Source organism: Phyllobates terribilis, unplaced genomic scaffold (genome assembly GCF_046119375.1).
Source record: "Phyllobates terribilis strain yellow unplaced genomic scaffold, ASM4611937v1 Scaffold_25__1_contigs__length_18738178, whole genome shotgun sequence".
Lineage (NCBI taxonomy): Eukaryota > Metazoa > Chordata > Amphibia > Anura > Dendrobatidae > Phyllobates > Phyllobates terribilis.
Genome location: NW_027362785.1, coordinates 4,122,749 through 5,276,181, shown reverse-complemented (window position 1 = coordinate 5,276,181; position 1,153,433 = coordinate 4,122,749). Strand labels below are relative to the sequence as shown.

General features: G+C 42.0%; 5 protein-coding genes across 5 annotated transcripts; 3 read left to right on the top strand and 2 right to left on the bottom strand.

The window, feature by feature from the left end:
- The first annotated feature begins 1,274 nt into the window (after positions 1-1,274).
- Positions 1,275-15,244, top strand: DHRS7C (dehydrogenase/reductase 7C). Its single transcript, XM_073660269.1, has 7 exons — positions 1,275-1,380; positions 2,059-2,217; positions 11,642-11,754; positions 11,839-12,049; positions 14,041-14,133; positions 14,227-14,382; positions 14,463-15,244. The coding sequence occupies exons 2-7, from the start codon at positions 2,064-2,066 to the stop codon at positions 14,669-14,671; spliced, it is 936 nt and encodes a 311-aa protein (XP_073516370.1). The 5' UTR covers positions 1,275-1,380; positions 2,059-2,063; the 3' UTR covers positions 14,672-15,244.
- A 2,192-nt stretch (positions 15,245-17,436) lies between these two features.
- CRTAP (cartilage associated protein) lies at positions 17,437-19,866 on the bottom strand. The gene has a single exon (XM_073660267.1). The coding sequence runs from the start codon at positions 19,512-19,514 to the stop codon at positions 18,291-18,293; it is 1,224 nt and encodes a 407-aa protein (XP_073516368.1). The 5' UTR covers positions 19,515-19,866; the 3' UTR covers positions 17,437-18,290.
- A 22,871-nt stretch (positions 19,867-42,737) lies between these two features.
- On the bottom strand, positions 42,738-92,636 carry LOC141176417 (germ cell-specific gene 1-like protein). The gene is made up of 5 exons (XM_073660401.1): positions 92,313-92,636; positions 49,356-49,403; positions 46,788-46,940; positions 45,359-45,470; positions 42,738-43,087 (listed from the first exon to the last, which is right to left on the bottom strand). Exons 1-5 carry the CDS (start codon positions 92,596-92,598, stop codon positions 42,796-42,798), a joined length of 891 nt encoding a protein of 296 aa, XP_073516502.1. The 5' UTR covers positions 92,599-92,636; the 3' UTR covers positions 42,738-42,795.
- Positions 92,637-276,341: 183,705 nt separating this feature from the next.
- GLP2R (glucagon like peptide 2 receptor) lies at positions 276,342-782,818 on the top strand. Its single transcript, XM_073660266.1, has 13 exons — positions 276,342-276,732; positions 323,932-324,028; positions 386,976-387,080; positions 462,314-462,435; positions 465,919-466,025; positions 485,354-485,510; positions 485,606-485,765; positions 485,842-485,902; positions 487,242-487,311; positions 487,563-487,651; positions 495,617-495,755; positions 517,110-517,151; positions 779,593-782,818. Exons 1-13 carry the CDS (start codon positions 276,628-276,630, stop codon positions 779,923-779,925), a joined length of 1,587 nt encoding a protein of 528 aa, XP_073516367.1. The 5' UTR covers positions 276,342-276,627; the 3' UTR covers positions 779,926-782,818.
- Positions 782,819-812,015: 29,197 nt separating this feature from the next.
- RCVRN (recoverin) lies at positions 812,016-824,275 on the top strand. The gene is made up of 3 exons (XM_073660400.1): positions 812,016-812,460; positions 819,695-819,806; positions 823,641-824,275. Exons 1-3 carry the CDS (start codon positions 812,080-812,082, stop codon positions 823,754-823,756), a joined length of 609 nt encoding a protein of 202 aa, XP_073516501.1. The 5' UTR covers positions 812,016-812,079; the 3' UTR covers positions 823,757-824,275.
- Positions 824,276-1,153,433: the final 329,158 nt, after the last annotated feature.

The following is a 1,153,433-nucleotide window of genomic DNA, read 5'->3' as shown; positions in this document are numbered from 1 at the left end:
CCATATCTCTGTATATCAGCCCCCATATCTCTGTATATCAGCCCCCCATATCTCTGTATATCAGCCCCCATATCTCTATATGTCAGCCCTCCATATCTCTATATATCAGCCCCCCATATCTCTGTATATCAGCCCCCCATATCACTGTATATCAGCCCCCCATATCTCTGTATATCAGTCCCATCTATCTCTATATATTAGCCCCCCATATCTATGTATATCAGCCCCCCATATCTCTGTATATTAGCCCCCCATATCTCTGAATATCAGCCCCCATATCTCTGTATATCAGCCCCCATATCTATGTATATCAGTCCCACCTATCTCTATATATTAGCCCCCATATCTATGTATATCAGCCCCCCATATCTCTGTATATCAGCCCCCCATATCTCTGTATATCAGCCCCCATATCTCTATATGTCAGCCCTCCATATCTCTGTATATCAGCCCCCCATATCTCTGTATATCAGCCCCCATATCTCTGTATATCAGCCCCACATATCTCTGTATATCAGTCCCACCTATCTCTATATATTAGCCCCCATATCTATGTATATCAGCCCCCCATATCTCTGTATATTAGCCCCCCATATCTCTGAATATCAGCCCCCCATATCTCTGTACATCAGCCCCCATATCTCTATATATCAGCCCCCATATCTCTGTATATCAGCCCCCCATATCTCTGTATATCAGCCCCCCATATCACTGTATATCTATCTGCCCCCCATATCTCTGTATATCAGCCCCCATATATCTGTATATCATCCCCCCATATCTCTGTATATCAGACCCCCATATTTCTGTATATCAGACCCCCATATCTCTGTATATCAGCCCCCAATATCAATATATCAGCCCCCCATATCTCTGTATATCAGCCCCCCATATCACTGTATATCTATCAGCCCCCCATATCTCTGTATATCAGCCCCCATATCTCTATATATCAGCCCCCCATATCTCTGTATATCAGCCCCCCATATCACTGTATATCTATCTGCCCCCCATATCTCTGTATATCAGCCCCCTCCCCTGTGTATTAGTAGGTTTTTCTGTACGTACTGTTCACATTGATGCTTTGATCCCTGTATTATTATCTACATACAGTATCTATATAATGTGTTGCAGCCAATGTCCCCTTAATCCCGTCCGGTCCGAACTTAGAGACCTAGGCCCTGCAAAAGTCATGTGAAACTGGATGCCGCCATGCAGCCCCCTCTCTGGATTACACCGAGGGGCTTAAATTATCTTGTGTAACTTCTTCACAGCTGACTCCTATTTATATCCAGCGCTGGTCGCCGGCCGGTGACATCCAGCCAGGGGACTCTCAAGGACTTTACTGCAGAAAATCATCGCTTATCTGAGGGCATTATTGTAAGTAACACCTCGTGCGGTGTGTATTGTGTGCATTTTGTGCGCTTTATGTTATCTCATCAGTGGGTGTCATAGAGAGATCAGGGAGTGGGGTCACATCATGTCCTGTGTGGCGTAACGACGAATCCTGCATCGGAGGTCCCCTCACCTTCTGAATGATGCAAATACAAAGTTATATTTGCTGTGATACTCAAATAGTATCGCCAAACAGAGCTAAATAATAGTACCGCACAGTGCCCACATACATAGTGTAGCATACAATACTGCACAAAAGTTTAGGCAGGTGTCAAGTGGTTAAATAGTAAGTGCCGTGTTGGGCAACCCCAAACCAATCTGCTGCTGTTTGTACTGCTGTTATAGGGCGATCACGGGGGTCAATGAGATCACAGAGAAAATACAATGATGTCATCAGTTAGGGTGGATCTATTTATTTGTACAAGGGCCAAGCAGTGTGATGTCATCGCCATGTACTGTGTTTGTACTGGGTCCTGTGACTGTGTATGTCCTGTGCTTGCACTGGGTTCTGTGACTGTGCAGTATTTCTGCTGTTCTTACATTTATGGCTATAATTTTTGTATTATCTGTTATCGATGATTATCAGCATGAAAATCTGATGAAAAAAGAAAATTGCATGTTTTTAGGGGAAGCTTTTGACTTATTTTTTTTTTTTGCTTTCAGGAACAATGGGATTCCTAACTTTTCTTATTTTGCCGCTGCTCCTACTGGGGATAAGCGGCATCATTTACATCTATCGGGAGGTGGTGCGTCTGATGTCCAGATCAGCGGTAAAAAATAAAGTGGTGGTGATCACGGACGCGGTTTCCGGACTGGGTAAAGGTGAGGAGCGGTGTGTGGTTGTCACAACAATACCGCGACAGAGGGGGGTCAGGAGATCACGGCGTCTGGCTACACATGCACCTGCACTGGATGGATCTGCTTTGCCTTCCAGTTAGCTGTGCAGGTTTCCCTTGTTCTGGTGTTGCAAGGGTTAAACGGTTCTATTTGTCTCCTAGAGCTCTCTGTTCTGAGTTATCTCAGCTGTTCTGATTTCTCCACTCCCCTCTTTTGTAAATGCTCACCTCTTAGCTTGAGTAGTTTCCAGTCATAGCTTGCTATAACCTGGTTTGGAGCTGGAGGTGTGAGCTGTCTTTAGAAAGGTGGTCTTGGAGTCGTCTCTGGAGATATCTATTTGGAAGTTTGAGTGTCTTCTTTTACTTTTATCTGCTTTTTGGTTTGTCTCACCTTGTCCTTCCCCTTTCTCTAGTTTGGGAGCACGTTGAGTGATTGCTGTATCTTTTATCCCTTTGTGTCTTCATGGTAGAGCAGGACTAGTGTTCCTACTGCCGTACGCACTAGTCAAGGTAAAACAGGGATAGGAACGTGATCGCCACACAACGTGAAAGAACCCGTCTAGGGATGTCAGGGAGCTTAGGGTTGCGCAAGGCAAGTGTCAGGGGTGCCCCCCTTTAATCTTTCCCTAGTGGCAGAGTTCCCCTTCCCTTCTGGGAGAAGCATGACATTATCACTGGACCCACTTTATTTGAGTCTACGATGGACCCAGTGGCTGCTCTAGCAGAACAGTTGCAAAATCTATGGAGGTGGCCGACCTGCGTTCTGGGACATTGCAGGACCCACCTCTGACCCCGGATTTAGTGGCCACTGCTCCCGGGCAACTCCCATCTAAGCCTAACCAGGCTTTGTCGTATAGGTTCTCTGAAGTGCTCTGGGATTCATTTATGATTATCCTGACCATGTCTCCCTGGCTGAATCCAAAGTACGTAAGCTTCAGCAGGGAGATCGGCCATCTGAGGAGCTCCTCTCTGAGTTCCACTGATGGTCCACCGACACCAGGTGGAATGATCCCATGCTCTGGAGTCAATTTTGTCAAGGTCTTTTTTGAGAGAGTAAAAGATGCTTGTATGAGACCCCTGTTTCTCTGGAGGCCGCTATGTCTCTAGCTATCCGTATGGACCGCAGTCTCCGAGAGAGACAAAAGGAGACATCACTGTGCCTAAAGAACCTAAGCCTGAGTCCACTGAGGAACCTATACAGTTGGGGGGGGACAACTCGTTGCTCCGATTCATCAGCGGTTTGGCTCAAAGGGGGAATTTAGTTTTTTTTTGTGGTCGTAAGGGTCATTTTGTAGGTATCTGTCCCTCAATACGTAACCGCAACACTAAGAAGCTCAGGTTGCGTGGAGGTTAGCAACCTGGGTGTACATATTTCCTCCATTGGTAGGTCACAATTTTTTTTGCCCCCTGAGATTCCTGGGGCAGGTTGTATAATATTTCTGTTCCTGAGATACAGGCCATGAAAGATTATATTACTGAGAACCTGGCTAGCATACAAATCTGACCCTCCTCATTCCCCGCGGGAGCAAGGTGTTTCTTTAAGAATAAAAAAGATGGAGGGGATACGCCCTGCTTGGATTTCCGGTTATTAAACCCCGGATCACTGTTCGGGATCCGTATGCTCTCCTTCTCATCACGGATCTCTTTAATCAGATCGTTGGGGCAAAATGTTTTTCATAAATGGTCCTTAGTGGGGCATATAATGTCCTCTGCATAAATGAGGAGTATGAGTGGAAGACTGCTTTCAATACCTCAGAGGGGCACTACGAAAACCTTGTTATGCCATTTGGGTTGACTAATACTCCTGCCGTTTTCCAGCGATGACACTTTCCATCATCTGGCGGGTAGATTTGTGGTTGTCTATCTGGATGACATCTTGATTTGTTTGCCTGATCTTGAGTCACACCAGGTACATGTCAGGTATGTATTACAGGTAATTAGGGATAATAAACTCTATATCAAGTCGGAAAAATGTATGTTTGCTGTTCAGTAGATTACATTTCTGGTATATCTATTATCTCCCACTGGTTTTAGTATGGATTCTGCGAAAGTCCAGGTGGTACTGGATTGGGATCTTCCTGAAAATTTGAAGGCTTTACAACATTTTCTGGGTTTCACAAGCTAGACTGTTGGGACCCTCAACCAAAGCTTCATTGGTCCTTTTGGGGACGACATCCTGTTTCTGGTCAGTAAGAGGGGCAGCGAAGGAGGATCACCAATCGCCACGGCCCGGGGAGGTGTGTATAAGGGGCTGGTGGGCAGCAGGCTCCAGCTTGTCTCAAATGCCGACGGTGGGCAGAAGCCTTGAAGCAAAGCAGTGCCCGCCGCCGGCGCTACAAATTAATCCCCCCCCGCTTGCGACGCCGGGCCCAACGCTGCACCAGCCGCCGCCGCCCGCTCCTCCGCACGATTTACTTGACCGGGAGGCATGGCCTGAAGAGGCGTATGTGCCTCCTGCAGCTGCGATGCGGCGGCGCACAGGGACCGCAGTGGGGCCGACCGCAAATGGGGAACAGGCGGAGGGAGAACCGGACACGCTGGTCCCGCAGTGACCAAGGGACACCAGGGGAGTGATGGCACGCAAATCTCCTGAGGTACTGGAAGGTGGATGGGCCCAGGGAGTGAGGGGACCACGGGGCCTGCACCTTGGACAAGAAAATGTGTGGGGACCATAAGGGGTAGAGGGCCTGGGACAAGGCCATCTGCTGGCGCTGGGGACAGGGGGATGAGCGCTGAGCCCGGAAATGAGGGCCTGTAACCAGCGCTCGCCCCCCTTTGCAAACCCAGCCCTCAAGGCCTCCATTATCTGACCTGATCCATCCATAGTAGCAGCAGCACGTTGAAATCCGGGACCACCAGGGAAAAGAAGGACCGTGGGACGTCTCAGTGGGACGGCTTGTGGCAGCCATCCCTTCTGCTTCATTGGTCCCTTCGGGGACAGCATCCTGTTTCTGGTCAGTAAGGGGGGCAGCGAAGGAGGATCACCAATCGCCATGGCCTGGCTAGGGTCCACCACAGTCAGAGACTCTGTCCTTATTTAGTGTAGAGTCTACCATTACTGAAAGTTCATCAAGGACTTTTCGGTAGTGGCCAAACCTCTCATGGATATGACCAGGAAAGGGATGGACTTTTCAAGATGGTCTAACCATTTGCTTTTTTGAAGAAATATTTTGCTTCTGTTCCGATCCTCATACAGCCTGACGTTACTCAACCGTTCATTGTGGAGGTAAATGCATCGGAGGTAGGGGCTATATTGTCACAGAGTTTGTCACCAAGAAAATGATGTCCGTGTGCCTTCTTCTCTTAAAAATTGTCACACGCCGAAAGGAATTATGATATCGGCAATCGAGAACTCTTGGTTGGCCGGACCTGTGTGTTGGTGATTTGGTGAGGTTGTCTACTAAGAATATGAAGCTGAAAGTTCCTTCTAGGAAACTGGGACCTAGGTTCATCGGCCCCTATAAGATTGTGGCTGTCGTTAATCCTGTAGCGTTTCGTCTTTGCCACGTACTTTTACAATCCTTGATGTGTTTCACCGATCACTTCTCAAAAAATACATTGCTTTCTCAGAACTGGCTCTACCGCCACATTCCCTGGTCATTGTTAATAGCAATCTGGAGTTCTAGATAGTGGAGGTTATCGATTCTCGCTTTGTACACCGGTCACTTTAGTATTTGGTACATTGGAAAGGTTATGGTCCAGATGAGAGGATGTGGGTACCAGCATCTGACGTTCATGCAATCAGGTTGGTTCGTTCTTTTCATGCCTCACATCCAGATAAACCTGGTCCTGAGTCCCCTCTTTTGAGGGGGGAATACTGTCATGGGGATACCACAACAGAGAGGGGTCAGAAGATCACGGCGTCTGACTACACATGCACCTTCACTAATTGGATTTGCTTTGCCCTCCAGTTATCTCTGCAGATTTCCCTTGCTCCCCAGCTGTTCTGATTTCTCCACTCCCCTTTGGTATAAAAACTCACCTCTTAGCTTGAGTAGTTGCCAGTGATAGCTTGCTATAACCTGGTTTGGTGCTGGAGGTTTGAACTTTGTGAAAAGAGATCGTCTTGGAGTCGTCTCTGGAGATATCTATTTGGAAGTTTGTTTTACCTTTTCTCCTGTTTGTTGTGCCTCACCTTTTCCTTCCAGTTTCTGTAGTTTGGGAGTGTGTTGAGCGATTGGTGTTTTTTTTTATCCCTGTTTGTTTCCTTTTGTGTCTTTACGTTATGGCAGGACTAGCGTTCCTGCTGCCCTATGCACTAGTCGGGGTCGTTCTCGGGGTAAGACAAGGATAGGAATGTGATCTCCGCAAAGGGTGAAAGAAGTTGTAACATACCTGGCGGCGTCCTTGCATAGTGGTCCATCTCCCACTGTGCAGGAGCGCGCACTTGATCTCCTGTCCAGAATGTCTCTCTGGCTTCCCTCCATGCTGTCTTGTTTGTGTCTGTGTCTGTTTCTGCTGCTTAAGGGCGGCGCCCGATCACTTCCTGCCTTTTGTACCTGCTGTGGGTCACACCCCTTGTGCGTCCTCAGCCTATCGCTGTCTGTCTCTTGGTATATAGCTCAGCAGCTCCCTTCTATCCCTGCCTGAGCATATGTGTTTCTTTCAGTGTGTGCTTGCACTCTGAAGGTGCCAGGTCCCGTCTTTGTTTCCCTGTCCGCCTTTCCTGGAGGCTTGTTTCCAGGCCTGTCTGAACTAAGTCCTGTATGTTTCCTGCCTTGCGGTGTCAGCTCCCGTGTCTGAACTGTGTCCTGTATGTCTCCTGCTTTTCGGTATTAGTTCCCGTGTCTGAACTAAGTCCTGTATGTCTCCTGCCTGGCGGTGTCAGCTCCCGTGTCTGAACTGTGTCCTGTATGTCTCCTGCTTTACGGTATTAGTTCCCGTGTCTGAACTAAGTCCTGTATGTCTCCTGCCTTGCGGTGTCAGCTCCCGTGTCTGAACTGTGTCCTGTATCTTGTCTGTCCTGTCTGAACACGCTCCTTGCCTGTTCGTCCCGCCTCTCTGGGGGCAGTATTCCCAGACCCGCTCCTGTATCCCGCTGCAGTGTCGGTCTCCTCCGTACACTCAGTTCCAGTCTGAACTCTCTCCTATCCTTTACCTGTTTTGTCTATGTCCATTCCCTTCCTTTTCCTGCAGAGTCTGTACTCGTACCTAACTCCTGCTTGTTGTCTCTGTACTCCCGTTTGTGAGTTTTTGGCCCACTCGCTACTTCACTGCAAGTACCCTGTGGGTGTCTGGCTCTGTCTTTCCCTTCCTGTCTGTTCCGTGTGAACAGAGTCCTGTCCTGCCCTGCTTCTGCCCGCTGCTCCTGCAGTCCTGTCCTGCCCTGCTTCTGCCCGCTGCTCCGGCAGTCCTGTCCTGCCCTGCCTGTACCCTATCCTGCCTGTATTGTTCCTGAGTCCCAGTGTGTACTGGGCCCTATCCTGCCTGTATTGTTCCTGAGTCCCAGTGTGTACTGGGCCCTATCCTGCCTGTATTGTTCCTGAGTCCCGGTGTGTACTGGGCTCTATCCCGCCTGTGTTCCTACCTGCTAGTGCCTCCCCGTCTGCACTCTAGCTGTGCTTGCCTTTACCCGCCTGCCTGCATACCCGCCTGCCTGCATACCCGCCTGCCTGCATACCAGTCTGTTCCTGTATTTCCCTGTGTGGGTCAACAGCCGTGTCCGGGGTCTGTCCTGGAGTAGCACCTGGTCCCTCTGCTCGGTTCCTCCTTGGTGCACTGGCGTCGTATGCCGTCGTGCCACCTTGGTCGGATCGGGTAGATACTTAGTTACGCCCCTCCAGGCATACACTCTCCGGCACGGTCCAGTGGAATCACTACCAATCACATGCACACGCCGCTCTAGCCCGGGCGTGTGCATAACAGCATGCTCAGGCCATGGTTCCCGTTGAGCCCCACGGCCTTCGCTCTCTGAGAAGTTTCCAGCGAAGACTTGCATTAAAATAAATAAATAAATTTTTTTTTCCCTTAGCTGAGTTCCAGGCGAATTACGCACCGTCCAGATGGATCTATCAGCTCTCGTTCCTGCGGATCCGCCACGTTACTATGGGGATCCAAGACAGTGTCGTGCATTTGTGGAGCAATGCATGCTACACTTTAAGGCCTACCCTCTTTATTTTCCTTCCGATTGGGCTAAAGTGGCCTTTATTATGTCTTACCTGGCGGGGGATGCCTTGGAATGGATCAACCCCCTATATGAGACACAGGATCCGATCCTCCGGGACCTAATGGCCTTCCTGGTGGCCTTTCTAATGGTCTTCGATGATCCTAACCCGGAGGCTCCTGCTGAAGCTTCACTTCCCAATATCCCGGAGCAGCCCCAATGGGTAATGTGTGTGGGTAGCGTAATAGTTCTCCAGCCCAATGAGACTACTGCCCACCCAGAATCCTCACAGGGTGACTACGCTTTCCGGAATACTTCTTCCAACCTCAAGAGGCAGTCCAGACGTGCTAGACTTAGAGGCAAGCAGTCACGCCTGGGTCTGTCCTCCCTGAGACCTCCTGAACCCTTCGGGGTGCTACCTGGTAACGAAAGGACAGAGACTCTCCTATACTCTGTACCTGATACCTCGCTCGCTTCGTCCAGTGAGTCCAACCTGGTGTACTCCGAAGCAGAGGTTACTCCCGAGTCTCTACACCCCTCCGACCAGGCGGAGGACCTCCAGTTGTGTTTAGAACCCTTCGGGGTGCCACCTGGTGGTGAATGGACAGAGACTTTCCTATACTCGGTACCCGATACCTCGCCTGCTTCCTCCAGTGAGTCCGACCTAGTGTTCTCCGAAGCAGAAGTTACTCCCGAGTCTCTACACCCCTCCGACCAGGCGGAGGACCTCCAGTTGTGTTTAGAACCCTTCGGGGTGCCACCTGGTGGTGAATGGACAGAGACTTTCCTATACTCGGTACCCGATACCTCGCCTGCTTCCTCCAGTGAGTCCGACCTAGTGTTCTCCGAAGCAGAAGTTACTCCCGAGTCTCTACACCCCTCCGACCAGGCGGAGGACCTCCAGTTGTGTTTAGAACCCTTCGGGGTGCCACCTGGTGGTGAATGGACAGAGACTTTCCTATACTCGGTACCCGATACCTCGCCTGCTTCCTCCAGTGAGTCCGACCTAGTGTTCTCCGAAGCAGAAGTTACTCCCGAGTCTCTACACCCCTCCGACCAGGCGGAGGACCTCCAGTTGTGTTTAGAACCCTTCGGGGTGCCACCTGGTGGTGAATGGACAGAGACTTTCCTATTTCCTGTACCTGATACCTCGCCTGCTTCCTCCAGTGAGTCCGACCTAGTGTTCTCCGAAGCAGAAGTTACTCCCGAGTCTCTACACCCCTCCGACCAGGCGGAGGACCTCCAGTTGTGTTTAGAACCCTTCGGGGTGCCACCTGGTGGTGAATGGACAGAGACTTTCCTATTTCCTGTACCTGATACCTCGCCTGCTTCCTCCAGTGAGTCCGACCTTGTGTACTCTGAAGCAGATGTTTTCTCTGAGCCTCAGTACTCTTCTGACCCGGCGGAGGACCTCCAGTTGTTTCCTGAATCCTCCGGGGTACCACCAGATAACAAAGAGACAGTGACTTTTCCTCATTATGTACCTGATAACCCGTCTATTTCTTCCTGTGAGCTTGACAAGATGTACCTCGAAGCAGAGATTACCCTCAAGTCTCTGTCCCCCTCCAACCCAGTGAACGACTGGTCCTCGAATTCCCTGCGGAAGATTCTGGCAGGCCTGAAGAAGAGGGGGCGTAAGGGGGGAGGTACTGTAACATACCTGGCGGCGTCCTTGCATAGTGGTCCATCTCCCACTGTGCAGGAGCGCGCACTTGATCTCCTGTCCAGAATGTCTCTCTGGCTTCCCTCCATGCTGTCTTGTTTGTGTCTGTGTCTGTTTCTGCTGCTTAAGGGCGGCGCCCGATCACTTCCTGCCTTTTGTACCTGCTGTGGGTCACACCCCTTGTGCGTCCTCAGCCTATCGCTGTCTGTCTCTTGGTATATAGCTCAGCAGCTCCCTTCTATCCCTGCCTGAGCATATGTGTTTCTTTCAGTGTGTGCTTGCACTCTGAAGGTGCCAGGTCCCGTCTTTGTTTCCCTGTCCGCCTTTCCTGGAGGCTTGTTTCCAGGCCTGTCTGAACTAAGTCCTGTATGTTTCCTGCCTTGCGGTGTCAGCTCCCGTGTCTGAACTGTGTCCTGTATGTCTCCTGCTTTTCGGTATTAGTTCCCGTGTCTGAACTAAGTCCTGTATGTCTCCTGCCTGGCGGTGTCAGCTCCCGTGTCTGAACTGTGTCCTGTATGTCTCCTGCTTTACGGTATTAGTTCCCGTGTCTGAACTAAGTCCTGTATGTCTCCTGCCTTGCGGTGTCAGCTCCCGTGTCTGAACTGTGTCCTGTATCTTGTCTGTCCTGTCTGAACACGCTCCTTGCCTGTTCGTCCCGCCTCTCTGGGGGCAGTATTCCCAGACCCGCTCCTGTATCCCGCTGCAGTGTCGGTCTCCTCCGTACACTCAGTTCCAGTCTGAACTCTCTCCTATCCTTTACCTGTTTTGTCTATGTCCATTCCCTTCCTTTTCCTGCAGAGTCTGTACTCGTACCTAACTCCTGCTTGTTGTCTCTGTACTCCCGTTTGTGAGTTTTTGGCCCACTCGCTACTTCACTGCAAGTACCCTGTGGGTGTCTGGCTCTGTCTTTCCCTTCCTGTCTGTTCCGTGTGAACAGAGTCCTGTCCTGCCCTGCTTCTGCCCGCTGCTCCTGCAGTCCTGTCCTGCCCTGCTTCTGCCCGCTGCTCCGGCAGTCCTGTCCTGCCCTGCCTGTACCCTATCCTGCCTGTATTGTTCCTGAGTCCCAGTGTGTACTGGGCCCTATCCTGCCTGTATTGTTCCTGAGTCCCAGTGTGTACTGGGCCCTATCCTGCCTGTATTGTTCCTGAGTCCCGGTGTGTACTGGGCTCTATCCCGCCTGTGTTCCTACCTGCTAGTGCCTCCCCGTCTGCACTCTAGCTGTGCTTGCCTTTACCCGCCTGCCTGCATACCCGCCTGCCTGCATACCCGCCTGCCTGCATACCAGTCTGTTCCTGTATTTCCCTGTGTGGGTCAACAGCCGTGTCCGGGGTCTGTCCTGGAGTAGCACCTGGTCCCTCTGCTCGGTTCCTCCTTGGTGCACTGGCGTCGTATGCCGTCGTGCCACCTTGGTCGGATCGGGTAGATACTTAGTTACGCCCCTCCAGGCATACACTCTCCGGCACGGTCCAGTGGAATCACTACCAATCACATGCACACGCCGCTCTAGCCCGGGCGTGTGCATAACAGAAGTCATCTAGGGACGTCATGGGGGCTTAGGGTTATCCTCCTTTAATATTTCCGTGACCGTAGTGTGGGGGATGGGATGTTACCCACATGGTAAACTTTTATCTTCATATTTTCTAGAATGTTCCCGAGTTTTCCACGCCGCCGGCGCTCGCCTGGTTCTCTGCGGTAAAACCTGGGAGAAGCTGGAAGCTCTGCACGACGCCCTAATAAGCGTCGCCGACCCCAGTGTGGTACGTGGTATCTAATCCATCATGCAGCGATACGATACGCGGACGCCATCACACGTTGACCGTATTCATTTCCCCTCTCTACAGACTTTTACCCCCAAACTTGTCCTTCTGGACATTAGTGACATCAACGACATCGAAGCCATGGGCAAAGAGATCCAGGACTGCTACGGCTGCGTGGACGTGCTGATCAACAACGCCAGCATGAAGATCAAGGGGCCGGCGCACAGCGTCACCCTGGAGCTGGACAAGAAGATCATGGACGCTAATTATTTCGGCCCCATCACTCTAATCAAAAGTAAGTGACCCCCTAACCTGTCGGCAGCTTGAGGTTGTGCCCCTCTTTGCGTTTTCCTCCTCTCTTTCCAAGAGCCGGTCGATAGAGCAGTATGGAGTCTTGTTCTTTGCGGCACGAGCTGCGATTTTTATTGGTACTACATTGGGGTCCGTATGACTTTCTGAATTTTTTGATTTGATTTTTTGGGGAGGCGACGTGACCAAAAAGCAGCAATTCTACCATTTCAATTTTTTATTTTTTTTTTGAAACAAGAGTTTCCATCATCATCGGAATCCGAACATCGAGTTCCATCATCATCGGAATCCGAATATCGAGTTCCATCATCATCGGAATCCGAATATCCAGTTCCATCATCATCAGAATCCGAATATCGAGTTCCATCATCATCGGAATCCCATCATCATCGGAATCTGAATATCGAGTTCCATCATCATCGGAATCCGAATATCGAGTTCCATCACCATCGGAATCCGAATATCGAGTTCCATCATCATCGGAATCCGAACATCGAGTTCCATCATCATCGGAATCTGAATATCCAGTTCCATCATCATCAGAATCCGAATATCGAGTTCCATCATCATCGGAATCCCATCATCATCGGAATCTGAATATCGAGTTCCATCATCATCGGAATCCGAATATCGAGTTCCATCACCATCGGAATCCGAATATCGAGTTCCATCATCATTGGAATCCGAATATCAAGTTCCATCATCATCGGAATCCGAATATCGAGTTCCTTCATCATCGGAATCCGAATATCGAGTTCCATGATCATCGGAATCCGAATATCGAGTTCCATCACCATCGGAATCCGAATATCGAGTTCCATCATCATCGGAATCCAAACATCGAGTACCATCATCATCGGAATCCGAACATCGAGTTCCATCACCATCGGAATCCGAATATCGAGTTCCATCACCATCGGAATCCGAATATCGAGTTCCATCATCATCGGAATCCGAATATCGAGTTCCATCACCATCGGAATCCGAATATCGAGTTCCATCACCATCGGAATCCGAATATCGAGTTCCATCACCATCGGAATCCGAATATCGAGTTCCATCATCATCGGAATCCGAATATCGAGTTCCATCATCATCGGAATCCCATCATCATCGGAATCTGAATATCGAGTACCATCATCATCGGAATCCGAACATCGAGTTCCATCACCATCGGAATCCGAATATCGAGTTCCATCACCATCGGAATCCGAATATCGAGTTCCATCATCATCGGAATCCGAATATCGAGTTCCATCACCATCGGAATCCGAATATCGAGTTCCATCACCATCGGAATCCGAATATCGAGTTCCATCACCATCGGAATCCGAATATCGAGTTCCATCATCATCGGAATCCGAATATCGAGTTCCATCATCATCGGAATCCCATCATCATCGGAATCTGAATATCGAGTTCCATCATCATCGAAATCCGAATATCGAGTTCCATCATCATCGGAATCCGAATATCGAGTTCCATCACCATCGGAATCCGAATATCGAGTTCCATCATCATCGGAATCCGAATATCGAGTTCCATCATCATCATCATCCTTCAGGAGCGCATAGTGCTGGGAAAAACATTCACAAAGTGGTGTCGCCCAATTTTTTTTTTGCTCGACTTTCACCAGATAGGATACATTTTCAACCTCTTTCGTGCCATTGTCTAAATGGTGACTGCTGGTTAGACCATTTAGCAGGTGCCTGCTGTATAAAACTGCTCCGTTACATGCTCCAAGTGGGTCCTCCAAGCACAGTGACTTGCTTGACTGAGACTGTGCACTCAATGCCAGTCAGCAGCTGCTAAAGCAAACACAATTTTGTTGTGCATAAAAAGAGAAAGCTGCAATTCCGATATGATATTATCCCCTATAAATCAAACATGAAGTGGTCGGCACAGGCTCGCAGAATATATAAGTAAGCTAATTTTTTGAAAATTTTTCTTCCCTCTAATGGTCACTTTACCCCGCAGCTATTCTTCCTCATATGATTTCTCGAAGGACGGGACAGATTGTTCTAGTCAACAACATACAAGGAAAGCTGGGCGTCCCCTTTCGTGCGGCCTGTGAGTATTTCCATCAGGGGTTCAACCCCCCCACGGAGGTCCCGGAACGATTCGCTGATGGTATTGCGCCAAAACGTTCCAATCTGTGTTTAGACGCGGCCTCGAAACACGCGATCCAGGGATTCTTCGACTGCCTGAGAGCTGAAGTGGAGGAGTTCGATGTTTTCGTCAGCACCGTCAGCCCCACGTTCATCCGGTCGTACCACGTCCAGCCTGAACCCGGGAACTTCGAAGCCTCCATCTGGAAATGTAAGGCCGCCCTGGCGCTACCACCACCATACCCGGGTGTCGGCAATGATGGCGTCATTATTAACCCTATCATGTCACAGTCTTTTTCAGGAAGCTCTCTTACGGCGTGCACCCAGTGGAGGTGGCCGAGGAAGTCCTGCGCACGGTCAGCCGGAGAAAACAGGAAGTTTTCATGGCGAATCCCGTCCCCAAGGTGGCGCTCTACATCAGGACCTTCCTCCCAGAACTATTCTTTGCCGTGGTGGCCACAGGGGTGAAGGAAAAACATTTTGTGGAAGAGGAAAAATAAACCAAACCAATGATTCACAAAAAGAGACATTTCCGTGAGGTCCTCTCATTCGTTTCATATCATACCTTAGCGTTCTGATACAGAGCCCCAAATCCTCTGCAGAAACAGATTACAATTCGGACTACTTGCGGGTGCCACCAGAGGGAGCTGAAGAGCTTACCGCAGACTGAGATTACATTGAACTCCATAATAAATCTGTCTGCAGAGAGCTCCCTCTAGTGGCCACTGTGGGAGATTTGCTGCTGTGTGTCAGAACGTCAGGAGGGCCTCGATTTTCTGTATTTTACTGGTGTCCACATGCACATTAGGGGGGGTTTATGGTGTGGGAAAAACATTGGGGGAGATTTGTGCCCAAAAAAACGCACACGTGTGTATTTATAAAGAAGGGAAGGCTTGGAAAAAAGGGGGCACTGAATGGCGCCAAAATATTTGGTGCAGAATTAGGAGGCGAGAGGTAACGGGGAAAGTGAGAGGTTCGTAAGTGTTGTGGGGGATAAAGTCTCCCTTTAAGAATGGTAGTTGTTGGAGGTTATGTGCAGGGGGCAGTGCGGGACCCCAATAGTCTGGATATGTCGGGTGACTTGTAAGTGATTGCAATCCCTACCCCATGTTCCTCCAAGCCTCCCCCCATCATAATGTCTCCTGCTACTTTGTTACTCAAGTGGGAGGAGCTAAATTAAAGGGGCAGAACCCAATTTACCGCTGGGTCATAGACTTTCTATTACTTGCAGGAGAGCCTCTGCCAGCTTCTGCTACTTTGTTTTACCGATCAGTGGGGTCTTATCGTGGGGGACCACCACATTCTGGAATCCTACTGACGGCCTCTGTGGCTGTGCTTCATAGGAGACCAGAAATGATATATTACACTGCAATACAACAGCCCTACAGCAGGTGGCAGACTAATAAAAAAAAAGTGTAAAAAAAATAAAATAAAATTACAATATTAAAAAAAAAGCCCCCAAAATATAAAGCTTTAAATCCCACCCTCTCTCAAAATATATATAGCAAAATGTGAAAAAAACTAATTAACATATTTGGTATTAGCACATAAATAATTGCACAAACTTATTTTACGGTGAAAAAAAAATAGTCGGCTTTGTTCCATTGACACTTTAAAAAAAATTTGCAACAATTATATATATATATGCTTTATATATATATAAATAAAATATAAAAATATAAATAAATATATATGTGTATAAATAATAATAATATAATGCTTTATATATATATAACTAAAAAATAAATATATATGTGTATAAATAATAATAATATAATGCTTTATATATATATAACTAAAATATAAAAATATAAATAAATATATAATTGTATAAATAATAATAATATAATGCTTTATATATATAAATAAAATATAAAAATATAAATAAATATATATGTGTATAAATAATAATAATATAATGCTTTATATATATATAACTAAAAAATAAATATATATGTGTGTAAATAATAATAATAATATAATGCTTTATATATAAATAAAAAATAAAAATATAAATAAATATATATGTGTATAAATAATAATAATATAATGCTTTATATATATATAAATAAAATATAAAAATATAAATAAATATATATGTGTTTAAATAATAATAATATAATGCTTTATATATATATATATATATAAATAAAATATAAAAATATAAATAAATATATGTGTATAAATAATAATATAATGCTTTATATATAAATAAAATCTAAAAATATAAATAAATATATATGTGTATAAATAATAATAATATGTTTTATATATATATATATATATAAATAAAATCTAAAAATATAAATAAATATATGTGTATAAATAATAATATAATGCTTTATATATAAATAAAATCTAAAACTATAAATAAATATATATGTGTATAAATAATAATAATATAATGCTTTATATATATATAAATAAAATCTAAAAATATAAATAAATATATATGTGTATAAATAATAATAATATAATGCTTTATATATAAATAAAATCTAAAAATATAAATAAATATATGTGTATAAATAATAATAATATAATGCTTTATATATATATAAATAAAATCTAAAAATATAAATAAATATATTTGTGCATAAATAATAATAATATAATGCTTTATATATATATATATATAAATAAAATCTAAAAATATAAATAAATATATATGTGTTTAAATAATAATAATATAATGCTTTATATATATATAAATAAAATCTAAAAATATAAATAAATATATATGTGTATAAATAATAGTAATATAATGCTTTATATATATATAACTAAAATATAAAAATATAAATAAATATATATGTGTATAAATAATAATAATATAATGCTTTATATATATATATATATAACTAAAATATAAAAATATAAATAAATATATATGTGTTTAAATAATAATAATATAATGCTTTATATATATATATATATATATAAATAAAATAAAAAAATATAAATAAACATAAATATATATGTGTGCTTTCTTTTTGTATATATATATATATATATATATATATATATATCAAATATAAATATATATGTGTATAAATAATAAAATATGTGTATAAATAATAATATAATATGATATATATATATCGCACCAAACCATTGACTCTACCCACAAATTATATCAATAAAAAGATTAGCTCGACAAGCAAAAAACAAGACCTCTCGCAGCCACATTGATGGTAAAATATAAAATGAAATGACACAAACACATTTTCTGAATTTTTTTTTTAACCAGTAAAATATATAAAAAAAAAATACAAGCTGGGCATTTGTCTAATGGCACTGACCTGGAGAGTCCTATTATCAGGTAATTTTTACTGCACAACAAATGCAGCAAAAACAAGAAAACAACGGAGGATTTTTTTTCTCTATATTAAATGGTCAAATAAATTATGTATTCTAAAATGTTAAAAAAACAAACAACCCCCTTCCCAAGCCTTTATACAACTATGTTGATGAAAAAGTAAAAAAAATAAAAATAAAAGATATGCCAAAAGGATAAAAGTAAGATAACAGTACAAATATTACCCACCAGAGGGCAGTCACAGCTTTACAAAGAATCCAAGACTTACATTAATTGTCTCTTCAGAGTCTGAGGAAGCTGCGTGACAACCTGAAGGTGAACTGTAATAGCAGCCATAATGGTTGTCACCCAGCTTTCCCTGGCCCCTGAATAGCAAATTACACAATTTGAATATTTTCGGGAATTGCCTATCAACCATGACGCAGTATTAAGGATTTACTATTTATGCATTTCTACTACTGTGACACATGGGCCGGGGGATCGCCATTCTTGAAATAGGTGTGGGTCCTGAAATTGGGCCCCGCATCGATCAGGCATTTATGGCAGAGTAATAAGGGCCCGATCATCAATACAGGGTGGCATGACCGCCGCTCTGTGCTGTGGTTTTTGGGTCTTTAACCACCGACCACCGACCTTCTCATGGACAATCAAAAGTCATCTGGACTTATGAGTTTTTGGAATTTTATTCCCATATTACACCATAAAAGCACCACATGAAACCTTTCACACCCGTAGGATGTTATATAAAATGTCCCGAAAACTGATCAAAATATTCATCTCAATAAAAAACAAAATTATCCTCAAAAATGTTCCTCCAAAAGTTCATCCAGATATTCCACCACGTCGCCCTCGTCATCGTCTACGATGTTCTGCAGGGCAAACTCGTACAGCTCCTTCTGCTTGGTGGTGATGTTGTAGTAGAGCGTGGCCTCCGGCCTTGGTTTAAAGTTACTTTCCGACAGGTCCCACTTCTCCATGTGGTATTGGTAGTAGACCAAGTTTTGCTTCATCACTTGGTCATCGGGGTCAAAGAGGAGGTAGCTGGCCACGCATGGAGCTGCGTTCCGGACGTCATTGAGCTTGTAGTAAGCAAATTGCAAGTAGTGATACATAGTGGCCACAAACTTGTCCACCACGTAGCCCCCGATGACCGGGGTAAGTTTGCTTTCACAGCTGATCTTGCATTTGAGGACCTCGATGTAGTGGTCGGCCACCGACTGATAAAAGTCTTTGAATTCCTTGACCTCTCGGGAGCCTTCGCAGGCTGCGATACATTCTTGGTACGTCTTGAAGAAGTCCGGTAGGGCCATTTCCATATCGGAGATGGAGGTCCTCCAGTTTTCTCCATTGTAGGCCCTCACGGCTCTAATAAACAAGCTCTCGTAGGTCTTGGTTTCCAGATCTTGGATATGGGACTCTGACTCAGGCATACTCTTGTAGTACGCCATATTCCTCTTCATCATCTCGTCATCGGGGTGCGCCAGAAGAAATGTGTGGGCAGCTGCGATGGCTTTGGGCAAATTATTGTTCTTGAAGTAGGCGTACTGTAAAAACTTATAGGGTTCCCGAGTGCTGAACTCTTCCATGGTCTCCCGGCTAGGCTGCGATTGTCGAAAAGCAGGGAGACCTTGCTTACATCGTTTGAGGCATTGGGCCCTCATGAGAACATCTCCGAACACCTTCAATTCAGGGAAGCCGTCGAAACGGCCCAGGTGTTTGGTCTCTTTCTTGGCGATCTCATTTTTTGCTGGTGGACCATCATCTATTTGAGCCGAGCTGCAGTTGAGGTTGCAGAAAGCCTCGCTGTCCCTCAAAAGTCTGAACAGTCTGAGACTTATCTCCAGGTAGTTGACCGTCTCGGGCCAGTTCTCATTGTTGTACTGGTCTAGTCCATACTTGTAGGCACTTTCTAGGGGCATCAGCTCGTCCCGGGGGTAACTCCTGAAGCTGTAACGCTCATACTGAGCATTTACCGAGACCACGAAGACAAGGAACAGCGAGAAACCAAGACGCCCATCCATCATGATGAAGCCAAGTCAAACCTCAAGACCCGAGAGAGTGGAGAAAGTTATGGGTCAACTTTTTAGCTGCCCAGAACTGGAGAAACGTTCTAGGTTCTTCAAGATCCCTCAATCATAGCAATGATCAGTAACGATACGGAACTCACAATTGATCCCCGAGGGTCCGGTCGGTCCCACAAGGTTCCTAAGTCATTGCCGGTCCTCCAGAAGTCCTCGACACTTGGATGCATGGGGTCTTCTGGTGCACTTTGCAGGTGGTCTCCAGACGGGAGCTGATCCCCCTTCCTCTGAGCACAGCACCACGTAGCACAGGGAGGAGGAGGAGGAGGAGGAGGAGGAGGAGGGAATGGAGGAACTTCTGAAAGTTTCTCCTGTTGCAGCAGGCGGAGGTCTGGGGAAGGAATGTGAAGCATCGCAGGCACGCTGCCATTGGCCGGAAAATAAAAGCCCCCCTTCTTTTTTTTTTTTAAACTTTATTTAGCTTTCTTTGCTACTTGCAGAGAGAACTGACTTCACATGTGGACAGTACAGGGGCTGCTGCCATAGAGACCCCCACCCTCCCCCGCCTGCCCCTGCTGTGAGGCCGGAAACCCCGTACTCAGTGACACCTACTGTACAGTTACCCCTGTGCATGCTGGGAGATGTAGTCACTGCGGCTGCCACATGGACTGACAGAAGGGGATATGGCAATCCTGTATCTAATCCTCTCCTGTGTGATACTGTCTGCTGAGCCGTGTATCTAATCCTGTCCTGTGTGATACTGTCTGCTGAGCCGTGTATCTAATCCTATCCTGTGTGATACTGTCTGCTGAGCCGTGTATCTAATCCTCTCCTGTGTGATACTGTCTGCTGAGCCGTGTATCTAATCCTCTCCTGTGTGATACTGTCTGCTGAGCCGTGTATCTAATCCTATCCTGTGTGATACTGTCTGCTGAGCCGTGTATCTAATCCTCTCCTGTGTGATACTGTCTGCTGAGCCGTGTATCTAATCCTCTCCTGTGTGATACTGTCTGCTGAGTCGTGTATCTAATCCTCTCCTGTGTGATACTGTCTGCTGAGCTGTGTATCTAATCCTCTCCTGTGTGATACTGTCTGCTGAGCCGTGTATCTAATCCTATCCTGTGTGATACTGTCTGCTGAGCCGTGTATCTAATCCTCTCCTGTGTGATACTGTCTGCTGAGTCGTGTATCTAATCCTATCCTGTGTGATACTGTCTGCTGAGCCGTGTATCTAATCCTATCCTATGTGATACTGTCTGCTGAGCTGTGTATCTAATCCTCTCCTGTGTGATACTGTCTGCTGAGCCGTGTATCTAATCCTATCCTGTGTGATACTGACTGCTGAGCCGTGTATCTAATCCTATCCTGTGTGATACTGTCTGCTGAGCCGTGTATCTAATCCCATCCTGTGTGATACTGTCTGCTGAGCAGTGTATCTAATCCTCTCCTGTGTGATACTGTCTGCTGAGCCGTGTATCTAATCCCATCCTGTGTGATACTGTCTGCTGAGCCGTGTATCTAATCCTATCCTATGTGATACTGTCTGCTGAGCTGTGTATCTAATCCTATCCTGTGTGATACTGTCTGCTGAGCCGTGTATCTAATCCTCTCCTGTGTGATACTGTCTGCTGAGCAGTGTATCTAATCCTCTCCTGTGTGATACTGTCTGCTGAGCCGTGTATCTAATCCTATCCTGTGTGATACTGACTGCTGAGCCGTGTATCTAATCCTATCCTGTGTGATACTGTCTGCTGAGCCGTGTATCTAATCCCATCCTGTGTGATACTGTCTGCTGAGCCGTGTATCTAATCCTATCCTATGTGATACTGTCTGCTGAGCCGTGTATCTAATCCTCTCCTGTGTGATACTGTCTGCTGAGCCGTGTATCTAATCCTATCCTGTGTGATACTGTCTGCTGAGCCGTGTATCTAATCCTCTCCTGTGTGATACTTTCTGCTGAGCCGTGTATCTAATCCTCTCCTGTGTGATACTGTCTGCTGAGCCGTGTATCTAATCCTATCCTGTGTGATACTGTCTGCTGAGCCGTGTATCTAATCCTATCCTGTGTGATACTGTCTGCTGAGCCGTGTATCTAATCCTATCCTGTGTGATACTGTCTGCTGAGCCGTGTATCTAATCCTATCCTGTGTGATACTGTCTGCTGAGCCGTGTATCTAATCCTATCCTGTGTGATACTGTCTGCTGAGCCGTGTATCTAATCCTCTCCTGTGTGATACGGACTGCTGAGCCGTGTATCTAATCCTATCCTGTGTGATACTGTCTGCTGAGCCGTGTATCTAATCCTCTCCTGTGTGATACTGTCTGCTGAGCCGTGTATCTAATCCTCTCCTGTGTGATACTGTCTGCTGAGCCGTGTATCTAATCCTCTCCTGTGTGATACTGACTGCTGAGCCGTGTATCTAATCCTATCCTGTGTGATACTGACTGCTGAGCCGTGTATCTAATCCCATCCTGTGTGATACTGTCTGCTGAGCCGTGTATCTAATCCTCTCCTGTGTGATACTGTCTGCTGAGCCGTGTATCTAATCCTATCCTGTGTGATACTGTCTGCTGAGCCGTGTATCTAATCCTATTGTGTGTGATACTCTCTGCTGAGCCGTGTATCTAATCCTATCCTGTGTGATACTGTCTGCTGAGCCGTGTATCTAATCCTATTGTGTGTGATACTCTCTGCTGAGCCGTGTATCTAATCCCATCCTGTGTGATACTGACTGCTGAGCCGTGTATCTAATCCTCTCCTGTGTGATACTGTCTGCTGAGCCGTGTATCTAATCCTATCCTGTGTGATACTGTCTGCTGAGCCGTGTATCTAATCCTATTGTGTGTGATACTCTCTGCTGAGCCGTGTATCTAATCCTATCCTGTGTGATACTGTCTGCTGAGCCGTGTATCTAATCCTCTCTTGTGTGATACTGTCTGCTGAGCCGTGTATCTAATCCTATTGTGTGTGATACTCTCTGCTGAGCCGTGTATCTAATCCTCTCCTGTGTGATACTGTCTGCTGAGCTGTGTATCTAATCCTCTCCTGTGTGATACTGTCTGCTGAGCCGTGTATCTAATCCTCTCCTGTGTGATACTGTCTGCTGAGCCGTGTATCTAATCCTCTCCTGTGTGATACTATCTGCTGAGCCGTGTATCTAATCCTCTCCTGTGTGATACTGTCTGCTGAGCCGTGTATCTAATCCTCTCCTGTGTGATACTGTCTGCTGAGCCGTGTATCTAATCCTCTCCTGTGTGATACTGTCTGCTGAGCCGTGTATCTAATCCTCTCCTGTGTGATACTGTCTGCTGAGCCGTGTATCTAAACCTATCCTGTGTGATACTGTCTGCTGAGTCGTGTATCTAATCCTCTCCTGTGTGATACTGTCTGCTGAGCCGTGTATCTAATCCTATCCTGTGTGATACTGTCTGCTGAGCCGTGTATCTAATCCTCTCCTGTGTGATACTGACTGCTGAGCCGTGTATCTAATCCTATCCTGTGTGATACTGTCTGCTGAGCCGTGTATCTAATCCTCTCCTGTGTGATACTATCTGCTGAGCCGTGTATCTAATCCTCTCCTGTGTGATACTGTCTGCTGAGCCGTGTATCTAATCCTCTCCTGTGTGATACTGACTGCTGAGCCGTGTATCTAATCCTATCCTGTGTGATACCGTCTGCTGAGCCGTGTATCTAATCCTCTCCTGTGTGATACTGACTGCTGAGCCGTGTATCTAATCCTCTCCTGTGTGATACTGACTGCTGAGCCATGTATCTAATCCTATCCTGTGTGATACTGTCTGCTGAGCCGTGTATCTAATCCTCTCCTGTGTGATACTATCTGCTGAGCCGTGTATCTAATCCTCTCCTGTGTGATACTATCTGCTGAGCCGTGTATCTAATCCTCTCCTGTGTGATACTGTCTGCTGAGCCGTGTATCTAATCCTCTCCTGTGTGATACTGTCTGCTGAGCCGTGTATCTAATCCTCTCCTGTGTGATACTGTCTGCTGAGCCGTGTATCTAATCCTCTCCTGTGTGATACTGTCTGCTGAGCCGTGTATCTAATCCTCTCCTGTGTGATACTTTCTGCTGAGCCGTGTATCTAATCCTCTCCTGTGTGATACTGTCTGCTGAGCCGTGTATCTAATCCTTTCCTGTGTGATACTTTCTGCTGAGCAGTGTATCTAATCCTATACTGTGTGATACTCACTACTGAACCGTGTATCTAATCCTATCCTGTGTGATACTGTCTGCTGAGCCGTGTATCTAATCCTATCCTGTGTGATACTGTCTGCTGAGCTGTGTATCTAATCCTCTCCTGTGTGATACTGACTGCTGAGCCGTGTATCTAATCCTCTCCTGTGTGATACTGATTGCTGAGCTGTGTATCTAATCCTATCATGTGTGATACTGTCTGCTCAGCTGTGTATCTAATGCTCTCCTGTGTGATACTGTCTGCTGAGCAGTGTATCTAATCCTATACTGTGTGATACTCACTGCTGAACCGTGTATCTAATCCTATCCTGTGTGATACTGTCTGCTGAGCTGTGTATCTAATCCTCTCCTGTGTGATACTGACTGCTGAGCCGCGTATCTAATCCTATCCTGTGTGATACTGACTGCTGAGCTGTGTATCTAATCCTCTCCTGTGTGATACTGTCTGCTGAGCTGTGTATCTAATCCTCTCCTGTGTGATACTGACTGCTGAGCCGCGTATCTAATCCTATCCTGTGTGATACTGACTGCTGAGCTGTGTATCTAATCCTCTCCTGTGTGATACTGACTGCTGAGTCGTGTATCTAATCCTCTCCTGTGTGATACTGTCTGCTGAGCCGTGTATCTAATCCTATCCTGTGTGATACTGACTGCTGAGCTGTGTATCTAATCCTCTCCTGTGTGATACTGACTGCTGAGTCGTGTATCTAATCCTCTCCTGTGTGATACTGACTGCTGAGCCGTGTATCTAATCCTATCCTGTGTGATACTCACTGCTGAACCGTGTATCTAATCATATCCTGTGTGATACTGTCTGATGAGCCGTGTATCTAATCCTCTCCTGTGTGATACTGTCTGCTGAGCCGTGTATCTAATCCTATCCTGTGTGATACTGTCTGCTGAGCCGTGTATCTAATCCTATCCTGTGTGATACTGTCTGCTGAGCCGTGTATCTAATCCTCTCCTGTGTGATACTGACTGCTGAGCCGTGTATCTAATCCTCTCCTGTGTGATACTGTCTGCTGAGCCGTGTATCTAATCCTCTCCTGTGTGATACTGACTGCTGAGCCGTGTATCTAATCCTCTCCTGTGTGATACTGACTGCTGAGCCGTGTATCTAATCCTATCCTGTGTGATACTGACTGCTGAGCAGTGTATCTAATCCTCTCCTGTGTGATACTGATTGCTGAGCTGTGTATCTAATCCTATCATGTGTGATACTGTCTGCTGAGCCGTGTTTCTAATCCTATCCTGTGTGATACTCACTGCTGAACCGTGTATCTAATCCTCTCCTGTGTGATACTGTCTGCTGAGCCGTGTATCTAATCCTCTCCTGTGTGATACTGACTGCTCAGCTGTGTATCTAATCCTATCCTGTGTGATACTGTCTGCTGAGCCGTGTATCTAATCCTCTCCTGTGTGATACTGTCTGCTCAGCTGTGTATCTAATCCTATCCTGTGTGATACTCACTGCTGAACCGTGTATCTAATCCTCTCCTGTGTGATACTGTCTGCTGAGCCGTGTATCTAATCCTATCCTGTGTGATACTGCTGAGCCGTGTATCTAATCCTCTCCTGTGTGATACTGTCTGCTGAGCCGTGTATCTAATCCTATCCTGTGTGATACTGTCTGCTGAGCCGTGTATCTAATCCTATCCTGTGTGATACTGTCTGCTGAGCCGTGTATCTAATCCCCTCCTGTGTGATACTGTCTGCTGAGCCGTGTATCTAATCCTATCCTGTGTGATACTGTCTGCTGAGCTGTGTATCTAATCCTCTCCTGTGTGATACTGTCTGCTGAGCCGTGTATCTAATCCTCTCCTGTGTGATACTGTCTGCTGAGCTGTGTATCTAATCCTTTCCTGTGTGATACTGTCTGCTTAGCCAAGTATCTAATCCTATCCTGTGTGATACTGTCTGCTGAGCCGTGTATCTAATCCTCTCCTGTGTGATACTGTCTGCTGAGCTGTGTATCTAATCCTCTCCTGTGTGATACTGTCTGCTGAGCTGTGTATCTAATCCTATCCTGTGTGATACTGTCTGCTGAGCCGTGTATCTAATCCTCTCCTGTGTGATACTGTGTGCTGAGCTGTGTATCTAATCCTATCCTGTGTGATACTGTCTGCTGAGCCGTGTATCTAATCCTCTCCTGTGTGATACTGTCTGCTGAACCGTGTATCTAATCCTATCCTGTGTGATACTGTCTCCTGAGCCGTGTATCTAATCCTATCCTGTGTGATACTGTCTGCTGAGCCGTGTATCTAATCCTCTCCTGTGTGATACTGTCTGCTGAACCGTGTATCTAATCCTGTCCTGTGTGATACTGTCTCCTGAGCCGTGTATCTAATCCTATCCTGTGTGATACTGACTGCTGAGCCGTGTATCTAATCCTCTCCTGTGTGATACTGACTGCTGAGCCGTGTATCTAATCCTATCCTGTGTGATACTGTCTGCTGAGCCGTGTATCTAATCCTATCCTGTGTGATACTGTCTGCTGAGCCGTGTATCTAATCCTCTCCTGTGTGATACTGTCTGCTGAGCCGTGTATCTAATCCTATCCTGTGTGATACAGTCTGCTGAGCCGTGTATCTAATCCTCTCCTGTGTGATACTGTCTCCTGAGCCGTGTATCTAATCCTCTCCTGTGTGATACTGTCTGCTGAGCCGTGTATCTAATCCTATCCTGTGTGATACTGTCTGCTGAGCCGTGTATCTAATCCTCTCCTGTGTGATACTGTCTGCTGAGCCGTGTATCTAATCCTATCCTGTGTGATACTGTCTGCTGAGCCGTGTATCTAATCCTCTCCTGTGTGATACTGACTGCTGAGCCGTGTATCTAATCCTATCCTGTGTGATACTGTCTGCTGAGCCGTGTATCTAATCCTCTCCTGTGTGATACTGTCTGCTGAGCCGTGTATCTAATCCTCTCCTGTGTGATACTGACTGCTGAGCCGTGTATCTAATCCTATCCTGTGTGATACTGTCTGCTGAGCCGTGTATCTAATCCTATCCTGTGTGATACTGTCTGCTGAGCCGTGTATCTAATCCTCTCCTGTGTGATACTGACTGCTGAGCCGTGTATCTAATCCTCTCCTGTGTGATACTGACTGCTGAGCCGTGTATCTAATCCTCTCCTGTGTGATACTGACTGCTGAGCCGTGTATCTAATCCTCTCCTGTGTGATACTGACTGCTGAGCCGTGTATCTAATCCTCTCCTGTGTGATACTGACTGCTGAGCCGTGTATCTAATCCTATCCTGTTTGATACTGACTGCTGAGCTGTGTATCTAATCCCATCCTGTGTGATACTGTCTGCTGAGCCGTGTATCTAATCCTCTCCTGTGTGATACTGACTGCTGAGCCGTGTATCTAATCCCATCCTGTGTGATACTGTCTGCTGAGCCGTGTATCTAATCCTCTCCTGTGTGATACTGACTGCTGAGCCGTGTATCTAATCCCATCCTGTGTGATACTGTCTGCTGAGCCGTGTATCTAATCCTATCCTGTGTGATACTGTCTGCTGAGCCGTGTATCTAATCCCATCCTGTGTGATACTGTCTGCTGAGCCGTGTATCTAATCCTCTCCTGTGTGATACTGACTGCTGAGCCGTGTATCTAATCCCATCCTGTGTGATACTGTCTGCTGAGCCGTGTATCTAATCCTCTCCTGTGTGATACTGACTGCTGAGCCGTGTATCTAATCCCATCCTGTGTGATACTGACTGCTGAGCTGTGTATCTAATCCTCTCCTGTGTGATACTGTCTGCTGAGCCGTGTATCTAATCCCATCCTGTGTGATACTGTCTGCTGAGCCGTGTATCTAATCCTCTCCTGTGTGATACTGTCTGCTGAGCCGTGTATCTAATCCTATCTTTTGTGATACTGACTGCTGAGCCGTCTATCTAATCCTCTCCTGTGTGATACTGACTGCTGAGCCGTGTATCTAATCCTATCCTGTTTGATACTGACTGCTGAGCTGTGTATCTAATCCTCTCCTGTGTGATACTGACTGCTGAGCCGTGTATCTAATCCTCTCCTGTGTGATACTGTCTGCTCAGCTGTGTATCTAATCCTATCCTGTGTGATACTATCTGCTGAGCCGTGTATCTAATCCTATCCTGTGTGATACTGTCTGCTGAGCCGTGTATCTAATCCTCTCCTGTGTGATACTGTCTGCTGAGCCGTGTATCTAATCCTCTCCTGTGTGATACTGACTGCTGAGCCGTGTATCTAATGCTCTCCTGTGTGATACTGTCTGCTGAGCCGTGTATCTAATGCTCTCCTGTGTGATACTGTCTGCTGAGCCGTGTATCTAATCCTCTCCTGTGTGATACTGTCTGCTGAGCCGTGTATCTAATCCTCTCCTGTGTGATACTGACTGCTGAGCTGTGTATCTAATCCTATCCTGTGTGATACTGTCTGCTGAGCCGTGTATCTAATCCTCTCCTGTGTGATACTGTCTAATGAGCCGTGTATCTAATCCTATCCTGTGTGATACTGACTGCTGAGCCGTGTATCTAATCCTATCCTGTGTGATACTGACTGCTGAGCCGTGTATCTAATCCTCTCCTGTGTGATACTGTCTGCTGAGCCATGTATCTAATCCTATCCTGTGTGATACTGTCTGCTGAGCCGTGTATCTAATCCTATCCTGTGTGATACTGACTGCTGAGCTGTGTATCTAATCCTATCCTGTGTGATACTGTCTGCTGAGCCGTGTATCTAATCCTCTCCTGTGTGATACTGTCTGCTGACCCGTGTATCTAATCCTATCCTGTGTGATACTGTCTGCTGAGCCGTGTATCTAATCCTCTCCTGTGTGATACTGACTGCTGAGCCGTGTATCTAATCCTATCCTGTGTGATACTGTCTGCTGAGCTGTGTATCTAATCCTCTCCTGTGTGATACTGTCTGCTGAGCCGTGTATCTAATCCTCTCCTGTGTGATACTGACTGCTGAGCCTTGTATCTAATCCTCTCCTGTGTGATACTGTCTGCTGAGCCGTGTATCTAATCCTATCCTGTGTGATACTGACTGCTGAGCCATGTATCTAATCCTCTCCTGTGTGATACTGTCTGCTGAGCTGTGTATCTAATCCTATCCTGTGTGATACTGTCTGCTGAGCCGTGTATCTAATCCTCCCCTGTGTGATACTGACTGCTGAGCTGTGTATCTAATCCTCTCCTGTGTGATACTGTCTGCTGAGCCGTGTATCTAATCCTCTCCTGTGTGATACTGTCTGCTGAGCCGTGTATCTAATCCTATCCTGTGTGATACTGACTGCTGAGCCTTGTATCTAATCCTCTCCTGTGTGATACTGTCTGCTGAGCCGTGTATCTAATCCTATCCTGTGTGATACTGTCTGCTGAGCCGTGTATCTAATCCTCTCCTGTGTGATACTGTCTGCTGAGCTGTGTATCTAATCCTATCCTGTGTGATACTGTCTGCTGAGCCGTGTATCTAATCCTCCCCTGTGTGATACTGACTGCTGAGCTGTGTATCTAATCCTCTCCTGTGTGATACTGTCTGCTGAGCCGTGTATCTAATCCTCTCCTGTGTGATACTGTCTGCTGAACCATGTATCTAATCCTCTGCTGTGTGATACTGTCTGCTGAGCCGTGTATCTAATCCTCCCCTGTGTGATACTGTCTGCTGAGCCATTGTATCTAATCCTCTGCTGTGTGATACTGTCTGCTGAGCCGTGTATCTAATCCTCTCCTGTGTGATACTGTCTGCTGAGCCATTGTATCTAATCCTATCCTGTGTGATACTGTCTGCTGAGCCATTGTATCTAATCCTCTGTGTGATACTGTCTGCTGAGCCATTGTATCTAATCCTCTGCTGTGTGATACTGTCTGCTGAGCCGTGTATCTAATCCTCTCCTGTGTGATACTGTCTGCTGAGCCGTGTATCTAATCCTCTCCTGTGTGATACTGTCTGCTGAGCCATTGTATCTAATCCTCTGTGTGATACTGTCTGCTGAGCCATTGTATCTAATCCTCTCCTGTGTGATACTGTCTGCTGAGCCGTGTATCTAATCCTATCCTGTGTGATACTGTCTGCTGAGCCGTGTATCTAATCCTCTCCTGTGTGATACTGTCTGCTGAGCCGTGTATCTAATCCTCTCCTGTGTGATACTGTCTGCTGAGCCGTGTATCTAATCCTCTCCTGTGTGATACTGTCTGCTGAGCCGTGTATCTAATCCTCTCCTGTGTGATACTAACTGCTGAGCCGTGTATCTAATCCTCTCCTGTGTGATACTGTCTGCTGAGCCGTGTATCTAATCCTCTCCTGTGTGATACTGTCTGCTGAGCCGTGTATCTAATCCTATCCTGTGTGATACTGTCTGCTGAGCTGTGTATCTAATCCTCTCCTGTGTGATACTGTCTGCTGAGCCGTGTATCTAATCCTCTCCTGTGTGATACTGTCTGCTGAGCCGTGTATCTAATCCTCTCCTGTGTGATACTGTCTGCTGAGCTGTGTATCTAATCCTATCCTGTGTGATACTGTCTGCTGAGCCGTGTATCTAATCCTCTACTGTGTGATACTGTCTACTGAGCCGTGTATCTAATCCTATCCTGTGTGATACTGTCTGCTGAGCAATGTATCTAATCCTATCCTGTGTGATACTGACTGCTGAGCAATGTATCTAATCCTATCCTGTGTGATACTGTCTGCTGAGCCGTGTATCTAATCCTCTCCTGTGTGATACTGTCTGCTGAGCCGTGTATCTAATCCTCTCCTGTGTGATACTGTCTGCTGAGCCGTGTATCTAATCCTCTCCTGTGTGATACTGTCTGCTGAGCTGTGTATCTAATCCTATCCTGTGTGATACTGTCTGCTGAGCCGTGTATCTAATCCTCTACTGTGTGATACTGTCTACTGAGCCGTGTATCTAATCCTATCCTGTGTGATACTGTCTGCTGAGCCGTGTATCTAATCCTATCCTGTGTGATACTGACTGCTGAGCAATGTATCTAATCCTATCCTGTGTGATACTGTCTGCTGAGCCGTGTATCTAATCCTATCCTGTGTGATACTGACTGCTGAGCTGTGTATCTAATCCTATCCTGTGTGATACTGTCTGCTGAGCCGTGTATCTAATCCTCCCCTGTGTGATACTGTCTGCTGAGCCAGTGTATCTAATCCTATCCTGTGTGATACTGACTGCTGAGCTGTGTATCTAATCCTATCCTGTGTGATACTGTCTGCTGAGCCGTGTATCTAATCCTCTCCTGTGTGATACTGTCTGCTGAGCCGTGTATCTAATCCTCTCCTGTGTGATACTGTCTGCTGAGCCGTGTATCTAATCCTCTCCTGTGTGATACTGTCTGCTGAGCCGTGTATCTAATCCTCTCCTGTGTGATACTGTCTGCTGAGCCATGTATCTAATCCTCCCCTGTGTGATACTGTCTGCTGAGCCGTGTATCTAATCCTCTCCTGTGTGATACTGTCTGCTGAGCCGTGTATCTAATCCTCTCCTGTGTGATACTGTCTGCTGAGCCGTGTATCTAATCCTCTCCTGTGTGATACTGTCTGCTGAGCTGTGTATCTAATCCTATCCTGTGTGATACTGTCTGCTGAGCTGTGTATCTAATACTATCCTGTGTGATACTGACTGCTGAGCCGTGTATCTAATCCTATCCTGTGTGATACTGTCTGCTGAGCAGTGTATCTAATCCTATCCTGTGTGATACTGTCTGCTGAGCCGTGTATCTAATCCTATCCTGTATGATACTGTCTGCTGAGCTGTGTATCTAATCCTCTCCTGTGTGATACTGACTGCTGAGCTGTGTATCTAATCCTCTCCTGTGTGATACTGACTGCTGAGCTGTGTATCTAATCCTCTCCTGTGTGATACTGACTGCTGAGCTGTGTATCTAATCCTATCCTGTGTGATACTGTCTGCTGAGCCGTGTATCTAATCCTCTCCTGTGTGATACTGTCTGCTGAGCGGTGTATCTAATCCTCTCCTGTGTGATACTGTCTGCTGAGCCGTGTATCTAATCCTCTCCTGTGTGATACTCTCTGCTGAGCCGTGTATCTAATCCTCTCCTGTGTGATACTGACTGCTGAGCCGTGTATCTAATCCTCTCCTGTGTGATACTGACTGCTGAGCCGTGTATCTAATCCTATCCTGTGTGATACTGACTGCTGAGCTGTGTATCTAATCCTCTCCTGTGTAATAATGACTGCTGAGCTGTGTATCTAATCCTCTCCTGTGTGATACTGTCTGCTGAGCCGTGTATCTAATCCTATCCTGTGTAATAATGACTGCTGAGCTGTGTATCTAATCCTCTCCTGTGTGATACTGTCTGCTGAGCCGTGTATCTAATCCTCTCCTGTGTGATACTGTCTGCTGAGCTGTGTATCTAATCCTCTCCTGTGTGATACTGACTGCTGAGCCGTGTATCTAATCCTATCCTGTGTGATACTGTCTGCTGAGCTGTGTATCTAATCCTCTCCTGTGTGATACTGTCTGCTGAGCCGTGTATCTAATCCTATCCTGTGTAATAATGACTGCTGAGCTGTGTATCTAATCCTCTCCTGTGTGATATTGTCTGCTGAGCCGTGTATCTAATCCTATCCTGTGTGATACTGTATGCTGAGCCGTGTATCTAATCCTATCCTGTGTGATACTGTCTGCTGAGCCGTGTATCTAATCCTCTCCTGTGTGATACTGTCTGCTGAGCCGTGTATCTAATCCTCTCCTGTGTGATACTGTCTGCTGAGCCGTGTATCTAATCCTCTCCTGTGTGATACTGTCTGCTGAGCCGTGTATCTAATCCTATCCTGTGTGATACTGTCTGCTGAGCCGTGTATCTAATCCTCTCCTGCGTGATACTGTCTGCTGAGCTGTGTATCTAATCCTCTCCTGCGTGATACTGTCTGCTGAGCCCTGTATCTAAACATAGTTTCAATTTTAAAGGGACAGTCTCCACAATGAGGGGTGAGGCTTATGGTATCTACCCCATAGTGGGCGTTTTGGGGTGTCCTGGGCAGTGTAGGATGGGGCTTAGCTGTTGAGCATTAGTGAGTATGGCCCCCATGTCTGGTGGAGGCACATACACGTCCGGGTGGTAGAAACTTTTCCCGCGTCCCAGAGGACATCAGTTCTGCCCAAAGAGGAACATCCCGGACCTTCAATGGCTCCTTCCACCCTGGACTTACAAGACTCCTCATCGCCCATGCTTCCACTCCTCCTGACAACTGCTCCATCCTCTGAAGAGAACCGTTGAGTCTGATTGGAGCAGAAGGAAAAGATGGATCTGGATCAAGATCAGTCCGTTGATCACGCCGATGGAACCAGTTGATGCGTCACCCACCAGTAAGGTTCATTTTGGTCCATGAATGGAAATCGGCCAAACCAACGGGACATTTCTACTTTCTGGCTTGTGTGGGATGGTGGTACCTTAGACAATAGCCGTGGTACCGGAGAGAACGCTTTTACCACTACCTCTAGATCTGAGGAGCTATGATGGCTTGTGTGGGATGGTGGTACCTTAGACAATAGCCGTGGTACCGGAGAGAACGCTTTTACCACTATCTCTAGATCTGAGGAGCCATGATGGCTTGTGTGGGATGGTGGTACCTTAGGCCATAGCCGTGGTACTGGAGAGAACGCTTTTACCACTACCTCTAGATCTGAGGAGCCATGATGGCTTGTGTGGGATGGTGGTACCTTAGACCATAGCCGTGGTACCGGACAGAACGCTTTTACCACTACCTCTAGATCTGAGGAGCTATGATGGCTTGTGTGGGTTGGTGGTACCTTAGGCCATAGCCGTGGTACCGGAGAGAACGCTTTTACCACTACCTCTAGATCTGAGGAGCTATGATGGCTTGTGTGGGATGGTGGTACCTTAGGCCATAGACGTGGTACCGGAGAGAACGCTTTTACCACTACCTCTAGATCTGAGGAGCCATGATGGCTTGTCTGGGATGGTGGTACCTTAGGTTATATCCATGGTACTGGAGAGAACCCTTTTACCACTACCTCTAGATCTGGGGAGCTATGATGGCTTGTGTGGGATGGTGGTACCTTAGGCCATAGCCGTGGTACTGGAGAGAACGCTTTTACCACTACCTCTACATCTGAGGAGCTATGATGGTTTGTCTGGGATGGTGGTACCTTAGGCCATAGACGTGGTACCGGAGAGAACTCTTTGACCACTACCTCTAGATCTGAGGAGCTATGATGGCTTGTCTGGGATGGTGGTACCTTAGGCCATAGACGTGGTACTGGAGAGAACGCTTTTACCACTACCTCTAGGTCTGAGGAGCTATGATGGCTTGTCTGGGATGGTGGTACCTTAGGCCATAGCCGTGGTACCGGAGAGAACGCTTTTACCACTACCTCTAGATCTGAGGAGCCATGATGGCTTGTCTGGGATGGTGGTACCTTAGGCCATACCCGTGGTACTGGAGAGAACGCTTTTACCACTACCTCTAGATCTAAGGAGCTATGATGGTTTGTCTGGGATGGTGGTACCTTAGGCCATAGACGTGGTACTGGAGAGAACGCTTTTACCACTACCTCTAGGTCTGAGGAGCTATGATGGCTTGTCTGGGATGGTGGTACCTTAGGCCATAGACGTGGTACTGGAGAGAACGCTTTAACCACTACCTCTACATCTGAGGAGCCATGATGGTTTGTCTGGGATGGTGGTACCTTAGGCCATAGACGTGGTACTGGAGAGAACGCTTTTACCACTACTTCTAGATCTGAGGAGCTATGATGGTTTGTCTGGGATGGTGGTACCTTAGGCCATAGACGTGGTACTGGAGAGAACGCTTTTACCACTACCTCTAGGTCTGAGGAGCTATGATGGCTTGTCTGGGATGGTGGTACCTTAGGCCATAGACGTAGTACTGGAGAGAACGCTTTTACCACTACCTCTAGATCTGAGGAGCTATGATGGTTTGTCTGGGATGGTGGTACCTTAGGCCATAGCCGTGGTACTGGAGAGAACGCTTTTACCACTACCTCTAGATCTGAGGAGCTATGATGGTTTGTCTGGGATGGTGGTACCTTAGACCATAGCTGTGGTACCGGAGAGAACGCTTTTACCACTACCTCTGGATCTGAGGAGCTATGATGGCTTGTGTGGGATGGTGGTACCTTAGGCCATAGCCGTGGTACCGGAGAGAACGCTTTTACCACTACCTCTAGATCTGAGGAGCTATGATGGCTTGTCTGGGATGGTGGTACCTTAGACCATAGCCATGGTACCGGAGAGAACGCTTTAACCACTACCTCTAGATCTGAGGAGCTATGATGGCTTGTCTGGGATGGTGGTACCTTAGGCCATAGCCGTGGTACTGGAGAGAACGCTTTTACCACTACCTCTAGATCTGAGGAGCTATGATGGCTTGTCTGGGATGGTGGTACCTTAGGCCATAGACGTGGTACCGGAGAGAACGCTTTTACCACTACCTCTAGTTCTGAGGAGCTATGATGGCTTGTCTGGGATGGTGGTACCTTAGACCATAGCCGTGGTACCGGAGAGAACGCTTTTACCACTACCTCTAGATCTGAGGAGCCATGATGACTTCTGTGGGATGGTGGTACCTTAGGCCATAGCCGTGGTACCGGAGAGAACGCTTTTACCACTACCTCTAGATCTGAGGAGCCATGATGGCTTGTGTGGGATGGTGGTACCTTAGGCCATAGACGTGGTACTGGAGAGAACGCTTTTACCACTACTTCTAGATCTGAGGAGCTATGATGGTTTGTCTGGGATGGTGGTACCTTAGGCCATAGCCGTGGTACTGGAGAGAACGCTTTTACCACTACCTCTGGATCTGAGGAGCCATGATGGCTTGTGTGGGATGGTGGTACCTTAGGCCATAGCCGTGGTACCGGAGAGAACGCTTTTACCACTACCTCTACATCTGAGGAGCCATGATGACTTGTGTGGGATGGTGGTACCTTAGACCATAGCCGTGGTACCGGAGAGAACGCTTTTACCACTACCTCTAGATCTGAGGAGCTATGATGGCTTGTGTGGGATGGTGGTACCTTAGGCCATAGCCGTGGTACCGGAGAGAACGCTTTTACCACTACCTCTGGATCTGAGGAGCCATGATGGCTTGTGTGGGATGGTGGTACCTTAGGCCATAGCCGTGGTACCGGAGAGAACTCTTTTACCACTACCTCTAGATCTGAGGAGCCATGATGACTTGTGTGGGATGGTGGTACCTTAGACAATAGCCGTGGTACTGGAGAGAACGCTTTTACCACTACCTCTAGATCTGAGGAGCCATGATGGCTTGTGTGGGATGGTGGTACCTTAGACCATAGCCGTGGTACCAGACAGAACCCTTTTACCACTACCTCTACATCTGAGGAGCTATGATGGTTTGTTTGGGATGGTGGTACCTTAGACCATAGACGTGGTACTGGAGAGAACGCTTTTACCACTACCTCTAGATCTGAGGAGCCATGATGGCTTGTGTGGGATGGTGGTACCTTAGGCCATAGACGTGGTACCGGAGAGAACGCTTTTACCACTACCTCTAGATCCGAGGAGCCATGATGGCTTGTGTGGGATGGTGGTACCTTAGACCATAGCCGTGGTACCAGACAGAACCCTTTTACCACTACCTCTACATCTGAGGAGCTATGATGGTTTGTGTGGGATTGTGGTACCTTAGACCATAGACGTGGTACTGGAGAGAACGCTTTTACCACTACCTCTAGATCTGAGGAGCCATGATGGCTTGTGTGGGATGGTGGTACCTTAGGCCATAGCCGTGGTACCGGAGAGAATGTTTTTACCACTACCTCTTGGTCTGAGGAGCCATGCTGGTTTGTGTGGGACGGTGGTACCTTAGGCCATAGCCGTGGTACCGGAGAGATTGTTTCTACCACTACCTCTGGATCTGAGGAGCTATGATGGCTTGTGTGGGATGGTGGTACCTTAGGCCATAGATGTGGTACTGGAGAGAACGCTTTTACCACTACCTCTAGATCTGAGGAGCCATGATGGCTTGTGTGGGATGGTGGTACCTTAGGCCATAGCCGTGGTACCGGAGAGAACGCTTTTACCACTACCTCTACATCTGAGGAGCTATGATGGCTTGTGTGCGATGGTGGTACCTTAGGCCATAGCCGTGGTACCGGAGAGAACGCTTTTACCACTACCTCTAGATCTGAGGAGCCATGATAGCTTGTGTGGGATGGTGGTACCTTAGACAATAGACGTGGTACCGGAGAGAACGCTTTTACCACTACCTCTAGATCTGAGGAGCTATGATGGCTTGTGTGGGATGGTGGTAACTTAGGCCATAGCCGTGGTACCGGAGAGAACGCTTTTACCACTACCTCTACATCTGAGGAGCTATGATGGCTTGTGTGGGATGGTGGTAACTTAGGCCATAGCCGTGGTACCGGAGAGAACGCTTTTACCACTACCTCTACATCTGAGGAGCTATGATGGCTTGTGTGGGATGGTGGTACCTTATGCAATAGCTGTGGTACCAGAGAGAACGCTTTTACCACTACCTCTACATCTGAGGAGCTATGATGGCTTGTGTGGGATGGTGGTACCTTAGACCATAGCCGTGGTACCGGAGAGAACGCTTTTACCACTATCTCTAGATCTGAGGAGCCATGATGGCTTGTGTGGGATGGTGGTACCTTATGCAATAGCTGTGGTACCAGAGAGAACGCTTTTACCACTACCTCTACATCTGAGGAGCTATGATGGCTTGTGTGGGATGGTGGTACCTTAGACCATAGCCGTGGTACTGGAGAGAACGCTTTTACCACTACCTCTAGATCTGAGGAGCCATGATGACTTGTGTGGTATGGTGGTACCTTAAACCATAGCCGTGGTACCGGGGAGAACGCTTTTACCACTACCTCTAGATCTGAGGAGCCATGATGGCTTGTGTGGGATGGTGGTACCTTAGACCATAGCCGTGGTACTGGAGAGAACGCTTTTACCGCTACCTCTACATCTGAGGAGCTATGATGGCTTGTGTGGGATGGTGGTACCTTATACCATAGCCGTGGTACTGGAGAGAACGCTTTTACCACTACCTCTAGATCTGAGGAGCTATGATGGTTTGTCTGGGATGGTGGTACCTTAGGCCATAGACGTGGTACCGGAGAGAACTCTTTGACCACTACCTCTAGATCTGAGGAGCTATGATGGCTTGTCTGGGATGGTGGTACCTTAGGCCATAGCCGTGGTACCATACAGAATGCTTTTACCACTACATCTACATCTGAGGAGCCATGATGGCTTGTGTGGGATGGTGGTACCTTAGGCCATAGCCGTGGTACCGGAGAGAACGCTTTTACCACTACCTCTACACCTGAGGAGCCATGATGGCTTGTGTGGGTTGTTGGTACCTTAGGCCATAGACGTGGTACCGGAGAGAACGCTTTTACCAAAACCTCTAGGTCTGAGGAGCTATGATGGCTTGTGTGGGATGGTGGTACCTTAGGTTATATCCATGGTACTGGAGAGAACGCTTTTACCACTACCTCTACATCTGAGGAGCTATGATGGCTTGTGTGGGATGGTGGTACCTTAGGCCATAGCCGTGGTACCGGAGAGAACGCATTTACCACTACCTCTACATCTGAGGAGCCATGATGGCTTGTGTGGGATGGTAGTACCTTAGGCCATAGTCGTGGTACTGGAGAGAACTCTTTTACAACTACCTCTAGATCTGAGGAGCCATGATGGCTTGTGTGGGATGGTGGTACCTTAGACCATAGCCGTGGTACTGGAGAGAACGCTTTTACCACTACCTCTACATCTGAGGAGCTATGATGGCTTGTGTGGGATGGTGGTACCTTAGGCCATAGCCGTGGTACCGGAGAGAACGCTTTTACCACTACCTCTACACCTGAGGAGCCATGATGGCTTGTGTGGGTTGTTGGTACCTTAGGCCATAGACGTGGTACCGGAGAGAACGCTTTTACCAAAACCTCTAGGTCTGAGGAGCTATGATGGCTTGTGTGGGATGGTGGTACCTTAGGTTATATCCATGGTACTGGAGAGAACGCTTTTACCACTACCTCTACATCTGAGGAGCTATGATGGCTTGTGTGGGATAGTGGTACCTTAGGCCATAGCCGTGGTACTAGAGAGAACGCTTTTACCACTACCTCTAGATCTGAGGAGCCATGGTGGCTTGTGTGGGATTGTCGTACCTTAGGCCATAGCCGTGGTACCGGAGAGAACGCTTTTACCACTACCTCTACATCTGAGGAGCTATGATGGCTTGTGTGGGATGGTGGTACCTTAGGCCATAGACGTGGTACCGGAGAGAACGCTTTTACCACTACCTCTAGATCTGAGGAGCCATGATGGCTTGTGTGGGTTGGTGGTACCTTAAGCCATAGCCATGGTACTAGAGAGAACACTTTTACCACTACCTCTAGATCTGAGGAGCTATGATGGCTTGTGTGGGTTGGTGGTACCTTAGACTATAGCTGTGGTACCGGAGAGAACACTTTTACCACTACCTCTAGATCTGAGGAGCCATGATGGCTTGTGTGGGTTGGTGGTACCTTAGACTATAGCCGTGGTACTGGAGAGAACGCTTTTACCACTACCTCTAGATCTGAGGAGCCATGGTGGCTTGTGTGGGATTGTCGTACCTTAGGCCATAGCCGTGGTACCGGAGAGAACGCTTTTACCACTACCTCTACATCTGAGGAGCTATGATGGCTTGTGTGGGATGGTGGTACCTTAGGCCATAGACGTGGTACCGGAGAGAACGCTTTTACCACTACCTCTAGATCTGAGGAGCCATGATGGCTTGTGTGGGTTGGTGGTACCTTAGGCCATAGCCATGGTACTAGAGAGAACACTTTTACCACTACCTCTAGATCTGAGGAGCCATGATGGCTTGTGTGGGTTGGTGGTACCTTAGACTATAGCCGTGGTACTGGAGAGAACGCTTTTACCACTACCTCTAGATCTGAGGAGCCATGATGGCTTGTGTGGGTTGGTGGTACCTTAGGCCATAGCCATGGTACTAGAGAGAACGCTTTTACCACTACCTCTAGATCTGAGGAGCCATGATGGCTTGTGTGGGTTGGTGGTACCTTAGACTATAGCCGTGGTACTGGAGAGAACGCTTTTACCACTACCTCTACATCTGAGGAGCTATGATGGCTTGTGTGGGATGGTGGTACCTTAGACCATAGACGTGGTACCAGAGAGAACGCTTTTACCACTACCTCTACATCTGAGGAGCCATGATGGCTTGTGTGGGATGGTGGTTCCTTATGCAATAGCTGTGGTACCAGAGAGAACGCTTTTACCACTACCTCTAGATCTGAGGAGCTATGATGGCTTGTCTGGGATGGTGGTACCTTAGACCATAGCCGTGGTACCGGAGAGAACTCTTTTACCACTACCTCTAGATCTGAGGAGCCATGATGACTTGTGTGGGATGGTGGTACCTTAGACCATAGCCGTGGTACTGGAGAGAATGCTTTTACCACTACCTCTAGATCTGAGGAGCTATGATGGTTTGTGTGGGATGGTGGTACCTTAGGCCATAGCCGTGGTAACGGAGAGAACGCTTTTACCACTACCTCTAGATCTGAGGAGCTATGATGGCTTGTGTGGGATGGTGGTACCTTAGGCCATAGCCGTGGTACTGGAGAGAATGCTTTTACCACTACCTCTAGATCTGAGGAGCTATGATGGTTTGTGTGGGATGGTGGTACCTTAGGCCATAGCTGTGGTTCTGAGAGAACGCTTTTCCCACTACCTCTAGATCTGAGGAGCTATGATGGCTTGTGTGGGATGGTGGTACCTTAGACCATAGCCGTGGTACTGGAGAGAATGCTTTTACCACTACCTCTAGATCTGAGGAGCTATGATGGTTTGTGTGAGATGGTGGTACCTTAGGCCATAGCTGTGGTTCTGGATAGAACGCTTTTACCACTACCTCTAGATCCGAGGAGCCATGGTGGCTTGTGTGGGATTGTCGTACCTTAGGCCATAGCCGTGGTACCGGAGAGAACGCTTTTACCACTACCTCTACATCTGAGGAGCTATGATGGCTTGTGTGGGATAGTGGTACCTTAGGCCATAGCCATGGTACTAGAGAGAACGCTTTTACCACTACCTCTAGATCTGAGGAGCCATGGTGGCTTGTGTGGGATTGTCGTACCTTAGGCCATAGCCGTGGTACCGGAGAGAACGCTTTTACCACTACCTCTACATCTGAGGAGCTATGATGGCTTGTGTGGGATGGTGGTACCTTAGACCATAGCCGTGGTACTGGAGAGAATGCTTTTACCACTACCTCTAGATCTGAGGAGCTATGATGGTTTGTGTGGGATGGTGGTACCTTAGGCCATAGCTGTGGTTCTGGAGAGAACGCTTTTCCCACTACCTCTAGATCTGAGGAGCTATGATGGCTTGTGTGGGATGGTGGTACCTTAGACCATAGACGTGGTACTGGAGAGAACGCTTTTACCACTACCTCTAGATCTGAGGTGCTATGATGGCTTGTCTGGGATGGTGGTACCTTAGACCATAGCCGTGGTACCGGAGAGAATGCTTTTACCACTACCTCTAGATCTGAGGAGCCATGATGGCTTGTGTGGAATGGTGGTACCTTAGGCCATAGCCGTGGTACTGGAGAGAACGCTTTTACCACTACCTCTAGATCTGAGGAGCCATGATGGCTTGTGTGGGATGGTGGTACCTTAGACCATAGCCGTGGTACTGGAGAGAACGCTTTTCCCACTACGTCTAGATCTGAGGAGCCATGATGGCTTGTGTGGGATGGTGGTACCTTAGGCCATAGCTGTGGTACCAGAGAGAACGCTTTTACCACTACCTCTAGATCTGAGGAGCCATGATGGCTTGTCTGGGATGGTGGTACCTTAGACCATAGCCGTGGTACTGGAGAGAACGCTTTTACCACTAACCTCTAGATCTGAGGAGCCATGATGGCTTGTGTGGAATGGTGGTACCTTAGGCCATAGATGTGGTACTGGAGAGAACGCTTTTACCATTACCTTCAGGTCTGAGGAGCCATGATGGCTTGTGTGGGATGGTGGTACCTTAGACCATAGCCGTGGTACTGGAGAGAACGCTTTTACCACTAACCTCTAGATCTGAGGAGCCATGATGGCTTGTCTGGGATGGTGGTACCTTAGACCATAGCCGTGGTACTGGAGAGAACGCTTTTACCATTACCTTCAGGTCTGAGGAGCCATGATGGCTTGTGTGGGATGGTGGTACCTTAGGCCATAGCCATGGTACTGGAGAGAACGCTTTTACCACTAACCTCTAGATCTGAGGAGCCATGATGGCTTGTGTGGAATGGTGGTACCTTAGGCCATAGCCGTGGTACTGGAGAGAACGCTTTTACCACTACCTCTAGGTCTGAGGAGCCATGATGGCTTGTATGGGATGGTGGTACCTTAGGCCATAGTCGTGGTACTGGAGAGAATGCTTTTACCACTACCTCTACATCTGAGGAGCCATGATGGCTTGTGTGGGATGGTGGTACCTTAGACCATAGCCGTGGTACCGGAGAGAACGCTTTTACCACTACCTCTAGGTCTGAGGAGCCATGATGGCTTGTGTGGGATGGTGGTACCTTAGACCATAGCCGTGGTACCGGAGAGAACGCTTTTACCACTACCTCTACATCTGAGGAGCTATGATGGCTTGTGTGGGATGGTGGTACCTTAGGCCATAGCCATGGTACTGGAGAGAACGCTTTTACCACTACCTCTAGGTCTGAGGAGCCATGATGGCTTGTATGGGATGGTGGTACCTTAGGCCATAGTCGTGGTACTGGAGAGAATGCTTTTACCACTACCTCTAGATCTGAGGAGCCATGATGGCTCGTCTGGGATGGTGGTACCCAACCTCTCACGAAGGTTCCTTGGAAGTAGAAATTTCCCACTATATTATTGGATTCTGTTTCTCCATAAAATGTATTATAATCTTGGGGTCTTCCTAGTCACGGATTATCAGGAAGGTCTAGGGGGTTGTCCACAAACATACAAGGAGGCCCACCCAAAGATTTTATTATAAAACAGTACATAATCTCCACAACCTGTAGGGGGCACTAGCAGTACTCGTCACACTGTGTGTAAGGGAAGTGGTTTAGATTGCCGTAGTTTGAGGGGTCCTGTGCCGGCACCGATGACTCCATGAAGCCCCCCCTGTGGCCCTGCAGGGTGTGGATATAGATGTCCCACACCGGCGCCGAGCCCCCCTGCTCCGGGGTCTTCTGCGTGTTCTGTAGACTTCTCTCCAGGTTCCGTCTCCTCTGCTTGAACTCTAATATGGTCTTTGTGTATCGGTTGATGGTTGTTACTGAAGCCGCCATGCAACATGTGAACGAGCCCCAAGCCAAACTGCGGAGAGAGGACAGGCATTAATACAACTATATTTCTACAGCTGCTATAACATAGGCATCGTGGATACAATGGAGCATGCTGGTATAACCTGGACATCTCCTGTATATAATTATATATTTACAGCTGGTATAACCTGGGCATCTCCTGTATATAATTATATATGTACAGCTGGTATAACCTGGGCATCTCCTGTATATAATTATATATGTACAGCCGGTATAACCTGGGTATCTCCTGTATATAATGATATATGTACAGCTGGTATAACCTGGGTATCTCCTGTATATAATTATATATGTACAGCTGATATAACCTGGGCATCTCCTGTATATAATTATATATGTACAGCTGGTATAACCTGGGCATCTCCTGTATATAATTATATATGTACAGCCGGTATAACCTGGGCATCTCCTGTATATAATGATATATGTACAGCTGGTATAACCTGGGTATCTCCTGTATATAATTATATATGTACAGCTGATATAACCTGGGCATCTCCTGTATATAATTATATATGTACAGCTGGTATAACCTGGGCATCTCCTGTATATAATTATATATGTACAGCCGGTATAACCTGGACATCTCCTGTATATAATTATATATGTACAGCTGGTATAACCTGGGTATCTCCTGTATATAATTATATATGTACAGCTGGTATAACCTGGACATCTCCTGTATATAATTATATATGTACAGCTGATATAACCTGGGCATCTCCTGTATATAATTATATATGTACAGCTGGTATAACCTGGGCATCTCCTGTATATAATTATATATGTACAGCCGGTATAACCTGGGCATCTCCTGTATATAATTATATATGTACAGCCGGTATAACCTGGACATCTCCTGTATATAATTATATATGTACAGCCGGTATAACCTGGACATCTCCTGTATATAATTATATATATACAGCCGGTATAACCTGGACATCTCCTGTATATAATTATATATGTACAGCTGGTATAACCTGGGCATCTCCTGTATGTAATTATATATGTACAGCCGGTATAACCTGGACATCTCCTGTATATAATTATATATGTACAGCTGGTGTAACCTGGACATCTCCTGTATATAATTATATATGTACAGCTGGTATAACCTGGGTATCCTCTGTATATAATTATATATGTACAGCTGGTGTAACCTGGACATCTCCTGTATATAATTATATATGTACAGCTGGTATAACCTGGGCATCTCCTGTATATAATTATATATGTACAGCTGGTATAACCTGGGCATCCTCTGTATATAATTATATATGTACAGCTGGTATAACCTGGGCATCTCCTGTATATAATTATATATGTACAGCCGGTATAACCTGGACATCTCCTGTATATAATTATATATATACAGCCGGTATAACCTGGACATCTCCTGTATATAATTATATATGTACAGCTGGTATAACCTGGGCATCCTCTGTATATAATTATATATGTACAGCTGGTATAACCTGGACATCTCCTGTATATAATTATATATATACAGCCGGTATAACCTGGGCATCTCCTGTGTATAATTATATATGTACAGCTGGTATAACCTGGACATCTCCTGTATATAATTATATATGTACAGCCGGTATAACCTGGGTATCTCCTGTATATAATTATATATTTACAGCTGGTATAACCTGGACATCTCCTGTATATAATTATATATATACAGCCGGTATAACCTGGACATCTCCTGTATATAATTATATATATACAGCCGGTATAACCTGGGCATCTCCTGTGTATAATTATATATGTACAGCTGGTATAACCTGGACATCTCCTGTATATAATTATATATGTACAGCCGGTATAACCTGGGTATCTCCTGTATATAATTATATATTTACAGCTGATATAACCTGGACATCTCCTGTATATAATTATATATATACAGCCGGTATAACCTGGACATCTCCTGTATATAATTATATATATACAGCCGGTATAACCTGGGCATCTCCTGTGTATAATTATATATGTACAGCTGGTATAACCTGGACATCTCCTGTATATAATTATATATGTACAGCCGGTATAACCTGGGTATCTCCTGTATATAATTATATATGTACAGCTGGTATAACCTGGACATCTCCTGTATATAATTATATATGTACAGCCGGTATAACCTGGGTATCTCCTGTATATAATTATATATTTACAGCTGGTATAACCAGAGAGTCAGAAGAAGACCTTTACTTCCGATGGTTGACTTTTGGATAAACAATACTTGACTTACCAGTAGGACCAGCCGTAGTCCCAGTTCTGAGGTCTCCAATCCTCCGGACCAAGGTTGACCGTCATCTGGAACACTGTTGTGTACATCATGTGTGCGACCATCCCAAGCAACCCTGTAAAATACATCGTTATTGTTATTAATGTCTCATCTGTTTCCAAAAAATAATCATACTCGCTTTGCTCTGAAGAGGGGCAAACACCCCGAAACATATTGGCTGATTTTCGAAAAATAGAAGAGAAGAAGAAGACTTTGATGGTCCCAAATCCCAAGATTGAGTGGAGAGGACAGCAGTACACCACCCTCATTGACATCGTCCTCAATCTGCGAATGGCAACAAAAACCCACAGCTCTGGTTAATAGAGGGTTGGTATTATCATTTTGTTCAATGAGAGGGTCTATCGAGAGTTTATCCAGAAGTCGTTTTTTTCCGATAGATGAAGCTGCCATTAAGGAGGACCACCATGGCGAGAGTTGGATTGTGTGGTGGAGCCACCTCAAAAACCTGTGCACAATCCACCACGTATCACATCCGGCATCCTAAAACCTGATCGGTGTAAATTCTACAATGTAGATCAATTGGTCGTTGTCAGCCATTGTTCTTCACGTGGACTCGTAGACTACGACTCTTGTATTCCACCCTACAAAAAAAAAAAGCCAAACCTCATGGAAAGATCTCAAGCTCAGGAGATATCAAAATCAGACGGTTCCTCTATAAATCAGATTCCACCAATTTTGGAAATGTTTTGCTCCTGATCTCATACATTTACTCCTGACCAAGTTCCCGACCAATATTGACCATCGGAATTGACCTTCGGAAATACGCGAACAGAAGACAATCGGCAAAGTTCAGAAAAAGGATGAGGTCATGGTGAGAGGATGGTCCTAAATGTTGGGTTGAGTGGAGCAGAAGACTTCCCTCACAAGTGGTCCATAGTCTATGGTCATCCGCAATCACTAGACTTTTGTTTCGAAAGATGAAGCAGCCAACAAGAAGGTCCACCATGGAGAGAGTTGGATCGTCTGGTGGAGCCAACCCCATGAAATTTGTGCACGTATCACATCTGGCACCCCATGATTCGCGCCGTGTGAATTCTATCAGGTAGGTCACAAGTCAGATGTTATTTAGTTTGTAGGATACGGCTCTTGTATTTTCCCCAAAAAAAAGAAAGCCAACCTTCGCGGAAGGAGCTCAGATGGTTCCTCTACATTTCAGACTCCTCAAATTTCATGCTGACATTTTTAGAAACCTTTTGGAGTCCACTCGAAAATCCACTCAAAGCTTTGGGGGAAAGAACATATTGATCTGGATATTGTCTACGTAGGAGGCCAAGGTGAAGACCATCTCCTCACTACATCTCTCCTCTCATCCAGGAGACGAGAAGAAACCTCTGGAGAACTTTGTAATGTGAAGAACCCAAGAGCGACTCACCTGATAAGACGGTAAATATGGCGGCAAAGGCATTGAGCTTGAGGCCGTCAATCACGGAGGTATAGTAACAAACTTCCACCGACATGAGGCTGACCCCTGTGAGGAGTAACGTGATGTACAAGACCTCGGCAACGATGGAGAGCCACAAGACACCTGCGCCAAGACACATAAGCACCATTATACCACCGACAACAAGGTCACGTCTGAGAGGTTGTCACAGCCCCCGTCCCTGGTATGGACATCGCGTGGGTCTAGATGCAGCTTTGGCTGTGACTAGAGCGCAAGTCCAATGATCATGGTTACATGTAGCAAGAACTGATCCCAGGAGCCATGCTTTGTTATTTTTTGTTCCTTCCCGCAGATTATCGCATCTTTCGGCCATTTCTCAATATAAATGGTAATTCTGATGTCACACCGGATCGGATTCTTTGCCTGCGCGGCGTTTTCTTTTTTTAACTTTCTCGGCTATTATTTTTATTGCAGTTATGGGAATTTCTGGTCAATACCGATCAGCGGAAGAGATCTAATTACTGATACACGGCAAGCAGAGAAAGCAGAGCTGCCCAGTCCTGAAGCACCAGGGAGAGGGGCAGCGTGCCTCGGCGCAGGGCCGGGAGAGGGGCAGCGTGCCTCGGCGCAGGGCCGGGAGAGGGGCAGCGTGCCTCGGCGCAGGGCCGGGAGAGGGGCAGCGTGCCTCGGCGCAGGGCCGGGAGAGGGGCAGCGTGCCTCGGCGCAGGGCCGGGAGAGGGGCAGCGCGCCTCGGCGCAGGGCCGGGAGAGGGGCAGCGCGCCTCGGCGCAGGGCCGGGAGAGGGGCAGCGCGCCTCGGCGCAGGGCCGGGAGAGGGGCAGCGCGCCTCGGCGCAGGGCCGGGAGAGGGGCAGCGCGCCTCGGCGCAGGGCCGGGAGAGGGGCAGCGCGCCTCGGCGCAGGGCCGGGAGAGGGGCAGCGCGCCTCGGCGCAGGGCCGGGAGAGGGGCAGCGCGCCTCGGCGCAGGGCCGGGAGAGGGGCAGCGCGCCTCGGCGCAGGGCCGGGAGAGGGGCAGCGCGCCTCGGCGCAGGGCCGGGAGAGGGGCAGCGCGCCTCGGCGCAGGGCCGGGAGAGGGGCAGCGCGCCTCGGCGCAGGGCCGGGAGAGGGGCAGCGCGCCTCGGCGCAGGGCCGGGAGAGGGGCAGCGCGCCTCGGCGCAGGGCCGGGAGAGGGGCAGCGCGCCTCGGCGCAGGGCCGGGAGAGGGGCAGCGCGCCTCGGCGCAGGGCCGGGAGAGGGGCAGCGCGCCTCGGCGCAGGGCCGGGAGAGGGGCAGCGCGCCTCGGCGCAGGGCCGGGAGAGGGGCAGCGCGCCTCGGGGCAGGGCCGGGAGAGGGGCAGCGCGCCTCGGGGCAGGGCCGGGAGAGGGGCAGCGCGCCTCGGGGCAGGGCCGGGAGAGGGGCAGCGCGCCTCGGGGCAGGGCCGGGAGAGGGGCAGCGCGCCTCGGGGCAGGGCCGGGAGAGGGGCAGCGCGCCTCGGGGCAGGGCCGGGAGAGGGGCAGCGCGCCTCGGGGCAGGGCCGGGAGAGGGGCAGCGCGCCTCGGGGCAGGGCCGTGAGAGGGGCAGCGCGCCTCGGGGCAGGGCCGGGAGAGGGGCAGCGCGCCTCGGGGCAGGGCCGGGAGAGGGGCAGCGCGCCTCGGGGCAGGGCCGGGAGAGGGGCAGCGCGCCTCGGGGCAGGGCCGGGAGAGGGGCAGCGTGCCTCGGGGCAGGGCCGGGAGAGGGGCAGCGTGCCTCGGGGCAGGGCCGGGAGAGGGGCAGCGTGCCTCGGGGCAGGGCCGGGAGAGGGGCAGCGTGCCTCGGGGCAGGGCCGGGAGAGGGGCAGCGTGCCTCGGGGCAGGGCCGGGAGAGGGGCAGCGTGCCTCGGGGCAGGGCCGGGAGAGGGGCAGCGTGCCTCGGGGCAGGGCCGGGAGAGGGGCAGCGTGCCTCGGGGCAGGGCCGGGAGAGGGGCAGCGTGCCTCGGGGCAGGGCCGGGAGAGGGGCAGCGTGCCTCGGGGCAGGGCCGGGAGAGGGGCGCGTGCCTCGGGGCAGGGCCGGGAGAGGGGCGCGTGCCTCGGGGCAGGGCCGGGAGAGGGGAGCTAAACAGGTAACAGGTTCGGGGCCTCCAATTTCGGGAGACTCCCATTAATTTAGTAGCGTGCACAGCAAACTGAGGAATTACCACTAGGTGGCAGCATGTGACATACAAAGAAATGAAGAAGAGGACTGTATTACATAGACCTCTATATTATACCAGGCACCTATATTATACCAGGCACCTATATTATACCAGGCACCTATATTATACCAGGCATCTATATTATACCAGGCACCTATATTATACCAGGCACCTATATTATACCAGGCATCTATTTCACACACCTACGTTGAATCAGACTCTTATATTGTACCAGACACCCATGTAACACCAGACACCTATATCACACTCCCAGGTTATATCAGACCCCCATGTTATACCAGGTGGCAGACCTGCTCCTTGTTTGTTTCCAAAACTTAATTTCAAATATTTAAAAAAATAAAAATTATTTTCCAAAAATGTACGCAGCTCTCACCTCTGTCTGCAGGGGGCGTGAGGGCGATGAAACTGCGACATTTCTCACCTGGAAAATAAAAGATGGATATTAGATAGATAAGAGATCGATACATAGTAGATAAGGAATAATGCAGCTCTGAAGAAGAGGAGGAAAGACGTGAACCCATGCGACCTCCTGGGGGAATTCTGATGTATTCGAGGTTTGTGTCCTACATGTCACCGATGGACGGAGAACGTGGCGCGACCTTGACACGACCGGCTGCTGAGCATTAGCATAAATGTGGTTTGCAAATAAGTCTCCCTCTCCCGATACATCACGGAGAACATTAGTGACACTTCCATCCCAGAAGAGATCTGTGCTATTACATCGGACCCTCGACGTTACTCGTGATTGAACATGGGGTCCGCAGTCTCCTTCCCTGACGCTGGGACATTCATTGATCGAGGTCTGAATCACTGATGAAACTTTCTGAACAATGTCATCCAAAAAAAGATCACAAATATGGATACAGTAGGACGAGAACAACCACAAACCACCACACCAAAACCCACAGACAGAACAATGACCATCACCACAAATAGGTCAACCACTACCACAAAGAGGACAACCACCAACAAAAACAAGACAACCTGCAACACAAACACAAGGTTTGTGTTACCATCAAAAATATAAGAAGAGGGCAACCACCACCACAAACAGAACAACTGTCACCACCACCAACAGGAGGACAACAACCACCACCAACAGGAGGACAACAACCACCACCAACAGGAGGACAACAACCACCACCACAAACAGAACAACCACCACCACAAACAGAAGGACAACCACCACCACAAACAGAAGGACAACCACCACCACCAACAGGAGGACAACAACCACCACCAACAGGAGGACAACCACCACCACCAACAGGAGGACAACCACCACCACCAACAGGAGGACAACCACCACCACCAACAGGAGGACAACCACCACCACCAACAGGAGGACAACCACCACCACCAACAGGAGGACAACCACCACCACCAACAGGAGGACAACAACCACCACCAACAGGAGGACAACAACCACCACCAACAGGAGGACAACAACCACCACCAACAGGAGGACAACAACCACCACCACAAACAGAACAACCACCACCACAAACAGGAGGACAACCACCACCACAAACAGGGCAACAACCACCACCAACAGGAGGACAACCACCACCACCAACAGGAGGACAACCACCACCACCAACAGGAGGACAACCACCACCACCAACAGGAGGACAACCACCACCACCAACAGGAGGACAACCACCACCACCAACAGGAGGACAACCACCACCACCAACAGGAGGACAACAACCACCACCAACAGGAGGACAACAACCACCACCAACAGGAGGACAACAACCACCACCAACAGGAGGACAACAACCACCACCACAAACAGAACAACCACCACCACAAACAGGAGGACAACCACCACCACAAACAGGGCAACAACCACCACCAACAGGAGGACAACAACCACCACCAACAGGAGGACAACAACCACCACCAACAGGAGGACAACAAACACCACCAACAGGAGGGCAACAACCACCACAAACAGGGCAACTGTCACCACAAACAGGGCAACTGTCACCACAAACAGGGCAACTGTCACCACAAACAGGGCAACTGTCACCACAAACAGGGCAACTGTCACCACAAACAGGGCAACTGTCACCACCACCAACAGGAGGACAACAACCACCACCAACAGGAGGACAACAACCACCACCAACAGGAGGACAACAACCACCACCACAAACAGAACAACCACCACCACAAACAGAAGGACAACCACCACCACAAACAGGGCAACAACCACCACCAACAGGACAACAACCACCACCAACAGGAGGACAACAACCACCACCAACAGGAGGACAACCACCACCACCAACAGGAGGACAACCACCACCACCAACAGGAGGACAACCACCACCACCAACAGGAGGACAACCACCACCACCAACAGGAGGACAACAACCACCACCAACAGGAGGACAACAACCACCACCAACAGGAGGACAACAACCACCACCAACAGGAGGACAACAACCACCACCAACAGGAGGACAACAACCACCACCAACAGGAGGACAACCACCACCACAAACAGAACAACCACCACCACAAACAGGAGGACAACCACCACCACAAACAGGGCAACAACCACCACCAACAGGAGGACAACAACCACCACCAACAGGAGGACAACAACCACCACCAACAGGAGGGCAACTGTCACCACAAACAGGGCAACTGTCACCACAAACAGGGCAACTGTCACCACAAACAGGGCAACTGTCACCACAAACAGGGCAACTGTCACCACAAACAGGGCAACTGTCACCACAAACAGGAGGACAACAACCACCACCAACAGGAGGACAACAACCACCACCACAAACAGGAGGACAATTGTCGCCATAAACAAGAGGACAAACTAGGACAACCACCAGAAATACAAAGACAACCACAAGTAGGACACTTCCCCTACAAACAAGAGGAAATCCACCACCACCACAAAGAAGAGTATAACCACAAACACCAGGACATCTGCTCATACCTCAAATATAAGCACAACTACCACTGAAACAAAAGGTAGGCCAATGTCCACTAAAAAAGGACAAGTACAATCACAAAAAAGGAAACCACCACTACTACTAAAAAGGTGCAAGCTTTCTTAAAAACAAGAGGTCAACCACAATCACAAACAAGAAGAGAACCACTACCAGAGACGGGAGTACAAGCAGCACTACAACAAACATGATAACCACTACAAATAAAAGGATGACCACTACTACCACAAAAAGTAGCACAACATTCAAAACAAGTAGCCTCTATGACCACAACAAAAAAGAGGACAACTACCACCATAAACAGTAGGAAAATCAACACAAATAAAAGGACAACCACCACCACAATCAAGAGCACAACCACCACAAAATCAAAAGGACAATAAAGGCAAACAAATGAAAAACCAGCACAAGAAACATAAAAAATTGTCAACTACCATGATATACAAGAGGAGAACAATCATCATAAAGAAGAGAACAACTACCAGCACAAACAACAGGTAAAGTGTACACCAAAAAAAAGTAAAACTACCACCACAAGCAGGAAAACAGTAGCACAGTAAAAAGGAGAGAAACAACCGCCATGAATGAGTTACCGTCCACAACCACAAACTGAAAAACAACTTTAAACCCAACCAGGAGGACAACAACCACTTCAACCAGGAAGAGAATCACCACTACAACCAGGAGGACAGCAACAACTAAAACCAGGCACCAACCACGACCACAACCAGGAGGACAACCACCACTACAACCAAGAGGTCAACCACCACCACCACAAACAGGAAGACATTCGTCACCATAAACAAGAAGTCAGACACAAGGACAACCACCAGAATTACAAAGACAACCAAAGTAGGAAACTTCCTCTACAAACAAGAGGACATCCACCACCACCGGAGACAAGAGTACAACCACAGACACCAGGACATCAACCACCACTACAACCAGGAGGACAACCACCACCACAACCAGAAGGACAACAACTACTACAACCAGAAGGACAACAACCACTACAACCACCACCAAAATCAGGAAGACAACAACCACTAAAACCAAGCGAGAATGACCACCACAACCAGGAGGACGACCACAACTATAACCAGGCAACAAATACCACCACCACAGCCAGGAGGTCAACCATCACTACACCCAGGAGGACAACTACTATGAGGACAGCCACTACTACAACTAGATGACAACCACCACCACAACCAGGAGGACTACAACCAGCAACCAGGACGACAACTATTACTACAACCAGGTGGACAACCACCACTACAACCAGGCGACAAGCACCTCTAAAACCAGGCAACAACCACCACCACAACCAGGAGGATGACAACAACTACAACCATGAGGACAGCCAACACTACAACCACCACCACAACCAGGAGGACAACAACCACAACACCAAGGTGACAACCACCACTACAACCAGGTGACGACCACCTCCAGAACCTGGAGGACAACAACCACTATTACAACGTTGAGAACAACTAGTACCACAAACAGGATGACAAACTTTAACACAAATAAGTGTATATCCATCGTAAGCAAGTAGACCACTGACACCACATATGGGAAGACCACCAACGACTTATTCTGCTCCTCTATTCCTAGTGGCTTTCAGGTTGCCTCACCGTTGTCCTAACCTACAGAGTCTTATCCCGAAAACAGGAGAAAACCTTGGGACAGATTTACTAATCGTTTCTAATTTACAGAGAGTGGAAAAGTGGCCTGGACTAATCCCGGGGGGCTCACGTGGGATGATAAATGTTTAGACTAAGCCACATTGAACTGTCCACCCTAAAAGTCTTGTTTCTCAGGAAGCAGAGAAGTTCCATCTGTGTGGTAGGACCACCACCCTCCTCTGAAGGTTGCCCACCGTATAGTCTATCGGATTTTGCTGGAGGGAGAATTGAGGCAGAGGACGACGTGGAGAACTGAAGCTCCACCTCAGCCCCAGTAATAATGACTCCATGTATAATGCATGCCGCGACGAGGCGGGAAGGGTCTCCGAGGGGCATGGGGATCAGGAAGACAATTATTCCGGCATTGGGAAAAGGAATAAGTCAGAAGATGGGACGCTATAACATTATCGCCTGCGAGCTCAATAACCTGGATCATTAGTGGACGGTCCCAGGACGAGCCGTGGATGGAGAGAAGAGCCCGTAGCACTGATAAATGCGAAGCCTTTACCAGCAGCTGCCTGACATCAGCACAATCAAACCTTCCATAGTGACCACCCAGGGATCACAGGAGAGGGACAAAAGAGAAGGAGCAAGGTCCACTGCAGCGCAGAGGATTTCAGGATAGTCCTGAGACAGAGAAAGCCGTGCACAGCAGGATGGCGGCGTCTGCCATGGAGGCAGCGTGCCGGCTGGATGTACGTAGAGATCTTGGACGTCTCTCATCTGCACATGGAGGATGATTTGGCTCCAGACTCGGCTGAATCATCCAGACTCTGCCACCCGGTGTTGTCGTGAGACGTCCCGGCTCTATTAAGCCTAATGATCTGTTTTAATGTCCCTTTCTTAAAGGGCCAATGCTCTTCCTGACTTAAAGGGATCCTGTCCACATAGGGCACCAGCGGCTGCTCAGCCCAATATCCCAAGGAGCCGGACCATGCAGATTTCACCACTAGGGCTGTGTTCACACGATGCGATCCTGATGCGTTTTTACAGTAAAGTTCTGAAAGCAACGGTACAATCGCCGCAGATTGTGGCAAAAGCGGATCACGACCGGCCAAGAAGTCCTGGACTCAGCGACTGGGATCCGATGAGCAGCGGCCTCAGAAATGGAGATCCCGAAACCCACCAAGCCTCCAAATCCCGGAAGAGGATCCCGACGAGTCCGCGCCGTCCCCCACCACTAATGCCGCCATCCGGTCCCCGCTCCACAGAGGGAAGGATCTGTGTAGAGGACAAAGGCCTAATCACCGCCGCTCCGGTGACCCCAGCACGCCGGCGACCCCCCAGCACCGCCGGAAACCCCCCACACAGATAATAACCCCCGCACCGCTGATGACCCCCAGCACTACCGGTAACCCCCCGCACCACCGGTGACCCCCCACACAGATAATGACCCCCGCACCGCTAATAACCCCCTGCTCTACCGATGACCCCCAGCACGCCGGCGACCCCCGCACCGCTAATAACCCCCTGCACCGCCGATGACCCCCAGAACCACCGGTAATCCCCCGCACCGCCGGTGACCCCCGCACAGATAATAACCCCCAGCACCGCCGGAAACCCCCGCATGCCGGTGACCCCAGTACAGATAATAACCCCCTGCACGGCCGATGAGACCCGCACCGCTAATAACCCCCTGCACAGCCGATGACCCCCAGCACCGCCGGTAACCCCCCGCACCTCCGGTGACCCCTGCACAGATAATGACCCCCACACCGCTTAAAACCCCCTGCCATGCCGATGACCCCCGCACAGATAATGACCCCCGCACAGATAATGACCCCCAGCACCGCCGGAAACCCCCCACACAGCTAATAACCCCCTGCACGGCCAATGACCCCCAGCACCGCCCAGCACGCCGACGACCCCCGCACAGATAATGACCCCCGCACAGCTAATAACCCCCAGCACGCCAGCGACCCCCGCACAGATAATGACCCCTGCACAGATAATAACCCCCAGCACGCCGGCGACCCCCGCACAGATAACCCCCTGCACCGCCGATGACCCCCAGCACCACCGGTAACCCCCAGCACCGCCGGAAACCCCAGCATGCCGGTGACCCCTGCACAGATAATAACCCCCTGCACGGCCGATGAGACCCGCACCGCTAATAACCCCCTGCACAGCCGATGACCCCCAGCATGCCGGCGACCCCTGCACCGCTAATAACCCCCAGCACCGCCGGAAACCCCCCACACAGATAATAACCCCCACACCGCTAATATCCCCCTGCACGGCCAATGACCCCCAGCACCGCCAGTAACCCCCAGCACGCCGGAGACCCCCGCACAGATAATGACCCACGCACAGATAATGACCCCCTGCCCTACCGATGACCCCCAGCACCGCCGGCGACCCCCGCACCGCTAATAACCCCCACCACCACCGGAAATCCCCGCATGCCGGTGACCCCCGCACCGCTAATATCCCCCTGCACGGCCAATGACCCCCAGCACCGCCAGTAACCCCCAGCACGCCGGAGACCCCCGCACAGATAATGACCCCCTTCCCTACCGATGACCCCCAGCACCGCCGGCGACCCCCGCAACGCTAATAACCCCCACCACCGCCGGAAACCCCCGCATGCCGGTGAGCCGCGCACCGCTAATATCCCCCTGCACGGCCAATGACCCCCAGCACCGCCAGTAACCCCCAGCACGCCGGAGACCCCCGCATAGATAATGACCCACGCACAGCTAATAACCCCCTGCCTTACCGATGACCCCCAGCACCGCCGGCGACCCCCAGCACCGCCGGCGACCCCCGCAACGCTAATAACCCCCACCACCGCCGGAGACCACCGCATAGATAATGACCCCCGCACAGCTAATAACCCCCTGCCTTACCGATGACCCCCAGCACCGCCGGCGACCCCTGCACCGCTAATAACCCCCTGCATGGCCAATGACCCCCAGCACCGCCAGTAACCCCCAGCACGCCGGCGACCCCCGCACAGATAATGACCCCCGCACAGCTAATAACCCCCAGCGACCCCCGCACAGATAATGACCCCTGCACAGATAATAACCCCCAGCACGCCGGCGACCCCCGCACAGATAACCCCCTGCACCGCCGATGACCCCCAGCACCACCGGTAACCCCCAGCACCGCCGGAAACCCCAGCATGCCGGTGACCCCTGCACAGATAATAACCCCCTGCACGGCCGATGAGACCCGCACCGCTAATAACCCCCTGCACAGCCGATGACCCCCAGCATGCCGGCGACCCCTGCACCGCTAATAACCCCCAGCACCGCCGGAAACCCCCCACACAGATAATAACCCCCACACCGCTAATATCCCCCTGCACGGCCAATGACCCCCAGCACCGCCAGTAACCCCCAGCACGCCGGAGACCCCCGCACAGATAATGACCCACGCACAGATAATGACCCCCTGCCCTACCGATGACCCCCAGCACCGCCGGCGACCCCCGCACCGCTAATAACCCCCACCACCGCCGGAAATCCCCGCATGCCGGTGACCCCCGCACCGCTAATATCCCCCTGCACGGCCAATGACCCCCAGCACCGCCAGTAACCCCCAGCACGCCGGAGACCCCCGCACAGATAATGACCCCCTTCCCTACCGATGACCCCCAGCACCGCCGGCGACCCCCGCAACGCTAATAACCCCCACCACCGCCGGAAACCCCCGCATGCCGGTGAGCCGCGCACCGCTAATATCCCCCTGCACGGCCAATGACCCCCAGCACCGCCAGTAACCCCCAGCACGCCGGAGACCCCCGCATAGATAATGACCCACGCACAGCTAATAACCCCCTGCCTTACCGATGACCCCCAGCACCGCCGGCGACCCCCGCAACGCTAATAACCCCCACCACCGCCGGAGACCACCGCATAGATAATGACCCCCGCACAGCTAATAACCCCCTGCCTTACCGATGACCCCCAGCACCGCCGGCGACCCCTGCACCGCTAATAACCCCCTGCATGGCCAATGACCCCCAGCACCGCCAGTAACCCCCAGCACGCAGGCGACCCCCGCATAGATAATGACCCACGCACAGCTAATAACCCCCTGCCTTACCGATGACCCCCAGCACCGCCGGCGACCCCTGCATGCCAGTGACCCCCCCACAGATAATAACCCCCTGCCCTGCTGATGACCCCCAGCACGCCGATGACCCCTGCACAAATATTAACCCCCTGCACCGCCGATGAACCCCGCACTGCTAATAACCCCCTGCACCGCCAATGACCCCCAGCACGCCGGCGACACCAGCACTGCTAATAACCCCCAGTAAACCCCTGCACAGATAATAACCCCCTGCACCGCCGATGACCCCCAGCACCGCCAGTAACCCCCCGCACCGCTAATAACCCCCTGCCCTACCGATGACCCCCAGCACGCTGGTGACCCCCGCACATATAATAACCCCCAGCACCGCCGGTAACCCCCCCCACAGATAATAACCCCCTGCACCGCCGATGACCCCCGCACCGCTAATAACGCCTGCCCTACCGATGACCCCCAGCACGCTGGTGACCCCCGCACAGATAATAACCCCCAGCACCGCCGGTAACCCCCCCCCACAGATAATAACCCCCTGCACCGCCGATGACCCCCGCACCGCTAATAACTCCCTGCCCTGCTGATGTCCCCCAGCACCGCCGTTGACCTGCCAGGACCAGAGTAAATCGGAGGGCAATTACCTGCTCCAGGGAGTAAGGGGTTAAAGCTGCTTTGGCTGTTATGGAGACGAGAGGCGGATTGTAAATGTATAGACTGATGGAGTCCTAACCAAAGCCCAGGTTATACCGGCTGTACATATATAATTATACACAGGAGATGCCCAGGTTATACCGGCTGTACATATATAATTATACACAGGAGATGCCCAGGTTATACCAGCTGTACATATATAATTATATACAGGAGATGCCCAGGTTATACCAGCTGTACATATATAATTATATACAGGAGATGCCCAGGTTATACCAGCTGTACATATATAATTATATACAGGAGATGCCCAGGTTATACCAGCTGTACATATATAATTATATACAGGAGATGCCAGGTTACACCAGCTGTACATATATAATTATGTACAGGAGATGCCCGGGTTATACCGGCTGTACATATATAATTATATACAGGAGATGCCCAGGTTATACCGGCTGTACATATATAATTATACACAGGAGATGCCCAGGTTATACCAGCTGTACATATATAATTATATACAGGAGATGCCCAGGTTATACCAGCTGTACATATATAATTATATACAGGAGATGCCCAGGTTATACCAGCTGTACATATATAATTATATACAGGAGATGCCCAGGTTATACCAGCTGTACATATATAATTATATACAGGAGATGCCCAGGTTATACCGGCTGTACATATATAATTATATACAGGAGATGTCCAGGTTATACCGGCTGTACATATATAATTATATACAGGAGATGCCCAGGTTATACCAGCTGTACATATATCATTATATACAGGAGATACCCAGGTTATTCCAGCTGTACATATATAATTATATACAGGAGAGGCCCAGGTTATACCGGCTGTACATATATAATTATACACAGGAGATGCCCAGGTTATACCGGCTGTACATATATAATTATATACAGGAGATGTCCAGGTTATACCGGCTGTACATATATAATTATATACAGGAGATGCCCAGGTTATACCAGCTGTACATATATAATTATATACAGGAGATGCCCGGGTTATACCGGCTGTACATATATAATTATATACAGGAGATGCCCAGGTTATACCAGCTGTACATATATAATTATATACAGGAGATGCCCGGGTTATACCGGCTGTACATATATAATTATATACAGGAGATGCCCAGGTTATACCGGCTGTACATATATAATTATACACAGGAGATGCCCAGGTTATACCGGCTGTACATATATAATTATATACAGGAGATGTCCAGGTTATACCGGCTGTACATATATAATTATATACAGGAGATGCCCAGGTTATACCAGCTGTACATATATAATTATATACAGGAGATGCCCAGGTTATACCGGCTGTACATATATAATTATATACAGGAGATGCCCAGGTTATACCGGCTGTACATATATAATTATATACAGGAGATGCCCAGGTTATACCAGCTGTACATATATAATTATATACAGGAGATGCCCAGGTTATACCGGCTGTACATATATAATTATATACAGGAGATGCCCAGGTTATACCAGCTGTACATATATCATTATATACAGGAGATGCCCAGGTTATACCAGCTGTACATATATCATTATATACAGGAGATGCCCAGGTTATACCAGCTGTACATATATCATTATATACAGGAGATGCCCAGGTTATACCAGCTGTACATATATAATTATATACAGGAGATGCCCAGGTTATACCGGCTGTACATATATAATTATATACAGGAGATGTCCAGGTTATACCGGCTGTACATATATAATTATACACAGGAGATGCCCAGGTTATACCGGCTGTACATATATAATTATATACAGGAGATGCCCAGGTTATACCAGCTGTACATATATAATTATATACAGGAGATCTCCAGGTTATACCGGCTGTACATATATAATTATATACAGGAGATGTCCAGGTTATACCAGCTGTACATATATAATTATATACAGGAGATGCCCAGGTTATACCAGCTGTACATATATAATTATATACAGGAGATACCCGGGTTATACCAGCTGTACATATATAATTATATACAGGAGATGCCCAGGTTATACCAGCTGTACATATATCATTATATACAGGAGATACCCGGGTTATACCAGCTGTACATATATAATTATATACAGGAGATGCCCAGGTTATACCGGCTGTACATATATAATTATACACAGGAGATGCCCAGGTTATACCAGCTGTACATATATAATTATATACAGGAGATGCCCAGGTTATACCGGCTGTACATATATAATTATATACAGGAGATGTCCAGGTTATACCAGCTGTACATATATAATTATATACAGGAGATGCCCAGGTTATACCAGCTGTACATATATAATTATATACAGGAGATGCCCAGGTTATACCAGCTGTACATATATAATTATATACAGGAGATGCCCAGGTTATACCAGCTGTACATATATAATTATATACAGGAGATGCCCAGGTTATACCGGCTGTACATATATAATTATATACAGGAGATGTCCAGGTTATACCGGCTGTACATATATAATTATATACAGGAGATGCCCAGGTTATACCAGCTGTACATATATAATTATATACAGGAGATGTCCAGGTTATACCAGCTGTACATATATCATTATATACAGGAGATACCCAGGTTATTCCAGCTGTACATATATAATTATACACAGGAGATGCCCAGGTTATACCGGCTGTACATATATAATTATACACAGGAGATGCCCAGGTTATACCGGCTGTACATATATAATTATATACAGGAGATGTCCAGGTTATACCGGCTGTACATATATAATTATATACAGGAGATGCCCAGGTTATACCAGCTGTACATATATAATTATATACAGGAGATGCCCGGGTTATACCGGCTGTACATATATAATTATATACAGGAGATGCCCAGGTTATACCAGCTGTACATATATAATTATATACAGGAGATGCCCGGGTTATACCGGCTGTACATATATAATTATATACAGGAGATGCCCAGGTTATACCGGCTGTACATATATAATTATACACAGGAGATGCCCAGGTTATACCGGCTGTACATATATAATTATATACAGGAGATGTCCAGGTTATACCGGCTGTACATATATAATTATATACAGGAGATGCCCAGGTTATACCAGCTGTACATATATAATTATATACAGGAGATGCCCAGGTTATACCGGCTGTACATATATAATTATATACAGGAGATGCCCAGGTTATACCGGCTGTACATATATAATTATATACAGGAGATGCCCAGGTTATACCAGCTGTACATATATAATTATATACAGGAGATGCCCAGGTTATACCGGCTGTACATATATAATTATATACAGGAGATGCCCAGGTTATACCAGCTGTACATATATAATTATATACAGGAGATGCCCAGGTTATACCAGCTGTACATATATCATTATATACAGGAGATGCCCAGGTTATACCAGCTGTACATATATCATTATATACAGGAGATGCCCAGGTTATACCAGCTGTACATATATAATTATATACAGGAGATGCCCAGGTTATACCGGCTGTACATATATAATTATATACAGGAGATGTCCAGGTTATACCGGCTGTACATATATAATTATACACAGGAGATGCCCAGGTTATACCGGCTGTACATATATAATTATATACAGGAGATGTCCAGGTTATACCGGCTGTACATATATAATTATATACAGGAGATGTCCAGGTTATACCAGCTGTACATATATAATTATATACAGGAGATGCCCAGGTTATACCAGCTGTACATATATAATTATATACAGGAGATACCTGGGTTATACCAGCTGTACATATATAATTATATACAGGAGATGCCCAGGTTATACCAGCTGTACATATATCATTATATACAGGAGATACCCGGGTTATACCAGCTGTACATATATAATTATATACAGGAGATGCCCAGGTTATACCGGCTGTACATATATAATTATATACAGGAGATGCCCAGGTTATACCGGCTGTACATATATAATTATATACAGGAGATGTCCAGGTTATACCAGCTGTACATACATAATTATATACAGGAGATGCCCAGGTTATACCAGCTGTACATATATAATTATATACAGGAGATGCCCAGGTTATACCAGCTGTACATACATAATTATATACAGGAGATGCCCAGGTTATACCAGCTGTACATACATAATTATATACAGTAGATGCCCAGGTTATACCAGCTGTACATATATAATTATATACAGGAGATATCCAGGTTATACCGGCTGTACATATATAATTATATACAGGAGATGCCCAGGTTATACCACCTGTACATATATAATTATATACAGGAGATGCCCAGGTTATACCGGCTGTACATATATAATTATATACAGGAGATGCCCAGGTTATACCAGCTGTACATATATAATTATATACAGGAGATGCCCAGGTTATACCAGCTGTACATATATAATTATATACAGGAGATGCCCAGGTTATACCAGCTGTACATATATAATTATATACAGGAGATGCCCAGGTTATACCAGCTGTACATATATAATTATATACAGGAGATGCCAGGTTACACCAGCTGTACATATATAATTATGTACAGGAGATGCCCGGGTTATACCGGCTGTACATATATAATTATATACAGGAGATGCCCAGGTTATACCGGCTGTACATATATAATTATACACAGGAGATGCCCAGGTTATACCAGCTGTACATATATAATTATATACAGGAGATGCCCAGGTTATACCAGCTGTACATATATAATTATATACAGGAGATGCCCAGGTTATACCAGCTGTACATATATAATTATATACAGGAGATGCCCAGGTTATACCAGCTGTACATATATAATTATATACAGGAGATGCCCAGGTTATACCGGCTGTACATATATAATTATATACAGGAGATGTCCAGGTTATACCGGCTGTACATATATAATTATATACAGGAGATGCCCAGGTTATACCAGCTGTACATATATCATTATATACAGGAGATACCCAGGTTATTCCAGCTGTACATATATAATTATATACAGGAGAGGCCCAGGTTATACCGGCTGTACATATATAATTATACACAGGAGATGCCCAGGTTATACCGGCTGTACATATATAATTATATACAGGAGATGTCCAGGTTATACCGGCTGTACATATATAATTATATACAGGAGATGCCCAGGTTATACCAGCTGTACATATATAATTATATACAGGAGATGCCCGGGTTATACCGGCTGTACATATATAATTATATACAGGAGATGCCCAGGTTATACCAGCTGTACATATATAATTATATACAGGAGATGCCCGGGTTATACCGGCTGTACATATATAATTATATACAGGAGATGCCCAGGTTATACCGGCTGTACATATATAATTATACACAGGAGATGCCCAGGTTATACCGGCTGTACATATATAATTATATACAGGAGATGTCCAGGTTATACCGGCTGTACATATATAATTATATACAGGAGATGCCCAGGTTATACCAGCTGTACATATATAATTATATACAGGAGATGCCCAGGTTATACCGGCTGTACATATATAATTATATACAGGAGATGCCCAGGTTATACCGGCTGTACATATATAATTATATACAGGAGATGCCCAGGTTATACCAGCTGTACATATATAATTATATACAGGAGATGCCCAGGTTATACCGGCTGTACATATATAATTATATACAGGAGATGCCCAGGTTATACCAGCTGTACATATATCATTATATACAGGAGATGCCCAGGTTATACCAGCTGTACATATATCATTATATACAGGAGATGCCCAGGTTATACCAGCTGTACATATATCATTATATACAGGAGATGCCCAGGTTATACCAGCTGTACATATATAATTATATACAGGAGATGCCCAGGTTATACCGGCTGTACATATATAATTATATACAGGAGATGTCCAGGTTATACCGGCTGTACATATATAATTATACACAGGAGATGCCCAGGTTATACCGGCTGTACATATATAATTATATACAGGAGATGCCCAGGTTATACCAGCTGTACATATATAATTATATACAGGAGATCTCCAGGTTATACCGGCTGTACATATATAATTATATACAGGAGATGTCCAGGTTATACCAGCTGTACATATATAATTATATACAGGAGATGCCCAGGTTATACCAGCTGTACATATATAATTATATACAGGAGATACCCGGGTTATACCAGCTGTACATATATAATTATATACAGGAGATGCCCAGGTTATACCAGCTGTACATATATCATTATATACAGGAGATACCCGGGTTATACCAGCTGTACATATATAATTATATACAGGAGATGCCCAGGTTATACCGGCTGTACATATATAATTATACACAGGAGATGCCCAGGTTATACCAGCTGTACATATATAATTATATACAGGAGATGCCCAGGTTATACCGGCTGTACATATATAATTATATACAGGAGATGTCCAGGTTATACCAGCTGTACATATATAATTATATACAGGAGATGCCCAGGTTATACCAGCTGTACATATATAATTATATACAGGAGATGCCCAGGTTATACCAGCTGTACATATATAATTATATACAGGAGATGCCCAGGTTATACCAGCTGTACATATATAATTATATACAGGAGATGCCCAGGTTATACCGGCTGTACATATATAATTATATACAGGAGATGTCCAGGTTATACCGGCTGTACATATATAATTATATACAGGAGATGCCCAGGTTATACCAGCTGTACATATATAATTATATACAGGAGATGTCCAGGTTATACCAGCTGTACATATATCATTATATACAGGAGATACCCAGGTTATTCCAGCTGTACATATATAATTATACACAGGAGATGCCCAGGTTATACCGGCTGTACATATATAATTATACACAGGAGATGCCCAGGTTATACCGGCTGTACATATATAATTATATACAGGAGATGTCCAGGTTATACCGGCTGTACATATATAATTATATACAGGAGATGCCCAGGTTATACCAGCTGTACATATATAATTATATACAGGAGATGCCCGGGTTATACCGGCTGTACATATATAATTATATACAGGAGATGCCCAGGTTATACCAGCTGTACATATATAATTATATACAGGAGATGCCCGGGTTATACCGGCTGTACATATATAATTATATACAGGAGATGCCCAGGTTATACCGGCTGTACATATATAATTATACACAGGAGATGCCCAGGTTATACCGGCTGTACATATATAATTATATACAGGAGATGTCCAGGTTATACCGGCTGTACATATATAATTATATACAGGAGATGCCCAGGTTATACCAGCTGTACATATATAATTATATACAGGAGATGCCCAGGTTATACCGGCTGTACATATATAATTATATACAGGAGATGCCCAGGTTATACCGGCTGTACATATATAATTATATACAGGAGATGCCCAGGTTATACCAGCTGTACATATATAATTATATACAGGAGATGCCCAGGTTATACCGGCTGTACATATATAATTATATACAGGAGATGCCCAGGTTATACCAGCTGTACATATATAATTATATACAGGAGATGCCCAGGTTATACCAGCTGTACATATATCATTATATACAGGAGATGCCCAGGTTATACCAGCTGTACATATATCATTATATACAGGAGATGCCCAGGTTATACCAGCTGTACATATATAATTATATACAGGAGATGCCCAGGTTATACCGGCTGTACATATATAATTATATACAGGAGATGTCCAGGTTATACCGGCTGTACATATATAATTATACACAGGAGATGCCCAGGTTATACCGGCTGTACATATATAATTATATACAGGAGATGTCCAGGTTATACCGGCTGTACATATATAATTATATACAGGAGATGTCCAGGTTATACCAGCTGTACATATATAATTATATACAGGAGATGCCCAGGTTATACCAGCTGTACATATATAATTATATACAGGAGATACCTGGGTTATACCAGCTGTACATATATAATTATATACAGGAGATGCCCAGGTTATACCAGCTGTACATATATCATTATATACAGGAGATACCCGGGTTATACCAGCTGTACATATATAATTATATACAGGAGATGCCCAGGTTATACCGGCTGTACATATATAATTATATACAGGAGATGCCCAGGTTATACCGGCTGTACATATATAATTATATACAGGAGATGTCCAGGTTATACCAGCTGTACATACATAATTATATACAGGAGATGCCCAGGTTATACCAGCTGTACATATATAATTATATACAGGAGATGCCCAGGTTATACCAGCTGTACATACATAATTATATACAGGAGATGCCCAGGTTATACCAGCTGTACATACATAATTATATACAGTAGATGCCCAGGTTATACCAGCTGTACATATATAATTATATACAGGAGATATCCAGGTTATACCGGCTGTACATATATAATTATATACAGGAGATGCCCAGGTTATACCACCTGTACATATATAATTATATACAGGAGATGCCCAGGTTATACCGGCTGTACATATATAATTATATACAGGAGATGCCCAGGTTATACCAGCTGTACATATATAATTATATACAGGAGATGCCCAGGTTATACCAGCTGTACATATATAATTATATACAGGAGATGCCCAGGTTATACCAGCTGTACATATATAATTATATACAGGAGATGCCCAGGTTATACCGGCTGTACACATATAATTATATACAGGAGAGGCCCAGGTTATAGCAGCTGTACATATATAATTATATACCGGAGATGCCCAGGTTATACCAGCTGTACATATATAATTATATACTAATTATATACAGGAGATGCCCAGGTTATACCGGCTGTACATATATAATTATATACAGGAGATATCCAGGTTATACCGGCTGTACATATATAATTATATACAGGAGATGCCCAGGTTATACCGGCTGTACATATATAATTATATACAGGAGATGCCCAGGTTATACCGGCTGTACACATATAATTATATACAGGAGATGCCCAGGTTATACCAGCTGTACACATATAATTATATACAGGAGATACCCAGGTTATACCAGCTGTACATATATAATTATATACAGGAGATGCCCAGGTTATACCAGCTGTACATATATAATTATATACAGGAGATGCCCAGGTTATACCAGCTGTACATATATAATTATATACAGGAGATGTCCAGGTTATACCGGCTGTACATATATAATTATATACAGGAGATGCCCAGGTTATACCAGCTGTACATATATAATTATATACAGGAGATACCCAGGTTATACCAGCTGTACATATATAATTATATATAGGAGATGCCAGGTTATACCAGCTGTACATATATAATTATATACAGGAGATGCCCAGGTTATACCAGCTGTACATATATAATTATATATAGGAGATGCCCAGGTTATACCAGCTGTACATATATAATTATATACAGGAGATGCCCAGGTTATACCAGCTGTACATATATAATTATATACAGGAGATGTCCAGGTTATACCAGCTGTACATATATAATTATATACAGGAGATACCCAGGTTTTACCAGCTGTACATATATAATTATATATAGGAGATGCCAGGTTATACCAGCTGTACATATATAATTATATACAGGAGATACCCAGGTTTTACCAGCTGTACATATATAATTATATATAGGAGATGCCAGGTTATACCAGCTGTACATATATAATTATATACAGGAGATGCCCAGGTTATACCAGCTGTACATATATAATTATATACAGGAGATACCCAGGTTTTACCAGCTGTACATATATAATTATATACAGGAGATATCCAGGTTATACCAGCTGTACATATATAATTATATACAGGAGATACCCAGGTTTTACCAGCTGTACATATATAATTATATACAGGAGATGCCCAGGTTATACCAGCTGTACATATATAATTATATACAGGAGATACCCAGGTTTTACCAGCTGTACATATATAATTATATACAGGAGATACCCAGGTTTTACCAGCTGTACATATATAATTATATACAGGAGATATCCAGGTTTTACCAGCTGTACATATATAATTATATATAGGAGATGCCAGGTTATACCAGCTGTACATATATAATTATATACAGGAGATGCCCAGGTTATACCAGCTGTACATATATAATTATATACAGGAGATACCCAGGTTTTACCAGCTGTACATATATAATTATATACAGGAGATACCCAGGTTATACCAGCTGTACATATATAATTATATACAGGAGATGCCCAGGTCATATCAGCTGTACATATATAATTATATACAGGAGATGTCCAGGTTATACCAGCTGTACATATATAATTATATACAGGAGATGTCCAGGTTATACCAGCTGTACATATATAATTATATATAGGAGATGCCAGGTTATACCAGCTGTACATATATAATTATATACAGGAGATGTCCAGGTTATACCAGCTGTACATATATAATTATATATAGGAGATGCCAGGTTATACCAGCTGTACATATATAATTATATACAGGAGATGCCCAGGTTATACCAGCTGTACAAATATAATTATATATAGGAGATGCCAGGTTATACCAGCTGTACATATATAATTATATACAGGAGATGTCCAGGTTATACCAGCTGTACATATATAATTATATATAGGAGATGCCAGGTTATACCAGCTGTACATATATAATTATATACAGGAGATGTCCAGGTTATACCAGCTGTACATATATAATTATATACAGGAGATACCCAGGTTATACCAGCTGTACATATATAATTATATATAGGAGATGCCAGGTTATACCAGCTGTACATATATAATTATATACAGGAGATGCCCAGGTTATACCAGCTGTACATATATAATTATATATAGGAGATGCCCAGGTTATACCAGCTGTACATATATAATTATATACAGGAGATGCCCAGGTTATACCAGCTGTACATATATAATTATATACAGGAGATGTCCAGGTTATACCAGCTGTACATATATAATTATATACAGGAGATACCCAGGTTTTACCAGCTGTACATATATAATTATATATAGGAGATGCCAGGTTATACCAGCTGTACATATATAATTATATACAGGAGATGCCCAGGTTTTACCAGCTGTACATATATAATTATATACAGGAGATGCCCAGGTTATACCAGCTGTACATATATAATTATATACAGGAGATGCCCAGGTTATACCAGCTGTACATATATAATTATATACAGGAGATGTCCAGGTTATACCAGCTGTACATATATAATTATATACAGGAGATGCCCAGGTTATAGAAGCTGTACATATATAATTATACACAGGAGATGCCCAGGTTATACCAGCTGTACATATATAATTATATACAGGAGATGCCCAGGTTATACCAGCTGTACATATATAATTATATACAGGAGATGTCCAGGTTATACCAGCTGTACATATATAATTATATACAGGAGATGCCCAGGTTATACCGGCTGTACATATATAATTATATACAGGAGATGTCCAGGTTATACCAGCTGTACATATATAATTATATACAGGAGATGCCCAGGTTATACCAGCTGTACATATATAATTATATACAGGAGATGCCCAGGTTATATCGGAAGTTTGTGGTATATATAACTATACTGTCTTGGAGAACCACACAACACCACCATGTACTTTTGGTAATTCAGAGCTGAGATAACTATAAATATTATGGATCCAATAATCTGCTAATAAAGAGGAGACAAGAAAGACAACTAATTGAAGGAGCACAGGAGTGCTAGAAAACAATACTGCCCCCTATGTACAAGAATATAACTACTATAATACTGCCCCCTATGTACAAGAATATAACTACTATAATACTGCCCCCTATGTACAAGAATATAACTACTATAATACTGCTCCTATGTACAAGAATATAACTACTATAATACTGCTCCTATATACAAGAATATAACTACTATAATACTGCTCCTATGTACAAGAATATAACTACTATAATACTGCCCCTATGTACAAGAATATAACTACTATAATACTGCCCCCTATGTACAAGAATATAACTACTATAATACTGCTCCTATGTACAAGAATATAACTACTATAATACTGCTCCTATATACAAGAATATAACTACTATAATACTGCCCCTATGTACAAGAATATAACTACTATAATACTGCTCCTATGTACAAGAATATAACTACTATAATACTGCCCCCTATGTACAAGAATATAACTACTATAATACTGCCCTCTATGTACAAGAATATAACTACTATAATACTGCCCCTATATACAAGAATATAACTACTATAATACTGCCCCCTATGTACAAGAATATAACTACTATAATACTGCCCCCTATGTACAAGAATATAACTACTATAATACTGCCCCCTATGTACAAGAATATAACTACTATAATACTGCCCCTATGTACAAGAATATAACTAATATAATACTGCCCCCTATATACAAGAATATAACTACTATAATACTGACCCTATGTACAAGAATATAACTACTATAATACTGCCCCCTATGTACAAGAATATAACTACTATAATACTGCCCCCTATGTACAAGAATATAACTACTATAATACTGCCCCCTATGTACAAGAATATAACTACTATAATACTGCCCCCTATGTACAAGAATATAACTACTATAATACTGCCCCCTATGTACAAGAATATAACTACTATAATACTGCCCCCTATGTACAAGAATATAACTACTATAATACTGCCCCCTATGTACAAGAATATAACTACTATAATACTGCCCCCTATGTACAAGAATATAACTACTATAATACTGCCCCCTATGTACAAGAATATAACTACTATAATACTGCCCCCTATGTACAAGAATATAACTACTATAATACTGCCCCCTATGTACAAGAATATAACTACTATAATACTGCCCCTATGTACAAGAATACAACTACTATAATACTGCTCCTATGTACAAGAATATAACTACTATAATACTGCCCCCTATGTATAAGAATATAACTACTATAATACTGCCCCCTATGTACAAGAATATAACTACTATAATACTGCCCCCTATGTACAAGAATATAACTACTATAATACTGCTCCTATGTACAAGAATATAACTACTATAATACTGCTCCTATGTACAAGAATATAACTACTATAATACTGCTCCTATGTACAAGAATATAACTACTATAATACTGCCCCCTATGTACAAGAATATAACTACTATAATACTGCCCTCTATGTACAAGAATATAACTACTATAATACTGCCCTCTATGTACAAGAATATAACTACTATAATACTGCTCCTATATACAAGAATATAACTACTATAATACTGCCCCCTATGTACAAGAATATAACTACTATAATACTGCCCCCTATATACAAGAATATAACTACTATAATACTGCCCCTATGTACAGGAATATAACTACTATAATACTGCCCCTATGTACAGGAATATAACTACTATAATACTGCTCCTATGTACAAGAATATAACTACTATAATACTGCCCCCTATGTATAAGAATATAACTACTATAATACTGCTCCCTATGTACAAGAATATAACTACTATAATACTGCCCCCTATGTACAAGAATATAACTACTATAATACTGCCCCCTATGTACAAGAATATAACTACTATAATACTGCCCCCTATGTACAAGAATATAACTACTATAATACTGCCCCCTATGTACAAGAATATAACTACTATAATACTGCCCCCTATGTACAAGAATATAACTACTATAATACTGCCCCCTATGTACAAGAATATAACTACTATAATACTGCCCCTATGTACAAGAATACAACTACTATAATACTGCTCCTATGTACAAGAATATAACTACTATAATACTGCCCCCTATGTATAAGAATATAACTACTATAATACTGCCCCCTATGTACAAGAATATAACTACTATAATACTGCCCCCTATGTACAAGAATATAACTACTATAATACTGCTCCTATGTACAAGAATATAACTACTATAATACTGCTCCTATGTACAAGAATATAACTACTATAATACTGCTCCTATGTACAAGAATATAACTACTATAATACTGCCCTCTATGTACAAGAATATAACTACTATAATACTGCTCCTATATACAAGAATATAACTACTATAATACTGCCCCCTATGTACAAGAATATAACTACTATAATACTGCCCCCTATATACAAGAATATAACTACTATAATACTGCCCCTATGTACAGGAATATAACTACTATAATACTGCTCCTATGTACAAGAATATAACTACTATAATACTGCTCCCTATGTACAAGAATATATCTACTATAATACTGCCCCCTATGTACAAGACTATAACTACTATAACACTGCCCCCTATGTACAAGACTATAACTACTATAACACTGCTCCTATGTACAAGACTATAACTACTATAACACTGCCCCCTATGTACAAGACTATAACTACTATAACACTGCCCCCTATGTACAAGACTATAACTACTATAATACTGCCCCCTATGTACAAGAATATAACTACTATAATACTGCCCCCTATGTACAAGAATATAACTACTATAATACTGCCCCTATGTACAGGAATATAACTACTATAATACTGCCCCCTATGTACAAGAATATAACTACTATAATACTGCCCCCTATGTACAAGAATATAACTACTATAATACTGCCCCCTATGTACAAGAATATAACTACTATAATACTGCCCCCTATGTACAAGAATATAACTACTATAATACTGCCCCCTATGTACAAGAATATAACTACTATAATACTGCCCCCTATGTACAAGAATATAACTACTATAATACTGCCCCCTATGTACAAGAATATAACTACTATAATACTGCCCCCTATGTACAAGAATATAACTACTATAATACTGCCCCCTATGTACAAGAATATAACTACTATAATACTGCTCCTATGTACAAGAATATAACTACTATAATACTGCCCCTATGTACAAGAATATAACTACTATAATACTGCTCCTATATACAAGAATATATCTACTATAATACTGTTCCCTATGTACAAGAATATAACTACTATAATACTGCTCCTATGTACAAGAATATAACTACTATAATACTGCCCCTATGTACAAGAATATAACTACTATAATACTGCTCCTATGTACAAGAATATAACTACTATAATACTGCCCCCTATGTACAAGAATATAACTACTATAATACTGCCCCCTATGTACAAGAATATAACAACTATAATACTGCCCCCTATGTACAAGAATATAACAACTATAATACTGCCCCCTATGTACAAGAATATAACAACTATAATACTGCTCCTATGTACAAGAATATAACTACTATAATACTGCTCCTATGTACAAGAATATAACTACTATAATACTGCTCTTATGTACAAGAATATAACTACTATAATACTGCTCTTATGTACAAGAATATAACTACTATAATACTGCCCCCTATGTACAAGAATATAACTACTATAATACTGCTCCTATGTACAAGAATATAACTACTATAATACTGCTCCTATGTACAAGAATATAACTACTATAATACTGCTCCTATGTACAAGAATATAACTACTATAATACTGCTCCTATGTACAAGAATATAACTACTATAATACTGCTCCTATGTACAAGAATATAACTACTATAATACTGCTCCTATGTACAAGAATATAACTACTATAATACTGCTCCTATGTACAAGAATATAACTACTATAATACTGTCCCCTATGTACAAGAATATAACTACTATAATACTGCTCCTATGTACAAGAATATAACTACTATAATACTGCTCCTATGTACAAGAATATAACTACTATAATACTGCTCCTATATACAAGAATATAACTACTATAATACTACTCCTATGTACAAGAATATAACTACTATAATACTGCTCCTATGTACAAGAATATAACTACTATAATACTGCTCCTATGTACAAGAATATAACTACTATAATACTGCTCCTATGTACAAGAATATAACCACTATAATACTGCCCCTATGTACAAGAATATAACTACTATAATACTGCCCCTATGTACAAGAATATAACTACTATAATACTGCTCCCTATGTACAAGAATATATCTACTATAATACTGCTCCCTATGTACAAGAATATAACTACTATAATACTGCCCCAATGTACAAGAATATAACTACTATAATACTGCCCCTATATACAAGAATATATCTACTATAATACTGCTCCCTATGTACAAGAATATAACTACTATAATACTGCCCCTATATACAAGAATATAACTACTATAATACTGCTCCTATGTACAAGAATATAACTACTATAATACTGCCCCCTATGTACAAGAATATAACTACTATAATACTGCCCCCTATGTACAAGAATATAACTACTATAATACTGCCCCAATGTACAAGAATATAACTACTATAATACTGCCCCCTATGTACAAGAATATAACTACTATAATACTGCCCCCTATGTACAAGAATATAACTACTATAATACTGCCCCCTATGTACAAGAATATAACTACTATAATACTGCTCCTATGTACAAGAATATAACTACTATAATACTGCCCCCTATGTACAGGAATATAACTACTATAATACTGCCCCCTATGTACAGGAATATAACTACTATAATACTGCCCCTATGTACAGGAATATAACTACTATAATACTGCTCCTATGTACAAGAATATAACTACTATAATACTGCTCCTATATACAAGAATATAACTACTATAATACTGCTCCTATGTACAAGAATATAACTACTATAATACTGCTCCTATGTACAAGAATATAACTACTATAATACTGCCCCCTATGTACAAGAATATAACTACTATAATACTGCCCCCTATGTACAAGAATATAACTACTATAATACTGCCCTCTATGTACAAGAATATAACTACTATAATACTGCTCCTATATACAAGACTATAACTACTATAATACTGCCCCCTATGTACAAGACTATAACTACTATAATACTGCCCCCTATGTACAAGACTATAACTACTATAATACTGCCCCCTATGTACAAGAATATAACTACTATAATACTGCCCCCTATGTACAAGAATATAACTACTATAATACTGCCCCTATGTACAAGAATATAACTACTATAATACTGCCCCCTATGTACAAGAATATAACTACTATAATACTGCCCCCTATGTACAAGAATATAACTACTATAATACTGCTCCTATGTACAAGAATATAACTACTATAATACTGCCCCCTATATACAAGAATATAACTACTATAATACTGACCCTATGTACAAGAATATAACTACTATAATACTGCCCCCTATGTACAAGAATATAACTACTATAATACTGCCCCCTATGTACAAGAATATAACTACTATAATACTGCCCCCTATGTACAAGAATATAACTACTATAATACTGCCCCCTATGTACAAGAATATAACTACTATAATACTGCCCCCTATGAACAAGAATATAACTACTATAATACTGCCCCCTATGTACAAGAATATAACTACTATAATACTGCCCCTATGTACAAGAATACAACTACTATAATACTGCTCCTATGTACAAGAATATAACTACTATAATACTGCCCCCTATGTATAAGAATATAACTATTATAATACTGCCCCCTATGTACAAGAATATAACTACTATAATACTGCCCCCTATGTACAAGAATATAACTACTATAATACTGCCCCCTATGTACAAGAATATAACTACTATAATACTGCCCCCTATGTACAAGAATATAACTACTATAATACTGCTCCTATGTACAAGAATATAACTACTATAATACTGCTCCTATATACAAGAATATAACTACTATAATACTGCTCCTATGTACAAGAATATAACTACTATAATACTGCCCCTATGTACAAGAATATAACTACTATAATACTGCCCCCTATGTACAAGAATATAACTACTATAATACTGCTCCTATGTACAAGAATATAACTACTATAATACTGCTCCTATATACAAGAATATAACTACTATAATACTGCCCCTATGTACAAGAATATAACTACTATAATACTGCTCCTATGTACAAGAATATAACTACTATAATACTGCCCCCTATGTACAAGAATATAACTACTATAATACTGCCCTCTATGTACAAGAATATAACTACTATAATACTGCCCCTATATACAAGAATATAACTACTATAATACTGCCCCCTATGTACAAGAATATAACTACTATAATACTGCCCCCTATGTACAAGAATATAACTACTATAATACTGCCCCCTATGTACAAGAATATAACTACTATAATACTGCCCCTATGTACAAGAATATAACTACTATAATACTGCCCCCTATGTACAAGAATATAACTACTATAATACTGCCCCCTATGTACAAGAATATAACTACTATAATACTGCTCCTATGTACAAGAATATAACTACTATAATACTGCCCCTATGTACAAGAATACAACTACTATAATACTGCTCCTATGTACAAGAATATAACTACTATAATACTGCCCCCTATGTATAAGAATATAACTACTATAATACTGCCCCCTATGTACAAGAATATAACTACTATAATACTGCCCCCTATGTACAAGAATATAACTACTATAATACTGCTCCTATGTACAAGAATATAACTACTATAATACTGCTCCTATGTACAAGAATATAACTACTATAATACTGCTCCTATGTACAAGAATATAACTACTATAATACTGCCCCCTATGTACAAGAATATAACTACTATAATACTGCCCTCTATGTACAAGAATATAACTACTATAATACTGCTCCTATATACAAGAATATAACTACTATAATACTGCCCCCTATGTACAAGAATATAACTACTATAATACTGCCCCCTATGTACAAGAATATAACTACTATAATACTGCCCCCTATATACAAGAATATAACTACTATAATACTGCCCCTATGTACAGGAATATAACTACTATAATACTGCCCCTATGTACAAGAATATAACTACTATAATACTGCCCCCTATGTATAAGAATATAACTACTATAATACTGCTCCCTATGTACAAGAATATAACTACTATAATACTGCCCCCTATGTACAAGAATATAACTACTATAATACTGCCCCCTATGTACAAGAATATAACTACTATAATACTGCCCCCTATGTACAAGAATATAACTACTATAATACTGCCCCCTATGTACAAGAATATAACTACTATAATACTGCCCCCTATGTACAAGAATATAACTACTATAATACTGCCCCCTATGTACAAGAATATAACTACTATAATACTGCCCCTATGTACAAGAATACAACTACTATAATACTGCTCCTATGTACAAGAATATAACTACTATAATACTGCCCCCTATGTATAAGAATATAACTACTATAATACTGCCCCCTATGTACAAGAATATAACTACTATAATACTGCCCCCTATGTACAAGAATATAACTACTATAATACTGCTCCTATGTACAAGAATATAACTACTATAATACTGCTCCTATGTACAAGAATATAACTACTATAATACTGCTCCTATGTACAAGAATATAACTACTATAATACTGCCCTCTATGTACAAGAATATAACTACTATAATACTGCTCCTATATACAAGAATATAACTACTATAATACTGCCCCCTATGTACAAGAATATAACTACTATAATACTGCCCCCTATATACAAGAATATAACTACTATAATACTGCCCCTATGTACAGGAATATAACTACTATAATACTGCTCCTATGTACAAGAATATAACTACTATAATACTGCTCCCTATGTACAAGAATATATCTACTATAATACTGCCCCCTATGTACAAGACTATAACTACTATAACACTGCCCCCTATGTACAAGACTATAACTACTATAACACTGCTCCTATGTACAAGACTATAACTACTATAACACTGCCCCCTATGTACAAGACTATAACTACTATAACACTGCCCCCTATGTACAAGACTATAACTACTATAATACTGCCCCCTATGTACAAGAATATAACTACTATAATACTGCCCCCTATGTACAAGAATATAACTACTATAATACTGCCCCTATGTACAGGAATATAACTACTATAATACTGCCCCCTATGTACAAGAATATAACTACTATAATACTGCCCCCTATGTACAAGAATATAACTACTATAATACTGCCCCCTATGTACAAGAATATAACTACTATAATACTGCCCCCTATGTACAAGAATATAACTACTATAATACTGCCCCCTATGTACAAGAATATAACTACTATAATACTGCCCCCTATGTACAAGAATATAACTACTATAATACTGCCCCCTATGTACAAGAATATAACTACTATAATACTGCCCCCTATGTACAAGAATATAACTACTATAATACTGCCCCCTATGTACAAGAATATAACTACTATAATACTGCTCCTATGTACAAGAATATAACTACTATAATACTGCCCCTATGTACAAGAATATAACTACTATAATACTGCTCCTATATACAAGAATATATCTACTATAATACTGTTCCCTATGTACAAGAATATAACTACTATAATACTGCTCCTATGTACAAGAATATAACTACTATAATACTGCCCCTATGTACAAGAATATAACTACTATAATACTGCTCCTATGTACAAGAATATAACTACTATAATACTGCCCCCTATGTACAAGAATATAACTACTATAATACTGCCCCCTATGTACAAGAATATAACAACTATAATACTGCCCCCTATGTACAAGAATATAACAACTATAATACTGCCCCCTATGTACAAGAATATAACAACTATAATACTGCTCCTATGTACAAGAATATAACTACTATAATACTGCTCCTATGTACAAGAATATAACTACTATAATACTGCTCTTATGTACAAGAATATAACTACTATAATACTGCTCTTATGTACAAGAATATAACTACTATAATACTGCCCCCTATGTACAAGAATATAACTACTATAATACTGCTCCTATGTACAAGAATATAACTACTATAATACTGCTCCTATGTACAAGAATATAACTACTATAATACTGCTCCTATGTACAAGAATATAACTACTATAATACTGCTCCTATGTACAAGAATATAACTACTATAATACTGCTCCTATGTACAAGAATATAACTACTATAATACTGCTCCTATGTACAAGAATATAACTACTATAATACTGCTCCTATGTACAAGAATATAACTACTAATACTGCCCCTATGTACAAGAATATAACTACTATAATACTGCTCCTATGTACAAGAATATAACTACTATAATACTGCTCCTATGTACAAGAATATAACTACTAATACTGCCCCTATGTACAAGAATATAACTACTATAATACTGCTCCTATGTACAAGAATATAACTACTATAATACTGCTCCTATGTACAAGAATATAACTACTATAATACTGCTCCTATGTACAAGAATATAACTACTATAATACTGCTCCTATGTACAAGAATATAACTACTATAATACTGCTCCTATGTACAAGAATATAACTACTATAATACTGCTCCTATGTACAAGAATATAACTACTATAATACTGCTCCTATGTACAAGAATATAACTACTATAATACTGCTCCTATGTACAAGAATATAACTACTAATACTGCCCCTATGTACAAGAATATAACTACTATAATACTGCTCCTATGTACAAGAATATAACTACTATAATACTGCTCCTATATACAAGAATATAACTACTATAATACTACTCCTATGTACAAGAATATAACTACTATAATACTGCTCCTATGTACAAGAATATAACTACTATAATACTGCTCCTATGTACAAGAATATAACTACTATAATACTGCTCCTATGTACAAGAATATAACCACTATAATACTGCCCCTATGTACAAGAATATAACTACTATAATACTGCCCCTATGTACAAGAATATAACTACTATAATACTGCTCCCTATGTACAAGAATATATCTACTATAATACTGCTCCCTATGTACAAGAATATAACTACTATAATACTGCCCCAATGTACAAGAATATAACTACTATAATACTGCCCCTATATACAAGAATATATCTACTATAATACTGCTCCCTATGTACAAGAATATAACTACTATAATACTGCCCCTATATACAAGAATATAACTACTATAATACTGCTCCTATGTACAAGAATATAACTACTATAATACTGCCCCCTATGTACAAGAATATAACTACTATAATACTGCCCCCTATGTACAAGAATATAACTACTATAATACTGCCCCAATGTACAAGAATATAACTACTATAATACTGCTCCTATGTACAAGAATATAACTACTATAATACTGCTCCTATGTACAAGAATATAACTACTATAATACTGCCCCCTATGTACAAGAATATAACTACTATAATACTGCCCCCTATGTACAAGAATATAACTACTATAATACTGCTCCTATGTACAAGAATATAACTACTATAATACTGCCCCCTATGTACAGGAATATAACTACTATAATACTGCCCCCTATGTACAGGAATATAACTACTATAATACTGCCCCTATGTACAGGAATATAACTACTATAATACTGCTCCTATGTACAAGAATATAACTACTATAATACTGCTCCTATATACAAGAATATAACTACTATAATACTGCTCCTATGTACAAGAATATAACTACTATAATACTGCTCCTATGTACAAGAATATAACTACTATAATACTGCCCCCTATGTACAAGAATATAACTACTATAATACTGCCCTCTATGTACAAGAATATAACTACTATAATACTGCTCCTATATACAAGACTATAACTACTATAATACTGCCCCCTATGTACAAGACTATAACTACTATAATACTGCCCCCTATGTACAAGACTATAACTACTATAATACTGCCCCCTATGTACAAGAATATAACTACTATAATACTGCCCCCTATGTACAAGAATATAACTACTATAATACTGCCCCTATGTACAAGAATATAACTACTATAATACTGCCCACTATGTACAAGAATATAACTACTATAATACTGCCCCCTATGTACAAGAATATAACTACTATAATACTGCTCCTATGTACAAGAATATAACTACTATAATACTGCCCCCTATATACAAGAATATAACTACTATAATACTGACCCTATGTACAAGAATATAACTACTATAATACTGCCCCCTATGTACAAGAATATAACTACTATAATACTGCCCCCTATGTACAAGAATATAACTACTATAATACTGCCCCCTATGTACAAGAATATAACTACTATAATACTGCCCCCTATGTACAAGAATATAACTACTATAATACTGCCCCCTATGAACAAGAATATAACTACTATAATACTGCCCCCTATGTACAAGAATATAACTACTATAATACTGCCCCTATGTACAAGAATACAACTACTATAATACTGCTCCTATGTACAAGAATATAACTACTATAATACTGCCCCCTATGTATAAGAATATAACTATTATAATACTGCCCCCTATGTACAAGAATATAACTACTATAATACTGCCCCCTATGTACAAGAATATAACTACTATAATACTGCTCCTATGTACAAGAATATAACTACTATAATACTGCTCCTATGTACAAGAATATAACTACTATAATACTGCTCCTATGTACAAGAATATAACTACTATAATACTGCCCCCTATGTACAAGAATATAACTACTATAATACTGCTCCTATGTACAAGAATATAACTACTATAATACTGCTCCTATATACAAGAATATAACTACTATAATACTGCCCCCTATGTACAAGAATATAACTACTATAATACTGCCCCCTATATACAAGAATATAACTACTATAATACTGCCCCTATGTACAGGAATATAACTACTATAATACTGCTCCTATGTACAGGAACATAACTACTATAATACTGCCCCTATATACAAGAATATAACTACTATAATACTGCCCTCTATGTACAAGAATATAACTACTATAATACTGCTCCTATATACAAGAATATAACTACTATAATACTGCCCCCTATGTACAAGAATATAACTACTATAATACTGCCCCCTATATACAAGAATATAACTACTATAATACTGCCCCCTATATACAAGAATATAACTACTATAATACTGCCCCTATGTACAGGAATATAACTACTATAATACTGCTCCTATGTACAGGAATATAACTACTATAATACTGCCCCCTATGTATAAGAATATAACTACTATAATACTGCTCCCTATGTACAAGAATATATCTACTATAATACTGCCCCCTATGTACAAGAATATAACTACTATAATACTGCCCCCTATGTACAAGAATATAACTACTATAATACTGCCCCCTATGTACAAGAATATAACTACTATAATACTGCCCCTATGTACAGGAATATAACTACTATAATACTGCTCCTATGTACAAGAATATAACTACTATAATACTGCCCCCTATGTACAAGAATATAACTACTATAATACTGCCCACTATGTACAGGAATATAACTACTATAATACTGCTCCTATGTACAAGAATATAACTACTATAATACTGCCCCTATGTACAAGAATATAACTACTATAATACTGCTCCTATGTACAAGAATATAACTACTATAATACTGCCCCCTATGTACAAGAATATAACTACTATAATACTGCTCCTATGTACAAGAATATAACTACTATAATACTGCCCCCTATGTACAAGAATATAACTACTATAATACTGCCCCCTATGTACAAGAATATAACTACTATAATACTGCCCCCTATGTACAAGAATATAACTACTATAATACTGCCCCTATGTACAGGAATATAACTACTATAATACTGCTCCTATGTACAAGAATATAACTACTATAATACTGCCCCCTATGTACAAGAATATAACTACTATAATACTGCCCACTATGTACAGGAATATAACTACTATAATACTGCTCCTATGTACAAGAATATAACTACTATAATACTGCCCCTATGTACAAGAATATAACTACTATAATACTGCCCCCTATGTACAAGAATATAACTACTATAATACTGCTCCCTATGTACAAGAATATAACTACTATAATACTGCCCCCTATGTACAAGAATATAACTACTATAATACTGCCCCTATGTACAGGAATATAACTACTATAATACTGCTCCTATGTACAAGAATATAACTACTATAATACTGCCCCTATGTACAAGAATATAACTACTATAATACTGCCCCCTATGTACAAGAATATAACTACTATAATACTGCTCCCTATGTACAAGAATATAACTACTATAATACTGCTCCCTATGTACAAGAATATAACTACTATAATACTGCCCTTATATACAAGAATATAACTACTATAATACTGCTCCTATGTGCAAGAATATAACTACTATAATACTGCTCCTATGTACAAGAATATAACTACTATAATACTGCTCCTATGTACAAGAATATAACTACTATAATACTGCCCCCTATGCACTTGTGATTTCCTCGTCAGCGGTTGTAGAGCTGCAGTGTCGTCCGGCAGTGGTGTAGCAGACCTGTGTCCCCCGGCAGCGGTGTAGCAGACCTGTGTCCCCCGGCAGCGGTGTAGCAGACCTGTGTCCCCCGGCAGCGGTGTAGCAGAGCTGGGTCCCCCGGCAGCGGTGTAGCAGAGCTGGGTCCCCCGGCAGCGGTGTAGCAGAGCTGGGTCCCCCGGCAGCGGTGTAGCAGAGCTCAGCGTGTGAGGTGTAGCAGAGCTCAGCGTGTGAGATGTAGCAGAGCTCAGCGTGTGAGATGTAGCAGAGCTGAGTGTGTGAGATGTAGCAGTGCTGAGCGTGTGAGATGTAGCAGTGCTGAGCGTGTGAGATGTAGCAGTGCTGAGTGTGTGAGATGTAGCTGAGCGTGTGAGGTGTAGCAGAGCTGTGTCGCCCGGCAGTGGTGTAGCAGAGCTGAGTGTGTCCGGTGTCAGTGGTGTAGCAGAGCCGTGTCCCCCGGCAGTGATGTAGCAGAGCCGGGTCCCCCGGCAGTGATGTAGCAGAGCTGAGTGTGTCCGGTGTCAGTGGTGTAGCAGAGCTGTGTCCCCCGGCAGCGATGTAGCAGAGCTGGGTCCCCCGGCAGCGGTGTAGCAGAGCTGGGTCCACTGGCAGTGATGTAGCAGAGCTGGGTCCCCCGGCAGTGATGTAGCAGAGCTGGGTCCCCCGGCAGTGATGTAGCAGAGCTGAGTGTGTCCGGTGTCAGTGATGTAGCAGGGCTGTGTCCCCCGGCGGTGGTGTAGCAGAGCTGGGTCCCCCGGCAGTGGTGTAGCAGAGCTGAGTGTGTCCGGTGTCAGTGATGTAGCAGAGCTGTGTCCCCCGGCAGTGGTGTAGCAGACCTGGGTCCCCCGGCAGCGGTGTAGCAGAGCTGGGTCCCCCGGCAGCGGTGTAGCAGAGCTGGGTCCCCCGGCAGCGGTGTAGCAGAGCTGGGTCCCCCGGCAGCGGTGTAGCAGAGCTGGGTCCCCCGGCAGCGGTGTAGCAGAGCTGGGTCCCCCGGCAGCGGTGTAGCAGAGCTGGGTCCCCCGGCAGCGGTGTAGCAGAGCTGGGTCCCCCGGCAGCGGTGTAGCAGAGCTGGGTCCCCCGGCAGCGGTGTAGCAGAGCTGGGTCCCCCGGCAGCGGTGTAGCAGAGCTGGGTCCCCCGGCAGCGGTGTAGCAGAGCTGAGTGTCCGGTGTCAGTGATGTAGCAGAGCTGAGTGTCCGGTGTCAGTGATGTAGCAGAGCTGAGTGTCCGGTGTCAGTGATGTAGCAGAGCTGAGTGTGTCCGGTGTCAGTGGTGTAGCAGAGCTGTGTCCCCCGGCAGCGATGTAGCAGAGCTGGGTCCCCCGGCAGCGGTGTAGCAGAGCTGGGTCCACTGGCAGTGATGTAGCAGAGCTGGGTCCCCCGGCAGTGATGTAGCAGAGCTGGGTCCCCCGGCAGTGATGTAGCAGAGCTGAGTGTGTCCGGTGTCAGTGATGTAGCAGGGCTGTGTCCCCCGGCGGTGGTGTAGCAGAGCTGGGTCCCCCGGCAGTGGTGTAGCAGAGCTGAGTGTGTCCGGTGTCAGTGATGTAGCAGAGCTGTGTCCCCCGGCAGTGGTGTAGCAGACCTGGGTCCCCCGGCAGCGGTGTAGCAGAGCTGGGTCCCCCGGCAGCGGTGTAGCAGAGCTGGGTCCCCCGGCAGCGGTGTAGCAGAGCTGGGTCCCCCGGCAGCGGTGTAGCAGAGCTGGGTCCCCCGGCAGCGGTGTAGCAGAGCTGGGTCCCCCGGCAGCGGTGTAGCAGAGCTGGGTCCCCCGGCAGCGGTGTAGCAGAGCTGGGTCCCCCGGCAGCGGTGTAGCAGAGCTGGGTCCCCCGGCAGCGGTGTAGCAGAGCTGGGTCCCCCGGCAGCGGTGTAGCAGAGCTGGGTCCCCCGGCAGCGGTGTAGCAGAGCTGGGTCCCCCGGCAGCGGTGTAGCAGAGCTGAGTGTCCGGTGTCAGTGATGTAGCAGAGCTGAGTGTCCGGTGTCAGTGATGTAGCAGAGCTGAGTGTCCGGTGTCAGTGATATAGCACAGCTGTGTCCCCCGGCAGCGGTGTAGCAGAGCTGTGTCCCGCGGCAGTGGTGTAGCAGAGTTGGGTCCCCCGGCAGTGATGTAGCAGAGCTGGGTCCCCCGGCAGCGATGTAGCAGAGCTGAGTGTCCGGTGTCAGTGATGTAGCAGAGCTGAGTGTCCGGTGTCAGTGATGTAGCAGAGCTGTGTCCCCCGGCAGCGGTGTAGCAGAGCTGTGTCCCCCGGCAGTGGTGTAGCAGAGTTGGGTCCCCCGGCAGTGATGTAGCAGAGCTGGGTCCCCCGGCAGTGGTGTAGCAGAGCTGGGTCCCCCGGCAGTGATGTAGCAGAGCTGTGTCCGGTGTCAGCGGTGTAGCAGGGCTGAGTGTGTCCGGTGTCAGCGGTGTAGCAGGGCTGAGTGGGTCCGGTGTCAGCGGTGTAGCAGGGCTGAGTGGGTCCGGTGTCAGCGGTGTAGCAGGGCTGAGTGTGTCCGGTGTCAGCGGTGTAGCAGGGCTGAGTGTGTCCGGTGTCAGCGGTGTAGCAGGGCTGAGTGGGTCCGGTGTCAGCGGTGTAGCAGGGCTGAGTGGGTCCGGTGTCAGCGGTGTAGCAGGGCTGAGTGTGTCCGGTGTCAGCGGTGTAGCAGAGCTGAGTGTGTCCGGTGTCAGCGGTGTAGCAGAGCTGAGTGGGTCCGGTGTCAGCGGTGTAGCAGAGCTGAGTGGGTCCGGTGTCAGCGGTGTAGCAGGGCTGAGTGGGTCCGGTGTCAGCGGTGTAGCAGAGCTGAGTGTGTCCGGTGTCAGCGGTGTAGCAGGGCTGAGTGTGTCCGGTGTCAGCGGTGTAGCAGGGCTGAGTGGGTCCGGTGTCAGCGGTGTAGCAGGGCTGAGTGGGTCCGGTGTCAGCGGTGTAGCAGGGCTGAGTGGGTCCGGTGTCAGCGGTGTAGCAGGGCTGAGTGGGTCCGGTGTCAGCGGTGTAGCAGGGCTGAGTGGGTCCGGTGTCAGCGGTGTAGCAGGGCTGAGTGGGTCCGGTGTCAGCGGTGTAGCAGAGCTGAGTGTGTCCGGTGTCAGCGGTGTAGCAGGGCTGGGTCCACTGGCAGTGATGTAGCAGAGCTGGGTCCCCCGGCAGTGATGTAGCAGAGCTGGGTCCCCCGGCAGTGATGTAGCAGAGCTGAGTGTGTCCGGTGTCAGTGATGTAGCAGGGCTGTGTCCCCCGGCGGTGGTGTAGCAGAGCTGGGTCCCCCGGCAGTGGTGTAGCAGAGCTGAGTGTGTCCGGTGTCAGTGATGTAGCAGAGCTGTGTCCCCCGGCAGTGGTGTAGCAGACCTGGGTCCCCCGGCAGCGGTGTAGCAGAGCTGGGTCCCCCGGCAGCGGTGTAGCAGAGCTGGGTCCCCCGGCAGCGGTGTAGCAGAGCTGGGTCCCCCGGCAGCGGTGTAGCAGAGCTGGGTCCCCCGGCAGCGGTGTAGCAGAGCTGGGTCCCCCGGCAGCGGTGTAGCAGAGCTGGGTCCCCCGGCAGCGGTGTAGCAGAGCTGGGTCCCCCGGCAGCGGTGTAGCAGAGCTGGGTCCCCCGGCAGCGGTGTAGCAGAGCTGGGTCCCCCGGCAGCGGTGTAGCAGAGCTGAGTGTCCGGTGTCAGTGATGTAGCAGAGCTGAGTGTCCGGTGTCAGTGATGTAGCAGAGCTGAGTGTCCGGTGTCAGTGATGTAGCAGAGCTGAGTGTGTCCGGTGTCAGTGGTGTAGCAGAGCTGTGTCCCCCGGCAGCGATGTAGCAGAGCTGGGTCCCCCGGCAGCGGTGTAGCAGAGCTGGGTCCACTGGCAGTGATGTAGCAGAGCTGGGTCCCCCGGCAGTGATGTAGCAGAGCTGGGTCCCCCGGCAGTGATGTAGCAGAGCTGAGTGTGTCCGGTGTCAGTGATGTAGCAGGGCTGTGTCCCCCGGCGGTGGTGTAGCAGAGCTGGGTCCCCCGGCAGTGGTGTAGCAGAGCTGAGTGTGTCCGGTGTCAGTGATGTAGCAGAGCTGTGTCCCCCGGCAGTGGTGTAGCAGACCTGGGTCCCCCGGCAGCGGTGTAGCAGAGCTGGGTCCCCCGGCAGCGGTGTAGCAGAGCTGGGTCCCCCGGCAGCGGTGTAGCAGAGCTGGGTCCCCCGGCAGCGGTGTAGCAGAGCTGGGTCCCCCGGCAGCGGTGTAGCAGAGCTGGGTCCCCCGGCAGCGGTGTAGCAGAGCTGGGTCCCCCGGCAGCGGTGTAGCAGAGCTGGGTCCCCCGGCAGCGGTGTAGCAGAGCTGGGTCCCCCGGCAGCGGTGTAGCAGAGCTGGGTCCCCCGGCAGCGGTGTAGCAGAGCTGAGTGTCCGGTGTCAGTGATGTAGCAGAGCTGAGTGTCCGGTGTCAGTGATGTAGCAGAGCTGAGTGTCCGGTGTCAGTGATATAGCACAGCTGTGTCCCCCGGCAGCGGTGTAGCAGAGCTGTGTCCCGCGGCAGTGGTGTAGCAGAGTTGGGTCCCCCGGCAGTGATGTAGCAGAGCTGGGTCCCCCGGCAGCGATGTAGCAGAGCTGAGTGTCCGGTGTCAGTGATGTAGCAGAGCTGAGTGTCCGGTGTCAGTGATGTAGCAGAGCTGTGTCCCCCGGCAGCGGTGTAGCAGAGCTGTGTCCCCCGGCAGTGGTGTAGCAGAGTTGGGTCCCCCGGCAGTGATGTAGCAGAGCTGGGTCCCCCGGCAGTGGTGTAGCAGAGCTGGGTCCCCCGGCAGTGATGTAGCAGAGCTGTGTCCGGTGTCAGCGGTGTAGCAGGGCTGAGTGTGTCCGGTGTCAGCGGTGTAGCAGGGCTGAGTGGGTCCGGTGTCAGCGGTGTAGCAGGGCTGAGTGGGTCCGGTGTCAGCGGTGTAGCAGGGCTGAGTGTGTCCGGTGTCAGCGGTGTAGCAGGGCTGAGTGTGTCCGGTGTCAGCGGTGTAGCAGGGCTGAGTGGGTCCGGTGTCAGCGGTGTAGCAGGGCTGAGTGGGTCCGGTGTCAGCGGTGTAGCAGGGCTGAGTGTGTCCGGTGTCAGCGGTGTAGCAGAGCTGAGTGTGTCCGGTGTCAGCGGTGTAGCAGAGCTGAGTGGGTCCGGTGTCAGCGGTGTAGCAGAGCTGAGTGTGTCCGGTGTCAGCGGTGTAGCAGGGCTGAGTGGGTCCGGTGTCAGCGGTGTAGCAGAGCTGAGTGGGTCCGGTGTCAGCGGTGTAGCAGGGCTGAGTGGGTCCGGTGTCAGCGGTGTAGCAGGGCTGAGTGGGTCCGGTGTCAGCGGTGTAGCAGGGCTGAGTGGGTCCGGTGTCAGCGGTGTAGCAGGGCTGAGTGGGTCCGGTGTCAGCGGTGTAGCAGGGCTGAGTGGGTCCGGTGTCAGCGGTGTAGCAGGGCTGAGTGGGTCCGGTGTCAGCGGTGTAGCAGAGCTGAGTGTGTCCGGTGTCAGCGGTGTAGCAGGGCTGGGTCCACTGGCAGTGATGTAGCAGAGCTGGGTCCCCCGGCAGTGATGTAGCAGAGCTGGGTCCCCCGGCAGTGATGTAGCAGAGCTGAGTGTGTCCGGTGTCAGTGATGTAGCAGGGCTGTGTCCCCCGGCGGTGGTGTAGCAGAGCTGGGTCCCCCGGCAGTGGTGTAGCAGAGCTGAGTGTGTCCGGTGTCAGTGATGTAGCAGAGCTGTGTCCCCCGGCAGTGGTGTAGCAGACCTGGGTCCCCCGGCAGCGGTGTAGCAGAGCTGGGTCCCCCGGCAGCGGTGTAGCAGAGCTGGGTCCCCCGGCAGCGGTGTAGCAGAGCTGGGTCCCCCGGCAGCGGTGTAGCAGAGCTGGGTCCCCCGGCAGCGGTGTAGCAGAGCTGGGTCCCCCGGCAGCGGTGTAGCAGAGCTGGGTCCCCCGGCAGCGGTGTAGCAGAGCTGGGTCCCCCGGCAGCGGTGTAGCAGAGCTGGGTCCCCCGGCAGCGGTGTAGCAGAGCTGGGTCCCCCGGCAGCGGTGTAGCAGAGCTGGGTCCCCCGGCAGCGGTGTAGCAGAGCTGAGTGTCCGGTGTCAGTGATGTAGCAGAGCTGAGTGTCCGGTGTCAGTGATGTAGCAGAGCTGAGTGTCCGGTGTCAGTGATGTAGCAGAGCTGAGTGTGTCCGGTGTCAGTGGTGTAGCAGAGCTGTGTCCCCCGGCAGCGATGTAGCAGAGCTGGGTCCCCCGGCAGCGGTGTAGCAGAGCTGGGTCCACTGGCAGTGATGTAGCAGAGCTGGGTCCCCCGGCAGTGATGTAGCAGAGCTGGGTCCCCCGGCAGTGATGTAGCAGAGCTGAGTGTGTCCGGTGTCAGTGATGTAGCAGGGCTGTGTCCCCCGGCGGTGGTGTAGCAGAGCTGGGTCCCCCGGCAGTGGTGTAGCAGAGCTGAGTGTGTCCGGTGTCAGTGATGTAGCAGAGCTGTGTCCCCCGGCAGTGGTGTAGCAGACCTGGGTCCCCCGGCAGCGGTGTAGCAGAGCTGGGTCCCCCGGCAGCGGTGTAGCAGAGCTGGGTCCCCCGGCAGCGGTGTAGCAGAGCTGGGTCCCCCGGCAGCGGTGTAGCAGAGCTGGGTCCCCCGGCAGCGGTGTAGCAGAGCTGGGTCCCCCGGCAGCGGTGTAGCAGAGCTGGGTCCCCCGGCAGCGGTGTAGCAGAGCTGGGTCCCCCGGCAGCGGTGTAGCAGAGCTGGGTCCCCCGGCAGCGGTGTAGCAGAGCTGGGTCCCCCGGCAGCGGTGTAGCAGAGCTGGGTCCCCCGGCAGCGGTGTAGCAGAGCTGAGTGTCCGGTGTCAGCGATGTAGCAGAGCTGAGTGTCCGGTGTCAGTGATGTAGCAGAGCTGAGTGTCCGGTGTCAGTGATGTAGCAGAGCTGAGTGTCCGGTGTCAGTGATATAGCACAGCTGTGTCCCCCGGCAGCGGTGTAGCAGAGCTGTGTCCCGCGGCAGTGGTGTAGCAGAGTTGGGTCCCCCGGCAGTGATGTAGCAGAGCTGGGTCCCCCGGCAGCGATGTAGCAGAGCTGAGTGTCCGGTGTCAGTGATGTAGCAGAGCTGAGTGTCCGGTGTCAGTGATGTAGCAGAGCTGTGTCCCCCGGCAGCGGTGTAGCAGAGCTGTGTCCCCCGGCAGTGGTGTAGCAGAGTTGGGTCCCCCGGCAGTGATGTAGCAGAGCTGGGTCCCCCGGCAGTGGTGTAGCAGAGCTGGGTCCCCCGGCAGTGATGTAGCAGAGCTGTGTCCGGTGTCAGCGGTGTAGCAGGGCTGAGTGTGTCCGGTGTCAGCGGTGTAGCAGGGCTGAGTGGGTCCGGTGTCAGCGGTGTAGCAGGGCTGAGTGGGTCCGGTGTCAGCGGTGTAGCAGGGCTGAGTGGGTCCGGTGTCAGCGGTGTAGCAGGGCTGAGTGGGTCCGGTGTCAGCGGTGTAGCAGGGCTGAGTGGGTCCGGTGTCAGCGGTGTAGCAGGGCTGAGTGGGTCCGGTGTCAGCGGTGTAGCAGGGCTGAGTGGGTCCGGTGTCAGCGGTGTAGCAGAGCTGAGTGTGTCCGGTGTCAGCGGTGTAGCAGAGCTGAGTGTGTCCGGTGTCAGCGGTGTAGCAGAGCTGAGTGTGTCCGGTGTCAGCGGTGTAGCAGAGCTGAGTGTGTCCGGTGTCAGCGGTGTAGCAGGGCTGAGTGTGTCCGGTGTCAGCGGTGTAGCAGGGCTGAGTGTGTCCGGTGTCAGCGGTGTAGCAGAGCTGAGTGTGTCCGGTGTCAGCGGTGTAGCAGGGCTGAGTGTGTCCGGTGTCAGCGGTGTAGCAGGGCTGAGTGGGTCCGGTGTCAGCGGTGTAGCAGGGCTGAGTGGGTCCGGTGTCAGCGGTGTAGCAGGGCTGAGTGGGTCCGGTGTCAGCGGTGTAGCAGGGCTGAGTGGGTCCGGTGTCAGCGGTGTAGCAGGGCTGAGTGGGTCCGGTGTCAGCGGTGTAGCAGGGCTGAGTGGGTCCGGTGTCAGCGGTGTAGCAGAGCTGAGTGTGTCCGGTGTCAGCGGTGTAGCAGAGCTGAGTGTGTCCGGTGTCAGCGGTGTAGCAGGGCTGAGTGTGTCCGGTGTCAGCGGTGTAGCAGGGCTGAGTGGGTCCGGTGTCAGCGGTGTAGCAGGGCTGAGTGGGTCCGGTGTCAGCGGTGTAGCAGGGCTGAGTGTGTCCGGTGTCAGCGGTGTAGCAGGGCTGAGTGGGTCCGGTGTCAGCGGTGTAGCAGAGCTGAGTGGGTCCGGTGTCAGCGGTGTAGCAGGGCTGAGTGGGTCCGGTGTCAGCGGTGTAGCAGAGCCCGGTCCTCACCGTCCCCGCTGACCGTCTCCTCGCAGCTGTACCAGATGCCGGCGTGGAAGCGGCGCTGGATGAACTTGTCGTCGCCGGTCTCCCAGCTGTAGTGCACGGCGGAGCTGCTGTTGGAGTCGGAGTTGTTGTAGCGGATGCAGTTGTCCCGGGCGGCTCCGGTACAGAAGGGCTTCGGCACCTTGCGGACCCCCTGACACCAGTGACTGCTGCAGAAGGCGGTGACCGAGAAGAGCAGCGACAGCGCGGTGAGGGTGAGGGCGATGCCGGCTCTGCGCCGCCGCTCCATGCCCGACACTGCCGGCAGACTGAGGAGGAGGAGGGCGGGGACACGGGGCCTGGACCCGCCCCCGGGGGACGGAGGAGGGGGGGGGGGGTGACGGCAACCAGTGACCGGAGGAGGAGGGGGGTGATAGCCACCAGAGACCGGAGGAGGGGGGTGACAGCAACCAGTGACCGGAGGAGGGGGGTGACAGTTACCAGTGACCGGAGGAGGGGGGTGACAGCGACCAGTGACCGGAGGAGGAGGGGGGTGACAGCAACCAGTGACCGGAGGAGGGGGGTGATAGCCACCAGAGACCGGAGGAGGGGGGTGACAGCAGCCAGTGACCGGAGGAGGAGGGGGGTGACAGGAACCAGTGACCGGAGGAGGGGGGTGACGGCAACCAGTGACCGGAGGAGGGGGGTGATAGCCACCAGAGACCGGAAGAGGGGGGTGACAGCAACCAGTGACCGGAGGAGGGGGGTGACAGTTACCAGTGACCGGAGGAGGAGGGGGGTGACAGCAGCCAGTGACCGGAGGAGGGGGGTGACAGCGACCAGTGACCGGAGGAGGAGGGGGGTGACAGCAACCAGTGACCGGAGGAGGGGGGTGATAGCCACCAGAGACCGGAGGAGGGGGGTGACAGCAGCCAGTGACCGGAGGAGGAGGGGGGTGACAGGAACCAGTGACCGGAGGAGGGGGGTGACAGCAACCAGTGACCGGAGGAGGGGGGTGACAGCCACCAGGGACCGGAGGAGGGGGGTGACAGCAGCCAGTGACCGGAGGAGGAGGGTGGTGACAGCAACCAGTGACCGGAGGAGGGGGGTGACAGCAACCAGTGACCGGAGGAGGGGGGTGACAGTTACCAGTGACCGGAGGAGGCGGGGGGTGACAGCAACCAGTGACCGGAGGAGGAGGGTGACAGCAACCAGTGACCGGAGGAGGAGGGTGACAGCAACCAGTGACCGGAGGAGGGGGGTGACAGCAACCAGTGACCGGAGGAGGGGGGTGACAGTTACCAGTGACCGGAGGAGGCAGAGGGGTGACAGCTACCAGTGACCGGAGGAGGCGGGGGGTGACAGCAACCAGTGACCGGAGGAGGAGGGTGACAGCACCAGTGACCGGAGGAGGAGGGTGAAAGTTACCAGTGACCGGAGGAGGGGGGTGACAGTTACCAGTGACCGGAGGAGGGGGGTGACAGTTACCAGTGACCGGAGGAGGCGAGGGGTGACAGTTACCAGTGACCGGAGGAGGAGGGGGGTGACAGTTACCAGTGACCGGAGGAGGAGGGGGGTGACAGTTACCAGTGACCGGAGGAGGAGGGGGGTGACAGCAACCAGTGACCGGAGGAGGGGGGTGATAGCAGCCAGTGACCGGAGGAGGCAGAGGGGTGACAGGAACCAGTGACCGGAGGAGGGGGGTGACAGGAACCAGTGACCGGAGGAGGAGGGGGGTGACAGCAACCAGTGACCGGAGGAGGCAGAGGGGTGACAGGAACCAGTGACCGGAGGAGGGGGGTGACAGCAACCAGTGACCGGAGGAGGGGGGTGACAGCAACCAGTGACCGGAGGAGGCAGAGGGGTGACAGCAACCAGTGACCGGAGGAGGGGGGTGACAGGAACCAGTGACCGGAGGAGGAGGGGGGTGACAGCAGCCAGTGACCGGAGGAGGAGGGGGGTGACAGCAACCAGTGACCGGAGGAGGGGGGTGACAGTTACCAGTGACCAGAGGAGGGGGGTGACAGCAACCAGTGACCGGAGGAGGGGGGTGACAGCAACCAGTGACCGGAGGAGGGGGGTGACAGGAACCAGTGACCGGAGGAGGAGGGGGGTGACAGCAGCCAGTGACCGGAGGAGGAGGGGGGTGGCAGGAACCAGTGACCGGAGGAGGAGGGTGACAGTTACCAGTGACCAGAGGAGGGGGGTGACAGCAACCAGTGACCGGAGGAGGAGGGTGACAGTTACCAGTGACCGGAGGAGGGGGGTGACAGCAACCAGTGACCGGAGGAGGGGGGTGACAGTTACCAGTGACCAGAGGAGGGGGGTGACAGCAACCAGTGACCGGAGGAGGAGGGTGACAGTTACCAGTGACCGGAGGAGGGGGGTGACAGCAACCAGTGACCGGAGGAGGGGGGTGACAGCAACCAGTGACCAGAGGAGGGGGGTGACAGCAACCAGTGACCGGAGGAGGGGGGTGACAGCAACCAGTGACCGGAGGAGGAGGGGGGTGACAGCAACCAGTGACCGGAGGAGGAGGGGGGTGACAGGAACCAGTGACCGGAGAAGGGGGGTGACAGCAGCCAGTGACCGGAGGAGGGGGGTGACGGCAACCAGTGACCGGAGGAGGAGGGGGGTGACAGGAACCAGTGACCGGAGGAGGAGGGGGGTGACAGGAACCAGTGACCGGAGGAGGAGGGGGGTGACAGGAACCAGTGACCGGAGGAGGGGGGTGACAGCAACCAGTGACCGGAGGAGGAGGGGGGTGACAGGAACCAGTGACCGGAGGAGGGGGGTGACAGCCACCAGAGACCGGAGGAGGGGGGTGACAGCAGCCAGTGACCGGAGGAGGAGGGGGGTGACAGGAACCAGTGACCGGAGGAGGGGGTGACAGCAACCAGTGACCGGAGGAGGGGGGGGGGGTGACAGGAACCAGTGACCAGAGGAGGAGGGGGGTGACAGGAACCAGTGACCGGAGGAGGAGGGGGGTGACAGGAACCAGTGACCAGAGGAGGAGGGGGGTGACAGGAACCAGTGACCGGAGGAGGAGGGGGGTGACAGGAACCAGTGACCGGAGGAGGAGGGGGGTGACAGCAACCAGTGACCGGAGGAGGAGGGGGGTGACAGGAACCAGTGACCAGAGGAGGAGGGGGGTGACAGGAACCAATGACCGGAGGAGGAGGGGGGTGACAGGAACCAGTGACCGGAGGAGGAGGGGGGTGACAGGAACCAGTGACCGGAGGAGGAGGGGGGTGACAGGAACCAGTGACCGGAGGAGGAGGGGGGTGACAGGAACCAGTGACCGGAGGAGGAGGGGGGTGACAGGAACCAGTGACCGGAGGAGGGGGGTGACGGCAACCAGTGACCGGAGGAGGGGGGTGATGGCAACCAGTGACCGGAGGAGGGGGGTGACAGCCACCAGAGACCGGAGGAGGGGGGTGAAAGCAGCCAGTGATCGGAGGAGGAGGGGGGTGACAGGAACCAGTGACCAGAGGAGGAGGGGGGTGACAGGAACCAGTGACCGGAGGAGGAGGGGGGTGACAGGAACCAGTGACCGGAGGAGGGGGTGACAGCAACCAGTGACCGGAGGAGGAGGGGGGTGACAGGAACCAGTGACCAGAGGAGGAGGGGGGTGACAGGAACCAGTGACCGGAGGAGGAGGGGGGTGACAGGAACCAGTGACCGGAGGAGGAGGGGGGTGACAGGAACCAGTGACCGGAGGAGGGGGGTGACAGGAACCAGTGACCGGAGGAGGGGGGTGACAGGGACCAGTGACCGGAGGAGGAGGGGGGTGACAGGAACCAGTGACCGGAGGAGGAGGGGGGTGACAGGAACCAGTGACCGGAGGAGGGGGGTGACGGCAACCAGTGACCGGAGGAGGGGGGTGACAGGAACCAGTGACCGGAGGAGGGGGGTGACAGCCACCAGAGACCGGAGGAGGGGGGTGAGAGCAGCCAGTGACCGGAGGAGGAGGGGGGTGACAGGAACCAGTGACCGGAGGAGGAGGGGGGTGACAGGAACCAGTGACCGGAGGAGGGGGGTGACAGCAACCAGTGACCGGAGGAGGAGGGGGGTGACAGGAACCAGTGACCAGAGGAGGAGGGGGGTGACAGGAACCAGTGACCGGAGGAGGAGGGGGGTGACAGGAACCAGTGACCGGAGGAGGGGGGTGACGGCAACCAGTGACCGGAGGAGGGGGGTGACAGGAACCAGTGACCGGAGGAGGAGGGGGGTGACAGGAACCAGTGACCGGAGGAGGAGGGGGGTGACAGGAACCAGTGACCGGAGGAGGGGGGTGACGGCAACCAGTGACCGGAGGAGGGGGGTGACGGCAACCAGTGACCGGAGGAGGGGGGTGACAGCCACCAGAGACCGGAGGAGGGGGGTGAAAGCAGCCAGTGACCGGAGGAGGAGGGGGGTGACAGGAACCAGTGACCGGAGGAGGAGGGGGGTGACAGGAACCAGTGACCGGAGGAGGGGGTGACAGCAACCAGTGACCGGAGGAGGAGGGGGGTGACAGGAACCAGTGACCAGAGGAGGAGGGGGGTGACAGGAACCAGTGACCGGAGGAGGAGGGGGGTGACAGGAACCAGTGACCGGAGGAGGAGGGGGGTGACAGGAACCAGTGACCGGAGGAGGAGGGGGGTGACAGGAACCAGTGACCGGAGGAGGAGGGGGGTGACAGGAACCAGTGACCGGAGGAGGAGGGGGGTGACAGGAACCAGTGACCGGAGGAGGGGGGTGACGGCAACCAGTGACCGGAGGAGGGGGGTGACAGCCACCAGAGACCGGAGGAGGAGGGGGGTGACAGGAACCAGTGACCAGAGGAGGAGGGGGGTGACAGGAACCAGTGACCAGAGGAGGAGGGGGGTGACAGGAACCAGTGACCGGAGGAGGAGGGGGGTGACAGGAACCAGTGACCGGAGGAGGGGGGTGACGGCAACCAGTGACCGGAGGAGGGGGGTGACAGCCACCAGAGACCGGAGGAGGAGGGGGGTGACAGGAACCAGTGACCAGAGGAGGAGGGGGGTGACAGGAACCAGTGACCAGAGGAGGAGGGGGGTGACAGGAACCAGTGACCGGAGGAGGGGGGTGACAGCTACCAGTGTCCGGAGGAGGGGGGTTACAGCAACCAGTGACCGGAGAAGGGGGGTGACAGCCCCCAGTGACCAGAGGAGGGGGATAACAGCAACCAGTGACCGGAGGAGGCGGGGGGGTGACAGCAACCAGTGACCGGAGAAGGGGGGTGACAGCAACCAGTGACCGGAGGAGGGCGGGGACACGGGGCCTGGACCCGCCCCCGGAGGCCGGAGGAGGGGGGTGACAGCAACCAGTGACCGGAGGAGGGGGGTGAGAGCAACCAGTGACCGGAGGAGGGGGGTGATAGCAACCAGTGACCGGAGGAGGAGGGGGGTGACAGGAACCAGTGACCGGAGGAGGGGGGTGACAGCGACCAGTGACCGGAGGAGGGGGGTGACAGCTACCAGTGACCGGAGGAGGGGGGTGACAGCAATCAGTGACCGGAGGAGGGGGGTGACAGCTACCAGTGACCGGAGGAGGGGGGTGACAGCAACCAGTCACCGGAGGAGGGGGATGACAGCCCCCAGTGACCGGAGGAGGGGGGTGACAGCGACCAGTGACCGGAGGAGGGGGGTGACAGCTACCGGTGACCGGAGGAGGAGGGGGGTGACAGCAACCAGTGACCGGAGGAGGAGGGGGGTGACAGCAACCAGTGACCGGAGGAGGGGGGTGACAGCAACCAGTGACCGGAGGAGGGGGGTGACAGCTACCAGTGACCGGAGGAGGGGGGGTGACAGCTACCAGTGACCGGAGGAGGGGAGTGACAGCCCCCAGTGACCAGAGGAGGGGGATAACAGCAACCAGTGACCGGAGGAGGCAGAGGGGTGACAGCAACCAGTGACCGGAGAAGGTGGGTGACAGCAACCAGTGACCAGAGGAGGCAGAGGGGTGACAGCAACCAGTGACCGGAGAAGGGGGGTGACAGCAACCAGTGACCGGAGGAGGGGGGTGATAGCTACCAGTGACCTGAGGAGGCAGAGGGGTGACAGCAACCAGTGACCGGTAGAGGAGGGGGGTGACAGCAACCAGTGACCAGAGGAGGAGGGGGGTGACAGCAACCAGTGACCGGAGGAGGAGGGGGGTGACAGCAACCAGTGACCGGAGAAGGGGGGTGACAGCAACCAGTGACCGGAGGAGGCAGAGGGGTGACAGCAACCAGTGACCGGAGGAGGGGGGTGACAGCAACCAGTGACCGGAGGAGGGGGGTGACAGCAACCAGTGACCGGAGGAGGGGGGTGACAGCAACCGGTGACCGGAGGAGGGGGGTGATAGCGACCAGTGACCAGAGGAGGGGGGTGACAGCAACCAGTGAACGGAGGAGGGGGGTGACAGCAACCAGTGAACGGAGGAGGGGGGTGACAGCAACCAGTGAACGGAGGAGGGGGGTGACAGCAACCGGTGACCGGAGGAGGGGGGTGATAGCGACCAGTGACCAGAGGCGGGGGGTGACAGCAACCAGTGAACGGAGGAGGGGGGTGACAGCAACCAGTGACCGGAGGAGGGGGGTGACAGCAACCGGTGACCGGAGGAGGGGGGTGATAGCGACCAGTGACCAGAGGAGGGGGGTGACAGCAACCAGTGAACGGAGGAGGGGGGTGACAGCAACCAGTGACCAGAGGAGGGGGGTGACAGGAACCAGTGAACGGAGGAGGGGGGTGACAGCAACCAGTGAACGGAGGAGGGGGGTGACAGCAACCAGTGAACGGAGGAGGGGGGTGACAGCAACCAGTGAACGGAGGAGGCGGGGGGGTTGACAGCAACCAGTGACCGGAGGAGGGGGGTGATAGCAACCAGTGAACGGAGGAGGGGGGTGACAGCAACCAGTGACCGGAGGAGGGGGGTGACAGCAACCAGTGACCGGAGGAGGGGGGTGATAGCGACCAGTGACCAGAGGAGGGGGGTGACAGCAACCAGTGAACGGAGGAGGGGGGTGACAGCAACCAGTGACCAGAGGAGGGGGGTGACAGCAACCAGTGAACGGAGGAGGGGGGTGACAGCAACCAGTGAACGGAGGAGGGGGGTGACAGCAACCAGTGAACGGAGGAGGGGGGTGACAGCAACCGGTGACCGGAGGAGGCGGGGGGTGACAGCAACCAGTGACCGGAGGAGGGGGGTGATAGCAACCAGTGAACGGAGGAGGGGGGTGACAGCAACCAGTGACCGGAGGAGGGGGGTGACAGCAACCAGTGACCGGAGGAGGGGGGTGATAGCAACCAGTGAACGGAGGAGGGGGGTGACAGCAACCAGTGAACGGAGGAGGGGGGTGACAGCAACCAGTGACCGGAGGAGGGGGGTGACAGGAACCAGTGACCGGAGGAGGCGGGGGGGTGACAGCAACCGGTGACCGGAGGAGGGGGGTGACAGCAACCAGTGACCGGAGGAGGCGGGGGGGTGACAGCAACCAGTGACCGGAGGAGGGGGGTGACAGCAACCAGTGACCGGAGGAGGGGGGTGACAGCAACCAGTGACCGGAGGAGGGGGGTGACAGCCACCGGTGACCGGAGGAGGGGGGTGACAGCAACCAGTGACTGGAGGAGGAGGGGGGTGACAGCAACCAGTGACCAGAGGAGGGGGGTGACAGCAACCAGTGACCGGAGGAGGGGGGTGACAGCCACCAGTGACCAGAGGAGGGGGGTGACAGCAACCAGTGACCGGAGGAGGGGGGTGACAGCCACCAGTGACCGGAGGAGGGGGGTGACAGCAACCAGTGACCGGAGGAGGAGGGGGGTGACAGCAACCAGTGACCGGAGGAGGAGGGGGGTGACAGCAACCAGTGACCGGAGGAGGGGGGTGACAGCAACCAGTGACCGGAGGAGGGGGGTGACAGTTACCAGTGACCGGAGGAGGCAGAGGGGTGACAGGAACCAGTGAACGGAGGAGGGGGGTGACAGCAACCAGTGACCGGAGGAGGGGGGTGACAGTTACCAGTGACCGGAGGAGGCGGGGGGTGACAGCAACCAGTGACCGGAGGAGGGGGGTGACAGTTACCAGTGACCGGAGGAGGGGGGTGACAGTTACCAGTGACCGGAGGAGGCGGGGGGTGACAGCAACCAGTGACCGGAGGAGGGGGGTGACAGGAACCAGTGACCGGAGGAGGGGGGTGACAGCAACCAGTGACCGGAGGAGGAGGGGGGTGACAGGAACCAGTGACCGGAGGAGGGGGGTGACAGCGACCAGTGACCAGAGGAGAGGGGTGACAGCTACCAGTGACCGGAGGAGGGGGGTGACAGCAACCAGTGACCGGAGGAGGGGGGTGACAGCTACCAGTGACCGGAGGAGGGGGGTGACAGCAACCAGTGACCGGAGGAGGAGGGGGGTGACAGGAACCAGTGACCGGAGGAGGGGGGTGACGGCAACCAGTGACCGGAGGAGGGGGGTGACAGCTACCAGTGTCCGGAGGAGGGGGGTGACAGCAACCAGTGACCGGAGGAGGGGGGTGACAGCCCCCAGTGACCAGAGGAGGTGGATAACAGCAACCAGTGACCGGAGGAGGGGGGGGGGTGACAGCAACCAGTGGCCGGAGAAGGGGGGTGACAGCAACCAGTGACCGGAGGAGGGCGGGGACACGGGACCTGGACCCGCCCCCGGAGGCCGGAGGAGGGGGGTGACAGCAACCAGTGACCGGAGGAGGGGGGTGACAGCAACCAGTGACCGGAGGAGGGGGGTGATAGCAACCAGTGACCGGAGGAGGAGGGGGGTGACAGGAACCAGTGACCGGAGGAGGGGGGTGACAGCGACCAGTGACCGGAGGAGGGGGGTGACAGCTACCAGTGACCGGAGGAGGGGGGTGACAGCAACCAGTGACCGGAGGAGGGGGGTGACAGCTACCAGTGACCAGAGGAGGGGGGTGACAGCAACCAGTGAACGGAGGAGGGGGGTGACAGCAACCAGTGACCAGAGGAGGGGGGTGACAGCAACCAGTGACAGGAGGAGGGGGGTGACAGCAACCAGTGAACGGAGGAGGGGGGGGGGGTGACAGCAACCAGTGAACGGAGGAGGCGGGGGGGGTGACAGCAACCAGTGACCAGAGGAGGGGGGTGACAGCAACCAGTGAACGGAGGAGGCGGGGGGGGTGACAGCAACCAGTGACCAGAGGAGGGGGGTGACAGCTACCAGTGACCAGAGGAGGGGGGTGACAGCAACCAGTGACAGGAGGAGGCAGGGGGGTGACAGCTACCAGTGACCGGAGGAGGGGGGGGGGGGTGACAGTCCCCCCAGCAGGTGTCCTGTATAATAGTCAGCTCCACAGACCCCCCACACCTGGTAAAGTCCAGATTATGTGCCCCCTCCCCCGTAACCTTATTCTGGGGGCCGCAGTAATTCTCCGAGTACAGGAGACAAACGCTGCAATATGTTTAATGAAACCTAATTGCAAAAATGATTTTTAGCCCCAATTACTTGAACCATTGTTCCCCAGAGATGGACAACCCCTTTAATCCAGAGGTGAAAAGGTCAGTGTGGAGGTTTAGAAATCACTGAGTGGTGTAATCCTGCTCTCTACCACTGGAGGGAGCAGTGGAATTCAGTTTCTTTCTTGTCCCTTTAAATAAAACCTTACATTTAATTTTGTATTAAAAGTGTAAATTCCACCTTTCCATTCCTGGCCGCTGCCCGGAGGAGTTATCCTTCCCCCATGTGATGGATTTACCTGAATCTGGTTCAGACAGGTGCAGATTTACTGATAATTGATAAATAAGTGCCCCCCACCAGTAAAAGCAAAGTGGATCTAAAAGTGGAGTTCCCCTTCAAGCCACCTGACAGCTCTGTGCCAGGACAGTGAACATATCACTCTACAGGGGTCTTCATAGCAGAATGAGGCCCCTCCTGAATGAAATGCCGCCATATACCCTGCCAGGAAATGGCGGTCGCTGGAAACGTTTAATCCTGTAGTGGCGTCAGGGTAAGGACGTAGAAGCTTCCGCCTGGGACGACTCCACATAGGAGCAGCGGAGGTCACTATAAGGGGATCAGACCCCAAATAGTGACCAGACGCCATGTGCCGAGCACCGGAGACATTATTGGAAATCAATGACGTTTGTGGGAAGAAAGAGTCGGCGGGCGAGTGATGGGTCAGGAGTGACGCTGAGAAGATGGAGAGAAAGTGTCAGGATTCACGAGGAAGGAGCAAAACTGCGTCCCCTCCCCCACCGGCCATTACCAAACCGCAATCACCGGCTGGTGAGAGAGGACAGCTTAGAATGATGGCTGCAACCCGGGACAGGCGCTCAGTGACCAAAGGCCAAACATGAGAGCAGCTTCCACCCACTCTATAATGTCAGAGCTGTCAATCACAGACGAGAGGGGCGGAGTCAGAGGAGGTGGGAAGGTGCAATAATATGTCTGACCTCGACAAGTGTGCACCGAGCGCCTGGTGTGAACACTCATTATGTGCCGAGACCAAAGAGACAAGAATGGAGGAGATCAGCGGTGGCAGAGTGAAGAAAGGAGGAGAACATCGATGGCAGAGTGAAGAATAGAGGAGATCAGCGGTGGCAGAGTGAAGAATAGAGGAGATCAGCGGTGGCAGAGTGAAGAATGGAGGAGATCAGCGGTGGCAGAGTAAAGAATGGAGGAGATCAGCGACGGCAGAGTGAAGAATAGAGGAGATCAGCGGTGGCAGAGTAAAGAATGGAGGAGATCAGCGGTGGCAGAGTGAAGAATGGAGGAGATCAGCGGTGGCAGAGAAAAGAATGGAGGAGATCAGCGATGGCAGAGTGAAGAATAGAGGAGATCAGCGGTGGCAGAGTAAAGAATGGAGGAGATCAGCGATGGCAGAGTAAAGAATGGAGGAGATCAGCGATGGCAAAGTGAAGAATGGAGGAGATCAGCGATGGCAGAGTGAAGAATGGAGGAGATCAGCGGTGTCAGATTGAAGAATGGAGGAGATCAGCGATGGCAGAGCAAAGAATGGAGGAGATCAGCGATGGCAGAGTGAAGAATGGACGAAATCAGCGATGGCAGAGTGAAGAATGGACGAAATCAGCGATGGCACAGTGAAGAATGGACGAAATCAGCGGTGGAAGAGTGAAGAATGGAGGAGATCAGCGGTGGAAGAGTGAAGAATGGAGGAGATCAGCGGTGGCAGAGTGAAGAATGGAGGAGATCAGCGGTGGAAGAGTGAAGAATGGAGGAGATCAGCGGTGGCAGAGTGAAGAATGGACGAGATCAGCGGTGGCAGAGTGAAGAATGGAGATCAGCGATGGCAGAGTGAAGAATGGACGAAATCAGCGATGGCAGAGTGAAGAATGGAAGAGATCAGCGATGGCAGAGTGAAGAATAGAGGAGATCAGCGGTGGCAGAGTGAAGAATAGAGGAGATCAGCGGTGGCAGAGTGAAGAATGGAGGAGATCAGCGGTGGCAGAGTAAAGAATGGAGGAGATCAGCGATGGCAGAGTGAAGAATAGAGGAGATCAGCGGTGGCAGAGTAAAGAATGGAGGAGATCAGCGATGGCAGAGTAAAGAATGGAGGAGATCAGCGATGGCAGAGTGAAGAATGGAGGAGATCAGCGATGGCAGAGTGAAGAATGGAGGAGATCAGCGATGGCAGAGTAAAGAATGGAGGGGATCAGCGGTGTCAGATTGAAGAATGGAGGAGATCAGCGATGGCAGAGCAAAGAATGGAGGAGATCAGCGATGGCAGAGTGAAGAATGGACGAAATCAGCGATGGCAGAGTGAAGAATGGACGAAATCAGCGGTGGAAGAGTGAAGAATGGAGGAGATCAGCGGTGGAAGAGTGAAGAATGGAGGAGATCAGCGGTGGCAGAGTGAAGAATGGAGGAGATCAGCGGTGGAAGAGTGAAGAATGGAGGAGATCAGCGGTGGCAGAGTGAAGAATGGACGAGATCAGCGGTGGCAGAGTGAAGAATGGAGGACATCAGCGATGGCAGAGTGAAGAATGGACGAAATCAGCGATGGCAGAGTGAAGAATGGAGGAGATCAGCGGTGTCAGATTGAAGAATGGAGGAGATCAGCGATGGCAGAAAGAAGAGTGGAGAAGATCAGCGGTGGCAGAGTGAAGAATGGACGAGATTAGCGGTGGCAGAGTAAAGAATAGAGGAGATCAGCGATGGCAGAGTAAAGAATAGAGGAGATCAGCGGTGGCAGAGTGAAGAATAGAGGAGATCAGCGATGGCAGAGTAAAGAATAGAGGAGATCAGCGGTGGCAGAGTGAAGAATAGAGGAGATCAGCGATGGCAGAGTAAAGAATAGAGGAGATCAGCGGTGGCAGAGTGAAGAATAGAGGAGATCAGCGGTGGCAGAGTAAAGAATGGAGGAGATCAGCGGTTGCAGAGTGAAGATTGGAGGAGATCAGCGGTGGCAGAGGGAAGAATAAAGGAGATCAGCGGTGGCAGAGTGAAAAATAGAGATCAGCGATGGCAGAGTGAAGAATGGAGGAGATCAGCGATGGCACAGTGAAGAATGGACGAAATCAGCGGTGGAAGAGTGAAGAATGGAGGAGATCAGCGGTGGCAGAGTGAAGAATGGAGATCAGCGGTGGCAGAGTGAAGAATGGAGGAGATCAGCGGTGGCAGAGTGAAGAATGGAGATCAGCGGTGGCAGAGTGAAGAATGGAGGAGATCAGCGATGGCACAGTGAAGAATGGACGAAATCAGCGGTGGAAGAGTGAAGAATGGAGGAGATCAGCGGTGGCAGAGTGAAGAATGGAGGAGATCAGCGGTAGAAGAGTGAAGAATAGAGGAGATCAGCGATGGCAGAAAGAAGAATGGAGGAGATCAGCGGTGGCAGAGTGAAGAATGGACGAGATTAGCGGTGGCAGAGTGAAGAATAGAGGAGATCAGCGGTGGCAGAGTGAAGAATAGAGGAGATCAGCGATGGCAGAGTAAAGAATAGAGGAGATCAGCGGTGGCAGAGTGAAGAATAGAGGAGATCAGCGATGGCAGAGTAAAGAATAGAGGAGATCAGCGATGGCAGAGTGAAGAATGGACGAAATCAGCGATGGCAGAGTGAAGAATGGAAGAGATCAGCGATGGCAGAGTGAAGAATAGAGGAGATCAGCGGTGGCAGAGTGAAGAATAGAGGAGATCAGCGATGGCAGAGTGAAGAATAGAGGAGATCAGCGGTGGCAGAGTGAAGAATAGAGGAGATCAGCGATGGCAGAGTGAAGAATAGAGGAGATCAGCGGTGGCAGAGTGAAGAATAGAGGAGATCAGCGATGGCAGAGTGAAGAATAGAGGAGATCAGTGGTGGCTGAGTGAAAAATGGAGGAGATCAGCGGGGGCAGAGTGAAGAATGGACGAAATCAGCGGTGGAAGAGTGAAGAATGGAGGAGATCAGCGGTGGAAGAGTGAAGAATGGAGGAGATCAGCGGTGGCAGAGTGAAGAATGGAGGAGATCAGCGATGGCAGAGTGAAGAATGGAGGAGATCAGCGATGGCAGAGTGAAGAATGGAGGAGATCAGCGGTGTCAGAAAGAAGAATGGAGGAGATCAGCGATGGCAGAGTAAAGAATGGAGGAGATCAGCGATGGCAGAGTGAAGAATGGACGAAATCAGCGATGGCAGAGCAAAGAATGGAGGAGATCAGCGATGGCAGAGTGAAGAATGGAGGAGATCAGCGATGGCAGAGTGAAGAATGGAGGAGATCAGCGGTGGAAGAGTGAAGAATGGAGGAGATCAGCGGTGGCAGAGTGAAGAATGGAGGAGATCAGCGGTGGAAGAGTGAAGAATGGAGGAGATCAGCGGTGGCAGAGTGAAGAATGGACGAGATCAGCGGTGGCAGAGTGAAGAATGGAGGAGATCAGTAATGGCAGAGTGAAGAATGGACGAAATCAGCGATGGCAGAGTGAAGAATGGAGGAGATCAGCGGTGTCAGATTGAAGAATGGACGAGATTAGCGGTGGCAGAGTAAAGAATAGAGGAGATCAGCGGTGGCAGAGTGAAGAATAGAGGAGATCAGCGATGGCAGAGTAAAGAATAGAGGAGATCAGCGGTGGCAGAGTGAAGAATAGAGGAGATCAGCGATGGCAGAGTAAAGAATAGAGGAGATCAGCGGTGGCAGAGTGAAGAATAGAGGAGATCAGCGGTGGCAGAGTAAAGAATGGAGGAGATCAGCGGTTGCAGAGTGAAGATTGGAGGAGATCAGCGGTGGCAGAGGGAAGAATAAAGGAGATCAGCGGTGGCAGAGTGAAAAATAGAGATCAGCAGTGGCAGAGTGAAGAATGGAGATCAGCGGTGGCAGAGTGAAGAATGGAGGAGATTAGCGATGGCACAGTGAAGAATGGACGAAATCAGCGGTGGAAGAGTGAAGAATGGAGGAGATCAGCGGTGGCAGAGTGAAGAATGGAGGAGATCAGCGGTGGAAGAGTGAAGAATGGAGGAGATCAGCGGTGGAAGAGTAAAGAATGGAGAAGATCAGCGATGGCAGAAAGAAGAATGGAGGAGATCAGCGATGGCAGAGTGAAGAATAGAGGAGATCAGCGGTGGCAGAGTGAAGAATAGAGGAGATCAGTGGTGGCAGAGTGAAGAATAGAGGAGATCAGCGGTGGCAGAGTGAAGAATAGAGGAGATCAGCGGTGGCAGAGTGAAGAATGGACGAGATTAGCGGTGGCAGAGTGAAGAATAGAGGAGATCAGCGGTGGCAGAGTGAAGAATAGAGGAGATCAGTGGTGGCAGAGTGAAGAATAGAGGAGATCAGCGGTGGCAGAGTGAAGAATAGAGGAGATCAGCGGTGGCAGAGTAAAGAATGGAGGATATCAGCGGTGGCAGAGTGAAGATTGGAGGAGATCAGCGGTGGCAGAGGGAAGAATAAAGGAGATCAGCGGTGGCAGAGTGAAAAATAGAGGAGATCAGCAGTGGCAGAGTGAAGAATAGAGATCAGCGGTGGCAGAGTAAAGAATGGAGGAGATCAGCGATGGCAGAGTGAAGAATAGAGGAGATCAGCAGTGGCAGAGTAAAGAATGGAGGAGATCAGCGATGGCAGAGTAAAGAATGGAGGAGATCAGCGATGGCAGAGTGAAGAATGGAGGACATCAGCGATGGCAGAGTGAAGAATGGACGAAATCAGCGATGGCACAGTGAAGAATGGACGAAATCAGCGGTGGAAGAGTGAAGAATGGAGGAGATCAGCGGTGGAAGAGTGAAGAATGGAGGAGATCAGCGGTGACAGAGTGAAGAATGGAGGAGATCAGCGGTGGAATTGTGAAGAATGGACGAGATCAGCGATGGCAGAGTGAAGAATGGACGAAATCAGCGATGGCAGAGTGAAGAATGGAGGAGATCAGCGATGGCAGAGTGAAGAATGGAGGAGATCAGCGATGGCAGAAAGAAGAGTGGAGGAGATCAGCGGTGGCAGAGTAAAGAATAGAGGAGATCAGCGGTGGCAGAGTGAAGAATAGAGGAGATCAGCGATGGCAGAGTAATGAATAGAGGAGATCAGCGGTGGCAGAGTGAAGAATAGAGGAGATCAGCGATGGCAGAGTAAAGAATGGAGGGGATCAGCGGTGTCAGATTGAAGAATGGAGGAGATCAGCGATGGCAGAAAGAAGAATGGAGGAGATCAGCGGTGGCAGAGTGAAGATTGGAGGAGATCAGCGGTGGCAGAGGGAAGAATAAAGGAGATCAGCGGTGGCAGAGTGAAAAATAGAGATCAGCAGTGGCAGAGTGAAGAATGGAGGAGATCAGCGATGGCACAGTGAAGAATGGACGAAATCAGCGGTGGAAGAGTGAAGAATGGAGGAGATCAGCGGTGGCAGAGTGAAGAATGGAGGAGATCAGCGGTGGAAGAGTGAAGAATGGAGGAGATCAGCGGTGGAAGAGTAAAGAATGGAGGAGATCAGCGATGGCAGAAAGAAGAATGGAGGAGATCAGCGGTGGCAGAGTGAAGAATGGAGGAGATCAGCGGTGGCAGAGTGAAGAATAGAGGAGATCAGCGGTGGCAGAGTGAAGAATAGAGGAGATCAGCGATGGCAGAGTAAAGAATAGAGGAGATCAGCGGTGGCAGAGTGAAGAATAGAGGAGATCAGCGATGGCAGAGTAAAGAATAGAGGAGATCAGCGGTGGCAGAGTGAAGAATAGAGGAGATCAGCGGTGGCAGAGTAAAGAATGGAGGATATCAGCGGTGGCAGAGTGAAGATTGGAGGAGATCAGCGGTGGCAGAGGGAAGAATAAAGGAGATCAGCGGTGGCAGAGTGAAAAATAGAGGAGATCAGCAGTGGCAGAGTGAAGAATGGAGATCAGCGGTGGCAGAGTGAAGAATGGAGGAGATCAGCGATGGCAGAGTAAAGAATAGAGGAGATCAGCGGTGGCAGAGTGAAGAATAGAGGAGATCAGCGGTGGCAGAGTAAAGAATGGAGGAGATCAGCGGTGGCAGAGTGAAGAATAGAGGAGATCAGCGATGGCTGAGTGAAGAATGGAGGAGATCAGCGATGGCAGAGTAAAGAATGGAGGAGATCAGCGGTGGCAGAGTGAAGAATAAAGGAGATCAGCGGTGGCAGAGTGAAGAATGGAGGAGATCAGCGTTTGGAGAGTGAAGAATGGAGGAGATCAGCGGTGGCAAAGTGAAGAATGGAGGAGATCAGCGATTGGAGAGTGAAGAATAGAGGAGATCAGCGGTGGCAGAGTGAAGAATAGAGGAGATCAGCGGTGGCAGAGTAAAGAATGGAGGAGATCAGCGGTGGCAGAATGAAGAATGGAGGAGATCAGCGGGGGCAGAGTGAAGAATAAAGGAGATCTGCGATGGCAGAGTGAAGAATGGAAGAGATCAGCAGTGGTAGAGTGAAGAATGGAGATCAGCGGTGGCAGAGTGAAGAATGGAGGAGATCAGCAGTGGCAGAGTGAAGAATGGAGATCAGCGGTGGCAGAGTGAAGAATAAAGGATATCAGCAGTGGCAGAGTGAAGAATGGAGATCAGCGGTGGCAGAGTGAAGAATGGAGGAGATCAGCAGTGGTAGAGTGAATAATGGAGGAGATCAGCAGTGGTAGAGTGAAGAATGGAGATCAGCGGTGGCAGAGTGAAGAATGGAGATCAGCGGGGGCAGAGTGAAGAATAAAGGAGATCAGCAGTGGCAGAGTGAAGAATGGAGATCAGCGGTGGCAGAGTGAAGAATGGAGGAGATCAGCAGTGGTAGAGTGAATAATGGAGGAGATCAGCAGTGGTAGAGTGAAGAATGGAGATCAGCGGTGGCAGAGTGAAGAATGGAGGAGATCAGCAGTGGCAGAGTGAAGAATGGAGATCAGCGGTGGCAGAGTGAAGAATGGAGGAGATCAGCGATGGCAGAGTAAAGAAAGGAGGAGATCAGCGGTGGCAGAGTGAAGAATAGAGGAGATCAGCGGTGGCAGAAAGAAGAATGGAGGAGATCAGCGTTGTCAGATTGAAGAATGGAGGAGATCAGCGGTGGCAGAGTGAAGAATGGAGGAGATCAGCGGTGGCAGAGTAAAGAAAGGAGGAGATCAGCGGTGGCAGAGTGAAGAATGGAGGAGATCAGCGGTGGCAGAGTGAAGAATAAAGGAGATCAGCGATGGCAGAAAGAAGAATGGAGGAGATCAGCGTTGTCAGATTGAAGAATGGAGGAGATCACCGGTGGCAGAGTGAAGAATAAAGGAGATCAGCGATGGCAGAAAGAAGAGTGGAGGAGATCAGCGGTGGCAGAGTGAAGAATGGACGAGATTAGCGGTGGCAGAGTAAAGAATAGAGGAGATCAGCGGTGGCAGAGTGAAGAATAGAGGAGATCAGCGATGGCAGAGTGAAGAATAGAGGAGATCAGCGGTGGCAGAGTGAAGAATAGAGGAGATCAGCGGTGGCAGAGTGAAGAATAGAGGAGATCAGCGGTGGCAGAGTAAAGAATGGAGGAGATCAGCGGTGGCAGAGTGAAGAATAGAGGAGATCAGCGGTGGCAGAGTGAAGAATAGAGGAGATCAGCGGTGGCAGAGTAAAGAATGGAGGAGATCAGCGGTGGCAGAGTGAAGAATAGAGGAGATCAGCGGTGGCAGAGTGAAGAATAGAGGAGATCAGCGGTGGCAGAGTGAAGAATAGAGGAGATCAGCGGTGGCAGAGTAAAGAATGGAGGAGATCAGCGGTGGCAGAGTGAAGATTGGAGGAGATCAGCGGTGGCAGAGGGAAGAATAAAGGAGATCAGCGGTGGCAGAGTGAAAAATAGAGATCAGCAGTGGCAGAGTGAAGAATGGAGGAGATCAGCGATGGCACAGTGAAGAATGGACGAAATCAGCGGTGGAAGAGTGAAGAATGGAGGAGATCAGCGGTGGCAGAGTGAAGAATGGAGGAGATCAGCGGTGGAAGAGTGAAGAATGGAGGAGATCAGCGGTGGCAGAGTGAAGAATAAAGGAGATCAGCGATGGCAGAAAGAAGAATGGAGGAGATCAGCGGTGGCAGAGTGAAGAATGGAGGAGATCGGCGATGGCAGAGTGAAGAATAAAGGAGATCAGCGGTGGCAGAGTGAAGAATGGAGGAGATCAGCGGTGGCAGAGTGAAAAATGGAGGAGATCAGCGATGGCAGAGTGAAGAATAAAGGAGATCAGCGATGGCAGAAAGAAGAATGGAGGAGATCAGCGGTGGCAGAGTGAAGAATAAAGGAGATCAGCGATGGCAGAAAGAAGAATGGAGGAGATCAGCGGTGGCAGAGTGAAGAATGGAGGAGATCAGCGGTGGCAGAGTGAAGAATGGAGGAGATCGGCGATGGCAGAGTGAAGAATGGAAGAGATCAGCGATGGCAGAGTGAAGAATGGAGGAGATCAGCGGTGGCAGAGTGAAGAATGGAGGAGATCAGCAGTGGCAGAGTGAAGAATGGAGATCAGCGGTGGCAGAGTGAAGAATGGAGGAGATCAGCGGTGGCAGAGTGAACAATGGAGGAGATCAGCGATGGCAGAAAGAAGAATGGAGGAGATCAGCGGTGGCAGAAAGAAGAATGGAGGAGATCAGCGTTGTCAGATTGAAGAATGGAGGAGATCAGCGATGGCAGAAAGAAGAATAGAGGAGATCAGCGATGGCAGAGTGAAGAATAGAGGAGATCAGCGGTGGCAGAGTGAAGAATGGAGGAGATCAGTGGTGGCACAGTGAAGAATGGGGGAGATCAGCGGTGGCAGAGTGAAGAATGGAGGAGATCAGCGGTGGCAGAGTGAAGAATGGAGGAGATCAGCGATGGCAGAATGAAGAATGGAAGAGATCAGCGATGGCAGAAAGAAGAATGGAGGAGATCAGCGATGGCAGAGTGAAGAATGGAGGAGATCAGCGGTGGCAGAGTGAAGAATGGAGGAGATCAGCGGTGGCAGAGTGAAGAATGGAGATCAGCGGTGGCAGAGTGAAGAATGGAGGAGATCAGCGATGGCAGAGTGAAGAATGGAGGAGATCAGCAGTGGTAGAGTGAAGAATGGAGATCAGCGGTGGCAGAGTGAAGAATGGAGGAGATCAGCGGTGGCAGAGTGAACAATGGAGGAGATCAGCGATGGCAGAAAGAAGAATGGAGGAGATCAGCGTTGTCAGATTGAAGAATGGAGGAGATCAGCGATGGCAGAAAGAAGAATAGAGGAGATCAGCGGTGGCAGAGTGAAGAATGGAGGAGATCAGCGGTGGCACAGTGAAGAATGGAGAAGATCAGCGGTGGCAGAGTGAAGAATGGAGGAGATCAGCAGAGTCAGAGTGAAGAATAGAGGAGATCAGCGGTGGCAGAGTGAAGAATGGAGGAGATCAGTGGTGGCAGAGTGAAGAATGGAGGAGATCAGTGGTGGCAGAGTGAAGAATGGAGGAGATCAGCGGTGGCAGAGTGAAGAATGGAGGAGATCAGCGATGGCAGAGTGAAGAATGGAGGAGATCAGCGATGGCAGAGTGAAGAATGGAGGAGATCAGTGGTGGCAGAGTGAAGAATGGAGGAGATCAGCGGTGGCAGAGTGAAGAATGGAGGAGATCAGCGATGGCAGAGTGAAGAATGGAAGAGATCAGCGATGGCAGAGTGAAGAATGGAGGAGATCAGCGATGGCAGAGTGAAGAATGGAGGAGATCAGTGGTGGCAGAGTGAAGAATGGAGGAGATCAGCGGTGGCAGAGTGAAGAATGGAGGAGATCAGTGGTGGCAGAGTGAAGAATGGAGGAGATCAGCGATGGCAGAGTGAAGAATGGAGATCAGCGGTGGCAGAGTGAAGAATGGAGGAGATCAGCAGTGGCAGAGTGAAGAATGGAGGAGATCAGCGGTGGCAGAGTGAAGAATGGAGGAGATCAGCGGTGGCAGAGTGAAGAATGGAGGAGATCAGCAATGGCAGAGTGAAGAATAATGGAGATCAGCGGTGACAGAGTGAAGAATGGAGGAGATCAGCGATGGCAGAGTGAAGAATGGAGGAGATCAGCGGTGTCAGAGTGAAGAATGGAGGAGATCAGCGATGGCAGAGTAAAGAATGGAGGAGATCAGCGATGGCAGAGTAAAGAATGGAGGAGATCAGCGGTGGCAGAGTGAAGAATGGAGGAGATCAGCGATGGCAGAGTAAAGAATGGAGGAGATCAGCGATGGCAGAGTAAAGAATGGAGGAGATCAGCGATGGCAGAGTGAAGAATGGACTAAATCAGCGATGGCAGAGTGAAGAATGGACGAAATCAGCGATGGCACAGTGAAGAATGGACGAAATCAGCGATGGCAGAGTGAAGAATGGACTAAATCAGCGATGGCAGAGTGAAGAATGGACGAAATCAGCGATGGCAGAGTGAAGAATGGACGAAATCAGCGATGGCAGAGTGAAGAATGGACGAAATCAGCGATGGCACAGTGAAGAATGGACGAAATCAGCGGTGGAAGAGTGAAGAATGGAGGAGATCAGCGGTGGCAGAGTGAAGAATGGAGGAGATCAGCGATGGCGGAAAGAAGAATGGAGGAGATCAGCGGTGGCAGAGTGAAGAATGGACGAGATTAGCGGTGGCAGAGTGAAGAATAGAGGAGATCAGCGGTGGCAGAGTGAAGAATAGAGGAGATCAGCGATGGCAGAGTAAAGAATAGAGGAGATCAGCGGTGGCAGAGTGAAGAATAGAGGAGATCAGCGATGGCAGAGTAAAGAATAGAGGAGATCAGCGGTGGCAGAGTGAAGAATGGAGGAGATCAGCGGTGGCAGAGTGAAGAATGGAGGAGATCAGCGGTGGCAGAGTGAAGAATAAAGGAGATCAGCGGTGGCAGAGTGAAAAATAGAGATCAGCAGTGGCAGAGTGAAGAATGGAGATCAGCGGTGGCAGAGTGAAGAATGGAGGAGATCAGCGATGGCAGAGTGAAGAATGGAGGAGATCAGCGGTGGCAGAGTGAAGAATGGAGGAGATCAGCGGTGGCAGAGTGAAGAATGGAGGAGATCAGCGATGGCCAAGTGAAGAATAATGGAGATCAGCGGTGACAGAGTGAAGAATGGAGGAGATCAGCGATGGCAGAGTGAATAATAATGGAGATCAGCGATGGCAGAGTAAACAATGGAGGAGATCAGCGGTGGCAGAGTAAAGAATGGAGGAGATCAGCGGTGTCAGAGTGAAGAATGGAGGAGATCAGCGATGGCAGAGTAAAGAATGGAGGAGATCAGCGATGGCAGAGTAAAGAATGGAGGAGATCAGCGGTGGCAGAGTGAAGAATGGAGGAGATCAGCGATGGCAGAGTAAAGAATGGAGGAGATCAGCGATGGCAGAGTGAAGAATGGACGAAATCAGCGATGGCAGAGTGAAGAATGGACGAAATCAGCGGTGGAAGAGTGAAGAATGGAGGAGATCAGCGGTGGCAGAGTGAAGAATGGAGGAGATCAGCGGTGGAAGAGTGAAGAATGGAGGAGATCAGCGGTGGAAGAGTGAAGAATGGAGGAGATCAGCGATGGCAGAGTGAAGAATGGAGGAGATCAGCGATGGCAGAAAGAAGAATGGAGGAGATGAGCGATGGCAGAAAGAAGAATGGAGGAGATCAGCGATGGCAGAAAGAAGAATGGAGGAGATCAGCGGTGGCAGAGTGAAGAATAGAGGAGATCAGCGGTGGCAGAGTAAAGAATAGAGGAGATCAGCGGTGGCAGAGTGAAGAATAGAGGAGATCAGCGATGGCAGAGTGAAGAATAGAGGAGATCAGCGGTGGCAGAGTGAAGAATGGAGGAGATCAGCGGTGGCAGAGTGAAGAATGGAGGAGATCAGCGGTGGCAGAGTGAAGAATAGAGGAGATCAGCGGTGGCAGAGTGAAGAATAGAGGAGATAAGCGATGGCAGAGTAAAGAATAGAGGAGATCAGCGGTGGCAGAGTGAAGAATAGAGGAGATCAGCGATGGCAGAGTAAAGAATAGAGGAGATCAGCGGTGGCAGAGTGAAGAATGGAGGAGATCAGCGGTGGCAGAGTGAAGAATAGAGGAGATCAGCGGTGGCAGAGTAAAGAATGGAGGAGATCAGCGGTGGCAGAGTGAAGATTGGAGGACATCAGCAGTCGCAGAGGGAAGAATAAAGGAGATCAGCGGTGGCAGAGTGAAAAATAGAGGAGATCAGCAGTGGCAGAGTGAAGAATGGAGATCAGCGGTGGCAGAGTGAAGAATGGAGGAGATCAGCGATGGCAGAGTGAAGAATGGAGGAGATCAGTGGTGGCAGAGTGAAGAATGGAGGAGATCAGCGGTGGCAGAGTGAAGAATGGAGGAGATCAGTGATGGCAGAGTGAAGAATGGAGGAGATCAGCGATGGCAGAGTGAAGAATGGAGGAGATCAGCTGTGGCAGAGTGAAGAATAAAGGAGATCAGCGGTGGCAGAGTGAAGAATGGAGATTAGCGGTGTCAGAGTGAGGAATAGAGGAGATCAGCGGTGGCAGAGTGAAGAATGGAGGAGATCAGCGGTGGCAGAGTGAAGAATGGAGGAGATCAGCGGTGGCAGAGTGAAGAATGGAGGAGATCAGCGATGGCAGAGTGAAGAATGGAGGAGATCAGCGATGGCAGAGTGAAGAATGGAGGAGATCAGTGGTGGCAGAGTGAAGAATGGAGGAGATCAGCGGTGACAGAGTGAAGAATGGAGGAGATCAGCGGTGGCAGAGTGAAGAATAAAGGAGATCTTTGGTGGCAGAGTGAAGAATGGAGGAGATCAGCGATGGCAGAGTGAAGAATGGAGGAGATCAGTGGTGGCAGAGTGAAGAATGGAGGAGATCAGTGGTGGCAGAGTGAAGAATGGAGGAGATCAGTGGTGGCAGAGTGAAGAATGGAGGAGATCAGCAGTGGCAGAGTGAAGAATGGAGGAGATCAGCGATGGCAGAGTGAAGAATGGAGGAGATCAGCGATGGCAAAGTGAAGAATGGAGGACATCAGCGGTGGCAGAGTGAAGAATGGAGGAGATCAGCGATGGCAGAGTGAAGAATGGAGGAAATCAGCGGTGGCGGAGTGAAGAATGGAGGAGATCAGCGGTGGCAGAGTGAAGAATGGAGGAGATCAGCCGTGGCAGAGTGAAGAATAGAGGAGATCAGCGGTGGCAGAGTGAAGAATGGAGGAGATCAGCTATGGTAGAGTAAAGAAAAGAGGAGATCAGCGGTGGCAGAGTGAAAAATGGGGGAGATCAGCGGTGGCAGAGTGAAGAATGGAGGAGATCAGCGATGGCAGAGTGAAGAATGGAGGAGATCAGCAGAGTCAGAGTGAAGAATGGGGGAGATCAGCGATGGCAGAGTGAAGAATGGAGGAGATCAGCGGTGGCAGAGTGAAGAATGGAGGAGATCAGCGATGGCCGAGTGAAGAATGGAGGAGATCAGCGATGGCAGAGTGAAGAATGGAGGAGATCAGCGATGGCCGAGTGAAGAATGGAGATCAGCGATGGCAGAGTGAAGAATGGAGATCAGCGGTGGCAGAGTGAAGAATAAAGGAGATCAGCGGTGGCAGAGTGAAGAATGGAGGAGATCAGCGCTGGCAGAGTGAAGAATGGAGGAGATCAGCGGTGGCAGAGTGAAGAATGGAGGAGATCAGCGATGGCAGAGTGAAGAATGGAGATCAGCGGTGGCAGAGTGAAGAATAAAGGAGATCAGCGGTGGCAGAAAGAAGAATGGAGGAGATCAGCAGTGGCAGAGTGAAGAATGGAGGAGATCAGCGGTGGTAGAGTGAAAAATAAAGGAGGTCAGCGGTGGCAGAAAGAAGAATGGAGGAGATCAGCGGTGGCAGAAAGAAGAATGGAGGAGATCAGCGGTGGGAGAAAGAAGAATGGAGGAGATCAGCGATGGCAGAGTGAAGAATGGAGGAGATCAGCGGTGGCAGAGTAAAGAATAGAGGAGATCAGCGGTGGCAGAGTGAAGAATGGAGGAGATCAGCTGTGGCAGAGTGAAGAATGGAAGAGATCAGCGGTGGCAGAAAGAAGAATGGAGGAGATCAGAGATGGCAGAGTGAAGAATGGAGGAGATCAGCGGTGGCAGAGTAAAGAATAGAGGAGATCAGCGGTGGCAGAGTGAAGAATGGAGGAGATCAGCTGTGGCAGAGTGAAGAATGGAGGAGATCAGCGGTGGCAGAGTAAAGAATGGAGGAGATCAGCGGTGGCAAAGTGAAGAATAGAGGAGATCAGCGATGGCTGAGTGAAGAATGGAGGAGATCAGCGATGGCAGAGTGAAGAATAAAGGAGATCAGCGGTGGCAGAGTGAAGAATAGAGGAGATCAGCGGTGGCAGAGTGAAGAATGGAGGAGATCAGTGGTGGTAGAGTGAAGAATAAAGGAGATCAGCGGTGGCAGAAAGAAGAATGGAGGAGATCAGCGGTGGCAGAAAGAAGAATGGAGGAGATCAGCGGTGGCAGAAAGAAGAATGGAGGAGATCAGCGGTGGCAGAAAGAAGAATGGAGGAGATCAGCGATGGCAGAATGAAGAATGGAGGAGATCAGCGGTGGCAGAAAGAAAAATGGAGGAGATCAGCGATGGCAGAGTGAAGAATGGAGGAGATCAGCGATGGCAGAGTGAAGAATGGAGATCAGCGGTGGCAGAAAGAAGAAAGAAGGAGATCAGCAGTGGCAGAGTGAAGAATGGAGGAGATCAGCGGTGGTAGAGTGAAGAATAAAGGAGATCAACGGTGGCAGAAAGAAGAATGGAGGAGATCAGCGGTGGCAGAAAGAAGAATGGAGGAGATCAGCGGTGGCAGAAAGAAGAATGGAGGAGATCAGCGATGGCAGAGTGAAGAATAAAGGAGATCAGCGGTGGCAGAAAGAAGAATAAAGGAGATCAGCGGTGGCAAAGTGAAGAATAGAGGAGATCAGCGATGGCAGAGTGAAGAATGGAGGAGATCAGCGGTGGCAGAAAGAAGAATAAAGGAGATCAGCGGTGGCAAAGTGAAGAATAGAGGAGATCAGCGATGGCAGAGTGAAGAATGGAGGAGATCAGCGGTGGCAGAGTGAAGAATGGAGGAGATCAGCGGTGGTAGAGTGAAGAATAAAGGAGATCAGCGGTGGCAGAAAGAAGAATGGAGGAGATCAGCGGTGGCAGAAAGAAGAATGGAGGAGATCAGCGGTGGCAGAAAGAAGAATGGAGGAGATCAGCGATGGCAGAGTGAAGAATGGAGGAGATCAGCGATGGCAGAGTGAAGAACAGATGAGATCAGCGATGGCAGAGTGAAGAATAAAGGAGATCAGCGGTGGCAGAAAGAAGAATGGAGGAGATCAGCGGTGGCAAAGTGAAGAATAGAGGAGATCAGCGATGGCTGAGTGAAGAATGGAGGAGATCAGCAATGGCAGAGTGAAGAATGGAGATCAGCGGTGGCAGAGTGAAGAATGGAGGAGATCAGCAGTGGCAGAGTGAAGAATGGAGATCAGCGGTAGCAGAGTGAAGAATGGAGGAGATCAGCGATGGCAGAGTGAAGAATGGAGGAGATCAGCGATGGCAGAAAGAAGAATGGTGGAGATCAGCGTTGTCAGATTGAAGAATGGAGGAGATCAGCGATGGCAGAGTAAAGAAAGGAGGAGATCAGCGGTGGCAGAGAGAAGAATGGAGGAGATCAGCAGTGGCAGAGTGAAGAATGGAGGAGATCAGCGGTGGCAGAGTGAAGAATGGGGGAGATCAGCGGTGGCAGAGTGTAGAATGGAGGAGATCAGTTGTGGCAGACTGAAGAATAAAGGAGATCAGCGATGGCAGAAAGAAGAATGGAGGAGATCAGCGTTGTCAGATTGAAGAATGGAGGAGATCAGCGATGGCAAAGTAAAGAATGGAGGAGATCAGCAGTGGCAGAGTGAAGAATGGAGGAGATCAGCGGTGGCAGAGTGAAGAATGGAGGAGATCAGTGGTGGCAGAATGAAGAATGGAGGAGATCAGCGATGGCAGAGTGAAGATTGGAGGAGATCAGCGATGTCAGAGTGAAGAATGGAGGAGATCAGTGATGGCAGAGTGAAGAATGGAGGAGATCAGCGATGGCAGAAAGAAGAATGGAGGAGATCAGCGGTGGCAGAGTGAAGAATGGAGGAGATCAGCGGTGGCAGAGTGAAGAATGGAGGAGATCAGCGATGGCAGAGTGAAGAATGGAGGAGATCAGCGATGGCAGAGTGAAGAATGGAGGAGATCAGCGGTGGCAGAGTGAAGAATGGAGATCAGCGGTGGCAGAGTGAAGAATGGAGGAGATCAGCGATGGCAGAGTGAAGAATAAAGGAGATCAGCGATGGCAGAGTGAAGAATAGAGGAGATCAGCGGTGGCAGAGTGAAGAATGGAGGAGATCAGCGATGGCAGAGTGAAGAATGGAGGAGATCAGTGGTGGCAGAGTGAAGAATGGAGGAGATCAGCGATGGCAGAGTGAAGAATGGAGGAGATCAGCAGTGGCAGAGTGAAGAATTGAGATCAGCGGTGGCAGAGTGAAGAATGGAGGAGATCAGCGGTGGCAGAGTGAACAATGGAGGAGATCAGCGATTGCAGAAAGAAGAATGGAGGAGATCAGCGTTGTCAGATTGAAGAATGGAGGAGATCAGCGATGGCAGAAAGAAGAGTGGAGGAGATCAGCGGTGGCAGAGTGAACAATGGAGGAGATCAGCGATTGCAGAAAGAAGAATGGAGGAGATCAGCGATGGCAGAGTGAAGAATAGATGAGATCAGCGATGGCAGAGTGAAGAACAGATGAGATCGGCCGTGGAAGAGTGAAGAATGGAGGAGATCAGCGGTGGTAGAGTAAAGAAAAGAGGAGATCAGCGGTGGCAGAGTGAAGAATGGAAGAGATCAGCGGTGGCACAGTGAAGAATGGAGGAGATCAGCGGTGGCAGAGTGAAGAATGGAGGAGATCAGCAGAGTCAGAGTGAAGAATAGAGGAGATCAGCGGTGGCAGAGTGAAGAATGGGGGAGATCAGCGGTGGCAGAGTGAAGAATGGAGGAGACCAGCGGTGGCAGAGTGAAGAATGGAGGAGACCAGCGGTGGCAGAGTGAAGAATAAAGGAGATCAACGATGGCAGAGTGAAGAATGGAGGAGATCAGCGATGGCAGAGTGAAGAATGGAGGAGATCAGTGGTGGCAGAGTGAAGAATGGAGGAGATCAGCGGTGGCAGAGTGAAGAATGGAGGAGATCAGCGATGGCAGAGTGAAGAATGGAGGAGATCAGCGATGGCAGAGTGAAGAATGGAGGAGATCAGCGATGGCAGAGTGAAGAATGGAGGAGATCAGTGGTGGCAGAGTGAAGAATGGAGGAGATCAGCGGTGGCAGAGTGAAGAATGGAGGAGATCAGTGGTGGCAGAGTGAAGAATGGAGGAGATCAGCGGTGGCAGAGTGAAGAATGGAGGAGATCAGCGATGGCAGAGTGAAGAATGGAGGAGATCAGCGATGGCAGAGTGAAGAATGGAGGAGATCAGCGATGGCAGAGTGAAGAATGGAGGAGATCAGCGGTGGCAGAGTGAAGAATAAAGGAGATCAGCGGTGGCAGAGTGAAGAATGGAGATTAGCGGTGTCAGAGTGAAGAATAGAGGAGATCAGCGGTGGCAGAGTGAAGAATGGAGGAGATCAGCGGTGGCAGAGTGAAGAATGGAGGAGATCAGCGGTGGCAGAGTGAAGAATGGAGGAGATCAGCGATGGCAGAGTGAAGAATGGAGGAGATCAGCGATGGCAAAGTGAAGAATGGAGGAGATCAGTGGTGGCAGAGTGAAGAATGGAGGAGATCAGCGGTGGCAGAGTGAAGAATGGAGGAGATCAGCGGTGGCAGAGTGAAGAATGGAGGAGATCAGTTGTGGCAGAGTGAAGAATGGAGGAGATCAGCGATGGCAGAGTGAAGAATGGAGGAGATCAGTGGTGGCAGAGTGAAGAATGGAGGAGATCAGTGGTGGCAGAGTGAAGAATGGAGGAGATCAGCGGTGGCAGAGTGAAGAATGGAGGAGATCAGCGGTGGCAGAGTGAAGAATGGAGGAGATCAGCGATGGCAGAGTGAAGAATGGAGGAGATCAGCGATGGCAAAGTGAAGAATGGAGGAGATCAGCGGTGGCAGAGTGAAGAATGGAGGAGATCAGCGATGGCAGAGTGAAGAATGGAGGAGATCAGCGGTGGCGGAGTGAAGAATGGAGGAGATCAGCGGTGGCAGAGTGAAGAATGGAGGAGATCAGCCGTGGCAGAGTGAAGAATAGAGGAGATCAGCGGTGGCAGAGTGAAGAATGGAGGAGATCAGCTATGGTAGAGTAAAGAAAAGAGGAGATCAGCGGTGGCAGAGTGAAAAATGGGGGAGATCAGCGGTGGCAGAGTGAAGAATGGAGGAGATCAGCGATGGCAGAGTGAAGAATAGAGGAGATCAGCAGAGTCAGAGTTAAGAATAGAGGAGATCAGTGGTGGCAGAGTGAAGAATGGAGGAGATCAGCGATGGCAGAGTGAAGAATGGAGGAGATTAGCGGTGGCAGAGTGAAGAATAAAGGAGATCAGCGATGGCAGAGTGAAGAATGGAGGAGATCAGCGATGGCAGAGTGAAGAATAAAGGAGATCACCGATGGCCGAGTGAAGAATGGAGATCAGCGATGGTAGAGTGAAGAATGGAGATCAGCGGTGGCAGAGTGAAGAATAAAGGAGATCAGCGGTGGCAGAAAGAAGAATGGAGGAGATCAGCAGTGGCAGAGTGAAAAATGGAGGAGATCAGCGGTGGTAGAGTGAAAAATAAAGGAGATCAGCAGTGGCAGAAAGAAGAATGGAGGAGATCAGCGGTGGCAGAAAGAAGAATGGAGGAGATCAGCGGTGGCAGAAAGAAGAATGGAGGAGATCAGCGATGGCAGAGTGTAGAATGGAGGAGATCAGAGAGGGCAGAATGAAGAATGGAGGAGATCAGCGGTGGCAGAGTAAAGAATAGAGGAGATCAGCGGTGGCAAAGTGAAGAATAGAGGAGATCAGCGATGGCTGAGTGAAGAATGGAGGAGATCAGCGATGGCAGAGTGAAGAATGGAGGAGATCAGCGGTGGCAGAGTGAAGAATAGAGGAGATCAGCGATGGCAGAGTGAAGAATAAAGGAGATCACCGGTGGCAGAGTGAAGAATAAAGGAGATCAGCGGTGGCAGAGTGAAGAATAGAGGAGATCAGCGGTGGCAGAGTGAAGAATGGAGGAGATCAGCGGTGGCAGAGTGAAGAATGGAGGAGATCAGCGGTGGTAGAGTGAAGAATAAAGGAGATCAGCGGTGGCAGAAAGAAGAATGGAGGAGATCAGCGGTGGCAGAAAGAAGAATGGTTTAGATAAGCGGTGGCAGAAAGAAGAATGGAGGAGATCAGCGGTGGCAGAAAGAAGAATGGAGGAGATCAGCGATGGCAGAATGAAGAATGGAGGAGATCAGCGGTGGCAGAGTGAAGAATGGAGGAGATCAGCGATGGCAGAGTGAAGAATGGAGATCAGCGGTGGCAGAGTGAAGAATAAAGGAGATCAGCGGTGGCAGAAAGAAGAAAGGAGGAGATCAGCAGTGACAGAGTGAAGAATGGAGGAGATCAGCGGTGGTAAAGTGAAGAATAAAGGAGATCAGCGGTGGCAGAAAGAAGAATGGAGGAGATCAGCGGTGGCAGAAAGAAGAATGGAGGAGATCAGCGGTGGCAGAAAGAAGAATGGAGGAGATCAGCGATGGCAGAGTGAAGAATGGAGGAGATCAGCGGTGGCAGAGTGAAGAATGGAGGAGATCAGCGGTGGCAAAGTGAAGAATAGAGGAGATCAGCGGTGGCAGAAAGAAGAATGGAGGAGATCAGAGATGGCAGAGTGAAGAATGGAGGAGATCAGCGGTGGCAGAGTAAAGAATGGAGGAGATCAGCGGTGGCAAAGTGAAGAATAGAGGAGATCAGCGATGGCTGAGTGAAGAATGGAGGAGATCAGCGGTGGCAGAGTGAAGAATGGAGGAGATCAGCGGTGGCAAAGTGAAGAATAGAGGAGATCAGCTATGGCTGAGTGAAGAATGGAGGAGATCAGCGATGGCAGAGTGAAGAATAAAGGAGATCAGCGGTGGCAGAGTGAAGAATAGAGGAGATCAGTGGTGGCAGAGTGAAGAATGGAGGAGATCAGCGGTGGCAGAGTGACGAATGGAGGAGATCAGCGGTGGCAGAGTGAAGAATGGAGGAGATCAGGGGTGGCAGAGTGAAGAATGGAGGAGATCAGCGGTGGCAGAGTGAAGAATGGAGGAGATCAGCAGTGGCAGAGTGAAGAATGGAGGAGATTAGCGGTGGCAGAGTGAAGAATAAAGGAGATCAGCGATGGCAGAGTGAAGAATAAAGGAGATCAGCGATGGCCGAGTGAAGAATGGAGATCAGCGATGGCAGAGTGAAGAATGAGATCAGCGATGGCAGAGTGAAGAATGAGATCAGCAGTGGCAGAGTGAAGAATGGAGGAGATCAGCGGTGGTAGAGTGAAGAATAAAGGAGATCAGCGGTGGCAGAAAGAAGAATGGAGGAGATCAGCGGTGGCAGAAAGAAGAATGGAGGAGATCAGCGGTGGCAGAAAGAAGAATGGAGGAGATCAGCGATGGCAGAGTGAAGAATGGAGGAGATCAGCGGTGGCAGAAAGAAGAATGGAGGAGATCAGAGATGGCAGAGTGAAGAATGGAGGAGATCAGCGGTGGCAGAGTAAAGAATGGAGGAGATCAGCGGTGGCAGAGTGAAGAATGGAGGAGATCAGCGGTGGCAGAGTGAAGAATGGAGGAGATCAGCGATGTCAGAGTGAAGAATGGAGGAGATCAGCGGTGGCAGAGTGAAGAATGGAGGAGATCAGCGGTGGCAGAGTTAAGAATAGAGGAGATCAGCGGTGGCAGAGTGAAGAATGGAGGAGATCAGCGATGGCAGAGTGAAGAATGGAGGAGATTAGCGGTGGCAGAGTGAAGAATGGAGGAGATCAGCGGTGGCAGAGTGAAGAATAAAGGAGATCAGCGATGGCAGAGTGAAGAATAAAGGAGATCACCGATGGCCGAGTGAAGAATGGAGATCAGCGGTGGCAGAGTGAAGAATGGAGGAGATCACCGATGGTAGAGTGAAGAATGGAGATCAGCGGTGGCAGAGTGAAGAATAAAGGAGATCAGCGGTGGCAGAAAGAAGAATGGAGGAGATCAGCAGTGGCAGAGTGAAGAATGGAGGAGATCAGCGGTGGTAGAGTGAAAAATAAAGGAGATCAGCGGTGGTAGAGTGAAAAATAAAGGAGATCAGCGGTGGCAGAAAGAAGAATGGAGGAGATCAGCGGTGGCAGAAAGAAGAATGGAGGAGATCAGCGGTGGCAGAAAGAAGAATGGAGGAGATCAGCGATGGCAGAGTGTAGAATGGAGGAGATCAGCGGTGTCAGAAAGAAGAATGGAGGAGATCAGAGATGGCAGAATGAAGAATGGAGGAGATCAGCGGTGGCAGAGTAAAGAATAGAGGAGATCAGCGGTGGCAGAGTGAAGAATGGAGGAGATCAGCGGTGGCAGAGTAAAGAATGGAGGAGATCAGCGGTGGCAAAGTGAAGAATAAAGGAGATCACCGGTGGCAGAGTGAAGAATAAAGGAAATCAGCGGTGGCAGAGTGAAGAATAGAGGAGATCAGCGATGGCAGAGTGAAGAATAAAGGAGATCACCGGTGGCAGAGTGAAGAATAAAGGAGATCAGCGGTGGCAGAGTGAAGAATAGAGGAGATCAGCGGTGGCAGAGTGAAGAATGGAGGAGATCAGCGGTGGCAGAGTGAAGAATGGAGGAGATCAGCGGTGGTAGAGTGAAGAATAAAGGAGATCAGCGGTGGCAGAAAGAAGAATGGAGGAGATCAGCGGTGGCAGAAAGAAGAATGGAGGAGATCAGCGGTGGCAGAAAGAAGAATGGAGGAGATCAGCGGTGGCAGAAAGAAGAATGGAGGAGATCAGCGATGGCAGAATGAAGAATGGAGGAGATCAGCGGTGGCAGAAAGAAGAATGGAGGAGATCAGCGATGGCAGAGTGAAGAATGGAGGAGATCAGCGATGGCAGAAAGAATAAAGGAGGAGATCAGCAGTGGCAGAGTGAAGAATGGAGGAGATCAGCGGTGGCAGAGTGAAGAATGGAGATCAGCGATGGCAGAGTGAAGAATGGAGATCAGCGGTGGCAGAGTGAAGAATAAAGGAGATCAGCGGTGGCAGAAAGAAGAAAGGAGGAGATCAGCAGTGGCAGAGTGAAGAATGGAGGAGATCAGCGGTGGTAGAGTGAAGAATAAAGGAGATCAGCGGTGGCAGAAAGAAGAATGGAGGAGATCAGCGGTGGCAGAAAGAAGAATGGAGGAGATCAGCGGTGGCAGAAGGAAGAATGGAGGAGATCAGCGATGGCAGAGTGAAGAATGGAGGAGATCAGCGGTGGCAGAAAGAAGAATGGAGGAGATCAGAGATGGCAGAGTGAAGAATGGAGGAGATCAGCGGTGGCAGAGTAAAGAATGGAGGAGATCAGCGATGGCAAAGTGAAGAATAGAGGAGATCAGCGATGGCTGAGTGAAGAATGGAGGAGATCAACGATGGCAGAGTGAAGAATAAAGGAGATCAGCGGTGGCAGAGTGAAGAATAGAGGAGATCAGCGGTGGCAGAGTGAAGAATAGAGGAGATCAGCGGTGGCAGAGTGAAGAATGGAGGAGATCAGCGGTGGCAGAGTGAAGAATGGAGGAGATCAGCGGTGGTACAGTGAAGAATAAAGGAGATCAGCGGTGGCAGAAAGAAGAATGGAGGAGATCAGCTGTGGCAGAAAGAAGAATGGAGGAGATCAGCGGTGGGAGAAAGAAGAATGGAGGAGATCAGCGATGGCAGAGTGAAGAATGGAGGAGATCAGCGGTGGGAGAAAGAAGAATGGAGGAGATCAGCGGTGGCAAAGTGAAGAATAGAGGAGATCAGCGGTGGTAGAGTGAAGAATGGAGGAGATCAGTGGTGGCAGAGTGAAGAATGGAGGAGATCAGCGGTGGCAAAGTGAAGAATAGAGGAGATCAGCGATGGCTGAGTGAAGAATGGAGGAGATCAGCGATGGCAGAGTGAAGAATAAAGGAGATCAGCGGTGGCAGAGTGAAGAATAGAGGAGATCAGTGGTGGCAGAGTGAAGAATGGAGGAGATCAGCGATGGCAGAGTGAAGAATGGAGGAGATCAGCGATGGCAGAGTGAAGAATGGAGGAGATCAGCGGTGGCAGAGTGAAGAATGGAGGAGATCAGCGGTGGCAGAGTGAAGAATGGAGGAGATCAGCAGTGGCAGAGTGAAGAATGGAGGAGATCAGCGATGGCAGAGTGAAGAATAAAGGAGATCAGCGATGGCAGAGTGAAGAATGGAGGAGATCAGCGATGGCAGAGTGAAGAATAAAGGAGATCAGCGATGGCCGAGTGAAGAATGGAGATCAGCGATGGCAGAGTGAAGAATGGAGATCAGCGGTGGCAGAGTGAAGAATGGAGGAGATCAGCAGTGGCAGAGTGAAGAATGGAGGAGATCAGCGGTGGCAGAGTGAAGAATAAAGGAGATCAGCGATGGCAGAGTGAAGAATGGAGGAGATCAGCGATGGCAGAGTGAAGAATAAAGGAGATCAGCGATGGCCGAGTGAAGAATGGAGATCAGCGATGGCAGAGTGAAGAATGGAGATCAGCGGTGGCAGAGTGAAGAATAAAGGAGATCAGCGGTGGCAGAGTGAAGAATAGAGGAGATCAGCGATGTCAGATTGAAGAATGGAGGAGATCAGCGGTGGCAGAGTGAAGAATGGAGGAGATCAGCGATGGCAGAGTGAAGAATAAAGGAGATCAGCGGTGGCAGAGTGAAGAATAGAGGAGATCAGCGGTGGCAGAGTGAAGAATGGAGGAGATCAGCCATGGCAGAGTGAAGAATGGAGGAGATCAGCGATGGCAGAGTGAAGAATGGAGATCAGCGGTGGCAGAGTGAAGAATAAAGGAGATCAGCGGTGGCAGAAAGAAGAATGGAGGAGATCAGCAGTGGCAGAGTGAAGAATGGAGGAGATCAGCGGTGGTAGAGTGAAAAATAAAGGAGATCAGCGGTGGCAGAAAGAAGAATGGAGGAGATCAGCGGTGGCAGAAAGAAGAATGGAGGAGATCAGCGGTGGCAGAAAGAAGAATGGAGGAGATCAGAGATGGCAGAATGAAGAATGGAGGAGATCAGCGGTGGCAGAGTAAAGAATGGAGGAGATCAGCGGTGGCAGAGTGAAGAATAAAGGAGATCAGCGGTGGCAGAGTGAAGAATAGAGGAGATCAGCGATGGCAGAGTGAAGAATGGAGGAGATCAGCGGTGGCAGAGTGAAGAATAAAGGAGATCAGCGGTGGCAGAGTGAAGAATAAAGGAGATCAGCGGTTGCAGAGTGAAGAATAGAGGAGATCAGCGGTGGCAGAGTGAAGAATGGAGGAGATCAGCGGTGGCAGAGTGAAGAATGGAGGAGATCAGCGGTGGCAGAGTGAAGAATGGAGGAGATCAGCGGTGGCAGAGTGAAGAATAAAGGAGATCAGCGGTGGCAGAGTGAAGAATAAAGGAGATCACCGGTGGCAGAGTGAAGAATAAAGGAGATCAGCGGTTGCAGAGTGAAGAATAGAGGAGATCAGCGGTGGCAGAGTGAAGAATGGAGGAGATCAGCGGTGGCAGAGTGAAGAATGGAGGAGATCAGCGGTGGTAGAGTGAAGAATAAAGGAGATCAGCGGTGGCAGAAAGAAGAATGGAGGAGATCAGCGGTGGCAGAAAGAAGAATGGAGGAGATCAGCGGTGGCAGAAAGAAGAATGGAGGAGATCAGCGATGGCAGAGTGAAGAATGGAGGAGATCAGCGGTGGCAGAAAGAAGAATGGAGGAGATCAGAGATGGCAGAGTGAAGAATGGAGGAGATCAGCGGTGGCAGAGTAAAGAATGGAGGAGATCAGCGGTGGCAGAGTGAAGAATGGAGGAGATCAGCGGTGGCAGAGTGAAGAATGGAGGAGATCAGCGATGTCAGAGTGAAGAATGGAGGAGATCAGCGGTGGCAGAGTGAAGAATGGAGGAGATCAGCGATGTCAGAGTGAAGAATGGAGGAGATCAGCGGTGGCAGAAAGAAGAAAGGAGGAGATCAGCAGTGGCAGAGTGAAGAATGGAGGAGATCAGCGGTGGTAGAGTGAAGAATAAAGGAGATCAGCGGTGGCAGAAAGAAGAAAGGAGGAGATCAGCAGTGGCAGAGTGAAGAATGGAGGAGATCAGCGGTGGTAGAGTGAAGAATAAAGGAGATCAGCGGTGGCAGAAAGAAGAATGGAGGAGATCAGCGGTGGCAGAAAGAAGAATGGAGGAGATCAGCGGTGGCAGAAAGAAGAATGGAGGAGATCAGCGGTGGCAGAAAGAAGAATGGAGGAGATCAGAGATGGCAGAGTGAAGAATGGAGGAGATCAGCGGTGGCAGAGTAAAGAATGGAGGAGATCAGCGGTGGCAGAGTGAAGAATGGAGGAGATCAGCGGTGGCAGAGTGAAGAATGGAGGAGATCAGCGATGTCAGAGTGAAGAATGGAGGAGATCAGCGGTGGCAGAGTGAAGAATGGAGGAGATCAGCGATGTCAGAGTGAAGAATGGAGGAGATCAGCGGTGGCAAAGTGAAGAATAGAGGAGATCAGCGATGGCTGAGTGAAGAATGGAGGAGATCAACGATGGCAGAGTGAAGAATAAAGGAGATCACCGGTGGCAGAGTGAAGAATAAAGGAGATCAGCGGTGGCAGAGTGAAGAATAGAGGAGATCAGCGGTGGCAGAGTGAAGAATGAAGGAGATCAGCGGTGGCAGAGTGAAGAATGGAGGAGATCAGCGGTGGTAGAGTGAAGAATAATGGAGATCAGCGGTGGCAGAAAGAAGAATGGAGGAGATCAGCGGTGGCAGAAAGAAGAATGGAGGAGATCAGCGGTGGCAGAAAGAAGAATGGAAGAGATCAGCGATGGCAGAGTGAAGAATGGAGGAGATCAGTGATGGCAGAGTGAAGAACAGATGAGATCAGCGATGGCAGAAAGAAGAATGGAGGAGATCAGCGATGGCAGAGTAAAGAATGGAGGAGATCAGCGGTGGCAAAGTGAAGAATAGAGGAGATCAGCGATGGCTGAGTGAAGAATGGAGGAGATCAGCGATGGCAGAGTGAAGAATAAAGGAGATCAGCGGTGGCAGAGTGAAGAATAGAGGAGATCAGCGGTGGCAGAGTGAAGAATGGAGGAGATCAGCGGTGGCAGAGTGAAGAATGGAGGAGATCAGCGGTGGCAGAGTGAAGAATGGAGGAGATCAGCGGTGGCAGAGTGAAGAATGGAGGAGATCAGCGGTGGCAGAGTGAAGAATGGAGGAGATCAGCGGTGGCAGAGTGAAGAATGGAGGAGATCAGCGGTTGCAGAGTGAAGAATGGAGGAGATCAGCGGTGGCAGAGTGAAGAATGGAGGAGATCAGCGATGGCAGAGTGAAGAATGGAGGAGATCAGCGATGGCAGAGTGAAGAATGGAGATCAGCGGTGGCAGAGTGAAGAATAAAGGAGATCAGCGGTGGCAGAAAGAAGAATGGAGGAGATCAGCAGTGGCAGAGTGAAGAATGGAGGAGATCAGCGGTGGTAGAGTGAAGAATAAAGGAGATCAGCGGTGGCAGAAAGAAGAATGGAGGAGATCAGCGGTGGCAGAAAGAAGAATGGAGGAGATCAGCGGTGGCAGAAAGAAGAATGGAGGAGATCAGCGGTGGCAGAGTGAAGAATGCAGGAGATCAGCGATGGCAGAGTGAAGAATGGAGGAGATCAGTGGTGGCAGAGTGAAGAATGGAGGAGATCAGCGGTGGCAGAGTGAAGAATGGAGGAGATCAGTGGTGGCAGAGTGAAGAATGGAGGAGATCAGCGATGGCAGAGTGAAGAATGGAGGAGATCAGCGATGGCAGAGTGAAGAATGGAGGAGATCAGTGGTGGCAGAGTGAAGAATGGAGGAGATCAGTGGTGGCAGAGTGAAGAATGGAGGAGATCAGCGGTGGCAGAGTGAAGAATGGAGGAGATCAGCGGTGGCAGAGTGAAGAATGGAGGAGATCAGCGATGGCAGAGTGAAGAATGGAGGAGATCAGCGGTGGCAGAGTGAAGAATGGAGGAGATCAGCGGTGGCGGAGTGAAGAATGGAGGAGATCAGCGGTGGCAGAGTGAAGAATGGAGGAGATCAGCCGTGGTAGAGTGAAGAATAGAGGAGATCAGCGGTGGCAGAGTGAAGAATGGAGGAGATCAGCGGTGGCAGAGTGAAAAATGGGGGAGATCAGCGGTGGCAGAGTGAAGAATGGAGGAGATAAGCGGTGGCAGAAAGAAGAATGGAGGAGATCAGCGGTGTCAGAAAGAAGAATGGAGGAGATCAGCGATGGCAGAGTGAAGAATGGAGGAGATCAGCGGTGGCAGAAAGAAGAATGGAGGAGATCAGCGATGGCAGAGTGAAGAATGGAGGAGATCAGCGGTGGCAGAAAGAGGAATGGAGGAGATCAGCGATGGCAGAGTGAAGAATGGAGGAGATCAGCGATGGCAGAGTGAAGAATGGAGGAGATCAGCGGTGGCAGAATAAAGAATGGAGGAGATCAGCGGTGGCAAAGTGAAGAATAGAGGAGATCAGCGATGGCTGAGTGAAGAATGGAGGAGATCAGCGATGGCAGAGTGAAGAATAAAGGAGATCACCGGTGGCAGAGTGAAGAATAAAGGAGATCAGCGATGGCAGAGTGAAGAATGGAGGAGATCAGCGGTGGCAGAGTGAAGAATAGAGGAGATCAGCGGTGGCAGAGTGAAGAATAAAGGAGATCAGCGGTGGCAGAGTGAAGAATGGAGGAGATCAGCGTTTGGAGAGTGAAGAATGGAGGAGATCAGTGGTGGCAGAGTGAAGAATAGAGGAGATCAGCGATTGGAGAGTGAAGAATAGAGGAGATCAGCGGTGGCAGAGTGAAGAATAGAGGAGATCAGCGGTGGCAGAGTGAAGAATCGAGGAGATCAGGGATGGTAGAGTAAAGAATAGAGGAGATCAGCGGTGGCAGAGTGAAGAATAGAGATCAGCGGTGGCAGAGTAAAGAATGGAGGAGATCAGCGATGGCAGAGTGAAGAATGGAGGAGATCAGCGGTGGCAGAGTGAAGAATAAAGGAGATCTGCGATGGCAGAGTGAAGAATGGAAGAGATCAGCGATGGCAAAGTAAAGAATGGAGGAGATCAGCGGTGGCAGAGTGAAGAATGGAGGAGATCAGCGGTGGCAGAGTGAAGAATTGAGGAGATTAGCGATGGCAGAGTGAAGAATGGAGGAGATCAGCGGTGGCAGAGTGAAGAATAAAGGAGATCAGCGGTGGCAGAGTGAAGAATGGAGGAGATCAGTGGTGGCAGAGTGAAGAATGGAGGAGATCAGCGGTGGCAGAGTGAAGAATGGAGGAGATCAGCGGTGGCAGAGTGAAGAATGGAGGAGATCAGTGGTGGCAGAGTGAAGAATGGAGGAGATCAGCGATGGCAGAGTGAAGAATGGAGGAGATCAGCGATGGCAGAGTGAAAAATGGAGGAGATCAGTGGTGGCAGAGTGAAGAATGGAGGAGATCAGTGGTGGCAGAGTGAAGAATGGAGGAGATCAGCGGTGGCAGAGTGAAGAATGAAGGAGATCAGCGGTGGCAGAGTGAAGAATGGAGGAGATCAGCGATGGCAGAGTGAAGAATGGAGGAGATCAGCGATGGCAAAGTGAAGAATGGAGGAGATCAGCGGTGGCAGAGTGAAGAATGGAGGAGATCAGCGATGGCAAAGTGAAGAATGGAGGAGATCAGCGGTGGCGGAGTGAAGAATGGAGGAGATCAGCGGTGGCAGAGTGAAGAATGGAGGAGATCAGCCGTGGCAGAGTGAAGAATAGAGGAGATCAGCGGTGGCAGAGTGAAGAATGGAGGAGATCAGCGGTGGCAGAGTGAAGAATGGAGGAGATCAGCAGAGTCAGAGTGAAGAATAGAGGAGATCAGCGGTGGCAGAGTGAAGAATGGAGGAGATCAGCGATGGCAGAGTGAAGAATGGAGGAGATCAGCAGAGTCAGAGTGAAGAATGGGGGAGATCAGCGGTGGCAGAGTGAAGAATAAAGGAGATCAGCGATGGCAGAGTGAAGAATGGAGATCAGCGGTGGCAGAGTGAAGAATAAAGGAGATCAGCGATAGCAGAAAAAAGAATGGAGGAGATCAGCGATGTCAGATTGAAGAATAGAGGAGATCAGCGGTGGCAGAGTGAAGAATGGAGGAGATCAGCGATGGCAGAGTGAAGGATGGAGGAGATCAGCGATGGCAGAGTGAAGAATGGAGATCAGCGGTGGCAGAGTGAAGAATAAAGGAGATCAGCGGTGGCAGAAAGAAAAATGGAGGAGATCAGCAGTGGCAGAGTGAAGAATGGAGGAGATCAGCGGTGGTAGAGTGAAGAATAAAGGAGATCAGCGGTGGCAGAAAGAAGAATGGAGGAGATCAGCGGTGGTAGAGTGAAGAATAAAGGAGATCAGCGGTGGCAGAAAGAAGAATGGAGGAGATCAGCGGTGGCAGAAAGAAGAATAGAGGAGATCAGCGGTGGCAGAAAGAAGAATGGAGGAGATCAGCGATGGCAGAGTGAAGAATGGAGGAGATCAGCGGTGGCAGAAAGAAGAATGGAGGAGATCAGAGATGGCAGAGTGAAGAATGGAGGAGATCAGCGGTGGCAGAGTAAAGAATAGAGGAGATCAGGGGTGGCAGAGTGAAGAATGGAGGAGATCAGCTGTGGCAGAGTGAAGAATGGAGGAGATCAGCGGTGGCAGAGTAAAGAATGGAGGAGATCAGCGGTGGCAAAGTGAAGAATAGAGAAGATCAGCGATGGCTGAGTGAAGAATGGAGGAGATCAGCGATGGCAGAGTGAAGAATAAAGGAGATCACCGGTGGCAGAGTGAAGAATAAAGGAGATCAGCGGTGGCAGAGTGAAGAATAGAGGAGATCAGCGGTGGCAGAGTGAAGAATGGAGGAGATCAGCGATGGCAGAGTGAAGAATGGAGGAGATCAGCGGTGGTAGAGTGAAGAATAAAGGAGATCAGCGGTGTCAGAAAGAAGAGTGGAGGAGATCAGCGGTGGCAGAAAGAAGAATGGAGGAGATCAGCGGTGGCAGAAAGAAGAATGGAGGAGATCAGCGGTGGCAGAAAGAAGAATGGAGGAGATCAGCGGTGGCAGAAAGAAGAATGGAGGAGATCAGCGGTGGCAGAAAGAAGAATAGAGGAGATCAGCGGTGGCAGAAAGAAGAATGGAGGAGATCAGCGATGGCAGAGTGAAGAATGGAGGAGATCAGCGGTGGCAGAAAGAAGAATGGAGGAGATCAGAGATGGCAGAGTGAAGAATGGAGGAGATCAGCGGTGGCAGAGTAAAGAATAGAGGAGATCATGGGTGGCAGAGTGAAGAATGGAGGAGATCAGCTGTGGCAGAGTGAAGAATGGAGGAGATCAGCGGTGGCAGAGTAAAGAATGGAGGAGATCAGCGGTGGCAAAGTGAAGAATAGAGAAGATCAGCGATGGCTGAGTGAAGAATGGAGGAGATCAGCGATGGCAGAGTGAAGAATAAAGGAGATCAGCGGTGGCAGAGTGAAGAATAAAGGAGATCAGCGGTGGCAGAGTGAAGAATAGAGGAGATCAGCGGTGGCAGAGTGAAGAATGGAGGAGATCAGCGGTGGCAGAGTGAAGAATGGAGGAGATCAGCGGTGGTAGAGTGAAGAATAAAGGAGATCAGCGGTGTCAGAAAGAAGAATGGAGGAGATCAGCGGTGGCAGAAAGAAGAATGGAGGAGATCAGCGGTGGCAGAAAGAAGAATGGAGGAGATCAGCGGTGGCAGAAAGAAGAATGGAGGAGATCAGCGATGGCAGAATGAAGAATGGAGGAGATTAGCGGTGGCAGAAAGAAGAATGGAGGAGATCAGCGATGGCAGAGTGAAGAATGGAGGAGATCAGCGATGGCAGAGTGAAGAATGGAGATCAGCGGTGGCAGAGTGAAGAATAAAGGAGATCAGCGGTGGCAGAAAGAAGAAAGGAGGAGATCAGCAGTGGCAGAGTGAAGAATGGAGGATATCTTCGGTGGTAGAGTGAAGAATAAAGGAGATCAGCGGTGGCAGAAAGAAGAATGGAGGAGATCAGCGGTGGCAGAAAGAAGAATGGAGGAGATCAGCGGTGGCAGAAAGAAGAATGGAGGAGATCAGCGATGGCAGAGTGAAGAATGGAGGAGATCAGCGATGGCAGAGTGAAGAATGGAGGAGATCAGCGGTGGCAGAGTAAAGAATGGAGGAGATCAGCGGTGGCAAAGTGAAGAATAGAGGAGATCAGCGATGGCTGAGTGAAGAATGGAGGAGATCAGCGGTGGTAGAGTGAAGAATAAAGGAGATCAGCGATGGCAGAGTGAAGAATGGAGGAGATCAGCGGTGGCAGAGTGAAGAATAGAGGAGATCAGCGGTGGCAGAGTGAAGAATGGAGGAGATCAGCGGTGGCAGAGTGAAGAATAAAGGAGATCACCGGTGGCAGAGTGAAGAATAAAGGAGATCAGCGGTGGCAGAGTGAAGAATAGAGGAGATCAGCGGTGGCAGAGTGAAGAATGGAGGAGATCAGCGGTGGCAGAGTGAAGAATAGAGGAGATCAGCGGTGGCAGAGTGAAGAATGGAGGAGATCAGCGGTGGTAGAGTGAAGAATAAAGGAGATCAGCGGTGGCAGAAAGAAGAATGGAGGAGATCAGCGGTGGCAGAAAGAAGAATGGAGGAGATCAGCGGCGGCAGAAAGAAGAATGGAGGAGATCAGCGATGGCAGAGTGAAGAATGGAGGAGATCAGCGGTGGCAGAAAGAAGAATGGAGGAGATCAGCGATGGCAGAGTGAAGAATGGAGGAGATCAGCGGTGGCAAAGTGAAGAATAGAGGAGATCAGCGATGGCTGAGTGAAGAATGGAGGAGATCAGCGATGGCAGAGTGAAGAATAGAGGAGATCAGCGATGGCAGAGTGAAGAATAAAGGAGATCAGCGGTGGCAGAGTGAAGAATGGAGGAGATCAGCGGTGGCAGAGTGAAGAATGGAGGAGATCAGCGGTGGCAGAGTGAAGAATGGAGGAGATCAGCGGTGGCAGAGTGAAGAATGGAGGAGATCAGCGGTGGCAGAGTGAAGAATGGAGGAGATCAGCGGTGGCAGAGTGAAGAATGGAGGAGATCAGCGATGGCAGAGTGAAGAATGGAGGAGATCAGCGATGGCAGAGTGAAGAATGGAGATCAGCGGTGGCAGAGTGAAGAATAAAGGAGATCAGCGGTGGCAGAAAGAAGAATGGAGGAGATTAGCAGTGGCAGAGTGAAGAATGGAGGAGATCAGCGGTGGTAGAGTGAAGAATAAAGGAGATCAGCGGTGGCAGAAAGAAGAATGGAGGAGATCAGCGGTGGCATAAAGAAGAATGGAGGAGATCAGCGATGGCAGAGTGAAGAATGGAGGAGATCAGCGGTGGCAGAAAGAAGAATGGAGGAGATCAGCGATGGCAGAGTGAAGAATGGAGGAGATCAGCGGTGGCAGAGTAAAGAATGGAGGAGATCAGCGGTGGCAAAGTGAAGAATAGAGGAGATCAGCGATGGCTGAGTGAAGAATGGAGGAGATCAGCGATGGCAGAGTGAAGAATAAAGGAGATCACCGGTGGCAGAGTGAAGAATAAAGGAGATCAGCGGTGGCAGAGTGAAGAATAGAGGAGATCAGCGGTGACAGAGTGAAGAATAAAGGAGATCAGCGGTGGCAGAGTGAAGAATGGAGGAGATCAGCGATTGGAGAGTGAAGAATGGAGGAGATCAGCGGTGGCAGAGTGAAGAATAGAGGAGATCAGCGGTGGCAGAGTGAAGAATGGAAGAGATCAGCGATGGCAGAGTGAAGAATGGAGGAGATCAGCGGTGGCAGAGTGAAGAATGGAAGAGATCAGCGATGGCAGAGTGAAGAATGGAGGAGATCAGCGGTGGCAGAGTGAAGAATAGAGGAGATCAGCGGTGGCAGAGTGAAGAATGGAAGAGATCAGCGATGGCAGAGTGAAGAATGGAGGAGATCAGCGGTGGCAGAAAGAAGAATGGAGGAGATCAGCGTTGTCAGATTGAAGAATGGAGGAGATCAGCGGTGGCAGAAAGAAGAATGGAGGAGATCAGCGATGGCAGAGTGAAGAATGTAGGAGATCAGCGGTGGCAGAGTGAAGAATAAAGAAGATCAGCGATGGCAGAAAGAAGAATGGAGGAGATCAGCGTTGTCAGATTGAAGAATGGAGAAGATCAGCGATGGCAGAGTGAAGAATGGAGGAGATCAGCGGTGGCAGAGTGAAGAATGGAGGAGATCAGCGATGGCAGAGTGAAGAATGGAGGAGATCAGCGGTGGCAGAGTGAAGAATGGAGGAGATCAGCGATGGCAGAGTGAAGAATGGAGGAGATCAGCGATGGCAGAGTGAAGAATGGAGGAGATCAGCGGTGGCAGAGTGAAGAATGGAGGAGATCAGCGATGGCAGAGCAAAGAATGGAGGAGATCAGCGGTGGCAGAGTGAAGAATGGAGGAGATCAGCGATGGCAGAGTGAAGAATGGAGGAGATCAGCGGTGACAGAGTGAAGAATGTAGGAGATCAGCGGTGGCAGAGTGAAGAATAAAGGAGATCAGCGATGGCAGAAAGAAGATTGGAGGAGATCAGCGATGGCAGAGTGAAGAATAAAGGAGATCAGCAGTGTCAGAGTGAAGAATGGAGATCAGCAGTGGCAGAGTGAAGAATAGAGGAGATCAGTGGTGGCAGAGTGAAGAAGAGAGGAGATCAGCGGTGGTAGAGTGAAGAATGGAGGAGATCAGCTGGGGCACAGTGAAGAATGGAGGAGATCAGCGGTGGCAGAGTGAAGAATGGGGGAGATCAGCAGAGTCAGAGTGAAGAATAGAGGAGATCAGCGGTGGCAGAGTGAAGAATGGGGGAGATCAGTGGTGGCAGAGTGAAGAATGGAGGAGATCAGCGGTGGCAGAGTGAAGAATAAAGGAGATCAGCGATGGCAGAATGAAGAATGGAGGAGATCAGCGGTGGCAGAGTGAAGAATGGAGGAGAGCAGCGATGGCAGAGTGAAGAATGGAGGAGATCAGCGGTGGCAGAGTGAAGATTAGAGGAGATCAGCGGTGGCAGAGTGAAGAATGGGGGAGATCAGCAGAGTCAGAGTGAAGAATAGAGGAGATCAGCGGTGGCAGAGTGAAGAATGGGGGAGATCAGCGGTGGCAGAGTGAAGAATGGAGGAGATCAGCGGTGGCAGAGTGAAGAATAAAGGAGATCAGCGATGGCAGAGTGAAGAATGGAGGAGATCAGCGGTGGCAGAGTGAAGAATGGAGATCAGCGGTGGCATAGTGAAGAATAAAGGAGATCAGCGGCGGCAGAGTGAAGAATGGGGAAGATCAGCGGTGGCAGAGTGAAGAATAAAGGAGATCAGCGGCTGCAGAGTGAAGGGTGGAGAAGATCAGCGGTGGCAGAGTGAAGAGTGGAGGAGATCAGCGGTGGCAGAGTGAAGAATAAAGGAGATCAGCGATATCAGAGTGAAGAATGGAGGAGATCAGCGTTTGTAGAGTTTTGAAAAGAGGAGATCAGCGGTGGCAGAGTGAAGAATGGAAGAGATCAGCGGTGGCAGAGTGAAGAATGGAGGGGATCAGCGATGGCGGAGTGAAGAATGGAGGAGATCAGCGGTGGCAGAGTGAAGAATGGAAGAGATCAGTGGTGGCAGAGTGAAGAAGAGAGGAAATCAGCGGTGGCAGAGTGAAGAATGGAGGAGGTCAGCGGTGGCAGAGTGAAGAATGGAGGAGATCAGCGGTGGCAGAGTGAAGAATGGAGGAGATCAGCGGTGGCAGAGTGAAGAATAGAGGAGATCAGCGGTGGCAGAGTGAAGAATGGAGGAGATCAGCGATGGCAGAGTGAAGAGTAAAGGAGATCAGCGGTGGCAGAAAGAAGAATGGAGGAGATCAGCGTTGTCAGATTGAAGAATGGAGGAGATCAGCGGTGGCAGAAAGAAGAATGGAGGAGATCAGCGATGGCAGAGTGAAGAATGTAGGAGATCAGCGGTGGCAGAGTGAAGAATAAAGGAGATCAGCGATGGCAGAAAGAAGAATGGAGGAGATCAGCGTTGTCAGATTGAAGAATGGAGGAGATCAGTGATGGCAGAGTGAAGAATGGAGGAGATCAGCGGTGGCAGAGTGAAGAATGGAGGAGATCAGCGATGGCAGAGCAAAGAATGGAGGAGATCAGCGGTGGCAGAGTGAAGAATGGAGGAGATCAGCGATGGCAGAGTGAAGAATGGAGGAGATCAGCGGTGGCAGAGTGAAGAATGTAGGAGATCAGCGGTGGCAGAGTGAAGAATAAAGGAGATCAGCGATGGCAGAGTGAAGAATGGAGGAGATCAGCGATGGCAGAAAGAAGAATAAAGGAGATCAGCGATGGCGGAAAGAAGAATAGAGGAGATCAGCGGTGGCAGAGTGAAGAATAAAGGAGATCAGTGGTGGCAGAGTGAAGAATAGAGGAGATCAGAGGTGGCAGAAAGAAGAATGCAGGAGATCAGTGGTGGCAGAGTGAATAATGGAGATCAGCAGTGTCAGAGTGCAGAATGGAGGAGATCCGCGGTGGCAGAGTGAAGAATGGAGGAGATCAGCGGTGGCAGAGTGAAGAATGGAGATCAGCAGTGGCAGATTGAAGAATAGAGGAGATCAGTGGTGGCAGAGTGAATAATGGAGATCAGCAGTGTCAGAGTGCAGAATGGAGGAGATCCGCGGTGGCAGAGTGAAGAATGGAGGAGATCAGCGGTGGCAGAGTGAAGAAGAGAGGAGATCAGCGGTGGCAGAGTGAAGAATGGAGGAGATCAGCGGGGGCAGAGTGAAGAATGGAGGAGATCAGCGGTGGCAGAGTGAAGAATGGGGGAGATCAGCGGTGGCAGAGTAAAGAATAGAGGAGATCAGCAGAGTCAGAGTAAAGAATAGAGGAGATCAGCGATGGCAGAGTGAAGAATAAAGGAGATCAGCGATGGCAGAGTGAAGAATGGAGGAGATCAGTGGTGGCAGAGTGAAGAATGGAGGAGATCAGCGATGGCAGAGTGAAGAATAAAGGAGATCAGTGGTGGCAGAGTGAAGAATAAAGGAGATCAGCGGTGGCAGAGTGAAGAATAGAGGAGATCAGCGGTGGCAGAGTGAAGAATAGAGGAGATCAGCGGTGGCAGAGTGAAGAATGGAGGAGATCAGCAGTGGCAGAGTGAAGAATAAAGGAGATCAGCGGTGGCAGAGTGAAGAATAGAGGAGATCAGCGGTGGCAGAGTGAAGAATGGAGGAGATCAGCGGTGGCAGAGTGAAGAATAAAGGAGATCACCGGTGGCAGAGTGAAGAATAAAGGAGATCAGCGGTGGCAGAGTGAAGAATAGAGGAGATCAGCGGTGGCAGAGTGAAGAATGGAGGAGATCAGCGGTGGCAGAGTGAAGAATGGAGGAGATCAGCGGTGGTAGAGTGAAGAATAAAGGAGATCAGCGGTGGCAGAAAGAAGAATGGAGGAGATCAGCGGTGGCAGAAAGAAGAATGGAGGAGATCAGCGGTGGCAGAAAGAAGAATGGAGGAGATCAGCGATGGCAGAGTGAAGAATGGAGGAGATCAGCGGTGGCAGAAAGAAGAATGGAGGAGATCAGCGATGGCAGAGTGAAGAATGGAGGAGATCAGCGGTGGCAGAGTAAAGAATGGAGGAGATCAGCGGTGGCAAAGTGAAGAATAGAGGAGATCAGCGATGGCTGAGTGAAGAGTGGAGGAGATCAGCGATGGCAGAGTGAAGAATAAAGGAGATCAGCGGTGGCAGAGTGAAGAATAGAGGAGATCAGCGGTGGCAGAGTGAAGAATGGAGGAGATCAGCGGTGGCAGAGTGAAGAATGGAGGAGATCAGCGGTGGCAGAGTGAAGAATGGAGGAGATCAGCGGTGGCAGAGTGAAGAATGGAGGAGATCAGCGGTGGCAGAGTGAAGAATGGAGGAGATCAGCGGTGGCAGAGTGAAGAATGGAGGAGATCAGCGATGGCAGAGTGAAGAATGGAGGAGATCAGCGGTGGCAGAGTGAAGAATGGAGGAGATCAGCGATGGCAGAGTGAAGAATGGAGGAGATCAGCGATGGCAGAGTGAAGAATGGAGATCAGCGGTGGCAGAGTGAAGAATAAAGGAGATCAGCGGTGGCAGAAAGAAGAATGGAGGAGATCAGCAGTGGCAGAGTGAAGAATGGAGGAGATCAGCGGTGGTAGAGTGAAGAATAAAGGAGATCAGCGGTGGCAGAAAGAAGAATGGAGGAGATCAGCGGTGGCAGAAAGAAGAATGGAGGAGATCAGCGGTGGCATAAAGAAGAATGGAGGAGATCAGCGATGGCAGAAAGAAGAATGGAGGAGATCAGCGATGGCAGAGTGAAGAATGGAGGAGATCAGCGGTGGCAGAGTAAAGAATGGAGGAGATCAGCGGTGGCAAAGTGAAGAATAGAGGAGATCAGCGATGGCTGAGTGAAGAATGGAGGAGATCAGCGTTTGGAGAATGAAGAATGGAGGAGATCAGCGGTGTCAGAGTGAAGAATAGAGATCAGCGGTGGCAGAGTAAAGAATGGAGGAGATCAGCGATGGCAGAGTGAAGAATAGAGATCAGCGGTGGCAGAGTAAAGAATGGAGGAGATCAGCGATGGCAGAGTGAAGAATAGAGGAGATCAGCGATGGCAGAGTGAAGAATAGAGATCAGCGGTGGCAGAGTAAAGAATGGAGGAGATCAGCGATGGCAGAGTGAAGAATGGAGGAGATCAGCGGTGGCAGAGTGAAGAATGGAAGAGATCAGCGATGGCAAAGTAAAGAATGGAGGAGATCAGCGGTGGCAGAGTGAAGAATGGAGATCAGCGGTGGCAGAGTGAAGAATGGAGGAGATCAGCGGTGGCAGAAAGAAGAATGGAGGAGATCAGCGTTTTCAGATTGAAGAATGGAGGAGATCAGCGGTGGCAGAAAAAAGAATGGAGGAGATCAGCGGTGGCAGAGTGAAGAATGGAGGAGATCAGCGATGGCAGAGTGAAGAATGCAGGAGATCAGCGATGGCAGAGTGAAGAATGGAGGAGATCAGCGGTGGCAGAGTGAAGAATGGAGGAGATCAGCGATGGCAGAGTGAAGAATGGAGGAGATCAGCGATGGCAGAGTGAAGAATGGAGGAGATCAGCGGTGGCAGAGTGAAGAATGGAGGAGATCAGCGATGGCAGAGCAAAGAATGGAGGAGATCAGCGGTGGCAGAGTGAAGAATGGAGGAGATCAGCGATGGCAGAGTGAAGAATGGAGGAGATCAGCGGTGACAGAGTGAAGAATGTAGGAGATCAGCGGTGGCAGAGTGAAGAATAAAGGAGATCAGCGATGGCAGAAAGAAGATTGGAGGAGATCAGCGATGGCAGAGTGAAGAATAAAGGAGATCAGCAGTGTCAGAGTGAAGAATGGAGATCAGCAGTGGCAGAGTGAAGAATAGAGGAGATCAGTGGTGGCAGAGTGAAGAAGAGAGGAGATCAGCGGTGGTAGAGTGAAGAATGGAGGAGATCAGCTGGGGCACAGTGAAGAATGGAGGAGATCAGCGGTGGCAGAGTGAAGAATGGGGGAGATCAGCAGAGTCAGAGTGAAGAATAGAGGAGATCAGCGGTGGCAGAGTGAAGAATGGGGGAGATCAGTGGTGGCAGAGTGAAGAATGGAGGAGATCAGCGGTGGCAGAGTGAAGAATAAAGGAGATCAGCGATGGCAGAATGAAGAATGGAGGAGATCAGCGGTGGCAGAGTGAAGAATGGAGGAGAGCAGCGATGGCAGAGTGAAGAATGGAGGAGATCAGCGGTGGCAGAGTGAAGATTAGAGGAGATCAGCGGTGGCAGAGTGAAGAATGGGGGAGATCAGCAGAGTCAGAGTGAAGAATAGAGGAGATCAGCGGTGGCAGAGTGAAGAATGGGGGAGATCAGCGGTGGCAGAGTGAAGAATGGAGGAGATCAGCGGTGGCAGAGTGAAGAATAAAGGAGATCAGCGATGGCAGAGTGAAGAATGGAGGAGATCAGCGGTGGCAGAGTGAAGAATGGAGATCAGCGGTGGCATAGTGAAGAATAAAGGAGATCAGCGGCGGCAGAGTGAAGAATGGGGAAGATCAGCGGTGGCAGAGTGAAGAATAAAGGAGATCAGCGGCTGCAGAGTGAAGGGTGGAGAAGATCAGCGGTGGCAGAGTGAAGAGTGGAGGAGATCAGCGGTGGCAGAGTGAAGAATAAAGGAGATCAGCGATATCAGAGTGAAGAATGGAGGAGATCAGCGTTTGTAGAGTTTTGAAAAGAGGAGATCAGCGGTGGCAGAGTGAAGAATGGAAGAGATCAGCGGTGGCAGAGTGAAGAATGGAGGGGATCAGCGATGGCGGAGTGAAGAATGGAGGAGATCAGCGGTGGCAGAGTGAAGAATGGAAGAGATCAGTGGTGGCAGAGTGAAGAAGAGAGGAAATCAGCGGTGGCAGAGTGAAGAATGGAGGAGGTCAGCGGTGGCAGAGTGAAGAATGGAGGAGATCAGCGGTGGCAGAGTGAAGAATGGAGGAGATCAGCGGTGGCAGAGTGAAGAATAGAGGAGATCAGCGGTGGCAGAGTGAAGAATGGAGGAGATCAGCGATGGCAGAGTGAAGAGTAAAGGAGATCAGCGGTGGCAGAAAGAAGAATGGAGGAGATCAGCGTTGTCAGATTGAAGAATGGAGGAGATCAGCGGTGGCAGAAAGAAGAATGGAGGAGATCAGCGATGGCAGAGTGAAGAATGTAGGAGATCAGCGGTGGCAGAGTGAAGAATAAAGGAGATCAGCGATGGCAGAAAGAAGAATGGAGGAGATCAGCGTTGTCAGATTGAAGAATGGAGGAGATCAGTGATGGCAGAGTGAAGAATGGAGGAGATCAGCGGTGGCAGAGTGAAGAATGGAGGAGATCAGCGATGGCAGAGCAAAGAATGGAGGAGATCAGCGGTGGCAGAGTGAAGAATGGAGGAGATCAGCGATGGCAGAGTGAAGAATGGAGGAGATCAGCGGTGGCAGAGTGAAGAATGTAGGAGATCAGCGGTGGCAGAGTGAAGAATAAAGGAGATCAGCGATGGCAGAGTGAAGAATGGAGGAGATCAGCGATGGCAGAAAGAAGAATAAAGGAGATCAGCGATGGCAGAAAGAAGAATAGAGGAGATCAGCGGTGGCAGAGTGAAGAATAAAGGAGATCAGTGGTGGCAGAGTGAAGAATAGAGGAGATCAGAGGTGGCAGAAAGAAGAATGCAGGAGATCAGTGGTGGCAGAGTGAATAATGGAGATCAGCAGTGTCAGAGTGCAGAATGGAGGAGATCCGCGGTGGCAGAGTGAAGAATGGAGGAGATCAGCGGTGGCAGAGTGAAGAATGGAGATCAGCAGTGGCAGATTGAAGAATAGAGGAGATCAGTGGTGGCAGAGTGAATAATGGAGATCAGCAGTGTCAGAGTGCAGAATGGAGGAGATCCGCGGTGGCAGAGTGAAGAATGGAGGAGATCAGCGGTGGCAGAGTGAAGAAGAGAGGAGATCAGCGGTGGCAGAGTGAAGAATGGAGGAGATCAGCGGGGGCAGAGTGAAGAATGGAGGAGATCAGCGGTGGCAGAGTGAAGAATGGGGGAGATCAGCGGTGGCAGAGTAAAGAATAGAGGAGATCAGCAGAGTCAGAGTAAAGAATAGAGGAGATCAGCGATGGCAGAGTGAAGAATAAAGGAGATCAGCGATGGCAGAGTGAAGAATGGAGGAGATCAGTGGTGGCAGAGTGAAGAATGGAGGAGATCAGCGATGGCAGAGTGAAGAATAAAGGAGATCAGTGGTGGCAGAGTGAAGAATAAAGGAGATCAGCGGTGGCAGAGTGAAGAATAGAGGAGATCAGCGGTGGCAGAGTGAAGAATAGAGGAGATCAGCGGTGGCAGAGTGAAGAATGGAGGAGATCAGCAGTGGCAGAGTGAAGAATAAAGGAGATCAGCGGTGGCAGAGTGAAGAATAGAGGAGATCAGCGGTGGCAGAGTGAAGAATGGAGGAGATCAGCGGTGGCAGAGTGAAGAATAAAGGAGATCACCGGTGGCAGAGTGAAGAATAAAGGAGATCAGCGGTGGCAGAGTGAAGAATAGAGGAGATCAGCGGTGGCAGAGTGAAGAATGGAGGAGATCAGCGGTGGCAGAGTGAAGAATGGAGGAGATCAGCGGTGGTAGAGTGAAGAATAAAGGAGATCAGCGGTGGCAGAAAGAAGAATGGAGGAGATCAGCGGTGGCAGAAAGAAGAATGGAGGAGATCAGCGGTGGCAGAAAGAAGAATGGAGGAGATCAGCGATGGCAGAGTGAAGAATGGAGGAGATCAGCGGTGGCAGAAAGAAGAATGGAGGAGATCAGCGATGGCAGAGTGAAGAATGGAGGAGATCAGCGGTGGCAGAGTAAAGAATGGAGGAGATCAGCGGTGGCAAAGTGAAGAATAGAGGAGATCAGCGATGGCTGAGTGAAGAGTGGAGGAGATCAGCGATGGCAGAGTGAAGAATAAAGGAGATCAGCGGTGGCAGAGTGAAGAATAGAGGAGATCAGCGGTGGCAGAGTGAAGAATGGAGGAGATCAGCGGTGGCAGAGTGAAGAATGGAGGAGATCAGCGGTGGCAGAGTGAAGAATGGAGGAGATCAGCGGTGGCAGAGTGAAGAATGGAGGAGATCAGCGGTGGCAGAGTGAAGAATGGAGGAGATCAGCGGTGGCAGAGTGAAGAATGGAGGAGATCAGCGATGGCAGAGTGAAGAATGGAGGAGATCAGCGGTGGCAGAGTGAAGAATGGAGGAGATCAGCGATGGCAGAGTGAAGAATGGAGGAGATCAGCGATGGCAGAGTGAAGAATGGAGATCAGCGGTGGCAGAGTGAAGAATAAAGGAGATCAGCGGTGGCAGAAAGAAGAATGGAGGAGATCAGCAGTGGCAGAGTGAAGAATGGAGGAGATCAGCGGTGGTAGAGTGAAGAATAAAGGAGATCAGCGGTGGCAGAAAGAAGAATGGAGGAGATCAGCGGTGGCAGAAAGAAGAATGGAGGAGATCAGCGGTGGCATAAAGAAGAATGGAGGAGATCAGCGATGGCAGAAAGAAGAATGGAGGAGATCAGCGATGGCAGAGTGAAGAATGGAGGAGATCAGCGGTGGCAGAGTAAAGAATGGAGGAGATCAGCGGTGGCAAAGTGAAGAATAGAGGAGATCAGCGATGGCTGAGTGAAGAATGGAGGAGATCAGCGTTTGGAGAATGAAGAATGGAGGAGATCAGCGGTGTCAGAGTGAAGAATAGAGATCAGCGGTGGCAGAGTAAAGAATGGTGGAGATCAGCGATGGCAGAGTGAAGAATAGAGATCAGCGGTGGCAGAGTAAAGAATGGAGGAGATCAGCGATGGCAGAGTGAAGAATAGAGGAGATCAGCGATGGCAGAGTGAAGAATAGAGATCAGCGGTGGCAGAGTAAAGAATGGAGGAGATCAGCGATGGCAGAGTGAAGAATGGAGGAGATCAGCGGTGGCAGAGTGAAGAATGGAAGAGATCAGCGATGGCAAAGTAAAGAATGGAGGAGATCAGCGGTGGCAGAGTGAAGAATGGAGATCAGCGGTGGCAGAGTGAAGAATGGAGGAGATCAGCGGTGGCAGAAAGAAGAATGGAGGAGATCAGCGTTTTCAGATTGAAGAATGGAGGAGATCAGCGGTGGCAGAAAAAAGAATGGAGGAGATCAGCGGTGGCAGAGTGAAGAATGGAGGAGATCAGCGATGGCAGAGTGAAGAATGCAGGAGATCAGCGATGGCAGAGTGAAGAATGGAGGAGATCAGCGATGGCAGAGTGAAGAATGCAGGAGATCAGCGATGGCAGAGTGAAGAATGGAGGAGATCAGTGGTGGCAGAGTGAAGAATGGAGGAGATCAGCGGTGGCAGAGTGAAGAATGGAGGAGATCAGCGGTGGCAGAGTGAAGAATGTAGGAGATCAGCGGTGGCAGAGTGAAGAATAAAGGAGATCAGCGATGGCAGAAAGAAGAATGGAGGAGATCAGCGGTGGCAGAGTGAAGAATGGAGGAGATCAGCGATGGCAGAGTGAAGAATGGAGGAGATCAGCGGTGGCAGAGTGAAGAATGGAGGAGATCAGCGGTGGCAGAGTGAAGAATGGAGGAAATCAGCGATGGCAGAGCAAAGAATGGAGGAGATCAGCGGTGGCATAGTGAAGAATGGAGGAGATCAGCGATGGCAGAGTGAAGAATGGAGGAGATCAGCGGTGGCAGAGTGAAGAATGGAGGAGATCAGCGATGGCAGAGTGAAGAATGGAGGAGATCAGCGATGGCAGAGTGAAGAATGGAGGAGATCAGCGGTGGCAGAGTGAAGAATGGAGGAGATCAGCGATGGCAGAGCAAAGAATGGAGGAGATCAGCGGTGGCAGAGTGAAGAATGGAGGAGATCAGCGATGGCAGAGTGAAGAATGGAGGAGATCAGCGGTGACAGAGTGAAGAATGTAGGAGATCAGCGGTGGCAGAGTGAAGAATAAAGGAGATCAGCGATGGCAGAAAGAAGATTGGAGGAGATCAGCGATGGCAGAGTGAAGAATAAAGGAGATCAGTGGTGGCAGAGTGAAGAATAGAGGAGATCAGCGTTGGCAGAAAGAAGAATGCAGGAGATCAGCGGTGGCAGAGTGAAGAATGGAGATCAGCAGTGTCAGAGTGCAGAATGGAGGAGATCAGCGGTGGCAGATAGAAGAATGCAGGAGATCAGCGGTGGCAGAGTGAAGAATGGAGATCAGCAGTGGCAGAGTGAAGAATAGAGGAGATCAGTGGTGGCAGAGTGAATAATGGAGATCAGCAGTGTCAGAGTGCAGAATGGAGGAGATCCGCGGTGGCAGAGTGAAGAATGGAGGAGATCAGCGGTGGCAGAGTGAAGAAGAGAGGAGATCAGCGGTGGCAGAGTGAAGAATGGAGGAGATCAGCGGGGGCAGAGTGAAGAATGGAAGAGATCAGCGGTGGCAGAGTGAAGAATGGGGGAGATCAGCAGAGTCAGAGTGAAGAATAGAGGAGATCAGCGGTGGCAGAGTGAAGAATAAAGGAGATCAGCGATGGCAGAGTGAAGAATGGAGGAGATCAGCGGTGGCAGAGTGAAGAATAAAGGAGATCAGCGATGGCAGAGTGAAGAATGGAGGAGAGCAGCGATGGCAGAGTGAAGAATGGAGGAGATCAGCGGTGGCAGAGTGAAGAATGGGGGAGATCAGCAGAGTCAGAGTGAAGAATAGAGGAGATCAGCGGTGGCAGAGTGAAGAATGGGGGAGATCAGCGGTGGCAGAGTGAAGAATGGAGGAGATCAGCGGTGGCAGAGTGAAGAATGGGGGAGATCAGCAGAGTCAGAGTGAAGAATAGAGGAGATCAGCGGTGGCAGAGTGAAGAATGGGGGAGATCAGCGGTGGCAGAGTGAAGAATGGATGAGATCAGCGGTGGCAGAGTGAAGAATAAAGGAGATCAGCGATGGCAGAGTGAAGAATGGAGATCAGCGGTGGCAGAGTGAAGAATAAAGGAGATCAGCGGCGGCAGAGTGAAGAATGGGGAAGATCAGCGGTGGCAGAGTGAAGAATAAAGGAGATCAGCGGCTGCAGAGTGAAGAATGGGGAACATCAGCGGTGGCAGAGTGAAGAGTGGAGGAGATCAGCGGTGGCAGAGTGAAGAATAAAGGAGATCAGCGATATCAGAGTGAAGAATGGAGGAGATCAGCGGTGGCAGAGTGAAAGATGGAGAAGATCAGCGATGGCAGAGTGAAGAATGGAGGAGATCAGCGGTGGCAGAGTGAAGGATGGAGAAGATCAGCGGTGGCAGAGTGAAGAATAAAGGAGATCAGCGGCGGCAGAGTGAAGAATGGGGAAGATCAGCGGTGGCAGAGTGAAGAGTGGAGGAGATCAGCGGTGGCAGAGTGAAGAATAAAGGAGATCAGCGATATCAGAGTGAAGAATGGAGGAGATCAGCGATTGTAGAGTTTTGAAAAGAGGAGATCAGCGGTGGCAGAGTGAAGACTGGAGGAGACCAGCGGTGGAAGAGTGAAGAATGGAGGAGATCAGCGGTGGCAGAGTGAAGAATGGAAGAGATCAGCAGTGGCAGAGTGAAGAAGAGAGGAAATCAGCGGTGGCAGAGTGAAGAATGGAGGAGGTCAGCGGTGGCAGAGTGAAGAATGGAGGAGATCAGCGGTGGCAGAGTGAAGAATGGAGGAGATCAGCGGTGGCACAGTGAAGAATGGAGGAGATCAGCGGTGGCAGAGTGAAGAATGGAAGAGATCAGCGATGGCAGAGTGAAGAATGGAGGAGATCAGCGATGGCAGAGTGAAGAGTAAAGGAGATCAGCGGTGGCAGAAAGAAGAATGGAGGAGATCAACGTTGTCAGATTGAAGAATGGAGGAGATCAGCGATGGCAGAGTGAAGAATGGAGGAGATCAGCGATGGCAGAGTGAAGAGTAAAGGAGATCAGCGGTGGCATAAAGAAGAATGGAGGAGATCAGCGATGGCAGAAAGAAGAATGGAGGAGATCAGCGATGGCAGAGTGAAGAATGGAGGAGATCAGCGGTGGCAGAGTAAAGAATGGAGGAGATCAGCGGTGGCAAAGTGAAGAATAGAGGAGATCAGCGATGGCTGAGTGAAGAATAGAGGAGATCAGCGGTGGCAGAGTGAAGAATGGAGGAGATCAGCGTTTGGAGAATGAAGAATGGAGGAGATCAGCGGTGGCAGAGTGAAGAATAGAGGAGATCAGCGATTGGAGAGTGAAGAATAGAGGAGATCAGCGGTGGCAGAGTGAAGAATAGAGATCAGCGGTGGCAGAGTAAAGAATGGAGGAGATCAGCGGTGGCAGAGTGAAGAATGGAGGAGATCAGCGGTGGCAGAGTGAAGAATGGAAGAGATCAGCGATGGCAAAGTAAAGAATGGAGGAGATCAGCGGTGGCAGAGTGAAGAATGGAGATCAGCGGTGGCAGAGTGAAGAATGGAGGAGATCAGCGGTGGCAGAAAGAAGAATGGAGGAGATCAGCGTTTTCAGATTGAAGAATGGAGGAGATCAGCGGTGGCAGAAAAAAGAATGGAGGAGATCAGCGATGGCAGAGTGAAGAATGCAGGAGATCAGCGATGGCAGAGTGAAGAATGGAGGAGATCAGTGGTGGCAGAGTGAAGAATGGAGGAGATCAGCGGTGGCAGAGTGAAGAATGGAGGAGATCAGCGGTGGCAGAGTGAAGAATGTAGGAGATCAGCGGTGGCAGAGTGAAGAATAAAGGAGATCAGCGATGGCAGAAAGAAGAATGGAGGAGATCAGCGGTGGCAGAGTGAAGAATGGAGGAGATCAGCGATGGCAGAGTGAAGAATGGAGGAGATCAGCGGTGGCAGAGTGAAGAATGGAGGAGATCAGCGGTGGCAGAGTGAAGAATGGAGGAAATCAGCGATGGCAGAGCAAAGAATGGAGGAGATCAGCGGTGGCAGAGTGAAGAATGGAGGAGATCAGCGATGGCAGAGTGAAGAATGGAGGAGATCAGCGGTGACAGAGTGAAGAATGTAGGAGATCAGCGGTGGCAGAGTGAAGAATAAAGGAGATCAGCGATGGCAGAAAGAAGATTGGAGGAGATCAGCGTTGGCAGAAAGAAGAATGCAGGAGATCAGCGGTGGCAGAGTGAAGAATGGAGATCAGCAGTGTCAGAGTGCAGAATGGAGGAGATCAGCGGTGGCAGATAGAAGAATGCAGGAGATCAGCGGTGGCAGAGTGAAGAATGGAGATCAGCAGTGGCAGAGTGAAGAATAGAGGAGATCAGTGGTGGCAGAGTGAATAATGGAGATCAGCAGTGTCAGAGTGCAGAATGGAGGAGATCCGCGGTGGCAGAGTGAAGAATGGAGGAGATCAGCGGTGGCAGAGTGAAGAAGAGAGGAGATCAGCGGTGGCAGAGTGAAGAATGGAGGAGATCAGCGGGGGCAGAGTGAAGAATGGAAGAGATCAGCGGTGGCAGAGTGAAGAATGGGGGAGATCAGCACAGTCAGAGTGAAGAATAGAGGAGATCAGCGGTGGCAGAGTGAAGAATAAAGGAGATCAGCGATGGCAGAGTGAAGAATGGAGGAGATCAGCGGTGGCAGAGTGAAGAATAAAGGAGATCAGCGATGGCAGAGTGAAGAATGGAGGAGATCAGCGGTGGCAGAGTGAAGAATGGAGGAGAGCAGCGATGGCAGAGTGAAGAATGGAGGAGATCAGCGGTGGCAGAGTGAAGATTAGAGGAGATTAGCGGTGGCAGAGTGAAGAATGGGGGAGATCAGCGGTGGCAGAGTGAAGAATGGGGGAGATCAGCAGAGTCAGAGTGAAGAATAGAGGAGATCAGCGGTGGCAGAGTGAAGAATGGGGGAGATCAGCGGTGGCAGAGTGAAGAATGGAGGAGATCAGCGGTGGCAGAGTGAAGAATGGGGGAGATCAGCAGAGTCAGAGTGAAGAATAGAGGAGATCAGCGGTGGCAGAGTGAAGAATAAAGGAGATCAGCGATGGCAGAGTGAAGAATGGAGATCAGCGGTGGCAGAGTGAAGAATAAAGGAGATCAGCGGTGGCAGAGTGAAGAATGGGGGAGATCAGCGGTGGCAGAGTGAAGAATGGAGGAGATCAACGGTGGCAGAGTGAAGAATAAAGGAGATCAGCGATGGCAGAGTGAAGAATGGAGATCAGCGGTGGCAGAGTGAAGAATAAAGGAGATCAGCGGCGGCAGAGTGAAGAATGGGGAAGATCAGCGGTGGCAGAGTGAAGAATAAAGGAGATCAGCGGCTGCAGAGTGAAGAATGGGGAAGATCAGCGGTGGCAGAGTGAAGAGTGGAGGAGATCAGCGGTGGCAGAGTGAAGAATAAAGGAGATCAGCGATATCAGAGTGAAGAATGGAGGAGATCAGCGGTGGCAGAGTGAAGGATGGAGAAGATCAGCGATGGCAGAGTGAAGAATGGAGGAGATCAGCGGTGGCAGAGTGAAGGATGGAGAAGATCAGCGGTGGCAGAGTGAAGAATAAAGGAGATCAGCGGCGGCAGAGTGAAGAATGGGGAAGATCAGCGGTGGCAGAGTGAAGAGTGGAGGAGATCAGCGGTGGCAGAGTGAAGAATAAAGGAGATCAGCGGTGGCAGAGTGAAGAATGGAGGAGATCAGCGATTGTAGAGTTTTGAAAAGAGGAGATCAGCGGTGGCAGAGTGAAGAATGGAAGAGATCAGCGGTGGCAGAGTGAAGAATGGAAGAGATCAGCAGTGGCAGAGTGAAGAAGAGAGGAAATCAGCGGTGGCAGAGTGAAGAATGGAGGAGGTCAGCGGTGGCAGAGTGAAAAATGGAGGAGATCAGCGGTGGCAGAGTGAAGAATGGAGGAGATCAGCGGTGGCACAGTGAAGAATGGAGGAGATCAGCGGTGGCAGAGTGAAGAATGGAAGAGATCAGCGATGGCAGAGTGAAGAATGGAGGAGATCAGCGATGGCAGAAAGAAGAATGGAGGAGATCAACGTTGTCAGATTGAAGAATGGAGGAGATCAGCAGTGGCAGAAAGAAGAATGGAGGAGATCAGCGATGGCAGAGTGAAGAATGTAGGAGATCAGCGGTGGCAGAGTGAAGAATAAAGGAGATCAGCGATGGCAGAAAGAAGAATGGAGGAGATCAGCGTTGTCAGATTGAAGAATGGAGGAGATCAGTGATGGCAGAGTGAAGAATGGAGGAGATCAGCGGTGGCAGAGTGAAGAATGGAGGAGATCAGCGATGGCAGAGCAAAGAATGGAGGAGATCAGCGGTGGCAGAGTGAAGAATGGAGGAGATCAGCGATGGCAGAGTGAAGAATGGAGGAGATCAGCGGTGGCAGAGTGAAGAATGTAGGAGATCAGCGGTGGCAGAGTGAAGAATGGAGGAGATCAGCAGTGGCAGAGTGAAGAATAAAGGAGATCAGCGGTGGCAGAGTGAAGAATGGAGGAGATCAGCGGTGGCAGAGTGAGGAATAAAGGAGATCAGCGATGGCAGAGTGAAGAATGGAGGAGATCAGCGATGGCAGAGTGAAGAATGGAGGAGAACAGCGGTGGCAGAGTGAAGATTAGAGGAGATCAGCGGTGGCAGAGTGAAGAATGGGGGAAATCAGCAGAGTCAGAGTGAAGAATAGAGGAGATCAGCGGTGGCAGAGTGAAGAATGGAGGAGATCAGCGATGGCAGAGTGAAGAATGGAGATCAGCGGTGGCAGAGTGAAGAATAAAGGAGATCAGCGGCGGCAGAGTGAAGAATGGGGAAGATCAGCGGTGGCAGAGTGAAGAATAAAGGAGATCAGCGGCGGCAGAGTGAAGAATGGGGAAGATCAGCGGTGGCAGAGTGAAGAGTGGAGGAGATCAGCGGTGGCAGAGTGAAGAATAAAGGAGATCAGCGATATCAGAGTGAAGAATGGAGGAGATCAGCGATGGCAGAGTGAAGAATGGAGGAGATCAGCGATATCAGAGTGAAGAATGGAGGAGATCAGCGATGGCAGAGTGAAGAATAGAGGAGATCAGCGATGGCAGAGTGAAGAATGGAGGAGATCAGTGGTGGCAGAGTGAAGAGTGGAGAAGATCAGCGGTGGCAGAGTGAAGAATAAAGGAGATCAGCGATATCAGAGTGAAGAATGGAGGAGATCAGCGGTGGCAGAGTGAAGAATGGAGGAGATCAGCGATATCAGAGTGAAGAATGGAGGAGATCAGCGGTGGCAGAGTGAAGAATAAAGGAGATCAGCGATATCAGAGTGAAGAATGGAGGAGATCAGCAGTGTCAGAGTGAAGAATGGAGGAGATCAGCGGTGGCAGAGTGAAGAATGGAGGGGATCAGCAGTGGCAGAGTGAAGAATGGAGGAGATCAGCAGTGGCAGAGTGAAGAATGGAGGAGATCAGCGGTGGCATAGTGAAGAATGGAGGAGATCAGCAGTGGCAGAGTGAAGAATGGAGGAGATCAGCGGTGGCAGAGTGAAGAATGGAGGGGATCAGCGATATCAGAGTGAAGAATGGAGGAGATCAGCAGTGTCAGAGTGAAGAATGGAGGAGATCAGCGGTGGCAGAGTGAAGAATGGAGGGGATCAGCGATATCAGAGTGAAGAATGGAGGAGATCAGCAGTGTCAGAGTGAAGAATGGAGGAGATCAGCGGTGGCAGAGTGAAGAATAAAGGAGATCAGCGATATCAGAGTGAAGAATGGAGGAGATCAGCGGTGGCAGAAAGAAGAATGGAGGAGATCAGTGGTGGCAGAAAGAAGAATTGAGGAGATCAGTGGTGGCAGAGTGAAGAAGAGAGGATATCAGCAGTGGCAGAAAGAAGAATGGAGGAGATCAGCGGTGGCAGAGTGAAGAATGGAGGAGATCAGCGGGGGCAGAGTGAAGAATGGAGGAGATCAGCGGTGGCAGAGTGAAGAAGAGAGGATATCAGCAGTGGCAGAAAGAAGAATGGAGGAGATCAGCGGTGGCAGAGTGAAGAATGGAGGAGTTCAGCGGTGGCGGAGTGAAGATTGGAGGAGATCAGCGGTGCCAGAGTGAAGAATGGAGGAGATCAGCGGTGGCAGAAAGAAGAATGGAGGAGATCAGCGTTGGCAGATTGAAAAATGGAGGAGATCAGCTTTGGCAGAGTGAAGAAGAGAGGAGATCAGCGGTGGCAGAAAGAAGAATGCAGGAGATCAGCGGTGCCAGAGTGAAGAATGGAGGAGATCAGCGGTGGCAGAGTGAAGAGAAGAGGATATCAGTGGTAGCAGAGTGAAGACTGGAGGAGATCAGCGGTGGCAGAGTGAAGAATGGAGGAGATCAGCGATGGTAAAGAAAAGAGCTGATCAGCGGTGTCAGAGTGAAGAATGGAGGAGATCAGCAGTGGCAGAGTGAAGAATGGAGGAGATCAGCGGTGGCAGAGTGAAGAATGGAGGAGATCAGCAGTGGCATAGTGAAGAATGGAGGAGATCAGCGGTGGCAGAGTGAAGAATGGAGGAGATCAGCAGTGGCATAGTGAAGAATGGAGGAGATCAGCGGTGGCAGAGTGAAGAATGGAGGAGATCAGCAGTGGCAGAGTGAAGAATGGAGGAGATCAGCGGTGGCAGAGTGAAGAATGGAGGAGATCAGCGGGGGCAGAGTGAAGAATGGAGGAGATCAGCGGTGGCAGAGTGAAGAAGAGAGGATATCAGCAGTGGCAGAAAGAAGAATGGAGGAGATCAGCGGTGGCAGAGTGAAGAATGGAGGAGTTCAGCCGTAGCTGAGTGAAGATTGGAGGAGATCAGCGGTGCCAGAGTGAAGAATGGAGGAGATCAGCGGTGGCAGAAAGAAGAATGGAGGAGATCAGCGTTGGCAGATTGAAGAATGGAGGAGATCAGCTTTGGCAGAGTGAAGAAGAGAGGAGATCAGCGGTGGCAGAAAGAAGAATGCAGGAGATCAGCGGTGCCAGAGTGCAGAATGGAGGAGATCAGCGATGGCAAAGTGAAGAATGGAGGAGATCAGCGGTGGCAGAGTGAAGAATAAAGGAGATCAGCGGTGCCAGAGTGCAGAATGGAAGAGATCAGCGATGGCAGAGTGAAGAATGGAGGAGATCAGCGATGGCAGAGTGAAGAATGGGGGAGATCAGCGGTGGCAGAGTGAAGAATGGAGGAGATCAGCGATGGCAGAGTGAAGAATGGAGGAGATCAGCGGTGGCAGAGTGAAGAATGGAGGAGATCAGCGGTGGCAGAGTGAAGAATAGAGGAGATCAACGGTGGCAGAAAGAAGAATGCAGGAGATCAGCGGTGCCAGATTGAAGAATGGAGGAGGTCAGCGGTGGCAGAGTGAAGAAAAGAGGAGATCAACGGTGGCAGAAAGAAGAATGCAGGAGATCAGCGGTGGCAGAAAGAAGAATGCAGGAGATCAGCGGTGGCAGAGTGAAGAATGGAGGAGATCAGCGGTGGCAGTGAAGAAGAGAGGAGATCAGCAGTGGCAGAGTGAAGAATGGAGATCAGCGGTGTCAGAATGAAGAATAGAGGACATCAGTGGTGGCAGAGTGAAGAATAAAGGAGATCAGCGGTGCCAGAGTAAAGAATGGAGGAGATCAGCGGTGGCAGAAAGAAGAATGGAGGAGATCAGCGTTGGCAGATTGAAAAATGGAGGAGATCAGCGGTGGCAGAGTGAAGAATGGAGGAGATCAGCAGTGGCATAGTGAAGAATGGAGGAGATCAGCGGTGGCAGAGTGAAGAATGGAGGAGATCAGCAGTGGCAGAGTGAAGAATGGAGGAGATCAGCGGTGGCAGAGTTAAGAATGGAGGAGATCAGCGGGGGCAGAGTGAAGAATGGAGGAGATCAGCGGTGGCAGAGTGAAGAAGAGAGGATATCAGCAGTGGCAGAAAGAAGAATGGAGGAGATCAGCGGTGGCAGAGTGAAGAATGGAGGAGTTCAGCGGTGGCTGAGTGAAGATTGGAGGAGATCAGCGGTGCCAGAGTGAAGAATGGAGGAGATCAGCCGTGGCAGAAAGAAGAATGGAGATCAGCGATGGCAGAGTGAAGAATGGAGGAGATCAGCGGTGGCAGAGTGAAGAAGAGAGGAGATCAGTGGTGGCAGAAAGAAGAATGCAGGAGATCAGCGGTGGCAGAAAGAAGAATGCAGGAGATCAGCGGTGGCAGAGTGAAGAATGGAGGAGATCAGCGGTGGCAGAGTGAAGAATAAAGGAGATCAGCGATGTCAGAGTGAAGAATGGAGATCAGCGTTGGCAGAGTGAAGAATGGAGATCAGCGGTGGCAGTGAAGAATAAAGGAGATCAGCGGTGGCAGAGTGAAGAATAAAGGAGATCAGCGATGTCAGAGTGAAGAATGGAGATCAGCGGTGGCAGAGTGAAGAATGGAGATCAGCGGTGGCAGAGTGAAGAATAAAGGAGATCAGCGGTGGCAGAAAGAAGAATGCAGGAGATCAGCGGTGGCAGAGTGAAGAATGGAGGAGATCAGCGGTGGCAGTGAAGAAGAGAGGAGATCAGCAGTGGCAGAGTGAAGAATGTAGGAGATCAGCGGTGGCAGAGTGAAGAATAAAGGAGATCAGCGATGTCAGAGTGAAGAATGGAGATCAGCGGTGGCAGAGTGAAGAATGGAGATCAGCGGTGTCAGAGTGAAGAATAGAGGAGATCAGTGGTGGCAGAGTGAAGAATAAAGGAGATCAGCGGTGGCAGAGTGAAGAATAAAGGAGATCAGTGGTGGCAGAGTGAAGAATAAAGGAGATCAGCGGTGGCAGAGTGAAGAATAAAGGAGATCAGCGGTGGCAGAGTGAAGAATAAAGGAGATCAGCGGTGGCAGAGTGAAGAATGGAGATCAGCGGTGTCAGAGTGAAGAATAGAGGAGATCAGTGGTGGCAGAGTGAAGAATAGAGGAGATCAGCGATGTCAGAGTGAAGAATGGAGATCAGCGATGGCAGAGTGAAGAATGGAGGAGATCAGCGGTGGCAGAGTGAAGAAGAGAGGAGATCAGCGGTGGCAGAGTGAAGAATGGGGGAGATCAGCGGTGGCAGAGTGAAGAATGGAGGAGATCAGCGGTTGCAGAGTGAAGAATGGAGGAGATCAGCGGGGGCAGAGTGAAGAATGGAGGAGATCAGCAGTGTCAGAGTGAAGAATAGAGGAGATCAGCGGTGGCAGAGTGAAGAATGGGGGAGATCAGCGATGGCAGAGTGAAGAATGGAGGAGATCAGCGGTTGCAGAGTGAAGAATGGAGGAGATCAGCGGTGGCAGAGTGAAAAATGGAGGAGATCAGCGATGGCAGAGTGAAGAATCGAGGAGATCAGCGGTGGCAGAGTGAAGAATAAAGGAGATCAGCGGTGGCAGAGTGAAGAATAAGGGAGAACAGCGATATCAGATTGAAGAATGGAGGAGATCAGCGGTGGCAGAGTGAAGAATGGAGGAGATCAGCAGTGACAGAAAGAGGAATGGAGGAGATCAGCGGTGCCAGAGTGAAGAATGGAGGATATCAGCGGTGGCAGAAAGAAGAATGCAGGAGATCAGCGGTGGCAGAGTGAAGATTGGAGATCAGCGGTGGCAGAGTGAAGAATGGAGGAGATCAGCGGTGGCAGAGTGAAGAATAAAGGAGATCAGCGGTGGCAGAGTGAAGAATGGAGATCAGCGGTGGCAGAGTGAAGAATAGAGGAGATCAGTGGTGGCAGAGTGAAGAATAGAGGAGATCAGCAGTGGCAGAGTGAAGAATGGAGGAGATTAGCGGTGTCAGAGTGAAGAATGGAGGAGATCAGCGGTGGCAGAGTGAAGAATGGAGATTAGCCGTGTCAGAGTGAAGAATGGAGGAGATCAGCGGTGGCAGAGTGAAGAATGGAGGAGATCAGCAGTGGCAGAGTGAAGAATGGAGGAGATCAGCGGTGTCAGAGTGAAGAATTGAGGAGATCAGCAAGTGGCAGAGTGAAGAATAGAGGAGATTAGCGGTGTCAGAGTGAAGAATGGAGGAGATCAGCGGTGGCAGAGTGAAGAATGGAGGAGATCAGCGGTGGCAGAGTGAAGAATGGAGGAGATTAGCGGTGTCAGAGTGAAGAATGGAGGAGATCAGCGGTGGCAGAGTGAAGAATGGAGGAGATCAGCAGTGGCAGAGTGAAGAATTGAGGAGATCAGCAGTGTCAGAGTGAAGAATGGAGGAGATCAGCGGTGGCAGAGTGAAGAATGGAGGAGATTAGCGATGGCAGAGTGAAGAATGGAGGAGATCAGCGGTGGCAGAGTGAAGAATGGAGGAGATTAGCGATGGCAGAGTGAAGAATGGAGGAGATCAGCGGTGGCAGAGTGAAGAATGGAGGAGATCAGCGGTGGCAGAGTGAAGAATGGAGGAGATTAGCGGTGTCAGAGTCAAGAATGGAGATCATGTATTGGAGAGTGAAACAATTGGGGTATAATTAGGAATCAGAAGCTTTCTGGAGTGGTGGTCTTGTCTTGTGTTCCTCCACCTCTTTAGTCTTTGCGGAGTCTGAGTGAAGACCAGAATAGCTGCTGCTGGATCAGGACATCATCAGCTGTGCTCATCCTGAGGCTCCTGGATTAGGAATAGAATGCCAGAACTGCAGTGAAGACTGACACAGACAGAGGAATATGTGAGAATGGCTGTGACACCCTTTCTGGGCGACCATTGCGTTTCACTTCAGAGGACAAATCGGTAAATTTTTTATTTTTAGGGGTAATTGCTGTCGTGACCCCATAGAGGATGGAATCATCGAAGATCCTGACTGACCAGAAGGTTCTAGAGCAGCAGTGATACATTGTATCCCGGTCAGATCTATCCCCCCACTCTCCGTCCCCCTAGAACATTACTGTTATGTATATGGGACTTGGATGTGAATGATGAGCCTTGTAGTCCTACGCTGATGTGACCCCATGTGTCAAGGACCCTCCACATTCCAGGCGGCAGCCCCTCCATTTATCTAAGCACAGAACATTTCTAGGATGAGACCTTGATCTCCGGAGATTTCTTATCCCGATGGTGGATGAGTCCACGTCTTATCACATCATCTGCCCCGGAGACTTCACCGATCCAGAGGAGAAGACCGAAGCGGAAGGTTCTAGACTCCCTGCTTATTCCACAACATATACATATATACTGTATAGGAGCAGTATTATAGTAGTTATATTCTTGTATATAGGAGCAGTATTATAGTAGTTATATTCTTGTACATACGGGCAGTATTATAGTAGTTATATTCTTGTACATAGGAGCAGTATTATAGTAGTTATATTCTTGTACATAGGGGCAGTATTATAGTAGTTATATTCTTGTACATAGGAGCAGTATTATAGTAGTTATATTCTTGTACATAGGAGCAGTATTATAGTAGTTATATTCTTGTACATAGGGGGCAGTATTATAGTAGTTATATTCCTGTACATAGGAGCAGTATTATAGTAGTTATATTCTTGTACATAGGGGGCAGTATTATAGTAGTTATATTCTTGTACATAGGGGCAGTATTATAGTAGTTATATTCTTGTACATAGGAGCAGTATTATAGTAGTTATATTCTTGTACATAGGGGCAGTATTATAGTAGTTATATTCTTGTACATAGGAGCAGTATTATAGCAGTTATATTCCTGTACATAGGAGCAGTATTATAGTAGTTATATTCTTGTACATAGGGGGCAGTATTATAGCAGTTATATTCCTGTACATAGGAGCAGTATTATAGTAGTTATATTCTTGTACATAGGGGGCAGTATTATAGTAGTTATATTCTCGTACATAGGGGGCAGTATTATAGTAGTTATATTCTTGTACATAGGGGGCAGTATTATAGTAGTTATATTCCTGTACATAGGAGCAGTATTATAGTAGTTATATTCTTGTACATAGGGGGCAGTATTATAGCAGTTATATTCCTGTACATAGGAGCAGTATTATAGTAGTTATATTCTTGTACATAGGGGGCAGTATTATAGTAGTTATATTCTCGTACATAGGGGGCAGTATTATAGTAGTTATATTCTTGTATATAGGAGCAGTATTATAGTAGTTATATTCTCGTACATAGGGAGCAGTATTATAGTAGTTATATTCTTGTACATAGGATCAGTATTATAGTAGTTATATTCTTGTACATAGGATCAGTATTATAGTAGTTATATTCTTGTACATAGGGGGCAGTATTATAGTAGTTATATTCTTGTACATAGGAGCAGTATTATAGTAGTTATATTCTTGTACATAGGGGGCAGTATTATAGTAGTTATATTCTTGTACATAGGAGCAGTATTATAGTAGTTATATTCTTGTACATAGGGGGCAGTATTATAGTAGTTATATTCTTGTACATAGGAGCAGTATTATAGTAGTTATATTCTTGTACACAGGGGGCAGTATTATAGTAGTTATATTCTTGTACATAGGAGCAGTATTATAGTAGTTATATTCTTGTACATAGGAGCAGTATTATAGTAGTTATATTCTTGTACATAGGAGCAGTATTATAGTAGTTATATTCTTGTACATAGGAGCAGTATTATAGTAGTTATATTCTTGTACATAGGGGGCAGTATTATAGTAGTTATATTCTTATACATAGGGGCAGTATTATAGTAGTTATATTCTTGTACATAGGGGGCAGTATTATAGTAGTTATATTCTTGTACATAGGGGGCAGTATTATAGTAGTTATATTCTTGTACATAGGAGCAGTATTATAGTAGTTATATTCTTGTACATACGAGCAGTATTATAGTAGTTATATTCTTGTACATAGGAGCAGTATTATAGTAGTTATATTCTTGTACATAGGAGCAGTATTATGGTAGTTATATTCTTGTACATAGGGGGCAGTATTATAGTAGTTATATTCTTGTACATAGGAGCAGTATTATAGTAGTTATAATCTTGTACATAGGGGCAGTATTATAGTAGTTATATTCCTGTACATAGGGGGCAGTATTATAGTAGTTATATTCTTGTACATAGGGGGAAGTATTATAGTAGTTACATTCTTGTACATAGGAGCAGTGTTATAGTAGTTATATTCTTGTACATAGGAGCAGTATTATAGTAGTTATATTCTTGTACATAGGGGCAGTATTATAGTAGTTATATTCTTGTACATAGGGAGCAGTATTATAGTAGTTATATTCTTGTACATAGGAGCAGTGTTATAGTAGTTATATTCTTGTACATAGGAGCAGTATTATAGTAGTTATATTCTTGTACATAGGGGCAGTATTATAGTAGTTATATTCTTGTACATAGGAGCAGTATTATAGTAGTTATATTCTTGTACATAGGAGCAGTATTATAGTAGCTATATTCTTGTACATAGAGGGCAGTATTATAGTAGTTATATTCTTGTACATAGGGGGAAGTATTATAGTAGTTATATTCTTGTACATAGGAGCAGTATTATAGTAGTTATATTCTTGTACATAGGGGAAGTATTATAGTAGTTATATTCTTGTACATAGGAGCAGTATTATAGTAGTTATATTCTTGTACATAGGAGCATTATTATAGTAGTTATATTCTTGTACATAGGGGGCAGTATTATAGTAGTTATATTCATGTACATAGGAGGAGTATTATAGTAGTTATATCCTTGTACATAGGGAGCAGTATTATAGTAGTTATATTCTTGTACATAGGAGCAGTATTATAGTAGTTATATTCTTGTACATAGGGGGCAGTATTATAGTAGTTATATTCTTGTACATAGGAGCAGTATTATAGTAGTTATATTCTTGTACATAGGAGCAGTATTATAGTAGTTATATTCTTGTACATAGGGGGCAGTATTATAGTAGTTATATTCTTGTACATAGGAGCAGTATTATAGTAGTTATATTCTTGTACATAGGGGGCAGTATTATAGTAGTTATATTCTTGTACATAGGGGGCAGTATTATAGTAGTTATATTATTGTATATAGGGGCAGTATTATAGTAGTTATATTCTTGTACATAGGGGGCAGTATTATAGTAGTTATATTCTTGTACATAGGGGCAGTATTATAGTAGTTATATTCCTGTACATAGGAGCAGTATTATAGTAGTTATATTCTTGTACATAGGGGCAGTATTACAGTAGTTATATTCTTGTACATAGGGGGCAGTATTATAGTAGTTATATTCTTGTACATAGGAGCAGTATTATAGTAGTTATATTCTTGTACATAGGAGCAGTATTATAGTAGTTATATTCTTGTACATAGGAGCAATATTATAGTAGTTATATTCTTGTACATAGGAGCAGTATTATAGTAGTTATATTCTTGTACATAGGAGCAGTATTATAGTAGTTATATTCCTGTACATAGGAGCAGTATTATAGTAGTTATATTCTTGTACATAGGGGCAGTATTATAGTAGTTATATTCTTGTACATAGGGGGCAGTATTATAGTAGTTATATTCTTGTACATAGGGGGCAGTATTATAGTAGTTATATTCTTGTACATAGGAGCAGTATTATAGTAGTTATATTCTTGTACATAGGGGGCAGTATTATAGTAGTTATATTCTTGTACATAGGAGCAGTATTATAGTAGTTATATTCTTGTACATAGGGGCAGTATTATAGTAGTTATATTCTTGTACATAGGAGCAGTATTATAGTAGTTATATTCTTGTACATAGGGGCAGTATTACAGTAGTTATATTCTTGTACATAGGAGCAGTATTATAGTAGTTATATTCTTGTACATAGGAGCAGTATTATAGTAGTTATATTCTTGTACATAGGAGCAGTATTATAGTAGTTATATTCTTGTACATAGGGGCAGTTTTATAGTAGTTATATTCTTGTACATAGGAGCAGTATTATAGTAGTTATATTCTTGTACATAGGGGCAGTATTATAGTAGTTATATTCTTGTACATAGGAGCAGTATTATAGTAGTTATATTCTTGTACATAGGGGGCAGTATTATAGTAGTTATATTCTTGTACATAGGAGCAGTATTATAGTAGTTATATTCTTGTACATAGGAGCAGTATTATAGTAGTTATATTCTTGTACATAGGGGCAGTTTTATAGTAGTTATATTCTTGTACATAGGAGCAGTATTATAGTAGTTATATTCTTGTACATAGGGGCAGTATTACAGTAGTTATATTCTTGTACATAGGAGCAGTATTATAGTAGTTATATTCTTGTACATAGGAGCAGTATTATAGTAGTTATATTCTTGTACATAGGAGCAGTATTATAGTAGTTATATTCTTGTACATAGGAGCAGTATTATAGTAGTTATATTCTTGTACATAGGAGCAGTATTATAGTAGTTATATTCTTGTACATAGGGGGCAGTATTACAGTAGTTATATTCTTGTACATAGGAGCAGTATTATAGTAGTTATATTCTTGTACATAGGGGGCAGTATTATAGTAGTTATATTCCTGTACATAGGGGGCAGTATTATAGTAGTTATATTCTTGTACATAGGAGCAGTATTATAGTAGTTATATTCTTGTACATAGGAGCAGTATTATAGTAGTTATATTCTTGTATATAGGAGCAGTATTATAATAGTCATATTCTTGTATATAGGGGCAGTATTATAGTAGTTATATTCTTGTACATAGGAGCAGTATTATAGTAGTTATATTCTTGTACATAGGAGCAGTATTATAGTAGTTATATTCCTGTACATAGGGGGCAGTATTATAGTAGTTATATTCTTGTACATAGGAGCAGTATTATAGTAGCTATATTCTTGTACATAGGGGGCAGTATTATAGTAGTTATATTCTTGTATATAGGAGCAGTATTATAATAGTCATATTCTTGTATATAGGGGCTGTATTATAGTAGTTATATTCTTGTACATAGGAGCAGTATTATAGTAGTTATATTCTTGTACATAGGGGGCAGTATTATAGTAGTTATATTCCTGTACATAGGAGCAGTATTATAGTAGTTATATTCTTGTACATAGGGGGCAGTATTATAGTAGTTATATTCTTGTACATAGGGGCAGTATTATAGTAGTTATATTCCTGTACATAGGAGCAGTATTATAGTAGTTATATTCTTGTACATAGGGGCAGTATTATAGTAGTTATATTCTTGTACATAGGAGCAGTATTATAGTAGTTATATTCTTGTACATAGGAGCAGTATTATAGTAGTTATATTCTTGTACATAGGGGCAGTATTATAGTAGTTATATTCTTGTACATAGGGGCAGTATTATAGTAGTTATATTCCTGTACATAGGAGCAGTATTATAGTAGTTATATTCTTGTATATAGGAGCAGTATTATAGTAGTTATATTCTTGTACATAGGGGCAGTATTATAGTAGTTATATTCTTGTACATAGGAGCAGTATTATAGTAGTTATATTCTTGTACATAGGGGCAGTATTATAGTAGTTATATTCTTGTATATAGGAGCAGTATTATAGTAGTTATATTCTTGTACATAGGAGCAGTATTATAGTAGTTATATTCTTGTACATAGGGGGCAGTATTATAGTAGTTATATTCTTGTACATAGGAGCAGTATTATAGTAGTTATAATCTTGTACATAGGGGCAGTATTATAGTAGTTATATTCTTGTACATAGGAGCAGTATTATGGTAGTTATACTCTTGTACATAGGGGGCAGTATTATAGTAGTTATATTCTTGTACATAGGGGCAGTATTATAGTAGTTATATCCTTGTACATAGGGGCAGTATTATAGTAGTTATATTCTTGTACATAGGAGCAGTATTATAGTAGTTATAATCTTGTACATAGGGGCAGTATTATAGTAGTTATATTCTTGTACATAGGGGGAAGTATTATAGTAGTTACATTCTTGTACATAGGAGCAGTGTTATAGTAGTTATATTCTTGTACATAGGAGCAGTATTATAGTAGTTATATTCTTGTACATAGGGGCAGTATTATAGTAGTTATATTCCTGTACATAGGGGGCAGTATTATAGTAGTTATATTCTTGTACATAGGGGGAAGTATTATAGTAGTTACATTCTTGTACATAGGAGCAGTGTTATAGTAGTTATATTCTTGTACATAGGAGCAGTATTATAGTAGTTATATTCTTGTACATAGCAGCAGTATTATAGTAGTTATATTCTTGTACATAGGGAGCAGTATTATAGTAGTTATATTCTTGTACATAGGGGGAAGTATTATAGTAGTTATATTCTTGTACATAGGAGCAGTATTATAGTAGTTATATTCTTGTACATAGGAGCAGTATTATAGTAGTTATATTCTTGTACATAGGGGGCAGTATTATAGTAGTTATATTCTTGTACATAGGGGCAGTATTATAGTAGTTATATCCTTGTACATAGGGGCAGTATTATAGTAGTTATATTCTTGTACATAGGAGCAGTATTATAGTAGTTATATTCCTGTACATAGGGGGCAGTATTATAGTAGTTATATTCTTGTACATAGGGGGAAGTATTATAGTAGTTACATTCTTGTACATAGGAGCAGTGTTATAGTAGTTATATTCTTGTACATAGGAGCAGTATTATAGTAGTTATATTCTTGTACATAGGGGCAGTATTATAGTAGTTATATTCTTGTACATAGGGAGCAGTATTATAGTAGTTATATTCTTGTACATAGGGGGAAGTATTATAGTAGTTATATTCTTGTACATAGGAGCAGTATTATAGTAGTTATATTCTTGTACATAGGAGCAGTATTATAGTAGCTATATTCTTGTACATAGAGGGCAGTATTATAGTAGTTATATTCTTGTACATAGGGGGAAGTATTATAGTAGTTATATTCTTGTACATAGGAGCAGTATTATAGTAGTTATATTCTTGTACATAGGGGAAGTATTATAGTAGTTATATTCTTGTACATAGGAGCAGTATTATAGTAGTTATATTCTTGTACATAGGAGCATTATTATAGTAGTTATATTCTTGTACATAGGGGGCAGTATTATAGTAGTTATATTCATGTGCATAGGAGGAGTATTATAGTAGTTATATCCTTGTACATAGGGAGCAGTATTATAGCAGTTATATTCTTGTACATAGGAGCAGTATTATAGTAGTTATATTCTTGTACATAGGGGGCAGTATTATAGTAGTTATATTCTTGTACATAGGAGCAGTATTATAGTAGTTATATTCTTGTACATAGGGGGCAGTATTATAGTAGTTATATTCTTGTACATAGGAGCAGTATTATAGTAGTTATATTCTTGTACATAGGGGGCAGTATTATAGTAGTTATATTCTTGTACATAGGGGGCAGTATTATAGTAGTTATATTATTGTATATAGGGGCAGTATTATAGTAGTTATATTCTTGTACATAGGGGGCAGTATTATAGTAGTTATATTCTTGTACATAGGGGCAGTATTATAGTAGTTATATTCCTGTACATAGGAGCAGTATTATAGTAGTTATATTCTTGTACATAGGGGCAGTATTATAGTAGTTATATTCTTGTATATAGGGGCAGTATTACAGTAGTTATATTCTTGTACATAGGAGCAATATTATAGTAGTTATATTCTTGTACATAGGAGCAGTATTATAGTAGTTATATTCTTGTACATAGGAGCAGTATTATAGTAGTTATATTCCTGTACATAGGAGCAGTATTATAGTAGTTATATTCTTGTACATAGGGGCAGTATTATAGTAGTTATATTCTTGTACATAGGGGGCAGTATTATAGTAGTTATATTCTTGTACATAGGGGGCAGTATTATAGTAGTTATATTCTTGTACATAGGAGCAGTATTATAGTAGTTATATTCTTGTACATAGGGGGCAGTATTATAGTAGTTATATTCTTGTACATAGGAGCAGTATTATAGTAGTTATATTCTTGTACATAGGGGCAGTATTATAGTAGTTATATTCTTGTATATAGGAGCAGTATTATAATAGTCATATTCTTGTATATAGGGGCAGTATTATAGTAGTTATATTCTTGTACATAGGAGCAGTATTATAGTAGTTATATTCTTGTACATAGGAGCAGTATTATAGTAGTTATATTCTTGTACATAGGGGCAGTTTTATAGTAGTTATATTCTTGTACATAGGGGCAGTATTACAGTAGTTATATTCTTGTACATAGGAGCAGTATTATAGTAGTTATATTCTTGTACATAGGGGGCAGTATTATAGTAGTTATATTCCTGTACATAGGAGCAGTATTATAGTAGTTATATTCTTGTACATAGGGGCAGTATTACAGTAGTTATATTCTTGTACATAGGAGCAGTATTATAGTAGTTATATTCTTGTACATAGGGGGCAGTATTATAGTAGTTATATTCCTGTACATAGGAGCAGTATTATAGTAGTTATATTCTTGTACATAGGGGGCAGTATTATAGTAGTTATATTCTTGTACATAGGGGCAGTATTATAGTAGTTATATTCCTGTACATAGGAGCAGTATTATAGTAGTTATATTCTTGTACATAGGGGCAGTATTATAGTAGTTATATTCTTGTACATTGGAGCAGTATTATAGTAGTTATATTCTTGTACATAGGAGCAGTATTATAGTAGTTATATTCTTGTACATAGGGGCAGTATTATAGTAGTTATATTCTTGTACATAGGGGCAGTATTATAGTAGTTATATTCCTGTACATAGGAGCAGTATTATAGTAGTTATATTCTTGTATATAGGAGCAGTATTATAGTAGTTATATTCTTGTACATAGGGGCAGTATTATAGTAGTTATATTCTTGTACATAGGAGCAGTATTATAGTAGTTATATTCTTGTACATAGGGGCAGTATTATAGTAGTTATATTCTTGTACATAGGGGGCAGTATTATAGTAGTTATATTCTTGTACATAGGGGGCAGTATTATAGTAGTTATATTCTTGTACATAGGAGCAGTATTATAGTAGTTATATTCTTGTACATAGGAGCAGTATTATAGTAGTTATATTCTTGTACATAGGGGCAGTATTATAGTAGTTATATTCTTGTATATAGGAGCAGTATTATAGTAGTTATATTCTTGTACATAGGGGCAGTATTATAGTAGTTATATTCTTGTACATAGGGGGCAGTATTATAGTAGTTATATTCTTGTACATAGGGGCAGTATTATAGTAGTTATATTCTTGTACATAGGAGCAGTATTATAGTAGTTATATTCTTGTACATAGGGGCAGTATTATAGTAGTTATATTCTTGTACATAGGGGCAGTATTATAGTAGCTATATTCTTGTACATAGGGGCAGTATTATAGTAGTTATATTCCTGTACATAGGAGCAGTATTATAGTAGTTATATTCTTGTACATAGGAGCAGTATTATAGTAGTTATATTCTTGTACATGGGGGCAGTATTATAGTAGTTATATTCCTGTACATAGGGGCAGTATTATAGTAGTTATGTTCCTGTACATAGGAGCAGTATTATAGTAGCTATATTCTTGTACATAGAGGGCAGTATTATAGTAGTTATATTCTCGTACATAGGTAGCAGTATTATATTAGTTATATTCTTGTACATAGGAGCAGTATTATAGTAGTTATATTCTTGTACATAGGGGGCAGTATTATAGTAGCTATATTCTTGTACATAGAGGGCAGTATTATAGTAGTTATATTCTCGTACATAGGTAGCAGTATTATATTAGTTATATTCTTGTACATAGGAGCAGTATTATAGTAGTTATATTCCTGTACATAGGGGGCAGTATTATAGTAGTTATATTCTTGTACATAGGGGGCAGTATCATAGTAGTTATATTCTTGTACATAGGGGCAGTATTATAGTAGTTATATTCTTGTACATAGGGGCAGTATTATAGTAGTTATATTCCTGTACATAGGAGCAGTATTATAGTAGTTATATTCCTGTACATAGGAGCAGTATTATAGTAGTTATATTCTTGTACATAGGGAGCAGTATTATAGTAGTTATATTCTTGTACATAGGAGCAGTATTATAGTAGTTATATTTTTGTACATAGGGGGAGTATTATTGTAGTTATATTCTTGTACATAGGGCGCAGTATTATAGTAGTTAGATTCTTGTACATAGGAGCAGTATTATAGTAGTTATATTCTTGTACATAGGGGGCAGTATTATAGTAGTTATATTCTTGTACATAGGGAGCAGTATTATAGTAGTTATATTCTTGTACATGGGGGCAGTATTATAGTAGTTATATTCTTGTACATAGGAGCAGTATTATAGTAGTTATATTCTTGTACATAGGGGGCAGTATTATAGTAGTTATATTCCTGTACATAGGAGAAGTATTATAGTAGTTATATTCTTGTACATAGGGGCAGTATTATAGTAGTTATATTCCTGTACATAGGAGAAGTATTATAGTAGTTATATTCTTGTACATAGGGGCAGTATTATAGTAGTTATATTCTTGTACATAGGGGGCAGTATTATAGTAGTTATTTTCTTGTACATAGGAGCACTATTATAGTAGTTATATTCTTGTACATAGGGGGCAGTATTATAGTAGTTATATTCTTGTACATAGGAGCAGTATTATAGTAGTTATATTCTTGTACATAGGGGGCAGTATTATAGTAGTTATATTCTTGTACATAGTAGCAGTATTATAGTAGTTATATTCCTGTACATAGGAGCAGTATTATAGTAGTTATATTCTTGTACATAGGGGCAGTATTACAGTGGTTATATTCTTGTACATAGGAGCAATATTATAGTAGTTATATTCTTGTACATAGGGAGCAGTATTATAGTAGTTATATTCTTGTACATAGGGGCAGTATTATAGTAGTTATATTCTTGTACATAGGGGGCAGTATTATAGTAGTTATATTCTTGTACATAGGGGGCAGTATTATAGTAGTTATATTCTTGTACATAGGGGGCAGTATTATAGTAGTTATATTCTTGTACATAGGAGCAGTATTATAGTAGTTATATTCTTGTACATAGGGGGCAGTATTATAGTAGTTATATTCTTGTACATAGGAGCAGTATTATAGTAGTTATATTCTTGTACATAGGGGCAGTATTATAGTAGTTATATTCCTGTACATAGGAGCAGTATTATAGTAGTTATATTCTTGTACATAGGAGCAGTATTATAGTAGTTATATTCTTGTACATAGGGGGCAGTATTATAGTAGTTATATTCTTGTACATAGGAGCAGTATTATAGTAGTTATATTCTTGTACATAGGAGCAGTATTATAGTAGTTATATTCTTGTACATAGGAGCAGTATTATAGTAGTTATATTCTTGTACCTAGGAGCAGTATTATAGTAGTTATATTCTTGTACATAGGAGCAGTATTATAGTAGTTATATTCTTGTACATAGGGGGCAGTATTATAGTAGTTATATTCCTGTACATAGGAGCAGTATTATAGTAGTTATATTCTTGTACATAGGGGGCAGTATTATAGTAGTTATATTCTTGTACATAGGGGCAGTATTATAGTAGTTATATTCCTGTACATAGGAGCAGTATTATAGTAGTTATATTCTTGTACATAGTAGCAGTATTATAGTAGTTATATTCTTGTACATGGGGGCAGTATTATAGTAGTTATATTCCTGTACATAGGGGCAGTATTATAGTAGTTATATTCCTGTACATAGGAGCAGTATTATAGTAGTTGTATTCTTGTACATAGGGGGCAGTATTATAGTAGTTATATTCTTGTACATAGGAGCAGTATTATAGTAGTTATATTCTTGTACATAGGGGGCAGTATTATAGTAGTTATATTCTTGTACATAGGAGCAGTATTATAGTAGTTATATTCTTGTACATAGGGGCAGTATTATAGTAGTTATATTCCTGTACATAGGAGCAGTATTATAGTAGTTATATTCTTGTACATAGGAGCAGTATTATAGTAGTTATATTCTTGTACATAGGGGGCAGTATTATAGTAGTTATATTTTTGTACATAGGAGCAGTATTATAGTAGTTATATTCCTGTACAGAGGAGCAGTATTATAGTAGTTATATTCTTGTACATAGGAGCAGTATTATAGTAGTTATATTCTTGTACATAGGGGGCAGTATTATAGTAGTTATATTCTTGTATATAGGGGGCAGTATTATAGTAGTTATATTCTTGTATATAGGGGGCAGTATTATAGTAGTTATATTCTTGTACATAGGAGCAGTATTATAGTAGTTATATTCTTGTACATAGGGGGCAGTATTATAGTAGTTATATTCTTGTACATAGGAGCAGTATTATAGTAGTTATATTCCTGTACATAGGAGCAGTATTATAGTAGTTATATTCTTGTACATAGGAGCAGTATTATAGTAGTTATATTCTTGTACATAGGGGGCAGTATTATAGTAGTTATATTCCTGTACATAGGAGAAGTATTATAGTAGTTATATTCTTGTACATAGGGGCAGTATTATAGTAGTTATATTCTTGTACATAGGGGGCAGTATTATAGTAGTTATATTCTTGTACATAGGAGCACTATTATAGTAGTTATATTCTTGTACATAGGGGGCAGTATTATAGTAGTTATATTCTTGTACATAGGAGCAGTATTATAGTAGTTATATTCTTGTACATAGGGGCAGTATTATAGTAGTTATATTCCTGTACATAGGAGCAGTATTATAGTAGTTATATTCTTGTACATAGGGGCAGTATTACAGTAGTTATATTCTTGTACATAGGAGCAATATTATAGTAGTTATATTCTTGTACATAGGGGGCAGTATTATAGTAGTTATATTCCTGTACATAGGAGCAGTATTATAGTAGTTATATTCTTGTACATAGGGGCAGTATTATAGTAGTTATATTCTTGTACATAGGGGGCAGTATTATAGTAGTTATATTCTTGTACATAGGGGGCAGTATTATAGTAGTTATATTCTTGTACATAGGGGGCAGTATTATAGTAGTTATATTCTTGTACATAGGAGCAGTATTATAGTAGTTATATTCTTGTACATAGGGGGCAGTATTATAGTAGTTATATTCTTGTACATAGGAGCAGTATTATAGTAGTTATATTCTTGTACATAGGGGCAGTATTATAGTAGTTATATTCCTGTACATAGGAGCAGTATTATAGTAGTTATATTCTTGTACATAGGAGCAGTATTATAGTAGTTATATTCTTGTACATAGGGGGCAGTATTATAGTAGTTATATTCTTGTACATAGGAGCAGTATTATAGTAGTTATATTCTTGTACATAGGGGGCAGTATTATAGTAGTTATATTCTTGTACATAGGAGCAGTATTATAGTAGTTATATTCTTGTAGATAGGAGCAGTATTATAGTAGTTATATTCTTGTACCTAGGAGCAGTATTATAGTAGTTATATTCTTGTACCTAGGAGCAGTATTATAGTAGTTATATTCTTGTACATAGGAGCAGTATTATAGTAGTTATATTCTTGTACATAGGGGGCAGTATTATAGTAGTTATATTCCTGTACATAGGAGCAGTATTATAGTAGTTATATTCTTGTACATAGGGGGCAGTATTATAGTAGTTATATTCTTGTACATAGGGGCAGTATTATAGTAGTTATATTCCTGTACATAGGAGCAGTATTATAGTAGTTATATTCTTGTACATGGGGGCAGTATTATAGTAGTTATATTCCTGTACATAGGGGCAGTATTATAGTAGTTATATTCCTGTACATAGGGGCAGTATTATAGTAGTTATATTCCTGTACATAGGAGCAGTATTATAGTAGTTGTATTCTTGTACATAGGGGGCAGTATTATAGTAGTTATATTCTTGTACATAGGAGCAGTATTATAGTAGTTATATTCTTGTACATAGGGGGCAGTATTATAGTAGTTATATTCTTGTACATAGGGGCAGTATTATAGTAGTTATATTCCTGTACATAGGAGCAGTATTATAGTAGTTATATTCTTGTACATAGGGGCAGTATTACAATAGTTATATTCTTGTACATAGGAGCAGTATTATAGTAGTTATATTCTTGTGCATAGGGGGCAGTATTATAGTAGTTATATTCCTGTACATAGGAGCAGTATTATAGTAGTTATATTCTTGTACATAGGGGGCAGTATTATAGTAGTTATATTCTTGTACATAGGGGCAGTATTATAGTAGTTATATTCTTGTACATAGGGGCAGTATTATAGTAGTTATATTCTTGTACATAGGGGCAGTATTATAGTAGTTATATTCTTGTACATAGGGGGCAGTATTATAGTAGTTATATTCTTGTACATAGGGGCAGTATTATAGTAGTTATATTCTTGTACCTAGGAGCAGTATTATAGTAGTTATATTCTTGTACATAGGAGCAGTATTATAGTAGTTATATTCTTGTACATAGGGGGCAGTATTATAGTAGTTATATTCCTGTACATAGGAGCAGTATTATAGTAGTTATATTCTTGTACATAGGGGGCAGTATTATAGTAGTTATATTCTTGTACATAGGGGCAGTATTATAGTAGTTATATTCCTGTACATAGGAGCAGTATTATAGTAGTTATATTCTTGTACATAGTAGCAGTATTATAGTAGTTATATTCTTGTACATGGGGGCAGTATTATAGTAGTTATATTCCTGTACATAGGGGCAGTATTATAGTAGTTATATTCCTGTACATAGGAGCAGTATTATAGTAGTTATATTCTTGTACATAGGGGCAGTATTATAGTAGTTATATTCTTGTACATAGGAGCAGTATTATAGTAGTTATATTCTTGTACATAGGAGCAGTATTATAGTAGTTATATTCTTGTACATAGGGGCAGTATTATAGTAGTTATATTCCTGTACATAGGAGCAGTATTATAGTAGTTATATTCTTGTATATAGGAGCAGTATTATAGTAGTTATATTCTTGTACATAGGGGCAGTATTATAGTAGTTATATTCTTGTACATAGGAGCAGTATTATAGTAGTTATATTCTTGTACATAGGAGCAGTATTATAGTAGTTATATTCTTGTACATAGGGGCAGTATTATAGTAGTTATATTCTTGTATATAGGAGCAGTATTATAGTAGTTATATTCTTGTACATAGGGGCAGTATTATAGTAGTTATATTCTTGTATATAGGAGCAGTATTATAGTAGTTATATTCTTGTACATAGGGGCAGTATTATAGTAGTTATATTCTTGTACATAGAGGGCAGTATTATAATAGTTATATTCTTGTACATAGGGGCAGTATTATAGTAGTTATATTCTTGTACATAGGAGCAGTATTATAGTAGTTATATTCTTGTACATAGGAGCAGTATTATAGTAGTTATATTCTTGTACATAGGGGCAGTATTATAGTAGTTATATTCTTGTACATAGGAGCAGTATTATAGTAGTTATATTCTTGTACATAGGAGCAGTATTATAGTAGTTATATTCTTGTACATAGGGGCAGTATTATAGTAGTTATATTCTTGTACATAGGAGCAGTATTATAGTAGTTATATTCTTGTACATAGGGGCAGTATTATAGTAGTTATATTCTTGTACATAGGGGCAGTATTATAGTAGTTATATTCCTGTACATAGGAGCAGTATTATAGTAGTTATATTCTTGTACATAGGAGCAGTATTATAGTAGTTATATTCTTGTACATGGGGGCAGTATAATAGTAGTTATATTCCTGTACATAGGGGCAGTATTATAGTAGTTATATTCCTGTACATAGGAGCAGTATTATAGTAGCTATATTCTTGTACATAGAGGGCAGTATTATAGTAGTTATATTCTCGTACATAGGTAGCAGTATTATATTAGTTATATTCTTGTACATAGGAGCAGTATTATAGTAGTTATATTCTTGTACATAGGGGCAGTATTATAGTAGTTATATTCCTGTACATAGGAGCAGTATTATAGTAGTTATATTCTTGTACATAGGAGCAGTATTATAGTAGTTATATTCCTGTACATAGGGGGCAGTATTATAGTAGTTATATTCTCGTACATAGGTAGCAGTATTATATTAGTTATATTCTTGTACATAGGAGCAGTATTATAGTAGTTATATTCCTGTACATAGGGGGCAGTATTATAGTAGTTATATTCTTGTACATAGGGGGCAGTATCATAGTAGTTATATTCTTGTACATAGGGGCAGTATTATAGTAGTTATATTCTTGTACATAGGGGCAGTATTATAGTAGTTATATTCCTGTACATAGGAGCAGTATTATAGTAGTTATATTCCTGTACATAGGAGCAGTATTATAGTAGTTATATTCCTGTACATAGGAGCAGTATTATAGTAGTTATATTCTTGTACATAGGGGCAGTATTATAGTAGTTATATTCTTGTACATAGGGGCAGTATTATAGTAGTTATATTCTTGTACATAGGGGGCGGTATTATAGTAGCTATATTCTTGTACATAGAGGGCAGTATTATAGTAGTTATATTCTTGTACACAGGGGGCAGTATTATAGTAGTTATATTCTTGTACATAGGGAGCAGTATTATAGTAGTTATATTCTTGTACATAGAGGGCAGTATTATAGTAGTTATATTCCTGTACATAGGGGGCAGTATTATAGTAGTTATATTCTTGTACATAGGGAGCAGTATTATAGTAGTTATATTCCTGTACATAGGAGCAGTATTATAGTAGTTATATTCTTGTACATAGGGGGCAGTATTATAGTAGTTATATTCCTGTACATAGGAGCAGTATTATAGTAGTTATATTCTTGTACATAGGGGCAGTATTATAGTAGTTATATTCTTGTACATAGGGGCAGTATTATAGTAGTTATATTCTTGTACATAGGGGGCAGTATTATAGTAGTTATTTTCTTGTACATAGGAGCAGTATTATAGTAGTTATATTCTTGTACATAGGGGGCAGTATTATAGTAGTTATATTCTTGTACATAGGAGCAGTATTATAGTAGTTATATTCTTGTACATAGGGGCAGTATTATAGTAGTTATATTCTTGTACATAGGAGCAATATTATAGTAGTTATATTCTTGTACATAGGGGGCAGTATTATAGTAGTTATATTCCTGTACATAGGAGCAGTATTATAGTAGTTATATTCTTGTACATAGGGGCAGTATTATAGTAGTTATATTCTTGTACATAGGGGGCAGTATTATAGTAGTTATATTCTTGTACATAGGGGGCAGTATTATAGTAGTTATATTCTTGTACATAGGGGGCAGTATTATAGTAGTTATATTCTTGTACATAGGAGCAGTATTATACTAGTTATATTCTTGTACATAGGAGCAGTATTATAGTAGTTATATTCTTGTACATAGGGGCAGTCTTATAGTAGTTATATTCTTGTACATAGGAGCACTATTATAGTAGTTATATTCCTGTACATAGGAGCAGTATTATAGTAGTTATATTCTTGTACATAGGAGCAGTATTATAGTAGTTATATTCTTGTACATAGGGGCAGTATTATAGTAGTTATATTCTTGTACATAGGGGCAGTATTATAGTAGTTATATTCTTGTACATAGGGGCAGTATTATAGTAGTTATATTCTTGTACATAGGGGGCAGTATTATAGTAGTTATATTCTTGTACATAGGAGCAGTATTATAGTAGTTATATTCCTGTACATAGGAGCAGTATTATAGTAGTTATATTCTTGTACATAGGGGCAGTATTATAGTAGTTATATTCTTGTACATAGGAGCAGTATTATAGTAGTTATATTCTTGTACATAGGAGCAGTATTATAGTAGTTATATTCCTGTACATAGGAGCAGTATTATAGTAGTTATATTCTTGTACATAGGGGCAGTATTATAGTAGTTATATTCTTGTACATAGGGGGCAGTATTATAGTAGTTATATTCTTGTACATAGGGGGCAGTATTATAGTAGTTATATTTTTGTACATAGGGGGCAGTATTATAGTAGTTATATTCTTGTACATAGGAGCAGTATTATAGTAGTTATATTCTTGTACATAGGAGCAGTATTATAGTAGTTATATTCCTGTACATAGGAGCAGTATTATAGTAGTTATATTCTTGTACATAGGAGCAGTATTATAGTAGTTATATTCTTGTACATAGGAGCAGTATTATAGTAGTTATATTCCTGTACATAGGAGCAGTATTATAGTAGTTATATTCCTGTACATAGGGGCAGTATTATAGTAGTTATATTCCTGTACATAGGAGCAGTATTATAGTAGTTATATTCTTGTACATAGGGGCAGTATTACAGTAGTTATATTCTTGTACATAGGAGCAATATTATAGTAGTTATATTCTTGTACATATGGGGCAGTATTATAGTAGTTATATTCCTGTACATAGGAGCAGTATTATAGTAGTTATATTCTTGTACATAGGGGCAGTATTATAGTAGTTATATTCTTGTACATAGGGGGCAGTATTATAGTAGTTATATTCTTGTACATAGGGGGCAGTATTATAGTAGTTATATTCTTGTACATAGGGGGCAGTATTATAGTAGTTATATTCTTGTACATAGGAGCAGTATTATAGTAGTTATATTCTTGTACATAGGAGCAGTATTATAGTAGTTATATTCTTGTACATAGGGGCAGTATTATAGTAGTTATATTCTTGTACATAGGAGCAGTATTATAGTAGTTATATTCTTGTACATAGGGGCAGTATTATAGTAGTTATAGTCCTGTACATAGGAGCAGTATTATAGTAGTTATATTCTTGTACATAGGAGCAGTATTATAGTAGTTATATTCTTGTACATAGGGGGCAGTATTATAGTAGTTATATTCTTGTACATAGGAGCAGTATTATAGTAGTTATATTCTTGTACATAGGAGCAGTATTATAGTAGTTATATTCTTGTACATAGGAGCAGTATTATAGTAGTTATATTCTTGTACCTAGGAGCAGTATTATAGTAGTTATATTCTTGTACATAGGAGCAGTATTATAGTAGTTATATTCTTGTACATAGGGGGCAGTATTATAGTAGTTATATTCCTGTACATAGGAGCAGTATTATAGTAGTTATATTCTTGTACATAGGGGGCAGTATTATAGTAGTTATATTCTTGTACATAGGGGCACTATTATAGTAGTTATATTCCTGTACATAGGAGGAGTATTATAGTAGTTATATTCTTGTACATAGGAGCAGTATTATAGTAGTTATATTCTTTTACATGGGGGCAGTATTATAGTAGTTATATTCCTGTACATAGGGGCAGTATTATAGTAGTTATATTCCTGTACATAGGAGCAGTATTATAGTAGTTGTATTCTTGTACATAGGGGGCAGTATTATAGTAGTTATATTCTTGTACATAGGAGCAGTATTATAGTAGTTATATTCTTGTACATAGGAGCAGTATTATAGTAGTTATACTCTTGTACATAGGAGGCAGTATTATAGTAGTTATATTCTTGTACATAGGGGCAGTATTATAGTAGTTATATTCTTGTACATAGGGGGCAGTATTATAGTAGTTATATTCTTGTACATAGGAGCAGTATTATAGTAGTTATATTCCTGTACATAGGAGCAGTATTATAGTAGTTATATTCTTGTACATAGGGGCAGTATTACAGTAGTTATATTCCTGTACATAGGAGCAGTATTACAGTAGTTATATTCTTGTACATAGGAGCAGTATTATAGTAGTTATATTCTTGTGCATAGGGGGCAGTATTATAGTAGTTATATTCCTGTACATAGGAGCAGTATTATAGTAGTTATATTCTTGTACATAGGGGGCAGTATTATAGTAGTTATATTCTTGTACATAGGGGCAGTATTATAGTAGTTATATTCTTGTACATAGGGGGCAGTATTATAGTAGTTATATTCTTGTACATAGGGGGCAGTATTATAGTAGTTATATTCTTGTACATAGGGAGCAGTATTATAGTAGTTATATTCTTGTACATAGGAGCAGTATTATAGTAGTTATATTCTTGTGCATAGGGGCAGTATTATAGTAGTTATATTCTTGTACATAGGGGGCAGTATTCTAGTAGTTATATTCTTATACATAGGGGCAGTATTATAGTAGTTATATTCTTGTACATAGGGGCAGTATTATAGTAGTTATATTCTTGTACATATGGGGCAGTATTATAGTAGTTATTTTCTTGTACATAGGGAGCAGTATTATAGTAGTTATATTCTTGTACATAGGGGGCAGTATTATAGTAGTTATATTCTTGTACATAGGAGCAGTATTATAGTAGTTATATTCTTGTACATAGGGGGCAGTATTATAGTAGTTATATTCTTGTACATAGGGAGCAGTATTATAGTAGTTATATTACTATACATAGGAGCAGTATTAAAGTAGTTATATTCTTGTACATAGGAGCAGTATTATAGTAGTTATATTCCTGTACATAGGAGCAGTATTATAGTAGTTATATTCTTGTACATAGGAGCAGTATTATAGTAGTTATATTCCTGTACATAGGAGCAGTATTATAGTAGTTATATTCTTGTACATAGGGGCAGTATTATAGTAGTTATATTCTTGTACATAGGAGCAGTATTATAGTAGTTATATTCTTGTACATAGGGGCAGTATTATAGTAGTTATAGTCTTGTACATAGGGGCAGTATTATATTAGTTATATTCTTGTACATAGGAGCAGTATTATAGTAGTTATATTCTTGTACATAGGAGCAGTATTATAGTAGTTATATTCTTGTACATAGGAGCAGTATTATAGTAGTTATATTCTTGTACATATGGGGCAGTATTATAGTAGTTATATTCTTGTACATAGGGGCAGTATTATAGTAGTTATATTCTTGTACATAGGAGCAGTATTATAGTAGTTATATTCTTGTACATAGGGGCAGTATTATAGTAGTTATATTCTTGTACATAGGAGCAGTATTATAGTAGTTATATTCCTGTACATAGGAGCAGTATTATAGTAGTTATATTCTTGTACATAGGAGCAGTATTATAGTAGTTATATTCCTGTACATAGGAGCAGTATTATAGTAGTTATATTCTTGTACATAGGGGCAGTATTATAGTAGTTATATTCTTGTACATAGGAGCAGTATTATAGTAGTTATATTCTTGTACATAGGGGGCAGTATTATAGTAGTTATATTCTGGTACATAGGGGGCAGTATTACAGTAGTTATATTCTTGTACATAGGAGCAGTATTATAGTAGCTATATTCTTGTACATAGGAGCAGTATTATAGTAGTTATATTCTTGTACATAGGGGCAGTATTATAGTAGTTATATTCTTGTACATAGGAGCAGTATTATAGTAGTTATATTCTTGTACATAGGGGCAGTATTATAGTAGTTATATTCTTGTACATAGGAGCAGTATTATAGTAGTTATATTCTTGTACATAGGAGCAGTATTATAGTAGTTATATTCTTGTACATAGGGCAGTATTATAGTAGTTATATTCTTGTACATAGGGAGCAGTATTATAGTAGCTATATTCTTGTACATAGGGGGCAGTATTATAGTAGTTATATTCTTGTACATAGGGGCAGTATTATAGTAGTTATATTCCTGTACATAGGAGCAGTATTATAGTAGTTATCTTCTTGTACATAGGAGCAGTATTATAGTAGTTATATTCTTGTACATGGGGGCAGTATTATAGTAGTTATATTCCTGTACATAGGGGCAGTATTATAGTAGTTATATTCCTGTACATAGGAGCAGTATTATAGTAGCTATATTCTTGTACATAGAGGGCAGTATTATAGTTGTTATATTCTCGTACATAGGTAGCAGTATTATATTAGTTATATTCTTGTACATAGGAGCAGTATTATAGTAGTTATATTCTTGTACATAGGGGGCAGTATTATAGTAGCTATATTCTTGTACATAGAGGGCAGTATTATAGTAGTTATATTCTCGTACATAGGTAGCAGTATTATATTAGTTATATTCTTGTACATAGGAGCAGTATTATAGTAGTTATATTCCTGTACATAGGGGGCAGTATTATAGTAGTTATATTCTTGTACATAGGGGGCAGTATCATAGTAGTTATATTCTTGTACATAGGGGCAGTATTATAGTAGTTATATTCTTGTACATAGGGGCAGTATTATAGTAGTTATATTCCTGTACATAGGAGAAGTATTATAGTAGTTATATTCCTGTACATAGGAGCAGTATTATAGTAGTTATATTCCTGTACATAGGAGCAGTATTATAGTAGTTATATTCTTGTACATAGGGGCAGTATTATAGTAGTTATATTCTTGTACATAGGGGCAGTATTATAGTAGTTATATTCTTGTACATAGAGGGCAGTATTATAGTAGTTATATTCTTGTACATAGGAGCAGTATTATACTAGTTATATCCTTGTACATAGGGAGCAGTATTATAGTAGTTATATTCTTGTACATAGGAGCAGTATTATAGTAGTTATATTTTTGTACATAGGGGGAGTATTATTGTAGTTATATTCTTGTACATAGGGCGCAGTATTATAGTAGTTAGATTCTTGTACATAGGAGCAGTATTATAGTAGTTATATTCTTGTACATAGGGGGCAGTATTATAGTAGTTATATTCTTGTACATAGGAGCAGTATTATAGTAGTTATATTCTTGTACATAGGGGGCAGTATTATAGTAGTTATATTCCTGTACATAGGAGCAGTATTATAGTAGTTATATTCTTGTACATAGGGGCAGTATTATAGTAGTTATATTCTTGTACATAGGGGGCAGTATTATAGTAGTTATTTTCTTGTACATAGGAGCACTATTATAGTAGTTATATTCTTGTACATAGGGGGCAGTATTATAGTAGTTATATTCTTGTACATAGGGGTAGTATTATAGTAGTTATATTCTTGTACATAGGGGTAGTATTATAGTAGTTATATTCTTGTACATAGGAGCAGTATTATAGTAGTTATATTCTTGTATATAGGGGCAGTATTATAGTAGTTATATTCTTGTACATAGGAGCAGTATTATAGTAGTTATATTCTTGTGCATAGGGGCAGTATTATAGTAGTTATATTCTTGTACGTAGGGGGCAGTATTCTAGTAGTTATATTCTTATACATAGGGGCAGTATTATAGTAGTTATATTCTTGTACATAGGGGCAGTATTATAGTAGTTATATTCTTGTACATATGGGGCAGTATTATAGTAGTTATATTCTTGTACATAGGGAGCAGTATTATAGTAGTTATATTCTTGTACATAGGGGGCAGTATTATAGTAGTTATATTCTTGTACATAGGAGCAGTATTATAGTAGTTATATTCTTGTACATAGGGGGCAGTATTATAGTAGTTATATTCTTGTACATAGGGAGCAGTATTATAGTAGTTATATTACTATACATAGGAGCAGTATTAAAGTAGTTATATTCTTGTACATAGGAGCAGTATTATAGTAGTTATATTCCTGTACATAGGAGCAGTATTATAGTAGTTATATTCTTGTACATAGGGGCAGTATTATAGTAGTTATATTCTTGTACATAGGAGCAGTATTATAGTAGTTATATTCTTGTACATAGGGGGCAGTATTATAGTAGTTATATTCTTGTACATAGGAGCAGTATTATAGTAGTTATTTTCTTGTACATATGGGGCAGTATTATAGTAGTTATATTCTTGTACATAGGAGCAGTATTATAGTAGTTATATTCTTGTACATATGGGGCAGTATTATAGTAGTTATATTCTTGTACATAGGAGCAGTATTATAGTAGTTATATTCTTGTACATATGGGGCAGTATTATAGTAGTTATATTCTTGTACATAGGGGCAGTATTATAGTAGTTATATTCTTGTACATAGGAGCAGTATTATAGTAGTTATATTCTTGTACATAGGGGCAGTATTATAGTAGTTATATTCTTGTACATAGGAGCAGTATTATAGTAGTTATATTCCTGTACATAGGAGCAGTATTATAGTAGTTATATTCTTGTACATAGGAGCAGTATTATAGTAGTTATATTCTTGTACATATGGGGCAGTATTATAGTAGTTATATTCTTGTACATAGGGGGCAGTATTATAGTAGTTATATTCTTGTACATAGGGGGCAGTATTATACTAGTTATATTCTTGTACTTAGGAGCAGTATTATAGTAGTTATATTCCTGTACATAGGAGCAGTATTATAGTAGTGATATTCTTGTACATAGGGGGCACTATTATAGTAGTTATATTCCTGTACATAGGAGCAGTATTATAGTAATTATATTCTTGTACATAGGGGCAGTATTATAGTAGTTATATTCCTGTACATAGGAGCAGTATTATAGTAGTTATATTCCTGTACATAGGAGCAGTATTATAGTAGTTATATTCCTGTACATAGGAGCAGTATTATAGTAGTTATATTCTTGTACATAGGGGGCAGTATTATTGTAGTTATATTCTTGTACATAGGGGGCAGTCTTATACTAGTTATATTCTTGTACTTAGGAGCAGTATTATAGTAGTTATATTCCTGTACATAGGAGCAGTATTATAGTAGTGATATTCTTGTACATAGGGGGCACTATTATAGTAGTTATATTCCTGTACATAGGAGCAGTATTATAGTAATTATATTCTTGTACATAGGGGCAGTATTATAGTAGTTATATTCCTGTACATAGGAGCAGTATTATAGTAGTTATATTCCTGTACATAGGAGCAGTATTATAGTAGTTATATTCTTGTACATAGGAGCAGTATTATAATAGTTATATTCCTGTACATAGGAGCAGTATTATAGTAATTATATTCTTGTACATAGGGGCAGTATTATAGTAGTTATATTCCTGTACATAGGAGCAGTATTATAGTAGTTATATTCCTGTACATAGGAGCAGTATTATAGTAGTTATATTCTTGTACATAGGGGCATTTTTATTGTAGTTATATTCTTGTACATAGGGGGCAGTATGATAGTAGTTATATTCTTGTACATAGGGGGCAGTATTATAGTAGTTATATTCCTGTACATAGGAGCAGTATTATAGTAGTTATATTCTTGTACATAGGCGCAGTATTATAGTAGTTATATTCCTGTACATAGGAGCAGTATTATAGTAATTATATTCTTGTACATAGGGGCAGTATTATAGTAGTTATATTCCTGTACATAGGAGCAGTATTATAGTAGTTATATTCCTGTACATAGGGGGCAGTATTATAGTAGTTATATTCTTGTACATAGGAGCAGTATTATAGTAGTTATATTCTTGTACATAGGGGGCAGTATTATATAGTTATATTCTTGTACATAGGGGCATTTTTATTGTAGTTATATTCTTGTACATAGGGGGCAGTATTATAGTAGTTATATTCTTGTACATAGGAGCAGTATTATAGTAGTTATATTCTTGTACATAGGGGCAGTATTATAGTAGTTATATTCCTGTACATAGGAGCAGTATTATAGTAGTTATATTCCTGTACATAGGGGCATTTTTATTGTAGTTATATTCTTGTACATAGGGGGCAGTATTATAGTAGTTATATTCTTGTACATAGGAGCAGTATTATAGTAGTTATATTCTTGTACATAGGAGCAGTATTATAGTAGTTATATTCTTGTACATAGGGGCAGTATTATAGTAGTTATATTCCTGTACATAGGGGCAGTATTGTAGTAGTTATATTCTTGTACATAGGGGGCAGTATTATAGTAGTTATATTCCTGTACATAGGAGCAGTATTATAGTAGTTATATTCTTGTACATATTAGCAGTATTATAGTAGTTATATTCTTGTACATAGGGGCAGTATTATAGTAGTTATATTCTTGTACATAGGGAGCAGTATTATAGTAGTTATATTCTTGTATATAGGAGCAGTATTATAGTAGTTATATTCCTGTACATAGGAGCAGTATTATAGTAGTTATATTCTTGTACATAGGGGCATTTTTATTGTAGTTATATTCTTGTACATAGGAGCAGTATTATAGTAGTTATATTCTTGTACATAGGGGGCAGTATTATAGTAGTTATATTCTTGTACATATTAGCAGTATTATAGTAGTTATATTCTTGTACATAGGAGCAGTATTATAGTAGTTATATTCTTGTACATAGGAGCAGTATTATAGTAGTTATATTCTTGTACATAGGGGGCAGTATTATAGTAGTTATATTCTTGTACATAGGGGCATTTTTATTGTAGTTATATTCTTGTACATACGGGGCAGTATTATAGTAGTTATATTCTTGTACATAGGAGCAGTATTATAGTAGTTATATTCTTGTACATAGGGGCAGTATTATAGTAGTTATATTCCTGTACATAGGAGCAGTATTATAGTAGTTATATTCTTGTACATAGTGGCAGTATTACAGTAGTTATATTCTTGTACATAGGAGCAATATTATAGTAGTTATATTCTTGTACATAGGGGGCAGTATTATAGTAGTTATATTCCTGTACATAGGAGCAGTATTATAGTAGTTATATTCTTGTACATAGGGGCAGTATTATAGTAGTTATATTCTTGTACATAGGGGTAGTATTACAGTAGTTATATTCTTGTACATAGGAGCAGTATTATAGTAGTTATATTCCTGTACATAGGAGCAGTATTATAGTAGTTATATTCTTGTACATAGGGGTAGTATTACAGTAGTTATATTCTTGTACATAGGGGCAGTATTATAGTAGTTATATTCTTGTACATAGGGGTAGTATTACAGTAGTTATATTCTTGTACATAGGGGCAGTATTATAGTAGTTATATTCTTGTACATAGGGGTAGTATTACTGTAGTTATATTCTTGTACATAGGGGCAGTATTATAGTAGTTATATTCTTGTACATAGGAGCAATATTATAGTAGTTATATTCTTGTACATAGGGGCAGTATTATATTAGTTATATTCCTGTACATAGGAGCAGTATTATAGTAGTTATGTTCTTGTATATAGGAGCAGTATTATAGTAGTTATATTCTTGTACATAGGAGCAGTATTATAGTAGTTATATTCTTGTTCATAGGGGGCAGTATTATAGTAGTTATATTCTTGTACATAGGAGCAGTATTATAGTAGTTATATTCTTGTACATAGGGGGCAGTATTATAGTAGTTATATTCTTGTACATAGGGGGCAGTATTATAGTAGTTATATTCTTGTACATAGAGGGCAGTATTATAGTAGTTATATTCTTGTACATAGGGGGCAGTATTATATTAGTTATATTCCTGTACATAGGAGCAGTATTATAGTAGTTATATTCTTGTACATAGGAGCAGTATTATAGTAGTTATATTCTTGTACATAGGGGGCAGTATTATAGTAGTTATATTCTTGTACATAGGGGGCAGTATTATAGTAGTTATATTCTTGTACATAGGGGGCAGTATTATAGTAGTTATATTCTTGTACATAGGAGTAGTATTATAGTAGTTATATTCTTGTACATAGGAGCAGTATTATAGTAGTTATATTCTTGTACATAGGGGGCAGTATTATAGTAGTTATATTCTTGTACATAGGAGCAGTATTATAGTAGTTATATTCTTGTACATAGGGGCAGTATTATAGTAGTTATATTCCTGTACATAGGAGCAGTATTATAGTAGTTATATTCTTGTACATAGTGGCAGTATTATAGTAGTTATATTCTTGTACATAGGGGCAGTATTACAGTAGTTATATTCTTGTACATAGGAGCAGTATTATAGTAGTTATATTCTTGTACATAGGGGGCAGTATTATAGTAGTTATATTCCTGTACATAGGAGCAGTATTATAGTAGTTATATTCTTGTACATAGGGGGCAGTATTATAGTAGTTATATTCTTGTACATAGGGGGCAGTATTATAGTAGTTATTTTCTTGTACATAGGGGCAGTATTACAGTAGTTATATTCTTGTACATAGGAGCAGTATTATAGTAGTTATATTCTTGTGCATAGGGGGCAGTATTATAGTAGTTATATTCTTGTACATAGGGGCAGTATTATAGTAGTTATATTCTTGTACATAGGGGGCAGTATTATAGTAGTTATATTCTTGTACATAGGGGGCAGTATTATAGTAGTTATATTCTTGCATATAGGGGCAGTATTATAGTAGTTATATTCTTGTACATAGGAGCAGTATTATAGTAGTTATATTCTTGTACATAGGAGCAGTATTATAGTAGTTATATTCTTGTACATAGGGGCAGTATTATAGTAGTTATATTCCTGTACATAGGAGCAGTATTATAGTAGTTATATTCCTGTACATAGGAGCAGTATTATAGTAGTTGTATTCTTGTACATAGGGGGCAGTATTATAGTAGTTATATTCTTGTACATAGGAGCAGTATTATGGTAGTTATATTCTTGTACATAGGGGGCAGTATTATAGTAGTTATATTCTTGTACATAGGGGGCAGTATTATAGTAGTTATATTCTTGTACATAGGGGACAGTATTATAGTAGTTATATTCTTGTACATAGGAGCAGTATTATAGTAGTTATATTCTTGTACATAGGAGCAGTATTATAGTAGTTATATTCTTGTGCATAGGGGGCAGTATTATAGTAGTTATATTCTTGTACATAGGGGCAGTATTATAGTAGTTATATTCTTGTACATAGGGGGCAGTATTATAGTAGTTATATTCTTGTACATAGGGGCAGTATTACAGTAGTTATATTCTTGTACATAGGAGCAGTATTATAGTAGTTATATTCTTGTGCATAGGGGGCAGTATTATAGTAGTTATATTCTTGTACATAGGGGCAGTATTATAGTAGTTATATTCTTGTACATAGGGGGCAGTATTATAGTAGTTATATTCTTGTACATAGGGGGCAGTATTATAGTAGTTATATTCTTGTATATAGGGGCAGTATTATAGTAGTTATATTCTTGTACATAGGAGCAGTATTATAGTAGTTATATTCTTGTACATAGGAGCAGTATTATAGTAGTTATATTCTTGTACATAGGGGCAGTATTATAGTAGTTATATTCCTGTACATAGGAGCAGTATTATAGTAGTTATATTCCTGTACATAGGAGCAGTATTATAGTAGTTGTATTCTTGTACATAGGGGCAGTATTATAGTAGTTATATTCTTGTATATAGGAGCAGTATTATAGTAGTTATATTCTTGTACATAGGGGCAGTATTATAATAGTTATATTCTTGTACATAGGGGGCAGTATTATAGTAGTTATATTCTTGTACATAGGGGCAGTATTATAGTAGTTATATTCTTGTACATAGGAGCAGTATTATAGTAGTTATATTCTTGTACATAGGAGCAGTATTATAGTAGTTATATTCTTGTACATAGGAGCAGTATTATAGTAGTTATATTCTTGTACATAGGGGCAGTATTATAGTAGTTATATTCTTGTACATAGGAGCAGTATTATAGTAGTTATATTCTTGTACATAGGGGCAGTATTATAGTAGTTATATTCTTGTACATAGGGGCAGTATTATAGTAGTTATATTCCTGTACATAGGAGCAGTATTATAGTAGTTATATTCTTGTACATAGGAGCAGTATTATAGTAGTTATATTCTTGTACATGGGGGCAGTATTATAGTAGTTATATTCCTGTACATAGGGGCAGTATTATAGTAGTTATATTCCTGTACATAGGAGCAGTATTATAGTAGCTATATTCTTGTACATAGAAGGCAGTATTATAGTAGTTATATTCTCGTACATAGGAGCAGTATTATAGTAGTTATATTCTTGTACATAGGGGGCAGTATTATAGTAGCTATATTCTTGTACATAGAGGGCAGTATTATAGTAGTTATATTCTCGTACATAGGTAGCAGTATTATATTAGTTATATTCTTGTACATAGGAGCAGTATTATAGTAGTTATATTCCTGTACATAGGGGGCAGTATTATAGTAGTTATATTCTTGTACATAGGGGGCAGTATCATAGTAGTTATATTCTTGTACATAGGGGCAGTATTATAGTAGTTATATTCTTGTACATAGGGGCAGTATTATAGTAGTTATATTCCTGTACATAGGAGCAGTATTATAGTAGTTATATTCCTGTACATAGGAGCAGTATTATAGTAGTTATATTCCTGTACATAGGAGCAGTATTATAGTAGTTATATTCCTGTACATAGGAGCAGTATTATAGTAGTTATATTCTTGTACATAGGGGCAGTATTATAGTAGTTATATTCTTGTACATAGGGGCAGTATTATAGTAGTTATATTCTTGTACATAGGGGGCGGTATTATAGTAGCTATATTCTTGTACATAGAGGGCAGTATTATAGTAGTTATATTCTTGTACATAGGAGCAGTATTATACTAGTTATATCCTTGTACATAGGGAGCAGTATTATAGTAGTTATATTCTTGTACATAGGAGCAGTATTATAGTAGTTATATTTTTGTACATAGGTTGAGTATTATTGTAGTTATATTCTTGTACATAGGGCGCAGTATTATAGTAGTTAGATTCTTGTACATAGGAGCAGTATTATAGTAGTTATATTCTTGTACATAGGGGGCAGTATTATAGTAGTTATATTCTTGTACATAGGGAGCAGTATTATAGTAGTTATATTCCTGTACATAGGAGCAGTATTATAGTAGTTATATTCTTGTACATAGGAGCAGTATTATAGTAGTTATATTCTTGTACATAGGGGGCAGTATTATAGTAGTTATAGTCCTGTACATAGGAGCAGTATTATAGTAGTTATATTCTTGTACATAGGGGCAGTATTATAGTAGTTATATTCTTGTACATAGGGGGCAGTATTATAGTAGTTATTTTCTTGTACATAGGAGCACTATTATAGTAGTTATATTCTTGTACATAGGGGGCAGTATTATAGTAGTTATATTCTTGTACATAGGAGCAGTATTATAGTAGTTATATTCTTGTACATAGGGGGCAGTATTATAGTAGTTATATTCTTGTACATAGGAGCAGTATTATAGTAGTTATATTCTTGTACATAGGGGCAGTATTATAGTAGTTATATTCCTGTACATAGGAGCAGTATTATAGTAGTTATATTCTTGTACATAGGGGCAGTATTACAGTAGTTATATTCTTGTACATAGGAGCAATATTATAGTAGTTATATTCTTGTACATAGGGGGCAGTATTATAGTAGTTATATTCCTGTACATAGGAGCAGTATTATAGTAGTTATATTCTTGTACATAGGGGCAGTATTATAGTAGTTATATTCTTGTACATAGGGGGCAGTATTATAGTAGTTATATTCTTGTACATAGGGGGCAGTATTATAGTAGTTATATTCTTGTACATAGGGGGCAGTATTATAGTAGTTATATTCCTGTACATAGGAGCAGTATTATAGTAGTTATATTCTTGTACATAGGAGCAGTATTATAGTAGTTATATTCTTGTACATAGGGGGCAGTATTATAGTAGTTATATTCTTGTACATAGGAGCAGTATTATAGTAGTTATATTCTTGTACATAGGAGCAGTATTATAGTAGTTATATTCTTGTACATAGGAGCAGTATTATAGTAGTTATATTCTTGTACCTAGGAGCAGTATTATAGTAGTTATATTCTTGTACATAGGAGCAGTATTATAGTAGTTATATTCTTGTACATAGGGGGCAGTATTATAGTAGTTATATTCCTGTACATAGGAGCAGTATTATAGTAGTTATATTCTTGTACATAGGGGGCAGTATTATAGTAGTTATATTCTTGTACATAGGGGCAGTATTATAGTAGTTATATTCCTGTACATAGGAGCAGTATTATAGTAGTTATATTCCTGTACATAGGAGCAGTATTATAGTAGTTATATTCCTGTACATAGGAGCAGTATTATAGTAGTTATATTCCTGTACATAGGAGCAGTATTATAGTAGTTATATTCTTGTACATAGGGGCAGTATTATAGTAGTTATATTCTTGTACATAGGGGCAGTATTATAGTAGTTATATTCTTGTACATAGGGGGCGGTATTATAGTAGCTATATTCTTGTACATAGAGGGCAGTATTATAGTAGTTATATTCTTGTACATAGGAGCAGTATTATACTAGTTATATCCTTGTACATAGGGAGCAGTATTATAGTAGTTATATTCTTGTACATAGGAGCAGTATTATAGTAGTTATATTTTTGTACATAGGTTGAGTATTATTGTAGTTATATTCTTGTACATAGGGCGCAGTATTATAGTAGTTAGATTCTTGTACATAGGAGCAGTATTATAGTAGTTATATTCTTGTACATAGGGGGCAGTATTATAGTAGTTATATTCTTGTACATAGGGAGCAGTATTATAGTAGTTATATTCCTGTACATAGGAGCAGTATTATAGTAGTTATATTCTTGTACATAGGAGCAGTATTATAGTAGTTATATTCTTGTACATAGGGGGCAGTATTATAGTAGTTATAGTCCTGTACATAGGAGCAGTATTATAGTAGTTATATTCTTGTACATAGGGGCAGTATTATAGTAGTTATATTCTTGTACATAGGGGGCAGTATTATAGTAGTTATTTTCTTGTACATAGGAGCACTATTATAGTAGTTATATTCTTGTACATAGGGGGCAGTATTATAGTAGTTATATTCTTGTACATAGGAGCAGTATTATAGTAGTTATATTCTTGTACATAGGGGGCAGTATTATAGTAGTTATATTCTTGTACATAGGAGCAGTATTATAGTAGTTATATTCTTGTACATAGGGGCAGTATTATAGTAGTTATATTCCTGTACATAGGAGCAGTATTATAGTAGTTATATTCTTGTACATAGGGGCAGTATTACAGTAGTTATATTCTTGTACATAGGAGCAATATTATAGTAGTTATATTCTTGTACATAGGGGGCAGTATTATAGTAGTTATATTCCTGTACATAGGAGCAGTATTATAGTAGTTATATTCTTGTACATAGGGGCAGTATTATAGTAGTTATATTCTTGTACATAGGGGGCAGTATTATAGTAGTTATATTCTTGTACATAGGGGGCAGTATTATAGTAGTTATATTCTTGTACATAGGGGGCAGTATTATAGTAGTTATATTCCTGTACATAGGAGCAGTATTATAGTAGTTATATTCTTGTACATAGGAGCAGTATTATATTAGTTATATTCTTGTACATAGGGGGCAGTATTATAGTAGTTATATTCTTGTACATAGGAGCAGTATTATAGTAGTTATATTCTTGTACATAGGAGCAGTATTATAGTAGTTATATTCTTGTACATAGGAGCAGTATTATAGTAGTTATATTCTTGTACCTAGGAGCAGTATTATAGTAGTTATATTCTTGTACATAGGAGCAGTATTATAGTAGTTATATTCTTGTACATAGGGGGCAGTATTATAGTAGTTATATTCCTGTACATAGGAGCAGTATTATAGTAGTTATATTCTTGTACATAGGGGGCAGTATTATAGTAGTTATATTCTTGTACATAGGGGCACTATTATAGTAGTTATATTCCTGTACATAGGAGCAGTATTATAGTAGTTATATTCTTGTACATAGGAGCAGTATTATAGTAGTTATATTCTTTTACATGGGGGCAGTATTATAGTAGTTATATTCCTGTACATAGGGGCAGTATTATAGTAGTTATATTCCTGTACATAGGAGCAGTATTATAGTAGTTATATTCTTGTACATAGGGGCAGTATTACAGTAGTTATATTCTTGTACATAGGAGCAATATTATAGTAGTTATATTCTTGTACATAGGGGGCAGTATTATAGTAGTTATATTCCTGTACATAGGAGCAGTATTATAGTAGTTATATTCTTGTACATAGGGGCAGTATTATAGTAGTTATATTCCTGTACATAGGGGGCAGTATTATAGTAGTTATATTCTTGTACATAGGGGGCAGTATTATAGTAGTTATATTCTTTTACATAGGGGGCAGTATTATAGTAGTTATATTCTTGTACATAGGAGCAGTATTATAGTAGTTATATTCTTGTACATAGGAGCAGTATTATAGTAGTTATATTCTTGTACATAGGGGCAGTATTATAGTAGTTATATTCTTGTACATAGGAGCAGTATTATAGTAGTTATATTCTTGTACATAGGGGCAGTATTATAGTAGTTATATTCCTGTACATAGGAGCAGTATTATAGTAGTTATATTCTTGTACATAGGAGCAGTATTATAGTAGTTATATTCTTGTACATAGGGGGCAGTATTATAGTAGTTATATTCTTGTACATAGGAGCAGTATTATAGTAGTTATATTCTTGTACATAGGAGCAGTATTATAGTAGTTATATTCTTGTACATAGGAGCAGTATTATAGTAGTTATATTCTTGTACCTAGGAGCAGTATTATAGTAGTTATATTCTTGTACATAGGAGCAGTATTATAGTAGTTATATTCTTGTACATAGGGGGCAGTATTATAGTAGTTATATTCCTGTACATAGGAGCAGTATTATAGTAGTTATATTCTTGTACATAGGGGGCAGTATTATAGTAGTTATATTCTTGTACATAGGGGCACTATTATAGTAGTTATATTCCTGTACATAGGAGGAGTATTATAGTAGTTATATTCTTGTACATAGGAGCAGTATTATAGTAGTTATATTCTTTTACATGGGGGCAGTATTATAGTAGTTATATTCCTGTACATAGGGGCAGTATTATAGTAGTTATATTCCTGTACATAGGAGCAGTATTATAGTAGTTGTATTCTTGTACATAGGGGGCAGTATTATAGTAGTTATATTCTTGTACATAGGAGCAGTATTATAGTAGTTATATTCTTGTACATAGGAGCAGTATTATAGTAGTTATACTCTTGTACATAGGAGGCAGTATTATAGTAGTTATATTCTTGTACATAGGGGCAGTATTATAGTAGTTATATTCTTGTACATAGGGGGCAGTATTATAGTAGTTATATTCTTGTACATAGGAGCAGTATTATAGTAGTTATATTCCTGTACATAGGAGCAGTATTATAGTAGTTATATTCTTGTACATAGGGGCAGTATTACAGTAGTTATATTCCTGTACATAGGAGCAGTATTACAGTAGTTATATTCTTGTACATAGGAGCAGTATTATAGTAGTTATATTCTTGTGCATAGGGGGCAGTATTATAGTAGTTATATTCCTGTACATAGGAGCAGTATTATAGTAGTTATATTCTTGTACATAGGGGGCAGTATTATAGTAGTTATATTCTTGTACATAGGGGCAGTATTATAGTAGTTATATTCTTGTACATAGGGGGCAGTATTATAGTAGTTATATTCCTGTACATAGGGGCAGTATTATAGTAGTTATATTCTTGTACATAGGGGGCAGTATTATAGTAGTTATATTCTTGTACATAGGGGGCAGTATTATAGTAGTTATATTCTTGTACATAGGGAGCAGTATTATAGTAGTTATATTCTTGTACATAGGAGCAGTATTATAGTAGTTATATTCTTGTGCATAGGGGCAGTATTATAGTAGTTATATTCTTGTACATAGGGGGCAGTATTCTAGTAGTTATATTCTTATACATAGGGGCAGTATTATAGTAGTTATATTCTTGTACATAGGGGCAGTATTATAGTAGTTATATTCTTGTACATATGGGGCAGTATTATAGTAGTTATTTTCTTGTACATAGGGAGCAGTATTATAGTAGTTATATTCTTGTACATAGGGGGCAGTATTATAGTAGTTATATTCTTGTACATAGGAGCAGTATTATAGTAGTTATATTCTTGTACATAGGGGGCAGTATTATAGTAGTTATATTCTTGTACATAGGGAGCAGTATTATAGTAGTTATATTACTATACATAGGAGTAGTATTAAAGTAGTTATATTCTTGTACATAGGAGCAGTATTATAGTAGTTATATTCCTGTACATAGGAGCAGTATTAAAGTAGTTATATTCTTGTACATAGGAGCAGTATTATAGTAGTTATATTCCTGTACATAGGAGCAGTATTATAGTAGTTATATTCTTGTACATAGGGGCAGTATTATAGTAGTTATATTCTTGTACATAGGAGCAGTATTATAGTAGTTATATTCTTGTACATAGGGGCAGTATTATAGTAGTTATAGTCTTGTACATAGGGGCAGTATTATAGTAGTTATATTCTTGTACATAGGAGCAGTATTATAGTAGTTATATTCTTGTACATAGGAGCAGTATTATAGTAGTTATATTCTTGTACATAGGAGCAGTATTATAGTAGTTATATTCTTGTACATATGGGGCAGTATTATAGTAGTTATATTCTTGTACATAGGGGCAGTATTATAGTAGTTATATTCTTGTACATAGGAGCAGTATTATAGTAGTTATATTCTTGTACATAGGGGCAGTATTATAGTAGTTATATTCTTGTACATAGGAGCAGTATTATAGTAGTTATATTCCTGTACATAGGAGCAGTATTATAGTAGTTATATTCTTGTACATAGGAGCAGTATTATAGTAGTTATATTCCTGTACATAGGAGCAGTATTATAGTAGTTATATTCTTGTACATAGGGGCAGTATTATAGTAGTTATATTCTTGTACATAGGAGCAGTATTATAGTAGTTATATTCTTGTACATAGGGGGCAGTATTATAGTAGTTATATTCTGGTACATAGGGGGCAGTATTACAGTAGTTATATTCTTGTACATAGGAGCAGTATTATAGTAGTTATATTCTTGTACATAGGAGCAGTATTATAGTAGTTATATTCTTGTACATAGGGGCAGTATTATAGTAGTTATATTCTTGTACATAGGAGCAGTATTATAGTAGTTATATTCTTGTACATAGGGGCAGTATTATAGTAGTTATATTCTTGTACATAGGGGCAGTATTATAGTAGTTATATTCCTGTACATAGGAGCAGTATTATAGTAGTTATATTCTTGTACATAGGAGCAGTATTATAGTAGTTATATTCTTGTACATGGGGGCAGTATTATAGTAGTTATATTCCTGTACATAGGGGCAGTATTATAGTAGTTATATTCCTGTACATAGGAGCAGTATTATAGTAGCTATATTCTTGTACATAGAGGGCAGTATTATAGTTGTTATATTCTCGTACATAGGTAGCAGTATTATATTAGTTATATTCTTGTACATAGGAGCAGTATTATAGTAGTTATATTCTTGTACATAGGGGGCAGTATTATAGTAGCTATATTCTTGTACATAGAGGGCAGTATTATAGTAGTTATATTCTCGTACATAGGTAGCAGTATTATATTAGTTATATTCTTGTACATAGGAGCAGTATTATAGTAGTTATATTCCTGTACATAGGGGGCAGTATTATAGTAGTTATATTCTTGTACATAGGGGGCAGTATCATAGTAGTTATATTCTTGTACATAGGGGCAGTATTATAGTAGTTATATTCTTGTACATAGGGGCAGTATTATAGTAGTTATATTCCTGTACATAGGAGAAGTATTATAGTAGTTATATTCCTGTACATAGGAGCAGTATTATAGTAGTTATATTCCTGTACATAGGAGCAGTATTATAGTAGTTATATTCTTGTACATAGGGGCAGTATTATAGTAGTTATATTCTTGTACATAGGGGCAGTATTATAGTAGTTATATTCTTGTACATAGGGGGCGGTATTATAGTAGCTATATTCTTGTACATAGAGGGCAGTATTATAGTAGTTATATTCTTGTACATAGGAGCAGTATTATACTAGTTATATCCTTGTACATAGGGAGCAGTATTATAGTAGTTATATTCTTGTACATAGGAGCAGTATTATAGTAGTTATATTTTTGTACATAGGGGGAGTATTATTGTAGTTATATTCTTGTACATAGGGCGCAGTATTATAGTAGTTAGATTCTTGTACATAGGAGCAGTATTATAGTAGTTATATTCTTGTACATAGGGGGCAGTATTATAGTAGTTATATTCTTGTACATAGGAGCAGTATTATAGTAGTTATATTCTTGTACATAGGGGGCAGTATTATAGTAGTTATATTCCTGTACAAAGGAGCAGTATTATAGTAGTTATATTCTTGTACATAGGGGCAGTATTATAGTAGTTATATTCTTGTACATAGGGGGCAGTATTATAGTAGTTATTTTCTTGTACATAGGAGCACTATTATAGTAGTTATATTCTTGTACATAGGGGGCAGTATTATAGTAGTTATATTCTTGTACATAGGGGTAGTATTATAGTAGTTATATTCTTGTACATAGGGGTAGTATTATAGTAGTTATATTCTTGTACATAGGAGCAGTATTATAGTAGTTATATTCTTGTATATAGGGGCAGTATTATAGTAGTTATATTCTTGTACATAGGAGCAGTATTATAGTAGTTATATTCTTGTGCATAGGGGCAGTATTATAGTAGTTATATTCTTGTACATAGGGGGCAGTATTCTAGTAGTTATATTCTTATACATAGGGGCAGTATTATAGTAGTTATATTCTTGTACATAGGGGCAGTATTATAGTAGTTATATTCTTGTACATATGGGGCAGTATTATAGTAGTTATATTCTTGTACATAGGGAGCAGTATTATAGTAGTTATATTCTTGTACATAGGGGGCAGTATTATAGTAGTTATATTCTTGTACATAGGAGCAGTATTATAGTAGTTATATTCTTGTACATAGGGGGCAGTATTATAGTAGTTATATTCTTGTACATAGGGAGCAGTATTATAGTAGTTATATTACTATACATACTAGCAGTATTAAAGTAGTTATATTCTTGTACATAGGAGCAGTATTATAGTAGTTATATTCCTGTACATAGGAGCAGTATTATAGTAGTTATATTCTTGTACATAGGGGCAGTATTATAGTAGTTATATTCTTGTACATAGGAGCAGTATTATAGTAGTTATATTCTTGTACATAGGGGGCAGTATTATAGTAGTTATATTCTTGTACATAGGAGCAGTATTATAGTAGTTATTTTCTTGTACATATGGGGCAGTATTATAGTAGTTATATTCTTGTACATAGGAGCAGTATTATAGTAGTTATATTCTTGTACATATGGGGCAGTATTATAGTAGTTATATTCTTGTACATAGGAGCAGTATTATAGTAGTTATATTCTTGTACATATGGGGCAGTATTATAGTAGTTATATTCTTGTACATAGGGGCAGTATTATAGTAGTTATATTCTTGTACATAGGAGCAGTATTATAGTAGTTATATTCTTGTACATAGGGGCAGTATTATAGTAGTTATATTCTTGTACATAGGAGCAGTATTATAGTAGTTATATTCCTGTACATAGGAGCAGTATTATAGTAGTTATATTCTTGTACATAGGAGCAGTATTATAGTAGTTATATTCTTGTACATATGGGGCAGTATTATAGTAGTTATATTCTTGTACATAGGGGGCAGTATTATAGTAGTTATATTCTTGTACATAGGGGGCAGTATTATACTAGTTATATTCTTGTACTTAGGAGCAGTATTATAGTAGTTATATTCCTGTACATAGGAGCAGTATTATAGTAGTGATATTCTTGTACATAGGGGGCACTATTATAGTAGTTATATTCCTGTACATAGGAGCAGTATTATAGTAATTATATTCTTGTACATAGGGGCAGTATTATAGTAGTTATATTCCTGTACATAGGAGCAGTATTATAGTAGTTATATTCCTGTACATAGGAGCAGTATTATAGTAGTTATATTCCTGTACATAGGAGCAGTATTATAGTAGTTATATTCTTGTACATAGGGGGCAGTATTATTGTAGTTATATTCTTGTACATAGGGGGCAGTCTTATACTAGTTATATTCTTGTACTTAGGAGCAGTATTATAGTAGTTATATTCCTGTACATAGGAGCAGTATTATAGTAGTGATATTCTTGTACATAGGGGGCACTATTATAGTAGTTATATTCCTGTACATAGGAGCAGTATTATAGTAATTATATTCTTGTACATAGGGGCAGTATTATAGTAGTTATATTCCTGTACATAGGAGCAGTATTATAGTAGTTATATTCCTGTACATAGGAGCAGTATTATAGTAGTTATATTCTTGTACATAGGAGCAGTATTATAATAGTTATATTCCTGTACATAGGAGCAGTATTATAGTAATTATATTCTTGTACATAGGGGCAGTATTATAGTAGTTATATTCCTGTACATAGGAGCAGTATTATAGTAGTTATATTCCTGTACATAGGAGCAGTATTATAGTAGTTATATTCTTGTACATAGGGGCATTTTTATTGTAGTTATATTCTTGTACATAGGGGGCAGTATTATAGTAGTTATATTCTTGTACATAGGGGGCAGTATTATAGTAGTTATATTCCTGTACATAGGAGCAGTATTATAGTAATTATATTCTTGTACATAGGGGCAGTATTATAGTAGTTATATTCCTGTACATAGGAGCAGTATTATAGTAGTTATATTCCTGTACATAGGGGGCAGTATTATAGTAGTTATATTCTTGTACATAGGAGCAGTATTATAGTAGTTATATTCTTGTACATAGGGGGCAGTATTATAGTAGTTATATTCTTGTACATAGGGGCATTTTTATTGTAGTTATATTCTTGTACATAGGGGGCAGTATTATAGTAGTTATATTCTTGTACATAGGAGCAGTATTATAGTAGTTATATTCTTGTACATAGGGGCAGTATTATAGTAGTTATATTCCTGTACATAGGAGCAGTATTATAGTAGTTATATTCCTGTACATAGGGGCATTTTTATTGTAGTTATATTCTTGTACATAGGGGGCAGTATTATAGTAGTTATATTCTTGTACATAGGAGCAGTATTATAGTAGTTATATTCTTGTACATAGGAGCAGTATTATAGTAGTTATATTCTTGTACATAGGGGCAGTATTATAGTAGTTATATTCCTGTACATAGGGGCAGTATTGTAGTAGTTATATTCTTGTACATAGGGGGCAGTATTATAGTAGTTATATTCCTGTACATAGGAGCAGTATTATAGTAGTTATATTCTTGTACATATTAGCAGTATTATAGTAGTTATATTCTTGTACATAGGGGCAGTATTATAGTAGTTATATTCTTGTACATAGGGAGCAGTATTATAGTAGTTATATTCTTGTATATAGGAGCAGTATTATAGTAGTTATATTCCTGTACATAGGAGCAGTATTATAGTAGTTATATTCTTGTACATAGGGGCATTTTTATTGTAGTTATATTCTTGTACATAGGGGGCAGTATTATAGTAGTTATATTCTTGTACATATTAGCAGTATTATAGTAGTTATATTCTTGTACATAGGAGCAGTATTATAGTAGTTATATTCTTGTACATAGGAGCAGTATTATAGTAGTTATATTCTTGTACATAGGGGGCAGTATTATAGTAGTTATATTCTTGTACATAGGGGCATTTTTATTGTAGTTATATTCTTGTACATACGGGGCAGTATTATAGTAGTTATATTCTTGTACATAGGAGCAGTATTATAGTAGTTATATTCTTGTACATAGGGGCAGTATTATAGTAGTTATATTCCTGTACATAGGAGCAGTATTATAGTAGTTATATTCTTGTACATAGTGGCAGTATTACAGTAGTTATATTCTTGTACATAGGAGCAATATTATAGTAGTTATATTCTTGTACATAGGGGGCAGTATTATAGTAGTTATATTCCTGTACATAGGAGCAGTATTATAGTAGTTATATTCTTGTACATAGGGGCAGTATTATAGTAGTTATATTCTTGTACATAGGGGTAGTATTACAGTAGTTATATTCTTGTACATAGGAGCAGTATTATAGTAGTTATATTCCTGTACATAGGAGCAGTATTATAGTAGTTATATTCTTGTACATAGGGGTAGTATTACAGTAGTTATATTCTTGTACATAGGGGCAGTATTATAGTAGTTATATTCTTGTACATAGGGGTAGTATTACAGTAGTTATATTCTTGTACATAGGGGCAGTATTATAGTAGTTATATTCTTGTACATAGGGGTAGTATTACTGTAGTTATATTCTTGTACATAGGGGCAGTATTATAGTAGTTATATTCTTGTACATAGGAGCAATATTATAGTAGTTATATTCTTGTACATAGGGGCAGTATTATATTAGTTATATTCCTGTACATAGGAGCAGTATTATAGTAGTTATGTTCTTGTATATAGGAGCAGTATTATAGTAGTTATATTCTTGTACATAGGAGCAGTATTATAGTAGTTATATTCTTGTTCATAGGGGGCAGTATTATAGTAGTTATATTCTTGTACATAGGAGCAGTATTATAGTAGTTATATTCTTGTACATAGGGGGCAGTATTATAGTAGTTATATTCTTGTACATAGGGGGCAGTATTATAGTAGTTATATTCTTGTACATAGAGGGCAGTATTATAGTAGTTATATTCTTGTACATAGGGGGCAGTATTATATTAGTTATATTCCTGTACATAGGAGCAGTATTATAGTAGTTATATTCTTGTACATAGGAGCAGTATTATAGTAGTTATATTCTTGTACATAGGGGGCAGTATTATAGTAGTTATATTCTTGTGCATAGGGGGCAGTATTATAGTAGTTATATTCTTGTACATAGGGGGCAGTATTATAGTAGTTATATTCTTGTACATAGGAGCAGTATTATAGTAGTTATATTCTTGTACATAGGAGCAGTATTATAGTAGTTATATTCTTGTACATAGGGGGCAGTATTATAGTAGTTATATTCTTGTACATAGGAGCAGTATTATAGTAGTTATATTCTTGTACATAGGGGCAGTATTATAGTAGTTATATTCCTGTACATAGGAGCAGTATTATAGTAGTTATATTCTTGTACATAGTGGCAGTATTATAGTAGTTATATTCTTGTACATAGGGGCAGTATTACAGTAGTTATATTCTTGTACATAGGAGCAGTATTATAGTAGTTATATTCTTGTACATAGGGGGCAGTATTATAGTAGTTATATTCCTGTACATAGGAGCAGTATTATAGTAGTTATATTCTTGTACATAGGGGGCAGTATTATAGTAGTTATATTCTTGTACATAGGGGGCAGTATTATAGTAGTTATTTTCTTGTACATAGGGGCAGTATTACAGTAGTTATATTCTTGTACATAGGAGCAGTATTATAGTAGTTATATTCTTGTGCATAGGGGGCAGTATTATAGTAGTTATATTCTTGTACATAGGGGCAGTATTATAGTAGTTATATTCTTGTACATAGGGGGCAGTATTATAGTAGTTATATTCTTGTACATAGGGGGCAGTATTATAGTAGTTATATTCTTGTATATAGGGGCAGTATTATAGTAGTTATATTCTTGTACATAGGAGCAGTATTATAGTAGTTATATTCTTGTACATAGGAGCAGTATTATAGTAGTTATATTCTTGTACATATGGGCAGTATTATAGTAGTTATATTCCTGTACATAGGAGCAGTATTATAGTAGTTATATTCCTGTACATAGGAGCAGTATTATAGTAGTTGTATTCTTGTACATAGGGGGCAGTATTATAGTAGTTATATTCTTGTACATAGGAGCAGTATTATGGTAGTTATATTCTTGTACATAGGGGGCAGTATTATAGTAGTTATATTCTTGTACATAGGGGGCAGTATTATAGTAGTTATATTCTTGTACATAGGGGACAGTATTATAGTAGTTATATTCTTGTACATAGGAGCAGTATTATAGTAGTTATATTCTTGTACATAGGAGCAGTATTATAGTAGTTATATTCTTGTGCATAGGGGGCAGTATTATAGTAGTTATATTCTTGTACATAGGGGCAGTATTATAGTAGTTATATTCTTGTACATAGGGGGCAGTATTATAGTAGTTATATTCTTGTACATAGGGGCAGTATTACAGTAGTTATATTCTTGTACATAGGAGCAGTATTATAGTAGTTATATTCTTGTGCATAGGGGGCAGTATTATAGTAGTTATATTCTTGTACATAGGGGCAGTATTATAGTAGTTATATTCTTGTACATAGGGGGCAGTATTATAGTAGTTATATTCTTGTACATAGGGGGCAGTATTATAGTAGTTATATTCTTGTATATAGGGGCAGTATTATAGTAGTTATATTCTTGTACATAGGAGCAGTATTATAGTAGTTATATTCTTGTACATAGGAGCAGTATTATAGTAGTTATATTCTTGTACATAGGGGCAGTATTATAGTAGTTATATTCCTGTACATAGGAGCAGTATTATAGTAGTTATATTCCTGTACATAGGAGCAGTATTATAGTAGTTGTATTCTTGTACATAGGGGGCAGTATTATAGTAGTTATATTCTTGTACATAGGAGCAGTATTATGGTAGTTATATTCTTGTACATAGGGGGCAGTATTATAGTAGTTATATTCTTGTACATAGGGGCAGTATTATAGTAGTTATATTCTTGTACATAGGGGACAGTATTATAGTAGTTATATTCTTGTACATAGGAGCAGTATTATAGTAGTTATATTCTTGTACATAGGAGCCGTATTATAGTAGTTATATTCTTGTACAATGGAGCAGTATTATAGTAGTTATATTCTTGTACATAGGGGCAGTATTATAGTAGTTATATTCTTGTACATAGGAGCAGTATTATAGTAGTTATATTCTTGTACATAGGAGCAGTATTATAGTAGTTATATTCTTGTACATAGGAGCAGTATTATAGTAGTTATATTCTTGTACATATGGGGCAGTATTATAGTAGTTATATTCTTGTACATAGGGGCAGTATTATAGTAGTTATATTCTTGTACATAGGAGCAGTATTATAGTAGTTATATTCTTGTACATAGGGGCAGTATTATAGTAGTTATATTCTTGTACATAGGAGCAGTATTATAGTAGTTATATTCCTGTACATAGGAGCAGTATTATAGTAGTTATATTCTTGTACATAGGAGCAGTATTATAGTAGTTATATTCCTGTACATAGGAGCAGTATTATAGTAGTTATATTCTTGTACATAGGGGCAGTATTATAGTAGTTATATTCTTGTACATAGGAGCAGTATTATAGTAGTTATATTCTTGTACATAGGGGGCAGTATTATAGTAGTTATATTCTGGTACATAGGGGGCAGTATTACAGTAGTTATATTCTTGTACATAGGAGCAGTATTATAGTAGTTATATTCTTGTACATAGGAGCAGTATTATAGTAGTTATATTCTTGTACATAGGGGCAGTATTATAGTAGTTATATTCTTGTACATAGGAGCAGTATTATAGTAGTTATATTCTTGTACATAGGGGCAGTATTATAGTAGTTATATTCTTGTACATAGGGGCAGTATTATAGTAGTTATATTCCTGTACATAGGAGCAGTATTATAGTAGTTATATTCTTGTACATAGGAGCAGTATTATAGTAGTTATATTCTTGTACATGGGGGCAGTATTATAGTAGTTATATTCCTGTACATAGGGGCAGTATTATAGTAGTTATATTCCTGTACATAGGAGCAGTATTATAGTAGCTATATTCTTGTACATAGAGGGCAGTATTATAGTTGTTATATTCTCGTACATAGGTAGCAGTATTATATTAGTTATATTCTTGTACATAGGAGCAGTATTATAGTAGTTATATTCTTGTACATAGGGGGCAGTATTATAGTAGCTATATTCTTGTACATAGAGGGCAGTATTATAGTAGTTATATTCTCGTACATAGGTAGCAGTATTATATTAGTTATATTCTTGTACATAGGAGCAGTATTATAGTAGTTATATTCCTGTACATAGGGGGCAGTATTATAGTAGTTATATTCTTGTACATAGGGGGCAGTATCATAGTAGTTATATTCTTGTACATAGGGGCAGTATTATAGTAGTTATATTCTTGTACATAGGGGCAGTATTATAGTAGTTATATTCCTGTACATAGGAGAAGTATTATAGTAGTTATATTCCTGTACATAGGAGCAGTATTATAGTAGTTATATTCCTGTACATAGGAGCAGTATTATAGTAGTTATATTCTTGTACATAGGGGCAGTATTATAGTAGTTATATTCTTGTACATAGGGGCAGTATTATAGTAGTTATATTCTTGTACATAGGGGGCGGTATTATAGTAGCTATATTCTTGTACATAGAGGGCAGTATTATAGTAGTTATATTCTTGTACATAGGAGCAGTATTATACTAGTTATATCCTTGTACATAGGGAGCAGTATTATAGTAGTTATATTCTTGTACATAGGAGCAGTATTATAGTAGTTATATTTTTGTACATAGGGGGAGTATTATTGTAGTTATATTCTTGTACATAGGGCGCAGTATTATAGTAGTTAGATTCTTGTACATAGGAGCAGTATTATAGTAGTTATATTCTTGTACATAGGGGGCAGTATTATAGTAGTTATATTCTTGTACATAGGAGCAGTATTATAGTAGTTATATTCTTGTACATAGGGGGCAGTATTATAGTAGTTATATTCCTGTACAAAGGAGCAGTATTATAGTAGTTATATTCTTGTACATAGGGGCAGTATTATAGTAGTTATATTCTTGTACATAGGGGGCAGTATTATAGTAGTTATTTTCTTGTACATAGGAGCACTATTATAGTAGTTATATTCTTGTACATAGGGGGCAGTATTATAGTAGTTATATTCTTGTACATAGGGGTAGTATTATAGTAGTTATATTCTTGTACATAGGGGTAGTATTATAGTAGTTATATTCTTGTACATAGGAGCAGTATTATAGTAGTTATATTCTTGTATATAGGGGCAGTATTATAGTAGTTATATTCTTGTACATAGGAGCAGTATTATAGTAGTTATATTCTTGTGCATAGGGGCAGTATTATAGTAGTTATATTCTTGTACATAGGGGGCAGTATTCTAGTAGTTATATTCTTATACATAGGGGCAGTATTATAGTAGTTATATTCTTGTACATAGGGGCAGTATTATAGTAGTTATATTCTTGTACATATGGGGCAGTATTATAGTAGTTATATTCTTGTACATAGGGAGCAGTATTATAGTAGTTATATTCTTGTACATAGGGGGCAGTATTATAGTAGTTATATTCTTGTACATAGGAGCAGTATTATAGTAGTTATATTCTTGTACATAGGGGGCAGTATTATAGTAGTTATATTCTTGTACATAGGGAGCAGTATTATAGTAGTTATATTACTATACATACTAGCAGTATTAAAGTAGTTATATTCTTGTACATAGGAGCAGTATTATAGTAGTTATATTCCTGTACATAGGAGCAGTATTATAGTAGTTATATTCTTGTACATAGGGGCAGTATTATAGTAGTTATATTCTTGTACATAGGAGCAGTATTATAGTAGTTATATTCTTGTACATAGGGGGCAGTATTATAGTAGTTATATTCTTGTACATAGGAGCAGTATTATAGTAGTTATTTTCTTGTACATATGGGGCAGTATTATAGTAGTTATATTCTTGTACATAGGAGCAGTATTATAGTAGTTATATTCTTGTACATATGGGGCAGTATTATAGTAGTTATATTCTTGTACATAGGAGCAGTATTATAGTAGTTATATTCTTGTACATATGGGGCAGTATTATAGTAGTTATATTCTTGTACATAGGGGCAGTATTATAGTAGTTATATTCTTGTACATAGGAGCAGTATTATAGTAGTTATATTCTTGTACATAGGGGCAGTATTATAGTAGTTATATTCTTGTACATAGGAGCAGTATTATAGTAGTTATATTCCTGTACATAGGAGCAGTATTATAGTAGTTATATTCTTGTACATAGGAGCAGTATTATAGTAGTTATATTCTTGTACATATGGGGCAGTATTATAGTAGTTATATTCTTGTACATAGGGGGCAGTATTATAGTAGTTATATTCTTGTACATAGGGGGCAGTATTATACTAGTTATATTCTTGTACTTAGGAGCAGTATTATAGTAGTTATATTCCTGTACATAGGAGCAGTATTATAGTAGTGATATTCTTGTACATAGGGGGCACTATTATAGTAGTTATATTCCTGTACATAGGAGCAGTATTATAGTAATTATATTCTTGTACATAGGGGCAGTATTATAGTAGTTATATTCCTGTACATAGGAGCAGTATTATAGTAGTTATATTCCTGTACATAGGAGCAGTATTATAGTAGTTATATTCCTGTACATAGGAGCAGTATTATAGTAGTTATATTCTTGTACATAGGGGGCAGTATTATTGTAGTTATATTCTTGTACATAGGGGGCAGTCTTATACTAGTTATATTCTTGTACTTAGGAGCAGTATTATAGTAGTTATATTCCTGTACATAGGAGCAGTATTATAGTAGTGATATTCTTGTACATAGGGGGCACTATTATAGTAGTTATATTCCTGTACATAGGAGCAGTATTATAGTAATTATATTCTTGTACATAGGGGCAGTATTATAGTAGTTATATTCCTGTACATAGGAGCAGTATTATAGTAGTTATATTCCTGTACATAGGAGCAGTATTATAGTAGTTATATTCTTGTACATAGGAGCAGTATTATAATAGTTATATTCCTGTACATAGGAGCAGTATTATAGTAATTATATTCTTGTACATAGGGGCAGTATTATAGTAGTTATATTCCTGTACATAGGAGCAGTATTATAGTAGTTATATTCCTGTACATAGGAGCAGTATTATAGTAGTTATATTCTTGTACATAGGGGCATTTTTATTGTAGTTATATTCTTGTACATAGGGGGCAGTATTATAGTAGTTATATTCTTGTACATAGGGGGCAGTATTATAGTAGTTATATTCCTGTACATAGGAGCAGTATTATAGTAATTATATTCTTGTACATAGGGGCAGTATTATAGTAGTTATATTCCTGTACATAGGAGCAGTATTATAGTAGTTATATTCCTGTACATAGGGGGCAGTATTATAGTAGTTATATTCTTGTACATAGGAGCAGTATTATAGTAGTTATATTCTTGTACATAGGGGGCAGTATTATAGTAGTTATATTCTTGTACATAGGGGCATTTTTATTGTAGTTATATTCTTGTACATAGGGGGCAGTATTATAGTAGTTATATTCTTGTACATAGGAGCAGTATTATAGTAGTTATATTCTTGTACATAGGGGCAGTATTATAGTAGTTATATTCCTGTACATAGGAGCAGTATTATAGTAGTTATATTCCTGTACATAGGGGCATTTTTATTGTAGTTATATTCTTGTACATAGGGGGCAGTATTATAGTAGTTATATTCTTGTACATAGGAGCAGTATTATAGTAGTTATATTCTTGTACATAGGAGCAGTATTATAGTAGTTATATTCTTGTACATAGGGGCAGTATTATAGTAGTTATATTCCTGTACATAGGGGCAGTATTGTAGTAGTTATATTCTTGTACATAGGGGGCAGTATTATAGTAGTTATATTCCTGTACATAGGAGCAGTATTATAGTAGTTATATTCTTGTACATATTAGCAGTATTATAGTAGTTATATTCTTGTACATAGGGGCAGTATTATAGTAGTTATATTCTTGTACATAGGGAGCAGTATTATAGTAGTTATATTCTTGTATATAGGAGCAGTATTATAGTAGTTATATTCCTGTACATAGGAGCAGTATTATAGTAGTTATATTCTTGTACATAGGGGCATTTTTATTGTAGTTATATTCTTGTACATAGGGGGCAGTATTATAGTAGTTATATTCTTGTACATATTAGCAGTATTATAGTAGTTATATTCTTGTACATAGGAGCAGTATTATAGTAGTTATATTCTTGTACATAGGAGCAGTATTATAGTAGTTATATTCTTGTACATAGGGGGCAGTATTATAGTAGTTATATTCTTGTACATAGGGGCATTTTTATTGTAGTTATATTCTTGTACATACGGGGCAGTATTATAGTAGTTATATTCTTGTACATAGGAGCAGTATTATAGTAGTTATATTCTTGTACATAGGGGCAGTATTATAGTAGTTATATTCCTGTACATAGGAGCAGTATTATAGTAGTTATATTCTTGTACATAGTGGCAGTATTACAGTAGTTATATTCTTGTACATAGGAGCAATATTATAGTAGTTATATTCTTGTACATAGGGGGCAGTATTATAGTAGTTATATTCCTGTACATAGGAGCAGTATTATAGTAGTTATATTCTTGTACATAGGGGCAGTATTATAGTAGTTATATTCTTGTACATAGGGGTAGTATTACAGTAGTTATATTCTTGTACATAGGAGCAGTATTATAGTAGTTATATTCCTGTACATAGGAGCAGTATTATAGTAGTTATATTCTTGTACATAGGGGTAGTATTACAGTAGTTATATTCTTGTACATAGGGGCAGTATTATAGTAGTTATATTCTTGTACATAGGGGTAGTATTACAGTAGTTATATTCTTGTACATAGGGGCAGTATTATAGTAGTTATATTCTTGTACATAGGGGTAGTATTACTGTAGTTATATTCTTGTACATAGGGGCAGTATTATAGTAGTTATATTCTTGTACATAGGAGCAATATTATAGTAGTTATATTCTTGTACATAGGGGCAGTATTATATTAGTTATATTCCTGTACATAGGAGCAGTATTATAGTAGTTATGTTCTTGTATATAGGAGCAGTATTATAGTAGTTATATTCTTGTACATAGGAGCAGTATTATAGTAGTTATATTCTTGTTCATAGGGGGCAGTATTATAGTAGTTATATTCTTGTACATAGGAGCAGTATTATAGTAGTTATATTCTTGTACATAGGGGGCAGTATTATAGTAGTTATATTCTTGTACATAGGGGGCAGTATTATAGTAGTTATATTCTTGTACATAGAGGGCAGTATTATAGTAGTTATATTCTTGTACATAGGGGGCAGTATTATATTAGTTATATTCCTGTACATAGGAGCAGTATTATAGTAGTTATATTCTTGTACATAGGAGCAGTATTATAGTAGTTATATTCTTGTACATAGGGGGCAGTATTATAGTAGTTATATTCTTGTGCATAGGGGGCAGTATTATAGTAGTTATATTCTTGTACATAGGGGGCAGTATTATAGTAGTTATATTCTTGTACATAGGAGCAGTATTATAGTAGTTATATTCTTGTACATAGGAGCAGTATTATAGTAGTTATATTCTTGTACATAGGGGGCAGTATTATAGTAGTTATATTCTTGTACATAGGAGCAGTATTATAGTAGTTATATTCTTGTACATAGGGGCAGTATTATAGTAGTTATATTCCTGTACATAGGAGCAGTATTATAGTAGTTATATTCTTGTACATAGTGGCAGTATTATAGTAGTTATATTCTTGTACATAGGGGCAGTATTACAGTAGTTATATTCTTGTACATAGGAGCAGTATTATAGTAGTTATATTCTTGTACATAGGGGGCAGTATTATAGTAGTTATATTCCTGTACATAGGAGCAGTATTATAGTAGTTATATTCTTGTACATAGGGGGCAGTATTATAGTAGTTATATTCTTGTACATAGGGGGCAGTATTATAGTAGTTATTTTCTTGTACATAGGGGCAGTATTACAGTAGTTATATTCTTGTACATAGGAGCAGTATTATAGTAGTTATATTCTTGTGCATAGGGGGCAGTATTATAGTAGTTATATTCTTGTACATAGGGGCAGTATTATAGTAGTTATATTCTTGTACATAGGGGGCAGTATTATAGTAGTTATATTCTTGTACATAGGGGGCAGTATTATAGTAGTTATATTCTTGTATATAGGGGCAGTATTATAGTAGTTATATTCTTGTACATAGGAGCAGTATTATAGTAGTTATATTCTTGTACATAGGAGCAGTATTATAGTAGTTATATTCTTGTACATATGGGCAGTATTATAGTAGTTATATTCCTGTACATAGGAGCAGTATTATAGTAGTTATATTCCTGTACATAGGAGCAGTATTATAGTAGTTGTATTCTTGTACATAGGGGGCAGTATTATAGTAGTTATATTCTTGTACATAGGAGCAGTATTATGGTAGTTATATTCTTGTACATAGGGGGCAGTATTATAGTAGTTATATTCTTGTACATAGGGGGCAGTATTATAGTAGTTATATTCTTGTACATAGGGGACAGTATTATAGTAGTTATATTCTTGTACATAGGAGCAGTATTATAGTAGTTATATTCTTGTACATAGGAGCAGTATTATAGTAGTTATATTCTTGTGCATAGGGGGCAGTATTATAGTAGTTATATTCTTGTACATAGGGGCAGTATTATAGTAGTTATATTCTTGTACATAGGGGGCAGTATTATAGTAGTTATATTCTTGTACATAGGGGCAGTATTACAGTAGTTATATTCTTGTACATAGGAGCAGTATTATAGTAGTTATATTCTTGTGCATAGGGGGCAGTATTATAGTAGTTATATTCTTGTACATAGGGGCAGTATTATAGTAGTTATATTCTTGTACATAGGGGGCAGTATTATAGTAGTTATATTCTTGTACATAGGGGGCAGTATTATAGTAGTTATATTCTTGTATATAGGGGCAGTATTATAGTAGTTATATTCTTGTACATAGGAGCAGTATTATAGTAGTTATATTCTTGTACATAGGAGCAGTATTATAGTAGTTATATTCTTGTACATAGGGGGCAGTATTATAGTAGTTATATTCTTGTATATAGGGGCAGTATTATAGTAGTTATATTCTTGTACATAGGAGCAGTATTATAGTAGTTATATTCTTGTACATAGGGGGCAGTATTATAGTAGTTATATTCTTGTACATAGGGGACAGTATTATAGTAGTTATATTCTTGTACATAGGAGCAGTATTATAGTAGTTATATTCTTGTACATAGGAGCAGTATTATAGTAGTTATATTCTTGTGCATAGGGGGCAGTATTATAGTAGTTATATTCTTGTACATAGGGGCAGTATTATAGTAGTTATATTCTTGTACATAGGGGGCAGTATTATAGTAGTTATATTCTTGTACATAGGGGCAGTATTACAGTAGTTATATTCTTGTACATAGGAGCAGTATTATAGTAGTTATATTCTTGTGCATAGGGGGCAGTATTATAGTAGTTATATTCTTGTACATAGGGGCAGTATTATAGTAGTTATATTCTTGTACATAGGGGGCAGTATTATAGTAGTTATATTCTTGTACATAGGGGGCAGTATTATAGTAGTTATATTCTTGTATATAGGGGCAGTATTATAGTAGTTATATTCTTGTACATAGGAGCAGTATTATAGTAGTTATATTCTTGTACATAGGAGCAGTATTATAGTAGTTATATTCTTGTACATAGGGGCAGTATTATAGTAGTTATATTCCTGTACATAGGAGCAGTATTATAGTAGTTATATTCCTGTACATAGGAGCAGTATTATAGTAGTTGTATTCTTGTACATAGGGGGCAGTATTATAGTAGTTATATTCTTGTACATAGGAGCAGTATTATGGTAGTTATATTCTTGTACATAGGGGGCAGTATTATAGTAGTTATATTCTTGTACATAGGGGCAGTATTATAGTAGTTATATTCTTGTACATAGGGGACAGTATTATAGTAGTTATATTCTTGTACATAGGAGCAGTATTATAGTAGTTATATTCTTGTACATAGGAGCCGTATTATAGTAGTTATATTCTTGTACAATGGAGCAGTATTATAGTAGTTATATTCTTGTACATAGGAGCAGTATTATAGTAGTTATATTCTTGTACATAGGGGCAGTATTATAGTAGTTATTTTCTTGTACATAGGGGCAGTATTACAGTAGTTATATTCTTGTACATAGGAGCAGTATTATAGTAGTTATATTCTTGTGCATAGGGGGCAGTATTATAGTAGTTATATTCTTGTACATAGGGGCAGTATTATAGTAGTTATATTCTTGTACATAGGGGGCAGTATTATAGTAGTTATATTCTTGTACATAGGGGGCAGTATTATAGTAGTTATATTCTTGTATATAGGGGCAGTATTATAGTAGTTATATTCTTGTACATAGGAGCAGTATTATAGTAGTTATATTCTTGTACATAGGGGGCAGTATTATAGTAGTTATATTCTTGTGCATAGGGGCAGTATTATAGTAGTTATATTCTTGTACATAGGGGGCAGTATTCTAGTAGTTATATTCTTATACATAGGGGCAGTATTATAGTAGTTATATTCTTGTACATAGGGGTAGTATTATAGTAGTTATATTCTTGTACATAGGGGGCAGTATTATAGTAGTTATATTCTTGTACATAGGGGCAGTATTATAGTAGTTATATTCTTGTACATAGGGGGCAGTATTATAGTAGTTATATTCTTGTACATAGGGGGCAGTATTATAGTAGTTATATTCTTGTATATAGGGGCAGTATTATAGTAGTTATATTCTTGTACATAGGAGCAGTATTATAGTAGTTATATTCTTGTACATAGGGGGCAGTATTATAGTAGTTATATTCTTGTGCATAGGGGCAGTATTATAGTAGTTATATTCTTGTACATAGGGGGCAGTATTCTAGTAGTTATATTCTTATACATAGGGGCAGTATTATAGTAGTTATATTCTTGTACATAGGGGGCAGTATTATAGTAGTTATATTCTTGTACATAGGGGTAGTATTATAGTAGTTATATTCTTGTACATAGGGGGCAGTATTATAGTAGTTATATTCTTGTACATAGGGGCAGTAATATAGTAGTTATATTCTTGTACATAGGGGGCAGTATTATAGTAGATATATTCTTGTACATAGGGGGCAGTATTATAGTAGTTATATTCTTGTACATAGGGGGCAGTATTATAGTAGTTATATTCTTGTATATAGGGGCAGTATTATAGTAGTTATATTCTTGTACATAGGGGTCAGTATTATAGTTGTTATATTCTTGTGCATAGGGGCAGTATTATAGTAGTTATATTCTTGTACATAGGGGCAGTATTATAGTAGTTATATTCTTGTACATAGGGGGCAGTATTATAGTAGTTATATTCTTGTACATAGGGGTAGTATTATAGTAGTTATATTCTTGTACATAGGGGGCAGTATTATAGTAGTTATATTCTTGTACATAGGGGCAGTATTATAGTAGTTATATTCTTGTACATAGGGGCAGTATTATAGTAGTTATATTCTTGTACATAGGGGGCAGTATTATAGTAGTTATATTCTTGTACATAGGGGGCAGTATTATAGTAGTTATATTCTTGTATATAGGGGCAGTATTATAGTAGTTATATTCTTGTACATAGGGGTCAGTATTATAGTAGTTATATTCTTGTGCATAGGGGCAGTATTATAGTAGTTATATTCTTGTACATAGGGGGCAGTATTCTAGTAGTTATATTCTTATACATAGGGGCAGTATTATAGTAGTTATATTCTTGTACATAGGGGTAGTATTATAGTAGTTATATTCTTGTACATACGGGGCAGTATTATAGTAGTTATATTCTTGTACATAGGGGGCAGTATTATAGTAGTTATATTCTTGTACATAGGGGGCAGTATTATAGTAGTTATATTCTTGTACATAGGAGGCAGTATTATAGTAGTTATATTCTTGTACATAGGGGCAGTATTATAGTAGTTATATTCTTGTACATAGGAGCAGTATTATAGTAGTTATATTCTTGTACATAGGGGGCAGTATTATAGTAGTTATATTCTTGTGCATAGGGGCAGTATTATAGTAGTTATATTCTTGTACATAGGGGGCAGTATTCTAGTAGTTATATTCTTATACATAGGGGCAGTATTATAGTAGTTATATTCTTGTACATAGGGGTAGTATTATAGTAGTTATATTCTTGTACATACGGGGCAGTATTATAGTAGTTATATTCTTGTACATAGGGAGCAGTATTATAGTAGTTATATTCTTGTACATAGGGGGCAGTATTATAGTAGTTATATTCTTGTACATAGGAGCAGTATTATAGTAGTTATATTCTTGTACATAGGGGAGCAGTATTATAGTAGTTATATTCTTGTACATAGGGGGCAGTATTATAGTAGTTATATTCTTCTACATAGAGGGCAGTATTATAGTAGTTATATTCTCGTTCATAGGGAGCAGTATTATAGTAGTTATATTCTTGTACATAGGGGAGCAGTATTATAGTAGTTATATTCTTGTACATAGGGAGCAGTATTATAGTAGTTATATTCTTGTACATAGGGGGCAGTATTATAGTAGTTATATTCTTGTACATAGGAGCAGTATTATAGTAGTTATATTCTTGTACATAGGGGAGCAGTATTATAGTAGTTATATACTTGTACATAGAGGGCAGTATTATAGTAGTTATATTCTCGTTCATAGGGAGCAGTATTATAGTAGTTATATTCTTGTACATAGGGACAGTATTATAGTAGTTATATTCCTGTACATAGAAGCAGTATTATAGTAGTTATATTCCTGTACATAGGGGGCAGTATTATAGTAGATATATTCTTGTACATAGGGTGCAGTATTATAGTAGTTATATTCTTGTACATAGGAGCAGTATTATAGTAGTTATATTCTTGTACATAGGGGGCAGTATTATAGTAGTTATATTCTTGTACATAGGGGCAGTATTATAGTAGTTATATTCTTGTACATAGGGTGCAGTATTATAGTAGTTATATTCTTGTACATAGGAGCAGTATTATAGTAGTTATATTCTTGTACATAGGGGGCAGTATTATAGTAGTTATATTCTTGTACATAGGGGCAGTATTATAGTAGTTAAATTCTTGTACATAGGGGGCAGTATTATAGTAGTTATATTCTTGTACATAGGGGCAGTATTGTAGTAGTTATATTCTTGTACATAGGGAGCAGTATTATAGTACTTATATTCTTGTACATAGGGAGCAGTATTATAGTAGTTATATTCTTGTACATAGGGAGCAGTATTATAGTAGTTATATTCTTGTACATAGGAGCAGTATTATAGTAGTTATATTCTTGTACATAGGAGCAGTATTATAGTAGTTATATTCCTGTACATAGGAGCAGTATTATAGTAGTTATATTCTTGTACATAGGGAAAGTATTATAGTACTTATATTCTTGTACATAGGGAGCAGTATTATAGTAGTTATATTCTTGTACATAGGGAGCAGTATTATAGTAGTTATATTCTTGTACATAGGAGCAGTATTATAGTAGTTATATTCTTGTACATAGGAGCAGTATTATAGTAGTTATATTCCTGTACATAGGAGCAGTATTATAGTAGTTATATTCTTGTACATAGGGAAAGTATTATAGTAGTTATATTCTTGTACATAGGGGGCAGTATTATAGTAGTTATATTCTTGTACATAGGGAGCAGTATTATAGTAGTTATATTCCTGTACATAGGAGCAGTATTATAGTAGTTATATTCCTGTACATAGGAGTAGTATTATAGTAGTTATATTCCTGTCCTTAGGAGCAGTATTATAGTAGTTATATTCTTGTACATAGGGGGCAGTATTATAGTAGTTATATTCTTGTACATAGGAGCAGTATTATAGTAGTTATATTCTTGTACATAGGGCAGTATTATAGTAGTTATATTCTTGTACATAGGGGGCAGTATTATAGTAGTTATATTCTTGTACATAGGAGCAGTATTATAGTAGTTATATTCTTGTACATAGGGGCAGTATTATAGTAGTTATATTCCTGTACATAGGAGCAGTATTATAGTAGTTATATTCTTGTACATAGGGGCAGTATTACAGTAGTTATATTCTTGTACATAGGAGCAATATTATAGTAGTTATATTCTTGTACATAGGGGGCAGTATTATAGTAGTTATATTCCTGTACATAGGAGCAGTATTATAGTAGTTATATTCTTGTACATAGGGGCAGTATTATAGTAGTTATATTCTTGTACATAGGGGTAGTATTACAGTAGTTATATTCTTGTACATAGGAGCAATATTATAGTAGTTATATTCTTGTACATAGGGGGCAGTATTATAGTAGTTATATTCTTGTACATAGGGGGCAGTATTATAGTAGTTATATTCTTGTACATAGGGGGCAGTATTATAGTAGTTATATTCCTGTACATAGGAGCAGTATTATAGTAGTTATATTCTTGTACATAGGAGCAGTATTATAGTAGTTATATTCTTGTACATAGGGGGCAGTATTATAGTAGTTATATTCTTGTACATAGGGGGCAGTATTATAGTAGTTATATTCTTGTACATAGGGGGCAGTATTATAGTAGTTATATTCTTATACATAGGAGCAATATTATAGTAGTTATATTCTTGTACATAGGGGGCAGTATTATAGTAGTTATATTCTTGTACATAGGGGGCAGTATTATAGTAGTTATATTCTTATACATAGGAGCAATATTATAGTAGTTATATTCTTGTACATAGGGGCAGTATTATAGTAGTTATATTCCTGTACATAGGAGCAGTATTATAGTAGTTATATTCTTGTACATAGGGGCAGTATTACAGTAGTTATATTCTTGTACATAGGAGCAGTATTATAGTAGTTATATTCTTGTACATAGGGGGCAGTATTATAGTAGTTATATTCTTGTACATAGGGGCAGTATTATAGTAGTTATATTCCTGTACATAGGAGCAGTATTATAGTAGTTATATTCTTGTACATAGGAGCAGTATTATAGTAGTTATATTCTTGTACATAGGGGCAGTATTATAGTAGTTATATTCCTGTACATAGGAGCAGTATTATAGTAGTTATATTCTTGTACATAGGAGCAGTATTATAGTAGTTATATTCCTGTACATAGGAGCAGTATTATAGTAGTTATATTCTTGTACATAGGAGCAGTATTATAGTAGTTGTATTCTTGTACATAGGGGGCAGTATTATAGTAGTTATATTCTTGTACATAGGAGCAGTATTATAGTAGTTATATTCTTGTACATAGGGGGCAGTATTATAGTAGTTATATTCTTGTACATAGGAGCAGTATTATAGTAGTTATATTCTTGTACATAGGAGCCGTATTATAGTAGTTATATTCTTGTACAATGGAGCAGTATTATAGTAGTTATATTCTTGTACATAGGAGCAGTATTATAGTGGTTATATTCTTGTACATAGGGGCAGTATTATAGTAGTTATTTTCTTGTACATAGGGGCAGTATTACAGTAGTTATTCTTGTACATAGGAGCAGTATTATAGTAGTTATATTCTTGTACATAGGGGGCAGTATTATAGTAGTTATATTCTTGTACATAGGGGCAGTATTATAGTAGTTATATTCTTGTGCATAGGGGGCAGTTTTATAGTAGTTATATTCTTGTACATAGGAGCAGTATTATAGTAGTTATATTCTTGTGCATAGGGGGCAGTTTTATAGTAGTTATATTCCTGTACATAGGAGCAGTATTATAGTAGTTATATTCTTGTACATAGGGGGCAGTATTATAGTAGTTATATTCTTGTACATAGGGGCAGTATTATAGTAGTTATATTCTTGTACATAGGGGGCAGTATTATAGTAGTTATATTCTTGTACATAGGGGGCAGTATTATAGTAGTTATATTCTTGTATATAGGGGCAGTATTATAGTAGTTATATTCTTGTACATAGGAGCAGTATTATAGTAGTTATATTCTTGTACATAGGGGGCAGTATTATAGTAGTTATATTCTTGTGCATAGCGGCAGTATTATAGTAGTTATATTCTTGTACATAGGGGGCAGTATTCTAGTAGTTATATTCTTATACATAGGGGTAGTATTATAGTAGTTATATTCTTGTACATACGGGGCAGTATTATAGTAGTTATATTCTTGTACATACGGGGCAGTATTATAGTAGTTATATTCTTGTACATAGGGAGCAGTATTATAGTAGTTATATTCTTGTACATAGGGGGCAGTATTATAGTAGTTATATTCTTGTACATAGGAGCAGTATTATAGTAGTTATATTCTTGTACATAGGGGAGCAGTATTATAGTAGTTATATTCTTGTACATAGGGGGCAGTATTATAGTAGTTATATTCTTCTACATAGAGGGCAGTATTATAGTAGCTATATACTTGTACATAGAGGGCAGTATTATAGTAGTTATATTCTCGTTCATAGGGAGCAGTATTATAGTATTTATATTCTTGTACATAGGGACAGTATTATAGTAGTTATATTCCTGTACATAGGGGCAGTATTATAGTAGTTATATTCTTGTACATAGGGGCAGTATTATAGTAGTTATATTCTTGTGCATAGGGGGCAGTTTTATAGTAGTTATATTCTTGTACATAGGAGCAGTATTATAGTAGTTATATTCTTGTGCATAGGGGGCAGTTTTATAGTAGTTATATTCCTGTACATAGGAGCAGTATTATAGTAGTTATATTCTTGTACATAGGGGGCAGTATTATAGTAGTTATATTCTTGTACATAGGGGCAGTATTATAGTAGTTATATTCTTGTACATAGGGGGCAGTATTATAGTAGTTATATTCTTGTACATAGGGGGCAGTATTATAGTAGTTATATTCTTGTATATAGGGGCAGTATTATAGTAGTTATATTCTTGTACATAGGAGCAGTATTATAGTAGTTATATTCTTGTACATAGGGGGCAGTATTATAATAGTTATATTCTTGTGCATAGCGGCAGTATTATAGTAGTTATATTCTTGTACATAGGGGGCAGTATTCTAGTAGTTATATTCTTATACATAGGGGCAGTATTATAGTAGTTATATTCTTGTACATAGGGGTAGTATTATAGTAGTTATATTCTTGTACATACGGGGCAGTATTATAGTAGTTATATTCTTGTACATAGGGAGCAGTATTATAGTAGTTATATTCTTGTACATAGGGGGCAGTATTATAGTAGTTATATTCTTGTACATAGGAGCAGTATTATAGTAGTTATATTCTTGTACATAGGGGAGCAGTATTATAGTAGTTATATTCTTGTACATAGGGGGCAGTATTATAGTAGTTATATTCTTCTACATAGAGGGCAGTATTACAGTAGCTATATACTTGTACATAGAGGGCAGTATTATAGTAGTTATATTCTCGTTCATAGGGAGCAGTATTATAGTAGTTATATTCTTGTACATAGGGACAGTATTATAGTAGTTATATTCCTGTACATAGGAGCAGTATTATAGTAGTTATATTCCTGTACATAGGGGGCAGTATTATAGTAGTTATATTCTTGTACATAGGGTGCAGTATTATAGTAGTTATATTCTTGTACATAGGAGCAGTATTATAGTAGTTATATCCTTGTACATAGGGGGCAGTATTATAGTAGTTATATTCTTGTACATAGGGGCAGTATTATAGTAGTTATATTCTTGTACATAGGGTGCAGTATTATAGTAGTTATATTCTTGTACATAGGAGCAGTATTATAGTAGTTATATTCTTGTACATAGGGGGCAGTATTATAGTAGTTATATTCTTGTACATAGGGGCTGTATTATAGTAGTTAAATTCTTGTACATAGGGGGCAGTATTATAGTAGTTATATTCTTGTACATAGGGGCAGTATTGTAGTAGTTATATTCTTGTACATAGGGAGCAGTATTATAGTACTTATATTCTTGTACATAGGGAGCAGTATTATAGTAGTTATATTCTTGTACATAGGGAGCAGTATTATAGTAGTTATATTCTTGTACATAGGAGCAGTATTATAGTAGTTATATTCTTGTACATTGGAGCAGTATTATAATAGTTATATTCCTGTACATAGGAGCAGTATTATAGTAGTTATATTCTTGTACATAGGAGCAGTATTATAGTAGTTATATTCTTGTACATAGGGAGCAGTATTATAGTAGTTATATTCCTGTACATAGGAGCAGTATTATAGTAGTTATATTCCTGTACATAGGAGCAGTATTATAGTAGTTATATTCTTGTACATAGAGGGCAGTATTATAGTAGTTATATTCTTGTACATAGGAGCAGTATTATAGTAGTTATATTCCTGTACATAGGAGCAGTATTATAGTAGTTATATTCTTGTACATAGGAGCAGTATTATAGTAGTTATATTCTTGTACATAGGGGGCAGTATTATAGTAGTTATATTCTTGTACATAGGAGCAGTATTATAGTAGTTATATTCCTGTACATAGGAGCAGTATTATACTAGTTATATTCTTGTACATAGGAGCAGTATTATAGTAGTTATATTCTTGTACATAGGGGGCAGTATTATAGTAGTTATATTCTTGTACATAGGGGCAGTTTTATAGTAGTTATATTCTTGTACATAGGGGGCAGTATTATAGTAGTTATATTCTTGTACATAGGGGGCAGTATTATAGTAGTTATATTCTTGTACATAGGAGCAGTATTATAGTAGTTATATTCTTGTACATAGGGGAGCAGTATTATAGTAGTTATATTCTTGTACATAGGGGGCAGTATTATAGTAGTTATATTCTTGTACATAGAGGGCAGTATTATAGTAGCTATATTCTTGTACATAGAGGGCAGTATTATAGTAGTTATATTCTTGTACATAGGGAAAGTATTATAGTAGTTATATTCTTGTACATAGGAGCAGTATTATAGTAGTTATATTCTTGTACATAGGGAGCAGTATTATAGTAGTTATATTCCTGTACATAGGAGCAGTATTATAGTAGTTATATTCCTGTACATAGGAGCAGTATTATAGTAGTTATATTCCTGTCCTTAGGAGCAGTATTATAGTAGTTATATTCTTGTACATAGGGAAAGTATTATAGTAGTTATATTCTTGTACATAGGAGCAGTATTATAGTAGTTATATTCCTGTACATAGGAGCAGTATTATAGTAGTTATATTCTTGTACATAGGAGCAGTATTATAGTAGTTATATTCTTGTACATAGGGGGCAGTATTATAGTAGTTATATTCTTGTACATAGGAGCAGTATTATAGTAGTTATATTCTTGTACATAGGAGCAGTATTATAGTAGTTATATTCTTGTACATAGGAGCAGTATTATAGTAGTTATATTCTTGTACATAGGAGCAGTATTATAGTAGTTATATTCTTGTACATAGGAGCAGTATTATAGTAGTTATATTCTTGTACATAGGGGGCAGTATTATAGTAGTTATATTCTTGTAGATAGGAGAAGTATTATAGTAGTTATATTCCTGTACATAGGAGCAGTATTATAGTAGTTATATTCCTGTACATAGGAGCAGTATTATAGTAGTTATATTCTTGTACATAGGGGGCAGTATTATAGTAGTTATATTCTTGTACATAGGGGCAGTTTTATAGTAGTTATATTCTTGTACATAGGGGGCAGTATTATAGTAGTTATATTCTTGTACATAGGGGGCAGTATTATAGTAGTTATATTCTTGTACATAGGAGCAGTATTATAGTAGTTATATTCTTGTACATAGGGGCAGTATTATAGTAGTTATATTCTTGTACATAGGGGCAGTATTATAGTAGTTATATTCTTGTACATAGGGGGCAGTATTATAGTAGTTATATTCTTGTACATAGGGGTCAGTATTATAGTAGTTATATTCTTGTACATAGAGGGCAGTATTATAGTAGCTATATTCTTTTACATAGAGGGCAGTATTATAGTAGTTATATTCTCGTACATAGGGAGCAGTATTATAGTAGTTATATTCTTGTATATAGGGGCAGTATTATAGTAGTTATATTCTTCTATATAGGGGCAGTATTATAGTAGTTATATTCTTGTACATAGGGGCAGTATTATAGTAGTTATATTCTTGTACATAGGGGCAGTTTTATAGTAGTTATATTCTTGTACATAGGGGGCAGTATTATAGTAGTTATATTCTTGTACATAGGGGGCAGTATTATAGTAGTTATATTCTTGTACATAGGAGCAGTATTATAGTAGTTATATTCTTGTACATAGGGGAGCAGTATTATAGTAGTTATATTCTTGTACATAGGGGGCAGTATTATAGTAGTTATATTCTTGTACATAGAGGGCAGTATTATAGTAGCTATATTCTTGTACATAGAGGGCAGTATTATAGTAGTTATATTCTCGTACATAGGGAGCAGTATTATAGTAGTTATATTCTTGTATATAGGGGCAGTATTATAGTAGTTATATTCTTGTATATAGGGGCAGTATTATAGTAGTTATATTCTTGTACATAGGGGCAGTATTATAGTAGGTATATTCTTGTACATAGGGGCAGTATTATAGTAGTTATATTCCTGTACATAGGAGCAGTATTATAGTAGTTATATTCCTGTACATAGGAGCAGTATTATAGTAGTTATATTCTTGTACATAGGAGCAGTATTATAGTAGTTATATTTTTGTACATAGGGGGCAGTATTATAGTAGTTATATTCTTGTATATAGGGGGCAGTATTATAGTAGTTATATTCTTATACATAGGGAGCAGTATTATAGTAGTTATATTCTTGTACATAGGGAGCAGTATTATAGTAGTTATATTCTTGTACATAGGGGGCAGTATTATAGTAGTTATATTCTTGTACATAGGGGGCAGTATTATAGTAGTTATATTCTTGTACATAGAGGGCAGTATTATAGTAGCTATATTCTTGTACATAGAGGGCAGTATTATAGTAGCAATATTCTCATACATAGAGAGCAGTATTATAGTAGTTATATTCTTGTATATAGGGGCAGTATTATAGTAGTTATATTCTTGTATATAGGGGCAGTATTATAGTAGTTATATTCTTGTATATAGGGGCAGTATTATAGTAGTTATATTCTTGTATATAGGGGCAGTATTATAGTAGTTATATTCTTGTGTATAGAGGGCAGTATTATAGTAGTAATATTCTCGTACATAGGGAGCAGTATTATAGTAGTTATATTCTTGTATATAGGGGCAGTATTATAGTAGTTATATTCTTGTATATAGGGGCAGTATTATAGTAGTTATATTCTTGTACATAGGAGCAGTATTATAGTAGTTATATTCTTGTATATAGGGGTCAGTATTATAGTAGTTATTATCTTGTACATAGGGGTAGTATTATAGTAGTTATATTCTTGTACATAGGGGGCAGTATTATAGTAGTTATATTCTTGTATATAGGGGCAGTATTATAGTAGTTATATTCTTGTACATAGGGGGCAGTATTATAGTAGTTATATTCTTGTACATAGGAGCAGTATTATAGTAGTTATATTCTTGTATATAGGGGGCAGTATTATAGTAGTTATTATCTTGTACATAGGGGCAGTATTATAGTAGTTATATTCTTGTACATAGGGGCAGTACTATAGTAGTTACATTCCTGTACATAGGAGCAGTATTATAGTAGTTATATTCCTGTACATAGGAGCAGCATTATAGTAGTTATATTCCTGTACATAGGAGCAGTATTATAGTAGTTATATTCTTGTACATAGGGGGCAGTATTATAGTAGTTATATTCTTGTATATAGGAGCAGTATTATAGTAGTTATATTCTTGTATATAGGAGCAGTATTATAGTAGTTATATTCTTGTACATAGGAGCAGTATTATAGTAGTTATATTCTTGTACATAGGAGCAGTATTATAGTAGTTATATTCTTGTACATAGGGGGCAGTATTATAGTAGTTATATTCTTGTACATAGGAGCAGTATTATAGTAGTTTTATTCTTGTACGTAGGGGGCAGTATTATAGTAGTTATATTCCTGTACATAGGAGCAGTATTATAGTAGTTATATTCTTGTACATAGGATCAGTATTATAGTAGTTATATTCTTGTACATAGGGGCAGTATTATAGTAGTTATATTCTTGTACATAGGATCAGTATTATAGTAGTTATATTCTTGTACATAGGGGCAGTATTATAGTAGTTATATTCTTGTACATAGGGGGCAGTATTATAGTAGTTATATTCCTGTACATAGGAGCAGTATTATAGTAGTTATATTCTTGTACATAGGATCAGTATTATAGTAGTTATATTCTTGTACATAGGGGCAGTATTATAGTAGTTATATTCTTGTACATAGGGGGCAGTATTATAGTAGTTATATTCCTGTACATAGGAGCAGTATTATAGTAGTTATATTCTTGTACATAGTTGCAGTATTATAGTAGTTATATTCTTGTACATAGGAGCAGTATTATAGTAGTTATATTCTTGTACATAGGGGCAGTATTATAGTAGTTATATTCTTGTACATAGGGGCAGTATTATAGTAGTTATATTCTTGTACATAGGGGCAGTATTATAGTAGTTATATTCTTGTACATAGGGGCTGTATTATAGTAGTTATATTCTTGTACATAGGAGCAGTATTATAGTAGTTATATTCTTGTACATAGGGGCAGTATTATAGTAGTTATATTCTTGTACATAGGGGCAGTATTATAGTAGTTATATTCTTGTACATAGGGGCAGTATTATAGTAGTTATATTCTTGTACATAGGGGCAGTATTATAGTAGTTATATTCTTGTACATGGGGAGCAGTATTATAGTAGTTATATTCTTGTACATAGGAGCAGTATTATAGTAGTTATATTCTTGTACATAGGAGCAGTATTATAGTAATTATATTCTTGTACATAGGGGCAGTATTATAGTAGTTATATTCTTGTATATAGGGGGCAGTATTATAGTAGTTATATTCTTGTACATAGGAGCAGTATTATAGTAGATATATTCTTGTACATAGGGGGCAGTATTATAGTAGTTATATCCTTGTACATAGGAGCAGTATTATAGTAGTTATATTCTTGTACATAGGGAGCAGTATTATAGTAGTTATATTCTTGTACATAGGAGCAGTATTATAGTAGTTATATTCTTGTACATAGGGGGCAGTATTATAGTAGTTATATTCTTGTACATAGGGGCAGTATTATAGTAGTTATATTCTTGTACATAGGGTGCAGTATTATAGTAGTTATATTCTTGTACATAGGAGCAGTATTATAGTAGTTATATTCTTGTACATAGGAGCAGTATTATAGTAGTTATATTCTTGTACATAGGAGCAGTATTATAGTAGATATATTCTTGTACATAGGGGGCAGTATTATAGTAGTTATATTCTTGTACATAGGAGCAGTATTATAGTAGTTATATTCTTGTACATAGGGAGCAGTATTATAGTAGTTATATTCTTGTACATAGGAGCAGTATCATAGTAGTTATATTCTTGTATATAGGGGGCAGTATTATAGTAGTTATATTCTTGTACATAGGAGCAGTATTATAGTAGATATATTCTTGTACATAGGGGGCAGTATTATAGTAGTTATATTCTTGTACATAGGAGCAGTATTATAGTAGTTATATTCTTGTACATAGGGAGCAGTATTATAGTAGTTATATTCTTGTACATAGGAGCAGTATTATAGTAGTTATATTCTTGTACATAGGGGGCAGTATTATAGTAGTTATATTCTTGTACATAGGGGCAGTATTATAGTAGTTATATTCTTGTACATAGGGGCAGTATTATAGTAGTTATATTCTTGTACATAGGGGCAGTATTATAGTAGTTATATTCTTGTACATAGGAGCAGTATTATAATAGTTATATTCTTGTACATAGGGGCAGTATTATAATAGTTATATTCTTGTACATAGGAGCAGTATTATAATAGTTATATTCTTGTACATAGGGGCAGTATTATAGCAGTTATATTCCTGTACATAGGGAGCAGTATTATAGTAGTTATATTCTTGTACATAGGAGCAGTATTATAGTAGTTATATTCCTGTACATAATGGCAGTATTATAGTAGTTATATTCCTGTACATAGGGGCAGTTTTATAGTAGTTATATTCCTGTACATAGGGGGCAGTATTATAGTAGTTATATTCTTGTACATAGGAGCAGTATTATAGTAGCTATATTCCTGTACATAGGGGCAGTATTATAGTAGTTATATTCCTGTACATAGGGGGCAGTATTATAGTAGTTATATTCTTGTACATAGGGGGCAGTATTATAGTAGTTATATTCTTGTATATAGGAGCAGTATTATAGTAGTTATATTCTTGTACATAGGAGCAATATTATAGTAGTTATATTCTTGTACATAGGAGGCAGTATTATAGTAGTTATATTCTTGTACATAGGAGCAGTATTATAGTAGTTATATTCTTGTACATAGGGGCAGTATTATAGTAGTTATATTCTTGTACATAGGAGCAGTATTATAGTAGTTATATTCTCGTACATAGGGAGCAGTATTATAGTAGTTATATTCTTGTATATAGGGGCAGTATTATAGTAGTTATATTCTTGTACATAGGGGCAGTATTATAGTAGGTATATTCTTGTACATAGGGGCAGTATTATAGTAGTTATATTCCTGTACATAGGAGCAGTATTATAGTAGTTATATTCCTGTACATAGGAGCAGTATTATAGTAGTTATATTCTTGTACATAGGAGCAGTATTATAGTAGTTATATTCTTGTACATAGGGGGCAGTATTATAGTAGTTATATTCTTGTACATAGGGGGCAGTATTATAGTAGTTATATTCTTGTACATAGAGGGCAGTATTATAGTAGCAATATTCTCATACATAGAGAGCAGTATTATAGTAGTTATATTCTTGTATATAGGGGCAGTATTATAGTAGTTATATTCTTGTACATAGGATCAGTATTATAGTAGTTATATTCTTGTACATAGGGGGCAGTATTATAGTAGTTATATTCTTGTACATAGGATCAGTATTATAGTAGTTATATTCTTGTACATAGGGGCAGTATTATAGTAGTTATATTCTTGTACATAGGGGGCAGTATTATAGTAGTTATATTCTTGTATATAGGGGCAGTATTATAGTAGTTATATTCTTGTACATAGGAGCAGTATTATAGTAGTTATATTCTTTTATATAGGGGGCAGTATTATAGTAGTTATATTCTTGTATATAGGGGCAGTATTATAGTAGTTATTATCTTGTACATAGGGGTAGTATTATAGTAGTTATATTCTTGTACATAGGGGGCAGTATTATAGTAGATATATTCTTGTATATAGGGGCAGTATTATAGTAGTTATATTCTTGTATATAGGGGCAGTATTATAGTAGTTATATTCTTGTACATAGGAGCAGTATTATAGTAGTTATATTCTTGTACATAGGAGCAGTATTATAGTAGTTATATTCTTTTATATAGGGGGCAGTATTATAGTAGTTATATTCTTGTACATAGGGGCAGTACTATAGTAGTTATATTCCTGTACATAGGAGCAGTATTATAGTAGTTATATTCCTGTACATAGGAGCAGTATTATAGTAGTTATATTCCTGTACAAAGGAGCAGTATTATAGTAGTTATATTCCTGTACATAGGAGCAGTATTATAGTAGTTATATTCTTGTGCATAGGGGGCAGTATTATAGTAGTTATATTCTTGTATATAGGAGCAGTATTATAGTAGTTATATTCTTGTACATAGGGGGCAGTATTATAGTAGTTATATTCTTGTACATAGGGGGCAGTATTATAGTACTTATATTCTTGTACATAGGAGCAGTATTATAGTACTTATATTCTTGTACATAGGGGCAGTATTATAGTAGTTATATTCTTGTACATAGGAGCATTATTATAGTAGTTATATTCTTGTACGTAGGGGCAGTATTATAGTAGTTATATTCTTGTACATAGGGAGCAGTATTATAGTAGTTATATTCCTGTACATAGGAGCAGTATTATAGTAGTTATATTCTTGTACGTAGGGGCAGTATTATAGTAGTTATATTCTTGTACATAGGGGCAGTATTATAGTAGTTATATTCTTGTACATAGGGGGCAGTATTATAGTAGTTATATTCCTGTACATAGGAGCAGTATTATAGTAGTTATATTCTTGTACATAGGGGGCAGTATTATTGTAGTTATATTCCTGTACCTAGGGGGCAGTATTATAGTCGTTATATTCTTGTACATAGGCGCAGTGTTATAGTAGTTATATTCTTGTACATAGGATCAGTATTATAGTAGTTATATTCTTGTACATAGGGGCAGTATTATAGTAGTTATATTCTTGTACATAGGATCAGTATTATAGTAGTTATATTCTTGTACATAGGGGGCAGTATTATAGTAGTTATATTCTTGTACATAGGATCAGTATTATAGTAGTTATATTCTTGTACATAGGGGCAGTATTATAGTAGTTATATTCTTGTACATAGGGGGCAGTATTATAGTAGTTATATTCCTGTACATAGGATCAGTATTATAGTAGGTATATTCTTGTACATAGGGGCAGTATTATAGTAGTTATATTCTTGTACATAGGGGCAGTATTATAGTAGTTATATTCTTGTACATAGGATCAGTATTATAGTAGTTATATTCTTGTACATAGGGGGCAGTATTATAGTAGTTATATTCTTGTACATAGGAGCAGTATTATAGTAGTTATATTCTTGTACATAGGGGCAGTATTATAGTAGTTATATTCTTGTACATAGGGGCAGTATTATAGTAGTTATATTCTTGTACATAGGGGCAGTATTATAGTAGTTATATTCTTGTACATAGGGGCAGTATTATAGTAGTTATATTCTTGTACATAGGAGCAGTATTATAGTAGTTATATTCTTGTACATACGGGCAGTATTATAGTAGTTATATTCTTGTACATAGGGGCAGTATTATAGTAGTTATATTCTTGTACATAGGGGCAGTATTATAGTAGTTATATTCTTGTGCATAGGGGCAGTATTATAGTAGTTATATTCTTGTACATGGGGAGCAGTATTATAGTAGTTATATTCTTGTACATAGGAGCAGTATTATAGTAGTTATATTCTTGTACATAGGGGCAGTATTATAGTAGTTATATTCTTGTATATAGGGGGCAGTATTATAGTAGTTATATTCTTGTACATAGGGGCAGTATTATAGTAGTTATATTTTTGTACATAGGGGCAGTATTATAGTAGTTATATTCTTGTACATAGGGGCAGTATTATAGCAGTTATATTCTTGTACATAGGAGCAGTATTATAATAGTTATATTCTTGTACATAGGGGCAGTATTATAATAGTTATATTCTTGTACATAGGAGCAGTATTATAATAGTTATATTTTTGTACATAGGGGCTGTATTATAGTAGTTATATTCCTGTACATAGGGAGCAGTATTATAGTAGTTATATTCTTGTACATAGGAGCAGTATTATAGTAGTTATATTCCTGTACATAGGGGCAGTATTATAGTAGTTATATTCCTGTACATAGGGGCAGTTTTATAGTAGTTATATTCCTGTACATAGGGGGCAGTATTATAGTAGTTATATTCTTGTACATAGGAGCAGTATTATAGTAGTTATATTCCTGTACATAGGGGCAGTATTATAGTAGTTATATTCTTGTACATAGGGAGCAGTATTATAGTAGTTATATTCCTGTACATAGGGGCAGTATTATAGTAGTTATATTCTTGTACATAGGGGGCAGTATTATAGTAGTTATATTCCTGTACATAGGGGGCAGTATTATAGTAGTTATATTCTTGTACATAGGGGCAGTATTATAGTAGTTATATTCTTGTACATAGGGGCAGTATTATAGCAGTTATATTCTTGTACATAGGAGCAGTATTATAATAGTTATATTCTTGTACATAGGGGCAGTATTATAGTAGTTATATTCTTGTACATAGGCGCAGTATTATAATAGTTATATTCTTGTACATAGGGGCTGTATTATAGTAGTTATATTCCTGTACATAGGGAGCAGTATTATAGTAGTTATATTCTTGTACATAGGAGCAGTATTATAGTAGTTATATTCCTGTACATAGGGGCAGTATTATAGTAGTTATATTCCTGTACATAGGGGCAGTTTTATAGTAGTTATATTCCTGTACATAGGGGGCAGTATTATAGTAGTTATATTCTTGTACATAGGAGCAGTATTATAGTAGTTATATTCCTGTACATAGGGGCAGTATTATAGTAGTTATATTCTTGTACATAGGGGGCAGTATTATAGTAGTTATATTCCTGTACATAGGGGGCAGTATTATAGTAGTTATATTCTTGTACATAGGGGGCAGTATTATAGTAGTTATATTCTTGTATATAGGAGCAGTATTATAGTAGTTATATTCTTGTACATAGGAGCAGTATTATAGTAGTTATATTCTTGTACATAGGAGGCAGTATTATAGTAGTTATATTCTTGTACATAGGAGCAGTGTTATAGTAGTTATATTCTTGTACATAGGGGCACTATTATAGTAGTTATATTCTTGTACATAGGAGCAGTATTATAGTAGTTATATTCTTGTACATAGGGGGCAGTATTATAGTAGTTATATTCCTGTACATAGGAGCAGTATTATAGTAGTTATATTCTTGTACATAGGATCAGTATTATAGTAGTTATATTCTTGTACATAGGGGCAGTATTATAGTAGTTATATTCTTGTACATAGGGGGCAGTATTATAGTAGTTATATTCCTGTACATAGGAGCAGTATTATAGTAGTTATATTCTTTTACATAGGTGCAGTATTATAGTAGTTATATTCTTGTACATAGGAGCAGTATTATAGTAGTTATATTCTTGTACATAGGGTCAGTATTATAGTAGTTATATTCTTGTACATAGGGGCAGTATTTTAGTAGTTATATTCTTGTACATAGGGGCAGTATTATAGTAGTTATATTCTTGTACATAGGGGCAGTATTATAGTAGTTATATTCTTGTACATAGGAGCAGTATTATAGTAGTTATATTCTTGTACATAGGGGCAGTATTATAGTAGTTATATTCTTGTACATAGGGGCAGTATTATAGTAGTTATATTCTTGTACATAGGGGGCAGTATTATAGTAGTTATATTCTTGTACATAGGGGCAGTATTATAGTAGTTATATTCTTGTACATAGGAGCAGTATTATAGTAGTTATATTCTTGTACATAGGGGCAGTATTATAGTAGTTATATTCTTGTACATAGGGGGCAGTATTATAGTAGTTATATTCTTGTACATAGGGGCAGTATTATAGTAGTTATATTCTTGTACATAGGGGCAGTATTATAGTAGTTATATTCTTGTACATAGGGGCAGTATTATAGTAGTTATATTCTTGTACATAGGAGCAGTATTATAATAGTTATATTCTTGTACATAGGGGCAGTATTATAGTAGTTATATTCTTGTACATAGGGGCAGTATTATAGTAGTTATATTCTTGTACATAGGAGCAGTATTATAATAGTTATATTCTTGTACATAGGAGCAGTATTATAGTAGTTATATTCTTGTACATAGGGGCAGTATTATAGTAGTTATATTCTTGTACATAGGGGGCAGTATTATAGTAGTTATATTCTTGTACATAGGGGCAGTATTATAGTAGTTATATTCTTGTACATAGGGGCAGTATTATAGTAGTTATATTCTTGCACATAGGGGCAGTATTATAGTAGTTATATTCTTGTACATAGGAGCAGTATTATAATAGTTATATTCTTGTACATAGGGGCAGTATTATAGTAGTTATATTCTTGTACATAAGGGGCAGTATTATAGTAGTTATATTCTTGTACATAGGCGCAGTATTATAGTAGTTATATTCTTGTACATAGGAGCAGTATTATAGTAGTTATATTCTTGTACATAGGAGCAGTATTATAGTAGTTATATTCTTGTACATAGGAGCAGTATTATAGTAGTTATATTCTTGTACATAGGGGGCAGTATTATAGTAGTTCTATTCTTGTATATAGGGAGCAGTATTATAGTAGTTATATTCTTGTTCATAGGGGGCAGTATTATAGTAGTTATATTCTTGTACATAGGAGCAGTATTATAGTAGTTATATTCTTGTACATAGGAGCAGTATTATAGTAGTTATATTCTTGTACATAGGGGGCAGTATTATAGTAGTTCTATTCTTGTATATAGGGAGCAGTATTATAGTAGTTATATTCTTGTTCATAGGGGGCAGTATTATAGTAGTTATATTCTTGTTCATAGGAGGAGTATTATAGTAGTTATATTCTTGTACATAGGGGCAGTATTATAGTAGTTATATTCTTGTACATAGGGGGCAGTATTATAGTAGTTATATAATTGTACATAGGCGCAGGATTATAGTAGTTAATATTCTTGTACATAGAGGCAGTATTTTAGTAGTTATATTCTTGTACATAGGAGCAGTATTATAGTAGTTATATTCCTGTACATAGGGGCAGTATTATAGTAGTTATATTCTTGTACATAGGAGCAGTATTATAGTAGTTATATTCTTGTACATAGGAGCAGTATTTTAGTAGTTATATTCTTGTACATAGGAGCAGTATTATAGTAGTTATATTCTTGTACATAGGAGCAGTATTATAGTAGTTATATTCTTGTACATAGGAGCAGTATTTTAGTAGTTATATTCTTGTACATAGGGGCAGTATTATAGTAGTTATATTCTTGTACATAGGAGCAGTATTATAGTAGTTATATTCTTGTACATAGAGGCAGTATTTTAGTAGTTATATTCTTGTACATAGGAGCAGTATTATAGTAGTTATATTCCTGTACATAGGGGCAGTATTATAGTAGTTATATTCTTGTACATAGGAGCAGTATTATAGTAGTTATATTCTTGTACATAAGGGGCAGTATTATAGTAGTTATATTCTTTTACATAGGGGCAGTATTATAGTAGTTATATTCTTGTACACAGGGGCAGTATTATAGTAGTTATATTCTTGTACATAGGAGCAGTATTATAGTAGTTATATTCCTGTACATAGGGAGCAGTATTATAGTAGTTATATTCTTGCACATAGGGTCAGTGTTATAGTAGTGATATTCTTGTACATAGGAGCAGTATTATAGTAGTTATATTCTTGTACATAGGCGCAGTATTATAGTAGTTATATTCTTGTACATAGGCGCAGGATTATAGTAGTTATATTCTTGTACATAAGGGGCAGTATTATAGTAGTTATATTCTTGTACATAGGAGCAGTATTATAATAGTTATATTCCTGTACATAGGGGCAGTATTATAGTAGTTATATTCTTGTACATAGGAGCAGTATTATAGTAGTTATATTCTTGTACATAAGGGGCAGTATTATAGTAGTTATATTCTTTTACATAGGGGCAGTATTATAGTAGTTATATTCTTTTACATAGGGGCAGTATTATAGTAGTTATATTCTTGTACACAGGGGCAGTATTATAGTAGTTATATTCTTGTACATAGGAGCAGTATTATAGTAGTTATATTCCTGTACATAGGGAGCAGTATTATAGTAGTTATATTCTTGCACATAGGGTCAGTGTTATAGTAGTGATATTCTTGTACATAGGAGCAGTATTATAGTAGTTATATTCTTGTACATAGGGGGCAGTATTATAGTAGTTATATTCTTATACATAGGGAGCAGTATTATAGTAGTTATATTCTTGTACATAGGGGGCAGTATTATGGTATTTATATTCTTGTAGATAGGGGGCAGTATTATAGTAGTTATATTCTTGTACATAGGAGCAGTATTATAGTAGTTATATTCTTGTACATAGGGGCAGTATTATAGTAGTTATATTCTTGTACATAGGGGGCAGTATTATAGTAGTTATATTCTTATACATAGGGAGCAGTATTATAGTAGTTATATTCTTGTACATAGGGGGCAGTATTATGGTATTTATATTCTTGTAGATAGGGGGCAGCATTATAGTAGTTATATTCTTGTACATAGGGGCAGTATTATAGTAGTTATATTCTTGTACATAGGAGCAGTATTATAGTAGTTATATTCTTGTACATAGGAGCAGTATTATAGTAGTTATATTCTTGTACATAGGAGCAGTATTATAGTAGTTATATTCTTGTACATAGGAGCAGTATTATAGTAGTTATATTCTTGTACATAGGCGCAGTATTATAGTAGTTATATTCTTGTACATAGGGGGCAGTATTATAGTAGTTATATTCTTGTACATAGGGGCAGTATTATAGTAGTTATATTCTTGTACATAGGAGCAGTATTATAGTAGTTATATTCTTGTACATAGGAGCAGTATTATAGTAGTTATATTCTTGTACATAGGAGCAGTATTATAGTAGTTATATTCTTGTACATAGGGGCAGTATTATAGTAGTTATATTCTTGTACATAGGGGGCAGTATTATAGTAGTTATATTCTTATACATAGGGAGCAGTATTATAGTAGTTATATTCTTGTACATAGGGGGCAGTATTATAGTAGTTATATTCTTGTACATAGGGGGCAGTATTATAGTAGTTATATTCTTGTACATAGGGGGCAGTATTATAGTAGTTATATTCTTGTACATAGGCGCAGTATTATAGTAGTTATATTCTTGTACATAGGGGGCAGTATTATAGTAGTTATATTCTTGTACATAGGGGGCAGTATTATAGTAGTTATATTCTTGTACATAGGGGGCAGTATTATAGTAGTTATATTCTTGTACATAGGGGGCAGTATTATAGTAGTTATATTCTTATACATAGGGAGCAGTATTATATTAGTTATATTCTTGTACATAGGGGCAGTATTATAGTAGTTATATTCTTGTACATAGGGGGCAGTATTATAGTAGTTATATTCTTGTACATAGGGGGCAGTATTATAGTAGTTATATTCTTGTACATAGGGGGCAGTATTATAGTAGTTATATTCTTATACATAGGGAGCAGTATTATATTAGTTATATTCTTATACATAGGGAGCAGTATTATAGTGGTTATATTCTTGTACATAGGGGGCAGTATTATGGTATTTATATTCTTGTAGATAGGGGGCAGTATTATAGTAGTTATATTCTTGTACATAGGAGCAGTATTATAGTAGTTATATTCTTGTACATAGGGGCAGTATTATAGTAGTTATATTCTTGTACATAGGGGGCAGTATTATAGTAGTTATATTCTTATACATAGGGAGCAGTATTATATTAGTTATATTCTTGTACACAGGGGCAGTATTATAGTAGTTATATTCTTGTACATAGGAGCAGTATTATAGTAGTTATATTCCTGTACATAGGGAGCAGTATTATAGTAGTTATATTCTTGCACATAGGGTCAGTGTTATAGTAGTGATATTCTTGTACATAGGAGCAGTATTATAGTAGTTATATTCTTGTACATAGGGGGCAGTATTATAGTAGTTATATTCTTATACATAGGGAGCAGTATTATAGTAGTTATATTCTTGTACATAGGGGGCAGTATTATGGTATTTATATTCTTGTAGATAGGGGGCAGTATTATAGTAGTTATATTCTTGTACATAGGAGCAGTATTATAGTAGTTATATTCTTGTACATAGGGGCAGTATTATAGTAGTTATATTCTTGTACATAGGGGGCAGTATTATAGTAGTTATATTCTTATACATAGGGAGCAGTATTATAGTAGTTATATTCTTGTACATAGGGGGCAGTATTATGGTATTTATATTCTTGTAGATAGGGGGCAGTATTATAGTAGTTATATTCTTGTACATAGGAGCAGTATTATAGTAGTTATATTCTTGTACATAGGGGCAGTATTATAGTAGTTATATTCTTGTACATAGGGGGCAGTATTATAGTAGTTATATTCTTATACATAGGGAGCAGTATTATATTAGTTATATTCTTGTACATAGGGGCAGTATTATAGTAGTTATATTCTTGTACATAGGGGGCAGTATTATAGTAGTTATATTCTTGTACATAGGGGGCAGTATTATAGTAGTTATATTCTTGTACATAGGGGGCAGTATTATAGTAGTTATATTCTTGTACATAGGCGCAGTATTATAGTAGTTATATTCTTGTACATAGGGGCAGTATTATAGTAGTTATATTCTTGTACATAGGCGCAGTATTATAGTAGTTATATTCTTGTACATAGGAGCAGTATTATAGTAGTTATATTCTTGTTCATAAGGGGCAGTATTATAGTAGTTATATTCTTGTACATAGGAGCAGTATTATAGTAGTTATATTCTTGTACATAGGCGCAGTATTATAGTAGTTATATTCTTGTACATAGGGGGTAGTATTATAGTAGTTATATTCTTGTACATAGGGGCAGTATTATAGTAGTTATATTCTTGTACATAGGGGGCAGTATTATAGTAGTTATATTCCTGTACATAGGAGCAGTATTATAGTAGTTATATTCTTGTACATAGGGGGCAGTATTATAGTAGTTATGTTCTTGTACATAGGGGCAGTATTATAGTAGATATATTCTTGTACATAGGCGGTAGTATTATAGTAGTTATATTCTTGTACATAGGAGCAGTATTATAGTAGTTATATTCTTGTACATAGGGGGCAGTATTATAGTAGTTATATTCTTGTACATAGGGGGCAGTATTATAATAGTTATATTCTTGTACATAGGAGCAGTATTATAGTAGTTATATTCTTGTACATAAGGGCAGTATTATAGTAGTTATATTCTTGTACATAGGGGGCAGTATTATAGTAGTTATATTCTTGTACATAGGAGCAGTATTATAGTAGTTATATTCTTGTACATAGGGGGCAGTATTATAGTAGTTATATTCTTGCACATAGGAGGCAGTATTATAGTAGTTATATTCTTGTACATAGGGGCAGTATTATAGTAGTTATATTCCTGTACATAGGAGCAGTATTATAGTAGTTATATTCTTGTACATAGGGGGCAGTATTATAGTAGTTATGTTCTTGTACATAGGGGCAGTATTATAGTAGTTATGTTCTTGTACATAGGGGCAGTATTATAGTAGTTATATTCTTGTACATAGGGTCAGTATTATAGTAGTTATATTCTTGTACATAGGGGCAGTATTATAGTAGTTATATTCTTGTACATAGGGGCAGTATTATAGTAGTTATATTCTTGTACATAGGGGCAGTATTATAGTAGTTATATTCTTGTACATAGGAGCAGTATTATAGTAGTTATATTCTTGTACATAGGGGCAGTATTATAGTAGTTATATTCTTGTACATAGGGGCAGTATTATAGTAGTTATATTCTTGTACATAGGAGCGGTATTATAGTAGTTATATTCTTGTACATAGGGGCAGTATTATAGTAGTTATATTCTTGTACATAGGGGGCAGTATTATAGTAGTTATATTCTTGTACATAGGGGCAGTATTATAGTAGTTATATTCTTGTACATAGGGGCAGTATTATAGTAGTTATATTCTTGTACATAGGGGCAGTATTATAGTAGTTATATTCTTGTACATAGGAGCAGTATTATAATAGTTATATTCCTGTACATAGGGGCAGTATTATAGTAGTTATATTCTTGTACATAGTTGCAGTATTATAGTAGTTATATTCTTGTACATAGGAGCAGTATTATAGTAGTTATATTCTTGTACATAGGGGCAGTATTATAGTAGTTATATTCTTGTACATAGGGGCAGTATTATAGTAGTTATATTCTTGTACATAGGGGGCAGTATTATAGTAGTTATATTCTTGTACATAGGAGCAGTATTATAATAGTTATATTCTTGTACATAGGAGCAGTATTATAGTAGTTATATTCTTGTACATAGGGGCAGTATTATAGTAGTTATATTCTTGTACATAGGGGGCAGTATTATAGTAGTTATATTCTTGTACATAGGGGCAGTAATATAGTAGTTATATTCTTGTACATAGGGGCAGTATTATAGTAGTTATATTCTTGCACATAGGGGCAGTATTATAGTAGTTATATTCTTGTACATAGGAGCAGTATTATAATAGTTATATTCTTGTACATAGGGGCAGTATTATAGTAGTTATATTCTTGTACATAAGGGGCAGTATTATAGTAGTTATATTCTTGTACATAGGAGCAGTATTATAGTAGTTATATTCCTGTACATAGGGGCAGTATTATAGTAGTTATATTCTTGTACATAGGAGCAGTATTATAGTAGTTATATTCTTGTACATAGGAGCAGTATTATAGTAGTTATATTCTTGTACATAGGAGCAGTATTATAGTAGTTATATTCTTGTACATAGGGGGCAGTATTATAGTAGTTCTATTCTTGTATATAGGGAGCAGTATTATAGTAGTTATATTCTTGTTCATAGGGGGCAGTATTATAGTAGTTATATTCTTGTACATAGGAGCAGTATTATAGTAGTTATATTCTTGTACATAGGAGCAGTATTATAGTAGTTATATTCTTGTACATAGGGAGCAGTATTATAGTAGTTCTATTCTTGTATATAGGGAGCAGTATTATAGTAGTTATATTCTTGTTCATAGGGGGCAGTATTATAGTAGTTATATTCTTGTTCATAGGAGGAGTATTATAGTAGTTATATTCTTGTACATAGGGGCAGTATTATAGTAGTTATATTCTTGTACATAGGGGGCAGTATTATAGTAGTTATATAATTGTACATAGGCGCAGGATTATAGTAGTTAATATTCTTGTACATAAGGGTCAGTATTATAGTAGTTATATTCTTGTACATAGAGGCAGTATTTTAGTAGTTATATTCTTGTACATAGGAGCAGTATTATAGTAGTTATATTCCTGTACATAGGGGCAGTATTATAGTAGTTATATTCTTGTACATAGGGGGCAGTATTATAGTAGTTATATTCTTGTACATAGGAGCAGTATTATAGTAGTTATATTCTTGTACATAAGGGGCAGTATTATAGTAGTTATATTCTTTTACATAGGGGCAGTATTATAGTAGTTATATTCTTGTACACAGGGGCAGTATTATAGTAGTTATATTCTTGTACATAGGAGCAGTATTATAGTAGTTATATTCCTGTACATAGGGAGCAGTATTATAGTAGTTATATTCCTGTACATAGAGGGCAGTATTATAGTAGTTATATTCTTGCACATAGGGTCAGTGTTATAGTAGTTATATTCTTGCACATAGGAGCAGTATTATAGTAGTTATATTCTTGTACATAGGAGCAGTATTATAGTAGTTATATTCTTGTACATAGGCGCAGTATTATAGTAGTTATATTCTTGTACATAGGCGCAGGATTATAGTAGTTATATTCTTGTACATAAGGGGCAGTATTATAGTAGTTATATTCTTGTACATAGAGGCAGTATTTTAGTAGTTATATTCTTGTACATAGGAGCAGTATTATAATAGTTATATTCCTGTACATAGGGGCAGTATTATAGTAGTTATATTCTTGTACATAGGAGCAGTATTATAGTAGTTATATTCTTGTACATAAGGGGCAGTATTATAGTAGTTATATTCTTTTACATAGGGGCAGTATTATAGTAGTTATATTCTTGTACACAGGGGCAGTATTATAGTAGTTATATTCTTGTACATAGGAGCAGTATTATAGTAGTTATATTCCTGTACATAGGGAGCAGTATTATAGTAGTTATATTCTTGCACATAGGGTCAGTGTTATAGTAGTGATATTCTTGTACATAGGAGCAGTATTATAGTAGTTATATTCTTGTACATAGGCGCAGTATTATAGTAGTTATATTCTTGTACATAGGGGGCAGTATTATAGTAGTTATATTCTTATACATAGGGAGCAGTATTATAGTAGTTATATTCTTGTACATAGGGGGCAGTATTATGGTATTTATATTCTTGTAGATAGGGGGCAGTAGTATAGTAGTTATATTCTTGTACATAGGAGCAGTATTATAGTAGTTATATTCTTGTACATAGGGGCAGTATTATAGTAGTTATATTCTTGTACATAGGGGGCAGTATTATAGTAGTTATATTCTTATACATAGGGAGCAGTATTATAGTAGTTATATTCTTGTACATAGGGGCAGTATTATAGTAGTTATATTCTTGTACATAGGGGGCAGTATTATAGTAGTTATATTCTTGTACATAGGGGGCAGTATTATAGTAGTTATATTCTTGTACATAGGGGGCAGTATTATAGTAGTTATATTCTTGTACATAGGCGCAGTATTATAGTAGTTTTATTCTTGTACATAGGGGCAGTATTATAGTAGTTATATTCTTGTACATAGGCGCAGTATTATAGTAGTTATATTCTTGTACATAGGAGCAGTATTATAGTAGTTATATTCTTGTTCATAAGGGGCAGTATTATAGTAGTTATATTCTTGTACATAGGAGCAGTATTATAGTAGTTATATTCTTGTACATAGGCGCAGTATTATAGTAGTTATATTCTTGTACATAGGGGGTAGTATTATAGTAGTTATATTCTTGTACATAGGGGCAGTATTATAGTAGTTATATTCTTGTACATAGGGGGCAGTATTATAGTAGTTATATTCCTGTACATAGGAGCAGTATTATAGTAGTTATATTCTTGTACATAGGGGGCAGTATTATAGTAGTTATGTTCTTGTACATAGGGGGCAGTATTATAGTAGATATATTCTTGTACATAGGCGGCAGTATTATAGTAGTTATATTCTTGTACATAGGAGCAGTATTATAGTAGTTATATTCTTGTACATAGGGGGCAGTATTATAGTAGTTATGTTCTTGTACATAGGGGCAGTATTATAGTAGTTATATTCTTGTACATAGGGGGCAGTATTATAGTAGTTATATTCTTGTACATAGGAGCAGTATTATAGTAGTTATATTCTTGTACATAAGGGCAGTATTATAGTAGTTATATTCTTGTACATAGGGGGCAGTATTATAGTAGTTATATTCTTGTACATAGGAGCAGTATTATAGTAGTTATATTCTTGCACATAGGAGGCAGTATTATAGTAGTTATATTCTTGTACATAGGGGCAGTATTATAGTAGTTATATTCCTGTACATAGGAGCAGTATTATAGTAGTTATATTCTTGTACATAGGGGGCAGTATTATAGTAGTTATGTTCTTGTACATAGGGGCAGTATTATAGTAGTTATGTTCTTGTACATAGGGGCAGTATTATAGTAGTTATATTCTTGTACATAGGAGCAGTATTATAGTAGTTATATTCTTGTACATAGGGGGCAGTATTATAGTAGTTATGTTCTTGTACATAGGAGCAGTATTATAGTAGTTATATTCTTGTACATAGGAGCAGTATTATAGTAGTTATATTCTTGTACATAGGGGGCAGTATTATAGCAGTTATATTCTTGTACATAGGAGCAGTATTATAGTAGTTATATTCTTGTACATAGGGGGCAGTATTATAGTAGTTATGTTCTTGTACATAGGGGCAGTATTATAGTAGTTATATTCTTGTTCATAGGGGGCAGTATTATAGTAGTTATATTCTTGTACATAGGAGCAGTATTATAGTAGTTATATTCTTGTACATAAGGGAAGTATTATAGTAGTTATATTCTTGTACATAGGGGGCAGTATTATAGTAGTTATATTCTTGTACATAGGATCAGTATTATAGTAGTTATATTCTTGTACATAGGGCCAGTATTATAGTAGTTATATTCTTGTACATAGGAGCAGTATTATAGTAGTTATATTCTTGTACATAGGGACAGTATTATAGTTGTTATATTCTTGTACATAGGAGCAGTATTATAGTAGTTATATTCTTGTACATAGGGACAGTATTATAGTTGTTATATTCTTGTACATAGGGGGCAGTATTATAGTAGTTATGTTCTTGTACATAGGGGCAGTATTATAGTAGTTATATTCTTGTACATAGGGGGCAGTATTATAGTAGTTATATTCTTGTACATAGGAGCAGTATTATAGTAGTTATATTCTTGTTCATAGGGGGCAGTATTATAGTAGTTATATTCTTGTACATAGGAGCAGTATTATAGTAGTTATATTCTTGTACATAAGGGCAGTATTATAGTAGTTATATTCTTGTACATAGGGGGCAGTATTATAGTAGTTATATTCTTATACATAGGGAGCAGTATTATAGTAGTTATATTCTTGTACATAGGAGCAGTATTGTAGTAGTTATATTCTTGTAAGTAGGGGGCAGTATTATAGTAGTTATATTCTTGTACATAGGGGGCAGTATTATAGTAGTTATATTCTTGTACATAGGGGGCAGTATTATAGTAGTTATATTCTTGTACATAGGGGGCAGTATTATAGTAGTTATATTCTTGTACATAGGGGGCAGTATTATAGTAGTTATATTCTTGAACATAGGGGCAGTATTATAGTAGTTATATTCTTGTACATAGGCGCAGTATTATAGTAGTTATATTCTTGTACATAGGAGCAGTATTATAGTATTTATATTCTTGTACATAAGGGGCAGTATTATAGTAGTTATATTCTTGTACATAGGAGCAGTATTATAGTAGTTATATTCTTGTACATAGGCACAGTATTATAGTAGTTATATTATTGTACATAGGGTGCAGTATTATAGTAGTTATATTCTTGTACATAGGGGGCAGTATTATAGTAGTTATATTCTTATACATAGGGGGCAGTATTATAGTAGTTATATTCTTGTACATAGGAGAAGTATTATAGTAGTTATATTCCTGTACATAGGGGCAGTATTCTAGTAGTTATATTCCTGTACATAGGGAGAAGTATTATAGTAGTTATATTCTAGTACATAGGAGAAGTATTATAGTAGTTATATTCTTGTACATAGGAGCAGTATTATAGTAGTTATATTGTTATACATAGGGGCAGTATTATAGTAGTTATATTCTTGTACATAGGAGCAGTATTATAGTAGTTATATTCTTGTACATAAGGGGCAGTATTATAGAAGTTATATTCTTGTACATAGGAGCAGTATTATAGTAGTTAGATTCTTGTACATAGGGGGCAGTATTATAGTAGTTATATTCTTGTACAAAGGAGCAGTATTATAGTAGTTATATTCCTGTACATAGGGGCAGTATTATAGTAGTTATATTCTTGCACATAGGGGCAGTATTATAGTAGTTATATTCTTGTACATAGGGGCAGTATTATAGTAGTTATATTCCTGTATATAGGGGCAATATTATAGTAGTTATATTCTTGTACATAGGAGCAGTATTATAGTAGTTATATTCTTGTACATAGGGGCAGTATTATAGTAGTTATATTCTTGTACATAGGGGCAGTATTATAGTAGTTATATTCTTGTACATAGGGGCAGTTTTATAGTAGTTATATTCTTGTACATAGGGGCAGTATTATAGTATTTATATTCTTGTACATAGGGGCAGTATTATAGTAGTTATATTCTTGCACATAGGAGCAGTATTATAGTAGTTATATTCTTGTACATAGGAGCAGTATTATAGTAGTTATATTCTTGTACATAGGGGCAGTATTATAGTAGTTATATTCTTGTACATAGGAGCAGTATTATAGTAGTTATATTCTTGTACATAGAGGCAGTATTATAGTAGTTATATTCTTGTACATAGGAGGCAGTATTATAGTAGTTATGTTCTTGTACATAGGGGGCAGTATTATAGTAGTTATATTCTTGTACATAGGAGCAGTATTATAGTAGTTATATTCTTGTACATAGGAGCAGTATTATAGTAGTTATATTCTTGTATATAGGAGCAGTATTATAGTAGTTATATTCTTGTACATAGGGGGCAGTATTATAGTAGTTATATTCTTGTACATAGGAGCAGTATTATAGTAGTTATATTCTTGTACATAGGAGCAGTATTATAGTAGTTATATTCTTGTATATAGGAGCAGTATTATAGTAGTTATATTCTTGTACATAGGAGCAGTATTATAGTAGTTATATTCTTGTACATAGGAGCAGTATTATAGTAGTTATATTCTTGTACATAGGGGGCAGTATTATAGTAGTTATATTCTTGTATATAGGAGCAGTATTATAGTAGTTATATTCTTGTACATACTGGGCACTATTATAGTAGTTATATTCTTGTACATAGGAGCAGTATTATAGTAGTTATATTCTTGTACATAGGAGCAGTATTATAGTAGTTATATTCTTGTACATAGGGGGCAGTATTATAGTAGTTATATTCTTGTACATAGGGGGCAGTATTATAGTAGTTATATTCTTGTATATAGGAGCAGTATTATAGTAGTTATATTCTTGTACATAGGGGGCAGTATTATAGTAGTTATATTCTTATACATAGGGGGCAGTATTATAGTAGTTATATTCTTGTACATAGGAGCAGTATTATAGTAGTTATATTCCTGTACATAGGGGCAGTATTATAGTAGTTATATTCTTGTACATAGGGGCAGTATTATAGTAGTTATATTCTTGTACATAGGGGGCAGTTTATAGTTGTTATATTCTTGTACATAGGGGGCAGTATTATAGTAGTTATATTCTTATACATAGGGGGCAGTATTATAGTAGTTATATTCTTGTACATAGGAGCAGTATTATAGTAGTTATATTCCTGTACATAGGGGCAGTATTATAGTAGTTATATTCTTGTACATAGGAGCAGTATTATAGTAGTTATATTCTTGTACATAAGGGGCAGTATTATTGTAGTTATATTCTTGTACATAGGAGCAGTATTATAGTAGTTATATTCTTGTACATAGGCGCAGTATTATAGTAGTTATATTCTTGTACATAGGGGGCAGTATTATAGTAGTTATATTCTTGTACAAAGGAGCAGTATTATAGTAGTTATATTCCTGTACATAGGGGCAGTATTATAGTATTTATATTCTTGCACATAGGGGCAGTATTATAGTAGTTATATTCTTGTACATAGGGGCAGTATTATAGTAGTTATATTCCTGTATATAGGGGCAGTATTATAGTAGTTATATTCCTGTACATAGGAGCAGTATTATAGTAGTTATATTCTTGTACATAGGAGCTGTATTATAGTAGTTATATTCTTGCACATAGGGGCAGTATTATAGTATTTATATTCTTGCACATAGGAGCAGTATTATAGTAGTTATATTCTTGTACATAGGGGCAGTATTATAGTATTTATATTCTTGCACATAGGGGCAGTATTATAGTATTTATATTCTTGTACAAAGGAGCAGTATTATAGTAGTTATATTCCTGTACATAGGGGCAGTATTATAGTATTTATATTCTTGCACATAGGAGCAGCATTATAGTAGTTATATTCTTGTAAATAGGGGCAGTATTATAGTAGTTATATTCTTGTACATAGGGGGCAGTATTATAGTAGTTATATTCTTGCACATAGGAGCAGTATTATAGTAGTTATATTCCTGTATATAGGAGCAGTATTATAGTAGTTATATTCTTGTACATAGGAGCAGTATTATAGTAGTTATATTCTTGTACATAGGGGCAGTATTATAGTAGTTATATTCTTGTACATAGGGGCAGTATTATAGTAGTCATATTCTTGTACATAGGGGGCAGTATTATAGTAGTTATATTCTTGTACATAGGGGCAGTATTATAGTAGTTATATTCTTGCACATAGGAGCAGTATTATAGTAGTTATATTCTTGTACATAGGAGCAGTATTATAGAAGTTATATTCTTGTACATAGGGGCAGTATTATATAAGTTATATTCTTGTATATAGGAGCAGTATTATAGTAGTTATATTCTTGTACATAGGGGCAGTATTATAGTAGTTATATTCTTGTACATAGGTGCAGTATTATAGTAGTTATATTCTTGTACATAGGGGGCAGTCTTATAGTAGTTATATTCTTGTACATAGGGGGCAGTATTATAGTAGTTATATTCCTGTACATAGGAGCAGTATTATAGTAGTTATATTCTTGTACATAGGAGCAGTATTATAGTAGTTATATTCTTGTACATAAGGGGCAGTATTATAGAAGTTATATTCTTGTACATAGGAGCAGTATTATAGTAGTTATATTCTTGTACATAGGCGCAGTATTATAGTAGTTATATTCTTGTACATAGGGGGCAGTATTATAGTAGTTATATTCTTGTACATAGGAGCAGTATTATAGTAGTTATATTCTTGTACATAAGGGGCAGTATTATAGTAGTTATATTCTTGTACATAGGAGCAGTATTATAGTTGTTATATTCTTATACATAGGGGGCAGTATTATAGTAGTTATATTCTTGTACATAGGAGCAGTATTATAGTAGTTATATTCCTGTACATAGGGGCAGTATTATAGTAGTTATATTCTTGTACATAGGAGCAGTATTATAGTAGTTATATTCTTGTACATAAGGGGCAGTATTATAGTAGTTATATTCTTGTACATAGGAGCAGTATTATAGTAGTTATATTCTTGTACATAGGTGCAGTATTATAGTAGTTATATTCTTGTACATAGGGGGCAGTATTATAGTAGTTATATTCTTGTACAAAGGAGCAGTATTATAGTAGTTATATTCCTGTACATAGGGGCAGTATTATAGTATTTATATTCTTGCACATAGGGGCAGTATTATAGTAGTTATATTCTTGTACATAGGGGCAGTATTATAGTAGTTATATTCCTGTATATAGGGGCAGTATTATAGTAGTTATATTCCTGTACATAGGAGCAGTATTATAGTAGTTATATTCTTGTACATAGGAGCTGTATTATAGTAGTTATATTCTTGCACATAGGGGCAGTATTATAGTATTTATATTCTTGCACATAGGAGCAGTATTATAGTAGTTATATTCTTGTACATAGGGGCAGTATTATAGTATTTATATTCTTGTACAAAGGAGCAGTATTATAGTATTTATATTCTTGTACAAAGGAGCAGTATTATAGTAGTTATATTCCTGTACATAGTGGCAGTATTATAGTAGTTATATTCCTGTACATAGGGGCAGTATTATAGTAGTTATATTCCTGTATATAGGGGCAGTATTATAGTAGTTATATTCCTGTACATAGGAGCAGTATTATAGTAGTTATATTCTTGTACATAGGGGCAGCATTATAGTAGTTATATTCTTGCACATAGGGGCAGTATTATAGTATTTATATTCTTGCACATAGGAGCAGTATTATAGTAGTTATATTCTTGTACATAGGGGCAGTATTATAGTATTTATATTCTTGTACAAAGGAGCAGTATTATAGTATTTATATTCTTGTACAAAGGAGCAGTATTATAGTAGTTATATTCCTGTACATAGTGGCAGTATTATAGTATTTATATTCTTGCACATAGGAGCAGTATTATAGTAGTTATATTCTTGTAAATAGGGGCAGTATTATAGTAGTTATATTCCTGTATATAGGAGCAGTATTATAGTAGTTATATTCTTGTACATAGGAGCAGTATTATAGTAGTTATATTCTTGTACATAGGGGCAGTATTATAGTAGTTATATTCTTGTACATAGGGGCAGTATTATAGTAGTCATATTCTTGTACATAGGGGGCAGTATTATAGTAGTTATATTCTTGTACATAGGGGCAGTATTATAGTAGTCATATTCTTGTACATAGGGGGCAGTATTATAGTAGTTATATTCTTGTACATAGGGGCAGTATTATAGTAGTTATATTCTTGCACATAGGAGCAGTATTATAGTAGTTATATTCTTGTACATAGGAGCAGTATTATAGTAGTTATATTCTTGTATATAGGAGCAGTATTATAGTAGTTATATTCTTGTACATAGGGGGCAGTATTATAGTAGTTATATTCTTGTACATAGGGGGCAGTATTATAGTAGTTATATTCTTGTACATAGGGGCAGTATTATAGTAGTTATATTCTTGTATATAGGAGCAGTATTATAGTAGTTATATTCTTGTACCTAGGGGGCAGTATTATAGTAGTTATATTCTTGTATATAGGAGCAGTATTATAGTAGTTATATTCTTGTACATAGGGGGCAGTATTATAGTAGTTATATTCTTGTACATAGGGGGCAGTATTATAGTAGTTATATTCTTGTACATAGGAGCAGTATTATAGTAGTTATATTCTTGTATATAGGAGCAGTATTATAGTAGTTATATTCTTCTACATAGGGGGCAGTATTATAGTAGTTATATTCTTGTATATAAGAGCAGTATTATAGTAGTTATATTCTTGTACATAGGGGGCAGTATTATAGTAGTTATATTCTTGTACATAGGAGCAGTATTATAGTAGTTATATTCTTGTACATAGGAGCAGTATTATAGTAGTTATATTCTTGTATATAGGAGCAGTATTATAGTAGTTATATTCTTGTACATACTGGGCAGTATTATAGTAGTTATATTCTTGTACATAGGGGGCAGTATTATAGTAGTTATATTCTTGTACATAGGGGCAGTATTATAGTAGTTATATTCTTGTACATAGGGGCAGTATTATAGTAGTTATATTCTTGTACATAGGAGCAGTATTATAGTAGTTATATTCTTGTACATAGGAGCAGTATTATAGTAGTTATATTCTTGTACATAGCAGCAGTATTATAGTAGTTATATTCTTGTACATATGGGCAGTATTATAGTAGATATATTCTTGTACATAGCAGCAGTATTATAGTAGTTATATTCTTGTAGATAGGGGGTAGTATTATAGTAGTTATATTATTGTACATAGGGGCAGTATTATAGTAGTTATATTCTTGTACATAGGCGCAGTATTATAGTAGTTATATTCTTGTACATAGGGGGCAGTATTATAGTAGTTATATTCTTGTACATAGGAGCAGTATTAAATAGTAGTTATATTCTTGTTCATAGGGGGCAGTATTATAGTAGTTATATTCTTGTACATAGAGGGCAGTATTATAGTAGTTATATTCTTGTATATAGGGGCAGTATTATAGTAGTTATATTCTTGTACATAGGAGCAGTATTATAGTAGTTATATTCTTGTACATAGGGGGCAGTATTATAGTAGTTATATTCTTGTACATATAGAGCAGTATTATAGTAGTTATATTCTTGTACATAGGAGCAGTATTATAGTAGTTATATTCTTGTACGTAGGAGCAGTATTATAGTAGTTATATTCTTGTACATAGGAGCAGTATTATAGTAGTTATATTCTTGTACATAGGGGGCAGTATTATAGTAGTTATATTCCTGTACATAGGGGCAGTATTATAGTAATTATATTCTTGTACATAGCAGCAGTATTATAGTAGTTATATTCTTGTACATAAGGGGCAGTATTATAGTAGTAATATTCTTGTACATAGGAGCAGTATTATAGTAGTTATATTCTTGTACATAGAAGCAGTATTATAGTAGTTATATTCTTGTACATAGGAGCAGTATTATAGTAGTTATATTCCTGTACATAGGAGCAGTATTATAGTATTTATATTCCTGTACATAGGAGCAGTATTATAGTAGTTATATTCTTGTACATAGGGGGCAGTATTATAGTAGTTATATTCTTGTACATAGGGGGCAGTATTATAGTAGTTATATTCTTGTTCATAGGGGGCAGTATTATAGTAGTTATATTCTTGTACATAGGAGCAGTATTATAGTAGTTATATTCTTGTACATAAGGGCAGTATTATAGTAGTTATGTTCTTGTACATAGGGGCAGTATTATAGTAGTTATATTCTTGTACATAGGAGCAGTATTATAGTAGTTATATTCTTGTACATAGGGGGCAGTATTATAGTAGTTATGTTCTTGTACATAGGAGCAGTATTATAGTAGTTATATTCTTGTACATAGGAGCAGTATTATAGTAGTTATATTCTTGTACATAGGGGGCAGTATTATAGCAGTTATATTCTTGTACATAGGAGCAGTATTATAGTAGTTATATTCTTGTACATAGGGGGCAGTATTATAGTAGTTATGTTCTTGTACATAGGGGCAGTATTATAGTAGTTATATTCTTGTTCATAGGGGGCAGTATTATAGTAGTTATATTCTTGTACATAGGAGCAGTATTATAGTAGTTATATTCTTGTACATAAGGGAAGTATTATAGTAGTTATATTCTTGTACATAGGGGGCAGTATTATAGTAGTTATATTCTTGTACATAGGATCAGTATTATAGTAGTTATATTCTTGTACATAGGGCCAGTATTATAGTAGTTATATTCTTGTACATAGGAGCAGTATTATAGTAGTTATATTCTTGTACATAGGGACAGTATTATAGTTGTTATATTCTTGTACATAGGAGCAGTATTATAGTAGTTATATTCTTGTACATAGGGGGCAGTATTATAGTAGTTATGTTCTTGTACATAGGAGCAGTATTATAGTAGTTATATTCTTGTTCATAGGGGGCAGTATTATAGTAGTTATATTCTTGTACATAGGAGCAGTATTATAGTAGTTATATTCTTGTACATAAGGGCAGTATTATAGTAGTTATATTCTTGTACATATGGGGCAGTATTATAGTAGTTATATTCTTATACATAGGGAGCAGTATTATAGTAGTTATATTCTTGTACATAGGAGCAGTATTATAGTAGTTATATTTTTGTAAATAGGGGGCAGTATTATAGTAGTTATATTCTTGTACATAGGGGGCAGTATTATAGTAGTTATATTCTTGTACATAGGGGCAGTATTATATTAGTTATATTCTTGTACATAGGGGGCAGTATTATAGTAGTTATATTCTTGTACATAGGGGGCAGTATTATAGTAGTTATATTCTTGAACATAGGGGCAGTATTATAGTAGTTATATTCTTGTACATAGGCGCAGTATTATAGTAGTTATATTCTTGTACATAGGAGCAGTATTATAGTAGTTATATTCTTGTACATAAGGGGCAGTATTATAGTAGTTATATTCTTGTACATAGGAGCAGTATTATAGTAGTTATATTCTTGTATATAGGCACAGTATTATAGTAGTTATATTATTGTACATAGGGTGCAGTATTATAGTAGTTATATTCTTGTACATAGGGTGCAGTATTATAGTAGTTATATTCTTGTACATAGGTGCAGTATTATAGTAGTTATATTCTTGTACATGGGGCAGTATTATAGTAGTTATATTCTTGTACATAGGGGGCAGTATTATAGTAGTTATATTCTTGTACATAGGAGCAGTATTATAGTAGTTATATTATTGTACATAGGGGGCAGTATTATAGCAGTTATATTCTTGTACATCGGGGCAGTATTATAGTAGTTATATTCTTGTACATAGGCGCAGTATTATAGTAGTTATATTCTTGTACATAGGGGGCAGTATTATAGTAGTTATATTCTTATACATAGGGGGCAGTATTATAGTAGTTATATTCTTGTACATAGGAGAAGTATTATAGTACTTATATTCCTGTACATAGGGGCAGTATTCTAGTAGTTATATTCCTGTACATAGGGAGAAGTATTATAGTAGTTATATTCTAGTACATAGGAGAAGTATTATAGTAGTTATATTCTTGTACATAGGAGCAGTATTATAGTAGTTATATTGTTATACATAGGGGCAGTATTATAGTAGTTATATTCTTGTACATAGGAGCAGTATTATAGTAGTTATATTTCTATACATAGGGGCAGTATTATAGTAGTTATATTCTTGTACATAGGAGCAGTATTATAGTAGTTATATTCTTGTACATAAGGGGCAGTATTATAGAAGTTATATTCTTGTACATAGGAGCAGTATTATAGTAGTTAGATTCTTGTACAAAGGAGCAGTATTATAGTAGTTATATTCCTGTACATAGGGGGCAGTATTATAGTAGTTATATTCTTGTACAAAGGAGCAGTATTATAGTAGTTATATTCCTGTACATAGGGGCAGTATTATAGTAGTTATATTCTTGCACATAGGGGCAGTATTATAGTAGTTATATTCTTGTACAAAGGAGCAGTATTATAGTAGTTATATTCTTTTACATAGGGGGCAGTATTATAGTAGTTATATTCTTGTACAAAGGAGCAGTATTATAGTAGTTATATTCCTGTACATAGGGGCAGTATTATAGTAGTTATATTCTTGCACATAGGGGCAGTATTATAGTAGTTATATTCTTGTACATAGGGGCAGTATTATAGTAGTTATATTCCTGTATATAGGGGCAATATTATAGTAGTTATATTCTTGTACATAGGAGCAGTATTATAGTAGTTATATTCTTGTACATAGGAGCAGTATTATAGTAGTTATATTCTTGTACATAGGGGCAGTATTATAGTAGTTATATTCTTGTACATAGGGGCAGTATTATAGTAGTTATATTCTTGTACATAGGGGCAGTTTTATAGTAGTTATATTCTTGTACATAGGGGCAGTATTATAGTATTTATATTCTTGTACATAGGGGCAGTATTATAGTAGTTATATTCTTGCACATAGGAGCAGTATTATAGTAGTTATATTCTTGTACATAGGAGCAGTATTATAGTAGTTATATTCTTGTACATAGGGGCAGTATTATAGTAGTTATATTCTTGTACATAGGAGCAGTATTATAGTAGTTATATTCTTGTACATAGAGGCAGTATTATAGTAGTTATATTCTTGTACATAGGAGGCAGTATTATAGTAGTTATGTTCTTGTACATAGGGGGCAGTATTATAGTAGTTATATTCTTGTACATAGGAGCAGTATTATAGTAGTTATATTCTTGTACATAGGAGCAGTATTATAGTAGTTATATTCTTGTATATAGGAGCAGTATTATAGTAGTTATATTCTTGTACATAGGGGGCAGTATTATAGTAGTTATATTCTTGTATATAGGAGCAGTATTATAGTAGTTATATTCTTGTACATAGGGGGCAGTATTATAGTAGTTATATTCTTGCACATAGGAGCAGTATTATAGTAGTTATATTCTTGTATATAGGAGCAGTATTATAGTAGTTATATTCTTGTACATAGGGGGCAGTATTATAGTAGTTATATTCTTGTACATAGGAGCAGTATTATAGTAGTTATATTCTTGTACATAGGAGCAGTATTATAGTAGTTATATTCTTGTACATAGGGGGCAGTATTATAGTAGTTATATTCTTGTATATAGGAGCAGTATTATAGTAGTTATATTCTTGTACATACTGGGCAGTATTATAGTAGTTATATTCTTGTACATAGGAGCAGTATTATAGTAGTTATATTCTTGTATATAGGAGCAGTATTATAGTAGTTATATTCTTGTACATAGGGGGCAGTATTATAGTAGTTATATTCTTATACATAGGGGGCAGTATTATAGTAGTTATATTCTTGTACATAGGAGCAGTATTATAGTAGTTATATTCTTGTACATAGGGGGCAGTATTATAGTAGTTATATTCTTGTACATAGGGGGCAGTATTATAGTAGTTATATTCTTGTATATAGGAGCAGTATTATAGTAGTTATATTCCTGTACATAGGGGGCAGTATTATAGTAGTTATATTCTTATACATAGGGGGCAGTATTATAGTAGTTATATTCTTGTACATAGGAGCAGTATTATAGTAGTTATATTCCTGTACATAGGGGCAGTATTATAGTAGTTATATTCTTGTACATAGGGGCAGTATTATAGTAGTTATATTCTTGTACATAGGGGGCAGTTTATAGTTGTTATATTCTTGTACATAGGGGGCAGTATTATAGTAGTTATATTCTTGTACATAAGGGGCAGTATTATAGTAGTTATATTCTTGTACATAGGAGCAGTATTATAGTAGTTATATTCTTTTATATAGGAGCAGTATTATAGTAGTTATATTCTTTTATATAGGAGCAGTATTATAGTAGTTATATTCTTGTACATAGGAGCAGTATTATAGTAGTTATATTCTTGTACATAGGAGCAGTATTATAGTAGTTATATTCTTTTATATAGGAGCAGTATTATAGTAGTTATATTCTTTTATATAGGAGCAGTATTATAGTAGTTATATTCTTGTACATAGGAGCAGTATTATAGTAGTTATATTCTTGTACATAGGAGCAGTATTATAGTAGTTATATTCTTGTACATAGGGGCAGTATTATAGTAGTTATATTCTTGTACATAGGAGCAGTATTATAGTAGTTATATTCTTGTACATAAGGGGCAGTATTATAGTAGTTATATTCTTGTACATAGGAGCAGTATTATAGTAGTTATATTCTTGTACATAGGCGCAGTATTATAGTAGTTATATTCTTGTACATAGGGGCAGTATTATAGTATTTATATTCTTGCACATAGGGGCAGTATTATAGTAGTTATATTCTTGTACATAGGGGCAGTATTATAATAGTTATATTCCTGTATATAGGGGCAGTATTATAGTAGTTATATTCCTGTACATAGGAGCAGTATTATAGTAGTTATATTCTTGTACATAGGAGCTGTATTATAGTAGTTATATTCTTGCACATAGGGGCAGTATTATAGTATTTATATTCTTGCACATAGGAGCAGTATTATAGTAGTTATATTCTTGTACATAGGGGCAGTATTATAGTATTTATATTCTTGCACATAGGGGCAGTATTATAGTATTTATATTCTTGTACAAAGGAGCAGTATTATAGTAGTTATATTCCTGTACATAGGGGCAGTATTATAGTATTTATATTCTTGCACATAGGAGCAGCATTATAGTAGTTATATTCTTGTAAATAGGGGCAGTATTATAGTAGTTATATTCTTGTACATAGGGGGCAGTATTATAGTAGTTATATTCCTATACATAGGGGCAGTATTATAGTAGTTATATTCTTGTACATAGGAGCAGTATTATAGTAGTTATATTCTTGTACATAAGGGGCAGTATTATAGAAGTTATATTCTTGTACATAGGAGCAGTATTATAGTAGTTAGATTCTTGTACATAGGCGCAGTATTATAGTAGTTATATTCTTTTACATAGGGGGCAGTATTATAGTAGTTATATTCTTGTACAAAGGAGCAGTATTATAGTAGTTATATTCCTGTACATAGGGGCAGTATTATAGTAGTTATATTCTTGCACATAGGGGCAGTATTATAGTAGTTATATTCTTGTACATAGGGGCAGTATTATAGTAGTTATATTCCTGTATATAGGGGCAATATTATAGTAGTTATATTCTTGTACATAGGAGCAGTATTATAGTAGTTATATTCTTGTACATAGGGGCAGTATTATAGTAGTTATATTCTTGTACATAGGGGCAGTTTTATAGTAGTTATATTCTTGTACATAGGGGCAGTATTATAGTATTTATATTCTTGTACATAGGGGCAGTATTATAGTAGTTATATTCTTGCACATAGGAGCAGTATTATAGTAGTTATATTCTTGTACATAGGAGCAGTATTATAGTAGTTATATTCTTGTACATAGGGGCAGTATTATAGTAGTTATATTCTTGTACATAGGAGCAGTATTATAGTAGTTATATTCTTGTACATAGAGGCAGTATTATAGTAGTTATATTCTTGTACATAGGAGGCAGTATTATAGTAGTTATGTTCTTGTACATAGGGGGCAGTATTATAGTAGTTATATTCTTGTACATAGGAGCAGTATTATAGTAGTTATATTCTTGTACATAGGAGCAGTATTATAGTAGTTATATTCTTGTATATAGGAGCAGTATTATAGTAGTTATATTCTTGTACATAGGGGGCAGTATTATAGTAGTTATATTCTTGTATATAGGAGCAGTATTATAGTAGTTATATTCTTGTACATAGGGGGCAGTATTATAGTAGTTATATTCTTGCACATAGGAGCAGTATTATAGTAGTTATATTCTTGTATATAGGAGCAGTATTATAGTAGTTATATTCTTGTACATAGGGGGCAGTATTATAGTAGTTATATTCTTGTACATAGGAGCAGTATTATAGTAGTTATATTCTTGTACATAGGAGCAGTATTATAGTAGTTATATTCTTGTACATAGGGGGCAGTATTATAGTAGTTATATTCTTGTATATAGGAGCAGTATTATAGTAGTTATATTCTTGTACATACTGGGCAGTATTATAGTAGTTATATTCTTGTACATAGGAGCAGTATTATAGTAGTTATATTCTTGTATATAGGAGCAGTATTATAGTAGTTATATTCTTGTACATAGGGGGCAGTATTATAGTAGTTATATTCTTATACATAGGGGGCAGTATTATAGTAGTTATATTCTTGTACATAGGAGCAGTATTATAGTAGTTATATTCTTGTACATAGGGGGCAGTATTATAGTAGTTATATTCTTGTACATAGGGGGCAGTATTATAGTAGTTATATTCTTGTATATAGGAGCAGTATTATAGTAGTTATATTCTTGTACATAGGGGGCAGTATTATAGTAGTTATATTCTTATACATAGGGGGCAGTATTATAGTAGTTATATTCTTGTACATAGGAGCAGTATTATAGTAGTTATATTCCTGTACATAGGGGCAGTATTATAGTAGTTATATTCTTGTACATAGGGGGCAGTTTATAGTTGTTATATTCTTGTACATAGGGGGCAGTATTATAGTAGTTATATTCTTGTACATAAGGGGCAGTATTATAGTAGTTATATTCTTGTACATAGGAGCAGTATTATAGTAGTTATATTCTTTTATATAGGAGCAGTATTATAGTAGTTATATTCTTTTATATAGGAGCAGTATTATAGTAGTTATATTCTTGTACATAGGAGCAGTATTATAGTAGTTATATTCTTGTACATAGGGGCAGTATTATAGTAGTTATATTCTTGTACACAGGGGCAGTATTATAGTAGTTATATTCTTGTACATAGGGAGCAGTATTATAGTAGTTATATTCTTGTACATAGGGGGCAGTATTATAGTAGTTATATTCTTGTACATAGGAGCAGTATTATAGTAGTTATATTCTTTTATATAGGAGCAGTATTATAGTAGTTATATTCTTTTATATAGGAGCAGTATTATAGTAGTTATATTCTTGTACATAGGAGCAGTATTATAGTAGTTATATTCTTGTACATAGGAGCAGTATTATAGTAGTTATATTCTTGTACATAGGAGCAGTATTATAGTAGTTATATTCTTGTACATAGGAGCAGTATTATAGTAGTTATATTCTTGTACATAAGGGGCAGTATTATAGTAGTTATATTCTTGTACATAGGAGCAGTATTATAGTAGTTATATTCTTGTACATAGGCGCAGTATTATAGTAGTTATATTCTTGTACATAGGGGCAGTATTATAGTATTTATATTCTTGCACATAGGGGCAGTATTATAGTAGTTATATTCTTGTACATAGGGGCAGTATTATAGTAGTTATATTCCTGTATATAGGGGCAGTATTATAGTAGTTATATTCCTGTACATAGGAGCAGTATTATAGTAGTTATATTCTTGTACATAGGAGCTGTATTATAGTAGTTATATTCTTGCACATAGGAGCAGTATTATAGTAGTTATATTCTTGTACATAGGGGCAGTATTATAGTATTTATATTCTTGCACATAGGGGCAGTATTATAGTATTTATATTCTTGTACAAAGGAGCAGTATTATAGTAGTTATATTCCTGTACATAGGGGCAGTATTATAGTATTTATATTCTTGCACATAGGAGCAGCATTATAGTAGTTATATTCTTGTAAATAGGGGCAGTATTATAGTAGTTATATTCTTGTACATAGGGGGCAGTGTTATAGTAGTTATATTCTTGCACATAGGAGCAGTATTATAGTAGTTATATTCCTGTATATAGGAGCAGTATTATAGTAGTTATATTCTTGTACATAGGAGCAGTATTATAGTAGTTATATTCTTGTACATAGGGGCAGTATTATAGTAGTTATATTCTTGTACATAGGGGCAGTATTATAGTAGTCATATTCTTGTACATAGGGGGCAGTATTATAGTAGTTATATTCTTGTACATAGGGGCAGTATTATAGTAGTTATATTCTTGTACATAGGAGCAGTATTATAGAAGTTATATTCTTGTACATAGGGGCAGTATTATATAAGTTATATTCTTGTATATAGGAGCAATATTATAGTAGTTATATTCTTGTACATAGGGGCAGTATTATAGTAGTTATATTCTTGTACATAGGTGCAGTATTATAGTAGTTATATTCTTGTACATAGGGGGCAGTCTTATAGTAGTTATATTCTTGTACATAGGGGGCAGTATTATAGTAGTTATATTCCTGTACATAGGAGCAGTATTATAGTAGTTATATTCTTGTACATAGGAGCAGTATTATAGTAGTTATATTCTTGTACATAAGGGGCAGTATTATAGAAGTTATATTCTTGTACATAGGAGCAGTATTATAGTAGTTATATTCTTGTACATAGGCGCAGTATTGTAGTAGTTATATTCTTGTACATAGGGGGCAGTATTATAGTAGTTATATTCTTGTACATAGGAGCAGTATTATAGTAGTTATATTCTTGTACATAAGGGGCAGTATTATAGTAGTTATATTCTTGTACATAGGAGCAGTATTATAGTTGTTATATTCTTATACATAGGGGGCAGTATTATAGTAGTTATATTCTTGTACATAGGAGCAGTATTATAGTAGTTATATTCCTGTACATAGGGGCAGTATTATAGTAGTTATATTCTTGTACATAGGAGCAGTATTATAGTAGTTATATTCTTGTACATAAGGGGCAGTATTATAGTAGTTATATTCTTGTACATAGGAGCAGTATTATAGTAGTTATATTCTTGTACATAGGTGCAGTATTATAGTAGTTATATTCTTGTACATAGGGGGCAGTATTATAGTAGTTATATTCTTGTACAAAGGAGCAGTATTATAGTAGTTATATTCCTGTACATAGGGGCAGTATTATAGTATTTATATTCTTGCACATAGGGGCAGTATTATAGTAGTTATATTCCTGTATATAGGGGCAGTATTATAGTAGTTATATTCCTGTACATAGGAGCAGTATTATAGTAGTTATATTCTTGTACATAGGAGCTGTATTATAGTATTTATATTCTTGCACATAGGGGCAGTATTATAGTATTTATATTCTTGCACATAGGAGCAGTATTATAGTAGTTATATTCTTGTACATAGGGGCAGTATTATAGTATTTATATTCTTGTACAAAGGAGCAGTATTATAGTATTTATATTCTTGTACAAAGGAGCAGTATTATAGTAGTTATATTCCTGTACATAGTGGCAGTATTATAGTATTTATATTCTTGCACATAGGAGCAGTATTATATTAGTTATATTCTTGTAAATAGGGGCAGTATTATAGTAGTTATATTCCTGTATATAGGAGCAGTATTATAGTAGTTATATTCTTGTACATAGGAGCAGTATTATAGTAGTTATATTCTTGTACATAGGGGCAGTATTATAGTAGTTATATTCTTGTACATAGGGGCAGTATTATAGTAGTCATATTCTTGTACATAGGGGGCAGTATTATAGTAGTTATATTCTTGTACATAGGGGCAGTATTATAGTAGTTATATTCTTGCACATAGGAGCAGTATTATAGTAGTTATATTCTTGTACATAGGAGCAGTATTATAGTAGTTATATTCTTGTATATAGGAGCAGTATTATAGTAGTTATATTCTTGTACATAGGGGGCAGTATTATAGTAGTTATATTCTTGTACATAGGGGGCAGTATTATAGTAGTTATATTCTTGTACATAGGGGCAGTATTATAGTAGTTATATTCTTGTATATAGGAGCAGTATTATAGTAGTTATATTCTTGTACCTAGGGGGCAGTATTATAGTAGTTATATTCTTGTATATAGGAGCAGTATTATAGTAGTTATATTCTTGTACATAGGGGGCAGTATTATAGTAGTTATATTCTTGTACATAGGGGGCAGTATTATAGTAGTTATATTCTTGTACATAGGAGCAGTATTATAGTAGTTATATTCTTGTATATAGGAGCAGTATTATAGTAGTTATATTCTTGTACATAGGGGGCAGTATTATAGTAGTTATATTCTTGTATATAGGAGCAGTATTATAGTAGTTATATTCTTGTACATAGGGGGCAGTATTATAGTAGTTATATTCTTGTACATAGGAGCAGTATTATAGTAGTTATATTCTTGTACATAGGAGCAGTATTATAGTAGTTATATTCTTGTATATAGGAGCAGTATTATAGTAGTTATATTCTTGTACATACTGGGCAGTATTATAGTAGTTATATTCTTGTACATAGGAGCAGTATTATAGTAGTTATATTCTTGTACATAGGGGCAGTATTATAGTAGTTATATTCTTGTACATAGGGGCAGTATTATAGTAGTTCTATTCTTGTATATAGGGAGCAGTATTATAGTAGTTATATTCTTGTTCATAGGGGGCAGTATTATAGTAGTTATATTCTTGTTCATAGGAGGAGTATTATAGTAGTTATATTCTTGTACATAGGGGCAGTATTATAGTAGTTATATTCTTGTACATAGGGGGCAGTATTATAGTAGTTATATAATTGTACATAGGCGCAGGATTATAGTAGTTAATATTCTTGTACATAGAGGCAGTATTTTAGTAGTTATATTCTTGTACATAGGAGCAGTATTATAGTAGTTATATTCCTGTACATAGGGGCAGTATTATAGTAGTTATATTCTTGTACATAGGAGCAGTATTATAGTAGTTATATTCTTGTACATAAGGGGCAGTATTATAGTAGTTATATTCTTGTACATAGGAGCAGTATTATAGTAGTTATATTCTTGTACATAGGTGCAGTATTATAGTAGTTATATTCTTGTACATAGGGGGCAGTATTATAGTAGTTATATTCTTGTACAAAGGAGCAGTATTATAGTAGTTATATTCCTGTACATAGGGGCAGTATTATAGTATTTATATTCTTGCACATAGGGGCAGTATTATAGTAGTTATATTCCTGTATATAGGGGCAGTATTATAGTAGTTATATTCCTGTACATAGGAGCAGTATTATAGTAGTTATATTCTTGTACATAGGAGCTGTATTATAGTATTTATATTCTTGCACATAGGGGCAGTATTATAGTATTTATATTCTTGCACATAGGAGCAGTATTATAGTAGTTATATTCTTGTACATAGGGGCAGTATTATAGTATTTATATTCTTGTACAAAGGAGCAGTATTATAGTATTTATATTCTTGTACAAAGGAGCAGTATTATAGTAGTTATATTCCTGTACATAGTGGCAGTATTATAGTATTTATATTCTTGCACATAGGAGCAGTATTATATTAGTTATATTCTTGTAAATAGGGGCAGTATTATAGTAGTTATATTCCTGTATATAGGAGCAGTATTATAGTAGTTATATTCTTGTACATAGGAGCAGTATTATAGTAGTTATATTCTTGTACATAGGGGCAGTATTATAGTAGTTATATTCTTGTACATAGGGGCAGTATTATAGTAGTCATATTCTTGTACATAGGGGGCAGTATTATAGTAGTTATATTCTTGTACATAGGGGCAGTATTATAGTAGTTATATTCTTGCACATAGGAGCAGTATTATAGTAGTTATATTCTTGTACATAGGAGCAGTATTATAGTAGTTATATTCTTGTATATAGGATCAGTATTATAGTAGTTATATTCTTGTACATAGGGGGCAGTATTATAGTAGTTATATTCTTGTACATAGGGGGCAGTATTATAGTAGTTATATTCTTGTACATAGGGGCAGTATTATAGTAGTTATATTCTTGTATATAGGAGCAGTATTATAGTAGTTATATTCTTGTACCTAGGGGGCAGTATTATAGTAGTTATATTCTTGTATATAGGAGCAGTATTATAGTAGTTATATTCTTGTACATAGGGGGCAGTATTATAGTAGTTATATTCTTGTACATAGGGGGCAGTATTATAGTAGTTATATTCTTGTACATAGGAGCAGTATTATAGTAGTTATATTCTTGTATATAGGAGCAGTATTATAGTAGTTATATTCTTGTACATAGGGGGCAGTATTATAGTAGTTATATTCTTGTATATAGGAGCAGTATTATAGTAGTTATATTCTTGTACATAGGGGGCAGTATTATAGTAGTTATATTCTTGTACATAGGAGCAGTATTATAGTAGTTATATTCTTGTACATAGGAGCAGTATTATAGTAGTTATATTCTTGTATATAGGAGCAGTATTATAGTAGTTATATTCTTGTACATACTGGGCAGTATTATAGTAGTTATATTCTTGTACATAGGAGCAGTATTATAGTAGTTATATTCTTGTACATAGGGGCAGTATTATAGTAGTTATATTCTTGTACATAGGGGCAGTATTATAGTAGTTATATTCTTGTACATAGGAGCAGTATTATAGTAGTTATATTCTTGTACATAGGAGCAGTATTATAGTAGTTATATTCTTGTACATAGCAGCAGTATTATAGTAGTTATATTCTTGTACATAGGGGCAGTATTATAGTAGATATATTCTTGTACATAGCAGCAGTATTATAGTAGTTATATTCTTGTAGATAGGGGGTAGTATTATAGTAGTTATATTATTGTACATAGGGGCAGTATTATAGTAGTTATATTCTTGTACATAGGCGCAGTATTATAGTAGTTATATTCTTGTACATAGGGGGCAGTATTATAGTAGTTATATTCTTGTACATAGGAGCAGTATTATAGTAGTTATATTCTTGTTCATAGGGGGCAGTATTATAGTAGTTATATTCTTGTACATAGGGAGCAGTATTATAGTAGTTATATTCTTGTACATAGAGGGCAGTATTATAGTAGTTATATTCTTGTATATAGGGGCAGTATTATAGTAGTTATATTCTTGTACATAGGAGCAGTATTATAGTAGTTATATTCTTGTACATAGGGGGCAGTATTATAGTAGTTATATTCTTGTACATATAGAGCAGTATTATAGTAGTTATATTCTTGTACATAGGAGCAGTATTATAGTAGTTATATTCTTGTACGTAGGAGCAGTATTATAGTAGTTATATTCTTGTACATAGGAGCAGTATTATAGTAGTTATATTCTTGTACATAGGGGGCAGTATTATAGTAGTTATATTCCTGTACATAGGGGCAGTATTATAGTAATTATATTCTTGTACATAGCAGCAGTATTATAGTAGTTATATTCTTGTACATAAGGGGCAGTATTATAGTAGTAATATTCTTGTACATAGGAGCAGTATTATAGTAGTTATATTCTTGTACATAGAAGCAGTATTATAGTAGTTATATTCTTGTACATAGGAGCAGTATTATAGTAGTTATATTCCTGTACATAGGAGCAGTATTATAGTATTTATATTCCTGTACATAGGAGCAGTATTATAGTAGTTATATTCCTGTACATAGGAGCAGTATTATAGTAGATATATTCTTGTACATAGGGGGCAGTATTATAGTAGTTATATTCTTGTACATAGGGGGCAGTATTATAGTAGTTATATTCTTGTACATAGGGGGCAGTATTATAGTAGTTATATTCTTGTTCATAGGGGGCAGTATTATAGTAGTTATATTCTTGTACATAGGAGCAGTATTATAGTAGTTATATTCCTGTACATAAGGGCAGTATTATAGTAGTTATATTCTTGTACATAGGGGGCAGTATTATAGTAGTTATATTCTTATACATAGGGAGCAGTATTATAGTAGTTATATTCCTGTACATAGGGTCAGTATTATAGTAGTTATATTCTTGTACATAGGGGCAGTATTATAGTAGTTATATTCTTGTACATAGGGGACAGTATTATAGTAGTTATATTCTTGTACATAGGGAGCAGTATTATAGTAGTTATATTCTTGTACATAGGAGCAGTATTATAGTAGTTATATTCTTGTATATAGGAGCAATATTATAGTAGTTATATTCTTGTACATAGGGAGCAGTATTATAGTAGTTATATTCTTGTACATAGGGGCAGTATTATAGTAGTTATATTCTTGTACATAGGGGGCAGTATTATAGTAGTTATATTCTTGTACATAGGGGGCAGTATTATAGTAGTTATATTCTTGTACATAGGGGCAGTATTATAGTAGTTATATTCTTGTACATAGGAAAAGTATTATAGTAGTTATATTCTTGTACATAGGGGACAGTATTATAGTAGATATATTCTTGTACATAGGAGCAGTATTATAGTAGATATATTCTTGTACATAGGGGCAGTATTATAGTAGTTATATTCTTGTACATAGGAGCAGTATTATAGTAGATATATTCTTGTACATAGGGGCAGTATTATAGTAGTTATATTCTTGTACATAGGAGCAGTATTATAGTAGATATATTCTTGTACATAGGGGCAGTATTATAGTAGTTATATTCTTGTACATAGGGGACAGTATTATAGTAGATATATTCTTGTACATAGGAGCAGTATTATAGTAGATATATTCTTGTACATAGGGGCAGTATTATAGTAGTTATATTCTTGTACATAGGAGCAGTATTATAGTAGATATATTCTTGTACATAGGGGCAGTATTATAGTAGTTATATTCTTGTACATAGGGGACAGTATTATAGTAGATATATTCTTGTACATAGGAACAGTATTATAGTAGATATATTCTTGTACATAGGAGCAGTATTATAGTAGATATATTCTTGTACATAGGGGCAGTATTATAGTAGTTATATTCTTGTACATAGGAGCAGTATTATAGTAGTTATATTCCTGTACATAGGGGGCAGTATTATAGTAGTTATATTCTTGTACATAGGAGCAGTATTATAGTAGTTATATTCTTGTACATAGGAGCAGTATTATAGTAGTTATATTCTTGTACATAGGAGCAGTATTATAGTAGTTATATTCTTGTACATAGGGGACAGTATTATAGTAGTTATATTCTTGTACATAGGAGCAGTATTATAGTAGTTATATTCTTGTACATAGGGGACAGTATTATAGTAGTTATATTCTTGTACATAGGAGCAGTATTATAGTAGTTATATTCTTGTATATAGGAGCAATATTATAGTAGTTATATTCTTGTACATAGGGAGCAGTATTATAGTAGTTATATTCTTGTACATAGGGGGCAGTATTATAGTAGTTATATTCTTGTACATAGGGGGCAGTATTATAGTAGTTATATTCTTGTACATAGGAGCAGTATTATAGTAGTTATATTCTTGTACATAGGAGCAGTATTATAGTAGTTATATTCTTGTACATAGGGGGCAGTATTATAGTAGTTATATTCTTGTACATAGGGGCAGTATTATAGTAGTTATATTCTTGTACATAGGGGCAGTATTATAGTAGTTATATTCTTGTACATAGGGGGCAGTATTATAGTAGTTATATTCCTGTACATAGGGGCAGTATTATAGTAGTTATATTCTTGTACATAGGAGCAGTATTATAGTAGTTATATTCTTGTACATAGGAGCAGTATTATAGTAGTTATATTCTTGTACATAGGAGCAGTATTATAGTAGTTATATTCTTGTACATAGGGGCAGTATTATAGTAGTTATATTCTTGTACATAGGGAGCAGTATTATAGTAGTTATATTCTTGTACATAGGAGCAGTATTATAGTAGTTATATTCTTGTATATAGGAGCAATATTATAGTAGTTATATTCTTGTACATAGGGAGCAGTATTATAGTAGTTATATTCTTGTACATAGGGGCAGTATTATAGTAGTTATATTCTTGTACATAGGGGGCAGTATTATAGTAGTTATATTCTTGTACATAGGAGCAGTATTATAGTAGTTATATTCTTGTACATAGGGGCAGTATTATAGTAGTTATATTCTTGTACATAGGAGCAGTATTATAGCAGTTATATTCTTGTACATAGGGGCAGTATTATAGTAGTTATATTCTTGTACATAGGGGGCAGTATTATAGTAGTTATATTCTTGTACATAGGAGCAGTATTATAGCAGTTATATTCTTGTACATATGGGGCAGTATTATAGTAGTTATATTCTTGTACATAGGGGGCAGTATTATAGTAGTTATATTCTTGTACATAGGAGCAGTATTATAGTAGTTATATTCCTGTACATAAGGGCAGTATTATAGTAGTTATATTCTTGTACATAGGGGGCAGTATTATAGTAGTTATATTCTTATACATAGGGAGCAGTATTATAGTAGTTATATTCCTGTACATAGGGTCAGTATTATAGTAGTTATATTCTTGTACATAGGGGCAGTATTATAGTAGTTATATTCTTGTACATAGGGGACAGTATTATAGTAGTTATATTCTTGTACATAGGGAGCAGTATTATAGTAGTTATATTCTTGTACATAGGAGCAGTATTATAGTAGTTATATTCTTGTATATAGGAGCAATATTATAGTAGTTATATTCTTGTACATAGGGAGCAGTATTATAGTAGTTATATTCTTGTACATAGGGGCAGTATTATAGTAGTTATATTCTTGTACATAGGGGGCAGTATTATAGTAGTTATATTCTTGTACATAGGGGGCAGTATTATAGTAGTTATATTCTTGTACATAGGGGCAGTATTATAGTAGTTATATTCTTGTACATAGGAAAAGTATTATAGTAGTTATATTCTTGTACATAGGGGACAGTATTATAGTAGATATATTCTTGTACATAGGAGCAGTATTATAGTAGATATATTCTTGTACATAGGGGCAGTATTATAGTAGTTATATTCTTGTACATAGGAGCAGTATTATAGTAGATATATTCTTGTACATAGGGGCAGTATTATAGTAGTTATATTCTTGTACATAGGAGCAGTATTATAGTAGATATATTCTTGTACATAGGGGCAGTATTATAGTAGTTATATTCTTGTACATAGGGGACAGTATTATAGTAGATATATTCTTGTACATAGGAGCAGTATTATAGTAGATATATTCTTGTACATAGGGGCAGTATTATAGTAGTTATATTCTTGTACATAGGAGCAGTATTATAGTAGATATATTCTTGTACATAGGGGCAGTATTATAGTAGTTATATTCTTGTACATAGGGGACAGTATTATAGTAGATATATTCTTGTACATAGGAGCAGTATTATAGTAGATATATTCTTGTACATAGGAGCAGTATTATAGTAGATATATTCTTGTACATAGGGGCAGTATTATAGTAGTTATATTCTTGTACATAGGAGCAGTATTATAGTAGTTATATTCCTGTACATAGGGGGCAGTATTATAGTAGTTATATTCTTGTACATAGGAGCAGTATTATAGTAGTTATATTCTTGTACATAGGAGCAGTATTATAGTAGTTATATTCTTGTACATAGGAGCAGTATTATAGTAGTTATATTCTTGTACATAGGGGACAGTATTATAGTAGTTATATTCTTGTACATAGGAGCAGTATTATAGTAGTTATATTCTTGTACATAGGGGACAGTATTATAGTAGTTATATTCTTGTACATAGGAGCAGTATTATAGTAGTTATATTCTTGTATATAGGAGTAATATTATAGTAGTTATATTCTTGTACATAGGGAGCAGTATTATAGTAGTTATATTCTTGTACATAGGGGGCAGTATTATAGTAGTTATATTCTTGTACATAGGGGGCAGTATTATAGTAGTTATATTCTTGTACATAGGAGCAGTATTATAGTAGTTATATTCTTGTACATAGGAGCAGTATTATAGTAGTTATATTCTTGTACATAGGGGGCAGTATTATAGTAGTTATATTCTTGTACATAGGGGCAGTATTATAGTAGTTATATTCTTGTACATAGGGGGCAGTATTATAGTAGTTATATTCCTGTACATAGGGGCAGTATTATAGTAGTTATATTCTTGTACATAGGAGCAGTATTATAGTAGTTATATTCTTGTACATAGGAGCAGTATTATAGTAGTTATATTCTTGTACATAGGAGCAGTATTATAGTAGTTATATTCTTGTACATAGGGGCAGTATTATAGTAGTTATATTCTTGTACATAGGGAGCAGTATTATAGTAGTTATATTCTTGTACATAGGAGCAGTATTATAGTAGTTATATTCTTGTATATAGGAGCAATATTATAGTAGTTATATTCTTGTACATAGGGAGCAGTATTATAGTAGTTATATTCTTGTACATAGGGGCAGTATTATAGTAGTTATATTCTTGTACATAGGGGGCAGTATTATAGTAGTTATATTCTTGTACATAGGAGCAGTATTATAGTAGTTATATTCTTGTACATAGGGGCAGTATTATAGTAGTTATATTCTTGTACATAGGAGCAGTATTATAGCAGTTATATTCTTGTACATAGGGGCAGTATTATAGTAGTTATATTCTTGTACATAGGGGGCAGTATTATAGTAGTTATATTCTTGTACATAGGAGCAGTATTATAGCAGTTATATTCTTGTACATATGGGGCAGTATTATAGTAGTTATATTCTTGTACATAGGGGGCAGTATTATAGTAGTTATATTCTTGTACATAGGAGCAGTATTATAGTAGTTATATTCTTGTACATAGGGGCAGTATTATAGTAGTTATATTCTTGTACATAGGGAGCAGTATTATAGTAGTTATATTCTTGTACATAGGGGGCAGTATTATAGTAGTTATATTCTTGTACATAGGGGGCAGTATTATAGTAGTTATATTCTTGTACATAGGGAGCAGTATTATAGTAGTTATATTCTTGTACATAGGGGGCAGTATTATAGTAGTTATATTCTTGTACATAGGGGGCAGTATTATAGTAGTTATATTCTTGTACATAGGAGTAGTATTATAGTAGTTATATTCTTGTATATAGGGGCAGTATTATAGTAGTTATATTCTTGTACATAGGAGCAGTATTATAGTAGTTATATTCTTGTACATAGGAGCAGTATTATAGTAGTTATATTCTTGTACACAGCTGGCAGTATTATAGTAGTTATATTCTTGTACATAGGGGGCAGTATTATAATATATATATTCCTGTACATAGGGGCAGTATTATAGTAGTTATATTCTTGTACATAGGGGCAGTATTATAGTAGTTATATTCTTGTACATAGGGGCAGTATTATAGTATATATATTCCTGTACATAGGGGCAGTATTATAGTATATATATTCCTGTACATAGGGGCAGTATTATAGTAGTTATATTCTTGTACATAGGAGCAGTATTATAGTAGTTATATTCTTGTACACAGCTGGCAGTATTATAGTAGTTATATTCTTGTACATAGGGGGCAGTATTATAGTATATATATTCCTGTACATAGGGGCAGTATTATAGTAGTTATATTCTTGTACATAGGAGCAGTATTATAGTAGTTATATTCCTGTACATAGGGGCAGTATTATAGTAGTTATATTCTTGTACATAGGAGCAGTATTATAGTAGTTATATTCTTGTACATAGGAGCAGTATTATAGTAATTAAATTCTTGTAGATAGGAGCAGTATTATAGTAGTTATATTCTTGTACATAGGAGCAGTATTATAGTAGTTATATTCTTGTACATAGGAGCAGTATTATAGTAGTTATACTCTTGTACATAGGGGCAGTATTATAGTAGTTATATTCTTGTACATAGGGAGCAGTATTATAGTAGTTATATTCTTGTACATAGGAGCAGTATTATAGTAGTTATATTCTTGTATATAGGAGCAATATTATAGTAGTTATATTCTTGTACATAGGGAGCAGTATTATAGTAGTTATATTCTTGTACATAGGGGCAGTATGATAGTAGTTATATTCTTGTATATAGGAGCAGTATTATAGTAGTTATATTCTTGTACATAGGAGCAGTATTATAGTAGTTATATTCTTGTATATAGGAGCAGTATTATAGTAGTTATATTCTTGTACATAGGGGGCAGTATTATAGTAGTTATATTCTTGTACATAGGAGCAGTATTATAGTAGTTATATTCTTGTACATAGGGGCAGTATTATAGTAGTTATATTCTTGTACATAGGAGCAGTATTATAGCAGTTATATTCTTGTACATAGGGGCAGTATTATAGTAGTTATATTCTTGTACATAGGGGGCAGTATTATAGTAGTTATATTCTTGTACATAGGAGCAGTATTATAGCAGTTATATTCTTGTACATATGGGGCAGTATTATAGTAGTTATATTCTTGTACATAGGAGCAGTATTATAGTAGTTATATTCTTGTACATAGGGGCAGTATTATAGTAGTTATATTCTTGTACATAGGGAGCAGTATTATAGTAGTTATATTCTTGTACATAGGAGTAGTATTATAGTAGTTATATTCTTGTATATAGGGGCAGTATTATAGTAGTTATATTCTTGTACATAGGAGCAGTATTATAGTAGTTATATTCTTGTACATAGGAGCAGTATTATAGTAGTTATATTCTTGTACACAGCTGGCAGTATTATAGTAGTTATATTCTTGTACATAGGGGGCAGTATTATAATATATATATTCCTGTACATAGGGGCAGTATTATAGTAGTTATATTCTTGTACATAGGGGCAGTATTATAGTAGTTATATTCTTGTACATAGGGGCAGTATTATAGTATATATATTCCTGTACATAGGGGCAGTATTATAGTATATATATTCCTGTACATAGGGGCAGTATTATAGTAGTTATATTCTTGTACATAGGAGCAGTATTATAGTAGTTATATTCTTGTACACAGCTGGCAGTATTATAGCAGTTATATTCTTGTACATAGGGGGCAGTATTATAGTATATATATTCCTGTACATAGGGGCAGTATTATAGTAGTTATATTCTTGTACATAGGAGCAGTATTATAGTAGTTATATTCTTGTACATAGGGGCAGTATTATAGTATATATATTCCTGTACATAGGGGCAGTATTATAGTATATATATTCCTGTACATAGGGGCAGTATTATAGTAGTTATATTCTTGTACATAGGAGCAGTATTATAGTAGTTATAATCTTGTACATAGGAGCAGTATTATAGTAGTTATATTCTTGTATATAGGGGGCAGTATTATAGTAGTTATATTCTTGTACATAGGGGACAGTATTATAGTAGTTATATTCTTGTACATAGGGGGCAGTATTATAGTAGTTATATTCTTGTACATAGGGGTCAGTATTATAGTAGTTATATTCTTGTACATAGGGGCAGTATTATAGTAGTTATATTCTTGTACATAGGGTCAGTATTATAGTAGTTATATTCTTGTACATAGGGGCAGTATTATAGTAGTTATATTCTTGTACATAGGAGCAGTATTATAGTAGTTATATTCTTGTACATAGGAGCAGTATTATTGTAGTTATATACTAGTACATAGGGGCAGTATTATAGTAGTTATATTCTTGTACATAGGAGGCAGTATTATAGTAGTTATATTCTTGTACATAGGGGGCAGTATTATAGTAGTTATATTCTTGTACATAGGGAGCAGTATTATAGTAGTTATATTCTTGTACATAGGAGCAGTATTATAGTAGTTATATTCTTGTACATAGGAGCAGTATTATAGTAGTTATATTCTTGTATATAGGGGGCAGTATTATAGTAGTTATATTCTTGTACATAGGAGCAGTATTATAGTAGTTATATTCTTGTACATAGGGGCAGTATTATAGTAGTTATATTCTTGTACATAGGGGGCAGTATTATAGTAGTTATATTCTTGTATATAGGGGGCAGTATTATAGTAGTTATATTCTTGTACATAGGGGGCAGTATTATAGTAGTTATATTCTTGTACATAGGGGGCAGTATTATAGTAGTTATATTCTTGTACATAGGGGACAGTATTATAGTAGTTATATTCTTGTACATAGGGGGCAGTATTATAGTAGTTATATTCTTGTACATAGGGGCAGTATTATAGTAGTTATATTCTTGTACATAGGAAAAGTATTATAGTAGTTATATTCTTGTACATAGGGGGCAGTATTATAGTAGTTATATTCTTGTACATAGGGGGCAGTATTATAGTAGTTATATTCTTGTACATAGGGGGCAGTATTATAGTAGTTATATTCTTGTACATAGGGGGCAGTATTATAGTAGTTATATTCTTGTACATAGGGGGCAGTATTATAGTAGTTATATTCTTGTACATAGGGGGCAGTATTATAGTAGTTATATTCTTGTACATAGGGGGCAGTATTATAGTAGTTATATTCTTGTACATAGGGAGCAGTATTATAGTAGTTATATTCTTGTACATAGGGGCAGTATTATAGTATTTATGGTCTTGTTGTCGGCTGTTGCGTTGTGTGACGCACACATACACTCCTTGCTGTACAGTACATTATCGTGTTGTTCCTCTGGGTGTTTCTCTCGCTCGCTGAGTGTTATCACGTATAATCCCCCTGTCCTCCGCTCCGCTGATGTCACACTGTGGTTGAAGATGTGAAGAACAAGTTCCTTATGATAAATATTTACACTGAGGCGACATTTGATTACAGGACAGGATAAAGGACGTTCTCGTGCCGTCTGCTCTTCACGCCGTCCTGTAATCCCGCTGTCGGCCTCGGTATTTTCTGTTTCTCTTCTTCTATTAAAGTTGTAGAACGTGAGTAACACGGAAGGAGAGGTCGGCGGTCGGTAAATAATAAGATTATAAGATTATAATCAGGCTACTGGATATTATTTTTACAGTACAAGGAGATCTAAAATCCAGTGTTAGATCCAATCATTTATCAGAAAATCTGGAGATACCTCTGAGTAGACACCAACTTCACACGAGCATGGAAACCCATCAGTGTCATCCAAGAATTTGTCCTTCATGTCTTCTGGGTCTAAGTGCCACCACCGAAACTTCACAAGAGCACGGAGACCCATCAGTGTCATCCAAGAATTTGTCCTTCATGTCTTCTGGGTCTAAGTGCCACCACCGGAACTTCACAAGAGCATGGAGACCCATCAGTGTCATCCAAGAATTTGTCCTTCATGTCTTCTGGGTCTAAGTGCCACCACCGGAACTTCACAAGAGCACGGAGACCCATCAGTGTCATCCAAGATTTTATCCTTCATGTCTTCTGGATGTGAGTGCCACCACCGGAACTTCACACGAGCATGGAGACTCATCAGTGTCATCCAAGATTTTATCCTTCATGTCTTCTGGATGTGAGTGCCACCACCGGAACTTCACAAGAGCATGGAGACCCATCAGTGTCATCCAAGATTTTATCCTTCATGTCTTCTGGATGTGAGTGCCACCACCGGAACTTCACAGGAGCATGGAGACCCATCAGTGTCATCCAAGATTTTATCCTTCATGAGCAACTCAGTCAACCAAGCGTTAAAAGTCTTCTTCACATAGAGTGGAACTAAATTTGGTCAATCACGATCGATGAACATGATATTGTCTAGACATTGTAGGGTTGAGCTCTCCCTTGAGTTAAGAAGGCATTTTGGTGGGTGAAGTCAAATATGAAATTTGTCCAAAAACACATGGGCGTTAGTTGATGTTTTGTATAATGGGGCTATGGTTTTTTGCCCAAAGTCTTACAATTAGGGTTTTTGATTTCTTCAAAACCTTGCTGCTCCTTGGCCCGTGTCCTGTTGTAGAGGAGCCCGTGGGCTTTCTCAGGAATGGAGCTTTTCCAACTCTAGAAGTGCCACCTCTCCCATATCGTTGGTCTTTAAGCATCCCCTTCTCTTCGGCTCGTAGGGTGGTTTCTGTCTTGGTCAAGGTCCAGCTGACCTCATTGGCCCTTCATTTACTTCGTGCAAAGGTTTATACCTTGGTCTAATCTGGGACCAAGACCCTGTAAGACCTGGCTTCTTCTTTGTATCTCAGTCTTGGTCAACAAATGTTTATGGTGTGTGGTCTTGTGGCAGAGGTGACATCAGTAAGGACAGAGTTGAGCTTACAATGGTCCAAAAATGTTTGCACTCTAATGAAGAACCCGATGAACCATTTCCCACATACCATTCTATAGTTCATATGTTCCTCGGCAAGCCGCATTTTTGTGGTTTCTTACACATTATGATATATATTACAGACTCTCTTCGCCTCCCCGGCACTCCTTCCCTCATTTTGACGTTCACCGGATGATCACCTTAAGACCGTCATAATTTCTACTCGTTTTCTGCTGAAGGTTCTCATAAAATGGATTTATGGAAGGTCTTATAGGATCCACCTCTCATACATCTTCTGTGCAGCTCAGTATCGAGTCGTATGTCACGAGCGTCGCCGACTAAGCGCCTCATTTCTGTGTTTTTAGGAGGATAAAAATGAAAAATAATGTCCCCATCCCGCTAAAATTAATAATTACTGAACTACGTAGTACTAGTCAGATGCGTATACTTAGGTGGGAGGGTCTGAAGAGTTCATTAGAAATGGAGAACCTTCTAGGTTTACACCCCTGAGGGGCCTATGGAAAGCTCGCCCCCTCTGGTACGTTGTGGAATACCCCTTTGCTTGTGTAATATCGCTCCGCTAGTAATTATCACACCCCACATAGCTGTAGATCTGTTATGGGTTATCTGGGGATGCAGACTCTCTAAGTCGTAGGTCTGGAAGTATAAGATGGACCTTACGTTGGTGCAGAGAGGAACAGCAGAGCTGGATATGCAGAGTGACACCTAGGACCTAGAACAGCAGAGCTGAGAATGCAAGGGAGGCAATTGTATGTGGAATGATAGAGTTGACTATGAAGAATATCAGCTCAGATTTAGAATGGCAGAGGTGAGTGTGCAGACAGGCACCTTGGATCAGCAGAGACAAGTATGAAGAACTAGGCTTTTTGGTGATGAACTCTGGAGTAAATGCAGCAGAGCGCAACTGTAAAGCAGAGCAGCTCCAGTCAGGAGGACAAATGTAGCAGAGCCCAGTTATGTAGTAGCAGCAAGGATGCCAAGTACCTGAATACTCAGGCGGGATGCTGAGTCTTGAGCTGGCCTAAATAAGGCCTAGAAATATGACAACAGATCTGTGTGCTGGTAACCCGAGGGAGCCGAGCCCGGAGGATGAGGAAGCAGAGCTCGGCCCTGGAAATGGGACAAAGCTAGATCTTGGGGACAGGTAAGGACAGAGGCCGATTATACAGATTTATTGAGCTATCAAGCAACATAAGATGGGAGAACGTCCAGAAATCCTGTAGATGTCTCTATAAGAATGCCGTCTCGAATCCTGGGCCAGCGCTCGGTGACCACCCTAAAATATGGTAATAGGGGCCATTTCTAGACGTCATCCATCATCTATGATATCTGTACAATGAACTTTCTGGGGTAGTATTGATCCCCCTGTAGCATCGGCGTCTCTGCCTCCTGCCCGGCAGAGACGCCGCCCCCCTTTCCGCCGCGGTCCTGCTCCGGCGTATTCTGGCCTCCCTGCAGCTGCTGCTATGCACGCAGCTTCCCTGGCTCCGTGCTTAGAGCGCGCGCGAGCGTGCTCCCTCCCTCTTAAAGGGGCCGCGCGCGCCGTCCTAAAAAGTGCCCAGCCAATGGCCGGAGGACTTCCTCTATAAAAGGCACCTCCTCCAATATGGAGGTGCTCGTGCAAGGTTGTAGCTTTGTGTGTGATACTCTGCTTCAGCCCTCAGGTCCCGCTGCTAGCCTGACTACAAGTCCAGCCCACCAGCCAGACTACAAGTCCAGCCCACCAGCCAGACTACAAGTCCAGCAAGCCAGCCTGACTACAAGTCCAACCCACCAGCCTGACTACAAATCCAGCCCGCCAGCCTGACTACTAGTTCAGTCCGCCTGCTTGTCTACTCACCAGCCCGACAGTCTGTCTACAGTCCAGTCTGCCAGCCTGACTACTAGTCCAATCCGCCTGCTTGTCTACTTTCTAGCCCGACAGTCTGTCTACAGTCCAGTCCGCCAGTCTGTCTATGGGCTCTGTCCGCCTGCTTACCTGGAAGGACCTGCCTGTTACCTGCCGTGCCTACCAGCCAGTCTACCTGGAGGCTCCTGCCTGTTACCTGCCGTGCCTACCAGCCAGCCTACCTGGAGGCTCCTGCCTGTTACCTGCTGTGCCTGCCAGTCCATCTGCCCAGATCACCCGTCAGCCTGCCTGCCGTGCCCTCTGCTGTACCGGTCAGTCACTATCTTCTGACCTGTGGGAGTCACCTGCTCTCATACAAGGTCGGTCCCCAGAGTAGCACCTGGTCCCTCTGCTCGGTTCTTCCCTGGTCACGGAGTCGATTGAGCCGCCGTACGGCCTTGGTTGGTCCGAGTTGATACCTAGTTACGCCCCTGTGGTCCCTCATTGCACCGCAGCACAGAGGTTCAACCACCCGGATCCTTAACACCCCCTCCCGCCATCTCTTATATAACCATTACCGGTCAGACCGCGGCGTCTCCACCAGGAATGTATCCACCAGTGATTTATGTGGAAAGTTTTGCCGCTCGTCCTGGGCTCGGAGTCATATTTTGTCTGCACTTTTCCTGTTCAGAAATGTCTGTGACAGTAAATCAGTGGAGAATATGACCTCTCTGATAGATTTCACGTCCGCAGCATGGACGCCGCGCGCTTCAATCCAAGGTCGAAACTATCTGGAAACGTCAAAAGTGTCACCGGGAGATATTAGTACTGACGGCACCTGAAATACTCTGTGCTGTTGGGGGGGGGGGGGGGGGGCACCCTGCTCCTTCCACAAGCTCAGCACACTCCTCTCCTGAAATACTCTGTGCTGCTGTGGACCTTCCTCCTTCTCAGCCCGTGAACAGTGAATGTGGATACATTTGATGTCATAGGATAATATTGATGATTTTTAGCTCCTGCCCGGCCTCCGGCTGCGTCATTGAGGAACTTATAAACCCCCTTACGGGAAATCCCAAATCTGGATTCCTATTGGATATGCGGATAACAAAAAAAAAAGTGTGGAGACCAGAGAGAACGAGTGTCTGGAGGCTCAGACTGTGCTCCCAGTGCACGGGGGGGCGGCTTCTCCACGCACACACAGAGTTCTAAAAACTTTTTCAAACTTGTGTCCGCTCCAGGAATGTGTTCACGCTGTCCTGGTATGGTGAGAACATTCCGGATTCTTGTAAAAGTGTCATCTGCACAGAAGATTTTTTTATTATTTTTTTTTATATACAAGGTGGAGTCGGTATTAAATAATTAGGACAGACGTGAATATTGGCAATTTTTTATTCTGCAACCATGGGAGAATTTAGAGGCTGCTCAGATGGCGGTAGCCTCCGTGTAACCGGGAAGAGTGGCTTGCGGACCGCCCTGCTCCTGATAATACTACTTCCTATAGAACAGGTAAGAGGATATTTTTTACAAAATTTTTCAATTTACAAATTTCAACATTTTTTTTTTTTTTTATTTTAAATTTGCTTTATTAAAATGTGTCTCAATGTATAAAGTTAGGGTTAATTACGAGGCCAAAAATGATAGCGTACGTTCTTTTAGAAAATTCTATGATAAAAGTAGAATTGTCTAAATTTTTATCTTTTTTAACTCAAAGAAAATTTAGAAAATTCTATTATAAAAATTGTCTAAATTTTTACGTTTTTAAACTCGAAAAAAAATAGAAAATTCTATGATAAAAGTAAAATTGTCTAAATTTTTACCTTTTTAAGTTCGAAGAAAATTTAGAAAATTCTATTATAAAAATTGTCTAAATTTTTACCTTTTTAAACTCGAAGAAAATTTAGAAAATTCTATGATAAAAGTAAAATTGTCTAAATTTTTACCTTTTTAAACTCGAAGAAAATTTAGAAAATTCTATGATAAAAGTAAAATTGTCTAAATTTTTACCTTTTTAAACTCGAAGAAAATTTAGAAAATTCTATAATAAAAGTAAAATTGTCTAAATTTTTACCTTTTTAAACTCGAAGAAAATTTAGAAAATTCTATAATAAAAGTAAAATTGTCTAAATTTTTACCTTTTTAAACTCGAAGAAAATTTAGAAAATTCTATGATAAAAGTAAAATTGTCTAAATTTTTACCTTTTTAAACTCGAAGAAAATGTAGAAAATTCTATAATAAAAGTAAAATTGTCTAAATTTTTACCTTTTTAAACTCGAAGAAAATTTAGAAAATTCTATGATAAAAGTAAAATTGTCTAAATTTTTACCTTTTTAAACTCGAAGAAAATTTAGAAAATTCTATGATAAAAGTAAAATTGTCTAAATTTTTACCTTTTTAAACTCGAAGAAAATTTAGAAAATTCTATGATAAAAGTAAAATTGTCTAAATTTTTACCTTTTTAAACTCGAAGAAAATTTAGAAAATTCTATGATAAAAGTAAAATTGTCTAAATTTTTACCTTTTTAAACTCGAAGAAAATTTAGAAAATTCTATAATAAAAGTAAAATTGTCTAAATTTTTACCTTTTTAAACTCGAAGAAAATTTAGAAAATTCTATAATAAAAGTAAAATTGTCTAAATTTTTACCTTTTTAAACTCGAAGAAAATTTAGAAAATTCTATGATAAAAGTAAAATTGTCTAAATTTTTACCTTTTTAAACTCGAAGAAAATGTAGAAAATTCTATAATAAAAGTAAAATTGTCTAAATTTTTACCTTTTTAAACTCGAAGAAAATTTAGAAAATTCTATGATAAAAGTAAAATTGTCTAAATTTTTACCTTTTTAAACTCGAAGAAAATTTAGAAAATTCTATGATAAAAGTAAAATTGTCTAAATTTTTACCTTTTTAAACTCGAAGAAAATTTAGAAAATTCTATGATAAAAGTAAAATTGTCTAAATTTTTACCTTTTTAAACTCGAAGAAAATTTAGAAAATTCTATGATAAAAGTAAAATTGTCTAAATTTTTACCTTTTTAAACTCGAAGAAAATTTAGCAAATTCTACAATAAAATAATAAAAATTGTAGCAACGTAAAATAAAAATACTATAATTATAGAAAAATAATGAAAAATTTAAAAAAAAATATGAAAAATATAACAATATAAAAAAGTTTGCTCAAACAAATTGAAATGCTACTTGAAAAGTTTTGACGTCCTTCTAGTTGTTGGAACGCTGACATTTTTCTTCCCTGTGTCATGCCGCACTGAGGAATCAACCTTGTCTGAATGTCGAGAGTTGTTTTGCTTTTGTGTTAGGAGATGAATAATGAGCTGCTGACATTTGCCATATGGAAGATTTTTCCTGTTCTCTTTTCAAATGTTACTCAGAGTCTGTAAAGTGTTTTTTTTTTTTTCCGACGTAGGTAAATCCTGCAGATGTTGTCTCTAATGCGCCAAGTACTTTTAGGTCCTACTGAAAAAAAAGTTTTCAAAAGCACGAATCCAAGAAAGAATTTGCTTTTAAGAAAAAATAAATTCTAAAAAAGAAATAAAATGAGAAAAGAAAATTAAAAAAGCATTAGTTGTTCGCATTCGGCTGTAATTGTGAATAAACATACATTTATAAAGTTAAGATCTTAAAAAGCGAAAAAGTGAAATGTTTGTATAAAAAAGGCAGGATAAATCATGAAGAAATGTTTCGGGCACTATTAGCTTTTTCATTGTATCTAATTAACCTTAACGTTAAAAAATCTAATTTTTTTTTAACATTTTACACTTTTTTTAAACTTTAAATAGTAGATTAGTAGTTTTTTTTTTATGGTGCTACCATGTATCGTTTTTGTATTTACTCTTGTCTAAGGACTTGCCCTTTTAATTTAGTAATGGGATAAAAAAAAATTGCCCTTTTTCTGATTGGTGAGTAAAAAAACTTCTTTAAAAGTTTGTTCAGTGATGTTTGGTAAAAGGGGTGGAGCTGTGACAACTTTGGTTTTAAGGTTGTTGAAAGGGTTAAATATTTCTGGGTCATTGTGATAAAGTATGAGCATTGATATGATTTCAGGCCGACCGACGGCGCTGGGTGTTACCTTATAAAGATATCTGGTTTTGGAAGGAGCGAGTCTTATAGAACAGAGCAGCTTCTCTGCCGTCTGCATTCTTAAGTATGATACATTACAATCCTTCTATCATTCCGAGCCTGAACCCCCCTCCCCGAAAGATGAAAAATGGAGCATGACAAGAATCAATGAATCTTTCTTTACAACATTGGCTTAGCCAGATACAGCGAACATTAGAAACAGATTTCATAGAAAATACGGCACCTGCCCCTGAAGAAAAACATTAACCCACTGGAAATAGTTTGTAAAACTGTAAATCTTTAGTTTAGTGGAACATAAAACACAAATAGAACTACTGTAATACTGCATCAATATACATTATAATACCGCCCCTATGTACAAGAATATAACTACTATAATACTGCTCCTATGTACAAGAATATAACTACTATAATACTGCCCCCTATGTACAAGAATATAACTACTATAATACTGCCAGTATATACAAGAATATAAATACTATAATACTGCCCCCTATGTACAAGAATATAACTGCTATAATACTGCCCCTATGTACAAGAATATAACTACTATAATACTGCTCCTATGTACAAGAATATAACTACTATAATACTGCCCCCTATGTACAAGAATATAACTACTATAATACTGCTCCTATGTACAAGAATATAACTACTATAATACTGCTCCTATGTACAAGAATATAACTACTAAAATACTGCCCCCTATGTACAAGAATATAACTAGTATAATACTGGCCCTATGTACAAGAATATAACTACTATAATACTGCTCCTATGTACAAGAATATAACTACTATAATACTGCTCCTATGTACAGGAATATAACTACTATAATACTGCTCCTATGTACAAGAATATAACTATTATAATACTGCCCCTATGTACAAGAATATAACTACTATAATACTGCTCCTATGTACAAGAATATAACTACTATAATACTGCCCCCTATGTACAAGAATATAACTACTATAATACTGCTCCTATGTACAAGAATATAACTACTATAATACTGCCCCCTATGTACAAGAATATAACTGCTATAATACTGCTCCTATGTACAAGAATATAACTACTATAATACTGCCCCTATATACAAGAATATAACTACTATAATACTGCCCCTATATACAAGAATATAACTACTATAATACTGCCCCCTATGTACAAGAATATAACTACTATAATACCGCCCCTATGTACAAGAATATAACTACTATAATACTGCCCCCTATGTACAAGAATATAACTACTATAATACTGCCCCCTATGTACAAGAATATAACTACTATAATACTGCCCCTATGTACAAGAATATAACTACTATAATACTGCCCCTATGTACAAGAATACAACTACTATAATACTGCCCCTATGTACAAGAATATAACTACTATAATACTGCCCCTATATACAAGAATATAACTACTATAATACTGCCCCTATGTACAAGAATATAACTGCTATAATACTGCTCCTATGTACAAGAATATAACTACTATAATACTGCCCCTATATACAAGAATATAACTACTATAATACTGCCCCCAATGTACAAGAATATAACTACTATAATACTGCCCCTATGTACAAGAATATAACTACTATAATACTGCCCCCTATGTACAAGAATATAACTACTATAATACTGCCCCCTATGTACAAGAATATAACTACTATAATACTGCTCCTATGTACAAGAATATAACTACTATAATACTGCTCCTATGTACAAGAATATAACTACTATAATACTGCTCCTATGTACAAGAATATAACTACTATAATACTGCTCCTATGTACAAGAATATAACTACTATAATACTGCCCCTATATACAAGAATATAACTACTATAATACTGCCCCCTATGTACAAGAATATAACTACTATAATACTGCCCCTATGTACAAGAATATAACTACTATAATACTGCCCCCTATGTACAAGAATATAACTACTATAATACTGCCCCCTATGTACAAGAATATAACTACTATAATACTGCTCCTATGTACAAGAATATAACTACTATAATACTGCTCCTATGTACAAGAATATAACTACTATAATACTGCCCCTATATACAAGAATATAACTACTATAATACTGCCCCCTATGTACAAGAATATAACTACTATAATACTGCCCCTATGTACAAGAATATAACTACTATAATACTGCCCCCTATGTACAAGAATATAACTACTATATTACTGCTCCTATGTACAAGAATATAACTACATTAATACTACCCCTATGTACAAGAATATAACTACTATAATACTGCCCCTATATACAAGAATATAACTACTATAATACTGCCCCCTATGTACAAGAATATAACTACTATAATACTGCCCCTATATACAAGAATATAACTACTATAATACTGCCCCCTATGTACAAGAATATAACTACTTTAATACTACCCCTATGTACAAGAATATAACTACTATAATACTGCTCCTATGTACAAGAATATAACTACTATAATACTGCCCCTATATACAAGAATATAACTACTATAATACTGCCCCCTATGTACAAGAATATAACTACTATAATACTGCCCCTATGTACAAGAATATAACTACTATAATACTGCCCCCTATGTACAAGAATATAACTACTATAATACTGCCCCTATGTACAAGAATATAACTACTATAATACTGCTCCTATGTACAAGAATATAACTACTATAATACTGCCCCCTATGTACAAGAATATAACTACTATAATACTGCCCCCTATGTACAAGAATATAACTACTATAATACTGCTCCTATGTACAAGAATATAACTACTATAATACTGCCCCCTATGTACAAGAATATAACTACTATAATACTGCCCCCTATGTACAAGAATATAACTACTATAATACTGCTCCTATGTACAAGAATATAACTACTATAATACTGCCCACTATGTACAAGAATATAACTACTATAATACTGCCCCCTATGTACAAGAATATAACTACTGTAATACTGCTCCTATGTACAAGAATATAACTACTATAATACTGCTCCTATGTACAAGAATATAACTACTATAATACTGCCCCCTATGTACAAGAATATAACTACTATAATACTGCCCCCTATGTACAAGAATATAACTACTGTAATACTGCTCCTATGTACAAGAATGTAACTACTATAATACTGCTCCTATATACAACAATATAACTACTATAATACTGCTCCAATGTACGATACTATAACTACTATAATACTGCTCCTATGTACAGGAATATAACTACTATAATACTGACCCAATGTACAAGAATATAACTACTATAATACTGCCCCCTATGTACAAGAATATAACTACTATAATACTGCTCCTATGTACAAGAATATAACTACTATCATACTGCCCCCTATGTACAAGAATATAACTACTATAATACTGCTCCTATATACAACAATATAACTACTATAATACTGCTCCAATGTACGATACTATAACTACTATAATACTGCCCCCTATGTACAAGAATATAACTACTATAATACTGTCCCCTATGTACAAGAATATAACTACTATAATACTGCCCCCTATGTACAAGAATATAACTACTATAATACTGCTCCTATGTACAAAAATATAACTACTATAATACTGCCCCTATGTACAAGAATATAACTACTATAATACTGCCCCCTATGTACAAGAATATAACTACTATAATACTGCTCCCTATGGACAAGAATATAACTACTATAATACTGCCCCCTATGTACAAGAATATAACTACTATAATACTGCTCCTATGTACAAGAATATAACTACTATAATACTGCCCCCTATGTACAAGAATGTAACTACTATAATACTGCCCCCTATGTACAAGAATATAACTACTATAATACTGCCCCCTATGTACAAGAATATAACTACTATAATACTGCTCCTATGTACAAGAATATAACTACTATAATACTGCCCCCTATGTACAAGAATATAACTACTATAATACTGCCCCCTATGTACAAGAATATAACTACTGTAATACTGCTCCTATGTACAAGAATATAACTACTATAATACTGCTCCTATGTACAAGAATATAACTACTATAATACTGCCCCCTATGTACAAGAATATAACTACTATAATACTGCCCCTATGTACAAGAATATAACTACTATAATATTGCTCCTATGTACAAGAATATAACTACTATAATACTGCTCCTATGTACAAGAATATAACTACAATAATACTGCCCCCTATGTACAAGAATATAACTACTATAATACTGCTCCCTATGTACAAGAATATAACTACTATAATACCGCCCCCTATGTACAAGAATATAACTACTGTAATACTGCCCCCTATGTACAAGAATATAACTACTATAATACTGCTCCCTATGTACAAGAATATAACTACTATAATACTGCCCCTATGTACAAGAATATAACTACTATAATACTGCTCCAATGTACAATACTATAACTACTATAATACTGCTGCTATGTACAAGAATATAACTACTATAATACTGCTCCTATATACAAGAATATAACTACTATAATACTGCTCCTATGTACAAGAATATAACTACAATAATACTGCCCCCTATGTACAAGAATATAACTACTATAATACTGCTCCCTATGTACAAGAATATAACTACTATAATACCGCCCCCTATGTACAAGAATATAACTACTGTAATACTGCCCCCTATGTACAAGTATATAACTACTAAAATACTGCTCCCTATGTACAAGAATATAACTACTATAATACTGCCCCCTATGTGCAAGAATATAACTACTATAATACTGCCCCTATGTACAAGAATATAACTACTATAATACTGCCCCCTATGTACAAGAATATAACTACTATAATACTGCTCCTATGTACAAAAATATAACTACTATAATACTGCCCCTATGTACAAGAATATAACTACTATAATACTGCCCCCTATGTACAAGAATATAACTACTATAATACTGCTCCCTATGGACAAGAATATAACTACTATAATACTGCCCCCTATGTACAAGATTATAACTACTATAATACTGCTCCTATGTACAAGAATATAACTACTATAATACTGCCCCCTATGTACAAGAATGTAACTACTATAATACTGCCCCCTATGTACAAGAATATAACTACTATAATACTGCCCCCTATGTACAAGAATATAACTACTATAATACTGCTCCTATGTACAAGAATATAACTACTATAATACTGCCCCCTATGTACAAGAATGTAACTACTATAATACTGCTCCTATGTACAAGAATATAACTACTATAATACTGCTCCTATATACAACAATATAACTACTATAATACTGCTCCAATGTACGATACTATAACTACTATAATACTGCTCCTATGTACAGGAATATAACTACTATAATACTGCCCCAATGTACAAGAATATAACTACTATAATACTGCCCCCTATGTACAAGAATATAACTACTATAATACTGCCCCCTATGTACAAGAATATAACTACTATAATACTGCTCCTATGTACAAGAATATAACTACTATCATACTGCCCCCTACGTACAAGAATATAACTACTATAATACTGCTCCTATATACAACAATATAACTACTATAATACTGCTCCAATGTACGATACTATAACTACTATAATACTGCCCCCTATGTACAAGAATATAACTACTATATTACTGTCCCCTATGTACAAGAATATAACTACTATAATACTGCCCCCTATGTACAAGAATATAACTACTATAATACTGCTCCTATGTACAAAAATATAACTACTATAATACTGCCCCTATGTACAAGAATATAACTACTATAATACTGCCCCCTATGTACAAGAATATAACTACTATAATACTGCTCCCTATGGACAAGAATATAACTACTATAATACTGCCCCCTATGTACAAGAATATAACTACTATAATACTGCTCCTATGTACAAGATTATAACTACTATAATACTGACCCCTATGTACAAGAATGTAACTACTATAATACTGCCTCCTATGTACAAGAATATAACTACTATAATACTGCCCCCTATGTACAAGAATATAACTACTATAATACTGCTCCTATGTACAAGAATATAACTACTATAATACTGCCCCCTATGTACAAGAATGTAACTACTATAATACTGCCCCCTATGTACAAGAATATAACTACTATAATACTGCTCCTATATACAACAATATAACTACTATAATACTGCTCCAATGTACGATACTATAACTACTATAATACTGCTCCTATGTACAGGAATATAACTACTATAATACTGCCCCAATGTACAAGAATATAACTACTATAATACTGCCCCCTATGTACAAGAATATAACTACCATAATACTCCCCCCTATGTACAAGAATATAACTACTATAATACTGCTCCTATGTACAAGAATACAACTACTATCATACTGCCCCCTATGTACAAGAATATAACTACTATAATACTGCTCCTATATACAACAATATAACTACTATAATACTGCTCCAATGTACGATACTATAACTACTATAATACTGCCCCCTATGTACAAGAATATAACTACTATAATACTGCTCCCTATGTACAAGAATATAACTACTTTAATACTGCCCCCTATGTACAAGAATATAACTACTATAATACTGCCCCCTATGTACAAGAACATAACTACTATAATGCTGTCCCTATGCACAAGAATATAACAACTATAATACTGCCCCCTATGTACAAGAATATAACTACTATAATACTGCCCCTATATACAAGAATATAACTACTATAATACTGCCCCCTATGTACAAGAATATAACTACTATAATACTGCCCCTATGTACAAGAATATAACTACTATAATACTGCCCCCTATGTACAAGAATATAACTACTATAATACTGCCCCCTATGTACAAGAATATAACTACTATAATACTGCTCCTATGTACAAGAATATAACTACTATAATACTGCTCCTATGTACAAGAATATAACTACTATAATACTGCCCCTATATACAAGAATATAACTACTATAATACTGCCCCCTATGTACAAGAATATAACTACTATAATACTGCCCCTATGTACAAGAATATAACTACTATAATACTGCCCCCTATGTACAAGAATATAACTACTATATTACTGCTCCTATGTACAAGAATATAACTACTTTAATACTACCCCTATGTACAAGAATATAACTACTATAATACTGCCCCTATATACAAGAATATAACTACTATAATACTGCCCCCTATGTACAAGAATATAACTACTATAATACTGCCCCTATATACAAGAATATAACTACTATAATACTGCCCCCTATGTACAAGAATATAACTACTTTAATACTACCACTATGTACAAGAATATAACTACTATAATACTGCTCCTATGTACAAGAATATAACTACTATAATACTGCCCCTATATACAAGAATATAACTGCTATAATACTGCCCCCTATGTACAAGAATATAACTACTATAATACTGCCCCTATGTACAAGAATATAACTACTATAATACTGCCCCCTATGTACAAGAATATAACTACTATAATACTGCCCCTATGTACAAGAATATAACTACTATAATACTGCTCCTATGTACAAGAATATAACTACTATAATACTGCCCCCTATGTACAAGAATATAACTACTATAATACTGCCCCCTATGTACAAGAATATAACTACTATAATACTGCTCCTATGTACAAGAATATAACTACTATAATACTGCCCCCTATGTACAAGAATATAACTACTATAATACTGCCCCCTATGTACAAGAATATAACTACTATAATACTGCTCCTATGTACAAGAATATAACTACTATAATACTGCCCCCTATGTACAAGAATATAACTACTATAATACTGCCCCCTATGTACAAGAATATAACTACTATAATACTGCCCCCTATGTACAAGAATATAACTACTGTAATACTGCTCCTATGTACAAGAATATAACTACTATAATACTGCTCCTATGTACAAGAATATAACTACTATAATACTGCTCCAATGTACGATACTATAACTACTATAATACTGCTCCTATGTACAGGAATATAACTACTATAATACTGCCCCAATGTACAAGAATATAACTACTATAATACTGCCCCCTATGTACAAGAATATAACTACTATAATACTGCTCCTATGTACAAGAATATAACTACTATCATACTGCCCCCTATGTACAAGAATATAACTACTATAATACTGCTCCTATATACAACAATATAACTACTATAATACTGCTCCAATGTACGATACTATAACTACTATAATACTGCCCCCTATGTACAAGAATATAACTACTATAATACTGTCCCCTATGTACAAGAATATAACTACTATAATACTGCCCCCTATGTACAAGAATATAACTACTATAATACTGCTCCTATGTACAAAAATATAACTACTATAATACTGCCCCTATGTACAAGAATATAACTACTATAATACTGCCCCCTATGTACAAGAATATAACTACTATAATACTGCTCCCTATGGACAAGAATATAACTACTATAATACTGCCCCCTATGTACAAGAATATAACTACTATAATACTGCTCCTATGTACAAGAATATAACTACTATAATACTGCCCCCTATGTACAAGAATGTAACTACTATAATACTGCCCCCTATGTACAAGAATATAACTACTATAATACTGCCCCCTATGTACAAGAATATAACTACTATAATACTGCCCCCTATGTACAAGAATATAACTACTATAATACTGCCCCCTATGTACAAGAATATAACTACTATAATACTGCTCCTATGTACAAGAATATAACTACTATAATACTGCTCCTATGTACAAGAATATAACTACAATAATACTGCCCCCTATGTACAAGAATATAACTACTATAATACTGCTCCTATGTACAAGAATATAACTACTATCATACTGCCCCCTATGTACAAGAATATAACTACTATAATACTGCTCCTATATACAACAATATAACTACTATAATACTGCTCCAATGTACGATACTATAACTACTATAATACTGCCCCCTATGTACAAGAATATAACTACTATAATACTGCTCGCAAGAATATAACTACTTTAATACTGCCCCCTATGTACAAGAATATAACTACTATAATACTGCCCCCTATGTACAAGAACATAACTACTATAATGCTGTCCCTATGCACAAGAATATAACAACTATAATACTGCCCCCTATGTACAAGAATATAACTACTATAATACTGCTCCAATGTACGATACTATAACTACTATAATACTGCCCCCTATGTACAAGAATATAACTACTATAATACTGCTCGCAAGAATATAACTACTATAATACTGCCCCCTATGTACAAGAATATAACTACTATAATACTGCTCCTATGTACAAGAATATAACTACTATCATACTGCCCCCTATGTACAAGAATATAACTACTATAATACTGCTCCTATATACAACAATATAACTACTATAATACTGCTCCAATGTACGATACTATAACTACTATAATACTGCCCCCTATGTACAAGAATATAACTACTATAATACTGTCCCCTATGTACAAGAATATAACTACTATAATACTGCCCCCTATGTACAAGAATATAACTACTATAATACTGCTCCTATGTACAAAAATATAACTACTATAATACTGCCCCTATGTACAAGAATATAACTACTATAATACTGCCCCCTATGTACAAGAATATAACTACTATAATACTGCTCCCTATGGACAAGAATATAACTACTATAATACTGCCCCCTATGTACAAGAATATAACTACTATAATACTGCTCCTATGTACAAGAATATAACTACTATAATACTGCCCCCTATGTACAAGAATGTAACTACTATAATACTGCCCCCTATGTACAAGAATATAACTACTATAATACTGCCCCCTATGTACAAGAATATAACTACTATAATACTGCCCCCTATGTACAAGAATATAACTACTATAATACTGCCCCCTATGTACAAGAATATAACTACTATAATACTGCTCCTATGTACAAGAATATAACTACTATAATACTGCTCCTATGTACAAGAATATAACTACAATAATACTGCCCCTATGTACAAGAATATAACTACTATAATACTGCTCCCTATGTACAAGAATATAACTACTATAATACTGCCCCCTATGTACAAGAATATAACTACTATAATACTGCCCCCTATGTACAAGAATATAACTACTGTAATACTGCTCCTATGTACAAGAATATAACTACTATAATACTGCTCCTATGTACAAGAATATAACTACTATAATACTGCCCCCTATGTACAAGAATATAACTACTATAATACTGCCCCCTATGTACAAGAATATAACTACTATAATACTGCTCCTATGTACAAGAATATAACTACTATAATATTGCTCCTATGTACAAGAATATAACTACTATAATACTGCTCCTATGTACAAGAATATAACTACTATAATACTGCCCCCTATGTACAAGAATATAACTACTATAATACTGCTCCCTATGTACAAGAATATAACTACTATAATACCGCCCCCTATGTACAAGAATATAACTACCGTAATACTGCCCCCTATGTACAAGAATATAACTACTATAATACTGCTCCCTATGTACAAGAATATAACTACTATAATACTGCCCCCTATGTGCAAGAATATAACTACTATAATACTGCCCCTATGTACAAGAATATAACTACTATAATACTGCTCCAATGTACAATACTATAACTACTATAATACTGTTCCTATGTACAAGAATATAACTACTATAATACTGCTGCTATGTACAAGAATATAACTACTATAATACTGCTCCTATATACAAGAATATAACTACTATAATACTGCTCCTATGTACAAGAATATAACTACAATAATACTGCCCCCTATGTACAAGAATATAACTACTTTAATACTGCTCCCTATGTACAAGAATATAACTACTATAATACCGCCCCCTATGTACAAGAATATAACTACTGTAATACTGCCCCCTATGTACAAGTATATAACTACTATAATACTGCTCCCTATGTACAAGAATATAGCTACTATAATACTGCCCCCTATGTGCAAGAATATAACTACTATAATACTGCCCCTATGTACAAGAATATAACTACTATAATACTGCTCCAATGTACAATACTATAACTACTATAATACTGTTCCTATGTACAAGAATATAACTACTATAATACTGCTGCTATGTACAAGAATATAACTACTATAATACTGCTCCTATGTACAAGAATATAACTACTATAATACTGTCCCCTATGTACAAGAATATAACTACTATAATACTGTCCCCTATGTACAAGAATATAACTACTATAATACTGCTCCTATGTACAAAAATATAACTACTATAATACTGCCCCTATGTACAAGAATATAACTACTATAATACTGCCCCCTATGTACAAGAATATAACTACTATAATACTGCTCCCTATGGACAAGAATATAACTACTATAATACTGCCCCCTATGTACAAGATTATAATTACTATAATACTGCTCCTATGTACAAGAATATAACTACTATAATACTGCCCCCTATGTACAAGAATGTAACTACTATAATACTGCCCCCTATGTACAAGAATATAACTACTATAATACTGCCCCCTATGTACAAGAATATAACTACTATAATACTGCTCCTATGTACAAGAATATAACTACTATAATACTGCCCCCTATGTACAAGAATGTAACTACTATAATACTGCCCCCTATGTACAAGAATGTAACTACTATAATACTGCTCCAATGTACGATACTATAACTACTATAATACTGCTCCTATGTACAGGAATATAACTACTATAATACTGCCCCAATGTACAAGAATATAACTACTATAATACTGCCCCCTATGTACAAGAATATAACTACTATAATACTGCCCCCTATGTACAAGAATATAACTACTATAATACTGCTCCTATGTACAAGAATATAACTACTATCATACTGCCCCCTATGTACAAGAATATAACTACTATAATACTGCTCCTATATACAACAATATAACTACTATAATACTGCTCCAATGTACGATACTATAACTACTATAATACTGCCCCCTATGTACAAGAATATAACTACTATAATACTGTCCCCTATGTACAAGAATATAACTACTATAATACTGCCCCCTATGTACAAGAATATAACTACTATAATACTGCTCCTATGTACAAAAATATAACTACTATAATACTGCCCCTATGTACAAGAATATAACTACTATAATACTGCCCCCTATGTACAAGAATATAACTACTATAATACTGCTCCCTATGGACAAGAATATAACTACTATAATACTGCCCCCTATGTACAAGAATATAACTACTATAATACTGCTCCTATGTACAAGATTATAACTACTATAATACTGACCCCTATGTACAAGAATGTAACTACTATAATACTGCCTCCTATGTACAAGAATATAACTACTATAATACTGCCCCCTATGTACAAGAATATAACTACTATAATACTGCTCCTATGTACAAGAATATAACTACTATAATACTGCCCCCTATGTACAAGAATGTAACTACTATAATACTGCCCCCTATGTACAAGAATATAACTACTATAATACTGCTCCTATATACAACAATATAACTACTATAATACTGCTCCAATGTACGATACTATAACTACTATAATACTGCTCCTATGTACAGGAATATAACTACTATAATACTGCCCCAATGTACAAGAATATAACTACTATAATACTGCCCCCTATGTACAAGAATATAACTACTATAATACTGCCCCCTATGTACAAGAATATAACTACTATAATACTGCTCCTATGTACAAGAATATAACTACTATCATACTGCCCCCTATGTACAAGAATATAACTACTATAATACTGCTCCTATATACAACAATATAACTACTATAATACTGCTCCAATGTACGATACTATAACTACTATAATACTGCCCCCTATGTACAAGAATATAACTACTATAATACTGCTCGCAAGAATATAACTACTTTAATACTGCCCCCTATGTACAAGAATATAACTACTATAATACTGCCCCCTATGTACAAGAACATAACTACTATAATGCTGTCCCTATGCACAAGAATATAACAACTATAATACTGCCCCCTATGTACAAGAATATAACTACTATAATACTGCTCCAATGTACGATACTATAACTACTATAATACTGCCCCCTATGTACAAGAATATAACTACTATAATACTGCTCCCTATGTACAAGAATATAACTACTATAATACTGCCCCCTATGTGCAAGAATATAACTACTATAATACTGCCCCTATGTACAAGAATGTAACTACTATAATACTGCTCCAATGTACAATACTATAACTACTATAATACTGTTCCTATGTACAAGAATATAACTACTATAATACTGCTGCTATGTACAAGAATATAACTACTATAATACTGCTCCTATGTACAAGAATATAACTACTATAATACTGTCCCCTATGTACAAGAATATAACTACTATAATACTGCCCCCTATGTACAAGAATATAACTACTATAATACTGCTCCTATGTACAAAAATATAACTACTATAATACTGCCCCTATGTACAAGAATATAACTACTATAATACTGCCCCCTATGTACAAGAATATAACTACTATAATACTGCTCCCTATGTACAAGAATATAACTACTATAATACTGCCCCCTATGTACAAGAATATAACTACTATAATACTGCTCCCTATGGACAAGAATATAACTACTATAATACTGCCCCCTATGTACAAGAATATAACTACTATAATACTGCTGCTATGTACAAGAATATAACTACTATAATACTGCCCCCTATGTACAAGAATGTAACTACTATAATACTGCCCCCTATGTACAAGAATATAACTACTATAATACTGCCCCCTATGTACAAGAATATAACTACTATAATACTGCTCCCTATGGACAAGAATATAACTACTATAATACTGCCCCCTATGTACAAGAATATAACTACTATAATACTGCTCCTATGTACAAGAATATAACTACTATAATACTGCTCCTATGTACAGGAATATAACTACTATAATACTGCCCCAATGTACAAGAATATAACTACTATAATACTGCCCCCTATGTACAAGAATATAACTACTATAATACTGCCCCCTATGTACAAGAATATAACTACTATAATACTGCTCCTATGTACAAGAATACAACTACTATCATACTGCCCCCTATGTACAAGAATATAACTACTATAATACTGCTCCTATATACAACAATATAACTACTATAATACTGCTCCAATGTACGATACTATAAATACTATAATACTGCCCCCTATGTACAAGAATATAACTACTATAATACTGCTCCCTATGTACAAGAATATAACTACTTTAATACTGCCCCCTATGTACAAGAATATAACTACTATAATACTGCCCCCTATGTACAAGAACATAACTACTATAATGCTGTCCCTATGCACAAGAATATAACAACTATAATACTGCCCCCTATGTACAAGAATATAACTACTATAATACTGCTCCAATGTACGATACTATAACTACTATAATACTGCCCCCTATGTACAAGAATATAACTACTATAATACTGCCCTCTATGTACAAGAATATAACTACTATAATACTGTTCCCTATATATAAGTATATAACTACTATAATACTGCCCCCTATGTACAAGAATATAACTACCATAATACTGCTCCCTATGTACAAGAATATAACTACTATAATACTGCCCCCTATGTACAAGAATGTAACTACTATAATACTGCCCCCTATGTACAAGAATGTAACTACTATAATACTGCCCTCTATGTACAAGAATATAACTACTATAATACTGTTCCCTATATACAAGAATATAACTACTATAATACTGCTCCTATGTACAGGAATATAACTACTATAATACTGCCCCAATGTACAAGAATATAACTACTATAATACTGCTCCTATGTACAAGAATATAACTACTATAATACTGCCCCTATGTACAAGAATATAACTACTATAATACTGCTCCTATGTACAAGAATATAACTACTATAATACTGCCCCCTATGTACAAGAATATAACTAATATAATACTGCCCCCTATGTACAAGAATATAACTACTATCATACTGCCCCCTATGTACAAGAATATAACTACTATCATACTACCCCCTATGTACAAGAATATAGCTACTATAACACTGCCCCCTATATACAAGAATATAACTACTATAATACTGCTCCTATGTTCAAGAATATAACTACTATAATACTGCCCCTATGTACAAGAATATAACTACTATATAACTACTATAATACTGCTCCTATATACAACAATATAACTACTATAATACTGCTCCAATGTATGATACTATAACTACTGTAATACTGCTCCCTATGTACAAGAATATAACTACTATAATACTGCCCCCTATGTACAAGAATATAACTACTATAATACTGCTCCTATGTACAAGAATATAACTACTATAATACTGCCCCCTATGTACAAGAATGTAACTACTATAATACTGCCCCCTATGTACAAGAATATAACTACTATAATACTGCCCCCTATGTACAAGAATATAACTACTATAATACTGCCCCCTATGTACAAGAATATAACTACTATAATACTGCCCCCTATGTACAAGAATATAACTACTATAATACTGCTCCTATGTACAAGAATATAACTACTATAATACTGCCCCCTATGTACAAGAATATAACTACTATAATACTGCCCCCTATGTTCAAGAATATAACTACTATAATACTGCTCCTATGTACAAGAATATAACTACTATAATACTGCCCCCTATGTACAAGAATATAACTACTATAATACTGCCCCCTATGTACAAGAATATAACTACTGTAATACTGCTCCTATGTACAAGAATATAACTACTATAATACTGCCCCCTATGTACAAGAATATAACTACTATAATACTGCCCCCTATGTACAAGAATATAACTACTATAATACTGCCCCCTATGTTCAAGAATATAACTACTATAATACTGCTCCTATGTACAAGAATATAACTACTATAATACTGCCCCCTATGTACAAGAATATAACTACTATAATACTGCCCCCTATGTTCAAGAATATAACTACTATAATACTGCTCCTATGTACAAGAATATAACTACTATAATACTGCCCCCTATGTTCAAGAATATAACTACTATAATACTGCTCCTATGTACATGAATATAACTACTATAATACTGCTCCTATGTACAAGAATATAACTACTATAATACTGCCCCCTATGTACAAGAATATAACTACTATAATACTGCCCCCTATGTACAAGAATATAACTACTATAATACTGCTCCTATGTACAAGAATATAACTACTATAATATTGCTCCTATGTACAAGAATATAACTACTATAATACTGCTCCTATGTACAAGAATATAACTACAATAATACTGCCCCCTATGTACAAGAATATAACTACTATAATACTGCTCCCTATGTACAAGAATATAACTACTATAATACCGCCCCCTATGTACAAGAATATAACTACTATAATACTGTTCCTATGTACAAGAATATAACTACTATAATACTGCTGCTATGTACAAGAATATAACTACTATAATACTGCTCCTATATACAAGAATATAACTACTATAATACTGCTCCTATGTACAAGAATATAACTACAATAATACTGCCCCCTATGTACAAGAATATAACTACTATAATACTGCTCCCTATGTACAAGAATATAACTACTATAATACCGCCCCCTATGTACAAGAATATAACTACTGTAATACTGCCCCCTATGTACAAGAATATAACTACTATAATACTGCTCCTATGTACAAGAATATAACTACTATAATACTGCTCCCTATGTGCAAGAATATAACTACTATAATACTGCCCCTATGTACAAGAATATAACTACTATAATATTGCTCCAATGTACAATACTATAACTACTATAATACTGCCCCTATGTACAAGAATATAACTACTATAATACTGCTCCTATGTACAAGAATATAACTACTATAATACTGCCCCCTATGTACAAGAATATAACTACTATAATACTGCTCCTATGTACAAAAATATAACTACTATAATACTGCCCCTATGTACAAGAATATAACTACTATAATACTGCCCCCTATGTACAAGAATATAACTACTATAATACTGCCCCCTATGTACAAGAATATAACTACTATAATACTACCCCCTATGTACAAGAATGTAACTACTATAATACTGCCCCCTATGTACAAGAATATAACTACTATAATACTGCCCCCTATGTACAAGAATATAACTACTATAATATTGCTCCAATGTACAATACTATAACTACTATAATACTGTTCCTATGTACAAGAATATAACTACTATAATACTGCTGCTATGTACAAGAATATAACTACTATAATACTGCTCCTATGTACAAGAATATAACTACTATAATACTGCCCCCTATGTACAAGAATATAACTACTATAATACTGCTCCTATGTACAAAAATATAACTACTATAATACTGCCCCTATGTACAAGAATATAACTACTATAATACTGCCCCCTATGTACAAGAATATAACTACTATAATACTGCTCCTATGTACAAAAATATAACTACTATAATACTGCCCCCTATGTACAAGAATATAACTACTATAATACTGCTCCTATGTACAAGAATATAACTACTATAATACTGCTCCTATGTACAAGAATGTAACTACTATAATACTGCCCCCTATGTACAAGAATATAACTACTATAATACTGCCCCCTATGTACAAGAATATAACTACTATAATACTGCTCCTATGTACAAGAATATAACTACTATAATACTGCCCCCTATGTACAAGAATGTAACTACTATAATACTGCCCCCTATGTACAAGAATATAACTACTATAATACTGCTCCTATATACAAAAATATAACTACTATAATACTGCTCCAATGTACGATACTATAACTACTATAATACTGCTCCTATGTACAGGAATATAACTACTATAATACTGCCCCAATGTACAAGAATATAACTACTATAATACTGCCCCCTATGTACAAGAATATAAATACTATAATACTGCCCCCTATGTACAAGAATATAACTACTATAATACTGCTCCTATGTACAAGAATATAACTACTATCATACTGCCCCCTATGTACAAGAATATAACTACTATAATACTGCCCCCTATGTACAAGAATATAACTACTATAATACTGCCCCCTATGTACAAGAATATAACTACTATATTACTGCTCCTATATTCAACAATATAACTACTATAATACTGCTCCAATGTACGATACTATAACTACTATAATACTGCCCCCTATGTACAAGAATATAACTACTATAATACTGTCCCCTATGTACAAGAATATAACTACTATAATACTGCCCCCTATGTACAAGAATATAACTACTATAATACTGCTCCTATGTACAAAAATATAACTACTATAATACTGCCCCTATGTACAAGAATATAACTACTATAATACTGCCCCCTATGTACAAGAATATAACTACTATAATACTGCTCCCTATGGACAAGAATATAACTACTATAATACTGCCCCCTATGTACAAGAATTTAACTACTAGAATACTGCCCACTATGTACAAGAATATAACTACTATAATACTGCTCCTATATACAACAATATAACTACTATAATACTGCTCCAATGTACGATACTATAACTACTATAATACTGCCCCCTATGTACAAGAATATAACTACTATAATACTGCTCCCTATGTACAAGAATATAACTACTATAATACTGCCCCCTATGTACAAGAATATAACTACTATAATACTGCCCCCTATGTACAAGAACATAACTACTATAATGCTGTCCCTATGCACAAGAATATAACAACTATAATACTGCCCCCTATGTACAAGAATATAACTACTATAATACTGCCCCCTATGTACAAGAATATAACTACTATAATACTGCCCTCTATGTACAAGAATATAACTACTATAATACTGTTCCCTATATACAAGTATATAACTACTATAATACTGCCCCCTATGTACAAGAATATAACTACTATAATACTGCTCCCTATGTACAAGAATATAACTACTATAATACTGCCCCCTATGTACAAGAATGTAACTACTATAATACTGCTCCTATGTACAAGAATATAACTACTATAATACTGCCCCCTATGTACAAGAATATAACTACTATAATACTGCCCCCTATGTACAAGAATATAACTACTATGATACTGCTCCTATATACAACAATATAACTACTATAATACTGCTCCAATGTGCGATACTATAACTACTATAATACTGCCCCCTATGTACAAGAATATAACTACTATAATACTGCCCTCTATGTACAAGAATATAACTACTATAATACTGTTCCCTATATACAAGAATATAACTACTATAATACTGCTCCTATGTACAGGAATATAACTACTATAATACTGCCCCAATGTACAAGAATATAACTACTATAATACTGCCCCCTATGTACAAGAATATAACTACTATAATACTGCCCCTATGTACAAGAATATAACTACTATAATACTGCTCCTATGTACAAGAATATAACTACTATAATACTGCCCCCTATGTACAAGAATATAACTAATATAATACTGCCCCCTATGTACAAGAATATAACTACTATCATACTGCCCCTATGTACAAGAATATAACTACTATCATACTACCCCCTATGTACAAGAATATAGCTACTATAACACTGCCCCCTATATACAAGAATATAACTACTATAATACTGCTCCCTATGTACAAGAATGTAACTACTATAATACTGCTCCTATGTACAAGAATATAACTACTATAATACTGCCCCTATGTACAAGAATATAACTACTATAATACTGCCCCCTATGTACAAGAATATAACTACTATAATACTGCTCCTATATACAACAATATAACTACTATAATACTGCTCCAATGTATGATACTATAGCTACTGTAATACTGCTCCTATGTACAGGAATATAACTACTATAATACTGCCCCAATGTACAAGAATATAACTACTATAATACTGCCCCCTATGTACAAGAATATAACTACTATAATACTGCTCCCTATGTACAAGAATATAACTACTATAATACTGCCCCCTATGTACAAGAATATAACTACTATAATACTGCTCCTATGTACAAGAATATAACTACTATAATACTGCCCCCTATGTACAAGAATATAACTACTATAATACTGCCCCCTATGTACAAGAATATAACTACTATAATACTGCTCCTATGTACAAGAATATAACTACTATAATACTGCTCCTATATACAACAATATAACTACTATAATACTGCTCCAATGTACGATACTATAACTACTATAATACTGCCCCCTATGTACAAGAATATAACTACTATAATACTGCTCCCTATGTACAAGAATATAACTACTATAATACTGCCCCCTATGTACAAGAATATAACTACTATAATACTGCCCCCTATGTACAAGAACATAACTACTATAATGCTGTCCCTATGCACAAGAATATAACAACTATAATACTGCCCCCTATGTACAAGAATATAACTACTATAATACTGCTCCAATGTACGATACTATAACTACTATAATACTGCCCCCTATGTACAAGAATATAACTACTATAATACTGCCCTCTATGTACAAGAATATAACTACTATAATACTGTTCCCTATATACAAGTATATAACTACTATAATACTGCCCCCTATGTACAAGAATATAACTACTATAATACTGCTCCAATGTACGATACTATAACTACTATAATACTGCCCCCTATGTACAAGAATATAACTACTATAATACTGCCCTCTATGTACAAGAATATAACTACTATAATACTGTTCCCTATATACAAGTATATAACTACTATAATACTGCTCCCTATGTACAAGAATATAACTACTATAATACTGCCCCCTATGTACAAGAATGTAACTACTATAATACTGCTCCTATGTACAAGAATATAACTACTATAATACTGCCCCCTATGTACAAGAATATAACTACTATAATACTGCCCCCTATGTACAAGAATATAACTACTATGATACTGCTCCTATATACAACAATATAACTACTATAATACTGCTCCAATGTGCGATACTATAACTACTATAATACTGCCCCCTATGTACAAGAATATAACTACTATAATACTGCCCTCTATGTACAAGAATATAACTACTATAATACTGTTCCCTATATACAAGAATATAACTACTATAATACTGCTCCTATGTACAGGAATATAACTACTATAATACTGCCCCAATGTACAAGAATATAACTACTATAATACTGCCCCCTATGTACAAGAATATAACTACTATAATACTGCTCCTATGTACAAGAATATAACTACTATAATACTGTTCCCTATATACAAGAATATAACTACTATAATACTGCTCCTATGTACAGGAATATAACTACTATAATACTGCCCCTATGTACAAGAATATAACTACTATAATACTGCTCCTATGTACAAGAATATAACTACTATAATACTGCCCCCTATGTACAAGAATATAACTAATATAATACTGCCCCCTATGTACAAGAATATAACTACTATCATACTGCCCCTATGTACAAGAATATAACTACTATCATACTACCCCCTATGTACAAGAATATAGCTACTATAACACTGCCCCCTATATACAAGAATATAACTACTATAATACTGCTCCCTATGTACAAGAATGTAACTACTATAATACTGCTCCTATGTACAAGAATATAACTACTATAATACTGCCCCTATGTACAAGAATATAACTACTATAATACTGCCCCCTATGTACAAGAATATAACTACTATAATACTGCTCCTATATACAACAATATAACTACTATAATACTGCTCCAATGTATGATACTATAGCTACTGTAATACTGCTCCTATGTACAGGAATATAACTACTATAATACTGCCCCAATGTACAAGAATATAACTACTATAATACTGCCCCCTATGTACAAGAATATAACTACTATAATACTGCTCCCTATGTACAAGAATATAACTACTATAATACTGCCCCCTATGTACAAGAATATAACTACTATAATACTGCTCCTATGTACAAGAATATAACTACTATAATACTGCCCCCTATGTACAAGAATGTAACTACTATAATACTGCCCCCTATGTACAAGAATATAACTACTATAATACTGCCCCCTATGTACAAGAATATAACTACTATAATACTGCCCCCTATGTACAAGAATATAACTACTATAATACTGCTCCAATGTACAAGAATATAACTACTATAATACTGCCCCCTATGTACAAGAATATAACTACTGTAATACTGCCCCTATGTACAAGAATATAACTACTATAATACTGCTCCCTATGTACAGAAATATAACTACTATAATACTGCTCCTATGTACAAGAATATAACTACTATAATACTGCTCCTATGTACAGGAATATAACTACTATAATACTGCCCCAATGTACAAGAATATAACTACTATAATACTGCCCCCTATGTACAAGAATATAACTACTATAATACTGCCCCTATGTACATGAATATAACTACTATAATACTGCCCCCTATGTACAAGAATATAACTACTATAATACTGCCCCTATGTACATAAATATAACTACTATAATACTGCCCCCTATGTACAAGAATATAACTACTATAATATTGCCCCTATGTACAAGAATATAACTACTATAATACTGCTCCTATGTACAAGAATATAACTACTATAATACTGCTCCTATGTACAAGAATATAACTACTATAATACTGCCCCTATGTACATGAATATAACTACTATAATACTGCTCCTATGTACAAGAATATAACTACTATAATACTGCTCCTATGTACAAGAATATAACTACTATAATACTGCCCCCTATGTACAAGAATATAACTACTATAATACTGCCCCCTATGTACAAGAATATAACTACTATGATACTGCTCCTATGTACAAGAATATAACTACTATAATACTGCTCCTATGTACAAGAATATAACTACTATAATACTGCTCCTATGTACAAGAATATAACTACTATAATACTGCCCCCTATGTACAAGAATATAACTACTATGATACTGCTCCTATGTACAAGAATATAACTACTATAATACTGCTCCTATGTACAAGAATATAACTACTATGATACTGCTCCTATGTACAAGAATATAACTACTATAATACTGCCCCCTATGTACAAGAATATAACTACTATGATACTGCTCCTATGTACAAGAATATAACTACTATAATACTGCCCCCTATGTACAAGAATATAACTACTATAATACTGCTCCTATGTACAAGAATATAACTACTATAATACTGCTCCTATGTACAAGAATATAACTACTATAATACTGCCCCCTATGTACAAGAATATAACTACTATAATACTGCCCCCTATGTACAAGAATATAACTACTATGATACTGCTCCTATGTACAAGAATATAACTACTATAATACTGCTCCTATGTACAAGAATATAACTACTATAATACTGCTCCTATGTACAAGAATATAACTACTATAATACTGCCCCTATGTACATGAATATAACTACTATAATACTGCTGCCATGTGTTAGATGAGACCTGTTAGTAGGGTGTTATCTGAGGTGTCTCGATAGTGATCATAATGCTGTGACATCTTGCCCGCTGTGCCCTGAGCTGTCCGGTGTCATCTCATCACGCGTCTGCCGCAGGCCGGGGTCTGCTCTTACACAATGCTTGTGTTGGTAAGTTCCATGAGAATCCCGGGTGTAGACATTGAGTCTGTGATGGGATGAAAATTCCAGCATTCTTATCTGGCTTTGGGTCAAGGACAATTTGTTGTAGATAATGACAATGGATTTCCCTGGGTCGTGGGTCAGTGGACATTCCATCATGGGACAACAAGATGGACACACAGACGGAACGGTCATTCTTCCAAATGAATATCTTCCTTTGGCACGATCCTCATCTTCTCTCTTCTGACCAGTTTTCCTCTCTCTTCTATTTATTAGATAGAAGAAACTTTATTCTGGGTAATATGACCACCCACCAACTCTATAAACCACAATGTAGCCTAATATGCCTTTATAGTAATACATACAATGAGAAATGTCCTCATTGATGGTCGAAATGTTTGGAAGATTCAGTTACCCTACTTTACATCATGGCATTTGGATATTTGCCCTTAAGAGGGGGCACAAACCAGTCACACCACTTATCACCACCCAACCAGTGGATATGACCATAGGGATCTAAGGTCCATGTGCTCTGGCAACTGGAAGCCAAGTCAAGAGTTATGATTGAGGCACCAAAATGTTTTTGGGGTTACATTTTTGACCGTTGACATAATGACGTTTCAATGAATACTAAGACGTTGGACTTTATGAAGTGCTAGCTCTTCTAGATGGATGGTTCATCTTCTCTATGGTTCACCATCTTTATCATAGTCTCCATCCATCTTGCTTCTAGTCATCTCTTTCATTTTATGGTCCCCTTAAAGATTGGTTCCTCAGAACTATCTGATCATTTAAGATATATTAGGAGTTTGGGAAGAAGAATGATTAGTCCCGATCTTTCAATCTCTAGGAGATGAGCCATCGTCGGATTATTCGGTCATCAATTATTGAAGGTGGTTGACCAACTTACTACGGTCTCCAATGATCTTGGTCTTTGGGGTAACCTGATTGTCTTCTAGCTGAGTCTGTGAGATCATCGTTGGTTGAGCGATGGAGTACTGTCATAGTTACAGTTGAGCTTGTTGGACATCTGTTTTTGAACCTATGAAGGATGAATCGAACAATAATTACCAGTGGTGATCATCGTTGGTTGAGCGTTGGAGTACTGTCATAGTTACAGTCGAGCTTGTTGGACATCTGTTTTTGAACCTATGAAGGATGAATCGAAGAATAATTACCAGTGGTGATCATCGTTGGTTGAGCGATGGAGTACTGTCATAGTTCAGGTCGAGTTTGTTGGACATCTGGTTTTGAACCTATGAAGGATGAATCGAAGAATAATTACCAGTGGTGATCATCGTTGGTTGAGCAATGGAGTACTGTCATAGTTACAGTCGAGCTTGTTGGACATCTGGTTTTGAACCTATGAAGGATGAATCAAAGAATAATTACCAGTGGTGATCATCGTTGGTTGAGCGATGGAGTACTGTCATAGTTACAGTCGAGCTTGTTGGACATCTGGTTTTGAACCTATGAAGGATGAATCGAAGAATAATTACGAGTGGTGATCATCGTTGGTTGAGCGATGGAGTACTGTCATAGTTCCAGTCGAGCTTGTTGGACATCTATTTTTGAACCTATGAAGGATGAATCGAAGAATAATTACCAGTGGTGATCATCGTTGGTTGAGCGATGGAGTACTGTCATATTTACAGTCGAGCTTGTTGGACATCTGTTTTTGAACCTATGAAGGATGAATCGAAGAAGACTTACCACTGGTGGGACTTTTGATGAAGTTCTCGAAAACATGGGGTCCTTGGAGATAGAGGATGGGTTTAATGTTCTGAGATGGTTCATACAGTGAAGAAGAAGAGCGTTTTTTTGCTGGGAGATGTAGTGCTACGTGATTTCTCACAAACTTTTCAAAACAAAATGTTTCCTTTGCGGGTGGTAAGACGTCAGGGCATGATCGTACCGTGAGACATTATTTACTAATAAAAGGTCAGATTGAATTTCTGCGTTCGTTGCTACACCAGGCACCAAAGAGCCGAGTATGTCCAGATTATAAACACACGGCAGAGATAATAACCATCTTAATCACCCGGGAACTTTCACTAGAGACACTTAGAGGAGGCCCTAAGTGGTACTGCAGAGGATTGGAGCGTGTCTTCTCCGCCAGTTACTCTCAGCTTCTTTGGCAGCAATATATTTTTATGTCTCGGATATGAATGTTTTTTTGCTCCCGTGGTTATGGATATAATTCAGTTACTAATCAAAGATGTTGAGGGCACCCTTTCACGTCTGTATCTTTGATAATTTTGAGTTAAAAACTTTAGTCACTTCACCGAATCATCCATACAAATGCATGGAGGTCCCATCCTGAAGAAGCTTTGCCATCGACCTCTCGATATCCATCAATAGGAGATGTTTGGAAAGAGAGAAAAGACAAGATTAGGCATTAGCGATGAGCGAACGTGCTCGCCACTGCTTGGTACTCGCCCGAGCTTGGCGCTGTCGGCGAGTATTTCCGGAGTTGCTCGGCGGGATCCGTGCATTTTTGGCGCTCTTTACAGAGCTAATGAACATGCAGGGATTGCCTGCCATGCACTGTAATGCCGTAGCCATGTTGGTTGTGGCATTACAGTGATTGGCTGGCTGCACAGCCATATATCAGACCTGGCACCGCCATGCTCGTCACAGTCACTCCAGAATCAGACAGTGTAGGGAGAGGTGCTGCTGAGCTAGGGAGAGATTTGCTTCTTCATAGTTTCATAAAATATATATTTATCCATCTGAACTAACAGTCCTTCTGAGGACTAATCCAGCTGCATATATTCAGTGGTGATAGCAGCAGTTAGGCAGGCAGTGTATGTGGCAGACTGCAGTGCACATAGCAAGAGGGTCCATTGAACGTCCTGTCTGCTGCTGCTGTAAAAATTACAGATATTTGTGGACATTGCCCCAGATATCAGGGGCCAGGTAAAAAAAATTTTGATCCTAATCCTGGTTATTTTCTTAAAAAGCAATCCAGAGTACACCGTTTTTCTGCACCATTTGCTTGTTGGCACTGCAGAATACAGCCAGGTCCTTTCCATATTACAGCGATAAAATTTCAGAAATTTAAACTGAACCCGTGGAAAATATTGGCCTCCATTTCCATTTTGTTGCAGTGTGTAGGTGAAGCTATTCACACTAGGTGTCTGTGTAGAATAGTATTACTAAATTACAGGCCTGCTGTTTAAATCCGTGGTTCTCTGTCAGACGTATCACCTCCAAAAATGTTCCAAAATTTTTGGCAGCCGTTGCTTCACTGCATAGGCAAACAATGTGGGAGAGACACTTCCTAATAATGGGAGCATTTTTTGCAGGAGGCCCTCTGACCTCTACGTCTATTGCAAGGGGCATTGGAGTTCCTCCAAATTTTTGGCAGCCGTTGTAGTCACTTCATAGGCAAACACTATGGGAGATCCACTCTTTAGTAATGGGAACAACAAAGCATAGCCGACTGCTGGCCCTTTAAGAATAGCGAGGGCTGACTGCTGGCCCTTTAAGAATAGTAAGGGCCACCTGATGGCCCTATAAAAATAGGCTTCGTGACTTTCAGAGTCCCTCCTTCATAAATGAAACGGGATGTGTCTGATGATGTGTCACACAGCACATGGCCAGATAAGGTTGTAAAATGTTAAAATGACATTTCCCGGTGAATGCATTTGTCACGGTTGAAAGCAATGCGAAAACGCATCAAAAAACGCTACGTGTGAACATAGCCCAAGGTGTGGAGGAGCATTTTTGTTTTTTGGCTATTTATTTTGCCTTATATACAAGTCATTAGCCTGGAAAGGATGTTCCTTAACATATTTCCCAGGAAAATCCATTTTTGTATGTTTTATTGTGAGTCGGTAAAAGTGGCGTCAGCGCACACATTGCTGACAGCAGTGACCTGGGAGTCAGAGATGCTTCCAGGGGTCTTCCCCATGCTGTTCCCATGTCATTTGAGCACTGTTCCAGTCGATTTGGCCAATTTTTAGGCCCTCTGCCGACCGTCGGGGGGAGCCGCCTGAAAAATGCTCGAGTTTCCCATAGACTTACATTGGACTCGTTACTCAGTCCGAGCACCAGAGTATTCCAATTTACTCGACCCGAACAACATTTTAGTGCTCGCCCATCACTATTAGGCATTCTTTGCTTGATCCTCAAAAATCAGGACATTAAGGACCACACATGGGGGCATTCTGGGATGCCTCCAAAACATCCACAAATTCCGCTCAAGAGCACAATTTCAGGAGTTGTTTTTGCCAAGCCGTGGTCCTTCACGGCCAAGTTTGTGGGACTGTTGAGACTCTTGTGGTTTGGTGGTAACCAGCACCAGGACAGGAGGGGTACCATTTTAATCTTAGTATCCATCCCATCTATGAATGAACGTTTCTTTATGACCTAACAGATGACATCTCAGATCTCTATATCATCAAAAAATGACTATGAGGAAAAATTCAAGATTCCTGAAATGCGTCAGACATTTCTTATGGTTGGACCTAACAATGTTGAATCATCGCTTTTCTTACCCCGTGTTCCTCAAGATTTACAGCCATTGACGCCGGCCAAGCAGGTCTTCTTTAGGTAATCCGAGCCGTTCTGTTTCCACTCCAGTCTTGAAGGACAGTATTATGGTCCAGTGATGTCATGACTTCTTCTAGTAATTAAATTGAGGACTACAGGATGTGCTCCGTTTCCTTGGCATGTGGTCCAGCTTCTTGAGAAGAACGTCACTGTACAACGTCAAGGTTTCTTACGTTTCACATATACAGAAAATGACTCTCCAGTTCTACTCTTGGCTACGACAAGTAGTGACTGGTGGCCAAGGACATAAATTAAAGGCTGACATCTTAGGGAACATGTCCCTTAGGACTCTGGGTTATTTGGCTGATGCTTCTTGAGAAAGGATAACAGTTTTTTGTGAGTTTGTATTCAGGTGGATGACTACGTGACCAGATGGTTTACCCCCAAAATGATGGGAAGCAGTTGAGACTTTCTGGTCCCCGATTTCAGTATGAAGGACATCTCTGGAGGACATGGATGGAAAACGAGAACATCACGGAGAGATGTACATGGTGCTTCAGGTACTCCATTGGTGGTCTCCCAAACGGCAACCAAAACTTGCCCAAGTAGTCAACGGGGTTGGGTTTAAACAATTGAGAAAATCCAAACATTTAGGTCCAAAAACTTCTTATAGACCACACAGCACGCTCCCGATATCCAGATCTGAGAGGGGGCTTCGTTTTGTGTACACAGCTCTTCCCTCCGCTCCATCGTAATTTTATATTTGTATGTAATAAATATTAGACAGTATATAAACAGGCGCCAGCTGCGCACGTTCTGCCGAGAAATAATCGAGTGGAGGCAGGGAAAGATTCTGCTCATCAGTCTACTAAGAGATCTCGAGAGCCAAAACTTAAAGGGGGACATCTTTGCGTTCATAGTTTGGAACAATAAATGGCTTCACCCCGATAACAGATGGGTGGTAATCATGTGACAATCAAACTCTACACAGAAAAGTTGCTGGACCCCCAATGGATACAGATAACGTTACAAGGAATAAAATCTTCCTTTAAGACTTATGCAGGGGTGTCACCCCGCTCTTCCATCGTCATACACTCCCATGCGGTGCTGTCCTGCACCCATTGTTATTTCATTGGCTGATATAACCTGAGTATCTCCTATATATTTGTATATACTGTAAGTACAGCTGGTATAACCTGGGTATCTTCTGTCTATAATGATACATGTACAGCTGGATATTTCCTATATGTTTATATATATATTGTAAGAAAGCAGCTGGACAGAACCTGAATAGAGTGTATGTGCCACTGAGGTGACCAGCCTCGGAGACGTGAAACTCGGAGGGAAGGCTCCAGCGCAGAGGTTTTTTTTGGGCCTGGATTTTGGATCCGGGTTTTAGGAAACTCATACACATGTGTTAGGTGGTCATCTGGGGGTAGCCCGGGTGTCACAAAAAAATTCTGAGCTATTGTACATCCTGTCCCACCTGCCAACTGACCTCCCCGGGATCCACTTCCGTAGCACCATGGGCCATCATCGAGGTCAAGTTTGATCGCATAGCAATAGATTTAGTGGGTCACTTGGTAAAGTCTGCCAGGGACATCAATATATCTTGGTGGTCCTTGATTATGTTACATGGTACTGGGAGGCGGTGCAGTTAAGAAACTGCATAGCTCGGTAGTTGGTCCATATCTTCTCTCGAACAGGATTGCCTAAGGAGATCCTAACAGATCAAGGGACTCCGTTTCGGTCAAAGCTCACGAGAGAGTTATGCAAAGCCCTAGATATTGCGCAGCTCAGGACCTCGGTGTACCATCCACAGATGGATAGTCTGGTTAAAAGATTAAATAAAACCTTAAAGGCAATGGAAGAAGGTCGAAGAGAAGGACAGCTGAGACTGGGACTTTGTTCTACTGTATCTGTTGTTCTTCACCAGGGAAGTCCCACAAGCCAACATCCCTGTGGACTCATGGATGTAGTGAAGAAGACCTGAGAAGCAGAGTCTACAGTACACCCTACGGCAGTGTAATATAACGTTGGCTGAGATGCAAGAGACGGTTGCTAATGTGTTGCCCATTGTTAAAGAACACCTCCTCAAGAGGCACAATCGAGGGTATATAATAGGTCAGCCGGTGTAAGACGGCTCAAACCTGGGGATCGTGTACTTGTGCTGTTGCTCACGGTGGGTAGTAAGTTCATGGCCAAGTGGCAGGGACCATATGAAATTTTGGAAAGGCTTGGTGAAGTCAATTCTAAAGTTCACCAACCAAAAAAGAGGAAGCCCTACCAGGTTCATCATGTCAATCTGATTACACCTTGGCAGGATAGGGAACCTCAGGAAGCTCCAATGCCAACGTAGAGGACCTGAAGGTGGCAGAAGCTTTCTCGAGCTCCCAGAAGCAGCAGTGTCGTGAGTTATTGCACCAAAATAGAGACCTGTTCTCGCAGTTACCAGCACTTACCCAGGTCATAGAACATTAGGTCCTCATGGAACCTCATGTTCACGTTAACTTGAAGCCCTATTGGATTCCAGAAGCACGCCAAGAGGTGATCTCGAAAGAGGTAAAACGGATGCTGAATCTGGGGGTTATTGAAGAGTCCAAGAGCAGATGGTCCAGTCCTTAGTGTTGGTGCCAAAGAAGGATGGGGAATGACCTTTCTGTAACGACTACAGGAAGCTCAATGAGGTCTGTAAGTCTGATGCCTACTCGATGCCCCTTAACCTTACAAAAGGTTATTGGCAGATTCAAGGAGGCCAAGGAGAAGACGGTGTTCTCGGATATTATCAAGTACGTCAGGATGTCTTTCACGTTACAGGCTCAAACCACCTTTCAGAGAGCCCTGGATAAAGTCCTATCGCCTGACAAGAAGTAGGCCGCGGCCTACTTGGATAACATCGTTATATTCAGCCAGGATTGGGGAAGTTATTTGAACAAAGTCCAGGCAATACTTGGAAGGCAGGCTTTATCATCAATCTGCCTTGGGGGTGGAAGAAGCTAATTATTTGGGCTATGTTGTAGGCAGGGGCGTGATCAAACCTCAGATAAATAAGATAGAGGCAATACAGAGCTGGCTACAACGCCTCTCGAAGAAGCAGGTCTGAGCCTTCCTAGGCATTGTGGGCTATTATTGGAGGTTTGTTCCCAATTTCACCCCGAAAGCAGACCCTCTGATGGACCTCCTGAAGGGTACAAAGTCGTAACCCGGTGGTTTCTGGTTCTGCAAGACTTTAGTTTTTGGGTGGAGCATAGGCCCGGGAAACACCATGGGAATGCGGATGCCCTGTTACAGGTACACTGTATAATGAAAGAAGGTTCCCAGCCCCTGGCTTTGTGCAGATGGGGGGAAGGTATGTAATTAAACAGCTAGACAGATCCTGGATGGAGTGTATGTGTAACCGAGGAGCCTATCCTCAGTGATGTGAGAGAAGGCTCCAAAACAGATAGTGCTGAGAGTTTTTTTGGGGGCCTGGATTTTAGGTCCGGGTTTTAGGAATGACTGAAAGAGCTGGGCGGGACTGGTCGTTTCCATCCTCAAATCCAGGATGTCCAGCTGATATAAAATGGAGGCTGAGTTGCACCATAATGGTCTCTGTGTGTGAAGGTGAAAAGACTTGTTTGTGGCCTCTGACAGTGGTCTGACTAACTTTGGATTTTCGCTGTACCTGTTTTACGGACTTATATCTAAGCGGGTGAGACTACCGTACAAACTCTTTATTTTCTCTTGCTCCTTTATGCCGAGTCAAGGCTGGGTTTTGTTTGGAGGTTTATGAAAACAATAAAATTCACCTTGTTGGACCTGACCTGATTACCTGTGTATCCGAGACGGCTACCAAAGAGACTGATTCTCCACAATATGTACTGCTGGTATAACCTGGGAATCTCCTGAATATAATTCTATATGTACAGCTGGTATAACCTGGGCCTGGTAGCCACCATGTTTCTTGATTTAGATGTGTGTCCTGTCTCTGCGGTTTGGCCTGGGTACAAGGCTTGGTGGTGGTGGGCAGCGGTGGAGCGGTACAGCTAATATGGGGGCTGCTGACATCTCCGTGATTCATGCTGACGCTTCCTCTGCTGGGCACAATGTCTGGTATGTGCCATGTGCAGGATGAGGAGGGACGATAAATCTAATAGATGAGATGTAAAGGAGGGCTGAGGACAGAAAACAGCGTCATAGGCCTTACAGCAGGAGAAGTAGTCGTCGTGGTCTGCAGTGGTTCTGGGTTCTATAAGCAGCACCACACTTGTGCATAGGATGTATCTGGTATTGCAGCTCAGTTCCATCTCCATGAGCTGCTATTCTCCATTCAGCCTGTAGAGTGTGCTGTCTTTGGTAGGAAGCTGCCATGTTTTCTAACTCTGGACAATCCCTTTAAGCAACAGGAACTTTCTGAGTTTCTGCTCCACTTGAATCTTTTGACTCGTGATTGGCTGAGAGCAGTGGGTTTTATGACATCATCCTCTTGACATAAGGGCACCCCGGGAGGTGAGTGCTGGACATTGTGCACATCTCGCCCCGCGTTTTATAAATTCCAGCTCATTTATCTCTCGGCAGCGCAGGGAATCTGCTGGAAAATGCAGATAAAGCGCAGACATTTTCTCTCTTTCTGTATAAACACTCGGGTCGCGCTGTGTAAATATTTAGGAATGGAGACGCGCCCTGGGATCGGCTGATGTGTCACGGAGCGCGGCTACTGGAGGAGTGCATATGGTATGGAAGGCAGTTACCATTCTTACCTATGGGGGCAGAGTTAAGAGACCCACGCAAACACGGGGAGAACATGCAAACTCTTTGTAGATGTCGTCCTTGGCCCCAGCGCTGCAAAGTAACGGTGCTAACCACTGAGCCACCGTGCTGTCCGCATGGCTGCAGCGTCTCCGGACTTGTCTCCAGTACATCGAGGACGTCATTGGTAACTGATTACACAGGAGCTGCCAGCAGCAGATCTTGATGATTTCCATCCTCAGATGACCATTAATAACCTCAGTGATGGCAGCCGAGGCTGGAAGTGCCGGGATTTCCTGATACTGAAAAACTCCAGAAGTTTTGAAAGTTTTGGTGCGCCCTAACTGTTGGCATTGGTGTTGCTCTTCGGACAAGTGATGTGGACGGGCTCCAGTCTGTTTCGATACATACAGGATCCTACTTTATATGGAGGAATTCTTACTCTCTATGGGCCAACTCCAGCACTCTACGGACATTCCTACGCTCTACGGTCCAACTACTACTCTCCATGGATCCACTCCTACTCAACACTGACTGAGTCTACCGCACTATGGGCCCCACTTTTCTCAACACATCCACTCATACTCTCTATAGACCAACTCCAGCACTCAATTGTCCAAATCTAGCTCTCTATGGGCACTCCTACTCTCTATGGATGCACTCTTACTATCTATGGACCAACTCCAGCACTCTGTTGACGAACTCTGGCACTCTATGGACACCCATACTCTCCAAGGACCAACTCCTACACTCCACTCTATGAACACTCCATGAATGGACTCTAACTTTCTGTGGACTAGCTCCAACATTGTATAGATGGATTTCTACACTCTATAGATCGGCTCATATTTTCCAAAAACCAAACTCTTAGTCTCCACGGACTGAATCCTGATCTCTACATTTTGACTCCTACTCTCAATGAACCAACTCTTGCTTTTGACGTACCAACTCTACTGGCAGACTCCTATGCTCTATGGGCCATCTTTTACTCTCGTGAGACGACTCCTACACTCTCTGGACCAAGGTTTGTATATCCATGGAGAGGCTGCTAACTTTTATCACTGGACACCATCAAAACAGGTGACAGTCGTTCATTAATCGTATGTCTAGGGGTGGTCTTGCTCTCTATAGACCCACTCCAGCTCTCTACAGACATTTGTATACTCTATAGGCCAAATCCCACTCTCTCCAGACTTGTCTCCAGCACTCTGTTGATGGACTCTAGCACTCTATGGACACCTCTGCTCTACTTGGATCCAATCCTACTCTCTATGGATCAACTCCAGAACTCCGTTGCTTGACTCAAGTAATCTATGGACACCGATACTCTCTATGAACTGACTCCTCTTCTTCTTGAATCGAGTTCTCCACTTTACGAAGCAACTCCGACACTCTGGACTGACTACAGCTCTCTGTGGACTACCTCCAACTCTTTATGGACTGATTTCTACACTCTTCGAACTGACTTTTACTCTCCCGGAATGGGCTCTTAGTCTCTATGAACTGGCAACTTGTCTCGATGGACTGAATCCAGCTCTCTATAGGCCAACTCCTATTCCTAATGAACTATCTCTTACACATTATAGACCATCTCTTACTCTCCATGTACCAAATCTAGTGACAGACCCCCTACGCTCTGTGGAACAACTCTTATTCTGAATGAGCTGACGATTACTCTCTGTGGGGCCAACTCCTACACTTTATGAACCATCTTCTTCTCTGTACATCTTTGGAGAGGCTGCTACTTTTTATCAGTGGAAACTAGTGATGATCGAGCATGCTCGTTACTCGAGATTTACGAGCATGTTCGGGTGCTCGCCGTGTATCTTCGGCGTGCTCGGGTGTTATGTTTTAGTCACTCCGTGCTCATGATTTGCGACTGTTTGACAGCCTTTATACATGTGAGGAATGACTGTTTCTTAGCCATTCCTCACATGTATTAAAGCTGTCAAACAGTCGCAAATCATGATCACGGAGTGACTAAAACATAACACCCGAGCACGCTGAAGATATTCGGCGAGCACCCGAAAAGGGTTAACAGAACATGCTCGCTCATCACTATCGGAAACCCTTGAAGACCATCTTCTAATCTCTGCAGGCCAACATGTAACCTCTTCTCTATCTCCATCCAACCTTACCCCATGTCCATAAATGTTGTCCTTTTTTCCCACACCACGACCATTCCTTTCAATCCCCGGTGTTCACCCAATTCTGAGTTTTTTCAAAGTCCCTCGTTTGGTTGTATTATGGATGACTTTGCATTTTATAAACATCTTCCAGTTGATAAAAAGCAGATGCAATGAGGAGTTTATACGTTTAGGGAACTGTTTACATTGCGTTGGTCAGTGGCTGGCGTCCAATGTAACCATGACAAGTCTTAACATAACAAGGTGGAAGAGTATTAACAAGCTGAAGATAATCACCAGCTGAGAACCTACATCAAAAGTCTTGACGGCTCCGATTCATTACTGTGGTTAAGATGTGATCCGAGGTCTGGCGTACTATGAGAACATCGTCTCAAGCACTTCAGAAGAACTCTGGCAATCTAATATGTTGTAAACAACTTTATGAGGGTGGAGAGTATGAGAAGATATGAAGCTAATAATGGCTGCTTCAAGCGAGAGTTAACTATCTAGTAAAAAAAAGTTCTACTGCCATTAGAAGTCCATTAAATTTTTGAGGGTCTTTCTTTTTAGACTGCCACTTGTTCATGAAATATGTAGACCTTGATGAAGTAAGGAATGGAAATTGGTCATGGCCATCGAAGGCATTGCAAGGGGTAGCAGGAGTATGAAAATTGGATTTAAAAAGAAACCAAACTGAAGGAATTGGTTTTGGAGGCGGCCAAGTTGAAGATTGTCCATCCAACATCTCCAAAAGTTATTGAAGATGGGTACAATCCCTGCCTTTGGCACCAAGAGAGATTGTCAAGCCCCTGTTACCTTGATTCTATGCCATCCAGTCTAGGTCAGATGAAGAAAGTTCTTGGAAACTTCACATTAAGTAAACCAATTGTCCCGACCTGTAGACCTGTAGATCCATGAAAGCTTGTTTATGACGACTGGGTTAAAGACTTCTATATAGATTTGATCAAAGTTGCAATGCTGGAAAGTTGGTGGAAAGTTCAAAATGTTGATTCACAATGTAGATCTAGACAGCTCACCCGAATATATGGTCATTACCGTAGTCTAATACTTTCCCCCATCCAAAGAGAGTCCTTGGTCCCATCAGGTCCACGGTAATGATTGTTAAGTATCAGTTCTACCACCAACTTGTTTATCCATGGTGCGTATTGGTTGCTCCAGGGTATGGAATCAAAACGGGCATCCAGTAGTGAAGAATGGTCTTACATGAGTGTCGCCCACTCAGAATCTCTCCACTAACTGCATTTTAACATCCAAATTATGACCACAAGGCCTGGACCTCCCACTGTTCAGATCAACTGAGCTTAGATTACCATAAAAATACTTCATCACAGAAAAGTCCAGAAGTTGCTAAAAAGATTGGAACTAGTCCAACCATAACAGTTATTCGGTTGTCCAACGGTCAGAGTAACCCCAGTGTCTGCCATACACAATATCCCAAGATCTTGGCATGGAGTTTAAAAGAAACCCTCACAAAAGCATTGTTTGTAGACTTAGGCATCTGGGTCTTAGACGCAGTAAGCTTTGATGTTGGGTTCTTGTACGTTCAAAGCCTCTTAAAAGTGTTATGGTTCACCATTATGGCTAGTAGCAGACTTGAGTCTTCAATTTTTCCAGCTCAGAGGCCTGAAGGTACTAGGTTGCACAATTATACCAATTTTATTGCAGGCTCTCATGGACCTAATGATGGACTTCTGGTAGACTTATCACATCAACGATTTGATCCATGTGATACTGAGTTTATGGCAATGCACAATCTCTATGACTGGTAGACCACAGCTTAAGCATCTCTGTTTGGACACTGAAGCTTTCAATTCTTACACCACAGGGGCCTGAAGGTACTAGGTTGCACAATTACACCACATTCATTGTAGATTCTGGTGGACCTAATGATGGACTTCTGATAGATATACCACGTTAATGATTAGGTTCATGTCCTTTGGAGTTTATGGTCATGACCGGATATTATGACTGGTAGACAACTTGTGCGGTGTTTAACAATTTGCATAGCTCCGAGGCCTGGAGGTACTAGGTTGTACAATTATACCAAATTTATTGTAGGTTCTGATGGACCTAATGAAGGACTTCTGATAGCTGAATCACCTCAATAATTTGGTCTATGTGGTATTGAGTTTATGGGAAAGGACAATCTCTATGACTGGTAGACCACAGCCTAAGCATCTCTGTTTGGACACTGAAGCTTTCAATTCTTACAGCTCAGGGGCCTGAAGGTACTAGGTTGCACAATTATACAAAATTCATTGTAGGCTCTGATGGATCTAATGAAGGACTTCTGGTAGATGCATCACCTCAATAATTTGGTCTATGTGGTATTGAGTTTATGGCAATGGACAATCTCTATGACTGGTAGACCACAGCCTAAGCATCTCTGTTTGGACACTGAAGCCTTCAATTCTTACAGCTCAGGGGCCTGAAGGTACTAGGTTATACAATTACACCACATTCATTGTAGACTCTGGTGGACCTAATGATAATAATAATAATTTTTTATTTTTATAGCGCCAACATATTCCGCAGCACTTTACAATTTTAGGGGGGACTTATACAGACAATACAGAATAAGCATATCTCATATCGAAAGCAGTGAGGGCCCTGCTCGCAAGCTTACAGTCTATGAGGAAATGGGGGAGACACAAAAAGGTAGAATGAACATATATTGTATAATGCAGCCTTGATATACTATATAGGATAAATAATCCATGGACTGGTCGCAGCCAGTATGTGTACAGTCCTGACCGAGGCTATTATGTGCATGGTTGGTATGAACCTGAAATTGAAGATTTTAATATGGGGGAAGACTGGGACGGACAGAGTGTGTTTAGGCGATACGCCAGTCTAAAGAAATGGGATTTTAGGGTCCACTTGAAACTGTGGGTATTGGAAATTAATCGAACTGTCCTGGGTAGTGCATTCCAAAGAATTGGCGCAGCACGCGAGAAATCTTGGAGACGAGAGTGGGAAGTTCGGATTATGGAGGATTTTAGTTTTAAGTCATTGGCAGAACGGAGGGCACGTGTAGGGTGGTAGACTAAGACAAGGGAGGAGATGTAGGGGGGTACTGAAGCATGGAGCGCTTTGTGGGTAAGCGTGATAAGTTTAAATTGAACTCTATATTGGATGGGTAACCAGTGCAATGACTGGCACAGGGAAGAGGCATCGGTGTAGCTGTTGGCGAGGAATATGATCCTGGCTGCTGCGTTAAGGACGGATTGGAGAGGGGAGAGTTTAGTAAGAGGGAGACCGATAAGTAGAGAGTTGCAGTAGTCCAGACAGGAATGAATAAGAGCGACCGTAAGAGTTTTTGCCGAGTCAAAGGTGAAAAAAGTCCTGATTCTTGAGATGTTTTTGAGGTGTAGATGACATGAACGAGCGAGTGATTTGATGTGAGGAGTGAAGGAAAGATCTGAATCAAAAATGACCCCAAGACAGCGGGCTTGTTGCTGGGGAGTAATGGTGGAGCCACAAACGGAAATGGCAATATCGGGCACAGGTAGGTTAGTGCAGGGAGGAAAGACGAGGAGTTCAGTTTTGGACAGATTCAGTTTTAGGTAGAGGGAGGACATAATGTTAGACACAGCAGAAGACAATCACTGGTGTTTTGTAGTAATGCAGGGGTGATGTCCGGAGCAGAGGTGTATAATTGGGTGTCATCCGCATAGAGATGGTACTGGAAACCGAATCTACTGATTGTTTGTCCAATGGGAGCGGTGTATAAGGAGAAAAGAAGGGGGCCTAGGACTGATCCTTGAGGAACCCCGACAGTAAGAGGAAGTAGGGAGGAGGAGGAGCCGGCAAAAGACACAGAGAAGGAGCGGTCAGAGAGATAGGAGGAGAACCAGGAGAGAACCGTGTCCTTGAGGCCAATAGTGCGGAGCATAGTGAGGAGGAGCTGGTGATCCACAGGGTCGAATGCTGCAGAGAGATCCAGGAGATCAGCAGGGAGCAGGGACCATTAGATTTAGCTGTTAGTAGATCATTAGAGACTTTAGTGAGGGCAGTTTCAGTAGAATGTAAAGAGCGGAAACCAGATTGTAAAGGGTCAAGAAGAGAGTTGTCTGAGAGATAGCGGATGAGACGGGAGTGGACCAGGCGTTCCAAGAGTTTAGAGATGAAGGGAAGATTGGAAACAGGTCTGTAGTTGGCCGTGCAGTTCTGGTCGAGGGATGGTTTTTTAAGTAATGGTTGTATGCTGGCGTGTTTAAAAGAAGAGGGAAAGATACCAGATGAGAGGGAGAGGTTGAAAATTTTAGTTAGGTGAGTGGTGATAGCTGGAGAAAAGGACTGAAGGAGATGTGAGGGAATAGGGTCACTGGTGCAGGTGGTAGGGCGAGAAGATGCAAGGAGCCTGATCACTTCATCTTCCGTGACTGGTTTGAAATCAGAAAGTGAGCAAGATACAATGTGGCGGGGGAGAGCATGCATAACATTTGGGGATTAGGAGAAAATTTCCTGTCGGATATGGTCAATTTTTTCTTTGAAATAATTGGCCAGATCGTCAGTGCTGAGGTCGGTGGTCGGGGACTGTGCTGTTTGAGAATGAAACGTGTCAAGGAGGCGTTTAGGATTATTGGAAAGTGAGATGATGAGGTTGTTGAAGCAGGTTTGTTTGGAGAGGTGAAGGGCAGAGTTATATGTTTTCAGCATAAATTTATAATGGAGGAAATCTTCGGGCAGATTAGATTTTCTCCACAGCCGTTCAGCGCACCTGGAACACCGCTGGAGAAGACGTATTTGTAGCGTGTGCCAGGGTTGTCGCCGTCTATGTGGAAAGTGGGGGTTTCTTGAGTAGCCTCAAAGTTCTTGACAGAGAATGAAAGAAGATTATGGTCAGAGAGTGGAAGGGGAGAGTTAGTAAAGTCAGGGAGAAGATCAGGTCCAATGTGTTCCCGTCCTCATGTGTAGGAGAGTTAGTAAGCTGTGAAAGGCCGAAGGAGGAGGTTAGTGATAAAAGATGAGCGGCAGATGGGGAAAGAGGATCGCTAATTGGGATGTTAAAATCTCCCATGATTATCGTGGGGATGTCGCAGGATAGAAAATTTGGAAGCCAGGCAGCAAAGTGATCCAGGAACTGACGGGAGGGACCTGGAGGGCGATAGACAATGGCCACTTGCAGTGAGAAGGGTCGGTAGAGTCTGACTGTGTGGACCTCAAAAGAAGGGAAGATAAGGGAGGGTACTGGCGGGATCACCTGAAAAGTACATTTTGTTGAAAGAAGCCGACCAACCCCTCCACCTGATCTGTTGTCAGGTCTCGGGGTATGAGAGAAGTGTAGACCACCATAGGAGAGAGCTGCAGCAGCGGCGGTGGTGTCCGACTGCTGGATCCAGGTTTCAGTGAGAGCCAGAAGGTTGAGGGAATTAGAGAGGAAAAAGTCATGGATGTAGGAGAGTTTATTACATGCTGAGCGCACATTCCAAAGGGCACAGGTGAATGAGACAGAAGATATGCAGGGAATATTAATGAGATTAGCAGGGTTTCTGAATGTAACAGGGAAAGAGTTAGTGTTATTATTACTGGAGGGTCCTGGATTAGGAGAAATATCACCTGCAACAAAGAGAAGGAAGATACAGAGAGTGAGCAGATGGTTGAGTGATTTGTGAGAGCGTTTCCTGTGTTGTATGGTGGGAATGAATGGATCTGTGTGGTATAACATTGTGAAGAGAGCATGACAGCTGTACATAGGAGAAGAGAGGAGAGAGGGGTTAATATGGATGAAATGTGCCGAATTTGTGGGAGAACGGTGAATGCGGATGATTGTAGCAGCCAGAACTTAAATGGCACAGATACAAATGGTGAATACTGTTTGCATAACAGATGACCTGGAAGCAAGTTTGTTTAATTGTCTTGCATGTCTTACCTGTCTCCTGCCCTGTCCAACTGCCATATCTAACTGCCGTGGCACTTTGATAAACTATGGCACTTCGATAAAGTATGCATAAATGCTATATGTATAAATGCCCCCGCATAAATGCTGCCCCTTGACTATGTCTCAATATATAGGGACGTATCTGCTTAGATCTACACAGATTTAACTCGTTAGCGATCAGTCAACTAGCTTAAGACAACAGGAGACAATAAAACTGCAGAATCAAAAACAGACTGGCAACTCAACATGGATCATAAACTGTTAAAGTAAGTGTGATGACCTTAAAGTATCATGGATTAAACAACGTAGATGAATGAGATATATATACCAGTGATTAGCTGCAGAGCATTGCAAGTAACATGGAGATATAATGTAGATTTCAGAAGAGATAACACGGAGCAGAGGAGTGAGCTATATATACCAGTGATTAGCTGCAGAGCATTGCAAGTAACATGGAGATACAATGTAGATTTCAGAAGAGATAACACAGAGCAGAGGAGTGGGATATATATACCTGTAAGAAGAGAAGAAAGATGAATATTAGAACTGCCATATCTAACTGCCGTGGCACTTTGATAAACTATGGCACTTCGATAAAGTATGCATAAATGCCCCCGCATATGGACTTCTGATAGATGCATCACCTCAATAATTTGGTCTATGTTGTATTGAGTTTATGGCAATGGACAATCTCTATGACTGGTGTACTATGGCCTAAGTGTCTCTGTTGGGACACTTAAGCCTGAAGGTACTAAGTTGACCAATTACTCCAAATTCAATTCATTGTAGACTGTGGTGGTCCTAACGATGGACTTCTGATAAATATACCACACTATTGATTAGTTTCATGTCCTTTTGAGTTTATGGTCATGACCAGTTAATATCACTGGTAGACAACTAGTGGAGTGTATATCAATTTGTGAAGCTCCGAGGCCTGGAGGTACTAGGTTGGGCAATTGGACTACATTGATAGTAGACATTAATGGACCTGATGATGAAATTCCTGTAGATGGACAACCCTTCTAATAATTATGTCCTTGAGGTATTGGGTTTGGGGCTATCTTTTTTTTTTACTTTTTGCGCTCACGACCCTGTATGATTTTTTTTAGTTACTTTTATATTATATTTTTCGCTCTTCTCCCGATAAGCCCAGACCACTAATAGTTTCTACGTTCTGCTAAATACAGCTCCTAGCCCAGAGTACTACCCCTCCCCCAAAGGTCATTAATCTCCTCCAGTGAAGCAGACTTGGCCTCCACCGTTCAGGGTCTGGTCACCGGCTGTCACTGACATTTTTATTAATGATTTTTTTCCTTGAAAGTGACACCTATTTATTCTTGGATTCAGATTCAGAGACTTAGGAAAGTAGTCCACTGTTGGAACAGCAGAGCTGGATATAACTGGACACTTGTCTGTGGTGAAGTAGCAGAGCCCAGTGATGTAGCAGAGTTTGGATTGTCAGAAGTCACACTTGTGTTATAGCAAAACCCAGTGATGTAGCAGAGTTTGGATTGTCAGAAGTCACACTTGTGGTGTTGTAGCGGAACCCAGTGATGTAGCAGAGTTTGGATTGTCAGAAGTCACACTTGTGGCGTTGTAGCGGAACCCAGTGATGTAGCAGAATTTGGATTGTCAGAAGTCACACTTGTGTTATAGCAAAACCCAGTGATGTAGCAGAGTTTGGATTGTCAGAAGTCACACTTGTGGTGTTGTAGCGGAACCCAGTGATGTAGCAGAGTTTGGATTGTCAGAAGTCACACTTGTGGCGTTGTAGCAGAACCCAGTGATGCACCAAAGTTTGGATTGTCAGAAGTCACACTTGTGGCGTTGTAGCGGAACCCAGTGATGTAGCAGAGTTTGGATTGTCAGAAGTCACACTTGTGTTATAGCAAAACCCAGTGATGTAGCAGAGTTTGGATTGTCAGAAGTCACACTTGTGGTGTTGTAGCGGAACCCAGTGATGTAGCAGAGTTTGGATTGTCAGAAGTCACACTTGTGGTTTTGTAGCAGAGCCCAGTGATGTAGCAGAGTTTGGATTGTCAGAAGTCACACTTGTGGTGTTGTAGCGGAACCCAGTGATGTAGCAGAATTTGGATTGTCAGAAGTCACACTTGTGGCGTTGTAGCAGAGCCCAGTGATGTAGCAGAATTTGGATTGTCAGAAGTCACACTTGTGGCATTGTAGCAGAACCCTGCGATGTAGCACAGCTAGTTGTGTGGTGGAAGACACACTTGTGTTGTTGTAGCAGAATCCAGACATGTGGCAGAGTTGGAATTGTCAGAAGTCACACTTGTGTTATAGCAAAACCCAGCGATGTAGCAGAGTTGGGTTTGTCAGAAAACACACTTGTGGTGTTGTAGCAAAATCCAGTGATGTAGCATAGCTTGCTGTATGTCAGAAGACACACTCATGGTGTTGTAGCAGAATCCAGACATGTGGCAGAGTTGGGATTGTCAGAAGACATACGTGTGGTGTTATAGCAGAACCCAGTGATGCAGCAGAGTTGGGTTTGTCAGGAGACACAATTGTGGTGTTGTAGCCGAACCCAGGGAAGTAACAGAGTTGGGTTTCTTAGATGACACACTTGTGATGATGTAGCTGAGTTATGTGGTAAGTCAGAGATGGGTATGTCAGAAAACACACTTTTGGTAATGTTACAGAGCCCAGCAATGTAGCAGAGTGGTAGAGTGATGCAGCAGAGGTCGGGTTTGTGAGAAGACACACTTATGATGTTGTAGCAGAGTTCAGTGGTATAGGAGAGCTGGATTTTTCTGGAAACTCACTTGTGGTAAGGTAGCAGAGCTCAGCGATGTACAAGAGTTGCATTTGTCAGGAGACGCACTAGTAACAATGTAGCAGAATTCAATGGTAAGTCAATGATGGTTATGCTAGTAGACTCATTTGTGGTAAGGTAGCAGAGCCCAGTGATGTAGCAGAGTTGCGTTTGCCAGGAGACTCATTTGTGGCAATTTAGCAGAGCCCAGCGATGTAGCAGAGTTATTAATGCAACGCCATCAAGTGGTACATGGCAAAAAAACAGAGAAGGCTACAGAAAAGAGCTGGGAAATTCCTCCAATAATAGAGTGGGCTTCCTCTGGTCCTGCCCCTGAGGGACTGACACATTCAGGAGCCGGGGAGAGCTGGGTGAGCTCTCCTCTGGGAGCTGCGGTGGTGGCCACCTTACTAGCCACCCTGACCTCCGTAGACAGGCGTAATGGGGCGACAGAATATAAAGAGATGTGACACACGAGGGCGACTCAAGGCCTCGTAATAAACGCCCGGGACATGGAGCCGGGCTCGTTACAGGGGTATAAGACCCCCACAGAAATGTAGCGACGCTCCGGGGACAATGTCATTAACCACCACTGTCACCCTGTAGGTGAGCGGAGCCGTGCTGGAGGGCATCCTGAAGAAGTGGAAGCAGTACAAGCAAGAGTGCCTGAGCAGACTGGAACAGGAGAGGGCGCTGCTGAGCGGTAAGAGCCCGCCACATGGGGAGACGGGGGTCCTATACACACAAAGTATAGAAACACCAGAGTAAGGACCTCGCGTTATACTACATGTATAATTACATACACGAGATGCCCAGGTTATACCAGCTGTACATATATAATTATATACAGAAGATGCCCAGGTTATACCAGCTGTACATATATAATTATATACAGGAGATGCCCAGGTTATACCAGCTGTACATCTATAATTATATACAGGAGATGCCCAGGTTATACCAGCTGTACATATATAATTATATACAGGAGATGCCCAGGTTATACCAGCTGTACATATATAATTATATACAGGAGATGCCCAGGTTATACCGGCTGTACATATATAATTATATACAGGAGATGCCCAGGTTATACCAGCTGTACATATATAATTATATACAGAAGATGCCCAGGTTATACCAGCTGTACATATATAATTATATACAGGAGATGTCCAGGTTATACCAGCTGTACATATATAATTATATACAGGAGATGTCCAGGTTATACCAGCTGTACATTTATAATTATATACAGGAGATGTCCAGGTTATACCAGCTGTACATATATAATTATATACAGGAGATGTCCAGGTTATACCAGCTGTACATATATAATTATATACAGGAGATGTCCAGGTTATACCAGCTGTACATATATAATTATATACAGAAGATGCCCAGGTTATACCAGCTGTACATATATAATTATATACAGGAGATGTCCAGGTTATACCAGCTGTACATATATAATTATATACAGGAGATGTCCAGGTTATACCAGCTGTACATATATAATTATATACAGAAGATGCCCAGGTTATACCAGCTGTACATATATAATTATATACAGGAGATGTCCAGGTTATACCAGCTGTACATATATAATTATATACAGGGGATGTCCAGGATATACCAGCTGTACATATATAATTATATACAGGAGATGCCCAGGTTATACCAGCTGTACATATATAATTATATACAGGAGATACCCGGGTTATACCGGCTGTACATATATAATTATACACAGGAGATACCCAGGTTATACCAGCTGTACATATATAATTATATACAGGAGATGTCCAGGTTATACCAGCTGTACAAATATAATTATATACAGGAGATGCCCAGGTTATACCAGCTGTACATATATAATTATATACAGGAGATGTCCAGGTTATACCAGCTGTACATATATAATTATATACAGGAGATGTCCAGGTTATACCAGCTGTACATATATAATTATATACAGGAGATGCCCAGGTTATACCGGCTGTACATATATAATTATATACAGGAGATGCCCAGGTTATACCAGCTGTACATATATAATTATATACAGGAGATGTCCAGGTTATACCAGCTGTACATATATAATTATATACAGGAGATGTCCAGGTTATACCAGCTGTACATATATAATTATATACAGAAGATGCCCAGGTTATACCAGCTGTACATATATAATTATATACAGGAGATGTCCAGGTTATACCAGCTGTACATATATAATTATATACAGGAGATGCCCAGGTTATACCGGCTGTACATATATAATTATATACAGGAGATGCCCAGGTTATACCAGCTGTACATATATAATTATATACAGGAGATGTCCAGGTTATACCAGCTGTACATATATAATTATATACAGGAGATGCCCAGGTTATACCAGCTGTACATATATAATTATATACAGGAGATGTCCAGGTTATACCAGCTGTACATATATAATTATATACAGGAGATGTCCAGGTTATACCGGCTGTACATATATAATTATATACAGGAGATGCCCAGGTTATACCAGCTGTACATATATAATTATATACAGGAGATGCCCAGGTTATACCAGCTGTACATATATAATTATATACAGGAGATGCCCAGGTTATACCAGCTGTACATATATAATTATATACAGGAGATGCCCGGGTTATACCAGCTGTACATATATAATTATATACAGGAGATGCCCAGGTTATACCAGCTGTACATATATAATTATATACAGGAGATGCCCAGGTTATACCAGCTGTACATATATAATTATATACAGGAGATGCCCAGGTTATACCAGCTGTACATATATAATTATATACAGGAGATGTCCAGGTTATACCAGCTGTACATATATAATTATATACAGGAGATGCCCAGGTTATACCAGCTGTACATATATAATTATATACAGGAGATGCCCAGGTTATACCAGCTGTACATATATAATTATATACAGGAGATGTCCAGGTTATACCAGCTGTACATATATAATTATATACAGGAGATGTCCAGGTTATACCAGCTGTACATATATAATTATATACAGGAGATGCCCAGGTTATACCAGCTGTACATATATAATTATATACAGCAGATGTCCAGGTTATACCAGCTGTACATATATAATTATATACAGGAGATGCCCAGGTTATACCGGCTGTATATATATAATTATATACAGGAGATGCCCAGGTTATACCAGCTGTACATATATAATTATATACAGGAGATACCCAGGTTATACCGGCTGTATATATATAATTATATACAGGAGATGCCCAGGTTATACCAGCTGTACATATATAATTATACACAGAGGATACCCAGGTTATACCGGCTGTACATATATAATTATATACAGGAGATGCCCAGGTTATACCGGCTGCACATATATAATTACATACACGAGATGCCCAGGTTATACCAGCTGTACATATATAATTATATACAGCAGATGTCCAGGTTATACCAGCTGTACATATATAATTATATACAGGAGATGCCCAGGTTATACCAGTTGTACATATATAATTATACACAGAGGATACCCAGGTTATACCGGCTGTACATATATAATTATATACAGGAGATGCCCAGGTTATACCGGCTGCACATATATAATTACATACACGAGATGCCCAGGTTATACCAGCTGTACATATATAATTATATACAGCAGATGTCCAGGTTATACCAGCTGTACATATATAATTATATACAGGAGATGCCCAGGTTATACCGGCTGTATATATATATAATTATATACAGGAGATGCCCAGGTTATACCAGCTGTACATATATAATTATATACAGGAGATGCCCAGGTTATACCGGCTGTATATATATAATTATATACAGGAGATGCCCAGGTTATACCAGCTGTACATATATAATTATACACAGAGGATACCCAGGTTATACCGGCTGTACATATATAATTATATACAGGAGATGCCCAGGTTATACCAGCTGTACATATATAATTATACACAGAGGATACCCAGGTTATACCGGCTGTACATATATAATTATATACAGGAGATGCCCAGGTTATACCGGCTGTACATATATAATTATATACAGGAGATGCCCAGGTTATACCGGCTGTACATATATAATTATATACAGGAGATGCCCAGGTTATACCAGCTGTACATATATAATTATATACAGGAGATGCCCAGGTTATACCAGCTGTACATATATAATTGCTGCAACAACACTATGGAAAAGAGTGTGGAAGATCCACCATAGTGAAAGAAAGGGGGAGACTCAGGGTCCCAGGCAGATTAACACTTAATGAGATATCCTAATAGTTATGCTGGACCTTAGAGTGCACTAATAAGTGTATGACTAACCTGAGATATAACAATTAGATACGTATCTCAAATTCATCATGAATAAACTAGTCCTATCTCTAATATGTCCTGGTCCTAGTCCTAGTCCAAGACTTAGACCCGCAATGAGAGATTGTAATTACCTTGTGACATATTGTCCCGTGCGATGGCCCCGACGCGCGTTTCACCTTCCGACTTCGTCAGGAGGTGTGACAAGTGATAAAAAGCAGGTGCTATTTAAATGAATGGATCTTAATGGCTAGCGAATAGGTGCGCGGATCGTCATGTTGCTCCACCCCGGCGTCCACAGGAAGTGACGGGAAGGAGGACGTATGTCGTCCCCCCCGTCACCCTGAAACCAGCCCAGCCAGCGATGCCACAGAGGACGAGCAGCGCATGTACGAAGCGCGTCTGCGCTGTATGAAGAAGAACAAAAGGTCAAAGTAAGTGTAGTAATGTGGGTACGGGGTCAGTCACTATGGCCGGATCGTTAATAATGAAAGGTAGCTAATAAAAGTTATAATGCCAAATGAAATCAGAAGCAATTCACTCCCTTGTAAACCGCACTCTAAATTAGATTGGTGTACAGTCACATTATATCAGTCATAAATATAACTACTACTAGATGGTGGCCCGCGTCTAACGCATTGGGTATTCTAGAATATGTATGCGGCCGACCGGGCGCGACTAATCAGTGAAGGAGGGTTTAAATGGGTTGTGCACTACTTTAAATTAACCCCCCAATGTATCCCCCCGGGGCCCCTAATGAATTTTGGAGGACCAGGGAGCAAGTCCGCCGGTCGGGGTACTTCTGCTGCGAGCTGCCGGGAGATGACCGGCTAGCACAGGGTGAGCGGGTGAGCATGTGAGGGTGAGCGGGTGAGGGTGAGCGTGTGAGGGTGTGCGTGTGAGGGTGAGCGTGTGGAGGTGTGCGTGTGAGCGGGTGAGCGTGTGAGGATGTGAGGGTGACCGTGTGAGGATGTGAGGGTGAGCGTGTGTGGGTGTGAGGGTGAGCGTGTGAGGGTGAACGTGTGAGGGTGTGAGCGTGTGAGTGTGAGAGGGTGAGTGTGAGAGGGTGAGTGTGAGAGGGTGAGCGTATGAGGGTGAGCGTGTGAGGGTGAGCGGGTGAGGGTGTGAGCGTGTGAGGGTGTGAACATGTGAGGGTGAGCATGTGAGGGTGAGCGTGTGAGGGTGAGCGGGTGAGCGTGTGAGGGTGAGCATGTGAGGGTGAGCGTGTGAGGGTGAGTGGGTGAGCGTGTGAGGGTGAGCGGGTGAGGGTGTGCGTGTAAGGGTGAGCGTGTGGAGGTGTGCGTGTGAGCGGGTGAGGGTGAGCGTGTGAGCATGTGAGGGTGAGCGTGTGAGGGTGAGCAGGTGAGGGTGAGCAGGTGAGGGTGAGCATGTGAGGGTGAGTGTGTGAGGGTGAGCGTGTGAGCGTGTGAGGGTGAGCATGTGAGGGTGAGCGTGTGAGGGTCAGCGGGTGAGGGTGTGCGTGTGAGGGTGAGCGTGTGGAGGTGTGCGTGTGAGCGGGTGAGGGTGAGCGTGTGAGCATGTGAGGGTGACCGTGTGAGGGTGAGCGTGTGAGGGTGAGCGTCTGAAGGTGTGCGGGTGAGCTGGTGAGGGTGAGCGGGAGAGTGTGAGGGTGAGCGTGAGAGGGTGAGCGTTAGAGGGTGAGCGTGAGAGGGTGAGCGTGTGAGGGTGAGCGTGAGCGTGTGAGGGTGTGAGGGTGTGCGTGTGAGGGTGAGCGTGTGAGGGTGAACGGGTGAGGGTGAGCGTGTGAAGGTGATCGTGTGAGAGTGAGGGTGAGCGTGTGAGGGTGAGCGTGTGAGGGTGAGCATGTGAGGGTGAGCGTGTGAGGGTGAGGGTGTGCGTGTGAGGGTGAGCGTGTGAGGGTGAGCGTGTGAGGGTGTGAGGGTGATCGTGTGAGGGTGAGCGTGTGAGGGTGAGCAGGTAAGGGTGAGCGGGTGAGGGTGTGAGTGTCTGTGGGTTTGCGTGTGTGAGGGTGAGCGTGTGAGGGTGAGTGTGTGAGAGTGAGCATGTGAGGGTGAGAGCGTCTGAGGGTGTGCGTGTGAGAGGGTAAGGGTGAGCGTGTGAGGGTGTGAGCATCTAAGGGTGTGCGTGTGAGGGTAATCGTGTGAGAGTGAGGGTAAGCGTGTGAGGGTGAGCATGTGAGGGTGAGCAAGTGCGTCTGAGCGTGTGCGTCTGAGGGTGTGCGTGTGAGGGTGAACGTGTGAGGGTGAGCTTGTTAGGGTGAGCATGTGAGGGTAATCGTGTGAGAGTGAGGGTAAGCGTGTGAGGGTGAGCGTGTGAGGGTGAGCGTGTGAGGATGAGCGTTTGAGGGTGAGCGGGTAAGAGTGAGCGAGTGAGGGTGAGCATGTGAGGGTGAGAGGGTGAGCATGTGAGGGTGAGCGTGTGAGGGTGAGGGTGTGCGTGTGAGGGTGAGCGTGTGAGGGTGAGTGTGTGAGGGTGAGCGTGTGAGGGTGAGCGTGTGAGGGTGAGTGTGTGAGAGTGAGCATGTGAGGGTGAGAGCGTCTGAGGGTGTGCATGTGAGAGGGTAAGGGTGAGCGTGTGAGGGTGTGAGCATCTGAGGGTGTGCGTGTGAGGGTAATCGTGTGAGAGTGAGGGTAAGCGTGTGAGGGTGAGCAAGTGCGTCTGAGCGTGTGCGTCTGAGGGTGTGCGTGTGAGGGTGAACTTGTGAGGGTGAGCTTGTGAGGGTGAGCATGTGAGGGTAATCGTGTGAGAGTGAGGGTAAGTGTGTGAGGGTGAGCGTGTGAGGGTGAGAGTGTGAGGATGAGCGTTTGAGGGTGAGCGGGTAAGAGTGAGCGTGTGAGGGTGAGCATGTGAGGGTGAGCGGGTGAGGGTGTGCATGTGAGGGTGTGCGTGTGAGGGTGTGCGTGTGAAGGTGAGCGTGTGAGGGTGTGAGTGTGAGCGTGTGAGGGTGAGCGTTGGAGCGTGTGAGGGTGAGCGTGGTGAGCGTGTGAGAGTGTGTGGGTGTGCGTGTGAGGGTGTGCGTGTGAGGGTGTGCGTGTGAGGTGTGCCTGTGAAGGTGAGGGTGTGAGTGTGTGTGGGTGTGCGTGTGAGGGTGAGCGTGGGAGAGTGTGAGGGTGAGCGTGGGAGCGTGTGAGGGTGAGCGTGGGAGCGTGAGCGGGTAAGGGTGTGAGGGTGAGCGTGTGTGCATCTGTGGGTGTGCGTGTGAGAGTGACCGTGTGAGAGTGAGCGTGTGAGGGTGAGAGCATGCGTGTGAGGGGGTGAGGGTGAGCGTGTGAGGGTGAGGGTGTGAGGGTGTGAGCGTCTGAGGGTGTGCGTGTGAGTGGGTGAGGGTGAGCGTGAGAGGGTGAGCGTGAGAGGGTGAGCATGTGAGGGTGAGCGTGTGAGGATGAGCGTGTGAGGGTGAGAGGGTGAGGGTGAGCGTGTGAGGGTGAGCGTGTGAGGGTGTGCGTGAGAGGGTGAGGGTGAGCGTGTGAGGGTGATCGTGGGAGAGTGTGAGGGTGAGCGTGGGAGCGTGTGAGGGTGAGCGTGGGAGCGTGTGAGGGTGAGCGTGTGAGGGTGAGCGTGTGAGGGTGAGCGTGTAAGGATGAGGGTGAGCGTGAGAGGGTGAGCATCTGAGGGTGAGCATCTGAGGGTGAGCGTATGAGGGTGAGTGTGAGGGTTTGAGCGTGTGAGGGTGAGCGGGTGAGGGTGTGAGGGTGAGCGTGTGAGCATCTGTGGGTGTGCGTGTGAGAGGGTGAGGGTGAGCGTGTGAGGGTGACCGTGTGAGAGTGAGCGTGTGAGGGTGAGAGCATGCGTGTGAGGGGGTGAGGGTGAGCGTGTGAGGGTGAGGGTGTGAGGGTGTGAGCGTCTGAGGGTGTGCGTGTGAGTGGGTGAGGGTGAGCTGGTTAGGGTGAGCGTGAGAGGGTGAGCGTGTGAGGGTGAGCGTGTGAGGATGAGCGTGTGAGGATGAGCGTGTGAGGGTGAGAGGGTGAGGGTGAGCGTGTGAGGGTGAGCGTGTGAGGGTGAGCGTGAGAGGGTGAGGGTGAGCATGTGAGGGTGAGCGTGAGAGGGTGAGCATCTGAGGGTGAGCGTCTGAGGGTGTGCGTGTGAGGGTGAGCTTGTGAGGGTGAGCTTGTGAGGGTGAGCATGTGAGGGTAATCGTGTGAGAGTGAGGGTAAGCGTGTGAGGGTGAGCGTGTGAGGGTGAGCGTGTGAGGATGAGCGTTTGAGGGTGAGCGGGTAAGAGTGAGCGGGTGAGGGTGAGCATGTGAGGGTGAGAGGGTGAGCGGGTGAGGGTGTGCATGTGAGGGTGTGCGTGTGAAGGTGAGCGTGTGAGGGTGTGAGTATGAGCGTGTGTGTGTGAGGGTGAGCGTTGGAGCATGTGAGGGTGAGCGTGGTGAGCGTGTGAGAGTGTGCGGGTGTGAGGGTGTGCGTGTGAGGGTGTGCGTGTGAGGGTGTGCGTGTGAGGGTGTGCGTGTGAGGGTGTGCGTGTGAGGGTGTGCCTGTGAAGGTGAGCGTTTGAGGGTGTGAGTGTGAGTGTGTGTGGGTGTGCGTGTGAGGGTGAGCATGGGAGAGTGTGAGGGTGAGCGTGGGAGCGTGTGAGGGTGAGCGTGTGAGGGTGAGCGTGTGAGGGTGAGCGTGTAAGGATGAGGGTGAGCGTGAGAGGGTGAGCATCTGAGGGTGAGCGTCTGAGGGTGAGCATCTGAGGGTGAGTGTGTGAGGATGAGGGTGAGTGTGAGGGTTTGAGCGTGTGAGGGTGAGCGTGTGAGGGTGAGCGGGTGAGGGTGAGCGTGTGAGGGTGAGCGGGTGAGGGTGAGCGTGTGAGCATCTGTGGGTGTGCGTGTGAGCGGGTGAGGGTGAGCGTGTGAGGGTGACCGTGTGAGAGTGAGCGTGTGAGGGTGAGAGCATGCGTATGAGGGGGTGAGGGTGAGCGTGTGAGGGTGAGTGTGTGAGGGTGTGAGCATCTGAGGGTGTGCTTGTGAGTGGGTGAGGGTGAGCTGGTTTGGGTGAGCGTGAGAGGGTGAGCGTGTGAGGGTGAGCGTGTGAGGGTGAGCGTGTGAGGGTGAGCGTGTGAGGGTGAGCGTGTGAGGGTGAGCGTGTGAGGATGAGCGTGTGAGGGTGAGAGGATGAGGGTGAGCGTGTGAGGGTGAGCGTGTGAGGGTGAGCATGAGAGGGTGAGGGTGAGCGTGTGAGGGTGATCGTGTGAGGGTGAGCGTGAGAGGGTGAGCATCTGAGGGTGAGCGTCTGAGGGTGAGCGTGTGAGGATGAGCATCTGAGGGTGAGCGTGTAAGGATGAGGGTGAGCGTGAGAGGGTGAGCGTCTGAGGGTGAGCGTCTGAGGGTGAGCATGTGAGGATGAGTGTGAGTGTGAGGGTGTGAGGGTGAGCGTGTGAGGGTGAGGGGGTGAGGGTGAGCGTGTGAGGGTGAGCGTGTGAGGGTGTGAGCATCTGAGGGTGTGCATGTGAGTGGGTGAGGGTGAGCTGGTTAGGGTGAGCGTGAGAGGGTGAGCGTGTGAAGGTGAGCGTGTGAGGATGAGCGTGTGAGGGTGAGAGGCTGAGGGTGAGCGTGTGAGGGTGAGGATGAGAGGGTGAGCATAAGAGGGTGAGCATGTGAGGGTGAGTGTGTGAGGGTCAGCGTGTGAGCGTGTGAGGGTGAGCATGTGAGGGTGAGCGTGTGAGGGTCAGCGGGTGAGGGTGTGCGTGTGAGGGTGAGCGTGTGGAGGTGTGCGTGTGAGCGGGTGAGGGTGAGCGTGTGAGCATGTGAGGGTGACCGTGTGAGGGTGAGCATGTGAGCATGTGAGGGTGAGCGTGTGAGGGTGAGCGTCTGAAGGTGTGCGGGTGAGCTGATGAGGGTGAGCAGGAGAGTGTGAGGGTGAGCATGAGAGGGTGAGCGTGAGAGGGTGAGCGTGAGAGGGTGAGAGTGTGAGGGTGAGCGTGAGCGTGTGAGGGTGTGCGTGTGAGGGTGTGCGTGTGAGGGTGAGCGTGTGAGGGTGAACGGGTGAGGGTGAGCGTGTGAAGGTGATCGTGTGAGAGTGAGGGTGAGCGTGTGAGGGTGAGCATGTGAGGGTGAGCGTGTGAGGGTGAGGGTGTGAGGGTGAGCGTGTGAGGGTGAGCGTGTGAGGGTGTGAGAGTGATCGTGTGAGGGTGAGCGTGTGAGGGTGAGCAGGTAAGGGTGAGCGGGTGAGGGTGTGAGTGTCTGTGGGTTTGCGTGTGTGAGGGTGAGCGTGTGAGGGTGAGTGTGTGAGAGTGAGCATGTGAGGGTGAGAGCGTCTGAGGGTGTGCGTGTGAGAGGGTAAGGGTGAGCGTGCGAGGATGTGAGCATCTGAGGGTGTGCGTGTGAGGGTAATCGTGTGAGAGTGAGGGTAAGCGTGTGAGGGTGAGCGTGTGAGGGTGAGCATGTGCGTCTGAGGGTGTGCGTGTGAGGGTGAGCGTGTGAGGGTGAGCGTGTGAGGATGAGCGTTTGAGGGTGAGCGGGTAAGAGTGAGCGGGTGAGGGTGAGCATGTGAGGGTGAGAGGGTGAGCGGGTGAGGGTGAGCATGTGAGGGTGTGCGTGTGAGGGTGTGCATGTGAAGGTGAGCGTGTGAGGGTGTGAGTGTGAGCGTGTGAGGGTGAACATGTGAGGGTGAGCATGTGAGCATGTGAGGGTGAGCGTGTGAGGGAGAGCGTGTGAGCGTCTGAAGGTGTGCGGGTGAGCTGGTGAGGGTGAGCGGGAGAGTGTGAGGGTGAGCGTGAGAGGGTGAGCGTGAGAGGGTGAGCGTGTGAGTTTGAGCGTGTGAGGGTGAGCGTTTGAGGGTGAACGGGTAAGGGTGAGCGTGTGAGGGTGAGCGTGTGAGGGTGAACGGGTGAGGGTGAGCGTGTGAAGGTGATCGTGTGAGAGTGAGGGTGAGTGTGTGAGGGTGAGCATGTGAGGGTGAGCGTGTGAGGGTGAGGGTGTGCGTGTGAGGGTGAGCGTGTGAGGGTGAGCGTGTGAGGGTGAGCGTGTGAGGGTGATCGTGTGAGGGTGAGCGTGTGAGGGTGAGCAGGGAAGGGTGAGCGGGTGAGGGTGTGAGTGTCTGTGGGTGTGCATGTGTGAGGGTGAGCGTGTGAGGGTGAGTGTGTGAGAGTGAGCATGTGAGGGTGAGAGCGTCTGAGGGTGTGCATGTGAGAGGGTAAGGGTGAGCGTGTGAGAGTGTGAGCATCTGAGGGTGTGCGTGTGAGGGTAATCGTGTGAGAGTGAGGGTAAGCGTGTGAGGGTGAGCATGTGCGTCTGAGCGTGTGCGTCTGAGGGTGTGCGTGTGAGGGTGAACGTGTGAGGGTGAGCTTGTGAGGGTGAGCATGTGAGGGTAATCGTGTGAGAGTGAGGGTAAGCGTGTGAGGGTGAGCGTGTGAGGGTGAGCGTGTGAGGATGAGCGTTTGAGGGTGAGCGGGTAAGAGTGAACGTGTGAGGGTGAGCATGTGAGGGTGAGAGGGTGAGCGGGTGAAGGTGTGCATGTGAGGGTGTGCGTGTGAGGGTGTGCGTGTGAAGGTGAGCGTGTGAGGGTGTGAGTGTGAGCGTGTGAGGGTGAGCGTTGGAGCGTGTGAGGGTGAGCGTGGTGAGCGTGTGAGGATGTGTGTGTGAGGGTGTGCGTGTGAGGGTGTGCCTGTGAAGGTGAGCGTGTGAGGGTGTGAGTGTGAGTGTGTGTGGGTGTGCGTGTGAGGGTGAGCGTGGGAGCTTGTGAGGGTGAGCGTGGGAGCGTGTGAGGGTGAGCGTGTGAGGGTGAGCGTGTGAGGGTGAGCGTGTAAGGATGAGGGTGAGCGTGAGAGGGTGAGCATTTGAGGGTGAGCGTCTGAGGGTGAGCATCTGAGGGTGAGCGTATGAGGGTGAGTGTGAGGGTTTGAGCGTGTGAGGGTGAGCGGGTGAGGGTGTGAGGGTGAGCGTGTGAGCATCTGTGGGTGTGCGTGTGAGCGGGTGAGGGTGAGTGTGTGAGGGTGACCGTGTGAGAGTGAGCGTGTGAGGGTGAGAGCATGCGTGTGAGGGGGTGAGGGTGAGCGTGTGAGGGTGAGGGTGTGAGGGTGTGAGCGTCTGAGGGTGTGCGTGTGAGTGGGTGAGGGTGAGCTGGTTAGGGTGAGCGTGAGAGGGTGAGCGTGAGAGGGTGAGCGTGTGAGGGTGAGCGTGTGAGGATGAGCGTGTGAGGGTGAGAGGGTGAGGGTGAGCGTGTGAGGGTGAGCGTGTGAGGGTGAGCGTGAGAGGGTGAGGGTGAGCGTGTGAGGGTGATCGTGTGAGGGTGAGCGTGAGAGGGTGAGCATCTGAGGGTGAGCGTCTGAGGGTGTGCGTGTGAGGGTGTGCGTGTGAGGGTGTGCCTGTGAAGGTGAGCGTGTGAGGGTGTGAGTGTGAGTGTGTGTGGGTGTGCGTGTGAGGGTGACCGTGTGAGAGTGAGCGTGTGAGGGTGAGAGCATGCGTGTGAGGGGGTGAGGGTGAGCGTGGGAGCGTGTGAGGGTGAGCGTGTGAGGGTGAGCGTGTGAGGGTGAGCATGTAAGGATGAGGGTGAGCGTGAGAGGGTGAGCATCTGAGGGTGAGAACTGAGGGTGAGCATCTGAGGGTGAGCGTATGAGGGTGAGTGTGAATGTTTGAGCGTGTGAGGGTGAGCGTGTGAGGGTGAGCGGGTGAGGGTGTGAGGGTGAGCATGTGAGCATCTGTGGGTGTGCGTGTGAGCGGGTGAGGGTGAGTGTGTGAGGGTGACCGTGTGAGAGTGAGCGTGTGAGGGTGAGAGCATGCGTGTGAGGGGGTGAGGGTGAGCGTGTGAGGGTGAGGGTGTGAGCGTCTGAGGGTGTGCGTGTGAGTGGGTGAGGGTGAGCTGCTTAGGGTGAGCGTGAGAGGGTGAGCGTAAGAGGGTGAGCGTGTGAGGGTGAGCTTGTGAGGATGAGCGTGTGAGGGTGAGAGGGTGAGGGTGAGCGTGTGAGGGTGTGCGTGTGAGGGTGAGCGTGTGAGGGTGAACGGGTGAGGGTGAGCGTGTGAGAGTGAGGGTGAGCGTGTGAGGGTGAGCATGTGAGGGTGAGCGTGTGAGGGTGAGGGTGTGCGTGTGAGGGTGTGCGTGTGAGGGTGAGCGTGTGAGGGTGAGCGTGTGAGGGTGTGAGAGTGATCGTGTGAGGGTGAGCGTGTGAGGGTGAGCAGGTAAGGGTGAGCGGGTGAGGGTGTGAGTGTCTGTGGGTTTGCGTGTGTGAGGGTGAGTGTGTGAGGGTGAGTGTGTGAGAGTGAGCATGTGAGGGTGAGAGCATCTGAGGGTGTGCGTGTGAGAGGGTAAGGGTGAGCGTGTGAGGATGTGAGCATCTGAGGGTGTGCGTGTGAGGGTAATCGTGTGAGAGTGAGGGTAAGCGTGTGAGGGTGAGCATGTGCGTCTGAGCGTGTGCGTCTGAGGGTGTGCGTGTGAGGGTGAACGTGTGAGGGTGAGCTTGTTAGGGTGAGCATGTGAGGGTAATCGTGTGAGAGTGAGGGTAAGCGTGTGAGGGTAAGCGTGTGAGGGTGAGCGTGTGAGGGTGAGCGTGTGAGGATGAGCGTTTGAGGGTGAGCGGGTAAGAGTGAGCGGGTGAGGGTGAGCATGTGAGGGTGAGAGGGTGAGCGGGTGAGGGTGAGCATGTGAGGGTGTGCGTGTGAGGGTGTGCATGTGAAGGTGAGAGTGTGAGCGTGTGAGGGTGAACATGTGAGGGTGAGCATGTGAGCATGTGAGGGTGAGCGTGTGAGGGAGAGCGTGTGAGCGTCTGAAGGTGTGCGGGTGAGCTGGTGAGGGTGAGCGGGAGAGTGTGAGGGTGAGCGTGAGAGGGTGAGCGTGAGAGGGTGAGCGTGAGAGGGTGAGCGTGAGAGGGTGAGCGTGTGAGGGTGAGCGTGTGAGGGTGAGCGTTTGAGGGTGAACGGGTAAGGGTGAGCGTGTGAGGGTGAGCGTGTGAGGATGAACAGGTGAGGGTGAGCGTGTGAAGGTGATCGTGTGAGAGTGAGGGTGAGTGTGTGAGGGTTAGCATGTGAGGGTGAGCGTGTGAGGGTGAGGGTGTGCGTGTGAGGGTGAGCGTGTGAGGGTGAGCGTGTGAGGGTGATCGTGTGAGGGTGAGCGTGTGAGGGTGAGCAGGTAAGGGTGAGCGGGTGAGGGTGTGAGTGTCTGTGGGTGTGCGTGTGTGAGGGTGAGCGTGTGAGGGTGAGTGTGTGAGAGTGAGCATGTGAGGGTGAGAGCGTCTGAGGGTGTGCATGTGAGAGCGTAAGGGTGAGCGTGTGAGAGTGTGAGCATCTGAGGGTGTGCGTGTGAGGGTAATCGTGTGAGAGTGATGGTAAGCGTGTGAGGGTGAGCATATGCGTCTGAGCGTGTGCGTCTGAGGGTGTGCGTGTGAGGGTGAACGTGTGAGGGTGAGCTTGTGAGGGTGAGCATATGAGGGTAATCGTGTGAGAGTGAGGGTAAGCGTGTGAGGGTGAGCGTGTGAGGGTGAGCGTGTGAGGATGAGCATTTGAGGGTGAGCGGGTAAGAGTGAGCGTGTGAGGGTGAGCATGTGAGGGTGAGAGGGTGAGCGGGTGAAGTTGTGCATGTGAGGGTGTGCGTGTGAGGGTGTGCGTGTGAAGGTGAGCGTTTGAGGGTGTGAGTGTGAGCGTGTGAGGGTGAGCGTTGGAGTGTGTGAGGGTGAGCGTGGTGAGCGTGTGAGGATGTGCGTGTGAGGGTGTGCGTGTGAGGGTGTGCCTGTGAAGGTGAGCGTGTGAGGGTGTGAGTGTGAGTGTGTGTGGGTGTGCGTGTGAGGGTGAGCGTGGAGCGTGTGAGGGTGAGCGTGGGAGCGTGTGAGGGTGTGCGTGTGAGGGTGTGCCTGTGAAGGTGAGCGTGTGAGGGTGTGAGTGTGAGTGTGTGTGGGTGTGCGTGTGAGGGTGAGCGTGGGAGCGTGTGAGCATCTGAGGGTGAGCGTATGAGGGTGAGTGTGAGGGTTTGAGCGTGTGAGGGTGAGTGTGTGAGGGTGAGCGGGTGAGGGTGTGAGGGTGAGCGTGTGAGCATCTGTGGGTGTGCGTGTGAGCGGGTGAGGGTGAGTGTGTGAGGGTGACCGTGTGAAAGTGAGCGTGTGAGGGTGAGAGCATGCGTGTGAGGGGGTGAGGGTGAGCGTGTGAGGGTGAGGGTGTGAGCGTCTGAGGGTGTGCGTGTGAGTGGGTGAGGGTGAGCTGGTTAGGGTGAGCGTGAGAGCGTGAGCGTGAGAGGGTGAGCGTGTGAGGGTGAGCGTGTGAGGATGAGCGTGTGAGGGTGAGAGGGTGAGGGTGAGCGTGTGAGGGTGAGCGTGTGAGGGTGAGCGTGAGAGGGTGAGCGTGAGCGTGTGAGGGTGATCGTGTGAGGGTGAGCGTGAGAGGGTGAGCATCTGAGGGTGAGCGTCTGAGGGTGTGCGTGTGAGGGTGTGCGTGTGAGGGTGTGCCTGTGAGGGTGAGCGTGTGAGGGTGTGAGTGTGTGTGCGTGTGAGGGTGAGCGTGGGAGAGTGTCAGGGTGAGCGTGGGAGCGTGTGAGGGTGAGCGTGGGAGCGTGTGAGGGTGAGCGTGTGAGGGTGAGCGTGTAAGGATGAGGGTGAGCGTGAGAGGGTGAGCATCTCAGGGTGAGCGTCTGAGGGTGAGCATCTGATGGTGAGCGTATGAGGGTGAGTGTGAATGTTTGAGCGTGTGAGGGTGAGCGTCTGAGGGTGAGCGGGTGAGGGTGTGAGGGTGAGCGTGTGAGCATCTGTGGGTGTGCGTGTGAGCGGGTGAGGGTGAGTGTGTGAGGGTGACCGTGTGAGAGTGAGCGTGTGAGGGTGAGAGCATGCGTGTGAGGGGGTGAGGGTGAGTGTGTGAGGGTGAGGGTGTGAGGGTGTGAGCGTCTGAGGGTGTGCGTGAGGGTGAGGGTGAGCTGGTTAGGGGAGCGTGAGAGGGTGAGCGTGAGAGGGTGAGCGTGTGAGGGTGAGCGTGTGAGGATGAGCGTGTGAGGGTGAGCGGGTGAGGGTGAGCGTGTGAGGGTGAGCGTGTGAGGGTGAGCGTGAGAGGGTGAGCATCTGAGGGTGAGCGTCTGAGGGTGTGCGTGTGAGGGTGAGCATGTGAGGGTAATCGTGTGAGAGTGAGGGTAAGCGTGTGAGGGTGAGCGTGTGAGGGTGAGCGTGTGAGGATGAGCATTTGAGGGTGAGCGGGTAAGAATGAGCGGGTGAGGGTGAGCATGTGAGGGTGAGCGGGTGAGGGTGTGCATGTGAGGGTGTGCGTGTGAGGGTGTGCGTGTGAAGGTGAGCGTGTGAGGGTGTGAGTGTGAGCGTGTGTGTGTGAGGGTGAGCGTTGGAGCGTGTGAGGGTGAGCGTGGTGTGCGTGTGAGAGTGTGCGGGTGTGAGGGTGAGCGTGTGGGTGTGCGTATGAGGGTGTGCGTGTGAGGGTGATCGTGTGAGGGTGAGCGTGAGAGGGTGAGCATCTGAGGGTGAGCGTCTGAGGGTGTGCGTGTGAGGGTGAACGTGTGAGGGTGAGCTTGTGAGGGTGAGCATGTGAGGGTAATCGTGTGAGAGTGAGGGTAAGCGTGTGAGGGTGAGCGTGTGAGGGTGACCGTGTGAGGTTGAGCGTTTGAGGGTGAGCGGGTAAGAGTGAGCGGGTGAGGGTGAGCATGTGAGGGTGAGAGGGTGAGCGGGTGAGGGTGTGCGTGTGAGGGTGTGCGTGTGAGGGTGTGCGTGTGAAGGTGAGCGTGTGAGGGTGTGAGTGTGAGCGTGTGCGTGTGAGGGTGAGCGTTGGAGCGTGTGAGGGTGAGCGTGGTGAGCGTGTGAGAGTGTGCGGGTGTGAGGGTGAGCGTGTGGGTGTGTGTGTGAGGGTGTGCGTGTGAGGGTGTGCGTGTGAGGGTGTGCCTGTGAAGGTGAGCGTGTGAGGGTGTGAGTGTGAGTGTGTGTGGGTGTGCGTGTGAGGGTGAGCGTGGGAGAGTGTGAGGGTGAGCGTGGGAGCGTGTGAGGGTGAGCGTGTGAGGGTGAGCATGTAAGGATGAGGCTGAGCGTGAGAGGGTGAGCATCTGAGGGTGAGTATCTGAGGGTGAGCGTATGAGGGTGAGTGTGACGGTTTGAGCGTGTGACGGTGAGCGTGTGAGGGTGAGCGGGTGAGGGTGTGAGGGTGAGCGTGTGAGCATCTGTGGGTGTGCGTGTGAGAGGGTGAGGGTGAGCGTGTGAGGGTGACCGTGTGAGAGTGAGCGTGTGAGGGTGAGAGCATGCGTGTGAGGGGGTGAGGGTGAGCGTGTGAGGGTGAGGGTGTGAGGGTGTGAGCGTCTGAGGGTGTGCGTGTGAGTGGGTGAGGGTGAGCTGGTTAGGGTGAGCGTGAGAGGGTGAGCGTGAGAGGGTGAGCGTGTGAGGGTGAGCGTGTGAGGATGAGCGTGTGAGGGTGAGAGGGTGAGGGTGAGCGTGTGAGGGTGAGCGTGAGAGGGTGAGGGTGAGCGTGAGAGGGTGAGGGTGAGCGTGTGAGGGTGATCGTGTGAGGGTGAGCGTGAGAGGGTGAGCATCTGAGGGTGAGCGTCTGAGGGTGTGCGTGTGAGGGTGAACGTGTGAGGGTGAGCTTGTGAGGGTGAGCTTGTGAGGGTGAGCATGTGAGGGTAATCGTGTGAGAGTGAGGGTAAGCGTGTGAGGGTGAGAGTGTGAGGGTGAGCGTGTGAGGATGAGCGTTTGAGGGTGAGCGGGTAAGGGTGAGCATGTGAGGGTGAGAGGGTGAGCGGGTGAGGGTGTGCATGTGAGGGTGTGCGTGTGAGGGTGTGCGTGTGAAGGTGAGCGTGTGAGGGTGTGAGTGTGAGCGTGTGCGTGTGAGGGTGAGCGTTGGAGCGTGTGAGGGTGAGCGTGGTGAGCGTGTGAGAGTGTGCGGGTGTGAGGGTGAGCGTGTGGGTGTGCGTGTGAGGGTGTGCGTGTGAGGGTGTGCGTGTGAGGGTGTGCCTGTGAAGGTGAGCGTGTGAGGGTGTGAGTGTGTGTGGGTGTGCGTGTGAGGGTGAGCGTGGGAGAGTGTGAGGGTGAGCGTGGGAGCGTGGGAGGGTGAGCGTGTGAGGGTGAGCGTGTGAGGGTGAGCGTGTAAGGATGAGGGTGAGCGTGAGAGGGTGAGCGTCTGAGGGTGAGCATCTGAGGGTGAGCGTGTGAGGATGAGGGTGAGTGTGAGGGTTTGAGCGTGTGAGGGTGAGCGTGTGAGGGTGAGCGGGTGAGGGTGAGCGTGTGAGCATCTGTGGGTGTGCGTGTGAGCGGGTGAGGGTGAGCGTGTGAGGGTGACCGTGTGAGAGTGAGCGTGTGAGGGTGAGAGCATGCGTGTGAGGGGGTGAGGGTGAGCGTGTGAGGGTGAGTGTGTGAGGGCGTTAGCGTCTGAGGGTGTGCGTGTGAGTGGGTGAGGGTGAGCTGGTTAGGGTGAGCGTGAGAGGGTGAGCGTGAGAGGGTGAGCGTGTGAGGGTGAGCGTGTGAGGATGAGCGTGTGAGGGTGAGAGGGTGAGGGTGAGCGTGAGCGTGTGAGGGTGAGCGTGAGAGGGTGAGCATCTGAGGGTGAGCCTCTGAGGGTGAGCATGTGAGGATGAGCATCTGAGGGTGAGCGTGTAAGGATGAGGGTGAGCGTGAGAGGGTGAGCATCTGAGGGTGAGCGTCTGAGGGTGAGCATCTGAGGGTGAGCATGTGAGTGTGAGTGTGAGCGTGTGAGGGTGAGCGTGTGAGGGTGAGAGTTTGAGCGTCTGTGGGTGTGCATGTGAGCGTGTGTGGGTGACCGTGTGAGAATGAGCGTGTGAGGGTGAGAGCATGCGTGTGAGGGGGTGAGGGTGAGCGTGTGAGGGTGAGCGTCTGAGGGTGTGAGCGTCTGAGGGTGTGCGTGTGAGTGGGTGAGGGTGAGCTGGTTAGGGTGAGCGTGAGAGGGTGAGCGTGTGAAGGTGAGCGTGTGAGGATGAGCGTGTGAGGGTGAGAGGCTGAGGGTGAGCATGTGAGGGTGAGGGTGAGAGGGTGAGCGTGAGAGGGTGAGCATGTGAGGGTGAGCGTGTGAGCGTGTGAGGGTGAGCATGTGAGGGTGAGCATGTGAGGGTCAGCGGGTGAGGGTGTGCGTGTGAGGGTGAGCGTGTGGAGGTGTGCGTGTGAGCGGGTGAGGGTGAGCGTGTGAGCATGTGAGGGTGACCGTGTGAGGGTGAGCATGTGAGCATGTGAGGGTGAGCGTGTGAGGGTGAGCATCTGAAGGTGTGCGGGTGAGCTGATGAGGGTGAGCAGGAGAGTGTGAGGGTGAGCGTGAGAGGGTGAGCGTGAGAGGGTGAGCGTGTGAGGGTGAGCGTGTGAGAGGGTAAGGGTGAGCGTGTGAGGGTGTGAGCATCTGAGGGTGTGCGTGTGAGGGTAATCGTGTGAGAGTGAGGGTGTGCGTGTGAGGGTGAGCGTGTGAGGGGGTGAGGGTGAGCGTGTGAGGGTGAGCGTCTGAGGGTGTGAGCGTCTGAGGGTGTGCGTGTGAGTGGGTGAGGGTGAGCTGGTTAGGGTGAGCGTGTGAGGGTGAGCGTGTGAAGGTGAGCGTGTGAGGATGAGCGTGTGAGGGTGAGAGGCTGAGGGTGAGCATGTGAGGGTGAGGGTGAGAGGGTGAGCGTGAGAGGGTGAGCATGTGAGGGTGAGCGTGTGAGGGTGAGCATGTGAGGGTGTGCATGTGAGGGTGAGCGTGTGAGGGTGAACGGGTGAGGGTGAGCGTGTGAAGGTGATCGTGTGAGAGTGAGGGTGAGCGTGTGAGGGTGAGCATGTGAGGGTTAGCGTGTGAGGGTGAGGGTGTGCGTGTGAGGGTGAGCGTGTGAGGGTGTGAGGGTGATCATGTGAGGGTGAGCGTGTGAGGGTGAGCAGGTAACGGTGAGCGGGTGAGGGTGTGAGTGTCTGTGGGTTTGCGTGTGTGAGGGTGAGCGTGTGAGGGTGAGTGTGTGAGAGTGAGCATGTGAGAGTGAGAGCGTCTGAGGGTTTGCGTGTGAGAGGGTAAGGGTGAGCGTGTGAGGGTGTGAGCATCTGAGGGTGTGCGTGTGAGGGTAATCGTGTGAGAGTGAGGGTAAGCGTGTGAGGGTGAGCGTGTGAGGGTGAGCATGTGCGTCTGAGCGTGTGCGTCTGAGGGTGTGCGTGTGAGGGTGAACGTGTGAGGGTGAGCTTGTTAGGGTGAGCATGTGAGGGTAATCGTGTGAGAGTGAGGGTAAGCGTGTGAGGGTAAGCGTGTGAGGGTGAGCGTGTGAGGGTGAGCGTGTGAGGATGAGCGTTTGAGGGTGAGCGGGTAAGAGTGAGCGGGTGAGGGTGAGCATGTGAGGGTGAGAGGGTGAGCGGGTGAGGGTGAGCATGTGAGGGTGTGCGTGTGAGGGTGTGCATGTGAAGGTGAGCGTGTGACGGTGTGAGTGTGAGCGTGTGAGGGTGAACATGTGAGGGTGAGCATGTGAGCATGTGAGGGTGAGCGTGTGAGGGAGAGCGTGTGAGCGTCTGAAGGTGTGCGGGTGAGCTGGTGAGGGTGAGCGGGAGAGTGTGAGGGTGAGCGTGAGAGGGTGAGCGTGAGAGGGTGAGCGTGTGAGGGTGAGCGTGTGAGGGTGAGCGTTTGAGGGTGAACGGGTAAGGGTGAGCGTGTGAGGGTGAGCGTGTGAGGGTGAGTGTGTGAGGGTGAGCATGTGAGGGTGAGCGTGTGAGGGTGAGGGTGTGCGTGTGAGGGTGAGCGTGTGAGGGTGAGCGTGTGAGGGTGAGCGTGTGAGGGTGAGCATGTGAGGGTGATCGTGTGAGGATGAGCGTGTGAGGGTGAGCAGGTAAGGGTGAGCGGGTGAGGGTGTGAGTGTCTGTGGGTGTGCGTGTGTGAGGGTGAGCGTGTGAGGGTGAGTGTGTGAGAGTGAGCATGTGAGGGTGAGAGCGTCTGAGGGTGTGCATGTGAGAGGGTAAGGGTGAGCGTGTGAGGGTGTGAGCATCTGAGGGTGTGCGTGTGAGGGTAATCGTGTGAGGGTGAGCGTGTGAGGGTGAGCGTGAGAGGGTGAGGGTGAGCGTGTGAGGATGAGCGTTTGAGGGTGAGCGGGTAAGAGTGAGCGTGTGAGGGTGAGCATGTGAGGGTGAGCGGGTGAGGGTGTGCATGTGAGGGTGTGCGTGTGAGGGTGTGCGTGTGAAGGTGAGCGTGTGAGGGTGTGAGTGTGAGCGTGTGAGGGTGAGCGTTGGAGCGTGTGAGGGTGACCATGGTGAGCGTGGGAGGGTGTGCGTGTGAGGGTGTGCGTGTGAGGGTGTGCCTGTGAAGGTGAGCGTGTGAGGGTGTGAGTGTGAGTGTGTGTGGGTGTGCGTGTGAGGGTGAGCGTGGGAGAGTGTGAGGGTGAGCGTGGGAGCGTGTGAGGGTGAGCGTGGGAGCGTGTGAGGGTGAGCGTGTGAGGGTGAGCGTGTGAGGGTGAGCGTGTAAGGATGAGGGTGAGCGTGAGAGGGTGAGCATCTGAGGGTGAGCGTCTGAGGGTGAGCATCTGAGGGTGAGCATATGAGGGTGAGTGTGAGTGTTTTAGCGTGTGAGGGTGAGCGTGTGAGGGTGAGCGGGTGAGGGTGTGAGGGTGAGCGTGTGAGCATCTGTGGGTGTGCGTGTGAGCGAGTGAGGGTGAGTGTGTGAGGGTGACCCTGTGAGAGTGAGCGTGTGAGGGTGAGAGCATGCGTGTGAGGGGGTGAGGGTGAGCGTGTGAGGGTGTGAGCGTCTGAGGGTGTGCGTGTGAGTGGGTGAGGGTGAGCTGGTTAGGGTGAGCGTGAGAGGGTGAGCGTGAGAGGGTGAGCGTGTGAGGGTGAGCGTGTGAGGGTGAGCGTGTGAGGGTGAGCGTGTGAGGATGAGCTTGTGAGGGTGAGAGGGTGAGGGTGAGCGTGTGAGGGTGAGCGTGTGAGGGTGAGCATGAGAGGGTGAGGGTGAGCGTGTGAGGGTGATCATGTGAGGGTGAGCGTGAGAGGGTGAGCATCTGAGGGTGAGCGTCTGAGGGTGTGCGTGTGAGGGTTAACGTGTGAGGGTGAGCATGTGAGGGTAATCGTGTGAGAGCGAGGGTAAGCGTGTGAGGGTGAGCGTGTGAGGGTGAGCGTGTGAGGATGAGCGTTTGAGGGTGAGCGGGTAAGAGTGAGCGGGTGAGGGTGAGCATGTGAGGGTGAGAGGGTGAGCGGGTGAGGGTGTGCATGTGAGGGTGTGCATGTGAGGGTGTGCGTGTGAAGGTGAGGGTGTGAGTGTGAGCGTGTGCGTGTGAGGGTGAGCGTTGGAGCGTGTGAGGGTGAGCGTGTGAGAGTGTGCGGGTGTGAGGGTGAGCGTGTGGGTGTGCGTGTGAGGGTGTGCGTGTGAGGGTGTGCGTGTGAGGGTGTGCGTGTGAGGGTGTGCCTGTGAAGGTGAGCGTGTGAGGGTGTGAGTGTGTGTGGGTGTGCGTGTGAGGGTGAGCGTGGGAGAGTGTGAGGGTGAGCGTGGGAGAGTGTGAGGGTGAGCGTGGGAGCGTGTGAGGGTGAGCGTGGGTGCGTGTGAGGGTGAGCGTATGAGGGTGAGCGTGTAAGGATGAGGGTGAGCGTGAGAGGGTGAGCATCTGAGGGTGAGCGTCTGACGGTGAGCATCTGAGGGTGAGCGTGTGAGGATGAGGGTGAGTGTGAGGGTTTGAGCGTGTGAGGGTGAGCGTGTGAGGGTGAGCGGGTGAGGGTGAGCGTGTGAGCATCTGTGGGTGTGCGTGTGAGCGGGTGAGGGTGAGCGTGTGAGGGTGATCGTGTGAGAGTGAGCGTGTGAGGGTGAGAGCATGCGTGTGAGGGGGTGAGGGTGAGCGTGTGAGGGTGAGTGTGTGAGGGTGTGAGCGTCTGAGGGTGTGCGTGTGAGTGGGTGAGGGTGAGCTGGTTAGGGTGAGCGTGAGAGCGTGAGAGGGTGAGCGTGTGAGGGTGAGAGGGTGAGGGTGAGCGTGTGAGGGTGAGCATGTTTGTGTGAGCGTGAGAGGGTGAGGGTGAGCGTGTGAGGGTGATCGTGTGAGGGTGAGCGTGAGAGGGTGAGCATCTGAGGGTGAGCGTCTGAGGGTGAGCGTGTGAGGATGAGCATCTGAGGGTGAGCGTGTAAGGATGAGGGTGAGCGTGAGAGGGTGAGCATCTGAGGGTGAGCGACTGAGGGTGAGCATCTGAGGGTGAGCGTGTGAGGATGAGTCTGAGTGTGAGGGTGTGAGGGTGAGCGTGTGAGGGTGAGCGGGTGAGGGTGAGAGTGTGAGCGTCTGTGGGTGTGCGTGTGAGCGGGTGAGGGTGAGCGTGTGTGGGTGACCGTGTGAGAATGAGCGTGTGAGGGTGAGAGCATGCGTGTGAGGGGGTGAGGGTGAGCGTGTGAGGGTGTGAGCGTCTGAGGGTGTGCGTGTGAGTGGGTGAGGGTGAGCTGGTTAGGGTGAGCGTGAGAGGGTGAGCGTGTGAAGGTGAGCGTGTGAGGATGAGCGTGTGAGGGTGAGAGGCTGAGGGTGAGCGTGTGAGGGTGAGGGTGAGAGGGTGAGCGTGAGAGGGTGAGCGTGTGAGGGTGATCATGTGAGGGTGAGCGTGTGAGGGTGAGCGTCTGAGGGTGAGCGTGTGAGGATGAGCTTCTGAGGGTGAGCGTGTAAGGATGAGGGTGAGCGTGAGAGGGTGAGTATCTGAGGGTGAGCGTCTGAGGGTGAGCATCTGAGGGTGAGCGTGTGAGGATGAGTGTGAGGGTATGAGCGTGTGAGGGTGAGCGTGTGAGGGTGAGCGGGTGAGGGTGAGAGTATGAGCGTCTGTGGAGTGCGTGTGAGCGGGTGAGGGTGAGCGTGTGAGGGTGACCGTGTGAGAGTGAGCGTGTGAGGGTGAGGGTGAGTGTGTGAGGGTGAGCGTGTGAGGGTGTGAGCGTCTGAGGGTGTGCGTGTGAGTGGGTGAGCTGGTTTGGGTGAGCGTGAGAGGGTGAGCGTGAGAGGGTGAGCGTGTGAGGGTGAGCGTGTGAGGATGAGCGTGTGAGGGTGAGCGTGTGAGGGTGAGCGTGAGAGGGTGAGCGTGAGAGGGTGAGCGTGAGAGGGTGAGCGTGTGAGGGTGAGCGTGGGAGCGTCTGAGGATGAGCGTCTGAGGGTGAGGGTGTGCGGTTGACCTCCATGCAGCTACCGCCTGGAGATCAGCGGTTAGGGCCTCTGATCTCCTGACGGCAAGTGTGATGGGAGGATCGGGGAGCGGCGCCGCCTAGGCCCCCGGTCGGAGTACTTCTGCTGCAAGCGCCGTCATCTCCCGGCTGCATCGCCGCTGACCTCTGTGCGGCAGATGAGCCGCTAACGGCCGCCATCTTGTTCTGAAATCCCGCGTCGCTGATTGGCCGCGGCTGGACCAATCAGTGACGTGGGATTTCCTGGACGGACAGACAGACGGGATAAGACAATTATATATATTAGATAGCATAGAATGTTCAAAATCCATTAATGATACATTATATCTATCCTTCAGCTGTTATCGGAAGTTATTAGAGAATGTAAAATATCAGTTACTTAATAGCGCACGCACATCTACCCACACATATCTATCCACACATATCTATCCACACATATCTATCCACACATATCTATCCACACATATCTATCCACGCATATCTATCCACACATATCTATCCACACATATCTATCCACGCACATCTATCCACACATATCTATCCATGCACATCTATCCACACATATCTATCCACGCATATCTATCCACACATATCTATCCACACATATCTATCCACACATATCTATCCACACATATCTATCCACACATATCTATCCACGCACATCTATCCACACATATCTATCCATGCACATCTATCCACACATATCTATCCACACATATCTATCCACACATATCTGTCCACACATATCTATCCACACATATCTATCCACGCATCTCTATCCACGCATCTCTATCCACGCATATCTATCCACGCATATCTATCCACGCATATCTATCCACGCATATCTATCCACGCATATCTATCCACGCATCTCTATCCACGCATATCTATCCACACATATCTATCCACGCATATCTATCCATGCATATCTATCCACGCATATCTATCCACGCATATCTATTGACGCATATCTATCCACGCATATCTATCCACGCATATCTATCCACGCATATCTATCCACGCATATCTATCCACGCATATCTATCCACACATATCTATCCACGCATATCTATCCACGCATATCTATCCACGCATATCTATCCACGCATATCTATCCACGCATATCTATCCACACATATCTATCCACACATATCTATCCACGCACATCTATCCACGCTGTTACTGGTCCGGGAGGTGGAACCTCTGAGCTGCAATACAAGGGGGAAGTCCTTGTAAGGAAGCGGGTGACTCCCAGGGAAGGCAGGCAGGTAGTCACAGCAAGTGACAGGGACAGTCTCTGGGTAAACAGGCAGGTGGTCACGGCAGGTGAGGGGACAGTCTCTGGGTAGACAGGCAAGTGGTCACGGCAAGTGACGGGGACAGTCTCTGGGTAGACAGACAGGTGGTCATGGCAAGTGACCGGGACAGTCTCTGGGTAGACAGGCAGGAGGTCACGGCAAGTAACCGGGACAGTCTCTGGGTAGACAGGCGAGGCGGATACCTGACAGGTAACTGGCGGGCGCTCCCAGGTGAGCGGGCTGACGGAGACAGCAGGTAACAGGCCGGTAACTGGTGGCCGCTCCAGGTGAGCGGGCTGACAGACGAGGCAGGAGACAGGCAGGTAACTGGTGGACGCTCCCAGGTGAGCAGTCTGACAGACGAGGCAGGAGACAGGCAGGTAACTGGTGGACGCTCCCAGGTGAGCAGTCTGGCAGACAAGGCAGGTAACAGGCAAGTAACTGGTGGACGCTCCCAGGTGAGCGGACTGGCAGACAAGGCAGGTAACTAGTAGACGCTCCCAGGTGAGCGGTCTGGCGGACAAGGCAAGTAACAGGCTGGCAGGCAGGACGAGAAGTCAGGCTAGCAGCGGAACCTGAGGGCTGAAGCACAGGTGAGACACAGTGCAAACAACATTGCTCGGGCACCTCCATTTTGGAGGAGGTGCCTTATATATGGGAGGTCCTCCGGCAATTGGCCGGGGACTCCTTAGGATGGCGCGCACGGTCCCTTTAAGAGAGGGGGAGCGCGCGCGCGCCCTAAGCACACTACCGGGGAAGGAGCACGTGCCGGAAGCAGCGGGGAGAGAAGCACTGGAGGACGCCGCGCCAGGAGCGGGGAGGTGAGAGGGACGGCGTCTCTGCCTAGTACGGGGCAGAGACGCCGATGCTACACACGCATATCTATCCACACATATCTATCCACGCATATCTATCCACACATATCTATCCACGCATATCTATCCACGCATATCTATCCACACATATCTATCCATGCATATCTATCCACGCATATCTATCTACACATATCTATCCACACATATCTATCCACGCATATCTATCCACACATATCTATCCACACATATCTATCCACGCACATCTATCCACACATATCTATCCACACATATCTATCCATGCACATCTATCCACACATATCTATCCACACATATCTATCCACACATATCTATCCACGCACATCTATCCACACATATCTATCCACACATATCTATCCATGCACATCTATCCACACATATCTATCCACACATATCTATCCACACATATCTATCCACGCATATCTATCCACATATATCTATCCACACATATCTATCCACGCATATCTATCCACACATATCTATCCACACATATCTATCCACGCACATCTATCCACACATATCTATCCACACATATCTATCCATGCACATCTATCCACACATATCTATCCACGCATATCTATCCACATATATCTATCCACACATATCTATCCACGCATATCTATCCACGCATATCTATCCACGCATATCTATCCACGCATATCTATCCACACATATCTATCCACACATATCTATCCACACATATCTATCCACACATATCAATCCACACATATCTATCCACACATATCTATCCACGCACATCTATCCACACATATCTATCCATGCACATCTATCCACACATATCTATCCACGCATATCTATCCACGCACATCTATCCACACATATCTATCCACACATATCTATCCATGCACATCTATCCACACATATCTATCCACACATATCTATCCACGCACATCTATCCACACATATCTATCCACACATATCTATCCATGCACATCTATCCACACATATCTATCCACACATATCTATCCACACATATCTATCCACGCATATCTATCCACATATATCTATCCACACATATCTATCCACGCATATCTATCCACACATATCTATCCACACATATCTATCCATGCACATCTATCCACACATATCTATCCACACATATCTATCCATGCACATCTATCCACACATATCTATCCACGCATATCTATCCACATATATCTATCCACACATATCTATCCACGCATATCTATCCACACATATCTATCCACGCATATCTATCCACGCATATCTATCCACGCATATCTATCCACACATATCTATCCACACATATCTATCCACACATATCTATCCACACATATCAATCCACACATATCTATCCACACATATCTATCCACGCACATCTATCCACACATATCTATCCATGCACATCTATCCACACATATCTATCCACGCATATCTATCCACGCATATCTATCCACGCATATCTATCCACGCATATCTATCCACACATATCTATCCACACATATCTATCCACACATATCTATCCACGCATATCTATCCACACATATCTATCCACACATATCTATCCACACATATCTATCCACACATATCTATCCACGCACATCTATCCACACATATCTATCCACGCACATCTATCCACGCATATCTATCCACGCATATCTATCCACGCATATCTATCCACGCATATCTATCCACGCATATCTATCCACACATATCTATCCACACATATCTATCCACGCATATCTATCCACACATATCTATCCACACATATCTATCCACACATATCTATCCACACATATCTATCCACACATATCTATCCACGCATATCTATCCACACATATCTATCCACACATATCTATCCACGCACATCTATCCACACATATCTATCCATGCACATCTATCCACACATATCTATCCACGCATATCTATCCACACATATCTATCCACACATATCTATCCACACATATCTATCCACGCATATCTATCCACACATATCTATCCACACATATCTATCCACGCACATCTATCCACACATATCTATCCATGCACATCTATCCACACATATCTATCCACGCATATCTATCCACGCATATCTATCCACGCATATCTATCCACACATATCTATCCACACATATCTATCCACACATATCTATCCACACATATCTATCCACGCATATCTATCCACATATATCTATCCACACATATCTATCCACACATATCTATCCACACATATCTATCCACGCACATCTATCCACACATATCTATCCACGCATATCTATCCACATACACTGTGTTCCAAATTATTATGCAAATAATATTTTCTCAGATTTTCCCAAATTACCTCTATGAATTGCAGTCATTGTAATTTTCCAGTCAAATACCTATTAGAGTACAATTGAAAGGTTTTTGTGCAAACTGCCGATGATAACAGGAGATTTTTAAAAAAATAAAAAACTCAAACTGCACTCAAAATGCATGTTCCAAATTATTATGTACAGCAGAGTTTTCAACCTTTTCATTTTAATAAAGAACCAAAAAATGGTCATTTTTGAAATTCTAAGCATTAGCAGGTTATTACACACTGAAATCAAACAGTTTTCACCTCAAAACTTTATTCTAGGTGATGTTACATTTGCACATAGGACCCCTTGTTGGAAAGGAGCTTCTGAACTCTCTCGTCCATTGAATTTGTCAGGTTTTGGATGGTTTCTGCTTCAATTGTTTTGCATGAGGACAGAATACCCTCCCAGAGCTGTTGCTTAGATGTGAACTGCCACCCGCCATCATAGACACTCCTTTTGATGATGCTCCAAAGGTTCTCAATGGGGTTGAGGTCAGGGGAGCATGGGGGCCACACCATAAGTTTGTCCCCTTTTATGCCCATAGCAGCCAGAGATGCAGATGTGTTATGTGCAGCATGAGACGGGGCATTATCATGCATGAAATGATCTCGCTGCGGAATACACGGTTCTTCTTCTTGAACCATGGCAGGAAGTGCTGTTTGAGAAGCTCAACATACATTATGGAGTTCATCTTTACCCCTTCAGGGATCCTAAAAGGGCCGACAATCTCTCTCCCCATGATTCCAGCCCAAAACATTACTCCACCTCCTCCTTGTTGGCGCCGTAGCCGTGTTTACATGGGGTGTCCATCAACCAGCCATCCTCCACTCCATCCATCTGGACCATCGAGATCATTTCATGCATGATAATGCCCCGTCTCATGCTGCACATAACACATCTGCATCTCTGGCTGCTATGGGCATAAAAGGGGACAAACTTATGGTGTGACCCCCATGCTCCCCTGACCTCAACCCCATTGAGAACCTCTGGAGCATCATCAAAAGGAGTGTCTATGATGGCGGGAGGCAGTTCACATCTAAGCAACAGCTCTGGGAGGGTATTCTGTCCTCATGCAAAACAATTGAAGCAGAAACCATCCAAAACCTGACAAATTCAATGGACGAGAGAGTTCAGAAGCTCCTTTCCAACAAGGGGTCCTATGTGCAAATGTAACATCACCTAGAATAAAGTTTTGAGTTGAAAACTGTTTGATTTCAGTGTGTAATAACCTGCTAATGCTTAGAATTTCAAAAATGACCATTTTTTGGTTCTTTATTAAAATGAAAAGGTTGAAAACTGCTGTGCATAATAATTTGGAACATGCATTTTGAGGGCAGTTTGAGTTTTCTAGTTTTTTAAAAATATCCTGTTATCATCGGCAGTTTGCACAAAAACCTTTCAATTGTACTCTAATAGTTATTTGACTGGAAAATTACAATGACTGCAATTCATATAGGTAATTTGGGAAAATCTGAGAAAATATTATTTACATAATAATTTGGAACACAGTGTATATCTATCCACGCATATCTATCCACGCATATCTATCCACGCATATCTATCCACGCATATCTATCCACGCATATCTATCCACGCATATCTATCCACGCATATCTATCCACGCATCTCTATCCACGCATCTCTATCCACGCATATCTATCCACGCATATCTATCCACGCATATCTATCCACGCATATCTATCCACGCATATCTATCCACGCATATCTATCCACGCATATCTATCCACACATATCAATCCACACATATCTATCCACGCATATCTATCCACGCATATCTATCCACGCATATCTATCCACGCATATCTATCCACGCATATCAATCCACGCATATCTATCCACGCATATCTATCCACGCATATCAATCCACGCATATCTATCCACGCATATCAATCCACACATATCTATCCACACATATCTATCCACACATATCTATCCACACATATCTATCCACACATATCTATCCACGCATATCTATCCACATATATCTATCCACACATACCTATCCACACATATCTATCCACACATATCTATCCACACATATCTATCCACACATACCTATCCACACATATCTATCCACACATATCTATCCACGCATATACATTATACAATAAACAATATACAAAACTCGGTGCTAAATCTATAATCGGCCATCCTCCAAGTGATATTGCTGTACACTAAACAATTAAAGTATCATATTAGCAAAATACTATTGAGCCAAATGAGAATATTGCAGGACAGATTAATGAATCATCTTCTTGTCAGATGAAGACGAATCCTGGACGGGTTCCTCAATTATAGGAGCGAGAACAGACAATTAGACTTGTGTTTCCTCCAAACAGCTATAGGATGGAAGATCGCGACAAAAGAAGACTCCAAAACTAAGGGGAAACGGAAAGCGACCCCAGGGGCAACTGGGTCTGTCAAACGCCAGGGGGGTCCGGGGCTGTCTAAAAGAAACGTACTTTTTGGTGGCACATAATGACTTCTACAAAGTCTCCCAATGTTCGGGATCTGCGCCAAGTCACGGAGGGATATTTCGGAAGTTGATATTGCAGACTTTTATCTGTGCGCAGTACCGACCAATGTTTGGATAAAATCCTTTTGATGTCCTTCCAGTTTGTATTAAAGGTAGTGATAAATCTTATTGGTAATTGTGTTGAGGGTTTTTGACTTCCCTGTCCCATCAGAAGAGCCCGTCTGTTGGTGCCTTTTACAAGATTAAAACCCCTACAAATATCCCGATATTTGTAGCCTCTGTTCAAAAATCTACGAAATAAATCATCTGCTTGATCGCAAAATCGTCTGTCACCTGAACAAATACGGCGCGCCCGTAAATACTGTCCTACTGGGATCGATTCTTTCAGACTTGGTGGATGGGACGATTCAAAGTGCAATAGTGCAATAGTTGATAATTATATACAGTAGATGCCCAGGTTATACCAGCTGTACATATATAATTATATACAGGAGATGCCCAGGTTATACCAGCTGTACATATATAATTATATACAGGAGATGTCCAGGTTATACCAGCTGTACATATATAATTATATACAGGAGATGCCCAGGTTATACCAGCTGTACATATATAATTATATACCGGAGATGCCCAGGTTATACCAGCTGTACATATATAATTATATACAGGAGATGTCCAGGTTATACCAGCTGTACATATATAATTATATACAGGAGATGCCCAGGTTATACCAGCTGTACATATATAATTATATACAGGAGATGTCCAGGTTATACCAGCTGTACATATATAATTATATACAGGAGATGCCCAGGTTATACCGGCTGTACATATATAATTATATACCGGAGATGCCCAGGTTATACCAGCTGTACATATATAATTATATACAGGAGATGTCCAGGTTATACCGGCTGTACACATATAATTATATACAGGAGATGCCCAGGTTATACCAGCTGTACATATATAATTATATACAGGAGATGTCCAGGTTATACTAGCTATACATAAATAATTATATACAGGAGATGTCCAGGTTATACCAGCTGTACATATATAATTATATACAGGAGATGCCCAGGTTATACCAGCTGTACATATATAATTATATACAGGAGATGCCCAGGTTATACCGGCTGTACATATATAATTATATACAGGAGATGCCCAGGTTATACCAGCTGTACATATATAATTATATACAGGAGATGCCCAGGTTATACCAGCTGTACATATATAATTATATACAGGAGATGTCCAGGTTATACCAGCTGTACATATATAATTATATACAGGAGATGCCCAGGTTATACCGGCTGTACATATATAATTATATACCGGAGATGCCCAGGTTATACCAGCTGTACATATATAATTATATACAGGAGATGTCCAGGTTATACCAGCTGTACATATATAATTATATACAGGAGATGTCCAGGTTATACCAGCTGTACATATATAATTATATACCGGAGATGCCCAGGTTATACCAGCTGTACATATATAATTATATACAGGAGATGCCCAGGTTATACCGGCTGTACATATATAATTATATACAGGAGATGCCCAGGTTATACCAGCTGTACATATATAATTATATACAGGAGATGCCCAGGTTATACCAGCTGTACATATATAATTATATACAGGAGATGCCCAAGTTATACCAGCTGTACATATATAATTATATACAGGAGATGTCCAGGTTATACCGGCTGTACATATATAATTATACACAGGAGATGCCCAGGTTATACCGGCTGTACATATATAATTATATACAGGAGATGTCCAGGTTATACCGGCTGTACACATATAATTATATACAGGAGATGCCCAGGTTATACCAGCTGTACATATATAATTATATACAGGAGATGCCCAGGTTATACCAGCTGTACATATATAATTATATACAGGAGATGCCAGGTTATACCGGCTGTACATATATAATTATATACAGGAGATGTCCAGGTTATACCAGCTGTACATATATAATTATATACTGGAGATGCCCAGGTTATACCAGCTGTACATATATAATTATATACAGGAGATGCCCAAGTTATACCAGCTGTACATATATAATTATATACAGGAGATGTCCAGGTTATACCAGCTGTACATATATAATTATATACAGGAGATGTCCAGGTTATACCGGCTGTACATATATAATTATACACAGGAGATGCCCAGGTTATACCGGCTGTACATATATAATTATACACAGGAGATGCCCAGGTTATACCGGCTGTACATATATAATTATATACAGGAGATACCCAGGTTATACCAGCTGTACATATATAATTATATACAGGAGATACCCAGGTTATACCGGCTGTACATATATAATTATACACAGGAGATGCCCAGGTTATACCGGCTGTACATATATAATTATATACAGGAGATACCCAGGTTATACCAGCTGTACATATATAATTATATACAGGAGATACCCAGGTTATACCGGCTGTACATATATAATTATATACAGGAGATGCCCAGGTTATACCGGCTGTACATATATAATTATATACCGGAGATGCCCAGGTTATACCGGCTGTACATATATAATTATACACAGGAGATGCCCAGGTTATACCGGCTTTACAAATATAATTATATACAGGAGATACCCAGGTTATACCAGCTGTACATATATAATTATATACAGGAGATACCCAGGTTATACCGGCTGTACATATATAATTATACACAGGAGATGCCCAGGTTATACCGGCTGTACATATATAATTATATACAGGAGATGCCCAGGTTATACCAGCTGTACATATATAATTATATACAGGAGATGTCCAGGTTATACCAGCTGTACATATATAATTATATACAGGAGATGCCCAGGTTATACCAGCTGTACATATATAATTATATACAGGAGATGCCCAGGTTATACCAGCTGTACATATATAATTATATACAGGAGATGCCCAGGTTATACCAGCTGTACATATATAATTATATACAGGAGATGCCCAGGTTATACCAGCTGTACAAATATAATTATACACAGGAGATGCCCAGGTTATACCGGCTGTACATATATAATTATACACAGGAGATGCCCAGGTTATACCGGCTGTACATATATAATTATATACAGGAGATACCCAGGTTATACCGGCTGTACATATATAATTATATACAGGAGATGTCCAGGTTATACCAGCTGTACATATATAATTATATACAGGAGATGTCCAGGTTATACCGGCTTTACAAATATAATTATATACAGGAGATACCCAGGTTATACCAGCTGTACATATATAATTATATACAGGAGATACCCAGGTTATACCGGCTGTACATATATAATTATACACAGGAGATGCCCAGGTTATACCGGCTGTACATATATAATTATATACAGGAGATGCCCAGGTTATACCAGCTGTACATATATAATTATATACAGGAGATGTCCAGGTTATACCGGCTTTACAAATATAATTATATACAGGAGATACCCAGGTTATACCAGCTGTACATATATAATTATATACAGGAGATACCCAGGTTATACCGGCTGTACATATATAATTATATACAGGAGATACCCAGGTTATACCAGCTGTACATATATAATTATATACAGGAGATACCCAGGTTATACCGGCTGTACATATATAATTATACACAGGAGATGCCCAGGTTATACCGGCTGTACATATATAATTATATACAGGAGATACCCAGGTTATACCAGCTGTACATATATAATTATATACAGGAGATGTCCAGGTTATACCAGCTGTACATATATAATTATATACAGGAGATGTCCAGGTTATACCGGCTTTACAAATATAATTATATACAGGAGATACCCAGGTTATACCAGCTGTACATATATAATTATATACAGGAGATACCCAGGTTATACCGGCTGTACATATATAATTATACACAGGAGATGCCCAGGTTATACCGGCTGTACATATATAATTATATACAGGAGATGCCCAGGTTATACCAGCTGTACATATATAATTATATACAGGAGATACCCAAGTTATACCAGCTGTACATATATAATTATATACAGGAGATGCCCAGGTTATACCGGCTGTACATATATAATTATATACAGGAGATGCCCAGGTTATACCAGCTGTACATATATAATTATATACAGGAGATGCCCAGGTTATACCAGCTGTACATATATAATTATATACAGGAGATGCCCAGGTTATACCGGCTGTACATATATAATTATATACAGGAGATGTCCAGGTTATTCCAGCTGTACATATATAATTATATACAGGAGATGCCCAGGTTATACCAGCTGTACATATATAATTATATACAGGAGATGCCCAGGTTATACCAGCTATACATATATAATTATATACCGGAGATGCCCAGGTTATTCCAGCTGTACATATATAATTATATACAGGAGATGTCCAGATTATACCAGCTGTACATATATAATTATATACAGGAGATGTCCAGGTTATACCAGCTGTACATATATAATTATATACAGGAGATGTCCAGGTTATACCAGCTGTACATATATAATTATATACAGGAGATGTCCAGGTTATACCAGCTGTACATATATAATTATATACAGGAGATGTCCAGGTTATACCAGCTGTACATATATAATTATATACAGGAGATGTCCAGGTTATACCAGCTGTACATATATAATTATATACAGGAGATGTCCAGGTTATACCAGCTGTACATATATAATTATATACAGGAGATGCCCAGGTTATACCAGCTGTACATATATAATTATATACAGGAGATGTCCAGGTTATACCAGCTGTACATATATAATTATATACAGGAGATGCCCAGGTTATACAAGCTGTACATATATAATTATATACAGGAGATGTCCAGGTTATACCGGCTGTACATCTATAATTATACACAGGAGATACCCAGGTTATACCAGCTGTACATATATAATTATATACAGGAGATGTCCAGGTTATACCGGCTGTACATATATAATTATATACAGGAGATGCCCAGGTTATACAAGCTGTACATATATAATTATATACAGGAGATGTCCAGGTTATACCGGCTGTACATCTATAATTATACACAGGAGATACCCAGGTTATACCGGCTGTACATATATAATTATATACAGGAGATGCCCAGGTTATACAAGCTGTACATATATAATTATATACCGGAGATGCCCAGGTTATACCAGCTGTACATATATAATTATATACAGGAGATGCCCAGGTTATACCGGCTGTACATATATAATTATATACAGGAGATGTCCAGGTTATAGCCGCTGTATATATATAATTATATACAGGAGATACCCAGGTTATACCAGCTGTACATATATAATTATATACAGGAGATACCCAGGTTATACCAGCTGTACATATATAATTATATACAGGAGATGCCCAGGTTATACCAGCTGTACATATATAATTATATACAGGAGATGCCCAGGTTATACCAGCTGTACATATATAATTATATACAGGATATACCCAGGTTATACCAGCTGTACATATATAATTATATACAGGAGATGCCCAGGTTATACCAGCTGTACATATATAATTATATACAGGAGATACCCAGGTTATATCAGCTGTACATATATAATTATATACAGGAGATGCCCAGGTTATATCAGCTGTACATATATAATTATATACATTATATATTTTTTCTTGTTGCTTTTTTTTTTTTTTTTTTTATTTTATAATCAGAGAATTTGTTAAAGTAGAAAAAACAAGTTGTTCCTCTGGGAGATTTGCCCGGATCAGTGTTTTTTCCTGTTTTCCTGATTCCTCCCACGTGTAAATCTGAATCAGCGGAGATTGTATCAGAGAACGGTGATAATATCCTCCAGTGTGGGGTCGGTACATGGGGAGGTGATAATATCCTCCAGTGTGGGGCCGGTACATGGGGAGGTGATAATATCCTCCAGTGTGGGGCCGGTACATGGGGAGGTGATAATATCATCCAGTGTGGGGCCGGTACATGGGGAGGTGATAATATCCTCCAGTGTGGGGCCCGTACATGGGGAGGTGATAATATCCTCCAGTGTGGGGCCGGTACATGGGGAGGTGATAATATCCTCCAGTGTGGGGCCGGTACATGGGGAGGTGATAATATCCTCCAGTGTGGGGCCGGTACATGGGGAGGTGATAATATCCTCCAGTGTGGGGCCGGTACATGGGGAGGTGATAATATCCTCCAGTGTGGGGCTGGTACATGGGGCGGTGATAATATCCTCCAGTGTGGGGTCGGTACATGGGGAGGTGATAATATCCTCCAGTGTGGGGCTGGTACATGGGGCGGTGATAATATCCTCCGGTGTGGGGCCGGTACATGGGGAGGTGATAATATCCTCCAGTGTGGGGCCGGTACATGGGGAGGTGATAATATCCTCCAGTGTGAGGCTGGTACATGGGGAGGTGATAATATCCTCCAGTGTGGGGCCGGTACATGGGGCGGTGATAATATCCTCCAGTGTGAGGCCAGTACATGGGGCGGTGATAATATCCTCCAGTGTGGGGCCGGTACATGGGGAGGTGATAATATCCTCCAGTGTGGGGCCGGTACATGGGGAGGTGATAATATCCTCCAGTGTGGGGCCGGTACATGGGGAGGTGATAATATCCTCCAGTGTGGGGCTGGTACATGGGGCGGTGATAATATCCTCCAGTGTGGGGTCGGTACATGGGGAGGTGATAATATCCTCCAGTGTGGGGCCGGTACATGGGGAGGTGATAATATCCTCCAGTGTGGGGCCGGTACATGGGGAGGTGATAATATTCTCCAGTGTGGGGCCGGTACATGGGGAGGTGATAATATCCTCCAGTGTGAGGCCAGTACATGGGGCGGTGATAATATCCTCCAGTGTGGGGCCGGTACATGGGGAGGTGATAATATCCTCCAGTGTGGGGCCAGTACATGGGGAGGTGATAATATCCTCCAGTGTGGGGCCGGTACATGGGGAGGTGATAATATCCTCCAGTGTGGGGCCGGTACATGGGGAGGTGATAATATCCTCCAGTGTGGGGCCGGTACATGGGGAGGTGATAATATCCTCCAGTGTGGGGCCGGTACATGGGGAGGTGATAATATCCTCCAGTGTGGGGCCGGTACATGGGGAGGTGATAATATCCTCCAGTGTGGGGCTGGTACATGGGGAGGTGATAATATCCTCCAGTGTGGGGCTGGTACATGTGGAGGTGATAATATCCTCCAGTGTGGGGCCGGTACATGGGGAGGTGATAATATCCTCCAGTGTGGGGCCGGTACATGGGGAGGTGATAATATCCTCCAGTGTGGGGCCGGTACATGGGGAGGTGATAATATCCTCCAGTGTGGGGCCAGTACATGGGGCGGTGATAATATCCTCCAGTGTGGGGCCGATACATGGGGAGGTGATAATATCCTCCAGTGTGGGGCCGGTACATGGGGAGGTGATAATATCCTCCAGTGTGGGGCCGGTACATGGGGAGGTGATAATATTCTCCAGTGTGGGGCCGGTACATGGGGAGGTGATAATATCCTCCAGTGTGGGGCTGGTACATGGGGCGGTGATAATATCCTCCAGTGTGGGGCCGGTACATGGGGCGGTGATAATATCCTCCAGTGTGGGGCCGGTACATGGGGCGGTGATAATATCCTCCAGTGTGAGGCCGGTACATGGGGAGGTGATAATATCCTCCAGTGTGGGGCCAGTACATGGGGAGGTGATAATATCCTCCAGTGTGGGGTCGGTACATGGGGAGGTGATAATATCCTCCAGTGTGGGGCCGGTACATGGGGAGGTGATAATATCCTCCAGTGTGGGGTCGGTACATGGGGAGGTGATAATATCCTCCAGTGTGAGGCCTGTACATGGGGAGGTGATAATATCCTCCAGTGTGAGGCCGGTACATGGGGAGGTGATAATATCCTCCAGTGTGGGGTCGGTACATGGGGAGGTGATAATATCCTCCAGTGTGAGGCCGGTACATGGGGAGGTGATAATATCCTCCAGTGTGGGGTCGGTACATGGGGAGGTGATAATATCCTCCAGTGTGAGGCCGGTACATGGGGAGGTGATAATATCCTCCAGTGTGGGGCCGGTACATGGGGAGGTGATAATATCCTCCAGTGTGGGGCCGGTACATGGGGCGGTGATAATATCCTCCAGTGTGAGGCCGGTACATGGGGAGGTGATAATATCCTCCAGTGTGGGGTCGGTACATGGGGAGGTGATAATATCCTCCAGTGTGGGGCCGATACATGGGGAGGTGATAATATTCTCCAGTGTGGAGCCGGTACATGGGGCGGTGATAATATCCTCCAGTGTGGGGCCGGTACATGGGGAGGTGATAATATCCTCCAGTGTGGGGCCGGTACATGGGGAGGTGATAATATCCTCCAGTGTGGGGCCGGTACATGGGGAGGTGATAATATCCTCCAGTGTGGGGCCGGTACATGGGGAGGTGATAATATCCTCCAGTGTGGGGCCGGTACATGGGGAGGTGATAATATCCTCCAGTGTGGGGCCGGTACATGGGGAGGTGATAATATCCTCCAGTGTGGGGCCGGTACATGGGGAGGTGATAATATCCTCCAGTGTGGGGCCGGTACATGGGGAGGTGATAATATCCTCCAGTGTGGGGCCGGTACATGGGGAGGTGATAATATCCTCCAGTGTGGGGCCGGTACATGGGGAGGTGATAATATCCTCCAGTGTGGGGCTGGTACATGGGGAGGTGATAATATCCTCCAGTGTGGGGCCGGTACATGGGGAGGTGATAATATCCTCCAGTGTGGGGCCGGTACATGGGGAGGTGATAATATCCTCCAGTGTGGGGCCGGTACATGGGGAGGTGATAATATCCTCCAGTGTGGGGCTGGTACATGGGGAGATGATAATATCCTCCAGTGTGGGGCCGGTACATGGGGAGGTGATAATATCCTCCAGTGTGGGGCCGGTACATGGGGCGGTGATAATATCCCCCAATGTGGGGCCGGTACATGGGGAGGTGATAATATCCTCCAGTGTGGGGCTGGTACATGGGGAGGTGATAATATCCTCCAGTGTGGGGCCGGTACATGGGGAGGTGATAATATCCTCCAGTGTGGGGCCGGTACATGGGGAGGTGATAATATCCTCCAGTGTGGGGCCGGTACATGGGGAGGTGATAATATCCTCCAGTGTGGGCCGGTACATGGGGAGGTGATAATATCCTCCAGTGTGGGGTCGGTACATGGGGAGGTGATAATATCCTCCAGTGTGGGGCCGGTACATGGGGAGGTGATAATATCCTCCAGTGTGGGGCTGGTACATGGGGAGGTGATAATATCCTCCAGTGTGGGGCCGGTACATGGGGAGGTGATAATATCCTCCAGTGTGGGGCCGGTACATGGGGAGGTGATAATATCCTCCAGTGTGGGGCCGGTACATGGGGAGGTGATAATATCCTCCAGTGTGGGGCCAGTACATGGGGAGGTGATAATATCCTCCAGTGTGAGGCCGGTACATGGGGCGGTGATAATATCCCCTAATGTGGGGCCGGTACATGGGGAGGTGATAATATCCTCCAGTGTGGGGCCGGTACATGGGGAGGTGATAATATCCTCCAGTGTGAGGCCGGTACATGGGGAGGTGATAATATCCTCCAGTGTGAGGCCGGTACATGGGGAGGTGATAATATCCTCCAGTGTGAGGCCGGTACATGGGGAGGTGATAATATCCTCCAGTGTGAGGCCGGTACATGGGGAGGTGATAATATCCTCCAGTGTGAGGCCGGTACATGGGGAGGTGATAATATCCTCCAGTGTGGGGCCGGTACATGGGGAGGTGATAATATCCTCCAGTGTGAGGCCGGTACATGGGGAGGTGATAATATCCTCCAGTGTGGGGCCGGTACATGGGGAGGTGATAATATCCTCCAGTGTGAGGCCGGTACATGGGGAGGTGATAATATCCTCCAGTGTGGGGCCGGTACATGGGGAGGTGATAATATCCTCCAGTGTGAGGCCGGTACATGGGGAGGTGATAATATCCTCCAGTGTGGGGCCGGTACATGGGGAGGTGATAATATCCTCCAGTGTGGGGCCGGTACATGGGGCGGTGATAATATCCTCCAGTGTGGGGCCGATACATGGGGAGGTGATAATATCCTCCAGTGTGGGGCCGGTACATGGGGAGGTGATAATATCCTCCAGTGTGAGGCCGGTACATGGGGAGGTGATAATATCCTCCAGTGTGAGGCCTGTACATGGGGCGGTGATAATATCCTCCAGTGTGGGGCCGGTACATGGGGCGGTGATAATATCCTCCAGTGTGAGGCCGGTACATGGGGAGGTGATAATATCCTCCAGTGTGGGGCCGGTACATGGGGAGGTGATAATATCCTCCAGTGTGGGGCCGGTACATGGGGAGGTGATAATATCCTCCAGTGTGGGGCCGGTACATGGGGAGGTGATAATATCCTCCAGTGTGGGGCCGGTACATGGGGCGGTGATAATATCCTCCAGTGTGGGGCTGGTACATGGGGCGGTGATAATATCCTCCAGTGTGGGGCTGGTACATGGGGCGGTGATAATATCCTCCAGTGTGGGGCTGGTACATGGGGAGGTGATAATATCCTCCAGTGTGGGGCCGGTACATGGGGCGGTGATAATATCCTCCAGTGTGGGGCCGGTACATGGGGAGGTGATAATATCCTCCAGTGTGGGGCTGGTACATGGGGAGGTGATAATATCCTCCAGTGTGGGGCTGGTACATGGGGAGGTGATAATATCCTCCAGTGTGGGGCCAGTACATGGGGCGGTGATAATATCCCCCAATGTGGGGCCAGTACATGGGGAGGTGATAATATCCTCCAGTGTGGGGCCAGTACATGGGGCGGTGATAATATCCCCCAATGTGGGGCCGGTACATGGGGAGGTGATAATATCCTCCAGTGTGGGGCCGGTACATGGGGCGGTGATAATATCCTCCAGTGTGGGGCTGGTACATGGGGAGGTGATAATATCCTCCAGTGTGGGGCCGGTACATGTGGAGGTGATAATATCCTCCAGTGTGGGGCCGGTACATGGGGAGGTGATAATATCCTCCAGTGTGGGGCCGGTACATGGGGCGGTGATAATATCCTCCAGTGTGGGGCCAGTACATGGGGAGGTGATAATATCCTCCAGTGTGGGGCCGGTACATGGGGAGGTGATAATATCCTCCAGTGTGGGGCTGGTACATGTGGAGGTGATAATATCCTCCAGTGTGGGGCTGGTACATGGGGAGGTGATAATATTCTCCAGTGTGGGGCCGGTACATGGGAAGGTGATAATATCCTCCAGTGTGGGGCTGGTACATGGGGAGGTGATAATATCCTCCAGTGTGGGGCTGGTACATGGGGAGGTGATAATATTCTCCAGTGTGGGGCCGGTACATGGGGGGGTGATAATATCCCCCAATGTGGGGCCGGTACATGGGGAGGTGATAATATCCTCCAGTGTTTGGCCTGTACATGGGGAGGTGATAATATCCTCCAGTGTGGGGCTGGTACATGGGGAGGTGATAATATCCTCCAGTGTGGGGCCGGTACATGGGGCGGTGATAATATCCTCCAGTGTGGGGCCAGTACATGGGGAGGTGATAATATCCTCCAGTGTGGGGCCGGTACATGGGGAGGTGATAATATCCTCCAGTGTGAGGCCGGTACATGGGGAGGTGATAATATCCTCCAGTGTGGGGCCGGTACATGGGGAGGTGATAATATCCTCCAGTGTGGGGCCGGTACATGGGGAGGTGATAATATCCTCCAGTGTGGGGCCGGTACATGGGGAGGTGATAATATCCTCCAGTGTGGGGCCGGTACATGGGGAGGTGATAATATCCTCCAGTGTGGGGCCGGTACATGGGGCGGTGATAATATCCTCCAGTGTGGGGCCGGTACATGGGGGGGTGATAATATCCCCCAATGTGGGGCCAGTACATGCGGAGGTGATAATATCCTCCAGTGTGGGGCTGGTACATGGGGAGGTGATAATATCCTCCAGTGTGGGGCCAGTACATGGGGCGGTGATAATATCCCCCAATGTGGGGCCAGTACATGGGGAGGTGATAATATCCTCCAGTGTGGGGCCAGTACATGGGGCGGTGATAATATCCCCCAATGTGGGGCCGGTACATGGGGAGGTGATAATATCCTCCAGTGTGGGGCCGGTACATGGGGCGGTGATAATATCCTCCAGTGTGGGGCTGGTACATGGGGAGGTGATAATATCCTCCAGTGTGGGGCCGGTACATGTGGAGGTGATAATATCCTCCAGTGTGGGGCTGGTACATGGGGAGGTGATAATATCCTCCAGTGTGGGGCCGGTACATGGGGCGGTGATAATATCCTCCAGTGTGGGGCCAGTACATGGGGAGGTGATAATATCCTCCAGTGTGGGGCCGGTACATGGGGAGGTGATAATATCCTCCAGTGTGAGGCCGGTACATGGGGAGGTGATAATATCCTCCAGTGTGGGGCCGGTACATGGGGAGGTGATAATATCCTCCAGTGTGGGGCCGGTACATGGGGAGGTGATAATATCCTCCAGTGTGGGGCCGGTACATGGGGAGGTGATAATATCCTCCAGTGTGGGGCCGGTACATGGGGAGGTGATAATATCCTCCAGTGTGGGGCCGGTACATGGGGCGGTGATAATATCCTCCAGTGTGGGGCCGGTACATGGGGGGGTGATAATATCCCCCAATGTGGGGCCAGTACATGCGGAGGTGATAATATCCTCCAGTGTGGGGCTGGTACATGGGGAGGTGATAATATCCTCCAGTGTGGGGCCAGTACATGGGGCGGTGATAATATCCCCCAATGTGGGGCCAGTACATGGGGAGGTGATAATATCCTCCAGTGTGGGGCCAGTACATGGGGCGGTGATAATATCCCCCAATGTGGGGCCGGTACATGGGGAGGTGATAATATCCTCCAGTGTGGGGCCGGTACATGGGGCGGTGATAATATCCTCCAGTGTGGGGCTGGTACATGGGGAGGTGATAATATCCTCCAGTGTGGGGCCGGTACATGTGGAGGTGATAATATCCTCCAGTGTGGGGCCGGTACATGGGGAGGTGATAATATCCTCCAGTGTGGGGCCAGTACATGGGGCGGTGATAATATCCTCCAGTGTGGGGCTGGTACATGGGGAGGTGATAATATCCTCCAGTGTGGGGCCGGTACATGGGGAGGTGATAATATCCTCCAGTGTGGGGCCGGTACATGGGGAGGTGATAATATCCTCCAGTGTGGGGCCGGTACATGGGGGGGTGATAATATCCTCCAGTGTGGGGCCGGTACATGGGGAGGTGATAATATCCTCCAGTGTGGGGCCGGTACATGGGGGGGTGATAATATCCCCCAATGTGGGGCCAGTACATGGGGAGGTGATAATATCCTCCAGTGTGGGGCTGGTACATGGGGAGGTGATAATATTCTCCAGTGTGGGGCCGGTACATGGGGGGGTGATAATATCCCCCAATGTGGGGCCGGTACATGGGGCGGTGATAATATCCTCCAGTGTGGGGCCGGTACATGGGGAGGTGATAATATCCTCCAGTGTGGGGCTGGTACATGGGGAGGTGATAATATTCTCCAGTGTGGGGCCGGTACATGGGGCGGTGATAATATCCTCCAGTGTGGGGCCGGTACATGGGGAGGTGATAATATCCTCCAGTGTGGGGCCAGTACATGGGGAGGTGATAATATCCTCCAGTGTGGGGCTGGTACATGGGGAGGTGATAATATCCTCCAGTGTGGGGCCGGTACATGGGGAGGTGATAATATCCTCCAGTGTGGGGCCGGTACATGGGGAGGTGATAATATCCTCCAGTGTGGAGCCGGTACATGGGGAGGTGATAATATCCTCCAGTGTGGGGCTGGTACATGGGGAGGTGATAATATCCTCCAGTGTGGGGCCGGTACATGGGGAGGTGATAATATCCTCCAGTGTGGGGCCGGTACATGGGGAGGTGATAATATCCTCCAGTGTGGGGCCGGTACATGGGGCGGTGATAATATCCTCCAGTGTGGGGCCAGTACTTGGGGAGGTGATAATATCCTCCAGTGTGGGGCCGGTACATGGGGAGGTGATAATATCCTCCAGTGTGAGGCCAGTACATGGAGAGGTGATAATATCCTCCAGTGTGGGGCCGGTACATGGGGAGGTGATAATATCCTCCAGTGTGGGGCCGGTACATGGGGAGGTGATAATATCCTCCAGTGTGGGGCTGGTACATGGGGTGGTGATAATATCCTCCAGTGTGGGGCTGGTACATGGGGAGGTGATAATATCCTCCAGTGTGGGGCCGGTACATGGGGCGGTGATAATATTCTCCAGTGTGGGGCCGGTACATGGGGAGGTGATAATATCCTCCAGTGTGGGGCTGGTACATGGGGAGGTGATAATATCCTCCAGTGTGGGGCCGGTACATGGGGAGGTGATAATATTCTCCAGTGTGGGGCCGGTACATGGGGTGGTGATAATATCCTCCAGTGTGGGGCTGGTACATGGGGTGGTGATAATATCCTCCAGTGTGGGGCTGGTACATGGGGAGGTGATAATATCCTCCAGTGTGGGGCCGGTACATGGGGCGGTGATAATATTCTCCAGTGTGGGGCCGGTACATGGGGAGGTGATAATATCCTCCAGTGTGGGGCTGGTACATGGGGAGGTGATAACATCCTCCAGTGTGGGGCCGGTACATGGGGCGGTGATAATATTCTCCAGTGTGGGGCCGGTACATGGGGAGGTGATAATATCCTCCAGTGTGGGGCTGGTACATGGGGAGGTGATAATATCCTCCAGTGTGGGGCCGGTACATGGGGAGGTGATAATATCCTCCAGTGTGGGGCCGGTACATGGGGAGGTGATAATATCCTCCAGTGTGGGGCCGGTACATGAGGAGGTGATAATATCCTCCAGTGTGGGGCCGGTACATGGGGAGGTGATAATATCCTCCAGTGTGGGGCCGGTACATGGGGAGGTGATAATATCCTCCAGTGTGGGGCCGGTACATGGGGAGGTGATAATATCCTCCAGTGTGGGGCTGGTACATGGGGAGGTGATAATATCCTCCAGTGTGGGGCCGGTACATGGGGAGGTGATAATATCCTCCAGTGTGGGGCTGGTACATGGGGAGGTGATAATATCCTCCAGTGTGGGGCCGGTACATGGGGAGGTGATAATATTCTCCAGTGTGGGGCCGGTACATGGGGCGGTGATAATATCCTCCAGTGTGGGGCCGGTACATGGGGCGGTGATAATATCCTCCAGTGTGGGGCCGGTACATGGGGAGGTGATAATATCCTCCAGTGTGGGGCCGGTACATGGGGCGGTGATAATATCCTCCAGTGTGGGGCCAGTACTTGGGGAGGTGATAATATCCTCCAGTGTGGGGCCGGTACATGGGGAGGTGATAATATCCTCCAGTGTGAGGCCGGTACATGGGGAGGTGATAATATCCTCCAGTGTGAGGCCGGTACATGGGGAGGTGATAATATCCTCCAGTGTGGGGCCGGTACATGGGGAGGTGATAATATCCTCCAGTGTGGGGCTGGTACATGGGGAGGTGATAATATCCTCCAGTGTGGGGCCGGTACATGGGGTGGTGATAATATCCTCCAGTGTGGGGCTGGTACATGGGGCGGTGATAATATCCTCCAGTGTGGGGCCGGTACATGGGGTGGTGATAATATCCTCCAGTGTGGGGCTGGTACATGGGGAGGTGATAATATCCTCCAGTGTGGGGCCGGTACATGGGGCGGTGATAATATCCTCCAGTGTGGGGCCAGTACATGGGGAGGTGATAATATCCTCCAGTGTGGGGCCGGTACATGGGGAGGTGATAATATCCTCCAGTGTGGGGCTGGTACATGGGGAGGTGATAATATCCTCCAGTGTGGGGCCGGTACATGGGGTGGTGATAATATCCTCCAGTGTGGGGCTGGTACATGGGGAGGTGATAATATCCTCCAGTGTGAGGCCGGTACATGGGGAGGTGATAATATCCTCCAGTGTGGGGCCGGTACATGGGGAGGTGATAATATCCTCCAGTGTGGGGCCGGTACATGGGGAGGTGATAATATCCTCCAGTGTGGGGCCGGTACATGGGGAGGTGATAATATCCTCCAGTGTGGGGCCGGTACATGGGGAGGTGATAATATCATCCAGTGTGGGGCCGGTACATGGGGAGGTGATAATATCCTCCAGTGTGGGGCCGGTACATGGGGAGGTGATAATATCCTCCAGTGTGAGGCCGGTACATGGGGAGGTGATAATATCCTCCAGTGTGAGGCCGGTACATGGGGAGGTGATAATATCCTCCAGTGTGGGGCTGGTACATGGGGAGGTGATAATATCCTCCAGTGTGGGGCCGGTACATGGGGCGGTGATAATATCCTCCAGTGTGGGGCCGGTACATGAGGAGGTGATAATATCCTCCAGTGTGGGGCCGGTACATGGGGAGGTGATAATATTCTCCAGTGTGGGGCCTGTACATGGGGAGGTGATAATATCCTCCAGTGTGAGGCCGGTACATGGGGAGGTGATAATATCCTCCAGTGTGGGGCCGGTACATGGGGAGGTGATAATATCCTCCAGTGTGGGGCCGGTACATGGGGAGGTGATAATATCCTCCAGTGTGGGGTCGGTACATGGGGAGGTGATAATATCCTCCATTGTGGGGCTGGTACATGGGGAGGTGATAATATCCTCCAGTGTGTGGCCGGTACATGGGGGGGGTGATAATATCCTCCAGTGTGGGGCTGGTACATGGGGAGGTGATAATATCCTCCAGTGTGGGGCCGGTACATGGGGAGGTGATAATATCCTCCAGTGTGAGGCCGGTACATGGGGAGGTGATAATATCCTCCAGTGTGAGGCCGGTACATGGGGAGGTGATAATATCCTCCAGTGTGGGGCCGGTACATGGGGAGGTGATAATATCCTCCAGTGTGGGGCCGGTACATGGGGGGGGTGATAATATCCTCCAGTGTGGGGCCAGTACATGGGGAGGTGATAATATCCTCCAGTGTGGGGCTGGTACATGGGGAGGTGATAATATCCTCCAGTGTGGGGCCGGTACATGGGGAGGTGATAATATCCTCCAGTGTGGGGCCGGTACATGGGGAGGTGATAATATCCTCCAGTGTGGGGTCGGTACATGGGGAGGTGATAATATTCTCCAGTGTGGGGCCGGTACATGGGGCGGTGATAATATCCTCCAGTGTGGGGCCGGTACATGGGGGGGTGATAATATCCCCCAATGTGGGGCCAGTACATGGGGAGGTGATAATATCCTCCAGTGTGGGGCTGGTACATGGGGAGGTGATAATATTCTCCAGTGTGGGGCCGGTACATGGGGGGGTGATAATATCCCCCAATGTGGGGCCGGTACATGGGGCGGTGATAATATCCTCCAGTGTGGGGCCGGTACATGGGGAGGTGATAATATCCTCCAGTGTGGGGCTGGTACATGGGGAGGTGATAATATCCTCCAGTGTGGGGTCGGTACATGGGGAGGTGATAATATCCTCCAGTGTGGGGCTGGTACATGGGGAGGTGATAATATCCTCCAGTGTGGGGCCGGTACATGGGGCGGTGATAATATCCTCCAGTGTGGGGCCGGTACATGGGGAGGTGATAATATCCTCCAGTGTGAGGCCGGTACATGGGGAGGTGATAATATCCTCCAGTGTGAGGCCGGTACATGGGGCGGTGATAATATTCTCCAGTGTGGGGCTGGTACATGGGGAGGTGATAATATCCTCCAGTGTGGGGCTGGTACATGGGGAGGTGATAATATCCTCCAGTGTGGGGCCGGTACATGGGGCGGTGATAATATCCTCCAGTGTGGGGCCGGTACATGGGGAGGTGATAATATCCTCCAGTGTGAGGCCGGTACATGGGGAGGTGATAATATCCTCCAGTGTGAGGCCGGTACATGGGGCGGTGATAATATTCTCCAGTGTGGGGCTGGTACATGGGGAGGTGATAATATCCTCCAGTGTGGGGCTGGTACATGGGGAGGTGATAATATCCTCCAGTGTGGGGCCGGTACATGGGGAGGTGATAATATCCTCCAGTGTGGGGCCGGTACATGGGGAGGTGATAATATCCTCCAGTGTGGGGCCGGTACATGGGGAGGTGATAATATCCTCCAGTGTGGGGCCGGTACATGGAGAGGTGATAATATCCTCCAGTGTGGGGCCGGTACATGGGGAGGTGATAATATCCTCCAGTGTGGGGCCGGTACATGGGGAGGTGATAATATCCTCCAGTGTGAGGCCGGTACATGGGGAGGTGATAATATCCTCCAGTGTGAGGCCGGTACATGGGGAGGTGATAATATCCTCCAGTGTGGGGCCGGTACATGGGGCGGTGATAATATCCTCCAGTGTGGGGCCGGTACATGGGGAGGTGATAATATCCTCCAGTGTGGGGCCGGAACATGGGGAGGTGATAAGTACATGGGGCGGTGATAATATCCTCCAGTGTGGGGCCAGTACATGGGGCGGTGATAATATCCTCCAGTGTGAGGCCGGTACATGGGGAGGTGATAATATCCTCCAGTGTGGGGCCAGTACATGGGGCGGTGATAATATCCCCCAATGTGGGGTCGGTACATGGGGAGGTGATAATACCATGAGCCAATCGGTGTAGTGTAGGGGCAGGGTCAAATTAAAAGGCGTGTCCACATTTAAAGGAACCTCAGTTAGGTCAAGCACAGGGTCGAACGTCCCATGATGGATAGCGCCCTCTAGCTGTTGGAACGATCACTTGAAAACAGATTAATTGTTGAATTTCGGATTAGAACCTGTAATTGTATAGAATTAAGGATTTGATGGTCGAGGTCTTGTCTTATGGAAACGACCCTATCTTAGTGGTGCGCTTCACCCCTGCATCCCCTGGTGGTCCGCTGTTATATACATTTTTTTTAACATTTTTTTTTTTTAACTTTTTGTGCGTACGGAGCGTCATCGGCTGTAAATGCTGATGTTCTAGATTTCCTATAATAGAAAGTCAGGCGGTGTAAGCGCCCATCCCCCGCACCTATATTTCATGAATAAATAGATTTCTGTGATGTATGAAGACACCGGGCGTGCGAAACACATTATCATGGCCGACTACACACCGCGGTGACTGCGCGGCACAACGCCAGCAGCTCGCACTTCACCATCATTTTATGCAAATTATAGCCGCTCGATCATTCTGATGCTTATACATATTTAATAGACCCCAATATCGTTCTATTCTTCTGTTTTAAAGGGACGTCGCGTCAATAGAAGTAATAAAAATGATAAATAAACGATTACAATATATTTTTTAGCCGTCTATAAAATGTATATAGAAATATATTAAATAGAAATATAAATAAATGATATATTGTTTTATGTTTTTTTTTATATATATATATTTTGTAGCCTATTTATAATTAATTTCTTTGTTTTTTTACATATATATATATATATATATATTTTTTATTATTTATTTATTCTTGTCTATTTTACCATTTATTTTTACATGTTAATACAATTACATTTTAAGGGTTTTCTTTTTTATTTTTATTCTTAGCCTTTTTTTACAATTTATCGTTTTTTTTTCCTTTTTATATTTCATTATTGATTTCTTAGCCTTTGTATAGTTTATCTTTTATTTTTCAATATATATATATATATATATATATATATATATATATATATATTTTTTGCCTCTTTTTTTATAATTGTCTGTTTATTTTTAAAGTTTTGTTACATTTTATTTTTTTTTAGGCTCTTTCATAACTTGTTTCTTTATTTTAGGCCTTTTTTTTAATTTATTAGTAATATTTTAATATAACATTTTTCAGCTTTTATTATATTTTTTTTAACCTTTTTATAATTTGTTATATCTTTTTAGTCTATTTTATAATTAATTTATTTTTAAATTATTTTTTATTATTTTATTGCTATTATTTTCATCTTTTTTTTTTTACTTTTTTTCGTTTTTTTGTGTGTGTGTTCAGGAGAAATAAATTAGTTTAATAATGCGAAGTTGCTGACTGTCTTGGTTTCTCCATTTAGTGACTATGCTTCACTGGCTCCGGCATCCAGCAAGCATCTAACCCTCGTAATATAAATGCTGCTCGCCTGGAGTCATTATCATATAAAAGATCAAATATAATCTCTGGTTTTTATTCATTACTGGAGGGAAAAAAATATAAAAATAGATCCTACTTTTTTTTATAATCCACGGAGCAGCTTATAAATATGGGGATTTATCCTTGTACCGCGTGTTTAGAAAGGTGACACAAAGAGTTAAAAAAACGATCAAAGTATTGAAAAAAAAACATTATTATTGTTTTTTATATTTATTATATATTATTTTATTATACTGTATTAATATTTATTATATTATTTATTATATTCTCTTTAATATTGTATTATACTTCATTATTTAATAAACTATATTTATTATATATTGTACAGCTATATTATATTTTATTACACTTTACTTTTATCTATTGTATTATTTAATATATTATATTCATTATATATTATATTATTTATTATATTCTCTTTAATATTGTATTATACTTCATTATTTAATAAACTATATTTATTATATATTGTACAGCTATATTATATTTTATTACACTTTACTTTTATCTATTGTATTATTTAATATATTATATTCATTATATATTATATTATTTATTATATTCTCTTTAATATTGTATTATTTGTTATTATTTAATAAACTATATTTATTATATATTGTACAGCTATATTATATTTTATTACACTTTACTTTTATCTATTGTATTATTTAATATATTATATTCATTATATATTATATTATTTATTATATTATTTTTTTCTTTATTATTTCAACTATTTTTTATTATATTATATTACACTATTATTATTTGCTATATTTTTTATTATATATATATTATATATTGTAATAACTCTTTTATTTACTATATTATATTTCATAAGACTTTATTATCTATCGTATTTTTTACTGTATTATATTTATTGTATATTACTTTATTTATTATATTATTTTTTACATTATTATTTAATATATTTTTATTAAATGTTATTATATTTTATTATTATGTAATATTTTTTATTATATTATATTCAATATATTTGTTATATAATTTTATTTAATATTATCATTATTTATTATATTATATTTTTTTATTATTTATTATATTTGTAATATTATATTTATTATATATTATATTATTTATTTTTTTCTTTATTATTTCACATATTTTTTATTATATTATATCAGACTATTATTATTTGATATATTTTTTTATTATATATATATTATATATTGTAATAACTCTTTTATTTACTATATTATATTTTATTAGACTTTATTATCTATCGTATTTTTTACTGTATTATATTTATTGTATATTACATTATTTATTATATTATTTTTTACGTTATTATTTAATATATTTTTATTAAATGTTATTATATTTTATTATCAATTAATATTTTTTATTATATTATATTCAATATATTTGTTATATAATTTTATTTAATATTATCATTATTTATTATATTATTTTTTTTAATTATTTACTATATTTGTAATATTATATTTATTATATATTATATTATTTATTATATTATTTTTTTCTTTATTATTTCAACTATTTTTTATTATATTATATTACACTATTATTATTTGCTATATTTTTTTATTATATATATATTATATATTGTAATAACTCTTTTATTTACTATATTATATTTTATTAGACTTTATTATCTATCGGATTTTTTACTGTATTATATTTATTGTATATTACATTATTTATTATATTATTTTTTACATTATTATTTAATATATTTTTATTAAATGTTATTATATTTTATTATTATTTAATATTTTTTATTATATTATATTCAATATATTAGTTATATAATTTGATTTAATATTATCATTATTTATTATATTATATGTTTTATTATTTATTATATTTTATTATTATTTAATATTTTTTATTATATTATATTCAATATATTTGTTATATAATTTTATTTAATATTATCATTATTTATTATATTATATCTTTTTAGTATTTACTATATTTGTAATATTATATTTATTTTATATTTTTTGTTATATATAGATTTTTACTTTATTATTTTTTATTATATGATATTTATTATTAAGTTATATATTTTTATTATATTAATTATTATATCATTTTATTAGACATTATCATTATTTATTATATTATTTATTATGTGACTTTGACAACAGCACATACATCTGGGAATGTAGCACGATCCCTAACGGTGGTAAATGCCAAAAATTAAAAACCGGCATCTTCTCTAGCCAAGAACTCCAGTCTGAAATGCCAAAAATATTTGGCGTACGTCAAGCATCCACATGGGAATTGTTTCCAGCCGAAACATCAGCCCACTCTGCCCAAGATGAACCTAAGGTCCTTGTAGAGGGAGCACCTTTTGGTGAAGGTCTACCATCATTCTTGTAGCTTCAGTTAGTCACATCTCTCCACAACCTCACGAGCGCCGGTTTAGAGGCTTTACTCCACCTATTTGGGTCACTGATGATCAGTTTTACAGAAGGACCATCTCACAATTGACGTTGGGTCTGAAGATGGGTCTGAAGCCCACTCTGCCCAAGATGAACCTGAGGTCCTTGTAGAGGGAGCACCTTTTGGTGAAGGTCTACCATCATTCTTGTAGCTTCAGTTAGTCACATCTCTCCACAACCTCACGAGCGCCGGTTTAGAGGCTTTACTCCACCTATTTGGGTCACTGATGATCAGTTTTACAGAAGGACCATCTCACAATTGACGTTGGGTCTGAAGATGGGTCTGAAGCCCACTCTGCCCAAGATGAACCTGAGGTCCTTGTAGAGGGAGCACCTTTTGGTGAAGGTCTACCATCATTCTTGTAGCTTCAGTTAGTCACATCTCTCCACAACCTCACGAGCGCCGGTTTAGAGGCTTTACTCCACCTATTTGGGTCACTGATGATCAGTTTTACAGAAGGACCATCTCACAATTGACGTTGGGTCTGAAGATGGGTCTGAAGCCCACTCTGCCCAAGATGAACCTGAGGTCCTTGTAGAGGGAGCACCTTTTGGTGAAGGTGTACCATCATTCTTGTAGCTTCAGTTAGTCACATCTCTCCACAACCTCACGAGCGCAGGTTTAGAGGCTTTACTCCACCTATTTGGGTCACTGATGATCAGTTTTACAGAAGGACCATCTTACAATTGACGTTGGGTCTGAAGATGGGTCTGAAGCCCACTCTGCCCAAGATGAACCTAAGGTCCTTATAAGAGGGAGCACCTTTTGGTGAAGGTCTGCCATCATTCTTGTAGCTTCAGTTAGTCACATCTCTCCACAACCTCACGAGCGCAGGTTTAGAGGCTTTACTCCACCTATTTGGGTCACTGATGATCAGTTTTACAGAAAGACCATCTCACAATTGACGTTGGGTTTGAAGATGGGTAACGTCCACTCCTCAACCCTACCTTGTCCATAAAAAGAAGGGAAGAGGTCTTTGGCCATCAATGTTTGTAGCTCCCTTGCCCTCTCAGCTGTGGTAATTTGCTACCGAAAAGACCATTTTCTCCAAGAAGCTCGGAGGGGGGGTTCACAAAGTTTTCTCAATACCAGTGGTAAATCCCACATCGAGATGAGATTGATCCAAACTAGTCAAAGTTTCCGAAAAGCCAGGAGAAAACTTTATCATCGAAGTGCAACGTGGAGCGGGGCCGTAGCCGTGGGCGAGGTACTCGTCTCTTACGCCCCAACACATGAAGGTGGGGATCCTGGCTGGATGTCTGGACCTGTGCTATGGGGGCGCTACGCCCTTGCAGGCAGTATGTTACCGATGATTACCGAGGACCAGATGTTGAGGACTTCAATGAGGGAGACCACCAGTCAAAAATAAACTTTTCAGGGCCTAAGGTCTGTCGTGGCTGTAAATCATGAAAAACCTCGGGACCCTGGAATTTCCTTACATTTGGTCAATTTTGGGCCGGCCCCATCTCTCCACTGAATGATAATTGCATGACTCTGCTGACTCGCCCTCTAATGGTAATGAGATAACTGTTGAACCTACCCTCTGATTATGACACGACTTTTGACCCCGCCCTTTGATAATGAGATGACCCTGCTGACCCCACGCTCTAGTGATAATGAGATGACCCTTCTGACCCCACCCGCTGATGAGGTGACCTTGCCCTCTAATGGTAATGAGATGACTGTTAATGATATGACATTGCTGACCCCACCCTCTGATAATCAGTTGCCCCTATTGACCTCAGTGATAATGAGATGCCCCTGCCCTCTGATAATGAGATTACCCTGCTGACCACTCCCTCTAATGATAATATGATGACTGCTGACCACACCTTCTAGTGATAATGAGATGACCCTGCTGACCTCACCCTCTGATAATGAGATGACCCTGCTGACTGTTAACCCTGTCCTCTGATAATGACACAACTGTTGAACCCGCCCTCTGATAGTAAAATGACCCTGCTGACCCCACCCTCTAGTGATAATGAAATGACCCTGCTGACCCTGTTTTATGAAAATTAGATGACCCTGCTCACCTTGACCTCTAAGGATAATGGAATGACTGGTGATCCTGCCCTCTAATGATGAGATGACTCTGCTGTCCCCACTCTCTAATGACAGTAAGATGACTGTTGACCCTTCCTTCTAATGATAATGAGGTGACTCTTCTGATGACACCCTTTAATGATAATGAAATGACCCTGCTGACCCCACCCTCTAATAATGACAAGACTCTGCTGACACCGCCTTCTGATGATAATGAGATAACTCTGCTGACTCTGCCCTCTAATAATAAAGAGATGACTCTGCAAACCCTGTCCTTTACTGAGAATGAAATGACTCTGCTGATCCCACCCTCTAATGATCATGAGCTGACTCTGCTGACCACACCTTGTAATAATAATGAGGTGACTCTGCTGTTCCCTCCCTCTACTGATAATGAGATGACTCTGTTGACCCCGACCTCTAATCACAATGAGGTGACTCTGCTGATCCCGCCCTCTAATGATAATGAGGTGACTCTGCTGATCCCACCCTCTAATGATAATGAGATGAGTCTGCTGATCCCGCTCTCTACTGATAATGAGATGACTCTGCTGACCCCGACCTCTAATGATAATGAGGTGACTCTGCTGATCCCACCCTCTAATGATAATGAGGTGACTCTGCTGACCCTGCCCTCTAATGATAATGAGGTGACTCTGCTGATCCCGCCCTCTAATGATAATGAGGTGACTCTGCTGATCCCACCCTCTAATGATAATGAGATGAGTCTGCTGATCCCGCTCTCTACTGATAATGAGATGACTCTGCTGACCCCGACCTCTAATGATAATGAGGTGACTCTGCTGACCACACACGCTAATGATAATGAGGTGACTCTGCTGACCCCACCCTCTAATGATAATGAGGTGACTCTGCTGACCCCGACCTCTAATGATAATGAGGTGACTCTGCTGACCACACTGGCTAATGATAATGAGGTGACTCTGCTGATCCCACCCTCTAATGATAATGAGATGAGTCTGCTGATCCCGCTCTCTACTGATAATGAGGTGACTCTGCTGACCCCACCCTCTACTGATAATAAGACGGCTCTGCTGACCCCACCCTCTACTGATAATGAGATGACTCTGCTGACCCCGACCTCTAATGATAATAAGATGACTCTGCTGACCCCACTGGCTAATGATAATGAGGTGACTCTGCTGATCCCACCCTCTAATGATAATGAGATGATTCTGCTAACCTCACCCTCTTATGATATTGAGATGGGTCTGCTAACTCTAATGATAATGAGGTGACTCTGCTGATGTCACCCTCTACTGATAATGGGATGGCGGCTGACAATGCCCTCTACTGATAATGAGATGATTCTCCTGACCCCAACCTCTAATGATAATGAGATGACTCTGCTGACCACACCCTCTAATGATAATGAGATGACTCTGCTGACCACACCCTCTAATGATAATGAGGTGACTCTGCTGATGTCACCCTCTACTGATAATGGGATGGCGGCTGACAATGCCCTCTACTGATAATGAGATGATTCTCCTGACCCCAACCTCTAATGATAATGAGATGACTCTGCTGACCACACCCTCTAATGATAATGAGGTGACTCTGCTGATGTCATCCTCTACTGATAATGGGATGACTCTGCTGATGTCTCCCCCTAATAATAATGAGATAACTGTTCACCCCACCCTCTGATAACGAGATGACTTTTATGACCCTGCCCTCTAATGATAATGAGATGACTCTGCTGACCCCACCCTCTAATGATAATGAGATGACTCTGCTGACCCCACTCTCTAATAATGAGATGACTCTGCTGACCCTGCCCTCTAATGATAATGAGATGACTCTGCTGACCCCACTCTCTAATAATGAGATGACTCTGCTGACCCTGCCCTCTAATGATAATGAGATGACTCTGCTGACCCCGCCCTCTAATGATAATGAGATGACTCTGCTGACCCTGCCCTCTAATGATAATGAGATGACTCTGCTGACCCCGCCCTCTAATGATAATGAGATGACCCTACTGACCCCACATTCTAGTGATAATGAGATGACCCTGCTGATCCCGCTCTCTAATGATAATGAGATGACCCTGCTGACCCCGACCTCTAATGATAATGAGATAACTCTGCTGACCCAGCCTTCTAGTGATAATGAGATGACCCTGCTGACCATCGCCCTCTAATGATAATGAGATGACCCTGCTGACTCCACCATTAAGGATAATGAGATGACTCTGCTGACCCAGCCTTCTAGTGATAATGAGATGACCCTGCTGACCCCGCCCTGTAATGATAATGAGATGACCCTGCTGACCCCGCCCTGTAATGATAATGAGATGACTCTGCTGACACCACACATCTTCTACACACGGCTCACACAAAAGGACAACATTTCAGAAAACATCACAGAAAAGAAACCTATTTTGCATCAGTATTTTGCACCTGTGCTGCCCCCGCCTTTATCACGGGGGTCTGCTGCATCCCGCTTGGGCATTGGTAATCTGCCCTGGTGTTGGTAAGGCTGGTTTTCTTTTCTGTGATGTTTTCTTCTACCTCTGTCCATCTAAGGTTCCCCCGAGCTGGAGAGATTCCATGCTATGAAGTTTCCTTCAGACTCTGAAGCTCAGGATCCGGAGTTATTGACTGAAGCATCGGTAGTGGGGGGATTTATGGGTCCAGTCGGCGGAGAGGAGACTGGTGAGGAGTCAGTGATAACGAGGATGTTATTACTGGATCAGAGTTTTACGACCCCTCAGTATCCAGAAATAATAATAACTGGAGACTCCGGGAAGATTAGGCTGAAGAACAGAGCAAACAAGTAGAAGCAGCCGCATTATCACTTCTCTCATCCTCTTCCTCCTCCTCTACTGCAAATATTTAGTTGTGTCCTCTTTTCATTACTTTCTTCTTCCTCTGCAATTTCTTCTTCATCTCTCTGTTATTCCTTTTTTCTCTTTTTTTATTCTCATTTATTCATTCTCTTTACTTTTTTCCTCGTCTTCTACATCCTCTATTTCTGTTTCCTCCTATTTCTTATCATCCTCCTCTTTCTCTACTTCTGATTTTTGTTACTACATCACTTCTTCCTTTCCTTCTTTTTTTTTTCTTCATAATGTTTTTGTCCTCCTTTTTTCTCCTCTACTTCCTTCTCTTCTTCTTCTCCTTTTTTCTCTTCTTTGACTTTTGACTAATCTTTCTTCTTCTCCTTCTTCTGCTTCCTCTTTCCTCTGTACTTTTTCCTCCACTTCTACTTCTCTTCCTTCCAGCCTCCTCTTCCTCCCTTTTCTTCTCCATCCTTCTTCTCATCTAAATCTTTCTTCTTATTATTATTTCTCTCACCATTTCTCCTCTCCTTTCTTGTTCTACCCTTTCTTTCCTCTTCTCTTTCTTTTCTTATTATTTCTCTCACCATTTCTCCTCTCCTTTTTTGTTCTACCCTTCCTTTCCTCTTCTCTTTCTTCTTCTTATTAATTCTCTCATCATTTCTCCTCTCCTTTCTTGTTCTACCCTTTCTTTCCTCTTCTCTTTCTTCTTCTTATTAATTCTCTCATCATTTCTCCTCTCCTTTCTTGTTCTACCCTTTCTTTCCTCTTCTCTTTCTTTTCTTATTATTTCTCTCATCATTTCTCCTCTCCTTTCTTGTTCTACCCTTTCTTTCCTCTTCTCTTTCTTTTCTTATTATTTCTCTCATCATTTCTCCTCTCCTTTCTTGTTCTACCCTTTCTTTCCTCTTCTCTTTCTTTTCTTATTATTTCTCTCATCATTTCTCCTCTCCTTTCTTGTTCTACCCTTTCTTTCCTCTTCTCTTTCTTCTTCTTATTTCTCTCACCATTTCTCCTCTCCTTTTTTGTTCTACCCTTCCTTTCCTCTTCTCTTTCTTTTCTTATTATTTCTCTCACCATTTCTCCTCCCCTTTCTTGTTCTACCCTTCCTTTCCTCTTCTCTTTCTTTTCTTATTATTTCTCTCATCATTTCTCCTCTCCTTTCTTGTTCTACCCTTCCTTTCCTCTTCTCTTTCTTTTCTTATTATTTCTCTCATCATTTCTCCTCTCCTTTCTTGTTCTACCCTTTCTTTCCTCTTCTCTTTCTTTTCTTATTATTTCTCTCATCATTTCTCCTCTCCTTTCTTGTTCTACCCTTTCTTTCCTCTTCTCTTTCTTTTCTTATTATTTCTCTCATCATTTCTCCTCTCCTTTCTTGTTCTACCCTTTCTTTCCTCTTCTCTTTCTTCTTCTTATTTCTCTCACCATTTCTCCTCTCCTTTTTTGTTCTACCCTTCCTTTCCTCTTCTCTTTCTTTTCTTATTATTTCTCTCACCATTTCTCCTCCCCTTTCTTGTTCTACCCTTCCTTTCCTCTTCTCTTTCTTTTCTTATTATTTCTCTCACCATTTCTCCTCCCCTTTCTTGTTCTACCCTTCCTTTCCTCTTCTCTTTCTTTTCTTATTATTTCTCTCATCATTTCTCCTCTCCTTTCTTGTTCTACCCTTCCTTTCCTCTTCTCTTTCTTTTCTTATTATTTCTCTCATCATTTCTCCTCTCCTTTCTTGTTCTACCCTTTCTTTCCTCTTCTCTTTCTTCTTCTTATTTCTCTCACCATTTCTCCTCTCCTTTTTTGTTCTACCCTTCCTTTCCTCTTCTCTTTCTTTTCTTATTATTTCTCTCACCATTTCTCCTCTCCTTTTTTGTTCTACCCTTCCTTTCCTCTTCTCTTTCTTCTTCTTCTTATTTCTCTCATCATTTCTCCTCCCCTTTCTTGTTCTACCCTTTCTTTCCTCTTCTCTTTCTTTTCTTATTATTTCTCTCATCATTTCTCCTCTCCTTTCTTGTTCTACCCTTTCTTTCCTCTTCTCTTTCTTTTCTTATTATTTCTCTCATCATTTCTCCTCTCCTTTCTTGTTCTACCCTTTCTTTCCTCTTCTCTTTCTTTTCTTATTATTTCTCTCATCATTTCTCCTCTCCTTTCTTGTTCTACCATTTCTTTCCTCTTCTCTTTCTTCTTCTTATTTCTCTCACCATTTCTCCTCTCCTTTTTTGTTCTACCCTTCCTTTCCTCTTCTCTTTCTTCTTCTTCTTATTTCTCTCATCATTTCTCCTCCCCTTTCTTGTTCTACCCTTTCTTTCCTCTTCTCTTTCTTTTCTTATTATTTCTCTCATCATTTCTCCTCTCTTTTCTTGTTCTACCCTTTCTTTCCTCTTCTCTTTCTTCTTCTTATTTCTCTCACCATTTCTCCTCTCCTTTCTTGTTCTACCCTTTCTTTCCTCTTCTCTTTCTTCTTCTTCTTATTTCTCTCATCATTTCTCCTCCCCTTTCTTGTTCTACCCTTTCTTTCCTCTTCTCTTTCTTTTCTTATTATTTCTCTCATCATTTCTCCTCTCCTTTCTTGTTCTACCCTTCCTTTCCTCTTCTCTTTCTTCTTCTTATTAATTCTCTCACCATTTCTCCTCTCCTTTTTTGTTCTACCCTTTCTTTCCTCTTCTCTTTCTTTTCTTATTATTTCTCTCATCATTTCTCCTCTCCTTTCTTGTTCTACCCTTTCTTTCCTCTTCTCTTTCTTTTCTTATTATTTCTCTCATCATTTCTCCTCTCCTTTCTTGTTCTACCCTTTCTTTCCTCTTCTCTTTCTTTTCTTATTATTTCTCTCACCATTTCTCCTCTCCTTTTTTGTTCTACCCTTCCTTTCCTCTTCTCTTTCTTCTTCTTATTATTTCTCTCATCATTTCTCCTCTCCTTTCTTGTTCTACCCTTTCTTTCCTCTTCTCTTTCTTCTTCTTATTTCTCTCATCATTTCTCCTCTCCTTTCTTGTTCTACCCTTTCTTTCCTCTTCTCTTTCTTCTTCTTATTTCTCTCATCATTTCTCCTCTCCTTTCTTGTTCTACCCTTTCTTTCCTCTTCTCTTTCTTTTCTTATTATTTCTCTCATCATTTCTCCTCTCCTTTCTTGTTCTACCCTTCCTTTCCTCTTCTCTTTCTTCTTCTTATTATTTCTCTCATCATTTCTCCTCTCCTTTCTTGTTCTACCCTTTCTTTCCTCTTCTCTTTCTTCTTCTTATTTCTCTCACCATTTCTCCTCTCCTTTTTTGTTCTACCCTTCCTTTCCTCTTCTCTTTCTTCTTATTCTCCCTCTTTCTCCTCTACTTGCTTTCTTCTCCTACTTCTCAATCTTTTCTCTTTCTTATCTTCTACCCCTTTTTCTCATCATTTCTTCTTTATTTTTGTTGTTTCTCATCTTCTTCTTCTTCCTCCTCTTTTTCCCTTTAATCTCCATCCTTCTCCTCGTCATTTCTTATTGTTCTCCATCTTCCTTTTTCTCCCCATCTTCCTCCTTCTCTATTTCCTTCATCTCTTACTTGTCTTTCTGATTTCTTTCTAAGTTTTCCCTTTCCTTTTGTTTTTAACATCTTTACATTTATTTCTGCCCTCTTCTCTCTTTTTTTGTCCTTTGACTTCAGATTTGTCTTTTTTTCAGACCTTTTCCTTTATATTCTACACCTTTGCTCCTCCTTTTTCCTCCTGCTACTATTTTTTGCTCATCTTTTCACTTCTTTCCCTTTTTCTCGCTCTTCTTTTCCTTTTCTACTTCTTCCCTTACTCTTTTCTCCACTTCCTCTTCTTTTTTCTTTATCTTCTCTTCCTTTCTCTTCCTCTTATACATTTTTTTTCACTTTTTTCTTTCTCTTCATTCTTTGCTCCCTCTTCCTGATTTTTATTTCTTCTCCTCTTCTTGCCCTTCCTCTATTTCATCCTTTTCTTCATCATATTTCTTTTACTTCCGTTTCCCGTCCATTTTTTTATTCTTTTTCCTCTTCTTCCCTTCTCCTCCTCAGCTCCTTAATCTTCTTCCCTTCTACTTCTTTTCTTCTTTCTCTTCCCCTTCTTTCCTTCTATTCCTTATCATCCTTCTCATCTTCTTTCCTTCTCTTTCCTTCTTTCTCCTCTTCCTTCCTTTCCTCTTCTCTACTTTTCTCCTCCTCTTTTTCCTTCTCTTCCTCTTTCCTTCTCATTCTCTTCTTCCATTTTTTCCTCTTCTTTACTTCTTTCTCATCTTCCTTCTCTTTCTCTTCTTCCTTCTCATAGTCTTCTTTCTTTCCCTTTTTCCTTCTCTTCCTCTTCTTTCCTTCTCTTCTTTCTTTTCTTCCTCGTCTTTCCCTCTTTTTCTCTTCTTCCTTCTTTCCTCTTCTTTACTTTTCTTCCTCTTCTTTCTCTTTTTCTTTCATCCCTCTTCTTTCCCTCTCTCTCTTCTCTTCCTCTTATTATTTTCTCTTCTCTTCCTCTTCTTTCCTTCTCCTCTTCTTCTATTCCTCTTCTTACCCTCTCATTCTCTTCTTAATTTTCTTCTTCCTTCTCTTCCTCTTCTTTCCTCTTTCTCTTCTGCCTTCTCTTTTTCCTTCTTTCCTCTTTTTTCCCTCTCTTCCTCTTCTCATCCTCTTCTCTTCCTCTTCTTTCCTTCTCCTCTTCTTCTCTTCCTCTTCCTCCCTTCTCCTTCTCTTTTCCTTCTTTCCTCTTCTTTCTCTCTCTTTCTCTTTCACTTCTTTCCTTATCCTCTTTATCTTCTTCCTCTTCTTCATCTTCTTCCTCTTCTCTCCTTCACTACACACATGCCCGCAGTGACCTTTCTGTCTTGTGACCTCACTAGTGTCCTGTGTTTTGCAGCATCTCGGTTTACAGCGGGTGATGACATCATTGTTGCTGAAGCTTTCTGTTCTCTTCTCTTCCAGGAGTTTTCTGTAACGGGACATTCGATAAGTTCGTTTGTTGGCCGTCGTCTCCCCCGGGGAACGTGTCCGTACCGTGTCCGTGGTACCTCCCGATGATGCAAGAAGGTAACGAGGAGAAGCAGCCGGTCCTGTTATATGTATGGTCACAGCTATCCGGGTCCAGGCTCTATATGGCGGTGGTTGTTTGCACCGTGTGGCTATTATTTGGCAAGGTATCACAATTGTCAGATACTATATGGCGGTGGTTATCAGGCACTGTATGGCGGTGGTTATCAGACACTGTATGGCGGTGGTTATCAGGCACTATATGGCGGTGGTTATCAGGCACTATATGGCGGTGGTTGTCAGGCACTGTATGGCGGTGGTTATCAGACACTGTATGGCGGTGGTTATCAGACACTATATGGCGGTGGTTATCAGGCACTATATGGCGGTGGTTATCAGGCACTATATGGCGGTGGTTATCAGGCACTCTATGGTGGTGGTTATCAGGCACTCTATGGCGGTGGTTATCAGGCACTGTATGGCGGTGGTTATCAGGCACTGTATGGCGGTGGTTATCAGGCACTGTATGGCGGTGGTTATCAGGCACTATATGGCGGTGGTTATCAGGCACTGTATGGCGGTAGTTATCAGGCACTATATGGCGGTGGTTATCAGGCACTATATGGCGGTGGTTATCAGGCACTGTATGGCGGTGGTTATCGGGCACTATATGGCGGTGGTTATCAGGCACTGTATGGCGGTGGTTATCGGGCACTATATGGCGGTGGTTATCAGACACTGTATGGCGGTGGTTATCAGGCACTGTATGGCGGTGGTTATCAGGCACTATATGGCGGTGGTTATCAGGCACTATATGGCGGTGGTTATCGGGCACTATATGGCGGTGGTTATCAGGCACTATATGGCATGGTTATCAGGCACTATATAGCGGTGGTTATCAGGCACTATATGGCGGTGGTTATCGGGCACTATATGGCGGTGGTTATCAGGCACTATATGGCATGGTTATCAGGCACTGTATGGCGGTGGTTATCAGGCACTATATGGCGGTGGTTATCGGGCACTATATGGCGGTGGTTATCAGGCACTATATGGCGGTGGTTATCAGACACTCTATGGCGGTGGTTATCAGGCACTATATGGCGGTGGTTATCAGACACTATATGGCGGTGGTTATCAGGCACTATATGGCGGTGGTTATCAGGCACTGTATGGCGGTGGTTGTCAGGCACTGTATGGCGGTGGTTATCAGACACTATATGGCAGTGATTATCAGGCACTGTATGGCGGTGGTTGTCAGGCACTGTATGGCGGTGGTTATCAGGCACTGTATGGCTGTGGTTATCAGGCACTGTATGGCTGTGGTTATCAGGCACTATATGGCGGTGGTTATCAGGCACTATATGGCGGTGGTTATCAGACACTATATGGCGGTGGTTATCAGGCACTATATGGCGGTGGTTATCAGGAACTATGTGGCGGTGGTTATCAGGCACTATATGGCGGTGGTTATCAGGCACTGTATGACGGTGGTTATCAGGCACTCTATGGCGGTGGTTATCAGGCACTCTATGGCAGTGGTTATCAGGCACTGTATGGCGGTGGTTATCAGGCACTATATGGCGGTGGTTATCAGGCACTCTATGGCTGTGGTTATCAGACACTATATGGCGGTGGTTATCAGGCACTATATGGCGGTGATTATCAGGCACTGTATGGCGGTGGTTATCAGGCACTATATGGCGGTGGTTATCAGGCACTGTATGGCGGTTATCAGGCACTATATGGCGGTGGTTATCAGGCACTATATGGCGGTGGTTATCAGGCACTATATTGCGGTGGTTATCAGGCACTATATGGCGGTGGTTATCAGGCACTATATGGCGGTGGTTATCAGACACTATATGGCGGTGGTTATCAGGCACTGTATGGCGGTGGTTATCAGGCACTATATTGCAGTGGTTATCAGGCACTATATGGCGATGCTTATCAGGCACTATATGGCGGTGGTTATCAGGCACTGTATGGCGGTGGTTATCAGGCACTATATTGCAGTGGTTATCAGGCACTATATGGCGGTGGTTATCAGGCACTGTATGGCGGTGGTTATCAGGCACTCTATGACGGTGGTTATCAGGCACTGTATGGCGGTGGTTATCAGGCACTATATGGCGGTGGTTATCAGGCACTATATGGCGGTGGTTATCAGGCACTCTATGGCGGTGGTTATCAGGCACTATATGGCGGTGGTTATCAGACACTATATGGCGGTGGTTATCAGGCACTGTATGGCGGTGGTTATCAGGCACTCTATGGCGGTGGTTATCAGGCACTGTATGGCGGTGGTTATCAGGCACTGTATGGCGGTGGTTATCAGGCACTATATGGCGGTGGTTATCAGGCACTGTATGGCGGTGGTTATCAGGCACTCTATGGCGGTGGTTATCAGGCACTCTATGGCGGTGGTTATCAGGCACTATATGGCGGTGGTTATCAGGCACTGTATGGCGGTGGTTATCAGGCACTGTATGGCGGTGGTTATCAGGCACTGTATGGCGGTGGTTATCAGACACTGTATGGCGGTGGTTATCAGACACTATATGGCGGTGGTTATCAGGCACTGTATGGCGGTGGTTATCAGGCACTGTATGGCGGTGGTTATCAGGCACTGTATGGCGGTGGTTATCAGGCACTATATGGCGGTGGTTATCAGGCACTATATGGCGGTGGTTATCAGGCACTGTATGGCGGTGGTTATCAGGCACTATATGGCGGTGGTTGTCAGGCACTGTATGGCGGTGGTTATCAGACACTGTATGGCGGTGGTTATCAGACACTATATGGCGGTGGTTATCAGGCACTATATGGCGGTGGTTATCAGGCACTATATGGCGGTGGTTATCAGGCACTCTATGGTGGTGGTTATCAGGCACTCTATGGCGGTGGTTATCAGGCACTGTATGGCGGTGGTTATCAGGCACTGTATGGCGGTGGTTATCAGGCACTGTATGGCGGTGGTTATCAGGCACTATATGGCGGTGGTTATCAGGCACTGTATGGCGGTAGTTATCAGGCACTATATGGCGGTGGTTATCAGGCACTATATGGCGGTGGTTATCAGGCACTGTATGGCGGTGGTTATCGGGCACTATATGGCGGTGGTTATCAGGCACTGTATGGCGGTGGTTATCGGGCACTATATGGCGGTGGTTATCAGACACTGTATGGCGGTGGTTATCAGGCACTGTATGGCGGTGGTTATCAGGCACTATATGGCGGTGGTTATAAGGCACTATATGGCGGTGGTTATCGGGCACTATATGGCGGTGGTTATCAGGCACTATATGGCATGGTTATCAGGCACTATATAGCGGTGGTTATCAGGCACTATATGGCGGTGGTTATCGGGCACTATATGGCGGTGGTTATCAGGCACTATATGGCATGGTTATCAGGCACTGTATGGCGGTGGTTATCAGGCACTATATGGCGGTGGTTATCGGGCACTATATGGCGGTGGTTATCAGGCACTATATGGCGGTGGTTATCAGACACTCTATGGCGGTGGTTATCAGGCACTATATGGCGGTGGTTATCAGACACTATATGGCGGTGGTTATCAGGCACTATATGGCGGTGGTTATCAGGCACTGTATGGCGGTGGTTGTCAGGCACTGTATGGCGGTGGTTATCAGACACTATATGGCAGTGATTATCAGGCACTGTATGGCGGTGGTTGTCAGGCACTGTATGGCGGTGGTTATCAGGCACTGTATGGCTGTGGTTATCAGGCACTGTATGGCTGTGGTTATCAGGCACTATATGGCGGTGGTTATCAGGCACTATATGGCGGTGGTTATCAGACACTATATGGCGGTGGTTATCAGGCACTATATGGCGGTGGTTATCAGGAACTATGTGGCGGTGGTTATCAGGCACTATATGGCGGTGGTTATCAGGCACTGTATGACGGTGGTTATCAGGCACTCTATGGCGGTGGTTATCAGGCACTCTATGGCAGTGGTTATCAGGCACTGTATGGCGGTGGTTATCAGGCACTATATGGCGGTGGTTATCAGGCACTCTATGGCTGTGGTTATCAGACACTATATGGCGGTGGTTATCAGGCACTATATGGCGGTGATTATCAGGCACTGTATGGCGGTGGTTATCAGGCACTATATGGCGGTGGTTATCAGGCACTGTATGGCGGTTATCAGGCACTATATGGCGGTGGTTATCAGGCACTATATGGCGGTGGTTATCAGGCACTATATTGCGGTGGTTATCAGGCACTATATGGCGGTGGTTATCAGGCACTATATGGCGGTGGTTATCAGACACTATATGGCGGTGGTTATCAGGCACTGTATGGCGGTGGTTATCAGGCACTATATTGCAGTGGTTATCAGGCACTATATGGCGATGCTTATCAGGCACTATATGGCGGTGGTTATCAGGCACTGTATGGCGGTGGTTATCAGGCACTATATTGCAGTGGTTATCAGGCACTATATGGCGATGCTTATCAGGCACTATATGGCGGTGGTTATCAGGCACTATATGGCGGTGGTTATCAGGCACTGTATGGCGGTGGTTATCAGGCACTCTATGACGGTGGTTATCAGGCACTGTATGGCGGTGGTTATCAGGCACTATATGGCGGTGGTTATCAGGCACTATATGGCGGTGGTTATCAGGCACTCTATGGCGGTGGTTATCAGGCACTATATGGCGGTGGTTATCAGACACTATATGGCGGTGGTTATCAGGCACTGTATGGCGGTGGTTATCAGGCACTCTATGGCGGTGGTTATCAGGCACTGTATGGCGGTGGTTATCAGGCACTGTATGGCGGTGGTTATCAGGCACTATATGGCGGTGGTTATCAGGCACTGTATGGCGGTGGTTATCAGGCACTCTATGGCGGTGGTTATCAGGCACTATATGGCGGTGGTTATCAGGCACTGTATGGCGGTGGTTATCAGGCACTGTATGGCGGTGGTTATCAGGCACTGTATGGCGGTGGTTATCAGACACTGTATGGCGGTGGTTATCAGACACTATATGGCGGTGGTTATCAGGCACTGTATGGCGGTGGTTATCAGGCACTGTATGGCGGTGGTTATCAGGCACTGTATGGCGGTGGTTATCAGGCACTATATGGCGGTGGTTATCAGGCACTATATGGCGGTGGTTATCAGGCACTGTATGGCGGTGGTTATCAGGCACTGTATGGCGGTGGTTATCAGGCACTATATGGCGGTGGTTATCAGGCACTATATGGCGGTGGTTATCAGGCACTATATTGCGGTGGTTATCAGGCACTATATGGCGGTGGTTATCAGGCACTATATGGCGGTGGTTATCAGACACTATATGGCGGTGGTTATCAGGCACTGTATGGCGGTGGTTATCAGGCACTGTATGGCGGTGGTTATCAGGCACTGTATGGCGGTGGTTATCAGGCACTGTATGGCGGTGGTTATCAGGCACTGTATGGCGGTGGTTATCAGGCACTCTATGACGGTGGTTATCAGGCACTGTATGGCGGTGGTTATCAGGCACTGTATGGCGGTGGTTATCAGGCACTGCATGGCGGTGGTTATCAGGCACTATATGACGGTGGTTATCAGGCACTATATTGCAGTGGTTATCAGGCACTATATGGCGGTGATTATCAGGCACTGTATGGCGGTGGTTATCAGGCACTGTATGGCGGTGGTTATCAGGCACTATATGGCGGTGGTTATCAGGCACTATATGGCGGTAGTTATCAGGCACTATATGGCAGTGGTTATCAGGCACTATATGGCGGTGGTTATCAGACACTATATGGCGGTGGTTATCAGGCACTGTATGGCGGTGGTTATCAGGCACTATATTGCAGTGGTTATCAGGCACTATATGGCGGTGATTATCAGGCACTGTATGGCGGTGGTTATCAGGCACTATATGGCGGTGGTTATCAGGCACTATATGGCGGTGATTATCAGGCACTCTATGGCGGTGGTTATCAGACACTCTATGGCGGTGGTTATCAGGCACTATATGGCGGTGGTTATCAGGCACTATATTGCTGTGGTTATCAGGCACTATATGGCGGTGGTTATCAGGCACTATATGGCAGTGGTTATCAGGCACTATATGGCGGTGGTTATCAGACACTATATGGCGGTGGTTATCAGGCACTATATGGCGGTGGTTATCAGGCACTATATGGCGGTGGTTATCAGGCACTGTATGGCGGTGGTTATCAGGCACTGTATGAAGGTGGTTATCAGGCACTATATGGCGGTGGTTATCAGGCACTGTATGGCGGTGGTTATCAGGCACTGTATGGCGGTGGTTATCAGGTACTCTATGACGGTGGTTATCAGGCACTGTATGGCGGTGGTTATCAGGCACTGTATGGCGGTGGTTATCAGGCACTGTATGGCGGTGGTTATCAGGCACTATATGGCGGTGGTTATCAGGCACTATATGGCAGTGGTTATCAGGCACTATATGGCAGTGGTTATCAGGCACTGTATGGCGGTGGTTATCAGGCACTATATGGCAGTGGTTATCAGGCACTATATGGCGGTGGTTATCAGGCACTATATGGCAGTGGTTATCAGGCACTGTATGGCGGTGGTTATCAGGCACTATATGGCAGTGGTTTTCAGGCACTATATGGCGGTGGTTATCAGGCACTGTATGGCGGTGGTTATCAGGCACTATATGGCAGTGGTTATCAGGCACTATATGGCGGTGGTTATCAGGCACTATATGGCGGTGGTTATCAGACACTATATGGCGGTGGTTATCAGGCACTGTATGGCGGTGGTTATCAGGCACTCTATGGCGGTGGTTATCAGGCACTGTATGGCGGTGGTTATCAGGCACTCTATGGCGGTGGTTATCAGGCACTCTATGGCAGTGGTTATCAGGCACTGTATGGCGGTGGTTATCAGGCACTGTATGGCGGTGGTTATCAGGCACTCTATGGCGGTGGTTATCAGGCACTGTATGGCGGTGGTTATCAGGCACTCTATGGCGGTGGTTATCAGGCTCTCTATGGCGGTGGTTATCAGACACTATATGGCGGTGGTTATCAGGCACTATATGGCGGTGGTTATCAGGCACTGTATGGCGGTGGTTATCAGACACTATATGGCGGTGGTTATCAGGCACTGTATGGCGGTGGTTATCAGGCACTGTATGGCGGTGGTTATCAGGCACTGTATGGCGGTGGTTGTCAGACGCTATATGGCGGTGGTTATTAGGCGCTATATGGCGGTGGTTATCAGGCACTATATGGCGGTGGTTATCAGGCACTGTATGGCGGTGGTTATCAGGCACTGTATGGCGGTGGTTATCAGGCTCTATATGGCGGTGGTTATCAGGCACTGTATGGCGGTGGTTATCAGGCACTGTATGGCGGTGGTTATCAGGCACTGTATGGCGGTGGTTATCAGACACTATATGGCGGTGGTTATCAGGCACTATATGGCGGTGGTTATCAGGCACTGTATGGCGGTGGTTATCAGGCACTGTATGGCGGTGGTTATCAGGCACTATATGGCGGTGGTTATCAGGCACTGTATGGCGGTGGTTATCAGGCTCTATATGGCGGTGGTTATCAGGCACTCTATGGCGGTGGTTATCAGACACTATATGGCGGTGGTTATCAGACACTGTATGGCGGTGGTTATCAGGCACTGTATGGCGTTGGTTATCAGGCACTATATGGCGGTGGTTATCAGGCACTGTATGGCGGTGGTTATCAGGCACTATATGGCGGTGGTTATCAGGCACTATATGGCGGTGGTTATCAGGCACTATATGGCGGTGGTTATCAGGCACTGTATGACGGTGGTTATCAGGCACTATATGGCGGTGGTTATCAGGCATTCTATGACGGTGGTTATCAGGCACTGTATGGCGGTGGTTATCAGGCACTGTATGGCGGTGGTTATCAGGCACTATATGGCGGTGGTTATCAGGCACTATATGGCGGTGGTTATCAGGCACTATATGGCAGTGGTTATCAGGCACTATATGGCGGTGGTTATCAGACACTATATGGCGGTGATTATCAGGCACTGTATGGCGGTGGTTATCAGGCACTCTATGGCGGTGGTTATCAGGCACTGTATGGCGGTGGTTATCAGGCACTGTATGGCGGTGGTTATCAGGCACTGTATGGCGGTGGTTATCAGGCACTGTATGGCGGTGGTTATCAGGCACTGTATGGCGGTGGTTATCAGGCTCTATATGGCGGTGGTTATCAGGCACTCTATGGCGGTGGTTATCAGGCACTGTATGGCGGTGGTTATCAGACACTCTATGGAGGTGGTTATCAGACACTATATGGCGGTGGTTATCAGGCACTATATGGCGGTGGTTATCAGGCACTATATGGCGGTGGTTATCAGACACTATATGGCGGTGGTTATCAGACACTCTATGGCGGTGGTTATCAGACACTCTATGGCGGTGGTTATCAGGCACTCTATGGCGATGGTTATCAGACACTCTATGGCGGTGGTTATCAGGCACTCTATGGCGATGGTTATCAGACACTCTATGGCGGTGGTTATCAGGCACTATATGGCGGTGGTTATCTGGTTATCAGACACTATATGGCGGTGGTTGTCAGGCACTGTATGGCGGTGATTATCAGGCACTGTATGGCGGTGGTTATCAGGCACTATATGGCGGTGGTTATCAGGCAATCTATGGCGGTGGTTATCAGGCTCTATATGGCGGTGGTTATCAGGCTCTATATGGCGGTGGTTATCAGACACAATATGGCGGTGGTTATCAGACACTATATGGCGGTGGTTATCAGACACTGTATGGCGGTGGTTATCAGACACTGTATGGCGGTGGTTATCAGGCACTCTATGGCGGTGGTTATCAGGCACTATATGGCGGTGGTTATCAGGCATTATATGGCGGTGGTTATCAGGCACTATATGACGGTGGTTATCAGGCTCTATATGGAGGTGGTTATCAGGCACTGTATGGCGGTGGTTATCAGGCACTATATGGCGGTGGTTATCAGGCACTGTATGGCGGTGGTTATCAGGCACTATATGGCGGTGGTTATCAGACACTCTATGGTGGTGGTTATCAGACACTATACGGCGGTGGTTATCAGGCACTGTATGGCGGTGGTTATCAGGCACTATATGGCGGTGGTTATCAGACACTCTATGGCGATGGTTATCAGACACTCTATGGCGGTGGTTATCAGGCACTCTATGGCGGTGGTTATCAGGCACTCTATGGCGGTGGTTATCAGGCACTATATGCCGGTGGTTATCAGGCTCTATATGGCGGTGGTTATCAGGCACTATACGGCGGTGGTTATCAGGCACTGTACGGCGGTGGTTATCAGGCACTCTATGGCGGTGGTTATCAGGCACTATATGGCGGTGGTTATCAGGCACTATATGGCTTTGGTTATCAGGCACTGTATGGCGGTGGTTGTCAGGCACTGTATGGCGGTGGTTATCAGACACTGTATGGCGGTGGTTATCAGGCACTGTATGGCGGTGGTTATCAGGCTCTATATGGCGGTGGTTATCAGGCACTGTATGGCGGTGGTTATCAGACACTGTATGGCGGTGGTTATCAGACACTATATGGCGGTGGTTATCTGGTTATCAGGCACTATATGGCGGTGGTTGTCAGGCACTGTATGGCGGTGGTTATCAGGCACTGTATGGCGGTGGTTATCAGGCACTATATGGCGGTGGTTATCAGGCACTCTATGGCGGTGGTTATCAGGCTCTATATGGCGGTGGTTATCAGGCTCTATATGGCGGTGGTTATCAGGCAGTATATGGCAGTGGTTATCAGACACAATATGGCGGTGGTTATCAGACACTATATGGCGGTGGTTATCAGACACTGTATGGCGGTGGTTATCAGGCACTCTATGGCGGTGGTTATCAGGCACTATATGGCGGTGGTTATCAGGCATTATATGGCGGTGGTTATCAGGCACTATATGACGGTGGTTATCAGGCTCTATATGGAGGTGGTTATCAGGCACTGTATGGCGGTGGTTATCAGGCACTATATGGCGGTGGTTATCAGGCACTGTATGGCGGTGGTTATCAGGCACTATATGGCGGTGGTTATCAGACACTCTATGGTGGTGGTTATCAGACACTATACGGCGGTGGTTATCAGGCACTATATGGCGGTGGTTATCAGGCACTGTATGGCGGTGGTTATCAGGCACTATATGGCGGTGGTTATCAGACACTCTATGGCGGTGGTTATCAGGCACTCTATGGCGGTGGTTATCAGGCACTCTATGGCGGTGGTTATCAGGCACTATATGCCGGTGGTTATCAGGCACTGTATGGCGGTGGTTATCAGGCACTATATGGCGGTGGTTATCAGGCACTCTATGGCGGTGGTTATCAGGCACTGTATGGCGGTGGTTATCAGGCACTGTATGGCGGTGGTTGTCAGGCACTGTATGGCGGTGGTTATCAGACACTGTATGGCGGTGGTTATCAGGCACTGTATGGCGGTGGTTATCAGGCACTATATGGCGGTGGTTATCAGGCACTGTATGGCGGTGGTTATCAGACACTGTATGGTGGTGGTTATCAGACACTATATGGCGGTGGTTATCAGGCACTGTATGGCGGTGGTTATCATCCACTATATGGCGGTGCTTATCAGGCACTATATGGCGGTGGTTATCAGGCACTGTATGGCGGTGGTTATCAGGCAATATATGGCGGTGGTTATCAGGCACTATATGGCGGTGGCTATCAGGCACTCTATGGCGGTGGTTGTCAGGCACTGTATGGCGGTGGTTGTCAGGCACTGTATGGCGGTGGTTATCAGGCACTATATGGCGGTGGTTATCAGGATGTATATGGCGGTGGTTATCAGGCACTCTATGGCGGTGGTTATCAGACACTATACGGCGGTGGTTATCAGACACTCTATGGCGGTGGTTATCAGGCACTGTATAGCGTTGGTTGTCAGGCACTGTATGGCGGTCGTTATCAGGCACTGTATGGCGGTGGTTATCAGGCACTGTATGGCGGTGGTTATCAGGCACTGTATGGCATGGTTATCAGGCTCTATATGGCGGTGGTTATCAGACACTCTATGGCGGTGGTTATCAGACACTCTATGGCGGTGGTTATCAGACACTCTATGGCGGTGGTTATCAGACACTCTATGGCGGTGATTATCAGACACTCTATGGCGGTGGTTATCAGGCACTGTATGGCGGTGGTTATCAGACACTGTATGGCGGTGGTTATCAGGCACTGTATGGCGGTGGTTATCAGGCACTCTATGGCGGTGGTTATCAGGCACTGTATGGCGGTGGTTATCAGGCACTGTATGGCGGTGGTTATCAGGCACTGTATGGCGGTGGTTATCAGGCACTATATGGCGGTGGTTATCAGGCACTGTATGACGGTGGTTATCAGACACTGTATGGCGGTGGTTATCAGGCACTATGTGGCGGTGGTTATCAGGCACTGAATGACGGTGGTTATCAGGCACTGTATGGCGGTGGTTATCAGGCACTGTATGGCGGTGGTTATCAGGCACTCTATGACATGGTTATCAGACACTCTATGGCGGTGGTTATCAGACACTCTATGGCGGTGGTTATCAGACACTATGGCGGTGGTTATCAGGCACTATATGGCTGTGGTTATCAGGCACTATATGGCGGTGGTTATCAGGCACTATATGGCGGTGATTATCAGGCACTGTATGGCGGTGGTTATCAGGCACTATATGGCGGTGGTTATCAGGCACTATATGGCAGTGATTATCAGGCACTATATGGCGGTGGTTATCAGGTTGTATATGGCGGTGGTTATCAGGCACTGTATGGCGGTGGTTATCAGGTTGTATATGGCGGTGGTTATCAGGCACTGTATGGCGGTGGTTGTCAGGCACTGTATGGCGGTGGTTATCAGGCACTATATGGCGGTGGTTATCAGGCACTGTATGGCGGTGGTTATCAGGCACTATATGGCGGTGGTTATCAGGCACTATATGGCGGTGGTTATCAGGTACTATAACAGTGCGGTGGTTATCAGGCACTATATGGCGGTGGTTATCAGGCACTATATGGCGGTGGTTATCAGGCACTGTTTGGCGGTGGTTATCAGGCACTATATGGCGGTGGTTATCAGACACTCTATGGCGGTGGTTATCAGGCACTATATGGCGGTGGTTATCAGGCACTGTATGGCGGTGGTTATCAGGCACTATATGGCGGTGGTTATCAGGCACTATATGGCGGTGGTTATCAGGCACTGTATGGCGGTGGTTATCAGGCACTATATGGCGGTGGTTATCAGGCACTGTATGGCGGTGGTTATCAGACACTATATGGCGGTGGTTATCAGGATGTATATGGCGGTGGTTATCAGGCACTCTATGGCGGTGGTTATCAGACACTATACGGCGGTGGTTATCAGACACTATATGGCGGTGGTTATCAGGCACTGTATGGCGGTGGTTATCAGGCACTGTATGGCGGTGGTTATCAGGCACTGTATGGCGGTGGTTGTCAGGCACTGTATGGCGGTGGTTGTCAGGCACTATATGGCGGTGGTTATCAGGCACTATATGGCGGTGGTTATCAGGCACTATATGGCGGTGGTTATCAGGATGTATATGGCGGTGGTTATCAGGCACTCTATGGCGGTGGTTATCAGACACTATACGGCGGTGGTTATCAGGCACTATATGGCGATGGTTATCAGGCACTATATGGCGGTGGTTATCAGGCACTGTATGGCGGTGGTTATCAGGCACTGTATGGCGGTGGTTGTCAGGCACTGTATGGCGGTGGTTGTCAGGCACTGTATGGCGGTGGTTGTCAGGCACTGTATGGCGGTGGTTATCAGGCACTGTATGGCGGTGGTTGTCAGGCACTGTATGGCGGTGGTTGTCAGGCACTATATGGCGGTGGTTATCAGGCACTATATGGCGGTGGTTATCAAGCACTATGTGGCGGTGGTTATCAGGCACTATATGGCAGTGGTTATCAGGCACTATATGGCGGTGGTTATCAGACACTATATGGCGGTGGTTATCAGGCACTATATGGCGGTGGTTATCAGGCACTATATGGCGGTGGTTATCAGGCACTGTATGGCGGTGGTTATCAGGCACTGTATGGCGGTGGTTATCAGGCACTGTATGGCGGTGGTTATCAGGCACTGTATGGCGGTGGTTGTCAGACACTGTATGGCGGTGGTTATCAGGCACTATATGGCAGTGGTTATCAGGCACTATATGGCGGTGGTTATCAGACACTATATGGCGGTGGTTATCAGGCACTATATGGCGGTGGTTATCAGGCACTATATGGCGGTGGTTATCAGGCACTGTATGGCGGTGGTTATCAGGCACTGTATGGCGGTGGTTATCAGGCACTGTATGGCGGTGGTTATCAGGCACTGTATGGCGGTGGTTATCAGGCACTGTATGGCGGTGGTTGTCAGACACTGTATGGCGGTGGTTATCAGGCACTATATGGCGGTGGTTATCAGGCACTGTATAGCGTTGGTTGTCAGGCACTGTATGGCGGTCGTTATCAGGCACTGTATGGCGGTGGTTATCAGGCACTGTATGGCATGGTTATCAGGCTCTTTATGGCGGTGGTTATCAGACACTCTATGGCGGTGGTTATCAGACACTCTATGGCGGTGGTTATCAGACACTCTATGGCGGTGGTTATCAGGCACTATATGGCGGTGGTTATCAGACACTGTATGGCGGTGGTTATCAGGCACTGTATGGCGGTGGTTATCAGACACTGTATGGCGGTGGTTATCAGACACTATATGGCGGTGGTTATCAGACACTGTATGGCGGTGGTTATCAGACACTGTATGGCGGTGGTTATCAGGCACTCTATGGCGGTGGTTATCAGACACTCTATGGCGGTGGTTATCAGGCACTGTATGGCGGTGGTTATCAGACACTGTATGGCGCTGGTTATCAGGCACTATGTGGCGGTGGTTATCAGGCACTATATGGCGGTGGTTGTCAGGCACTGTATGGCGGTGGTTATCAGGATGTATATGGCGGTGGTTATCAGGCACTGTATGACGGTGGTTATCAGGCACTGTATGACGGTGGTTATCAGGCACTGTATGGCGGTGGTTATCAGGCACTGTATGGCGGTGGTTATCAGGCACTCTATGGCATGGTTATCAGACACTCTATGGCGGTGGTTATCAGACACTCTATGGCGGTGGTTATCAGACACTATATGGCGGTGGTTATCAGGCACTATATGGCGGTGGTTATCAGGCACTATATGGCGGTGATTATCAGGCACTGTATGGCGGTGGTTATCAGGCACTATATGGCGGTGGTTATCAGGCACTATATGGCGGTGATTATCAGGCACTATATGGCGGTGGTTATCAGGCACTGTATGGCGGTGGTTATCAGGATGTATATGGCGGTGGTTATCAGGCACTGTATGGCGGTGGTTGTCAGGCACTGTATGGCGGTGGTTGTCAGGCACTGTATGGCTGTGGTTGTCAGGCACTGTATGGCGGTGGTTATCAGGCACTATATGGCGGTGGTTATCAGGCACTGTATGGCGGTGGTTATCAGGCACTATATGGCGGTGGTTATCAGGTACTATAACAGTGCGGTGGTTATCAGGCACTATATGGCGGTGGTTATCAGGCACTGTATGGCGGTGGTTATCAGGCACTGTACGGCGGTGGTTATCAGGCACTCTATGACGGTGGTTATCAGACACTATATGGCGGTGGTTATCAGGCACTATATGGCATGGTTATCAGACACTGTATGGCGGTGGTTGTCAGGCACTGTATGGCGGTGGTTGTCAGGCATTCTATGGCGGTGGTTATCAGGCACTGTATGGCGGTGGTTGTCAGGCACTGTATGGCGGTGGTTGTCAGGCACTGTATGGCGGTGGTTGTCAGGCACTGTATGGCGGTCGTTATCAGGCACTATATGGCGGTGGTTATCAGGCACTGTATGGCGGTGGTTATCAGGCACTGTATGGCGGTGGTTATCAGGCACTATATGGCGGTGATTATCAGGCACTATATGGCGGTGGTTGTCAGGCACTGTATGGCGGTGGTTGTCAGGCACTGTATGGCGGTGGTTATCAGGCACTGTATGGCGGTGGTTATCAGGCACTATATGGCGGTGATTATCAGGCACTATATGGCGGTGGTTATCAGACACTATATGGCGGTGGTTGTCAGGCACTGTATGGCGGTGGTTATCAGGCACTGTATGGCGGTGGTTGTCAGGCACTGTATGGCGGTGGTTATCAGGCACTGTATGGCGGTGGTTGTCAGGCACTGTATGGCGGTGGTTGTCAGGCTCTCTATGGCGGTGGTTGTCAGGCACTGTATGGCGGTGGTTATCAGGCACTCTATGGCGGTGGTCATCAGGCACTCTATGGCGGTGGTTGTCAGGCACTGTATGGCGGTGGTTGTCAGGCACTGTATGGCGGTGGTTGTCAGGCACTGTATGGCGGTGGTTATCAGGCACTGTATGGCGGTGGTTATCAGGCACTATACGGCGGTGATTATCAGGCACTATATGGCGGTGGTTATCAGGCACTGTATGGCGATGGTTATCAGGCACTGTATGGCGGTGGTTATCAGGTACTATATGGCGGTGGTTATCAGGCACTGTATGGCGATGGTTATCAGGCACTGTATGGCGGTGGTTATCAGGCACTATATGGCATGGTTATCAGACACTATATGGCGGTGGTTGTCAGGCACTATATTGCAGTGGTTATCAGGCACTGTATGGCGGTGGTTGTCAGGCACTGTATGGCCGTGGTTATCAGGCACTGTATGGCCATGGTTATCAGGTACTCTATGGCGGTGGTTATCAGGCACTATATGGCGGTGGTTATCAGGCACTGTATGGCGGTGGTTATCAGGCACTGTATGGCGGTGGTTATCAGGCTCTATATGGCGGTGGTTATCAGGCACTATATGGCGGTGGTTATCAGGCACTATATGGCGGTGGTTATCAAGCTCTGTATGGCGGTGGTTATCAGGCACTCTATGGCGGTGGTTATCAGGCACTGTATGGCGGTGGTTATCAGGCACTGTATGGCGGTGGTTATCAGGCACTCTATGGCGGTGGTTATCAGGCACTGTATGGCGGTGGTTATCAGACACTGTATGGCGGTGGTTATCAGGCACTATATGGCGGTGGTTATCAGGCACTGTATGGCGGTGGTTATCAGACACTCTATGGCGGTGGTTATCAGGCACTATATGGCGGTGGTTATCAGGCACTGTATGGCGGTGGTTATCAGGCACTATATGGCAGTGGTTATCAGGCACTGTATGGCGGTGGTTATCGGGCACTATATGGCGGTGGTTATCGGACACTATATGGCGGTGGTTATCAGGCACTGTATGGCGGTGGTTATCGGGCACTGTATGGCGGTGGTTGTCAGGCACTGTATGGCGGTGGTTGTCAGGCACTATATGGCGGTGGTTATCAGGCACTATATGGCGGTGGTTATCAGGCACTGTATGGCGGTGGTTATCGGGCACTATATGGCGGTGGTTATCAGGCACTCTATGGCGGTGGTTGTCAGGCACTGTATGGCGGTGGTTGTCAGGCACTGTATGGCAGTGGTTATCAGACACTGTATGGCGGTGGTTATCAGGCACTGTATGGCGTTGGTTGTCAGGCACTGTATGGCGGTGGTTATCAGGCACTGTATGGCGGTGGTTATCAGGCACTGTATGGCGGTGGTTATCAGGCACTGTATGGCATGGTTATCAGGCTCTATATGGCGGTGGTTATCAGACACTCTATGGCGGTGGTTATCAGACACTCTATGGCGGTGGTTATCAGGCACTGTATGGCGGTGGTTATCAGACACTGTATGGCGGTGGTTATCAGACACTATATGGCGGTGGTTATCAGACACTGTATGGCGGTGGTTATCAGACACTCTATGGCGGTGGTTATCAGACACTCTATGGCGGTGGTTATCAGACACTCTATGGCGGTGGTTATCAGGCACTGTATGGCGGTGGTTATCAGGCACTGTATGGCGGTGGTTATCAGGCACTGTATGGCGGTGGTTATCAGACACTCTATGGCGGTGGTTATCAGACACTCTATGGCGGTGGTTATCAGACACTCTATGGCGGTGGTTATCAGACACTGTATGGCGGTGGTTATCAGGCACTGTATGACGGTGGTTATCAGGCACTGTATGGCGGTGGTTATCAGGCACTGTATGGCGGTGGTTATCAGGCACTCTATGGCATGGTTATCACACACTCTATGGCGGTGGTTATCAGACACTCTATGGCGATGGTTATCAGACACTCTATGGCGGTGGTTATCAGGCACTATATGGCGGTGGTTATCAGGCACTATATGGCGGTGGTTATCAGGCACTATATGGCGGTGGTTATCAGGCACTATATGGCGGTGATTATCAGGCACTGTATGGCGGTGGTTATCAGGCACTATATGGCGGTGGTTATCAGGCACTATATGGCGGTGATTATCAGGCACTATATGGCGGTGGTTATCAGGCACTGTATGGCGGTGGTTATCAGGATGTATATGGCGGTGGTTATCAGGCACTGTATGGCGGTGGTTGTCAGGCACTGTATGGCGGTGGTTATCAGGCACTGTATGGCGGTGGTTGTCAGGCACTGTATGGCGGTGGTTGTCAGGCTCTCTATGGCGGTGGTTGTCAGGCACTGTATGGCGGTGGTTATCAGGCACTCTATGGCGGTGGTCATCAGGCACTCTATGGCGGTGGTTGTCAGGCACTGTATGGCGGTGGTTGTCAGGCACTGTATGGCGGTGGTTGTCAGGCACTGTATGGCGGTGGTTATCAGGCACTGTATGGCGGTGGTTATCAGGCACTATACGGCGGTGATTATCAGGCACTATATGGCGGTGGTTATCAGGCACTGTATGGCGATGGTTATCAGGCACTGTATGGCGGTGGTTATCAGGTACTATATGGCGGTGGTTATCAGGCACTGTATGGCGATGGTTATCAGGCACTGTATGGCGGTGGTTATCAGGCACTATATGGCATGGTTATCAGACACTATATGGCGGTGGTTGTCAGGCACTATATTGCAGTGGTTATCAGGCACTGTATGGCGGTGGTTGTCAGGCACTGTATGGCCGTGGTTATCAGGCACTGTATGGCCATGGTTATCAGGTACTCTATGGCGGTGGTTATCAGGCACTATATGGCGGTGGTTATCAGGCACTGTATGGCGGTGGTTATCAGGCACTGTATGGCGGTGGTTATCAGGCTCTATATGGCGGTGGTTATCAGGCACTATATGGCGGTGGTTATCAGGCACTATATGGCGGTGGTTATCAAGCTCTGTATGGCGGTGGTTATCAGGCACTCTATGGCGGTGGTTATCAGGCACTGTATGGCGGTGGTTATCAGGCACTGTATGGCGGTGGTTATCAGGCACTCTATGGCGGTGGTTATCAGGCACTGTATGGCGGTGGTTATCAGACACTGTATGGCGGTGGTTATCAGGCACTATATGGCGGTGGTTATCAGGCACTGTATGGCGGTGGTTATCAGACACTCTATGGCGGTGGTTATCAGGCACTATATGGCGGTGGTTATCAGGCACTGTATGGCGGTGGTTATCAGGCACTATATGGCAGTGGTTATCAGGCACTGTATGGCGGTGGTTATCGGGCACTATATGGCGGTGGTTATCGGACACTATATGGCGGTGGTTATCAGGCACTGTATGGCGGTGGTTATCGGGCACTGTATGGCGGTGGTTGTCAGGCACTGTATGGCGGTGGTTGTCAGGCACTATATGGCGGTGGTTATCAGGCACTATATGGCGGTGGTTATCAGGCACTGTATGGCGGTGGTTATCGGGCACTATATGGCGGTGGTTATCAGGCACTCTATGGCGGTGGTTGTCAGGCACTGTATGGCGGTGGTTGTCAGGCACTGTATGGCAGTGGTTATCAGACACTGTATGGCGGTGGTTATCAGGCACTGTATGGCGTTGGTTGTCAGGCACTGTATGGCGGTGGTTATCAGGCACTGTATGGCGGTGGTTATCAGGCACTGTATGGCGGTGGTTATCAGGCACTGTATGGCATGGTTATCAGGCTCTATATGGCGGTGGTTATCAGACACTCTATGGCGGTGGTTATCAGACACTCTATGGCGGTGGTTATCAGGCACTGTATGGCGGTGGTTATCAGACACTGTATGGCGGTGGTTATCAGACACTATATGGCGGTGGTTATCAGACACTGTATGGCGGTGGTTATCAGACACTCTATGGCGGTGGTTATCAGACACTCTATGGCGGTGGTTATCAGACACTCTATGGCGGTGGTTATCAGGCACTGTATGGCGGTGGTTATCAGGCACTGTATGGCGGTGGTTATCAGGCACTGTATGGCGGTGGTTATCAGACACTCTATGGCGGTGGTTATCAGACACTCTATGGCGGTGGTTATCAGACACTCTATGGCGGTGGTTATCAGACACTGTATGGCGGTGGTTATCAGGCACTGTATGACGGTGGTTATCAGGCACTGTATGGCGGTGGTTATCAGGCACTGTATGGCGGTGGTTATCAGGCACTCTATGGCATGGTTATCACACACTCTATGGCGGTGGTTATCAGACACTCTATGGCGATGGTTATCAGACACTCTATGGCGGTGGTTATCAGGCACTATATGGCGGTGGTTATCAGGCACTATATGGCGGTGGTTATCAGGCACTATATGGCGGTGGTTATCAGGCACTATATGGCGGTGATTATCAGGCACTGTATGGCGGTGGTTATCAGGCACTATATGGCGGTGGTTATCAGGCACTATATGGCGGTGATTATCAGGCACTATATGGCGGTGGTTATCAGGCACTGTATGGCGGTGGTTATCAGGATGTATATGGCGGTGGTTATCAGGCACTGTATGGCGGTGGTTGTCAGGCACTGTATGGCGGTGGTTATCAGGCACTATATGGCGGTGGTTATCAGGCACTGTATGGCGGTGGTTATCAGGCACTATATGGCGGTGGTTATCAGGCACTATATGGCGGTGGTTATCAGGTACTATAACAGTGCGTTGGTTATCAGGCACTATATGGCGGTGGTTATCAGGCACTGTTTGGCGGTGGTTATCAGGCACTATATGGCGGTGGTTATCAGACACTCTATGGCGGTGGTTATCAGGCACTATATGGCGGTGGTTATCAGGCACTATATGGCGGTGGTTATCAGACACTCTATGGCGGTGGTTATCAGGCACTATATGGCGGTGGTTATCAGGCACTGTATGGCGGTGGTTATCGGGCACTGTATGGCGGTGGTTATCAGGCACTGTATGGCGGTGGTTATCGGGCACTGTATGGCGGTGGTTATCGGGCACTGTATGGCGGTGGTTGTCAGGCAATGTATGGCAGTGGTTATCAGACACTGTATGGCGGTGGTTATCAGGCACTGTATGGCGTTGGTTGTCAGGCACTGTATGGCGGTGGTTATCAGGCACTGTATGGCGGTGGTTATCAGGCACTATATGGCGGTGATTATCAGGCACTATATGGCGGTGGTTATCAGGCACTGTATGGCGGTGGTTATCAGGCACTGTATGGCGGTGGTTATCGGGCACTGTATGGCGGTGGTTATCGGGCACTGTATGGCGGTGGTTGTCAGGCACTGTATGGCAGTGGTTATCAGACACTGTATGGCGGTGGTTATCAGGCACTGTATGGCGTTGGTTGTCAGGCACTGTATGGCGGTGGTTATCAGGCACTGTATGGCGGTGGTTATCAGGCACTATATGGCGGTGATTATCAGGCACTATATGGCGGTGGTTATCAGGCACTATATGGCGGTGATTATCAGGCACTGTATGGCGGTGGTTATCAGGCACTATATGGCGGTGGTTATCAGGCACTATATGGCGGTGATTATCAGGCACTATATGGCGGTGGTTATCAGGCACTGTATGGCGGTGGTTATCAGGATGTATATGGCGGTGGTTATCAGGCACTGTATGGCGGTGGTTGTCAGGCACTGTATGGCGGTGGTTATCAGGCACTATATGGCGGTGGTTATCAGGCACTGTATGGCGGTGGTTATCAGGCACTATATGGCGGTGGTTATCAGGCACTATATGGCGGTGGTTATCAGGTACTATAACAGTGCGTTGGTTATCAGGCACTATATGGCGGTGGTTATCAGGCACTGTTTGGCGGTGGTTATCAGGCACTATATGGCGGTGGTTATCAGACACTCTATGGCGGTGGTTATCAGGCACTATATGGCGGTGGTTATCAGGCACTATATGGCGGTGGTTATCAGGCACTATATGGCGGTGGTTATCAAGCTCTGTATGGCGGTGGTTATCAGGCACTCTATGGCGGTGGTTATCAGGCACTGTATGGCGGTGGTTATCAGGCACTGTATGGCGGTGGTTATCAGGCACTCTATGGCGGTGGTTATCAGGCACTGTATGGCGGTGGTTATCAGACACTGTATGGCGGTGGTTATCAGGCACTGTATGGCGGTGGTTATCAGGCACTATATGGCGGTGGTTATCAGGCACTGTATGGCGGTGGTTATCAGACACTCTATGGCGGTGGTTATCAGGCACTATATGGCGGTGGTTATCAGGCACTGTATGGCGGTGGTTATCGGGCACTGTATGGCGGTGGTTATCGGGCACTGTATGGCGGTGGTTGTCAGGCACTGTATGGCAGTGGTTATCAGACACTGTATGGCGGTGGTTATCAGGCACTGTATGGCGTTGGTTGTCAGGCACTGTATGGCGGTGGTTATCAGGCACTGTATGGCGGTGGTTATCAGGCACTGTATGGCGGTGGTTATCAGGCACTGTATGGCGGTGGTTATCAGGCTCTATATGGCGGTGGTTATCAGACACTCTATGGCGGTGGTTATCAGACACTCTATGGCGGTGGTTATCAGGCACTCTATGGCGGTGGTTATCAGACACTGTATGGCGGTGGTTATCAGACACTGTATGGCGGTGGTTATCAGACACTGTATGGCGGTGGTTATCAGACACTATATGGCGGTGGTTATCAGACACTGTATGGCGGTGGTTATCAGACACTCTATGGCGGTGGTTATCAGACACTCTATGGCGGTGGTTATCAGACACTCTATGGCGGTGGTTATCAGGCACTGTATGGCGGTGGTTATCAGGCACTGTATGGCGGTGGTTATCAGGCACTGTATGGCGGTGGTTATCAGACACTCTATGGCGGTGGTTATCAGACACTCTATGGCGGTGGTTATCAGACACTCTATGGCGGTGGTTATCAGACACTGTATGGCGGTGGTTATCAGGCACTGTATGACGGTGGTTATCAGGCACTGTATGGCGGTGGTTATCAGGCACTGTATGGCGGTGGTTATCAGGCACTCTATGGCATGGTTATCAGACACTATGGCGGTGGTTATCAGACACTCTATGGCGGTGGTTATCAGACACTCTATGGCGGTGGTTATCAGGCACTATATGGCGGTGGTTATCAGGCACTATATGGCGGTGGTTATCAGGCACTATATGGCGGTGGTTATCAGGCACTATATGGCGGTGGTTATCAGGCACTATATGGCGGTGGTTATCAGGCACTATATGGCGGTGGTTATCAGGCACTATATGGCGGTGATTATCAGGCACTATATGGCGGTGGTTATCAGGCACTGTATGGCGGTGGTTATCAGGATGTATATGGCGGTGGTTATCAGGCACTGTATGGCGGTGGTTGTCAGGCACTGTATGGCGGTGGTTATCAGGCACTATATGGCGGTGGTTATCAGGCACTGTATGGCGGTGGTTATCAGGCACTATATGGCGGTGGTTATCAGGCACTATATGGCGGTGGTTATCAGGTACTATAACAGTGCGTTGGTTATCAGGCACTATATGGCGGTGGTTATCAGGCACTGTTTGGCGGTGGTTATCAGGCACTATATGGCGGTGGTTATCAGACACTCTATGGCGGTGGTTATCAGGCAGTATATGGCGGTGGTTATCAGGCACTGTATGGCGGTGGTTATCAGGCACTATATGGCGGTGGTTATCAGGCACTATATGGCGGTAGTTATCAGGCACTATATGGCGGTGGTTATCAGGCACTGTATGGCGGTGGTTATCAGGCACTGTATGGCGGTGGTTATCAGACACTATATGGCGGTGGTTATCAGGATGTATATGGCGGTGGTTATCAGGCACTCTATGGCGGTGGTTATCAGACACTATACGGCGGTGGTTATCAGACACTATATGGCGGTGGTTATCAGGCACTGTATGGCGGTAGTTATCAGGCACTGTATGGCGGTGGTTATCAGGCACTGTATGGCGGTGGTTGTCAGGCACTGTATGGCGGTGGTTGTCAGGCACTATATGGCGGTGGTTATCAGGCACTATATGGCGGTGGTTATCAGGCACTATATGGCGGTGGTTATCAGGCACTATATGGCGGTGGTTATCAGTATGTATATGGCGGTGGTTATCAGGCACTCTATGGCGGTGGTTATCAGACACTATACGGCGGTGGCTATCAGGCACTATATGGCGGTGGTTATCAGGCACTATATGGCGGTGGTTATCAGGCACTGTATGGCGGTGGTTATCAGGCACTGTATGGCATGGTTATCAGACACTATATGGCGGTGGTTATCAGGCACTGTATGGCGGTGGTTATCAGGCACTGTATGGCGGTGGTTATCAGGCACTATATGGCGGTGGTTATCAAGCACTATATGGCGGTGGTTATCAGGCACTATATGGCAGTGGTTATCAGGCACTATATGGCGGTGGTTATCAGACACTATATGGCGGTGGTTATCAGGCACTATATGGCGGTGGTTATCAGGCACTATATGGCGGTGGTTATCAGACACTCTATGGCGGTGGTTATCAGGCACTATATGGCGGTGGTTGTCAGGCACTGTATGGCGGTGGTTGTCAGGCACTATATGGCGGTGGTTATCAGACACTATATGGTGGTGGTTGTCAGGCACTGTATGGCGGTGGTTGTCAGGCACTATATGGCGGTGGTTATCAGGCACTATATGGCGGTGGTTATCAAGCACTATATGGCGGTGGTTATCAGGCACTATATGGCAGTGGTTATCAGGCACTATATGGCGGTGGTTATCAGACACTATATGGCGGTGGTTATCAGGCACTATATGGCGGTGGTTATCAGGCACTATATGGCGGTGGTTATCAGACACTCTATGGCGGTGGTTATCAGGCACTGTATGGCGGTGGTTATCAGGCACTGTATGGCGGTGGTTATCAGGCACTGTATGGCGGTGGTTATCAGGCACTGTATGGCGGTGGTTGTCAGACACTCTATGGCGGTGGTTATCAGGCACTGTATAGCGATGGTTGTCAGGCACTGTATGGCGGTCGTTATCAGGCACTGTATGGCGGTGGTTATCAGACACTCTATGGCGGTGGTTATCAGGCACTGTATGGCGGTGGTTATCAGGCACTGTATGGCGGTGGTTATCAGGCACTGTATGGCGGTGGTTATCAGGCACTGTATGGCGGTGGTTGTCAGACACTCTATGGCGGTGGTTATCAGGCACTGTATAGCGATGGTTGTCAGGCACTGTATGGCGGTGGTTATCAGGCACTGTATGGCGGTGGTTATCAGGCACTGTATGGCGGTGGTTGTCAGACACTCTATGGCGGTGGTTATCAGGCACTGTATGGCGGTGGTTGTCAGGCACTGTATGGCGGTCGTTATCAGGCACTGTATGGCGGTGGTTATCAGGCACTGTATGGCATGGTTATCAGGCTCTTTATGGCGGTGGTTATCAGACACTCTATGGCGGTGGTTATCAGACACTCTATGGCGGTGGTTATCAGACACTCTATGGCGGTGGTTATCAGGCACTATATGGCGGTGGTTATCAGACACTGTATGGCGGTGGTTATCAGGCACTGTATGGCGGTGGTTATCAGACACTGTATGGCGGTGGTTATCAGACACTATATGGCGGTGGTTATCAGGCACTGTATGGCGGTGGTTATCAGACACTATATGGCGGTGGTTATCAGACACTGTATGGCGGTGGTTATCAGACACTATATGGCGGTGGTTATCAGGCACTCTATGGCGGTGGTTATCAGGCACTGTATGGCGGTGGTTATCAGACACTATATGGCGGTGGTTATCAGACACTGTATGGCGGTGGTTATCAGGCACTATATGGCGGTGGTTATCAGGCACTCTATGGCGGTGGTTATCAGGCACTGTATGGCGGTGGTTATCAGGCACTATATGGCGGTGGTTATCAGGCACTCTATGGCGGTGGTTATCAGGCACTATATGGCGGTGGTTATCAGGCACTCTATGGCGGTGGTTATCAGGCACTGTATGGCGGTGGTTATCAGACACTCTATGGCGGTGGTTATCAGGCACTCTATGGCGGTGGTTATCAGACACTCTATGGCAGTGGTTATCAGGCACTGTATGGCGGTGGTTATCAGACACTGTATGGCGGTGGTTATCAGGCACTATGTGGCGGTGGTTATCAGGCACTGTATGACGGTGGTTATCAGGCACTGTATGGCGGTGGTTATCAGGCACTGTATGGCGGTGGTTATCAGGCACTCTATGGCGGTGGTTATCAGGCACTGTATGGCGGTGGTTATCAGGCACTCTATGGCGGTGGTTATCAGGCACTCTATGGCGGTGGTTATCAGACACTCTATGGCGGTGGTTATCAGACACTCTATGGCGGTGGTTATCAGACACTCTATGGCGGTGGTTATCAGGCACTATATGGCGGTGGTTATCAGGCACTATATGGCGGTGGTTATCAGGCACTATATGGCGGTGATTATCAGGCACTGTATGGCGGTGGTTATCAGACACTATATGGCGGTGGTTATCAGACACTGTATGGCGGTGGTTATCAGACACTGTATGGCGGTGGTTATCAGGCACTGTATGGCGGTGGTTATCAGGATGTATATGGCGGTGGTTATCAGGCACTGTATGGCGGTGGTTGTCAGGCACTGTATGGCGGTGGTTGTCAGGCACTGTATGGCGGTGGTTATCAGGCACTGTATGGCGGTGGTTATCAGGCACTGTATGGCGGTGGTTATCAGGCACTATATGGCGGTGGTTATCAGGCACTATATGGCGGTGGTTATCAGGCACTATAACAGTGTGGTGGTTATCAGGCACTATATGGCGGTGGTTATCAGGCACTGTACGGCGGTGGTTATCAGGCACTCTATGACGGTGGTTATCAGGCACTATATGGCGGTGGTTATCAGGCACTATATGGCGGTGATTATCAGGCACTATATGGCATGGTTATCAGACACTGTATGGCGGTTGTTGTCAGGCACTGTATGGCGGTGGTTGTCAGGCATTCTATGGCGGTGGTTATCAGGCACTGTATGGCGGTGGTTGTCAGGCACTGTATGGCGGTGGTTGTCAGGCACTGTATGGCGGTGGTTGTCAGGCACTGTATGGCGGTGGTTATCAGGCACTATATGGCGGTGGTTATCAGGCACTGTATGGCGGTGGTTATCAGGCACTGTATGGCGGTGGTTATCAGGCACTATATGGCGGTGATTATCAGGCACTATATGGCATGGTTATCAGACACTATATGGCGGTGGTTGTCAGGCACTGTATGGCGGTGGTTATCAGGCACTGTATGGCGGTGGTTGTCAGGCACTGTATGGCGGTGGTTATCAGGCACTGTATGGCGGTGGTTGTCAGGCACTGTATGGCGGTGGTTATCAGGCACTCTATGGCGGTGGTCATCAGGCACTCTATGGCGGTGGTTGTCAGGCACTGTATGGCGGTAGTTGTCAGGCACTGTATGGCGGTGGTTGTCAGGCACTGTATGGCGGTGGTTATCAGGCACTGTATGGCGGTGGTTATCAGGCACTATACGGCGGTGATTATCAGGCACTATATGGCGGTGGTTATCAGGCACTGTATGGCGATCGTTATCAGGCACTGTATGGCGGTGGTTATCAGGTACTATATGGCGGTGGTTATCAGGCACTGTATGGCGGTGGTTATCAGGCACTATATGGCATGGTTATCAGACACTATATGGCGGTGGTTATCAGGCACTATATGGCGGTGGTTATCAGGCACTGTATGGCGGTGGTTATCAGGCACTATATGGCGGTGGTTATCAGGCACTATATGGCGGTGGTTATCAGGTACTATAACAGTGCGTTGGTTATCAGGCACTATATGGCGGTGGTTATCAGGCACTGTTTGGCGGTGGTTATCAGGCACTATATGGCGGTGGTTATCAGACACTATATGGCGGTGGTTATCAGGCACTGTATGGCGGTGGTTATCAGGCACTATATGGCGGTGGTTATCAGGCACTATATGGCGGTGGTTATCAGGCACTGTATGGCGGTGGTTATCAGGCACTATATGGCGGTGGTTATCAGGCACTATATGGCGGTGGTTATCAGGTACTATAACAGTGCGTTGGTTATCAGGCACTATATGGCGGTGGTTATCAGGCACTGTTTGGCGGTGGTTATCAGGCACTGTATGGCGGTGGTTATCAGGCACTATATGGCGGTGGTTATCAGGCACTGTATGGCGGTGGTTATCAGGCACTATATGGCGGTGGTTATCAGGCACTATATGGCGGTGGTTATCAGGTACTATAACAGTGCGTTGGTTATCAGGCACTATATGGCGGTGGTTATCAGGCACTGTTTGGCGGTGGTTATCAGGCACTATATGGCGGTGGTTATCAGACACTCTATGGCGGTGGTTATCAGGCAGTATATGGCGGTGGTTATCAGGCACTGTATGGCGGTGGTTATCAGGCACTATATGGCGGTGGTTATCAGGCACTATATGGCGGTGGTTATCAGGCACTATATGGCGGTGGTTATCAGGCACTGTATGGCGGTGGTTATCAGGCACTGTATGGCGGTGGTTATCAGACACTATATGGCGGTGGTTATCAGGATGTATATGGCGGTGGTTATCAGGCACTCTATGGCGGTGGTTATCAGACACTATACGGCGGTGGTTATCAGACACTATATGGCGGTGGTTATCAGGCACTGTATGGCGGTAGTTATCAGGCACTGTATGGCGGTGGTTATCAGGCACTGTATGGCGGTGGTTGTCAGGCACTGTATGGCGGTGGTTGTCAGGCACTATATGGCGGTGGTTATCAGGCACTATAACAGTGTGGTGGTTATCAGGCACTATATGGCGGTGGTTATCAGGCACTGTATGGCGGTGGTTGTCAGGCACTGTATGGCGGTGGTTGTCAGGCACTGTATGGCGGTGGTTGTCAGGCACTGTATGGCGGTGGTTATCAGGCACTGTATGGCGGTGGTTGTCAGGCACTGTATGGCGGTGGTTGTCAGGCACTGTATGGCGGTGGTTATCAGGCACTGTATGGCGGTGGTTATCAGGCACTATATGGCGGTGGTTATCAGGTACTATAACAGTGCGTTGGTTATCAGGCACTATATGGCGGTGGTTATCAGGCACTGTTTGGCGGTGGTTATCAGGCACTGTATGGCGGTGGTTATCAGGCACTATATGGCGGTGGTTATCAGGCACTGTATGGCGGTGGTTATCAGGCACTATATGGCGGTGGTTATCAGGCACTATATGGCGGTGGTTATCAGGTACTATAACAGTGCGTTGGTTATCAGGCACTATATGGCGGTGGTTATCAGGCACTGTTTGGCGGTGGTTATCAGGCACTATATGGCGGTGGTTATCAGACACTCTATGGCGGTGGTTATCAGGCAGTATATGGCGGTGGTTATCAGGCACTGTATGGCGGTGGTTATCAGGCACTATATGGCGGTGGTTATCAGGCACTGTATGGCGGTGGTTGTCAGGCACTGTATGGCGGTGGTTGTCAGGCACTGTATGGCGGTGGTTGTCAGGCACTGTATGGCGGTGGTTATCAGGCACTGTATGGCGGTGGTTATCAGACACTGTATGGCGGTGGTTATCAGGCACTATATGGCGGTGGTTATCAGGCACTATATGGCGGTGGTTATCAGGCACTATAACAGTGTGGTGGTTATCAGGCACTATATGGCGGTGGTTATCAGGCACTGTACGGCGGTGGTTATCAGGCACTCTATGACGGTGGTTATCAGGCACTATATGGCGGTGGTTATCAGGCACTATATGGCGGTGATTATCAGGCACTATATGGCATGGTTATCAGACACTGTATGGCGGTTGTTGTCAGGCACTGTATGGCGGTGGTTGTCAGGCATTCTATGGCGGTGGTTATCAGGCACTGTATGGCGGTGGTTGTCAGGCACTGTATGGCGGTGGTTGTCAGGCACTGTATGGCGGTGGTTGTCAGGCACTGTATGGCGGTGGTTATCAGGCACTATATGGCGGTGGTTATCAGGCACTGTATGGCGGTGGTTATCAGGCACTGTATGGCGGTGGTTATCAGGCACTATATGGCGGTGATTATCAGGCACTATATGGCGGTGATTATCAGGCACTATATGGCATGGTTATCAGACACTATATGGCGGTGGTTGTCAGGCACTGTATGGCGGTGGTTATCAGGCACTGTATGGCGGTGGTTGTCAGGCACTGTATGGCGGTGGTTATCAGGCACTGTATGGCGGTGGTTGTCAGGCACTGTATGGCGGTGGTTATCAGGCACTCTATGGCGGTGGTCATCAGGCACTCTATGGCGGTGGTTGTCAGGCACTGTATGGCGGTGGTTGTCAGGCACTGTATGGCGGTGGTTATCAGGCACTGTATGGCGGTGATTATCAGGCACTATATGGCGGTGGTTATCAGGCACTGTATGGCGATCGTTATCAGGCACTGTATGGCGGTGGTTATCAGGTACTATATGGCGGTGGTTATCAGGCACTGTATGGCGGTGGTTATCAGGCACTATATGGCGGTGGTTATCAGACACTATATGGCGGTGGTTATCAGGCACTCTATGGCGGTGGTTGTCAGGCACTGTATGGCGGTAGTTGTCAGGCACTGTATGGCGGTGGTTGTCAGGCACTGTATGGCGGTGGTTATCAGGCACTGTATGGCGGTGGTTATCAGGCACTATACGGCGGTGATTATCAGGCACTATATGGCGGTGGTTATCAGGCACTGTATGGCGATCGTTATCAGGCACTGTATGGCGGTGGTTATCAGGTACTATATGGCGGTGGTTATCAGGCACTGTATGGCGGTGGTTATCAGGCACTATATGGCGGTGGTTATCAGACACTATATGGCGGTGGTTATCAGGCACTATATGGCGGTGGTTATCAGGCACTGTATGGCGGTGGTTATCAGGCACTATATGGCGGTGGTTATCAGGCACTATATGGCGGTGGTTATCAGGTACTATAACAGTGCGTTGGTTATCAGGCACTATATGGCGGTGGTTATCAGGCACTGTTTGGCGGTGGTTATCAGGCACTATATGGCGGTGGTTATCAGACACTATATGGCGGTGGTTATCAGGCACTGTATGGCGGTGGTTATCAGGCACTATATGGCGGTGGTTATCAGGCACTATATGGCGGTGGTTATCAGGCACTGTATGGCGGTGGTTATCAGGCACTATATGGCGGTGGTTATCAGGCACTATATGGCGGTGGTTATCAGGTACTATAACAGTGCGTTGGTTATCAGGCACTATATGGCGGTGGTTATCAGGCACTGTTTGGCGGTGGTTATCAGGCACTGTATGGCGGTGGTTATCAGGCACTATATGGCGGTGGTTATCAGGCACTGTATGGCGGTGGTTATCAGGCACTATATGGCGGTGGTTATCAGGCACTATATGGCGGTGGTTATCAGGTACTATAACAGTGCGTTGGTTATCAGGCACTATATGGCGGTGGTTATCAGGCACTGTTTGGCGGTGGTTATCAGGCACTATATGGCGGTGGTTATCAGACACTCTATGGCGGTGGTTATCAGGCAGTATATGGCGGTGGTTATCAGGCACTGTATGGCGGTGGTTATCAGGCACTATATGGCGGTGGTTATCAGGCACTATATGGCGGTAGTTATCAGGCACTATATGGCGGTGGTTATCAGGCACTGTATGGCGGTGGTTATCAGGCACTGTATGGCGGTGGTTATCAGACACTATATGGCGGTGGTTATCAGGATGTATATGGCGGTGGTTATCAGGCACTCTATGGCGGTGGTTATCAGACACTATACGGCGGTGGTTATCAGACACTATATGGCGGTGGTTATCAGGCACTGTATGGCGGTAGTTATCAGGCACTGTATGGCGGTGGTTATCAGGCACTGTATGGCGGTGGTTGTCAGGCACTGTATGGCGGTGGTTGTCAGGCACTATATGGCGGTGGTTATCAGGCACTATATGGCGGTGGTTATCAGGCACTATATGGCGGTGGTTATCAGGCACTATATGGCGGTGGTTATCAGTATGTATATGGCGGTGGTTATCAGGCACTCTATGGCGGTGGTTATCAGACACTCTATGGCGGTGGTTATCAGGCACTATATGGCGGTGGTTATCAGGCACTATATGGCGGTGGTTATCAGGCACTATATGGCGGTGATTATCAGGCACTGTATGGCGGTGGTTATCAGACACTATATGGCGGTGGTTATCAGACACTGTATGGCGGTGGTTATCAGACACTGTATGGCGGTGGTTATCAGGCACTGTATGGCGGTGGTTATCAGGATGTATATGGCGGTGGTTATCAGGCACTGTATGGCGGTGGTTGTCAGGCACTGTATGGCGGTAGTTATCAGGCACTGTATGGCGGTGGTTGTCAGGCACTGTATGGCGGTGGTTGTCAGGCACTATATGGCGGTGGTTATCAGGCACTGTATGGCGGTAGTTATCAGGCACTGTATGGCGGTGGTTATCAGGCACTGTATGGCGGTGGTTGTCAGGCACTGTATGGCGGTGGTTATCAGGCACTGTATGGCGGTAGTTATCAGGCACTGTATGGCGGTGGTTATCAGGCACTGTATGGCGGTTGTTGTCAGGCACTGTATGGCGGTGGTTGTCAGGCACTATATGGCGGTGGTTATCAGGCACTATATGGCGGTGGTTATCAGGCACTATATGGCGGTGGTTATCAGGCACTATATGGCGGTGGTTATCAGTATGTATATGGCGGTGGTTATCAGGCACTCTATGGCGGTGGTTATCAGACACTCTATGGCGGTGGTTATCAGGCACTATATGGCGGTGGTTATCAGGCACTATATGGCGGTGGTTATCAGGCACTATATGGCGGTGATTATCAGGCACTGTATGGCGGTGGTTATCAGACACTATATGGCGGTGGTTATCAGGCACTGTATGGCGGTAGTTATCAGGCACTGTATGGCGGTGGTTATCAGGCACTGTATGGCGGTGGTTGTCAGGCACTGTATGGCGGTGGTTGTCAGGCACTATATGGCGGTGGTTATCAGGCACTATATGGCGGTGGTTATCAGGCACTATATGGCGGTGGTTATCAGGCACTATATGGCGGTGGTTATCAGTATGTATATGGCGGTGGTTATCAGGCACTCTATGGCGGTGGTTATCAGACACTCTATGGCGGTGGTTATCAGGCACTATATGGCGGTGGTTATCAGGCACTATATGGCGGTGGTTATCAGGCACTATATGGCGGTGATTATCAGGCACTGTATGGCGGTGGTTATCAGACACTATATGGCGGTGGTTATCAGACACTGTATGGCGGTGGTTATCAGACACTGTATGGCGGTGGTTATCAGGATGTATATGGCGGTGGTTATCAGGCACTGTATGGCGGTGGTTGTCAGGCACTGTATGGCGGTGGTTGTCAGGCACTGTATGGCGGTGGTTATCAGGCACTGTATGGCGGTGGTTATCAGGCACTGTATGGCGGTGGTTATCAGGCACTATATGGCGGTGGTTATCAGGCACTATATGGCGGTGGTTATCAGGCACTATAACAGTGTGGTGGTTATCAGGCACTATATGGCGGTGGTTATCAGGCACTGTACGGCGGTGGTTATCAGGCACTCTATGACGGTGGTTATCAGGCACTATATGGCGGTGGTTATCAGGCACTATATGGCGGTGATTATCAGGCACTATATGGCATGGTTATCAGACACTGTATGGCGGTTGTTGTCAGGCACTGTATGGCGGTGGTTGTCAGGCATTCTATGGCGGTGGTTATCAGGCACTGTATGGCGGTGGTTGTCAGGCACTGTATGGCGGTGGTTGTCAGGCACTGTATGGCGGTGGTTGTCAGGCACTGTATGGCGGTGGTTATCAGGCACTATATGGCGGTGGTTATCAGGCACTGTATGGCGGTGGTTATCAGGCACTGTATGGCGGTGGTTATCAGGCACTATATGGCGGTGATTATCAGGCACTATATGGCGGTGATTATCAGGCACTATATGGCATGGTTATCAGACACTATATGGCGGTGGTTGTCAGGCACTGTATGGCGGTGGTTATCAGGCACTGTATGGCGGTGGTTGTCAGGCACTGTATGGCGGTGGTTATCAGGCACTGTATGGCGGTGGTTGTCAGGCACTGTATGGCGGTGGTTATCAGGCACTCTATGGCGGTGGTCATCAGGCACTCTATGGCGGTGGTTGTCAGGCACTGTATGGCGGTAGTTGTCAGGCACTGTATGGCGGTGGTTGTCAGGCACTGTATGGCGGTGGTTATCAGGCACTGTATGGCGGTGGTTATCAGGCACTATACGGCGGTGATTATCAGGCACTATATGGCGGTGGTTATCAGGCACTGTATGGCGATCGTTATCAGGCACTGTATGGCGGTGGTTATCAGGTACTATATGGCGGTGGTTATCAGGCACTGTATGGCGGTGGTTATCAGGCACTATATGGCATGGTTATCAGACACTATATGGCGGTGGTTGTCAGGCACTATATTGCAGTGGTTATCAGGCACTATATGGCGATGGTTGTCAGGCACTGTATGGCCGTCGTTATCAGGCACTGTATGGCCGAGGTTATCAGGCACTCTATGGCGGTGGTTATCAGGCACTATATGGCGGTGGTTATCAGGCACTGTATGGCGGTGGTTATCAGGCACTGTATGGCGGTGGTTATCAGGCTCTATATGGCGTTGGTTATCAGGCACTATATGGCGGTGGTTATCAGGCACTATATGGCGGTGGTTATCAAGCTCTGTATGGCGGTGGTTATCAGGAACTCTATGGCGGTGGTTATCAGGCACTGTATGGCGGTGGTTATCAGACACTGTATGGCGGTGGTTATCAGGCACTGTATGGCGGTGGTTATCAGGAACTCTATGGCGGTGGTTATCAGGCACTGTATGGCGGTGGTTATCAGACACTGTATGGCGGTGGTTATCAGGCACTGTATGGCGGTGGTTATCAGGCACTGTATGGCGGTGGTTATCAGGCACTATATGGCGGTGGTTATCAGGCACTGTATGGCGGTGGTTATCAGGCACTGTATGGCGGTGGTTATCAGGCACTATATGGCGGTGGTTATCAGGCACTCTATGGCGGTCGTTATCAGGCACTCTATGGCGGTGGTTATCAGGCACTGTATGGCGGTGGTTATCAGGCACTGTATGGCGGTGGTTATCGGGCACTATATGGCGGTGGTTATCGGACACTATATGGCGGTGGTTATCAGGCACTGTATGGCGGTGGTTATCGGGCACTGTATGGCGGTGGTTATCAGGCACTGTATGGCGGTGGTTGTCAGGCACTGTATGGCGGTGGTTGTCAGGCACTATATGGCGGTGGTTATCAGGCACTATATGGCGGTGGTTATCAGGCACTGTATGGCGGTGGTTATCGGGCACTATATGGCGGTGGTTATCGGACACTATATGGCGGTGGTTATCGGCCACTGTATGCCGGTGGTTATCGGGCACTCTATGCCGGTGGTTATCGGGCACTATATGGGGGTGGTTATCAAGGAACTGTAAGGCAGTGGTTATCAGGCACTATATGGTGGTGGTTATCAGGCACTATATGGCGGTGGTTATCAGGCACTATATGGCGGTGGTTATCAGGCACTATATGGCGGTGGTTATCAGACACTATATGGCGGTGGTTATCAGGCACTGTATGGCGGTGGTTATCAGGCACTGTATGGCGGTGGTTATCAGGCACTCTATGGCGGTGGTTATCAGGCACTATATGGCGGTGGTTATCAGGCACTATATGGCGGTGGTTATCAGGCACTGTATGGCGGTGGTTATCAGGCACTGTATGGCGGTGGTTATCAGGCACTCTATGGCGGTGGTTATCAGACACTCTATGGAGGTGGTTATCAGGCACTCTATGGCGGTGGTTATCAGACACTCTATGGCGGTGGTTATCAGACACTATATGGCGGTGGTTATCAGGCACTATATGGCGGTGGTTATCAGGCACTATATGGCAGTGGTTATCAGACACTATATGGCGGTGGTTATCAGGCACTGTATGGCGGTGGTTATCAGGCATTATATGGCGGTGGTTATCAAGCACTGTATGGCGGTGATTATCAGGCACTGTATGGTGGTGGTTATCAGGCACTGTATGGCGGTGGTTATCAGGCACTATATGGCGGTGGTTATCAGGCACTATATGGCGGTGGTTATCAGACACTGTATGGCGGTGGTTATCAGGCACTGTATGGCGGTGGTTATCAGGCACTGTATGGCGGTGGTTATCAGGCACTATATGGCGGTGGTTATCAGGCACTGTATGGCGGTGGTTATCGGACACTGTATGGCGGTGGTTATCAGGCACTATATGGCGGTGGTTATCAGGCACTGTATGGCGATGGTTATCAGGCACTGTATGGCGGTGGTTATCAGGCACTATATGGCGGTGGTTATCTGGTTATCAGGCACTATATGGCGGTGGTTATCAGGCACTATATGGCGGTGGTTGTCAGGCACTGTATGGCGGTGGTTATCAGGCACTGTATGGCGGTGGTTATCAGGCACTATATGGCGGTGGTTATCAGGCACTCTATGGCGGTGGTTATCAGGCTCTATATGGCGGTGGTTATCAGGCAGTATATGGCAGTGGTTATCAGACACAATATGGCGGTGGTTATCAGACACTATATGGCGGTGGTTATCAGGCACTATATGGCGGTGGTTATCAGGCATTATATGGCGGTGGTTATCAGGCACTATATGACGGTGGTTATCAGGCTCTATATGGAGGTGGTTATCAGGCACTGTATGGCGGTGGTTATCAGGCACTATATGGCGGTGGTTATCAGGCACTGTATGGCGGTGGTTATCAGGCACTATATGGCGGTGGTTATCAGACACTCTATGGTGGTGGTTATCAGACACTATACGGCGGTGGTTATCAGGCACTATATGGCGGTGGTTATCAGGCACTGTATGGCGGTGGTTATCAGGCACTATATGGCGGTGGTTATCAGACACTCTATGGCAGTGGTTATCAGGCACTCTATGGCGGTGGTTATCAGGCACTCTATGGCGATGGTTATCAGACACTCTATGGCGGTGGTTATCAGGCACTATATGGCGGTGGTTGTCAGGCACTGTATGGCGGTGGTTATCAGGCACTATATGGCGGTGGTTATCAGGCACTGTATGGCGGTGGTTATCAGGCACTATATGGCGGTGGTTATCAGGCACTATATGGCGGTGGTTATCAGGCACTCTATGGCGGTGGTTATCAGGCTCTATATGGCGGTGGTTATCAGGCAGTATATGGCAGTGGTTATCTGACACAATATGGCGGTGGTTATCAGACACTATATGGCGGTGGTTATCAGACACTGTATGGCGGTGGTTATCAGGCACTCTATGGCGGTGGTTATCAGGCACTATATGGCGGTGGTTATCAGGCATTATATGGCGGTGGTTATCAGGCACTATATGACGGTGGTTATCAGGCTCTATATGGAGGTGATTATTAGGCACTGTATGGCGGTGGTTATCAGGCACTATATGGCGGTGGTTATCAGGCACTGTATGGCGGTGGTTATCAGGCACTATATGGCGGTGGTTATCAGACACTCTATGGTGGTGGTTATCAGACACTATACGGCGGTGGTTATCAGGCACTATATGGCGGTGGTTATCAGGCACTGTATGTCGGTGGTTATCAGGCACTGTATGGCGGTGGTTATCAGACACTCTATGGCGGTGGTTATCAGGCACTCTATGGCGGTGGTTATCAGGCACTCTATGGCGATGGTTATCAGACACTCTATGGCGGTGGTTATCAGGCACTCTATGGCGGTGGTTATCAGGCACTCTATGGCGGTGGTTATCAGGCACTATATGGAGGTGGTTATCAGGCACTGTATGGCTGTGGTTATCAGGCACTGTATGGCGGTGGTTATCAGGCACTCTATGGCGGTGGTTATCAGGCACTATATGGCGGTGGTTATCAGGCACTATATGGCGGTGGTTATCAGGCACTGTATGGCGGTGGTTATCAGGCACTGTATGGCGGTGGTTGTCAGGCACTGTATGGCGGTGGTTATCAGGCACTATATGGCGGTGGTTATCAGGCACTATATGGCGGTGGTTATCAGGCACTGTATGGCGGTGGTTATCAGACACTATATGACGGTGGTTATCAGGCACTGTATGGCGGTGGTTAACAGGCACTCTATGGCGGTGGTTATCAGGCACTGTATGGCGGTGGTTATCAGGCACTGTATGGCGGTTGTTATCAGGCACTGTATGGCGGTGGTTAACAGGCACTCTATGGCGGTGGTTATCAGGCACTGTATGGCGGTGGTTATCAGGCACTGTATGGCGGTGGTTATCAGGCACTGTATGGCGGTGGTTATCAGGCACTGTATGGCGGTGGTTATCAGGCACTATATGGCGGTGGTTATCAGACACTATATGGCGGTGGTTATCAGACACTGTATGGCGGTGGTTATCAGGCACTGAATGGCGGTGATTATCAGGCTCTACATGGCGGTGGTTATCAGGCACTATATGACGGTGGTTATCAGGTGCTATATGGCGGTGGTTATCAGGCACTGTATGGCGGTGGTTATCAGGCACTGTATGGCGGTGGTTATCAGGCACTGTATGGCGGTGGTTATCAGGCACTGTATGGCGGTGGTTATCAGGCATTATATGGCGGTGGTTATCAGACATTATATGGCAGTGGTTATCAGGCACTATATGGCGGTGGTTATCAGACACTCTATGGCGGTGGTTATCAGGCACTCTATGGCGATGGTTATCAGGCACTGTATGGCGGTGGTTATCAGACACTATATGGCGGTGGTTATCAGGCACTGTATGGCGGTGGTTATCAGGCACTATATGGCGGTGGTTATCAGGCACTGTATGGCGGTGGTTATCAGGCATTGTATGGCGGTGGTTATCAGGCACTGTATGGCGGTGGTTGTCAGGCACTCTATGGCGGTGGTTGTCAGGCACTGTATGGCGGTGGTTATCAGGCACTGTATGGCGGTGGTTATCAGGCACTATATGGCGGTGGTTATCAGGCACTGTATGGCGGTGGTTATCAGACACTCTATGGCGGTGGTTATCAGGCACTATATGGCGGTGGTTATCAGGCACTGTATGGCGGTGATTATCAGGCACTATATGGCGGTGGTTATCAGGCACTATATGGCGGTGGTTATCAGGCACTGTATGGCGGTGGTTATCAGGCACTATATGGCGGTGGTTATCAGGCACTATATGGCGGTGGTTATCAGGCACTGTATGGCGGTGGTTATCAGGCACTATATGGCGGTGGTTATCAGGCACTGTATGGCGGTGGTTATCAGGATGTATATGGCGGTGGTTATCAGGCACTGTATGGCGGTGGTTGTCAGGCACTGTATGGCGGTGGTTATCAGGCACTATATGGCGGTGGTTATCAGGCACTGTATGGCGGTGGTTATCAGGCACTATATGGCGGTGGTTATCAGGCACTATATGGCGGTGGTTATCAGGTACTATAACAGTGCGGTGGTTATCAGGCACTATATGGCGGTGGTTATCAGGCACTATATGGCGGTGGTTATCAGGCACTGTTTGGCGGTGGTTATCAGGCACTATATGGCGGTGGTTATCAGGCTCTATATGGCGGTGGTTATCAGACACTCTATGGCGGTGGTTATCAGGCACTCTATGGCGGTGGTTATCAGGCACTGTATGGCGGTGGTTATCAGACACTGTATGGCGGTGGTTATCAGGCACTATATGGCGGTGGTTATCAGGCACTGTATGGCGGTGGTTATCAGGCACTATATGGCGGTGGTTATCAGGATGTATATGGCGGTGGTTATCAGGCACTATATGGCGGTGGTTATCAGGCACTGTATGGCGGTGGTTATCAGACACTATATGGCGGTGGTTATCAGGATGTATATGGCGGTGGTTATCAGGCACTCTATGGCAGTGGTTATCAGACACTATACGGCGGTGGTTATCAGACACTATATGGCGGTGGTTATCAGGCACTGTATGGCGGTGGTTATCAGGCACTGTATGCCGGTGGTTGTCAGGCACTGTATGGCGGTGGTTGTCAGGCACTATATGGCGGTGGTTATCAGGCACTATATGGCGGTGGTTATCAGGCACTATATGGCGGTGGTTATCAGGCACTATATGGCGGTGGTTATCAGGATGTATATGGCGGTGGTTATCAGGCACTCTATGGCGGTGGTTATCAGACACTATACGGCGGTGGTTATCAGGCACTATATGGCGGTGGTTATCAGGCACTATACGGCGGTGGTTATCAGGCACTGTATGGCGGTGGTTATCAGGCACTGTATGGCATGGTTATCAGACACTATATGGCGGTGGTTATCAGGCACTGTATGGCGGTGGTTATCAGGCACTGTATGGCGGTGGTTATCAGGCACTGTATGGCGGTGGTTGTCAGGCACTGTATGGCGGTGGTTGTCAGGCACTATATGGCGGTGGTTATCAGGCACTATATGGCGGTGGTTATCAAGCACTATATGGCGGTGGTTATCAGGCACTATATGGCGGTGGTTATCAGGCACTATATGGCGGTGGTTATCAGGCACTCTATGGCGGTGGTTATCAGGCACTATATGGCGGTGGTTATCAGACACTATATGGCGGTGGTTATCAGGCACTCTATGGCGGTGGTTATCAGGCACTGTATGGCGGTGGTTATCAGGCACTGTATGGCGGTGGTTATCAGGCACTATATGGCGGTGGTTATCAGGCACTGTATGGCGGTGGTTATCAGGATGTATATGGCGGTGGTTATCAGGCACTGTATGGCGGTGGTTGTCAGGCACTGTATGGCGGTGGTTATCAGGCACTATATGGCGGTGGTTATCAGGCACTGTATGGCGGTGGTTATCAGGCACTATATGGCGGTGGTTATCAGGCACTATATGGCGGTGGTTATCAGGTACTATAACAGTGCGGTGGTTATCAGGCACTATATGGCGGTGGTTATCAGGCACTATATGGCGGTGGTTATCAGGCACTGTTTGGCGGTGGTTATCAGGCACTATATGGCGGTGGTTATCAGGCTCTATATGGCGGTGGTTATCAGACACTCTATGGCGGTAGTTATCAGGCACTCTATGGCGGTGGTTATCAGGCACTGTATGGCGGTGGTTATCAGACACTGTATGGCGGTGGTTATCAGGCACTATATGGCGGTGGTTATCAGGCACTATATAGCGGTGGTTATCAGGCACTATATGGCGGTGGTTATCAGGCACTGTATGGCGGTGGTTATCAGACACTATATGGCGGTGGTTATCAGGATGTATATGGCGGTGGTTATCAGGCACTCTATGGCAGTGGTTATCAGACACTATACGGCGGTGGTTATCAGACACTATATGGCGGTGGTTATCAGGCACTGTATGACGGTGGTTATCAGGCACTGTATGCCGGTGGTTGTCAGGCACTGTATGGCGGTGGTTATCAGACACTCTATGGCGGTGGTTATCAGGCACTATATGGCGGTGGTTGTCAGGCACTATATGGCGGTGGTTATCAGGCACTATATGGCGGTGGTTATCAGGCACTATATGGGGGTGGTTATCAGGCACTATATGGCGGTGGTTATCAGGATGTATATGGCGGTGGTTATCAGGCACTCTATGGCGGTGGTTATCAGACACTATACGGCGGTGGTTATCAGGCACTATATGGCGGTGGTTATCAGGCACTATACGGCGGTGGTTATCAGGCACTGTATGGCGGTGGTTATCAGGCACTGTATGGCATGGTTATCAGACACTATATGGCGGTGGTTATCAGGCACTGTATGGCGGTGGTTATCAGGCACTGTATGGCGGTGTTTATCAGGCACTGTATGGCGGTGGTTGTCAGGCACTGTATGGCGGTGGTTGTCAGGCACTATATGGCGGTGGTTATCAGGCACTATATGGCGGTGGTTATCAAGCACTATATGGCGGTGGTTATCAGGCACTATATGGCGGTGGTTATCAGGCACTATATGGCGGTGGTTATCAGGCACTCTATGGCGGTGGTTATCAGGCACTATATGGCGGTGGTTATCAGACACTATATGGCGGTGGTTATCAGGCACTCTATGGCGGTGGTTATCAGGCACTGTATGGCGGTGGTTATCAGGCACTGTATGGCGGTGGTTATCAGGCACTGTATGGCGGTGGTTGTCAGACACTCTATGGCGGTGGTTATCAGGCACTGTATAGCGTTGGTTGTCAGGCACTGTATGGCGTTGGTTGTCAGGCACTGTATGGCGGTCGTTATCAGGCACTGTATGGCGGTGGTTATCAGGCACTGTATGGCGGTGGTTATCAGACACTGTATGGCGGTGGTTATCAGACACTCTATGGCGGTGGTTATCAGGCACTATATGGCGGTGGGGTGGTTATCAGACACTGTATGGCGGTGGTTATCATGCACTGTATGGCGGTGGTTATCAGGCACTATATGACGGTGGTTATCAGACACTGTATGGCGGTGGTTATCAGACACTATATGGCGGTGGTTATCAGACACTGTATGGCGGTGGTTATCAGACACTGTATGGCGGTGGTTATCAGGCACTGTAGACACTATATGGCGGTGGTTATCAGGCACTCTATGGCGGTGGTTATCAGGCACTGTATGGCGGTGGTTATCAGGCACTGTATGGCGGTGGTTATCAGGCACTGTATGGCGGTGGTTGTCAGGCACTGTATGGCGGTGGTTGTCAGACACTCTATGGCGGTGGTTATCAGGCACTGTATAGCGTTGGTTGTCAGGCACTGTATGGCGTTGGTTGTCAGGCACTGTATGGCGGTCGTTATCAGGCACTGTATGGCGGTGGTTATCAGGCACTGTTTGGCGGTGGTTATCAGGCACTGTATGGCATGGTTATCAGGCTCTTTATGGCGGTGGTTATCAGGCACTATATGGCGGTGGTTATCAGAAACTCTATGGCGGTGGTTATCAGACACTCTATGGCGGTGGTTATCAGGCACTATATGGCGGTGGTTATCAGACACTGTATGGCGGTGGTTATCAGGCACTGTATGGCGGTGGTTATCAGACACTGTATGGCGGTGGTTATCAGGCACTATATGGCGGTGGTTATCAGACACTGTATGGCGGTGGTTATCAGACACTATATGGCGGTGGTTATCAGGCACTCTATGGCGGTGGTTGTCAGGCACTGTATGGCGGTCGTTATCAGGCACTGTATGGCGGTGGTTATCAGACACTATATGGCGGTGGTTATCAGGCACTGTATGGCGGTGGTTATCAGGCACTGTATGGCGGTGGTTATCAGGCACTGTATGGCATGGTTATCAGGCTCTTTATGGCGGTGGTTATCAGGCACTATATGGCGGTGGTTATCAGACACTCTATGGCGGTGGTTATCAGACACTCTATGGCGGTGGTTATCAGGCACTATATGGCGGTGGTTATCAGACACTGTATGGCGGTGGTTATCAGGCACTGTATGGCGGTGGTTATCAGACACTGTATGGCGGTGGTTATCAGACACTATATGGCGGTGGTTATCAGACACTGTATGGCGGTGGTTATCAGGCACTCTATGGCGGTGGTTATCAGACACTCTATGGCGGTGGTTATCAGGCACTGTATGGCGGTGGTTATCAGACACTGTATGGCGGTGGTTATCAGGCACTATGTGGCGGTGGTTATCAGGCACTGTATGACGGTGGTTATCAGGCACTGTATGGCGGTGGTTCGGTGGTTATCAGGCACTATGTGGCGGTGGTTATCAGGCACTGTATGACGGTGGTTATCAGGCACTGTATGGCGGTGGTTATCAGGCACTCTATGGCGGTGGTTATCAGGCACACTATGGCATGGCTATCAGACACTCTATGGCGGTGGTTATCAGGCACTCTATGGCGGTGGTTATCAGGCACTGTATGACGGTGGTTATCAGGCACTGTATGGCGGTGGTTATCAGGCACTCTATGGCGGTGGTTATCAGACACTCTATGGCGGTGGTTATCAGGCACTATATGGCGGTGGTTATCAGGCACTATATGGCGGTGGTTATCAGGCACTGTATGTCGGTGGTTATCAGGCACTATATGGCGGTGGTTATCAGGCACTGTATGGCGGTGGTTATCAGGCACTGTATGGCGGTGGTTGTCAGGCACTGTACGGCGGTGGTTATCAGACACTCTATGGCGGTGGTTATCAGACACTCTATGGCGGTGGTTATCAGGCACTATATGGCGGTGGTTATCAGGCACTATATGGCGGTGGTTATCAGGCACTATATGGCGGTGATTATCAGGCACTGTATGGCGGTGGTTATCAGGCACTATATGGCGGTGGTTATCAGGCACTATATGGCGGTGATTATCAGGCACTATATGGCGGTGGTTATCAGGCACTGTATGGCGGTGGTTATCAGGATGTATATGGCAGTGGTTATCAGGCACTGTATGGCGGTGGTTGTCAGGCACTGTATGGCGGTGGTTGTCAGGCACTGTATGGCGGTGGTTATCAGGCACTATATGGCGGTGGTTATCAGGCACTGTATGGCGGTGGTTATCAGGCACTATATCGCGGTGGTTATCAGGCACTATATGGCGGTGGTTATCAGGTACTATAACAGTGCGGTGGTTATCAGGCACTATATGGCGGTGGTTATCAGGCACTATATGGCGGTGGTTATCAGGCACTGTTTGGCGGTGGTTATCAGGCACTATATGGCGGTGGTTATCAGACACTCTATGGCGGTGGTTATCAGGCACTATATGGCGGTGGTTATCAGGCACTATATGGCGGTGGTTATCATTCACTATATGGCGGTGGTTATCAGGCACTATATGGCGGTGGTTATCAGGCACTATATGGCGGTGGTTATCAGGCACTGTATGGCGGTGGTTATCAGGCACTGTATGGCGGTGGTTATCAGACACTATATGGCGGTGGTTATCAGGATGTATATGGCGGTGGTTATCAGGCACTCTATGGCGGTGGTTATCAGACACTATACGGCGGTGGTTATCAGACACTATATGGCGGTGGTTATCAGGATATATATGGCGGTGGTTATCAGGCACTCTATGGCGGTGGTTATCAGACACTGTATGGCGGTGGTTATCAGGCACTGTATGGCGGTGATTATCAGGCTCTACATGGCGGTGGTTATCAGGCACTATATGACGGTGGTTATCAGGTGCTATATGGCGGTGGTTATCAGGCACTGTATGGCGGTGGTTATCAGGCACTGTATGGCGGTGGTTATCAGGCACTGTATGGCGGTGGTTATCAGGCACTATATGGCGGTGGTTATCAGGCATTATATGGCGGTGGTTATCAGACATTATATGGCGGTGGTTATCAGGCATTATATGGCGGTGGTTATCAGACACTCTATGGCGATGGTTATCAGGCACTGTATGGCGGTGGTTATCAGACACTATATGGCGGTGGTTATCAGGCACTGTATGGCGGTGGTTATCAGGCACTATATGGCGGTGGTTATCAGGCACTGTATGGCGGTGGTTATCAGGCATTGTATGGCGGTGGTTATCAGGCACTGTATGGCGGTGGATGTCAGGCACTCTATGGCGGTGGTTGTCAGGCACTGTATGGCGGTGGTTATCAGGCACTGTATGGCGGTGGTTATCAGGCACAGTATGGCGGTGGTTATCAGGCACTGTATGGCGGTGATTATCAGGCACTATATGGCGGTGGTTATCAGGCACTATATGGCGGTAGTTATCAGGCACTGTATGGCGGTGGTTATCAGGCACTGTATGGCGGTGATTATCAGGCACTATATGGCGGTGGTTATCAGGCGCTGTATGGCGGTGGTTATCAGCCACTATATGGCGGTGGTTATCAGGCACTATATGGCGGTGGTTATCAGGCACTATATGGCGGTGGTTATCAGGCACTGTATGGCGGTGGTTATCAGGCACTATATGGCGGTGGTTATCAGGCACTGTATGGCGGTGGTTATCAGGATGTATATGGCGGTGGTTATCAGGCACTGTATGGCGGTGGTTGTCAGGCACTGTTTGGCGGTGGTTATCAGGCACTATATGGCGGTGGTTATCAGGCACTGTATGGCGGTGGTTATCAGGCACTATATGGCGGTGGTTATCAGGCACTATATGGCGGTGGTTATCAGGTACTATAACAGTGCGGTGGTTATCAGGCACTATATGGCGGTGGTTATCAGGCACTATATGGCGGTGGTTATCAGGCACTGTTTGGCGGTGGTTATCAGGCACTATATGGCGGTGGTTATCAGGCTCTATATGGCGGTGGTTATCAGACACTCTATGGCGGTGGTTATCAGGCACTGTATGGCGGTGGTTATCAGGCACTATATGGCGGTGGTTATCAGGCACTATATGGCGGTGGTTATCAGGCACTCTATGGCGGTGGTTATCAGGCACTGTATGGCGGTGGTTATCAGGCACTATATGGCGGTGGTTATCAGGCACTATATAGCGGTGGTTATCAGGCACTATATGGCGGTGGTTATCAGGCACTGTATGGCGGTGGTTATCAGACATTATATGGCTGTGGTTATCAGGATGTATATGGCGGTGGTTATCAGGATGTATATGGCGGTGGTTATCAGGCACTGTATGGCGGTGGTTATCAGGCACTATATAGCGGTGGTTATCAGACACTGTATGGCGGTGGTTGTCAGGCACTGTATGGCGGTGGTTATCAGACACTATACGGCGGTGGTTATCAGACACTATATGGCGGTGGTTATCAGGCTCTGTATGGCGGTGGTTATCAGGCACTGTATGGCGGTGGTTATCAGGCACTGTATGGCGGTGGTTGTCAGGCACTGTATGGCTGTGGTTGTCAGGCACTATATGGCGGTGGTTATCAGGCACTATATGGCGGTGGTTATCAGGCACTATATGGCGGTGGTTATCAGGCACTATATGGCGGTGGTTATCAGGATGTATATGGCGGTGGTTATCAGGCACTCTATGGCGGTGGTTATCAGACACTATACGGCGGTGGTTATCAGGCACTATATGGCGGTGGTTATCAGGCACTATACGGCGGTGGTTATCAGGCACTGTATGGCGGTGGTTATCAGGCACTGTATGGCATGGTTATCAGACACTATATGGCGGTGGTTATCAGGCACTGTATGGCGGTGGTTATCAGGCACTGTATGGCAGTGGTTATCAGGCACTGTATGGCGGTGGTTGTCAGGCACTGTATGGCGGTGGTTGTCAGGCACTATATGGCGGTGGTTATCAGGCACTATATGGCGGTGTTTATCAAGCACTATATGGCGGTGGTTATCAGGCACTATATGGCGGTGGTTATCAGGCACTCTATGGCGGTGGTTATCAGGCACTATATGGCGGTGGTTATCAGACACTATATGGCGGTGGTTATCAGGCACTCTATGGCGGTGGTTATCAGGCACTGTATGGCGGTGGTTATCAGGCACTGTATGGCGGTGGTTATCAGGCACTGTATGGCGGTGGTTGTCAGACACTCTATGGCGGTGGTTATCAGGCACTGTATAGCGTTGGTTGTCAGGCACTGTATGGCGTTGGTTGTCAGGCACTATATGGCGGTGGTTATCAGGCACTGTATGGCGGTGGTTATCAGGCACTGTATGGCATGGTTATCAGGCTCTTTATGGCGGTGGTTATCAGGCACTATATGGCGGTGGTTATCAGACACTCTATGGCGGTGGTTATCAGACACTCTATGGCGGTGGTTATCAGGCACTATATGGCGGTGGGGTGGTTATCAGACACTGTATGGCGGTGGTTATCATGCACTGTATGGCGGTGGTTATCAGACACTGTATGGCGGTGGTTATCAGACACTATATGGCGGTGGTTATCAGACACTGTATGGCGGTGGTTATCAGACACTGTATGGCGGTGGTTATCAGGCACTGTAGACACTATATGGCGGTGGTTATCAGGCACTGTATGGCGGTGGTTATCAGGCACTGTATGGCGGTGGTTATCAGGCACTGTATGGCGGTGGTTGTCAGGCACTGTATGGCGGTGGTTGTCAGACACTCTATGGCGGTGGTTATCAGGCACTGTATAGCGTTGGTTGTCAGGCACTGTATGGCGGTGGTTGTCAGGCACTGTATGGCGGTCGTTATCAGGCACTGTATGGCGGTGGTTATCAGGCACTGTATGGCGGTGGTTATCAGGCACTGTATAGCGTTGGTTGTCAGGCACTGTATGGCGGTGGTTGTCAGGCACTGTATGGCGGTCGTTATCAGGCACTGTATGGCGGTGGTTATCAGACACTATATGGCGGTGGTTATCAGGCACTGTATGGCGGTGGTTATCAGGCACTGTATGGCGGTGGTTATCAGGCACTGTATGGAATGGTTATCAGGCTCTTTATGGCGGTGGTTATCAGACACTCTATGGCGGTGGTTATCAGACACTCTATGGCGGTGGTTATCAGGCACTATATGGCGGTGGTTATCAGACACTGTATGGCGGTGGTTATCAGGCACTGTATGGCGGTGGTTATCAGACACTGTATGGCGGTGGTTATCAGACACTATATGGCGGTGGTTATCAGACACTGTATGGCGGTGGTTATCAGGCACTCTATGGCGGTGGTTATCAGACACTCTATGGCGGTGGTTATCAGGCACTGTATGTCGGTGGTTATCAGACACTGTATGGCGGTGGTTATCAGGCACTATGTGGCGGTGGTTATCAGGCACTGTATGACGGTGGTTATCAGGCACTGTATGGCGGTGGTTATCAGGCACTCTATGGCGGTGGTTATCAGGCACACTATGGCATGGCTATCAGACACTCTATGGCGGTGGTTATCAGGCACTCTATGGCGGTGGTTATCAGGCACTGTATGACGGTGGTTATCAGGCACTGTATGGCGGTGGTTATCAGACACTCTATGGCGGTGGTTATCAGACACTCTATGGCGGTGGTTATCAGGCACTATATGGCGGTGGTTATCAGGCACTATATGGCGGTGGTTATCAGGCACTGTATGGCGGTGGTTATCAGGCACTATATGGCGGTGGTTATCAGGCACTGTATGGCGGTGGTTGTCAGGCACTGTACGGCGGTGGTTATCAGACACTCTATGGCGGTGGTTATCAGGCACTATATGGCGGTGGTTATCAGGCACTATATGGCGGTGGTTATCAGGCACTATATGGCGGTGATTATCAGGCACTGTATGGCGGTGGTTATCAGGCACTATATGGCGGTGGTTATCAGGCACTATATGGCGGTGATTATCAGGCACTATATGGCGGTGGTTATCAGGCACTGTATGGCGGTGGTTATCAGGATGTATATGGCGGTGGTTATCAGGCACTGTATGGCGGTGGTTGTCAGGCACTGTATGGCGGTGGTTGTCAGGCACTGTATGGCGGTGGTTATCAGGCACTATATGGCGGTGGTTATCAGGCACTGTATGGCGGTGGTTATCAGGCACTATATCGCGGTGGTTATCAGGCACTATATGGCGGTGGTTATCAGGTACTATAACAGTGCGGTGGTTATCAGGCACTATATGGCGGTGGTTATCAGGCACTATATGGCGGTGGATATCAGGCACTGTTTGGCGGTGGTTATCAGGCACTATATGGCGGTGGTTATCAGACACTCTATGGCGGTGGTTATCAGGCACTATATGGCGGTGGTTATCAGGCACTGTATGGCGGTGGTTATCAGGCACTATATGGCGGTGGTTATCAGGCACTATATGGCGGTGGTTATCAGGCACTATATGGCGGTGGTTATCAGGCACTGTATGGCGGTGGTTATCAGGCACTGTATGGCGGTGGTTATCAGGCACTGTATGGCGGTGGTTATCAGACACTATATGGCGGTGGTTATCAGGATGTATATGGCGGTGGTTATCAGGCACTGTATGGCGGTGGTTATCAGGCACTATATGGCGGTGGTTATCAGACACTATACGGCGGTGGTTATCAGACACTATATGGCGGTGGTTATCAGGATGTATATGGCGGTGGTTATCAGGCACTCTATGGCGGTGGTTATCAGACACTGTATGGCGGTGGTTATCAGGCACTGTATGGCGGTGATTATCAGGCTCTACATGGCGGTGGTTATCAGGCACTATATGACGGTGGTTATCAGGTGCTATATGGCGGTGGTTATCAGGCACTGTATGGCGGTGGTTATCAGGCACTGTATGGCGGTGGTTATCAGGCACTGTATGGCGGTGGTTATCAGGCACTATATGGCGGTGGTTATCAGGCATTATATGGCGGTGGTTATCAGACATTATATGGCGGTGGTTATCAGGCACTATATGGCGGTGGTTATCAGACACTCTATGGCGGTGGTTATCAGGCACTCTATGGCGATGGTGATCAGGCACTGTATGGCGGTGGTTATCAGGCACTATATGGCGGTGGTTATCAGGCACTCTATGGCGGTGGTTATCAGACACTATATGGCGGTGGTTATCAGACACTATATGGCGGTGGTTATCAGGCACTGTATGGCGGTGGTTATCAGGCACTATATGGCGGTGGTTATCATTCACTGTATGGCGGTGGTTATCAGGCATTGTATGGCGGTGGTTATGAGGCACTGTATGGCGGTGGTTGTCAGGCACTCTATGGCGGTGGTTGTCAGGCACTGTATGGCGGTGGTTGTCAGGCACTGTATGGCGGTGGTTATTAGGCACTGTATGGCGGTGGTTATCAGGCACAGTATGGCGGTGGTTATCAGCCACTATATGGCGGTGGTTATCAGGCACTATATGGCGGTGGTTATCAGGCACTGTATGGCGGTGGTTATCAGGCACTGTATGGCGGTGGTTATCAGGCACTGTATGGCGGTGGTTATCAGACACTATACGGCGGTGGTTATCAGACACTATATGGCGGTGGTTATCAGGCACTGTATGGCGGTGGTTATCAGGCACTGTATGGCGGTGGTTGTCAGGCACTGTATGGCGGTGGTTGTCAGGCACTATATGGCGGTGGTTATCAGGCACTATATGGCGGTGGTTATCAGGCACTATATGGCGGTGGTTATCAGGCTCTATATGGCGGTTTTTATCAGGATGTATATGGCGGTGGTTATCAGGCACTCTATGGCGGTGGTTATCAGACACTATATGGCGGTGGTTATCAGGCACTATATGGCGGTGGTTATCAGGCACTATATGGCGGTGGTTATCAGGCACTGTATGGCGGTGGTTATCAGGCACTGTATGGCATGGTTATCAGACACTATATGGCGGTGGTTATCAGGCACTGTATGGCGGTGGTTATCAGGCACTGTATGGCGGTGGTTATCAGGCACTGTATGGCGGTGGTTGTCAGGCACTATATGGCGGTGGTTATCAGGCACTATATGGCGGTGGTTATCAAGCACTATATGGCGGTGGTTATCAGGCACTAAATGGCGGTGGTTATCAGGCACTATATGGCGGTGGTTATCAGGCACTATATGGCGGTGGTTATCAGACACTATATGGCGGTGGTTATCAGGCACTCTATGGCAGTGTTTATCAGGCACTGTATGGCGGTGGTTATCAGGCACTGTATGGCGGTGGTTATCAGGCACTGTATGGCGGTGGTTATCAGGCACTGTATGGCGGTGGTTGTCAGACACTCTATGGCGGTGGTTATCAGACACTGTATAGCGTTGGTTGTCAGGCACTGTATAGCGTTGGTTGTCAGGCACTGTATGGCGGTGGTTATCAGGCACTGTATGGCATGGTTATCAGGCTCTTTATGGCGGTGGTTATCAGGCACTATATGGCGGTGGTTATCAGACACTCTATGGCGGTGGTTATCAGACACTCTATGGCGGTGGTTATCAGGCACTATATGGCGGTGGGGTGGTTATCAGACACTGTATGGCGGTGGTTATCAGGCACTGTATGGCGGTGGTTATCAGACACTGTATGGCGGTGGTTATCAGACACTCTATGGCGGTGGTTATCAGACACTCTATGGCGGTGGTTATCAGGCACTATATGGCGGTGGGGTGGTTATCAGACACTGTATGGCGGTGGTTATCAGGCACTGTATGGCGGTGGTTATCAGACACTATATGGCGGTGGTTATCAGACACTGTATGGCGGTGGTTATCAGACACTGTATGGCGGTGGTTATCAGGCACTATATGGCGGTGGTTATCAGACACTATATGGCGGTGGTTATCAGACACTGTATGGCGGTGGTTATCAGACACTGTATGGCGGTGGTTATCAGGCATTATATGGCGGTGGTTATCAGGCACTGTATGGCGGTGGTTATCAGGCACTGTATGGCGGTGGTTATCAGGCACTCTATGGCGGTGGTTATCAGACACTATATGGCGGTTGTTATCAGGCACTGTATGGCGGTGGTTATCAGGCACTGTATGGCGGTGGTTATCAGGCACTGTATGGCGGTGGTTGTCGGGCACTGTATGGCGGTGGTTGTCAGACACTCTATGGCGGTTGTTATCAGGCACTGTATAGCGTTGGTTGTCAGGCACTGTATGGCGGTGGTTGTCAGGCACTGTATGGCGGTCGTTATCAGGCACTGTATGGTGGTGGTTATCAGGCACTGTATGGCGGTGGTTATCAGACACTGTATGGCGGTGGTTATCAGACACTGTATGGCGGTGGTTATCAGGCACTGTATGGCGGTGGTTATCAGGCACTCTATGGCGGTGGTTATCAGACACTCTATGGCGGTGGTTATCAGGCACTGTATGGCGGTGGTTATCAGACACTGTATGGCGGTGGTTATCAGGCACTATGTGGCGGTGGTTATCAGGCACTATATGGCGGTGGTTATCAGGCACTGTATGGCGGTGGTTGTCAGGCACTGTATGACGGTGGTTATCAGGCACTGTATGGCGGTGGTTATCAGGCACTCTATGGCGGTGGTTATCAGGCACTGTATGGCGGTGGTTATCAGACACTGTATGGCGGTGGTTATCAGGCACTATGTGGCGGTGGTTATCAGGCACTATATGGCGGTGGTTATCAGGCACTGTATGGCGGTGGTTGTCAGGCACTGTATGACGGTGGTTATCAGGCACTGTATGGCGGTGGTTATCAGGCACTCTATGGCGGTGGTTATCAGGCACTCTATGGCATGGTTATCAGACACTCTATGGCGGTGGTTATCAGGCACTATATGGCGGTGGTTATCAGGCACTATATGGCGGTGGTTATCAGGCACTGTATGGCGGTGGTTATCAGGCACTATATGGCGGTGGTTATCAGGCACTGTATGGCGGTGGTTATCAGGCACTGTATGGCGGTGGTTGTCAGGCACTGTATGGCGGTGGTTATCAGACACTCTATGGTGGTGGTTATCAGACACTCTATGGCGGTGGTTATCAGGCACTATATGGCGGTGGTTATCAGGCACTATATGGCGGTGGTTATCAGGCACTGTATGGCGGTGGTTATCAGGCACTATAGGGCGGTGGTTATCAGGCACTATATGGCGGTGGTTATCAGGTACTATAACAGTGCGGTGGTTATCAGGCACTATATGGCGGTGGTTATCAGGCACTATATGGCGGTGGTTATCAGGCACTGTTTGGCGGTGGTTATCAGGCACTATATGGCGGTGGTTATCAGACACTCTATGGCGGTGGTTATCAGGCACTATATGGCGGTGGTTATCAGGCACTGTATGGCGGTGGTTATCAGGCACTATATGGCGGTGGTTATCAGGCACTATATAGGCTGTGGTTATCAGGCACTATATGGCGGTAGTTATCAGGCACTGTATGGCGGTGGTTATCAGGCACTGTATGGCGGTGGTTATCAGACACTATATGGCGGTGGTTATCAGGATGTATATGGCGGTGGTTATCAGGCACTCTATGGCGGTGGTTATCAGACACTATACGGCGGTGGTTATCAGGCACTATGTGGCGGTGGTTATCAGGCACTATATGGCATGGTTATCAGACACTATATGGCGGTGGTCATCATACACTATATGGCGGTGGTTATCAGGCACTATATGGCGGTGGTTATCAGGCACTATATGGCAGTGGTTATCAGGCACTATATGGCGGTGGTCATCATACACTATATGGCGGTGGTTATCAGGCACTATATGGCGGTGGTTATCAGGCACTCTATGGCGGTGGTTATCAGGCACTGTATAGCGTTGGTTGTCAGGCACTGTATAGCGTTGGTTGTCAGGCACTGTATGGCGGTGGTTATCAGGCACTGTATGGCATGGTTATCAGGCTCTTTATGGCGGTGGTTATCAGGCACTATATGGCGGTGGTTATCAGACACTCTATGGCGGTGGTTATCAGACACTCTATGGCGGTGGTTATCAGGCACTATATGGCGGTGGGGTGGTTATCAGACACTGTATGGCGGTGGTTATCAGGCACTGTATGGCGGTGGTTATCAGACACTGTATGGCGGTGGTTATCAGACACTATATGGCGGTGGTTATCAGACACTGTATGGCGGTGGTTATCAGGCACTATATGGCGGTGGTTATCAGACACTATATGGCGGTGGTTATCAGACACTGTATGGCGGTGGTTATCAGACACTGTATGGCGGTGGTTATCAGGCATTATATGGCGGTGGTTATCAGGCACTGTATGGCGGTGGTTATCAGGCACTGTATGGCGGTGGTTATCAGGCACTGTATGGCGGTGGTTATCAGGCACTCTATGGCGGTGGTTATCAGACACTCTATGACGGTGGTTATCAGACACTATATGGCGGTTGTTATCAGGCACTGTATGGCGGTGGTTATCAGGCACTGTATGGCGGTGGTTATCAGGCACTGTATGGCGGTGGTTGTCGGGCACTGTATGGCGGTGGTTGTCAGACACTCTATGGCGGTTGTTATCAGGCACTGTATAGCGTTGGTTGTCAGGCACTGTATGGCGGTGGTTGTCAGGCACTGTATGGCGGTCGTTATCAGGCACTGTATGGTGGTGGTTATCAGGCACTGTATGGCGGTGGTTATCAGACACTGTATGGCGGTGGTTATCAGACACTGTATGGCGGTGGTTATCAGGCACTGTATGGCGGTGGTTATCAGGCACTCTATGGCGGTGGTTATCAGACACTCTATGGCGGTGGTTATCAGGCACTGTATGGCGGTGGTTATCAGACACTGTATGGCGGTGGTTATCAGGCACTATGTGGCGGTGGTTATCAGGCACTGTATGACGGTGGTTATCAGGCACTGTATGGCGGTGGTTATCAGGCACTCTATGGCGGTGGTTATCAGGCACTCTATGGCATGGTTATCAGACACTCTATGGCGGTGGTTATCAGACACTCTATGGCGGTGGTTATCAGGCACTATATGGCGGTGGTTATCAGGCACTGTATGACGGTGGTTATCAGGCACTGTATGGCGGTGGTTATCAGGCACTCTATGGCGGTGGTTATCAGGCACTCTATGGCATGGTTATCAGACACTCTATGGCGGTGGTTATCAGACACTCTATGGCGGTGGTTATCAGGCACTATATGGCGGTGGTTATCAGGCACTGTATGGCGGTGGTTATCAGGCACTGTATGGCGGTGGTTGTCAGGCACTGTATGGCGGTGGTTATCAGACACTCTATGGTGGTGGTTATCAGACACTCTATGGCGGTGGTTATCAGGCACTATATGGCGGTGGTTATCAGGCACTATATGGCGGTGGTAATCAGGCACTATATGGCGGTGATTATCAGGCACTGTATGGCGGTGGTTATCAGGCACTATATGGCGGTGGTTATCAGGCACTATATGGCGGTGATTATCAGGCACTATATGGCGGTGGTTATCAGGCACTGTATGGCGGTGGTTATCAGGATGTATATGGCGGTGGTTGTCAGGCACTGTATGGCGGTGGTTGTCAGGCACTGTATGGCGGTGGTTATCAGGCACTATATGGCGGTGGTTATCAGGCACTGTATGGCGGTGGTTATCAGGCACTATAGGGCGGTGGTTATCAGGCACTATATGGCGGTGGTTATCAGGTACTATAACAGTGCGGTGGTTATCAGGCACTATATGGCGGTGGTTATCAGGCACTATATGGCGGTGGTTATCAGGCACTGTTTGGCGGTGGTTATCAGGCACTATATGGCGGTGGTTATCAGACACTCTATGGCGGTGGTTATCAGGCACTATATGGCGGTGGTTATCAGGCACTGTATGGCGGTGGTTATCAGGCACTATATGGCGGTGGTTATCAGGCACTATATAGGCTGTGGTTATCAGGCACTATATGGCGGTAGTTATCAGGCACTGTATGGCGGTGGTTATCAGACACTATATGGCGGTGGTTATCAGGATGTATATGGCGGTGGTTATCAGGCACTCTATGGCGGTGGTTATCAGACAGTATACGGCGGTGGTTATCAGGCACTATGTGGCGGTGGTTATCAGGCACTATATGGCATGGTTATCAGACACTATATGGCGGTGGTCATCATACACTATATGGCGGTGGTTATCAGGCACTATATGGCGGTGGTTATCAGGCACTATATGGCAGTGGTTATCAGGCACTATATGGCGGTGGTCATCATACACTATATGGCGGTGGTTATCAGGCACTATATGGCGGTGGTTATCAGGCACTCTATGGCGGTGGTTATCAGACACTCTATGGCGGTGGTTATCAGGCACTGTATGGCGGTGGTTATCAGGCACTATATGGCGGTGGTTATCAGGCACTGTATGGCGGTGGTTATCAGGCACTGTATGTCGGTGGTTGTCAGACAATGTATGGTGGTGGTTATCAGGCACTGTATGGCGGTGGTTATCAGGCACTGTATGGCGGTTGTTATCATGCACTATATGGCGGTGGTTATCAGGCACTGTATGGCGGTGGTTATCATGCACTATATGGCGGTGGTTATCAGGCACTATATGGCATGGTTATCAGGCACTATATGGCGGTGGTTATCAGGCACTCTATGGCGGTGGTTATCAGGCACTCTATGGCGGTGGTTATCAGGCACTCTATGGCGGTGGTTATCAGGCACTGTATGGCGGTGGTTATCAGGCACTATATGGTGGTGGTTATCAGACACTATATGGCGGTGGTTATCAGGCACTATATGGCGGTGGTTATCAGGCACTCTATGGCGGTGGTTATCAGGCACTGTTTGGCGGTGGTTATCAGGCACTATATGGCGGTGGTTATCAGGCACTGTTTGGCGGTGGTTATCAGGCACTATATGGCGGTGGTTATCAGACACTCTATGGCGGTGGTTATCAGGCACTATATGGCGGTGGTTATCAGGCACTGTATGGCGGTGGTTATCAGGCACTATATGGCGGTGGTTATCAGGCACTATATGGCGGTGGTTATCAGGCACTGTATGGCGGTGATTTTCAGGCACTGTATGGCGGTGGTTATCAGACACTATATGGCGGTGGTTATCAGGATGTATATGGCGGTGGTTATCAGGCACTCTATGGCGGTGGTTATCAGACACTATACGGCGGTGGTTATCAGGCACTATGTGGCGGTGGTTATCAGGCACTATATGGCGGTGATTATCAGGCACTGTATGGCGGTGGTTATCAGGCACTGTATGGCGGTGGTTATCAGGCACTATATGGCGGTGGTTATCAGGCACTATATGGCGGTGGTTATCAGGCACTGTATGGCGGTGGTTATCAGGCACTGTATGGCATGGTTATCAGACACTATATGGCGGTGGTTATCAGGCACTGTATGGCGGTGGTTATCAGGCACTGTATGGCGGTGGTTATCAGGCACTGTATGGCGGTGGTTGTCAGGCACTGTATGGCGGTGGTTGTCAGGCACTGTATGGCGGTGGTTATCAGGCACTATATGGCGGTGGTTATCAGGCACTATATGGCATGGTTATCAGACACTCTATGGCGGTGGTTATCAGGCACTATATGGCGGTGGAGATCAGGCACTATATGGCGGTGGTTATCAGGCACTATATGGCATGGTTATCAGGCACTATATGGCAGTGGTTATCAGGCACTATATGGCAGTGGTTATCAGACACTATATGGCGGTGGTTATCAGACACTCTATGGCGGTGGTTATCAGGCACTATATGGCGGTGGTTATCAGGCACTATATGGCGGTGGTTATCAGGCACTCTATGGCATGGTTATCAGACACTATATGGCGGTGGTTATCAGGCACTGTATGGCGGTGGTTATCAGGCACTGTATGGCGGTGGTTGTCAGACACTATATGGCGGTGGTTATCAGGCACTGTATAGCGTTGGTTGTCAGGCACTGTATGGCGGTGGTTGTCAGGCTCTGTATGGCGGTGGTTGTCAGGCACTGTATGGCGGTGGTTATCAGGCACTGTATGGCATGGTTATCAGGCACTATATGGCGGTGGTTATCAGACACTCTATGGCGGTGGTTATCAGACACTCTATGGCGGTGGTTATCAGGCACTATATGGCGGTGGTTATCAGACACTCTATGGCGGTGGTTATCAGGCACTGTATGGCGGTGGTTATCAGACACTCTATGGCGGTGGTTATCAGACACTCTATGGCGGTGGTTATCAGACACTCTATGGCGGTGGTTATCAGGCACTGTATGGCGGTGGTTATCAGACACTGTATGGCGGTGGTTATCAGACACTCTATGGCGGTGGTTATCAGACACTCTATGGCGGTGGCTATCAGGCACTGTATGGCGGTGGTTATCAGGCACTGTATGGCGGTGGTTGTCAGGCACTATATGGCGGTGGTTATCAGGCACTATATGGCGGTGGTTATCAGGCACTATATGGCGGTGGTTATCAGGCACTATATGGCGGTGATTATCAGGCACTGTATGACGGTGGTTATCAGGCACTCTATGGCGGTGGTTATCAGGCACTCTATGGCATTGTTATCAGACACTCTATGGCGGTGGTTATCAGGCACTATATGGCGGTGGTTATCAGGCACTATATGGCGGTGATTATCAGGCACTATATGGCGGTGGTTATCAGGCACTGTATGGCCGTGGTTATCAGGCACTATATGGCGGTGGTTATCAGGCACTATATGGCGGTGGTTATCAGACACTATATGGCGGTGGTTATCAGGCACTATATGGCGGTGATTATCAGGCACTATATGGCGGTGGTTATCAGGCACTGTATGGCGGTGGTTATCAGGATGTATATGGCGGTGGTTATCAGGCACTGTATGGCGGTGGTTGTCAGGCACTGTATGGCGGTGGTTATCAGGCACTATATGGCGGTGGTTATCAGGCACTGTATGGCGGTGGTTATCAGGCACTATATGGCGGTGGTTATCAGGTACTATAACAGTGCGGTGGTTGTCAGGATGTATATGGCATGGTTATCAGGCACTATATGGCGGTGGTTATCAGGCACTGTATGGCGGTGGTTATCAGGCACTATATGGCGGTGGTTATCAGGCACTGTATGGCGGTGGTTATCAGACACTGTATGGCGGTGGTTATCAGGCACTGTATGGCGGTGTTTGTCAGGCACTGTATGGAGGTGATTATCAGGCACTGTATGGCGGTGGTTATCAGGCACTCTATGGCGGTGGTTATCAGGCACTATATGGCGGTGGTTATCAGACACTATATGGCGGTGGTTATCAGGATGTATATGGCGGTGGTTATCAGGCACTCTATGGCGGTGGTTATCAGGATGTATATGGCGGTGGTTATCAGGCACTCTATGGCGGTGGTTATCAGACACTATACGGCGGTGGTTATCAGGCACTATGTGGCGGTGGTTATCAGGCACTATATGGCGGTGGTTATCAGGCACTGTATGGCGGTGGTTATCAGGCACTATATGGCGGTGGTTATCAGGCACTGTATGGCGGTGGTTATCAGGCACTATGTGGCGGTGGTTATCAGGCACTATATGGCGGTGGTTATCAGGCACTCTATGGCGGTGGTTATCAGGCACTGTATGGCGGTGGTTATCAGGCACTGTATGGCATGGTTATCAGACACTATATGGCGGTGGTTATCAGGCACTGTATGGCGGTGGTTATCAGGCACTGTATGGCGGTGGTTATCAGGCACTGTATGGCGGTGGTTGTCAGGCACTGTATGGCGGTGGTTGTCAGGCACTGTATGGCGGTGGTTATCAGGCACTATATGGCGGTGGTTATCAGGCACTGTATGGCGGTGGTTGTCAGGCACTATATGGCGGTGGTTATCAGGCACTATATGGCGGTTGTTATCAGGCACTATATGGCATGGTTATCAGGCACTATATGGCAGTGGTTATCAGGCACTATATGGCGGTGGTTATCATACACTATATGGCGGTGGTTATCAGGCACTATATGGCGGTGTTTATCAGGCACTCTATGGCGGTGGTTATCAGACACTCTATGGCGGTGGTTATCAGGCACTGAATAGCGGTGGTTATCAGGCACTGTATGGCGGTGGTTATCAGGCACTGTATGGCGGTGGTTGTCAGGCACTGTATGGCGGTGGTTATCAGGCACTGTATGGCGGTGGTTATCATGCACTGTATGGCGGTGGTTATCAGGCACTGTATGGCGGTGGTTATCAGGCACTATATGACAGTGGTTATCAGGCACTATATGGTGGTGGTTATCAGACACTATATGGCGGTGGTTATCAGGCACTATATGGCGGTGGTTATCAGGCACTATATGGCATGGTTATCAGACACTCTATGGCGGTGGTTATCAGGCACTATATGGCGGTGGAGATCAGGCACTATATGGCGGTGGTTATCAGGCACTATATGGCATGGTTATCAGGCACTATATGGCGGTGGTTATCAGGCACTATATGGCGGTGGTTATCAGACACTATATGGCGGTGGTTATCAGGCACTATATGGCGGTGGTTATCAGGCACTATATGGCGGTGGTTATCAGGCACTCTATGGCATGGTTATCAGACACTATATGGCGGTGGTTATCAGGCACTGTATGGCGGTGGTTATCAGGCACTGTATAGCGTTGGTTGTCAGGCACTGTATGGCGGTGGTTGTCAGGCACTGTATGGCGGTGGTTGTCAGGCACTGTATGGCGGTGGTTATCAGGCACTGTATGGCGGTGGTTGTCAGGCACTCTATGGCGGTGGTTATCAGACACTGTATGGCGGTGGTTATCAGACACTCTATGGCGGTGGTTATCAGACACTCTATGGCGGTGGCTATCATGCACTGTATGGCGGTGGTTATCAGACACTCTATGGCGGTGGTTATCAGACACTCTATGGCGGTGGTTATCAGGCACTGTATGGCGGTGGTTATCAGACACTGTATGGCGGTGGTTATCAGACACTCTATGGCGGTGGTTATCAGACACTCTATGGCGGTGGCTATCAGGCACTGTATGGCGGTGGTTATCAGGCACTGTATGACGGTGGTTATCAGGCACTCTATGGCGGTGGTTATCAGGCACTCTATGGCATTGTTTTCAGACACTCTATGGCGGTGGTTATCAGGCACTCTATGGCGGTGGTTATCAGGCACTATATGGCATGGTTATCAGGCACTATATGGCGGTGGTTATCAGGCACTATATGGCGGTGGTTATCAGGCACTATATGGCGGTGGTTATCAGGCACTGTATGGCGGTGGTTATCAGGCACTATATGGCGGTGGTTATCAGGCACTATATGGCGGTGGTTATCAGACACTATATGGCGGTGGTTATCAGGCACTATATGGCGGTGATTATCAGGCACTATATGGCGGTGGTTATCAGGCACTGTATGGCGGTGGTTATCAGGATGTATATGGCGGTGGTTATCAGGCACTGTATGGCGGTGGTTGTCAGGCACTGTATGGCGGTGGTTATCAGGCACTGTATGGCGGTGGTTATCAGGCACTATATGGCGGTGATTATCAGACACTATATGGCGGTGGTTATCAGGCACTATATGGCGGTGATTATCAGGCACTATATGGCGGTGGTTATCAGGCACTGTATGGCGGTGGTTATCAGGCACTATATGGCGGTGGTTATCAGGCACTGTATGGCGGTGGTTATCAGACACTGTATGGCGGTGGTTATCAGGCACTGTATGGCGGTGGTTGTCAGGCACTGTATGGCGGTGGTTGTCAGGCACTGTATGGAGGTGATTATCAGGCACTGTATGGCGGTGGTTATCAGGCACTCTATGGCGGTGGTTATCAGGCACTGTATGGCGGTGGTTGCCAGGCACTGTATGGCGGTGGTTGTCAGGCACTGTATGGCGGTGGTTATCAGGCACTGTATGGCGGTGGTTATCAGGCACTGTATGGCGGTGATTATCAGGCACTATATGGCGGTGGTTATCAGGCACGGTATGGCGGTGGTAGTCAGGCACTGTATGGCGGTGGTTATCAGACACTATATGGCGGTGGTTATCAGACACTATATGGCGGTGGTTATCAGACACTGTATGGCGGTGATTATAAGGCACTATGTGGCGGTGGTTATCAGGCACTGTATGGCGGTGGTTATCAGGCACTGTATGGCGGTGGTTATCAGGCACTGTATGGCGGTGTTTGTCAGGCACTGTATGGAGGTGATTATCAGGCACTGTATGGCGGTGGTTATCAGGCACTGTATGGCGGTGGTTGTCAGGCACTGTATGGCGGTGGTTGTCAGGCACTGTATGGCGGTAGTTATCAGGCACTATATGGCGGTGATTATCAGGCACTATATGGCGGTGGTTGTCAGGCACTGTATGGCGGTGGTTGTCAGGCACTGTATGGCGGTGGTTATCAGGCACTGTATGGCGGTGGTTATCAGGCACTATATGGCGGTGATTATCAGGCACTCTATGGCGGTGGTTATCAGACACTCTATGGCGGTGGTAGTCAGGCACGGTATGGCGGTGGTTATCAGACACTGTATGGCGGTGGTTATCAGACACTGTATGGCGGTGGTTATCAGGCACTGTATGGCGGTGGTTATCAGGCACTGTATGGCGGTGGTTATCAGGCACTATATGGCGGTGGTTATCAGGCACTGTATGGAGGTGATTATCAGGCACTGTATGGCGGTGGTTGTCAGGCACTGTATGGCGGTGGTTGTCAGGTACTCTATGGCGGTGGTTATCAGGCACTGTATGGCGGTGGTTATCAGGCACTGTATGGCGGTGGTTATCAGGCAGTATATGGCGGTGGTTATCAGGCAGTATATGGCGGTGGTTGTCAGACACTATATGGCGGTGGTTATCAGGCACTATATGGCGGTGGTTATCAGACACTCTATGTCGGTGGTTATCAGGCACTATATGGCGGTGGTTATCAAGCACTGTATGGCGGTGGTTATCAGGCACTGTATGGCGGTGGTTATCAGGATGTATATGGCGGTGGTTATCAGGCACTATAAGCCGGTTGTTATCAGGCACTGTATGGCGGTGGTTATCAGGCACTGTATGGCGGTGGTTATCAGATACTGTATGGCGGTGGTTATCAGGCACTGTATGGCGGTGGTTATCAGGCACTATATGGCGGTGGTTATCAGGATGTATATGGCGGTGGTTATCAGGCACTCTATGGCGGTGGTTATCAGACACTCTACGGCGGTGGTTATCAGACACTATACGGCGGTGGTTATCAGGCACTATATGGCGATGGTTATCAGGCAGTATATGGCGGTGGTTATCAGGCACTATATGGCGGTGATTATCAGGCACAATATGGCGGTGGTTATCAGACACTATATGGCGGTGGTTGTCAGACACTATATGGCGGTGGTTGTCAGACACTATATGGCGGTGGTTGTCAGGCACTGTATGGCGGTGGTTGTCAGGCACTGTATGGCGGTGGTTATCAGGCACTGTATGGCGGTGGTTGTCAGGCACTGTATGGCGGTGGTTGTCAGGCACTGTATGGCGGTGGTTGTCAGGCACTGTATGGCGGTGGTTATCAGGCACTGTATGGCGGTGGTTATCAGGCACTATACGGCGGTGATTATCAGGCACTATATGGCGGTGGTTATCAGGCACTGTATGGCGATGGTTATCAGGCACTGTATGGCGGTGGTTATCAGGCACTATATGGCGGTGGTTATCAGGCACTGTATGGCGATGGTTATCAGGCACTGTATGGCGGTGGTTATCAGGCACTATATGGCATGGTTATCAGACACTATATGGCGGTGGTTGTCAGGCACTATATTGCAGTGGTTGTCAGGCACTGTATGGCCGTGGTTATCAGGCACTGTATGGCCGTGGTTATCAGGCACTCTATGGCGGTGGTTATCAGGCACTATATGGCGGTGGTTATCAGGCACTGTATGGCGGTGGTTATCAGGCTCTATATGGCGGTGGTTATCAGGCACTATATGGCGGTGGTTATCAGGCACTATATGGCGGTGGTTATCAAGCTCTGTATGGCGGTGGTTATCAGGCACTCTATGGCGGTGGTTATCAGGCACTGTATGGCGGTGGTTATCAGGCACTGTATGGCGGTGGTTATCAGGCACTCTATGGCGGTGGTTATCAGGCACTGTATGGCGGTGGTTATCAGACACTATATGGCGGTGGTTATCAGACTATATGGCGGTGGTTATCAGGCACTGTATGGCGGTGGTTATCAGGCACTCTATGGCGGTGGTTATCAGGCACTATATGGCGGTGGTTATCAGGCACTATATGGCGGTGGTTATCAGGCACTATATGGCGGTGGTTATCAGGCACTCTATGGCGGTGGTTATCAGGCACTATATGGCGGTTGTTATCAGGCACTGTATGGCGGTGGTTATCGGGCACTATATGGCGGTGGTTATCGGACACTATATGGCGGTGGTTATCAGGCACTGTATGGCGGTGGTTATCGGGCACTATATGGCGGTGGTTATCAGGCACTATATGGCGGTGGTTATCAGGCACTGTATGGCGGTGGTTATCGGGCACTATATGGCGGTGGTTATCGGACACTATATGGCGGTGGTTATCAGGCACTGTATGGCGGTGGTTATCGGGCACTATATGGCGGTGGTTATCGGGCACTATATGGCGGTGGTTGTCAGGCACTGTATGGCGGTGGTTGTCAGGCACTGTATGGCGGTGGTTATCAGGCACTATATGGCGGTGGTTATCAGGCACTATATGGCGGTGGTTATCAGGCACTGTATGGCGGTGGTTATCGGGCACTATATGGCAGTGGTTATCGGACACTATATGCCGGTGGTTATCGGGCACTATATGGGGGTGGTTATCAAGGAACTGTAAGGCAGTGGTTATCAGGCACTATATGGCGGTGGTTATCAGGCACTATATGGCGGTGGTTATCAGGCACTATATGCCGGTGGTTATCGGGCACTATATGGGGGTGGTTATCAAGGAACTGTAAGGCAGTGGTTATCAGGCACTATATGTCGGTGGTTATCAGGCACTATATGGCGGTGGTTATCAGGCACTATATGGCGGTGGTTATCAGGCACTATATGGCGGTGGTTATCGGGCACTGTATGGCGGTGGTTATCGGGCACTGTATGGCGGTGGTTATCGGGCACTGTATGGCGGTGGTTATCAGACAATCTATGGCGGTGGTTATCAGACACTCTATGGCGGTGGTTATCAGACACTCTATGGCGGTGGTTATCAGGCACTATATGGCGGTGGTTATCAGGCACTGTATGGCGGTGGTTATCAGGCACTGTATGGCGGTGGTTATCAAGCACTGTATGGCAGTGGTTGTCAGGCACTCTATGGCGGTGGTTATCAGGCACTATATGGCGGTGGTTATCAGACACTCTATGGCGGTGGTTATCAGGCACTATATGGCGGTGGTTATCAGGCACTCTATGGCGGTGGTTATCAGGCACTATATGGCGGTGGTTATCAGACACTCTATGGCGGTGGTTATCAGACACTCTATGGCGGTGGTTATCAGGCACTATATGGCGGTGGTTATCAGGCACTATATTGCAGTGGTTATCAGGCACTCTATGGCGGTGGTTATCAGGCACTGTATGGCGGTGGTTATCAGGCACTGTATGGCGGTGGTGATCAGGCACTGTATGGCGGTGGTTATCAGACACTCTATGGCGGTGGTTATCAGGCACTCTATGGCGGTGGTTATCAGGCACTCTATGGCGGTGGTTATCAGGCACTGTATGGCGGTGGTTATCAGGCACTGTATGGCGGTGCTTATAAGGCACTCTATGGCGGTGGTTATCAGGCACTGTATGGCGGTGGTTATCAGACACTCTATGGCGGTGGTTATCAGGCTCTATATGGCGGTGGTTATCAGGCTCTATATGGCGGTGCTTATCAGGCACTATATGGCGGTGGTTATCAGACACTGTACGGCGCTGATTATCAGGCACTATATGGCGGTGGTTATCAGGCACTATATGGCGGTGGTTATCAGACACTGTACGGCGGTGGTTATCAGGCACTGTACGGCGGTGGTTATCAGGCACTATACGGCGGTGATTATCAGGCACTATATGGCGGTGGTTATCAGGCACTGTATGGCGATGGTTATCAGGCACTGTATGGCGGTGGTTATCAGGCACTATATGGCGGTGGTTATCAGGCACTATATGGCGGTGGTTATCAGGCACTGTATGGCGATGGTTATCAGGCACTATATGGCGGTGGTTATCAGGCACTGTATGGCGGTGGTTATCAGGCACTGTATGGCGGTGGTTATAAGACACTCTATGGCGGTGGTTATCAGGCACTGTATGGCGGTGGTTATCAGGCACTATATGGCATGGTTATCAGACACTATATGGCGGTGGTTGTCAGGCACTATATTGCAGTGGTTATCAGGCACTGTATGGCCGTGGTTATCAGGCACTGTATGGCCGTGGTTATCAGGCACTCTATGGCGGTGGTTATCAGGCACTGTATGGCGGTGGTTATCAGGCACTGTATGGCGGTGGTTATCAGGCTCTATATGGCGGTGGTTATCAGGCACTATATGGCGGTGGTTATCAGGCACTATATGGCGGTGGTTATCAAGCTCTGTATGGCGGTGGTTATCAGGCACTCTATGGCGGTGGTTATCAGGCACTGTATGGCGGTGGTTATCAGGCACTGTATGGCGGTGGTTATCAGGCACTCTATGGCGGTGGTTATCAGGCACTGTATGGCGGTGGTTATCAGACACTATATGGCGGTGGTTATCAGGCACTGTATGGCGGTGGTTATCAGGCACTCTATGGCGGTGGTTATCAGGCACTGTATGGCGGTGGTTATCAGGCACTATATGGCGGTGGTTATCAGGCACTCTATGGCGGTCGTTATCAGGCACTCTATGGTGGTGGTTATCGGGCACTATATGGCGGTGGTTATCGGGCACTGTATGGCGGTGGTTATCGGGCACTGTATGGCGGTGGTTATCGGACACTATATGGCGGTGGTTATCGGGCACTATATGGCGGTGGTTATCGGGCACTGTATGGCGGTGGTTGTCGGGCTCTGTATGGCGGTGGTTATCAGGCACTATATGGCGGTGGTTATCAGGCACTATATGGCGGTGGTTATCAGGCACTATATGGCGGTGGTTAGCGGGCACTGTATGGCGGTGGTTATCGGGCACTATATGGCGGTGGTTATCGGACACTATATGGCGGTGGTTATCGGGCACTGTATGCCGGTGGTTATCGGGCACTCTATGCCGGTGGTTATCGGGCACTCTATGCCGGTGGTTATCGGGCACTATATGGCGGTGGTTATCGGGCACTATATGGGGGTGGTTATCAAGGAACTGTAAGGCAGTGGTTATCAGGCACTATATGGCGGTGGTTATCAGGCACTATATGGCGGTGGTTATCAGGCACTGTATGGCGGTGGTTATCAGGCACTGTATGGCGGTGGTTATCGGGCACTGTATGGCGGTGGTTATCGGGCACTCTATGGCGGTGGTTATCGGGCACTATATGGCGGTGGTTATCGGGCACTCTATTGCGGTGGTTATCGGGCACTCTATGGCGGTGGTTATCGGGCACTATATGGCGGTGGTTATCGGGCACTGTATGGCGGTGGTTATCGGGCACTATATGGCGGTGGTTATCGGGCACTATATGGCGGTGGTTATCGGGCACTCTATGTCGGTGGTTATCAGGCACTATATGGCGGTGGTTATCGGGCACTATATGGCGGTGGTTATCGGGCACTGTATGGCGGTGGTTATCGGGCACTGTATGGCGGTGGTTATCGGGCACTGTATGGCGGTGGTTATCGGGCACTGTATTGCGGTGGTTATCGGGCACTATATTGCGGTGCTTATCGGGCACTATATGGCGGTGGTTATCAGACACTCTATGGCGGTGGTTATCAGACACTCTATGGCGGTGGTTATCAGGCACTATATGGCGGTGGTTATCAGGCACTGTATGGCGGTGGTTGTCAGGCACTGTATGGCGGTGGTTGTCAGGCACTATATGGCGGTGGTTATCAAGCACTGTATGGCGGTGGTTGTCAGGCACTCTATGGCGGTGGTTATCAGGCACTCTATGGCGGTGGTTATCAGACACTCTATGGCGGTGGTTATCAGGCACAATATGGCGGTGGTTATCAGGCACTCTATGGCGGTGGTTATCAGGCACTCTATGGCGGTGGTTATCAGACACTCTATGGCGGTGGTTATCAGGCACTATATGGCGGTGGTTATCAGGCACTATATTGCAGTGGTTATCAGGCACTGTATGGCGGTGGTTATCAGGCACTCTATGGCGGTGGTTATCAGGCACTCTATGGTGGTGGTTATCAGACACTCTATGGCGGTGGTTATCAGGCACTCTATGGCGGTGGTTATCATTCACTCTATGGCGGTGGTTATCAGGCACTATATGGCGGTGGTTATCAGACACTATATGGAGGTGGTTATCAGGCTCTATATGGCGGTGGTTATCATGCACTATATGGCGGTGGTTATCAGGCACTATATGGCGGTGGTTATCAGGCTCTGTATGGCGGTGGTTATCAGGCACTGTATGGCGGTGGTTATCAGGCACTATATGGCGGTGGTTATCAGGCACTGTATGGCGGTGGTTATCAGGCTCTATATGGCGGTGGTTATCAGGCACTGTATGGCGGTGGTTGTCAGACACTCTATGGCGGTGGTTATCAGGCACTATATGGCGGTGGTTATCAGGCACTATATGGCGGTGGTTGTCAGGCACTGTATGGCGGTGGTTGTCAGGCACTGTATGGCGGTGGTTGTCAGGCACTGTATGGCGGTGGTTATCAGGCACTATAGGGCGGTGGTTATCAGGCACTGTATGGCGGTGGTTGTCAGGCACTGTATGGCGGTGGTTATCAGGCACTATAGGGCGGTGGTTATCAGGCACTGTATGGCGGTGGTTATCAGGCACTCTATGGCGGTGGTTGTCAGGCACTGTATGGCGGTGGTTGTCAGGCACTGTATGGCGGTGGTTATCAGGCACTATAGGGCGGTGGTTATCAGGCACTGTATGGCGGTGGTTATCAGACACTGTATGGCGGTGGTTATCAGGCACTCTATGGCGGTGGTTATCAGACACTATATGGCGGTGGTTATCAGACACTCTATGGCGGTGGTTATCAGGCACTCTATGGCGGTGGTTATCAGGCACTCTATGGCGGTGGTTATCAGGCTCTATATGGCGGTGGTTATCAGGTACTGTATGGCGGTGGTTATCAGACACTATATGGCGGTGGTTATCAGGCACTATATGGAGGTGGTTATCAGGCACTGTATGGCGGTGGTTATCAGGCACTGTATGGCGGTGGTTATCAGGCACTGTATGGCGGTGGTTATCAGGCACTGTATGGCGGTGGTTATCAGGCACTATATGGCGGTGGTTATCAGGCACTGTATGGCGGTGGTTATCAGGCCCTCTATGGCGGTGGTTATCAGGCACTGTATGGCGGTGGTTATCAGGCACTGTATGGCGGTGGTTATCAGGCACTATATGGCGGTGGTTATCAGGCACTGTATGGCGGTGGTTATCAGGCACTATATGGCGGTGGTTATCAGGCACTGTATGGCGGTGGTTATCAGGCACTGTATGGCGGTGGTTATCAGGCACTATATGGCGGTGGTTATCAGGCACTATATGGCGGTGGTTATCAGGCACTGTATGGCGGTGGTTATCAGGCTCTATATGGCGGTGGTTATCAGGCACTATATGGCGGTGGTTATCAGGCACTGTATGGCGGTGGTTATCAGGCTCTATATGGCGGTGGTTATCAGGCACTATATGGCGGTGGTTATCAGGCACTGTATGGCGGTGGTTATCAGGCTCTATATGGCGGTGGTTATCAGGCACTGTATGGCGGTGGTTATCAGGCACTGTATAGCCGTGGTTATCAGGCACTGTATGGCGGTGGTTATCAGACACTCTATGGTGGTGGTTATCAGGCACTATATGGCGGTGGTTATCAGGCACTCTATGGCGGTGGTTATCAGGCACTATATGGCGGTGGTTATCAGGCACTGTATGGCGGTGGTTATCAGGCACTCTATGGCGGTGGTTATCAGGCACTATATGGCGGTGGTTGTCAGGCACTGTATGGCGGTGGTTATCAGGCACTATATGGCGGTGGTTGTCAGGCACTCTATGGCGGTGGTTGTCAGGCACTCTATGGCGGTGGTTATCAGGCACTGTATGGCGGTGGTTATCAGGCACTGTATGGTGGTGGTTATCAGGCACTATATGGCGGTGGTTATCAGGCACTCTATGGCGGTGGTTATCAGGCACTATATGGCGGTGGTTATCAGGCACTCTATGGCGGTGGTTGTCAGGCACTCTATGGCGGTGGTTATCAGACACTGTATGGCGGTGGTTATCAGGCACTGAATGGCGGTGGTTATCAGGCACTATATTGCAGTGGTTATCAGGCACTATATGGCGGTGGTTATCAGATACTGTATGGCGGTGGTTATCAGGCACTCTATGGCGGTGGTTATCAGGCACTATATGGCGGTGGTTATCAGGCACTGTATGGCGGTGGTTATCAGGCACTATATTGCAGTGGTTATCAGGCACTATATGGCGGTGGTTATCAGGCACTATATGGCGGTGGTTATCAGGCACTATATGGCGGTGGTTATCAGGCACTCTATGGCGGTGGTTATCAGGCACTATATGGCGGTGGTTATCAGGCACTATATGGCGGTGGTTATCAGGCACTATATTGCGGTGGTTATCAGGCACTATATGGCGGTGGTTATCAGGCACTCTATGGCGGTGGTTATCAGGCACTATATGGCGGTGGTTATCAGGCACTATATGGCGGTGGTTATCAGGCAGTATATTGCAGTGGTTATCAGGCACTATATTGCAGTGGTTATCAGGCACTATATGGCGGTGGTTATCAGGCACTATATGGCGGTGGTTATCAGGCACTATATGGCGGTGGTTATCGGACACTATATGGCGGTGGTTATCAGGCACTATATTGCAGTGGTTATCAGGCACTATATTGCAGTGGTTATCAGGCACTCTATGGCGGTGGTTATCAGGCACTATATGGCGGTGGTTATCAGACACTCTATGGTGGTGGTTATCAGGCACTATATGGCGGTGGTTATCAGGCACTCTATGGCGGTGGTTATCAGGCACTATATGGCGGTGGTTATCAGGCACTGTATGGCGGTGGTTATCAGGCACTCTATGGCGGTGGTTATCAGGCACTATATGGCGGTGGTTGTCAGGCACTGTATGGCGGTGGTTATCAGGCACTATATGGCGGTGGTTGTCAGGCACTCTATGGCGGTGGTTGTCAGGCACTCTATGGCGGTGGTTATCAGGCACTGTATGGCGGTGGTTATCAGGCACTGTATGGTGGTGGTTATCAGGCACTATATGGCGGTGGTTATCAGGCACTCTATGGCGGTGGTTATCAGGCACTATATGGCGGTGGTTATCAGGCACTCTATGGCGGTGGTTGTCAGGCACTCTATGGCGGTGGTTATCAGACACTGTATGGCGGTGGTTATCAGGCACTGAATGGCGGTGGTTATCAGGCACTATATTGCAGTGGTTATCAGGCACTATATGGCGGTGGTTATCAGATACTGTATGGCGGTGGTTATCAGGCACTTTATGGCGGTGGTTATCAGGCACTATATGGCGGTGGTTATCAGGCACTGTATGGCGGTGGTTATCAGGCACTATATGGCGGTGATTATCAGGCACTATATGGCGGTGGTTATCAGGCACTATATGGCGGTGGTTGTCAGGCACTGTATGGCGGTGGTTATCAGGCACTATATGGCGGTGGTTATCAGGCACTATATGGCGGTGGTTATCAGGCACTGTATGGCGGTGGTTATCAGGCTCTATATGGCGGTGGTTATCAGGCACTATATGGCGGTGGTTATCAGGCACTGTATGGCGGTGGTTATCAGGCTCTATATGGCGGTGGTTATCAGGCACTATATGGCGGTGGTTATCAGGCACTGTATGGCGGTGGTTATCAGGCTCTATATGGCGGTGGTTATCAGGCACTGTATGGCGGTGGTTATCAGGCACTGTATGGCGGTGGTTATCAGGCACTGTATGGCGGTGGTTATCAGACACTCTATGGTGGTGGTTATCAGGCACTATATGGCGGTGGTTATCAGGCACTCTATGGCGGTGGTGATCAGGCACTATATGGCGGTGGTTATCAGGCACTGTATGGCGGTGGTTATCAGGCACTCTATGGCGGTGGTTATCAGGCACTATATGGCGGTGGTTGTCAGGCACTGTATGGCGGTGGTTATCAGGCACTATATGGCGGTGGTTGTCAGGCACTCTATGGCGGTGGTTGTCAGGCACTCTATGGCGGTGGTTATCAGGCACTGTATGGCGGTGGTTATCAGGCACTGTATGGTGGTGGTTATCAGGCACTATATGGCGGTGGTTATCAGGCACTCTATGGCGGTGGTTATCAGGCACTATATGGCGGTGGTTATCAGGCACTCTATGGCGGTGGTTGTCAGGCACTCTATGGCGGTGGTTATCAGACACTGTATGGCGGTGGTTATCAGGCACTGAATGGCGGTGGTTATCAGGCACTATATTGCAGTGGTTATCAGGCACTATATGGCGGTGGTTATCAGATACTGTATGGCGGTGGTTATCAGGCACTCTATGGCGGTGGTTATCAGGCACTATATGGCGGTGGTTATCAGGCACTGTATGGCGGTGGTTATCAGGCACTATATGGCGGTGGTTATCAGGCACTATATTGCAGTGGTTATCAGGCACTATATGGCGGTGGTTATCAGGCACTATATGGCGGTGGTTATCAGGCACTATATGGCGGTGGTTATCAGGCACTATATGGCGGTGGTTATCAGGCACTGTATGGCGGTGGTTATCAGGCACTATATGGCGGTGGTTATCAGGCACTATATTGCAGTGGTTATCAGGCACTATATGGCGGTGGTTATCAGGCACTATATGGCGGTGGTTATCAGGCACTATATGGCGGTGGTTATCAGGCACTCTATGGCGGTGGTTATCAGGCACTATATGGCGGTGGTTATCAGGCACTATATGGCGGTGGTTATCAGGCACTATATTGCAGTGGTTATCAGGCACTATATGGCGGTGGTTATCAGGCACTCTATGGCGGTGGTTATCAGGCACTATATGGCGGTGGTTATCAGGCACTATATGGCGGTGGTTATCAGGCAGTATATTGCAGTGGTTATCAGGCACTATATTGCAGTGGTTATCAGGCACTATATGGCGGTGGTTATCAGGCACTATATGGCGGTGGTTATCAGGCACTATATGGCGGTGGTTATCGGACACTATATGGCGGTGGTTATCAGGCACTATATTGCAGTGGTTATCAGGCACTATATTGCAGTGGTTATCAGGCACTCTATGGCGGTGGTTATCAGGCACTATATGGCGGTGGTTATCAGACACTCTATGGTGGTGGTTATCAGGCACTATATGGCGGTGGTTATCAGGCACTCTATGGCGGTGGTTATCAGGCACTATATGGCGGTGGTTATCAGGCACTGTATGGCGGTGGTTATCAGGCACTCTATGGCGGTGGTTATCAGGCACTATATGGCGGTGGTTGTCAGGCACTGTATGGCGGTGGTTATCAGGCACTATATGGCGGTGGTTGTCAGGCACTCTATGGCGGTGGTTGTCAGGCACTCTATGGCGGTGGTTATCAGGCACTGTATGGCGGTGGTTATCAGGCACTGTATGGTGGTGGTTATCAGGCACTATATGGCGGTGGTTATCAGGCACTCTATGGCGGTGGTTATCAGGCACTATATGGCGGTGGTTATCAGGCACTCTATGGCGGTGGTTGTCAGGCACTCTATGGCGGTGGTTATCAGACACTGTATGGCGGTGGTTATCAGGCACTGAATGGCGGTGGTTATCAGGCACTATATTGCAGTGGTTATCAGGCACTATATGGCGGTGGTTATCAGATACTGTATGGCGGTGGTTATCAGGCACTCTATGGCGGTGGTTATCAGGCACTATATGGCGGTGGTTATCAGGCACTGTATGGCGGTGGTTATCAGGCACTATATTGCAGTGGTTATCAGGCACTATATGGCGGTGGTTATCAGGCACTATATGGCGGTGGTTATCAGGCACTGTATGGCGGTGGTTATCAGGCACTCTATGGCGGTGGTTATCAGGCACTATATGGCGGTGGTTATCAGGCACTATATGGCGGTGGTTATCAGGCACTATATTGCAGTGGTTATCAGGCACTATATGGCGGTGGTTATCAGGCACTCTATGGCGGTGGTTATCAGGCACTATATGGCGGTGGTTATCAGGCACTATATGGCGGTGGTTATCAGGCAGTATATTGCAGTGGTTATCAGGCACTATATTGCAGTGGTTATCAGGCACTATATGGCGGTGGTTATCAGGCACTATATGGCGGTGGTTATCAGGCACTATATGGCGGTGGTTATCAGGCACTATATGGCGGTGGTTATCGGACACTATATGGCGGTGGTTATCAGGCACTATATTGCAGTGGTTATCAGGCACTATATTGCAGTGGTTATCAGGCACTCTATGGCGGTGGTTATCAGGCACTATATGGCGGTGGTTATCAGGCACTATATGGCGGTGGTTATCGGACACTATATGGCGGTGGTTATCAGGCACTATATGGCGGTGATTATCAGACACTGTATGGCGGTGGTTATCAGGCACTATATTGCAGTGGTTATCAGGCACTCTATGGCGGTGGTTATCAGGCACTATATGGCGGTGGTTATCAGGCACTATATGGCGGTGGTTATCGGACACTATATGGCGGTGGTTATCAGGCACTATATGGCGGTGATTATCAGGCACTATATGGCGGTGGTTATCAGGCACTGTATGGCGGTGGTTATCAGGCACTATATGGCGGTGATTATCAGGCACTATATGGCGGTGGTTATCAGGCACTATATGGCGGTGGTTATCAGGCACTATATGGCGGTGGTTATCAGGCACTATATGGCGGTGGTTATCACGCTGTATGGTTATCTCTACACTACTTGTCAGTGTTACATCCCTCTGCCTTTAGCCACTATGGGGGTACACTGCCCATTACCCATGATTCCCACCTCCGCCCCCGCGTCCCCCACCTTGTATACACCGTATGTCATGGCCGATGATGGCGTCTGTGTCTGACGGGTTCATTAGTCGCGAATCGTCATGAGGACAAAGGGACACGACGATTAATAACAAATCTCCTGTATGACGACGTCGGGGGGCCGCACGGGACCCCCGAGCTACGTGATCATGTCAGGAATCAGAATCCTTTATTACAAGACACCGTCCCTTTAAATCAATGCTACTCTATGCATTCCATTTATTGGAGATAAGCGGCGCTGGAGATGGCTGGTGGCCCCTCGTCTCCCCCCGCTCAATTGACATAGACAAGATAAACATGAAAATTCTTGGGACCTACAGGAGGGTCTGGGGTCCTGATTAGCCCGGCGGCGCTGTTCTGAACCCATCGCCTGTGTCGTTGCAGGCAGCACCGGCTTTTCCTACCGATACTGCACTGAATACGGGGTCTGGCAGACAAAGGAGAACTCTACTGATATTTGGCGGGACGACACAGAATGCTCCACCAGTAATCACTTCAAACAAAATGTGAGTCTGCCTTGTTTCTTCTACGTTTCGCTCTTAATCCCCCCCGGATTAATTCAATTTACCGCTTTTATGGGACCAGATTTATTCAGAACGCAACGCAGCGATGTCTGGAAAAATCCGACGGTGAAAATCCCGGATAAAAATGTTATTATGTTATGCTGACTGATTGATAAGGGCCTGGTACTGCAGGAGACAAGATAGGCAGGATCACACCACTCACGATATTAAAAAGTAATCAAGTGTGCACTCTGTTATCAGAGGTTTCACCCAATTATCACTAAAAGCTTGGCTTATACAGACTAATAGACCAACATATTCCTATGCTGGAGACTAGATAAGCAGGATCACACCACTCACAATATTAAAAAGTAATCAAGTGTGGACTCTGTTTTTAGAGGTTTCGCCCAATTATAAGTAAAAGCTAGGCTTATACTGAATAATAGACCAACCTATTCCTATGCTGGAGACTAGATAGGCAGGATCACACCACTCACAATATAAAAAAGTAATCAAGTGTAGACTCTGTTTTTAGAGGTTTCGCCCAATTATAAGTAAAAGCTAGGCTTATACTGAATAATAGACCAACCTATTCCTATGCTGGAGACTAGATAGGCAGGATCACACCACTCACAATATAAAAAAGTAATCAAGTACATATTCTGTTATCGGAGGTTTCACCCAATTATCACTAAAAGCTGGATGTATACTGACTAATAGACCAACCTATTCCTATGCTGGAGACTAGATAGGCAGGATCACACCACTCACAATATTAAAAAGTAATCAAGTGTGGACTCTGTTTTTAGAGGTTTCGCCCAATTATAAGTAAAAGCTAGGCTTATACTGAATAATAGACCAACATATTCCTATGCTGGAGACTAGATAAGCAGGATCACACCACTCACAATATAAAAAAGTAATCAAGTGTACACATTATTATCAGAGGTTTCACCCAATTATCACTAAAAGCTAGGCTTATTCTGAATAACAGAGCAACCTATTCCTATGCTGGAGACTAGATAGGCAGGATCACATCACTCACAATATAAAAAAGTAATCAAGTGTGGACTCTGTTATCAGAGGTTTCGCCCAATTATAAGTAAAAGCTAGGCTTATACAGACTAATAGACCAACATATTCCTATGCTGGAGACTAGATAAGCAGGATCACACCACTCACAATATAAAAAAGTAATCAAGTGTACACATTATTATCAGAGGTTTCACCCAATTATCACTAAAAGCTAGGCTTATTCTGAATAACAGAGCAACCTATTCCTATGCTGGAGACTAGATAGGCAGGATCACATCACTCACAATATAAAAAAGTAATCAAGTGTGGACTCTGTTATCAGAGGTTTCGCCCAATTATAAGTAAAAGCTAGGCTTATACTGAATAATAGACCAACATATTCCTATGCTGGAGACTAGATAGGCAGGATCACACCACTCACAATATAAAAAAGTAATCAAGTACATATTCTGTTATCGGAGGTTTGATCTAATTATCACTAGAGGCTGGGCTTATACCGGCTAAGAGACCAAACTACTTCTATCGTTTTTGTTCATGGTCACTAGTGGTTGTGTATATTTTGGCTGAATGACTGGTATAGCCTACTGCTGGAGACAAGATAGGCAGGATTAGAACACTCAGAGATGATCTTGTATAAACACTGTAATCAGAACTGTCATTGGTTATCTCTGTAGGTTTTAGTTCTGCTGACTGAATCATAATTATCAGAAATGTGATTGATTATAGCTAGCCTCTTCTTTTTTATTGCATTGCTGGAATCTAGATACGCAGGATTACACCACTCACAATACCATAGCAGATCTCATATATACACTGTTATCAGAAATGTTATTTGTTATCTCTAGAGACCTGAGTTCTGCTGACTGAATCACAGGCCGGTTTTACTGCTGGAATCTAGATACACAGGATTACACCACACACCACCTTACTTGTGTCACTGGTAATCATTAGAGGCCTGGCATTGTTGCAGACTAGATAAGCAGGATTACACCATGCACAATGCCACAGATAATCATGTATAAACACTTTTATCAGAAATGTCATCCATTGTCACAAGAGGCCTGGCTTCTAAGGACAGAATGGTAGTCTGCTTGTACTGCTGGAGTCTAGATAGGCAGGATCACACCAATCACAATGCAGTAAAAGGATTCTGTATATACACTGTATTTAGAGGTTTCATACAAATATCACTAGAGGCTGATGGACCATATTCCTGCTGGAGACAAGATAGGCAAGATTAGAACACTCAGAGCTGATTATGTATCTACACTGTCATTTACTGTCATTACCTTGACTGAATGATACGCCTATTACACTGCTGGAAACTAGTTAGGCAAGACTCACAATACCAGAGCAGATCTCATATATAAACTGTTTTCAGAAGTGTCATTCATTGTCACTAGAGACATTTGTTCTTCTGACAGATTGATAGATAAGTTGCCCTGCTGGAGACTAGATAGGCAAGATTACACAACTCACAACACCAGAGCTGATCGTGTATAAATACTCATCAGAAGTATTCTCCATTGTAACCAGAGGCCTGGGTCCTCATGATAAACTGATAAGCTGAGTCTACTGCTGGAGACTAGATAGGCAGGATTACACAACGCACAACACCAGAACTGATCGTGTATAAATACTCATCAGAAGTATTATCCATTGTAACCAGAGGCCTGGGTCCTCATGATAAATTGATAAGCTGAGTCTACTGCTGGAGACTAGATAGGCAGGATTACACAACTCAGAACACCAGAGCTGATCATGTATAAATACTTATCTGAAGTATCCTCCATTGTAACCAGAGGCCTGGGTCCTCATGATAAATTGATAAGCTGAGTCTACTGCTGGAGACTAGATAGGCAGGATTACACAACGCACAACACCAGAGCTGATCGTGTATAAATACTCATCAGAAGTATTATCCATTGTAACCAGAGGCCTGGGTCCTCATGATAAATTGATAAGCTGAGTCTACTGCTGGAGACTAGATAGGCAGGATTACACAACGCACAACACCAGAGCTGATTGTGTGTAAACACTTTTATCTGAAGTGTCCTCCATGGTCACCTTAGGCCTGGGTCCTAGTGACAGACTGACAGCCAATTGTACTGCTAGAGCCTAGATAGGCAGGACGACACCAGTGACAAAACGTACAGCACACACTTCATGCTCAGTGGAGGACAGGAGAGCACACAGACACCTCCACCCTGCGATGATGTGCTGACCTCCACCTGTAGCTACATGGGTCGGACCCCTGTGCGCAGCAGAGCTGTCATAGGGCCCCCGCTGTTTGTGTTATAAATGCCTCCCAGGAATGTTCCGTAATAACAAACCTATGGAAACGGCTTCTGAGCTGTTGGCTTTGGGCTCCGCGCCCGTCTGTGTCCAAACACCGGATATATTCTGCGTGTATTAACCCCTGATCTGCCGGGATTAACCCCTGTGTTACAGAACCAGGAACACGCCCTGCAGTTACTGCTGCAAATCTGCTACACGGTGGGCTACTCCGCATCACTCGGGACCCTCGTCCTCGCACTGGGCATCCTCCTCACATTCAGGTGAGTCCCTGTATCTCAGCCTGTCCTATCTGATACTGTTTACTCATCTATAGCCCTCACCTCTCTGTCTCCCCCGGTGGTGGATCTGCACACTGCGGCCTGTATTTTGAGGCTTATTCTTGTGTTCTCCTCTCTGTCTCCCCCTGGTGGTGGATCTGCACACTGCGGCCTGTATTCTGGGGCTCATTCTCGTGTTCTCCTCTCTGTCTCCCCCGGTGGTGGATCTGCACACTGCGGCCTGTATTTTGAGGCTTATTCTTGTGTTCTCCTCTCTGTCTCCCCTGGTGGTGGATCTGCACACTGCGGCCTGTATTCTGGGGCTCATTCTTGTGTTCTCCTCTCTGTCTCCCCCGGTGGTGGATCTGCACACTGCGGCCTGTATTCTGGGGCTCATTCTTGTGTTCTCTCTGTCTCCCCCGGTGGTGGATCTGCACACTGCGGCCTGTATTCTGGGGCTCATTCTCGTGTTCTCCTCTCTGTCTCCCCCGGTGGTGGATCTGCACACTGCGGCCTGTATTTTGAGGCTTATTCTTGTGTTCTCCTCTCTGTCTCCCCTGGTGGTGGATCTGCACACTGCGGCCTGTATTCTGGGGCTCATTCTTGTGTTCTCCTCTCTGTCTCCCCCGGTGGTGGATCTGCACACTGCGGCCTGTATTCTGGGGCTCATTCTCGTGTTCTCCTCTCTGTCTCCCCCGGTGGTGGATCTGCACACTGCGGCCTGTATTCTGGGGCTCATTCTTGTGTTCTCCTCTCTGTCTCCCCCTGGTGGTGGATCTGCACACTGCGGCCTGTATTCTGGGGCTCATTCTCGTATTCTCCTCTCTGTCTCCCCCGGTGGTGGATCTGCACACTGCGGCCTGTATTTTGGGGCTCATTCTCGTGTTCTCTCTGTCTCCCCTGGTGGTGGATCTGCACACTGCGGCCTGTATTTTGGGGCTCATTCTTGTGTTCTCCTCTCTGTCTCCCCCCGTGGTGGATGTGCACACTGCGGCCTGTATTTTGGGGCTCATTCTTGTGTTCTCCTCTCTGTCTCCCCTGGTGGTGGATCTGCACACTGCGGCCTGTATTCTGGGGCTCATTCTTGTGTTCTCCTCTCTGTCTCCCCCTGGTGGTGGATCTGCACACTGCGGCCTGTATTCTGGGGCTCATTCTTGTGTTCTCCTCTCTGTCTCCCCCGGTGGTGGATCTGCACACTGCGGCCTGTATTCTGGGGCTCATTCTCGTGTTCTCCTCTCTGTCTCCCCCGGTGGTGGATCTGCACACTGCGGCCTGTATTCTGGGGCTCATTCTTGTGTTCTCCTCTCTGTCTCCCCCTGGTGGTGGATCTGCACACTGCGGCCTGTATTCTGGGGCTCATTCTTGTGTTCTCCTCTCTGTCTCCCCCGGTGGTGGATCTGCACACTGCGGCCTGTATTCTGGGGCTCATTCTTGTGTTCTCCTCTCTGTCTCCCCCGGTGGTGGATCTGCACACTGCGGCCTGTATTCTGGGGCTCATTCTCGTGTTCTCCTCTCTGTCTCCCCCTGGTGGTGGATCTGCACACTGCGGCCTGTATTCTGGGGCTCATTCTTGTGTTCTCCTCTCTGTCTCCCCCGGTGGTGGATCTGCACACTGCGGCCTGTATTCTGGGGCTCATTCTCGTGTTCTCCTCTCTGTCTCCCCCGGTGGTGGATCTGCACACTGCGGCCTGTATTCTGGGGCTCATTCTTGTGTTCTCCTCTCTGTCTCCCCCGGTGGTGGATCTGCACACTGCGGCCTGTATTCTGGGGCTCATTCTCGTGTTCTCCTCTCTGTCTCCCCCTGGTGGTGGATCTGCACACTGCGGCCTGTATTCTGGGGCTCATTCTTGTGTTCTCCTCTCTGTCTCCCCCGGTGGTGGATCTGCACACTGCGGCCTGCATTCTGGGGCTCATTCTCGTGTTCTCCTCTCTGTCTCCCCCGGTGGTGGATCTGCACACTGCGGCCTGTATTCTGGGGCTCATTCTTGTGTTCTCCTCTCTGTCTCCCCCGGTGGTGGATCTGCACACTGCGGCCTGTATTCTGGGGCTCATTCTCGTGTTCTCCTCTCTGTCTCCCCCGGTGGTGGATCTGCACACTGCGGCCTGTATTCTGGGGCTCATTCTTGTGTTCTCCTCTCTGTCTCCCCCGGTGGTGGATCTGCACACTGCGGCCTGTATTCTGGGGCTCATTCTTGTGTTCTCCTCTCTGTCTCCCCCGGTGGTGGATCTGCACACTGCGGCCTGTATTCTGGGGCTCATTCATGTGTTCTCCTCTCTATCTCCCCCTGGTGGTGGATCTGCACACTGCGGCCTGTATTCTGGGGCTCATTCTTGTGTTCTCCTCTCTATCTCCCCCTGGTGGTGGATCTGCACACTGCGGCCTGTATTCTGGGGCTCATTCTTGTGTTCTCCTCTCTGTCTCCCCCTGGTGGTGGATCTGCACACTGCGGCCTGTATTCTGGGGCTCATTCTCGTGTTCTCCTCTCTGTCTCCTCCGGTGGTGGATCTGCACACTGCGGCCTGTATTCTGGGGCTCATTCTTGTGTTCTCCTCTCTGTCTCCCCCGGTGGTGGATCTGCACACTGCGGCCTGTATTCTGGGGCTCATTCTTGTGTTCTCCTCTCTGTCTCCCCCGGTGGTGGATCTGCACACTGCGGCCTGTATTCTGGGGCTCATTCTTGTGTTCTCCTCTCTGTCTCCCCCTGGTGGTGGATCTGCACACTGCGGCCTGTATTTTGGGGCTCATTCTTGTGTTCTCCTCTCTGTCTCCCCTGGTGGTGGATCTGCACACTGCGGCCTGTATTTTGGGGCTCATTCTTGTGTTCTCCTCTCTGTCTCCCCCGGTGGTGGATCTGCACACTGCGGCCTGTATTTTGGGGCTCATTCTTGTGTTCTCCTCTCTGTCTCCCCCGGTGGTGGATCTGCACACTGCGGCCTGTATTTTGGGGCTCATTCTTGTGTTCTCCTCTCTGTCTCCCCCTGGTGGTGGATCTGCACACTGCGGCCTGTATTTTGGGGCTCATTCTTGTGTTCTCCTCTCTGTCTCCCCCTGGTGGTGGATCTGCACACTGCGGCCTGTATTCTGGGGCTCATTCTTGTGTTCTCTCTGTCTCCCCCTGGTGGTGGATCTGCACACTGCGGCCTGTATTCTGGGGCTCATTCTTGTGTTCTCCTCTCTGTCTCCCCCGGTGGTGGATCTGCACACTGCGGCCTGTATTTTGGGGCTCATTCTTGTGTTCTCCTCTCTGTCTTCCCCGGTGGTGGATCTGCACACTGCGGCCTGTATTTTGGGGCTCATTCTTGTGTTCTCCTCTCTGTCTCCCCCGGTGTTGGATCTGCACACTGCGGCCTGTATTTTGGGGCTCATTCTCGTATTCTCCTCTCTGTCTCCCCCGGTGGTGGATCTGCACACTGCGGCCTGTATTCTGGGGCTCATTCTTGTGTTCTCCTCTCTGTCTCCCCCGGTGGTGGATCTGCACACTGCGGCCTGTATTTTGGGGCTCATTCTCGTATTCTCCTCTCTGTCTCCCCTGGTGGTGGATCTGCACACTGCGGCCTGTATTTTGGGGCTCATTCTCGTATTCTCCTCTCTGTCTCCCCTGGTGGTGGATCTGCACACTGCGGCCTGTATTTTGGGGCTCATTCTCGTGTTCTCCTCTCTGTCGCCCCCCTGTGGTGGATCTGCACACTGCGGCCTGTATTTTGGGGCTCATTCTTGTGTTCTCCTCTCTGTCTCCCCCGGTGGTGGATCTGCACACTGCGGCCTGTATTCTGGGGCTCATTCTTGTGTTCTCCTTTCTGTCTCCCCCTGGTGGTGGATCTGCACACTGCGGCCTGTATTTTGGGGCTCATTCTCGTGTTCTCCTCTCTGTCTCCCCCGGTGGTGGATCTGCACACTGCGGCCTGTATTTTGGGGCTCATTCTCGTGTTCTCCTCTCTGTCTCCCCCCGGTGGTGGATCTGCACACTGCGGCCTGTATTCTGGGGCTCATTCTTGTGTTCTCCTCTCTGTCTCCCCCTGGTGGTGGATCTGCACACTGCGGCCTGTATTCTGGGGCTCATTCTTGTGTTCTCCTCTCTGTCTCCCCCTGGTGGTGGATCTGCACACTGCGGCCTGTATTCTGGGGCTCATTCTCGTGTTTTCCTCTCTGTCTCCCCCGGTGGTGGATCTGCACACTGCGGCCTGTATTTTGGGGCTCATTCTCGTGTTCTCCTCTCTGTCTCCCCCCGTGGTGGATGTGCACACTGCGGCCTGTATTTTGGGGCTCATTCTCGTATTCTCCTCTCTGTCTCCCCTGGTGGTGGATCTGCACACTGCGGCCTGTATTTTGGGGCTCATTCTCGTATTCTCCTCTCTGTCTCCCCTGGTGGTGGATCTGCACACTGCGGCCTGTATTTTGGGGCTCATTCTCGTATTCTCCTCTCTGTCTCCCCTGGTGGTGGATGTGCACACTGCGGCCTGTATTTTGGGGCTCATTCTCGTATTCTCTCTGTCTCCCCTGGTGGTGGATCTGCACACTGCGGCCTGTATTCTGGGGCTCATTCTTGTGTTCTCCTCTCTGTCTCCCCCGGTGGTGGATCTGCACACTGCGGCCTGTATTTTGGGGCTCATTCTCGTATTCTCCTCTCTGTCTCCCCTGGTGGTGGATCTGCACACTGCGGCCTGTATTTTGGGGCTCATTCTCGTATTCTCTCTGTCTCCCCTGGTGGTGGATCTGTACACTGCGGCCTGTATTTTGGGGCTCATTCTTGTGTTCTCCTCTCTGTCTCCCCCGGTGGTGGATCTGCACACTGCGGCCTGTATTTTGGGGCTCATCCTTGTGTTCTCCTCTCTGTCGCCCCCGGTGGTGGATCTGCACACTGCGGCCTGTATTTTGGGGCTCATTCTTGTGTTCTCCTCTCTGTCGCCCCCGGTGGTGGATCTGCACACTGCGGCCTGTATTCTGGGGCTCATTCTCGTATTCTCCTCTCTGTCTCCCCTGGTGGTGGATCTGCACACTGCGGCCTGTATTTTGGGGCTCATTCTCGTATTCTCTCTGTCTCCCCTGGTGGTGGATCTGCACACTGCGGCCTGTATTCTGGGGCTCATTCTTGTGTTCTCCTCTCTGTCTCCCCCGGTGGTGGATCTGCACACTGCGGCCTGTATTTTGGGGCTCATTCTTGTGTTCTCCTCTCTGTCTCCCCTGGTGGTGGATCTGCACACTGCGGCCTGTATTTTGGGGCTCATTCTCGTATTCTCTCTGTCTCCCCTGGTGGTGGATCTGTACACTGCGGCCTGTATTTTGGGGCTCATTCTTGTGTTCTCCTCTCTGTCTCCCCCGGTGGTGGATCTGCACACTGCGGCCTGTATTTTGGGGCTCATTCTTGTGTTCTCCTCTCTGTCGCCCCCGGTGGTGGATCTGCACACTGCGGCCTGTATTTTGGGGCTCATTCTTGTGTTCTCTCTGTCTCCCCCTGGTGGTGGATCTGCACACTGCGGCCTGTATTTTGGGGCTCATTCTTGTGTTCTCTCTCTGTCGCCCCTGGTGGTGGATCTGCACACTGCGGCCTGTATTTTGGGTTCATTCTTGTGTTCTCCTCTCTGTCTCCCCCGGTGGTGGATCTGCACACTGCGGCCTGTATTTTGGGGCTCATTCTCATGTTCTCCTCTCTGTCTCCCCCGGTGGTGGATCTGCACACTGCGGCCTGTATTTTGGGGCTCATTCTTGTGTTCTCCTCTCTGTCTCCCCCGGTGGTGGATCTGCACACTGCGGCCTGTATTCTGGGGCTCATTCTCATGTTCTCCTCTCTGTCTCCCCCGGTGGTGGATCTGCACACTGCGGCCTGTATTTTGGGGCTCATTCTTGTGTTCTCCTCTCTGTGTCCTCCGGTGGTGGATCTGCACACTGCGGCCTGTATTTTGGGGCTCATTCTCGTGTTCTCCTCTCTGTCTCCCCCGGTGGTGGATCTGCACACTGCAGCCTGTATTTTGGGGCTCATTCTCGTGTTCTCCTCTCTGTCTCCCCTGGTGGTGGATCTGCACACTGCGGCCTGTATTTTGGGGCTCATTCTTGTGTTCTCCTCTCTGCCGTCCCCCGGTGGTGGATCTGCACACTGCGGCCTGTATTTTGGGGCTCATTCTTGTGTTCTCCTCTCTGCCGTCCCCCGGTGGTGGATCTGCACACTGCGGCCTTTTTTTTTTAGGCTCATTCTCGTATTCTCCTCTCTGTCTCCCCCGGTGGTGGATCTGCACACTGCGGCCTGTATTTTAGGGCTCATTCTTGTGTTCTCTCTGTCTCCCCCTGGTGGTGGATCTGCACACTGCGGCCTGTATTTTGGGGCTCATTCTTGTGTTCTCCTCTCTGTCTCCCCCGGTGGTGGATCTGCACACTGCGGCCTGTATTTTGGGGCTCATTCTTGTGTTCTCCTCTCTGTCTCCCCCGGTGGTGGATCTGCACACTGCGGCCTGTATTTTGGGGCTCATTCTTGTATTCTGCTCTCTGTCTCCCCCGGTGGTGGATCTGCACACTGCGGCCTGTATTTTGGGGCTCATTCTTGTGTTCTCTCTGTCTCCCCCGGTGGTGGATCTGCACACTGCGGCCTGTATTCTGGGGCTCATTCTTGTGTTCTCCTCTCTGTCTCCCCCGGTGGTGGATCTGCACACTGCGGCCTGTATTTTGGGGCTCATTCTTGTATTCTCCTCTCTGTCTCCCCCGGTGGTGGATCTGCACACTGCGGCCTGTATTTTGGGGCTCATTCTTGTGTTCTCCTCTCTGTCTCCCCCGGTGGTGGATCTGCACACTGCGGCCTGTATTTTGGGGCTCATTCTCGTATTCTCCTCTCTGTCTCCCCTGGTGGTGGATCTGCACACTGCGGCCTGTATTTTGGGGCTCATTCTTGTGTTCTCCTCTCTGTCTTCCCCAGTGGTGGATCTGCACACTCCGGCCTGTATTTTGGGGCTCATTCTTGTGTTCTCCTCTCTGTCTCCCCCGGTGGTGGATCTGCACACTGCGGCCTGTATTTTGGGGCTCATTCTTGTGTTCTCCTCTCTGTCTCCCCCGGTGGTGGATCTGCACACTGCGGCCTGTATTTTGGGGCTCATTCTTGTGTTCTCCTCTCTGTCTCCCCCGGTGGTGGATCTGCACACTCCGGCCTGTATTTTGGGACTCATTCTTGTGTTCTCCTCTCTGTCTCCCCTGGTGGTGGATCTGCACACTGCGGCCTGTATTTTGGGGCTCATTCTCGTATTCTCCTCTCTGTCTCCCCCGGTGGTGGATCTGCACACTGCGGCCTGTATTTTGGGGCTCATTCTTGTGTTCTCCTCTCTGTCTCCCCCCGGTGGTGGATCTGCACACTGCGGCCTGTATTTTGGGGCTCATTCTTGTGTTCTCCTCTCTGTCTCCCCCGGTGGTGGATCTGCACACTGCAGCCTGTATTTTGGGGCTCATTCTCGTATTCTCCTCTCTGTCTCCCCCGGTGGTGGATCTGCACACTGCGGCCTGTATTTTCGGGCTCATTCTCGTATTCTCCTCTCTGTCTCCCCTGGTGGTGGATCTGCACACTGCAGCCTTTATTTTGGGGCTCATTCTTGTGTTCTCCTCTCTGTCTCCCCCGGTGGTGGATCTGCACACTGCGGCCTGTATTTTGGGGCTCATTCTTGTATTCTCCTCTCTGTCTCCCCCGGTGGTGGATCTGCACACTGCGGCCTGTATTTTGGGGCTCATTCTCGTATTCTCCTCTCTGTCTCCCCTGGTGGTGGATCTGCACACTGCGGCCTGTATTTTGGGGCTCATTCTTGTGTTCTCCTCTCTGTCGCCCCCCGGTGGTGGATCTGCACACTGCGGCCTGTATTTTGGGGCTCATTCTTGTGTTCTCCTCTCTGTCTCCCCCGGTGGTGGATCTGCACACTGCGGCCTGTATTTTGGGGCTCATTCTCGTGTTCTCCTCTCTGTCTCCCCCGCTGGTGGATCTGCACACTGCGGCCTGTATTTTGGGGCTCATTCTCGTGTTCTCCTCTCTGTCGCCCCCCGGTGGTGGATCTGCACACTGCGGCCTGTATTCTGGGGCTCATTCTTGTGTTCTCCTCTCTGTCTCCCCCTGGTGGTGGATCTGCACACTGCGGCCTGTATTCTGGGGCTCATTCTTGTGTTCTCCTCTCTGTCTCCCCCTGGTGGTGGATCTGCACACTGCGGCCTGTATTCTGGGGCTCATTCTCGTGTTTTCCTCTCTGTCTCCCCCGGTGGTGGATCTGCACACTGCGGCCTGTATTTTGGGGCTCATTCTCGTGTTCTCCTCTCTGTCTCCCCCCGTGGTGGATCTGCACACTGCGGCCTGTATTTTGGGGCCCATTCTCGTATTCTCCTCTCTGTCTCCCCTGGTGGTGGATCTGCACACTGCGGCCTGTATTTTGGGGCTCATTCTCGTATTCTCCTCTCTGTCTCCCCCGGTGGTGGATCTGCACACTGCGGCCTGTATTTTGGGGCTCATTCTCGTATTCTCCTCTCTGTCTCCCCTGGTGGTGGATCTGCACACTGCGGCCTGTATTTTGGGGCTCATTCTCGTATTCTCCTCTCTGTCTCCCCTGGTGGTGGATCTGCACACTGCGGCCTGTATTTTGGGGCTCATTCTCGTATTCTCTCTGTCTCCCCTGGTGGTGGATCTGCACACTGCGGCCTGTATTCTGGGGCTCATTCTTGTGTTCTCCTCTCTGTCTCCCCCGGTGGTGGATCTGCACACTGCGGCCTGTATTTTGGGGCTCATTCTCGTATTCTCCTCTCTGTCTCCCCTGGTGGTGGATCTGCACACTGCGGCCTGTATTTTGGGGCTCATTCTCGTATTCTCTCTGTCTCCCCTGGTGGTGGATCTGCACACTGCGGCCTGTATTTTGGGGCTCATTCTTGTGTTCTCCTCTCTGTCTCCCCCTGGTGGTGGATCTGCACACTGCGGCCTGTATTTTGGGGCTCATTCTTGTGTTCTCCTCTCTGTCTCCCCTGGTGGTGGATCTGCACACTGCGGCCTGTATTCTGGGGCTCATTCTTGTGTTCTCTCTGTCTCCCCCGGTGGTGGATCTGCACACTGCGGCCTGTATTTTGGGGCTCATTCTTGTGTTCTCCTCTCTGTCTCCCCCGGTGGTGGATCTGCACACTGCGGCCTGTATTTTGGGGCTCATTCTCGTGTTCTCTCTGTCTCCCCTGGTGGTGGATCTGCACACTGCGGCCTGTATTCTGGGGCTCATTCTTTTGTTCTCCTCTCTGTCTCCCCCGGTGGTGGATCTGCACACTGCGGCCTGTATTTTGGGGCTCATTCTTGTGTTCTCCTCTCTGTCGCCCCCGGTGGTGGATCTGCACACTGCGGCCTGTATTCTGGGGCTCATTCTTGTGTTCTCCTCTCTGTCTCCCCCTGGTGGTGGATCTGCACACTGCGGCCTGTATTTTGGGGCTCATTCTCGTATTCTCCTCTCTGTCTCCCCTGGTGGTGGATCTGCACACTGCGGCCTGTATTTTGGGGCTCATTCTCGTATTCTCTCTGTCTTCCCTGGTGGTGGATCTGCACACTGCGGCCTGTATTTTGGGGCTCATTCTTGTGTTCTCCTCTCTGTCTCCCCCGGTGGTGGATCTGCACACTGCGGCCTGTATTTTGGGGCTCATTCTCGTATTCTCCTCTCTGTCTCCCCTGGTGGTGGATCTGCACACTGCGGCCTGTATTTTGGGGCTCATTCTCGTATTCTCCTCTCTGTCTCCCCTGGTGGTGGATCTGCACACTGCGGCCTGTATTTTGGGGCTCATTCTCGTATTCTCTCTGTCTCCCCTGGTGGTGGATCTGCACACTGCGGCCTGTATTCTGGGGCTCATTCTTGTGTTCTCCTCTCTGTCTCCCCCGGTGGTGGATCTGCACACTGCGGCCTGTATTTTGGGGCTCATTCTCGTGTTCTCCTCTCTGTCTCCCCTGGTGGTGGATCTGCACACTGCGGCCTGTATTTTGGGGCTCATTCTCGTATTCTCTCTGTCTCCCCTGGTGGTGGATCTGCACACTGCGGCCTGTATTTTGGGGCTCATTCTTATGTTCTCCTCTCTGTCTCCCCCTGGTGGTGGATCTGCACACTGCGGCCTGTATTTTGGGGCTCATTCTTGTGTTCTCCTCTCTGTCTCCCCTGGTGGTGGATCTGCACACTGCGGCCTGTATTCTGGGGCTCATTCTTGTGTTCTCTCTGTCTCCCCCGGTGGTGGATCTGCACACTGCGGCCTGTATTTTGGGGCTCATTCTTGTGTTCTCCTCTCTGTCTCCCCCGGTGGTGGATCTGCACACTGCGGCCTGTATTTTGGGGCTCATTCTCGTGTTCTCTCTGTCTCCCCTGGTGGTGGATCTGCACACTGCGGCCTGTATTCTGGGGCTCATTCTTTTGTTCTCCTCTCTGTCTCCCCCGGTGGTGGATCTGCACACTGCGGCCTGTATTTTGGGGCTCATTCTTGTGTTCTCCTCTCTGTCGCCCCCGGTGGTGGATCTGCACACTGCGGCCTGTATTCTGGGGCTCATTCTTGTGTTCTCCTCTCTGTCTCCCCCTGGTGGTGGATCTGCACACTGCGGCCTGTATTTTGGGGCTCATTCTCGTATTCTCCTCTCTGTCTCCCCTGGTGGTGGATCTGCACACTGCGGCCTGTATTTTGGGGCTCATTCTCGTATTCTCTCTGTCTTCCCTGGTGGTGGATCTGCACACTGCGGCCTGTATTTTGGGGCTCATTCTTGTGTTCTCCTCTATGTCTCCCCCGGTGGTGGATCTGCACACTGCGGCCTGTATTTTGGGGCTCATTCTCGTGTTCTCCTCTCTGTCCCCCCCGTGGTGGATGTGCACACTGCGGCCTGTATTTTGGGGCTCATTCTTGTGTTCTCCTCTCTGTCTCCCCCGGTGGTGGATCTGCACACTGCGGCCTGTATTTTGGGGCTCATTCTTGTGTTCTCTCTGTCTCCCCCTGGTGGTGGATCTGCACACTGCGGCCTGTATTTTGGGGCTCATTCTCGTATTCTCCTCTCTGTCTCCCCCGGTGGTGGATCTGCACACTGCGGCCTGTATTTTGGGGCTCATTCTTGTATTCTCCTCTCTGTCTCCCCCGGTGGTGGATCTGCACACTGCGGCCTGTATTCTGGGGCTCATTCTCGTATTCTCCTCTCTGTCGCCCCCGGTGGTGGATCTGCACACTGCGGCCTGTATTTTAGGGCTCATTCTTGTGTTCTCTCTGTGTCCCCCTGGTGGTGGATCTGCACACTGCGGCCTGTATTTTGGGGCTCATTCTTGTGTTCTCCTCTCTGTCTCCCCCGGTGGTGGATCTGCACACTGCGGCCTGTATTTTGGGGCTCATTCTTGTGTTCTCCTCTCTGTCTCCCCCGGTGGTGGATCTGCACACTGCGGCCTGTATTTTGGGGCTCATTCTTGTATTCTGCTCTCTGTCTCCCCCGGTGGTGGATCTGCACACTGCGGCCTGTATTTTGGGGCTCATTCTTGTGTTCTCTCTGTCTCCCCCGGTGGTGGATCTGCACACTGCGGCCTGTATTCTGGGGCTCATTCTTGTGTTCTCCTCTCTGTCTCCCCCGGTGGTGGATCTGCACACTGCGGCCTGTATTTTGGGGCTCATTCTTGTATTCTCCTCTCTGTCTCCCCCGGTGGTGGATCTGCACACTGCGGCCTGTATTTTGGGGCTCATTCTTGTGTTCTCCTCTCTGTCTCCCCCGGTGTTGGATCTGCACACTGCGGTCTGTATTTTGGGGCTCATTCTTGTGTTCTCCTCTCTGTCTCCCCTGGTGGTGGATCTGCACACTGCGGCCTGTATTTTGGGGCTCATTCTCGTATTCTCCTCTCTGTCTCCCCCGGTGGTGGATCTGCACACTCCGGCCTGTATTTTGGGGCTCATTCTTGTGTTCTCCTCTCTGTCTCCCCCGGTGGTGGATCTGCACACTGCGGCCTGTATTTTGGGGCTCATTCTTGTGTTCTCCTCTCTGTCTCCCCTGGTGGTGGATCTGCACACTGCGGCCTGTATTTTGGAGCTCATTCTCGTATTCTCCTCTCTGTCTCCCCCGGTGGTGGATCTGCACACTGCGGCCTGTATTTTGGGGCTCATTCTTGTGTTCTCCTCTCTGTCTCCCCCGGTGGTGGAACTGCACACTGCGGCCTGTATTTTGGGGCTCATTCTCGTGTTCTCCTCTCTGTCTCCCCCGGTGGTGGATCTGCACACTGCGGCCTGTATTTTGGGGCTCATTCTCGTGTTCTCCTCTCTGTCTCCCCCGGTGGTGGATCTGCACACTGCGGCCTGTATTTTGGGGCTCATTCTCGTGTTCTCCTCTCTGTCGCCCCCCGGTGGTGGATCTGCACACTGCGGCCTGTATTCTGGGGCTCATTCTTGTGTTCTCCTCTCTGTCTCCCCCTGGTGGTGGATCTGCACACTGCGGCCTGTATTCTGGGGCTCATTCTTGTGTTCTCCTCTCTGTCTCCCCCTGGTGGTGGATCTGCACACTGCGGCCTGTATTCTGGGGCTCATTCTCGTGTTTTCCTCTCTGTCTCCCCCGGTGGTGGATCTGCACACTGCGGCCTGTATTTTGGGGCTCATTCTCGTGTTCTCCTCTCTGTCTCCCCCCGTGGTGGATCTGCACACTGCGGCCTGTATTTTGGGGCTCATTCTCGTATTCTCCTCTCTGTCTCCCCTGGTGGTGGATCTGCACACTGCGGCCTGTATTTTGGGGCTCATTCTCGTATTCTCCTCTCTGTCTCCCCTGGTGGTGGATCTGCACACTGCGGCCTGTATTTTGGGGCTCATTCTCGTATTCTCCTCTCTGTCTCCCCTGGTGGTGGATCTGCACACTGCGGCCTGTATTTTGGGGCTCATTCTCGTATTCTCTCTGTCTCCCCTGGTGGTGGATCTGCACACTGCGGCCTGTATTCTGGGGCTCATTCTTGTGTTCTCCTCTCTGTCTCCCCCGGTGGTGGATCTGCACACTGCGGCCTGTATTTTGGGGCTCATTCTCGTATTCTCCTCTCTGTCTCCCCTGGTGGTGGATCTGCACACTGCGGCCTGTATTTTGGGGCTCATTCTCGTATTCTCTCTGTCTCCCCTGGTGGTGGATCTGCACACTGCGGCCTGTATTTTGGGGCTCATTCTTGTGTTCTCCTCTCTGTCTCCCCCGGTGGTGGATCTGCACACTGCGGCCTGTATTTTGGGGCTCATTCTCGTGTTCTCTCTGTCTCCCCTGGTGGTGGATCTGCACACTGCGGCCTGTATTCTGGGGCTCATTCTTGTGTTCTCCTCTCTGTCTCCCCCGGTGGTGGATCTGCACACTGCGGCCTGTATTTTGGGGCTCATTCTTGTGTTCTCCTCTCTGTCGCCCCCGGTGGTGGATCTGCACACTGCGGCCTGTATTCTGGGGCTCATTCTTGTGTTCTCCTCTCTGTCTCCCCCTGGTGGTGGATCTGCACACTGCGGCCTGTATTTTGGGGCTCATTCTCGTATTCTCCTCTCTGTCTCCCCTGGTGGTGGATCTGCACACTGCGGCCTGTATTTTGGGGCTCATTCTCGTATTCTCTCTGTCTTCCCTGGTGGTGGATCTGCACACTGCGGCCTGTATTTTGGGGCTCATTCTTGTGTTCTCCTCTCTGTCTCCCCCGGTGGTGGATCTGCACACTGCGGCCTGTATTTTGGGGCTCATTCTCGTGTTCTCCTCTCTGTCCCCCCCGTGGTGGATGTGCACACTGCGGCCTGTATTTTGGGGCTCATTCTTGTGTTCTCCTCTCTGTCGCCCCCGGTGGTGGATCTGCACACTGCGGCCTGTATTTTGGGGCTCATTCTTGTGTTCTCTCTGTCTCCCCCTGGTGGTGGATCTGCACACTGCGGCCTGTATTTTGGGGCTCATTCTTGTATTCTCCTCTCTGTCTCCCCCGGTGGTGGATCTGCATACTGCGGCCTGTATTTTGGGGCTCATTCTTGTATTCTGCTCTCTGTCTCCCCCGGTGGTGGATCTGCACACTGCGGCCTGTATTTTGGGGCTCATTCTTGTGTTCTCTCTGTCTCCCCCGGTGGTGGATCTGCACACTGCGGCCTGTATTCTGGGGCTCATTCTTGTGTTCTCCTCTCTGTCTCCCCCGGTGGTGGATCTGCACACTGCGGCCTGTATTTTGGGGCTCATTCTTGTATTCTCCTCTCTGTCTCCCCCGGTGGTGGATCTGCACACTGCGGCCTGTATTTTGGGGCTCATTCTTGTGTTCTCCTCTCTGTCTCCCCCGGTGTTGGATCTGCACACTGCGGCCTGTATTTTGGGGCTCATTCTCGTATTCTCCTCTCTGTCTCCCCTGGTGGTGGATCTGCACACTGCGGCCTGTATTTTGGGGCTCATTCTTGTGTTCTCTCTGTCTCCCCCGGTGGTGGATCTGCACACTGCGGCCTGTATTTTGGGGCTCATTCTTGTGTTCTCCTCTCTGTCTTCCCCAGTGGTGGATCTGCACACTCCGGCCTGTATTTTGGGGCTCATTCTTGTGTTCTCCTCTCTGTCTCCCCCGGTTGTGGATCTGCACACTCCGGCCTGTATTTTGGGGCTCATTCTCGTGTTCTCCTCTCTGTCTCCCCTGGTGGTGGATCTGCACACTGCGGCCTGTATTTTGGGGCTCATTCTTGTGTTCTCCTCTCTGTCTCCCCTGGTGGTGGATCTGCACACTGCGGCCTGTATTTTGGGGCTCATTCTTGTGTTCTCCTCTCTGTCTTCCCCAGTGGTGGATCTGCACACTCCGGCCTGTATTTTGGGGCTCATTCTTGTGTTCTCCTCTCTGTCTCCCCCGGTTGTGGATCTGCACACTCCGGCCTGTATTTTGGGGCTCATTCTCGTGTTCTCCTCTCTGTCTCCCCTGGTGGTGGATCTGCACACTGCGGCCTGTATTTTGGGGCTCATTCTTGTGTTCTCCTCTCTGTCTCCCCTGGTGGTGGATCTGCACACTGCGGCCTGTATTTTGGGGCTCATTCTCGTATTCTCCTCTCTGTCTCCCCCGGTGGTGGATCTGCACACTGCGGCCTGTATTTTGGGGCTCATTCTTGTGTTCTCCTCTCTGTCTCCCCCGGTGGTGGATCTGCACACTGCGGCCTGTATTTTGGGGCTCATTCTCGTATTCTCCTCTCTGTCTCCCCCGGTGGTGGATCTGCACACTGCGGCCTGTATTTTGGGGCTCATTCTCGTGTTCTCCTCTCTGTCTCCCCCGGTGGTGGATCTGCACACTGCGGCCTGTATTTTGGGGCTCATTCTCGTGTTCTCCTCTCTGTCGCCCCCCGGTGGTGGATCTGCACACTGCGGCCTGTATTCTGGGGCTCATTCTTGTGTTCTCCTCTCTGTCTCCCCCTGGTGGTGGATCTGCACACTGCGGCCTGTATTCTGGGGCTCATTCTTGTGTTCTCCTCTCTGTCTCCCCCTGGTGGTGGATCTGCACACTGCGGCCTGTATTCTGGGGCTCATTCTCGTGTTTTCCTCTCTGTCTCCCCCGGTGGTGGATCTGCACACTGCGGCCTGTATTTTGGGGCTCATTCTCGTGTTCTCCTCTCTGTCTCCCCCCGTGGTGGATCTGCACACTGCGGCCTGTATTTTGGGGCTCATTCTCGTATTCTCCTCTCTGTCTCCCCTGGTGGTGGATCTGCACACTGCGGCCTGTATTTTGGGGCTCATTCTCGTATTCTCCTCTCTGTCTCCCCTGGTGGTGGATCTGCACACTGCGGCCTGTATTTTGGGGCTCATTCTCGTATTCTCCTCTCTGTCTCCCCTGGTGGTGGATCTGCACACTGCGGCCTGTATTTTGGGGCTCATTCTCGTATTCTCCTCTCTGTCTCCCCTGGTGGTGGATCTGCACACTGCGGCCTGTATTTTGGGGCTCATTCTCGTATTCTCCTCTCTGTCTCCCCTGGTGGTGGATCTGCACACTGCGGCCTGTATTTTGGGGCTCATTCTCGTATTCTCCTCTCTGTCTCCCCTGGTGGTGGATCTGCACACTGCGGCCTGTATTTTGGGGCTCATTCTCGTATTCTCTCTGTCTCCCCTGGTGGTGGATCTGCACACTGCGGCCTGTATTTTGGGGCTCATTCTTGTGTTCTCCTCTCTGTCTCCCCCGGTGGTGGATCTGCACACTGCGGCCTGTATTCTGGGGCTCATTCTTGTGTTCTCCTCTCTGTCTCCCCCGGTGGTGGATCTGCACACTGCGGCCTGTATTTTGGGGCTCATTCTCGTATTCTCCTCTCTGTCTCCCCTGGTGGTGGATCTGCACACTGCGGCCTGTATTTTGGGGCTCATTCTCGTATTCTCTCTGTCTCCCCTGGTGGTGGATCTGCACACTGCGGCCTGTATTTTGGGGCTCATTCTTGTGTTCTCCTCTCTGTCTCCCCCGGTGGTGGATCTGCACACTGCGGCCTGTATTTTGGGGCTCATTCTCGTGTTCTCTCTGTCTCCCCTGGTGGTGGATCTGCACACTGCGGCCTGTATTCTGGGGCTCATTCTTGTGTTCTCCTCTCTGTCTCCCCCGGTGGTGGATCTGCACACTGCGGCCTGTATTTTGGGGCTCATTCTTGTGTTCTCCTCTCTGTCGCCCCCGGTGGTGGATCTGCACACTGCGGCCTGTATTCTGGGGCTCATTCTTGTGTTCTCCTCTCTGTCTCCCCCTGGTGGTGGATCTGCACACTGCGGCCTGTATTTTGGGGCTCATTCTCGTATTCTCCTCTCTGTCTCCCCTGGTGGTGGATCTGCACACTGCGGCCTGTATTTTGGGGCTCATTCTCGTATTCTCTCTGTCTTCCCTGGTGGTGGATCTGCACACTGCGGCCTGTATTTTGGGGCTCATTCTTGTGTTCTCCTCTCTGTCTCCCCCGGTGGTGGATCTGCACACTGCGGCCTGTATTTTGGGGCTCATTCTCGTGTTCTCCTCTCTGTCCCCCCCGTGGTGGATGTGCACACTGCGGCCTGTATTTTGGGGCTCATTCTTGTGTTCTCCTCTCTGTCGCCCCCGGTGGTGGATCTGCACACTGCGGCCTGTATTTTGGGGCTCATTCTTGTGTTCTCTCTGTCTCCCCCTGGTGGTGGATCTGCACACTGCGGCCTGTATTTTGGGGCTCATTCTCGTATTCTCCTCTCTGTCTCCCCCGGTGGTGGATCTGCACACTGCGGCCTGTATTTTGGGGCTCATTCTTGTATTCTCCTCTCTGTCTCCCCCGGTGGTGGATCTGCACACTGCGGCCTGTATTCTGGGGCTCATTCTCGTATTCTCCTCTCTGTCTCCCCCGGTGGTGGATCTGCACACTGCGGCCTGTATTTTAGGGCTCATTCTTGTGTTCTCTCTGTGTCCCCCTGGTGGTGGATCTGCACACTGCGGCCTGTATTTTGGGGCTCATTCTTGTGTTCTCCTCTCTGTCTCCCCCGGTGGTGGATCTGCACACTGCGGCCTGTATTTTGGGGCTCATTCTTGTGTTCTCCTCTCTGTCTCCCCCGGTGGTGGATCTGCACACTGCGGCCTGTATTTTGGGGCTCATTCTTGTATTCTGCTCTCTGTCTCCCCCGGTGGTGGATCTGCACACTGCGGCCTGTATTTTGGGGCTCATTCTTGTGTTCTCTCTGTCTCCCCCGGTGGTGGATCTGCACACTGCGGCCTGTATTCTGGGGCTCATTCTTGTGTTCTCCTCTCTGTCTCCCCCGGTGGTGGATCTGCACACTGCGGCCTGTATTTTGGGGCTCATTCTTGTGTTCTCCTCTCTGTCTCCCCCGGTGTTGGATCTGCACACTGCGGCCTGTATTTTGGGGCTCATTCTCGTATTCTCCTCTCTGTCTCCCCCGGTGGTGGATCTGCACACTGCGGCCTGTATTTTGGGGCTCATTCTTGTGTTCTCCTCTCTGTCTTCCCCAGTGGTGGATCTGCACACTCCGGCCTGTATTTTGGGGCTCATTCTTGTGTTCTCCTCTCTGTCTCCCCCGGTGGTGGATCTGCACACTCCGGCCTGTATTTTGGGGCTCATTCTTGTGTTCTCCTCTCTGTCTCCCCTGGTGGTGGATCTGCACACTGCGGCCTGTATTTTGGGGCTCATTCTCGTATTCTCCTCTCTGTCTCCCCCGGTGGTGGATCTGCACACTGCGGCCTGTATTTTGGGGCTCATTCTTGTGTTCTCCTCTCTGTCTCCCCCGGTGGTGGATCTGCACACTGCGGCCTGTATTTTGGGGCTCATTCTTGTGTTCTCCTCTCTGTCTCCCCCGGTGGTGGATCTGCACACTGCGGCCTGTATTTTGGGGCTCATTCTCGTGTTCTCCTCTCTGTCTCCCCCGGTGGTGGATCTGCACACTGCAGCCTTTATTTTGGGGCTCATTCTTGTGTTCTCCTCTCTGTCTCCCCCGGTGGTGGATCTGCACACTGCGGCCTGTATTTTGGGGCTCATTCTTTTATTCTCCTCTCTGTCGTCCCCCGGTGGTGGATCTGCACACTGCGGCCTGTATTTTGGGGCTCATTCTTGTGTTCTCCTCTCTGTCGCCCCCGGTGGTGGATCTGCACACTGCGGCCTGTATTTTGGGGCTCATTCTCGTGTTCTCCTCTCTGTCGCCCCCCAGTGGTGGATCTGCACACTGCGGCCTGTATTTTGGGGCTCATTCTTGTGTTCTCCTCTCTGTCTCCCCCGGTGGTGGATCTGCACACTGCGGCCTGTATTTTGGGGCTCATTCTTGTGTTCTCCTCTCTGTCTCCCCCGGTGGTGGATCTGCACACTGCGGCCTGTATTTTGGGGCTCATTCTTGTGTTCTCCTCTCTGTCCCCCCCGGTGGTGGATCTGCACACTGCGGCCTGTATTTTGGGGCTCATTCTCGTATTCTCCTCTCTGTCTCCCCCGGTGGTGGATCTGCACACTGCGGCCTGTATTTTGGGGCTCATTCTTTTATTCTCCTCTCTGTCGCCCCCGGTGGTGGATCTGCACACTTCGGCCTGTATTTTGGGGCTCATTCTTTTATTCTCCTCTCTGTCGCCCCCGGTGGTGGATCTGCACACTGCGTCCTGTATTTTGGGGCTCATTCTTTTATTCTCCTCTCTGTCGTCCCCCGGTGGTGGATCTGCACACTGCGGCCTGTATTTTGGGGCTCATTCTTTTATTCTCCTCTCTGTCGCCCCCGGTGGTGGATCTGCACACTGCGGCCTGTATTTTGGGGCTCATTCTTTTATTCTCCTCTCTGTCGTCCCCCGGTGGTGGATCTGCACACTGCGGCCTGTATTTTGGGGCTCATTCTTTTATTCTCCTCTCTGTCGTCCCCCGGTGGTGGATCTGCTCACTGCGGCCTGTATTCTGGGGCTCATTCTCGTGCCTTTCCCTCACTTTCTAGGAAGCTTCACTGCACCCGTAATTATATCCACATGAATCTCTTTGGCTCATTCATTATGAGGGCTGTGGCCGTGCTGATAAAGGACATGCAGAGAACTGACCTGGCCCCGAGAACGGCGAGCAATGAGGACGACTGGCTGTCTGTACTGACGCCGCAGGTAATGCTTCACCACATAGTTTTTTTGCAATAATTTCATGTGATGACTGATGTGTCCACCAGGGGGCGCTGTAACGTCTGCCCCTCTCCCTGCAGATTCCCACCTCCTGCCGCATCGTTCACATCTCGCTGCATTTCTTCGTGGGCGCCAATTATTTCTGGCTGCTGGTGGAGGGGATCTACCTGCACACCACCATCGTCTCGCTGGTCCTGTGCGAGAGGCGGATGCTGCTGAGATACGTGGCCATCGGCTGGTGTAAGTGGCCACCACCCCTGCGGTCCGGCTCTGTCCCCGGGGGGGATTATTTCACCGGCTCCCATTTGTTTTGCAGTTTGCCCCCTACTGTTCATCATACCCTGGGTGATCGCGAGGACCTACCTGGAGAACGAGGGGTAAGTTATGGCATCAGCAGCACAGAGTATTTCAGCATTTCTTCACTATTAACATGAAGCCTGTAATTAAGCAGCGTTTCAGCCTCGGGAGCAGCGCTCCGCCAGCAGGCATTAATTACAGAAGGGTCCTGAGGTGGCAGTATAATCCGTCATCTGTCTGAACTCGCCATTGGCAGCGAGATTCATGGTGCGATCTCCCCACAGCATCTACATAGTGTAAATATCGATCCGATGACTGCACACATTAATCACCACAGCGTCCACAGAATTACCTCCAGAACTGCAGGAAATTGCGGGGAGAGGTGGCACCGGCGGCCCCAGGGGAAGCGACAGCACAACGGATTAAGGAGGCAGAATGGGCAGGACATCGAGGGCCCCCGTAATTATCACCGCCACTGCACCACTGTGACGGACACTCATCTCCAGCTCCTCGGCACGTTACATGAAAGTGAAGGTCCTGGTTGGGTGTGTGGACTTGTGCTTTGAGGCCGCATGTAACCGATGTTGCTGGTTGGCCAGGACCCGATGTTTCACAGTTCAATGAAGCGACAGCGCAACGGATTAAGGAGGCAGAATGGGCAGGACATCGAGGGCCCCCGTAATTATCACCGCCACTGCACCACCGTGACGGACACTCATCTCCAGCACCCCGGCACGTTACATGAAAGTGGAGGTCCTGGCTGGGTGTGTGGACTTGTGCTCTGAGGCCGCATGTAACCGATGTTGCTGGTTGGCCAGGACCCGATGTTTCACAGTTCAATGAAGCGACAGCGCAACGGATTAAGGAGGCAGAATGGGCAGGACATCGAGGGCCCCCGTAATTATCACCGCCACTGCACCACCGTGACGGACACTCATCTCCAGCACCCCGGCACGTTACATGAAAGTGGAGGTCCTGGTTGGGTGTGTGGACTTGTGCTGTGAGGCCGCATGTAACCGATGTTGCTGGTTGGCCAGGACCCGATGTTTCACAGTTCAATGAAGGAGAAAATAAACTCTTTACTTAGTCCCAGCTACTCAGTCCTGTTTAGGCCCATTACTTACATGGTTCAGCATCATCTCCTAGAACCCGTCTCCGGTCGCCCACTATGTCTAGCAGGAATCAGTCACTTTTCCTTCCATTAGCCCCTCCCACTGTGGGCAAGTCCCAAACACTAACTCTCAGCATTCTGCCCAGCTACCTGTTGCTGGGCAGTATACAGCTTCATCTCTAACAATGCATCGCAACAACACAATTCACATTACACATCCCCATCACAATAACACATTATAGATTTTTTACAGGGTTTCACGTATCAAGGACATATAGAGAAAGTTTTATCTTTTTTTTTTTTTTTAGGTGCTGGGCAGTAAATCAGAATACGGCAATCTGGTATATTATTAAGGGACCGATGCTCCTCTGCATATTCGTGAGTGTCCTAACCTTCACCCTATACATTACTCTGCGCTGGTCACATCCGCAGCAGAAATCACTCCTCTGAGCTCCCAGAATGCAAATCTGCTGAGAGCAGTGCATGATGGGAGCTCCAAAGGGGTGTGTCTATTAAGAACCAATAGGATTTGACTTTTGCTTTGGATGTGGCTAGACTATCCCTTTAAGAAGGAGCCCACGTTCCTGGCTTTTACATAAGATGGTCTGTATCACTTCTGCGTCCCGTAGATAAACTTCATTGTCCACATCAGGATCCTGAACCTTCTCCATCTGAAGCTGAAGGCGCAGCAGCTAAAGTTCACAGACTACAAGTACAGGTAAAAGGAAGAGTGACCCCAGAGGGCGTAAGATCAGGACTGTGATGTCATAGTGAGCACCATCTAGTGGCTGGGGAGGGTAATACTGTAATTATTCACATTGGTCACCACCCCCGAGGAGCTCGTCATTTAATCCTTCCATCCTGGTCACAACCAGTGAACAGATGTGCTGCTTGGTTAGGAGTGGATATAAGGTCCCGAACAGATCCACAAGATGGAGAACCACAATAATGGAGATAGACCAGCCCATCCTATGTCTTGTTATAGAATTGAAAGTTGTTTGTGGCCCATGTGACCCAACAGACTTCAACTGAGAGCAACTATGTCAGACTAAAACCAGCAGACCTTCATCTTCTAGACCCAACTAAAACTGGACCCAAACTCCAGCGGGAAGCAACTGTCTCCGACTAAGACCAGCAGACCATCATCTTCCTGACCCAACTAAGACTGGACCCAGACTCCGGGTGGAAGCAATTGTGTCCAACTAAGAGCAGCAGACCTTCATCTTCCAGACCCAACTAAGACTGGACCCAGACTCCGGGTGGAAGCAATTGTGTCCAACTAAGAGCAGCAGACCTTCATCTTCTAGACCCAACTAAGACTGGACCCAAACTCCAGCGGGAAGCAACTGTCTACGACTAAGACCAGCAGACCTTCATCTTCCAGACCCAACTAAAACTGGACCCAGACTCCGGGTGGAAGCAATTGTGTCCAACTTAGACCAGCAGACCTTCATCTTCCAGACCCAACTAAGACTGGACCCATCATCCGAATGGAAGCAACTGGGTCTGACTAAGACCAGCAGACCATCATCTTCTATCTAGACCCAACTAAGACTCCAACATGAAGCAACTGTCACAAACTAAGACCAGCAGACCTTCATCTTCCAGACCCAACTAAGACTGGATCTAGACTCCGAATGGAAGCAACTGTATCCGACTAAGACCATCAGACCTTCATCTTCCTGACCCAACTAAGACTGGACCCAGACTCCGGGTGGAAGCAATTGTGTCCAACTAAGACCAGCAGACCTTCATCTTCCAGACCCAACTAAGACTGGACCCATCGTCCAAATGGAAGCAACTGTGTCTGACTAAGACCAGCAGACCATCATCTTCTATCTAGACCCAACTAAGACTGAACCCAGACTCCGACAGGAAGCAACTGTCACAAACTAAGACCAGCAGAACTTCATCTTCCAGACCCAACTAAGACTGGACCCAGACTCCGACAGAAAGCAACTGTCTCCGACTAAGACCAGCAGACCTTCATCTTCCAGAGCCAACTAAGACTGGACCCAGACTCCGAATGGAAGCAACTGTATCCGACTAAGACCACAGAGCTTCATCTTACAAACCCAACTAAGACTGGACCCATCATCCGAATGGAAGCAACTGTGTCTGACTAAGACCAGCAGACCATCATCTTCTAGACCCAACTAAGACTGGACCCAGACTCCGACAGGAAGCAACTGTCTCCGACTAAGACCAGCAGACCTTCATCTTCCAGACCCAACTAAGACTGGACCCAGACTCCAGGTGGAAGCAATTGTGTCCAACTAAGACCAGCAGACCTTCATCTTCCAGACTCAACTAAGACTGGACCCATCATCCGAATGGAAGCAACTGGGTCTGACTAAGACCAGCAGACCATCATCTTCTAGACCCAAGTAAGACTGGACCCAAACTCCAGCAGGAAGCAACTGTCTCCGACTTAGACCAGCAGACCTTCATCGTCCAGACCCAACTAAGACTGGACCCAGACTCCAGGTGGAAGCAATTGTGTCCAACTAAAAGCAGCAGACCTTCATCTTCCAGACCCAACTAAGACTGGACCTATCATCCGAATTGAAGCAACTGTGTCTGACTAAGACCAGCAGACCATCATCTTCTATCTAGACCCAACTAAGACTCCGACAGGAAGCAACTGTCACAAACTAAGACCAGCAGACCTTCATCTTCCAGACCCAACTAAGACTGGATCTAGACTCCGAATGGAAGCAACTGTATCCGACTAAGACCACAAACCTTCATCTTCCTGACCCAACTAAGACTGTACCCAGACTCCGGGTGGAAGCAATTGTGTCCAACTAAGACCAGCAGACCTTCATCTTCCAGACCCAACTAAGACTGGACCCATCATCCGAATGGAAGCAACTGGGTCTGACTAAGACCAGCAGACCATCATCTTCTAGACCCAAGTAAGACTGGACCCAAACTCCAGCAGGAAGCAACTGTCTCCGACTTAGACCAGCAGACCTTCATCGTCCAGACCCAACTAAGACTGGACCCAGACTCCAGGTGGAAGCAATTGTGTCCAACTAAGAGCAGCAGACCTTCATCCTCCAGACCCAACTAAGACTGGACCCATCATCCGAATTGAAGCAACTGTGTCTGACTAAGACCAGCAGACCATCATCTTCTATCTAGACCCAACTAAGACTCCGACAGGAAGCAACTGTCACAAACTAAGACCAGCAGACCTTCATCTTCCAGACCCAACTAAGACTGGATCTAGACTCCGAATGGAAGCAACTGTATCCGACTAAGACCACAAACCTTCATCTTCCAGACCCAACTAAGACTGGACCCAGACTCCGGGTGGAAGCAATTGTGTCCAACTAAGACCAGCAGACCTTCATCTTCCAGACCCAACTAAGACTGGACCCATCATCCGAATGGAAGCAACTGTGTCGGACTAAGACCAGCAGACCATCATCTTCTATCTAGACCCAACTAAGACTGAACCCAGACTCCGACAGGAAGCAACTGTCACAAACTAAGACCAGCAGAACTTCATCTTGCAGACCCAACTAAGACTGGACCTAGATTCCGAATGGAAGCAACAGTGTCCAACTAAGACCAGCAGACCTTCATCATCCAGACCCAAGTAAGACTGGACCCAGACTCCGACAGGAAGCAACTGTCTCCAACTAAGACCAGCAGACCTTCATCTTCCAGACCCAACTAAGGCTGGACCCAGACTCCGAATGGAAGCAACTGTATCCGACTAAGACCACAGACCTTCATCTTCCAGACCCAACTAAGACTGGACCCATCATCCGAATGGAAGCAACTGGGTCTGACTAAGACCAGCAGACCATCATCTTCTAGACCCAACTAAGACTGGCCCCAGACTCCGACAGGAAGCAACTGTCTCCGACTAAGACCAGCAGACCTTCATCTTCCAGACCCAACTAAGACTGGACCCAGACTCCAGGTGGAAGCAATTATGTCCAACTAAGACCAGCAGACCTTCATCTTTCAGACCCAACTAAGACTGGACCCATCATCCGAATGGAAGCAACTGTGTCGGACTAAGACCAGCAGACCATCATCTTCTATCTAGACCCAACTAAGACTGAACCCAGACTCCGACAGGAAGCAACTGTCACAAACTAAGACCAGCAGAATTTCATCTTGCAGACCCAACTAAGACTGGACCTAGATTCCGAATGGAAGCAACAGTGTCCAACTAAGACCAGCAGACCTTCATCATCCAGACCCAACTAAGACTGGACCCATCATCCGAATTGAAGCAACTGTGTCTGACTAAGACCAGCAGACCATCATCTTCTATCTAGACCCAACTAAGACTCCGACAGGAAGCAACTGTCACAAACTAAGACCAGCAGACCTTCATCTTCCAGACCCAACTAAGACTGGATCTAGACTCCGAATGGAAGCAACTGTATCCGACTAAGACCACAAACCTTCATCTTCCAGACCCAACTAAGACTGGACCCAGACTCCGGGTGGAAGCAATTGTGTCCAACTAAGACCAGCAGACCTTCATCTTCCAGACCCAACTAAGGCTGGACCCAGACTCCGAATGGAAGCAACTGTATCCGACTAAGACCACAGACCTTCATCTTCCAGACCCAACTAAGACTGGACCCATCATCCGAATGGAAGCAACTGGGTCTGACTAAGACCAGCAGACCATCATCTTCTAGACCCAACTAAGACTGGCCCCAGACTCCAGGTGGAAGCAATTGTGTCCAACTAAGACCAGCAGACCTTCATCTTCCAGACCCAACTAAGACTGGACCCAGACTCCGAATGGAAGCAACTGTGTTTGACTAAGACCAGCAGACCATCATCTTCTATCTAGACCCAACTAATACTGAACCCAGACTCCGACAGGAAGCAACTGTCACAAACTAAGACCAGCAGACCAGATCTTCTAGACCCGACAGAGTCCCACTAAACCCAGCAGAGTAGTAATAGACTAAACAGTGTCCCACCAGAACAAACCGAGGCACAATAGAACTACCATAGACCCGTGAAACGTAGAGTTCCACTAGAAGCAACAGAAACCAACTATAAGCGAATGGCTTATTAGACACTACAGAGTCCAAACAAATACAGCAGAGTATTAATGGACCCAATAGTGTCTCACCAAAATCATCCGAGGTACACCAGAAACATCAGCAGCTCACTAAACATAGAGTCCCACTAGGAACAATGGACTGACCCCAATTAGAAGCAACAGAGGCTTACTAAACTCAACAAAGTCCAACTGGAACCAATAACCAATAGACTCCCACTAGAACCAATAGTTTATCACTAGACCCACCAAAACCAACTGGGACCCACTATCTTATATAAAGCAACAAAAGCTAACAGACTCCCACTAAAACTAAGAGTCCTACTAAACCCAACTGAGTCCCACTGGAACCAATAATCTCCAATTGGACCCAACAAAGCCCTACCAGAACCAACCAGGACCCAAAAGAACCATCAGCAGCCCACTAAACATGCACCAGAATCTCACTAAAAGCAACACACATCCAGTAGAACCAACGGAGTCCCACCAGACCCAACATTGTATTGCTAGACCCAAAAATTGCTTGTTATTGGCAGCTTCCACTGATGGCGCCCAGTATCTGTAGGAGTCTGAATGGGAAGCCCCATGGGTCACTGTAGACAGGGCCGGCGTCAGCACCCGGCGTACCCGGGCAAGTGCCGGGGCCCTGGAAAATCAGAGGGGCCCAGCCGCCCACTCACTGTCGGGGCCCGGGCCCACACACCCACCCGCCCACTCAATGTCGGGGCCGGGCCCACACACCCACCCGCCCACTCACTGTCGGGGCCCGGGCCCACACACCCACCCGCCCACTCACTGTCGGGGCCCGGGCCCACACACCCACCCGCCCACTCACTGTCGGGGCCGGGCCCACACACCCACCCGCCCACTCACTGTTGGGGCCCTGGCCGCTTCCTCGGCACCTGTTCAGGGACGCAGGCGCTGCTTGATTGCCGGCACTTCCCCCAGACATGGCCGCGTGCTGTCCGGCTGTGTCTGCTAGTAATGACATGGCAGGGTCGACGGCACTGCACCTTTAATTGTGCTTGTGTGTCGCTCCTGCCGCGTCATTACTAGCAGACACAGCCGGACAGCACGCGGCCATGTCTGGGGGAAGTGCCGGCAATCAAACACCGTCGGAGCGGAGGTCCTGCACAGATGGGCGGGAGGGGCCCGGACCCGACCGCAAGTGGGCCCCTCTGATGTTCCAGGGCCATGAAGTCTGTGACACGCCGGGGGCCCTGCACTGCCCCATACCCGAGGAGCTGCTGGACAGGACACTGGACCGGGGACAGGTGAGTGAGGCTTCCCCAATCCCCATATTAAAAATATTTGTAATGGGTCTGTGTGAGTGCATGTATGTGAATGTCAGTGTATATAACTGTGTATATATATTTGTCTGTTTTATCTATGTGTATGTCTGTATGTGTACATATGTCTGCGTACCGTGTGTGCGTGTGCATATGTCTGCGTACCGTGTGTGCGTGTGCATATGTCTGCGTACCGTGTGTGCGCGCGCATATGTCTGCGTACCGTGTGTGCGCGCGCATATGTCTGCGTACCGTGTGTGCGCGCGTGCATATGTCTGCGTACCGTGTGTGCGCGCGCATATGTCTGCGTACCGTGTGTGCGTGTGCATATGTCTGCGTACCGTGTGTGCGTGCATATGTCTGCGTACCGTGTGTGCGCACGCATATGTCTGCGTACCGTGTGTGCGTGCATATGTCTGCGTACCGTGTGTGCGCACGCATATGTCTGCGTACCGTGTGTGCGCGCGTGCATATGTCTGCGTACCGTGTGTGCGTGCATATGTCTGCGTACCGTGTGTGCGCACGCATATGTCTGCGTACCGTGTGTGCGCGCGCATATGTCTGCGTACCGTGTGTGCGCGCGCATATGTCTGCGTACCGTGTGTGCGTGTGCATATGTCTGCGTACCGTGTGTGCGTGCATATGTCTGCGTACCGTGTGTGCGTGCATATGTCTGCGTACCGTGTGTGCGCGCGCATATGTCTGCGTACCGTGTGTGCGTGCATATGTCTGCGTACCGTGTGTGCGCGCGCATATGTCTGCGTACCGTGTGTGCGCACGCATATGTCTGCGTACCGTGTGTGCGCGCGTGCATATGTCTGCGTACCGTGTGTGCGTGCATATGTCTGCGTACCGTGTGTGCGCACGCATATGTCTGCGTACCGTGTGTGCGCGCGCATATGTCTGCGTACCGTGTGTGCGCGCGCATATGTCTGCGTACCGTGTGTGCGTGTGCATATGTCTGCGTACCGTGTGTGCGTGCATATGTCTGCGTACCGTGTGTGCGTGCATATGTCTGCGTACCGTGTGTGCGCGCGCATATGTCTGCGTACCGTGTGTGCGTGCATATGTCTGCGTACCGTGTGTGCGCGCGCATATGTCTGCGTACCGTGTGTGCGCACGCATATGTCTGCGTACCGTGTGTGCGCGCGCATATGTCTGCGTACCGTGTGTGCGTGTGCATATGTCTGCGTACCGTGTGTGCGCGCGCATATGTCTGCGTACCGTGTGTGCGCGCGCATATGTCTGCGTACCGTGTGTGCGCATGCATATGTCTGCGTACCGTGTGTGCGCGCGTATATGTCTGCGTACCGTGTGTGCGTGCATATGTCTGCGTACCGTGTGTGCGCACGCATATGTCTGCGTACCGTGTGTGCGCGCGCATATGTCTGCGTACCGTGTGTGCGCGCGCATATGTCTGCGTACCGTGTGTGCGTGTGCATATGTCTGCGTACCGTGTGTGCGTGCATATGTCTGCGTACCGTGTGTGCGTGCATATGTCTGCGTACCGTGTGTGCGCGCGCATATGTCTGCGTACCGTGTGTGCGTGCATATGTCTGCGTACCGTGTGTGCGTGCATATGTCTGCGTACCGTGTGTGCGCGCGCATATGTCTGCGTACCGTGTGTGCGCGCGCATATGTCTGCGTACCGTGTGTGCGCGCGCATATGTCTGCGTACCGTGTGTGCGCGCGCATATGTCTGCGTACCGTGTGTGCGTGTGCATATGTCTGCGTACCGTGTGTGCGCGCGCATATGTCTGCGTACCGTGTGTGCGCGCGCATATGTCTGCGTACCGTGTGTGCGTGTGCATATGTCTGCGTACCGTGTGTGCGTGTGCATATGTCTGCGTACCGTGTGTGCGTGCATATGTCTGCGTACCGTGTGTGCGTGTGCATATGTCTGCGTACCGTGTGTGCGTGTGCATATGTCTGCGTACCGTGTGTGCGTGTGCATATGTCTGCGTACCGTGTGTGCGTGTGCATATGTCTGCGTACCGTGTGCGCGCGCATATGTCTGCGTACCGTGTGTGCGTGTGCATATGTCTGCGTACCGTGTGTGCGTGTGCATATGTCTGCGTATGTGAAGGATGAGGGGGCAGGCTGGGCCATGTGTAATAAATAAATATATATATATATATTTCTCCGCCGTATCTCTGCATCATGAATCGTGTATGTGTTAAAAGGGCCACTGAGACTCTTTCACCCGGGGCCCAGAAAAACCTGGAGCCGGCCCTGACTGTAGAGCCACTATATTCCTTCCTATAGTAGGATATTGTAAAAGTTGAAGACCTTGTGCCCCCTATATTGGCCTTTAAACCCATCTGCAACTTCATATTTTTGTTTTAAGGTTTGCAAAAGCGACGCTCATCCTCATCCCGCTCCTGGGGACTCACGAGGTCCTGTTCACGTTCGTCAGTGATGAGCACATCAAGGGTCTCACCAAGCACGTCCTGCTCTTCATCCAGCTGACCATGAGCTCCTTCCAGGTGATGTCATCTACAAAAGGGTCAAAATATTATACAAAACCCCCTATCAATGCTGTATGTACCCTAGGAGTCAACTATTTTGGTCCCTTCATATGGGGCAGGGGGTTCTTTCACCTCTGTACCCCAAGTTCTTAGTATCCTAAGAGAATCTCTAGCTGAGAAGAAGCTTGTAGATGTTGAAAGCTCCAGACCTGGAAAACACTAAACATAATGTATGAAAATTTTAAAAGAACAATCTTGATGTTTTTCCCCTTTATCTAGTGGCCCAAGTGAAGCTAATAACCAGTTGAATCCCGGGACTTTGTAAGAACTCCACACTTCTAAAATTCCACTCCTGGACTCATTATTAGCTTCACCCCTCAAAAAACTCCCAACCCATACTCTTTCGGGGCTCCACCCCTCATAAAGCACCACCCCTGGACTCTATAGAAGCTGCACCCCTCATAAAGCACCACCTGTGGACTCTTTAGGGGCTCCACCCCTCATAAAGCACCACCCCTGGACTCTTTAGGAGCATCAATCCTCATAGAGCACCACTCCTGGACTCTTTAAAGGCCCCACCCCTCATAAAGCACCACCCCTAAACCCTTTATAAACTCCACCCCTCATAAAGCACCTCCCATGAACTTTTTAGAAGCTCCACCCCTCAAAATTTACCACCCCCTGGACTCTTTAGAAACTCCAAACCCTCATAAATCACCACCCGTGGACTTTTAATAAGCTCCACCCCTCATAAAGCACCGCCCCTGGACTCTTTAGAAGCTCCACCCCTGAAAAAGCTCCATCTCTAGACTCTTTAGGAGCTTCAATCCTCATAGAGCACCACTCCTGGACTGTTTAGAAGCTCCACCTCTCATAAAACACCACCCCTGGATCCTTTATAAACTCCACCCCTCATAAAGCACCACCCATGGACTTTTTAGAAGCTCCACCCCTCAAAGAGTACCACCCCCTGGACTCTTTAGAAACTTCAAACCCTCATAAATCACCACCCTTGGACTCTTTATAAGCCCCACCCCTCATAAAGCACCGCCCCTGGACTCTTTAGAAGCTCCACCCCTGAAAAAGCTCCATCTCTAGACTCTTTAGGAGCTTCACTTCTCATAGGGCACCACTTCTGGACTGCATAGAAGCTCCACCCCTCATAAAGCACCACCCCTGGACTCTATAGAAGCTCCACCCCTCATAAAGCACCACCCCTGGACTCTATAGAAGCTCCACCCCTCATAAAGCACCACCCCTGGACTCCTTAGAAGCTCCACCCCTCATAAAGCACCACCCCTGGACTCTATAGAAGCTCCACCCCTCATAAAGCACCACCCCTGGACTCTTTAGAAGCTCCACCCCTCATAAAGCACCACCCCTGGACTCTATAGAAGCTCCACTCCTCATAAATCACCACCCCTGCACTCTACAGAAGCTCCACTCCTCATAAATCACCACCCCTGCACTCTATAGAAGCTCCACCCCTCATAAAGCACCACCCCTGGACTCTATAGAAGCTCCATCCCTCATAAAGCACCACCCCTGGACTCTTTAGAAGCTCCACCCCTCATAAAGCACCACCCCTGGACTCTTTAGAAGCTCCACCCCTCATAAAGCACCACCCCTGGACTCTATAGCAGCTCCACCCCTCATAAAGCACCACCCCTGGACTCTTTAGAAGCTCCACCCCTCATAAAGCACCACCCCTGGACTCTTTAGAAGCTCCACCCCTCATAAAGCACCACCCCTGGACTCTATAGAAGCTCCACCCCTCATAAAGCACCACCCCTGGACTCTATAGAAGCTCCACCTCTCATAAAGCACCACCCCTGGACTCTATAGAAGCTCCACCACTCATAAAGCTCCACCCCTGGACTGTATAGAAGCTCCACCCCTCATAAAGCACCACCCCTGGACTCTTTATGAGCTCCACCCCTCATAAAGCACCACCCCTGGACTCTATAGAAGCTCCACCCCTCATAAAGCACCACCCCTGGACTCCTTAGAAGCTCCACCCCTCATAAATCACCACCCCAGGACTCTATAGAAGCTCCACCCCTCATAAAGCACCACCCCTGGACTCCTTAGAAGCTCCACCCCTTATAAAGCACCACCCCTGGACTCCTTAGAAGCTCCACCCCTTATAAAGCACCACCCCTGGACTCTATAGAAGCTCCACCCCTCATAAAGCACCACCCCTGGACTCTATAGAAGCTCCACCCCTCATAAAGCACCACCTCTGGACTCTTTAGAAGCTCCACCCCTCATAAAGCCACACCCCTGGACTCTATAGAAGCTCCACCCCTCATAAAGCACCACTCCTGGACTCTTTAGAAGCTCCACCCCTCATAAAGCAACACCCCTGGACTCTATAGAAGCTCCACCCCTCATAAAGCAACACCCCTGGACTCTATAGAAGCTCCACCCCTCATAAAGCAACACCTCTGGACTCTATAGAAGCTTCACCCCTCATAAAGCACCACCCCTGGACTCTATAGAAGCTCCACCCCTCATAAAGCACCACCCCTGGACTCTTTAGAAGCTCCACCCCTCATAGAGCACCACACCTGGATCCTTTATAAACTCCACCCCTCATAAAGCACCACCCATGGACTTTTTAGAAGCTCCACCCCTCAAAGAGTACTACCCTCTGGACTCTTTAGAAACTCCAAACCCTCATAAATCACCACCCCTGGACTCTTTATAAGCTCCACCCCTCATAAAGCACCGCCCCTGGACTCTTTAGAAGCTCCACCGTTGAAAAAGCTCCATCTCTAGACTCTTTAGGAGCTTCACTCCTCATAGGGCACCACTTCTGGACTCTATAGAAGCTGCACCCCTCATAAAGCAACACCCCTGGACTCTATAGAAGCTCCACCCCTCATAAAGCACCACCCCTGGACTCTATAGAACTCCACCCCTCATAAAGCACCACCCCTGGACTCCTTAGAAGCTCCACCCCTCATAAAGCACCACCCCTGGACTCCTTTTAAGCTCCACCCCTCATAAAGCACCGCCCCTGGACTCTTTAGAAGCTCCACCCCTGAAAAAGCTCAATCTCTAGACTCTTTAGGAGCTTCAATCCTCATAGGGCACCACTTCTGGACTGTATAGAAGCTCCACCCCTCATAAAGCACCACCCCTGGACTCTATAGAAGCTCCACCCCTCATAAAGCACCACCCTTGGACTCTATAGAAGCTCCACCCCTCACAAAGCACCACCCCTGGATTCCTTAGAAGCTCCACCTCTCATGAAGCACCACCCCTGGACTCTATAGAAGCTCCACCCCTCATAAAGCACCACCCCTGGACTCTATAGAAGCTCCACCCCTCATGAAGCACCACCCCTGGACTGTATAGAAGCTCCACCCCTCATAAAGCACCACCCCTGGACTCTTTAGAAGCTCCACCTCTCATAAAGCACCACCCCTGGACTCTTTAGAAGCTCCACCCCTCATAAAGCACCACCCCTGGACTCTTTAGAAGCTCCACCCCTCATAAAGCACCACCCCTGGACTCTTTAGAAGCTCCACCCCTCATAAAGCACCACCCCTGGACTCTATAGAAGCTCCACCCCTCATAAAGCACCACCCCTGGACTCTATAGAAGCTCCACCACTCATAAAGCTCCACCCCTGGACTGTATAGAAGCTCCACCCCTCATAAAGCACCACCCCTGGACTCTTTATAAGCTCCACCCCTCATAAAGCACCACCCCTGGACTCTATAGAAGCTCCACCCCTCATAAAGCACCACCCCTGGACTCCTTAGAAGCTCCACCCCTCATAAATCACCACCCCAGGACTCTATAGAAGCTCCACCCCTCATAAAGCACCACCCCTGGACTCCTTAGAAGCTCCACCCCTTATAAAGCACCACCCCTGGACTCCTTAGAAGCTCCACCCCTTATAAAGCACCACCCCTGGACTCTATAGAAGCTCCACCCCTCATAAAGCACCACCCCTGGACTCTATAGAAGCTCCACCCCTCATAAAGCACCACCTCTGGACTCTTTAGAAGCTCCACCCCTCATAAAGCCACACCCCTGGACTCTATAGAAGCTCCACCCCTCATAAAGCACCACTCCTGGACTCTTTAGAAGCTCCACCCCTCATAAATCAACACCCCTGGACTCTATAGAAGCTCCACCCCTCATAAAGCAACACCCCTGGACTCTATAGAAGCTCCACCCCTCATAAAGCAACACCTCTGGACTCTATAGAAGCTTCACCCCTCATAAAGCACCACCCCTGGACTCTATAGAAGCTCCACCCCTCATAAAGCAACACCCCTGGACTCTTTAGAAGCTCCACCCCTCATAGAGCACCACACCTGGATCCTTTATAAACTCCACCCCTCATAAAGCACCACCCATGGACTTTTTAGAAGCTCCACCCCTCAAAGAGTACTACCCCCTGGACTCTTTAGAAACTCCAAACCCTCATAAATCACCACCCCTGGACTCTTTATAAGCTCCACCCCTCATAAAGCACCGCCCCTGGACTCTTTAGAAGCTCCACCGTTGAAAAAGCTCCATCTGTAGACTCTTTAAGAGCTTCACTCCTCATAGGGCACCACTTCTGGACTCTATAGAAGCTCCACCCCTCATAAAGCAACACCCCTGGACTCTATAGAAGCTCCACCCCTCATAAAGCACCACCCCTGGACTCTATAGAACTCCACCCCTCATAAAGCACCACCCCTGGACTCCTTAGAAGCTCCACCCCTCATAAAGCACCACCCCTGGACTCCTTTTAAGCTCCACCCCTCATAAAGCACCGCCCCTAGACTCTTTAGAAGCTCCACCCCTGAAAAAGCTCAATCTCTAGACTCTTTAGGAGCTTCAATCCTCATAGGGCACCACTTCTGGACTGTATAGAAGCTCCACCCCTCATAAAGCACCACCCCTGGACTCTATAGAAGCTCCACCCCTCATAAAGCACCACCCTTGGACTCTATAGAAGCTCCACCCCTCACAAAGCACCACCCCTGGATTCCTTAGAAGCTCCACCTCTCATGAAGCACCACCCCTGGACTCTATAGAAGCTCCACCCCTCATAAAGCACCACCCCTGGACTCTATAGAAGCTCCACCCCTCATAAAGCACCACCCCTGGACTCTATAGAAGCTCCACCCCTCACAAAGCACCACCCCTGGATTCCTTAGAAGCTCCACCCCTTATAAAGCACCACCCCTGGATTCCTTAGAAGCTCCACCCCTCATAAAGCACCACCCCTGGACTCTATAGAAGCTCCACCCCTCATAAAGCACCACCCCTGGACTCTATAGAAGCTCCATCCCTCATAAAGCACCACCCCTGGACTCTTTAGAAGCTCCACCCCTCATAAAGCACCACTCCTGGACTCTATAGAAGCTCCACCCCTCATAAAGCACCACCCCTGGACTCTTTAGAAGCTCCACCCCTCATAAAGCACCACTCCTGGACTCTTTAGAAGCTCCACTCCTCATAAAGCACCACCCCTGGACTCTATAGAAGCTCCATCCCTCATAAAGCACCACCCCTGGACTCTATAGAAGCTCCATCCCTCATAAAGCATGTAATGCACACTCCCGAACTGGCTGGGGTGTGCGTGATTAGTGGTTCCACTGTGCCATGAACCGGAGAGTGCCTGGAGGGGCGTAACTAAGTATCTGCCCGATCCGACCAAGGTCGCACAATGGCATACGACGCCAGTGCACCAGGGAGGAACCGAGCAGAGGGACCAGGTGCTACTCCAGGTCAGACCCCGGACACGGCTGTTGACCCACACCGGGGAATACAGGAACAGGCAGGCTAGAGTGCAGGCTGGGTAGGGTCCAGTACAGACTGGGAGACGAGTTTAGAGCCGCAGATGCGGTAATCAAGCAGAGCAAAGCGAAACTGCAGGTGTGGTAGACAAGGCCGAGCAGAGCAAAACTGCAGACTCGGTAGACAAGGCTGAACAGAGCGAAACCGCAGACGCGGTAGACAAGGCTGAGCAGAGCGAAACCGCAGATGCGGTAGACAAGGCTGAGCAGAGTGAAACCGCAGACGCGGTAGACAAGGCTGAGCAGAGCAAAACCGCAGACGCGGTAGACAAGACTGAGCTGAGCAAAACCGCAGACGCGGTGGACAAGGCTGAGCAGAGCAAAACCGCAGACACGGTGGACAAGGCTGAGCAGAGTAAAACCGCAGATGCGGTAGACAAGGCTGAGCAGAGCAAAACCGCAGACGCGGTGGACAAGGCTGAGCAGAGCGAAACCGCAGACGCGGTGGACAAGGCTGAGCAGAGCGAAACCGCAGACGCGGTGGACAAGGCTGAACAGAGCGAAACCGCAGACGCGGTGGACAAGGCTGAACAGAGCGAAACCGCAGACGCGGTAGACAAGGCTGAACAGAGCGAAACCGCAGACGCGGTAGACAAGGCTGAGCAGAGCGAAACCGCAGATGCGGTAGACAAGGCTGAGCAGAGCGAAACCGCAGACGCGGTAGACAAGGCTGAGCTGAGCAAAACCGCAGACGCGGTGGACAAGGCTGAGCAGAGCGAAACCGCAGACGCGGTAGACAAGGCTGAGCAGAGCGAAACCGCAGACACGGTGGACAAGGCTGAGCAGAGCAAAACCGCAGACACGGTGGACAAGGCTGAGCAGAGCGAAACCGCAGATGCGGTAGACAAGGCTGAGCAGAGCAAAACCGCAGACGCGGTGGACAAGGCTGAGCAGAGCGAAACCGCAGACGTGGTGGACAAGGCTGAGCAGAGCAAAACCGCAGACACGGTGGACAAGGCTGAGCAGAGCAAAACCGCTGACGCGGTGGACAAGGCTGAGAAGAACAAAACCGCAGACGCAGTAGACAAGGCTGAGCAGAGCAAAACCGCAGGTGCGGTAGACAAGGCTGAGCAGAGCAAAACCGCCGACGCGGTGGACAAAGCTGAGCAGAGCAAAACCGCAGACGCGGTGGACAGGGCTGAGCAGAGCAAAACCGCAGACGCGGTGGATAAGGCTGAGCAGAGCAAAACCACAGACGCGGTGGACAAGGCTGAGCAGAGCAAAACCGCAGACGCGGTGGACAAGGCTGAGCAGAGCAAAACCACAGACGCGGTGGACAAGGCTGAGCAGAGCAAAACCGCAGACGCGGTGGACAAGGCCGAGCAGAGAAAAACCGCAGACGCGGTAGACAAGGCTGAGCAGGCAGGAACCGCAGATGCGATGGACAGGGCTGAGCAGAGCAAAACCGCAAGTGCGGTGGACAAGGCTGAGCGGGCAGGAATCGCCAAAGCGGTAAGTAAGACAGGACAGAGATAAATCGCCGAAGCGGTAAACAAAGACAAAGCAAAGGGGACAGGGCTCTGTTCACACGGAACAGACTGGAAAAGAAAAGCAGAACCAGATACCCACAAGGTACTTGCAAAGAAGTAGCGAAAGGACTCTAACTCACAAAAGGAAGTACAATGACAATGAGTAGAAGTTAGGTGCAGGTTCAGACTCTACAGAAAAAGGGAGCAAACGGACATAAAGACAAAACAGGTAAAAAGCTAGGAGACAGTTCAGACAAGAACAGTTACTGCAACAAAATGCAGGAAAGAGCCTAGGTAAAGCCAAGTGCTGGTTCAGACACTGCAGAAAAAGGGAACAAACGGACATAAAGACAAAACAGGTAGGAAGCTAGGAGACAGTTCAGACAGGAACTGTACTGCAACAAATACAGGAGCGAGTCTGGGAAAGCGGTCCCCAGAGGTCGAGACGAACAGGCTAGGAGCGTGTTCATACAGGCCTGGAAATACAGCCTCCAGGAAGGCAGACAGACAGCTGGCTAGAGTACACAGACAGGACACAGTTCAGACACGGGAACTGATACCGCAAGGCAGGGAGCATAGACAGGACCTGGCAAATCAGTGACAAAAAGCCAACTGACAGAACAAGATGCTCAGGCATGGATTCCAAGGAGGAGCTGGTTTAAATACCAGGTGACAGACAGCAATAGGCTGAGGACGCATTAGGGGTGTGTCTGCAGCAGCTACAAGAAACAGGAAGTTCAGTGGGCGTCACCCTAAGCAGCCAGAGCAGAGCAAAGCAGACAGTATGGAAAAAAGCCAGAGAGGCAGTCTGGACTGGAAATCAAGTGCGCGCTCTTGCACAGTGGGAGATGGACCACTATGCAAGGACGCTGCCAGGTATGTTACAAAGCACCACCCCTGGACTCTTTAGAAGCTCCACCCCTCATAAAGCACCACCCCTGGACTCTTTAGAAGCTCCCCTCCTCAAAAAGCACCACTCCTGGACTCTATAGAAGCTCCACCTCTCATAAAGCACCACCCCTGGACTCTTTATAAGCTCCACCCCTCATAAACCACCACCCCTGGACTCCTTAGAAGCTCCACCCCTCATAAAGCACCACCCTTGGACTCTATAGAAGCTCCACCCCTCATAAAGCACCACCCCTGGACTCCTTAGAAGCTCCACCCCTTTTAAAGCACCACCCCTGGACTCTATAGAAGCTCCACCCCTCATAAAGCACCACCCATGGACTCTATAGAAGCTCCATCCCTCATAAAGCACCACCCCTGGACTCTATAGAAGCTCCACCCCTCATAAAGCACCACCTCTGGACTCTTTAGAAGCTCCACCCCTCATAAAGCAACACCTCTGGACTCTTTAGAAGCTCCACCCCTCATAAAGCACCACCCCTGGACTCTATAGAAGCTCCAACCCTCACAAAGCACCACCCCTGGACTCTTTAGAAGCTCCACCCCTCATAGAGCACCACCCCTGGACTCTTTAGAAGCTCCAACCCTCATAAAGCACCACCCCTGGACTCCTTAGAAGCTCCACCCCTCATAAAGCACCACCCCTGGACTCTATAGAAGCTCCACCCCCTCATAAAGCACCAACCCTGGACTCTTTATAAGCTCCACCCCTCATAAAGCACCACCGTTGGACTCTTTAGAAGCTCCATCTCTCATAAAGCACCACCCCTGGACTCTATAGAAGCTCCACCTCTCATAAAGCATCACCCCTGAACTCTATAGAAGCTCCACCCCTCATAAAGCACCACCCCTGGACTCTATAGAAGCTCCACCCCTCATACAGCACCACCCCTGGACTCTTTATAAGCTCCACCCCTCATAAAGCACCACCCTTGGACTCTATAGAAGCTCCTACCCTCATAAAGCACCGCCCCGTGGACTCTATAGAAGCTCCACGCCTCATAAAGCATCACCCCTGAACTCTATAGAAATTCCACCCCTCATAAAGCACCACCCCTGGACTCTATAGAAGCTCCATCCCTTATAAACCACCACGTCTGGACTCTATAGAAGCTCCACCCCTTATGAAGTACCACCCCTGGACTCTATAGAAGCTCCACCTCTCATAAAGCACCATCCCTGGACTCTGTAGATGCTCTACCCCTCATAAAGCACCATCCCTGGACTCTATAGAAGCTCCACCCCTCATAAAGCACCACCCCTGGACTCTATAGATGCTCCACCCCTCATAAAGCACCACCCCTGGACAGTATAGAAGCTCCACCCTTCATAAAGCACCACCCCTGGACTCTATAGAAGCTCCACCCTTCATAAAGCACCACCCCTGGACTCTATAGAAGCTCCACCCCTCATAAAGCACCACCCCTGGACTCTTTAGAAGCTCCACCCCTCATAAAGCACCATCGTTGGACTCTATGGAAGCTCCACCCTTCATAAAGCACCACCCCTGGACTCTATAGAAGGTCCACCCCTCATAAAGCACCACCCCTGGACTCTATAGAAGCTCCACCCCTCATAAAGCACCGCCCCTGGACTCTTTAGAAGCTCCACCCCTGAAAAAGCTCCATCTCTAGACTGTTTAGGAGCTTCACTCCTCATAGGGCACCACTTCTGGACTGTATAGAAGCTCCAACCCTCATAAAGCACCACCCCTGGACTCTATAGAAGCTCCACCTCTCATAAAGCTCCACCCCTGGACTCTATAGAAGCTCCACCTCTCATAAAGCACCACCCCTGGACTCTATAGAAGCTCCGTCCCTCATAAAGCAACACCCCTGGACTCTATAGAAGCTCCACCCCTCATAAAGCACCACCCCTGGAATCTATAGAAGCTCCACCCCTTATAAAACACCACTCCTGGACTCTATAGAAGCTCCACCCCTCATAAAGCACCACCCCTGGACTCTATAAAAGCTCCACCCCTCATAAAGCACCACCCCTGGACTCTATAGAAGCTCCATCTCTCATAAAGCACCACCCCTGGACTCTATAGAAGCTCCACCCCTCATAAAGCACCACCCCTGGACTCTATAGAAGCTCCACCCCTCATAAAGCACCACCCCTGGACTCTATAGACGCTCCACCCCTCATAAAGCACCACCCCTGGACTCCTTAGAAGCTCCACCCCTCATAAAGCACCACCCCTGGACTCTATAGAAGCTCCATCCCCTCATAAAGCGCAAACCCTGGACTCTTTATAAGCTCCACCCCTCATAAAGCACCACCGTTGGACTCTTTAGAAGCTCCATCTCTCATAAAGCACCACCCCTGGACTCTATAGAAGCTCCACCTCTCATAAAGCATCACCCCTGAACTCTATAGAAGCTCCACCCCTCATAAAGCACCACCCCTGGACTCTATAGAAGCTCCACCCCTCATAAAGCACCAACCCTGGACTCTATAGAAGCTCCACCTCTCATAAAGCACCACCCCTGGACTCTATAGAAGCTCCACCCCTCATAAAGCACCACCCCTGGACTCTATAGAAGCTCCACCCCTTATAAAACACCACCCCTGAACTCTATAGAAGCTCCACCCCTCATAAAGCACCACCCCTGGACTCTATAGAAGCTCCACCCCTCATAAAGCAACACCACTGGACTCTATAGAAGCTCCACCCCTCATAAAGCACCACCCCTGGACTCTATAGAAGCTCCATCCCTCATAAAGCACCACCCCTGGACTCTATAGAAGATCCACCTCTCATAAAGCACCACCCCTGGACTCTATAGAAGCTCCACCCCACATAAAGCACCACCTTTAGACTCTATAGAAGCTTCACCCCTCATAAAGCACCACTCCTGGACTCTATAGAAGCTCCACCCTTCATAAAGCACCACCCCTGGACTCTATAGAAGGTCCACCCCTCATAAAGCACCACCTCTGGACTGTTTAGAAGCTCCACCCCTCATAAAGCACCACCCCTGGACTCTATAGAAGCTCCACCCCTCATAAAGCACCACCCCTGGACTCTATAGAAGCTCCACCCCTCATAAAGCACCACTCCTGGACTCTATAGAAGCTCCACCCCTCATAAAGCACCACTCCTGGACTCTATAGAAGCTCCACCCCTCATAAAGCACCACCCCTGGACTCTATAGCAGCATAACCCCTCATAAAGCACCACCCCTGGACACTATAGACGTTCCACCCCTCATAAAGCACCACCCTCGCTGTCTATAGAAGCTCCACCCCTCATAAAGCACCACCCCTGGACTCTATAGCAGCTCCACCCCTCATAAAGCACCACCCCCTGGACTTTATAGAAGCTCCACCCCTCATAAAGCACCACCCCTGGACTCTATAGAAGCTCCACCCCTCATAAAGCACCACCCCTGGATTCTATAGAAGCTCCACCCCTCATAAAGCACCACCCCTGGACTCTATCGAAGCTCCACCCCTCATAATGCACCACCCCTGGACTCTATAGAAGCTCCACCCCTCATAAAGCACCACCCCTGGACTCTTTAGAAGCTCCACTCCTCATAAAGTACCACCCCTGGACTCTATCGAAGCTCCATCCCTCATAAAGTACCACCACTGGACACTATAGAAGCTCCACCTCTCATAAAGCACCACCCCTGGACTCTATAGAAGCTCACCCTCTCATAAAGCACCACCCCTGGACTCTATAGAAGCTTCACCCCACATAAAGCACCACCCCTGGACTCTATAGAAGCTCCACCCCTCATAAAGCACCACCCCTGGACTCTTTAGAAGCTCCACCCCTCATAAAGCACCACCCCTGGACTCTATAGAAGCTCCACCCCTCATAAAGCACCACCCCTGGACTCTATAGAAGCTCCACCCCTCATAAAGCACCACCCCTGGACTCTATAGAAGCTCCACCCTTCATAAAGCACCACCCCTGGACTCTATCGAAGCTCCACCCCTCATAAAGCACCACCCCTGGACTCTATAGAAGCTCCACCCCTCATAAAGCACCACCCCAGGACTCTTTAGAAGCTCCACCCCTCATAAAGCACCACCCCTGGACTCTATAGCAGCTCCACCCCTCATAAAGCACCACCCCTGGACTCTATAGCAGCTCCACCCCTCATAAAGCACCACCCCTGGACTCTATAGAAGCTCCATCCCTCATAAAGCACCACCCCTGGACTCTATAGAAACTCCACCCCTCATAAAGCACCAGCCCTGGACTCTATAGAAGCTCCACCCCTCATAAAGTACCACCCCTGGACTCTATAGAAGCTCCACCTCTCATAAAGCACCACCCCTGGACTCTATAGAAGCTCCATCTCTTATAAAGCACCACCCCTGGACTCTATAGAAGCTCCACCCCACATAAAGCACCACCCCTGGACTCTATAGAAGCTCCACCCCTCATAAAGCACCACCCCTGGACTCTATAGAAGCTCCACCCCCTCATAAAGCACCACCCCTGGACTCTATAGAAGCTCCAACCCTCATGAAGCACCACCCCTGGACTCTTTATAAGCTCCACCCCTCATAAAGCACCACCCCTGGACTCTATAGAAGCTCCACCCCTCATAAAGCACCACCCCTGGACTCTATAGAAGCTCCACCCCTCATAAACCACCACCCCTGGTCTCTATAGAAGCTCCACCCCTCATAAAGCACCACCCCTGGACTCTATAGAAGCTCCACCCCTCATAAAGCACCACCCCTGAACTCTATAGAAGCTCCACCCCTCATAAAGCACCACCTCTGGACTCTATAGAAGCTCCACCTCCTCATAAAGCACCACCCTTGGACTCTATAGAAGCTCCACCCCCTCATAAAGCACCACCCCTGGACTCTATAGAAGCTCCACCCCTCATAAAGCACCACCTCTGGACTCTATAGAAGCTCCACCCCTCATAAAGCACCACCCCTGGACTCTATAGAAGCTCCACCCCCTCATAAAGCACCACCCCTGGACTCTATAGAAGCTCCACCCTTCATGAAGCACCACCCCTGGACTCTTTATAAGCTCCACCCCTCATAAAGCACCACCCCTGGACTCTATAGAAGCTCCACCCCTCATAAAGCACCACCCCTGGACTCTATAGAAGCTCCACCCCTCATAAAGCACCACCCCTGGTCTCTATAGAAGCTCCACCCCTCATAAAGCACCACCCCTGGACTCTATAGAAGCTCCACCCCTCATAAAGCACCACCCCTGATCTCTATAGAAGCTCCACCCCTCATAAAGCACCACCCCTGGACTCTATAGAAGCTCCACCCCTCATAAAGCACCACCTCTGGACTCTATAGAAGCTCCACCCCCTCATAAAGCACCACCCCTGAACTCTATAGAAGCTCCACCCCCTCATAAAGCACCACCCCTGGACTCTATAGAAGCTCCACCCCTCATAAAGCACCACCTCTGGACTCTATAGAAGCTCCACTCCTCATAAAGCACCACCCCTGGACTCTATAGAAGCTCCACCCCCTCATAAAGCACCACCCCTGGACTCTATAGAAGCTCCACCCCTCATAAAGCACCACCTCTGGACTCTATAGAAGCTCCACCCCTCATAAAGCACCACCCCTGGACTCTATAGAAGCTCCACCCCTCATAAAGCACCACCCCTGGACTCTATAGAAGCTCCACCCCTCATAAAGCACCACCCCTGGACTCTATAGAAGCTCCACCACTCATAAAGCTCCACCCCTGGACTGTATAGAAGCTCCACCCCTCATAAAGCACCACCCCTGGACTCTTTATAAGCTCCACCCCTCATAAAGCACCACCCCTGGACTCTATAGAAGCTCCACCCCTCATAAAGCACCACCCCTGGACTCCTTAGAAGCTCCACCCCTCATAAATCACCACCCCAGGACTCTATAGAAGCTCCACCCCTCATAAAGCACCACCCCTGGACTCCTTAGAAGCTCCACCCCTTATAAAGCACCACCCCTGGACTCCTTAGAAGCTCCACCCCTTATAAAGCACCACCCCTGGACTCTATAGAAGCTCCACCCCTCATAAAGCACCACCCCTGGACTCTATAGAAGCTCCACCCCTCATAAAGCACCACCTCTGGACTCTTTAGAAGCTCCACCCCTCATAAAGCCACACCCCTGGACTCTATAGAAGCTCCACCCCTCATAAAGCACCACTCCTGGACTCTTTAGAAGCTCCACCCCTCATAAATCAACACCCCTGGACTCTATAGAAGCTCCACCCCTCATAAAGCAACACCCCTGGACTCTATAGAAGCTCCACCCCTCATAAAGCAACACCTCTGGACTCTATAGAAGCTTCACCCCTCATAAAGCACCACCCCTGGACTCTATAGAAGCTCCACCCCTCATAAAGCAACACCCCTGGACTCTTTAGAAGCTCCACCCCTCATAGAGCACCACACCTGGATCCTTTATAAACTCCACCCCTCATAAAGCACCACCCATGGACTTTTTAGAAGCTCCACCCCTCAAAGAGTACTACCCCCTGGACTCTTTAGAAACTCCAAACCCTCATAAATCACCACCCCTGGACTCTTTATAAGCTCCACCCCTCATAAAGCACCGCCCCTGGACTCTTTAGAAGCTCCACCATTGAAAAAGCTCCATCTCTAGACTCTTTAGGAGCTTCACTCCTCATAGGGCACCACTTCTGGACTCTATAGAAGCTCCACCCCTCATAAAGCAACACCCCTGGACTCTATAGAAGCTCCACCCCTCATAAAGCACCACCCCTGGACTCTATAGAACTCCACCCCTCATAAAGCACCACCCCTGGACTCCTTAGAAGCTCCACCCCTCATAAAGCACCACCCCTGGACTCCTTTTAAGCTCCACCCCTCATAAAGCACCGCCTCTAGACTCTTTAGAAGCTCCACCCCTGAAAAAGCTCAATCTCTAGACTCTTTAGGAGCTTCAATCCTCATAGGGCACCACTTCTAGACTGTATAGAAGCTCCACCCCTCATAAAGCACCACCCCTGGACTCTATAGAAGCTCCACCCCTCATAAAGCACCACCCTTGGACTCTATAGAAGCTCCACCCCTCACAAAGCACCACCCCTGGATTCCTTAGAAGCTCCACCTCTCATGAAGCACCACCCCTGGACTCTATAGAAGCTCCACCCCTCATAAAGCACCACCCCTGGACTCTATAGAAGCTCCACCCCTCATAAAGCACCACCCCTGGACTCTATAGAAGCTCCACCCCTCACAAAGCACCACCCCTGGATTCCTTAGAAGCTCCACCCCTTATAAAGCACCACCCCTGGATTCCTTAGAAGCTCCACCCCTCATAAAGCACCACCCCTGGACTCTATAGAAGCTCCACCCCTCATAAAGCACCACCCCTGGACTCTATAGAAGCTCCATCCCTCATAAAGCACCACCCCTGGACTCTTTAGAAGCTCCACCCCTCATAAAGCACCACTCCTGGACTCTATAGAAGCTCCACCCCTCATAAAGCACCACCCCTGGACTCTTTAGAAGCTCCACCCCTCATAAAGCACCACTCCTGGACTCTTTAGAAGCTCCACTCCTCATAAAGCACCACCCCTGGACTCTATAGAAGCTCCATCCCTCATAAAGCACCACCCCTGGACTCTATAGAAGCTCCATCCCTCATAAAGCATGTAATGCACACTCCCGAACTGGCTGGGGTGTGCGTGATTAGTGGTTCCACTGTGCCATGAACCGGAGAGTGCCTGGAGGGGCGTAACTAAGTATCTGCCCGATCCGACCAAGGTCGCACAATGGCATACGACGCCAGTGCACCAGGGAGGAACCGAGCAGAGGGACCAGGTGCTACTCCAGGTCAGACCCCGGACACGGCTGTTGACCCACACCGGGGAATACAGGAACAGGCAGGCTAGAGTGCAGGCTGGGTAGGGTCCAGTACAGACTGGGAGACGAGTTTAGAGCCGCAGATGCGGTAATCAAGCAGAGCAAAGCGAAACTGCAGGTGTGGTAGACAAGGCCGAGCAGAGCAAAACCGCAGACTCGGTAGACAAGGCTGAACAGAGCGAAACCGCAGACGCGGTAGACAAGGCTGAGCAGAGCGAAACCGCAGATGCGGTAGACAAGGCTGAGCAGAGTGAAACCGCAGACGCGGTAGACAAGGCTGAGCAGAGCGAAACCGCAGACGCGGTAGACAAGACTGAGCTGAGCAAAACCGCAGACGCGGTGGACAAGGCTGAGCAGAGCAAAACCGCAGACACGGTGGACAAGGCTGAGCAGAGTGAAACCGCAGATGCGGTAGACAAGGCTGAGCAGAGCAAAACCGCAGACGCGGTGGACAAGGCTGAGCAGAGCGAAACCGCAGACGCGGTGGACAAGGCTGAGCAGAGCGAAACCGCAGACGCGGTGGACAAGGCTGAACAGAGCGAAACCGCAGACGCGGTGGACAAGGCTGAACAGAGCGAAACCGCAGTCGCGGTAGACAAGGCTGAGCAGAGCGAAACCGCAGACGCGGTAGACAAGGCTGAACAGAGCGAAACCGCAGACGCGGTAGACAAGGCTGAGCAGAGCGAAACCGCAGATGCGGTAGACAAGGCTGAGCAGAGCGAAACCGCAGACGCGGTAGACAAGGCTGAGCTGAGCAAAACCGCAGACGCGGTGGACAAGGCTGAGCAGAGCGAAACCGCAGACGCGGTAGACAAGGCTGAGCAGAGCGAAACCGCAGACACGGTGGACAAGGCTGAGCAGAGCAAAACCGCAGACACGGTGGACAAGGCTGAGCAGAGCGAAACCGCAGATGCGGTAGACAAGGCTGAGCAGAGCAAAACCGCAGACGCGGTGGACAAGGCTGAGCAGAGCGAAACCGCAGACGTGGTGGACAAGGCTGAGCAGAGCAAAACCGCAGACACGGTGGACAAGGCTGAGCAGAGCAAAACCGCTGACGCGGTGGACAAGGCTGAGAAGAACAAAACCGCAGACGCAGTAGACAAGGCTGAGCAGAGCAAAACCGCAGGTGCGGTAGACAAGGCTGAGCAGAGCAAAACCGCCGACGCGGTGGACAAAGCTGAGCAGAGCAAAACCGCAGACGCGGTGGACAGGGCTGAGCAGAGCAAAACCGCAGACACGGTGGATAAGGCTGAGCAGAGCAAAACCACAGACGCGGTGGACAAGGCTGAGCAGAGCAAAACCGCAGACGCGGTGGACAAGGCTGAGCAGAGCAAAACCACAGACGCGGTGGACAAGGCTGAGCAGAGCAAAACCGCAGACGCGGTGGACAAGGCCGAGCAGAGAAAAACCGCAGACGCGGTAGACAAGGCTGAGCAGGCAGGAACCGCAGATGCGATGGACAGGGCTGAGCAGAGCAAAACCGCAAGTGCGGTAGACAAGGCTGAGCGGGCAGGAATCGCCAAAGCGGTAAGTAAGACAGGACAGAGATAAATCGCCGAAGCGGTAAACAAAGACAAAGCAAAGGGGACAGGGCTCTGTTCACACGGAACAGACTGGAAAAGAAAAGCAGAACCAGATACCCACAAGGTACTTGCAAAGAAGTAGCGAAAGGACTCTAACTCACAAAAGGAAGTACAATGACAACGAGTAGAAGTTAGGTGCAGGTTCAGACTCTACAGAAAAAGGGAGCAAACGGACATAAAGACAAAACAGGTAAAAAGCTAGGAGACAGTTCAGACAAGAACAGTTACTGCAACAAAATGCAGGAAAGAGCCTAGGTAAAGCCAAGTGCTGGTTCAGACACTGCAGAAAAAGGGAACAAACGGACATAAAGACAAAACAGGTAGGAAGCTAGGAGACAGTTCAGACAGGAACTGTACTGCAACAAATACAGGAGCGAGTCTGGGAAAGCGGTCCCCAGAGGTCGAGACGAACAGGCTAGGAGCGTGTTCATACAGGCCTGGAAATACAGCCTCCAGGAAGGCAGACAGACAGCTGGCTAGAGTACACAGACAGGACACAGTTCAGACACGGGAACTGATACCGCAAGGCAGGGAGCATAGACAGGACCTGGCAAATCAGTGACAAAAAGCCAACTGACAGAACAAGATGCTCAGGCATGGATTCCAAGGAGGAGCTGGTTTAAATACCAGGTGACAGACAGCAATAGGCTGAGGACGCATTAGGGGTGTGTCTGCAGCAGCTACAAGAAACAGGAAGTTCAGTGGGCGTCACCCTAAGCAGCCAGAGCAGAGCAAAGCAGACAGTATGGAAAAAAGCCAGAGAGGCAGTCTGGACTGGAAATCAAGTGCGCGCTCTTGCACAGTGGGAGATGGACCACTATGCAAGGACGCTGCCAGGTATGTTACAAAGCACCACCCCTGGACTCTTTAGAAGCTCCACCCCTCATAAAGCACCACTCCTGGACTCTATAGAAGCTCCACCTCTCATAAAGCACCACCCCTGGACTCTTTAGAAGCTCCACCCCTCATAAACCACCACCCCTGGACTCCTTAGAAGCTCCACCCCTCATAAAGCACCACCCTTGGACTCTATAGAAGCTCCACCCCTCATAAAGCACCACCCCTGGACTCCTTAGAAGCTCCACCCCTTTTAAAGCACCACCCCTGGACTCTATAGAAGCTCCACCCCTCATAAAGCACCACCCATGGACTCTATAGAAGCTCCATCCCTCATAAAGCACCACCCCTGGACTCTATAGAAGCTCCACCCCTCATAAAGCACCACCTCTGGACTCTTTAGAAGCTCCACCCCTCATAAAGCAACACCTCTGGACTCTTTAGAAGCTTCACCCCTCATAAAGCACCACCCCTGGACTCTATAGAAGCTCCAACCCTCACAAAGCACCACCCCTGGACTCTTTAGAAGCTCCACCCCTCATAAAGCACCACCCCTGGACTCTTTAGAAGCTCCAACCCTCATAAAGCACCACCCCTGGACTCCTTAGAAGCTCCACCCCTCATAAAGCACCACCCTTGGACTCTATAGAAGCTCCTACCCTCATAAAGCACCGCCCCGTGGACTCTATAGAAGCTCCACGCCTCATAAAGCATCACCCCTGAACTCTATAGAAATTCCACCCCTCATAAAGCACCACCCCTGGACTCTATAGAAGCTCCATCCCTTATAAACCACCACGCCTGGACTCTATAGAAGCTCCACCCCTTATGAAGTACCACCCCTGGACTCTATAGAAGCTCCACCTCTCATAAAGCACCATCCCTGGACTCTGTAGATGCTCTACCCCTCATAAAGCACCATCCCTGGACTCTATAGAAGCTCCACCCCTCATAAAGCACCACCCCTGGACTCTTTAGAAGCTCCACCCCTCATAAAGCACCATCGTTGGACTCTATGGAAGCTCCATCCTTCATAAAGCACCACCCCTGGACTCTATAGAAGGTCCACCCCTCATAAAGCACCACCCCTGGACTCTATAGAAGCTCCACCCCTCATAAAGCACCGCCCCTGGACTCTTTAGAAGCTCCACCCCTGAAAAAGCTCCATCTCTAGACTGTTTAGGAGCTTCACTCCTCATAGGGCACCACTTCTGGACTGTATAGAAGCTCCAACCCTCATAAAGCACCACCCCTGGACTCTATAGAAGCTCCACCTCTCATAAAGCTCCACCCCTGGACTCTATAGAAGCTCCACCTCTCATAAAGCACCACCCCTGGACTCTATAGAAGCTCCACCCCTCATGAAGCACCACCCCTGGACTCTATAGAAGCTCCGCCCCTCATAAAGCAACACCCCTGGACTCTATAGAAGCTCCACCCCTCATAAAGCACCACCCCTGGAATCTATAGAAGCTCCACCCCTTATAAAACACCACTCCTGGACTCTATAGAAGCTCCACCCCTCATAAAGCACCACCCCTGGACTCTATAAAAGCTCCACCCCTCATAAAGCACCACCCCTGGACTCTATAGAAGCTCCATCTCTCATAAAGCACCACCCCTGGACTCTATAGAAGCTCCACCCCTCATAAAGCACCACCCCTGGACTCTATAGAAGCTCCACCCCTCATAAAGCACCACCCCTGGACTCTATAGACGCTCCACCCCTCATAAAGCACCACCCCTGGACTCCTTAGAAGCTCCACCCCTCATAAAGCACCACCCCTGGACTCTATAGAAGCTCCACCCCCTCATAAAGCACCAACCCTGGACTCTTTATAAGATCCACCCCTCATAAAGCACCACCGTTGGACTCTTTAGAAGCTCCATCTCTCATAAAGCACCACCCCTGGACTCTATAGAAGCTCCACCTCTCATAAAGCATCACCCCTGAACTCTATAGAAGCTCCACCCCTCATAAAGCACCACCCCTGGACTCTATAGAAGCTCCACCCCTCATAAAGCACCAACCCTGGACTCTATAGAAGCTCCACCTCTCATAAAGCACCACCCCTGGACTCTATAGAAGCTCCACCCCTCATAAAGCACCACCCCTGGACTCTATAGAAGCTCCACCCCTTATAAAACACCACCCCTGAACTCTATAGAAGCTCCACCCCTCATAAAGCACCACCCCTGGACTCTATAGAAGCTCCACCCCTCATAAAGCAACACCCCTGGACTCTATAGAAGCTCCACCCCTCATAAAGCACCACCCCTGGACTCTATAGAAGCTCCACCCCTCATAAAGAACCATCCCTGGACTCTATAGAAGCTCCACCTCTCATAAAGCACCACCCCTGGACTGTATAGAAGCTCCACCCCTCATAAAGCAACACCCCTGGACTCTATAGAAGCTCCATCCCTCATAAAGCACCACCCCTGGACTCTATAGAAGATCCACCTCTCATAAAGCACCACCCCTGGACTCTATAGAAGCTCCACCCCACATAAAGCACCACCTTTAGACTCTATAGAAGCTTCACCCCTCATAAAGCACCACTCCTGGACTCTATAGAAGCTCCACCCTTCATAAAGCACCACCCCTGGACTCTATAGAAGGTCCACCCCTCATAAAGCACCACCTCTGGACTGTTTAGAAGCTCCACCCCTCATAAAGCACCACCCCTGGACTCTATAGAAGCTCCACCCCTCATAAAGCACCACCCCTGGACTCTATAGAAGCTCCACCCCTCATAAAGCACCACTCCTGGACTCTATAGAAGCTCCACCCCTCATAAAGCACCACTCCTGGACTCTATAGAAGCTCCACCCCTCATAAAGCACCACTCCTGGACTCCATAGAAATGAGACCTTCACTATATTAATGTCAGGACACCTCCGTTAACCATGTCTTCTCTCTTCTTCGCAGGGTTTTGTGGTTGCTTATTTATACTGCTTCACTAATGGGGAGGTGAGTCAGAATATCACCTATTCGTACACTATTCACATTCAAAATTAGTATTTACCAGCGTGCAATGCATTGTGGGAGTGTTTTTGTGTATTATAATCCGGGAGCGGAGATTTAGGCCTCATTTTACACCAGAAACCCTCCGTGACCGCTGCCCCTACTTCTCCTACAAGACATGTGAGGTCTGGAAATACAATGAATCTCATCTCAGATAACCTAAACTTTAAGGTTTATTATATTCACAAAAGGAACTACTATAATACTGCCCCTATGTACAAGAATATAACTACTATAATACTGCCCTTATGTACAAGAATATAACTACTATAATACTGCCCCCTATGTACAAGAATATAACTACTATAATACTGCCCCCTATGTACAAGAATATAACTACTATAATACTGCCCCCTATGTACAAGAATATAACTACTATAATACTGCCCCCTATGTACAAGAATATAACTACTAAATACTGCTCCTATGTACAAGAATATAACTACTAAATACTGCTCCTATGTGCAAGAATATAACTACTATAATACTGCTCCCTATGTACAAGAATATAACTACTATAATACTGCCCCTATGTACAAGAATATAACTACTATAATACTGCCCTCTATGTACAAGAATATAACTACTATAATACTGCTCCCTATGTACAAGAATATAACTACTATAATACTGCCCCCTATATACAAGAATATAACTACTATAATACTGCCCCCTATGTACAAGAATATAACTACTATAATACTGCCCCTATGTACAAGAATATAACTACTATAATACTGCTCCTATGTACAAGAATATAACTACTATAATACTGCTCCCTATGTACAAGAATATAACTACTATAATACTGCCCCCTATGTACAAGAATATAACTACTATAATACTGCCCCCTATGTACAAGAATATAACTACTATAATACTGCCCCCTATGTACAAGAATATAACTACTATGATACTTCTCCTATGTACAAGAATATAACTACTATAATACTGCTCCTATGTACAAGAATATAACTACTATAATACTGCCCCCTATGTACAAGAATATAACTACTATAATACTGCCCTTATGTACAAGAATATAACTACTATAATACTGCCCTTATGTACAAGAATATAACTACTATAATACTGCCCCTATGTACAAGAATATAACTACTATAATACTGCCCCTATGTACAAGAATATAACTACTATAATACTGCTCCTATGTACAAGAATATAACTACTATAATACTGCCCCTATGTACAAGAATATAACTACTATAATACTGCCCCTATGTACAAGAATATAACTACTATAATACTGCTCCTATGTGCAAGAATATAACTACTATAATACTGCTCCCTATGTACAAGAATATAACTACTATAATACTGCCCTTATGTACAAGAATATAACTACTATAATACTGCCCTTATGTACAAGAATATAACTACTATAATACTGCCCCTATGTACAAGAATATAACTACTATAATACTGCCCCTATGTACAAGAATATAACTACTATAATACTGCTCCTATGTACAAGAATATAACTACTAAATACTGCTCCTATGTACAAGAATATAACTACTATAATACTGCTCCTATGTGCAAGAATATAACTACTATAATACTGCCCCCTATGTACAAGAATATAACTACTATAATACTGCCCACTATGTACAAGAATATAACTACTAAATACTGCTCCTATGTACAAGAATATAACTACTATAATACTGCTCCTATGTGCAAGAATATAACTACTATAATACTGCTCCCTATGTACAAGAATATAACTACTATAACACTGCCCCTATGTACAAGAATATAACTACTATAATACTGCCCTCTATGTACAAGAATATAACTACTATAATACTGCTCCCTATGTACAAGAATATAACTACTATAATACTGCCCCCTATGTACAAGAATATAACTACTATAATACTGCCCCTATGTACAAGAATATAACTACTATAATACTGCCCCCTATGTACAAGAATATAACTACTATAATACTGCCCCTATGTACAAGAATATAACTACTATAATACTGCCCCCTATGTACAAGAATATAACTACTATAATACTGCCCCTATGTACAAGAATATAACTACTATAATACTGCTCCTATGTACAAGAATATAACTACTATAATACTGCTCCCTATGTACAAGAATATAAATACTATAATACTGCCCCCTATATACAAGAATATAACTACTATAATACTGCCCCCTATGTACAAGAATATAACTACTATAATACTGCCCCCTATGTACAAGAATATAACTACTATAATACTGCTCCCTATGTACAAGAATATAACTACTATAATACTGCCCCCTATATACAAGAATATAACTACTATAATACTGCCCCCTATGTACAAGAATATAACTACTATAATACTGCCCCCTATGTACAAGAATATAACTACTATAATACTGCCCCCTATGTACAAGAATACAACTACTATAATACTGCCCCTATGTACAAGAATATAACTACTATAATACTGCCCCTATGTACAAGAATATAACTACTATAATACTGCCCCTATGTACAAGAATATAACTACTATAATACTGCCCTCTATGTACAAGAATATAACTACTATAATACTGCTCCCTATGTACAAGAATATAACTACTATAATACTGCCCCCTATATACAAGAATATAACTACTATAATACTGCCCCCTATGTACAAGAATATAACTACTATAATACTGCCCCTATGTACAAGAATATAACTACTATAATACTGCCCCTATGTACAAGAATATAACTACTATAATACTGCTCCTATGTACAAGAATATAACTACTATAATACTGCTCCCTATGTACAAGAATATAACTACTATAATACTGCCCCCTATATACAAGAATATAACTACTATAATACTGCCCCCTATGTACAAGAATATAACTACTATAATACTGCCCCCTATGTACAAGAATATAACTACTATAATACTGCTCCCTATGTACAAGAAAATAACTACTATAATACTGCCCCCTATATACAAGAATATAACTACTATAATACTGCCCCCTATGTACAAGAATATAACTACTATAATACTACCCCCTATGTACAAGAATATAACTACTATAATACTGCCCCCTATGTACAAGAATACAACTACTATAATACTGCCCCTATGTACAAGAATATAACTACTATAATACTGCCCCTATGTACAAGAATATAACTACTATAATACTGCCCCTATGTACAAGAATATAACTACTATAATACTGCCCTCTATGTACAAGAATACAACTACTATAATACTGCCCCTATGTACAAGAATATAACTACTATAATACTGCCCCCTATGTACAAGAATATAACTACTATAATACTGTCCCTATGTACAAGAATATAACTACTATAATACTGTCCCTATGTACAAGAATATAACTACTATAATACTGCCCCTATGTACAAGAATATAACTACTATAATACTGCTCCTATGTACAAGAATATAACTACTATAATACTGCTCCTATGTACAAGAATATAGCTACTATAATACTGCCCCCTATGTACAAGAATATACCTACTATAATACTGCCCCTATGTACAAGAATATAACTACTATAATACTGCTCCTATGTACAAGAATATAACTACTATAATACTGCTCCTATGTACAAGAATATAACTACTATAATACTGCCCCCTATGTACAAGAATATACCTACTATAATACTGCCCCTATGTACAAGAATATAACTACTATAATACTGCTCCTATGTACAAGAATATAACTACTATAATACTGCTTCTATATACAAGAATATAACTACTATAATACTGCTCCTATGTACAAGAATATAACTACTATAGTACTGCCCCTATGTACAAGAATATAACTACTATAATACTGCCCTCTATGTACAAGAATACAACTACTATAATACTGCCCCCTATGTACAAGAATATAACTACTATAATATTGCTCTTATGTACAAGAATATAACTACTATAATACTGCTCCTATGTACAAGAATATAACTGCTATAATACTGCTCCCTATGTGCAAGAATATAACTACTATAATACTGCTCCCTATGTACAAGAATATAACTACTATAATACTGCCCCTATGTACAAGAATATAACTACTATAATACTGTCCCTATGTACAAGAATATAACTACTATAATACTGCTCCTATGTACAAGAATATAACTACTATAATACTGCTCCCTATGTACAAGAATATAACTACTATAATACTGCCCCTATGTACAAGAATATAACTACTATAATACTGCCCCCTATGTACAAGAATATAACTACTATAATACTGCCCCCTATGTACAAGAATATAACTACTATAATACTGCTCCCTATGTACAAGAATATAACTACTATAATACTGCCCCCTATATACAAGAATATAACTACTATAATACTGCCCCCTATGTACAAGAATATAACTACTATAATACTGCCCCCTATGTACAAGAATATAACTACTATAATACTGCCCCCTATGTACAAGAAAACAACTACTATAATACTGCCCCTATGTACAAGAATATAACTACTATAATACTGCCCCTATGTACAAGAATATAACTACTATAATACTGCCCCTATGTACAAGAATATAACTACTATAATACTGCCCCTATGTACAAGAATATAACTACTATAATACTGCCCCCTATATACAAGAATATAACTACTATAATACTGCCCCCTATGTACAAGAATATAACTACTATAATACTGCCCCTATGTACAAGAATATAACTACTATAATACTGCTCCTATGTACAAGAATATAACTACTATAATACTGCTCCCTATGTACAAGAATATAACTACTATAATACTGCCCCCTATGTACAAGAATATAACTACTATAATACTGCTCCCTATGTACAAGAATATAACTACTATAATACTGCCCACTATATACAAGAATATAACTACTATAATACTGCCCCCTATGTACAAGAATATAACTACTATAATACTGCTCCTATGTACAAGAATATAACTACTATAATACTACCCCCTATGTACAAGAATATAACTACTATAATACTGCCCCCTATATACAAGAATATAACTACTATAATACTGCTCCCTATGTACAAGAATATAACTACTATAATACTGCCCCTATGTACAAGAATATAGCTACTATAATACTGCCCCTATGTACAAGAATATAACTACTATAATACTGCCCTCTATGTACAAGAATATAACTACTATAATACTGCTCCCTATGTACAAGAATATAACTATTATAATACTGCCCCCTATATACAAGAATATAACTACTATAATACTGCCCCTATGTACAAGAATATAACTACTATAATACAGCCCCTATGTACAAGAATATAACTACTATAATACTGCTCCTATGTACAAGAATACAACTACTATAATACTGCCCCCTATATACAAGAATATAACTACTATAATACTGCTCCCTATGTACAAGAATATAACTACTATAATACTGCCCCTATGTACAAGAATATAGCTACTATAATACTGCCCTCTATGTACAAGAATATAACTACTATAATACTGCTCCCTATGTACAAGAATATAACTATTATAATACTGCCCCCTATATACAAGAATATAACTACTATAATACTGCCCCTATGTACAAGAATATAACTACTATAATACTGCCCCTATGTACAAGAATATAACTACTATAATACTGCTCCTATGTACAAGAATATAACTACTATAATACTGCTCCCTATGTACAAGAATATAACTACTATAATACTGCCCCCTATATACAAGAATATAACTACTATAATACTGCCCCCTATGTACAAGAATATAACTACTATAATACTGCCCCCTATGTACAAGAATATAACTACTATAATACTGCTCCCTATGTACAAGAATATAACTACTATAATACTGCCCCCTATATACAAGAATATAACTACTATAATACTGCCCCCTATGTACAAGAATATAACTACTATAATACTGCCCCCTATGTACAAGAATATAACTACTATAATACTGCCCCCTATGTACAAGAATACAACTACTATAATACTGCCCCTATGTACAAGAATATAACTACTATAATACTGCCCCTATGTACAAGAATACAACTACTATAATACTGCCCCTATGTACAAGAATATAACTACTATAATACTGCCCCCTATGTACAAAAATATAACTACTATAATACTGCCCCTATGTACAAGAATATAACTACTATAATACTGCTCTTATGTACAAGAATATAGCTACTATAATACTGCCCCCTATGTACAAGAATATACCTACTATAATACTGCCCCTATGTACAAGAATATAACTACTATAATACTGCTCCTATGTACAAGAATATAACTACTATAATACTGCTCCTATGTACAAGAATATAACTACTATAATACTGCCCCCTATGTACAAGAATATACCTACTATAATACTGCCCCTATGTACAAGAATATAACTACTATAATACTGCTCCTATGTACAAGAATATAACTACTATAATACTGCTTCTATATACAAGAATATAACTACTATAATACTGCTCCTATGTACAAGAATATAACTACTATAATACTGCCCCTATGTACAAGAATATAACTACTATAATACTGCCCCCTATGTACAAGAATATAACTACTATAATATTGCTCCTATGTACAAGAATATAACTACTATAATACTGCCCCTATGTACAAGAATATAACTACTATAATACTGCCCCTATGTACAAGAATATAACTACTATAATACTGCTCTTATGTACAAGAATATAACTACTATAATACTGCTGCTATGTACAAGAATATAACTACTATAATACTGCCCCCTATGTACAAGAATATAACTACTATAATACTGCTCCTATGTACAAGAATATAACTACTATAATACTGCTCCTATGTACAAGAATATAACTACTATAAAACTGCCCCTATGTACAAGAATATAACTACTATAATACTGCTCCTATGTACAAGAATATAACTACTATAATACTGCCCCTATGTACAAGAATATAACTACTATAATACTGCCCCCTATGTACAAGAATATAACTACTATAATACTGCCCCTATGTACAAGAATATAACTACTATAATACTGCTCCTATGTACAAGAATATAACTACTATAATACTGCTCCTATGTACAAGAATATAACTACTATAATACTGCCCCTATGTACAAGAATATAACTACTATAATACTGCTCCCTATGTTCAAGAATATAACTACTATAATACTGCCCCTATGTACAAGAATATAACTACTATAATACTGACCCTATGTACAAGAATATAACTACTATAATACTGCCCCTATGTACAAGAATATAACTACTATAATACTGCTCCTATGTACAAGAATATAACTGCTATAATACTGCCCCCTATGTACAAGAATATAACTACTATAATACTGCTCCTATGTACAAGAATATAACTACTATAATACTGCTCCTATATACAAGAATATAACTACTATAATACTGCCCCCTATGTACAAGAATATACCTACTATAATACTGCCCCTATGTACAGGAATATACCTACTATAATACTGCCACTATGTACAAGAATATAACTACTATAATACTGCCCCCTATGTACAAGAATATACCTACTATAATACTGCCCCTATGTACAAGAATATAACTACTATAATACTGCTCCTATATACAAGAATATAACTACTATAATACTGCTCCTATGTACAAGAATATAACTACTATAATACTGCCCCCTATGTACAAGAATATACCTACTATAATACTGCCCCTATGTACAAGAATATAACTACTATAATACTGCTCCTATGTACAAGAATATAACTACTATAATACTGCTCCTATATACAAGAATATAACTACTATAATACTGCTCCTATGTACAAGAATATAACTACTATAATACTGCCCCTATGTACAAGAATATAACTACTATAATACTGCCCCCTATGTACAAGAATATAACTACTATAATATTGCTCCTATGTACAAGAATATAACTACTATAATATTGCTCTTTTGTACAAGAATATAACTACTATAATACTGCTCCTATGTACAAGAATATAACTACTATAATACTGCTCCCTATGTGCAAGAATATAACTACTATAATACTGCTCCCTATGTACAAGAATATAACTACTATAATACTGCCCCTATGTACAAGAATATAACTACTATAATACTGCCCCTATGTACAAGAATATAACTACTATAATACTGCTCCTATGTACAAGAATATAACTACTATAATACTGCTCCTATGTACAAGAATATAACTACTATAATACTGCTCCCTATGTACAAGAATATAACTACTATAATACTGCCCCTATGTACAAGAATATAACTACTATAATACTGCCCCTATCTACAAGAATATAACTACTATAATACTGCCCCCTATGTACAAGAATATAACTACTATAATACTGCCCCAATGTACAAGAATATAACTACTATAATACTGCCCCTATGTACAAGAATATAACTACTATAATACTGCCCCTATGTACAAGAATATAACTACTATAATACTGCCCCCTATGTACAAGAATATAACTACTATAATACTGCTCCTATGTACAAGAATATAACTACTATAATACTGCTCCCTATGTACAAGAATATAACTAATATAATACTGCCCTATGTACAAGAATATAACTACTATAATACTGCTCCTATGTACAAGAATATAACTACTATAATGCTGCTCCTATGTACAAGATTATAACTACTATAATACCGCCCCCTATGTACAAGAATATAACTACTATAATACTGCCCCTATGTACAAGAATATAACTACTATAATACTGCCCCTATGTACAAGAATATAACTACTATAATACTGCCCCTATGTACAAGAATATAACTACTATAATACTGCCCCCATGTACAAGAATATAACTACTATAATACTGCCCCTATGTACAAGAATATAACTGCTATAATACTGCCCCTATGTTCAAGAATGTAACTACTATAATACTGCCCCTATGTACAAGAATATAACTACTATAATACTGCCCCTATGTACAAGAATATAACTACTATAATACTGCCCCTATGTACAAGAATATAACTACTATAATACTGCTCCCTATGTACAAGAATATAACTCCTTTAATACTGCCCCTATGTACAAGAATATAACTACTATAATACTGCCCCTATATACAAGAATATAACTACTATAATACTGCTCCTATCTACAAGAATATAACTACTATAATACTGCTCCCTATGTACAAGAATATAACTACTATAATACTGCTCCTATGTACAAGAATATAACTACTATAATACTGCCCCTATATACAAGAATATAACTACTATAATACTGCTCCTATGTACAAGAATATAACTACTATAATACTGCCCCTATATACAAGAATATAACTACTATAATACTGCTCCTATATACAAGAATATAACTACTATAATACTGCCCCTACATACAAGAATATAACTACTATAATACTGCTCCTATGTACAAGAATATAACTACTATAATACTGCCCCTATATACAAGAATATAACTACTATAATACTGCTCCTATGTACAAGAATATAACTACTATAATACTGCCCCTATATACAAGAATATAACTACTATAATACTGCTCCTATGTACAAGAATATAACTACTATAATACTGCCCCCTATATACAAGAATATAACTACTATAATACTGCTCCTATCTACAAGAATATAACTACTATAATACTGCCCCCTATGTACAAGAATATAACTACTATAATACTGCCCCCTATGTACAAGAATATAACTACTATAATACTGCTCCTATGAACAAGAATATAACTACTATAATACTGCTCCTATGTACAAGAATATAGCTACTATAATACTGCCCCTATGTACAAGAATATAACTACTATAATACTGCCCCCTGTGTACAAGAATATAACTACTATAATACTGCCCCTATGTACAAGAATATAACTACTACAATACTGCTCCTATGTACAAGAATATAACTACTATAATACTGCCCCCTATGTACAAGAATATAACTACTATAATACTGCCCCCTATGTACAAGAATATAACTACTATAATACTGCTCCCTATGTACAAGAATATAACTACTATAATACTGTCCCCTATGTACAAGAATATAACTACTATAACACTGCCCCCTATGTACAAGAATATAACTACTATAATACTGCCCCCTATATACAAGAATATAACTACTATAATACTGCTCCTATCTACAAGAATATAACTACTATAATACTGCTCCCTATGTACAAGAATATAACTACTATAATACTGCTCCTATGTACAAGAATATAACTACTATAATACTGCCCCCTATGTACAAGAATATAACTACTATAATACTGCCCCCTATGTACAAGAATATAACTACTATAATACTGCCCCCTATGTACAAGAATATAACTACTATAATACTGCTCCTATGTACAAGAATATAACTACTATAATACTGCTCCCTATGTGCAAGAATATAACTACTATAATACTGCTCCCTATGTACAAGAATATAACTACTATAATACTGCCCCTATGTACAAGAATATAACTACTATAATACTGCCCCTATGTACAAGAATATAACTACTATAATACTGCTCCTATGTACAAGAATATAACTACTATAATACTGCTCCTATGTACAAGAATATAACTACTATAATACTGCTCCTATGTACAAGAATATAACTACTATAATACTGCTCCCTATGTACAAGAATATAACTACTATAATACTGCCCCTATGTACAAGAATATAACTACTATAATACTGCCCCTATCTACAAGAATATAACTACTATAATACTGCCCCCTATGTACAAGAATATAACTACTATAATACTGCCCCAATGTACAAGAATATAACTACTATAATACTGCCCCTATGTACAAGAATATAACTACTATAATACTGCCCCTATGTACAAGAATATAACTACTATAATACTGCTCCTATGTACAAGAATATAACTGCTATAATACTGCCCCCTATGTACAAGAATATAACTACTATAATACTGCTCCTATGTACAAGAATATAACTACTATAATACTGCTCCTATGTACAAGAATATAACTACTATAATACTGCTCCCTATGTACAAGAATATAACTACTATAATACTGCCCCTATGTACAAGAATATAACTACTATAATACTGCCCCTATCTACAAGAATATAACTACTATAATACTGCCCCCTATGTACAAGAATATAACTACTATAATACTGCCCCAATGTACAAGAATATAACTACTATAATACTGCCCCTATGTACAAGAATATAACTACTATAATACTGCCCCTATGTACAAGAATATAACTACTATAATACTGCTCCTATGTACAAGAATATAACTGCTATAATACTGCCCCCTATGTACAAGAATATAACTACTATAATACTGCTCCTATGTACAAGAATATAACTACTATAATACTGCTCCCTATGTACAAGAATATAACTAATATAATACTGCCCCTATGTACAAGAATATAACTACTATAATACTGCTCCTATGTACAAGAATATAACTACTATAATGCTGCTCCTATGTACAAGATTATAACTACTATAATACCGCCCCCTATGTACAAGAATATAACTACTATAATACTGCCCCTATGTACAAGAATATAACTACTATAATACTGCCCCTATATACAAGAATATAACTACTATAATACTGCCCCTATGTACAAGAATATAACTACTATAATACTGCCCCCATGTACAAGAATATAACTACTATAATACTGCCCCTATGTACAAGAATATAACTGCTATAATACTGCCCCTATGTTCAAGAATGTAACTACTATAATACTGCCCCTATGTACAAGAATATAACTACTATAATACTGCCCCTATGTACAAGAATATAACTACTATAATACTGCCCCTATGTACAAGAATATAACTACTATAATACTGCCCCTATGTACAAGAATATAACTACTATAATACTGCTCCTATCTACAAGAATATAACTACTATAATACTGCTCCCTATGTACAAGAATATAACTACTATAATACTGCTCCTATGTACAAGAATATAACTACTATAATACTGCCCCTATATACAAGAATATAACTACTATAATACTGCTCCTATGTACAAGAATATAACTACTATAATACTGCCCCTATATACAAGAATATAACTACTATAATACTGCTCCTATATACAAGAATATAACTACTATAATACTGCCCCTACATACAAGAATATAACTACTATAATACTGCTCCTATGTACAAGAATATAACTACTATAATACTGCCCCTATATACAAGAATATAACTACTATAATACTGCTCCTATGTACAAGAATATAACTACTATAATACTGCCCCTATATACAAGAATATAACTACTATAATACTGCTCCTATGTACAAGAATATAACTACTATAATACTGCCCCCTATATACAAGAATATAACTACTATAATACTGCTCCTATCTACAAGAATATAACTACTATAATACTGCCCCCTATGTACAAGAATATAACTACTATAATACTGCCCCCTATGTACAAGAATATAACTACTATAATACTGCTCCTATGAACAAGAATATAACTACTATAATACTGCTCCTATGTACAAGAATATAGCTACTATAATACTGCCCCTATGTACAAGAATATAACTACTATAATACTGCTCCCTATGTACAAGAATATAACTACTATAATACTGCCCCCTGTGTACAAGAATATAACTACTATAATACTGCCCCTATGTACAAGAATATAACTACTACAATACTGCTCCTATGTACAAGAATATAACTACTATAATACTGCCCCCTATGTACAAGAATATAACTACTATAATACTGCCCCCTATGTACAAGAATATAACTACTATAATACTGCTCCCTATGTACAAGAATATAACTACTATAACACTGCCCCCTATGTACAAGAATATAACTACTATAATACTGCTCCTATGTACAAGAATATAACTACTATAATACCGCCCCCTATGTACAAGAATATAACTACTATAATACTGCTCCTATGTACAAGAATATAACTACTATAATACCGCCCCCTATGTACAAGAATATAACTACTTTAATACTGCCCCCTATGTACAAGAATATAACTACTATAATACTGCCCCTATGTACAAGAATATAACTACTATAATACTGCTCCTATGTACAAGAATATAACTACTATAATACTGCTCCTATGTACAAGAATATAACTACTTTAATACTGCCCCCTATGTACAAGAATATAACTACTATAATACTGCTCCTATGTACAAGAATATAGCTACTATAATACTGCCCCCTATGTACAAGAATATAACTACTATAATACTGCCCCCTATGTACAAGAATATAACTACTATAATACTGCCCCCTATGTACAAAAATATAACTACTATAATACTGCCCCCTATGTACAAGAATATAACTGCTATAATACTGCCCCTATGTACAAGAATATAACTGCTATAATACTGCTCCTATGTACAAGAGTATAACTACTATAATACTGCTCCTATGTACAAGAATATAACTACTATAATACTGCCCCCTATGTACAAGAATATAACTACTATAATACTGCCTCCTATGTATAAGAATATAACTACTATAATACTGCCCCTATGTACAAGAATATAACTGCTATAATACTGCTCCTATGTACAAGAGTATAACTACTATAATACTGCTCCTATGTACAAGAATATAACTACTATAATACTGCTCCTATGTACAAGAATATAACTACTATAATACTGCCCCCTATGTACAAGAATATAACTACTATAATACTGCTCCTATGTACAAGAATATAACTACTATAATACTGCCCCCATGTACAAGAATATAACTACTATAATACTACTCCTATGTACAAGAATATAACTACTATAATACTGCTCCTATGTACAAGAATATAACTACTATAATACTGCCCCCCATGTACAAGAATATAACTACTATAATACTGCCCCCTATGTACAAGAATATAACTACTATAATACTGCCCCTATGTACAAGAATATAACTACTATAATACTGCCCCCTATGTACAAGAATATAACTACTATAATACTGCCCCTATGTACAAGAATATAACTACTATAATACTGCTCCTATGTACAAGAATATAACTGCTATAATACTGCTCCTATGTACAAGAGTATAACTACTATAATACTCCTCCTATGTACAAGAATATAACTACTATAATACTGCCCCTATGTACAAGAATATAACTACTATAATACTGCTCCTATGTACAAGAATATAACTACTATAATACTGCCCCTATATACAAGAATATAACTACTATAATACTGCTCCTATGTACAAGAATATAACTACTATAATACTGCCCCTATATACAAGAATATAACTACTATAATACTGCTCCTATGTACAAGAATATAACTACTATAATACTGCCCCCTATATACAAGAATATAACTACTATAATACTGCTCCTATCTACAAGAATATAACTACTATAATACTGCCCCCTATGTACAAGAATATAACTACTATAATACTGCCCCCTATGTACAAGAATATAACTACTATAATACTGCTCCTATGAACAAGAATATAACTACTATAATACTGCTCCTATGTACAAGAATATAGCTACTATAATACTGCCCCTATGTACAAGAATATAACTACTATAATACTGCTCCCTATGTACAAGAATATAACTACTATAATACTGCCCCCTGTGTACAAGAATATAACTACTATAATACTGCCCCTATGTACAAGAATATAACTACTACAATACTGCTCCTATGTACAAGAATATAACTACTATAATACTGCCCCCTATGTACAAGAATATAACTACTATAATACTGCCCCCTATGTACAAGAATATAACTACTATAATACTGCTCCCTATGTACAAGAATATAACTACTATAACACTGCCCCCTATGTACAAGAATATAACTACTATAATACTGCTCCTATGTACAAGAATATAACTACTATAATACCGCCCCCTATGTACAAGAATATAACTACTATAATACTGCTCCTATGTACAAGAATATAACTACTATAATACCGCCCCCTATGTACAAGAATATAACTACTTTAATACTGCCCCCTATGTACAAGAATATAACTACTATAATACTGCCCCTATGTACAAGAATATAACTACTATAATACTGCTCCTATGTACAAGAATATAACTACTATAATACTGCTCCTATGTACAAGAATATAACTACTTTAATACTGCCCCCTATGTACAAGAATATAACTACTATAATACTGCTCCTATGTACAAGAATATAGCTACTATAATACTGCCCCCTATGTACAAGAATATAACTACTATAATACTGCCCCCTATGTACAAGAATATAACTACTATAATACTGCCCCCTATGTACAAAAATATAACTACTATAATACTGCCCCCTATGTACAAGAATATAACTGCTATAATACTGCCCCTATGTACAAGAATATAACTGCTATAATACTGCTCCTATGTACAAGAGTATAACTACTATAATACTGCTCCTATGTACAAGAATATAACTACTATAATACTGCCCCCTATGTACAAGAATATAACTACTATAATACTGCCTCCTATGTATAAGAATATAACTACTATAATACTGCCCCTATGTACAAGAATATAACTGCTATAATACTGCTCCTATGTACAAGAGTATAACTACTATAATACTGCTCCTATGTACAAGAATATAACTACTATAATACTGCTCCTATGTACAAGAATATAACTACTATAATACTGCCCCCTATGTACAAGAATATAACTACTATAATACTGCTCCTATGTACAAGAATATAACTACTATAATACTGCCCCCATGTACAAGAATATAACTACTATAATACTACTCCTATGTACAAGAATATAACTACTATAATACTGCTCCTATGTACAAGAATATAACTACTATAATACTGCCCCCCATGTACAAGAATATAACTACTATAATACTGCCCCCTATGTACAAGAATATAACTACTATAATACTGCCCCTATGTACAAGAATATAACTACTATAATACTGCCCCCTATGTACAAGAATATAACTACTATAATACTGCCCCTATGTACAAGAATATAACTACTATAATACTGCTCCTATGTACAAGAATATAACTGCTATAATACTGCTCCTATGTACAAGAGTATAACTACTATAATACTCCTCCTATGTACAAGAATATAACTACTATAATACTGCCCCTATGTACAAGAATATAACTACTATAATACTGCTCCTATGTACAAGAATATAACTACTATAATACTGCCCCCTATGTACAAGAATATAACTACTATAATACTGCTCCCATGTACAAGAATATAACTACTATAATACTGCCCCCCATGTACAAGAATATAACTACTATAATACTGCCCCTATGTACAAGAATATAACTACTATAATACTGCTCCTATGTACAAGAATATAACTGCTATAATACTGCCCCTATGTACAAGAATATAACTACTATAATACTGCCCTCTATATACAAGAATATAACTACTATAATACTGCCCCCTATGTACAAGAATATAACTACTATAATACTGCCCCCTATATACAAGAATATAACTACTATAATACTGCTCCTATATACAAGAATATAACTACTATAATACTGCCCCTATGTGCAAGAATATAACTACTATAATACTGCCCTCTATATACAAGAATATAACTACTATAATACTGCCCCTATGTACAAGAGTATAACTACTATAATACTGCCCCCCATGTACAAGAATATAACTACTATAATACTGCCCCCTATATACAAGAATATAACTACTATAATACTTCTCCTATGTACAAGAATATAACTGCTATAATACTGCCCCTATGTACAAGAATATAACTACTATAATACTGCCCTCTATATACAAGAATATAACTACTATAATACTGCCCCTATGTACAAGAGTATAACTACTATAATACTGCTCCTATGTACAAGAATATAACTGCTATAATACTGCCCCTATGTACAAGAATATAACTACTATAATACTGCCCTCTATATACAAGAATATAACTACTATAATACTGCCCCTATGTACAAGAGTATAACTACTATAATACTGCTCCTATGTACAAGAATATAACTGCTATAATACTGCCCCTATGTACAAGAATATAACTACTATAATACTGCCCTCTATATACAAGAATATAACTACTATAATACTGCCCCCTATGTACAAGAATATAACTACTATAATACTGCCCCCCATGTACAAGAATATAACTACTATAATACTGCCCCCTATATACAAGAATATAACTACTATAATACTTCTCCTATGTACAAGAATATAACTGCTATAATACTGCCCCTATGTACAAGAATATAACTACTATAATACTGCCCTCTATATACAAGAATATAACTACTATAATACTGCCCCTATGTACAAGAGTATAACTACTATAATACTGCTCCTATGTACAAGAATATAACTGCTATAATACTGCCCCTATGTACAAGAATATAACTACTATAATACTGCCCTCTATATACAAGAATATAACTACTATAATACTGCCCTCTATATACAAGAATATAACTACTATAATACTGCTCCTATGTACAAGAGTATAACTACTATAATACTGCCTCCTATGTACAAGAATATAACTACTATAATACTTCTCCCTATGTACAAGAATATAACTACTATAATACTTCTCCTATGTACCAGAATATATCTGGTATAATACTGCCCCCTATGTACAAGAATATAACTGCTATAATACTGCCCCTATGTACAAGAGTATAACTACTATAATACTGCCCCCTATGTACAAGAATATAACTACTATAATACTGCTCCTATGTACAAGAATATAACTGCTATAATACTGCCCCCTATGTACAAGAATATAACTACTATAATACTGCCCCCTATGTACAAGAATATAACTACTATAATACTGTCCCCTATGTACAAGAATATAACTACTATAATACTGCCCCTATGTACAAGAGTATAACTACTATAATACTGCTCCTATGTACAAGAATATAACTGCTATAATACTGCTCCTATATACAAGAATATAACTACTATAATACTGCCCCCCATGTACAAGAATATAACTACTATAATACTGCCCCCTATATACAAGAATATAACTACTATAATACTTCTCCTATGTACAAGAATATAACTGCTATAATACTGCCCCTATGTACAAGAATATAACTACTATAATACTGCCCTCTATATACAAGAATATAACTACTATAATACTGCCCCTATGTACAAGAGTATAACTACTATAATACTGCTCCTATGTACAAGAATATAACTGCTATAATACTGCCCCTATGTACAAGAATATAACTACTATAATACTGCCCTCTATATACAAGAATATAACTACCACAATACTGCTCCTATGTACAAGAATATAGCTACTATAATACTGCTCCTATGTACAAGAATATAGCTACTATAATACTGCCCCCTATGTACAAGAATATAACTACTATAATACTGCCCCCTATGTACAAGAGTATAACTACTATAATACTGCTCCTATATATAAGAATATAACTACTATAATACTGCCCCCTATGTACAAGAATATAACTACTATAATACTGCTCCTATGTACAAGAATATAACTACTATAATACTGCTCCTATGTACAAGAATATAGCTACTATAATACTGCCCCCTATGTACAAGAATATAACTACTATAATACTGCTCCCTATGTACAAGAGTATAACTACTATAATACTGCTCCTATGTACAAGAATATAACTACTATAATACTGCCCCTATGTACAAGAATATAACTACAATAATACTGCCCCCTATGTACAAGAATATAACTACTATAATACTGCCCCTATGTACAAGAATATAACTGCTATAATACTGCTCCTATGTACAAGAGTATAACTACTATAATACTGCCCCTATGTACAAGAATATAACTACTATAATACTGCTCCTATGTACAAGAATATAACTACTATAATACTGCTCCTATGTACAAGAATATAACTACTATAATACTGCCCCCTATGTACAAGAATATAACTACTATAATACTGCTCCTATGTACAAGAATATAACTACTATAATACTGCCCCCCATGTACAAGAATATAACTACTATAATACTGCCCCCTATGTACAAGAATATAACTACTATAATACTGCCCCTATGTACAAGAATATAACTGCTATAATACTGCTCCTATGTACAAGAATATAACTACTATAATACTGCTCCTATGTACAAGAATATAACTGCTATAATACTGCCCCCTATGTACAAGAATATAACTACTATAATACTGCTCCTATGTACAAGAATATAACTGCTATAATACTGCCCCCTATGTACAAGAATATAACTACTATAATACTGCCCCCTATGTACAAGAATATAACTACTATAATACTGCTCCTATGTACCAGAATATAACTACTATAATACTGCACCTATATATAAGAATATAACTACTATAATACTGCCCCCTATGTACAAGAATATAACTACTATAATACTGCCCCTATGTACAAGAATATAACTACCACAGTACTGCTCCTATGTACAAGAATATAACTGCTATAATACTGCTCCTATGTACAAGAATATAACTGCTATAATACTGCTCCTATGTACAAGAATATAACTACAATAATACTGCCCCCTATGTACAAGAATATAACTACTATAATACTGCCCCCTATGTACAAGAGTATAACTACTATAATACTGCTCCTATATATAAGAATATAACTACTATAATACTGCCCCCTATGTACAAGAATATAACTACTATAATACTGCCCCTATGTACAAGAATATAACTACCACAATACTGCTCCTATGTACAAGAATATAGCTACTATAATACTGCTCCTATGTACAAGAATATAACTTCTATAATACTACCCTTATGTACAAGAATATAACTACTATAATACTGCCCCTTATGTACAAAAATATAACTACTATAATACTGCCCCATGTACAAGAGTATAACTACTATAATACTGCTCCTATGTACAAGAATATAACTGCTATAATACTGCCCCTATGTACAAGAGTATAACTACTATAATACTGCCCTCTATATACAAGAATATAACTACTATAATACTGCCTCCTATGTACAAATATATAACTACTATAATACTTCTCCCTATGTACAAGAATATAACTACTATAATACTTCTCCTATGTACCAGAATATATCTGCTATAATGCTGCCCCCTATGTACAAGAATATAACTGCTATAATACTGCCCCTATGTACAAGAGTATAACTAGTATAATACTGCCCCCTATGTACAAGAATATAACTACTATAATACTGCTCCTATGTACAAGAATATAACTGCTATAATACTGCCCCCTATGAACAAGAATATAACTACTATAATACTGCCCCCTATGTACAAGAATATAACTACTATAATACTGCCCCTATGTACAAGAGTATAACTACTATAATACTGCTCCTATGTACAAGAATATAACTACTATAATACTGCTCCTATGTACAAGAATATAACTGCTATAATACTGCCCCCTATGTACAAGAATATAACTACTATAATACTGCCCCCTATGTACAAGAATATAACTACTATAATACTGCCCCTATGTACAAGAGTATAACTACTATAATACTGCCCCCTATGTACAAGAATATAACTACTATAATACTGCCCCCTATGTACAAGAATATAACTACAATAATACTGCCCCCTATGTACAAGAATATAACTACTATAATACTGCCCCCTATGTACAAGAATATAATTACTATAATAATGCCCCCTATGTACAAGAATATAACTACTATAATACTGCTCCTATGTAAAAGAATATAACTACTATAATACTGCTCCTATGTACAAGAATATAACTACTATAATACTGCTCCTATGTATAAGAATATAACTACTATAATACTGCTCCTATGTACAAGAATATAACTACTATAATACTGCTCCTATGTACAAGAATATAACTGCTATAATACTGCCCCCTATGTACAAGAATATAACTACTATAATACTGCTCCTATGTACAAGAATAGAACTGCTATAATACTGCCCCCTATGTACAAGAATATAACTACTATAATACTGCCCCCTATGTACAAGAATATAACTACTATAATACTGCTCCTATGTACAAGAATATAACTGCTATAATACTGCCCCCTATGTACAAGAATATAACTACTATAATACTGCCCCTATGTACAAGAGTATAACTACTATAATACTGCTCCTATGTACAAGAATATAACTGCTATAATACTGCCCCCTATGTACAAGAATATATCTACTATAATACTGCCCCCTATGTACAAGAATATAACTACTATAATACTGCTCCTATATATAAGAATATAACTACTATAATACTGCCCCCTATGTACAAGAATATAACTACTATAATACTGCCCCTATGTACAAGAATATAACTACCATAATACTGCCCCTATGTACAAGAATATAACTACTATAATACTGCTCCTATGTACAAGAATATAACTACTATAATACTGCTCCCTATGTACAAGAATATAACTACCATAATACTGTTCCTATGTACAAGAATATAACTACTATAATACTGCCTCCTATGTACAAGAATATAACTACCATAATACTGCTCCTATGTACAAGAATATAACTACTATAATACTGCCCCTATATGCAAGAATATAACTACTATAATACTGCTCCTGTGTACAAGAATATAACTACTATAATACTGCCTCCTATGTACAAGAATATAACTATTATAATACTGCCCCCTATGTACAAGTATATAACTGCTATAACACTGCCCCTATGTACAAGAATATAACTACTATAATACTGCCCCCTATATACAAGAATATAACTACTATAATACTGCCCCTATGTACAAGAATATAACTACTATAATACTGCCCCCTATACACAAGAATATAACTACTATAATACTGCCCCCTATGTACAAAAATATAACTACTATAATACTGCCCCTATGTACAGGAATATAACTACTATAATACTGCTCCTATGCACAAGAATATAACTTCTATAATACTACCCCTATGTACAAGAATATAACTACTATAATACTGCCCCCTATGTACAAGAATATAACTACTATAATACTGCCTCCTATGTACAAGAATATAACTACTATAATACTACCCCTATGTACAAGAATATAACTACTATAATACTGCCCCTATGTACAAGAATATAACTACTATAATACTGCCCCCTATAAACAAGAATATAACTACTATAATACTGCCACTATACACAAGAATATAACTACTATAATACTGCCTCCTATGTACAAGAATATAACTACTATAATACTGCCTCCTATGTACAAGAATATAACTACTATAATACTACCCCTATGTACAAGAATATAACTACTATAATACTGCCCCTATGTACAAGAATATAACTACTATAATACTGCCTCCTATGTACAAGAATATAACTACTATAATACTGCCCCTATATACAAGAATATAACTACTATAATACTGCCCCTATGTACAAGAATATAACTACTATAATACTGCCTCCTATGTACAAGAATATAACTACTATAATACTGCCCCTATATACAAGAATATAACTACTATAATACTGCCCCTATGTACAAGAATATAACTACTATAATACTGCCTCCTATGTACAAGAATATAACTACTATAATACTGCCCCTATATACAAGAATATAACTACTATAATACTGCTCCCTATGTACAAGAATATAACTACTATAATACTGCCCCCTATAAACAAGAATATAACTACTATAATACTGCCCCTATACACAAGAATATAACTACTATAATACTGCCTCCTATGTACAAGAATATAACTACTATAATACTGCCTCCTATGTACAAGAATATAACTACTATAATACTGCCCCTATATACAAGAATATAACTACTATAATACTGCTCCCTATGTACAAGAATATAACTACTATAATACTGCCCCCTATAAACAAGAATATAACTACTATAATACTGCCTCCTATGTACAAGAATATAACTACTATAATACTGCCTCCTATGTACAAGAATATAACTACTATAATACTGCCCCTATGTACAAGAATATAACTACTATAATACTGCCCCTATGTACAAGAATATAACTACTATAATACTGCCCCCTATGTACAAGAATATAACTACTATAATACTGCCCCTATGTACAAGAATATAACTACTATAATACTGCCCCCTATACACAAGAATATAACTACTATAATACTGCCCCCTATACACAAGAATATAACTACTATAATACTGCTCCTATGTACAAGAATATAACTACTATAATACTGCCTCCTATGTACAAGAATATAACTATTATAATACTGCTCCTATGTACAAGAATATAACTACTATAATACTGCTCCTATGTACAAGAATATAACTACTATAATACTGCTCCCTATGTACAAGAATATAACTACTATAATACTGCCCCCTATGTACAAGAATATAACTACTATAATACTACCCCTATGTACAAGAATATAACTACTATAATACTGCCCCCTATGTACAAGAATATAACTACTATAATACTGCTCCTATGTACAAGAATATAACTACTATAATACTGCTCCTATGTACAAGAATATAACTACTATAATACTGCTGCTATATATAAGAATATAACTACTATAATACTGCTCCTATGTACAAGAATATAACTACTATAATACTGCCCCTATGTACAAGAATATAACTACTATAATACTGCCTCCTATGTACAAGAATATAACTACTATAATACTGCTCCTATGTACAAGAATATAACTACTATAATACGGCTCCTATTTACAAGAATATAACTACTATAATACTGCTCCCTATGTAGAAGAATATAACTACTATAATACTGCCCCCTATGTACAAGAATATAACTACTATAATACTGCTCCCTATGTACAAGAATATAACTACTATAATACTGCTCCCTATGTACAAGAATATAACTACTATAATACTGCCCCCTATGTATAAGAATATAACTACTATAATACTACCCCTATGTACAAGAATATAACTACTATAATACTGCCCCTATGTACAAGAATATAACTACTATAATACTGCCTCCTATGTACAAGAATATAACTACTATAATACTGCTCCCTATGTACAAGAATATAACTACTATAATACTGCCCCCTATGTACAAGAATATAACTACTATAATACTGCCTCCTATGTACAAGAATATAACTACTATAATACTACCCCTATGTACAAGAATGTAACTACTATAATACTGCCCCTATGTACAAGAATATAACTACTATAATACTGCCCCCTATACACAAGAATATAACTACTATAATACTGCCCCCTATACACAAGAATATAACTACTATAATACTGCTCCTATGTACAAGAATATAACTACTATAATACTGCCTCCTATGTACTAGAATATAACTACTATAATCCTGCTCCTATGTACAAGAATATAACTACTATAATACTGCTCCTATGTACAAGAATATAACTACTATAATACTGCTCCCTATGTACAAGAATATAACTACTATAATACTGCCCCCTATGTACAAGAATATAACTACTATAATACTACCCCTTTGTACAAGAATATAACTACTATAATACTGCCCCTATGTACAAGAATATAACTACTATAATACTGCTCCTATGTACAAGAATATAACTACTATAATACTGCTCCCTATGTACAAGAATATAACTACTATAATACTGCCCCCTATGTACAAGAATATAACTACTATAATACTACCCCTATGTACAAGAATATAACTACTATAATACTGCTCCCTATGTACAAGAATATAACTACTATAATACTACCCCCATGTACAAGAATATAACTACTATAATACTGCCCCCTATGTACAAGAATATAACTACTATAATACTACCCCTATGTACAAGAATATAACTACTATAATACTGCCCCTATACACAAGAATATAACTACTATAATACTGCCCCTATGTACAAGAATATAACTACTATAATACTGCCCCTATGTACAAGAATATAACTACTATAATACTGCCCCTATACACAAGAATATAACTACTATAATACTGCTCCTATGTACAAGAATATAACTACTATAATACTGCCCCCTATGTACAAGAATATAACTACTATAATACTGCCCCTATGTACAGGAATATAACTACTATAATACTGCCCCCTATGTACAAGAATATAACTACTATAATACTGCCTCATATGTACAAGAATATAACTACTATAATACCGCTCCCTATGTACAAGAATATAACTGCTATAATACTGCTCCTATCTGCAAGAATATAACTACTATAATACTGCCCCTATGTACAAGAATATAACTACTATAATACTGCCCCCTATGTACAAGAATATAACTACTATAATACTGCCACCTATGTACAAGAATATAACTACTATAATACTGCCCCCTATGTACAATAATATAACTACTATAATACTGCCCCCTATGTACAAGAATATAACTACTATAATACTGCTCCTATGAACAAGAATATAACTACTATAATACTGCTCCTATGTACAAGAATATAGCTACTATAATACTGCCCCTATGTACAAGAATATAACTACTATAATACCGCCCCCTATGTACAAGAATATAACTACTATAATACTGCTCCTATGTACAAGAATATAACTACTATAATACTGCCCCCATGTACAAGAATATAACTACTATAATACTGCCCCCTATATACAAGAATATAACTACTATAATACTGCTCCTATATACAAGAATATAACTACTATAATACTGCCCCTATGTACAAGAATATAACTACCATAATACTGCTCCTATGTACAAGAATATAACTACTATAATACTGCTCCTATATACAAGAATATAACTACTATAATACTGCTCCCTATGTACAAGAATATAACTACTATAATACTGCCCCCTATGTACAAGAATATAACTACTATAATACTGCCCCTATGTACAAGAATATAACTACTATAATACTGCCCCCTATGTACAAGAATATAACTACTATAATACTGCTCCCTATGTACAAGAATATAACTACTATAATACTGCCCCTATGTACAAGAATATAACTACTATAATACTGTCCCCTATGTACAAGAATATAACTACTATAACACTGCCCCCTATGTACAAGAATATAACTACTATAATACTGCCCCTTTGTACAAGAGTATAACTACTATAATTCTGCTCCTGTGTACAAGAATATAACTACTATAATACCGCCCCCTATGTACAAGAATATAACTACTATAATACTGCCCCCTATGTACAAGAATATAACTACTATAATACTGCTCCTATGTACAAGAATATAACTACTATAATACCGCCCCCTATGTACAAGACTATAACTACTATAATACTGCTCCTATGTACAAGAATATAACTATTATAATACTCACCTTATGTACAAGAATATAACTACTATAATACTGCCTCCTATGTACAAGAATATAACTACCATAATACTGCCCCCTATGTACAAGAATATAACTACTATAATACTGCCCCTTTGTACAAGAGTATAACTACTATAATACTGCTCCTATGTACAATAATAAAACTACTATAATACCGCCCCCTATGTACAAGAATATAACTACTATAATACTGCCCCCTATGTACAAGAATATAACTACTATAATACTGCCCCCTATGTACAAGAGTATAACTACTATAATACTGCTCCTATGTACAAGAATATAACTACTATAATACTGCCCCCTATGTACAAGAATATAACTACTATAATACTGCCCCTATGTACAAGAGTATAACTGCTATAATACTGCCCCCTATGTACAAGAATATAACTACTATAATACTGCTCCTATGTACAAGAATATAACTGCTATAATACTGCCCCCTATGTACAAGAATATAACTACTATAATACTGCCCCTATGTACAAGAATATAACTACTATAATACTGCCCCCTATGTACAAGAATATAACTACGATAATACTGCCCCTATGTACAAGAGTATAACTACTATAATACTGCCCCCTATGTACAAGAATATAACTACAATAATACTGCCCCCTATGTACAAGAATATAACTACTATAATACTGCCCCCTATGTACAAAAATATAACTACTATAATACTGCTCCTATATATAAGAATATAACTACTATAATACTGCCCCCTATGTACAAGAATATAACTACTATAATACTGCCCCTATGTACAAGAATATAACTACCATAATACTGCTCCTATGTACAAGAATATAACTACTATAATACTGCCCCTATATACAAGAATATAACTACTATAATACTGCTCCTATGTACAAGAATATAACTACTATAATACTGCCCCTATGTACAAGAATATAACTACTATAATACTGCTCCTATGTACAAGATTATAACTACTATAATACTGCCCCCTATGTACAAGAATATAACTACTATAATACTGCTCCTATGTACAAGAATATAACTACTATAATACTGCCCCCTATGTACAAGAATATAACTACTATAATACTGCTCCTATGTATAAGAATATAACTACTATAATACTGCCCCCTATGTACAAGAATATAACTACTATAATACTGCCCCCTATGTACAAGAATATAACTACTATAATACTGCCCCCTATGTACAAGAATATAACTATTATAATACTGCCCCCTATGTACAAGTATATAACTGCTATAATACTGCCCCTATGTACAAGAATATAACTACTATAATACTGCTCCTATGTACAAGAATATAACTACTATAATACTGCCCCCTATGTACAAGAATATAACTACTATAATACTGCTCCTATGTATAAGAATATAACTACTATAATACTGCCCCCTATGTACAAGAATATAACTACTATAATACTGCCCCCTATGTACAAGAATATAACTATTATAATACTGCCCCCTATGTACAAGTATATAACTGCTATAATACTGCCCCTATGTACAAGAATATAACTACTATAATACTGCCCCTATGTACAAGAATATAACTACTATAATACTGCCTCCTATGTACAAGAATATAACTATTATAATTCTGCCCCCTATGTACAAGTATATAACTGATATAATACTGCCCCTATGTACAAGAATATAACTACTATAATACTGCCCCCTATATACAAGAATATAACTACTATAATACTGCCCCCTATGTACAAGTATATAACTGATATAATACTGCCCCTATGTACAAGAATATAACTACTATAATACTACCCCCTATATACAAGAATATAACTACTATAATACTGCCCCCTATGTACAAGAATAGAACTACTATAATACTGCCCCCTATGTACAAGAATATATCTACTATAATACTGCCCCTATGTACAGGAATATAACTATTATAATACTGCTCCTATGCACAAGAATATAACTACTATAATACTGCTCCTATGTACAAGAATATAACTACTATAATACTGCTCCTATGTACAAGAATATAACTACTATAATACTGCTCCTATGTACAAGAATATAACTACTATAATACTGCCCCCTATGTACAAGAATATAACTACTATAATACTGTCCCCTATATACAAGAATATAACTACTATAATACTGCCCCTATGTACAAGAATATAACTACTATAATACTGCCCCTATGTACAGGAATATAACTACTATAATACTGCTCCTATGCACAAGAATATAACTACTATAATACTGTTCCTATGTACAAGAATATAACTACTATAATACTGCTCCTATGTACAAGAATATAACTACTATAATACTGCCCCCTATGTGCAAGAATATAACTACTATAATACTGCCTCCTATGTACAAGAATATAACTACTATAATACTACCCCTATGTACAAGAATATAACTACTATAATACTGCCCCCTATGTACAAGAATATAACTACTATAATACTGCCCCCTATACACAAGAATATAACTACTATAATACTGCCCCTATGTACAAGAATATAACTACTATAATACTGCTCCTATGTACAAGAATATAACTACTATAATACTGCCTCCTATGTACAAGAATATAACTACTATAATACTGCTCCTATGTACAAGAATATAACTACTATAATACTGCTCCTATGTACAAGAATATAACTACTATAATACTGCCCCCTATGTACAAGAATATAACTACTATAATACTGCCCCCTATGTACAAGAATATAACTACTATAATACTACCCCTATGTACAAGAATATAACTACTATAATACTGCCCCCTATGTACAAGAATATAACTACTATAATACTGCCCCCTATGTACAAGAATATAACTACTATAATACTACTCCTATGTACAAGAATATAACTACTATAATACTGCCCTCTATGTACAAGAATATAACTAATATAATAATGCCCCATATGTACAAGAATATAACTACTATAATACTGCTCCTATGTACAAGAATATAGCTACTATAATACTGCCCCCTATGTACAAGAATATAACTACTATAATACTGCCCCCTATGTACAAGAATATAACTACTATAATACTGTCCCCTATGTACAAGAATATAACTACTATAATACTGCCCCCTATGTACAAGAATATAACTACTATAATACTGCCCCCTATGTACAAGAATATAACTACTATAATAGTACCCCTATGTACAAGAAAATAACTACTATAATACTGCCCCCTATGTACAAGGATATAACTACTATAATAATGCCCCCTATGTACAAGAATATAACTACTATAATACTGCCCCCTATGTACAAGAATATAACTACTATAATACTGCCCCCTATGTACAAGAATATAACTACTATAATAGTACCCCTATGTACAAGAATATAACTACTATAATACTGCCCCCTATGTACAAGAATATAACTACTATAATACTGCCCCTATGTACAAGAATATAACTACTATAATACTGCCCCCTATGTACAAGAATATAACTACTATAATACTGCCCCCTATGTACAAGAATATAACTACTATAATACTGCCCCCTATGTACAAGAATATAACTACTATAATACTGCCTCTATGTACAAGAATATAACTACTATAATACTGCCCCCATATACTAGAATATATCTACTATAATACTGCCCCTATGTACAAGAATATAACTACTATAATACTGCCCCCTATGTACAAGAATATAACTACTATAATACTGCCCCTATGTACAAGAATATAACTACTATAATACTGCTCCTATGTACAAGAATATAACTACTATAATACTGCCCCTATGTACAAGAATATAAAAACTATAATACTGCCCCCATATACTAGAATATATCTACTATAATACTGCCCCTATGTACAAGAATATAACTACTATAATACTTCCCCCATATACTAGAATATATCTACTATAATACTGCCCCCTACGTACAAGAATATAACTACTATAATACTGCTCCTATGTACAAGAATATGACTACTATAATACTGCTCCTATGTACAAGAATATAACTACTATGATACTGCTCCTATGTACAAGAATATAACTACTATAATACTGCTCCTATGTACAAGAATATAACTACTATAATACTGCTCCTATGTACAAGAATATAACTACTATAATACTGCCCCTATGTACAAGAATATAACTACTATAATACTGCCCCCTATGTACAAGAATATAACTACTATAATACTGCTCCTATGTACAAGAATATAACTACTATAATATTGCCCCCGTATACTAGAATATAACTACTATAATACTGCTCCCTATGTACAAGAATATAACTACTATAATACTGCCCCCTATATGCAAGAATATAACTACTATAATACTTCCCCCTATGTACAAGAATATAACTAGTATAATACTGCCCCCTATATACAAGAATATAACTAGTATAATACTGCCCCTATGTACAAGAATATAACTACTATAATACTGCTCCTATATACAAGAATATAACTACTATAATACTGCTCCTATGTACAAGAATATAACTACTATAATACTGCCCCCTATATACAAGAATATAACTAGTATAATACTGCCCCTATGTACAAGAATATAACTACTATAATACTGCTCCTATATACAAGAATATAACTACTATAATACTGCCCCCTATGTACTAGAATATAACTACTATAATACTGCCCCTATGTACAAGAATATAACTACTAAAATACTGCCCCCTATGTACAAAAATATAACTACTATAATACTGCCCCTATGTACAAGAATATAACTACTATAATACTGCCCCCTATGTACAAGAATATAACTACTATAATACTGCCCCTATGTACAAGAATATAACTACTATAATACTGCTCCTATGTACAAGAATATAACTACTATAATACTGCTCCCTATGTACAAGAATATAACTACTATAATACTGCTCCCTATGTACAAGAATATAACTACTATAATACTGCTCCTATGTACAAGAATAGAATTACTATAATACTGCCCCCTATGTACAAGAATATAACTACTATAATACTGCTCCTATGTACAAGAATATAACTAATATAATACTGCTCCTATGTACAAGAACATAACTACTATAATACTGTCCCCTGTGTACAAGAATATAACTAATATAATACTGCTCCTATGTACAAGAATATATCTACTATAATACTGTCCCCTGTGTACAAGAATATAACTAATATAATACTGCTCCTATGTACAAGAATATATCTACTATAATACTGCCCCTATGTACAAGAATATAACTGCTATAATACTGCCCCCTATGTTCAAGAATATAACTACTATAATACTGCTCCTATGTACAAGAATATAACTACTATAATACTGCCCCTATGTACAAGAATATAACTACTATAATACTGCTCCTATGTACAAGAATATAACTACTATAATACTGCCCCCTATATACAAGAATATAACTACTATAATACATCCCCCTATGTACAAGAATATAACTACTATAATACTGCCCCCTATATACAAGAATATAACTAGTATAATACTGCCCCTATGTACAAGAATATAACTACTATAATACTGCCCCCTATGTACAAGAATATAACTACTATAATACTGCTCCTATGTACAAGAATATAACTACTATAATACTGCTCCTATGTACAAGAATATAACTACTATAATACTGCCCCTATGTACAAGAATATAACTACTAAAATACTGCTCCTATGTACAAGAATATAACTACTATAATACTGCTCCCTATGTACAAGAATATAACTACTATAATACTGCTCCCTATGTACAAGAATATAACTACTATAATACTGCTCCTATGTACAAGAATATAACTACTATAATACTGCTCCCTATGTACAAGAATATAACTACTATAATACTGCCCCCTATGTACAAGAATATAACTACTATAATACTGCCCCTATGTACAAGAATATAACTACTATAATACTGCTCCTATGTACAAGAATATAACTACTATAATACTGCTCCCTATGTACAAGAATATAACTACTATAATACTGCTCCCTATGTACAAGAATATAACTACTATAATACTGCCCCCTATGTACAAGAATATAACTACTATAATACTGCCCCTATGTACAAGAATATAACTACTATAATACTGCTCCCTATGTACAAGAATATAACTACTATAATACTGCCCCTATGTACAAGAATATAACTACTATAATACTGCCCCTATGTACAAGAATATAACTACTATAATACTGCTCCTATGTACAAGAATATAACTACTATAATACTGCCCCTATGTACAAGAATATAACTACTATAATACTGCCCCTATGTACAAGAATATAACTACTATAATACTGCTCCTATGTACAAGAATATATCTACTATAATACTGCCCCTATGTACAAGAATATAACTACTATAATACTGCTCCCTATGTACAAGAATATAACTACTATAATACTGCCCCTATGTACAAGAATATAACTACTATAATACTGCCCCTATGTACAAGAATATAACTACTATAATACTGCCCCTATGTACAAGAATATAACTACTATAATACTGCTCCTATGTACAAGAATATATCTACTATAATACTGCCCCTATGTACAAGAATATAACTACTATAATACTGCTCCCTATGTACAAGAATATAACTACTATAATACTGCCCCTATGTACAAGAATATAACTACTATAATACTGCCCCTATGTACAAGAATATAACTACTATAATACTGCCCCTATGTACAAGAATATAACTACTATAATACTGCCCCTATGTACAAGAATATAACTACTATAATACTGCTCCTATGTACAAGAATATATCTACTATAATACTGCCCCTATGTACAAGAATATAACTACTATAATACTGCTCCCTATGTACAAGAATATAACTACTATAATACTGTCCCCTGTGTACAAGAATATAACTAATATAATACTGCTCCTATGTAGAAGAATATAACTACTATAATACTGCCCCCTCTGTACAAGAATATAACTGCTATAATACTGCTCCCTATGTACAAGAATATAACTACTATAATACTGCTCCTATGTACAAGAATATAACTACTATAATACTGCCCCTATGTACAAGAATATAACTACTATAATACTGCTCCTATGTACAAGAATATAACTACTATAATACTGCCCCCTATATACAAGAATATAACTACTATAATACTGCTCCTATGTACAAGAATATAACTACTATAATACTGCTCCCTATGTACAAGAATATAACTACTATAATACTGCCCCCTATGTACAAGAATATAACTACTATAATACTGCCCCCTATATACAAGAATATAACTACTATAATACTGCTCCTATGTACAAGAATATAACTACTATAATACTGCTCCCTATGTACAAGAATATAACTACTATAATACTGCTCCCTATGTACAAGAATATAACTACTATAATACTGCTCCCTATGTACAAGAATATAACTACTATAATACTGCTCCCTATGTACAAGAATATAACTACTATAATACTGCCCCCTATGTACAAGAATATAACTACTATAATACTGCCCCTATGTACAAGAATATAACTACTATAATACTGCTCCCTATGTACAAGAATATAACTACTATAATACTGCCCCTATGTACAAGAATATAACTACTATAATACTGCCCCTATGTACAAGAATATAACTACTATAATACTGCTCCTATGTACAAGAATATAACTACTATAATACTGCCCCTATGTACAAGAATATAACTACTATAATACTGCCCCTATGTACAAGAATATAACTACTATAATACTGCTCCTATGTACAAGAATATATCTACTATAATACTGCCCCTATGTACAAGAATATAACTACTATAATACTGCTCCCTATGTACAAGAATATAACTACTATAATACTGCCCCTATGTACAAGAATATAACTACTATAATACTGCCCCTATGTACAAGAATATAACTACTATAATACTGCTCCTATGTACAAGAATATAACTACTATAATACTGCCCCTATGTACAAGAATATAACTACTATAATACTGCCCCTATGTACAAGAATATAACTACTATAATACTGCCCCTATGTACAAGAATATAACTACTATAATACTGCTCCTATGTACAAGAATATATCTACTATAATACTGCCCCTATGTACAAGAATATAACTACTATAATACTGCTCCCTATGTACAAGAATATAACTACTATAATACTGTCCCCTGTGTACAAGAATATAACTAATATAATACTGCTCCTATGTACAAGAATATAACTACTATAATACTGCCCCCTATGTACAAGAATATAACTGCTATAATACTGCTCCCTATGTACAAGAATATAACTACTATAATACTGCTCCTATGTACAAGAATATAACTACTATAATACTGCCCCTATGTACAAGAATATAACTACTATAATACTGCTCCTATGTACAAGAATATAACTACTATAATACTGCCCCCTATATACAAGAATATAACTACTATAATACTGCCCCTATGTACAAGAATATAACTACTATAATACTGCTCCTATGTACAAGAATATAACTACTATAATACTGCCCCCTATGTACAAGAATATAACTACTATAATACTGCTCCTATGTACAAGAATATAACTACTATAATACTGCTCCTATGTACAAGAATATAACTACAATAATACTGCCTCCTATATACAAGAATATAACTAGTATAATACTGCCCCTATGTACAAGAATATAACTACTATAATACTGCTCCTATATACAAGAATATAACTACTATAATACTGCCCCCTATGTACAAGAATATAACTACTATAATACTGTCCCTATGTACAAGAATATAACTACTATAATACTGCCCCCTATGTACAAGAATATAACTACTATAATACTGCCCCTATGTACAAGAATATAACTACTATAATACTGCCCCCTATGTACAAGAATATAACTACTATAATACTGCCCCTATGTACAAGAATATAACTACTATAATACTGCTCCCTATGTACAAGAATATAACTACTATAATACTGTCCCTATGTACAAGAATATAACTACTATAATACTGCCCCTATGTACAAGAATATAACTACTATAATACTGCCCCTATGTACAAGAATATAACTACTATAATACTGCTCCTATGTACAAGAATATAACTACTATAATACTGCCCCTATGTACAAGAATATAACTACTATAATACTGCCCCCTATGTACAAGAATATAACTACTATAATACTGCCCCTATGTACAAGAATATAACTACTATAATACTGCCCCCTATGTACAAGAATATAACTACTATAATACTGCCCCTATGTACAAGAATATAACTACTATAATACTGCTCCCTATGTACAAGAATATAACTACTATAATACTGTCCCTATGTACAAGAATATAACTACTATAATACTGCCCCCTATGTACAAGAATATAACTACTATAATACTGCTCCTATGTACAAGAATATAACTACTATAATACTGCTCCTATGTACAAGAATATAACTATTATAATACTGCTCCCTATGTACAAGAATATAACTACTATAATACTGCTCCCTATGTACAAGAATATAACTACTATAATACTGCCCCCTATGTGCAAGAATATAACTTTTATAATACTGCTCCTATGTACAAGAATAGAATTACTATAATACTGCCCCCTATGTACAAGAATATAACTACTATAATACTGCTCCCTATGTACAAGAATATAACTACTATAATACTGCCCCCTATGTGCAAGAATATAACTACTATAATACTGCTCCTATGTACAAGAATAGAATTACTATAATACTGCCCCCTATGTACAAGAATATAACTACTATAATACTGCTCCCTATGTACAAGAATATAACTACTATAATACTGCTCCTATGTACAAGAAAAGAATTACTAATATATTGCCCCCTATGTACAAGAATATAACTAATATAATACTGCTCCTATGTACAAGAATATATCTACTATAATACTGCCCCTATGTACAAGAATATAACTGCTGTAATACTGCTCCCTATGTACAAGAATATAACTACTATAATACTGCCCCTATGTACAAGAATATAACTAATATAATACTGCTCCTATGTACAAGAATATAACTACTATAATACTGCCCCCTATGTACAAGAATATAACTGCTATAATACTGGTCCCTATGTAAAAGAATATAACTACTATAATACTGCCCCCTATGTACAAGAATATAACTACTATAATACTGCCCCTATGTACAAGAATATAACTACTATAATACTGCTCCTATGTACAAGAATATAACTACTATAATACTGCTCCCTATGTACAAGAATATAACTACTATAATACTGCTCCCTATGTACAAGAATATAACTACTATAATACTGCTCCTATGTACAAGAATAGAATTACTATAATACTGCCCCCTATGTACAAGAATATAACTACTATATTACTGCCCCTATGTACAAGAACATAACTACTATAATACTGCTCCCTATGTACAAGAATATAACTACTATAATACTGTCCCCTGTGTACAAGAATATAACTAATATAATACTGCTCCTATGTGCAAGAATATATCTACTATAATACTGCCCCTATGTACAAGAATATAACTGCTATAATACTGCTCCCTATGTACAAGAATATAACTACTATAATACTGCTCCTATGTACAAGAATATAACTAATATAATACTGCTCCTATGTACAAGAACATAACTACTATAATACTGCTCCCTATGTACAAGAATATAACTACTATAATACTGTCCCCTGTGTACAAGAATATAACTAATATAATACTGCTCCTATGTGCAAGAATATATCTACTATAATACTGCCCCTATGTACAAGAATATAACTGCTATAATACTGCTCCCTATGTACAAGAATATAACTACTATAATACTGCTCCTATGTACAAGAATATAACTACTATAATACTGCCCCTATGTACAAGAATATAACTACTATAATACTGCTCCTATGTACAAGAATATAACTACTATAATACTGCCCCCTATATACAAGAATATAACTACTATAATACATCCCCCTATGTACAAGAACATAACTACTATAATACTGCTCCCTATGTACAAGAATATAACTACTATAATACTGTCCCCTGTGTACAAGAATATAACTAATATAATACTGCTCCTATGTGCAAGAATATATCTACTATAATACTGCCCCTATGTACAAGAATATAACTGCTATAATACTGCTCCCTATGTACAAGAATATAACTACTATAATACTGCCCCCATGTACAAGAATATAACTACTATAATACTGCCCCCTATGTACAAGAATATAACTACTATAATACTGCTCCTATGTACAAGAATATAACTACTATAATACTGCTCCCTATGTACAAGAATATAACTACTATAATACTGCCCCCTATGTACAAGAATATAACTACTATAATACTGCCCCTATGTACAAGAATATAACTACTATAATACTGCTCCTATGTACAAGAATATAACTACTATAATACTGCTCCCTATGTACAAGAATATAACTACTATAATACTGCTCCCTATGTACAAGAATATAACTACTATAATACTGCCCCCTATGTACAAGAATATAACTACTATAATACTGCCCCTATGTACAAGAATATAACTACTATAATACTGCTCCCTATGTACAAGAATATAACTACTATAATACTGCCCCTATGTACAAGAATATAACTACTATAATACTGCTCCCTATGTACAAGAATATAACTACTATAATACTACCCCTATGTACAAGAATATTACTACTATAATACTGCTCCCTATGTACAAGAATATAACTACTATAATACTACCCCTATGTACAAGAATATTACTACTATAATACTGCCCCCTATGAACAAGAATATAATTACTATAATACTGCTCCTATGTACAAGAATATAGCTACTATAATACTGCCCCTATGTACAAGAATATAACTACTATAATACTGCTCCTATGTACAAGAATATAACTACTATAATACTGCCCCTATGTACAAGAATATAACTACTATAATACTGCCCCTATGTACAAGAATATAACTACTATAATACTGCCCCTATGTACAAGAATATAACTACTATAATACTGCTCCCTATGTACAAGAATATAACTACTATAATACTGCCCCTATGTACAAGAATATAACTACTATAATACTGCTCCCTATGTACAAGAATATAACTACTATAATACTACCCCTATGTACAAGAATATTACTACTATAATACTGCCCCCTATGAACAAGAATATAATTACTATAATACTGCTCCTATGTACAAGAATATAGCTACTATAATACTGCCCCTATGTACAAGAATATAACTACTATAATACTGCTCCTATGTACAAGAATATAACTACTATAATACTGCCCCTATGTACAAGAATATAACTACTATAATACTGCCCCTATGTACAAGAATATAACTACTATAATACTGCTCCTATGTACAAGAATATATCTACTATAATACTGCCCCTATGTACAAGAATATAACTACTATAATACTGCTCCCTATGTACAAGAATATAACTACTATAATACTGCCCCTATGTACAAGAATATAACTACTATAATACTGCCCCTATGTACAAGAATATAACTACTATAATACTTCTCCTATGTACAAGAATATAACTACTATAATACTGCCCCTATGTACAAGAATATAACTACTATAATACTGCCCCTATGTACAAGAATATAACTACTATAATACTGCTCCTATGTACAAGAATATAACTACTATAATACTGCCCCTATGTACAAGAATATAACTACTATAATACTTCTCCTATGTACAAGAATATAACTACTATAATACTGCCCCTATGTACAAGAATATAACTACTATAATACTGCCCCTATGTACAAGAATATAACTACTATAATACTGCTCCTATGTACAAGAATATAACTACTATAATACTGCCCCTATGTACAAGAATATAACTACTATAATACTGCTCCTATGTACAAGAATATAACTACTATAATACTGCCCCTATGTACAAGAATATATCTACTATAATACTGCTCCTATGTACAAGAATATAACTACTATAATACTGCTCCCTATGTACAAGAATATAACTACTATAATACTGCCCCCTGTGTACAAGAATATAACTAATATAATACTGCTCCTATGTACAAGAATATAACTACTATAATACTGCCCCCTATGTACAAGAATATAACTGCTATAATACTGCTCCCTATGTACAAGAATATAACTACTATAATACTGCTCCTATGTACAAGAATATAACTACTATAATACTGCCCCTATGTACAAGAATATAACTACTATAATACTGCTCCTATGTACAAGAATATAACTACTATAATACTGCCCCCTATATACAAGAATATAACTACTATAATACTGTTCCCTATGTACAAGAATATAACTACTATAATACTGCCCCCTATATACAAGAATATAACTAGTATAATACTGCCCCTATGTACAAGAATATAACTACTATAATACTGCCCCCTATGTACAAGAATATAACTACTATAATACTGCTCCTATGTACAAGAATATAACTACTATAATACTGCTCCTATGTACAAGAATATAACTACAATAATACTGCCTCCTATATATAAGAATATAACTAGTATAATACTGCCCCTATGTACAAGAATATAACTACTATAATACTGCTCCTATATACTAGAATATAACTACTATAATACTGCCCCCTATGTACAAGAATATAACTACTATAATACTGTCCCTATGTACAAGAATATATCTACTATAATACTGCCCCCTATGTACAAGAATATAACTACTATAATACTGCCCCTATGTACAAGAATATAACTACTATAATACTGCCCCCTATGTACAAGAATATAACTACTATAATACTGCCCCTATGTACAAGAATATAACTACTATAATACTGCTCCTATGTACAAGAATATAACTACTATAATACTGCTCCCTATGTACAAGAATATAACTACTATAATACTGTCCCTATGTACAAGAATATAACTACTATAATACTGCCCCCTATGTACAAGAATATAACTACTATAATACTGCCCCTATGTACAAGAATATAACTACTATAATACTGCTCCTATGTACAAGAATATAACTATTATAATACTGCTCCCTATGTACAAGAATATAACTACTATAATACTGCTCCCTATGTACAAGAATATAACTACTATAATACTGCCCCCTATGTGCAAGAATATAACTTTTATAATACTGCTCCTATGTACAAGAATAGAATTACTATAATACTGCCCCCTATGTACAAGAATATAACTACTATAATACTGCTCCCTATGTACAAGAATATAACTACTATAATACTGCCCCCTATGTGCAAGAATATAACTACTATAATACTGCTCCTATGTACAAGAATAGAATTACTATAATACTGCCCCCTATGTACAAGAATATAACTACTATAATACTGCTCCCTATGTACAAGAATATAACTACTATAATACTGCTCCTATGTACAAGAATAGAATTACTAATATACTGCCCCCTATGTACAAGAATATAACTAATATAATACTGCTCCTATGTACAAGAATATATCTACTATAATACTGCCCCTATGTACAAGAATATAACTGCTGTAATACTGCTCCCTATGTACAAGAATATAACTACTATAATACTGCCCCTATGTACAAGAATATAACTAATATAATACTGCTCCTATGTACAAGAATATAACTACTATAATACTGCCCCCTATGTACAAGAATATAACTGCTATAATACTGCTCCCTATGTAAAAGAATATAACTACTATAATACTGCCCCCTATGTACAAGAATATAACTACTATAATACTGCCCCTATGTACAAGAATATAACTACTATAATACTGCTCCTATGTACAAGAATATAACTACTATAATACTGCTCCCTATGTACAAGAATATAACTACTATAATACTGCTCCCTATGTACAAGAATATAACTACTATAATACTGCTCCTATGTACAAGAATAGAATTACTATAATACTGCCCCCTATGTACAAGAATATAACTACTATAATACTGCTCCTATGTACAAGAATATAACTAATATAATACTGCTCCTATGTACAAGAACATAACTACTATAATACTGCTCCCTATGTACAAGAATATAACTACTATAATACTGTCCCCTGTGTACAAGAATATAACTAATATAATACTGCTCCTATGTACAAGAATATATCTACTATAATACTGCCCCTATGTACAAGAATATAACTGCTATAATACTGCTCCCTATGTACAAGAATATAACTACTATAATACTGCTCCTATGTACAAGAATATAACTACTATAATACTGCCCCTATGTACAAGAATATAACTACTATAATACTGCTCCTATGTACAAGAATATAACTACTATAATACTGCCCCCTATATACAAGAATATAACTACTATAATACATCCCCCTATGTACAAGAATATAACTACTATAATACTGCCCCCTATATACAAGAATATAACTAGTATAATACTGCCCCTATGTACAAGAATATAACTACTATAATACTGCCCCCTATGTACAAGAATATAACTACTATAATACTGCTCCTATGTACAAGAATATAACTACTATAATACTGCTCCTATGTACAAGAATATAACTACTATAATACTGCCCCTATGTACAAGAATATAACTACTATAATACTGCTCCTATGTACAAGAATATAACTACTATAATACTGCTCCCTATGTACAAGAATATAACTACTATAATACTGCCCCTATGTACAAGAATATAACTACTATAATACTGCTCCCTATGTACAAGAATATAACTACTATAATACTGCTCCTATGTACAAGAATATAACTACTATAATACTGCTCCCTATGTACAAGAATATAACTACTATAATACTGCTCCCTATGTACAAGAATATAACTACTATAATACTGCTCCTATGTACAAGAATATAACTACTATAATACTGCTCCCTATGTACAAGAATATAACTACTATAATACTGCCCCCTATGTACAAGAATATAACTACTATAATACTGCCCCTATGTACAAGAATATAACTACTATAATACTGCTCCTATGTACAAGAATATAACTACTATAATACTGCTCCCTATGTACAAGAATATAACTACTATAATACTGCTCCCTATGTACAAGAATATAACTACTATAATACTGCCCCCTATGTACAAGAATATAACTACTATAATACTGCCCCTATGTACAAGAATATAACTACTATAATACTGCTCCCTATGTACAAGAATATAACTACTATAATACTGCCCCTATGTACAAGAATATAACTACTATAATACTGCCCCTATGTACAAGAATATAACTACTATAATACTGCCCCTATGTACAAGAATATAACTACTATAATACTGCCCCTATGTACAAGAATATAACTACTATAATACTGCTCCTATGTACAAGAATATATCTACTATAATACTGCCCCTATGTACAAGAATATAACTACTATAATACTGCTCCCTATGTACAAGAATATAACTACTATAATACTGCTCCCTATGTACAAGAATATAACTACTATAATACTGCCCCTATGTACAAGAATATAACTACTATAATACTGCCCCTATGTACAAGAATATAACTACTATAATACTGCTCCTATGTACAAGAATATAACTACTATAATACTGCCCCTATGTACAAGAATATAACTACTATAATACTGCCCCTATGTGCAAGAATATAACTACTATAATACTGCCCCTATGTACAAGAATATAACTACTATAATACTGCTCCTATGTACAAGAATATATCTACTATAATACTGCCCCTATGTACAAGAATATAACTACTATAATACTGCTCCCTATGTACAAGAATATAACTACTATAATACTGTCCCCTGTGTACAAGAATATAACTACTATAATACTGCTCCTATGTACAAGAATATATCTACTATAATACTGCCCCTATGTACAAGAATATAACTGCTATAATACTGCTCCCTATGTACAAGAATATAACTACTATAATACTGCTCCTATGTACAAGAATATAACTACTATAATACTGCCCCTATGTACAAGAATATAACTACTATAATACTGCTCCTATGTACAAGAATATAACTACTATAATACTGCCCCCTATATACAAGAATATAACTACTATAATACTGTTCCCTATGTACAAGAATATAACTACTATAATACTGCCCCTATATACAAGAATATAACTAGTATAATACTGCCCCTATGTACAAGAATATAACTACTATAATACTGCCCCCTATGTACAAGAATATAACTACTATAATACTGCTCCTATGTACAAGAATATAACTACTATAATACTGCTCCTATGTACAAGAATATAACTACAATAATACTGCCTCCTATATACAAGAATATAACTAGTATAATACTGCCCCTATGTACAAGAATATAACTACTATAATACTGCTCCTATATACAAGAATATAACTACTATAATACTGCCCCCTATGTACAAGAATATAACTACTATAATACTGTCCCTATGTACAAGAATATAACTACTATAATACTGCCCCCTATGTACAAGAATATAACTACTATAATACTGCTCCTATGTACAAGAATATAACTACTATAATACTGCTCCCTATGTACAAGAATATAACTACTATAATACTGTCCCTATGTACAAGAATATAACTACTATAATACTGCCCCCTATGTACAAGAATATAACCACTATAATACTGCCCCTATGTACAAGAATATAACTACTATAATACTGCTCCTATGTACAAGAATAGAATTACTATAATACTGCCCCCTATGTACAAGAATATAACTACTATAATACTGCTCCCTATGTACAAGAATATAACTACTATAATACTGCTCCTATGTACAAGAATAGAATTACTATAATACTGCCCCGTATGTACAAGAATATAACTAATATAATACTGCTCCTATGTACAAGAATATATCTACTATAATACTGCCCCTATGTACAAGAATATAACTGCTGTAATACTGATCCCTATGTACAAGAATATAACTACTATAATACTGCCCCTATGTACAAGAATATAACTAATATAATACTGCTCCTATGTACAAGAATATAACTACTATAATACTGCCCCCTATGTACAAGAATATAACTGCTATAATACTGCTCCCTATGTAAAAGAATATAACTACTATAATACTGCTCCCTATGTACAAGTATATAACTACTATAATACTGCTCCTATGTACAAGAATATAACTAATATAATACTGCTCCTATGTACAAGAACATAACTACTATAATACTGCTCCCTATGTACAAGAATATAACTACTATAATACTGTCCCCTGTGTACAAGAATATAACTAATATAATACTGCTCCTATGTACAAGAATATATCTACTATAATACTGCCCCTATGTACAAGAATATAACTGCTGTAATACTGCTCCCTATGTACAAGAATATAACTACTATAATACTGCCCCTATGTACAAGAATATAACTAATATAATACTGCTCCTATGTACAAGAATATAACTACTATAATACTGCCCCCTATGTACAAGAATATAACTGCTATAATACTGCTCCCTATGTAAAAGAATATAACTACTATAATACTGCTCCTATGTACAAGAATATAACTACTATAATACTGCTCCCTATGTACAAGAATATAACTACTATAATACTGTCCCTATGTACAAGAATATAACTACTATAATACTGCCCCCTATGTACAAGAATATAACCACTATAATACTGCCCCTATGTACAAGAATATAACTACTATAATACTGCCCCTATGTACAAGAATATAACTACTATAATACTGCCCCTATGTACAAGAATATAACTACTATAATACTGCTCCTATGTACAAGAATATAACTATTATAATACTGCCCCCTATGTACAAGAATATAACTACTATAATACTGCTCCCTATGTACAAGAATATAACTACTATAATACTGCCCCCTATGTGCAAGAATATAACTACTATAATACTGCTCCTATGTACAAGAATAGAATTACTATAATACTGCCCCCTATGTACAAGAATATAACTACTATAATACTGCTCCCTATGTACAAGAATATAACTACTATAATACTGCTCCTATGTACAAGAATAGAATTACTATAATACTGCCCCGTATGTACAAGAATATAACTAATATAATACTGCTCCTATGTACAAGAATATATCTACTATAATACTGCCCCTATGTACAAGAATATAACTGCTGTAATACTGCTCCCTATGTACAAGAATATAACTACTATAATACTGCTCCTATGTACAAGAATATAACTACTATAATACTGCCCCCTATGTACAAGAATATAACTGCTATAATACTGCTCCCTATGTAAAAGAATATAACTACTATAATACTGCTCCCTATGTACAAGTATATAACTACTATAATACTGCTCCTATGTACAAGAATATAACTAATATAATACTGCTCCTATGTACAAGAACATAACTACTATAATACTGCTCCCTATGTACAAGAATATAACTACTATAATACTGTCCCCTGTGTACAAGAATATAACTAATATAGTACTGCTCCTATGTACAAGAATATATCTACTATAATACTGCCCCTATGTACAAGAATATAACTGCTGTAATACTGCTCCCTATGTACAAGAATATAACTACTATAATACTGCCCCTATGTACAAGAATATAACTAATATAATACTGCTCCTATGTACAAGAATATAACTACTATAATACTGCCCCCTATGTACAAGAATATAACTGCTATAATACTGCTCCCTATGTAAAAGAATATAACTACTATAATACTGCTCCCTATGTACAAGTATATAACTACTATAATACTGCTCCTATGTACAAGAATATAACTAATATAATACTGCTCCTATGTACAAGAACATAACTACTATAATACTGCTCCCTATGTACAAGAATATAACTACTATAATACTGCCCCCTATGTACAAGAATATAACTAATATAATACTGCTCCTATGTACAAGAATATATCTACTATAATACTGCCCCCTATGTACAAGAATATAACTACTATAATACTGCTCCCTATGTACAATAATATAACTACTATAATACTGCTCCTATGTACAAGAATATAACTACTATAATACTGCTCCTATGTACAAGAATATAACTACTCTAATACTGCCCCGTATGTACAAGAATATAACTACTATAATACTGCCCCCTATGTACAAGAATATAACTACTATAATACTGCTCCTATGTACAAGAATATAACTACTATAATACTGCCCCCTATATACAAGAATATAACTACTATAATACTTCCCCCTATGTACAAGAATATAACTACTATAATACTGCCCCCTATATACAAGAATATAACTAGTATAATACTGCCCCTATGTACAAGAATATAACTACTATAATACTGCCCCCTATGTACAAGAATATAACTACTATAATACTGCTCCCTATGTACAAGAATATAACTACTATAATACTGCTCCTATGTACAAGAATATAACTACTATAATACTACTCCTATGTACAAGAATATAACTACTATAATACTGCTCCTATGTACAAGAATATAACTACTATAATACTGCTCCTATGTACAAGAATATAACTACTATAATACTGCTCCTATGTACAAGAATATAACTACTATAATCCTGATGCTATGTACAAGAATATAACTACAATAATACTGTTCCTATGTACAAGAATATAACTACTATAATACTGCCCCCTATGTACAAGAATATAACTACTATAATACTGCTCCTATGTACAAGAATATAACTACTATAATACTGCCCCCTATGTACAAGAATATAACTACTATAATACTGCCCCCTATGTACAAGAATATAACTACTATAATACTGCCCCCTATGTACAAGAATATAACTACTATAATACTGCCCCTATGTACAAGAATATAACTACTATAATACTGCCCCCTATGTACAAGAATATAACTACTATAATACTATTCCCTATGTACAAGAATATAACTACTATAATACTGCTCCCTATGTACAACAATATAACTACTATAATACTGCTCCTATGTACAAGAATATAACTACTATAATACTGCCCCCTATGCACAAGAATATAACTACTATAATACTGCCCCTATGTACAAGAATATAACTACTATAACGCTGCCCCTATGTACAAGAATATAACTACTATAATACTGCTCCTATGTACAAGAATATAACTACTATAATACTGCTCCTATGTACAAGAATATAACTACTATAATACTGCCCCTATGTACAAGAATATAACTGCTATAATACTGCACCCTATGTACAAGAATAAAACTACTATAATACTGCCCCTATGTACAAGAATATAACAACTATAATACTGCCCCCTATGTACAAGAATATAACTGCTATAATACTGCCCCCTATGTACAAGAATATAACTACTATAATACTGCTCCTATGTACAAGAATATAACAACTATAATACTGCCCCCTATATACAAGAATATAACTGCTATAATACTGCCCCCTATGTACAAGAATATAACTACTATAATACTGCTCCTATGTACAAGAATATAACAACTATAATACTGCCCCTATGTACAAGAATATAACTACTATAATACTGCCCCTATGTACAAGAATATAACTACTATAATACTGCCCCCTATGTACAAGAATATAACTACTATAATACTGCCCCCTATGTGCAAGAATATAACTACTATGATACTGTCCCTATATACAAGAATATAACTACTATAATACTGCTCCCTATGCACAAGAATATAACTGCTATAATACTGCTCCTATATACAAGAATATAACTACTATGATACTGTCCCTATATACAAGAATATAACTACTATAATACTGCCCCCTATGTGCAAGAATATAACTACTATGATACTGTCCCTATATACAAGAATATAACTACTATAATACTGCTCCTATGTACAAGAATATAACTACTATAATACTGCTCCTATATACAAGAATATAACTGCTATAATACTGCTCCTATATACAAGTATATATCTACTATAATACTGCTCCTATATACAAGAATATAACTACTATAATACTGCCCCCTATGTACAAGAATATAACTACTATGATACTGTCCCTATATACAAGAATATAACTACTATAATACTGCTCCCTATGCACAAGAATATAACTGCTATAATACTGCTCCTATATACAAGAATATAACTACTATAATACTGCCCCTATGTACAAGAATGTAACTACTATAATACTGCTCCTATATACAAGAATATAACTACTATAATACTGCTCCTATGTACAAGAATATAACTACTATAATACTGTTCCCTATGTACAAGAATATAACTACTATAATACTGCTCCCTATGTACAAGAATATAACTACTATAATACTGCCCCCTATGTACAAGAATATAACTACTATAATACTGCTCCTATGTACAAGAATATAACTACTATAATACTGTTCCCAATGTACAAGAATATAACTACTATAATACTGTTCCCTATGTACAAGAATATAACTACTATAATACTGTTCCCAATGTACAAGAATATAACTACTATAATACTGTTCCCTATGTACAAGAATATAACTACTATAATACTGCTCCCTATGTACAAGAATATAACTACTATAATACTGCTCCTATGTACAAGAATATAACTACTATAATACTGCCCCCTATGTACAAGAATATAACTACTATAATACTGCCCCTATGTACAAGAATATAACTACTATAATACTGTCCCCTGTGTACAAGAATATAACTAATATAATACTGCTCCTATGTACAAGAATATATCTACTATAATACTGCCCCCTATGTACAAGAATATAACTACTATAATACTTCTCCTATGTACAAGAATATAACTACTATAATACTGCCCCTATGTACAAGAATATAACTACTATAATACTGCTCCTATGTACAAGAATATAACTACTATAATACTGCCCCCTATATACAAGAATATAACTACTATAATACTTCCCCCTATGTACAAGAATATAACTACTATAATACTGCCCCCTATATACAAGAATATAACTAGTATAATACTGCCCCTATGTACAAGAATATAACTACTATAATACTGCCCCCTATGTACAAGAATATAACTACTATAATACTGCTCCCTATGTACAAGAATATAACTACTATAATACTGCTCCTATGTACAAGAATATAACTACTATAATACTACTCCTATGTACAAGAATATAACTACTATAATACTGCTCCTATGTACAAGAATATAACTACTATAATACTGCTCCTATGTACAAGAATATAACTACTATAATACTGCTCCTATGTACAAGAATATAACTACTATAATACTGCCCCTATATACAAGAATATAACTACTATAATACTGCCCCCTATGTACAAGAATATAACTACTATAATACTGCTCCTATGTACAAGAATATAACTACTATAATCCTGCTGCTATGTACAAGAATATAACTACTATAATACTGCCCCCTATGTACAAGAATATAACTACAATAATACTGCCCCTATGTACAAGAATATAACTACTATAATACTGCCCCCTATGTACAAGAATATAACTACTATAATACTGCCCCCTATGTACAAGAATATAACTACTATAATACTGCCCCCTATGTACAAGAATATAACTACTATAATACTATTCCCTATGTACAAGAATATAACTACTATAATACTGCCCCCTATGTACAAGAATATAACTACTATAATACTGCCCCCTATGTACAAGAATATAACTACTATAATACTATTCCCTATGTACAAGAATATAACTACTATAATACTGCCCCCTATGTACAAGAATATAACTACTATAATACTATTCCCTATGTACAAGAATATAACTACTATAATACTGCTCCTATGTACAAGAATATAACTACTATAATACTGCCCCCTATGCACAAGAATATAACTACTATAATACTGCCCCTATGTACAAGAATATAACTACTATAACACTGCCCCCTATGTACAAGAATATAACTGCTATAATACTGCACCCTATGTACAAGAATAAAACTACTATAATACTGCCCCTATGTACAAGAATATAACAACTATAATACTGCCCCCTATGTACAAGAATATAACTGCTATAATACTGTCCCCTATGTACAAGAATATAACTACTATAATACTGCTCCTATGTACAAGAATATAGCTACTATAATACTGCTCCTATATACAAGAATATAACTACTATAATACTGCCCCCTATGTACAAGAATATAACTACAATAATACTGCCCCTATGTACAAGAATATAACTACTATAATACTGCCCCCTATGTACAAGAATATAACTACTATAATACTGCCCCCTATGTACAAGAATATAACTACTATAATACTGCCCCCTATGTACAAGAATATAACTACTATAATACTATTCCCTATGTACAAGAATATAACTACTATAATACTGCTCCCTATGTACAACAATATAACTACTATAATACTGCTCCTATGTACAAGAATATAACTACTATAATACTGCCCCCTATGCACAAGAATATAACTACTATAATACTGCCCCTATGTACAAGAATATAACTACTATAACACTGCCCCCTATGTACAAGAATATAACTGCTATAATACTGCACCCTATGTACAAGAATAAAACTACTATAATACTGCCCCTATGTACAAGAATATAACAACTATAATACTGCCCCCTATGTACAAGAATATAACTGCTATAATACTGTCCCCTATGTACAAGAATATAACTACTATAATACTGCTCCTATGTACAAGAATATAACTGCTATAATACTGCTCCTATATACAAGAATATAACTACTATAATACTGCTCCTATATACAAGAATATAACTACTATAATACTGCCCCCTATGTACAAGAATATAACTACTATGATACTGTCCCTATATACAAGAATATAACTACTATAATACTGCTCCTATATACAAGAATATAACTACTATAATACTGCCCCCTATGTACAAGAATATAACTACTATGATACTGTCCCTATATACAAGAATATAACTACTATAATACTGCTCCCTATGTACAAGAATATAACTGCTATAATACTGCTCCTATATACAAGAATATAACTACTATAATACTGCCCCTATGTACAAGAATATAACTACTATAATACTGCTCCTATATACAAGAATATAACTACTATAATACTGCTCCTATGTACAAGAATATAACTACTATAATACTGTTCCCTATGTACAAGAATATAACTACTATAATACTGCTCCCTATGTACAAGAATATAACTACTATAATACTGCCCCCTATGTACAAGAATATAACTACTATAATACTGCTCCTATGTACAAGAATATAACTACTATAATACTGTTCCCAATGTACAAGAATATAACTACTATAATACTGTTCCCTATGTACAAGAATATAACTACTATAATACTGTTCCCAATGTACAAGAATATAACTACTATAATACTGTTCCCTATGTACAAGAATATAACTACTATAATACTGCTCCCTATGTACAAGAATATAACTACTATAATACTGCTCCTATGTACAAGAATATAACTACTATAATACTGCCCCCTATGTACAAGAATATAACTACTATAATACTGCCCCTATGTACAAGAATATAACTACTATAATACTGTCCCCTGTGTACAAGAATATAACTAATATAATACTGCTCCTATGTACAAGAATATATCTACTATAATACTGCCCCCTATGTACAAGAATATAACTACTATAATACTGCTCCCTATGTACAAGAATATAACTACTATAATACTGCTCCTATGTACAAGAATATAACTACTATAATACTGCTCCTATGTACAAGAATATAACTACTATAATACTGCCCCTATGTACAAGAATATAACTACTATAATACTGCTCCTATGTACAAGAATATAACTACTATAATACTGCCCCCTATATACAAGAATATAACTACTATAATACTTCCCCCTATGTACAAGAATATAACTACTATAATACTGCCCCCTATATACAAGAATATAACTAGTATAATACTGCCCCTATGTGCAAGAATATAACTACTATAATACTGCCCCCTATGTACAAGAATATAACTACTATAATACTGCTCCCTATGTACAAGAATATAACTACTATAATACTGCTCCTATGTACAAGAATATAACTACTATAATACTACTCCTATGTACAAGAATATAACTACTATAATACTGCTCCTATATACAAGAATATAACTACTATAATACTGCTCCTATATACAAGAATATAACTACTATAATACTGCCCCCTATGTACAAGAATATAACTACTATGATACTGTCCCTATATACAAGAATATAACTACTATAATACTGCTCCTATATACAAGAATATAACTACTATAATACTGCCCCCTATGTACAAGAATATAACTACTATGATACTGTCCCTATATACAAGAATATAACTACTATAATACTGCTCCCTATGTACAAGAATATAACTGCTATAATACTGCTCCTATATACAAGAATATAACTACTATAATACTGCCCCTATGTACAAGAATATAACTACTATAATACTGCTCCTATATACAAGAATATAACTACTATAATACTGCTCCTATGTACAAGAATATAACTACTATAATACTGTTCCCTATGTACAAGAATATAACTACTATAATACTGCTCCCTATGTACAAGAATATAACTACTATAATACTGCTCCTATGTACAAGAATATAACTACTATAATACTGTTCCCAATGTACAAGAATATAACTACTATAATACTGTTCCCTATGTACAAGAATATAACTACTATAATACTGTTCCCAATGTACAAGAATATAACTACTATAATACTGTTCCCTATGTACAAGAATATAACTACTATAATACTGCTCCCTATGTACAAGAATATAACTACTATAATACTGCCCCCTATGTACAAGAATATAACTACTATAATACTGCCCCTATGTACAAGAATATAACTACTATAATACTGTCCCCTGTGTACAAGAATATAACTAATATAATACTGCTCCTATGTACAAGAATATATCTACTATAATACTGCCCCCTATGTACAAGAATATAACTACTATAATACTGCTCCCTATGTACAAGAATATAACTACTATAATACTGCTCCTATGTACAAGAATATAACCACTATAATACTGCTCCTATGTACAAGAATATAACTACTATAATACTGCCCCTATGTACAAGAATATAACTACTATAATACTGCTCCTATGTACAAGAATATAACTACTATAATACTGCCCCCTATATACAAAAATATAACTACTATAATACTTCCCCCTATGTACAAGAATATAACTACTATAATACTGCCCCCTATATACAAGAATATAACTAGTATAATACTGCCCCTATGTGCAAGAATATAACTACTATAATACTGCCCCCTATGTACAAGAATATAACTACTATAATACTGCTCCCTATGTACAAGAATATAACTACTATAATACTGCTCCTATGTACAAGAATATAACTACTATAATACTACTCCTATGTACAAGAATATAACTACTATAATACTGCTCCTATGTACAAGAATATAACTACTATAATACTGCTCCTATGTACAAGAATATAACTACTATAATACTGCTCCTATGTACAAGAATATAACTACTATAATACTGCCCCTATATACAAGAATATAACTACTATAATACTGCTCCTATGTACAAGAATATAACTACTATAATCCTGCTGCTATGTACAAGAATATAACTACAATAATACTGTTCCTATGTACAAGAATATAACTACTATAATACTGCCCCCTATGTACAAGAATATAACTACTATAATACTGCTCCTATGTACAAGAATATAACTACTATAATACTGCCCCCTATGTACAAGAATATAACTACTATGATACTGTCCCTATATACAAGAATATAACTACTATAATACTGCTCCTATATACAAGAATATAACTACTATAATACTGCTCCTATATACAAGAATATAACTACTATAATACTGCCCCCTATGTACAAGAATATAACTACTATGATACTGTCCCTATATACAAGAATATAACTACTATAATACTGCTCCTATATACAAGAATATAACTACTATAATACTGCCCCCTATGTACAAGAATATAACTACTATGATACTGTCCCTATATACAAGAATATAACTACTATAATACTGCTCCCTATGTACAAGAATATAACTGCTATAATACTGCTCCTATATACAAGAATATAACTACTATAATACTGCCCCTATGTACAAGAATATAACTACTATAATACTGCTCCTATATACAAGAATATAACTACTATAATACTGCTCCTATGTACAAGAATATAACTACTATAATACTGTTCCCTATGTACAAGAATATAACTACTATAATACTGCTCCCTATGTACAAGAATATAACTACTATAATACTGCTCCTATGTACAAGAATATAACTACTATAATACTGTTCCCAATGTACAAGAATATAACTACTATAATACTGTTCCCTATGTACAAGAATATAACTACTATAATACTGTTCCCAATGTACAAGAATATAACTACTATAATACTGTTCCCTATGTACAAGAATATAACTACTATAATACTGCTCCCTATGTACAAGAATATAACTACTATAATACTGCTCCTATGTACAAGAATATAACTACTATAATACTGCCCCCTATGTACAAGAATATAACTACTATAATACTGCCCCTATGTACAAGAATATAACTACTATAATACTGTCCCCTGTGTACAAGAATATAACTAATATAATACTGCTCCTATGTACAAGAATATATCTACTATAATACTGCCCCCTATGTACAAGAATATAACTACTATAATACTGCTCCCTATGTACAAGAATATAACTACTATAATACTGCTCCTATGTACAAGAATATAACCACTATAATACTGCTCCTATGTACAAGAATATAACTACTATAATACTGCCCCTATGTACAAGAATATAACTACTATAATACTGCTCCTATGTACAAGAATATAACTACTATAATACTGCCCCCTATATACAAAAATATAACTACTATAATACTTCCCCCTATGTACAAGAATATAACTACTATAATACTGCCCCCTATATACAAGAATATAACTAGTATAATACTGCCCCTATGTGCAAGAATATAACTACTATAATACTGCCCCCTATGTACAAGAATATAACTACTATAATACTGCTCCCTATGTACAAGAATATAACTACTATAATACTGCTCCTATGTACAAGAATATAACTACTATAATACTACTCCTATGTACAAGAATATAACTACTATAATACTGCTCCTATGTACAAGAATATAACTACTATAATACTGCTCCTATGTACAAGAATATAACTACTATAATACTGCTCCTATGTACAAGAATATAACTACTATAATACTGCCCCTATATACAAGAATATAACTACTATAATACTGCTCCTATGTACAAGAATATAACTACTATAATCCTGCTGCTATGTACAAGAATATAACTACAATAATACTGTTCCTATGTACAAGAATATAACTACTATAATACTGCCCCCTATGTACAAGAATATAACTACTATAATACTGCTCCTATGTACAAGAATATAACTACTATAATACTGCCCCCTATGTACAAGAATATAACTACTATAATACTGCCCCCTATGTACAAGAATATAACTACTATAATACTGCCCCCTATGTACAAGAATATAACTACTATAATACTGCTCCTATGTACAAGAATATAACTACTATAATACTGCCCCCTATGTACAAGAATATAACTACTGTAATACTGCCCCCTATGTACAAGAATATAACTACTATAATACTGCCCCCTATGTACAAGAATATAACTACTATAATACTGCCCCCTATGTACAAGAATATAACTACTATAATACTGCCCCTATGTACAAGAATATAACTTCTATAATACTGCCCCCTATGTACAAGAATATAACTACTATAATACTGCCCCCTATGTACAAGAATATAACTACTATAATACTGCCCCCTATGTACAAGAATATAACTACTATAATACTATTCCCTATGTACAAGAATATAACTACTATAATACTGCTCCCTATGTACAACAATATAACTACTATAATACTGCTCCTATGTACAAGAATATAACTACTATAATACTTCCCCCTATGCACAAGAATATAACTACTATAATACTGCCCCTATGTACAAGAATATAACTACTATAACACTGCCCCCTATGTACAAGAATATAACTGCTATAATACTGCACCCTATGTACAAGAATAAAACTACTATAATACTGCCCCTATGTACAAGAATATAACAACTATAATACTGCCCCCTATGTACAAGAATATAACTGCTATAATACTGCCCCCTATGTACAAGAATATAACTACTATAATACTGCTCCTATGTACAAGAATATAACAACTATAATACTGCCCCCTATGTACAAGAATATAACTGCTATAATACTGCCCCTATGTACAAGAATATAACTACTATAATACTGCTCCTATGTACAAGAATATAACAACTATAATACTGCCCCTATGTACAAGAATATAACTACTATGATACTGTCCCTATATACAAGAATATAACTACTATAATACTGCTCCCTATATACAAGAATATAACTACTATAATACTGCCTCCTATGTACAAGAATATAACTACTATAATACTGCCTCCTATGTACAAGAATATAACTACTATAATACTGCCCCCTATGTACAAGAATATAACTACTATGATACTGTCCCTATATACAAGAATATAACTACTATAATACTGCTCCCTATATACAAGAATATAACTACTATAATACTGCTCCTATGTACAAGAATATAACTACTATAATACTGCTCCTATATACAAGAATATAAATGCTATAATACTGCTCCTATATACAAGAATATAACTACTATAATACTGCTCCTATATACAAGAATATAACTACTATAATACTGCCCCCTATGTACAAGAATATAACTACTATGATACTGTCCCTATATACAAGAATATAACTACTATAATACTGCTCCCTATGTACAAGAATATAACTGCTATAATACTGCTCCTATATACAAGAATATAACTACTATAATACTGCCCCTATGTACAAGAATATAACTACTATAATACTGCTCCTATATACAAGAATATAACTACTATAATACTGCTCCTATGTACAAGAATATAACTACTATAATACTGTTCCCTATGTACAAGAATATAACTACTATAATACTGCTCCCTATGTACAAGAATATAACTACTATAATACTGCCCCCTATGTACAAGAATATAACTACTATAATACTGCTCCTATGTACAAGAATATAACTACTATAATACTGCTCCTATATACAAGAATATAACTACTATAATACTGCTCCCTATGTACAAGAATATAACTACTATAATACTGTTCCCTATGTACAAGAATATAACTACTATAATACTGCTCCTATGTACAAGAATATAACTACTATAATAATGCTCCTATATACAAGAATATAACTACTATAATACTGCTCCCTATGTACAAGAATATAACTACTATAATACTGCCCCTATGTACAAGAATATAACTACTATAATACTGCTCCTATGTACAAGAATATAACTACTATAATACTGTTCCCAGTGTACAAGAATATCACTACTATAATACTGTTCCCTATGTACAAGAATATAACTACTATAATACTGCTCCTATGTACAAAAATATAACTACTATAATACTGCTCCTATGTACAAGAATATAACTACTATAATACTGCTCCTATGTACAAGAATATAACTACTATAATACTGCTCCTATGTACAAGAATATAACTACTATAATACTGCTCCTATGTACAAAAATATAACTACTATAATACTGCTCCCTATGTACAAGAATATAACTACTATAATACTGCTCCTATGTACAAAAATATGGCTACTATAATACTGCTCCCTATGTACAAGAATATAACTACTATAATACTGTTCCCTATGTACAAAAATATAACTACTATAATACTGCTCCCTATGTACAAGAATATAACTACTATAATACTGCCCCCTATGTACAAGAATATAACTACTATAATACTGCTCCTATGTACAAGAATATAACTACTATAATACTGTTCCCAATGTACAAGAATATCACTACTATAATACTGTTCCCTATGTACAAGAATATAACTACTATAATACTGCTCCTATGTACAAAAATATAACTACTATAATACTGCTCCCTATGTACAAGAATATAACTACTATAATACTGCTCCTATGTACAAGAATATAACTACTATAATACTGCTCCTATGTACAAGAATATAACTACTATAATACTGCCCCTATGTACAAGAATATAACTACTATAATACTGCTCCTATGTACAAGAATATAACTACTATAATACTGCCCCCTATATACAAGAATATAACTACTATAATACTTCCCCCTATGTACAAGAATATAACTACTATAATACTGCCCCCTATATACAAGAATATAACTAGTATAATACTGCCCCTATGTACAAGAATATAACTACTATAATACTGCCCCCTATGTACAAGAATATAACTACTATAATACTGCTCCCTATGTACAAGAATATAACTACTATAATACTGCTCCTATGTACAAGAATATAACTACTATAATACTGCTCCTATGTACAAGAATATAACTACTATAATACTGCTCCTATGTACAAGAATATAACTACTATAATACTGCTCCTATGTACAAGAATATAACTACTATAATACTGCTCCTATGTACAAGAATATAACTACTATAATACTGCCCCTATATACAAGAATATAACTACTATAATACTGCTCCTATGTACAAGAATATAACTACTATAATACTGCCCCTATATACAAGAATATAACTACTATAATACTACTCCTATGTACAAGAATATAACTACTATAATACTGCCCCCTATGTACAAGAATATAACTACTATAATACTGCTCCTATGTACAAGAATATAACTACTATAATACTGCCCCCTATGTACAAGAATATAACTACTATAATACTGCCCCCTATGTACAAGAATATAACTACTATAATACTGCCCCCTATGTACAAGAATATAACTACTATAATACTGCCCCTATGTACAAGAATATAACTACTATAATACTGCCCCCTATGTACAAGAATATAACTACTATAATACTGCCCCTATATACAAGAATATAACTACTATAATACTGCTCCTATGTACAAGAATATAACTACTATAATACTGCCCCTATATACAAGAATATAACTACTATAATACTACTCCTATGTACAAGAATATAACTACTATAATACTGCCCCCTATGTACAAGAATATAACTACTATAATACTGCTCCTATGTACAAGAATATAACTACTATAATACTGCCCCCTATGTACAAGAATATAACTACTATAATACTGCCCCCTATGTACAAGAATATAACTACTATAATACTGCCCCCTATGTACAAGAATATAACTACTATAATACTGCCCCTATGTACAAGAATATAACTACTATAATACTGCTCCCTATGTACAAGAATATAACTACTATAATACTGCTCCTATGTACAAGAATATAACTACTATAATACTGCTCCTATGTACAAGAATATAACTACTATAATACTGCTCCTATGTACAAGAATATAACTACTATAATACTGCCCCTATATACAAGAATATAACTACTATAATACTACTCCTATGTACAAGAATATAACTACTATAATACTGCCCCCTATGTACAAGAATATAACTACTATAATACTGCTCCCTATGTACAACAATATAACTACTATAATACTGCTCCTATGTACAAGAATATAACTACTATAATACTGCCCCCTATGCACAAGAATATAACTACTATAATACTGCCCCTATGTACAAGAATATAACTACTATAACACTGCCCCCTATGTACAAGAATATAACTGCTATAATACTGCACCCTATGTACAAGAATAAAACTACTATAATACTGCCCCTATGTACAAGAATATAACTACTATAATACTGTTCCCAGTGTACAAGAATATCACTACTATAATACTGTTCCCTATGTACAAGAATATAACTACTATAATACTGCTCCTATGTACAAAAATATAACTACTATAATACTGCTCCTATGTACAAGAATATAACTACTATAATACTGCTCCTATGTACAAGAATATAACTACTATAATACTGCTCCTATGTACAAGAATATAACTACTATAATACTGCTCCTATGTACAAAAATATAACTACTATAATACTGCTCCCTATGTACAAGAATATAACTACTATAATACTGCTCGTATGTACAAAAATATGGCTACTATAATACTGCTCCCTATGTACAAGAATATAACTACTATAATACTGTTCCCTATGTACAAAAATATAACTACTATAATACTGCTCCCTATGTACAAGAATATAACTACTATAATACTGCCCCTATGTACAAGAATATAACTACTATAATACTGCTCCTATGTACAAGAATATAACTACTATAATACTGCCCCCTATATACAAGAATATAACTACTATAATACTTCCCCCTATGTACAAGAATATAACTACTATAATACTGCCCCCTATATACAAGAATATAACTAGTATAATACTGCTCCCTATGTACAAGAATATAACTACTATAATACTGCTCCTATGTACAAGAATATAACTACTATAATACTGCTCCTATGTACAAGAATATAACTACTATAATACTGCTCCTATGTACAAGAATATAACTACTATAATACTGCTCCTATGTACAAGAATATAACTACTATAATACTGCTCCTATGTACAAGAATATAACTACTATAATACTGCCCCTATATACAAGAATATAACTACTATAATACTGCTCCTATGTACAAGAATATAACTACTATAATACTGCCCCTATATACAAGAATATAACTACTATAATACTACTCCTATGTACAAGAATATAACTACTATAATACTGCCCCCTATGTACAAGAATATAACTACTATAATACTGCTCCTATGTACAAGAATATAACTACTATAATACTGCCCCCTATGTACAAGAATATAACTACTATAATACTGCCCCCTATGTACAAGAATATAACTACTATAATACTGCCCCCTATGTACAAGAATATAACTACTATAATACTGCCCCTATGTACAAGAATATAACTACTATAATACTGCCCCCTATGTACAAGAATATAACTACTATAATACTGCCCCTATATACAAGAATATAACTACTATAATACTGCTCCTATGTACAAGAATATAACTACTATAATACTGCCCCTATATACAAGAATATAACTACTATAATACTACTCCTATGTACAAGAATATAACTACTATAATACTGCCCCCTATGTACAAGAATATAACTACTATAATACTGCTCCTATGTACAAGAATATAACTACTATAATACTGCCCCCTATGTACAAGAATATAACTACTATAATACTGCCCCCTATGTACAAGAATATAACTACTATAATACTGCCCCCTATGTACAAGAATATAACTACTATAATACTGCCCCTATGTACAAGAATATAACTACTATAATACTGCTCCCTATGTACAAGAATATAACTACTATAATACTGCTCCTATGTACAAGAATATAACTACTATAATACTGCTCCTATGTACAAGAATATAACTACTATAATACTGCCCCTATATACAAGAATATAACTACTATAATACTACTCCTATGTACAAGAATATAACTACTATAATACTGCCCCCTATGTACAAGAATATAACTACTATAATACTGCTCCCTATGTACAACAATATAACTACTATAATACTGCTCCTATGTACAAGAATATAACTACTATAATACTGCCCCCTATGCACAAGAATATAACTACTATAATACTGACCCTATGTACAAGAATATAACTACTATAACACTGCCCCCTATGTACAAGAATATAACTGCTATAATACTGCACCCTATGTACAAGAATAAAACTACTATAATACTGCCCCTATGTACAAGAATATAACTACTATAATACTGTTCCCAGTGTACAAGAATATCACTACTATAATACTGTTCCCTATGTACAAGAATATAACTACTATAATACTGCTCCTATGTACAAAAATATAACTACTATAATACTGCTCCTATGTACAAGAATATAACTACTATAATACTGCTCCTATGTACAAGAATATAACTACTATAATACTGCTCCTATGTACAAGAATATAACTACTATAATACTGCTCCTATGTACAAAAATATAACTACTATAATACTGCTCCCTATGTACAAGAATATAACTACTATAATACTGCTCCTATGTACAAAAATATGGCTACTATAATACTGCTCCCTATGTACAAGAATATAACTACTATAATACTGTTCCCTATGTACAAAAATATAACTACTATAATACTGCTCCCTATGTACAAGAATATAACTACTATAATACTGCCCCCTATGTACAAGAATATAACTACTATAATACTGCTCCTATGTACAAGAATATAACTACTATAATACTGTTCCCAATGTACAAGAATATCACTACTATAATACTGTTCCCTATGTACAAGAATATAACTACTATAATACTGCTCCTATGTACAAAAATATAACTACTATAATACTGCTCCCTATGTACAAGAATATAACTACTATAATACTGCTCCTATGTACAAGAATATAACTACTATAATACTGCTCCTATGTACAAGAATATAACTACTATAATACTGCCCCTATGTACAAGAATATAACTACTATAATACTGCTCCTATGTACAAGAATATAACTACTATAATACTGCCCCCTATATACAAGAATATAACTACTATAATACTTCCCCCTATGTACAAGAATATAACTACTATAATACTGCCCCCTATATACAAGAATATAACTAGTATAATACTGCCCCTATGTACAAGAATATAACTACTATAATACTGCCCCCTATGTACAAGAATATAACTACTATAATACTGCTCCCTATGTACAAGAATATAACTACTATAATACTGCTCCTATGTACAAGAATATAACTACTATAATACTACTCCTATGTACAAGAATATAACTACTATAATACTGCTCCTATGTACAAGAATATAACTACTATAATACTGCTCCTATGTACAAGAATATAACTACTATAATACTGCCCCTATATACAAGAATATAACTACTATAATACTGCTCCTATGTACAAGAATATAACTACTATAATACTGCTCCTATGTACAAGAATATAACTACTATAATACTGCCCCTATATACAAGAATATAACTACTATAATACTGCTCCTATGTACAAGAATATAACTACTATAATACTGCTCCTATGTACAAGAATATAACTACTATAATACTACTCCTATGTACAAGAATATAACTACTATAATACTGCCCCCTATGTACAAGAATATAACTACTATAATACTGCTCCTATGTACAAGAATATAACTACTATAATACTGCCCCCTATGTACAAGAATATAACTACTATAATACTGCCCCCTATGTACAAGAATATAACTACTATAATACTGCCCCCTATGTACAAGAATATAACTACTATAATACTGCCCCTATGTACAAGAATATAACTACTATAATACTGCCCCCTATGTACAAGAATATAACTACTATAATACTGCCCCCTATGTACAAGAATATAACTACTATAATACTGCCCCCTATGTACAAGAATATAACTACTATAATACTGCCCCCTATGTACAAGAATATAACTACTATAATACTGCCCCCTATGTACAAGAATATAACTACTATAATACTGCCCCTATGTACAAGAATATAACTACTATAATACTGCCCCCTATGTACAAGAATATAACTACTATAATACTGCCCCCTATGTACAAGAATATAACTACTATAATACTGCCCCCTATGTACAAGAATATAACTACTATAATACTATTCCCTATGTACAAGAATATAACTACTATAATACTGCTCCCTATGTACAACAATATAACTACTATAATACTGCTCCTATGTACAAGAATATAACTACTATAATACTGCCCCCTATGCACAAGAATATAACTACTATAATACTGCCCCTATGTACAAGAATATAACTACTATAACACTGCCCCCTATGTACAAGAATATAACTGCTATAATACTGCACCCTATGTACAAGAATAAAACTACTATAATACTGCCCCTATGTACAAGAATATAACAACTATAATACTGCCCCCTATGTACAAGAATATAACTGCTATAATACTGCCCCCTATGTACAAGAATATAACTACTATAATACTGCTCCTATGTACAAGAATATAACAACTATAATACTGCCCCCTATGTACAAGAATATAACTGCTATAATACTGCCCCTATGTACAAGAATATAACTACTATAATACTGCTCCTATGTACAAGAATATAACAACTATAATACTGCCCCTATGTACAAGAATATAACTGCTATAATACTGCTCCTATGTACAAGAATATAACTGCTATAATACTGCCCCTATGTACAAGAATATAACTACTATAATACTGCTCCTATGTACAAGAATATAACTGCTATAATACTGCCCCTATGTACAAGAATATAACTACTATAATACTGCTCCTATGTACAAGAATATAACTACTATGATACTGTCCCTATATACAAGAATATAACTACTATAATACTGCTCCTATGTACAAGAATATAACTACTATAATACTGCTCCTATATACAAGAATATAACTGCTATAATACTGCTCCTATATACAAGAATATAACTACTATAATACTTCTCCTATATACAAGAATATAACTACTATAATACTGCCCCCTATGTACAAGAATATAACTACTATGATACTGTCCCTATATACAAGAATATAACTACTATAATACTGCTCCCTATGTACAAGAATATAACTGCTATAATACTGCTCCTATATACAAGAATATAACTACTATAATACTGCCCCTATGTACAAGAATATAACTACTATAATACTGCTCCTATATACAAGAATATAACTACTATAATACTGCTCCTATGTACAAGAATATAACTACTATAATACTGTTCCCTATGTACAAGAATATAACTACTATAATACTGCTCCCTATGTACAAGAATATAACTACTATAATACTGCCCCCTATGTACAAGAATATAACTACTATAATACTGCTCCTATGTACAAGAATATAACTACTATAATACTGTTCCCAATGTACAAGAATATAACTACTATAATACTGTTCCCTATGTACAAGAATATAACTACTATAATACTGCCCCCTATGTACAAGAATATAACTACTATAATACTGCCCCCTATGTACAAGATTATAACTACTATAATACTGCCCCTATGTACAAGAATATAACTACTATAATACTGCTCCTATGTAGAAGAATATAACTACTATAATACTGCTCCCTATGTACAAGAATATAACTACTATAATACTGCTCCTATGTACAAGAATATAACTACTATAATACTGCCCCCTATGTACAAGAATATAACTACTATAATACTGCCCCTATGTACAAGAATATAACTACTATAATACTGCTCCTATGTACAAGAATATAACTACTATAATACTGCTCCTATGTACAAGAATATAACTACTATAATACTGCCCCCTATGTACAAGATTATAACTACTATAATACTGCTCCTATGTACAAGAATATAACTACTATAATACTGCTCCTATGTAGAAGAATATAACTACTATAATGCTGTTCCCTATGTACAAGAATATAACTACTATAATACTGCCCCCTATGTACAAGACTATAACTACTATAATACTGCCCCTATGTACAAGAATATAACTACTATAATACTGCCCCTATGTACAAGAATATAACTACTATAATACTGCCCCTATGTACAAGAATATAACTACTATAATACTGCCCCTATGTAGAAGAATATAACTACTATAATACTGCTCCCTATGTACAAGAATATAACTACTATAATACTGCTCCTATGTACAAGAATATAACTACTATAATACTGCCCCCTATGTACAAGAATATAACTACTATAATACTGCCCCTATGTACAAGAATATAACTACTATAATACTGCTCCTATGTACAAGAATATAACTACTATAATACTGCTCCTATGTACAAGAATATAACTACTATAATACTGTTCCCAGTGTACAAGAATATAACTACTATAATACTGCACCTATGTACAAAAATATAACTACTATAATACTGCTCCTATGTACAAGAATATAACTACTATAATACTGCTCCTATGTACAAGAATATAACTACTATAATACTGCTCCTATGTACAAGAATATAACTACTATAATACTGCTCCTATGTACAAAAATATAACTACTATAATACTGCTCCCTATGTACAAGAATATAACTACTATAATACTGCTCCTATGTACAAAAATATAGCTACTATAATACTGCTCCCTATGTACAAGAATATAACTACTATAATACAGTTCCCTTTGTACAAAAATATAACTACTATAATACTGCTCCCTATGTACAAGAATATAACTACTATAATACTGCTCCTATGTACAAGAATATAACTACTATAATACTGCTCCTATGTACAAGAATATAACTACTATAATACTGCTCCTATGTACAAGAATATAACTACTATAATACTGCCCCCTATGTACAAGAATATAACTACTATAATACTGTTACTATGTACAAGAATATAACTACTATAATACTGCCCCCTATGTACAAGAATATAACTACTATAATACTGTTACTATGTACAAGAATATAACTACTATAATACTGCCCCCTATGTACAAGAATATAACTACTGTAATACTGCCCCTATGTACAAGAATATAACTACTATAATACTGTTACTATGTACAAGAATATAACTACTATAATACTGCCCCCTATGTACAAGAATATAACTACTGTAATACTGCCCCTATGTACAAGAATATAACTACTATAATACTGCCCCTATGCACAAGAATATAACTACTATAATACTGCCCCTATGTACAAGAATATAACTACTATAATACTGCTCCTATATACAAGAATATAACTACTATAATACTGCCCCCTATGTACAAGAATATAACTACTATAATACTGCCCCCTATGTACAAGAATATAACTACTATAATACTGTTCCCTATGTACAAGAATATAACTACTATAATACTGCTCCCTATGTACAAGAATATAACTACTATAATACTGCCCCCTATGTACAAGAATATAACTACTATAATACTGCTCCTATGTACAAGAATATAACTACTATAATACTGTTCCCTATGTACAAGAATATAACTACTATAATACTGCCCCTATGTACAAGAATATAACTACTATAATGCTGTTCCCTATGTACAAGAATATAACTACTATAATACTGCTCCTATGTAGAAGAATATAACTACTATAATACTGCTCCCTATGTACAAGAATATAACTACTATAATACTGCTCCTATGTACAAGAATATAACTACTATAATACTGCCCCCTATGTACAAGAATATAACTACTATAATACTGCCCCTATGTACAAGAATATAACTACTATAATACTGCTCCTATGTACAAGAATATAACTACTATAATACTGTTCCCAGTGTACAAGAATATAACTACTATAATACTGCTCCTATGTGCAAAAATATAACTACTATAATACTGCTCCTATGTACAAGAATATAACTACTATAATACTGCTCCTATGTACAAGAATATAACTACTATAATACTGCTCCTATGTACAAGAATATAACTACTATAATACTGCTCCTATGTACAAAAATATAACTACTATAATACTGCTCCCTATGTACAAGAATATAACTACTATAATACTGCTCCTATGTACAAAAATATAGCTACTATAATACTGCTCCCTATGTACAAGAATATAACTACTATAATACAGTTCCCTTTGTACAAAAATATAACTACTATAATACTGCTCCCTATGTACAAGAATATAACTACTATAATACTGCCCCCTATGTACAAGAATATAACTACTATAATACTGCTCCTATGTACAAGAATATAACTACTATAATACGGTTCCCAATGTACAAGAATATCACTACTATAATACTGTTCCCTATGTACAAGAATATAACTACTATAATACTGCTCCTATGTACAAGAATATAACTACTATAATACTGCTCCTATGTACAAGAATATAACTACTATAATACTGCCCCCTATGTACAAGAATATAACTACTATAATACTGTTACTATGTACAAGAATATAACTACTATAATACTGCCCCCTATGTACAAGAATATAACTACTGTAATACTGCCCCTATGTACAAGAATATAACTACTATAATACTGCCCCTATGCACAAGAATATAACTACTATAATACTGCCCCTATGTACAAGAATATAACTACTATAATACTGCTCCTATATACAAGAATATAACTACTATAATACTGCCCCCTATGTACAAGAATATAACTACTATAATACTGCCCCCTATGTACAAGAATATAACTACTATAATACTGTTCCCTATGTACAAGAATATAACTACTATAATACTGCTCCCTATGTACAAGAATATAACTACTATAATACTGCCCCCTATGTACAAGAATATAACTACTATAATACTGCTCCTATGTACAAGAATATAACTACTATAATACTGTTCCCTATGTACAAGAATATAACTACTATAACACTGCTCCCTATGTACAAGAATATAACTACTATAATACTGCCCCCTATGTACAAGAATATAACTACTATAATACTGCCCCTATGTACAAGAATATAACTACTATAATACTGCTCCCTATGCACAAGAATATAACTACTATAATACTGCCCCCTATGTACAAGAATATAACTACTATAATACTGCTCCTATGTACAAGAATATAACTACTATAATACTGCCCTTATGTACAAGAATATAACTACTATAATACTGCCCCTATGTACAAGAATATAACTACTATAATACTGCCCCCTATGTACAAGAATATAACTACTATAATACTGCCCCTATTTACACCCTATGTACAAGAATATAACTACTATAATACTTTCCCCTATGTACAAGAATATAACTACTATAATACTGCTCCTATGTACAAGAATATAACTACTATAATACTGCCCCTATGTACAAGCATATAACTACTATAATACTGCTCCTATGCACAAGAATATAACTACTATAATACTGCTCCTATGTACAAGAATATAACTACTATAATACTGCTCCTATGTACAAGAATATAACTGCTATAATACTGCCCCCTATGTACAAGAATATAACTACTATAATACTACCCCCTATGTACAAGAATATAACTACTATAATACTGCTCCCTATATACAAGAATATAACTACTATAATACTGCTCCTATGTACAAGAATATAACTACTATAATACTGCCCCTATGTACAAGAATATAACTACTATAATACTGCCCCTATGTACAAGAATGTAACTACTATAATACTGCTCCTATGTACAAGAATATAACTACTATAATACTACTCCTATGTACAAGAATATAACTACTATAATACTGCCCCTATGTACAAGAATATCACTACTATAATACTGCTCCTATGTACAAGAATATAACTGCTATAATACTGCCCCTATGTACAAGAATATAACTACTATAATACTGTCCCCTATGTACAAGAATATAACTACTATAATACTACCCCCTATGTACAAGAATATAACTACTATAATACTGCCCCTATGTACAAGAATATAACTACTATAATACTGCCCCCTATGTACAAGAATATAACTACTATAATACTGCTCCCTATGTACAAAAATATAACTACTATAATACTGCCCCGTGTGTACAAGAATATAACTACTATAATACTGCTCCTATGTACAAGAATATAACTGCTATAATACTGCCCCCTATGTACAAGAATATAGCTACTATAATACTGCCCCCTATGTACAAGAATATAGCTACTATAATACTGCCCCCTATGTACAAGAATATAACTGCTATAATACTGCCCCCTATGAACAAGAATATAGCTACTATAATACTGCCCCCTATGTACAAGAATATAGCTACTATAATACTGCCCCCTATGTACAAGAATATAACTACTATAATACTGCTCCCTATGTACAAGAATATAACTACTATAATACTACCCCCTATGTACAAGAATATAACTACTATAATACTGCCCCTATGTACAAGAATATAACTACTATAATACTGCCCCCTATGTACAAGAATATAACTACTATAATACTGCTCCCTATGTACAAAAATATAACTACTATAATACTGCCCCGTGTGTACAAGAATATAACTACTATAATACTGCTCCTATGTACAAGAATATAACTGCTATAATACTGCCCCCTATGTACAAGAATATAGCTACTATAATACTGCCCCCTATGTACAAGAATATAACTACTATAATACTGCCCCCTATGTACAAGAATATAACTACTATAATACTGCCCCGTGTGTAGAAGAATATAACTACTATAATACTGCTCCTATGTACAAGAATATAACTACTATAATACTGCCCTTATGTACAAGAATATAACTACTATAATACTGCCCCTATGTACAAGAATATAACTACTATAATACTGCTCCCTATGTACAAGAATATAACTACTATAATACTGCTCCTATGTACAAGAACATAAATACTATAATACTGCTCCTATGTACAAGAATATAACTACTATAATACTTTCCCCTATGTACAAGAATATAACTACTATAATACTGCTCCTATGTACAAGAATATAACTACTATAATACTGCCCCTATGTACAAGCATATAACTACTATAATACTGCTCCTATGCACAAGAATATAACTACTATAATACTGCTCCTATGTACAAGAATATAACTACTATAATACTGCTCCTATGTACAAGAATATAGCTACTATAATACTGCCCCCTATGTACAACAATATAACTACTATAATACTACTCCTATGTACAGGAATATAACTACTATAATACTGCTCCTATGTACAAGAATATAACTACTATAATACTGCTCCCTATATACAAGAATATAACTACTATAATACTGCTCCTATGTACAAGAATATAACTACTATAATACTGCTCCTATGTACAACAATATAACTACTATAATACTGCTCCTATGTACAGGAATATAACTACTATAATACTGCTCCTATGTACAAGAATATAACTACTATAATACTGCTCCCTATATACAAGAATATAACTACTATAATACTGCTCCTATGTACAAGAATATAACTACAATAATACTGCTCCTATGTACAAGAATATAACTGCTATAATACTGCCCCCTATGTACAAGAATATAACTACTATAATACTACCCCCTATGTACAAGAATATAACTACTATAATACTGCTCCCTATATACAAGAATATAACTACTATAATACTGCTCCTATGTACAAGAATATAACTACTATAATACTGCCCCTATGTACAAGAATATAACTACTATAATACTGCTCCTATGTACAAGAATATAACTACTATAATACTGCCCCTATGTACAAGAATATAACTACTATAATACTGCCCCTATGTACAAGAATATAACTACTATAATACTGCCCCTATGTACAAGAATATAACTACTATAATACTGCCCCTATGTACAAGAATGTAACTACTATAATACTGCTCCTATGTACAAGAATATAACTACTATAATACTACTCCTATGTACAAGAATATAACTACTATAATACTGCCCCTATGTACAAGAATATAACTACTATAATACTGCTCCTATGTACAAGAATATAACTACTATAATACTACTCCTATGTACAAGAATATAACTACTATAATACTGCCCCTATGTACAAGAATATCACTACTATAATACTGCTCCTATGTACAAGAATATAACTGCTATAATACTGCTCCCTATGTACAAGAATATAAATACTATAATACTACCCCCTATGTACAAGAATATAACTACTATAATACTGCCCCTATGTACAAGAATATAACTACTATAATACTGCCCCCTATGTACAAGAATATAACTACTATAATACTGCTCCCTATGTACAAAAATATAACTACTATAATACTGCCCCGTGTGTACAAGAATATAACTACTATAATACTGCTCCTATGTACAAGAATATAACTGCTATAATACTGCCCCCTATGTACAAGAATATAGCTACTATAATACTGCCCCCTATGTACAAGAATATAACTACTATAATACTGCCCCCTATGTACAAGAATATAACTACTATAATACTGCCCCGTGTGTAGAAGAATATAACTACTATAATACTGCTCCTATGTACAAGAATATAACTACTATAATACTGCTCCTATGTACAAGAATATAACTACTATAATACTGTTCCCTATGTACAAGAATATAACTACTATAATACTGCCCCCTATGTACAAGAATATAACTACTATAATACTGCTCCCTATGTACAAGAATATAAGTACTATAATACTGCCCCTATGTACAAGAATATAACTACCATAATACTGCTCCTATGTACAAGAATATATCTACTATAATACTGCTCCTATATACAAGAATATAGCTACTATAATACTGCCCCCTATGTACAAGAATATAACTACTATAATACTGCCCCTATGTACAAGAATATATCTACTATAATACTGCTCCTATATATAAGAATATAGCTACTATAATACTGCTCCTATGTACAAGAATATAACTACTATAATACTGCCCCTATGTACAAGAATATAACTACTATAATACTGCTCCTATATACAAGAACATAACTACTATAATACTGCTCCTATGTACAAGAATATAACTACTATAATACTGCCCCCTATGTACAAGAATATAACTACTATAATACTGCTCCCTATGTACAAGAATATAACTACTATAATACTGCCCCCTATGTACAAGAATGTAACTACTATAATACTGCCCCCTATGTACAAGAATATAACTACTATAATACTGCCCCCTATGTACAAGAATATAACTACTATAATACTGCTCCTATGTACAAGAATATATCTACTATAATACTGCTCCTATGTACAAGAATATAACTACTATAATACTGCTCCTATGTACAAGAATATATCTACTATAATACTACTCCTATGTACAAGAATATAACTACTATAATACTGCCCCCTATGTACAAGAATATATCTACTATAATACTGCTCCTATGTACAAGAATATAACTACTATAATACTGCTCTAATGTACAAGAATATAACTACTATAATACTGCTCCTATGTACAAGAATATATCTACTATAATACTACTCCTATGTACAAGAATATAACTACTATAATACTGCCCCCTATGTACAAGAATATATCTACTATAATACTGCTCCTATGTACAAGAATATATCTACTATAATACTGCTCCTATGTACAAGAATATAACTACTATAATACTGCTCCTATATACAAGAACATAACTACTATAATACTGCTCCTATGTACAAGAATATAACTACTATAATACTGCCCCTATGTTCAAGAATATATCTACTATAATACTGCTCCTATGTACAAGAATATATCTACTATAATACTGCTCCTATGTACAAGAATATAACTACTATAATACTGCTCCTATGTACAAGAATATATCTACTATAATACTACTCCTATGTACAAGAATATAACTACTATAATACTGCCCCCTATGTACAAGAATATATCTACTATAATACTGCTCCTATGTACAAGAATATAACTACTATAATACTGCTCTAATGTACAAGAATATAACTACTATAATACTGCCCCTTATGTACAAGAATATAAATACTATAATACTGCTCCCTATGTACAAGAATATAACTACTATAATACTGCCCCCTATGTACAAGAATGTAACTACTATAATACTGCCCCTATGTACAAGAATATAACTACTATAATACTGCTCCTATGTACAAGAGTAGAACTACTGTAATACTGCCCCCTATGTACAAGAATATAACTACTATAATACTGCCCCTATGTACAAGAATATATCTACTATAATACTGCCCCCTATGTACAAGAATATAACTACCATAATAATGCTCCTATTTACAAGAATATAACTACTATAATACTGCTCCTATGTTCAAGAATAGAACTACTATAATACTGCTCCTATGTACAAGAATATAGCTACTATAATACTACTCTCTGTGTACAAGAATATAACTACTATAATACTGCTCCTATGTACAAGAATATAACTACTATAATACTGCCCCCTATGTATAAGAATATAACTACTATAATACTACCCTTATGTACAAGAATATAACTACTATAATACTGCCCCCTATGTACTAGAATATAACTACTATAATACTGCCCCCTATGTACAAGAATATAACTACTATAATACTGCTCCTATGTACAAGAATATAACTACTATAATACTGCCCCCTATGTATAAGAATATAACTACTATAATACTACCCCTATGTACAAGAATATAACTAATATAATACTGCCCCCTATGTACAAGAATATAACTACTATAATACTGCTCCTATGTACAAGAATATAACTACTATAATACTGCCCCCTATGTACAAGAATATAACTACTATAATACTGCCCCCTATGTGCAAGAATATAACTACTATCATACTGCTCCTATGTACAAGAATATAACTACTATAATACTGCCCCCTATGTACAAGAATATAACTACTATAATACTGCCCCCTATGTACAAGAATATAACTACTATAATACTGTCCCTTTGTACAAGAATATAACTACTATAATACTGCCCCCTATGTACAAGAATATAACTACTATAATACTGCTCCTATGTACAAGAATATAACTACTATAATACTGTTCCCTATGTACAAGAATATAACTACTATAATACTGTACCCTATGTACAAGAATATAACTACTATAATATTGCCCCTATGTACAAGAATATAACTACTATAATACTGCCCCTATGTACAAGAATATAACTACTATAATACTGTCCCCTATGTACAAGAATATAACTACTATAATACTGCCCCTATGTACACCCTATGTACAAGAATATAACTACTATAATACTGCTCCTATATACAAGAATATAACTACTATAATGCTGCCCCTATGTACAAGAATATAACTACTATAATACTGCTCCCTATGTACAAGAATATAACTACTATAATACTGCCCCCTATGTACAAGAATATAACTACTATAATACTGCCCCTATGTACACCCTATGTACAAGAATATAACTACTATAATACTGCTCCTATATACAAGAATATAACTACTATAATACTGCCCCTATGTACAAGAATATAACTACTATAATACTGCTCCCTATGTACAAGAATATAACTACTATAATACTGCCCCCTATGTACAAGAATATAACTACTATAATACTGCCCCTATGTACACCCTATGTACAAGAATATAACTACTATAATACTGTTCCTATGTACAAGAATATAACTACTATAATACTGCTCCTATGTACAAGAATATAACTACTATAATACTGCCCCTATGTACAAGAATATAGCTACTATAATACTGCTCCTATGTACAAGAATATAACTACTATAATACTGCTCCTATGTACAAGAATATAGCTACTATAATACTGCTCCTATGTACAAGAATATAACTACTATAATACTGCTCCTATATACAAGAATATAACTACTATAATACTGCCCCCTATGTACAAGAATATAACTACTATAATACTGCCCCCTATGTACAAGAATATAACTACTATAATACTGCCCCTATGTACAAGAATATATCTACTATAATACTGCTCCTATGTACAAGAATATATCTACTATAATACTGCTCCTATGTACAAGAATATAACTACTATAATACTGCTCCTATGTACAAGAATATATCTACTATAATACTACTCCTATGTACAAGAATATAACTACTATAATACTGCCCCCTATGTACAAGAATATATCTACTATAATACTGTCCCTATGTACAAGAATATAACTACTATAATACTGCCCCCTATGTACAAGAATATAACTACTATAATACTGCTCCTATGTACAAGAATATAACTACTATAATACTGTTCCCTATGTACAAGAATATAACTACTATAATACTGTACCCTATGTACAAGAATATAACTACTATAATAGTGCCCCTATGTACAAGAATATAACTACTATAATACTGCCCCTATGTACAAGAATATAACTACTATAATACTGCTCCCTATGTACAAGAATATAACTACTATAATACTGCCCCCTATGTACAAGAATATAACTACTATAATACTGCCCCTATGTACACCCTATGTACAAGAATATAACTACTATAATACTGCTCCTATATACAAGAATATAACTACTATAATACTGCTCCCTATGTACAAGAATATAACTACTATAATACTGTACCCTATGTACAAGAATATAACTACTATAATAGTGCCCCTATGTACAAGAATATAACTACTATAATACTGCCCCTATGTACAAGAATATAACTACTATAATACTGCTCCCTATGTACAAGAATATAACTACTATAATACTGCCCCCTATGTACAAGAATATAACTACTATAATACTGCCCCCTATGTACAAGAATATAACTACTATAATACTGCCCCTATGTACACCCTATGTACAAGAATATAACTACTATAATACTGCTCCTATGTACAAGAATATAACTACTATAATACTGCTCCTATGTACAAGAATATAACTACTATAATACTGCTCCTATGTACAAGAATATAACTACTATAATACTGCTCCTATATACAAGAATATAACTACTATAATACTGCCCCCTATGTACAAGAATATAACTACTATAATACTGCCCCCTATGTACAAGAGTATAACTACTATAATACTGCCCCTATGTACAAGAATATATCTACTATAATACTGCTCCTATGTACAAGAATATATCTACTATAATACTACTCCTATGTACAAGAATATAACTACTATAATACTGCCCCCTATGTACAAGAATATATCTACTATAATACTGCTCCTATGTACAAGAATATAACTACTATAATACTACTCCTATGTACAAGAATATAACTACTATAATACTGCCCCCTATGTACAAGAATATATCTACTATAATACTGCTCCTATGTACAAGAATATAACTACTATAATACTGCCCCCTATGTACAAGAATATATCTACTATAATACTGCTCCTATGTACAAGAATATAACTACTATAATACTACTCCTATGTACAAGAATATAACTACTATAATACTGCCCCCTATGTACAAGAATATATCTACTATAATACTGCCCCTATGTACAAGAATATAACTACTATAATACTGCCCCCTATGTACAAGAATATATCTACTATAATACTGCTCCTATGTACAAGAATATAACTACTATAATACTACTCCTATGTACAAGAATATAACTACTATAATACTGCCCCTATGTACAAGAATATAACTACTATAATACTGCTCCTATGTACAAGAATATATCTACTATAATACTACTCCTATGTACAAGAATATAACTACTATAATACTGCCCCCTATGTACAAGAATATATCTACTATAATACTGCTCCTATGTACAAGAATATAACTACTATAATACTGCTCTAATGTACAAGAATATAACTACTATAATACTGCCCCTTATGTACAAGAATATAAATACTATAATACTGCTCCCTATGTACAAGAATATAACTACTATAATACTGCCCCCTATGTACAAGAATGTAACTACTATAATACTGCCCCTATGTACAAGAATATAACTACTATAATACTGCTCCTATGTACAAGAGTAGAACTACTATAATACTGCCCCCTATGTACAAGAATATAACTACTATAATACTGCCCCTATGTACAAGAATATATCTACTATAATACTGCCCCCTATGTACAAGAATATAGCTACTATAATACTGCCCCCTATGTACAAGAATATAACTACTATAATAATGCTCCTATGTACAAGAATATAACTACTATAATACTGCTCCTATGTTCAAGAATAGAACTACTATAATACTGCTCCTATGTACAAGAATATAGCTACTATAATACTACTCTCTGTGTACAAGAATATAACTACTATAATACTGCTCCTATGTACAAGAATATAACTACTATAATACTGCCCCCTATGTATAAGAATATAACTACTATAATACTACCCTTATGTACAAGAATATAACTACTATAATACTGCCCCCTATGTATAAGAATATAACTACTATAATACTACCCCCTATGTACAAGAATATAACTACTATAATACTGCCCCCTATGTACAAGAATATAACTACTATAATACTGCTCCTATGTACAAGAATATAACTACTATAATACTGCCCCCTATGTACAAGAATATAACTACTATAATACTGCCCCCTATGTGCAAGAATATAACTACTATAATACTGCCCCCTATGTACAAGAATATAACTACTATAATACTGCCCCTATGTACAAGAATATATCTACTATAATACTGCTCCTATATACAAGAATATATCTACTATAATACTGCTCCTATGTACAAGAATATAACTACTATAATACTGCCCCCTATGTACAAGAATATATCTACTATAATACTGTCCCTATGTACAAGAATATAACTACTATAATACTGCCCCCTATGTACAAGAATATAACTACTATAATACTGCTCCTATGTACAAGAATATAACTACTATAATACTGTTCCCTATGTACAAGAATATAACTACTATAATACTGCTCCTATGTACAAGAATATAACTACTATAATACTGCTCCTATGTACAAGAATATATCTACTATAATACTGCTCCTATGTACAAGAATATAACTACTATAATAGTGCCCCTATGTACAAGAATATAACTACTATAATACTGCCCCTATGTACAAGAATATAACTACTATAATACTGCTCCCTATGTACAAGAATATAACTACTATAATACTGCCCCCTATGTACAAGAATATAACTACTATAATACTGCCCCTATGTACACCCTATGTACAAGAATATAACTACTATAATACTGCTCCTATATACAAGAATATAACTACTATAATGCTGCCCCTATGTACAAGAATATAACTACTATAATACTGCTCCCTATGTACAAGAATATAACTACTATAATACTGCCCCCTATGTACAAGAATATAACTACTATAATACTGCCCCTATGTGCAAGAATATAACTACTATAATACTGCCCCTATGTACAAGAATATAACTACTATAATACTGCTCCTATATACAAGAATATAACTACTATAATACTGCCCCTATGTACAAGAATATAACTACTATAATACTGCTCCCTATGTACAAGAATATAACTACTATAATACTGCCCCCTATGTACAAGAATATAACTACTATAATACTGCCCCTATGTACACCCTATGTACAAGAATATAACTACTATAATACTGCTCCTATGTACAAGAATATAACTACTATAATACTGCTCCTATGTACAAGAATATAACTACTATAATACTGCCCCTATGTACAAGAATATAGCTACTATAATACTGCTCCTATGTACAAGAATATAACTACTATAATACTGCTCCTATGTACAAGAATATAGCTACTATAATACTGCTCCTATGTACAAGAATATAACTACTATAATACTGCTCCTATATACAAGAATATAACTACTATAATACTGCCCCCTATGTACAAGAATATAACTACTATAATACTGCCCCCTATGTACAAGAATATAACTACTATAATACTGCCCCTATGTACAAGAATATATCTACTATAATACTGCTCCTATGTACAAGAATATATCTACTATAATACTGCTCCTATGTACAAGAATATAACTACTATAATACTGCTCCTATGTACAAGAATATATCTACTATAATACTACTCCTATGTACAAGAATATAACTACTATAATACTGCCCCCTATGTACAAGAATATATCTACTATAATACTGTCCCCTATGTACAAGAATATAACTACTATAATACTGCTCCCTATGTACAAGAATATAGCTACTATAATACTTCCCCCTATGTACAAGAATATAACTACTATAATACTGCTCCTATGTACAAGAATATAACTACTATAATACTGCCCCTATGTACAAGAATATAGCTACTATAATACTGCTCCTATGTACAAGAATATAACTACTATAATAGTGCTCCTATGTCCAAGAATATAACTGCTATAATACTGCCCCCTATGTACAAGAATATAACTACTATAATACTACCCCCTATGTACAAGAATATAACTACTATAATACTGCTCCCTATATGCAAGAATATAACTACTATAATACTGCTCCTATGTACAAGAATATAACTACTATAATACTGCTCCTATGTACAAGAATATAACTACTATAATACTGCCCCTATGTACAAGAATATAACTACTATAATACTGCTCCTATGTACAAGAATATAACTACTATAAAACTACTCCTATGTACAAGAATATAACTACTATAATACTGCCCCTATGTACAAGAATATAACTACTATAATACTGCTCCTATGTACAAGAATATAACTACTATAATACTACTCCTATGTACAAGAATATAACTACTATAATACTGCCCCTATGTACAAGAATATAACTGCTATAATACTGCCCCCTATGTACAAGAATATAACTACTATAATACTGCCCCCTATGTACAAGAATATAACTACTATAATACTGCCCCCTATGTACAAGAATATAACTACTATAATACTACTCCTATGTACAAGAATATAACTACTATAATACTGCCCCTATGTACAAGAATATAACTACTATAATACTGCTCCTATGTACAAGAATATAACTGCTATAATACTGCTCCCTATGTACAAGAATATAACTACTATAATACTACCCCCTATGTACAAGAATATAACTACTATAATACTGCCCCTATGTACAAGAATATAACTACTATAATATTGCCCCCTATGTACAAGAATATAACTACTATAATACTGCTCCCTATGTACAAAAATATAACTACTATAATACTGCCCCCTATGTACAAGAATATAACTACTATAATACTGCCCCGTGTGTACAAGAATATAACTACTATAATACTGCTCCTATGTACAAGAATATAACTGCTATAATACTGCCCCCTATGTACAAGAATATAGCTACTATAAGCCCCCTATGTACAAGAATATAACTACTATAATACTGCCCCCTATGTACAAGAATATAACTACTATAATACTGCCCCGTGTGTACAAGAATATAACTACTATAATACTGCTCCTATGTACAAGAATATAACTACTATAATACTGCCCCTATGTACAAGAATATAACTACTATAATACTGCTCCTATGTACAAGAATATAACTACTATAAAACTACTCCTATGTACAAGAATATAACTACTATAATACTGCCCCTATGTACAAGAATATAACTACTATAATACTGCTCCTATGTACAAGAATATAACTACTATAATACTGCTCCTATGTACAAGAATATAACTACTATAATACTGCCCCTATGTACAAGAATATAACTGCTATAATACTGCCCCCTATGTACAAGAATATAACTACTATAATACTGCCCCCTATGTACAAGAATATAACTACTATAATACTGCCCCCTATGTACAAGAATATAACTACTATAATACTACTCCTATGTACAAGAATATAACTACTATAATACTGCCCCTATGTACAAGAATATAACTACTATAATACTGCTCCTATGTACAAGAATATAACTGCTATAATACTGCTCCCTATGTACAAGAATATAACTACTATAATACTACCCCCTATGTACAAGAATATAACTACTATAATACTGCCCCTATGTACAAGAATATAACTACTATAATATTGCCCCCTATGTACAAGAATATAACTACTATAATACTGCTCCCTATGTACAAAAATATAACTACTATAATACTGCCCCCTATGTACAAGAATATAACTACTATAATACTGCCCCGTGTGTACAAGAATATAACTACTATAATACTGCTCCTATGTACAAGAATATAACTGCTATAATACTGCCCCCTATGTACAAGAATATAGCTACTATAATACTGCCCCCTATGTACAAGAATATAACTACTATAATACTGCCCCCTATGTACAAGAATATAACTACTATAATACTGCCCCGTGTGTACAAGAATATAACTACTATAATACTGCTCCTATGTACAAGAATATAACTGCTATAATACTGCTCCCTATGTACAAAAATATAACTACTATAATACTGCCCCGTGTGTACAAGAATATAACTACTATAATACTGCTCCTATGTACAAGAATATAACTGCTATAATACTGCCCCCTATGTACAAGAATATAGCTACTATAATACTGCCCCCTATGTACAAGAATATAACTACTATAATACTGCCCCCTATGTACAAGAATATAACTACTATAATACTGCCCCCTATGTACAAGAATATAACTACTATAATACTGCCCCGTGTGTACAAGAATATAACTACTATAATACTGCTCCTATGTACAAGAATATAACTGCTATAATACTGCCCCCTATGTACAAGAATATAGCTACTATAATACTGCCCCCTATGTACAAGAATATAACTACTATAATACTGCCCCCTATGTACAAGAATATAACTACTATAATACTGCCCCGTGTGTACAAGAATATAACTACTATAATACTGCCCCCTATGTACAAGAATATAACTACTATAATACTGCTCCCTATGTACAAGAATATAAGTACTATAATACTGCCCCTATGTACAAGAATATAACTACTATAATACTGCTCCTATGTACAAGAATATAACTACTATAATACTGTCCCCTATGTACAGGAATATAACTACTATAATACTGCTCCTATGTACAAGAATATAACTACTATAATGCTGCCCCTATGTACAAGAATATAACTACTATAATACTGCCCCCTACGTACAAGAATATAACTACTATAATACTGCCCCCTATGTACAAGAATATAACTACTATAATACTGCTCCCTATGTACAAGAATATAACTACTATAATACTGCTCCCTATGTACAAGAATATAGCTACTATAATACTGCTCCTATGTACAAGAATTTAACTACTATAATACTGCCCCTATGTACAAGAATATAACTACTATAATACTGCTCCTATGTACAAGAATATAACTACTATAATACTGCCCCTATGTACAAGAATATAACTACTATAATACTGCTCCTATGTACAAGAATATAACTACTATAATACTGCTCCTATGTACAAGAATATAACAACTATAATACTGCTCCCTATGTACAAGAATATAGATACTATAATACTACTCCTATGTACAAGAATTTAACTACTATAATACTGCTCCTATGTACAAGAATATAACTACTATAATACTGCCCCGTGTGTACAAGAATATAACTACTATAATACTGCTCCTATGTACAAGAATATAACTGCTATAATACTGCTCCCTATGTACAAAAATATAACTACTATAATACTGCCCCGTGTGTACAAGAATATAACTACTATAATACTGCTCCTATGTACAAGAATATAACTGCTATAATACTGCCCCCTATGTACAAGAATATAGCTACTATAATACTGCCCCCTATGTACAAGAATATAACTACTATAATACTGCCCCCTATGTACAAGAATATAACTACTATAATACTGCCCCCTATGTACAAGAATATAACTACTATAATACTGCCCCGTGTGTACAAGAATATAACTACTATAATACTGCTCCTATGTACAAGAATATAACTGCTATAATACTGCCCCCTATGTACAAGAATATAGCTACTATAATACTGCCCCCTATGTACAAGAATATAACTACTATAATACTGCCCCCTATGTACAAGAATATAACTACTATAATACTGCCCCGTGTGTACAAGAATATAACTACTATAATACTGCCCCCTATGTACAAGAATATAACTACTATAATACTGCTCCCTATGTACAAGAATATAAGTACTATAATACTGCCCCTATGTACAAGAATATAACTACTATAATACTGCTCCTATGTACAAGAATATAACTACTATAATACTGTCCCCTATGTACAGGAATATAACTACTATAATACTGCTCCTATGTACAAGAATATAACTACTATAATGCTGCCCCTATGTACAAGAATATAACTACTATAATACTGCCCCCTACGTACAAGAATATAACTACTATAATACTGCCCCCTATGTACAAGAATATAACTACTATAATACTGCTCCCTATGTACAAGAATATAACTACTATAATACTGCTCCCTATGTACAAGAATATAGCTACTATAATACTGCTCCTATGTACAAGAATTTAACTACTATAATACTGCCCCTATGTACAAGAATATAACTACTATAATACTGCTCCTATGTACAAGAATATAACTACTATAATACTGCCCCTATGTACAAGAATATAACTACTATAATACTGCTCCTATGTACAAGAATATAACTACTATAATACTGCTCCTATGTACAAGAATATAACAACTATAATACTGCCCCCTATGTACAAGAATATAGCTACTATAATACTGCTCCCTATGTACAAGAATATAGATACTATAATACTGCTCCTATGTACAAGAATTTAACTACTATAATACTGCTCCTATGTACAAGAATATAACTACTATAATACTGCCCCTATGTACAAGAATATAACTACTATAATACTGCTCCTATGTACAAGAATATAACTACTATAATACTGCTCCTATGTACAAGAATATAACTACTATAATACTGCCCCTATGTACAAGAATATAACTACTATAATACTGCTCCTATGTACAAGAATATAACTACAATAATACTGCTCCTATGTACAAGAATATAACTACTATAATACTGCCCCTATGTACAAGAATATAACTACTATAATACTGCTCCTATGTACAAGAATATAACTACTACAATACTGCTCCTATGTACAAGAATATAACTACTATAATACTGCTCCTATGTACAAGAATACAACTACTATAATACTGCTCCCTATATACAAGAATATAACTACTATAATACTGCTCCCTATGTACAAGAATATAACTACTATAATACTGCTCCCTATGTACAAGAATATAGGTACTATAATACTGCTCCTATGTACAAGAATTTAACTACTATAATACTGCCCCTATGTACAAGAATATAACTACTATAATACTGCCCCTATGTACAAGAATATAACTACTATAATACTGCCCCCTATGTACAAGGATATAACTACTATAATACTGCTCCTATGTACAAGAATATAACTACTATAATACTGCTCCTATGTACAAGAATATAACTACTATAATACTGCCCCCTATGTACAAGAATATAACTACTATAATACTGCTCCTATGTACAAGAATATAACTACTATAATGCTGCCCCTATGTACAAGAATATAACTACTATAATACTGCCCCTATGTACAAGAATATAACTACTATAATACTGCTCCTATGTACAAGAATATAACTACTATAATACTGCCCCTATGTACAAGAATATAACTACTATAATACTGCTCCCTATGTACAAGAATATAACTACTATAATACTGCTCCTATGTACAAGAATATAACTACTATAATACTGCCCCTATGTACAAGAATATAACTACTATAATACTGCCCCTATGTACAAGAATATAACTACTATAATACTGCTCCTATGTACAAGAATATAACTACTATAATACTGCCCCTATGTACAAGAATATAACTACTATAATACTGCTCCCTATGTACAAGAATATAACTACTATAATACTGCTCCTATGTACAAGAATATAACTACTATAATACTGCCCCTATGTACAAGAATATAACTACTATAATACTGCTCCTATGTACAAGAATATAACTACTATAATACTGCCCCTATGTACAAGAATATAACTACTATAATACTGCTCCTATGTACAAGAATATAACTACTATAATCCTGCTCCTATGTACAAGAATATAACAACTATAATACTGCTCCCTATGTACAAGAATATAACTACTATAATACTGCTCCCTATGTACAAGAATATAACTACTATAATACTGCTCCTATGTACAAGAATATAACTACTATAATACTGCCCCCTATGTACAAGAATATAACTACTATAATACTGCCCCCTATGTACAAGAATATAACTACTATAATACTGCCCCCTATGTACAAGAATATAACTACTATAATACTGCCCCCTATGTACAAGAATATAACTACTATAATACTGCCCCTATGTACAAGAATATAACTACTATAATACTGCTCCCTATGTACAAGAATATAACTACTATAATACTGCTCCTATGTACAAGAATATAACTACTATAATACTGCCCCTATGTACAAGAATATAACTACTATAATACTGCTCCTATGTACAAGAATATAACTACTATAATACTGCCCCTATGTACAAGAATATAACTACTATAATACTGCTCCTATGTACAAGAATATAACTACTATAATACTGCCCCTATGTACAAGAATATAACTACTATAATACTGCTCCCTATGTACAAGAATATAACTACTATAATACTGCTCCTATGTACAAGAATATAACTACTATAATACTGCCCCTATGTACAAGAATATAACTACTATAATACTGCCCCTATGTACAAGAATATAACTACTATAATACTGCTCCTATGTACAAGAATATAACTACTATAATACTGCCCCTATGTACAAGAATATAACTACTATAATGCTGCTCCCTATGTACAAGAATATAACTACTATAATACTGCTCCTATGTACAAGAATATAACTACTATAATACTGCCCCTATGTACAAGAATATAACTACTATAATACTGCTCCTATGTACAAGAATATAACTACTATAATCCTGCTCCTATGTACAAGAATATAACTACAATAATACTGCTCCTATGTACAAGAATATAACTACTATAATACTGCCCCTATGTACAAGAATATAACTACTATAATACTGCTCCCTATGTACAAGAATATAACTACTATAATACTGCTCCTATGTACAAGAATATAACTACTATAATACTGCCCCTATGTACAAGAATATAACTACTATAATACTGCTCCCTATGTACAAGAATATAACTACTATAATACTGCTCCCTATGTACAAGAATATAACTACTATAATACTGCTCCTATGTACAAGAATATAACTACTATAATACTGCCCCCTATGTACAAGAATATAACTACTATAATACTGCCCCCTATGTACAAGAATATAACTACTATAATACTGCCCCTATGTACAAGAATATAACTACTATAATACTGCTCCTATGTACAAGAATATAACTACTATAATCCTGCTCCTATGTACAAGAATATAACAACTATAATACTGCTCCCTATGTACAAGAATATAACTACTATAATACTGCTCCCTATGTACAAGAATATAACTACTATAATACTGCTCCTATGTACAAGAATATAACTACTATAATACTGCCCCCTATGTACAAGAATATAACTACTATAATACTGCCCCCTATGTACAAGAATATAACTACTATAATACTGCCCCCTATGTACAAGAATATAACTACTATAATACTGCCCCCTATGTACAAGAATATAACTACTATAATACTGCCCCTATGTACAAGAATATAACTACTATAATACTGCTCCCTATGTACAAGAATATAACTACTATAATACTGCTCCTATGTACAAGAATATAACTACTATAATACTGCCCCTATGTACAAGAATATAACTACTATAATACTGCTCCTATGTACAAGAATATAACTACAATAATACTGCTCCTATGTACAAGAATATAACTACTATAATACTGCCCCTATGTACAAGAATATAACTACTATAATACTGCTCCCTATGTACAAGAATATAACTACTATAATACTGCTCCTATGTACAAGAATATAACTACTATAATACTGCCCCTATGTACAAGAATATAACTACTATAATACTGCTCCCTATGTACAAGAATATAACTACTATAATACTGCTCCCTATGTACAAGAATATAACTACTATAATACTGCTCCTATGTACAAGAATATAACTACTATAATACTGCCCCCTATGTACAAGAATATAACTGCTATAATACTGCCCCCTATGTACAAGAATATAACTACTATAATACTGCTCCTATGTACAAGAATATAACAACTATAATACTGCCCCCTATGTACAAGAATATCACTACTCTAATACTGCCCCTATGTACAAGAATATAACTACTATGATACTGTCCCTATATACAAGAATATAACTACTATAATACTGCTCCTATGTACAAGAATATAACTACTATAATACTGCCCCTATGTACAAGAATATAACTACTATAATACTGCTCCTATATACAAGAATATAACTACTATAATACTGCTCCTATGTACAAGAATATAACTACTATAATACTGTTCCCTATGTACAAGAATATAACTACTATAATACTGCTCCCTATGTACAAGAATATAACTACTATAATACTGCCCCCTATGTACAAGAATATAACTACTATAATACTGCTCCTATGTACAAGAATATAACTACTATAATACTGCTCCTATGTACAAGAATATAACTACTATAATACTGTTCCCTATGTACAAGAATATAACTACTATAATACTGCCCCCTATGTACAAGAATATAACTACTATAATACTGCTCCTATGTACAAGAATATAACTACTATAATACTGCCTCCTATGTACAAGAATATAACTACTATAATACTGCCCCTATGTGCAAGAATATAACTACTATAATACTGCTCCTATGTACAAGAATATAACTACTATAATACTGTTCCCTATGTACAAGAATATAACTACTATAATACTGCCCCCTATGTACAAGAATATAACTACTATAATACTGCTCCTATGTACAAGAATATAACTACTATAATACTGCCTCCTATGTACAAGAATATAACTACTATAATACTGCCCCTATGTGCAAGAATATAACTACTATAATACTGCTCCTATGTACAAGAATATAACTACTATAATACTGTTCCCTATGTACAAGAATATAACTACTATAATACTGCTCCCTATGTACAAGAATATAACTACTATAATACTGCCCCCTATGTACAAGAATATAACTACTATAATACTGTTCCCTATGTACAAGAATATAAATACTATAATACTGCTCCTATGTACAAGAATATAACTACTATAATGCTGCCCCCTATGTAGAAGAATATAACTACTATAATACTGCCCCCTATGTACAAGAATGTAACTACTATAATACTGCCCCCTAAGTACAAGAATATAACTACTATAATACTGCTCCTATGTACAAGAATATAACTACTATAATACTGTTCCCTATGTACAAGAATATAACTACTATAATACTGTTCCCTATGTACAAGAATATAACTACTATAATACTGCTCCTATGTACAAGAATATAACTACTATAATACTGCCCCCTATGTACAAGAATATAACTACTATAATACTGCCCCTATGTACAAGAATATAACTACTATAATACTGTTCCCTATGTACAAGAATATAACTACTATAATACTGCCCCTATGTACACCCTATGTACAAGAATATAACTACTATAATACTGCTCCTATATACAAGAATATAGCTACTATAATACTTCCCCCTATGTACAAGAATATAACTACTATAATACTGCTCCTATGTACAAGAATATAACTACTATAATACTGCCCCCTATGTACAAGAATATAGCTACTATAATACTGCTCCTATGTACAAGAATATAGCTACTATAATACTGCTCCTATGTACAAGAATATAGCTACTATAATACTGCTCCTATGTACAAGAATATAACTACTATAATACTGCTCCTATGTACAAGAATATAGCTACTATAATACTGCTCCTATGTACAAGAATATAACTACTATAATACTGCTCCTATGTACAAGAATACAACTACTATAATACTACTCCTATGTACAAGAATATAACTACTATAATACTGCCCCTATGTACAAGAATATAACTACTATAATACTGCTCCTATGTACAAGAATATAACTGCTATAATACTGCTCCCTATGTACAAGAATATAACTACTATAATACTACCCCCTATGTACAAGAATATAACTACTATAATACTGCCCCTATGTACAAGAATATAACTACTATAATACTGCCCACTATGTACAAGAATATAACTACTATAATACTGCTCCCAATGTACAAAAATATAACTACTATAATACTGCCCCGTGTGTACAAGAATATAACTACTATAATACTGCTCTATTGTACAAGAATATAACTACTATAATACTGCTCCTATGTACAAGAATATAGCTACTATAATACTGCCCCCTATGTACAAGAATATAGCTACTATAATACTGCCCCCTATGTACAAGAATATAACTACTATAATACTGCCCCATGTGTACAAGAATATAACTGCTATAATACTGCCCCCTATGTACAAGAATATAACTACTATAATACTACCCCCTATGTACAAGAATATAACTACTATAATACTGCTCCCTATATACAAGAATATAACTACTATAATACTGCTCCTATGTACAAGAATATAACTACTATAATACTGCTCCCTATATACAAGAATATATCTACTATAATACTGCCCCTATGTACAAGAATATAACTACTATAATACTGCCCCTATGTACAAGAATATAACTACTATAATATTGCCCCTATGTACAAGAATATAACTACTATAATACTGCTCCTATGTACAAGAATATAACTACTATAATACTGCTCCCTATATACAAGAATATATCTACTATAATACTGCCCCTATGTACAAGAATATAACTACTATAATACTGCCCCTATGTACAAGAATATAACTACTATAATATTGCCCCTATGTACAAGAATATAACTACTATAATACTACTCCTATGTACAAGAATATAACTACTATAATACTGCCCCTATGTACAAGAATATAACTACTATAATACTGCTCCTATGTACAAGAATATAACTACTATAATACTGCCCCTATGTACAAGAATATAACTACTATAATACTGCTCCTATGTACAGGAATATAACTACTATAATACTGCCCCTATGTGCAAGAATATAACTACTATAATACTGCCCCTATGTACAAGAATATAACTACTATAATACTACTCCTATGTACAAGAATAGAACTACTATAATACTGCCCCCTATGTACAAGAATATAACTACTATAATACTACTCCTATGTACAAGAATAGAACTACTATAATACTGCTCCTATGTACAGGAATATAACTACTATAATACTGCCCCTATGTACAAGAATATAACTACTATAATACTACTCCTATGTACAAGAATAGAACTACTATAATACTGCTCCTATGTACAGGAATATAACTACTATAATACTGCCCCTATGTGCAAGAATATAACTACTATAATACTGCCCCTATGTACAAGAATATAACTACTATAATACTACTCCTATGTACAAGAATAGAACTACTATAATACTGCTCCTATGTACAGGAATATAACTACTATAATACTGCCCCTATGTACAAGAATATAACTACTATAATACTACTCCTATGTACAAGAATAGAACTACTATAATACTGCTCCTATGTACAAGAATATAACTACTATAATACTACTCCTATGTACAAGAATATAACTACTATAATACTGCCCCTATGTACAAGAATATAACTACTATAATACTGCTCCTATGTACAAGAATATAACTACTATAATACTGCTCCTATGTACAAGAATATAACTGCTATAATACTGCTCCCTATGTACAAGAATATAACTGCTATAATACTACCCCCTATGTACAAGAATATAACTACTATAATACTGCCCCTATGTACAAGAATATAACTGCTATAATACTGCTCCTATGTACAAGAATATAACTACTATAATATTGCCCCTATGTACAAGAATATAACTACTATAATACTGCTCCTATGTACAAGAATATAACTACTATAATACTACTCCTATGTACAAGAATATAACTACTATAATACTGCTCCTATGTACAAGAATATAACTGCTATAATACTGCTCCCTATGTACAAGAATATAACTACTATAATACTACCCCCTATGTACAAGAATATAACTACTATAATACTGCCCCTATGTACAAGAATATAACTACTATAATACTGCCCACTATGTACAAGAATATAACTACTATAATACTGCTCCCAATGTACAAAAATATAACTACTATAATACTGCCCCGTGTGTACAAGAATATAACTACTATAATACTGCTCTATTGTACAAGAATATAACTACTATAATACTGCTCCTATGTACAAGAATATAGCTACTATAATACTGCCCCCTATGTACAAGAATATAGCTACTATAATACTGCCCCCTATGTACAAGAATATAACTACTATAATACTGCCCCATGTGTACAAGAATATAACTGCTATAATACTGCCCCCTATGTACAAGAATATAACTACTATAATACTACCCCCTATGTACAAGAATATAACTACTATAATACTGCTCCCTATATACAAGAATATAACTACTATAATACTGCTCCTATGTACAAGAATATAACTACTATAATACTGCTCCCTATATACAAGAATATATCTACTATAATACTGCCCCTATGTACAAGAATATAACTACTATAATACTGCCCCTATGTACAAGAATATAACTACTATAATATTGCCCCTATGTACAAGAATATAACTACTATAATACTGCTCCTATGTACAAGAATATAACTACTATAATACTGCTCCCTATATACAAGAATATATCTACTATAATACTGCCCCTATGTACAAGAATATAACTACTATAATACTGCCCCTATGTACAAGAATATAACTACTATAATATTGCCCCTATGTACAAGAATATAACTACTATAATACTACTCCTATGTACAAGAATATAACTACTATAATACTGCCCCTATGTACAAGAATATAACTACTATAATACTGCTCCTATGTACAAGAATATAACTACTATAATACTGCCCCTATGTACAAGAATATAACTACTATAATACTGCTCCTATGTACAGGAATATAACTACTATAATACTGCCCCTATGTGCAAGAATATAACTACTATAATACTGCCCCTATGTACAAGAATATAACTACTATAATACTACTCCTATGTACAAGAATAGAACTACTATAATACTGCCCCCTATGTACAAGAATATAACTACTATAATACTACTCCTATGTACAAGAATAGAACTACTATAATACTGCTCCTATGTACAGGAATATAACTACTATAATACTGCCCCTATGTACAAGAATATAACTACTATAATACTACTCCTATGTACAAGAATAGAACTACTATAATACTGCTCCTATGTACAGGAATATAACTACTATAATACTGCCCCTATGTGCAAGAATATAACTACTATAATACTGCCCCTATGTACAAGAATATAACTACTATAATACTACTCCTATGTACAAGAATAGAACTACTATAATACTGCTCCTATGTACAGGAATATAACTACTATAATACTGCCCCTATGTACAAGAATATAACTACTATAATACTACTCCTATGTACAAGAATAGAACTACTATAATACTGCTCCTATGTACAAGAATATAACTACTATAATACTACTCCTATGTACAAGAATATAACTACTATAATACTGCCCCTATGTACAAGAATATAACTACTATAATACTGCTCCTATGTACAAGAATATAACTACTATAATACTGCTCCTATGTACAAGAATATAACTGCTATAATACTGCTCCCTATGTACAAGAATATAACTGCTATAATACTACCCCCTATGTACAAGAATATAACTACTATAATACTGCCCCTATGTACAAGAATATAACTGCTATAATACTGCTCCTATGTACAAGAATATAACTACTATAATATTGCCCCTATGTACAAGAATATAACTACTATAATACTGCTCCTATGTACAAGAATATAACTACTATAATACTACTCCTATGTACAAGAATATAACTACTATAATACTGCTCCTATGTACAAGAATATAACTGCTATAATACTGCTCCCTATGTACAAGAATATAACTACTATAATACTACCCCCTATGTACAAGAATATAACTACTATAATACTGCCCCTATGTACAAGAATATAACTACTATAATACTGCTCCTATGTACAAGAATATAACTACTATAATATTGCCCCTATGTACAAGAATATAACTACTATAATACTACTCCTATGTACAAGAATATAACTACTATAATACTGCTCCTATGTACAAGAATATAACTGCTATAATACTGCTCCCTATGTACAAGAATATAACTACTATAATACTACCCCCTATGTACAAGAATATAACTACTATAATACTGCCCCTATGTACAAGAATATAACTACTATAATACTGCCCCCTATGTACAAGAACATAACTACTATAATACTGCTCCCTATGTACAAAAATATAACTACTATAATACTGCCCCGTGTGTACAAGAATATAACTACTATAATACTGCTCCTATGTACAAGAATATAACTGCTATAATACTGTCCCCTATGTACAAGAATATAGCTACTATAATACTGCCCCCTATGTACAAGAATATAACTACTATAATACTGCCCCCTATGTACAAGAATATAACTACTATAATACTGCCCCGTGTGTACAAGAATATAACTACTATAATACTGCTCCTATGTACAAGAATATAACTGCTATAATACTGCTCCCTATGTACAAGAATATAACTACTATAATACTACCCCCTATGTACAAGAATATAACTACTATAATACTGCTCCCTATGTACAAGAATATAAGTACTATAATACTGCCCCTATGTACAAGAATATAACTAATATAATACTGCTCCTATGTACAAGAATATATCTACTATAATACTGCCCCCTATGTACAAGAATATAACTACTATAATACTGCTCCCTATGTACAAGAATATAACTACTATAATACTGCTCCTATGTACAAGAATATATCTACTATAATACTGCTCCTATGTACAAGAATATATCTACTATAATACTGCCCCCTATGTACAAGAATATAACTACTATAATACTGCCCCCTATGTACAAGAATATAACTACTATAATACTGCTCCTATGTACAAGAATATAACTACTATAATACTACCCCCTATGTACAAGAATATAACTACTATAATACTGCTCCCTATGTACAAGAATATAACTACTATAATACTGCTCCTATGTACAAGAATATATCTACTATAATACTGCCCCCTATGTACAAGAATATAACTACTATAATACTGCTCCTATGTACAAGAATATAACTGCTATAATACTGCTCCCTATGTACAAGAATATAACTACTATAATACTGCCCCCTATGTACAAGAATATAACTACTATAATACTGCTCCCTATGTACAAGAATATAAGTACTATAATACTGCCCCTATGTACAAGAATAGAACTACTATAATACTGCTCCTATGTACAAGAATATATCTACTATAATACTGCTCCTATATACAAGAATATAGCTACTATAATACTGCCCTCTATGTTCAAGAATATAACTACTATAATACTGCCCCCTATGTACAAGAATATAACTACTATAATACTGCTCCTATGTACAAGAATATATCTACTATAATACTGATCCTATGTACAAGAATATAACTACTATAATACTGCTCCTATATACAAGAACATAACTACTATAATACTGCTCCTATATACAAGAATATAACTACTATAATACTGCCCCCTATGTACAAGAATATAACTACTATAATGCTGCTCCCTATGTACAAGAATATAACTACTATAATACTGCCCCCTATGTACAAGAATGTAACTACTATAATACTGCTCCTATGTACAAGAATATAACTACTATAATACTGCTCCTATGTACAAGAATATAACTACTATAATACTGCCCCTATGTACAAGAATATAACTACTATAATACTGCTCCTATGTACAAGAATATAACTACTATAATACTACTCCTATGTACAAGAATATAACTACTATAATACTGCTCCTATGTACAAGAATATAACTGCTATAATACTGCTCCCTATGTACAAGAATATAACTACTATAATACTACCCCCTATGTACAAGAATATAACTACTATAATACTGCCCCTATGTACAAGAATATAACTACTATAATACTGCTCCTATGTACAAGAATATAACTACTATAATATTGCCCCTATGTACAAGAATATAACTACTATAATACTACTCCTATGTACAAGAATATAACTACTATAATACTGCTCCTATGTACAAGAATATAACTGCTATAATACTGCTCCCTATGTACAAGAATATAACTACTATAATACTACCCCCTATGTACAAGAATATAACTACTATAATACTGCCCCTATGTACAAGAATATAACTACTATAATACTGCCCCCTATGTACAAGAACATAACTACTATAATACTGCTCCCTATGTACAAAAATATAACTACTATAATACTGCCCCGTGTGTACAAGAATATAACTACTATAATACTGCTCCTATGTACAAGAATATAACTGCTATAATACTGTCCCCTATGTACAAGAATATAGCTACTATAATACTGCCCCCTATGTACAAGAATATAACTACTATAATACTGCCCCCTATGTACAAGAATATAACTACTATAATACTGCCCCGTGTGTACAAGAATATAACTACTATAATACTGCTCCTATGTACAAGAATATAACTGCTATAATACTGCTCCCTATGTACAAGAATATAACTACTATAATACTACCCCCTATGTACAAGAATATAACTACTATAATACTGCTCCCTATGTACAAGAATATAAGTACTATAATACTGCCCCTATGTACAAGAATATAACTAATATAATACTGCTCCTATGTACAAGAATATATCTACTATAATACTGCCCCCTATGTACAAGAATATAACTACTATAATACTGCTCCCTATGTACAAGAATATAACTACTATAATACTGCTCCTATGTACAAGAATATATCTACTATAATACTGCTCCTATGTACAAGAATATATCTACTATAATACTGCCCCCTATGTACAAGAATATAACTACTATAATACTGCCCCCTATGTACAAGAATATAACTACTATAATACTGCTCCTATGTACAAGAATATAACTACTATAATACTACCCCCTATGTACAAGAATATAACTACTATAATACTGCTCCCTATGTACAAGAATATAACTACTATAATACTGCTCCTATGTACAAGAATATATCTACTATAATACTGCCCCCTATGTACAAGAATATAACTACTATAATACTGCTCCTATGTACAAGAATATAACTGCTATAATACTGCTCCCTATGTACAAGAATATAACTACTATAATACTGCCCCCTATGTACAAGAATATAACTACTATAATACTGCTCCCTATGTACAAGAATATAAGTACTATAATACTGCCCCTATGTACAAGAATAGAACTACTATAATACTGCTCCTATGTACAAGAATATATCTACTATAATACTGCTCCTATATACAAGAATATAGCTACTATAATACTGCCCTCTATGTTCAAGAATATAACTACTATAATACTGCCCCCTATGTACAAGAATATAACTACTATAATACTGCTCCTATGTACAAGAATATATCTACTATAATACTGATCCTATGTACAAGAATATAACTACTATAATACTGCTCCTATATACAAGAACATAACTACTATAATACTGCTCCTATATACAAGAATATAACTACTATAATACTGCCCCCTATGTACAAGAATATAACTACTATAATGCTGCTCCCTATGTACAAGAATATAACTACTATAATACTGCCCCCTATGTACAAGAATGTAACTACTATAATACTGCCCCCTATGTACAGGAATATAACTACTATAATACTGCCCCCTATGTACAAGAATATAACTACTATAATACTGCCCCTATGTACAAGAATATATCTACTATAATACTGCTCCTATGTACAAGAATATATCTACTATAATACTGCCCCTATATACAAGAATATATCTACTATAATACTGCTCCTATGTACAAGAATATAACTACTATAATACTGCCCCTATGTACAAGAATATATCTACTATAATACTGCTCCTATATACAACAATATAGCTAATATAATACTGCCCCTATGTACAAGAATATAACTACTATAATACTGCCCCCTATGTACAAGAATATAACTACTATAATACTGCTCCCTATGTACAAGAATATAACTACTATAATACTGCTCCTATGTACAAGAATATAACTACTATAATACTGCTCCCTATGTACAAGAATATAACTACTATAATACTGCTCCCTATGTACAAGAATATAACTACTATAATACTGCTCCCTATGTACAAGAATATATCTACTATAATACTGCTCCTATGTACAAGAATATAACTACTATAATACTGCCCCTATGTACAAGAATATATCTACTATAATACTGCTCCTATATACAAGAATATAGCTAATATAATACTGCCCCTATGTACAAGAATATAACTACTATAATACTGCCCCCTATGTACAAGAATATAACTACTATAATACTGCCCCCTATGTACAAGAATATAACTACTATAATACTACTCCTATGTACAAGAATATAACTACTATAATACTACTCCTATGTACAAGAATATAACTACTATAATACTGCCCCTATGTACAAGAATATAACTACTATAATACTGCCCCCTATGTACAAGAATATAACTACTATAATACTGCCCCCTATGTACAAGAATATAACTACTATAATACTACTCCTATGTACAAGAATATAACTACTATAATACTGCTCCTATATACAAGAATATAGCTACTATAATACTGCCCCTATGTACAAGAATATATCTACTATAATACTGCTGCTATATATAAGAATATAGGTACTATAATATTGCCCCCTATGTACAAGAATATAACTACTATAATACTGCTCCTATGTACAAGAATATAACTACTATAATACTGCTCCTATATACAAGAACATAACTACTATAATACTGCTCCTATGTACAAGAATATAACTACTATAATACTGCCCCCTATGTACAAGAATATAACTACTATAATACTGCTCCCTATGTACAAGAATATAACTACTATAATACTGCACCCTATGTACAAGAATGTAACTACTATAATACTGCCCCCTATGTACAAGAATATAACTACTATAATACTGCCCCCTATGTACAAGAATATAACTACTATAATACTGCTCCCTATGTACAAGAATATAACTACTATAATACTGCCCCCTATGTACAAGAATGTAACTACTATAATACTGCTCCTATGTACAAGAATATAACTACTATAATACTGCTCCTATATACAAGAACATAACTACTATAATACTGCTCCTATGTACAAGAATATAACTACTATAATACTGCCCCTTATGTACAAGAATATAACTACTATAATACTGCCCCCTATGTACAAGAATGTAACTACTATAATACTGCCCCCTATATACAAGAATATAACTACTATAATACTGCTCCTATGTACAAGAATATAACTACTATAATACTGCTCCTATGTACAAGAATATATCTACTATAATACTGCTCCCTATGTACAAGAATATAACTACTATAATACTGCCCCCTATGTACAAGAATGTAACTACTATAATACTGCCCCTATGTACAAGAATATAACTACTATAATACTGCTCCTATGTACAAGAATATAACTACTATAATACTGCCCCCTATGTACAAGAATATAACTACTATAATACTGCTCCCTATGTACAAAAATATAACTACTATAATACTGCCCCGTGTGTACAAGAATATAACTACTATAATACTGCTCCTATGTACAAGAATATAACTGCTATAATACTGTCCCCTATGTACAAGAATATAGCTACTATAATACTGCCCCCTATGTACAAGAATATAACTACTATAATACTGCCCCCTATGTACAAGAATATAACTACTATAATACTGCCCCGTGTGTACAAGAATATAACTACTATAATACTGCTCCTATGTACAAGAATATAACTGCTATAATACTGCTCCCTATGTACAAGAATATAACTACTATAATACTACCCCCTATGTACAAGAATATAACTACTATAATACTGCTCCCTATGTACAAGAATATAAGTACTATAATACTGCCCCTATGTACAAGAATATAACTAATATAATACTGCTCCTATGTACAAGAATATATCTACTATAATACTGCCCCCTATGTACAAGAATATAACTACTATAATACTGCTCCCTATGTACAAGAATATAACTACTATAATACTGCTCCTATGTACAAGAATATATCTACTATAATACTGCTCCTATGTACAAGAATATATCTACTATAATACTGCCCCCTATGTACAAGAATATAACTACTATAATACTGCCCCCTATGTACAAGAATATAACTACTATAATACTGCTCCTATGTACAAGAATATAACTACTATAATACTACCCCCTATGTACAAGAATATAACTACTATAATACTGCTCCCTATGTACAAGAATATAACTACTATAATACTGCTCCTATGTACAAGAATATATCTACTATAATACTGCCCCCTATGTACAAGAATATAACTACTATAATACTGCTCCTATGTACAAGAATATAACTGCTATAATACTGCTCCCTATGTACAAGAATATAACTACTATAATACTGCCCCCTATGTACAAGAATATAACTACTATAATACTGCTCCCTATGTACAAGAATATAAGTACTATAATACTGCCCCTATGTACAAGAATATAACTACTATAATACTGCTCCTATGTACAAGAATATATCTACTATAATACTGCTCCTATATACAAGAATATAGCTACTATAATACTGCCCTCTATGTTCAAGAATATAACTACTATAATACTGCCCCCTATGTACAAGAATATAACTACTATAATACTGCTCCTATGTACAAGAATATATCTACTATAATACTGATCCTATGTACAAGAATATAACTACTATAATACTGCTCCTATATACAAGAACATAACTACTATAATACTGCTCCTATATACAAGAATATAACTACTATAATACTGCCCCCTATGTACAAGAATATAACTACTATAATGCTGCTCCCTATGTACAAGAATATAACTACTATAATACTGCCCCCTATGTACAAGAATGTAACTACTATAATACTGCCCCCTATGTACAGGAATATAACTACTATAATACTGCCCCCTATGTACAAGAATATAACTACTATAATACTGCCCCTATGTACAAGAATATATCTACTATAATACTGCTCCTATGTACAAGAATATATCTACTATAATACTGCCCCTATATACAAGAATATATCTACTATAATACTGCTCCTATGTACAAGAATATAACTACTATAATACTGCCCCTATGTACAAGAATATATCTACTATAATACTGCTCCTATATACAAGAACATAACTACTATAATACTGCTCCTATATACAAGAATATAACTACTATAATACTGCCCCCTATGTACAAGAATATAACTACTATAATACTGCTCCTATGTACAAGAATATAACTACTATAATACTACCCCCTATGTACAAGAATATAACTACTATAATACTGCTCCCTATGTACAAGAATATAACTACTATAATACTGCTCCTATGTACAAGAATATATCTACTATAATACTGCCCCCTATGTACAAGAATATAACTACTATAATACTGCTCCTATGTACAAGAATATAACTGCTATAATACTGCTCCCTATGTACAAGAATATAACTACTATAATACTGCCCCCTATGTACAAGAATATAACTACTATAATACTGCTCCCTATGTACAAGAATATAAGTACTATAATACTGCCCCTATGTACAAGAATATAACTACTATAATACTGCTCCTATGTACAAGAATATATCTACTATAATACTGCTCCTATATACAAGAATATAGCTACTATAATACTGCCCTCTATGTTCAAGAATATAACTACTATAATACTGCCCCCTATGTACAAGAATATAACTACTATAATACTGCTCCTATGTACAAGAATATATCTACTATAATACTGATCCTATGTACAAGAATATAACTACTATAATACTGCTCCTATATACAAGAACATAACTACTATAATACTGCTCCTATATACAAGAATATAACTACTATAATACTGCCCCCTATGTACAAGAATATAACTACTATAATGCTGCTCCCTATGTACAAGAATATAACTACTATAATACTGCCCCCTATGTACAAGAATGTAACTACTATAATACTGCCCCCTATGTACAGGAATATAACTACTATAATACTGCCCCCTATGTACAAGAATATAACTACTATAATACTGCCCCTATGTACAAGAATATATCTACTATAATACTGCTCCTATGTACAAGAATATATCTACTATAATACTGCCCCTATATACAAGAATATATCTACTATAATACTGCTCCTATGTACAAGAATATAACTACTATAATACTGCCCCTATGTACAAGAATATATCTACTATAATACTGCTCCTATATACAACAATATAGCTAATATAATACTGCCCCTATGTACAAGAATATAACTACTATAATACTGCTCCCTATGTACAAGAATATAACTACTATAATACTGCTCCTATGTACAAGAATATAACTACTATAATACTGCTCCCTATGTACAAGAATATAACTACTATAATACTGCTCCCTATGTACAAGAATATAACTACTATAATACTGCTCCCTATGTACAAGAATATATCTACTATAATACTGCTCCTATGTACAAGAATATAACTACTATAATACTGCCCCTATGTATAAGAATATATCTACTATAATACTGCTCCTATATACAAGAATATAGCTAATATAATACTGCCCCTATGTACAAGAATATAACTACTATAATACTGCCCCCTATGTACAAGAATATAACTACTATAATACTGCCCCCTATGTACAAGAATATAACTACTATAATACTACTCCTATGTACAAGAATATAACTACTATAATACTACTCCTATGTACAAGAATATAACTACTATAATACTGCCCCTATGTACAAGAATATAACTACTATAATACTGCCCCCTATGTACAAGAATATAACTACTATAATACTGCCCCCTATGTACAAGAATATAACTACTATAATACTACTCCTATGTACAAGAATATAACTACTATAATACTGCTCCTATATACAAGAATATAGCTACTATAATACTGCCCCTATGTACAAGAATATATCTACTATAATACTGCTGCTATATATAAGAATATAGGTACTATAATATTGCCCCCTATGTACAAGAATATAACTACTATAATACTGCTCCTATGTACAAGAATATAACTACTATAATACTGCTCCTATATACAAGAACATAACTACTATAATACTGCTCTTATGTACAAGAATATAACTACTATAATACTGCCCCCTATGTACAAGAATATAACTACTATAATACTGCTCCCTATGTACAAGAATATAACTACTATAATACTGCCCCCTATGTACAAGAATGTAACTACTATAATACTGCCCCCTATGTACAAGAATATAACTACTATAATACTGCCCCCTATGTACAAGAATATAACTACTATAATACTGCTCCCTATGTACAAGAATATAACTACTATAATACTGCCCCCTATGTACAAGAATGTAACTACTATAATACTGCTCCTATGTACAAGAATATAACTACTATAATACTGCTCCTATATACAAGAACATAACTACTATAATACTGCTCCTATGTACAAGAATATAACTACTATAATACTGCCCCTTATGTACAAGAATATAACTACTATAATACTGCCCCCTATGTACAAGAATGTAACTACTATAATACTGCCCCCTATATACAAGAATATAACTACTATAATACTGCTCCTATGTACAAGAATATAACTACTATAATACTGCTCCTATGTACAAGAATATATCTACTATAATACTGCTCCCTATGTACAAGAATATAACTACTATAATACTGCCCCCTATGTACAAGAATGTAACTACTATAATACTGCCCCTATGTACAAGAATATAACTACTATAATACTGCTCCTATGTACAAGAATATAACTACTATAATACTGCTCCCTATGTACAAGAATATAACTACTATAATACTGCCCCCTATGTACAAGAATATAACTACTATAATACTGCTCCCTATGTACAAGAATATAACTACTATAATACTGCTCCCTATGTACAAGAATATAACTACTATAATACTGCCCCCTATGTACAAGAATATAACTACTATAATACTGCCCCTATGTACAAGAATATAACTACTATAATACTGCCCCTATGTACAAGAATATATCTACTATAATACTGCTCCTATGTACAAGAATATAACTACTATAATACTGCCCCTATGTACAAGAATATATCTACTATAATACTGCTCCTATATACAAGAATATAGCTAATATAATACTGCCCCTATGTACAAGAATATAACTACTATAATACTGCCCCCTATGTACAAGAATATAACTACTATAATACTGCCCCCTATGTACAAGAATATAACTACTATAATACTGCTCCTATGTACAAGAATATAACTACTATAATACTGCTCCTATGTACAAGAATATATCTACTATAATACTGCTCCTATATACAAGAATATAGCTACTATAATACTGCCCCTATGTACAAGAATATATCTACTATAATACTGCTGCTATATATAAGAATATAGGTACTATAATATTGCCCCCTATGTACAAGAATATAACTACTATAATACTGCTCCTATGTACAAGAATATAACTACTATAATACTGCTCCTATATACAAGAACATAACTACTATAATACTGCTCCCTATGTACAAGAATATAACTACTATAATACTGCCCCCTATGTACAAGAATGTAACTACTATAATACTGCCCCCTATGTACAGGAATATAACTACTATAATACTTCCCCCTATGTACAAGAATATAACTACTATAATACTGCCCCTATGTACAAGAATATATCTACTATAATACTGCTCCTATGTACAAGAATATAACTACTATAATACTGCCCCTATGTACAAGAATATAACTACTATAATACTGCCCATATGTACAAGAATATAACTACTATAATACTGCCCCTATGTACAAGAATATATCTACTATAATACTGCTGCTATATATAAGAATATAGGTACTATAATATTGCCCCCTATGTACAAGAATATAACTACTATAATACTGCTCCTATGTACAAGAATATAACTACTATAATACTGCTCCTATATACAAGAACATAACTACTATAATACTGCTCCTATGTACAAGAATATAACTACTATAATACTGCCCCCTATGTACAAGAATATAACTACTATAATACTGCTCCCTATGTACAAGAATATAACTACTATAATACTGCCCCCTATGTACAAGAATGTAACTACTATAATACTGCCCCCTATGTACAGGAATATAACTACTATAATACTTCCCCCTATGTACAAGAATATAACTACTATAATACTGCCCCTATGTACAAGAATATAACTATTATAATACTGCTCCTATGTACAAGAATATAACTACTATAATACTGCCCCTATGTACAAGAATATAACTACTATAATACTGCCCCTATGTACAAGAATAGAACTACTATAATACTGCCCCTATGTACAAGAATATATCTACTATAATACTGCTGCTATATATAAGAATATAGGTACTATAATATTGCCCCCTATGTACAAGAATATAACTACTATAATACTGCTCCTATGTACAAGAATATAACTACTATAATACTGCTCCTATGTACAAGAATATAACTACTATAATACTGCTCCTATATACAAGAACATAACTACTATAATACTGCTCCTATGTACAAGAATATAACTACTATAATACTGCCCCCTATGTACAAGAATATAACTACTATAATACTGCTCCCTATGTACAAGAATATAACTACTATAATACTGCCCCCTATGTACAAGAATGTAACTACTATAATACTGCCCCCTATGTACAGGAATATAACTACTATAATACTTCCCCCTATGTACAAGAATATAACTACTATAATACTGCTCCTATGTACAAGAATATAACTATTATAATACTGCTCCTATGTACAAGAATATAACTACTATAATACTGCCCCTATGTACAAGAATATAACTACTATAATACTGCTCCTATGTACAAGAATATAACTACTATAATACTGCTCCTATGTACAAGAATATAACTACTATAATACTGCCCCTATGTACAAGAATATAACTACTATAATACTGCCCCTATGTACAAGAATATAACTACTATAATACTGCTCCCTATATACAAGAATATAACTACTATAATACTGCCCCCTATGTACAAGAATATAACTGCTATAATACTGCTCCTATGTACAAGAATATAACTACTATAATACTGCCCCTATGTACAAGAATATAACTACTATAATACTGCTCCTATGTACAAGAATATAAATACTATAATACTGCCCCTATGTACAAGAATATAACTACTATAATACTGCCCCCTATGTACAAGGATATAACTACTATAATACTGCTCCTATGTACAAGAATATAACTACTATAATACTGCCCCCTATGTACAAGAATATAACTACTATAATACTGCTCCTATGTACAAGAATATAACTACTATAATACTGCTCCTATGTACAAGAATATAACTACTATAATACTGTTCCCTATGTACAAGAATATAACTACTATAATACTGCCCCCTATGTACAAGAATATAACTACTATAATACTGCTCCTATGTACAAGAATATAACTACTATAATACTGCCTCCTATGTACAAGAATATAACTACTATAATACTGCCCCTATGTGCAAGAATATAACTACTATAATACTGCTCCTATGTACAAGAATATAACTACTATAATACTGTTCCCTATGTACAAGAATATAACTACTATAATACTGCCCCCTATGTACAAGAATATAACTACTATAATACTGCTCCTATGTACAAGAATATAACTACTATAATACTGCCTCCTATGTACAAGAATATAACTACTATAATACTGCCCCTATGTGCAAGAATATAACTACTATAATACTGCTCCTATGTACAAGAATATAACTACTATAATACTGTTCCCTATGTACAAGAATATAACTACTATAATACTGCTCCCTATGTACAAGAATATAACTACTATAATACTGCCCCCTATGTACAAGAATATAACTACTATAATACTGTTCCCTATGTACAAGAATATAAATACTATAATACTGCTCCTATGTACAAGAATATAACTACTATAATGCTGCCCCCTATGTACAAGAATATAACTACTATAATACTGCCCCCTATGTACAAGAATGTAACTACTATAATACTGCCCCCTATGTACAAGAATATAACTACTATAATACTGCTCCTATGTACAAGAATATAACTACTATAATACTGTTCCCTATGTACAAGAATATAACTACTATAATACTGTTCCCTATGTACAAGAATATAACTACTATAATACTGCTCCTATGTACAAGAATATAACTACTATAATACTGCCCCCTATGTACAAGAATATAACTACTATAATACTGCCCCTATGTACAAGAATATAACTACTATAATACTGTTCCCTATGTACAAGAATATAACTACTATAATACTGCCCCCTATGTACAAGAATATAACTACTATAATACTGTTCCCTATGTACAAGAATATAACTACTATAATACTGCCCCTATGTACAAGAATATAACTACTATAATACTGTTCCCTATGTACAAGAATATAACTACTATAATACTGCCCCTATGTACACCCTATGTACAAGAATATAACTACTATAATACTGCTCCTATATACAAGAATATAACTACTATCATACTGCTCCTATGTACAAGAATATAACTACTATAATACTGCTCCTATGTTCAAGAATATAACTACTATAATACTTCCCCCTATGTACAAGAATATAACTACTATAATACTGCTCCTATGTACAAGAATATAACTACTATAATACTGCTCCTATGTACAAGAATATAGCTACTATAATACTGCTCCTATGTACAAGAATATAACTACTATAATACTGCTCCTATGTACAAGAATATAGCTACTATAATACTGCTCCTATGTACAAGAATATAACTACTATAATACTGCTCCTATGTACAAGAATATAGCTACTATAATACTGCTCCTATGTACAAGAATATAACTACTATAATACTGCTCCTATGTACAAGAATACAACTACTATAATACTACTCCTATGTACAAGAATATAACTACTATAATACTGCCCCTATGTACAAGAATATAACTACTATAATACTGCTCCTATGTACAAGAATATAACTGCTATAATACTGCTCCCTATGTACAAGAATATAACTACTATAATACTACCCCCTATGTACAAGAATATAACTACTATAATACTGCCCCTATGTACAAGAATATAACTACTATAATACTGCCCACTATGTACAAGAATATAACTACTATAATACTGCTCCCTATGTACAAAAATATAACTATTATAATACTGCCCCGTGTGTACAAGAATATAACTACTATAATACTGCTCTATTGTACAAGAATATAACTACTATAATACTGCTCCTATGTACAAGAATATAGCTACTATAATACTGCCCCCTATGTACAAGAATATAGCTACTATAATACTGCCCCCTATGTACAAGAATATAACTACTATAATACTGCCCCATGTGTACAAGAATATAACTGCTATAATACTGCCCCCTATGTACAAGAATATAACTACTATAATACTACCCCCTATGTACAAGAATATAACTACTATAATACTGCTCCCTATATACAAGAATATAACTACTATAATACTGCTCCTATGTGCAAGAATATAACTACTATAATACTGCTCCCTATATACAAGAATATATCTACTATAATACTGCCCCTATGTACAAGAATATAACTACTATAATACTGCCCCTATGTACAAGAATATAACTACTATAATATTGCCCCTATGTACAAGAATATAACTACTATAATACTGCTCCTATGTACAAGAATATAACTACTATAATACTGCTCCCTATATACAAGAATATATCTACTATAATACTGCCCCTATGTACAAGAATATAACTACTATAATACTGCCCCTATGTACAAGAATATAACTACTATAATATTGCCCCTATGTACAAGAATATAACTACTATAATACTACTCCTATGTACAAGAATATAACTACTATAATACTGCCCCTATGTACAAGAATATAACTACTATAATACTGCTCCTATGTACAAGAATATAACTACTATAATACTGCCCCTATGTACAAGAATATAACTACTATAATACTGCTCCTATGTACAGGAATATAACTACTATAATACTGCCCCTATGTGCAAGAATATAACTACTATAATACTGCCCCTATGTACAAGAATATAACTACTATAATACTACTCCTATGTACAAGAATAGAACTACTATAATACTGCCCCCTATGTACAAGAATATAACTACTATAATACTACTCCTATGTACAAGAATAGAACTACTATAATACTGCTCCTATGTACAGGAATATAACTACTATAATACTGCCCCTATGTACAAGAATATAACTACTATAATACTACTCCTATGTACAAGAATAGAACTACTATAATACTGCTCCTATGTACAGGAATATAACTACTATAATACTGCCCCTATGTGCAAGAATATAACTACTATAATACTGCCCCTATGTACAAGAATATAACTACTATAATACTGCCCACTATGTACAAGAATATAACTACTATAATACTGCTCCCTATGTACAAAAATATAACTACTATAATACTGCCCCGTGTGTACAAGAATATAACTACTATAATACTGCTCTATTGTACAAGAATATAACTACTATAATACTGCTCCTATGTACAAGAATATAGCTACTATAATACTGCCCCCTATGTACAAGAATATAGCTACTATAATACTGCCCCCTATGTACAAGAATATAACTACTATAATACTGCCCCATGTGTACAAGAATATAACTGCTATAATACTGCCCCCTATGTACAAGAATATAACTACTATAATACTACCCCCTATGTACAAGAATATAACTACTATAATACTGCTCCCTATATACAAGAATATAACTACTATAATACTGCTCCTATGTACAAGAATATAACTACTATAATACTGCTCCCTATATACAAGAATATATCTACTATAATACTGCCCCTATGTACAAGAATATAACTACTATAATACTGCCCCTATGTACAAGAATATAACTACTATAATATTGCCCCTATGTACAAGAATATAACTACTATAATACTGCTCCTATGTACAAGAATATAACTACTATAATACTGCTCCCTATATACAAGAATATATCTACTATAATACTGCCCCTATGTACAAGAATATAACTACTATAATACTTTCCCTATGTACAAGAATATAACTACTATAATATTGCCCCTATGTACAAGAATATAACTACTATAATACTACTCCTATGTACAAGAATATAACTACTATAATACTGCCCCTATGTACAAGAATATAACTACTATAATACTGCTCCTATGTACAAGAATATAACTACTATAATACTGCCCCTATGTACAAGAATATAACTACTATAATACTGCTCCTATGTACAGGAATATAACTACTATAATACTGCCCCTATGTGCAAGAATATAACTACTATAATACTGCCCCTATGTACAAGAATATAACTACTATAATACTACTCCTATGTACAAGAATAGAACTACTATAATACTGCCCCCTATGTACAAGAATATAACTACTATAATACTACTCCTATGTACAAGAATAGAACTACTATAATACTGCTCCTATGTACAGGAATATAACTACTATAATACTGCCCCTATGTACAAGAATATAACTACTATAATACTACTCCTATGTACAAGAATAGAACTACTATAATACTGCTCCTATGTACAAGAATATAACTACTATAATACTACTCCTATGTACAAGAATATAACTACTATAATACTGCCCCTATGTACAAGAATATAACTACTATAATACTGCTCCTATGTACAAGAATATAACTACTATAATACTGCTCCTATGTACAAGAATATAACTGCTATAATACTGCTCCCTATGTACAAGAATATAACTGCTATAATACTACCCCCTATGTACAAGAATATAACTACTATAATACTGCCCCTATGTACAAGAATATAACTACTATAATACTGCTCCTATGTACAAGAATATAACTACTATAATATTGCCCCTATGTACAAGAATATAACTACTATAATACTGCTCCTATGTACAAGAATATAACTACTATAATACTGCCCCCTATGTACAAGAATATAACTACTATAATACTGCCCCCTATGTACAAGAATATAACTACTATAATACTGCCCCGTGTGTACAAGAATATAACTACTATAATACTGCTCCTATGTACAAGAATATAACTACTATAATACTGCCCCGTGTGTACAAGAATATAACTACTATAATACTGCCCCCTATGTACAAGAATATAGCTACTATAATACTACTCCTATGTACAAGAATATAACTACTATAATACTGCTCCTATGTACAAGAATATAACTGCTATAATACTGCTCCCTATGTACAAGAATATAACTACTATAATACTACCCCCTATGTACAAGAATATAACTACTATAATACTGCCCCTATGTACAAGAATATAACTACTATAATACTGCTCCTATGTACAAGAATATAACTACTATAATATTGCCCCTATGTACAAGAATATAACTACTATAATACTACTCCTATGTACAAGAATATAACTACTATAATACTGCTCCTATGTACAAGAATATAACTGCTATAATACTGCTCCCTATGTACAAGAATATAACTACTATAATACTACCCCCTATGTACAAGAATATAACTACTATAATACTGCCCCTATGTACAAGAATATAACTACTATAATACTGCCCCCTATGTACAAGAATATAACTACTATAATACTGCTCCCTATGTACAAAAATATAACTACTATAATACTGCCCCGTGTGTACAAGAATATAACTACCATAATACTGCTCCTATGTACAAGAATATAACTGCTATAATACTGTCCCCTATGTACAAGAATATAGCTACTATAATACTGCCCCCTATGTACAAGAATATAACTACTATAATACTGCCCCCTATGTACAAGAATATAACTACTATAATACTGCCCCGTGTGTACAAGAATATAACTACTATAATACTGCTCCTATGTACAAGAATATAACTGCTATAATACTGCTCCCTATGTACAAGAATATAACTACTATAATACTACCCCCTATGTACAAGAATATAACTACTATAATACTGCTCCCTATGTACAAGAATATAAGTACTATAATACTGCCCCTATGTACAAGAATATAACTAATATAATACTGCTCCTATGTACAAGAATATATCTACTATAATACTGCCCCCTATGTACAAGAATATAACTACTATAATACTGCTCCCTATGTACAAGAATATAACTACTATAATACTGCTCCTATGTACAAGAATATATCTACTATAATACTGCTCCTATGTACAAGAATATATCTACTATAATACTGCCCCCTATGTACAAGAATATAACTACTATAATACTGCCCCCTATGTACAAGAATATAACTACTATAATACTGCTCCTATGTACAAGAATATAACTACTATAATACTACCCCCTATGTACAAGAATATAACTACTATAATACTGCTCCCTATGTACAAGAATATAACTACTATAATACTGCTCCTATGTACAAGAATATATCTACTATAATACTGCCCCCTATGTACAAGAATATAACTACTATAATACTGCTCCTATGTACAAGAATATAACTACTATAATACTGCTCCTATGTACAAGAATATATCTACTATAATACTGCCCCCTATGTACAAGAATATAACTACTATAATACTGCCCCCTATGTACAAGAATATAACTACTATAATACTGCTCCTATGTACAAGAATATAACTACTATAATACTACCCCCTATGTACAAGAATATATCTACTATAATACTGCTCCTATGTACAAGAATATATCTACTATAATACTGCCCCCTATGTACAAGAATATAACTACTATAATACTGCCCCCTATGTACAAGAATATAACTACTATAATACTGCTCCTATGTACAAGAATATAACTACTATAATACTACCCCCTATGTACAAGAATATAACTACTATAATACTGCTCCCTATGTACAAGAATATAACTACTATAATACTGCTCCTATGTACAAGAATATATCTACTATAATACTGCCCCCTATGTACAAGAATATAACTACTATAATACTGCTCCTATGTACAAGAATATAACTGCTATAATACTGCTCCCTATGTACAAGAATATAACTACTATAATACTGCCCCCTATGTACAAGAATATAACTACTATAATACTGCTCCCTATGTACAAGAATATAAGTACTATAATACTGCCCCTATGTACAAGAATATAACTACTATAATACTGCTCCTATGTACAAGAATATATCTACTATAATACTGCTCCTATATACAAGAATATAGCTACTATAATACTGCCCTCTATGTTCAAGAATATAACTACTATAATACTGCCCCCTATGTACAAGAATATAACTACTATAATACTGCTCCTATGTACAAGAATATATCTACTATAATACTGATCCTATGTACAAGAATATAACTACTATAATACTGCTCCTATATACAAGAACATAACTACTATAATACTGCTCCTATATACAAGAATATAACTACTATAATACTGCCCCCTATGTACAAGAATATAACTACTATAATGCTGCTCCCTATGTACAAGAATATAACTACTATAATACTGCCCCCTATGTACAAGAATGTAACTACTATAATACTGCCCCCTATGTACAGGAATATAACTACTATAATACTGCCCCCTATGTACAAGAATATAACTACTATAATACTGCCCCTATGTACAAGAATATATCTACTATAATACTGCTCCTATGTACAAGAATATATCTACTATAATACTGCCCCTATATACAAGAATATATCTACTATAATACTGCTCCTATGTACAAGAATATAACTACTATAATACTGCCCCTATGTACAAGAATATATCTACTATAATACTGCTCCTATATACAACAATATAGCTAATATAATACTGCCCCTATGTACAAGAATATAACTACTATAATACTGCCCCCTATGTACAAGAATATAACTACTATAATACTGCTCCCTATGTACAAGAATATAACTACTATAATACTGCTCCTATGTACAAGAATATAACTACTATAATACTGCTCCCTATGTACAAGAAAATAACTACTATAATACTGCTCCCTATGTACAAGAATATAACTACTATAATACTGCTCCCTATGTACAAGAATATATCTACTATAATACTGCTCCTATGTACAAGAATATAACTACTATAATACTGCCCCTGTGTACAAGAATATATCTACTATAATACTGCTCCTATATACAAGAATATAGCTAATATAATACTGCCCCTATGTACAAGAATATAACTACTATAATACTGCCCCCTATGTACAAGAATATAACTACTATAATACTGCCCCCTATGTACAAGAATATAACTACTATAATACTACTCCTATGTACAAGAATATAACTACTATAATACTACTCCTATGTACAAGAATATAACTACTATAATACTGCCCCTATGTACAAGAATATAACTACTATAATACTGCCCCCTATGTACAAGAATATAACTACTATAATACTGCCCCCTATGTACAAGAATATAACTACTATAATACTACTCCTATGTACAAGAATATAACTACTATAATACTGCTCCTATATACAAGAATATAGCTACTATAATACTGCCCCTATGTACAAGAATATATCTACTATAATACTGCTGCTATATATAAGAATATAGGTACTATAATATTGCCCCCTATGTACAAGAATATAACTACTATAATACTGCTCCTATGTACAAGAATATAACTACTATAATACTGCTCCTATATACAAGAACATAACTACTATAATACTGCTCCTATGTACAAGAATATAACTACTATAATACTGCCCCCTATGTACAAGAATATAACTACTATAATACTGCTCCCTATGTACAAGAATATAACTACTATAATACTGCCCCCTATGTACAAGAATGTAACTACTATAATACTGCCCCCTATGTACAAGAATATAACTACTATAATACTGCCCCCTATGTACAAGAATATAACTACTATAATACTGCTCCCTATGTACAAGAATATAACTACTATAATACTGCCCCCTATGTACAAGAATGTAACTACTATAATACTGCTCCTATGTACAAGAATATAACTACTATAATACTGCTCCTATATACAAGAACATAACTACTATAATACTGCTCCTATGTACAAGAATATAACTACTATAATACTGCCCCTTATGTACAAGAATATAACTACTATAATACTGCCCCCTATGTACAAGAATGTAACTACTATAATACTGCCCCCTATATACAAGAATATAACTACTATAATACTGCTCCTATGTACAAGAATATAACTACTATAATACTGCTCCTATGTACAAGAATATATCTACTATAATACTGCTCCCTATGTACAAGAATATAACTACTATAATACTGCCCCCTATGTACAAGAATGTAACTACTATAATACTGCCCCTATGTACAAGAATATAACTACTATAATACTGCTCCTATGTACAAGAATATAACTACTATAATACTGCTCCCTATGTACAAGAATATAACTACTATAATACTGCCCCCTATGTACAAGAATATAACTACTATAATACTGCTCCCTATGTACAAGAATATAACTACTATAATACTGCTCCCTATGTACAAGAATATAACTACTATAATACTGCTCCCTATGTACAAGAATATATCTACTATAATACTGCTCCTATGTACAAGAATATAACTACTATAATACTGCCCCTATGTACAAGAATATATCTACTATAATACTGCTCCTATATACAAGAATATAGCTAATATAATACTGCCCCTATGTACAAGAATATAACTACTATAATACTGCCCCCTATGTACAAGAATATAACTACTATAATACTGCCCCCTATGTACAAGAATATAACTACTATAATACTGCTCCTATGTACAAGAATATAACTACTATAATACTGCTCCTATGTACAAGAATATATCTACTATAATACTGCTCCTATATACAAGAATATAGCTACTATAATACTGCCCCTATGTACAAGAATATATCTACTATAATACTGCTGCTATATATAAGAATATAGGTACTATAATATTGCCCCCTATGTACAAGAATATAACTACTATAATACTGCTCCTATGTACAAGAATATAACTACTATAATACTGCTCCTATATACAAGAACATAACTACTATAATACTGCTCCCTATGTACAAGAATATAACTACTATAATACTGCCCCCTATGTACAAGAATGTAACTACTATAATACTGCCCCCTATGTACAGGAATATAACTACTATAATACTTCCCCCTATGTACAAGAATATAACTACTATAATACTGCCCCTATGTACAAGAATATATCTACTATAATACTGCTCCTATGTACAAGAATATAACTACTATAATACTGCCCCTATGTACAAGAATATAACTACTATAATACTGCCCCTATGTACAAGAATATAACTACTATAATACTGCCCCTATGTACAAGAATATATCTACTATAATACTGCTGCTATATATAAGAATATAGGTACTATAATATTGCCCCCTATGTACAAGAATATAACTACTATAATACTGCTCCTATGTACAAGAATATAACTACTATAATACTGCTCCTATATACAAGAACATAACTACTATAATACTGCTCCTATGTACAAGAATATAACTACTATAATACTGCCCCCTATGTACAAGAATATAACTACTATAATACTGCTCCCTATGTACAAGAATATAACTACTATAATACTGCCCCCTATGTACAAGAATGTAACTACTATAATACTGCCCCCTATGTACAGGAATATAACTACTATAATACTTCCCCCTATGTACAAGAATATAACTACTATAATACTACCCCTATGTACAAGAATATAACTATTATAATACTGCTCCTATGTACAAGAATATAACTACTATAATACTGCCCCTATGTACAAGAATATAACTACTATAATACTGCCCCTATGTACAAGAATAGAACTACTATAATACTGCCCCTATGTACAAGAATATATCTACTATAATACTGCTGCTATATATAAGAATATAGGTACTATAATATTGCCCCCTATGTACAAGAATATAACTACTATAATACTGCTCCTATGTACAAGAATATAACTACTATAATACTGCTCCTATGTACAAGAATATAACTACTATAATACTGCTCCTATATACAAGAACATAACTACTATAATACTGCTCCTATGTACAAGAACATAACTACTATAATACTGCTCCTATGTACAAGAATATAACTACTATAATACTGCCCCCTATGTACAAGAATATAACTACTATAATACTGCTCCCTATGTACAAGAATATAACTACTATAATACTGCCCCCTATGTACAAGAATGTAACTACTATAATACTGCCCCCTATGTACAGGAATATAACTACTATAATACTTCCCCCTATGTACAAGAATATAACTACTATAATACTGCTCCTATGTACAAGAATATAACTACTATAATACTGCTCCTATGTACAAGAATATAACTATTATAATACTGCTCCTATGTACAAGAATATAACTACTATAATACTGCCCCTATGTACAAGAATATAACTACTATAATACTGCCCCTATGTACAAGAATATAACTACTATAATACTGCTCCTATGTACAAGAATATAACTACTATAATACTGCTCCTATGTACAAGAATATAACTACTATAATACTGCCCCTATGTACAAGAATATAACTACTATAATACTGCCCCTATGTACAAGAATATAACTACTATAATACTGCTCCCTATATACAAGAATATAACTACTATAATACTGCCCCCTATGTACAAGAATATAACTGCTATAATACTGCTCCTATGTACAAGAATATAACTACTATAATACTGACCCTATGTACAAGAATATAACTACTATAATACTGCTCCTATGTACAAGAATATAAATACTATAATACTGCCCCTATGTACAAGAATATAACTACTATAATACTGCCCCCTATGTACAAGGATATAACTACTATAATACTGCTCCTATGTACAAGAATATAACTACTATAATACTGCTCCTATGTACAAGAATATAACTACTATAATACTGCCCCCTATGTACAAGAATATAACTACTATAATACTGCTCCTATGTACAAGAATATATCTACTATAATACTGCCCCTATGTACAAGAATATAACTACTATAATACTGCCCCTATGTACAAGAATATAACTACTATAATACTGCCCCTATGTACAAGAATATAACTACTATAATACTGCTCCCTATGTACAAGAATATAACTACTATAATACTGCTCCTATGTACAAGAATATAACTACTATAATACTGCCCCTATGTACAAGAATATAACTACTATAATACTGCCCCTATGTACAAGAATATAATTACTATAATACTGCTCCTATGTACAAGAATATAACTACTATAATACTGCCCCTATGTACAAGAATATAACTACTATAATACTGCTCCCTATGTACAAGAATATAACTACTATAATACTGCTCCTATGTACAAGAATATAACTACTATAATACTGCTCCCCTATGTACAAGAATATAACTACTATAATACTGCCCCCTATGTACAAGAATATAACTGCTATAATACTGCCCCCTATGTACAAGAATATAACTACTATAATACTGCTCCTATGTACAAAAATATAACAACTATAATACTGCCCCCTATGTACAAGAATATCACTACTATAATACTGCCCCTATGTACAAGAATATAACTACTATAATACTGCCCCTATGTACAAGAATATAACTACTATAATACTGCTCCTATGTACAAGAATATAACTACTATAATACTGCTCCTATGTACAAGAATATAACTACTATAATCCTGCTCCTATGTACAAGAAGATAACTACAATAATACTGTTCCTATGTACAAGAATATAACTACTATAATACTGCCCCTATGTACAACAATATAACTACTATAATACTGCCCCCTATGTACAAGAATATAACTACTATAATACTGCTCCTATGTACAAGAATATAACTACTATAATACTGCCCCCTATGTACAAGAATATAACTGCTATAATACTGCCCCCTATGTACAAGAATATAACTACTATAATACTGCTCCTATGTACAAGAATATAACAACTATAATACTGCCCCCTATGTACAAGAATATCACTACTATAATACTGCCCCTATGTACAAGAATATAACTACTATGATACTGTCCCTATATACAAGAATATAATTACTATAATACTGCTCCTATGTACAAGAATATAACTACTATAATACGGCTCCTATGTACAAGAATATAACTACTATAATACTGCCCCCTATGTACAAGAATATAACTACTATAATACTGCTCCTATGTACAAGAATATAACTACTATAATACTGCCCCTATGTACAAGAATATAACTACTATAATACTGCCCCTATGTACAAGAATATAACTACTATAATACTGCTCCTATGTACAAGAATATAACTACTATAATACTGCCCCTATGTACAAGAATATAACTACTATAATACTGCTCCTATGTACAAGAATATAACTACTATAATACTGCCCCTATGTACAAGAATATAACTACTATAATACTGCCCCTATGTACAAGAATATAACTGCTATAATACTGCTCCTATGTACAAGAATATAACTACTATAATACTGCCCCTATGTACAAGAATATAACTACTATAATACTGCTCCCTATGTACAAGAATATAACTACTATAATACTGCTCCTATGTACAAGAATATAACTACTATAATCCTGCTCCTATGTACAAGAATATAACTACAATAATACTGTTCCTATGTACAAGAATATAACTACTATAATACTGACCCCTATGTACAAGAATATAACTACTATAATACTGCCACTATGTACAAGAATATAACTACTATAATACTGCTCCTATGTACAAGAATATATCTACTATAATACTGCTCCTATATACAAGAATATAGCTACTATAATACTGCCCCTATGTACAAGAATATATCTACTATAATACTGCTGCTATATATAAGAATATAGGTACTATAATATTGCCCCCTATGTACAAGAATATAACTACTATAATACTGCTCCTATGTACAAGAATATAACTACTATAATACTGCTCCTATATACAAGAACATAACTACTATAATACTGCTCCCTATGTACAAGAATATAACTACTATAATACTGCCCCCTATGTACAAGAATGTAACTACTATAATACTGCCCCCTATGTACAGGAATATAACTACTATAATACTTCCCCCTATGTACAAGAATATAACTACTATAATACTGCCCCTATGTACAAGAATATATCTACTATAATACTGCTCCTATGTACAAGAATATAACTACTATAATACTGCCCCTATGTACAAGAATATAACTACTATAATACTGCCCCTATGTACAAGAATATAACTACTATAATACTGCCCCTATGTACAAGAATATATCTACTATAATACTGCTGCTATATATAAGAATATAGGTACTATAATATTGCCCCCTATGTACAAGAATATAACTACTATAATACTGCTCCTATGTACAAGAATATAACTACTATAATACTGCTCCTATATACAAGAACATAACTACTATAATACTGCTCCTATGTACAAGAATATAACTACTATAATACTGCCCCCTATGTACAAGAATATAACTACTATAATACTGCTCCCTATGTACAAGAATATAACTACTATAATACTGCCCCCTATGTACAAGAATGTAACTACTATAATACTGCCCCCTATGTACAGGAATATAACTACTATAATACTTCCCCCTATGTACAAGAATATAACTACTATAATACTGCCCCTATGTACAAGAATATAACTATTATAATACTGCTCCTATGTACAAGAATATAACTACTATAATACTGCCCCTATGTACAAGAATATAACTACTATAATACTGCCCCTATGTACAAGAATAGAACTACTATAATACTGCCCCTATGTACAAGAATATATCTACTATAATACTGCTGCTATATATAAGAATATAGGTACTATAATATTGCCCCCTATGTACAAGAATATAACTACTATAATACTGCTCCTATGTACAAGAATATAACTACTATAATACTGCTCCTATGTACAAGAATATAACTACTATAATACTGCTCCTATATACAAGAACATAACTACTATAATACTGCTCCTATGTACAAGAACATAACTACTATAATACTGCTCCTATGTACAAGAATATAACTACTATAATACTGCCCCCTATGTACAAGAATATAACTACTATAATACTGCTCCCTATGTACAAGAATATAACTACTATAATACTGCCCCCTATGTACAAGAATGTAACTACTATAATACTGCCCCCTATGTACAGGAATATAACTACTATAATACTTCCCCCTATGTACAAGAATATAACTACTATAATACTGCTCCTATGTACAAGAATATAACTATTATAATACTGCTCCTATGTACAAGAATATAACTACTATAATACTGCCCCTATGTACAAGAATATAACTACTATAATACTGCCCCTATGTACAAGAATATAACTACTATAATACTGCTCCTATGTACAAGAATATAACTACTATAATACTGCTCCTATGTACAAGAATATAACTACTATAATACTGCCCCTATGTACAAGAATATAACTACTATAATACTGCCCCTATGTACAAGAATATAACTACTATAATACTGCTCCCTATATACAAGAATATAACTACTATAATACTGCCCCCTATGTACAAGAATATAACTGCTATAATACTGCTCCTATGTACAAGAATATAACTACTATAATACTGACCCTATGTACAAGAATATAACTACTATAATACTGCTCCTATGTACAAGAATATAAATACTATAATACTGCCCCTATGTACAAGAATATAACTACTATAATACTGCCCCCTATGTACAAGGATATAACTACTATAATACTGCTCCTATGTACAAGAATATAACTACTATAATACTGCTCCTATGTACAAGAATATAACTACTATAATACTGCCCCCTATGTACAAGAATATAACTACTATAATACTGCTCCTATGTACAAGAATATATCTACTATAATGCTGCCCCTATGTACAAGAATATAACTACTATAATACTGCCCCTATGTACAAGAATATAACTACTATAATACTGCCCCTATGTACAAGAATATAACTACTATAATACTGCTCCCTATGTACAAGAATATAACTACTATAATACTGCTCCTATGTACAAGAATATAACTACTATAATACTGCCCCTATGTACAAGAATATAACTACTATAATACTGCCCCTATGTACAAGAATATAATTACTATAATACTGCTCCTATGTACAAGAATATAACTACTATAATACTGCCCCTATGTACAAGAATATAACTACTATAATACTGCTCCCTATGTACAAGAATATAACTACTATAATACTGCTCCTATGTACAAGAATATAACTACTATAATACTGCTCCCCTATGTACAAGAATATAACTACTATAATACTGCCCCCTATGTACAAGAATATAACTGCTATAATACTGCCCCCTATGTACAAGAATATAACTACTATAATACTGCTCCTATGTACAAAAATATAACAACTATAATACTGCCCCCTATGTACAAGAATATCACTACTATAATACTGCCCCTATGTACAAGAATATAACTACTATAATACTGCCCCTATGTACAAGAATATAACTACTATAATACTGCTCCTATGTACAAGAATATAACTACTATAATACTGCTCCTATGTACAAGAATATAACTACTATAATCCTGCTCCTATGTACAAGAATATAACTACAATAATACTGTTCCTATGTACAAGAATATAACTACTATAATACTGCCCCTATGTACAACAATATAACTACTATAATACTGCCCCCTATGTACAAGAATATAACTACTATAATACTGCTCCTATGTACAAGAATATAACTACTATAATACTGCCCCCTATGTACAAGAATATAACTGCTATAATACTGCCCCCTATGTACAAGAATATAACTACTATAATACTGCTCCTATGTACAAGAATATAACAACTATAATACTGCCCCCTATGTACAAGAATATCACTACTATAATACTGCCCCTATGTACAAGAATATAACTACTATGATACTGTCCCTATATACAAGAATATAATTACTATAATACTGCTCCTATGTACAAGAATATAACTACTATAATACGGCTCCTATGTACAAGAATATAACTACTATAATACTGCCCCCTATGTACAAGAATATAACTACTATAATACTGCTCCTATGTACAAGAATATAACTACTATAATACTGCCCCTATGTACAAGAATATAACTACTATAATACTGCCCCTATGTACAAGAATATAACTACTATAATACTGCTCCTATGTACAAGAATATAACTACTATAATACTGCCCCTATGTACAAGAATATAACTACTATAATACTGCTCCTATGTACAAGAATATAACTACTATAATACTGCCCCTATGTACAAGAATATAACTACTATAATACTGCCCCTATGTACAAGAATATAACTGCTATAATACTGCTCCTATGTACAAGAATATAACTACTATAATACTGCCCCTATGTACAAGAATATAACTACTATAATACTGCTCCCTATGTACAAGAATATAACTACTATAATACTGCTCCTATGTACAAGAATATAACTACTATAATCCTGCTCCTATGTACAAGAATATAACTACAATAATACTGTTCCTATGTACAAGAATATAACTACTATAATACTGACCCCTATGTACAAGAATATAACTACTATAATACTGCCACTATGTACAAGAATATAACTACTATAATACTGCTCCTATGTACAAGAATATAACTACTATAATACTGCTCCCTATGTACAAGAATATAACTACTATAATACTGCTCCTATGTACAAGAATATAACTACTATAATACTGCCCCCTATGTACAAGAATATAACTGCTATAATACTGCCCCCTATGTACAAGAATATAACTACTATAATACTGCTCCTATGTACAAGAATATAACAACTATAATACTGCCCCCTATGTACAAGAATATCACTACTATAATACTGCCCCTATGTACAAGAATATAACTACTATGATACTGTCCCTATATACAAGAATATAATTACTATAATACTGCTCCTATGTACAAGAATATAACTACTATAATACGGCTCCTATGTACAAGAATATAACTACTATAATACTGCCCCCTATGTACAAGAATATAACTACTATAATACTGCTCCTATGTACAAGAATATAACTACTATAATACTGCCCCTATGTACAAGAATATAACTACTATAATACTGCCCCTATGTACAAGAATATAACTACTATAATACTGCTCCTATGTACAAGAATATAACTACTATAATACTGCCCCTATGTACAAGAATATAACTACTATAATACTGCTCCTATGTACAAGAATATAACTACTATAATACTGCCCCTATGTACAAGAATATAACTACTATAATACTGCCCCTATGTACAAGAATATAACTGCTATAATACTGCTCCTATGTACAAGAATATAACTACTATAATACTGCCCCTATGTACAAGAATATAACTACTATAATACTGCTCCCTATGTACAAGAATATAACTACTATAATACTGCTCCTATGTACAAGAATATAACTACTATAATCCTGCTCCTATGTACAAGAATATAACTACAATAATACTGTTCCTATGTACAAGAATATAACTACTATAATACTGACCCCTATGTACAAGAATATAACTACTATAATACTGCTCCTATGTACAAGAATATAACTACTATAATACTGCTCCCTATGTACAAGAATATAACTACTATAATACTGCTCCTATGTACAAGAATATAACTACTATAATACTGCCCCCTATGTACAAGAATATAACTGCTATAATACTGCCCCCTAAGTACAAGAATATAACTACTATAATACTGCTCCTATGTACAAGAATATAACAACTATAATACTGCCCCCTATGTACAAGAATATAACTACTATGATACTGTCCCTATATACAAGAATATAACTACTATAATACTGCTCCTATGTACAAGAATATAACTACTATAATACTGCTCCTATGTACAAGAATATAACTACTATAATACTGCTCCTATATACAAGAATATAACTACTATAATACTGCCTCTATGTGCAAGAATATAACTACTATAATACTGCCCCTATGTACAAGAATATATCTACTATAATACTGCTCCTATATACAAGAATATAACTACTATAATACTGCTCCTATGTACAAGAATATAACTACTATAATACTGCCCCTATGTACAAGAATATAACTACTATAATACTGCTCCTATGTACAAGAATATAACTACTATAATACTGCCTCCTATGTACAAGAATATAACTACTATAATACTGCCCCTATGTACAAGAATATAACTACTATAATACTGTTCCCTATGTACAAGAATATAACTACTATAATACTGCTCCCTATGTACAAGAATATAACTACTATAATACTGCCCCCTATGTACAAGAATATAACTACTATAATACTGCTCCTATGTACAAGAATATAACTACTATAATACTGTTCCCTATGTACAAGAATATAACTACTATAATACTGTTCCCTATGTACAAGAATATAACTACTATAATACTGCTCCTATGTACAAGAATATAACTACTATAATACTGCCCCCTATGTACAAGAATATAACTACTATAATACTGCCCCTATGTACAAGAATATAACTACTATAATACTGTTCCCTATGTACAAGAATATAACTACTATAATACTGCCCCCTATGTACAAGAATATAACTACTATAATACTGCCCCTATGTACAAGAATATAACTACTATAATACTGCTCCCTATGTACAAGAATATAACTACTATAATATTGCTCCTATGTACAAGAATATAACTACTATAATACTGCCCCTATGTACAAGAATATAACTACTATAATACTGCCCCTATGTACAAGAATATAACTACTATAATACTGCTCCTATGTACAAGAATATAACTACTATAATACTGCCCCTATGTACAAGAATATAACTACTATAATACTGCTCCCTATGTACAAGAATATAACTACTATAATACTGCTCCTATGTACAAGAATATAACTACTATAATACTGCCCCCTATGTACAAGAATATAACTACTATAATACTGCCCCTATGTACAAGAATATAACTACTATAATACTGCTCCCTATGTACAAGAATATAACTACTATAATACTGCCCCTATGTACAAGAATATAACTACTATAATACTGCTCCCTATGTACAAGAATATAACTACTATAATACTGCTCCTATGTACAAGAATATAACTACTATAATACTGCCCCCTATGTACAAGAATATAACTACTATAATACTGCCCCTATGTACAAGAATATAACTACTATAATACTGCTCCCTATGTACAAGAATATAACTACTATAATACTGCCCCTATGTACAAGAATATAACTACTATAATACTGCTCCCTATGTACAAGAATATAACTACAATAATACTGTTCCTATGTACAAGAATATAACTACTATAATACTGCTCCCTATGTACAAGAATATAACTACTATAATACTGCTCCCTATGAACAAGAATATAACTACTATAATACTGCTCCTATGTACAAGAATATAACTACTATAATCCTGCTCCTATGTACAAGAATATAACTACAATAATACTGTTCCTATGTACAAGAATATAACTACTATAATACTGCTCCCTATGTACAAGAATATAACTACTATAATACTGCCCCTATGTACAAGAATATAACTACTATAATACTGCTCCCTATGTACAAGAATATAACTACTATAATACTGCTCCCTATGTACAAGAATATAACTACTATAATACTGCTCCTATGTACAAGAATATAACTACTATAATCCTGCTCCCTATGTACAAGAATATAACTACTATAATACTGCTCCTATGTACAAGAATATAACTACTATAATACTGCTCCTATGTACAAGAATATAACTACTATAATACTGCCCCTATGTACAAGAATATAACTACTATAATACTGCCCCCTATGTACAAGAATATAACTACTATAATACTGCCCCTATGTACAAGAATATAACTACTATAATACTGTTCCCTATGTACAAGAATATAACTACTATAATCCTGCTCCCTATGTACAAGAATATAACTACTATCATACTGCTCCTATGTACAAGAATATAACTACTATAATACTGCCCCTATATACAAGAATATAACTACTATAATACTGCCCCCTATGTACAAGAATATAACTACTATAATACTGCCCCTATGTACAAGAATATAACTACTATAATACTGTTCCCTATGTACAAGAATATAACTACTATAATCCTGCTCCCTATGTACAAGAATATAACTACTATAATACTGCCCCTATGTACAAGAATATAACTACTATAATACTGCTCCTATGTACAAGAATATAACTACTATAATACTGCCCCTATGTACAAGAATATAACTACTATAATACTGCTCCCTATGTACAAGAATATAACTACTATAATATTGCTCCGATGTACAAGAATATAACTACTATAATACTGCCCCTATGTACAAGAATATAACTACTATAATACTGCCCCTATGTACAAGAATATAACTACTATAATACTGCTCCTATGTACAAGAATATAACTACTATAATACTGCCCCTATGTACAAGAATATAACTACTATAATACTGCTCCCTATGTACAAGAATATAACTACTATAATACTGCTCCTATGTACAAGAATATAACTACTATAATACTGCCCCTATGTACAAGAATATAACTACTATAATACTGCTCCTATGTACAAGAATATAACTACTATAATACTGCCCCCTATGTACAAGAATATAACTACTATAATACTGCTCCTATGTACAAGAATATAACTACTATAATACTGCCCCTATGTACAAGAATATAACTACTATAATACTGCCCCTATGTACAAGAATATAACTACTATAATACTGCTCCTATGTACAAGAATATAACTACTATAATACTGCCCCTATGTACAAGAATATAACTACTATAATACTGCTCCCTATGTACAAGAATATAACTACTATAATACTGCTCCAATGTACAAGAATATAACTACTATAATACTGCCCCTATGTACAAGAATATAACTACTATAATACTGCCCCTATGTAGAAGAATATAACTACTATAATACTGCTCCTATGTACAAGAATATAACTACTATAATACTGCCCCTATGTACAAGAATATAACTACTATAATACTGCTCCCTATGTACAAGAATATAACTACTATAATACTGCTCCTATGTACAAGAATATAACTACTATAATACTGCTCCTATGTACAAGAATATAACTACTATAATACTGCTCCTATGTACAAGAATATAACTACTATAATACTGCTCCTATGTACAAGAATATAACTACTATAATACTGCCCCCTATGTACAAGAATATAACTACTATAATACTGCCCCCTATGTACAAGAATATAACTACTATAATACTGCTCCTATGTACAAGAATATAACTACTATAATACTGCTCCCTATGTACAAGAATATAACTACTATAATACTGCTTCTATGTACAAGAATATAACTACTATAATACTGCCCCCTATGTACAAGAATATAACTGCTATAATACTGCCCCCTATGTACAAGAATATAACTACTATAATACTGCTCCTATGTACAAAAATATAACTACTATAATACTGCCCCCTATGTACAAGAATATAACTGCTATAATACTGCTCCCTATGTACAAGAATATAACTACTATAATACTGCTCCTATGTACAAGAATATAACTACTATAATACTGCCCCTATGTACAAGAATATAACTACTATAATACTGCCCCCTATGTACAAGAATATAACTACTATAATACTGCCCCTATGTACAAGAATATAACTACTATAATACTGTTCCCTATGTACAAGAATATAACTACTATAATCCTGCTCCCTATGTACAAGAATATAACTACTATAATACTTCCCCTATGTACAAGAATATAACTACTATGATACTGTCCCTATATACAAGAATATAACTACTATAATACTGCTCCTATGTACAAGAATATAACTACTATAATACTGCTCCTATGTACAAGAATATAACTACTATAATACTGCTCCTATATACAAGAATATAACTACTATAATACTGCTCCTATGTACAAGAATATATCTACTATAATACTGCTCCTATGTACAAGAATATAACTACTATAATACTGCCCCTATGTACAAGAATATAACTACTATAATACTGCTCCTATGTACAAGAATATAACTACTAAAATACTGCCTCCTATGTACAAGAATATAACTACTATAATACTGCCCCTATGTACAAGAATATAACTACTATAATACTGCTCCTATATACAAGAATATAACTACTATAATACTGCTCCTATGTACAAGAATATAACTACTATAATACTGTTCCCTATGTACAAGAATATAACTACTATAATACTGTTCCCTATGTACAAGAATATAACTACTATAATACTGCTCCTATGTACAAGAATATAACTACTATAATACTGCCCCCTATGTACAAGAATATAACTACTATAATACTGTTCCCTATGTACAAGAATATAACTACTATAATACTGTTCCCTATGTACAAGAATATAACTACTATAATACTGCTCCTATGTACAAGAATATAACTACTATAATACTGCCCCCTATGTACAAGAATATAACTACTATAATACTGCCCCTATGTACAAGAATATAGCTACTATAATACTGTTCCCTATGTACAAGAATATAACTACTATAATACTGCCCCCTATGTACAAGAATATAACTACTATAATACTGCTCCTATGTACAAGAATATAACTACTATAATACTGTTCCTTATGTACAAGAATATAACTACTATAATACTGTTCCCTATGTACAAGAATATAGCTACTATAATACTGCCCCTATGTACAAGAATATAACTACTATAATACTGCCCCCTATGTACAAGACTATAACTACTATAATACTGCCCCTATGTACAAGAATATAACTACTATAATACTGTTCCCTATGTACAAGAATATAACTACTATAATACTGCTCCTATATACAAGAATATAGCTACTATAATACTTCCCCTTATGTACAAGAATATAACTACTATATTACTGCTCCTATGTACAAGAATATAACTACTATAATACAGCCCCTTATGTACAAGAATATAGCTACTATAATACTGCTCCTATGTACAGGAATATAACTACTATAATACTGCCCCTATGTACAAGAATATAGCTACTATAATACTGTTCCCTATGTACAAGAATATAACTACTATAATACTGCCCCCTATGTACAAGAATATAACTACTATAATACTGCTCCTATGTACAAGAATATAACTACTATAATACTGTTCCCTATGTACAAGAATATAACTACTATAATACTGTTCCCTATGTACAAGAATATAACTACTATAATACTGCCCCTATGTACAAGAATATAACTACTATAATACTGCCCCCTATGTACAAGACTATAACTACTATAATACTGCCCCTATGTACAAGAATATAACTACTATAATACTGTTCCCTATGTACAAGAATATAACTACTATAATACTGCTCCTATATACAAGAATATAGCTACTATAATACTTCCCCTTATGTACAAGAATATAACTACTATATTACTGCTCCTATGTACAAGAATATAACTACTATAATACAGCCCCCTATGTACAAGAATATAGCTACTATAATACTGCTCCTATGTACAAGAATATAACTACTATAATACTGCTCCTATGTACAAGAATATAGCTACTATAATACTGCTCCTATGTACAAGAATATAACTACTATAATACTGCTCCTATGTACAAGAATATAACTACTATAATACTGCTCCTATATACAAGAATATAACTACTATAATACTGCTCCTATGTACAAGAATATAGCTACTATAATACTGCTCCTATGTACAAGAATATAACTACTATAATACTGCTCCTATGTACAAGAATATAACTACTATAATACTGCTCCTATGTACAAGAATATAACTACAATAATACTGCGCCTATGTACAAGAATATAGCTACTATAATACTGCTCCTATGTACAAGAATATAACTACTATAATACTGCTCCTATGTACAAGAATATAACTACTATAATACTGCTCCTATGTACAAGAATATAACTACTATAATACTGCTCCCTATGTACAAGAATATAAATACTATAATACTGCCCCCTATGTACATGAATATAACTACTATAATAGTGCCCCTATGTATAAGAATATAACTACTATAATACTGCTCCCTATGTACAAGAATATAACTACTATAATACTGCTCCTATGTACAAGAATATAACTACTATAATACTGCCCCTATGTACAAGAATATAACTACTATAATACTGCCCCTATGTACAAGAATATAACTACTATAATACTGCTCCTATGTACAAGAATATAACTACTATAATACTGCCCCTATGTACAAGAATATAACTACTATAATACTGCTCCCTATGTACAAGAATATAACTACTATAATACTGCCCCTATGTACAGGAGTATAACTACTATAATCCTGCTCCTATGTACAAGAATATAACTACAATAATACTGTTCCTATGTACAAGAATATAACTACTATAATACTGCCCCCTATGTACAAGAATATAACTACTATAATACTGCCCCCTATGTACAAGAATATAACTACTATAATACTGCTCCTATGTTCAAGAATATAACCACTATAATACTGCCCCCTATGTACAAGAATATAACTACTATAATACTGCTCCTATGTTCAAGAATATAACCACTATAATACTGCCCCCTATGTACAAGAATATAACTACTATAATACTGCTCCTATGTTCAAGAATATAACCACTATAATACTGCTCCCTATGTACAAGGATATAACTACTATAATACTGCTTCTATGTACAAGAATATAACTACTATAATACTGCCCCCTATGTACAAGAATATAACTGCTATAATACTGCCCCCTATGTACAAGAATATAACTACTATAATACTGCTCCTATGTACAAGAATATAACAACTATAATACTGCCCCCTATGTACAAGAATATCACTACTATAATACTGTCCCTATGTACAAGAATATAAGTACTATGATACTGTCCCTATATACAAGAGTATAACTACTATAATACTGCTCCTATGTACAAGAATATAACTACTATAATACTGCTCCTATGTACAAGAATATAACTACTATAATACTGCTCCTACATACAAGAATATAACTACTATAATACTGCTCCTATATACAAGAATATAACTACTATAATACTGATCCTATGTACAAGAATATATCTACTATAATACTGCTCCTATGTATAAGAATATAACTACTATAATACTGCCCCTATGTACAAGAATATAACTACTATAATACTGCTCCTATGTACAAGAATATAACTACTAAAATACTGCCTCCTATGTACAAGAATATAACTACTATAATACTGCCCCTATGTACAAGAATATAACTACTATAATACTGCTCCTATATACAAGAATATAACTACTATAATACTGCTCCTATGTACAAGAATATAACTACTATAATACTGTTCCCTATGTACAAGAATATAACTACTATAATACTGCTCCCTATGTACAAGAATATAACTACTATAATACTTCCCCCTATGTACAAGAATATAACTACTATAATACTGTTCCCTATGTACAAGAATATAACTACTATAATACTGCTCCTATGTACAAGAATATAACTACTATAATACTGCCCCCTATGTACAAGAATATAACTACTATAATACTGCTCCTATGTACAAGAATATAACTACTATAATACTGCCCCCTATGTACAAGAATATAACTACTATAATACTGCCCCCTATGTACAAGAATATAACTACTATAATACTGCCCCTATGTACAAGAATATAACTACTATAATACTGTTCCCTATGTACAAGAATATAACTACTATAATACTGCCCCCTATGTACAAGAATATAACTACTATAATACTGCTCCTATGTACAAGAATATAACTACTATAATACTGTTCCCTATGTACAAGAATATAACTACTATAATACTGTTCCCTATGTACAAGAATATAACTACTATAATACTGCTCCTATGTACAAGAATATAACTGCTATAATACTGCCTCCTATGTACAAGAATATAACTACTATAATACTGCTCCTATGTACAAGAATATAACTGCTATAATACTGCCTCCTATGTACAAGAATATAACTACTATAATACTGCTCCTATGTACAAGAATATAACTGCTATAATACTGCCTCCTATGTACAAGAATATAACTGCTATAATACTGCCCCTATGTACAAGAATATAACTACTATAATACTGTTCCCTATGTACAAGAATATAACTACTATAATACTGTTCCCTATGTACAAGAATATAACTACTATAATACTGCCCCCTATGTACAAGAATATAACTACTATAATACTGCCCCCTATGTACAAGAATATAACTACTATAATACTGCCCCTATGTACAAGAATATAACTACTATAATACTGTTCCCTATGTACAAGAATATAACTACTATAATACTGCCCCTATGTACACCCTATGTACAATAATATAACTACTATAATACTGCCCCCTATGTACAAGAATATAACTACTATAATACTGCTCCTATGTACAAGAATATAACTACTATAATACTGCTCCTATGTACAAGAATATAACTACTATAATACTGCTCCTATGTACAAGAATATAACTACAATAATACTGTCCCCTATGTACAAGAATATAACTACTATAATACTGCCCCCTATGTACAAGAATATAACTACTATAATACTGCCCCTATGTACAAGAATATAAGTACTATAATACTGCCCCCTATGTACAAGAATATAACTACTATAATACTACTCCTATGTACAAGAATATAACTACTATAATACTGCCCCTATGTACAAGAATATAACTACTATAATACTGCCCCTATGTACAAGAATATAACTACTATAATACTGCCCCGTGTGTACAAGAATATAACTACTATAATACTGCTCCTATGTACAAGAATATATCTACTATAATACTGCCCCCTATGTACAAGAATATAACAACTATAATACTGCTCCCTATGTACAAGAATATAACTACTATAATACTGCCCCCTATGTACAAGAATATAACTACTATAATACTGCTCCTATGTACAAGAATATAACTACTATAATACTACCCCCTGTGTACAAGAATATAACTACTATAATACTACCCCCTGTGTACAAGAATATAACTACTATAATACTGCTCCTATGTACAAGAATATAACTACTATAATACTGCCCCTATGTACAAGAATATAACTACTATAATACTGCTCCTATGTACAAGAATATAACTGCTATAATACTGCTCCCTATGTACAAGAATATAACTACTATAATACTACCCCTTATGTACAAGAATATAACTACTATAATACTGCCCCCTATGTACAAGAATATAGCTACTATAATACTGCCCCTATGTACAAGAATATAACTACTATAATACTGCTCCTATGTACAAGAATAAAACTACTATAATACTGCCCTCTATGTACAAGAATATAGCTACTATAATACTGTCCCCTATGTACAAGAATATAACTACTATAATACTGCCCCCTATGTACAAGAATATAACTACTATAATACTACCCCTTATGTACAAGAATATAACTACTATAATACTGCCCCCTATGTACAAGAATATAGCTACTATAATACTGCCCCTATGTACAAGAATATAACTACTATAATACTGCTCCTATGTACAAGAATAAAACTACTATAATACTGCCCTCTATGTACAAGAATATAGCTACTATAATACTGCCCCCTCTGTACAAGAATATAACTACTATAATACTGCCCCCTATGTACAAGAATATAACTACTATAATACTGCCCCCTATGTACAAGAATATAACTACTATAATACTGCTCCTATGTACAAGAATATAACTACTATAATACTGCTCCCTATATACAAGAATATAACTACTATAATACTGCCCCCTATGTACAAGAATATAACTACTATAATACTGCCCCCTATGTACAAGAATATAACTACTATAATACTGCTCCTATGTACAAGAATATAACTACTATAATACTGCCCCTATGTACAAGAATATAACTACTATAATACTGCTCCTATGTACAAGAACATAAATACTATAATACTGCTCCTATGTACAAGAAAATAACTACTATAATACTGCCCCCTATGTACAAGAATATAACTACTATAATACTGCTCCCTATGTACAAGAATATAACTACTATAAAACTGCCCCCTATGTACAAGAATGTAACTACTATAATACTGCCCCTATGTACAAGAATATAACTACTATAATACTGCTCCTATGTACAAGAATATATCTACTATAATACTGCTCCTATGTACAAGAATAGAACTACTATAATACTACCCCCTGTGTACAAGAATATAACTACTATAATACTGCTCCTATGTACAAGAATATAACTACTATAATACTGCTCCTATGTATAAGAATATAACTACTATAATACTGCCCCTATGTACAAGAATATAACTACTATAATACTGCTCCTATGTACAAGAATATAACTGCTATAATACTGCTCCCTATGTACAAGAATATAACTACTATAATACTACCCCTTATGTACAAGAATATAACTACTATAATACTGCCCCCTATGTACAAGAATATAGCTACTATAATACTGCCCCTATGTACAAGAATATAACTACTATAATACTGCTCCTATGTACAAGAATAAAACTACTATAATACTGCCCTCTATGTAAAAGAATATAGCTACTATAATACTGCCCCCTATGTACAAGAATATAACTACTATAATACTGCCCCCTATATACAAGAATATAACTACTATAATACTGCTCCTATGTACAAGAATATAACTACTATAATACTTCTCCCTATATACAAGAATATAACTACTATAATACTGCCCCCTATGTACAAGAATATAACTACTATAATACTACCCCCTATGTACAAGAATATAACTACTATAATACTGCTCCCTATATACAAGAATATAACTACTATAATACTGCTCCTATGTACAAGAATATAACTACTATAATACTGCTCCCTATATACAAGAATATAACTACTATAATACTGCTCCTATGTACAAGAATATAACTACTATAATACTGCTCCCTATGTACAAGAATATAACTACTATAATACTGCCCCTATGTACAAGAATATAACTACTATAATACTGCTCCCTATGTACAAGAATATATCTACTATAATACTGCTCCTATGTACAAGAATATAACTACTATAATACTGCCCCTATGTACAAGAATATAACTACTATAATACTGCCCCCTATGTACAAGAATATAACTACTATAATACTGCCCCTATGTACAAGAATATAACTACTATAATACTGCCCCCTGTGTACAAGAATATAACTACTATAATACTGCTCCCTATATACAAGAATATAACTACTATAATACTGCTCCTATGTACAAGAATATAACTACTATAATACTGCTCCCTATGTACAAGAATATAACTACTATAATACTGCTCCCTATATACAAGAATATAACTACTATAATACTGCTCCTATGTACAAGAATATAACTACTATAATACTGCTCCCTATGTACAAGAATATAACTACTATAATACTGCCCCTATGTACAAGAATATAACTACTATAATACTGCTCCCTATGTACAAGAATATATCTACTATAATACTGCTCCTATGTACAAGAATATAACTACTATAATACTGCCCCTATGTACAAGAATATAACTACTATAATACTGCCCCCTATGTACAAGAATATAACTACTATAATACTGCCCCTATGTACAAGAATATAACTACTATAATACTGCCCCCTGTGTACAAGAATATAACTACTATAATACTGCCCCTATGTACAAGAATATAACTACTATAATACTGCTCCCTATGTACAAGAATATATCTACTATAATACTGCTCCTATGTACAAGAATATAACTACTATAATACTGCCCCTATGTACAAGAATATAACTACTATAATACTGCCCCTATGTACAAGAATATAACTACTATAATACTGCTCCTATGTACAAGAATATAACTACTATAATACTACTCCTATGTACAAGAATATAACTACTATAATACTGCCCCTATGTACAAGAAGTAACTACTATAATACTGCTCCTATGTACAAGAATATAACTGCTATAATACTGCTCCTTATGTACAAGAATATAACTACTATAATACTACCCCCTATGTACAAGAATATAACTACTATAATACTGCCCCTATGTACAAGAATATAACTACTATAATACTGCCCCTATGTACAAGAATATAACTACTATAATACTGCCCCCTATGTACAAGAATATAACTACTATAATACTGCCCCTATGTACAAGAATATAACTACTATAATACTGCTCCTATGTACAAGAATATATCTACTATAATACTGTCCCCTATGTACAAGAATATAACTACTATAATACTGCCCCCTATGTACAAGAATATAACTACTATAATACTGCCCCGTGTGTACAAGAATATAACTACTATAATACTGCTCCTATGTACAAGAATATATCTACTATAATACTGCCCCCTATGTACAAGAATATAACTACTATAATACTGCTCCGTATGTACAAGAATATAACTACTATAATACTGCCCCCTATGTACAAGAATATAACTACTATAATACTGCTCCTATGTACAAGAATATATCTACTATAATACTGCCCCCTATGTACAAGAATATAACTACTATAATACTACCCCCTGTGTACAAGAATATAACTACTATAATACTGCCCCTATGTACAAGAATATAACTACTATAATACTGCCCCTATGTACAAGAATATAACTAATATAATACTGCTCCTATGTACAAGAATATAACTGCTATAATACTGCCCCTATGTACAAGAATATAACTACTATAATACTGCCCCTATGTACAAGAATATAACTACTATAATACTGCTCCTATGTACAAGAATATAACTACTATAATACTGCTCCTATGTACAAGAATATAACTACTATAATACTGCTCCCTATGTACAAGAATATAACTACTATAATACTACCCCCTGTGTACAAGAATATAACTACTATAATACTGCCCCTATGTACAAGAATATAACTACTATAATACTGCCCCTATGTACAAGAATATAACTAATATAATACTGCTCCTATGTACAAGAATATAACTGCTATAATACTACTCCTATGTACAAGAATATAACTACTATAATACTGCTCCTATGTACAAGAATATAACTACTATAATACTGCCCCTATGTACAAGAATATAACTAATATAATACTGCTCCTATGTACAAGAATATAACTGCTATAATACTGCTCCCTATGTACAAGAATATAACTACTATAATACTACCCCTTATGTACAAGAATATAACTACTATAATACTGCCCCCTATGTACAAGAATATAGCTACTATAATACTGCCCCTATGTACAAGAATATAACTACTATAATACTGCTCCTATGTACAAGAATAAAACTACTATAATACTGCCCTCTATGTACAAGAATATAGCTACTATAATACTGTCCCCTATGTACAAGAATATAACTACTATAATACTGCCCCCTATGTACAAGAATATAACTACTATAATACTGCTCCTATGTACAAGAATATAACTGCTATAATACTGCTCCTATGTACAAGAATATAACTACTATAATACTGCCCCTATGTACAAGAATATAACTACTATAATACTACCCCTTATGTACAAGAATATAACTACTATAATACTGCCCCCTATGTACAAGAATATAACTACTATAATACTGCCCCTATGTACAAGAATATAGCTACTATAATACTGCCCCTATGTACAAGAATATAACTACTATAATACTGCTCCTATGTACAAGAATAAAACTACTATAATACTGCCCTCTATGTTCAAGAATATAGCTACTATAATACTGCCCCCTATGTACAAGAATATAACTACTATAATACTGCCCCCTATGTACAAGAATATAACTACTATAATACTGCCCCCTATGTACAAGAATATAACTACTATAATACTGCTCCTATGTACAAGAATATAACTACTATAATACTGCTCCCTATATACAAGAATATAACTACTATAATACTGCCCCCTATGTACAAGAATATAACTACTATAATACTGCCCCCTATGTACAAGAATATAACTACTATAATACTGCTCCTATGTACAAGAATATAACTACTATAATACTGCCCCTATGTACAAGAATATAACTACTATAATACTGCTCCTATGTACAAGAACATAAATACTATAATACTGCTCCTATGTACAAGAAAATAACTACTATAATACTGCTCCCTATGTACAAGAATATAACTACTATAATACTGCCCCCTATGTACAAGAATGTAACTACTATAATACTGCCCCTATGTACAAGAATATAACTACTATAATACTGCCCCCTATGTACAAGAATATAACTACTATAATACTGCCCCCTATGTACAAGAATATAACTACTATAATACTGCCCCCTATGTACAAGAAAATAACTACTATAATACTGCTCCCTATGTACAAGAATATAACTACTATAAAACTGCCCCCTATGTACAAGAATGTAACTACTATAATACTGCCCCTATGTACAAGAATATAACTACTATAATACTGCTCCTATGTACAAGAATATATCTACTATAATACTGCTCCTATGTACAAGAATAGAACTACTATAATACTGCCCCATATGTACAAGAATATAACTACTATAATACTGCCCCTATGTACAAGAATATATCTACTATAATACTGCCCCCTATGTACAAGAATATAACTACTATAATACTGCTCCTATGTACAAGAATATAACTACTATAATACTGCTCCTATGTACAAGAATAGAACTACTATAATACTGCTCCTATGTACAAGAATATAACTACTATAATACTGCCCCCTATGTACAAGAATATAACTACTATAATACTGCCCCCTATGTACAAGAATATAACTACTATAATACTGCTCCTATGTACAAGAATATAACTACTATAATACTGCCCCTATGTACAAGAATATAACTACTATAATACTGCCCCTATGTACAAGAATATAACTACTATAATACTGCTCCTATGTACAAGAATATAACTACTATAATACTGCTCCTATGTACAAGAATAGAACTACTATAATACTGCTCCTATGTACAAGAATATAACTACTATAACACTGCCCCCTATGTACAAGAATATAACTACTATAATACTGCCCCCTATGTACAAGAATATAACTACTATAATACTGCCCCTATGTACAAGAATATAACTACTATAATACTGCTCATATGTACAAGAATATAACTACTATAATACTGCCCCCTATGTACAAGAATATAACTACTATAATACTGCCCCCTATGTACAAGAATATAACTACTATAATACTGCCCCTATGTACAAGAATATAACTACTATAATACTGCCCCTATGTACAAGAATATAACTACTATAATACTGCCCCTATGTACAAGAATATAACTACTATAATACTGCTCCCTATGTACAAGAATATAACTACTATAATACTGCTCCTATGTACCAGAATATAACTACTATAATCCTGCTCCTATGTACAAGAATATAACTACAATAATACTGTTCCTATGTACAAGAATATAACTACTATAATACTGCCCCCTATGTACAAGAATATAACTACTATAATACTGCTCCTATGTACAAGAATATAACTACTATAATCCTGCTCCTATGTACAAGAATATAACTACAATAATACTGTTCCTATGTACAAGAATATAACTATTATAATACTGCCCCCTATGTACAAGAATATAACTACTATAATACTGCCCCTATGTACAAGAATATAACTACTATAATACTGCTCCTATGTACAAGAATAAAACTACTATAATACTGCCCTCTATGTACAAGAATATAGCTACTATAATACTGCCCCCTCTGTACAAGAATATAACTACTATAATACTGCCCCCTATGTACAAGAATATAACTACTATAATACTGCCCCCTATGTACAAGAATATAACTACTATAATACTGCTCCTATGTACAAGAATATAACTACTATAATACTGCTCCCTATATAAAAGAATATAACTACTATAATACTGCCCCCTATGTACAAGAATATAACTACTATAATACTGCCCCCTATGTACAAGAATATAACTACTATAATACTGCTCCTATGTACAAGAATATAACTACTATAATACTGCCCCTATGTACAAGAATATAACTACTATAATACTGCTCCTATGTACAAGAACATAAATACTATAATACTGCTCCTATGTACAAGAAAATAACTACTATAATACTGCCCCCTATGTACAAGAATATAACTACTATAATACTGCTCCCTATGTACAAGAATATAACTACTATAAAACTGCCCCCTATGTACAAGAATGTAACTACTATAATACTGCCCCTATGTACAAGAATATAACTACTATAATACTGCTCCTATGTACAAGAATATATCTACTATAATACTGCTCCTATGTACAAGAATAGAACTACTATAATACTACCCCCTGTGTACAAGAATATAACTACTATAATACTGCTCCTATGTACAAGAATATAACTACTATAATACTGCTCCTATGTACAAGAATATAACTGCTATAATACTGCTCCCTATGTACAAGAATATAACTACTATAATACTACCCCTTATGTACAAGAATATAACTACTATAATACTGCCCCCTATGTACAAGAATATAGCTACTATAATACTCCCCCTATGTACAAGAATATAACTACTATAATACTGCTCCTATGTACAAGAATAAAACTACTATAATACTGCCCTCTATGTAAAAGAATATAGCTACTATAATACTGCCCCCTATGTACAAGAATATAACTACTATAATACTGCCCCCTATATACAAGAATATAGCTACTATAATACTGCTCCTATGTACAAGAATATAACTACTATAATACTTCTCCCTATATACAAGAATATAACTACTATAATACTGCCCCCTATGTACAAGAATATAACTACTATAATACTACCCCCTATGTACAAGAATATAACTACTATAATACTGCTCCCTATATACAAGAATATAACTACTATAATACTGCTCCTATGTACAAGAATATAACTACTATAATACTGCTCCCTATATACAAGAATATAACTACTATAATACTGCTCCTATGTACAAGAATATAACTACTATAATACTGCTCCTATGTACAAGAATATAACTACTATAATACTGCTCCCTATGTACAAGAATATAACTACTATAATACTGCCCCTATGTACAAGAATATAACTACTATAATACTGCTCCCTATGTACAAGAATATATCTACTATAATACTGCTCCTATGTACAAGAATATAACTACTATAATACTGCCCCTATGTACAAGAATATAACTACTATAATACTGCCCCCTATGTACAAGAATATAACTACTATAATACTGCCCCTATGTACAAGAATATAACTACTATAATACTGCTCCCTATGTACAAGAATATATCTACTATAATACTGCTCCTATGTACAAGAATATAACTACTATAATACTGCCCCTATGTACAAGAATATAACTACTATAATACTGCCCCTATGTACAAGAATATAACTACTATAATACTGCTCCTATGTACAAGAATATAACTACTATAATACTACTCCTTTGTACAAGAATATAACTACTATAATACTGCCCCTATGTACAAGAATATAACTACTATAATACTGCTCCTATGTACAAGAATATAACTGCTATAATACTGCTCCCTATGTACAAGAATATAACTACTATAATACTACCCCCTATGTACAAGAATATAACTACTATAATACTGCCCCTATGTACAAGAATATAACTACTATAATACTGCCCCTATGTACAAGAATATAACTACTATAATACTGCCCCCTATGTACAAGAATATAACTACTATAATACTGCCCCTATGTACAAGAATATAACTACTATAATACTGCTCCTATGTACAAGAATATATCTACTATAATACTGTCCCCTATGTACAAGAATATAACTACTATAATACTGCCCCCTATGTACAAGAATATAACTACTATAATACTGCACCGTGTGTACAAGAATATAACTACTATAATACTGCTCCTATGTACAAGAATATATCTACTATAATACTGCCCCCTATGTACAAGAATATAACTACTATAATACTGCTCCCTATGTACAAGAATATAACTACTATAATACTGCCCCCTATGTACAAGAATATAACTACTATAATACTGCTCCTATGTACAAGAATATATCTACTATAATACTGCCCCCTATGTACAAGAATATAACTACTATAATACTACCCCCTGTGTACAAGAATATAACTACTATAATACTACTCCTATGTACAGGAATATAACTACTATAATACTGCTCCTATGTACAACAATATAACTACTATAATACTGCCCCTATGTACAAGAATATAACTAATATAATACTGCTCCTATGTACAAGAATATAACTGCTATAATACTGCTCCCTATGTACAAGAATATAACTACTATAATACTACCCCTTATGTACAAGAATATAACTACTATAATACTGCCCCCTATGTACAAGAATATAGCTACTATAATACTGCCCCTATGTACAAGAATATAACTACTATAATACTGCTCCTATGTACAAGAATAAAACTACTATAATACTGCCCTCTATGTACAAGAATATAGCTACTATAATACTGTCCCCTATGTACAAGAATATAACTACTATAATACTGCCCCCTATGTACAAGAATATAACTACTATAATACTGCTCCTATGTACAAGAATATAACTGCTATAATACTGCCCCTATGTACAAGAATATAGCTACTATAATACTGCCCCTATGTACAAGAATATAACTACTATAATACTGCTCCTATGTACAAGAATAAAACTACTATAATACTGCCCTCTATGTTCAAGAATATAGCTACTATAATACTGCCCCCTATGTACAAGAATATAACTACTATAATACTGCCCCCTATGTACAAGAATATAACTACTATAATACTGCCCCCTATGTACAAGAATATAACTACTATAATACTGCTCCTATGTACAAGAATATAACTACTATAATACTGCCCCATATGTACAAGAATATAACTACTATAATACTGCCCCCTATGTACAAGAATATAACTACTATAATACTGCTTCTATGTACAAGAATATAACTACTATAATACTGCCCCTATGTACAAGAATATAACTACTATAATACTGCTCCTATGTACAAGAACATAAATACTATAATACTGCTCCTATGTACAAGAAAATAACTACTATAATACTGCCCCCTATGTACAAGAAAATAACTACTATAATACTGCTCCCTATGTACAAGAATATAACTACTATAATACTGCCCCCTATGTACAAGAAAATAACTACTATAATACTGCTCCTATGTACAAGAATATAACTACTATAATACTGCCCCTATGTACAAGAATATAACTACTATAATACTGCCCCCTATGTACAAGAATATAACTACTATAATACTGCTCCTATGTACAAGAACATAAATACTATAATACTGCTCCTATGTACAAGAAAATAACTACTATAATACTGCCCCCTATGTACAAGAAAATAACTACTATAATACTGCTCCCTATGTACAAGAATATAGCTACTATAATACTGCCCCTATGTACAAGAATATAACTACTATAATACTGCTCCTATGTACAAGAATATATCTACTATAATACTGCTCCTATGTACAAGAATAGAACTACTATAATACTGCCCCATATGTACAAGAATATAACTACTATAATACTGCCCCTATGTACAAGAATATATCTACTATAATACTGCCCCCTATATACAAGAATATAACTACTATAATACTGCTCCTATGTACAAGAATATAACTACTATAATACTGCTCCTATGTACAAGAATAGAACTACTATAATACTGCTCCTATGTACAAGAATATAACTACTATAATACTGCCCCCTATGTACAAGAATATAACTACTATAATACTGCCCCCTATGTACAAGAATATAACTACTATAATACTGCTCCTATGTACAAGAATATAACTACTATAATACTGCCCCTATGTACAAGAATATAACTACTATAATACTGCCCCTATGTACAAGAATATAACTACTATAATACTGCTCCTATGTACAAGAATATAACTACTATAATACTGCTCCTATGTACAAGAATAGAACTACTATAATACTGCTCCTATGTACAAGAATATAACTACTATAACACTGCCCCCTATGTACAAGAATATAACTACTATAATACTGCCCCCTATGTACAAGAATATAACTACTATAATACTGCCCCTATGTACAAGAATATAACTACTATAATACTGCTCATATGTACAAGAATATAACTAATATAATACTGCCCCCTATGTACAAGAATATAACTACTATAATACTGCCCCCTATGTACAAGAATATAACTACTATAATACTGCCCCTATGTACAAGAATATAACTACTATAATACTGCCCCTATGTACAAGAATATAACTACTATAATACTGCCCCTATGTACAAGAATATAACTACTATAATACTGCTCCCTATGTACAAGAATATAACTACTATAATACTGCTCCTATGTACCAGAATATAACTACTATAATCCTGCTCCTATGTACAAGAATATAACTACAATAATACTATTCCTATGTACAAGAATATAACTACTATAATACTGCCCCCTATGTACAAGAATATAACTACTATAATACTGCTCCTATGTACAAGAATATAACTACTATAATACTGCCCCTATGTACAAGAATATAACTACTATAATACTGCCCCTATGTACAAGAATATAACTACTATAATACTGCTCCTATGTACAAGAATATAACTACTATAATACTGCTCCCTGTATACAAGAATATAACTACTATAATACTGCTCCTATGTACAGGAATATAACTACTATAATACTGCCCCCTATGTACAAGAATATAACTACAATAATACTGTTCCTATGTACAAGAATATAACTACTATAATACTGCCCCCTATGTACAAGAATATAACTACTATAATACTGCCCCTATGTACAAGAATATAACTACTATAATACTGCTCCTATGTACAAGAATATAACTACTATAATACTGCTCCCTGTATACAAGAATATAACTACTATAATACTGCTCCTATGTACAGGAATATAACTACTATAATACTGCCCCCTATGTACAAGAATATAACTACTATAATACTGCTCCCTATGTACAAGAATATAACTACTATAATACTGCCCCTATGTACAAGAATATAACTACTATAATACTGCGACTTATGTACAAGAATATAACTACTATAATACTGCCCCCTATGTACAAGAATATAACTACTATAATACTGCCCCTATGTACAAGAATATAATTGCTATAATACTGCCCCTATGTACAAGAATATAACTACTATAATACTGCTCCTATGTACAAGAATATAACTACTATAATACTGCCCCTATGTACAAGAATATAACTACTATAATACTGCTCCTATGTACAAGAATATAACTACTATAATACTGCTCCTATGTACAAGAATATAACTACTATAATACTGCCCTTATGTACAAGAATATAACTTCTATAATACTGCCCCTATGTACAAGAGTATAACTACTATAATACTGCCCCCTATGTACAGGAATATAACTACTATAATACTGCTCCTATGTACAAGAATATATCTACTATAATACTGCTCCTATGTACAAGAATAGAACTACTATAAAACTGCCCCCTATGTACAAGAATGTAACTACTATAATACTGCCCCTATGTACAAGAATATAACTACTATAATACTGCTCCTATGTACAAGAATATATCTACTATAATACTGCTCCTATGTACAAGAATAGAACTACTATAATACTGCCCCATATGTACAAGAATATAACTACTATAATACTGCCCCTATGTACAAGAATATATCTACTATAATACTGCTCCTATGTACAAGAATAGAACTACTATAATACTGCCCCATATGTACAAGAATATAACTACTATAATACTGCTCCTATGTACAAGAATATATCTACTATAATACTGCTCCTATGTACAAGAATAGAACTACTATAATACTGCCCCATATGTACAAGAATATAACTACTATAATACTGCTCCTATGTACAAGAATATATCTACTATAATACTGCTCCTATGTACAAGAATAGAACTACTATAATACTGCCCCATATGTACAAGAATATAACTACTATAATACTGCCCCCTATGTACAAGAATATAACTACTATAATACTGCTCCTATGTACAAGAATATAACTACTATAATACTGCTCCTATGTACAAGAATAGAACTACTATAATACTGCTCCTATGTACAAGAATATAACTACTATAATACTGCCCCCTATGTAGAAGAATATAACTACTATAATACTGCCCCCTATGTACAAGAATATAACTACTATAATACTGCTCCTATGTACAAGAATATAACTACTATAATACTGCCCCTATGTACAAGAATATAACTACTATAATACTGCCCCTATGTACAAGAATATAACTACTATAATACTGCTCCTATGTACAAGAATATAACTACTATAATACTGCTCCTATGTACAAGAATAGAACTACTATAATACTGCTCCTATGTACAAGAATATAACTACTATAACACTGCCCCCTATGTACAAGAATATAACTACTATAATACTGCCCCCTATGTACAAGAATATAACTACTATAATACTGCCCCTATGTACAAGAATATAACTACTATAATACTGCTCATATGTACAAGAATATAACTACTATAATACTGCCCCCTATGTACAAGAATATAACTACTATAATACTGCCCCCTATGTACAAGAATATAACTACTATAATACTGCCCCTATGTACAAGAATATAACTACTATAATACTGCCCCTATGTACAAGAATATAACTACTATAATACTGCCCCTATGTACAAGAATATAACTACTATAATACTGCTCCCTATGTACAAGAATATAACTACTATAATACTGCTCCTATGTACCAGAATATAACTACTATAATCCTGCTCCTATGTACAAGAATATAACTACAATAATACTGTTCCTATGTACAAGAATATAACTACTATAATACTGCCCCCTATGTACAAGAATATAACTACTATAATACTGCTCCTATGTACAAGAATATAACTACTATAATCCTGCTCCTATGTACAAGAATATAACTACAATAATACTGTTCCTATGTACAAGAATATAACTACTATAATACTGCCCCCTATGTACAAGAATATAACTACTATAATACTGCTCCTATGTACAAGAATATAACTACTATAATACTGCCCCTATGTACAAGAATATAACTACTATAATACTGCTCCTATGTACAAGAATATAACTACTATAATACTGCTCCCTGTATACAAGAATATAACTACTATAATACTGCTCCTATGTACAGGAATATAACTACTATAATACTGCCCCCTATGTACAAGAATATAACTACTATAATACTGCTCCCTATGCACAAGAATATAACTACTATAATACTGCCCCTATGTACAAGAATATAACTACTATAATACTGCGACCTATGTACAAGAATATAACTACTATAATACTGCCCCCTATGTACAAGAATATAACTACTATAATACTGCCCCTATGTACAAGAATATAATTGCTATAATACTGCCCCCTATGTACAAGAATATAACTACTATAATACTGCCCCCTATGTACAAGAATATAACTACTATAATACTGCCCCTATGTACAAGAATATAACTACTATAATACTGCTCATATGTACAAGAATATAACTACTATAATACTGCCCCCTATGTACAAGAATATAACTACTATAATACTGCCCCCTATGTACAAGAATATAACTACTATAATACTGCCCCTATGTACAAGAATATAACTACTATAATACTGCCCCTATGTACAAGAATATAACTACTATAATACTGCCCCTATGTACAAGAATATAACTACTATAATACTGCTCCCTATGTACAAGAATATAACTACTATAATACTGCTCCTATGTACCAGAATATAACTACTATAATCCTGCTCCTATGTACAAGAATATAACTACAATAATACTGTTCCTATGTACAAGAATATAACTACTATAATACTGCCCCCTATGTACAAGAATATAACTACTATAATACTGCTCCTATGTACAAGAATATAACTACTATAATCCTGCTCCTATGTACAAGAATATAACTACAATAATACTGTTCCTATGTACAAGAATATAACTACTATAATACTGCCCCCTATGTACAAGAATATAACTACTATAATACTGCTCCTATGTACAAGAATATAACTACTATAATACTGCCCCTATGTACAAGAATATAACTACTATAATACTGCTCCTATGTACAAGAATATAACTACTATAATACTGCTCCCTGTATACAAGAATATAACTACTATAATACTGCTCCTATGTACAGGAATATAACTACTATAATACTGCCCCCTATGTACAAGAATATAACTACTATAATACTGCTCCCTATGCACAAGAATATAACTACTATAATACTGCCCCTATGTACAAGAATATAACTACTATAATACTGCGACCTATGTACAAGAATATAACTACTATAATACTGCCCCCTATGTACAAGAATATAACTACTATAATACTGCCCCTATGTACAAGAATATAATTGCTATAATACTGCCCCTATGTACAAGAATATAACTACTATAATACTGCTCCTATGTACAAGAATATAACTACTATAATACTGCCCCTATGTACAAGAATATAACTACTATAATACTGCTCCTATGTAAAAGAATATAACTACTATAATACTGCTCCTATGTACAAGAATATAACTACTATAATACTGCCCCTATGTACAAGAATATAACTACTATAATACTGCCCCTATGTACAAGAGTATAACTACTATAATACTGCCCCCTATGTACAGGAATATAACTACTATAATACTGCTCCTATGTACAAGAAGATAACTACTATAATACTGCCCCTATGTACAAGAATATAACTACTATAATACTGCTCCTATATACAAGAACATAACTACTATAATACTGCTCCTATGTACAAGAATATAACTACTATAATACTGCCCCCTATGTACAAGAATATAACTACTATAATACTGCTCCCTATGTACAAGAATATAACTACTATAATACTGCCCCCTATGTACAAGAATGTAACTACTATAATACTGCCCCTATGTACAAGAATATAACTACTATAATACTGCTCCTATGTACAAGAATATATCTACTATAATACTGCCCCCTATGTACAAGAATATAACTACTATAATACTGCCCCCTATGTACAAGAATATAACTACTATAATACTGCTCCTATGTACAAGAATATATCTACTATAATACTGCTCCTATGTACAAGAATAGAACTACTATAATACTGCCCCCAATGTACAAGAATATATCTACTATAACACTGCCCCTATGTACAAGAATATAACTACTATAATACTGCCCCCTATGTACAAGAATATAACTACTATAATACTGCTCCTATGTATAAGAATATAACTGCTATAATACTGCTCCCTATGTACAAGAATATAACTACTATAATACTACCCCCTATGTACAAGAATATAACTACTATAATACTGCCCCCTATGTACAAGAATATAAGTACTATAATACTGCCCCTATGTACAAGAATATAAGTACTATAATACTGCCCCTATGTACAAGAATATAACTACTATAATACTGCCCCCTATGTACAAGAATATAACTACTATAATACTGCCCCTATGTACAAGAATATAACTACTATAATACTGCTCCTATGTACAAGAATATATCTACTATAATACTGTCCCCTATGTACAAGAATATAACTACTATAATACTGCCCCCTACGTACAAGAATATAACTACTATAATACTGCCCCGTGTGTACAAGAATATAACTACTATAATACTGCTCCTATGTACAAGAATATATCTACTATAATACTGCCCCCTATGTACAAGAATATAACTACTATAATACTGCCCCCTATGTACAAGAATATAACTACTATAATACTGCCCCTATGTACAAGAATATAACTACTATAATACTGCTCCTATGTACAAGAATATAACTACTATAATACTGCCCCCTATGTACAAGAATATAACTACTATAATACTGCCCCTATGTACAAGAATATAACTACTATATTACTGCTCCTATGTACAAGAATATATCTACTATAATACTGCCCCTATGTACAAGAATATAACTACTATAATACTGCCCCTATGTACAAGAATATATCTACTATAATACTGCTCCTATATAAAAGAATATAGGTACTATAATACTGCCCCTATGTACAAGAATATAACTACTATAATACTGCTCCTATGTACAAGAATAGAACTACTATAATACTGCCCCCTATGTACAAGAATATATCTACTATAATACTGCCCCCTATGTACAAGAATATAACTACTATAATACTGCCCCCTATGTACAAGAATATAACTACTATAATACTGCTCCTATGTACAAGAATATAACTACTATAATACTGCTCCTATATACAAGAATATAAGTACTATAATACTGCCCCCTATGTACAAGAATATAACTACTATAATACTGCCCCCTATGTACAAGAATATAACTACTATAATACTGCCCCCTATGTACAAGAATATAACTACTATAATACTGCCCCCTATGTACAAGAATATAACTACTATAATACTGCCCCCTATGTACAAGAATATAACTACTATAATACTGCCCCCTATGTACAAGAATATAACTACTATAATACTGCTCCTATGTACAAGAATATAACTAATATAATACTCCTCCTATAAACAAGAATATAACTACTATAATACTGCCCCCTATGTACAAGAATATAACTACTATAATACTGCTCCCTATGTACAAGAATATAGCTACTATAATACTGCTCCTATGTACAGGAATATAACTACTATAGTACTGCTCCTATATACAAGAATATAACTACTATAATACCGCTTCTATGTACAAGAATATAGCTACTGTAATACTGCCCCCTATGTACAGGAATATAACTACTATAATACTGCTCCTATGTACAAGAATATAGCTACTATAATACTGCCCCTATGTACAAGAATATAGCTACTATAATACTGCTCCCTATGTACTAGAACATAACTACTGTAATACTGCTACTATATACAAGAATATAACTACTATAATACTGCTCCTATATACTAGAACATAGCTACTATAATACTGCTCCTATGTACTAGAATATAACTACTATAATACTGCCCCTATGTACAAGAATATAACTACTATAATACTGCTCCTATATACTAGAACATAGCTACTATAATACTGCTCCTATGTACTAGAATATAACTACTATAATACTGCCCCCTATGTACAAGAATATAACTACTATAATACTGCTCCTATGTACAAGAATATAACTACTATAATACTGCCCCTATGTACAAGAATATAACTACTATAATACTGCTCCTATGTACAAGAATATAACTACTATAATACTGCTCCTATATACTAGAACATAACTACTATAATACTGCTCCTATGTACTAGAATATAACTACTATAATACTGCCCCTATGTAAAAGAATATAACTACTATAATACTGCTCCTATGTACAAGAATATAACTACTATAATACTGCCCCTATGTACAAGAATATAGCTACTATAATACTGCTCCCTATGTACAAGAATATAACTACTATATTACTGCTCCCTATGTACAAGAATATAACTACTATAATACTGCTCCCTATGTACAAGAATATAACTACTATAATACTGCTCCTATGTACAAGAATATAACTACTATAATACTGCTCCTATGTACAGGAATATAACTACTATAATACTGCCCCCTATGTACAAGAATATAACTACTATAATACTGCCACCTATGCACAAGAATATAACCACTATAATACTGCCCCTATGTACAAGAATATAACTACTATAATACTGCCCCTATGTACAAGAATATAACTACTATATTACTGCTCCCTATGTACAAGAATATAACTACTATAATACTGCTCCCTATGTACAAGAATATAACTACTATAATACTGCCCCTATGTACAAGAATATAGCTACTATAATACTGCCCCTATGTACTAGAATATAACTACTATAATACTGCCCCTATGTACAAGAATATAACTACTATAATACTGTCCCTATGTACAAGAATATAGCTACTATAATACTGCCCCTATGTACAAGAATATAACTACTATAATACTGCTCCCTATGTACAAGAATATAACTACTATAATACTGCTCCCTATGTACAAGAATATAACTACTATAATACTGCTCCTATGTACAAGAATATAACTACTATAATACTGCCCCTATGTACAAGAATATAACTACTATAATACTGCTCCTATATACTAGAACATAACTACTATAATACTGCTCCTATGTACTAGAATATAACTACTATAATACTGCCCCCTATGTACAAGAATATAACTACTATAATACTGCTCCTATGTACAAGAATATAACTACTATAATACTGCTCCTATATACTAGAACATAACTACTATAATACTGCTCCTATGTACAGGAATATAACTACTATAATACTGCCCCCTATGTACAAGAATATAACTACTATAATACTGCTCCTATGTACAAGAATATAACTACTATAATACTGCTCCTATATACTAGAACATAACTACTATAATACTGCTCCTATGTACAGGAATATAACTACTATAATACTGCCCCTTATGTACAAGAATATAACTACTATAATACTGCTCCTATGTACAAGAATATAACTACTATAATACTGCCCCTATGTACAAGAATATAACTACTATAATACTGCTCCTATATACTAGAACATAACTACTATAATACTGCTCCTATGTACAGGAATATAACTACTATAATACTGCCCCCTATGTACAAGAATATAACTACTATAATACTGCTCCTATGTACAAGAATATAACTACTATAATACTGCCCCTATGTACAAGAATATAACTACTATAATACTGCTCCTATATACTAGAACATAACTACTATAATACTGCTCCTATGTACTAGAATATAACTACTATAATACTGCCCCTATGTACAAGAATATAACTACTATAATACTGCTCCTATGTACAAGAATATAACTACTATAATACTGCCCCTATGTACAAGAATATAGCTACTATAATACTGCCCCTATGTACAAGAATATAACTACTATAATACTGCTCCTATGTACAAGAATATAACTACTATAATACTGCCCCTATGTACAAGAATATAACTACTATAATACTGCCCCTATGTACAAGAATATAACTACTATAATACTGTCCCCTATGTACAAGAATATAACTACTATAATACTGCCCCTATGTACAAGAATATAACTACTATAATACTGTCCCCTATGTACAAGAATATAACTACTATAATACTGCTCCTATGTAGAAGAATATAACTACTATAATACTGCCCCTATGTACAAGAATATAACTACTATAATACTGCCCCCTATGTACAAGAATATAACTACTATAATACTGCCCCCTATGTACAAGAATATAACTACTATAATACTGCCCCCTATGTAGAAGAATATAACTACTATAATACTGCCCCTATGTACAAGAATATAACTACTATAATACTGCCCCCTATGTACAAGAATATAACTACTATAATACTGCCCCCTATGTACAAGAATATAACTACTATAATACTGCCCCTATGTACAAGAATATAACTACTATAATACTGTCCCCTATGTACAAGAATATAACTACTATAATACTGCTCCTATGTAGAAGAATATATCTACTATAATACTGCCCCTATGTACAAGAATATAACTACTATGATACTGCTCCTATGTACAAGAATATAACTACTATAATACTGCCCCTATGTACAAGAATATAACTACTATAATACTGTCCCCTATGTACAAGAATATAACTACTATAATACTGCCCCTATGTAGAAGAATATAACTACTATAATACTGTCCCCTATGTACAAGAATATAACTACTATAATACTGCTCCTATGTAGAAGAATATAACTACTATAATACTGCCCCTATGTACAAGAATATAACTACTATAATACTGCCCCCTATGTACAAGAATATAACTACTATAATACTTCCCCCCTATGTACAAGAAGATAACTACTATAATACTACTCCTATGTACAAGAATATAACACTATAATACTGCCCCCTATGTACAAGAATATAACTACTATAATACTGTCCCCTATGTACAAGAATATAACTACTATAATACTGCCCCTATGTACAAGAATATAACTACTATAATATTGCCCCTATGTACAAGAATATAACTACTATAATTCTGCCCCTATGTACAAGAATATAACTACTATAATACTACTCCTATGTACAAGAATATAACACTATAATACTGCCCCTATGTACAAGAATATAACTACTATAATACTACTCCTATGTACAAGAATATAACTACTATAATACTACTCCTATGTACAAGAATATAACACTATAATACTGCCCCCTATGTACAAGAATATAACTACTATAATACTGTCCCCTATGTACAAGAATATAACTACTATAATACTGCCCCTATGTACAAGAATATAACTACTATAATACTACTCCTATGTACAAGAATATAACTACTATAATACTGCTCCTATGTACAAGAATATAACTACTATAATACTGCCCCTATGTACAAGAATATAACTACTATAATACTACTCCTATGTACAAGAATATAACACTATAATACTGCCCCCTATGTACAAGAATATAACTACTATAATACTGTCCCCTATGTACAAGAATATAACTACTATAATACTGCCCCTATGTACAAGAATATAACTACTATAATACTGCCCCTATGTACAAGAATATAACTACTATAATACTACTCCTATGTACAAGAATATAACACTATAATACTGCCCCCTATGTACAAGAATATAACTACTATAATACTGTCCCCTATGTACAAGAATATAACTACTATAATACTGCCCCTATGTACAAGAATATAACTACTATAATACTGCCCCTATGTATAAGAATATAACTACTATAATACTGCCCCTATGTACAAGAATATAACTACTATAATACTGTCCCCTATGTACAAGAATATAGCTACTATAATACTGTCCCCTATGTACAATAATATAACTACTATAATACTGCTCCTATGTACAAGAATATAACTACTATAATACTGCCCCCTATGTACAAGAATATAACTACTATAATACTGTCCCCTATGTACAAGAATATAACTACTATAATACTGCCCCTATGTACAAGAATATAACTACTATAATACTGTCCCCTATGTACAAGAATATAACTACTATAATACTGCTCCTATGTACAAGAATATAACTACTATAATACTGTCCCCTATGTACAAGAATATAACTACTATAATACTGCCCCCTATGTACAAGAATATAACTACTATAATACTGCCCCTATGTACAAGAATATAACTACTATAATACTACTCCTATGTACAAGAATATAACACTATAATACTGCTCCTATGTACAAGAATATAACTACTATAATAATGTCCCCTATGTACAAGAATATAACTACTATAATACTACTCCTATGTACAAGAATATAACACTATAATACTGCTCCTATGTACAAGAATATAACTACTATAATACTGTCCCCTATGTACAAGAATATAACTACTATAATACTGCCCCCTATGTACAAGAATATAACTACTATAATACTGCTCCTATGTACAAGAATATAACACTATAATACTGCCCCTATGTACAAGAATATAACTACTATAATAATGTCCCCTATGTACAAGAATATAACTACTATAATACTGCTCCTATGTACAAGAATATAACTACTATAATACTGCCCCCTATGTACAAGAATATAACTACTATAATACTGTCCCCTATGTACAAGAATATAACGACTATAATACTGTCCCCTTTGTACCAGAATATAACTACTATAATACTGCCCCTCTGTACAAGAATATAGCTACTATAATACTGTCCTCTTTGTACAAGAATATAACTACTATAATACTGCTCCTATGTACAAGAATATAACTACTATAATACTGTCCCCTTTGTACAAGAATACAACTACTATAATACTGCTCCTATGTACAAGAATATAACTACTATAATACTGCTCCCTATGTACAAGAATATAACTACTATAATACTGCCCCCTATGTACAAGAATATAACTACTATAATACTGCCCCTATGTACAAGAATATAACTACTATAATACTGCTCCTATGTACAAGAATATAACTACTATAATACTGCCCCTATGTACAAGAATATAACTACCATAATACTGCCCCCTATGTACAGGAATATAACTACTATAATACTGCTCCTATGTACAAGAATATAACTACTATAATACTGCTCCTATGTACAAGAATATAACTACTATAATACTACTCCTATGTACAAGAATATAACTACTAAAATACTGCCCCTATATACAAGATTATAACTACTATAATACTGCCCCTATGTACAAGAATATAACTACTATAATACTGCTCCTATGTACAAGAATATAACTACTATAACACTGCTCCCTATGTACAAGAATATAACTACTATAATACTGCCCCTATGTACAAGAATATAACTACCATAATACTGCCCCCTATGTACAGGAATATAACTACTATAATACTGCTCCTATGTACAAGAATATAACTACTAAAATACTGCCCCTATATACAAGATTATAACTACTATAATACTGCCCCTATGTACAAGAATATAACTACTATAATACTGCTCCTATGTACAAGAATATAACTACTATAATACTTCTCCCTATGTACAAGAATATAACTACTATAATACTGCTCCTATATACAAGAATATAACTACTATAATACTGCTCCTATGTACAAGAATATAACTACTATAATACTTCTCCCTATGTACAAGAATATAACTACTATAATACTGCCCCTATGTACAAGAATATAACTACTATAATACTGCCCCTATATACAAGATTATAACTACTATAATACTGCCCCTATGTACAAGAATATAACTACTATAATACTGCTCCTATGTACAAGAATATAACTACTATAATACTTCTCCCTATGTACAAGAATATAACTACTATAATACTGCCCCTGTGTACAAGAATATAACTACTATAATACTGCCCCTATGTACAAGAATATAACTACCATAATACTGCCCCCTATGTACAGGAATATAACTACTATAATACTGCTCCTATGTACAAGAATATAACTACTATAATACTGCCCCTATATACAAGATTATAACTACTATAATACTGCCCCTATGTACAAGAATATAACTACTATAATACTGCTCCTATGTACAAGAAAATAACTACTATAATACTTCTCCCTATGTACAAGAATATAACTACTATAATACTGCTCCTATATACAAGAATATAACTACTATAATACTACTCCCTATGTACAAGAATATAACTACTATAATACTGCTCCTATATACAAGAATATAACTACTATAATACTGCTCCTATGTACAAGAATATAACTACTATAATACTTCTCCCTATGTACAAGAATATAACTACTATAATACTGCCCCTATGTACAAGAATATAACTACTATAATACTGCCCCTATATACAGGAATATAACTACTATAATACTGCCCTCTATGTACAAGAATATAACTACTATAATACTGCTCCTATATACAAGAATATAACTACTATAATACTGCTCCTATGTACAAGAATATAACTACTATAATACTGCTCCTATGTGCAAGAATATAACTACTATAATACTGCCCCTATGTAGAAGAATATAACTACTATAATACTGCTCCTATATACAAGAATATAACTACTATAATACTGCTCCTATGTACCAGAATATAACTACTATAATACTGCCCTCTATGTACAAGAATATAACTACTATAATACTGCTCCTATATACAAGAATATAACTACTATAATACTGCTCCTATGTACAAGAATATAACTACTATAATACTGCCCCTATGTACAAGAATATAACTACTATAATACTGCTCCTATGTACAAGAATATAGCTACTATAATACTGCCCCTATGTACAAGAATATAGCTACTATAATACTGCTCCCTATGTACTAGAACATAACTACTATAATACTGCCCCCTATGTACTAGAACATAACTACTATAATACTGCCCCCTATGTACAAGAATATAACTACTATAATACTGCTCCTATGTACAAGAATATAACTACTATAATACTGCTCCTATATACAAGAATATAACTACTATAATACTGCTCCTATGTACAAGAATATAACTACTATAATACTGCTCCTATGTACAAGAATATAACTACTATAATACTGCCCCTATGTACAAGAATATAACTACTATAATACTGCCCCCTATGTACTAGAACATAACTACTATAATACTGCCCCCTATGTACAAGAATATAACTACTATAATACTGCTCCTATATACAAGAATATAACTACTATAATACTGCTCCTATGTACAAGAATATAACTACTATAATACTGCTCCTATGTACAAGAATATAACTACTATAATACTGCTCCTATGTACCAGAATATAACTACTATAATACTGCTCCCTATGTACAAGAATATAGCTACTATAATACTGCTCCCTATGTACAAGAATATAGCTACTGTAATACTGCCCCCTATGTACAAGAATATAGCTACTATAATACTGCCCCCTATGTACAAGAATATAACTACTATAATACTACCCCCTATGTACAAGAATATAGCTACTATAATACTGCTCCCTATGTACTAGAACATAACTACTATAATACTGCTCCTATATACAAGAATATAACTACTATAATACTGCTCCTATGTACAAGAATATAACTACTATAATACTGCCCCTATGTACAAGAATATAACTACTATAATACTGCTCCTATATACTAGAACATAACTACTATAATACTGCCCCCTATGTACAAGAATATAACTACTATAATACTCCTCCTATAAACAAGAATATAACTACTATAATACTGCTCCTATGTATAAGAATATAACCACTATAATACTGCACCTATGTACAAGAATATAACTACTATAATAATGCTCCCTATGTACAAGAATATAACTACTATAATACTGCCCCTATGTACAAGAATATAACTATTATAATACTGCTCCCTATGTACAAGAATATAACTACTATAATACTGCCCCTATGTACAAGAATATAACTACCATAATACTGCTCCCTATGTACAGGAATATAACTACTATAATACTGCGCCTATGTACAAGAATATAACTACTAAAATACTGCCCCTATATACAAGATTATAACTGCTAAAATACTGCCCCTATGTACAAGAATATAACTACTATAATACTGCTCCTATGTACAAGAATATAACTACTATAATACTGCTCCCTATGTACAAGAATATAACTACTATAATACTGCCCCTATGTACAAGAATATAACTACTATAATGCTGCCCCCCATGTACAGGAATATAACTACTATAATACTGCTCCTATGTACAAGAATATAACTACTATAATACTGCCCCTATGTACAAGAATATAACTACTATAATACTGCCCCTATGTACAAGATTATAACTACTATAATACTGCCCCTATGTACAAGAATATAACTACTATAATACTGCTCCTATGTACAAGAATATAACTACTATAATACTGCTCCTATGTACAAGAATATAACTACTATAATACTGCTCCTGTGTACAAGAATATAACTACTATAATACTGCTCCCTATGTACAAGAATATAACTAATATAATACTGCCCCTATGTACAAGAATATAACTACTATAATGCTGCCCCCTATGTACAGGAATATAACTACTATAATACTGCCCCCTATGTACAAGAATATAACTACTATAATACTGCCCCTATGTACAAGATTATAACTACTATAATACTGCCCCTATGTACAAGATTATAACTACTATAATACTGCCCCTATGTACAAGAATATAACTACTATATTACTGCCCCTATGTACAAGAATATAACTACTATCATACTGCTCCTATGTACAAGAATATAACTACTATAATACTGCCCCTATGTACAAGAATATAACTACTATATTACTGCCCCTATGTACAAGAATATAACTACTATAATACTGCTCCTATGTACAAGAATATAACTACTATAATACTGCCCCTTATGTACAAGAATATAAATACTATAATACTGCTCCTATGGACAAGAATATAACTAATATAATAATGCCCCTATGTACAAGAATATAACTACTATAATGCTGCCCCCTATGTACAGGAATATAACTACTATAATACTGCCCCCTATGTACAAGAATATAACTACTATAATACTGCCCCTATGTACAAGATTATAACTACTATAATACTGCCCCTATGTACAAGAATATAACTACTATCATACTGCCCCCTGTGTACAAGAATATAACTACTATAATACTGCCCCTATGTACAAGATTATAACTACTATAATACTGCCCCTATGTACAAGAATATAACTACTATAATACTGCCCCTATGTACAAGAATATAACTACTATAATACTGCCCCTATGTACAAGATTATAACTACTATAATACTGCCCCTATGTACAGGAATATAACTACTATATTACTGCCCCTATGTACAAGAATATAACTACTATCATACTGCCCCCTATGTACAAGAATATAACTACTATAATACTGCCCCTATGTACAAGATTATAACTACTATAATACTGCCCCTATGTACAAGAATATAACTACTATCATACTGCCCCCTATGTACAAGAATATAACTACTATAATACTGCCCCTATGTACAAGATTATAACTACTATAATACTGCCCCTATGTACAAGAATATAACTACTATATTACTGCCCCTATGTACAAGAATATAACTACTATCATACTGCCCCCTATGTACAAGAATATAACTACTATAATACTGCCCCCTATGTACAAGAATATAACTACTATAATACTCCTCCTATAAACAAGAATATAACTACTATAATACTGCCCCTATGTACAAGAATATAACTACTATAATACTGCTCCTATGTACAGGAATATAACTACTATAATACTGCTCCCTATGCACAAGAATATAACTACTATAATACTGCCCCTGTGTACAAGAATATAACTACTATAATACTGCTCCTATGTACAAGAATATAACTACTATAATACTGCCCCTATGTACAAGAATATAACTACTATAATACTGCCCCCTATGTACAAGAATATAACTACTATAATACTGCTCGTATGTACAAGAATATAACTACTATAATACTGCTCCTATGTACAAGAATATAACTACTATAATACTGTCCCCTATGTACAGGAATATAACTACTATAATACTGCTCCTATGTACAAGAATATAACTACTATAATACTGCTCCCTATGTACAAGAATATAGCTACTATAATACTGCTCCTATGTACAAGATTATAACTACTATAATACTCCTCCTATAAACAAGAATATAACTACTATAATACTGCCCCCTATGTACAAGAATATAACTTCTATAATACTGCCCCTATGTACAGGAATATAACTACTATAATACTGCCCCCTATGTACAAGAATATAACTACTATAATACTGCCCCTATGTACAAGAATATAACTACTATAATACTGCTCCTATGTACAAGAATATAACTACTATAATACTGCCCCCTATGTACAAGAATATAACTACTATAATACTGCCCCTATGTACAGGAATATAACTACTATAATACTGCCCCCTATGTACAAGAATATAACTACTATAATAATGCCCCTATGTACAAGAATATAACTATTATAATACTGCCCCCTATGTACAAGAATATAACTACTATAATACTGCCCCCTATGTACAAGAATATAACTACTATAATACTGCTCCTATGTACAAGAATATAACTACTATAATACTGCTCCTATGTACAAGAATATAACTACTATAATACTGCTCCTATGTACAAGAATATAACTACTATAATACTGCTCCCTATGCACAAGAATATAACTACTATAATACTGCCCCTGTGTACAAGAATATAACTACTATAATACTGCCCCCTATGTACAAGAATATAACTACTATAATACTGCTCCTATGTACAAGAATATAACTACTATAATACTGCTCCTATGTACAAGAATATAACTACTATAATACTGCTCCTATGTACAAGAATATAACTACTATAATACTGCTCCTATGTACAAGATTATAACTACTATAATACTTCCCCTATGTACAAGAATATAACTACTATATTACTGCCCCTATGTACAAGAATATAACTACTATCATACTGCCCCCTATGTACAAGAATATAACTACTATAATACTGCCCCCTATGTACAAGAATATAACTACTATAATACTCCTCCTATAAACAAGAATATAACTACTATAATACTGCCCCCTATGTACAAGAATATAACTACTATATTACTGCCCCTATGTACAAGAATATAACTACTATAATACTGCCCCCTATGTACAAGAATATAACTACTATAATACTGCCCCTATGTACAAGAATATAACTACTATAATACTGCCCCTATGTACAAGAATATAACTACTATAATAAAGCCCCCTATGTACAAGAATATAACTACTATAATACTGACCCCTATGTACAAGAATATAACTACTATAATACTGCCCCCTATGTACAAGAATATAACTACTATAATACTGCCCCCTATGTACAAGAATATAACTACTATAATACTGCCCCCTATGTACAAGAATATAACTACTATAATACTGCCCCCTATGTACAAGAATATAACTACTATTATACTGCTCCTATGTACAAGAATATAACTACTATAATACTGCCCCTATGTACAAGAATATAACTACTATAATACTGCCCCCTATGTACAAGAATATAACTACTGTAATACTGCTCCTATGTGCAAGAATATAACTACTATAATACTGCTCCCTATGTAGAAGAATATAACTACTATAATACTGCTCCTATGTGCAAGAATATAACTACTATAATACTGCTCCTATGTACAAGAATATAACTACTATAATACTGCCCCAATGTACAAGAATATAACTACTATAATACTGCTCCTATGTACAAGAATATAACTACTATAATACTGCTCCTATGTGCAAGAATATAACTACTATAATACTGCTCCTATGTACAAGAATATAACTACTATAATACTGCTCCTATATACAAGAATATAACTACTATAATACTGCCCCCTATGTAAAAAAATATAACTACTATAATACTGCTCCTATGTACAAGAATATAACTACTATAATACTGCCCCCTATGTACAAGAATATAACTACTATAATTCTGCCCCTATGTACAAGAATATAACTACTATAATACTGCCCCCTATGTACAAGAATATAACTACTATAATACTGCTCCCTATGTACAAGAATATAACTACTATAATACTGCCCCTATGTACAAGAATATAACTACTACAATACTGCCCCCTATGTACAAGAATATAACTACTATAATACTGCCCCCTATGTACAAGAATATAACTACTATAATACTGCTCCCTATGTATAAGAATATAACTACTATAATACTGCCCCCTATGTACAAGAATATAACTACTATAATTCTGCCCCTATGTACAGTAATATAACTACTATAATACTGCTCCTATGTACAAGAATATAACTACTATAATACTGCCCCCTATGTACAAGAATATAACTACTATAATTCTGCCCCTATGTACAGTAATATAACTACTATAATACTGCTCCTATGTACAAGAATATAACTACTATAATACTGCTCCCTATGTACAAGAATATAACTACTATAATACTGCTCCTATGTACAAGAATATAACTACTATAATACTGCTCCTATGTACAAGAATATAACTACTATAATACTGCTCCCTATGTACAAGAATATAACTACTATAATACTGCTCCCTATGTACAAGAATATAACTACTATAATACTGCTCCTATGTACAAGAATATAACTACTATAATACTGCCCCCTATGTACAAGAATATAACTACTATAATTCTGCACCTATGTACAGTAATATAACTACTATAATACTGCCCCCTATGTACAAGAATATAACTACTATAATACTGCTCCCTATGTACAAGAATATAACTACTATAATACTGCCCCTATGTACAAGAATATAACTACTATAATACTGCTCCCTATGTACAAGAATATAACTACTATAATACTGCCCCCTATGTACAAGAATATAACTACTATAATTCTGCCCCTATGTACAGTAATATAACTACTATAATACTGCTCCCTATGTACAAGAATATAACTACTATAATACTGCCCCCTATGTACAAGAATATAACTACTACAATACTGCCCCCTATGTACAAGAATATAACTACTATAATACTGCCCCTATGTACAAGAATATAACTACTATAATACTGCTCCCTATGTACAAGAATATAACTACTATAATACTGCCCCCTATGTACAAGAATATAACTACTATAATTCTGCCCCTATGTACAGTAATATAACTACTATAATACTGCCCTCTATGTACAAGAATATAACTACTATAATACTGTCCCCTATGTACAAGAATATAACTACTATAATACTGCCCCCTATGTACAAGAATATAACTACTATAATACTGCTCCTATGTACAAGAATATAACTACTATAATACTGCTCCTATGTACAAGAATATAACTACCATAATACTGCTCCTATGTACAAGAATATAACTACTATAATACTGCCCCTATGTACAAGAATATAACTATTATAATAATGCTCCTATGTACAAGAATATTACTACTATAATACGGCTCCTATGTACAAGAATATAACTACTATAATACTGCTCCTATGTACAGGAATATAACTACTATAATACTGCTCCCTATGTACAAGAATATAACTACTATAATATTGCCCCCTATGTAAAAGAATATAACTACTATAATACTGCTCCCTATGTACAAGAATATAACTACTATAATACTGCTCCTATGTACATGAATATAACTACTATAATACTGCCCCCTATGTACAAGAATATAACTACTATAATACTGCCCCTATGTACACCCTATGTACAAGAATATAACTACTATAATACTGCTCCTATGTACAAGAATATAACTACTATAATATGGGTCCTATGTACAAGAATATAACTACTATAATACTGCTCCTATGTACAGTATTATAACTACTATAATACTGCTCCTATGTACAAGAATATAACTACTATAATACTGCCCACTATGTACAAGAATATAACTACTATAATACTGCCCCCTATGTACAAGAATATAACTACTATAATACTGCTCCTATGTACAAGAATATAACTGCTATAATACTGCTCCTATGTACAAGAATATAACTACTATAATAATGCTCCTATGTACAAGAATACAACTACTATAATACTGCTCCTATGTACTAGAATATAACTACTATAATACGGCTCCTATGTACAAGAATATATCTATTTTAATACTGCTCCTATGTACAGGAATATAACTACTATAATACTGCTCCTATGTACAAGAATATAACTACTATAATACTGCCCCCTATGTACAAGAATATAACTACTATAATACTGCCCCCTATGTACAAGAATATAACTACTATAATACTGCTCCTATGTACAAGAATATAACTACTATAATACTGCTCCTATGTACAAGAATATAACTACTATAATACTGCCCCCTATGTACAAGAATATAACTACTATAATACTGCTCCTATGTACAAGAATATAACTACTATAATACTGCCCCCTATGTACAAGAATATAACTAGTATAATACTGCTCCTATGTACAAGAATATAACTACTATAATACTGCTCCTATGTACAAGAATATAACTACTATAATACTGCCCCTGTGTACAAGAATATAACTACTATAATACTGCCCCTATGTACAAGAATATAACTGCTATAATACTGCTCCTATGTACAAGAATATAACTACTATAATACTGCCCCTATGTACAAGAATATAACTACTATAATACTGCTCCTATGTACAAGAATATAACTACTATAATACTGCCCCTATGTACAAGAATATAACTACTATAATACTGCTCCTATGTACAAGAATATAACTACTATAATACTGCCCCTATGTACAAGAATATAACTACTATAATACTGCTCCCTATATACAAGAATATAACTACTATAATACTGCCCCTATGTACAAGAATATAACTACTATAATACTGCTCCCTATATACAAGAATATAACTACTATAATACTGCTCCTATGTACAGGAATATAACTACAATAATACTGCCCCTATGTACAAGAATATAATTACTATAATACTGCCCCCTATGTACAAGAATATAACTACTATAATACTGCTCCTATGTACAAGAATATAACTACTATAATACTGCTCCTATGTACAAGAATATAACTACTATAATACTGCTCCCTATATACAAGAATATAACTACTATAATACTGCCCCTATGTACAGGAATATAACTACTATAATACTGCTCCTATGTACAAGAATATAACTACTATAATACTGCTCCTATGTACAAGAATATAACTACTATAATACTGCTCCCTATATACAAGAATATAACTACTATAATACTGCTCCTATGTATAGGAATATAACTACTATAATACTGCCCCTATGTACAAGAATATAATTACTATAATACTGCCCCCTATGTACAAGAATATAACTACTATAATACTGCTCCCTATGTACAAGAATATAACTACTATAATACTGCTCCCTATGTACAAGAATCTAACTACTATAATACTGCTCCCTATGTACAAGAATATAACTACTATAATACTGCTCCTATGTACAAGAATATAACTACTATAATACTGCCACCTATGTACAAGAATATAACTACTATAATACTGCCACCTATGCACAAGAATATAACCACTATAATACTGCCCCTATGTACAAGAATATAACTACTATAATACTGCTCCTATGTTCAAGAATATAACTACTATAATACTGCCCCTATGTACAAGAATATAACTACTATAATACTGCCCCTATGTACAAGAAAATAACTACTATAATACTGCCCCCTATGTACAAGAATATAACTACTATAATACTGCCCCTATGTACAAGAATATAACTACTATAATACTGCCCTTATGTACAAGAATATAACTACTATAATACTGTCCCCTATGTACAAGAATATAACTACTATAATACTGCCCCTATGTACAAGAATATAACTACTATAATACTGTCCCCTATGTACAAGAATATAACTACTATAATACTGCCCCCTATGTACAAGAATATAACTACTATAATACTGCTCCCTATGTACAAGAATATAACTACTATAATACTGCTCCTATGTACAAGAATATAACTACTATAATACTGCTCCTATGTACAAGAATATAACTACTATAATACTGCTCCTATGTACAAGAATATAACTACTATAATACTGTCCCCTATGTACAAGAATATAACTACTATAATACTGCCCCCTATGTACAAGAATATAACTACTATAATACTGCCCCTATGTACAAGAATATAACTACTATAATACTGCTCCTATGTACAAGAATTTAACACTATAATACTGCCCCTATGTACAAGAATATAACTACTATAATACTGTCCCCTATGTACAAGAATATAACTACTATAATACTGCTCCTATGTACAAGAATATAACTACTATAATACTTTCCCCTATGTACAAGAATATAACTACTAAAATACTGCCCCTATATACAAGATTATAACTACTAAAATACTGCCCCTATGTACAAGAATATAACTACTATAATACTGCTCCTATGTACAAGAATATAACTACTATAATACTGCTCCCTATGTACAAGAATATAAATACTATAATACTGCCCCTATGTACAAGAATATAACTACTATAATGCTGCCCCCTATGTACAGGAATATAACTACTATAATACTGCTCCTATGTACAAGAATATAACTACTATAATACTGCCCCTATGTACAAGAATATAACTACTATAATACTGCCCCTATGTACAAGATTATAACTACTATAATACTGCCCCTATGTACAAGAATATAACTACTATATTACTGCCCCTATGTACATGAATATAACTACTATCATACTGCCCCCTATGTACAAGAATATAACTACTATAATACTGCCCCTATGTACAAGATTATAACTACTATAATACTGCCCCTATGTACAAGAATATAACTACTATCATACTGCCCCCTATGTACAAGAATATAACTACTATAATACTGCTCCCTATGTACAAGATTATAACTACTATAATACTGCCCCTATGTACAAGATTATAACTACTATAATACTGCTCCTATGTACAAGAATATAACTACTATAATACTGCCCCTATGTACAAGATTATAACTACTATAATACTGCCCCTATGTACAAGAATATAACTACTATATTACTGCCCCTATGTACAAGAATATAACTACTATCATACTGCCCCCTATGTACAAGAATATAACTACTATAATACTGCCCCTATGTACAAGATTATAACTACTATAATACTGCTCCTATGTACAAGAATATAACTACTATAATACTGCTTCTATGTACAAGAATATAACTACTATCATACTGCCCCCTATGTACAAGAATATAACTACTATAATACTGCCCCTATGTACAAGAATATAACTACTATCATACTGCCCCCTATGTACAAGAATATAACTACTATAATACTGCCCCTATGTACAAGATTATAACTACTATAATACTGCCCCTATGTACAAGAATATAACTACTATAATACTGCTCCCTATATACAAGAATATAACTACTATAATACTGCTCCTATGTACAGGAATATAACTACAATAATACTGCCCCTATGTACAAGAATATAATTACTATAATACTGCCCCCTATGTACAAGAATATAACTACTATAATACTGCTCCTATGTACAAGAATATAACTACTATAATACTGCTCCTATGTACAAGAATATAACTACTATAATACTGCTCCCTATATACAAGAATATAACTACTATAATACTGCCCCTATGTACAGGAATATAACTACTATAATACTGCTCCTATGTACAAGAATATAACTACTATAATACTGCTCCTATGTACAAGAATATAACTACTATAATACTGCTCCCTATATACAAGAATATAACTACTATAATACTGCTCCTATGTATAGGAATATAACTACTATAATACTGCCCCTATGTACAAGAATATAATTACTATAATACTGCCCCCTATGTACAAGAATATAACTACTATAATACTGCTCCCTATGTACAAGAATATAACTACTATAATACTGCTCCCTATGTACAAGAATCTAACTACTATAATACTGCTCCCTATGTACAAGAATATAACTACTATAATACTGCTCCTATGTACAAGAATATAACTACTATAATACTGCCACCTATGTACAAGAATATAACTACTATAATACTGCCACCTATGCACAAGAATATAACCACTATAATACTGCCCCTATGTACAAGAATATAACTACTATAATACTGCCCCCTATGTACAAGAATATAACTACTATAATACTGCTCCTATGTACAAGAATATAACTACTATAATACTGCTCCTATGTACAAGAATATAACTACTATAATACTGCCCCTATGTACAAGAATATAACTACTATAATACTGCCCCTATGTACAAGAAAATAACTACTATAATACTGCCCCCTATGTACAAGAATATAACTACTATAATACTGCCCCTATGTACAAGAATATAACTACTATAATACTGCCCTTATGTACAAGAATATAACTACTATAATACTGTCCCCTATGTACAAGAATATAACTACTATAATACTGCCCCTATGTACAAGAATATAACTACTATAATACTGTCCCCTATGTACAAGAATATAACTACTATAATACTGCCCCCTATGTACAAGAATATAACTACTATAATACTGCTCCCTATGTACAAGAATATAACTACTATAATACTGCTCCTATGTACAAGAATATAACTACTATAATACTGCTCCTATGTACAAGAATATAACTACTATAATACTGCTCCTATGTACAAGAATATAACTACTATAATACTGCTCCTATGTACAAGAATATAACTACTATAATACTGTCCCCTATGTACAAGAATATAACTACTATAATACTGCCCCCTATGTACAAGAATATAACTACTATAATACTGCCCCTATGTACAAGAATATAACTACTATAATACTGCTCCTATGTACAAGAATTTAACACTATAATACTGCCCCTATGTACAAGAATATAACTACTATAATACTGTCCCCTATGTACAAGAATATAACTACTATAATACTGCTCCTATGTACAAGAATATAACTACTATAATACTGCCCCCTATGTACAAGAATATAGCTACTATAATACTGCCCCCTATGTACAAGAATATAACTACTAAAATACTGCCCCTATATACAAGATTATAACTACTAAAATACTGCCCCTATGTACAAGAATATAACTACTATAATACTGCTCCTATGTACAAGAATATAACTACTATAATACTGCTCCCTATGTACAAGAATATAAATACTATAATACTGCCCCTATGTACAAGAATATAACTACTATAATACTGCTCCTATGTACAAGAATATAACTACTATAATACTGCTCCTATGTACAAGAATATAACTACTATAATACTGCTCCTATGTACAAGAATATAACTACTATAATACTGCTCCCTATGTACAAGAATATAAATACTATAATACTGCTCCCTATGTACAAGAATATAACTACTATAATACTGCTCCTATGTACAAGAATATAACTACTATAATACTGCTCCTATGTACAAGAATATAACTACTATAATACTGTCCCCTATGTACAAGAATATAACTACTATAATACTGCCTCCTATGTACAAGAATATAACTACTATAATACTGCCCCTATGTACAAGAATATAACTACTATAATACTGCTCCTATGTACAAGAATTTAACACTATAATACTGCCCCTATGTACAAGAATATAACTACTATAATACTGTCCCCTATGTACAAGAATATAACTACTATAATACTGCTCCTATGTACAAGAATATAACTACTATAATACTTTCCCCTTTGTACAAGACTATAACTACTATAATACTGTCCCCTATGTACAAGAATATAACTACTAAAATACTGCCCCTATATACAAGATTATAACTACTAAAATACTGCCCCTATGTACAAGAATATAACTACTATAATACTGCTCCTATGTACAAGAATATAACTACTATAATACTGCTCCCTATGTACAAGAATATAAATACTATAATACTGCCCCTATGTACAAGAATATAACTACTATAATGCTGCCCCCTATGTACAGGAATATAACTACTATAATACTGCTCCTATGTACAAGAATATAACTACTATAATACTGCCCCCTATGTACAGGAATATAACTACTATAATACTGCTCCTATGTACAAGATTATAACTACTATAATACTGCCCCTATGTACAAGAATATAACTACTATAATACTGCTCCTATGTACAAGAATATAACTACTATAATACTGCCCCCTATGTACAGGAATATAACTACTATAATACTGCTCCTTTGTACAAGATTATAACTACTATAATACTGCCCCTATGTACAAGAATATAACTACTATATTACTGCCCCTATGTACATGAATATTACTACTATCATACTGCCCCCTATGTACAAGAATATAACTACTATAATACTGCCCCTATGTACAAGATTATAACTACTATAATACTGCCCCTATGTACAAGAATATAACTACTATCATACTGCCCCCTATGTACAAGAATATAACTACTATAATACTGCCCCTATGTACAAGATTATAACTACTATAATACTGCTCCTATGTACAAGAATATAACTACTATAATACTGCCCCTATGTACAAGATTATAACTACTATAATACTGCCCCTATGTACAAGAATATAACTACTATATTACTGCCCCTATGTACAAGAATATAACTACTATCATACTGCCCCCTATGTACAAGAATATAACTACTATAATACTGCCCCTATGTACAAGATTATAACTACTATAATACTGCTCCTATGTACAAGAATATAACTACTATAATACTGCTTCTATGTACAAGAATATAACTACTATCATACTGCCCCCTATGTACAAGAATATAACTACTATAATACTGCCCCTATGTACAAGAATATAACTACTATCATACTGCCCCCTATGTACAAGAATATAACTACTATAATACTGCCCCTATGTACAAGATTATAACTACTATAATACTGCCCCTATGTACAAGAATATAACTACTATAATACTGCCCCTATGTACAAGATTATAACTACTATAATACTGCCCCTATGTACAAGAATATAACTACTATATTACTGCCCCTATGTACAAGAATATAACTACTATCATACTGCCCCCTATGTACAAGAATATAACTACTATAATACTGCCCCTATGTACAAGATTATAACTACTATAATACTGCCCCTATGTACAAGAATATAACTACTATAATACTGCCCCTATGTACAAGATTATAACTACTATAATACTGCTCCTATGTACAAGAATATAACTACTATAATACTGCCCCTATGTACAAGATTATAACTACTATAATACTGCCCCTATGTACAAGAATATAACTACTATATTACTGCCCCTATGTACAAGAATATAACTACTATCATACTGTCCCCTATGTACAAGAATATAACTACTATAATACTGCCCCCTATGTACAAGAATATAACTACTATAATACTCCTCCTATAAACAAGAATATAACTACTATAATACTGCCCCCTATGTACAAGAATATAACTACTATAATACTGCCCCTATGTACAGGAATATAACTACTATAATACTGCCCCCTATGTACAAGAATATAACTACTATAATACTGCCCCTATGTACAAGAATATAACTACTATAATACTGCCCCCTATGTACAAGAATATAACTACTATAATACTGCTCCTATGTACAAGAATATAACTACTATAATACTGCTCCTATGTACAAGAATATAACTACTATAATACTGCTCCTGTGTACAAGAATATAACTACTATAATACTGCCCCTATGTACAGGAATATAACTACTATAATACTGCTCCTATGTACAGGAATATAACTACTATAATACTCCTCGTATAAACAAGAATATAACTACTATAATACTGCCCCCTATGTACAAGAATATAACTACTATAATACTGCCCCTATGTACAGGAATATAACTACTATAATACTGCCCCCTATGTACAAGAATATAACTACTATAATACTGCCCCTATGTACAAGAATATAACTACTATAATACTGCCCCCTATGTACAAGAATATAACTACTATAATACTGCTCCTATGTACAAGAATATAACTACTATAATACTGCTCCCTATGTACAAGAATATAACTACTATAATACTGCCCCTATGTACAAGAATATAACTACTATAATACTGCCCCTATGTACAAGAATATAACTACTATAATACTGCTCCTATGTACAGGAATATAACTTCTATAATACTGCCCCCTATGTACAAGAATATAACTACTATATTACTGCCCCTATGTACAAGAATATAACTACTATCATACTGACCCCTATGTACAAGAATATAAATACTATAATACTGCCCCCTATGTACAAGAATATAACTACTATATTACTGCCCCTATGTACAGGAATATAACTACTATCATACTGCCCCCTATGTACAAGAATATAACTATTATAATACTGCTCCTATATACAAGAATATAACTACTGTAATACTGCCCCTATGTACAAGAATATAACTACTATCATACTGCCCCCTATGTACAAGAATATAACTACTATAATACTGCCCCCTATGTACAAGAATATAACTACTATAATACTGCCCCCTATGTACAAGAATATAACTACTATATTACTGCCCCCTATGTACAGGAATATAACTTCTATAATACTGCCCCCTATGTACAAGAATATAACTACTATATTACTGCCCCTATGTACAAGAATATAACTACTATCATACTGCCCCCTATGTACAAGAATATAACTACTATAATACTGCCCCTATGTACAAGATTATAACTACTATAATACTGCCCCTATGTACAAGAATATAACTACTATCATACTGCCCCCTATGTACAAGAATATAACTACTATAATGCTGCCCCTATGTACACCCTATGTACAAGAATATAACTACTATAATACTTCCCCTTATGTACAAGAATATAACTACTATAATACTGCTCCTATGTACAAGAATATAACTACTATAATACTGCCCCCTATGTACAAGAATATAGCTGCTATAATACTGCTCCTATGTACAAGAATATAGCTACTATAATACTGCTCCTATGTACAAGAATATAACTACTATAATACTGCTCCTATATACAAGAATATAACTACTATAATACTGCTCCTATGAACAAGAATATAACTGCTATAATACTGCTCCTATGTACAAGAATATAACTACTATAATACTGTTCCCTATGTACAAGAATATAACTACTATAATACTGCCCCTATGTACACCCTATGTACAAGAATATAACTACTATAATACTGCTCCTATATACAAGAATATAGCTACTATAATACTTCCCCCTAAGTACAAGAATATAACTACTATAATACTGCTCCTATGTACAAGAATATAACTACTATAATACTGCCCCCTATGTACAAGAATATAACTACTATAATACTGCCTCCTATGTACAAGAATATAACTACTATAATACTGCTCCTATGTACAAGAATATAGCTACTATAATACTGCTCCTATGTACAAGAATATAGCTACTATAATACTGCTCCTATGTACAAGAATATAACTACTATAATACTGCTCCTATATACAAGAATATAACTACTATAATACTGCTCCTATGTACAAGAATATAACTGCTATAATACTGCTCCTATGTACAAGAATATAACTACTATAATACTGCTCCTATGTACAAGAATATAACTGCTATAATACTGCCCCCTATGTACAAGAATATAACTACTATAATACTACCCCCTATGTACAAGAATATAACTACTATAATACTGCTCCCTATATACAAGAATATAACTACTATAATACTGCTCCTATGTACAAGAATATAACTACTATAATACTGCCCCCTATATACAAGAATATAACTACTATAATACTGTTTCCTATGTACAACAATATAACTACTATAATACTGCCCCTATGTACACCCTATGTACAAGAATATAACTACTATAATACTGCTCATATATACAAGAATATAACTACTATAATACTGCTCCTATGTACAAGAATATAACTGCTATAATACTGCTCCTATGTACAAGAATATAACTACTATAATACTGCTCCTATGTACAAGAATATAACTGCTATAATACTGCCCCCTATGTACAAGAATATAACTACTATAATACTACCCCCTATGTACAAGAATATAACTACTATAATACTGCTCCCTATATACAAGAATATAACTACTATAATACTGCTCCTATGTACAAGAATATAACTACTATAATACTGCTCCTATGTACAAGAATATAACTACTATAATACTGCCCCTATGTACAAGAATATAAGTACTATAATACTGCCTCTATGTACAAGAATATAACTACTATAATACTGCTCCTATGTACAAGAATATAACTACTATAATACTACTCCTATGTGCAAGAATATAACTACTATAATACTGCCCCTATGTACAAGAATATAACTACTATAATACTGCTCCTATGTACAAGAATATAACTGCTATAATACTGCTCGTATGTATAAGAATATAACTACTATAATACTGCTCCTATGTACAAGAATATAACTACTATAATACTGCTCCCTATGTACAAGAATATAACTACTATAATACTACCCCCTATGTACAAGAATATAACTACTATAATACTGCCCCTATGTACAAGAATATAACTACTATAATACTGCCCCTATGTACAAGAATATAACTACTATAATACTGCCCCCTATGTACAAGAATATAACTACTATAATACTGCCCCTATGTACAAGAATATAACTACTATAATACTGCTCCTATGTACAAGAATATATCTACTATAATACTGTCCCCTATGTACAAGAATATAACTACTATAATACTGCCCCGTGTGTACAAGAATATAACTACTATAATACTGCTCCTATGTAGAAGAATATATCTACTATAATACTGCCCCCTATGTACAAGAGTATAACTACTATAATACTGCTCCCTATGTACAAGAATATAACTACTATAATACTGCCCCCTATGTACAAGAATATAACTACTATAATACTGCTCCTATGTACAAGAATATATCTACTATAATACTTCCCCCTATGTACAAGAATATAACTACTATAATACTGCCCCATATGTACAAGAATATAACTACTATAATACTACCCCCTGTGTACAAGAATATAACTACTATAATACTGCTCCTATGTACAAGAATATAACTACTATAATACTGCTCCTATGTACAAGAATATAACTACAATAATACTGCTCCTATGTACAAGAATATAACTACTATAATACTGCCCCCTATGTACAAGAATATAACTACTATAATACTGCTCCTATGTACAAGAATATATCTACTATAATACTGCCCCCTATGTACAAGAATATAACTACTATAATACTACCCCCTGTGTACAAGAATATAACTACTATAATACTGCCCCTATGTACAAGAATATAACTACTATAATACTGCCCCTATGTACAAGAATATAACTACTATAATACTGCTCCTATGTACAAGAATATAACTACTATAATACTGCTCCTATGTACAAGAATATAACTACTATAATACTGCCCCTATGTACAAGAATATAACTACTATAATACTGCTCCTATGTACAAGAATATAACTGCTATAATACTGCTCCCTATGTACAAGAATATAACTACTATAATACTACCCCTTATGTACAAGAATATAACTACTATAATACTGCTCCTATGTACAAGAATATATCTACTATAATACTGCTCCTATGTACAAGAATATAACTACTATAATACTGCCCCTATGTACAAGAATATAACTACTATAATACTGCCCCTATGTACAAGAATATAACTACTATAATACTGCCCCTATGTACAAGAATATAACTACTATAATACTGCTCCTATGTACAAGAATATAACTACTATAATACTGCCCCTATGTACAAGAATATAACTACTATAATACTGCCCCTATATACAAGAATATAACTACTATAATACTGCTCCTATGTACAAGAATATAACTACTATAATACTGCCCCTATGTACAAGAATATAACTACTATAATACTGCTCCTATGTACAAGAATATAACTGCTATAATACTGCTCCCTATGTACAAGAATATAACTACTATAATACTACCCCTTATGTACAAGAATATAACTACTATAATACTGCCCCCTATGTACAAGAATATAGCTACTATAATACTGCCCCTATGTACAAGAATATAACTACTATAATACTGCTCCTATGTACAAGAATAAAACTACTATAATACTGCCCCGTGTGTACAAGAATATAACTACTATAATACTGCTCCTATGTACAAGAATATATCTACTATAATACTGCCCCCTATGTACAAGAATATAACTACTATAATACTGCTCCTATGTACAAGAATATATCTACTATAATACTGCCCCCTATGTTCAAGAATATAACTACTATAATACTGCTCCCTATGTACAAGAATATAACTACTATAATACTGCCCCCTATGTACAAGAATATAACTACTATAATACTTCTCCTATGTACAAGAATATATCTACTATAATACTGCCCCCTATGTACAAGAATATAACTACTATAATACTACCCCCTGTGTACAAGAATATAACTACTATAATACTGCTCCTATGTACAAGAATATAACTACTATAATACTGCTCCTATGTACAAGAATATAACTACTATAATACTGCTCCTATGTACAAGAATATAACTACTATAATACTGCCCCCTATGTACAAGAATATAGCTACTATAATACTGCTCCTATGTACAAGAATATAGCTACTATAATACTGCTCCTATGTACAAGAATATAACTACTATAATACTGCTCCTATATACAAGAATATAACTACTATAATACTGCTCCTATGTACAAGAATATAACTGCTATAATACTGCTCCTATGTACAAGAATATAACTACTATAATACTGCTCCTATGTACAAGAATATAACTGCTATAATACTGCCCCCTATGGACAAGAATATAACTACTATAATACTACCCCCTATGTACAAGAATATAACTACTATAATACTGCTCCCTATATACAAGAATATAACTACTATAATACTGCTCCTATGTACAAGAATATAACTACTATAATACTGCCCCCTATATACAAGAATATAACTACTATAATACTGTTCCCTATGTACAACAATATAACTACTATAATACTGCCCCTATGTACACCCTATGTACAAGAATATAACTACTATAATACTGCTCATATATACAAGAATATAACTACTATAATACTGCTCCTATGTACAAGAATATAACTGCTATAATACTGCTCCTATGTACAAGAATATAACTACTATAATACTGCTCCTATGTACAAGAATATAACTGCTATAATACTGCCCCCTATGTACAAGAATATAACTACTATAATACTACCCCCTATGTACAAGAATATAACTACTATAATACTGCTCCCTATATACAAGAATATAACTACTATAATACTGCTCCTATGTACAAGAATATAACTACAATAATACTGCTCCTATGTACAAGAATATAACTACTATAATACTGCCCCCTATGTACAAGAATATAACTACTATAATACTGCTCCTATGTACAAGAATATATCTACTATAATACTGCCCCCTATGTACAAGAATATAACTACTATAATACTACCCCCTGTGTACAAGAATATAACTACTATAATACTGCCCCTATGTACAAGAATATAACTACTATAATACTGCCCCTATGTACAAGAATATAACTACTATAATACCGCTCCTATGTACAAGAATATAACTACTATAATACTGCTCCTATGTACAAGAATATAACTACTATAATACTGCCCCTATGTACAAGAATATAACTACTATAATACTGCTCCTATGTACAAGAATATAACTGCTATAATACTGCTCCCTATGTACAAGAATATAACTACTATAATACTACCCCTTATGTACAAGAATATAACTACTATAATACTGCTCCTATGTACAAGAATATAACTACTATAATACTGCTCCTATGTACAAGAATATAACTACTATAATACTGCCCCTATGTACAAGAATATAACTACTATAATACTGCCCCTATGTACAAGAATATAACTACTATAATACTGCCCCTATGTACAAGAATATAACTACTATAATACTGCTCCTATGTACAAGAATATAACTACTATAATACTGCCCCTATGTACAAGAATATAACTACTATAATACTGCTCCTATGTACAAGAATATAACTGCTATAATACTGCTCCCTATGTGCAAGAATATAACTACTATAATACTACCCCTTATGTACAAGAATATAACTACTATAATACTGCCCCCTATGTACAAGAATATAGCTACTATAATACTGCCCCTATGTACAAGAATATAACTACTATAATACTGCTCCTATGTACAAGAATAAAACTACTATAATACTGCCCCGTGTGTACAAGAATATAACTACTATAATACTGCTCCTATGTACAAGAATATATCTACTATAATACTGCCCCCTATGTACAAGAATATAACTACTATAATACTGCTCCTATGTACAAGAATATATCTACTATATACTGCCCCCTATGTACAAGAATATAACTACTATAATACTGCTCCCTATGTACAAGAATATAACTACTATAATACTGCCCCCTATGTACAAGAATATAACTACTATAATACTTCTCCTATGTACAAGAATATATCTACTATAATACTGCCCCCTATGTACAAGAATATAACTACTATAATACTACCCCCTGTGTACAAGAATATAACTACTATAATACTGCTCCTATGTACAAGAATATAACTACTATAATACTGCTCCTATGTACAAGAATATAACTACTATAATACTGCTCCTATGTACAAGAATATAACTACTATAATACTGCCCCCTATGTACAAGAATATAGCTACTATAATACTGCTCCTATGTACAAGAATATAGCTACTATAATACTGCTCCTATGTACAAGAATATAACTACTATAATACTGCTCCTATATACAAGAATATAACTACTATAATACTGCTCCTATGTACAAGAATATAACTGCTATAATACTGCTCCTATGTACAAGAATATAACTACTATAATACTGCTCCTATGTACAAGAATATAACTGCTATAATACTGCCCCCTATGGACAAGAATATAACTACTATAATACTACCCCCTATGTACAAGAATATAACTACTATAATACTGCTCCCTATATACAAGAATATAACTACTATAATACTGCTCCTATGTACAAGAATATAACTACTATAATACTGCCCCCTATATACAAGAATATAACTACTATAATACTGTTCCCTATGTACAACAATATAACTACTATAATACTGCCCCTATGTACACCCTATGTACAAGAATATAACTACTATAATACTGCTCATATATACAAGAATATAACTACTATAATACTGCTCCTATGTACAAGAATATAACTGCTATAATACTGCTCCTATGTACAAGAATATAACTACTATAATACTGCTCCTATGTACAAGAATATAACTGCTATAATACTGCCCCCTATGTACAAGAATATAACTACTATAATACTACCCCCTATGTACAAGAATATAACTACTATAATACTGCTCCCTATATACAAGAATATAACTACTATAATACTGCTCCTATGTACAAGAATATAACTACTATAATACTGCTCCTATGTACAAGAATATAACTACTATAATACTGCCCCTATGTACAAGAATATAAGTACTATAATACTGCCTCTATGTACAAGAATATAACTACTATAATACTGCTCCTATGTACAAGAATATAACTACTATAATACTACTCCTATGTGCAAGAATATAACTACTATAATACTGCCCCTATGTACAAGAATATAACTACTATAATACTGCTCCTATGTACAAGAATATAACTGCTATAATACTGCTCGTATGTATAAGAATATAACTACTATAATACTGCTCCTATGTACAAGAATATAACTACTATAATACTGCTCCCTATGTACAAGAATATAACTACTATAATACTACCCCCTATGTACAAGAATATAACTACTATAATACTGCCCCTATGTACAAGAATATAACTACTATAATACTGCCCCTATGTACAAGAATATAACTACTATAATACTGCCCCCTATGTACAAGAATATAACTACTATAATACTGCCCCTATGTACAAGAATATAACTACTATAATACTGCTCCTATGTACAAGAATATATCTACTATAATACTGTCCCCTATGTACAAGAATATAACTACTATAATACTGCCCCGTGTGTACAAGAATATAACTACTATAATACTGCTCCTATGTACAAGAATATATCTACTATAATACTGCCCCCTATGTACAAGAGTATAACTACTATAATACTGCTCCCTATGTACAAGAATATAACTACTATAATACTGCCCCCTATGTACAAGAATATAACTACTATAATACTGCTCCTATGTACAAGAATACATCTACTATAATACTTCCCCCTATGTACAAGAATATAACTACTATAATACTACCCCCTGTGTACAAGAATATAACTACTATAATACTGCTCCTATGTACAAGAATATAACTACTATAATACTGCTCCTATGTACAAGAATATAACTACAATAATACTGCTCCTATGTACAAGAATATAACTACTATAATACTGCCCCCTATGTACAAGAATATAACTACTATAATACTGCTCCTATGTACAAGAATATAACTACTATAATACTGCCCCCTATGTACAAGAATATAACTACTATAATACTACCCCCTGTGTACAAGAATATAACTACTATAATACTGCTCCTATGTACAAGAATATAACTACTATAATACTGCCCCTATGTACAAGAATATAACTACTATAATACTGCTCCTATGTACAAGAATATAACTGCTATAATACTGCTCCCTATGTACAAGAATATAACTACTATAATACTACCCCTTATGTACAAGAATATAACTACTATAATACTGCCCCCTATGTACAAGAATATAGCTACTATAATACTGCCCCTATGTACAAGAATATAACTACTATAATACTGCTCCTATGTACAAGAATAAAACTACTATAATACTGCCCCGTGTGTACAAGAATATAACTACTATAATACTGCTCCTATGTACAAGAATATATCTACTATAATACTGCCCCCTATGTACAAGAATATAACTACTATAATACTGCTCCTATGTACAAGAATATATCTACTATAATACTGCCCCCTATGTACAAGAATATAACTACTATAATACTGCTCCCTATGTACAAGAATATAACTACTATAATACTGCCCCCTATGTACAAGAATATAACTACTATAATACTTCTCCTATGTACAAGAATATATCTACTATAATACTGCCCCCTATGTACAAGAATATAACTACTATAATACTACCCCCTGTGTACAAGAATATAACTACTATAATACTGCTCCTATGTACAAGAATATAACTACTATAATACTACCCCCTGTGTACAAGAATATAACTACTATAATACTGCTCCTATGTACAAGAATACATCTACTATAATACTTCCCCCTATGTACAAGAATATAACTACTATAATACTACCCCCTGTGTACAAGAATATAACTACTATAATACTGCTCCTATGTACAAGAATATAACTACTATAATACTGCTCCTATGTACAAGAATATAACTACAATAATACTGCTCCTATGTACAAGAATATAACTACTATAATACTGCCCCCTATGTACAAGAATATAACTACTATAATACTGCTCCTATGTACAAGAATATATCTACTATAATACTGCCCCCTATGTACAAGAATATAACTACTATAATACTACCCCCTGTGTACAAGAATATAACTACTATAATACTGCTCCTATGTACAAGAATATAACTACTATAATACTGCCCCTATGTACAAGAATATAACTACTATAATACTGCTCCTATGTACAAGAATATAACTGCTATAATACTGCTCCCTATGTACAAGAATATAACTACTATAATACTACCCCTTATGTACAAGAATATAACTACTATAATACTGCCCCCTATGTACAAGAATATAGCTACTATAATACTGCCCCTATGTACAAGAATATAACTACTATAATACTGCTCCTATGTACAAGAATAAAACTACTATAATACTGCCCCGTGTGTACAAGAATATAACTACTATAATACTGCTCCTATGTACAAGAATATATCTACTATAATACTGCCCCCTATGTACAAGAATATAACTACTATAATACTGCTCCTATGTACAAGAATATATCTACTATAATACTGCCCCCTATGTACAAGAATATAACTACTATAATACTGCTCCCTATGTACAAGAATATAACTACTATAATACTGCCCCCTATGTACAAGAATATAACTACTATAATACTTCTCCTATGTACAAGAATATATCTACTATAATACTGCCCCCTATGTACAAGAATATAACTACTATAATACTACCCCCTGTGTACAAGAATATAACTACTATAATACTGCTCCTATGTACAAGAATATAACTACTATAATACTGCTCCTATGTACAAGAATATAACTACTACAATACTGCCCCATGTACAAGAATATAACTACTATAATACTGCTCCTATGTACAAGAATATAACTGCTATAATACTGCTCCCTATGTACAAGAATATAACTACTATAATACTACCCCTTATGTACAAGAATATAACTACTATAATACTGCCCCCTATGTACAAGAATATAGCTACTATAATACTGCCCCTATGTACAAGAATATAACTACTATAATACTGCTCCTATGTACAAGAATAAAACTACTATAATACTGCCCTCTATGTAAAAGAATATAGCTACTATAATACTGCCCCCTATGTACAAGAATATAACTACTATAATACTGCTCCCTATGTCCAAGAATATAACTACTATAATACTGCCCCCTATGTACAAGAATATAACTACTATAATACTGCTCCTATGTACAAGAATATAACTACTATAATACTGCCCCTATATACAAGAATATAACTACTATAATACTGCCCCCTATGTACAAGAATATAACTACTATAATACTTCTCCCTATATACAAGAATATAACTACTATAATACTGCCCCCTATGTACAAGAATATAACTACTATAATACTACCCCCTATATACAAGAATATAACTACTATAATACTGCTCCCTATATACAAGAATATAACTACTATAATACTGCTCCTATGTACAAGAATATAACTACTATAATACTGCTCCTATGTACAAGAATATAACTACTATAATACTGCTCCTATGTACAAGAATATAACTACTATAATACTGCTCCCTATGTACAAGAATATAACTACTATAATACTGCCCCTATGTACAAGAATATAACTACAATAATACTGTCCCCTATGTACAAGAATATAACTACTATAATACTGCCCCTATGTACAAGAATATAAGTACTATAATACTGCCCCTATGTACAAGAATATAACTACTATAATACTGCTCCTATGTACAAGAATATAACTACTATAATACTACTCCTATGTACAAGAATATAACTACTATAATACTGCCCCTATGTACAAGAATATAACTACTATAATACTGCTCCTATGTACAAGAATATAACTGCTATAATACTGCTCCCTATGTACAAGAATATAACTACTATAATACTACCCCCTATGTACAAGAATATAACTACTATAATACTGCCCCTATGTACAAGAATATAACTACTATAATACTTCCCCTATGTACAAGAATATAACTACTATAATACTGCCCCCTATGTACAAGAATATAACTACTATAATACTGCCCCTATGTACAAGAATATAACTACTATAATACTGCTCCTATGTACAAGAATATATCTACTATAATACTGTCCCCTATGTACAAGAATATAACTACTATAATACTGCCCCCTATGTACAAGAATATAACTACTATAATACTGCCCCGTGTGTACAAGAATATAACTACTATAATACTGCTCCTATGTACAAGAATATAACAACTATAATACTGCTCCCTATGTACAAGAATATAACTACTATAATACTGCCCCCTATGTACAAGAATATAACTACTATAATACTGCTCCTATGTACAAGAATATATCTACTATAATACTGCCCCCTATGTACAAGAATATAACTACTATAATACTACCCCCTATGTACAAGAATATAACTACTATAATACTGCCCCCTATGTACAAGAATATAACTACTATAATACTGCTCCTATGTACAAGAATATATCTACTATAATACTGCCCCCTATGTACAAGAATATAACTACTATAATACTACCCCCTGTGTACAAGAATATAACTACTATAATACTGCTCCTATGTACAAGAATATAACTACTATAATACTGCCCCCTATGTACAAGAATATAACAACTATAATACTGCTCCCTATGTACAAGAATATAACTACTATAATACTGCCCCCTATGTACAAGAATATAACTACTATAATACTGCTCCTATGTACAAGAATATATCTACTATAATACTGCCCCCTATGTACAAGAATATAACTACTATAATACTACCCCCTGTGTACAAGAATATAACTACTATAATACTGCTCCTATGTACAAGAATATAACTACTATAATACTGCCCCTATGTACAAGAATATAACTACTATAATACTGCTCCTATGTACAAGAATATAACTGCTATAATACTGCTCCCTATGTACAAGAATATAACTACTATAATACTGCTCCTATGTACAAGAATATATCTACTATAATACTGCCCCCTATGTACAAGAATATAACTACTATAATACTACCCCCTGTGTACAAGAATATAACTACTATAATACTGCTCCTATGTACAAGAATATAACTACTATAATACTGCTCCCTATGTACAAGAATATAACTACTATAATACTGCTCCTATGTACAAGAATATATCTACTATAATACTGCCCCCTATGTACAAGAATATAACAACTATAATACTGCTCCCTATGTACAAGAATATAACTACTATAATACTGCCCCCTATGTACAAGAATATAACTACTATAATACTGCTCCTATGTACAAGAATATATGTACTATAATACTGCCCCCTATGTACAAGAATATAACTACTATAATACTACCCCCTGTGTACAAGAATATAACTACTATAATACTGCTCCTATGTACAAGAATATAACTACTATAATACTGCCCCTATGTACAAGAATATAACTACTATAATACTGCTCCTATGTACAAGAATATAACTGCTATAATACTGCTCCCTATGTACAAGAATATAACTACTATAATACTACCCCTTATGTACAAGAATATAACTACTATAATACTGCCCCCTATGTACAAGAATATAGCTACTATAATACTGCCCCTATGTACAAGAATATAACTACTATAATACTGCTCCTATGTACAAGAATAAAACTACTATAATACTGCCCTCTATGTACAAGAATATAGCTACTATAATACTGTCCCCTATGTACAAGAATATAACTACTATAATACTGCCCCCTATGTACAAGAATATAACTACTATAATACTACCCCTTATGTACAAGAATATAACTACTATAATACTGCCCCCTATGTACAAGAATATAGCTACTATAATACTGCCCCTATGTACAAGAATATAGCTACTATAATACTGCCCCTATGTACAAGAATATAACTACTATAATACTGCCCCTATGTACAAGAATATAACTACTATAATACTGCTCCTATGTACAAGAATATAACTGCTATAATACTGCTCCCTATGTACAAGAATATAACTACTATAATACTACCCCCTATGTACAAGAATATAACTACTATAATACTTCCCCTATGTACAAGAATATAACTACTATAATACTGCCCCCTATGTACAAGAATATAACTACTATAATACTGCCCCTATGTACAAGAATATAACTACTATAATACTGCTCCTATGTACAAGAATATATCTACTATAATACTGTCCCCTATGTACAAGAATATAACTACTATAATACTGCCCCCTATGTACAAGAATATAACTACTATAATACTGCTCCTATGTACAAGAATATATCTACTATAATACTGCTCCTATGTACAAGAATAGAACTACTATAATACTACCCCCTGTGTGCAAGAATATAACTACTATAATACTGCTCCTATGTACAAGAATATAACTACTATAATACTGCTCCTATGTATAAGTATATAACTACTATAATACTGCCCCTATGTACAAGAATATAACTACTATAATACTGCTCCTATGTACAAGAATATAACTGCTATAATACTGCTCCCTATGTACAAGAATATAACTACTATAATACTACCCCTTATGTACAAGAATATAACTACTATAATACTGCCCCCTATGTACAAGAATATAGCTACTATAATACTGCCCCTATGTACAAGAATAAAACTACTATAATACTGCTCCTATGTACAAAAATATAACTACTATAATACTGCTCCTATGTACAAGAATAAAACTACTATAATACTGCCCTCTATGTAAAAGAATATAGCTACTATAATACTGCCCCCTATGTACAAGAATATAACTACTATAATACTGCCCCCTATATACAAGAATATAACTACTATAATACTGCTCCTATGTACAAGAATATAACTACTATAATACTTCTCCCTATATACAAGAATATAACTATTATAATACTGCCCCCTATGTACAACAATATAACTACTATAATACTACCCCCTATGTACAAGAATATAACTACTATAATACTGCTCCCTATATACAAGAATATAACTACTATAATACTGCTCCTATGTACAAGAATATAACTACTATAATACTGCTCCTATGTACAAGAATATAACTACTATAATACTGCTCCCTATGTACAAGAATATAACTACTATAATACTGCCCCTATGTACAAGAATATAACTACTATAATACTGCTCCCTATGTACAAGAATATATCTACTATAATACTGCTCCTATGTACAAGAATATAACTACTATAATACTGCCCCTATGTACAAGAATATAAGTACTATAATACTGCCCCTATGTACAAGAATATAACTACTATAATACTGCTCCTATGTACAAGAATATAACTACTATAATACTACTCCTATGTACAAGAATATAACTACTATAATACTGCCCCTATGTACAAGAATATAACTACTATAATACTGCTCCTATGTACAAGAATATAACTGCTATAATACTGCTCCCTATGTACAAGAATATAACTACTATAATACTACCCCCTATGTACAAGAATATAACTACTATAATACTGCCCCTTTGTACAAGAATATAACTACTATAATACTGCCCCTATGTACAAGAATATAACTACTATAATACTGCCCCCTATGTACAAGAATATAACTACTATAATACTGCCCCTATGTACAAGAATATAACTACTATAATACTGCTCCTATGTACAAGAATATATCTACTATAATACTGTCCCCTATGTACAAGAATATAACTACTATAATACTGCCCCCTATGTACAAGAATATAACTACTATAATACTGCCCCGTGTGTACAAGAATATAACTACTATAATACTGCTCCTATGTACAAGAATATATCTACTATAATACTGCCCCCTATGTACAAGAATATAACTACTATAATACTGCTCCCTATGTACAAGAATATAACTACTATAATACTACCCCCTATGTACAAGAATATAACTACTATAATACTGCTCCTATGTACAAGAATATAACTACTATAATACTACTCCTATGTACAAGAATATAACTACTATAATACTGCCCCTATGTACAAGAATATAACTACTATAATACTGCTGCTATGTACAAGAATATAACTGCTATAATACTGCTCCCTATGTACAAGAATATAACTACTATAATACTACCCCCTATGTACAAGAATATAACTACTATAATACTGCCCCTTTGTACAAGAATATAACTACTATAATACTGCCCCTATGTACAAGAATATAACTACTATAATACTGCCCCCTATGTACAAGAATCTAACTACTATAATACTGCCCCTATGTACAAGAATATAACTACTATAATACTGCTCCTATGTACAAGAATATATCTACTATAAAACTGTCCCCTATGTACAAGAATATAATTACTATAATACTGCCCCCTATGTACAAGAATATAACTACTATAATACTGCCCCGTGTGTACAAGAATATAACTACTATAATACTGCTCCTATGTACAAGAATATATCTACTATAATACTGCCCCCTATGTACAAGAATATAACTACTATAATACTGCTCCTATGTACAAGAATATATCTACTATAATACTGCCCCCTATGTACAAGAATATAACTACTATAATACTACCCCCTGTGTACAAGAATATAACTACTATAATACTACTCCTATGTACAAGAATATAACTACTATAATACTGCTCCTATGTACAAGAATATAACTATATAATACTGCCCCTATGTACAAGAATATAACTACTATAATACTGCTCCTATGTACAAGAATATAACTGCTATAATACTGCTCCCTATGTACAAGAATATAACTACTATAATACTACCCCTTATGTACAAGAATATAACTACTATAATACTGCCCCCTATGTACAAGAATATAGCTACTATAATACTGCCCCTATGTACAAGAATATAACTACTATAATACTGCTCCTATGTACAAGAATAAAACTACTATAATACTGCCCTCTATGTACAAGAATATAGCTACTATAATACTGTCCCCTATGTACAAGAATATAACTACTATAATACTGCCCCCTATGTACAAGAATATAACTACTATAATACTACCCCTTATGTACAAGAATATAACTACTATAATACTGCCCCTATGTACAAGAATATAACTACTATAATACTGCCCCTATGTACAAGAATATAACTACTATAATACTGCTCCTATGTACAATAATAAAACTACTATAATACTGCCCTCTATGTTCAAGAATATAGCTACTATAATACTGCCCCCTATGTACAAGAATATAACTACTATAATACTGCCCCCTATGTACAAGAATATAACTACTATAATACTGCCCCCTATGTACAAGAATATAACTACTATAATACTGCTCCTATGTACAAGAATATAACTACTATAATACTGCTCCCTATATACAAGAATATAACTACTATAATACTGCCCCCTATGTACAAGAATATAACTACTATAATACTGCCCCCTATGTACAAGAATATAACTACTATAATACTGCTCCTATGTACAAGAATATAACTACTATAATACTGCCCCTATGTACAAGAATATAACTACTATAATACTGCTCCTATGTACAAGAACATAAATACTATAATACTGCTCCTATGTACAAGAAAATAACTACTATAATACTGCCCCCTATGTACAAGAATATAACTACTATAATACTACTCCCTATGTACAAGAATATAACTACTATAAAACTGCCCCCTATGTACAAGAATGTAACTACTATAATACTGCCCCTATGTACAAGAATATAACTACTATAATACTGCTCCTATGTACAAGAATATATCTACTATAATACTGCTCCTATGTACAAGAATAGAACTACTATAATACTGCCCCATATGTACAAGAATATAACTACTATAATACTGCCCCTATGTACAAGAATATATCTACTATAATACTGCCCCCTATGTACAAGAATATAACTACTATAATACTGCTCCTATGTACAAGAATATAACTACTATAATACTGCTCCTATATACAAGAATATAACTACTATAATACTGCTCCTATGTACAAGAATAGAACTACTATAATACTGCTCCTATGTACAAGAATATAACTACTATAATACTGCCCCCTATGTACAAGAATATAACTACTATAATACTGCCCCCTATGTACAAGAATATAACTACTATAATACTGCCCCTATGTACAAGAATATAACTACTATAATACTGCTCCTATGTACAAGAATATAACTACTATAATACTGCCCCCTATGTACAAGAACATAACTACTATAATACTGCCCCCTATGTACAAGAATATAACTACTATAATACTGCCCCTATGTACAAGAATATAACTACTATAATACTGCCCCTATGTACAAGAATATAACTACTATAATACTGCTCCTATGTACAAGAATATAACTACTATAATACTGCCCCCTATGTACAAGAATATAACTACTATAATACTGCTCCTATGTACAAGAATATAACTACTATAATACTGCCCCCTATGTACAAGAATATAACTACTATAATACTGCCCCTATGTACAAGAATATAACTACTATAATACTGCTCCTATGTACAAGAATATAACTACTATAATACTGCCCCCTATGTACAAGAATAGAACTACTATAATACTGCTCCTATGTACAAGAATATAACTACTATAACACTGCCCCCTATGTACAAGAATATAACTACTATAATACTGCCCCCTATGTACAAGAATATAACTACTATAATACTGCCCCTATGTACAAGAATATAACTACTATAATACTGCTCCTATGTACAAGAATATAACTACTATAATACTGCCCCCTATGTACAAGAATATAACTACTATAATACTGCCCCCTATGTACAAGAATATAACTACTATAATACTGCCCCTATGTACAAGAATATAACTACTATAATACTGCCCCTATGTACAAGAATATAACTACTATAATACTGCCCCTATGTACAAGAATATAACTACTATAATACTGCTCCCTATGTACAAGAATATAACTACTATAATACTGCTCCTATGTACCAGAATATAACTACTATAATCCTGCTCCTATGTACAAGAATATAACTACTATAATCCTGCTCCTATGTACAAGAATATAACTACTATAATACTGCTCCTATGTACCAGAATATAACTACTATAATCCTGCTCCTATGTACAAGAATATAACTACAATAATACTGTTCCTATGTACAAGAATATAACTACTATAATACTGCCCCCTATGTACAAGAATATAACTACTATAATACTGCCCCTATGTACAAGAATATAACTACTATAATACTGCTCCTATGTACAAGAATATAACTACTATAATACTGCTCCCTGTATACAAGAATATAACTACTATAATACTGCTCCCTATGTACAAGAATATAACTACTATAATACTGCCCCTATGTACAAGAATATAACTACTATAATACTGCGACCTATGTACAAGAATATAACTACTATAATACTGCCCCCTATGTACAAGAATATAACTACTATAATACTGCCCCTATGTACAAGAATATAATTGCTATAATACTGCCCCTATGTACAAGAATATAACTACTATAATACTGCTCCTATGTACAAGAATATAACTACTATAATACTGCTCCTATGTACAAGAATATAACTACTATAATACTGCTCCTATGTACAAGAATATAACTACTATAATACTGCTCCTATGTACAAGAATATAACTACTATAATACTGCCCCTATGTACAAGAATATAACTACTATAATACTGCCCCTATGTACAAGAATATAACTACTATAATACTGCCCCCTATGTACAGGAATATAACTACTATAATACTGCTCCTATGTACAAGAAGATAACTACTATAATACTGCCCCTATGTACAAGAATATAACTACTATAATACTGCTCCTATATACAAGAACATAACTACTATAATACTGCTCCTATGTACAAGAATATAACTACTATAATACTGCCCCCTATGTACAAGAATATAACTACTATAATACTGCTCCCTATGTACAAGAATATAACTACAATAATACTGCCCCCTATGTACAAGAATGTAACTACTATAATACTGCCCCTATGTACAAGAATATAACTACTATAATACTGCGACCTATGTACAAGAATATAACTACTATAATACTGCCCCCTATGTACAAGAATATAACTACTATAATACTGCCCCTATGTACAAGAATATAATTGCTATAATACTGCCCCTATGTACAAGAATATAACTACTATAATACTGCTCCTATGTACAAGAATATAACTACTATAATACTGCTCCTATGTACAAGAATATAACTACTATAATACTGCTCCTATGTACAAGAATATAACTACTATAATACTGCTCCTATGTACAAGAATATAACTACTATAATACTGCCCCTATGTACAAGAATATAACTACTATAATACTGCCCCTATGTAGAAGAATATAACTACTATAATACTGCCCCCTATGTACAGGAATATAACTACTATAATACTGCTCCTATGTACAAGAAGATAACTACTATAATACTGCCCCTATGTACAAGAATATAACTACTATAATACTGCTCCTATATACAAGAACATAACTACTATAATACTGCTCCTATGTACAAGAATATAACTACTATAATACTGCCCCCTATGTACAAGAATATAACTACTATAATACTGCTCCCTATGTACAAGAATATAACTACAATAATACTGCCCCCTATGTACAAGAATGTAACTACTATAATACTGTCCCTATGTGCAAGAATATAACTACTATAATACTGCTCCCTATGTACAAGAATATAACTACTATAATACTGCCCCCTATGTACAAGAATATAACTACTATAATACTGTCCCCTATGTACAAGAATATAACTACTATAATACTGCTCCTATGTACAAGAATATAACTACTATAATACTGCCCCTATGTACAGGAATATAACTACTATAATACTGCCCCCTATATACAAGAATATAACTACTATAATACTGCTCCTATGTACAAGAATATAACTACTATAATACTGCCCCTATGTACAGGAATATAACTACTATAATACTGTCCCCTATGTACAAGAATATAACTACTATAATACTGCTCCTATGTACAAGAATAGAACTACTATAATACTGCCCCCTATGTACAAGAATATATCTACTATAATACTGCCCCTATGTACAAGAATGTAACTACTATAATACTGCTCCTATGTACAAGAATATAACTACTATAATACTGCCCCTATGTACAAGAATATAACTACTATAATACTGCTCCTATGTACAAGAATATATCTACTATAATACTGCTCCTATGTACAAGAATAGAACTACTATAATACTGCCCCCTATGTACAAGAATATATCTACTATAACACTGCCCCTATGTACAAGAATATAACTACTATAATACTGCCCCCTATGTACAAGAATATATCTACTATAATACTGCTCCTATGTACAAGAATATAACTACTATAATACTACTCCTATGTACAAGAATAGAACTACTATAATACTGCCCCTATGTACAAGAATATAACTACTATAATACTGCTCCTATGTACAAGAATATAACTGCTATAATACTGCTCCCTATGTACAAGAATATAACTACTATAATACTACCCCCTATGTACAAGAATATAACTACTATAATACTGCCCCTATGTACAAGAATATAAGTACTATAATACTGCCCCTATGTACAAGAATATAACTACTATAATACTGCCCCCTATGTACAAGAATATAACTACTATAATACTGCCCCTATGTACAAGAATATAACTACTATAATACTGCTCCTATGTACAAGAATATATCTACTATAATACTGTCCCCTATGTACAAGAATATAACTACTATAATACTGCCCCCTACGTACAAGAATATAACTACTGTAATACTGCCCCGTGTGTACAAGAATATAACTACTATAATACTGCTCCTATGTACAAGAATATATCTACTATAATACTGCCCCCTATGTACAAGAATATAACTACTATAATACTGCTCCCTATGTACAAGAATATAACTACTATAATACTGCCCCCTATGTACAAGAATATAACTACTATAATAATGCTCCTATGTACAAGAATATATCTACTATAATACTGCCCCCTATGTACAAGAATATAACTACTATAATACTACCCCCTGTGTACAAGAATATAACTACTATAATACTGCTCCTATGTACAAGAATATAGCTACTATAATACTGCCCCTATGTACAAGAATATAACTACTATAATACTGCTCCTATGTACAAGAATATAGCTACTATAATACTGCCCCTATGTACAAGAATATAACTACTATAATACTGCTCCTATGTACAAGAATATAACTGCGATAATACTGCTCCCTATGTACAAGAATATAACTACTATAATACTGCCCCCTATGTACAAGAATATAACTACTATAATACTGCCCCTATGTACAAGAATATAACTAATATAATACTGCCCCCTATGTACAAGAATATAACTACTATAATACTGCCCCTTATGTACAAGAATATAACTACTATAATACTGCCCCCTATGTACAAGAATATAGCTACTATAATACTGCCCCTATGTACAAGAATATAACTACTATAATACTGCTCCTATGTACAAGAATATAGCTACTATAATACTGCCCCCTATGTACAAGAATATAACTACTATAATACTGCCCTCTATGTACAAGAATATAACTACTATAATACTGCCCCTATGTACAAGAATATAACTAATATAATACTGCTCCTATGTACAAGAACATAACTACTATAATACTGCTCCCTATGTACAAGAATATAACTACTATAATACTGCCCCCTATGTACAAGAATATAGCTACTATAATACTGCCCCCTATGTACAAGAATATAACTACTATAATACTGCCCCCTATGTACAAGTATATAACTACTATAATACTACCCCTTATGTACAAGAATATAACTACTATAATACTGCCCCTATGTACAAGAATATTGCTACTATAATACTGCCCCTATGTACAAGAATATAACTACTATAATACTGCTCCTATCTACAAGAATAAAACTACTATAATACTGCCCTCTATGTACAAGAATATAGCTACTATAATACTGCCCCCTATGTACAAGAATATAACTACTATAATACTGCCCCCTATGTACAAGAATATAACTACTATAATACTGCCCCCTATGTACAAGAATATAACTACTATAATACTGCTCCTATGTACAAGAATATAACTACTATAATACTGCTCCCTATATACAAGAATATAACTACTATAATACTGCCCCCTATGTACAAGAATATAACTACTATAATACTGCTCCTATGTACAAGAATATAACTACTATAATACTGCCCCCTATGTACAAGAATATAACTACTATAATACTGCCCCTATGTACAAGAATATAACTACTATAATACTGCTCCTATGTACAAGAATATATCTACTATAATACTGCCCCTTTGTACAAGAATATAACTACTATAATACTGCCCCTATGTACAAGAATATATCTACTATAATACTGCTCCTATATAAAAGAATATAGGTACTATAATACTGCCCCCTATGTACAAGAATATAACTACTATAATACTGCTCCTATGTACAAGAATATAACTACTATAATACTGCCCCTATGTACAAGAATATAACTACTATAATACTGCTCCTATATACAAGAACATAACTACTATAATACTGCTCCTATGTACAAGAATATAACTACTATAATACTGCCCCCTATGTACAAGAATATAACTACTATAATACTGCTCCCTATGTACAAGAATATAACTACTATAATACTGCCCCCTATGTACAAGAATATAACTACTATAATACTGCTCCTATGTACAAGAATATAACTACTATAATACTGCCCCCTATGTACAAGAATATAACTACTATAATACTGCCCCTATGTACAAGAATATAACTACTATAATACTGCTCCTATGTACAAGAATATATCTACTATAATACTGCCCCTTTGTACAAGAATATAACTACTATAATACTGCCCCTATGTACAAGAATATATCTACTATAATACTGCTCCTATATAAAAGAATATAGGTACTATAATACTGCCCCCTATGTACAAGAATATAACTACTATAATACTGCTCCTATGTACAAGAATATAACTACTATAATACTGCCCCTATGTACAAGAATATAACTACTATAATACTGCTCCTATATACAAGAACATAACTACTATAATACTGCTCCTATGTACAAGAATATAACTACTATAATACTGCCCCCTATGTACAAGAATATAACTACTATAATACTGCTCCCTATGTACAAGAATATAACTACTATAATACTGCCCCCTATGTACAAGAATGTAACTACTATAATACTGCCCCTATGTACAAGAATATATCTCCTATAATACTGCTCCTATGTACAAGAATATATCTACTATAATACTGCTCCTATGTACAAGAATATAACTACTATAATACTGCTCCTATGTACAAGAATATAACTACTATAATACTGCCCCCTATGTACAAGAATATAACTACTATAATACTGCTCCCTATGTACAAGAATATAACTACTATAATACTGCCCCCTATGTACAAGAATGTAACTACTATAATACTGCCCCTATGTACAAGAATATAACTACTATAATACTGCTCCTATGTACAAGAATAGAACTACTATAATACTGCCCCATATGTACAAGAATATAACTACTATAATACTGCTCCTATGTACAAGAATATAACTACTATAATACTGCCCCTATGTACAAGAATATAACTACTATAATACTGCCCCTATGTACAAGAATATAAGTACTATAATACTGCCCCCTATGTACAAGAGTATAACTACTATAATACTGATCCTATGTACAAGAAGATAACTACTATAATACTGCCCCCTATGTACAAGAATATAACTACTATAATACTGCCCCCTATGTACAAGAGTATAACTACTATAATACTGCTCCTATGTACAAGAAGATAACTACTATAAAACTGCCCCTATGTACAAGAATATAAAAACTATAATACTGCTCCTATATACAAGAATATATCTACTATAATACTGCTCCTATGTACAAGAATAGAACTACTATAATACTGCCCCATATGTACAAGAATATAACTACTATAATACTGCCCCTATGTACAAGAATATATCTACTATAATACTGGCCCCTATGTACAAGTATATAAATAATATAATACTGCTCCTATGTACAAGAATATAACTACTATAATACTGCTCCTATGTACAAGAATAGAACTACTATAATACTGCTCCTATGTACAAGAATATAACTACTATAATACTGCCCCCTATGTACAAGAATATAACTACTATAATACTGCCCCCTATGTACAAGAATATAACTACTATAATACTGCCCCTATGTACAAGAATATAACTACTATAATACTGCCCCTATGTACAAGAATATAACTACTATAATACTGCCCCTATATACAAGAATATAACTACTATAATACTGCCCCTATGTACAAGAATATAACTACTATAATACTGCCCCTATATACAAGAATATAACTACTATAATACTGCCCCTATGTACAAGAATATAACTACTATAATACTGCCCCCTATGTACAAGAATATAACTACTATAATACTGCCCCCTATGTACAAGGATATAACTACTATAATACTGCCCCCTATGTACAAGAATATAACTACTATAATACTGCCCCAATGTACAAGAATATAACTACTATAATACTGCTCCTATGTACAAGAATATAACTACTATAATACTGCGCCCTGTATACAAGAATATAACTACTATAATACTGCCCCTATGTACAAGAATATAACTACTATAATACTGCCCCCTATGTACAAGAGTATAACTACTATAATACTGCCCCCTATGTACAAGAATATAACTACTATAATACTGCTCCTATGTACAAGAATATAACTACTATAATACTGCTCCTATGTACAAGAATATAACTACTATAATACTGCCCCTATGTACAAGAATATAACTACTATAATACTGCTCCTATGTACAAGAATATAACTACTATAATACTGCTCCCTGTATACAAGAATATAACTACTATAATACTGCTCCTATGTACAGGAATATAACTACTATAATACTGCCCCCTATGTACAAGAATATAACTACTATAATACTGCTCCCTATGTACAAGAATATAACTACTATAATACTGCCCCTATGTACAAGAATATAACTACTATAATACTGCGACCTATGTACAAGAATATAACTACTATAATACTGCCCCCTATGTACAAGAATATAACTACTATAATACTGCCCCTATGTACAAGAATATAACTACTATAATACTGCCCCTATGTACAAGAATATATCTACTATAATACTGCTCCTATATAAAAGAATATAGGTACTATAATACTGCCCCCTATGTACAAGAATATAACTACTATAATACTGCTCCTATGTACAAGAATATAACTACTATAATACTGCCCCTATGTACAAGAATATAACTACTATAATACTGCTCCTATATACAAGAACATAACTACTATAATACTGCTCCTATGTACAAGAATATAACTACTATAATACTGCCCCCTATGTACAAGAATATAACTACTATAATACTGCTCCCTATGTACAAGAATATAACTACTATAATACTGCCCCCTATGTACAAGAATGTAACTACTATAATACTGCCCCTATGTACAAGAATATATCTCCTATAATACTGCTCCTATGTACAAGAATATATCTACTATAATACTGCTCCTATGTACAAGAATATAACTACTATAATACTGCTCCTATGTACAAGAATATAACTACTATAATACTGCCCCCTATGTACAAGAATATAACTACTATAATACTGCTCCCTATGTACAAGAATATAACTACTATAATACTGCCCCCTATGTACAAGAATGTAACTACTATAATACTGCCCCTATGTACAAGAATATAACTACTATAATACTGCTCCTATGTACAAGAATAGAACTACTATAATACTGCCCCATATGTACAAGAATATAACTACTATAATACTGCTCCTATGTACAAGAATATAACTACTATAATACTGCCCCTATGTACAAGAATATAACTACTATAATACTGCCCCTATGTACAAGAATATAAGTACTATAATACTGCCCCCTATGTACAAGAGTATAACTACTATAATACTGATCCTATGTACAAGAAGATAACTACTATAATACTGCCCCCTATGTACAAGAATATAACTACTATAATACTGCCCCCTATGTACAAGAGTATAACTACTATAATACTGCTCCTATGTACAAGAAGATAACTACTATAAAACTGCCCCTATGTACAAGAATATAAAAACTATAATACTGCTCCTATATACAAGAATATATCTACTATAATACTGCTCCTATGTACAAGAATAGAACTACTATAATACTGCCCCATATGTACAAGAATATAACTACTATAATACTGCCCCTATGTACAAGAATATATCTACTATAATACTGGCCCCTATGTACAAGTATATAAATAATATAATACTGCTCCTATGTACAAGAATATAACTACTATAATACTGCTCCTATGTACAAGAATAGAACTACTATAATACTGCTCCTATGTACAAGAATATAACTACTATAATACTGCCCCCTATGTACAAGAATATAACTACTATAATACTGCCCCCTATGTACAAGAATATAACTACTATAATACTGCCCCTATGTACAAGAATATAACTACTATAATACTGCCCCTATGTACAAGAATATAACTACTATAATACTGCCCCTATATACAAGAATATAACTACTATAATACTGCCCCTATGTACAAGAATATAACTACTATAATACTGCCCCTATATACAAGAATATAACTACTATAATACTGCCCCTATGTACAAGAATATAACTACTATAATACTGCCCCCTATGTACAAGAATATAACTACTATAATACTGCCCCCTATGTACAAGGATATAACTACTATAATACTGCCCCCTATGTACAAGAATATAACTACTATAATACTGCCCCAATGTACAAGAATATAACTACTATAATACTGCTCCTATGTACAAGAATATAACTACTATAATACTGCGCCCTGTATACAAGAATATAACTACTATAATACTGCCCCTATGTACAAGAATATAACTACTATAATACTGCCCCCTATGTACAAGAGTATAACTACTATAATACTGCCCCCTATGTACAAGAATATAACTACTATAATACTGCTCCTATGTACAAGAATATAACTACTATAATACTGCTCCTATGTACAAGAATATAACTACTATAATACTGCCCCTATGTACAAGAATATAACTACTATAATACTGCTCCTATGTACAAGAATATAACTACTATAATACTGCTCCCTGTATACAAGAATATAACTACTATAATACTGCTCCTATGTACAGGAATATAACTACTATAATACTGCCCCCTATGTACAAGAATATAACTACTATAATACTGCTCCCTATGTACAAGAATATAACTACTATAATACTGCCCCTATGTACAAGAATATAACTACTATAATACTGCGACCTATGTACAAGAATATAACTACTATAATACTGCCCCCTATGTACAAGAATATAACTACTATAATACTGCCCCTATGTACAAGAATATAACTACTATAATACTGCCCCTATGTACAAGAATATAACTACTATAATACTGCCCCTATGTACAAGAATATAACTACTATAATACTGCTCCTATGTACAAGAATATAACTACTATAATACTGCCCCTATGTACAAGAATATAACTACTATAATACTGCTCCTATGTACAAGAATATAACTACTATAATACTGCTCCTATGTACAAGAATATAACTACTATAATACTGCCCCCTATGTACAAGAATATAACTACTATAATACTGCTCCCTATGTACAAGAATATAACTACTATAATACTGCCCCCTATGTACAAGAATGTAACTACTATAATACTGCCCCTATGTACAAGAATATAACTACTATAATACTGCTCCTATGTACAAGAATAGAACTACTATAATACTGCCCCCTATGTACAAGAATATATCTACTATAATACTGCTCCTATGTACAAGAATATAACTCCTATAATACTGCCCCCTATGTGCAAGAATATAGCTACTATAATACTGCTCCTATGTACAAGAATATAACTACTATAATACTGCTCCTATATACAAGAATATAACTACTATAATACTGCCCCCTATGTACAAGAATATAACTACTATAATACTGCTCCTATGTACAAGAATATAACTCCTATAATACTGCCCCCTATGTACAAGAATATAACTACTATAATACTGCTCCTATATACAAGAATATAACTACTATAATACTGCCCCCTATGTACAAGAATATAACTACTATAATACTGCCCCCTATGTACAAGAATATAACTACTATAATACTGCCCCCTATGTACAAGAATATAACTACTATAATACTGCTCCTATGTACAAGAATATAACTCCTATAATACTGCCCCCTATGTACAAGAATATAGCTACTATAATACTGCTCCTATGTACAAGAATATAACTACTATAATACTGCTCCTATATACAAGAATATAACTACTATAATACTGCCCCCTATGTACAAGAATATAACTACTATAATACTGCTCCTATGTACAAGAATATAACTCCTATAATACTGCCCCCTATGTACAAGAATATAACTACTATATTACTGCTCCCTATGTACAAGAATATAACTACTATAATACTGCTCCCTATGTACAAGAATATAACTACTATAATAGTGCTCCTATGTACAAGAATATAACTCCTATAATACTGCCCCCTATGTACAAGAATATAACTACTATAATACTGCTCCCTATGTACAAGAATATAAGTACTATAATACTGCCCCCTATGTACAAGAATATAACTACTATAATACTGCCCCCTATGTACAAGAATATAACTACTATAATACTGCCCCCTATGTACAAGAATATAACTACTATAATACTGCCCCCTATGTACAAGAATATAACTACTATAATACTGCCCCCTATGTACAAGAATATAACTACTATAATACTGCCCCCTATGTACAAGAATATAACTACTATAATACTGTCCCCTATGTACAAGAATATAACTACTATAATACTGCTCCTATGTACAAGAATATAACTAATATAATACTCCTCCTATAAACAAGAATATAACTACTATAATACTGCCCCCTATGTACAAGAATATAACTACTATAATACTGCTCCCTATGTACAAGAATATAGCTACTATAATACTGCTCCTATGTACAGGAATATAACTACTATAATACTTCTCCTATATACAAGAATATAACTACTATAATACCGCTTCTATGTACAAGAATATAGCTACTGTAATACTGCCCCCTATGTACAGGAATATAACTACTATAATACTGCTCCTATATACAAGAATATAACTACTATAATACCGCTTCTATGTACAAGAATATAGCTACTGTAATACTGCCCCCTATGTACAGGAATATAACTACTATAATACTGCTCCCTATGTACTAGAACATAACTACTGTAATATTGCTCCTATATACAAGAATATAACTACTATAATACTGCCCCTATGTACAAGAATATAACTACTATAATACTGCTCCTATATATTAGAACATAACTACTATAATACTGCTCCTATGTACTAGAATATAACTACTATAATACTGCCCCCTATGTACAAGAATATAACTACTATAATACTGCTCCTATGTACAAGAATATAACTACTATAATACTGCTCCTATGTACAAGAATATAACTACTATAATACTGCTCCTATGTACAAGAATATAACTACTATAATACTGCCCCTATGTACAAGAATATAACTACTGTAATACTGCTCCTATGTACAAGAATATAACTACTATAATACTGCCCCTATGTACAAGAATATAACTACTATAATACTGCTCCTATATACTAGAATATAACTACTATAATACTGCTCCTATGTACTAGAATATAACTACTTTAATACTGCCCCTATGTACAAGAATATAACTACTATAATACTGCTCCTATGTACAAGAATATAACTACTATAATACTGCCCCTATGTACAAGAATATAGCTACTATAATACTGCTCCCTATGTACAAGAATATAACTACTATATTACTGCTCCCTATGTACAAGAATATAACTACTATAATACTGCTCCCTATGTACAAGAATATAACTACTATAATACTGCTCCCTATGTACAAGAATATAACTACTATAATACTGCTCCTATGTACAAGAATATAACTACTATAATACTGCTCCTATGTACAGGAATATAACTACTATAATACTGCCCCCTATGTAATAGAATATAACTACTATAATACTGCCACCTGTGCACAAGAATATAACCACTATAATACTGCCCCTATGTACAAGAATATAACTACTATAATACTGCCCCTATGTACAAGAATATAACTACTATATTACTGCTCCCTATGTACAAGAATATAACTACTATAATACTGCTCCCTATGTACAAGAATATAACTACTATAATACTGCTCCCTATGTACAAGAATATAACTACTATAATACTGCCCCTATGTACAAGAATATAGCTACTATAATACTGCCCCTATGTACTAGAATATAACTACTATAATACTGCCCCTATGTACAAGAATATAACTACTATAATACTGCTCCTATGTACAAGAATATAACTACTATAATACTGCCCCTATGTACAAGAATATAGCTACTATAATACTGCTCCCTATGTACAAGAATATAAATACTATATTACTGCTCCCTATGTAGAAGAATATAACTACTATAGTACTGCCCCTATGTACAAGAATATAACTACTATAATACTGCTCCTATGTACAAGAATATAACTACTATAATACTGCTCCCTATGTACAAGAATATAACTACTATAATACTGCTCCTATGTACAAGAATATAACTACTATAATACTGCTCCTATGTACAAGAATATAACTACTATAATACTGCTCCTATGTACAAGAATATAACTACTATAATACTGCTCCTATGTACAGGAATATAACTACTTTAATACTGCCCCCTATGTACAAGAATATAACTACTATAATACTGCTCCTATGTACAAGAATATAACTACTATAATACTGCCCCTATGTACAAGAATATAACTACTATAATACTGCTCCTATATACTAGAACATATCTACTATAATACTGCTCCTATGTACTAGAATATAACTACTATAATACTGCCCCTATGTACAAGAATATAACTACTATAATACTGCTCCTATGTACAAGAATATAACTACTATAATACTGCCCCTATGTACAAGAATATAGCTACTATAATACTGCCCCTATGTACAAGAATATAACTACTATAATACTGCTCCTATGTACAAGAATATAACTACTATAATACTGCCCCTATGTACAAGAATATAACTACTATAATACTGCCCCTATGTACAAGAATATAACTACTATAATACTGTCACCTATGTACAAGAATATAACTACTATAATACTGCCCCTATGTACAAGAATATAACTACTATAATACTGTCCCCTATGTACAAGAATATAACTACTATAATACTGCTCCTATGTAGAAGAATATAACTACTATAATACTGCCCCTATGTACAAGAATATAACTACTATAATACTGCCCCCTATGTACAAGAATATAACTACTATAATACTGCCCCTATGTACAAGAAGATAACTACTATAATACTACTCCTATTTACAAGAATATAACACTATAATACTGCCCCCTATGTACAAGAATATAACTACTATAATACTGTCCCCTATGTACAAGATTATAACTACTATAATACTGCCCCTATGTACAAGAATATAACTACTATAATACTGCCCCTATGTACAAGAATATAACTACTATAATACTGCCCCTATGTACAAGAATATAACTACTATAATACTGCCCCTATGTACAAGAATATAACTACTATAATACTACTCCTATGTACAAGAATATAACACTATAATACTGCCCCCTATGTACAAGAATATAACTACTATAATACTGTCCCCTATGTACAAGAATATAACTACTATAATACTGCCCCTATGTACAAGAATATAACTACTATAATACTGCCCCTATGTACAAGAATATAACTACTATAATACTGCCCCCTATGTACAAGAATATAACTACTATAATACTGTCCCCTATGTACAAGAATATAACTACTATAATGCTGCCCCTATGTACAAGAATATAACACTATAATACTGCCCCCTATGTACAAGAATATAACTACTATAATACTGTCCCCTATGTACAAGAATATAACTACTATAATACTGCCCCTATGTACAAGAATATAACTACTATAATACTGCCCCTATGTACAAGAATATACTACTATAATACTGCCCCTATGTACAAGAATATAGCTACTATAATACTGTCCCCTATGTACAATAATATAACTACTATAATACTGCTCCTATGTACAAGAATATAACTACTATAATACTGCCCCTATGTACAAGAATATAACTACTATAATACTGCCCCCTATGTACAAGAATATAACTACTATAATACTGTCCCCTATGTACAAGAATATAACTACTATAATACTGCCCCTATGTACAAGAATATAACTACTATAATACTGTCCCCTATGTACAAGAATATAACTACTATAATACTGCTCCTATGTACAAGAATATAACTACTATAATACTGCCCCTATGTACAAGAATATAACTACTATAATACTGCCCCCTATGTACAAGAATATAACTACTATAATACTGTCCCCTATGTACAAGAATATAACGACTATAATACTGTCCCCTTTGTACAAGAATATAACTACTATAATACTGCCCCTATGTACAAGAATATAGCTACTATAATACTGTCCCCTTTGTACAAGAATATAACTACTATAATACTGCCCCTATGTACAAGAATATAACTACTATAATACTGCTCCTATGTACAAGAATATAACTACTATAATACTGTCCCCTTTGTACAAGAATACAACTACTATAATACTGCTCCTATGTACAAGAATATAACTACTATAATACTGCTCCCTATGTACAAGAATATAACTACTATAATACTGCCCCCTATGTACAAGAATTATAACTACTATAATACTGCCCCTATGTACAAGAATATAACTACTATAATACTGCTCCTATGTACAAGAATATAACTACTATAATACTGCCCCTATGTACAAGAATATAACTACCATAATACTGCCCCCTATGTACAGGAATATAACTACTATAATACTGCTCCTATGTACAAGAATATAACTACTAAAATACTGCCCCTATATACAAGATTATAACTACTATAATACTGCCCCTATGTACAAGAATATAACTACTATAATACTGCTCCTATGTACAAGAATATAACTACTATAATACTGCTCCCTATGTACAAGAATATAACTACTATAATACTGCCCCTGTGTACAAGAATATAACTACTATAATACTGCCCCTATGTACAAGAATATAACTACCATAATACTGCCTCCTATGTACAGGAATATAACTACTATAATACTGCTCCTATGTACAAGAATATAACTACTAAAATACTGCCCCTATATACAAGATTATAACTACTATAATACTGCCCCTATGTACAAGAATATAACTACTATAATACTGCTCCTATGTACAAGAATATAACTACTATAATACTTCTCCCTATGTACAAGAATATAACTACTATAATACTGCTCCTATATACAAGAATATAACTACTATAATACTGCTCCTATGTACAAGAATATAACTACTATAATACTTCTCCCTATGTACAAGAATATAACTACTATAATACTGCCCCTATGTAGAAGAATATAACTACTATAATACTGCCCCTATATACAGGAATATAACTACTATAATACTGCCCTCTATGTACAAGAATATAACTACTATAATACTGCTCCTATATACAAGAATATAACTACTATAATACTGCTCTTATGTACAAGAATATAACTACTATAATACTGCTCCTATGTACAAGAATATAACTACTATAATACTGCTCCTATGTACAAGAATATAACTACTATAATACTGCTCCTATGTACAAGAATATAACTACTATAATACTGCTCCTATATACAAGAATATAACTACTATAATACTGCTCCTATGTACAAGAATATAACTACTATAATACTGCCCCTATGTACAAGAATATAACTACTATAATACTGCTCCTATATACAAGAATATAACTACTATAATACTGCTCCTATGTACCAGAATATAACTACTATAATACTGCCCTCTATGTACAAGAATATAACTACTATAATACTGCTCCTATATACAAGAATATAACTACTATAATACTGCTCCTATGTACAAGAATATAACTACTATAATACTGCCCCTATGTACAAGAATATAACTACTATAATACTGCTCCTATGTACAAGAATATAGCTACTATAATACTGCTCCTATGTACAAGAATATAGCTACTATAATACTGCCCCTATGTACAAGAATATAACTACTATAATACTGCTCCTATGTACAAGAATATAGCTACTATAATACTGCCCCTATGTACAAGAATATAGCTACTATAATACTGCTCCCTATGTACTAGAACATAACTACTATAATGCTGCCCCCTATGTACAAGAATATAACTACTATAATACTGCTCCTATATACAAGAATATAACTACTATAATACTGCTCCTATGTACAAGAATATAACTACTATAATACTGCTCCTATGTACAAGAATATAACTACTATAATACTGCCCCTATGTACAAGAATATAACTACTGTAATACTGCCCCCTATGTACAAGAATATAACTACTATAATACTGCTCCCTATGTACAAGAATATATCTACTGTAATACTGCCCCCTATGTACAAGAATATAACTACTATAATACTGCCCCCTATGTACAAGAATATAACTACTATAATACTACCCCCTATGTACAAGAATATAGCTACTATAATACTGCTCCCTATGTACTAGAACATAACTACTATAATACTGCTCCTATATACAAGAATATAACTACTATAATACTGCTCCTATGTACAAGAATATAACTACTATAATACTGCCCCTATGTACAAGAATATAACTACTATAATACTGCTCCTATATACTAGAACATAACTACTATAATACTGCCCCCTATGTACAAGAATATAACTACTATAATACTCCTCCTATAAACAAGAATATAACTACTATAATACTGCTCCTATGTATAAGAATATAACCACTATAATACTGCACCTATGTACAAGAATATAACTACTATAATAATGCTCCCTATGTACAAGAATATAACTACTATAATACTGCCCCTATGTACAAGAATATAACTATTATAATACTGCTCCCTATGTACAAGAATATAACTACTATAATACTGCCCCTATGTACAAGAATATAACTACCATAATACTGCTCCCTATGTACAGGAATATAACTACTATAATACTGCTCCTATGTACAAGAATATAACTACTAAAATACTGCCCCTATATACAAGATTATAACTGCTAAAATACTGCCCCTAAGTACAAGAATATAACTACTATAATACTGCTCCTATGTACAAGAATATAACTACTATAATACTGCTCCCTATGTACAAGAATATAACTACTATAATACTGCCCCTATGTACAAGAATATAACTACTATAATGCTGCCCCCCATGTACAGGAATATAACTACTATAATACTGCTCCTATGTACAAGAATATAACTACTATAATACTGCCCCTATGTACAAGAATATAACTACTATAATACTGCCCCTATGTACAAGATTATAACTACTATAATACTGCCCCTATGTACAAGAATATAACTACTATAATACTGCTCCTATGTACAAGAATATAACTACTATAATACTGCTCCTATATACAAGAATATAACTACTATAATACTGCCCCTATGTACAAGAATATAACTACCATAATACTGCTCCCTATGTACAGGAATATAACTACTATAATACTGCTCCTATGTACAAGAATATAACTACTAAAATACTGCCTCTATATACAAGATTATAACTACTATAATACTGCCCCTATGTACAAGAATATAACTACTATAATACTGCCCCTATGTACAAGAATATAACTACTATAATACTGCCCCTATGTACAAGAATATAACTACTATAATACTGCTCCTATATACAAGAATATAACTACTATAATACTGCTCCTATGTACCAGAATATAACTACTATAATACTGCCCTCTATGTGCAAGAATATAACTACTATAATACTGCTCCTATATACAAGAATATAACTACTATAATACTGCTCCTATGTACAAGAATATAACTACTATAATACTGCCCCTATGTACAAGAATATAACTACTATAATACTGCTCCTATGTACAAGAATATAGCTACTATAATACTGCTCCTATGTACAAGAATATAGCTACTATAATACTGCCCCTATGTACAAGAATATAACTACTATAATACTGCTCCTATGTACAAGAATATAGCTACTATAATACTGCCCCCTATGTACAAGAATATAGCTACTATAATACTGCTCCCTATGTACTAGAACATAACTACTATAATACTGCCCCCTATGTACAAGAATATAACTACTATAATACTGCTCCTATATACAAGAATATAACTACTATAATACTGCTCCTATGTACAAGAATATAACTACTATAATACTGCTCCTATGTACAAGAATATAACTACTATAATACTGCTCCTATGTACAAGAATATAACTACTATAATACTGCTCCTATGTACCAGAATATAACTACTATAATACTGCTCCCTATGTACAAGAATATAACTACTATAATACTGCTCCTATGTACAAGAATATAACTACTATAATACTGCCCCTATGTACAAGAATATAACTACTATAATACTGCTCCTATGTACAAGAATATAACTACTATAATACTGCTCCTATGTACAAGAATATAACTACTATAATACTGCCCCTATGTACAAGAATATAACTACTATAATACTGCTCCTATGTACCAGAATATAACTACTATAATACTGCTCCCTATGTACAAGAATATAACTACTATAATACTGCTCCTATGTACAAGAATATAGCTACTATAATACTGCCCCCTATGTACAAGAATATAACTACTATAATACTACCCCCTATGTACAAGAATATAGCTACTATAATACTGCTCCCTATGTACTAGAACATAACTACTATAATACTGCTCCTATATACAAGAATATAACTACTATAATACTGCTCCTATGTACAAGAATATAACTACTATAATACTGCTCCTATATACTAGAACATAACTACTATAATACTGCCCCCTATGTACAAGAATATAACTACTATAATACTCCTCCTATAAACAAGAATATAACTACTATAATACTGCTCCTATGTATAAGAATATAACTATTATAATACTGCTCCCTATGTACAAGAATATAACTACTATAATACTGCCCCTATGTACAAGAATATAACTACTATAATACTGCTCCCTATGTACAAGAATATAACTACTATAATACTGCACCTATGTACAAGAATATAACTACTATAATAATGCTCCCTATGTACAAGAATATAACTACTATAATACTGCCCCTATGTACAAGAATATAACTATTATAATACTGCTCCCTATGTACAAGAATATAACTACTATAATACTGCCCCTATGTACAAGAATATAACTACCATAATACTGCTCCCTATGTACAGGAATATAACTACTATAATACTGCTCCTATGTACAAGAATATAACTACTAAAATACTGCCCCTATATACAAGATTATAACTGCTAAAATACTGCCCCTATGTACAAGAATATAACTACTATAATACTGCTCCTATGTACAAGAATATAACTACTATAATACTGCTCCCTATGTTCAAGAATATAACTACTATAATACTGCCCCTATGTACAAGAATATAACTACTATAATGCTGCCCCCCATGTACAGGAATATAACTACTATAATACTGCTCCTATGTACAAGAATATAACTACTAAAATACTGCCCCTATATACAAGATTATAACTGCTAAAATACTGCCCCTATGTACAAGAATATAACTACTATAATACTGCTCCTATGTACAAGAATATAACTACTATAATACTGCTCCCTATGTTCAAGAATATAACTACTATATTACTGCTCCTATGTACAAGAATATAACTCCTATAATACTGCCCCTATGTACAAGAATATAACTACTATAATACTGCCCCTATGTACAAGATTATAACTACTATAATACTGCCCCTATGTACAAGAATATAACTACTATAATACTGCTCCTATGTATAAGAATATAACTACTATAATACTGCTCCCTATGTACAAGAATATAACTAATATAATACTGCCCCTATGTACAAGAATATAACTACTATAATGCTGCCCCCTATGTACAGGAATATAACTACTATAATACTGCCCCCTATGTACAAGAATATAACTACTATAATACTGCCCCTATGTACAAGATTATAACTACTATAATACTGCCCCTATGTACAAGATTATAACTACTATAATACTGCCCCTATGTACAAGAATATAACTACTATATTACTGCCCCTATGTACAAGAATATAACTACTATAATACTGCTCCTATGTTCAAGAATATAACTACTATAATACTGCTCCCTATGTACAAGAATATAACTAATATAATACTGCCCCTATGTACAAGAATATAACTACTATAATGCTGCCCCCTATGTACAGGAATATAACTACTATAATACTGCCCCCTATGTACAAGAATATAACTACTATAATACTGCCCCTATGTACAAGATTATAACTACTATAATACTGCCCCTATGTACAAGAATATAACTACTATCATACTGCCCCCTATGTACAAGAATATAACTACTATAATACTGCCCCTATGTACAAGATTATAACTACTATAATACTGCCCCTATGTACAAGAATATAACTACTATAATACTGCCCCTATGTACAAGAATATAACTACTATAATACTGCCCCTATGTACAAGATTATAACTACTATAATACTGCCCCTATGTACAAGAATATAACTACTATATTACTGCCCCTATGTACAAGAATATAACTACTATCATACTGCCCCCTATGTACAAGAATATAACTACTATAATACTGCCCCTATGTACAAGATTATAACTACTATAATACTGCCCCTATGTACAAGAATATAACTACTATCATACTGCCCCCTATGTACAAGAATATAACTACTATAATACTGCCCCTATGTACAAGATTATAACTACTATAATACTGCTCCTATGTACAAGAATATAACTACTATAATACTGCCCCTATGTACAAGATTATAACTACTATAATACTGCCCCTATGTACAAGAATATAACTACTATATTACTGCCCCTATGTACAAGAATATAACTACTATCATACTGCCCCCTATGTACAAGAATATAACTACTATAATACTGCCCCCTATGTACAAGAATATAACTACTATAATACTCCTCCTATAAACAAGAATATAACTACTATAATACTGCCCCTATGTACAAGAATATAACTACTATAATACTGCCCCTATGTACAGGAATATAACTACTATAATACTGCCCCCTATGTACAAGAATATAACTACTATAATACTGCCCCTATGTACAAGAATATAACTACTATAATACTGCCCCCTATGTACAAGAATATAACTACTATAATACTGCTCCTATGTACAAGAATATAACTACTATAATACTGCTCCTATGTACAAGAATATAACTACTATAATACTGTCCCCTATGTACAGGAATATAACTACTATAATACTGCTCCTATGTACAAGAATATAACTACTATAATACTGCTCCCTATGTACAAGAATATAGCTACTATAATACTGCTCCTATGTACAAGATTGTAACTACTATAATACTCCTCCTATAAACAAGAATATAACTACTATAATACTGCCCCCTATGTACAAGAATATAACTACTATAATACTGCCCCTATGTACAGGAATATAACTACTATAATACTGCCCCCTATGTACAAGAATATAACTACTATAATACTGCTCCCTATGTACAAGAATATAACTACTATAATACTGCCCCCTATGTACAAGAATATAACTACTATAATACTGCCCCTATGTACAAGAATATAACTACTATAATACTGCTCCTATGTACAAGAATATAACTACTATAATACTGCCCCCTATGTACAAGAATATAACTACTATAATACTGCCCCTATGTACAGGAATATAACTACTATAATACTGCCCCCTATGTACAAGAATATAACTACTATAATACTGCCCCTATGTACAAGAATATAACTATTATAATACTGCCCCCTATGTACAAGAATATAACTACTATAATACTGCCCCCTATGTACAAGAATATAACTACTATAATACTGCTCCTATGTACAAGAATATAACTACTATAATACTGCTCCTATGTACAAGAATATAACTACTATAATACTGTCCCCTATGTACAGGAATATAACTACTATAATACTGCTCCTATGTACAAGATTATAACTACTATAATACTGCCCCTATGTACAAGAATATAACTACTATATTACTGCCCCTATGTACAAGAATATAACTACTATAATACTGCTCCTATGTTCAAGAATATAACTACTATAATACTGCTCCCTATGTACAAGAATATAACTAATATAATACTGCCCCTATGTACAAGAATATAACTACTATAATGCTGCCCCCTATGTACAGGAATATAACTACTATAATACTGCCCCCTATGTACAAGAATATAACTACTATAATACTGCCCCTATGTACAAGATTATAACTACTATAATACTGCCCCTATGTACAAGAATATAACTACTATCATACTGCCCCCTATGTACAAGAATATAACTACTATAATACTGCCCCTATGTACAAGATTATAACTACTATAATACTGCCCCTATGTACAAGAATATAACTACTATAATACTGCCCCTATGTACAAGAATATAACTACTATAATACTGCCCCTATGTACAAGATTATAACTACTATAATACTGCCCCTATGTACAAGAATATAACTACTATATTACTGCCCCTATGTACAAGAATATAACTACTATCATACTGCCCCCTATGTACAAGAATATAACTACTATAATACTGCCCCTATGTACAAGATTATAACTACTATAATACTGCCCCTATGTACAAGAATATAACTACTATCATACTGCCCCCTATGTACAAGAATATAACTACTATAATACTGCCCCTATGTACAAGATTATAACTACTATAATACTGCTCCTATGTACAAGAATATAACTACTATAATACTGCCCCTATGTACAAGATTATAACTACTATAATACTGCCCCTATGTACAAGAATATAACTACTATATTACTGCCCCTATGTACAAGAATATAACTACTATCATACTGCCCCCTATGTACAAGAATATAACTACTATAATACTGCCCCCTATGTACAAGAATATAACTACTATAATACTCCTCCTATAAACAAGAATATAACTACTATAATACTGCCCCTATGTACAAGAATATAACTACTATAATACTGCCCCTATGTACAGGAATATAACTACTATAATACTGCCCCCTATGTACAAGAATATAACTACTATAATACTGCCCCTATGTACAAGAATATAACTACTATAATACTGCCCCCTATGTACAAGAATATAACTACTATAATACTGCTCCTATGTACAAGAATATAACTACTATAATACTGCTCCTATGTACAAGAATATAACTACTATAATACTGTCCCCTATGTACAGGAATATAACTACTATAATACTGCTCCTATGTACAAGAATATAACTACTATAATACTGCTCCCTATGTACAAGAATATAGCTACTATAATACTGCTCCTATGTACAAGATTGTAACTACTATAATACTCCTCCTATAAACAAGAATATAACTACTATAATACTGCCCCCTATGTACAAGAATATAACTACTATAATACTGCCCCTATGTACAGGAATATAACTACTATAATACTGCCCCCTATGTACAAGAATATAACTACTATAATACTGCTCCCTATGTACAAGAATATAACTACTATAATACTGCCCCCTATGTACAAGAATATAACTACTATAATACTGCCCCTATGTACAAGAATATAATTACTATAATACTGCTCCTATGTACAAGAATATAACTACTATAATACTGCCCCCTATGTACAAGAATATAACTACTATAATACTGCCCCTATGTACAGGAATATAACTACTATAATACTGCCCCCTATGTACAAGAATATAACTACTATAATACTGCCCCTATGTACAAGAATATAACTATTATAATACTGCCCCCTATGTACAAGAATATAACTACTATAATACTGCCCCCTATGTACAAGAATATAACTACTATAATACTGTCCCCTATGTACAGGAATATAACTACTATAATACTTCCCCTATGTACAAGAATATAACTACTATATTACTGCCCCTATGTACAAGAATATAACTACTATCATACTGCCCCCTATGTACAAGAATATAACTACTATATTACTGCCCCTATGTACAAGAATATAACTACTATAATACTGCCCCCTATGTACAAGAATATAACTACTATAATACTGCCCCTATGTACAAGAATATAACTACTATAATACTGCCCCTATGTACAAGAATATAACTACTATAATAAAACCCCCTATGTACAAGAATATAACTACTATAATACTGACCCCTATGTACAAGAATATAACTACTATAATACTGCCCCCTATGTACAAGAATATAACTACTATAATACTGCCCCCTATGTACAAGAATATAACTACTATAATACTGCCCCCTATGTACAAGAATATAACTACTATAATACTGCCCCCTATGTACAAGAATATAACTACTATTATACTGCTCCTATGTACAAGAATATAACTACTATAATACTGCCCCTATGTACAGGAATATAACTACTATAATACTGCCCCCTATGTACAAGAATATAACTACTATAATACTGCCCCCTATGTACAAGAATATAACTACTATAATACTGCTCCTATGTGCAAGAATATAACTACTATAATACTGCTCCCTATGTAGAAGAATATAACTACTATAATACTGCTCCTATGTGCAAGAATATAACTACTATAATACTGCCCCCTATGTAAAAAAATATAACTACTATAATACTGCTCCTATGTACAAGAATATAACTACTATAATACTGCCCCCTATGTACAAGAATATAACTACTATAATTCTGCCCCTATGTACAAGAATATAACTACTATAATACTGCCCCCTATGTACAAGAATATAACTACTATAATACTGCTCCCTATGTACAAGAATATAACTACTATAATACTGCCCCTATGTACAAGAATATAACTACTACAATACTGCCCCCTATGTACAAGAATATAACTACTATAATACTGCCCCCTATGTACAAGAATATAACTACTATAATACTGCTCCCTATGTACAAGAATATAACTACTATAATACTGCCCCTATATACAAGAATATAACTACTATAATTCTGCCCCTATGTACAGTAATATAACTACTATAATACTGCTCCTATGTACAAGAATATAACTACTATATTACTGTCCCCTATGTACAAGAATATAACTACTATATTACTGTCCCCTATGTACAAGAATATAACTACTATAATACTGCCCCCTATGTACAGGGATATAACTACTATAATACTGCTCCTATGTACAAGAATATAACTACTATAATACTGCCCCCTATGTACAAGAATATAACTACTATAATACTGCTCCCTATGTACAAGAATATAACTACTATAATACTGCTCCTATGTACAAGAATATAACTACTATAATACTGCTCCTATGTACAAGAATATAACTACTATAATACTGCCCCCTATGTACAAGAATATAACTACTATAATTCTGCACCTATGTACAGTAATATAACTACTATAATACTGCCCCCTATGTACAAGAATATAACTACTATAATACTGCTCCCTATGTACAAGAATATAACTACTATAATACTGCCCCTATGTACAAGAATATAACTACTATAATACTGCTCCCTATGTACAAGAATATAACTACTATAATACTGCCCCCTATGTACAAGAATATAACTACTATAATTCTGCCCCTATGTACAGTAATATAACTACTATAATACTGCCCCTATGTACAAGAATATAACTACTATAATACTGCTCCCTATGTACAAGAATATAACTACTATAATACTGCCCCCTATGTACAAGAATATAACTACTATAATTCTGCCCCTATGTACAGTAATATAACTACTATAATACTGCCCTCTATGTACAAGAATATAACTACTACAATACTGTCCCCTATGTACAAGAATATAACTACTATAATACTGCCCCCTATGTACAGGGATATAACTACTATAATACTGCTGCTATGTACAAGAATATTACTACTATAATACGGCTCCTATGTACAAGAATATAACTACTATAATACTGCTCCTATGTACAGGAATATAACTACTATAATACTGCTCCCTATGTACAAGAATATAACTACTATAATATTGCCCCCTATGTAAAAGAATATAACTACTATAATACTGCTCCCTATGTACAAGAATATAACTACTATAATACTGCTCCTATGTACATGAATATAACTACTATAATACTGCCCCCTATGTACAAGAATATAACTACTATAATACTGCCCCTATGTACAAGAATATAACTACTATAATACTGCTCCTATGTACAAGAATATAACTACTATAATATGGGTCCTATGTACAAGAATATAACTACTATAATACTGCTCCTATGTACAGTATTATAACTACTATAATACTGCCCCCTATGTACAAGAATATAACTACTATAATACTGCCCCCTATGTACAAGAATATAACTACTATAATACTGCTCCTATGTACAAGAATATAACTACTATAATACTGCTCCTATGTACAAGAATATAACTACTATAATAATGCTCCTATGTACAAGAATACAACTACTATAATACTGCTCCTATGTACTAGAATATAACTACTATAATACGGCTCCTATGTACAAGAATATATCTACTTTAATACTGCTCCTATGTACAGAAATATAACTACTATAATACTGCTCCTATGTACAAGAATATAACTACTATAATACTGCCCCCTATGTACAAGAATATAACTATTATAATACTGCCCCCTATGTACAAGAATATAACTACTATAATACTGCTCCTATGTACAAGAATATAACTACTATAATACTGCCCCCTATGTACAAGAATATAACTAGTATAATACTGCTCCTATGTACAAGAATATAACTACTATAATACTGCTCCTATGTACAAGAATATAACTACTATAATACTGCCCCTGTGTACAAGAATATAACTACTATAATACTGCCCCTATGTACAAGAATATAACTGCTATAATACTGCTCCTATGTACAAGAATATAACTACTATAATACTGCTCCTATGTACAAGAATATAACTACTATAATACTGCTCCCTATATACAAGAATATAACTACTATAATACTGCCCCTATGTACAAGAATATAACTACTATAATACTGCCCCTATGTACAAGAATATAACTACTATAATACTGCTCCTATGTACAAGAATATAACTACTATAATACTGCCCCTATGTACAAGAATATAACTACTATAATACTGCTCCTATGTACAAGAATATAACTACTATAATACTGCTCCCTATATACAAGAATATAACTACTATAATACTGCTCCTATGTACAGGAATATAACTACAATAATACTGCCCCTATGTACAAGAATATAATTACTATAATACTGCCCCCTATGTACAAGAATATAACTACTATAATACTGCTCCTATGTACAAGAATATAACTACTATAATACTGCTCCTATGTACAAGAATATAACTACTATAATACTGCTCCCTATATACAAGAATATAACTACTATAATACTGCCCCTATGTACAGGAATATAATTACTATAATACTGCCCCCTATGTACAAGAATATAACTACTATAATACTGCTCCCTATGTACAAGAATCTAACTACTATAATACTGCTCCTATGTACAAGAATATAACTACTATAATACTGCTCCCTATATACAAGAATATAACTACTATAATACTGTCCCCTATGTACAGGAATATAACTACAATAATACTGCCCCTATGTACAAGAATATAATTACTATAATACTGCCCCCTATGTAAAAGAATATAACTACTATAATACTGCTCCTATGTACAAGAATATAACTACTATAATACTGCTCCTATGTACAAGAATATAACTACTATAATACTGCTCCCTATATACAAGAATATAACTACTATAATACTGCCCCTATGTACAGGAATATAATTACTATAATACTGCCCCCTATGTACAAGAATATAACTACTATAATACTGCTCCTATGTACAAGAATATAACTACTATAATACTGCTCCTATGTACAGGAATATAACTACTATAATACTGCCCCTATGTACAAGAATATAATTACTATAATACTGCCCCCTATGTACAAGAATATAACTACTATAATACTGCTCCCTATGTACAAGAATCTAACTACTATAATACTGCTCCCTATGTACAAGAATATAACTACTATAATACTGCTCCTATGTACAAGAATATAACTACTATAATACTGCCACCTATGTACAAGAATATAACTACTATAATACTGCCACCTATGCACAAGAATATAACCACTATAATACTGCCCCTATGTACAAGAATATAACTACTATAATACTGCTCCTATGTACAAGAATATAACTACTATAATACTGCCCCTATGTACAAGAATATAACTACTATAATACTGCCCCTATGTACAAGAAAATAACTACTATAATACTGCCCCCTATGTACAAGAATATAACTACTATAATACTGCCCCTATGTACAAGAATATAACTACTATAATACTGCCCCTATGTACAAGAATATAACTACTATAATACTGTCCCCTATGTACAAGAATATAACTACTATAATACTGCCCCTATGTACAAGAATATAACTACTATAATACTGTCCCCTATGTACAAGAATATAACTACTATAATACTGCCCCCTATGTACAAGAATATAACTACTATAATACTGCTCCCTATGTACAAGAATATAACTACTATAATACTGCTCCTATGTACAAGAATATAACTACTATAATACTGCTCCTATGTACAAGAATATAACTACTATAATACTGCTCCTATGTACAAGAATATAACTACTATAATACTGTCCCCTATGTACAAGAATATAACTACTATAATACTGCCCCCTATGTACAAGAATATAACTACTATAATACTGCCCCTATGTACAAGAATATAACTACTATAATACTGCTCCTATGTACAAGAATATAACACTATAATACTGCCCCTATGTACAAGAATATAACTACTATAATACTGTCCCCTATGTACAAGAATATAACTACTATAATACTGCTCCTATGTACAAGAATATAACTACTATAATACTGTCCCCTATGTACAAGAATATAACTACTATAATACTGCTCCTATGTACAAGAATATAACTACTATAATACTGTCCCCTATGTACAGGAATATAACTACTATAATACTGCTCCTATGTACAAGAATATAACTACTATAATACTGCTCCCTATGTACAAGAATATAGCTACTATAATACTGCTCCTATGTACAAGATTGTAACTACTATAATACTCCTCCTATAAACAAGAATATAACTACTATAATACTGCCCCCTATGTACAAGAATATAACTACTATAATACTGCCCCTATGTACAGGAATATAACTACTATAATACTGCCCCCTATGTACAAGAATATAACTACTATAATACTGCTCCCTATGTACAAGAATATAACTACTATAATACTGCCCCCTATGTACAAGAATATAACTACTATAATACTGCCCCTATGTACAAGAATATAACTACTATAATACTGCTTCTATGTACAAGAATATAACTACTATAATACTGCCCCCTATGTACAAGAATATAACTACTATAATACTGCCCCTATGTACAGGAATATAACTACTATAATACTGCCCCCTATGTACAAGAATATAACTACTATAATACTGCCCCTATGTACAAGAATATAACTATTATAATACTGCCCCCTATGTACAAGAATATAACTACTATAATACTGCCCCCTATGTACAAGAATATAACTACTATAATACTGCTCCTATGTACAAGAATATAACTACTATAATACTGCTCCTATGTACAAGAATATAACTACTATAATACTGTCCCCTATGTACAGGAATATAACTACTATAATACTGCTCCTATGTACAAGATTATAACTACTATAATACTTCCACTATGTACAAGAATATAACTACTATATTACTGCCCCTATGTACAAGAATATAACTACTATCATACTGCCCCCTATGTACAAGAATATAACTACTATATTACTGCCCCTATGTACAAGAATATAACTACTATAATACTGCCCCCTATGTACAAGAATATAACTACTATAATACTGCCCCTATGTACAAGAATATAACTACTATAATACTGCCCCTATGTACAAGAATATAACTACTATAATAAAACCCCCTATGTACAAGAATATAACTACTATAATACTGACCCCTATGTACAAGAATATAACTACTATAATACTGCCCCCTATGTACAAGAATATAACTACTATAATACTGCCCCCTATGTACAAGAATATAACTACTATAATACTGCCCCCTATGTACAAGAATATAACTACTATAATACTGCCCCCTATGTACAAGAATATAACTACTATTATACTGCTCCTATGTACAAGAATATAACTACTATAATACTGCCCCTATGTACAGGAATATAACTACTATAATACTGCCCCCTATGTACAAGAATATAACTACTATAATACTGCCCCCTATGTACAAGAATATAACTACTATAATACTGCTCCTATGTGCAAGAATATAACTACTATAATACTGCTCCCTATGTAGAAGAATATAACTACTATAATACTGCTCCTATGTGCAAGAATATAACTACTATAATACTGCCCCCTATGTAAAAAAATATAACTACTATAATACTGCTCCTATGTACAAGAATATAACTACTATAATACTGCCCCCTATGTACAAGAATATAACTACTATAATTCTGCCCCTATGTACAAGAATATAACTACTATAATACTGCCCCCTATGTACAAGAATATAACTACTATAATACTGCTCCCTATGTACAAGAATATAACTACTATAATACTGCCCCTATGTACAAGAATATAACTACTACAATACTGCCCCCTATGTACAAGAATATAACTACTATAATACTGCCCCCTATGTACAAGAATATAACTACTATAATACTGCTCCCTATGTACAAGAATATAACTACTATAATACTGCCCCTATATACAAGAATATAACTACTATAATTCTGCCCCTATGTACAGTAATATAACTACTATAATACTGCTCCTATGTACAAGAATATAACTACTATATTACTGTCCCCTATGTACAAGAATATAACTACTATATTACTGTCCCCTATGTACAAGAATATAACTACTATAATACTGCCCCCTATGTACAGGGATATAACTACTATAATACTGCTCCTATGTACAAGAATATAACTACTATAATACTGCCCCCTATGTACAAGAATATAACTACTATAATACTGCTCCCTATGTACAAGAATATAACTACTATAATACTGCTCCTATGTACAAGAATATAACTACTATAATACTGCTCCTATGTACAAGAATATAACTACTATAATACTGCCCCCTATGTACAAGAATATAACTACTATAATTCTGCACCTATGTACAGTAATATAACTACTATAATACTGCCCCCTATGTACAAGAATATAACTACTATAATACTGCTCCCTATGTACAAGAATATAACTACTATAATACTGCCCCTATGTACAGGAATATAACTACTATAATACTGCTCCCTATGTACAAGAATATAACTACTATAATACTGCCCCCTATGTACAAGAATATAACTACTATAATTCTGCCCCTATGTACAGTAATATAACTACTATAATACTGCCCCTATGTACAAGAATATAACTACTATAATACTGCTCCCTATGTACAAGAATATAACTACTATAATACTGCCCCCTATGTACAAGAATATAACTACTATAATTCTGCCCCTATGTACAGTAATATAACTACTATAATACTGCCCTCTATGTACAAGAATATAACTACTACAATACTGTCCCCTATGTACAAGAATATAACTACTATAATACTGCCCCCTATGTACAGGGATATAACTACTATAATACTGCTGCTATGTACAAGAATATTACTACTATAATACTGCCCCTATGTACAAGAATATAACTACTATAATACTGCTCCTATGTACAAGAATATAACACTATAATACTGCCCCTATGTACAAGAATATAACTACTATAATACTGTCCCCTATGTACAAGAATATAACTACTATAATACTGCTCCTATGTACAAGAATATAACTACTATAATACTGTCCCCTATGTACAAGAATATAACTACTATAATACTGCTCCTATGTACAAGAATATAACTACTATAATACTGTCCCCTATGTACAGGAATATAACTACTATAATACTGCTCCTATGTACAAGAATATAACTACTATAATACTGCTCCCTATGTACAAGAATATAGCTACTATAATACTGCTCCTATGTACAAGATTGTAACTACTATAATACTCCTCCTATAAACAAGAATATAACTACTATAATACTGCCCCCTATGTACAAGAATATAACTACTATAATACTGCCCCTATGTACAGGAATATAACTACTATAATACTGCCCCCTATGTACAAGAATATAACTACTATAATACTGCTCCCTATGTACAAGAATATAACTACTATAATACTGCCCCCTATGTACAAGAATATAACTACTATAATACTGCCCCTATGTACAAGAATATAACTACTATAATACTGCTCCTATGTACAAGAATATAACTACTATAATACTGCCCCCTATGTACAAGAATATAACTACTATAATACTGCCCCTATGTACAGGAATATAACTACTATAATACTGCCCCCTATGTACAAGAATATAACTACTATAATACTGCCCCTATGTACAAGAATATAACTATTATAATACTGCCCCCTATGTACAAGAATATAACTACTATAATACTGCCCCCTATGTACAAGAATATAACTACTATAATACTGCTCCTATGTACAAGAATATAACTACTATAATACTGCTCCTATGTACAAGAATATAACTACTATAATACTGTCCCCTATGTACAGGAATATAACTACTATAATACTGCTCCTATGTACAAGATTATAACTACTATAATACTTCCACTATGTACAAGAATATAACTACTATATTACTGCCCCTATGTACAAGAATATAACTACTATCATACTGCCCCCTATGTACAAGAATATAACTACTATATTACTGCCCCTATGTACAAGAATATAACTACTATAATACTGCCCCCTATGTACAAGAATATAACTACTATAATACTGCCCCTATGTACAAGAATATAACTACTATAATACTGCCCCTATGTACAAGAATATAACTACTATAATAAAACCCCCTATGTACAAGAATATAACTACTATAATACTGACCCCTATGTACAAGAATATAACTACTATAATACTGCCCCCTATGTACAAGAATATAACTACTATAATACTGCCCCCTATGTACAAGAATATAACTACTATAATACTGCCCCCTATGTACAAGAATATAACTACTATAATACTGCCCCCTATGTACAAGAATATAACTACTATTATACTGCTCCTATGTACAAGAATATAACTACTATAATACTGCCCCTATGTACAGGAATATAACTACTATAATACTGCCCCCTATGTACAAGAATATAACTACTATAATACTGCCCCCTATGTACAAGAATATAACTACTATAATACTGCTCCTATGTGCAAGAATATAACTACTATAATACTGCTCCCTATGTAGAAGAATATAACTACTATAATACTGCTCCTATGTGCAAGAATATAACTACTATAATACTGCCCCCTATGTAAAAAAATATAACTACTATAATACTGCTCCTATGTACAAGAATATAACTACTATAATACTGCCCCCTATGTACAAGAATATAACTACTATAATTCTGCCCCTATGTACAAGAATATAACTACTATAATACTGCCCCCTATGTACAAGAATATAACTACTATAATACTGCTCCCTATGTACAAGAATATAACTACTATAATACTGCCCCTATGTACAAGAATATAACTACTACAATACTGCCCCCTATGTACAAGAATATAACTACTATAATACTGCCCCCTATGTACAAGAATATAACTACTATAATACTGCTCCCTATGTACAAGAATATAACTACTATAATACTGCCCCTATATACAAGAATATAACTACTATAATTCTGCCCCTATGTACAGTAATATAACTACTATAATACTGCTCCTATGTACAAGAATATAACTACTATATTACTGTCCCCTATGTACAAGAATATAACTACTATATTACTGTCCCCTATGTACAAGAATATAACTACTATAATACTGCCCCCTATGTACAGGGATATAACTACTATAATACTGCTCCTATGTACAAGAATATAACTACTATAATACTGCCCCCTATGTACAAGAATATAACTACTATAATACTGCTCCCTATGTACAAGAATATAACTACTATAATACTGCTCCTATGTACAAGAATATAACTACTATAATACTGCTCCTATGTACAAGAATATAACTACTATAATACTGCCCCCTATGTACAAGAATATAACTACTATAATTCTGCACCTATGTACAGTAATATAACTACTATAATACTGCCCCCTATGTACAAGAATATAACTACTATAATACTGCTCCCTATGTACAAGAATATAACTACTATAATACTGCCCCTATGTACAGGAATATAACTACTATAATACTGCTCCCTATGTACAAGAATATAACTACTATAATACTGCCCCCTATGTACAAGAATATAACTACTATAATTCTGCCCCTATGTACAGTAATATAACTACTATAATACTGCCCCTATGTACAAGAATATAACTACTATAATACTGCTCCCTATGTACAAGAATATAACTACTATAATACTGCCCCCTATGTACAAGAATATAACTACTATAATTCTGCCCCTATGTACAGTAATATAACTACTATAATACTGCCCTCTATGTACAAGAATATAACTACTACAATACTGTCCCCTATGTACAAGAATATAACTACTATAATACTGCCCCCTATGTACAGGGATATAACTACTATAATACTGCTGCTATGTACAAGAATATTACTACTATAATACGGCTCCTATGTACAAGAATATAACTACTATAATACTGCTCCTATGTACAGGAATATAACTACTATAATACTGCTCCCTATGTACAAGAATATAACTACTATAATATTGCCCCCTATGTAAAAGAATATAACTACTATAATACTGCTCCCTATGTACAAGAATATAACTACTATAATACTGCTCCTATGTACATGAATATAACTACTATAATACTGCCCCCTATGTACAAGAATATAACTACTATAATACTGCCCCTATGTACAAGAATATAACTACTATAATACTGCTCCTATGTACAAGAATATAACTACTATAATATGGGTCCTATGTACAAGAATATAACTACTATAATACTGCTCCTATGTACAGTATTATAACTACTATAATACTGCCCCCTATGTACAAGAATATAACTACTATAATACTGCCCCCTATGTACAAGAATATAACTACTATAATACTGCTCCTATGTACAAGAATATAACTACTATAATACTGCTCCTATGTACAAGAATATAACTACTATAATAATGCTCCTATGTACAAGAATACAACTACTATAATACTGCTCCTATGTACTAGAATATAACTACTATAATACGGCTCCTATGTACAAGAATATATCTACTTTAATACTGCTCCTATGTACAGAAATATAACTACTATAATACTGCTCCTATGTACAAGAATATAACTACTATAATACTGCCCCCTATGTACAAGAATATAACTACTATAATACTGCCCCCTATGTACAAGAATATAACTACTATAATACTGCTCCTATGTACAAGAATATAACTACTATAATACTGCCCCCTATGTACAAGAATATAACTAGTATAATACTGCTCCTATGTACAAGAATATAACTACTATAATACTGCTCCTATGTACAAGAATATAACTACTATAATACTGCCCCTGTGTACAAGAATATAACTACTATAATACTGCCCCTATGTACAAGAATATAACTGCTATAATACTGCTCCTATGTACAAGAATATAACTACTATAATACTGCTCCTATGTACAAGAATATAACTACTATAATACTGCTCCCTATATACAAGAATATAACTACTATAATACTGCCCCTATGTACAAGAATATAACTACTATAATACTGCCCCTATGTACAAGAATATAACTACTATAATACTGCTCCTATGTACAAGAATATAACTACTATAATACTGCCCCTATGTACAAGAATATAACTACTATAATACTGCTCCTATGTACAAGAATATAACTACTATAATACTGCTCCCTATATACAAGAATATAACTACTATAATACTGCTCCTATGTACAGGAATATAACTACAATAATACTGCCCCTATGTACAAGAATATAATTACTATAATACTGCCCCCTATGTACAAGAATATAACTACTATAATACTGCTCCTATGTACAAGAATATAACTACTATAATACTGCTCCTATGTACAAGAATATAACTACTATAATACTGCTCCCTATATACAAGAATATAACTACTATAATACTGCCCCTATGTACAGGAATATAATTACTATAATACTGCCCCCTATGTACAAGAATATAACTACTATAATACTGCTCCCTATGTACAAGAATCTAACTACTATAATACTGCTCCTATGTACAAGAATATAACTACTATAATACTGCTCCCTATATACAAGAATATAACTACTATAATACTGCTCCTATGTACAGGAATATAACTACAATAATACTGCCCCTATGTACAAGAATATAATTACTATAATACTGCCCCCTATGTAAAAGAATATAACTACTATAATACTGCTCCTATGTACAAGAATATAACTACTATAATACTGCTCCTATGTACAAGAATATAACTACTATAATACTGCTCCCTATATACAAGAATATAACTACTATAATACTGCCCCTATGTACAGGAATATAATTACTATAATACTGCCCCCTATGTACAAGAATATAACTACTATAATACTGCTCCTATGTACAAGAATATAACTACTATAATACTGCTCCTATGTACAGGAATATAACTACTATAATACTGCCCCTATGTACAAGAATATAATTACTATAATACTGCCCCCTATGTACAAGAATATAACTACTATAATACTGCTCCCTATGTACAAGAATCTAACTACTATAATACTGCTCCCTATGTACAAGAATATAACTACTATAATACTGCTCCTATGTACAAGAATATAACTACTATAATACTGCCACCTATGTACAAGAATATAACTACTATAATACTGCCACCTATGCACAAGAATATAACCACTATAATACTGCCCCTATGTACAAGAATATAACTACTATAATACTGCTCCTATGTACAAGAATATAACTACTATAATACTGCCCCTATGTACAAGAATATAACTACTATAATACTGCCCCTATGTACAAGAAAATAACTACTATAATACTGCCCCCTATGTACAAGAATATAACTACTATAATACTGCCCCTATGTACAAGAATATAACTACTATAATACTGCCCCTATGTACAAGAATATAACTACTATAATACTGTCCCCTATGTACAAGAATATAACTACTATAATACTGCCCCTATGTACAAGAATATAACTACTATAATACTGTCCCCTATGTACAAGAATATAACTACTATAATACTGCCCCCTATGTACAAGAATATAACTACTATAATACTGCTCCCTATGTACAAGAATATAACTACTATAATACTGCTCCTATGTACAAGAATATAACTACTATAATACTGCTCCTATGTACAAGAATATAACTACTATAATACTGCTCCTATGTACAAGAATATAACTACTATAATACTGTCCCCTATGTACAAGAATATAACTACTATAATACTGCCCCCTATGTACAAGAATATAACTACTATAATACTGCCCCTATGTACAAGAATATAACTACTATAATACTGCTCCTATGTACAAGAATATAACACTATAATACTGCCCCTATGTACAAGAATATAACTACTATAATACTGTCCCCTATGTACAAGAATATAACTACTATAATACTGCTCCTATGTACAAGAATATAACTACTATAATACTGTCCCCTTTGTACAAGACTATAACTACTACAATACTGTCCCCTATGTACAAGAATATAACTACTATAATACTGTCCCCTATGTACAAGAATATATCTACTATAATACTGCTCCTATGTACAAGAATATAACTATTATAATACTGCTCCCTATGTACAAGAATATAACTACTATAATACTGCCCCTATGTACAAGAATATAACTACTATAATGCTGCCCCCTATGTACAAGAATATAACTACTATAATACTGTCCCCTATGTACAAGAATATAACTACTATAATACTGTCCCCTATGTACAAGAATATAACTACTATAATACTGTCCCCTTTGTACAAGAATATAACTACTATAATACTGCTCCTATGTACAAGAATATAACTACTATAATACTGCTCCTATGTACAAGAATATAACTACTATAATACTGCTCCCTATGTACAAGAATATAACTACTATAATACTGTCCCCTATGTACAAGAATATAACTACTATAATACTGTCCCCTTTGTACAAGAATATAACTACTATAATACTGCTCCTATGTACAAGAATATAACTACTATAATACTGCCCCTATGTACAAGAATATAACTATTATAATACTGCCCCCTATGTACAAGAATATAACTACCATAATACTGCCCCCTATGTACAGGAATATAACTACTATAATACTGCTCCTATGTACAAGATTATAACTACTAAAATACTGCCCCTATGTACAAGAATATAACTACTATAATACTGCTCCTATGTACAAGAATATAACTACTATAATACTGCTCCCTATGTACAAGAATATAACTACTATAATACTGCCCCTATGTACAAGAATATAACTACTATAATGCTGCCCCCTATGTACAGGAATATAACTACTATAATACTGCTCCTATGTACAAGAATATAACTACTATAATACTGCCCCTATGTACAAGAATATAACTACTATAATACTGCCCCTATGTACACGATTATAACTACTATAATACTGCCCCTATGTACAAGAATATAACTACTATATTACTGCCCCTATGTACATGAATATAACTACTATCATACTGCCCCCTATGTACAAGAATATAACTACTATAATACTGCCCCTATGTACAAGATTATAACTACTATAATACTGCCCCTATGTACAAGAATATAACTACTATCATACTGCCCCCTATGTACAAGAATATAACTACTATAATACTGCCCCTATGTACAAGAATATAACTACTATATTACTGCCCCTATGTACAAGAATATAACTACTATCATACGGCCCCCTATGTACAAGAATATAACTACTATAATACTGCCCCTATGTACAAGATTATAACTACTATAATACTGCTCCTATGTACAAGAATATAACTACTATAATACTGCTTCTATGTACAAGAATATAACTACTATCATACTGCCCCCTATGTACAAGAATATAATTACTATAATACTGCCCCTATGTACAAGAATATAACTACTATCATACTGCCCCCTATGTACAAGAATATAACTACTATAATACTGCCCCTATGTACAAGATTATAACTACTATAATACTGCCCCTATGTACAAGAATATAACTACTATAATACTGCCCCTATGTACAAGATTATAACTACTATAATACTGCCCCTATGTACAAGAATATAACTACTATATTACTGCCCCTATGTACAAGAATATAACTACTATCATACTGCCCCCTATGTACAAGAATATAACTACTATAATACTGCCCCTATGTACAAGATTATAACTACTATAATACTGCCCCTATGTACAAGAATATAACTACTATCATACTGCCCCTATGTACAAGAATATAACTACTATAATACTGCCCCTATGTACAAGATTATAACTACTATAATACTGCTCCTATGTACAAGAATATAACTACTATAATACTGCTCCCTATGTACAAGAATATAACTACTATAATACTGCCCCTATGTACAAGAATATAACTACTATATTACTGCCCCTATGTACAAGAATATAACTACTATCATACTGCCCCCTATGTACAAGAATATAACTACTATAATACTGCCCCCTATGTACAAGAATATAACTACTATAATACTCCTCCTATAAACAAGAATATAACTACTATAATACTGCCCCCTATGTACAAGAATATAACTACTATAATACTGCCCCTATGTACAAGAATATAACTACTATAATACTGCCCCCTATGTACAAGAATATAACTACTATAATACTGCTCCTTTGTACAAGAATATAACTACTATAATACTGCTCCTATGTACAAGAATATAACTACTATAATACTGCTCCTGTGTACAAGAATATAACTACTATAATACTGTCCCCTATGTACAGGAATATAACTACTATAATACTGCTCCTATGTACAAGAATATAACTACTATAATACTGCCCCTATGTACAAGAATATAACTACTATAATACTGCTCCTATGTACAAGAATATAACTACTATAATACTGCCCCTATGTACAAGAATATAACTACTATAATACTGCCCCTATGTACAAGAATATAACTACTATAATACTGCCCCTATGTACAAGAATATAACTACTATAATACTGCCCCTATGTACAAGAATATAACTACTATAATACTGCTCCTATGTACAGGAATATAACTTCTATAATACTGCCCCCTATGTACAAGAATATAACTACTATAATACTGCCCCTATGTACAGGAATATAACTTCTATAATACTGCCCCCTATGTACAAGAATATAACTACTATAATACTGCCCCTATGTACAAGAATATAACTACTATAATACTGCCCCTATGTACAGGAATATAACTTCTATAATACTGCCCCCTATGTACAAGAATATAACTACTATATTACTGCCCCTATGTACAAGAATATAACTACTATAATACTGCTCCTATATACAAGAATATAACTACTGTAATACTGCCCCTATGTACAAGAATATAACTACTATCATACTGCCCCCTATGTACAAGAATATAACTACTATAATACTGCCCCTATGTACAGGAATATAACTTCTATAATACTGCCCCCTATGTATAAGAATATAACTACTATATTACTGCCCCTATGTACAAGAATATAACTACTATCATACTGCCCCCTATGTACAAGAATATAACTACTATAATACTGCCCCTATGTACAAGATTATAACTACTATAATACTGCCCCTATGTACAAGAATATAACTACTATAATACTGCCCCTATGTACAAGATTATAACTACTATAATACTGCCCCTATGTACAAGAATATAACTACTATAATACTGCCCCTATGTACAAGATTATAACTACTATAATACTGCCCCTATGTACAAGATTATAACTACTATAATACTGCCCCTATGTACAAGAATATAACTACTATAATACTGCCCCTATGTACAAGAATATAACTACTATAATACTGCCCCTATGTACAAGATTATAACTACTATAATACTGCCCCTATGTACAAGAATATAACTACTATAATACTGCCCCTATGTACAAGATTATAACTACTATAATACTGCCCCTATGTACAAGATTATAACTACTATAATACTGCCCCTATGTACAAGAATATAACTACTATAATACTGCCCCTATGTACAAGAATATAACTACTATAATACTGCCCCTATGTACAAGATTATAACTACTATAATACTGCCCCTATGTACAAGAATATAACTACTATAATACTGCCCCTATGTACAAGATTATAACTACTATAATACTGCTCCTATGTACAAGAATATAACTACTATAATACTGCCCCTATGTACAAGAATATAACTACTATAATACTGCCCCTATGTACAAGAATATAACTACTATAATACTGCCCCTATGTACAAGAATATACCTACTATAATACTGCCCCCTATATACAAGAATATAACTACTATAATACTGCTCCTATGTACAAGAATATAACTACTATAATACTGCCCCCTATGTACAAGAATATAACTACTATAATACTGCCCCTATGTACAAGATTATAACTACTATAATACTGCTCCTATGTACAAGAATATAACTACTATAATACTGCTCCTATGTACAAGAATATAACTACTATAATACTGCCCCTATGTACAAGAATATAACTACTATAATACTGCCCCTATGTACAAGAATATAACTACTATAATACTGCCCCTATGTACAAGAATATAACTACTATCATACTGCCCCCTATATACAAGAATATAACTACTATAATACTGCCCCTATGTACAAGATTATAACTACTATAATACTGCCCCTATGTACAAGAATATAACTACTATCATACTGCCCCCTATGTACAAGAATATAACTACTATAATACTGCCCCTATGTACAAGATTATAACTACAATAATACTGCTCCTATGTACAAGAATATAACTACTATAATACTGCCCCTATGTACAAGAATATAACTACTATATTACTGCCCCTATGTACAAGAATATAACTACTATCATACTGCCCCCTATGTACAAGAATATAACTACTATAATACTGCCCCCTATGTACAAGAATATAACTACTATAATACTCCTCGTATAAACAAGAATATATCTACTATAATACTGCCCCCTATGTACAAGAATATAACTACTATAATACTGCCCCTATGTACAGGAATATAACTACTTTAATACTGCCCCCTATGTACAAGTATATAACTACTATAATACTGCCCCTATGTACAAGAATATAACTACTATAATACTGCCCCCTATGTACAAGAATATAACTACTATAATACTGCTCCTATGTACAAGAATATAACTACTATAATACTGCCCCCTATGTACAGGAATATAACTACTATAATACTGCTCCTATGTACAAGAATATAACTACTATAATACTGCCCCTATGTACAGGAATATAACTACTATAATACTGCCCCCTATGTACAAGAATATAACTACTATAATACTGCCCCTATGTACAAGAATATAACTACTATAATACTGCCCCCTATGTACAAGAATATAACTACTATAATACTGCTCCTATGTACAAGAATATAACTACTATAATACTGCCCCCTATGTACAGGAATATAACTACTATAATACTGCTCCCATGTACAAGAATATAACTACTATAATACTGCTCCTATGTACAAGAATATAACTACTATAATACTGTCCCCTATGTACAGGAATATAACTACTATAATACTGCTCCTATGTACAAGAATATAACTACTATAATACTGCCCCCTATGTACAGGAATATAACTACTATAATACTGCTCCTATGTACAAGAATATAACTACTATAATACTGCTCCTATGTACAAGAATATAACTACTATAATACTGCTCCCTATGTACAAGAATATAGCTACTATAATACTGCTCCTATGTACAAGATTATAACTACTATAATACTGCCCCTATGTACAAGAATATAACTACTATAATACTGCCCCCTATGTACAAGAATATAACTACTATAATACTCCTCCTATAAACAAGAATATAACTACTATAATACTGCCCCCTATGTACAAGAATATAACTACTATAATACTGCCCCTATGTACAGGAATATAACTACTATAATACTGCCCCTTATGTACAAGAATATAACTACTATAATACTGCCCCTATGTACAAGAATATAACTACTATAATACTGCCCCCTATGTACAAGAATATAACTACTATAATACTGCCCCCTATGTACAAGAATATAACTACTATAATACTGCTCCTATGTACAAGAATATAACTACTATAATACTGCTCCTATGTACAAGAATATAACTACTATAATACTGTCCCCTATGTACAGGAATATAACTACTATAATACTGCTCCTATGTACAAGAATATAACTACTATAATACTGCTCCCTATGTACAAGAATATAGCTACTATAATACTGCTCCTATGTACAAGATTATAACTACTATAATACTACCCACTATGTACAAGAATATAACTACTATAATACTGCCCCCTATGTACAAGAATATAACTACTATAATACTGCTCCTATATATAAGAATATAACTACTATAATACTGCCCCCTATGTACAAGAATATAACTACTATAATACTGCTCCTATATATAAGAATATAACTACTATAATACTGCCCCCTATATACAAGAATATAACTACTCTATTACTGCCCCTATGTACAAGAATATAACTACTATCATACTGCCCCCTATGTACAAGAATATAACTACTATAATACTGCCCCCTATGTACAATAATATAACTACTATAATACTCCTCCTATAAACAAGAATATAACTACTATAATACTGCCCCCTATGTACAAGAATATAACTACTATATTACTGCCCCTATGTACAAGAATATAACTACTATAATACTGCTCCTATGTACAGGAATATAACTACTATAATACTGCCCCCTATGTACAAGAATATAACTACTATAATACTGCCCCTATGTACAGGAATATAACTACTATAATACTGCCCCCTATGTACAAGAATATAACTACTATAATACTGCCCCCTATGTACAAGAATATAACTACTATAATACTGCTCCTATGTACAAGAATATAACTACTATAATATTGCTCCTATGTGCAAGAATATAACTACTATAATACTGCTCCCTATGTAGAAGAATATAACTACTATAATACTGCTCCTATGTGCAAGAATATAACTACTATAATACTGCTCCTATGTACAAGAATATAACTACTATAATACTGCTCCTATGTGCAAGAATATAACCACTATAATACTGCTCCTATGTACAAGAATATAACTACTATAATACTGCTCCTATATACAAGAATATAACTACTATAATACTGCCCCCTATGTAAAAAAATATAACTACTATAATACTGCTCCTATGTACAAGAATATAACTACTATAATACTGCCCCCTATGTACAAGAATATAACTACTATAATTCTGCCCCTATGTACAAGAATATAACTACTATAATACTGCCCCCTATGTACAAGAATATAACTACTATAATACTGCTCCCTATGTACAAGAATATAACTACTATAATACTGCCCCTATGTACAAGAATATAACTACTACAACACTGCCCCCTATGTACAAGAATATAACTACTATAATACTGCCCCCTATGTACAAGAATATATCTACTATAATACTGCTCCCTATGTACAAGAATATAACTACAATAATACTGCCCCCTATGTAAAAGAATATAACTACTATAATTCTGCCCCTATGTACAGTAATATAACTACTATAATACTGCTCCTATGTACAAGAATATAACTACTATAATACTGTCCCCTATGTACAAGAATATAACTACTATAATACTGCTCCCTATGTACAAGATTATAACTACTATAACACTACCCCCTATGTACAAGAATATAACTAATATAATACTGCTCCTATGTACAAGAATATAACTACTATAATACTGCCCCCTATGTACAAGAATATAACTACTATAATACTGCTCCCTATGTACAAGAATATAACTACTATAATTCTGCCCCTATGTACAGTAATATAACTACTATAATACTGCCCCTATGTACAAGAATATAACTACTATAATACTGCTCCCTATGTACAAGAATATAACTACTATAATACTGCCCCCTATGTACAAGAATATAACTACTATAATTCTGCCCCTATGTACAGTAATATAACTACTATAATACTGCCCCTATGTACAAGAATATAACTACTATAATACTGCTCCCTATGTACAAGAATATAACTACTATAATACTGCCCCCTATGTACAAGAATATAACTACTATAATTCTGCCCCTATGTACAAGAATATAACTACTATATTACTGCCCCCTATGTACAGGGATATAACTACTATAATACTGCTCCTATGTACAAGAATATTACTACTATAATACGGCTCCTATGTACAAGAATATAACTACTATAATACTGCTCCTATGTACAGGAATATAACTACTATAATACTGTTCCTATGTACAAGAATATAACTACTATAATACTGCTCCTATGTACAAGAATATAACTACTATAATACTGCCCCTATGTACAAGAATATAACTACTATAATACTGCCCCTATGTACAGGAATATAACTACTATAATACTGCTCCTATGTACAAGAATATAACTACTATAATATTGCCCCCTATGTAAAAGAATATAACTACTATAATACTGCTCCCTATGTACAAGAATATAACTACTATAATACTGCTACTATGTACATGAATATAACTACTATAATACTGCCCCCTATGTACAAGAATATAACTACTATAATACTGCCCCTATGTACACCCTATGTACAAGAATATAACTACTATAATATTGCTCCTATGTACAAGAATATAACTACTATAATATGGCTCCTATGTACAAGAATATAACTACTATAATACTGCTCCTATGTACAAGTATATAACTACTATAATACTGCCCCCTATGTACAAGAATATAACTACTATAATACTGCCCCCTATGTACAAGAATATAGCTACTATAATACTGCTCCTATGTACAAGAATATAACTACTATAATACTGCTCCTATGTACAAGAATACAACTAGTATAATACTGCTCCTATGTACAAGAATATAACTACTATAATACTGCTCCTATGTACAAGAATATAACTACTATAATACTGCTCCTATGTACATGAATATAACTACTATAATACTGCTCCTATGTACTAGAATATAACTACTATAATACTGCCCCCTATGTACAAGAATATAGCTACTATAATACTGCTCCTATGTACAAGAATATAACTACTATAATACTGCTCCTATGTACAAGAATACAACTACTATAATACTGCTCCTATGTACAAGAATACAACTAGTATAATACTGCTCCTATGTACAAGAATATAACTACTATAATACTGCTCCTATGTACAAGAATATAACTACTATAATACTGCTCCTATGTACAAGAATATAACTACTATAATACTGCTCCTATGTACAAGAATATAACTACTATAATACTGCTCCTATGTACATGAATATAACTACTATAATACTGCTCCTATGTACAAGAATATAACTACTATAATACTGCTCCTATGTACAAGAATATAACTACTATAATACTGCTCCTATGTACATGAATATAACTACTATAATACTGCTCCTATGTACAAGAATATAACTACTATAATACTGCCCCCTATGTACAAGAATATAACTACTATAATACTGCCCCCTATGTACAAGAATATAACTACTATATTACTGCCCCTATGTACAAGAATATAACTACTATAATACTGCTCCTATGTACAGGAATATAACTACTATAATACTGCCCCCTATGTACAAGAATATAACTACTATAATACTACCCCTATGTACAGGAATATAACTACTATAATACTGCCCCCTATGTACAAGAATATAACTACTATAATACTGCCCCCTATGTACAAGAATATAACTACTATAATACTGCTCCTATGTACAAGAATATAACTACTATAATACTGCTCCCTATGTAGAAGAATATAACTACTATAATACTGCTCCTATGTGCAAGAATATAACTACTATAATACTGCTCCCTATGTAGAAGAATATAACTACTATAATACTGCTCCTATGTGCAAGAATATAACTACTATAATACTGCTCCTATGTACAAGAATATAACTACTATAATACTGCCCCAATGTACAAGAATATAAATACTATAATACTGCTCCTATGTACAAGAATATAACTACTATAATACTGCTCCTATGTGCAAGAATATAACCACTATAATACTGCTCCTATGTACAAGAATATAACTACTATAATACTGCTCCTATATACAAGAATATAACTACTATAATACTGCCCCCTATGTAAAAAAATATAACTACTATAATACTGCTCCTATGTACAAGAATATAACTACTATCATACTGCCCCCTATGTACAAGAATATAACTACTATAATTCTGCCCCTATGTACAAGAATATAGCTACTATAATACTGCCCCCTATGTACAAGAATATAACTACTATAATACTGCTCCCTATGTACAAGAATATAACTACTATAATACTGCCCCTATGTACAAGAATATAACTACTACAATACTGCCCCCTATGTACAAGAATATAACTACTATAATACTGCCCCCTATGTACAAGAATATAACTACTATAATACTGCTCCCTATGTACAAGAATATAACTACAATAATACTGCCCCCTATGTACAAGAATATAACTACTATAATTCTGCCCCTATGTACAGTAATATAACTACTATAATACTGCTCCTATGTACAAGAATATAACTACTATAATACTGTCCCCTATGTACAAGAATATAACTACTATAATACTGCTCCCTATGTACAAGAATATAACTACTATAATACTGCTCCCTATGTACAAGAATATAACTACTATAACACTACCCCCTATGTACAAGAATATAACTACTATAATTCTGCCCCTATGTACAGTAATATAACTACTATAATACTGCCCCTATGTACAAGAATATAACTACTATAATACTGCTCCCTATGTACAAGAATATAACTACTATAATACTGCCCCCTATGTACAAGAATATAACTACTATAATTCTGCCCCTATGTACAGTAATATAACTACTATAATACTGCCCCTATGTACAAGAATATAACTACTATAATACTGTCCCCTATGTACAAGAATATAACTACTATAATACTGCTCCTATGTACAAGAATATAACTACTATAATACTGTCCCCTATGTACAAGAATATAACTACTATAATACTGCCCCCTATGTACAGGGATATAACTACTATAATACTGCTCCTATGTACAAGAATATTACTACTATAATACGGCTCCTATGTACAAGAATATAACTACTATAATACTGCCCCCTATGTACAAGAATATAACTACTATAATACTGCCCCTATGTACAGGAATATAACTACTATAATACTGCTCCTATGTACAAGAATATAACTACTATAATATTGCCCCCTATGTAAAAGAATATATCTACTATAATACTGCTCCCTATGTACAAGAATATAACTACTATAATACTGCTACTATGTACATGAATATAACTACTATAATACTGCCCCCTATGTACAAGAATATAACTACTATAATACTGCCCCTATGTACACCCTATGTACAAGAATATAACTACTATAATATGGCTCCTATGTACAAGAATATAACTACTATAATATGGCTCCTATGTACAAGAATATAACTACTATAATACTGCTCCTATGTACAGTAATATAACTACTATAATACTGCTCCTATGTACAAGTATATAACTACTATAATACTGCCCCCTATGTACAAGAATATAACTACTATAATACTGCCCCCTATGTACAAGAATATAGCTACTATAATACTGCTCCTATGTACAAGAATATAACTACTATAATACTGCTCCTATGTACAAGAATACAACTAGTATAATACTGCTCCTATGTACAAGAAGATAACTACTATAATACTGCTCCTATGTACAAGAATATAACTACTATAATACTGCTCCTATGTACAGGAATATAACTACTATAATACTGCCCCCTATGTACAAGAATATAGCTACTATAATACTGCTCCTATGTACAAGAATATAACTACTATAATACTGCTCCTATGTACAAGAATACAACTACTATAATACTGCTCCTATGTACAAGAATACAACTAGTATAATACTGCTCCTATGTACAAGAATATAACTACTATAATACTGCTCCTATGTACAAGAATATAACTACTATAATACTGCTCCTATGTACAGGAATATAACTACTATAATACTGCTCCTATGTACAAGAATACAACTAGTATAATACTGCTCCTATGTACAAGAATATAACTACTATAATACTGCCCCCTATGTACAAGAATATATCTACTATAATACTGCTCCTATGTACAGGAATATAACTACTATAATACTGCCCCCTATGTACAAGAATATAACTACTATAATACTGCTCCTATGTACAAGAATATAACTACTATAATACTGCTCCTATGTACAAGAATATAACTACTATAATACTGCTCCTATGTACATGAATATAACTACTATAATACTGCTCCTATGTACAACAATATAACTACTATAATACTGCCCCCTATGTACAAGAATATAACTACTATAATACTGCCCCCTATGTACAAGAATATAACTACTATAATACTGCTCCTATGTACAAGAATATAACTACTATAATACTGCTCCCTATGTACAAGAATATAACTACTATAATACTGCTCCTATGTACAAGAATATAACTACTATAATACTGCTCCTATGTACAAGAATATAACTACTATAATACTGCTCCTATGTACATGAATATAACTACTATAATACTGCTCCTATGTACAAGAATATAACTACTATAATACTGCCCCCTATGTACAAGAATATAACTACTATAATACTGCCCCCTATGTACAAGAATATAACTACTATAATACTGCTCCTATGTACAAGAATATAACTACTATAATACTGCTCCTATGTACAAGAATATAACTACTATAATACTGCTCCTATGTACATGAATATAACTACTATAATACTGCTCCTATGTACAAGAATATAACTACTATAATACTGCCCCCTATGTACAAGAATATAACTACTATAATACTGCCACCTATGTAGAAGAATATAACTACTATAATACTGCTCCTATGTACAAGAATATAACTACTATAATACTGCTGCTATGTACAAGAATATAACTACTATAATACTGCTCCTATGTACAAGAATATAACTACTATAATACTGCTCCTATGTACAAGAATATAACTACTATAATACTGCTCCTATGTACAAGACTATAACTACTATAATACTGCTCCTATGTACAAGAATATAACTACTATAATGCTGCTCCTATGTACAAGAACATAACTACTATAATACTGCTCCTATATACAAGAATATAACTACTATAATACTGCCCCCTATGTAAAAAAATATAACTACTATAATACTGCTCCCATGTACAAAAATATAACTACTATAATACTGCCCCCTATGTACAAGAATATAACTACTATAATTCTGCCCCTATGTACAAGAATATAACTACTATAATACTGCCCCCTATGTACAAGAATATAACTACTATAATACTGCTCCCTATGTACAAGAATATAACTACTATAATACTGCCCCTATGTACAAGAATATAACTACTACAATACTGCTCCCTATGTACAAGAATATAACTACTATAATACTGCCCCCTATGTACAAGAATATAACTACTATAATACTGCCCCCTATGTACAAGAATATAACTACTATAATACTGCTCCTATGTACAAGAATATAACTACTATAATACTGCTCCTATGTACAAGAATATAACTACTATAATACTGCTCCTATGTACATGAATATAACTACTATAATACTGCTCCTATGTACAAGAATATAACTACTATAATACTGCCCCCTATGTACAAGAATATAACTACTATAATACTGCCCCCTATGTACAAGAATATAACTACTATATTACTGCCCCTATGTACAAGAATATAACTACTATAATACTGCTCCTATGTACAGGAATATAACTACTATAATACTGCCCCCTATGTACAAGAATATAACTACTATAATACTGCCCCTATGTACAGGAATATAACTACTATAATACTGCCCCCTATGTACAAGAATATAACTACTATAATACTGCCCCCTATGTACAAGAATATAACTACTATAATACTGCTCCTATGTACAAGAATATAACTACTATAATATTGCTCCTATGTGCAAGAATATAACTACTATAATACTGCTCCCTATGTAGAAGAATATAACTACTATAATACTGCTCCTATGTGCAAGAATATAACTACTATAATACTGCTCCTATGTACAAGAATATAACTACTATAATACTGCCCCAATGTACAAGAATATAACTACTATAATACTGCTCCTATGTACAAGAATATAACTACTATAATACTGCTCCTATGTGCAAGAATATAACCACTATAATACTGCTCCTATGTACAAGAATATAACTACTATAATACTGCTCCTATATACAAGAATATAACTACTATAATACTGCCCCCTATGTTAAAAAATATAACTACTATAATACTGCTCCTATGTACAAGAATATAACTACTATAATACTGCCCCCTATGTACAAGAATATAACTACTATAATTCTGCCCCTATGTACAAGAATATAGCTACTATAATACTGCCCCCTATGTACAAGAATATAACTACTATAATACTGCTCCCTATGTACAAGAATATAACTACTATAATACTGCCCCTATGTACAAGAATATAACTACTACAATACTGCTCCCTATGTACAAGAATATAACTACTATAATACTGCCCCCTATGTACAAGAATATAACTACTATAATTCTGCCCCTATGTACAAGAATATAACTACTATAATACTGCCCCCTATGTACAAGAATATAACTACTATAATACTGCTCCCTATGTACAAGAATATAACTACTATAATACTGCCCCTATGTACAAGAATATAACTACTACAATACTGCTCCCTATGTACAAGAATATAACTACTATAATACTGCCCCCTATGTACAAGAATATAACTACTATAATACTGCCCCCTATGTACAAGAATATAACTACTATAATACTGCTCCTATGTACAAGAATATAACTACTATAATACTGCTCCTATGTACAAGAATATAACTACTATAATACTGCTCCTATGTACATGAATATAACTACTATAATACTGCTCCTATGTACAAGAATATAACTACTATAATACTGCCCCCTATGTACAAGAATATAACTACTATAATACTGCCCCCTATGTACAAGAATATAACTACTATATTACTGCCCCTATGTACAAGAATATAACTACTATAATACTGCTCCTATGTACAGGAATATAACTACTATAATACTGCCCCCTATGTACAAGAATATAACTACTATAATACTGCCCCTATGTACAGGAATATAACTACTATAATACTGCCCCCTATGTACAAGAATATAACTACTATAATACTGCCCCCTATGTACAAGAATATAACTACTATAATACTGCTCCTATGTACAAGAATATAACTACTATAATATTGCTCCTATGTGCAAGAATATAACTACTATAATACTGCTCCTATATACAAGAATATAACTACTATAATACTGCTCCCTATGTAGAAGAATATAACTACTATAATACTGCTCCTATGTGCAAGAATATAACTACTATAATACTGCTCCTATGTACAAGAATATAACTACTATAATACTGCCCCAATGTACAAGAATATAACTACTATAATACTGCTCCTATGTACAAGAATATAACTACTATAATACTGCTCCTATGTGCAAGAATATAACCACTATAATACTGCTCCTATGTACAAGAATATAACTACTATAATACTGCTCCTATATACAAGAATATAACTACTATAATACTGCCCCCTATGTAAAAAAATATAACTACTATAATACTGCTCCTATGTACAAGAATATAACTACTATAATACTGCCCCCTATGTACAAGAATATAACTACTATAATTCTGCCCCTATGTACAAGAATATAGCTACTATAATACTGCCCCCTATGTACAAGAATATAACTACTATAATACTGCTCCCTATGTACAAGAATATAACTACTATAATACTGCCCCTATGTACAAGAATATAACTACTACAATACTGCCCCCTATGTACAAGAATATAACTACTATAATACTGCCCCCTATGTACAAGAATATAACTACTATAATACTGCTCCCTATGTACAAGAATATAACTACAATAATACTGCCCCCTATGTACAAGAATATAACTACTATAATTCTGCCCCTATGTACAGTAATATAACTACTATAATACTGCTCCTATGTACAAGAATATAACTACTATAATACTGTCCCCTATGTACAAGAATATAACTACTATAATACTGCTCCCTATGTACAAGAATATAACTACTATAACACTACCCCCTATGTACAAGAATATAACTACTATAATACTGCTCCTATGTACAAGAATATAACTACTATAATACTGCCCCCTATGTACAAGAATATAACTACTATAATACTGCTCCCTATGTACAAGAATATAACTACTATAACACTACCCCCTATGTACAAGAATATAACTACTATAATTCTGCCCCTATGTACAGTAATATAACTACTATAATACTGCCCCTATGTACAAGAATATAACTACTATAATACTGCTCCCTATGTACAAGAATATAACTACTATAATACTGCCCCCTATGTACAAGAATATAACTACTATAATTCTGCCCCTATGTACAGTAATATAACTACTATAATACTGCCCCTATGTACAAGAATATAACTACTATAATACTGTCCCCTATGTTCAAGAATATAACTACTATAATACTGCCCCCTATGTACAGGGATATAACTACTATAATACTGCTCCTATGTACAAGAATATTACTACTATAATACGGCTCCTATGTACAAGAATATAACTACTATAATACTGCTCCTATGTATAGGAATATAACTACTATAATACTGTTCCTATGTACAAGAATATAACTACTATAATACTGCTCCTATGTACAAGAATATAACTACTATAATATTGCCCCCTATGTAAAAGAATATAACTACTATAATACTGCTCCCTATGTACAAGAATATAACTACTATAATACTGCTACTATGTACATGAATATAACTACTATAATACTGCCCCCTATGTACAAGAATATAACTACTATAATACTGCCCCTATGTACACCCTATGTACAAGAATATAACTACTATAATATGGCTCCTATGTACAAGAATATAACTACTATAATACTGCTCCTATGTACAAGTATATAACTACTATAATACTGTCCCCTATGTACAAGAATATAACTACTATAATACTGCTCCCTATGTACAAGAATATAACTACTATAATACTGCCCCTATGTACAAGAATATAACTACTACAATACTGCTCCCTATGTACAAGAATATAACTACTATAGTACTGCCCCCTATGTACAAGAATATAACTACTATAATACTGCTCCCTATGTACAAGAATATAACTCCTATAATACTGCCCCCTATGTACAAGAATATAACTACTATAATTCTGCCCCTATGTACAGTAATATAACTACCATAATACTGCTCCTATGTACAAGAATATAACTACTATAATACTGCCCTATGTACAAGAATATAACTACTATAATACTGCCCTATGTACAAGAATATAACTACTATAATACTGTCCCCTATGTACAAGAATATAACTACTATAATACTGCTCCTATGTACAAGAATATAACTACTATAATACTGCCCTATGTACAAGAATATAACTACTATAATACTGTCCCCTATGTACAAGAATATAACTACTATAATACTGCTCCTATGTACAAGAATACAACTACTATAATACTGCTCCTATGTACAAGAATACAACTAGTATAATACTGCTCCTATGTACAAGAATATAACTACTATAATACTGCTCCTATGTACAAGAATATAACTACTATAATACTGCTCCTATGTACAGGAATATAACTACTATAATACTGCTCCTATGTACAAGAATACAACTAGTATAATACTGCTCCTATGTACAAGAATATAACTACTATAATACTGCCCCCTATGTACAAGAATATATCTACTATAATACTGCTCCTATGTACAGGAATATAACTACTATAATACTGCCCCCTATGTACAAGAATATAACTACTATAATACTGCTCCTATGTACAAGAATATAACTACTATAATACTGCTCCTATGTACAAGAATATAACTACTATAATACTGCTCCTATGTACATGAATATAACTACTATAATACTGCTCCTATGTACAAGAATATAACTACTATAATACTGCCCCCTATGTACAAGAATATAACTACTATAATACTGCCCCGTATGTACAAGAATATAACTACTATAATACTGCTCCTATGTACAAGAATATAACTACTATAATACTGCTCCTATGTACATGAATATAACTACTATAATACTGCTCCTATGTACAAGAATATAACTACTATAATACTGCCCCCTATGTACAAGAATATAACTACTATAATACTGCCACCTATGTACAAGAATATAACTACTATAATACTGCTCCTATGTACAAGAATATAACTACTATAATACTGCTGCTATGTACAAGAATATAACTACTATAATACTGCTCCTATGTACATGAATATAACTACTATAATACTGCTCCTATGTACAAGAATATAACTACTATAATACTGCCCCCTATGTACAAGAATATAACTACTATAATACTGCCACCTATGTACAAGAATATAACTACTATAATACTGCTCCTATGTACAAGAATATAACTACTATAATACTGCTCCTATGTACAAGAATATAACTACTATAATACTGCTCCTATGTACAAGAATATAACTACTATAATACTGCTCCTATGTACAAGAATATAACTACTATAATACTGCTCCTATGTACAAGAACATAACTACTATAATACTGCTCCTATATACAAGAATATAGCTACTATAATACTGCCCCCTATGTAAAAAAATATAACTACTATAATACTGCTCCTATGTACAAAAATATAACTACTATAATACTGCCCCCTATGTACAAGAATATAACTACTATAATTCTGCCCCTATGTACAAGAATATAACTACTATAATACTGCCCCCTATGTACAAGAATATAACTACTATAATACTGCTCCCTATGTACAAGAATATAACTACTATAATACTGCCCCTATGTACAAGAATATAACTACTACAATACTGCCCCCTATGTACAAGAATATAACTACTATAATACTGCCCCCTATGTACAAGAATATAACTACTATAATACTGCTCCCTATGTACAAGAATATAACTACTATAATACTGCCCCCTATGTACAAGAATATAACTACTATAATTCTGCCCCTATGTACAGTAATATAACTACTATAATACTGCTCCTATGTACAAGAATATAACTACTATAATACTGTCCCCTATGTACAAGAATATAACTACTATAATACTGCCCCCTATGTACAGGGATATAACTACTATAATACTGCTCCTATGTACAAGAATATAACTACTATAATACTGCCCCCTATGTACAAGAATATAACTACTATAATACTGCTCCCTATGTACAAGAATATAACTACTATAATACTACCCCCTATGTACAAGAATATAACTACTATAATTCTGCCCCTATGTACAGTAATATAACTACTGTAATACTGCCCCTATGTACAAGAATATAACTACTATAATACTGTCCCCTATGTACAAGAATATAACTAATATAATACTGCCCCCTATGTACAGGGATATAACTACTATAATACTGCCCCCTATGTACAAGAATATAACTACTATAATACTGCCCCTATGTACAAGAATATAACTACTATAATACTGCCCCCTATGTACAAGAATATAACTACTATAATACTGCCCCTATGTACAAGAATATAACTACTATAATATGGCTCCTATGTACAAGAATATTACTACTATAATACGGCTCCTATGTACAAGAATATAACTACTATAATACTGCCCCTATGTACAAGAATATAACTACTATAATACTGCTCCTATGTACAAGAATATAACTACTATAATACTGCTCCTATGTACAAGAATATTACTACTATAATACGGCTCCTATGTACAAGAATATAACTACTATAATACTGCCCCTATGTACAAGAATATTACTACTATAATACGGCTCCTATGTACAAGAATATAACTACTATAATACTGCTCCTATGTACAAGAATATTACTACTATAATACGGCTCCTATGTACAAGAATATAACTACTATAATACTGCCCCTATGTACAAGAATATAACTACTATAATACTGTCCCCTATGTACAAGAATATAACTACTATAATACTGCCCCCTATGTACAAGAATATAACTACTATAATACTGCCCCCTATGTACAAGAATATAACTACTATAATACTGCCCCCTATGTACAGGAATATAACTACTATAATACTGCTCCTATGTACAAGAATATAACTACTATAATACTGCTCCTATGTACAAGAATATAACTACTATAATACTGCTCCTATGTACAAGATTATAACTACTATATTACTGCCCCTATGTACAAGAATATAACTACTATAATACTGCCCCCTATGTACAAGAATATAACTACTATAATACTGCCCCTATGTACAAGAATATAACTACTATAATACTGCCCCTATGTACAAGAATATAACTACTATAATAAAGCCCCCTATGTACATGAATATAACTACTATAATACTGCCCCCTATGTACAAGAATATAACTACTATAATACTGCTCCTATGTACAGGAATATAACTACTATAATACTGCCCCCTATGTACAAGAATATAACTACTATAATACTGCCCCCTATGTACAAGAATATAACTACTATAATACTGCTCCTATGTACAAGAATATAACTACTATAATACTGCTCCTATGTGCAAGAATATAACTACTATAATACTGCTCCCTATGTAGAAGAATATAACTACTATAATACTGCTCCTATGTGCAAGAATATATCTACTATAATACTGCTCCTATGTACAAGAATATAACTACTATAATACTGCCCCAATGTACAAGAATATAACTACTATAATACTGCTCCTATGTACAAGAATATAACTACTATAATACTGCTCCTATGTGCAAGAATATAACCACTATAATACTGCTCCTATGTACAAGAATATAACTACTATAATACTGCTCCAATATACAAGAATATAACTACTATAATACTGCCCCCTATGTAAAAAAATATAACTACTATAATACTGCTCCTATGTACAAGAATATAACTACTATAATACTGCCCCCTATGTACAAGAATATAACTACTATAATTCTGCCCCTATGTACAAGAATATAACTACTATAATACTGCCCCCTATGTACAAGAATATAACTACTATAATACTGCTCCCTATGTACAAGAATATAACTACTATAATACTGCCCCTATGTACAAGAATATAACTACTACAATACTGCCCCCTATGTACAAGAATATAACTACTATAATACTGCCCCCTATGTTCAAGAATATAACTACTATAATACTGCTCACTATGTACAAGAATATAACTACTATAATACTGCCCCCTATGTACAAGAATATAACTACTATAATTCTGCCCCTTTGTACAGTAATATAACTACTATAATACTGCTCCTATGTACAAGAATATAACTACTATAATACTGTCCCCTATGTACAAGAATATAACTACTATAATACTGCCCCCTATGTACAGGGATATAACTACTATAATACTGCTCCTATGTACAAGAATATAACTACTATAATACTGCCCCCTATGTACAAGAATATAACTACTATAATACTGCCCCCTATGTACAAGAATATAACTACTATAATTCTGCCCCTATGTACAGTAATATAACTACTATAATACTGCCCCTATGTACAAGAATATAACTACTATAATACTGCCCCTATGTACAAGAATATAACTACTATAATACTGTCCCCTATGTAGAAGAATATAACTACTATAATACTGCCCTTATATACAAGAATATAACTACTATAATACTGCTCCTGTATACAAGAATATAACTACTATAATACTGCTCCTATGTGCAAGAATATAACTACTATAATACTGCTCCTATGTACAAGAATATAACTACTATAATACTGCTCCTATGTACAAGAATATAACTACTATAATACTGCTCCTATATACAAGAATATAACTACTATAATACTGCTCCTTTGTACAAGAATATAACTACTATAATACTGCCCCTATGTAGAACAATATAACTACTATAATACTGCCCCTATGTAGAACAATATAACTACTATAATACTGCTCCTATGTACAAGAATACAACTACTATAATACTGCCCCCTATGTACAAGAATATAACTACTATAATACTGCCCCCTATGTACAAGAATATAACTACTATAATACTGCCCCTATGTACAAGAATATAACTACTATAATACTGTCCCCTATGTACAAGAATATAACTACTATAATACTGCCCCCTATGTACAAGAATATAACTACTATAATACTGCCCCTATGTACAAGAATATAACTACTATAATACTGCTCCTATATACAAGAATATAACTACTATAATACTGCTCCTATGTACAAGAATATAACTACTATAATACTGCTCCTATGTACAAGAATATATCTACTATAATACTGCTCCTATGTACAAGAATATAACTACTATAATACTGCTCCTATGTACAAGAATATAACTACTATAATAATGCTCCTATGTACAAGAATATAACTACTATAATACTGCTCCCATGTACAAGAATATAACTACTATAATACTGCTCCCATGTACAAGAATATAACTACTATAATACTGCCCCCTATGTACAAGAATATAACTACTATAATACTGCTCCTATGTACAAGAATATAACTACTATAATACTGCTCCTATGTACAAGAATATAACTACTATAATACTGCCCCTATGTACAAGAATATAACTACTATAATACTGCCCCCTATGTACAAGAATATAACTACTATAATACTGCCCCCTATGTACAAGAATATAACTACTATAATACTGCTCCTATATACAAGAATATAACTACTATAATACTGCTCCTATGTACAAGAATATATCTACTATAATACTGCTCCTATATACAAGAATATAACTACTATAATACTGCTCCTATGTACAAGAATATAACTACTATAATACTGCCCCCTATGTACAAGAATATAACTACTATAATACTGCCCCTATATACAAGAATATAACTACTATAATACTGCCCCTATATACAAGAATATAACTACTATAATACTGCCGCCTATGTACAAGAATATAACTACTATAATACTGCTCCTATGTACAAGAATATAACTACTATAATACTGCCCCCTATGTACAAGAATATAACTACTATAATACTGCTCCTATGTACAAGAATATAACTACTATAATACTGCCCCTATGTACAAGAATATAACTACTATAATACTGCTCCTATATACAAGAATATAACTACTATAATACTGCCCCTATATACAAGAATATAACTACTATAATACTGCCGCCTATGTACAAGAATATAACTACTATAATACTGCTCCTATGTACAAGAATATAACTACTATAATACTGCCCCCTATGTACAAGAATATAACTACTATAATACTGCTCCTATGTACAAGAATATAACTACTATAATTCTGCCCCCTATGTACAAGAATATAACCACTATAATACTGCCCCTATGTACAAGAATATAACTACTATAATACTGCCCCCTATGTAGAAGAATATATCTACTATAATACTGCCCTTATATACAAGAATATAACTACTATAATACTGCTCCTGTATACAAGAATATAACTACTATAATACTGCTCCTATGTACAAGAATATAACTACTATAATACTGCTCCTATATACAAGAATATAACTACTATAATACTGCCCCTATGTACAAGAATATAACTACTATAATACTGCTCCTATGTACAAGAATATAACTACTATAATACTGCTCCTATATACAAGAATATAACTACTATAATACTGCTCCTATGTACAAGAATATAACTACTATAATACTGCTCCTGTATACAAGAATATAACTACTATAATACTGCTCCTATGTACAAGAATATAACTACTATAATACTGCTCCTATATACAAGAATATAACTACTATAATACTGCCCCTATGTACAAGAATATAACTACTATAATACTGCTCCTATGTACAAGAATATAACTACTATAATACTGCTCCTATATACAAGAATATAACTACTATAATACTGCTCCTGTATACAAGAATATAACTACTATAATACTGCTCCTATGTACAAGAATATAACTACTATAATACTGCTCCTATGTACAAGAATATAACTACTATAATACTGCTCCTATATACAAGAATATAACTACTATAATACTGCTCCTATGTACAAGAATATAACTACTATAATACTGCTCCTATGTACAAGAATATAACTACTATAATACTGCTCCTTTGTACAAGAATATAACTACTATAATACTGCCCCTATGTACAAGAATACAACTACTATAATACTGCCCCCTATGTACAAGAATATAACTACTATAATACTGCCCCTATGTACAAGAATATGACTACTATAATACTGCCCCTATGTACAAGAATATAACTACTATAATACTGTCCCCTATGTACAAGAATATAACTACTATAATACTGCCCCCTATGCCCCCTTTTTGACATCAAAAAGTCAAACTTTTTCCAATTCCTTATTATAGAGGGTATATACAAGAATATAACTACTATAATACTGCTCCTATGTACAAGAATATATCTACTATAATACTGCTCCTATATACAAGAATATAACTACTATAATACTGCTCCTATATACAAGAATATAACTACTATAATTCTGCCCCTATGTACAGTAATATAACTACTATAATACTGCCCCTATGTACAAGAATATAACTACTATAATACTGCTCCTTTGTTCAAGAATATAACTACTATAATACTGCCCCTATGTACAAGAATACAACTACTATAATACTGCCCCCTATGTACAAGAATATAACTACTATAATACTGCCCCCTATGTACAAGAATATAACTACTATAATACTGCCCCTATGTACAAGAATATAACTACTATAATACTGCTCCTATATACAAGAATATAACTACTATAATACTGCCCCTATGTACAAGAATATAACTACTATAATACTGTCCCCTATGTACAAGAATATAACTACTATAATACTGCCCCCTATGTACAAGAATATAACTACTATAATACTGCCCCTATGTACAAGAATATAACTACTATAATACTGCTCCTATATACAAGAATATAACTACTATAATACTGCTCCTATGTACAAGAATATATCTACTATAATACTGCTCCTATGTACAAGAATATAACTACTATAATACTGCTCCTATGTACAAGAATATAACTACTATAATACTGCCCCTATATACAAGAATATAACTACTATAATACTGCTCCTATATACAAGAATATAACTACTATAATACTGCTCCTATGTACAAGAATATAACTACTATAATACTGCCCCCTATGCACAAGAATATAACTACTATAATACTGCCCCCTATGTACAAGAATATAACTACTATAATACTGCCCCCAATGTACAAGAATATAACTACTATAATACTGCCCCTATGTACAAGAATATAACTACTATAATACTGTCCCCTATGTACAAGAATATAACTACTATAATACTGCCCCCTATGCCCCCTTTTTGACATCAAAAAGTCAAACTTTTTCCAATTCCCTATTATAGAGGGTATATACAAGAATATAACTACTATAATACTGCTCCTATGTACAAGAATATATCTACTATAATACTGCTCCTATATACAAGAATATAACTACTATAATACTGCTCCTATATACAAGAATATAACTACTATAATTCTGCCCCTATGTACAGTAATATAACTACTATAATACTGCCCCTATGTACAAGAATATAACTACTATAATACTGCTCCTTTGTTCAAGAATATAACTACTATAATACTGCCCCTATGTACAAGAATACAACTACTATAATACTGCCCCCTATGTACAAGAATATAACTACTATAATACTGCCCCCTATGTACAAGAATATAACTACTATAATACTGCCCCTATGTACAAGAATATAACTACTATAATACTGTCCCCTATGTACAAGAATATAACTACTATAATACTGCCCCCTATGTACAAGAATATAACTACTATAATACTGCCCCTATGTACAAGAATATAACTACTATAATACTGCTCCTATATACAAGAATATAACTACTATAATACTGCTCCTATGTACAAGAATATATCTACTATAATACTGCTCCTATGTACAAGAATATAACTACTATAATACTGCTCCTATGTACAAGAATATAACTACTATAATACTGCCCCTATATACAAGAATATAACTACTATAATACTGCTCCTATATACAAGAATATAACTACTATAATACTGCTCCTATGTACAAGAATATAACTACTATAATACTGCCCCCTATGCACAAGAATATAACTACTATAATACTGCTCCTATGTACAAGAATATAACTACTATAATACTGCCACCTATATACAAGAATATAACTACTATAATACTGCCCCCTATGTACAAGAATATAACCACTATAATACTGCCCCTATGTACAAGAATATAACTACTATAATACTGCCCCCTATGTAGAAGAATATAACTACTATAATACTGCCCTTATATACAAGAATATAACTACTATAATACTGCTCCTGTATACAAGAATATAACTACTATAATACTGCTCCTATGTACAAGAATATAACTACTATAATACTGCTCCTATGTACAAGAATATAACTACTATAATACTGCTCCTATGTACAAGAATATAACTACTATAATACTGCTCCTATATACAAGAATATAACTACTATAATACTGCTCCTATGTACAAGAATATAACTACTATAATACTGCTCCTATGTACAAGAATATAACTACTATAATACTGCTCCTTTGTACAAGAATATAACTACTATAATACTGCCCCTATGTACAAGAATACAACTACTATAATACTGCCCCCTATGTACAAGAATATAACTACTATAATACTGCCCCCTATGTACAAGAATATAACTACTATAATACTGCCCCCTATGTACAAGAATATAACTACTATAATACTGCCCCCTATGTACAAGAATATAACTACTATAATACTGCCCCCTATGTACAAGAATATAACTACTATAATACTGCCCCTATGTACAAGAATATAACTACTATAATACTGCCCCTATGTACAAGAATATAACTACTATAATACTGTCCCCTATGTACAAGAATATAACTACTATAATACTGCCCCCTATGTACAAGAATATAACTACTATAATACTGCTCCTATGTACAAGAATATATCTACTATAATACTGCTCCTATATACAAGAATATAACTACTATAATACTGCCCCTATATACAAGAATATAACTACTATAATACTGCCCCCTATGTACAAGAATATAACTACTATAATACTGCCCCTATATACAAGAATATAACTACTATAATACTGCTCCTATATACAAGAATATAACTACTATAATACTGCTCCTATGTACAAGAATATAACTACTATAATACTGCCCCTATGTACAAGAATATAACTACTATAATACTGTCCCCTATGTACAAGAATATAACTACTATAATACTGCCCCCTATGTACAAGAATATAACTACTATAATACTGCTCCTATGTACAAGAATATATCTACTATAATACTGCTCCTATATACAAGAATATAACTACTATAATACTGCCCCTATATACAAGAATATAACTACTATAATACTGCCCCCTATGTACAAGAATATAACTACTATAATACTGCCCCTATATACAAGAATATAACTACTATAATACTGCCCCTATATACAAGAATATAACTACTATAATACTGCCCCTATATACAAGAATATAACTACTATAATACTGCTCCTATATACAAGAATATAACTACTATAATACTGCCCCCTATGTACAAGAATATAACTACTATAATACTGCCCCTATATACAAGAATATAACTACTATAATACTGCTCCTATATACAAGAATATAACTACTATAATACTGCCCCCTATGTACAAGAATATAACTACTATAATACTGCCCCTATGTACAAGAATACAACTACTATAATACTGCCCCCTATGTACAAGAATATAACTACTATAATACTGCCCCCTATGTACAAGAATATAACTACTATAATACTGCCCCCTATGTACAAGAATATAACTACTATAATACTGCCCCCTATGTACAAAAATATAACTACTATAATACTGCCCCCTATGTACAAGAATATAACTACTATAATACTGCTCCTATGTACAAGAATATATCTACTATAATACTGCTCCTATATACAAGAATATAACTACTATAATACTGCTCCTATATACAAGAATATAACTACTATAATACTGCTCCTATGTACAAGAATATAACTACTATAATACTGCTCCTATATACAAGAATATAACTACTATAATACTGCTCCCTATGTACAAGAATATAACTACTATAATACTGCCCCTATGTACAAGAATATAACTACTATAATACTGCTCCTATGTACAAGAATATAACTACTATAATACTGCTCCTATATACAAGAATATAACTACTATAATACTGCCCCCTATATACAAGAATATAACTACTATAATACTGCTCCTATATACAAGAATATAACTACTATAATACTGCCCCCTATATACAAGAATATAACTACTATAATACTGCTCCTATGTACAGGTATATAACTCCTCATCCTCATTTCTCTATCGACAGGTGAAAGCAGAGCTCCGGAAACAGTGGAACCTCTTTCTCCTCCAGTATTTTCCGTGTAAAAGTTGTATTCTTGGTAATAAAGTGAAATATAAAACTCAAAGAGCTAAAAAGCCGAAGGGTCAATTGTTCTTGGAAAGTGAGAATTACCAGAATGGGAAGAAGAACGGTGGAGTTCAGCTCCTACAAGCCACGGTCAACATCTCCTCCGACCTCGGCCCCAATAACAATGCCCCACTGCAGTATTTTGCCCGGGGGAGCGTTTCTGAAAGCAGCGATGGGGGATTGACCTTGGGGGAGACAATAGAGGAGACTGTGGAAGAAAGTGAAATCTAAGATTTTTTAATTGTAGGTTCGAAAATTCATCGGAGAAATGATTGGGATTGACTTATTCCACCCATGAGTGGATTGACGAGGATCAAGGTCCTTTCAAGGACAATCTTCAATAAGACGTTTTCAACAGTTTACAAAATTTCACCAGGAAAAAATAAAAAGAATAAGAGGAAACAAGGAACCATTACTGAGAAGAATGAGGAGAACATCTTCCATTCTACTGGAGAAGACCACCATGAATGTAATGTAATATATATATGATTGTATCCCAATAATGGAGAGGTCCACGGCTCGATCCTGCCATCACGTGGTCAAGAACATCAAGAGATTTGATTTTGAGGTCAAACTTTTTCCAATTCCCTATTATAGAGGGTCCTACACTTTTGTAGAACTTGAACCTTCTTGATCTCCTTTCCGACATGATGACTGTGTAACGTGTCCTAGATGCCACCACGTATTGGTAGAAATGTGATGACGTGTCCTATAGGAGGCCATGACCGTGATGACTGTGTATCGTGTCCTAGATGCCACCACGTATCGGTAGAAATGTGATGACGCGTCCTATAGGAGGCCATGACCGTGATGACTGTGTATCGTGTCCTAGATGCCACCACGTATCGGTAGAAATGTGATGACGTGTCCTATAGGAGGCCATGACCGTGATGACTGTGTAACGTGTCCTAGATGCCACCACGTATCGGTAGAAATGTGATGACGCGTCCTATAGGAGGCCATGACCGTGATGACTGTGTATCGTGTCCTAGATGCCACCACGTATCGGTAGAAATGTGATGACGCGTCCTATAGGAGGCCATGACCGTGATGACTGTGTATCGTGTCCTAGATGCCACCACGTATCGGTAGAAATGTGATGACGCGTCCTATAGGAGACCATGACCGTGATGACTGTGTATCGTGTCCTAGATGCCACCACGTATCGGTAGAAATGTGATGACGCGTCCTATAGAAGGCCATGACCGTGATGACTGTGTATCGTGTCCTAGATGCCACCACGTATCGGTAGAAATGTGATGACGCGTCCTATAGGAGGCCATGACGCAATCAGTTGAGGTTCAACTTTCCCAAACCATACAACTTCCTTGTTGCCTTCTGGCCAAGTTTCGTGATGCTCCGATATGTTTGGGTTCAGCGTTGAATCATTTTGGACCTTCGAGGGGAAGATTGACCTGCAGAATTTCCATAGATATTTGTCTGTTTTGCCCGATTTGAAGAGTCGTGGCTTTCAGAGCCATTGTTTGGTCTGAAAAAAGCTCTACTGTTCTTCACCCAGAACCTTGACCTCATGTACGATACTGTATAGTACCGTCAATACATCATCTATCAGTGTAATGAGGATACGGTATGGTACTGTTATATGGATATCATCTATCAGTGTAATGAGGATACAATATGGTACAGTTATATGGATATCATGTATCAGTATAATGAGCATACGTTATGGTACTGTTATATCGACATCATCTATCAGTATAATGTGGATACTATATGGTACTGTTATGTACAGATAATGTACCAGTATGTTCTGGATACTATATAGTACTGTTAGATAGACATCATGTATCAGTATAATGAGAATTTTGTATGGTACTGTTAAATAGCCATCATATATTATAAAGTACTATGATACGGTATGACATGGATACTCCATGGTACTGTTATGTAGACACCTTGTTATGATGTGAATATTGTAAGGTACTGTTATGTAGACATATTATAGCAGTATGATGTGAATATTGTAAGGTACTGTTATGTAGACATATTATAGCAGTATGATGTGAATATTGTAAGGTACTGTTATGTAGACATATTATAGCAGTATGATGTGAATATTGTAAGGTACTGTTATGTAGACATATTATAGCAGTATGATGTGAATATTGTAAGGTACTGTTATGTACAGATAATGTACCAGTATGTTATAGATGCTATATGGTACTTTTATATAGACATCATGTATCAGTATAATATGGATGGTGTAAGGTGCTATGGTACCTTATAACGGTATGATGTGGATACTCTATGGTACTGTTATATAGACAGATTATAGCTGTGTGATGTCGATACTGTATGGTACTATAATGTAGATACCCTATAACGGTATGATGTGGATACTGTATGGTACTGTCATACAGTGGGGCAAAAAAGTATTTAGTCGGCCCCCAATTGTGCAAGTTCTCCCACTTTATGAGATGAGGTCGGCCTGTAATTGACATCAGTGGTCGACCTCGACTACGAGAGACAGAATGAGAAAACAAATCCTGAAAATCACATTGTCTGATCTGGAAAGAATTTTTTTTTAAATTTTGGTGGAAAATAAGAATTTGGTCAATTACAAGATTTCTGTTTCTCACAGACCTGTAACTTCTTCTTTACGAGGCTCCTCTGTCCTCCACTCATTACCTGTAGTACTGGCTCCCCTGTCCTCCACTCATTACCTGTAGTACTGGCTCCCCTGTCCTCCACTCATTACCTGTAGTACTGGCTCCTCTGTCCTCCACTCATTACCTGTAGTACTGGCTCCTCTGTCCTCCACTCATTACCTGTAGTACTGGCTCCTCTGTCCTCCGCTCATTACCTGTAGTACTGGCTCCTCTGTCCTCCACTCATTACCTGTAGTACTGGCTCCCCTGTCCTCCACTCATTACCTGTAGTGCTGGCTCCTCTGTCCTCCGCTCATTACCTGTAGTACTGGCTCCTCTGTCCTCCGCTCATTACCTGTAGTACTGGCTCCTCTGTCCTCCACTCATTACCTGTAGCACTGGCTCCTCTGTCCTCCGCTCATTACCTGTAGTGCTGGCTCCTCTGTCCTCCACTCATTACCTGTAGTACTGGCTCCTCTGTCCTCCACTCATTACCTGTAGTACTGGCTCCTCTGTCCTCCGCTCATTACCTGTAGTACTGGCTCCTCTGTCCTCCGCTCATTACCTGTAGTGCTGGCTCCTCTGTCCTCCACTCATTACCTGTAGCACTGGCTCCTCTGTCCTCCACTCATTACCTGTAGTACTGGCTCCTCTGTCCTCCACTCATTACCTGTAGTACTGGCTCCTCTGTCCTCCACTCATTACCTGTAGTACTGGCTCCTCTGTCCTCCACTCATTACCTGTAGTACTGGCTCCTCTGTCCTCCACTCATTACCTGTAGTACTGGCTCCTCTGTCCTCCACTCATTACCTGTAGTGCTGGCTCCTCTGTCCTCCGCTCATTACCTGTAGTACTGGCTCCTCTGTCCTCCACTCATTACCTGTAGTACTGGCTCCTCTGTCCTCCGCTCATTACCTGTAGTACTGGCTCCTCTGTCCTCCGCTCATTACCTGTAGCACTGGCTCCTCTGTCCTCCGCTCATTACCTGTAGTACTGGCTCCTCTGTCCTCCACTCATTACCTGTAGTACTGGCTCCTCTGTCCTCCACTCATTACCTGTAGTACTGGCTCCTCTGTCCTCCACTCATTACCTGTAGCACTGGCTCCTCTGTCCTCCACTCATTACCTGTAGTACTGGCTCCTCTGTCCTCCACTCATTACCTGTAGTACTGGCTCCTCTGTCCTCCACTCATTACCTGTAGTACTGGCTCCTCTGTCCTCCACTCATTACCTGTAGTACTGGCTCCTCTGTCCTCCACTCATTACCTGTAGTACTGGCTCCTCTGTCCTCCGCTCATTACCTGTAGTGCTGGCTCCTCTGTCCTCCACTCATTACCTGTAGCGCTGGCTCCTCTGTCCTCCGCTCATTACCTGTAGCACTGGCTCCTCTGTCCTCCGCTCATTACCTGTAGTACTGGCTCCTCTGTCCTCCACTCATTACCTGTAGTACTGGCTCCTCTGTCCTCCACTCATTACCTGTAGTACTGGCTCCTCTGTCCTCCACTCATTACCTGTAGTACTGGCTCCTCTGTCCTCCACTCATTACCTGTAGTACTGGCTCCTCTGTCCTCCACTCATTACCTGTAGTGCTGGCTCCTCTGTCCTCCACTCATTACCTGTAGTGCTGGCTCCTCTGTCCTCCACTCATTACCTGTAGCACTGGCTCCTCTGTCCTCCACTCATTACCTGTAGTACTGGCTCCTCTGTCCTCCACTCATTACCTGTAGTACTGGCTCCTATGTCCTCCACTCATTACCTGTAGTACTGGCTCCTCTGTCCTCCACTCATTACCTGTAGTACTGGCTCCTCTGTCCTCCACTCATTACCTGTAGTACTGGCTCCTCTGTCCTCCGCTCATTACCTGTAGTACTGGCTCCTCTGTCCTCCACTCATTACCTGTAGTACTGGCTCCTCTGTCCTCCACTCATTACCTGTAGTACTGGCTCCTCTGTCCTCCGCTCATTACCTGTAGTACTGGCTCCTCTGTCCTCCACTCATTACCTGTAGCACTGGCTCCTCTGTCCTCCACTCATTACCTGTAGCACTGGCTCCTCTGTCCTCCACTCATTACCTGTAGTACTGGCTCCTCTGTCCTCCACTCATTACCTGTAGTACTGGCTCCTCTGTCCTCCGCTCATTACCTGTAGTGCTGGCTCCTCTGTCCTCCGCTCATTACCTGTAGCACTGGCTCCTCTGTCCTCCACTCATTACCTGTAGTACTGGCTCCTCTGTCCTCCACTCATTACCTGTAGTACTGGCTCCTCTGTCCTCCGCTCATTACCTGTAGTACTGGCTCCTCTGTCCTCCGCTCATTACCTGTAGCACTGGCTCCTCTGTCCTCCGCTCATTACCTGTAGCACTGGCTCCTCTGTCCTCCACTCATTACCTGTAGTACTGGCTCCTCTGTCCTCCGCTCATTACCTGTAGCACTGGCTCCTCTGTCCTCCGCTCATTACCTGTAGCACTGGCTCCTCTGTCCTCCACTCATTACCTGTAGTACTGGCTCCTCTGTCCTCCACTCATTACCTGTAGCACTGGCTCCTCTGTCCTCCGCTCATTACCTGTAGCACTGGCTCCTCTGTCCTCCACTCATTACCTGTAGTGCTGGCTCCTCTGTCCTCCACTCATTACCTGTAGTACTGGCTCCTCTGTCCTCCACTCATTACCTGTAGCACTGGCTCCTCTGTCCTCCGCTCATTACCTGTAGCACTGGCTCCTCTGTCCTCCACTCATTACCTGTAGTACTGGCTCCTCTGTCCTCCACTCATTACCTGTAGTACTGGCTCCTCTGTCCTCCACTCATTACCTGTAGTACTGGCTCCTCCGTCCTCCACTCATTACCTGTAGTACTGGCTCCTCTGTCCTCCACTCATTACCTGTAGTACTGGCTCCTCTGTCCTCCACTCATTACCTGTAGTACTGGCTCCTCTGTCCTCCACTCATTACCTGTAGTACTGGCTCCTCTGTCCTCCACTCATTTCCTGTAGTACTGGCTCCTCTGTCCTCCACTCATTACCTGTAGTACTGGCTCCTCTGTCCTCCACTCATTACCTGTAGTACTGGCTCCTCCGTCCTCCACTCATTACCTGTAGTACTGGCTCCTCTGTCCTCCACTCATTACCTGTAGTACTGGCTCCTCTGTCCTCCACTCATTACTTGTAGTACTGGCTCCTATGTCCTCCACTCATTACCTGTAGTACTGGCTCCCCTGTCCTCCACTCATTACCTGTAGTACTGGCTCCTCCGTCCTCCACTCATTACCTGTAGTACTGGCTCCTCTGTCCTCCACTCATTACCTGTAGTACTGGCTCCTCTGTCCTCCACTCATTACCTGTAGTACTGGCTCCTCTGTCCTCCACTCATTACCTGTAGTACTGGCTCCTCCGTCCTCCACTCATTACCTGTAGTACTGGCTCCTCTGTCCTCCACTCATTACCTGTAGTACTGGCTCCTCTGTCCTCCACTCATTACCTGTAGTACTGGCTCCTCTGTCCTCCACTCATTACCTGTAGTACTGGCTCCTCTGTCCTCCACTCATTACCTGTAGCACTGGCTCCTCTGTCCTCCACTCATTACCTGTAGTACTGGCTCCTCTGTCCTCCACTCATTACCTGTAGTACTGGCTCCTATGTCCTCCACTCATTACCTGTAGTACTGGCTCCTCTGTCCTCCACTCATTACCTGTAGTACAGGCTCCTCTGTCCTCCACTCATTACCTGTAGTACTGGCTCCTCTGTCCTCCACTCATTACCTGTAGTACTGGCTCCTCTGTCCTCCACTCATTACCTGTATTGCTGGCTCCTCTGTCCTCCACTCATTACCTGTAGTGCTGGCTCCTCTGTCCTCCACTCATTACCTGTAGTACTGGCTCCTCTGTCCTCCACTCATTACCTGTAGTACTGGCTCCTCTGTCCTCCACTCATTACCTGTAGTGCTGGCTCCTCTGTCCTCCACTCATTACCTGTAGTGCTGGCTCCTCTGTCCTCCACTCATTACCTGTAGCACTGGCTCCTCTGTCCTCCACTCATTACCTGTAGTACTGGCTCCTCTGTCCTCCACTCATTACCTGTAGTACTGGCTCCTATGTCCTCCACTCATTACCTGTAGTACTGGCTCCTCTGTCCTCCACTCATTACCTGTAGTACTGGCTCCTCTGTCCTCCGCTCATTACCTGTAGTACTGGCTCCTCTGTCCTCCACTCATTACCTGTAGTACTGGCTCCTCTGTCCTCCGCTCATTACCTGTAGTACTGGCTCCTCTGTCCTCCACTCATTACCTGTAGTACTGGCTCCTCTGTCCTCCACTCATTACCTGTAGTACTGGCTCCTGGTTGAACTTGTTATCAGTATAATAGACACCTGTCCGCAACCTCAAACAGTCACACTCCAAACTCCACTATGGTGAAGACCAAAGAGCTGTCGAAGGACACCAGAAACAAAACTGTAGCCCTGCACCAGGCTGGGAAGACTGAATCTGCAATAGGCGAGCAGCTTGGTGTGAAAAAATCAACTGTGGGAGCAATAATCAGAAAATGGAAGTCCTACAAGACCACTGATAATCTCCCTTAATCTGGGGCTCCACACAAGATCTCACCCCGTGGGGTCAAAATGATCTCAAGAACGGTGAGCAAAAATCCCAGAACCACACGGGGAGACCTAGTGAATGACCTGCAGACAGCTGGGACCAACGTTACACAGGCTACCATCAGTAACACACTACGCCGCCAGGGACTCAGATCCTGCAGTGCCAGACGTGTCCCCCTGCTTAAGCCATTACATGTCCGGGCCCGTCTGAAGTTTGCTAGAGATCATTTGGAGGATCCAGAAGAGAATTGGGAGAATGTCACATGGTCAGATTAAACCAAAGTAGAACTGTTTGGTAGAAACACAACTCGACGTGTTTGGAGGAGAAAGAATGCTGAGTTGCATCCAAAGAACACCATACCTACAGTGAAGCATGGTGGAGGCAACATCATGCTTTGGGGCTGTTTCTCTGCCAAGGGACCAGGACGACTGATCCGTGTACATGAAAGAATGAATGGGGCCGTGTATCGTGAGATTTTGAGTGCAAACCTCCTTCCATCAGCAAGGGCATTGAAGATGAAACGTGGCTGGGTCTTTCAGCATGACAATGATCCCAAGCACAAAAACTTGCACAATTGGGGGCTGAATAAATACTTTTTTCCCCCAATGTATAGACATCACATACCAGTGTAATATGGATAATGTAAGGTGCTATGATACATTATAACTGTATGATGTGTATACTGTATGTAGACACCTTATAGCGGTAGTATTGATGTGGACACGCTACGGTATTGTATAAATCCACGTCCTTAATATGTAAATATCTGGTTGTAATTGTGTTTTTTATTTTTTGTACTTTGTTTGTAAATCTTGCACAAAATGATTTTATTGTCATAAAAAAAAATAAAAAAATAAATCCTACGAAATAATCGTGTGACTAACTGCAAAACGTCACAGGTCACAGACCTCTCAGTGAGCGGCAGCGGGTAATAGGGGGCGGTCCTGACGGAATAATGACGTGGCATTAATGGAGAGAGGAGTTCTGGCTGCTCCGGTCCCAGCAGATTAGCCACACAGACACTGAGGTCAGGAAAGACGGCAAAGGTCCAACGGCCCAATATATTGGATAGAACTACTATGGTGTCCTTCTAACCCCCCAGAAAAATACAATAAAAGGTCAAATGTATCCTACAGCGGTGCGAAAAGTGTTTGCCCCCTTCTTGATTTCTTCTTCTTTTCCGTGTTTGTCACTTAAATGTTTCAGATCGCAAAACAAATGTAAATATTAGACAAAGATAACACAAGTACCATACCATTCTTGGATTACCATAAGAACTGGGGTGAGTATATTGGTTAATTTACATGATTAAAGAATGTGTTGTATTTCAAATAAAGTGTTTACACGTGTTTCTTTTCCTTGGTTTGGTCATGAAAAGGTCTGATTGACACCTTGACATCACCAAACAAAAGAGGTGGGTGTCAGCTAATCTCATTCACCCAATCTTCATCAGCATTTCTATTCAAGTAATTTATGTGACTGCTGTGAGCTGTTTTTTTATTTGCCTGGGAAGGTGCCATTAGGCAAACATTTCCCTGGCCATTAAATAACATCTCACAGGTCATTCGTTAGCCGCTATGTCCCCCCGATGAGCACTCAGCAGCGCTTTGGACACAACGTATTTATGTTGCGTCCAAAACGTGGTGTTCTAATGCCGCACTTTTGTTGTCAGTACATGTGAATCCACCGCATATAATGACAGTTCAATCGGTCAAAATCTGCAGCGGAGACTAACGTATCCACTACAGAAATTGACACGCTGCAGGTGAGTTTGGGTACGTGGTCACGGTCAGGAGCTATTGCAGGTTTGACGCTGCGCGTTTATACCGCGTCAAACCTGCAGCGTCCAGATGTTACAGCATAGTGCATGGGATCTCTAGAAATCCCACGTCCGCTATGCGTGTATCAGAGGCTGTGGATCACCCGAGGACACTGACATGTGGCGCTTCTTTCAGGACCGCAGCATGTCAGTTTCTCTTGTGGACTCGCTAGTCTCCACAACAGAAATTTGACCACTAGAAAGTATTGAATGCGGTAAATCCGCAGGGTTCAGTGATCGCATGTGGATTTACCTGCGTTCAATGGAATTCAACGTTTTGGACGCAGCAAAAATTTGCGTCAAAAGCGCTGCTACGTCTGAATTATAGGCACAAAGCCTAAAATAGAAAAAAAAAATGGCGTGGGCTCCCATGTCATTTTTATAACCAGCAGAGGGAAAGCCGACCGCTGGGGGCAGATATTACTAACCGGGGAAGGGGCCATTATGAAACAATGTTCCCTGGCTATTAATAACAACCCACAGTTATTTGCTTAGCCTTTACTGGCTAGATTACATGTATTACATATATTCTTGTACATAGAGGGCAGTATTATAGTAGTTATATTCTTGTACATAGGGGGCAGTATTATAGTAGTTATATTCTTTTATATAGGGGGCAGTATTATAGTAGTTATATTCTTGTATATAGGGGCAGTATTATAGTAGTTATATTCTTGTACATAGGGGCAGTATTATAGTAGTTATATTCTTGTATATAGGGGCAGTATTATAGTAGTTATATTCTTGTACATAGGGGGCAGTATTATAGTAGTTATATTCTTGTACATAGGAGCAGTATTATAGTAGTTATATTCTTGTACATAGGGGCAGTATTATAGTATTCTTGTACATAGGAGCAGTATTATAGTAGTTATATTCTTGTACATAGGGGCAGTATTATAGTAGTTATATTCTTGTACATAGGGGGCAGTATTATAGTAGTTATATTCTTGTACATAGGGGCAGTATTATAGTATAAACACCTAAACAAAATATCACATGAGGGGCCTAATGTGATATTTTGTTTAGGTGTTTAAATTGATTTTCTAGTATGGCTGGCTTCTTATCAGGCCCTTTTGATACTAATAAATGGATGGATGATGCTCGAGAGGTTTTTTCTGAAGCTGAATTGGAGAATAGCTCCTCAGCAACTCCTACCCTAAAAGCAGTGTTTACTGAGCTCCTGAGTGCGTTTAAAGACAACATTAAATCTTGGTGGGAGGTACAATCCCTTGAGAGTTATATTAAACAAAAAATAGTCCCAAGAGGCCTGAGAATACACATTGCACCAGCACAAAGGTGTAGAACCCCGGGTCTGTTGTCTAGGTGGGAGGAGGAGTCTACAGCTTCCTCCGTTAGGTTTATGCAGATTCTATTGAATGAGGAAAAAATAACATTGGAAAGAACTTCTAGTAGACTGAGAGAGCGAACTGAGGAAGTATTGAAATATAGGACTAACCCTGACTTTTCTAACAAGGAGGATAATCTAAAAACTGCGGTTGAACGCTTTCAACTAAATATTAAAGATAGAAAACATAAGAGGTTTTTGAGGGACTGTGCAGACTTTCGTGAAAAGCGTGCCTATCCGGGCCTTAGTGAGGGGGCTAATTTCCCTGTAGATATCTCCTCCTCCGACCCTGAGTCTTCAGATGCTGAAGGGGGAGTAAGGCACCTCGGTGGTAAGGTTAACCATAGAGGTAGGGGACGAGGGAGGAGGGGCTACCAAAGGAGATGGCAGGGACAAATTTTGGAACAAAGAGGGGGCAGTCTTATATCCCCATCTGCACAGTCCTCCTCTTCCTCATCGTCTTTTTTAGAAACAAGGGGCCTCCTTCCTTACAAACTGCGGGAACGCACTGGGCCCCAAACACACAGGTAATGGGTTATAGGACTAATGATCTTCCAGAGGATAATGAAAACCAGATAATTAATATATCTTCTTATGCTTTGTCTGATTGTGAGAGGTCTGTCCTCCGGAAAGGCCTCACATTTGTCCCAACAACGAGATTTGACCCTTTTTCTTGGATAAAAGATATTAACCTCTTTACCAGAAAATTAAAATGGAGAAAGTTTTTTCTGCATAATGACAGATTGAAGTGCCAACATTTGGGCATATCCCTGGAGGATCTCCCGGATGTGTTAACATTATCAGAATTATCAGAGGAGGGACAGAGGAGTCCTGGCCTCGGACCCTTCTCTGATCTGAAACCTAGGAGCACTAGGATGCCCCCAGTCGGTGACATAGGGGGCATAGATATCTTCCTTAAATTGGTTTCTGAAGAGATCCGTAATATTAACCCAAGATATGAACCAGCACGTTCTAATTTGTCTTTGGGGAAAAAAGGGCGTTGGAATCCCTGGGTGCTAATAATGCAGTAGTGCTGAAGCCCTCTGATAAGGGCGGCAACATTGTTGTCTTGGACGACACCCAGTATATTGAAATGTGTCAGGGTCTCCTATCAGATGTGTCCACATACGAAGTCTTACGGAAGGATCCCAGCAGTGAATATATGGTGGGACTATCTAAGATTCTGTCATGTGCACTGACAATGAATCTGCTCTCGAAAAATGAATATGATTTCCTCATTCCGAAATGGCCTGTAACAGCGACGTTCTATGCACTTCCCAAGATACACAAGGGCATCAGCCCCCTCAAGGGAAGACCTATTGTTGCAGGGATTGATGCCCTATGCCAAAATTCGAGTGTGTATTTGGATAAGGTCTTGAGACCATTTGTCCTAGCCCTCCCATCATATCTGAGTGATACTATGGACCTTTTGAACAAATTAGAAGGTGTGTCCATTGATTCCAATACGATTTTGGCCTCAATTGATGTTGAGGCTCTATATAGTAGCATTCGACACGAAGTGGGTTTAACAGCCGTCGAATACTATTTGAAAAGTAGAGGGACACACCTGAGGCCACACAATAAATTTCTCCTGGAACTTTTGGATTTTGTATTACGACATAATTTTTTTCTATACAATGGGAGATACTACCACCAACTCAGGGGCACAGCGATGGGGAGCCCTTGTGCCCCTACGTACGCTAATTTGCTCCTGGGTTGGTGGGAGGATACTGTTGTGTTCAGAGACGAGGATGTCGTCTGGGCCCCACGGATACTTTTCTGGGGCAGATATATTGACGACATCCTCGTCCTGTGGGCAGGGGATGAGGCATCTTTTCGGACGTTCGTGGCACATCTGAATGTTAACCCTTTTGGACTATCCTTCACTTGTGAGGTGGGAGTGGACGAGATCTCCTTCCTGGATTTAAAAATCTCAAGAAATGGTGATGGTACTTTAAAAACTTCACTGTATCGTAAACCTTCTGCGACCAATAGCCTTCTAGAGTGGGGGAGCTTCCATCCTCCGCCTCTAAAAAGAGGCATTCCTAAGAGACAGTTCCTTAGGGTGCGGAGGAACTGTTCCTCGTGGAATGACTTTCAATCTGAGTCGTGTAATCTATCTCATAGGCTTAGAACTAGGGGTTATCCTGAAGGAGTAATAGACAAGGCATATCAACAGGCAAGGACGACAGATAGATCGTCCCTCCTCACTCCAAGAGACAGATGTAACTCTGAGTCCATCACACGACTGATAGGCACCTATGATGATCAGTCAAGAAAAGTAATGGGCATTCTTGAAAAATACTGGGGGATCCTACGAGCAGATCCGGATGTGGTGGGCTTGGTCCCAAAAACACCTTCGGTTACATATAGGAGGGGGAGATCTGTGAAGGATACAGTCGTACATAGTCACTTTACGCCTCAGATGAAGGAGGTCACATGGTTGAGAAGTAGGTCTAAGGGTACGTTCAGATGTGGTCACTGCTCCTTCTGTAAATTTGTCACACCTTCAAAGAGTTTTGTGAGTGCAGTGACTAAACGCACATACGAGATGAAAGATTTCGCCAACTGCAAAACGTCAGGAGTGGTGTACCTCTGCACGTGTCCAATGGATTATATCGGGAAAACGAAACGTGAATTACGCGTCCGGATAGGCGAGCACCTTGGAGACGTTAGGCATGGCAGAGATACACCACTCGCCAGACATGTAATATCTAAACATGGGGGTGATGTGAGATGCATTTCGTTTAGGGTTTTGGAGGTTGTGGCACGGTCAATCAGGCAGGGTGACTGGAATAAAAAAATACTCCAACGGGAGACCCGTTGGATCTTTTGGATGGAGTCAATGGCCCCTGGGGGCATTAATGAACAGTTGAGCTTCTCGAGTTTTATCTGATTCCAAGAATGTGATATTAGGGGCCGAATAGAACCAGCCTGTATGGTATTGGTCTAATGATCACCATATGTATATACCCATTGTGGTTAAATATGTATTTATATGTTTGGGACTTATTTTTCTCCTACTCTAACAGCGTTAAATACTCTGTGGATGATAAACAACATTGTAATATGTGGATAACACTTCAATTATATAATAGTCAGACTCCAACCTTCCTATTTATTATATACTGAATGCCTTTGTCCTCCGGTGTACAGCGTGTACATTTATTTTGCGCTGAATAACTTTTGGACATCTTAGCCCTGGTGCCGACCTGTCCGTCTATGGCACTTTAAATATATGGGGTATGTTGGTGGGAGGTGTGCCCGTCTGGCCGGCGTTTGCATTGCTGGCTACCATGACAACCACTGATAAACGTTTATGGGGATGGGTGTAGACCTTGCCTCCTAACCATGTACCGCCACATTTGGATGACATCATATCCCGATGGACGCTTGTTAGACACCGTTACTTCCGGGTGCGTGCGTTCCAGATGCGCTTCAGATACTCTGATGCAGTCTGGTGACGTCATTTCCGGTGGGCGTCATTAGCATATCGTCACTTCCGGGTGCGTGCGTTCCAGATGCGCTTCAGATACTCTGATGCAGTCTGGTGACGTCATTTCCGGTGGGCGTCATTAGCATATCGTCACTTCCGGGTGCGTGCGTTCCATGTGCGGTCCACGGACTTACATTTGGCGGTGGACGCCGGGCATGTGTACGATGACAGCAGTACACAGGCGTTTGCGATTATCACTAATTATGGGGCTGAGCTGAGTTTATAAGGGAGGTATATGGGCAGGAATTCCCTACACATGCAGCATTGTCTGGCAATCTGGGGTGAGGGATTGAGGTCTTCCCCAGATCCCCTGATGAACCCTGGTGGAAACTAGGGGGAAACGCGTTGGGACTACTAAGGATAAGTGTCCTTCTTTCTGTCTACTATTATGTACATCTATGACAGACAGAGTCTGGACCTGATACTTTGATATAGATATTATGCTTTTTCAAATACCAATACTTAAATCCCATTTGATGTATGGGGAGACATCTACCTGGGTGGGATTTGGCTTTCTGAGCCCCCTTTTGAGGTATATAGCTGGACTATCAAAGTGGAGCATGTGTCCATATTTGATTGCTCTGGCTGCTATTTGATTTGTTTTGGCTATGGAGAAACAAGCACTGTGCTCCTCTACCCTAGAGCATTCATGTTTACCCGACCAAATGAATTTGGCCATCTATAATCATTGACCTATTATCGGCTTCTGTACTTATACGTTCACTTTTTCTACCCTTTCTCACTATTATGGTTTTGTTTAATTTAAGACAAGGGTCCTTGTAGGGACATTAGGGACACCGACGTTGAGCGGGGGCGCCACGAAGTACAAATTAGGGTGCCAACCTCCGCTGTCAGGTAGGGACAGGATTTAGGGACATAACAGGGACAGCTTGAATCTGTATTCCCTCCCGGTCGGTGTATTACCTGATTCTATATGTCCTATCATTTAGAGTATTATTGTTGTTTGTCTATGGACTTTTAGGTCCTTTTTAGAGATTATTAATAAAAGTTATTTTTTAGGGGGTTATGTGTCTGCTGGTTGGCAGTATTATAGTAGTTATATTCTTGTACATAGGAGCAGTATTATAGTAGTTATATTCTTGTACATAGGAGCAGTATTATAGTAGTTATATTCTTGTACATAGGAGCAGTATTATAGTAGTTATATTCTTGTACATAGGAGCAGTATTATAGTAGTTATATTCTTGTACATAGGGGGCAGTATTATAGTAGTTATATTCTTGTACATAGGGAGCAGTATTATAGTAGTTATATTCTTGTACATAGGGGGCAGTATTATAGTAGTTATATTCTTGTACATAGGGGCAGTATTATAGTAGTTATATTCTTGTACATAGGGGGCAGTATTATAGTAGTTATATTCTTGTATATAGGAGCAGTATTATAGTAGTTATATTCTTGTACATAGGAGCAGTATTATAGTAGTTATATTCTTGTACATAGGAGCAGTATTATAGTAGTTATATTCTTGTATATAGGGGCAGTATTATAGTAGTTATATTCTTGTACATAGGGGGCAGTATTATAGTAGTTATATTCTTGTACATAGGGAGCAGTATTATAGTAGTTATATTCTTGTATATAGGGGCAGTATTATAGTAGTTATATTCTTGTACATAGGGGGCAGTATTATAGTAGTTATATTCTTGTACATAGGGGGCAGTATTATAGTAGTTATATTCTTGTACATAGGGGGCAGTATTATAGTAGTTATATTCTTGTACATAGGAGCAGTATTATAGTAGTTATATTCTTGTACATAGGGGCAGTATTATAGTAGTTATATTCTTGTACATAGGGGGCAGTATTATAGTAGTTATATTCTTGTACATAGGAGCAGTATTATAGTAGTTATATTCTTGTACATAGGAGCAGTATTATAGTAGTTATATTCTTGCACATAGGACCAGTATTATAGTAGTTATACTATTGTACATAGGAGCAGTATTATAGCAGTTATATTCTTGTACATAGGGGGCAGTATTATAGTAGTTATATTCTTGTACATAGGGGCAGTATTATAGTAGTTATATTCTTGTACATAGGGGCAGTATTATAGTAGTTATATTCTTGTACATAGGGGGCAGTATTATAGTAGTTATATTCTTGTACATAGGAGCAGTATTATAGTAGTTATATTCTTGTACATAGTGGCAGTATTATAGTAGTTATATTCTTGTACATAGGGGGCAGTATTATAGTAGTTATATTCTTGCACAAAGGACCAGTATTATAGTAGTTATATTCTTGTACATAGGGGGCAGTATTATAATAGTTAAATTCCTGTACATAGGGGGCAGTATTATAGTAGTTATATTCTTGTACATAGGGAGCAGTATTATAGTAGTTATATTCTTGTACATAGGGGCAGTATTATAGTAGTTATATTCTTGTACATAGGGGCAGTATTATAGTAGTTATATTCTTGTACATAGGGGCAGTATTATAGTAGTTATATTCTTGTACATAGGGGGCAGTATTATAGCAGTTATATTCTTGTACATAGGGGCAGTATTATAGTAGTTATATTCTTGTACATAGGGGGCAGTATTATAGTAGTTAAATTCCTGTACATAGGAGCAGTATTATAGTAGTTATATTCTTGTACATAGGAGCAGTATTATAGTAGTTATATTCTTGTACATAGGAGCAGTATTATAGTAGTTATATTCTTGTACATAGGGGGCAGTATTATAGTAGTTAAATTCCTGTACATAGGAGCAGTATTATAGTAGTTATATTCTTGTACATAGGGGGCAGTATTATAGTAGTTATATTCTTGTACATAGGAGCAGTATTATAGTAGTTATATTCTTGTACATAAAGGGCAGTATTATAGTAGTTATATTCTTGTACATAGGAGCAGTATTATAGTAGTTATATTCTTGTACATAGGAGCAGTATTATAGTAGTTATATTCTTGTACATAGGAGCAGTATTATAGTAGTTATATTCTTGTACATAGGGGGCAGTATTATAGTAGTTATATTCTTGTACATAGGAGCAGTATTATAGTAGTTATATTCTTGTACATCGGAGCAGTATTATAGTAGTTATATTCTTGTACATAGGGGCAGTATTATAGTAGTTATATTCTTGTACATAGGGGGCAGTATTATAGTAGTTATATTCTTGTACATAGGAGCAGTATTATAGTAGTTATATTCTTGTACATAGGGAGCAGTATTATAGTAGTTATATTCTTGTACATAGGGGGCAGTATTATAGTAGTTATATTCTTGTACATAGGAGCAGTATTATAGTAGTTATATTCTTGTACATAGGGGCGGTATTATAGTAGTTATATTCTTGTACATAGGGGGCAGTATTATAGTAGTTAAATTCCTGTACATAGGAGCAGTATTATAGTAGTTATATTCTTGTACATAGGGGGCAGTATTATAGTAGTTATATTCTTGTACATAGGAGCAGTATTATAGTAGTTATATTCTTGTACATAGGAGCAGTATTATAGTAGTTATATTCTTGTACATAGGGGGCAGTATTATAGTAGTTATATTCTTGTACATAGGAGCAGTATTATAGTAGTTATATTCTTGTACATAGGGGACAGTATTATAGTAGTTATATTCTTGTACATAGGAGCAGTATTATAGTAGTTATATTCTTGTACATAGGGGCAGTATTATAGTAGTTATATTCTTGTACATAGGGGCAGTATTATAGTAGTTATATTCTTGTACATAGGAGCAGTATTATAGTAGTTATATTCTTGTACATAGGAGCAGTATTATAGTAGTTATATTCTTGTACATAGGGGCAGTATTATAATAGTTATATTCTTGTACATAGGAGCAGTATTATAGTAGTTATATTCTTGTACATAGGGGCAGTATTATAGTAGTTATATTCTTGTACATAGGGGGCAGTATTATAGTAGTTATATTCTTGTACATAGGAGCAGTATTATAGTAGTTATATTCTTGTACATAGGAGCAGTATTATAGTAGTTATATTCTTGTACATAGGGGCGGTATTATAGTAGTTATATTCTTGTACATAGGGGGCAGTATTATAGTAGTTAAATTCCTGTACATAGGAGCAGTATTATAGTAGTTATATTCTTGTACATAGGGGGCAGTATTATAGTAGTTATATTCTTGTACATAGGAGCAGTATTATAGTAGTTATATTCTTGTACATAGGAGCAGTATTATAGTAGTTATATTCTTGTACATAGGGGGCAGTATTATAGTAGTTATATTCTTGTACATAGGAGCAGTATTATAGTAGTTATATTCTTGTACATAGGGGACAGTATTATAGTAGTTATATTCTTGTACATAGGAGCAGTATTATAGTAGTTATATTCTTGTACATAGGGGCAGTATTATAGTAGTTATATTCTTGTACATAGGGGCAGTATTATAGTAGTTATATTCTTGTACATAGGAGCAGTATTATAGTAGTTATATTCTTGTACATAGGAGCAGTATTATAGTAGTTATATTCTTGTACATAGGGGCAGTATTATAATAGTTATATTCTTGTACATAGGAGCAGTATTATAGTAGTTATATTCTTATACATAGGGGCAGTGTTATAGTAGTTATATTCTTGTACATAGGAGCAGTATTATAGTAGTTATATTCCTGTACATAGGAGCAGTATTATAGTAGTTATATTCTTGTACATAGGAGCAGTATTATAGCAGTTATATTCTTGTACATAGGAGCAGTATTATAGTAGTTATATTCTTGTACATAGGGGCAGTATTATAGTAGTTATATTCTTGTACATAGGAGCAGTATTATAGTAGTTATATTCTTGTACATAGGGGGCAGTATTATAGTAGTTATATTCTTGTACATAGGGGGCAGTATTATAGTAGTTATATTCTTGTACATAGGGGGCAGTATTATAGTAGTTATATTCTTGTACATAGGGGGCAGTATTATAGTAGTTATTTTCTTGTACATAGGGGCAGTATTATAGTAGTTATATTCTTGTACATAGGAGCAGTATTATAGTAGTTATAATCTTGTACATAGGAGCAGTATTATAGTAGTTATATTCTTGTACATAGGGGCAGTATTATAGTAGTTATATTCTTGTACATAGGGGCAGTATTATAGTAGTTATATTCTTGTACATAGGGGCAGTATTATAGTAGTTATATTCTTGTACATAGGAGCAGTATTATAGTAGTTATATTCTTGTACATAGGGGGCAGTATTATAGTAGTTATATTCTTGTACATAGGAGCAGTATTATAGTAGTTATATTCTTGTACATAGGGAGCAGTATTATAGTAGTTATATTCTTGTACATAGGAGCAGTATTATAGTAGTTATATTCTTGAACATAGGGGCAGTATTATAGTAATTATATTCTTGTATATAGGGGGCAGTATTATAGCAGTTATATTCTTGTACATAGGGAGCAGTATTATAGTAGTTATATTCTTGTACATAGGGGGCAGTATTATAGTAGTTATATTCTTGTACATAGGGGGCAGTATTATAGCAGTTATATTCTTGTACATAGGGGGCAGTATTATAGTAGTTATATTCTTGTACATAGTGGCAGTATTATAGTAGTTATATTCCTGTACATAGGGAGCAGTATTATAGTAGTTATATTCTTGTACATAGGAGCAGTATTATAGTAATTATATTCTTGTATATAGGGGGCAGTATTATAGCAGTTATATTCTTGTACATAGGAGCAGTATTATAGTAGTTATATTCTTGAACATAGGAGCAGTATTATAGTAGTTATATTCTAGTACATAGGGGGCAGTATTATAGTAGTTATATTCTTGTACATAGGAGCAGTATTATAGTAGTTATATTCTTGTACATAGGAGCAGTATTATAGTAGTTATATTCTTGTATATAGGGGCAGTATTATAGTAGTTATATTCTTGTATATAAGGGGCAGTATTATAGTAGTTATATTCTTGTATATAGGGGGCAGTATTATAGTAGTTATATTCTTGTACATAGGAGCAGTATTATAGTAGTTATATTCTTGTACATAGGAGCAGTATTATAGTAGTTATATTCTTGTACATAGGAGCAGTATTATAGTAGTTATATTCTTGTACATAGGAGCAGTATTATAGTAGTTATATTCCTGTACATAGGGGCAGTATTATAGTAGTTATATTCCTGTACATAGGAGCAGTATTATAGTAGTTATATTCTTGTACATAGGAGCAGTATTATAGTAGTTATATTCTTGTACATAGGGGCAGTATTATAGTAGTTATATTCTTGTACATAGGAGCAGTATTATAGTAGTTATAATCTTGTACATAGGAGCAGTATTATAGTAGTTATATTCTTGTACATAGGAGCAGTATTATAGTAGTTATATTCCTGTACATAGGGGCAGTATTATAGTAGTTATATTCCTGTACATAGGAGCAGTATTATAGTAGTTATATTCTTGTACATAGGAGCAGTATTATAGTAGTTATATTCTTGTACATAGGAGCAGTATTATAGTAGTTATATTCTTGTACATAGGGGGCAGTATTATAGTAGTTATATTCTTGTACATAGGGGCAGTATTATAGTAGTTATATTCTTGTACATAGGGGACAGTATTATAGTAGTTATATTCTTGTACATAGGGAGCAGTATTATAGTAGTTATATTCTTGTACATAGGAGCAGTATTATAGTAGTTATATTCTTGTACATAGGAGCAGTATTATAGTAGTTATATTCTTGTACATAGGAGCAGTATTTTAGTAGTTATATTCTTGTACATAGGGGGCAGTATTATAGTAGTTATATTCTTGTACATAGGAGCAGTATTATAGTAGTTATATTCTTGTACATAGGGGCAGTATTATAGTAGTTATATTCTTGTACATAGGAGCAGTATTATAGTAGTTATATTCTTGTACATAGGAGCAGTATTATAGTAGTTATATTCTTGTACATAGGGGACAGTATTATAGTAGTTATATTCTTGTACACAGGGGGCAGTATTATAGTAGTTATATTCCTGTACATAGGGGGCAGTATTATAGTAATTATATTCTTGTACATAGGGGCAGTATTTTAGTAGTTATATTCTTGTACATAGGGGGCAGTATTATAGTAGTTATATTCTTGTACATAGGAGCAGTATTATAGTAGTTATATTCTTGTACATAGGGGGCAGTATTATAGTAATTATATTCTTGTACATAGGGGCAGTATTTTAGTAGTTATATTCTTGTACATAGGGGGCAGTATTATAGTAGTTATATTCTTGTACATAGGAGCAGTATTATAGTAGTTATATTCTTGTACATAGGAGCAGTATTATAGTAGTTATATTCTTGTACATAGGAGCAGTATTATAGTAGTTATATTCTTGTACATAGGGGACAGTATTATAGTAGTTATATTCTTGTACACAGGGGGCAGTATTATAGTAGTTATATTCTTGTACATAGGGGGCAGTATTATAGTAATTATATTCTTGTACATAGGGGGCAGTATTATAGTAGTTATATTCTTGTACATAGGGAGCAGTATTTTAGTAGTTATATTCTTGTACATAGGGGGCAGTATTATAGTAGTTATATTCTTGTGCATAGGAGCAGTATTATAGTAGTTATATTCTTGTACATAGGAGCAGTATTATAGTAGTTATATTCTTGTACACAGGGGGCAGTATTATAGTAGTTATATTCTTGTACATAGGAGCAGTATTATAGTAGTTATATTCTTGTACATAGGAGCAGTATTATAGTAGTTATATTCTTGTACATAGGGGGCAGTATTATAGTAGTTATATTCTTGTACATAGGGGCAGTATTATAGTAGTTATATTCTTGTACATAGGGGGCAGTATTATAGTAGTTATATTCTTGTACATAGGAGCAGTATTATAGTAGTTATATTCTTGTACATAGGGGCAGTATTATAGTAGATATATTCTTGTACATAGGAGCAGTATTATAGTAGTTATATTCTTGTACATAGGGGGCAGTATTATAGTAGTTATATTCTTGTACATAGGAGCAGTATTATAGTAGTTATATTCTTGTACATAGGAGCAGTATTATAGTAGTTATATTCTTGTACATAGGAGCAGTATTATAGTAGTTATATTCTTGTACATAGGGGACAGTATTATAGTAGTTATATTCTTGTACACAGGGGGCAGTATTATAGTAGTTATATTCTTTTACATAGGGAGCAGTATTATACTAGTTATATTTTTGTACATAGGGGGCAGTATTATAGTAATTATATTCTTGTACATAGGGGCAGTATTTTAGTAGTTATATTCTTGTACATAGGGGGCAGTATTATAGTAGTTATATTCTTGTACATAGGAGCAGTATTATAGTAGTTATATTCTTGTACATAGGGGGCAGTATTATAGTAGTTATATTCTTGTACATAGGAGCAGTATTATAGTAGTTATATTCTTGTACATAGGGGGCAGTATTATAGTAGTTATATTCTTGTACATAGGAGCAGTATTATAGTAGTTATATTCTTGTACATAGGAGCAGTATTATAGTAGTTATATTCTTGTACATAGGAGCAGTATTATAGTAGTTATATTCTTGTACATAGGGGACAGTATTATAGTAGTTATATTCTTGTACACAGGGGGCAGTATTATAGTAGTTATATTCTTTTACATAGGGAGCAGTATTATAGTAGTTATATTCTTGTACATAGGGGGCAGTATTATAGTAATTATATTCTTGTACATAGGGGCAGTATTTTAGTAGTTATATTCTTGTACATAGGGGGCAGTATTATAGTAGTTATATTCTTGTACATAGGAGCAGTATTATAGTAGTTATATTCTTGTACATAGGAGCAGTATTATAGTAGTTATATTCTTGTACATAGGGGCAGTATTATAGTAGTTATATTCTTGTACATAGGAGCAGTATTATAGTAGTTATATTCTTGTACACAGGGGGCAGTATTATAGTAGTTATATTCTTGTACATAGGGGCAGTATTATAGTAATTATATTCTTGTACATAGGAGCAGTATTATAGTAGTTATATTCTTGTACATAGGAGCAGTATTATAGTAGTTATATTCTTGTACATAGGGGCAGTATTATAGTAGTTATATTCTTGTACATAGGAGCAGTATTATAGTAGTTATATTCTTGTACATAGGGGCAGTATTATAGTAGTTATATTCTTGTACATAGGAGCAGTATTTTAGTAGTTATATTCTTGTACATAGGGGGCAGTATTATAGTAGTTATATTCTTGTACATAGGAGCAGTATTATAGTAGTTATATTCTTGTACATAGGGGGCAGTATTATAGTAGTTATATTCTTGTACATAGGAGCAGTATTATAGTAGTTATATTCTTGTACACAGGGGGCAGTATTATAGTAGTTATATTCTTGTACATAGGGGACAGTATTATAGTAATTATATTCTTGTACATAGGGGCAGTATTTTAGTAGTTATATTCTTGTACATAGGGGGCAGTATTATAGTAGTTATATTCTTGTACATAGGAGCAGTATTATAGTAGTTATATTCTTGTACATAGGGGGCAGTATTATAGTAATTATATTCTTGTACATAGGAGCAGTATTTTAGTAGTTATATTCTTGTACATAGGGGGCAGTATTATAGTAGTTATATTCTTGTACATAGGAGCAGTATTATAGTAGTTATATTCTTGTACATAGGGGGCAGTATTATAGTAATTATATTCTTGTACATAGGGGCAGTATTTTAGTAGTTATATTCTTGTACATAGGGGGCAGTATTATAGTAGTTATATTCTTGTACATAGGAGCAGTATTATAGTAGTTATATTCTTGTACATAGGGGGCAGTATTATAGTAATTATATTCTTGTACATAGGGGGCAGTATTATAGTAGTTATATTCTTGTACATAGGAGCAGTATTATAGTAGTTATATTCTTGTACATAGGGGGCAGTATTATAGTAATTATATTCTTGTACATAGGAGCAGTATTTTAGTAGTTATATTCTTGTACATAGGGGGCAGTATTATAGTAGTTATATTCTTGTACATAGGAGCAGTATTATAGTAGTTATATTCTTGTACATAGGGGGCAGTATTATAGTAGTTATATTCTTGTACATAGGAGCAGTATTATAGTAGTTATATTCTTGTACACAGGGGGCAGTATTATAGTAGTTATATTCTTGTACATAGGGGGCAGTATTATAGTAATTATATTCTTGTACATAGGGGCAGTATTTTAGTAGTTATATTCTTGTACATAGGGGGCAGTATTATAGTAGTTATATTCTTGTACATAGGAGCAGTATTATAGTAGTTATATTCTTGTACATAGGGGGCAGTATTATAGTAATTATATTCTTGTACATAGGGGGCAGTATTATAGTAGTTATATTCTTGTACATAGGAGCAGTATTATAGTAGTTATATTCTTGTACATAGGGGGCAGTATTATAGTAATTATATTCTTGTACATAGGAGCAGTATTTTAGTAGTTATATTCTTGTACATAGGGGGCAGTATTATAGTAGTTATATTCTTGTACATAGGAGCAGTATTATAGTAGTTATATTCTTGTACATAGGGGGCAGTATTATAGTAATTATATTCTTGTACATAGGGGCAGTATTTTAGTAGTTATATTCTTGTACATAGGGGGCAGTATTATAGTAGTTATATTCTTGTACATAGGAGCAGTATTATAGTAGTTATATTCTTGTACATAGGGGGCAGTATTATAGTAATTATATTCTTGTACATAGGGGGCAGTATTATAGTAGTTATATTCTTGTACATAGGAGCAGTATTATAGTAGTTATATTCTTGTACATAGGGGGCAGTATTATAGTAATTATATTCTTGTACATAGGAGCAGTATTTTAGTAGTTATATTCTTGTACATAGGGGGCAGTATTATAGTAGTTATATTCTTGTACATAGGAGCAGTATTATAGTAGTTATATTCTTGTACATAGGGGGCAGTATTATAGTAGTTATATTCTTGTACATAGGAGCAGTATTATAGTAGTTATATTCTTGTACACAGGGGGCAGTATTATAGTAGTTATATTCTTGTACATAGGGGGCAGTATTATAGTAATTATATTCTTGTACATAGGGGCAGTATTTTAGTAGTTATATTCTTGTACATAGGGGGCAGTATTATAGTAGTTATATTCTTGTACATAGGAGCAGTATTATAGTAGTTATATTCTTGTACATAGGGGGCAGTATTATAGTAATTATATTCTTGTACATAGGGGCAGTATTTTAGTAGTTATATTCTTGTACATAGGGGGCAGTATTATAGTAGTTATATTCTTGTACATAGGAGCAGTATTATAGTAGTTATATTCTTGTACATAGGAGCAGTATTATAGTAGTTATATTCTTGTACATAGGGGACAGTATTATAGTAGTTATATTCTTGTACATAGGGGACAGTATTATAGTAGTTATATTCTTGTATATAGGAGCAGTATTATAGTAGTTATATTCTTGTATATAGGAGCAGTATTATAGTAGTTATATTCTTGTACATAGGAGCAGTATTATAGTAGTTATATTCTTGTACATAGGAGCAGTATTATAGTAGTTATATTCTTGTGCATAGGGGACAGTATTATAGTAGTTATATTCTTGTACACAGGGGGCAGTATTATAGTAGTTATATTCTTGTACATAGGGGGCAGTATTATAGTAATTATATTCTTGTACATAGGGGCAGTATTTTAGTAGTTATATTCTTGTACATAGGAGCAGTATTATAGTAGTTATATTCTTGTACATAGGGGGCAGTATTATAGTAGTTATATTCTTGTACATAGGGAGCAGTATTATAGTAGTTATATTCTTGTGCATAGGAGCAGTATTATAGTAGTTATATTCTTGTACATAGGGGGCAGTATTATAGTAGTTATATTCTTGTACATAGGGAGCAGTATTATAGTAGTTATATTCTTGTACATAGGGGGCAGTATTATAGTAGTTATATTCTTGTACATAGGGGGCAGTATTATAGTAGTTATATTCTTGTGCATAGGAGCAGTATTATAGTAGTTATATTCTTGTACATAGGGGGCAGTATTATAGTAGTTATATTCTTGTACATAGGGAGCAGTATTATAGTAGTTATATTCTTGTACATAGGAGCAGTATTATAGTAATTATATTCTTGAACATAGGGGCAGTATTATAGTAGTTATATTCTTGTACATAGGAGCAGTATTATAGTAGTTATATTCTTGAACATAGGGGCAGTATTATAGTAGTTATATTCTTGTACATAGGAGCAGTATTATAGTAATTATATTCTTGTATATAGGGGGCAGTATTATAGTAGTTATATTCTTGTACATAGGAGCAGTATTATAGCAGTTATATTCTTGTACATAGGGGCAGTATTATAGTAGTTATATTCTTGTACATAGGGAGAGTATTATAGTAGTTATATTCTTGTACATAGGAGCAGTATTATAGTAGTTATATTCTTGTACATAGGGGGCAGTATTATAGTAGTTATATTCTTGAACATAGGGGCAGTATTATAGTAGTTATATTCTTGTGCATAGGGGCAGTATTATAGTAGTTATATTCTTGTACATAGGAGCAGTATTATAGTAGTTATATTCTTGTACATAGGAGCAGTATTATAGTAGTTATATTCTTGTACATAGGGAGCAGTATTATAGTAGTTATATTCTTGAACATAGGGGCAGTATTATAGTAGTTATATTCTTGTACATAGGGGCAGTATTATAGTAGTTATATTCTTGTACATAGGGGCAGTATTATAGTAGTTATATTCTTGTACATAGGAGCAGTATTATAGCAGTTATATTCTTGTACATAGGGGCAGTATTATAGTAGTTATATTCTTGTACATAGGGAGAGTATTATAGTAGTTATATTCTTGTACATAGGAGCAGTATTATAGTAGTTATATTCTTGTACATAGGGGGCAGTATTATAGTAGTTATATTCTTGTACATAGGGGGCAGTATTATAGTAGTTATATTCTTGTACATAGGGGCAGTATTATAGCAGTTATATTTTTTACATTCACCCTGTGACGGTCTTCAGCTTTGGACACTTGTGTTGTTCCTTTTGCTTCTTTCTCCCGTCCTCTTCCAGGCGCCGCAGGTGGCGCAGTGACATCCGATAAGACGCCATTTCTTGTACAGAGGTCTTTATTGTACGGTGGGGGATTTGACCGCTCGGCGTCGTCTGAGCGAGTAACCTGGGTGCGCAGATGGTCAGATAATCCACCTAGACGTCGGCTTAGCCCTTGTGCACTGGAAGATTTTCTAAGCTGATTACGCTCCAGGTTCCTGTGTGTGAATATAATAATCATTTTGCCTTCGGTGATGATGACGCCATCAATGTAATCGCACCCAGTCTGCAGGTTACAACAGCTCTATGGCGGAGGATCGCTGTATCTTATCCTCATCTCATCCATAGACTCAAAAACGACAAATATATGTGAATAAATAATGACGCCCCTGTTGGACATGCTTGTACTATATACCGTAGGAACATATTCACACTGTGTTGGACGTTTAGCAGTAACTTATTTTTTGTCCTCCTCTCTTGCTGGGCTTGTGCTTCTACTCAGCAGCCAATCTGAAGAAGCCGATCTCCAGTGAAACGCAAAGCGAAGGAAGCATTGAATTTCAAGGTTCTCGGAATATTCATGAATCATCTTTTGACAAGTCTCGATATTTTTACCGTTTCCATTTTTGTGGCCATTTTGTTTTTTTTGATGAGCGACAATCACAGAAGAAATGAGACCTTACCGTAGCCTCGCCGTCGTGAATAGCTCTAATGGAGACTTTGTATTCGCCAATCAACAAGTCAATTGTTTCCAGACGCGGTAAGAAACGTTCCCGGTGAGGGTTTGATTTGCTTCGGAACAATGATGATTGTCACAATTTTATTTCTTTTTTCCGTTACTCAGAATTCTCCATTCATTATTCTCGAGACGCATTTAGTCCTTTATTTTCATCTCAGTGTTCACTCCTTCATGGCCAAAGATTTGCGAAAAACCAGACCAGGGGGATTCCAAATCTTGTATCTAAAGCCGCTTCGGTGGTCAGTAGGGCTTCTTTTTCGGTTGGGTTACGAAATCACTTGTCCTTCAGGCTTTTTATTCTATATGTATGGTTTTGGTGCCTTCACCCGTTAGGTTCCTGCTTATCTTGAGACCTAAGTCTTCACCAATGAACTTTCCACGTTCAGTGGAAGAAGACATTTTAGGTCCCTTGGGTATCGAGCCATATCAAGCTTCTCCACAATGAGCTTTCCACATTCAGTGGAAGAAGACATTTTAGGTCCCTTGGGTATCGAGCCATATCAAGCTTCTCCACAATGAGCTTTCCACGTTCAGTGGAAGAAGATATTTTAGGTCCCTTGGGTATCGAGGCATATCAAGCTTCTCCACAATGAGCTTTCCACGTTCAGTGGAAGAAGACATTTTAGGTCCCTTGGGTATCGAGGCATATCAAGCTTCTCCACAATGAGCTTTCCACGTTCAGTGGAAGAAGACATTTTAGGTCCCTTGGGTATCGAGGCATATCAAGCTTCTCCACAATGAGCTTTCCACGTTCAGTGGAAGAAGATATTTTAGGTCCCTTGGGTATCGAGGCATATCAAGCTTCTCCACAATGAGCTTTCCACGTTCAGTGGAAGAAGACATTTTAGGTCCCTTGGGTATCGAGCCATATCAAGCTTCTCCACAATGAGCTTTCCACATTCAGTGGAAGAAGACATTTTAGGTCCCTTGGGTATCGAGCCATATCAAGCTTCTCCACAATGAGCTTTCCACGTTCAGTGGAAGAAGATATTTTAGGTCCCTTGGGTATCGAGGCATATCAAGCTTCTCCACAATGAGCTTTCCACGTTCAGTGGAAGAAGATATTTTAGGTCCCTTGGGTATCGAGCCATATCAAGCTTCTCCACAATGAGCTTTCCACGTTCAGTGGAAGAAGATATTTTAGGTCTCTTGGGTATCGAGCCATATCAAGCTTCTCCACAATGAACTTTCCACGTTCAGTGGAAGAAGATATTTTAGGTCCTTTGGGTATCGAGCCATATCAAGCTTCTCCACAATGAGCTTTCCACGTTCAGTGGAAGAAGACATTTTAGGTCCCTTGGGTATCGAGCCATATCAAGCTTCTCCACAATGAGCTTTCCACGTTCAGTGGAAGAAGATATTTTAGGTCCCTTGGGTATCGAGCCATATCAAGCTTCTCCACCTCTCGGAGCCCAATTTTCTACCGCAAGGAGTATGGTGTCTCCCGTAAACGTCCAGATGACCTTTTAGGTCCTGTGAGGATCTCAGCCCAAAGGAGGAGAGAAACATTCCATAAAGAAATATTGGGGAATATTTGCCTTTTCTCTTGCGCCAAAATCTACAGGAGTAGATGTTTCGGAGGAGATTTTGGTAAGTGGGATGTCCAAGTTAAAGCCACCTTTGATAACATCAAAGGTTCAAGGTATCAGTTCTTTTCCTTTCTATTCAATGCCTAGGCTTGGAAATAAATTCGGAATACTCATAGGGTTGAGCAAATCTCCCAATATTCAATTTAGGTGGAAAATTCATTTTGCATCTAATAAATTCTATGTGAGTTGAATCTGCCTTGAAGGAGTTAAAAAAAGTCTAAAGCTCTCCTCTCCTCACCCCTTTCTGTACCTGTTCTGCTGCAGCGAGTCCTCCGATTGACCCTTATGTCTTCTATCTTTTGGCCAGTTTTGACCCATTGTTGACGTTAATGGCACGCATCTTAGCTCATGCAGTCTCATGGCACCAAGTGAACAGAGGACGTGAGGAGATCGAGGAGAGTTGGGCTCAGGATTTGCCAAGCTTCTGGATTTGTTCTAATCGACTTTCAAAACATCTGGGTTTTTTTTTGTAAAATTCGAGGCAACGTTGATCCACCTTGAATCTACCTTTTCTTGTCTACCCGTTATCTTTGAAGATCGTTTCTCTCAGTCACTAATATGATGTGAACATGGCCTAGACCCTAAAAGAATTACCAAACTATCCCATATAAATGTCATGGGGAAAGTCGAATGTCAACTGCAAGAGAGAAATTCCCATGTGATGGGTATGGTCATCTACACTTGACTAGTCCATCTGGCCACCATCTTAATGAAGCCTGTCAGGCAAAATGTATTTTTGTCTGAGTTTTAAAAATGAGAGATGTCCTAAATTTCCACCCCCTGTCCATTTATAAGACATAGAACTCAGTGCTTTCCCCCACATCAGGAATTTTTATTACCACCATAAAATCTCAGCAAAGAGCAAACTTTCTAGTTTAAACTGGTCTTTCCCTCCAAAATCCTATTGTTTAAAAGTTTGTACAGTTAATGTAGAATTTAATAAGGCACATGACTGTCACAAACCCAGGGACCACATTTTTGGAATGCTCACCTTTTTCCGGATACAATGGTATATCTTGCATGGCTGGGAAACCGCCGGAAATCCGGGAAATGGTTTCTTAGCTTCTGAGCGTCATAGAGATATCATATGTGATGTCCATCTGCATGAATATTAGTGACGGCAAACATGATGTCTTCATCTTGGATGTGGGACCCCCCCACACCAAGATATGAAAGATGGAGGATTTTTATGTCTTATGCAGCTGGGTGGGTTCACAAAACCGGGCCCTTTTGTGAGGTAAGCGATATGGGTGTCTCCTGGTGTTTTGGCCCCTTACTAAAAACCAGAACGGCCATAAACCAGCAGATTCTTGCCAGGGACGTCAGACGCATGCACAGCTCGCTGCGTGGAAGAATCACATCTAATTTCCGGGGAGCCGTCCCCCCAACAGAATCTGAGACCATCACCTCGTGGCGCAGGTTTTGCTATTACTTACCCCTTTTATTTTAATAACTGTTTATGCATATATGTAAATTGTCTCTTTTATATTATCTTGTATATCTTTTGTAACCACTGCCCACTTTCGGGAGTAAATCATTATTATTTACCAGCTTCGTTCTTCTTGTCCAATGTCGAGCAAACACGTTCCTCACCCGCTAATTCACGTTACCTACCGGGTACCCAATCCACCTGTTAAGTGATCGGTGGTGGCAGTATACCAGTATTTATGTGATATTGTGGTTTGAGTGTGGCTGGACGGAGGTATATATACGTTCCTGGAAGGAACTGGTGGTATATATACGTCCTGTCACATCACGTGCCACAATAGTCGACATAAATTAGAGCAGCTGCGCCCGTGCTTATCCTTGGTCAATACCGTGTTTGACCAGCAGGATAAGGGGGCGCCAGAGGGCTGCAAGGTCTGACCAAGTGTCGTTTTCCTGACAAAGCCTACTAAAAAACTTGGAGTAACAGGGGTTTAAGAACTGCTAGATTTTTCCCTTCTGGTCCAAAAAAGTCAACGAGGCATGAGTATGGGTCTTCTCATTGTCAAGTTCAGGCCATCCATAGACTCATCTTGAGTCCAATGGTGGAGAAATACAACCTGTCACCTCTTATCTCGTACGTGAGACTTATCAGTTTCATGCTTGAGCTATGCACTCAAGTTATAGACACGTAAGTGGATTTATTATTCACACGGATTTATTTTTAGGCTGGCAGCTTTACGATGAGGAACACAGCTGTGGCTCACAGCATTTTAAATTGGGCAATCTCCTGAATCCGGGCCAGGAATCTTCTCTTCTCCGGAGTTCTTACGGGAGCAATGATGAGTTGGGCAGGATTTTTCATGAATTATTTTGATGCTTTCTCATCATCCTACAATGTTAAACTGGGATTTTTAAGTACAACATAGTGACTACAGATCAGCAAATCTGATGAAATTTAACTTCGTGAAAGTTGCTCGAATTCGGCTGTGAAATTTAAATTTGCATCGAATTAATTGGATGTGGATCAATTTTGCCCCGATTGCCGGTAAATACAGTCTATCAAGCTCTCTGAGGTCTCCATAGACACATGGAGGGGTTAAAAAAATATATACTCACTTGTTCGGCCACCATATCCACCAGTTCTTTACACAATTTTAGCCAATCTCATTACATCAATGACCACCAAATCAACCAGATGGCAACAACCAGGTTGTCATGAATCTATGGACTCACTATGATACCACCAAAAGGTGACCAACTTCTCTACAGTACAACTATACAATTAATGTTGAGGTTGACGGAGTTCACTTCACCATTGATGGTGGCTCCTAACGCATCCCATAAGGCCATCTAATTACATATATGGCACCAGACGGGTAGAAAAGCCGGTCGTAAACTCAGATTCCCTCTTAATGGCTTCAGACTCAGCCAAAGCATCTCCTTTATTAACTTCATAGTATCGTTAGTGGGTAAGACACGTATCATGAGGTTATCCTGCTTTTTCAATTAAATTAATTGTCGTTCTGAAGTGACAAAGTGAACACCATTGTCTGCATGACGCTTAAACCGCAGTAATCCTAACAAGTCTTATCTGGATTTACAGAGAGGCAGTATCTTCTACTCATTACCTCCTTGAGTTTTAGCGTTGTAGGACAATAGTAAAGTTCAAGAACCTTCTTCCTTCATAATGGGCAATAGCAAAAGTGGTGCCCTATCGAAAGAGATTCTGGAAGAACTTCAGTTGAACACCAAATTTACCCAGGAGGAGTTGTGCACTTGGTATCAGTCCTTCTTGAAGGAGTGTCCGAGTGGAAGGATCTCCAATACTCAGTTTGAAAGTATCTACTCAAAGTTCTTTCCCGACGCCGATCCAAAAGCGTATGCCCAACACGTCTTCAGAAGCTTTGATGCCAACAACGACGGCACCTTGGACTTTAAGGAATATGTGATCGCTCTTCATATGACCTCTTCTGGGAAGACTAACCAAAAATTAGAGTGGGCTTTCTCCTTATATGACGTGGACGGAAATGGGACCATCAATAAGCAAGAAGTTCTCGAAATCGTCACGGTACGGTATTTTCTTAATTTCTTAGCAATATAAGAGCACCACCAGCAGTCCGACAGACCCCGATGACCCAAAAAATGTCAAATTAACAAAAACAAAGGGCCAGGAATGAAAATTACTGAATATTTTAGGGTCATGATATTTTAAGATCTTAACAGACTTTAGAGCTAAACTAGCCAAAATGAATATCTGTCTAATTTGGTCAATTCTAATATTTTGGTAAAAATTTTTGGTTTTAAAAAGTGGTTAGAATTTGGAAAATAAATAGATCTTCAAAATTGCGAAATGAAATTTTAAAGGCAAATTTATAACAAAAATAATATTTTTATGAATTTTAATGTTAAGGAATAATTAAGGGGTCAAGTTACATAATGCTCTATTACGAAATTTTTGGAACTCTTGAGTTTTCTTTCTGATACTGCTACAATCATTCCTTAACTTAACCCAACTCTTAGATACTCAATATTAATTTAATTTACATTTGATTTCATTTTTTACAAGCTTAATAGATACGTAATAAAATTTGAATCATTTCATAAAATGATTGGACGGCAGAGATTTATTGCTCATTAATTGTTCATTGCTCATTGTTCAAGACTTAATTAAAATTAAAATAAATACAATATTAATTAATACTTATTGAAATGTCAAATTTGAAAAGAAATCCAATTTCTAGAAATTAAAATAATAAAGAAATTACAAAATTCTTCCGTCATTAATCAATTCTGATTAATTAAAATAAATAAAATATTAATGAATACTTATTAGTGTTGAGCGAGCACTAAAATCCTCGGGTGCTCGAAGCTCGGGCCGAGCTCGCCGTGATACTCAAGCAACGAGCCCAATGTTAGTCTATGGGAGACCCGAGTATTTTTGCGGTGGCACCCCCTGCAGTCTGTAGAAAGCCTAAAAAGTGCCCAAAACGATAGTGACAGTGCTCAAATGACATGGGGACAGCATGAGGATCGCCCCAGGAAGCATTTCTGACCCCCAGGTCACTGCTGTCAACAACGTGGTCAGAGGTATTAAGTCACTTTTACGGGCTCACAATAAAACGAAACTGATAGTGCTTTCCTGTGAAATATGTTAAGGAAGTTCCTTTCCAGGGTAAAGACTTGTGTATAAGGTAAAATAAATAACCCCCCCAAAAAATACTCCTCCACACCTTGGGCTATGTTCACAAGTAGCATTTTTAAGGCGTTTTTGCACTTTTGTATTGCTTTCAACCGTGACAAATGCATTCACCGGGAAATGTCATTTTAACATTTTTGTGCTGTGTGACACATGCATACAGTGCTGAAAAGACATGGGAACAGCATGGGGAAGACCCCTGGAAGCATCTCTGACACCCAGGTCACTGCCTAAAAGTGTGCCCATCAGAAGTGATCCTTGCCGCATCAGAAGATGCAGATTTGCAACTATCCCGGTGCAAGTCCTTGTCCCAGGGCAGTGTTCAATTGTACCTCCCCCATTCCTTGCAATGCTAGCGCAAGTATGCAGCCAACCACCCACCCACCCCCAGGCTGCAATACTATACTGCTTGCTTGCACTTGAAATTGGGCCTTTTAGTTTGGAGGAGGCCAAAGCTGGCCACTACCTCTTGGCTGCTTTGGCAGCGAGGTATCCATACTCAGTCCCCAGCCGCCCCTATTTCTCGGCGGAACATCCCCCACACACTTTTCTTAGCCCGGCCTGCTTTAGGGCAGCATTGGACGAGCCCACCAGAGAACCAGACTCCTCCGGTGGGCCCTGGCTTTTCCATCAGGGGAGTTGAGAGTGCCAAGTGAGGAGCATGATGATGATGATAGAAATTAGCATCTTCTTTGTTTTCTTGGAATGCAAGCGTAAGTGTGCAGCCTGCCACCCACCCACCCCCAGGCTGCAATGCCATACTGCTAGCTTGCACTTGAAATGGGGCCTTTCAGTTTGGAGGAGGCCGAAGCTGGCCACCATGTCATCGCTGCTTCGGCAGCGAGGTATCCATACTCAGTCCCCAGCCGCCCGGCGGCCAGGTGTCCACACACGGTCCCCAGCCGCCCCGCGGCCGGGTGTCCATACTCGGTACCCAGCCGCCCCGTGGCCGGGTGTCCACACATGGTCCCCAGCCGCCCCGCGGCGGGGTGTCCATACTCGGTCGCCAGCCGCCCCGCGGCCGGGTGTCCACGCTCGGTCCCCAGCCGCCAGGGGTCGGCCTGGTGTCCATACTCAGTCCCCAGCCGCTATTTGAAGGACAGCCTAACCACAGACACGTGGACAAGTCAATGTGGCCAGGGATGGTCTTACTGACGCCTTCACACTGGGTTAATATTGTGGAAGCCGGGACACAGTTGGACACTGGGTGGCAACACGTCCTCCAGACATAGAGGATTGCGGGTCCTGGGTCAATCAGGCTTCAACACAAGTTCAGAAGGTAGACAGCAGCAGTGGTCGGCCTCCTACTCAACGAGTAAATTATTCATGATCATGAGGCCATCCACCTCCTTCGCTTTCTGTTCCACATACATGCAAGCGCATGTATGTGGTAGCGGCTAGGCCTGAGGTGATCAGCGTTTTGGCGCATATCCTACCTCCTCCGAGGATTGCTGGATGTTTTCCTGCTACTATCCCAGCTCTATGACTCCCGTTAAAACAAAGCTTCAGGTGATGAATAATGGATGAGGTGGTGGCAAAGGAGAAAGAGCAGGAGGAACAGGGACCATTCACATCAATATCAGGCCAGTCAACCAGATATGTCTTGTAGGATATGTTTCTGTAACAAAAGGAGCGGTTCGGCTACACAGTTATAGGGCATACAGTGAGTGCAATGCCTACCAAAAATTTCGAGGCACTCCAATGCCCCTTGGAAGTGACATGGAGGTCAGAGGGCCTTAACTAAACCGTTTTTTCCATTTATAGCAACTGGGTCTCCTGTACACTGTTGGCCAAAGCAGTGAATGGAAGGCTTTCCAAAAATTATGAGGAACTGCAATGCCCCTTGAAACAGACGTGGATTACAGCATACTAAAATCCTTCTACCCATTATTGGGGAGTGGGTCTCCCTTAGTGTTCACCTATGCATTGAAAAGCAAAAGCTGTCTAAAATTAGGAGGAAATGCAATGCCCGTTGGAAGAGTCGTGGAGGTTAGATGTAATTTAATACAACATTTCAATGCCCCTTGGAACAGCTATGGAGTTCAGAGTGGTTTAACAAGACGCTTTTAATGCCCCTTTGAAGAGATGTGGAGGTCACAGTAGCTTAACAAGACAGTTTTAATGCCCCTTGGAAAAGTGGTGGAGGTCACAGTAGCTTAACAAGACGGTTTTAATGCCCCTTGGAAGAGACGTGGAGGTCGCAGTAGCTTAACAAGACGGTTTTAATGCCCCTTGGAAAAGTAATGGAGGTCACAGTAGCTTAACAAGACAGTTTGCATGCCCCTTGGAAAAGTGGTGGAGGTCACAGTAGCTTAACAAGACGGTTTTAATGCCCCTTGGAAGAGACGTGGAGGTCGCAGTAGCTTAACAAGATGGTTTTAATGCCCCTTGGAAAAGTGGTGGAGGTCGCAGTAGCTTAACAAGACGGTTTTAATGCCCCTTACAAGAGCCATACAGTACAGCATCTTAAAAACATTATTCCCATTATTGGGGAGTGGGTCTCCCATAGTCTTTGCCTATGCCTTCCAAGCAAAAGTTGCCAAAAATAAGGACGGAGGAACTTTCAATAATGGCAACACGGACCACGGTCACCCTGGTGGTATAGTGGTGGTGGAGGCTGAGGATAAGGAGAAGAACATAAAACAGCTGAAATGAGGAAGCGTATACCCATGTGTGGGTGTGAAGCGGTGCATGGGAATACACCTCCTGAAATAACACAGTGGATTTGACTTTATGTTACTCTGCTGTCATTTGGTGGTGATGAGAAGTCTGGCCCAATCCAGCCCTTGTTCATTTTGATAAGGGTCAGCTTGTCAGCATTGTCAGTTGACAGGCGAGTGCGCTTATCAGTTATAATTCCCCCAGCGGCACTAAAAACACACTCCGATAACACGCTAGTGGCAGGGCAGGGCAGGCCAGGACCTCCAAGGCATACAGAGCGAGTTCATTACAAGTGTCCAGCTTGGATACCCAATAATTAAAAGGCACAGAGGAATCACGGAGGACGCTGGTACGGTCGGCAAGGTACTCCCTCACCATCTTTTGAAACTTTCCACTCCTTGTGAGAGTACCACACGCCTCAGGGTCTGTCCGAAGGGAGGGTCTGAGAAAACTGTCCCAGAACGTTGACAGTGTTCCCCTGCCTCTGCTGGATTGGAGTTGCATCTCTCTCGCCTGTACGCCTTGGTTGGGCAACGAACTGTGACCTCTGCCGCTAGCGTGTTCAGATGGGAATTTTTTTAACAGTTCTGCAGCAAGGGCCTTCTGGTACTGCCACATTTTTGTAGACCTCTCCACCTCAGGAATAAGAGAGTGAAAGTTCTCCTTGTAGCGGGGGTCTAAAAGTGTCACCAACCAGTAATGACTGTCACCCAACATTTTGACAACGCGAGGGTCACGGTTAAGGCAGCGTAACATAAAGTCAGCCATGCGTGCCAGACTGGTAACGGGCAAGACTTCCATGTCCTCACCAAGATGACGACTGACCATGCTCTCCTCCTCCTCCTCCTCCTCTTCCCTGTCCTCAGGCCACCCACGCTGAACCGACGGTATGACAGTTGTACAGGTACTACCGTCTACAGCGCATGATACCAGCTCCTGTTCTTCCTCCTCCTCCTCCTCTCCCTCATTGTCCCCCAATGCACGTTGGGATGAGATGAGGCTGGGCTGTGTGTAATCGCCCGCTACGGCTTCTTGATCCATCTCATCATACTCTGGCTGCAATGCCTCCTCTTTAATTCTCTGCAGAGAACGTTGCAAAAGACAGACAAGTGGAATGCTGACGCTAATGATGGCGTCATCGCCACTCACCATCTTGGTGGCCTCCTCAAAGTTTGTCAGGATGGTACATATGTCAGACATCCAGGTCCACTCCTGAGGTCTTATGTGTGGAGTCTGACCTGAATATCGACGGCCTTGTTGCATCTGGTACTCCACAACTGCTCTCTTCTGCTCACAAATCCTTTGCAACATGTGGAGGGTAGAGTTCCAACGTGTGGAGACATCACACACCAGTCGGTGTGCCGGAAGCTGCAAACGCTGCTGCAACACAGCAAGGGCTGCGGAAGCTGTAGCCGACTTCCGAAAATGAGCTGACAAGCGGCGTATTTTGGCGAGCAGATGTGGCAACTCGGGGTACGATTTAAGAAACTGCTGAACCACGAGGTTAAGCACATGTGCCTGATCATGCTGGTGGTGGTCAGGCTGGTAGTTTTGTCACCCCTGCTGATGCTGGCCACCACACTGCTTCTTCCTGCCTGTTGGGGTGCTCTGCCTCCCTCCCCCTGTGTGCTGCTGGCCTCACTCTGCATGTCCTCCTTCCACGTTGGGTCAGTTACTAGATCATCCACCACTTCCTCCTCTTCCACTTGCGCACCTCGATCCTCCTCCTCACTTCGTGGCAATTTTGTCTCGTCATCGTCCACCTCTTGTGACAAATTGCCAGCGTCGACTTCCTGTGGCCTTGGCTGTTCAAATATTTCGGCATCGCTACATGGGATCTCCTCTTCCACCACTTCAAGCGGAGCAGGCGAGGGGCACAAATATGGAAATGGACCAGTGAACAGCTCTTCAGAGTGTCCAAGTGTGGGATCAGTTGCTGTCTGACGACACTCGGCATGGTGGGAGGAAGGAGCATCAGGGTGAGGAGGAGTATGCGGTCGAGACTCGCGGCTACTAAGAGTTGACCGTGTGGAAGACAGACCGGAGGTGGTGGTGCCTAGGTAACTGGAAGTATTGTCTGCTATCCAATTAATAACCTGTTCACACTGATCAGTTGGCAATACTGGTGCTGTTCTGTGCTTCCCTAGTAATTCGGTCAAGAAGTGGGAGCGAGAAGATGTGGCTGTTGGTTGTGGCACATTTTCACCTTGGCCACGGCCCCGTCCTCTGCACGCACCATCACCAGAGCGTCCACTTCCACGTCCCTTGCCACGCGCCTTGCCCATTGTAAATGACGTAAAATAGCTTTCGCTCTCACTATCAATGGCAAAAGGGTAATAAAAAGGAGATTAGAACCGTGGAAGAGGAAAAACAGGATTTAGATGAAAAAAAAAAGGATTTTTCCTGGCCCCTGAGACCTGGGGATAAGTCTAGCAATTTGACCAGCAGCAGCACACAGGACTGTAATGCAGTGTTTGCTGGTATAACCACTGCGTCTCCTATACAGCCTGCCTGCCTGATATCTGGGATGGATATTAGTCCTCAGAAGGACTGTTTGTTTGTTCTGGCAGCCTTTACAGACCCTACACTAACTATTTCGCAGTATATATCTCTCCCTAAATCAGCAGCGCTGTCCCTACACTGTCTAATCCGGAGCGACTGTGTCCAAGATGGCGGCGCCCGGTTTTAAATACTCGAGGTGACGCTGTGCGGCCAGCCAATCACTGTAATGCCCACAACCAACATGGCTGCAGCATTACAGTGACTGGCTGGCAATCCCTGCATGTTCATTGGCTCTGTAAAGAGCCAATGAACATGCAGGGCGGAGACCCGAGCTCCCGCCCAAGTAACCCGGAAATGCTCGGTGCTCGCCGAACATCCCGAGTAACGTGATGCTCGGGCGAGTACCGAGCAGTATCAGCACTAATACTTATAGAAATGTCAAATTTTAAAAGAAATCCAATTTCCAGAAATTAAAATAATAAAGGAATTAAAAAAAATTCTTCCATCATTAATCAACTCTGATGTTTTTAGTAAATGTTCATTACTTTCTGAAATTCAAATTAAACGATCAACGTCAATTTTAGTTTATTTTTTTTCCGTTCTGCTTTATATTGATTTTTACTATTATTTTATATTTTGCTTTTTTTTTTTCTTCTTTTTCTTTTCTTTTTTTCTTCTTTTCTTTCAAGTTAAACATATTTCAAGTCCATATCCTATTTTTTTTTTTAATTTAATTTAATTTTTTTTTTTTTTTTTTATTTTTTACAATAAAAATTGAATTTCCATTTTGTCTTCACGTAATTATTTTCAAGAGCTTTTTGATTATTTTTACATCTTAAGGAGTTTAACACAAACTTTTAAAAAAAAAAAAAAACACTTTCGAATTTCTGTGTTTCGAGAAAATGTTCATTTTTTTTTTTTTTTTGTGCTTTTTCTTTTTCAGGCAATATTCAAAATGATTACTGCTGAAGACCAAAAACATCTACCAGATGATGAAAACACTCCGGACAGGAGAACCAATAAAATATGGGACTACTTTGGCAAAAAAGATGCCGGTAACTTTCATCTATGTTTAGTCACATCCAGTAGAAGTTTTTGCACTTTTGAGGTCACGTGACACAACTAATATCATTTCGAGCTTGTAGTTACTTGACTTAGAACTGTGATCCCGTAAAGTCAATAGAACTTTTAGCCATCCACAAAGTGATCAGAACATCCCACCCTACATTGAGGAGGCCAACCATGAACAGCCAAGGCTGCCTGGTGGGTTTACCGATGGTGGACACAACCACAACAACCCATAACAATGGGCATCTTCAATGTATGAGCCATCAAAGCTTCCTTGGCTTTGGCCATAAACTGTAGAGGTCCACTTAAAAGTAGACTTCCATTAGGTCACACCTCTCTTTTCCTTGATTGGCCGATTAGCCGGATCTTCCGGGAGTAGAGTTGACCACAAGAATCATCAATAGTTGTGGCAAGTAAATGGGATGACCACCATCGGTAATGCTACCCCAAAAAGATGACTTGAAACATTGGATATATCTCTAAAATGGTACCTTTTGTGTATCACCCAAAACATTTCAACCTTGAACATTGGGCCTTAACGTTTTGGTGGATAGTCCTCTTTACAACTGTAGAGGTCCACTTAAAAGTAGACTTCCATTAGGTCACACCTCTCTTTTCCTTGAATGGCCGATTAGCCGGATCTTCCGGGAGTAGAGTTGACCACAAGAATTATCAATAGCTGTGGCAAGTAAATGGGATGACCACCATCGGTGCTGCTACCCTAAAAGATGACTTGACGCATTGGATATATCTCTAAAATGGTACCTTTTGTGTATCACCCATAACATTTCGACCTTGAACATTGGGCCTTAACGTTTCAGTGGATAGTCCTCTTTACAATGTGGCTCACATTGCCTTTTAGTCTACAGTCAGTGGCTCTGTTGGGGCTTCTAGGAATCGGACATTTGTGCTAATGGGGCCATTGACTATGGTGATGGACACAAAGTCATTGTGTGATCTGTAGGACATCATTTTCAGCCATATTTGCCTATTTGAGGTGGGCTCCAAAAGATAGGTGACTGAGTCCTGGAGTCCGCCTCAAATAGGTGGATACGGACAAAAATGATGTCCAACAGAGCAGATGGTGACTCTGTTGGCATCATACAGTCAATGGCCCCGTCAGCGCAAACATCCGAATACCGTTTTTCCAGGGCTTCAAATGTAAGCTCCGATGAAGCCAATGACAGTAGGCAATGTGAACCCAAACTAAGGTTAACAGAGCCCATGAGTCAGGAGCATGGCGTGGGTGAGAAGGCCACTGGTGCCAAATTTTATGGTAGTACAAAATTTCTGCCCCCATTATCATGTGAGCGAGGACTCTACTGCACTCAGCCATTTCTTATGAGTTTTTGGCAAGATGACATCTTTTAGTATAATTAATTTCACTTTATAATTTATGTTTATGCCTATGCAGAGCGCAGAAGTCGTTGTCAATCTCATCTCACCGGCAATATTACAGTTAGTGGTCACCATCCAGTAAGAAAAGTTGTTGGAAGCCCTCATCCCATATCTAGATCCCAGCAGACCCATTTATTTCCACGTACATGTGGTTGCCCCCTCTTTTGAAGTCTACTTTAGTTATGGAGATCCATTGACTCCTTTCGATGTTAAAAGAGACAGCGATATACATGTCTCTTCAGGTCTTGTCAGCCGCATAGGATCACCGAATAGACACCAAAAAATGTGGATGAAGAAGTCCCCCTACGTACCACAGATGGTGGAGGCTACAAGGGCATGTCTCACGTGGTCCCTCTCTATATTCTGACCTTGTCGTTCCATATCTTCTCTATAGGAAATTCCAAGATCCACCAATTACATCTTCTTGTGTAAGGAATTGTCCCTTCTAATGGTCTACAATCATAGTTTTCATCTGTTTGAGATAATAAATTCGCAAGAGTATCAGTATTCTGTGGCCAACGGACAGGAGTCTTACAAATCACCTCCTACCTACTGCCTCTTCTGATTTGTAGGCCCGATGAGACTTCATCGTTACGGAGTGATCCAACATGACAGTGTGCCAGGCCTACTGATCAGAAGAGGCACCAAGAATGTTGTCGGTTTGCAGTGCTGCCGTCCGGTGGCCAAACACGCTCACACAAACACGCTCACACAAACACGCTCACATAAACACACAAACACACTCACACAAACCCGTTCACACAACACTCTCACACGCTCACACAAATACGCTCACACAAACACTCACATAAACACTCACACAAGCACTCTCAGACAAACACGATCACAATCTCACACAAACACGCTGACACAAAGCTCGCACAAACACGCTCACACAACTCACACAAACACACTCACACAAGCCCACTCTCACAACACTCACACGCTCACACAAATACGCTCACACAAACACTCACATAAACACTCACACAAGCACTCTCAGACAAACACGATCACAATCTCACACAAACACGCTGACACAAAGCTCGCACAAACACGCTCACACAACTCACACAAACACACTCACACAAGCCCACTCACACAACTCTCACACGCTCACACAAATACGCTCACACAAACACTCACATAAACACTCACACAAGCACTCTCAGACAAACACGATCTCACACAAACACGCTGACACAAAGCTGGCACAAACACGCTCAAACAAACACGCTCACACAACTCACACAAACACACTCACACAACACTCACACAACACTCACACGCTCACACAAACACTCACATAAACACTCACACAAGCACTCTCAGACAAACACGATCACAATCTCACACAAACACGCTGACACAAAGCTGGCACAAACACGCTCAAACAAACACGCTCACACAACTCACACAAACCCACTCACACAACACTCACACGCTCACACAAACACTCACATAAACACTCACACAAGCACTCTCAGACAAACACGATCACAATCTCACACAAACACGCTGACACAAAGCTGGCGCAAACACGCTCAAACAAACACGCTCACACAACTCACACAAACACACTCACACAAACCCACTCACACAACACTCACACGCTCACACAAACACTCACATAAACACTCACACAAGCACTCTCAGACAAACACGATCACAATCTCACACAAACACGCTGACACAAAGCTGGCACAAACACGCTCAAACAAACACGCTCACACAACTCACACAAACACACTCACACAAACCCACTCACACAACACTCACACGCTCACACAAACACTCACATAAACACTCACACAAGCACTCTCAGACAAACACGATCACAATCTCACACAAACACGCTGACACAAAGCTGGCACAAACACGCTCAAACAAACACGCTCACACAACTCACACAAACACACTCACACAAACCCACTCACACAACACTCACACGCTCACACAAACACTCACATAAACACTCACACAAGCACTCTCAGACAAACACGATCACAATCTCACACAAACACGCTGACACAAAGCTGGCGCAAACACGCTCAAACAAACACACTCACACAACTCACACAAACACACTCACACAACACTCACACGCTCACACAAACACTCACATAACCACTCACACAAGCACTCTCAGACAAACACGATCACAATCTCACACAAACACGCTGACACAAAGCTGGCGCAAACACGCTCAAACAAACACGCTCACACAACTCACATAAACACTCTTACACAAACCCGCTCACACAAACACTTACTGGTGTGGCTTCTGGACTTTCAAATTAATTCGCTAATTTCTATTCTTCACCCCTTTGCAGTTTAGTCTACTAGACCAGTTTGTTTGACCATTGGTCCTACCAGCCTCGTAGAAGACCTATTCAGATCACCTATGGATTTTCTCTTTCCAGATAAACTCACGGAAGGAGAATTTATTCAGGGAATCATGAATAATAAAGAAATCCTGCGCCTGATCCAATTTGAACCTCAAAAAGTCAAGGAAAAAATAAAGGAAAAGAAACAGTAACCCGAGTCCCTCTCCACCCGTCAAAGACAGTCTACAACCCCATCATCATCGTGACCATGTCATCATGACCACCGCTGAACCCAGGAAGACACAGACTCTTCTGAAATACTTGTCCTCCTTAAACTTCCCGAACAACTTGTGTCCCGCGACGTTGAGTTCACCGGAACGTAATTAGGTTAAGCAATAATCCATGGATTGTACCGGTAGTCTTCTTATTTTCTGAAGGTCACGCCATAGGCTTATTGTCTATGGAGCAGGAGAGAAGGAAGATACTGGAGACATGAGCGAAAAAAAAAAAAAAATACTCAATACAATTCAAAAATTTCCCAAAAACTATTTTTCTCCAATTAAAACAAAAATTTTTGGAATATACGAAAATGTTGCAACGTTATAATGAAATGTGAAGGTTATTGGAGAAAATGCTGGAGGAAACAAAATTTTGAATTTTTATTTCAAATTAAAAAAAAGTAAAACCCGATAACATTAACTTTTTTGTGTCCATTTCTAGTTAGAATTCAAGTCCATAATTTAATTTCAGCCTTTTTTTTTTTTTTAGCTCTAATCATTTTTGCTTCCCCAAATATAAGAGGTATGGTATTTTACTACTCTTAACTCCCCTAGAGCCTGTGGGTGTAAAGCTTTAATACATGCATATGGAAAAAAAAAAACTACCACCCATGATCTGGGAACTTTATTTCAGGTGTCCTATGACTGTTTCCTGCCCCTTTCCAACAAACCTGTATAATCCCAGCCTTTACTTAGGACTAATTAGTGCATGTTCTAGAACAATCCTCAAATTTAAGAGACATTGCCTTATACTGCTCTAAACTCCCTTAGAACCGGTGGGTGTATGCAGGGATGGATTAAGAGTAGCAAGGGCCCCGGGCAGTTTAGAAGATGTGCCCCCCCCACACACACCTGATGTATCACGTGACTTGTCACATGATCCCCCTTTGATAGATCATGTGATAGTTCATGTGCAATTAATTCTGCACAATATTAATTATAATTATTTTTTTATATTAATTGTATGACTTAATATTGAGCACAATTAAGTATGCGGACATCCCTCTATGTATGTAGGGTCTCATACTGTATAATATGAGCTTTCACATAATCCTCCTATACACGGCCGGAGGCCGCACGGCGCCCCCCCCAGATACAGCAGGAGGCCGCACGGCGCCCCCCCAGATACAGCATGAGGCTGCACGGCGCCCATCCAGAAACAGCATGAGGCTGCACGGCGCCCATCCAGATGCAGCCCGAGGCCGCACGGCGCCCATCCAGATACAGCCGGAGGCCGCACGGCGCCCATCCAGATACAGCCGGAGGCTGCACGGCGCCCCCCCAGATACAGCATGAGGCTGCACGGCGCCCATCCAGATACAGCATGAGGCTGCACGGCGCCCATCCAGATACAGCATGAGGCTGCACGGCGCCCATCCAGATACAGCATGAGGCTGCACGGCGCCCATCCAGATACAGCATGAGGCTGCACGGCGCCCATCCAGATACAGCATGAGGCCGCACGGCGCCCCCCCAGATACAGCCGGAGGCCGCACGGCGCCCCCCCAGATACAGCATGAGGCTGCACGGCGCCCATTCAGATACAGCCGGAGGCCGCACGGCGCCCATCCAGATACAGCATGACGCTGCACGGCGCCCATCCAGATACAGCATGAGGCTGCACGGCGCCCCCCAGATACAGCATGAGGCTGCACGGCGCCCATTCAGATACAGCCGGAGGCCGCACGGCACCCATCCAGATACAGCCGGAGGCCGCACGGCGCCCATCCAGATACAGCATGAGGCTGCACGGCGCCCATTCAGATACAGCCGGAGGCCGCACGGCGCCCATCCAGATACAGCATGAGGCTGCACGGCGCCCATCCAGATACAGCATGAGGCCGCACGGCGCCCCCCCAGATACAGCATGAGGCTGCACGGCGCCCCCCCAGATACAGCATGAGGCTGCACGGCGCCCATTCAGATACAGCATGAGGCTGCATGGCGCCCATTCAGATACAGCCGGAGGCCGCACGGCGCCCATCCAGATACAGCATGAGGCTGCACGGCGCCCATCCAGATACAGCATGAGGCCGCACGGCGCCCATCCAGATACAGCCGGAGGCCGCACGGCGCCCCCCCAGATACAGCATGAGGCTGCACGGCGCCCCCCCAGATACAGCATGAGGCTGCACGGCGCCCCCCCAGATACAGCATGAGGCTGCACGGCGCCCATCCAGATACAGCCGGAGGCCGCACGGCGCCCATTCAGATACAGCATGAGGCTGCACGGCGCCCATTCAGATACAGCATGAGGCTGCACGGCGCCTATCCAGATACAGCATGAGACTGCACGGCGCCCATTCAGATACAGCCGGAGGCCGCACGGCGCCCATCCAGATACAGCATGAGGCTGCACGGCGCCCATCCAGATACAGCATGAGGCTGCACGGCGCCCATCCAGATACAGCATGACGCTGCACGGCGCCCATCCAGATACAGCATGAGGCTGCACGGCGCCCCCCAGATACAGCATGAGGCTGCACGGCGCCCATTCAGATACAGCCGGAGGCCGCACGGCACCCATCCAGATACAGCCGGAGGCCGCACGGCGCCCATCCAGATACAGCATGAGGCCGCACGGCGCCCATTCAGATACAGCCGGAGGCCGCACGGCGCCCATCCAGATACAGCATGAGGCTGCACGGCGCCCATCCAGATACAGCATGAGGCCGCACGGCGCCCATTCAGATACAGCATGAGGCTGCACGGCGCCCATCCAGATACAGCCGGAGGCCGCACGGCGCCCCCCCAGATACAGCATGAGGCTGCACGGTGCCCCCCCAGATACAGCATGAGGCCGCACGGCGCCCCCCCAGATACAGCATGAGGCTGCACGGTGCCCCCCCAGATACAGCATGAGGCTGCACGGCGCCCATCCAGATATAGCCGGAGGCCGCACGGCGCCCATCCAGAAACAGCATGAGGCCGCACGGCACCCATCCAGATACAGCATGAGGCCGCACGGCGCCCATCCAGATACAGCATGAGGCTGCACGGCGCCCATCCGGATACAGCATGAGGCTGCACGGCGCCCATCCAGATACAGCATGAGGCTGCACGGCGCCCCCCAGATACAGCATGAGGCTGCACGGCGCCCCCCAGATACAGCATGAGGCTGCACGGTGCCCCCCCAGATACAGCATGAGGCCGCACGGCGCCCATTCAGATACAGCCGGAGGCCGCACGGCGCCCATTCAGATACAGCATGAGGCTGCACGGCGCCCCCCAGATACAGCATGAGGCCGCACGGCGCCCATTCAGATACAGCCGGAGGCCGCACGGCGCCCATTCAGATACAGCATGAGGCTGCAAATACACATAGATATACAGACATATACAAAGACAAATACATACACGCATAGGCTGCGTGCCGACTATGTGTCTTTCAAGCGTTTTTGCCGCGGAATTTCCGCAGCGAAAACGCTTAAAAAACGCATGGTAGAAGGCCCGCCATGTTCCCCAATGATAATCCGCATGTGCTGTTCACATGCTGCGGAAATTTCCGCTGCGGATTATCATTGCGGAAAAATACGCAGCATGTCCATTAATTTTGCGGACAGGCAGCGTAATTGCCGCCACTGACTTGCATTGAATCGCTTAATATTCGTATGAGCATATGTAGATATTAAGCGATTCTATGTGCGGATGGTACCCGGGTCTGGAGAAGAGGAGACTCTCATCCAGACCCGGGTACCATAGAACCTGTAAAAAAAAGAATAAAATAAAAAATAAAGATTATACTCACCTTCTGATGGCCCCCGGTCTCCTCAGCTATGCGTACGGTGTGTTGTATGGGTCGCGGTGGTGTGAAAGGACCTGCCATGATGTCATTTAGTCATGTGACAGGTCACGCGACCGATGAAGTCGGCTGTCGGCCTCCTCTCCTGCACTTACACAGTCAGCAGCTGGTGAGTCCTCCTCGCAGCGCCTCCGGACACAGCAGTTTTACAGAGCAGATTCCAGGCTAATCTGGCCTGGGAGCCCTGGGCCCCACGGTAGACCCGGGCCCTGGGCGGTAGCCCAGATTGACCTCATTATAATTGGCCTATGGGTGTATGCCAATAGAACACGCAGCTTTCCCTGCCTTTTTCTTAAGAAACTTCTACACGTTCTCCTAGTTTTAGACAAGTTATTTTTCATGTCACATTTCTTGACAGATTTCCTCGTTAATGAATTCAGATAAAAAAAGAAAAAGTCAGGAATGTCTTCAGCTCCGTGAATCATTTAGTCAGGTTTATCTTTTCCTAAACCAATTTTTCTCACATTTAGCTGTAACTTTTCGAACATTAGATTTGTTCTTCTGTGGAAAGTTTTCCTCCTGTGTTGTAACTTTTTGAAACTTTCACATTTTAAATTTTTTCGTCTATTCTTTGACTTTTTAGAACTCACGAATTGCATATCTCCTGGTTTGGACTCAGCTGGCTGTCCACATCAATGGAGACCCACGGTGGCCATTTTGTTCAATTTTAGTTGGGATTCCATTACCTTCCGCCTCTGAGAGTCTGAGTCCATCTTTCCCTGCAGCACCGCAGGCTTAGTCCGTCCATCTCGAGGTCCCCAGGCCGACAGATGGATTCGCACGGAAGGGTTCTATGGCAATCCACTACCCTGAGTAACAGGCTCATGTTGGCCCTAGCAGCCCACCCACTGCTATCAATTCACTGCACTTTCTCTAACTCATCTAACTCTTCCTGAACTTGACACTAACTCTCAGTTAACCCTGTCTAAGCTATACTGCAGTCCGAGGGGGTTTTGCTTTCAGATAACATATATTACTAGCAAATACATTTAACCACTTGGGGTGTTATAAAGTGGAACATCTGCTCCACCACTCGTACATTCCCCCACACTTTAATTATAGTTGTCCTCGACCATACCGGACCTTAAAAAGAGAGTTAGTGCATATATCATAAAACATTTTAAAAACATTTAAGCTGAAGTTTTGCCCTGGCATCCTCTTCTCGGTGGACACCGGCCCTTCTCGATTAAGGGTCCCAAAGCAGCAAATAACACATGAATGCTGCCCCTCTGCCCCCACTCTAATTATAAACAGAGCGCAACGATTCCCTAATAAAAGTCTTCACCCCTTTATCTAGAGGTGACGGGATCACTGTGTACTGCGTATTGTCTCCACAGATCGGGGACAATACATAAAGGACATTGAACTTACTACACGCGCTGTATATGACGCGCCCCCTGGGACATATTCCTTTTTGAGGGGAATACCCGGCACCGGATCAGATGGGGGGTTGTAGTCTCCGAGCGGCTGTGACCCGGCCCGTGCCCAGGGCGTCAAGCTCAGTGTTATGTGGCAGTCCTATAGATGTTATTAAGAGTTCTTTTGTGTCGACTACGCCACCCGTTGTGATGCGGTCACTGTGGCCGCCGCTGCAGCAGGGTCCGCTGAGGCTGATGGTGGGTGCGCAGCTTGGTGGGATAACCCCCAACGGGAGGGGTATAGCCTCAGGGGGGACAGGTGCAGAGGATGGGGGTTGTGGTGGTGCAGTGCAGACGGCAATGAAGACAGAGTCGGGTTGTGCAGTTAAGGGTGTTTACTTACTGCAGATGTTGTACTGGTCACTCCAGCTGCGAGTGACCACCCGAGCCGTGCTGCGTCCACCAGGTCCTGGATCCAGCCAACCCCCAAACAAGTCCAGAGCGTGGCCCTGAGCTCTCCTTCTGTCCCGTTCTCTGGCCGTCCCCACCAGTGATCCACCTAAGTCCAGCTCCCTCGGGCCTTCTGTTGGGACACCCTTGGCCTTGGGTTCCCTGACCCTTCATGTGGTGTGCCTTCGGGGTGGATGTGATGGGTGACCGTGGCAAACGCTGCCCACGATCTCCGGTCTCTGGCTAGGGTGTGTTTTCTGCCCCCACCAGCTTGGGATCCGGTACCCTGTGCCGACTCCTCACCCGGTGCTTTAATTTGGGTTCTTGGGTCCTCTCTGTTTTCCCCTCTGGGTACTCCTTCTCTGCTCCTCTCTCACTCAGGGTCTCTCTCTTGCTGCAGGCTGACTTCCTCTCTGCTTGCTGTCTGCTCCTCTGCAGCTGTCTTGCTGTCTCCAACTGACTTGTTCTCTGCATCTGACCCTGTTCTTAGTTGGTGCCCACCTTATATACACCCTCTATGTGTGAGCTCAGGTGACCAGCACCCAATGAGCTCCTATCTTTACCCAGGCTGCTCCCCCTATCTGCCCCTACACTACTTGGGATGTACCACCCCCCTCCCACTCCAGCCAGGAACAGACTCGGTCGTACCTGCACATTTCTAAGTGGGAGTACCGTCGGTCTGTTCCTCGGAAATGGGATGTGTGTAGTGCATGCAGCCTACCGAGCTCAGATCCACTCTCCATCCTTGCCCGGGAGTGGAATATCACACCTCTGGGTTGAGGTGCAATACCCCTGTAGCAGCCGAATCCTCAGGGTGCTACATTCCCCCCTGGTAAATCACAGCACGTCCTCGGGCTGTAAGACATAAATAACACCAAAAACATACATTTTTTTTTTTTTTCATGAACATATAAAACAACATATATTAGCAAATAAAACATTCTCGTCGCCTCTGGCTCCTCCTCCGGTCACTGTGCAACGTGTGACCGGGTAAAGTGCGACAGTCTCTCTGGAAAAATGGTTTTTCCTATAAAACCAGTGGGGGACGCTTTAGGAAGCGCAACTATATACAGGGGAAGTTGGCCGCTCTCAGTCCTCGGCCAGGTAAAGGGAAGGGAATGGCTGCTCACAGTCCTCAGCCTGGTATGGATACGGAATAACGGGTAAAAAGTTCACTCATACTGGTCCCAACGGGGACTATATATATTTAGCAACAGTTTCTTTATACCCCGGTCGGGTAACTATTTACATCTACTGCTCTGCCGCACTCAACGGCGTCTTCCTCCTGCTCTTTGCTTATAGCTGGTTGTAACTTCAGACCCGTCCGGGTCCTCTTGCTCCTCCTCCTCGCACCGCAACTCCTCCTCCGTCAGGCGGTGTACGTGGAGGGCGTAAGGTCCTTTGGCACACTTGTGCCGGGTAAAGGTGACCTCGTCTCCGATGTAGAGGTCACGACCTCTGTGCCCCTCCGGCAGATGGGACTCCACGTCTCTGCGCGTGACAAAGACGTCGCCGGGGGTGTTGTTGTCTCTAATGAAGCCCCACCCATGCTGCTGGTTGAACTTGATCACTGTCCCGATGGTGCGGGGACAATGCGCTGCACGGGGGTCCCTCCTGGTCCGGCTCTTCTGCTCGGCACTCCGTACTTGGGCCTGCTGTTCCCGGACCCGCCTCTCTCTCCGCTCCCTCGCAAACTCTTCGAGCTGCTGTCGGCAACACTCAGCGCGCTCTGCTGCAGCTGCCCTGGTTTCCTGAGTGAACCCCATTAGATCTTCTCCGGTGGGGTCCCACTCAAACTGTGCTTCCGCTAGCGGGGGCGAGATCCGTGCCACGGGCTTCGGAGCCGGAATCAGGGGTTCATCCAGGGGTCTTAGTCTCTGCTGCCGTTCCAGCTCATGGTATTCTTCGGGCCAGATGAAGGGCCGCCCGTCCGGCCATGTGAGCTGGCTGAACAAGTTCTCCCCCAGGTGTGGCACCCTTGGTTTTACGGGCGCGGGCGCGGTGGTGGTGGCGCCCGGGTTGCCCAGGCCTTGCGGCCAGGCCTGGGGCACCTGGAAGGTGAAGGGCACCGTTAGGACGGCGGCGCCCTGGGCTACCTGGCCTTGCGGCCAGGCCGGGGGCTCCGCGGAGGTAGGGGGCGCTGTTGGTATTGCGGCGCCCGGGGGTACTAGGCCTTGCGACCAGGCTGGTGGTATTTCCTGCTTTGTCACGCTCCGGGTCGAGGCGCGTGACGTCACAGGGGTCGCTGCGGCGGCTTCCGGTCGGGGCCTAGTCCATAGCGGTGACATGGCGGCTACGGGCACAGCAGGGGGACTTTCGGGCTCTGCGACGGGGAGCGGGGGCAGGTGGGCGGTTTCCCGGCTTGGGGTATAGGCGTCCCCTTTACCTGCCTCCTTGCGTCCGGCTCCCTTCTCGGCGCCGTCTCCGGCCTTTGGTCCTCCCGCGCCATCCTCAGAGGCGGTCTGTCTCCTCGTCTCGGGTGGCGTGCTCCGCTGACAGGTCTCGGTCTGCTGGGCCATCTCACGGCTCCATTCCGCCAATATCTCGCGCTGTACCCGGGCCATCCTCCGTGCGAGGCCCTCCAGGGCAGTCTGTGCACACTCCCGGTCTCGGAGGAGCTGTGCAAGGACCTCCACTAGGCCTAGTGGGGTCGTGGTTTCTAGCAGGCTCCTGACCAACGGGTCGGTGCTGCTCTGCTCTCCTACAGTCGTCTCCAGCAGGCTCCTGGCCAGCGGGCCGGTGCTGCTCTGCTTTCTCGCCATCTCCGGGTAAGCTCCTCCGATACTCTTCTCCAGGCTTCTTGCCTCCGGGTGCGCTCGCTCTAGACTGCTCCAGGCGGCACCCATCTTTGTTCTCTCCTTTCGTCTCCTCCCACTTCGAGGGCGGTCCCGGGGCCACTTGGTGACTGTCAGCTCCAGGGGCTGTTCTTTCACGCTGACAGACACCTCTAGCATCACAGTCTCTGTTGGTGGGGGCGGTTTCCACTTTTGGCGCCATTTTCGGTCCTGGCCCACGATGGGAGGTGGCCTCTCGCCACCCTCTGGCACGCCCATAATGGCGTCCGCTCTTCCAAGGCGGGAAACCTTTGGAAATGGCGGGAATCGCTTCCCAGTGGCGGGAAACTCTGCAGATGGCGGGAAAACGCTGTTAATGGCGGACAACCGGCTGGAATCGACTGGTGATGGGGTCCGATGGCGGGGACCCTCCGGAACCGGCAGGAGACTTCTTTTTGAGGTAAACTCATTCTTTTCTTCAGGCACGCAGTACCCGGTTGTTGCGGGCACGTAATCCTGCCGACTACGCCAAAGTTGACGCGCCCCCTGGGACATATTCCTTTTTGAGGGGAATACCCGGCACCGGATCAGATGGGGGGTTGTAGTCTCCGAGCGGCTGTGACCCGGCCCGTGCCCAGGGCGTCAAGCTCAGTGTTATGTGGCAGTCCTACAGATGTTATTAGTTCTTAATGTCGACTACGCCACCCGTTGTATTGCGGTCACTGTGGCCGCCGCTGCAGCAGGGTCCGCTGAGGCTGATGGTGGGTGCGCAGCTTGGTGGGATAACCCCCAACGGGAGGGGTATAGCCTCAGGGGGGACAGGTGCAGAGGATGGGGGTTGTGGTGGTGCAGTGCAGACGGCAATGAAGACAGAGTCGGGTTGTGCAGTTAAGTGTGTTTACTTACTGCAGATGTTGTACTGGTCACTCCAGCTGCGAGTGACCACCCGAGCCGTGCTGCGTCCACCAGGTCCTGGATCCAGCCAACCCCCAAACAAGTCCGGAGCGTGGCCCTGAGCTCTCCTTCTGTCCCGTTCTCTGGCCGTCCCCACCAGTGATCCACCTAAGTCCAGCTCCCTCGGGCCTTCTGTTGGGACACCCTTGGCCTTGGGTTCCCTGACCCTTCATGCGGTGTGCCTTCGGGGTGGATGTGATGGGTGACCGTGGCAAACGCTGCCCACGATCTCCGGTCTCTGGCTAGGGTGTGTTTTCTGCCCCCACCAGCTTGGGATCCGGTACCCTGTGCCGACTCCTCACCCGGTGCTTTAATTTGGGTTCTTGGGTCCTCTCTGTTTCCCCCTCTGGGTACTCCTTCTCTGCTCCTCTCTCACTCAGGGTCTCTCTCTTGCTGCAGGCTGACTTCCTCTCTGCTTGCTGTCTGCTCCTCTGCAGCTGTCTTGCTGTCTCCAACTGACTTGTTCTCTGCATCTGACCCTGTTCTTAGTTGGTGCCCACCTTATATACACCCTCTATGTGTGAGCTCAGGTGACCAGCACCCAATGAGCTCCTACCACTACCCAGACTGCTCCCCCTATCTGCCCCTACACTACTTGGGATGTTCCACCCCCCTCCCACTCCAGCCAGGAACAGACTCGGTCGTACCTGCACATTTCTAAGTGGGAGTACCGTCGGTCTGCTCCTCGGAAATGGGATGTATGTAGTGCATGCAGTCTATCTGAGCTCAGTTCCACACTCCATCCTTACCCGGGAGTGGAATATCACACCTCTGGGTTGAGGTGCAATACCCCTGTAGCAGCCGAATCCTCAGGGTGCTACATATACACTGTATATACCACACTGCGGAGAGCGCGGCCTCCATGGGGTCTGCAGAGGATAAAGCAGCTCACAGACACACAACAAGTGGATTGTCACAGAAACCCCCTAAACCTAATCCCCCCACACCCACTGCTCCGCTCAATAAAGGGGTGAATCTGCCAGAAAAAATCCACATCAAAAGATGAAGATCTATTGCTGCAGATCTCTGACAATCTGTAACATTTCTCAACTTTTTTTCCATGATATAGTTTGCTACACCCTATATGATCACTGTACAGCGTGGTACAGTGCCTACAAGTAGTATTCAACCCCCTGCAGATTTAGCTGGTTTGATAAGATGCAAATAAGTTCGAGCCTTCAAACTGCAAACGAGAGTAGGTTTTATGAACAGAAGCATAAATCTTACAAACCAAAAAGTTATGTTGCTCAGTTGAATTTTATTAAATTTTAAACATAAAAGTGTGGGTCAATTATTATTCAACCCCTATGTTTAATATTTTGTGGAATAACCCTTGTTTGCAATTACAGCTAATAATCGTCTTTTATAAGACCTGATCAGGCCGGCACAGGTCTGTGGAGTTATCTTGGCCCACTCCTCCATGCAGATCTTCTCCAAGTTATCTAGGTTCTTTGGGTGTCTCATGTGGACTTTATTCTTGAGCTCCTTCCACAAGTTTTCAATTGGGTTAAGGTCAGGAGACTGACTAGGCCACTCCAACACCTTGACTTTTTCCCTATTGAACCAGGCCTTGGTTTTCTTGGCTGTGTGCTTTGGGTCGTTGTCTTGTTGGAAGATGAAATTACGACCCATCTTAAGATCCTTGATGGAGGAGCGGAGGTTCTTGGCCAAAATCTCCAGGTAGGCCGTGCTATCCATCTTCCCATGGATGCGGACCAGATGGCCAGGCCCCTTGGCAGAGAAACAGCCCCACAGCATGATGCTGCCACCACCATGCTTGACTGTAGGGATGGTATTCTTGAGGTCGTATGCAGTGCCATCCAGTCTCCAAACGTCACGTGTGTGGTTGGCACGAAAGATCTCGATCTTGGTCTCATCAGACCATAGAACCTTGAACCAGTCTGTCTCAGAGTCCTCCAAGTGATCATGAGCAAACTGTAGACGAGCCTTGACATGACGCTTTGAAAGTAAAGGTACCTTACGGGCTCGTCTGGAACGGAGACCATTGCGGTGGAGTACGTTACTTATGGTATTGACTGAAACAAATGTCCCCACTGCCATGAGATCTTCCCGGAGCTCCTTCCTTGTTGTCCTTGGGTTAGCCTTGACTCTTCGGACAAGCCTGGCCTCGGCACGGGAGGACACTTTCAAAGGCTGTCCAGGCCGTGGAAGGCTAACAGTAGTTCCATAAGCCTTCCACTTACGGATGATGCTCCCAACAGTGGAGACAGGTAGGCCCAACTCCTTGGAAAGGGTTTTGTACCCCTTGCCAGCCTTGCGACCCTCCACGATCTTGTCTCTGATGGCCTTGGAATGCTCCTTTGTCTTTCCCATGTTGACCATGTCTGAGTGCTGTTCACAAGTTTGGGGAGGGTCTTAAATAGTCAGAAAAGGCTGGCAAAAGAGATCTTTAATCCACACATGTGAAGCTCATTATTCTTGGTGCCTGAACTACTTCTTAATACTTTAGGGGGACCAAACAGAATTCTTGTGGTTTGAGGGGTTGAATAATAAATGACACTCTGAATTAACTTTTTACGTTTTTAAAAAAAAAAAAAAAAAAAAAATTTGCTGCAGTGCATTTCCCACTTCCAGGGTGATCTACAGTACAAATGTCACAATGCCAAGTTAATTCCGCATGTGTCAACCAGCTAAATCTGCAGGGGGTTGAATACTACTTGTAGGCACTGTATATGTGTGCAGTGTATGGCGGTATTATGTGTGCAGTCTATGGCAGTATTATGTGTGCGGTGCATGGCAGTATTATGTGTGCAGTGTATGGCGGTATTATGTGTGCAGTGTATGGCAGTATTATGTGTGCGGTGTATGGCAGTATTATGTGTGCAGTGTATGGCAGTATTATGTGTGCGGTGTATGGCAGTATTATGTGTGCAGTGTATGGCAGTATTATGTGTGCAGTGTATGGCGGTATTATGTGTGCAGTGTATGGCACTATTATGTGTGCAGTGTATGGCAGTATTATGTGTGCGGTGTATGGCAGTATTATGTGTGCGGTGTATGGCGGTATTATGTGTGCGGTGTATGGCGGTATTATGTGTGCAGTGTATGGCACTATTATGTGTGCGGTGTATGGCAGTATTATGTGTGCAGTGTATGGCAGTATTATGTGTGCAGTGTATGGCGGTATTATGTGTGCAGTGTATGGCAGTATTATGTGACCAGTGTATGGCGGTATTATGTGTGCAGTGTATGGCGGTATTATGTGTGCACTGTATGGCAGTATTATGTGTGCAGTGTATGGCAGTATTATGTGTGCAGTGTATGGCAGTATTATGTGTGCGGTGTATGGCAGTGTTATGTGTGCGGTGTATGGCAGTATTATGTGTGCAGTGTATGGCGGTATTATGTGTGCAGTGTATGGCAGTATTATGTGTGCAGTGTATGGCGGTATTATGTGTGCAGTGTATGGCAGTATTATGTGTGCAGTGTATGGCAGTATTATGTGTGCAGTGTATGGCAGTATTATGTGTGCGGTGTATGGCAGTGTTATGTGTGCAGTGTATGGCAGTATTATGTGTGCGGTGTATGGCGGTATTATGTGTGCAGTGTATGGCAGTATTATGTGTGCGGTGTATGGCGGTATTATGTGTGCAGTGTATGGCAGTATTATGTGTGCGGTGTATGGCAGTGTTATGTGTGCAGTGTATGGCGGTATTATGTGTGCAGTGTATGGCAGTATTATGTGTGCAGTGTATGGCAGTATTATGTGTGCGGTGTATGGCAGTATTATGTGTGCAGTGTATGGCAGTATTATGTGTGCGGTGTATGGCAGTATTATGTGTGCAGTGTATGGCAGTGTTATGTGTGCAGTGTATGGCAGTATTATGTGTGCGGTGTATGGCGGTATTATGTGTGCAGTGCATGGCGGTATTATGTGTGCGGTGTATGGCGGTATTATGTGTGCAGTGTATGGCAGTATTATGTGTGCGGTGTATGGCAGTATTATGTGTGCGGTGTATGGCGGTATTATGTGTGCGGTGTATGGCAGTATTATGTGTGCGGTGTATGGCAGTATTATGTGTGCGGTGTATGGCGGTATTATGTGTGCAGTGTATGGCAGTATTATGTGTGCGGTGTATGGCGGTATTATGTGTGCGGTGTATGGCGGTATTATGTGTGCAGTGTATGGCAGTATTATGTGTGCGGTGTATGGCGGTATTATGTGTGCGGTGTATGGCAGTATTATGTGTGCGGTGTATGGCAGTATTATGTGTGCGGTGTATGGCGGTATTATGTGTGCAGTGTATGGCAGTATTATGTGTGCGGTGTATGGCAGTATTATGTGTGCAGTGTATGGCAGTATTATGTGTGCGGTGTATGGCGGTATTATGTGTGCAGTGTATGGCAGTATTATGTGTGCGGTGTATGGTAGTATTATGTGTGCGGTGTATGGCAGTATTATGTGTGCAGTGTATGGCGGTATTATGTGTGCGGTGTATGGCGGTATTATGTGTGCAGTGTATGGCAGTATTATGTGTGCGGTGTATGGCGGTATTATGTGTGCAGTGTATGGCAGTATTATGTGTGCGGTGTATGGCAGTGTTATGTGTGCAGTGTATGGCGGTATTATGTGTGCAGTGTATGGCGGTATTATGTGTGCGGTGTATGGCAGTATTATGTGTGCAGTGTATGGCTGTATTATGTGTGCGGTGTATGGCAGTGTTATGTGTGCGGTGTATGGCAGTATTATGTGTGCAGTGTATGGCAGTATTATGTGTGCAGTGTATGGCAGTATTATGTGTGCGGTGTATGGCGGTATTATGTGTGCGGTGTATGGCGGTATTATGTGTGCGGTGTATGGCGGTATTATGTGTGCAGTGTATGGCAGTATTATGTGTGCAGTGTATGGCAGTATTATGTGTGCGGTGTATGGCGGTATTATGTGTGCAGTGTATGGCAGTATTATGTGTGCAGTGTATGGTAGTATTATGTGTGCAGTGTATGGCGGTATTATGTGTGCGGTGTATGGCGGTATTATGTGTGCAGTGTATGGCAGTATTATGTGTGCGGTGTATGGCGGTATTATGTGTGCAGTGTATGGCAGTATTATGTGTGCGGTGTATGGCAGTGTTATGTGTGCAGTGTATGGCGGTATTATGTGTGCAGTGTATGGCGGTATTATGTGTGCGGTGTATGGCAGTATTATGTGTGCAGTGTATGGCTGTATTATGTGTGCGGTGTATGGCAGTGTTATGTGTGCGGTGTATGGCTGTATTATGTGTGCGGTGTATGGCGGTGTTATGTGTGCGGTGTATGGCAGTATTATGTGTGCAGTGTATGGCAGTATTATGTGTGCAGTGTATGGCGGTATTATGTGTGCAGTGTATGGCGGTATTATGTGTGCGGTGTATGGCAGTATTATGTGTACGGTGTATGGCGGTATTATGTGTGCAGTGTATGGCGGTATTATGTGTGCAGTGTATGGCAGTATTATGTGTGCAGTGTATGGCGGTATTATGTGTGCAGTGTATGGCGGTATTATGTGTGCGGTGTATGGCAGTATTATGTGTACGGTGTATGGCAGTATTATGTGTGCAGTGTATGGCAGTATTATGTGTGCGGTGTATGGCAGTATTATGTGTGCGGTGTATGGCGGTATTATGTGTGCGGTGTATGGCGGTATTATGTGTGCAGTGTATGGCAGTATTATGTGTGCGGTGTATGGCAGTATTATGTGTGCGGTGTATGGCAGTATTATGTGTACGGTGTATGGCAGTATTATGTGTGCGGTGTATGGCGGTATTATGTGTGCGGTGTATGGCAGTATTATGTGTGCAGTGTATGGCGGTATTATGTGTGCAGTGTATGGCGGTATTATGTGTGCGGTGTATGGCGGTATTATGTGTGTGGTGTATGGCGGTATTATGTGTGCATTGTATGGCGGTATTATGTGTGCAGTGTATGGCGGTATTATGTGTGCAGTGTATGGCGGTATTATGTGTGCAGTGTATGGCGGTATTATGTGTGAGGTGTATGGCGGTATTATGTGTGAGGTGTATGGCGGTATTATGTGTGCGGTGTATGGCGGTATTATGTGTGCGGTGTATGGCGGTATTATGTGTGCAGTGTATGGCGGTATTATGTGTGCAGTGTATGGCAGTGTTATGTGTGCAGTGTATGGCGGTATTATGTGTGCAGTGTATGGCGGTATTATGTGTGCGGTGTATGGCAGTATTATGTGTGCAGTGTATGGCTGTATTATGTGTGCGGTGTATGGCAGTGTTATGTGTGCGGTGTATGGCAGTATTATGTGTGCAGTGTATGGCAGTATTATGTGTGCAGTGTATGGCAGTATTATGTGTGCGGTGTATGGCGGTATTATGTGTGCGGTGTATGGCGGTATTATGTGTGCGGTGTATGGCGGTATTATGTGTGCAGTGTATGGCAGTATTATGTGTGCAGTGTATGGCAGTATTATGTGTGCGGTGTATGGCGGTATTATGTGTGCAGTGTATGGCAGTATTATGTGTGCAGTGTATGGTAGTATTATGTGTGCAGTGTATGGCGGTATTATGTGTGCGGTGTATGGCGGTATTATGTGTGCAGTGTATGGCAGTATTATGTGTGCGGTGTATGGCGGTATTATGTGTGCAGTGTATGGCAGTATTATGTGTGCGGTGTATGGCAGTGTTATGTGTGCAGTGTATGGCGGTATTATGTGTGCAGTGTATGGCGGTATTATGTGTGCGGTGTATGGCAGTATTATGTGTGCAGTGTATGGCTGTATTATGTGTGCGGTGTATGGCAGTGTTATGTGTGCGGTGTATGGCTGTATTATGTGTGCGGTGTATGGCGGTGTTATGTGTGCGGTGTATGGTAGTATTATGTGTGCAGTGTATGGCGGTATTATGTGTGCAGTGTATGGCGGTATTATGTGTGCGGTGTATGGCAGTATTATGTGTACGGTGTATGGCAGTATTATGTGTGCAGTGTATGGCGGTATTATGTGTGCAGTGTATGGCAGTGTTATGTGTGCAGTGTATGGCGGTATTATGTGTGCAGTGTATGGCGGTATTATGTGTGCGGTGTATGGCAGTATTATGTGTGCAGTGTATGGCTGTATTATGTATGCGGTGTATGGCAGTGTTATGTGTGCGGTGTATGGCAGTATTATGTGTGCAGTGTATGGCAGTATTATGTGTGCAGTGTATGGCAGTATTATGTGTGCGGTGTATGGCGGTATTATGTGTGCGGTGTATGGCGGTATTATGTGTGCGGTGTATGGCGGTATTATGTGTGCAGTGTATGGCAGTATTATGTGTGCAGTGTATGGCAGTATTATGTGTGCGGTGTATGGCGGTATTATGTGTGCAGTGTATGGCAGTATTATGTGTGCAGTGTATGGTAGTATTATGTGTGCAGTGTATGGCGGTATTATGTGTGCGGTGTATGGCGGTATTATGTGTGCAGTGTATGGCAGTATTATGTGTGCGGTGTATGGCGGTATTATGTGTGCAGTGTATGGCAGTATTATGTGTGCGGTGTATGGCAGTGTTATGTGTGCAGTGTATGGCGGTATTATGTGTGCAGTGTATGGCGGTATTATGTGTGCGGTGTATGGCAGTATTATGTGTGCAGTGTATGGCTGTATTATGTGTGCGGTGTATGGCAGTGTTATGTGTGCGGTGTATGGCTGTATTATGTGTGCGGTGTATGGCGGTGTTATGTGTGCGGTGTATGGCAGTATTATGTGTGCAGTGTATGGCAGTATTATGTGTGCAGTGTATGGCGGTATTATGTGTGCAGTGTATGGCGGTATTATGTGTGCGGTGTATGGCAGTATTATGTGTACGGTTTATGGCAGTATTATGTGTGCAGTGTATGGCGGTATTATGTGTGCAGTGTATGGCGGTATTATGTGTGCGGTGTATGGCGGTATTATGTGTGCGGTGTATGGCGGTATTATGTGTGCAGTGTATGGCGGTATTATGTGTGCAGTGTATGGCGGTATTATGTGTGCAGTGTATGGCGGTATTATGTGTGCAGTGTATGGCGGTATTATGTGTGCGGTGTATGGCGGTATTATGTGTGCGGTGTATGGCGGTATTATGTGTGCAGTGTATGGCGGTATTATGTGTGCAGTGTATGGCGGTATTATGTGTGCAGTGTATGGCGGTATTATGTGTGAGGTGTATGGCGGTATTATGTGTGCAGTGTATGGCGGTATTATGTGTGCAGTGTATGGCGGTATTATGTGTGCAGTGTATGGCGGTATTATGTGTGCAGTGTATGGCGGTATTATGTGTGAGGTGTATGGCGGTATTATGTGTGCAGTGTATGGCGGTGTTATGTGTGCAGTGTATGGCGGTGTTATGTGTGCGGTGTATGGCGGTATTATGTGTGCAGTGTATGGCAGTATTATGTGTGCGGTGTATGGCGGTATTATGTGTGCGGTGTATGGCAGTGTTATGTGAGCAGTGTATGGCGGTATTACGTGTGCGGTGTATGGCGGTATTACGTGTGCAGTGTATGGCAGTGTTACGTGTGCGGTGTATGGCAGTATTACGTGTGCAGTGTATGGCAGTATTACGTGTGCGGTGTATGGCAGTATTACGTGTGCGGTGTATGGCGGTATTACGTGTGCAGTGTATGGCAGTATTACGTGTGCGGTGTATGGCGGTATTATGTGTGCAGTGTATGGCAGTATTATGTGTGCGGTGTATGGCAGTATTATGTGTGCAGTGTATGGCAGTATTATGTGTGCGGTGTATGGCAGTATTATGTGTGCGGTGTATGGCAGTATTATGTGTGCAGTGTATGGCGGTATTATGTGTGCGGTGTATGGCGGTATTATGTGTGCGGTGTATGGCAGTATTATGTGTGCGGTGTATGGCAGTATTACGTGTGCAGTGTATGGCAGTATTACATGTGCAGTGTATGGCGGTATTACGTGTGCAGTGTATGGCAGTGTTATGTGTGCAGTGTATGGCAGTGTTATGTGTGCAGTGTATGGCGGTATTATGTGTGCAGTGTATGGCAGTATTATGTGTGCGGTGTATGGCGGTATTATGTGTGCAGTGTATGGCAGTATTATGTGTGCGGTGTATGGCAGTATTATGTGTGCAGTGTATGGCAGTATTATGTGTGCGGTGTATGGCGGTATTATGTGTGCAGTGTATGGCGGTATTACGTGTGCAGTGTATGGCGGTATTATGTGTGCAGTGTATGGCAGTATTATGTGTGCGGTGTATGGCAGTATTATGTGTGCGGTGTATGGCAGTATTATGTGTGCGGTGTATGGCGGTATTATGTGTGCAGTGTATGGCAGTATTATGTGTGCGGTGTATGGCGGTATTATGTGTGCGGTGTATGGCGGTATTATGTGTGCAGTGTATGGCAGTATTATGTGTGCGGTGTATGGCAGTATTATGTGTGCGGTGTATGGCGGTATTATGTGTGCAGTGTATGGCAGTGTTATGTGTACGGTGTATGGCAGTATTATGTGTGCAGTGTATGGCGGTATTATGTGTGCAGTGTATGGCAGTATTATGTGTGCGGTGTATGGCAGTATTATGTGTGCAGTGTATGGCAGTATTATGTGTGCGGTGTATGGTGGTATTATGTGTGCAGTGTATGGCAGTATTATGTGTGCGGTGTATGGTAGTATTATGTGTGCAGTGTATGGCGGTGTTATGTGTGCAGTGTATGGCAGTATTATGTGTGCGGTGTATGGCGGTATTATGTGTGCAGTGTATGGCGGTATTATGTGTGCAGTGTATGGCGGTATTATGTGTGAGGTGTATGGCGGTATTATGTGTGCGGTGTATGGCGGTATTATGTGTGCGGTGTATGGCGGTATTATGTGTGCAGTGTATGGCGGTATTATGTGTGCAGTGTATGGCGGTATTATGTGTGCAGTGTATGGCGGTGTTATGTGTGCGGTGTATGGCGGTATTATGTGTGCGGTGTATGGCAGTGTTATGTGAGCAGTGTATGGCGGTATTACGTGTGCGGTGTATGGCGGTATTACGTGTGCAGTGTATGGCAGTGTTACGTGTGCGGTGTATGGCAGTATTACGTGTGCAGTGTATGGCAGTATTATGTGTGCGGTGTATGGCGGTATTATGTGTGCGGTGTATGGCGGTATTATGTGTGCGGTGTATGGCGGTATTATGTGTGCAGTGTATGGCGGTATTATGTGTGCAGTGTATGGCGGTATTATGTGTGCAGTGTATGGCAGTATTATGTGTGCGGTGTATGGCAGTATTATTTGTGCAGTGTATGGCGGTATTATGTGTGCAGTGTATGGCGGTATTATGTGTGCAGTGTATGGCGGTATTATGCGTGCGGTGTATGGCGGTATTATGTGTGCAGTGTATGGCGGTATTATGTGTGCAGTGTATGGCGGTATTATGTGTGCGGTGTATGGCGGTATTATGTGTGCAGTGTATGGCAGTATTATGTGTGCAGTGTATGGCAGTATTATGTGTGCAGTGTATGGCGGTATTATGTGTGCGGTGTATGGCGGTATTATGTGTGCGGTGTATGGCGGTATTATGTGTGCAGTGTATGGCGGTATTATGTGTGCAGTGTATGGCAGTATTATGTGTGCAGTGTATGGCAGTATTATGTGTGCAGTGTATGGCGGTATTATGTGTGCGGTGTATGGCGGTATTATGTGTGCGGTGTATGGCGGTATTATGTGTGCAGTGTATGGCAGTATTATGTGTGCGGTGTATGGCAGTATTATGTGTGCAGTGTATGGCGGTATTATGTGTGCAGTGTATGGCGGTATTATGTGTGCGGTGTATGGCAGTATTATGTGTGCGCTGTATGGCGGTATTATGTGTGCAGTGTATGGCGGTATTATGTGTGCAGTGTATGGCGGTATTATGTGTGCGGTGTATGGCGGTATTATGTGTGCGGTGTATGGCGGTATTATGTGACCAGTGTATGGCGGTATTATGTGTGCGGTGTATGGCGGTGTTATGTGTGCGGTGTATGGCAGTATTATGTGTGCAGTGTATGGCAGTATTATGTGTGCAGTGTATGGCAGTATTATGTGTGCAGTGTATGGCGGTATTATGTGTGCGGTGTATGGCGGTATTATGTGTGCAGTGTATGGCGGTATTATGTGTGCGGTGTATGGCGGTATTATGTGTGCAGTGTATGGCGGTATTATGTGTGCAGTGTATGGCAGTATTATGTGTGCGGTGTATGGCGGTATTATGTGTGCAGTGTATGGCGGTATTATGTGTGCAGTGTATGGCAGTATTATGTGTGCAGTGTATGGCGGTATTATGTGTGCGGTGTATGGCGGTATTATGTGTGCGGTGTATGGCAGTATTATGTGTGCGGTGTACGGCAGTATTATGTGTGCGGTGTATGGCAGTATTATGTGTGCAGTGTATGGCGGTATTATGTGTGCGGTGTATGGCGGTATTATGTGTGCGGTGTATGGCGGTATTATGTGTGCGGTGTATGGCAGTATTATGTGTGCGGTGTACGGCAGTATTATGTGTGCGGTGTATGGCGGTGTTATGTGTGCAGTGTATGGCGGTATTATGTGTGCAGTGTATGGCGGTGTTATGTGTGCAGTGTATGGCGGTATTATGTGTGCAGTGTATGGCAGTATTATGTGTGCAGTGTATGGCGGTATTATGTGTGCGGTGTATGGCAGTATTATGTGTGCAGTGTATGGCGGTGTTATGTGTGCAGTGTATGGCGGTATTATGTGTGCAGTGTATGGCAGTATTATGTGTGCAGTGTATGGCAGTATTATGTGTGCAGTGTATGGCAGTATTATGTGTGCAGTGTATGGCAGTATTATGTGTGCGGTGTATGGCGGTATTATGTGTGCAGTGTATGGCGGTATTATGTGTGCAGTGTATGGCAGTATTATGTGTGCAGTGTATGGCAGTATTTATTATGTGTGCGGTGTATGGCAGTATTATGTGTGCAGTGTATGGCAGTATTATGTGTGCAGTGTATGGCAGTATTATGTGTGCGGTGTATGGCAGTATTATGTGTGCGATGTATGGCGGTATTATGTGTGCAGTGTATGGCAGTGTTATGTGTGCAGTGTATGGCGGTATTATGTGTGCAGTGTATGGCAGTATTATGTGTGCAGTGTATGGCAGTATTATGTGTGCAGTGTATGGCAGTATTATGTGTGCGGTGTATGGCAGTATTATGTGTGCAGTGTTTTTCAGTATTACGTGTGCGGTGTATGGCAGTGTTACGTGTGCGCTGTATGGCAGTATTACGTGTGCGGTGTATGGCAGTATTATGTGTGCGGTGTATGGCAGTATTATGTGTGCACTGTATGGCAGTATTATGTGTGCGGTGTATGGCGGTATTATGTGTGCAGTGTATGGCGGTATTATGTGTGCGGTGTATGGCGGTATTATGTGTGCGGTGTATGGCGGTATTATGTGTGCAGTGTATGGCGGTATTATGTGTGCAGTGTATGGCGGTATTATGTGTGCAGTGTATGGCGGTATTATGTGACCAGTGTATGGCGGTATTATGTGTGCAGTGTATGGCGGTATTATGTGTGCGGTGTATGGCGGTATTATGTGTGCAGTGTATGGCGGTATTATGTGTGCAGTGTATGGCGGTATTATGTGTGCGGTGTATGGCAGTGTTATGTGTGCAGTGTATGGCAGTATTATGTGTGTAGTGTATGGCAGTATTATGTGTGCAGTGTATGGCAGTATTATGTGTGCAGTGTATGGCAGTATTATGTGTGCAGTGTATGGCAGTATTATGTGTGCGCTGTATGGCAGTATTATGTGTGCGCTGTATGGCGGTATTATGTGACCAGTGTATGGCGGTATTATGTGTGCGGTGTATGGCGGTATTATGTGTGCGGTGTATGGCGGTATTATGTGTGCAGTGTATGGCGGTATTATGTGTGCAGTGTATGGCGGTATTATGTGTGCGGTGTATGGCGGTATTATGTGTGCAGTGTATGGCAGTATTATGTGTGCAGTGTATGGCAGTATTATGTGTGCAGTGTATGGCGGTATTATGTGTGCAGTGTATGGCGGTATTATGTGTGCAGTGTATGGCAGTATTATGTGTGCAGTGTATGGCAGTATTATGTGTGCAGTGTATGGCGGTATTATGTGTGCAGTGTATGGCGGTATTATGTGTGCAGTGTATGGCGGTATTATGTGTGCGGTGTATGGCGGTATTATGTGTGCAGTGTATGGCAGTATTATGTGTGCGGTGTATGGCAGTATTATGTGTGCGGTGTATGGCAGTATTATGTGTGCGCTGTATGGCGGTATTATGTGTGCAGTGTATGGCGGTATTATGTGTGCAGTGTATGGCGGTATTATGTGTGCGGTGTATGGCGGTATTATGTGTGCGGTGTATGGCGGTATTATGTGACCAGTGTATGGCGGTATTATGTGTGTGGTGTATGGCAGTATTATGTGTGCAGTGTATGGCGGTATTATGTGTGCAGTGTATGGCAGTATTATGTGTGCGGTGTATGGCAGTATTATGTGTGCAGTGTATGGCAGTATTATGTGTGCTGTGTATGGCAGTATTATGTGTGCAGTGTATGGCAGTATTATGTGTGCAGTGTATGGCAGTATTATGTGTGCGGTGTACGGCAGTATTATGTGTGTGGTGTATGGCAGTATTATGTGTGCAGTGTATGGCAGTATTATGTGTGCAGTGTATGGCGGTATTATGTGTGCAGTGTATGGCAGTATTATGTGTGCGGTGTATGGCAGTATTATGTGTGCAGTGTATGGCAGTATTATGTGTGCAGTGTATGGCAGTATTATGTGTGCGGTGTACGGCAGTATTATGTGTGCGGTGTATGGCAGTATTATGTGTGCGGTGTATGGCGGTATTGTGTGTACAGTGTATGGCGGTATTATGTGTGCGGTGTATGGCGGTGTTATGTGTGCAGTGTATGGCGGTATTATGTGTGCAGTGTATGGCAGTATTATGTGTGCAGTGTATGGCGGTATTATGTGTGCGGTGTATGGCAGTATTATGTGTGCAGTGTATGGCGGTGTTATGTGTGCAGTGTATGGCGGTATTATGTGTGCAGTGTATGGCAGTATTATGTGTGCGGTGTATGGCGGTATTATGTGTGCGGTGTATGGCAGTATTATGTGTGCAGTGTATGGCAGTATTATGTGTGCGGTGTATGGCGGTATTATGTGTGCAGTGTATGGCGGTATTATGTGTGCAGTGTATGGCAGTATTATGTGTGCAGTGTATGGCAGTATTATGTGTGCAGTGTATGGCGGTGTTATGTGTGCAGTGTATGGCGGTATTATGTGTGCAGTGTATGGCAGTATTATGTGTGCAGTGTATGGCAGTATTATGTGTGCAGTGTATGGCAGTATTATGTGTGCAGTGTATGGCAGTATTATGTGTGCGGTGTATGGCGGTATTATGTGTGCAGTGTATGGCGGTATTATGTGTGCAGTGTATGGCAGTATTATGTGTGCAGTGTATGGCAGTATTTATTATGTGTGCGGTGTATGGCAGTATTATGTGTGCAGTGTATGGCAGTATTATGTGTGCAGTGTATGGCAGTATTATGTGTGCGGTGTATGGCAGTATTATGTGTGCGGTGTATGGCGGTATTATGTGTGCAGTGTATGGCAGTGTTATGTGTGCAGTGTATGGCGGTATTATGTGTGCAGTGTTTTTCAGTATTACGTGTGCGGTGTATGGCAGTATTATGTGTGCAGTGTATGGCAGTATTATGTGTGCAGTGTATGGCAGTGTTATGTGTGCAGTGTATGGCAGTATTATGTGTGCAGTGTTTTTCAGTATTACGTGTGCGGTGTATGGCAGTATTACGTGTGCGGTGTATGGCAGTGTTACGTGTGCGCTGTATGGCAGTATTATGTGTGCGGTGTATGGCAGTATTATGTGTGCACTGTATGGCAGTATTATGTGTGCGGTGTATGGCGGTATTATGTGTGCAGTGTATGGCGGTATTATGTGTGCGGTGTATGGCGGTATTATGTGTGCGGTGTATGGCGGTATTATGTGTGCAGTGTATGGCGGTATTATGTGTGCAGTGTATGGCGGTATTATGTGACCAGTGTATGGCGGTATTATGTGTGCAGTGTATGGCGGTATTATGTGTGCGGTGTATGGCGGTATTATGTGTGCAGTGTATGGCGGTATTATGTGTGCAGTGTATGGCGGTATTATGTGTGCGGTGTATGGCAGTATTATGTGTGCGGTGTATGGCAGTGTTATGTGTGCAGTGTATGGCAGTATTATGTGTGCAGTGTATGGCAGTATTATGTGTGCAGTGTATGGCAGTATTATGTGTGCAGTGTATGGCAGTATTATGTGTGCAGTGTATGGCAGTATTATGTGTGCGCTGTATGGCAGTATTATGTGTGCGCTGTATGGCGGTATTATGTGACCAGTGTATGGCGGTATTATGTGTGCGGTGTATGGCGGTATTATGTGTGCGGTGTATGGCGGTATTATGTGTGCGGTGTATGGCGGTGTTATGTGTGCGGTGTATGGCGGTATTATGTGTGCGGTGTATGGCGGTATTATGTGTGCGGTGTATGGCAGTATTATGTGTGCAGTGTATGGCAGTATTATGTGTGCAGTGTATGGCAGTATTATGTGTGCAGTGTATGGCAGTATTATGTGTGCAGTGTATGGCGGTATTATGTGTGCGGTGTATGGCGGTATTATGTGTGCAGTGTATGGCAGTATTATGTGTGCAGTGTATGGCAGTGTTATGTGTGCAGTGTATGGCAGTATTATGTGTGCAGTGTATGGCGGTATTATGTGTGCGGTGTATGGCGGTATTATGTGTGCGGTGTATGGCGGTATTATGTGTGCGGTGTATGGCGGTATTATGTGTGCGGTGTATGGCGGTATTATGTGTGCGGTGTATGGCGGTATTATGTGTGCGGTGTATGGCGGTATTATGTGTGCAGTGTATGGCAGTATTATGTGTGCAGTGTATGGCAGTATTATGTGTGCAGTGTATGGCAGTATTATGTGTGCAGTGTATGGCAGTATTATGTGTGCGGTGTATGGCGGTATTATGTGTGCAGTGTATGGCGGTATTATGTGTGCAGTGTATGGCAGTGTTATGTGTGCAGTGTATGGCGGTATTATGTGTGCAGTGTATGGCGGTATTATGTGTGCGGTGTATGGCGGTATTATGTGTGCAGTGTATGGCGGTATTATGTGTGCAGTGTATGGCGGTATTATGTGTGCAGTGTATGGCGGTATTATGTGTGCAGTATATGGCAGTATTATGTGTGCAGTGTATGGCGGTATTATGTGTGCGGTGTATGGCAGTATTATGTGTGCAGTGTATGGCGGTATTATGTGTGCAGTGTATGGCGGTATTATGTGTGCAGTATATGGCAGTATTATGTGTGCAGTGTATGGCAGTATTATGTGTGCGGTGTATGGCGGTATTATGTGTGCGGTGTATGGCGGTATTATGTGTGCAGTGTATGGCACTATTATGTGTGCGGTGTATGGCAGTATTATGTGTGCAGTGTATGGCAGTATTATGTGTGCAGTGTATGGCGGTATTATGTGTGCAGTGTATGGCAGTATTATGTGACCAGTGTATGGCGGTATTATGTGTGCAGTGTATGGCGGTATTATGTGTGCACTGTATGGCAGTATTATGTGTGCAGTGTATGGCAGTATTATGTGTGCAGTGTATGGCAGTATTATGTGTGCGGTGTATGGCAGTGTTATGTGTGCGGTGTATGGCAGTATTATGTGTGCAGTGTATGGCGGTATTATGTGTGCAGTGTATGGCAGTATTATGTGTGCAGTGTATGGCGGTATTATGTGTGCAGTGTATGGCAGTATTATGTGTGCAGTGTATGGCAGTATTATGTGTGCAGTGTATGGCAGTATTATGTGTGCGGTGTATGGCAGTGTTATGTGTGCAGTGTATGGCAGTATTATGTGTGCGGTGTATGGCGGTATTATGTGTGCAGTGTATGGCAGTATTATGTGTGCGGTGTATGGCGGTATTATGTGTGCAGTGTATGGCAGTATTATGTGTGCGGTGTATGGCAGTGTTATGTGTGCAGTGTATGGCGGTATTATGTGTGCAGTGTATGGCAGTATTATGTGTGCAGTGTATGGCAGTATTATGTGTGCGGTGTATGGCAGTATTATGTGTGCAGTGTATGGCAGTATTATGTGTGCGGTGTATGGCAGTATTATGTGTGCAGTGTATGGCAGTGTTATGTGTGCAGTGTATGGCAGTATTATGTGTGCGGTGTATGGCGGTATTATGTGTGCAGTGCATGGCGGTATTATGTGTGCGGTGTATGGCGGTATTATGTGTGCAGTGTATGGCAGTATTATGTGTGCGGTGTATGGCAGTATTATGTGTGCGGTGTATGGCGGTATTATGTGTGCGGTGTATGGCAGTATTATGTGTGCGGTGTATGGCAGTATTATGTGTGCGGTGTATGGCGGTATTATGTGTGCAGTGTATGGCAGTATTATGTGTGCGGTGTATGGCGGTATTATGTGTGCGGTGTATGGCGGTATTATGTGTGCAGTGTATGGCAGTATTATGTGTGCGGTGTATGGCGGTATTATGTGTGCGGTGTATGGCAGTATTATGTGTGCGGTGTATGGCAGTATTATGTGTGCGGTGTATGGCGGTATTATGTGTGCAGTGTATGGCAGTATTATGTGTGCGGTGTATGGCAGTATTATGTGTGCAGTGTATGGCAGTATTATGTGTGCGGTGTATGGCGGTATTATGTGTGCAGTGTATGGCAGTATTATGTGTGCGGTGTATGGTAGTATTATGTGTGCGGTGTATGGCAGTATTATGTGTGCAGTGTATGGCGGTATTATGTGTGCGGTGTATGGCGGTATTATGTGTGCAGTGTATGGCAGTATTATGTGTGCGGTGTATGGCGGTATTATGTGTGCAGTGTATGGCAGTATTATGTGTGCGGTGTATGGCAGTGTTATGTGTGCAGTGTATGGCGGTATTATGTGTGCAGTGTATGGCGGTATTATGTGTGCGGTGTATGGCAGTATTATGTGTGCAGTGTATGGCTGTATTATGTGTGCGGTGTATGGCAGTGTTATGTGTGCGGTGTATGGCAGTATTATGTGTGCAGTGTATGGCAGTATTATGTGTGCAGTGTATGGCAGTATTATGTGTGCGGTGTATGGCGGTATTATGTGTGCGGTGTATGGCGGTATTATGTGTGCGGTGTATGGCGGTATTATGTGTGCAGTGTATGGCAGTATTATGTGTGCAGTGTATGGCAGTATTATGTGTGCGGTGTATGGCGGTATTATGTGTGCAGTGTATGGCAGTATTATGTGTGCAGTGTATGGTAGTATTATGTGTGCAGTGTATGGCGGTATTATGTGTGCGGTGTATGGCGGTATTATGTGTGCAGTGTATGGCAGTATTATGTGTGCGGTGTATGGCGGTATTATGTGTGCAGTGTATGGCAGTATTATGTGTGCGGTGTATGGCAGTGTTATGTGTGCAGTGTATGGCGGTATTATGTGTGCAGTGTATGGCGGTATTATGTGTGCGGTGTATGGCAGTATTATGTGTGCAGTGTATGGCTGTATTATGTGTGCGGTGTATGGCAGTGTTATGTGTGCGGTGTATGGCTGTATTATGTGTGCGGTGTATGGCGGTGTTATGTGTGCGGTGTATGGCAGTATTATGTGTGCAGTGTATGGCAGTATTATGTGTGCAGTGTATGGCGGTATTATGTGTGCAGTGTATGGCGGTATTATGTGTGCGGTGTATGGCAGTATTATGTGTACGGTGTATGGCGGTATTATGTGTGCAGTGTATGGCGGTATTATGTGTGCAGTGTATGGCAGTATTATGTGTGCAGTGTATGGCGGTATTATGTGTGCAGTGTATGGCGGTATTATGTGTGCGGTGTATGGCAGTATTATGTGTACGGTGTATGGCAGTATTATGTGTGCAGTGTATGGCAGTATTATGTGTGCGGTGTATGGCAGTATTATGTGTGCGGTGTATGGCGGTATTATGTGTGCGGTGTATGGCGGTATTATGTGTGCAGTGTATGGCAGTATTATGTATGCGGTGTATGGCAGTATTATGTGTGCGGTGTATGGCAGTATTATGTGTACGGTGTATGGCAGTATTATGTGTGCGGTGTATGGCGGTATTATGTGTGCGGTGTATGGCAGTATTATGTGTGCAGTGTATGGCGGTATTATGTGTGCAGTGTATGGCGGTATTATGTGTGCGGTGTATGGCGGTATTATGTGTGTGGTGTATGGCGGTATTATGTGTGCATTGTATGGCGGTATTATGTGTGCAGTGTATGGCGGTATTATGTGTGCAGTGTATGGCGGTATTATGTGTGCAGTGTATGGCGGTATTATGTGTGAGGTGTATGGCGGTATTATGTGTGAGGTGTATGGCGGTATTATGTGTGCGGTGTATGGCGGTATTATGTGTGCGGTGTATGGCGGTATTATGTGTGCAGTGTATGGCGGTATTATGTGTGCAGTGTATGGCAGTGTTATGTGTGCAGTGTATGGCGGTATTATGTGTGCAGTGTATGGCGGTATTATGTGTGCGGTGTATGGCAGTATTATGTGTGCAGTGTATGGCTGTATTATGTGTGCGGTGTATGGCAGTGTTATGTGTGCGGTGTATGGCAGTATTATGTGTGCAGTGTATGGCAGTATTATGTGTGCAGTGTATGGCAGTATTATGTGTGCGGTGTATGGCGGTATTATGTGTGCGGTGTATGGCGGTATTATGTGTGCGGTGTATGGCGGTATTATGTGTGCAGTGTATGGCAGTATTATGTGTGCAGTGTATGGCAGTATTATGTGTGCGGTGTATGGCGGTATTATGTGTGCAGTGTATGGCAGTATTATGTGTGCAGTGTATGGTAGTATTATGTGTGCAGTGTATGGCGGTATTATGTGTGCGGTGTATGGCGGTATTATGTGTGCAGTGTATGGCAGTATTATGTGTGCGGTGTATGGCGGTATTATGTGTGCAGTGTATGGCAGTATTATGTGTGCGGTGTATGGCAGTGTTATGTGTGCAGTGTATGGCGGTATTATGTGTGCAGTGTATGGCGGTATTATGTGTGCGGTGTATGGCAGTATTATGTGTGCAGTGTATGGCTGTATTATGTGTGCGGTGTATGGCAGTGTTATGTGTGCGGTGTATGGCTGTATTATGTGTGCGGTGTATGGCGGTGTTATGTGTGCGGTGTATGGTAGTATTATGTGTGCAGTGTATGGCGGTATTATGTGTGCAGTGTATGGCGGTATTATGTGTGCGGTGTATGGCAGTATTATGTGTACGGTGTATGGCAGTATTATGTGTGCAGTGTATGGCGGTATTATGTGTGCAGTGTATGGCAGTGTTATGTGTGCAGTGTATGGCGGTATTATGTGTGCAGTGTATGGCGGTATTATGTGTGCGGTGTATGGCAGTATTATGTGTGCAGTGTATGGCTGTATTATGTATGCGGTGTATGGCAGTGTTATGTGTGCGGTGTATGGCAGTATTATGTGTGCAGTGTATGGCAGTATTATGTGTGCAGTGTATGGCAGTATTATGTGTGCGGTGTATGGCGGTATTATGTGTGCGGTGTATGGCGGTATTATGTGTGCGGTGTATGGCGGTATTATGTGTGCAGTGTATGGCAGTATTATGTGTGCAGTGTATGGCAGTATTATGTGTGCGGTGTATGGCGGTATTATGTGTGCAGTGTATGGCAGTATTATGTGTGCAGTGTATGGTAGTATTATGTGTGCAGTGTATGGCGGTATTATGTGTGCGGTGTATGGCGGTATTATGTGTGCAGTGTATGGCAGTATTATGTGTGCGGTGTATGGCGGTATTATGTGTGCAGTGTATGGCAGTATTATGTGTGCGGTGTATGGCAGTGTTATGTGTGCAGTGTATGGCGGTATTATGTGTGCAGTGTATGGCGGTATTATGTGTGCGGTGTATGGCAGTATTATGTGTGCAGTGTATGGCTGTATTATGTGTGCGGTGTATGGCAGTGTTATGTGTGCGGTGTATGGCTGTATTATGTGTGCGGTGTATGGCGGTGTTATGTGTGCGGTGTATGGCAGTATTATGTGTGCAGTGTATGGCAGTATTATGTGTGCAGTGTATGGCGGTATTATGTGTGCAGTGTATGGCGGTATTATGTGTGCGGTGTATGGCAGTATTATGTGTACGGTTTATGGCAGTATTATGTGTGCAGTGTATGGCGGTATTATGTGTGCAGTGTATGGCGGTATTATGTGTGCGGTGTATGGCGGTATTATGTGTGCGGTGTATGGCGGTATTATGTGTGCAGTGTATGGCGGTATTATGTGTGCAGTGTATGGCGGTATTATGTGTGCAGTGTATGGCGGTATTATGTGTGCAGTGTATGGCGGTATTATGTGTGCGGTGTATGGCGGTATTATGTGTGCGGTGTATGGCGGTATTATGTGTGCAGTGTATGGCGGTATTATGTGTGCAGTGTATGGCGGTATTATGTGTGCAGTGTATGGCGGTATTATGTGTGAGGTGTATGGCGGTATTATGTGTGCAGTGTATGGCGGTATTATGTGTGCAGTGTATGGCGGTATTATGTGTGCAGTGTATGGCGGTATTATGTGTGCAGTGTATGGCGGTATTATGTGTGAGGTGTATGGCGGTATTATGTGTGCAGTGTATGGCGGTGTTATGTGTGCAGTGTATGGCGGTGTTATGTGTGCGGTGTATGGCGGTATTATGTGTGCAGTGTATGGCAGTATTATGTGTGCGGTGTATGGCGGTATTATGTGTGCGGTGTATGGCAGTGTTATGTGAGCAGTGTATGGCGGTATTACGTGTGCGGTGTATGGCGGTATTACGTGTGCAGTGTATGGCAGTGTTACGTGTGCGGTGTATGGCAGTATTACGTGTGCAGTGTATGGCAGTATTACGTGTGCGGTGTATGGCAGTATTACGTGTGCGGTGTATGGCGGTATTACGTGTGCAGTGTATGGCAGTATTACGTGTGCGGTGTATGGCGGTATTATGTGTGCAGTGTATGGCAGTATTATGTGTGCGGTGTATGGCAGTATTATGTGTGCAGTGTATGGCAGTATTATGTGTGCGGTGTATGGCAGTATTATGTGTGCGGTGTATGGCAGTATTATGTGTGCAGTGTATGGCGGTATTATGTGTGCGGTGTATGGCGGTATTATGTGTGCGGTGTATGGCAGTATTATGTGTGCGGTGTATGGCAGTATTACGTGTGCAGTGTATGGCAGTATTACATGTGCAGTGTATGGCGGTATTACGTGTGCAGTGTATGGCAGTGTTATGTGTGCAGTGTATGGCAGTGTTATGTGTGCAGTGTATGGCGGTATTATGTGTGCAGTGTATGGCAGTATTATGTGTGCGGTGTATGGCGGTATTATGTGTGCAGTGTATGGCAGTATTATGTGTGCGGTGTATGGCAGTATTATGTGTGCAGTGTATGGCAGTATTATGTGTGCGGTGTATGGCGGTATTATGTGTGCAGTGTATGGCGGTATTACGTGTGCAGTGTATGGCGGTATTATGTGTGCAGTGTATGGCAGTATTATGTGTGCGGTGTATGGCAGTATTATGTGTGCGGTGTATGGCAGTATTATGTGTGCGGTGTATGGCGGTATTATGTGTGCAGTGTATGGCAGTATTATGTGTGCGGTGTATGGCGGTATTATGTGTGCGGTGTATGGCGGTATTATGTGTGCAGTGTATGGCAGTATTATGTGTGCGGTGTATGGCAGTATTATGTGTGCGGTGTATGGCGGTATTATGTGTGCAGTGTATGGCAGTGTTATGTGTACGGTGTATGGCAGTATTATGTGTGCAGTGTATGGCGGTATTATGTGTGCAGTGTATGGCAGTATTATGTGTGCGGTGTATGGCAGTATTATGTGTGCAGTGTATGGCAGTATTATGTGTGCGGTGTATGGTGGTATTATGTGTGCAGTGTATGGCAGTATTATGTGTGCGGTGTATGGTAGTATTATGTGTGCAGTGTATGGCGGTGTTATGTGTGCAGTGTATGGCAGTATTATGTGTGCGGTGTATGGCGGTATTATGTGTGCAGTGTATGGCGGTATTATGTGTGCAGTGTATGGCGGTATTATGTGTGAGGTGTATGGCGGTATTATGTGTGCGGTGTATGGCGGTATTATGTGTGCGGTGTATGGCGGTATTATGTGTGCAGTGTATGGCGGTATTATGTGTGCAGTGTATGGCGGTATTATGTGTGCAGTGTATGGCGGTGTTATGTGTGCGGTGTATGGCGGTATTATGTGTGCGGTGTATGGCAGTGTTATGTGAGCAGTGTATGGCGGTATTACGTGTGCGGTGTATGGCGGTATTACGTGTGCAGTGTATGGCAGTGTTACGTGTGCGGTGTATGGCAGTATTACGTGTGCAGTGTATGGCAGTATTATGTGTGCGGTGTATGGCGGTATTATGTGTGCGGTGTATGGCGGTATTATGTGTGCGGTGTATGGCGGTATTATGTGTGCAGTGTATGGCGGTATTATGTGTGCAGTGTATGGCGGTATTATGTGTGCAGTGTATGGCAGTATTATGTGTGCGGTGTATGGCAGTATTATTTGTGCAGTGTATGGCGGTATTATGTGTGCAGTGTATGGCGGTATTATGTGTGCAGTGTATGGCGGTATTATGCGTGCGGTGTATGGCGGTATTATGTGTGCAGTGTATGGCGGTATTATGTGTGCAGTGTATGGCGGTATTATGTGTGCGGTGTATGGCGGTATTATGTGTGCAGTGTATGGCAGTATTATGTGTGCAGTGTATGGCAGTATTATGTGTGCAGTGTATGGCGGTATTATGTGTGCGGTGTATGGCGGTATTATGTGTGCGGTGTATGGCGGTATTATGTGTGCAGTGTATGGCGGTATTATGTGTGCAGTGTATGGCAGTATTATGTGTGCAGTGTATGGCAGTATTATGTGTGCAGTGTATGGCGGTATTATGTGTGCGGTGTATGGCGGTATTATGTGTGCGGTGTATGGCGGTATTATGTGTGCAGTGTATGGCAGTATTATGTGTGCGGTGTATGGCAGTATTATGTGTGCAGTGTATGGCGGTATTATGTGTGCAGTGTATGGCGGTATTATGTGTGCGGTGTATGGCAGTATTATGTGTGCGCTGTATGGCGGTATTATGTGTGCAGTGTATGGCGGTATTATGTGTGCAGTGTATGGCGGTATTATGTGTGCGGTGTATGGCGGTATTATGTGTGCGGTGTATGGCGGTATTATGTGACCAGTGTATGGCGGTATTATGTGTGCGGTGTATGGCGGTGTTATGTGTGCGGTGTATGGCAGTATTATGTGTGCAGTGTATGGCAGTATTATGTGTGCAGTGTATGGCAGTATTATGTGTGCAGTGTATGGCGGTATTATGTGTGCGGTGTATGGCGGTATTATGTGTGCAGTGTATGGCGGTATTATGTGTGCGGTGTATGGCGGTATTATGTGTGCAGTGTATGGCGGTATTATGTGTGCAGTGTATGGCAGTATTATGTGTGCGGTGTATGGCGGTATTATGTGTGCAGTGTATGGCGGTATTATGTGTGCAGTGTATGGCAGTATTATGTGTGCAGTGTATGGCGGTATTATGTGTGCGGTGTATGGCGGTATTATGTGTGCGGTGTATGGCAGTATTATGTGTGCGGTGTACGGCAGTATTATGTGTGCGGTGTATGGCAGTATTATGTGTGCAGTGTATGGCGGTATTATGTGTGCGGTGTATGGCGGTATTATGTGTGCGGTGTATGGCGGTATTATGTGTGCGGTGTATGGCAGTATTATGTGTGCGGTGTACGGCAGTATTATGTGTGCGGTGTATGGCGGTGTTATGTGTGCAGTGTATGGCGGTATTATGTGTGCAGTGTATGGCGGTGTTATGTGTGCAGTGTATGGCGGTATTATGTGTGCAGTGTATGGCAGTATTATGTGTGCAGTGTATGGCGGTATTATGTGTGCGGTGTATGGCAGTATTATGTGTGCAGTGTATGGCGGTGTTATGTGTGCAGTGTATGGCGGTATTATGTGTGCAGTGTATGGCAGTATTATGTGTGCAGTGTATGGCAGTATTATGTGTGCAGTGTATGGCAGTATTATGTGTGCAGTGTATGGCAGTATTATGTGTGCGGTGTATGGCGGTATTATGTGTGCAGTGTATGGCGGTATTATGTGTGCAGTGTATGGCAGTATTATGTGTGCAGTGTATGGCAGTATTTATTATGTGTGCGGTGTATGGCAGTATTATGTGTGCAGTGTATGGCAGTATTATGTGTGCAGTGTATGGCAGTATTATGTGTGCGGTGTATGGCAGTATTATGTGTGCGATGTATGGCGGTATTATGTGTGCAGTGTATGGCAGTGTTATGTGTGCAGTGTATGGCGGTATTATGTGTGCAGTGTATGGCAGTATTATGTGTGCAGTGTATGGCAGTATTATGTGTGCAGTGTATGGCAGTATTATGTGTGCGGTGTATGGCAGTATTATGTGTGCAGTGTTTTTCAGTATTACGTGTGCGGTGTATGGCAGTGTTACGTGTGCGCTGTATGGCAGTATTACGTGTGCGGTGTATGGCAGTATTATGTGTGCGGTGTATGGCAGTATTATGTGTGCACTGTATGGCAGTATTATGTGTGCGGTGTATGGCGGTATTATGTGTGCAGTGTATGGCGGTATTATGTGTGCGGTGTATGGCGGTATTATGTGTGCGGTGTATGGCGGTATTATGTGTGCAGTGTATGGCGGTATTATGTGTGCAGTGTATGGCGGTATTATGTGTGCAGTGTATGGCGGTATTATGTGACCAGTGTATGGCGGTATTATGTGTGCAGTGTATGGCGGTATTATGTGTGCGGTGTATGGCGGTATTATGTGTGCAGTGTATGGCGGTATTATGTGTGCAGTGTATGGCGGTATTATGTGTGCGGTGTATGGCAGTGTTATGTGTGCAGTGTATGGCAGTATTATGTGTGTAGTGTATGGCAGTATTATGTGTGCAGTGTATGGCAGTATTATGTGTGCAGTGTATGGCAGTATTATGTGTGCAGTGTATGGCAGTATTATGTGTGCGCTGTATGGCAGTATTATGTGTGCGCTGTATGGCGGTATTATGTGACCAGTGTATGGCGGTATTATGTGTGCGGTGTATGGCGGTATTATGTGTGCGGTGTATGGCGGTATTATGTGTGCAGTGTATGGCGGTATTATGTGTGCAGTGTATGGCGGTATTATGTGTGCGGTGTATGGCGGTATTATGTGTGCAGTGTATGGCAGTATTATGTGTGCAGTGTATGGCAGTATTATGTGTGCAGTGTATGGCGGTATTATGTGTGCAGTGTATGGCGGTATTATGTGTGCAGTGTATGGCAGTATTATGTGTGCAGTGTATGGCAGTATTATGTGTGCAGTGTATGGCGGTATTATGTGTGCAGTGTATGGCGGTATTATGTGTGCAGTGTATGGCGGTATTATGTGTGCGGTGTATGGCGGTATTATGTGTGCAGTGTATGGCAGTATTATGTGTGCGGTGTATGGCAGTATTATGTGTGCGGTGTATGGCAGTATTATGTGTGCGCTGTATGGCGGTATTATGTGTGCAGTGTATGGCGGTATTATGTGTGCAGTGTATGGCGGTATTATGTGTGCGGTGTATGGCGGTATTATGTGTGCGGTGTATGGCGGTATTATGTGACCAGTGTATGGCGGTATTATGTGTGTGGTGTATGGCAGTATTATGTGTGCAGTGTATGGCGGTATTATGTGTGCAGTGTATGGCAGTATTATGTGTGCGGTGTATGGCAGTATTATGTGTGCAGTGTATGGCAGTATTATGTGTGCTGTGTATGGCAGTATTATGTGTGCAGTGTATGGCAGTATTATGTGTGCAGTGTATGGCAGTATTATGTGTGCGGTGTACGGCAGTATTATGTGTGTGGTGTATGGCAGTATTATGTGTGCAGTGTATGGCAGTATTATGTGTGCAGTGTATGGCGGTATTATGTGTGCAGTGTATGGCAGTATTATGTGTGCGGTGTATGGCAGTATTATGTGTGCAGTGTATGGCAGTATTATGTGTGCAGTGTATGGCAGTATTATGTGTGCGGTGTACGGCAGTATTATGTGTGCGGTGTATGGCAGTATTATGTGTGCGGTGTATGGCGGTATTGTGTGTACAGTGTATGGCGGTATTATGTGTGCGGTGTATGGCGGTGTTATGTGTGCAGTGTATGGCGGTATTATGTGTGCAGTGTATGGCAGTATTATGTGTGCAGTGTATGGCGGTATTATGTGTGCGGTGTATGGCAGTATTATGTGTGCAGTGTATGGCGGTGTTATGTGTGCAGTGTATGGCGGTATTATGTGTGCAGTGTATGGCAGTATTATGTGTGCGGTGTATGGCGGTATTATGTGTGCGGTGTATGGCAGTATTATGTGTGCAGTGTATGGCAGTATTATGTGTGCGGTGTATGGCGGTATTATGTGTGCAGTGTATGGCGGTATTATGTGTGCAGTGTATGGCAGTATTATGTGTGCAGTGTATGGCAGTATTATGTGTGCAGTGTATGGCGGTGTTATGTGTGCAGTGTATGGCGGTATTATGTGTGCAGTGTATGGCAGTATTATGTGTGCAGTGTATGGCAGTATTATGTGTGCAGTGTATGGCAGTATTATGTGTGCAGTGTATGGCAGTATTATGTGTGCGGTGTATGGCGGTATTATGTGTGCAGTGTATGGCGGTATTATGTGTGCAGTGTATGGCAGTATTATGTGTGCAGTGTATGGCAGTATTTATTATGTGTGCGGTGTATGGCAGTATTATGTGTGCAGTGTATGGCAGTATTATGTGTGCAGTGTATGGCAGTATTATGTGTGCGGTGTATGGCAGTATTATGTGTGCGGTGTATGGCGGTATTATGTGTGCAGTGTATGGCAGTGTTATGTGTGCAGTGTATGGCGGTATTATGTGTGCAGTGTTTTTCAGTATTACGTGTGCGGTGTATGGCAGTATTATGTGTGCAGTGTATGGCAGTATTATGTGTGCAGTGTATGGCAGTGTTATGTGTGCAGTGTATGGCAGTATTATGTGTGCAGTGTTTTTCAGTATTACGTGTGCGGTGTATGGCAGTATTACGTGTGCGGTGTATGGCAGTGTTACGTGTGCGCTGTATGGCAGTATTATGTGTGCGGTGTATGGCAGTATTATGTGTGCACTGTATGGCAGTATTATGTGTGCGGTGTATGGCGGTATTATGTGTGCAGTGTATGGCGGTATTATGTGTGCGGTGTATGGCGGTATTATGTGTGCGGTGTATGGCGGTATTATGTGTGCAGTGTATGGCGGTATTATGTGTGCAGTGTATGGCGGTATTATGTGACCAGTGTATGGCGGTATTATGTGTGCAGTGTATGGCGGTATTATGTGTGCGGTGTATGGCGGTATTATGTGTGCAGTGTATGGCGGTATTATGTGTGCAGTGTATGGCGGTATTATGTGTGCGGTGTATGGCAGTATTATGTGTGCGGTGTATGGCAGTGTTATGTGTGCAGTGTATGGCAGTATTATGTGTGCAGTGTATGGCAGTATTATGTGTGCAGTGTATGGCAGTATTATGTGTGCAGTGTATGGCAGTATTATGTGTGCAGTGTATGGCAGTATTATGTGTGCGCTGTATGGCAGTATTATGTGTGCGCTGTATGGCGGTATTATGTGACCAGTGTATGGCGGTATTATGTGTGCGGTGTATGGCGGTATTATGTGTGCGGTGTATGGCGGTATTATGTGTGCGGTGTATGGCGGTGTTATGTGTGCGGTGTATGGCGGTATTATGTGTGCGGTGTATGGCGGTATTATGTGTGCGGTGTATGGCAGTATTATGTGTGCAGTGTATGGCAGTATTATGTGTGCAGTGTATGGCAGTATTATGTGTGCAGTGTATGGCAGTATTATGTGTGCAGTGTATGGCGGTATTATGTGTGCGGTGTATGGCGGTATTATGTGTGCAGTGTATGGCAGTATTATGTGTGCAGTGTATGGCAGTGTTATGTGTGCAGTGTATGGCAGTATTATGTGTGCAGTGTATGGCGGTATTATGTGTGCGGTGTATGGCGGTATTATGTGTGCGGTGTATGGCGGTATTATGTGTGCGGTGTATGGCGGTATTATGTGTGCGGTGTATGGCGGTATTATGTGTGCGGTGTATGGCGGTATTATGTGTGCGGTGTATGGCGGTATTATGTGTGCAGTGTATGGCAGTATTATGTGTGCAGTGTATGGCAGTATTATGTGTGCAGTGTATGGCAGTATTATGTGTGCAGTGTATGGCAGTATTATGTGTGCGGTGTATGGCGGTATTATGTGTGCAGTGTATGGCGGTATTATGTGTGCAGTGTATGGCAGTGTTATGTGTGCAGTGTATGGCGGTATTATGTGTGCAGTGTATGGCGGTATTATGTGTGCGGTGTATGGCGGTATTATGTGTGCAGTGTATGGCGGTATTATGTGTGCAGTGTATGGCGGTATTATGTGTGCAGTGTATGGCGGTATTATGTGTGCAGTATATGGCAGTATTATGTGTGCAGTGTATGGCGGTATTATGTGTGCGGTGTATGGCAGTATTATGTGTGCAGTGTATGGCGGTATTATGTGTGCAGTGTATGGCGGTATTATGTGTGCAGTATATGGCAGTATTATGTGTGCAGTGTATGGCAGTATTATGTGTGCAGTGTATGGCGGTGTTATGTGTGCAGTGTATGGCAGTATTATGTGTGCAGTGTATGGCAGTATTATGTGTGCGGTGTATGGCAGTATTATGTGTGCAGTGTATGGCGGTATTATGTGTGCAGTGTATGGCAGTATTATGTGTGCAGTGTATGGCAGTATTATGTGTGCAGTGTATGGCAGTATTATGTGTGCAGTGTATGGCGGTATTATGTGTGCAGTGTATGGCAGTATTATGTGTGCAGTGTATGGCAGTATTATGTGTGCAGTGTATGGCGGTATTATGTGTGCGGTGTATGGCGGTATTATGTGTGCAGTGTATGGCAGTATTATGTGTGCAGTGTATGGCAGTATTATGTGTGCGGTGTATGGCAGTATTATGTGTGCAGTGTATGGCGGTATTATGTGTGCGGTGTATGGCAGTGTTATGTGTGCAGTGTATGGCAGTATTATGTGTGCAGTGTATGGCAGTATTATGTGTGCAGTGTATGGCAGTATTATGTGTGCGGTGTATGGCGGTATTATGTGTGCAGTGTATGGCGGTATTATGTGTGCAGTGTATGGCGGTATTATGTGTGCAGTGTATGGCAGTATTATGTGTGCAGTGTATGGCAGTATTTATTATGTGTGCGGTGTATGGCAGTATTATGTGTGCAGTGTATGGCAGTATTATGTGTGCGGTGTATGGCAGTATTATGTGTGCAGTGTATGGCGGTATTATGTGTGCAGTGTATGGCAGTATTTATTATGTGTGCAGTGTATGGCAGTATTATGTGTGCGGTGTATGGCGGTATTATGTGTGCAGTGTATGGCGGTATTATGTGTGCAGTGTATGGCGGTATTATGTGTGCAGTGTATGGCAGTATTATGTGTGCAGTGTATGGCGGTATTATGTGTGCAGTGTATGGCAGTATTATGTGTGCAGTGTATGGCAGTATTTATTATGTGTGCAGTGTATGGCGGTATTATGTGTGCAGTGTATGGCGGTATTATGTGTGCAGTGTATGGCGGTATTATGTGTGTGGTGTATGGCGGTGTTATGTGTACAGTGTATGGCGGTATTATGTGTGCGGTGTATGGCGGTATTATGTGTGCAGTGTATGGCGGTATTATGTGTGCAGTGTATGGCGGTATTATGTGTGCAGTGTATGGCGGTATTATGTGTGCAGTGTATGGCAGTATTATGTGTGCGGTGTATGGCGGTATTATGTGTACGGTGTATGGCGGTATTATGTGTGCGGTGTATGGCAGTGTTATGTGTGCGGTGTATGGCAGTATTATGTGTGCGGTGTATGGCAGTATTATGTGTGCAGTGTATGGCTGTATTATGTGTGCAGTGTATGGCGGTGTTATGTGTGCAGTGTATGGCAGTATTATGTGTGCGGTGTATGGCAGTATTATTTGTGCAGTGTATGGCGGTATTATGTGTGCAGTGTATGGCGGTATTATGTGTGCAGTGTATGGCGGTATTATGTGTGCGGTGTATGGCAGTGTTATGTGTGCGGTGTATGGCAGTATTATGTGTGCGGTGTATGGCAGTGTTATGTGTGCGGTGTATGGCAGTGTTATGTGTGCGGTGTATGGCAGTGTTATGTGCGCGGTGTATGGCGGTATTATGTGCGCAGTGTATGGCGGTATTATGTGTGCAGTGTATGGCAGTATTATGTGTGCGGTGTATGGCGGTATTATGTGTGCAGTGTATGGCGGTATTATGTGTGCAGTGTATGGCGGTATTATGTGTGCAGTGTATGGCGGTATTATGTGTGCAGTGTATGGCGGTATTATGTGTGCAGTGTATGGCGGTATTATGTGTGCGGTGTATGGCAGTGTTATGTGTGCGGTGTATGGCAGTATTATGTGTGCGGTGTATGGCAGTGTTATGTGTGCGGTGTATGGCAGTGTTATGTGTGCGGTGTATGGCGGTATTATGTGCGCAGTGTATGGCGGTATTATGTGTGCAGTGTATGGCAGTATTATGTGTGCGGTGTATGGCGGTGTTATGTGTGCAGTGTATGGCGGTATTATGTGTGCAGTGTATGGCGGTATTATGTGTGCAGTGTATGGCGGTATTATGTGTGCAGTGTATGGCGGTATTATGTGTGCGGTGTATGGCAGTATTATGTGTGCGGTGTATGGCAGTATTATTTGTGCAGTGTATGGCGGTATTATGTGTGCAGTGTATGGCGGTATTATGTGTGCAGTGTATGGCGGTATTATGTGTGCAGTGTATGGCGGTATTATGTGTGCGGTGTATGGCAGTGTTATGTGTGCGGTGTATGGCAGTATTATGTGTGCGGTGTATGGCAGTGTTATGTGTGCGGTGTATGGCGGTATTATGTGTGCGGTGTATGGCAGTGTTATGTGTGCGGTGTATGGCAGTGTTATGTGTGCGGTGTATGGCAGTGTTATGTGTGCGGTGTATGGCGGTATTATGTGCGCAGTGTATGGCGGTATTATGTGTGCAGTGTATGGCAGTGTTATGTGTGCGGTGTATGGCAGTGTTATGTGTGCGGTGTATGGCAGTATTATGTGTGCGGTGTATGGCAGTGTTATGTGTGCGGTGTATGGCAGTGTTATGTGTGCGGTGTATGGCGGTATTATGTGCGCAGTGTATGGCGGTATTATGTGTGCAGTGTATGGCGGTATTATGTGTGCGGTGTATGGCGGTATTATGTGTGCGGTGTATGGCGGTATTATGTGTGCGGTGTATGGCGGTATTATGTGTGCGGTGTATGGCAGTGTTATGTGTGCGGTGTATGGCAGTGTTATGTGTGCGGTGTATGGCAGTATTATGTGTGCGGTGTATGGCAGTGTTATGTGTGCGGTGTATGGCAGTGTTATGTGTGCGGTGTATGGCAGTGTTATGTGTGCGGTGTATGGCGGTATTATGTGCGCAGTGTATGGCGGTATTATGTGTGCAGTGTATGGCAGTATTATGTGTGCGGTGTATGGCGGTGTTATGTGTGCGGTGTATGGCAGTATTATGTGTGCGGTGTATGGCGGTATTATGTGTGCAGTGTATGGCAGTATTATGTGTGCAGTGTATGGCGGTATTATGTGTGCGGTGTATGGCGGTATTATGTGTGCAGTGTATGGCAGTATTATGTGTGCAGTGTATGGCGGTATTATGTGTGCGGTGTATGGCGGTATTATGTGTGCGGTGTATGGCGGTATTATGTGTGCGGTGTATGGCGGTATTATGTGTGCGGTGTATGGTGGTATTATGTGTGCGGTGTATGGCGGTATTATGTGTGCGGTGTATGGCGGTATTATGTGTGCAGTGTATGGCGGTATTATGTGTGCAGTGTATGGCAGTATTATGTGTGCAGTGTATGGCGGTATTATGTGTGCAGTGTATGGCGGTATTATGTGTGCAGTGTATGGCGGTATTATGTGTGCGGTGTATGGCGGTATTATGTGTGCGGTGTATGGCGGTATTATGTGTGCGGTGTATGGCGGTATTATGTGTGCGGTGTATGGCGGTATTATGTGTGCAGTGTATGGCAGTATTATGTGTGCTGTGTATGGCGGTATTATGTGTGCGGTGTATGGCGGTATTATGTGTGCGGTGTATGGCGGTATTATGTGTGCAGTGTATGGCAGTATTATGTGTGCAGTGTATGGCAGTATTATGTGTGCAGTGTATGGCGGTATTATGTGTGCGGTGTATGGCGGTATTATGTGTGCGGTGTATGGCGGTATTATGTGTGCGGTGTATGGCGGTATTATGTGTGCGGTGTATGGCGGTATTATGTGTGCGGTGTATGGCAGTATTATGTGTGCAGTGTATGGCGGTATTATGTGTGCAGTGTATGGCGGTATTATGTGTGCGGTGTATGGCGGTATTATGTGTGCGGTGTATGGCGGTATTATGTGTGGGGTGTATGGCGGTATTATGTGTGCGGTGTATGGCGGTATTATGTGTGCGGTGTATGGCGGTATTATGTGTGCAGTGTATGGCGGTATTATGTGTGCAGTGTATGGCGGTATTATGTGTGCAGTGTATGGCGGTATTATGTGTGCGGTGTATGGCGGTATTATGTGTGCGGTGTATGGCGGTATTATGTGTGCGGTGTATGGCGGTGTTATGTGTGCGGTGTATGGCGGTATTATGTGTGCGGTGTATGGCGGTATTATGTGTGCGGTGTATGGCGGTATTATGTGTGCAGTGTATGGCAGTATTATGTGTGCAGTGTATGGCGGTGTTATGTGTGCGGTGTATGGCGGTATTATGTGTGCGGTGTATGGCGGTGTTATGTGTGCGGTGTATGGCGGTATTATGTGTGCGGTGTATGGCGGTATTATGTGTGCGGTGTATGGCGGTATTATGTGTGCAGTGTATGGCAGTATTATGTGTGCAGTGTATGGCAGTATTATGTGTGCAGTGTATGGCAGTATTATGTGTGCGGTGTATGGCGGTATTATGTGTGCGGTGTATGGCGGTATTATGTGTGCAGTGTATGGCGGTATTATGTGTGCAGTGTATGGCGGTGTTATGTGTGCGGTGTATGGCGGTATTATGTGTGCGGTGTATGGCGGTGTTATGTGTGCGGTGTATGGCGGTATTATGTGTGCGGTGTATGGCGGTATTATGTGTGCGGTGTATGGCGGTATTATGTGTGCAGTGTATGGCAGTATTATGTGTGCAGTGTATGGCAGTATTATGTGTGCAGTGTATGGCAGTATTACGTGTGCAGTGTTTTTCAGTATTACGTGTGCGGTGTATGGCAGTGTTACGTGTGCAGTGTATGGCGGTATTATGTGTGCAGTGTATGGCGGTATTATGTGTGCGGTGTATGGCGGTATTATGTGTGCAGTGTATGGCGGTATTATGTGTGCAGTGTATGGCGGTATTATGTGTGCGGTGTATGGCGGTATTATGTGTGCAGTGTATGGCGGTATTATGTGTGCGGTGTATGGCAGTATTATGTGTGCAGTGTATGGCAGTGTTATGTGTGCAGTGTATGGCGGTGTTATGTGTGCAGTGTATGGCGGTATTATGTGTGCAGTGTATGGCGGTATTATGTGACCAGTGTATGGCGGTATTATGTGTGCGGTGTATGGCGGTATTATGTGTGCGGTGTATGGCGGTATTATGTGTGTGCTGTATGGCAGTATTATGTGTGCAGTGTATGGCGGTATTATGTGTGCGGTGTATGGCGGTATTATGTGTGCGGTGTATGGCGGTATTATGTGTGCAGTGTATGGCGGTATTATGTGTGCAGTGTATGGCGGTATTATGTGTGCAGTGTATGGCGGTATTATGTGACCAGTGTATGGCGGTATTATGTGTGCAGTGTATGGCGGTATTATGTGTGCGGTGTATGGCGGTATTATGTGTGCAGTGTATGGCGGTATTATGTGTGCAGTGTATGGCGGTATTATGTGTGCGGTGTATGGCAGTATTATGTGTGCGGTGTATGGCGGTATTATGTGTGCGGTGTATGGCGGTATTATGTGTGCGGTATATGGCGGTATTATGTGTGCAGTGTATGGCAGTATTATGTGTGCAGTGTATGGCAGTATTATGTGTGCAGTGTATGGCAGTGTTACGTGTGCAGTGTATGGCGGTATTATGTGTGCAGTGTATGGCGGTATTATGTGTGCGGTGTATGGCGGTATTATGTGTGCAGTGTATGGCGGTATTATGTGTGCAGTGTATGGCGGTATTATGTGTGCAGTGTATGGCGGTATTATGTGTGCAGTGTATGGCGGTGTTATGTGTGCGGTGTATGGCGGTATTATGTGTGCGGTGTATGGCGGTATTATGTGTGCGGTGTATGGCGGTATTATGTGTGCAGTGTATGGCAGTATTATGTGTGCAGTGTATGGCAGTATTATGTGTGCAGTGTATGGCAGTATTACGTGTGCAGTGTTTTTCAGTATTACGTGTGCGGTGTATGGCAGTGTTACGTGTGCAGTGTATGGCGGTATTATGTGTGCAGTGTATGGCGGTATTATGTGTGCGGTGTATGGCGGTATTATGTGTGCAGTGTATGGCGGTATTATGTGTGCAGTGTATGGCGGTATTATGTGTGCGGTGTATGGCGGTATTATGTGTGCAGTGTATGGCGGTATTATGTGTGCGGTGTATGGCAGTATTATGTGTGCAGTGTATGGCAGTGTTATGTGTGCAGTGTATGGCGGTGTTATGTGTGCAGTGTATGGCGGTATTATGTGTGCAGTGTATGGCGGTATTATGTGACCAGTGTATGGCGGTATTATGTGTGCGGTGTATGGCGGTATTATGTGTGCGGTGTATGGCGGTATTATGTGTGTGCTGTATGGCAGTATTATGTGTGCAGTGTATGGCGGTATTATGTGTGCGGTGTATGGCGGTATTATGTGTGCGGTGTATGGCGGTATTATGTGTGCAGTGTATGGCGGTATTATGTGTGCAGTGTATGGCGGTATTATGTGTGCAGTGTATGGCGGTATTATGTGTGCAGTGTATGGCGGTATTATGTGACCAGTGTATGGCGGTATTATGTGTGCAGTGTATGGCGGTATTATGTGTGCGGTGTATGGCGGTATTATGTGTGCAGTGTATGGCGGTATTATGTGTGCAGTGTATGGCGGTATTATGTGTGCGGTGTATGGCAGTATTACGTGTGCGGTATATGGCAGTATTATGTGTGCAGTGTTTTTCAGTATTACGTGTGCGGTGTATGGCAGTATTACGTGTGCGGTGTATGGCAGTGTTACGTGTGCGCTGTATGGCAGTATTATGTGTGCGGTGTATGGCAGTATTATGTGTGCACTGTATGGCAGTATTATGTGTGCGGTGTATGGCGGTATTATGTGTGCAGTGTATGGCGGTATTATGTGTGCGGTGTATGGCGGTATTATGTGTGCGGTGTATGGCGGTATTATGTGTGCAGTGTATGGCGGTATTATGTGTGCAGTGTATGGCGGTATTATGTGACCAGTGTATGGCGGTATTATGTGTGCAGTGTATGGCGGTATTATGTGTGCGGTGTATGGCGGTATTATGTGTGCAGTGTATGGCGGTATTATGTGTGCAGTGTATGGCAGTATTATGTGTGCAGTGTATGGCAGTATTATGTGTGCAGTGTATGGCAGTATTATGTGTGCAGTGTATGGCAGTATTATGTGTGCAGTGTATGGCAGTATTATGTGTGCGCTGTATGGCAGTATTATGTGTGCGCTGTATGGCGGTATTATGTGACCAGTGTATGGCGGTATTATGTGTGCGGTGTATGGCGGTATTATGTGTGCGGTGTATGGCGGTATTATGTGTGCGGTGTATGGCGGTGTTATGTGTGCGGTGTATGGCGGTATTATGTGTGCGGTGTATGGCGGTATTATGTGTGCGGTGTATGGCGGTATTATGTGTGCAGTGTATGGCAGTATTATGTGTGCAGTGTATGGCAGTATTATGTGTGCAGTGTATGGCAGTATTATGTGTGCAGTGTATGGCGGTATTATGTGTGCGGTGTATGGCGGTATTATGTGTGCAGTGTATGGCAGTATTATGTGTGCAGTGTATGGCAGTGTTATGTGTGCAGTGTATGGCAGTATTATGTGTGCAGTGTATGGCGGTATTATGTGTGCGGTGTATGGCAGTATTATGTGTGCGGTGTATGGCGGTATTATGTGTGCGGTGTATGGCGGTATTATGTGTGCGGTGTATGGCGGTATTATGTGTGCGGTGTATGGCGGTATTATGTGTGCGGTGTATGGCGGTATTATGTGTGCAGTGTATGGCAGTATTATGTGTGCAGTGTATGGCAGTATTATGTGTGCAGTGTATGGCAGTATTATGTGTGCAGTGTATGGCGGTATTATGTGTGCGGTGTATGGCGGTATTATGTGTGCAGTGTATGGCAGTATTATGTGTGCAGTGTATGGCAGTGTTATGTGTGCAGTGTATGGCGGTGTTATGTGTGCGGTGTATGGCGGTATTATGTGTGCAGTGTATGGCGGTATTATGTGTGCAGTGTATGGCAGTATTATGTGTGCGGTGTATGGCAGTATTATGTGTGCAGTGTATGGCAGTATTATGTGTGCAGTGTATGGCAGTATTATGTGTGCAGTGTATGGCGGTATTATGTGTGCAGTGTATGGCAGTATTATGTGTGCAGTGTATGGCAGTATTTATTATGTGTGCGGTGTATGGCAGTATTATGTGTGCGGTGTATGGCAGTGTTATGTGTGCGGTGTATGGCGGTATTATGTGTGCAGTGTATGGCAGTATTATGTGTGCAGTGTATGGCGGTATTATGTGTGCACTGTATGGCAGTATTATGTGTGCGGTGTATGGCAGTATTATGTGTGCGGTGTATGGCAGTATTATGTGTGCACTGTATGGCAGTATTATGTGTGCGGTGTATGGCAGTATTATGTGTGCAGTGTATGGCGGTATTATGTGTGCGGTGTATGGCGGTATTATGTGTGCAGTGTATGGCGGTATTATGTGTGCAGTGTATGGCGGTATTATGTGTGCAGTGTATGGCGGTATTATGTGTGCGGTGTATGGCGGTATTATGTGTGCAGTGTATGGCGGTATTATGTGTGCAGTGTATGGCAGTATTATGTGTGCAGTGTATGGCAGTATTATGTGTGCAGTGTATGGCAGTATTATGTGTGCGCTGTATGGCAGTATTATGTGTGCAGTGTATGGCAGTATTATGTGTGCAGTGTATGGCGGTATTATGTGTGCGGTGTATGGCGGTATTATGTGTGCAGTGTATGGCAGTATTATGTGTGCGGTGTATGGCGGTATTATGTGTGCAGTGTATGGCGGTATTATGTGTGCAGTGTATGGCAGTGTTATGTGTGCAGTGTATGGCGGTATTATGTGTGCAGTGTATGGCGGTATTATGTGTGCGGTGTATGGCGGTATTATGTGTGCAGTGTATGGCGGTATTATGTGTGCAGTGTATGGCGGTATTATGTGTGCAGTGTATGGCGGTATTATGTGTGCAGTATATGGCAGTATTATGTGTGCAGTGTATGGCGGTATTATGTGTGCGGTGTATGGCAGTATTATGTGTGCAGTGTATGGCGGTATTATGTGTGCAGTGTATGGCGGTATTATGTGTGCAGTGTATGGCGGTATTATGTGTGCAGTGTATGGCGGTATTATGTGTGCAGTGTATGGCGGTATTATGTGTGCAGTGTATGGCGGTATTATGTGTGCAGTGTATGGCGGTATTATGTGTGCAGTATATGGCGGTATTATGTGTGCAGTGTATGGCGGTATTATGTGTGCGGTGTATGGCAGTATTATGTGTGCAGTGTATGGCGGTATTATGTGTGCGGTGTATGGCAGTATTATGTGTGCAGTGTATGGCGGTATTATGTGTGCAGTGTATGGCGGTATTATGTGTGCAGTGTATGGCGGTATTATGTGTGCAGTATATGGCAGTATTATGTGTGCAGTGTATGGCAGTATTATGTGTGCAGTGTATGGCGGTGTTATGTGTGCAGTGTATGGCAGTATTATGTGTGCAGTGTATGGCAGTATTATGTGTGCGGTGTATGGCAGTATTATGTGTGCAGTGTATGGCGGTATTATGTGTGCAGTGTATGGCAGTATTATGTGTGCAGTGTATGGCAGTATTATGTGTGCAGTGTATGGCAGTATTATGTGTGCGGTGTATGGCAGTATTATGTGTGCAGTGTATGGCGGTATTATGTGTGCGGTGTATGGCAGTGTTATGTGTGCAGTGTATGGCAGTATTATGTGTGCAGTGTATGGCAGTATTATGTGTGCAGTGTATGGCAGTATTATGTGTGCGGTGTATGGCGGTATTATGTGTGCAGTGTATGGCGGTATTATGTGTGCAGTGTATGGCGGTATTATGTGTGCAGTGTATGGCAGTATTATGTGTGCAGTGTATGGCAGTATTTATTATGTGTGCGGTGTATGGCAGTATTATGTGTGCAGTGTATGGCAGTATTATGTGTGCGGTGTATGGCAGTATTATGTGTGCAGTGTATGGCGGTATTATGTGTGCAGTGTATGGCAGTATTATGTGTGCAGTGTATGGCAGTATTTATTATGTGTGCAGTGTATGGCAGTATTATGTGTGCGGTGTATGGCGGTATTATGTGTGCAGTGTATGGCGGTATTATGTGTGCAGTGTATGGCGGTATTATGTGTGCAGTGTATGGCAGTATTATGTGTGCAGTGTATGGTGGTATTATGTGTGCAGTGTATGGCAGTATTATGTGTGCAGTGTATGGCAGTATTTATTATGTGTGCAGTGTATGGCAGTATTATGTGTGCGGTGTATGGCGGTATTATGTGTGCAGTGTATGGCGGTATTATGTGTGCAGTGTATGGCGGTATTATGTGTGCAGTGTATGGCGGTATTATGTGTGTGGTGTATGGCGGTGTTATGTGTACAGTGTATGGCGGTATTATGTGTGCGGTGTATGGCGGTATTATGTGTGCAGTGTATGGCGGTATTATGTGTGCAGTGTATGGCGGTATTATGTGTGCAGTGTATGGCGGTATTATGTGTGCAGTGTATGGCAGTATTATGTGTGCGGTGTATGGCGGTATTATGTGTACGGTGTATGGCGGTATTATGTGTGCGGTGTATGGCAGTGTTATGTGTGCGGTGTATGGCAGTATTATGTGTGCGGTGTATGGCAGTATTATGTGTGCAGTGTATGGCTGTATTATGTGTGCGGTGTATGGCAGTATTATGTGTGCGGTGTATGGCAGTATTATGTGTGCAGTGTATGGCGGTGTTATGTGTGCAGTGTATGGCAGTATTATGTGTGCGGTGTATGGCGGTATTATGTGTACGGTGTATGGCGGTATTATGTGTGCGGTGTATGGCAGTGTTATGTGTGCGGTGTATGGCAGTATTATGTGTGCGGTGTATGGCAGTATTATGTGTGCAGTGTATGGCTGTATTATGTGTGCGGTGTATGGCAGTATTATGTGTGCGGTGTATGGCAGTATTATGTGTGCAGTGTATGGCGGTGTTATGTGTGCAGTGTATGGCAGTATTATGTGTGCGGTGTATGGCAGTATTATTTGTGCAGTGTATGGCGGTATTATGTGTGCAGTGTATGGCGGTATTATGTGTGCAGTGTATGGCGGTATTATGTGTGCGGTGTATGGCAGTGTTATGTGTGCGGTGTATGGCAGTATTATGTGTGCGGTGTATGGCAGTGTTATGTGTGCGGTGTATGGCAGTGTTATGTGCGCGGTGTATGGCGGTATTATGTGCGCAGTGTATGGCGGTATTATGTGTGCAGTGTATGGCAGTATTATGTGTGCGGTGTATGGCGGTATTATGTGTGCAGTGTATGGCGGTATTATGTGTGCAGTGTATGGCGGTATTATGTGTGCAGTGTATGGCGGTATTATGTGTGCAGTGTATGGCGGTATTATGTGTGCAGTGTATGGCGGTATTATGTGTGCGGTGTATGGCAGTGTTATGTGTGCGGTGTATGGCAGTATTATGTGTGCGGTGTATGGCAGTGTTATGTGTGCGGTGTATGGCAGTGTTATGTGTGCGGTGTATGGCGGTATTATGTGCGCAGTGTATGGCGGTATTATGTGTGCAGTGTATGGCAGTATTATGTGTGCGGTGTATGGCGGTGTTATGTGTGCAGTGTATGGCGGTATTATGTGTGCAGTGTATGGCGGTATTATGTGTGCAGTGTATGGCGGTATTATGTGTGCAGTGTATGGCGGTATTATGTGTGTAGTGTATGGCGGTATTATGTGTGCGGTGTATGGCAGTATTATGTGTGCGGTGTATGGCAGTATTATTTGTGCAGTGTATGGCAGTATTATGTGTGCAGTGTATGGCGGTATTATGTGTGCGGTGTATGGCAGTGTTATGTGTGCAGTGTATGGCGGTATTATGTGTGCGGTGTATGGCGGTATTATGTGTGCGGTGTATGGCGGTATTATGTGTGCAGTGTATGGCGGTATTATGTGTGCAGTGTATGGCGGTATTATGTGTGCAGTGTATGGCGGTATTATGTGTGCGGTGTATGGCAGTATTATGTGTGCGGTGTATGGCAGTATTATTTGTGCAGTGTATGGCAGTATTATTTGTGCAGTGTATGGCAGTATTATTTGTGCAGTGTATGGCAGTATTATGTGTGCGGTGTATGGCGGTATTATGTGTGCGGTGTATGGCAGTGTTATGTGTGCAGTGTATGGCGGTATTATGTGTGCGGTGTATGGCGGTATTATATGTGCGGTGTATGGCGGTATTATGTGTGCAGTGTATGGCGGTATTATGTGTGCAGTGTATGGCGGTATTATGTGTGCAGTGTATGGCGGTATTATGTGTGCAGTGTATGGCAGTATTATGTGTGCGGTGTATGGCAGTATTATGTGTGCGGTGTATGGCGGTATTATGTGTGCGGTGTATGGCAGTGTTATGTGTGCGGTGTATGGCAGTGTTATGTGTGCGGTGTATGGCAGTATTATGTGTGCGGTGTATGGCAGTGTTATGTGTGCGGTGTATGGCGGTATTATGTGTGCGGTGTATGGCAGTGTTATGTGTGCGGTGTATGGCAGTGTTATGTGTGCGGTGTATGGCGGTATTATGTGCGCAGTGTATGGCGGTATTATGTGTGCAGTGTATGGCAGTGTTATGTGTGCGGTGTATGGCAGTGTTATGTGTGCGGTGTATGGCAGTATTATGTGTGCGGTGTATGGCAGTGTTATGTGTGCGGTGTATGGCAGTGTTATGTGTGCGGTGTATGGCAGTGTTATGTGTGCGGTGTATGGCGGTATTATGTGCGCAGTGTATGGCGGTATTATGTGTGCAGTGTATGGCAGTATTATGTGTGCGGTGTATGGCGGTATTATGTGTGCGGTGTATGGCGGTATTATGTGTGCGGTGTATGGCGGTATTATGTGTGCGGTGTATGGCAGTGTTATGTGTGCGGTGTATGGCAGTGTTATGTGTGCGGTGTATGGCAGTATTATGTGTGCGGTGTATGGCAGTGTTATGTGTGCGGTGTATGGCAGTGTTATGTGTGCGGTGTATGGCAGTGTTATGTGTGCGGTGTATGGCGGTATTATGTGCGCAGTGTATGGCGGTATTATGTGAGCAGTGTATGGCAGTATTATGTGTGCGGTGTATGGCGGTGTTATGTGTGCGGTGTATGGCAGTATTATGTGTGCGGTGTATGGCGGTATTATGTGTGCAGTGTATGGCAGTATTATGTGTGCAGTGTATGGCGGTATTATGTGTGCGGTGTATGGCGGTATTATGTGTGCAGTGTATGGCAGTATTATGTGTGCAGTGTATGGCGGTATTATGTGTGCGGTGTATGGCGGTATTATGTGTGCGGTGTATGGCGGTATTATGTGTGCGGTGTATGGCGGTATTATGTGTGCGGTGTATGGCGGTATTATGTGTGCGGTGTACGGCGGTATTATGTGTGCGGTGTATGGCAGTATTATGTGTGCGGTGTATGGCAGTATTATTTGTGCAGTGTATGGCAGTATTATGTGTGCAGTGTATGGCGGTATTATGTGTGCGGTGTATGGCAGTGTTATGTGTGCAGTGTATGGCGGTATTATGTGTGCGGTGTATGGCGGTATTATGTGTGCGGTGTATGGCGGTATTATGTGTGCAGTGTATGGCGGTATTATGTGTGCAGTGTATGGCGGTATTATGTGTGCAGTGTATGGCGGTATTATGTGTGCGGTGTATGGCAGTATTATGTGTGCGGTGTATGGCAGTATTATTTGTGCAGTGTATGGCAGTATTATTTGTGCAGTGTATGGCAGTATTATTTGTGCAGTGTATGGCAGTATTATGTGTGCGGTGTATGGCGGTATTATGTGTGCGGTGTATGGCAGTGTTATGTGTGCAGTGTATGGCGGTATTATGTGTGCGGTGTATGGCGGTATTATATGTGCGGTGTATGGCGGTATTATGTGTGCAGTGTATGGCGGTATTATGTGTGCAGTGTATGGCGGTATTATGTGTGCAGTGTATGGCGGTATTATGTGTGCAGTGTATGGCAGTATTATGTGTGCGGTGTATGGCAGTATTATGTGTGCGGTGTATGGCGGTATTATGTGTGCGGTGTATGGCAGTGTTATGTGTGCGGTGTATGGCAGTGTTATGTGTGCGGTGTATGGCAGTATTATGTGTGCGGTGTATGGCAGTGTTATGTGTGCGGTGTATGGCGGTATTATGTGTGCGGTGTATGGCAGTGTTATGTGTGCGGTGTATGGCAGTGTTATGTGTGCGGTGTATGGCGGTATTATGTGCGCAGTGTATGGCGGTATTATGTGTGCAGTGTATGGCAGTGTTATGTGTGCGGTGTATGGCAGTGTTATGTGTGCGGTGTATGGCAGTATTATGTGTGCGGTGTATGGCAGTGTTATGTGTGCGGTGTATGGCAGTGTTATGTGTGCGGTGTATGGCAGTGTTATGTGTGCGGTGTATGGCGGTATTATGTGCGCAGTGTATGGCGGTATTATGTGTGCAGTGTATGGCAGTATTATGTGTGCGGTGTATGGCGGTATTATGTGTGCGGTGTATGGCGGTATTATGTGTGCGGTGTATGGCGGTATTATGTGTGCGGTGTATGGCAGTGTTATGTGTGCGGTGTATGGCAGTGTTATGTGTGCGGTGTATGGCAGTATTATGTGTGCGGTGTATGGCAGTGTTATGTGTGCGGTGTATGGCAGTGTTATGTGTGCGGTGTATGGCAGTGTTATGTGTGCGGTGTATGGCGGTATTATGTGCGCAGTGTATGGCGGTATTATGTGAGCAGTGTATGGCAGTATTATGTGTGCGGTGTATGGCGGTGTTATGTGTGCGGTGTATGGCAGTATTATGTGTGCGGTGTATGGCGGTATTATGTGTGCAGTGTATGGCAGTATTATGTGTGCAGTGTATGGCGGTATTATGTGTGCGGTGTATGGCGGTATTATGTGTGCAGTGTATGGCAGTATTATGTGTGCAGTGTATGGCGGTATTATGTGTGCGGTGTATGGCGGTATTATGTGTGCGGTGTATGGCGGTATTATGTGTGCGGTGTATGGCGGTATTATGTGTGCGGTGTATGGCGGTATTATGTGTGCGGTGTACGGCGGTATTATGTGTGCGGTGTATGGCAGTATTATGTGTGCAGTGTATGGCGGTATTATGTGTGCAGTGTATGGCGGTATTATGTGTGCGGTGTATGGCGGTATTATGTGTGCGGTGTATGGCGGTATTATGTGTGCAGTGTATGGCAGTATTATGTGTGCTGTGTATGGCGGTATTATGTGTGCGGTGTATGGCGGTATTATGTGTGCGGTGTATGGCGGTATTATGTGTGCAGTGTATGGCAGTATTATGTGTGCAGTGTATGGCAGTATTATGTGTGCAGTGTATGGCGGTATTATGTGTGCGGTGTATGACGGTATTATGTGTGCGGTGTATGGCGGTATTATGTGTGCGGTGTATGGCGGTATTATGTGTGCGGTGTATGGCGGTATTATGTGTGCGGTGTATGGCGGTATTATGTGTGCGGTGTATGGCAGTATTATGTGTGCAGTGTATGGCGGTATTATGTGTGCGGTGTATGGCGGTATTATGTGTGCGGTGTATGGCGGTATTATGTGTGGGGTGTATGGCGGTATTATGTGTGCGGTGTATGGCGGTATTATGTGTGCGGTGTATGGCGGTATTATGTGTGCAGTGTATGGCAGTATTATGTGTGCAGTGTATGGCGGTATTATGTGTGCAGTGTATGGCGGTATTATGTGTGCAGTGTATGGCGGTGTTATGTGTGCGGTGTATGGCGGTATTATGTGTGCGGTGTATGGCGGTATTATGTGTGCGGTGTATGGCGGTATTATGTGTGCAGTGTATGGTAGTATTATGTGTGCAGTGTATGGCAGTATTATGTGTGCAGTGTATGGCAGTATTACGTGTGCAGTGTTTTTCAGTATTACGTGTGCGGTGTATGGCAGTGTTACGTGTGCAGTGTATGGCGGTATTATGTGTGCAGTGTATGGCGGTATTATGTGTGCGGTGTATGGCGGTATTATGTGTGCAGTGTATGGCGGTATTATGTGTGCAGTGTATGGCGGTATTATGTGTGCAGTGTATGGCGGTATTATGTGTGCAGTGTATGGCGGTGTTATGTGTGCGGTGTATGGCGGTATTATGTGTGCGGTGTATGGCGGTATTATGTGTGCGGTGTATGGCGGTATTATGTGTGCAGTGTATGGCGGTATTATGTGTGCAGTGTATGGCAGTATTATGTGTGCAGTGTATGGCAGTATTACGTGTGCAGTGTTTTTCAGTATTACGTGTGCGGTGTATGGCAGTGTTACGTGTGCAGTGTATGGCGGTATTATGTGTGCAGTGTATGGCGGTATTATGTGTGCGGTGTATGGCGGTATTATGTGTGCAGTGTATGGCGGTATTATGTGTGCAGTGTATGGCGGTATTATGTGTGCGGTGTATGGCGGTATTATGTGTGCAGTGTATGGCGGTATTATGTGTGCGGTGTATGGCAGTATTATGTGTGCAGTGTATGGCAGTGTTATGTGTGCAGTGTATGGCGGTGTTATGTGTGCAGTGTATGGCGGTATTATGTGTGCAGTGTATGGCGGTATTATGTGACCAGTGTATGGCGATATTATGTGTGCGGTGTATGGCGGTATTATGTGTGCGGTGTATGGCGGTATTATGTGTGTGCTGTATGGCAGTATTATGTGTGCAGTGTATGGCGGTATTATGTGTGCGGTGTATGGCGGTATTATGTGTGCGGTGTATGGCGGTATTATGTGTGCAGTGTATGGCGGTATTATGTGTGCAGTGTATGGCGGTATTATGTGTGCAGTGTATGGCGGTATTATGTGACCAGTGTATGGCGGTATTATGTGTGCAGTGTATGGCGGTATTATGTGTGCGGTGTATGGCGGTATTATGTGTGCAGTGTATGGCGGTATTATGTGTGCAGTGTATGGCGGTATTATGTGTGCGGTGTATGGCAGTATTATGTGTGCGGTGTATGGCAGTGTTATGTGTGCAGTGTATGGCAGTATTATGTGTGCAGTGTATGGCAGTATTATGTGTGCAGTGTATGGCAGTATTATGTGTGCGCTGTATGGCAGTATTATGTGTGCGCTGTATGGCGGTATTATGTGACCAGTGTATGGCGGTATTATGTGTGCGGTGTATGGCGGTATTATGTGTGCGGTGTATGGCGGTATTATGTGTGCGGTGTATGGCGGTGTTATGTGTGCGGTGTATGGCGGTATTATGTGTGCGGTGTATGGCGGTATTATGTGTGCGGTGTATGGCGGTATTATGTGTGCAGTGTATGGCAGTATTATGTGTGCAGTGTATGGCGGTATTATGTGTGCGGTGTATGGCGGTATTATGTGTGCAGTGTATGGCAGTATTATGTGTGCAGTGTATGGCAGTGTTATGTGTGCAGTGTATGGCAGTATTATGTGTGCAGTGTATGGCGGTATTATGTGTGCGGTGTATGGCAGTATTATGTGTGCGGTGTATGGCGGTATTATGTGTGCGGTGTATGGCGGTATTATGTGTGCGGTGTATGGCGGTATTATGTGTGCGGTGTATGGCGGTATTATGTGTGCGGTGTATGGCGGTATTATGTGTGCAGTGTATGGCAGTATTATGTGTGCAGTGTATGGCAGTATTATGTGTGCAGTGTATGGCAGTATTATGTGTGCAGTGTATGGCGGTATTATGTGTGCGGTGTATGGCGGTATTATGTGTGCAGTGTATGGCAGTATTATGTGTGCAGTGTATGGCAGTGTTATGTGTGCAGTGTATGGCGGTGTTATGTGTGCGGTGTATGGCGGTATTATGTGTGCAGTGTATGGCGGTATTATGTGTGCAGTGTATGGCAGTATTATGTGTGCAGTGTATGGCAGTATTATGTGTGCAGTGTATGGCGGTATTATGTGTGCAGTGTATGGCAGTATTATGTGTGCAGTGTATGGCAGTATTTATTATGTGTGCGGTGTATGGCAGTATTATGTGTGCGGTGTATGGCAGTGTTATGTGTGCGGTGTATGGCGGTATTATGTGTGCAGTGTATGGCAGTATTATGTGTGCAGTGTATGGCGGTATTATGTGTGCACTGTATGGCAGTATTATGTGTGCGGTGTATGGCAGTATTATGTGTGCGGTGTATGGCAGTATTATGTGTGCACTGTATGGCAGTATTATGTGTGCGGTGTATGGCAGTATTATGTGTGCAGTGTATGGCGGTATTATGTGTGCGGTGTATGGCGGTATTATGTGTGCAGTGTATGGCGGTATTATATGTGCAGTGTATGGCGGTATTATGTGTGCAGTGTATGGCGGTATTATGTGTGCAGTGTATGGCGGTATTATGTGACCAGTGTATGGCGGTATTATGTGTGCAGTGTATGGCGGTATTATGTGTGCGGTGTATGGCGGTATTATGTGTGCAGTGTATGGCGGTATTATGTGTGCGGTGTATGGCGGTATTATGTGTGCGGTGTATGGCAGTATTATGTGTGCGGTGTATGGCAGTGTTATGTGTGCAGTGTATGGCGGTATTATGTGTGCAGTGTATGGCGGTATTATGTGTGCGGTGTATGGCGGTATTATGTGTGCAGTGTATGGCGGTATTATGTGTGCGGTGTATGGCTGTATTATGTGTGCGGTGTACGGCAGTATTATGTGTGCGGTGTATGGCGGTATTATGTGTGCAGTGTATGGCAGTATTATGTGTGCAGTGTATGGCAGTATTATGTGTGCAGTGTATGGCAGTGTTATGTGTGCAGTGTATGGCGGTATTATGTGTGCGGTGTATGGCGGTATTATGTGTGCAGTATATGGCGGTATTATGTGTGCAGTGTATGGCAGTATTATGTGTGCAGTGTATGGCAGTATTATGTGTGCAGTGTATGGCAGTATTATGTGTGCAGTGTATGGCAGTATTATGTGTGCGCTGTATGGCAGTATTATGTGTGCAGTGTATGGCAGTATTATGTGTGCAGTGTATGGCGGTATTATGTGTGCGGTGTATGGCGGTATTATGTGTGCAGTGTATGGCAGTATTATGTGTGCGGTGTATGGCAGTGTTATGTGTGCAGTGTATGGCGGTATTATGTGTGCAGTGTATGGCGGTATTATGTGTGCGGTGTATGGCGGTATTATGTGTGCAGTGTATGGCGGTATTATGTGTGCAGTGTATGGCGGTATTATGTGTGCAGTGTATGGCGGTATTATGTGTGCAGTATATGGCAGTATTATGTGTGCAGTGTATGGCGGTATTATGTGTGCGGTGTATGGCAGTATTATGTGTGCAGTGTATGGCGGTATTATGTGTGCAGTGTATGGCGGTATTATGTGTGCAGTGTATGGCGGTATTATGTGTGCAGTATATGGCAGTATTATGTGTGCAGTGTATGGCAGTATTATGTGTGCAGTGTATGGCGGTGTTATGTGTGCAGTGTATGGCAGTATTATGTGTGCAGTGTATGGCAGTATTATGTGTGCGGTGTATGGCAGTATTATGTGTGCAGTGTATGGCGGTATTATGTGTGCAGTGTAAGGCAGTATTATGTGTGCAGTGTATGGCAGTATTATGTGTGCAGTGTATGGCAGTATTATGTGTGCGGTGTATGGCAGTATTATGTGTGCAGTGTATGGCGGTATTATGTGTGCGGTGTATGGCAGTGTTATGTGTGCAGTGTATGGCAGTATTATGTGTGCAGTGTATGGCAGTATTATGTGTGCGGTGTATGGCGGTATTATGTGTGCAGTGTATGGCGGTATTATGTGTGCAGTGTATGGCGGTATTATGTGTGCAGTGTATGGCAGTATTATGTGTGCAGTGTATGGCAGTATTTATTATGTGTGCGGTGTATGGCAGTATTATGTGTGCAGTGTATGGCAGTATTATGTGTGCGGTGTATGGCAGTATTATGTGTGCAGTGTATGGCGGTATTATGTGTGCAGTGTATGGCAGTATTATGTGTGCAGTGTATGGCAGTATTTATTATGTGTGCAGTGTATGGCAGTATTATGTGTGCGGTGTATGGCGGTATTATGTGTGCAGTGTATGGCGGTATTATGTGTGCAGTGTATGGCGGTATTATGTGTGCAGTGTATGGCAGTATTATGTGTGCAGTGTATGGCAGTATTTATTATGTGTGCAGTGTATGGCAGTATTTATTATGTGTGCAGTGTATGGCAGTATTATGTGTGCGGTGTATGGCGGTATTATGTGTGCAGTGTATGGCGGTATTATGTGTGCAGTGTATGGCGGTATTATCTGTGCAGTGTATGGCGGTATTATGTGTGTGGTGTATGGCGGTGTTATGTGTACAGTGTATGGCGGTATTATGTGTGCGGTGTATGGCGGTATTATGTGTGCAGTGTATGGCGGTATTATGTGTGCAGTGTATGGCGGTATTATGTGTGCAGTGTATGGCGGTATTATGTGTGCAGTGTATGGCAGTATTATGTGTGCGGTGTATGGCGGTATTATGTGTACGGTGTATGGCGGTATTATGTGTGCGGTGTATGGCAGTGTTATGTGTGCGGTGTATGGCAGTATTATGTGTGCGGTGTATGGCAGTATTATGTGTGCAGTGTATGGCTGTATTATGTGTGCAGTGTATGGCGGTGTTATGTGTGCAGTGTATGGCAGTATTATATGTGCGGTGTATGGCAGTATTATTTGTGCAGTGTATGGCGGTATTATGTGTGCAGTGTATGGCGGTATTATGTGTGCAGTGTATGGCGGTATTATGTGTGCGGTGTATGGCAGTGTTATGTGTGCGGTGTATGGCAGTATTATGTGTGCGGTGTATGGCAGTGTTATGTGTGCGGTGTATGGCAGTGTTATGTGTGCGGTGTATGGCAGTGTTATGTGCGCGGTGTATGGCGGTATTATGTGCGCAGTGTATGGCGGTATTATGTGTGCAGTGTATGGCAGTATTATGTGTTCGGTGTATGGCGGTATTATGTGTGCAGTGTATGGCGGTATTATGTGTGCAGTGTATGGCGGTATTATGTGTGCAGTGTATGGCGGTATTATGTGTGCAGTGTATGGCGGTATTATGTGTGCAGTGTATGGCGGTATTATGTGTGCGGTGTATGGCAGTGTTATGTGTGCGGTGTATGGCAGTATTATGTGTGCGGTGTATGGCAGTGTTATGTGTGCGGTGTATGGCAGTGTTATGTGTGCGGTGTATGGCGGTATTATGTGCGCAGTGTATGGCGGTATTATGTGTGCAGTGTATGGCAGTATTATGTGTGCGGTGTATGGCGGTGTTATGTGTGCAGTGTATGGCGGTATTATGTGTGCAGTGTATGGCGGTATTATGTGTGCAGTGTATGGTGGTATTATGTGTGCGGTGTATGGCGGTATTATGTGTGCAGTGTATGGCGGTATTATGTGTGCAGTGTATGGCGGTATTATGTGTGCAGTGTATGGCGGTATTATGTGTGCAGTGTATGGCGGTATTATGTGTGCAGTGTATGGCGGTATTATGTGTGCGGTGTATGGCAGTATTATGTGTGCGGTGTATGGCAGTATTATTTGTGCAGTGTATGGCGGTATTATGTGTGCAGTGTATGGCGGTATTATGTGTGCAGTGTATGGCGGTATTATGTGTGCAGTGTATGGCGGTATTATGTGTGCGGTGTATGGCAGTGTTATGTGTGCGGTGTATGGCAGTATTATGTGTGCGGTGTATGGCAGTGTTATGTGTGCGGTGTATGGCGGTATTATGTGTGCGGTGTATGGCAGTGTTATGTGTGCGGTGTATGGCAGTGTTATGTGTGCGGTGTATGGCAGTGTTATGTGTGCGGTGTATGGCGGTATTATGTGCGCAGTGTATGGCGGTATTATGTGTGCAGTGTATGGCAGTGTTATGTGTGCGGTGTATGGCAGTGTTATGTGTGCGGTGTATGGCAGTATTATGTGTGCGGTGTATGGCAGTGTTATGTGTGCGGTGTATGGCAGTGTTATGTGTGCGGTGTATGGCAGTGTTATGTGTGCGGTGTATGGCGGTATTATGTGCGCAGTGTATGGCGGTATTATGTGTGCAGTGTATGGCAGTATTATGTGTGCGGTGTATGGCGGTATTATGTGTGCGGTGTATGGCGGTATTATGTGTGCGGTGTATGGCGGTATTATGTGTGCGGTGTATGGCAGTGTTATGTGTGCGGTGTATGGCAGTGTTATGTGTGCGGTGTATGGCAGTATTATGTGTGCGGTGTATTGCAGTGTTATGTGTGCGGTGTATGGCAGTGTTATGTGTGCGGTGTATGGCAGTGTTATGTGTGCGGTGTATGGCGGTATTATGTGCGCAGTGTATGGCGGTATTATGTGTGCAGTGTATGGCAGTATTATGTGTGCGGTGTATGGCGGTGTTATGTGTGCGGTGTATGGCAGTATTATGTGTGCGGTGTATGGCGGTATTATGTGTGCAGTGTATGGCAGTATTATGTGTGCAGTGTATGGCGGTATTATGTGTGCGGTGTATGGCGGTATTATGTGTGCAGTGTATGGCAGTATTATGTGTGCAGTGTATGGCGGTATTATGTGTGCGGTGTATGGCGGTATTATGTGTGCGGTGTATGGCGGTATTATGTGTGCGGTGTATGGCGGTATTATGTGTGCGGTGTATGGCGGTATTATGTGTGCGGTGTAAGGCGGTATTATGTGTGCGGTGTATGGCAGTATTATGTGTGCAGTGTATGGCGGTATTATGTGTGCAGTGTATGGCGGTATTATGTGTGCGGTGTATGGCGGTATTATGTGTGCGGTGTATGGCGGTATTATGTGTGCAGTGTATGGCAGTATTATGTGTGCTGTGTATGGCGGTATTATGTGTGCGGTGTATGGCGGTATTATGTGTGCGGTGTATGGCGGTATTATGTGTGCAGTGTATGGCAGTATTATGTGTGCAGTGTATGGCAGTATTATGTGTGCAGTGTATGGCGGTATTATGTGTGCAGTGTATGGCGGTATTATGTGTGCGGTGTATGGCGGTATTATGTGTGCGGTGTATGGCAGTATTATGTGTGCAGTGTATGGCGGTATTATGTGTGCAGTGAATGGCGGTATTATGTGTGCGGTGTATGGCGGTATTATGTGTGCGGTGTATGGCGGTATTATGTGTGCAGTGTATGGCAGTATTATGTGTGCTGTGTATGGCGGTATTATGTGTGCGGTGTATGGCGGTATTATGTGTGCGGTGTATGGCGGTATTATGTGTGCAGTGTATGGCAGTATTATGTGTGCAGTGTATGGCAGTATTATGTGTGCAGTGTATGGCGGTATTATGTGTGCGGTGTATGGCGGTATTATGTGTGCGGTGTATGGCGGTATTATGTGTGCGGTGTATGGCGGTATTATGTGTGCGGTGTATGGCGGTATTATGTGTGCGGTGTATGGCAGTATTATGTGTGCAGTGTATGGCGGTATTATGTGTGCAGTGTATGGCGGTATTATGTGTGCGGTGTATGGCGGTATTATGTGTGCGGTGTATGGCGGTATTATGTGTGGGGTGTATGGCGGTATTATGTGTGCGGTGTATGGCGGTATTATGTGTGCGGTGTATGGCGGTATTATGTGTGCAGTGTATGGCAGTATTATGTGTGCAGTGTATGGCGGTATTATGTGTGCAGTGTATGGCGGTATTATGTGTGCAGTGTATGGCGGTGTTATGTGTGCGGTGTATGGCGGTATTATGTGTGCGGTGTATGGCGGTATTATGTGTGCGGTGTATGGCGGTATTATGTGTGCAGTGTATGGCAGTATTATGTGTGCAGTGTATGGCAGTATTATGTGTGCAGTGTATGGCAGTATTATGTGTGCAGTGTATGGCAGTATTACGTGTGCAGTGTTTTTCAGTATTACGTGTGCGGTGTATGGCAGTGTTACGTGTGCAGTGTATGGCGGTATTATGTGTGCAGTGTATGGCGGTATTATGTGTGCGGTGTATGGCGGTATTATGTGTGCAGTGTATGGCGGTATTATGTGTGCAGTGTATGGCGGTATTATGTGTGCGGTGTATGGCGGTATTATGTGTGCAGTGTATGGCGGTATTATGTGTGCGGTGTATGGCAGTATTATGTGTGCAGTGTATGGCAGTGTTATGTGTGCAGTGTATGGCGGTGTTATGTGTGCAGTGTATGGCGGTATTATGTGTGCAGTGTATGGCAGTATTATGTGACCAGTGTATGGCGGTATTATGTGTGCGGTGTATGGCGGTATTATGTGTGCGGTGTATGGCGGTATTATGTGTGTGCTGTATGGCAGTATTATGTGTGCAGTGTATGGCAGTATTATGTGTGCGGTGTATGGCGGTATTATGTGTGCAGTGTATGGCAGTATTATGTGTGCGCTGTATGGCAGTATTATGTGTGCGGTGTATGGCGGTATTATGTGTGCGGTGTATGGCGGTATTACGTGTGCGGTGTATGGCGGTATTACGTGTGCGGTGTATGGCAGTATTACGTGTGCGGTGTATGGCAGTATTATGTGTGCGGTGTATGGCACTATTACGTGTGCGGTGTATGGCGGTATTACGTGTGCAGTGTATGGCGGTATTATGTGTGCGGTGTATGGCGGTATTATGTGTGCGGTGTATGGCGGTATTATGTGTGCGGTGTATGGCGGTATTATGTGTGCGGTGTATGGCAGTATTATGTGTGCGGTGTATGGCAGTATTACGTGTGTAGTGTATGGCAGTATTACGTGTGCAGTGTATGGCGGTATTACGTGTGCAGTGTATGGCAGTGTTATGTGTGCAGTGTATGGCAGTATTATGTGTGCGGTGTATGGCAGTATTATGTGTGCAGTGTATGGCGGTATTATGTGTGCGGTGTATGGCGGTATTGTGTGTGCAGTGTATGGCGGTATTGTGTGTGCAGTGTATGGCAGTATTATGTGTGCGGTGTATGGCAGTATTATGTGTGTAGTGTATGGCAGTATTACGTGTGCAGTGTATGGCGGTATTATGTGTGCAGTGTATGGCAGTGTTATGTGTGCAGTGTATGGCAGTGTTATGTGTGCAGTGTATGGCAGTATTATGTGTGCGGTGTATGGCGGTATTATGTGTGCAGTGTATGGCGGTATTATGTGTGCAGTGTATGGCAGTATTATGTGTGCAGTGTATGGCAGTATTTATTATGTGTGCGGTGTATGGCAGTATTATGTGTGCAGTGTATGGCAGTATTATGTGTGCAGTGTATGGCAGTATTATGTGTGCGGTGTATGGCAGTATTATGTGTGCGATGTATGGCGGTATTATGTGTGCAGTGTATGGCAGTGTTATGTGTGCAGTGTATGGCGGTATTATGTGTGCAGTGTATGGCAGTATTATGTGTGCAGTGTATGGCAGTATTATGTGTGCAGTGTATGGCAGTATTATGTGTGCGGTGTATGGCAGTATTATGTGTGCAGTGTTTTTCAGTATTACGTGTGCGGTGTATGGCAGTGTTACGTGTGCGCTGTATGGCAGTATTACGTGTGCGGTGTATGGCAGTATTATGTGTGCGGTGTATGGCAGTATTATGTGTGCACTGTATGGCAGTATTATGTGTGCGGTGTATGGCGGTATTATGTGTGCAGTGTATGGCGGTATTATGTGTGCGGTGTATGGCGGTATTATGTGTGCGGTGTATGGCGGTATTATGTGTGCAGTGTATGGCGGTATTATGTGTGCAGTGTATGGCGGTATTATGTGTGCAGTGTATGGCGGTATTATGTGACCAGTGTATGGCGGTATTATGTGTGCAGTGTATGGCGGTATTATGTGTGCGGTGTATGGCGGTATTATGTGTGCAGTGTATGGCGGTATTATGTGTGCAGTGTATGGCGGTATTATGTGTGCGGTGTATGGCAGTGTTATGTGTGCAGTGTATGGCAGTATTATGTGTGCAGTGTATGGCAGTATTATGTGTGCAGTGTATGGCAGTATTATGTGTGCAGTGTATGGCAGTATTATGTGTGCAGTGTATGGCAGTATTATGTGTGCGCTGTATGGCAGTATTATGTGTGCGCTGTATGGCGGTATTATGTGACCAGTGTATGGCGGTATTATGTGTGCGGTGTATGGCGGTATTATGTGTGCGGTGTATGGCGGTATTATGTGTGCAGTGTATGGCGGTATTATGTGTGCAGTGTATGGCGGTATTATGTGTGCAGTGTATGGCGGTATTATGTGTGCAGTGTATGGCAGTATTATGTGTGCAGTGTATGGCGGTATTATGTGTGCAGTGTATGGCGGTATTATGTGTGCAGTGTATGGCAGTATTATGTGTGCAGTGTATGGCAGTATTATGTGTGCAGTGTATGGCGGTATTATGTGTGCAGTGTATGGCGGTATTATGTGTGCAGTGTATGGCGGTATTATGTGTGCGGTGTATGGCGGTATTATGTGTGCAGTGTATGGCAGTATTATGTGTGCGGTGTATGGCAGTATTATGTGTGCGGTGTATGGCAGTATTATGTGTGCGCTGTATGGCGGTATTATGTGTGCAGTGTATGGCGGTATTATGTGTGCAGTGTATGGCGGTATTATGTGTGCGGTGTATGGCGGTATTATGTGTGCGGTGTATGGCGGTATTATGTGACCGGTGTATGGCGGTATTATGTGTGTGGTGTATGGCAGTATTATGTGTGCAGTGTATGGCGGTATTATGTGTGCAGTGTATGGCAGTATTATGTGTGCGGTGTATGGCAGTATTATGTGTGCAGTGTATGGCAGTATTATGTGTGCTGTGTATGGCAGTATTATGTGTGCAGTGTATGGCAGTATTATGTGTGCAGTGTATGGCAGTATTATGTGTGCGGTGTACGGCAGTATTATGTGTGTGGTGTATGGCAGTATTATGTGTGCGGTGTATGGCAGTATTATGTGTGCAGTGTATGGCGGTATTATGTGTGCAGTGTATGGCAGTATTATGTGTGCGGTGTATGGCAGTATTATGTGTGCAGTGTATGGCAGTATTATGTGTGCAGTGTATGGCAGTATTATGTGTGCGGTGTACGGCAGTATTATGTGTGCGGTGTATGGCAGTATTATGTGTGCGGTGTATGGCGGTATTGTGTGTACAGTGTATGGCGGTATTATGTGTGCGGTGTATGGCGGTGTTATGTGTGCAGTGTATGGCGGTATTATGTGTGCAGTGTATGGCAGTATTATGTGTGCAGTGTATGGCGGTATTATGTGTGCGGTGTATGGCAGTATTATGTGTGCAGTGTATGGCGGTGTTATGTGTGCAGTGTATGGCGGTATTATGTGTGCAGTGTATGGCAGTATTATGTGTGCGGTGTATGGCGGTATTATGTGTGCGGTGTATGGCAGTATTATGTGTGCAGTGTATGGCAGTATTATGTGTGCGGTGTATGGCGGTATTATGTGTGCAGTGTATGGCGGTATTATGTGTGCAGTGTATGGCAGTATTATGTGTGCAGTGTATGGCAGTATTATGTGTGCAGTGTATGGCGGTGTTATGTGTGCAGTGTATGGCGGTATTATGTGTGCAGTGTATGGCAGTATTATGTGTGCAGTGTATGGCAGTATTATGTGTGCAGTGTATGGCAGTATTATGTGTGCAGTGTATGGCAGTATTATGTGTGCGGTGTATGGCGGTATTATGTGTGCAGTGTATGGCGGTATTATGTGTGCAGTGTATGGCAGTATTATGTGTGCAGTGTATGGCAGTATTTATTATGTGTGCGGTGTATGGCAGTATTATGTGTGCAGTGTATGGCAGTATTATGTGTGCAGTGTATGGCAGTATTATGTGTGCGGTGTATGGCAGTATTATGTGTGCGGTGTATGGCGGTATTATGTGTGCAGTGTATGGCAGTGTTATGTGTGCAGTGTATGGCGGTATTATGTGTGCAGTGTTTTTCAGTATTACGTGTGCGGTGTATGGCAGTATTATGTGTGCAGTGTATGGCAGTATTATGTGTGCAGTGTATGGCAGTGTTATGTGTGCAGTGTATGGCAGTATTATGTGTGCAGTGTTTTTCAGTATTACGTGTGCGGTGTATGGCAGTATTACGTGTGCGGTGTATGGCAGTGTTACGTGTGCGCTGTATGGCAGTATTATGTGTGCGGTGTATGGCAGTATTATGTGTGCACTGTATGGCAGTATTATGTGTGCGGTGTATGGCGGTATTATGTGTGCAGTGTATGGCGGTATTATGTGTGCGGTGTATGGCGGTATTATGTGTGCGGTGTATGGCGGTATTATGTGTGCAGTGTATGGCGGTATTATGTGTGCAGTGTATGGCGGTATTATGTGACCAGTGTATGGCGGTATTATGTGTGCAGTGTATGGCGGTATTATGTGTGCGGTGTATGGCGGTATTATGTGTGCAGTGTATGGCGGTATTATGTGTGCAGTGTATGGCGGTATTATGTGTGCGGTGTATGGCAGTATTATGTGTGCGGTGTATGGCAGTGTTATGTGTGCAGTGTATGGCAGTATTATGTGTGCAGTGTATGGCAGTATTATGTGTGCAGTGTATGGCAGTATTATGTGTGCAGTGTATGGCAGTATTATGTGTGCAGTGTATGGCAGTATTATGTGTGCGCTGTATGGCAGTATTATGTGTGCGCTGTATGGCGGTATTATGTGACCAGTGTATGGCGGTATTATGTGTGCGGTGTATGGCGGTATTATGTGTGCGGTGTATGGCGGTATTATGTGTGCGGTGTATGGCGGTGTTATGTGTGCGGTGTATGGCGGTATTATGTGTGCGGTGTATGGCGGTATTATGTGTGCGGTGTATGGCAGTATTATGTGTGCAGTGTATGGCAGTATTATGTGTGCAGTGTATGGCAGTATTATGTGTGCAGTGTATGGCAGTATTATGTGTGCAGTGTATGGCGGTATTATGTGTGCGGTGTATGGCGGTATTATGTGTGCAGTGTATGGCAGTATTATGTGTGCAGTGTATGGCAGTGTTATGTGTGCAGTGTATGGCAGTATTATGTGTGCAGTGTATGGCGGTATTATGTGTGCGGTGTATGGTGGTATTATGTGTGCGGTGTATGGCGGTATTATGTGTGCGGTGTATGGCGGTATTATGTGTGCGGTGTATGGCGGTATTATGTGTGCGGTGTATGGCGGTATTATGTGTGCGGTGTATGGCGGTATTATGTGTGCAGTGTATGGCAGTATTATGTGTGCAGTGTATGGCAGTATTATGTGTGCAGTGTATGGCAGTATTATGTGTGCAGTGTATGGCAGTATTATGTGTGCGGTGTATGGCGGTATTATGTGTGCAGTGTATGGCGGTATTATGTGTGCAGTGTATGGCAGTGTTATGTGTGCAGTGTATGGCGGTATTATGTGTGCAGTGTATGGCGGTATTATGTGTGCGGTGTATGGCGGTATTATGTGTGCAGTGTATGGCGGTATTATGTGTGCAGTGTATGGCGGTATTATGTGTGCAGTGTATGGCGGTATTATGTGTGCAGTATATGGCAGTATTATGTGTGCAGTGTATGGCGGTATTATGTGTGCGGTGTATGGCAGTATTATGTGTGCAGTGTATGGCGGTATTATGTGTGCAGTGTATGGCGGTATTATGTGTGCAGTATATGGCAGTATTATGTGTGCAGTGTATGGCAGTATTATGTGTGCAGTGTATGGCGGTGTTATGTGTGCAGTGTATGGCAGTATTATGTGTGCAGTGTATGGCAGTATTATGTGTGCGGTGTATGGCAGTATTATGTGTGCAGTGTATGGCGGTATTATGTGTGCAGTGTATGGCAGTATTATGTGTGCAGTGTATGGCAGTATTATGTGTGCAGTGTATGGCAGTATTATGTGTGCAGTGTATGGCGGTATTATGTGTGCAGTGTATGGCAGTATTATGTGTGCAGTGTATGGCAGTATTATGTGTGCAGTGTATGGCGGTATTATGTGTGCGGTGTATGGCGGTATTATGTGTGCAGTGTATGGCAGTATTATGTGTGCAGTGTATGGCAGTATTATGTGTGCGGTGTATGGCAGTATTATGTGTGCAGTGTATGGCGGTATTATGTGTGCGGTGTATGGCAGTGTTATGTGTGCAGTGTATGGCAGTATTATGTGTGCAGTGTATGGCAGTATTATGTGTGCAGTGTATGGCAGTATTATGTGTGCGGTGTATGGCGGTATTATGTGTGCAGTGTATGGCGGTATTATGTGTGCAGTGTATGGCGGTATTATGTGTGCAGTGTATGGCAGTATTATGTGTGCAGTGTATGGCAGTATTTATTATGTGTGCGGTGTATGGCAGTATTATGTGTGCAGTGTATGGCAGTATTATGTGTGCGGTGTATGGCAGTATTATGTGTGCAGTGTATGGCGGTATTATGTGTGCAGTGTATGGCAGTATTTATTATGTGTGCAGTGTATGGCAGTATTATGTGTGCGGTGTATGGCGGTATTATGTGTGCAGTGTATGGCGGTATTATGTGTGCAGTGTATGGCGGTATTATGTGTGCAGTGTATGGCAGTATTATGTGTGCAGTGTATGGCGGTATTATGTGTGCAGTGTATGGCAGTATTATGTGTGCAGTGTATGGCAGTATTTATTATGTGTGCAGTGTATGGCAGTATTATGTGTGCGGTGTATGGCGGTATTATGTGTGCAGTGTATGGCGGTATTATGTGTGCAGTGTATGGCGGTATTATGTGTGCAGTGTATGGCGGTATTATGTGTGTGGTGTATGGCGGTGTTATGTGTACAGTGTATGGCGGTATTATGTGTGCGGTGTATGGCGGTATTATGTGTGCAGTGTATGGCGGTATTATGTGTGCAGTGTATGGCGGTATTATGTGTGCAGTGTATGGCGGTATTATGTGTGCAGTGTATGGCAGTATTATGTGTGCGGTGTATGGCGGTATTATGTGTACGGTGTATGGCGGTATTATGTGTGCGGTGTATGGCAGTGTTATGTGTGCGGTGTATGGCAGTATTATGTGTGCGGTGTATGGCAGTATTATGTGTGCAGTGTATGGCTGTATTATGTGTGCAGTGTATGGCGGTGTTATGTGTGCAGTGTATGGCAGTATTATGTGTGCGGTGTATGGCAGTATTATTTGTGCAGTGTATGGCGGTATTATGTGTGCAGTGTATGGCGGTATTATGTGTGCAGTGTATGGCGGTATTATGTGTGCGGTGTATGGCAGTGTTATGTGTGCGGTGTATGGCAGTATTATGTGTGCGGTGTATGGCAGTGTTATGTGTGCGGTGTATGGCAGTGTTATGTGTGCGGTGTATGGCAGTGTTATGTGCGCGGTGTATGGCGGTATTATGTGCGCAGTGTATGGCGGTATTATGTGTGCAGTGTATGGCAGTATTATGTGTGCGGTGTATGGCGGTATTATGTGTGCAGTGTATGGCGGTATTATGTGTGCAGTGTATGGCGGTATTATGTGTGCAGTGTATGGCGGTATTATGTGTGCAGTGTATGGCGGTATTATGTGTGCAGTGTATGGCGGTATTATGTGTGCGGTGTATGGCAGTGTTATGTGTGCGGTGTATGGCAGTATTATGTGTGCGGTGTATGGCAGTGTTATGTGTGCGGTGTATGGCAGTGTTATGTGTGCGGTGTATGGCGGTATTATGTGCGCAGTGTATGGCGGTATTATGTGCGCAGTGTATGGCAGTATTATGTGTGCGGTGTATGGCGGTGTTATGTGTGCAGTGTATGGCGGTATTATGTGTGCAGTGTATGGCGGTATTATGTGTGCAGTGTATGGCGGTATTATGTGTGCAGTGTATGGCGGTATTATGTGTGCGGTGTATGGCAGTATTATGTGTGCGGTGTATGGCAGTATTATTTGTGCAGTGTATGGCGGTATTATGTGTGCAGTGTATGGCGGTATTATGTGTGCAGTGTATGGCGGTATTATGTGTGCAGTGTATGGCGGTATTATGTGTGCGGTGTATGGCAGTGTTATGTGTGCGGTGTATGGCAGTATTATGTGTGCGGTGTATGGCAGTGTTATGTGTGCGGTGTATGGCGGTATTATGTGTGCGGTGTATGGCAGTGTTATGTGTGCGGTGTATGGCAGTGTTATGTGTGCGGTGTATGGCAGTGTTATGTGTGCGGTGTATGGCGGTATTATGTGCGCAGTGTATGGCGGTATTATGTGTGCAGTGTATGGCAGTGTTATGTGTGCGGTGTATGGCAGTGTTATGTGTGCGGTGTATGGCAGTATTATGTGTGCGGTGTATGGCAGTGTTATGTGTGCGGTGTATGGCAGTGTTATGTGTGCGGTGTATGGCGGTATTATGTGCGCAGTGTATGGCGGTATTATGTGTGCAGTGTATGGCGGTATTATGTGTGCGGTGTATGGCGGTATTATGTGTGCGGTGTATGGCGGTATTATGTGTGCGGTGTATGGCGGTATTATGTGTGCGGTGTATGGCAGTGTTATGTGTGCGGTGTATGGCAGTGTTATGTGTGCGGTGTATGGCAGTATTATGTGTGCGGTGTATGGCAGTGTTATGTGTGCGGTGTATGGCAGTGTTATGTGTGCGGTGTATGGCAGTGTTATGTGTGCGGTGTATGGCGGTATTATGTGCGCAGTGTATGGCGGTATTATGTGTGCAGTGTATGGCAGTATTATGTGTGCGGTGTATGGCGGTGTTATGTGTGCGGTGTATGGCAGTATTATGTGTGCGGTGTATGGCGGTATTATGTGTGCAGTGTATGGCAGTATTATGTGTGCAGTGTATGGCGGTATTATGTGTGCGGTGTATGGCGGTATTATGTGTGCAGTGTATGGCAGTATTATGTGTGCAGTGTATGGCGGTATTATGTGTGCGGTGTATGGCGGTATTATGTGTGCGGTGTATGGCGGTATTATGTGTGCGGTGTATGGCGGTATTATGTGTGCGGTGTATGGCGGTATTATGTGTGCGGTGTATGGCGGTATTATGTGTGCGGTGTATGGCGGTATTATGTGTGCGGTGTATGGCGGTATTATGTGTGCAGTGTATGGCGGTATTATGTGTGCAGTGTATGGCAGTATTATGTGTGCAGTGTATGGCGGTATTATGTGTGCAGTGTATGGCGGTATTATGTGTGCAGTGTATGGCGGTATTATGTGTGCGGTGTATGGCGGTATTATGTGTGCGGTGTATGGCGGTATTATGTGTGCGGTGTATGGCGGTATTATGTGTGCGGTGTATGGCGGTATTATGTGTGCAGTGTATGGCAGTATTATGTGTGCTGTGTATGGCGGTATTATGTGTGCGGTGTATGGCGGTATTATGTGTGCGGTGTATGGCGGTATTATGTGTGCAGTGTATGGCAGTATTATGTGTGCAGTGTATGGCAGTATTATGTGTGCAGTGTATGGCGGTATTATGTGTGCGGTGTATGGCGGTATTATGTGTGCGGTGTATGGCGGTATTATGTGTGCGGTGTATGGCGGTATTATGTGTGCGGTGTATGGCGGTATTATGTGTGCGGTGTATGGCAGTATTATGTGTGCAGTGTATGGCGGTATTATGTGTGCAGTGTATGGCGGTATTATGTGTGCGGTGTATGGCGGTATTATGTGTGCGGTGTATGGCGGTATTATGTGTGGGGTGTATGGCGGTATTATGTGTGCGGTGTATGGCGGTATTATGTGTGCGGTGTATGGCGGTATTATGTGTGCAGTGTATGGCGGTATTATGTGTGCAGTGTATGGCGGTATTATGTGTGCAGTGTATGGCGGTATTATGTGTGCAGTGTATGGCGGTATTATGTGTGCAGTGTATGGCGGTGTTATGTGTGCGGTGTATGGCGGTATTATGTGTGCGGTGTATGGCGGTATTATGTGTGCGGTGTATGGCGGTATTATGTGTGCGGTGTATGGCGGTGTTATGTGTGCGGTGTATGGCGGTATTATGTGTGCGGTGTATGGCGGTATTATGTGTGCGGTGTATGGCGGTATTATGTGTGCAGTGTATGGCAGTATTATGTGTGCAGTGTATGGCGGTGTTATGTGTGCGGTGTATGGCGGTATTATGTGTGCGGTGTATGGCGGTGTTATGTGTGCGGTGTATGGCGGTATTATGTGTGCGGTGTATGGCGGTATTATGTGTGCGGTGTATGGCGGTATTATGTGTGCAGTGTATGGCAGTATTATGTGTGCAGTGTATGGCAGTATTATGTGTGCAGTGTATGGCAGTATTATGTGTGCGGTGTATGGCGGTATTATGTGTGCGGTGTATGGCGGTATTATGTGTGCAGTGTATGGCGGTATTATGTGTGCAGTGTATGGCGGTGTTATGTGTGCGGTGTATGGCGGTATTATGTGTGCGGTGTATGGCGGTGTTATGTGTGCGGTGTATGGCGGTATTATGTGTGCGGTGTATGGCGGTATTATGTGTGCGGTGTATGGCGGTATTATGTGTGCAGTGTATGGCAGTATTATGTGTGCAGTGTATGGCAGTATTATGTGTGCAGTGTATGGCAGTATTACGTGTGCAGTGTTTTTCAGTATTACGTGTGCGGTGTATGGCAGTGTTACGTGTGCAGTGTATGGCGGTATTATGTGTGCAGTGTATGGCGGTATTATGTGTGCGGTGTATGGCGGTATTATGTGTGCAGTGTATGGCGGTATTATGTGTGCAGTGTATGGCGGTATTATGTGTGCGGTGTATGGCGGTATTATGTGTGCAGTGTATGGCGGTATTATGTGTGCGGTGTATGGCAGTATTATGTGTGCAGTGTATGGCAGTGTTATGTGTGCAGTGTATGGCGGTGTTATGTGTGCAGTGTATGGCGGTATTATGTGTGCAGTGTATGGCGGTATTATGTGACCAGTGTATGGCGGTATTATGTGTGCGGTGTATGGCGGTATTATGTGTGCGGTGTATGGCGGTATTATGTGTGTGCTGTATGGCAGTATTATGTGTGCAGTGTATGGCGGTATTATGTGTGCGGTGTATGGCGGTATTATGTGTGCGGTGTATGGCGGTATTATGTGTGCAGTGTATGGCGGTATTATGTGTGCAGTGTATGGCGGTATTATGTGTGCAGTGTATGGCGGTATTATGTGACCAGTGTATGGCGGTATTATGTGTGCAGTGTATGGCGGTATTATGTGTGCGGTGTATGGCGGTATTATGTGTGCAGTGTATGGCGGTATTATGTGTGCAGTGTATGGCGGTATTATGTGTGCGGTGTATGGCAGTATTATGTGTGCGGTGTATGGCGGTATTATGTGTGCGGTGTATGGCGGTATTATGTGTGCGGTATATGGCGGTATTATGTGTGCAGTGTATGGCAGTATTATGTGTGCAGTGTATGGCAGTATTATGTGTGCAGTGTATGGCAGTGTTACGTGTGCAGTGTATGGCGGTATTATGTGTGCAGTGTATGGCGGTATTATGTGTGCGGTGTATGGCGGTATTATGTGTGCAGTGTATGGCGGTATTATGTGTGCAGTGTATGGCGGTATTATGTGTGCAGTGTATGGCGGTATTATGTGTGCAGTGTATGGCGGTGTTATGTGTGCGGTGTATGGCGGTATTATGTGTGCGGTGTATGGCGGTATTATGTGTGCGGTGTATGGCGGTATTATGTGTGCAGTGTATGGCAGTATTATGTGTGCAGTGTATGGCAGTATTATGTGTGCAGTGTATGGCAGTATTACGTGTGCAGTGTTTTTCAGTATTACGTGTGCGGTGTATGGCAGTGTTACGTGTGCAGTGTATGGCGGTATTATGTGTGCAGTGTATGGCGGTATTATGTGTGCGGTGTATGGCGGTATTATGTGTGCAGTGTATGGCGGTATTATGTGTGCAGTGTATGGCGGTATTATGTGTGCGGTGTATGGCGGTATTATGTGTGCAGTGTATGGCGGTATTATGTGTGCGGTGTATGGCAGTATTATGTGTGCAGTGTATGGCAGTGTTATGTGTGCAGTGTATGGCGGTGTTATGTGTGCAGTGTATGGCGGTATTATGTGTGCAGTGTATGGCGGTATTATGTGACCAGTGTATGGCGGTATTATGTGTGCGGTGTATGGCGGTATTATGTGTGCGGTGTATGGCGGTATTATGTGTGTGCTGTATGGCAGTATTATGTGTGCAGTGTATGGCGGTATTATGTGTGCGGTGTATGGCGGTATTATGTGTGCGGTGTATGGCGGTATTATGTGTGCAGTGTATGGCGGTATTATGTGTGCAGTGTATGGCGGTATTATGTGTGCAGTGTATGGCGGTATTATGTGTGCAGTGTATGGCGGTATTATGTGACCAGTGTATGGCGGTATTATGTGTGCAGTGTATGGCGGTATTATGTGTGCGGTGTATGGCGGTATTATGTGTGCAGTGTATGGCGGTATTATGTGTGCAGTGTATGGCGGTATTATGTGTGCGGTGTATGGCAGTATTACGTGTGCGGTATATGGCAGTATTATGTGTGCAGTGTTTTTCAGTATTACGTGTGCGGTGTATGGCAGTATTACGTGTGCGGTGTATGGCAGTGTTACGTGTGCGCTGTATGGCAGTATTATGTGTGCGGTGTATGGCAGTATTATGTGTGCACTGTATGGCAGTATTATGTGTGCGGTGTATGGCGGTATTATGTGTGCAGTGTATGGCGGTATTATGTGTGCGGTGTATGGCGGTATTATGTGTGCGGTGTATGGCGGTATTATGTGTGCAGTGTATGGCGGTATTATGTGTGCAGTGTATGGCGGTATTATGTGACCAGTGTATGGCGGTATTATGTGTGCAGTGTATGGCGGTATTATGTGTGCGGTGTATGGCGGTATTATGTGTGCAGTGTATGGCGGTATTATGTGTGCAGTGTATGGCAGTATTATGTGTGCAGTGTATGGCAGTATTATGTGTGCAGTGTATGGCAGTATTATGTGTGCAGTGTATGGCAGTATTATGTGTGCAGTGTATGGCAGTATTATGTGTGCGCTGTATGGCAGTATTATGTGTGCGCTGTATGGCGGTATTATGTGACCAGTGTATGGCGGTATTATGTGTGCGGTGTATGGCGGTATTATGTGTGCGGTGTATGGCGGTATTATGTGTGCGGTGTATGGCGGTGTTATGTGTGCGGTGTATGGCGGTATTATGTGTGCGGTGTATGGCGGTATTATGTGTGCGGTGTATGGCGGTATTATGTGTGCAGTGTATGGCAGTATTATGTGTGCAGTGTATGGCAGTATTATGTGTGCAGTGTATGGCAGTATTATGTGTGCAGTGTATGGCGGTATTATGTGTGCGGTGTATGGCGGTATTATGTGTGCAGTGTATGGCAGTATTATGTGTGCAGTGTATGGCAGTGTTATGTGTGCAGTGTATGGCAGTATTATGTGTGCAGTGTATGGCGGTATTATGTGTGCGGTGTATGGCAGTATTATGTGTGCGGTGTATGGCGGTATTATGTGTGCGGTGTATGGCGGTATTATGTGTGCGGTGTATGGCGGTATTATGTGTGCGGTGTATGGCGGTATTATGTGTGCGGTGTATGGCGGTATTATGTGTGCGGTGTATGGCGGTATTATGTGTGCAGTGTATGGCAGTATTATGTGTGCAGTGTATGGCAGTATTATGTGTGCAGTGTATGGCAGTATTATGTGTGCAGTGTATGGCGGTATTATGTGTGCGGTGTATGGCGGTATTATGTGTGCAGTGTATGGCAGTATTATATGTGCAGTGTATGGCAGTGTTATGTGTGCAGTGTATGGCGGTGTTATGTGTGCGGTGTATGGCGGTATTATGTGTGCAGTGTATGGCGGTATTATGTGTGCAGTGTATGGCAGTATTATGTGTGCGGTGTATGGCAGTATTATGTGTGCAGTGTATGGCAGTATTATGTGTGCAGTGTATGGCAGTATTATGTGTGCAGTGTATGGCGGTATTATGTGTGCAGTGTATGGCAGTATTATGTGTGCAGTGTATGGCAGTATTTATTATGTGTGCGGTGTATGGCAGTATTATGTGTGCGGTGTATGGCAGTGTTATGTGTGCGGTGTATGGCGGTATTATGTGTGCAGTGTATGGCAGTATTATGTGTGCAGTGTATGGCGGTATTATGTGTGCACTGTATGGCAGTATTATGTGTGCGGTGTATGGCAGTATTATGTGTGCGGTGTATGGCAGTATTATGTGTGCACTGTATGGCAGTATTATGTGTGCGGTGTATGGCAGTATTATGTGTGCAGTGTATGGCGGTATTATGTGTGCGGTGTATGGCGGTATTATGTGTGCAGTGTATGGCGGTATTATGTGTGCAGTGTATGGCGGTATTATGTGTGCAGTGTATGGCGGTATTATGTGTGCGGTGTATGGCGGTATTATGTGTGCAGTGTATGGCGGTATTATGTGTGCGGTGTATGGCGGTATTATGTGTGCGGTGTATGGCAGTATTATGTGTGCGGTGTATGGCAGTGTTATGTGTGCAGTGTATGGCGGTATTATGTGTGCAGTGTATGGCGGTATTATGTGTGCGGTGTATGGCGGTATTATGTGTGCAGTGTATGGCGGTATTATGTGTGCGGTGTATGGCGGTATTATGTGTGCAGTGTATGGCAGTATTATGTGTGCAGTGTATGGCAGTGTTATGTGTGCAGTGTATGGCGGTATTATGTGTGCGGTGTATGGCGGTATTATGTGTGCAGTGTATGGCGGTATTATGTGTGCAGTGTATGGCAGTATTATGTGTGCAGTGTATGGCAGTATTATGTGTGCAGTGTATGGCAGTATTATGTGTGCGCTGTATGGCAGTATTATGTGTGCAGTGTATGGCAGTATTATGTGTGCAGTGTATGGCGGTATTATGTGTGCGGTGTATGGCGGTATTATGTGTGCAGTGTATGGCAGTATTATGTGTGCGGTGTATGGCGGTATTATGTGTGCAGTGTATGGCGGTATTATGTGTGCAGTGTATGGCAGTGTTATGTGTGCAGTGTATGGCGGTATTATGTGTGCAGTGTATGGCGGTATTATGTGTGCGGTGTATGGCGGTATTATGTGTGCAGTGTATGGCGGTATTATGTGTGCAGTGTATGGCGGTATTATGTGTGCAGTGTATGGCGGTATTATGTGTGCAGTATATGGCAGTATTATGTGTGCAGTGTATGGCGGTATTATGTGTGCGGTGTATGGCAGTATTATGTGTGCAGTGTATGGCGGTATTATGTGTGCAGTGTATGGCGGTATTATGTGTGCAGTGTATGGCGGTATTATGTGTGCAGTGTATGGCGGTATTATGTGTGCAGTGTATGGCGGTATTATGTGTGCAGTGTATGGCGGTATTATGTGTGCAGTGTATGGCGGTATTATGTGTGCAGTATATGGCGGTATTATGTGTGCAGTGTATGGCGGTATTATGTGTGCGGTGTATGGCAGTATTATGTGTGCAGTGTATGGCGGTATTATGTGTGCGGTGTATGGCAGTATTATGTGTGCAGTGTATGGCGGTATTATGTGTGCAGTGTATGGCGGTATTATGTGTGCAGTGTATGGCGGTATTATGTGTGCAGTATATGGCAGTATTATGTGTGCAGTGTATGGCAGTATTATGTGTGCAGTGTATGGCGGTGTTATGTGTGCAGTGTATGGCAGTATTATGTGTGCAGTGTATGGCAGTATTATGTGTGCGGTGTATGGCAGTATTATGTGTGCAGTGTATGGCGGTATTATGTGTGCAGTGTATGGCAGTATTATGTGTGCAGTGTATGGCAGTATTATGTGTGCAGTGTATGGCAGTATTATGTGTGCAGTGTATGGCGGTATTATGTGTGCAGTGTATGGCGGTATTATGTGTGCAGTGTATGGCAGTATTATGTGTGCAGTGTATGGCAGTATTATGTGTGCAGTGTATGGCAGTATTATGTGTGCGGTGTATGGCAGTATTATGTGTGCAGTGTATGGCGGTATTATGTGTGCGGTGTATGGCAGTGTTATGTGTGCAGTGTATGGCAGTATTATGTGTGCAGTGTATGGCAGTATTATGTGTGCAGTGTATGGCAGTATTATGTGTGCGGTGTATGGCGGTATTATGTGTGCAGTGTATGGCGGTATTATGTGTGCAGTGTATGGCGGTATTATGTGTGCAGTGTATGGCAGTATTATGTGTGCAGTGTATGGCAGTATTTATTATGTGTGCGGTGTATGGCAGTATTATGTGTGCAGTGTATGGCAGTATTATGTGTGCGGTGTATGGCAGTATTATGTGTGCAGTGTATGGCGGTATTATGTGTGCAGTGTATGGCAGTATTATGTGTGCAGTGTATGGCAGTATTTATTATGTGTGCAGTGTATGGCAGTATTATGTGTGCGGTGTATGGCGGTATTATGTGTGCAGTGTATGGCGGTATTATGTGTGCAGTGTATGGCGGTATTATGTGTGCAGTGTATGGCAGTATTATGTGTGCAGTGTATGGTGGTATTATGTGTGCAGTGTATGGCAGTATTATGTGTGCAGTGTATGGCAGTATTTATTATGTGTGCAGTGTATGGCAGTATTATGTGTGCGGTGTATGGCGGTATTATGTGTGCAGTGTATGGCGGTATTATGTGTGCAGTGTATGGCGGTATTATGTGTGCAGTGTATGGCGGTATTATGTGTGTGGTGTATGGCGGTGTTATGTGTACAGTGTATGGCGGTATTATGTGTGCGGTGTATGGCGGTATTATGTGTGCAGTGTATGGCGGTATTATGTGTGCAGTGTATGGCGGTATTATGTGTGCAGTGTATGGCGGTATTATGTGTGCAGTGTATGGCAGTATTATGTGTGCGGTGTATGGCGGTATTATGTGTACGGTGTATGGCGGTATTATGTGTGCGGTGTATGGCAGTGTTATGTGTGCGGTGTATGGCAGTATTATGTGTGCGGTGTATGGCAGTATTATGTGTGCAGTGTATGGCTGTATTATGTGTGCGGTGTATGGCAGTATTATGTGTGCGGTGTATGGCAGTATTATGTGTGCAGTGTATGGCGGTGTTATGTGTGCAGTGTATGGCAGTATTATGTGTGCGGTGTATGGCGGTATTATGTGTACGGTGTATGGCGGTATTATGTGTGCGGTGTATGGCAGTGTTATGTGTGCGGTGTATGGCAGTATTATGTGTGCGGTGTATGGCAGTATTATGTGTGCAGTGTATGGCTGTATTATGTGTGCGGTGTATGGCAGTATTATGTGTGCGGTGTATGGCAGTATTATGTGTGCAGTGTATGGCGGTGTTATGTGTGCAGTGTATGGCAGTATTATGTGTGCGGTGTATGGCAGTATTATTTGTGCAGTGTATGGCGGTATTATGTGTGCAGTGTATGGCGGTATTATGTGTGCAGTGTATGGCGGTATTATGTGTGCGGTGTATGGCAGTGTTATGTGTGCGGTGTATGGCAGTATTATGTGTGCGGTGTATGGCAGTGTTATGTGTGCGGTGTATGGCAGTGTTATGTGCGCGGTGTATGGCGGTATTATGTGCGCAGTGTATGGCGGTATTATGTGTGCAGTGTATGGCAGTATTATGTGTGCGGTGTATGGCGGTATTATGTGTGCAGTGTATGGCGGTATTATGTGTGCAGTGTATGGCGGTATTATGTGTGCAGTGTATGGCGGTATTATGTGTGCAGTGTATGGCGGTATTATGTGTGCAGTGTATGGCGGTATTATGTGTGCGGTGTATGGCAGTGTTATGTGTGCGGTGTATGGCAGTATTATGTGTGCGGTGTATGGCAGTGTTATGTGTGCGGTGTATGGCAGTGTTATGTGTGCGGTGTATGGCGGTATTATGTGCGCAGTGTATGGCGGTATTATGTGTGCAGTGTATGGCAGTATTATGTGTGCGGTGTATGGCGGTGTTATGTGTGCAGTGTATGGCGGTATTATGTGTGCAGTGTATGGCGGTATTATGTGTGCAGTGTATGGCGGTATTATGTGTGCAGTGTATGGCGGTATTATGTGTGCAGTGTATGGCGGTATTATGTGTGCGGTGTATGGCAGTATTATGTGTGCGGTGTATGGCAGTATTATTTGTGCAGTGTATGGCAGTATTATGTGTGCAGTGTATGGCGGTATTATGTGTGCGGTGTATGGCAGTGTTATGTGTGCAGTGTATGGCGGTATTATGTGTGCGGTGTATGGCGGTATTATGTGTGCGGTGTATGGCGGTATTATGTGTGCAGTGTATGGCGGTATTATGTGTGCAGTGTATGGCGGTATTATGTGTGCAGTGTATGGCGGTATTATGTGTGCGGTGTATGGCAGTATTATGTGTGCGGTGTATGGCAGTATTATTTGTGCAGTGTATGGCAGTATTATTTGTGCAGTGTATGGCAGTATTATTTGTGCAGTGTATGGCAGTATTATGTGTGCGGTGTATGGCGGTATTATGTGTGCGGTGTATGGCAGTGTTATGTGTGCAGTGTATGGCGGTATTATGTGTGCGGTGTATGGCGGTATTATATGTGCGGTGTATGGCGGTATTATGTGTGCAGTGTATGGCGGTATTATGTGTGCAGTGTATGGCGGTATTATGTGTGCAGTGTATGGCGGTATTATGTGTGCAGTGTATGGCAGTATTATGTGTGCGGTGTATGGCAGTATTATGTGTGCGGTGTATGGCGGTATTATGTGTGCGGTGTATGGCAGTGTTATGTGTGCGGTGTATGGCAGTGTTATGTGTGCGGTGTATGGCAGTATTATGTGTGCGGTGTATGGCAGTGTTATGTGTGCGGTGTATGGCGGTATTATGTGTGCGGTGTATGGCAGTGTTATGTGTGCGGTGTATGGCAGTGTTATGTGTGCGGTGTATGGCGGTATTATGTGCGCAGTGTATGGCGGTATTATGTGTGCAGTGTATGGCAGTGTTATGTGTGCGGTGTATGGCAGTGTTATGTGTGCGGTGTATGGCAGTATTATGTGTGCGGTGTATGGCAGTGTTATGTGTGCGGTGTATGGCAGTGTTATGTGTGCGGTGTATGGCAGTGTTATGTGTGCGGTGTATGGCGGTATTATGTGCGCAGTGTATGGCGGTATTATGTGTGCAGTGTATGGCAGTATTATGTGTGCGGTGTATGGCGGTATTATGTGTGCGGTGTATGGCGGTATTATGTGTGCGGTGTATGGCGGTATTATGTGTGCGGTGTATGGCAGTGTTATGTGTGCGGTGTATGGCAGTGTTATGTGTGCGGTGTATGGCAGTATTATGTGTGCGGTGTATGGCAGTGTTATGTGTGCGGTGTATGGCAGTGTTATGTGTGCGGTGTATGGCAGTGTTATGTGTGCGGTGTATGGCGGTATTATGTGCGCAGTGTATGGCGGTATTATGTGAGCAGTGTATGGCGGTATTATGTGTGCGGTGTATGGCGGTGTTATGTGTGCGGTGTATGGCAGTATTATGTGTGCGGTGTATGGCGGTATTATGTGTGCAGTGTATGGCAGTATTATGTGTGCAGTGTATGGCGGTATTATGTGTGCGGTGTATGGCGGTATTATGTGTGCAGTGTATGGCAGTATTATGTGTGCAGTGTATGGCGGTATTATGTGTGCGGTGTATGGCGGTATTATGTGTGCGGTGTATGGCGGTATTATGTGTGCGGTGTATGGCGGTATTATGTGTGCGGTGTATGGCGGTATTATGTGTGCGGTGTACGGCGGTATTATGTGTGCGGTGTATGGCAGTATTATGTGTGCAGTGTATGGCGGTATTATGTGTGCAGTGTATGGCGGTATTATGTGTGCGGTGTATGGCGGTATTATGTGTGCGGTGTATGGCGGTATTATGTGTGCAGTGTATGGCAGTATTATGTGTGCTGTGTATGGCGGTATTATGTGTGCGGTGTATGGCGGTATTATGTGTGCGGTGTATGGCGGTATTATGTGTGCAGTGTATGGCAGTATTATGTGTGCAGTGTATGGCAGTATTATGTGTGCAGTGTATGGCGGTATTATGTGTGCGGTGTATGACGGTATTATGTGTGCGGTGTATGGCGGTATTATGTGTGCGGTGTATGGCGGTATTATGTGTGCGGTGTATGGCGGTATTATGTGTGCGGTGTATGGCGGTATTATGTGTGCGGTGTATGGCAGTATTATGTGTGCAGTGTATGGCGGTATTATGTGTGCGGTGTATGGCGGTATTATGTGTGCGGTGTATGGCGGTATTATGTGTGGGGTGTATGGCGGTATTATGTGTGCGGTGTATGGCGGTATTATGTGTGCGGTGTATGGCGGTATTATGTGTGCAGTGTATGGCAGTATTATGTGTGCAGTGTATGGCGGTATTATGTGTGCAGTGTATGGCGGTATTATGTGTGCAGTGTATGGCGGTGTTATGTGTGCGGTGTATGGCGGTATTATGTGTGCGGTGTATGGCGGTATTATGTGTGCGGTGTATGGCGGTATTATGTGTGCAGTGTATGGTAGTATTATGTGTGCAGTGTATGGCAGTATTATGTGTGCAGTGTATGGCAGTATTACGTGTGCAGTGTTTTTCAGTATTACGTGTGCGGTGTATGGCAGTGTTACGTGTGCAGTGTATGGCGGTATTATGTGTGCAGTGTATGGCGGTATTATGTGTGCGGTGTATGGCGGTATTATGTGTGCAGTGTATGGCGGTATTATGTGTGCAGTGTATGGCGGTATTATGTGTGCAGTGTATGGCGGTATTATGTGTGCAGTGTATGGCGGTGTTATGTGTGCGGTGTATGGCGGTATTATGTGTGCGGTGTATGGCGGTATTATGTGTGCGGTGTATGGCGGTATTATGTGTGCAGTGTATGGCGGTATTATGTGTGCAGTGTATGGCAGTATTATGTGTGCAGTGTATGGCAGTATTACGTGTGCAGTGTTTTTCAGTATTACGTGTGCGGTGTATGGCAGTGTTACGTGTGCAGTGTATGGCGGTATTATGTGTGCAGTGTATGGCGGTATTATGTGTGCGGTGTATGGCGGTATTATGTGTGCAGTGTATGGCGGTATTATGTGTGCAGTGTATGGCGGTATTATGTGTGCGGTGTATGGCGGTATTATGTGTGCAGTGTATGGCGGTATTATGTGTGCGGTGTATGGCAGTATTATGTGTGCAGTGTATGGCAGTGTTATGTGTGCAGTGTATGGCGGTGTTATGTGTGCAGTGTATGGCGGTATTATGTGTGCAGTGTATGGCGGTATTATGTGACCAGTGTATGGCGATATTATGTGTGCGGTGTATGGCGGTATTATGTGTGCGGTGTATGGCGGTATTATGTGTGTGCTGTATGGCAGTATTATGTGTGCAGTGTATGGCGGTATTATGTGTGCGGTGTATGGCGGTATTATGTGTGCGGTGTATGGCGGTATTATGTGTGCAGTGTATGGCGGTATTATGTGTGCAGTGTATGGCGGTATTATGTGTGCAGTGTATGGCGGTATTATGTGACCAGTGTATGGCGGTATTATGTGTGCAGTGTATGGCGGTATTATGTGTGCGGTGTATGGCGGTATTATGTGTGCAGTGTATGGCGGTATTATGTGTGCAGTGTATGGCGGTATTATGTGTGCGGTGTATGGCAGTATTATGTGTGCGGTGTATGGCAGTGTTATGTGTGCAGTGTATGGCAGTATTATGTGTGCAGTGTATGGCAGTATTATGTGTGCAGTGTATGGCAGTATTATGTGTGCGCTGTATGGCAGTATTATGTGTGCGCTGTATGGCGGTATTATGTGACCAGTGTATGGCGGTATTATGTGTGCGGTGTATGGCGGTATTATGTGTGCGGTGTATGGCGGTATTATGTGTGCGGTGTATGGCGGTGTTATGTGTGCGGTGTATGGCGGTATTATGTGTGCGGTGTATGGCGGTATTATGTGTGCGGTGTATGGCGGTATTATGTGTGCAGTGTATGGCAGTATTATGTGTGCAGTGTATGGCGGTATTATGTGTGCGGTGTATGGCGGTATTATGTGTGCAGTGTATGGCAGTATTATGTGTGCAGTGTATGGCAGTGTTATGTGTGCAGTGTATGGCAGTATTATGTGTGCAGTGTATGGCGGTATTATGTGTGCGGTGTATGGCAGTATTATGTGTGCGGTGTATGGCGGTATTATGTGTGCGGTGTATGGCGGTATTATGTGTGCGGTGTATGGCGGTATTATGTGTGCGGTGTATGGCGGTATTATGTGTGCGGTGTATGGCGGTATTATGTGTGCAGTGTATGGCAGTATTATGTGTGCAGTGTATGGCAGTATTATGTGTGCAGTGTATGGCAGTATTATGTGTGCAGTGTATGGCGGTATTATGTGTGCGGTGTATGGCGGTATTATGTGTGCAGTGTATGGCAGTATTATGTGTGCAGTGTATGGCAGTGTTATGTGTGCAGTGTATGGCGGTGTTATGTGTGCGGTGTATGGCGGTATTATGTGTGCAGTGTATGGCGGTATTATGTGTGCAGTGTATGGCAGTATTATGTGTGCAGTGTATGGCAGTATTATGTGTGCAGTGTATGGCGGTATTATGTGTGCAGTGTATGGCAGTATTATGTGTGCAGTGTATGGCAGTATTTATTATGTGTGCGGTGTATGGCAGTATTATGTGTGCGGTGTATGGCAGTGTTATGTGTGCGGTGTATGGCGGTATTATGTGTGCAGTGTATGGCAGTATTATGTGTGCAGTGTATGGCGGTATTATGTGTGCACTGTATGGCAGTATTATGTGTGCGGTGTATGGCAGTATTATGTGTGCGGTGTATGGCAGTATTATGTGTGCACTGTATGGCAGTATTATGTGTGCGGTGTATGGCAGTATTATGTGTGCAGTGTATGGCGGTATTATGTGTGCGGTGTATGGCGGTATTATGTGTGCAGTGTATGGCGGTATTATATGTGCAGTGTATGGCGGTATTATGTGTGCAGTGTATGGCGGTATTATGTGTGCAGTGTATGGCGGTATTATGTGACCAGTGTATGGCGGTATTATGTGTGCAGTGTATGGCGGTATTATGTGTGCGGTGTATGGCGGTATTATGTGTGCAGTGTATGGCGGTATTATGTGTGCGGTGTATGGCGGTATTATGTGTGCGGTGTATGGCAGTATTATGTGTGCGGTGTATGGCAGTGTTATGTGTGCAGTGTATGGCGGTATTATGTGTGCAGTGTATGGCGGTATTATGTGTGCGGTGTATGGCGGTATTATGTGTGCAGTGTATGGCGGTATTATGTGTGCGGTGTATGGCTGTATTATGTGTGCGGTGTACGGCAGTATTATGTGTGCGGTGTATGGCGGTATTATGTGTGCAGTGTATGGCAGTATTATGTGTGCAGTGTATGGCAGTATTATGTGTGCAGTGTATGGCAGTGTTATGTGTGCAGTGTATGGCGGTATTATGTGTGCGGTGTATGGCGGTATTATGTGTGCAGTATATGGCGGTATTATGTGTGCAGTGTATGGCAGTATTATGTGTGCAGTGTATGGCAGTATTATGTGTGCAGTGTATGGCAGTATTATGTGTGCAGTGTATGGCAGTATTATGTGTGCGCTGTATGGCAGTATTATGTGTGCAGTGTATGGCAGTATTATGTGTGCAGTGTATGGCGGTATTATGTGTGCGGTGTATGGCGGTATTATGTGTGCAGTGTATGGCAGTATTATGTGTGCGGTGTATGGCAGTGTTATGTGTGCAGTGTATGGCGGTATTATGTGTGCAGTGTATGGCGGTATTATGTGTGCGGTGTATGGCGGTATTATGTGTGCAGTGTATGGCGGTATTATGTGTGCAGTGTATGGCGGTATTATGTGTGCAGTGTATGGCGGTATTATGTGTGCAGTATATGGCAGTATTATGTGTGCAGTGTATGGCGGTATTATGTGTGCGGTGTATGGCAGTATTATGTGTGCAGTGTATGGCGGTATTATGTGTGCAGTGTATGGCGGTATTATGTGTGCAGTGTATGGCGGTATTATGTGTGCAGTATATGGCAGTATTATGTGTGCAGTGTATGGCAGTATTATGTGTGCAGTGTATGGCGGTGTTATGTGTGCAGTGTATGGCAGTATTATGTGTGCAGTGTATGGCAGTATTATGTGTGCGGTGTATGGCAGTATTATGTGTGCAGTGTATGGCGGTATTATGTGTGCAGTGTAAGGCAGTATTATGTGTGCAGTGTATGGCAGTATTATGTGTGCAGTGTATGGCAGTATTATGTGTGCGGTGTATGGCAGTATTATGTGTGCAGTGTATGGCGGTATTATGTGTGCGGTGTATGGCAGTGTTATGTGTGCAGTGTATGGCAGTATTATGTGTGCAGTGTATGGCAGTATTATGTGTGCGGTGTATGGCGGTATTATGTGTGCAGTGTATGGCGGTATTATGTGTGCAGTGTATGGCGGTATTATGTGTGCAGTGTATGGCAGTATTATGTGTGCAGTGTATGGCAGTATTTATTATGTGTGCGGTGTATGGCAGTATTATGTGTGCAGTGTATGGCAGTATTATGTGTGCGGTGTATGGCAGTATTATGTGTGCAGTGTATGGCGGTATTATGTGTGCAGTGTATGGCAGTATTATGTGTGCAGTGTATGGCAGTATTTATTATGTGTGCAGTGTATGGCAGTATTATGTGTGCGGTGTATGGCGGTATTATGTGTGCAGTGTATGGCGGTATTATGTGTGCAGTGTATGGCGGTATTATGTGTGCAGTGTATGGCAGTATTATGTGTGCAGTGTATGGCAGTATTTATTATGTGTGCAGTGTATGGCAGTATTTATTATGTGTGCAGTGTATGGCAGTATTATGTGTGCGGTGTATGGCGGTATTATGTGTGCAGTGTATGGCGGTATTATGTGTGCAGTGTATGGCGGTATTATCTGTGCAGTGTATGGCGGTATTATGTGTGTGGTGTATGGCGGTGTTATGTGTACAGTGTATGGCGGTATTATGTGTGCGGTGTATGGCGGTATTATGTGTGCAGTGTATGGCGGTATTATGTGTGCAGTGTATGGCGGTATTATGTGTGCAGTGTATGGCGGTATTATGTGTGCAGTGTATGGCAGTATTATGTGTGCGGTGTATGGCGGTATTATGTGTACGGTGTATGGCGGTATTATGTGTGCGGTGTATGGCAGTGTTATGTGTGCGGTGTATGGCAGTATTATGTGTGCGGTGTATGGCAGTATTATGTGTGCAGTGTATGGCTGTATTATGTGTGCAGTGTATGGCGGTGTTATGTGTGCAGTGTATGGCAGTATTATATGTGCGGTGTATGGCAGTATTATTTGTGCAGTGTATGGCGGTATTATGTGTGCAGTGTATGGCGGTATTATGTGTGCAGTGTATGGCGGTATTATGTGTGCGGTGTATGGCAGTGTTATGTGTGCGGTGTATGGCAGTATTATGTGTGCGGTGTATGGCAGTGTTATGTGTGCGGTGTATGGCAGTGTTATGTGTGCGGTGTATGGCAGTGTTATGTGCGCGGTGTATGGCGGTATTATGTGCGCAGTGTATGGCGGTATTATGTGTGCAGTGTATGGCAGTATTATGTGTTCGGTGTATGGCGGTATTATGTGTGCAGTGTATGGCGGTATTATGTGTGCAGTGTATGGCGGTATTATGTGTGCAGTGTATGGCGGTATTATGTGTGCAGTGTATGGCGGTATTATGTGTGCAGTGTATGGCGGTATTATGTGTGCGGTGTATGGCAGTGTTATGTGTGCGGTGTATGGCAGTATTATGTGTGCGGTGTATGGCAGTGTTATGTGTGCGGTGTATGGCAGTGTTATGTGTGCGGTGTATGGCGGTATTATGTGCGCAGTGTATGGCGGTATTATGTGTGCAGTGTATGGCAGTATTATGTGTGCGGTGTATGGCGGTGTTATGTGTGCAGTGTATGGCGGTATTATGTGTGCAGTGTATGGCGGTATTATGTGTGCAGTGTATGGTGGTATTATGTGTGCGGTGTATGGCGGTATTATGTGTGCAGTGTATGGCGGTATTATGTGTGCAGTGTATGGCGGTATTATGTGTGCAGTGTATGGCGGTATTATGTGTGCAGTGTATGGCGGTATTATGTGTGCAGTGTATGGCGGTATTATGTGTGCGGTGTATGGCAGTATTATGTGTGCGGTGTATGGCAGTATTATTTGTGCAGTGTATGGCGGTATTATGTGTGCAGTGTATGGCGGTATTATGTGTGCAGTGTATGGCGGTATTATGTGTGCAGTGTATGGCGGTATTATGTGTGCGGTGTATGGCAGTGTTATGTGTGCGGTGTATGGCAGTATTATGTGTGCGGTGTATGGCAGTGTTATGTGTGCGGTGTATGGCGGTATTATGTGTGCGGTGTATGGCAGTGTTATGTGTGCGGTGTATGGCAGTGTTATGTGTGCGGTGTATGGCAGTGTTATGTGTGCGGTGTATGGCGGTATTATGTGCGCAGTGTATGGCGGTATTATGTGTGCAGTGTATGGCAGTGTTATGTGTGCGGTGTATGGCAGTGTTATGTGTGCGGTGTATGGCAGTATTATGTGTGCGGTGTATGGCAGTGTTATGTGTGCGGTGTATGGCAGTGTTATGTGTGCGGTGTATGGCAGTGTTATGTGTGCGGTGTATGGCGGTATTATGTGCGCAGTGTATGGCGGTATTATGTGTGCAGTGTATGGCAGTATTATGTGTGCGGTGTATGGCGGTATTATGTGTGCGGTGTATGGCGGTATTATGTGTGCGGTGTATGGCGGTATTATGTGTGCGGTGTATGGCAGTGTTATGTGTGCGGTGTATGGCAGTGTTATGTGTGCGGTGTATGGCAGTATTATGTGTGCGGTGTATTGCAGTGTTATGTGTGCGGTGTATGGCAGTGTTATGTGTGCGGTGTATGGCAGTGTTATGTGTGCGGTGTATGGCGGTATTATGTGCGCAGTGTATGGCGGTATTATGTGTGCAGTGTATGGCAGTATTATGTGTGCGGTGTATGGCGGTGTTATGTGTGCGGTGTATGGCAGTATTATGTGTGCGGTGTATGGCGGTATTATGTGTGCAGTGTATGGCAGTATTATGTGTGCAGTGTATGGCGGTATTATGTGTGCGGTGTATGGCGGTATTATGTGTGCAGTGTATGGCAGTATTATGTGTGCAGTGTATGGCGGTATTATGTGTGCGGTGTATGGCGGTATTATGTGTGCGGTGTATGGCGGTATTATGTGTGCGGTGTATGGCGGTATTATGTGTGCGGTGTATGGCGGTATTATGTGTGCGGTGTAAGGCGGTATTATGTGTGCGGTGTATGGCAGTATTATGTGTGCAGTGTATGGCGGTATTATGTGTGCAGTGTATGGCGGTATTATGTGTGCGGTGTATGGCGGTATTATGTGTGCGGTGTATGGCGGTATTATGTGTGCAGTGTATGGCAGTATTATGTGTGCTGTGTATGGCGGTATTATGTGTGCGGTGTATGGCGGTATTATGTGTGCGGTGTATGGCGGTATTATGTGTGCAGTGTATGGCAGTATTATGTGTGCAGTGTATGGCAGTATTATGTGTGCAGTGTATGGCGGTATTATGTGTGCAGTGTATGGCGGTATTATGTGTGCGGTGTATGGCGGTATTATGTGTGCGGTGTATGGCAGTATTATGTGTGCAGTGTATGGCGGTATTATGTGTGCAGTGTATGGCGGTATTATGTGTGCGGTGTATGGCGGTATTATGTGTGCGGTGTATGGCGGTACTATGTGTGCAGTGTATGGCAGTATTATGTGTGCTGTGTATGGCGGTATTATGTGTGCGGTGTATGGCGGTATTATGTGTGCGGTGTATGGCGGTATTATGTGTGCAGTGTATGGCAGTATTATGTGTGCAGTGTATGGCAGTATTATGTGTGCAGTGTATGGCGGTATTATGTGTGCGGTGTATGGCGGTATTATGTGTGCGGTGTATGGCGGTATTATGTGTGCGGTGTATGGCGGTATTATGTGTGCGGTGTATGGCGGTATTATGTGTGCGGTGTATGGCAGTATTATGTGTGCAGTGTATGGCGGTATTATGTGTGCAGTGTATGGCGGTATTATGTGTGCGGTGTATGGCGGTATTATGTGTGCGGTGTATGGCGGTATTATGTGTGGGGTGTATGGCGGTATTATGTGTGCGGTGTATGGCGGTATTATGTGTGCGGTGTATGGCGGTATTATGTGTGCAGTGTATGGCAGTATTATGTGTGCAGTGTATGGCGGTATTATGTGTGCAGTGTATGGCGGTATTATGTGTGCAGTGTATGGCGGTGTTATGTGTGCGGTGTATGGCGGTATTATGTGTGCGGTGTATGGCGGTATTATGTGTGCGGTGTATGGCGGTATTATGTGTGCAGTGTATGGCAGTATTATGTGTGCAGTGTATGGCAGTATTATGTGTGCAGTGTATGGCAGTATTATGTGTGCAGTGTATGGCAGTATTACGTGTGCAGTGTTTTTCAGTATTACGTGTGCGGTGTATGGCAGTGTTACGTGTGCAGTGTATGGCGGTATTATGTGTGCAGTGTATGGCGGTATTATGTGTGCGGTGTATGGCGGTATTATGTGTGCAGTGTATGGCGGTATTATGTGTGCAGTGTATGGCGGTATTATGTGTGCGGTGTATGGCGGTATTATGTGTGCAGTGTATGGCGGTATTATGTGTGCGGTGTATGGCAGTATTATGTGTGCAGTGTATGGCAGTGTTATGTGTGCAGTGTATGGCGGTGTTATGTGTGCAGTGTATGGCGGTATTATGTGTGCAGTGTATGGCAGTATTATGTGACCAGTGTATGGCGGTATTATGTGTGCGGTGTATGGCGGTATTATGTGTGCGGTGTATGGCGGTATTATGTGTGTGCTGTATGGCAGTATTATGTGTGCAGTGTATGGCAGTATTATGTGTGCGGTGTATGGCGGTATTATGTGTGCAGTGTATGGCAGTATTATGTGTGCGCTGTATGGCAGTATTATGTGTGCGGTGTATGGCGGTATTATGTGTGCGGTGTATGGCGGTATTACGTGTGCGGTGTATGGCGGTATTACGTGTGCGGTGTATGGCAGTATTACGTGTGCGGTGTATGGCAGTATTATGTGTGCGGTGTATGGCACTATTACGTGTGCGGTGTATGGCGGTATTACGTGTGCAGTGTATGGCGGTATTATGTGTGCGGTGTATGGCGGTATTATGTGTGCGGTGTATGGCGGTATTATGTGTGCGGTGTATGGCGGTATTATGTGTGCGGTGTATGGCAGTATTATGTGTGCGGTGTATGGCAGTATTACGTGTGTAGTGTATGGCAGTATTACGTGTGCAGTGTATGGCGGTATTACGTGTGCAGTGTATGGCAGTGTTATGTGTGCAGTGTATGGCAGTATTATGTGTGCGGTGTATGGCAGTATTATGTGTGCAGTGTATGGCGGTATTATGTGTGCGGTGTATGGCGGTATTGTGTGTGCAGTGTATGGCGGTATTGTGTGTGCAGTGTATGGCAGTATTATGTGTGCGGTGTATGGCAGTATTATGTGTGTAGTGTATGGCAGTATTACGTGTGCAGTGTATGGCGGTATTATGTGTGCAGTGTATGGCAGTGTTATGTGTGCAGTGTATGGCAGTGTTATGTGTGCGGTGTATGGCAGTATTATGTGTGCGGTGTATGGCAGTATTATGTGTGCAGTGTATGGCGGTATTATGTGTGCGGTGTATGGCGGTATTATGTGTGCAGTGTATGGCGGTATTATGTGTGCAGTGTATGGCGGTATTATGTGTGCAGTGTATGGCAGTATTATGTGTGCGGTGTATGGCAGTATTATTTGTGCAGTGTATGGCGGTATTATGTGTGCAGTGTATGGCGGTATTATGTGTGCAGTGTATGGCGGTATTATGTGTGCAGTGTATGGCGGTATTATGTGTGCGGTGTATGGCGGTATTATGTGTGCAGTGTATGGCGGTATTATGTGTGCAGTGTATGGCGGTATTATGTGTGCGGTGTATGGCGGTATTATGTGTGCAGTGTATGGCAGTATTATGTGTGCAGTGTATGGCAGTATTATGTGTGCAGTGTATGGCGGTATTATGTGTGCAGTGTATGGCGGTATTATGTGTGCAGTGTATGGCAGTATTATGTGTGCAGTGTATGGCGGTATTATGTGTGCAGTGTATGGCGGTATTATGTGTGCAGTGTATGGCGGTATTATGTGTGCAGTGTATGGCAGTATTATGTGTGCGGTGTATGGCAGTATTATGTGTGCGGTGTATGGCGGTATTATGTGTGCGGTGTATGGCGGTATTATGTGTGCAGTGTATGGCGGTATTATGTGTGCGGTGTATGGCAGTATTATGTGTGCAGTGTATGGCGGTATTATGTGTGCGCTGTATGGCAGTATTATGTGTGCGGTGTATGGCGGTATTATGTGTGCAGTGTATGGCGGTATTATGTGTGCAGTGTATGGCGGTATTATGTGTGCAGTGTATGGCAGTATTATTTGTGCAATGTATGGCGGTATTATGTGTGCAGTGTATGGCGGTATTATGTGTGCGGTGTATGGCAGTATTATGTGTGCAGTGTATGGCGGTATTATGTGTGCAGTGTATGGCGGTGTTATGTGTGTGGTGTGTATGGCGGTATTATGTGTGCAGTGTATGGCGGTATTATGTGTGCAGTGTATGGCGGTATTATGTGTGCAGTGTATGCCGGTATTATGTGTGAGGTGTATGGCGGTATTATGTGTGCGGTGTATGGCGGTATTATGTGTGCGGTGTATGGCGGTATTATGTGTGCAGTGTATGGCGGTATTATGTGTGCAGTGTATGGCGGTGTTATGTGTGCAGTGTATGGCCGTGTTATGTGTGCGGTGTATGGCGGTATTATGTGTGCGGTGTATGGCAGTGTTATGTGAGCAGTGTATGGCGGTATTACGTGTGCGGTGTATGGCGGTATTACGTGTGCAGTGTATGGCAGTGTTACGTGTGCGGTGTATGGCAGTATTACGTGTGCAGTGTATGGCAGTATTACGTGTGCGGTGTATGGCGGTATTACGTGTGCGGTGTATGGCAGTATTACGTGTGCGGTGTATGGCAGTATTATGTGTGCGGTGTATGGCAGTATTATGTGTGCAGTGTATGGCGGTATTATGTGTGCAGTGTATGGCAGTATTACGTGTGCGGTGTATGGCGGTATTACGTGTGCAGTGTATGGCAGTATTACGTGTGCGGTGTATGGCGGTATTATGTGTGCAGTGTATGGCGGTATTATGTGTGCGGTGTATGGCGGTATTATGTGTGCGGTGTATGGCGGTATTATGTGTGCGGTGTATGGCGGTATTATGTGTGCGGTGTATGGCAGTATTATGTGTGCGGTGTATGGCAGTATTACGTGTGTAGTGTATGGCAGTATTACGTGTGCAGTGTATGGCGGTATTATGTGTGCAGTGTATGGCGGCATTATGTGTGCGGTGTATGGCGGTATTATGTGTGCGGTGTATGGCGGTATTATGTGTGCGGTGTATGGCGGTATTATGTGTGCAGTGTATGGCAGTATTATGTGTGCGGTGTATGGCGGTATTATGTGTGCAGTGTATGGCAGTATTATGTGTGCAGTGTATGGCAGTATTATGTGTGCGGTGTATGGCAGTATTATGTGTGCGGTGTATGGCAGTATTACGTGTGTAGTGTATGGCAGTATTACGTGTGCGGTGTATGGCAGTATTATGTGTGCAGTGTATTGCAGTATTATGTGTGCAGTGTATGGCAGTATTATGTGTGCGGTGTATGGCGGTATTATGTGTGCAGTGTATGGCGGTATTATGTGTGCAGTGTATGGCAGTATTATGTGTGCGGTGTATGGCAGTATTATGTGTGCGGTGTATGGCGGTATTATGTGTGCAGTGTATGGCAGTATTATGTGTGCAGTGTATGGCAGTATTATGTGTGCGGTGTATGGCGGTATTATGTGTGCAGTGTATGGCAGTATTATGTGTGCGGTGTATGGCGGTATTATGTGTACAGTGTATGGCGGTATTATGTGTGCAGTGTATGGCGGTATTATGTGTGCAGTGTATGGCGGTGTTATGTGTGCGGTGTATGGCGGTATTATGTGTGCAGTGTATGGCAGTATTATGTGTGCGGTGTATGGCGGTATTATGTGTGCAGTGTATGGCGGTATTATGTGTGCAGTGTATGGCGGTATTATGTGTGCAGTGTATGGCGGTATTATGTGTGCAGTGTATGGCAGTATTATGTGTGCAGTGTATGGCAGTATTTATTATGTGTGCGGTGTATGGCAGTATTATGTGTGCAGTGTATGGCAGTATTATGTGTGCGGTGTATGGCAGTATTATGTGTGCAGTGTATGGCGGTATTATGTGTGCAGTGTATGGCAGTATTATGTGTGCAGTGTATGGCAGTATTTATTATGTGTGCAGTGTATGGCAGTATTATGTGTGCGGTGTATGGCGGTATTATGTGTACAGTGTATGGCGGTATTATGTGTGCGGTGTATGGCGGTATTATGTGTGCAGTGTATGGCGGTATTATGTGTGCAGTGTATGGCGGTATTATGTGTGCAGTGTATGGCAGTATTATGTGTGCAGTGTATGGCGGTATTATGTGTGCAGTGTATGGCAGTATTATGTGTGCAGTGTATGGCAGTATTTATTATGTGTGCAGTGTATGGCAGTATTATGTGTGCGGTGTATGGCGGTATTATGTGTACAGTGTATGGCGGTATTATGTGTGCGGTGTATGGCGGTATTATGTGTGCAGTGTATGGCGGTATTATGTGTGCAGTGTATGGCGGTATTATGTGTGCAGTGTATGGCGGTATTATGTGTGCAGTGTATGGCAGTATTATGTGTGCGGTGTATGGCGGTATTATGTGTACGGTGTATGGCGGTATTATGTGTGCGGTGTATGGCAGTGTTATGTGTGCGGTGTATGGCAGTATTATGTGTGCGGTGTATGGCAGTATTATGTGTGCAGTGTATGGCTGTATTATGTGTGCAGTGTATGGCGGTGTTATGTGTGCAGTGTATGGCAGTATTATGTGTGCGGTGTATGGCAGTATTATTTGTGCAGTGTATGGCGGTATTATGTGTGCAGTGTATGGCGGTATTATGTGTGCAGTGTATGGCGGTATTATGTGTGCGGTGTATGGCAGTATTATGTGTGCGGTGTATGGCAGTGTTATGTGTGCGGTGTATGGCAGTATTATGTTTGCAGTGTATGGCAGTATTATGTGTGCGGTGTATGGCGGTGTTATGTGTGCGGTGTATGGCAGTATTATGTGTGCGGTGTATGGCGGTATTATGTGTGCAGTGTATGGCAGTATTATGTGTGCAGTGTATGGCAGTATTATGTGTGCAGTGTATGGCAGTATTATGTGTGCGGTGTATGGCAGTATTATGTGTGCGGTGTATGGCGGTATTATGTGTGCGGTGTATGGCGGTGTTATGTGTGCAGTGTATGTCGGTGTTATGTGTGCAGTGTATGGCAGTATTATGTGTGCAGTGTATGGCGGTATTATGTGTGCGGTGTATGGCGGTATTATGTGTGCGGTGTATGGCAGTATTATGTGTGCAGTGTATGGCGGTATTATGTGTGCGGTGTATGGCGGTATTATGTGTGCGCTGTATGGCAGTATTATGTGTGCACTGTATGGCAGTATTATGTGTGCAGTGTATGGCAGTATTATGTGTGCACTGTATGGCGGTATTATGTGTGCGGTGTATGGCAGTATTATGTGTGCAGTGTATGGCGGTATTATGTGTGCACTGTATGGCGGTATTATGTGGGCGCTGTATGGCGGTATTATGTGTGCAGTGTATGGCAGTATTATGTGTGCAGTGTATGGCAGTATTATGTGTGCAGTGTATGGCAGTATTATGTGTGCAGTGTATGGCAGTGTTATGTGTGCAGTGTATGGCGGTATTATGTGTGCAGTGTATGGCAGTATTATATGTGCAGTGTATGGCAGTATTTATTATGTGTGCAGTGTATGGCAGTATTTATTATGTGTGCGGTGTATGGCAGTATTATGTGTGCGGTGTATGGCGGTATTATGTGTGCGGTGTATGACGGTATTATGTGTGCAGTGTATGGCGGTATTATGTGTGCGGTGTATGGCGGTATTATGTGTGCGGTGTATGGCGGTATTATGTGTGCGGTGTATGGCGGTGTTATGTGTGCGGTGTATGGCGGTGTTATGTGTGCGGTGTATGGCGGTATTATGTGTGCAGTGTATGGCGGTGTTATGTGTGCAGTGTATGGCGGTGTTATGTGTGCAGTGTATGGCGGTATTATGTGTGCAGTGTATGGCGGTGTTATGTGTGCAGTGTATGGCGGTGTTATGTGTGCGGTGTATGGCTGTATTATGTGTGCGGTGTATGGCGGTATTATGTGTGCGGTGTATGGCGGTATTATGTGTGCGGTGTATGGCGGTATTATGTGTGCGGTGTATGGCGGTATTATGTGTGCAGTGTATGGCGGTGTTATGTGTGCAGTGTATGGCGGTGTTATGTGTGCAGTGTATGGCGGTGTTATGTGTGCAGTGTATGGCGGTGTTATGTGTGCAGTGTATGGCGGTGTTATGTGTGCAGTGTATGGCGGTGTTATGTGTGCAGTGTATGGCGGTATTATGTGTGCAGTGTATGGCGGTGTTATGTGTGCAGTGTATGGCGGTGTTATGTGTGCAGTGTATGGCGGTGTTATGTGTGCGGTGTATGGCTGTATTATGTGTGCGTTGTATGGCGGTAATATGTGTGCGGTGTATGGCGGTATTATGTGTGCGGTGTATGGCGGTATTATGTGTGCGGTGTATGGCGGTGTTATGTGTGCGGTGTATGGCGGTGTTATGTGTGCGGTGTATGGCGGTATTATGTGTGCGGTGTATGGCGGTATTATGTGTGCGGTGTATGGCGGTATTATGTGTGCGGTGTATGGCGGTATTATGTGTGCGGTGTATGGCGGTATTATGTGTGCGGTGTATGGCGGTATTATGTGTGCGGTGTATGGCGGTATTATGTGTGCCGTGTATGGCGGTATTATGTGTGCGGTGTATGGCGGTATTATGTGTGCAGTGTATGGCGGTATTATGTGTGCTGTGTATGGCGGTATTATGTGTGCGGTGTATGGCGGTATTATGTGTGCGGTGTATGGCGGTATTATGTGTGCGGTGTATGGCGGTATTATGTGTGCGGTGTATGGCGGTATTATGTGTGCTGTGTATGGCGGTATTATGTGTGCGGTGTATGGCGGTATTATGTGTGCTGTGTATGGCGGTATTATGTGTGCGGTGTATGGCGGTATTATGTGTGCTGTGTATGGCGGTATTATGTGTGCGGTGTATGGCGGTATTATGTGTGCGGTGTATGGCGGTATTATGTGTGCGGTGTATGGCGGTATTATGTGTGCGGTGTATGGCGGTATTATGTGTGCGGTGTATGGCGGTATTATGTGTGCGGTGTATGGCGGTATTATGTGTGCAGTGTATGGCGGTATTATGTGTGCGGTGTATGGCAGTATTATGTGTGCAGTGTATGGCGGTATTATGTGTGCTGTGTATGGCGGTATTATGTGTGCGGTGTATGGCGGTATTATGTGTGCGGTGTATGGCGGTATTATGTGTGCGGTGTATGGCGGTGTTATGTGTGCAGTGTATGGCGGTATTATGTGTGCGGTGTATGGCGGTATTATGTGTGCGGTGTATGGCAGTATTATGTGTGCAGTGTATGGCGGTGTTATGTGTGCAGTGTATGGCGGTGTTATGTGTGCAGTGTATGGCGGTGTTATGTGTGCGGTGTATGGCTGTATTATGTGTGCGTTGTATGGCGGTAATATGTGTGCGGTGTATGGCGGTATTATGTGTGCGGTGTATGGCGGTATTATGTGTGCGGTGTATGGCGGTGTTATGTGTGCGGTGTATGGCGGTGTTATGTGTGCGGTGTATGGCGGTGTTATGTGTGCGGTGTATGGCGGTATTATGTGTGCGGTGTATGGCGGTATTATGTGTGCGGTGTATGGCGGTATTATGTGTGCGGTGTATGGCGGTATTATGTGTGCGGTGTATGGCGGTATTATGTGTGCGGTGTATGGCGGTATTATGTGTGCGGTGTATGGCGGTAATATGTGTGCAGTGTATGGCGGTATTATGTGTGCTGTGTATGGCGGTATTATGTGTGCGGTGTATGGCGGTATTATGTGTGCGGTGTATGGCGGTATTATGTGTGCGGTGTATGGCGGTATTATGTGTGCGGTGTATGGCGGTATTATGTGTGCGGTGTATGGCGGTATTATGTGTGCGGTGTATGGCGGTATTATGTGTGCGGTGTATGGCGGTATTATGTGTGCGATGTATGGCGGTATTATGTGTGCTGTGTATGGCGGTATTATGTGTGCGGTGTATGGCGGTGTTATGTGTGCGGTGTATGGCGGTGTTATGTGTGCAGTGTATGGCGGTATTATGTGTGCAGTGTATGGCGGTGTTATGTGTGCAGTGTATGGCGGTGTTATGTGTGCGGTGTATGGCTGTATTATGTGTGCGGTGTATGGCGGTATTATGTGTGCGGTGTATGGCGGTATTATGTGTGCGGTGTATGGCGGTATTATGTGTGCGGTGTATGGCAGTATTATGTGTGCGGTGTATGGCAGTATTATGTGTGCTGTGTATGGCGGTATTATGTGTGCGGTGTATGGCGGTATTATGTGTGCGGTGTATGGCGGTATTATGTGTACGGTGTATGGCGGTATTATGTGTGCGGTGTATGGCAGTATTATGTGTGCAGTGTATGGCGGTATTATGTGTGCAGTGTATGGCGGTGTTATGTGTGCAGTGTATGGCGGTGTTATGTGTGCAGTGTATGGCGGTGTTATGTGTGCGGTGTATGGCTGTATTATGTGTGCAGTGTATGGCGGTAATATGTGTGCGGTGTATGGCGGTATTATGTGTGCGGTGTATGGCGGTATTATGTGTGCGGTGTATGGCGGTGTTATGTGTGCGGTGTATGGCGGTGTTATGTGTGCGGTGTATGGCGGTATTATGTGTGCGGTGTATGGCGGTATTATGTGTGCAGTGTATGGCGGTATTATGTGTGCAGTGTATGGCGGTATTATGTGTGCAGTGTATGGCGGTATTATGTGTGCAGTGTATGGCGGTATTATGTGTGCAGTGTATGGCGGTATTATGTGTGCGGTGTATGGCAGTATTATGTGTGCGGTGTATGGCAGTATTATTTGTGCAGTGTATGGCGGTATTATGTGTGCAGTGTATGGCGGTATTATGTGTGCAGTGTATGGCGGTATTATGTGTGCAGTGTATGGCGGTATTATGTGTGCGGTGTATGGCAGTGTTATGTGTGCGGTGTATGGCAGTATTATGTGTGCGGTGTATGGCAGTGTTATGTGTGCGGTGTATGGCGGTATTATGTGTGCGGTGTATGGCAGTGTTATGTGTGCGGTGTATGGCAGTGTTATGTGTGCGGTGTATGGCAGTGTTATGTGTGCGGTGTATGGCGGTATTATGTGCGCAGTGTATGGCGGTATTATGTGTGCAGTGTATGGCAGTGTTATGTGTGCGGTGTATGGCAGTGTTATGTGTGCGGTGTATGGCAGTATTATGTGTGCGGTGTATGGCAGTGTTATGTGTGCGGTGTATGGCAGTGTTATGTGTGCGGTGTATGGCAGTGTTATGTGTGCGGTGTATGGCGGTATTATGTGCGCAGTGTATGGCGGTATTATGTGTGCAGTGTATGGCAGTATTATGTGTGCGGTGTATGGCGGTATTATGTGTGCGGTGTATGGCGGTATTATGTGTGCGGTGTATGGCGGTATTATGTGTGCGGTGTATGGCAGTGTTATGTGTGCGGTGTATGGCAGTGTTATGTGTGCGGTGTATGGCAGTATTATGTGTGCGGTGTATTGCAGTGTTATGTGTGCGGTGTATGGCAGTGTTATGTGTGCGGTGTATGGCAGTGTTATGTGTGCGGTGTATGGCGGTATTATGTGCGCAGTGTATGGCGGTATTATGTGTGCAGTGTATGGCAGTATTATGTGTGCGGTGTATGGCGGTGTTATGTGTGCGGTGTATGGCAGTATTATGTGTGCGGTGTATGGCGGTATTATGTGTGCAGTGTATGGCAGTATTATGTGTGCAGTGTATGGCGGTATTATGTGTGCGGTGTATGGCGGTATTATGTGTGCAGTGTATGGCAGTATTATGTGTGCAGTGTATGGCGGTATTATGTGTGCGGTGTATGGCGGTATTATGTGTGCGGTGTATGGCGGTATTATGTGTGCGGTGTATGGCGGTATTATGTGTGCGGTGTATGGCGGTATTATGTGTGCGGTGTAAGGCGGTATTATGTGTGCGGTGTATGGCAGTATTATGTGTGCAGTGTATGGCGGTATTATGTGTGCAGTGTATGGCGGTATTATGTGTGCGGTGTATGGCGGTATTATGTGTGCGGTGTATGGCGGTATTATGTGTGCAGTGTATGGCAGTATTATGTGTGCTGTGTATGGCGGTATTATGTGTGCGGTGTATGGCGGTATTATGTGTGCGGTGTATGGCGGTATTATGTGTGCAGTGTATGGCAGTATTATGTGTGCAGTGTATGGCAGTATTATGTGTGCAGTGTATGGCGGTATTATGTGTGCAGTGTATGGCGGTATTATGTGTGCGGTGTATGGCGGTATTATGTGTGCGGTGTATGGCAGTATTATGTGTGCAGTGTATGGCGGTATTATGTGTGCAGTGTATGGCGGTATTATGTGTGCGGTGTATGGCGGTATTATGTGTGCGGTGTATGGCGGTATTATGTGTGCAGTGTATGGCAGTATTATGTGTGCTGTGTATGGCGGTATTATGTGTGCGGTGTATGGCGGTATTATGTGTGCGGTGTATGGCGGTATTATGTGTGCAGTGTATGGCAGTATTATGTGTGCAGTGTATGGCAGTATTATGTGTGCAGTGTATGGCGGTATTATGTGTGCGGTGTATGGCGGTATTATGTGTGCGGTGTATGGCGGTATTATGTGTGCGGTGTATGGCGGTATTATGTGTGCGGTGTATGGCGGTATTATGTGTGCGGTGTATGGCAGTATTATGTGTGCAGTGTATGGCGGTATTATGTGTGCAGTGTATGGCGGTATTATGTGTGCGGTGTATGGCGGTATTATGTGTGCGGTGTATGGCGGTATTATGTGTGGGGTGTATGGCGGTATTATGTGTGCGGTGTATGGCGGTATTATGTGTGCGGTGTATGGCGGTATTATGTGTGCAGTGTATGGCAGTATTATGTGTGCAGTGTATGGCGGGATTATGTGTGCAGTGTATGGCGGTATTATGTGTGCAGTGTATGGCGGTGTTATGTGTGCGGTGTATGGCGGTATTATGTGTGCGGTGTATGGCGGTATTATGTGTGCGGTGTATGGCGGTATTATGTGTGCAGTGTATGGCAGTATTATGTGTGCAGTGTATGGCAGTATTATGTGTGCAGTGTATGGCAGTATTATGTGTGCAGTGTATGGCAGTATTACGTGTGCAGTGTTTTTCAGTATTACGTGTGCGGTGTATGGCAGTGTTACGTGTGCAGTGTATGGCGGTATTATGTGTGCAGTGTATGGCGGTATTATGTGTGCGGTGTATGGCGGTATTATGTGTGCAGTGTATGGCGGTATTATGTGTGCAGTGTATGGCGGTATTATGTGTGCGGTGTATGGCGGTATTATGTGTGCAGTGTATGGCGGTATTATGTGTGCGGTGTATGGCAGTATTATGTGTGCAGTGTATGGCAGTGTTATGTGTGCAGTGTATGGCGGTGTTATGTGTGCAGTGTATGGCGGTATTATGTGTGCAGTGTATGGCAGTATTATGTGACCAGTGTATGGCGGTATTATGTGTGCGGTGTATGGCGGTATTATGTGTGCGGTGTATGGCGGTATTATGTGTGTGCTGTATGGCAGTATTATGTGTGCAGTGTATGGCAGTATTATGTGTGCGGTGTATGGCGGTATTATGTGTGCAGTGTATGGCAGTATTATGTGTGCGCTGTATGGCAGTATTATGTGTGCGGTGTATGGCGGTATTATGTGTGCGGTGTATGGCGGTATTACGTGTGCGGTGTATGGCGGTATTACGTGTGCGGTGTATGGCAGTATTACGTGTGCGGTGTATGGCAGTATTATGTGTGCGGTGTATGGCACTATTACGTGTGCGGTGTATGGCGGTATTACGTGTGCAGTGTATGGCGGTATTATGTGTGCGGTGTATGGCGGTATTATGTGTGCGGTGTATGGCGGTATTATGTGTGCGGTGTATGGCGGTATTATGTGTGCGGTGTATGGCAGTATTATGTGTGCGGTGTATGGCAGTATTACGTGTGTAGTGTATGGCAGTATTACGTGTGCAGTGTATGGCGGTATTACGTGTGCAGTGTATGGCAGTGTTATGTGTGCAGTGTATGGCAGTATTATGTGTGCGGTGTATGGCAGTATTATGTGTGCAGTGTATGGCGGTATTATGTGTGCGGTGTATGGCGGTATTGTGTGTGCAGTGTATGGCGGTATTGTGTGTGCAGTGTATGGCAGTATTATGTGTGCGGTGTATGGCAGTATTATGTGTGTAGTGTATGGCAGTATTACGTGTGCAGTGTATGGCGGTATTATGTGTGCAGTGTATGGCAGTGTTATGTGTGCAGTGTATGGCAGTGTTATGTGTGCGGTGTATGGCAGTATTATGTGTGCGGTGTATGGCAGTATTATGTGTGCAGTGTATGGCGGTATTATGTGTGCGGTGTATGGCGGTATTATGTGTGCAGTGTATGGCGGTATTATGTGTGCAGTGTATGGCGGTATTATGTGTGCGGTGTATGGCAGTATTATGTGTGCGGTGTATGGCAGTATTATTTGTGCAGTGTATGGCGGTATTATGTGTGCAGTGTATGGCGGTATTATGTGTGCAGTGTATGGCGGTATTATGTGTGCAGTGTATGGCGGTATTATGTGTGCGGTGTATGGCGGTATTATGTGTGCAGTGTATGGCGGTATTATGTGTGCGGTGTATGGCGGTATTATGTGTGCGGTGTATGGCGGTATTATGTGTGCAGTGTATGGCAGTATTATGTGTGCAGTGTATGGCAGTATTATGTGTGCAGTGTATGGCGGTATTATGTGTGCAGTGTATGGCGGTATTATGTGTGCAGTGTATGGCAGTATTATGTGTGCAGTGTATGGCGGTATTATGTGTGCAGTGTATGGCGGTATTATGTGTGCAGTGTATGGCGGTATTATGTGTGCAGTGTATGGCAGTATTATGTGTGCGGTGTATGGCAGTATTATGTGTGCGGTGTATGGCGGTATTATGTGTGCGGTGTATGGCGGTATTATGTGTGCAGTGTATGGCGGTATTATGTGTGCGGTGTATGGCAGTATTATGTGTGCAGTGTATGGCGGTATTATGTGTGCGCTGTATGGCAGTATTATGTGTGCGGTGTATGGCGGTATTATGTGTGCAGTGTATGGCGGTATTATGTGTGCAGTGTATGGCGGTATTATGTGTGCAGTGTATGGCAGTATTATTTGTGCAATGTATGGCGGTATTATGTGTGCAGTGTATGGCGGTATTATGTGTGCGGTGTATGGCAGTATTATGTGTGCAGTGTATGGCGGTATTATGTGTGCAGTGTATGGCGGTGTTATGTGTGTGGTGTGTATGGCGGTATTATGTGTGCAGTGTATGGCGGTATTATGTGTGCAGTGTATGGCGGTATTATGTGTGCAGTGTATGGCGGTATTATGTGTGCAGTGTATGCCGGTATTATGTGTGAGGTGTATGGCGGTATTATGTGTGCGGTGTATGGCGGTATTATGTGTGCGGTGTATGGCGGTATTATGTGTGCAGTGTATGGCGGTATTATGTGTGCAGTGTATGGCGGTGTTATGTGTGCAGTGTATGGCCGTGTTATGTGTGCGGTGTATGGCGGTATTATGTGTGCGGTGTATGGCAGTGTTATGTGAGCAGTGTATGGCGGTATTACGTGTGCGGTGTATGGCGGTATTACGTGTGCAGTGTATGGCAGTGTTACGTGTGCGGTGTATGGCAGTATTACGTGTGCAGTGTATGGCAGTATTACGTGTGCGGTGTATGGCGGTATTACGTGTGCGGTGTATGGCAGTATTACGTGTGCGGTGTATGGCAGTATTATGTGTGCGGTGTATGGCAGTATTATGTGTGCAGTGTATGGCGGTATTATGTGTGCAGTGTATGGCAGTATTACGTGTGCGGTGTATGGCGGTATTACGTGTGCAGTGTATGGCAGTATTACGTGTGCGGTGTATGGCGGTATTATGTGTGCAGTGTATGGCGGTATTATGTGTGCGGTGTATGGCGGTATTATGTGTGCGGTGTATGGCGGTATTATGTGTGCGGTGTATGGCGGTATTATGTGTGCGGTGTATGGCAGTATTATGTGTGCGGTGTATGGCAGTATTACGTGTGTAGTGTATGGCAGTATTACGTGTGCAGTGTATGGCGGTATTATGTGTGCAGTGTATGGCGGCATTATGTGTGCGGTGTATGGCGGTATTATGTGTGCGGTGTATGGCGGTATTATGTGTGCGGTGTATGGCGGTATTATGTGTGCAGTGTATGGCAGTATTATGTGTGCGGTGTATGGCGGTATTATGTGTGCAGTGTATGGCAGTATTATGTGTGCAGTGTATGGCAGTATTATGTGTGCGGTGTATGGCAGTATTATGTGTGCGGTGTATGGCAGTATTACGTGTGTAGTGTATGGCAGTATTACGTGTGCGGTGTATGGCAGTATTATGTGTGCAGTGTATTGCAGTATTATGTGTGCAGTGTATGGCAGTATTATGTGTGCGGTGTATGGCGGTATTATGTGTGCAGTGTATGGCGGTATTATGTGTGCAGTGTATGGCAGTATTATGTGTGCGGTGTATGGCAGTATTATGTGTGCGGTGTATGGCGGTATTATGTGTGCAGTGTATGGCAGTATTATGTGTGCAGTGTATGGCAGTATTATGTGTGCGGTGTATGGCGGTATTATGTGTGCAGTGTATGGCAGTATTATGTGTGCGGTGTATGGCGGTATTATGTGTACAGTGTATGGCGGTATTATGTGTGCAGTGTATGGCGGTATTATGTGTGCAGTGTATGGCGGTGTTATGTGTGCGGTGTATGGCGGTATTATGTGTGCAGTGTATGGCAGTATTATGTGTGCGGTGTATGGCGGTATTATGTGTGCAGTGTATGGCGGTATTATGTGTGCAGTGTATGGCGGTATTATGTGTGCAGTGTATGGCGGTATTATGTGTGCAGTGTATGGCAGTATTATGTGTGCAGTGTATGGCAGTATTTATTATGTGTGCGGTGTATGGCAGTATTATGTGTGCAGTGTATGGCAGTATTATGTGTGCGGTGTATGGCAGTATTATGTGTGCAGTGTATGGCGGTATTATGTGTGCAGTGTATGGCAGTATTATGTGTGCAGTGTATGGCAGTATTTATTATGTGTGCAGTGTATGGCAGTATTATGTGTGCGGTGTATGGCGGTATTATGTGTACAGTGTATGGCGGTATTATGTGTGCGGTGTATGGCGGTATTATGTGTGCAGTGTATGGCGGTATTATGTGTGCAGTGTATGGCGGTATTATGTGTGCAGTGTATGGCAGTATTATGTGTGCAGTGTATGGCGGTATTATGTGTGCAGTGTATGGCAGTATTATGTGTGCAGTGTATGGCAGTATTTATTATGTGTGCAGTGTATGGCAGTATTATGTGTGCGATGTATGGCGGTATTATGTGTACAGTGTATGGCGGTATTATGTGTGCGGTGTATGGCGGTATTATGTGTGCAGTGTATGGCGGTATTATGTGTGCAGTGTATGGCGGTATTATGTGTGCAGTGTATGGCGGTATTATGTGTGCAGTGTATGGCAGTATTATGTGTGCGGTGTATGGCGGTATTATGTGTACGGTGTATGGCGGTATTATGTGTGCGGTGTATGGCAGTGTTATGTGTGCGGTGTATGGCAGTATTATGTGTGCGGTGTATGGCAGTATTATGTGTGCAGTGTATGGCTGTATTATGTGTGCAGTGTATGGCGGTGTTATGTGTGCAGTGTATGGCAGTATTATGTGTGCGGTGTATGGCAGTATTATTTGTGCAGTGTATGGCGGTATTATGTGTGCAGTGTATGGCGGTATTATGTGTGCAGTGTATGGCGGTATTATGTGTGCGGTGTATGGCAGTATTATGTGTGCGGTGTATGGCAGTGTTATGTGTGCGGTGTATGGCAGTATTATGTTTGCAGTGTATGGCAGTATTATGTGTGCGGTGTATGGCGGTGTTATGTGTGCGGTGTATGGCAGTATTATGTGTGCGGTGTATGGCGGTATTATGTGTGCAGTGTATGGCAGTATTATGTGTGCAGTGTATGGCAGTATTATGTGTGCAGTGTATGGCAGTATTATGTGTGCGGTGTATGGCAGTATTATGTGTGCGGTGTATGGCGGTATTATGTGTGCGGTGTATGGCGGTGTTATGTGTGCAGTGTATGTCGGTGTTATGTGTGCAGTGTATGGCAGTATTATGTGTGCAGTGTATGGCGGTATTATGTGTGCGGTGTATGGCGGTATTATGTGTGCGGTGTATGGCAGTATTATGTGTGCAGTGTATGGCGGTATTATGTGTGCGGTGTATGGCGGTATTATGTGTGCGCTGTATGGCAGTATTATGTGTGCACTGTATGGCAGTATTATGTGTGCAGTGTATGGCAGTATTATGTGTGCACTGTATGGCGGTATTATGTGTGCGGTGTATGGCAGTATTATGTGTGCAGTGTATGGCGGTATTATGTGTGCACTGTATGGCGGTATTATGTGGGCGCTGTATGGCGGTATTATGTGTGCAGTGTATGGCAGTATTATGTGTGCAGTGTATGGCAGTATTATGTGTGCAGTGTATGGCAGTATTATGTGTGCAGTGTATGGCAGTGTTATGTGTGCAGTGTATGGCGGTATTATGTGTGCAGTGTATGGCAGTATTATATGTGCAGTGTATGGCAGTATTTATTATGTGTGCAGTGTATGGCAGTATTTATTATGTGTGCGGTGTATGGCAGTATTATGTGTGCGGTGTATGGCGGTATTATGTGTGCGGTGTATGACGGTATTATGTGTGCAGTGTATGGCGGTATTATGTGTGCGGTGTATGGCGGTATTATGTGTGCGGTGTATGGCGGTATTATGTGTGCGGTGTATGGCGGTGTTATGTGTGCGGTGTATGGCGGTGTTATGTGTGCGGTGTATGGCGGTATTATGTGTGCAGTGTATGGCGGTGTTATGTGTGCAGTGTATGGCGGTGTTATGTGTGCAGTGTATGGCGGTATTATGTGTGCAGTGTATGGCGGTGTTATGTGTGCAGTGTATGGCGGTGTTATGTGTGCGGTGTATGGCTGTATTATGTGTGCGGTGTATGGCGGTATTATGTGTGCGGTGTATGGCGGTATTATGTGTGCGGTGTATGGCGGTATTATGTGTGCGGTGTATGGCGGTATTATGTGTGCAGTGTATGGCGGTGTTATGTGTGCAGTGTATGGCGGTGTTATGTGTGCAGTGTATGGCGGTGTTATGTGTGCAGTGTATGGCGGTGTTATGTGTGCAGTGTATGGCGGTGTTATGTGTGCAGTGTATGGCGGTGTTATGTGTGCAGTGTATGGCGGTATTATGTGTGCAGTGTATGGCGGTGTTATGTGTGCAGTGTATGGCGGTGTTATGTGTGCAGTGTATGGCGGTGTTATGTGTGCGGTGTATGGCTGTATTATGTGTGCGTTGTATGGCGGTAATATGTGTGCGGTGTATGGCGGTATTATGTGTGCGGTGTATGGCGGTATTATGTGTGCGGTGTATGGCGGTGTTATGTGTGCGGTGTATGGCGGTGTTATGTGTGCGGTGTATGGCGGTATTATGTGTGCGGTGTATGGCGGTATTATGTGTGCGGTGTATGGCGGTATTATGTGTGCGGTGTATGGCGGTATTATGTGTGCGGTGTATGGCGGTATTATGTGTGCGGTGTATGGCGGTATTATGTGTGCGGTGTATGGCGGTATTATGTGTGCGGTGTATGGCGGTATTATGTGTGCGGTGTATGGCGGTATTATGTGTGCAGTGTATGGCGGTATTATGTGTGCTGTGTATGGCGGTATTATGTGTGCGGTGTATGGCGGTATTATGTGTGCGGTGTATGGCGGTATTATGTGTGCGGTGTATGGCGGTATTATGTGTGCGGTGTATGGCGGTATTATGTGTGCTGTGTATGGCGGTATTATGTGTGCGGTGTATGGCGGTATTATGTGTGCTGTGTATGGCGGTATTATGTGTGCGGTGTATGGCGGTATTATGTGTGCTGTGTATGGCGGTATTATGTGTGCGGTGTATGGCGGTATTATGTGTGCGGTGTATGGCGGTATTATGTGTGCGGTGTATGGCGGTATTATGTGTGCGGTGTATGGCGGTATTATGTGTGCGGTGTATGGCGGTATTATGTGTGCGGTGTATGGCGGTATTATGTGTGCAGTGTATGGCGGTATTATGTGTGCGGTGTATGGCAGTATTATGTGTGCAGTGTATGGCGGTATTATGTGTGCTGTGTATGGCGGTATTATGTGTGCGGTGTATGGCGGTATTATGTGTGCGGTGTATGGCGGTATTATGTGTGCGGTGTATGGCGGTGTTATGTGTGCAGTGTATGGCGGTATTATGTGTGCGGTGTATGGCGGTATTATGTGTGCGGTGTATGGCAGTATTATGTGTGCAGTGTATGGCGGTGTTATGTGTGCAGTGTATGGCGGTGTTATGTGTGCAGTGTATGGCGGTGTTATGTGTGCGGTGTATGGCTGTATTATGTGTGCGTTGTATGGCGGTAATATGTGTGCGGTGTATGGCGGTATTATGTGTGCGGTGTATGGCGGTATTATGTGTGCGGTGTATGGCGGTGTTATGTGTGCGGTGTATGGCGGTGTTATGTGTGCGGTGTATGGCGGTGTTATGTGTGCGGTGTATGGCGGTATTATGTGTGCGGTGTATGGCGGTATTATGTGTGCGGTGTATGGCGGTATTATGTGTGCGGTGTATGGCGGTATTATGTGTGCGGTGTATGGCGGTATTATGTGTGCGGTGTATGGCGGTATTATGTGTGCGGTGTATGGCGGTATTATGTGTGCAGTGTATGGCGGTATTATGTGTGCTGTGTATGGCGGTATTATGTGTGCGGTGTATGGCGGTATTATGTGTGCGGTGTATGGCGGTATTATGTGTGCGGTGTATGGCGGTATTATGTGTGCGGTGTATGGCGGTATTATGTGTGCGGTGTATGGCGGTATTATGTGTGCGGTGTATGGCGGTATTATGTGTGCGGTGTATGGCGGTATTATGTGTGCGATGTATGGCGGTATTATGTGTGCTGTGTATGGCGGTATTATGTGTGCGGTGTATGGCGGTGTTATGTGTGCGGTGTATGGCGGTGTTATGTGTGCAGTGTATGGCGGTATTATGTGTGCAGTGTATGGCGGTGTTATGTGTGCAGTGTATGGCGGTGTTATGTGTGCGGTGTATGGCTGTATTATGTGTGCGGTGTATGGCGGTATTATGTGTGCGGTGTATGGCGGTATTATGTGTGCGGTGTATGGCGGTATTATGTGTGCGGTGTATGGCAGTATTATGTGTGCGGTGTATGGCAGTATTATGTGTGCTGTGTATGGCGGTATTATGTGTGCGGTGTATGGCGGTATTATGTGTGCGGTGTATGGCGGTATTATGTGTACGGTGTATGGCGGTATTATGTGTGCGGTGTATGGCAGTATTATGTGTGCAGTGTATGGCGGTATTATGTGTGCAGTGTATGGCGGTGTTATGTGTGCAGTGTATGGCGGTGTTATGTGTGCAGTGTATGGCGGTGTTATGTGTGCGGTGTATGGCTGTATTATGTGTGCAGTGTATGGCGGTAATATGTGTGCGGTGTATGGCGGTATTATGTGTGCGGTGTATGGCGGTATTATGTGTGCGGTGTATGGCGGTGTTATGTGTGCGGTGTATGGCGGTGTTATGTGTGCGGTGTATGGCGGTATTATGTGTGCGGTGTATGGCGGTATTATGTGTGCGGTGTATGGCGGTATTATGTGTGCGGTGTATGGCGGTATTATGTGTGCGGTGTATGGCGGTATTATGTGTGCGGTGTATGGCGGTATTATGTGTGCGGTGTATGGCGGTATTATGTGTGCGGTGTATGGCGGTATTATGTGTGCGGTGTATGGCGGTATTATGTGTGCAGTGTATGGCGGTATTATGTGTGCTGTGTATGGCGGTATTATGTGTGCGGTGTATGGCGGTATTATGTGTGCGGTGTATGGCGGTATTATGTGTGCGGTGTATGGCGGTATTATGTGTGCTGTGTATGGCGGTATTATGTGTGCGGTGTATGGCGGTATTATGTGTGCTGTGTATGGCGGTATTATGTGTGCGGTGTATGGCGGTATTATGTGTGCTGTGTATGGCGGTATTATGTGTGCGGTGTATGGCGGTATTATGTGTGCGGTGTATGGCGGTATTATGTGTGCGGTGTATGGCGGTATTATGTGTGCGGTGTATGGCAGTATTATGTGTGCAGTGTATGGCGGTATTATGTGTGCAGTGTATGGCGGTAGTATGTGTGCGGTGTATGGCGGTATTATGTGTGGGGTGTATGGCGGTATTATGTGTGCTGTGTATGGCGGTATTATGTGTGCGGTGTATGGCGGTATTATGTGTGCTGTGTATGGCGGTATTATGTGTGCTGTGTATGGCGGTATTATGTGTGCGGTGTATGGCGGTATTATGTGTACAGTGTATGGCGGTATTATGTGTGCGGTGTATGGCGGTATTATGTGTGCGGTGTATGGCGGTATTATGTGTGCGGTGTATGGCGGTATTATGTGTGCAGTGTATGGCGGTATTATGTGTGCAGTGTATGGCGGTATTATGTGTGCAGTGTATGGCGGTATTATGTGTGCGGTGTATGGCGGTATTATGTGTGCGGTGTATGGCGGTATTATGTGTGCGGTGTATGGCGGTATTATGTGTGCAGTGTATGGCGGTATTATGTGTGCAGTGTATGGCGGTATTATGTGTGCTGTGTATGGCGGTATTATGTGTGCAGTGTATGGCAGTATTATGTGTGCTGTGTATGGCAGTATTATGTGTGCTGTGTATGGCAGTATTATGTGTGCAGTGTATGGCAGTATTATGTGTGCAGTGTATGGCAGTATTATGTGTGCTGTGTATGGCAGTATTATGTGTGCAGTGAATGGCGGTATTATGTGTGCGGTGTATGGCGGTATTATGTGTGCGGTGTATGGCAGTATTATGTGTGCAGTGTATGGCGGTATTATGTGTGCAGTGTATGGCGGTATTATGTGTGCGGTGTATGGCGGTATTATGTGTGCGGTGTATGGCGGTATTATGTGTGCGGTGTATGGCGGTATTATGTGTGCGGTGTATGGCGGTATTATGTGTGCGGTGTATGGCAGTATTATGTGTGCAGTGTATGGCGGTATTATGTGTGCAGTGTATGGCGGTATTATGTGTGCGGTGTATGGCGGTATTATGTGTGCGGTGTATGGCGGTATTATGTGTGCGGTGTATGGCGGTATTATGTGTGCGGTGTATGGCAGTATTATGTGTGCAGTGTATGGCGGTATTATGTGTGCAGTGTATGGCAGTATTATGTGTGCGGTGTATGGCAGTATTATGTGTGCGGTGTATGGCGGTATTATGTGTGCGGTGTATGGCGGTGTTATGTGTGCAGTGTATGTCGGTGTTATGTGTGCAGTGTATGGCAGTATTATGTGTGCAGTGTATGGCGGTATTATGTGTGCGGTGTATGGCGGTATTATGTGTGCGGTGTATGGCAGTATTATGTGTGCAGTGTATGGCGGTATTATGTGTGCGGTGTATGGCGGTATTATGTGTGCGCTGTATGGCAGTATTATGTGTGCACTGTATGGCAGTATTATGTGTGCAGTGTATGGCAGTATTATGTGTGCACTGTATGGCGGTATTATGTGTGCGGTGTATGGCAGTATTATGTGTGCAGTGTATGGCGGTATTATGTGTGCACTGTATGGCGGTATTATGTGGGCGCTGTATGGCGGTATTATGTGTGCAGTGTATGGCAGTATTATGTGTGCAGTGTATGGCAGTATTATGTGTGCAGTGTATGGCAGTATTATGTGTGCAGTGTATGGCAGTGTTATGTGTGCAGTGTATGGCGGTATTATGTGTGCAGTGTATGGCAGTATTATGTGTGCAGTGTATGGCAGTATTTATTATGTGTGCAGTGTATGGCAGTATTTATTATGTGTGCGGTGTATGGCAGTATTATGTGTGCGGTGTATGGCGGTATTATGTGTGCGGTGTATGACGGTATTATGTGTGCAGTGTATGGCGGTATTATGTGTGCGGTGTATGGCGGTATTATGTGTGCGGTGTATGGCGGTATTATGTGTGCGGTGTATGGCGGTGTTATGTGTGCGGTGTATGGCGGTGTTATGTGTGCAGTGTATGGCGGTATTATGTGTGCAGTGTATGGCGGTGTTATGTGTGCAGTGTATGGCGGTGTTATGTGTGCAGTGTATGGCGGTGTTATGTGTGCGGTGTATGGCTGTATTATGTGTGCATTGTATGGCGGTAATATGTGTGCGGTGTATGGCGGTATTATGTGTGCGGTGTATGGCGGTATTATGTGTGCGGTGTATGGCGGTGTTATGTGTGCGGTGTATGGCGGTGTTATGTGTGCGGTGTATGGCGGTGTTATGTGTGCGGTGTATGGCGGTATTATGTGTGCGGTGTATGGCGGTATTATGTGTGCGGTGTATGGCGGTATTATGTGTGCGGTGTATGGCGGTATTATGTGTGCGGTGTATGGCGGTATTATGTGTGCGGTGTATGGCGGTATTATGTGTGCGGTGTATGGCGGTATTATGTGTGCAGTGTATGGCGGTATTATGTGTGCTGTGTATGGCGGTATTATGTGTGCGGTGTATGGCGGTATTATGTGTGCGGTGTATGGCGGTATTATGTGTGCGGTGTATGGCGGTATTATGTGTGCGGTGTATGGCGGTATTATGTGTGCTGTGTATGGCGGTATTATGTGTGCGGTGTATGGCGGTATTATGTGTGCTGTGTATGGCGGTATTATGTGTGCGGTGTATGGCGGTATTATGTGTGCTGTGTATGGCGGTATTATGTGTGCGGTGTATGGCGGTATTATGTGTGCGGTGTATGGCGGTATTATGTGTGCGGTGTATGGCGGTATTATGTGTGCGGTGTATGGCGGTATTATGTGTGCGGTGTATGGCGGTATTATGTGTGCGGTGTATGGCGGTATTATGTGTGCAGTGTATGGCGGTATTATGTGTGCGGTGTATGGCAGTATTATGTGTGCGGTGTATGGCAGTATTATGTGTGCGGTGTATGGCAGTATTATGTGTGCGGTGTATGGCAGTATTATGTGTGCTGTGTATGGCGGTATTATGTGTGCGGTGTATGGCGGTATTATGTGTGCGGTGTATGGCGGTATTATGTGTACGGTGTATGGCGGTATTATGTGTGCGGTGTATGGCAGTATTATGTGTGCGGTGTATGGCAGTATTATGTGTGCTGTGTATGGCAGTATTATGTGTGCGGTGTATGGCAGTATTATGTGTGCGGTGTATGGCAGTATTATGTGTGCAGTGTATGGCGGTATTATGTGTGCAGTGTATGGCGGTAGTATGTGTGCGGTGTATGGCGGTATTATGTGTGGGGTGTATGGCGGTATTATGTGTGCTGTGTATGGCGGTATTATGTGTGCGGTGTATGGCGGTATTATGTGTGCGGTGTATGGCGGTATTATGTGTGCGGTGTATGGCGGTGTTATGTGTGCGGTGTATGGCAGTATTATGTGTGCGGTGTATGGCAGTATTATGTGTGCAGTGTATGGCGGTATTATGTGTGCAGTGTATGGCAGTATTATGTGTGCTGTGTATGGCAGTATTATGTGTGCTGTGTATGGCAGTATTATGTGTGCAGTGTATGGCAGTATTATGTGTGCAGTGTATGGCAGTATTATGTGTGCTGTGTATGGCAGTATTATGTGTGCAGTGAATGGCGGTATTATGTGTGCTGTGTATGGCGGTATTATGTGTGCGGTGTATGGCGGTATTATGTGTGCAGTGTATGGCGGTATTATGTGTGCGGTGTATGGCGGTATTATGTGTGCGGTGTATGGCGGTATTATGTGTGCGGTGTATGGCGGTATTATGTGTGCGGTGTATGGCGGTATTATGTGTGCGGTGTATGGCGGTATTATGTGTGCAGTGTATGGCAGTATTATGTGTGCAGTGTATGGCGGTATTATGTGTGCAGTGTATGGCGGTATTATGTGTGCAGTGTATGGCGGTGTTATGTGTGCGGTGTATGGCGGTATTATGTGTGCGGTGTATGGCGGTATTATGTGTGCAGTGTATGGCGGTATTATGTGTGCAGTGTATGGCAGTATTATGTGTGCAGTGTATGGCAGTATTATGTGTGCAGTGTATGGCAGTATTATGTGTGCAGTGTATGGCAGTATTACGTGTGCAGTGTTTTTCAGTATTACGTGTGCGGTGTATGGCAGTGTTACGTGTGCGGTGTATGGCAGTATTATGTGTGCGGTGTATGGCAGTATTATGTGTGCACTGTATGGCAGTATTATGTGTGCGGTGTATGGCGGTATTATGTGTGCAGTGTATGGCGGTATTATGTGTGCAGTGTATGGCGGTATTATGTGTGCGGTGTATGGCGGTATTATGTGTGCAGTGTATGGCGGTATTATGTGTGCAGTGTATGGCGGTATTATGTGTGCGGTGTATGGCGGTATTATGTGTGCTGTGTATGGCGGTATTATGTGTGCGGTGTATGGCGGTATTATGTGTGCGGTGTATGGCGGTATTATGTGTGCGGTGTATGGCGGTATTATGTGTGCGGTGTATGGCGGTATTATGTGTGCGGTGTATGGCGGTATTATGTGTGCGGTGTATGGCGGTATTATGTGTGCGGTGTATGGCGGTATTATGTGTGCGGTGTATGGCGGTATTATGTGTGCGGTGTATGGCGGTATTATGTGTGCGGTGTATGGCGGTATTATGTGTGCAGTGTATGGCGGTATTATGTGTGCTGTGTATGGCGGTATTATGTGTGCGGTGTATGGCGGTATTATGTGTGCGGTGTATGGCGGTATTATGTGTGCGGTGTATGGCGGTATTATGTGTGCGGTGTATGGCGGTATTATGTGTGCTGTGTATGGCGGTATTATGTGTGCGGTGTATGGCGGTATTATGTGTGCTGTGTATGGCGGTATTATGTGTGCGGTGTATGGCGGTATTATGTGTGCTGTGTATGGCGGTATTATGTGTGCGGTGTATGGCGGTATTATGTGTGCGGTGTATGGCGGTATTATGTGTGCGGTGTATGGCGGTATTATGTGTGCGGTGTATGGCGGTATTATGTGTGCGGTGTATGGCGGTATTATGTGTGCGGTGTATGGCGGTATTATGTGTGCAGTGTATGGCAGTATTATGTGTGCGGTGTATGGCAGTATTATGTGTGCGGTGTATGGCAGTATTATGTGTGCGGTGTATGGCAGTATTATGTGTGCGGTGTATGGCAGTATTATGTGTGCTGTGTATGGCGGTATTATGTGTGCGGTGTATGGCGGTATTATGTGTGCGGTGTATGGCGGTATTATGTGTACGGTGTATGGCGGTATTATGTGTGCGGTGTATGGCAGTATTATGTGTGCGGTGTATGGCAGTATTATGTGTGCTGTGTATGGCAGTATTATGTGTGCTGTGTATGGCAGTATTATGTGTGCGGTGTATGGCAGTATTATGTGTGCGGTGTATGGCGGTATTATGTGTGCAGTGTATGGCGGTAGTATGTGTGCGGTGTATGGCGGTATTATGTGTGCGGTGTATGGCGGTATTATGTGTGTGGTGTATGGCGGTATTATGTGTGCTGTGTATGGCGGTATTATGTGTGCGGTGTATGGCGGTATTATGTGTGCTGTGTATGGCGGTATTATGTGTGCGGTGTATGGCGGTATTATGTGTGCAGTGTATGGCGGTATTATGTGTGCGGTGTATGGCGGTATTATGTGTGCGGTGTATGGCGGTATTATGTGTGCGGTGTATGGCGGTATTATGTGTGCAGTGTATGGCGGTATTATGTGTGCAGTGTATGGCGGTATTATGTGTGCTGTGTATGGCGGTATTATGTGTGCAGTGTATGGCAGTATTATGTGTGCTGTGTATGGCAGTATTATGTGTGCTGTGTATGGCAGTATTATGTGTGCAGTGTATGGCAGTATTATGTGTGCTGTGTATGGCAGTATTATGTGTGCAGTGAATGGCGGTATTATGTGTGCTGTGTATGGCGGTATTATGTGTGCGGTGTATGGCGGTATTATGTGTGCAGTGTATGGCGGTATTATGTGTGCGGTGTATGGCGGTATTATGTGTGCGGTGTATGGCGGTATTATGTGTGCGGTGTATGGCGGTATTATGTGTGCGGTGTATGGCGGTATTATGTGTGCGGTGTATGGCGGTATTATGTGTGCGGTGTATGGCGGTATTATGTGTGCAGTGTATGGCAGTATTATGTGTGCGGTGTATGGCAGTATTATGTGTGCGGTGTATGGCAGTATTATGTGTGCGGTGTATGGCAGTATTATGTGTGCGGTGTATGGCAGTATTATGTGTGCTGTGTATGGCGGTATTATGTGTGCGGTGTATGGCGGTATTATGTGTGCGGTGTATGGCGGTATTATGTGTACGGTGTATGGCGGTATTATGTGTGCGGTGTATGGCAGTATTATGTGTGCGGTGTATGGCAGTATTATGTGTGCTGTGTATGGCAGTATTATGTGTGCGGTGTATGGCAGTATTATGTGTGCGGTGTATGGCAGTATTATGTGTGCAGTGTATGGCGGTATTATGTGTGCGGTGTATGGCGGTAGTATGTGTGCGGTGTATGGCGGTATTATGTGTGGGGTGTATGGCGGTATTATGTGTGCTGTGTATGGCGGTATTATGTGTGCGGTGTATGGCGGTATTATGTGTGCTGTGTATGGCGGTATTATGTGTGCAGTGTATGGCAGTGTTATGTGTGCTGTGTATGGCGGTATTATGTGTGCGGTGTATGGAGGTATTATGTGTGCAGTGTATGGCGGTATTATGTGTGCGGTGTATGGCGATATTATGTGTGCGGTGTATGGCGGTATTATGTGTGCGGTGTATGGCGGTATTATGTGTGCAGTGTATGGCGGTATTATGTGTGCAGTGTATGGCGGTATTATGTGTGCTGTGTATGGCGGTATTATGTGTGCAGTGTATGGCAGTATTATGTGTGCTGTGTATGGCAGTATTATGTGTGCTGTGTATGGCAGTATTATGTGTGCAGTGTATGGCAGTATTATGTGTGCAGTGTATGGCAGTATTATGTGTGCTGTGTATGGCGGTATTATGTGTGCAGTGTATGGCAGTATTATGTGTGCTGTGTATGGCAGTATTATGTGTGCAGTGTATGGCGGTATTATGTGTGCAGTGTATGGCGGTATTATGTGTGCGGTGTATGGCGGTGTTATGTGTGCGGTGTATGGCGGTATTATGTGTGCGGTGTATGGCGGTATTATGTGTGCAGTGTATGGCAGTATTATGTGTGCGGTGTATGGCAGTATTATGTGTGCAGTGTATGGCAGTATTATGTGTGCGGTGTATGGCGGTATTATGTGTGCAGTGTATGGCAGTATTATGTGTGCGGTGTATGGCGGTATTATGTGTGCAGTGTATGGCGGTATTATGTGTGCGGTGTATGGCGGTATTATGTGTGCAGTGTATGGCGGTATTATGTGTGCAGTGTATGGCAGTATTATGTGTGCAGTGTATGGCAGTATTATGTGTGCAGTGTATGGCAGTATTATGTGTGCAGTGTATGGCAGTATTACGTGTGCAGTGTTTTTCAGTATTACGTGTGCGGTGTATGGCAGTGTTACGTGTGCGGTGTATGGCAGTATTATGTGTGCGGTGTATGGCAGTATTATGTGTGCACTGTATGGCAGTATTATGTGTGCGGTGTATGGCGGTATTATGTGTGCAGTGTATGGCGGTATTATGTGTGCAGTGTATGGCGGTATTATGTGTGCGGTGTATGGCGGTATTATGTGTGCAGTGTATGGCGGTATTATGTGTGCAGTGTATGGCGGTATTATGTGTGCGGTGTATGGCGGTATTATGTGTGCAGTGTATGGCGGTATTATGTGTGCGGTGTATGGCAGTATTATGTGTGCAGTGTATTGCAGTGTTATGTGTGCAGTGTATGGCGGTGTTATGTGTGCAGTGTATGGCGGTATTATGTGTGCAGTGTATGGCGCTATTATGTGACCAGTGTATGGCGGTATTATGTGTGCGGTGTATGGCAGTATTATGTGTGCAGTGTATGGCAGTATTATGTGTGCGCTGTATGGCAGTATTATGTGTGCGGTGTATGGTGGTATTATGTGTGCGGTGTATGGCGGTATTATGTGTGCGGTGTATGGCAGTATTATGTGTGCGGTGTATGGCGGTATTATGTGTGCGGTGTATGGCGGTATTATGTGTGCGGTGTATGGCGGTATTATGTGTGCAGTGTATGGCAGTGTTATGTGTGCAGTGTATGGCGGTGTTATGTGTGCAGTGTATGGCGGTATTATGTGTGCAGTGTATGGCGGTATTATGTGACCAGTGTATGGCGGTATTATGTGTGCGGTGTATGGCGGTATTATGTGTGCGGTGTATGGCGGTATTATGTGTGTGCTGTATGGCAGTATTATGTGTGCAGTGTATGGCAGTATTATGTGTGCGGTGTATGGCGGTATTATGTGTGCAGTGTATGGCAGTATTATGTGTGCGCTGTATGGCAGTATTATGTGTGCGGTGTATGGCGGTATTATGTGTGCGGTGTATGGCGGTATTACGTGTGCGGTGTATGGCGGTATTACGTGTGCGGTGTATGGCAGTATTACGTGTGCGGTGTATGGCAGTATTATGTGTGCGGTGTATGGCACTATTACGTGTGCGGTGTATGGCGGTATTACGTGTGCAGTGTATGGCGGTATTATGTGTGCGGTGTATGGCGGTATTATGTGTGCGGTGTATGGCGGTATTATGTGTGCGGTGTATGGCGGTATTATGTGTGCGGTGTATGGCAGTATTATGTGTGCGGTGTATGGCAGTATTACGTGTGCAGTGTATGGCAGCATTACGTGTGCAGTGTATGGCGGTATTACGTGTGCAGTGTATGGCAGTGTTATGTGTGCAGTGTATGGCAGTGTTATGTGTGCGGTGTATGGCAGTATTATGTGTGCGGTGTATGGTAGTATTATGTGTGCAGTGTATGGCGGTATTATGTGTGCGGTGTATGGCGGTATTGTGTGTGCAGTGTATGGCGGTATTGTGTGTGCAGTGTATGGCAGTATTATGTGTGCGGTGTATGGCAGTATTATGTGTGTAGTGTATGGCAGTATTACGTGTGCAGTGTATGGCGGTATTATGTGTGCAGTGTATGGCAGTGTTATGTGTGCAGTGTATGGCAGTGTTATGTGTGCGGTGTATGGCAGTATTCTGTGTGCGGTGTATGGCAGTATTATGTGTGCAGTGTATGGCGGTATTATGTGTGCGGTGTATGGCGGTATTATGTGTGCAGTGTATGGCGGTATTATGTGTGCAGTGTATGGCGGTATTATGTGTGCAGTGTATGGCAGTATTATGTGTGCGGTGTATGGCAGTATTATTTGTGCAGTGTATGGCGGTATTATGTGTGCAGTGTATGGCGGTATTATGTGTGCAGTGTATGGCGGTATTATGTGTGCAGTGTATGGCGGTATTATGTGTGCAGTGTATGGCGGTATTATGTGTGCGGTGTATGGCGGTATTATGTGTGCAGTGTATGGCAGTATTATGTGTGCAGTGTATGGCAGTATTATGTGTGCAGTGTATGGCGGTATTATGTGTGCAGTGTATGGCGGTATTATGTGTGCAGTGTATGGCAGTATTATGTGTGCAGTGTATGGCGGTATTATGTGTGCAGTGTATGGCGGTATTATGTGTGCAGTGTATGGCGGTATTATGTGTGGAGTGTATGGCGGTATTATGTGTGCAGTGTATGGCAGTATTATGTGTGCGGTGTATGGCAGTATTATGTGTGCGGTGTATGGCGGTATTATGTGTGCGGTGTATGGCGGTATTATGTGTGCAGTGTATGGCGGTATTATGTGTGCGGTGTATGGCAGTATTATGTGTGCAGTGTATGGCGGTATTATGTGTGCGCTGTATGGCAGTATTATGTGTGCGGTGTATGGCGGTATTATGTGTGCAGTGTATGGCGGTATTATGTGTGCAGTGTATGGCGGTATTATGTGTGCAGTGTATGGCAGTATTATGTGTGCAGTGTATGGCGGTATTATGTGTGCAGTGTATGGCGGTATTATGTGTGCGGTGTATGGCAGTATTATGTGTGCAGTGTATGGCGGTATTATGTGTGCAGTGTATGGCGGTGTTATGTGTGTGGTGTGTATGGCGGTATTATGTGTGCAGTGTATGGCGGTATTATGTGTGCAGTGTATGGCGGTATTATGTGTGCAGTGTATGCCGGTATTATGTGTGAGGTGTATGGCGGTATTATGTGTGCGGTGTATGGCGGTATTATGTGTGCGGTGTATGGCGGTATTATGTGTGCAGTGTATGGCGGTATTATGTGTGCAGTGTATGGCGGTGTTATGTGTGCAGTGTATGGCCGTGTTATGTGTGCGGTGTATGGCGGTATTATGTGTGCGGTGTATGGCAGTGTTATGTGAGCAGTGTATGGCGGTATTACGTGTGCGGTGTATGGCGGTATTACGTGTGCAGTGTATGGCAGTGTTACGTGTGCGGTGTATGGCAGTATTACGTGTGCAGTGTATGGCAGTATTACGTGTGCGGTGTATGGCGGTATTACGTGTGCGGTGTATGGCAGTATTACGTGTGCGGTGTATGGCAGTATTATGTGTGCGGTGTATGGCAGTATTATGTGTGCAGTGTATGGCGGTATTATGTGTGCAGTGTATGGCAGTATTACGTGTGCGGTGTATGGCGGTATTACGTGTGCAGTGTATGGCAGTATTACGTGTGCGGTGTATGGCGGTATTATGTGTGCAGTGTATGGCGGTATTATGTGTGCGGTGTATGGCGGTATTATGTGTGCGGTGTATGGCGGTATTATGTGTGCGGTGTATGGCGGTATTATGTGTGCGGTGTATGGCAGTATTATGTGTGCGGTGTATGGCAGTATTACGTGTGTAGTGTATGGCAGTATTACGTGTGCAGTGTATGGCGGTATTATGTGTGCAGTGTATGGCGGTATTATGTGTGCGGTGTATGGCGGTATTATGTGTGCGGTGTATGGCGGTATTATGTGTGCGGTGTATGGCGGTATTATGTGTGCAGTGTATGGCAGTATTATGTGTGCGGTGTATGGCGGTATTATGTGTGCAGTGTATGGCAGTATTATGTGTGCAGTGTATGGCAGTATTATGTGTGCGGTGTATGGCAGTATTATGTGTGCGGTGTATGGCAGTATTATGTGTGCGGTGTATGGCGGTATTATGTGTGCGGTGTATGGCGGTATTATGTGTGCGGTGTATGGCGGTATTATGTGTGCGGTGTATGGCAGTATTATGTGTGCGGTGTATGGCAGTATTACGTGTGTAGTGTATGGCAGTATTACGTGTGCAGTGTATGGCGGTATTATGTGTGCAGTGTATGGCGGTATTATGTGTGCGGTGTATGGCGGTATTATGTGTGCGGTGTATGGCGGTATTATGTGTGCGGTGTATGGCGGTATTATGTGTGCAGTGTATGGCAGTATTATGTGTGCGGTGTATGGCGGTATTATGTGTGCAGTGTATGGCAGTATTATGTGTGCAGTGTATGGCAGTATTATGTGTGCGGTGTATGGCAGTATTATGTGTGCGGTGTATGGCAGTATTACGTGTGTAGTGTATGGCAGTATTACGTGTGCGGTGTATGGCAGTATTATGTGTGCAGTGTATGGCAGTATTATGTGTGCAGTGTATGGCAGTATTATGTGTGCGGTGTATGGCGGTATTATGTGTGCAGTGTATGGCGGTATTATGTGTGCAGTGTATGGCAGTATTATGTGTGCGGTGTATGGCAGTATTATGTGTGCGGTGTATGGCGGTATTATGTGTGCAGTGTATGGCAGTATTATGTGTGCAGTGTATGGCAGTATTATGTGTGCGGTGTATGGCGGTATTATGTGTGCAGTGTATGGCAGTATTATGTGTGCAGTGTATGGCAGTATTATGTGTGCGGTGTATGGCGGTATTATGTGTACAGTGTATGGCGGTATTATGTGTGCAGTGTATGGCGGTATTATGTGTGCAGTGTATGGCGGTGTTATGTGTGCGGTGTATGGCGGTATTATGTGTGCAGTGTATGGCAGTATTATGTGTGCGGTGTATGGCGGTATTATGTGTGCAGTGTATGGCGGTATTATGTGTGCAGTGTATGGCGGTATTATGTGTGCAGTGTATGGCGGTATTATGTGTGCAGTGTATGGCAGTATTATGTGTGCAGTGTATGGCAGTATTTATTATGTGTGCGGTGTATGGCAGTATTATGTGTGCAGTGTATGGCAGTATTATGTGTGCGGTGTATGGCAGTATTATGTGTGCAGTGTATGGCGGTATTATGTGTGCAGTGTATGGCAGTATTATGTGTGCAGTGTATGGCAGTATTTATTATGTGTGCAGTGTATGGCAGTATTATGTGTGCGGTGTATGGCGGTATTATGTGTACAGTGTATGGCGGTATTATGTGTGCGGTGTATGGCGGTATTATGTGTGCAGTGTATGGCGGTATTATGTGTGCAGTGTATGGCGGTATTATGTGTGCAGTGTATGGCAGTATTATGTGTGCAGTGTATGGCGGTATTATGTGTGCAGTGTATGGCAGTATTATGTGTGCAGTGTATGGCAGTATTTATTATGTGTGCAGTGTATGGCAGTATTATGTGTGCGGTGTATGGCGGTATTATGTGTACAGTGTATGGCGGTATTATGTGTGCGGTGTATGGCGGTATTATGTGTGCAGTGTATGGCGGTATTATGTGTGCAGTGTATGGCGGTATTATGTGTGCAGTGTATGGCAGTATTATGTGTGCGGTGTATGGCGGTATTATGTGTACGGTGTATGGCGGTATTATGTGTGCGGTGTATGGCAGTGTTATGTGTGCGGTGTATGGCAGTATTATGTGTGCGGTGTATGGCAGTATTATGTGTGCAGTGTATGGCTGTATTATGTGTGCAGTGTATGGCGGTGTTATGTGTGCAGTGTATGGCAGTATTATGTGTGCGGTGTATGGCAGTATTATTTGTGCAGTGTATGGCGGTATTATGTGTGCAGTGTATGGCGGTATTATGTGTGCAGTGTATGGCGGTATTATGTGTGCGGTGTATGGCAGTATTATGTGTGCGGTGTATGGCAGTGTTATGTGTGCGGTGTATGGCAGTATTATGTGTGCAGTGTATGGCAGTATTATGTGTGCGGTGTATGGCGGTGTTATGTGTGCGGTGTATGGCAGTATTATGTGTGCGGTGTATGGCGGTATTATGTGTGCAGTGTATGGCAGTATTATGTGTGCAGTGTATGGCAGTATTATGTGTGCAGTGTATGGCAGTATTATGTGTGCAGTGTATGGCAGTATTATGTGTGCGGTGTATGGCAGTATTATGTGTGCGGTGTATGGCGGTATTATGTGTGCGGTGTATGGCGGTGTTATGTGTGCAGTGTATGTCGGTGTTATGTGTGCAGTGTATGGCAGTATTATGTGTGCAGTGTATGGCGGTATTATGTGTGCGGTGTATGGCGGTATTATGTGTGCGGTGTATGGCAGTATTATGTGTGCAGTGTATGGCGGTATTATGTGTGCGGTGTATGGCGGTATTATGTGTGCGCTGTATGGCAGTATTATGTGTGCACTGTATGGCAGTATTATGTGTGCAGTGTATGGCAGTATTATGTGTGCACTGTATGGCGGTATTATGTGTGCGGTGTATGGCAGTATTATGTGTGCAGTGTATGGCGGTATTATGTGTGCACTGTATGGCGGTATTATGTGGGCGCTGTATGGCGGTATTATGTGTGCAGTGTATGGCAGTATTATGTGTGCAGTGTATGGCAGTATTATGTGTGCAGTGTATGGCAGTATTATGTGTGCAGTGTATGGCAGTGTTATGTGTGCAGTGTATGGCGGTATTATGTGTGCAGTGTATGGCAGTATTATGTGTGCAGTGTATGGCAGTATTTATTATTTGTGCGGTGTATGGCAGTATTATGTGTGCGGTGTATGGCGGTATTATGTGTGCGGTGTATGGCGGTATTATGTGTGCAGTGTATGGCGGTATTATGTGTGCGGTGTATGGCGGTATTATGTGTGCGGTGTATGGCGGTATTATGTGTGCGGTGTATGGCGGTGTTATGTGTGCGGTGTATGGCGGTGTTATGTGTGCAGTGTATGGCGGTATTATGTGTGCAGTGTATGGCGGTGTTATGTGTGCAGTGTATGGCGGTGTTATGTGTGCAGTGTATGGCGGTGTTATGTGTGCGGTGTATGGCTGTATTATGTGTGCGGTGTATGGCGGTATTATGTGTGCGGTGTATGGCGGTATTATGTGTGCGGTGTATGGCGGTATTATGTGTGCGGTGTATGGCGGTATTATGTGTGCAGTGTATGGCGGTGTTATGTGTGCAGTGTATGGCGGTGTTATGTGTGCAGTGTATGGCGGTGTTATGTGTGCAGTGTATGGCGGTGTTATGTGTGCAGTGTATGGCGGTGTTATGTGTGCAGTGTATGGCGGTGTTATGTGTGCAGTGTATGGCGGTATTATGTGTGCAGTGTATGGCGGTGTTATGTGTGCAGTGTATGGCGGTGTTATGTGTGCAGTGTATGGCGGTGTTATGTGTGCGGTGTATGGCTGTATTATGTGTGCGTTGTATGGCGGTATTATGTGTGCGGTGTATGGCGGTATTATGTGTGCGGTGTATGGCGGTATTATGTGTGCGGTGTATGGCGGTATTATGTGTGCGGTGTATGGCGGTGTTATGTGTGCGGTGTATGGCGGTGTTATGTGTGCGGTGTATGGCGGTATTATGTGTGCGGTGTATGGCGGTATTATGTGTGCGGTGTATGGCGGTATTATGTGTGCGGTGTATGGCGGTATTATGTGTGCGGTGTATGGCGGTATTATGTGTGCGGTGTATGGCGGTATTATGTGTGCGGTGTATGGCGGTATTATGTGTGCGGTGTATGGCGGTATTATGTGTGCGGTGTATGGCGGTATTATGTGTGCAGTGTATGGCGGTATTATGTGTGCTGTGTATGGCGGTATTATGTGTGCGGTGTATGGCGGTATTATGTGTGCGGTGTATGGCGGTATTATGTGTGCGGTGTATGGCGGTATTATGTGTGCGGTGTATGGCGGTATTATGTGTGCTGTGTATGGCGGTATTATGTGTGCGGTGTATGGCGGTATTATGTGTGCTGTGTATGGCGGTATTATGTGTGCGGTGTATGGCGGTATTATGTGTGCTGTGTATGGCGGTATTATGTGTGCGGTGTATGGCGGTATTATGTGTGCGGTGTATGGCGGTATTATGTGTGCGGTGTATGGCGGTATTATGTGTGCGGTGTATGGCGGTATTATGTGTGCGGTGTATGGCGGTATTATGTGTGCGGTGTATGGCGGTATTATGTGTGCGGTGTATGGCAGTATTATGTGTGCGGTGTATGGCAGTATTATGTGTGCGGTGTATGGCAGTATTATGTGTGCGGTGTATGGCAGTATTATGTGTGCGGTGTATGGCAGTATTATGTGTGCTGTGTATGGCGGTATTATGTGTGCGGTGTATGGCGGTATTATGTGTGCGGTGTATGGCGGTATTATGTGTACGGTGTATGGCGGTATTATGTGTGCGGTGTATGGCAGTATTATGTGTGCGGTGTATGGCAGTATTATGTGTGCTGTGTATGGCAGTATTATGTGTGCGGTGTATGGCAGTATTATGTGTGCGGTGTATGGCGGTATTATGTGTGCAGTGTATGGCGGTATTATGTGTGCAGTGTATGGCGGTAGTATGTGTGCGGTGTATGGCGGTATTATGTGTGGGGTGTATGGCGGTATTATGTGTGCTGTGTATGGCGGTATTATGTGTGCGGTGTATGGCGGTATTATGTGTGCTGTGTATGGCGGTATTATGTGTGCTGTGTATGGCGGTATTATGTGTGCGGTGTATGGCGGTATTATGTGTGCGGTGTATGGCGGTATTATGTGTGCGGTGTATGGCGGTATTATGTGTGCGGTGTATGGCGGTATTATGTGTGCGGTGTATGGCGGTATTATGTGTGCAGTGTATGGCGGTATTATGTGTGCTGTGTATGGCGGTATTATGTGTGCAGTGTATGGCAGTATTATGTGTGCTGTGTATGGCAGTATTATGTGTGCTGTGTATGGCAGTATTATGTGTGCAGTGTATGGCAGTATTATGTGTGCAGTGTATGGCAGTATTATGTGTGCTGTGTATGGCAGTATTATGTGTGCAGTGAATGGCGGTATTATGTGTGCTGTGTATGGCGGTATTATGTGTGCGGTGTATGGCGGTATTATGTGTGCAGTGTATGGCGGTATTATGTGTGCGGTGTATGGCGGTATTATGTGTGCGGTGTATGGCGGTATTATGTGTGCGGTGTATGGCGGTATTATGTGTGCGGTGTATGGCGGTATTATGTGTGCGGTGTATGGCGGTATTATGTGTGCAGTGTATGGCAGTATTATGTGTGCGGTGTATGGCGGTATTATGTGTGCGGTGTATGGCGGTATTATGTGTGCGGTGTATGGCGGTATTATGTGTGCGGTGTATGGCGGTATTATGTGTGCGGTGTATGGCGGTATTATGTGTGCGGTGTATGGCAGTATTATGTGTGCAGTGTATGGCGGTATTATGTGTGCAGTGTATGGCGGTATTATGTGTGCGGTGTATGGCGGTATTATGTGTGCGGTGTATGGCGGTATTATGTGTGCAGTGTATGGCAGTATTATGTGTGCTGTGTATGGCGGTATTATGTGTGCGGTGTATGGCGGTATTATGTGTGGGGTGTATGGCGGTATTATGTGTGCGGTGTATGGCGGTATTATGTGTGCGGTGTATGGCGGTATTATGTGTGCAGTGTATGGCAGTATTATGTGTGCAGTGTATGGCGGTATTATGTGTGCAGTGTATGGCGGTATTATGTGTGCAGTGTATGGCGGTGTTATGTGTGCGGTGTATGGCGGTATTATGTGTGCGGTGTATGGCGGTATTATGTGTGCAGTGTATGGCGGTATTATGTGTGCAGTGTATGGCAGTATTATGTGTGCAGTGTATGGCAGTATTATGTGTGCAGTGTATGGCAGTATTACGTGTGCAGTGTTTTTCAGTATTACGTGTGCGGTGTATGGCAGTGTTACGTGTGCGGTGTATGGCAGTATTATGTGTGCGGTGTATGGCAGTATTATGTGTGCACTGTATGGCAGTATTATGTGTGCGGTGTATGGCGGTATTATGTGTGCAGTGTATGGCGGTATTATGTGTGCAGTGTATGGCGGTATTATGTGTGCGGTGTATGGCGGTATTATGTGTGCAGTGTATGGCGGTATTATGTGTGCAGTGTATGGCGGTATTATGTGTGCGGTGTATGGCGGTATTATGTGTGCTGTGTATGGCGGTATTATGTGTGCGGTGTATGGCGGTATTATGTGTGCGGTGTATGGCGGTATTATGTGTGCGGTGTATGGCGGTATTATGTGTGCGGTGTATGGCGGTATTATGTGTGCGGTGTATGGCGGTATTATGTGTGCGGTGTATGGCGGTATTATGTGTGCAGTGTATGGCAGTATTATGTGTGCGGTGTATGGCAGTATTATGTGTGCGGTGTATGGCAGTATTATGTGTGCGGTGTATGGCAGTATTATGTGTGCGGTGTATGGCAGTATTATGTGTGCTGTGTATGGCGGTATTATGTGTGCGGTGTATGGCGGTATTATGTGTGCGGTGTATGGCGGTATTATGTGTACGGTGTATGGCGGTATTATGTGTGCGGTGTATGGCAGTATTATGTGTGCGGTGTATGGCAGTATTATGTGTGCTGTGTATGGCAGTATTATGTGTGCGGTGTATGGCAGTATTATGTGTGCAGTGTATGGCGGTATTATGTGTGCAGTGTATGGCGGTAGTATGTGTGCGGTGTATGGCGGTATTATGTGTGCGGTGTATGGCGGTATTATGTGTGCTGTGTATGGCGGTATTATGTGTGCGGTGTATGGCGGTATTATGTGTGCTGTGTATGGCGGTATTATGTGTGCTGTGTATGGCGGTATTATGTGTGCGGTGTATGGCGGTATTATGTGTGCAGTGTATGGCGGTATTATGTGTGCGGTGTATGGCGGTATTATGTGTGCGGTGTATGGCGGTATTATGTGTGCAGTGTATGGCGGTATTATGTGTGCTGTGTATGGCGGTATTATGTGTGCAGTGTATGGCAGTATTATGTGTGCTGTGTATGGCAGTATTATGTGTGCTGTGTATGGCAGTATTATGTGTGCAGTGTATGGCAGTATTATGTGTGCAGTGTATGGCAGTATTATGTGTCCTGTGTATGGCAGTATTATGTGTGCAGTGTATGGCGGTATTATGTGTGCTGTGTATGGCGGTATTATGTGTGCGGTGTATGGCGGTATTATGTGTGCAGTGTATGGCGGTATTATGTGTGCGGTGTATGGCGGTATTATGTGTGCGGTGTATGGCGGTATTATGTGTGCGGTGTATGGCGGTATTATGTGTGCGGTGTATGGCGGTATTATGTGTGCAGTGTATGGCAGTATTATGTGTGCGGTGTATGGCGGTATTATGTGTGCGGTGTATGGCAGTATTATGTGTGCGGTGTATGGCGGTATTATGTGTGCGGTGTATGGCAGTATTATGTGTGCAGTGTATGGCGGTATTATGTGTGCGGTGTATGGCGGTATTATGTGTGCGGTGTATGGCAGTATTATGTGTGCAGTGTATGGCGGTATTATGTGTGCGGTGTATGGCGGTATTATGTGTGCGGTGTATGGCGGTATTATGTGTGCGGTGTATGGCGGTATTATGTGTGCGGTGTATGGCAGTATTATGTGTGCAGTGTATGGCGGTATTATGTGTGCAGTGTATGGCGGTATTATGTGTGCGGTGTATGGCGGTATTATGTGTGCGGTGTATGGCGGTATTATGTGTGCAGTGTATGGCAGTATTATGTGTGCTGTGTATGGCGGTATTATGTGTGCGGTGTATGGCGGTATTATGTGTGCGGTGTATGGCGGTATTATGTGTGGGGTGTATGGCGGTATTATGTGTGCAGTGTATGGCGGTATTATGTGTGCAGTGTATGGCAGTATTATGTGTGCAGTGTATGGCGGTATTATGTGTGGGGTGTATGGCGGTATTATGTGTGCGGTGTATGGCGGTATTATGTGTGCGGTGTATGGCGGTATTATGTGTGCAGTGTATGGCGGTATTATGTGTGCGGTGTATGGCGGTATTATGTGTGCAGTGTATGGCGGTATTATGTGTGCGGTGTATGGCGGTATTATGTGTGCAGTGTATGGCGGTATTATGTGTGGGGTGTATGGCGGTATTATGTGTGCGGTGTATGGCGGTATTATGTGTGGGGTGTATGGCGGTATTATGTGTGCGGTGTATGGCGGTATTATGTGTGCAGTGTATGGCGGTATTATGTGTGCGGTGTATGGCGGTATTATGTGTGGGGTGTATGGCGGTATTATGTGTGCGGTGTATGGCGGTATTATGTGTGCGGTGTATGGCGGTATTATGTGTGCAGTGTATGGCAGTATTATGTGTGCAGTGTATGGCGGTATTATGTGTGCAGTGTATGGCGGTATTATGTGTGCAGTGTATGGCGGTGTTATGTGTGCGGTGTATGGCGGTATTATGTGTGCAGTGTATGGCGGTATTATGTGTGCAGTGTATGGCGGTATTATGTGTGCAGTGTATGGCGGTGTTATGTGTGCAGTGTATGGCGGTATTATGTGACCAGTGTATGGCGGTATTATGTGTGCAGTGTATGGCGGTATTATGTGTGCGGTGTATGGCGGTATTATGTGTGCAGTGTATGGCGGTATTATGTGTGCAGTGTATGGCAGTATTATGTGTGCAGTGTATGGCAGTATTATGTGTGCAGTGTATGGCAGTATTATGTGTGCAGTGTATGGCAGTATTACGTGTGCAGTGTTTTTCAGTATTACGTGTGCGGTGTATGGCAGTGTTACGTGTGCGGTGTATGGCAGTATTATGTGTGCGGTGTATGGCAGTATTATGTGTGCACTGTATGGCAGTATTATGTGTGCGGTGTATGGCGGTATTATGTGTGCAGTGTATGGCGGTATTATGTGTGCAGTGTATGGCGGTATTATGTGTGCGGTGTATGGCGGTATTATGTGTGCAGTGTATGGCGGTATTATGTGTGCAGTGTATGGCGGTATTATGTGTGCGGTGTATGGCGGTATTATGTGTGCAGTGTATGGCGGTATTATGTGTGCAGTGTATGGCAGTGTTATGTGTGCAGTGTATGGCGGTGTTATGTGTGCAGTGTATGGCAGTATTATGTGTGCAGTGTATGGCGGTATTATGTGTGCGGTGTATGGCGGTATTATGTGTGCAGTGTATGGCAGTATTATGTGTGCAGTGTATGGCAGTGTTATGTGTGCAGTGTATGGCGGTGTTATGTGTGCAGTGTATGGCGGTATTATGTGTGCAGTGTATGGCGGTATTATGTGACCAGTGTATGGCGGTATTATGTGTGCGGTGTATGGCGGTATTATGTGTGCGGTGTATGGCAGTATTATGTGTGCAGTGTATGGCAGTATTATGTGTGCGCTGTATGGCAGTATTATGTGTGCAGTGTATGGCAGTATTATGTGTGCAGTGTATGGCAGTGTTATGTGTGCAGTGTATGGCAGTGTTATGTGTGCAGTGTATGGCGGTGTTATGTGTGCAGTGTATGGCGGTATTATGTGTGCAGTGTATGGCAGTATTATGTGTGCAGTGTATGGCAGTATTATGTGTGCAGTGTATGGCGGTATTATGTGTGCGCTGTATGGCAGTATTATGTGTGCAGTGTATGGCAGTATTATGTGTGCAGTGTATGGCAGTGTTATGTGTGCAGTGTATGGCAGTGTTATGTGTGCAGTGTATGGCGGTGTTATGTGTGCAGTGTATGGCAGTATTATGTGTGCAGTGTATGGCAGTATTATGTGTGCAGTGTATGGCAGTGTTATGTGTGCAGTGTATGGCGGTGTTATGTGTGCAGTGTATGGCGGTATTATGTGTGCAGTGTATGGCGGTATTATGTGACCAGTGTATGGCGGTATTATGTGTGCGGTGTATGGCGGTATTATGTGTGCGGTGTATGGCAGTATTATGTGTGCAGTGTATGGCAGTATTATGTGTGCGCTGTATGGCAGTATTATGTGTGCGGTGTATGGCGGTATTATGTGTGCGGTGTATGGCGGTATTATGTGTGCAGTGTATGGCGGTATTATGTGTGCAGTGTATGGCAGTATTATGTGTGCAGTGTATGGCGGTATTATGTGTGCGGTGTATGGCGGTATTATGTGTGCGGTGTATGGCGGTATTATGTGTGCGGTGTATGGCGGTATTATGTGTGCGGTGTATGGCGGTATTATGTGTGCGGTGTATGGCGGTATTATGTGTGCAGTGTATGGCAGTATTATGTGTGCGGTGTATGGCGGTATTATGTGTGCAGTGTATGGCGGTATTATGTGTGCAGTGTATGGCGGTATTATGTGTGCGGTGTATGGCGGTATTATGTGTGCGGTGTATGGCGGTATTATGTGTGCGGTGTATGGCGGTATTATGTGTGCGGTGTATGGCGGTATTATGTGTGCGGTGTATGGCGGTATTATGTGTGCAGTGTATGGCAGTATTATGTGTGCGGTGTATGGCGGTATTATGTGTGCGGTGTATGGCGGTATTATGTGTACGGTGTATGGCGGTATTATGTGTGCGGTGTATGGCGGTATTATGTGTGCAGTGTATGGCGGTATTATGTGTGCGGTGTATGGCGGTATTATGTGTGCGGTGTATGGCGGTATTATGTGTGCGGTGTATGGCGGTATTATGTGTGCGGTGTATGGCGGTATTATGTGTGCGGTGTATGGCGGTATTATGTGTGCTGTGTATGGCGGTATTATGTGTGCTGTGTATGGCGGTATTATGTGTGCGGTGTATGGCGGTATTATGTGTGCTGTGTATGGCGGTATTATGTGTGCGGTGTATGGCGGTATTATGTGTGCGGTGTATGGCGGTATTATGTGTGCGGTGTATGGCGGTATTATGTGTGCGGTGTATGGCGGTATTATGTGTGCAGTGTATGGCGGTATTATGTGTGCAGTGTATGGCGGTATTATGTGTGCAGTGTATGGCGGTATTATGTGTGCAGTGTATGGCGGTATTATGTGTGCGGTGTATGGCGGTATTATGTGTGCGGTGTATGGCGGTATTATGTGTGCGGTGTATGGCGGTATTATGTGTGCGGTGTATGGCGGTATTATGTGTGCGGTGTATGGCGGTATTATGTGTGCGGTGTATGGCGGTATTATGTGTGCGGTATATGGCGGTATTATGTGTGCGGTGTATGGCGGTATTATGTGTGCGGTGTATGGCGGTATTATGTGTGCGGTGTATGGCGGTATTATGTGTGCGCTGTATGGCGGTATTATGTGTGCAGTGTATGGCGGTATTATGTGTGCGGTGTATGGCGGTGTTATGTGTGCGGTGTATGGCGGTGTTATGTGTGCGGTGTATGGCGGTATTATGTGTGCGGTGTATGGCGGTATTATGTGTGCGGTGTATGGCGGTATTATGTGTGCGGTGTATGGCGGTATTATGTGTGCAGTGTATGGCAGTATTATGTGTGCGGTGTATGGCAGTGTTATGTGTGCGGTGTATGGCAGTATTATGTGTGCGGTGTATGGCGGTATTATGTGTGCAGTGTATGGCGGTATTATGTGTGCGGTGTATGGCGGTATTATGTGTGCGGTGTATGGCGGTATTATGTGTGCGGTGTATGGCGGTATTATGTGTGCGCTGTATGGCGGTATTATGTGTGCGGTGTATGGCGGTATTATGTGTGCGGTGTATGGCGGTATTATGTGTGCGGTGTATGGCGGTATTATGTGTGCGGTGTATGGCGGTATTATGTGTGCGGTGTATGGCGGTATTATGTGTGCAGTGTATGGCAGTATTATGTGTGCGGTGTATGGCGGTATTATGTGTGCAGTGTATGGCGGTATTATGTGTGCAGTGTATGGCGGTGTTAGGTGTGCAGTGTATGGCGGTATTATGTGTGCAGTGTATGGCAGTATTATGTGTGCGGTGTATGGCAGTATTATGTGTGCGGTGTATGGCGGTATTATGTGTGCAGTGTATGGCGGTATTATGTGTGCGGTGTATGGCGGTATTATGTGTGCAGTGTATGGCGGTATTATGTGTGTAGTGTATGGCGGTATTATGTGTGCAGTGTATGGCGGTATTATGTGTGCAGTGTATGGCGGTGTTATGTGTGCAGTGTATGGCGGTATTATGTGTGCAGTGTATGGCAGTATTATGTGTGCAGTGTATGGCGGTATTATGTGTGCAGTGTATGGCAGTATTATGTGTGCAGTGTATGGCAGTATTATGTGTGCAGTGTATGGCGGTATTATGTGTGCGGTGTATGGCGGTATTATGTGTGCAGTGTATGGCGGTATTATGTGTGCGGTGTATGGCGGTATTATGTGTGCGGTGTATGGCGGTATTATGTGTGCAGTGTATGGCGGTATTATGTGTGCGGTGTATGGCAGTATTATGTGTGCAGTGTATGGCAGTGTTATGTGTGCAGTGTATGGCGGTGTTATGTGTGCAGTGTATGGCGGTATTATGTGTGCAGTGTATGGCGGTATTATGTGACCAGTGTATGGCGGTATTATGTGTGCGGTGTATGGCGGTATTATGTGTGCGGTGTATGGCAGTATTATGTGTGCAGTGTATGGCAGTATTATGTGTGCGCTGTATGGCAGTATTATGTGTGCGGTGTATGGCGGTATTATGTGTGCGGTGTATGGCGGTATTATGTGTGCGGTGTATGGCGGTATTATGTGTGCGGTGTATGGCGGTATTATGTGTGCGGTGTATGGCGGTATTATGTGTGCGGTGTATGGCGGTATTATGTGTGCAGTGTATGGCAGTATTATGTGTGCGGTGTATGGCGGTATTATGTGTGCAGTGTATGGCGGTATTATGTGTGCAGTGTATGGCGGTATTATGTGTGCGGTGTATGGCGGTATTATGTGTGCGGTGTATGGCGGTATTATGTGTGCGGTGTATGGCGGTATTATGTGTGCGGTGTATGGCGGTATTATGTGTGCGGTGTATGGCGGTATTATGTGTGCGGTGTATGGCGGTATTATGTGTGCGGTGTATGGCGGTATTATGTGTGCGCTGTATGGCGGTATTATGTGTGCAGTGTATGGCGGTATTATGTGTGCGGTGTATGGCGGTGTTATGTGTGCGGTGTATGGCGGTGTTATGTGTGCGGTGTATGGCGGTATTATGTGTGCGGTGTATGGCGGTATTATGTGTGCGGTGTATGGCGGTATTATGTGTGCGGTGTATGGCGGTATTATGTGTGCAGTGTATGGCAGTATTATGTGTGCGGTGTATGGCAGTGTTATGTGTGCGGTGTATGGCAGTATTATGTGTGCGGTGTATGGCGGTATTATGTGTGCAGTGTATGGCGGTATTATGTGTGCGGTGTATGGCGGTATTATGTGTGCGGTGTATGGCGGTATTATGTGTGCGGTGTATGGCGGTATTATGTGTGCGCTGTATGGCGGTATTATGTGTGCGGTGTATGGCGGTATTATGTGTGCGGTGTATGGCGGTATTATGTGTGCGGTGTATGGCGGTATTATGTGTGCGGTGTATGGCGGTATTATGTGTGCGGTGTATGGCGGTATTATGTGTGCAGTGTATGGCAGTATTATGTGTGCGGTGTATGGCGGTATTATGTGTGCAGTGTATGGCGGTATTATGTGTGCAGTGTATGGCGGTGTTAGGTGTGCAGTGTATGGCGGTATTATGTGTGCAGTGTATGGCAGTATTATGTGTGCGGTGTATGGCAGTATTATGTGTGCGGTGTATGGCGGTATTATGTGTGCAGTGTATGGCGGTATTATGTGTGCGGTGTATGGCGGTATTATGTGTGCAGTGTATGGCGGTATTATGTGTGTAGTGTATGGCGGTATTATGTGTGCAGTGTATGGCGGTATTATGTGTGCAGTGTATGGCGGTGTTATGTGTGCAGTGTATGGCGGTATTATGTGTGCAGTGTATGGCAGTATTATGTGTGCAGTGTATGGCGGTATTATGTGTGCAGTGTATGGCAGTATTATGTGTGCAGTGTATGGCAGTATTATGTGTGCAGTGTATGGCGGTATTATGTGTGCGGTGTATGGCGGTATTATGTGTGCAGTGTATGGCGGTATTATGTGTGCGGTGTATGGCGGTATTATGTGTGCGGTGTATGGCGGTATTATGTGTGCAGTGTATGGCGGTATTATGTGTGCGGTGTATGGCAGTATTATGTGTGCAGTGTATGGCAGTGTTATGTGTGCAGTGTATGGCGGTGTTATGTGTGCAGTGTATGGCGGTATTATGTGTGCAGTGTATGGCGGTATTATGTGACCAGTGTATGGCGGTATTATGTGTGCGGTGTATGGCGGTATTATGTGTGCGGTGTATGGCAGTATTATGTGTGCAGTGTATGGCAGTATTATGTGTGCGCTGTATGGCAGTATTATGTGTGCGGTGTATGGCGGTATTATGTGTGCGGTGTATGGCGGTATTATGTGTGCGGTGTATGGCGGTATTATGTGTGCGGTGTATGGCGGTATTATGTGTGCGGTGTATGGCGGTATTATGTGTGCGGTGTATGGCGGTATTATGTGTGCAGTGTATGGCAGTATTATGTGTGCGGTGTATGGCGGTATTATGTGTGCAGTGTATGGCGGTATTATGTGTGCAGTGTATGGCGGTATTATGTGTGCGGTGTTTGGCGGTATTATGTGTGCGGTGTATGGCGGTATTATGTGTGCGGTGTATGGCGGTATTATGTGTGCGGTGTATGGCGGTATTATGTGTGCGGTGTATGGCGGTATTATGTGTGCAGTGTATGGCAGTATTATGTGTGCGGTGTATGGCGGTATTATGTGTGCGGTGTATGGCGGTATTATGTGTACGGTGTATGGCGGTATTATGTGTGCGGTGTATGGCGGTATTATGTGTGCAGTGTATGGCGGTATTATGTGTGCGGTGTATGGCGGTATTATGTGTGCGGTGTATGGCGGTATTATGTGTGCGGTGTATGGCGGTATTATGTGTGCGGTGTATGGCGGTATTATGTGTGCGGTGTATGGCGGTATTATGTGTGCTGTGTATGGCGGTATTATGTGTGCTGTGTATGGCGGTATTATGTGTGCGGTGTATGGCGGTATTATGTGTGCTGTGTATGGCGGTATTATGTGTGCGGTGTATGGCGGTATTATGTGTGCGGTGTATGGCGGTATTATGTGTGCGGTGTATGGCGGTATTATGTGTGCAGTGTATGGCGGTATTATGTGTGCAGTGTATGGCAGTATTATGTGTGCAGTGTATGGCAGTATTATGTGTGCAGTGTATGGCAGTATTATGTGTGCAGTGTATGGCAGTATTACGTGTGCAGTGTTTTTCAGTATTACGTGTGCGGTGTATGGCAGTGTTACGTGTGCGGTGTATGGCAGTATTATGTGTGCGGTGTATGGCAGTATTATGTGTGCACTGTATGGCAGTATTATGTGTGCGGTGTATGGCGGTATTATGTGTGCAGTGTATGGCGGTATTATGTGTGCAGTGTATGGCGGTATTATGTGTGCGGTGTATGGCGGTATTATGTGTGCAGTGTATGGCGGTATTATGTGTGCAGTGTATGGCGGTATTATGTGTGCGGTGTATGGCGGTATTATGTGTGCAGTGTATGGCGGTATTATGTGTGCAGTGTATGGCAGTGTTATGTGTGCAGTGTATGGCGGTGTTATGTGTGCAGTGTATGGCAGTATTATGTGTGCAGTGTATGGCGGTATTATGTGTGCGGTGTATGGCGGTATTATGTGTGCAGTGTATGGCAGTATTATGTGTGCAGTGTATGGCAGTGTTATGTGTGCAGTGTATGGCGGTGTTATGTGTGCAGTGTATGGCGGTATTATGTGTGCAGTGTATGGCGGTATTATGTGACCAGTGTATGGCGGTATTATGTGTGCGGTGTATGGCGGTATTATGTGTGCGGTGTATGGCAGTATTATGTGTGCAGTGTATGGCAGTATTATGTGTGCGCTGTATGGCAGTATTATGTGTGCAGTGTATGGCAGTATTATGTGTGCAGTGTATGGCAGTGTTATGTGTGCAGTGTATGGCAGTGTTATGTGTGCAGTGTATGGCGGTGTTATGTGTGCAGTGTATGGCGGTATTATGTGTGCAGTGTATGGCAGTATTATGTGTGCAGTGTATGGCAGTATTATGTGTGCAGTGTATGGCGGTATTATGTGTGCGCTGTATGGCAGTATTATGTGTGCAGTGTATGGCAGTATTATGTGTGCAGTGTATGGCAGTGTTATGTGTGCAGTGTATGGCAGTGTTATGTGTGCAGTGTATGGCGGTGTTATGTGTGCAGTGTATGGCAGTATTATGTGTGCAGTGTATGGCAGTATTATGTGTGCAGTGTATGGCAGTGTTATGTGTGCAGTGTATGGCGGTGTTATGTGTGCAGTGTATGGCGGTATTATGTGTGCAGTGTATGGCGGTATTATGTGACCAGTGTATGGCGGTATTATGTGTGCGGTGTATGGCGGTATTATGTGTGCGGTGTATGGCAGTATTATGTGTGCAGTGTATGGCAGTATTATGTGTGCGCTGTATGGCAGTATTATGTGTGCGGTGTATGGCGGTATTATGTGTGCGGTGTATGGCGGTATTATGTGTGCAGTGTATGGCGGTATTATGTGTGCAGTGTATGGCAGTATTATGTGTGCAGTGTATGGCGGTATTATGTGTGCGGTGTATGGCGGTATTATGTGTGCGGTGTATGGCGGTATTATGTGTGCGGTGTATGGCGGTATTATGTGTGCGGTGTATGGCGGTATTATGTGTGCGGTGTATGGCGGTATTATGTGTGCAGTGTATGGCAGTATTATGTGTGCGGTGTATGGCGGTATTATGTGTGCAGTGTATGGCGGTATTATGTGTGCAGTGTATGGCGGTATTATGTGTGCGGTGTATGGCGGTATTATGTGTGCGGTGTATGGCGGTATTATGTGTGCGGTGTATGGCGGTATTATGTGTGCGGTGTATGGCGGTATTATGTGTGCGGTGTATGGCGGTATTATGTGTGCAGTGTATGGCAGTATTATGTGTGCGGTGTATGGCGGTATTATGTGTGCGGTGTATGGCGGTATTATGTGTACGGTGTATGGCGGTATTATGTGTGCGGTGTATGGCGGTATTATGTGTGCAGTGTATGGCGGTATTATGTGTGCGGTGTATGGCGGTATTATGTGTGCGGTGTATGGCGGTATTATGTGTGCGGTGTATGGCGGTATTATGTGTGCGGTGTATGGCGGTATTATGTGTGCGGTGTATGGCGGTATTATGTGTGCTGTGTATGGCGGTATTATGTGTGCTGTGTATGGCGGTATTATGTGTGCGGTGTATGGCGGTATTATGTGTGCTGTGTATGGCGGTATTATGTGTGCGGTGTATGGCGGTATTATGTGTGCGGTGTATGGCGGTATTATGTGTGCGGTGTATGGCGGTATTATGTGTGCGGTGTATGGCGGTATTATGTGTGCAGTGTATGGCGGTATTATGTGTGCAGTGTATGGCGGTATTATGTGTGCAGTGTATGGCGGTATTATGTGTGCAGTGTATGGCGGTATTATGTGTGCGGTGTATGGCGGTATTATGTGTGCGGTGTATGGCGGTATTATGTGTGCGGTGTATGGCGGTATTATGTGTGCGGTGTATGGCGGTATTATGTGTGCGGTGTATGGCGGTATTATGTGTGCGGTGTATGGCGGTATTATGTGTGCGGTATATGGCGGTATTATGTGTGCGGTGTATGGCGGTATTATGTGTGCGGTGTATGGCGGTATTATGTGTGCGGTGTATGGCGGTATTATGTGTGCGCTGTATGGCGGTATTATGTGTGCAGTGTATGGCGGTATTATGTGTGCGGTGTATGGCGGTGTTATGTGTGCGGTGTATGGCGGTGTTATGTGTGCGGTGTATGGCGGTATTATGTGTGCGGTGTATGGCGGTATTATGTGTGCGGTGTATGGCGGTATTATGTGTGCGGTGTATGGCGGTATTATGTGTGCAGTGTATGGCAGTATTATGTGTGCGGTGTATGGCAGTGTTATGTGTGCGGTGTATGGCAGTATTATGTGTGCGGTGTATGGCGGTATTATGTGTGCAGTGTATGGCGGTATTATGTGTGCGGTGTATGGCGGTATTATGTGTGCGGTGTATGGCGGTATTATGTGTGCGGTGTATGGCGGTATTATGTGTGCGCTGTATGGCGGTATTATGTGTGCGGTGTATGGCGGTATTATGTGTGCGGTGTATGGCGGTATTATGTGTGCGGTGTATGGCGGTATTATGTGTGCGGTGTATGGCGGTATTATGTGTGCGGTGTATGGCGGTATTATGTGTGCAGTGTATGGCAGTATTATGTGTGCGGTGTATGGCGGTATTATGTGTGCAGTGTATGGCGGTATTATGTGTGCAGTGTATGGCGGTGTTAGGTGTGCAGTGTATGGCGGTATTATGTGTGCAGTGTATGGCAGTATTATGTGTGCGGTGTATGGCAGTATTATGTGTGCGGTGTATGGCGGTATTATGTGTGCAGTGTATGGCGGTATTATGTGTGCGGTGTATGGCGGTATTATGTGTGCAGTGTATGGCGGTATTATGTGTGTAGTGTATGGCGGTATTATGTGTGCAGTGTATGGCGGTATTATGTGTGCAGTGTATGGCGGTGTTATGTGTGCAGTGTATGGCGGTATTATGTGTGCAGTGTATGGCAGTATTATGTGTGCAGTGTATGGCGGTATTATGTGTGCAGTGTATGGCAGTATTATGTGTGCAGTGTATGGCAGTATTATGTGTGCAGTGTATGGCGGTATTATGTGTGCGGTGTATGGCGGTATTATGTGTGCAGTGTATGGCGGTATTATGTGTGCGGTGTATGGCGGTATTATGTGTGCGGTGTATGGCGGTATTATGTGTGCAGTGTATGGCGGTATTATGTGTGCGGTGTATGGCAGTATTATGTGTGCAGTGTATGGCAGTGTTATGTGTGCAGTGTATGGCGGTGTTATGTGTGCAGTGTATGGCGGTATTATGTGTGCAGTGTATGGCGGTATTATGTGACCAGTGTATGGCGGTATTATGTGTGCGGTGTATGGCGGTATTATGTGTGCGGTGTATGGCAGTATTATGTGTGCAGTGTATGGCAGTATTATGTGTGCGCTGTATGGCAGTATTATGTGTGCGGTGTATGGCGGTATTATGTGTGCGGTGTATGGCGGTATTATGTGTGCGGTGTATGGCGGTATTATGTGTGCGGTGTATGGCGGTATTATGTGTGCGGTGTATGGCGGTATTATGTGTGCGGTGTATGGCGGTATTATGTGTGCAGTGTATGGCAGTATTATGTGTGCGGTGTATGGCGGTATTATGTGTGCAGTGTATGGCGGTATTATGTGTGCAGTGTATGGCGGTATTATGTGTGCGGTGTATGGCGGTATTATGTGTGCGGTGTATGGCGGTATTATGTGTGCGGTGTATGGCGGTATTATGTGTGCGGTGTATGGCGGTATTATGTGTGCGGTGTATGGCGGTATTATGTGTGCGGTGTATGGCGGTATTATGTGTGCGGTGTATGGCGGTATTATGTGTGCGCTGTATGGCGGTATTATGTGTGCAGTGTATGGCGGTATTATGTGTGCGGTGTATGGCGGTGTTATGTGTGCGGTGTATGGCGGTGTTATGTGTGCGGTGTATGGCGGTATTATGTGTGCGGTGTATGGCGGTATTATGTGTGCGGTGTATGGCGGTATTATGTGTGCGGTGTATGGCGGTATTATGTGTGCAGTGTATGGCAGTATTATGTGTGCGGTGTATGGCAGTGTTATGTGTGCGGTGTATGGCAGTATTATGTGTGCGGTGTATGGCGGTATTATGTGTGCAGTGTATGGCGGTATTATGTGTGCGGTGTATGGCGGTATTATGTGTGCGGTGTATGGCGGTATTATGTGTGCGGTGTATGGCGGTATTATGTGTGCGCTGTATGGCGGTATTATGTGTGCGGTGTATGGCGGTATTATGTGTGCGGTGTATGGCGGTATTATGTGTGCGGTGTATGGCGGTATTATGTGTGCGGTGTATGGCGGTATTATGTGTGCGGTGTATGGCGGTATTATGTGTGCAGTGTATGGCAGTATTATGTGTGCGGTGTATGGCGGTATTATGTGTGCAGTGTATGGCGGTATTATGTGTGCAGTGTATGGCGGTGTTAGGTGTGCAGTGTATGGCGGTATTATGTGTGCAGTGTATGGCAGTATTATGTGTGCGGTGTATGGCAGTATTATGTGTGCGGTGTATGGCGGTATTATGTGTGCAGTGTATGGCGGTATTATGTGTGCGGTGTATGGCGGTATTATGTGTGCAGTGTATGGCGGTATTATGTGTGTAGTGTATGGCGGTATTATGTGTGCAGTGTATGGCGGTATTATGTGTGCAGTGTATGGCGGTGTTATGTGTGCAGTGTATGGCGGTATTATGTGTGCAGTGTATGGCAGTATTATGTGTGCAGTGTATGGCGGTATTATGTGTGCAGTGTATGGCAGTATTATGTGTGCAGTGTATGGCAGTATTATGTGTGCAGTGTATGGCGGTATTATGTGTGCGGTGTATGGCGGTATTATGTGTGCAGTGTATGGCGGTATTATGTGTGCGGTGTATGGCGGTATTATGTGTGCGGTGTATGGCGGTATTATGTGTGCAGTGTATGGCGGTATTATGTGTGCGGTGTATGGCAGTATTATGTGTGCAGTGTATGGCAGTGTTATGTGTGCAGTGTATGGCGGTGTTATGTGTGCAGTGTATGGCGGTATTATGTGTGCAGTGTATGGCGGTATTATGTGACCAGTGTATGGCGGTATTATGTGTGCGGTGTATGGCGGTATTATGTGTGCGGTGTATGGCAGTATTATGTGTGCAGTGTATGGCAGTATTATGTGTGCGCTGTATGGCAGTATTATGTGTGCGGTGTATGGCGGTATTATGTGTGCGGTGTATGGCGGTATTATGTGTGCGGTGTATGGCGGTATTATGTGTGCGGTGTATGGCGGTATTATGTGTGCGGTGTATGGCGGTATTATGTGTGCGGTGTATGGCGGTATTATGTGTGCAGTGTATGGCAGTATTATGTGTGCGGTGTATGGCGGTATTATGTGTGCAGTGTATGGCGGTATTATGTGTGCAGTGTATGGCGGTATTATGTGTGCGGTGTATGGCGGTATTATGTGTGCGGTGTATGGCGGTATTATGTGTGCGGTGTATGGCGGTATTATGTGTGCGGTGTATGGCGGTATTATGTGTGCGGTGTATGGCGGTATTATGTGTGCAGTGTATGGCAGTATTATGTGTGCGGTGTATGGCGGTATTATGTGTGCGGTGTATGGCGGTATTATGTGTACGGTGTATGGCGGTATTATGTGTGCGGTGTATGGCGGTATTATGTGTGCAGTGTATGGCGGTATTATGTGTGCGGTGTATGGCGGTATTATGTGTGCGGTGTATGGCGGTATTATGTGTGCGGTGTATGGCGGTATTATGTGTGCGGTGTATGGCGGTATTATGTGTGCGGTGTATGGCGGTATTATGTGTGCTGTGTATGGCGGTATTATGTGTGCTGTGTATGGCGGTATTATGTGTGCGGTGTATGGCGGTATTATGTGTGCTGTGTATGGCGGTATTATGTGTGCGGTGTATGGCGGTATTATGTGTGCGGTGTATGGCGGTATTATGTGTGCGGTGTATGGCGGTATTATGTGTGCGGTGTATGGCGGTATTATGTGTGCAGTGTATGGCGGTATTATGTGTGCAGTGTATGGCGGTATTATGTGTGCAGTGTATGGCGGTATTATGTGTGCAGTGTATGGCGGTATTATGTGTGCGGTGTATGGCGGTATTATGTGTGCGGTGTATGGCGGTATTATGTGTGCGGTGTATGGCGGTATTATGTGTGCGGTGTATGGCGGTATTATGTGTGCGGTGTATGGCGGTATTATGTGTGCGGTGTATGGCGGTATTATGTGTGCGGTATATGGCGGTATTATGTGTGCGGTGTATGGCGGTATTATGTGTGCGGTGTATGGCGGTATTATGTGTGCGGTGTATGGCGGTATTATGTGTGCGCTGTATGGCGGTATTATGTGTGCAGTGTATGGCGGTATTATGTGTGCGGTGTATGGCGGTGTTATGTGTGCGGTGTATGGCGGTGTTATGTGTGCGGTGTATGGCGGTATTATGTGTGCGGTGTATGGCGGTATTATGTGTGCGGTGTATGGCGGTATTATGTGTGCGGTGTATGGCGGTATTATGTGTGCAGTGTATGGCAGTATTATGTGTGCGGTGTATGGCAGTGTTATGTGTGCGGTGTATGGCAGTATTATGTGTGCGGTGTATGGCGGTATTATGTGTGCGGTGTATGGCGGTATTATGTGTGCGGTGTATGGCGGTATTATGTGTGCGGTGTATGGCGGTATTATGTGTGCGGTGTATGGCGGTATTATGTGTGCGCTGTATGGCGGTATTATGTGTGCGGTGTATGGCGGTATTATGTGTGCGGTGTATGGCGGTATTATGTGTGCGGTGTATGGCGGTATTATGTGTGCGGTGTATGGCGGTATTATGTGTGCGGTGTATGGCGGTATTATGTGTGCAGTGTATGGCAGTATTATGTGTGCGGTGTATGGCGGTATTATGTGTGCAGTGTATGGCGGTATTATGTGTGCAGTGTATGGCGGTGTTAGGTGTGCAGTGTATGGCGGTATTATGTGTGCAGTGTATGGCAGTATTATGTGTGCGGTGTATGGCAGTATTATGTGTGCGGTGTATGGCGGTATTATGTGTGCAGTGTATGGCGGTATTATGTGTGCGGTGTATGGCGGTATTATGTGTGCAGTGTATGGCGGTATTATGTGTGTAGTGTATGGCGGTATTATGTGTGCAGTGTATGGCGGTATTATGTGTGCAGTGTATGGCGGTGTTATGTGTGCAGTGTATGGCGGTATTATGTGTGCAGTGTATGGCAGTATTATGTGTGCAGTGTATGGCGGTATTATGTGTGCAGTGTATGGCAGTATTATGTGTGCAGTGTATGGCAGTATTTATTATGTGTGCAGTGTATGGCAGTATTATGTGTGCGGTGTATGGCGGTATTATGTGTGCAGTGTATGGCGGTATTTATTATGTGTGCAGTGTATGGCAGTATTATGTGTGCGGTGTATGGCGGTATTATGTGACCAGTGTATGGCGGTATTATGTGTACAGTGTATGGCGGTATTATGTGTGCGGTGTATGGCGGTATTATGTGTGCAGTGTATGGCGGTATTATGTGTGCAGTGTATGGCGGTATTATGTGTGCAGTGTATGGCGGTATTATGTGTGCAGTGTATGGCAGTATTATGTGTGCGGTGTATGGCGGTATTATGTGTACGGTGTATGGCGGTATTATGTGTGCGGTGTATGGCAGTGTTATGTGTGCGGTGTATGGCAGTATTATGTGTGCGGTGTATGGCAGTATTATGTGTGCAGTGTATGGCTGTATTATGTGTGCAGTGTATGGCGGTGTTATGTGTGCAGTGTATGGCAGTATTATGTGTGCGGTGTATGGCAGTATTATTTGTGCAGTGTATGGCGGTATTATGTGTGCAGTGTATGGCGGTATTATGTGTGCAGTGTATGGCGGTATTATGTGTGCGGTGTATGGCAGTGTTATGTGTGCGGTGTATGGCAGTATTATGTGTGCGGTGTATGGCAGTGTTATGTGTGCGGTGTATGGCAGTATTATGTGTGCGGTGTATGGCGGTGTTATGTGTGCGGTGTATGGCAGTATTATGTGTGCGGTGTATGGCGGTATTATGTGTGCAGTGTATGGCAGTATTATGTGTGCAGTGTATGGCAGTAATATGTGTGCAGTGTATGGCAGTATTATGTGTGCGGTGTATGGCGGTATTATGTGTGCGGTGTATGGCGGTATTATGTGTGCAGTGTATGGCAGTATTATGTGTGCAGTGTATGGCGGTATTATGTGTGCAGTGTATGGCGGTATTATGTGTGCAGTGTATGGCGGTGTTATGTGTGCGGTGTATGGCGGTATTATGTGTGCGGTGTATGGCGGTATTATGTGTGCAGTGTATGGCGGTATTATGTGTGCAGTGTATGGCAGTATTATGTGTGCAGTGTATGGCAGTATTATGTGTGCAGTGTATGGCAGTATTATGTGTGCAGTGTATGGCAGTATTACGTGTGCAGTGTTTTTCAGTATTACGTGTGCGGTGTATGGCAGTGTTACGTGTGCGGTGTATGGCAGTATTATGTGTGCGGTGTATGGCAGTATTATGTGTGCACTGTATGGCAGTATTATGTGTGCGGTGTATGGCGGTATTATGTGTGCAGTGTATGGCGGTATTATGTGTGCAGTGTATGGCGGTATTATGTGTGCGGTGTATGGCGGTATTATGTGTGCAGTGTATGGCGGTATTATGTGTGCAGTGTATGGCGGTATTATGTGTGCGGTGTATGGCGGTATTATGTGTGCGGTGTATGGCAGTATTATGTGTGCGGTGTATGGCAGTATTATGTGTGCAGTGTATGGCAGTGTTATGTGTGCGGTGTATGGCAGTATTATGTGTGCGGTGTATGGCGGTATTATGTGTGCTGTGTATGGCGGTATTATGTGTGCGGTGTATGGCGGTATTATGTGTGCGGTGTATGGCGGTATTATGTGTGCGGTGTATGGCGGTATTATGTGTGCGGTGTATGGCGGTATTATGTGTGCGGTGTATGGCGGTATTATGTGTGCGGTGTATGGCGGTATTATGTGTGCAGTGTATGGCAGTATTATGTGTGCGGTGTATGGCAGTATTATGTGTGCGGTGTATGGCAGTATTATGTGTGCTGTGTATGGCGGTATTATGTGTGCGGTGTATGGCGGTATTATGTGTGCGGTGTATGGCGGTATTATGTGTACGGTGTATGGCGGTATTATGTGTGCGGTGTTTGGCAGTATTATGTGTGCGGTGTATGGCAGTATTATGTGTGCTGTGTATGGCAGTATTATGTGTGCGGTGTATGGCAGTATTATGTGTGCAGTGTATGGCGGTATTATGTGTGCAGTGTATGGCGGTAGTATGTGTGCGGTGTATGGCGGTATTATGTGTGCGGTGTATGGCGGTATTATGTGTGCTGTGTATGGCGGTATTATGTGTGCGGTGTTTGGCGGTATTATGTGTGCTGTGTATGGCGGTATTATGTGTGCTGTGTATGGCGGTATTATGTGTGCGGTGTATGGCGGTATTATGTGTGCAGTGTATGGCGGTATTATGTGTGCGGTGTATGGCGGTATTATGTGTGCGGTGTATGGCGGTATTATGTGTGCAGTGTATGGCGGTATTATGTGTGCTGTGTATGGCGGTATTATGTGTGCAGTGTATGGCAGTATTATGTGTGCTGTGTATGGCGGTATTATGTGTGCGGTGTATGGCGGTATTATGTGTGCGGTGTATGGCGGTATTATGTGTGCGGTGTATGGCGGTATTATGTGTGCGGTGTATGGCGGTATTATGTGTGCTGTGTATGGCAGTATTATGTGTGCAGTGTATGGCAGTATTATGTGTGCGGTGTATGGCAGTATTATGTGTGCGGTGTATGGCGGTATTATGTGTGCGGTGTATGGCGGTATTATGTGTGCGGTGTATGGCGGTATTATGTGTGCTGTGTATGGCAGTATTATGTGTGCAGTGTATGGCAGTATTATGTGTGCAGTGTATGGCAGTATTATGTGTGCTGTGTATTGCAGTATTATGTGTGCAGTGTATGGCGGTATTATGTGTGCTGTGTATGGCGGTATTATGTGTGCGGTGTATGGCGGTATTATGTGTGCAGTGTATGGCGGTATTATGTGTGCGGTGTATGGCGGTATTATGTGTGCGGTGTATGGCGGTATTATGTGTGCGGTGTATGGCGGTATTATGTGTGCGGTGTATGGCGGTATTATGTGTGCGGTGTATGGCGGTATTATGTGTGCAGTGTATGGCAGTATTATGTGTGCGGTGTATGGCGGTATTATGTGTGCGGTGTATGGCGGTATTATGTGTGCGGTGTATGGCGGTATTATGTGTGCGGTGTATGGCGGTATTATGTGTGCGGTGTATGGCAGTATTATGTGTGCAGTGTATGGCGGTATTATGTGTGCAGTGTATGGCGGTATTATGTGTGCAGTGTATGGCGGTATTATGTGTGCGGTGTATGGCGGTATTATGTGTGCAGTGTATGGCAGTATTATGTGTGCTGTGTATGGCGGTATTATGTGTGCGGTGTATGGCGGTATTATGTGTGCGGTGTATGGCGGTATTATGTGTGGTGTGTATGGCGGTATTATGTGTGCGGTGTATGGCGGTATTATGTGTGCGGTGTATGGCGGTATTATGTGTGCAGTGTATGGCAGTATTATGTGTGCAGTGTATGGCGGTATTATGTGTGCAGTGTATGACGGTATTATGTGTGCAGTGTATGGCGGTGTTATGTGTGCGGTGTATGGCGGTATTATGTGTGCAGTGTATGGCGGTATTATGTGTGCGGTGTATGGCGGTGTTATGTGTGCGGTGTATGGCGGTATTATGTGTGCGGTGTATGGCGGTATTATGTGTGCAGTGTATGGCAGTATTATGTGTGCGGTGTATGGCAGTATTATGTGTGCAGTGTATGGCAGTATTATGTGTGCGGTGTATGGCAGTATTATGTGTGCAGTGTATGGCAGTGTTATGTGTGCAGTGTATGGCGGTGTTATGTGTGCAGTGTATGGCGGTATTATGTGTGCAGTGTATGGCGGTGTTATGTGTGCGGTGTATGGCGGTATTATGTGTGCAGTGTATGGCGGTGTTATGTGTGCGGTGTATGGCGGTATTATGTGTGCGGTGTATGGCGGTATTATGTGTGCAGTGTATGGCAGTATTATGTGTGCGGTGTATGGTAGTATTATGTGTGCAGTGTATGGCAGTATTATGTGTGCGGTGTATGGCGGTATTATGTGTGCAGTGTATGGCAGTATTATGTGTGCGGTGTATGGCGGTATTATGTGTGCAGTGTATGGCGGTATTATGTGTGCGGTGTATGGCGGTATTATGTGTGCAGTGTATGGCGGTATTATGTGTGCAGTGTATGGCAGTATTATGTGTGCAGTGTATGGCAGTATTATGTGTGCAGTGTATGGCAGTATTATGTGTGCAGTGTATGGCAGTATTACGTGTGCAGTGTTTTTCAGTATTACGTGTGCGGTGTATGGCAGTGTTACGTGTGCGGTGTATGGCAGTATTATGTGTGCGGTGTATGGCAGTATTATGTGTGCACTGTATGGCAGTATTATGTGTGCGGTGTATGGCGGTATTATGTGTGCAGTGTATGGCGGTATTATGTGTGCAGTGTATGGCGGTATTATGTGTTCGGTGTATGGCGGTATTATGTGTGCAGTGTATGGCGGTATTATGTGTGCAGTGTATGGCGGTATTATGTGTGCGGTGTATGGCGGTATTATGTGTGCAGTGTATGGCGGTATTATGTGTGCGGTGTATGGCAGTATTATGTGTGCAGTGTATGGCAGTGTTATGTGTGCAGTGTATGGCGGTGTTATGTGTGCAGTGTATGGCGGTATTATGTGTGCAGTGTATGGCGGTATTATGTGACCAGTGTATGGCGGTATTATGTGTGCGGTGTATGGCGGTATTATGTGTGCGGTGTATGGCAGTATTATGTGTGCAGTGTATGGCAGTATTATGTGTGCGCTGTATGGCAGTATTATGTGTGCGGTGTATGGTGGTATTATGTGTGCGGTGTATGGCGGTATTATGTGTGCGGTGTATGGCGGTATTATGTGTGCGGTGTATGGCGGTATTATGTGTGCGGTGTATGGCGGTATTATGTGTGCAGTGTATGGCAGTGTTATGTGTGCAGTGTATGGCGGTGTTATGTGTGCAGTGTATGGCGGTATTATGTGTGCAGTGTATGGCGGTATTATGTGACCAGTGTATGGCGGTATTATGTGTGCGGTGTATGGCGGTATTATGTGTGCAGTGTATGGCGGTATTATGTGTGTGCTGTATGGCAGTATTATGTGTGCAGTGTATGGCAGTATTATGTGTGCGGTGTATGGCGGTATTATGTGTGCAGTGTATGGCAGTATTATGTGTGCGCTGTATGGCAGTATTATGTGTGCGGTGTATGGCGTTATTATGTGTGCGGTGTATGGCGGTATTACGTGTGCGGTGTATGGCGGTATTACGTGTGCGGTGTATGGCAGTATTACGTGTGCGGTGTATGGCAGTATTATGTGTGCGGTGTATGGCACTATTACGTGTGCGGTGTATGGCGGTATTACGTGTGCAGTGTATGGCGGTATTATGTGTGCGGTGTATGGCGGTATTATGTGTGCGGTGTATGGCGGTATTATGTGTGCGGTGTATGGCGGTATTATGTGTGCGGTGTATGGCAGTATTATGTGTGCGGTGTATGGCAGTATTACGTGTGTAGTGTATGGCAGCATTACGTGTGCAGTGTATGGCGGTATTACGTGTGCAGTGTATGGCAGTGTTATGTGTGCAGTGTATGGCAGTGTTATGTGTGCGGTGTATGGCAGTATTATGTGTGCGGTGTATGGTAGTATTATGTGTGCAGTGTATGGCGGTATTATGTGTGCGGTGTATGGCGGTATTGTGTGTGCAGTGTATGGCGGTATTGTGTGTGCAGTGTATGGCAGTATTATGTGTGCGGTGTATGGCAGTATTATGTGTGTAGTGTATGGCAGTATTACGTGTGCAGTGTATGGCGGTATTATGTGTGCAGTGTATGGCAGTGTTATGTGTGCAGTGTATGGCAGTGTTATGTGTGCGGTGTATGGCAGTATTATGTGTGCGGTGTATGGCAGTATTATGTGTGCAGTGTATGGCGGTATTATGTGTGCGGTGTATGGCGGTATTATGTGTGCAGTGTATGGCGGTATTATGTGTGCAGTGTATGGCGGTATTATGTGTGCAGTGTATGGCAGTATTATGTGTGCGGTGTATGGCAGTATTATTTGTGCAGTGTATGGCGGTATTATGTGTGCAGTGTATGGCGGTATTATGTGTGCAGTGTATGGCGGTATTATGTGTGCAGTGTATGGCGGTATTATGTGTGCAGTGTATGGCGGTATTATGTGTGCGGTGTATGGCGGTATTATGTGTGCAGTGTATGGCAGTATTATGTGTGCAGTGTATGGCAGTATTATGTGTGCAGTGTATGGCGGTATTATGTGTGCAGTGTATGGCGGTATTATGTGTGCAGTGTATGGCAGTATTATGTGTGCAGTGTATGGCGGTATTATGTGTGCAGTGTATGGCGGTATTATGTGTGCAGTGTATGGCGGTATTATGTGTGGAGTGTATGGCGGTATTATGTGTGCAGTGTATGGCAGTATTATGTGTGCGGTGTATGGCAGTATTATGTGTGCGGTGTATGGCGGTATTATGTGTGCGGTGTATGGCGGTATTATGTGTGCAGTGTATGGCGGTATTATGTGTGCGGTGTATGGCAGTATTATGTGTGCAGTGTATGGCGGTATTATGTGTGCGCTGTATGGCAGTATTATGTGTGCGGTGTATGGCGGTATTATGTGTGCAGTGTATGGCGGTATTATGTGTGCAGTGTATGGCGGTATTATGTGTGCAGTGTATGGCAGTATTATGTGTGCAGTGTATGGCGGTATTATGTGTGCAGTGTATGGCGGTATTATGTGTGCGGTGTATGGCAGTATTATGTGTGCAGTGTATGGCGGTATTATGTGTGCAGTGTATGGCGGTGTTATGTGTGTGGTGTGTATGGCGGTATTATGTGTGCAGTGTATGGCGGTATTATGTGTGCAGTGTATGGCGGTATTATGTGTGCAGTGTATGGCGGTATTATGTGTGCAGTGTATGCCGGTATTATGTGTGAGGTGTATGGCGGTATTATGTGTGCGGTGTATGGCGGTATTATGTGTGCGGTGTATGGCGGTATTATGTGTGCAGTGTATGGCGGTATTATGTGTGCAGTGTATGGCGGTGTTATGTGTGCAGTGTATGGCCGTGTTATGTGTGCGGTGTATGGCGGTATTATGTGTGCGGTGTATGGCAGTGTTATGTGAGCAGTGTATGGCGGTATTACGTGTGCGGTGTATGGCGGTATTACGTGTGCAGTGTATGGCAGTGTTACGTGTGCGGTGTATGGCAGTATTACGTGTGCAGTGTATGGCAGTATTACGTGTGCGGTGTATGGCAGTATTACGTGTGCGGTGTATGGCAGTATTACGTGTGCGGTGTATGGCAGTATTATGTGTGCGGTGTATGGCAGTATTATGTGTGCAGTGTATGGCGGTATTATGTGTGTAGTGTATGGCAGTATTACGTGTGCAGTGTATGGCGGTATTATGTGTGCAGTGTATGGCGGTATTATGTGTGCGGTGTATGGCGGTATTATGTGTGCGGTGTATGGCGGTATTATGTGTGCGGTGTATGGCGGTATTATGTGTGCAGTGTATGGCAGTATTATGTGTGCGGTGTATGGCGGTATTATGTGTGCAGTGTATGGCTGTATTATGTGTGCAGTGTATGGCAGTATTATGTGTGCGGTGTATGGCAGTATTATGTGTGCGGTGTATGGCAGTATTACGTGTGTAGTGTATGGCAGTATTACGTGTGCGGTGTATGGCAGTATTATGTGTGCAGTGTATGGCAGTATTATGTGTGCAGTGTATGGCAGTATTATGTGTGCGGTGTATGGCGGTATTATGTGTGCAGTGTATGGCAGTATTATGTGTGCGGTGTATGGCAGTATTATGTGTGCGGTGTATGGCGGTATTATGTGTGCAGTGTATGGCAGTATTATGTGTGCAGTGTATGGCAGTATTATGTGTGCGGTGTATGGCGGTATTATGTGTGCAGTGTATGGCAGTATTATGTGTGCAGTGTATGGCAGTATTATGTGTGCGGTGTATGGCGGTATTATGTGTACAGTGTATGGCGGTATTATGTGTGCAGTGTATGGCGGTATTATGTGTGCAGTGTATGGCGGTGTTATGTGTGCGGTGTATGGCGGTATTATGTGTGCAGTGTATGGCAGTATTATGTGTGCGGTGTATGGCGGTATTATGTGTGCAGTGTATGGCGGTATTATGTGTGCAGTGTATGGCGGTATTATGTGTGCAGTGTATGGCGGTATTATGTGTGCAGTGTATGGCAGTATTATGTGTGCAGTGTATGGCAGTATTTATTATGTGTGCGGTGTATGGCAGTATTATGTGTGCAGTGTATGGCAGTATTATGTGTGCGGTGTATGGCAGTATTATGTGTGCAGTGTATGGCGGTATTATGTGTGCAGTGTATGGCAGTATTATGTGTGCAGTGTATGGCAGTATTTATTATGTGTGCAGTGTATGGCAGTATTATGTGTGCGGTGTATGGCGGTATTATGTGTACAGTGTATGGCGGTATTATGTGTGCGGTGTATGGCGGTATTATGTGTGCAGTGTATGGCGGTATTATGTGTGCAGTGTATGGCGGTATTATGTGTGCAGTGTATGGCAGTATTATGTGTGCAGTGTATGGCGGTATTATGTGTGCAGTGTATGGCAGTATTATGTGTGCAGTGTATGGCAGTATTTATTATGTGTGCAGTGTATGGCAGTATTATGTGTGCGGTGTATGGCGGTATTATGTGTACAGTGTATGGCGGTATTATGTGTGCGGTGTATGGCGGTATTATGTGTGCAGTGTATGGCGGTATTATGTGTGCAGTGTATGGCGGTATTATGTGTGCAGTGTATGGCGGTATTATGTGTGCAGTGTATGGCAGTATTATGTGTGCGGTGTATGGCGGTATTATGTGTACGGTGTATGGCGGTATTATGTGTGCGGTGTATGGCAGTGTTATGTGTGCGGTGTATGGCAGTATTATGTGTGCGGTGTATGGCAGTATTATGTGTGCAGTGTATGGCTGTATTATGTGTGCAGTGTATGGCGGTGTTATGTGTGCAGTGTATGGCAGTATTATGTGTGCGGTGTATGGCAGTATTATTTGTGCAGTGTATGGCGGTATTATGTGTGCAGTGTATGGCGGTATTATGTGTGCAGTGTATGGCGGTATTATGTGTGCGGTGTATGGCAGTATTATGTGTGCGGTGTATGGCAGTGTTATGTGTGCGGTGTATGGCAGTATTATGTGTGCAGTGTATGGCAGTATTATGTGTGCGGTGTATGGCGGTGTTATGTGTGCGGTGTATGGCAGTATTATGTGTGCGGTGTATGGCGGTATTATGTGTGCAGTGTATGGCAGTATTATGTGTGCAGTGTATGGCAGTATTATGTGTGCAGTGTATGGCAGTATTATGTGTGCAGTGTATGGCAGTATTATGTGTGCGGTGTATGGCAGTATTATGTGTGCGGTGTATGGCGGTATTATGTGTGCGGTGTATGGCGGTGTTATGTGTGCAGTGTATGTCGGTGTTATGTGTGCAGTGTATGGCAGTATTATGTGTGCAGTGTATGGCGGTATTATGTGTGCTGTGTATGGCGGTATTATGTGTGCGGTGTATGGCAGTATTATGTGTGCAGTGTATGGCGGTATTATGCGTGCGGTGTATGGCGGTATTATGTGTGCGCTGTATGGCAGTATTATGTGTGCACTGTATGGCAGTATTATGTGTGCAGTGTATGGCGGTATTATGTGTGCACTGTATGGCGGTATTATGTGGGCGCTGTATGGCGGTATTATGTGTGCAGTGTATGGCAGTATTATGTGTGCAGTGTATGGCAGTATTATGTGTGCAGTGTATGGCAGTATTATGTGTGCAGTGTATGGCAGTGTTATGTGTGCAGTGTATGGCGGTATTATGTGTGCAGTGTATGGCAGTATTATGTGTGCAGTGTATGGCAGTATTTATTATTTGTGCGGTGTATGGCAGTATTATGTGTGCGGTGTATGGCGGTATTATGTGTGCGGTGTATGGCGGTATTATGTGTGCAGTGTATGGCGGTATTATGTGTGCGGTGTATGGCGGTATTATGTGTGCGGTGTATGGCGGTATTATGTGTGCGGTGTATGGCGGTGTTATGTGTGCGGTGTATGGCGGTGTTATGTGTGCGGTGTATGGCGGTATTATGTGTGCGGTGTATGGCGGTATTATGTGTGCGGTGTATGGCGGTATTATGTGTGCGGTGTATGGCGGTATTATGTGTGCGCTGTATGGCGGTATTATGTGTGCGGTGTATGGCGGTATTATGTGTGCGGTGTATGGCGGTATTATGTGTGCAGTGTATGGCGGTATTATGTGTGCTGTGTATGGCGGTATTATGTGTGCGGTGTATGGCGGTATTATGTGTGCGGTGTATGGCGGTATTATGTGTGCGGTGTATGGCGGTATTATGTGTGCGGTGTATGGCGGTATTATGTGTGCTGTGTATGGCGGTATTATGTGTGCGGTGTATGGCGGTATTATGTGTGCTGTGTATGGCGGTATTATGTGTGCGGTGTATGGCGGTATTATGTGTGCTGTGTATGGCGGTATTATGTGTGCGGTGTATGGCGGTATTATGTGTGCGGTGTATGGCGGTATTATGTGTGCGGTGTATGGCGGTATTATGTGTGCGGTGTATGGCGGTATTATGTGTGCGGTGTATGGCGGTATTATGTGTGCGGTGTATGGCGGTATTATGTGTGCGGTGTATGGCAGTATTATGTGTGCGGTGTATGGCAGTATTATGTGTGCGGTGTATGGCAGTATTATGTGTGCGGTGTATGGCAGTATTATGTGTGCTGTGTATGGCGGTATTATGTGTGCGGTGTATGGCGGTATTATGTGTGCGGTGTATGGCGGTATTATGTGTACGGTGTATGGCGGTATTATGTGTGCGGTGTATGGCAGTATTATGTGTGCGGTGTATGGCAGTATTATGTGTGCTGTGTATGGCAGTATTATGTGTGCGGTGTATGGCAGTATTATGTGTGCGGTGTATGGCGGTATTATGTGTGCAGTGTATGGCGGTATTATGTGTGCAGTGTATGGCGGTAGTATGTGTGCGGTGTATGGCGGTATTATGTGTGGGGTGTATGGCGGTATTATGTGTGCTGTGTATGGCGGTATTATGTGTGCGGTGTATGGCGGTATTATGTGTGCTGTGTATGGCGGTATTATGTGTGCTGTGTATGGCGGTATTATGTGTGCGGTGTATGGCGGTATTATGTGTGCGGTGTATGGCGGTATTATGTGTGCGGTGTATGGCGGTATTATGTGTGCGGTGTATGGCGGTATTATGTGTGCGGTGTATGGCGGTATTATGTGTGCAGTGTATGGCGGTATTATGTGTGCTGTGTATGGCGGTATTATGTGTGCAGTGTATGGCAGTATTATGTGTGCTGTGTATGGCAGTATTATGTGTGCTGTGTATGGCAGTATTATGTGTGCAGTGTATGGCAGTATTATGTGTGCAGTGTATGGCAGTATTATGTGTGCTGTGTATGGCAGTATTATGTGTGCAGTGAATGGCGGTATTATGTGTGCTGTGTATGGCGGTATTATGTGTGCGGTGTATGGCGGTATTATGTGTGCAGTGTATGGCGGTATTATGTGTGCGGTGTATGGCGGTATTATGTGTGCGGTGTATGGCGGTATTATGTGTGCGGTGTATGGCGGTATTATGTGTGCGGTGTATGGCGGTATTATGTGTGCAGTGTATGGCAGTATTATGTGTGCGGTGTATGGCAGTATTATGTGTGCGGTGTATGGCGGTATTATGTGTGCAGTGTATGGCAGTATTATGTGTGCAGTGTATGGCAGTATTATGTGTGCGGTGTATGGCGGTATTATGTGTGCAGTGTATGGCAGTATTATGTGTGCAGTGTATGGCAGTATTATGTGTGCGGTGTATGGCGGTATTATGTGTACAGTGTATGGCGGTATTATGTGTGCAGTGTATGGCGGTATTATGTGTGCAGTGTATGGCGGTGTTATGTGTGCGGTGTATGGCGGTATTATGTGTGCAGTGTATGGCAGTATTATGTGTGCGGTGTATGGCGGTATTATGTGTGCAGTGTATGGCGGTATTATGTGTGCAGTGTATGGCGGTATTATGTGTGCAGTGTATGGCGGTATTATGTGTGCAGTGTATGGCAGTATTATGTGTGCAGTGTATGGCAGTATTTATTATGTGTGCGGTGTATGGCAGTATTATGTGTGCAGTGTATGGCAGTATTATGTGTGCGGTGTATGGCAGTATTATGTGTGCAGTGTATGGCGGTATTATGTGTGCAGTGTATGGCAGTATTATGTGTGCAGTGTATGGCAGTATTTATTATGTGTGCAGTGTATGGCAGTATTATGTGTGCGGTGTATGGCGGTATTATGTGTACAGTGTATGGCGGTATTATGTGTGCGGTGTATGGCGGTATTATGTGTGCAGTGTATGGCGGTATTATGTGTGCAGTGTATGGCGGTATTATGTGTGCAGTGTATGGCAGTATTATGTGTGCAGTGTATGGCGGTATTATGTGTGCAGTGTATGGCAGTATTATGTGTGCAGTGTATGGCAGTATTTATTATGTGTGCAGTGTATGGCAGTATTATGTGTGCGGTGTATGGCGGTATTATGTGTACAGTGTATGGCGGTATTATGTGTGCGGTGTATGGCGGTATTATGTGTGCAGTGTATGGCGGTATTATGTGTGCAGTGTATGGCGGTATTATGTGTGCAGTGTATGGCGGTATTATGTGTGCAGTGTATGGCAGTATTATGTGTGCGGTGTATGGCGGTATTATGTGTACGGTGTATGGCGGTATTATGTGTGCGGTGTATGGCAGTGTTATGTGTGCGGTGTATGGCAGTATTATTTGTGCAGTGTATGGCGGTATTATGTGTGCAGTGTATGGCGGTATTATGTGTGCAGTGTATGGCGGTATTATGTGTGCGGTGTATGGCAGTATTATGTGTGCGGTGTATGGCAGTGTTATGTGTGCGGTGTATGGCAGTATTATGTGTGCAGTGTATGGCAGTATTATGTGTGCGGTGTATGGCAGTGTTATGTGTGCGGTGTATGGCAGTATTATGTGTGCAGTGTATGGCTGTATTATGTGTGCAGTGTATGGCGGTGTTATGTGTGCAGTGTATGGCAGTATTATGTGTGCGGTGTATGGCAGTATTATTTGTGCAGTGTATGGCGGTATTATGTGTGCAGTGTATGGCGGTATTATGTGTGCAGTGTATGGCGGTATTATGTGTGCGGTGTATGGCAGTATTATGTGTGCGGTGTATGGCAGTGTTATGTGTGCGGTGTATGGCAGTATTATGTGTGCAGTGTATGGCAGTATTATGTGTGCGGTGTATGGCGGTGTTATGTGTGCGGTGTATGGCAGTATTATGTGTGCGGTGTATGGCGGTATTATGTGTGCAGTGTATGGCAGTATTATGTGTGCAGTGTATGGCAGTATTATGTGTGCAGTGTATGGCAGTATTATGTGTGCAGTGTATGGCAGTATTATGTGTGCGGTGTATGGCAGTATTATGTGTGCGGTGTATGGCGGTATTATGTGTGCGGTGTATGGCGGTGTTATGTGTGCAGTGTATGTCGGTGTTATGTGTGCAGTGTATGGCAGTATTATGTGTGCAGTGTATGGCGGTATTATGTGTGCTGTGTATGGCGGTATTATGTGTGCGGTGTATGGCAGTATTATGTGTGCAGTGTATGGCGGTATTATGCGTGCGGTGTATGGCGGTATTATGTGTGCGCTGTATGGCAGTATTATGTGTGCACTGTATGGCAGTATTATGTGTGCAGTGTATGGCGGTATTATGTGTGCACTGTATGGCGGTATTATGTGGGCGCTGTATGGCGGTATTATGTGTGCAGTGTATGGCAGTATTATGTGTGCAGTGTATGGCAGTATTATGTGTGCAGTGTATGGCAGTATTATGTGTGCAGTGTATGGCAGTGTTATGTGTGCAGTGTATGGCGGTATTATGTGTGCAGTGTATGGCAGTATTATGTGTGCAGTGTATGGCAGTATTTATTATTTGTGCGGTGTATGGCAGTATTATGTGTGCGGTGTATGGCGGTATTATGTGTGCGGTGTATGGCGGTATTATGTGTGCAGTGTATGGCGGTATTATGTGTGCGGTGTATGGCGGTATTATGTGTGCGGTGTATGGCGGTATTATGTGTGCGGTGTATGGCGGTGTTATGTGTGCGGTGTATGGCGGTGTTATGTGTGCGGTGTATGGCGGTATTATGTGTGCGGTGTATGGCGGTATTATGTGTGCGGTGTATGGCGGTATTATGTGTGCGGTGTATGGCGGTATTATGTGTGCGCTGTATGGCGGTATTATGTGTGCGGTGTATGGCGGTATTATGTGTGCGGTGTATGGCGGTATTATGTGTGCAGTGTATGGCGGTATTATGTGTGCTGTGTATGGCGGTATTATGTGTGCGGTGTATGGCGGTATTATGTGTGCGGTGTATGGCGGTATTATGTGTGCGGTGTATGGCGGTATTATGTGTGCGGTGTATGGCGGTATTATGTGTGCTGTGTATGGCGGTATTATGTGTGCGGTGTATGGCGGTATTATGTGTGCTGTGTATGGCGGTATTATGTGTGCGGTGTATGGCGGTATTATGTGTGCTGTGTATGGCGGTATTATGTGTGCGGTGTATGGCGGTATTATGTGTGCGGTGTATGGCGGTATTATGTGTGCGGTGTATGGCGGTATTATGTGTGCGGTGTATGGCGGTATTATGTGTGCGGTGTATGGCGGTATTATGTGTGCGGTGTATGGCGGTATTATGTGTGCGGTGTATGGCAGTATTATGTGTGCGGTGTATGGCAGTATTATGTGTGCGGTGTATGGCAGTATTATGTGTGCGGTGTATGGCAGTATTATGTGTGCTGTGTATGGCGGTATTATGTGTGCGGTGTATGGCGGTATTATGTGTGCGGTGTATGGCGGTATTATGTGTACGGTGTATGGCGGTATTATGTGTGCGGTGTATGGCAGTATTATGTGTGCGGTGTATGGCAGTATTATGTGTGCTGTGTATGGCAGTATTATGTGTGCGGTGTATGGCAGTATTATGTGTGCGGTGTATGGCGGTATTATGTGTGCAGTGTATGGCGGTATTATGTGTGCAGTGTATGGCGGTAGTATGTGTGCGGTGTATGGCGGTATTATGTGTGGGGTGTATGGCGGTATTATGTGTGCTGTGTATGGCGGTATTATGTGTGCGGTGTATGGCGGTATTATGTGTGCTGTGTATGGCGGTATTATGTGTGCTGTGTATGGCGGTATTATGTGTGCGGTGTATGGCGGTATTATGTGTGCAGTGTATGGCGGTATTATGTGTGCGGTGTATGGCGGTATTATGTGTGCGGTGTATGGCGGTATTATGTGTGCGGTGTATGGCGGTATTATGTGTGCAGTGTATGGCGGTATTATGTGTGCTGTGTATGGCGGTATTATGTGTGCAGTGTATGGCAGTATTATGTGTGCTGTGTATGGCAGTATTATGTGTGCTGTGTATGGCAGTATTATGTGTGCAGTGTATGGCAGTATTATGTGTGCAGTGTATGGCAGTATTATGTGTGCTGTGTATGGCAGTATTATGTGTGCAGTGAATGGCGGTATTATGTGTGCTGTGTATGGCGGTATTATGTGTGCGGTGTATGGCGGTATTATGTGTGCAGTGTATGGCGGTATTATGTGTGCGGTGTATGGCGGTATTATGTGTGCGGTGTATGGCGGTATTATGTGTGCGGTGTATGGCGGTATTATGTGTGCGGTGTATGGCGGTATTATGTGTGCGGTGTATGGCGGTATTATGTGTGCAGTGTATGGCAGTATTATGTGTGCGGTGTATGGCGGTATTATGTGTGCGGTGTATGGCGGTATTATGTGTGCGGTGTATGGCGGTATTATGTGTGCGGTGTATGGCGGTATTATGTGTGCGGTGTATGGCGGTATTATGTGTGCGGTGTATGGCAGTATTATGTGTGAAGTGTATGGCGGTATTATGTGTGCAGTGTATGGCGGTATTATGTGTGCGGTGTATGGCGGTATTATGTGTGCGGTGTATGGCGGTATTATGTGTGCGGTGTATGGCAGTATTATGTGTGCTGTGTATGGCGGTATTATGTGTGCGGTGTATGGCGGTATTATGTGTGGGGTGTATGGCGGTATTATGTGTGCGGTGTATGGCGGTATTATGTGTGCGGTGTATGGCGGTATTATGTGTGCAGTGTATGGCAGTATTATGTGTGCAGTGTATGGCGGTATTATGTGTGCAGTGTATGGCGGTATTATGTGTGCAGTGTATGGCGGTGTTATGTGTGCGGTGTATGGCGGTATTATGTGTGCGGTGTATGGCGGTATTATGTGTGCAGTGTATGGCGGTATTATGTGTGCGGTGTATGGCAGTATTATGTGTGCAGTGTATGGCAGTATTATGTGTGCAGTGTATGGCGGTATTATGTGTGCTGGGTATGGCGGTATTATGTGTGCGGTGTATGGCGGTATTATGTGTGCAGTGTATGGCGGTATTAAGTGTGCGGTGTATGGCGGTATTATGTGTGCGGTGTATGGCGGTATTATGTGTGCAGTGTATGGCGGTATTATGTGTGCTGTGTATGGCGGTATTATGTGTGCAGTGTATGGCAGTATTATGTGTGCTGTGTATGGCAGTATTATGTGTGCTGTGTATGGCAGTATTATGTGTGCAGTGTATGGCAGTATTATGTGTGCAGTGTATGGCAGTATTATGTGTCCTGTGTATGGCAGTATTATGTGTGCAGTGTATGGCGGTATTATGTGTGCTGTGTATGGCGGTATTATGTGTGCGGTGTATGGCGGTATTATGTGTGCAGTGTATGGCGGTATTATGTGTGCGGTGTATGGCGGTATTATGTGTGCGGTGTATGGCGGTATTATGTGTGCGGTGTATGGCGGTATTATGTGTGCGGTGTATGGCGGTATTATGTGTGCAGTGTATGGCAGTATTATGTGTGCGGTGTATGGCGGTATTATGTGTGCGGTGTATGGCGGTATTATGTGTGCGGTGTATGGCGGTATTATGTGTGCGGTGTATGGCGGTATTATGTGTGCGGTGTATGGCAGTATTATGTGTGCAGTGTATGGCGGTATTATGTGTGCAGTGTATGGCGGTATTATGTGTGCGGTGTATGGCGGTATTATGTGTGCGGTGTATGGCGGTATTATGTGTGCAGTGTATGGCAGTATTATGTGTGCTGTGTATGGCGGTATTATGTGTGCGGTGTATGGCGGTATTATGTGTGCGGTGTATGGCGGTATTATGTGTGGGGTGTATGGCGGTATTATGTGTGCGGTGTATGGCGGTATTATGTGTGCGGTGTATGGCGGTATTATGTGTGCAGTGTATGGCAGTATTATGTGTGCAGTGTATGGCGGTATTATGTGTGCAGTGTATGGCGGTATTATGTGTGCAGTGTATGGCGGTGTTATGTGTGCGGTGTATGGCGGTATTATGTGTGCGGTGTATGGCGGTATTATGTGTGCAGTGTATGGCGGTATTATGTGTGCAGTGTATGGCAGTATTATGTGTGCAGTGTATGGCAGTATTATGTGTGCAGTGTATGGCAGTATTATGTGTGCAGTGTATGGCAGTATTACGTGTGCAGTGTTTTTCAGTATTACGTGTGCGGTGTATGGCAGTATTATGTGTGCGGTGTATGGCAGTATTATGTGTGCACTGTATGGCAGTATTATGTGTGCGGTGTATGGCGGTATTATGTGTGCAGTGTATGGCGGTATTATGTGTGCAGTGTATGGCGGTATTATGTGTGCGGTGTATGGCGGTATTATGTGTGCAGTGTATGGCGGTATTATGTGTGCAGTGTATGGCGGTATTATGTGTGCGGTGTATGGCGGTATTATGTGTGCAGTGTATGGCGGTATTATGTGTGCGGTGTATGGCAGTATTATGTGTGCAGTGTATGGCAGTGTTATGTGTGCAGTGTATGGCGGTGTTATGTGTGCAGTGTATGGCGGTATTATGTGTGCAGTGTATGGCGGTATTATGTGACCAGTGTATGGCGGTATTATGTGTGCGGTGTATGGCGGTATTATGTGTGCGGTGTATGGCAGTATTATGTGTGCAGTGTATGGCAGTATTATGTGTGCGCTGTATGGCAGTATTATGTGTGCGGTGTATGGCGGTATTATGTGTGCGGTGTATGGCGGTATTATGTGTGCGGTGTATGGCGGTATTATGTGTGCGGTGTATGGCGGTATTATGTGTGCGGTGTATGGCGGTATTATGTGTGCGGTGTATGGCGGTATTATGTGTGCAGTGTATGGCAGTATTATGTGTGCGGTGTATGGCGGTATTATGTGTGCAGTGTATGGCGGTATTATGTGTGCAGTGTATGGCGGTATTATGTGTGCGGTGTATGGCGGTATTATGTGTGCGGTGTATGGCGGTATTATGTGTGCGGTGTATGGCGGTATTATGTGTGCGGTGTATGGCGGTATTATGTGTGCGGTGTATGGCGGTATTATGTGTGCAGTGTATGGCAGTATTATGTGTGCGGTGTATGGCGGTATTATGTGTGCGGTGTATGGCGGTATTATGTGTACGGTGTATGGCGGTATTATGTGTGCGGTGTATGGCGGTATTATGTGTGCGGTGTATGGCGGTATTATGTGTGCGGTGTATGGCGGTATTATGTGTGCGGTGTATGGCGGTATTATGTGTGCGGTGTATGGCGGTATTATGTGTGCGGTGTATGGCGGTATTATGTGTGCGGTGTATGGCGGTATTATGTGTGCTGTGTATGGCGGTATTATGTGTGCTGTGTATGGCGGTATTATGTGTGCGGTGTATGGCGGTATTATGTGTGCTGTGTATGGCGGTATTATGTGTGCGGTGTATGGCGGTATTATGTGTGCGGTGTATGGCGGTATTATGTGTGCGGTGTATGGCGGTATTATGTGTGCGGTGTATGGCGGTATTATGTGTGCAGTGTATGGCGGTATTATGTGTGCAGTGTATGGCGGTATTATGTGTGCAGTGTATGGCGGTATTATGTGTGCGGTGTATGGCGGTATTATGTGTGCGGTGTATGGCGGTATTATGTGTGCGGTGTATGGCGGTATTATGTGTGCGGTGTATGGCGGTATTATGTGTGCGGTGTATGGCGGTATTATGTGTGCGGTGTATGGCGGTATTATGTGTGCGGTATATGGCGGTATTATGTGTGCGGTGTATGGCGGTATTATGTGTGCGGTGTATGGCGGTATTATGTGTGCGGTGTATGGCGGTATTATGTGTGCGCTGTATGGCGGTATTATGTGTGCAGTGTATGGCGGTATTATGTGTGCGGTGTATGGCGGTGTTATGTGTGCGGTGTATGGCGGTGTTATGTGTGCGGTGTATGGCGGTATTATGTGTGCGGTGTATGGCGGTATTATGTGTGCGGTGTATGGTAGTATTATGTGTGCGGTGTATGGCGGTATTATGTGTGCGGTGTATGGCGGTATTATGTGTGCGGTGTATGGCGGTATTATGTGTGCAGTGTATGGCAGTATTATGTGTGCGGTGTATGGCAGTGTTATGTGTGCGGTGTATGGCAGTATTATGTGTGCGGTGTATGGCGGTATTATGTGTGCAGTGTATGGCGGTATTATGTGTGCGGTGTATGGCGGTATTATGTGTGCGGTGTATGGCGGTATTATGTGTGCGGTGTATGGCGGTATTATGTGTGCGCTGTATGGCGGTATTATGTGTGCGGTGTATGGCGGTATTATGTGTGCAGTGTATGGCAGTATTATGTGTGCAGTGTATGGCAGTATTATGTGTGCGGTGTATGGCAGTATTATGTGTGCAGTGTATGGCGGTATTATGTGTGCGGTGTATGGCGGTGTTATGTGTGCGGTGTATGGCGGTATTATGTGTGCGGTGTATGGCGGTATTATGTGTGCAGTGTATGGCAGTATTATGTGTGCGGTGTATGGCGGTATTATGTGTGCAGTGTATGGCGGTATTATGTGTGCAGTGTATGGCGGTGTTAGGTGTGCAGTGTATGGCGGTATTATGTGTGCAGTGTATGGCAGTATTATGTGTGCGGTGTATGGCAGTATTATGTGTGCGGTGTATGGCGGTATTATGTGTGCAGTGTATGGCGGTATTATGTGTGCGGTGTATGGCGGTATTATGTGTGCAGTGTATGGCGGTATTATGTGTGTAGTGTATGGCGGTATTATGTGTGCAGTGTATGGCAGTATTATGTGTGCGGTGTATGGCGGTATTATGTGTGCAGTGTATGGCGGTGTTATGTGTGCAGTGTATGGCGGTATTATGTGTGCAGTGTATGGCAGTATTATGTGTGCAGTGTATGGCGGTATTATGTGTGCAGTGTATGGCAGTATTATGTGTGCAGTGTATGGCAGTATTTATTATGTGTGCAGTGTATGGCAGTATTATGTGTGCGGTGTATGGCGGTATTATGTGTGCAGTGTATGGCGGTATTTATTATGTGTGCAGTGTATGGCAGTATTATGTGTGCGGTGTATGGCGGTATTATGTGTGCGGTGTATGGCGGTATTATGTGTACAGTGTATGGCGGTATTATGTGTGCGGTGTATGGCGGTATTATGTGTGCAGTGTATGGCGGTATTATGTGTGCAGTGTATGGCGGTATTATGTGTGCAGTGTATGGCGGTATTATGTGTGCAGTGTATGGCAGTATTATGTGTGCGGTGTATGGCGGTATTATGTGTACGGTGTATGGCGGTATTATGTGTGCGGTGTATGGCAGTGTTATGTGTGCGGTGTATGGCAGTATTATGTGTGCGGTGTATGGCAGTATTATGTGTGCAGTGTATGGCTGTATTATGTGTGCAGTGTATGGCGGTGTTATGTGTGCAGTGTATGGCAGTATTATGTGTGCGGTGTATGGCGGTATTATGTGTGCGGTGTATGGCGGTATTATGTGACCAGTGTATGGCTGTATTATGTGTGCAGTGTATGGCGGTGTTATGTGTGCAGTGTATGGCAGTATTATGTGTGCGGTGTATGGCGGTATTATGTGACCAGTGTATGGCGGTATTATGTGTACAGTGTATGGCGGTATTATGTGTGCGGTGTATGGCGGTATTATGTGTGCAGTGTATGGCGGTATTATGTGTGCAGTGTATGGCGGTATTATGTGTGCAGTGTATGGCGGTATTATGTGTGCAGTGTATGGCAGTATTATGTGTGCGGTGTATGGCGGTATTATGTGTACGGTGTATGGCGGTATTATGTGTGCGGTGTATGGCAGTGTTATGTGTGCGGTGTATGGCAGTATTATGTGTGCGGTGTATGGCAGTATTATGTGTGCAGTGTATGGCTGTATTATGTGTGCAGTGTATGGCGGTGTTATGTGTGCAGTGTATGGCAGTATTATGTGTGCGGTGTATGGCAGTATTATTTGTGCAGTGTATGGCGGTATTATGTGTGCAGTGTATGGCGGTATTATGTGTGCAGTGTATGGCGGTATTATGTGTGCGGTGTATGGCAGTGTTATGTGTGCGGTGTATGGCAGTATTATTTGTGCGGTGTATGGCAGTGTTATGTGTGCGGTGTATGGCAGTATTATGTGTGCGGTGTATGGCGGTGTTATGTGTGCGGTGTATGGCAGTATTATGTGTGCGGTGTATGGCGGTATTATGTGTGCAGTGTATGGCAGTATTATGTGTGCAGTGTATGGCAGTAATATGTGTGCAGTGTATGGCAGTATTATGTGTGCGGTGTATGGCGGTATTATGTGTGCGGTGTATGGCGGTGTTATGTGTGCAGTGTATGTCGGTGTTATGTGTGCAGTGTATGGCAGTATTATGTGTGCAGTGTATGGCGGTGTTATGTGTGCAGTGTATGGCAGTATTATGTGTGCACTGTATGGCGGTATTATGTGTGCGGTGTATGGCAGTATTATGTGTGCAGTGTATGGCGGTATTATGTGTGCACTGTATGGCGGTATTATGTGGGCGCTGTATGGCGGTATTATGTGTGCAGTGTATGGCAGTATTATGTGTGCAGTGTATGGCAGTATTATGTGTGCAGTGTATGGCAGTATTATGTGTGCGGTGTATGGCGGTATTATGTGTGCAGTGTATGGCGGTGTTATGTGTGCAGTGTATGGCGGTATTATGTGTGCAGTGTATGGCAGTATTATGTGTGCAGTGTATGGCAGTATTTATTATGTGTGCGGTGTATGGCAGTATTATGTGTGCGGTGTATGGCGGTATTATGTGTGCGGTGTATGGCGGTATTATGTGTGCAGTGTATGGCGGTATTATGTGTGCGGTGTATGGCGGTATTATGTGTGCGGTGTATGGCGGTATTATGTGTGCGGTGTATGGCGGTGTTATGTGTGCGGTGTATGGCGGTGTTATGTGTGCAGTGTATGGCGGTATTATGTGTGCAGTGTATGGCGGTGTTATGTGTGCAGTGTATGGCGGTGTTATGTGTGCGGTGTATGGCGGTGTTATGTGTGCGGTGTATGGCTGTATTATGTGTGCGGTGTATGGCGGTATTATGTGTGCGGTGTATGGCGGTATTATGTGTGCGGTGTATGGCGGTATTATGTGTGCAGTGTATGGCGGTGTTATGTGTGCAGTGTATGGCGGTGTTATGTGTGCAGTGTATGGCGGTGTTATGTGTGCAGTGTATGGCGGTGTTATGTGTGCAGTGTATGGCGGTGTTATGTGTGCGGTGTATGGCGGTATTATGTGTGCGGTGTATGGCGGTATTATGTGTGCGGTGTATGGCGGTATTATGTGTGCGGTGTATGGCGGTATTATGTGTGCGGTGTATGGCGGTATTATGTGTGCGGTGTATGGCGGTATTATGTGTGCGGTGTATGGCGGTATTATGTGTGCGGTGTATGGCGGTATTATGTGTGCGGTGTATGGCGGTATTATGTGTGCGCTGTATGGCGGTATTATGTGTGCGGTGTATGGCGGTATTATGTGTGCGGTGTATGACGGTATTATGTGTGCAGTGTATGGCAGTATTATGTGTGCGGTGTATGGCGGTATTGTGTGTGCGGTGTATGGCGGTATCATGTGTGCAGTGTATGCCGGTATTATGTGTGAGGTGTATGGCGGTATTATGTGTGCGGTGTATGGCGGTATTATGTGTGCGGTGTATGGCGGTATTATGTGTGCAGTGTATGGCGGTATTATGTGTGCAGTGTATGGCGGTGTTATGTGTGCAGTGTATGGCGGTATTATGTGTGCGGTGTATGGCGGTATTATGTGTGCGGTGTATGGCAGTGTTATGTGAGCAGTGTATGGCGGTATTACGTGTGCGGTGTATGGCGGTATTATGTGTGCAGTGTATGGCGGTGTTATGTGTGCGGTGTATGGCGGTATTATGTGTGCAGTGTATGGCGGTGTTATGTGTGCGGTGTATGGCGGTATTATGTGTGCAGTGTATGGCGGTGTTATGCGTGCGGTGTATGGCGGTATTATGTGTGCGGTGTATGGCAGTGTTATGTGAGCAGTGTATGGCGGTATTACGTGTGCGGTGTATGGCGGTATTACGTGTGCGGTGTATGGCGGTATTACGTGTGCAGTGTATGGCAGTGTTACGTGTGCGGTGTATGGCAGTATTACGTGTGCAGTGTATGGCAGTATTACGTGTGCGGTGTATGGCGGTATTACGTGTGCGGTGTATGGCAGTATTACGTGTGCGGTGTATGGCAGTATTACGTGTGCGGTGTATGGCACTATTACGTGTGCGGTGTATGGCGGTATTACGTGTGCAGTGTATGGCAGTATTACGTGTGCGGTGTATGGCGGTATTATGTGTGCAGTGTATGGCGGTATTATGTGTGCGGTGTATGGCGGTATTATGTGTGCGGTGTATGGCGGTATTATGTGTGCGGTGTATGGCGGTATTATGTGTGCGGTGTATGGCAGCATTATGTGTGCGGTGTATGGCAGTATTACGTGTGTAGTGTATGGCAGTATTACGTGTGCAGTGTATGGCGGTATTACGTGTGCAGTGTATGGCAGTGTTACGTGTGCAGTGTATGGCAGTATTATGTGTGCAGTGTATGGCGGTATTACGTGTGCAGTGTATGGCGGTGTTACGTGTGCAGTGTATGGCGGTGTTATGTGTGCGGTGTATGGCAGTATTATGTGTGCGGTGTATGGCAGTATTATGTGGGCAGTGTATGGCGGTATTATGTGTGCGGTGTATGGCGGTATTGTGTGTGCAGTGTATGGCGGTATTGTGTGTGCAGTGTATGGCAGTATTATGTGTGCGGTGTATGGCAGTATTATGTGTGCAGTGTATGGCAGTATTATGTGTGCGGTGTATGGCAGTATTATGTGTGCAGTGTATGGCGGTATTATGTGTGCAGTGTATGGCAGTATTATGTGTGCGGTGTATGGCGGTATTATGTGTGCGGTGTATGGCAGTATTACGTGTGCAGTGTATGGCGGTATTATGTGTGCAGTGTATGGCAGTGTTATGTGTGCAGTGTATGGCAGTGTTATGTGTGCGGTGTATGGCAGTATTATGTGTGCGGTGTATGGCAGTATTATGTGTGCAGTGTATGGCGGTATTATGTGTGCGGTGTATGGCGGTATTATGTGTGCAGTGTATGGCGGTATTATGTGTGCAGTGTATGGCGGTATTATGTGTGCAGTGTATGGCGGTATTATTTGTGCAGTGTATGGCGGTATTATGTGTGCAGTGTATGGCGGTATTATGTGTGCAGTGTATGGCGGTATTATGTGTGCAGTGTATGGCGGTATTATGTGTGCAGTGTATGGCGGTATTATGTGTGCGGTGTATGGCAGTATTATGTGTGCGGTGTATGGCGGTATTATGTGTGCGGTGTATGGCGGTATTATGTGTGCAGTGTATGGCGGTATTATGTGTGCGGTGTATGGCAGTATTATGTGTGCAGTGTATGGCGGTATTATGTGTGCAGTGTATGGCGGTATTATGTGTGCGGTGTATGGCGGTATTATGTGTGCAGTGTATGGCAGTATTATGTGTGCAGTGTATGGCAGTATTATGTGTGCAGTGTATGGCGGTATTATGTGTGCAGTGTATGGCGGTATTATGTGTGCAGTGTATGGCAGTATTATGTGTGCAGTGTATGGCGGTATTATGTGTGCAGTGTATGGCGGTATTATGTGTGCGGTGTATGGCGGTATTATGTGTGCGGTGTATGGCGGTATTATGTGTGCAATGTATGGCGGTATTATGTGTGCGGTGTATGGCGGTATTATGTGTGCAGTGTATGGCGGTATTATGTGTGCGCTGTATGGCAGTATTATGTGTGCGGTGTATGGCGGTATTATGTGTGCAGTGTATGGCGGTATTATGTGTGCAGTGTATGGCGGTATTATGTGTGCAGTGTATGGCAGTATTATGTGTGCAGTGTATGGCAGTATTATGTGTGCAGTGTATGGCAGTATTATGTGTGCGGTGTATGGCAGTATTATGTGTGCGGTGTATGGCAGTATTATGTGTGCGGTGTATGGCAGTATTATGTGTGCGCTGTATGGCGGTATTATGTGTGCAGTGTATGGCGGTATTATGTGTGCAGTGTATGGCGGTATTATGTGTGCGGTGTATGGCGGTATTATGTGTGCGGTGTATGGCGGTATTATGTGACCAGTGTATGGCAGTGTTATGTGTGCAGTGTATGGCAGTATTATGTGTGCGGTGTATGGCGGTATTATGTGTGCGGTGTATGGCGGTATTATGTGTGCAGTGTATGGCGGTATTATGTGTGCGGTGTATGGCAGTATTATGTGTGCGGTGTATGGCTGTGTTATGTGTGCGGTGTATGGCGGTATTATGTGTGCAGTGTATGGCGGTATTATGTGTGCGGTGTATGGCGGTATTATGTGTACAGTGTATGGCAGTATTATGTGTGCGGTGTATGGCGGTATTATGTGTGCGGTGTATGGCAGTGTTATGTGTGCAGTGTATGGCAGTATTATGTGTGCGGTGTATGGCGGTATTATGTGTACAGTGTATGGCAGTATTATGTGTGCGGTGTATGGCGGTATTATGTGTGCAGTGTATGGCAGTATTATGTGTGCAGTTTATGGCAGTGTTATGTGTGCAGTGTATGGCAGTATTATGTGTGCGGTGTATGGCGGTATTATGTGTGCAGTGTATGGCAGTATTATGTGTGCAGTGTATGGCAGTATTATGTGTGCGGTGTACGGCAGTATTATGTGTGCGGTGTATGGCGGTATTATGTGTGCAGTGTATGGCGGTATTATGTGTGCAGTGTATGGCAGTATTATGTGTGCAGTTTATGGCAGTGTTATGTGTGCGGTGTATGGCGGTATTATGTGTGCAGTGTATGGCGGTATTATGTGTGCAGTGTATGGCAGTATTATGTGTGCAGTTTATGGCAGTATTATGTGTGCGGTGTATGGCGGTATTATGTGTGCAGTGTATGGCGGTATTATGTGTGCAGTGTATGGCAGTATTATGTGTGCAGTTTATGGCAGTATTATGTGTGCGGTGTACGGCAGTATTATGTGTGCGGTGTATGGCAGTATTATGTGTGCAGTGTATGGCGGTATTATGTGTGCAGTGTATGGCAGTATTATGTGTGCAGTTTATGGCAGTGTTATGTGTGCAGTGTATGGCAGTATTATGTGTGCGGTGTATGGCGGTATTATGTGTGCAGTGTATGGCAGTATTATGTGTGCGGTGTACGGCAGTATTATGTGTGCGGTGTATGGCAGTATTATGTGTGCAGTGTATGGCGGTATTATGTGTGCAGTGTATGGCAGTATTATGTGTGCGGTGTATGGCAGTATTATGTGTGCAGTGTATGGCAGTATTATGTGTGCAGTGTATGGCAGTATTATGTGTGCGGTGTACGGCAGTATTATGTGTGCGGTGTATGGCGGTATTATGTGTGCAGTGTATGGCGGTATTATGTGTGCGGTGTATGGCAGTATTATGTGTGCGGTGTATGGCAGTGTTATGTGTGCGGTGTATGGCTGTATTATGTGTGCGGTGTATGGCGGTGTTATGTGTGCGGTGTATGGCAGTATTATGTGTGCAGTGTATGGCAGTATTATGTGTGCAGTGTATGGCGGTGTTATGTGTGCAGTGTATGGCGGTATTATGTGTGCAGTGTATGGCAGTATTATGTGTGCGGTGTATGGCGGTATTATGTGTGCGGTGTATGGCAGTATTATGTGTGCAGTGTATGGCAGTATTATGTGTGCGGTGTATGGCGGTATTATGTGTGCAGTGTATGGCGGTATTATGTGTGCAGTGTATGGCAGTATTATGTGTGCAGTGTATGGCAGTATTATGTGTGCAGTGTATGGCGGTGTTATGTGTGCAGTGTATGGCGGTATTATGTGTGCAGTGTATGGCAGTATTATGTGTGCAGTGTATGGCAGTATTATGTGTGCAGTGTATGGCAGTATTATGTGTGCAGCTTATGGCAGTATTATGTGTGCGGTGTATGGCGGTATTATGTGTGCAGTGTATGGCGGTATTATGTGTGCAGTGTATGGCAGTATTATGTGTGCAGTGTATGGCAGTATTTATTATGTGTGCGGTGTATGGCAGTATTATGTGTGCAGTGTATGGCAGTATTATGTGTGCAGTGTATGGCAGTATTATGTGTGCGGTGTATGACAGTATTATGTGTGCGGTGTATGGCGGTATTATGTGTGCAGTGTATGGCAGTGTTATGTGTGCAGTGTATGGCGGTATTATGTGTGCAGTGTATGGCGGTATTATGTGTGCAGTGTATGGCAGTATTATGTGTGCAGTGTATGGCAGTATTATGTGTGCGGTGTATGGCAGTATTATGTGTGCAGTGTTTTTCAGTATTACGTGTGCGGTGTATGGCAGTGTTACGTGTGCGCTGTATGGCAGCATTACGTGTGCGGTGTATGGCAGTATTATGTGTGCAGTGTTTTTCAGTATTACGTGTGCGGTGTATGGCAGTATTACGTGTGCGGTGTATGGCAGTGTTACGTGTGCGCTGTATGGCAGTATTATGTGTGCGGTTTATGGCAGTATTATGTGTGCACTGTATGGCAGTATTATGTGTGCGGTGTATGGCGGTATTATGTGTGCAGTGTATGGCGGTATTATGTGTGCGGTGTATGGCGGTATTATGTGTGCGGTGTATGGCGGTATTATGTGTGCAGTGTATGGCGGTATTATGTGTGCAGTGTATGGCGGTATTATGTGTGCAGTGTATGGCGGTATGATGTGACCAGTGTATGGCGGTATTATGTGTGCGGTGTATGGCGGTATTATGTGTGCGGTGTATGGCGGTATTATGTGTGCAGTGTATGGCGGTATTATGTGTGCGGTGTATGGCGGTATTATGTGTGCAGTGTATGGCGGTATTATGTGTGCAGTGTATGGCGGTATTATGTGTGCGGTGTATGGCAGTATTATGTGTGCGGTGTATGGCAGTGTTATGTGTGCAGTGTATGGCAGTATTATGTGTGCAGTGTATGGCAGTATTATGTGTGCAGTGTATGGCAGTATTATGTGTGCAGTGTATGGCAGTATTATGTGTGCAGTGTATGGCAGTATTATGTGTGCGCTGTATGGCAGTATTATGTGTGCGCTGTATGGCGGTATTATGTGACCAGTGTATGGCGGTATTATGTGTGCGGTGTATGGCGGTATTATGTGTGCGGTGTATGGCGGTATTATGTGTGCGGTGTATGGCGGTATTATGTGTGCAGTGTATGGCAGTATTATGTGTGCAGTGTATGGCGGTATTATGTGTGCGGTGTATGGCGGTATTATGTGTGCAGTGTATGGCAGTATTATGTGTGCAGTGTATGGCAGTGTTATGTGTGCAGTGTATGGCGGTGTTATGTGTGCGGTGTATGGCGGTATTATGTGTGCAGTGTATGGCGGTATTATGTGTGCAGTGTATGGCAGTATTATGTGTGCAGTGTATGGCGGTATTATGTGTGCAGTGTATGGCAGTATTATGTGTGCAGTGTATGGCAGTATTTTTTATGTGTGCGGTGTATGGCAGTATTATGTGTGCAGTGTATGGCAGTATTATGTGTGCAGTGTATGGCAGTATTATGTGTGCAGTGTATGGCGGTATTATGTGTGCACTGTATGGCAGTATTATGTGTGCGGTGTATGGCAGTATTATGTGTGCGGTGTATGGCAGTATTATGTGTGCACTGTATGGCAGTATTATGTGTGCGGTGTATGGCAGTATTATGTGTGCAGTGTATGGCGGTATTATGTGTGCGGTGTATGGCGGTATTATGTGTGCAGTGTATGGCGGTATTATGTGTGCAGTGTATGGCGGTATTATGTGTGCAGTGTATGGCGGTATTATGTGACCAGTGTATGGCGGTATTATGTGTGCAGTGTATGGCGGTATTATGTGTGCGGTGTATGGCGGTATTATGTGTGCAGTGTATGGCGGTATTATGTGTGCGGTGTATGGCGGTATTATGTGTGCGGTGTATGGCAGTATTATGTGTGCGGTGTATGGCAGTGTTATGTGTGCAGTGTATGGCGGTATTATGTGTGCAGTGTATGGCGGTATTATGTGTGCGGTGTATGGCGGTATTATGTGTGCAGTGTATGGCAGTATTATGTGTGCGGTGTATGGCGGTATTATGTGTGCAGTGTATGGCGGTATTATGTGTGCGGTGTATGGCAGTGTTATGTGTGCGGTGTATGGTGGTATTATGTGTGCAGTGTATGGCAGTATTATGTGTGCGGTGTATGGCGGTATTATGTGTGCAGTGTATGGCGGTATTATGTGTGCAGTGTATGGCAGTATTATGTGTGCAGTGTATGGCAGTGTTATGTGTGCAGTGTATGGCGGTATTATGTGTGCGGTGTATGGCGGTATTATGTGTGCAGTGTATGGCGGTATTATGTGTGCAGTGTATGGCAGTATTATGTGTGCAGTGTATGGCAGTATTATCTGTGCAGTGTATGGCAGTATTATGTGTGCAGTGTATGGCAGTATTATGTGTGCGCTGTATGGCAGTATTATGTGTGCAGTGTATGGCAGTATTATGTGTGCAGTGTATGGCGGTATTATGTGTGCGGTGTATGGCGGTATTATGTGTGCAGTGTATGGCAGTATTATGTGTGCGGTGTATGGCGGTATTATGTGTGCAGTGTATGGCGGTATTATGTGTGCAGTGTATGGCAGTGTTATGTGTGCAGTGTATGGCGGTATTATGTGTGCAGTGTATGGCGGTATTATGTGTGCGGTGTATGGCGGTATTGTGTGTGCAGTGTATGGCGGTATTATGTGTGCAGTGTATGGCGGTATTATGTGTGCAGTGTATGGCGGTATTTTGTGTGCAGTATATGGCAGTATTATGTGTGCAGTGTATGGCAGTATTATGTGTGCAGTGTATGGCAGTGTTATGTGTGCAGTGTATGGCAGTATTATGTGTGCAGTGTATGGCAGTATTATGTGTGCGGTGTATGGCGGTATTATGTGTGCAGTGTATGGCGGTATTATGTGTGCAGTGTATGGCAGTATTATGTGTGCAGTGTATGGCAGTATTATGTGTGCGGTGTATGGCAGTATTATGTGTGCAGTGTATGGCGGTATTATGTGTGCGGTGTATGGCAGTGTTATGTGTGCAGTGTATGGCAGTATTATGTGTGCAGTGTATGGCGGTATTATGTGTGCAGTGTATGGCAGTATTATGTGTGCGGTGTATGGCAGTATTATGTGTGCAGTGTATGGCAGTATTATGTGTGCGGTGTATGGCGGTATTATGTGTGCAGTGTATGGCGGTATTATGTGTGCAGTGTATGGCAGTATTATGTGTGCGGTGTATGGCAGTATTATGTGTGCGGTGTATGGCAGTATTATGTGTGCAGTGTATGGCAGTATTATGTGTGCAGTGTATGGCAGTATTATGTGTGCGGTGTATGGCGGTATTATGTGTGCAGTGTATGGCGGTATTATGTGTGCGGTGTATGGCAGTATTATGTGTGCAGTGTATGGCAGTATTATGTGTGCAGTGTATGGCAGTATTATGTGTGCGGTGTATGGCGGTATTATGTGTGCGGTGTATGGCGGTATTATGTGTGCAGTGTATGGCGGTATTATGTGTGCGGTGTATGGCAGTATTATGTGTGCAGTGTATGGCAGTATTATGTGTGCAGTGTATGGCAGTATTATGTGTGCGGTGTATGGCGGTATTATGTGTGCAGTGTATGGCGGTATTATGTGTGCAGTGTATGGCAGTATTATGTGTGCGGTGTATGGCAGTATTATGTGTGCGGTGTATGGCGGTATTATGTGTGCAGTGTATGGCAGTATTATGTGTGCGGTGTATGGCGGTATTATGTGTGCAGTGTATGGCGGTATTATGTGTGCAGTGTATGGCAGTATTATGTGTGCGGTGTATGGCAGTATTATGTGTGCGGTGTATGGCAGTATTATGTGTGCAGTGTATGGCGGTATTATGTGTGCAGTGTATGGCGGTATTATGTGTGCAGTGTATGGCAGTATTATGTGTGCAGTGTATGGCAGTATTTATTATGTGTGCGGTGTATGGCAGTATTATGTGTGCAGTGTATGGCAGTATTATGTGTGCGGTGTATGGCAGTATTATGTGTGCAGTGTATGGCGGTATTATGTGTGCAGTGTATGGCAGTATTATGTGTGCAGTGTATGGCAGTATTTATTATGTGTGCAGTGTATGGCAGTATTATGTGTGCGGTGTATGGCGGTATTATGTGTACAGTGTATGGCGGTATTATGTGTGCGGTGTATGGCGGTATTATGTGTGCAGTGTATGGCGGTATTATGTGTGCAGTGTATGGCGGTATTATGTGTGCAGTGTATGGCAGTATTATGTGTGCAGTGTATGGCGGTATTATGTGTGCAGTGTATGGCAGTATTATGTGTGCAGTGTATGGCAGTATTTATTATGTGTGCAGTGTATGGCAGTATTATGTGTGCGGTGTATGGCGGTATTATGTGTACAGTGTATGGCGGTATTATGTGTGCGGTGTATGGCGGTATTATGTGTGCAGTGTATGGCGGTATTATGTGTGCAGTGTATGGCGGTATTATGTGTGCAGTGTATGGCGGTATTATGTGTGCAGTGTATGGCAGTATTATGTGTGCGGTGTATGGCGGTATTATGTGTACGGTGTATGGCGGTATTATGTGTGCGGTGTATGGCAGTGTTATGTGTGCGGTGTATGGCGGTATTATGTGTGCAGTGTATGGCGGTATTATGTGTGCAGTGTATGGCAGTATTATGTGTGCAGTGTATGGCGGTATTATGTGTGCGGTGTATGGCAGTATTATGTGTGCAGTGTATGGCTGTATTATGTGTGCAGTGTATGGCGGTGTTATGTGTGCAGTGTATGGCGGTATTATGTGTGCAGTGTATGGCAGTATTATGTGTGCGGTGTATGGCAGTATTATGTGCGCAGTGTATGGCGGTATTATGTGTGCAGTGTATGGCAGTATTATGTGTGCGGTGTATGGCAGTATTATGTGTGCGGTGTATGGCGGTATTATGTGTGCGGTGTATGGCGGTGTTATGTGTGCAGTGTATGTCGGTGTTATGTGTGCAGTGTATGGCAGTATTATGTGTGCTGTGTATGGCAGTATTATGTGTGCGGTGTATGGCAGTATTATGTGTGCGGTGTATGGCGGTATTATGTGTGCAGTGTATGGCAGTATTATGTGTGCAGTGTATGGCAGTATTATGTGTGCAGTGTATGGCAGTATTATGTGTGCAGTGTATGGCAGTATTATGTGTGCGGTGTATGGCGGTATTATGTGTGCACTGTATGGCGGTATTATGTGTGCGGTGTATGGCAGTATTATGTGTGCAGTGTATGGCGGTATTATGTGTGCACTGTATGGCGGTATTATGTGGGCGCTGTATGGCGGTATTATGTGTGCAGTGTATGGCAGTATTATGTGTGCAGTGTATGGCAGTATTATGTGTGCAGTGTATGGCAGTATTATGTGTGCGGTGTATGGCGGTATTATGTGTGCAGTGTATGGCGGTGTTATGTGTGCAGTGTATGGCGGTATTATGTGTGCAGTGTATGGCAGTATTATGTGTGCAGTGTATGGCAGTATTTATTATGTGTGCGGTGTATGGCAGTATTATGTGTGCGGTGTATGGCGGTATTATGTGTGCGGTGTATGGCGGTATTATGTGTGCAGTGTATGGCGGTATTATGTGTGCGGTGTATGGCGGTATTATGTGTGCGGTGTATGGCGGTATTATGTGTGCGGTGTATGGCGGTGTTATGTGTGCGGTGTATGGCGGTGTTATGTGTGCAGTGTATGGCGGTATTATGTGTGCAGTGTATGGCGGTGTTATGTGTGCAGTGTATGGCGGTGTTATGTGTGCAGTGTATGGCGGTGTTATGTGTGCGGTGTATGGCTGTATTATGTGTGCGGTGTATGGCGGTATTATGTGTGCGGTGTATGGCGGTATTATGTGTGCGGTGTATGGCGGTATTATGTGTGCAGTGTATGGCGGTGTTATGTGTGCAGTGTATGGCGGTGTTATGTGTGCAGTGTATGGCGGTGTTATGTGTGCAGTGTATGGCGGTGTTATGTGTGCAGTGTATGGCGGTGTTATGTGTGCAGTGTATGGCGGTGTTATGTGTGCAGTGTATGGCAGTATTATGTGTGCAGTGTATGGCAGTATTATGTGTGCAGTGTATGGCGGTATTATGTGTGCAGTGTATGGCAGTATTATGTGTGCGGTGTATGGCAGTATTATGTGTGCAGTGTATGGCAGTATTATGTGTGCGGTGTATGGCGGTATTATGTGTGCAGTGTATGGCGGTATTATGTGTGCAGTGTATGGCGGTATTATGTGTGCGGTGTATGGCAGTATTATGTGTGCGGTGTATGGCAGTATTATGTGTGCAGTGTATGGCAGTATTATGTGTGCAGTGTATGGCAGTATTATGTGTGCGGTGTATGGCGGTATTATGTGTGCGGTGTATGGCAGTATTATGTGTGCAGTGTATGGCAGTATTATGTGTGCAGTGTATGGCAGTATTATGTGTGCGGTGTATGGCGGTATTATGTGTGCGGTGTATGGCAGTATTATGTGTGCAGTGTATGGCAGTATTATGTGTGCAGTGTATGGCGGTATTATGTGTGCGGTGTATGGCGGTATTATGTGTGCGGTGTATGTCGGTATTATGTGTGCGGTGTATGGCGGTATTATGTGTGCAGTGTATGGCAGTATTATGTGTGCAGTGTATGGCGGTATTATGTGTGCGGTGTATGGCGGTATTATGTGTGCAGTGTATGGCAGTATTATGTGTGCAGTGTATGGCAGTGTTATGTGTGCAGTGTATGGCGGTGTTATGTGTGCGGTGTATGGCGGTATTATGTGTGCAGTGTATGGCGGTATTATGTGTGCAGTGTATGGCAGTATTATGTGTGCAGTGTATGGCGGTATTATGTGTGCAGTGTATGGCAGTATTATGTGTGCAGTGTATGGCAGTATTTTTTATGTGTGCGGTGTATGGCAGTATTATGTGTGCAGTGTATGGCAGTATTATGTGTGCAGTGTATGGCAGTATTATGTGTGCAGTGTATGGCGGTATTATGTGTGCACTGTATGGCAGTATTATGTGTGCGGTGTATGGCAGTATTATGTGTGCGGTGTATGGCAGTATTATGTGTGCACTGTATGGCAGTATTATGTGTGCGGTGTATGGCAGTATTATGTGTGCAGTGTATGGCGGTATTATGTGTGCGGTGTATGGCGGTATTATGTGTGCAGTGTATGGCGGTATTATGTGTGCAGTGTATGGCGGTATTATGTGTGCAGTGTATGGCGGTATTATGTGACCAGTGTATGGCGGTATTATGTGTGCAGTGTATGGCGGTATTATGTGTGCGGTGTATGGCGGTATTATGTGTGCAGTGTATGGCGGTATTATGTGTGCGGTGTATGGCGGTATTATGTGTGCGGTGTATGGCAGTATTATGTGTGCGGTGTATGGCAGTGTTATGTGTGCAGTGTATGGCGGTATTATGTGTGCAGTGTATGGCGGTATTATGTGTGCGGTGTATGGCGGTATTATGTGTGCAGTGTATGGCAGTATTATGTGTGCGGTGTATGGCGGTATTATGTGTGCAGTGTATGGCGGTATTATGTGTGCGGTGTATGGCAGTGTTATGTGTGCGGTGTATGGCGGTATTATGTGTGCAGTGTATGGCAGTATTATGTGTGCGGTGTATGGCGGTATTATGTGTGCAGTGTATGGCGGTATTATGTGTGCAGTGTATGGCAGTATTATGTGTGCAGTGTATGGCAGTGTTATGTGTGCAGTGTATGGCGGTATTATGTGTGCGGTGTATGGCGGTATTATGTGTGCAGTGTATGGCGGTATTATGTGTGCAGTGTATGGCAGTATTATGTGTGCAGTGTATGGCAGTATTATCTGTGCAGTGTATGGCAGTATTATGTGTGCAGTGTATGGCAGTATTATGTGTGCGCTGTATGGCAGTATTATGTGTGCAGTGTATGGCAGTATTATGTGTGCAGTGTATGGCGGTATTATGTGTGCGGTGTATGGCGGTATTATGTGTGCAGTGTATGGCAGTATTATGTGTGCGGTGTATGGCGGTATTATGTGTGCAGTGTATGGCGGTATTATGTGTGCAGTGTATGGCAGTGTTATGTGTGCAGTGTATGGCGGTATTATGTGTGCAGTGTATGGCGGTATTATGTGTGCGGTGTATGGCGGTATTGTGTGTGCAGTGTATGGCGGTATTATGTGTGCAGTGTATGGCGGTATTATGTGTGCAGTGTATGGCGGTATTTTGTGTGCAGTATATGGCAGTATTATGTGTGCAGTGTATGGCAGTATTATGTGTGCAGTGTATGGCAGTGTTATGTGTGCAGTGTATGGCAGTATTATGTGTGCAGTGTATGGCAGTATTATGTGTGCGGTGTATGGCGGTATTATGTGTGCAGTGTATGGCGGTATTATGTGTGCAGTGTATGGCAGTATTATGTGTGCAGTGTATGGCAGTATTATGTGTGCGGTGTATGGCAGTATTATGTGTGCAGTGTATGGCGGTATTATGTGTGCGGTGTATGGCAGTGTTATGTGTGCAGTGTATGGCAGTATTATGTGTGCAGTGTATGGCGGTATTATGTGTGCAGTGTATGGCAGTATTATGTGTGCGGTGTATGGCAGTATTATGTGTGCAGTGTATGGCAGTATTATGTGTGCGGTGTATGGCGGTATTATGTGTGCAGTGTATGGCGGTATTATGTGTGCAGTGTATGGCAGTATTATGTGTGCGGTGTATGGCAGTATTATGTGTGCGGTGTATGGCAGTATTATGTGTGCAGTGTATGGCAGTATTATGTGTGCAGTGTATGGCAGTATTATGTGTGCGGTGTATGGCGGTATTATGTGTGCAGTGTATGGCGGTATTATGTGTGCGGTGTATGGCAGTATTATGTGTGCAGTGTATGGCAGTATTATGTGTGCAGTGTATGGCAGTATTATGTGTGCGGTGTATGGCGGTATTATGTGTGCGGTGTATGGCGGTATTATGTGTGCAGTGTATGGCGGTATTATGTGTGCGGTGTATGGCAGTATTATGTGTGCAGTGTATGGCAGTATTATGTGTGCAGTGTATGGCAGTATTATGTGTGCGGTGTATGGCGGTATTATGTGTGCAGTGTATGGCGGTATTATGTGTGCAGTGTATGGCAGTATTATGTGTGCGGTGTATGGCAGTATTATGTGTGCGGTGTATGGCGGTATTATGTGTGCAGTGTATGGCAGTATTATGTGTGCGGTGTATGGCGGTATTATGTGTGCAGTGTATGGCGGTATTATGTGTGCAGTGTATGGCAGTATTATGTGTGCGGTGTATGGCAGTATTATGTGTGCGGTGTATGGCAGTATTATGTGTGCAGTGTATGGCGGTATTATGTGTGCAGTGTATGGCGGTATTATGTGTGCAGTGTATGGCAGTATTATGTGTGCAGTGTATGGCAGTATTTATTATGTGTGCGGTGTATGGCAGTATTATGTGTGCAGTGTATGGCAGTATTATGTGTGCGGTGTATGGCAGTATTATGTGTGCAGTGTATGGCGGTATTATGTGTGCAGTGTATGGCAGTATTATGTGTGCAGTGTATGGCAGTATTTATTATGTGTGCAGTGTATGGCAGTATTATGTGTGCGGTGTATGGCGGTATTATGTGTACAGTGTATGGCGGTATTATGTGTGCGGTGTATGGCGGTATTATGTGTGCAGTGTATGGCGGTATTATGTGTGCAGTGTATGGCGGTATTATGTGTGCAGTGTATGGCAGTATTATGTGTGCAGTGTATGGCGGTATTATGTGTGCAGTGTATGGCAGTATTATGTGTGCAGTGTATGGCAGTATTTATTATGTGTGCAGTGTATGGCAGTATTATGTGTGCGGTGTATGGCGGTATTATGTGTACAGTGTATGGCGGTATTATGTGTGCGGTGTATGGCGGTATTATGTGTGCAGTGTATGGCGGTATTATGTGTGCAGTGTATGGCGGTATTATGTGTGCAGTGTATGGCGGTATTATGTGTGCAGTGTATGGCAGTATTATGTGTGCGGTGTATGGCGGTATTATGTGTACGGTGTATGGCGGTATTATGTGTGCGGTGTATGGCAGTGTTATGTGTGCGGTGTATGGCGGTATTATGTGTGCAGTGTATGGCGGTATTATGTGTGCAGTGTATGGCAGTATTATGTGTGCAGTGTATGGCGGTATTATGTGTGCGGTGTATGGCAGTATTATGTGTGCAGTGTATGGCTGTATTATGTGTGCAGTGTATGGCGGTGTTATGTGTGCAGTGTATGGCGGTATTATGTGTGCAGTGTATGGCAGTATTATGTGTGCGGTGTATGGCAGTATTATGTGCGCAGTGTATGGCGGTATTATGTGTGCAGTGTATGGCAGTATTATGTGTGCGGTGTATGGCAGTATTATGTGTGCGGTGTATGGCGGTATTATGTGTGCGGTGTATGGCGGTGTTATGTGTGCAGTGTATGTCGGTGTTATGTGTGCAGTGTATGGCAGTATTATGTGTGCTGTGTATGGCAGTATTATGTGTGCGGTGTATGGCAGTATTATGTGTGCGGTGTATGGCGGTATTATGTGTGCAGTGTATGGCAGTATTATGTGTGCAGTGTATGGCAGTATTATGTGTGCAGTGTATGGCAGTATTATGTGTGCAGTGTATGGCAGTATTATGTGTGCGGTGTATGGCGGTATTATGTGTGCACTGTATGGCGGTATTATGTGTGCGGTGTATGGCAGTATTATGTGTGCAGTGTATGGCGGTATTATGTGTGCACTGTATGGCGGTATTATGTGGGCGCTGTATGGCGGTATTATGTGTGCAGTGTATGGCAGTATTATGTGTGCAGTGTATGGCAGTATTATGTGTGCAGTGTATGGCAGTATTATGTGTGCGGTGTATGGCGGTATTATGTGTGCAGTGTATGGCGGTGTTATGTGTGCAGTGTATGGCGGTATTATGTGTGCAGTGTATGGCAGTATTATGTGTGCAGTGTATGGCAGTATTTATTATGTGTGCGGTGTATGGCAGTATTATGTGTGCGGTGTATGGCGGTATTATGTGTGCGGTGTATGGCGGTATTATGTGTGCAGTGTATGGCGGTATTATGTGTGCGGTGTATGGCGGTATTATGTGTGCGGTGTATGGCGGTATTATGTGTGCGGTGTATGGCGGTGTTATGTGTGCGGTGTATGGCGGTGTTATGTGTGCAGTGTATGGCGGTATTATGTGTGCAGTGTATGGCGGTGTTATGTGTGCAGTGTATGGCGGTGTTATGTGTGCAGTGTATGGCGGTGTTATGTGTGCGGTGTATGGCTGTATTATGTGTGCGGTGTATGGCGGTATTATGTGTGCGGTGTATGGCGGTATTATGTGTGCGGTGTATGGCGGTATTATGTGTGCAGTGTATGGCGGTGTTATGTGTGCAGTGTATGGCGGTGTTATGTGTGCAGTGTATGGCGGTGTTATGTGTGCAGTGTATGGCGGTGTTATGTGTGCAGTGTATGGCGGTGTTATGTGTGCAGTGTATGGCGGTGTTATGTGTGCAGTGTATGGCAGTATTATGTGTGCAGTGTATGGCAGTATTATGTGTGCAGTGTATGGCGGTATTATGTGTGCAGTGTATGGCAGTATTATGTGTGCGGTGTATGGCAGTATTATGTGTGCAGTGTATGGCAGTATTATGTGTGCGGTGTATGGCGGTATTATGTGTGCAGTGTATGGCGGTATTATGTGTGCAGTGTATGGCGGTATTATGTGTGCGGTGTATGGCAGTATTATGTGTGCGGTGTATGGCAGTATTATGTGTGCAGTGTATGGCAGTATTATGTGTGCAGTGTATGGCAGTATTATGTGTGCGGTGTATGGCGGTATTATGTGTGCGGTGTATGGCAGTATTATGTGTGCAGTGTATGGCAGTATTATGTGTGCAGTGTATGGCAGTATTATGTGTGCGGTGTATGGCGGTATTATGTGTGCGGTGTATGGCAGTATTATGTGTGCAGTGTATGGCAGTATTATGTGTGCAGTGTATGGCGGTATTATGTGTGCAGTGTATGGCGGTATTATGTGTGCAGTGTATGGCGGTATTATGTGTGCGGTGTATGGCAGTATTATGTGTGCAGTGTATGGCAGTATTATGTGTGCAGTGTATGGCAGTATTATGTGTGCGGTGTATGGCGGTATTATGTGTGCAGTGTATGGCGGTATTATGTGTGCAGTGTATGGCAGTATTATGTGTGCGGTGTATGGCAGTATTATGTGTGCGGTGTATGGCGGTATTATGTGTGCAGTGTATGGCAGTATTATGTGTGCAGTGTATGGCAGTATTATGTGTGCGGTGTATGGCGGTATTATGTGTGCAGTGTATGGCAGTATTATGTGTGCAGTGTATGGCAGTATTATGTGTGCGGTGTATGGCGGGATTATGTGTACAGTGTATGGCGGTATTATGTGTGCAGTGTATGGCGGTATTATGTGTGCAGTGTATGGCGGTGTTATGTGTGCGGTGTATGGCGGTATTATGTGTGCAGTGTATGGCAGTATTATGTGTGCGGTGTATGGCGGTATTATGTGTGCAGTGTATGGCGGTATTATGTGTGCAGTGTATGGCAGTATTATGTGTGCAGTGTATGGCAGTATTTATTATGTGTGCGGTGTATGGCAGTATTATGTGTGCAGTGTATGGCAGTATTATGTGTGCGGTGTATGGCGGTATTATGTGTGCAGTGTATGGCGGTATTATGTGTGCAGTGTATGGCAGTATTATGTGTGCAGTGTATGGCAGTATTTATTATGTGTGCAGTGTATGGCAGTATTATGTGTGCGGTGTATGGCGGTATTATGTGTACAGTGTATGGCGGTATTATGTGTGCGGTGTATGGCGGTATTATGTGTGCAGTGTATGGCGGTATTATGTGTGCAGTGTATGGCGGTATTATGTGTGCAGTGTATGGCAGTATTATGTGTGCAGTGTATGGCGGTATTATGTGTGCAGTGTATGGCAGTATTATGTGTGCAGTGTATGGCAGTATTTATTATGTGTGCAGTGTATGGCAGTATTATGTGTGCGGTGTATGGCGGTATTATGTGTACAGTGTATGGCGGTATTATGTGTGCGGTGTATGGCGGTATTATGTGTGCAGTGTATGGCGGTATTATGTGTGCAGTGTATGGCGGTATTATGTGTGCAGTGTATGGCGGTATTATGTGTGCGGTGTATGGCGGTATTATGTGTGCAGTGTATGGCAGTATTATGTGTGCGGTGTATGGCAGTATTATGTGTGCGGTGTATGGCGGTATTATGTGTGCAGTGTATGGCAGTATTATGTGTGCGGTGTATGGCGGTATTATGTGTACGGTGTATGGCGGTATTATGTGTGCGGTGTATGGCAGTGTTATGTGTGCGGTGTATGGCAGTATTATGTGTGCGGTGTATGGCAGTATTATGTGTGCAGTGTATGGCTGTATTATGTGTGCAGTGTATGGCGGTGTTATGTGTGCAGTGTATGGCGGTATTATGTGTGCAGTGTATGGCAGTATTATGTGTGCGGTGTATGGCAGTATTATGTGTGCAGTGTATGGCGGTATTATGTGTGCAGTGTATGGCAGTATTATGTGTGCGGTGTATGGCAGTATTATGTGTGCGGTGTATGGCGGTATTATGTGTGCGGTGTATGGCGGTGTTATGTGTGCAGTGTATGTCGGTGTTATGTGTGCAGTGTATGGCAGTATTATGTGTGCTGTGTATGGCAGTATTATGTGTGCGGTGTATGGCAGTATTATGTGTGCGGTGTATGGCGGTATTATGTGTGCAGTGTATGGCAGTATTATGTGTGCAGTGTATGGCGGTGTTATGTGTGCAGTGTATGGCAGTATTATGTGTGCACTGTATGGCGGTATTATGTGTGCGGTGTATGGCAGTATTATGTGTGCAGTGTATGGCGGTATTATGTGTGCACTGTATGGCGGTATTATGTGGGCGCTGTATGGCGGTATTATGTGTGCAGTGTATGGCAGTATTATGTGTGCAGTGTATGGCAGTATTATGTGTGCAGTGTATGGCAGTATTATGTGTGCGGTGTATGGCGGTATTATGTGTGCAGTGTATGGCGGTGTTATGTGTGCAGTGTATGGCGGTATTATGTGTGCAGTGTATGGCAGTATTATGTGTGCAGTGTATGGCAGTATTTATTATGTGTGCGGTGTATGGCAGTATTATGTGTGCGGTGTATGGCGGTATTATGTGTGCGGTGTATGGCGGTATTATGTGTGCAGTGTATGGCGGTATTATGTGTGCGGTGTATGGCGGTATTATGTGTGCGGTGTATGGCGGTATTATGTGTGCGGTGTATGGCGGTGTTATGTGTGCGGTGTATGGCGGTGTTATGTGTGCAGTGTATGGCGGTATTATGTGTGCAGTGTATGGCGGTGTTATGTGTGCAGTGTATGGCGGTGTTATGTGTGCAGTGTATGGCGGTGTTATGTGTGCGGTGTATGGCTGTATTATGTGTGCGGTGTATGGCGGTATTATGTGTGCGGTGTATGGCGGTATTATGTGTGCGGTGTATGGCGGTATTATGTGTGCAGTGTATGGCGGTGTTATGTGTGCAGTGTATGGCGGTGTTATGTGTGCAGTGTATGGCGGTGTTATGTGTGCAGTGTATGGCGGTGTTATGTGTGCAGTGTATGGCGGTGTTATGTGTGCAGTGTATGGCGGTGTTATGTGTGCAGTGTATGGCGGTATTATGTGTGCAGTGTATGGCGGTGTTATGTGTGCAGTGTATGGCGGTGTTATGTGTGCGGTGTATGGCGGTGTTATGTGTGCGGTGTATGGCTGTATTATGTGTGCGTTGTATGGCGGTATTATGTGTGCGGTGTATGGCGGTATTATGTGTGCGGTGTATGGCGGTATTATGTGTGCGGTGTATGGCGGTATTATGTGTGCGGTGTATGGCGGTATTATGTGTGCGGTGTATGGCGGTGTTATGTGTGCGGTGTATGGCGGTGTTATGTGTGCGGTGTATGGCGGTATTATGTGTGCGGTGTATGGCGGTATTATGTGTGCGGTGTATGGCGGTATTATGTGTGCGGTGTATGGCGGTATTATGTGTGCGGTGTATGGCGGTATTATGTGTGCGGTGTATGGCGGTATTATGTGTGCGGTATATGGCGGTATTATGTGTGCGGTGTATGGCGGTATTATGTGTGCGGTGTATGGCGGTATTATGTGTGCGGTGTATGGCGGTATTATGTGTGCAGTGTATGGCGGTATTATGTGTGCTGTGTATGGCGGTATTATGTGTGCGGTGTATGGCGGTATTATGTGTGCGGTGTATGGCGGTATTATGTGTGCGGTGTATTGCGGTATTATGTGTGCGGTGTATGGCGGTATTATGTGTGCTGTGTATGGCGGTATTATGTGTGCGGTGTATGGCGGTATTATGTGTGCTGTGTATGGCGGTATTATGTGTGCGGTGTATGGCGGTATTATGTGTGCTGTGTATGGCGGTATTATGTGTGCTGTGTATGGCGGTATTATGTGTGCGGTGTATGGCGGTATTATGTGTGCGGTGTATGGCGGTATTATGTGTGGGGTGTATGGCGGTATTATGTGTGCGGTGTATGGCGGTATTATGTGTGCGGTGTATGGCGGTATTATGTGTGCAGTGTATGGCAGTATTATGTGTGCAGTGTATGGCGGTATTATGTGTGCAGTGTATGGCGGTATTATGTGTGCAGTGTATGGCGGTGTTATGTGTGCGGTGTATGGCAGTGTTATGTGTGCAGTGTATGGCGGTATTATGTGTGCAGTGTATGGCGGTATTATGTGTGCAGTGTATGGCGGTATTATGTGTGCGGTGTATGGCGGTATTATGTGTGCGGTGTATGGCGGTATTATGTGTGCAGTGTATGGCGGTATTATGTGTGCGGTGTATGGCGGTATTATGTGTGCAGTGTATGGCAGTATTATGTGTGCAGTGTATGGCGGTATTATGTGTGCAGTGTATGGCGGTATTATGTGTGCAGTGTATGGCGGTATTATGTGTGCGGTGTATGGCGGTATTATGTGTGCGGTGTATGGCGGTATTATGTGTGCAGTGTATGGCGGTATTATGTGTGCGGTGTATGGCGGTATTATGTGTGCAGTGTATGGCGGTATTATGTGTGCAGTGTATGGCAGTATTATGTGTGCAGTGTATGGCAGTATTATGTGTGCAGTGTATGGCAGTATTATGTGTGCAGTGTATGGCAGTATTACGTGTGCAGTGTTTTTCAGTATTACGTGTGCGGTGTATGGCAGTGTTACGTGTGCGGTGTATGGCAGTATTATGTGTGCGGTGTATGGCAGTATTATGTGTGCACTGTATGGCAGTATTATGTGTGCGGTGTATGGCGGTATTATGTGTGCAGTGTATGGCGGTATTATGTGTGCAGTGTATGGCGGTATTATGTGTGCGGTGTATGGCGGTATTATGTGTGCAGTGTATGGCGGTATTATGTGTGCGGTGTATGGCGGTATTATGTGTGCAGTGTATGGCGGTATTATGTGTGCGGTGTATGGCGGTATTATGTGTGCGGTGTATGGCGGTATTATGTGTGCGGTGTATGGCGGTATTATGTGTGCAGTGTATGGCGGTATTATGTGTGCAGTGTATGGCAGTATTATGTGTGCTGTGTATGGCAGTATTATGTGTGCTGTGTATGGCAGTATTATGTGTGCAGTGTATGGCAGTATTATGTGTGCAGTGTATGGCAGTATTATGTGTGCTGTGTATGGCAGTATTATGTGTGCAGTGTATGGCGGTATTATGTGTGCTGTGTATGGCGGTATTATGTGTGCGGTGTATGGCGGTATAATGTGTGCAGTGTATGGCGGTATTATGTGTGCGGTGTATGGCGGTATTATGTGTGCGGTGTATGGCGGTATTATGTGTGCGGTGTATGGCGGTATTATGTGTGCGGTGTATGGCGGTATTATGTGTGCTGTGTATGGCGGTATTATGTGTGCGGTGTATGGCGGTATTATGTGTGCGGTGTATGGCGGTATTATGTGTGCGGTGTATGGCGGTATTATGTGTGCGGTGTATGGCGGTATTATGTGTGCGGTGTATGGCAGTATTATGTGTGCAGTGTATGGCGGTATTATGTGTGCAGTGTATGGCGGTATTATGCGTGCGGTGTATGGCGGTATTATGTGTGCGGTGTATGGCGGTATTATGTGTGCAGTGTATGGCGGTATTATGTGTGCTGTGTATGGCGGTATTATGTGTGCGGTGTATGGCGGTATTATGTGTGCGGTGTATGGCGGTATTATGTGTGGGGTGTATGGCGGTATTATGTGTGCGGTGTATGGCGGTATTATGTGTGCGGTGTATGGCGGTATTATGTGTGCAGTGTATGGCAGTATTATGTGTGCAGTGTATGGCGGTATTATGTGTGCAGTGTATGGCGGTATTATGTGTGCAGTGTATGGCGGTGTTATGTGTGCGGTGTATGGCAGTGTTATGTGTGCAGTGTATGGCGGTATTATGTGTGCAGTGTATGGCGGTATTATGTGTGCAGTGTATGGCGGTATTATGTGTGCGGTGTATGGCGGTATTATGTGTGCGGTGTATGGCGGTATTATGTGTGCAGTGTATGGCGGTATTATGTGTGCGGTGTATGGCGTTATTATGTGTGCAGTGTATGGCAGTATTATGTGTGCAGTGTATGGCGGTATTATGTGTGCAGTGTATGGCGGTATTATGTGTGCAGTGTATGGCGGTATTATGTGTGCGGTGTATGGCGGTATTATGTGTGCGGTGTATGGCGGTATTATGTGTGCAGTGTATGGCGGTATTATGTGTGCGGTGTATGGCGGTATTATGTGTGCAGTGTATGGCGGTATTATGTGTGCAGTGTATGGCAGTATTATGTGTGCAGTGTATGGCAGTATTATGTGTGCAGTGTATGGCAGTATTATGTGTGCAGTGTATGGCAGTATTACGTGTGCAGTGTTTTTCAGTATTACGTGTGCGGTGTATGGCAGTGTTACGTGTGCGGTGTATGGCAGTATTATGTGTGCGGTGTATGGCAGTATTATGTGTGCACTGTATGGCAGTATTATGTGTGCGGTGTATGGCGGTATTATGTGTGCAGTGTATGGCGGTATTATGTGTGCAGTGTATGGCGGTATTATGTGTGCGGTGTATGGCGGTATTATGTGTGCAGTGTATGGCGGTATTATGTGTGCAGTGTATGGCGGTATTATGTGTGCGGTGTATGGCGGTATTATGTGTGCAGTGTATGGCGGTATTATGTGTGCGGTGTATGGCAGTATTATGTGTGCAGTGTATGGCAGTGTTATGTGTGCAGTGTATGGCAGTGTTATGTGTGCAGTGTATGGCGGTATTATGTGTGCAGTGTATGGCGGTATTATGTGACCAGTGTATGGCGGTATTATGTGTGCGGTGTATGGCGGTATTATGTGTGCAGTGTATGGCAGTATTATGTGTGCAGTGTATGGCGGTATTATGTGTGCGGTGTATGGCGGTGTTATGTGTGCGGTGTATGGCGGTATTATGTGTGCGGTGTATGGCGGTGTTATGTGTGCGGTGTATGGCGGTATTATGTGTGCGGTGTATGGCAGTATTACGTGTGCAGTGTATGGCGGTATTATGTGTGCAGTGTATGGCGGTGTTATGTGTGCGGTGTATGGCGGTATTATGTGTGCGGTGTATGGCAGTATTACGTGTGCAGTGTATGGCGGTATTATGTGTGCAGTGTATGGCAGTATTATGTGTGCAGTGTATGGCGGTATTATGTGTGCGGTGTATGGCAGTATTATGTGTGCGGTGTATGGCAGTATTATGTGTGCAGTGTATGGCAGTATTATGTGTGCGCTGTATGGCAGTATTATGTGTGCGGTGTATGGCGGTATTATGTGTGCGGTGTATGGCGGTATTATGTGTGCGGTGTATGGCGGTATTATGTGTGCGGTGTATGGCGGTATTATGGGTGCGGTGTATGGCGGTATTATGTGTGCGGTGTATGGCGGTATTATGTGTGCAGTGTATGGCGGTATTATGTGTGCAGTGTATGGCGGTATTATGTGTGCGGTGTATGGCGGTATTATGTGTACGGTGTATGGCGGTATTATGTGTGCGGTGTATGGCGGTATTATGTGTGCAGTGTATGGCGGTATTATGTGTGCGGTGTATGGCGGTATTATGTGTGCGGTGTATGGCGGTATTATGTGTGCGGTGTATGGCGGTATTATGTGTGCGGTGTACGGCGGTATTATGTGTGCTGTGTATGGCGGCATTATGTGTGCTGTGTATGGCGGTATTATGTGTGCGGTGTATGGCGGTATTATGTGTGCTGTGTATGGCGGTATTATGTGTGCGGTGTATGGCGGTATTATGTGTGCGGTGTATGGCGGTATTATGTGTGCGGTGTATGGCGGTATTATGTGTGCGGTGTATGGCGGTATTATGTGTGCAGTGTATGGCGGTATTATGTGTGCAGTGTATGGCGGTATTATGTGTGCAGTGTATGGCGGTATTATGTGTGCAGTGTATGGCGGTATTATGTGTGCGGTGTATGGCGGTATTATGTGTGCGGTGTATGGCGGTATTATGTGTGCGGTGTATGGCGGTATTATGTGTGCGGTGTATGGCGGTATTATGTGTGCGGTGTATGGCGGTATTATGTGTGCGGTATATGGCGGTATTATGTGTGCGGTGTATGGCGGTATTATGTGTGCGGTGTATGGCGGTATTATGTGTGCACTGTATGGCAGTATTATGTGTGCGGTGTATGGCAGTATTATGTGTGCAGTGTATGGCGGTATTATGTGTGCGGTGTATGGCAGTGTTATGTGTGCGGTGTATGGCAGTATTATGTGTGCACTGTATGGCAGTATTATGTGTGCGGTGTATGGCAGTATTATGTGTGCAGTGTATGGCGGTATTATGTGTGCAGTGTATGGCGGTATTATGTGTGCGGTGTATGGCGGTATTATGTGTGCGGTGTATGGCAGTATTATGTGTGCGGTGTATGGCAGTGTTATGTGTGCAGTGTATGGCAGTATTATGTGTGCGGTGTATGGCGGTATTATGTGTGCGCTGTATGGCGATATTATGTGTGCAGTGTATGGCGGTTTTATGTGTGCGGTGTATGGCGGTGTTATGTGTGCGGTGTATGGCGGTGTTATGTGTGCGGTGTATGGCGGTATTATGTGTGCGGTGTATGGCGGTATTATGTGTGCGGTGTATGGCGGTATTATGTGTGCGGTGTATGGCGGTATTATGTGTGCAGTGTATGGCAGTATTATGTGTGCGGTGTATGGCAGTGTTATGTGTGCGGTGTATGGCAGTATTATGTGTGCGGTGTATGGCGGTATTATGTGTGCAGTGTATGGCGGTATTATGTGTGCGGTGTATGGCGGTATTATGTGTGCGGTGTATGGCGGTATTATGTGTGCGGTGTATGGCGGTATTATGTGTGCGCTGTATGGCGGTATTATGTGTGCGGTGTATGGCGGTATTATGTGTGCGGTGTATGGCGGTATTATGTGTGCGGTGTATGGCGGTATTATGTGTGCAGTGTATGGCGGTATTATGTGTGCGGTGTATGGCGGTATTATGTGTGCAGTGTATGGCGGTATTATGTGTGCGGTGTATGGCGGTATTATGTGTGCGCTGTATGGCGGTATTATGTGTGCGCTGTATGGCGGTATTATGTGTGCAGTGTATGGCGGTATTACGTGTGCAGTGTATGGCGGTATTATGTGTGCGGTGTATGGCAGTATTATGTGTGCGGTGTATGGCAGTATTATGTGTGCGGTGTATGGCGGTATTATGTGTGCAGTGTATGGCGGTATTATGTGTGCGGTGTATGGCGGTATTATGTGTGCAGTGTATGGCGATATTATGTGTGTAGTGTATGGCGGTATTATGTGTGCAGTGTATGGCGGTATTATGTGTTCAGTGTATGGCGGTGTTATGTGTGCAGTGTATGGCGGTATTATGTGTGCAGTGTATGGCAGTATTATGTGTGCAGTGTATGGCGGTATTATGTGTGCAGTGTATGGCAGTATTATGTGTGCAGTGTATGGCAGTATTTATTATGTGTGCAGTGTATGGCAGTATTATGTGTGCGGTGTATGGCGGTATTATGTGTGCAGTGTATGGCGGTATTTATTATGTGTGCAGTGTATGGCAGTATTATGTGTGCGGTGTATGGCGGTATTATGTGACCAGTGTATGGCGGTATTATGTGTACAGTGTATGGCGGTATTATGTGTGCGGTGTATGGCGGTATTATGTGTGCAGTGTATGGCGGTATTATGTGTGCAGTGTATGGCGGTATTATGTGTGCAGTGTATGGCGGTATTATGTGTGCAGTGTATGGCAGTATTATGTGTGCGGTGTATGGCGGTATTATGTGTACGGTGTATGGCGGTATTATGTGTGCGGTGTATGGCAGTGTTATGTGTGCGGTGTATGGCAGTATTATGTGTGCGGTGTATGGCAGTATTATGTGTGCAGTGTATGGCTGTATTATGTGTGCAGTGTATGGCGGTGTTATGTGTGCAGTGTATGGCAGTATTATGTGTGCGGTGTATGGCAGTATTATTTGTGCAGTGTATGGCGGTATTATGTGTGCAGTGTATGGCGGTATTATGTGTGCAGTGTATGGCGGTATTATGTGTGCGGTGTATGGCAGTGTTATGTGTGCGGTGTATGGCAGTATTATGTGTGCGGTGTATGGCAGTGTTATGTGTGCGGTGTATGGCATTATTATGTGTGCAGTGTATGGCAGTATTATGTGTGCGGTGTATGGCGGTGTTATGTGTGCGGTGTATGGCAGTATTATGTGTGCGGTGTATGGCGGTATTATGTGTGCAGTGTATGGCAGTATTATGTGTGCAGTGTATGGCAGTATTATGTGTGCAGCGTATGGCAGTATTATGTGTGCGGTGTATGGCAGTATTATGTGTGCGGTGTATGGCGGTATTATGTGTGCGGTGTATGGCGGTGTTATGTGTGCAGTGTATGTCGGTGTTATGTGTGCAGTGTATGGCAGTATTATGTGTGCAGTGTATGGCGGTGTTATGTGTGCAGTGTATGGCAGTATTATGTGTGCACTGTATGGCGGTATTATGTGTGCGGTGTATGGCAGTATTATGTGTGCAGTGTATGGCGGTATTATGTGTGCACTGTATGGCGGTATTATGTGGGCGCTGTATGGCGGTATTATGTGTGCAGTGTATGGCAGTATTATGTGTGCAGTGTATGGCAGTATTATGTGTGCAGTGTATGGCAGTATTATGTGTGCGGTGTATGGCGGTATTATGTGTGCGGTGTATGGCGGTATTATGTGTGCAGTGTATGGCGGTGTTATGTGTGCAGTGTATGGCGGTATTATGTGTGCAGTGTATGGCAGTATTATGTGTGCAGTGTATGGCAGTATTTATTATGTGTGCGGTGTATGGCAGTATTATGTGTGCGGTGTATGGCGGTATTATGTGTGCGGTGTATGGCGGTATTATGTGTGCAGTGCATGGCGGTATTATGTGTGCGGTGTATGGCGGTGTTATGTGTGCAGTGTATGGCGGTGTTATGTGTGCAGTGTATGGCGGTGTTATGTGTGCGGTGTATGGCGGTGTTATGTGTGCGGTGTATGGCTGTATTATGTGTGCGGTGTATGGCGGTATTATGTGTGCGGTGTATGGCGGTATTATGTGTGCGGTGTATGGCGGTATTATGTGTGCAGTGTATGGCGGTGTTATGTGTGCAGTGTATGGCGGTGTTATGTGTGCAGTGTATGGCGGTGTTATGTGTGCAGTGTATGGCGGTGTTATGTGTGCGGTGTATGGCGGTATTATGTGTGCGGTGTATGGCGGTATTATGTGTGCGGTGTATGGCGGTATTATGTGTGCGGTGTATGGCGGTATTATGTGTGCGGTGTATGGCGGTATTATGTGTGCGGTGTATGGCGGTATTATGTGTGCGGTGTATGGCGGTATTATGTGTGCGGTGTATGGCGGTATTATGTGTGCGCTGTATGGCGGTATTATGTGTGCGGTGTATGGCGGTATTATGTGTGTGGTGTATGACGGTATTATGTGTGCAGTGTATGGCAGTATTATGTGTGCGGTGTATGGCGGTATTGTGTGTGCGGTGTATGGCGGTATTATGTGTGCAGTGTATGCCGGTATTATGTGTGAGGTGTATGGCGGTATTATGTGTGCGGTGTATGGCGGTATTATGTGTGCGGTGTATGGCGGTATTATGTGTGCAGTGTATGGCGGTATTATGTGTGCAGTGTATGGCGGTGTTATGTGTGCAGTGTATGGCGGTGTTATGTGTGCGGTGTATGGCGGTATTATGTGTGCGGTGTATGGCAGTGTTATGTGAGCAGTGTATGGCGGTATTACGTGTGCGGTGTATGGCGGTATTACGTGTGCAGTGTATGGCAGTGTTACGTGTGCGGTGTATGGCAGTATTACGTGTGCAGTGTATGGCAGTATTACGTGTGCGGTGTATGGCGGTATTACGTGTGCGGTGTATGGCAGTATTACGTGTGCGGTGTATGGCAGTATTACGTGTGCGGTGTATGGCACTATTACGTGTGCGGTGTATGGCGGTATTACGTGTGCAGTGTATGGCAGTATTACGTGTGCGGTGTATGGCGGTATTATGTGTGCAGTGTATGGCGGTATTATGTGTGCGGTGTATGGCGGTATTATGTGTGCGGTGTATGGCGGTATTATGTGTGCGGTGTATGGCGGTATTATGTGTGCGGTGTATGGCAGTATTATGTGTGCGGTGTATGGCAGTATTACGTGTGTAGTGTATGGCAGTATTACGTGTGCAGTGTATGGCGGTATTACGTGTGCAGTGTATGGCAGTGTTATGTGTGCAGTGTATGGCAGTGTTATGTGTGCGGTGTATGGCAGTATTATGTGTGCGGTGTATGGCAGTATTATGTGTGCAGTGTATGGCGGTATTATGTGTGCGGTGTATGGCGGTATTGTGTGTGCAGTGTATGGCGGTATTGTGTGTGCAGTGTATGGCAGTATTATGTGTGCGGTGTATGGCGGTATTATGTGTGCGGTGTATGGCAGTATTATGTGTGCGGTGTATGGCAGTATTATGTGTGCAGTGTATGGCAGTATTATGTGTGCGGTGTATGGCAGTATTATGTGTGCAGTGTATGGCGGTATTATGTGTGCAGTGTATGGCAGTATTATGTGTGCGGTGTATGGCGGTATTATGTGTGCGGTGTATGGCAGTATTACGTGTGCAGTGTATGGCGGTATTATGTGTGCAGTGTATGGCAGTGTTATGTGTGCAGTGTATGGCAGTGTTATGTGTGCGGTGTATGGCAGTATTATGTGTGCGGTGTATGGCAGTATTATGTGTGCAGTGTATGGCGGTATTATGTGTGCGGTGTATGGCGGTATTATGTGTGCAGTGTATGGCGGTATTATGTGTGCAGTGTATGGCGGTATTATGTGTGCAGTGTATGGCAGTATTATTTGTGCAGTGTATGGCGGTATTATGTGTGCAGTGTATGGCGGTATTATGTGTGCAGTGTATGGCGGTATTATGTGTGCAGTGTATGGCGGTATTATGTGTGCGGTGTATGGCAGCATTATGTGTGCAGTGTATGGCAGTATTATGTGTGCGGTGTATGGCGGTATTATGTGTGCGGTGTATGGCGGTATTATGTGTGCGGTGTATGGCGGTATTATGTGTGCAGTGTATGGCGGTATTATGTGTGCGGTGTATGGCAGTATTATGTGTGCACTGTATGGCAGTATTATGTGTGCGGTGTATGGCGGTATTATGTGTGCGGTGTATGGCGGTATTATGTGTGCAGTGTATGGCGGTATTATGTGTGCGGTGTATGGCAGTATTATGTGTGCGGTGTATGGCGGTATTATGTGTGCAGTGTATGGCAGTATTATGTGTGCGGTGTATGGCGGTATTATGTGTGCGGTGTATGGCGGTATTATGTGTGCGGTGTATGGCGGTATTATGTGTGCAGTGTATGGCGGTATTATGTGTGCGGTGTATGGCAGTATTATGTGTGCAGTGTATGGCGGTATTATGTGTGCAGTGTATGGCGGTATTATGTGTGCAGTGTATGGCGGTATTATGTGTGCGGTGTATGGCGGTATTATGTGTGCAGTGTATGGCAGTATTATGTGTGCAGTGTATGGCAGTATTATGTGTGCAGTGTATGGCGGTATTATGTGTGCAGTGTATGGCGGTATTATGTGTGCAGTGTATGGCAGTATTATGTGTGCAGTGTATGGCGGTATTATGTGTGCAGTGTATGGCGGTATTATGTGTGCGGTGTATGGCGGTATTATGTGTGCGGTGTATGGCGGTATTATGTGTGCAGTGTATGGCGGTATTATGTGTGCGGTGTATGGCGGTATTATGTGTGCAGTGTATGGCGGTATTATGTGTGCGCTGTATGGCAGTATTATGTGTGCGGTGTATGGCGGTATTATGTGTGCAGTGTATGGCGGTATTATGTGTGCAGTGTATGGCGGTATTATGTGTGCAGTGTATGGCAGTATTATGTGTGCAGTGTATGGCAGTATTATGTGTGCAGTGTATGGCAGTATTATGTGTGCGGTGTATGGCAGTATTATGTGTGCGGTGTATGGCAGTATTATGTGTGCGGTGTATGGCAGTATTATGTGTGCGCTGTATGGCGGTATTATGTGTGCAGTGTATGGCGGTATTATGTGTGCAGTGTATGGCGGTATTATGTGTGCGGTGTATGGCGGTATTATGTGTGCGGTGTATGGCGGTATTATGTGACCAGTGTATGGCAGTGTTATGTGTGCAGTGTATGGCAGTATTATGTGTGCGGTGTATGGCGGTATTATGTGTGCAGTGTATGGCGGTATTATGTGCGCGGTGTATGGCGGTATTATGTGTACAGTGTATGGCAGTATTATGTGTGCGGTGTATGGCGGTATTATGTGTGCGGTGTATGGCAGTGTTATGTGTGCAGTGTATGGCAGTATTATGTGTGCGGTGTATGGCGGTATTATGTGTACAGTGTATGGCGGTATTATGTGTGCGGTGTATGGCGGTATTATGTGTGCAGTGTATGGCAGTATTATGTGTGCAGTTTATGGCAGTGTTATGTGTGCAGTGTATGGCAGTATTATGTGTGCGGTGTATGGCAGTATTATGTGTGCGGTGTATGGCAGTATTATGTGTGCGGTGTATGGCGGTATTATGTGTGCAGTGTATGGCAGTATTATGTGTGCAGTGTATGGCAGTATTATGTGTGCGGTGTACGGCAGTATTATGTGTGCGGTGTATGGCGGTATTATGTGTGCAGTGTATGGCGGTATTATGTGTGCAGTGTATGGCAGTATTATGTGTGCAGTTTATGGCAGTGTTATGTGTGCGGTGTATGGCGGTATTATGTGTGCAGTGTATGGCGGTATTATGTGTGCAGTGTATGGCAGTATTATGTGTGCAGTTTATGGCAGTATTATGTGTGCGGTGTATGGCGGTATTATGTGTGCAGTGTATGGCGGTATTATGTGTGCAGTGTATGGCAGTATTATGTGTGCAGTTTATGGCAGTATTATGTGTGCGGTGTACGGCAGTATTATGTGTGCGGTGTATGGCAGTATTATGTGTGCAGTGTATGGCGGTATTATGTGTGCAGTGTATGGCAGTATTATGTGTGCAGTTTATGGCAGTGTTATGTGTGCAGTGTATGGCAGTATTATGTGTGCGGTGTATGGCGGTATTATGTGTGCAGTGTATGGCAGTATTATGTGTGCGGTGTACGGCAGTATTATGTGTGCGGTGTATGGCAGTATTATGTGTGCAGTGTATGGCGGTATTATGTGTGCAGTGTATGGCAGTATTATGTGTGCGGTGTATGGCAGTATTATGTGTGCAGTGTATGGCAGTATTATGTGTGCAGTGTATGGCAGTATTATGTGTGCGGTGTACGGCAGTATTATGTGTGCGGTGTATGGCGGTATTATGTGTGCGGTGTATGGCAGTATTATGTGTGCGGTGTATGGCAGTGTTATGTGTGCGGTGTATGGCTGTATTATGTGTGCGGTGTATGGCGGTGTTATGTGTGCGGTGTATGGCAGTATTATGTGTGCAGTGTATGGCAGTATTATGTGTGCAGTGTATGGCGGTATTATGTGTGCAGTGTATGGCGGTATTATGTGTGCAGTGTATGGCAGTATTATGTGTGCAGTGTATGGCGGTATTATGTGTGCAGTGTATGGCGGTATTATGTGTGCAGTGTATGGCGGTATTATGTGTGCAGTGTATGGCGGTATTATGTGTGCGGTGTATGGCGATATTATGTGTGCGGTGTATGGCGGTATTATGTGTGCGGTATATGGCGGTATTATGTGTGCGGTGTATGGCGGTGCTATGTGTGCGGTGTATGGCGGTATTATGTGTGCAGTGTATGGCGGTATTATGTGTGCGGTGTATGGCGGTGTTATGTGTGCGGTGTATGGCAGTATTATGTGTGCGGTGTATGGCAGTGTTATGTGTGCGGTGTATGGCTGTATTATGTGTGCGGTGTATGGCGTTATTATGTGTGCGGTGTATGGCGGTATTATGTGTGCGGTGTATGGCGGTATTATGTGTGCGGTGTATGGCGGTATTATGTGTGCGGTGTATGGCGGTATTATGTGTGCGGTGTATGGCGGTATTATGTGTGCGGTGTATGGCGGTATTATGTGTGCGGTGTATGGCAGTATTATGTGTGCAGTGTATGGCGGTATTATGTGTGCAGTGTATGGCGGTGTTATGTGTGTGGTGTGTATGGCGGTATTATGTGTGCAGTGTATGGCGGTATTATGTGTGCAGTGTATGGCGGTATTATGTGTGCAGTGTATGGCGGTATTATGTGTGCAGTGTATGCCGGTATTATGTGTGAGGTGTATGGCGGTATTATGTGTGCGGTGTATGGCGGTATTATGTGTGCAGTGTATGGCGGTATTATGTGTGCAGTGTATGGCGGTGTTATGTGTGCAGTGTATGGCGGTGTTATGTGTGCGGTGTATGGCGGTATTATGTGTGCGGTGTATGGCAGTGTTATGTGAGCAGTGTATGGCGGTATTACGTGTGCGGTGTATGGCGGTATTACGTGTGCAGTGTATGGCAGTGTTACGTGTGCGGTGTATGGCAGTATTACGTGTGCAGTGTATGGCAGTATTACGTGTGCGGTGTATGGCGGTATTACGTGTGCGGTGTATGGCAGTATTACGTGTGCGGTGTATGGCAGTATTATGTGTGCGGTGTATGGCACTATTACGTGTGCGGTGTATGGCAGTATTACGTGTGCGGTGTATGGCAGTATTACGTGTGCGGTGTATGGCAGTATTACGTGTGCGGTGTATGGCAGTATTACGTGTGCAGTGTATGGCAGTATTACGTGTGCGGTGTATGGCGGTATTACGTGTGCAGTGTATGGCGGTATTATGTGTGCGGTGTATGGCGGTATTATGTGTGCGGTGTATGGCGGTATTATGTGTGCGGTGTATGGCGGTATTATGTGTGCGGTGTATGGCAGTATTATGTGTGCGGTGTATGGCGGTATTATGTGTGCGGTGTATGGCAGTATTACGTGTGCGGTGTATGGCAGTATTATGTGTACGGTGTATGGCACTATTACGTGTGCGGTGTATGGCAGTATTACGTGTGCGGTGTATGGCAGTATTACGTGTGCAGTGTATGGCAGTATTACGTGTGCGGTGTATGGCGGTATTACGTGTGCAGTGTATGGCGGTATTATGTGTGCGGTGTATGGCGGTATTATGTGTGCGGTGTATGGCGGTATTATGTGTGCGGTGTATGGCGGTATTATGTGTGCGGTGTATGGCAGTATTATGTGTGCGGTGTATGGCAGTATTACGTGTGTAGTGTATGGCGGTATTATGTGTGCAGTGTATGGCAGTATTATGTGTGCGGTGTATGGCGGTATTATGTGTGCAGTGTATGGCAGTATTACGTGTGCAGTGTATGGCGGTATTACGTGTGCAGTGTATGGCAGTGTTATGTGTGCAGTGTATGGCAGTGTTATGTGTGCGGTGTATGGCAGTATTATGTGTGCGGTGTATGGCAGTATTATGTGTGCAGTGTATGGCGGTATTATGTGTGCGGTGTATGGCGGTATTGTGTGTGCAGTGTATGGCGGTATTGTGTGTGCAGTGTATGGCAGTATTATGTGTGCGGTGTATGGCAGTATTATGTGTGTAGTGTATGGCAGTATTACGTGTGCAGTGTATGGCGGTATTATGTGTGCAGTGTATGGCAGTGTTATGTGTGCAGTGTATGGCGGTATTATGTGTGCAGTGTATGGCAGTGTTATGTGTGCAGTGTATGGCGGTATTATGTGTGCAGTGTATGGCGGTATTATGTGTGCGGTGTATGGCGGTATTATGTGTGCAGTGTATGGCAGTGTTATGTGTGCGGTGTATGGCAGTATTATGTGTGCAGTGTATGGCGGTATTATGTGTGCAGTGTATGGCAGTGTTATGTGTGCAGTGTATGGCGGTATTATGTGTGCAGTGTATGGCGGTATTATGTGTGCAGTGTATGGCGGTATTATGTGTGCAGTGTATGGCGGTATTATGTGTGCGGTGTATGGCAGTATTATGTGTGCAGTGTATGGCGGTATTATGTGTGCAGTGTATGGCAGTATTATGTGTGCGGTGTATGGCAGTATTATTTGTGCAGTGTATGGCGGTATTATGTGTACGGTGTATGGCGGTATTATGTGTGCAGTGTATGGCAGTATTATGTGTGCGGTGTATGGCAGTATTATTTGTGCAGTGTATGGCGGTATTATGTGTGCAGTGTATGGCGGTATTATGTGTGCAGTGTATGGCGGTATTATGTGTGCAGTGTATGGCGGTATTATGTGTGCAGTGTATGGCGGTATTATGTGTGCGGTGTATGGCGGTATTATGTGTGCAGTGTATGGCGGTATTATGTGTGCAGTGTATGGCGGTATTATGTGTGCGGTGTATGGCGGTATTATGTGTGCAGTGTATGGCAGTATTATGTTTGCAGTGTATGGCGGTATTATGTGTGCAGTGTATGGCGGTATTATGTGTGCAGTGTATGGCAGTATTATGTGTGCAGTGTATGGCAGTATTATGTGTGCAGTGTATGGCGGTATTATGTGTGCAGTGTATGGCGGTATTATGTGTGCGGTGTATGGCGGTATTATGTGTGCGGTGTATGGCGGTATTATGTGTGCAGTGTATGGCAGTATTATGTGTGCAGTGTATGGCAGTATTATGTGTGCGGTGTATGGCGGTATTATGTGTGCGGTGTATGGCGGTATTATGTGTGCGGTGTATGGCGGTATTATGTGTGCGGTGTATGGCGGTATTATGTGTGCAGTGTATGGCGGTATTATGTGTGCGGTGTATGGCGGTATTATGTGTGCGGTGTATGGCGGTATTATGTGTGCAGTGTATGGCGGTATTATGTGTGCAGTGTATGGCGGTATTATGTGTGCGGTGTATGGCGGTATTATGTGTGCGGTGTATGGCGGTATTATGTGTGCAGTGTATGGCAGTATTATGTGTGCAGTGTATGGCGGTATTATGTGTGCGGTGTATGGCGGTATTATGTGTGCAGTGTATGGCAGTGTTATGTGTGCGGTGTATGGCAGTATTATGTGTGCGCTGTATGGCGGTATTATGTGTGCAGTGTATGGCGGTATTATGTGTGCAGTGTATGGCGGTATTATGTGTGCAGTGTATGGCAGTATTATGTGTGCGGTGTATGGCAGTATTATGTGTGCAGTGTATGGCAGTATTATGTGTGCAGTGTATGGCGGTATTATGTGTGCAGTGTATGGCAGTATTATGTGTGCGGTGTATGGCGGTGTTATGTGTGCGGTGTATGGCAGTATTATGTGTGCGGTGTATGGCGGTATTATGTGTGCAGTGTATGGCGGTATTATGTGTGCAGTGTATGGCGGTATTATGTGTGCAGTGTATGGCAGTATTATGTGTGCGGTGTATGGCAGTATTATGTGTGCAGTGTATGGCAGTATTATGTGTGCAGTGTATGGCGGTATTATGTGTGCAGTGTATGGCAGTATTATGTGTGCGGTGTATGGCGGTGTTATGTGTGCGGTGTATGGCAGTATTATGTGTGCGGTGTATGGCGGTATTATGTGTGCAGTGTATGGCAGTATTATGTGTGCAGTGTATGGCAGTATTATGTGTGCAGTGTATGGCAGTATTATGTGTGCGGTGTATGGCAGTATTATGTGTGCGGTGTATGGCAGTATTATGTGTGCGGTGTATGGCGGTATTATGTGTGCGGTGTATGGCGGTGTTATGTGTGCAGTGTATGTCGGTGTTATGTGTGCAGTGTATGGCAGTATTATGTGTGCAGTGTATGGCGGTGTTATGTGTGCAGTGTATGGCAGTATTATGTGTGCACTGTATGGCGGTATTATGTGTGCGGTGTATGGCAGTATTATGTGTGCAGTGTATGGCGGTATTATGTGTGCACCGTATGGCAGTGTTATGTGTGCAGTGTATGGCGGTATTATGTGGGCGCTGTATGGCGGTATTATGTGTGCAGTGTATGGCAGTATTATGTGTGCAGTGTATGGCAGTATTATGTGTGCAGTGTATGGCAGTATTATGTGTGCGGTGTATGGCGGTATTATGTGTGCAGTGTATGGCGGTGTTATGTGTGCAGTGTATGGCGGTATTATGTGTGCAGTGTATGGCAGTATTATGTGTGCAGTGTATGGCAGTATTTATTATGTGTGCGGTGTATGGCAGTATTATGTGTGCGGTGTATGGCGGTATTATGTGTGCGGTGTATGGCAGTGTTATGTGTGCAGTGTATGGCGGTGTTATGTGTGCGGTGTATGGCGGTATTATGTGTACGGTGTATGGCGGTATTATGTGTGCGGTGTATGGCAGTATTATGTGTGCGGTGTATGGCAGTATTATGTGTGCTGTGTATGGCAGTATTATGTGTGCGCTGTATGGCAGTATTATGTGTGCGGTGTATGGCGGTATTATGTGTGCAGTGTATGGCGGTATTATGTGTGCAGTGTATGGCGGTAGTATGTGTGCGGTGTATGGCGGTATTATGTGTGCGGTGTATGGCGGTATTATGTGTGCGGTGTATGGCGGTATTATGTGTGCTGTGTATGGCGGTATTATGTGTGCTGTGTATGGCGGTATTATGTGTGCGGTGTATGGCGGTATTATGTGTGCGGTGTATGGCGGTATTATGTGTGCGGTGTATGGCGGTATTATGTGTGCGGTGTATGGCGGTATTATGTGTGCGGTGTATGGCGGTATTATGTGTGCGGTGTATGGCAGTATTATGTGTGCAGTGTATGGCGGTATTATGTGTGCAGTGTATGGCGGTATTATGTGTGCGGTGTATGGCGGTATTATGTGTGCGGTGTATGGCGGTATTATGTGTGCAGTGTATGGCAGTATTATGTGTGCTGTGTATGGCGGTATTATGTGTGCGGTGTATGGCAGTATTATGTGTGCAGTGTATGGCAGTATTATGTGTGCAGTGTATGGCAGTATTATGTGTGCGGTGTATGGCAGTATTATGTGTGCGGTGGATGGCAGTATTATGTGTGCGGTGTATGGCGGTATTATGTGTGCGGTGTATGGCGGTGTTATGTGTGCAGTGTATGTCGGTGTTATGTGTGCAGTGTATGGCAGTATTATGTGTGCAGTGTATGGCGGTGTTATGTGTGCAGTGTATGGCAGTATTATGTGTGCACTGTATGGCGGTATTATGTGTGCGGTGTATGGCAGTATTATGTGTGCAGTGTATGGCGGTATTATGTGTGCACCGTATGGCAGTGTTATGTGTGCAGTGTATGGCGGTATTATGTGGGCGCTGTATGGCGGTATTATGTGTGCAGTGTATGGCAGTATTATGTGTGCAGTGTATGGCAGTATTATGTGTGCAGTGTATGGCAGTATTATGTGTGCGGTGTATGGCGGTATTATGTGTGCAGTGTATGGCGGTGTTATGTGTGCAGTGTATGGCGGTATTATGTGTGCAGTGTATGGCAGTATTATGTGTGCAGTGTATGGCAGTATTTATTATGTGTGCGGTGTATGGCAGTATTATGTGTGCGGTGTATGGCGGTATTATGTGTGCGGTGTATGGCAGTGTTATGTGTGCAGTGTATGGCGGTGTTATGTGTGCGGTGTATGGCGGTATTATGTGTACGGTGTATGGCGGTATTATGTGTGCGGTGTATGGCAGTATTATGTGTGCGGTGTATGGCAGTATTATGTGTGCTGTGTATGGCAGTATTATGTGTGCGCTGTATGGCAGTATTATGTGTGCGGTGTATGGCGGTATTATGTGTGCAGTGTATGGCGGTATTATGTGTGCAGTGTATGGCGGTAGTATGTGTGCGGTGTATGGCGGTATTATGTGTGCGGTGTATGGCGGTATTATGTGTGCTGTGTATGGCGGTATTATGTGTGCGGTGTATGGCGGTATTATGTGTGCTGTGTATGGCGGTATTATGTGTGCGGTGTATGGCGGTATTATGTGTGCAGTGTATGGCGGTATTATGTGTGCAGTGTATGGCAGTATTATGTGTGCGGTGTATGGCAGTATTATGTGTGCAGTGTATGGCAGTATTATGTGTGCAGTGTATGGCGGTATTATGTGTGCGGTGTATGGCAGTATTATGTGTGCTGTGTATGGCGGTATTATGTGTGCGGTGTATGGCGGTATTATGTGTGCAGTGTATGGCAGTATTATGTGTGCAGTGTATGGCAGTATTATGTGTGCAGTGTATGGCAGTATTATGTGTGCTGTGTATGGCGGTATTATGTGTGCGGTGTATGGCGGTATTATGTGTGCAGTGTATGGCGGTATTATGTGTGCAGTGTATGGCGGTATTATGTGTGCGGTGTATGGCAGTATTATGTGTGCGGTGTATGGCAGTATTATGTGTGCGGTGTATGGCAGTATTATGTGTGCTGTGTATGGCAGTATTATGTGTGCGGTGTATGGCAGTATTATGTGTGCGGTGTATGGCGGTATTATGTGTGCGGTGTATGGCGGTATTATGTGTGCGGTGTATGGCGGTATTATGTGTGCGGTGTATGGCGGTATTATGTGTGCGGTGTATGGCGGTATTATGTGTGCAGTGTATGGCAGTATTATGTGTGCAGTGTATGGCGGTATTATGTGTGCGGTGTATGGCGGTATTATGTGTGCGGTGTATGGCGGTATTATGTGTGCGGTGTATGGCGGTATTATGTGTGCGGTGTATGGCGGTATTATGTGTGCGGTGTATGGCGGTATTATGTGTGCGGTGTATGGCAGTATTATGTGTGCAGTGTATGGCGGTATTATGTGTGCAGTGTATGGCGGTATTACGTGTGCGGTGTATGGCGGTATTATGTGTGCGGTGTATGGCGGTATTATGTGTGCAGTGTATGGCAGTATTATGTGTGCTGTGTATGGCGGTATTATGTGTGCGGTGTATGGCGGTATTATGTGTGCGGTGTATGGCAGTATTATGTGTGCAGTGTATGGCAGTGTTATGTGTGCAGTGTATGGCAGTATTATTTGTGCAGTGTATGGCAGTATTATTTGTGCAGTGTATGGCAGTATTATTTGTGCAGTGTATGGCAGTATTATGTGTGCAGTGTATGGCGGTATTATGTGTGCGGTGTATGGCGGTATTATGTGTGTGGTGTATGGCGGTATTATGTGTGCAGTGTATGGCAGTATTATGTGTGCAGTGTATGGCGGTATTATGTGTGCAGTGTATGGCGGTATTATGTGTGCAGTGTATGGCGGTGTTATGTGTGCGGTGTATGGCGGTATTATGTGTGCGGTGTATGGCGGTATTATGTGTGCAGTGTATGGCGGTATTATGTGTGCAGTGTATGGCAGTATTATGTGTGCAGTGTATGGCAGTATTATGTGTGCAGTGTATGGCAGTATTATGTGTGCAGTGTATGGCAGTATTATTTGTGCAGTGTATGGCAGTATTATGTGTGCAGTGTATGGCGGTATTATGTGTGCGGTGTATGGCGGTATTATGTGTGTGGTGTATGGCGGTATTATGTGTGCAGTGTATGGCAGTATTATGTGTGCAGTGTATGGCGGTATTATGTGTGCAGTGTATGGCGGTATTATGTGTGCAGTGTATGGCGGTGTTATGTGTGCGGTGTATGGCGGTATTATGTGTGCGGTGTATGGCGGTATTATGTGTGCAGTGTATGGCGGTATTATGTGTGCAGTGTATGGCAGTATTATGTGTGCAGTGTATGGCAGTATTATGTGTGCAGTGTATGGCAGTATTATGTGTGCAGTGTATGGCAGTATTACGTGTGCAGTGTTTTTCAGTATTACGTGTGCGGTGTATGGCAGTATTATGTGTGCGGTGTATGGCAGTGTTACGTGTGCGGTGTATGGCAGTATTACGTGTGCGGTGTATGGCAGTATTATGTGTGTACTGTATGGCAGTATTATGTGTGCGGTGTATGGCGGTATTATGTGTGCAGTGTATGGCGGTATTATGTGTGCAGTGTATGGCGGTATTATGTGTGCGGTGTATGGCGGTATTATGTGTGCAGTGTATGGCGGTATTATGTGTGCAGTGTATGGCGGTATTATGTGTGCGGTGTATGGCGGTATTATGTGTGCAGTGTATGGCGGTATTATGTGTGCGGTGTATGGCAGTATTATGTGTGCAGTGTATGGCAGTGTTATGTGTGCAGTGTATGGCGGTGTTATGTGTGCAGTGTATGGCGGTATTATGTGTGCAGTGTATGGCGGTATTATGTGACCAGTGTATGGCGGTATTATGTGTGCGGTGTATGGCGGTATTATGTCTGCGGTGTATGGCGGTATTATGTGTGCGGTGTATGGCGGTATTATGTGTGCGGTGTATGGCGGTATTATGTGTGCAGTGTATGGCAGTATTATGTGTGCGGTGTATGGCGGTATTATGTGTGCAGTGTATGGCGGTATTATGTGTGCAGTGTATGGCGGTATTATGTGTGCGGTGTATGGCGGTATTATGTGTACGGTGTATGGCGGTATTATGTGTGCGTTGTATGGCGGTATTATGTGTGCAGTGTATGGCGGTATTATGTGTGCGGTGTATGGCGGTATTATGTGTGCGGTGTATGGCGGTATTATGTGTGCGGTGTATGGCAGTATTATGTGTGCAGTGTATGGCGGTATTATGTGTGCAGTGTATGGCGGTATTATGTGTGCGGTGTATGGCGGTATTATGTGTGCGGTGTATGGCGGTATTATGTGTGCAGTGTATGGCGGTATTATGAGTGCTGTGTATGGCGGTATTATGTGTGCGGTGTATGGCGGTATTATGTGTGCGGTGTATGGCGGTATTATGTGTGCAGTGTATGGCAGTATTTATTATGTGTGCGGTGTATGGCAGTATTATGTGTGCAGTGTATGGCAGTATTATGTGTGCGGTGTATGGCAGTATTATGTGTGCAGTGTATGGCGGTATTATGTGTGCAGTGTATGGCAGTATTATGTGTGCAGTGTATGGCCGTATTTATTATGTGTGCAGTGTATGGCAGTATTATGTGTGCGGTGTATGGCGGTATTATGTGTACGGTGTATGGCGGTATTATGTGTGCGGTGTATGGCGGTATTATGTGTGCAGTGTATGGCGGTATTATGTGTGCAGTGTATGGCGGTATTATGTGTGCAGTGTATGGCAGTATTATGTGTGCAGTGTATGGCGGTATTATGTGTGCAGTGTATGGCAGTATTATGTGTGCAGTGTATGGCAGTATTTATTATGTGTGCAGTGTATGGCAGTATTATGTGTGCGGTGTATGGCGGTATTATGTGTACAGTGTATGGCGGTATTATGTGTGCGTTGTATGGCGGTATTATGTGTGCAGTGTATGGCGGTATTATGTGTGCAGTGTATGGCGGTATTATGTGTGCAGTGTATGGCGGTATTATGTGTGCAGTGTATGGCAGTATTATGTGTGCGGTGTATGGCGGTATTATGTGTACGGTGTATGGCGGTATTATGTGTGCGGTGTATGGCAGTGTTATGTGTGCGGTGTATGGCAGTATTATGTGTGCGGTGTATGGCAGTATTATGTGTGCAGTGTATGGCTGTATTATGTGTGCAGTGTATGGCGGTGTTATGTGTGCAGTGTATGGCAGTATTATGTGTGCGGTGTATGGCAGTATTATTTGTGCAGTGTATGGCGGTATTATGTGTGCAGTGTATGGCGGTATTATGTGTGCAGTGTATGGCGGTATTATGTGTGCGGTGTATGGCAGTGTTATGTGTGCGGTGTATGGCAGTATTATGTGTGCGGTGTATGGCAGTGTTATGTGTGCGGTGTATGGCAGTATTATGTGTGCAGTGTATGGCAGTATTATGTGTGCGGTGTATGGCGGTGTTATGTGTGCGGTGTATGGCAGTATTATGTGTGCGGTGTATGGCGGTATTATGTGTGCAGTGTATGGCAGTATTATGTGTGCAGTGTATGGCAGTATTATGTGTGCAGTGTATGGCAGTATTATGTGTGCGGTGTATGGCAGTATTATGTGTGCGGTGTATGGCAGTATTATGTGTGCGGTGTATGGCGGTATTATGTGTGCGGTGTATGGCGGTGTTATGTGTGCAGTGTATGTCGGTGTTATGTGTGCAGTGTATGGCAGTATTATGTGTGCAGTGTATGGCGGTGTTATGTGTGCAGTGTATGGCAGTATTATGTGTGCACTGTATGGCGGTATTATGTGTGCGGTGTATGGCAGTATTATGTGTGCAGTGTATGGCGGTATTATGTGTGCACCGTATGGCAGTGTTATGTGTGCAGTGTATGGCGGTATTATGTGGGCGCTGTATGGCGGTATTATGTGTGCAGTGTATGGCAGTATTATGTGTGCAGTGTATGGCAGTATTATGTGTGCAGTGTATGGCAGTATTATGTGTGCGGTGTATGGCGGTATTATGTGTGCAGTGTATGGCGGTGTTATGTGTGCAGTGTATGGCGGTATTATGTGTGCAGTGTATGGCAGTATTATGTGTGCAGTGTATGGCAGTATTTATTATGTGTGCGGTGTATGGCAGTATTATGTGTGCGGTGTATGGCGGTATTATGTGTGCGGTGTATGGCAGTGTTATGTGTGCAGTGTATGGCGGTGTTATGTGTGCGGTGTATGGCGGTATTATGTGTACGGTGTATGGCGGTATTATGTGTGCGGTGTATGGCGGTATTATGTGTGCAGTGTATGGCAGTATTATGTGTGCTGTGTATGGCAGTATTATGTGTGCGCTGTATGGCAGTATTATGTGTGCGGTGTATGGCGGTATTATGTGTGCAGTGTATGGCGGTATTATGTGTGCAGTGTATGGCGGTAGTATGTGTGCGGTGTATGGCGGTATTATGTGTGCGGTGTATGGCGGTATTATGTGTGCTGTGTATGGCGGTATTATGTGTGCGGTGTATGGCGGTATTATGTGTGCTGTGTATGGCGGTATTATGTGTGCGGTGTATGGCGGTATTATGTGTGCAGTGTATGGCGGTATTATGTGTGCAGTGTATGGCAGTATTATGTGTGCGGTGTATGGCGGTATTATGTGTGCTGTGTATGGCGGTATTATGTGTGCGGTGTATGGCGGTATTATGTGTGCAGTGTATGGCGGTATTATGTGTGCAGTGTATGGCGGTATTATGTGTGCGGTGTATGGCAGTATTATGTGTGCGGTGTATGGCAGTATTATGTGTGCGGTGTATGGCAGTATTATGTGTGCTGTGTATGGCAGTATTATGTGTGCGGTGTATGGCAGTATTATGTGTGCGGTGTATGGCGGTATTATGTGTGCGGTGTATGGCGGTATTATGTGTGCGGTGTATGGCGGTATTATGTGTGCGGTGTATGGCGGTATTATGTGTGCGGTGTATGGCGGTATTATGTGTGCAGTGTATGGCAGTATTATGTGTGCAGTGTATGGCGGTATTATGTGTGCAGTGTATGGCGGTATTATGTGTGCAGTGTATGGCGGTATTATGTGTGCGGTGTATGGCGGTATTATGTGTGCGGTGTATGGCGGTATTATGTGTGCAGTGTATGGCAGTATTATGTGTGCTGTGTATGGCGGTATTATGTGTGCGGTGTATGGCGGTATTATGTGTGCGGTGTATGGCGGTATTATGTGTGGGGTGTATGGCGGTATTATGTGTGCGGTGTATGGCGGTATTATGTGTGTGGTGTATGGCGGTATTATGTGTGCAGTGTATGGCAGTATTATGTGTGCAGTGTATGGCGGTATTATGTGTGCAGTGTATGGCGGTATTATGTGTGCAGTGTATGGCGGTGTTATGTGTGCGGTGTATGGCGGTATTATGTGTGCGGTGTATGGCGGTATTATGTGTGCAGTGTATGGCGGTATTATGTGTGCAGTGTATGGCAGTATTACGTGTGCAGTGTATGGCAGTATTATGTGTGCAGTGTATGGCAGTATTATGTGTGCAGTGTATGGCAGTATTACGTGTGCAGTGTTTTTCAGTATTACGTGTGCGGTGTATGGCAGTGTTACGTGTGCGGTGTATGGCAGTATTACGTGTGCGGTGTATGGCAGTATTATGTGTGCACTGTATGGCAGTATTATGTGTGCGGTGTATGGCGGTATTATGTGTGCAGTGTATGGCGGTATTATGTGTGCGGTGTATGGCGGTATTATGTGTGCGGTGTATGGCGGTATTATGTGTGCAGTGTATGGCGGTATTATGTGTGCAGTGTATGGCGGTATTATGTGTGCGGTGTATGGCGGTATTATGTGTGCAGTGTATGGCGGTATTATGTGTGCGGTGTATGGCAGTATTATGTGTGCAGTGTATGGCAGTGTTATGTGTGCAGTGTATGGCGGTGTTATATGTGCAGTGTATGGCGGTATTATGTGTGCAGTGTATGGCGGTATTATGTGACCAGTGTATGGCGGTATTATGTGTGCGGTGTATGGCGGTATTATGTGTGCGGTGTATGGCAGTATTATGTGTGCAGTGTATGGCAGTATTATGTGTGCGCTGTATGGCGGTATTATGTGTGCGGTGTATGGCGGTATTATGTGTGCGGTGTATGGCGGTATTATGTGTGCGGTGTATGGCGGTATTATGTGTGCGGTGTATGGCGGTATTATGTGTGCGGTGTATGGCGGTATTATGTGTGCAGTGTATGGCAGTATTATGTGTGCGGTGTATGGCGGTATTATGTGTGCAGTGTATGGCGGTATTATGTGTGCAGTGTATGGCGGTATTATGTGTGCGGTGTATGGCGGTATTATGTGTACGGTGTATGGCGGTATTATGTGTGCGGTGTATGGCGGTATTATGTGTGCAGTGTATGGCGGTATTATGTGTGCGGTGTATGGCGGTATTATGTGTGCGGTGTATGGCGGTATTATGTGTGCGGTGTATGGCAGTATTATGTGTGCAGTGTATGGCGGTATTATGTGTGCAGTGTATGGCGGTATTATGTGTGCGGTGTATGGCGGTATTATGTGTGCGGTGTATGGCGGTATTATGTGTGCAGTGTATGGCGGTATTATGTGTGCTGTGTATGGCGGTATTATGTGTGCGGTGTATGGCGGTATTATGTGTGCGGTGTATGGCGGTATTATGTGTGGGGTGTATGGCGGTATTATGTGTGCGGTGTATGGCGGTATTATGTGTGCGGTGTATGGCGGTATTATGTGTGCAGTGTATGGCAGTATTATGTGTGCAGTGTATGGCGGTATTATGTGTGCAGTGTATGGCGGTATTATGTGTGCAGTGTATGGCGGTGTTATGTGTGCGGTGTATGGCGGTATTATGTGTGCGGTGTATGGCGGTATTATGTGTGCAGTGTATGGCGGTATTATGTGTGCAGTGTATGGCAGTATTATGTGTGCAGTGTATGGCAGTATTATGTGTGCAGTGTATGGCAGTATTATGTGTGCAGTGTATGGCAGTATTACGTGTGCAGTGTTTTTCAGTATTACGTGTGCGGTGTATGGCAGTGTTACGTGTGCGGTGTATGGCAGTATTACGTGTGCGGTGTATGGCAGTATTATGTGTGCGGTGTATGGCGGTATTATGTGTGCAGTGTATGGCGGTATTATGTGTGCAGTGTATGGCGGTATTATGTGTGCGGTGTATGGCGGTATTATGTGTGCAGTGTATGGCGGTATTATGTGTGCAGTGTATGGCGGTATTATGTGTGCGGTGTATGGCGGTATTATGTGTGCAGTGTATGGCAGTGTTATGTGTGCAGTGTATGGCGGTGTTATGTGTGCAGTGTATGGCGGTATTATGTGTGCAGTGTATGGCGGTATTATGTGACCAGTGTATGGCGGTATTATGTGTGCGGTGTATGGCGGTATTATGTGTGCGGTGTATGGCAGTATTATGTGTGCAGTGTATGGCAGTATTATGTGTGCGCTGTATGGCGGTATTATGTGTGCGGTGTATGGCGGTATTATGTGTGCGGTGTATGGCGGTATTATGTGTGCGGTGTATGGCGGTATTATGTGTGCGGTGTATGGCGGTATTATGTGTGCGGTGTATGGCGGTATTATGTGTGCAGTGTATGGCAGTATTATGTGTGCGGTGTATGGCGGTATTATGTGTGCAGTGTATGGCGGTATTATGTGTGCAGTGTATGGCGGTATTATGTGTGCGGTGTATGGCGGTATTATGTGTACGGTGTATGGCGGTATTATGTGTGCGGTGTATGGCGGTATTATGTGTGCGGTGTATGGCGGTATTATGTGTGCGGTGTATGGCGGTATTATGTGTGCGGTGTATGGCGGTATTATGTGTGCGGTGTATGGCAGTATTATGTGTGCAGTGTATGGCGGTATTATGTGTGCAGTGTATGGCGGTATTATGTATGCGGTGTATGGCGGTATTATGTGTGCGGTGTATGGCGGTATTATGTGTGCAGTGTATGGCGGTATTATGTGTGCTGTGTATGGCGGTATTATGTGTGCGGTGTATGGCGGTATTATGTGTGCGATGTATGGCGGTATTATGTGTGGGGTGTATGGCGGTATTATGTGTGCGGTGTATGGCGGTATTATGTGTGCGGTGTATGGCGGTATTATGTGTGCAGTGTATGGCAGTATTATGTGTGCAGTGTATGGCGGTATTATGTGTGCAGTGTATGGCGGTATTATGTGTGCAGTGTATGGCGGTGTTATGTGTGCGGTGTATGGCGGTATTATGTGTGCGGTGTATGGCGGTATTATGTGTGCAGTGTATGGCGGTATTATGTGTGCAGTGTATGGCAGTATTATGTGTGCAGTGTATGGCAGTATTATGTGTGCAGTGTATGGCAGTATTACGTGTGCAGTGTTTTTCAGTATTACGTGTGCGGTGTATGGCAGTGTTACGTGTGCGGTGTATGGCAGTATTATGTGTGCGGTGTATGGCAGTATTATGTGTGCACTGTATGGCAGTATTATGTGTGCGGTGTATGGCGGTATTATGTGTGCAGTGTATGGCGGTATTATGTGTGCAGTGTATGGCGGTATTATGTGTGCAGTGTATGGCGGTATTATGTGTGCAGTGTATGGCGGTATTATGTGTGCGGTGTATGGCGGTATTATGTGTGCAGTGTATGGCGGTATTATGTGTGCGGTGTATGGCAGTATTATGTGTGCAGTGTATGGCAGTGTTATGTGTGCAGTGTATGGCGGTGTTATGTGTGCAGTGTATGGCGGTATTATGTGTGCAGTGTATGGCGGTATTATGTGACCAGTGTATGGCGGTATTATGTGTGCGGTGTATGGCGGTATTATGTGTGCGGTGTATGGCAGTATTATGTGTGCAGTGTATGGCAGTATTATGTGTGCGCTGTATGGCGGTATTATGTGTGCGGTGTATGGCGGTATTATGTGTGCGGTGTATGGCGGTATTATGTGTGCAGTGTATGGCAGTATTATGTGTGCAGTGTATGGCAGTATTATGTGTGCTGTGTATGGCGGTATTATGTGTGCGGTGTATGGCGGTATTATGTGTGCGGTGTATGGCGGTATTATGTGTGGGGTGTATGGCGGTATTATGTGTGGGGTGTATGGCGGTATTATGTGTGCGGTGTATGGCGGTATTATGTGTGCGGTGTATGGCGGTATTATGTGTGCAGTGTATGGCAGTATTATGTGTGCAGTGTATGGCGGTATTATGTGTGCAGTGTATGGCGGTATTATGTGTGCAGTGTATGGCGGTGTTATGTGTGCGGTGTATGGCGGTATTATGTGTGCGGTGTATGGCGGTATTATGTGTGCAGTGTATGGCGGTATTATGTGTGCAGTGTATGGCAGTATTATGTGTGCAGTGTATGGCAGTATTATGTGTGCAGTGTAAGGCAGTATTATGTGTGCAGTGTATGGCAGTATTACGTGTGCAGTGTTTTTCAGTATTACGTGTGCGGTGTATGGCAGTGTTACGTGTGCGGTGTATGGCAGTATTATGTGTGCGGTGTATGGCAGTATTATGTGTGCACTGTATGGCAGTATTATGTGTGCGGTGTATGGCGGTATTATGTGTGCAGTGTATGGCGGTATTATGTGTGCAGTGTATGGCGGTATTATGTGTGCGGTGTATGGCGGTATTATGTGTGCAGTGTATGGCGGTATTATGTGTGCAGTGTATGGCGGTATTATGTGTGCGGTGTATGGCGGTATTATGTGTGCAGTGTATGGCGGTATTATGTGTGCGGTGTATGGCAGTATTATGTGTGCAGTGTATGGCAGTGTTATGTGTGCAGTGTATGGCGGTGTTATGTGTGCAGTGTATGGCGGTATTATGTGTGCAGTGTATGGCGGTATTATGTGACCAGTGTATGGCGGTATTATGTGTGCGGTGTATGGCGGTATTATGTGTGCGGTGTATGGCAGTATTATGTGTGCAGTGTATGGCGGTATTATGTGTGCGGTGTATGGCGGTATTATGTGTGCAGTGTATGGCAGTATTATGTGTGCGGTGTATGGCGGTATTATGTGTGCAGTGTATGGCGGTATTATGTGTGCAGTGTATGGCGGTATTATGTGTGCGGTGTATGGCGGTATTATGTGTACGGTGTATGGCGGTATTATGTGTGCGGTGTATGGCGGTATTATGTGTGCAGTGTATGGCGGTATTATGTGTGCGGTGTATGGCGGTATTATGTGTGCGGTGTATGGCGGTATTATGTGTGCGGTGTATGGCGGTATTATGTGTGCGGTGTATGGCGGTATTATGTGTGCTGTGTATGGCGGTATTATGTGTGCTGTGTATGGCGGTATTATGTGTGCGGTGTATGGCGGTATTATGTGTGCGGTGTATGGCGGTATTATGTGTGCGGTGTATGGCGGTATTATGTGTGCGGTGTATGGCGGTATTATGTGTGCGGTGTATGGCGGTATTATGTGTGCGGTGTATGGCGGCATTATGTGTGCGGTGTATGGCGGTATTATGTGTGCGGTGTATGGCGGTATTATGTGTGCGGTGTATGGCGGTATTATGTGTGCGCTGTATGGCGGTATTATGTGTGCGGTGTATGGCGGTGTTATGTGTGCGGTGTATGGCGGTGTTATGTGTGCGGTGTATGGCGGTATTATGTGTGCAGTGTATGGCGGTATTATGTGTGCGGTGTATGGCGGTATTATGTGTGCGGTGGATGGCGGTATTATGTGTGCGGTGTATGGCGGTATTATGTGTGCGCTGTATGGCGGTATTATGTGTGCGGTGTATGGCGGTATTATGTGTGCGGTGTATGGCGGTATTATGTGTGCGGTGTATGGCGGTATTATGTGTGCGGTGTATGGCGGTATTATGTGTGCGGTGTATGGCGGTATTATGTGTGCAGTGTATGGCAGTATTATGTGTGCGGTGTATGGCGGTATTATGTGTGCAGTGTATGGCGGTGTTATGTGTGCAGTGTATGGCGGTGTTATGTGTGCAGTGTATGGCGGTATTATGTGTGCAGTGTATGGCAGTATTATGTGTGCGGTGTATGGCGGTATTATGTGTGCGGTGTATGGCGGTATTATGTGTGCAGTGTATGGCGGTATTATGTGTGCGGTGTATGGCGGTATTATGTGTGCAGTGTATGGCGGTATTATGTGTGCAGTGTATGGCGGTATTATGTGTGCAGTGTATGGCGGTATTATGTGTGCGGTGTATGGCGGTATTATGTGTGCAGTGTATGGCGGTGTTATGTGTGCAGTGTATGGCGGTATTATGTGTGCAGTGTATGGCGGTATTATGTGTGCAGTGTATGGCGGTATTATGTGTGCAGTGTATGGCGGTATTATGTGTGCAGTGTATGGCAGTATTTATTATGTGTGCAGTGTATGGCAGTATTATGTGTGCGGTGTATGGCGGTATTATGTGTACGGTGTATGGCGGTATTATGTGTGCGGTGTATGGCGGTATTATGTGTGCAGTGTATGGCGGTATTATGTGTGCAGTGTATGGCGGTATTATGTGTGCAGTGTATGGCGGTATTATGTGTGCAGTGTATGGCAGTATTATGTGTGCGGTGTATGGCGGTATTATGTGTACGGTGTATGGCGGTATTATGTGTGCGGTGTATGGCGGTATTATGTGTGCGGTGTATGGCGGTATTATGTGTGCAGTGTATGGCGGTGTTATGTGTGCAGTGTATGGCGGTATTATGTGTGCGGTGTATGGCGGTGTTATGTGTGCGGTGTATGGCAGTATTATGTGTGCGGTGTATGGCGGTATTATGTGTGCAGTGTATGGCAGTATTATGTGTGCAGTGTATGGCAGTATTATGTGTGCAGTGTATGGCAGTATTATGTGTGCGGTGTATGGCAGTATTATGTGTGCGGTGTATGGCAGTATTATGTGTGCGGTGTATGGCGGTATTATGTGTGCGGTGTATGGCGGTGTTATGTGTGCAGTGTATGTCGGTGTTATGTGTGCAGTGTATGGCAGTATTATGTGTGCAGTGTATGGCGGTGTTATGTGTGCAGTGTATGGCAGTATTATGTGTGCACTGTATGGCGGTATTATGTGTGCGGTGTATGGCAGTATTATGTGTGCAGTGTATGGCGGTATTATGTGTGCACCGTATGGCAGTGTTATGTGTGCAGTGTATGGCGGTATTATGTGGGCGCTGTATGGCGGTATTATGTGTGCAGTGTATGGCAGTATTATGTGTGCAGTGTATGGCAGTATTATGTGTGCAGTGTATGGCAGTATTATGTGTGCGGTGTATGGCGGTATTATGTGTGCAGTGTATGGCGGTGTTATGTGTGCAGTGTATGGCGGTATTATGTGTGCAGTGTATGGCAGTATTATGTGTGCAGTGTATGGCAGTATTTATTATGTGTGCGGTGTATGGCAGTATTATGTGTGCGGTGTATGGCGGTATTATGTGTGCGGTGTATGGCAGTGTTATGTGTGCAGTGTATGGCGGTGTTATGTGTGCGATGTATGGCGGTATTATGTGTACGGTGTATGGCGGTATTATGTGTGCGGTGTATGGCAGTATTATGTGTGCGGTGTATGGCAGTATTATGTGTGCTGTGTATGGCAGTATTATGTGTGCGCTGTATGGCAGTATTATGTGTGCGGTGTATGGCGGTATTATGTGTGCAGTGTATGGCGGTATTATGTGTGCAGTGTATGGCGGTAGTATGTGTGCGGTGTATGGCGGTATTATGTGTGCGGTGTATGGCGGTATTATGTGTGCTGTGTATGGCGGTATTATGTGTGCGGTGTATGGCGGTATTATGTGTGCTGTGTATGGCGGTATTATGTGTGCGGTGTATGGCGGTATTATGTGTGCAGTGTATGGCGGTATTATGTGTGCAGTGTATGGCGGTATTATGTGTGCGGTGTATGGCGGTATTATGTGTGCTGTGTATGGCGGTATTATGTGTGCGGTGTATGGCGGTATTATGTGTGCAGTGTATGGCGGTATTATGTGTGCAGTGTATGGCGGTATTATGTGTGCGGTGTATGGCAGTATTATGTGTGCGGTGTATGGCAGTATTATGTGTGCGGTGTATGGCAGTATTATGTGTGCAGTGTATGGCAGTATTATGTGTGCTGTGTATGGCGGTATTATGTGTGCGGTGTATGGCGGTATTATGTGTGCGGTGTATGGCGGTATTATGTGTGGGGTGTATGGCGGTATTATGTGTGCGGTGTATGGCGGTATTATGTGTGTGGTGTATGGCGGTATTATGTGTGCAGTGTATGGCAGTATTATGTGTGCAGTGTATGGCGGTATTATGTGTGCAGTGTATGGCGGTATTATGTGTGCAGTGTATGGCGGTGTTATGTGTGCGGTGTATGGCGGTATTATGTGTGCGGTGTATGGCGGTATTATGTGTGCAGTGTATGGCGGTATTATGTGTGCAGTGTATGGCAGTGTATGGCGGTATTATGTGTGCAGTGTATGGCGGTATTATGTGTGCGGTGTATGGCGGTATTATGTGTGCAGTGTATGGCGGTATTATGTGTGCAGTGTATGGCGGTATTATGTGTGCGGTGTATGGCGGTATTATGTGTGCAGTGTATGGCGGTGTTATGTGTGCAGTGTATGGCGGTGTTATGTGTGCAGTGTATGGCGGTATTATGTGTGCAGTGTATGGCGGTATTATGTGACCAGTGTATGGCGGTATTATGTGTGCGGTGTATGGCAGTATTATGTGTGCAGTGTATGGCAGTATTATGTGTGCGCTGTATGGCGGTATTATGTGTGCGGTGTATGGCGGTATTATGTGTGCGGTGTATGGCGGTATTATGTGTGCGGTGTATGGCGGTATTATGTGTGCGGTGTATGGCGGTATTATGTGTGCGGTGTATGGCAGTATTATGTGTGCGGTGTATGGCGGTATTATGTGTGCGGTGTATGGCGGTATTATGTGTGCAGTGTATGGCGGTATTATGTGTGCGGTGTATGGCGGTATTATGTGTACGGTGTATGGCGGTATTATGTGTGCGGTGTATGGCGGTATTATGTGTGCGGTGTATGGCGGTATTATGTGTGCGGTGTATGGCAGTGTTATGTGTGCAGTGTATGGCAGTGTTATGTGTGCAGTGTATGGCGGTATTATGTGTGCAGTGTATGGCGGTATTATGTGACCAGTGTATGGCGGTATTATGTGTGCGGTGTATGGCGGTATTATGTGTGCGGTGTATGGCGGTATTATGTGTGCAGTGTATGGCAGTGTTATGTGTGCAGTGTATGGCAGTGTTATGTGTGCAGTGTATGGCGGTATTATGTGTGCAGTGTATGGCGGTATTATGTGACCAGTGTATGGCGGTATTATGTGTGCAGTGTATGGCAGTGTTATGTGTGCAGTGTATGGCAGTGTTATGTGTGCAGTGTATGGCGGTATTATGTGTGCAGTGTATGGCGGTATTATGTGACCAGTGTATGGCGGTATTATGTGTGCGGTGTATGGCGGTATTATGTGTGCGGTGTATGGCGGTATTATGTGTGCAGTGTATGGCGGTGTTATGTGTGCAGTGTATGGCAGTATTATGTGACCAGTGTATGGCGGTATTATGTGTGCGGTGTATGGCGGTATTATGTGTGCGGTGTATGGCGGTATTATGTGTGCAGTGTATGGCGGTGTTATGTGTGCGGTGTATGGCAGTGTTATGTGTGCAGTGTATGGCAGTGTTATGTGTGCAGTGTATGGCGGTATTATGTGACCAGTGTATGGCGGTATTATGTGTGCGGTGTATGGCAGTATTATGTGTGCGGTGTATGGCGGTATTATGTGTGCGGTGTATGGCGGTATTATGTGTGCAGTGTATGGCGGTATTATGTGTGCGGTGTATGGCGGTATTATGTGTGCAGTGTATGGCGGTATTATGTGTGCAGTGTATGGCGGTATTATGTGTGCGGTGTATGGCGGTATTATGTGTGCGGTGTATGGCGGTATTATGTGTGCGGTGTATGGCGGTATTATGTGTGCGGTGTATGGCAGTGTTATGTGTGCGGTGTATGGCAGTGTTATGTGTGCGGTGTATGGCAGTATTATGTGTGCGGTGTATGGCTGTATTATGTGTGCAGTGTATGGCGGTATTATGTGTGCAGTGTATGGCGGTATTATGTGTGCGGTGTATGGCGGTATTATGTGTGCAGTGTATGGCGGTATTATGTGTGCGGTGTATGGCGGTATTATGTGTGCGGTGTATGGCGGTATTATGTGTGCGGTGTATGGCGGTATTATGTGTGCAGTGTATGGCGGTATTATGTGTGCGGTGTATGGCGGTATTATGTGTGCGGTGTATGGCGGTATTATGTGTGCGGTGTATGGCGCTATTATGTGTGCGGTGTATGGCGGTATTATGTGTGCGGTGTATGGCGGTATTATGTGACCGGTGTATGACGGTATTATGTGTGCGGTGTATGGCGGTATTATGTGTGCGGTGTATGGCGGTATTATGTGTGCGGTGTATGGCGGTATTATGTGTGCGGTGTATGGCGGTATTATGTGTACGGTGTATGGCGGTATTATGTGTGCGGTGTATGGCGGTATTATGTGTGCGGTGTATGGCGGTATTATGTGTGCGGTGTATGGCAGTATTATGGGTGCGGTGTATGGCAGTATTATGTGTGCGGTGTATGGCAGTATTATGTGTGCGGTGTATGGCAGTATTATGTGTGCAGTGTATGGCGGTATTATGTGTGCGCTGTATGGCGGTATTATGTGTGCAGTGTATGGCGGTATTGTGTGTGCAGTGTATGGCGGTGTTATGTGTGCAGTGTATGGCGGTATTATGTGTGCGCTGTATGGCAGTATTACGTGTGCGGTGTTTTTCAGTATTACGTGTGCGGTGTATGGCAGTATTATGTGTGCAGTGTATGGCGGTATTACGTGTGCAGTGTATGGCAGTATTACGTGTGCGGTGTATGGCGGTATTATGTGTGCAGTGTATGGCGGTATTATGTGTGCGGTGTATGGCGGTATTATGTGTGCGGTGTATGGCGGTATTATGTGTGCGGTGTATGGCGGTATTATGTGTGCGGTGTATGGCAGTATTACGTGTGTAGTGTATGGCAGTATTACGTGTGCAGTGTATGGCGGTATTATGTGTGCAGTGTATGGCGGTATTATGTGTGCGGTGTATGGCGGTATTATGTGTGCGGTGTATGGCGGTATTATGTGTGCGGTGTATGGCGGTATTATGTGTGCAGTGTATGGCGGTATTATGTGTGCAGTGTATGGCGGTGTTATGTGTGCAGTGTATGGCAGTATTATGTGTGCGGTGTATGGCAGTATTATGTGTGCGGTGTATGGCGGTATTATGTGTGCAGTGTATGGCGGTATTATGTGTGCAGTGTATGGCAGTATTATGTGTGCAGTGTATGGCGGTATTATGTGTGCAGTGTATGGCAGTATTATGTGTGCGGTGTATGGCAGTATTATGTGTGCGGTGTATGGCGGTATTATGTGTGCAGTGTATGGCGGTATTATGTGTGCAGTGTATGGCGGTATTATGTGTGCAGTGTATGGCGGTGTTATGTGTGCGGTGTATGGCGGTATTATGTGTGCGGTGTATGGCGGTATTATGTGTGCAGTGTATGGCAGTATTATGTGTGCGGTGTATGGCGGTATTATGTGTGCAGTGTATGGCAGTATTATGTGTGCAGTGTATGGCAGTATTATGTGTGCGGTGTATGGCAGTATTATGTGTGCGGTGTATGGCAGTATTACGTGTGTAGTGTATGGCAGTATTACGTGTGCAGTGTATGGCGGTATTACGTGTGCAGTGTATGGCAGTGTTATGTGTGCAGTGTATGGCAGTGTTATGTGTGCGGTGTATGGCAGTATTATGTGTGCGGTGTATGGCAGTATTATGTGTGCAGTGTATGGCGGTATTATGTGTGCGGTGTATGGCGGTATTGTGTGTGCAGTGTATGGCGGTATTGTGTGTGCAGGGTATGGCAGTATTATGTGTGCGGTGTATGGCAGTATTATGTGTGCGGTGTATGGCGGTATTATGTGTGCAGTGTATGGCAGTATTATGTGTGTAGTGTATGGCAGTATTACGTGTGCAGTGTATGGCGGTATTATGTGTGCAGTGTATGGCAGTGTTATGTGTGCAGTGTATGGCAGTATTATGTGTGCAGTGTATGGCGGTATTATGTGTGCAGTGTATGGCAGTGTTATGTGTGCAGTGTATGGCAGTGTTATGTGTGCGGTGTATGGCAGTATTATGTGTGCGGTGTATGGCGGTATTATGTGTGCAGTGTATGGCGGTATTATGTGTGCGGTGTATGGCGGTATTATGTGTGCAGTGTATGGCGGTATTATGTGTGCAGTGTATGGCGGTATTATGTGTGCGGTGTATGGCAGTATTATGTGTGCGGTGTATGGCAGTATTATTTGTGCAGTGTATGGCGGTATTATGTGTGCAGTGTATGGCGGTATTATGTGTGCAGTGTATGGCGGTATTATGTGTGCAGTGTATGGCGGTATTATGTGTGCGGTGTATGGCGGTATTATGTGTGCAGTGTATGGCGGTATTATGTGTGCAGTGTATGGCGGTATTATGTGTGCGGTGTATGGCGGTATTATGTGTGCAGTGTATGGCAGTATTATGTGTGCAGTGTATGGCAGTATTATGTGTGCAGTGTATGGCGGTATTATGTGTGCAGTGTATGGCGGTATTATGTGTACAGTGTATGGCGGTATTATGTGTGCAGTGTATGGCGGTATTATGTGTGCAGTGTATGGCAGTATTATGTGTGCAGTGTATGGCGGTATTATGTGTGCAGTGTATGGCGGTATTATGTGTACAGTGTATGGCAGTATTATGTGTGTAGTGTATGGCGGTATTATGTGTGCAGTGTATGGCGGTATTATGTGTGCAGTGTATGGCGGTATTATGTGTGCGGTGTATGGCGGTATTATGTGTGCTGTGTATGGCAGTATTATGTGTGCGGTGTATGGCAGTATTATGTGTGCAGTGTATGGCGGTATTATGTGTGCGGTGTATGGCGGTATTATGTGTGCGGTGTATGGCGGTATTATGTGTGCGGTGTATGGCGGTATTATGTGTGCGGTGTATGGCGGTATTATGTGTGCAGTGTATGGCAGTATTATGTGTGCGGTGTATGGCAGTATTATATGTGCGGTGTATGGCAGTATTATGTGTGCGCTGTATGGCGGTATTATGTGTGCAGTGTATGGCGGTATTATGTGTGCAGTGTATGGCGGTATTATGTGTGCGGTGTATGGGGGTATTATGTGTGCGGTGTATGGCGGTATTATGTGACCAGTGTATGGCAGTATTATGTGTGCGATGTATGGCAGTATTATGTGTGCGGTGTATGGCGGTATTATGTGTGCGATGTATGGCAGTATGATGTGTGCGGTGTATGGCGGTATTATGTGTGCGGTGTATGGCAGTATTATGTGTGCAGTGTATGGCGGTATTATGTGTGCAGTGTATGGCAGTATTATGTGTGCGATGTATGGCAGTATTATGTGTGCGGTGTATGGCGGTATTATGTGTGCGGTGTATGGCGGTATTATGTGTGCAGTGTATGGCGGTATTATGTGTGCAGTGTATGGCAGTATTATGTGTGCGGTGTATGGCAGTATTATGTGTGCAGTGTATGGCAGTATTATGTGTGCAGTGTATGGCAGTATTATGTGTGCGGTGTACGGCAGTATTATGTGTGCGGTGTATGGCAGTATTATGTGTGCAGTGTATGGCGGTGTTATGTGTGCAGTGTATGGCGGTATTATGTTTGCAGTGTATGGCAGTATTATGTGTGCAGTGTATGGCGGTATTATGTGTGCGGTGTATGGCAGTATTATGTGTGCAGTGTATGGCGGTGTTATGTGTGCAGTGTATGGCGGTATTATGTGTGCAGTGTATGGCAGTATTATGTGTGCGGTGTATGGCGGTATTATGTGTGCAGTGTATGGCGGTATTATGTGTGCAGTGTATGGCAGTATTATGTGTGCAGTGTATGGCAGTATTATGTGTGCAGTGTATGGCGGTGTTATGTGTGCAGTGTATGGCGGTATTATGTGTGCAGTGTATGGCAGTATTATGTGTGCAGTGTATGGCAGTATTATGTGTGCAGTGTATGGCAGTATTATGTGTGCAGTGTATGGCAGTATTATGTGTGCGGTGTATGGCGGTATTATGTGTGCAGTGTATGGCGGTATTATGTGTGCAGTGTATGGCAGTATTATGTGTGCAGTGTATGGCAGTATTTATTATGTGTGCGGTGTATGGCAGTATTATGTGTGCAGTGTATGGCAGTATTATGTGTGCAGTGTATGGCAGTATTATGTGTGCGGTGTATGGCAGTATTATGTGTGCGGTGTATGGCGGTATTATGTGTGCGGTGTATGGCAGTGTTATGTGTGCAGTGTATGGCGGTATTATGTGTGCAGTGTATGGCGGTATTATGTGTGCAGTGTATGGCAGTATTATGTGTGCAGTGTATGGCAGTATTATGTGTGCGGTGTATGGCAGTATTATGTGTGCAGTGTTTTTCAGTATTACGTGTGCGGTGTATGGCAGTGTTACGTGTGCGCTGTATGGCAGTATTACGTGTGCGGTGTATGGCAGTATTATGTGTGCAGTGTTTTTCAGTATTACGTGTGCGGTGTATTGCAGTATTACGTGTGCGGTGTATGGCAGTGTTACGTGTGCGCTGTATGGCAGTATTATGTGTGCGGTGTATGGCAGTATTATGTGTGCACTGTATGGCAGTATTATGTGTGCGGTGTATGGCGGTATTATGTGTGCAGTGTATGGCGGTATTATGTGTGCGGTGTATGGCGGTATTATGTGTGCGGTGTATGGCGGTATTATGTGTGCAGTGTATGGCGGTATTATGTGTGCAGTGTATGGCGGTATTATGTGTGCAGTGTATGGCGGTATGATGTGACCAGTGTATGGCGGTATTATGTGTGCGGTGTATGGCGGTATTATGTGTGCGGTGTATGGCGGTATTATGTGTGCAGTGTATGGCGGTATTATGTGTGCGGTGTATGGCGGTATTATGTGTGCAGTGTATGGCGGTATTATGTGTGCAGTGTATGGCGGTATTATGTGTGCGGTGTATGGCAGTATTATGTGTGCGGTGTATGGCAGTGTTATGTGTGCAGTGTATGGCAGTATTATGTGTGCAGTGTATGGCAGTATTATGTGTGCAGTGTATGGCAGTATTATGTGTGCAGTGTATGGCAGTATTATGTGTGCAGTGTATGGCAGTATTATGTGTGCGCTGTATGGCAGTATTATGTGTGCGCTGTACGGCGGTATTATGTGACCAGTGTATGGCGGTATTATGTGTGCGGTGTATGGCGGTATTATGTGTGCGGTGTATGGCGGTATTATGTGTGCGGTGTATGGCGGTATTATGTGTGCAGTGTATGGCAGTATTATGTGTGCAGTGTATGGCGGTATTATGTGTGCGGTGTATGGCGGTATTATGTGTGCAGTGTATGGCAGTATTATGTGTGCAGTGTATGGCAGTGTTATGTGTGCAGTGTATGGCGGTGTTATGTGTGCGGTGTATGGCGGTATTATGTGTGCAGTGTATGGCGGTATTATGTGTGCAGTGTATGGCAGTATTATGTGTGCAGTGTATGGCAGTATTATGTGTGCAGTGTATGGCTGTATTATGTGTGCAGTGTATGGCAGTATTTTTTATGTGTGCGGTGTATGGCAGTATTATGTGTGCAGTGTATGGCAGTATTATGTGTGCAGTGTATGGCAGTATTATGTGTGCAGTGTATGGCGGTATTATGTGTGCACTGTATGGCAGTATTATGTGTGCGGTGTATGGCAGTATTATGTGTGCGGTGTATGGCAGTATTATGTGTGCACTGTATGGCAGTATTATGTGTGCGGTGTATGGCAGTATTATGTGTGCAGTGTATGGCGGTATTATGTGTGCGGTGTATGGCGGTATTATGTGTGCGGTGTATGGCGGTATTATGTGTGCAGTGTATGGCGGTATTATGTGTGCAGTGTATGGCGGTATTATGTGACCAGTGTATGGCGGTATTATGTGTGCAGTGTATGGCGGTATTATGTGTGCGGTGTATGGCGGTATTATGTGTGCAGTGTATGGCGGTATTATGTGTGCGGTGTATGGCGGTATTATGTGTGCGGTGTATGGCAGTATTATGTGTGCGGTGTATGGCAGTGTTATGTGTGCAGTGTATGGCGGTATTATGTGTGCAGTGTATGGCGGTATTATGTGTGCGGTGTATGGCGGTATTATGTGTGCAGTGTATGGCAGTATTATGTGTGCGGTGTATGGCGGTATTATGTGTGCAGTGTATGGCGGTATTATGTGTGCGGTGTATGGCAGTGTTATGTGTGCGGTGTATGGCGGTATTATGTGTGCAGTGTATGGCAGTATTATGTGTGCGGTGTATGGCGGTATTATGTGTGCAGTGTATGGCGGTATTATGTGTGCAGTGTATGGCAGTATTATGTGTGCGCTGTATGGCAGTATTATGTGTGCAGTGTATGGCAGTATTATGTGTGCAGTGTATGGCGGTATTATGTGTGCGGTGTATGGCGGTATTATGTGTGCAGTGTATGGCAGTATTATGTGTGCGGTGTATGGCGGTATTATGTGTGCAGTGTATGGCGGTATTATGTGTGCAGTGTATGGCAGTGTTATGTGTGCAGTGTATGGCGGTATTATGTGTGCAGTGTATGGCGGTATTATGTGTGCGGTGTATGGCGGTATTGTGTGTGCAGTGTATGGCGGTATTATGTGTGCAGTGTATGGCGGTATTATGTGTGCAGTGTATGGCGGTATTATGTGTGCAGTATATGGCAGTATTATGTGTGCAGTGTATGGCAGTATTATGTGTGCAGTGTATGGCGGTGTTATGTGTGCAGTGTATGGCAGTATTATGTGTGCAGTGTATGGCAGTATTATGTGTGCGGTGTATGGCAGTGTTATGTGTGCAGTGTATGGCAGTATTATGTGTGCAGTGTATGGCGGTATTATGTGTGCAGTGTATGGCAGTATTATGTGTGCGGTGTATGGCAGTATTATGTGTGCAGTGTATGGCAGTATTATGTGTGCGGTGTATGGCGGTATTATGTGTGCAGTGTATGGCGGTATTATGTGTGCAGTGTATGGCAGTATTATGTGTGCGGTGTATGGCAGTATTATGTGTGCGGTGTATGGCAGTATTATGTGTGCAGTGTATGGCAGTATTATGTGTGCAGTGTATGGCAGTATTATGTGTGCGGTGTATGGCGGTATTATGTGTGCAGTGTATGGCGGTATTATGTGTGCGGTGTATGGCAGTATTATGTGTGCAGTGTATGGCAGTATTATGTGTGCAGTGTATGGCAGTATTATGTGTGCGGTGTATGGCGGTATTATGTGTGCGGTGTATGGCAGTATTATGTGTGCAGTGTATGGCAGTATTATGTGTGCAGTGTATGGCAGTATTATGTGTGCAGTGTATGGCAGTATTATGTGTGCAGTGTATGGCGGTATTATGTGTGCAGTGTATGGCGGTATTATGTGTGCGGTGTATGGCAGTATTATGTGTGCAGTGTATGGCAGTATTATGTGTGCAGTGTATGGCAGTATTATGTGTGCGGTGTATGGCGGTATTATGTGTGCAGTGTATGGCGGTATTATGTGTGCAGTGTATGGCAGTATTATGTGTGCGGTGTATGGCAGTATTATGTGTGCGGTGTATGGCGGTATTATGTGTGCAGTGTATGGCAGTATTATGTGTGCAGTGTATGGCAGTATTATGTGTGCGGTGTATGGCGGTATTATGTGTGCAGTGTATGGCAGTATTATGTGTGCGGTGTATGGCAGTATTATGTGTGCGGTGTATGGCGGTATTATGTGTACAGTGTATGGCGGTATTATGTGTGCAGAGTATGGCGGTATTATGTGTGCAGTGTATGGCGGTGTTATGTGTGCGGTGTATGGCGGTATTATGTGTGCAGTGTATGGCAGTATTATGTGTGCGGTGTATGGCGGTATTATGTGTGCAGTGTATGGCGGTATTATGTGTGCAGTGTATGGCGGTATTATGTGTGCAGTGTATGGCGGTATTATGTGTGCAGTGTATGGCAGTATTTATTATGTGTGCGGTGTATGGCAGTATTATGTGTGCAGTGTATGGCAGTATTATGTGTGCGGTGTATGGCAGTATTATGTGTGCAGTGTATGGCGGTATTATGTGTGCAGTGTATGGCAGTATTATGTGTGCAGTGTATGGCAGTATTTATTATGTGTGCAGTGTATGGCAGTATTATGTGTGCGGTGTATGGCGGTATTATGTGTACAGTGTATGGCGGTATTATGTGTGCGGTGTATGGCGGTATTATGTGTGCAGTGTATGGCGGTATTATGTGTGCAGTGTATGGCGGTATTATGTGTGCAGTGTATGGCAGTATTATGTGTGCAGTGTATGGCGGTATTATGTGTGCAGTGTATGGCAGTATTATGTGTGCAGTGTATGGCAGTATTTATTATGTGTGCAGTGTATGGCAGTATTATGTGTGCGGTGTATGGCGGTATTATGTGTACAGTGTATGGCGGTATTATGTGTGCGGCGTATGGCGGTATTATGTGTGCAGTGTATGGCGGTATTATGTGTGCAGTGTATGGCGGTATTATGTGTGCAGTGTATGGCGGTATTATGTGTGCAGTGTATGGCAGTATTATGTGTGCGGTGTATGGCGGTATTATGTGTACGGTGTATGGCGGTATTATGTGTGCGGTGTATGGCAGTGTTATGTGTGCGGTGTATGGCAGTATTATGTGTGCGGTGTATGGCAGTATTATGTGTGCAGTGTATGGCTGTATTATGTGTGCAGTGTATGGCGGTGTTATGTGTGCAGTGTATGGCAGTATTATGTGTGCGGTGTATGGCAGTATTATTTGTGCAGTGTATGGCGGTATTATGTGTGCAGTGTATGGCGGTATTATTTGTGCAGTGTATGGCGGTATTATGTGTGCGGTGTATGGCAGTATTATGTGTGCGGTGTATGGCAGTGTTATGTGTGCGGTGTATGGCAGTATTATGTGTGCAGTGTATGGCAGTATTATGTGTGCGGTGTATGGCGGTGTTATGTGTGCGGTGTATGGCAGTATTATGTGTGCGGTGTATGGCGGTATTATGTGTGCAGTGTATGGCAGTATTATGTGTGCAGTGTATGGCAGTATTATGTGTGCAGTGTATGGCAGTATTATGTGTGCAGTGTATGGCAGTATTATGTGTGCGGTGTATGGCAGTATTATGTGTGCGGTGTATGGCGGTATTATGTGTGCGGTGTATGGCGGTGTTATGTGTGCAGTGTATGTCGGTGTTATGTGTGCAGTGTATGGCAGTATTATGTGTGCAGTGTATGGCGGTGTTATGTGTGCAGTGTATGGCAGTATTATGTGTGCACTGTATGGCGGTATTATGTGTGCGGTGTATGGCAGTATTATGTGTGCAGTGTATGGCGGTATTATGTGTGCAGTGTATGGCGGTATTATGTGTGCGGTGTATGGCGGTATTATGTGTACGGTGTATGGCGGTATTATGTGTGCGGTGTATGGCGGTATTATGTGTGCAGTGTATGGCGGTATTATGTGTGCGGTGTATGGCGGTATTATGTGTGCGGTGTATGGCGGTATTATGTGTGCTGTGTATGGCGGTATTATGTGTGCTGTGTATGGCGGTATTATGTGTGCTGTGTATGGCGGTATTATGTGTGCGATGTATGGCGGTATTATGTGTGCGGTGTATGGCGGTATTATGTGTGCGGTGTATGGCGGTATTATGTGTGCGGTGTATGGCGGTATTATGTGTGCGGTGTATGGCGGTATTATGTGTGCGGTGTATGGCGGTATTATGTGTGCAGTGTATGGCGGTATTATGTGTGCAGTGTATGGCGGTATTATGTGTGCGGTGTATGGCGGTATTATGTGTGCGGTGTATGGCGGTATTATGTGTGCGGTGTATGGCGGTATTATGTGTGCGGTGTATGGCGGTATTATGTGTGCGGTGTATGGCGGTATTATGTGTGCGGTGTATGGCGGTATTATGTGTGCGGTATATGGCGGTATTATGTGTGCGGTGTATGGCGGTATTATGTGTGCGGTGTATGGCGGTATTATGTGTGCGGTGTATGGCGGTATTATGTGTGCGGTGTATGGCGGTATTATGTGTGCGGTGTATGGCGGTATTATGTGTGCGGTGTATGGCGGTGTTATGTGTGCGGTGTATGGCGGTGTTATGTGTGCGGTGTATGGCGGTATTATGTGTGCGGTGTATGGCGGTATTATGTGTGCGGTGTATGGCGGTATTATGTGTGCGGTGTATGGCGGTATTATGTGTGCAGTGTATGGCAGTATTATGTGTGCGGTGTATGGCAGTGTTATGTGTGCGGTGTATGGCGGTATTATGTGTGCGGTGTATGGCGGTATTATGTGTGCAGTGTATGGCGGTATTATGTGTGCGGTGTATGGCGGTATTATGTGTGCGGTGTATGGCGGTATTATGTGTGCGGTGTATGGCGGTATTATGTGTGCGCTGTATGGCGGTATTATGTGTGCGGTGTATGGCGGTATTATGTGTGCGGTGTATGGCGGTATTATGTGTGCGGTGTATGGCGGTATTATGTGTGCGGTGTATGGCGGTATTATGTGTGCGGTGTATGGCGGTATTATGTGTGCAGTGTATGGCGGTATTATGTGTGCAGTGTATGGCGGTGTTATGTGTGCAGTGTATGGCGGTATTATGTGTGCAGTGTATGGCAGTATTATGTGTGCGGTGTATGGCAGTATTATGTGTGCGGTGTATGGCGGTATTATGTGTGCAGTGTATGGCGGTATTATGTGTGCGGTGTATGGCGGTATTATGTGTGCAGTGTATGGCGGTATTATGTGTGTAGTGTATGGCGGTATTATGTGTGCAGTGTATGGCGGTATTATGTGTGCAGTGTATGGCGGTGTTATGTGTGCAGTGTATGGCGGTATTATGTGTGCAGTGTATGGCAGTATTATGTGTGCAGTGTATGGCGGTATTATGTGTGCAGTGTATGGCAGTATTATGTGTGCAGTGTATGGCAGTATTTATTATGTGTGCAGTGTATGGCAGTATTATGTGTGCGGTGTATGGCGGTATTATGTGACCAGTGTATGGCGGTATTATGTGTACAGTGTATGGCGGTATTATGTGTGCGGTGTATGGCGGTATTATGTGTGCAGTGTATGGCGGTATTATGTGTGCAGTGTATGGCGGTATTATGTGTGCAGTGTATGGCGGTATTATGTGTGCAGTGTATGGCAGTATTATGTGTGCGGTGTATGGCGGTATTATGTGTACGGTGTATGGCGGTATTATGTGTGCGGTGTATGGCAGTGTTATGTGTGCGGTGTATGGCAGTATTATGTGTGCGGTGTATGGCAGTATTATGTGTGCAGTGTATGGCTGTATTATGTGTGCAGTGTATGGCGGTGTTATGTGTGCAGTGTATGGCAGTATTATGTGTGCGGTGTATGGCAGTATTATTTGTGCAGTGTATGGCGGTATTATGTGTGCAGTGTATGGCGGTATTATGTGTGCAGTGTATGGCGGTATTATGTGTGCGGTGTATGGCAGTGTTATGTGTGCGGTGTATGGCAGTATTATGTGTGCGGTGTATGGCAGTGTTATGTGTGCGGTGTATGGCAGTATTATGTGTGCGGTGTATGGCGGTGTTATGTGTGCGGTGTATGGCAGTATTATGTGTGCGGTGTATGGCGGTATTATGTGTGCAGTGTATGGCAGTATTATGTGTGCAGTGTATGGCAGTATTATGTGTGCAGTGTATGGCAGTATTATGTGTGCGGTGTTTGGCAGTATTATGTGTGCGGTGTATGGCGGTATTATGTGTGCGGTGTATGGCGGTGTTATGTGTGCAGTGTATGTCGGTGTTATGTGTGCAGTGTATGGCAGTATTATGTGTGCAGTGTATGGCGGTGTTATGTGTGCAGTGTATGGCAGTATTATGTGTGCACTGTATGGCGGTATTATGTGTGCGGTGTATGGCAGTATTATGTGTGCAGTGTATGGCGGTATTATGTGTGCAGTGTATGGCGGTATTATGTGGGCGCTGTATGGCGGTATTATGTGTGCAGTGTATGGCAGTATTATGTGTGCAGTGTATGGCAGTATTATGTGTGCAGTGTATGGCAGTATTATGTGTGCGGTGTATGGCGGTATTATGTGTGCAGTGTATGGCGGTGTTATGTGTGCAGTGTATGGCGGTATTATGTGTGCAGTGTATGGCAGTATTATGTGTGCAGTGTATGGCAGTATTTATTATGTGTGCGGTGTATGGCAGTATTATGTGTGCGGTGTATGGCGGTATTATGTGTGCGGTGTATGGCGGTATTATGTGTGCAGTGTATGGCGGTATTATGTGTGCGGTGTATGGCGGTATTATGTGTGCGGTGTATGGCGGTATTATGTGTGCGGTGTATGGCGGTGTTATGTGTGCGGTGTATGGCGGTGTTATGTGTGCGGTGTATGGCGGTATTATGTGTGCGGTGTATGGCGGTATTATGTGTACAGTGTATGGCGGTATTATGTGTGCGGTGTATGGCAGTGTTATGTGTGCAGTGTATGGCGGTATTATGTGTGCAGTGTATGGCGGTGTTATGTGTGCAGTGTATGGCGGTGTTATGTGTGCTGTGTATGGCGGTGTTATGTGTGCGGTGTATGGCTGTATTATGTGTGCGGTGTATGGCGGTATTATGTGTGCGGTGTATGGCGGTATTATGTGTGCGGTGTATGGCGGTATTATGTGTGCAGTGTATGGCGGTGTTATGTGTGCAGTGTATGGCGGTGTTATGTGTGCAGTGTATGGCGGTGTTATGTGTGCAGTGTATGGCGGTGTTATGTGTGCAGTGTATGGCGGTGTTATGTGTGCGGTGTATGGCGGTATTATGTGTGCGGTGTATGGCGGTATTATGTGTGCGGTGTATGGCGGTATTATGTGTGCGGTGTATGGCGGTATTATGTGTGCGGTGTATGGCGGTATTATGTGTGCGGTGTATGGCGGTATTATGTGTGCGCTGTATGGCGGTATTATGTGTGCGGTGTATGGCGGTATTATGTGTGCGGTGTATGACGGTATTATGTGTGCAGTTTATGGCAGTATTATGTGTGCGGTGTATGGCGGTATTGTGTGTGCGGTGTATGGCGGTATTATGTGTGCAGTGTATGCCGGTATTATGTGTGAGGTGTATGGCGGTATTATGTGTGCGGTGTATGGCGGTATTATGTGTGCGGTGTATGGCGGTATTATGTGTGCAGTGTATGGCGGTATTATGTGTGCAGTGTATGGCGGTGTTATGTGTGCAGTGTATGGCGGTGTTATGTGTGCGGTGTATGGCGGTATTATGTGTGCGGTGTATGGCAGTGTTATGTGAGCAGTGTATGGCGGTATTGCGTGTGCGGTGTATGGCGGTATTACGTGTGCAGTGTATGGCAGTGTTACGTGTGCGGTGTATGGCAGTATTACGTGTGCAGTGTATGGCAGTATTACGTGTGCGGTGTATGGCGGTATTACGTGTGCGGTGTATGGCAGTATTACGTGTGCGGTGTATGGCAGTATTACGTGTGCGGTGTATGGCACTATTACGTGTGCGGTGTATGGCGGTATTACGTGTGCAGTGTATGGCAGTATTACGTGTGCGGTGTATGGCGGTATTATGTGTGCAGTGTATGGCGGTATTATGTGTGCAGTGTATGGCGGTATTATGTGTGCAGTGTATGGCGGTATTATGTGTGCAGTGTATGGCAGTATTATGTGTGCAGTGTATGGCGGTATTATGTGTGCAGTGTATGGCGGTATTATGTGTGCGGTGTATGGCGGTATTATGTGTGCAGTGTATGGCGGTATTATGTGTGCGGTGTATGGCGGTATTATGTGTGCAGTGTATGGCGGTATTATGTGTGCGCTGTATGGCAGTATTATGTGTGCGGTGTATGGCGGTATTATGTGTGCAGTGTATGGCGGTATTATGTGTGCAGTGTATGGCGGTATTATGTGTGCAGTGTATGGCAGTATTATGTGTGCAGTGTATGGCAGTATTATGTGTGCAGTGTATGGCAGTATTATGTGTGCGGTGTATGGCAGTATTATGTGTGCGGTGTATGGCAGTATTATGTGTGCGGTGTATGGCAGTATTATGTGTGCGCTGTATGGCGGTATTATGTGTGCAGTGTATGGCGGTATTATGTGTGCAGTGTATGGCGGTATTATGTGTGCGGTGTATGGCAGTATTATGTGTGCGGTGTATGGCGGTATTATGTGTGCGGTGTATGGCGGTGTTATGTGTGCAGTGTATGTCGGTGTTATGTGTGCAGTGTATGGCAGTATTATGTGTGCAGTGTATGGCGGTGTTATGTGTGCAGTGTATGGCAGTATTATGTGTGCACTGTATGGCGGTATTATGTGTGCGGTGTATGGCAGTATTATGTGTGCAGTGTATGGCGGTATTATGTGTGCAGTGTATGGCGGTATTATGTGTGCGGTGTATGGCGGTATTATGTGTACGGTGTATGGCGGTATTATGTGTGCGGTGTATGGCGGTATTATGTGTGCAGTGTATGGCGGTATTATGTGTGCGGTGTATGGCGGTATTATGTGTGCGGTGTATGGCGGTATTATGTGTGCTGTGTATGGCGGTATTATGTGTGCTGTGTATGGCGGTATTATGTGTGCTGTGTATGGCGGTATTATGTGTGCGATGTATGGCGGTATTATGTGTGCGGTGTATGGCGGTATTATGTGTGCGGTGTATGGCGGTATTATGTGTGCGGTGTATGGCGGTATTATGTGTGCGGTGTATGGCGGTATTATGTGTGCAGTGTATGGCGGTATTATGTGTGCAGTGTATGGCGGTATTATGTGTGCAGTGTATGGCGGTATTATGTGTGCGGTGTATGGCGGTATTATGTGTGCGGTGTATGGCGGTATTATGTGTGCGGTGTATGGCGGTATTATGTGTGCGGTGTATGGCGGTATTATGTGTGCGGTGTATGGCGGTATTATGTGTGCGGTGTATGGCGGTATTATGTGTGCGGTATATGGCGGTATTATGTGTGCGGTGTATGGCGGTATTATGTGTGCGGTGTATGGCGGTATTATGTGTGCGGTGTATGGCGGTATTATGTGTGCGCTGTATGGCGGTATTATGTGTGCGCTGTATGGCGGTATTATGTGTGCGGTGTATGGCGGTGTTATGTGTGCGGTGTATGGCGGTGTTATGTGTGCGGTGTATGGCGGTATTATGTGTGCGGTGTATGGCGGTATTATGTGTGCGGTGTATGGCGGTATTATGTGTGCGGTGTATGGCGGTATTATGTGTGCAGTGTATGGCAGTATTATGTGTGCGGTGTATGGCAGTGTTATGTGTGCGGTGTATGGCGGTATTATGTGTGCGGTGTATGGCGGTATTATGTGTGCAGTGTATGGCGGTATTATGTGTGCGGTGTATGGCGGTATTATGTGTGCGGTGTATGGCGGTATTATGTGTGCGGTGTATGGCGGTATTATGTGTGCGCTGTATGGCGGTATTATGTGTGCGGTGTATGGCGGTATTATGTGTGCGGTGTATGGCGGTATTATGTGTGCGGTGTATGGCGGTATTATGTGTGCGGTGTATGGCGGTATTATGTGTGCGGTGTATGGCGGTATTATGTGTGCAGTGTATGGCGGTATTATGTGTGCAGTGTATGGCGGTGTTATGTGTGCAGTGTATGGCGGTATTATGTGTGCAGTGTATGGCAGTATTATGTGTGCGGTGTATGGCAGTATTATGTGTGCGGTGTATGGCGGTATTATGTGTGCAGTGTATGGCGGTATTATGTGTGCGGTGTATGGCGGTATTATGTGTGCAGTGTATGGCGGTATTATGTGTGTAGTGTATGGCGGTATTATGTGTGCAGTGTATGGCGGTATTATGTGTGCAGTGTATGGCGGTGTTATGTGTGCAGTGTATGGCGGTATTATGTGTGCAGTGTATGGCAGTATTATGTGTGCAGTGTATGGCGGTATTATGTGTGCAGTGTATGGCAGTATTATGTGTGCAGTGTATGGCAGTATTTATTATGTGTGCAGTGTATGGCAGTATTATGTGTGCGGTGTATGGCGGTATTATGTGTGCAGTGTATGGCGGTATTTATTATGTGTGCAGTGTATGGCAGTATTATGTGTGCGGTGTATGGCGGTATTATGTGACCAGTGTATGGCGGTATTATGTGTACAGTGTATGGCGGTATTATGTGTGCGGTGTATGGCGGTATTATGTGTGCAGTGTATGGCGGTATTATGTGTGCAGTGTATGGCGGTATTATGTGTGCAGTGTATGGCGGTATTATGTGTGCAGTGTATGGCAGTATTATGTGTGCGGTGTATGGCGGTATTATGTGTACGGTGTATGGCGGTATTATGTGTGCGGTGTATGGCAGTGTTATGTGTGCGGTGTATGGCAGTATTATGTGTGCGGTGTATGGCAGTATTATGTGTGCAGTGTATGGCTGTATTATGTGTGCAGTGTATGGCGGTGTTATGTGTGCAGTGTATGGCAGTATTATGTGTGCGGTGTATGGCAGTATTATTTGTGCAGTGTATGGCGGTATTATGTGTGCAGTGTATGGCGGTATTATGTGTGCAGTGTATGGCGGTATTATGTGTGCGGTGTATGGCAGTGTTATGTGTGCGGTGTATGGCAGTATTATGTGTGCGGTGTATGGCAGTGTTATGTGTGCGGTGTATGGCAGTATTATGTGTGCGGTGTATGGCGGTGTTATGTGTGCGGTGTATGGCAGTATTATGTGTGCGGTGTATGGCGGTATTATGTGTGCAGTGTATGGCAGTATTATGTGTGCAGTGTATGGCAGTATTATGTGTGCAGTGTATGGCAGTATTATGTGTGCGGTGTTTGGCAGTATTATGTGTGCGGTGTATGGCGGTATTATGTGTGCGGTGTATGGCGGTGTTATGTGTGCAGTGTATGTCGGTGTTATGTGTGCAGTGTATGGCAGTATTATGTGTGCAGTGTATGGCGGTGTTATGTGTGCAGTGTATGGCAGTATTATGTGTGCACTGTATGGCGGTATTATGTGTGCGGTGTATGGCAGTATTATGTGTGCAGTGTATGGCGGTATTATGTGTGCAGTGTATGGCGGTATTATGTGGGCGCTGTATGGCGGTATTATGTGTGCAGTGTATGGCAGTATTATGTGTGCAGTGTATGGCAGTATTATGTGTGCAGTGTATGGCAGTATTATGTGTGCGGTGTATGGCGGTATTATGTGTGCAGTGTATGGCGGTGTTATGTGTGCAGTGTATGGCGGTATTATGTGTGCAGTGTATGGCAGTATTATGTGTGCAGTGTATGGCAGTATTTATTATGTGTGCAGTGTATGGCAGTATTATGTGTGCGGTGTATGGCGGTATTATGTGTGCGGTGTATGGCGGTATTATGTGTGCAGTGTATGGCGGTATTATGTGTGCGGTGTATGGCGGTATTATGTGTGCGGTGTATGGCGGTATTATGTGTGCGGTGTATGGCGGTGTTATGTGTGCGGTGTATGGCGGTGTTATGTGTGCGGTGTATGGCGGTATTATGTGTGCGGTGTATGGCGGTATTATGTGTACAGTGTATGGCGGTATTATGTGTGCGGTGCATGGCAGTGTTATGTGTGCAGTGTATGGCGGTATTATGTGTGCAGTGTATGGCGGTGTTATGTGTGCAGTGTATGGCGGTGTTATGTGTGCTGTGTATGGCGGTGTTATGTGTGCGGTGTATGGCTGTATTATGTGTGCGGTGTATGGCGGTATTATGTGTGCGGTGTATGGCGGTATTATGTGTGCGGTGTATGGCGGTATTATGTGTGCAGTGTATGGCGGTGTTATGTGTGCAGTGTATGGCGGTGTTATGTGTGCAGTGTATGGCGGTGTTATGTGTGCAGTGTATGGCGGTGTTATGTGTGCAGTGTATGGCGGTGTTATGTGTGCGGTGTATGGCGGTATTATGTGTGCGGTGTATGGCGGTATTATGTGTGCGGTGTATGGCGGTATTATGTGTGCGGTGTATGGCGGTATTATGTGTGCGGTGTATGGCGGTATTATGTGTGCGGTGTATGGCGGTATTATGTGTGCGCTGTATGGCGGTATTATGTGTGCGGTGTATGGCGGTATTATGTGTGCGGTGTATGACGGTATTATGTGTGCAGTTTATGGCAGTATTATGTGTGCGGTGTATGGCGGTATTGTGTGTGCGGTGTATGGCGGTATTATGTGTGCAGTGTATGCCGGTATTATGTGTGAGGTGTATGGCGGTATTATGTGTGCGGTGTATGGCGGTATTATGTGTGCGGTGTATGGCGGTATTATGTGTGCAGTGTATGGCGGTATTATGTGTGCAGTGTATGGCGGTGTTATGTGTGCAGTGTATGGCGGTGTTATGTGTGCGGTGTATGGCGGTATTATGTGTGCGGTGTATGGCAGTGTTATGTGAGCAGTGTATGGCGGTATTGCGTGTGCGGTGTATGGCGGTATTACGTGTGCAGTGTATGGCAGTGTTACGTGTGCGGTGTATGGCAGTATTACGTGTGCAGTGTATGGCAGTATTACGTGTGCGGTGTATGGCGGTATTACGTGTGCGGTGTATGGCAGTATTACGTGTGCGGTGTATGGCAGTATTACGTGTGCGGTGTATGGCACTATTACGTGTGCGGTGTATGGCGGTATTACGTGTGCAGTGTATGGCAGTATTACGTGTGCGGTGTATGGCGGTATTATGTGTGCAGTGTATGGCGGTATTATGTGTGCAGTGTATGGCGGTATTATGTGTGCAGTGTATGGCGGTATTATGTGTGCAGTGTATGGCAGTATTATGTGTGCAGTGTATGGCGGTATTATGTGTGCAGTGTATGGCGGTATTATGTGTGCGGTGTATGGCGGTATTATGTGTGCAGTGTATGGCGGTATTATGTGTGCGGTGTATGGCGGTATTATGTGTGCAGTGTATGGCGGTATTATGTGTGCGCTGTATGGCAGTATTATGTGTGCGGTGTATGGCGGTATTATGTGTGCAGTGTATGGCGGTATTATGTGTGCAGTGTATGGCGGTATTATGTGTGCAGTGTATGGCAGTATTATGTGTGCAGTGTATGGCAGTATTATGTGTGCAGTGTATGGCAGTATTATGTGTGCGGTGTATGGCAGTATTATGTGTGCGGTGTATGGCAGTATTATGTGTGCGGTGTATGGCAGTATTATGTGTGCGCTGTATGGCGGTATTATGTGTGCAGTGTATGGCGGTATTATGTGTGCAGTGTATGGCGGTATTATGTGTGCGGTGTATGGCGGTATTATGTGTGCGGTGTATGGCGGTATTATGTGACCAGTGTATGGCAGTGTTATGTGTGCAGTGTATGGCAGTATTATGTGTGCGGTGTATGGCGGTATTATGTGTGCAGTGTATGGCGGTATTATGTGTGCGGTGTATGGCGGTATTATGTGTACAGTGTATGGCAGTATTATGTGTGCGGTGTATGGCGGTATTATGTGTGCGGTGTATGGCAGTGTTATGTGTGCAGTGTATAGCAGTATTAGGTGTGCGGTGTATGGCGGTATTATGTGTACAGTGTATGGCAGTATTATGTGTGCGGTGTATGGCGGTATTATGTGTGCAGTGTATGGCAGTATTATGTGTGCAGTTTATGGCAGTGTTATGTGTGCAGTGTATGGCAGTGTTATGTGTGCGGTGTATGGCGGTATTATGTGTGCAGTGTATGGCAGTATTATGTGTGCAGTGTATGGCAGTATTATGTGTGCGGTGTACGGCAGTATTATGTGTGCGGTGTATGGCGGTATTATGTGTGCAGTGTATGGCGGTATTATGTGTGCAGTGTATGGCAGTATTATGTGTGCAGTTTATGGCAGTGTTATGTGTGCGGTGTATGGCGGTATTATGTGTGCAGTGTATGGCGGTATTATGTGTGCAGTGTATGGCAGTATTATGTGTGCAGTTTATAGCAGTATTATGTGTGCGGTGTATGGCGGTATTATGTGTGCAGTGTATGGCAGTATTATGTGTGCAGTGTATGGCAGTATTATGTGTGCAGTTTATGGCAGTATTATGTGTGCGGTGTACGGCAGTATTATGTGTGCGGTGTATGGCAGTATTATGTGTGCAGTGTATGGCGGTATTATGTGTGCAGTGTATGGCAGTATTATGTGTGCAGTTTATGGCAGTGTTATGTGTGCAGTGTATGGCAGTATTATGTGTGCGGTGTATGGCGGTATTATGTGTGCAGTGTATGGCAGTATTATGTGTGCGGTGTACGGCAGTATTATGTGTGCGGTGTATGGCAGTATTATGTGTGCAGTGTATGGCGGTATTATGTGTGCAGTGTATGGCAGTATTATGTGTGCGGTGTATGGCAGTATTATGTGTGCAGTGTATGGCAGTATTATGTGTGCAGTGTATGGCAGTATTATGTGTGCGGTGTACGGCAGTATTATGTGTGCGGTGTATGGCGGTATTATGTGTGCAGTGTATGGCGGTATTATGTGTGCGGTGTATGGCAGTATTATGTGTGCGGTGTATGGCAGTGTTATGTATGCGGTGTATGGCTGTATTATGTGTGCGGTGTATGGCGGTGTTATGTGTGCGGTGTATGGCAGTATTATGTGTGCAGTGTATGGCAGTATTATGTGTGCAGTGTATGGCGGTGTTATGTGTGCAGTGTATGGCGGTATTATGTGTGCAGTGTATGGCAGTATTATGTGTGCGGTGTATGGCGGTATTATGTGTGCGGTGTATGGCAGTATTATGTGTGCAGTGTATGGCAGTATTATGTGTGCGGTGTATGGCGGTATTATGTGTGCAGTGTATGGCGGTATTATGTGTGCAGTGTATGGCAGTATTATGTGTGCAGTGTATGGCAGTATTATGTGTGCAGTGTATGGCAGTATTATGTGTGCAGTGTATGGCAGTATTATGTGTGCAGTGTATGGCAGTATTATGTGTGCAGTGTATGGCAGTATTATGTGTGCAGTGTATGGCAGTATTATGTGTGCGGTGTATGGCGGTATTATGTGTGCAGTGTATGGCGGTATTATGTGTGCAGTGTATGGCAGTATTATGTGTGCAGTGTATGGCAGTATTTATTATGTGTGCGGTGTATGGCAGTATTATGTGTGCAGTGTATGGCAGTATTATGTGTGCAGTGTATGGCAGTATTATGTGTGCGGTGTATGGCAGTATTATGTGTGCGGTGTATGGCGGTATTATGTGTGCAGTGTATGGCAGTGTTATGTGTGCAGTGTATGGCGGTATTATGTGTGCAGTGTATGGCAATATTATGTGTGCAGTGTATGGCAGTATTATGTGTGCAGTGTATGGCAGTATTATGTGTGCGGTGTATGGCAGTATTATGTGTGCAGTGTTTTTCAGTATTACGTGTGCGGTGTATGGCAGTGTTACGTGTGCGCTGTATGGCAGTATTACGTGTGCGGTGTATGGCAGTATTATGTGTGCAGTGTTTTTCAGTATTACGTGTGCGGTGTATGGCAGTATTACGTGTGCGGTGTATGGCAGTGTTACATGTGCGCTGTATGGCAGTATTATGTGTGCGGTGTATGGCAGTATTATGTGTGCACTGTATGGCAGTATTATGTGTGCGGTGTATGGCGGTATTATGTGTGCAGTGTATGGCGGTATTATGTGTGCGGTGTATGGCGGTATTATGTGTGCGGTGTATGGCGGTATTATGTGTGCGGTGTATGGCGGTATTATGTGTGCAGTGTATGGCGGTATTATGTGTGCAGTGTATGGCGGTATGATGTGACCAGTGTATGGCGGTATTATGTGTGCGGTGTATGGCGGTATTATGTGTGCGGTGTATGGCGGTATTATGTGTGCAGTGTATGGCGGTATTATGTGTGCGGTGTATGGCGGTATTATGTGTGCAGTGTATGGCGGTATTATGTGTGCAGTGTATGGCGGTATTATGTGTGCGGTGTATGGCAGTATTATGTGTGCGGTGTATGGCAGTGTTATGTGTGCAGTGTATGGCAGTATTATGTGTGCAGTGTATGGCAGTATTATGTGTGCAGTGTATGGCAGTATTATGTGTGCAGTGTATGGCAGTATTATGTGTGCAGTGTATGGCAGTATTATGTGTGCGCTGTATGGCAGTATTATGTGTGCGCTGTATGGCGGTATTATGTGACCAGTGTATGGCGGTATTATGTGTGCGGTGTATGGCGGTATTATGTGTGCGGTGTATGGCGGTATTATGTGTGCGGTGTATGGCGGTATTATGTGTGCAGTGTATGGCAGTATTATGTGTGCAGTGTATGGCGGTATTATGTGTGCGGTGTATGGCGGTATTATGTGTGCAGTGTATGGCAGTATTATGTGTGCAGTGTATGGCAGTGTTATGTGTGCAGTGTATGGCAGTATTATGTGTGCAGTGTATGGCGGTATTATGTGTGCAGTGTATGGCGGTATTATGTGTGCAGTGTATGGCGGTATTATGTGTGCGGTGTATGGCGGTATTATGTGTGCAGTGTATGGCAGTATTATGTGTGCAGTGTATGGCAGTATTATGTGTGCAGTGTATGGCGGTATTATGTGTGCAGTGTATGGCGGTATTATGTGTGCAGTGTATGGCAGTATTATGTGTGCAGTGTATGGCGGTATTATGTGTGCAGTGTATGGCGGTATTATGTGTGCGGTGTATGGCGGTATTATGTGTGCGGTGTATGGCGGTATTATGTGTGCGGTGTATGGCGGTATTATGTGTGCGGTGTATGGCGGTATTATGTGTGCGGTGTATGGCGGTATTATGTGTGCAGTGTATGGCGGTATTATGTGTGCGCTGTATGGCAGTATTATGTGTGCGGTGTATGGCAGTATTATGTGTGCAGTGTATGGCGGTATTATGTGTGCGCTGTATGGCAGTATTATGTGTGCGGTGTATGGCGGTATTATGTGTGCGCTGTATGGCAGTATTATGTGTGCGGTGTATGGCAGTATTATGTGTGCAGTGTATGGCAGTATTATGTGTGCGGTGTATGGCGGTATTATGTGTGCGGTGTATGGCGGTGTTATGTGTGCAGTGTATGGCGGTATTATGTGTGCGGTGTATGGCGGTATTATGTGTGCAGTGTATGGCGGTATTATGTGTGCAGTGTATGGCGGTATTATGTGTGCAGTGTATGGCAGTATTATGTGTGCAGTGTATGGCAGTATTATGTGTGCAGTGTATGGCAGTATTATGTGTGCGGTGTATGGCAGTATTATGTGTGCGGTGTATGGCAGTATTATGTGTGCGCTGTATGGCAGTATTATGTGTGCAGTGTATGGCGGTATTATGTGTGCAGTGTATGGCGGTATTATGTGTGCGGTGTATGGCGGTATTATGTGTGCGGTGTATGGCGGTATTATGTGACCAGTGTATGGCAGTGTTATGTGTGCAGTGTATGGCAGTATTATGTGTGCGGTGTATGGCGGTATTATGTGTGCAGTGTATGGCGGTATTATGTGTGCGGTGTATGGCGGTATTATGTGTACAGTGTATGGCAGTATTATGTGTGCGGTGTATGGCGGTATTATGTGTGCGGTGTATGGCAGTGTTATGTGTGCGGTGTATGGCAGTATTATGTGTGCGGTGTATGGCGGTATTATGTGTACAGTGTATGGCAGTATTATGTGTGCGGTGTATGGCGGTATTATGTGTGCAGTGTATGGCAGTATTATGTGTGCAGTTTATGGCAGTGTTATGTGTGCAGTGTATGGCAGTATTATGTGTGCGGTGTATGGCGGTATTATGTGTGCAGTGTATGGCAGTATTATGTGTGCAGTGTATGGCAGTATTATGTGTGCGGTGTACGGCAGTATTATGTGTGTGGTGTATGGCGGTATTATGTGTGCAGTGTATGGCGGTATTATGTGTGCAGTGTATGGCAGTATTATGTGTGCAGTTTATGGCAGTGTTATGTGTGCGGTGTATGGCGGTATTATGTGTGCAGTGTATGGCGGTATTATGTGTGCAGTGTATGGCAGTATTATGTGTGCAGTTTATAGCAGTATTATGTGTGCGGTGTATGGCGGTATTATGTGTGCAGTGTATGGCGGTATTATGTGTGCAGTGTATGGCAGTATTATGTGTGCAGTTTATGGCAGTATTATGTGTGCGGTGTACGGCAGTATTATGTGTGCGGTGTATGGCAGTATTATGTGTGCAGTGTATGGCGGTATTATGTGTGCAGTGTATGGCAGTATTATGTGTGCAGTTTATGGCAGTGTTATGTGTGCAGTGTATGGCAGTATTATGTGTGCGGTGTATGGCGGTATTATGTGTGCAGTGTATGGCAGTATTATGTGTGCGGTGTACGGCAGTATTATGTGTGCGGTGTATGGCAGTATTATGTGTGCAGTGTATGGCGGTATTATGTGTGCAGTGTATGGCAGTATTATGTGTGCGGTGTATGGCAGTATTATGTGTGCAGTGTATGGCAGTATTATGTGTGCAGTGTATGGCAGTATTATGTGTGCGGTGTACGGCAGTATTATGTGTGCGGTGTATGGCGGTATTATGTGTGCAGTGTATGGCGGTATTATGTGTGCGGTGTATGGCAGTATTATGTGTGCGGTGTATGGCAGTGTTATGTGTGCGGTGTATGGCTGTATTATGTGTGCGGTGTATGGCGGTGTTATGTGTGCGGTGTATGGCAGTATTATGTGTGCAGTGTATGGCAGTATTATGTGTGCAGTGTATGGCGGTGTTATGTGTGCAGTGTATGGCGGTATTATGTGTGCAGTGTATGGCAGTATTATGTGTGCGGTGTATGGCGGTATTATGTGTGCGGTGTATGGCAGTATTATGTGTGCAGTGTATGGCAGTATTATGTGTGCGGTGTATGGCGGTATTATGTGTGCAGTGTATGGCGGTATTATGTGTGCAGTGTATGGCAGTATTATGTGTGCAGTGTATGGCAGTATTATGTGTGCAGTGTATGGCAGTATTATGTGTGCAGTGTATGGCGGTGTTATGTGTGCAGTGTATGGCGGTATTATGTGTGCAGTGTATGGCAGTATTATGTGTGCAGTGTATGGCAGTATTATGTGTGCAGTGTATGGCAGTATTATGTGTGCAGTGTATGGCAGTATTATGTGTGCGGTGTATGGCGGTATTATGTGTGCAGTGTATGGCGGTATTATGTGTGCAGTGTATGGCAGTATTATGTGTGCAGTGTATGGCAGTATTTATTATGTGTGCGGTGTATGGCAGTATTATGTGTGCAGTGTATGGCAGTATTATGTGTGCAGTGTATGGCAGTATTATGTGTGCGGTGTATGGCAGTATTATGTGTGCGGTGTATGGCGGTATTATGTGTGCAGTGTATGGCAGTGTTATGTGTGCAGTGTATGGCGGTATTATGTGTGCAGTGTATGGCGGTATTATGTGTGCAGTGTATGGCAGTATTATGTGTGCAGTGTATGGCAGTATTATGTGTGCGGTGTATGGCAGTATTATGTGTGCAGTGTTTTTCAGTATTACGTGTGCGGTGTATGGCAGTGTTACGTGTGCGCTGTATGGCAGTATTACGTGTGCGGTGTATGGCAGTATTATGTGTGCAGTGTTTTTCAGTATTACGTGTGCGGTGTATGGCAGTATTACGTGTGCGGTGTATGGCAGTGTTACGTGTGCGCTGTATGGCAGTATTATGTGTGCGGTGTATGGCAGTATTATGTGTGCACTGTATGGCAGTATTATGTGTGCGGTGTATGGCGGTATTATGTGTGCAGTGTATGGCGGTATTATGTGTGCGGTGTATGGCGGTATTATGTGTGCGGTGTATGGCGGTATTATGTGTGCGGTGTATGGCGGTATTATGTGTGCAGTGTATGGCGGTATTATGTGTGCAGTGTATGGCGGTATTATGTGTGCAGTGTATGGCGGTATGATGTGACCAGTGTATGGCGGTATTATGTGTGCGGTGTATGGCGGTATTATGTGTGCGGTGTATGGGGGTATTATGTGTGCAGTGTATGGCGGTATTATGTGTGCGGTGTATGGCGGTATTATGTGTGCAGTGTATGGCGGTATTATGTGTGCAGTGTATGGCGGTATTATGTGTGCGGTGTATGGCAGTATTATGTGTGCGGTGTATGGCAGTGTTATGTGTGCAGTGTATGGCAGTATTATGTGTGCAGTGTATGGCAGTATTATGTGTGCAGTGTATGGCAGTATTATGTGTGCAGTGTATGGCAGTATTATGTGTGCAGTGTATGGCAGTATTATGTGTGCAGTGTATGGCAGTATTATGTGTGCGCTGTATGGCAGTATTATGTGTGCGCTGTATGGCGGTATTATGTGACCAGTGTATGGCGGTATTATGTGTGCGGTGTATGGCGGTATTATGTGTGCGGTGTATGGCGGTATTATGTGTGCGGTGTATGGCGGTATTATGTGTGCAGTGTATGGCAGTATTATGTGTGCAGTGTATGGCGGTATTATGTGTGCAGTGTATGGCAGTATTATGTGTGCAGTGTATGGCGGTATTATGTGTGCAGTGTATGGCAGTGTTATGTGTGCAGTGTATGGCGGTGTTATGTGTGCGGTGTATGGCGGTATTATGTGTGCAGTGTATGGCGGTATTATGTGTGCAGTGTATGGCAGTATTATGTGTGCAGTGTATGGCAGTATTATGTGTGCAGTGTATGGCGGTATTATGTGTGCAGTGTATGGCAGTATTATGTGTGCAGTGTATGGCAGTATTTTTTATGTGTGCGGTGTATGGCAGTATTATGTGTGCAGTGTATGGCAGTATTATGTGTGCAGTGTATGGCAGTATTATGTGTGCAGTGTATGGCGGTATTATGTGTGCACTGTATGGCAGTATTATGTGTGCGGTGTATGGCAGTATTATGTGTGCGGTGTATGGCAGTATTATGTGTGCACTGTATGGCAGTATTATGTGTGCGGTGTATGGCAGTATTATGTGTGCAGTGTATGGCGGTATTATGTGTGCGGTGTATGGCGGTATTATGTGTGCAGTGTATGGCGGTATTATGTGTGCAGTGTATGGCGGTATTATGTGTGCAGTGTATGGCGGTATTATGTGTGCAGTGTATGGCGGTATTATGTGACCAGTGTATGGCGGTATTATGTGTGCAGTGTATGGCGGTATTATGTGTGCGGTGTATGGCGGTATTATGTGTGCAGTGTATGGCGGTATTATGTGTGCGGTGTATGGCGGTATTATGTGTGCGGTGTATGGCAGTATTATGTGTGCGGTGTATGGCAGTGTTATGTGTGCAGTGTATGGCGGTATTATGTGTGCAGTGTATGGCGGTATTATGTGTGCAGTGTATGGCGGTATTATGTGTGCGGTGTATGGCGGTATTATGTGTGCAGTGTATGGCAGTATTATGTGTGCGGTGTATGGCGGTATTATGTGTGCGGTGTATGGCGGTATTATGTGTGCGGTGTATGGCAGTGTTATGTGTGCGGTGTATGGCGGTATTATGTGTGCAGTGTATGGCAGTATTATGTGTGCGGTGTATGGCGGTATTATGTGTGCAGTGTATGGCGGTATTATGTGTGCAGTGTATGGCAGTATTATGTGTGCAGTGTATGGCAGTGTTATGTGTGCAGTGTATGGCGGTATTATGTGTGCGGTGTATGGCGGTATTATGTGTGCAGTGTATGGCGGTATTATGTGTGCAGTGTATGGCAGTATTATGTGTGCAGTGTATGGCAGTATTATGTGTGCAGTGTATGGCAGTATTATGTGTGCAGTGTATGGCAGTATTATGTGTGCGCTGTATAGCAGTATTATGTGTGCAGTGTATGGCAGTATTATGTGTGCAGTGTATGGCGGTATTATGTGTGCGGTGTATGGCGGTATTATGTGTGCAGTGTATGGCAGTATTATGTGTGCAGTGTATGGCAGTATTATGTGTGCAGTGTATGGCAGTATTATGTGTGCGGTGTATGGCAGTATTATGTGTGCAGTGTATGGCGGTATTATGTGTGCGGTGTATGGCGGTATTATGTGTGCAGTGTATGGCGGTATTATGTGTGCAGTGTATGGCGGTATTATGTGTGCAGTGTATGGCGGTATTATGTGTGCAGTGTATGGCGGTATTATGTGACCAGTGTATGGCGGTATTATGTGTGCAGTGTATGGCGGTATTATGTGTGCGGTGTATGGCGGTATTATGTGTGCAGTGTATGGCGGTATTATGTGTGCGGTGTATGGCGGTATTATGTGTGCGGTGTATGGCAGTATTATGTGTGCGGTGTATGGCAGTGTTATGTGTGCAGTGTATGGCGGTATTATGTGTGCAGTGTATGGCGGTATTATGTGTGCAGTGTATGGCGGTATTATGTGTGCGGTGTATGGCGGTATTATGTGTGCAGTGTATGGCAGTATTATGTGTGCGGTGTATGGCGGTATTATGTGTGCGGTGTATGGCGGTATTATGTGTGCGGTGTATGGCAGTGTTATGTGTGCGGTGTATGGCGGTATTATGTGTGCAGTGTATGGCAGTATTATGTGTGCGGTGTATGGCGGTATTATGTGTGCAGTGTATGGCGGTATTATGTGTGCAGTGTATGGCAGTATTATGTGTGCAGTGTATGGCAGTGTTATGTGTGCAGTGTATGGCGGTATTATGTGTGCGGTGTATGGCGGTATTATGTGTGCAGTGTATGGCGGTATTATGTGTGCAGTGTATGGCAGTATTATGTGTGCAGTGTATGGCAGTATTATGTGTGCAGTGTATGGCAGTATTATGTGTGCAGTGTATGGCAGTATTATGTGTGCGCTGTATAGCAGTATTATGTGTGCAGTGTATGGCAGTATTATGTGTGCAGTGTATGGCGGTATTATGTGTGCGGTGTATGGCGGTATTATGTGTGCAGTGTATGGCAGTATTATGTGTGCAGTGTATGGCAGTATTATGTGTGCAGTGTATGGCAGTATTATGTGTGCGGTGTATGGCAGTATTATGTGTGCAGTGTATGGCGGTATTATGTGTGCGGTGTATGGCAGTGTTATGTGTGCAGTGTATGGCAGTATTATGTGTGCAGTGTATGGCGGTATTATGTGTGCAGTGTATGGCAGTATTATGTGTGCGGTGTATGGCAGTATTATGTGTGCAGTGTATGGCAGTATTATGTGTGCGGTGTATGGCGGTATTATGTGTGCAGTGTATGGCGGTATTATGTGTGCAGTGTATGGCAGTATTATGTGTGCGGTGTATGGCAGTATTATGTGTGCGGTGTATGGCAGTATTATGTGTGCAGTGTATGGCAGTATTATGTGTGCAGTGTATGGCAGTATTATGTGTGCGGTGTATGGCGGTATTATGTGTGCAGTGTATGGCGGTATTATGTGTGCGGTGTATGGCAGTATTATGTGTGCGGTGTATGGCAGTATTATGTGTGCAGTGTATGGCAGTATTATGTGTGCGGTGTATGGCGGTATTATGTGTGCGGTGTATGGCAGTATTATGTGTGCAGTGTATGGCAGTATTATGTGTGCAGTGTATGGCAGTATTATGTGTGCAGTGTATGGCGGTATTATGTGTGCAGTGTATGGCGGTATTATGTGTGCGGTGTATGGCAGTATTATGTGTGCAGTGTATGGCAGTATTATGTGTGCAGTGTATGGCAGTATTATGTGTGCGGTGTATGGCGGTATTATGTGTGCAGTGTATGGCGGTATTATGTGTGCAGTGTATGGCAGTATTATGTGTGCGGTGTATGGCAGTATTATGTGTGCGGTGTATGGCGGTATTATGTGTGCAGTGTATGGCAGTATTATGTGTGCAGTGTATGGCAGTATTATGTGTGCGGTGTATGGCGGTATTATGTGTGCAGTGTATGGCAGTATTATGTGTGCAGTGTATGGCAGTATTATGTGTGCGGTGTATGGCGGTATTATGTGTACAGTGTATGGCGGTATTATGTGTGCAGTGTATGGCGGTATTATGTGTGCAGTGTATGGCGGTGTTATGTGTGCGGTGTATGGCGGTATTATGTGTGCAGTGTATGGCAGTATTATGTGTGCGGTGTATGGCGGTATTATGTGTGCAGTGTATGGCGGTATTATGTGTGCAGTGTATGGCGGTATTATGTGTGCAGTGTATGGCAGTATTATGTGTGCAGTGTATGGCAGTATTTATTATGTGTGCGGTGTATGGCAGTATTATGTGTGCAGTGTATGGCAGTATTATGTGTGCGGTGTATGGCAGTATTATGTGTGCAGTGTATGGCGGTATTATGTGTGCAGTGTATGGCAGTATTATGTGTGCAGTGTATGGCAGTATTTATTATGTGTGCAGTGTATGGCAGTATTATGTGTGCGGTGTATGGCGGTATTATGTGTACAGTGTATGGCGGTATTATGTGTGCGGTGTATGGCGGTATTATGTGTGCAGTGTATGGCGGTATTATGTGTGCAGTGTATGGCGGTATTATGTGTGCAGTGTATGGCAGTATTATGTGTGCAGTGTATGGCGGTATTATGTGTGCAGTGTATGGCAGTATTATGTGTGCAGTGTATGGCAGTATTTATTATGTGTGCAGTGTATGGCAGTATTATGTGTGCGGTGTATGGCGGTATTATGTGTACAGTGTATGGCGGTATTATGTGTGCGGTGTATGGCGGTATTATGTGTGCAGTGTATGGCGGTATTATGTGTGCAGTGTATGGCGGTATTATGTGTGCAGTGTATGGCAGTATTATGTGTGCGGTGTATGGCGGTATTATGTGTACGGTGTATGGCGGTATTATGTGTGCGGTGTATGGCAGTGTTATGTGTGCGGTGTATGGCAGTATTATGTGTGCGGTGTATGGCAGTATTATGTGTGCAGTGTATGGCTGTATTATGTGTGCAGTGTATGGCGGTGTTATGTGTGCAGTGTATGGCAGTATTATGTGTGCGGTGTATGGCAGTATTATTTGTGCAGTGTATGGCGGTATTATGTGTGCAGTGTATGGCGGTATTATGTGTGCAGTGTATGGCGGTATTATGTGTGCGGTGTATGGCAGTATTATGTGTGCGGTGTATGGCAGTGTTATGTGTGCGGTGTATGGCAGTATTATGTGTGCAGTGTATGGCAGTATTATGTGTGCGGTGTATGGCGGTGTTATGTGTGCGGTGTATGGCAGTATTATGTGTGCGGTGTATGGCGGTATTATGTGTGCAGTGTATGGCAGTATTATGTGTGCAGTGTATGGCAGTATTATGTGTGCAGTGTATGGCAGTATTATGTGTGCAGTGTATGGCAGTATTATGTGTGCAGTGTATGGCGGTATTATGTGTGCAGTGTATGGCAGTATTATGTGTGCGGTGTATGGCAGTATTATGTGTGCGGTGTATGGCGGTATTATGTGTGCGGTGTATGGCGGTGTTATGTGTGCAGTGTATGTCGGTGTTATGTGTGCAGTGTATGGCAGTATTATGTGTGCAGTGTATGGCGGTGTTATGTGTGCAGTGTATGGCAGTATTATGTGTGCACTGTATGGCGGTATTATGTGTGCGGTGTATGGCAGTATTATGTGTGCAGTGTATGGCGGTATTATGTGTGCACTGTATGGCGGTATTATGTGGGCGCTGTATGGCGGTATTATGTGTGCAGTGTATGGCAGTATTATGTGTGCAGTGTATGGCAGTATTATGTGTGCAGTGTATGGCAGTATTATGTGTGCAGTGTATGGCAGTATTATGTGTGCGGTGTATGGCGGTATTATGTGTGCAGTGTATGGCGGTGTTATGTGTGCAGTGTATGGCGGTATTATGTGTGCAGTGTATGGCAGTACTATGTGTGCAGTGTATGGCAGTATTTATTATGTGTGCGGTGTATGGCAGTATTATGTGTGCGGTGTATGGCGGTATTATGTGTGCGGTGTATGGCGGTATTATGTGTGCAGTGTATGGCAGTATTATGTGTGCGGTGTATGGCGGTATTATGTGTGCGGTGTATGGCGGTATTATGTGTGCGGTGTATGGCGGTGTTATGTGTGCGGTGTATGGCGGTGTTATGTGTGCAGTGTATGGCGGTATTATGTGTGCAGTGTATGGCGGTGTTATGTGTGCAGTGTATGGCGGTGTTATGTGTGCAGTGTATGGAGGTGTTATGTGTGCGGTGTATGGCTGTATTATGTGTGCGGTGTATGGCGGTATTATGTGTGCAGTGTATGGCGGTATTATGTGTGCGGTGTATGGCGGTATTATGTGTGCGGTGTATGGCGGTATTATGTGTGCAGTGTATGGCGGTGTTATGTGTGCAGTGTATGGCGGTGTTATGTGTGCAGTGTATGGCGGTGTTATGTGTGCAGTGTATGGCAGTGTTATGTGTGCAGTGTATGGCGGTGTTATGTGTGCAGTGTATGGCGGTATTATGTGTGCAGTGTATGGCGGTGTTATGTGTGCAGTGTATGGCGGTGTTATGTGTGCAGTGTATGGCGGTGTTATGTGTGCGGTGTATGGCTGTATTATGTGTGCGTTGTATGGCGGTATTATGTGTGCGGTGTATGGCGGTATTATGTGTGCGGTGTATGGCGGTATTATGTGTGCGGTGTATGGCGGTATTATGTGTGCGGTGTATGGCGGTATTATGTGTGCGGTGTATGGCGGTGTTATGTGTGCGGTGTATGGCGGTGTTATGTGTGCGGTGTATGGCGGTATTATGTGTGCGGTGTATGGCGGTATTATGTGTGCGGTGTATGGCGGTATTATGTGTGCGGTGTATGGCGGTATTATGTGTGCGGTGTATGGCGGTATTATGTGTGCGGTGTATGGCGGTATTATGTGTGCGGTGTATGGCGGTATTATGTGTGCGGTGTATGGCGGTATTATGTGTGCGGTGTATGGCGGTATTATGTGTGCGGTGTATGGCGGTATTATGTGTGCGGTGTATGGCGGTATTATGTGTGCGGTGTATGGCGGTATTATGTGTGCGGTGTATGGCGGTATTATGTGTGCGGTGTATGGCGGTATTATGTGTGCTGTGTATGGCGGTATTATGTGTGCGGTGTATGGCGGTATTATGTGTGCTGTGTATGGCGGTATTATGTGTGCGGTATATGGCGGTATTATGTGTGCTGTGTATGGCGGTATTATGTGTGCGGTGTATGGCGGTATTATGTGTGCGGTGTATGGCGGTATTATGTGTGCGGTGTATGGCGGTATTATGTGTGCGGTGTATGGCGGTATTATGTGTGCGGTGTATGGCGGTATTATGTGTGCGGTGTATGGCGGTATTATGTGTGCGGTGTATGGCGGTATTATGTGTGCGGTGTATGGCGGTATTATGTGTGCGGTGTATGGCAGTATTATGTGTGCGGTGTATGGCAGTATTATGTGTGCGGTGTATGGCAGTATTATGTGTGCGGTGTATGGCGGTATTATGTGTGCTGTGTATGGCGGTATTATGTGTGCGGTGTATGGCGGTATTATGTGTGCGGTGTATGGCGGTATTATGTGTACGGTGTATGGCGGTATTATGTGTGCGGTGTATGGCGGTATTATGTGTGCGGTGTATGGCAGTATTATGTGTGCTGTGTATGGCAGTATTATGTGTGCGGTGTATGGCAGTATTATGTGTGCGGTGTATGGCAGTATTATGTGTGCAGTGTATGGCGGTATTATGTGTGCAGTGTATGGCGGTAGTATGTGTGCGGTGTATGGCGGTATTATGTGTGCGGTGTATGGCGGTATTATGTGTGCTGTGTATGGCGGTATTATGTGTGCGGTGTATGGCGGTATTATGTGTGCTGTGTATGGCGGTATTATGTGTGCTGTGTATGGCGGTATTATGCGTGCGGTGTATGGCGGTATTATGTGTGCGGTGTATGGCGGTATTATGTGTGCGGTGTATGGCGGTATTATGTGTGCAGTGTATGGCGGTATTATGTGTGCTGTGTATGGCGGTATTATGTGTGCAGTGTATGGCAGTATTATGTGTGCTGTGTATGGCAGTATTATGTGTGCTGTGTATGGCAGTATTATGTGTGCAGTGTATGGCAGTATTATGTGTGCAGTGTATGGCAGTATTATGTGTGCTGTGTGTGTGCGGTGTATGGCGGTATTATGTGTGCGGTGTATGGCGGTATTATGTGTGCAGTGTATGGCAGTATTATGTGTGCAGTGTATGGCGTATTATGTGTGCAGTGTATGGCGGTATTATGTGTGCAGTGTATGGCGGTGTTATGTGTGCGGTGTATGGCAGTGTTATGTGTGCAGTGTATGGCGGTATTATGTGTGCAGTGTATGGCGGTATTATGTGTGCAGTGTATGGCGGTATTATGTGTGCAGTGTATGGCAGTATTATGTGTGCGGTGTATGGCAGTGTTATGTGTGCAGTGTATGGCAGTATTATGTGTGCGGTGTATGGCAGTATTATGTGTGCAGTGTATGGCGGTATTATGTGTGCAGTGTATGGCAGTATTATGTGTGCAGTGTATGGCAGTGTTATGTGTGCAGTGTATGGCGGTATTATGTGTGCGGTGTATGGCGGTATTATGTGTGCAGTGTATGGCGGTATTATGTGTGCAGTGTATGGCAGTATTATGTGTGCAGTGTATGGCAGTATTATGTGTGCAGTGTATGGCAGTATTATGTGTGCGCTGTATGGCAGTATTATGTGTGCAGTGTATGGCAGTATTATGTGTGCAGTGTATGGCGGTATTATGTGTGCGGTGTATGGCGGTATTATGTGTGCAGTGTATGGCAGTATTATGTGTGCAGTGTATGGCAGTATTATGTGTGCAGTGTATGGCAGTATTATGTGTGCGGTGTATGGCAGTATTATGTGTGCAGTGTATGGCGGTATTATGTGTGCGGTGTATGGCAGTGTTATGTGTGCAGTGTATGGCAGTATTATGTGTGCAGTGTATGGCGGTATTATGTGTGCAGTGTATGGCAGTATTATGTGTGCGGTGTATGGCAGTATTATGTGTGCAGTGTATGGCAGTATTATGTGTGCGGTGTATGGCGGTATTATGTGTGCAGTGTATGGCGGTATTATCTGTGCGGTGTATGGCAGTATTATGTGTGCGGTGTATGGCAGTATTATGTGTGCGGTGTATGGCAGTATTATGTGTGCAGTGTATGGCAGTATTATGTGTGCAGTGTATGGCAGTATTATGTGTGCGGTGTATGGCGGTATTATGTGTGCAGTGTATGGCGGTATTATGTGTGCGGTGTATGGCAGTATTATGTGTGCAGTGTATGGCAGTATTATGTGTGCAGTGTATGGCAGTATTATGTGTGCGGTGTATGGCGGTATTATGTGTGCGGTGTATGGCAGTATTATGTGTGCAGTGTATGGCAGTATTATGTGTGCAGTGTATGGCAGTATTATGTGTGCAGTGTATGGCGGTATTATGTGTGCAGTGTATGGCGGTATTATGTGTGCGGTGTATGGCAGTATTATGTGTGCAGTGTATGGCAGTATTATGTGTGCAGTGTATGGCAGTATTATGTGTGCAGTGTATGGCAGTATTATGTGTGCGGTGTATGGCGGTATTATGTGTGCGGTGTATGGCGGTATTATGTGTGCAGTGTATGGCAGTATTATGTGTGCGGTGTATGGCAGTATTATGTGTGCGGTGTATGGCGGTATTATGTGTGCAGTGTATGGCAGTATTATGTGTGCAGTGTATGGCAGTATTATGTGTGCGGTGTATGGCGGTATTATGTGTGCAGTGTATGGCAGTATTATGTGTGCAGTGTATGGCAGTATTATGTGTGCGGTGTATGGCGGTATTATGTGTACAGTGTATGGCGGTATTATGTGTGCAGTGTATGGCGGTATTATGTGTGCAGTGTATGGCGGTGTTATGTGTGCGGTGTATGGCGGTATTATGTGTGCAGTGTATGGCAGTATTATGTGTGCGGTGTATGGCGGTATTATGTGTGCAGTGTATGGCGGTATTATGTGTGCAGTGTATGGCGGTATTATGTGTGCAGTGTATGGCAGTATTATGTGTGCAGTGTATGGCAGTATTTATTATGTGTGCGGTGTATGGCAGTATTATGTGTGCAGTGTATGGCAGTATTATGTGTGCGGTGTATGGCAGTATTATGTGTGCAGTGTATGGCGGTATTATGTGTGCAGTGTATGGCAGTATTATGTGTGCAGTGTATGGCAGTATTTATTATGTGTGCAGTGTATGGCAGTATTATGTGTGCGGTGTATGGCGGTATTATGTGTACAGTGTATGGCGGTATTATGTGTGCGGTGTATGGCGGTATTATGTGTGCAGTGTATGGCGGTATTATGTGTGCAGTGTATGGCGGTATTATGTGTGCAGTGTATGGCAGTATTATGTGTGCAGTGTATGGCGGTATTATGTGTGCAGTGTATGGCAGTATTATGTGTGCAGTGTATGGCAGTATTTATTATGTGTGCAGTGTATGGCAGTATTATGTGTGCGGTGTATGGCGGTATTATGTGTACAGTGTATGGCGGTATTATGTGTGCGGTGTATGGCGGTATTATGTGTGCAGTGTATGGCGGTATTATGTGTGCAGTGTATGGCGGTATTATGTGTGCAGTGTATGGCGGTATTATGTGTGCAGTGTATGGCAGTATTATGTGTGCGGTGTATGGCGGTATTATGTGTACGGTGTATGGCGGTATTATGTGTGCGGTGTATGGCAGTGTTATGTGTGCGGTGTATGGCAGTATTATGTGTGCGGTGTATGGCAGTATTATGTGTGCAGTGTATGGCTGTATTATGTGTGCAGTGTATGGCGGTGTTATGTGTGCAGTGTATGGCAGTATTATGTGTGCGGTGTATGGCAGTATTATTTGTGCAGTGTATGGCGGTATTATGTGTGCAGTGTATGGCGGTATTATGTGTGCAGTGTATGGCGGTATTATGTGTGCGGTGTATGGCAGTATTATGTGTGCGGTGTATGGCAGTGTTATGTGTGCGGTGTATGGCAGTATTATGTGTGCAGTGTATGGCAGTATTATGTGTGCGGTGTATGGCGGTGTTATGTGTGCGGTGTATGGCAGTATTATGTGTGCGGTGTATGGCGGTATTATGTGTGCAGTGTATGGCAGTATTATGTGTGCAGTGTATGGCAGTATTATGTGTGCAGTGTATGGCAGTATTATGTGTGCAGTGTATGGCGGTATTATGTGTGCAGTGTATGGTGGTATTATGTGTGCAGTGTATGGCAGTATTATGTGTGCGGTGTATGGCAGTATTATGTGTGCGGTGTATGGCGGTATTATGTGTGCGGTGTATGGCGGTGTTATGTGTGCAGTGTATGTCGGTGTTATGTGTGCAGTGTATGGCAGTATTATGTGTGCAGTGTATGGCGGTGTTATGTGTGCAGTGTATGGCAGTATTATGTGTGCACTGTATGGCGGTATTATGTGTGCGGTGTATGGCAGTATTATGTGTGCAGTGTATGGCGGTATTATGTGTGCACTGTATGGCGGTATTATGTGGGCGCTGTATGGCGGTATTATGTGTGCAGTGTATGGCAGTATTATGTGTGCAGTGTATGGCAGTATTATGTGTGCAGTGTATGGCAGTATTATGTGTGCGGTGTATGGCGGTATTATGTGTGCAGTGTATGGCGGTGTTATGTGTGCAGTGTATGGCGGTATTATGTGTGCAGTGTATGGCAGTATTATGTGTGCAGTGTATGGCAGTATTTATTATGTGTGCGGTGTATGGCAGTATTATGTGTGCGGTGTATGGCGGTATTATGTGTGCGGTGTATGGCGGTATTATGTGTGCAGTGTATGGCAGTATTATGTGTGCGGTGTATGGCGGTATTATGTGTGCGGTGTATGGCGGTATTATGTGTGCGGTGTATGGCGGTGTTATGTGTGCGGTGTATGGCGGTGTTATGTGTGCAGTGTATGGCGGTATTATGTGTGCAGTGTATGGCGGTGTTATGTGTGCAGTGTATGGCGGTGTTATGTGTGCAGTGTATGGCGGTGTTATGTGTGCGGTGTATGGCTGTATTATGTGTGCGGTGTATGGCGGTATTATGTGTGCGGTGTATGGCGGTATTATGTGTGCGGTGTATGGCGGTGTTATGTGTGCGGTGTATGGCGGTATTATGTGTGCAGTGTATGGCGGTGTTATGTGTGCAGTGTATGGCGGTGTTATGTGTGCAGTGTATGGCGGTGTTATGTGTGCAGTGTATGGCGGTGTTATGTGTGCAGTGTATGGCGGTGTTATGTGTGCAGTGTATGGCGGTATTATGTGTGCGGTGTATGGCGGTGTTATGTGTGCGGTGTATGGCGGTGTTATGTGTGCGGTGTATGGCGGTGTTATGTGTGCGGTGTATGGCTGTATTATGTGTGCGTTGTATGGCGGTATTATGTGTGCGGTGTATGGCGGTATTATGTGTGCGGTGTATGGCGGTATTATGTGTGCGGTGTATGGCGGTATTATGTGTGCGGTGTATGGCGGTGTTATGTGTGCGGTGTATGGCGGTGTTATGTGTGCGGTGTATGGCGGTGTTATGTGTGCGGTGTATGGCGGTATTATGTGTGCGGTGTATGGCGGTATTATGTGTGCGGTGTATGGCGGTATTATGTGTGCGGTGTATGGCGGTATTATGTGTGCGGTGTATGGCGGTATTATGTGTGCGGTGTATGGCGGTATTATGTGTGCGGTGTATGGCGGTATTATGTGTGCGGTGTATGGCGGTATTATGTGTGCGGTGTATGGCGGTATTATGTGTGCGGTGTATGGCGGTATTATGTGTGCTGTGTATGGCGGTATTATGTGTGCGGTGTATGGCGGTATTATGTGTGCGGTGTATGGCGGTATTATGTGTGCGGTGTATGGCGGTATTTTGTGTGCGGTGTATGGCGGTATTATGTGTGCTGTGTATGGCGGTATTATGTGTGCGGTGTATGGCGGTATTATGTGTGCTGTGTATGGCGGTATTATGTGTGCGGTGTATGGCGGTATTATGTGTGCTGTGTATGGCGGTATTATGTGTGCGGTGTATGGCGGTATTATGTGTGCGGTGTATGGCGGTATTATGTGTGCGGTGTATGGCGGTATTATGTGTGCGGTGTATGGCGGTATTATGTGTGCGGTGTATGGCGGTATTATGTGTGCGGTGTATGGCGGTATTATGTGTGCGGTGTATGGCGGTATTATGTGTGCGGTGTATGGCGGTATTATGTGTGCGGTGTATGGCGGTATTATGTGTGCAGTGTATGGCGGTATTATGTGTGCGGTGTATGGCAGTATTATGTGTGCGGTGTATGGCAGTATTATGTGTGCGGTGTATGGCAGTATTATGTGTGCGGTGTATGGCAGTATTATGTGTGCTGTGTATGGCGGTATTATGTGTGCGGTGTATGGCGGTATTATGTGTGCGGTGTATGGCGGTATTATGTGTACGGTGTATGGCGGTATTATGTGTGCGGTGTATGGCAGTATTATGTGTGCGGTGTATGGCAGTATTATGTGTGCTGTGTATGGCAGTATTATGTGTGCGGTGTATGGCAGTATTATGTGTGCGGTGTATGGCAGTATTATGTGTGCAGTGTATGGCGGTATTATGTGTGCGGTGTATGGCGGTAGTATGTGTGCGGTGTATGGCGGTATTATGTGTGCGGTGTATGGCGGTATTATGTGTGCTGTGTATGGCGGTATTATGTGTGCGGTGTATGGCGGTATTATGTGTGCTGTGTATGGCGGTATTATGTGTGCTGTGTATGGCGGTATTATGCGTGCGGTGTATGGCGGTATTATGCGTGCAGTGTATGGCGGTATTATGTGTGCGGTGTATGGCGGTATTATGTGTGCGGTGTATGGCGGTATTATGTGTGCGGTGTATGGCGGTATTATGTGTGCGGTGTATGGCGGTATTATGTGTGCAGTGTATGGCGGTATTATGTGTGCTGTGTATGGCGGTATTATGTGTGCAGTGTATGGCAGTATTATGTGTGCTGTGTATGGCAGTATTATGTGTGCTGTGTATGGCAGTATTATGTGTGCAGTGTATGGCAGTATTATGTGTGCAGTGTATGGCAGTATTATGTGTGCTGTGTATGGCAGTATTATGTGTGCAGTGTATGGCGGTATTATGTGTGCTGTGTATGGCGGTATTATGTGTGCGGTGTATGGCGGTATTATGTGTGCAGTGTATGGCGGTATTATGTGTGCGGTGTATGGCGGTATTATGTGTGCGGTGTATGGCGGTATTATGTGTGCGGTGTATGGCGGTATTATGTGTGCGGTGTATGGCGGTATTATGTGTGCTGTGTATGGCGGTATTATGTGTGCGGTGTATGGCGGTATTATGTGTGCGGTGTATGGCGGTATTATGTGTGCGGTGTATGGCGGTATTATGTGTGCGGTGTATGGCGGTATTATGTGTGCGGTGTATGGCGGTATTATGTGTGCGGTGTATGGCGGTATTATGTGTGCAGTGTATGGCGGTATTATGTGTGCGGTGTATGGCGGTATTATGCGTGCGGTGTATGGCGGTATTATGTGTGCGGTGTATGGCGGTATTATGTGTGCAGTGTATGGCAGTATTATGTGTGCTGTGTATGGCGGTATTATGTGTGCGGTGTATGGCGGTATTATGTGTGCGGTGTATGGCGGTATTATGTGTGGGGTGTATGGCGGTATTATGTGTGCGGTGTATGGCGGTATTATGTGTGCAGTGTATGGCAGTATTATGTGTGCAGTGTATGGCGTATTATGTGTGCAGTGTATGGCGGTATTATGTGTGCAGTGTATGGCGGTGTTATGTGTGCGGTGTATGGCAGTGTTATGTGTGCAGTGTATGGCGGTATTATGTGTGCAGTGTATGGCGGTATTATGTGTGCAGTGTATGGCGGTATTATGTGTGCGGTGTATGGCGGTATTATGTGTGCGGTGTATGGCGGTATTATGTGTGCAGTGTATGGCAGTATTATGTGTGCAGTGTATGGCGGTATTATGTGTGCAGTGTATGGCGGTATTATGTGTGCAGTGTATGGCGGTATTATGTGTGCGGTGTATGGCGGTATTATGTGTGCGGTGTATGGCGGTATTATGTGTGCAGTGTATGGCGGTATTATGTGTGCGGTGTATGGCGGTATTATGTGTGCAGTGTATGGCGGTATTATGTGTGCAGTGTATGGCAGTATTATGTGTGCAGTGTATGGCAGTATTATGTGTGCAGTGTATGGCAGTATTACGTGTGCAGTGTTTTTCAGTATTACGTGTGCGGTGTATGGCAGTGTTACGTGTGCGGTGTATGGCAGTATTATGTGTGCGGTGTATGGCAGTATTATGTGTGCACTGTATGGCAGTATTATGTGTGCGGTGTATGGCGGTATTATGTGTGCAGTGTATGGCGGTATTATGTGACCAGTGTATGGCGGTATTATGTGTGCGGTGTATGGCGGTATTATGTGTGCGGTGTATGGCAGTATTATGTGTGCAGTGTATGGCAGTATTATGTGTGCGCTGTATGGCAGTATTATGTGTGCGGTGTATGGCGGTATTATGTGTGCGGTGTATGGCGGTATTATGTGTGCGGTGTATGGCGGTATTATGTGTGCGGTGTATGGCGGTATTATGTGTGCGGTGTATGGCGGTATTATGTGTGCGGTGTTTGGCGGTATTATGTGTGCAGTGTATGGCGGTATTATGTGTGCGGTGTATGGCGGTATTATGTGTGCAGTGTATGGCGGTATTATGTGTGCAGTGTATGGCGGTATTATGTGTGCGGTGTATGGCGGTATTATGTGTACGGTGTATGGCGGTATTATGTGTGCGGTGTATGGCGGTATTATGTGTGCGGTGTATGGCGGTATTATGTGTGCGGTGTATGGCGGTATTATGTGTGCGGTGTATGGCGGTATTATGTGTGCGGTGTATGGCGGTATTATGTGTGCGGTGTATGGCGGTATTATGTGTGCGGTGTATGGCGGTATTATGTGTGCTGTGTATGGCGGTATTATGTGTGCTGTGTATGGCGGTATTATGTGTGCGGTGTATGGCGGTATTATGTGTGCTGTGTATGGCGGTATTATGTGTGCGGTGTATGGCGGTATTATGTGTGCGGTGTATGGCGGTATTATGTGTGCGGTGTATGGCGGTATTATGTGTGCGGTGTATGGCGGTATTATGTGTGCAGTGTATGGCGGTATTATGTGTGCAGTGTATGGCGGTATTATGTGTGCAGTGTATGGCGGTATTATGTGTGCGGTGTATGGCGGTATTATGTGTGCGGTGTATGGCGGTATTATGTGTGCGGTGTATGGCGGTATTATGTGTGCGGTGTATGGCGGTATTATGTGTGCGGTGTATGGCGGTATTATGTGTGCGGTATATGGCGGTATTATGTGTGCGGTGTATGGCGGTATTATGTGTGCGGTGTATGGCGGTATTATGTGTGCGGTGTATGGCGGTATTATGTGTGCGCTGTATGGCGGTATTATGTGTGCAGTGTATGGCGGTATTATGTGTGCGGTGTATGGCGGTGTTATGTGTGCGGTGTATGGCGGTGTTATGTGTGCGGTGTATGGCGGTATTATGTGACCAGTGTATGGCGGTATTATGTGTGCGGTGTATGGCGGTATTATGTGTGCGGTGTATGGCAGTATTATGTGTGCAGTGTATGGCAGTATTATGTGTGCGCTGTATGGCAGTATTATGTGTGCGGTGTATGGCGGTATTATGTGTGCGGTGTATGGCGGTATTATGTGTGCGGTGTATGGCGGTATTATGTGTGCGGTGTATGGCGGTATTATGTGTGCGGTGTTTGGCGGTATTATGTGTGCAGTGTATGGCGGTATTATGTGTGCGGTGTATGGCGGTATTATGTGTGCAGTGTATGGCGGTATTATGTGTGCGGTGTATGGCGGTATTATGTGTGCGGTGTATGGCGGTATTATGTGTGCGGTGTATGGCGGTATTATGTGTGCGGTGTATGGCGGTATTATGTGTGCGGTGTATGGCAGTATTATGTGTGCAGTGTATGGCGGTATTATGTGTGCGGTGTATGGCGGTATTATGTGTGCGGTGTATGGCGGTATTATGTGTGCGGTGTATGGCGGTATTATGTGTGCGGTGTATGGCGGTATTATGTGTGCAGTGTATGGCGGTATTATGTGTGCAGTGTATGGCAGTATTATGTGTGCTGTGTATGGCAGTATTATGTGTGCTGTGTATGGCAGTATTATGTGTGCAGTGTATGGCAGTATTATGTGTGCTGTGTATGGCAGTATTATGTGTGCTGTGTATGGCAGTATTATGTGTGCAGTGTATGGCAGTATTATGTGTGCAGTGTATGGCAGTATTATGTGTGCTGTGTATGGCAGTATTATGTGTGCAGTGTATGGCGGTGTTATGTGTGCTGTGTATGGCGGTATTATGTGTGCGGTGTATGGCGGTATTATGTGTGCGGTGTATGGCGGTATTATGTGTGCGGTGTATGGCGGTATTATGTGTGCGGTGTATGGCGGTATTATGTGTGCGGTGTATGGCGGTATTATGTGTGCGGTGTATGGCGGTATTATGTGTGCTGTGTATGGCGGTATTATGTGTGCGGTGTATGGCGGTATTATGTGTGCGGTGTATGGCGGTATTATGTGTGCGGTGTATGGCGGTATTATGTGTGCGGTGTATGGCGGTATTATGTGTGCGGTGTATGGCGGTATTATGTGTGCGGTGTATGGCAGTATTATGTGTGCAGTGTATGGCGGTATTATGTGTGCAGTGTATGGCGGTATTATGCGTGCGGTGTATGGCGGTATTATGTGTGCGGTGTATGGCGGTATTATGTGTGCAGTGTATGGCAGTATTATGTGTGCTGTGTATGGCGGTATTATGTGTGCGGTGTATGGCGGTATTATGTGTGCGGTGTATGGCGGTATTATGTGTGGGGTGTATGGCGGTATTATGTGTGCGGTGTATGGCGGTATTATGTGTGCGGTGTATGGCGGTATTATGTGTGCAGTGTATGGCAGTATTATGTGTGCAGTGTATGACGTATTATGTGTGCAGTGTATGGCGGTATTATGTGTGCGGTGTATGGCGGTGTTATGTGTGCGGTGTATGGCAGTGTTATGTGTGCAGTGTATGGCGGTATTATGTGTGCAGTGTATGGCGGTATTATGTGTGCAGTGTATGGCGGTATTATGTGTGCGGTGTATGGCGGTATTATGTGTGCGGTGTATGGCGGTATTATGTGTGCAGTGTATGGCAGTATTATGTGTGCAGTGTATGGCGGTATTATGTGTGCAGTGTATGGCGGTATTATGTGTGCAGTGTATGGCGGTATTATGTGTGCGGTGTATGGCGGTATTATGTGTGCGGTGTATGGCGGTATTATGTGTGCGGTGTATGGCGGTATTATGTGTGCGGTGTATGGCGGTATTATGTGTGCAGTGTATGGCGGTATTATGTGTGCAGTGTATGGCAGTATTATGTGTGCAGTGTATGGCAGTATTATGTGTGCAGTGTATGGCAGTATTATGTGTGCAGTGTATGGCAGTATTACGTGTGCAGTGTTTTTCAGTATTACGTGTGCGGTGTATGGCAGTGTTACGTGTGCGGTGTATGGCAGTATTATGTGTGCGGTGTATGGCAGTATTATGTGTGCACTGTATGGCAGTATTATGTGTGCGGTGTATGGCGGTATTATGTGTGCAGTGTATGGCGGTATTATGTGACCAGTGTATGGCGGTATTATGTGTGCGGTGTATGGCGGTATTATGTGTGCGGTGTATGGCAGTATTATGTGTGCAGTGTATGGCAGTATTATGTGTGCGCTGTATGGCAGTATTATGTGTGCGGTGTATGGCGGTATTATGTGTGCGGTGTATGGCGGTATTATGTGTGCGGTGTATGGCGGTATTATGTGTGCGGTGTATGGCGGTATTATGTGTGCGGTGTATGGCGGTATTATGTGTGCAGTGTATGGCGGTATTATGTGTGCGGTGTATGGCGGTATTATGTGTGCAGTGTATGGCGGTATTATGTGTGCAGTGTATGGCGGTATTATGTGTGCGGTGTATGGCGGTATTATGTGTACGGTGTATGGCGGTATTATGTGTGCGGTGTATGGCGGTATTATGTGTGCAGTGTATGGCGGTATTATGTGTGCGGTGTATGGCGGTATTATGTGTGCGGTGTATGGCGGTATTATGTGTGCGGTGTATGGCGGTATTATGTGTGCGGTGTATGGCGGTATTATGTGTGCGGTGTATGGCGGTATTATGTGTGCTGTGTATGGCGGTATTATGTGTGCTGTGTATGGCGGTATTATGTGTGCGGTGTATGGCGGTATTATGTGTGCGGTGTATGGCGGTATTATGTGTGCGGTGTATGGCGGTATTATGTGTGCGGTGTATGGCGGTATTATGTGTGCGGTGTATGGCGGTATTATGTGTGCAGTGTATGGCGGTATTATGTGTGCAGTGTATGGCGGTATTATGTGTGCAGTGTATGGCGGTATTATGTGTGCAGTGTATGGCGGTATTATGTGTGCGATGTATGGCGGTATTATGTGTGCGGTGTATGGCGGTATTATGTGTGCGGTGTATGGCGGTATTATGTGTGCGGTGTATGGCGGTATTATGTGTGCGGTGTATGGCGGTATTATGTGTGCGGTATATGGCGGTATTATGTGTGCGGTGTATGGCGGTATTATGTGTGCGGTGTATGGCGGTATTATGTGTGCGGTGTATGGCGGTATTATGTGTGCGGTGTATGGCGGTATTATGTGTGCGCTGTATGGCGGTATTATGTGTGCAGTGTATGGCGGTATTATGTGTGCGGTGTATGGCGGTGTTATGTGTGCGGTGTATGGCGGTGTTATGTGTGCGGTGTATGGCGGTATTATGTGTGCGGTGTATGGCGGTATTATGTGTGCGGTGTATGGCGGTATTATGTGTGCGGTGTATGGCGGTATTATGTGTGCAGTGTATGGCAGTATTATGTGTGCGGTGTATGGCAGTGTTATGTGTGCGGTGTATGGCGGTATTATGTGTGCGGTGTATGGCGGTATTATGTGTGCAGTGTATGGCGGTATTATGTGTGCGGTGTATGGCGGTATTATGTGTGCGGTGTATGGCGGTATTATGTGTGCGGTGTATGGCGGTATTATGTGTGCGGTGTATGGCGGTATTATGTGTGCGCTGTATGGCGGTATTATGTGTGCGGTGTATGGCGGTATTATGTGTGCGGTGTATGGCGGTATTATGTGTGCGGTGTATGGCGGTATTATGTGTGCGGTGTATGGCGGTATTATGTGTGCAGTGTATGGCAGTATTATGTGTGCGGTGTATGGCGGTATTATGTGTGCAGTGTATGGCGGTATTATGTGTGCAGTGTATGGCGGTGTTATGTGTGCAGTGTATGGCGGTATTATGTGTGCAGTGTATGGCAGTATTATGTGTGCGGTGTATGGCAGTATTATGTGTGCGGTGTATGGCGGTATTATGTGTGCAGTGTATGGCGGTATTATGTGTGCGGTGTATGGCGGTATTATGTGTGCAGTGTATGGCGGTATTATGTGTGTAGTGTATGGCGGTATTATGTGTGCAGTGTATGGCGGTATTATGTGTGCAGTGTATGGCGGTGTTATGTGTGCAGTGTATGGCGGTATTATGTGTGCAGTGTATGGCAGTATTATGTGTGCAGTGTATGGCGGTATTATGTGTGCAGTGTATGGCAGTATTATGTGTGCAGTGTATGGCAGTATTTATTATGTGTGCAGTGTATGGCAGTATTATGTGTGCGGTGTATGGCGGTATTATGTGTGCAGTGTATGGCGGTATTTATTATGTGTGCAGTGTATGGCAGTATTATGTGTGCGGTGTATGGCGGTATTATGTGACCAGTGTATGGCGGTATTATGTGTACAGTGTATGGCGGTATTATGTGACCAGTGTATGGCGGTATTATGTGTACAGTGTATGGCGGTATTATGTGTGCGGTGTATGGCGGTATTATGTGTGCAGTGTATGGCGGTATTATGTGTGCAGTGTATGGCGGTATTATGTGTGCAGTGTATGGCGGTATTATGTGTGCAGTGTATGGCAGTATTATGTGTGCGGTGTATGGCGGTATTATGTGTACGGTGTATGGCGGTATTATGTGTGCGGTGTATGGCAGTGTTATGTGTGCGGTGTATGGCAGTATTATGTGTGCGGTGTATGGCAGTATTATGTGTGCAGTGTATGGCTGTATTATGTGTGCAGTGTATGGCGGTGTTATGTGTGCAGTGTATGGCAGTATTATGTGTGCGGTGTATGGCAGTATTATTTGTGCAGTGTATGGCGGTATTATGTGTGCAGTGTATGGCGGTATTATGTGTGCAGTGTATGGCGGTATTATGTGTGCGGTGTATGGCAGTGTTATGTGTGCGGTGTATGGCAGTATTATGTGTGCAGTGTATGGCAGTATTATGTGTGCGGTGTATGGCAGTGTTATGTGTGCGGTGTATGGCATTATTATGTGTGCAGTGTATGGCAGTATTATGTGTGCGGTGTATGGCGGTGTTATGTGTGCGGTGTATGGCAGTATTATGTGTGCAGTGTATGGCAGTATTATGTGTGCAGTGTATGGCAGTATTATGTGTGCGGTGTATGGCAGTATTATGTGTGCGGTGTATGGCGGTATTATGTGTGCGGTGTATGGCGGTGTTATGTGTGCAGTGTATGTCGGTGTTATGTGTGCAGTGTATGGCGGTATTATGTGTGCGGTGTATGGCGGTATTATGTGTGCAGTGTATGGCGGTATTATGTGTGCGGTGTATGGCGGTATTATGTGTGCAGTGTATGGCAGTGTTATGTGTGCGGTGTATGGCAGTATTATGTGTGCAGTGTATGGCAGTATTATGTGTGCGGTGTATGGCGGTATTATGTGTGCAGTGTATGGCAGTATTATGTGTGCAGTGTATGGCAGTATTATGTGTGCAGTGTATGGCAGTATTATGTGTGCGGTGTATGGCAGTATTATGTGTGCGGTGTATGGCGGTATTATGTGTGCGGTGTATGGCGGTGTTATGTGTGCAGTGTATGTCGGTGTTATGTGTGCAGTGTATGGCAGTATTATGTGTGCACTGTATGGCGGTATTATGTGTGCGGTGTATGGCAGTATTATGTGTGCAGTGTATGGCGGTATTATGTGTGCACTGTATGGCGGTATTATGTGGGCGCTGTATGGCGGTATTATGTGTGCAGTGTATGGCAGTATTATGTGTGCAGTGTATGGCAGTATTATGTGTGCAGTGTATGGCAGTATTATGTGTGCGGTGTATGGCGGTATTATGTGTGCAGTGTATGGCGGTGTTATGTGTGCAGTGTATGGCGGTATTATGTGTGCAGTGTATGGCAGTATTATGTGTGCAGTGTATGGCAGTATTTATTATGTGTGCGGTGTATGGCAGTATTATGTGTGCGGTGTATGGCGGTATTATGTGTGCGGTGTATGGCGGTATTATGTGTGCAGTGTATGGCGGTATTATGTGTGCGGTGTATGGCGGTGTTATGTGTGCAGTGTATGGCGGTGTTATGTGTGCAGTGTATGGCGGTGTTATGTGTGCAGTGTATGGCGGTGTTATGTGTGCAGTGTATGGCGGTGTTATGTGTGCAGTGTATGGCGGTGTTATGTGTGCGGTGTATGGCGGTGTTATGTGTGCGGTGTATGGCGGTATTATGTGTGCAGTGTATGGCAGTATTATGTGTGCGGTGTATGGCTGTATTATGTGTGCGGTGTATGGCGGTATTATGTGTGCAGTGTATGGCAGTATTATGTGTGCGGTGTATGGCGGTATTGTGTGTGCGGTGTATGGCGGTATTATGTGTGCAGTGTATGCCGGTATTATGTGTGAGGTGTATGGCGGTATTATGTGTGCGGTGTATGGCGGTATTATGTGTGCGGTGTATGGCGGTATTATGTGTGCAGTGTATGGCGGTATTATGTGTGCAGTGTATGGCGGTGTTATGTGTGCAGTGTATGGCGGTGTTATGTGTGCGGTGTATGGCGGTATTATGTGTGCGGTGTATGGCAGTGTTATGTGAGCAGTGTATGGCGGTATTACGTGTGCGGTGTATGGCGGTATTACGTGTGCAGTGTATGGCAGTGTTACGTGTGCAGTGTATGGCAGTATTACGTGTGCAGTGTATGGCAGTATTACGTGTGCGGTGTATGGCGGTATTACGTGTGCGGTGTATGGCAGTATTACGTGTGCGGTGTATGGCAGTATTACGTGTGCGGTGTATGGCACTATTACGTGTGCGGTGTATGGCGGTATTACGTGTGCAGTGTATGGCAGTATTACGTGTGCGGTGTATGGCGGTATTATGTGTGCAGTGTATGGCGGTATTATGTGTGCGGTGTATGGCGGTATTATGTGTGCGGTGTATGGCGGTATTATGTGTGCGGTGTATGGCGGTATTATGTGTGCGGTGTATGGCAGTATTACGTGTGTAGTGTATGGCAGTATTATGTGTGCGGTGTATGGCGGTATTATGTGTGCAGTGTATGGCGGTGTTATGTGTGCAGTGTATGGCGGTATTATGTGTGCAGTGTATGGCAGTATTATGTGTGCAGTGTATGGCAGTATTTATTATGTGTGCGGTGTATGGCAGTATTATGTGTGCGGTGTATGGCGGTATTATGTGTGCGGTGTATGGCGGTATTATGTGTGCAGTGTATGGCGGTATTATGTGTGCGGTGTATGGCGGTATTATGTGTGCGGTGTATGGCGGTATTATGTGTGCGGTGTATGGCGGTGTTATGTGTGCGGTGTATGGCGGTGTTATGTGTGCAGTGTATGGCGGTATTATGTGTGCAGTGTATGGCGGTGTTATGTGTGCAGTGTATGGCGGTGTTATGTGTGCGGTGTATGGCGGTGTTATGTGTGCAGTGTATGGCTGTATTATGTGTGCGGTGTATGGCGGTATTATGTGTGCGGTGTATGGCGGTATTATGTGTGCGGTGTATGGCGGTATTATGTGTGCAGTGTATGGCGGTGTTATGTGTGCAGTGTATGGCGGTGTTATGTGTGCAGTGTATGGCGGTGTTATGTGTGCAGTGTATGGCGGTGTTATGTGTGCAGTGTATGGCGGTGTTATGTGTGCGGTGTATGGCGGTATTATGTGTGCGGTGTATGGCGGTATTATGTGTGCAGTGTATGGCGGTGTTATGTGTGCAGTGTATGGCGGTGTTATGTGTGCAGTGTATGGCGGTGTTATGTGTGCAGTGTATGGCGGTGTTATGTGTGCAGTGTATGGCGGTATTATGTGTGCGGTGTATGGCGGTATTATGTGTGCGGTGTATGGCGGTATTATGTGTGCGGTGTATGGCGGTATTATGAGTGCGCTGTATGGCGGTATTATGTGTGCGGTGTATGGCGGTATTATGTGTGCGGTGTATGGCGGTATTATGTGTGCGGTGTATGGCGGTATTATGTGTGCGGTGTATGGCGGTATTATGTGTGCGGTGTATGGCGGTATTATGTGTGCAGTGTATGGCAGTATTATGTGTGCGGTGTATGGCGGTATTATGTGTGCAGTGTATGGCGGTATTATGTGTGCAGTGTATGGCGGTGTTATGTGTGCAGTGTATGGCGGTATTATGTGTGCAGTGTATGGCAGTATTATGTGTGCGGTGTATGGCAGTATTATGTGTGCGGTGTATGGCGGTATTATGTGTGCAGTGTATGGCGGTATTATGTGTGCGGTGTATGGCGGTATTATGTGTGCAGTGTATGGCGGTATTATGTGTGTAGTGTATGGCGGTATTATGTGTGCAGTGTATGGCGGTATTATGTGTGCAGTGTATGGCGGTGTTATGTGTGCAGTGTATGGCGGTATTATGTGTGCAGTGTATGGCAGTATTATGTGTGCAGTGTATGGCGGTATTATGTGTGCAGTGTATGGCAGTATTATGTGTGCAGTGTATGGCAGTATTTATTATGTGTGCAGTGTATGGCAGTATTATGTGTGCGGTGTATGGCGGTATTATGTGTGCAGTGTATGGCGGTATTTATTATGTGTGCAGTGTATGGCAGTATTATGTGTGCGGTGTATGGCGGTATTATGTGACCAGTGTATGGCGGTATTATGTGTACAGTGTATGGCGGTATTATGTGACCAGTGTATGGCGGTATTATGTGTACAGTGTATGGCGGTATTATGTGTGCGGTGTATGGCGGTATTATGTGTGCAGTGTATGGCGGTATTATGTGTGCAGTGTATGGCGGTATTATGTGTGCAGTGTATGGCGGTATTATGTGTGCAGTGTATGGCAGTATTATGTGTGCGGTGTATGGCGGTATTATGTGTACGGTGTATGGCGGTATTATGTGTGCGGTGTATGGCAGTGTTATGTGTGCGGTGTATGGCAGTATTATGTGTGCGGTGTATGGCAGTATTATGTGTGCAGTGTATGGCTGTATTATGTGTGCAGTGTATGGCGGTGTTATGTGTGCAGTGTATGGCAGTATTATGTGTGCGGTGTATGGCAGTATTATTTGTGCAGTGTATGGCGGTATTATGTGTGCAGTGTATGGCGGTATTATGTGTGCAGTGTATGGCGGTATTATGTGTGCGGTGTATGGCAGTGTTATGTGTGCGGTGTATGGCAGTATTATGTGTGCAGTGTATGGCAGTATTATGTGTGCGGTGTATGGCAGTGTTATGTGTGCGGTGTATGGCATTATTATGTGTGCAGTGTATGGCAGTATTATGTGTGCGGTGTATGGCGGTGTTATGTGTGCGGTGTATGGCAGTATTATGTGTGCGGTGTATGGCGGTATTATGTGTGCAGTGTATGGCAGTATTATGTGTGCAGTGTATGGCAGTATTATGTGTGCAGTGTATGGCAGTATTATGTGTGCGGTGTATGGCAGTATTATGTGTGCGGTGTATGGCGGTATTATGTGTGCGGTGTATGGCGGTGTTATGTGTGCAGTGTATGTCGGTGTTATGTGTGCAGTGTATGGCAGTATTATGTGTGCAGTGTATGGCGGTGTTATGTGTGCAGTGTATGGCAGTATTATGTGTGCACTGTATGGCGGTATTATGTGTGCGGTGTATGGCAGTATTATGTGTGCAGTGTATGGCGGTATTATGTGTGCACTGTATGGCGGTATTATGTGGGCGCTGTATGGCGGTATTATGTGTGCAGTGTATGGCAGTATTATGTGTGCAGTGTATGGCAGTATTATGTGTGCGGTGTATGGCGGTATTATGTGTGCAGTGTATGGCGGTGTTATGTGTGCAGTGTATGGCGGTATTATGTGTGCAGTGTATGGCAGTATTATGTGTGCAGTGTATGGCAGTATTTATTATGTGTGCGGTGTATGGCAGTATTATGTGTGCGGTGTATGGCGGTATTATGTGTGCGGTGTATGGCGGTATTATGTGTGCAGTGTATGGCGGTATTATGTGTGCGGTGTATGGCGGTGTTATGTGTGCAGTGTATGGCGGTGTTATGTGTGCAGTGTATGGCGGTGTTATGTGTGCAGTGTATGGCGGTGTTATGTGTGCAGTGTATGGCGGTGTTATGTGTGCGGTGTATGGCGGTGTTATGTGTGCGGTGTATGGCGGTATTATGTGTGCGGTGTATGGCTGTATTATGTGTGCGGTGTATGGCGGTATTATGTGTGCGGTGTATGGCGGTATTATGTGTGCGGTGTATGGCGGTATTATGTGTGCAGTGTATGGCGGTGTTATGTGTGCAGTGTATGGCGGTGTTATGTGTGCAGTGTATGGCGGTGTTATGTGTGCGGTGTATGGCGGTGTTATGTGTGCGGTGTATGGCGGTATTATGTGTGCGGTGTATGGCGGTATTATGTGTGCGGTGTATGGCGGTATTATGTGTGCGGTGTATGGCGGTATTATGTGTGCGGTGTATGGCGGTATTATGTGTGCGGTGTATGGCGGTATTATGTGTGCGGTGTATGGCGGTATTATGTGTGCGCTGTATGGCGGTATTATGTGTGCGGTGTATGACGGTATTATGTGTGCAGTTTATGGCAGTATTATGTGTGCGGTGTATGGCGGTATTGTGTGTGCGGTGTATGGCGGTATTATGTGTGCAGTGTATGCCGGTATTATGTGTGAGGTGTATGGCGGTATTATGAGTGCGGTGTATGGCGGTATTATGTGTGCGGTGTATGGCGGTATTATGTGTGCAGTGTATGGCGGTATTATGTGTGCAGTGTATGGCGGTGTTATGTGTGCAGTGTATGGCGGTGTTATGTGTGCGGTGTATGGCGGTATTATGTGTGCGGTGTATGGCAGTGTTATGTGAGCAGTGTATGGCGGTATTACGTGTGCGGTGTATGGCGGTATTACGTGTGCAGTGTATGGCAGTGTTACGTGTGCGGTGTATGGCAGTATTACGTGTGCAGTGTATGGCAGTATTACGTGTGCGGTGTATGGCGGTATTACGTGTGCGGTGTATGGCAGTATTACGTGTGCGGTGTATGGCAGTATTACGTGTGCGGTGTATGGCACTATTACGTGTGCGGTGTATGGCGGTATTACGTGTGCAGTGTATGGCAGTATTACGTGTGCGGTGTATGGCGGTATTATGTGTGCAGTGTATGGCGGTATTATGTGTGCGGTGTATGGCGGTATTATGTGTGCGGTGTATGGCGGTATTATGTGTGCAGTGTATGGCGGTATTACGTGTGCAGTGTATGGCAGTGTTATGTGTGCAGTGTATGGCAGTGTTATGTGTGCGGTGTATGGCAGTATTATGTGTGCGGTGTATGGCAGTATTATGTGTGCAGTGTATGGCGGTATTACGTGTGCAGTGTATGGCGGTATTACGTGTGCAGTGTATGGCAGTGTTATGTGTGCAGTGTATGGCAGTGTTATGTGTGCGGTGTATGGCAGTATTATGTGTGGGGTGTATGGCGGTATTATGTGTGCGGTGTATGGCGGTGTTATGTGTGCGGTGTATGGCGGTATTATGTGTGCAGTGTATGGCGGTATTATGTGTGCGGTGTATGGCGGTATTGTGTGTGCAGTGTATGGCGGTATTGTGTGTGCAGTGTATGGCAGTATTATGTGTGCGGTGTATGGCAGTATTATGTGTGCAGTGTATGGCAGTATTATGTGTGCGGTGTATGGCAGTATTATGTGTGCAGTGTATGGCGGTATTATGTGTGCAGTGTATGGCAGTATTATGTGTGCGGTGTATGGCGGTATTATGTGTGCGGTGTATGGCAGTATTACGTGTGCAGTGTATGGCGGTATTATGTGTGCAGTGTATGGCAGTGTAATGTGTGCAGTGTATGGCAGTGTTATGTCTGCGGTGTATGGCAGTATTATGTGTGCGGTGTATGGCAGTATTATGTGTGCAGTGTATGGCGGTATTATGTGTGCGGTGTATGGCGGTATTATGTGTGCAGTGTATGGCGGTATTATGTGTGCAGTGTATGGCGGTATTATGTGTGCAGTGTATGGCAGTATTATTTGTGCAGTGTATGGCGGTATTATGTGTGCAGTGTATGGCGGTATTATGTGTGCAGTGTATGGCGGTATTATGTGTGCAGTGTATGGCGGTATTATGTGTGCAGTGTATGGCGGTATTATGTGTGCGGTGTATGGCAGTATTATGTGTGCGGCGTATGGCGGTATTATGTGTTCGGTGTATGGCGGTATTATGTGTGCAGTGTATGGCGGTATTATGTGTGCGGTGTATGGCAGTATTATGTGTGCAGTGTATGGCGGTATTATGTGTGCAGTGTATGGCGGTATTATGTGTGCAGTGTATGGCGGTATTATGTGTGCGGTGTATGGCGGTATTATGTGTGCAGTGTATGGCAGTATTATGTGTGCAGTGTATGGCAGTATTATGTGTGCAGTGTATGGCGGTATTATGTGTGCAGTGTATGGCGGTATTATGTGTGCAGTGTATGGCAGTATTATGTGTGCAGTGTATGGCGGTATTATGTGTGCAGTGTATGGCGGTATTATTTGTGCGGTGTATGGCGGTATTATGTGTGCGGTGTATGGCGGTATTATGTGTGCAGTGTATGGCGGTATTATGTGTGCGGTGTATGGCGGTATTATGTGTGCAGTGTATGGCGGTATTATGTGTGCGCTGTATGGCAGTATTATGTGTGCGGTGTATGGCGGTATTATGTGTGCAGTGTATGGCGGTATTATGTGTTCAGTGTATGGCGGTATTATGTGTGCAGTGTATGGCAGCATTATGTGTGCAGTGTATGGCAGTATTATGTGTGCGGTGTATGGCAGTATTATGTGTGCGGTGTATGGCAGTATTATGTGTGCGGTGTATGGCAGTATTATGTGTGCGCTGTATGGCGGTATTATGTGTGCAGTGTATGGCGGTATTATGTGTGCAGTGTATGGCGGTATTATGTGTGCGGTGTATGGCGGTATTATGTGACCAGTGTATGGCAGTGTTATGTGTGCAGTGTATGGCAGTATTATGTGTGCGGTGTATGGCGGTATTATGTGTGCAGTGTATGGCGGTATTATGTGTGCGGTGTATGGCGGTATTATGTGTACAGTGTATGGCAGTATTATGTGTGCGGTGTATGGCGGTATTATGTGTGCGGTGTATGGCAGTGTTATGTGTGCAGTGTATGGCAGTATTATGTGTGCGGTGTATGGCGGTATTATGTGTACAGTGTATGGCAGTATTATGTGTGCGGTGTATGGCGGTATTATGTGTGCAGTGTATGGCAGTATTATGTGTGCAGTTTATGGCAGTGTTATGTGTGCAGTGTATGGCAGTATTATGTGTGCGGTGTATGGCGGTATTATGTGTGCAGTGTATGGCAGTATTATGTGTGCAGTGTATGGCAGTATTATGTGTGCGGTGTATGGCAGTATTATGTGTGCGGTGTATGGCGGTATTATGTGTGCAGTGTATGGCAGTATTATGTGTGCGGTGTATGGCGGTATTATGTGTGCAGTGTATGGCGGTATTATGTGTGCAGTGTATGGCAGTATTATGTGTGCAGTTTATGGCAGTGTTATGTGTGCGGTGTATGGCGGTATTATGTGTGCAGTGTATGGCGGTATTATGTGTGCAGTGTATGGCAGTATTATGTGTGCAGTTTATGGCAGTATTATGTGTGCGGTGTATGGCGGTATTATGTGTGCAGTGTATGGCGGTATTATGTGTGCAGTGTATGGCAGTATTATGTGTGCAGTTTATGGCAGTATTATGTGTGCGGTGTACGGCAGTATTATGTGTGCGGTGTATGGCAGTATTATGTGTGCAGTGTATGGCGGTATTATGTGTGCAGTGTATGGCAGTATTATGTGTGCAGTTTATGGCAGTGTTATGTGTGCAGTGTATGGCAGTATTATGTGTGCGGTGTATGGCGGTATTATGTGTGCAGTGTATGGCAGTATTATGTGTGCGGTGTACGGCAGTATTATGTGTGCGGTGTACGGCAGTATTATGTGTGCGGTGTATGGCAGTATTATGTGTGCAGTGTATGGCGGTATTATGTGTGCAGTGTATGGCAGTATTATGTGTGCGGTGTATGGCAGTATTATGTGTGCAGTGTATGGCAGTATTATGTGTGCGGTGTATGGCAGTATTATGTGTGCGGTGTACGGCAGTATTATGTGTGCGGTGTATGGCGGTATTATGTGTGCAGTGTATGGCGGTATTATGTGTGCGGTGTATGGCAGTATTATGTGTGCAGTGTATGGCGGTATTATGTGTGCGGTGTATGGTAGTATTATGTGTGCGGTGTATGGCAGTGTTATGTGTGCGGTGTATGGCTGTATTATGTGTGCGGTGTATGGCGGTGTTATGTGTGCGGTGTATGGCAGTATTATGTGTGCAGTGTATGGCAGTATTATGTGTGCAGTGTATGGCGGTGTTATGTGTGCAGTGTATGGCGGTATTATGTGTGCAGTGTATGGCAGTATTATGTGTGCGGTGTATGGCGGTATTATGTGTGCGGTGTATGGCAGTATTATGTGTGCAGTGTATGGCAGTATTATGTGTGCGGTGTATGGCGGTATTATGTGTGCAGTGTATGGCGGTATTATGTGTGCAGTGTATGGCAGTATTATGTGTGCAGTGTATGGCAGTATTATGTGTGCAGTGTATGGCGGTGTTATGTGTGCAGTGTATGGCGGTATTATGTGTGCAGTGTATGGCAGTATTATGTGTGCAGTGTATGGCAGTATTATGTGTGCAGTGTATGGCAGTATTATGTGTGCAGTGTATGGCAGTATTATGTGTGCGGTGTATGGCGGTATTATGTGTGCAGTGTATGGCGGTATTATGTGTGCAGTGTATGGCAGTATTATGTGTGCAGTGTATGGCAGTATTTATTATGTGTGCGGTGTATGGCAGTATTATGTGTGCAGTGTATGGCAGTATTATGTGTGCAGTGTATGGCAGTATTATGTGTGCGGTGTATGGCAGTATTATGTGTGCGGTGTATGGCGGTATTATGTGTGCAGTGTATGGCAGTGTTATGTGTGCAGTGTATGGCGGTATTATGTGTGCAGTGTATGGCGGTATTATGTGTGCAGTGTATGGCAGTATTATGTGTGCAGTGTATGGCAGTATTATGTGTGCGGTGTATGGCAGTATTATGTGTGCAGTGTTTTTCAGTATTACGTGTGCGGTGTATGGCAGTGTTACGTGTGCGCTGTATGGCAGTATTACGTGTGCGGTGTATGGCAGTATTATGTGTGCAGTGTTTTTCAGTATTACGTGTGCGGTGTATGGCAGTATTACGTGTGCGGTGTATGGCAGTGTTACGTGTGCGCTGTATGGCAGTATTATGTGTGCGGTGTATGGCAGTATTATGTGTGCACTGTATGGCAGTATTATGTGTGCGGTGTATGGCGGTATTATGTGTGCAGTGTATGGCGGTATTATGTGTGCGGTGTATGGCGGTATTATGTGTGCGGTGTATGGCGGTATTATGTGTGCAGTGTATGGCGGTATTATGTGTGCAGTGTATGGCGGTATTATGTGTGCAGTGTATGGCGGTATGATGTGACCAGTGTATGGCGGTATTATGTGTGCGGTGTATGGCGGTATTATGTGTGCGGTGTATGGCGGTATTAAGTGTGCAGTGTATGGTGGTATTATGTGTGCGGTGTATGGCGGTATTATGTGTGCAGTGTATGGCGGTATTATGTGTGCAGTGTATGGCGGTATTATGTGTGCGGTGTATGGCAGTATTATGTGTGCGGTGTATGGCAGTGTTATGTGTGCAGTGTATGGCAGTATTATGTGTGCAGTGTATGGCAGTATTATGTGTGCGGTGTATGGCAGTATTATGTGTGCAGTGTATGGCAGTATTATGTGTGCAGTGTATGGCAGTATTATGTGTGCAGTGTATGGCAGTATTATGTGTGCGCTGTATGGCAGTATTATGTGTGCGCTGTATGGCGGTATTATGTGACCAGTGTATGGCGGTATTATGTGTGCGGTGTATGGCGGTATTATGTGTGCGGTGTATGGCGGTATTATGTGTGCGGTGTATGGCGGTATTATGTGTGCAGTGTATGGCAGTATTATGTGTGCAGTGTATGGCGGTATTATGTGTGCGGTGTATGGCGGTATTATGTGTGCAGTGTATGGCAGTATTATGTGTGCAGTGTATGGCAGTGTTATGTGTGCAGTGTATGGCGGTGTTATGTGTGCGGTGTATGGCGGTATTATGTGTGCAGTGTATGGCGGTATTATGTGTGCAGTGTATGGCAGTATTATGTGTGCAGTGTATGGCAGTATTATGTGTGCAGTGTATGGCGGTATTATGTGTGCAGTGTATGGCAGTATTATGTGTGCAGTGTATGGCAGTATTTTTTATGTGTGCGGTGTATGGCAGTATTATGTGTGCAGTGTATGGCAGTATTATGTGTGCAGTGTATGGCAGTATTATGTGTGCAGTGTATGGCGGTATTATGTGTGCACTGTATGGCAGTATTATGTGTGCGGTGTATGGCAGTATTATGTGTGCGGTGTATGGCAGTATTATGTGTGCACTGTATGGCAGTATTATGTGTGCGGTGTATGGCAGTATTATGTGTGCAGTGTATGGCGGTATTATGTGTGCGGTGTATGGCGGTATTATGTGTGCAGTGTATGGCGGTATTATGTGTGCGGTGTATGGCGGTATTATGTGTGCAGTGTATGGCGGTATTATGTGTGCAGTGTATGGCGGTATTATGTGACCAGTGTATGGCGGTATTATGTGTGCAGTGTATGGCGGTATTATGTGTGCGGTGTATGGCGGTATTATGTGTGCAGTTTATGGCGGTATTATGTGTGCGGTGTATGGCGGTATTATGTGTGCGGTGTATGGCAGTATTATGTGTGCGGTGTATGGCAGTGTTATGTGTGCAGTGTATGGCGGTATTATGTGTGCAGTGTATGGCGGTATTATGTGTGCGGTGTATGGCGGTATTATGTGTGCAGTGTATGGCAGTATTATGTGTGCGGTGTATGGCGGTATTATGTGTGCAGTGTATGGCGGTATTATGTGTGCGGTGTATATCAGTGTTATGTGTGCGGTGTATGGCGGTATTATGTGTGCAGTGTATGGCAGTATTATGTGTGCGGTGTATGGCGGTATTATGTGTGCAGTGTATGGCGGTATTATGTGTGCAGTGTATGGCAGTATTATGTGTGCAGTGTATGGCAGTGTTATGTGTGCAGTGTATGGCGGTATTATGTGTGCGGTGTATGGCGGTATTTTGTGTGCAGTGTATGGCGGTATTATTTGTGCAGTGTATGGCGGTATTATGTGTGCAGTGTATGGCAGTATTATGTGTGCAGTGTATGGCAGTATTATGTGTGCGCTGTATGGCAGTATTATGTGTGCAGTGTATGGCAGTATTATGTGTGCAGTGTATGGCGGTATTATGTGTGCGGTGTATGGCGGTATTATGTGTGCAGTGTATGGCAGTATTATGTGTGCAGTGTATGGCAGTATTATGTGTGCAGTGTATGGCAGTATTATGTGTGCGGTGTATGGCAGTATTATGTGTGCAGTGTATGGCGGTATTATGTGTGCGGTGTATGGCAGTGTTATGTGTGCAGTGTATGGCAGTATTATGTGTGCAGTGTATGGCGGTATTATGTGTGCAGTGTATGGCGGTATTATGTGTGCGGTGTATGGCAGTATTATGTGTGCAGTGTATGGCAGTATTATGTGTGCGGTGTATGGCGGTATTATGTGTGCAGTGTATGGCGGTATTATGTGTGCAGTGTATGGCAGTATTATGTGTGCGGTGTATGGCAGTATTATGTGTGCGGTGTATGGCAGTATTATGTGTGCAGTGTATGGCAGTATTATGTGTGCAGTGTATGGCAGTATTATGTGTGCGGTGTATGGCGGTATTATGTGTGCGGTGTATGGCGGTATTATGTGTGCGGTGTATGGCAGTATTATGTGTGCAGTGTATGGCAGTATTATGTGTGCAGTGTATGGCAGTATTATGTGTGCGGTGTATGGCGGTATTATGTGTGCGGTGTATGGCAGTATTATGTGTGCAGTGTATGGCAGTATTATGTGTGCAGTGTATGGCAGTATTATGTGTGCAGTGTATGGCGGTATTATGTGTGCAGTGTATGGCGGTATTATGTGTGCGGTGTATGGCAGTATTATGTGTGCAGTGTATGGCAGTATTATGTGTGCAGTGTATGGCAGTATTATGTGTGCGGTGTATGGCGGTATTATGTGTGCAGTGTATGGCGGTATTATGTGTGCAGTGTATGGCAGTATTATGTGTGCGGTGTATGGCAGTATTATGTGTGCGGTGTATGGCGGTATTATGTGTGCAGTGTATGGCAGTATTATGTGTGCAGTGTATGGCAGTATTATGTGTGCAGTGTATGGCGGTATTATGTGTGCAGTGTATGGCAGTATTATGTGTGCAGTGTATGGCAGTATTATGTGTGCGGTGTATGGCGGTATTATGTGTACAGTGTATGGCGGTATTATGTGTGCAGTGTATGGCGGTATTATGTGTGCAGTGTATGGCGGTGTTATGTGTGCGGTGTATGGCGGTATTATGTGTGCAGTGTATGGCAGTATTATGTGTGCGGTGTATGGCGGTATTATGTGTGCAGTGTATGGCGGTATTATGTGTGCAGTGTATGGCGGTATTATGTTTGCAGTGTATGGCAGTATTATGTGTGCAGTGTATGGCAGTATTTATTATGTGTGCGGTGTATGGCAGTATTATGTGTGCAGTGTATGGCAGTATTATGTGTGCGGTGTATGGCAGTATTATGTGTGCAGTGTATGGCGGTATTATGTGTGCAGTGTATGGCAGTATTATGTGTGCAGTGTATGGCAGTATTTATTATGTGTGCAGTGTATGGCAGTATTATGTGTGCGGTGTATGGCGGTATTATGTGTACAGTGTATGGCGGTATTATGTGTGCGGTGTATGGCGGTATTATGTGTGCAGTGTATGGCGGTATTATGTGTGCAGTGTATGGCGGTATTATGTGTGCAGTGTATGGCAGTATTATGTGTGCAGTGTATGGCGGTATTATGTGTGCAGTGTATGGCAGTATTATGTGTGCAGTGTATGGCAGTATTTATTATGTGTGCAGTGTATGGCAGTATTATGTGTGCGGTGTATGGCGGTATTATGTGTACAGTGTATGGCGGTATTATGTGTGCGGTGTATGGCGGTATTATGTGTGCAGTGTATGGCGGTATTATGTGTGCAGTGTATGGCGGTATTATGTGTGCAGTGTATGGCGGTATTATGTGTGCAGTGTATGGCAGTATTATGTGTGCGGTGTATGGCGGTATTATGTGTACGGTGTATGGCGGTATTATGTGTGCGGTGTATGGCAGTGTTATGTGTGCGGTGTATGGCAGTATTATGTGTGCGGTGTATGGCAGTATTATGTGTGCAGTGTATGGCTGTATTATGTGTGCAGTGTATGGCGGTGTTATGTGTGCAGTGTATGGCAGTATTATGTGTGCGGTGTATGGCAGTATTATGTGTGCAGTGTATGGCAGTATTATGTGTGCGGTGTATGGCGGTATTATGTGTGCAGTGTATGGCGGTATTATGTGTGCAGTGTATGGCAGTATTATGTGTGCGGTGTATGGCAGTATTATGTGTGCGGTGTATGGCAGTATTATGTGTGCAGTGTATGGCAGTATTATGTGTGCAGTGTATGGCAGTATTATGTGTGCGGTGTATGGCGGTATTATGTGTGCAGTGTATGGCGGTATTATGTGTGCGGTGTATGGCAGTATTATGTGTGCAGTGTATGGCAGTATTATGTGTGCAGTGTATGGCAGTATTATGTGTGCGGTGTATGGCGGTATTATGTGTGCGGTGTATGGCAGTATTATGTGTGCAGTGTATGGCAGTATTATGTGTGCAGTGTATGGCAGTATTATGTGTGCAGTGTATGGCGGTATTATGTGTGCAGTGTATGGCGGTATTATGTGTGCGGTGTATGGCAGTATTATGTGTGCAGTGTATGGCAGTATTATGTGTGCAGTGTATGGCAGTATTATGTGTGCGGTGTATGGCGGTATTATGTGTGCAGTGTATGGCGGTATTATGTGTGCAGTGTATGGCAGTATTATGTGTGCGGTGTATGGCAGTATTATGTGTGCGGTGTATGGCGGTATTATGTGTGCAGTGTATGGCAGTATTATGTGTGCAGTGTATGGCAGTATTATGTGTGCGGTGTATGGCGGTATTATGTGTGCAGTGTATGGCAGTATTATGTGTGCAGTGTATGGCAGTATTATGTGTGCGGTGTATGGCGGTATTATGTGTACAGTGTATGGCGGTATTATGTGTGCAGTGTATGGCGGTATTATGTGTGCAGTGTATGGCGGTGTTATGTGTGCGGTGTATGGCGGTATTATGTGTGCAGTGTATGGCAGTATTATGTGTGCGGTGTATGGCGGTATTATGTGTGCAGTGTATGGCGGTATTATGTGTGCAGTGTATGGCGGTATTATGTGTGCAGTGTATGGCAGTATTATGTGTGCAGTGTATGGCAGTATTTATTATGTGTGCGGTGTATGGCAGTATTATGTGTGCAGTGTATGGCAGTATTATGTGTGCGGTGTATGGCAGTATTATGTGTGCAGTGTATGGCGGTATTATGTGTGCAGTGTATGGCAGTATTATGTGTGCAGTGTATGGCAGTATTTATTATGTGTGCAGTGTATGGCAGTATTATGTGTGCGGTGTATGGCGGTATTATGTGTACAGTGTATGGCGGTATTATGTGTGCGGTGTATGGCGGTATTATGTGTGCAGTGTATGGCGGTATTATGTGTGCAGTGTATGGCGGTATTATGTGTGCAGTGTATGGCAGTATTATGTGTGCAGTGTATGGCGGTATTATGTGTGCAGTGTATGGCAGTATTATGTGTGCAGTGTATGGCAGTATTTATTATGTGTGCAGTGTATGGCAGTATTATGTGTGCGGTGTATGGCGGTATTATGTGTACAGTGTATGGCGGTATTATGTGTGCGGTGTATGGCGGTATTATGTGTGCAGTGTATGGCGGTATTATGTGTGCAGTGTATGGCGGTATTATGTGTGCAGTGTATGGCGGTATTATGTGTGCAGTGTATGGCAGTATTATGTGTGCGGTGTATGGCGGTATTATGTGTACGGTGTATGGCGGTATTATGTGTGCGGTGTATGGCAGTGTTATGTGTGCGGTGTATGGCAGTATTATGTGTGCGGTGTATGGCAGTATTATGTGTGCAGTGTATGGCTGTATTATGTGTGCAGTGTATGGCGGTGTTATGTGTGCAGTGTATGGCAGTATTATGTGTGCGGTTAATGGCAGTATTATTTGTGCAGTGTATGGCGGTATTATGTGTGCAGTGTATGGCGGTATTATGTGTGCAGTGTATGGCGGTATTATGTGTGCGGTGTATGGCAGTATTATGTGTGCGGTGTATGGCAGTGTTATGTGTGCGGTGTATGGCAGTATTATGTGTGCAGTGTATGGCAGTATTATGTGTGCGGTGTATGGCGGTGTTATGTGTGCGGTGTATGGCAGTATTATGTGTGCGGTGTATGGCGGTATTATGTGTGCAGTGTATGGCAGTATTATGTGTGCAGTGTATGGCAGTATTATGTGTGCAGTGTATGGCAGTATTATGTGTGCAGTGTATGGCAGTATTATGTGTGCAGTGTATGGCGGTATTATGTGTGCAGTGTATGGCAGTATTATGTGTGCGGTGTATGGCAGTATTATGTGTGCGGTGTATGGCGGTATTATGTGTGCGGTGTATGGCGGTGTTATGTGTGCAGTGTATGTCGGTGTTATGTGTGCAGTGTATGGCAGTATTATGTGTGCAGTGTATGGCGGTGTTATGTGTGCAGTGTATGGCAGTATTATGTGTGCACTGTATGGCGGTATTATGTGTGCGGTGTATGGCAGTATTATGTGTGCAGTGTATGGCGGTATTATGTGTGCACTGTATGGCGGTATTATGTGGGCGCTGTATGGCGGTATTATGTGTGCAGTGTATGGCAGTATTATGTGTGCAGTGTATGGCAGTATTATGTGTGCAGTGTATGGCAGTATTATGTGTGCAGTGTATGGCAGTATTATGTGTGCGGTGTATGGCGGTATTATGTGTGCAGTGTATGGCGGTGTTATGTGTGCAGTGTATGGCGGTATTATGTGTGCAGTGTATGGCAGTATTATGTGTGCAGTGTATGGCAGTATTTATTATGTGTGCGGTGTATGGCAGTATTATGTGTGCGGTGTATGGCGGTATTATGTGTGCGGTGTATGGCGGTATTATGTGTGCAGTGTATGGCAGTATTATGTGTGCGGTGTATGGCGGTATTATGTGTGCGGTGTATGGCGGTATTATGTGTGCGGTGTATGGCGGTGTTATGTGTGCGGTGTATGGCGGTGTTATGTGTGCAGTGTATGGCGGTATTATGTGTGCAGTGTATGGCGGTGTTATGTGTGCAGTGTATGGCGGTGTTATGTGTGCAGTGTATGGCGGTGTTATGTGTGCGGTGTATGGCTGTATTATGTGTGCGGTGTATGGCGGTATTATGTGTGCGGTGTATGGCGGTATTATGTGTGCGGTGTATGGCGGTATTATGTGTGCGGTGTATGGCGGTATTATGTGTGCAGTGTATGGCGGTGTTATGTGTGCAGTGTATGGCGGTGTTATGTGTGCAGTGTATGGCGGTGTTATGTGTGCAGTGTATGGCGGTGTTATGTGTGCAGTGTATGGCGGTGTTATGTGTGCAGTGTATGGCGGTATTATGTGTGCAGTGTATGGCGGTGTTATGTGTGCAGTGTATGGCGGTGTTATGTGTGCGGTGTATGGCGGTGTTATGTGTGCGGTGTATGGCTGTATTATGTGTGCGTTGTATGGCGGTATTATGTGTGCGGTGTATGGCGGTATTATGTGTGCGGTGTATGGCGGTATTATGTGTGCGGTGTATGGCGGTATTATGTGTGCGGTGTATGGCGGTGTTATGTGTGCGGTGTATGGCGGTGTTATGTGTGCGGTGTATGGCGGTGTTATGTGTGCGGTGTATGGCGGTGTTATGTGTGCGGTGTATGGCGGTATTATGTGTGCGGTGTATGGCGGTATTATGTGTGCGGTGTATGGCGGTATTATGTGTGCGGTGTATGGCGGTATTATGTGTGCGGTGTATGGCGGTATTATGTGTGCGGTGTATGGCGGTATTATGTGTGCGGTGTATGGCGGTATTATGTGTGCGGTGTATGGCGGTATTATGTGTGCGGTGTATGGCGGTATTATGTGTGCGGTGTATGGCGGTATTATGTGTGCTGTGTATGGCGGTATTATGTGTGCTGTGTATGGCGGTATTATGTGTGCGGTGTATGGCGGTATTATGTGTGCGGTGTATGGCGGTATTATGTGTGCGGTGTATGGCGGTATTATGTGTGCGGTGTATGGCGGTATTATGTGTGCGGTGTATGGCGGTATTATGTGTGCGGTGTATGGCGGTATTATGTGTGCGGTGTATGGCGGTATTATGTGTGCGGTGTATGGCGGTATTATGTGTGCGGTGTATGGCGGTATTATGTGTGCAGTGTATGGCAGTATTATGTGTGCAGTGTATGGCAGTATTATGTGTGCGGTGTATGGCGGTATTATGTGTGCGGTGTATGGCGGTATTATGTGTGCAGTGTATGGCAGTATTATGTGTGCGGTGTATGGCAGTATTATGTGTGCGGTGTATGGCAGTATTATGTGTGCGGTGTATGGCAGTATTATGTGTGCGGTGTATGGCAGTATTATGTGTGCTGTGTATGGCGGTATTATGTGTGCGGTGTATGGCGGTATTATGTGTGCGGTGTATGGCGGTATTATGTGTACGGTGTATGGCGGTATTATGTGTGCGGTGTATGGCGGTATTATGTGTGCGGTGTATGGCGGTATTATGTGTGCTGTGTATGGCAGTATTATGTGTGCAGTGTATGGCAGTATTATGTGTGCAGTGTATGGCAGTATTATGTGTGCGGTGTATGGCGGTATTATGTGTGCAGTGTATGGCGGTGTTATGTGTGCAGTGTATGGCGGTATTATGTGTGCAGTGTATGGCAGTATTATGTGTGCAGTGTATGGCAGTATTTATTATGTGTGCGGTGTATGGCAGTATTATGTGTGCGGTGTATGGCGGTATTATGTGTGCGGTGTATGGCGGTATTATGTGTGCAGTGTATGGCGGTATTATGTGTGCGGTGTATGGCGGTGTTATGTGTGCAGTGTATGGCGGTGTTATGTGTGCAGTGTATGGCGGTGTTATGTGTGCAGTGTATGGCGGTGTTATGTGTGCAGTGTATGGCGGTGTTATGTGTGCGGTGTATGGCGGTGTTATGTGTGCGGTGTATGGCGGTATTATGTGTGCGGTGTATGGCTGTATTATGTGTGCGGTGTATGGCGGTATTATGTGTGAGGTGTATGGCGGTATTATGTGTGCGGTGTATGGCGGTATTATGTGTGCGGTGTATGGCGGTATTATGTGTGCAGTGTATGGCAGTATTATGTGTGCAGTGTATGGCAGTATTATGTGTGCGGTGTATGGCGGTATTATGTGTGCGGTGTATGGCGGTATTATGTGTGCAGTGTATGGCAGTATTATGTGTGCGGTGTATGGCAGTATTATGTGTGCGGTGTATGGCAGTATTATGTGTGCGGTGTATGGCAGTATTATGTGTGCGGTGTATGGCAGTATTATGTGTGCTGTGTATGGCGGTATTATGTGTGCGGTGTATGGCGGTATTATGTGTGCGGTGTATGGCGGTATTATGTGTACGGTGTATGGCGGTATTATGTGTGCGGTGTATGGCGGTATTATGTGTGCGGTGTATGGCGGTATTATGTGTGCTGTGTATGGCAGTATTATGTGTGCAGTGTATGGCAGTATTATGTGTGCAGTGTATGGCAGTATTATGTGTGCGGTGTATGGCGGTATTATGTGTGCAGTGTATGGCGGTGTTATGTGTGCAGTGTATGGCGGTATTATGTGTGCAGTGTATGGCAGTATTATGTGTGCAGTGTATGGCAGTATTTATTATGTGTGCGGTGTATGGCAGTATTATGTGTGCGGTGTATGGCGGTATTATGTGTGCGGTGTATGGCGGTATTATGTGTGCAGTGTATGGCGGTATTATGTGTGCGGTGTATGGCGGTGTTATGTGTGCAGTGTATGGCGGTGTTATGTGTGCAGTGTATGGCGGTGTTATGTGTGCAGTGTATGGCGGTGTTATGTGTGCAGTGTATGGCGGTGTTATGTGTGCGGTGTATGGCGGTGTTATGTGTGCGGTGTATGGCGGTATTATGTGTGCGGTGTATGGCTGTATTATGTGTGCGGTGTATGGCGGTATTATGTGTGAGGTGTATGGCGGTATTATGTGTGCGGTGTATGGCGGTATTATGTGTGCAGTGTATGGCGGTGTTATGTGTGCAGTGTATGGCGGTGTTATGTGTGCAGTGTATGGCGGTGTTATGTGTGCAGTGTATGGCGGTGTTATGTGTGCGGTGTATGGCGGTGTTATGTGTGCGGTGTATGGCGGTGTTATGTGTGCGGTGTATGGCGGTATTATGTGTGCGGTGTATGGCGGTATTATGTGTGCGGTGTATGGCGGTATTATGTGTGCGGTGTATGGCGGTATTATGTGTGCGGTGTATGGCGGTATTATGTGTGCGGTGTATGGCGGTATTATGTGTGCGCTGTATGGCGGTATTATGTGTGCGGTGTATGGCGGTATTATGTGTGCGGTGTATGACGGTATTATGTGTGCAGTGTATGGCAGTATTATGTGTGCGGTGTATGGCGGTATTGTGTGTGCGGTGTAAGGCGGTATTATGTGTGCAGTGTATGCCGGTATTATGTGTGAGGTGTATGGCGGTATTATGTGTGCGGTGTATGGCGGTATTATGTGTGCGGTGTATGGCGGTATTATGTGTGCAGTGTATGGCGGTATTATGTGTGCAGTGTATGGCGGTGTTATGTGTGCAGTGTATGGCGGTGTTATGTGTGCGGTGTATGGCGGTATTATGTGTGCGGTGTATGGCAGTGTTATGTGAGCAGTGTATGGCGGTATTACGTGTGCGGTGTATGGCGGTATTACGTGTGCAGTGTATGGCAGTGTTACGTGTGCAGTGTATGGCAGTATTACGTGTGCAGTGTATGGCAGTATTACGTGTGCGGTGTATGGCGGTATTACGTGTGCGGTGTATGGCAGTATTACGTGTGCGGTGTATGGCAGTATTACGTGTGCGGTGTATGGCACTATTACGTGTGCGGTGTATGGCGGTATTACGTGTGCAGTGTATGGCAGTATTACGTGTGCGGTGTATGGCGGTATTATGTGTGCAGTGTATGGCGGTATTATGTGTGCGGTGTATGGCGGTATTATGTGTGCGGTGTATGGCGGTATTATGTGTGCGGTGTATGGCGGTATTATGTGTGCGGTGTATGGCAGTATTACGTGTGTAGTGTATGGCAGTATTATGTGTGCGGTGTATGGCGGTATTATGTGTGCAGTGTATGGCGGTGTTATGTGTGCAGTGTATGGCGGTATTATGTGTGCAGTGTATGGCAGTATTATGTGTGCAGTGTATGGCAGTATTTATTATGTGTGCGGTGTATGGCAGTATTATGTGTGCGGTGTATGGCGGTATTATGTGTGCGGTGTATGGCGGTATTATGTGTGCAGTGTATGGCGGTATTATGTGTGCGGTGTATGGCGGTATTATGTGTGCGGTGTATGGCGGTATTATGTGTGCGGTGTATGGCGGTGTTATGTGTGCGGTGTATGGCGGTGTTATGTGTGCAGTGTATGGCGGTATTATGTGTGCAGTGTATGGCGGTGTTATGTGTGCAGTGTATGGCGGTGTTATGTGTGCGGTGTATGGCGGTGTTATGTGTGCAGTGTATGGCTGTATTATGTGTGCGGTGTATGGCGGTATTATGTGTGCGGTGTATGGCGGTATTATGTGTGCGGTGTATGGCGGTATTATGTGTGCAGTGTATGGCGGTGTTATGTGTGCAGTGTATGGCGGTGTTATGTGTGCAGTGTATGGCGGTGTTATGTGTGCAGTGTATGGCGGTGTTATGTGTGCAGTGTATGGCGGTGTTATGTGTGCGGTGTATGGCGGTATTATGTGTGCGGTGTATGGCGGTATTATGTGTGCAGTGTATGGCGGTGTTATGTGTGCAGTGTATGGCGGTGTTATGTGTGCAGTGTATGGCGGTGTTATGTGTGCAGTGTATGGCGGTGTTATGTGTGCAGTGTATGGCGGTATTATGTGTGCGGTGTATGGCGGTATTATGTGTGCGGTGTATGGCGGTATTATGTGTGCGGTGTATGGCGGTATTATGTGTGCGCTGTATGGCGGTATTATGTGTGCGGTGTATGGCGGTATTATGTGTGCGGTGTATGGCGGTATTATGTGTGCGGTGTATGGCGGTATTATGTGTGCGGTGTATGGCGGTATTATGTGTGCGGTGTATGGCGGTATTATGTGTGCAGTGTATGGCAGTATTATGTGTGCGGTGTATGGCGGTATTATGTGTGCAGTGTATGGCGGTATTATGTGTGCAGTGTATGGCGGTGTTATGTGTGCAGTGTATGGCGGTATTATGTGTGCAGTGTATGGCAGTATTATGTGTGCGGTGTATGGCAGTATTATGTGTGCGGTGTATGGCGGTATTATGTGTGCAGTGTATGGCGGTATTATGTGTGCGGTGTATGGCGGTATTATGTGTGCAGTGTATGGCGGTATTATGTGTGTAGTGTATGGCGGTATTATGTGTGCAGTGTATGGCGGTATTATGTGTGCAGTGTATGGCGGTGTTATGTGTGCAGTGTATGGCGGTATTATGTGTGCAGTGTATGGCAGTATTATGTGTGCAGTGTATGGCGGTATTATGTGTGCAGTGTATGGCAGTATTATGTGTGCAGTGTATGGCAGTATTTATTATGTGTGCAGTTTATGGCAGTATTATGTGTGCGGTGTATGGCGGTATTATGTGTGCAGTGTATGGCGGTATTTATTATGTGTGCAGTGTATGGCAGTATTATGTGTGCGGTGTATGGCGGTATTATGTGACCAGTGTATGGCGGTATTATGTGTACAGTGTATGGCGGTATTATGTGACCAGTGTATGGCGGTATTATGTGTACAGTGTATGGCGGTATTATGTGTGCGGTGTATGGCGGTATTATGTGTGCGGTGTATGGCGGTATTATGTGTGCGGTGTATGGCGGTATTATGTGACCAGTGTATGGCGGTATTATGTGTGCGGTGTATGGCGGTATTATGTGTGCGGTGTATGGCGGTATTATGTGTACAGTGTATGGCGGTATTATGTGTGCGGTGTATGGCGGTATTATGTGTGCGGTGTATGGCGGTATTATGTGTACAGTGTATGGCGGTATTATGTGACCAGTGTATGGCGGTATTATGTGTACAGTGTATGGCGGTATTATGTGTGCGGTGTATGGCAGTATTATGTGTGCGGTGTATGGCGGTATTATGTGTGCGGTGTATGGCGGTATTATGTGTGCAGTGTATGGCGGTATTATGTGTGCAGTGTATGGCGGTATTATGTGTGCAGTGTATGGCGGTATTATGTGTGCAGTGTATGGCAGTATTATGTGTGCGGTGTATGGCGGTATTATGTGTACGGTGTATGGCGGTATTATGTGTGCGGTGTATGGCAGTGTTATGTGTGCGGTGTATGGCAGTATTATGTGTGCGGTGTATGGCAGTATTATGTGTGCAGTGTATGGCTGTATTATGTGTGCAGTGTATGGCGGTGTTATGTGTGCAGTGTATGGCAGTATTATGTGTGCGGTGTATGGCAGTATTATTTGTGCAGTGTATGGCGGTATTATGTGTGCAGTGTATGGCGGTATTATGTGTGCAGTGTATGGCGGTATTATGTGTGCGGTGTATGGCAGTGTTATGTGTGCGGTGTATGGCAGTATTATGTGTGCAGTGTATGGCAGTATTATGTGTGCGGTGTATGGCAGTGTTATGTGTGCGGTGTATGGCATTATTATGTGTGCAGTGTATGGCGGTATTATGTGTGCGGTGTATGGCAGTATTATGTGTGCGGTGTATGGCGGTATTATGTGTGCAGTGTATGGCAGTATTATGTGTGCAGTGTATGGCAGTATTATGTGTGCGGTGTATGGCAGTATTATTTGTGCAGTGTATGGCGGTATTATGTGTGCAGTGTATGGCGGTATTATGTGTGCAGTGTATGGCGGTATTATGTGTGCGGTGTATGGCAGTGTTATGTGTGCGGTGTATGGCAGTATTATGTGTGCAGTGTATGGCAGTATTATGTGTGCGGTGTATGGCAGTGTTATGTGTGCGGTGTATGGCATTATTATGTGTGCGGTGTATGGCGGTGTTATGTGTGCGGTGTATGGCAGTATTATGTGTGCGGTGTATGGCGGTATTATGTGTGCAGTGTATGGCAGTATTATGTGTGCAGTGTATGGCAGTATTATGTGTGCAGTGTATGGCAGTATTATGTGTGCGGTGTATGGCAGTATTATGTGTGCGGTGTATGGCGGTATTATGTGTGCGGTGTATGGCGGTGTTATGTGTGCAGTGTATGTCGGTGTTATGTGTGCAGTGTATGGCAGTATTATGTGTGCAGTGTATGGCGGTGTTATGTGTGCAGTGTATGGCAGTATTATGTGTGCACTGTATGGCGGTATTATGTGTGCGGTGTATGGCAGTATTATGTGTGCAGTGTATGGCGGTATTATGTGTGCACTGTATGGCGGTATTATGTGGGCGCTGTATGGCGGTATTATGTGTGCAGTGTATGGCAGTATTATGTGTGCAGTGTATGGCAGTATTATGTGTGCGGTGTATGGCGGTATTATGTGTGCAGTGTATGGCGGTGTTATGTGTGCAGTGTATGGCGGTATTATGTGTGCAGTGTATGGCAGTATTATGTGTGCAGTGTATGGCAGTATTTATTATGTGTGCGGTGTATGGCAGTATTATGTGTGCGGTGTATGGCGGTATTATGTGTGCGGTGTATGGCGGTATTATGTGTGCAGTGTATGGCGGTATTATGTGTGCGGTGTATGGCGGTGTTATGTGTGCAGTGTATGGCGGTGTTATGTGTGCAGTGTATGGCGGTGTTATGTGTGCAGTGTATGGCGGTGTTATGTGTGCGGTGTATGGCGGTGTTATGTGTGCGGTGTATGGCGGTGTTATGTGTGCGGTGTATGGCGGTATTATGTGTGCGGTGTATGGCTGTATTATGTGTGCGGTGTATGGCGGTATTATGTGTGCGGTGTATGGCGGTATTATGTGTGCGGTGTATGGCGGTATTATGTGTGCAGTGTATGGCGGTGTTATGTGTGCAGTGTATGGCGGTGTTATGTGTGCGGTGTATGGCGGTGTTATGTGTGCGGTGTATGGCGGTGTTATGTGTGCGGTGTATGGCGGTATTATGTGTGCGGTGTATGGCGGTATTATGTGTGCGGTGTATGGCGGTATTATGTGTGCAGTGTATGGCGGTATTATGTGTGCGGTGTATGGCGGTGTTATGTGTGCAGTGTATGGCGGTGTTATGTGTGCAGTGTATGGCGGTGTTATGTGTGCAGTGTATGGCGGTGTTATGTGTGCAGTGTATGGCGGTGTTATGTGTGCGGTGTATGGCGGTGTTATGTGTGCGGTGTATGGCGGTATTATGTGTGCGGTGTATGGCTGTATTATGTGTGCGGTGTATGGCGGTATTATGTGTGCGGTGTATGGCGGTATTATGTGTGCGGTGTATGGCGGTATTATGTGTGCAGTGTATGGCGGTGTTATGTGTGCAGTGTATGGCGGTGTTATGTGTGCAGTGTATGGCGGTGTTATGTGTGCGGTGTATGGCGGTGTTATGTGTGCGGTGTATGGCGGTATTATGTGTGCGGTGTATGGCGGTATTATGTGTGCGGTGTATGGCGGTATTATGTGTGCGGTGTATGGCGGTATTATGTGTGCGGTGTATGGCGGTATTATGTGTGCGGTGTATGGCGGTATTATGTGTGCGGTGTATGGCGGTATTATGTGTGCGGTGTATGGCGGTATTATGTGTGCGCTGTATGGCGGTATTATGTGTGCGGTGTATGGCGGTATTATGTGTGCGGTGTATGACGGTATTATGTGTGCAGTTTATGGCAGTATTATGTGTGCGGTGTATGGCGGTATTGTGTGTGCGGTGTATGGCGGTATTATGTGTGCAGTGTATGCCGGTATTATGTGTGAGGTGTATGGCGGTATTATGAGTGCGGTGTATGGCGGTATTATGTGTGCGGTGTATGGCGGTATTATGTGTGCAGTGTATGGCGGTATTATGTGTGCAGTGTATGGCGGTGTTATGTGTGCAGTGTATGGCGGTGTTATGTGTGCGGTGTATGGCGGTATTATGTGTGCGGTGTATGGCAGTGTTATGTGAGCAGTGTATGGCGGTATTACGTGTGCGGTGTATGGCGGTATTACGTGTGCAGTGTATGGCAGTGTTACGTGTGCGGTGTATGGCAGTATTACGTGTGCAGTGTATGGCAGTATTACGTGTGCGGTGTATGGCGGTATTACGTGTGCGGTGTATGGCAGTATTACGTGTGCGGTGTATGGCAGTATTACGTGTGCGGTGTATGGCACTATTACGTGTGCGGTGTATGGCGGTATTACGTGTGCAGTGTATGGCAGTATTACGTGTGCGGTGTATGGCGGTATTATGTGTGCAGTGTATGGCGGTATTATGTGTGCGGTGTATGGCGGTATTATGTGTGCGGTGTATGGCGGTATTATGTGTGCAGTGTATGGCGGTATTACGTGTGCAGTGTATGGCAGTGTTATGTGTGCAGTGTATGGCAGTGTTATGTGTGCGGTGTATGGCAGTATTATGTGTGCGGTGTATGGCAGTATTATGTGTGCAGTGTATGGCGGTATTACGTGTGCAGTGTATGGCGGTATTACGTGTGCAGTGTATGGCAGTGTTATGTGTGCAGTGTATGGCAGTGTTATGTGTGCGGTGTATGGCAGTATTATGTGTGGGGTGTATGGCGGTATTATGTGTGCGGTGTATGGCGGTGTTATGTGTGCGGTGTATGGCGGTATTATGTGTGCAGTGTATGGCGGTATTATGTGTGCGGTGTATGGCGGTATTGTGTGTGCAGTGTATGGCGGTATTGTGTGTGCAGTGTATGGCAGTATTATGTGTGCGGTGTATGGCAGTATTATGTGTGCAGTGTATGGCAGTATTATGTGTGCGGTGTATGGCAGTATTATGTGTGCAGTGTATGGCGGTATTATGTGTGCAGTGTATGGCAGTATTATGTGTGCGGTGTATGGCGGTATTATGTGTGCGGTGTATGGCAGTATTACGTGTGCAGTGTATGGCGGTATTATGTGTGCAGTGTATGGCAGTGTTATGTGTGCAGTGTATGGCAGTGTTATGTCTGCGGTGTATGGCAGTATTATGTGTGCGGTGTATGGCAGTATTATGTGTGCAGTGTATGGCGGTATTATGTGTGCGGTGTATGGCGGTATTATGTGTGCAGTGTATGGCGGTATTATGTGTGCAGTGTATGGCGGTATTATGTGTGCAGTGTATGGCAGTATTATTTGTGCAGTGTATGGCGGTATTATGTGTGCAGTGTATGGCGGTATTATGTGTGCAGTGTATGGCGGTATTATGTGTGCAGTGTATGGCGGTATTATGTGTGCAGTGTATGGCGGTATTATGTGTGCGGTGTATGGCAGTATTATGTGTGCGGCGTATGGCGGTATTATGTGTTCGGTGTATGGCGGTATTATGTGTGCAGTGTATGGCGGTATTATGTGTGCGGTGTATGGCAGTATTATGTGTGCAGTGTATGGCGGTATTATGTGTGCAGTGTATGGCGGTATTATGTGTGCAGTGTATGGCGGTATTATGTGTGCGGTGTATGGCGGTATTATGTGTGCAGTGTATGGCAGTATTATGTGTGCAGTGTATGGCAGTATTATGTGTGCAGTGTATGGCGGTATTATGTGTGCAGTGTATGGCGGTATTATGTGTGCAGTGTATGGCAGTATTATGTGTGCAGTGTATGGCGGTATTATGTGTGCAGTGTATGGCGGTATTATGTGTGCGGTGTATGGCGGTATTATGTGTGCGGTGTATGGCGGTATTATGTGTGCAGTGTATGGCGGTATTATGTGTGCGGTGTATGGCGGTATTATGTGTGCAGTGTATGGCGGTATTATGTGTGCGCTGTATGGCAGTATTATGTGTGCGGTGTATGGCGGTATTATGTGTGCAGTGTATGGCGGTATTATGTGTGCAGTGTATGGCGGTATTATGTGTGCAGTGTATGGCAGCATTATGTGTGCAGTGTATGGCAGTATTATGTGTGCGGTGTATGGCAGTATTATGTGTGCGGTGTATGGCAGTATTATGTGTGCGGTGTATGGCAGTATTATGTGTGCGCTGTATGGCGGTATTATGTGTGCAGTGTATGGCGGTATTATGTGTGCAGTGTATGGCGGTATTATGTGTGCGGTGTATGGCGGTATTATGTGACCAGTGTATGGCAGTGTTATGTGTGCAGTGTATGGCAGTATTATGTGTGCGGTGTATGGCGGTATTATGTGTGCAGTGTATGGCGGTATTATGTGTGCGGTGTATGGCGGTATTATGTGTACAGTGTATGGCAGTATTATGTGTGCGGTGTATGGCGGTATTATGTGTGCGGTGTATGGCAGTGTTATGTGTGCAGTGTATGGCAGTATTATGTGTGCGGTGTATGGCGGTATTATGTGTACAGTGTATGGCAGTATTATGTGTGCGGTGTATGGCGGTATTATGTGTGCAGTGTATGGCAGTATTATGTGTGCAGTTTATGGCAGTGTTATGTGTGCAGTGTATGGCAGTATTATGTGTGCGGTGTATGGCGGTATTATGTGTGCAGTGTATGGCAGTATTATGTGTGCAGTGTATGGCAGTATTATGTGTGCGGTGTACGGCAGTATTATGTGTGCGGTGTATGGCGGTATTATGTGTGCAGTGTATGGCGGTATTATGTGTGCAGTGTATGGCAGTATTATGTGTGCAGTTTATGGCAGTGTTATGTGTGCGGTGTATGGCGGTATTATGTGTGCAGTGTATGGCGGTATTATGTGTGCAGTGTATGGCAGTATTATGTGTGCAGTTTATGGCAGTATTATGTGTGCGGTGTATGGCGGTATTATGTGTGCAGTGTATGGCGGTATTATGTGTGCAGTGTATGGCGGTATTATGTGTGCAGTTTATGGCAGTATTATGTGTGCGGTGTACGGCAGTATTATGTGTGCGGTGTATGGCAGTATTATGTGTGCGGTGTATGGCGGTATTATGTGTGCAGTGTATGGCAGTATTATGTGTGCAGTTTATGGCAGTGTTATGTGTGCAGTGTATGGCAGTATTATGTGTGCGGTGTATGGCGGTATTATGTGTGCAGTGTATGGCAGTATTATGTGTGCGGTGTACGGCAGTATTATGTGTGCGGTGTATGGCAGTATTATGTGTGCAGTGTATGGCGGTATTATGTGTGCAGTGTATGGCAGTATTATGTGTGCGGTGTATGGCAGTATTATGTGTGCAGTGTATGGCAGTATTATGTGTGCGGTGTATGGCAGTATTATGTGTGCGGTGTACGGCAGTATTATGTGTGCGGTGTATGGCGGTATTATGTGTGCAGTGTATGGCGGTATTATGTGTGCGGTGTATGGCAGTATTATGTGTGCGGTGTATGGCAGTGTTATGTGTGCGGTGTATGGCTGTATTATGTGTGCGGTGTATGGCGGTGTTATGTGTGCGGTGTATGGCAGTATTATGTGTGCAGTGTATGGCAGTATTATGTGTGCAGTGTATGGCGGTGTTATGTGTGCAGTGTATGGCGGTATTATGTGTGCAGTGTATGGCAGTATTATGTGTGCGGTGTATGGCGGTATTATGTGTGCGGTGTATGGCAGTATTATGTGTGCAGTGTATGGCAGTATTATGTGTGCGGTGTATGGCGGTATTATGTGTGCAGTGTATGGCGGTATTATGTGTGCAGTGTATGGCAGTATTATGTGTGCAGTGTATGGCAGTATTATGTGTGCAGTGTATGGCGGTGTTATGTGTGCAGTGTATGGCGGTATTATGTGTGCAGTGTATGGCAGTATTATGTGTGCAGTGTATGGCAGTATTATGTGTGCAGTGTATGGCAGTATTATGTGTGCAGTGTATGGCAGTATTATGTGTGCGGTGTATGGCGGTATTATGTGTGCAGTGTATGGCGGTATTATGTGTGCAGTGTATGGCAGTATTATGTGTGCAGTGTATGGCAGTATTTATTATGTGTGCGGTGTATGGCAGTATTATGTGTGCAGTGTATGGCAGTATTATGTGTGCAGTGTATGGCAGTATTATGTGTGCGGTGTATGGCAGTATTATGTGTGCGGTGTATGGCGGTATTATGTGTGCAGTGTATGGCAGTGTTATGTGTGCAGTGTATGGCGGTATTATGTGTGCAGTGTATGGCGGTATTATGTGTGCAGTGTATGGCAGTATTATGTGTGCAGTGTATGGCAGTATTATGTGTGCGGTGTATGGCAGTATTATGTGTGCAGTGTTTTTCAGTATTACGTGTGCGGTGTATGGCAGTGTTACGTGTGCGCTGTATGGCAGTATTACGTGTGCGGTGTATGGCAGTATTATGTGTGCAGTGTTTTTCAGTATTACGTGTGCGGTGTATGGCAGTATTACGTGTGCGGTGTATGGCAGTGTTACGTGTGCGCTGTATGGCAGTATTATGTGTGCGGTGTATGGCAGTATTATGTGTGCACTGTATGGCAGTATTATGTGTGCGGTGTATGGCGGTATTATGTGTGCAGTGTATGGCGGTATTATGTGTGCGGTGTATGGCGGTATTATGTGTGCGGTGTATGGCGGTATTATGTGTGCAGTGTATGGCGGTATTATGTGTGCAGTGTATGGCGGTATTATGTGTGCAGTGTATGGCGGTATGATGTGACCAGTGTATGGCGGTATTATGTGTGCGGTGTATGGCGGTATTATGTGTGCGGTGTATGGCGGTATTATGTGTGCAGTGTATGGTGGTATTATGTGTGCGGTGTATGGCGGTATTATGTGTGCAGTGTATGGCGGTATTATGTGTGCAGTGTATGGCGGTATTATGTGTGCGGTGTATGGCAGTATTATGTGTGCGGTGTATGGCAGTGTTATGTGTGCAGTGTATGGCAGTATTATGTGTGCAGTGTATGGCAGTATTATGTGTGCAGTGTATGGCAGTATTATGTGTGCAGTGTATGGCAGTATTATGTGTGCAGTGTATGGCAGTATTATGTGTGCGCTGTATGGCAGTATTATGTGTGCGCTGTATGGCGGTATTATGTGACCAGTGTATGGCGGTATTATGTGTGCGGTGTATGGCGGTATTATGTGTGCGGTGTATGGCGGTATTATGTGTGCGGTGTATGGCGGTATTATGTGTGCAGTGTATGGCAGTATTATGTGTGCAGTGTATGGCGGTATTATGTGTGCGGTGTATGGCGGTATTATGTGTGCAGTGTATGGCAGTATTATGTGTGCAGTGTATGGCAGTGTTATGTGTGCAGTGTATGGCGGTGTTATGTGTGCGGTGTATGGCGGTATTATGTGTGCAGTGTATGGCGGTATTATGTGTGCAGTGTATGGCAGTATTATGTGTGCAGTGTATGGCAGTATTATGTGTGCAGTGTATGGCGGTATTATGTGTGCAGTGTATGGCAGTATTATGTGTGCAGTGTATGGCAGTATTTTTTATGTGTGCGGTGTATGGCAGTATTATGTGTGCAGTGTATGGCAGTATTATGTGTGCAGTGTATGGCAGTATTATGTGTGCAGTGTATGGCGGTATTATGTGTGCACTGTATGGCAGTATTATGTGTGCGGTGTATGGCAGTATTATGTGTGCGGTGTATGGCAGTATTATGTGTGCACTGTATGGCAGTATTATGTGTGCGGTGTATGGCAGTATTATGTGTGCAGTGTATGGCGGTATTATGTGTGCGGTGTATGGCGGTATTATGTGTGCAGTGTATGGCGGTATTATGTGTGCAGTGTATGGCGGTATTATGTGTGCAGTGTATGGCGGTATTATGTGTGCAGTGTATGGCGGTATTATGTGACCAGTGTATGGCGGTATTATGTGTGCAGTGTATGGCGGTATTATGTGTGCGGTGTATGGCGGTATTATGTGTGCAGTTTATGGCGGTATTATGTGTGCGGTGTATGGCGGTATTATGTGTGCGGTGTATGGCAGTATTATGTGTGCGGTGTATGGCAGTGTTATGTGTGCAGTGTATGGCGGTATTATGTGTGCAGTGTATGGCGGTATTATGTGTGCGGTGTATGGCGGTATTATGTGTGCAGTGTATGGCAGTATTATGTGTGCGGTGTATGGCGGTATTATGTGTGCAGAGTATGGCGGTATTATGTGTGCGGTGTATGGCAGTGTTATGTGTGCGGTGTATGGCGGTATTATGTGTGCAGTGTATGGCAGTATTATGTGTGCGGTGTATGGCGGTATTATGTGTGCAGTGTATGGCGGTATTATGTGTGCAGTGTATGGCAGTATTATGTGTGCAGTGTATGGCAGTGTTATGTGTGCAGTGTATGGCGGTATTATGTGTGCGGTGTATGGCGGTATTTTGTGTGCAGTGTATGGCGGTATTATTTGTGCAGTGTATGGCGGTATTATGTGTGCAGTGTATGGCAGTATTATGTGTGCAGTGTATGGCAGTATTATGTGTGCGCTGTATGGCAGTATTATGTGTGCAGTGTATGGCAGTATTATGTGTGCAGTGTATGGCGGTATTATGTGTGCGGTGTATGGCGGTATTATGTGTGCAGTGTATGGCAGTATTATGTGTGCAGTGTATGGCAGTATTATGTGTGCAGTGTATGGCAGTATTATGTGTGCGGTGTATGGCAGTATTATGTGTGCAGTGTATGGCGGTATTATGTGTGCGGTGTATGGCAGTGTTATGTGTGCAGTGTATGGCAGTATTATGTGTGCAGTGTATGGCGGTATTATGTGTGCAGTGTATGGCGGTATTATGTGTGCAGTGTATGGCAGTATTATGTGTGCAGTGTATGGCAGTATTATGTGTGCGGTGTATGGCGGTATTATGTGTGCAGTGTATGGCGGTATTATGTGTGCAGTGTATGGCAGTATTATGTGTGCGGTGTATGGCAGTATTATGTGTGCGGTGTATGGCAGTATTATGTGTGCAGTGTATGGCAGTATTATGTGTGCAGTGTATGGCAGTATTATGTGTGCGGTGTATGGCGGTATTATGTGTGCGGTGTATGGCGGTATTATGTGTGCGGTGTATGGCAGTATTATGTGTGCAGTGTATGGCAGTATTATGTGTGCAGTGTATGGCAGTATTATGTGTGCGGTGTATGGCGGTATTATGTGTGCGGTGTATGGCAGTATTATGTGTGCAGTGTATGGCAGTATTATGTGTGCAGTGTATGGCAGTATTATGTGTGCAGTGTATGGCGGTATTATGTGTGCAGTGTATGGCGGTATTATGTGTGCGGTGTATGGCAGTATTATGTGTGCAGTGTATGGCAGTATTATGTGTGCAGTGTATGGCAGTATTATGTGTGCGGTGTATGGCGGTATTATGTGTGCAGTGTATGGCGGTATTATGTGTGCAGTGTATGGCAGTATTATGTGTGCGGTGTATGGCAGTATTATGTGTGCGGTGTATGGCGGTATTATGTGTGCAGTGTATGGCAGTATTATGTGTGCAGTGTATGGCAGTATTATGTGTGCGGTGTATGGCGGTATTATGTGTGCAGTGTATGGCAGTATTATGTGTGCAGTGTATGGCAGTATTATGTGTGCGGTGTATGGCGGTATTATGTGTACAGTGTATGGCGGTATTATGTGTGCAGTGTATGGCGGTATTATGTGTGCAGTGTATGGCGGTGTTATGTGTGCGGTGTATGGCGGTATTATGTGTGCAGTGTATGGCAGTATTATGTGTGCGGTGTATGGCGGTATTATGTGTGCAGTGTATGGCGGTATTATGTGTGCAGTGTATGGCGGTATTATGTTTGCAGTGTATGGCAGTATTATGTGTGCAGTGTATGGCAGTATTTATTATGTGTGCGGTGTATGGCAGTATTATGTGTGCAGTGTATGGCAGTATTATGTGTGCGGTGTATGGCAGTATTATGTGTGCAGTGTATGGCGGTATTATGTGTGCAGTGTATGGCAGTATTATGTGTGCAGTGTATGGCAGTATTTATTATGTGTGCAGTGTATGGCAGTATTATGTGTGCGGTGTATGGCGGTATTATGTGTACAGTGTATGGCGGTATTATGTGTGCGGTGTATGGCGGTATTATGTGTGCAGTGTATGGCGGTATTATGTGTGCAGTGTATGGCGGTATTATGTGTGCAGTGTATGGCAGTATTATGTGTGCAGTGTATGGCGGTATTATGTGTGCAGTGTATGGCAGTATTATGTGTGCAGTGTATGGCAGTATTTATTATGTGTGCAGTGTATGGCAGTATTATGTGTGCGGTGTATGGCGGTATTATGTGTACAGTGTATGGCGGTATTATGTGTGCGGTGTATGGCGGTATTATGTGTGCAGTGTATGGCGGTATTATGTGTGCAGTGTATGGCGGTATTATGTGTGCAGTGTATGGCGGTATTATGTGTGCAGTGTATGGCAGTATTATGTGTGCGGTGTATGGCGGTATTATGTGTACGGTGTATGGCGGTATTATGTGTGCGGTGTATGGCAGTGTTATGTGTGCGGTGTATGGCAGTATTATGTGTGCGGTGTATGGCAGTATTATGTGTGCAGTGTATGGCTGTATTATGTGTGCAGTGTATGGCGGTGTTATGTGTGCAGTGTATGGCAGTATTATGTGTGCGGTGTATGGCAGTATTATGTGTGCAGTGTATGGCAGTATTATGTGTGCGGTGTATGGCGGTATTATGTGTGCAGTGTATGGCGGTATTATGTGTGCAGTGTATGGCAGTATTATGTGTGCGGTGTATGGCAGTATTATGTGTGCGGTGTATGGCAGTATTATGTGTGCAGTGTATGGCAGTATTATGTGTGCAGTGTATGGCAGTATTATGTGTGCGGTGTATGGCGGTATTATGTGTGCAGTGTATGGCGGTATTATGTGTGCGGTGTATGGCAGTATTATGTGTGCAGTGTATGGCAGTATTATGTGTGCAGTGTATGGCAGTATTATGTGTGCGGTGTATGGCGGTATTATGTGTGCGGTGTATGGCAGTATTATGTGTGCAGTGTATGGCAGTATTATGTGTGCAGTGTATGGCAGTATTATGTGTGCAGTGTATGGCGGTATTATGTGTGCAGTGTATGGCGGTATTATGTGTGCGGTGTATGGCAGTATTATGTGTGCAGTGTATGGCAGTATTATGTGTGCAGTGTATGGCAGTATTATGTGTGCGGTGTATGGCGGTATTATGTGTGCAGTGTATGGCGGTATTATGTGTGCAGTGTATGGCAGTATTATGTGTGCGGTGTATGGCAGTATTATGTGTGCGGTGTATGGCGGTATTATGTGTGCAGTGTATGGCAGTATTATGTGTGCAGTGTATGGCAGTATTATGTGTGCGGTGTATGGCGGTATTATGTGTGCAGTGTATGGCAGTATTATGTGTGCAGTGTATGGCAGTATTATGTGTGCGGTGTATGGCGGTATTATGTGTACAGTGTATGGCGGTATTATGTGTGCAGTGTATGGCGGTATTATGTGTGCAGTGTATGGCGGTGTTATGTGTGCGGTGTATGGCGGTATTATGTGTGCAGTGTATGGCAGTATTATGTGTGCGGTGTATGGCGGTATTATGTGTGCAGTGTATGGCGGTATTATGTGTGCAGTGTATGGCGGTATTATGTGTGCAGTGTATGGCAGTATTATGTGTGCAGTGTATGGCAGTATTTATTATGTGTGCGGTGTATGGCAGTATTATGTGTGCAGTGTATGGCAGTATTATGTGTGCGGTGTATGGCAGTATTATGTGTGCAGTGTATGGCGGTATTATGTGTGCAGTGTATGGCAGTATTATGTGTGCAGTGTATGGCAGTATTTATTATGTGTGCAGTGTATGGCAGTATTATGTGTGCGGTGTATGGCGGTATTATGTGTACAGTGTATGTCGGTATTATGTGTGCGGTGTATGGCGGTATTATGTGTGCAGTGTATGGCGGTATTATGTGTGCAGTGTATGGCGGTATTATGTGTGCAGTGTATGGCAGTATTATGTGTGCAGTGTATGGCGGTATTATGTGTGCAGTGTATGGCAGTATTATGTGTGCAGTGTATGGCAGTATTTATTATGTGTGCAGTGTATGGCAGTATTATGTGTGCGGTGTATGGCGGTATTATGTGTACAGTGTATGGCGGTATTATGTGTGCGGTGTATGGCGGTATTATGTGTGCAGTGTATGGCGGTATTATGTGTGCAGTGTATGGCGGTATTATGTGTGCAGTGTATGGCGGTATTATGTGTGCAGTGTATGGCAGTATTATGTGTGCGGTGTATGGCGGTATTATGTGTACGGTGTATGGCGGTATTATGTGTGCGGTGTATGGCAGTGTTATGTGTGCGGTGTATGGCAGTATTATGTGTGCGGTGTATGGCAGTATTATGTGTGCAGTGTATGGCTGTATTATGTGTGCAGTGTATGGCGGTGTTATGTGTGCAGTGTATGGCAGTATTATGTGTGCGGTGTATGGCAGTATTATTTGTGCAGTGTATGGCGGTATTATGTGTGCAGTGTATGGCGGTATTATGTGTGCAGTGTATGGCGGTATTATGTGTGCGGTGTATGGCAGTATTATGTGTGCGGTGTATGGCAGTGTTATGTGTGCGGTGTATGGCAGTATTATGTGTGCAGTGTATGGCAGTATTATGTGTGCGGTGTATGGCGGTGTTATGTGTGCGGTGTATGGCAGTATTATGTGTGCGGTGTATGGCGGTATTATGTGTGCAGTGTATGGCAGTATTATGTGTGCAGTGTATGGCAGTATTATGTGTGCAGTGTATGGCAGTATTATGTGTGCAGTGTATGGCAGTATTATGTGTTCAGTGTATGGCGGTATTATGTGTGCAGTGTATGGCAGTATTATGTGTGCGGTGTATGGCAGTATTATGTGTGCGGTGTATGGCGGTATTATGTGTGCGGTGTATGGCGGTGTTATGTGTGCAGTGTATGTCGGTGTTATGTGTGCAGTGTATGGCAGTATTATGTGTGCAGTGTATGGCGGTGTTATGTGTGCAGTGTATGGCAGTATTATGTGTGCACTGTATGGCGGTATTATGTGTGCGGTGTATGGCAGTATTATGTGTGCAGTGTATGGCGGTATTATGTGTGCACTGTATGGCGGTATTATGTGGGCGCTGTATGGCGGTATTATGTGTGCAGTGTATGGCAGTATTATGTGTGCAGTGTATGGCAGTATTATGTGTGCAGTGTATGGCAGTATTATGTGTGCAGTGTATGGCAGTATTATGTGTGCGGTGTATGGCGGTATTATGTGTGCAGTGTATGGCGGTGTTATGTGTGCAGTGTATGGCGGTATTATGTGTGCAGTGTATGGCAGTATTATGTGTGCAGTGTATGGCAGTATTTATTATGTGTGCGGTGTATGGCAGTATTATGTGTGCGGTGTATGGCGGTATTATGTGTGCGGTGTATGGCGGTATTATGTGTGCAGTGTATGGCAGTATTATGTGTGCGGTGTATGGCGGTATTATGTGTGCGGTGTATGGCGGTATTATGTGTGCAGTGTATGGCGGTGTTATGTGTGCGGTGTATGGCGGTGTTATGTGTGCAGTGTATGGCGGTATTATGTGTGCAGTGTATGGCGGTGTTATGTGTGCAGTGTATGGCGGTGTTATGTGTGCAGTGTATGGCGGTGTTATGTGTGCGGTGTATGGCTGTATTATGTGTGCGGTGTATGGCGGTATTATGTGTGCGGTGTATGGCGGTATTATGTGTGCGGTGTATGGCGGTATTATGTGTGCGGTGTATGGCGGTATTATGTGTGCAGTGTATGGCGGTGTTATGTGTGCAGTGTATGGCGGTGTTATGTGTGCAGTGTATGGCGGTGTTATGTGTGCAGTGTATGGCGGTGTTATGTGTGCAGTGTATGGCGGTGTTATGTGTGCAGTGTATGGCGGTATTATGTGTGCAGTGTATGGCGGTGTTATGTGTGCAGTGTATGGCGGTGTTATGTGTGCAGTGTATGGCGGTGTTATGTGTGCGGTGTATGGCTGTATTATGTGTGCGTTGTATGGCGGTATTATGTGTGCGGTGTATGGCGGTATTATGTGTGCGGTGTATGGCGGTATTATGTGTGCGGTGTATGGCGGTATTATGTGTGCGGTGTATGGCGGTATTATGTGTGCGGTGTATGGCGGTGTTATGTGTGCGGTGTATGGCGGTGTTATGTGTGCGGTGTATGGCGGTGTTATGTGTGCGGTGTATGGCGGTATTATGTGTGCGGTGTATGGCGGTATTATGTGTGCGGTGTATGGCGGTATTATGTGTGCGGTGTATGGCGGTATTATGTGTGCGGTGTATGGCGGTATTATGTGTGCGGTGTATGGCGGTATTATGTGTGCGGTGTATGGCGGTATTATGTGTGCGGTGTATGGCGGTATTATGTGTGCGGTGTATGGCGGTATTATGTGTGCGGTGTATGGCGGTATTATGTGTGCGGTGTATGGCGGTATTATGTGTGCGGTGTATGGCGGTATTATGTGTGCTGTGTATGGCGGTATTATGTGTGCTGTGTATGGCGGTATTATGTGTGCGGTGTATGGCGGTATTATGTGTGCGGTGTATGGCGGTATTATGTGTGCGGTGTATGGCGGTATTATGTGTGCGGTGTATGGCGGTATTATGTGTGCGGTGTATGGCGGTATTATGTGTGCGGTGTATGGCGGTATTATGTGTGCGGTGTATGGCGGTATTATGTGTGCGGTGTATGGCGGTATTATGTGTGCGGTGTATGGCGGTATTATGTGTGCGGTGTATGGCGGTATTATGTGTGCGGTGTATGGCGGTATTATGTGTGCAGTGTATGGCAGTATTATGTGTGCGGTGTATGGCAGTATTATGTGTGCGGTGTATGGCAGTATTATGTGTGCGGTGTATGGCAGTATTATGTGTGCGGTGTATGGCAGTATTATGTGTGCTGTGTATGGCGGTATTATGTGTGCGGTGTATGGCGGTATTATGTGTGCGGTGTATGGCGGTATTATGTGTACGGTGTATGGCGGTATTATGTGTGCGGTGTATGGCGGTATTATGTGTGCGGTGTATGGCGGTATTATGTGTGCTGTGTATGGCAGTATTATGTGTGCGGTGTATGGCAGTATTATGTGTGCGGTGTATGGCAGTATTATGTGTGCAGTGTATGGCGGTATTATGTGTGCAGTGTATGGCGGTAGTATGTGTGCGGTGTATGGCGGTATTATGTGTGCGGTGTATGGCGGTATTATGTGTGCTGTGTATGGCGGTATTATGTGTGCGGTGTATGGCGGTATTATGTGTGCTGTGTATGGCGGTATTATGTGTGCTGTGTATGGCGGTATTATGCGTGCGGTGTATGGCGGTATTATGCGTGCAGTGTATGGCGGTATTATGTGTGCGGTGTATGGCGGTATTATGTGTGCGGTGTATGGCGGTATTATGTGTGCGGTGTATGGCGGTATTATGTGTGCGGTGTATGGCGGTATTATGTGTGCAGTGTATGGCGGTATTATGTGTGCTGTGTATGGCGGTATTATGTGTGCAGTGTATGGCAGTATTATGTGTGCTGTGTATGGCAGTATTATGTGTGCTGTGTATGGCAGTATTATGTGTGCAGTGTATGGCAGTATTATGTGTGCAGTGTATGGCAGTATTATGTGTGCTGTGTGTGTGCGGTGTATGGCGGTATTATGTGTGCGGTGTATGGCGGTATTATGTGTGCAGTGTATGGCAGTATTATGTGTGCAGTGTATGGCGTATTATGTGTGCAGTGTATGGCGGTATTATGTGTGCAGTGTATGGCGGTGTTATGTGTGCGGTGTATGGCAGTGTTATGTGTGCAGTGTATGGCGGTATTATGTGTGCAGTGTATGGCGGTATTATGTGTGCAGTGTATGGCGGTATTATGTGTGCAGTGTATGGCAGTATTATGTGTGCGGTGTATGGCAGTGTTATGTGTGCAGTGTATGGCAGTATTATGTGTGCGGTGTATGGCAGTATTATGTGTGCAGTGTATGGCGGTATTATGTGTGCAGTGTATGGCAGTATTATGTGTGCAGTGTATGGCAGTGTTATGTGTGCAGTGTATGGCGGTATTATGTGTGCGGTGTATGGCGGTATTATGTGTGCAGTGTATGGCGGTATTATGTGTGCAGTGTATGGCAGTATTATGTGTGCAGTGTATGGCAGTATTATGTGTGCGCTGTATGGCAGTATTATGTGTGCAGTGTATGGCAGTATTATGTGTGCAGTGTATGGCGGTATTATGTGTGCGGTGTATGGCGGTATTATGTGTGCAGTGTATGGCAGTATTATGTGTGCAGTGTATGGCAGTATTATGTGTGCAGTGTATGGCGGTATTATGTGTGCGGTGTATGGCAGTGTTATGTGTGCAGTGTATGGCAGTATTATGTGTGCAGTGTATGGCGGTATTATGTGTGCAGTGTATGGCAGTATTATGTGTGCGGTGTATGGCAGTATTATGTGTGCAGTGTATGGCAGTATTATGTGTGCGGTGTATGGCAGTATTATGTGTGCAGTGTATGGCGGTATTATGTGTGCGGTGTATGGCGGTATTATGTGTGCGGTGTATGGCAGTATTATGTGTGCAGTGTATGGCAGTATTATGTGTGCGGTGTATGGCAGTATTATGTGTGCAGTGTATGGCGGTATTATGTGTGCGGTGTATGGCAGTGTTATGTGTGCAGTGTATGGCAGTATTATGTGTGCAGTGTATGGCGGTATTATGTGTGCAGTGTATGGCAGTATTATGTGTGCGGTGTATGGCAGTATTATGTGTGCAGTGTATGGCAGTATTATGTGTGCGGTGTATGGCGGTATTATGTGTGCAGTGTATGGCGGTATTATGTGTGCAGTGTATGGCAGTATTATGTGTGCGGTGTATGGCAGTATTATGTGTGCGGTGTATGGCAGTATTATGTGTGCAGTGTATGGCAGTATTATGTGTGCAGTGTATGGCAGTATTATGTGTGCGGTGTATGGCGGTATTATGTGTGCAGTGTATGGCGGTATTATGTGTGCGGTGTATGGCAGTATTATGTGTGCAGTGTATGGCAGTATTATGTGTGCAGTGTATGGCAGTATTATGTGTGCGGTGTATGGCGGTATTATGTGTGCGGTGTATGGCAGTATTATGTGTGCAGTGTATGGCAGTATTATGTGTGCAGTGTATGGCAGTATTATGTGTGCAGTGTATGGCGGTATTATGTGTGCAGTGTATGGCGGTATTATGTGTGCGGTGTATGGCAGTATTATGTGTGCAGTGTATGGCAGTATTATGTGTGCAGTGTAAGGCAGTATTATGTGTGCGGTGTATGGCGGTATTATGTGTGCAGTGTATGGCGGTATTATGTGTGCAGTGTATGGCAGTATTATGTGTGCGGTGTATGGCAGTATTATGTGTGCGGTGTATGGCGGTATTATGTGTGCAGTGTATGGCAGTATTATGTGTGCAGTGTATGGCAGTATTATGTGTGCGGTGTATGGCGGTATTATGTGTGCAGTGTATGGCAGTATTATGTGTGCAGTGTATGGCAGTATTATGTGTGCGGTGTATGGCGGTATTATGTGTACAGTGTATGGCGGTATTATGTGTGCAGTGTATGGCGGTATTATGTGTGCAGTGTATGGCGGTGTTATGTGTGCGGTGTATGGCGGTATTATGTGTGCAGTGTATGGCAGTATTATGTGTGCGGTGTATGGCGGTATTATGTGTGCAGTGTATGGCGGTATTATGTGTGCAGTGTATGGCGGTATTATGTGTGCAGTGTATGGCAGTATTATGTGTGCAGTGTATGGCAGTATTTATTATGTGTGCGGTGTATGGCAGTATTATGTGTGCAGTGTATGGCAGTATTATGTGTGCGGTGTATGGCAGTATTATGTGTGCAGTGTATGGCGGTATTATGTGTGCAGTGTATGGCAGTATTATGTGTGCAGTGTATGGCAGTATTTATTATGTGTGCAGTGTATGGCAGTATTATGTGTGCGGTGTATGGCGGTATTATGTGTACAGTGTATGGCGGTATTATGTGTGCGGTGTATGGCGGTATTATGTGTGCAGTGTATGGCGGTATTATGTGTGCAGTGTATGGCGGTATTATGTGTGCAGTGTATGGCAGTATTATGTGTGCAGTGTATGGCGGTATTATGTGTGCAGTGTATGGCAGTATTATGTGTGCAGTGTATGGCAGTATTTATTATGTGTGCAGTGTATGGCAGTATTATGTGTGCGGTGTATGGCGGTATTATGTGTACAGTGTATGGCGGTATTATGTGTGCGGTGTATGGCGGTATTATGTGTGCAGTGTATGGCGGTATTATGTGTGCAGTGTATGGCGGTATTATGTGTGCAGTGTATGGCGGTATTATGTGTGCAGTGTATGGCAGTATTATGTGTGCGGTGTATGGCGGTATTATGTGTACGGTGTATGGCGGTATTATGTGTGCGGTGTATGGCAGTGTTATGTGTGCGGTGTATGGCAGTATTATGTGTGCGGTGTATGGCAGTATTATGTGTGCAGTGTATGGCTGTATTATGTGTGCAGTGTATGGCGGTGTTATGTGTGCAGTGTATGGCAGTATTATGTGTGCGGTGTATGGCAGTATTATTTGTGCAGTGTATGGCGGTATTATGTGTGCAGTGTATGGCGGTATTATGTGTGCAGTGTATGGCGGTATTATGTGTGCGGTGTATGGCAGTATTATGTGTGCGGTGTATGGCAGTGTTATGTGTGCGGTGTATGGCAGTATTATGTGTGCAGTGTATGGCAGTATTATGTGTGCGGTGTATGGCGGTGTTATGTGTGCGCTGTATGGCAGTATTATGTGTGCGGTGTATGGCGGTATTATGTGTGCAGTGTATGGCAGTATTATGTGTGCAGTGTATGGCAGTATTATGTGTGCAGTGTATGGCAGTATTATGTGTGCAGTGTATGGCGGTATTATGTGTGCAGTGTATGGCAGTATTATGTGTGCGGTGTATGGCAGTATTATGTGTGCGGTGTATGGCGGTATTATGTGTGCGGTGTATGGCGGTGTTATGTGTGCAGTGTATGTCGGTGTTATGTGTGCAGTGTATGGCAGTATTATGTGTGCAGTGTATGGCGGTGTTATGTGTGCAGTGTATGGCAGTATTATGTGTGCACTGTATGGCGGTATTATGTGTGCGGTGTATGGCAGTATTATGTGTGCAGTGTATGGCGGTATTATGTGTGCACTGTATGGCGGTATTATGTGGGCGCTGTATGGCGGTATTATGTGTGCAGTGTATGGCAGTATTATGTGTGCAGTGTATGGCAGTATTATGTGTGCGGTGTATGGCGGTATTATGTGTGCAGTGTATGGCGGTATTATGTGTGCAGTGTATGGCGGTATTATGTGTGCAGTGTATGGCAGTATTATGTGTACAGTGTATGGCAGTATTTATTATGTGTGCGGTGTATGGCAGTATTATGTGTGCAGTGTATGGCAGTATTATGTGTGCGGTGTATGGCAGTATTATGTGTGCAGTGTATGGCGGTATTATGTGTGCAGTGTATGGCAGTATTATGTGTGCAGTGTATGGCAGTATTTATTATGTGTGCAGTGTATGGCAGTATTATGTGTGCGGTGTATGGCGGTATTATGTGTACAGTGTATGGCGGTATTATGTGTGCGGTGTATGGCGGTATTATGTGTGCAGTGTATGGCGGTATTATGTGTGCAGTGTATGGCGGTATTATGTGTGCAGTGTATGGCAGTATTATGTGTGCAGTGTATGGCGGTATTATGTGTGCAGTGTATGGCAGTATTATGTGTGCAGTGTATGGCAGTATTTATTATGTGTGCAGTGTATGGCAGTATTATGTGTGCGGTGTATGGCGGTATTATGTGTACAGTGTATGGCGGTATTATGTGTGCGGTGTATGGCGGTATTATGTGTGCAGTGTATGGCGGTATTATGTGTGCAGTGTATGGCGGTATTATGTGTGCAGTGTATGGCGGTATTATGTGTGCAGTGTATGGCAGTATTATGTGTGCGGTGTATGGCGGTATTATGTGTACGGTGTATGGCGGTATTATGTGTGCGGTGTATGGCAGTGTTATGTGTGCGGTGTATGGCAGTATTATGTGTGCGGTGTATGGCAGTATTATGTGTGCAGTGTATGGCTGTATTATGTGTGCAGTGTATGGCGGTGTTATGTGTGCAGTGTATGGCAGTATTATGTGTGCGGTGTATGGCAGTATTATTTGTGCAGTGTATGGCGGTATTATGTGTGCAGTGTATGGCGGTATTATGTGTGCAGTGTATGGCGGTATTATGTGTGCGGTGTATGGCAGTATTATGTGTGCGGTGTATGGCAGTGTTATGTGTGCGGTGTATGGCAGTATTATGTGTGCAGTGTATGGCAGTATTATGTGTGCGGTGTATGGCGGTGTTATGTGTGCGGTGTATGGCAGTATTATGTGTGCGGTGTATGGCGGTATTATGTGTGCAGTGTATGGCAGTATTATGTGTGCAGTGTATGGCAGTATTATGTGTGCAGTGTATGGCAGTATTATGTGTGCAGTGTATGGCAGTATTATGTGTGCAGTGTATGGCGGTATTATGTGTGCAGTGTATGGCAGTATTATGTGTGCGGTGTATGGCAGTATTATGTGTGCGGTGTATGGCGGTATTATGTGTGCGGTGTATGGCGGTGTTATGTGTGCAGTGTATGTCGGTGTTATGTGTGCAGTGTATGGCAGTATTATGTGTGCAGTGTATGGCGGTGTTATGTGTGCAGTGTATGGCAGTATTATGTGTGCACTGTATGGCGGTATTATGTGTGCGGTGTATGGCAGTATTATGTGTGCAGTGTATGGCGGTATTATGTGTGCACTGTATGGCGGTATTATGTGGGCGCTGTATGGCGGTATTATGTGTGCAGTGTATGGCAGTATTATGTGTGCAGTGTATGGCAGTATTATGTGTGCAGTGTATGGCAGTATTATGTGTGCGGTGTATGGCGGTATTATGTGTGCAGTGTATGGCGGTGTTATGTGTGCAGTGTATGGCGGTATTATGTGTGCAGTGTATGGCAGTATTATGTGTGCAGTGTATGGCAGTATTTATTATGTGTGCGGTGTATGGCAGTATTATGTGTGCGGTGTATGGCGGTATTATGTGTGCGGTGTATGGCGGTATTATGTGTGCAGTGTATGGCAGTATTATGTGTGCGGTGTATGTCGGTATTATGTGTGCGGTGTATGGCGGTATTATGTGTGCGGTGTATGGCGGTGTTATGTGTGCGGTGTATGGCGGTGTTATGTGTGCAGTGTATGGCGGTATTATGTGTGCAGTGTATGGCGGTGTTATGTGTGCAGTGTATGGCGGTGTTATGTGTGCAGTGTATGGCGGTGTTATGTGTGCGGTGTATGGCTGTATTATGTGTGCGGTGTATGGCGGTATTATGTGTGCGGTGTATGGCGGTATTATGTGTGCGGTGTATGGCGGTGTTATGTGTGCGGTGTATGGCGGTATTATGTGTGCGGTGTATGGCGGTATTATGTGTGCAGTGTATGGCAGTATTATGTGTGCAGTGTATGGCAGTATTATGTGTGCAGTGTATGGCAGTATTATGTGTGCAGTGTATGGCAGTATTATGTGTGCAGTGTATGGCGGTATTATGTGTGCAGTGTATGGCAGTATTATGTGTGCGGTGTATGGCAGTATTATGTGTGCGGTGTATGGCGGTATTATGTGTGCGGTGTATGGCGGTGTTATGTGTGCAGTGTATGTCGGTGTTATGTGTGCAGTGTATGGCAGTATTATGTGTGCAGTGTATGGCGGTGTTATGTGTGCAGTGTATGGCAGTATTATGTGTGCACTGTATGGCGGTATTATGTGTGCGGTGTATGGCAGTATTATGTGTGCAGTGTATGGCGGTATTATGTGTGCACTGTATGGCGGTATTATGTGGGCGCTGTATGGCGGTATTATGTGTGCAGTGTATGGCAGTATTATGTGTGCAGTGTATGGCAGTATTATGTGTGCGGTGTATGGCGGTATTATGTGTGCAGTGTATGGCGGTATTATGTGTGCAGTGTATGGCGGTATTATGTGTGCAGTGTATGGCAGTATTATGTGTACAGTGTATGGCAGTATTTATTATGTGTGCGGTGTATGGCAGTATTATGTGTGCAGTGTATGGCAGTATTATGTGTGCGGTGTATGGCAGTATTATGTGTGCAGTGTATGGCGGTATTATGTGTGCAGTGTATGGCAGTATTATGTGTGCAGTGTATGGCAGTATTTATTATGTGTGCAGTGTATGGCAGTATTATGTGTGCGGTGTATGGCGGTATTATGTGTACAGTGTATGGCGGTATTATGTGTGCGGTGTATGGCGGTATTATGTGTGCAGTGTATGGCGGTATTATGTGTGCAGTGTATGGCGGTATTATGTGTGCAGTGTATGGCAGTATTATGTGTGCAGTGTATGGCGGTATTATGTGTGCAGTGTATGGCAGTATTATGTGTGCAGTGTATGGCAGTATTTATTATGTGTGCAGTGTATGGCAGTATTATGTGTGCGGTGTATGGCGGTATTATGTGTACAGTGTATGGCGGTATTATGTGTGCGGTGTATGGCGGTATTATGTGTGCAGTGTATGGCGGTATTATGTGTGCAGTGTATGGCGGTATTATGTGTGCAGTGTATGGCGGTATTATGTGTGCAGTGTATGGCAGTATTATGTGTGCGGTGTATGGCGGTATTATGTGTACGGTGTATGGCGGTATTATGTGTGCGGTGTATGGCAGTGTTATGTGTGCGGTGTATGGCAGTATTATGTGTGCGGTGTATGGCAGTATTATGTGTGCAGTGTATGGCTGTATTATGTGTGCAGTGTATGGCGGTGTTATGTGTGCAGTGTATGGCAGTATTATGTGTGCGGTGTATGGCAGTATTATTTGTGCAGTGTATGGCGGTATTATGTGTGCAGTGTATGGCGGTATTATGTGTGCAGTGTATGGCGGTATTATGTGTGCGGTGTATGGCAGTATTATGTGTGCGGTGTATGGCAGTGTTATGTGTGCGGTGTATGGCAGTATTATGTGTGCAGTGTATGGCAGTATTATGTGTGCGGTGTATGGCGGTGTTATGTGTGCGGTGTATGGCAGTATTATGTGTGCGGTGTATGGCGGTATTATGTGTGCAGTGTATGGCAGTATTATGTGTGCAGTGTATGGCAGTATTATGTGTGCAGTGTATGGCAGTATTATGTGTGCAGTGTATGGCAGTATTATGTGTGCAGTGTATGGCGGTATTATGTGTGCAGTGTATGGCAGTATTATGTGTGCGGTGTATGGCAGTATTATGTGTGCGGTGTATGGCGGTATTATGTGTGCGGTGTATGGCGGTGTTATGTGTGCAGTGTATGTCGGTGTTATGTGTGCAGTGTATGGCAGTATTATGTGTGCAGTGTATGGCGGTGTTATGTGTGCAGTGTATGGCAGTATTATGTGTGCACTGTATGGCGGTATTATGTGTGCGGTGTATGGCAGTATTATGTGTGCAGTGTATGGCGGTATTATGTGTGCACTGTATGGCGGTATTATGTGGGCGCTGTATGGCGGTATTATGTGTGCAGTGTATGGCAGTATTATGTGTGCAGTGTATGGCAGTATTATGTGTGCAGTGTATGGCAGTATTATGTGTGCGGTGTATGGCGGTATTATGTGTGCAGTGTATGGCGGTGTTATGTGTGCAGTGTATGGCGGTATTATGTGTGCAGTGTATGGCAGTATTATGTGTGCAGTGTATGGCAGTATTTATTATGTGTGCGGTGTATGGCAGTATTATGTGTGCGGTGTATGGCGGTATTATGTGTGCGGTGTATGGCGGTATTATGTGTGCAGTGTATGGCAGTATTATGTGTGCGGTGTATGGCGGTATTATGTGTGCGGTGTATGGCGGTATTATGTGTGCGGTGTATGGCGGTGTTATGTGTGCGGTGTATGGCGGTGTTATGTGTGCAGTGTATGGCGGTATTATGTGTGCAGTGTATGGCGGTGTTATGTGTGCAGTGTATGGCGGTGTTATGTGTGCAGTGTATGGCGGTGTTATGTGTGCGGTGTATGGCTGTATTATGTGTGCGGTGTATGGCGGTATTATGTGTGCGGTGTATGGCGGTATTATGTGTGCGGTGTATGGCGGTGTTATGTGTGCGGTGTATGGCGGTATTATGTGTGCAGTGTATGGCGGTGTTATGTGTGCAGTGTATGGCGGTGTTATGTGTGCAGTGTATGGCGGTGTTATGTGTGCAGTGTATGGCGGTGTTATGTGTGCAGTGTATGGCGGTGTTATGTGTGCAGTGTATGGCGGTATTATGTGTGCGGTGTATGGCGGTGTTATGTGTGCAGTGTATGGCGGTGTTATGTGTGCGGTGTATGGCTGTATTATGTGTGCGTTGTATGGCGGTATTATGTGTGCGGTGTATGGCGGTATTATGTGTGCGGTGTATGGCGGTATTATGTGTGCGGTGTATGGCGGTATTATGTGTGCGGTGTATGGCGGTATTATGTGTGCGGTGTATGGCGGTGTTATGTGTGCGGTGTATGGCGGTATTATGTGTGCGGTGTATGGCGGTATTATGTGTGCGGTGTATGGCGGTATTATGTGTGCGGTGTATGGCGGTATTATGTGTGCGGTGTATGGCGGTATTATGTGTGCGGTGTATGGCGGTATTATGTGTGCGGTGTATGGCGGTATTATGTGTGCGGTGTATGGCGGTATTATGTGTGCTGTGTATGGCGGTATTATGTGTGCGGTGTATGGCGGTATTATGTGTGCGGTGTATGGCGGTATTATGTGTGCGGTGTATGGCGGTATTATGTGTGCGGTGTATGGCGGTATTATGTGTGCTGTGTATGGCGGTATTATGTGTGCGGTGTATGGCGGTATTATGTGTGCTGTGTATGGCGGTATTATGTGTGCGGTGTATGGCGGTATTATGTGTGCTGTGTATGGCGGTATTATGTGTGCGGTGTATGGCGGTATTATGTGTGCGGTGTATGGCGGTATTATGTGTGCGGTGTATGGCGGTATTATGTGTGCGGTGTATGGCGGTATTATGTGTGCGGTGTATGGCGGTATTATGTGTGCGGTGTATGGCGGTATTATGTGTGCGGTGTATGGCGGTATTATGTGTGCGGTGTATGGCGGTATTATGTGTGCGGTGTATGGCGGTATTATGTGTGCGGTGTATGGCGGTATTACGTGTGTAGTGTATGGCAGTATTATGTGTGCGGTGTATGGCGGTATTATGTGTGCAGTGTATGGCGGTGTTATGTGTGCAGTGTATGGCGGTATTATGTGTGCAGTGTATGGCAGTATTATGTGTGCAGTGTATGGCAGTATTTATTATGTGTGCGGTGTATGGCAGTATTATGTGTGCGGTGTATGGCGGTATTATGTGTGCGGTGTATGGCGGTATTATGTGTGCAGTGTATGGCGGTATTATGTGTGCGGTGTATGGCGGTATTATGTGTGCGGTGTATGGCGGTGTTATGTGTGCGGTGTATGGCGGTGTTATGTGTGCAGTGTATGGCGGTATTATGTGTGCAGTGTATGGCGGTGTTATGTGTGCAGTGTATGGCGGTGTTATGTGTGCGGTGTATGGCGGTGTTATGTGTGCAGTGTATGGCTGTATTATGTGTGCGGTGTATGGCGGTATTATGTGTGCGGTGTATGGCGGTATTATGTGTGCGGTGTATGGCGGTATTATGTGTGCAGTGTATGGCGGTGTTATGTGTGCAGTGTATGGCGGTGTTATGTGTGCAGTGTATGGCGGTGTTATGTGTGCAGTGTATGGCGGTGTTATGTGTGCAGTGTATGGCGGTGTTATGTGTGCGGTGTATGGCGGTATTATGTGTGCGGTGTATGGCGGTATTATGTGTGCAGTGTATGGCGGTGTTATGTGTGCAGTGTATGGCGGTGTTATGTGTGCAGTGTATGGCGGTGTTATGTGTGCAGTGTATGGCGGTGTTATGTGTGCAGTGTATGGCGGTATTATGTGTGCGGTGTATGGCGGTATTATGTGTGCGGTGTATGGCGGTATTATGTGTGCGGTGTATGGCGGTATTATGTGTGCGCTGTATGGCGGTATTATGTGTGCGGTGTATGGCGGTATTATGTGTGCGGTGTATGGCGGTATTATGTGTGCGGTGTATGGCGGTATTATGTGTGCGGTGTATGGCGGTATTATGTGTGCGGTGTATGGCGGTATTATGTGTGCAGTGTATGGCAGTATTATGTGTGCGGTGTATGGCGGTATTATGTGTGCAGTGTATGGCGGTATTATGTGTGCAGTGTATGGCGGTGTTATGTGTGCAGTGTATGGCGGTATTATGTGTGCAGTGTATGGCAGTATTATGTGTGCGGTGTATGGCAGTATTATGTGTGCGGTGTATGGCGGTATTATGTGTGCAGTGTATGGCGGTATTATGTGTGCGGTGTATGGCGGTATTATGTGTGCAGTGTATGGCGGTATTATGTGTGTAGTGTATGGCGGTATTATGTGTGCAGTGTATGGCGGTATTATGTGTGCAGTGTATGGCGGTGTTATGTGTGCAGTGTATGGCGGTATTATGTGTGCGGTGTATGGCTGTATTATGTGTGCAGTGTATGGCAGTATTATGTGTGCAGTGTATGGCAGTATTATGTGTGCAGTGTATGGCGGTATTATGTGTGCAGTGTATGGCAGTATTATGTGTGCAGTGTATGGCAGTATTTATTATGTGTGCAGTGTATGGCAGTATTATGTGTGCGGTGTATGGCGGTATTATGTGTGCAGTGTATGGCGGTATTTATTATGTGTGCAGTGTATGGCAGTATTATGTGTGCGGTGTATGGCGGTATTATGTGACCAGTGTATGGCGGTATTATGTGTACAGTGTATGGCGGTATTATGTGACCAGTGTATGGCGGTATTATGTGTACAGTGTATGGCGGTATTATGTGTGCGGTGTATGGCGGTATTATGTGTGCAGTGTATGGCGGTATTATGTGTGCAGTGTATGGCGGTATTATGTGTGCAGTGTATGGCGGTATTATGTGTGCAGTGTATGGCAGTATTATGTGTGCGGTGTATGGCGGTATTATGTGTACGGTGTATGGCGGTATTATGTGTGCGGTGTATGGCAGTGTTATGTGTGCGGTGTATGGCAGTATTATGTGTGCGGTGTATGGCAGTATTATGTGTGCAGTGTATGGCTGTATTATGTGTGCAGTGTATGGCGGTGTTATGTGTGCAGTGTATGGCAGTATTATGTGTGCGGTGTATGGCAGTATTATTTGTGCAGTGTATGGCGGTATTATGTGTGCAGTGTATGGCGGTATTATGTGTGCAGTGTATGGCGGTATTATGTGTGCGGTGTATGGCAGTGTTATGTGTGCGGTGTATGGCAGTATTATGTGTGCAGTGTATGGCAGTATTATGTGTGCGGTGTATGGCAGTGTTATGTGTGCGGTGTATGGCATTATTATGTGTGCAGTGTATGGCAGTATTATGTGTGCGGTGTATGGCGGTGTTATGTGTGCGGTGTATGGCAGTATTATGTGTGCGGTGTATGGCGGTATTATGTGTGCAGTGTATGGCAGTATTATGTGTGCAGTGTATGGCAGTATTATGTGTGCAGTGTATGGCAGTATTATGTGTGCGGTGTATGGCAGTATTATGTGTGCGGTGTATGGCGGTATTATGTGTGCGGTGTATGGCGGTGTTATGTGTGCAGTGTATGTCGGTGTTATGTGTGCAGTGTATGGCAGTATTATGTGTGCAGTGTATGGCGGTGTTATGTGTGCAGTGTATGGCAGTATTATGTGTGCACTGTATGGCGGTATTATGTGTGCGGTGTATGGCAGTATTATGTGTGCAGTGTATGGCGGTATTATGTGTGCACTGTATGGCGGTATTATGTGGGCGCTGTATGGCGGTATTATGTGTGCAGTGTATGGCAGTATTATGTGTGCAGTGTATGGCAGTATTATGTGTGCAGTGTATGGCGGTATTATGTGTGCGGTGTATGGCGGTATTATGTGTGCAGTGTATGGCGGTGTTATGTGTGCAGTGTATGGCGGTATTATGTGTGCAGTGTATGGCAGTATTATGTGTGCAGTGTATGGCAGTATTTATTATGTGTGCGGTGTATGGCAGTATTATGTGTGCGGTGTATGGCGGTATTATGTGTGCGGTGTATGGCGGTATTATGTGTGCAGTGTATGGCGGTATTATGTGTGCGGTGTATGGCGGTGTTATGTGTGCAGTGTATGGCGGTGTTATGTGTGCAGTGTATGGCGGTGTTATGTGTGCAGTGTATGGCGGTGTTATGTGTGCAGTGTATGGCGGTGTTATGTGTGCGGTGTATGGCGGTGTTATGTGTGCGGTGTATGGCGGTATTATGTGTGCGGTGTATGGCTGTATTATGTGTGCGGTGTATGGCGGTATTATGTGTGCGGTGTATGGCGGTATTATGTGTGCGGTGTATGGCGGTATTATGTGTGCAGTGTATGGCGGTGTTATGTGTGCAGTGTATGGCGGTGTTATGTGTGCAGTGTATGGCAGTGTTATGTGTGCGGTGTATGGCGGTGTTATGTGTGCGGTGTATGGCGGTATTATGTGTGCGGTGTATGGCGGTATTATGTGTGCGGTGTATGGCGGTATTATGTGTGCGGTGTATGGCGGTATTATGTGTGCGGTGTATGGCGGTATTATGTGTGCGGTGTATGGCGGTATTATGTGTGCGGTGTATGGCGGTATTATGTGTGCGGTGTATGGCGGTATTATGTGTGCGGTGTATGGCGGTATTATGTGTGCGCTGTATGGCGGTATTATGTGTGCGGTGTATGGCGGTATTATGTGTGCGGTGTATGACGGTATTATGTGTGCAGTGTATGGCAGTATTATGTGTGCGGTGTATGGCGGTATTGTGTGTGCGGTGTATGGCGGTATTATGTGTGCAGTGTATGCCGGTATTATGTGTGAGGTGTATGGCGGTATTATGTGTGCGGTGTATGGCGGTATTATGTGTGCGGTGTATGGCGGTATTATGTGTGCAGTGTATGGCGGTATTATGTGTGCAGTGTATGGCGGTGTTATGTGTGCAGTGTATGGCGGTGTTATGTGTGCGGTGTATGGCGGTATTATGTGTGCGGTGTATGGCAGTGTTATGTGAGCAGTGTATGGCGGTATTACGTGTGCGGTGTATGGCGGTATTACGTGTGCAGTGTATGGCAGTGTTACGTGTGCGGTGTATGGCAGTATTACGTGTGCAGTGTATGGCGGTATTACGTGTGCAGTGTATGGCGGTATTACGTGTGCGGTGTATGGCAGTATTACGTGTGCGGTGTATGGCAGTATTACGTGTGCGGTGTATGGCACTATTACGTGTGCGGTGTATGGCGGTATTACGTGTGCAGTGTATGGCAGTATTACGTGTGCGGTGTATGGCGGTATTATGTGTGCAGTGTATGGCGGTATTATGTGTGCGGTGTATGGCGGTATTATGTGTGCGGTGTATGGCGGTATTATGTGTGCGGTGTATGGCGGTATTATGTGTGCGGTGTATGGCAGTATTACGTGTGTAGTGTATGGCAGTATTATGTGTGCGGTGTATGGCGGTATTATGTGTGCAGTGTATGGCGGTGTTATGTGTGCAGTGTATGGCGGTATTATGTGTGCAGTGTATGGCAGTATTATGTGTGCAGTGTATGGCAGTATTTATTATGTGTGCGGTGTATGGCAGTATTATGTGTGCGGTGTATGGCGGTATTATGTGTGCGGTGTATGGCGGTATTATGTGTGCAGTGTATGGCGGTATTATGTGTGCGGTGTATGGCGGTATTATGTGTGCGGTGTATGGCGGTATTATGTGTGCGGTGTATGGCGGTGTTATGTGTGCGGTGTATGGCGGTGTTATGTGTGCAGTGTATGGCGGTATTATGTGTGCAGTGTATGGCGGTGTTATGTGTGCAGTGTATGGCGGTGTTATGTGTGCGGTGTATGGCGGTGTTATGTGTGCAGTGTATGGCTGTATTATGTGTGCGGTGTATGGCGGTATTATGTGTGCGGTGTATGGCGGTATTATGTGTGCGGTGTATGGCGGTATTATGTGTGCAGTGTATGGCGGTGTTATGTGTGCAGTGTATGGCGGTGTTATGTGTGCAGTGTATGGCGGTGTTATGTGTGCAGTGTATGGCGGTGTTATGTGTGCAGTGTATGGCGGTGTTATGTGTGCGGTGTATGGCGGTATTATGTGTGCGGTGTATGGCGGTATTATGTGTGCGGTGTATGGCGGTATTATGTGTGCGGTGTATGGCGGTATTATGTGTGCGGTGTATGGCGGTATTATGTGTGCGGTGTATGGCGGTATTATGTGTGCGCTGTATGGCGGTATTATGTGTGCGGTGTATGGCGGTATTATGTGTGCGGTGTATGACGGTATTATGTGTGCAGTTTATGGCAGTATTATGTGTGCGGTGTATGGCGGTATTGTGTGTGCGGTGTATGGCGGTATTATGTGTGCAGTGTATGCCGGTATTATGTGTGAGGTGTATGGCGGTATTATGTGTGCGGTGTATGGCGGTATTATGTGTGCAGTGTATGGCGGTATTATGTGTGCGGTGTATGGCGGTATTATGTGTGCGGTGTATGGCGGTATTATGTGTGCAGTGTATGGCGGTATTACGTGTGCAGTGTATGGCAGTGTTATGTGTGCAGTGTATGGCAGTGTTATGTGTGCGGTGTATGGCAGTATTATGTGTGCGGTGTATGGCAGTATTATGTGTGCAGTGTATGGCGGTATTACGTGTGCAGTGTATGGCGGTATTACGTGTGCAGTGTATGGCAGTGTTATGTGTGCAGTGTATGGCAGTGTTATGTGTGCGGTGTATGGCAGTATTATGTGTGGGGTGTATGGCGGTATTATGTGTGCGGTGTATGGCGGTGTTATGTGTGCGGTGTATGGCGGTATTATGTGTGCAGTGTATGGTGGTATTATGTGTGCGGTGTATGGCGGTATTGTGTGTGCAGTGTATGGCGGTATTGTGTGTGCAGTGTATGGCAGTATTATGTGTGCGGTGTATGGCAGTATTATGTGTGCAGTGTATGGCAGTATTATGTGTGCGGTGTATGGCAGTATTATGTGTGCAGTGTATGGCGGTATTATGTGTGCAGTGTATGGCAGTATTATGTGTGCGGTGTATGGCGGTATTATGTGTGCGGTGTATGGCAGTATTACGTGTGCAGTGTATGGCGGTATTATGTGTGCAGTGTATGGCAGTGTTATGTGTGCAGTGTATGGCAGTGTTATGTCTGCGGTGTATGGCAGTATTATGTGTGCGGTGTATGGCAGTATTATGTGTGCAGTGTATGGCGGTATTATGTGTGCGGTGTATGGCGGTATTATGTGTGCAGTGTATGGCGGTATTATGTGTGCAGTGTATGGCGGTATTATGTGTGCAGTGTATGGCAGTATTATTTGTGCAGTGTATGGCGGTATTATGTGTGCAGTGTATGGCGGTATTATGTGTGCAGTGTATGGCGGTATTATGTGTGCAGTGTATGGCGGTATTATGTGTGCAGTGTATGGCGGTATTATGTGTGCGGTGTATGGCAGTATTATGTGTGCGGCGTATGGCGGTATTATGTGTGCGGTGTATGGCGGTATTATGTGTGCAGTGTATGGCGGTATTATGTGTGCGGTGTATGGCAGTATTATGTGTGCAGTGTATGGCGGTATTATGTGTGCAGTGTATGGCGGTATTATGTGTGCAGTGTATGGCGGTATTATGTGTGCGGTGTATGGCGGTATTATGTGTGCAGTGTATGGCAGTATTATGTGTGCAGTGTATGGCGGTATTATGTGTGCAGTGTATGGCGGTATTATGTGTGCAGTGTATGGCGGTATTATGTGTGCAGTGTATGGCAGTATTATGTGTGCAGTGTATGGCGGTATTATGTGTGCAGTGTATGGCGGTATTATGTGTGCGGTGTATGGCGGTATTATGTGTGCGGTGTATGGCGGTATTATGTGTGCAGTGTATGGCGGTATTATGTGTGCGGTGTATGGCGGTATTATGTGTGCAGTGTATGGCGGTATTATGTGTGCGCTGTATGGCAGTATTATGTGTGCGGTGTATGGCGGTATTATGTGTGCAGTGTATGGCGGTATTATGTGTGCAGTGTATGGCGGTATTATGTGTGCAGTGTATGGCAGTATTATGTGTGCAGTGTATGGCAGTATTATGTGTGCAGTGTATGGCAGTATTATGTGTGCGGTGTATGGCAGTATTATGTGTGCGGTGTATGGCAGTATTATGTGTGCGGTGTATGGCAGTATTATGTGTGCGCTGTATGGCGGTATTATGTGTGCAGTGTATGGCGGTATTATGTGTGCAGTGTATGGCGGTATTATGTGTGCGGTGTATGGCGGTATTATGTGTGCGGTGTATGGCGGTATTATGTGACCAGTGTATGGCAGTGTTATGTGTGCAGTGTATGGCAGTATTATGTGTGCGGTGTATGGCGGTATTATGTGTGCAGTGTATGGCGGTATTATGTGTGCGGTGTATGGCGGTATTATGTGTACAGTGTATGGCAGTATTATGTGTGCGGTGTATGGCGGTATTATGTGTGCGGTGTATGGCAGTGTTATGTGTGCAGTGTATGGCAGTATTATGTGTGCGGTGTATGGCGGTATTATGTGTACAGTGTATGGCAGTATTATGTGTGCGGTGTATGGCGGTATTATGTGTGCAGTGTATGGCAGTATTATGTGTGCAGTTTATGGCAGTGTTATGTGTGCAGTGTATGGCAGTATTATGTGTGCGGTGTATGGCGGTATTATGTGTGCAGTGTATGGCAGTATTATGTGTGCAGTGTATGGCAGTATTATGTGTGCGGTGTACGGCAGTATTATGTGTGCGGTGTATGGCGGTATTATGTGTGCAGTGTATGGCGGTATTATGTGTGCAGTTTATGGCAGTGTTATGTGTGCAGTGTATGGCAGTATTATGTGTGCGGTGTATGGCGGTATTATGTGTGCAGTGTATGGCGGTATTATGTGTGCAGTGTATGGCAGTATTATGTGTGCAGTTTATGGCAGTGTTATGTGTGCGGTGTATGGCGGTATTATGTGTGCAGTGTATGGCGGTATTATGTGTGCAGTGTATGGCAGTATTATGTGTGCAGTTTATGGCAGTATTATGTGTGCGGTGTATGGCGGTATTATGTGTGCAGTGTATGGCGGTATTATGTGTGCAGTGTATGGCAGTATTATGTGTGCAGTTTATGGCAGTATTATGTGTGCGGTGTACGGCAGTATTATGTGTGCGGTGTATGGCAGTATTATGTGTGCAGTGTATGGCGGTATTATGTGTGCAGTGTATGGCAGTATTATGTGTGCAGTTTATGGCAGTGTTATGTGTGCAGTGTATGGCAGTATTATGTGTGCGGTGTATGGCGGTATTATGTGTGCAGTGTATGGCAGTATTATGTGTGCGGTGTACGGCAGTATTATGTGTGCGGTGTATGGCAGTATTATGTGTGCAGTGTATGGCGGTATTATGTGTGCAGTGTATGGCAGTATTATGTGTGCGGTGTATGGCAGTATTATGTGTGCAGTGTATGGCAGTATTATGTGTGCAGTGTATGGCAGTATTATGTGTGCGGTGTACGGCAGTATTATGTGTGCGGTGTATGGCGGTATTATGTGTGCAGTGTATGGCGGTATTATGTGTGCGGTGTATGGCAGTATTATGTGTGCGGTGTATGGCAGTGTTATGTGTGCGGTGTATGGCTGTATTATGTGTGCGGTGTATGGCGGTGTTATGTGTGCGGTGTATGGCAGTATTATGTGTGCAGTGTATGGCAGTATTATGTGTGCAGTGTATGGCGGTGTTATGTGTGCAGTGTATGGCGGTATTATGTGTGCAGTGTATGGCAGTATTATGTGTGCGGTGTATGGCGGTATTATGTGTGCGGTGTATGGCAGTATTATGTGTGCAGTGTATGGCAGTATTATGTGTGCGGTGTATGGCGGTATTATGTGTGCAGTGTATGGCGGTATTATGTGTGCAGTGTATGGCAGTATTATGTGTGCAGTGTATGGCAGTATTATGTGTGCAGTGTATGGCGGTGTTATGTGTGCAGTGTATGGCGGTATTATGTGTGCAGTGTATGGCAGTATTATGTGTGCAGTGTATGGCAGTATTATGTGTGCAGTGTATGGCAGTATTATGTGTGCAGTGTATGGCAGTATTATGTGTGCGGTGTATGGCGGTATTATGTGTGCAGTGTATGGCGGTATTATGTGTGCAGTGTATGGCAGTATTATGTGTGCAGTGTATGGCAGTATTTATTATGTGTGCGGTGTATGGCAGTATTATGTGTGCAGTGTATGGCAGTATTATGTGTGCAGTGTATGGCAGTATTATGTGTGCGGTGTATGGCAGTATTATGTGTGCGGTGTATGGCGGTATTATGTGTGCAGTGTATGGCAGTGTTATGTGTGCGGTGTATGGCGGTATTATGTGTGCAGTGTATGGCGGTATTATGTGTGCGGTGTATGGCAGTATTATGTGTGCAGTGTATGGCAGTATTATGTGTGCAGTGTATGGCAGTATTATGTGTGCGGTGTATGGCAGTATTATGTGTGCAGTGTTTTTCAGTATTACGTGTGCGGTGTATGGCAGTGTTACGTGTGCGCTGTATGGCAGTATTACGTGTGCGGTGTATGGCAGTATTATGTGTGCAGTGTTTTTCAGTATTACGTGTGCGGTGTATGGCAGTATTACGTGTGCGGTGTATGGCAGTGTTACGTGTGCGCTGTATGGCAGTATTATGTGTGCGGTGTATGGCAGTATTATGTGTGCACTGTATGGCAGTATTATGTGTGCGGTGTATGGCGGTATTATGTGTGCAGTGTATGGCGGTATTATGTGTGCGGTGTATGGCGGTATTATGTGTGCGGTGTATGGCGGTATTATGTGTGCAGTGTATGGCGGTATTATGTGTGCAGTGTATGGCGGTATTATGTGTGCAGTGTATGGCGGTATGATGTGACCAGTGTATGGCGGTATTATGTGTGCGGTGTATGGCGGTATTATGTGTGCGGTGTATGGCGGTATTATGTGTGCAGTGTATGGCGGTATTATGTGTGCGGTGTATGGCGGTATTATGTGTGCAGTGTATGGCGGTATTATGTGTGCAGTGTATGGCGGTATTATGTGTGCGGTGTATGGCAGTGTTATGTGTGCAGTGTATGGCAGTATTATGTGTGCAGTGTATGGCAGTATTATGTGTGCAGTGTATGGCAGTATTATGTGTGCAGTGTATGGCAGTATTATGTGT

Coding starts and splice junctions, on each gene's coding strand:
- CRTAP (XM_073660267.1), bottom strand. CDS start 19,514: ATGATGGATGGGCGTCTTGGTTTCTCGCTGTTCCTTGTCTTCGTGGTC.
- LOC141176417 (XM_073660401.1), bottom strand. CDS start 92,598: ATGGAGCGGCGGCGCAGAGCCGGCATCGCCCTCACCCTCACCGCGCTG. Junction 46,941..49,355: donor CACGCCCCCTGCAGACAGAG/GTGAGAGCTGCG, acceptor GTCTTGGCGCAG/GTGTCTTGTGGCTCTCCATC. Junction 43,088..45,358: donor GACTACGGCTGGTCCTACTG/GTAAGTCAAGTA, acceptor CTCTCTCCGCAG/TTTGGCTTGGGGCTCGTTCA.
- DHRS7C (XM_073660269.1), top strand. CDS start 2,064: ATGGGATTCCTAACTTTTCTTATTTTGCCGCTGCTCCTACTGGGGATA. Junction 12,050..14,040: donor CCCCATCACTCTAATCAAAA/GTAAGTGACCCC, acceptor TTTACCCCGCAG/CTATTCTTCCTCATATGATT. Junction 14,134..14,226: donor CGTCCCCTTTCGTGCGGCCT/GTGAGTATTTCC, acceptor ATCTGTGTTTAG/ACGCGGCCTCGAAACACGCG.
- RCVRN (XM_073660400.1), top strand. CDS start 812,080: ATGGGCAATAGCAAAAGTGGTGCCCTATCGAAAGAGATTCTGGAAGAA. Junction 812,461..819,694: donor AAGTTCTCGAAATCGTCACG/GTACGGTATTTT, acceptor TTTCTTTTTCAG/GCAATATTCAAAATGATTAC. Junction 819,807..823,640: donor CTTTGGCAAAAAAGATGCCG/GTAACTTTCATC, acceptor TTCTCTTTCCAG/ATAAACTCACGGAAGGAGAA.
- GLP2R (XM_073660266.1), top strand. CDS start 276,628: ATGGGAGAATTTAGAGGCTGCTCAGATGGCGGTAGCCTCCGTGTAACC. Junction 485,511..485,605: donor TGTCTGTACTGACGCCGCAG/GTAATGCTTCAC, acceptor CTCTCCCTGCAG/ATTCCCACCTCCTGCCGCAT. Junction 485,766..485,841: donor ATACGTGGCCATCGGCTGGT/GTAAGTGGCCAC, acceptor TTTGTTTTGCAG/TTTGCCCCCTACTGTTCATC.